This window comes from Trachypithecus francoisi, unplaced genomic scaffold (assembly GCF_009764315.1).
Source record: "Trachypithecus francoisi isolate TF-2019V2 unplaced genomic scaffold, Tfra_2.0 Lachesis_group11, whole genome shotgun sequence".
Lineage (NCBI taxonomy): Eukaryota > Metazoa > Chordata > Mammalia > Primates > Cercopithecidae > Trachypithecus > Trachypithecus francoisi.
The window spans coordinates 70,536,462-71,569,712 of record NW_022681456.1 but is presented as its reverse complement, the minus strand read 5'-3'; the positions used below and the strand labels follow the sequence as shown (position 1 = coordinate 71,569,712).

Here is a 1,033,251-nt window from a genome sequence, read left to right as displayed (position 1 = left end):
ACTTTGGGAGACCGAGGCAGGTGGATCACGAGGTCAGGAGGTCGAGACCATCCTGGCTAAAACGGTGAAACCCCGTCTCTACTAAAAATACAAAAAATTAGCCAGGCTTGGTGGCGGGCGCCTGTAGTCCCCTCTACTCGGGAGGCTGAGGCAGGAGAATGACGTGAATGCGGGAGGCAGAGCTTGCAGTGAACCAAGATCATGCCAGTGCACTCCAGCCTGGGCGACAGAGCGAGACTCTGTCTCAAAAAAAAAAAGTAGTGCAAAAGGATAATACATATTCTAATTAAAAGTAGGTGTTCGGGCTGGGCACGGTGGTTCACGCCTGTAATCCCAGTGCTTTGGGAGACTGAGGCGGAAGGATCACTTGAGCCCGGGAGTTTGAGACTAGCCTGAGTAACAGTGAGAACCTCATCTGTACAAATATTTTTTAATTATCTGGGTGTGCACACACTTGTGTTCCCAGCTACTCAGGAGGCTGAGGTGAGGGAATTGCTTGAGCCCAGGCAGTCAAGGCTGCAGTTAGCCGAAATCACACTACTGCATTCCAGCCTGTGCAACAGAGCAAGACTCCGTCTCAAAAAAAGAAAAAAAAAAAAAAAAGATATTCATAGGTAATACAGGGTAGTGGGAATATATCTAGACTAGAATTTCTACTTCTAGCTTTGCCACTTAATAATCGTGACTTTGAACTTAATATTTCCTAGTCTGTTTCTTTACCTGTAGAATAATGATGATAATAGCCAGCATTTATTGAGCACTTACTGTGGACCAAGCACTCTATTAAAATGTTTATATGCATTCTCTCATTTAATCCCACAACAGCTATGAGGTAGGGACAGTTGTCATCCCCATTTTTCATATGAAGAAACCAAGATACAAAGCATTTAAGTAATATTCCCAAGCTCACACAATTGCTATGTGGTAGAGCCAATATTCTATCCTCAGATATATACTACCTCTCACTGTGTTATAGTGTCTGCCTCATAGGATTGTTGAGAGCTCAAATGAGATCATGTATTTTATGCGAAGAGCTTTGTAAACTTTATTACACACTCACTGATTTCTTCGGTCTAAATAGACATCTTGAAGTCTAATGACTTCGCTTTTAAAGGTATATTTAGCTCAGTATTTGAGCATTGAATAAGAAAGTACCCACTGGAATATTGACTGACCCATTCTCTTTTAAAAACTAATTTCATTTAATTTATATACTTTTATTACAATTTTAATTAAATGGTAAATGCAATGTGACATACGTTTTTCTTGTCCTTTTCATCTAACTTGTGTCCGCTTCTTTCCATTTTCACAAATGCAACCCTGAATTTCAGGACTTCGTAAACTCCACTTTAGTTTTGCTTTCTGTTCGTTCATTTGTTTGTTTGGAGACAGGGTCTCACTCTGTCGCCCAGGCTGGAGTGCAGTAGCGTAATCATAGTTCACTGTAACCTTGAACTCCTGGGCTAAAGTGATCCTCCTGCCTCAGCCTTATAATTTAGTTTTAATTAATCTCCTTGAAAAAGTTGTAACCTGGTGCTTTATTTAAATATCTTGCTTTCTCATAATCTGTGTTCTTTTAGTAGTCCTGTATTTATCCTTGCTTTCTGACAACTGGATATAAAACTACACAAAACATTGATATGGGCATGAAGAAAATCAGTAAGTACCAAAACAGATACAACATAAAGGTGGTGGGGTTTTTTATGAACTAATTTGATTGAAGTGGGTTTTTCTTATAAAATAAGCCAGGAGGCTGAAATGGAGTCTCCTTCAGTGGTACACCAAAGGGAGTGTAGGGTGTAGTAGGAGCTTTCTACCTCAGAGATAATACATATTCTAATTAAAAATGTATTAGAGGAATACATATTTCTCTAATGTATTAGAGGAGAGGAGGTATATATTAGACTGATAACATTTGAGTCTGATGTATGGTGACAAGAAAAAGCAGGCCAATTTTTTGTTTTATTATTTTTAAGTTATCTACAGATAATGCATTTCATTATTGCCTGCTTCCACCTCTCCCTAGGTAGTATGTTTCTGATCTCCTGTGCTTGTGCAGTGTAGATGAGCTCAGCACTTTAATTTTTAAGATAGAAATGTGGAAAATTCTTGAATCACAGACTAGGGGAAGGAACCAGAGGTCCTCTAAAATATCAGAGGAGTGAGAAGGAAAGGAAAAGCTCCTTTCTAGAGCCAAAGACTAAGAGAAGAAATTTTTGCTCATTTTTTTTTCTTACTTTACAGTAAAATAAAAATGTTTTTGCTCTTTAAATAACATGAGGAATTTGGAAACAACATTTCTTGAAAATATACTGATACTTATTCCCAAATAATTCTTTCAAGTGCCACTTGACCAGAGGATAGGGAAAGGAGGAAAAGGTGAGTGTATTTATATCCTTGCTAGTTTTCATTATATATTCAGTTGCAGATTTATATTATATATCATTTTGTTATCAGATTTTCTAGTTATATGTGATGGTTTTTAAATAAGCATTCTAGGTTTGGAGACCAATTCAATATGTATGTGTTTTATGTGTTTAATTCATATTTACTATATATTAAAAGAATTTCCAAATAGCTCAGATAACAAAACTTTGGTTTAAAATTGAGTTATTTTATAAGCTACATAGAATACATCAAAATTTTATAAGCTGCATAGAATAGGCTTTAAAGTATCAGAATTAGGAAAATAAAACATAGATGGTAAAAATTCAAATATTTATCAAGACTTTTTTCTTCACTAACGATGGGGTAAAGAATTTTTAAATGGATAATATAAAACAGACAGTTCAAAAATTGTTTTTGGAAAATATATGCATCGGAAAGCATACCCCATCGTGCCATGGTTTAATTATTCCCCAGCTCTACTTTTGGGAGCCTGGAACTTGTCAGGGTTGTGAAATAGGCCTTAGACTATTAAGGACATTCAGAAACTGGCTAAGCCATTCAAGGAAAATCAGGAATTTACGTAATATATTGGACTAGAGTCTCAAAGGACAGAGAGAAAGTCAGTCAAATGGGTTATGATTTTTTTTTCCCTAGAAATGTGTAGCAAATGTGATTTTATAAAGCAGCTAAAAATACAACTATCTCTCTGGAATTGAAAATGTGTAAAATAAGACCACACACTTTCAATATGCACAAAATATATTTTAAATGTTTAAATTGTATCAGTAATTTACTGTGTTCTACTGTAGAAAATCATGATTAAAGTTGGTGCTCGTGTTGCTAAAGTTTTTTTTATTTCTCATGTCAGGAACTTGCAGCTTGTTCTATATAGTTTGGTGGAAAAAAAAAAGTTTTTATTTGCTGTGACATTTAAGTTTGTTGCTAGCTGGAGTTAAATCTACATACATAAAAGTAAAACAATAAATATGGAAACATCTCGACAGTCTTTCCCATAATGTGTATTATTACATTCTTCTCAGTAATGACACATACTTAACATTTCCCAAGCTGTTATTTTAAACCTTAAAACATCACCACATTTCTAATTTTTATTTAAAATCTTTCAGAATTCTTAGACTTTGTAACGTATCGAACACAAGTCTCTCATTAAAGTGTTTTTTAATAGTATTTGCTTTTCTTTTAAACTCCATAAAGGAATGTTTGGTGTTAACAGACGTAACTCTTTAATGCTCTTCTGTTCATGATTAAGTATGCTTTTAAGTAACTTAGACTAATGTATTAAAGTGTTCACTTATGTCTAGTCATATGTGTACCTACTCTTTTCTAACCTTGAGTCATTTCTATTAAATACAGCATTTAATCTTCTTTCAAGTGAGAACCATCTTTCCGTTATATCAAGTGGACAATTTTTAAATTGTCTGATAAGTTCATCCAAATTAATTCCATCATGTCTGTTTAACTCATTTCCCCAGAAAGACTGAGACCTCCAGCCCATCATTCAGTTCTTGAACTCCCTAATAGAAACACCAAGGATTATCTATTTGTAATCACATTGTGGTGAATTATCAGTGTCCCAAGAATTATGTAAAGCAAATAGGAATTATTTTAGAATTGCCCTTATTTAAAAAAAAAAAAAAGTAAAGATGAGAAAATTGCTTAATAGTATTTTATTATTATTATTATTATTATTATTATTATTATTATTATTTGAGAAAGAATTCCTGGAGGTCTCCCTTAAATACTGAGTGACTTTGGTAAAGATTTTTAATCTCTAGAACTCAGAGCTATATTCACTTTTGAGCTATGTACCTATTGTATAAGTTGAAGTAATACTGCAAATTCAAACAGTAAACATCATTAATCCTAGATATTTGGGTACTACCTACAGTGAGATATGGTAGGAAACATTCTATATTTACAACAACTTCCACCACAGCTAGCTCCAAACAAATCATTAACCTCTGAATTACAGTTTTCACAACCATAAAACTATGCTGGTCTCTTAGAAGTATTGAGTTTATGGATGTGGAGAGGAAGGCTTAAATTTCATTTTTGAAGCTGTTGTTAAAAGTATAGGTTTATATTTTTAGCAAAAGAATTAATAATAGGATGAGTCTTTTTTTTTTTATTTTTGGCCTCCTATAAAAAACTTGGAACAGAAGTCTTAGTATGATAGTAAACTTGAAAATTAAAATTTTATCAGGAATATTAGAATCCAATTATATGAGACTGCATCCCCAACAAGCACCTTGGTTGCAACACCATGAAAGACCTTGATCCAGAGGTTCTCAGCAAGCCATACCTGAATTCCTAACAAAAACTGGGAGATAACAGATGTTTGTGTTTTTAGCTACTAAGCTTTAAGGTAATTTGTTTATGCAGAAATAAGGGAAAAGGAACCCAGAGATCTCTGAGGAATCCCACTTTACAGAGGTAGAGGGCTGGAAGGAGAAAAGTCATGTACACAAAGTCTGGAGACAACTCAGTCACTAAATCCTCTTGTTCCTTCTCATTTTTACTCTTTAACTGGCTCCTCACTTTGTAGATGGATGGCACTGGGCTCTGCAGCAACGCAGCTGTTCTGTATCTCTTAAGGCCTCCAGAGCTTCATTCATTCCTTCATCAAATATTTTCTGAGTGTCCGCTATGTGCCAGGCACTATTCTAAGTTCAAGATATACAGTAATATACAAAAACAAAATAATCCAGTTACAAATGTAATTTTTAAAGGTATTTATGAGCATAACTTCCTAACACATCTAGAACCTTTGCCTTCAGCAGACATCAATTATGTTGTCTTTTTGTTTTTTGGCCCAGTTTCATTAGTCATTAAAGTCATTTGAATTAAAGACAATAATCCAGACTCCAGAGGTTATGGCTTTTATGTGTTTGGATACTGTACTGCCATAACAAAATACCACAGACTGGGTGACTTAAGTAACAGAAATGTATATTTTCACATTTCTGGAGGCTGGAAATCTGAGATCAGGGTACCGTATACTTGGTTTCTGGTGAGGGTGCTCTTCCTGGCTTATAGATGGCTGCCTTCTCACTGTGTTCCTGCATGGTAGCAGAGGGTCAGAGAGGAGAGCAAGCTCTCAGGCGTCTCTTTTTTATAAGGGCACTAATCCCATCATGAAGCCCCTACCCTCATGACCTCATCTAAACCGAATTATCTCCTGAAGACTTCCTCTCCAAATACTATTTAAGGCTCAACTTGAATTTGGAGGTGACACAGTTGAGCCCATAACAGATATATTTAGTAACAATTATGGGTACAGCCATGCCTCAGATATTGCAGGTTCGGTTCCCAGCCACCATAAATACTTAAATAAAGTGAATCACAAATTTTTTGGTTTCCCAGTGCATATAAAAGGCATATTTACCCTATAGCGTAGTCTATTAACTGCAATAGCATTGTGCCTAAAAAAGATGTACATACCTTAATTAAAAAACTATTGCCAAAAAATGCTAAATAATCATCAGAGCCTTCAGCAGGTAGTAATGTTTTGTTGATGGACAGTCTTGCCTCATTTTGATAGATACTCACCAGGATGGTGGTTCCTGAAGGTTAGGGTGGCTATGGGAATTCTTTACAGTAAGACAATAGTGAAGTTTGCTGCATCAATTTACTCTTCCTTTTACAAAAGATTTCTCTAGCATGCAGTGCTATTTGAGAGCACTTTACCTACAATAGAACTTCTTTCTGAACTTCTTTCACAATTGGAGTTAATCTTCTAAAGCCCTGCCACTGCTTTTTCAACTAAGTTTATGGAATATTCTAAATCCTTTGTTGTCTTTTCAACAATGTTCACAGCATCTTCACCAGGAGAAAACTTGTCCCCCCTTCTTTTCACAGATGTTGAGATTGTCAAGAAACTACTTTCTTTGCCCATCTATAAGAAGCAACTTATCCATTCAAGTTTTACCATAAGATTGCAGCAATCCAGACACATCTTCAGGCTCCCCTTGTAGTTCTCTTGTTATTTTCACCACATCTGCAATTACTGCCTCCACTGAGGTTTTGAGCTTCTCGAAGTCATGAAAGTTGTAATTAACTTCTTTCAAACTCCTGTTAATGTTGACATTTTGACTTCCATGAATCACAAATATTCTGAATGAATGGCATCCAGAATAGCAAATCCTTTTCAGAAGGTTTTTATTTTGCCCAGATCCATCAGAGGAATCAGTCTCCATGAAAGCTTTTGCCTTATAAAATGTACTTCATAGATAGTAAGACTTGAAAGCTGAAATTATTCTTTGATCCATGGCTGCAGAATGGATGTTGTGTTAGCAGGTAGAAAAACACTAATCTCATACATCTCCATAGAGCTCTTGGGTGACCAGGTGCACTTGTTAATGAGCAGTAATATTTTGAAAGGAATCTTTTTCTGAGCAGTAGATCTCAACAGTGAGCTTAAAATATTTAGTACCTTCCTATAAACAGATGTGCTGTCGTTCAGGCTTTATTGTTCCTTTTATAGAGCACAAACATTATATTTAGTATAGTTTTAAGGGCCTTAGGATTTTTGGAATGATAAGTGAACATTGGTTAGCACTGCATTGGCCCCTAACAAGAGAAATCAGTCTCTTGTTTGAAGCCAAGCATTAACTTTTCTCTAGCTATGAAAGTCCTGGATGATATCTTCCAACACAAGACTTCCATCTGCATTGAAAGTTTGTTTAGTGTAACTACCTTCATCAATGATCTTAGCTAGATCTTCTGGATAACTTGCCGCAGTTTCTACATTAGCAGTTGCTGCTTCACCTTATGCTTGTCTGTTGTGGAGAGGGCTTGTGTCCTTAGAATCAATCACTGCTAGCTTCAGACTTTTCTTCTGCAGCTTCCTTACCTTAGCCTTCATAGAATTGAAGAGAGAGGGCCTTGCTCTGCATTAGGCTTTAGCTTAAGACAGTGCTGTGACTGATTTGATCTTCAAATTAAAAAAAAAAAAAAAAAACTCAGGCTTTCTCCGTATCAACAATAAGGCTGCTTTATTTTCTTATGATTCATGTGTTCACTTGAGTAGCACTTTTAATTTCAAGAACTCTTCCTTTGGATCCACAACTTGGCTGTTTGGCTCAAGAGGCCTAGCTTTCAGCCTGCCTTGGCTTTCAACATGCTTTCCTCATTAAGCTCAATCATTTATAGCATTTGATTGAGAGAGAGATGTATGACTCTTCACCTGAACACTTAGAAGCCATTGGATGGTTATCAACTGGCCTAATTTTAATAGTGTTATGTCTCAGGGAATAGGGAGGCACATGGAGAGGGAGAGAGATGGGGAATGGCCAGTGGAGCAGTTGGAACACACATGTCTGTGCCCTCAAACAAAATAGTAACATCAAAGATTACTGATCACAGATCACCACAACAGATACAATAATAAGACATTTGAAATGTGAGAAGTACCAAGATGTGACACAGACACACAGTAAGCACATGCTGTTGGGAAAATGACACCTATAGACTTGCTTAATGTAGGCTTGCCACAAGTCTTGTTTGTAAAAAACAAAAGCAGTTATCTTCAAAGCATAATAATAAAGTGAAGCAGAATAAAACAATATATGCCTGGTTTTTGTTTTGTTTTGAGACAAGGTCTAGCTCTGTCACCCAGGCTGGAGTGCAGTGGCACAATCTCATCTCACTGCAGACTCCAGCTTCTGGGCTCAAGTGATCCTCCCACCTCAGCCTCCCAAGTAGCTGGGTCTACAGGCATGTGCCACTACACCTGGCTAATTTTTGTGGAGTCCAGGTTTCACCATGCTGTCCAGGCTGGTTTTGAACTCTTGAACTCAGGCAATGCATCCACCTCAGCTTCCCAAAGTGCTGGGATTACAGGCATGAACCACAGCACCCAGCCATGCATTTTCATTTAACCAGTATTAAATAACTGCATGTCTTTGGCAGCCTATAATGTAGCATCCCATTTTCAAAAATATAAATGTATAGTCAGGGTGCACTCACCAGGATGACATCTGTCTAGCAGCCCCCTCCTACTTCAGTCCATTATCTTGCTACCAGAATGATGTTCATGGTTTCATTTAAAAAAAAAAAAAAATCAGATCCTGTTTCTCTGTCTTAAAGTTCTCTTCTAATTCCTTGTATTAATCAGGATTCTCCAGAGAAACAAGACCAATAGGATACATATATGTGTACATATACATATACGTATACACATATATATCTCTCTCCCTCATATGTATATATATGTGTATATATGTGTTTTATATGATATATATGTGTGTGTGTGTGTATATATATATATATATATATATAAGGAATTAGCTCATGCACTTAGCCTAAGTCTCATGATCTGCAGTCTGCAACGTGGAGACCCAGGAATGCCAATGGTGTAGTTCAAGTTCAAGTCCAAAGGGTTGAGAACCAGGAAAAGCAATGATAAAAGTTCCAGGCCACAAGTTACCTGGCTAAAGACCCAGGAAGACTGAATGTTTCCGTTGTAGTGCAAAAGCAGGAAAAGACTGATGTCCCAGTTCAATCAGGGAAGAGAAATTTTCCTACTTGAGCCTTTTTTGTTCTGTTCAGGCCTTCAATTGATGAGAGCCACCAACATTAGAGAGGGCAATCTGCCTTACTCAGTCTACTGATTTAAATGTTAATCTCGGCCGGGTGCGGTGGCTCAAGCCTGTAATCCCAGCACTTTGGGAGGCCGAGACGGGCGGATCACGAGGTCAGGAGATCGAGACCATCCTGGCTAACACGGGGAAACCCCGTCTCTACTAAAAAATACAAAAAACTAGCTGGGCGAGGTGGCGGGCGCTTGTAGTCCCAGCTACTTGGGAGGCTGAGGCAGGAGAATGGCGTAAACCTGGGAGGCGGAGCTTGCAGTGAGCTGAGATCCGGCCACTGCACTCCAGCCTGGGCGACAGAGCGAGACTCCCTCTCAAAAAAAATAAAAAATAATAAATAAATAAATAAATGTTAATCTCATCCAAAAACACCTTCATAGATAAACCCAGAATAATGTTTGACCACATATCTGGGCACCCTGTGGCCCAGTCAACACATTAAATAAACCATCACATCCCTCCATGTAGAAAAGAGTCGTTTGGACCATAGGCGCAGGAGTTAAACCACCTCTGAGCCTACCACTTTTGTGCAATTCACCTCACCTCTCTGCCTCTCACCTCTCTGTAAACTAGAGCAGCTCCCAAATGTCCACCTAGGAAGGCTTGGGGTGAGCAACCTGATTAGAAAGCAATAATGTGACTTAAAACTGCATTATTTCCGGCCGGGCGCAGTGGCTCAAGCCTGTAATCCCAGCACTTTGGGAGGCCGAGACGGGCGGATCACGAGGTCAGGAGATCGAGACCATCCTGGCTAATACGGTGAAACCCCCGTCTCTACTAAAAAAATACAAAAAACTAGCCGGGCGAGGTGGCGGGCGCCTGTAGTCCCAGCTACTCCGGAGGCTGAGGTAGGAGAATGGCGGGAACCCGGGAGGCGGAGCTTGCAGTGAGCTGAGATCCGGCCACTGCACTCCAGCCTGGGCGACAGAGCGAGACTCCATCTCAAAAAAAAAAAAAAAACTGCGTATTTCCTTAGCAGACCTATGACTTTCTCAGAATATACAGTTTACTTGTGATGGGGGCTATTAATATTTATAAGGAAACCAAATCCCCATTCACTTAAGCCATCCACTCCTACTACTGTTATTGAATATTACCTAACTTTCAGAATAATTGGAAGGTTTTGTGTATTGATCATTATGAAAAACGTAGCAGGTATTATTGCTAACAAAGAAGTACCCAACTACGGGAATGATTGTTCTTTCCTTATGAATGACAGCAAAGATCACTGTTCAATACCATACACACTCAAGTTCTAACAAACTTTCTTTAGCAAGAGAGCAAAGAGTATGGTACAGTCAGTCCACCCAAGTTGCCTGTTAACCTGGTGCTTGAAGGAAAAAAAGTAAGAATTGGTCCTCATCCAATTCCTCACTTTCCCTCAAACATGTCATACTACTTGACAACGGGGCTTTCCCACATACTATCCTATTTGCATGGTCTGCCTTATCTCTTACCTGGCTAACTCCTAACTCCTTCAAGACCTGCTCCAAAATACACTTGCTTGATCTTCTGACATCAACTGCCACCTTGGGCTGTAAGTTACATGTCTCTCTTCCCCCACTAGACAATTACCTGATGGAAGAATCTTGTTCTTAAGATGTTAAGATGGTGTATGTGTGGCATAGTATTTTTTCCTGAATGTAAAAGTTATTAAACAAATTTTCTCAATGTCTGAAACTTTATGGTGTTTATTGTGATTTTCTTGTATTCCTGACATGTTGCTGGGTACATATGTTAACAGGCTTTAAAAGTAATTTACCTTATGAATGTGCACTAAAAATGTACATTTTAGATATACTAACATTTTAAGTTCAGTATTTATGAATTTGGAATATTCACGATTAAATGTAGAGAATTTATACTTCATTTATATTTTTTAAAGAAGTTTTAATTGTAATGAATTCTTTCTTCCAATAAGGAAGATACAGTTGCTATCTCTAGCTCCACTTGGAGGGCATCCTGAATTCCCATTTGTTCAGAGGCTTTTCACAACTTGAAGCTTCTGGCATCTCCATAAAGATACTCTCTGACCACACAAGGCCAGGAATACTTTTTTGAGTTGGAAATACCCCAGACATTTATCTGTTCAATACAGTTGTCCAAAGACAAGGAATTTACTCTTGATTTGGGTTCTTTGTCACCTCAAAGATCTGTATTACACCTAACAAGGCTCTGGACAAGGGAAGGAAATTGTCAGAAGTCTCTTCTCCTCCATGTCAAATTTGGCTACAACAGACATGATTGTTATCCACCCAATAGTCATCCTTCCTTACTAGTGGGCGTAACAAGTTATCTACCCCCTAACCAGGTAACTAGGGATAGGAATTTATTATTTAAAGTCAATTTTGTAGAAAGTAGTCCTATTCTCCTTGTCTGTTTGATTTAGTGTTGGGCCCTTAACCCATTAAAGGCCAATGAGTCCAGAAGGAAAGTCTGCTGGCGTGTTTGTGGGAAATTTTTGCTTGGTTTTTCATGACAACTGGAGAAAAAAAAAAAAATCCTTCTTTGACAGAGTTCTGTCTACCTGTGATTCCTGGAATGGCAGAGTGGCATCTTGGGACTGGGGTTGAAGTGTGAAGGTATGTTAACCTTGAGCGTATTCTTTTATGTTAGTCTTTATGCCTGATAGCCAAAACTGTATTCATCTGGGGTGGAAAATGGCCTTTTTTCTCCTTACTTTTATTCTTTTATCCTTAAAGCCCACAAACTTTGCATTGTAATATTTGAACATTAAAAACAACAAAAAACCTTTTTACTCTATCATACAGTACTTCAAAACCAAGGTTTTGGGCACTATTTTTTTAATGATACAATTTACAATAAAGTGAACTTATATATATCCGGACACCCAGCTTTAAAATTTCTCTCTTTTCTACTCTTTATTTCTCAGACTGGCCGACACTTAGGGATAATAGAAAAGAACATACATTGAAATTTTTGGAGCTGGTTCCCCTGATAGATGCCCACTCTCACCACTTCTCTTCAACGTAGTACTGGAAGTCCTAGCCAGAGCAATCAGACAAGAGAAAGAAATAAAGGGCATCCAAATTAGTAAAGAGGAAGTCAAACTGTCGCTGTTTGCTGACGATATAATTGTTTACCTAGAAAACCCTAAAGACTCCTCCAGAAAACTCCTAGAACTGATAAAAGAATTTGGCAAAATTTCTGGAGGCAAAAGTAATGTACACAAATCAGTAGCTCTTCTATACACAAACAGCAACCAACCTGAGAATCAAATCAAGAACTCAACCCCATTTACAATAGCTGCAAAAAATAAAATATTAAAGAATATACCTAGCCAAGGAAGTGAAAGACCTCTACAAGGAAAACTACAAAACATTGTTGAAAGAAATCATAGATGATATAAACAAACGGAAACACATCCCAGGCTCATGAATGGGTAGAATCAATATTGGGGAAATGACCATACTGCCAAAAGCAATCTACAAATTCAATGCAATTCCCATCAAAATACCACCATCATTATTCACAGAACCAGAAAAAACAATCCTAAAATTCATATGGAACCCAAAAAGAGCCCACATGGCCAAAGCAAGACTAAGCAAAAAGAACAAATCTGGAGGCATCACATTACCTGATTTCAAAATATGCTATAAGGCCATAATCACCAAAATAGCATGGTACTGGCATAAAAATAGGTACATAGACAAATGGAACAGAATAGAGAACCAGAAATAAACCCAAATACTTATAGTCAACTGATCTTTGACAAAGCAAACAAAAACATAAAGTGGGGAAAGCACACCCACTTCAACAAATCATGCTGGGATAATTGGCTAGCCACATGTAGGAGAATGAAACTGGATCCTCATCTCTCATCTTATACAAAAATCAACCAACATGGATCAAGGACTTTAAGATCTGAAACTATAAACATTCTGGAAGATAACAATGGAAAAAACCCTCTAGACATTGGCTTAGGCAAGGATTTCATGATCAATAATCCAAAAGCAAATGAAGTAAAAACAAAGATAGTTGGGACTTAATTAAACTAAAGAACTTTTTGCATGGCAAAAAGAACAGTCAGCAGAGTAAACAGACACTCCACAGAGTGGGAGAAAATCTTCACAATCTGTACATGTGACAAAGGACTAATATCCAGAATCTACAATGAGCTCAAACAAATTAGCAAGAAAAAAGCAAACAATCCCATCAAAAAGTGGTCTAAGAACATCAATAGACAACTCCCAAAAGAAGATATACTAATGGCCAACAAACGTGACAAAACGCTCAACATCACTAGTGAACAGGGAAATGTAAATCAAAACCACAATGCAAGAATGGTCATAATCAAAAAATCAAAAATTATAGATGTTGGTGTGGATGCAGTGAACAGGGAACACTTCTACATTGCTGGTGGGTATGTAAACTAGTACAACCACTATGGAAAACTGTGTGGAGATTCCTTAAAGAATTAAAAATAGAACTACCATTTGATCCAGCAATACCACTACTTAGTATCTATCCAGAGGAAAAGAAGTCATGATACAAAAAAGATACTTGCACACACATGTTTGTAGTAGCACAATTTGCAATTGCAAAAATGTGGAACCAGCCCAAATGTCTATCAATCAATGAGTGGATAAAGAAACTGTGGGATATATATGATGGAATACTACTAAGCTATAAAAAGGAATGAATTAATGGCATTTGCACCCACCTGGATGAGGTTGGAGACTATTATTCTAAGTGAAGTAGCTCAGGAATGGAAAACCAAGCATCATACATTCTCACTCATAAGTGGGAGCTAAGCTGTGAGGATGCAAAGGCATAAAAATGATACAATGGACTCTGGGGACTCAGGGAGAAAGGGTGGGAAGAGGGTGAGGAATAAAAGACTACAAATAGGGTACAGTGTATACTGCTTGGGTGATGGGTGCACCAAAATCTCACAAATCATGACTAAAGAACTTGCTCATGTAAACAAAAACCACCTGTTCCCTAATAGCCTATGGAAAAAAAAAAAAAAAAAAAGATGTAGCGCAGGCCAGGAATGGTGGCTCATGCCTTTAATCCCAGCACTTTGGGAGGTCGAGGCAGGTGGATCACCTGAGGTCAGGAGTTCAAGACCAGCCTGACCAACATGGTAAAACCCCATCTCTACTAAAAATACAAAAAAACTAGCTGGGTGTGCTGGCGGGTGCCTGTAATTCCAGCTACTTGGGAGACTGAGGCAGGAGAATCGCTTGAACCCAGGAGGCAGAGGTTGCAGTGAGCTGAGATCGTGCCATTGTACTCCTGCCTGAGCAACAAGAGTGAAATTCCATCTCAAAAAAAAATAAGAGCTAAAATCCAATGAAGGGGATAGAATGGAATAATAAATAACATTGTTTCACTGCCTCCGCCCAAAAGAGTAAAGGTAGAAAAGGAGAGGAAAAGGAACAAAGAACAGAAAGAACAAACAGAAAACAGAAGAAATAGTAGATTTAGACCCAACCATATCAATAATTAAGTTAAATGTAAATGAACTGAACTCTCCAAGAAAACAAGAAATTGTAAGGTAGCCCCCAACCAACAAAATCCAATCATATGCTGTTCCCAAGAGACACAATTTAAATATGAATGCCAGACAGGTTAAAAGTAAAATGGTGGGAAATGGTATGCCATGCAAACACCTACGATAAAAAATTTAGTGTGGCTATATTAATATCAGATGACTGATGCTGTAGAACACTATATATGGCAAATGCACATGGAATAATCACTAAGATGGACAAAATGCTGGGCCATTAAGTTTCAGTAAATTACAAAGAACTGACATCACACAGAATATTCTCTCTCACCAAGTTACTTCAAGTTAGAAATAACAAGTTATCTAGAAAATCAACATGGGTCAAAGAAGAAATCACAAGGGACATAACAGTACATTTAGAACTGGTTGATCATAAAAAAATTATCAAAATTTGTGGGCTGAAGTCAAAACAGATCTTCAAGTGAGATTTTGACTTGAAGTGCTTATTGTACAAAAGAAGAGAGTTTAAAATTAATTAAGTATCCACTTTAAAAAGCTAGAAAAAGAAAAGCAAGTGATGGTTATGTGGGAAAGACCCAAAGGGAAACAGCAAAGGTGTAAACAGAAATGAGATAGGAGCCACTGTGGAAAAGACAGAACTTTTGGTTTGATGCTAAACTGAATTGACTGACTTGTTGAGAAAAAAACTTAACATCCTTCATAGAATTATAATAGACCCCACAGTCTACACAGTGTGGCCTTCACAATTTCTAAGACAGAATCAAAAGTTTTTTGGCATATAAAGAATAAGAAAAGTGTGACCAATTCACAGAGGGAAAGACAAATAGCAGATTTCAAGACATAAAACTACGGTAATCAAGACTGTGATATTGGCAGAGAGATAGACACATAGATCAATGGAACAGAAGAGAGGTCTCCCAAGATGGCACACACAAGTACAGTTTACTGATATCTGACAATATTGAAAAACCAACTCAATGGAAGAAGGATAATATTTTGAACAAATGATGCCAGAGAATTGGATATGCATAAGTGAAAGAATGAACCTAGACATAAAATTTCTATCTTATACAAAAATTAACTGAAAATGAATAATTTAAATGCAAAGCATACAACTGTAAAACTTATAGAAGATTACATAGAATAAAGTGTTGGGACAAATTCTAAATCCTGACAAAGAGGCAAAAAAACAGGATTTTATACATTGCTGGTGGGAATACATAATAGTATAGCACCCTGGTAAATAGGCATTTTCTTTAAAAATTAAACAAAGACTTAGGTAACACAGCAATCACTACTAGCATTTATTCTGAAGAAAAGAAGTCATATTCTCATGAAAAACCTGTAAATGATTGTTCATAGGCCAAAACTAGAAAAACAATGTCTCTCTATAGGTAAATGGTTAAACAAACTGGTGCATCTATATCACAGAATTCTACTTAGCAATTAAAATGAAAAAACTCATTGAAAACATAACTTTGATAGATACCAACAGCATTGTGCTGAGTGGGGAAAAAAGCCAATTTCAAAAGCTCACATACTGTATGATTCTATGTGTATGAAATTCTCAAAATGACAAAATTCTAGAAATAGAAAGCAGATTAGTGGTTGCCAGGGGTTACAGATGTTGCGGGATGGAAGTATGACTATAAAAGGATAACACGAAAGATCTTTATAGTGATGGAATAGTTTGGTTTCTTGATTACAGTGGTGATTACACAAATCTACCCATGTGATTTAATGATACAGAGTTATAAATACACATTGTACCAACATCATTTTCTGATTCTGATATCGTACTATAATTATATAAGATGAAACCATTGGGATAAACTGGATGAAGAATACATAAGGCCTCTCTGTACTATCTTTGCAACTGTTATTCTATAATTATTTCTAAATAAAAAGTTATTTTATTTTATTTTATTTTACTTTATTTTATTTTATTTGAGGCAGAGTTTTGCTCTTGTTGCCCAGGCTGGAGCATAATGGCATGATCTCGGCTCACCGCAACCTCCGTCTCCCGGGTTCAAGCGATTCTCCTGTCTCAGCCTACCAAATCACCCGACTAATTTTGTATTTTTAGTAGAGACGAGATTTCTCCATGTTGCTCAGGCTAGTCTTGAACTCCCAACCTCAGGTGATCCACCCGCCTCGGCCTACAAAGTGCTGGGATTACAGGAGTGAGCCACAGCCCCCAGCCTAGTTATTTTAAATTAAAGATAAACATCACTGGATGGGTGAGATGTCAGAGGAAAGAATCTGTGACCCTGAAGAGGATAAACAGATTGAAGAACAGAGTAGGGGGAGAAGATTTAAAAAAAAAAAAAAAAAGAGGCCGGTCGCGGTGGCTCAAGCCTGTAATCCCAGCACTTTGGGAGGGCGAGGCGGGTAGATCACGAGGTCAGGAGATCGAGACCATCCTAGCTAACATGGTGAAACCCCGTCTCTACTAAAAAATACAAAAAACTAGCCGGGCGAGGTGGTGGGCGCCTGTAGTCCCAGCTACTCGGGAGGCTGAGGCAGGAGAACGGCGTGAACCCGGGAGTCGGAGCTTGCAGTGAGCTGAGATCTGGCCACTGCACTCCAGCCCGGGCCACAGAGCAAGACTCCGTCTCAAAAAAAAAAAAAAAAAAAAAAAAAAGAGCAACAAGAACCCATGGGACAATATCAAAAGATCTAGCATATTATTTGTATGACTTTGAGTTTCTCATCAGAAGCAATGGAGTCCAAAAGAGAATGGAACACCTTTAAACTGTTAAAAGAGGAAAAAACCATCAACTCAGAATTCTTTGTCCAGCAAAAATATCCCTCAGAATAAAAGGGAAATAAAGACATTCTCAGATGAAGGAAAATTGTGAGACTTCATCACCAGCAAATCAGCTTTAAAAAATACTTAAAGGAAATTATTCAGGCTGAAGGAAAATGACACCAGAAACTTAAAACCTGAAAAATTAAAGAAGAGCAATGAAAATTATCACAGTCTGGGTAAACATAATAATCTATTTTTCTCCCCTTAAGTTTTGAAAAATGTGTGTTACTGAAGAAAGCAAAATATGATTGGGAGGCAGTCTGCTATGGACCTCTTGTACTCCTACACATCTTGCGGAGTGTGCAAGGATTGCAAGGCCCTAACAACTCTTTCAGCCAGATCATTTCTCAGAATTGTTTATGCAGCTGGCAATTATCAGAGGTGATGTAATATGTGCTCTCAGGCCTAAAGCTGGCCTCTTTACTGCTTGCCATAAAAGTGATACACTCCTTTTTTTTTTTTTTTTTTGTGTGTGTGTGTGTGTGTTTGTGACAGAATTTCACTCTTGTTGCCCAGGCTGGAGTGCAATGGCACAATCTCGGTTCACTGCAACCTCCGCCTCCTGGGTTCAAGCAATTCTCCTGCCTCAGCCTCCCAAGTAGCTGGGATTACAGGCATGTGCCACCATGCCCAGCTCATTTTGTATTTTTAGTACAAATGGGATTCCTTAACTTTGAAGTTCCTTTCCTGTGGCCCCATAAACCCACTATGTGTGTTGGCTTCTTTAGGCCTTTTACATTACCTTATGGGTTGTGGGGCTCAGGGAACCAGCACAGAAATGCTGATTCTCTGGTTTCTGCCACTGCTGTGTGTGAATAAAAATATCATTTATCTCTGATGCAGGATTCTAGTGTCTTCAGCATTCATGAAATTATAGCATGCTAACTTAGTAAGTTTAAAATAGGGTAAAATAAATCTCCTCTCAAAATTATACCATTTTACAATAATAAAAATATTATTGTCTGTAGGTGTAATACATATGACAACTGTAAGAAAAAGAGAGTAGGGTAAAACAACCTGTATGGTTGTAAGGCTTCTACCTTTTACTTAAGTAGTAAAATATTAACCTGAATAAAATGGGAAAAGTTAAGTAAGGTATGTATAATTTAAACTACAGAGAAGCCATTAAGACAAAAAAATCTAAAAGACATTGCCAAAAAGCTAATAAACTGAAAAGGAATAATAAAGTATTCAAATCATACTAAAGGATGCAAAAAAGGTGAAAGAAATAAAAAGCAGATAAGAGAAGTAAACAAATCATGAATTGGGAGACTTAAACCCAATAATATCACTAATTAAATTAAACGAAAATGATCTAAACACACAATTAAAAGATAGAGATTGTTAGAACGAATGACATCATATTCTGCCAAATATGCTGCCAAATCAAAGTACCACAAACTTAAGAGAGAAACATGGCTTAAACAACAAAAACTTATTTTTCATAATTCTGTAGATTAGAAGTCTGAAACCAGGTGCTGGCAGGGTTGGTTCCACCTGAGGTTTGTGAATGAGAGCCTGTTCTCTGTCTTGCCTACCTTCTGGTGGTTTGCTGGTAATCTTTGATGTTCCTTGGCTTGTTTGCACCATCCCAATTTCTGTCTGTGTTCACATGACATTCTCCCTTTCTCTGTGTCTGTCTCCATTTTTTCCACTTTATAAGGACACCACTTTATTTATTCTTTTTTCTGAAACAGGGTCTCACTCTGTCACCATCTCAGCTGGAGAGCCATCTCGGCTGGAGTCCGGTGGTGCCATCTTGGCTCACTGCAACCTCCACCTCCCAGGTATGCCTCAGTCTCCCAAGTAGCTGTGACTACAGGTGCATGCCACCATGCCAGGCAAATTTTTGTGTTTGCAGTGCAATCAATCTACAAGTTGTTGTTCAATGGATATAGACTTTTAGTTTTGCAAGATGAAAAAGTTCTAGGGATGTGTTACACAGCAATGTGACTATAGTTAACAGTACTTAAAAATGGTTAAGATGGTAAATTTTATTACTTTTTTTGCTACAAATAAAAACCTAACTCACTTACACAAATGTAGAGACAAATCATAGTATGTGTTTTTGTATCATTAGGAGTAACAATAAGGTTTACAAATTGATTTTTAAAAATTAATCACCTCATATGAAAAAAATCCTAAGATCATCTCAGATGCAGAAAAAAAGCATTCAGCAGATTCAACACCTTTTGTTCAACAACTGTGTTGAGGTACAATTGATATACAAAAATCGCACATATTTAATGCATACAATTTGATGAGTTTGGACATATGCACATATATGGGATACCACCACGACAAGCAAAATAATAGATAGATCTATTGCATCCTGAAGTTCCCTTGCTTTTCTTTGTGGGTCTTCTTCTGGGACAGGGGGTGGTGCAGTGGGCAATTAGAACACTTAACTAACTTAACTACACTATTAACAAATTTTGAAATGTACAATACTGTATTATTAACTATAGGTACTATGTTGTACAGCAGATCTGTACACATATGCATCTAGCATAACCAAAACTTTATATCCATTGAACAACGCCTATTTCCCCTACCCTTCATCCCCTGGCAGCCACTGTTGTAGTTGTAATTTCCATCCATTGTAATATTATAAACACCTCATATAAGTGGAATAATGCAGTATTTGTCCTTGTATGTTGGCTTATTCTCTTAATCTAATGTCCTCGAGACTTATCCATGTGGTCGCAAATGGTAGGATTTCCTTCTTCTATAAGGATGAATAACATTTTATTGCATGTATGTTTTCTTTATCCACAATTTATTATGCATTCATCTGTTGATGGAAACTTGGGTTGTTTACATATCTTGGCTGTTGTGGATAATGCTGCAATGAACATAGGAATGCGGGTGTCTCTTCAAAATCCTGATTTTAATTTTTTGGGCATATACTCAGAAGTGAAATTAGTGGATTTTATGGTACTTCTATTTTCAATGTTTTGAGGTACCTCTATACTATTTTCCATGATGGATACACCATTTTACATTCCTACCAACAGTATACAAGCATTCTAATTTCTCCACATCCTTACCAGTACTTGTTATATATATTTTTTAAATAGACACCTTGGCAGGTGTGAGGTGATATCTCATTGTAGTTTTGATAAAGACTCCACAAAAAAACTGTTAGAACTAATAGATAAATTCAGGAAAGTTGCTAGATATAAAATCAACATGCAAAAATCTATTGTGTTTCTATACACTAACAGTGAACCATTCAAAAAGAAAAGCAAACAAACCCACTTATAATAGCATCAAAAAGAATAAAGTACTTAGGAATAAACTTAACCAAGAAGGTTGTATTAGTCAGTCAGTGTTTTCCAGGAGGGACAGAACCAATAGGATGTATGAATAGATAGGATGGATGGATAGATAGACAGACAGACAGACAGATAGATAGATAGATAGATAGATAGAAGACTTATTAGGGGAACTGGCTGACAATAATGAAGGCTAAGAAGTCTCATGATAGGTCGTCTGTAAGCTGGAGAACCAGGGAAGTATAAGTATGTCTCAGTCCCAGTGCAAAGGCTTCAGAACTAGGGAAGCTGATGGTGTAACTTTCAGTTCAAAGCTGAAGGACTGAAAACCTGAAGTGGGAGTGGGGTGGCTGCTATAAGCCCCAGAGTCCCAAGGTCAGATAATCTGGAGATCTGATGTCCAAGGGCAGGAGAAGAAGGGTGTCCCAGCTCCGAGAGAGAGAGAGAAAGAGAGAGAGTGTTTACCTTTCCTCTGCCTTTTTTGCTCTATCCAGGCCGTCAGCTGATTGAATGGTGCCCACCCACATTGGGTGAGAGTGGATTTTCCTTAATCGATGCACTCATTTACATGTCAGTCTTTTCTGGAAACCCCTTAATAGACATACCCATAAATAATGCTTTACCAGGTGTCTGGACATCTCTTAATCCAGTCAAGTTGACACCTAAAATTAAGCATCACAGAGGTGAAAGACTTCTACACTGAAAACTATGAAACATTGATGAAATAAATTAAAGGAGACACAAATAAATGGAAAGATATACTATATTCATGAATTGGAAGACTTCACGTTGTTTAATTGCCAATACTATCCAAAGTGATCTACATATTCAAAGCTATGCTCATCAAAGCATTTTTTTTTTACAGAAATAGCAATAACAATTCCAAAATTCATATAAAACTACAAAAAACTTGGAATAGCCAAAGCAGTCTTGGAAAAGAAGAGCAAAGTTGGAAGCATCACACTTCATGATTTCAAAATATATTACAAAGCTACAGTAACTAAAACACTATGGTGCTGGTATAAAAATAGACATATAGATTAATGGAGTAGGATAGAAAGCCCAGAAATAAATCCATACATATATATCACCAACATATCTTTGACAAGGGTGCCAAGAACATACAATGGGTGAAAAGATAGTCTCTTCAACAAATAATGTTGGAAAAACTGGATATCTACATGCAAAAGAATGAAATTATACCTTTATCGTACACTACACACAATAAAGCAACTCAGAATGGGTTAAAGATTTAGCATATGACCTGACACTGTGAAATTCCCGGATTAAAATGGGGGAAATCCTCATGACATCAGTCTTGGTGACGGTTTCTTCCATATGACACCAAAAGCACAGGCAACAAAAGCAAAAATAGAGAAGCAGGGCTCATCAAATAAAAAGCTTCTGAACAGTACAGGAAACAATCAACAGAATGAAAAAAGCAACCTATGGAATGGGAGAAAATACATGTAAGCCATGTATCTGATAAGGGGTTAATTTCTAAAATATAATGAACTCCTACAACTCAATAGTAAAACAAAACAAAACAAAATAACACAATTTAAAAATGGGCAAAGGACTTGAAAAGACATTTCTTTAATGAAGACATACACATGGCCAAGGAGTATGTGAAAAGATGCTCAACATCAATATCTTTTATGAATAAAACTCAGCGAACTGAGATTAAGAAGGCCCTTCCCCAATCAGATAAAGGAATCTATGGAAAAGCTATAGCTAACATCATACGTATTGGTGAAATACTGAATGCTTTCCCTCTAAATGAGGTAAAATGCAAAAATATATGCTCTCACAACTTTTATTCAACATTGTAGCAGAGGTATTAAATAGGTAAGAAAAAGAAAAGGTCTAAAGATTGTAAAGGAAACTAAAATTGCATTTATCCTGGCTTTGAGCAATTTGAGCATGATGTATCTTAGTGTCATTTTCTTCATGTTTCATGTGCTTGGAGTTTGTCATTCTTGATCTGTGGGTTTAGTTGTTTCATCAAATTCAGAAAAATTTCAGCCATTATTTCTTTAAATATTTGTTGTATTCCCCTCTGATTCTTTGAAGAATCTGATTATACATTTATTAGTCCCTAGAAGCTGTCCCACAGTTCACTGAAGATGCTTTCATCTTTTGAAATTCACTTTTAATGTTTCATTTTGGTTAATTTTTATTGCAATATATTGCAAGACAAATTCACTTGTTTTTGTTCACTAATCTTTTATTCTGTCTAACCTGATTTTCCCATATATTATATTTTTATCTTATACTTTGTATTTTTCTTACCTCCAAGTTCATTTGAGTGTCTTTTATGTCTTCCATGTTCCTGACTTGGGTATATGGGATATAATTTTATTATTTTAATATCCTTGTCTGCTCATCGTAATGTCTGTATCAGTTTTTAATTGATTTTAATGGTTTAATTATTCTCCCAATTATGGATCATGTTTTCCTGCCACTTTGCCTGCCTGGTTATTTTGACTGGATACCAGACACTGTGAATTTTAGCTTACTGGGTATTGGATATTTGCCTGTATTCCCATAAATACTATTGAGCTTTATTCTGGTATGCAGTTAAATTACTTAGAAGCTGTTTCAGATCTTGTTTTTATTATTTGTTTGACAGGTTCAAAGGAATGCTCAGTTAGAGCTAAGTTTTCCCCACTACTGAAACAAGGCTCTGCTGACTATTGTACCCAACGTCACATGCTTTGAGTTTTTCACTATGGCTGGTGCAAACAGGAACCAAGCCATATATCTGATAAGCGGTTCATTTCTAAAATATAATCAACTCCTACGACTCAATAGCAAAAAATGAAACAAAACAAAATAACACAATTTTAAAATGGGCAAAGAGCTTGAAAAGACATTTCTCCAAAGAAGACACTCCACCCAATGTCACAGGCTTTGAGTTCCCAGCCCCAAGTGAATGCCAGTCATGGTTTCCTTTACTCTTTCTGGGTGATTTTTTCTTCCAGACTCAACTTATTTTCTCACACTTATGCCCTGACCAATACCCTGAGGGCTGTATCCTCAGCAGATCTGCTCTTTCTGTAGAAAATCTCCACTCTAAGCACTCTACCCTGAAAAATTGAAGTACCTTGGTTTCCTTGGACTCTCAACTACATCTCTCAACCCAAGATGCTCACTACACTCCATCCCGTTTCTCTTTCTCCTCACTATGCCCGGCAAATTCTCAAGGCAGTAAGCTGAGGAAATCATAGAGCCCTGTGCTTACTTCCCATCTCTCAGTGATGACTGTCTTTTGTTGACTGATGCCCAATATTATGAGAACTGCTATTTCATATATTTTATCTGGCTTACTTTTGGTTGTTTCTGGCAAAAGTGTAAATCCAGTCCCTGTTACTCCATCTTGGATTAAAACAGAAATCTAGACTTCTTTATGTAAGAGAAAAAAAATCCTGATTTAATTCGGTGTTATTTGAGTATTCTGTAATATACAGACAAACCTAATCCTAACTCCTAACACTGAGTACTTGGATAAGGGAATTAAAGAAGGAAGTCTTCAGGCTCCTCACGAGGCCAACTCCTGTGGATTTGTGTCAAAATCTCCATCATTGAAAGTAATTTCTATTATCTCTTTTCCGCCAGACTCCGGGGCGTGTAAAGAGGACATTTTGACACTGAGGGTATATACTGGGTGATCAGTTCAATTAGTGATGCTGTTAACTGAGAAGAGAAATACCTCCTAGAGCTGATTTAGGCATCCTAATAGTATATATATTCAAAAAGTTACCAAATTATACACTGGGCATCGCTAAATACATGCGTCTGAAGGTATTTTATATACGAATAAATAACATTACTATATTCGACCAACATTTCCCCTTGTTAAAGATGACATGGCCATAGATTTATTTACATTTTATTTTCAAAAAAAAAAAAGCCTGGATGCGGTGGCTCACACCTGTAATCCCAGCACCTTGAGAAGAGGAGGCAGGTGGATCACCTGAGGTCAGGAGTTCAATACCAGCCTGGCCAACATGGTGAAACCCCATCTCTACCAAAAAAAAAAACCCAAAAATTAGCCAGGCGCGGTGGTGCATCCCTGTAATCCCAGCTACTCAGGAAGCTAAGGCATGAGAATTGCTTGAACCCGGGAGATGGAGGTTGCAGTGAGCCAATATCACGCCACTGCATTCCAGACTGGGCAACAGAGTGAGACCCTGTCTAAACAAAACAAAACAAAACAAAGAAAACCTCTTAAAGCACTTGTAAATAGTATTTGAAAGCAACACACTAGTGCAGAAGCATCTTCTGTTTGCTCAGTTAGTGGTTATTATAATCCTTCATCTCAAGATATGTAACTCTCAAGTTTAAACATAAAGAATATTTGTGTTTTCTATGCTCTCTCTCTCTCTCTCCTCTCTCTCTCTCTCTCTCTCTCTCTCTCTCTCTCTCTCTCTCTTTCTCATCATTTTTCTGTTTTTTGTTTTTTGACACGGAGTCTTGCTCTGTCACCCAGACTGGATTGCAGTGGCGTGATCTCGGCTCACTGCAACCTCTGCCGTCTGGGTTCAAGGCATTATCCTGCCTCAGCCTTCCGAGTAGCTGGGATCACAGGTGTGCGCCACCATGCCCAGCTGATTTTTGTGTTTTTTAAGTAGAGACGGGGTTTCACCATGTTGGCCAGGCTGGTCTCAAGCTCCTGACCTCAAGTGATCCGCCACCTCAGCCTCCCAAAGTGCTCGAATTACAGCCATAAGCCACCGCGCCCGGCCTCCTGTCTCTTTTTAACAACTTAATTTTCTCCCAGTAATTTGAGGTGTGGGGAACTTTTATATTAAGGCAAAACTAAAGAAAGGAATAGATCTGTGTATTCAAATTGAGACGAATGTCACAGTAGAGTCACACCCTATTCACAGAGTAGGATGAATACAGTACCTCTTCTTAGGGTATCAGTTTTGCTCAGTGGTAACTATTTTAAAACCATTTTATAGCAAAACAAACAGATCTCATAGAAAATACAATTAAAGACTTAATGAATTATTTTTAAGCTATAATAGAAAACTACTTCCCCAAGACCGTTTTGGGTCCTACAACCCACCCCATGTATGCTTTACCCTCCTCTGCCATTAGTTTCCCTTTAGTGCTCAAGTGTGAGTAGCACTGGATTGATGACGTTAGTTCTCCATTCTAGTGAGGTCATCTCTGATATAATTAATGTTTTTATCTAAGGCCGTTTTCCTTCTCTCTCTCTCTTTTTTTTTGGCGGGGGCGGGGGGTGTTTACTATTACCCATAGAGTGTCCAGAGTGCCTACCCAGAATCCGAGAACAAGGAGGTGAGCTGCAGAGTGACAACACAGGAAGGGCAGCTTCGCAGCTGAGTCTGAGCGGGGAAGCAGATTCGTTGTGTCCTGGAGAACTTGCTCAGTTCCACAGCTTCCTCCATCCTCCTGCATCCTCCCCTGATGTCTCAGGAGTGGACTGAGACCAGATGCCCCTCTGGGCAAGGTTACCCAAGAAAATGGGCTTACACATGGTGAAGCTTGGAACCTAGCAGTTCCTACTGTGCTGTTTTCCAGGAATTAGCATTCCCTTATTAAAACTGTCCTCTGGATCGTCCAGTTCAGGATGCCTGACTACAGATATCGGACACCCCCTGCTTCCTAGAAAGAAGCAGCAAACCTGTGAATAGATCATCACACCTGGAATAGAACATCCAGGAGACAGCCCAACAGAGGAGTACCTAAGGTTCAGGAAAAGAAAGTGAGCAGCCAGCTCTGCTGAAATGGGCCAGGAACCCCGAGGGCCTCGGTATTGCGGCGAGGGGTGAGAGAGCTCGACGTCTGCATACCTAAGCGAACTGCTGCGATCCTACGCGCGGGGAGCTCCCCCACCCAGAGGTACCCAGGCGGTGCTTGGGCGGTTGTTTGGAGACCCTGAGAGGGTAAATGCACCAGACAGGAAACACCCCCTGGGTCTCTCACCACACCCCACCTAAGCTGCGGCAGGTGCCATTATGGGAGTGCAGCCACCACAGGACTGCACTCTGCCCTGGGAACCACAGCCCGCGTATCTTCACATTCCAGGACCTCCTGCTGACATTCCCCAGTGTCCACTGGAGAACTGCAATGGTACAGAGCTGGCTGGACCCAAAATAGCTGCAGGGACTCCAGTACTGTAGCCCGCAAGGAGTATGACTCACTAAGGAAAAGACGAAAGGTGCAGCTGCTTCAAAAGAAACCAGAGCAAGCTTTCCAGAGCCCGAAGCTTCCTTTCATGCGGCTGTGAGAAGTCACTCTGCCCCTAGCGGCAGCACGAACTCTGCTCCGCTTTGTAAGAGAAGAGAGAAGTCCCCATCCAGCGGCCCAGCAGCATCTGCGCCTTGGGCTAACGCTGTAGAGAGTGAGACCTCTTCCCCTCTGCACACTGCTGCAGGCACAGCCACTGCCGCTACCCCCAGAGGTTAGGGCGGGCAGGTTGGAGGGTTGCCTGTCTGGGACTGTGAGGAGGTGACTATGACCCCATTGGCGTTGTGGCCTCCGTGCCCGGGCTTGCACATGAAGGTAGGGGTGGGGTCCCTCCCACACTCTGCAGGGTGCCGTGGCACTGCTGTATCAGACAGCAGGAGGGCCTGAGAGCTGCAGGTTTGGAACTGTGGATGGCGACTTGGCACCGTAGCCACAGCCAACACCAGTGCACACCGATCAGGACCCAGAGGGTCTTCCTGCTACCGCCATTGCCCACACCACGCCAACTGTCTAGAAACCCAAAAGCGGGCTCACCCGCCTAGCTTACCGTTGCCACTACCAGACTCTAAGCAAGCTACTGGAGGTACAAGAGTCTGCCGGCCTGGGTCTGGTCCGGCTAACACCAGCCAGCATTCGCCTAGGGCCCAGCTCAGGCATACTCAGCCCACTGCTGCCACCACTGGGGCGCAAAGACCGGCCCACTTGGCTTCCCCATCCTCAGCAAAACTTCACATAGCCTCCACTAATAACCCAACCCCAAACCACTGAGGAAATCAAAAACACTGCTGAAACTGTGAACAGCTGAAGAAATCATAGAGACTACACTATCACAGGTATCCAGAAGCAAAGCCAAAGTGCCCCACCCCACTAACACCATTGATACTCTTCAGGAAAATGTCTTCCCTATAAAAGTAAATTCAAAAAACTGGAAGAAGTGACAATTACACTAGTTGAGAAGGTATCAACTAAGTAAGAATAAGGGAAGCTTGAAAAAGCAAGCAAATGATACCGCCAAAGGAGTACAATAATTCCTCATCAACAGACCCCAATCAAAAAGAAATTCATGAAATCCTGGAAAAAGAATTCAATACTATTATTATTATTATTATGTATTATTATTATTTGAGACTGAGTCTTGCTCTGTCACCCAGGCTGGGGGGCAGTGGCATGATCTCGGCTCACTGCAACCTCCACCTCCTGGATTCAAGAGATTCTTCTACCTCAGCCTCCTGAGTAGCTGGGATTACAAGTGTGCACCACCACACTGGCTAATTTTTGTATCTTTGTAGAAATGAGGTTTCACCATGTTGGCCAGGTTGGTCTCGAACTCCTGACCTCAAGTGATGCCCCTGACTCGGCCTCCCAAAGTGCTGAGATTTCAGGTGTTAGCCACTGCATCCGGCCAAAAATTCAAAATCATGATACTAAAAAAGCTCAATAAGTTACAAGAGAATTTCAAAAAAAAATACAAAGAAATCAGAAAAACAATTCAGGATATAAATGAGAAATTAACCAAAGAGGTAAATACACAAAAAGAACCAAACAGAAATTCTGATACTGAAGAAGTCCTCAAATAAAATACAAAATATAGTTGAAAGCTTCAACAATAGACTAAACCAAGCAGCAGAGAGAGTGTCAGAACTTGAAGACAGGTCTTTTGAAATAACCCACTCTAACAATGTTCCAGAAGGCAAGTGACTTATGTGGAAAGATTGGTACAATTCTTCTGCAACTATTTTCCTCCTCTATCTCTGCTCTCCCTTCTTTGCATGTTTTGGAGAGGCAGCATGTGGCTGGTTAAAAGTGTGAATTGTGAGCCAAACTCCCTAGGATTAAATCTCAGCCCCATCACTTATACTAGCAATTAAGCATTGGGGAATTTCACGTAACCTTCCTGCTTTAGTCTCCGTATTTGTAAAATAAATATAATAACGTTCACTTTATAGGGTTATTATGAGGACTAAGAATATTTGTAAAGTGCCTATTTATGCCAACTTAACTGGGTTCCTATTTCCTATGCCTGGCACATACTAAGGATGATATCAGTATTTCTTAAATAAATATCTCTCCCAAATAGAGGGGAGAAACAGTCCTTGAAATAATAGGTTCTCTTTCTTATCCTCTTCTCTCAATCTTTCTCTCCAGCTTTCTCTCCAACTTTGTCTCTGCTTCTCATATGCTCAACATTTACTGAGCACCTTCTGTGTACCGGATACTATTTTAAACTGTTTATTACATTTGAATCATAAACACACTGCCCCCATCTTCTTACCATATAGTGAAACTTATCAGCACTTGAGCAGGCTATTTATTACAATGTAACAAGATGGAGGAAGAGGAGGGAAAGGCAGAATGCAAGATGTTCCCTCTCTCTCTTTTGAAGAAAATAAACTAAGAAATTTACCCGTCAAAGTATGGGAAGAGCTGGCTATCTTTTATTAGAAAAGTTGAGAGGGTTCAAAGTGTTGTTTCTACAGTTAACTTGAAATCATCTGGTTTTAGTTAATTCTAGCCAGCAGAGGGTAGGAGTGTCCAGTTGTGTGAACCCAGTTACTCTGATCTTTCCAAGACTTCACTGAAGAAAAAGTGCTTCTAACTTGATGTATGTGAGCTTCAAATTCTTTTTTTTTTTTTTTTTTTTTTTTTTTGAGATGGAGTCTCGCTCTGTCGCCCAGGCTGGAGTGCAGTGGCAGGATCTCAGCTCACTGCAAGCTCCGCCTCCCGGGTTCACACCATTCTCCTGCCTCAGCCTCCTGAGTAGCTGGGACTACAGGCGCCCGCCACCTCGCCTGGCTAGTTTTTTGTATTTTTTCTTTTTTAGTAGAGACGGGGTTTCACAGTGTTAGCCAGGATGGTCTCGATCGCCTGACCTCGTGATCCGCCCGTCTCGGCCTCCCAAAGTGCTGGGGCCTCCCAAAGTGCTGGGATTACAGGCTTGAGCCACTGCGCCCCGCTGAGCTTCAAATTCTTAAGCCATACAATTGGTGCACAGAAAAATGATTATTGGTATTAATGTGTTAAAATTGGTAAATAGGAATAAATTTCTACTGAGTTTGATGGTCGATTTGACTCTCGTTTTCCCACAAACATTTGGTCTCTCTTCAAATCTCCAGGTAACAAAAATTTCTGCCTTTACATCCTTGAGGACAGGGATGTAGGGAACACACAGATTCTCAAGACATCAGGCCTCCCCCACTGGGCAACCTTGGCTTGTTATTTAACCTCCCTGAGTTTTTGCTTAAAAAGTCTATAAAGACTAGACTGAAGTCCCACTTTGAACCGTCCAGGTAACTGCATCCTTTAGGGACTGGGGCTGTTATGAGGATATGTCCAGGTTGACACTGAAGGGCTAAGTCACAGGTATCACCTTGCTCTCTGATCCTTCGGGTTTCCCCACTCACAGCTGCTACAATAGAGGCCATGCAGTCCTAGAAGTCAAACCCAGCTCAGAATTTTGTTTAAAAGTTTTGTTTCTGGTATGTTTCCAGGAAACTTACATTGTATTTATTTGTTTAACATTGGTTTTACAAAAGATACATTTTCACTTTCTACACAACATATACATTATCATCTAACATTTGCAGTGCTTTTTACAGTTCTTATTTGTGCTTTTTAAACTTTTCTTAAAGCAAACGGGCCTGTTTGCTTTAAGAGTAGAGAGAAGAGTATTCTTCAATTTTCTGTTTTTATTTTTTAGTTTCTTCTTAAACCTGAGTATGCTTTTTTAATATTGAAAACAGTACAGGTTCAACATAAAACATTTGAATGATCATGGTTAAAAGCAAAAATTGTCTAATATCCTACCAACCAGTGATAACCAGCATTAATATTTTGCTATTTATCTTTCTGGTCTGTTGTCTCTGTCTTTTTCAAATTTAACTTTTATTTTAAGTTCAGAGGTACATGTGCAGGTTTGTTGTATAGGTAAACTTGTGTCATGGGAGTTTGTTGTACAGATTAATCATCCAGGTGTGAAGCCTCGTACTTATTGTTTTTCCTGATCCTCTCCTTCCTCCCACACTTCACCCTCAAGTAAATCCCAGTGTGTGTTCTTTTTCTCTATGTATCCATGTGTTTCATAATTTAGCTCCCACTTACAAATGAGAACATGTAGTATTTGGTTTCTGTTCCTGTGTTAGTTTGCTAAGCATAATGGCCTCCAGCTCCATCCACAATCCTGCACAGGATACAATCTCATGGGGTTTTTTTTATGGCTGCATAATATTCCATGGTGTGTCTATACCACATTTTCTTTATCCAGTCTACCACTGATGGGTATTTAGGTTGATTCCATGTCTTTGCTATTGTGAATAGTGCCACAGTGAACATACGTGTGCATGTATTTTTATAATAGAATGATTTATATACCTTGGGGTATATACCCAGTAATGGGATTGCTGGGTCAAATGGTAGTTCTGTTTTTAGGTCTTTGAGGAATCACCACAGTGTCTTCCACAATGGCGGAACTAATTTACACTCCTCTTTTTCCCACAGTCTCACCAGCATCTGTTATTTTTTGCCTTTTTTTTTTTTCTTTTGAGATGGAGTCTCACTCTGTCTCCCAGGTTGTAGTGCAGTGGTGTGATCTTGGCTTGCTGCAACCTCTGCCTCCTGGGTTCAAGCGATTCTCCTGCCTCAGCCTCCTGAGTAACTGGGATTACAGGCACATGCCACCACGTCTGGCTAATTTTTGTATTTTTTTGTTTCATCATGTTGGTTGGGCTGGTCTCGAACTCCTGACCTTGTGATTTGTCTGCCTTGGCCTCCCAAAGTGTTGGGATCACAGGCATGAGCCACTGTGCCAGAGCTTTTTTTTTTGAGACAGAGTTTCTCTCTGTTGCTCAAGCTGGAGTGCAGTGGCATGATCTTGGCTCACCGCAGCCTCTACCTCCTGGGTTCAAGCAATTCTCCCACCTCAGCCTCCCAAGTAGCTGGGATTACAGGGGTGCGCCACCACACCTGGCTAATTATTTTTTGACTTTTTAATAGTAGCCATTCTGACTGGTGTGAGATGGTGTCTCATTGTAGTTTTGATTTGCATATCTCTAGTTATCAGTGATGGTGACCTTTCTTTCGTATGATTGTTGACTGCATGTATGTCTTCTTTCGAAAAGTGTCTGTTCATATCCTTGCCCACTTTTGAATGGGGTTGTTTGGTTTTTTCCTTGTAAATTTGTTTAAGTTCCTTATAGATGCTGGCTATTAGGCCTTTGTCACACACATAATTTGCAAAAAAAAAAAATTTCAATTCTGTAGGTTGTCTGTTCACTCTGTTGATAGTTTATTTTGCTGTGCAGAAGCTCTTTGGTTTAATTAGATCTCATTTGTCAATTTTTGCTGTTGTTACAATTGCTTGTGGCATCTTCATCACGAAATCTTTGCCTGTTCCTATGTCCAGAATGGTATTGCCTAGATTGTCTTCCAGGGTTTTTATTGTTTGGGTTTTTACATTTAAGTTTTGATTCATCTTGAGTTAATTTTTGTATATGGTATAAAAAAGGGGTCTAGTTCATTCTTCTGCATGTGGCTAGCCAGCTATTCCAGCACCATTTATTGAAGAGGGTGTCCTTTCTCCATTGCTTATTTTTGTCATCTTTGTTGAAAATCAGATGACTATAGGTGTGCAGCTTTATTTCTAGGTTATCTATTCTGTTCCATTGGTCTATGTGTCTGTTTTTATATCAATACCATGCTGTTTTGATTACTGTAGCTGTATAGTATAGTTTGACATTGGGTAATGTGATGCCTCTGGCTTTGTTGTTTTTGCTTAGGATTGCTTTTGCTATTCAGGCTCTTTTTAATTTCCACAAGAATGCTAGAATAGATTTTTTAGTTCTGTGAAAAAATGACATTGATAGTTTGATAGGAATAACTTGAATCTGTGGATTGCTTTGGGCAGTAAGGCCACTTTAATGATGTTCATTCTTCCAATTCATGAGCATGGAATGTTTTCTCACTTGTTTGTGTCATCTGTTATTTCTTTTAGCAGTGTTTTGTAAGTCTCCTTATAGACATCTTTCACCACCTTCATTAGATGTGTTCCTATGTATTTTTTTTGCTTTTGTGGTTATTGTAAATGGGATTGCATTCTTGGTTTGGTCTCAGCTAGAATGTTATTGGGGTATAGAAATTCTACCTATTTGTCTACATTGATTTGGTATCCTTAAACTCTACTGAAGTTGCTTATCAGTTTCAGGAGCCTTTTGGCAGGGTCTTTAGGGTTTTTTGGGTATAGAATCATATCATTCATGATCTCTAGTTTGACTTGTTCTTTTCTTGTTTGGATGCCTTTTATTTCTTTTTCTTGCCTGATTGTTCTGGCTAGCATTTCCAGTACTATGCTGAATGGGAGTAGTAAGAGTGACCATTCTTGTCGTGTTCCATTTCTCAGAAGGGAATGCTTTCAGTTTTTGCCTATTCAGTATGATGTTGGCTGTAGGTTTGTCATAGATGGCTCTTTATTATTTCAAAGTATGTTCCTTTGATGCCTAGTTTCTCAAGAGTTTTTATCAGAAAGAAGTTATAGCTTTTATAGAAAGCATTTTTTGCATCTATTAAGATGATCATAAGGTTTTTCTTTTTAATTCTGTTTATGTGGTGAATCATATGCATTAATTTGTATATGTTGAACCAACCATGCATTCCATGAATGAAACCTACTTGATCTAACTTTTTGATGTACTGATGCATTCAATTTGCTAGTATTTTGTTGAGGATTTTTCTGTCTCTGTTCATCCGCAATATTGGTCTGTAGTTTTCTTCATTTGTTTTATCATTGTCTAGCTTTGGTATCAGGGTGATGCTGACTTCATAGAATGAGTTAGGGAGGAGAACCTCCTCCTCGATTTTTTGGATTGGTTTCAGTAGAATTAGTACCAGTTCTCTTTTGTACATCTGGTAGAATTCAGCTGTAAATCTATCTGGTCTGGGGCTTTTGTTAGTTGGTTGATTTTTAAATTACTACTTCAATTTCAGAACTCAGTATTGCTCTGTTCAGGGTTTCAATTTCTGCTTGATCCAATCTTGAGAGATTGTGTGTTTCCAATGATTTATTCATGTCTTCTGTATTTTCTAGTTTGTGTGCACAGAGGTGTTCATAATAGTCTCAGAGGATCATTTGTATTTCTGTGGAATTGGCTGTAATGTCATCTTTGTTGTTTCTGATTGTGTTTATTTGGATCTTCTCTTTTTTTTCTTTTTTTTTTTTTTTTTTTTTTTTTTTGAGACGGAGTCTCGCTCTGTCGCCCAGGCTGGAGTGCAGTGGCCGGATCTCAGCTCACTGCAAGCTCTGCCTCCCGGGTTTACGCCATTCTCCTACCTCAGCCTCCCGAGTAGCTGGGACTACAGGCGCCCGCCACCTCGCCCGGCTAGTTTTTTTTTTTGTAGTTTTTAGTAGAGACGGGGTTTCCCCGTGTTAGCCAGGATGGTCTCGATCTCCTGACCTCGTGATCCGCCCGTCTCGGCCTCCCAAAGTGCTGGGATTACAGGCTTGAGCCACCGCGCCCGGCCTCTTTTTTTTCTTTTGATAATCTAGCTAGTGGTCTATCGATCCTGTTTATCCTTTCAAAGAACCAGCTTTCGGTTTTGTTGATGTTTTGTATGAATTTTGGGGTCTCAATTTCATTCAATTCAACTTTGATTGTAGTTATTTCTTTTCTTCTGCTAGCTTTAGGGTTAGTTTTTTCTTGTTTTTCTAGTTCCTTTAGGTGCTATATTAGATAGTTTGAAATCTTTCTAACTTTTTGAGGTAGACATTTAGCCCTACAAACTTTTCTCTTGACACTGCTTTTGCTGCATTCCAGAGATTTTGATATGTTGTGTTTCTGTTTTCTTCTATTTCAAAGAATTTTTAAATTTTTGCCTTAATTTCCTTATTAGCCAAAAAGTCACTCAAGAGCAAGTTATTTAATTTCCATGTAATTGTGTGGTTTTGAGAGACCTTATTGCTATCGATTTCTAGTTTTATTCCACTGTGGTCTAAGAGTATGGTTGGGCCGGGCGTGGTGGCTCAAGCCTGTAATCCCAGCACTTTGGGAGGCCGAGACGGGCGGATCACGAGGTCAGGAGATCGAGACCATCCTGGCTAACACGGTGAAACCCTGTCTCTACTAAAAAATACAAAAAACTAGCCTGGCGAGGTGGCGGGCGCCTGTAGTCCCAGCTACTCAGGAGGCTGAGGCAGGAGAATGGCATGAACCCGGGAGGCGGAGCTTGCAGTGAGCTGAGATCCGGCCACTGCACTCCAGCCTGGGCAAAAGAGTGAGACTCCGTTTCAAAAAAAAAAAAAAAAAAAAAAAAGAGTATGGTTGGTATGATTTCAATGTTTTTGAATTTATTGAGACTTGCTTTATGGCTAAGCATGTGGTTGATCATGGAATATGCTCTGTGTGCAGATGAGAAGAATGTATATTCTGTGGCTGATGAGTGGGGTATTCTGCAGATGTCTGTTAATTCCAATTCTTCAAGTGTCAAATTTAAGTCCAGAATTTCTTTGTTAGCTTTCTACCTCAATGATCTGTCTAACACGGCCAGTGGGGTATTGAAGTCCCCCATTATTATTGTGTGGCTAAGTCTTTGCATAGGTGTAGAAGTAATTGTTTTATGAATCTAGGTGCTCCAATTTTGGGTGCATACATATTTAGGATAATTGAGTCTTCTTGTTGAATTGAACCCTTTATCATTATGTAATGCTCTTCTTTCTACTTTTTCATCATTGTTGGTTTAAATTCTGTTTCATCTGATGTAAAAATAATAACACCTGCTCCTTTTTGTTTTCTGTTTGTGTGGTAGATCTTTCTCTAACCCTTTACTTTGAGCCTGTTGGTGTAGTTACCTGTGAAATGGGTCTCTTGAAGAAAGCAGACAGATGAGTCTTGCTATTTTTATCCAACTTGCCACTTTGACTTTTAAGTGGATCATTTAGACCATTTACCTTTAAGGTTAATATTGACATGTGAGATTTTGATCCTATCATAAAGTTGTTAGCTGGTTGCTTTGCAGTTTCTGTTACGTGGTTGTTTTACAGGATCTGTGGGTTGTGTACTTCAGTGTGCTTTGGTGGTAGCAGGTATTGTTCCTTCATTTCTATGTTTAGAACTCCCTTAAGGATTGCTCATAAGGCTGGTCTAGTGATAATAAATTCCCTTAGCACTTGCTTGTCTGGAAAAGATTTTATTTCTCCTTTGCTTATGAAGTTTAGTTTGGCAGGATGTGAAATTCTTGGTTGGAATTTCTTTTCTTTAAGAATGGTAAAAATAGATCCCCAATCTCTCCTAACTTATAAGGTTTCTGCTAAGAAGTCCACTGTTAGCCTGAAGGGGTTCCCCTTGTATATGATCTGACCATTTTCTCTAGCTGCCTTTAAGATTTTTTTCTGGCTGGGTACAGTGGCTTACACCTGTAATCCCAGCACTTTGGTAGGCTGAGGCGGGCGTATCACAGGGTCAGGAGTTCAAAATCAGCCTGACCCAACATGGTGAAACCCCATCTCTACTAAAAATACAAAAATTAGCCAGGCATGGTGGCGCATGCCTGTATCCCAGCTACTTGGGAGGCTGAGGCAGAAGAATCGCTTGAACCTGGAAGGTGGAGGTTGCAGTGAGCTGAGATCATGCCACTACACTCCAGCCTGGGTGACAGAGTAAGACTCCATCTTAAAAAAAAAAAAAGGATTTTTTTTTCTTTAGCATTGACCTTGGACAGTCATGACTATATGCCTTGATGATGTTCACTTTGTATGGCATCTTGCATGTGTTTTCTGGATTTCTTGTACCTAGATGTCAATGTTTCTGGAAAGATTAGGGAAGTTATCTTACATTATTCCCTCAAATATGTTTTCCAGTTTGTTTGCTTTTCCTCCTTCTTTCTCAGGAATTCCATACTTCATACATTTGGTCACTTTATATACTCCCATATTTCTTGAAAACTTTATTCATTTTTAAAAATTATTTTCGGCCAGGCGCGGTGGCTCAAGCCTGTAATCTCAGCACTTTGGGAGGCCGAGACGGGCAGATCACGAGGTCAGGAGATCGAGACCATCCTGGCTAACATGGTGAAACCCCGTCTCTACTAAAAAATACAAAAAACTAGCCAGGCGCAGTGGCGGGCACCTGTAGTCCCAGCTACTCGGGAGGCTGAGGCAGGAGAATGGCATGAACCCGGGAGGCGGAGCTTGCAGTGAGCTGAGACCCGGCCACTGCACTCCAGTCTGGGCGACAGAGCGAGACTCCGCCTCAAAAAAAAAAAAAATCATTTTCTTTATTTTTGTCTCGCTGGATTAGTTTGAAAGACAAGACTCTGAAATTCTTTCTTCTGCTTGGTCTAGTCTATTAATAAAGCTTTCAATTGTATTTGAAATTCTTTAAGTGAGTTTTTCAATTCCAGAAACTCTGATTGATTTATTTTTAGGATGTTTATCTCTTTCTTCATTTCCTGGATTGCTCTAGAGTTTCTCTGTGTTGATTTTCAATCTTCTCTTGGATCTAATTTGATTTTCCTTGCAATCCATGCTTTGAATTCTTTATCTGTCATTTCTGAGTTTCCATTTTCATTAGGAACCATTACTGGAGAGCTTGTGTGATCTTTTGGTAGTGTCACTACATTCAGATTTTTCATGGTGCAAGAAATCTTGTGCTGGTTCCTACTAATCTGGAGACACTGGTATTTCTAAGTTTTGTAATTTATTTTATTTTATTTATTTATTTATTTTTTTGAGACAGAGTCTCGCTCTGTCACCCAGGCTGGAGTGCAGTGGCCGGATCTCAGCTCACTGCAAGCTCCACCTCCCGGGTTCACGCCATTCTCCTGCCTCAGCCTCCCGAGTAGCTGGGACCACAGACGCCTGCCACCTCGCCTGGCTAATTTTTTGTATTTTTTAGTGGAGACGGGGTTTCACCGTGTTAGCCAGGATGGTCTCGATCTCCTGACCTCGTGATCCGCCTGTCTCGGCCTCCCAAAGTGCTGGGATTACAGGCTTGAGCCACCACGCCCAGCCTTTTTTTTAAGATGGAGTCTCACTCTGTCTCTCAGGTTGGAGTGCAGTGTCGTGATCTCAGCTCACTGTAACCTCAGCCTCCTGGATTCAAGTGATCAGCCCACCTCAGCTTTCCAAGTAGCTAGGATTACAGGCATGCACCACCATGGCTGGCTAGTTTTTTTGTATTTTTAATAGAGATGGGCTTTGTATTGTTGGCCACAGTGGTCCCGTACTGCTGACCTCAAGTGATCCACCCACCTCAGTCTCCCAAAGTGCTGGGATTACGTGTGAGAGCCACTGCACCTGTCCAGTTTTGTAATTATTTTATTGTGGACAGGACTTTTTCTTTTTCTTTCTTTTCCTCTGTGTTTTCTTTCCTTTCTCTTTCTCTTTCCTCCTGTTCTTAGGGGATGTGACTGTAGAGAAGACCAGGTAAGGTCTTCTGGCTTTTCTTCTATACTCCTATGCATTTCTATCAGCAGTTTTTATATCAGGCTGTGCAGTTCAACCTACAAGCCAGTAGATGACACTTGTAGGTAAGAACTGGCTGTGGCCAATGGTGCTGGGTATGCACTTGATCTTTTTTTACTGGGAGAAACCCTCCGTTGCCTCAGGAAAGGGGCTGATTCTTGGAGTGCAGAGTGGTCTGAGCTCCCTGCTCCGCCCCAGGGAGGTGGGGACAAGATGGGCAGGGCTATACTGGGCAGTCCTCCTACAGATCCCCCGATGGCAGGCACAAGCACCATCACTGAGGGAAGATCCAGTGGGTGGCCACCAAGTACCCAGAGGTGTGCCTAGGTGTGGAGCTGGGAAACCTCCTCAGCCTCAATTCTCTGCATGGGTTGGGAGGTCACCAAAATACCTAATCCAGGAGAGTGGGTGCTCTTCATGCCTGTAAATCTGCTTGAGTGTGGAGTGGAGAAGGCTCCCTTGCACCAGGATCTCTACATATGATAGATGCCACATTTTCTTTACCCATTTATCCATTGATAAACATTTGGGCTGCTTCCACCTCTTGGCTATTGTGAATAGTGCTGCAATTAACATGGGTGTGCAAATATCTCTTCAAGGTATTGCTTTCAATTCTTTTGAATGTATACCTGGAAGCAGAATTGCTCTATCCGATGGTAGTTTTTGTTTGTTTGTTTGGTTGGTTGGTTTTTGTTTTGTTTTGTTTGAGATGGAGTTTTGCTCTTATTGCCCAGGCCAGAGTGCAATGGCACAATCTCAGTTCACCACAACCTCCGTCTCCCAGGTTCAAGCAATTCTCCTGCCTCAGCCTCATGAGTAGCTGGGATTACAGGCATGCACCACCACGCCCAGCTAATTTTGTGTTTTTAGTAGAGACAGGGTTTCTCTATGTTGGTCAGGCTGGTCTTGAACTCCCAACCTCAGGTGATCCTCCTGCCTCAGCCTCCCAAAGTGCTGGGATTACAGGCATGAGCCACCGCACCCAGCTCCAAGTGGTAGTTTCATTTTTAATTTTTTGAGAACCACCACACTGGGAGAGTAGGAGGATGAGAGTTAAATCTCTAATCCACCTCCCCAAGAATTTGGGGACTAGGGTTTCCCAAGGACAGTTTGGTAGGCAGGGAGCTAGGGAATGGAGAATACTGACTGATCAGGACAGAGATGAAATCAAAGGACGTTGACACTTTCTTCTTGTACTGAGTTATTTCCTGCGTATAGGTTACCAGTCTGGGTGGTGCCAGTTTACCCATAACAAATGCAAGGTCTGAAAAATATCTCAAACACCAGTCTTAGGTTTTAAAACAGCAATGTTATCCATAGGGACAATTAGAAAAGTTGTAAATCTTGTGACCATTGGCTACATGACTCCTGAGCAGTAAGTAGTTTTTAAAAGGCAAGTTATAAAACAATGGTTAGTTAGAGTTTAACTGTGCCTACATCTTAACAGAATTCAGACCTCTATCACAGTTCTAGCCTTGTGAATTCTAACCATAATTCTAACATTTTATTAGTTTTACAAAGGCAGTTTCAGTCCTGAGCAAAGAAGCGTTTAATTTTGGAAAGGGACTGTTATCATCTTTCATTCAAAATTAAACTATAAACTGAATTCCTCCCATAGTTAGCTTGGACTGAGCACACAGCTTGTGAGGTTAGAAGCAAGAGTCAGTTATGTTAGATTTCCCTCACCGTCATAATTTTTGGATTTCCTTCATTGTCATAATTTTTGCAAAGGCAATTTCAAACCTCCATGCATTAGTCCATTTTCACGCTGCTTATAAAGACATACCTTAGACTGGGTGATTTATACAGGAAAGAAGCGTAATGGACTCACAGTTGCATATAGCTGGGGAGGCCTCACAATTATGGTGGAAGGCAAGGAGCAGCAAGTCATGTCTTAGATGAATGGCAGCAGGCAAAAAGAGAGCTTGTGCAGGGAAACACCCCCTTATAAAACCATCAGATCTCATGAGACTTATTCACTATCACGAGAACAGCACCGGAAAGACCCACCCCCATGATTCAATTATCTCCCACTGGGTCCCTCCCACAACATGTGGGAATTAAGGGAGTACAATTTTTTTTTTCTTTTTTGAGACAGAGTCTCGCTCTGATACCCAGGCTGGAGTACAGTGGGGCGGTCTCAGCTCACTGCAACCTCCACCAAGGGAGCACAATTTAAGATGAGATTTGGGTGGGGACACAGAGCCAAACCATATCATTCCACCTATATCTCATTGGCCAGAATGTAAAAGCATGTCTATATCCAACTGTATAGAAGGCTAGAAAATATAGTCCCTTAGTTGGGCAAATTACTTATTGAATTTTTTTTTTTTTTTTTTTTTGAGACAGAGTCTCACTCTGTCGCCCAGACTGGAGTGCAGAGGCGCAAGCTCAGCTCACTGTAACCTCCACCTCCAGGGTTCAAGCAATTCTCCTGTCTCAGCTTCCTGAGTAACTGGGACTACAGGCGCATGCCACCATGCCCAGCTAATTTTTGTATTTTTAGTAGAGACAGGGTTTTACCATATTGGTCAGGCTGATCTCAAACTCCTGACCTTGAGTGATCCACCCACCTCAGCCTCCCAAAGTGCTGGGATTACAGGGGTGAGCCACCGCGCCTGGCCTTATTTAATATTTTTAAAAAGAGTTGTCAAACTCAGTTGATAAATATGAATGGTGTAATCGTGATAGCAAACATGGATAAATACAAAAAAAGGAAAAGGCCAGTTAATTTTTGAATTTTGACAGAAATATTCTAAATAAACTACATGTATACCCCGCTTTAAACATTTCCAACTAACGTTTTCCCAGTAGAACACGTTTTTGTTATTATTATTCGGATTTCATAGGATGTATACAATACAACATTTTTTGGCTGATGCTTATTATAAAGAATGTTTATACTTATGCCCAGAAAAATATTCAATACAATTTTTAAACAAAATAATATGTGGGGAAAGTTTTGAGTTACATTGTAAATGCAATAGTTGAGCTGTCAAATCTCATGTGGAAGTTTTGAAAGGCATACTGCAAGTCAACAAAACCAAGAGAAGTGTGCACTGGGGATGTTGCTGGCCCAGAGAGGCCAAACCATACCTACAGAACAACTATATGCTTACAGTCAGTCTTAACTTTCAGGTGATCAAGAAGTGATGTTTTAAGCATTATATATATATATATAGTTTTAAGCAATATATATATATTAGATGGAGTTTTGCTCTTGTTGTCCAGGCTGGAGTACAATGGCATGATCTCAGCTCACTGCAACCTCCATCTCCAGGGATTAAAGCAATTCTCTTACCTCAGCCTCCCAAGTAGCTGGGATAACAGGCACGCACACCAACACGCCTGGCTAATTTTGTATTTTTAGTAGAGTTGGGGTTTCTCCATGTTGGAGAGGCTGGTCTCGAACTCCTGACCTCAGGTGATTCGCCTGCCTCAGCCTCCCAAAGTGCTGTGATTACAGGTGTGAGCCACTGCACCGGGTTGCATTTTATGTTCTTACAGTACTGTTTATTTCTTTTTATGGGTTTTTAAAATGGGTTTCTTATGTTTTAGGAAATTGATTTGGGGTTTGGGTTGATGTGAAATGCATCAAAACTTTTCCTGGTTGGTAACTTCACTCATGACATCTGATTTTCAAAAACTGATTACAGAGATTAAGCAGGAAATGTGTACATTAAGGGACTTAAATCCAAAAGTGTAATAAAAAAATTATTTGGCTGGGCATGGTGGCTCACACCTGTAATCCCAGCACTTTGGGAGGTCGAGGTGGGCAGATCACTGGAGGTCAGGAGTTCAAGACCAGCCTGGCCAACATGACGAAACCCTGTCTCTATTAAAAATACAAAATTAGCTGGGCATGGTGGTGCATGCCTGTAATCTCAGCTACTCAGGAGGCAGAGACAGCAGACTCCCTTGAACCCAGGAAGCTGAGGTTGCAGTGAGCCAAGATTGAGCCACTGCACTCCAACCTGGGTGACAGAGTGAGGCTCCTCAAAAAAAAAAAAAAATTATAATCAAGTTTATCCTAAGACTGCAAAAATAGTCCATACCAGAAAAGTCTAGCAATATAACTTCTCCCTAATATTCTAAAAGAAAAAAATTATATGATAAACTCACTAGACTCTTAAAATAATTACCATGGACTTGGACCCATGGTTCATGCCTGTAATCCCAGCACTTGGGGAGGCCAAGGCAAGCAGATTGCCTGAGCTTATTAGTTCCGAGACCAGCCTGAGCAACATGGCGAAACTCCATCACTACAAAAAATACAAAAATTAGCTGGGCACCATGTTGTGCACCTATAGTCCCAGCTACTCAGGAGGCTGAGGCAGGATAATTGCTTGAGCCTGGGAGGAGGAGGTTGCAGTGAGCCAAGATCATGCCATTACACTCCAGCCAGGGCAACAGAGCAAAACCTTGTCTCAAAATAAAATGAAATAAAATAATCCCCACATATACACATATGCTAATTTTTAAAAAAACACAGCACTTCTAACAAAGAAACAGACTAGAAGGAAACTCCCTCATCTTGATAAAGGTGTAATACCAAAAACAGGCCGGGCGCGGTGGCTCAAGCCTGTAATCCCAGCACTTTGGGAGGCCGAGACGGGTGGATCACAAGGTCAGGAGATCGAGACCACCCTGGCTAATACGGTGAAACCCCGTCTCTACTAAAGAATACAAAAAACTAGCCGGGCGACGAGGTGGGCGCCTGTAGTCCCAGCTACTCGGGAGGCTGAGGCAGGAGAATGGCGTGAATCCGGGAGGCGGAGCTTGCAGTGAGCTGAGATCCGGCCACTGCACTCCAGCCCGGGCGACAGAGCCAGACTCCGTCTCAAAAAAAAAAAAAAAAAAAAAAAATACCAGAAACAGAGCAAACATAATACTTAATGAAAAAAATTGACATGTATTCACTTTAAGCTCAGGAAAACAGAGGTTGCTTATATACAGCCGTACAGTTTTCAGTGGTTTTGAAGAAGCTGGTAAGTTGTATAAGAAAAGAAGAAGAAAGGAGATGTAAGAATTGAAAAAAAAAAAAGATAAAGCTCTCATTATTTCCAGATGATATAATCTATGTAGGAAACTCAGAATCAATAAGCAAGCTATTTGATGAATATGAGTATTCAGAAAGATTGCCAGATACAAGATGAATTCATACAAATCATCCATATGAGCAATAATCAATGGAAAATATAACAAGTAAAGGTACAAGTACCTAAGCATTTAACTTAAAACAGAATTATGAAAAAATTATCTATGAAATTATCTATGAAAAAATATTTTAAACTCTATTCAAAGTCATAACCAGCCTGGGTAATGTAGTGAGACCTCATCTCGACAACAACAACATCAACAATAACAACAACAACAACAACAACAAAGTAGCCAGTTGTCATGGCATATCTGTGGTCCTAGCTACTTTGGAGGCTGAGACAGGAGAATGGCTTGAGCCCAAGCAGCTGAAGCTATAGTGTGTGGTGACTGCACCACTGCACTCCAGCCTGGGCAAAAGAGCAAGACCCTGTCTCCAAAAAAAAAAAAGTCATAGGGAAATATTTGAATAAATGGAAAGATATTTTGTTTTCTTAAATGGGATACTATCTATCTATCTATCTAGATAGATAGATAGACAGACAGACAGACAGACAGACAGATAGATAGATAGATATTCTCCCCAAGTTAATCCTTAAGTTTCATACAATCCCAATCAAAATTTCAGCTGTAGTTTTTTTAACAGAAATTCAACAGTCGAAAATTATACAGAAAGAACCATATGGGGAGGAGTTACCTAAGTTGCCTTAGCAGATATTAAGACACACAGCAAGGTCATGAAGTAGAATGGGAGTAGGAAGGCCTGCGAGGTCTTGCAGGGGTAGAGGCATCTGATGCATGTTATCTCAATACATTTCTTCATATCCCTGACTTTACAGTGGACATTTCAACCTCGCCCCATGGCTTTCTTGTTTCTTTTTTCTTTTGTGTGTGTGTGTGTGTGTGTGTGTGTGTGTGTGTGTGAGACAGAGCCTTGTTCTGTCGCTCAGGCTGGAGTGCAGTGGCGTGATCTCGGCTCACTGCAAGCTCTACCTCCCAGGTTCATGCCATTCTCCTGCCTCAGCCTCCTGAGTAGCTGGGACTACAGGCGCCCACCACCATGCCTGGCTGATTTTTTGTAATTTTTAGGAGAGATGGGGTTTCACCTTGTTAGCCAGGATGGTCTTGATCTCCTGACCTCGTGATCCACCTGTCTCAGCCTCCCAAAGTGCTGGGATTATAGGCGTGAGCCACCGTGCCCGGCGGCTTTTGTAAGTGTTCTTTCACTATGTGGTCCCCTCTCTTACACATCCTAGGCTGCTCTGAGACCCTGAAGTTGCACAGACGATGCTCAGAAGAATGAACAGGAAAAAAGAGAAATGGGCAGAGCAGGAATGTGAGAAATGACCCAGGCTTTGACGTTTTTCCTGTGATCTTCCCCTCTGGGATCTGCTCTCTGATGGAATACTTAATCTAACACCTGACATGCTCAAAGATTGTGCAGGTGGCATGGGCTCTCAGGTACTGGTAAGATTATGGTTCATCATTGGAGCAGGCATGTTAGGAGAGAAGACCTTATGTATCAATGCACCCTTTTCCTACATCATTTTTCCTGCATTGATGCTGGGAAACTAAACAAGGATGAGAGCATGGGACACAATCGTCAATCTCCCTTTTCAAGGCATCCTTAAGAACTTCATCCATGAATAATATATCGTTTGTACTTAGTATGGTATTAATTTTTAAAGTGGATCAAGTACTTTTTAACTTTTGTTTAAAGCACATTTTATCATTTTGAATAACATGAAACATGTTTTTCTAGAGGGGAGCTTCAGTTCATTTTTCTCTGTTGAAAAAGCACTGAATTTCATTCCTACAGGTTATGTATGCTCCATTTGATAGGTTGCTGTTCCCTGAGGACAAAGTTTAGACTGCAACATTCCTCTGCATATCAGCCTTTACACAAAGAAATAGTTTGACCTAGAGATACCTGATAAGGGAAGGGGACTGGTGAACAAATGTTAAGGAAATCTCTTTTCCTGTGGGAGTCCTGAATCCCTAAATATTATAATCCATAGCCTAACTAAATTACTAAATTACTGTGTTTGAGATTTTATTCTAAAAGTCCTCTGTCACACCCAGATGGATAGTCTGCAAGTCTGGATTGAAATAGTAATCTCTGCTTTCATATCTTTCCCACCTAACCTGTTATCTTAGATAATAATCTTTTCTTTCCCAAGAGTTCTGTTGTAAGATGTCCCTCTGGGCCACCATAATTGAGTTAGAAAAGTGGGAAGTGGACAGGAGACAAATGATTGAATTTCTACTGTGAGCTGGTCCCAAGGATGACTTCTTAATGATGTCCTGATGTTTCATTAATATGTAGAATTCGATTCCTCTGTTAGTAGTATATTCAGTACCATAAGGTAGAACCCCACCACTCACAAGAGGAAACAAAGAAGAAAATGAAGCTTTATGCAGTTGAGCTTGAGCTCTAAAGAGATACTCTCCATTATCTAAAGCACAGTGCTGCCTCAGGCAACTGAGCTCTGAGACAGCCTACTCTAGCCGCCCTCAATGAAGTTCCTGCCAGCCCACTCTAGCCACCCTCAATGAGGTTCCTGCCATCCAAGCTTACCTTTCCCTAAAAAAGAAAAGCCTTTTCGTGTTTGATTTTGAGATGCTTCTAGATCTTATGTTCAGAGCATTCTCTGTATTGCCATAGTCTCTATGAAAAAAGTCTCTCCTTAGTTGTCAAGATTTGTTTATTTGATAGTTTTATAGTGTCATGACTTGCTCCAGTGCTGTTTGTCCCCCAGAACCTACTGTCTTTACCCAGGTATTCATATTCACGCTGTCTTCTCAGATCTTTTGTGCCCTCCTTCTTGGCTGGGGAAATCAAGATCTGTGGTACATTGGTTTGTTACGGCTGCCGTAGCAAAATACCACAGACTAGATGGCTTAAACAATGGAAATTTATTTTCTCACAATTCTGGAGGCTGGGAAGTCCAAGATCTAGGTATCAGCATGGTTGGTTTCTTCTGAGGGCTCTCTCCTATCAAACGGAGCGTACACAACCTGTAGGAATGAAATTCAAATGCCTTCTTGCTGTGTCCTCACATGTCATCTGTGTCAGTTTCCTAATCTGTGTCAGTTTCCTAATCTCTTCTTATAAAGACACCAGTCATATCAGATTAGGGTCCACCCAAATGACCTCATTTTCCTTTAATTACTTCTTTAAAGGCTGTATCTGCAACCACTGTCACACTTAGAGGTACTGGGGGTTAGGAAATCAACATATAAATTTTGGAAACACAATTGAGCCCATAAAGCACAGTAATGAGTCACAACTCCTAATCTGGCAATTTAGAAAGTTGTCTAACATAGTAAGGAATTACTTGGATTCTATTGAATGGGGGATCTTCCTCTTTTTTTTTCTTTCTATTTCAGCAAGAATATTCCTGGATGGCTGGGCGTGGTAGCTCATGCCAGTAATCCCAGCACTTTGGGAGCCCGAAGCGGGTGGATCACCTGAGGTCTGGGGTTCGAGACCAGCCTGGCCAACATGGTGAAACCCCATCTCTACTAAAAATACAAAAAATTAGATGGGCATGGTGGTGGCGCCTGTAATCCCAGCTACTTGGGATGCTGAGGCAGGAGAATCTCTTGAACCCGCGGGGTGGAGGTTGCAATGAGCCAAGATCACACCACTGTACTCCAGCCTCGCAACAAGATTGAAACTCTGTCTCCAATAATAACAATAATAATAATCTTCCTGGATGAAGTTCATCTTGGCAAGTTTTTAAAAAAAATTATTGTAATTGTTAAACAAAATGAATATTGTTAAATATTTACATTTATATATTGTTAATATTTTAAGAAACTGCCATGCTATTTTCCATAACAGCCTCTTGGCTCTTTTTGAATGGAAATTTAATCTATGACTCTTTCTATTGAGAGAGACTCTTACTGGCTCTTTGCTGTTTGAATGGGAATCTTCTTGGATGGAAGTCTTGACTCTTTTTGAGTGAGAATTTAATCCCTGAATCTTTCTATTGAGTAGAATTCTTCCTGGCTCTTTTTTTTTTTTTTTTTTTTTTTTTTTGAGACTCGGTCTCACTCTGTCACCCAGACTGGAGTGCTGTGGCGCAATCTTGGCTCATTGCAACCTCCGTCTCCCAGGTTCAAGCCATTCTCCCTGCCTCAGCCTCCTCAGTAGCTGGGATTACAGGTGCCCACCACCACACTCAGCTAATTTTTGTATTTTTAGTAGAGACGAGGTTTCGCCATTTTGGCCAGGCTGTTCTCAAACTCCTGACTTCAGGTGATCCACCCACTCGCCCGGCTTGGAAAGAGAATTATTAATGGGATTAGTTTAGTATTCAGGCAAACAAAACAGACCTCACGAAAGATCCAGAAGGTTTCCCATTCAACAGAAAAGAGCCAGGAAGGGCCAGGCATGGTAGCTCATGCCTGTAATCCCAGCACTTTGGGAGGCCAAGGTGGGTGGATCGCTTGAGGTCAGGAGTTGGAGACCAGCCTGGCTAACATGGCAAAATCCCATCTCCACAAAAAATCCAAAAAATTAGCAGGGCGTGGTGGTGCATGCCTGTAGTCCCAGCTACTTGGGAGACTGAAGCATGAGAATCACTTGAACCCCGGAGGTGGACCTTGCAGTGAACCAAGATCATGCCTCTGCACTCCAGCCTGGGTGACAGAGTGAGGCTCTGTCTCAAATAATAATAATTCTCACTCCCCCAGGTGCTTGTCCAATTTTTCCTTTCCAGACTATATGCTCCGTAGCACCATGGCACTAATTAGGTCCAACATCTCCAAAAAATGGCAACAATTTTTTTTGTTTTTGTTTTTTTTAGATGGAGTCTTGCTCTGTTGCCTAGGCTGGAGTGCAATGGCATGATCTCGGCTCCCTGCAACCTCCGCCTCCTGGGTTCAAGCGATTCTGTTGCCTCAGCTTCCTGAGTAGCTGGGATTACAGGTGACTGCCACCACACCCAGCTAATTTTTGTATTTTTAGTAGAGATGGGGTTTCACCATGCTGGCCAGGCTGCTCTCAAACTCCCAACCACAGGCGATCTGCCCACCTTGGGCTCTCAAAGTGTTGGGATTACAGGCATGAGCCACCACACCCGGCTGGCAAAATCTCATAAAGAATAATTTGAAGCCACACTGGCCTCTTTCTCCAAAGTTGATTCATCTATGGGAAGCCCTTGTATCCTGGGGATTCAAAGTCTTTAATTTCTCTTGATACGGCGAAGTTGACAAATGTCTTTCTCAGTCTAACCTTTTTTTTTTGTTGTTAGACAGTGTATTAGTAAATTTTCAAACTGCTGATAAAGGCATACCCAAGACTGGGCAATTTACAAAAGAAAGAGGTTTAATGGACTTACAGCTCCTCTTGGCTGAGGAGGCCTCACAATCATGGTGGAAGGCAAGGAGGAGCAAGTCATGTCTTACATGGATGGTGGCAGGTAAAGAGAGAACGAGGAAGACAAAAGTGGAAATCCCTGATAAAACCATCAGATCTTGTAAGACTTATTCACTATCATGAGAACAGTATGAGGGAAACCACTCCCATGATTCAATTATCTCCCACTAGGTCCCTCCCACAACATGTGGGAATTATGGGAGTACAATTCAAGACAATATTTGGGTGGAGTCACAGCCAAATCATATCAGATAGGGTCTCGCCCTGTCATCCAGGCTGGAGTGCAGTGGTGCAATCATGGCTCACTGTAGTCCTGAATTCCGAACTCAAGCAATCCTCCCAGCTCAGCCTCCCAAGTAGCTGTGACTACAAGTGTGTGCCACCATGCCTGGCTAATCTTTTTGTATTTTTTATAGAGACAGGGTCTCACCATGTTGCCCAGGCAGGTCTCAAATTCCTGGCTCAAGCATTCCTCCCACCTCAGCCTCCCAAACTGCTGGGATTACAGGTGTGAGCCACCACACTCAGCCTCAGTCTAACCTTAATCAAGCCATGAACACTCTCAATATTCTTTATCTAAAGCTATTCAATCTCTCAAGGATCGTTTGTCCTCCTCAATTATTACTCCTTCATCTACTCCAATATCAGAAACACTCACTCCTTTCTCCTTTCCCTCTTCTTATCAATCTGCTTCTCCAACCCCTTCCTGTCTCTCTCTCCCCCATGGCCTGGACCTCCTTGTGTCTACTCACTTCTCCCCAGACCTATACCTACTTTTCTGGCCCCGAGTTTCCTGTAGTTACTTGAGGAGTTGGCCCTACTCTCCTGCTACTCATACCTCAAGACCTCAAGGAAGGAAAGTTGAAGGATCTCAATTGCCCCTCCTCAATAAGTCATTTTAAACCATTGGTCTCTACCTGTCCTCTATAACAGAGGATTTCCCTGACCCATAAGAAAACAGATACATTTTCTACACAGATTAGGTTTAGGGGCATATTTTCTAGGGCTTCCAGAGATTTACCAACCATTCAAACTTGTGGGTCCTGGAGATGCCTCCTTATAAAAGGCTAAATGGGCCTAAGTCAATGAAGACTTATAATTAAATTGAAAGACACCCATCACCTATCATGAAGCTAAGTAAAGATTCCTACCCTATGGCCTTACTATCTAAAATAGACTGGTCAAAGTTTCAAGAGTGCAGATAATAAAGAGACAAATCAGTCTCTGATTATAGTCACTGCTTAAAAAACATTGGGAAGGTTCATTTGGACCTAATCCTGATGACTGCATGGTGTCTGATTTAGTTACCAGCTTTGTTAATGGGTTGGGTGTGGTACTGAGAGAGGCTATTCAAAAACATCATATAAACTGCTAAAGTGCCTTTCTCTTTGAAATCCATGAACAGGCTGGTAAAATTAAATCTACATAATGCAAACTCACGGCTCATGGCTTTTCAACTTGAACAACTTGAGAAAAGTTGAAAGTTAGAGAAGACTACCAGAAAGCACAAACCTTAAGATGAAGGAATGACACACACAAAAAAAAAACAATGAAAATTTCTGTCCCAAGATTTGGAAAAAGGTGTGACTTTATAAAATTAAGGATTTCCTTTCAACAAAGGACTTTATGAAAAAAGTTAATAGACACATAGCAAATTAGAAGAAATCATTTATACTGTCTAATGCCAAAGAGGCACTGACACCTAGAACATATGATAAATGCTTCCAAATTAACAACAACAAGAAAATACAGTAGAAATATGGGCAAATGACAATAGGCAATTCACAGAAGCCCAAATCTTAACACATACATGAAAATATGCACAAAATCATTAGTAATAAACTACAAATTGAAACAGTGAGATTTTATACCATTAGATTGACACACAGTAGAAATTCTAATTTTCCCAAGTGTTGGTGGAAATGTGGAGATACAGGGACCTAGTGCTGCTGGTGAAAGACCAGACATATTTGTCCATTCTGTAAAGCAATCTGGCAGTTCATATATACATTCAAGAGAGGGATTCCTAAGCTTGTTTATTTGCCTTTCAATGTTTTTGAAGAATGCCCTCACTTAACCATTTTTCTGCCCCAAAAGAGTTCTGAGTAAGGCGAAATAAAGGCAATCCTGTTTTTCAGTCCTTTAGGGAACTCCCAGACATATTGCAGCTAACACACACAATTCTTTGGGAAGAAGGTCCACTCTTATTTCCTCCAGAACCAGATACCACCAGGAGGAATGTAGACTGCCATCTAGAATACCTGCTACTATTCTGGGAATGTGAGTGGGGCAAAGCTAAGTTAAATGCCACAAAGCTCTCCTACTGGTTTAAGTCATTTTCTTAATTCAATGTTCACTTGGTTGCTACAAACCTTTGACTATTTTCCAGATTCTGAAGAAGGGGATTCTGACGGTTTTTGTTCATTTTTTGGTGTTTCTGTGAAGGGTAACGAGCCTTGGAAACTTCCTACTCCACATTTCTTTTTTTTTTTTTTTTTTTTTGAGACGGAGTCTCGCGCTGTCACCCAGGCTGGAGTGCTGTGGCCGGATCTCAGCTCACTGCAAGCTCCGCCTCCCGGGTTCACGCCATTCTCCTGCCTCAGCCTCCCGAGTAGCTGGGACTACAGGCGCCGCCACCTCGCCCGGCTAGTTTTTTGTAGTTTTTAGTAGAGACGGGGTTTCACCGTGTTAGTCAGGATGGTCTCGATCTCCTGACCTCGTGATCCGCCCGTCTCGGCCTCCCAAAGTGCTAGGATTACAGGCTTGAGCCACCACGCCCGGCCCCTACTCCACATTTCGACTGAGGTCTGGCCTTGCCAATAATTTTAAAAAGTAAAACCAGATCCTCAAAAATGTCTTACAATAAAAATATACAATAATCAATGCATAAATGTAGTGAAGGAAAACATTCACTGGCTACTCTTGGCTCTGTATTAAGATGATAAGGAGCTAATAATTTACGTGCACCAGTTGTGTTCCAAACACTATGCTAGGAATTTTACATTGACTTCACTGATTTTTTTTTTTTTTTTGAGACAGAGTCTCACTCTGTCACCCGAGCTAGAGTGCAGTGGTGCTATCTCAGCTCACTGCAACCTCCACCTTCCGGGTTCAAGTGATTCTCCTGCCTCAGCCTCCTGAGTAGCTGGGATTACAGGGGTGTGCCACCACACCTGGCTAATTTTTGTATTTTTTTGGTAGAGACAGGGTTTTGCCACGTTGGCCAGACTCGTCGTGAACTCCTGACCTCGTGATCCGCCCGCCTTGGCATCCCAAAGTGCTGGGATTACAGGCGTGAGCCACAATGCCAAGTGAATTCACTGATCTTGAGAAGAATTCTTCGTTGTGATTCAAACTTTATTTCAAAGATTTAAGACATTTACTTCTGGCAAACACCATATGCCATATACAGTTGTTTTCACAGTGGCTTAGTATTTTTACGGTTGTGGTGTTAAACTCTAAAGGCAGAAAACTTATCTTAGTTGCAGCATTCCATTCACTCAACAAATATTTCTTGAGGAAAGGAAGCAGCTATTTGGGATAAGATGTACGGTGGCAGGTACATGGTGCCACTCACTTCAAGATTTATTGAGTCTCAGGCCGGGCGCGGTGGCTCAAGCCTGTAATCCCAGCACTTTGGGAGGCCGAGACGGGCGGATCACGAGGTCAGGAGATCGAGACCATCCTGGCTAACATGGTGAAACCCCGTCTCTACTAAAAATACAAAAAAAAACTAGCCGGGCGAGGTGGCGGGCGCCTGTAGTCCCAGCTACTCGGGAGGCTGAGGCAGGAGAATGGCATAAACCCGGGAGGCGGAGCTTGCAGTGAGCTGAGATCCGGCCACTGCACTCCAGCCTGGGCGGCAGAGCGAGACTCCGTCTCAAAAAAAAAAAAAAAAAAAAAAAAAAAGATTTATTGAGTCTCCTCTGTGGGAGCAAGTTGCCTAATGTGTATATCCCAGTCCCTTAGTTTGTTTTCTTTTGCTTAAATTCTTGCCTTGATAACTTTCTCTGTACCTTTGCTCCTCTTTGATCAAGAACAAGAATCCATGTAACTAAAACAAATGTTTTAGTTTGTGTGTGTGTACATACACACAGACACATACCAGTTGCCAGGAATATAGCTATGAATAACACAAGGACCTTTCCACCAAAGAACTTGTGGTGTAGCAGGGGGACAGACAATTTTACAATTAAATACAATATGTGTTATCATATAGGGAAATGTATTAGCAGTGCTATGACAAACCTAAAGTTCTTTCTTTCTAAACAAATAACCAATCTGAAAGGAAGGTTCCAATCAATAAGATGTTCAGAAAATAGGTCAGGCGTGGTGGCTCATGCCTGTAATCTCAGCACTCTGGGAGGTTGAGGCGGGTGGATCACCTGAGGTTGGGAGTTCGAGACTAGCCTGACCAACACGGAGAAACCCCATCTCTACTAAAAATACAAAATTAGCCGGGCGTGGTGGCACATGCTGTAATTCCAGCTACTAGGGAGGCTGAGGCAGGAGAATCGCTTGAACCTGGGAGGTGGAGGTTGCAGTGAGCCAAGATTGTGCCATTGCACTCCAGCCCGGGCAACAAGGGCAAAACTCCCATCTCACAAAAAAAAAAAAAAAAAAGTTTGAGACAGGCCTCAAACTTTATCAGATCTTCCCCTCCCTCCCTCCCCCCCCGCCTTTTTTTTTTTTTTTTTTGAGACAGCATCTCATTTTGTTGCCCAGGCTACAGTGCTGTGATATGATCATGGCTCATTGTTTTACCAGTAAAAACTGTCCAGGTTCTTGGCATCTTGAACAAAGAATTGGACAAAATGCACAAACAAAACCAGGAAAGCAAAAGCAGGGATTTATTGAGAAGGAAAGTACATTCCACAGTGTGGGAGTGGGCCGGAGCATAGGCTCAAGAGCCCCGCTTACAGAATTTTCTGGGGTTTCAATAATCTAGAGGTTTCCCATTGGTACTTGGCGAATATTCTATGTAAATGAAGAGAACGAAGTGAAGTCACCGAGTCATTTACTCAGAATGTGCCCTATTGTAAATGGAGAGGATGTTATTTGGTGTGTGTGATCTATGTAAATGCCTGAACCAAGTTAGTGAGAGTAGAGAAAAGTGGGATGGATTAGAAAGCTGTGAAGAGGAAGAATCAACAGAACTTGATTCGGCATAGATGTAATGGATGAGGGAGAAGGAAGAGTCAAGTTTGACTCTTAGTTTCTTGATATGGGCAACCAGATGGATGGTGATGCTTTTCATTGAGAAAGGTAATGTATGAAGAGGATCAACTCTTTTTGGGGAGGAATATGAGGTGCCAACGAGACTTAAAGGTAAAGATGTCCAATAACCAGTTGATATTCATGTCTGGATCTCAGACAAGAGCTCTGTAATTATAAGTGTGTATAAGGGCTTGACATAGCTTTCAGAGACATCGAGACTATGGTTTCATGTTTTATTCTCATCGTGCTAAATTCGGGAATACACTAAACCTTCTAGGCATTAGCCTAGAAAAGCTTAGAATAAATAATTTGTTCATAGCTGAATATCCTCTAAACTGTGTCCTAGCTATCATATTGTGTATTGTATTACTCTGTGATTGAGGATCTACCATGCCTAGGTGAAGAGGTCTCTAGGGAAGGGGCTATATATGGGACTAGTCCAGCTTTATGCATATAAGACTAGGACTGGAAGAGAAAGTTAAATTTCCAGAAGGTCTGATGTTATGCATTCCAGAAGGTCTGAGTATTTGGAAGGTTTAGAAACTTGCACTTTCATCTCTTAGCTGATATTGCAAGTAATTCCTTTACGTATCCTTTAGATAAGTAAACTGAAGTGGTGTCTGTGTGGTGGTATTTCTGCTACTCTGCACCTTCTATTGATAGGTATCAACACGGAGGTTATACAGGGTGATATCAAAAGATTGGCAGTAATTGAAGCCATTGGTGTGCAAAGGATCACTCAAAGAGAATAAATAAGACAAGCGAATGGGGCTGGGGAAGACAGCAGAGAATAGAATTCTGGGAAGCACTAATAACTAAGGAGTAGGTAAAAGAAAAGTCTAAGAGGAGAATAAGTAAATGTGATAAAATCAGAGGGACTGAACAACTAGAAAGGTAGGTTGAATAACATTTGTATTTCATCATTAAACTAAGATATTTCAGAATGACATTAGACAAATTTTCTTATTACACGTAAATATATACTCATTGTTAAATAGATATATTTTCTAAAAGATTCATAATAAGAACTCAGAAAAAGACATGGATTTCCTAATTTTCAACTAGAAGATTAAATACTAGGACAAAACTCGCTGATAATTCTGTTAGAAGTTAATAAAAGATGGCATTAGTGATGACTACAAATTTAAGAGTTCTCTTTTCTACCACCTATTTAAAACATTTACTCAAAACTAATGTGTGCCAGGCATGCTTTACCTACAATATTTCATTTAACCTCACAACTATCTCATGAAGCAGGCACTTTTGTTTTCTTCTTTTAAAGCTATGGAGAGGTTAAGTAGTAAAGATTAGTGAAGATTAGAGAGGTTAAATAATGTGCTAGAGTGACCCAGGGAGTAACCAGCAGAACTCAGATTCAAACTAGAGCTTTCTAACTTCAGAGCCTGAGGCCTAACTACCATGTAATGATGCTGTGAATGCATTATTTATGGTAATAAATAATTAAATTTATCAGGCATTTATTAATGTAATTTTCAATGAAGAGAGATTTTGTCGCTACAGAGGAGTAAACTCGCTAAAACACTCGCTACAGAGGAGTGTTTTATACCCACACTGACATTTATAGGAGTGCTGCAATTTTGAAAGTATTTCTTGAGATACTTGAGAACAAAAATGTGTATTTGAATATTTGGTTTTGCTACTAAAAGAGAAAATATTCAGTTTTTTGAAATGCTAACTCTTAACTTTAGTTGATTTCTTAACTTGTAGAATAAAAAATTATTTTTACCTTTGGTAACTTGCTTGACTTTGGTATAAAGCCATGCATTGTTTCTGAGGCAGTATAATCTCTCTTGGCATATGTACATAAAAGGCTATTGTGTATTTTTTTTAAAAAAGAAATTTACAGAATACTAGATATAGGTACTTGCTACACTTATTTTTTTTTTTTTTTTTTTTTTTGAGACAGAGTCTCACTCCCTCACCCAGGTTGGAGTGCAGTGGTGTGATCTCAGCTCACTGCAAGCTCCGCCTCCCGGGTTTACGCCATTCTCTCGCCTCAGCCTCCCGAGTAGCTGGGACTACAGGCGCCCGCCATCTCGCCCGGCTAATTTTTGTATTTTTTTTAGTAGAGACGGGGTTTCACCGTGTTAGCCAGGATGGTCTCGATCTCCTGACCTCGTGATCCGCCCGTCTCGGCCTCCCAAAGTGCTGGGATTACAGGCTTGAGCCACCGCGCCCGGCCTTATTTTTTTATTTTATTATTTTTTTTTTTGAGACAGAGTCTCACTCCCTCACCCAGGTTGGAGTGCAGTGGTGTGATCTCAGCTCACTGCAACCTCTGCCTCCCAGGTTCAAGCAATCCTCCTGTCTCAGCCTCCCAAGTAGCTGGGACTACAGGTGCCCATGACCACACCCAGCTAATTTTTGTATTTTTAGTAGAGATGGGGGTTTCACCTTGATTCCAATTGCATGTCCTCAACTCTGAAGAGAGATGTAAAAGATTCTAAAGATGATTTTGAATTAATCATGCCAAAGTTACCAATAGTAAAAAATGCAAAAGAAAAGTTGGCTACATAGCAAAAGGCAGAAAATTTGATCCTATATCACTAGCCCAATTATTAAAGCATCATTTTTGGCCGAGTGTGGTGGCTCATGCCTGTAATCCCAGCATTTTGGGAGGTCGAGGCGGGTGGATCACTTGCAGTCTGGAGTTCCAGATCAGCCCGGCCAACATGGTGAAACCCCGTCTCTACTCAAATAACAAAAAACAAACAAATAAACAAAAAGGCCTGGCGTGTGGGTCACTCCTTTGTAATCCTAGCACTTTGGGAGGCCTAGGCGGGCGGATTGCCTGAGCTCAGTAGTTGGAGACCAGCCTGGGCAACACAGTGAAACCCTGTCTCTACTAAAATACAAAAAATTAGCCCGGGTGACGGCCTATGCCTGTAGTCCCAGCTACTCGGGATGCTGAGGCAGGAGAATTGCTTGAACCTGGCAGGTGGAGGTTGCAGTGAGTGGAGATGGCGCCACTGCACTCCAGCCTGGGTGACACAGCAAGACTCCGTCTCCACCCACCACCCAAAAAAAGCGCCTCATTTTTACAAGTTCCCTGGGACCTCAAGAATAATGTCTGCCATATATTCCATTTGAACTTTTTTGCTAAATTCACAGGTTTTCATACATAAAACTTACACCATAGGAGCTGTCAAGTTTTCCAGAAGTTGTGTAATAGGCACAAATGATCAAAATTACTGCCCTAGGAGCTCTCTCTACTATTACCTCATCTGCCCCCTTTATCCATCCTTGCTTTGCTTCTTATCAGAAGGAAAAAAAAAAAGTCATTTAGTTTACAAAGTAGTTCTGTTACAGCCAAACAGTGCTACCCACTGACAATCTCATGGCTCACCGTCTTCCATCCTGTAAAGGTGTCATAAGCTCAGCTGTCTGAAGGTGTTGGTTTCTTTATCTCTACTGTTTCTGATTTTTCCTCCATCATTTTCTATTTTCTGACCAGCAGCTGCTAAATGTCTTGGGGGCAAAAGTAGACCAACCTGGATCTTGGGGAAATACAGATGACGATTTTTCTGTTTGGCTTTTGCCTCACATTTATTTGGCACTTCACATCTGATGAAGGCTTTTATGTATCTGTGCGCTATTTGAGCCTCGAAACTTTCTGATTTTGTAATGGTAGGGTATTCATTCAACAAGTATGTACTGATTACCTACTATATGCCAGACACTGTTCTAGGTGCTAGAAATACATAGGAAACAAAATAAGATTTAAAGAAGAAGAACCGGCAGCCCCACTCTTCCGAAACTCTCCTTTTAGCTGGGAGCATCTGCCAGTAAAGAGCCCGGGACAGATCTCGTAGCGCCTGGTAGGTGATAGTAGGAATTTTGGCTTTTACTTTGAGTGAGATGGGAAGCCAGCGGAAGGCGTGGAGAAGAGGGTAGTCTCATTTTAGAGATTAGGAAAATAAGAGGCTACTCCACAGTAAGTGCTCCAGTTGCGCTTAAAGAAAAAAAAAAAAAAAAAAAATATATATATATATATATATTAACAGGAGGTAGCCACTGATTTGGTGCCACTAGTCCACAGATTCGAAATGAAGCGGGAGGAGACACGTTAAGATCAATCCACAGGGAAACAAATTATTTACACCGAAATACAATTTAACACAAACATACGCAAAGAGATATGCCAAGGAGTACTCGGGGGCTCTGTTCAGGCCCTTGTTAATGAAAAAGAAGCGAATCTTGACGCCGCAAACCCTGCCTCTAGCCTACTTGATGCCAGGGGTGGGGCTGTTGGGAATCGCTGCCCACCCGGAACCCGGACCGCCCCGAGTATGGCCACGCCCCAGCCCCGCCCCGACGAAGGCCTGTCTCCGGGGTTGGCAGCGGCGGTGGCGGAGGCCACGGTGCCCGGAAGTGCGGCTGACGTGTCCCGGCAGCGCTCGGAATTGTGGGCGACTCGGCTAATGGCGTCTGCGAGTCTTAGGGGCCTGGGGAGCTGGCGCTAAATCTTTTTGCCGGGTTAGCTGGTGACACCCGGTGTGGCTGGGCCCCGCGGCAGCGGAGGGACTTGCCCGCCTTGTGGGCTCCTCGGCCAGAGCCGGCGGAGCCTAGCGGGGCGGGGCGACTCCGGGGGGCGCCTCCGAGAGAAGCCGGAGGTGTTGCTGTCAGGCTGCTGGGGGACGCTTGAGCAGGCTCCGGGTTCGCAGCCCAGGGCCCGGCAGAGTCCCTGCAGGGCCCAAGAAGCGGGCTGCTGAAGAACCAGAGACACCTGGAGGGAGCTGCCTGTGGCTCCAAGGAGCTGACAGTGCCGGAGCTTGTTTGTACGTCTCGGAAATTGGCTGGGACCTTGGAGGATCATGTCTGGCACCAGCAGCCCCGAGGCGGTGAAGAAGCTGCTGGAGAATATGCAGAGCGACTTGCGCGCCTTGTCACTGGAGTGCAAAAAGAAATTCCCACCTGTCAAAGAGGTAAGCTTCAGGCGACGTCAGGAGAAGGCACTGTGAGCATGCCTGGTCCTGTTAGACCAAGTGCTTCACCCCAGTTTCTAGTCCTGTCTAATTTTCATTCGGTCCTCACCTTTCCAGATTTGTGAGTCGGTGGGTTGTTCCACAGGGCTTTTTATAGTTTCCACTGGAGAGAGCTGAGGCACTTTGATTTTCTCCCCTCTCCTGTCCGCCCAGTTTAGGAGTGAAGTTCGTGAAGTGAGTCTATTCAGTTAAAACAGCTAGGTGTACTGTACACTAGCCTATTCTGGCCTTTTTCTTACTCGAAAGTGGCCGAACCAAAATTGAAAAACTTGTTTGTTGCTCCCCAAAACGAGTATCCACCCATCGTGTTGAAACGTGTACTCCTCACGTTTGTGGCGTATCACTGAATTGGAAACAGTTTTCCTTCTGGCATATATCATTCAGCTTAACTCTATCAATCCTTTGACGTGTTAAACTATCTAGAGCCACCTAATTTATGAATAATATTGAAGATCCACAGAATCATGTTAAACCTTCTTGCTATGAGCAGTGCTGTAGTGGGAAGTGGGGCTTGCAGTCAGAGCGAACACACCTGAATTTAAGTTCTAGCAATAAATCTTAACCTCTTTGAGCTTCAGGTTTTTTTGTTTTTTGTTTTCCACCTGTAAAATAGGGTTAAAGGATGGTTTTAAATTATGTATGGGAAAGATGTCAGAGCAAAAGGGTATTATTAAAGAGACCCTAGTAAATAATACATGGAAATTAGATTCTCCAAATAGTTCTTGAGTTGAAATATTTAACATTTGGTTACTATTTGCTTTTTCTCTTAAAATGCCATTTTAATTCTCAAAACAAAACAAAACAAAAAACACCAAAAACAGCCCTGGCTAATTTTGTATTTTTAGTAGAGACAGGAGTGCGCCATGTTGGTCAGGCTGGTCTCGAACTCCTGACCTCAGGTGATCTGCACCCCCCCTTGGCTCCCAAAGTGCTGGGATTACAGGCGTGAGCCACCGCGCCTGGCTATTTTTATTTTTATTCCTATTTAATGTAGTTTATTTTACCTGCAATTTCATTTACTCTTAGCCCTAAAAATTCACCGAGGGATTTCATATTTATATACTTATTTAAACGTACCTTTATTATTATGAAGATTATGTAATTAGAACTTGACCAATAAATTTCGGATTTTAGGCTTGTAAGGAATATTAACTTTTCTGTAAGTGCATTGGTTTTATCAGTTTTCAACAAACTCCATCTTGTATATCTTTAATAAAGTAAGTATTACCCAGTGATGGAAACCAGATGTGCCACTTTTGGAAAGATGGTTGTTACGATAGGTTTTATTTCACGTGGTCAATAGTCTGTTTTGATATTTATTTTCATTATTTTTTATATTCTCTGTTGAAAGTTATAACCAGTCAATCTAAAGAATTAGGATGTTTTAGAGAATTTTAAAGAATTAAGTTGTTTTAATTGTAAGAGAAATGCTGTCATTTAGAAAATATCAAACACTATTTTGTAATTTCAACAATAATTTGTAGAACTGACTTCACAGTTCTAATAATTCATACAAAAACTGTGGTTCCTCTATAGGCTTTTGTGGTCTAGCTTGGGAATTTAATTGCCATTTATTACATTTTTTTTTGTTTTTGTTTTTGGAAATGGGGTCTCTGTGGCCCAGGCTGGAGTGCACGGGTGCGATCTGCAACCTCGAACTCCCTGGCTCAGGTGATTCTCCCAACTCAGCCCCCTGAGTTGCAGGGACTACAGGTGCATACCACCATTACAGGCTAATTTTTCGCTTTTTTTTTTCCTTATAGAGACGGGGTTTTTTTTTTTTTTTTTTGAGACGGAGTCTCGCTCTGTCGCCCAGGCTGGAGTGCCGTGGCCGGATCTCAGCTCACTGCAAGCTCCGCCTCCCGGGTTTACGCCATTCTCTCGCCTCAGCCTCCCGAGTAGCTGGGACTACAGGCGCCCGCCATCTCGCCCGGCTAATTTTTTGTATATTTTTTTTAGTAGAGACGGGGTTTCACCGTGTTAGCCAGGATGGTCTCGATCTCCTGACCTCGTGATCCGCCCGTCTCGGCCTCCCAAAGTGCTGGGATTAAAGGCTTGAGCCACCGCGCCCGGCCTGAGACGGGGTTTTGGCAGGCTGGTCTGCTGAACTGGGCTCAAGCGATCTGCCCACCAATGCCTCCCAACGTACTGGGATTACGGGTGTGAACCACCATGCCCAGCCTGGAGGATCCTTTGAGCCCAGGCGGTCAAGGCCGTGGTGAGTGGTTATCGTGCCACTGTACTCCAGCCTGGGAGACAGAACGAGACCCTGTCTCAAACAAACTCACAAAAAATCTCATTAGTTTTTACTTGAACACTGACTAGAGAGATATTTTGTAATTGCACCTAGCCTTTGAGGTAATAGCAAAAGTAATTCTTGTAATTATCTCTGATACATAATTTTGTATATGGTACATGTTTGTAAGAATTTGTTGAATGAAAGCTTTTTGATTTCTTACCCAATGACACTGGGCACTACTTTAGGAATTGAAAAATGGTCTCGACTGTGTCATAGGTTTTTTTTTTTTTTTTTTTTTTTTTTTTGAGACGGAGTCTCGCAGTCGCCCAGGCTGGAGTGCAGTGGCCGGATCTCAGCTCACTGCAAGCTCCGCCTCCCGGGTTTACGCCATTCTCCTGCCTCAGCCTCCTGAGTAGCTGGGACTACAGGCGCCCGCCAACTCGCCCGGCTAGTTTTTTCTATTTTTAGTAGAGACGGGGTTTCGCCGTGTTAGCCAGGATGGTCTCGATCTCCTGACCTCGCGATCCACCCGTCTCGGCCTCCAAAGTGCTGGGATTACAGGCTTGAGCCACCGCGCCCGGCCTGTGTCATAGGTTTAAAACAAAGAGAATCATTAGCCTAATTATAATGATGTTTTAGGACAAAGCTTTGACTTTCAAGAAATACTTTGGCTGAATTAAATTTTCCCTATTAAACTAATAAGAGTGCCAAATTTTGGCTTTTGTTTTTCAAGAAACTGGTAAGATTTTGGTTTTATTTTTCTCTTTGGGTGCTAACTAAACTTTAAGGCAAAGTCTAAGAAGCTAGTTAACGGAGACATTTTATATTTAGTCTTTATTTCAAATTTTTAGTCATTTCTGCTTTTTATGGCCATAGTGCTCGACTCTTATTTTATTTATTTATTTATTTATTTATTGAGACAGGATCTTTTCACCTAGACTGGAAGTGCAGTGGCAGAATCTTGGCTCACTGCAGCCTTTACCTCCTGGGTTCAAGTGATTCTCCCACCTTAGCCTCCTGAGAAGCTGAGACTACAGGTGCATGCCACCACATGCAGCTGATTTTTATATTTTTTTGTAGAGAAAGGGTCTCACCATGTTGCCCAGGCTCGTCTCCAACTCCTGCGATCAGGCAATCTGTCCACCTCCGCCTCCCAAAGTGCTAGGATTATAGGCGTATCCCAGGCTGGCCATGTAATTCTTTTTTAAAATTAATAATAAGCTGGATTTAAAGATTTCAAATCTGTCAGAAAAACCATTAAAAGAGTATTGATAAAGGATAGTGCCTTGTTTACTGATATTTACTTACTGTCTTTGGACTTCTACATGGTTTTTCCTACCTTACAGTTTTCATTTATAACTCTATCCTTTGTATATTAAATTGTTGTTGTAGTGGCTATGACTTTATTCTGTCATTTTATAATAACCTCTTTCTCTTTTTTTCTCTTTTTCTTAGTCCTTATACATAAATCTTCATGTTTTAGCAGTATAACTTTTTTTAGTACAACTGTACTAGCTAATTTGTTTGGGAATATTTGTATGAAATTTTTTTCTTTTTTTTTTTTTTTTTTTTTTTTTTTTTTTTTTTTTGAGAGGGAGTCTCGCTCTACCGCCCAGGCTGAAGTGCAGTGGCCGGATCTCAGCTCACTGCAAGCTCCGCCTCCTGGGTTTACGCCATTCTCCTGCCTCAGCCTCCCGAGTAGCTGGGACTACAGGCGCCCGCCACCTCGCCCGGCTAGTTTTTTGTATTTTTTAGTAGAGACGGTGTTTCACCGTGTTAGCCAGGATGGTCTCGATCTCCTGACCTCGTGATCCACCCGTCTCGGCCTCCCAAAGTGCTGGGATTACAGGCTTGAGCCACCGCGCCCGGCCTTTTCTTTGTTTTAAAAATTACTTTGAAGCCTTCTATAATCACTTCTATGTGATTAATATCCAGTGGCCTTCAGAGGAAGAGACCTCTGAAACTTTATATTTATGTATTTCATGAATAAAAACTTTTTGATTATTTCCTATTTGCAGGTACAGATGAGGGGTATCTAACTGAGCCTGGAAGTTGGAGGAGGGGAGTCATTCCTAGCAGAGGAAATAGCGTGTGTTTTTAGTATTCCATGTAAAATAAATTTTACACTGAAGATGATTGGAGTCATTAGAGCTTTTTGAAAAAGGGGAATATGATCAAATTAATATTTAGTAACATTGCCTTGACCATTGGTAGGAAGAATTAGAGGGTATTGAGACTGAAGCAAAGAGAGCAAAGCTTAAAAAATGATGATTCTCTGTTTTGAAGCAGTAGTGGACATAGACAAAAGGTTGCTTGCATTGAGTTAGACAGTAGTGAAAGAGAGTATAGATTGAAAAGGTAAAAATTTCCAAGGCGTGGTAACCTTCTATATAATGGGGAGAAAGAAATGTGTGATGCCTCCCAGGTTTTTGGCCTGGGAAACTACGTGGATCACTAAGAGAATAAATAAAAGAGGAGGAAATGTTTTGGGGGAAAATGAGTAGTCACTATATATGTATATTTTTTGAGACGAAATCTCACTCGGTTGCCCATGCTGGAGTACAGTGGCGCAATCTCGGCTCACTGCAACCTCCGCTTCCCAGGTTCAAGTGATTCTCCTGCCTCAGCCTCCTGAGTACCTGGGATCACAGGTGCGTGCCACCATGCCTGGTTAATTTTTTGTATTTTTAGTAGAGATGGGGTTTCACCATGTTGGCCAGCCTAGTCTCGAACTTGTGACCTCAGGTGATCCGCTTGCCTCAGCCTCCCAAAGTGCTGAGATAACAGGCGTGAGCCACCGCACCCGGCAGAGTGGTCATTATGTTAAGTTTAAGATTTATGTGTGATATCCAAGTGGAACTGACCAGTAAGTGTTTGAAAATGATGGTTTGGCACTTAAGAGGGAGGTCTAGAATTTCAAATTTAGGAGTATCAGTTTATAAATAATATTAGAAACCATAGAAGTGGATGAAATGGGCCAGGAAGAGTGTGTGTATAGAGTGAGAATATCAGGGCTGGAAAACGAACTTTGGGAAACAACATTAAAGAAAAAGACTGCTGGGCAGACTGAGGTTAAAGATACAGGAAAGAAGGGTAAAACTCGTTAGAGGAAGGTCCTTGAGAAAACTAAAGTTTCAGTGGCATAAGTATATGAACAGGATTTCAGTCTGAGAAAGGACACATTATCTTCTGACAGGAAGGACAAAGGAAAAACCGGGTTTGAATGTGACAAATTTGACAGAAGGGAGTGACAAGTTGTGGGCAGTTTGGTCTGTGGCCTCTGCTTTCTTGGGAAGATAAGAAACAAGCTTGTTACTAGGAATAATTAAGTGATAAAAGAAGTAGGGGGTGGGGTGGGAAGTTTGAGGAGAGCAGTGGATCATTTTGGAGAAGTGGAGGAGAAATTGTTTTGGAACACTTAAGAGTCTTAGCAGGAAGAGGGGTTGAAATGATGGTGGATTGTGAGAGCTAGGTTAGATTCCTAAAGAAGGAAAGCCAATAGTTTTGATTGATTGGATGATGATGGGAAGGTTAAAGGCTAGCAGCAGCTATTTCATCAAAGAGCAGTGGGGTTGGGGAGTGAGAGAGCTAGAAGGATAGGAGTTGGGACAATGGTGGGAATATTGCATTTCAGATTGCCCAGAACTGGAGGATGATGAAGTCCAGGGAATGGGTGGTAGAAGAGTTAAGGGAGAGAAGTTCATTTGAGTTTAGGTGGTCAGAATTAGGGAATTGGATAGATTTCTTTTCTCTCTTTTTAAATGATGCAGAATCAGTAAGGGTATAAATAATTCAAAAGTGCAAGTAGTGTTCCCAGGCTGTGTACTTTAAGTTTCCTATTGCCCATTCAGACCTGATAGAAATTGGCTGGCAGAGAAAAGCAAAGGTTTCTTGTGATAGAGTGCCTCAGTATCCAGGTGTTTTGGTTTGTTAACTGGCCTAGGGAGACCCCTGGTGAAAGAGATGCCTTCCACTTACTGTGACAGGATTTGCCATTTAACCAGATATTTAGGGACTGTGACTGATGTCATTGGCTCTCTTGTTTGGGTTAACACCTCATTTGCACGACTTACGACAGTGAAGATGAGGGCTGGATAATCTTTACGGCTTACTTAGGATCTCTTTTGGTTTAGTATTTCATAATGTATTGTAGTTTCTTCCTCTTGACATTGTGTTCTTTCGCCCATAAGCATAATATAATATATTCATGCTTTATATATTGAAATCTATAAACTGAAATAAATGATTACGTTGTGCTTTGGTTACAGAAAAAATAAAAGACATAGTCTCTAACTTATAAACCAAAAAGGAAGACATATTTCAAAATTTGATTTTTCTTTTTTCCTTTATGTAAGTATAGCTGAACATTTTCAACCATGTATGAAGTAGAAGGTTTTGCTGTTATTGTTATAATTTAACACAAATGTATGAGTCTCCTGAAAAAGCACAGCAGGAACACAGAAATAATTGAGAAACTGCCTTGATTCTCATGAAGTTAACTCAAGGTTGAATAAAACGTTGCCTTCCCACTAGGCTTGGAACTTTGCATCCTAGACTCTAATGCAACATGCCATATTAAATATTTCATTTTATAGATGAGGAAACTGGTTTAGACAGGTTTAGTGATTTGCATAAGATAGTAAAGCTGGAAAATGGTGGAAATGATATGTAAGTCTATGTGAATCCATCTCTAACTCCTCTCCTGTTTTCCATTATATCATGCTGCACATGCCTTTACAACTTGCTTGTTTTTGTTGTTGTTCCCATTTGTTTACCTTGCTTCATTGTTTGTTACTATTGATTATTCTTTCCATCTTGGAAACCTCTAGTTTTCAGTTTTGTAACACTATACTTCCCTGTTTCCCCTCTCAGTATTCCATGTCCTTTTCTTTTTTCGTTTTGTTTCTATTTTTTGAGACAGGGTCTCACTCTGTCACCCAGGTTGGAGTGCAGTGGGCTGTCTTGGCTCACTGCAGCCTCTGCCTCCCAGACTCAAACGATCCTCCCACCTCAGCCTCCTGAGTAGCTGGGACTATAGGCACATGCCACCACGGCTGGCACATTTTTGTATTTTTCATAGTGACAGGGTTTTGCCATGTTGCCTGGGCTGGTCTCAAACCCCTGAACTCAAGCACTCCACCTGTCTCAGCCTCCCAAAGTGCTGGGATTACAGACCCGAGCCACTGTGCCCAACCATCCTTTTCTTTACATACAAGTGTCTCCCAGGTTCTGTCTTCAGATCTTCCCTTTCTCCATGCTCACCCGCTTGGCATCATCCACTCCTATTGCCTCTGGCCTTGCTATGATGCTGATGATTCTTAAATCTACTTCACTCATTTGCTGTCTTTACCGAGCCTAGATCTGCATTTCCAGCTGCACATCAAACACATCTAGAATGTTTTTCCCATGCGTCAGTAGAACTTCTTCTTTTTCTTTTCCTTTTTTTTTGAGATGAAGTCTCACTCTTGTCCCCCAGGCTTAAGTGCAATAGCATGATCTCAGCTCGCTGCAACCTCCGCCTCCTGGATTCAAGCGATTCTACTGCCTCAGCCTCCTGAGTAGCTGGGATTACAGATGCCTGCCACCACGCCCGGCTGATTTTTATATTTGCAGTAGAGACAGGTTTCACCATGTTGGCCAGGCTGGTCTCGAACTCCTGACCTCAGGTGATCCGCCTGCCTCAGCCTCCCAAAGTGTTGAGATTATAGGCGTGAGCCACCACACCCGGCCTCTTCTTTTTCTTTTCTTTTCTTTTTTTTTGAGATGAGTTTCACTGTTGTTGCCCAGGCTGGAGTGCAGTGGCTCAATCTTGGCTCACCGCAACCTCTGCCTCCTGGGTTCAAGTGATTCTCTTGCCTCAGCTTCCTGAGTAGCTGGGATTACAGGCGCCCGCCACCATGCCCGGCTAATTTTGTATTTTTAGTAGAGACAGGGTTTCTCTGTGTTGGTCAGGCTGGTCTCAAACTCCCGACCTCAGATTATTTGCCCACCTCGGCCTCTCAAAGTGTTAGGATTACAGGCGTGACCCACTGCGGCCAGCCAGATAGAACTTCCTGTAATTGAACTGGTCTTTTTCTCAAAATGTCATTTTCCCCCTATTTCAGTTGTTTTATTAATGCTATCTAGCACTGTTGCCTACTTTAGTCATATTTGGCTATCTTCTCTCCCTCATCTCTCTTTATTCAGTGTCACCTGTTCCTTCCAGCTCTGTAATTTTTAACATATTTTTCCTTTTTTCTGTTTTCTCAGCTATTATGCTAGTTTCAGACTCTACTAATAACATTATGCCTGGCCTTTGACATACATGAATAGCATACATGACTTCAGATCATTCTGTATGTCACCCATACAGAAGCCCACAATGTCTATTCTACTTATAGGACTCTTTAACATAGTATTTAGTATTCTCTTGATTTTCCCAACCTTCTTTTTTAGCTTCATCACCCCCAAGTCTTCTTCATATGCCTTTATACTTCAGTCCAACTAGGTTACCTACTAGTCTGCAAATAGGTCCTACTGCTTCTGTCTTTCATGTTATGGCTTCTTTGTTTTTTGTTTTGTTTTTGGAGACGGAGTCTCTCAGTTTTGCTCAGCTTGGAGTGCAGTGGTGTGATCTCAGCTCACTGCAACCTCCGCCTCCCAGGTTCAAGCGATTCTTCTGCCTCAGCCTCCCCCCGAGTAGCTGGGATTACAGGCATCCGCCATAATGCCCAGCTAATTTTTGTATTTTTAGTAGAGGTGGCGTTTCACCATGTTGGCCAGGCTGGTCGTGAACTCCTGACCTCAGGTGATCAGCCCGCCTCGGCCTCCCAAAGTGCTGGGATTACAGGCATGAGCCACCACGCCTGGCTGAAGATTAAATTTTTAAGAAAAGGAGGATGGGTGTGGTGGCTCAGGCCTGTAATCCCAGCACTTTGGGAGGCCGAGGTGGGTGGGTCACAAGCTCAGGAGTTCATGACCAGCTTGGCCAACATGGTGAAACTAAAATACAAAATTACTAAAAGTACCAAATTATTCTACCAAAAATACAAAAATTAGCTGGGCATGATAGCGGGCGCCTGTAATCCCAGCCACTTGGGGGGCTGGGGCATGGGAATCACTTGAACCTGGGAGGTGGGGGTTGCAGTGAGCTGAGATCACACCACTGCACTCCAACCTGAGCAAAAGTGAGACACTCCGTCTCCAAAAACAAAACAAGAAACAAAGAAGCCATAACATGAAAGACAGAAGCAGTAGGACCTATTTAAAGACTATTGCGCTCCAGCCTGGGCAATGAGAGTGATACTCCACCTCAAAAAAAAAAAGGAAAAGAAAGGAAGGAAAAAGCATACCACCTATGTAGGAATACCATGTATATATTTGTAGCTATATACATGTAATCTGAATTCCAGTCTTTTATTTGATATGTTAAGGAAATTTTGTTTCCTAGAAGCTAGAGGTTCTAGAATGGAATGTCATATAGGTATATATTTTTAGAAGTTTTTAGGGTTGTAGAATAATTGAACGTTACAGAAGAAAATCTTGTTGATTTCAATGTAGTATTTGTTTTATGAGCATTTTGTCACCTAGGGGGTGTTCTAGATGTATCAAGTACTCCCAGTGTACACTTGACTTCAGGTCTTTTGATTTTACCTGACATCTAAAATCACAAGTCTTCAGGCAGCTCCATACCTCTCTTGTGTCATTAATACGTTGTTTTATCTAAGTTGCCATTAACTTGAATTTCACTTTTTTTTTTTTGAGACACTGTCTCACTCCATAGCCCAGGCTGGAGTGCAGTGGCGTGATCTAGGCTTACTGCAACCTGTGCCTCCTAAGCTCAAGTGATTCTCTTGCCTCAGCCTCCTGAGTAGCTGGTATTACAGGTGCACACCTCTACTGCCTGGCTACTTTTTGTATTTTTAGTAGAGACGGGGTTTCACCACATTGACCAGGCTGGTCTTGAATGCCTGACCTCAAATGATCCACCCTCCTTGGCCTCCCAAAGTGTTGGGATTACAAGCATTAGCCACCATGCCCAGCCTCACATTTCTTCTTTAGCTCTTGTTTCATGCTGTGTCCTGTGGATAAATAATTTGGACCTTTGGTAAATTTGCCTTAATATAGCCTATTCTCCTGGCCATTTGGGAGGCTGGGGCAGGAGGATTGGTTGAGCCCAGGAATTCAGTGCTGCAGTGAGTTATGAAGGCGTCACTGTACTGGGTAGGTCCATAGTTTGTTTTTTCCTTTTAAAGGATGTCCTTACACTACTGTTGACAGAGTGATGCCCTGTCTCAAGAACAAAAACAAGCAGAACAGTAACTTTTGTGAAAAAAAAATAGCCTTTTAAATAACTTTTTTTGTGTGTGTAAATCTGTACATAGTTTTGATGGTGGACATGTGTTAATTCCTTTGCTACCATCCATTCCCTTTTGCTTCTTTCAGTGGTAGGCTGTGTTCGTCTCTCATTTTCAACCCTTTGGATTCTCATTCCTAACTCCAGGGTACCATGATTAACTTAATCTACTTTATTTTTTATTTTTATTTATTTATTTTTTTGAGACGGAGTCTCGCTCTGTCGCCCAGGCTGGAGTGCCGTGGCCGGATCTCAGCTCACTGCAAGCTCTGCCTCCCGGGTTTACGCCATTCTCCTGTCTCAGCCTCCGGAGTAGCTGGGACTACAGGCGCCCACCACCTCGCCCGGCTAGTTTTTTGTATTTTTAGTAGAGACGGGGTTTCACCGTGTTAGCCAGGATGGTCTCGATCTCCTGACCTCGTGATCCGCCCGTCTCGGCCTCCCAAAGTGCTGGGATTACAGGCTTGAGCCACCGCGCCCGGCCAATCTACTTTATTTTTATTTATTTATTTTGAGACAGGGTCTTTCTCTGTCGCCCAGGCCAAAGTGTGGCAGTGCAATCACAACTCGCTGTAGCCTCGACCTCCTGAGCTCCCACCTCAGCCTCTAGTAGCTGGTACTACTGACTCACACCAGCACATTTGCCTATTTTTTTTTTTTTTTGTAGAGACAGGATCTCCCTATGTTGCCCAGGCTGGTCGTGAGCTGTGAGGCTCAAGCGATCCTCTCGCCTTGACCTACCAAAGTGCTGGGATTACAGGCGTGAGCCACCACTTCTGGCCTAGATTAGTCTACTTTAAATCCTCCTAACTGCTCCCCACCTCACCTCCATTCCTGCGCAAGTTACATAATGCTAGTGAGTGCTTCTCTAGAGCTACTGAAAGAGACCCTTTCTCTCCTTCAAAATGGTGTCATATGAAATTTGAGGTGTGGAATGGCTGCAGCCATTGTTGCCAAGATTGATGCAGCCTGAGGATGAACCTACTCATGGAACAGGGCAGAACCAAGAGAATGGCAGATAAGTGAAACTGCAACCCTGATGACATTGTAAATCTCCGGATCAGACTTCCTCTGGATGTTTCAATTTGAGACAGTAAAGTCCATCCCTCTCCCTCCCCTTTTTTTTTTTTTTTTTTTTTTTTGAGGAGGAGTCTCGCTCTGTCGCCCGGACTGGAGTGCAGTGGCCGGATCGCAGCTCACTGCAAGCTCCGCCTCCTGGGTTTACGCCATTCTCCTGCCTCAGCCTCCTAGTAGCTGGGACTACAGGCGCCTGCCACCTCGCCCGGCTAGTTTTTGTATTTTTAGTAGAGAGGGGTTTCACCGTGTTAGCCAGGATGGTCTCGATCTCCTGACCTCGTCATCCGCCCGTCTCGGCCTCCCAAAGTGCTGGGATTACAGGCTTGAGCCACCGCGCCCGGCCTCCCTCCCCTTTTTAAGTGAGTTAGAATTGGCACTTGTAGATATAATTTGTGTGTGTGTGTATAAAATAACAACAAGTTTTTTTGGTACATTTAGAACTTTCCATTTCTTCCCTTAGGAACATTTATTATATAACTACTGGATGAAAGGCACTGGCATACACATTAATAATACAGAGATATGAATAAGATATATTTCTTATCTTTATTATTCTTATAGATAGTGTGAAGAAATAGGCATAATGAGATGAATAAGATAAAGCATTACAGGTATAAGCCGTAGACAGTACTAAAGGTAGAAAGGCTTTTCACTAGTTACCATAGAAGAAAGTGATGGAAGAAAAGATTTCCGTCACTGCTTATGACACTAGGAGGGTGACAGAATAAGAAGGACCTGCACCATAAGTCTACAGCTATCATCTTGTTGTTACTAGTGGTTTAATTTCAGCAAAGCATTATTTGTCACATTAAATGAGTACTAATTTGGGTTTGTATTTCATTTGTGAATTTGTTGGCATTATAATGTAAGAGCTATAAAGAGTATATTCCTGATTGTATTTATATGTACATGTAAATTTGTCAGTGACTGGGTAGGTCCATAGTTTTTTTCCTTTTAAAAGATGTCCTTACACTACTGTACTAAATTTTGAGAAACACTAGTAGGAGTGGGCACTAGGGAATCATTGAAGATTGAGACTGGATGGATGGAGGACAGGATTGTAGGTAGAGACATTTCTTCATTTATTTTGATAATGAGTGTTTGAATTAAAGTGTGGAGTGAGATTTGAGGAAAAGGTACAAGATACATTAACCAAAAAGACTTCTTGACTGATTAGACTTGTGAGTTGAGGGAAAAATCCCGGGTATCTGGTCAGTGACTGGATAGATGATGCTGCTGGTCAGAAAAATAGAAATTGTAGAAAGAAGTAATAGGTTTTTCTGGCTGAGGTAGGAGTTTGGGGATAGAAGGAAATGATAACATCTGTTTTCAAAATGTTGAATTTAAGGTGCCTTTTAAACATTTAGGTTAATAATTTCTGTAGTATAGGAGACAGATCAGGAACAAGAATATAATTTAGAAGTCTTCAGCAGTTAGAAAGTAAACGAAACCATGAAATTACAGCCATCCTTTGATATCTGCAGGGAATTGGTTCCAAGAACCCCAGGGAATACCAAAATCTGAGGATATTCAAGTCCCTGATATGAAATGTTGTAATATTTGCACATAACCTGTGCATATCTTCCCATATAATTTCAGTCATTTCTAGATAATACCTAATATAGTGTAAATGCTATGTAAATAGTTGTTATACCGTATTTTAAAATGTGTGTGTGTGTGTGTATATCCCCCCACCCTGGAATATTTTTGATCTGCAGTTGGTTGAATCTACAGATGCAGAACCAGTAGATACGGAGGACTGACTGTATGGTATTACACAGGAAGAGTTTACTGAGTGAGAAATGAGGTCAAGGATACTCTAGGTGGTCTTAGAAAAGCAGTCAGCAAAGGGTTTTGAGAAAAGAAGAAAATGTTTCCTGAGAAGATTAATTTCAAAGTAAAATATTAAATGCTGCAGTGTATTTAAGGCTTTGGCATTCTTTCCAACTCATAGATTGTCCTCAGCAGTAGATTAGATTACTCACCTTAACCTATGTCATTTCTATTCAAGTCTCTAGTACTTTTTCATCTTCTTTTCTTCGTCTTTTTTTTTTGCATAAGTATCAGTTAAGGGGAAAAAAAAAACAAAACCATGTTTACAATTGATTAGGTTCCCTACAGATATACATGGTATCTGATCAGAATAGGGAATTTTTTTTTTTTTTTTTTGAGACGGAGTCTTGCTCTGTCGCCCGGGCTGGGATGCAGTGGCCGGATCTCAGCTCACTGCAAGCTCCGCCTCCCGGGTTTATGCCATTCTCCTGCCTCAGCCTCCCGAGTAGCTGGGACTACAGGCTCCCGCCACCTCGCCCGGCTAGTTTTTTGTATTTTTTAGTAGAGACGGGGTTTCACGAGGTCTCGATCTCCTGACCTTGTGATCCGCCCATCTTGGCCTCCCAAAGTGCTGGGATTACAGGCTTGAGCCACTGTGCCCGGCCTGAATAGGGAATATTTTTAAAGCAAGAAGCTAACAGTTTTTTTTCACACCTACGGTCCTTGACACATGGAAGGAAATCTGATTGTGAAGACCTCTGTTCATACAGAATACCTTTAAAGATGTAGGCTAGTCTTATTTTATACCTAAGTGATATACAAGTGTGTCAATAATCGTTAATAGTGAAATTTTCCATCAACACAGGGTGCCTATGAGAATAAGATGATACAATTCCAGAGTATTTTGACAGTAGAAACTTGGCTGTTAAAAATGAGGAGCTATGAGATATGTCTAATTATATCTAAGGCAACAAACAGTCCTTTTGGCAATTCCTTGAATTTAAGAATGAAAATACTGGTTACATATCTTTTAAGATACCATTTTGGAACTACTTAAAAAATACGTGACCAGGCGTGGTGGCTCACCCCTATAATCTCAGCACTTTGGGAAGCTGAGACAGGAGGATCGCTTGAACCCAGGAGTTTGAGACCAGCCTAGGCAACACAGGGAGACCCTGTCTCTACAAAAAAAAAAAAAACCAAAATTAGCTAGATGTGGTGGTGTGCGCCTGTGGTCCCAAGCTACTCAGGAGGCTGATGTGGATGCATTGCTTGAGCCTAGAGGTCCATGCTGCAGTGATCTGTGATCACGCCATTGCCACTCCAGCCTGGGTGACAGAGTAAGACCTGGTCTCAAAATGAAAAACAAACTTCCTTTTCCTTCTCCTTATTGTGTGTTTGCATAAAGATATTTATTAGACATGTGTACACATTCATGGTTCAACTTTTATTCATCTCAGGAAATCAGGACAATGTCTGGCGAATTTGAAATCATTTACTGACATCTATCATCTAGCATGGTACAGGATGGATTTTGGAAACCATTAAGGTTTGACTGACTAGACTTCAGAAAGTCTGGATAAATTACATTCATATTTATGATGGTTCAACTTAATCAATCTCTGTTTGCACCGAAGCAAAACCACATATTGACTTTGGACCTATGCAAGGTATATGGGGCCATAGTGAGAAAGGGGAGAGGTTAAATTTGAAAATGATGATGGAAGAAATTTCAGTGACCACAGATTAATTTCCACTGCCTCAGTAAGAAATTGATCCAAGATAATTTGAAATGGGGTGTGTGAATGTTACAAAATGCACATAATAATTTCAGTGTTCTATAATTTTTACAGTAGTAAATTTGCTGTGGTTTGTACATCTTCAAGGTATATCAAGAATCTCACCACTTCTTACCATCTCTATCACTAACAATCTTGGGCCAATCCATCATTATCTCTTGCTTGTATTATTGCTGTAGTCTCTTAAATTTTAGTGTATATTGGAATCACATGAAGATTTTTTAAAATACTGATGGCTGCCTCCCACCAGCAGTCATTCTGGTTTAACTGGGTTGCAATCAGGGCATCAGGACTTATTTAAAAGCTTCTGGTGTTTCTAATACACACTGCCCAAATAATCAGGAAACCAATAATCTTTCCCTGAAGTAATTCCTTTTGACTGTGTTTTTCTTCTGGTAGATGTATTAATTTAATTTGGGACCTTTCCGTTTTCTAAAGTTTTAGAAATAAGTCCTAGTGTATCCATTAGGCTTCTTAGTTGTGAGCAATGAAAGCTGACTCTGGCGGATTTAAGCAGAAATAAACTTTACTGATAGGATATTGAGTAGTTTACAGGGTTGGTAGAAGGCTTGAACCTAGAAAAAGTACATGAACAAAGGGGAGGCTAAACAACTAGCACCATGGCAAAACTCATGCCAACACGACCATTACGTCTGTGTCTGCTGAATAATGACTGGGTGCTGCTGATTGCACTTCTGGGTGTGCTGGTCACTCCAGTCCACTACTGGTTCTGCTGCCTTCGGAAACTAGATACTGCTTTCACTATTGCTGTCGTCAGAAAGAATTCTTTATTGTCTCTGTTCTTTGTTACTAGCTCCACATTCAAAATTGCTGGTGGGCACATCTCTATGGGTAAGCATAGGCTGCCAGCAGGGCATGTGGAAAACCATCTACATTTTCTTTTTTAATAGTGGAAAATAGGCTCTGTTTTGCACCAAAATTTATGAAGTTAGGAATTCTTCAAACACAAGCAAGGGCCTGATATGCTTGGAGCCAACAAAATGACAGAAGTCTACTACACATGGTATATCTTACAATGTGTTCTTTATTTTAGACATCAGTTCGTTGTTTGTCAGACTAACAGGCCAGAGCATACTGATGTTTTTACATAATTATTTTAAAACCTTTAGAGACTGCTACCACTTGTCCCTTAGCAAGCAGTAAGAGATAAAATAAATGACTAAGTAGCAAGCAAATTAATAAGAAAACTTGTACATATAGCTTCTTATGAGTACGTACTTACTATCTTTGGAGGTATAGATAACAGTATATGTATAAAATAGCATGTTTCTAAATAATCAAAATGTTCTGAGTTTCTTTGATGGAAATAGTATGTCAATATTATGTGTCAGCACTCTTCAATGGAATTATAATGTGGGCTACAGATGTAATAAATATATGTAATTTTTAACTGCATTAAAAAGTAAGAAGAAGCCAAGTGCAATGGCTCATGCTTGTAATCCTAGCACTTTGGGAGGCTGAGGTGGAAGGATCGGTTGAGGCCAGGAGTTCAAGACTAGCCTGGGCAATATAGCAAATTTACAAAAAAACTAAAAAATTAGCATGTACCTATAGTACCAGCTACTTGGAAGACAGTGGTGGAAGGATCACTTGAGCCCAGTAGTTCGAGGCTGCCATAAACCATGATTGTGGCATTGCACTCCAGGCTGGGCAGTACAGCAAGACCCTGTCTCTAAAAAAAGGAGAAAACAAGTAAAAAGAAACACATTTGATTTTAATAATAATTTAACTTAATAATTTGAAATATTATTTCAACATGTAGTCAGTATAAATATTTAGGGGATAGGTTATATTCTTTCAATACTAAGTCTTCAAAACCTAGTATATATTTTACACTTAGAGCATAGCTCAATTCAGACTGGTCACATATCAAGTGCTTAATAGCCACATGTAGCCAAATGGCTACCAAATTGGACAGTGCAGTTCTGTGGCATTCTGTAAAATACTATGTGACTTGCCAGTACTGCCCGCTAAACATACTATGGTTAATGAAGTGTTGGTTATCCATTCTCAAAAAAGAAAACAAAGTAGCTTTTAAAATCCAACACAGGTCTGGGCACGGTGGCCCACGCCTGTAATCCCAACACTTTGGGAGGCTGAGATGGGTGGATCACTTGAGGTCAAGAGTTCAAGACCAGCCTGGCCAACATGGTGAAACCCTGTCTCTAATAAAAATATAGAAATTAGCTAGGCATGGTGGTGGCTGCCTGTAATCCCAGCTATTTGGGAGGCTGAGGCAGGGGAATGGCTTGAACCAGGGAGGCAGAGGTTGTGGTGAACCAAGATCGTGCCATTGACTCCAGCCTGGGCAACAAGAGCAAAAAACTCTGTAATAAATAAATAAATAAATCCAACACAGTAGTTTTACTTGATTTTGCAGTGTTTTATAATTTTTTTGTGTGTGGTGGAGGGAGAAGAGGCTTGAAATAGGGAAAAGGAGCCTAATTATTTTCAGTAGATTTTGTTTTTGTTTGTTATTTTTATTCTTGGAAAATTTAACTTTGCAGGGGATTGAGGTATTCCAGATAATGCCTTAAGGCAGAAGAAGGCAACATGTTGTAGTGCATGCAGAGTTTGCTTGTGAATAATCAAATTAATCATATTTTGTTACATTTAACATATATGTCACTACTGGGCTTAGTATCTGATGGTTTGAAAATTAAAAAGGTGGTAGTGACTGAGGGTGCTTGATATTTTGTCTATCACATATGACTTATTTTCCATATAGGTAATTCATTTTGGCAGTAAATTTTGTGTTCTAATTATTTTTATTCTTGCAGGCTGCTGAATCAGGAATAATAAAAGTTAAAACAATTGCTGCACGAAACACCGAAATTTTGGCAGGTAATTTTATGTATTAAAAATTTAATAATAAACAAGAATTTGACTAATAGTAAAAGTAGAATCTTTATTGTAAAAGCCATCAGTTTTCTGTAATATCTCTTCCTTATGACCTAACATATGCTATTCATAATGATACAGAATGGGCAAAAGTCCATAACTTATGAACTGATTGTGTTTCCCAGAGATGAATGCTATAAAATTCTCTGAAATCAGAAACCTTAACACTACTAACTCCTTAAAGGCAAGAAATTTTTTTCTTACTCATCTTTGCATTCTCCTCCACTTCTTGCTAATCACCTGAGACACACCATAAAAAGCATTCAGTAATATTTGTCCATTGAATTGAATGAAAGATTGGTTCTCAGTCCACCTTCTATGATCTACTTTCTCTTTAATATAATACAAACAATTCATAACATAGTCATCTGTATTTACTTTACCATATGAATTTTGAGTCTTGGGACTAAGGCAATATGATCATGAAAAAAGAATGAGAGTGAAGTAGAGAAAAGAAAACAAAACTATTTTCTTACCTTCTCTTGATTGAACCCGGTTTTCAAGGAGGAATTTTTAGGAGTTTCTCTTTGGCATCCTTCTTTTCTACCCAGTCCACTCCTTTCTCTTACTTGGTGCCTTTTGTCCTTGCCTCAGTAATGAACATGGAAAAGAGGTAAACTGACTTTTTTTTGTTGTTTGTTTTGAGTCTGTTATATGCAAGGCACTTGTGTTATTCTATCTTACATAACAACCTTGTGGGGAAATATTATCTTATTTGATAGTAGAGCAAATTGAGATGTGAAGAGGTTAAGTTACTTGCCCAAGGTCACCGGAAAAGTGGTGGAACCAGATTAAAATCCAGGAGTGTTCAGGAGCCCATGGTCTTCCTGCTACAGTGTGCTACCATGGTATCACCAGGTTTCCACGTTAGCTAGTTACTCCCAAGTATTCCATACATAACCAGTGCTTGCTTCAGTGATCCTTTAATCTACATTTCCAGTTCCAGTACTGCTGTTGATCTCAGCTAACCTATGAGGAAAGTAGTCCTATTAAATTAATTTATACAAAGTCCCAATGGTAAATAATCTCTTTAACTTTCATATATTTTACATTTTTAAAAAGGGATACCAGTAAGTCTGTAACTGGTGGGATTTCAGAGTGTTATGAAATGAAATGATTTTTGGGGGCAGATTAAGGATCGGGGGCAAGAGTGGATTTCACTTAGGCTATCCAGCTTTGCTGGAAATTTCCCCTTAGGGTAAGCTCTCCTCAATTACATCTGTTTCCCACAGCTTTTTCCCTGATTTTGAACAGTCTATCAAAACACCAAATAGTTTTATAACATTATGCACAGAAGTGAATAATGCTCTGTGTGCATTTTGAGAAGGGGTATAGTGAAAGTGATGGGTAAAGGCAGAGGTGCACATCGTTGGGTTAGGAAGGTTGGCAAGTGGGGTTTTTTGTTTGTTTTTCTGTTTGTTTTTCCTGAGACTTTTCCTCAGTTTTGATCTTGTCGTCCCTGCTGGAGTGCAATGGTGTGATCTCAACTTACTGCAACCTCTGCCTTCTGGGTTCAAGCAATTCTCCTGCCTCAGCCCCCCGAGTAGCTGAGATTTCAGGTGCCCACCACCACACCTGGCTAATTTTTGTATTTTTAGTAGAGACAGGGTTTCATCATGTTGACCAGGCTGGTTTCGAACTCCTGACCTCATGGTCTTCCCGCCTCGGCCTCTCAAAGTGTTGGGATTACAGGTGTGAGCCACTGCGCCCGGCCAGCATGTGGGTTTTAATGGGAGACGAAGGCAGTTAGGCAGATTAGCGACTGTACGGAAATTGATGTTTAAAGATAAATGATGACCTGGATATTTTTATGTTGGAGACTTACCATAGGCCAATCATATTCGAATATCACTGTAAATATTTGAAATATTTACTGTTGCTAATATCATTGTTGATACTGTGGTAAGTCCTTAATTATTCTCCAATAATACAAATTTTCATTGGTTTTATAGTTTGTGAAAGACTTTTTTAAAAAAAATGACTGATTTCCTCAGAGGATCACTGTTATTCCAGCATTCTATCCCACGTAAAATGTCTAATTAATTACTCTTAAGATGAGTAAGAAAAATTTTGACTTAGTTGGTATGATTTAAATATATAGGCAGGCTTTTAATTTCATTTTAATTCAATTAGCGTTATTCAAATCAAGTTAGAACAGATCTGTATGCAAATACAATTAATAGTCATGCTTTGATCTTCATAGTATCCAGAGCTATAATACTTGAGGAGGTATATTCGCACTTAAACTTTATCCTAGTATTTTTTATGAAGTATTTAAAATAATTAATACCTAAAAGTTATAGATTTATAGACCACTGTCATCCTGAAAATGAGAGGCTCTTCAAAACAGAGTTTAAATTAGTCAGTATATAGTTTCTAAACTATATAATTAAGACTACAGTTAATACTGAGAAAAAATTTTAGTTAACTTTTTAAAATTTCCTGAGCAGTATTTACTTCTTTATGGTACTTGAGACTATAGGAGACTATACAACTTTTGTGCTTTAATGTATGTCAAAAATACCAAACAATTGAGGAGTCTCAAATGAGATTGGATATTGAAATCTCATATGTCTCTGCATATTCAGAATATATAAAGATTTGTTGTAAGAATGATAACTTTTCATTTGGATCAAGTAGTTTAATTAATGATACTTGGCATAGATTGCTAGTCAACTTTAGTTTTCTTAGATTTTTTTTCCAAGGGAATATTATTTATATTTCAGAATAAGTCTTTGCTTTACATCTCCCCTTCTTTTAAGCATCCTCCTTTAATGTTTATTTTTCTTTGTTTTCACTGCTGTCATGAATGCTGACATAAGTGGAAATGCTATGCCAGGTAATGTCAGCATTGATTCAGATGTACAGATCATTATCTCAAAATTTCCATTTTCTTTAAAGATAAAACTTTGAAAATGAGAGATAGCAACATAAAGTTTTCATTTACAAGGCCAAATGCCTTAATCTTACATTTAATATTATGTGAATATTATATATTACAAATTGCGTTTATTATCCTAGCTTATAGTATACTAAAAATTCAGAAATTATTTGTTATACAAAAATTACATAATCTGCTTTTTAAATAAATATTTGTAACAAGGAAATCAATGAAGTTGTGGTATCTTTTAACATTGTATATTTAGCCCTTACCCCAAACCATAGTGGTTACATCTACCTATGGCTGCTTTCAGCTGCTGTCAGTATACATAAAGAATTTTTACATAATCAGTTGGTGTGACTTTTTTTCTTTTTTCACATGTTGTTCCCTCATCTTCTTTTTAAAGAGCTCATAGCTAAAACGTCTTTAAGTAGCAATGAGTAAATATACTTTGGAATTTTTTTCTGATCTTAAAAGGTAATTTATTTGCTTTTAAAATTTAATACATTTATATTTATATATTTAATATAATATATTTAATATCTTTTTTCAATAAATGTGCTTGTGATATTTTACAAACATCTATAGAATATGTCATGTAACATATTCCTAATAAGTAAATAATTATGTAAGAATCATTAGAGGAGATATGAAGATGGGTAATGAAATTCACCTCCAGTCTATATGGAAATACAAGAAATACACTTCAAAGAAATGTTTGTGCCCTTCTTTCTGTTTAGCCTACCTTCTCCTTCATTTGGCTTTTGAAGACCTTTTCTAGAAACTTTTTCTTCTAGATGACATACTCCCTGAGGTCAGAGTCAACATCTTATTCTGACTTATGTTGCCAGTATTTAGCATCCTACACGGGAAATAGTAAGCCCTCTTTAAATGTGGTCTGTGTTTTTCTATGTCTCTTTAATTTTACATGATTTGAGTACGTGAGTTTTATCATCTTAAGTTCATGTCAACCAGATAACAGAAAAATGAAGGAGACTGACTCTCAGCATAGACTTTTAATACTATGTGGTTAATGCCAAGATGGAAGTATAGAGAGGGTTGTTATGGGGACATAGGGAAGGCACCTAACCCAGCCTGGGAATCCGAAGCTGAGTCTGGAAGCCTGAGGAAGACTTAGTCAGGCAAATAAAATATAAAAGTATAAAGTAAAGGGGACTTCTTAAATACATGAGGTTTGTGTATACAACTTGGTGTATTTGGATACACTAGTGAGGTGTTGTCTGACTGTAAAGTATGAAGGAGGGGAATGGCTGTCAGGAATTTCATAAGGGCTATTATGTGATATCCTGAGCAGCATGATGAAAAGAGTTTGAGTCAGGGAAGTGACACATTCATATTCATATTTTAAGTAAATTAGGATAGCAGTGTGGAGGGTATATTTCAGTGTATCATCATTTAAGCAGAGATCTTTTGAGAAGCTATTTCTAAAATCCAGGCTAGAAGACACGGGGGGCTGTAAATAATGCCATTTTCAGAAATTGACCTGTTGAGCCAGGGAGATTACATAGTTTATCTGCAGTACAGTGTGCTTTTATTTATTCCTTTTAATTTTTAAAATTTACATTCTTATATCATTTGTATTTTTGTTATAAATATTTTTCTTTGATGCCAGTCTTTTTAAATGTTTTAAATTGCTGTATGATGGGGGGGATAGCATTAAGAGAAATACCTAATGTAGATGATGGGTTGATGGGTGCAGCAAACTACCATGGCATATGTATACCTATGTAACAAACCTGCATGTTCTGCACATGTATCCCAGAACTTAAAGTATAATAAAAAGAAATTTAATAAAATTGCTGTATGCTATTTCAGCAAGTGGATTGTAGTTTAACGATTTCCTTATGCTAGGCATGTTTCAGTGTTTAGAATTATTTCTTAATAAATTTCTAGTAGTGGGATTATAAGGTTAAAGGGTATGAATATGTTTAAAATTCTTAGAATATGTTACCACACTGCTTTCCAAAAAGATGAAAGTTTACACCTTTACCAACAATAACTGAACATATTTTTATAACCTCCTTGCCAGGATTATTATTTTTAAAAGTCTTTTGGTGATTAAATAGACAAATGAATTCTCACTTCCACTAGATGTTGATCATTTTCCCTGTATTAAATTATTCTTTTTTAAAATTTTACATTCATTTCTTTGAACTTTTGTGTTTTCCTTATCAAATTGCTTGAGCTTTTGATACAGGAAAAATATTAACCTCCCATTATGTTGACATCATATTTTTTCTAGACCATTTACCTTTTAATTTTTTTATCTAGATGCTTTTCAGTTTTATATAACCTAACCAGTTTTTCTGATTTCTTTTGTAGCTTTACACTTAGGATGACCTTCTCCTTCTACATAGTTGGTAGTCATTTTTATTTTATGGTTTGATTTTTCTTAGTAATATGTAGGGTAATGGGAGGATTTAGATTTTTTCTTTTGCAAAATTACTAACCAATTGAGCCAACATCATTTGTTAAACAGCCCTTCCTTTTCCTGTAATGTGCTTTTAATGTGAAACTGCCTAGACTTTCATTTGTAGTCATTCTCGAATCATTTAAATATATTTTCAGACCTTTTGAACCCACTAAAATATTTTTTAATGTTGTTAGGAATATCAGTCTTCCCCAGAGCTAGATTTAAGCATTTTGAATATCAAAATAATGTCTAAGTCACATTTTCTTTCATAAGAATCGAAGTTTATTCTTTAATGGCTGTTAAAATTTTTTCACAATAAAATTTTATTAACCCCTGTTAATATGATTCATAGTGGGGTATCCTAGTTTAATTCTTTTTTTCCAGGATAAGAACTGCAATTATGCAGTGAAAATGCTCAGAGCAAGGAAACCCCTAGGATATGGGGACCTGGTGGACCTTTTTCAGGTGTGTGAAAGTGCATCATTTGGTCTCACAGTTATATAATTTGGAAATACAATATTTATCCAACACAGTGTTACAACACAAAGAGTTACACTTATTGAGGGACTTAGGTGGAAAATAAACTTTTTCTTTTATCCCTTTCCATAACCTATTTTTATGTTTTAATGAAAATAGAAACAAATTACTTTGATCAAAAAGAATCAGCTTTTTTTTTTTTTTTTCTGGAATGACATTCAAAATGGCTAAAGTAAAATGTCTTCTTTATATTGCTGTACAGCCTTTTCCTCAGTGTGATTTCTAAAATCTCAGTCTGTAGGAAGGTATTTATGTAAAGCTATCATTAACAAACATATTATTAAAGTTATTGTGGAGAGTGGATATCTCTCAGTTGGAAGAACAAGAATAATTTATACTTCTTTGGACTATTGCCACTTTTTACAGAAGAAAAGGAAAAGCAATAACTTTTTTCCTTATGATTTTTCTCTTACTGAATTATGATCTTAATACAGTGGATATGTTTTTGTTTTTCAAAGTATACTTCAGAAGACTTAGAATAAATAGAGTTTATTGTTTTGTTGATCATTTATTCTAGATAACATAGAAACTTCCTTTTTTATTATTCTCATATAAACTGGGAGGGAGAACATGAGAAATAGACGTTTGATTCCTTTGAATTTCATTAAAATAAATTTAAAAATTAATTTTTATTACTACCTTAAGTTTATCTCAGCTTGATAGACCTGATTGTAGCCAACATGTACACAGCATTTCACCATGACTCACCTTATTTTGTTGATTTTAATACGCACAGTTTTTTCACCTTTTAACATCCCCTGATTGGTATGCATCTTGCAGTTGATGGCATCTTAGAATCATTGTGAGCCAGGTGATGTTGTAGTTATCTTTTTCAATATGTGCATGAACTTGTTCATGGTTCTTCATGTTATTATCACATCAGTCGAGTTGCATGCATTGTTGATACCACATATGTTGAATTGAATTGCTATTTAAAATGTCACCCTGGTTATTGAAAACTTTCTGTTAACATCTTATGGTAAGATCAAAAAAGCACCAGCATCAAAACATGCAGAATAGGTGCCATCGACTTAGAAGAAAATCTCAGAGACAATAGTGAAGTACTCTTTCAAGAAATAAGGTGTTCATTCCTAGTGCTGTTGATGGCCCAGAGGATGAAATTATGAAGAAGAATTCTAAGTGATGAGAAAGCATTGTGTCATAGTTTAATTGGCACTGATTTTTTTTTTTGTCGTGATATTATGGGTATGTCTTAAAATCATTGATTGGCATCTTAGATAGACCCTATGAAAGTATATCTTCTTTTTTGTTTTTTATGAAAACAAGTTCATTTTCCTTTATTTATCTGAAGACTTCAGGCAGACAACTTTAAAGTACAAATCACTGGGTCCTCTTTTAACTTCCATTATTGTCAGGGTGTACCATTCCTATGTACCATAAGGAATGGCAGCATAATATTGTAGGAAGAATAGTGAACCAGGAGTTAGAAGACACACGGTATTTTCAAATTCTGGCTTTACTACCTACTTACTGTATCAGTAGGGCCACATCAGGCCCTCTAAACTCTCTAAGATTATTGTGATGCTGAAATGAGAAACATTTAACACATAAAAATTATAAATGTAACTTGGTTACTATTAAGAGCTTTTAATTTGCCTGAGTAACATTTAATAAGGAGTGTTCAGCAGAGATAGGGGTTGCCTCATACTTCAGTGGTTGTGGCAGGATTAAATCTGGTAGGATATTTATTCATTTTATGGAAGCTTTAAGAGGAGCTTTATGGTCATCATCTTTTAATCATTCTTATCGTTATGGAAAATTTGTCTCTAGGTTTGAATCAAAGCCTTTGTGTACAAGAAAGCAAGGGAATAAGGACAGGGAGCCCTTTTGGGAACACTGTTCTTTGCCAGTTATATTTGCCATCTTTAGCTGTGCTAAATCAGTAATTTATGCTGGCATACTGAGGGACTTTGCAGAGCAGCCTGTAGGAAGTTGTAGTCTTAATTTACCATACCATAAAGAGAGCTTTGGAAGAAGAAGGTGAGGATTTAAATGATAATGTTGACACTGGTTTTACATTTTTAATGGTGATTCTGGAAAACATTTTAAAACTTAGATTTATCTATCTTTATTGCATGTCTTGCCTCAAAAAATAACTGATAGAGTTAGTTCTTTTAATAACAAATAATTGCGGCTGGGCACGGTGGCTCACGTCTGTAATCCCAGCACTTTGGGAGGCTGAGGGGGGTGGATCACGAGGTCAGGAGATCGCTACCATCCTGGCTAACATGATGAAACCCTATCACTACTAAAAATACAAAAAAATTAGCCGGGCGTGGTGGCGGGCGCCTGTAGTCCCAGCTACTTGGGAGGCTGAGGCAGGAGAATGGCGTGAATCCTGGAGGCGGAGCTTGCAGTGAGCCGAGATCACACCAGTGCACTCTAGCCTGGGGACAGAACAAGACTCCGTCTCAAATAAAAAAGAAAAAAACAAAACAAAACAAAACAGAAACACCCACGCACACACACACACACACACACACACACACACAAAGAATCGCTTATAAGTTTAATGTTCTCTTGACTTGGAATTCCGTGTCATTTATTCAAATTCTGTAAGGATGACAAACCTGTCTTATCCATCTTTGTGTAGCTTTTCAGTAAATGTGTGTAGATTTAATTTCATTTGTAAATTTAATTATGTGTAATTCAGTTTGTACATTTTCTAACCTCTTACATTTTTATTGCCACTTAAAAACTTCTGAGTGAGCTGGCTCTTGGTAGAAGAAGTTAAATTAAGGTTTGGAATTATAGCATGTGCACCCAATTAATTAATTAATTAATTAATTAATTAATTTATTTATTTTTTTTTTTGAGGCGGAGTCTCGCTCTGTCGCCCAGGCTGGAGTGCAGTGGCCGGATCTCAGCTCACTGCAAGCTCCGCCTCCCGGGTTCACGCCATTCTCCTGCCTCAGCCTCCCGAGTAGCTGGGACCACAGGCGCCCGCCACCTCGCCCGGCTAGTTTTTTTGTATTTTTTTAGTAGAGACGGGGTTTCACCTTGTTCGCCAGGATGGTCTCGATCTCATGACCTCGTGATCCGCCCGTCTCGGCCTCCCAAAGTGCTGGGATTACAGGCTTGAGCCACCGCGCCCGGCCTGCACCCAATTAATTTAAAGTGCTGTTTCAGTAATAAGAGGAGTAATGTTATTGTTTTTAATGAAATGTGTTTATTTCTTGAAGAAATTGGGGTGTTTAAATTCAAGGCATATAATAAAATGCTAGGAAATTTCTAAATATTCACTTACAAGTATTGTGTGGATGATGTATGTACTATTTTTAATGATTCTATTTTAGGGTGGGAATTCTTATTTATGTTTTCCCTCCTGCAGTATATGAAGAAATAGAATGCTTTTTTGAGGGAAGAAGTTTTGAAAATCCATGTCCTAATAGAGTTTGTAGCAGAAGATGGAGGAGAACCAAAGGACAGTGTTAGGAGAAAAGCATGGGAAAGCAGTAGTTAAGGCGTATAGCTTAGATACAGAGTCTGGAGTGTCTATCCAAGATATTTTAACTCTTGCTGTTTGATTTTTGTTTTGGTGTTTATTTTACATAAAGTGGTTGTAATTATATAAAAATGCATTCTTAATTATAGATTAATTTTAATAATTTACTTTATATGTGTTCTAAATGAAGCACTGAAAGAGAACAGCTCAGAGGTTGTACAGCCTTTTTTAATGGGTTGTGGAACCAAGGAACCGAAGATCACTCAGCTATGTTTGGCTGCTATTCAGAGACTCATGTCACATGAAGTCGTGTCTGAGGTAATGTAAAGATTTTTATCTAAACTGCACCTAAGAGTTGAATAAAGAGTTTTCATGAAAGGAGAATGAAACATACCTGATATTTAATATAAAACTATTTTATGAATAGCAATGTGCTTGGAGAAAATGCCTGTATTAAAAATATTGCCAAATTTTCTTCTCATTAAACACTCATAAGTATTTTTGCATAGTATTTTGTAATCTAAGAAGTCACAGTTCAGTAATATAAATGAAAATTTTGAGACTCAAACAAGTTTTCAATTTAATTGGTTATTTAATTTTTCTTTTATACAGAGAGGAGGGAAGAGCATGACTCTCTTTCCTAGATTATATGGAGTAATAATTTGTTTTTCATTAACTTAAATGTATTGTTTATATCTAACAATATGTTGGAAAAATGAGAAAAAATATTTCTTAACCATGAATCTGCATGTTGGTCTCAAATTTAATGGTGTTATCTTAATTTTGTACTCCATAAGTACTATAATAGAAGTAATAAATGTTTTGCCATTAATGTGTCATCTTAAACAATGTCAGATTTAATTGAGTGTGCCAATGTGGTGTTAATATGGGTTGCATTTTTTTTCTGTAACATACTATAAATGAAGTATTGTATCTGAAACAGCAGACTCATAGCGAATTTGCATATGTCCGTATTATTCATGTCCAAATACAATCTATCAATGTTGTAGAAATGAGCTGTGATTTTGACTAGGTATTACAAAACTGCTTGCTGCTATGTGTATTTATTCAAATAGGATATTACAATTTTTGAGGGAGATAATTAATTGATGGTAAGTCCTAAATTACTTGAGAGATGTGTTTGGATCTAGAGAGCTAAAGATACGGTTTTTGTTATTGTGATCAAGAAATCCTCTTCAGGTGAGGTAGATTTGTATACCTTTTCTTATTTAGGAACATCAGCATCTGTATTTTGTTTGTTGACAATAATTAAAATAACTATTTTACAGACTGCAGCTGGAAATATAATTAACATGCTTTGGCAGCTAATGGAGAATAGTCTTGAAGAACTTAAGTTACTTCAAACAGTTCTTGTTCTTTTAACAACCAATACCGTAGTTCATGATGAGGCACTTTCTAAGGTAGGAAAACTGTTTGCCAGAGTTCATATGTGCTTTGAGACAGTATTTGAATAAGCTGGCTGAAAGAGAAAAGCTTGGTGCCGTTTGAACCAAAAGCAACTTCCCTACAGCTATTGTGATTGACACTGCATGTTAATAACTGTTAGTACCTTATTTTTTCCAGGTTAGAGTTGAAATCAGGTTGGGGTGCTTAATCAAAGTCCCTTGGGTACAGCCAACAGGCTGAATAGTTAATAGGAAATGGAAAAAAGAGAGAAAGTAGCCCAAGAGTAAGAATAGGGAAGGAGGGAACTAAGGAAAAAAAAACGTGTTGTAGATCACCATGTCAGGAGATCGCGACCATCCTGGCTAACATGGTGAAACCCTGTCTCTACTAAAAATACAAAAAATTTGCCAGGTGTGGTGGGTGCCTGTAGTTGCAGCTACTCAGGAGGCTGAGGCAGGAGAATGGCGTGAACTCAGGAGGCGGAGCTTGCAGTGAGCCAAGATCACGCCACTGCCCTCCAGCCTGGGCGACAGAGTGAGACTCTGTCTCAAAAATAAAAAAAGGATATTGCCTTGAGCGTTTTAGATTCCTTGTGATAGCTCTCCCTACCCATAATTTCATATGTATATGATATGTAAACCAGACAGTTCAAATATGTTTCTTAAATGGCTAGACAAATCTCCTTTGACCATTTATACTAGATAAGATTGTATGTATGATAGCTATCTCTCATTTTGTCATCACTCCCACCCACTGTGGAACACATAAGAGCCATTCTATTATTTATTTCACTTTTTAGAAAGTTTTTTTATTATGAAATATTTCTAAGGAACAGAAAGTAGAGAGTAACATAGCAGTAAGTGAATTATTGTCTAAGGAATTTTTTAGACTCTCAGTAATAGCTTCATTATAATTTGCATGACTTATAAGAAGTACAATATACTGTCACATTAAGCTGTGTATACTATCTCAAGTGATGTTCTTAGATCATAATGAGATTTTAATTGCAAATAGTTTATTCTTTTAAGCTTACATGAGCTATATACAATATTGTATATATTTTTATATATCCTTTTGTTGTGTATAGTTCCTCTTGATTTCTAGCTATCAAATTATTCTGATACATGTATTTAAAATTTTATTAAAGGTTTTCATTTGATCAACTAAAGAAATAAGAACTGTTTATAGGATTTATTTTAGTATGTTGGTTAATTTGGAAATGCAATAATTGGGGATGAGAAAAATCAAGTATAAAGAAATAGTATAAAATTGAGTTAATATGAAGGCTCATATATAACTATGTACTGTGTCTTTCCTTTATGTTGAAATCTAAAGAGTAGTAGCAGTATCAGAGGCTTGTGTCTTTTAAAACTTTTAATATAATTAAGGTGATAGGCATTGATTCTAAAACTACCATTATGTTTTTCTCCAAGAATGGCTTCTTTTAAAACTAGAAAACTTTTGGAAGGATAAATAGGAGAAAATCTTTGTGACGTTGGGGTAGGCAAAGATTTATTAGGGCACAAAGTCTAAAATCCTTGAGAAAGCCACAGAATGTGGGAAAATACAAATATCTGACAAAGGACTTGTATCTAGACTATATAAAGAACTCTTAAAATTCATTCATAACACAGACAACCCACACATTAAGTGTGGACAAATGGTTTCAACAGACACTTCATTAAAATAAAATATTCAAATGGGTGACAAACACATGAAAAGAAGTTTAGTGTTATTATTAGGGACACACAAATTAAAACCATGAGGAAATAGTATGCGTCCATTAGAATAGTTACAATGAAAAAAGACCACATCAAGTATTATGGAGAATGTAAGATAGTTCTAAATTCATATATGCTGCTGGCAGAAATGTAAAATTGTAAAACCACTGTGGGAAGCTAGCGGTTTCTTTTTTTTTCTTTCTTTCTTTTTTTTTTTTTTTGAGATAGAGTCTTTCTTTGTTGCCCAGGCTGGAGTGCAGTGGTGCGCTTTTGGCTAACTGCAACCTTCCGCCTCCCAGGCTCAAGGGATTCTCATGCCTCAGGCTCCCAGGTAGCTGGGATTACAGGTGTGCACCACCACACCCAACTAATTTTTGTATTTTCATTAGAGACGGGGTTTCACCATGTTGGCCCAGCTGGTCATCAAATCCTGGCCTCAAGTGAACTGCCCACCTCAGCCTCCCAAAGTGCTGGGATTATAGGTGTGAGCCACCGTGCGCAGCCAACTGTCGGTTTCTTAAAAAGTTAAACCTATTCTTACCAGATGACCCATCCATTTCACTTCTAGATATTTACCCAAGATAAATGAAAACATATGTCCTCACAGTGACTTACATATATGAATGTTCATAGCAGCTATTTTTTTTTTTTTTTTTTAACAATAGTCAGAACCTGGAAGCTGCCCAAATGTCACCAGCAGGTAAATAGATAAGCAAAATATAGTGTACTCATACCATGGAATACTGTTTGGTAATAAAAGGTACAAACTACTGATACACAGAACAAAGTGGATGAATTTCACAAATATTATTCAAAGTGGATGAAGCCAGGTCCAAATGAGCACATACGGAATTAATCTGTTCACATAAAAATCATAGAAAATGCCCATTGATCTGCAGTGAATAAAGCATATGGGTGCTTGCCTGAGGCCAAGGGTAGGAGAAGAGATGGGTGGCAAAGGAGCACAGGAGAACTTTTGGGGTGATGGAAATACTCCGTTTCTCAATTGTGGCCATAGTTTCATGGGCCCACATGTTTGTCAGAACTCATCAAATTATATAATTTTAAGGGATTCTATAATTTATTGTATATAAATTACACCTCAGTAGACTTGAGGTTTAAAAGAAAAAAATGACTCCTTTTAGAAGTTTCATAATTTTATTTATTTATATGCTTAGGTATAGCTTCTCCAGATGTTTAAATTATACAGCAAACTTTGAGTTCTTGTTATTTGCAAAGCAAGTCATTCTGGGGAAATAAAAGCATAACACATTATTATATAGATGTTAAAAGAACCAAATTTTAAAAGGTATGTTTCACATTACCATAGCTAATCTTCTGTGGTTGTATATTTACTGAGAACTTGAATTACATCAAAATCTGAGGATTTTTATATTTTATTGTATAAAATGGTGGGACTTTTCATATTGGTGATCGAAACAACCAAACGTAAAGTATTCAATTTGTGGTTACACCTGATAAAATAAAGATAATGGCCTTGCTCTTCAATCTTGTTTCACACTAAATGAAAATTGTGTTTTCAGGCAATTGTTCTTTGTTTTCGACTACACTTCACGAAAGATAATATTACAAATAATACAGCTGCTGCTACAGTGCGACAAGTTGTTACTGTTGTTTTTGAGAGGATGGTTGCTGAAGATGAACGACACAGAGGTAAAGTACTAGAAGTTGTTTTACTTTGTGGATGGTTCTTGGATGATTTCAGTTTTATTAACTTTCAGCCTTTGCTGAAATGATCAACATTATTATGTCTATAATGGAAACTTAAAAAATAAATTCCTCACAATTTGATCACCCTAAGGAATAGGCTCTTTGTTTTCCTTGTTTATTTCTAGTATATGCATAATTTTGTATTAAATATGATAATTTCACATTTTAAACCAAGTATTGCATTATATGTATTTTTTAACCAAACATTGCATTCTAGGAATTTTTTATGTTATTGCTTCATCCTTATAATTTAAATTTTAATTATTGCATTATATTTTGTGGCCATTCTGTAATTTAACTGAACTAGTCTCCTATTGGACACTTGCGTTCTGTTCAGTATTTTATAACTGTTTTGGGTGGTTTCCTACATATCTTTTTAAATTATTTCTTCAGGATAAATTTCCAAGAGTGGGCTTCCCTCATAAATATTTGTCTGTATCTGCTAACATGTGTTAAGAACATTTAAATAATATAAAAATTAATTTTTGGCCGGGTGCGGTGGCTCATGCCTGTTACACCTAGCATTTTGGGAGGCCGAGGTGGGTGGATTGCCTGAGCTCAGGAGTGTGAGACCAGCCTGGGCAACACGGTAAAACCTCGTCTATACTAAAATACAAAAAATCAGCTGGGTGTGGTGGAGTACACCTGTAATCCCAGCTACTCCAGAGGCTGAGGCAGGAGACTCACTTGAACCTGGGAGGCAGGGTTGCAGTGAGCTGTGATTGCACCACTGCACTCCAGCCTGGACAACAGAGCAAGACTCCATCTCAAAAATAATAATAATAATTTTAAAATATTTTTTATCAAATACCTTTATAAGAATATTTCCACTTTGGTATACTGTTTTTTCTTTATTTTTTCTTGGGGAAAAATGCAGGTGGAATTCTAGTAGTTTGAAATATTAAGGAATTATAATGTGTCCCATTTGGTTAAAATATTCAAAATCATATTGTAATAACACAGGGCAGTTCCCCAGTTTGAATGTTTCATACATTCATAACCTCAATAAAATTCCCACATTGGTAGTTTTAGTTGTGTGTCTCTAAGGCTAATCTGCCATTTAATACTTTATAGTAAGGTAGAAATACTTAGAACTTTTTTCTTTTCAGGTAGTCATTAAGTCATTATTTATTCAAAACAGGCTGTAATAACTTACAGAGAATGATATTTTTTACTAGTAGTTAATTAAAGAAATACTGAGTTGGGAAACACCATCCTAGCTGATTCTTAGCTGGTGAATATCTGTAACTGACATAGTAATAGCAGCAGATCAAGCAGTAATTCTCTTGAAGATAGTGAAATGGTAGAGAAGTTAACCATATGGTAAACATTTGTATGTCTGTTTGATATTTAAAAACACATTTAAAGATCACGTGAATGTTAAGTCCATGAAATAAAGGGGCTGAAGAATGGGAAACCAAATGTATGGACAAAGATACCCAGCTTATTAGAGTGAATGTAAGGTAACAAAGAGTGATTTTTATGGTATTTGGTATAAAAATAGATTCCTTTTTTTTGTTTGTTTTGGAGGCATATGTTAAAAATTGGAAATTTTAATTCTGAAATTATAATTACAATTTATAATTATATAAACATATTTATTTTAGACATTATCTTTTAAACAGAATATATAATTTATTAAAGGCTATTGTGAACTGCTAAAACCCATCCTGTTTTGATTGCAGATATTATAGAACAACCAATACTGGTGCAAGGAAATAGTAACAGAAGATCTGTCAGTACCCTCAAACCTTGTGCTAAAGATGCATATATGCTTTTCCAGGTATTTTAGTTGATAAAAATAATTTTTATTCTAAAATATAGTTTTGTGTGAATTTTTTAGTTGGGGATTTTATGTCTAAGTTTTTTAATGTGAATTTTTTTGAAAATAATGTCACAGGTAGTATTAAAATAGTTCTAAAGAACAACTCCTATATTTACTTTATAGCTAATTAACATGATAAAACATTATGACTCACTTTAAGAAAATAAAATGAAATAAATGCAGAACTAGAAAACAGGTATATCAGAAACAACTAGTCATGCAAAAAAAGTTTCTTTAAACAAGGAAAATTTAAGTAATAAATTTGGTCTGTGTAATATAATTTGATACATAGATACCTGATTTTTACATCACTTGTCATGAATAAATAATTTTAGGTAAAACAAGATTAATCTGTACTGAAAATACTATTACTTTGGATTAAAAGCTTATTTTTTCATTTAAAGTATGTTAGATTAATCATTTATCTGTCTACTGTTTCTGTATTGTCAGTACAGAGTACTGTACAATTGTACAAATTGTACAGCTGTACAAATAGTCAGTACAGAGTAGTTATATGATTCTTTAAAAGTTTGCTTATATAATCTATCAGTTACACAATTTGTCAAAATTGGAATTACCGGCGCTTAGTTTCTAAGGAGCAAAAACATGTATTATATAAGAAGATAGATTTTTTTTTTTAAGATTTATGAACTGTGAGTTTTGAAAAGCACATTTAATTCTAGCACGTGAAATTGTTGGATTTATTTTCCCAGGACCTTTGTCAGTTGGTTAATGCTGATGCTCCTTATTGGCTAGTGGGCATGACAGAAATGACTCGGACATTTGGCCTCGAATTACTTGAGTCAGTCCTCAATGATTTTCCACAGGTCTTTTTACAAGTAAGCCGTTTATAGTATTTTGTGACAAAGTTAATCTTGATTGTTTTACAGATATTTTTAAAGAAAGCAACGTGTATTTTTTTTCCACATTAAAAGTTGCAAAGAGGCCAGACTTGGTGACTCATGTCTGTAATCCCAACACCTTGGGAGGCTGAAGTGGGAGGATTGCTTGAGCCCAGGAGTTTGAGACCAGCCTAGGCAACATAGTGAGACACCATCAATATAGAAAAGAAAATCAAAAGGCTGGGCGTGGTGGCTCACGCCTATAATCCCAGCACTTTGGGAGGCCGAGGCAGGTGGGTCATAAGGTCAGGAGTTTGAGACCAGCCTGGCCAATATGATGAAACCCCGTCTCTACTAAAAATACAAAAATTAACCGGGCGTGATGGCGGGTGCCTGTAGTCCCAGCTACTCAGGAGGCTGAGGCAGGAGAATCACTTGAACCTGGGAGGCAGAGGTTGCAGTGAGCTGAAGTCGCACCACTTCACTCCAGCCTGGGTGACAGCAAGACTCTGTCTCAAAAAAATAAATAAAACAAAAAAATTTTTAAAAAGCTAGGTGTGATGGTGCATGTCTGTAGTCCCTGCTATTCAGGAGACTGAGGCAGGAGAATCGCTTGTGCCCAGGAGGTCGAGTTTGCAGTGAGCCGTGTTCATGCCACTACACTCCAGCCTGGGTGAGAGAGCCAGACCCCATTTCTTAAAAAAAAAAAAAAAAAAAAAAAAGAAAAGGAAGGAAAGAAAGATGTGGAAAATTATGGCCTCAAACTTTAGACATATAACAGTTTAGTGTTACATTACTTTTTTTTTTTTTTTTAGTCCCTTAGCATTTTGGAATTTTAATAATAGAAAGAATCTCTAGAGACAATCTGTTAATAGTCAGGTATTTCCCAGTGTATGAGTCTATGAAGGAAATGTGGTATGTGAGTTACTTGTGTAATATTTAAAGGCCTAAAGAAATTATTGATTGTTACTTGCTTATATATCTAGCTATGTGTTTTCACATAACTTAAATGGAAAACAACCAAAGTCCAAAATGAAGTCAGTGACTTACACAGGGTCACTTAGTTATTAGCAGGTCTTGAACTGTAATTTAAATTTCTTAACTACTCATCTAGCTCCTTCCCTTACCATGCTTCCTCCCTAAGGAATCCATTTTATCCTTTGCTCTTACCTACAAAATGAGTGAATTAAGTGGTACAGTAGTATAAGATCTTTTAGGCCAGGATTTGGAGCTGAAATTATTTTTATATGGCTCATAATTTTTAGTATACATTAGGCAGTTGTTAAATGCTCTTGGTGAGCAGTATATACTGATGATTCCCTTTCTTGTAGTGTAATAAGATAAGCAGTATTTAGATATAACTTGTCCAACACTCTTGTATAAATAATAGTCATAGCAGCTATCATTTCTTGACTGCCTTCTATGTGCTATGTGCCAGATTCCATACATATTATATTCTCTTTTATCTTCCCAAGTGCCTAAGATATACCAATTATCACTGTTTTACACATGAGGAAACTACAACATCCAGAGGGTTAAATAATTTGTCCACAGTTTCATGGTTTATAAGTGATGGAGTTGGGATTTGAACTCATGTTGATCCAAATTAGTTTCTCTCCGTATCCCCTCTTTTTTATTTACATATCACATCCCAACCATCACCTTCAAAACATATTCAGGATCCAATCACTTCGTACCACTTCTACAATTATTCTAGTCTAAGCTACCATCACCTCTTACTTGAATTGTTGTGTTGGCTTCCTAACTGGTCTACTTGCATATATATTAATACTTGTACCACTTATTATAGTTGTTTGTGACACCACATCCAGAATGGTCTTTTAAAATAAGTCAAATCTTTTCAGTCTCTTGTAAATTGCTTCAGTTGATATCCTCCTTATCAGACTAAAAGATGAAGTGTCCTGCTCTGTGGAACTTTTCATGATTTAGTCCCCGATATTCCTTGATCTTGTTTCTTTCCTCTCTTTGCCCTCATCCTTTGGCCACACTGTCCTTCTTGTTGTTTCTGAAGTGTCTCAAGCAGACTCCTGCCCCAGGGCCTTTGTACTTACTATTCCCTGGGCATGGAATCCTTTTTTCCTCATATGGCTTGCTGTCTTACTTTTTTGAGGGCTTTGTTCAATGGTCAACTTATCAGACACATCTTCCCCAACCACATTATGTAAAATGGCAACCTTTTTTCCTACCAGCCCCATTATCTTTCTTATCCCTCTTTATTTTTCTTTGTAGTACTTATCACCTCCTGCCTCTCTCTCTCTCTCTCACACACACACACACACACACACACGTATATATGTATTATATATTATTACATATTGTGTATTATTTTATTTTCTCTCTTTCCCTACAAGAAGATAAACTCTGTGAGGCAGGGACTTAGTACTGTTGTATAGGTGTCTTTAGTAATAGTGCCTGGCATATGGCAGGTGTTTGATAAGTATTTGAATGAATGAATTGGTTAATGAATCTGCATTTAAAATTTTTATGTTTGGGCTATGTTTTCTGACTTTGTAGGAAAATATTTGAAACTGTTTTTACAGATTTTTTTTTTCTCTTTTTTTTTTTGAGACAGAGTCTTGCTCTGTTGCCCAGGCTGGAGTGCAGTGGTGTGATCTCAGCTCACTGCAAGCTCCACCTCCCATGTTCATGCCATTCTCCTGCCTCAGCCTCCTGAGTAGCTGGGACTATAGGCACCCGCCACCATGCCCGGCTAATTTTTTTGTATTTTTTTTAAGTACAGACAGGGTTTCATGGTGTTGGCCAGGATGGTCTCGATCTCCTGACTTTGTGATCCACCTGCCTTGGCCTCCCAAAGTGCTGGGATTACAGGCATGAGCCAGCGTGCCCAGCCTGTTTTTACAGATTTATTATACGTACAAAATTTACTTTATTCTTCCATGCTAAAGCATGGAAGAAGAATTCTTCTGTGTAAGATCCTAGAACTTCATCCTGTACAATTTTCTTCCAGAGATAAATATTTGTTTCTTTTTTAACTCATCATTCACATATGCAATCAAAACTTACTAGTCACTTATGTTTTATGCCAAGTATACAGAAGTTAAATAAGACTGATAAAGTCTTTGCCCTGTGACACTTACAATTCTAATGGGGAGACAGATTTTAACTGAGTTGATAAGATGTGATGAGTGCTGTGAAGGAGAAGTATTAAAAGTGTCAGGAAATGAATAACAGTGGACCAAACCTAGTGGAGACTTGGTGATAAATCAAGGATATGATACTTAAGCTTGTAAATGAAGGATTAAGAGTAGCTAGGAGACATGGAGAGAATAGGAAAAGAATACTCCACACAGAAGGTCGAAGAGCAGTGACCCTGAGAAAGGATGTCTTCTTTTCTAGAAAAATAGGCTTTAAGGGCATTGAAGCTTTGCCTTTTGCCTCAATGAAGTATTGTAGTGGAAGATGAAAAAGGCAGTCTCAAAGATTACTTCTAGCTTTCTGGCTTGAACAGTGAACCATTTGCTAAGATGGAGTACTTCATGGGCAGAATTTTTATCACAAAGACACATTATTCATATATATACTACTTTTGAGGTATCTGTGAGACATACAAAATGTTAATTGGACTTATGCATTTCAAGGTTTGGGGCTGAAATTATAAATTTAAATGTTCCTGGCATATAGTTGATAATTGGAGAGATGGGAGTGAATGAGATTGTGGTGAGAACCTAGAGTACAAAGCAAGGGCATGGTACTCTGGACTTCTGAGGAACCTCAACATTAAACAGTTGAGAATGAGCATATACAAGAGACTGAGAACACAAGGCCAGAAGGCAGGAACAAATCTAAGAGAATGTGATGTAATAAAAGGCAAAAACAAAGAAAGTTTCAAGATGAAGCAAGTAATCAGTTATATCAGGTGGTTCACAGAGATCTGGTAGGTGCAGTGGCTCACACCTGTAATCTTAGCACTTTGGGGGACTGAGGCAGCCAGATAGCCTCAGCTCAGGAGTTCAAGACCAGCCTGGGCAACATAGTGAGACCTTGTCTCTATGAAAAATTTTTAGAAAATCAGCTGGGCCTGGTGACATTTACCTGTAGTGTCAGCTACTTGGGAGGCTGAGGGGTGGGAAGACCCCAGGAGGTCAAGGCTGCAGTGAGCCATGATCGTACCACTGCACTCCAGCCTGGATGACAGAGCAAGACCCTGTTTCAAAAACAGAACAAAACAAAACAAAAACAAAGAGATCTGATAAGATGAAGACTGGAAAGACTGGAAAGTGTTTGCTTTGGCCACAGAGATCATGATGAGGATAATGAGAAGTGGAGAAGTAGAATTGGGATAGTTGGTGATAGTGCTGGAGGAAACCCAACTGTAGTGAGTTGAGTAGTGAGAGGGAAACAGTGAATTGATAAAACTTTTAAGAATTGCTTAAGAATTGCCGGTATGCTTATATATTAACCAATATACAAAATAATTATTTTTGTAAAATATGAAAGTGGACTTTACTTTTCATTTTGGCAGTCAAAGAAACTAACTATAGATGTGAGAGTATAATTTCAAGTCATTTATCTCTTAAGATCTCATTTTGGGGGAAAGAATGAAAAAGTATATTAAAATATTTATAAAAGTCTGGAAGAGTATACATGTAGAAGTTAACAATGAGTAGTCCACTTATCTCCAGGAGGTGAGATTAGGCAAGACTTACTTTTATGTTTTTATTTATCTGTGTTTTCAGTTTTTCTTTCTTGAGAATCTGATTTTTTAAAAGATACATTTAGTCTGGGGGCAGTGGCTCACGCCTGTCATCCCAGCACTTTGGGAGGCTAAGGCGGGCGGATCACCTGAGGTCAGGAGAGCCTGGCCAACATGGTGAAACCCCGTCACTATTAAAAATACAAAAATTAGCCAGGTGTGGTGGCACATACCTGTAATCTCAGCTACTTGGGAGGTGGAGGCAGGAGAATTGCTTGAACCTGGGAGGTGGGGGTTGCAATGAACCACAATTGTGCCATTGCACTCCAGCCTGGGTGACAAAGTGAAACTCCATCTCAAAAAAAAAAAAAAAGGTACATTTAAAAAATTTTGTGATTCTGAGCAAACAACCTGCTCTATGCCTTATTTCCCTTCTCTGTAAGATTAAAGGATTAGGTCAAGTGATTTTTGTGATCTTTTCTTTGTTTATAGCTTCAATGAAATTTGGATGACAACAACAAAATAAAGTGTATTTGAGGCTAGTCATTAAATACAGACTAGGCCTTATATTGTCAGTGAAATGGGATTACCTTGCTATTATAGGCAGGGAATTAACAGGTTAAGGAGTGCTTTCTTTATAATATATTATGACTGTAAGTAAAATTTAAGAATTATTTGCAAGATTCCCTGACTTGTAAAATAATTATGCTTGTTTGCCATTGCATGTTTTATCAGCTCATCATGTTCTGTTCAAGCAGTCCAAGCAGAACAAAATTTTAAGTTAATTATTAAATCTCTGCATGAAAGGAATTGTTCTTTGCAAAATGAAATCAGTGAATTATATAACGTACTTTATTAGGAAATTTTCTCTCCCCAGCTACCTATTTTAAACTATTTATTTGCTTGAATTTGTATAGCTTGTTTTCTTTTTTTTTTTTTTTTTTTTGAGACGGAGTCTGGCTGTGTCGCCCAGGCTGGAGTGCAGTGGCGCGATCTTGGCTCACTGCAAGCTCCGCCTCCCGGGTTCATGCCATTCTCCCGCCTCAGCCTCCGAGTAGCTGGGACTACAGGCGCCCGCCACCATGCCCGGCTAATTTTTTGTATTTTTAGTAGAGACGGGGTTTCACCGTGTTAGCCAAGATGGTCTCGATCTCCTGACCTCGTGATCCGCCCGCCTCGGCCTCCCAAAGTGCTGGGATTACAGGCTTGAGCCACCGCACCCGGCTGCTTGTTTTCTTTTCTTTCTTTTTTCTTTTTCTTTTTTTTTTTTTCTGTGTGAGATAGGGTCTTGCTCCATTGCCCAGATTGGAGTACAGTGGTGTGATCATGGCTCACTGCAGTCTCAACCTCCCTGGGCTCAAGTGATCCTCCCACCTCAGCCACCCAAGTAGCTGGGACCGCAGGCGGTACCACTATATCCAGCTAATTTTTGTTGTTGTTGTTGTTGAGATGGGGTCTCCCTGTGTTGCTCAGGCTGGTCTTGAACTCCTGAGTACCAGCAATCCTCCCACCTCAGCCTCCCAAAGTGCCAGGATTCCAGGCCTGAGCCACCATGCCTGGCTCTATTTTCTTTCTTCTGTTGTTTATGTTTTTAATTACCAGTGTCCAACTAAAATGAAAGTTTCTAGTAATCACCAATTACTTAATTCTAAAATCATTAAGTGTTCCTTTTAAACTTATATTCTTTCAAAAACCTGTTGTAATACTGATTATTATTACTTTTTGAGATAGTATCTTGCTCTGTCACCCAGACTGGAGGGCAGTGGCATGATCATGGCTCACTACAGCCTTGACCTCCAGGGTTCAAGTGTTCTTTCCACCTCAGCTTCCCAAATAGCTGGGACTACTGGTGTGTGCCACCACACCTGGCTAATTTTTAAATTTTTTGTAGAGGTGGGGTCTCACTGTGTTGCTGAGGCTCATCTTGAACTCCCGGGCTCAAGCTATCCTCCCACCTTGGGCTCCCAAAATGCTACGATTACAGGCATGAGCCACCATGCTGGGCTCTGATGACTATTCTGATCTTAGACTCTCTAAGTGCAATACGAATTTCAAAATTGTGGGTAAACTATAAAACAATAAAACATATAAACTTATAGTAAAGCTAAATTATTTATACTGGTTATTAAGAAGTTTTGTTTCGTAGTGAGACTGTGTTTTTAGAAGTATTTAGTACAAATAAAGTTAATTATTTTTTTCTTTCTTTTTTTCCTTGCAAATAGCACCAAGAATTTAGTTTCCTCCTCAAAGAAAGGGTATGTCCTCTTGTGATAAAGCTCTTTTCTCCAAATATAAAGTTCAGACAAGGTTCCAGCACTTCATCTTCTCCAGCACCAGTTGAAAAACCCTATTTTCCTATCTGCATGCGTTTGCTGAGAGTAGTATCTGTTCTTATTAAGCAATTTTACAGTCTTTTGGTAAGTGCTAATTTCCTTACGTATTTGTGTATATAGTTGCATGTTGTGCCCTTTGTAAAAAGTGGTCTGTTACAGTGCATTTAGTTTTTTCAATTTAGTTCAACAGAATTTTTTTGAGTACCTACATGTATTCTAGGTACTCTAAAGGTTTGTGCTGTCCTTTCTTGAATCTTGCTTATGTTTATAGATTATTCATAATATGTGAAGCGGAGTCATTGCCTGTTATCTGAAGGCAGCATAGGAATTGTGGTTTAGGAACTCAGCTAATTGTCTGTATCTCATTAGAAGGATTATTAAAATTATAGTCTCTTCAGTTTATTCTGCTTTCATTTATACTGTTTCATATGTCTTAACAGATTAAAGCAAAGACATTAAAGATTTGGTCAAGTCTAGGATTAGAAACCAATTATTTTGACTTACAGTCCAATATTGTATCTGTTTTGCAAAGTTAATCAATGCCTATTATGTTGTGATATTCCTGATGATAATTCTATTTATGTAATGCTTTAGTCATAAACATTCAAATACTGTTTGTCAGAGAAAATAGTGCACCATGTTTTTTTAAAATTCTGTGTTAAGTCAAATTCACATTCTGTAATTTTTTCACATTTTTCTTCTTCTTCTTCTTCTTCTTCTTCTTCTTCTTCTTCTTCTTCTTCTTCTTCTTTCTTCTTCTCCTTCTCCTTCTCCTTCTCCTTCTCCTTCTCCTTCTTTTGTCTTTCTTCTTTCTTCTTTCTTCTTCTTCTTTCTTCTTCTTCTTCTTCTTCCTTTTTTTTTCTTTTTGAGATGGAGTCTCGCTCTGTCGCCCAGGCTGGAGTGCAGTGGCACAATCTCAGTTCACTGCAACTTCCACCTCCTGGGTTCAAGAAATTCTCCTGCCTCAGTCTCCCTAGTAGCTGGGACTACAGGCACCTGCCACCACACCCGGCTAATTTTTGTATTTTTAGTAGAGATGGGGCTTCACCCTATTGGTCAGGCTGGTCTTAAACTCCTGACTTCAGCTGATCCACCCACCTTAACCTCCCAAAGTGCTGGGATTACAAGTGTCAGCCACTGTGCCTGACCTTATATTCTAAAAATAGACAATACAATAATAGTAGGAGACTTTAAATACTCTACTTCCAATAAAGGTAGAACAACCAGACATAAGACTAATAAGGAAACAAAGGACTTGAACAACGCTGTAGTACAGTTGGACCTAACAGACATATACAGAACACTCCACCTAACATAGCAGATTACACATTCTTTTCAAGTGCACATAGATTGTTCTCAAGGATAGAGCATATGTTAAGCTTAAGCCATAAAACAAGTCTCAACAAATTTAGGAGGATTGTAATCATACCAAGTATCTTCTCTGACCAAAGTGGAATCCAACCAGAAATCAATAGTGGAAGGAAAATGAGAAGAGTCTCAAATGTATGGAAATTAAACAACACACTAGTTAGGAGAAGGAAGGAAATAATAAAGAATACCACATAAATAAACAAAATGGAGAATAGAAAAGCAATAGAGAGAATCAGTGAAAGTTGTTTTTTTGAAAAAATTAAGAAAATTAACAAACCGTTATCAAGACTAAAAAGAGAAAATACTCAAATAACTAAAATCAGAAATAAAAGAGGAGACATTACAACTGATGCCACAGAAATAAAAAATTTAAAAGGATCATAAAAGACTAGTAGGAGAGTTATGTGCTAACACATTGGTTAACCTAGAAGAAATGAATAAATTCCTTGAAACATCAACCTACTAAAACTGAATCACAAGAAAAAAATTAAACAGACCTATAACTAGTATGGAGATTGAATTAATAATGGAAAACCTTCCCACAAAGAAAAGCCCAAGAACAGGTGGTTTCCCTGGAAAATTCTACCAAACATTGAAAGAACAATTAACAAACTCTAAAGAATTGAAGAGGAGAGAAACTTCCAAGCTCATTTTATGAGGCCAGCATTAATACCAAAGCCAGAGAAAAATACTGCAAGGGAAAAAACAAAACAAAACAAAAAAACAGATCAAGCTCCCCGATACTGATTAAAAAATTCTCAAAAAGTGCAAGAAAACTTAATTCAACAGCATATTAAAAGGATTCTATGCCATGACCAAGTGGGATCTATCCCTGGAATGTAAGGATGTTTCAACATACAAAAATCAGTTAATATAATACACTACATTAAAAGAATGAAGGTTAAAAACCACATGATCATTCCAATTGACACAGAAAAAGCATTTGGCAAAATTCATCATCCTTTCATGGTAAAAACACTAAACAAACTAGGACTAGAACTAAATTACCTTAACGCAACAAATGCTGTTTATGAAGAGACAATAACTAATAACTGTTATCACACTTGATAGTGAAAACCTGAAAGCTTTCCCTCTAAGATCAGGAACAAGGCAAGATTGCCTATTCTTGCCACTTCTATTCAATGTGGTACTGGAACTCCTAGCCAGAGCAATTAAGAATGAAAAAGAAATAAAAGGCATCCACGTTGGAAAGGAAGAAGTAAAATTATCTCTGTTTGCTAATGTAATGTTGTATGTAGAAAACCCTAAATATTCCACACCAGAAAAACTGTTAGAACTAATAAACATAGCAAAGTTGCAAGATAAAAAATCACCACAAGAAATCAGTTGTGTCTCTATACACTAACAGTGAACAACTCCAGAAAGACATTAAGAAAATAATTTCATTTGCAAAGTATCAAAAAGAGTAAAATACTTAGGCATAAACTTAACCAAGAAGGTGAAAGGCCTATACACTGAAAACTATAAAACATTATTGAAATAAATTAAAGACACGAAGAAATGGAAAGATATCCAGTGTTCATGGTTAAAAGACTTAAAATTGTTAAAATGTCCATACAGTCTAAAGAGATCTATGAATTAAATATAGTGCCTATCAAAATTCCAACAATCACTTTTTGCAGAAGTAGAAGAAACCATCTTAAAATTCGTATTGAATCTCAAGGGACCCCAAATTGCCAAAACTATCTTGAGAAAAAAGAACAAAGTTGGAAGCCTCACACTCCCTGATTTCAAAACATGTTACAAAGCTACAGTTATCACAATAGCATAAAGTAGTGCTGGCATAAAGACACACACAAAAACCCATGGAACAGAATAGAGAGTCTAAAAATAAACTCATATATGGTCAAGTGATCTTTGAAAAGGGTGCCAAGACCACTCAGTGGAGAAAGGATAGTCTATTTAACCATTATGCTGGAAAAACCAGATATTCACATGCAAAAGAATGAGGTTAGACCCTTACCTTATGCCATGTACAAAAAATAATTCAAAATAGATTTCATGACCTAAATATAAGATTTAAAACCAAAAAAATTCCTAAAAGAAAACATAGGGAAAAATCTTTATGACATTGGATTTCACAATGATTTCTTGACTATGATACTAAAAGCACAGGCAACAAAAGCAACAATAGACAAATGGACCTACATCAAACTTAAAAACGTCTGCACCTCAAAGAAAGCAGTCAACAGAGTTGTATTAGTTTTCACACTGCTAGTAAAGACATACCCGAGACTGGGCAATTTACAAAAGAAAGCGATTTATTGGACTTACAGTTTCATGTGGCTGGGGAAGCTTCACAATCATGGTTGAAGGTGAAAGGCACATCTCACATGGCAGCAGACAAGAGAAGAGAGCTTATGCAGGGAAACCCCGCTTTTAAAACAACCAGATCTTGTGAGACTTACTATCAAGAGAACAGCATGGGAAAGACCTGCCTCCCATGATTCATTACCTCTCACCAGGTGCTTCCCACTACACTTGGGAATTCAAGATGAGATATGGGCGGGGACACAACCAAACCATGTCATTCCACCCCTGGCCTCCCAAGTCTCATAGGTCCTCATATTTCAAAACCAATCATGCCTTCCCAACAGTCCCCAAAGTCTTTTTTTTTTTTTTTTTTTTTGAGACGGAGTCTCGCTCTGTCACCCAGGCTGGAGTGCAGTGGCCGGATCTCAGCTCACTGCAAGCTCCGCCTCCCGGGTTTACGCCATTCTCCTGCCTCAGCCTCCCGAGTAGCTGGGACTACAGGCACCAGCCACCTCGCCCGGCTAGCTTTTTGTATTTTTTAGTAGAGACGGGGTTTCACCGTGTTAGCCAGGATGGTCTCGAACTCCTGACCTCATGATCCGCCCGTCTCGGCCTCCCAAAGTGCTGGGATTACAGGCTTGAGCCACCACGCCCGGCCTGTCCCCAAAGTCTTAACTCATTTCAGCATTAACTCAAAAGTCCACAGTTCAAAGTTCATCTGAGACAAGGCAAGTCTCTTCTGCCTATGAGCCTGTAAAATCAAAAGCAAGTTAGTTACTTCCTAGATACAATGGGGGTACAAGCATTGGGCAAATACAGCCATTCTAAATGGGAGAAACTTGCCAAAACAAAGGGGCTACAGGCCCCATGCAAGTCTGAAATCCAGCAGGGTGGTCAAATCTTAAAGCTCCAAAATGACCTCCTTTGACTCCATGTCTGACATCCAGATCACGCCGATTCAAGAGGTGGGTTCCCGTGGTCTTGGGCAGCTCCGCTCCTGTGGCTTTGCAGGATACAGCCTCCCTTCCAGCTGCTTTCATGGCCTGGTGTTGAGTGTCTGTGGCTTTTCCAGGTGTACGGTGCAAGCTGTAGGTGAATCTGTCATTCTGGTGTCTGGACGGTGACCCTCTTCTCACAGCTCCACTACATGGTGCTCCAGTAGGGACTTTGTGTGGAGTCTCTGACCTCACATTTCCCTTCAGCATTGCCTTAGCAGAGGTTCTACATGAAGACCCCGCCCCTACAGCAAACTTCTGCCTGGGCATCCGGACGTTTCCATACATCTGAAATCTAGGCAGAGGCTTCCAAACCTCAGTTCTTGACTTCTGTGCACTCATGGGATCAACACCATGTGAAAGCTGCCAAGGCTTGATGCTTGCACCCTCTGAAGCCATGGCCTGAACTCTCTGTTGACCCCTTTCAGTCATGGCTGGAGTGGCTGGGATGCAGGGGACCAAGTCACTAGGCTGCACACAGCACAGGGACCCTGGGCCCGGCCCACGAAACCACGTTTTCCTCCTAGGCCTCTGGATCTGTGATGGGAGGGGCTGCCTCTCAAAGGTCTCTGACATGCCTTGGAGACATTTTCTCCATTGTCTTGGTGATTAACATTCAGCTACTTGTTACTTATGCAAATTTCTACAGCCAGCTTGAAATTCTCCTCAGAAAATGGGATTTTCTTTTCTTTTTCTGGGGAGGGATGGAGTCTTGCTCTGTATCCCAGGCTGGAGTGCAGTAGCATGATCTCGGCTCTCCGCCTCCTGGGTTCAAGTGATTCTCCTGCCTCAGCCTCCTGAGTAGCTAGGATCACAGGTGTGAGCCACCACGCCCGGCTAATTTTTGTATTTTTAGTAAAGACTGGTTTTCGGCATGTTGGCCAGGCTGGTCTTGAACTCCTGACCTCAAGCAACCCACCCGCCTTGGCCTCCCAAAGTGCTGGAATTACAGGCATGAGCCACCATGAGCCACCGCACCCGGCCTGGGATTTTCTTTTCTATTGCATTGTCAGGCTTTTAAGCTCTTTCCAACCTTTTAAGCTCTGTTTCCCTTTTAAAACTGAATGTCTTTAACAGCACCCTGGTCACCTCTTGAATGCTTTGATGCTTAGAAATGTCTTCTGCTGGCTGGGTACAGTGGCTCACGCCTGTAATCCCAGCACTTTGGGAGGCCAAGGCAGGCAGATCACAAGGTCAGGAGATCGAGACCATCCTGGCTAACATGGTGAAACGCCATCTCTACTAAAAAATACAAAAAAAATTAGCCAGGCTTGGTGGTGGGCGCCTGTAGTCCCAGCTACTCACTCGGGAGGCTGAGGCAGGAGAAGAGAATGGTGTGAACCCAGGAGGCGGAGTTTGCAGTGAGCTGAGATCCCACTACTGCACTCCAGCCTAGGTGACAGAGTGAGACTCTGTCTCAAAAAAAAAAAAAAAAAAAATGTCTTCTGCCAGGTACCCTAAATCATCTCTCCAAGTTCAAAGTTCCACAAATCTCTAGGGCAGAGGCAAAACACTGCCAGTCTCTTTGCGAAAACAACAAGTTCCCAACAATTTCCTCATCTCCATCTGAGACCATCTCATCCTGGATTTCATTTTCCATATCATTATCAGCATTTTGGTCAAAGTCATTCAACAAGTAGGAAGTTCCAAACTTTCCCACATTTTCCTGTCTTCTTCTGAGCCCTCTGCACTGTTCCAACATCTGCCTGTTATTGAGTTCTGAAGTCACTTCCACATTTTTAGGTGTATTTTCCACAGCACCCCACTCCCGGTACCAATTTACTGTATTAGTCCATTTTCACGCTCTTGATAAAGACATACTCAAGACTGGGCAATTTACAAAAGAAAGATTGATGGACTTACAGTTCCACATGGCTGGGGAGGCCTCACAATTTTGGAGGAAGGTGAAAAGTACATCGCAAATGGTTGTAGACACAAGAAGAGAGCTTTTGCAGGGTAACTCCCCTTTTTAAAACCATTAGATCTCGTGAGATTTATTCACTATCATGATAACAGCATGAGAAAGATCTGTCCCTATGATTCAGTTACCTCCCACTGGGTCCCTCCTAGAACATGTGGGAATTAAAGATGAGATTTGGTTAGGGACACAGCTCCAAACCATATCAAGAGTGAAAAGGCAACACTTGGGAGAAAAGATTCACAAATCACATATCTGAAAAGCGATTAATATCCAAAATATATAAAGAACTCCTACAACTCAACAGCAACAAAAAACTAATGTTAAAAAATGCGCACAGGACATGAATAGATATTTCTCCAAAGAAGATATACAGTGTCCAACCAGCATGTGAAAAGATGCTCAACATCTCCAATCATTAGAGAAATGCAGAGCAAAACTATAAGGAGGTATCACCTTATGCCTATATGAGTGGTCACTGTTAAAAACAAAACAGAACACCAGAAAATAACAAGTGTTGACAAGGATGTGGAGAAAATTGGAACCCTTGTGCACTGTTGGTGGGAATATAAAATGGTGCAGCCTTAATAGAAAGCAGTATGGAGGTCCCTCAAAAAGCTGAAAATAGAATTACCATATGACCCAGCAATACTACTTATGCAAAGAATTGAAAGTGTGATTTCAAAGAAATGTTTGTATACCCATGTTCATTGTCACATTTTTGTAATAGCCAAGAGGTGAAAGTAATTCCAGTGTTCATTATCAGATGAACAAATCAAGAAAATACAGTATATACATATGTTGGAATATCATTCAGCCTTAAAGAAGGAAATCCTATTACTGGAACTTTGAGGACATTATGCTGAGTGAAATAAGTGAGTCAAGAGGACAAATTACTGTATAATTCCACTTATGCATGGTACCTTGAACAGTCACATTCATAGAGAACATGGAATGGTTGTTGCCAAGGACCAAGAGGACAAAGTGATAAGGCGTTAGTGTTGAGTGGGTATAGCATTTCAGTTTTGCAAGATAAAAAAGTTCTAGAGGCCAGGTGCGGTGGTGCATGCCTGTAATCCCAGCACTTTGTAAGGCCAAGGTGGGTGGATCACCTGAGCTCAGGAGTTTGAGATCACCCTGGCCAACATGGTGAAACCCCGTGTCTACTAAAAATACAAAAAAATTAGCTGGGTGTGGTGGCACACACCTGTAATTCCAACTACTTAATAGACTGAGGCAGGAGAATTGCTTGAACCTGGGAGGCAGAGGTTGTAGTGAGCTGAGATCACACCATTGCACTCCAGCCTGGGTGACAAGACCAACACTCCATCTCAGAAAAAGAAAAGTTCTAGAGAGTTTTTTACACAACAGTGTGAAACAGTTGATACTACTCAACTGTACACGTAAATATTGTTGGGGTTTTATATTGTATGGTTTTACCACAATTAAATATTTTTTAATATTGAAAAGATACCTGCACTCCCATGTTTATTGCAGCACTATTCTTGATTGTTGAGATTTAGTAGCAACCAAAGTATCTATTGACAGATGAATGGATAAAGTTAGTACATATAGGCAATGGAGGTACTATTCACCCATAAAAAAAATGAGATCCTGTCATGTGCAACAATATGAATGGAACTGCAGGACATTATGTTAAGTGAAGTTAGCCAGGCACAGAAAGACAAACTTCACATGTTCCCACTTGTTTGTAAGAGCTGAAAGTTAAAACAGTTGAACTCACAGAGAGAGAGAATAGAATGATGGTTACCAGTAGCTGGGAAGGGTGGTAGAGATGGGGAGCAGGGGGAAAGTAGGGATGGGTTAATGGGTACAAAAATATAGGTAGATAGAATGAATAAGATCTAGTATTTGATAGCACAATAGGGTGAGTAGTCAACAATAATGTACATTTAAAAATAGCTAAAAGGCCAGGCATGGTGGCTCACGCTTGTAGTCCCAGCACTTTGGGAAGCCAAGGCGGCCAGATCACCTGAGGTTGGGAGTTCAAGACCAGCCTGACCAACATGGAGAAACCCCGTCTCTACTAAAAATACAAAATTAGCCAGGTGTGGTGGTGCATGCCTGTAATCCCAGCTACTCAGGAGGCTGAGGCAGGAGAATCGCTTGAACCCAGGAGGCGGAGGTTGTGGTGAGCCAAGATTGTGACACTGCACTCCAGCCTGGGCAACAAGAGCAAAATTCCATCTCTAAATAAATAAATAAGTATAATTGGAATGTTTTAGCACAAAGAAATGATAAATGCTGAGGTGATGTGTAGCCCATTTCCTCTGACGTGATGATTATGCATTATATGCCTGTATCAGAATGTTTCATGTACTTTATAAATGTTACATACCTACTATATACTCATAAAAATTTTAAAAAATATTTTTAAGTAAACAAAATAGTGGAAATGAAAATAATTACAATATAGTAGTATCAGTCACCATGGAAAGTCAATAGGATAGGAGAGAGTTTTGAAAAGGAGAAGAACTTTAAGGGCCAATATAGTTGCTATTAAATCAGGTGGCCAGGTTATATGGTGGTCCAAGTGTTCAGAAAGTTTTTATTCTTGTCACTAGGCCAACTAAATACCACATCCTCACTTGTTCACTAAATATTAGTAGGGCTGTCTTAGAAGGGCTCCTCCTTCTTTCTTTAGAATGTTACTTAACTACATTAAGTTAAGACTATAGGAAGAGAAAACAGTTCCCCTTTTCCTTTTCATATCCACTAGTCAGTCCTGGAGAAACAAGTATTCGGTTCTCCTCAGTAATGCAGCGTAGTTACATCTTCATAGTAACAAATGCAGAATTCACATTTTGTTTCTGTTGCTAACCAGGACCTCCCAACTTATTTATCATCATCTTTTTTTTTTTTTAATAAAATTTGATGCTATGGGTTGAATTATATCCCCCAAAATTAATATATTGAAGCCCCAGTCCCCAACATGACAGTATTTGGATATGTGGCCTTTGGGAGATAATTAGGCTTAGATGAAGGCATGAGGGCGGGACCCTCATGATTGGATTAGTTCCCTCATAGAAAGACACGAGAGCATGCTTGCTCTCTCACTTTCTTGCCTTCCACCATGTGAAGACAAAGGAAGAAAGCTCCTATTTGCAAGCTCAGAACAGGGCCCTCAGCAGAACCTGACCACGCTAACACCTCCATCTCTTATTTCCAGCCTCTAGAATTGTGACAACCAAATTTCTGTCATTTAAGCCACCCAGTCTCTGGTTATCTTGTTATAACAGACTAAAGATACTTGGGCCAAGCTGAGATTCTTGGTTTCTCTCTATCAATTCTGTTATTTAACAATTTGTCTAATAACCTTTTCAGAGATATAGATATCTTAATTCCTCAGTAATTTCCATTTTGGATAAAATTTTTTTATTGAGTTCTTCTTTTCTGGACACCGTACAGAGTAATTGTCTTAGTTTAGGCTGCTATATAAAATATGTCAGAAACTGTGTAGCTTAAATCTCAAAGTTCTGGAACCTCAGAAATCTAAGATCAAGCTACTAGCATATCTGGTGTCTGGTAAGGGTGCACTTCCTGGTTTGCAGATGTCTGTCTTCTCATTTTATTCTTATATGGTGGAAAGTAGAGAAAGGAAGAAGCCTTTCAAGTATCTTCTTGTAAGGGCACAATCCCATTCATGAGGGTTTCAGCCTTATCACCTAATTTCCTCCCAAAGACTCCACCTTCAAATATCATCCCACTGGTGAATAGGCTTCAATACATAAATTTTGGGAGTATATAAACATTTAGACCATAGCATTGCTTTGCATACATTAATTCATTTTAACTTTACTACAGCCGTATGAAGCAGGCATTCATATTTGTGTTTTACAGCTGAGAAAATGAGGACCAGGATGCTTATATAATTTGCCTGAGATGATGCAGTTTATAAGCTGCAAAACCGGGGTGTTCACTAATTTTTTAGGCTCCATAACACACACTTTTAACCCCACTGCACTTCACTATTTCACTGTTTTCTTAGTTCTCGCTCTCTTTTTTTTTTTTCTTTCTCCAAGGCTGACAGTGCCAAATTTCTTGTACTGCTTCTATACTATTCTCTGTATTTTGACCTATGTCCCTTTAATTGGTGTTTGGCGGGGGTGTAGGGGGACAACGTGGGACAGATGACAGCACAGCCAGCAACAGAAAAAAATTGAAAGTTACTGTCTAAAGAAAGAGGAAGGCCTGTTTTCCTGCTTTACTTGTGAATTGTGGGTGATGATCAACTGGTAAAGCATTGGTTCCCAATAGGAAACTCTAGGACTGTGTTTGCAAAGTTGAGATTTTCAGATATATATAAGAAAGTAATTCCTCAGTATTGTAATTGGCTACATTGGAACATGTTAGCTTAGAAAAATTTAGACATTCTACATTTTCTTTAAGGGCAAAAGTTAGAGGTCTGGTAGTTGTGGGGTAAGCTATATATGGTTGATGTGCGATGCCTCTCTCTTATTTCTGTGTATTTTCTTTATTTAAACCTGGAAATGGTACATCTAGAAGACATACTAGAGGAATAATTCTTATACTTTTTAGTCTCAAGACTGCTTTATACTCTTTTATTAATTTTTTTTTTTTTTTGCAAGAGGAAGTGGTCATTTAATAAATAACCTTGTGGAAGAGGGTGTGCTACCATTCAGAACACCCCGACGGGTCACAGAATGTTCCAGAGCAGAAAGGTGCTGGGGATGCCCTGGCTGTCTGCCATCTCTGGCAGCACACCACTGTTCCAATCATTCAGCCCTTTGTGTCCCTACTGGTCGCTGAAGTCGCCTCAGCTGAGTGATACTGGGAGTGGGTGGTGGGAGGGGAATGCTGGGAGGGAGTGACACTTGGCAATCCAAGACAGAGGTATCAGGACCCAAAATAAATAAATCGTGTTGAATGCCCTATGAAAACAGTGACCCCCTTTATATTCTTAAAAAATATTTAGGAGCTTTTGTGTATGTGAGTTATTTCTGTCATTATTTACTTTATTAAGAATTAAAGCTGAAATGATACTAAACCTATTGCGTGTTAACATAAATTATTTTATGAAAAATAATTATATCTTAAAAAATTATTTTTCATTTTCTAAATGTAAATGTCTTGAATGTCTGGCTTAATAGGAGACAGCTGGATTCTCATATCTTTTGTCTTCATTCTGTTGTGATATTTTTTGGGTTGGCACATAACGATGAAAATCTGGCTTCATAAAGACATGTAGTTGAAAGGTAGAATTATATTAATGGCTTTTTTAGATAATAATGGTGGACATTCTTCTTTGATACTATATCAAACGGAACCAATGACACTTTCTTTGTTTTGTTGGTTTTTTGAGACAGAGTCTTGCTCTGTTGCCCAGGCTGGAATGCAGTGTCGCTATCTCGGCTCACTGCAAGCTCTGCCTCCCGGGTTCATGCCATTCTCCTGCCTCAGCCTCCCGAGTAGCTGGGACTACAGGCGCCCACCACCGCGCCCGGCTAATTTTTTGTATTTTTAGTAGAGACAAGGGTTCACCATGTTAGCCAGGGTGGTCTCGATCTCCTGACCTTGTGATCCGCCCACCTCTGCCTCCCAAAGTGTTGGGATTACAGCATGAGCCACCGCACCCTGCCGGCACTTTCTTACGGGTCTAGGATCTGAAACTTTTTTTTTTTTTTTTTGAGACGGAGTCTTGCTCTGTTGCCTAGGCTGGAGTGCAGTGTTGCGATCGCGGCTCGCTGTAAGCTGTACCTCCTGGGTTCATGCCATTCTCCTGCCTCAGCCTCCCAAGTAGCTGGGACTACAGGTGCCTGCCACCACGCCTGGCTAATTTTTTGTATTTTTAGTAGAGACGGAGTTTCACTACGTTAGCCAGGATGGTCTCGATCTCCTGACCTTGTGATCTGCCTGTCTTGGCCTCCCAAAGTGCTGGGATTACATAGGCGTGAGCCACGGCTCCTGGCCTCTGAAACATTTTTATACTGTGTTACAGTAACATTCATTTCATTGGTCTTACACTTCAAATGGATCTTTTAGTCATGCATGATTTTGTAATATCATGTATTTTAGTTGTGTAGATATTCCAAATGTTATCACTTCCTGCAGTATCAAATATTACATTTGTTAATATCACCACCATTTATCAGAAGAATCTTAGGTTATAGGGTAGATACAAGTTTTTTAAAATTCTAATTTTTGTTTGAAAGCTCAAATTTTATTATTGACAACAAACACTGTCAGTTGTTTACCCTAAAGTGACAGGCGTACTTTATTTTTGAAAAACTGTTTGTACAGTATATACAAATGTAAATAATCATGATTTACCGTTTGCTTTTTCAGTTAAAATGTTATTCCACAGAGTAAAAAGACTAGTTCAGTTCACAGCTATGCTTTTCTTCCAACAATGATGGTACTTTGATACCCAGCAAAAATACTTCGTGTATACTTCCTGTTTTGTCGCACAGAACATTAAAAAGACATATATTTGTCCAGGCACAGTGGCTCACACCTGAAATTGCAGCACTTTGGGAGGCTGAGGCAGGCGAATCACCTGAGGTCAGGAGTTCGAAACCAGCCTGACTAACCAGTGAAACCCTGTCTCTACTAAAAAATACAAAAAATTAGCCAGGCATGGTGGCAGGCGCCTGTAATCCCAGCTACTTGGGAGACTGAGGCAGGAGAATCGCTTGAACCTGGGAGGCGGAATTTGTAGTGAACTGAGATCGTGCCATTGCACTCCAGCCTGGGCGACAAGAGCGAGACTACATCTCAAAAAAAAAAAAAAAGACACATACTTATGGGTCAGATTTAACAAAATCAGTATGTATTTTATTTTTATTTTAGTTTTGTTTATTATGGCTCTTTTAAAAAAAATTGATTTTTTTTTTACGATGGAATTTTGCTCTCATTGCCCAGGCTGGAGTGCAGTGGCGTGATCTCAGCTCACTGCAACCTCTGCCTCCCAGGTTCAAGTGATTCTCCAGCCTCAGCCTCCCAAGTAGCTGGGATTACAGGTGCCTGCCACGATGCCCAACTAATTTTGAAAATATTTTTGGTAGAGATGGGGTTTCACCATGTTGGCAAAGCTAGTTTTGAACTCCTGACCTCAAGTGATCCACCCGCCTCAGCTTCCCAAAATGGAAGGATTACAGGCATGAGCCACCTCGCCCAGCCCGTTTATTATGGTTCTTAAGTAAAACCATTTTTTTTTTTTTTTTAAATCGTGTGGCAGTGAAGAATTCAGTGACACTAGTACAGTTTGGGGTTACTGCCTTGATTTCTTCTAAGGCACCAGCCTTTTGGCCCACTGTTGCTTTTGTACCATCAGTACAAATGTCAGTGCATCGAAAATGGCAAATAATATATTATTATGAAAATAAGTTTGAAATTGCAGACCACCTGAAATGGTCTCAGGGACTCCTAAGGGACCCAGGGACCACACTTTGGGAATGACTACCCAGAGAATTATGTGCTTCCCAGTATTCTCCAGGTTATCCTACTCTATCAGGTAGTTCAAGGGTGAAGATAATTAATCTTCAAAGGTTCTGTTAATATATATAGAGTGACTAGAGGAAATTAGAATATCTCACTCATTAGGTATATTAGAATTTATCACTCATCAGAATTTAGAAATTAGAATTTCTCACTCATTAGGTATATTAATAGCTGCTATACTGTATTCTTTTCCCTTTCTGCATCCAAGATAGGTGCTTTTCTGCTCTCTGAATCACTTAGGATGTGTGCCCAGATATCTTTCCTTAAACAAGTACCCATAAGGAATTTATGAAACTTACTTATAAGAGGCTGGGTGTGGTGGCTCATGCCTGTAATTCCATCACTTTGGGAGGCCAAGGTGGGTGGATCACTTGAGGTCAGGAGTTTGAGGCCATCCTGGCCAACATGGCGAAACTCCACCATCTCTACCAAAAATACAAAAATTAGCTGGGCGTGGTGGCTTGTAATCCCACCTTCTCAGGAGGCTAAGGCACGAGAATCACTTGAACCCAGGAGTTGGAGGTTGTAGTGAGCCAAGATTGAGCCACTGTATCCCAGCCTGGGCAACAGAGTGAAACTCTGTCTCAAAAAAAAAAAAAAAAAAAAAAAAGGCTAGCACATCTCTTTTCTCCCCTTGACTTACTGTTTTTAGAAAGGAATGAATGAGGCTAAATTGTCTTGTCCAAATGAATTTTCTACTTCTTCACAGACAGTTCTCTAACAATAGATCTCGTCACTACCAAATCCATTAGCTCCAAGGTTGTTAACTCTGACAAGCTCCTGACAAATTGACTCCTGCATGAATGTGCTACCAGATTTTCTTCATTGTCTCCCAAGTCAGCACTTACATACAGGATTCTTTAATAGATGTATATGTGATACTGAGATTAGAATGTCTACCTCAGTAACTTTGATTCATCTTAAGCCATCAGATGTATCTTGACATTTAGATAATAATCTAGTACCAAAGTACTGCAGGAGTTCAAAAACATTCATCACCCTTCATGTTAGTATAGTGGAGTTTATGACGTATCTGGGTCACAAAAATTGAATTTACACCATAAATGCTAATCTTAATACCTGTTTCCTTATGAGTGCAGCCACTTGGGGGAAAGACTTAACAGATTCATAGTAGGTTTTCTCCATTGAGGCCCTTGTTCAGTGTTCAGTGCTCTCAACACTAGTTCTCTGCTCAAACTTTCACGCTTGACAAGAAGAAACAAAAGAAGAACAAGGTTCCACACTTCAGGAGAGAGAGGCTCTCTTTTTTACCCAGATCACAAGATTGTAGTGGCTCCAGTATAAATTGATAAATGATTGGTTTGTGTTATAGTCCTTGTGTCGTAGAGAAAAAATGATATACTTTTCAAGGCAAATTTTATAATGTTATTCCTTTGGCTGTAATGTACTTGATGTTTATGAGATCCTTTGTATTCTTGCCTCAGAGCTTAGCTGATGAACCTTAAATTTGTTCACACACACTTTTGCCACTTATACCACTTGTAAAGCTGATATTGCACTTGTTGAAGGACTTATTAGTATTTAAACCCTCCAGTAGATAGAGCTGTTGTCCAACGAGTCACTAACATGGGTCTTTCTTTTTCAGTTCTTTCTCTAAAGAGGTGTCATTTTGTTTAGAAAAAATAATGCCCTCTTCATTGCATGGCACTTTATCATGTTTAGGGGATGTTTTTCTTCTTACGTTTTTCTCATTTGATTTCCCAGAAAGATGTAGATATTTTCATCCTTTATTTATAAGAAAGGCAACCATGCTTGTCCTTATGCACAAGGTTGCTGGATAAAGAAGTTGAGCCACCTGACCCCTGATCTAGTTCTTTTAAACTAAGCTTTATCATGTTTAGGACAATGCCAAGCCTCTGCATACACTTCCCCAGTCATTAGCAGTCTAAGTGATAATTTTTTAGTTATTCCTCCTACTGTGTCATCATGATTATGATTATGTCCTTATTTTAGCATCCAATTAAAGATACTGAAAGGCATTAGAAAATACTAGCAGCTAAGACTTTGCACTGAAAGGCTGAGGGCTACTATATTTCTCCAAATTTGTTGTCTCACATTATGGTTCACTCATTTTGAGATACCCCAGCTAAAACATCCAATAACTTGCTGCACCTACTAGCAAGAATCCATTTGGCCTAATAATCACCACATCAGCTTAATTTTTACCTCGAGAGGTCCTGCTGTGTTGTCAATTAATAAGTAACAAAAACAATCCATTTACCTTTGAGTAAACAGGTTAGCTTTTGTTTGTTCATTCATTCAGTTATCAGATATGTAATGAATAATGCCTTGGATGTGCCTCGAACATTATTTATTTATAATGAGCTTGCTGAGAAATGGTCTATATTAGCAACAACAGTAATGATAATTAATACTTAATTAGCAGTACAGGCCCTGTTCTAAGAGTTATATACTTTACATCTGTCACTGAGAAATGGTCTATATTAGCAACAACAGTAATGATAATTAATACTTAATTAGCAGTACAGGCCCTGTTCTAAGAGTTATATACTTTACATCTGTCAACAACTGCTATAGGTTCCTCCTCATTTTTCTACTACAAAATTTATACTAAGCACTCTTTGGCTTGCCTCGTCGTTTCTTTAGTAGCAAAAGAAAGTATGGAAAAACTGCTCTGAAGAGTAGAACATGCATCCTGTCAGCAGTTTATGTGGTACATGCTATCTGGCAGTTTTTAGAAATGGAGATGGCATGATGGTATTCTCTGCTTTCTAAAGAGCAAGGACAAAGGATTAACCATATTAGCAGATTACTGATGTTTTCAGGGATCTATTTAGAGAAACACTGTGATTATTTTTACTGTTAACCTTTCCATGTGTAACTACATTTCCTTTCTCTGCTTCTCCACTCCCCATTAAGAGTTTGATTTGTAATCTAAAAGATTTTATTGGTTTGTCCATAGCTCTAAGTTAAGAATAAGAACACAGTCTATAATTCTTCTCTTTGATTCAAATAAATAGTATTAAAAATCATATATTTTTAGGTAACTGAATGTGAGATATTTCTGTCACTTCTGGTGAAATTTCTGGATGCAGATAAACCACAGTGGCTACGAGCTGTTGCAGTGGAATCAATACACAGATTCTGTGTGCAACCTCAACTATTAAGGTAAAACCTTAGCAATAGTTTGTTAAATAGATAGGTTAATGTTTATTAACCTGTAAACTAACCTATAATAGGTTAATAAGCTACTCAGAAGACTTTTGGTATTTATTCCCAATATTAGTGATTTCTAAACAAAGAAAATAGGGTATTGTATCTATAAGGAGGGATAGGGTGTGTAGATGTGGAAAAGAGCTGTGAGGTAAACACGTGGTGAGTGATAGACGTCAGTCTGAATTTACTGATTTAATATAGCCAAAATAATGTTTTTTTTAGAACTGTGACTTCTTTCTGAACCTTTGTCCTAAATTAGTAAAATCACTCAGGTGTAATGAATTTTTGAGTATAGCTTGGTAACTCTTCCAGTAATATCACTTGCTGTAAAAGGTTTAAAATTTTTAATAGATTCAAATGTTTTTCCCAAAAACATTTTAAATTATTTTACAGGTCATTTTGTCAGTCCTATGATATGAAACAGCATTCTACCAAGGTTTTTCGTGATATTGTAAATGCACTGGGATCTTTTATACAGTCCTTGTTCCTTGTCCCCCCTACTGGAAATCCTGCTACAAGCAACCAAGCTGGTAAAAACATATTCATAATTTTCTTTCTTATATTCTGCCATAAGTTACAGTATTGACCATTCTGAGAGGATATTATGAAATTCTGTGACTAGAGAAATTTAGGTTACCTAAATATGTTGGTAGTAAAGAATTGCACCTAAAGAATAATCTGATCTCACTGAAGCAGTTGTGTTTTTTTTCCAAAATAGATTTTCTTCTCTGACATACTTTCAGTTTCTCTGATCACATAAGAACAGAAGTTTAGATGCTAATCTTCATTTTAAAAGAATCTATTTGATGACTCCCTTGGAAGAGTCTAGATGGTTACCACCTCAGGAAGACTTAGTCCCTCTCTTAAAGGAGTTAACATGGTTGGAGTTTGTTTGGGAATCTATATGGTTTATTGTTTCCCTTTACCTTCTTTCTCTTCCACTTTGTGATGGTTTTGTATACTTTATTACCACTTCTGATAAAAAGTGGTTTAATTAAAGATATGCTAAACATTTATCAGTATTTTTACTTCCAATAGTAGCTTTTATTTTAAAAAGGGAAATGGTATTTTAGGGAAATAGGAAGACTCTCTGATAGACAAAATAGCACTGATAAATTTCATTTATTTCTGCAGTACCCATTCTGATAGTACAGAAAATTTTTTTAAAGATTGGCCAGGTGTTTGAATATTACTGATTTGTAGTCAAGTAGTAAATTAATATCTTTCCTTTTTTTCCCTTCTTCTCTAACAGGAAACAATAATTTAGGTGGTTCAGTCTCAGCACCAGCTAACTCAGGAATGGTGGGGATTGGTGGAGGTGTTACTTTGCTGCCAGCATTTGAATATAGGGGAACCTGGATACCTATTCTGACAATCACAGTTCAAGGCAGTGCTAAAGCCACCTAGTAAGTAGTAGTAGCATTATTTTATAAATAATTATATTGTTGGGGGTGATATTTAACCTAAAATGCTTCTCTCTGTATTATATTTTAAATTTTAGACCCAGTATTTCTAATGTATTTTAGAGCTCATTTTCTTTTGTCATATTATGAAAATTGTATCTAGGACTGGATTTTATCTGTTTTCTTTATTAGTTTGTAGACTAACAGCATTACAAAATAAAATATGATATCTTTACATATGGACCTATTAGCTCTCCTATACAGCTTTTTGGTTTAAGTATATTAATTAGTTTCAGACCACTTGGGCTTAGGTCTTCTAGTATTAGCTGAGTTACTTTCAGCAAATTAATCTTTTTTTCTTTTCTTTTCTTTTTTTTACCTCATTTCTGTCATCTATACAATGGGAGTAGTGATATATCTAATTTTCAGAATTCTATATGTAAGAAAAGTTATTTTAAGTGCTTATCTAATCATATTCTTAGGGTTTAACACATGGAAATTTTAGTTTTTAATTAATTAAAAATGTTTAATGGATTCCATATCTATTATTTTTAAATTTTCATTAGCCATTTCAATTTAACAAATGCATACTCAATAATGTATTACTGATTTTTTCTTAAGTCTTAATGAAATACAGAAATAAGGCAATCAATACTACATGGATTTAACATTGTTACAGTTACTATGAGGCAGTTATAGATGTATTTTGAGTAATTGGTACGTATAATTAAAACTACCCTTGGCTGGGTACGGTGACTCAAGCCTGTAATCCCAGCACTTTGGGAGGCCGATGTGGGCAGAAAATTGAGGTCAGGAGTTCGAGACCAGCCTGGCCAACGTGGTGAAACCCCATCTCTACTAAAAATACAATACAAAAATTAGCTGGTTGGTGGTGTGCGCCTGTAATCCCAGCTACTTGGGAAGCTGAGACACGAGAATCGCTCGAACCTAGGAGGCAGAGGTTGCAGTGAGCCGAGATCATACCACTGCACTCCAGCCTGGGTGACAGAGCGAGACTATGTCTAAAAATAAAATAAAACTATCCTTATGACATAAATCAAGACTTAATGTGATACAGACTCAGGAGGCTGAGGCAGGAGAATCACTTTAGTTCAGGAGTTGGAGTATATAGCCTGGGTAACTGCGAAACCCCATCTCTTAAAAAAAATAAAAATGAAACAGAATCTTTGACTAGTTAAAATCATCACTTTCTCTGGTATGTCAGTCTGCATTGTATCATCCTAGGTATATTTTACCTTGCAGCTTTATTTTGCCTAAAATTATAAAAGTATAGAGTCATAGAAGACTGAAATATTTTAATTAAAATTCATTGTTATTTTTAGTCATTTATATTAAAACTACTTACTATTATATAGGCTTTGCCTTGTACAAAAGGTAATGACTCAAGTTGTAAAAGAATCAGATATCTAGTGCTAAAGGAGACATTAATTATCTAGTTCACCGTCTCACCTCATTTTATAATCTGAACAAAAACCAACACAGAAGAAAATTTTTGCTTCATAGAGCTTACACTTTAGTGAGTGAGACGGTAAATAAGTAAATACACGAGTAAATATATAATATAACCTTGGGTAGTGGTTAACTTGAAGATAAAGCAAGTTAAGAGGATAGAGAATGACCAAGGAGAAGATGGGGACAGAATGGGTCTCCCTGAGGAGATGATACTGAGCAGACACATAAAGGGAGGGAGTGAAAGTGTGTGCTTGAGGAAGAAAAAAAATAGAAACAAGCCACAAAATAATAAATACTTGTCTGGGTTGTAGAACTTCTTTTGAAAATTTATTAGTAAAAGCCTACAAACAAATTGTTTATTAATACTGGATTTTAACTAGTTCTGCTACTAAATACTGTGATTTTGAGTATAGCACCTGATTTCACTTAATATTAATTTTCTCATCTTTAAGACAAGATTAGGACTGAATCTCTAATATGTGTATATATTGTTTTTAGTACTGTACATACTGAAATTGCTTAATTCTGAAATAATAAATGGCCAGAAAATATTAGGTGTTCTTTTGTACATGGGTTAGTATGTTCACATTGGAGCTTAACTGTTGAATTGGCATCTTTTATTCATTCATTGTGAGGTTCAATATAAAATGATTTCACTTTTCTTTGAAGACATATGTATAAATCTTGATTGTGCATTCTGTTCTTTTATTGACTGCTTGAGTATAATTTGAAAACTTAAGTGATATATAGATAGAAGTAGTTTTGACATAAGTATTCGTGGCATATTCTTTTATATTTATTACACTACAGATCCCTTCAAAGTTGGACTTGTGACAGTTTTTGCAATTTGAGCTTAAGTTTAAAATGTTTAAACAGATAAATTACATTTTATCTCAAAGTGGAATTTATGCAGTAATTCTAATAAAGTAGCACTGAAAAAGTGAGGTAAGAAAGTATGTGTTTTCTTTTAGGTTTATGGTATAAATAAAAAGTATAAATTACCTTTTCTCTTAACTGTTCTAGTGCTTAAAGTCTGTGCCATAGAATTGGAGAATTGGAGTTTCCGATGTTTTGGATTATTTTGTGTTTTAGATACATTTTCCCAATAGATCACATATTCTTTGAGAATAGGAATTTGTCTAACGAGATGCTTAACACTGATTTATTTAGGATGTGGCTCTCAAAGGCTAATTGGTCTGGGAAAGATTAAAGCCGTAAACTCTATCTCCCCATTTGAGCTTAAGTTTCTTTTTTTTTTTTAAACTTTCCTTTTACGTTTGGGGGTACATGTGAAGGTTTGTTAAATAGGTAAACGTGTCATGGGGATTTGTTGTATGTATTGTTTCATCACCCAGATGTTAACCCCAGTACCCAACAGTTACCTTTTCTGCTCTTTCTCTTCCCACCGGCCCCCCTCAAGTAGACCTCAGTGTCTGGTATTTCCTTCTTTGTGTTCATAAGTTCTTATCATTTAGCCCCACTTATAAGCGTGAACATGCAGTATTTGGTTTTCTGTTCCTGCATTAGTTTGCTAATAGCCTCCAGCTCTAGAGCTTAAATTTCGTGATCAATAATGTAAATATATTTCTAATGATTACATAAATTTTTAAAAGCTCAAGAGTTGATGATGCCTTAGTGGTAGGCTTTAGTGTCAATCAGACAAGTTTAAAAACTTCTGATTAATAACTGTCATATTAGTCCTCAGTTTTATTATCTGTGTCTCTTAGGGTTTTTGTGAGGAGTTAAATGGATAGTACATATTTAAAAAGTAGAGTCCCAGGCTAAGAGTGTTTGCTCAGTGAATGATCACTATATATAGATGTTCTTCTTATTATTTTTTTAATTTAGCATTTCTTTATTAATTACCTACCTTGATGATTCAGAAACTTTAAGATATTGAGGTAGGACATTTTCTTAGCTTTTTTATTGTAATCTTTAGTAATTTCAATTTTACTTTTGAGATAATTCATATGCCATGAAATTCACCCTTTTACAGTGTACAATTCATGTTTCATTATATTACAAAGTTGTGCAACCGTTACCACTACCTAATTCCAGAAAGTTTTCATCACCCCTAAAAGAAATTTGATACCCATTAGCAGTCATTTCCCAATCCCCCTTCTTCTAGCCCCTTAGCAACCACTAATCTGCTTTCTGCATCTATTGATTTGCCAATTCTGGATATTTCATATAAATGGAATCACACAAATGTTCTTTTGTGTCATACTTCTTTGACACAACAAAATTTTTTTCAATTGATACGTAATAAATGTACATATTTTCAGGGTAAATGTGATATTTTGATACATTTATATAATGTGTAGTGATCAAATCAGGGTAATTGTGTTATCACCTCAAACATTTATCTTTTCTTTATGGTGGGAACATTTGAATTCTTGTGTTTCAGCTATTTTAAAATATGCAATAGATTATTGTTAACTATAGTTACCCTACTGAACTGTTAGATGTTAAATTTTATTCCTGTCTGTATAACTGTATTTTTGTACCTATTAACCTCTCTTTACCCCCAAACCTCCACCCTTCCTGGCCCTTGGGAACCACCAATCTGTTTTCTCCTTTAATGAGATCCACTTTTTTAGCTCCCATATCAGCATAATGTTTTTTTGTTTGTTTTATTTCGTTTTGTTTCTGTTTTGTTTTTTTTTTTTGAGATGGAGTCTTGCTCTGTCACCCATGCTGGAGTGCAGTGTGGCATGATCTTGGCTCACTGCAAGCTCTGCCTCCCAGGTTCACACCATTCTCCTGCCTCAGCCTCCCGAGTAGCTAGGACTATAGGCGCCCGCCACCATGCCCTACTAATTCTTTGTATTTTTTTTAGTAGAGATGGGTTTCACCGTGTTGGCCAGGATGGTCTTGATCTCCTGACCTCATGATCTGCCTACCTCGGCCTCCCAAAGTACTGAGATTACAGGCATGAGCCACCACGCCCAGCCCAGCATAATGTTTTGAAGTTTCATCTGTGTTGAGAATGTGTTCTTACTTTGTTCCTTTATATGTCTGAATAATATTCCAATATATGGAATTGCTTTTTTAAATCAATTGATGCATATTGGGTTATTTTCACTTTTGTTTATTAGGAATACTACTGCTATGACCTTTTGTCTACAAGGTTTTGCATAGACATGTGTTTTTATTTCTGTTGGGTATACAACTAGTAGTGGAATTGCTGGGTAATATGGTCACTCTATGTTTAAATTTTTGAGGAAGTACCAAGTTCTTTTCCCAAGCAACTATACCGTTTTACATTCTTACCAACAATATGTGAGAGTTCAGATATCTCCACATCCTCAGCAATATTTGTTAATCTTTTTTATCATAGTCATCCCAGTGAGTATGAAATGATGTTTTACCATGCTTTGATTTGTATTCCCTAATGACTGGCGACTGTTTGTGTGCCTCTTGGCCATTTATATATCATATTGGGCAAAATGTCTGTTCAGATTCGTTGCTCCTTTGTAATTGGATTGTCTTTTTCTTATTTAATTTTAGGAGTTATATATTCTGGATGCCTGCCTCTTATCAGATATGTGATTTGCAAAAGTTTTCTTTCATTCCGTGGGTCTTTTCATTTTCTTGATTGCTGCTTTTTGAAGTACAATTGTTTTTAACTTTGATGAATCCAGTTTATCAATTTTTTTCCTTTGTTGCTTGTGCTTTTGGTGTTATATCTAACAAACCTTTGCCTAATCTGAGGTCATGAGGATTTTTACCTATGTTTTTCTTCTAAGAGTTTTATAGTTTTAGCTCTTACATTTAGATCATTGATTCATTTTGGAGTTAATTTTGTATATGGTATGAGATAGGGGTCCAACATCACTCTTCTGCATGTGAATATCCAGTTGTTCCAGAATCATTAGTTCTTTGTCAAATTGAATTACTCTCTCTTCTGGGGATTATTTTGCCAGATATCAATTTTAAGAGGTTTAGAACCATAGTTCACTATCTGCCATGATTTAAAACAGATGTATTGTCCTTCCTTCTGAAAACTTTCTCCTAACTATGGGGTAAAAAATTGCTCTGCAGTTTGAACTTGACACACTGATGCTCTTATTCTCACCTTGTTGGCAGATTGTATTTGAAATGATAGGTGAGCTGGGTGTCTCACAGTGTGAAAAGCATCTTCCTCTTTATAGGAGTGATTTGATTTGATGACATCTTATTTTTAAAGCACAAGTCAGAGTTTGAGAAGTTTTATAATCGTATCTCATTTTGCATATCAGTCTTAATTTTTCTGATATCTAATATTTAATGAAAACATTGGCACAACTCGGGAGAACGAGAAGTAAATTATTAAAATAATTAGTTATGCCAGTGGTCAGGCCTTAATTTTTCAAATCAGGTTTTTAGAATACCATGAAGAGATCCCTTCCCTAAATGAAACAAATTTGGTAATGTCACTTTATTTTTTGCTATTCTGTTAATCTTAATTTCTATAGTCTATAAATTGTAGAAAATAGTTTTATATATTTTTTTGTTGTGGCTTCTCATTAGTATTCTGTATTTTTCATAATTTTCAGCTTAGAAATGTTGGACAAAGTTGAGCCTCCAACTATACCTGAAGGTTACGCCATGTCTGTGGCGTTCCATTGTTTGCTAGACCTTGTTCGTGGAATCACAAGTATGATTGAAGGAGAGTTAGGAGAGGTTGAAACAGAATGTCAAACCACCACCGAAGAAGCTTCTTCACCAACACAGTCGTCAGAACAGCAGGATTTACAGTCAACATCAGACCAAATGGATAAGGAAATTGGTATGAGTCTGTATTTTTAATTTTTATTGGAAAAAATTTGAAATTTACTGAGAATTTGCAAAAATTGTAGTTTCTATAAGTCTTTCACCCTGATTTCTCAAGTGTTAACCACTTTCCCACATTTACGTTACCATTTTCTTGAATTATATACATGTGACTATACTTTTTTCTGACCTATTTATAGAATAAGTTGCAGACATGAAGCCATATTACTACACTTTAATGCATCAGTGTGTATTTTTTCAAAATAAGGTTAGTCTCCTGTGTATCATAGTATAATCACCATCAGAAATTTAACATCAATCCAATATTACCATCTAACTCCACATCTCATTCAAATTTTGCCAGTTGCCCCAGTGATGTCCTTTTATGTGTTGCATTTAGTTGCCATGACTCAATTTGGAACAGCTTCTTAGTTTTCCTTGTTTTATATGACCTTACTTTTTTGAGCACAAGTCAGTCAGTTTGAATTTGTGTTATGTTCCTTCATAATTAAATTCAGTTTATTCATTTTTGACAAGACTGGCACAGAAATGTTGCTGTGCTGTACTTACTGTGTCACTACATTAGGAAGCATACTACAGTATCAATTTGTGTCATTACTGGAGATGCTCACTTCTATCAGTTGGTTAATACGATGTCAGTCTGGTTTCTTCAGTGTACAGTTAATAACTTTTTGTGGAAAAATACTTTCAGTTTGCTACTACAAAAGAGTGCTTTCCCTTCTGCATTTTTTTATTTTTGAAAATTTATTCACTTATATTAGTATAGATTCATGGATTCCTGTTTTATTCAGCGGATTACAGTCTTTGACTATTATTATTTGGTTTGATGCTCAGATTGTTCCCAATATGGCCAATGGGACCTCTTTCAAGATGGTCCCTGTGTCCTTTGGACATGTCCCATGCCCTTTTGACATTCTCTGAGCACTTCCTTACTATTTGATAGAACAAGATGTTCCAGGCTGATCTCGGATGATTCTCATCCAGCCCAGGTGTCAGTCATTTCTCCAGGAAGCCCTGGTTCCTTTTAGTGGAGAATAGTATTGAAATGAACACGGGGATACTAGGTTTGCTTTTCGCCACTTGGATAGGAAATACATACCCACATACACACACAAGCATACATCTCTCTACATTTCTAAAATGTCTATTTCTCTATATTGAATTACCATGACATCCCACTAGTTTCTTCAGTTCCAGTTCAATACCACAAGGTTTATTTTTAACTTTACATATTTATAATTCCCTTCTCCAACAGTGTGGAACCTGCTCACATTTTGCTCAGTATATTTACTTATTTGCTTGATTCTCGGTGTATGTAATCAGTCTTCTAGCTGAGCCAGTTTGTTACACTGCACCCTGCCCTCACTCCAACTGGTCACATAGGCCAAGAAAGTTTGGGTTGATGAAGGGGAAGGGAAAGGAAAGGATATCAGCTGGGCGTAGTGGCATGTGCCTATAATCCCAGCTACTTGGGAGGCTGAGGCAGGAGGATTGCTTGAACCCAGGAGTTTGAGTCCAGTCTGAGTAACATAACAAGACCCTGTCTCTTAAAAAAAAAAAAAAAAAAAATGGCTGGGCGTGGTGGTTCACGCCTATAATCCCAGCTCTTTGGGAGGCCGAGGGGGCAGATCACGAGGTCAGAAGTTCAAGACTAGCCTGACCAACATGGTGAAACCCCGTCTCTACTAGACATACAAAAATTAGCCAGGTGTGGTGGCACGTGCCTGTAATCCCAGCTACTCAGGAGGCTAAGGCAGGAAAATCTCTTGAACCCAGGAGGCGAAGGTTGCAGTGATCCGAGATCATGCCACTGCACTCTAGCCTGGGCAACAGAACAATACTCCAACTCAAAAAAAAAAAAAAGAAAAAAAAATATAAAAAATTTAACTTGTGTACAGAAAGATCTGACCACAGATATTTTAAAACAACTTATTTTTAAGACTTCTTCAAGTCTGAAACTATAGTATGGCTTCTGAGTTTTCATTCTTGTAGATTTTTAAATACTGAATATCAGTACTTAATAATTAAGTTGTTAATGGAATGTTTGACATATTGTCCAGGAAAAGTTTAGAATTTGACATATGAATAACTATTGTGCTATGTATAATTAAAATTAAATGTTGTATGTTTTTTTCCTTTAAGTTAGTAGGGCTGTTTGGGAAGAAATGGTGAATGCCTGTTGGTGTGGTCTTCTTGCTGCACTTTCACTCCTTCTTGATGCCAGGTATTAAGTCTTTGTAAGTTTTATATTGAATTGTGTCAGTCAGAAAAACACGTTAAAATGGTTTACTTACATTTGTCCCTAGAATTATTTTCTAATATTAGTTTTTTTTTTGAGACGGAGTCTCGCTCTGTCGCCCAGGCTGGAGTGCAGTGGCCGGATCTCAGCTCACTGCAAGCTCCGCCTCACAGGTTCACTCCATTCTCCTGCCTCAGCCTCCCGAGTGGCTGGGACTACAGGCGCCCGCCACCTCACCCGGCTAGTTTTTTGTATTTTTTAGTAGAGACGGGGTTTCACCATGGTAGCCAGGATGGTCTCGATCTCCTGACCTCGTGATCCACCCGTCTCGGCCTCCCAAAGTGCTGGGATTACAGGCTTGAGCCACCGCACCTGGCCAATATTAGTTTTTTATATGTGTGAAACATTATTATTTTTCTCTCATCCCCCTTCCTCATTCTGTCCTTGCCCTGCCCCAAGCCACCAGAATTGTCATGATGTTTTAATGGAAAATACAGTCTTAGAATTACAGAATGCCTTTTTCATTTCAAGACTTACAACTACTTTTGCAGTTATGATTATGTTTAATTTCTTTGTTGTTTTTCTTTAGAATTTAAAAATTTACTGATTTCAAAATGCTTGATATTTTAAGCTAAATCTTTATGTTCTTGGTCATTTTCTTCAGTAATAAATACATGTATTATTATTCATTGCTTTTACCCAGTTCAAATTTTTCAGGTTATGTTAATAGATTAAAATTCCTTCTTAAGTATATTGGTATTATTTTGACAACATTTTTGTATAGATTTTCTTAAAACTTCACTGAATACTTAATTCCACATCATGCTTTACAATGTAATTAAAAATAAGTTAATCAGATTAAATAAAATACTTTCTTTTCAGCACAGATGAAGCTGCCACTGAGAATATTTTAAAAGCTGAACTGACTATGGCTGCTCTTTGTGGAAGACTGGGCCTTATAACTTCAAGAGATGCCTTTATAACTGCAATATGCAAAGGTTCCCTGCCTCCCCATTATGCTCTTACTGTATTGAATACCACCACTGCAGCTACACTTTCCAACAAATGTAAGACAGGCTTACTCAAAATTAATCTCTATGTAGTGGGATGATATGGTATAGACAGAAGATTATAGACATCTGAGTTTAAGTCTCTGCTTTTTCACATACTGACTCCGTGACCTTGGGGAAATTAATGTCCCTGAGAGCTCTTTAAAAATATGGGTTGGGGGTGGAGGATGGGGTTGGGATATCCAAAAATCCAGAATCTAAAATGCTCCAAAATCTAAAACTTATTGAGCACTAACATGACAAAGGAAATGCTCATTGAATAAGTATTTAATGTGAATAGATACATAATGCAAACGTAAGTATTTACAAATATATTATGCAAATAAATGCATCAGTATATATAATATAAATATTCAAAAATCTGAAAAAATCTGAAATCTGAAACAGTTGTGATCCTAAGCATTTTGGATAAGGGATACTCAACTTGTAATACCGATTTTAAACAATAATTGTGAGAGTAAAATAAGATAAATCTGGAAGTCCTTTGTAAAGTATGAGATACCATTGAAATGGTAATTTTTTTTTTTTTAATGCAACTAGTAGAACAGTAATGTTTGCAACCACTTAGGTTAAACTCACTTTCAAAAACTTATTTTCTTGTTGAATTCTTTGAAAATACTTGTTTGTTACATGTAATATAAATTTCAGTGTAATATTTAGGGTTTTTTGTTTATACGTTTTTTAATGAGACAGGGTCTCGCTATATTGCCCAGGCTGATCTCGAACTGGGCTAAAGCAGTCCTGCCTCAGCCTCCCAAGTAGTTGGTATTACAGGCTAATATTCAGTTTTCAAACTGAAAATGTATCGGTCTCTAACTTAAAAAGCATACCAGGGATACATATTTAAAATACTTAATGTGTTCTAGTTTTGTATTGCTTATGAAGAAATCTACCAAAGTTATATAATTTTATGTTATATAGAAAGTTACTTAATATTTGCTTAACTTGTCTTGGTTTTTGTACCTCATGAAGTTTTTCTGTGTGTGCGTGTTTTTTTTTGAGACAGAGTCTCGCTCTGTCGCCCACCCTGGAATGCAGTGACCCAGATCTTGGCTCACTACAACCATCGCCTCATGAATTCAAGCAATTCTCCTGCCTCAGCCTCCTGAGTAGCTGAGACTACAGAAGTGCATCAACATATCTGGCTAATTTTTGTATTTTTAGAAGAGTCAGGGTTTCACTATATTGGCCAGGCTGGTCTTGAACTCCTGACCTCAAGTGATCTGTCTGCCTCAGCCTCCCACAATGACTGGGATTACAGATGTGAGCCACTGTGCCCAGCCCCTCATGAGTTTTTTAAATGTTTGCATATAGACATTAAGAATTACTGATATTTAAGTGTATGGCTAAACTTTGTTTAATGAAACTTTAAATATAACATTATTTTAAATGCAATATAAAAATATATTTTAATTTTTTAGCCTTTCCTTTGTGTTCTAGCATATTCTGTTCAGGGCCAAAGTGTTATGATGATAAGTCCATCAAGTGAATCTCACCAACAAGTTGTGGCAGTGGGTCAACCTTTAGCAGTCCAGCCTCAAGGGACAGTAATGGTAATGTACTTGTTTTTTTCTTGGTTATCAATTAGCTATCAAGGAAACCTGTTGTACCTGTCTTTGTGTTTGCCAAAATGTATCATCACATTTATTTACTTTCTTTTACTAGAACTTCTTTCTTAAAGTAGAAGAAACTAGTTTATGCAATTGACATTATTGTAACCAATATGATAATACAACTTTTAATCAAATGAATTGTTCCTTATAAAACCTTCCAAATCTTTTTCTTAATTTTTTCTTTAAAAAAATCTTTTAATACATTAATGCTACTTTACAAGCTTTTAATTTTTAAGAATATATAACAATTCTTGAAAATGTATCCTTTTCAAAATATAGCTGACTTCCAAAAATATCCAGTGTATGAGGACTTTACTTAACTTGGCGCATTGCCATGGGGCTGTTCTTGGAACATCATGGCAACTTGTCTTGGCAACTCTTCAGGTATGTTGTGTAGTGTCTGGGTCAGAGATTAGTGTTGTTTTTGTATGTAATTGCTAACAGTTAGACTAAGCAATGCCTTTTGATGTTTTGGACAGGCCTAAGAAATAGATAGTAAGTATGAAAAAAGAGAAGTTAGAAAGGGAAAAAGATGTGACTCATATTGTAGGAAGTGGTGGAATGCTTCTCATAATGGCCTAAGCTCTGCCGCCTATGATATAATTAATTATTTTATGCTAATTAAATAATTATTTTAGTTTGTTAGTTAATTAGTTATTTTAGTTTTAGGTTTTAAAAACCTACTACAGATTTTAATTTTGGTTACTAGAAGTAACTACTGATTTTAATTTTAGTTATTAGAATTTTTATACTTTTGTAAACTTCTTTGTTTTGATTTTTTAAAAATTTTACAGCATCTTGTATGGATTCTGGGATTAAAGCCTAGTAGTGGCGGTGCCTTGAAACCAGGGAGAGCTGTAGAAGGACCCAGTACAGTAAGCTCTAGTCTTTCTTACCCAATTAGTGCATCCCAAAGTGTCATATATTACATTTAATTTTATTCTTCTCAGGTTCTAACAACAGCAGTGATGACAGATTTACCAGTGATTTCCAATATACTTTCAAGATTGTTTGAAAGCTCACAGTAAGAGTCAGTTTTTTTAATTGATAAAAACATTGTTATTAGTTATATATTTTAGATCAAGATGTCTTATTTCTTCATTTCCTTTTAAGGTATCTTGATGATGTATCACTGCATCATTTAATAAATGCGCTTTGCTCCTTGTCTCTAGAAGCAATGGATATGGCCTATGGAAATAATAAGGTGTTGTATTCTACCTTTCTGTTTTAAATATGATACATTAGTTATATAAGATGTGCATCCATTTTGGTCTTAGTGTTTCACTAGTAGGGCTAACACTCAGCTTGTATGCTAACCATACTCTGTTGGGTTTTTACCACTTATGGTTATTTGTTGAAGGAGGAGTAAAAAGAACATGATTTGGCTTGCGGTATGTCTAAATATGTCATATGATTTTAGGTTGTGTTCATTTCTCTTATATATTGAACATCTAAAAAATATTTTTATAAAATAATGTAATACAGTTTTATAGTTTATATAAAATGTTGTGATAATACTTGTAATTACAATTTATGAGTGGGGTAATATAAGATTTAAATTAAAGGATGTTTGTCTCAGTTTCCTTTGCCTTCATTGGGATGGAAAGTAAGGAGCTAATCATTTCTTTCTAAAGGTAATGATTCTCCTTATCTTGAAAATTTAAATTTTTATTTGTTCATTGATTAAATGAATAAAACAGTACTTTTGAATATTAACATTCAAGAACATTTCTTTCTATACTACTAAAAATATCACTTTATGTTATACTTGGAAAGCACAGGAACAGTTGGGTTTATTTATATCTTAGAAATAATTATTTAAAACAAAATGCTTTCCACATTTTAAAATCAATATAGTTTAACTATTTACAAATCAGTGGAAATAGCCCAAAATATGATTTAAAAGCTGTAATTTGTTTAACATCTAACTGTAGCATTCAAAATTGTGTTGTCTGCCTAGTCCTTTTTTTTTTTTTGGAGACGGAGTCTTCCTCTGTTGCCTAGGCTGGAGCTGCAGTGGTATGAACTCTGCTCACTGCAAGCTCCGCCTCCCGGGTTCACGCCATTCTCCTGCCTCAGCCTCCCAAGTAGCTGGGACTACAGGCACCCGCCACCACGCCCAGCCATAATATATATTTTCTTTTTTTTTTTTTTTTTTTTTTTTTTGAGACGGAGTCTCGCTCTGTCACCCAGGCTGGAGTGCAGTGGCCAGATCTCAGCTCACTGCAAGCTCCGCCTCCCGGGTTCACGCCATTCTCCTGCCTCAGCCTCCCGAGTAGCTGGGACTACAAGCGCCGCCACCTCGCCCGGCTAGTTTTTTTTTTTGTATTTTTAGTAGAGGCAGGGTTTCACCATGTTAGCCAGGATGGTCTCGATCTCCTGACCTCGTGATCCGCCCGTCTCGGCCTCCCAAAGTGCTGGGATTACAGGCTTGAGCCACCGCGCCCGGCCCATAATACATATTTTCAAATGTATTTTGAAAATACATTTTGAGATTACAGGCTCGAGCCTGTAATCCCAGCACTGCAGGAGGCTGAGGTGGGCAGATCACTTGAAGTCAGGAGTTCGAGACCAGTCTGGCCAACATGGTGAAACCCCGTCTCTACGAAAACTAGCTGGACATGCTCAGTTGAACCCGGGAGACAGAGGTTGCTGTGAGACGAGATCGTGCCACTGCGCTCCAGCCTGGTGACAGAGCAAGACTCGGTCTCAAAAAAAAAAGAAAGAAAATATGTATTATAGTTTGCTCTAAATCAAGGCAAGAATAATATATAATGAAGTAATTAATTTCTTAATGCCTTTAATAATTTTACATATTTGAGATTAATTCTTAACACAAAACTATAGTATTTTTAATAAAGTACCTTAATGAAATCTAAGCAAGCTTATATGGTAATGTTTTCAGAATTTATGTATCTATTCAACAAGCACAATAGGCTTACTGTGTACATGGCACTCCGCTCAGAGATATTAAGAAGTATGAGGTTTCTACTTTCAAAGAGCATATAAACTATTTGGTTCATAGTTAAGTGACAGTTACGATGGTATGAGAGTCTCAATAAATAATATAGATATTAAATGACATGAGACTTAATTCTCTTAATTTTTAGTTTCTTGTTACATAAGATGTTATTGGTATATATTTTTATTAAGATGAGCTAAGATTAATCAAGATGAACTAGTGTGATTGGAGATGTATATTGAAAGGTTGGTAGGATTTAGGTAGGAAAGGGCAGTTTAATGTAAATCAAAAGAAAAATACTGTAAGAAATCATTACCTATAAGAAAAAAATAGGAGATTTGATGATTGATCATTTGTTTTTAACCTTGAATAGTGCAATTTCAGAGAGTGGTAGGAACAGATATGATTTTTAAGGAAGGCTTGGGAAGAACGATTGTTGAGAAAATGGATACGCTGAGTAAAATGGAGATAATTTCTTTGAAAATGGATTTACATGGCTCCATTTTAGGATTTAATTTTGTAAAGTGAAGTAAATATGGAACAGAAATGAAAACTTTATAAAAATATTCAAGTATAAATTTTAGAAAAGTATTCAACATAAGCCTTGTATTTTTAGATGGAGGCTATACAAAGTTTATTCAGTTGTGCCATCTACAAAAATTATCATAAATGTACAGATATTAAAATTAGTGGGAAAGTTTCTATAGTATTGAAAAAATACTAAATCATCTAAATCGGCTGTTCTGAGTGAGTTAAATATTCTAGGGATTAAACATGTATATATCAGTGTTCTTTAGGTGTGGCTTTAAAGTGGTTAGCATCTCGTTTTTGATCCTCATTTCAGGAATTTGTGCCAATGTGTTGAGGAAGTAACTTAAGATAAAGCCTGGAGGACAGGCGTGGTGGCTCACGCCTGTAATCCCAGCACTTTGAGAGGCTGAGGTGGGTGGATCACTTGAGGCCAGGAATTTGTGACCAGCCTGGCCAACATGGGGAAACCCTTCTCTACTAAAAGTACAAAAATTAGCTTGGCATGGTGGTGCACACCTATAATCCCAGCTGTTCTCATGGCTGAGACACAAGAATCACTTGAACCCGGGAGGTGGAGGTTGCTATGAGCCAAGATTGTGCCATTGCACTCCAGCCTGGGCAACAGAGTGAAACTCTGTCTCAAAAAAATAAAATAAAATAAAATAATAAAAAAAGAAACTTGCAAATTCTTTCTTAGAAGAAGATGATACTTTCATTGTTACATTGACAAGCACAGTATAACAACAACAAAAATATTAAAGGAGCTGTTGTTCACTGTTTACTATATGCCAAGCACTAATTTATTTTATCATTTAAAGCAACTCTGTGAGATTTAGTGGTAATACACCCTTTTTACAGATGAAAATATGAAAAATAGCTTAAGTGACTTGCCTGATGTACGTACTTACTTATTGGAAGAGCTTGGATTTGAACCCATGTATGTCTCATTCCAAAGCTCTGTTCTTAAATGCTTTGCTGAATTTTGGTGTGCATCAGAAACAGTTGTGTAGTTTTTTAAAAAATGCAAATGCAAGGGCCACATTCTAGGTTTTTGAATAAGAATCTTCAGGTGTGAGCTTTGGACACCTATACATACTCTTTTACATGATTCCTGAGTATGTCCTAATTAAAATAAGTAAGAGGAAGAGGAGGAATAAAGAAGTAATATTAGGCAACATTGTGGGGCAACTTATTTGCCAGGCATTTTCTAAAATTAGATAGTTTTCTATATTATTCTTATCTTCATTTTTTAGGTTTAAAAAATAAAAACATTCGGAAGAGGTACATAGGTTACCCATGGTTATGTAGCTATTAAGTAGTAGAGTTGAGATGAGATCCCAGTTAAAACTTCATAGACATCATCTTTACTATACCATATTCTCCCTAGAATCATGATTTTTTCTACCACCAAAATTTTTAGGGTGCCTGCCACATTAGCACATGCGGGAAGGGTCAACCTGACCATATTTTCTTAAAACCCCAATATACTTGGTTCACTGGCTTCTGCTAGAAAGGAAGATATTATCACACATTTCCCTGTTAGATTTTTATCAGCACTGTAAAAATGTTAAGAATATAGATTCATAAAAAATCTTTTTCTTTAAAAATTATTCTCCTAATTGGCTTTTTTATTCAGTTGTCTTGTCTTTTTTCTAATACAATGTCTCTGTTTGAAATACCACAGCCATCCACCCAAAAATACTCATGGCTTTCATTGCTGAATTTGCATTTAAACGTGTTTATCACCTTCATTAATATTGGATTAGAGATAACTGCCCTTTGATCTTTTCTGAAACCATTCTTGTGACACATGGACCAAGTGCTCTAATTTAGCCATGTATAATGTACCCTGGTTCCCTTTCTGATTATTGATATGTCAGGGACTATAGAAAACTGTTTTGTCTTCATGTCCTCTCCTGTTCTGGACTGACAGCCCTGATCTCTGCTATACTCTTGATTTCATTTTCCTTTTCTTTTATCTCTGTTGTCTCTTTTTCCCTACTTCTGGACATTCACACATAAAACCTGGTCATTTTAAAGACTGCTGATAAGAATCCTTCTTTCCTTCTGGTCGGAAGACTGGCCATTCTATGTAATCTAGTATAATTTTTGGATTTTCATCCCTTCCCTATTAAAGCATTCTTTTCCTAACCAAATTTTCTAATTAGGAGCTATTTTGGATACTTAAGGTTGGAAGGAAGGCTTGTCTTTGATAACTGAGGTTTTGTTATGTTTATTATTAACTTTATACTAACCACTCATTTTAATTTCAATCATGCTTTTCAGAGTATTCTCAGTTTTATTCATAGTCTAATTGCTCAGAATTCTCTTTATACTATCAAAATACAATGTATTTTCTCCCTAGGAACCATCTCTTTTTGCTGTTGCCAAATTGTTAGAAACTGGTTTAGTTAATATGCACCGAATAGAAATTCTGTGGAGACCTCTGACTGGCCATCTACTTGAGGTAAATTCTCTTTCTTATATATATTTAATTTTTAAATAAACATTTGCACACTGAACTAATGATTCTAGATAGCCATTTGAAAAATCAGCATTAACTTTTTTCCCCCTTTCCTGACCGTGTACGTACTTATGTTTGTACATTTTATCAAGGACTAAAGTTGTTTTGTAATTTATTTGATGAAGGAATTGGTTGCTTTTATTGGCTGAAAATGGTGACATTTTAAAGTGAGAAATATCTGTGAAATCAGCTGTTAGCTTGAGACCCCTTTCTTTTATTATACAGTCTCTTGATCCACCTCAGTTTCAGGTAGTTCTGAAACTTCAAGGCAGTTGAGGCATACAGTTAATAGTAAACAGTGCTCATTTATAGCCTTTGCTATCATCATGAGATAGCTTTTTTTTTTTTTTTTCCTTTTTATGGAGTCTAACTCTATCACCCAGGCTGGAGTGCAGTGATGAGATCTCACTGCAACCTCTGCCTCCCAGGTTCAAGCAATTCTCCTGCCTCACCCTCCCGAGTAGCTGGGATTACAGGCACGCAGCACCACACCTGGCTTATTTTTGTATTTTTGGTAGAGACAGGATTTAACCATATTAGCCAGGCTGGTCTTGAAACTCCTGACCTCAGGTGATCCACCTGCCTTGGTCTCCCAAAGTGCTTGGATTACAGGCATGAGCCAATGCGCCTAGCCTTGGTTATGAGAGAGCTTTCTGCGAAGGGAAAAACCTGTTTGTTAACACTAACTATAGATAGTCCTGGAGAATTTTACCTGGATTTACATTGTCTTACATTCAGACTGAGGTAATTCTTAATAAATAGTCCTGCTTAAAAACAAGCTACTTCTGCCAGTACATGTGTTTGCGTACAGTTTAGGTTTAGGTTACCATAGTTCTTTTGTGTTATTTCGAAACCTAGGAAAGGTATTATTCTTAGTAAGAAAAACAGGCTGGCTGCAGTAGCTCACACCTATAATCCCAGCACTTTGGGAGGCTGAGGTGGGAGGATTGCTTAAGCCCAGGAGTTCAAGACTGGCCTGGGCAACATAGGGAGACACCATTTCTACAAAAAATTTAAAAACTTGTCCGGGCTTGGTGGTATATGCTTGTGGTTCTAACTACTTGGGAGGCTGAATGGAGAGAATTCCTTGAACCCAGAAAGTTGACGCTGCAGTGAGCTGTGATTGCGCCACTGCGGTCTAGGCTGGGTAACAAAGTGAGAGACCGTGTCTCAAAAATAATAATAATAAATAAGAAAAACAGATGTACATGAGCTTTCCCCCCATTTTATTGGAATTACTTTTATGAATGATTAAAGGCTATACGCAGATAACTTCTTTAATGGATGGTCTCATCAAAGGGCAACTCTGTGACATATTATTTGATTAATGAGGGTAAACTTAATTAAGAACCTTGGTATTAGCTTGCTTCTTTTGTTTACCCTGATATATAATTTACTGTTATGAAATCCTTTCTTTTCTGTGAATTGTTTTAGTTTCATCTTTTTTCTTCTGTCTCTCTATTGCTTGCTCTTGCCCTTATTCAGAAGGTAAGCTAACTTACATTTTGGGTGTAATTTTTCTTCCAACCCTTATTGAACATTTGATATAACTTTTAAAATGTAAAATTGATGTGTGATTCATTGTTTAAGTATACAAATTAAACTTAATTTTATGTACCTTCAGGTCTGCCAGCATCCAAACTCTCGAATGAGAGAATGGGGAGCAGAAGCTTTAACTTCCCTTATTAAAGCAGGATTAACATTTAACCATGATCCTCCACTCTCACAAAACCAGGTAATAAAAACCTTGCTTTTTAAAAAGAATACTCAATATAAAATTATCCTCCTCCACATGTGATTTTTTTCTTAATTTATCAAGTAGATCATATTCTAAGAGTAGGGTTTTTAACTTAATATTCTATTTTATTTGTGGGCCCTGAATCTTTTACAAAAGGTAAGAGATTTTTAGGGCTGTTTTCATAAAAAATTTTAAACATCTTGTGAATGACACTAAACTAAATTAAATTACCTGGAATTGGTCTCACGGGCATAAGTTTTCCTCTTCATGCAGTGCTAAAGTGTTGTTTTGGAGCCTCTTTTGCTTTGGTCTTTACCTGTCTCTGGATTTTTTTTTTTTTTTTCTCACTACCCTTACATGGAGAGAAAATAAATGGCAGAAGAAACAAGCACAATGAAATAGATTTTTATTTTTAAATAATTTTAAATTATTTTTTATTTTCAGAGTTTACTTTTATCATGAATTCTTTGTCCTGACTCTATTATTTGTACCCACTTTTTAAAAAGTCTACCAAAGTTTTATTGTTTCAGGACTGAGTAGGAATGAGACATTTATTTATTTTTTAACTTTTTAAATAAAAATATGGATTACATCATGAATTTGCATGTCATCCTTGCAAGGGGTCTGTACTAATCTCTGTATCATTTCAATTTTAGTATATGTACTACTGAAGCAAGCACAGAATGAGGCATTTAATAACCATTCCAATTGCTCTCATCATCTTATTGTATTGTAATTGTATTCCAGAAATTGAGCTAACACATAATTATTGAATATACCTCCTGGAATAAGATGATGAATAAGACAGAAAAGATATTATTTCATATGTTCTTCTGCAACAATTTGAATTTCTTTTGAAAAAATAACATCCTTTTCCATTTATTTTGATATCCTCAACGTCCAGCTTAATACCTAGTGCATAGTGAAAGATTAGAAATGTTTATTCAGTGAATGAACCAAATAAAGGAATCCCCTAGAGAGAAGAAAGTTAAGAATGAAGGGTTTTCAGATGCTGAAAGGGATAGACAGATGGCTTTTTTTTTTTTTTTTTTTGAGACGGAGTCTCGCTCTGTCGCCCAGGCTGGAGTGCAGTGGCCAGATCTCAGCTCATTGCAAGCTCCGCCTCCCGGGTTTACGCCATTCTCCTGCCTCAGCCTCCCGAGTAGCTGGGACTACAAGCGCCCGCCACCTCGCCCGGCTAGTTTTTTGTATTTTTTTTAGTAGAGACGGGGTTTCACCGTGTTAGCCAGGATAGTCTCGATCTCCTGACCTCGTGATCCGCCCGTCTCGGCCTCCCAAAGTGCTGGGATTACAGGCTTGAGCCACCGCGCCTGGCTGACAGATGGGTTTTTTTAACTCTCTAACAAATTTCGTGGTTTTATGTCATCTTTGTTAATACCTGCTACATTTATTCATTTTTATAAGTATTATAGCTTCTATTACTACATCACACTTGAGAATTTTACATTTAAGTACATATGATATACATTAATAAAGTAAATGAAAGGTCATTTTAGAAATTGGGAATTGATTCCCTCTCTCCAAATATAGCTGGAGATATATTTCCTTTAGTGACATTTATTTCTATTATTTATGGAGTCTATAATTAGTATCTTTTAAAGTAAGATAACTTCCCATTTACCTAAAATCTAACTTCTTGAAAGTTGATTTTTTTCTCTTACTTAAAAATATAGATTTGCCTTTAATAATTACTGTTAGATAAATGATATTTGATGTTTATTTTAGTAGCAAAATTCCAAACGGGTGTGGTGGCTCACACCTGTTAATCCCAGCACCTTGGGAGGCCAGGGTGGGTAGATCACCTGAGGTTAGGAGTTCAAGACCAGGCTGGCCAACATGGTGAAACCCTGTCTCTACTAAAAATACAAAAATTAGCCGGGCATGGTGGTGCGTGCCTGTAATCCCAGCTACTCAGGAGGCTGACACAGGAGGATCACTTGAACCAAGGAGGCGGAAGTTGCAGTGAGCCAAGATTGTGCCACTGCACTCCAGCCTCCTGGGTGACAGAACGAGACTCTGAAATGGAGTCAAAAAAAAAATGAATAAAACATAAAAATTTCTATTTCCCATAGTAGTCTGAATGGAGATGAATTTAAACTTAAAAAGCAACAGCAAAGCCTTCTTGTCTTTTTGGACTTCTCTTCCTAATTAGTTTCTTGCCCCTTTTCAGAGGCTGCAGTTGCTTTTATTGAACCCGTTAAAGGAGATGTCCAATATTAATCATCCAGATATTCGACTCAAGCAGTTAGAATGTGTGTTGCAGATTCTGCAGAGTCAGGGAGACAGTCTTGGGCCTGGATGGCCATTAGTGCTTGGAGTCATGGGAGCAATCAGAAATGATCAAGGGTAAGTATTTAAAATTATTTGAGAAAAAATATGTATGAAAAATAAAATATAAATAAAATACAATTAACATCAAAAAGTGATAGAGCTAGAAAAGGACTCCATCCTAAAATCTTGAAATAATGGTTATTTTTTTTCATGTATGCGCTTCCTGCTTAAAGCTAAGATCTATAATAGTTTTTCTTAACTCTACCCCTAAGTGGCTACAGGCAATTTTTAGGGATCACCTTTGGTTTGGAAAGATGGAAAAATTGCTCTTTATTTGACATTCATGCAAGAATACAAGATTCTTACTTATAAGATACATGAAACAATCTAACAAATTTTATAACACATCCAAAGATTGAGTTGTTGTGTTTTGTTAAAATAAATAAATTATTTGATAAGATGTGAAGTATCATTTAGGGCTTGACCTCCCTATGTATATTAGGCAGTCAGAAATTGCTTTAAAGTAACTTTTTCATTACTTTTAAATTTATTAAACATTTATTCTGTACGTAGTGTATTTCAGATACTATGCGTGATAGTTATTCTGATTACACAGGTAAATAGCTCCCACCCTAGACATAGAATCCTAGTGAGAAAGTATAGTTATATACTGCCTAACATTTCAGTTAACAACAGACCACATATATGATGGAGGTCCCATAAGATTTTAATACTCTGTTTTTACTGTCCCCTTTCTATGGTTAGATATGTTTCAGTACATAAATACTTACATTGTGTTACAGTTGCTTACAGTGTTCAGGACAGTAGCAAGCTGTACAGGTTTGTAGCCCAGGAGCAATAAGCTATACTATATAGCCCAGGTGTGCAGTAGGTTGTATCATCTAGGTTTGTGTCAGTACACTCTGTGATGTTCATACAGCAACAGAATCGCCTAATGACACATTTCTCAGAACATATCCTCGTCAGTAAGCAATACATGACTGTAGTTTGTTATGCCACAAAAGAAGAAACCTTCAGCAGGAGGAGGACAGAGCCAAAATTATGAAGGAGATCTTATATACTTATATAAATGATTTGAATTTATCCAGAATACATTTGGGAGACATTTTGGGATTTTAAATAGAGGAATGACATAATCACATGAATTTGATAGATATCACTGTGACAGTAGCATGGAAGGGAAGGTGGGAAATGAGAATGCTAAAAGTGCTCACTAGAAAAAAGAGATGGATTTGAGCTTCTTAACGGATTGACTGTAGAGGGGCATAGGGGAAAATAGCAATCAGGAATGACTTCTGGATTTCTGACTTAGGCAGTTTAGTGGGGAATGGTAGTATCATTAACTAAATAGGGAATACACAAGGAAGAGCAAATTTGGAGGGGACATATGGATTGTTTAACTTTTGGGGTAGGAGATTGCAGTGGAGAGATTCAGCAGACAGACATTGGATATATTTTTTCTGTAATTCTACAGTAACACAATGTCTTGTTTTGATGACTAGTTCCGAAGTTACAGATGACCAAGATGCTTGAGAATATTACGGAACATTAATTTTATAGTAATAAAATTCTTTAAATACTACAAAATACTGACATAATTAAATTGAAAAGAGATCAGCTTAGATCAAGCTTAAGTGTCTTCTCCCAACCTGTAATGTGTTGTATTAAATAGGGCATTGTAGTAATGATATAATGAATTAATGGGTATAAAACACTTAGAAAGTATGTGACGTACTAAACGCTCAGAGTATTAGCAATTATACTTATCATTTTATTATTATTATGTTTTACCACCAGGATTTTTCTCCAAAATGAAATACTTCCTATTGTATTTATTTGAAATTCAAAATTTACCCTTTTCTCACAGACTGGATGTGGGTTTTTATATTTCTTTGAATATTTAATAAGATGTAGTATGGATATAAAAGAATGAGGAACTCTTTTTCAGTAAATTGTGTGTATTTAGATGTACTGGTTACTGTACAAGATATCAGGGATACAGTGAGGAGAAAAATAACTGTAACTAACTTCCCATTCTCATTTATTGTCTAAGTTTTCTTTGGTTAGTTGGTATGAAATACAAATAGAAGTAATATGATGTTGGGCCGGGCGCGGTGGCTCAAGCCTGTAATCCCAGCACTCTGGGAGGCCGAGACGGGCGGATCACGAGGTCAGGAGATCGAGACCATCCTGGCTAACACGGTGAAACCCCGTCTCTACTAAAAAATACAGAAAACTAGCCGGGCGAGGTGGCGGGCGCCTGTAGTCCCAGCTACTCGGGAGGCTGAGGCAGGAGAATGGCGTAAACCCGGGAGGCGGAGCTTGCAGTGAGCTGAGATCCGGCCACTGCACTCCAGCCCGGGCGACAGAGCGAGACTCCGTCTCAAAAAAAAAATAAAATAAAATAAAATAAAAAGAAGTAATATGATGTTAATACTTTATTTTTTAACTTGTTTTTATTTCTTATTGCCTGTAAGCTTCTTTCTTTGTTTTTGTTAATTTGTTTAAGTAAGCATATCTTTTTTACATTTATGTAAATGTTAAAATACTTTATGATCGATATTAGGAGTTTCTTATTTAAATTCTAAAATAAAATTTTACTTCAAATTATTGTAAAATACATATTTTTACACATTTCTTTTAAATGCGTAAGTAAGACTGGGTGTGGTAGCTCGTGCCTGTAATTGTAGCACTTTGGGAGGCTAAGGCAGGAGGATCGCTTGATCCCAGGAAATTGAGACCAGCCGAGGCAACATAGTGGGACTCTGTCTCCACAAAAAAAAAAAAAAAAAAGAGGCATGGGGGTGTGCCAGCTACTGGGGAAGCTGAGGTGGGAGGATCGCGTGATCTGGGGAGGTTGAGAGTGAGGTATGATCGCACCCCTGGACTCCAACCTGAGTGACAGAGTGAGACCCTGTCTCAAAAATAAATAACTAAATAAAATAAGCGCATCTGTATACATTTCGCTTTCAGAGAATCCTTGATACGAACTGCATTCCAGTGTCTTCAGTTGGTTGTGACAGATTTTCTACCAACAATGCCTTGTACTTGCCTGCAAATAGTTGTAGATGTTGCAGGTAGCTTTGGTCTCCATAACCAAGAACTCAATATTAGTTTAACTTCAATAGGTTTATTGGTAAGTATCGTTGTCCTTAGAATATAATATAATTTAGATCATTGTTACTCAGTTGGGAGCGAATGCTAAGCAAATATACTTTTAGCTCTTTGCGAATTGTTTATGTGGCTTTTAAATTTCAAACTTACGTCTGTGTGAAGGATTAAATAACACCACTTAAATATTAATAACAAAATGTTTGAAATAATTTTCATACATTGAACTGAAGTTTGGATTTTACAGGGTTTGTCATGAAAGGGTTTAGTAAACAATAGTACACACAAGGGAAATCTTCATTTGACTTTTATGTGAACCAATTACCTTAGCCTCTGACCAGAAAATCAACTTGTACTTTGAAGCCTTGAAGCCAAGCATTGGCTTTTTATCTTTAGCCATGAAAGTCCTACATGACGTCTTCAAGTAGAAGGCTGTTTCAGGCTGGGCAGAGTAGCTGATGTCTGTAATCCCAGCACTTTGGGAGGCTGAGGTGGGAGGATTGCTGAGGCCAGGAGTTTGAGACCAGCCAGGGCAATAAAATGAGACCTCTGTCTCTACTAAAAATTAGCTGTGTGTGGTGGTGCATATCTGTAGTCTCATCTACATGGGAGGCTGGGATAGGAGGACTGCTTGAACCCAGTGATTGGAAACTGCAGTGAGCTATGAACACACCACTGCACTCCAGCCTTGGCGACAGACCCAGACCTTGTGTCTGTAAAAAATAAAAATAAAAATAGGCCAGGCGCGCTGGCTCAAGCCTGTAATCCCAGCACTTTGGGAGGCCAAGACGGCCGGATCACAAGGTCAGGAGATCGAGACCATCCTGGCTAACCCGGTGAAACCCCGTCTCTACTAAAAAAAAAAAAAAAAAAAAAACCAGCCGGGCGAGGTGGCCGGCGCTTGTAGTCCCAGCTACTCGGGAGGCTGAGGCAGGAGAATGGCGTAAACCCGGGAGGCGGAGCTTGCAGTGAGCTGAGATCCGGCCACTGCACTCCAGCCTGGGTGACAGAGCGAGACTCCGTCTCAAAAAAAATAAAAATAAATAAAATAAATAAAAAGGCTGTTTTGTCTATATTGAAAATCTGTTGGTCAGTGTAGCCACCTTCATCAGTGATCTTAGCTATATCTAGATAACTTGATACAGCTTCTACATCAGCACTTGCTGCTTCACCTTGTACTTGTAGGTTATGGTGATAACATCTTTTCTTAAACCTCATGAACTAGCCCCTGCTAGCTTCAGACTTTTCTTCTGCAGCTTCCTCACCTTGCTCAGCCTTTATAGAATTGAGGAGAGTTAGGGCCTTGCTCTGGATTAGGCTTTGGTTTAAGGGAATCTTGCAGCTGGTTTGACCTTCTATCCAGACAGCTAAAACTTTCTTGGTATCATCAATAAGGCTTGTGTACTTTCTTCTTTCTCTGTTTTTTTTTTTTTTTTCTGAGACAGAGTCTTGCTCTTGTTGCCCAGGCTGAAGTGCAATGGCGTGATCTCGGCTCACTGCAACCTCTGCCTCTCAGGTTCAAACGACTCTCCTGCCTCAGCCTCCCACGTAGCTGAGATTACAGGCGCCTGCCATGATGTACTTTTCATTTGTTTGCTCTTTGGAGTAGCACTTTCCGTTTCCTTCAAGAACTTATCCTGTGCATTCACAACTTGACTCACTGGCACAAGAGGCCTAGCTTTTGGCCTGTCTTGGTTTTCAACGTGCCTTCCTCACTAAGCTTAATTATTTATAGTTTTTGATTGAAAGTGAGAGAAATGCGACTATTCCTTTCCCTTGAACACTTACAGGTCATTGTAGGGTTATTAATTGGCCTAATTTCACTGTTGTTGTATCCCAAGAAATAGGGAAGCCTGAGAAGAAGTAAAAAGATGAGGAAACAACCTGATGAGAAAACAGTCAGAAAACTCACATTAAATTTGCCATCTTACATAGGTGCGGCTCATGTGCCCCAAAATAGTTACAATTGTCACATCAAAGATCAGGGATCATAGATCACCATAACAGACAGAGTAATAATTTAAAAGTTTGAAATAATACAAGTATTACTAAAATGTGACACAGAGACACAGTGATCACATGTTGCTGGAAAAAGTGGTACCAACAGACTTGTTCAATGCAGGGTTGCCACAGATCTTCAATTTATAAAAATTGCAATTATCTGTGAAGCACAACAAAGAGAAGTGCAATAAAACAAGATATCCCTGTAGTGAAATCTTAGAGAATTGTTAACATTACATGAAATAAACATGCACAGAATTGTTTTCAACATATATTTAAAGGCAATTATTTAGAATCTTTTAAATGTGTATTAAAATTCAGAAGTTTTATAAATTTGAACTTTAAATTTTCCTCACGAGCTAGATACATTACTGCATTCAGCTCTTCCTACATTCAGCTCTCACTGTGGCTTCTGCATCTGTAGATTCAGCCAACTATAAATAGAAATTTTTTTTTTTAAACAGGATAGTTGTGTCTGTACTGAACATATACAGGCTTTCTTGTCAATATTACCTAAACAGTACAGTATAACAACTAGTTACATAGCATTTACCTTGTGTTAGGTATTAAAAGTTATCTAGTATTATTCAAAGTATATGGGAGGATGTGTGTAAGTTATATGCAAATACTACACCATTTTTTTTTTTTTTTTTTTTTTTTTTTTTTTTTTTTTTTTTTTTTTTTTGAGACGGAGTCTTGCTCTGCCGCCCAGGCTGGAGTGCAGTGGCGGCTCTCAGCTCACTGCAAGCTCCGCCTCCCGGGTTCACGCCATTCTCCTGTCTCAGCCTCCCCAGTAGCTGGGACTACAGGCGCCCGCCTCGTCGCCGGCTAGTTTTTTTGTATTTTTTAGTAGAAACGGGGTTTCACCGTATTAGCCAGGATGGTCTCGATCTCCTGACCTCGTGATCCGCCCGTCTCGGCCTCCCAAAGTGCTGGGATTACAGGCTTGAGCCACCGCGCCCGGCCTACACCATTTTATTTAACACACTTGAGGATTTGTGGATTTGGGTATGGGGTGGGAGGTCCTGAAACCAGTCCCCCTTGGATACCGAGGGACAACTGTATTTTACTATTACTATTATTTTTCCCATTTTTACATGGGGAAAAATGTAAGCATGTTGCATATATAATTGCAAGTGGGTGGCTAGTTCAGCATTACTTAAATTACTGCTGGATAGCACCTCCTTTGTTTTACATTTATGTTCACAGTACTGGATTCCCTATATTTTAACCATTGGCATAATTATCATTAATTTGTACTGTGGTTGACAGTGAATTATAAGGTATGTTTAGTAACAGTGATTGCTCTTTTATGAAATTACAAACTTATTAAACAATATTAAGGAATTATTAACATTGTTAGGATGTGATAATGATATTATAGTTATATTTTTTATAGTTAACAGCTGTTATATTTAGGTGGTAGATATATCAATATGTTTAAATTCATTATACTATTCTTGTTTTTTGTATGTTCTTGACATTTTTTATAATAAAAAAGTAAAAAAAAAAAAAGTTAGCAAAAGATTGTTTTCCCACTTTCTCCTGAAATAATATAGAGACATTGACAGAGGAAGAGATGTTTTCATTGAACCTGTTCTACTAGGAAAGAGATATTTGAAGTAATGTTTTTAAAGTTTTACTCTGAAAGGTAGAACAGCCACATGTTGCATATTTATGTGTTTAAAACAAAACCTTGAATGAACTAATATTTTTCTACTTTGCTTTTTAGTGGAATATTTCAGATTATTTTTTCCAAAGAGGGGAAACTATTGAAAAAGAATTAAATAAGGAAGAGGCAGCACAGCAAAAGCAGGCAGAAGAGAAAGGAGTGGTTTTAAATCGGCCGTTCCACCCTGCACCGCCATTTGATTGCTTGTGGTTATGTCTTTATGCAAAATTGGGTGAACTATGTGTGGATCCCCGTCCTGCTGTCAGGAAGAGTGCAGGGCAAACTCTGTTTTCTACAATTGGTGCACATGGAACTTTATTACAGCATTCAACCTGGCACACTGTTATCTGGAAGGTATTGTAAAATAGATTGGACTATCAGCTTTTAGTGAAACATGCTTCTATATTAATACTTTTTCAGTTAAACTTATTTCTTTTAATTTTTAAAGAATTTTCATGTATTTGTGTATTTGACAAAACAGGAAATAACTGTGTCATACTGTAAATTGTACCTCACACAGAGCAAATTAAATATTAACAGCCTTATCTCTGTTTCTGTCTTCATCTCTTATTATCACTTTCGTGATTTCTGCCTTTGTCTTTCTCTCTCCTTTTCCCCCCCGTTTTACCAAATTGTAAAAACCAGGAGTTACTAAACAACAAAGGGTAATCAGTCCCTTACAATAGAGTGGAAAGCTTTTGGGGTTTTTGTTTGTTTTACTTTTGAAGTCTACTTATAAATATGTAATTTAAATATAATCAAAAGAGAATTTTATCAACAGATGAAAATCAATAGTAATGAAGTTTACTTGTAGACTCACCAAACAAAAGTAACTTCCAAATGGTATATTGTACATGTAATGTTTATTCATTAAATTACAATTTCATTTTTTTCTTCTTTTGAAACTTTCTAATAAAATCAGCAGTTTATTAGTGATCATTCCCTCTTTGCTAAAAGTCTCTTCTTTTTTGTTCCATCTGTTCCCTTATAATAAAATTCTGTTTATAATCCTTTCATGTGCTTTTGTGAGTTTTTCAAATTAATAGACCCCAAAATGTCTTCTTAAAAAATTAATGGACTGGACATGGTGGCTTACGCCTGTAATCCCAACACTTTAGGAGGCTGAGGCAGCAGGATCACCTGAGGTCAGGGGTTCGAGACCAACCTGGCCAATATGGTGAAACCCCATCTCTACTAAAAATTGTAAGAAAAAATAGCTGGGTGTGGTGGTGCACACCTGTAATCCCAGCTACTCGGGAAGCTGATGTATGAGAATCTCTTGCACCTGGGAGGTGGAGGTTGTAGTGAGCCGAGATCATGTCATTGCACTCCAGCCTGGGTGACACAGTGAGACTGTCTCAAAAAAATATATAATAATAATAACACTCTGTGTTCCCAAATAAAATAATCCAAAACCCTGTTTTTGTTTTTCACTTTTTATTTTTTTAAAGTGATAAACATTATATATATTATAGTAAAAAACCCTCTTTCCTTCTGTCTTCTATTTCATTTCCATCCCATAGTTCCTCCTCAGATCACAAACATGCTTAATTCTCCCATACAGTTTGTTTTAAATCTAATACTTTTCTAATTTTCCTTTCAAGCAACTTCATTTTTTATCTTCTTACTGCCTAATTCTTAATGATTTTTTTCTCACACCCCTTGCATTGTTTTATTTTCTGTAATTGATTTCTACTTCAGTCTCTTAAACATTAGAGTGTAACAGAATCACCTTGAAGATTTGTTAAAGCACAGATTGTTGAGCCACTATTGTCAGCCCTCCCCCAACTTGGGTTTCTCATTATTTTGACCTGGAGTGAGGCCTGAGAATTTGTATTTCTGTCAAGTTCCTGGGTGAAGCTTGATGCTGCTGGTTAGTTCAGAGACCACTTTGAGAAACACAGAAATTATTCATAGGCTACAGTTGATCTTTTCTTGTGAGTGAAAGATAGGGTCTTTCTCTATCACGCAGGCTTGAGTGCAGTGGCCTGATCGTAGCACACTACATCCTTGACCTGCCAGGCTCAAGTGATCCTCCCACCTCGGCCTCTTGAGTAGCTGGGATTATGGGCTCACACTACCAAGCCCAGCTAATTTTTGAAAATTTTGAAATTTTTTTGTAGAGACAGTCTCACCATATTGCCCCAGCTGTTCTCAAACTCCAGTCTTCAAGCAATGCTCCCCATTTTATGGCCTTCCAAAGCACTGGGATTACAGGTGTGAGCTGTCTCCAGTAATTCTACTTTTGTCCTGGACCCCTCTCCTTAGCTTTTTTGTTTTGTTTTGTTTTGTTTGTTTCTTTTGAGAGGGAGTCTTGCTCTGTCACCCAGGCTGGAGTGCAGTGGTGCAGAGCTCCACTCACTGCAAGCTCTGCCTCCCGGGTTCATGCCATTCTCCTGCCTCAGCCTCCCAAGTAACTGGGACTACAGATGCCCGCCACCACACCTGGCTATTTTTTGTGTGTGTGTGTTTTTGGTAGAGACAGGGTTTCACTGTGTTAGCCAGGATGATCTCGATCTCCTGACCTTGTCATCTGCCCACCTCAGCCTCCCAAAGTGCTGGGATTACAGGTGTGAGCCACCACGCCTGGCCGGCTTTGTTCTTTTCTTATACATTACCCCATAGATCCTCCATTGATACTTCAACAAGTCTTATATTTTATCCAGTTAATTTAATTTTATTTTTTATTTAAGACAGTATCTCACTCTGTTGCCCAGGATGGAGTGCAGTGGCATGATCACGCTCACTGCAACCTCAACCTCTCCTGGGGGCTCAGGTGATCCTCTCACCTCAGCCTCCCGAGTAGCTGGGACTACAGATGTATACCACCACATTTGGCTAATTTGGGGTTTTTTTTTTTAGGGACTGGGTTTCGCCATGTTACCCAGGCTGGTCTTGAACTCCTGGGCTCAAGCAATCTGCCCACCTTGGCCTCCCAAAGTGCCAGGATTACAGATGTGAGCCATTGTGTGCAGCCTTATTTTTTTATATTCCATGATAAACTTAAGAATATATAATTATGGCCAGGCACAGTGGCCCATGCCTATAATCCCAGCACTTTGGGAGGCCGAGGCGGGCAGATCACCTCAGGTCAGGAGTTCAAGACCAGCCTGGCCAACATGATGAAACCCCATCTCTACTAAAAATACAAAAATTAGCTGGTGTGGTGGCAGACACCTGTAATCCCAGCTACTCAGGAGTCTGAGGCAGGAGATTTGCTTGAACTTGGGAGGCAGAGGTTGCAGTGAGGTGAGCTTGTGCCAGTGCACTCCAGCCTGGGTGATAGAGTGAGACGCCATCTAAAAAAAAAAAAAAAAAAAAGAATGTATGATTACCTTTATTGGTCAGTTTCCTCCAATATATAGGGATTGATAAGACTTTCAGCTATATTTTTGGTAACACTTTATAGATTCCTATGCTGTTGCCATTATGCTATTACTTAAGCTATATTATCAATGCATTTTAAATGACATTTTTATAAATATTTAGGTACTCTTTCATCTACTGGACAGAGTTCGAGAGTCCTCTACCACTGCAGACAAAGAAAAGATTGAGTCTGGAGGTGGCAATATTCTCATTCATCATTCAAGGGACACAGCCGAGAAGCAGTGGGCTGAGACATGGGTGTTAACATTGGCTGGAGTAGCAAGGATCTTCAACACTAGAAGATATTTGCTGCAACCTTTAGGTATACATATATTTTTTTCTGGTTATACAAGTAATCAATGTTAAAAGAAATTTGGAAAATACAGACGATTCTTTTAGAGTTCATATACAATGCTACTACCTAAGAATAATCTACCTTAACTTAGTCTTTATGTGTGGTGTGTGTGTAAGCATGTGTATTTTCATTTATTTCATTGAGAAATTATGTAATGTGTACCTACTGTGGGCTAGCGTCTAGGGGATACAATGAAAGGCAAAATACACATCATTCTTGCTATCATGGGCATGAGGAAGTACCCATAATTACATAAATAAAGGCAAAATTTCTACAATGGAATGTTACAAGGAATGGTACGTTATGAGCTTCAGTAAGTATTTGACCTGGCCAATGAATTCCAGATGGGCTTTCCTGAGAAAGCAATAGTTTTCCTGAGATCTGAAGGGTAGGAGTTCATCAGGCAAGAGTAAGATGAAGTGTGGAGAGCCTTACAGTCAATGATAGAATGTAAAAGAGACAAGAGAAGATTGAGGAAAAGAGATGGTGGACCCTAGCATGTTTAAAGGTCTAGAATGAAGAGAATAAGAAAGAGTTTGATTATCAAAGAGATTGAGAGGTAGTGAAAGGCCAGATCATCCAGATCATGTAGAATGTGTTAGGAGAAAGTTAGGAGGCTGGGCAGGGTGGCTCATGCCTATAATCTCAACACTTTGGAAGGTGGAGGCAACAGGATAGCTTGAGCCCAGGAGATTGCAACCAGCCTGAGAAATATAATGAGATCTTGTCTCTACAAAAATTTTTTTAAAATTAAAAATCATCCAAATGTGGTGGTGCACACCTGCAATCCCAGCTACTTGGGAGGCTGAGGTGCAAGGCTTGCTTGAGCCTGGGATGTGGAGGTTGCTGCAGTTAGCCAAGATTGTGCCACTGCACTCAAGCCTTGGTGACAGAGTGAGACCCTGTCCCCCCTCCAAAAAAGTTAGGATTTCATCCTAAGAACAATGAAAAAAACTGATAGATTTTAATTCATGATTTGATATGATCAAATATGCACTTCAAAAAGATCATAAAGTGCATATCTTAGTGTGCATGTAGAATGGAATGGCAACAAAGAAGGATGACACGATGTTGTTGGACTGGTTAGGAAACTGTTGGTTGTGTGTATCGGTGGTTCTCAAACAGGGCCCATTTTTCTCCCATAGGACATTTGGCAATTTTGGAGACATTTTTAGTTGTCATAACTGGGGAAGGTTGAGCATTACTGTCATCTGGGGAGGGTAGAGGCAAGGGTTGACGCTACACATCTTACAGTGCACATTTTAGAATGCAGCCTCCTATAACAAAGAATTATTCAACCAGAAATGTCAATGGTACTAAGACGGAGAAACCCGGTTGCCGATTATACTACTTTCAATTCTGGTGGTAATGCTGGTATGCTGGTGGTGGTAGAAAAAGGTGAACAGAGATACTTTTGTACATAGTTATGAGCATGTTGTACACATTATTTTATCTATTTTATTATTTTGTGTTTGGCATTTTTTAAACTTCTTTGTGTTAAAGGACAAGCATATTTACTCATTCCATAGGCATTTTTATATGTTGTTCTTTATGTGCACTTTTTTCTCCTTTTTTCCAAAAATAATTTGCTGTGTCTGATCCATTTTGCATGTTAGGGCTTGGCATATGTATTTTTAAATATTGGGATTTTTTTCATGTAAAATTTACATACAGTGAAATGCACAAATTTTCACTGTACATTTGCTAAATTTTGGCAAAATAAGCATTGTTTTTAGTACCTTCATGATATTTCTCTTAAAAGCTAAGAACTAATAGATTTAGATTTTTTTTTTTTTTTTTTTTGATGGAGTCTCGCTCTTGCTGCCCAGGCTGGAGTGCAATGGCACGATCTTAGCTCACTGCAACCTCCGCCTCCCAGATTCAAGCAATTCTCCTGCCTCAGCCTCCCAAGTAGCAGGGATTACAGACAGGCATGCGCCACCATGCCCAGCTAATTTTGTATTTTTAGTAGAAATGGGGTTTCTTCATGTTGGTCAGGCTGGTCTCAAACTCCTGACCCCAGGTGATCTGCCCACCTTGGCCTCCCAAAGTGCTGGGATTACAGGTGTTAGCCACCACGCCCAGCCTAGATTTAGATTTTTTTTAAAATGAAGACATAAGACAATTAATGTCTTTGATCATTCTTTGTAACTTGATGACTAAGAAATGATATTTGTTATTTTAGAATAAGTTTTATATTTTTAACATAACCATGTGCAATATATAATTACATCTAGTCTTTTAGAGGGACTCCCTCTCTGACATAAAATATGTTAATAGAGAAATTGCTGGAGTTTTTCTCCCTAAATGGCACAGGATATTCTAAATCTGATATTAGGTCACCATTCTGATTGGCAAATGTAATGATTCATGAGACTTTTAAACTGTGATGGCAACAGGTAGAAGTGTTTTAATTGTTTGACATTTTAAAATGTAAGTTGTCAAAACTTTTAAACAGTTTACTTAAAATTCTGTGTTTTTATTGTATGTAAATTTTGCCTTTTTTTTTTTTTGGAGATAGAGTTTCGGAGTTTCACTCTTGTTGCCCAAGCTGGAATGCAGTGGTGTGATCTCGGCTCACTGCAACCTCCGCCTCCTAGGTTCAAGCGATTCTCCTGCCTCAGCCTCTGAGTAGCTGGGATTACAGGCGCCTACCACCATGCCCAGCTAATTTTCTGTATTTTTAGTAGAGACATTTAGGTTTCATCATGTTGGCCAGACTGATCTCAAACTCCTGATCTAAGGTGATCCATCTGCCTTGGCCTCCCAATGTGCAAGGATTACAGACATGAAGCACTGGGCCCAGCCCTCAATTTTTAATAAAAAGGATATGGTGGGGAAAGATGCATATAACTAGGCAGGTGTTATGGTTTGTCCAGAGTAGGCAGATAGTACCTATTGTTTTATACCAGACCTACTTCAAGCTTTTCTGTTAACCAACTGTTTTCTTAGGAATTTGGGGTTTATCCCTTTTTTAAAAAAATCTGGTCATTTATCACCTTTCCAAAGTGAAAGTTCTTAAACTTTGATTATTTATTTTACGTTTCATAGCCTACTTATGTTGTACTGCTTTGGGAAATATCAACTTTCCTAATTTTTTACATCATTTTAATGTAGGTATGTGGATAATAATCCATGTTATTAACAAAGCCATTAGGCTTGTTTGCTGTAGTAAAAAGATGTGGCTGGACATGGTGGCTCATGGCTGTAATCCCAGCCCTTTGGAAGGCTGAGGCAGGAGGATTGCCTGAGCCCAGCCTGGGCAACATAGTGAAACCCTGTCTCTACAAAAAATACAAAAATTAGCCAAGCATGGTAGTGAGCATCTGTTGTCCCAGCTACTTAGGAAGCTGAAGTGGGAGGATCTCTTGAGCCCAGGAGTTCAAGACCAGACTGGGCAACATAGCAAGACCCACCCCATCACTAAAAAAAAAAATTTTTAAATAGATTAGCCAGGCATGGTGGCATGTGCCTGTGGTCCCAGCCACACTTGGGAGGCTGAGATGGGAGAATCACTTGAGCCCAGTGAGCCATGATCATACCACATGATGCTCTAGCCTGGGTAACAGAGTGCGATACCATCTCTTAAAAAAAAAAAAGAAAAAGAAAAAAATTCTGCAGCTCTAAAATAATTTAAATATGAAAACTAAAGCATAAAGTCAAGATTTATATGGAATACGACATAGTTTATCTTAAATATTTAGACCAATAAAAAACATGTATTATACTGTCCTAAGTTACAACTTTTCCAATGATTCTCTGATTAAGAATGAGAACGTCTTACTTAATCATTAATAAAGGTAGATGGATAGACTGAAGATGTTACTGAAATGCTTTTGTTTCAACCTCATTGATTTATTTTTCTGTTCTCCTTAGGCAGAAGTTCTGGGAAATTGTATAAATATGTATAAGTACATACATATTTTGGGGTTTAAAATATTTTTTATTTCAGTAGCTTTTGGGGTACAAGTGGTTATTGGTTACATGGGTGAATTGTATAGTGATGAAGTCTGAGATTTTAGTGCACCCATCACTTACCTGAGTTTTGTTTTTAAGATTGAAACATTATTTGATATATCCGTCATCCTCTTCTTGGTGCCCTTTGTTCCTATATCTGAAAATTTTTTTTATCGGATTTCTAGGTTGTGATAATTTTAATTCCCATTGTTAGTATCTTAGTACCTAGTCATATGTTTTTCAGTTCTGTAGGATTTTAAGCAGAAAAATTAAGCAAATATGCTTTCAAGTGTCTAATATTAAGAGAAAATTTGATCACTTTTATAATAGTTTTTCTTCTCTTCCTAATATAGGAGATTTTTCAAGAGCTTGGGATGTTCTTCTTGACCATATACAATCAGCAGCACTCAGCAAAAACAATGAAGTATCTCTGGCTGCTCTGAAAAGCTTCCAGGAAATTTTACAGATTGTGTCCCCTGTCAGAGACTCAGATAAGCCTGAGACACCGCCTGTAGTTAATGTACCTGTGCCTGTTCTTATAGGGCCCATATCAGGCATGAGCAGGCCATTTGTAAGAACAGATTCCATTGGAGAAAGACTTGGAAGATATAGTAGCTCTGAGCCACCCATTGTTACTGATGAGCTTGAAGATTTGAATCTATGGTGGGCTGCGTGGAACACCTGGTATAGAATTGGATCTGAAAGTACTAAGCCTCCTGTTACTTTTGATAAACTAACCTTTATTCCTAGCCAGCCTTTTCTTACAGCTTTAATTCAGATATTTCCAGCTCTCTACCAACACATAAAAACTGGTTTCAACATGGATGACTTGCAAAAGTTGGGAGTCATATTGCACAGTGCTATTTCAGTCCCAATAAGTTCAGATGCATCCCCTTTTATTCTTCCATCTTATACCGAAGCAGTTTTGACAAGTTTACAGGAAGCTGTACTTACAGCTTTAGATGTTCTCCAAAAGGTAATATAATTTGAGTGGCTATCTAAGTAATAATGCATATAGTTCTCTGAAATTTTTTGTTTTGCTATATATTTGCAGGGATAAATTTTAGATCATCAGGATTGTTTTATATGTATACTTGGGGACAAACTGAGGATTGTCAAGATCTAGGTATTTTGAAAACTTGTGGTTTTCTGATGTATTTTGAAAGGTAATTCATGTATGTTTTGAATCTTAAAGAAGCTGCCTGCATCCTCATGTTTCACTTCACCAGGATTTTTGGTTTGTCCATGCAAGTCTTCACAAGAGGATATAATATTTGGAATAAAAGTTTTAGTAAAGTACTTTTATAATTAGAAAATTGATAAGCAGTGGGATTTTTAAAAATCTGTGCTTAAATTTAGCTCTGAAATTATTGAAAGCCTATATTAAAAAAAAGAAATTTATGAAAAGTATTTTTCCTCAGTTTTTAAAGAGATTTTTACTGTGTGTATTTTGTTATTGCAAAAAAAAACTATTCAGACAAACATCTAAAATTATGGAGCAAATTCAGATTAGCAAGCAAGACTAGATCAAATTCAAAGTGTTTTTTAGACTATCAAGATAAATTGATAGCACAATTCACAGTCATCAAAATGCTAAGCAAAAATCGCCAACTGAGTAGCCAGCCATTCCAACAAAGTAAAGACATTCTAATAAGATTGGAGTAAATCTAGATTCTGATCACACATGTTATCAGTAACCATTTGTGTAGTGTAAATTAGATTTCTGATTAACTGCATCTTACCCAACTGGAATGATAAAAATTTTCACAGTGAGAATTTCTACTGTACCATGATACCTCCTAATTACCTCTGGAAGAAGTTTAGCTGAGCAACAGTTCTTGAACTGTTTAACCCTAGTTGTGTTGTGCAGGAAATGTGAGGAAACTAAAAATAAAAGACTCTGGCATTTAAAAAAATTCAGTGTAGGGATATTGGTTTTCTACAATTGAACTCAAAATACCCATCTTCATTTTCTTTTTTTTTTTTTTTTTTTTTTTGAGACGGAGTCTCGCTCTGTCGCCCAGGCTGGAGTGCAGTGGCCGGATCTCAGCTCACTGCAAGCTCCGTCTCCCGGGTTTACGCCCTTCTCCTGCCTCAGCCTCCCGAGTAGCTGGGACTACAGGCGCCCGCCATCTCGCCCGGCTAATTTTTTGTATATTTTAGTAGAGACGGGGTTTCACCGTGTTAGCCAGGATGGTCTCGATCTCCTGACCTCGTGATCCGCCCGTCTCGGCCTCCCAAAGTGCTGGGATTACAGGCTTGAGCCACCGCGCCCGGCCCTTTATTTTCAATGAGGAAGAAAAGTAGCCTGTCAGTAATTACCCACCCTGTCCTTGGACATGCAAATAAGTTGCTTATAGACTTCAGGGGATGGAAGAGTTATCCTATCAGAAAAGAAAATAAGACATAGGCCTTTTGAGATACCCGTAATTTGGTACTGTCATTCAGATCTTTGATTCAGGTTTTTATATATGTGTACAGGATAAACAAGAAACAACTTTTTTTTTTTTTCAGAAAAAAGTGTAAATTTTATTTTCAAAAAACTCTGCTTTAGCAGTGAGAGGAAAAGTGAAATCATTTATCCCAACTACTAGTAATTTGTTCTGAGCTTTTAATAGCTTTGAAAACAAAATATACCTTCAGTCTGAAACTTAAGAAGGGTTATTGTTGTTCATTTATATTATTTTAAAAGTATTAATGTTCACACTAGCCATTGTTGTGTTGTATGATTACCTAAATGATGTTTCGTAGACCTTGAATGTAAGATTTTTAATGGGTTTCTAGTATCCCCTAACAGAAAAACATATATTTTATTATCAGAGTGTTTTTATATTTTCTTCCACAGGTATGAGAAAATTTTTGCACAAGCCAAATATACTTGCTTTTGGACTTTATCCTTAAACTAATAGTTATCCAGCAAAACATTTTAAATTAGATAGAAAGCTATTTTCTTTCCTAAGAGAAAAACTGATTTCTGGTATCATGTTTTCTTTCTAAAGGGGAGCATTTATGTTGTTCTTCCTCAGTGCTTTTATATTGTTTAGGACTTCAAGTTCTCAGTCTTCTCTTTGTTCTCAAATCACCAGTTCCCCGCCAAGCTGACTTAGTTATATGTGCTAATTTATTTATTTATTTATTGCCAAGTTATTTTAGCATACGTAGAGGAGCTGGGAATTTAATTGTCTGCTTTCTGTATGAGCTGTACTGTAAGTCCTGAGGTCAGGAAACTGCATCTGTCTTATTTATTGCTAAACTTCTTAGTCAGATGGCTGGATACTGTATCTGCATTCATCACCAGGGCTGCCGGAGTTGTACTCTAGGAGACAATATCACATTGTATGTGAATGATGCCCTTGGAGTTGTGTAACAAAGCCCTGTCTTCTAAGCAGCATGGGCAAGTTTCTTAATCTTTCCGTACTTCAGTTTCCTCATCTATAAAGTAAAAATAATAAATCTACAACTTTTTGCTTGTTAAATGGGATATTTGTAAGGCACTTAGTGCCTGGCATGAGTTAAACATCCAGTAAATGTTAGCTGTTGTTATTTTCATCATCAAGTTCTCTAGCAAAGGCCTTAGTACGTGCCAGGCACTGAAAAGATTGTTAAATGAGTTAGTAAGTGAAACCTTAAACAATATAAGAAATTAGGTGTTCAATATTTTTTCTTGTCTTCAAATAGACAGCTTTCAAGGACTAATAGAAAATATTATCTAGATTGCTTATCAATTCTTAGCTTTTGGACTAAAATTTGTTATCAGGGTTAGTCTATAGATTTTTCTGATATTCAGATTTCAGAATACTGAAGAAAAGCCCGTAAAAACTTCTTAGATGCAGTTTGTTGTTAAAAAATTGTAGGTTCCAAATTATGCATTTTAAAGTCCGAAAATTGCTCTATACATCAACTATAACACTATTAGTATGTTTTCTTATTATAAAGGACCATTGAAAATCAAAATGCATAGTCAGTCATTAATTTGTGTTAAGATACTTACAAAGAAATTATAATACTTAGTTTTCTCAGGTACCCATATGTGGTTTTTTGTTGTTGTTAGTCGTTGAAAATAAAATAATTCACTTAGAGTAATTCAGTCTCTTTTTCCACAGTAATTACTACTTGTTTACTTCTAGGAGTTAAGATCCAGCAAGAGGTTAATGAGGAAGAAAGTAGAACTATTACAAGCAGTCAGTAAAGAGAATTTTTAGAGTGCATTAATTTTACTATTCAAATTCTTCATTATTTCTGAGAAAAAAAATGCTGAGACGTGGTGTTAGATGTCTTTATACTACTTTCTTACATTATAATTATAGGACAATCAAACTTAGGTATGGGTAGTACTTGCATATCTACTTTATATCTCAGTGCAGTTTTATGTAAAAGTTCCATTAGAGCTAAATGGCTACATCTCCTCTGAGGGAAAATAAAACTAATATGGTATCTGATAAGCTAAAAGCCATGGAGTGCATAAAATAAACTTTGTACATACTATTTTTTTTTTTTTTTTTGAGACGGAGTCTCGCTCTGTCGCCCGGGCTGGAGTGCAGTGGCCGGATCTCAGCTCACTGCAAGCTCCGCCTCCCGGGTTTACGCCATTCTTCTGCCTCAGCCTCCGGAGTAGCTGGGACTACAGGCGCCCGCCACCTCGCCCGGCTAGATTTTTGTATTTTTTAGTAGAGACGGGGTTTCACCGTGTTAGCCAGGATGGTCTCGATCTCCTGACCTCGTGATCCACCCGTCTCGGCCTCCCAAAGTGCTGGGATTACAGGCTTGAGCCACCGCGCCGGGCCACATACTGTTTTTTTTTTTTGTTTTTTTGTTTTTTTGTTTTTTTTTTTTTTTTTTTGAGGCGGAGTCTCGCTCTGTCGCCCGGACTGGAGTGCAGTGGCCGGATCTCAGCTCACTGCAAGCTCCGTCTCCCGGGTTTACGCCATTCTCCTGCCTCAGCCTCCGGAGTAGCTGGGACTACAGGCGCCCGCCACCTCGCCCGGCTAGTTTTTGTATTTTTAGTAGAGACGGGGTTTCACCGTGTTAGCCAGGATGGTCTCGATCTCCTGACCTCGTGATCCGCCCGTCTCGGCCTCCCAAAGTGCTGAGATTACAGGCTTGAGCCACCGCGCCGGGCCACATACTGTTTTTTAAGATATTTTTTTAAAAAGTTAAATGGTTTGAATTTTGGTTTAGTATTTTAAGAGTACCTGCCCTCTCAGGCATAAAGTGATCATCCTTTTTGTCTTATAAAGCACAAGTATATTTTAGACTCTTCATAAATAAGATCATTAAATATTTTTCTCACAGAGAAAAATGAAGACTTAAACAAGAAAATATGAAAAGAAAAATTTGTGGCTAGAAAAAACCCAATTTAAGTATTTGCAACACATTTGAAATAATTAAAATCTGCAGTCTCATGATATGCATTTTATTCTTTCTTCCTATCAGATTATTTGAAGTAAGAAACCTAGAGAAACTAGTTACTATTTATTAAAATGTTTTCTTATATTAAAATATTTTAATTTATTTTAAATCAAATATATTTAGATACATTTTACATTAAATATACACAGCCCTGTTAAAAATTCATACATTTCTTTTAGAAACAAATTTTCATAGATGACTAATTTTCCCAACTGCAACACACATGATTATTTGTTAAAGTTGGTGGACCAGGCATGGTGCAGAAATCAGATGTCATTTCAATGAACTGATATCACAGAATTTGAAGTCAGTGTCATCGTGGTCAGTGACACATTCTTAATGGCCTAATGGCTGTATTACTGAACAAATGATCAGATTGTAGAACCTGAGGACTGCCTGGGACTTCTCTTTCTTTGCCCTTTTTCTATTCTGTTAAGAAATAAATTACACTTTAAAACGCATTTTTTAGCTGATTAACGGTTTCAGCCTACACTTTATTCTATAATAGTTTAAAATAGTTTGTGCCCTTTAGGGCTTAGAAAAGATGGTGTAATGGATAAAATAAGACAGTTTTTAAGATTCTCTGGTTAAATATATATACAGTAAAGAACTTATTGGAGTTCAGATTATGCATTCTAATGTTCTTATTTTGCTTTTATAGGCCATTTGTGTAGGACCAGAAAACATGCAGATAATGTATCCAGCTATATTTGACCAGTTGTTGGCATTTGTAGAATTTTCCTGTAAACCTCCACAGTATGGACAGCTGGAAACAAAGCACATTGCAAATGCAAAATATAATCAGGTAATTTCCTGTAAATTTTATTTACTTTGTAAGATTTCATGGCTTATAAATACAGATAGTTTCACTTAAGATGGACTTTGATTATCTCAGAAAAGGATACTTTTCACTCACAAATATATTTACACGTCTGTTAGCAGTTTAAGCTGAACAGAAATATTGTTTGGGAAACTAATTCTGTGTTCTTTTTCTCCTCATTTATGACTTTCCTCTTCCAACTGGTTCTTCAGAAAGCTTGGCCTTTCGTATTACTCTGCTGTACATCTTTCTTGAAAAATATAAGTTCCTTTGTACTTCTTTCTTGGTTGCCCCATCCCAATACAAAATAGCATCTAAATTCCAAAGTCTAATCTTACTTAAAATAGATACCTGCCATGCAAAATGAAGAAACTGTTTGTACTAAATAAGAAGTTGTACACTACTGGTGTGAAATGTAGTTGGATTTTACATAAAATATTTTTATAGCCATAGTTGGCAAATTTTAACTTGAAGTAAATTTCTGAATGCATGCACATGCTGATTTTGTTCACTCAATATAAAAATTATAATTTTATATCATCCGAAAGTAGTTTTAATATGTATTAACTTTTCTCATTCTATTTGTCTTGCAACACAATGGAATCACAATAGATCCAACTATTTGCACCGGTGAGTTAAATTTCCTAAAATTGTCCTAACCTATTGGCAACAAATAAAGTACATCTTTCCCGGTTCTTGGTAGAATGCTCTATGTGCTTTTTCAAATAGTTTTAATTTTTTCCTGGCTGAAAATTGTTTTTTTCATGAAGTACATATCTCTTTGAAAACTTTGCATGTAATATAATCTGACCTAAAACCAAGGCCTGAACTTTAAGACAAAGATGCTTTCTCTTTGAAAACAATATGATTAATTTAATCTTGTTTATTTTTAACTGCATGTGAAAATATTGCTTTCTAGGCGGAATGGGTAGCCTTGAATTACGTGCCATTTGCTGAAAGGTCTTTAGAAGTAGTTGTGGATTTATACCAAAAAACAGCGTGTCACAAAGCAGTGGTGAATGAGAAAGTGCTCCAGTATATTATTAAGGTATCTTTTTTTCATTTCAACACTTTCATTAGATTGTGAGAACATTATTGAAATTATTCCTTAGGTAATATGTTATCATTATATTGGGATAGATGGAAAATACAATTTGTATTATTATTTGTAGTGACTTTTCTCCAATATTCATGAATTGTATTTTGCAAGCCATTTTTCTAAAAGTTCTTTTTATTGAAAAATATTTTAACATAAATGTGCATTAAATTGGTTACAGTTCTTACATTTTCCCACATAACCCGATGAGAGGATTTCTTAGGACAATATTCCTCAACGTTCAAGGTTGATGAGCATTCAGGGAGAAATTCACAATGCAGCTCATAAACTTAACTGAACATGCATGCTGACTTTTTTAAAGCCACTTTTTTAGTATATGGACAGCCATTTAAAAGATTCTTGTTGATTGTGTTCCATTCCTCTAAGGCTTATTTCTTGTTTTTCCCTATGTTTTGAAGGACTAGCCCTAAACCTTGTTCTTCCTCTAGCATGTGGATGTACCTTATGTTGATCATATAAATACCAGACCAACTTGAGCTGTCTTCTTTCAAGACTCATCTGTCCCCACCTTTCTTCATTTGTGATTTTTTTCATTTTTCTTTCAGCATCTTATGCAAGGCTTATTAAGCCTTGGATACTTCAAGAATTTTCTCTCAACTGTACTTACTATTCAAATTGTCATCCTCTTTCAGCTTTCCTTTGTTTCCATGTCCCTTAAATAATCTGTGGCCTTCACCTAGTTACCACTCACTCTTCGCCTATTGTGTGTTGGCTTACGTCCATATTGCTCTACAGAAACTGCTTTCTTAAAGTTACAAAAGACCAAATCTTCACATTCTCAGTCCTTCTCTAATGATTCATCTTCCCTATAGCATGGTACTGGCCTTCTGAAAGCTGAGCCTTCTGAAAGCTCTTTCTTCCCTTGACTTTTATGATACTTTTCTCTCCTCACTGCTTACCTCACCAAAGCTATCCTCTCTCTTCATTTATTGAGCATATTTTTAAAGCGTCTTTCTACAAGGTACTAGCAATTTTAAAATGAATAAAATCATTCTTACATTTAATAATGCAATATAGAGAAGGAAGGCAAACAAGTGATAATACACTATGTTAAGTGCTAGGTAAAGACCATAGTGGAGGCTTGGCAGATTGACCTATCTGAGCATATTTCTCGTCTTTAAAAGAAGGATGATACCAATACTACTTACATGTCTTATGTATATTAAGAGAATCCATTGAGATACAGCATTTAACGATGATTGCCAAGTAGTCAGTGCTGAATAAAAATTGAGTTCCTCTGAAAGACAAAAAACTAAGTCAACTGCTGAGGGGATTTGGGCAAGAATTAATAGAGATGACACTTGAAAGAGTTAAGAGTTAGGTTAAAAAGGGGGAGGCAGGTATTATAGGTAAATTAAACAGTGTAAAAGATCATGGTATATTTTTAAGAAATGTTGAGAAATTTAGTTTGGGACCTGGGATATGTCTGAAAAAATAACTGTTGGTCTTCTAAGCAATCATAAGATCAGACTTTATTCTTTAACCATTGAAGGATTAAACACTAAAGAGTAATATAAATCAGTTTGTGTTTTTTTTTTTTTTTTTTTTAGAGAGACAGAGTTTTATTCTGTCACCCAGGCAGGAGTGGAGTGGCATAATTATAGCTTACTGCAGCCTCAAGCTCCTGATCTCATGTGATCTTCCTGCCTTAGCCTCCCAAGTAGCTGGGACTACCACCACCCCCAGCTGAATTTTAAATTTTTTGTAGAGACTGGATCTTGCTATGTTGCCCAGGCTGGTCTGAAACTCCTGGCCTCAGGCAGTCCTCTAACCTTCTCCCAAAGCACTAGGATTATAGGTGCGAGCCACTGTGCCTAGCGTCAGTTTATACGTACACACACACACACACGCACACACACACACATACATACATATACATTTTTTTCTTTTTTTTTGAGACAGAGTCTTGCTCTATTGCCTGGGCTGGAGTGCAGTGGCTCAGTCACTGCAGTCTCCACCTCCCGGGTTCAAGCAGTTCTCCTGCCTCAGCCCCCTGAGTAGCTAGGAATACAGGCGCACACCACCACGCCTGGCTAATTTTTGTATTTTCAGTAGAGACGGGGTTTCACCGTGTTGGCCAGGCTGGTTTTGAACTCCTGACCTCAAGTGATCCACCCACCTCAGCCTCCCAAAGTGCTGGGATTAAAAGCATGAACCACCATGCCCAGCCACTCAGTTTGTATTTTTAAAGGAGTTAAATGATCTCTTTTCTATAATCCCATTTCATTGATGCCACTTACCACATTGTTTTGTGGTTAATTGGACGAGGCTCTTTCTCCAAAATTGTCAACCTTGTGGTGGCAGGTAATTACTGAGCACGTGCTGTATACTACTGCTTGTTTAGTTGTGTAAACATTTTTAAAAGTAAAATGTATAAATTGAATGGATCTGCTATGCTTAATGTTTTTCTTGATTTTAATAAAATATCAATTGCAGTAGCAAATGATACTTTTCTTTCATCTTAGCTTGAGTTATAAAATGTAAACTCAAAATGGCCCATATATCATTTAGTATTCTTTTGGTTGCAAATGACATACACTCAGGCTCTGACTAGCTTTAACAATAAAGGGAACTCTTGGGCATGCTTAATTGGAAAATTCAAAGATAGAGGAAGGGCTTTATGACTAGTTGATCCAGTGGTTCAGCAGTATCATCAAAAACCACATTTCTTTCTCTACAAAGTTCTGCTAAGAATTGACCATATCGTTTGTTTCTCTTCAAAGCTGTAGGCCAGTAACAGGATTATATGTCCAATAGGAAGAGCGAGGAAGAGAGGGCGAGCGAGAGAGACAGAGAGAGTGTGTATGTTCATGCATACACACATTCACACACTTCTATTCTTCTTCTTAAGTTCCTAAAATTAATTTTTAGTGGATCAGCTTTGGTCCCATACCCACTCTTGAACCAATGATTATGGCCAGGGAAATTGATTGGATTCATTGGCTTAATCAACTTATCATCTCTTTGCCTGAATTCCCAAACTGGAAATAGGGACAGTTCCTCCCAAAGCACATAGATTATATGGAAGTGGAAGGAGGGGAAGGGGATAAATAGATTCTGGGTGTGCTAATTATCTGTTAAGGCATATTTCATGCTAATATGTAGTGGTTAATATGTATACTGTATGAGTATTCAGTAATAATTTGTGTGGAAGATGATATTTGGTTTTATATCCTTGAAATATGAAAATGTTTCTACTCTTTCTTAGACCAGAATTTTTATGTAAAAGCAGAATTTTTACTCTAATGCAAATTGCCTGACAGTATGCCAAAACTGTTTGTCAATGGTGCTCTGTGGTAGTTCTTTATGATGTTTTGGTCAGTCTGGTGTTCTAATTGCCAGATGGAACTGTGATCAGAGAAATTCATTCTGGACCACCACATTAGTTCTTTTAATGAATAAAAGCCACCTATCTCAAAAGTTGATCAGTTGAAAAGATAAGTCACTATACTTAGTCACTATATATCTAGTTATTGTACATAATTCAAATGATCTACTCCTGCACCCTCCATGGTCAAATCTTAAATTATCAGTTTTACTGAACTATTTGGAGAAGGAAAAAAGTACACAAAAGTATTAGAGTAGGAAATAAAATTCAAATAATTTTACAGATAGAACATACAACTTCAAAGTATTGACATTTTATGCTGTGTTTACTCTTCCCTCACCATTAGTTGGAAAATACAGTCATGTACTGCTTAAGGACTGAGATACGTTCTGAGAGATGCATCATTAGGCCATTTCATCGTTGTCTGAACAGCATAGTGTACTTACACAAACCTAGATAGTATAGCCTACTTTACATCCATGCTGTATGGTCTAACCTATATATGTGGCAGATGACTGTATAAGCAATATTGACCCTTTGCAGATGGGATATCCACATCAGCCAAATTATTTTTTGCTGGAAGAAATATGGCAGAATTTTCTTTTTCTTTTCTTTTTTTCTTTTTTTTTTTTTTTGACACAGAGTCTCACTCTGTCGCCAGGCTGGAGTGCAGTGGCGTGATCTTGGCTCACTGCAACATCCACCTCCTGGGTTCAAGTGATTCTCTGTCTCAGCCTCCCGAGTAGCTGGGACTATAGGTGTGTGCCACCACACCCGGCTAAGTTTTGTATTTTTAGTAGAGATGGGGTTTCACCATGTTGGCCTAGATGGTCTTGATCTCTTGACCTCGGGAACCACCTGCCTTGGCCTCCCAAAGTGCTGGGATTAAAGGCTTGAGCCACTGTGCCCAGCCAGAATTTTCTAATTCCATAACGTCAGGTTAATAAAAGCTACAGAATTGTGTTTCCTACTGTTATTAATGAAAAACTGAGGTTCAAAAATGTTATTTATTTAGGCTCATTGTTTATAAGATAGAGATAGGATTTAAAAGTATATCTTTCCAGGCAGTATTTGAGGACCATGTCTGAGAATTGGCCTTTCTGGGAAATAACCTCATTTTTTAAATGAAAATATAACCCTTTTTAGGATGAAAATACCTATGCTATTTTTTTTCTCTGCTGTAGTTTTTCTTACGTAATTAAAATTGTGTGTGTATGTTTTAATTAATGCTTATATTAAACTGTCTTTATTTTCAGACTCTTAGGGTTCCTCTCAGTTTGAAGTATTCCTGCCCTTCCGAAAGCACATGGAAACTAGCAGTATCCTCTCTCCTCAAAGTTCTTTCTATTGGGCTACCTGTTGCCCGGCAGCATGCTTCTTCTGGAAAATTTGACAGTATGTGGCCAGAACTAGCCAATACTTTTGAAGATTTTCTCTTTACTAAAAGGTCAGCTCATTCATTTTAAAAATTAAGACAATCTTTCAAGAAGTGGCACATTATATCTTCAGTTGCTCTAAAAACAGTTGTCTTTATTCATTAACAAAGTAATTGATTATTAAGGTTGCTAGATTGTATTAAAAACACACCTGGATTAGCCATTTATCCATTGGGTACATTATTATCATGAACAATGGAGATTTTTGCTTTTTGTATTATTTTTGGTTATAACACAGGAATATCATATATAAAACAATACGAATGCATCATATTTAAGCATTTTAACTTAATAAAACTAAGACGATTCATTTTTTAATTTGATGCCCATTGAGCATTACAAGAGAAAAACAATGTTAGAAAATCAATGCATTACCAGAATAAATCGGATGAGTGGCAATATAATGATCAGCTCTTTAAGATGTTTAGATTTGTCAGGGAATAACAATTTTCGTTGTATGGTATCTAATTTAAAGCTTGTATTTAGGGTGCTATTTTGACCCCTCACTGAACTGCTTACTGTAGGATGATTGGAACACAGACTACGTTTTTTGAGTGAAGAATTTGCTGAGGTCCACCTAGAGCTGTGCTATTCAGTACAGTAGCAATCACTAGTTACAAATGACTAATTAAAACCAAACTTTAAATAAAATTAAAATTTTCTTCAGTCTCTCTAGGCATGTTTTAAGTACTCATTGCCATGGGTGACTAGCAGCTGCCACACTGGGTAGAGTAGATTATTGGACATTTCCATCATAGAAAGTTGTGTTGGGCAGGACAGATCTAAAGCGTGCCCTTTTACTAAATGTAGACTTGTCTGTAATAGCTGTAATAACCAGGCATTGTTTAATCCTTCTAGCACACATAATTATCCTTTGTGTTACAATGGTGAAATTCTTTTCTGATACAGAGCCTTGCTCTGTTGCCCAGACCCAAGTGCAGCGGTGTGATCACAACTCACTGCAGCCTCGACCTCCCAGCCTCAAGCAATCCTCTCACCTCAGCCTCCTGAGTAGCTGGGACCACAAGTGCATGCCACCACACCTGGCTAATTTTTAAAACTTTGTGTAGAGATGGAGGGTCTCACTATGTTGTCTAGGTGTCTTGAACTCCTAGGCTCAAGTGATCCTCCCACTTCGGCCTCACAAAGTGCTGGGATTACAGACATGAGCCACTGCACCTGGCCAATTTTTTAATGTTTGTATCCATCAATCATTTTTTGATATTGTAGAATAATACTGTCTACTGCTAAATAACTGTTTAACATTATTAGTTTGAAACCACTTAAATTATGGGTGTGATGTAGTTGAAGAAAAAACGACATTGGCATATGGATAATGATTGAGTCCACAACAGAATGAATTAACTGAAAAAAATTTTCTTTACTATTCTAATATGATTTAATTATTCAGTAAAGAAAATTTCTAGGGTGCAGAATATTAACTTGCATTTCCCCTATAAAAGTTTGTCTTGTATTTCAGAATTTAAAATAATAATAGGTGATCCTAATTTCTGTCTTGCAAGTGGTCAGACTTTGTTTTGTATTTTATATGTTTTTCACTTCTAGAAATGTTATTGATACCAATGTAAGCATACTGTGTTTCTGAAGGAAAATTATATGCACTCATAAACTATATTCAAACAAATTATGTTTTCATCTTTAAAATAACTCTGAAAATTTGAGTTCCTTCATAGACATAAGAACCTGAGTCACTTAATTTGTGTCAAGCACATAGGTTGAGAAATTTAAATTTTTCCTTTTATTTTCTAATTGTCTATAAATGCTTAATGCCCCATTAACAAATGGAATAAGCTTTCAGATCAGCTTTTTTTTTTTTTTTTTTGCAATGAGTAAAACTTCTTTAAGTATTGCTTTCCCTAGCCAGGTGTGGTGACACACCTGTAATCCCAGCTACTTTGGGAGGCTGAGGTGGGAGGATTGCTGAAGCCCAGGAGTTCAAATCCAGCCTGAACAACATAGCAAGATCCTGTCTATATAAAAAAAAAGTTTTTCTATGTAAAATAATATTTTATATAATTTTGTATCAATGCAGTTGTATAATTTCATTTAAAATTTTAGCTCTAAATTTAGAAGTTTTTGTTTGCTTGTTTTTGTTTTTCTTGAGACAGTTTTTCTGCTATCTTCCTTATTCTTGAGTTTCTTATTAAATATTCTTCACTTTCTGGATTTTATTCTTATTTTATTAAATCCCATTTTCCGGAGAGTTTTTTAATATAGAAAAGTGAACACTGGAACCAACGACCAAATAATAGTATTTTACATAATATTGTATCAATGTAGTTGTATAATTTCATTTCAAATATTTTGCTTGATTATGACTCTACTTACCTTAAAGGTTTGAATATGTTTGGTGTGTTGGAAAATACATTACTTAAGAAGCAGCCAGCATAGTGGATAAGAGCATTGGCTTGGCAACCAGACTACCTGGATTCAAATCCCAGTAGTACTACTTTGTACTGCTTTTTAGACAAGTTATTAAACCTTTCAGTGACTCATTTTTCTCACTGTTAAATGTCAGTAATAATGCTGCCTAATTTATAGAGTTATTGTGAGGATTAAATCACTTAAAATGAGTGAATGCTTAGAATAGTAACTGGCATGTAAGTACTCTAAAATGCTTGTTACCACTATTATTGTCATTAATTTTTTTTTCTTTTAGAAAAGGTGACATTATGCATGTTAATTCCTATGAAACAACTATATTTTAAACCAGAATTCTAAAGGCCAAAACTCTAAATAACTGAGACTTAGAAATTTAGCTCTAAATTTGGAGGTTTTTGTTTGTTTGTTTTTGTTTTACTTAAGACAGTGTCTTGATTTGTCACCCAGACTGCAGTGAAGTCGCATGTTCATGGCTCACTGCAGCCTTGACCTCCTGACCTCAAGTGATTCTCCCACCTCAGCCTCCCTTGTAACTCAGACTATAGACGTACACCACCACACCCAGCTAATTTTTGTATTTTTTTGTAGAGACGGGATTTTGCCATGTTGCCCAGGCTTGGAGTTACTTTTAATGGCTAAAAAATAATAAAACTTCTAAATTCAGCTCTCAAGTAACACAGTATCAGTATTCCAAGTTGTGGTTATTCTAGTTACAGACTTAAGCTTTCTACTCCATGGAGTAGTTGATGAACACACTAAATTGAGAGTCAGGAGACCTGTGACCTGGTTCTGACTTGCTGTCTACTTTCTGTTGATCGTGAGCTGGTCCTTTCCCATCACTAGGCATTATTTTCTTTATTTGAAAGACAAAAAGAAGGCCAGCCGGAGTGTGTAATCCCAGCACTTTGTGAAGCCAAGTTGGGAGGATTGCTTGGGCCCAGGAGTTTAATACCAGCCTGGGCAACATAGTGAGACTCTGCCTCTACAAAAAAATTTTAAAATTAGCCAGGTGTGGTGGCGTGTGCCTGTAGTCCCCACTACTTGGGATGCTGAGGTGGGATGATCGCTTGAGCCTGGGAGGTTGAGATTGCAGTGAGCTGTGATTGTGCCACTGCACTCCAGCCTGGGCAACAGAGCGAGACCCTGTCTCAAAAAAGAAAGATGAAAAGTTATTTGTTGGAGTAATTGTAAAGGTCCTTGAATGTTTTTAAACAGCCTTTTTAACTTACAGCTTATATTGGATAAAGCCAGTTTAGTTTTTGTTTCATAGATCAAGAATACTTTAAAGCTCAAATTGAAAGCTTTTATTGGTCAGTTGATACTAAAAATGCAGTGTTAAGAGAACTTAAAAACCATGCACATTTTCACAGTTTCATGAGAACAGGTTTTCTCTTTGTTTTTGTTTTCTAAATAATTGATAACTTTAGAGGTCATAAACTTTTAGATTTTAAACTTTACTTAATGCCACATATGTACTAAGTTCTATAGCTGAAGTTTATCAGTAGTATTTGAACAGTAGCAAGATTATTTTGGAATGTTGCTTGGAATGGCAAGACTTAATGAATTTAAATAAGACTAATACTTGATTATTTTTTATATTGGTACCTTTATAAATCCTTTAACCTAATTTATACTCTAAGACTTTAAGAATAAACATCTCTCTCTCTCTAATATTCCCCAACCTTTTTGATCTGCAAGATGCTTTGGCAAGGGAATACAATAACACAGAAACTACAAATAAAATCAACTAGAAGAAAAGAAAGCCTTTGCATGTCACTGAGGGCTATTATAAGTAAACAGTTTAAGAGAAAGAAAAAGTCAAAATTGAAAAACATAAGGACTGCAATTTGGTAAACACTTGAAGTCTATTAGAAATTCATTCAGCCAACTTTGAATACCAAAACATGGTAGTTATCAAAGGAGACATAATGGGTGAGTGGGAAGTTATACAATTAATGATCTGTGGACCTTACATTAAAAATCACAAAGTACTGTGCAAAAGAATTGAAAACACATGTTCACACAAAAACTTGGACACTAATGTTCATAGCAGTGTTATTCATAGTAGCAAAAAAGTGAAAATAACCCAAATGTTTATCAACTGCTGTATAGATAAATTGAATGTAGTATATTCATGCAGTGGAATATTATTCAGCCATAAAAAAGGATGAAGTGCTAATGCGTGCTCTAACATGGATGAACATTTAAAACATAATGCTAAGTGGAAGAAACTAGACACAAAAGGCCATATATTGTATGATCTAGTTTATGGGATATATCCAGAGTAACAAATCCATAGAGACAAAGTAGATTTATGGTTCCCAGGAGTGGGGGGAAGGGAGATAAGGGCGAGTGATTCCTTATTGGTACAGAGTTTTTTTGGGGGTGGTGATCAAAATGTTCTGGAATTAGAAATGGTGATGTTTGTACAACTTTATGAATATACTAAGGAATACTAAATTGTATATTTTAAAAGGGTGAATTTTATAATATGTAGATTATATTGCAACAAAAATTTTAATATGTCATACAGAGAGAACTGACAAAAAGTACAAATAACACTTTATCAGTTTGAAGGCTCTTTTTTATTTTGAATAAAGATTCATGAAAATAAATTTTTAAAGATTACTGTAGTTTTCAAATTTAAGGAATTTTAAATCTTACATGACTCATTTGTAGCCTGCAGTATTGACCATTGCCCCTTATAATTTATACGTAAATTCTGTTAATCAGCATTTTTAAAAGCTCGATCGGTGTTTTTGATATGTTTGCTAGTTATAAATTAAATAACTATTAGTTATTCAGTTTTTAGTTTTATATGCTACTCTCTTCCCTCATCATATGATATCTTAAAAATCTAGTTCAGTGTTTCTGATATATGATCCAAATAGTATTAATATTATTAATGTGTGTTGAAATAAACACACTAATATACCTTAGCACATGCTGTACACACTAAAAGTATTAATATTATTAGTGTGTATAGTTCTATAACATAGAAACATACTATAATATAGAAACAATATAGAAACACTGAACTATAATATAGAAATATACACACTAATAATATAGAAACATACACAGTAATATTATTTTATTTTTTTGCTTCTTCATTTTTTGTTGATAATCAACTCATCCTTAGTTACCTCCACCATCATCACAAATCTTTTAATATTACTAAGCCCTTACCTTCCTTGGTTATAAATTAAACACAACTTTTGTCTCTAGAGATGCAGATATAGTCTGTGAAGCTGCTTTGATGGCAGTGATTGTGAAATTCCTCTGATTGGTTCAGGTTTGGGTAAATTTCTTTCAATTTTTTTCCTCTAGTTCCTACTACCAATTTATAGTTAGCTTAGGACTTGGACACCAGAATCTAAGTTCCATGAGAAATGGACTGAGTCTATCTTGTTCACAGCTAGATCTTGAACACCCAAGAATATAATACCTGATGCAAAGTAGTTGGTACTCAGTAGATATTTGTTGAATGAAAAATGTCCAAATCAATGAAACCACAGTCTGATGCCCATATATTCCTGTATACAAAATTGTATATTATACTTAATATACAGAAGTGTATATTAAACCTAAATGTTCTAATACTATTTTTACATCTACAACATAAAAAAGAATAATGTAGGTTCAAATATCAGATAAATCTAGGTTTAGATTGTGGCCTTGTCATTTACTTAAAGTGTGTTCCCGGGCATATTAGTAGGGATTCTAAGTTTCAGTTCCCTCTTCTGTTGATTATGTGATAATTACTACATGGAATTGCTATGGGAGATTAATACAAATAAAGCTCATAGTACAGTGGCTGTCTAACTTTTTAGCTGTCATTATTCTAACAGTTATTACTATCCTCAACTGTTTTTAAATAGTATCTCGCTGTTTTTTTAACTTTATGTCCATTTTACTGTTCACTCTTATGAGCCACAGTCTGGAATCCACCTTGGTTCTCTCAGAACTGTTGATTTCCTTTGTTCTTGTTGGAACAATTTTCTGCTTTAGAAAATCTGCATCAGTCCTCTTCTTTACAGATTTTCTCTCTTTATTGTAAAGATCTTTAATCCATTGTATTTGTTACAAATTAATGACTAATGGACTGTCTCTGAGGCTCTTTTAAATAACCACCAATATAAGTGAATTCAAGTAACACCACAATGGTAACTTCTGCTCTGCTGCAGATGATATATCTTTACCTTTCATTGTTTTTTCATTCATAATATCGAAAGAAGTTTAATTCTACAGATTTTATTTAGTTCAAGATTGACCTAGTGTTTTTGTAGTTAGAGTATCATGTTTGTAATTAGCTTAATCGTTTAAACTAATTACTTTAATTTATAATATTACTCTTCTAAATAAATAATAATGCCCCAACCTGGGTTGGAAGACATAATTTTTTGACATTTGAATACTGTTTATCTATTTTGTTTGTATTTGCAGGGAATATTTTATCTTTAAAAATCAAGTGTTTTGTTTATTTTTTTAGCATACCTCCAGATAATCTCTCTATTCAAGAGTTTCAAAGAAATGAAAATATTGATGTCGAGGTAAGGAAGCTATTTAAAATGTTTTCCTGTGACCATTTTTGAAACCAAATAGTAAAAGTGTTTTTGAACTATACAGTTGCTTTTCAAATAAAGTAATAGGTTAAGATTAAAACTGAAAGCATTAAAACTCTTACAGGTTAAATGTTGATGTTTAAAGGACTGACATTTTAGAAGTGACTTCGTTAAATTTGTTATAGTCTTGTGCTTTGTGCATGTTGTCCCAATACTTAGTTGTGTTCATTTAATAAATTTAAAAAGAGTTGATTAAGTGAAATAAATCCATCAGTCGGGGGCATGTATTTGAGAGCTTCCTCTGCAGTTTGACATACCAGATGTTTCTGGTTCAAATTAATCAGTTGCTTGAATTTTTCAATTTTTAATCAGCTGTATATACAGCCTCTGGAATTCTTAAAGCAAATAGTGTTTTTTAAAGAATATATTTTGAGGCCGGGCACAGTGGTTCATGCCTGTAATCCCAGCACTTTGGGAGGCTGAGGTGGGCGGATCACAAGGTCGGGAGATCAAGACCATCCTGGCTAACTCGGTGAAACCTGGTCTCTACCAAAAATACAAAAAATTAGCCAGGCGTGGTGGCGGGCACCTGTAGTCCCAGCTACTCGGGAGGCTGAGGCAGGAGAATGGCGTGAACCCGGGAGGCGAAGCTTGCAGTGAGCCGAGATCATGCCACTGCACTCCAGCCTGGGTGACAGAGCGAGACTCCGTTTCAAAAAAAAAAAAAGAATATATTTTGAGGCTGGGAATGGTGACTCATACTTGTAATCCTAGTGCTTTCAGAGGCTGAGGCAGGAGGATTGCTTGAGACCAGGAGTTTGAGACCAGCCTATGCAACATAGCAAGACACCATCTCTACAAAAAAAAAAAATTTAAGTTAATTGGGCATGGTGGTTCACACCTGTAGTCCTAGTTACTTAGGAGACTGAGGTGAGAGGATCACTTGAGCTCAGGAGTTGGAGGCTTCAGTGAGCTACGACTGTACCACTGTGCTTCAGCCTGGGCAACAGAGCAAGACCCTGTCTCTAAAAAAATAAAAGTAAAAAAATAAGAAATATATTTTAAGGATTGTAAATGGAATTTAAATAAGCAGTTCTTGTGGTTGTGGATTTTTTTGTTGATGGTTAGGGTTTGGGAGGTTTTTTTCTTTAAGTGGGATAGAGGAACTGTAATATACATTTGGTTGGGTGCGGTGGCCCATGCCTGTAATCCCAGCACTTTGGGAGGCGGAGGTGGGCAGATCACGAGGTCAAGAGATCAAGACCGTCCTGGCTAACATGGTGAAACCTCATCTCTACTTAAAAAAAAAAAAATTAGCTGGGTGTGGTGACGGGCCCCTGTAGTCCCAGCTACTCAGGAGGCTGAGGCAGGAGAATGGCGTGAACCCAGGAGGTGGAGCTTGCAGTAAGCCGAGATTGCGCCACTGCACTCCAGCCTGGGCAACAGAGCGAGACTCCATCTCAAAAATAAATAAATAAATAAATGAATAAAATATACATTTAAAATGCATAGGCATTATATGGAAACAAAATATTACCTTTTGTGCCATTACTGTATTAAAGCTCTTGTGGACTTTAAAGGGCAAAATAACATACTACATGTTAGAAGTAAACTATTTGACAAAAATGAATATAACTTTAATTTCTCTTACAGCTGATAGTTTTTGGTTATAAAAAGTGATTTAAATGTTATTCTTAATCCTATTTTGAATATTTTAATTCTAACATGGGTAAATTTTCATATGCTGACTATTTTTCTCTAGAACCCTATTTGCAGTTATCATGCTGAAGTTCAACATTTGTCCAAATAGTAAACAGTTATGGTACTGACTATTTTGTATTAAAGTTACTAAGACAGATGAGAGAAACAGATTAGTAGTCATCCTGTATGTTAACATTAAAATGTTTGTGTATTTCTTTAAAGGAGAGTTCTTTAACTGATTTTCATTTAAAGTAAAATTTAAATTTTACTCTAGAAATTATTTTAGTCAGTCTCTTTCAAGGAAAACAATACATTTGCATTTGCCCCTTTTGTTTTAGGTAGTTCAGCTTATCAGCAATGAGATACTACCTTATGCCAATTTTATTCCTAAGGAATTTGTTGGTCAAATAATGACAATGCTTAACAAGGGCTCAATACATTCTCAGTCATCTTCATTTACAGGTATGTTATTTTAATTTTTTTAAGTATTAAAAATATTGAAGTACTTTTGAAGAAACTGACAGTAGAAATGTTCAATCCTATGATTTTGGTAATGTAAACTGAAGAATGGTAAGGTGATTTTTAGGATTGTAATATAGAACTAAGCTTTATGAGGAGAAATGTTATGACGTGACTATTCTGTGGAATAGAATGTTTTTATTCCATGTTTCCATTCTGTGGAATACTGTGTTTCTGATCATGTATCAGAAACACTGAACTAAATCTTTTAAATATCGTAATTGCAAACTGTGAAGAATTAAATTGCAGAGCACTTTGTGGAATCCATGGATGTCACTGCAGGCTGACACAAGTTACCAGTTTTGTGAAGTCATAGATTGGAAAGGAATATAAAAATATGAATGTATATTCTGGGCCGGGCGCGGTGGCTCAAGCCTGTAATCCCAGCACTTTGGGAGGCCGAGACGGGCGGATCACGAGGTCAGGAGATCGAGACCATCCTGGCTAACACGGTGAAACCCCGTCTCTACTGAAAAATACAAAAAAACTAGCCGGGCGAGGTGGCGGGCGCCTGTAGTCCCAGCTCCTCGGGAGGCTGAGGCAGGAGAATGGCATAAACCCGGGAGGTGGAGCTTGCAGTGAGCTGAGATCCGGCCACTGCACTCCAGCCCGGGCGACAGAGCAAGACTCCGTCTCAAAAAAAAAAAAAAAAAAAAAAAAAAAAAAAAAAAAAAATGAATGTATATTCTGCCACTTAGCAGTCAATTAACTTTTGATTCTTAGTTTTGTAATCTTTAAAATGGAGATATTAATACCATCTTCTCAGGACTGTAAATTACAGAGTTCATTTCAAAAAATAAGATGCCTCAACATTTTTTAAGGGAATTAACATTTACTCAGTGCCAACTATGTACAAGATACTGTACTAGAATGTTATCTCATTTCTCACAACATTTCTGTGAGGATAGGTACGACCATATTACAGGAAAGAAAATTGATTTAGAAAGGTTGAAAAAATAAACTGCTCACAATCTTAGGACTAGAGGCCAAATTCATGCTTAAAAAAGAACTACATGCTTCTTTTCTTTTTTTTTTTTTTTTTTTTTTTTTTTTTTTTTTGAGACGGAGTCTTGCTCTGTCGCCCAAGCTGGAGTGCAGTGGCCGGATCTCAGCTCACTGCAAGCTCCGCCTCCTGGGTTTACGCCATTCTCCTGCCTCAGCCTCCCGAGTAGCTGGGACTACAGGCGCCGCCACCTCGCCCGGCTAGTTTTTGTATTTTTTTAGTAGAGACAGGGTTTCACCGTGTTCACCTCGAACTCCTGACCTCGTGATCCGCCCGTCTCGGCCTCCCAAAGTGCTGGGATTACAGGCTTGAGCCACCGCGCCCGGCCTACATGCTTCTTTTCATGATGTCATGCTGCCTTAATTGGGAACTGATATATAAATTACTGTTTGTTATTAATTCTCTTTTTCTAAACCTGAGCTCAAGTCTTAAATTGTGACATCAGCCAGGTGCAGTGATTCATGCCCATAATCCCAACATTCTGGGATCGCTAGGTGGGATCCCAAGGTGGGAGGATCGCCTGAGGCTTCAAGTTTAAGACCAGCCTGGGCAGCATAGTGAGACTGCCTCCATCTCTACAAAAAGTTTTAAAATTAGCTGGGCATGGTGACACATGCCTGTAGTCCTAGCTACTCGGGTGGCTGAGGTGGGGTGGCTTGAGCCCAGGAGGCTGAAATGACAGAGTTATGATTGAACCACTGCATTTTAGAGTGCACTCTGGGCAACAGAGCAAGACTCTTGTCTCATATATATGTATATATGATTTAAAAACTACACTTTGGGAGGCCAAGACGGGCAGATCAATTAAGGTCAGGAGTTCAAGACCAGCCTGACCAACATGGTGAAACCCTGCGTCCACTAAAAAGAAAAAAATTAGCCGGGTGTGTTGGCATGTGTCTGTTATCCCAGCTACACATGCAACTGAGGCAGGAAAATTGCTTGAATCCGGGAAGCAGAGGTTGCTGTGAGCCGGCATCACACTACTGTGCTCCAGCCTGGGAGACAGAGCAAGACTGTCTCAAAAAGAAAAAAGAAAAAAAAAAAAAAATTATAAATTTGTGCCATGCAGATCCTTAATCCTCAGAATTTACTAGAGCCTTAACTAGCTTCTCCTATTTTGTGCTGAGCATTTTAAAGAGCATTTATGTGTACAGTTTGACCACTAGATGTCTCTCATACTGCTTACTTCACATACTAGGGTTTTATTTAGCCCAGTTTTTAAAACTGGCCTGGTAAAGTACAGGTTTAGCAAACATGAGAATCTCAGGGGGAAAATTTTAAAGCCCACTTATCTTAACGTAGCCAACTTTTTATTACTGAGTATGTGAAAATATTTAATTTTTAATAAAATACACATTAAGAACAATATTCACAATTAGGCATGAATGTTCAAAGTTAAATAAGGGCTGTTGAGTTACCAAGTATACTTTTCCTGGCAGTTTTCTGATAATATATCTTGCTATTTATAGTATTAAATTTATCAAGACAAGAAAGGTGCATGGACATTCTTTCAGTGACTTTGCCATATGACGCATGTCTTCTCAGCATTAACTTGGAGTTTTCTAACACCTGGGAAAGCTTCTCGTGTGAGTCCTTCACCACCACAACAATGCTCCTGCTCGTTCCTCTCATCAGACAAGGGCAATTTTGCAAGAGTTTCAATGAGAAATCATTAGGCATCCACTTTACAGTTGTAATTTGGCTCCTTTTGGTTTATTTTTGTTTCGGATCTTAACATACCATTGAAGGACAGCCTTTGTCTTCAGTTAATAGTGTAAAAAAAATAGCATTGACATGGTTAAATTCCCAGGACCTCAGTTTTTTTTTTTCTTTTTCTTATTTATTTATTTTTTATTATACTTTAAGTTCTAGGGTACATGTGCATAACGTGCAGGTTTGTTACATATGTATACTTGTGCCATGTTGGTGTGCTGCACCCATCAACTCGTCAGCACCCATCAATTCATCATTTATATCATGTATACCTCCCCAATGCAATCCCTCCCCCCCACCCCCCATGATAGGCCCCAGTGTGTGATGTTCCCCTTCCCGAGTCCAAGTGATGTCATTGTTCTGTTCCCACCTATGAGTGAGAACATGCGGTGTTTGGTTTTCTGTTCTTGTGATAGTTTGCTAAGAATGATGGTTTCCAGCTGCATCCATGTCCCTACAAAGGACGCAAACTCATCCTTTTTTATGGCTGCATAGTATTCCGTGGTGTATATGTGCCACATTTTCTTAATCCAGTCTGTCACAGATGGACATTTGGGTTGATTCCAAGTCTTTGCTATTGTGAATAGTGCCGCAATAAACATACGTGTACATGTGTCTTTGTAGTAGAATAATTTATAATCCTTTGGGTATATACCCAGTAGTGGGATGGCTGGGTCATATGGTACATCTAGTTCTAGATCCTTGAGGAATTGCCATACTGTTTTCCATAATGGTTGAACTAGATTACAATCCCACCAACAGTGTAAAAGTGTTCCTATTTCTCCACATCCTCTCCAACACCTGTTGTTTCCTGACTTTTTAATGATTGCCATTCTAACTGGTATGAGATGGTATCTCATTGTGGTTTTGATTTGCATTTCTCTGATGGTGAGTGATGATGAGCATTTTTTCATGTGTCTGTTGGCTGTATGAATATCTTCTTTTGAGAAATGTCTGTTCATATCCTTTGCCCACTTTTTGATGGGGTTGTTTGTTTTTTTCTTGTATATTTGTTTGAGTTCTTTGTAGATTCTGGATATTAGCCCTTTGTCAGATGAGTAGATTGCAAAAATTTTCTCCCATTCTGTAGGTTGCCTGTTCACCCTGATGGTAGTTTCTTTTGCTGTGCAGAAGCTCTTTAGTTTAATTAGATCCCATTTGTCAATTTTGGCTTTTGCTGCTGTTGCTTTTGGTGTTTTAGACATGAAGTCCTTGCCCATGCCTATGTCCTAAATGGTACTACCTAGGTTTTCTTCTAGGGTTTTTATGGTATTGGGTCTAACATTTAAGTCTCTAATCCATCTTGAATTAATTTTCGTACAAGGAGTAAGGAAAGGATCCAGTTTCAGCTTTCTACTTATGGCTAGCCAATTTTCCCAGCACCATTTATTAAATAGGGAATCCTTTCCCCATTTCTTGTTTCTCTCAGGTTTGTCAAACATCAGATGGCTGTAGATATGTGGTATTATTTCTGAGGACTCTGCTCTGTTCCATTGGACCTCAGTTTTTTACAGATAAACTAAATGGCTGGTATCATCATCGCTTACAAAAGTGTCTTGTACTTGATTGAGATTATGTTGAGAAATAAAGTTTGTAGTTTTCATTTAAAAAAAAAAAACAACTTGGTGTTTTCCTTAAACATATACATACAAAACTGTTCCTTGCTAAACAAGGCCAACCTGTAAACACAGAGGTTCCAGTAATGATTGGCCTTTTGCTTTTAAGTATGATCTGATAGTCAGAGCTCACAGACATTTGAGGAAATTCTCTAACACAAAAGAGAAAGACCAAAACAACTGAAGAGGGAGTAAAAGACATTGAGAGGAAACAGATAAAATGCGCAGTCATTGAAAGCATAAAACTACAGTTAGGATGATCAAAGAGATGAAAGACTACAGCAATGAAACGATTTTAAAATGCTATATAAAAGGAGCAGTAGAAAAAGAAAGAAGGCTGGGCACGGTGGCTCCCAGCATTTGGGAGGCCGAGGCAGGAGGCTCACAGGAGTTTGAGACCAGCCTAAGCAACATGGCAAAACCCCATCTCTGCAAAGAATACAAATATTAGCTGGATGAGATAGTACATGACTCTAGTCCCAGCTACTTGGGAGGCTGAGGTGGGAGGATCACCTGAGCCCAAGAGAATAAAGCTGCAATGAGCTGTGATTGCGCCACTGCACTCCAGCCTGGGTGACAGACTAGAGACTCTGTCTTTTTCAAAAACAAAAAGACAAGACAAGAAAGAACTCATAGAAACTAAAGATGTGATGACAAGTTTAGTGAAAGGTTGAAAGGAGAAGTAAAATGAATCCAGGGAGTCTAACATCTGACAGAGAGAGAACAAAGAAAATCTAGGAGAAGGAATTATCAAGGAAATAAACTGAAGAACTGAAGAAAAAAACTTCCAGATTAAAAATAGTCAGTGCCAAAAACAGTGAAAGAAAAAAGACCCACAATCAGGCATGTCATTATGAAGTATCAGAATACCTGGGATAAAGATAAGACCCTAAAAGATTTCAGAAAGAAAAAAAAAAGTTCAGTACAAAAGACATTGGAGGCCAGGCACAGTGACTTATGCCTGTAATCCCAGCACTTCCGGAGGGCAAGACGGGTGATCGCTTGAAGTCAAGAGTTCAAGACTATCCTGGCCAACACAGTGAAACCCTGTCTCTACTTTAAAAAAATACAAAAATTAGCCAGGTGTGTGCCTATAGTCCCAGCTACTCGGGAGTCTGAGGTGGGAGGATCTCTTGAACCTGGGAGGCAGAGGTTGCAGTAAGCTGAGGTCATGCCACTGCACTCCAGCCAGGGCAACAGAGTGAAGACCCTGTCTCAAAAAAAAAAAAAAGAAAAAAATCCACACACACACACAAAACAGACATTGGAATTCTCAGAGGCAGTATTGGATGCTAAAAGACATTGAAGCAGTTGTAAATGGAAAGGACTTTTAACATGGAAGCTCCATGTTAAAAACTCATACTGTTGGCCAAGTATGAGTGTAAAACAGTAATTCTCCAATTTCAGCATGCATCATAATCAACCAGAGGACAAGCAATTGCTGAACTGTACCCCCTGAATTTCTGATTCAGTAAGACTGGGCAGCATGTGAATGTACGTTTCTAACAAGTTTTCTGGTAATGCTGATGCTGCAGGACACATTTTTGAGTACCATAATATGTGACATTTTCAGAGATACATGCTCTCAAAAGTTTTACTTCTCATTCATTCTTTCTTAGAAAGCTACTTCAAAATATGCTCTGTAAAAACAAAGTGGTAAACCAAGGAAAAATAAGGCATGAGGCTGGGCGCCGTGGCTCACGCCTGTAATCCCAGCACTTTGGGAGGCCAAGTGGGCGGATCACGAGGTCAGGAGATCAAGACCATCCTGGCTAACACAGTGGAACACCAACTCTACTAAAAATACAAAAATAGCTGGGTGTGGTGGCACGTGCCTGTAGTCCCAGCTATTCAGGAGGCTGAGGCAGGAGAATTACTTGAACCCAGGAGGTGGAGGTTGTGGTGAGCCAAGATTGCGCCACTGCACTCCTGCCTAGGCAACAAGAGAAGACTCCGTCTCAAAAAAAGAAAAAAAAAAAAAGGAGAAAAAGAAGGCATGAGATCTTGGAAGTGGGATCTAACTCAAGAGATAATGGAAACAATTTCCAGGGTGATGGCAAAGACTAGTTTCAGGATATGACAGAACAGCATGTCTAGAGAGCAACTGCCAGACTGGAGCAGAGGTCACATTCCAGGAAAGAAGTTGTTGGGAGAGGGAAAAAGAGAGAAAAAGAGATTACTGCAAGTTTGACCACATGAAAAACTATTGTGAAGTATATTTTATAGTGCTGTTTTATAGTATAGAAAGACCAAGTCAAGAAATATGTTGAATAGAAGTGATGAGGATCTTGCCTTGTTTTTGATCTTGTGAGGGGGAATTTGTTTCTCTCTCTCTCTCTACACACACACATACACACATAACACAATTTCACTATATGTATGCTATTAGCTATAGGTTGTTCTAGATGCCTTTCACCAGATTGAGGAATTTCCCTCTATTCCTAGTTTGCTAAGCATTGTTATCATTAAAGCTCATTGATTTAACTTTTATTAACCATCAAAATTTGTTAATTTTACAGAAGCAGAGATTGATATTCGTTTGAGAGAGGAATTTTCTAAAATGTGTTTTGAAACATTGCTTCAGTTTTCCTTCAGTAATAAAGTCACAACACCTCAAGAAGGCTACATCTCACGAATGGCACTCTCAGTGCTTTTAAAGAGGTCCCAAGATGTACTACATCGCTATATAGAGGATGAAAGATTAAGTGGTAAATGCCCTCTTCCAAGGTATATATTTCATTTTATTAAATAAATGTATTGTTGTACTAATTGTTGGTAACAAGGAAAATTCTGAAAAGCAAGTATTTTTGTAAGTGATCTGAACTAAGCTGAAGTTGTTTATAATCTTAGTTATCCCATATGACATAAATATTCACAGGTTTTCCTGCAGATATATTAACATGTTTTGTTATGGGGTACTTTTTTAGACCCGTCATGGAGGTTATGTAACATATGATACATAGGTACCAAATTATCTTTTTGAATTAAAAAAAAAATAAACTGAATTCCAAAATATATCTTCTTCCAGAGATTTCTAGATAAGGACTTGTGGATCTGTATGAACAGATGATATTATTTCTCTATAGTGAAAATCGTAAATCATATTTTAGGAATATCCTAGTTTGTTTTACAGTCATTTGCAGGTTTCTCTCTGTGTCAGCTAGCCTGATCTTAAGTCTTCTTTTCATCCAATCTGCTTAATTAAGCCCATGGACCTAAACTGATTTATTTCTCATCTGTTCAACCTATGTCAGTGGAAGGGGCGCTAGGCTCTCCTGGTCAGCCAAGGCTAATCAGAGTTGGAGTACAGACCAGAATTCAACAAAGGATGCAGTCATAAATTAGGGTTAGGTTGCAAATCTACTTTTTTAATGTGGAAATTAGAGTTTAAGACATAGCAAATGAAGCCAACAGAAAATAACATGGGAAAACATAGTTATCAAAGTCAGGAAAGACAAAAATCATTGTTCCCATCTCATAAGGTAGGACTAGAGAGGCAAATCACCAGCATTAAATCTTTGTGCACATTTTAATTTACTTATAATAAATTTCTGAAGTTAGAATTGACCTGTCAAAAGACACAGACATTTTATAGCTTTTGATATGCATTAACCAAATTTCCCAACAGAGATTTATACCAATTTACATTCTCCCAGGAATGTGTGACTGTCCCTTTCCTCAATTTTTAGCATTTTAAAATTATTTGCCAGTTTATCATTTATCTTTTTCTAATTTGGTGAATGAAAAATAGTCCTATGGTAGTTTGCTTTCATTTTTTAATTACCAATGCATATTAGCTATTTGTATTTCTTCTTTTAGGATCCAGTGTATTTTGAATTTCTAGAACATAAATTATAACTTCTCATACTCAAATTTATACACAAAAACACTCCAAAGACAGATGTTAGTAATTTGGTTATGGGCATGATTGAAAATTGATTTCTGAAGTATACTTGGAAATGTGGTAATAAGGTTGTTTTGAGTGGAATATTGTTAGAATATATTTATATATAATATTTTTATATTATAAATAATATATAATAATATTTTTAAAATAAAAATTTAAAATATATATAAAAAATATATTTTTATAATATAAATAATATATAATAATATATTTTTATATAATTTATAATTATTTATAATAAATAATATAAAATATTATTTGATTTCAGAAGAAAACTTTCACTTTATTTTTTAATGTTCTAAGTCTTTACTTTTTAACAACTACCTTTAAATTGAGCCTTATTTATAATTGTCCTATGAAGTTATAGTGTATCATTCTGTGTTCCTTGCAGTATCATTAAATTGTTTTCTGAAAAGCTACATTGCAACACAATAAAAGACTTCAATACTTACAATAGGAAGTCTTGAAATAGCACCCTGACATGGTATTAGAAAAGTCTTATCTGTAGAATAACACAGATGCACACCAGGAATGGGGAGGGATGAGGGCGGGCCATAGACCAGAAGAGCTTGGTTTCTGTGAGGAGAAAGAAGGGAATCAAGCTACTCTTGTTGACCCTTTACTCCAAGTTCATTCTTCATTGCTAATGTCTCCAAATAGTGCTACCTTAGGATTGATTTCCAGCATGTTTCTTGTTTGTAGTATTAGAAAGTTAAATAAGTACCATTGTAATTTTGAAGATACTTTCATCAGCATGGTAAAATATATGCCATGTGGTAATAGTAGACTTGTTTCCATTTAACCTTTGGCAAAGCCCTTTTAGTACTAATTAGTTTAAAAAAAAAAAAAAAGACTTGTAGAGAAGTTTTAAAAGCATGTATTATAAAATGTTTTAAGGGCAGAGCACAGTAGCTCATGCCTGTAATCCTAGCACTTCAGGAGGCCGAGGCAGGAGGATCACTTTGCGGGGGGATCACTTGAGCCTAGGAGTTTGAGACCAGCATGGGCAGCATAGCAAGACTTTGTTTCTACTTAAAAAAAAAAAAAAATTAGCCGGACAACGTGGCATGCACCTGTAGTCCCAACTACTCAGGAGGCTAAGTGGGAGGATCACTTGAGCCCAAGTCAAGGCTGCAATGAGCTGTGATCTCACCATTGCACTCCAGCCTAAGTGACAGCAAGACCCTGTCTCAAAAAATCAATAAATAAAAATAAAACATTTTAATTTTAAGTAGTTATGTGAAATATCTTACAAATAAATTTAATTTTTCATGAGTAGATTACCCCACCCCTTTCTTAATTGATAAGTTATGGCAAGAATAACTACAAATTTGATTTGCACACTGAAGTACATATAAATAAAATGATTTTTACTTTTATATGCATTTAAAACTAACATTAACCTTGCATTGTATTGTGTTCAGTATTTTTTAAAAGTTCATCTATTTGCACAAACTTAGTTTAAGAAACAAACACACCTGATAACTTTAAAATCTTAATGGAAATGATTTCCTATCTCTTTTTTAGGCAACAAGTAACAGAAATTATATTTGTTTTAAAAGCAGTCAGTACTCTTATTGATTCACTTAAGAAAACTCAGCCTGAGAATGGTAAGTGCTTAGAAACTCAGTTATTTTAAATTCATAGCATTTATGTTCTATTTGTGATGGACTTTTGTATTACTATTAATTTAACTGAATTATAGGAACATAACAGTCATTAGACTTCTTTTCTCCAATTCTCATGACAACAAAACATCAAGTCCATTAGGATGTCAATTAAGTACAATTAATTTGTAATGTTTTCATTTTTTATGAGGCAGTCTACCTGACTTTTTTTTTTTTTTTAACTAAATTGTTCTGAAGTCAGGGTATTGCAAGAACAATCCATATTTCATATATTTTTTAATGTAGATCATTGACTTATTTGGGGAGAGATGGAAAAGGGCTTTATCTTCTATTTGTACTGATTTACTTTATAGATACAAACTGTATAAATAATTTTGAATCATTTTTATCATTCTTTCTGATTTATTTGCCCTTTCTGTTATTCATTCCTATCCAGTCCATTCTTTACATGATAGCCAGAAATGATTTTTCTATAGTAGGGCTTTGATCATTTATTTCCTCATCCTCTCAAAACAAAAAAGTATTTTTCATTTACTGTTTCCTACCAAGTTGCAAAGAATACTGCACTCTGACTCCATTCTAGTCACACTTTATTTTCCACAATAGATTTCATTTCCCCTACTCTCCACTAAACTAAAATTCTCAATCTTCCCCAATTTTTCCAACCTTTTGTTTATTCCATTATCCAGCGTGTATCAACCTGTTTGGAATACCACCCTACTTTTAAACCTTGTTTTTGATCTCTTAAAGGTAAATAATTCATCTTTTCATTGAATGCAAAGCTTTTTTATGTGTACTTGTCTCGAAGCACTCTATTTGTATTACAATTATGCATGTACATGACTCATCTCCCTTTACATTGTTAAGATTTTTTGAGAGGATTTTCAGACCATGTTTTGTTCTATTTTGAATCCTCTACAACATTGCTTTTCAAAGTATGGTTTGTTGGACTAGCCATTGATTGGCTTCAACAGTTTTGTTACTGGTCTGGGACAAGATAGTGAGCTGGCATCAGAATATAAATCAGATGTGTCACTAAACACACGGCTTGGTTCAGCTGACTTTTTTTTATACAAGAAGACATTGGTAAAGAAGAAAGCAGCGTGTTGGTTTACATTCTGGCACAAGCTTATTTTGTAGCAGATTGGCACTTTAAGGAGCATTACTTTCAATACCCAAGAAAAAAGGAGATTCCTAGTAAATTAATGAATGAGTTGTAGGATATTTATTCCTGTCAACTATTATATAAGTGGAGTAAATATGTATTTTTCTTTTCTTAAAATTCACCCATTGGTACTTTGGCCTAGAAAGGGTATTATACTAAATCTTAAGACGCAGTACACTTTTATTTATTCAACCCAAAGGGAGGGATGGAATTTCTAAGAAAAAGCCTGGGGCAATGTCCTGAATTTATCCTATTAGAGTTCAGATTTGGGTTTTCCTAAAATAGTGTTCTGGGCTGGTGCAGTGGCTCACACGTGCAATCCCAACACTTTGGGAGCCTGAGGTGGGAGGATTGCTTGAGTCTAGCAGTCTGAGACCATCCTGGACAATGTAGTCAGACCCCATCTTTTTTTTTTAAAAAAAAAAAGAAGAACCAGAACGTGTAGAAAGGGAGAAAAGGAAGCAAAAACTCAGTAAAAAGGTTATATGTATAAGACATTGTAGTAATAGATGATTTAACTAAATGAATGTTAAAAATTGTTTAATAGAGTGGACTCGGGAAGGGGAACATCACACACTGGGGCCTATCATGGGGAGGGGGGAGGAGGGAGGGATTGCATTGGGGAGTTATACATGATATAAACGTCATGCACATGTACCCTAGAACTTAAAGTATAATTAAAAAAAAAAAAAAAAAAAAAAAATTGTTTAATAGAGTTTGAATTATGTCTCTGGGTCTATGAAGTAAAATTTGAATGTAAGCATATAAGATGATATAACATTTTAGGACGCTGTGGTAAGGTTTATTAAGAAAAAGAATGACTTCCTTATTTGTTTTGGGGCTTTTTTGTGAGAAAAGATGCATTTGTTAGACTTATTTTTGTTTGGGGAGTTTTTTGTTTTTTGTCTTTTTTCAGACAGGCTCTCGCTCTGTCACCCAGTCTGGGGTGCAATGGTGTGATCGACGCTTACTGCGGCCTTGACCTCCTGGGCTCAAGCGATCTTCCCATCTTAGCCTCCCAAGTAGCTGGGACTGCAGACACGTGCCACCACATTCTGCTAATTGTTTTGTATTTTCAGTAGAGATAGGGTCTTGCCATGTTGGCCAGGCTGATCTCATACTCCTAAGCTCAAGCAGTCTGCCCACCTTCGCCTCCCAAAAACCGCTACCCCCAGCTGAGATTTTGTTTTCATCATTTTACTTGATCTTTATTTAAAATTTTAAATAGGTAGTATACATACACATGGTCCAAAAATCCAAAACTGTAAAATGATATACAGGGAAAAGTTTTAATATGATCTTTTCCTTATTCTTTATCTGCCCAGTTCTTACTTTACCACAGACAACCATTTTTATTAGTTTGTGGATCCCTGCAGAAGTTTATTATCTAAATACAAAGCACACATTCTAATACTCCCCATCCCTGTTTTGTACACAAATGAATATTTGTACACAATGAATTTTGTACACAAATGAATATTTAGACAGAGTCTTGCTCTGTTGCCCAGGCTGGCATGCAGTGGCGCAATCTCAGCTCACTGAAACCTCTGCCTGCCAGGTTTAAATGATTCTCCAGCCTCAGCCTCCTGAGTAGCTAGGACCACTGCGTCTGGCTAATTTTTGTATTTTTAGTAGAGATGGGGTTTCACCATGTTGGCCAGGCCTGACCTCAGGTGACCCTCCCGCTTTGGCCTCCCAAAGTGCTAGGATTACAGGCGTGAGACACCACGCCAGCCTAAAACATATTTTAATTTAAGAAATTTGACTTGCTTCCTTTGAGTTTAAGATGACATCTTAACGTACTTTTGTGTTTTACCGTAATAAACCAAGGGTTAATTTGGTCAGTTGACTCTCCATCTGGGACAACCTAGACAGGTTTCATTCTATCTAATCTTTTGTTAAATGATTAGTGTAAAGTTTCACAGGAGACAACTGAAGCAGACTTTTTAAAACTTCTTAGACAGTGGCTTTTAGACTTTTGTAATCTATTAAGCAGCAAAATTCTCTTTACAAATGAAATGTGATGTGAATTCCCAACATATTAAAACAGAGAAAAGCAGAACAGCTCCAGCCTGACTCCTCACCCTCAGCAATACCCATCAGCCCCATTCCCCGTTTCTTATCACACCCACCCTGAGGAAGCCCCTGTTTGGGAAAAGAGGTTAAATTAACAGTATGGCGTTTTTCCAAGATATGTACTAAGGTATGAACATTGATGATGTGTGATGTCAGTAGATATTGGATGGAAAAAACTCCATAATTAAATTTGGGAACACTGGGTTAAAGTTAAATTTGTTCTTTTACTACAAGCCCTTAGTAAATTGATATGAAGACTTTGTCTCCAAAAGGTGAGAGATATGAAACATCTGCCAAACTACTTTATCGTGAGCTTTTTCCTAAGAAGTAAATTGAGGAACACTAGTTTGAGAAACTCATTTCTTTATTTTACAGTGGGAGAAGTAAGATAAAGAGAATTTAAATGACTTGACCAGGGACACCCATCATTGCCTTACTTCAGAAAGAATTTTAGGCAATTGACACCCAGTAAATTGTAGTGAGAAACAGAGTCAAAGCTCTCTACACGTAGTATTTATTTTTCTTTAATACTATAAAGCCTCTTAGATTTGAGACTTGTTTCACAAAATTTTAAAAATATCTAAGTCTAAAAAAAAATCTTGCATATTGGGTGCCCAACATTATGCACAATACTTATAGGAAAATGTAACTAATTGGGATGTAACACTTTTGCCCATTCAGTAGCAATAGCATTCAGCTGTACTATTTGTTCATGATAGTGGTGAAGAAGGCAGACATAGTTCCTCCCCACTCAAGTCTACATCTAATGATATACATTAAAGATTAGCAAACAGTACAAGACAAGAATGAATCTGTTTATGGCAGTTTGTAATTAAAAGTAATATCAAAGATATTACTGGGAAAATCATTAAACATATTTTGTATTTCAAAAGATTTCTACTTTTAGCAGACAACTGAAAGTTTCTAATTCTTGAAATGTACACTACGTCCTCTGGCAATTATATTAAAAATGACAAAAGTTTGGATTATTCTGAATTGCTTTGTTAGCTTTCAGAGCCTTCGCAAATTGAAATACCATTTAAAATGTACTTTATCAAATTTATTGTTACTGATGACTGCACACTGAACATATATTTTTTCCTATACCTTATTAAATATAGCAGGAAATCTTTGAAAAATTAAGAAGATAAAAAGATACAAGCTTGTAGAATCTTCGTATTTCAGAATTTTTTCTTCACATTCAGTTTAAAGGATTGTGTTCCTGTTAATTGAATAATCTCTGCTATTTAATTCTACCCTTTTGAGGTTTTATACTTTTGCGTTACAGTTGATGGAAATACCTGGGCACAAGTAATTGCCTTATACCCAACTTTAGTAGAATGCATCACCTGCTCTTCTTCTGAAGTCTGTTCTGCACTTAAAGAGGCACTAGTTCCCTTTAAGGATTTCATGCAACCACCAGCATCCAGAGTTCAAAATGGAGAATCTTGACCGGCTACAATATATTTGAAAGAAGGAAGATATTCTAAAAAATGTTTGCTCCCAAGTGAGTCTTCTGTGAGAAGGACATTTCTTACTGCAAATAATTCTTGGCAGCTGTTGTTGGCCTCCTTTAAATTGTACTTACCTAAGTTCAGTAATTCATATTACAAGCTTGCACATCAACAAAGGCTCCTGAATGAACAGCAGTGTAAGGCTTTAATAAATTAAACTGATGGGACGGATAATTAACACTACAATATACATGCTATCATATCTCCAATTGGTGATTTAAAGTGAGCTTATGTACAGTTTGTGCTGTATGTGGTTAATGATGTACTTTTTAAAAAGAAAGAAGAGATATTTCAATTCAGTCAGATTTATTAGGCTGGTGTTTTTGCACCCTTTTTCAAGTACAAAATTGTACTAGAATTTTATGCAAGATGGTACTGTAACATTCCATATTATCTATAACCAGCCTTTGTTAACAAAGGGAACTTACTTGTGTGTATAATAAATGGTACAGTTCTGTATAAAATAGTTGCATTTATTTAAATTTTAAATGTATTGATAATGTTAAATGCTTAAAGCTCTATTTATTATTAATACAAAATTGTTTGCTTACATTTTTACTTATAATTTGCCTTCTTATGTGGCGGATAAGCTCACCATATGATCATGCAGTTAGCTTCATGCTTATTTTAAATATATTATTAGTGACCATTAAACATCTGACCAGTAAGGTCATGTGAACACAGCAGCAAATAGTTTATGATTTGCTGATTTTGCAACTTTGAAATATAGGTTCTTAATACATAGATACATATTGTAGCACTATGACTTCATCATACCTCATTTCTTTAAATAGCTGTCCAAGCTTTCACTGAAGTCTGTCTGTTTTTTATATTTGCTGTCTGGATTTTAAAGACTTTTCATATTTTATATTTCTACTGATTTTGTTTCCCCTAACAACATTTGTCACTGTCTTTGAATTATGACCCAGGCAAGATGATTTCAGATTTTCTAAAATTTTGCCTGTGAGGTTTTGTTCATATCAGTGCTTCATTTTGTAATGTCTTCTCAAGAAAAATACCTATGTTAACTCACAAGTATAAAATATGTGTGTATTATAAAACAATGAAAAGTGTATTTTTGGAGATAGTCAAACATTTAGAAGTGCAGTGAACTTGCTGTCATGGAGTAAAATGCTAATTATGTTTCACTTTCCTATCCTAGTGAAAAAAAAAGTGCTCTTGAGTACAATACCTTAATTATTTCTTAAAATACTGACTTTGACCTAGCTCACTGTATTTTTTATTTACTGGATTATGGATTATAATATTTTTCTTCTGAGTTAAATTTTCATAATTTATGTGAAGACACAAAGATGTTTAAAACAATGATGATTCATAAGAAATCATAATGGTCTCGGTATTATTTTAGTGTATTGGAAGGTCTTTGATCTTAATAGAATTTACAAATTTCAGCTTCTCCAGAATAATCATAAAACTGCAAAAAGATATTAGAATTGAGTCGTGATTGAGATACAGTTTTGAGGCTATTATAATTGTATAATTATTTAATTTGTACTATTATCTGTAAAATGTGGTAAGGTCTTTATTTGAGGGAATATTTTTTATTTACATGAATTACTGAATTTCTATTTTATTATTTCACCTAAAATTAAGGTAAAATATGGCATTTCATAAGTTCTGCTTTCAGCATTTTCCTTAAAGTTGTAAAAAATAATCATTCAAGCTATGTACTTATTTTCTATATTTGGGTATGTTAAATTGAGGATTAGAAAAATCCACATAATCACTGATAAAGCATTGAAACAGAATAACCCAAGGGTAGGGTACCGATTCAGGAACATGTTAAAAATATTGCCATGCATTTATTCAAAGGAAAATGGTCTATACTTGAGAAATAACAGATCAGTTGCAATTAAGATAATTAAATAGTTAAATATGAGTGAAGTGTATGCAATATACATTTATATGAACCAAAGCTTGCTTTATCAGGACCATGCCCTACAGTTCAAAACATAAACATAGTGAATGTGTTGATATCATATAATAAGGTAATAAATGCCAGTCTTAGTATGAAGCAAGTGGGTGGCCCCCTTGGTAGTATAATTTGATAGGCTTTTCCTCCAGAATATTTCCTGTCACCCTCCAAGAGTCACTACACTAATTCATTCCCTTGAGTCAAGCATTCCTCTATGTTGCATTTTCTAAAATATTCTGATTACTAGTATGGAACACATTGTCCTTTCCTTGTTAGTATGAATTGAGTTCTTCAGTGACCAAAAGAACTGGGGTGTGTAAAATTATTAGATGCCAGGAGATTCAAAAAGGAAGCTCTCAAAGATAAGATCATTTTATGGCACGATTGAGTCTATAACCAGCCCTTTAAACAGTAGTAAAAATGTCATTTGTGATACTTACTAGAAATACTATGAGTTTTTTTTTTTTTCCTTTTGAGACAGAGTCTCGCCTTGTCACCCAGGCTGGAGTGCAATGGCATGATCTTGGCTCACTGCAACCTCTGCCTCCCGGGTTCAAGCGATCTCCTGCTTCAGATTCCCAAGTAACTAGGATTACAGACATGCCACCATGCCCAGCTAATGTTTTTATATTTTTAGTAGAGATGGGGTTTCGCCCTTTTGGCCATGCTAGTCTCGAACTCCTGACCTCAGGTGATCTGCCCGCCTTGGCCTCCCAAAGTGCTGACGTTACAGGCATGAGCCACTGCGCCTGGCCAATACCATGAGTTTTAAGCCTCACATCATCACTTGTTGTCACTGCCAGTGCCTGTCTTATTCATATTGCTGGACAGCAGGCATATGCCAGCAATTGTATGATTAATAAAGCCTTTTTCTGGCCATTTTGTCCATTATAAAGGAAATAAACTAATTGTTAACTTGCATAGATTACTTCTTAGTTTCCTATGATGCTACCACTGCCAAGGGAAAAAAAATACATCATTTTGTAATGTCTTTAGTATTTCTTTATAACTACTGTTAAGGTTTTGTTAATTTTATTGTATACATTTGTAACATTGTTTATTAGGAGCCTTTTAGGTTCCAAAACAAACAAAAGGCATAAAAGTCTGGCTTAGAACTTTTCACTTGCTTTCATTTTTAATTTTATTCACTTAACAGCTAACATCTCTCTTGTTTCTTGTTTTTTCCATATATGGTTATTGATTCAACTCTTGCTATATTCCTTAAATTTGTATGTATCATCAGAAGAAAGACATGAACAATTTAGTGTAAATATTCATCTAATTGAATTGAATAATTCAATTAGATGAATATTTTATTCTGGAGAATAATAGTTAAATTATTTCTATGGCAGGCCAGTAACAACTAGATTATTTGTCCTTTCTCAATATAATTTTAAAGAGTATTTTGTTTTATTGTCACAATTGGGTACCACTAGTCCCAGGTAACCATTGGGCCAAAGGATCAGTTAAGAAACAGTTAAGGATGAATTAGCATAAGTTATGGAGCACTGTTAGAAAACAACACAAAAGTATATTCTTTATTAATAAGGTGGTCATTATTACATTAGTGTCAATGAAGGGCAGTGTAGTTACTTTATAATGACTAATATTTTCTCCCCAAATACAGAATAATTCAGATGGGCAATCAAGTTTTCAAGAGACTGCTGTAGGTGAAGTCTGTCTAGCCAAGGCAAAACACTTACAGGAGCCCCTAACTGTGCCACCCTTGGAATGGGTTAGTGTGCAGGCTCAGAATATTGTGGATTACAGTTTTTCATATTGTGGTAGAAAACTACCACACATGTAGACAAAAATGATCTCTGAAAGCATTGCCAGCAGCTGGGTATGTTCCTTAGATTTCCACTTAGGTTTGGCATTTTGGCAGATAGCTGATCTTGTATAAAGTATCACATTTTACTATGCTTAGTGTTCCTGGGTTGTATTTATCTACATTATTAGAGGGAATTTTTCTTTTAAAAAAATTATCCTTCATGAGAAGAATGGGAGTTCATACCATATAGTATTTTACCAATTTATATAAAGTGGGGAAAGTCTTTTAATACTTCATGATCACTTGAATTAAAGTTTTGTATCTCTGGAAAGTAGAATAGTGCTTTCATTTGAATGAAAAGTGTTTATAGAGTCAGAAAGAGAAATAACGTCTTTGTATCTTGATTTATATACAGACCCATTTCAGAGGGGGTTAAATGTCTTACAAATCCAGTAATTTCGAATAACAGCGTTGGCTATTTAAAAGAACATGTGGCAAGTTCTATATGAATATTCTTGGTCATCTCGACTAATTCTGAGGCAATGATGGACGGAGACTCTACCTCTTATTTAACTCTAGGCATGTTGACTTTTCAAAGCGATTTCCTTATTTCTAAACAAAGATGTTGATCAATTAGTTACTAATTCTTTAGAGGAAAAAATGTGTAATTTGAGTGTGGAGTTGATTTTATAATGACAGGGTAATTATTCAAGTTGTTTGATAAATTTATTACTATATCATAAGAGAGATCTTTGACTATTTTTCTTCCTTTTTCTTGGATATCACTTTCTTCCCTCCCCCTTCTCTCTTTTGTGTTTTTTTCCTTGTTAAATTTTATGTTTACGTTACCATCTTTCTTATACTTTCCCCTGATTTTTCTCTTTTAATTCCTCTTTCATTCTCTGCCTCTTCTCTTTCAGCTCTTTCTCTAATTGTGCCTATTCCTTGCTCAGAAAAAGTGGAGCTGTTAGTGGTAGAACCACTGCTCATTGCCTTCCTGTTAAATGAGATTCTAGAAATACTTTCAACTTTGGCCACTGTTGCGTTTTTGCAAAGGTAAAGTTCCCCTGCCATTTTGAAATAGCTGAACAAGTTAAAGTAATATGTTCCAAAAACTGGAAGTGCCATGAAAAACTAAAAAAAAAAAAATTTGTGACTATAACTCCTACTGACTTTATGAATACACGGGATTCAGCAGCCAAGATGCTCACAAAATGGGATTGCTATAAATATGATGGATTCAGCATCTAAATTTGGAACAATCATGTCTTTTCTGTTATGTGGATAGAGAGATTATATATCTTTTCTCAAAGTAAAGTATTTAAAACCTGTTTAAGGCTGGGTGCGGTGGCTCAAGCGTGTAATCCCAGCACTTTGGGAGGCCGAAATGGGCGGATCACGAGGTCAGGAGATCGAGACCATCCTGGCTAACACGGTGAAACCCCGTCTCTACTAAAAAATACAAAAAACTAGCCAGACGAGGTGGCAGGCGCCTGTAGTCCCAACTACTCGGGAGGCTGAGGCAGGAGAATGGCGTAAACCCGGTACGTGGAGCTTGCAGTGAGCTGAGATCCGGCCACTGTACTCCAGCCTGGGTGACAGAGCGAGACTCCATCTCAAAGAAAAAATAATAAAATAAAATAAAAATAAAACCTGTTTAAATGAGTGTTTTGGCTGGCATGGTGGCCCACACCTGTAATCCCAGCACCTTGGGAAGCCAAGGTGGGAGGATCACTTGAGGCCAGGAGTTTGAGACTAACCTAGACAACATAGCAAGATCCTATCTCTAGTTCAAAAAAAATTTTTAATTAGGGTTTTGGTTTGTTTTTTATGATTTGGGGGGGTGGGGGAGATCTTTGTTTTTTGAGGCAGATGTTTTAGATTTATCCCATCTTAATATTTATTGATTTATAATATTGACACTGCCTACTTACAAGAAGGATTTGAGGCAGCATATATTGCCCATGTATTTCAACTATTTTCATTTTTCTCTTGCAAAGCAGTATTTGATGGAAGACCTGGAATCTTATAGTTCTCATATCTGAGTCTTTCTGGGGTGTATTTGGTGTCCGTGTGCTTGTTTCACCCAGAGGTCAATTGAAACCTTCCTAATTATACTGTGGTATTGATTCTATCCCCTCAAGTATGAAAAAATTATTAAATTTTGAGACCATTTTCGGTTGCTGTGAATGTAGTTACACTAAGTTTTATTTTAAACTAAAATTCAATAAACAGTGCAGCCAGAGAAGAGCTAAACCATGCCATTATTTGGAAAATCATCGCAGTATATTAACAACTGCTTCCTTCTATGAAGTTTTACGAGATGCGAGAAAAATACTCCATACCTTTAATGTTGCAATTTTATTTTTATCAAGAAAAATAAAATATTAGGCTTCAGACCCAACTGTGCAAATTTCATTTGCTTTCCATCTCTTACTACTACCTCTGTGTCATAATTTAACATATAACATACAACTCCTGTCTCTTAAGGCAGCTACCATATGGTGTTTATGTCAGACTGGATATATTTATCTAATTTTGTGAAATTCTTTTTTAGTTCCCAACACAATTCTTGAAAGTAATACCACTGTTGTTACTCTTTTTCCTTACAATTTTTATGTTGTTGAGATGTATCAGTTATGTATTATAATCATGAAAATGTATTGGCCTCAAACCCAAATTTTCTTTGTAGTCTAGGATAGATTTTTCATGAAAGCTATATAGTTATAACTGTGATTGTATAGATCCTTTATTTGCTTTACAGTTACCATTAAGCATGATTCCAGGTTTTTAATTATGTTTCAGCAATACTAGTATTTCTTTATAACTTGAAATCATAACCACTTTGATAATTTACCTTTGGATCTGACCAGTGATTCATTTTTTTCTTGAATATACTTTGTGTTTGCTTTCTCATCCCCATTAAGTCTGAAACATTATTGATACCCCACATCACTTACTCTGTTTAAAGACTTTACCAGTAGTGAGTCACATGTTTAGGATGATCAGTTTGGAAAAAAAAGTTATAGAATAAAGGGGAAATGTTCTTGAGAGCTTTATTAAAACCATTAATACATAAAATGAAAAAATAAACAGAAGACACAAAGTGTCTCTCAATAGTTTAGAAAGAAAGATTTGGAACCTTAAGTAAAAATGCTAGGTCAAGTAAAAATGTAATCCTGATGTAGATTAGATTATCTTAATCTTTTTTTTTTTTTTTTTTTTGAGGCGGAGTCTCGCTCTGTCGCCCGGACTGGAGTGCAGTGGCCGGATCTCAGCTCACTGCAAGCTCCGCCTCCCGGGTTTACGCCATTCTCCTGCCTCAGCCTCCCGAGTAGCTGGGACTACAGGCGCCTGCCACCTCGCCCAGCTAGTTTTTTTTGTATTTTTAGTAGAGACGGGGTTTCACCGTGTTAGCCAGGATGGTCTCGATCTCCTGACCTCATGATCCGCCCGTCTCGGCCTCCCAAAGTGCTGGGATTACAGGCTTGAGCCACCGCGCCCGGCCGATTATCTTAATCTTAAGAGCATTTTTTTTTAATTTGGTGAAGCTGTTTTGAAACTGCCTGTCCATATCAATGCCAGACTATCTCTACCTCTCAAAGAAAATAATTTGCTTTAAAATTCCTTTTTTTGTTATGTAATGAAAGCATAAAACAAGAATTTGTGCATTACTCAGTGTGTACTGCAGTCAGATATAGTTAAAATAATTTTTCTAATGCTAATTTTAACCACCATTTCTGGAGTACGTAGTATGTGCAGGCCAAGGTTTTACCTATATTATTCCCTTTAATCCTCAAAGTAGCCTTGCAAAGAAGTTATTTTCATTTTACAGAAGAGTCAAGGATCAGGGGTTGAAGTGATCAGGGGACCTAGAGTCACATACCTAAAGTCCAGGTGGATCACTATGTCTTGCTTTTTCAAAAGCAGTTATTTCTACAACAGTACAATAGTTTCATGTTTTACAGTCCATTAAAATCCAAGACTTATAAAGTAAAAATACTCTTGAGGCAATTACTACTTCTATGAGAGGCATTGGGACAAATATACTTGAACATAACAAAGAACTTCAAATACTGTGAAAAAAAAGATTTGTCTTAACGATGACCTTGAAAGTTGCATTGGGTTTTTATTGGTCCAGGTTTAAAACATTTTATCTGTTTAAAACATATGTTGTGTGTTGTAAGAAGTTATAATAACAGCATTGTGGTTAAGAGCCCAGAGTCTGGGGCCAGACTTCTTAGATGCAAATCCCAACTCTGTTATTTACTAAATGCGTGACCTTGGGCAAGTTAATTAACCTGTTTTGGTGTCCTCCTCTGTGAAATGGAGTTAACAGTGGTTATTTAACAGAATTTAAAATGGAGTGTGTTCTAAAGTGCTGTGCCTGGAGCATTATCACCACTAAGTAGTTAGGGAAGTAAAATACATTTGGCACACATCATTCAAGAATGGCCAGAAAATCCACGTCTTCCCACAATAGGGACCAATTTTTTGCCTTTCACCGGACAACCACTGAATGTTAAGACTCTGCTGTGTGCTAATAACTGTCCTTGCTGTATGTGACAGAAGCTATTTGGAGCACTCTCAAGTGCTTATTATAGCTAGTCAAGGAAACTGCATATATAAAATAATACTGGATACAAGACTATACAGTTAAATACTGGTGTATCGCTAACAACTTTTTAGACCCTATTTTGTGTTAGGCATTGAGTTAGTCTCTGCCCTTATGGAGTTTACAGTTTTATAGGGAATACAGACCTTTTAACAAGTATGTAAAGTACAGTAAAAGACAAGTACAGATTAAAATGAGATCATAAAATAGGGAACCTTAGCCTAGTCTTCTGTGGTTCAGGTTACTATCGCTGTTAGAAGGAAGTTTTTTTAAAGAAATGAAAAAGCTCAGTGGTTAACACAGAACTCAAAGTGAGTCTTGATGGCTACCTAGATTTTAGATGAGTTCAAAGGCTATATGGGGGGATTTCAGGCAAAGATACTGTGAGCAAGGCATATCTGTGAAATAGAAAACAGTACATTTTGGTGTACTGTGTGAGACAAGGTTGGCTGTGAAGGATTGGATCCCTTCATAAAATTCCTTGAAAGCCAAGGAGAGTAGTTTAGATTTGAGATGGCAGTGGTCTGGAGTGATTTAAGAATAAATTATGAAACCAAGGAAGATAAACTTGCAATCATAAGCAGGATAGGATATATACAGTATGGAAAGCTAAAGTAGGAGGCTGTTGCAATTTTCTTGCTACAAGGTGATGATAAAGGATTGATTCACTAATGGTGGTCATATTGAGAAAGGATACTTAAGATTCCTGATATTATGGGGGGTGGGAGAAAAAGTTGATGGTAACAGTACATTATATGTGGATGATGAGTATATTGGTGTTAGCACTGTTAAAAACAGATTATGGAAAGGAATCTAAGTAATAAAGTAGCATAATGACTAAATTTAGTTGGAAACTACTGCTGTAACAAATCTGTATACCATAGACCAAACAGCTGTTTAATGGCCATTTAAAAATCTGTGCCATTATGGCAAAGGACATTTGCTCTGGTGCAGAATAATCTGATCCACTGTACAGTGAATGAGCAGTGAGGGTTGAGCCCCATGGCAGTCCAATCTTTGCTTATCAAGGAAGGATGGTGTTAAGTTTCTACAGACTTTCTGGTAAGTGATCGATAGGTGAGTTTATGCTTTGAGTTTATGATTTGATTGAGTTTATGCTTAGTGATTGATAGGTGAGTTTATGCTTTGTCAAGCATTTAATTGCAAATGTATTATGTTTACACAAATATTCTTAATTGGAAAGTTTCTGAATATGCCGTAAAAATGTTATGAAATATATCAGGCAGGCTGATTTTTAACTTGAAAACTTGTACTTTAAGAAATTGTTTGGGTCCCATCGCCTATACCATGTAGAAGAGAAACAAAAAGCCAGTTATTTAATTTTTAATTTGCAATTAAACCTCTTGGCCAGAAGGATCTGTTGTCCAACATTACATCGTAATAGCTTAAGAAAAAAAATCTTATTTTGCCAGAAAGGGAATTATACAAGGATATGAAGGATCAAAGTCTGGGCAAAGACAATTCTAAGTTGTAGCTAAACATGCTTTTCATTTCCCACCATTCCTTTTGCCATGAGTAGTCTGGATTTTCAGGGATAAGGCTGATAGGGCTGCCAGATCAGTCATTAAAAATTGAGAATGCGCAGTTAAATTGGAATATCAGATAAACAATTTAAAAAATATATGTAACACACATATGCCAAAACACTGGTTATCTGAAATTCCAATTCAACTGGGCGTCCTGTATTTTATATGACAGGCCCTAACTTTTTCTTTAAAATAATTTGTTAACTTCCTACAAAAAATCTCTAAATGGGAGGGAAAAAAAATCCCGTAAGTTGTCTGGGCCAAAAGTAGAAGTGGCTCCATGGCAGTCAGCCTTCTCCCTAACTTGGTTTAAAAAGAAAAAGCCAAAACCACGAGTCCCAGAAGCTTGCGTTTAAAGCGAGCTGTGCCGCAGCCTTCCCGCCTGTTTTCTGCGGAATGTAGCTCAGCAGCCACCCTGCGTGGGTGGGGCTCTTATGATTGTGTCCTTGCTGGATGGGAAAGGAGGTGCCGGAAACTTCAAACCACGGCCAGGGTACAACGTGTCCGCTTAGGCGGCGGTATGCGCCGCCATCTTCTTTGCGGGCAAAGGCCGAAAAAAGTTTGGGACTCCACTTTTCCCCGCTGAGCCGACGGAGGGCATCGCCCATTGCTTCAGCACTCCGGTGACGTGGAATCGGGGTCCCCTCTTTCGGGGCTGATTTCTGGTGGCACGTCGAAGCTTGCCAAGGCGGGGAAAAGGGACGCCGCCTCTGTCCCGGATGTTAAGATGGCGGCGCGGGGGGCCGCCCGGTGGGGCGGTCACGTGGTGAGGAGTAGCGCGCGAGCCTCCTTAAGTGATCTCTAAGGTTCGTCCGGACGCACAGGAGCAGCGGAGCGCGAGACGGGTCTCGTGTCCGCACGCGTCGAGTCGTCGCCGTCGCCACCCGGGCCATCGCCTGGCCCGGTTTCACTGTTAAGGGGTTTTCGTTTGTTCCGTTTTCGCCTCCTGCAGAACTGAACGGGATTTCCCCGAAGGGTGCTGGGGAACGGGTGGCCTGGGGACTTCCCGGCTATGCCTTAGCTGCTGTTTGGCGGAGCCGGCGGCCGCTTGTGCAAGATGCGCCCCGGAGATGGTCGGCGCCGAGAGCGGGCCGACGGCGGGTGCGGCAGCGCGGCGCGGGTAGGGGCCCGGGTGCCGGGCTCGGCCGCAGCCCAGCCCCCACCGGGGGCTCGGAGCAGGGAGGGGCGCGAACGGCGCAGCTCGGGACGTGGCGGCAGTTCCTAGCGGGCGAAGCGCGGGAGCGCTGTTCGCTGCCTCTCGGGGGCCGTCCAGAACCAGTTGGTGTCTGACTGCGCTTTTACCGCCCATTTCCTTTTTTCGAGAGGTGAGGCGACGCGCTCCCCTCGGGCAGTGGAGGGAGCGGCTTTCCCCGCAGGACACCGGCGCCTTTCTTCAGAGCGGTGGTTGACGTAGAGAACGCCGGCTGTAACACCCGGGCGCCGGCGCCGCCTCTGATCCCCGTAGCTCTCGGGGCGCGCCGGGAGCAGCCGAGGCGCTGGGTGCTGGGCGGGGTCTTCGGGCGCGGCGCGGCGGGGAAGGGAAAGGAAAAGAAGGGACGGCGGGCCGACGTCGGCGGCGAGGAAGGACGGAGAAGCGCCGGAGCCGCTTTGCTGCCCTCCGCGTGGTCCCGTGCCTCCCCTACACCATGGCCCTGGCTGAGGTAGTAGTTTGTGCTGTTGGTCGGGTTGTGACATTGCCCGCTGTGGAGATAACTGCGCAAGCTACTGCCTTGCTAGTGCTGGTGATGCTCAGCGCCGCGGAGGACAATGGCTGGGAATCCCCTTTGTTTTCCGGGGCGCTGCCTGGGGACAGCCCGCGAAGCCTCGGCGCCCGGCCGGCGCGGCCAGCAAGGAAACCGTTAGTTTCACATTTTCCTGGAAGAAGGAATTGAGGGGAGTGGGGTGGACCGCGATCTTTTTTAAAGGTGGGGGAAGAGCTAAGCCATTGAATTCCTTCTCTTGAAGGAAGGAGTGGAATTGTGTAAGATAACTTTTTCACCCTAAAGAATTCTAACGCTTCTTTCAGCAGTTAAATGCCAGATTTAGTGTGTACCTGTTTTACTTCGTTCTTTAGCTGTAGGTCGGAGTGGAATGAGCGATCTGCAGAACTGGCTTTATAGGGACAGAAGTAGACCTGATAATTAAAGTTTATGCCTTAACATTTTAGATCTGGTTTCTGATATGCTCTCTTAGTAAATCTGAGCGTGTCTTCAAAAATGTAAACCCAAAGCAATTTAAAGTTTCTCTTTAAACTTTGCAACTCCGCGAATGAGAAGATTGAATTTATTTGTAGGTAATTGCACTATTCTGATTTTTTAATGTATGAGGCAAACAAATAAATTCTATGTACAGTGTGCTGTGAATGGTTTTGTTTTTTGTTGGTTTTTTTTTTTCTTTTTAGTTTAACCTTGGGGCTCAGATACTGCTGTTGTGGTGGGTTGGTTTTTTGGTTTTTATGACCTTTGATTCTAATGTTATGTGGTACTTACATCTTTGAGGTTTTGTATGGGAGAAGAGGACTAGGAATTGAAAGTGTGGTTTCTAGATTTGAGTTTAAAATCTACTAACACTCATTTTGATTCCTGAGTGGCCACTACTCCTAATAGCAAAATACCTTTGCATAGAGTAAAAAGGTAGTTTGGATAACTAATGAAAATACTCAGTGTTCTAATACTCTGAAGTCTGCGTGGAAAACCAGATACTTATATTTTTGCATTTTATTTTCACTGAGGGAAATAGGTGGTCAGGTTTAGTACTTTTCTTTGAACATTGATCTGTGTTTGTACAGAATAGGTAGTTTTGAATATAATGTAATCACAATTTTGTATGGTTTTCTGATGCTCTGTTAAAAAAAAAAAAAAGGCAGTTCTTTAAACCATCCAAACCCTTCAGCAGGAGTTTGATGCTTTCATCATTCAAAAGTGATCTGATATATGTACCTTGATTGAGTTTGGTTTAGCCTTGAGAATAACCTTACTTAATCTGATCTCATCAGGATGGAGCGGCCTCATTGTGGAAAGGGCGGTGAAGAACCTTATCTTGAATCTTAAGATGCAGAAAATACTTGAATGTTGGCCCTTGAAGTATGCTTTTCTTGATAGCAAAGCAGAGGAAATTCAAAGCTTTAAGTGCTTGTTTTCTTAAATAATGAAAACCTCTGGGGTGCTATGTCAAATCTTGGTTTGTGGAGAAACTAATCATAACATGCTAATTGCATTATGATTTTATTTTCCAAAACACTTCATTCAACCAACCAAGGTGACCATCCAACCCACTACATTCTAACATTTTTAATGGAGAATCAACAGTTGTTAATTTGCATCCCAAAGTATAACAAATTCTGCTGGTAATTTAAACTTTCAGTGGATAAGCACGCCAGAAATGCTCAGTGTTCTAACTTTATATCTTGTACTTTTAAATTTTATCCACAACTACACGTTGCCCAAATAGTAGTAACATTTTTGAGTTACTGGATGTAAAGGTACTTTGAGAGGTTAACTGTTTCCCAAATTACAAGAGAAAATACTGCCACCAGCCGACTTGTTTTAGTCCCATAGCTATATTTCTGCTCTAATCTCCAGTTTTAAAAATGAATCTGCTAATTACATTTGTCTACACACCAACTGAAAATTACCAACTGAACATTTTCTTTGTTGACAGTTTCCTACAAGATTAATTTGCCTTATCAAAAATACAGCTTTCTGAACTTAGTATTATTGACATTTACTTGGTGCAATTAACTTTTTTGTTAAAGGTCTACTGTCAAGCATTTAAGTAATTTGTAGTTGCAAAAAGCTACTGATGGAAAGTAATAAGGCCGTATTTTGAGTGCCCTTCTCAATAAGTACATACTAAACCAAAGGAAAGCTGGATTATGGTAATAACATTTTAATAAATGCCATCCTCAATTGAAAATGGAGATGATGCTGTGGTATATAGGACATATCATATGGAGAAGATTCTTGGAGAACACAGTTTTGCTTCATACTTCAAAATTCTGATTGCTAATCTAACATAGAAAAGCGTTGTTTACAAGCTATTTTAAAATAACCTTTTGGCAGGTAGGCAAGGGTGCACTCAAGAGATTGTGTCTTGTGGAGTGGTCCCCAAAGAATTCCTGCCAGAGGCACCTGACAGCACAGATTAGCTCTTCAGTGTGTAAGCACAAAGCACCCAAAAGGCAGAGATTTCTTCCTAGCTACATGCTCTCTCACCCTATTGCTTATTACACTCCACCCCCTCCGTGGTAAAGAAAGCTGACAAAGGAGGTACTATTAATTTACGTTCCCATTGAATAATCACCTCCGTAATTTCTACAGCAAAAGGTAAAAAGGACAATCATCTTCAAAAATGAATTAGGCCAGACTGGTAATACCCAAAAGGAGAATTAATGACCATTGTCATAAACTCTGAAAAGCCGTTGGTGCTACAGATATCTAGATAATTAAGCAAAAATTTGAAAATTATTTTTAAGATTGTGTAATGAAATTCACTAAGTGTTTTTGTTAGGTTATTCCTGTTCGGCACCATGGGGAAAGCAAAATAATTGTATAGTTAGGTCATTGCCCCAAAGGAAAACACAGGAAAGATGTTACATGAAGTGTTTAAGAATCAAAATGTAATTAGCTGAGTGTGGTGGTGCGTGCCTGTGGTCCCCACTGAGGTGGGAGGATCTCATGAGCCCAGGACTTTGAGGCTGCAGTGAGCCATGATTGCACTACCGCAGCCTGCACCACAGAGTGAGACTCTGTCCAAAAAAAATGTGAGCTCAGTGCGGTGGTGTACACCTGTAGTCCCAGGTACTCTGGAGGCTGAGGCAGGAGGGTCATTGGAGCCCAGTAGTTTGAGACCTGCCTGGACAAAATAGTTGAGATTCTGTCTCAAGAAATTAAATAAATAATCAAAATGTGGGCAGGTAAGAAAAACATTAGTGACGTACTTTACTTTTGAGACCTGGCAGAAAAGTGATTGAACGAGCTAAAGGAAGAGAAGTATGGAGCACTCCAAATAGTATAGTATAGTAATTTAGGGACTTCTTTTGGTTATGTTTGTTGCCTGAGATCTTGGAGATGACAATCATAGTGATAACGATATTCTAGGTGATTCACAGTTTAATTTCATATTATCTGCTACAGATATGCTGGGAGTGTGATCAGAATTAAGAGAAATAGCAGTTCTACATGGGATTTGTTTTCTTAAGTTGAAAAATTTTCTTTTGGTTACATTTGTTTTACAGTTACCTTTCTTTAAAAGTGCTGTTTTGTTCAGAGGTAATGGAATTGTGCCTACACAGGATTTTTGACCACTAAATTTGTGAATAGGGTCCTTTTAAGGCATACCACTGACACCTGATAGTATAACTGTAGTCTTTTAGTTATATCAAATATGAACAAACCTAAAATACAAATCTTGTGTTGTTTTTAAGGATAAGTTCCCAGTTCTTTCCTCTTATTCAATATCAGACACTTGTGGAAAATATATTATTTTCTTCGAATCAGTTTACAAGTTCCGTTAGTTCCATTATAATATAATTGAGTATATTTTATCATGGAAGTCAGGAGTTCGCAGAAAGCCAAACAGTATGATGTGTCACAGAAAATTCAAGTAAATTAAGGAGTAAAAACTGTACACAGACATTGACGGTTTAGATCATATATGTAGTTGTAATGTGTTTTCTGTTACACATGAAAAATCCCTTAACTGCGCTTTGGTTGAGTAATAAACAATTAAGGGTGTTTTGTCTCACTTTGAATGTAACTACCCAAAAGGTATTAAGATTCAGAGATTGCTGTTTTAGTATTCTGCACATAGTATATTTTAAAGTTCTTGTTAAACAGAAGTATTATGTAGATACAGGGCATGGGCTAGTTTTAGTCATAATAGTAACACCAAGTTAATGTTACCATAATAGACGGCTGAAAGAACTGACTAAACTCTTAAAAACAGATACATAAGCAAATTAAAGTATATTTTTTCCTGTTTTAAAAACAAATTTACGTACTGAAGGGTTTAGATGAAAACCCTAAGAATAAGAATCCTATCTGCCATTCATTTCTTTTTGTACTGAATGAAGCTTATACACAATAAATAAGTTCCAGATAAATTATTCAACAGGTGAATCGGATACCTACTATATGCCAGGCGCTGGGGATATACAGAAGATAAAACCAAAAAAAACAAAAACAAAAAAACACCCACTCCACATTATGGAATTCACATTGTAAAAGGAATACATTTCCCTGGCCGGGCGCAGTGGCTCAAGCCTGTAATCCCAGCACTTTGGGAGGCCGAGACGGGCGGATCACGAGGTCAGGAGATCGAGACCATCCTGGCTAACACGGTGAAACCCCGTCTCTACTAAAAATACAAAAACTAGCCGGGCGAGGTGGCGGGCGCCTGTAGTCCCAGCTACTCAGGAGGCTGAGGCAGGAGAATGGCGTAAACCTGGGAGACGGAGCTTGCAGTGAGCTGAGATCCGGCCACTGCACTCCAGTCCGGGCGACAGAGCGAGACTCCGCCTCAAAAAAAAAAAAAAAAAAAAAAAAAAGGAATACATTTCCCTATAATAATAATTACAGAAATGTAGTGAGGACAATCCATGGACCACCTGAGTTTTCAAACCTGAGTTCCACTCATACACCTGTTCTAGAGCCCTTGCTCCAAAACCACTATTGATATTGCAGTTGTATGTTTAAAAAAAGTCAGTGCCCATTGATTTTTGTTACAGTTGTACCTGCATTAAAAAAAAAAAAGATGATAATTTAGTTTCACTAGGGCTGTTTTCTTCTGTTTCTCTCTTTTTTTTTTTTTTTTAACAGAGTCTTGCTCTTGTTCTTGTTGCCCAGGCTGGAGTGCAATGGCACGATCTCGGCTCACTGCAACCTCCACCTCCCAGTTCAAGCAATTCTCCTGCCTCAACCTCCCAAGTAGCTGGGATTACAGGTACCCGCCACCACGCCCGTCTAATGTTTGTATTTTTAGTAGAGATGGGGTTTCACCATGTTGGCCAGTCTGGTCTCGAACTGCTGACCTTGTGATCCGCCCACCTTGGCCTCCCAAAGTGATGGGATTACAGGCATGAGCCACCGCACCCGGCCCACCAGAGCTGTTTTCTATCTCCTAAACAGGATGACACTGCAGGAGGTACTTCACCTTTAAGAGCTTACAATGTTGTAGCAGGTGCCCAAGTACATTGTGGAGGAATCTAGACCACATAGCTAGACATCACATTTTATGATGTATACTCTAAACGTTGTAAAAGTTCAAAGAAGCAGGAATGCACTGTGAGTAGGTAGAGAATGCATCTCTCTGGAGCAGAAATGTCAGATTATTTTAACAGTATAAGCTATGGAGAGTGATTGTGTGCCTTGTGGTGCCTGAGAACAGTAAAGAAATAATCAAGTATCTATTCTACCTTCCTTATATAATTTATACCTCAGGGTAACTAAATGGTTGTGAGGGAGATTTCCTCATTACAGAATAATTCCAGTTTCTCAGTGCAGAAGGTCTGATAGAAATAGAATGTTAACATTTACAACAGCTCATGAAATAAAGCTAGACCTCTTCAATGACTAACTTAATGGTTAAAACCATTAAGTAAAATGCTGATGGAGAAGTATTTGATTAATGAATCAGTAGTAGAGAAGTATTTAATTCATGGATCAGGCTAACCACACTTAAGCTCACTGATCAATTTTAACATTACAAAAACAGAGATAACTAGATATTCTGGTTCAAATAATTGAACTAGATAGTGGTTTACTAAAACTCTAGACTCTCATCAACTTTCTAGACCTGACGATCAGTTTATTAGAAATTTAAGATCTAGAGGAACATTGTTAAATCACCACAGGAGTGCAAGTAGCAAAAATCCACACTGAAATTCCACAGGACAAATGATCTGATTTAAGAAAAAAAAAAATTTAAGGAAAAAAGGGCAGGAAAACCTGTAGAGTAAAATGAATTTAAAGACATTTATCAGTTTAATTGCCATGTGTAGACCTTGTTTGGATCCTAATTTGATCAAAGCTAACCACAAACACATTTATGAGACGATTGGAGAAATTTAAAAACTGATGATATTGGAAGTTAAAGAATTGTTTTTGAAAATAGTATTGTGGTTATATTTTTAAAAATATTTTGGTATATGCATACTAAATAATTTACTAATGAATGATATGATGTTCAGACTTTGCTTCATACTTTAATCCATGGGGGTTGGAAAGCATTATGGGAGTACACAGGAAAGAAGCTTGTCCTTGTGTTGGTATTGGTGTTGGGTGATGGATAGATGGGTTTTTTTAATTCTGTTCTACTTTTGTGTATATTTAGAATGTTCCATAATAAAAACTCAAAAACAACATGTAAAACAACAGAAAGAAAGATTCCTGTGGTTGAGAGGCAACCAAAGCAAACTGAGAACACATACAAAACCATGCGAAGGTCAGTAAGGTGCAGCTAAGTGTTCTTAGGGTATCCTCCCAGGCCACTTTGAAATACTACTTTGAAGTCTATCAGAGGATCAGTCCATTTTCCTTATACTCCAGATCAAATATATTGACTAATATAGTGGAAGTTCACACACACCCACAACAAGGATACCATTGTTTAAATGTATCTATTATAATTAAAACTAGTAATTAGAATTAATAAGAGATGTGTGGAGAACTTGTACTAAGTACTTTGTATAAAGTACTTGCTTTAACGTTACCCTATTAAACTTAGTAACTTTCCATTTTAAATATTACTTTGCTAGTTCCATAGCCTTTTTCTAGAAGTATGCCTTATATAAAATTCTTAAACAAGTACTCTAAGCAAAATCAGCTCACTAAAAAAATTTGTTTGGCTTTAACTGCTTTTAGTAAGCTTAGTTCTGTTTTTCCTCTTTTCATCTTATTATTCCTCCTGTCTACCTGAAACTTTGTACCCTTTAGTCAGCATCTCCCCATTATCTTACCCCCTCTCTCTATAGGCTTCTGGTAACACTAGTCTCTCCTTTCTGCTTCTCTGAGTTTGGCTTTTTTATATTCCACATATAAATGAGATCATGTAGTACTTGTCTTTCTGTGCCTGGCTTATTCATTTAGTATAATGTCCTCCAAGTTTAAGCATGTTGTTGCAAATGATAGAATTTTGTCCTTTTAAACGGTCAACTCTAATAATTGTTCTAGCAATTTATTTGATTTTTTGTGTTTCCAGTTAGATTCCTTAATTTTTTTCTTAATCTTGTGTGTGTGTGTGTGTGTGTGTGTTTAGACAGGGTCTCACTGTCGTTCAGGCTGGAGTGCAGTGGTGTGGTCACAGCTCACTGCAACCTTCATCTCGCAGACTCAAGTGATCTTTCCACCTCAGCTTCTTGAGTAGCTAAGACTACAGGCACACGCCACCACCCCTGGCTAATTTTTGTATTTTTTGTAGAGACAGGGATTCGCCATGTTGTCCAGGCTGGTCTCAAAACTACTGGGCTCAAATGATCGCCCGCCTCCGTCTCTCAAAGTGCTGGGATTATAGGTGTGAGCCATTGTCCCGGCCCCCATCAATATATAACACTTAGCAGTTAGTTCATTGTGCTTCTACATATTACCAATGTTATTAATCTAATAATTTAAATATTTGAGTGCTCTTCTTGCTTTGAATATATTAGCACACTACAAAGGTAAAAAAATGTAACCAACTCGTGGATCAAAAGAAATAATGATTTTGCATTTTACTAAGCAGAGAAATTATCATGTTTTGAATGTCTACCACATATGCCAGGCATACACACACATACATAAATAAGGTTGAAGGAGGCTGGGCACAGAGGCTCACACCTGTAATCCCAGCACTTTGGGAGGCCGAGGCAGGTGGATTACTTGAGGTCAGGAATTCGAGAGCAACCTGGCCAACATGGTGAAACCCAGTCTCCACTAAAAATACAAAAAATTAGCCGGGCATGGTGGTGCATGGCTGTAGTCCCAGCTACTTGGGAGGCTGAGGCAGGAGAATCGCTTAAACCCCAAAGGTGGAGGTTGCAGTGAGCTGAGATCACGCCACTGCACTCCAGCCTGGGTGACAGAGTGAGACTCCATCTAAAAACATATATATATATATATGAGGTTGAAGGAATAAACAAATTGAAGCATTATTGCAAATATAAGAGCCTTTTTTTCTTTTCTTTTTTAAAAATAAGTAGAGACAGGGTCTCACTTTGTTGCCCACGCTGGTCTCGAGCTCCTGGGCTCAAGTGATCCTCCTGCCTCAGCCTCCTAAAGTGCTGGGATTACAGGCGTTAGCTACCATGCCTGGTCAAGAGAATTATTTCAATATTATCACTACTAAATAGCTTTTATTTTAAAGTATATATCCTAGTGACTTTTTAACTTCGTATATCTTATTCTGTATATACTTAGTGAATCACTATCCGTACTCATTAGTTAGACGTTGAACTTAGCTGTGACCTTATCTACTACATACATAGGCATTTCCTGTTGTTATTAACCCTGGGACTTAAGTTGCCTTAGAAATATTAATGATAATTGCTGTATAAAGAGATGTTATCACTAATATCTTTAGTATTCTCTGCTGACTATCCATGAACCCTGTGGAGTTCATTATGCTGGAAGTCACTGTGTATTCCTTAAACCCTTCTGATTCTGCTTTATGGCCTCCTCTCTCATTGAGTAGCTTGTTAAAAGGAATCAGAACCACTCCACATTCTCCAGTAGTGAAGTCACACCATGAACACAGTTCCAAGAAGCGGAAAGGTCCTCTACCACTTCAAGGAAATTAGGAAGAAAAAAAAAAAGATGGAGAAAAACAAACATGTTATTCCAGAAAGTAGTATGCAAGTTCTCAAATGACCTCTAGGCATTTTGGTTCAAGGTCCATCTTTTCTCCTTTATCATGTCACTCTTCTTTTCTTCTATTAAAGAATGATTTTTTTGTTGTTGTTCTTTTTTTTTTTTTTTTGAGACGGAGTGTCGTTCTGTTGCCCAGGCTGGAGTGCGGTGGCACGATCTCCGCTCACTGCAAGCTCCGCTTCCTGGGTTCACGCCATTCTTCTGCCTCAGCCTTCTGAGTAGCTGGGACTACAGGTGCCCGCCACCTCGCCCGGCTAATTTTTTTGTATTTTTAGTAGAGACGGGGTTTCACCATGTTAGCTAAAGAATGATTTTTATATCTATGTGATATAAAATAATACTCCTCCAAAAGTCATGGTCAATTGGATATATAAAGGTAATGGGGAATGAAGCTTCATTTTCTTGTGGTTTTTAAAATACAGACGGAGTCTCACTCTGTTGCCAAGGCTGGAGTGCAGTAGCATGATCATGGCTCACTGCAGCCTCGACTTCCTGGGCTCAAGTGATCTTCCTGCCTCAGGGCCCTGAATAACTGGGACTACAGGTGCACATCACCACACCCAACTAATTTTTAAAATTTTTTGTAGAGACAGAGTCTCACTCTGTTGCCTGGGCTGGTCTTGAACTCCTGAGTTCAAGTGATTCTCCCACCTCGGCCTCCCAAAGTGCTGGGATTACAAATGTGAGCCACCATGCCCAGCCTTGTTTGTTTTTTTAATGTGAGAAAAGGTAAGAAAAATGTGGTCTTACAGGTACATATGTGGTTTGTGCACTGTGAAGCTGTTGAAAGGAGTAGATGATGATGAAATATATGCATTTGAGCTAGGCTCAGTGGAAAGTCATGTTGGGGAACAGATGGAGTTTTGAAGTGCTAAGAGAATGATTTAATGAAACTAGGGTCATAAAATTGCTAGAAAGAATGTAGGCTGATTTCTTCCAGAATTTAAAGGCTCTGGGAATAGGAAGCCAGAAGAGCAAGAATAGAAAGAGATCAGCTTGAACACCAGAGCTGCGCCTTTGGATGAACTCTGGGGAACGGGTAGGTTTTCAGAGAAAAATAAAAAAGGATCTGGGATCATTTACTCTATAATTTAACAATTATTAGTGTGTGTGTGTGTGTGTGTATATATATATGTTTTTGTTGTTGTTGTTGTTTTGAGATGGAGTCTAGCTCTGTTGCCCAGGCTGGAGTGCAGTGGTGCAAACTCGACTCACTGCAACCTCTGCCTCCCAGGTTCGAGAGATTCTCCTGCCTCAGCCTCCCAAGTAACTGGGATTACAGGCCCATGCCACCCCACCCAGCTAATTTATTTTTGTATTTTTAATAGAGATGTGGTTTTGCCATGTTGGCCAGGCTGGTCTCGAACTCCTGACCTCAAGTGATCCGCCCGCCTCGGCCTCCCAAAATGCTGAGATTACAGGCATGAGCCACCCCGCCTGACCTATTAGTGTATTTACTGGATATCAAGATGACTAAGAAATAGCACTTGCCCTGAAGGAGCTTTTCTCTTTGAGGAAAAAGACATGTACATAAATAACTGCAAACAGAATAAAACAAGTATTATATAGATCTACATACAGTGACATGCCATGGGAATGCTGTACACTGAGCAACGGTTTCAACTAGCGAATTGGCACAGGAAACATGAGAAATAAGCATATTTTCAATATGACAAGAATGGTCATTTCTGGATATAAGAAACGAGAAAAGTCATGGGTATATGGAAGGGCATGGACTCTTCAAGGCAGAGCAAGTAATCTAATGTAGATGCTGTATAGGAATCTGGGAACAAAGGGACAGGAAGTGATATAGACAGGCTGGAAATATGGTTATGGACTAGATCATGAGTGACCTATAAGCATTAGGAGTTTTGATTTATTCTTTTGGAATAAGAAACATTTATGGCTTTTGAGAAGGAAAATTACACAATGGAAAAGAAAGGATTTTTATTTTTTATTTTTATTTTTGGAAAGATGAGATCTCACTATGTTGCCCAGGCTGGTCTCAAACTCCTGAACTCAAGCAATCCTCCCGCCTTGGCCTCTGAAACTTCTAGGATTATAGGCGTGAGCTACTACACCCAGCCAGGATTATGTTTTTTATGGGGGGGGGGATGAGAATATTGGTAGGTGGGTAAGAGAATAAATGAGAGAGAATATGTATATGTGAGATTGAATATATAATAGAAAAAAATTGATAAGACAAGTCCTATTACTCCATTTTATGAGGAAAATCTATATATTAGAAGCGCTTTAGAGGTATATTTGATGTTCTAGCTGTGGAAGCCATGTGAAAACACATTCCAAAGTGCTTTAAAACAGAGGTCAACAAACTTCTGTAAAGGGCCAGAGTATGTCCAGCTTTGCGGGCCACAGATGGCCTCTGTTGCATATGCTGCTGCGTCTCCACCTTCCTCCTCCTCCTCCCTTCCTCTTCCTTCTTCTTCTTCTTCTCTTTCTTCTTCTTTCTCTTTAAAAGTATAAAATCATTCTCAGCTCCTGGGCTGAGAAATAGACCATAGGCCAGATTTGACCTCTAGGCCATAGTTTGCTGACCCTCCATTTTAGAACTTAGCTTTCCTGACAGAGCATTTGGGTCTCTCTCTCTGTCTCTCTCTCTCTCTTAGTAAGTGAAGTAAGAAATAGGTCTTTCTTGGGGAACAAAAAGCTGAAATAATTTAATGTATTTGAATATGACCCTCGACCCATTTTTGTCTGTCATCACTCAGATTTGTGGCTGCAACCACCAACCAATTTGGTGCCATAGGATATAGCATGGTTTTTGAGCAACAGTTTATAAGCTTTTCTTTTTGTTCTTTTTCCTTCTTCCAGTTATGGTGGTTTAAAAACATGTCTGCAAAATCTTTGACACTTTTTCCAGTAAAAAATATAGAGTCTGTTCCCTTTTCTTGAACCTAAGTGGCCTTTGTGCTCCCTCAACAAATAGAATATGACAGAAATGACACTATGTGACTTTTGAGACAGGGCATTAAAAGGTGATACAGCTTCCCTATGCCCCTGCATTTTAGAACTCTGGGTTGCCATGTAAAAATAGCTACCCTGAAGCTACCGTGCTGAAGAGACCACAGGGAAATCACACAGAGTTAGAAAGAGGTGCCTGAGGAAGCCCAGCTGTTCCCAATCCCAGCTATTTAAGTCTTCCCAGACCAGGTGCCATATATATATGAGTGAGCAAGCCTTCAGATGATTCTAGCACCAGCCACCATCTAGCTGTAAGCTCATGAGACCCCTTCAGCAAAAACCCTCTAGATTAGCTTAGTCAAGCCCCAGAACCATGAAAGATAATAGACTTGCTATGGAGGTCGCCACATGCTTCTTTGTTCTCCCTTTGTGAATGGGATTATTTATAATGGTTACCCCACACCTACTCCACTATGTATATTGGGTGTGAGGGAGAGAGAATTTGTCTCACAAGCTGACAGATTTTCAGACCTCAAGGAATGCCACTTGAGCTGTACTCACAGGATCACACACAAGGATCTTTATCCACACATGACCTGATTTCACTGATAAAGTCCTGGACCTTGAGCCTGAGCCCTATGTCTTAATAAATGAGAATTTCAGAAGGTCTTGGGAGGGGGTGGGTATATTTTGCATGTGGGAAGGATGTAAATAATATGTGGCTTGAGAGCAGATTATGGTGGCTTGAAAATGTGTCCACCAATTCTTTGATACTACTCTCAACAAGAGGTAGAATCTGTATCTCTTCCTTTGGAACCTGGGTGGACCTTTGTGATTAAATGCAGCAGAAGGATGCTATGTGAACTCTGAGACAGGGTAATAACAGGGTGATACAGCTGCCACCTAGTTCTTTCTCAGAACATGTGCCTTTGGAGCTCTGAGCTGCCATGGAGGAAAACCACCTACCCTGAAGCCACAACACTGGAAAGACCATGTGGAAGAACCACAACGAGAGAGAAGAGGACCAAATGTGTGAGCCTTCCCAGCCCAGGCACCAAATATGCAAGTAGTAAGCCTTCATTTCTTTTTGGTTTTAATTTTTTTTTTTAATAAATCGAAATGGGTTCTCACTATGTTGCCCAGGCTGGTCTTGAACTCCTAAGCTCAAACAATCCTCCCACCTCGGCCTCCCAAAGTGCTGGAATTCTAGGCATGAGCCACCATGCCTGGCTGCAAGTAGTAAGCCTTCAGATGCTTCCATCACCAGCCACCACCCGATGACAACCCCATGAATGACCCTCAGCAAGAACTACCTAGCTGAGTCCAGCCCAACTGCAGACCCATGAGAGAGAAATAAAATTGTTGTTTTGAGTCACTAAATACGGAGTAATTTATATTATCAACAGATAACTGGAACCACAGGTGTAATTGTTAAAGGTAAAACTTTGAATACATTTATATGTGCCTTCTGCCATATTCCATAATTGACTTTTGTTTATGAACCTATTGGCAAATTTGCCTTACTGCTTTTCCTTCTTCTTTCTTGCTTTTTTTTTTTTTTGTGATTTTAAAAATATCACATAATAATACAACACAAAAATGTATTTGAATGTGGGTTGAATGACTGTAAATAAGCACAAAAGTTCTCCTCCCTGTGAATCTCTTGTCTGTATATGCCAAGTATCTAACACAAGGCCTGCCTGGCACATAACTTTTTTTTTTTTTTTTGCAAATGTTAGTTTCTTTTATCATTCTTTTTCCCTGTCAATGGTATTATCTTGACCCTTGGAATCCAGCACCCTCTTGCTGACTTGTAGTTCCCCAAAGTCCCTAACCTCTACAGTCCTCTCCAACCCCCATCCCCAGGCCTCTCTTTATGTTCCAGACATTTTCTGGCTTTTTACCATTATCCAAACTCTGAACTTACCTACTTAGTTTTTTAAAAAAACACAGAGTGACTAGATAGCTAATATAAATAATGCCAGTGTTAACACAAAAATTTGATTGGAATGATTACAATAGCAAACTTCAATGTTTACCCCATGGAATAAGCAGAAAATTTCAAGCACTTTTCTAGGCCACCTGAGTCTATTTTGAGTAAGGATCCTTAAGTTGATGCTCAAGTAATGACATTCATGCAATGTAGAAGACTGCTAAAGTCTGTCCTGGCTTCTCTCCATGCTATGGGCCATCTGTGAAGCTTTGGAGTCTAGGTCAAATGTATGCGTTGTCTCCTCTTTGCTACCATTTTTGCACAGACTTTTAATCTAAATAAAATTAATGTCAATAACAGTGTGGAAAGGGAAAGCCTAAAAGAAAGGGTTTTTGAAGAGTGGGGGACCAGAAAAGGACAATTTTACGTGAACTGTTTTACTTTAGAAAATAAATTTGTCCATGTGATTCTGTGAGTCAATTAACACATGTATATAAATATACATTTCTTTATTTAACCATTATTATTATCACTATGTGACCCCTCAGTGTGCTGGCTACCATGGGTGTAAGATAAATTACAGAAACTCCCTATTTTGAAGGACTCGTTCCAATAACAATTTGGCATTTGTGCACTGTGTGGGGCCTGGGAAGATCCTCTGATTTGCCATACCTTAGGAAAGGTTTTTGCATGATATTAGGCAATGTCTCTTACTACAATTATAAAGCATTCTTAGATTATAAGCATTCTTAGATTTAAAAATAATACCAAGCTGTCAGGAAAACTGAATTCCATCAATAATAACATCTTTTCATAAACTAAAAGCTTGCAAAGCCGTAATTAAAAAATGAATTTATTACTAAGTGAATTTAATTCACAAAAGGAATTTTCCCCAATATTTAGGCTGTTGTTGGTTTTGGCTTTGTTTGTTTTTAATTAACATTTTTAGTTGTGTGGTTTGATCAAATATTGGAGTTCAAAGATACATTTCCTCTGAGGATGCAGTCTAAAGAGGCCAAGTGAGTAATAGAAAATCATAGTTTCCAAGTTTCACAGAACAAAGCTCAGTAGTTCCATGACTTTTTCAGTGTTCTACAGAATTGAGCTACTCCCTCTTACACAAAAAAGTGCTCTAATTTTCATTTTTTTCTTCTTTGCTCAGTTTCTTCATTTCTTTCTTATTTGCCTACTTTCTTAATTTCTTCCTAAGTAAATATATAGCTATCTTTGAGGAGAAGTGAGTGATGTAACATCAGAAACAAAGGGTAGACTCACAATTAGAGCCCACTGACTCATGGGACTTTAGATAAGCCACTAATCAGGAAATTGGGGGTGTTAGTGCTGTTTAGTTAGTTGATTGAGGAGGTATGGACAAAACCTGGTGACTTTAGGGCCTCAGCAACAGAACTCCTACCTGTTTCCATTGCCACCACTTACCTTACGGGCATTAGATAATTCTGCAGTGAGTTATTCTGTGCATGAGGGGGCAAAGGCTTTAGAGTCAGGTAGCTGGGGAGTTATTTTCTCTCTCTGCTATTTAATAGCTGTATGACCTCAGGTGAATTTCTTAATCCTGTTTATCCTTAGTTTCCTTGTTTGTAATACCCATCATGAGAAGTTGTTCTGAGGATCGCATATACTATACCTAAAGTACCCAACAAAGTCCTGACACAAGGAAGGTGTTCCATAAATGGTAGCTATTTGAAGTAATCTAAAAGGTCTCTTTCAAATGTTTAATACACCCATATAATCCCAATCTTAATCTCTCACTTGTTGGCCCATCATTAGAGCACCAGATCCCCTTGAATGCTTTCCAGGGTAAGGACACAAGACCACTGAAAACTGTGCCACGCTGGTAAGAAGAGGTGATGATAGCATGCTGTTGCCTCTGCCAGACAGACTCTGTCTTTGCTAAAGTGTTTAGTATTGCTATTGTGGCAAATGCCATTTTAGTCAAAGGCAATAAATCTTCCCTTGTTTAAATGACAAATGGCTAAGGTTGTTACTTCTGTTTCTAGCAAACCCAGAAGGGGAAAAAATAAATTACTGACATTCAGAGTTCTTGTTTTTTAAAAATATTAGGGGAAAAATGAAGAGTATAGTTTCAGCAAAGTTATAGAATGTTTGCTGTCAACAGAATCGTGGACCCTCTAATGGTGTTCACATCCTAGCTCCTATAATCTATGAATATGTTAGGTTACAGGGCAAGGGGAATTAAGACTGCAGGTGGAATGAAGGTTAATTAACTGACCTTTTTTTTTTTTTTTTTTGAGACGGAGTCTCTGCCGCCCAGGCTGGAGTGCAGTAGCGCGATTTCAGCTCACTGCAAGCTCCGCCTCCCGGGTTCACGCCATTCTCCTGCCTCAGCCTCCCGAGTAGCTGGGACTACAGGCGCCCGCCACCTCACCCGGCTAGTTTTTTGTATTTTTTTTTTTTTTTTTTTTGAGACGGAGTCTCGCTCTGCCGCCCAGGCTGGAGTGCAGTGGCCGGGTCTCAGCTCACTGCAAGCTCCGCCTCCTGGGTTTACGCCATTCTCCTGCCTCAGCCTCCCAAGCAGCTGGGACTACAGGCGCCCGCCATGTCGCCCGGCTAGTTTTTTGTATTTTTTAGTAGAGACGGGGTTTCACCATGTTAGCCAGGATGGTCTCGATCTCCTGACCTCGTGATCCGCCCGTCTCGGCTTCCCAAAGTGCTGGGATTACAGGCTTGAGCCACCGTGCCCAGCCTAACTAACTGACCTTAAGATAGGGAATGTAGCATAATTTATCCAGGTGAGCCCAATATAATCCCAGTGGAGAAAGAGACAGAAGAATCAGAGTCAGAGAAGACGTGGCTACAGAGGCAGAGTGATGAGATGTGAGGACTCTGCCTGCCATTGCTGACTTTCAAGATGAAGGAAGGGGGCCATGAACCAAGGGATGCCTCTGGAAGCTGGAAAAGGTAAGGAAACAGATTCTCCCCTAGACTTCCAGAAAGCTCTGTTGACGCCTTGATTTTAGCCTGGTGAGGCCCATTTCAGACTTCTAACCTCCAATACGTGAAGGTAATACATTTGTGTTGTTTTAACCTATTAAGTTCTAAAATTACTGAACCCAATTTCATTTCTTCTCTCCCTTTACAAGGTAGGTGCTATTAACAGTGAAATGACAAAGCAAAAGCAAAGCGGAGAAAAGCACCAGCAAAGGGCATGCCTCGCTGGCTACAGATTGCAGTGGCCTCTACTCAATTCCTATCTTAATATGTATCACATGCCCTGCCTGAGATACTAAGGACTCTTTCTCCCATTCCCTCAGTCTTCGGGTTGCCTCTACTTCTCTTCCGTTTTCTTTTTCCTTGATATGATCCCCTTCTTTCTCATTCTTCTCTTCTTTCATTTCCCCGGTGGTTTTCTCTCCACCTCTTCTCCCTCTGATAGGAAATAGAGCAGTGGCCCAAGCTAGAAGAAGAAGTACACACCTACCAGCTCCCTTCCTTCCTCACAACACCTACACAGCTGCTGAGGAAGCCTTGAATGAAAGGTAGAAAAGAACAAATAGGAAAAGAGGCATTTGAAAACAGAACAGAAATAGTCATAGACGGGTGACAGGCAGGAGATGCCACCTTATTGACAGCTGCTACCATTTTCCATAGAGAAGTTATTCCATTGTACTATACACCAGGCTGGTTTTAAATATTGTTCCTATGTACTTGGTAGTGTAGTGGAGGCTCCTCCATTTCTTTAAATAGTTAACTGCATACTTAGAGCTCTTGGTAGAGTTTAGAACACAGTTAATTATTCTGAGTGTACCTAGCCCCATCACTGTCTGTAATCTGTACAAAATTGATAAGCCCTTTAATATAGTTAGATATTTATTGAGACTCTGCTGTATATTTGGCAGTGCACCAGATATGCGTAGTGGTGGTGGAAGCAAGCAATAGGACCAGTGGAGCTTGCTTTCTAATAGAGAGTGATCTCTCTGGTACTGTTACAAGTACAGCATATAAGCAACTTACTGGAGGTATTGTCTTCAAGATGTGAGTTACACAAGAACATCAAAGCCAGAATTCCTCCCCTTGCAGGGGTTAGTCTGTAACTCTGTGCCTCTGAAGTGTATACTAACTTCTTCCGTGGGAATTATGCTTCTGAAGCATGAGGAAAGAACACACCCTTGTTTCCATTTTCTCTGCTGCTTTGGATGTGATCTCTTCAGGTATGCAAAATAATGCCTCGATATCATTTTGACCTGTGTTGTCATTTTACAAAGTTTATCAGAAGACTTCATATCGGATGGAAGCAAATCTTTAGAAGGGATGTTATAACAACTTGAACAGCCCATCATGCTTTAAGCATGCTCCCTGTCAGGGCTTTGTTTTCGTTCATTAGAGATGGACGGGGAGGAAGCTTAAAATGTGTAATTCTCATCACCTGTTCCTACAGCTCTCTAACTGGTCTCCATGGCTTCTCTTTCCTTCCTCCAGTCTTGCCGATGAACCTTGATTAGAGGACAACACAACACGAACAGCCATTCCTCCCTCTGCCTCCTGACTCCTTATTTGAGTTAGAGGTTCTCATAACACCTGCGTCTCCCCTTTGTCAGCAGTCGTCACACGGAGTTGTGATTGCCTGTTTATTCATCTGCATCTCCTACTGAATTCTGATCCATGGTGGCTGGCCCATGCCTGTCTTGTGTACATTTGCATGTAAACCACTTAACCCAAGTGCTAGGAAACAAACAGTACACACAGGTGTGTGGAGTGATTGAAATCTAATTTGCTACCTAAGAATGCACAGTGATTCCTCAGTGTTTATTAGATCAGGCTTAGACTCTTCATTTCAGTTTTCAACTCCTCTGATTTTTCTTTTATACAGGCTTTCAGATCTCTTGGTTCTCATCTGGCTCTTACATCCTTATGCCGTGGGTTGGTTCCTCTGCCTGTCTATCTGTAGTAGCTCATCTCCTAAGATGGCTGCCATCAATTTCTTCTCTTCTGTATACACATGCCACTCCCACATTGAGAGATGGAGTCACCTTTTTTACCCCTGGAATCTGGTCTGGCCTGTGACTAATTTCAATAATAGAATCTCGCATTTCTATTGAAACTACAAAAAAAATATTGTGTCAGCTACTGAGTTTTGGGGTGGTTTGTTACATGGCAATAGATATCCTCAATACTGTTCTTCAAAGTCCGAAACTTACATTTTCTGTGAATCCTTACCTTGCTAGCCTAGTTAACACCGATCTCCTCCTTCTCTAACTCCCATAGAACTTTGTTGATGCCACACACATTTTGTTATCCAACTGTATTCATTACTATCTCTTTCCTGAATGCCAGTATGAACTCCATGACCAAATTATATGGTCTTCGAAGATACCAAATAGTGGAAATAGGTCTTTTGTAATCCCTTCCACAAGTCCTAGTGCTGAATAAAAATGTAATGGCTGTTGAATTGGATGAAAAGTAAAAATATTCTTGGCCATTTTAGCTCTCTGCCAATTATTTTGACTTTTTTTCACAGTATCTTTGAGCGCATTCTTTCAAATCATGGTTATAAAAAGCATGTGTGGCAGCAGGCAGCCCTTAGGCTCCTTCCCCCTGCAGACAGTCTGTGACAGTGCAGTGGTTCTCAAAACACAGTCCTGGAGCAGCAGCAGCAGCAGCATCCAGGAACCTGTTAGAAATGCAGATCCTTGGGCCTACCCCAAACCTACTGAATGAGAAGTCCTGGGGGTGGAGCCCAGCATTCTGTGTTTTACCAAGCTTTCCAGATAATTCTGATGCATATTAAGGATGAGAATCATTCTAGTAGTGGAAAGAGTCCTGGTTTAAGGTTAGAAGATCTCGGAGTTTTTGGTCCTAACATGTTTTGGTCCTGACGCTTATGTATCAATGAGAAGTTACTTAACTTTCCGGACCCTCTCCTTCCTCATCTGTATTATAATAATCCTAACCCTGAGATGGGAGAGTGTCTTAGTTCATTTTGTGTTGCTATAAAGGAAAACCTGAGACTGGGTAACTTATAAAGAAAAGAGGTTTGTTCTGACTCATGGTTCTGCAAACTATACAAGAAGGATACCGCTGGCATCTGCTTCTGCAAAGGCATCCGAAAGCGTACAATCACAGCGTAAGGCAAAGGGGGAGCAGGTGTGTTACACAGCAAGTGAGGGAGCAAAAAGAACTGACAGGTTCTTAAACAAGCAGCTCTCACATGAACTAATACAGTAAGAACTCACTTATTACTGTGGGGAAGGCACCAAAGCATTCATGAGGGTACCATCCTCATAACCAAAACACCTCCCCTCACCTCCAACATTGGGGGTCACATTTCAACATGAGATTTGGAGGTGACAAACATCCAAACTATGTCAGAGAGTCAAGTGAAATCATATTTATGACTCAAAAACCGTAAAAGGACCAGGAGTGGTAGCTCATGTCTATAATCCCAGCACTTTGGGAGGCTGATACAGGAGGATTGCTTGAGCCCAGGAGTTAGAGACCAGCTTGGGCAACATAGAACCTATCTCTACAAAAATTTAGCCAGGCATGATGGCACATGTCTGTAGCCCAAGTTCTTGGGAGACTGAGGTGGGAGGATTGCTTGAGCCTGGGAGATTGAGGCTACAGAGAGCCATAATGACACCACTGTACTCCAGCCTGGGTGACATAGTGGCCTGTTTCAAAACAAACAAGAAAGAACACACAAAAACCCTGTAAAAATATAGTGATGAAAGTCGCAATTGGGCTGGACTGAATGGCTCACACCTGCAATCCCAGCACTTTGGGAGGCCAAGGTGAGGGAAGACTGAGCCCAGGAGTTTGAGACTAGCCTGGGCAACATGGTAAAACTCCATCTCTACAAAAAATTAGGCGTGGTGGTGCACATCTCTAGTCCCAGGTACCCAGGAGGCTGAGGTGAGAAGATTGCCTGAGCTCTTGCGGTTGAGACTGCAGTGAGCTGTGACTGTGTCTGCCACTGCATTTCAGCTTGGGTGACAGAGTAAGACCCTGTCTCAAAAAAAAAAAAAAAAAAGTCACAAGGTAGAATAGGATTGAACACAGAGAAGAATGCTTTCATTTTAGATTACTTTGCTCCCTTTTCCTTCCTGTTGTGGACTCAGTATAATTCTATCTGGCTTGGCAGGCCTTTGATTTCACAAGTTCATGAGCAGTGGCTTGTGTAATATTCCCAAGTCAGGTGCCAGGTTATCTGTATAGACTTCTCTCCCTTAGCAATGGCTGGCTTCAATGTAATTTTTAAGACCCAAGTAATTTCACAGTGATGCAACTGAAAAACTTCCTGTCAACTATTAAAACTAATATGTTTGATAACTTCACTAATAAAGGTAAAACTTAACCAGGAGAATGTAAGCCAAGAAACCAAATTTAAATTGAGTTTAAGTATTTATTCAAGATCAAACCATATTCATTTGATATATCAACTAGTGAAGATGAATTCACTACATGGGAAGTATTGTCCCCAAATTATAAATCTGGTGGAATAAAAGGGAAACTAAAGGTGAAGCAAACTGTAAATGTATTAAGTGTGTATCAAGTTGGACAGAGCAATGAACATGCTATGAGATCCCAGGCAGTTCTGCATGGCTGAGCAGAGGCTGACTACATGGAAAAAAAGTCTTTGGGGGATTCAGGGTAATGTTTTTGAGTTGTGGTTTACCAAGCCTCAAGACAGCAAGTCCACAGGGAAAGAGTGAGCCTGGCACCCAAACAGAAGCAAGCCTTGCTCTCTAGGGTGAGGTAACCCAAGAGTTCCAGTGAGAGATATGAAGCTATTGCTCAATTTGCAATGTTTTCTCACTTCACAGACTGTGAGCATGGAATTAGGGTCAGACGTTTGTCCTGGGCCAGGAGTAGGAAGATGCACTCTTGGGCTCATGTTCCCACCTCAGCCTCCCATGTAGCTAGGACTAGGGGCACACACCACCATGCCTGGTGAGACCTTATTGTTTCATCTCCTAACTCCGACTCTGATTAGTGGTGTGAAAGTGAGCAAGTCATTTCCCCTTTCCGAGCCTCATTATACTCATTTTGTCAAGTGTGAGGGTTGAAGCTTTTCCACCCCTGAGATAAAAAGGTTGAGTCTGGAAGCAGGATAAAAAGGATTACAGTTTAAGGAAAGAGCCAGCTGCCTTCAATAATGAGAGGCAGTGGGGCCTGTGAGAGGCTGTCCTTTTACAGGAAGTATCCACAGGAGTGGACATTGCTGTAGAGTATCTAAAACTGTACCCTGTGTGTAGTTTGCAAACCAGTGATTCCCTCACATCACAGTAAACTGATGAGTGAATTTTCTGAGTAACTAACTGCACAGTCGACACTAGAAAAGTAAGGAATATAGCTTAAAAAATAAAAAGAAACCAGCAAGAAAGGTGTCTCAGTTACCTATTGCTTAGTTATCTTGCAGTTTTCTGAGGGACAGGAATGCAAGCAGGCTGGTGCTGGGTCTGTTTCAATGAGGCAGTCATCTCATTCACATGGTAGCTGGCAAGATTCAATTTCTTGTGGGCGGCTAGCTGGTCAATTCCCTGTCACCTGGGCCTCTCTGTTGAGCATCTCACAACATGGCAGCTTAATCAGATCAAGCAAGCAGGAGGACCAGAGAGAGTGCTAGCAAGAGAGAGTGCTGGCAAGATGGAAGTGAAGGTCTGTTGTGTTCTAATCTTAGCAGTAATTGTCCATCACTATTTGGGTATTCTGTTTCTTAGAAGCAAGTCACAGCCAGGCGCGGTGTCTCCCACCTGTAATCCCAGCACTTTGGGAGGTCAGGAGTTTGAGACCAGCCTGACCAACATGGAGAAACTCCGTCTCTACTAAAACTACAAAATTAGCCAGGCGTGGTGGCACGTGCCTCTAATCCCAGCTACTTGGGAGGCCGAGGCAGGAGAATCGCTTGAACCGGGAGGTGGAGGTTGCAGTGAGTCGAGATCGCACCATTGCACTCCAGCCTGGGCAACAAGAGTGAGACTCTATCTCAAAAAAAAAAAAAAGTTACTAGGTCCAGTCCATAGGCAAAGGAAAGGGATTTACACAAAGAAGTGAATACAAGAAAGTAGGATCACAGGGAGCCATATCGGAATCTGCCTCCCATAAAAGGCTTTCTATTCTGTGGTTCGTTTTCATCTAGACAGTTCCCCAAATTCTGAGGTCATGAAGTAAGTTAGTTACATGGCAAGAAAATGCTGAACCTCCTTGTTTATGTGGGCTATGCTTGAGGGTTCTATTTTCTCAAATATGCATTCTTTCATTAAACAATAGTAAATATGCATCTACTTGTACCAGATAATGTGCTAGGAGCAGGGGCTACTAAGATGACTGTAGGTTTGTCTCTACCCTTGTGGGTTGGAGGAGGGTGGCGGAGGTAATATTTACATACATAGAAATGAGACATACCCCACACTATCTCTGCAAAACCTGCGCGCTGAATGAGATAGTCTTAATCTTTCAGTTTTACCTTTTCACATGTGGATCAAATGCCATTATCAAGAAGTTAACTTTAGGAACCATTTAGTTAGAATGTGTGATATGGTTTGGCTGTGTCCCCACCCAAAATCTCATCTTGAATTGTAATCCCCGTAATCCCTGTGTGTCAAGGGAGAGACCAGGTGGAGGTAATGGAATCATGGGAGTGGTTTCCTCCATGCTGTTCTTGTGATAGTGAGTTCTCACAAGAGCTGATGGTTTTATAAGTGTTTGGTAATTCTTCCTGCATTCATTCTCCTTCCTGCTGCCTTGAGAAGAAGGTGCATTGCTTCCCCTTTGCTTTCCATCGTGATTGTAAGTTTCCTGAGGACTCCCCAGCCATGCTGAGCTGTGAGTCAATTAAACCTCTTTCCTTTATAAATTACCCAGTCTTGGGCAGTTCTATATAGCAGTATGAAAACGGACTAATACAATGTATTTTCATTAAAGATCATAGTAGCCCATTAAAATAGTTTATTTGCAAGTGTTCACATTCACTGTAGAATAGAAAATATAGATAAGTAAAAAGAAGGAATTAAAAGCGTTAATAATCCCACTACCTAGATAGTAATAGATAACAGCTAATATCATTTCAATGTATTCTAAACTTTTTCAATGCCTGGGTATTATTTTCCCCCTTCCATACCTGTCTGAAGCTCTTAATAGCATATTGTGAACACTGAGTCACTCATTTCCTGGAAGTCAACATCATTTGTGAGATAGATAGTGGTGAAATGATTAGTGGTGTTTGCCCTTGGAGTGAGCCTAGCTACTTTTACTATTTTAATTTTTAATTTTTATTTTTTTGTAGAGCTGGGGGTCTTGCTTTATTTCCTAGGTTTGTCTTGAACTCCTGGCCTAAGGCAGTCCTCCCACATCAGCCTCCCAAAGCACTGGGATTACAGGAATGAGCCACCACACCTGGTCTAGCTCTTTTTTTCACTCTTGTCCATGACCATTTTTTCTTTTTTTATTTTTTTGAGACGGAGTTTTGCTCTGTCACCCAGGCTGGAGTGCAATGGTGTGATATCAGCTCACTTGCAACCTCTGCTTCCCCAGGTTCAAGTGATTCTCCCATCTCAGCCTCCCCAGTAGCTGGGATTACAGGCACGCACCACCATACGTAGCTAATTTTGTATTTTTAGTAGAGACGGGTTTTACCATGCTGGTTGGCCAGGCTGGTCTCGACCTCCTGACCTCAGGTAATCCGCCCACGTTGGCCTCCCAAAGTGCTAGGATTACAGGTGTGGGCCACCATGCCTGGCCCATTTTTTCCATTTTGTTAATTCTTTCTTTCAGCCCATGGACTCCTCCTCCTTGCCTCTTCTCTCCACCTATCCTACTTTTCCTCCCATTTAAGCTTTTTCTACCTATGGCCAATCTTCCACTCCTTCTCTTAACCAACTCTCCGCTTCATCCTTCATGACCCAGTGCAGTCGTCAACATTTGTGGGAGACATTCGTTGATCCTTGCAGACTCTTAAATACTTTCTCCTCTGATTTTCCACAGCATTCTCTTCTTACCTCTATTATTGTACCATCTCATGTGAGCATTACAAATTTAGGTGTCTGCTTCCCTAGAGTAGGGCATTTTATTCATCTCCATAACCCCTGAAATATATGGAAGAGCTTCTGTAATGTTTGCAAAATGAATAAATAAAAACACCCATCCTGTCAGAGTTACCTAGAACTGCTATTTATGAGCACATCTTGGAATCCTTTGGCAAGCCCCTGGGCTATCCAGGCTTCTGCCCTTGATATACAAGTACTGTGAGTCCTCCAAGAAAACCTCCCCAAAGGCTCAATTCCAAATCACACAGAGAAGTATTGAATAACACAACCAAAAAGGGAAGAAGTACTTTCAGGTAAGATAGGCACTATATGAGAATAGAGGTCTTGGAAATGCAGTTTATGATGGCCTAGAATCCACGAGTAAAGAATGTGCATTTTCCAAGACAAAATTAGTAGCATTACATCTTTATAGAGAAAAGTAGGGCTGCTAGAAACACATCCACATAGCCATGAGGTTGACTAAAGTAAGACAAAAGAGGTGTTTTTCTTCCTTTTTTCTTTTTTTGACTGAAGGCAACAGTCAGTTCTCCAGTCATAATTCTGATGCTCGACAATGATTTGAACAATGAGGGAGGAGGAGAAGGAGGCTAAAGAAGAAAGGAAGAAAGAGAAGCACCCACTGAGTGGCCTGGGAGGGAGCTACCCAGTGAGCAAATGAATGCAAACAAACTGAGCTGATTTTTGTTGTGATGACAGATGACTTTCCCGCAGGGTCCTGAGAGCAGCCCAGCAGGACAAAGCAGAGGGGCAAAACCGGACCATTGTGTGGGATCTAGGGAATGCTGCTGGTGACTGCCAGCTTGTCTGTCCTTAGAGGAAAACTACCAGAGTTCAAGGTGTGGAGAGCTGAGGAGACTGCATGCAGTATTCTGATTTGTTTCTCTATCGTGTGTCATATTAATGGAGTAGGATTACTTTAAGCTAAAACAATTATACTAGGATTTCAGTGTTTAGTTTTCTTTTATTATTTTGGCTTGTCCTGTGATCATTACGGCTAGCTGTGCTTGAAGAAACATCTAGAGTTTCCCATTATTATTTTTTCTTAGAAAATTAGAGGAGACATCTGACTTGATCTTAATTAGGGAGTGAAATTTCTGCTCCCTGATAAACATGTAGTTTCACAAAGAGGTGAGACACATATTGAAGTCACACTTTGAGGATCCTCATTGGGCATTACCCAGGGTTGGGCAGCGTTGGTCATCTCCATCTTGTCTCTTCTCCTTTATGCCCTGTGTTCCACCACAGCAAGCATGACCTTTGCCTTTTCTCCTTGACCAGCTCCTACTCATCCTTCACCTATCCTGCACCCAGTGCAGCACCCAGCATGTATGGAAAACCTTCCTTGACCATTACAGATTCTGAAATGCTCTCTCCCCTGATTTTCCACAGCACTCTCTTCTTACCTCTATTACTACACGTCACGTGAGTATTACACGTTTAGGGAACTGGACACAGGACCTCTGTGTTGTATGCACATGCTGTGGCTTGTGGCCCAAACAACCTCCAAATCCATTTTTGTTGTCCTGGGAGGTAACCCTTACCTTCCACTCCACTTTGCTCTTTAATGAGACAAAATGGGCCACCTTTGTTTCTTCTCAAGCAGCATTTAATGAGACTAGTCAGTGGTGACAGGCAGCCCTCATCCCCCACTGAGCCAATTCCACCTGGCAGGATTGCACTTGCCCACCTTGATAGGTGGCAAGACAATTACTGATCGCTTTCTAGACCTGCTTCAAAGCTTCCTGTAACCTGGCAGCAAATGAAATGCACAACCTTCCAACTCAGTGACATTTAAGGCAACCACTCATCAGTTCAGGCAGCAAAATAAATTGGTGCTCAGCTGCTCCCAGTCTATTTTTCTGGTTAGAACTACAAAGAAAAGAAATGATTGTGCCACTGCATGTGTGACAACAACCTGCCCCCTCCCTCAAGCAATCACATTCTCTTGCTGTCTCTGGCTTTGTTCTGGTCCCCCTGAAGAACAGAGTGTTAAGGATTATATTTGGAGGTTGCCTAGTGCTCTGTGTCTACATCTGAGTCCTACACACACAGATAAACATGATAAATGAATGGATGTGCATTTAAATTACATATCCACCTCTACTGAGTATATCATTCATTTGTATGAAAATATTTTCCACTAAATATAACTCCCTAAAATTCTTATTTAGTCCTTTATTCATGGGACTAAAGTTGCATCACTCAATGGTGACATTTAAATGACAGTTACTACTGTAACACAGAATAATGACCTTGTGAAGTGTGGTGTATTTGGTATGCTTATCCAATAATTTATAGATTCTATAAGTTGTGATGTATGAAGAGAACTCAAAAGGCAAGAAATGTTTTTCCCAAGGATTGTGAAATCTATCATTTAAAAAAGCATGTTCCAATACTTACTTGCTTCCTGATTTCCCCAAATTTCTTCCCTTCTAAGCTGTAAGGGTTGTGTTTCTGCCCCAGTAGTCAAACATTAACAATAAAAACAAGAAAACACTCTTCCTCCCTCCCACCCACCAAACACTGATGTCTTTGGTCTGTGCAAACACGAAGAAGAAAAAAAAGAATCAGTCAAACCAAATGATCTTCACCCTCTTTCAAACTAAATCTGCTTTAATCAGTGTGCTAGCACATTCTGTCATACTCCCCAAATGCTTGAAGCAATACATTACTCCTTCAGTTTCGGCAAAAACTAAACCTTTGCCAGCCCCAAAACCGACTCTACGTGGAGGCTGTTGCCAAGTTGATTTTTCTGACTCAGCCAGGAGGGCTGCTCCCCGGCTCTGTTCTAAATTAATAAGGCCAATCAGAAATGCACAAAGCCTGGATGGCCAATCATTCTTCTCCAGGCTTTTGCCATCTCCTCCGCGGTCAGATAAATCATGTTAAAGCCATTCCACCAATGACCATAAATTAGGGGGCCTGATCGCCATCCCTCCCAAGGACACCACAGACTGAGATTATTCCGGCGGCCGCACTCGGCCCCAAGGGAGTAGCAGTGCGGGGGTGGAGGGTCCTCCAGCGAGATGGGAGGAGGCCCCGAGTGATTTGCTGCCACTGTGCCCGAGCGGGACTGGCGCTGCCTCCCAGGTCCGCATCCCAGCTGTTGGCGCTGCTGAGATGATGGCCTGGATCCCCCAGGTGTGGGGACTCCCATCTGGTGGCTCCCCGAGACTATTTACAGCTGAGGTTAGGCCGGTGATTGCTGGGACGGAAAACTCATTTCTCAGCCTGGCTTTTACTTACACTCTTATTAAGGAGGCTTTCATTCACGTTGGAATGGCAGCGAGAGGCTGCGGGCCAGACGGCCTAACGGGCCGTGACGGAGCGACAGCGGCCGCCAGCGCTGCGACCTTGCGGGGAGAGAAGCGTCGGCGGCGCACGGGGACAAAAGCGCGCGGGAGCCCTGGGTCACGGCTCTGCAGCAGACACTGGACCTCAGCGCGTTGGAGGCCTGGGTCACGGCTCTGCTGCAGACACTGGACCTCCGCGTTTCTTTTTTTTTTTTTTTTTTTTGAGACGGAGTCTCGCTCTGTGGCCCAGGCTGGAGTGCAGTGGCCGGATCTCGGCTCACTGCAAGCTCCGCCTCCCGGGTTTACGCCATTCTCCTGCCTCCGCCTCCCGAGTAGCTGGGACTACAGGCGCCTGCCACCTCGCCCGGCTAATTTTTTGTATTTTTTAGTAGAGACGGGGTTTCACTGTGTTAGCCAGGATAGTCTCGATCTCCTGACCTCGTGATCCGCCCGTCTCAGCCTCCCAAAGTGCTGGGATTACAGGCTTGAGCCACCGCGCCCGGCCTGGACCTCCGCGTTTCTACCACCCCAGAAAAGTTGAGTGGCTCGCGGGCTCCATTTCTCCCTTCATTGGTAGCTGGTTGGGCTCACCCCTTTGCCCGACCACAGCTCTTTGTAAATGCAGAATAGGACAAAACGGAAAGAATGATGTGCTCTCCCCTCCGTCTAAAGCCCTAAATAAAGACCCAGTCCTCCCCCACACCCTTCTCCACCTGCGATTCAGGTCTCTGGGAAGAAGGCCCTGCACGCCCGCCCATGCCTCCCCTGCCCGAGGGAGCCCCGGGGAGGCAGCAGCCAAAGACTCCGCAGGAATAACTCCCGGGAGGGTAGGTTCGCGGCTGCTCCTCCCGTTGGCAGCGCCTCAAACCCCGGCAGGCCCGCTTGTGTGTGTGTGAGCCTGCATGTCCTGAAAATCCCCCTGCAGCCTCGCACATCTGGGTCCCCTAGCCCTATGCATATTCATGCCCCAGAGCAGTAAAACCCAGGTCAGCTGCTCGGAGACAGTGAATCGAGTTCTTGAAAGCTGACCAAGCCCGTGACTTCAATAAAATGAAGACAGAGCTGTCTTTTCTCCAACTCCTGAGCAGAGTCTCATAACACTTGAGGCATTTTTGTTTTTTTCTGAAAGGGACAAAAGAAATGGGGGAGAAGTCAGCGGCAGGAGTGGCGTGGAGAGGGTGTCTACAGTTCTTCCATTGCTGTAGAAATCGTGATTTGTTTCTCGTACCCTATCTACTCCCTTTGTTAGTTTCCTCAGCCTCAGGAGAAATGGGTATCATTTGCATATTCTTTCTTTTGCATGTGGTCCCTGTTGGTGTAACATACTCTTCCATTTTACCCTTATCATCCTCCCATTTGGTGATGTTCCTCTCCTCTCCTCCCCAGAAAAAGAGCGGATTCCACTTGTGCCCTCCTAACCCTCCTTTCTGTAACTTCCATCAAAAATGCCTCTTTTGGCCGGGCGCGGTGGCTCACGCCTGTAATCCCAGCACTTTGGGAGGCCAAGGCGGGTGGATCACGAGGTCAGGAGATCGAGACCATCCTGGCTATCACGGTGAAACCCTGTCTCTACTAAAAATACAAAAAATTAGCCGGGCGTGATAGTGGGCACCTGTAGTCTCAGCTACTCAGGAGGCTGAGGCAGGAGAATAGCGTGAACCCGGGAGGCGGAGCTTGCAGTGAGCCGAGATCGCGCCACTGCACTCCAGCCTGGGCCACAGAGCCAGACACCTTCAAAAAAAAAAAAAAAAAAAAAAGGCCCCTTTTCCGGGCGCGGTGGCTCACGCCTGTAATCCCAACACTTTGGGAGACCGAGGGGTGCCGATCACTTGAGGCCAGGAGTTCCAGACAAACCTGGGCAACATGGTGAAACCCTGCTTCTACTAAAAAAAAAAAAAAAATTAGCCAGGCGTCATGGTGCGTGCCCGTAATTCAGATGCTCTAGAGAATGAGGTATGAGAATTGCTTGGACTTGGGAGGCAGAGATTGCAGTGAGCCGAGATTGCAACACTGCACTCCAGCCTGGACAGAGCAAGACTCTGTCTCAAAAAAAAAAAAAAAAAAAAGCCCCTTTCCCTTCCCTAGTAGCTCAGGGGCACAGTCACTCTTTTGCACAGCCTGAGGGGCAGGGGATGGGGTGGAGGTGGCTGGGCTGGGGTGGCCATGGGAAGAAGCTGTCAGAACAATAATACTTGACTGCCCTACCGACCTAACCACCTCATAGCCACTCAGGACTCCAGTCTAGTGAGGGACACTGTTAAGGGCTGAAATGTGTTCAAAATTTATATGCGAGTCAAAACTGCGAGTACCTCAGAATATGACTGTATTTGAAGATAGGGCCTTTATAAAGAGGTAATTGAGGTCACATGGGCCTTAATCCAATCTGGCTAGTGTCCTTTGAAGAAAAGGAAATTTAGACACACAGGATTTGTGCACGCAGAGAAATGACATGGTGAGAGGGAGGCCATCCGCAAGCCAACCAGAGAAGCCTCGGGAGAAATGGAGCCTGCTGGTACCTTAGCCACCCAGTCCATGATGTTTTATTATGGCACACGAATACAGGTACTAAGGAGGTCTGTCCAGAAGTCAGTCCCGAAGTCCTCCCTGCTCCTCCATGACCTGGGAACTCTCCCTCAAGATGGCACTGGCCTGACACAACTTTTTTTTTTTTGTTATATTCCAGATGATCTTGTTCTTTGAGACGGTTATACCCAGTGAAATTTCCCGGTTGCTGAGGCTTTATTTCTACCCCTCTTATTTGCTTTTTCAGTTTTGTCCTATGTAAGATTGCCAGATAAAATAGAAGACACCCATTTAAATTTGAATTTCAGATAATAGTAAACAGTTTTTTTAGTATGAGTACAACCCAAATATTGCATGGGACATAAATTTAAAAATGTCTTTATCTGAAATTCAAATCCAAGTAGATGTCCTGTATCTTTTGTCTGATAAGTCTGCTAACATTACTTTAGAGGTGTGTCCTTAATATCTTTACACAATGGTTCTCACCTTAGAATCACCTAGAAAACTTTTTTTTTTTTTTTTTGAGATGGAGTTTCACTCTTGTTGCCCAGGTTGGAGTGCAGTAGTGTGATCTCAGCTCACCGCAATCTCCACCTCCTGGGTTCAAGTGATTCTCCTGCTTCAGCCTCCCAAGTAGCTGGGATTACAGGCATGGGCCACCACACCTGGCTAATTTTGTATTTTTAGTAGAGATGGTGTTTCTCCATGTTGGTCAGGCTGGTCTAGAACTCCTGACCTCAGGTGATCCGCCCACCTTGGCCTCCCAAAATGCTGGGATTACAGGCGTGAGCCACCGCACCTGGCCAAAACATTCAAAAGATACTGATGATTGGGTCCCTCCCTGGGGGATTCTGATTTAATTGGTCTGAGGTCTGACCTGGTAGACAGGGTTTTATTTAATGCTCCCAGGTGATATTGCTGAGCTACAGAAGCACTGCAGGAAGGGACAGGTATTAACTAAACGTTCACAGCTATTTCATTGTTAGATTTAAGCTCCCTTAAGCTTAAATTCTTTGGGTTTTGTTCTTTTGTTCTGCTAAAAATGTCATTTTGTCACTCTTCTTATTGCTGAGCCCAGAGGCAAGGGTCAAACAGATCATCGAAAAATGCCCCGTTAGTATGTGAAATGGCCATTTTATTTCAGGTCAACTGAGCCCACAGAGAGAGATGTCAAGAGCTGTAATATTGATACCACTACAGCAAATGACTTTCCATCCAGACACTTTGGGTTTTATACCAAATAGTGCAACTGGGCACCCTGGTAAAAGATTTACCTTTTACCATTACTTCTATTACAGACCACTGCTCAAGAATGTAGGATCTGTTTTAAGCATACTTCTAGTTCAAGAGGATTTGAACGTAATTTTTTTCAATTCTTCCAGACCCTATCTGTTCTTTCTATTAGTTGGCATTTATGGAGAGCCAAATCTTACCTGCTCCTCCCTATTTACTGAAAAGTTAGAAGATTCAGGTACTATGGCTAAAACCCCTGGGGTAACACACCATTCATTCTGCTTGTGTAAGGGCCTTATAATGGGGTCTGGTACTCCATGTCACCATGAAGGCAAGCCTTGCCAACGTACACCTTCATAGTGCATGGTAAGGAGCTGTTGGCAGAGCTACAGCTGAGCAAGAGTCAAAACTAGATGCGAGGAAAATAAGATGCCTGTGACAAAAACACATTTTACAGAAAAAGGTGCTGGTGGGTCAGCAGATGACATTGATTAGTTAGTGTGTCTCAGTGCAAAGTTCCCAGATGGGGATTCGATGTGAAAGGGCTTTGTTAAAAATGCCATCCAAATAAGGGTGTATACAATGGAGGTTTTGTGACTATCCCTTCTTATCTAATGAGAAGTTACAGAAAACTGGAGTAGTAATTGGCAGTTGGGTGTTGACTACATATAAGCTTTGGATTTGAAATATTGGCTTTGGTGCTGCTTGGCACTGTGTCCATGGGCAACTGCTTTACCTACCTGAACTTTTATCTTTTTCATCTGGAAAAGGGCTTTCAGAATGGCAGAATAAAAACCGCTGGAAATCTACTCCATACAGAGAAAATTCTGGCAAAAATTGCCAGAACCAACTTTTTCAGAACTCTGGAAATTAACCAAAGGACTGCAACAATCTGAGGAATGTGTATTCAAGAAAAATGGCTGAATCTCAGTAAAAATAGGGAGCTTCGTGACATTTTATTTTAAAGAGACAAGGTCTCTGTCACCCAGGCTGGAGTGCAGTGGTGCAGTCATAGCTCACTGCAGCCTCAAACGGTTTGCAGCCTCAAACCTCAGTCTTCTGAGTAGGTGGTACTACAGGTGCGTGCCACCATGCCCAGCTAATTTTTATTTTTACTTTTAGAGGCAAAGTCTTGCTATGTTGCTCAGGCTGGTCTCAAACTCCTGGGCTCAAGCGATCCTCTCACCTCAGCATCTTGAGTAGTTGGAATTACAGGCACGTGACACCTCACCTGTATGTAACATTTTTTACTTGACCAGTCTCCTTACCCCTCTTTCCAGATCTGTGGTAGGCTTGAACACTAACAGCTTCTCAACCATGACAGCTCTGGGTACCAGCAGACTAGCAGCCAACAGTGAGGCAGAATAGGTTTGCAGCCCTAGCAGACCTGTTGACAAGAAATGCTTTTTTTTTTTTTTTTTTTTGAGACAGAGTCTCACTCTGCTGCCCAGGCTGGAGCACAGTGGTGTGATCATGGCTCACTGCAACCTCAAACTCTTGGGTTTAGTGAGCCTCCTACTTCACCCTCCCAAGCAGCCAGGACTACAGGTGCACACCCGGTTTATTTTTAAACTTTTCTTTTCTTTTTTTTTTTTTTTTTTGAGACAGGGTCTCATTCTATCACACAGGCTGAAGTGCAGGCACGATCTCTGCTCACTGCAACCTCCGTCTCCCTGGCTCAAGCAATCCTCCCACCTCAGCCTCCCAAGTACCTGGGACTACAGGTGCATGACACCACATCTGGCTAATTTTTGTATTTTTTGGTAGAGATAGGGTTTTGATATGTTGCCCAGGCTGGTCTTGAACTCCGGAGCTCAAGTGATCCACCCACCTCGGCCTCCCCAAGTGCTGGGATTACAGGCGTGAGCCACCACACTGGCTAAGTTTTTTGTACAGATGGGGTTTCACTGTGTTGACCAGGTTGGTCTTGAACTCCTGGCCTCAAGTGATCCTCCCACCTTGGCCTCCCAAAATGTTGGGATTGCAGGCATGAGCCACATACCTGGCCTACAAGAAATACTAAGGGGAGTCCTTCAGGCTAAAATGAAGGGACACTAGGGAGTAACTTGAATCCACATGAAGAAATAAGGAACGCTTCTAGGGGTAAATACACAGAAACCATAAAAGGCAGTAGAAATGTATTTTGTTTGTAACTCTTTTCTTCTCCCATATAATTTAACTACATAAAACAATAGTTACTAAACTTAGTAGTAATAAGTACAGGCTTATACTGTAGAGAGATATAGTTTGGCCGGGCGCGGTGGCTCACGCCTGTAATCCCAGCTCTCAGGGAGGCAGAGGCGGGAAGATAGCTTGAGCCCAGGAGTTCGAGACCTGCCTGGGTAATACAGCGAGACCCCGTTCTCCACAAAAAGGAAAAAAAAAAAAAGACAAAAAAAAAAAGAGAGAGATATAGTTTGTATGACAAATAGCACAGAAGAGAAGGAAGGAAATGGAAGTGTATATTGCAGCTAGGTTTTTATTTACTATTGAAATTAAGTTTGTATTAATCCAAACTATATTGTTTTAAGATGTTACTGTAATCTTCAGGACAACCATTAAGAAAATAACTGTCAGGAGAACAGTGGGGTCCCCAGTAATGGTTCCTTTAGGCAGCTCTGCTGACCCCACCCTTTCCTGAACTGCCCTTCTGTCCCAGAGGAGTCACCCTGACCGCGTCCATCTTGCTGCTGGGTTTTGGACCCCAGTCCTGAAAAGGCCCAGCCGTGCTGGCTCTGCCCCTCAAAGAGGCTGTGAGCAAGGTAGGAGGGAGCTGGTCTCCTTTCTTGGGGCCCCACCCAGGACCCGAGCACCACCTACCCCTGTGAAGGCTCCAGGCCTTAAGTCCCTGGCGGGGGCTATGGGTTTGTGACTCCAGCAGAACAGAGGAACAGGGCACTGGAAGTGAGCTCAGCATGTGATTTGGTGATGGACCAGGTTTGGAAGGGCCAGTGTAGTTTTCAGTGTTGTCGTTGGTTTGTTGCTGCACATTCCAGGATATCAGCATTTTAACAGGTTCTAAGTGCCTTTCTATTGTAACTTATGTTTTTCCTCCTCTTGGCTCCACTGCTGTTAGCATAGAGTTTTTAAAAAAGAGATAAGCTAATGACTATAACAATATATTCCTCCATGGGAGAGGAAGTTTATAAAGAAACAATAAAAGTGAGTTGCAAAAAGTAAAAAAAAAAAAGAAACAACAGGAAGTGGTATACTAGAAATTATTTCACACAGAAGAAGGCAGTAATGGAAAAATAAAGGAGTAAAAAGACAGACACATAGAAAACAAATAGCAAAATGGCAGATGTAATTCCTATTTTATCGTTAATCACGTTAAGTGTATATGGACTGAGCATTTCAATCAAAAGGTAGAGATTGGCAGCTGGGTGCTGTGGCTCACGCCTGTAATCCCAGCACTTTGGGAGGCTGAGGCGGGCGGATGACGAGGTCAGGAGATCGAGACCATCCTGGCTAACACGGTAAAACCCCGTCTCTACTAAAAATGCAAAAAATTAGCCGGCAGTGGTGGCGGGCGCCTGTAGTCCCAGCTACTTGAGAGACTGAGGCAGGAGAACAGCGCGAACTCGGGAGGCAGAGCTTGCAGTGAGCCGAGATCACGCCACTGCACTCCAGTCTGGGCGACAGAGCGAGACTCCGTCTCAGAAAAAAAAAAAAAAGAAAAGGTAGAGATTGGCATAGCAAGACTCCGTCTCAAAAAAAAAAAAAAGAGATTGGCATAATGAATTTTAAAAAATGACCCAACTATATTTCTTTATAAAATACACTTTAGATTCAAAAATGCAAATAGGCTGAATGTGAAAGGATGGGAAAAGATGTACTGTGCAAAAAGTAACCAAATAGGGGTAGGAGTGGCCATACAAATATGTAACAAAATAGACTCTAAGACAAAAATTGCTGCCAGAGACAAAGGATACTTTATAAAAAGGCCAATCCATCAGGAAAACATAACACAGATGCCCTAACAACAGAGCCCCCACCCTAAAATACATGAAGCAAAGACAGAATTGAAGAAACAGCCAACTCAACAGTAATAGTTGGAGACTTTCATACCCTGCTTTCAGTAATTGATAGAAAAATTAGGTAGAAGATCAATAAGAAAACAGAAGACTTGGACAGTATGATGAACTAACTAGGTCTAACAGACATCTACAGAACAGCCAACAACAGCAGAATACACATTCTTCTCATGTGCACATGGCACCTTCTCCAGAACAGATTCTATGTTGAGCCACAAAACAAACTTCAATACGTTGAAAGGATTGAAATCATACAAAGCATGTTCTCAAATGACAATAGAATGAAATTATTTCCTCATCTGCAAAAAGTGATAACATCTACCTGAGCAAGGGATAAAAGAATTAACCCCAAGTAGCCAGCATGGGGCATAATAAACTTTTTTTTATGAGATACTTTTATTATTGTAAGAACAGAGTACATGTATGCTTTCCTTTGCCTCATGACTAGAGTGTGGCAAATGATGGGTTAACTTCCTCCTTTTAAATTAGAAAAAAATATTAACCATTTTCAATTTGTGGCAGATTATAAAATTGATAGTGTTATAGTTTTGAGAAAATACAGTATCACAACCCCGATGCATCTGCCACCAGTATGACTAAAAGCTGAATGTAGGACTACCTTAGACTACAAACTGGCAAATTTATAATTTGCCCTCTGTTTATAAAACAAGATAAATGATTATGGATCTACCTAAATTTTCCTTAGCAATAGGCCGTGAATGTTCATTCATGTGTTTGATTCTCTTCATTTCACACCAGAGAGGCAAGATCAGGCCACATTCTTATGAGTTAATTCTTCTAGTCAAGTGATAAAGCTTGACCTTATACTGTCTTAAAACAGATCTTAGTTCAGATTATCTATGGCTGCATTCGTGCAACAATAGCTGGTTTGAGTAGCTGTAACAGAGTCCAAATGGCTCATAAAACCTAAAATATTTACAATTGGGATCTTTACAGCAAAAGTTTGCAGAACCATAACCTAAGAACTAAATAAATAATCCTTGGGTGGCACTGGCAGATGATATTCCAGGAAAGACACTGAAAAAAAAATGCAGTCATCCTTTTATTTCCAAGTTTGCACAACTTTCTTCAACATAGCCAATCTTGTTTCATCTGTAAACCCGTCCACTCCCTTCCCTTTATTACTTTGAAGCAAATCCAAGACATACATTGGTAACAATTCATCTACAAATATTTGAGTCTATTTGCATTGCATTTTAAGGCATGGAATACTTATGATAGCATTTATCTTTTTTGCAAATATGAGAACAACCACACTGTTAATTTTCCTCCAAATTCTACGGTGCAATTGGTAGATTGGCCAAATATTCTCTGACTTGTATTTAAAAATTACAAGAATGAGCTGGGTGCAGTGGCTTACACCTATAACCCCAGCACTTTGGGAGGCTGAGGTGGAAGCCCAGGAGTTTGAGGCCAGCCTGGGCAACATAGCGTGACCCTGTCTCTACAGGCATGGTGTCACATGTTTTTAGTCCTAGCTACTTAGGAAGCTGAGGCAGGAGGATCGCTTGAGTCTAGGAATTTGTGGTTGCAGTGAGCCATGTTTGCACTTCTGTACTCCAGCCTGGGCAACAGATCAAGACCCTTTCTCAAAAAAAAAAAAAAAAAAATTCCCAAAATAAGGAATTTAGGTTTTTCACCTAAGACAGTAATAGTGGAGACTTCACAGTTCTCCAGAAATTTCTCCCAACTCTTTTTTTTCACTGACCAAACTCAATAGGGAGGTAATATCTAATTCAGAACTGCTAAGACCACCCTTTTCAGGTTTTACAGTTATTTAGTTTAAATCAAAGATGTTTTTTCACTAAGCCTACACTTCCTGTAGTGTTTAAAGGATGTGAGGTGGCTCAGCTTGGGACATTTTGCTGCTGTAACTTCACATTTCTCTCACTTTCATGTCAACCATTCCTACACCCCTACCCACAATTCTGAATGAGCTCACCTACTTTTACTTCATAGTGACTAAATTTGCAAATATCAAATTTTAAAAAGAGGATTAAAGAAAAAAGCTCAGATTTGTATGCCCCTTTCAGGGAAGAGCTGTCCTTTAGATTTGCATTCAGACCTTCCAAAGCCCTGTCCACGGCCCCACTTGCACAAACAAACTGATTCGACCCAGTCCCTGGAAGACAACCGAGGTGCACCCTGCCCCCACCTTGTGCTCAGTCATACTTGGAATGTCTCACAGGCAGCCTAATTGGAATCGATAAAGCAAAAAGGGCTAGCTAGGTGGAGGATCTTGTCAGAAGTGAAAGACAGACTGAAAATGTAGGGAATGTACTGAGTGAGCAGCAGTCTTTTCGGATTCTAATGATAGAGAACACGGTTAAAAAGGCAGACTAATTGCTAGGAAATGTAATTCATTCTTTGGCTTGTCATTTAAAGGAAACAACTGGGGTGGCAACAAGTGTGAAGTATTTTGTAGACAAGGATTTTTTTTGAGATAGTATCTCGCTCTCTCGCCCAGATTGGAGTGCAGTGATGCGATCGTGGCTCATTGCAGGCTTGATGTCTCAGGTTCAAATGATCCTTCTACCTCAGTCTCATGAGTAGCTGGGACTATAGGTGTGCACCACCACATTGGGCTAAGTTTTGTATTTTTTTGTAGGGACTGGGTTTCATCATGTTGCCCAGGCTGGTCTCAAACTCCTGAGCTCAAGTGATCTGCCCACCTCGCCCTCACAGAGGTAGGGATTACAGGCATGAGCCACCATGTCCAGCTGAGATTTTTAAATGAGAACTTTTAAATATACACACACAATTTTAAAATGGTCTGATTTTCCCCTAACACTGTTAAGTTCTTTGGAATCAAAGAACCACTTGACTGTACCAAAGGTCATAAGTGGTATAACATAGGATGGTCTTATCATAAATGTATGGTTAAATTAGTGTTCTCCCCTTCTAGACTCATAGCCTCCAAATGGCCATCATTTTCCTGGCTTAGTAAGGCTCATTACCAGCTGCAAGCAGCAGCAAAAGCATACACGTGAGTGCAGGGATTATCAGTTCATCTCTGCATTATTGCTAAAAAACTGGTTTTCCCATTTCAGTCACCCTACCACATTCTATATGGAAGATTATTTCCCACGTCAGAAGTGTATTTTCTCAATGCCATTTTCTCTTTAAACATTTTACATTTTTAACCATTTTACTCCCAAACCCCAAGAGCCAGGTTCTCTGTACCTCATTATTTGTTCATGGGTCTGTGGGCCAGGAATTTAAGCAGGGCTAAGTGGGGATGGTTCTCTGCTCTATAATGTTTGTGACTTCAAGCAGAATGACCCAAATAGCTGAGAGCTGGCTAGGCCTCTCTCTCCTCATGTTATCACCTGGAGGGACTCATTTCGGGCACCACTGCCAATGTCTGGGCACGGTGGTTCTCTCCCACGTGGCCTCTACTCACTCACTAATCTAGTCTGATATTCCCAGGGTGACCGGCTTCCAAGAGTGACAGCAGGTACTAGGAGACCTCCAGAGATCTCAGCTTGGAAGTCTCAGAATGTCACTTCTGCATTCTATTAAAGCAAGTCACAAGCCAGACCAGACTCAAGGAGTGGGGAAACAAACTCCACCTCTTGATGGGAAAAGGAAACTTGCACACAGACCTAGGAAGCATTGTTGGCAGCCATTTTGGGAGACAACTGCCACACCTTTCAAGAGCTAATCATGACAGAATGTTAGAAGACTCCTCCATCTTCCATGGAGAAGAAACATCCCCATCTCCTGGTATCTAATCCAAGCATTGATTTTTTTCCATTGTTTTCCACTACTGAGTGGAGGAGAAGGAGGCAGCATCAGCCTTAGGGTACAAGTGAAGATGAACAGAGCTGGTATGTTTCACAATAATCGTATTCTAATATGACTTGTCTTCCATTCTCTTCTTCCCAAGCTTCCACTTTTAGCTTTCTTTTGTGAATCAAGACCATGGATCATTCAAAATAGTTTTTTCTTTTTTTTTTCTTGAGACAGGGTCTCCCTCTGTCTCCCAGGCTGGAGTTTAGTGGCACAATCACAGCTCACTGCAGCCCCAGCCTGGGTGCAAGTGATCCTTCCACTTCAGCCTCCTGAGTAGCTGGGACTATAGGCAGTGCTATAGTCACCACCACACCTGGCTAATTTTTATAGAGATGGGGTCTTGGCATGTTGCCCATGCTGGTCTTGAACTCTTGGGATCAAACAATCCTCTCCCCTTGACCTCCCAAAGTGCTGGGATTACAGGCATGAGCCACCATGCCTGGTCATTTAAAATATGTTGTTGGTGTTTTATAGATTACTTTTAACTTCCTGGATTTCAGAACTAAGCAGAATTAGCATACTCTGATGCCTTATCCCACCTGTTACAGTAACTTTTCTCTATAAGATGGTACATTTTACTAACCCTTTGTCATACTTAAAATGCTTAAGCAATGAAGGGAAGTCTTGATTCTTACTGTCTTTAGCAACATGAGGCTCTAGGCCTCTCACTTAAGAATACCTCTTGGGAGTAATTCTTTTCTCTGAATTCTTCATGTGTTTACTGATGGTATCCATGGTAGTTCCTCTAGAGGCATAGTTGAAATGTATTAGTCTTTACTGTTATTCCTGTGAAGGCTTATAGTGTTGGCATCCATTCCCTTTGGATTTTGAGTCTGTGTTCACAGTTGATAACCTCACATTGAGCCATGATACTCTTTGTATCATCATTACCTGATATAAAGAAACCAGACCATTACCTGACCATCACCTGACATAAAGAAACTTCACATTGAATTCATACAAAAGACAGAAAAAAGTTTTGCTGAATATGTCCTATATACATATATATAATATTTTATTTTAAAATGTCATTGAACATATACATTTCTTTAGCTTTTTCCAGGGGACATTGCACCTAAGTTTCAAAACACACAAAATAGATCCCCTTTACTAAACAGTTTTCATTTTTGGGTTACAAAAAAGTCAACATTTCACAATCACAAAGCATAAAGGTACATGGTTCTGAAACCATTTCCAGGCAGATTTCTCTCATTCACTGTACGTAGGGTAGTTTCGGAAACCCAGACCATGATCCATTCCTTACAAATGATCTCCACCATGGGCCTCCCTGGGTCTCCAGAAAAAACAAAAACAAAAACAAAGAAAACTGGGGGCAAAACAGGAGTGAAATAATAACCTCAGGACTCAGGAAACAAACACAAAATACTTGAGGGAGATCAGAAAAGTAGAGGACACAGGTTCTCCTTCAAGTACATCACAGTAGAAAACTACAGCACATTTACAGCCTTATTTGGTCACTCTACCTGGTTGCTACATGAACAAAACTTCACACCTAAGACACAGAGGAAAAATTAAAGCTATTTACACAGATAACACTGTGGATTTGAAAGAGCAGTCCTCTGCAGACTGGCATGCCATCTGACAAAAGCCACAGTCCTCACAGAAGAGGCAAGTCAGGCTGCTCGTGTAGCGTCCTTTGAAAAATCCCAGTGTACAAACATGTGCCACATCACCACACAGAACCACAGTCTGCTCAGAGAGGTGGGCTATGGTGTGCAGGCTGCAACCTTTCTCTGCAAGTGTAAGTCCTTAAAAATCTGAGTTCCTCACATAAAATTCTGTGCTGTGGCCAGACCTTGTTTTACCATTTTCTTAGACTGGATAACTTTTAGGATCAGCCTGGTTGTTCTTTGCATAGACAATGACTCTCACAGCTTTCTCCAAGTGTCCCAGAAGCACTAACTTACTGAAAATAGAATCTCATCAAAGCTTAACATATTCACTCTGAAAACAGCGGAGCTGCTGGGTCACTTAAGGAAAGCTGAGAACCTCAAACCTGTGGAAGGAAAACCAGTGACCACTTGTGGCCTTATAAAGTTGATTGGCAGGTGAGGAAGGGATATCAAGAGGAGAATCAGAATTTTAAAGACATGGGAGATTTGTCCCTAATGTTTTCATACGAGTGCTCTTGTTAAATGGAAAACCCTGCCTGCATGGGGAAGATCTGAGGCTAAATCTGGATCCTGGGACTGTCATTCTTCCCCACCAACATCTCCCTGTGGCTGTCATTCTTCGCTGGAAGTGAATGAATATTGAGAACACAGTAAGAGGAGGGTGGTCACCACTGACTTCACAAAGCCTCATGGAGGTTAAGTTGTTTAAGAATTTAAAAAGTAAACACCCCAAATCCTCCAAAATGGAATACTGTGGAAAATAACTGAAATTTCCACTGCTTAAGGCTTTGTCCTATTAAGACAGCTGAGTACTTGGCCTAGTCCGATTTTCACCTTTCTTTTCCACCTCAAGAACAGCTGATAGGCATGCCCAACCGCAGCAGAACACACCCTCCACCTCTCTGACTGCTGACACTGGCTACAGGAACAAGGCTTTGGTTATCATCTAGCAAAATGCCACAGAGTCCAGATGGACTGAGTTTGTTCTAAGGAAAGGAGTTTCACCAGATAGTCTGAAGAGGCCCAGCCCCAGCAAAGAGATTTAGAGCAGAAAAGCCTTTCATTAAAGTAGCCACACACCCCTCAAGACAACCATAAAGACTTGACTAGGACATCAAAAGCTTTTTATTAAACAAGACTTCCTCTGAGGCTATTCGAGCAAGCAGATTTGGCTATAGGTCAGATACGCAAGATTTCAGAACCATGTATAAATACGTTCTGCAGAGTTTCAAAGTGTGCGTCCTTTGACTTTTCCAGGAATGCATCAAGGGCCAACCCATTGTGTAGACACAGTTACTGTTTCAGGACTGGGTGACATGGGGCCTGGGTAAAAAATAAGGCCAAAATTGAGTAAGCTCAGTTTATAGAGCGATATCAGTGCTGGGCAGATCTGCCATGCTTCATTTACATCATGTTTCCCACTTTTGATTTCTTCACCTCATTTATAGCCTTCCTCCCATCCCCCAAACACAAATATGACTTTATCTTATAACTAAGATCTTTCCACCCAAGGGGGCTTATGGAAACACTTCCTGGATGCCTTTCTAACGAAAACCAGCAGGACTAAATGCTCAAGATTTTATAGAGGATTTAGAGATGTAGAGGTTTCTAGAGTTTTTCCTGAGATGTGCCATAGCAGTAAATGAATTGGTGAATTGAGTAGAAGGTAGTTGTGACATCTACACCCAAATTCTTACTCTGGTGGCTTGAATAAAACTGGAGAAGCTCAAAGTAGGGCCCAGATAGAGGCCCAGGAAAGCAAATAAATGAAAGGCAGTGGGGACACAGGAAGGATCCCAAAGACGGCAGCTCAGGGTCCTCTATGGAAGACTTGCTCAGGTTTCCTACTTACACATGACTCTGAGCACCAGGACAGAACAGGGAGTGGACCACACTGCTATCGCATGCCTGAAGGTTTTCCCACAGCATCAAACTCTGCCAGGAAGCAAAGCATTTTCCACAAACTTCTCTCCACAGAGATATCTGGGGTAGCTAAGATCTACTGCAGGGGGAGGAAACGTGCTGTCAGATGAAGACAACTCCTGACAAGGCCGAAGTCCCATTCTTCCCAGGCCAACACTTCCACAAACACCGGGTGGTGTGAATTCCCACAGGGCTTCACCTGCCAGACAGGGCGCTGTCGCCACACCGTGGAATGAGTTCATTCCTGAGTAGGAGGGGCTCCAGGCCTTTTCAAATACGGGACAACTCCAGAAATGCAGGTGATTTACTGCCCTGGAGGAGAAGTTTCTCTCCTCTCCTCTGGGGAAGAAATTCAAACAAACATGAGAACTGGAATTAGCTCTCTAGCATTCTAGGGGGTCACATCAGTGACCTTTTTCCTTCTTGGGCCAGAAGAGTGTTTTAATTACTCAAAGTTGTCAAAATGGTGGCAATACCTCAGTAGCTCAGCAGGAAGAAGATTAGGTAATTTTGTGGCTGTACAAGTCTGCCTAAGAGACAGAAGTTTTACAGTCTACTTGGCCATTCCTCCCCACGGAGAAGTAGCACGTAGATACGGCGTGTGCTGTGCCTGCGGCTGCTGCTCTTGTGGTGAACACTCAGATGTGGGACCTGGAAGAGCTGGGACATGATTCTCTAGAGAAAAGGAGCACAGCATGAGAATGGCCAGTCAACCCATTTCAAATTCTTTTATTTAAGTGCCCCCCCGTCCCACACCCCGAGGGACCTTGCACAAAGATGATGGGGAGAACAGAACTGCTGCTCCTTGACAGAACTTTGATCCTTACACTTTGTTTGGAGTGGGCTTGGGGACAGTCACAAGCCATGAAACCTGAATCCAAAATGGTCCCCAGACGAGCTATGGTGAACCAACAGATGCAAAGAACTTCTTAAACTGCTCTATTAAACACTGCTTTATATGTATCCCCATGACACAGAAAAGTGGGATGGGGCCAGCCATTCCAGAAATGAAAATCCAGACTCTCACAGAGAACCCTTGAGACACACAGGGAGACCACTGAAGACAACAGAGGAACTGCTGGTCCACAGAAACACTCATAGTTTCATGAAAACACACTGATTTGGTGAGAAAATGCAACTTGGGAACAAACGTTACACAACAAAGATCCTCTGTCATGCAGGGCACTGGCCCAGATGCTGCCTGGGTTGTGTGGGCTGGAGGATGTGGGGACAACCCAGCCTGGGTGGGACTTTGACGCAGAACTTCCTCAGCAGGGTGTTGGAAAGTCCCAGGCCTGTTCTATGGAGGGGAAAAGAAACAGATTCAAGGAATGTCAAAATCTGAAAAAATAAAAAGTAAAACAAATCCCTGCCTCACTCCACCACTGCCACAAAAGAATAGAAACAGAGAAGAAGAATAGAAAAGAGAAGGGGGTGGGGGTCAGACAGTAATCCCTGAAATAAATCTCAGGCTTCCTAGAAGGTGGGCACTTACATTTTGAGGCATGACCCCTACTTTCCAATGCAGCACTTTTTAACCCGTAGAGAAGTTGGCAGCTTGACAGGCTGAAGAGTCCTCTGCCATTTACACCTGAAAATGGCTGCCCCAGCTACTCGAGATAAAATAAATATGACATATATACCCCAAATAGGCAATGGCCACCTCGGAGGCCTACGAAAGGAACTGAAATACAACACTTGGTAGCAGCCTTTGTGTTTTGCTCTTGTTGAGTTGACCTGTTACTAAAGAAGAAATGGGAACCAAAGGGTCATCTTGAAGCATAGCCTTCTGGCCGCGAACTCCCCACCTGGGCTGGGAAGAGACTGCGTCACTTGGAACTCAGCTGGGGCACTTCCCAGTTCCGTCCTGCCAAGAGGCATCCCAGCTTTCTTCCCCTCTGTCCTCCCAATCCCCTGGGCCTTTTTCATGACAGCTTGTTTCCATGTATTAAAGGAATGACATATACAGAAATGTCATCTCCTGAGCCCAGTCGGTCATTAGATATCCGCCATCCTCTGTCCTTCAGCACACCCCGGGCACGCATCACCAGGTCCTGAGCTGCCAGTGTGTACCTGTGCAGGAGAGGCAGGAACGAGACAGTCAGTAGAGCATCAGGCTGAAGCCAGGGTTAAGTGAAGCTGGGAAGGGGGAGGCATCACTATAGTTGTACAAATAAGTTTCAAATACACTTACAATGAGAAAAAGTCAAGGTCATCTTTTCCCAAAATGTAGGACACCTAATGTGAGATTATTGTTTACATGGTAGTGGGATAAGGCACTAAATATAAATACATTAGATAATGTCTTACATTATTGACCTGCTCAGTCCTCTTTTGATGTTTTTGATTATATTGAGGGCAGTCTCAGTTTGCTGCTAGTGTATCTCAAAGAGCTCCTCAAGCTCAGAGCTTTCCATGATAAATGGTATCTAGCTAAAAAAGTACATGGGAAAAATAAGAACTTTTGTTTTCAATATATTTAGTTTTAGAGTTATGTTGCTTTTGTGACAAAGAATAGTCATTTTCTATTGTAAAAATCATTTAAATTTTTAAAAATGAGTTAAGGAAAAATATTAAAAATAATACAACATGGCATAAGCATATAGCAAGAATGTGAAGAGTTTTTTTTGGTAAATGATAAGTCTTGGTGTGAGTGAGCTGCTTACTTGTCAATGTCACCCTCTCCTCTTGAACAATGTAAGTTCAGCAAGGGATCTCTTAAGAATTTGAAAATAAGATTGCTGAGATTTAAACTGTAAGCTTAAGGAGAAAGAATGACACTATAAGCTGATGGAAAGTATTAACATCTAGGAGAAAGACTAACTTGGGAGGTGATTTGGGTGGGTATGGGCCTGGGTTAGCCCTGAGGCATAAAAAAATGAGACAAAACATTGGCAGGTGTCTATCCAAACACTGACCAGAGCAGAGGGAGTCATAGTTGACAGCCTTCAAAGAAACTTAGTTCCACTGGCAGGGTCATATTTGGTGTGGGATGGACTACTCTCTTAGCCTATACCATTAAGCATATGATTCAGCTTTATTCTGATTGCATGTTCACCAAAGAACCTCCTGATTATGATCTGCTTCCCTGCATAGGCCTGCCTACAGGAAAGAATGAGCTAGTCATTTGTACTTTAAGAATATCCATCAGTTATATTTCTCTGCGTAAATGTCAAGTGGCATTTTGGTTTATAGATCAATCTTGTGAGCTTGGTTAAGGTGAGACCAGCTCTGATAATGAATCTCTTTTTTGTATCTTGATTAAATCAGTTTCTGAACCTGAAAAGCTAAGAGCCAGACTGGTAAATCATCAAGATAATAAATGCCACCATATAAATCCTCTTGGAAGCCAGCCTGTAGGCCTTTTACAAGGGACCACCCTGATAGTGCTAGTGACCTTTCTCTACTTGGAATGTCTCAGTAGTCTTGCCTTCAGAACTGTGAGTTATGGAATTCAGAAAACCAGAAGCCTCTCCATTTCTTTTGCTAAAATTCACAGACTTTCATGTTGAGAACTGCATCCTCATTGCATTATTTAAGAACAAGTGCTCTAGCAAATGATCCCAGGACTGTGAAGATTCCAAGTTGTACAGTCTTTGAAGATCAAGTCTATTTGTACAGCCCAGATAGCAGACAGAAGTGTAACATATACCACAGCAGAAAGGATATTATAGTCAATAGAAATAAATACCTTTCCTGCTAGAGGATGAGGTAGTAGGTGAATAATTTTTTCTATCTGTATTGAGAGAATTATCATCTTTGAAGCAGAAATCTTTAAGTTGTTCTTGAGGGAAGATGCAACCAGTTTGTCCTGAGGTTCTCCTCTTGAGATCAGGAAATAAAGGCCTCCAAAGAGGTCTTTGGCTGAAGAGCTAAGTAAATATCTCAAAATCGACATATTGCAGCTCATACACTATAGTCAGAAGAGCCTCTCAGCTGCTCACCTCATGTATTAGTTCGTTTTCACACTGCGATAAAGAACTACCTGACACTGGGTAATTTATAAGCAAAAGAGGTTTAATTGTCTCACAGTTCCGCATGGCTGGGGAAGTCTTAGGAAACTTACAATCATGCTGGATGGCGAAGGTGAAGCAAGGCATGTCTTACTTACATGGCAGCAGGAGACAGCAAGTGAAGAGGGGAAATGCCACACTTTTAAACCATCAGGTCTTGTGAGAACTCATTCACTATCACAAAAACAGCATGGGGGAAATCTGTCTCCATGATCCAATCGCCTCCCACCAAGGCCCTCTCCTGACATGCGGGGATTACAATTTGACGTGAGATTTGGGTGGGGACACAGAGCCAAACCATATCACCCCAGCTTACTCTTAGTTTTATATTAAATTGTATATGAGACATAAACACATGGGGAAAGGCCACCAGCCACACCAGAGTGACGTTTATTATCCTGGTGATTGACCAGTCTGCACCTGAGCTTTTTAGGTTCAGAAACCTGGCGAAGTTTATTTGCCTATCACGCCTGAACTTACCTTAACCCAGCTATGAGCTGATTAGACATAGAAAATTATGGTATGCTATGAGGAAATATGCCTGACAATAAAAGATACTCAATCCTTTTGTAGTTCATAAGCCTGTTTGAGTTTTCACACTTATGTGTGAGATATGCCTCCCTCAAACCTTGTTACTACCTTAGCACATTAACCATGAGACATGGAAAAAAAGATAGACACTCAAAGATGTCAAAAAACAGATACAAGAACTCAAAACACAACTCTGTATGGCTATTTTAAGCTCCAGACAGGCCTCAACAAGTCCTGCAGTCATGGAGAAATGACTGGCTTTATTAGATTCATGAAAGATGAACAAGAGACCACCCTGATGCTGCTAGTACTAGTGACTCTGCATATTTTTTAAATGGTCAGAATTAGGTTGGTATTTTTAAAAAGCATTAGGTCACCTAGAAAAGATGGCTACCCAGGAAACTCATTTCCCTGAGGGCTGTAGATAATTAAGGTTTCATTCTTTAATATGGTTATTGCCTATGCCAAGATAACTTCCTTTGAGATTGCTTCTCTCTTCACCATCCACTGTTTTCCCTTAGGTGCTGAACTTCCTGAGGGAAAATACACTCTTGCTTTCCCAAGTTATTACTTCCCATTGTCTTCCTTTGTCTCTTACCAGTAGGCCCAATACCCTGCTAATCTGTCCTCTTAAAGCTTGATCCAAGGGTGGCTTCTCAATACTTATTCTGGTTAACCCCTTGTGTTCAGCAGAAATACTGCTGACTATTTTATCCTTAAAAATCTCTGTTCTTCTTGAATTCTCCGTTCTTTCTGGGGCTCCCATGCTATAACCCACTCCAAGTTCTCCTGTGACTGGGCTTCCATGACACATAGCACAAGTCCTTCTCTCTGATGCTCCTTCTTAATTTCCTTTGTAGGCCCTAACTAAGACTTAGGAAGAACTCAATGAACATTAATTTCTTTTTACTTCCAAAGTGGAACATCCCCAGCTATCATCCTTAGTTAATGATACCCTAGTCTCTTAGGCAAGAAATCAGTGTTTTTCAATGCCACTTTCGCACCCTGATATTATTCAATTATGAAATCCGCAGGGCAGGGTGGGACTTCTTTTTTTTTTTTGAGACAGAGTCTCACTCTGTCGTCCAGGCTGGAGTGCAGTGGCATAATCATAGCTCACTGTAACCTCAAACTCTTGGGGCCAAATGATCCTCTCGCCTCAGCCTTCCAAGTAGCTAGGACTAACGCATATTCTACCATGCCCAGCTAATAAATTTTGCATTATTTTTAGTGTATTTTATTAGTAGCACATGGCTAATTAAAACAAAATCTATATAGTCACTAAGATAATTTTGTTTATTGCAAAAACTGGTAGATCTGAACGTATATTTTGCAGTCATATATACATATATACACATATGAAAACTTATTTTGTGTTTTTAATTTATTATGTGCTTCTTTCCTTCTTTCTTGTTTTCTGTCAGGTTGATAGCTTTAATATTCCCCTCCCCCAACTGGTTTGGAAGTGTTATTTCTATTATCGGTTATGCTTAAGTTTTTAATATACAAGTTAATCATATTTCTGTCCTCCTGAAAATAAAAGGACCTTAGAATGTGTTCTTTCATCTTCCATGTTACTGCCTATTATTTTAATTCACCTTTTTTTGAGCCTGCCTTAATCATTATCATTTACAATCTACACTTACATAAATAAACCAACTTACTCACTTTTTTGCTTTTTTTCTAACTATTCCTTGCTTCTGGATTATTTTCCTTCTATTGAAGTACATTTTTAGTAATTTTTTTTAACAATGGCCTGTGAGTGACAAGCTCACCTAGTCTTTAGATTAAGAAAATCTTTATTTTTACGTTTGATTTTGGCTATAGCTTTATTGTTATGCAATTCTAGATTGTCTATTTTTCCTTAGCAGTTTGGAGACATTATTCTGCCTACTTCTGACTTCTACTTTTTTGGAGAAGTCTGTTTTTTATCATTCCTTTATAGGTAAATGAATTCTGTCATTGATAGCTTTCCAAGTTTTTGTTTTTTGTTGCTGATATGAAGTACCACTAAGATATAACAAAAAGGAGCTTTTTATTTATCATGGTAAGAAATTAGTTTTACGGCCAGGCGCGGTGGCTCAAGCCTGTAATCCCAGCACTTTGGGAGACCGAGACGGGTGGATCACGAGGTCAGGAGATCGAGACCATCCTGGCTAACACGGTGAAACCCCGTCTCTACTAAAAAATACAAAAAACTAGCCGGGTGAGATGGCGGGCGCCTGTAGTCCCAGCTACTCGGGAGGCTGAGGCAGGAGAATGGCATAAACCCGGGAGGCGGAGCTTGCAGTGAGCCGAGATCGCACCACTGCACTCTAGCCTGGGTGACAGAGCGAGACTCCGTCTCAAAAAAAAAGAAATTAGTTTTACTCCTTCAAACTGAAAACTCCTGAAAAATTCTCAGCCATCAATTTTTTGGATATTGCTTCTCCTCTATTTTGTAGATAGTCTCCATAAACTCTTATTAGATTTTATTTTACCTTGCAGATTTCAACTTCTCTGTGATATCTTTTTTTTGTTTTGTTTTGTTTTGTTTTGAGACGGAGTCTCACTCTGTCGCCCAGGCTGGAGTGTAGTGGCGTGATCTTGGCTCACTGCAATCTCCACCCTCCGAGTTCAAGCAGTTCTCCTGCCTCAATTTCCCGAGTAGCTGGGATTACAGGCACATGCCACCGCACCCGGCTTATTTTTAGTACAGATGGGGTTTCAGGCTGGCCTTGAACTCCTGATCTCGTGATCCACCCGCATCGACCTCCCAAAGTGCTAGGATTACAGGCGTGAGCCACCGCACCCAGACTTGTATCTTTCAATTCACTAACTCCCTTTAGCAGTTTACTATCCATTTAGTGAATTACTTTATTTCAATGACAATGTTTCACCATTGTGAATTTCTATTTGGTTCTTGTCCAGATTGACCTCTTCTTACCTTATAGATTCTATTTGCACACATTTAACTCTCTTCTAAATTTGTTCTGTTACACCCAGGTTTTCTTTGAGGGCCTGGAGGGAAGGCTCTATTGTATTTGGTTATTGTTTCTCATGGTGAGTGTAAAGGGAAGACATAAGCGCCTCTTCAGAAGGGGTTGTTCACTATGTGCCCTGGGTTATCCACAGAGATTTAAAATTTGCCTTTACTGAGGGGCAGTATGGGTTTCTGTAGTGCTAGAACATGTTCATTTCAGCTTTTTGTCTTAGGATCCCCATACCACAGAAGTAATATTGTTAGAGTAGGCAGTTAGGTAGACATGAGCAGGACAGGGGAGGGCCCTGCCACAGGAATGTCTGGCGACTGTCAGGTGATGGTCAGGCAGTTGTTAAACCCTCTAAAATAACAACTGGTCACAGCCGGGACCAGGGAAATGCAGTCTTCCAATAGAAAACACCTGGCCAGGTGCAGTGGCTTATGCTTGTAATCCTAGCACTCTGGGAGGTCAAGGCAGGCGGATTAACTTGGGCTCAGGAGTTAGACACCAGCCTAGGCAATGTGGTGAATCCTGCATCTACAAAAAAACCACAAAAATTAGCTGGGCATGTGCCTGTCATCCCAGCTACTCGGGAGGCTGAGGTGGGAAGATCTCTAGAGCCTGGGAAGTGAGGCTGTGCCACTGCACTCCAATCTGGGTGACAGACTCTTTCTCAAAAAAAAAAAAAAGGCACCTGAAGCAGGTGTTCAGCAGCTTCCTGGTAAGATCTCAGGAGACAGGTGAGTGCGCTCAAGCACATGCACTAGAAGGCAAAATGGCGGAGTTTAACTGTCATATGACTTTCCTCCAGAAACATTCAACAGATAAGGGAAAAACGAATGAGCATGCGTACTTCAATAAGCACACTGCGTATGCAGCCCCTCCCAAGTGTTGACAGGCCACTGTGCATGCAGACAGCCCACCCCAAGGGAAGAATCAGGGGAGAAGAAACGCAAACCATGCCAATGTATAAAACCCCAAGTCAAAGGCGGATGAGGTACTTGAATCTCTCAAGTTGGCTGCTTGGTCCTCTTCCAAGTGTACTTTACTTCCCTTTGTTCCTCCTCTAAAACTTGCCTCAGTCTCTCACTCTGCCTTTTGTCCCTGGGCTGAATTCCTTCCTCCAAGGCAGCAAGAACTGAGTTGCTGCAGACCTGTATGGGTTCGCCACTGCTAACCACATAAGGTCTAACTTCACATTTTTCCTGTGTGGTAAACCTACCCAGACATTTCCTCCTCCTCATAAAACCTCAATCTTGTCAGGCAGCTGCCCTCATCCATGTACCCGTGTGCTTCAGAAGGGTAAGGACAGCCCTGCCTGAGGGAGACGTTTAGGGAAGATTCCTAGGACTTCTTCTTCCTACCCTGTTCCCAGGAGCTCAGAGTCCTTCACATGGGTTCTCTCCGCCGGCTTCACCAGTGCATGTCTATCCCTCCTTGTCCAAGAGCAGTGTGCGTGGACAACTGAGCCGTTAGATGCTGCACTCCATAGGTGACAGTGCAAATACTCTAGGACCAGCTTCCTGACATTCCCTTCACGCCACAGGAGACCCAGCATTGCAATGAAACTCAGCAACAGCATTCGGGGAAGATGAAGTCACTTGCAGGAGCTTTCATAGATTCATCAACTCAACACAAACCCGGGGACCCAGCTCTTGGGAGAAGGCTTTTTGTGTCACCCCCATATTGGGCCAGGCTGGTGGCCATTTCAGAGCTCATTTGCATCCATCTTCTGAGCCACCTTGCCATATGAAATGCATGAAATCTTTTGCAAGGCTGCTTTAGGTCAAGACTGGGGCAAGAATAAACAACTTTCTTGGAAGAGAAAGAACTGCTTCTCCTGCCTCCATTGTATTCTCCAATTTCTACCCAATGGCAGGGCTCCCTGGGTTGGTGACAATGAAAGTGCTTAAGGTGGTACTAAAACAGAGGAGGGCTTTATTGGTTTTGTTACTGAGGCTGAACACAAGGGCATTTATGTGCCATCAAAGGAGAATTGTAGAAAGTGGTAGGAGAAAATTTGAGTCAAAAAACATACTGTATAACCAAAAAAATATCCAGAGCAGCCAAGAAGAATATGGTACAGCTGAAGACAGCGAATGGGAAGTGGATTCTGTTACACACCAACTGGGACTATGTGGCAGCCGGAGCCTAGCACTTCTGGAAGCTGAGTGTGGAGCAGCTCTAGTACCATCACTGAATGCTGGGCCAGGCTGCATTAGACAACTGTGGAGGAGTTTGAAATGCCCACTCCTAATGAAGCGTCTCCCCAGGAGACATGTTTTGAATTTTGGGAACATTTTTCTTCTCTAGCTGAAGCTTTCAATATTGATCAGCAAAGCTCTGCTGAAAGCAATGGCTGCTGGGCAGGGATCAGACTTGGCAAACTTCACAGGGCTCGGGCTCCGAGGGGGAGGGAGCAGAGAAAGGACAGCAGGGGAGGCATGGAAAACAAAAAGGAAGAGGGGCTGAAGAGCGAGGGGAAGGCCAAAGCTCTTTTCATAACCACTGACTCTTAAAGTCAGGCGGAAGGAGGCCATAAATCCTTCATTGTCCCCTTGTCCTTGCAGATTCTGTTGCAGTCCTTAGTTCTTTTCCCTCCTAGTGGACCAGAAAAGGGCTCTGGGTGTCAGCGTGACTTGCCCAGGTTCCAATCCTGGCTTTCCCACCATCCAGATGAGTGGCTCTGGAAAAAGTCCTTAGCCTCTTGGAACCCCTCTTTCCTTACTTAATACTAGTGCAGACCCCTGTAACAGCTAAATGTGACCTTTCCATAAAGCATTCAGCATGGTGCCTGGCACACAATCAGAGGTCAATAAATGTTAGTTATGTTCCTCATTAGATATTAAATGCCTTTCTCCTCCCAAGGAGTTTTGTCTTCAGCCATCTACATCTTATAGTCTGTTTTCTGAATCTTTAGTGTCTGAATCAGCACAAGAATGTCAAAAATAAGTCAATTTCAGGCTGCAGGCTATCACCATATCCTGAAGTTCTTAATAGTTCTTGTTGGGTGGGAACTTCAATTTGCCATTTGGATGGTACAGACAGGGTCTTATAAGAGGGTGAGTAGTGGCAGGAACTGGGGAATTAATGGTTTCCAAATATTTGCATATAAAAGGCAGCCTCCATCTGCTGACACCCGCAGTAATACAGTGTGATGGGAACAGGAGGAGGAATCCCCTTTGCATTCTGAGCAGGCCTTAGAAATTTAAGAGGTAGAAAAGCTCTCCCAGCTTTGGAATGTTGGCAGGGGTCTATGGCAGTGGCGTCTTGGTGGGTGGAGGGTCAGGGGTGACTTGGAAATGGTCTTTGTTGTGCCCAGAACTAGCCAATTCATCCTGGGAGGAGGCACACCTCTTAGATTCACTGCTGGGAGCTGGTCCCCAGATGCCCCTTGTAGCTCTGGAACCAAGTTCTGAAGCAGGTGAAGCTGCTCATGCCAGCTTCTGTCCCCCGTCAGGTTATGGCGATGCCACTCAGGCAGAATACCCTGATGCCACTCAGGCAGAATAATGATGACTGTTGTCTGCAGTGCTGTCGCTGGGCTCACTGGGAGTTTGTGTGCTGCCAGCAGACACAAAGCTGCAGACTGGAGGGAGTTTCCCACCCCCATGAGAGACGGTGAGAAGCCCTGCCAGGCCTCATCCACCTCTATGCACCCTGGCACCGGTTCCCTGGTTTCTTAGGTGATAGGTTTTTAGTTCAAATTCCAAATAGTGACATTTCAATACAAGCGGGCATAATAGACTATTTCCTTCTCAATCCTCCCTGGCAAGCCCTGTAAAATATCCTGATGTGGCCACACAGCTCTGCCACATAAACAAACACCCTAAACAGGATGGGATGGTGGCTGCTTGTGTGCTGTTAGAGGCTGCCACAGCCAAGACCTCAGGCTGACTTCTGAATTCCCACAGATCTGAGTGTGCTAAACATTGCAAAAGAAAGAAAATTGTGGATTTTATCTAGTCTTCAAACACCAGAGCAAACACTCATGAAACTGATATGGTGAAAAGTGGAGGAAACCCTTCCTTTTTACATTTAAAGCATAGTTTTTGAAAACCTTATGGCATGCTAGAAATTAATTAGTTCAGCTAACTCATGGAAAGGTTTCATAAAAACAACCTTTGTATTTTCCCAAAATAAATTTCATATTATCAGCGTAATGCAAACTAGCATTTAATACTTGCATTAATGCCTGTTGTCAGTGTTGGAGTTTTACTATTAACCTTTCACTGATTAATCTCTCCCTTCCAAGGCACACAGCCATCTGAGCCAAGGAGAGTATGGATGTGAAGACAAGTGTGGACATCAGGAAGGCTTCTTTCATTAGAGACATTTTCCATAGGGTTTATGGTATACTGGTACTTACAGATTTAATACCGCATAAAAAGTCCCTCAAGGGTCATAACAGGGAGACGGAGGGTCATTAAGTCCAGGATACAAAAAAAAAAAAAAAAAAAGAGGTGGGGCCAGGCATGATGGCTCACACCCTCAATCCCAGCACTTTGGAAGGCCAAGGCAGAGGCAGGAGGATTGCTTGAGACCAGCCTGGGTAACACAGTGAATTTCTTTCTCTTCTCTTTTTTTTTTTTTTTTTTAAATAAAAAAGAAGTTTCCGCAGACAGGTTTGGGGAAATGAAAAACTAGAGCAAAGCCTGCACAGTTTTGCCTGGGCACTGGGAATGTGAAACCATGTGCATTTCCAAGTTTGGTTAGCTATTCCCTGGCCCCAGTTACTCTTTGGTTTTGCCCACTCCCTTCCCCTTCAGTAATATTAACAATGTATTCCTTTCTGACAAAATGGTAAGCGTCGTCTTCTTTGAGCGTTTAATATTTGCCTCCGTTTTGAATATTCTTCCCAGGAGACCGCCCGCCCCCCACCCACACTGAACCTCCAGCCTTACAGAGGGGACAGTCAGTTGCAGATATTTTGCGTCAGAAAACACTTTCCAGGTTTGAGTGCCTTCTCCAAATCATGTAGGATCTTTAGGGCTTAAAAGAGAACCTTATTGGAATTATAAGGAACCAGAGGACTATGCAGCCCAACCTCCAAGACCTGCAGCAACCCCACTCCAGAATGTTAGCGAATGCATTTCCTAGAACAGTTTATTTCATGACCCCACAACAGTAAAAGAACTCCAGTACCCTAGAACTTAAAGTATAATAATAAAAAAAAAATTAAAAAAAAATAAAGGCAAATTTGAAAAATATGAAGTTACTTAAAATGATAATGTTATTTTTTAAATATTAAAATATCTTGAATAAATATGTCACACACACACAAAAAAAGAACTCCCAGCTTCCCTACAGTTCAGGGCAAACTCTAATAAAAAGAAAAGAAAGAGGAGCCATCTCCTCCTTGGCATCATGGCCACCCTCAGATCCCCTGTAGAGCCCAAGATTGTTCAAAAAAAGAACCAAGAAGTTCATGGGCACCGTCTGACCAATATGTCAAAATTCAGCGTAACTGGCGGAAACCCAGAGGCATTGACAACAGGGTTCGTAGAAGATTCAAAGGCCAGATCTTGATGCCCAACATTGGTTATGGGAGCAACAGAAAAACAGCACATGCTGCCCAGTGGCTTCCGGAAGTTCCGGATCCACAGCGTCAAGGAGCTGGAAGTGCTGCTGACGTGCAACAAATCTTACTGTGCTGAGATCGCTCACAATGTTTCCTCCAAGAATTGCAAAGCCATTATGGAAAGAGCTGCCCAGCTAGCCATCAGAGTCACCAACCCCAATGCCAGGCTGTGCAGCGAAGAAAATGGGTAGACAGCTCATGTGCACGTTTTGTGTTCTAAAAAACTGTAAAAACTGCAAAAAAAAAAAAAAAAAAAAAAAGAAACTTACTGCACTTATATTCTGGCTCATCCATAAAGCTGCCTTTTAATTTTCTGGTTCCTTTGTTGAGACAGTTCAAAAGAGCAAAAGGACTTAAGATACACCAGGGTCAGAAAGATCATACAGCTCATTTTTACTCCCATGTCTGCCTGAGAGGATGGTGTGAGGGTCAGAACACATCTTTATGCTAATCACCTCTTCCCTCACAGCACATTCTGGAGGGGGAGATGCTATTTTAAATTCCTTGCTGGGAAGGATGTCAACAGAGGAAGACAATGCTGGCAATTTGTTTAGAATGGCTGTCACTAGGAGGCAAAAGAAAAATAAAAAGAAAAGGAACCTACAGGCAACATAAACAAAAGCCTAACAATCAAACAGCAAAAGCCCCTAGTCTTGCCTGTCTCAGGCCTCATTCCCTGCCTCTTTTTGTCCTGCTTCCTTTCTAGACAAAACTGGGAGATCCTGGTAAGACTCAAAGTAAAACAGGCCCACTCAAAACCTCAGATGCAGAAGCACCTTGCCCTTCTCACTGACTCTGTTCCATTCCCCTTCCCTCAGGCTTCCCACCCTGGGGAGAACTTTTCCCTTCTATTTTGTGTCCACAAATAGGCTGACCTCCTTTGGTCAGTTCCTTCAGGCTTGAACCCAACAACTCTCCACTGAAAATTAATAGGCAAACTTGTAGTCCCAGGCTACATATGGAGAGATAGGAACTCTCTGGCCAATGAAGGGCTAATAGAGCCTCTGGAATTATAGTGGGCCTTTTCTTATCACAGAAATTATGACTTGGCAACTTCCATTCATTTCCATTTGGCATGACAAGATTCGAACAGCTCCCAGCTGGGAGGGCACTGGCTCTTGGGACTGAGCTCTCTTTGTCCATGGGCCTCCCAAGGAGACATCCTAAACTGGTGTGTGTGGTGCCCTCCTACCAAACTACACACACATATGTACAAAGATGTCAGACACATGAAAGAGAACACCATTTCACATATTCCTAAATTATGAGTTTGACAACAGAAATAGAAAAAACAACCCTAAAAGTTGTATGAAACTACAAAAGACCCAGAATAGCCAAAGCAAACCTGAACAGAAAGAACAAAGCTGGAGACATCATATTTCCTGACTTTAAAATACACTACAAAGCTATATTAACTCAAATAGCATGGTACTGGCATAAAAACAGACGACACATAGACCAAGGGGACAGAATAGAGAACCCAGAAGTAAATCCATGCATTTACAGCCAAATCATGTTCAACAGAGGTGCTAAGAACATACACTGGGGAAAGGACAGTCTCTTCAATAAATGGTGCTGGGAAAATTGGATATCCACATGCAGAAAAGAGAAACCAGACCCCTATCTCTCACCATATACAAAAATCAAATAAAAACGAATTGAAGAGTTAAATATAAGACCCGAAACTACGAAACTACTAGAAGAAAACATTGGAGAAATGCGTTAGGACATTGGTCTGAGCAAAGGTTTCTTGGCTAAGACCTAAATTGTGAGTCTGAAACAAACTAAGTTTCTCTGCTGTCCCAATATGGTGTAATTACTAAGGAACACACAGGGGTAGGAAAACAATCCTCATCTTGTTTCTCACCATCAGATTTTGCAGAATACTTCCTGGTTGTGAATCATAATGAACAAATTATGTACATTCCATATCGTTACCACAGATTTCCTTTAACACAAATAATTTTCACATTCATGATCTCATGAGATCATGGGCCCCTGCTGACCCCTCACACCTCATGTTGGCATTCTGCTCCCCACCTCCAAGGCCAGCAGCCACACTGACTGTTGGGTTCCAGAATGTGCCATATTTTTTCTCCCCAACTCCCGACCCCTGCCTCACTCCTGTTTGTTTATTCTTCAGGTTTAAGTGTAGACATCCTTTGCTTTAGGTTGATGCTGCTGTAATCCCTCCAGACTTTAAACTCAAAGAGGGCAGAGCTGAGGTCTGTGTTCTTCCCAAGTGTCTAGCAGGCCTTGGCTCACAAAATAGGTCCTTAGTGGTATTTCCCAAATGAATGAATCAGAATGGGAGTTATTTGTTAAGAAGAAAACCTTGACTCTTCAGTTCCTTTTCTATTTTTTGAGACAGTCTCACTCTGTTGCCCAGGCTGGAGTGCAGTGGCGCCATCTCGGCTCACTGCAACCCCTACTTCCCAGCTTCAAGGGATTCTTGTGCCTCAGTGTCCCGAATAGCTGGGATTACAGGAGCCACCGTGCCCAGCTAATTTTTGTATTTTTAGTATAGACGGGGTTTTACCATATTGGCCAGGCTGGTCTTGAACTCTTGGCATCAAGTGATCTGCCTGCCTTGGACTTCCAAAGTGCTGGGATTACAGGTGTGAGGCACTGCGCCCAGGCCAGTTCTGTCTTTTAAAACACCTTTTTTTTTTCTTACTTTTAGAGAGGAAGTCTTGCTGTGTTGTCCAGGCTGGTCTTGAACTCAAGCTTAAGCCATCTTCCTGTCTCAGCCTCCAGAGTCACTCAGATTATAGGCACGCACCATTGCACCTGTCTTTACAACCATAATTGTCTAGTCTGCAGTCTGAGAGTTTATTTCTTGCTGATAAACTGTGCTCCCCTCACAATTTTCCCTTTCATTCATTCATCTATCCGATATAGGATTCTTTCTATTGCTTAGGTTTGCCCATCTTCCCCAAAAGGCATACTGAAAACATTTTTTCTTTCCCATCCTGTTTGTTCCAAAGAGATCCTTGTGAACCCTGCCTCCTTAGGCAACAGTTCTTGTGGACCCCAGGAGCCTGCTCTGACCTGGCATGTGCACACTGCCCACAGTTTACCACTCCTTGGCGTACAGATTTATCACCCTGGAAAAAGACAGGCTGTTAAGAAAGACCAAGCCAGCTTAGACACAGAAAAAAAGTGCTGAGTGCCTTTTAATGCATAACTGGCAGCTGGCTTTGCAAAGCTTTATAAAAATAATCGTAGTAGAGAAAAATCAACATGAGAATGTTGCTAACAAGTGGGATACATAACTTGAAACTTGAAAGGCAAAAAACACATTCAAATTCAAATAAAAGAATATTTAATTATAGTGTCATCAATTCCTCTGCACCTGAGCTAAATTATATCAAACAATTCTAGGAGGAGACAGATGGTCTACCTTCACATTTCCTGAATTTCTGTTGTGAAATATATGATACATAATGACAACAAACATGTCTATAAGTGCTTATTATCTATTAGGCCCTTCACCGAATAATATATATGTATGAGGTTAATACTACTGGAATCTCCATTTTACACGTGAAGAATCAAAGTCATAGAAGAGTGAAGACATTTTCCCAAGGTCCTAAGTCTAGAAGGGGAAGAGCCAAAATTCAACTCGGGAAGTAATTATAGATGACAGGCTCTTAACCACTAGACTACCCTGCCTCTCATATTTTACATACAAACAGATGTATATAACATTTATAGTTTAAAAATAACACAACAATAACCTGCCATCTACTTGAAGGAACAGAATATTATCAAGTAAATATTGTAGAAACCCAACAGGCCTCAAGCATATATTTCCCTTGGTACCTGCCTCTTCTCCTCTCAAAGTAACCATTATCTTGAATTTTGGGCCAATTCTCTTGGTTTTTGTTATAATTTTAATGTCTATATCCCTAAATAATATATTGGTAGTTTTCACTTCATGTAAATAGAATCCTAATATATGTATTCCTCTATGGCTTATTAAACTCAACATTATGTTTTTGAGGTTCTTCCCTGTTAATGAGCACAGCTTTGGCTCATTTTGGGGGTAGGGGAGGTGCCATAAAGTATCCCATTTTTTGTTTACCTATCCCACCACTGGACATGCAAATTACTTCCAGTTTCTGTAATAAAAACAATTCTGTGAATATCTTCTTGCATGAATGACAATGCAAGAGTTTTTCCAGGGGTGTATGTTCTCGAATGTTAGTGGCATCAGAATCACCTGGATGGTTTGTTAAAACACAAATGGTTGGTCCTGCCATTGGAGTTTTGATTTCAGGTGGGGCCTGAAAATCTGCAATTCTCTCTTTTAAAAAAAATTTTTATAAAATATATATGTAAGTAGAGATAGGGTCTCACTATGTTGCCCAGGCTGGTCTTGAACTCCCAGGTTCAGGTGATCCTCCTGCTTCAGCCTCCCAAAGTGTTAGGATTACAGGTGTGACCCACCATGCCCAGCCAAAATTTGCATTTCTAACAAGTTTTCAGGTGCTGCAGATGCCACGTAGCTCAAAGGACCATGCTTTTCAGAACCACCGCTCCAGGGTACAGACCTAAGAATGGAACTGCTGGGCTCCATAAAAACACTATTGATATTTTGAGTATAATTGTACTGATTCTATGGATCAACTTAGGTAGACAGCTTCACTCCTTTGGCTCCTTAGAGCCTTTAAGTTATAAGAATTCTTGCTGGGCATGGTGGCTCATGCGTGTAATCCCAGCACTTTGGGAGGCACAGGCAGGTGGATCACCTGAGGTCGGGAGTTTGAGACCAACCTGACCAACATGGAGAAACCCTGTCTCTACTAAAACTACAAAATTAGCCCAGCGTGGTGACACATGCCTGTAATCCCAGCTACTAGGGAGGCTGAGCCAGGAGATTCGCTTGAACCTGGGAGGTGGAGGTTGTGGTGGGCTGAGATCGTGCCATTGCACTCCAGCCTGGGCAACAAGAGCGAAACTCCATCTCAAAAAAAAAAAAAAAAAGAATTCTTTTGTGTACATTTATGCAAAGAATATAGACCGAACTAGCCAAGTAACACAAGTCAGCCCTTAGGGCCTCCCTCTGAGAAATATCTTTCTCTGTGGTTAAGTGTTTCTTTCTTTTCTTCTCTGTTTTCAGAAATCAGGATCTTGTGGCCAGAGGTTCCCTGTGACACAGGCGGATGCTTTGGATAAAGTTAGCTCATGGCATAGAGGGATAATAATCAATTCTGCCAGGTCAGAGGTGAGTGGGGTCTTTATCTATGCTTAGTTTATTAAATTAGAAAAAAAAAGCTAAAAAATCCAGCCTTTACAGTTTTGATATGTATTATTATTCAGGCCCAGGTACTTCCTAATTTTCATAATAATTTTTTCCTTTGATTCATAAGTTGTTTAGAAGTTTGGTTTTTACTCCATGTGAGTTTCCTCTCCTTTACTAGTTTAGAAGTTACCCTTTCTATTTTCTATTATTTTAACAGTTTTCTTAGCTATTTAAACTTGTTTACTTAAAGCCTAAACACCATTAACTTCTCAAAAGAAGCACAGCATGTGAGTTGAGTAACACCCCTCGTTGACAATTTGTACACTATTTTTATGCAGTTTTTTTTTTTTTTTTTTTTGAGACGGAGTCTCGCTCTGCCACCCAGGCTGGAGTACAGTGGCCGGATCTCAGCTCACTGCAAGCTCCGCCTCCCGGGTTTACGCCATTCTCCTGCCTCAGCCTCCCGAGTAGCTGGGACTACAGGCGCCCGCCTCGTCGCCCGGCTAGTTTTTTTTGTATTTTTAAGTAGAGACAGGGTTTCACCGTATTAGCCAGGATGGTCTCGATCTCCTGACCTCGTGATCCGCCCGTCTCGGCCTCCCAAAGTGCTGGGATTACAGGCTTGAGCCACCGTGCCCGGCCTTTATGCAGTATTTTAGTTCTATCATTTTAAACCCCACACATTAGACATTCTTATTACTGTTTTACATAGTCAATGTATATTTAAATATATCCACATGTTTACTAATATTTTAGCTTAATAATCCATTTTATTTCTCAAATATTTCCTCTGGGATCATTTCCTTTTCTTATCTGAGCACACCCTGTAGAAATTTCTTCAGAAGAGGTTAGTTGGCAGTAATATGTATCAGTTTAAGTTTTGCCTGAAAATTTGTTTACTTATCCTTCTTATTGATAGTTTTACTACATCTAAAATTCCTAGATTAACAGTTATTTTTTTCTTAGCCAACTGAAGACATAATCCCATCATTGGCACCGTTTGCTTTTGAAAGTTGGCTGTCAGTCCAAATGTCTTTTTTTTTTCCCCCTGGCTGCTTTTAGTATCTTTTTGGGAGGCAAAGAGGTTAAAGTTCTTCAGTTTCTTTCTCTTTTTTTTTTTTTTGAGAGAGAGTCTCACTCTGTCTCCCAGCCTGGAGTGCAGTGGCATGATCTCAACTCACTGCAACTTCCACCTCCTGGGTTCAAGCAATTCTCATGCCTCAGCCTCTTGAGTAGCTGGAATTATACCAATGCACCACCATGCCTGGCTAATTTTTGTATTTTTAGTAGAGATGGGAGTTTCACCATGTTGGCTAGGCTGGTCTTGAACTCCTGACCTCAGGTGATCTGCCCGCCTCCACCTCCCAAAGTGCTGGGATTACAGGGATGAGCCACTGCACTCAGCTGTTCTTCAGTTTCACTATTTTATTTCTCCTTCCAGAGATTTGTCGGGCTTTCTGAATCTTAGGTTTAGTATTGTCAAAAAATTCCATAACTTCTTCCCATCTTCTATAGTTTATCCTTTTGGAATTCTTTTAGAGCACCTTAGGCCATCTTTTTAGTCTCTTAGTCTCATTTCACATTTTCTTTTCTCTTTGTCTAAGCCATATTCTGGATTATTAAGATCAATTTTTTAGTTCACCAGTGTTCTCTTCAACTAGCTCTAATCTGTTTAATTCAGTGAATTTTTAATTCCTGTTTTTATATTTTTCATCTCTAGAATTCCATTTTCTTAAAAATTGTTTAGTCATTTTTTTAGTCTCTTTTAAGACTCATATTTTAAATGCTTTAAATTTTTTTGTTTGTTTTGAGACAGAGTCTTGCTCTGCTGCCTAGGCTGGAGTGCAGTGGTGCGGTTTATCTTGGCTCACTGCAACCTCTGCCTTTTGGGCTCAAGCAATCCCACCTCAGCCTCCCGTAGTTGGAACTACAGGCATTGCACCACCATGCTCAGCTAATTTTTGTAAAGATGGGATTTCACCATGTTTCCCAGGCTTGTCTTGAACTCCTGTGGCCCAAGTGATCCTCCTATATCATCTCCCAAAGTGTTGGGATTACAGGTGTGAGCCACCATGCTTGGCTAAAAAAAACTGCTGAAGCATGTTAAAATATTTATATTTTTGTTGGCTTACTTTTGCTTGTTTTTGAGACTGTGCCTTGCTCTGTTACCCAGGCTGGAGTGCAGTGGCGCAATCTTGGCTCACTGCAACCTCTGCCTCCCAGGTTCAAGCAGTTCTCATGCCTCAGCCTCCCAAGTAGCTGAGACTACAGGCGTGTGTCACCATACCCAGCTAAAAATATTTATATTTTTGAATGCTAAATCCAATAAAGAAGTATTTACAAGTCCAATTCTGATTTCTCTGTTACTCCTGCTGGCTTTTACTCATGGTGACTTGTGTTCTAGTTAAAGCTGCCTTTCTCGAGAGGTAGTTGCTGTTTATTTCTGAGAGTCTTCTGAGGATGTTTAGGTTATTTACACTGCCACTAGACTGTAAGAAATACTTAACTTGGATCTTTCTCTCCTTACCAAATATTTCTCAAAAGAAACAATTCTCCAATGGATGACCATCAATGCCGGGTTGCATTTGCCATCACTCTCATCAACAGGATCAAAAATGGGATTATTTCTACTTTAGAGGATAGTTTAGAGGAAATAGAAATGTGAGAAAGGTATGCTGCTGAAATGCCTAAACACTCAAATTCTTTTTTTTTTTTTTTTGAGACGGAGTCTCGCTCTGTCGCCCAGGCTGGAGTGCAGTGGCCGGATCTCAGCTCACTGCAAGCCCCGCCTCCCGGGTTCACGCCATTCTCCTGCCTCAGCCTCCCGAGTAGCTGGGACTACAGGCGCCCGCCACCTCGCCCGGCTAGTTTTTTTTTTTGTATTTTTTAGTAGAGACGGGGTTTCACAGTGTTAGCCAGGATGGTCTCGATCTCCTGACCTCGTGATCCGCCCGCCTCGGCCTCCCAAAGTGCTGGGATTACAGGCTTGAGCCACCGCGCCCGGCCAACACTCAAATTCTTTACCACTTGTATCTAGGTTCAACTTAAGGAGGATTTTTATTTGGCAGAGAAAGTACCTCTTTTTTTGGATTTGTTTTGAGACACAGGATCACTCTGTTGCCCAGGCTAGAGTGCAGTGGCGTGGTCTCAGCTCACTGCAACCTCTACCTCCCAGGTTCAAGCAATTCTCCTGCCTCAGCCTCCCGATTACAGGTGCCCACCACCACGCCCAGCTAATTTTTGTATTTTTTTTTTTTTTTTGAGACGGAGTCTGGCTCTGTCGCCCAGGCTGGAGTGCAGTGGCTGGATCTCAGCTCACTTTAAGCTCCGCCTCCCAGGTTTATGCCATTCTCCTGCCTCAGCCTCCCGAGTAGCTGAGACTACAGGCGCCCGCCACGTCGCCCGGCTAGTTTTTTGTAGTTTTTAGTAGAGACGGGGTTTCACCGTGTTAGCCAGGATGGTCTCGATCTCCTGACCTCATGATCTGCCCGTCTCGGCCTCCCAAAGTGCTGGGATTACAGGCTTGAGCCACCGTGCCCGGCTAATTTTTGTATTTTTAGTAGAGACAGGGGTTCACCATGTTGGCCAGGCTGGTCTAGAACTCCTGACCTTATGATTCACCTGCATTGGCCTCCCAAAGTGCTGGGATTATAGGCATGAGCTGTCACGCCCGGTCAGAAAGTACCTCTTACAAGAAAGGTAATCCCTTCTGCAGTTTGGTTACTGTACCATCCATATCAGCCTCTAAGTCATGAATGATGAAAACTGCATGATTATTATTTATTTCAGGCATGTCATGGAAGAATGCTTGAGGAATAGCCCTACAATTGTAGAAATGCACAAACCTGTGAGGATCATCTGGATCACAGTTAGGAAGAAACTGAGTGATTGCTTCTGCTACTTCTTCATTTGATAAAACATCCCAGAGTCCATCAGTGGCCAAGATCAGCACATCATCTGCTCCATGATCATATTTTGAAAGATCGTAGATTCTTACCTGAAAAAAACAGGAATGCCACCACTTAAGAAATTGGAAGCATATTATTCTCCCTAACAAACTGACTTCTGATTCCCCTTCCCTTTTCCTGCCAGCCTGGTGGTTTTCATTGTAGGGTACTTCATTATACAGCAAGCTTTGTGGCCAGGGATAGTCTCCCTTGGAAACTTACTATATAGATACATGGGGCCTAATACACATTTGTGAATGAGCCTAAGAGGTGGGCTTAGTAATTGACACAGAAGAAATTAATTGAAAATATAATGCCTGAGGTATAGTCAGAATGACGATTTGCAAGTGGATTTTATGCTAGCCAGAAGATCAGCAGTGAGCTTGTTTGCTGTCTTCCTTTGCGTATTCATTCAACAAACATTTATTAAAGGCCTACCCTGTGCCAAGTGCTATAAATGCAAAGTTAAATATCTGATTTTTCTCCTTCAGAGGAGCTCTCAGTCTGTAGGGGAGATAAAGTCAATTCAGGATTCTTAGTAGCTGCTCTACATGTATTTGTCTAGGAGTAAGGAGACATTCTATTTAATGCATTCACTTGAAACCTTTCTTGCCTTACCTGCTCTGAGGCCCAAGGAGCCAACTCCTCTCACATAAGGATGGGGCTCTGACACTACCTTCAGGTTTCAGGAGCCTCAACTGAGGCTCTCAGAGGATACATGCTCACCCCGAACCTCCAAAGTATGTCTTTGTCTTGAAAAACTTTAAGTCTTTCCTCATGTCTAGCACCTTAAATGACTTGGATATTTCAACACCCACCTAAGCTCTTGAAAGAGAATGAGGCAGTCTAGGCAAAACTAGTAAGAATAAAAATCAAGCCTCACAGCAAGCTTTGTGGCCAGGGATAGTCTCCCTTGGAGACTTGCTATATAGACACGTGGAGCCTAATACACATTTGTGAATGAGCCTAAGAGGTGGGCTTAGTACTTATGGGCTAGGCCACAATTCTATGTTCATCCTACTTCAGTGTGGGTGGGGAGGGATAGGGATATGTGGAGAGGGGTTTGGGGTTTCACTGCTCTTCCCTCCTAATTTGGCAGAATCAACCCCTGACTACACCATCTCACGAACTGAGAACAAAAGCAAGTCAATTTAGTCAATCTCCTTCGGCCTCCCTCATTACTCTATTTTCTTTCTTTCTTTCTTTGTTTTTTTTTTTTTTTTAAATTGAGATGGAGTCTCTCACTCTGTTGCCCAGGCTACAGTGCAGTGGCATGATCTCAGCTCACTGCAACCTCCGCCTCCAGGGTTCAAGCGATTCTCCCGCCTCAGCCTCCCAAGTAACTGGGATTACAGGCGTATGCCACTACACCCAGCTAATTTTTGTATTTTTAGCAGAGATGGGGTTTTACCATGTTGGCCAGGCTGGTCTGGAACCCCTGGCTTCAAGTGATCCGCCCGCCTCAGCCTCCCAAAGTGCTGGGGTTACAGGTGTGCGCCACCACGCCCAGCCCATTCCTGTATTTTTTAAACGCAAGTCTGAGTGAAAGCGACGGGTCAGGGCATGTGTCTCATGGCACAGCCATTGTTATGTCACCTCAGATCTAGAGACAATCATATCACCTCAGCCTAGAGACTGAATGTGTTGAGGTCTTTGAAAGCCAAGCCTCCTGTGTTTTAGAAAGGTTTGTCCAGGCTAGTCATGCCCTGCCGTGGGGCTGGTCCTGTGGGCTGACAGCCTATTCCCAGCAGCAGAACACAACAAAATGTCTGTCCACAGGGCCCTGGGTGAATGAGCTCAAATGAAAAGCAGCCGCCAGGCGCCAGGCCTCTGTGGACTGTGAACAAGAAGGTAACAATTAGCTAATGGCCCAGCACATGAGCCGTGCTCAAGGGAAGAACTCTCAGGGGTACACTGCACTGGCGTTTAACATCTTCTTTTCAAAAGGCATGCTCACTTCAGCCTAAACTTATGTTCCGCAGAAGGCACTAGCCTTTTAAACCAAATTAAAGAAAACAGGAAAGCTTCAGTTTCCAGCAGACCAGAAAGTCCCAAATGTCAGAATTCTGTCCTCAGGTCACTGACGAATGTGGTCCAATTTTCACTCTGTCAGAAACAAGCAACCCTCCTATGCTTTATTTTCTATGATTCTTGGGTGTGTCAGAGTTTAACTTCTTAAATATTAATGTGCACAGAAATCAGCTAGGGATCCTGCTAAAATCCAGATTACAATTCAGTTCTGGGTGGGCTTGAGAGCTGTGGTTCAGCTTCCTCCCAGGTGATGCCAATGCTGCAGGTTCACAGACTGAGCCCTGAGTAGCAAGGTCAGAGAGGATTCCTACTGGGCCAGATTTGTACACAAGGGAATCAATGGCTCAGTGGACTTTATGACGACTGTGGAGACTGTTCCTTAGAGTGGGCTCTAGACAGACTGTAAATGTCACCTCTGGGCTCCTAGCTTCAAGTAATGGTTCACTGTGTTGTTACTTTCAGTATACAATAACTTTGCTTGAAAGACACTGCTAGGAGGCCAAGGCAGGGGGATAACTTGAGGCCAGGAGTTCGTGACCAGCCTGGGCAACATAGTGAGACCCTGTATCTACAAAAATTAAAACAGTGAGACCCTGGGCATGGTGGTGCATGCCTGTGGTCCCAGCTACTTGGGAGGCTGAGGCAGGAGAATTGCTGGAACCCAGGAGTTTGAGGCTGTGGTAAGCCATGACTGTGCCATTGCACTCCAGCCTGGGTGACAGAGTGAGACCCAGTCTTTTTAAAAAAAAAAATAGTGTTTGGGGGATTGATTCCTAGCTTCTTATTGGGTTATATCTATAATAAATTTTTGGGATAATTTGAACTCCATCTGATAGACAATATTGAGTCATAAGAGGTGGTGAGATGTGGATGTCCCAGTCTTATGTTGGTAGTTAAACAGGAGATTCCATTTGCCTTGCAGCTTCTTCTAAAAGACAGGGTTCAGGTCTGCACATAACATCCATTTAATTTCAGAGTCTGCTCTATGAGTAGGGTGCCAAACTTCTTTAAAGTGTTCCTGCTGACACAAGATATGTGACAGGTTGTGTTATTCAAGCTGAAGTTGTCTTGCCCACACTCAAATGGAAATCTGGCCAACAGAATGGATGTGAGTTGATACATACACACGTTATAAAATGCTACTCTTCAATTCCATCAATAAATGTAATCTTTCCCTAATTCTACTGTTCCCATTTCTATGCTTGGCTCCCTAATGTAGTTTATTTAGCTAACATGAAACTCCTTGTCAAGACCATTCTTCATATAATTTTTATGAAAATAATAAAAAGCTGATCACAACCCTGGTTCGTGAAGCACTCCCCAATTAACATCTTTTGAGGTTTTTACAACCACCCTGTTTCCTGCCCTTTAGCCAGTTTCCAAAAATCTTTGCTAACTTTCCACTTACAACTCGTGTCTTATACGTTAACCTGTGATGCAGAACATTTTGCAAAAATGTTTTCAGAAGAATTGGACTGCCGTGCAAGTTTTCCCACTGTGTGCTCATCCTCCCCAGCAGCAAAGGCTTCAAAGGATTCCACGGGGCTCTGGAGTCCTGACCTTCCCTCCCTGAAGCTGTTGTTGGCCTTACTCAATCGGACCATACTCACATCCTCAAAGTTCCCCTGTTCAATTCCTTAAATAGCTTCTTAACGTTCCTGGAAGCCTCACATCAAACTAATGGGCTCTGAAGCTCCCCAGGACTCAGACATCTGGAAGAGTCTTTGCAGCCCTGGAGGGGACAGGTGTGCTACAGAAAAGCCTTTGAAGTGGGACTGGGGAACATGGTCAGACCTTCTAATGGCTCCTTCCTGGGTTCCCATCTGCCAAGAAAGGGAGAGAAAAGCCAGACGAATCCTTGAGATTCTTGCAGTTTTTCAGAGCAATATAATCTGAGCAGCTGAAAAATGGGACCTGTGTGGACCTGCCTTTCTGCTGCCTTCAGTACACTTTCATTGCATACTTGCTGTGTGCCAACTTGTTTTCTAGGCACTGGGGACACAGTGAACAAAACTGACAAAGCCTCTCACAACTTCTAAACTAGTAGACGAGACAGACACACAAATAAATTACAATGTCAGAAGATGACAGATGCTCTGAAGAAAAACCCAGCATGGTAAGGAGAACAACAGTGTCATTTTAGAAGATGAGGTCATGGTGGGCCTCTCTGAGAAGGTACCATCTGAGCAAGTCAATTTCCCCTGGGTCCCTTCTTGCACCGCCCCAACCTTCCTTTGGGTTTCTGTTACTCAGTGTTAGACTGGTGGTGAAGAAGGGGGGCTGAGAAAGGTGAGTGCCACTCTCTCCTGCCAAAGCAATCCTGAGGAGGACCAAAGAGAGGCCATCTTTCTTTTCCCTGGTCCTCTGCAGGCACAATCCTTTCACACCCACTAATGTAACATTTACCTATGTGCTTCACTGTGGGTAAAACCTTTGTCTATCAGTTTTGTATGAAACTGTAATCATCGATTTATGGCCCTGTCCTGACACTAGGCTGTAAACACCATGAGGCTTGGGACTGTTTTTTTCTTCTTTGTATCTTCAATGCCCAACCTGACACCTGGTTCACTGAATAGTGAATAGTAGTTGAAACTGATTGTCTCACAGCGATGAAGCTCTGTGCCTTGTCCTTTAGGTACAGAGAGTGATACATAGCATCTGATCTACCCTGGAAGACTGACAAGGCTGATCCCATCTCAGCGGAATCTGAATCTGGAATATGGCAGATTATTATTGCTTTTGCCAGAGCAACCAGATGAAGAACAAAAAGTGAATGTGCTCCATCCCCTCATGAGGCTTCTGAAGCTTTCCTTATGATCTGATCACAACAAAGGAGACAGGCAACTGACAAATAGCACGCTGGCCCTGAAACACCGCTGGCATCTTTGTTATCAGCCTTTCAGGGCCCACTTTTCTGTCTCTTCTAAAAGATTAGATATTCTCAAACCTAAATGTGTTTAGAATCACCTGGAGTGCTACCTCAACCAAATTAAGATTCAAAGATCCTACCTTTAAGAGTCTGATCGTACAGATCTGAGCTGCATACTTCAACCACGACCCCAGGGAATTCTGACACAAGTGGTGGGGGGAATCTCACCTTGAAAAACTGTAACAGATGAGAAACTCCTTTAGGGGTAAGGTCCATCTTATCCTATCGGTTTTTGTGCCCAGAACAGAGCATTGTGACTAGCACTCAATTCACAATCAAAGAAAGCATTTCCTTATTGGGTATTTACCCCTGCCCAGCTTACAATGAACACCCAGGGAGTTAGTCATCTTACTGTCCCACCAAAATTCAACTTCTGAAGGCCCAGAAATCCCAATTTGTATTTCCTCTGTGGGTCTAGCAGTATCTTCTATAGTGTAAAGCACAGTAGGTCTTCAGGACATACTTGCTGAGACAAAGCATAAACGGGAAGGAGAGAGGAAGAAACAAATTAAACATACAAGATACTTTCAGAAGACCCCTCATTTCACGGTGATCCAACAGATTTAGTTTGTTAATTGTGACACTTCCAAATCATCAAGAAAATGTAATGTGCTGATATATAACAGAAGTGGCAAACTCTTTCCTTTTCTTCCTTTGTTTTCAGGGGAGCTACCAATAAACACTCAGAGTGGGGGAGCAGGAATAAGTCTGAGGGCAAACAAGAACGTTGACTAATGTGCTCTGAATGAGCCAAATGCTGACTGCTATCACAGAGCCCTCGGTTTCAGAGCACTAAGAGATGTCCTTAATGTCAACAGTGGGCACTTATTTTACACAGGAGCCTGTGACAAGCAACTCTTTAATACAGCACCTCCACTTAGTGCTAGGCTGTAGGCTGCTGTTTCAGCGTTTGTGTAATACTTGCTCCCATCTTTGCCTTATTACTGATAATATTTCAGTGGCATGTTAGGAGGGCTCATACCACTATAAGCTGACGCTGGCTTCTTAAAGCTACTTTTAAAAAGAATCCATCAATTCTTCCATTTGCCAAATCTCTGCTGCTTCTCTAGGATGCCCTCACGGCTTTTACATCTTGATCAGTTCAGCAGATTCTCCAAACTGGTTTTTCCCTTTTAAGTACTCAATGTAGGACAATGAGCTCCTGCAGCTCAGGACTGGCTTTGTGGAAGAGAAAGAGGCTTGCCCTTCTTATCAGAAGCCTTGCTTCAGGTCTCTGCTTCTAACAAGCCTTGTGACTTGAGAAGATCTACCTTTTTTATTTTTATTTTTTTTTGAGACAGGGTCTTGCTGTGTCGCCCAGGCTGGAGTACAGTGGCACAACTCTGGCTCACTGCAGCCTCAGCCTCCCACACTCAAGCAACCCTCCCAGCCTCCTAAGTAGCTGGGACTATAGGCGCACACCACTTATACTTTTTTACTTTTTGTAGAAACAAACTTCATGTTTCTCAGACTGGCCTCAAACTCCTGAGCTCAAGAGATCTGCCCACCTTGGCCTCCCAAAGTGCTGGAATTACACATACGCACCACCACACCTGGCCCAGGGCTCAATTTTCCTATCTCTGAAATCATTTTTTAAAAACTGAAAAACACAAGAAAAAGGAAATATTATAACAACTGCTCTACTTCTCTCACAAAGCTGTAATTAAGATCAAATAATGTGGAAGGGAACTGCCAATTTTAATTCTTTTATGGTGCTGATCTCAGGGCAACCACATCTGAATATTGTCTAGTTGGTAGAAGGAAAGGATTAAGAGTGGGCTCAGGGGAACAGGGATTCAATTCCCAAAGTCTCATTTAAAATAGCAGTGATTGGAGCTCTCAATAGTGTTTCCTGGCAGAAATAGCCAAAGGTGGTTCCCAAGGTAAAGGTTGCCAATAGTTGGTGGGAAACAAAGAGATGAAATCTTATCCCTTCTACTTCATGTGTCCAACCCAACAGCTCAACCTATAGATCCTTGAAAATGACACTTACAACAAGAAGAAAATAAAACACCAACATACTTCCTGCAGTCCTATAAAACAAGTTGATCATTTCAAGACTGGCATTCTAGCAGGCTACCAAAACTACACCCAAATTCTCTGTAGTATTCTATCTACACTACTTGATGTCATGAAACAAACACTGAATCTGGTGGCAGAAGACTTGGGTTTGAAACCCACCTCTGCTTATTAGGCAAAATCACTTTATTCATTCAGTTTCAAAGCTTACAGACCATTTGCTTGGAATATCAAAGTTAAAGGGGGTACCAATTCCTTGGATGGATGAGCTGGACATTGTATGCCTTACATGAAGAGGAAGCTGCAGGGGCCAAAGCCTGGGGATGTGAGAAAGGGCTGGTGTGTTTGGGCAGCTTTACCTTGCTTGGTTTGGCCACAGTACTGGATGTCCCCTGGGGAGTGGGGAGGGTGAGGCTAGACTTCTCAAATCTTCCCTGTCTCTGTTTGTGAAATGAGAGGTTAGACCTAGGTGGCCACTAGGGCTGCTCATGGCTCCAACATCCTCCAACTCTCATCACAGCATCAGGCCTTGATGTGACTGACCACAGGACTTCAGAACATTGGGCTGCAAGTGAGTCCAGTGACACCGAAGTGTTACAAATATGTTGGCTGCTCATACTATGCAAAAGGAGCTGTTTTGGCTGCAGGTATACATTTATACTTGAAATATGCCATAGATATTCTTCAGAGTTTGTTTTTTGGAGTCTACAGACCAAACATTTGAATTTGGAGGGTAGATACAATATAATAGCTCAAAAAGTTTCTTTCTAAACCAGCTAAAATAGGAGATATTGTGCAGAGAGCCTGAAGGTATAACCAATGCCTGGCTGCTATTGCATCAAGTTTCCACTTTCTACACACAAGGCCTGGCATGTTACAAGTCTCTGGGTTTCCAATGGTTTGTTCACCAGTAAATCCAAAGGACCATTGAATGAATTAGTGAATGAATGGGTTTCAATATAGCTCAATAATTATTTGAGGAATAAGTCTATCTTCACAAAAACGTCCATTTGCAAAGATAAGCATCAGAAGAAATCCTAACCTGTGAATGCAAACATGAGGGTGCAGAACAGATGAACCGAGTTGCCTCAAGTCTATCCAGGAGGTAGGTAAGGCAGAGAGTGACCACATATCCCTGTTTGCTCCAATAGTTTTGGTTTGCACCTGTTTTCCCAGCATAATTATTAATAGTGTCCCCTTTGATTCTTGAAAATTCCTGGTTGAGGGGTTAAGTAAGATGGTCACCTGACATATAAATAATAAAATGACTGCTGCTTCTGGCCATTGGGACTAAAAGAATCAGTGTCACTACTTTACAGGACTCTTCACCACAGAAGGTTTTCAGAGATCTCAAGAGCCAGCGAGCAAGGTATTATGCATGCTGCCTTAGAAGGGGAGATACAATCACCACAGGTAAACTGTGGGATACTTGCTGTGTGACAAAGTCAATCCCACTGATTGCAGTTGTTCTGGTAGCAAGAAGCCCAAGACGTAGCTTGTTCAAGTGCAGAATGAGGTATATCATATCCTTAACCCACCAGCCTGGCATGAGCCACATGCATTGCAGGAGTGAATCACACAATCTGGGACTACAATATAGATGCATCACAAACCCATTTTAGGATTGTAAAGCAAGTTCCTTCAGCACAGTGAAGAACAGCTTACTGATGGCAGTAGCAGTCTGTCTGGAGCAGCTGCTGCAAAGATGCTGGCTGTAGCAGGGGTGGCACAACTGGGCTGTGTGCTCCATGGACCTGGTGGGAGCCCCCAAGTTGGTGGGGCAGGAGCCCTCTCCTTCCGGGTGCAGGTGCAGCCACCCAACCATGGCTGCAGACCCAGGCATCCCTATGCTCTTGGGTGCCTTGGAAGTACCCCTGCCCCTGCAGGCTCAAAAGTGCCTGCTCCTGCTGCCTGGCCTCTCTCAGCTCCCAGTGCCCACTCCAGTGTGGAGCAAAGTTGTGGTTGAGCCTGGGCACTGTCGTGACCTGGCTGGGTGTGTGGGGGCTTGGGGCAGCACTGATGTGCCAGCCCCCTGCCACCTCAGCCACCTCTGGGCTTTGGTCGCCACCAAGCATGAGAGGGAGGCCAAGGGGAAGGGCTGAGGGTGGCTCAAGGTGGGCCTGCAGGCACCTCTTGATGCAGACAGCCAGGGTGTCATGGATGCCATGTTGATGGCAGCAGGAAGCAGACAGGTTCCTGGGTGGAAAGGGGCAGGTCCCTGGTGAAGCAGCACCTTCAAGCCAGGGATAGCTTGAAGCATGGGAGCCAGGCTGGCAGTTCCAGGTGGAGCTCACGACCTGGAGTGAGAACTTATGGTGCTTTTTCTGGCCCACTCATGGCCACCCATGAACCAATCAGTATGCACTTCCTCCCTTCTGAAGCCTGTAAAAACCCCAGACTCAGCCAGACTCACAGAAACAATGGCACAACCTGCCTGCAGATAGGAGCTACCCACTCTGGGTCTCCTCTCCACTGAGGGCTGCACTCATCAGGACGACCTGCCTGTGGAAAGAAGCTACCCACTTCAGGTCTCCTGGGTGCTGTATTATCGCTCAATAAAGTACCTCTTGGCCTTGCTTATCCTCCAGTTGCCCATGTACCTCATTATTCCTGGATGTGGGACAAGAACGCAGGACCCACTGTTGTAACACAAACAGGGCTGAAACACGCCTCCCTCTTGCCACACTGCAGGCAAAGAGGAGGAGAGAAAAGAGGAGGAAAGAGTCATGGCCCTTTGGGGAACCCAGACTTAGGAGCTCCCCGAGCCACGGCTGTGACACCCTCTTTGGGGCTCTACAGTTCCTGATACCTCCAAGCTTTCAGGCACCACTGCATTCCCCGGTGCCCACAATGGAAGCCACTTGTGGTATGCCTGGTTCAGCCACGGCAGGGACCTGGCACCTGTGCTGGTGCCACAGGCAGTATGTCTGGGTGTGTGTAGTGGCTGAACCCCATACTTGCTTAATCACTCACACACCCCTCACTGCTCTGTGCCTGGCTCGCTCTTGGCAGGCATGGGCTCTGGGCCGGTAGCAAAAGCTGAGTGCAGCCTGCCAGGCTGAGTGGGCAGAACTGGCCCAGGGGGCCTGAGCAAAACTTGGGCAAAGACACCACCAGCCATAGAGGTTTCTGGCTGGTGAAGCAACACCCTAAGCGATCCTGTGACATTATCTGTTTCTCAAAGAGTGGTCTTTAGATCACTTACTACAGAATTATCCAAAATGTAAAAATGTTTAGAACTCATCCTAGATCAATGATTCAGATTTTCAGGAGGTGGATTCCAGGGATTTGCATTTTTTTCTTTTTCAAAGACAGGGTCTTCCTCTGTGGCCCAGGCTGTAGTACACTGGTGCAATGTCTCGCCACAGCCTTCACCTCCTGGGCTCAAGCGATGAATCCTCCCACCTCAGCCTCCCAAGTAGCTGGTACTACAGGTGCACACTACCATGCCTGGCTAAGTTTCGTGTTGTTTTTAGAGACAGGGTCTCACTATGTTGCCTAGGCTGGCTCGAACTCCTGAGCTTAAGCCAACCTCCTACCTTGGTCTCCTAAAGTGCTAGAATTACAAGCATGAGTCACCAGGCCCAGGATTTGCTTTTTTTAAACCAACTTCTAAACATTCTTATATGCATTAATGCAATAAATATAAAAAAGATACAGCATATTTAACTGAAACATCCAAATGAAATTATTACTTTTCAGGAGGGGATCAGAGGGCAACAATCTCCAATGAGAGGAAATGTTTGACACATAGAGGTTGGTTTCTGTTGTGTGACCATGAATTTTGTGAGTTGCTAAGTTCGTTTTTTGGTGTGTGTCACAGTAAATCTCAAGTTTTATTCCAACAGCTGGTTGGCAAATCTCAAGTCATTGGCTAAATGAGAACAAGCCATGTAAATGACACACAGATGCACACAACTGATTTTTATAGCCAGACTTGAGAGTTAGAGATGGAGATGCACAGGCCACATCATGAAGTCTCTCCCGTGTAAGGTAAGAATATACCAGAATCAAAGAAAGTAGCTTCTGCATACTTTTTTTTTTTTTCTTTCTGAGACAGAGTCTTACTCTGTTGCTCAGGCTGGAGTGCAATGGTGTGATCTCAGCTCACTGCAGCCTCTGCCTCCTGGGTTCAAGCGATTCTTGCGCCTCAGCTTTCCAAGCAGCTGGGATTACAGGCATGCACCACCATGCTTAATTTTTGTATTTTTAGTAGAGACAGGGTTTTACTATGTTGGCCAGGCTGCTCTTGATCTCCTTGCCTCAAGTGATCCACCTGCCTCAGCCTCCCAAAGTTCTGTGATTACAGGCAGGAGGTACCACACCTAGCCTGTATACTTTTTGTTTTTTGAGACAGTCTTGCTCTGTTGCCAGGCTGGAGTGCAGTGGTGAGATCTCGACTCACTGCAACCTTCGCCTCCTGGGTTCAAGTGATTCTGCTGCCTCAGCCTCCCAAGTAACTGGGACTACAGGCACCCGCCACCATGCTCAGCTAATTTTTGTACTTTTAATAGAGACGGGGTTTCACCATGTTGGCCAGGATGGTCTCGATCTCTTGACCTCGTGACCTACCTGCCTCAGCCTCCCAAAGTGCTGGGATTACAGGTGTGAGCCACCATGCCTGGCCACCTGTACACGAAATGTGATTTTGTCCCCCAAAATATTCAAAGTGGCAGCGGTGGTGGGAAGGGACAAATTGCCCCCAAGGGTGTGCCATGCTAATTGAGAACATAGAAGTATGAGATATTACAGATACGCAGGGCTGGAGAGTGGATCAAGAAAGCTGTCAAATATGAATGCTTAAGACTAACAAAGTATCCTTAGAACTCCTCATTTTCCCTTTTTGCAGGGGGATACGTGTTTTGTGAGGTCTGAGGTTTATGAAATTTTGGGGGCTCTGTTTAAGACTACAAAAGTAATTATAAATACAAATTTAGATACTAATGTGAATGTTTATTAAGAATGAGAAAAAAAATCACAACATGTTACTGGAACCCTGGAAGATGAGGTCCCTTTCCTTTGAGAAATGTTTACATAAATGTTTCCTGATTGCAACCTGGCTTCTCCTCATCTGGAACAGCCTGTCTGCATTTTCCGGCAACAATCAGAACTCACAGGGGCTGATCTGAGCGAAGGTCCCCAATACTTAAGTTTAATTAGCTTCTTTGTAAATCTGCCTTTACACTGCTAGACTTCCTTTCTTAATTAGCTAACTCATCAACTTATATTACTTAGTCCTGGAAAGACAGATGATTATTACTTTCACCCTCAAGATTTCACAGTGGGGAGGGCATTTCTACAGGAAGGCCATGACAGATGTCTGTCTCCAGGATGACGGCCATCAGTTCCTTCCCTTCCTGTACAAGCATGTTATTCCTCACATCAAGAGGTGGATCCAAGTCCCCTATCCTCAAACATGGACTAGCCTTAGTGATGTCCTTCACCAACAGAATGTGGCAGTGCTGATGTTCTGGGATTTCTTAGGCTAGGTTTTAAGACGGCTTGCTGATTCTGCCTGGGACTATTTTCTTTTCTCCCTTTCTCCCTTTCTCCCTTTCTCTTTTCCTTTTCTCCCTTTCTCCCTTTCCCTTTCTCTCTTTCTCTCTCTCTCTCTTCCCCCTCCTCTTTCTTTTCTTTTCTTTCTTTTTTTTCTTTCTTTCTTTTTCTTTTTCTTTCTTTCTCCTTCTTTTCTTTTCTTTCAAGATGGGGTATCACTATCTTGCTCAGGCTGACCTTGAGCTCCTGGGCTCAGGCAATCTTCCTACCTCAGCCTCCGAGTAGCTGGGACTATAGCTATGTGCCACCATGCCTATCTGGGATTCTTGAACCACCCACTCTTAGAATATTTCCTCTCAGAATCCAGCTGCCATGCTCTGGGAAGTCAAAACCACATGGAGAGGCCATGTATTGCTGCCTCAGCTAAACTCCCAGTTGACAGGCAACATTAATATGTGAGAAAGCCATGTTGGACTTCTAGCCACGACAGGTCTTCAGAACAACCCCAGCCCCAACTCACATCTGACTGTGGCCATGTGAGAGGTCCTAAGGGAGAGCCACCTAGCTGAGCCTAGTCAACCAATGGAACTATGAAAGAGAAACAGAAATTGTTCTGCAAAACCTTTAAGTTTTGGAGGAGGTTTGTTTTATAGTCAAAAAGGGCACAGAGGAATTGTATTGGGATATAACTCTTCCATGCCCTCTATCCCAATAAGACTGGAAAGACGAAACATGGGACATTGAACTCCCTGGATTATTTCTCTGGTCCCTATTTGTCTGTAAGTGGTGCTTGTTCCCTCTGCTCCTGTCCTCCAGCAGGTAAATACTAGGAAGACCTTCCCGCTCTGGGATTGGGAGATGACAGCCCACAGCTGTTCCATGGGTTTGATTTGGGGGCTAGAGCAGACGAATGAGAACTCCATTTTGGTCTCAAATCCAAACCATTTTAACCAAACCAATCTAACTTTATACTAGTTATTAAAGTTATTTTGACCCCAGACTCCAGTGTCTATTTTTTTAATTGGTTCAGAAAACTTACAACAAAAAAAGGCATATTTTTTCCTCTTCAGACCCCAGCAAGTACCACCATTCTTCCTTTCATGTAGGCTGGAAAGCGAAGTCTTGTTTTTTAAATTTTACTCGGCTTCATCCTCTAAATCCAGTCTGCCTCACTGTGCCACCTTTTAGTTTCCACAGTCCCTTCACCAGTTCAGCTCCTCACTGCCAATCTCAGTCCTGCAATGACGGCCCTGTCTGCAGCTCCCCCATCTCCCATGGTTACAGCTAAGATACTCCTCTTGCTGAAGACCTTATCTATCGCCTCAGGTCCAGTTCAAGGACCTCTGTGGTAATTAGCTTTATTAGAGCTAACAGCCTTTCGAGCTAATCTTTCAAACTCAAATGGCCCCATAAGGCAAATTTTATTTCACACTAGACTATTTCTTCCTTTCTTGTAAAACAAATTGTCCTATTCTCTTCTTCTTTAGATTATATAGTTCTCCCTCCTATATCCAAATCCTCTAGTCCCTTAGAAAGCAAGAAACACATGCTTTATGGCTCGTCATTCTTTGGCTAGTCTAACCATCTAACTAGCCACAAATCTGAATTCCTTGAAGATATGTTCCCCAGTGCTCTACTCAGTAAACACCACTGGACTCATGATACCCCAGTGAAATTTTGTTGTTGTAATGGATTAGGAAAAGGCACTAGGAAGTAATATTTATTATGCTAGGAATTAATATTTATTTGTGCGGAGTACTTCATATGTCATTTAGTTTTTTTCCTTGGATTCCTTAGTATAACAACTCTATTGGCCTCTTTTTCACCAAACAGGAAGTTGAGATCCAGGGAAGTAACTTTTTCAAGGTCACTTAGTAAGTGTGGCGATAGAGCTTGAAGCCAAGTTTGATTACCAGTCTAAGTTTTTTAACCACCATAGCATATGGCCTCCAGGCTTTTTTGAGGTGCCCAGGGAATTCTTTAAAACAAATTTTTCTTCCTCTTCCAAATAGAAGTACTGTTACCATTTATTAAAACTTCAAGACTTTCGGCTATGCATATACGCTTTTCTCTGTATACCATCACACTCTTTGTATGAACAATCATGTTCTGCAATGATTCAGATGGCACAGCCATTTTCCCATGTCAATATGCACCAATATTGTTTTTTATGAATGGGCCAGACTGCAGAAAGCACAAAATACAACAAAATATGATCTTTCCCCAAATGGGATTTTGGCTTGGGCACAAAATGTCACCCAGAATCAGAAGACTATAAATGTTAAGATGTAAACATGTTAAATATTATTCATGTTTTCATGGGAGAAAATGGGGAAACCCAAACAAAGCAGGAATTCTGAGATTCAAGGTCTCACTCTGTCACCGAGGCTTGAGGGCAGTGGTGCCATCATAGCCCAAGGCAGCCTTGAACTCCTGGACTCAAGTGATTCTCTAGCCTCAGTCTCCCGAGTAGCTGAGACCACAGGTGTGCACCACTATGCCCTGATAATTTTTAAACTTTCTGTAGAGACAGGGTTTCGTTATATTGTCCAAGCTGATCTTGAACTTCTAGGCTCAGGTGATCCTCCCACTTCAGCCTCCCAAAGCATTGAGATTATAGGCGTGAGTCACTGTGGCCTTCATTCTCTCTCTTTTCCGTGGGGAGGGGTGGTGGGAAACAGGGTCTTTCTCTGTCGCCCAGGCTGGGGTGCAGTGGCACAATCATGGCTCACTGCAGCCTCAACCTTCCAAGGCTCAAGTGATCCTCCCACCTCAGCATCCCCTGTGGCTGAGACTACAGACACGTACCACTAATTTATTATTTATAAATTCATTATTTATAAATAATATGCTTGGGAGGATTTATTATTTATGTATTTATTTTTTGTAGAGACAAGGTTTTCCTCATGTTGCCCAGGCTGGTTTTGAACTCCTGGGTTCAAATGATTCTCTTGCCTTGGCCTCCCAAAGTGTTGGGATTACAGGTGTGATCCACAGTGATTGGCCCATTCTCTATTAAGAAGAAAGTGAATACAGGGAATCTTTAAGTGTGAAGCCTTCCAGAAGCCGGTGGGGAAGGAAGACTAATATTTACTATCGCTGACCACGTACCACATCTTGTGCCATGCAGTTTCACTGATGTTTTCATTTGCTTCTCCTAACAACATGTCAACATAGGGATTTTTACCCCACCTTAAGGAAGAGACAAGACAGGCTGTGACTGCTTGTGCAGTCCTCTGGTAACACTGGTGCTGGGCTGGAATTCAGATACTACAGTCTAAGGTCTTTGTTCTTTTAAAGAAGGCTGTTTCAGATAAAAGAAAAAAAAAAAAAACCTAGATTTTAGAAAATTGAGAGTGAGCTAAATAAGTGATCTGGAGTTATAAAAAAATAGCTGACAGGAATCTCGATAACCAAAGAAAGGAAAAATGAAGCAGAAATAAAAACGGGACCCTGTGGTTCAGTCTCGCAGGGGCGGGAAGGGGGCTTGCTGAGCTGAGGAGGGAGCTGGCTCCGCAAACGGGCCCCAAATAGAGGAAGGCCTTGTTTCTCCAAGAGCCCAAAATGGGGTAAAGGCGACAGCACGGTCTTTGAGTGGAGGCTGGAAAGAAGGGTGAAATTAACAAGAATCCTAGCTCTAGGCAGGGCCTGTCACTGGCCAAAAAGGGGCGTGGCACAGAGAACATCTGGAGGTTTGGGCTGCCGGCCTGTGGTGGGCTGTCTGAGTTACAGGACATGAGATGTGTGCTGGACTGGGAGTGGGAGAATTTCTGGGAAAGAAGAATGTGAGGAGAGCCTGGGCTCAAGTGCCTTTGAGTTAACAAATCCTTCCTTCTCCACTGAACTCTTTCAGGACAGTATAAAAAAGTTTAAAGGCGAACTTCACTAAGCAAGAGGATGGGGGACCTGGCTGGGGACATTTTCCTTATGCTGGGGGAGAGGCTGCACCCTGTGCTGTTAGGCAGGAAAAACCAGGTACTGCAGGCTAGAGGGGAGTCAAAACATCCCCTACACTCAACCCACACCTCCAGAGAACAGGCCTGCGCTCGACTGGTGGTGAGGGCCTCTCTTGGAATTCAGTTCTTGGCCAGAAATCCCTGCCTTAGACTGGGGAAGGTTTGAGGGAAGCTCAGCAAACCTGGCGGCTGCTCTTTGGGTTTGGCAAACTCGAGATTTTTCCAGCGCCTTGTGTTGAGCGAAACTGAAAACGTGTTTGGCTAGAAACCCTTCACTAATTTTTAAACCCCTGTGAGTTTTTTTTTTTTTTTTTTAACATAAATTTGATCCACATGTTTTTGATTTATTTATATTTAACTCATCAAATCGAATTAGGAGCCACAATGATGAATGGGAACAATGCTGATTTCCAAGAAGATTTTTGAGCCCTTTTTCTTAGAATTCAAACACATTCCACTCCCAGCCCCCGACAACTGTTAAAACTACCAGACTGAGCTGGGTTTGAAATGTAGAACCCAAATGTGAAATAAAGATCCATGCCTGGCAAAGACAGAGCACAGCAGGGGAATGTTCTTAGGGAGTCACAGAAAGAAGGTGGGCTCAGGATGGGGGAATAAGAGAGGAAGTGGGTCAGTTACTCTTCCTTAGGTGGTTTCAATACGTTCATCGAGCTTTGGAGGCTCCCAACGGAGGCCACTTCTCTTGGGAATGACTTGATCACTACCACCCAGGGAAAGGGGGTTCCTCCTCCAAAAATTGGGAACAGGGGGTTCCTTGTACCTATTTTTTTTTCTTGTGTTCTCCGTAGTAGTCAATTCAAGCTGCTCTTCCGCTTCCCTTCTAACAGTTCCACCCCCTGCCACCCCTTCCTGGCTCTGGTGAAGGCCTCTCCATCTGGAAACATTTAACATGTACAATAATTTTAATCTTGTGCAAGAGAATCTTAGATGCACTACATACCCATTAAGTTAAATTATAGCTGTACAGTGTTACTTTGCACAATTCTGTCTGGTCTGGGTTGGCACACACAACAAAGGCCATTACTGTCTTTCCCAATTACCCTTTCTACTATACCATCATTTTCCACAACTTCAATCTTGAGGCCAATAGTATTTCTCTGGGAAACTCTGGCCCCCAAGGTCCCCAAAGTTGCTGTCTTAGGTTTAAGACAAAGGCACCCTCTTCAGAGCACCTTGAACCACTACTTGGTAGGTCCCTAAACACTGACCAAATACATTTCCTTGAATTTGGCTTCTCTCCCCTACAGACTCTGATCTAATTACATAGGCCTGGGTACAAGTACCAGCTTGCTACTTAATAACTGTGTAACTTCGGGGGTTATTTTACTTTCCTTGGTTCCAATTTCCCAATCTGTAAATTGGGTATAATAACTTTACTTACCTTACAGGGTTGTTGTAAAGAGTAAATGAGATGTGTCCTGTAAAAACCTTAATTTGTTGCATGGAGATAGGGAGGTGTTGGTCGAGGGATACCAAGTTTCAGTTAGACAGGAGGAATAAGTTTTAGAGATCTATTGCATGGCATCATGACCACAGTTAATAATAATGTGTATTTTTTAATGATTAAGAGTAGATTTTAAAAGTTCTTACCACAAAAAATAAGTATATGAAGTGATGAATATGTTAATTAGCTTAATTTAGTCATTCCATAATGTAAACATATATCAAAACATGACACTATATCCCATCAACATACATAATTATTTGTCAATTAAAAATAAACTTGGTATGTTGTCTCAGCCGGACTAAGTAGTTAACAACAATTAGTTTTATTATTATTGAAACTGCCACACTTTATTCAACTCTAGAACTTTTCTAAGAGCATTCAAATTTTTGCAGAGGTTGACAGTTTCCTTCTAAATCCTCTCCTCTCCCACCAATGCTGAAGTGACCAACTCAGTGCCCTACAAACGAGTATCATTCAGCGAGGTGACACAGGGTTTCTCACCAACTGCCTGGGATTCTTACTCAGTTCTCAGGGAGTCTTCCATGCACGCCCAAATTTTAAGCCTACAGGCCCTTCCCGAGATCCGCAGTAGCAGAGAGATTGGAAGATCTAAAATCTAATGCATAGAGAGCACTCTCCTTCAAGCCAAGTGGAGCTGCTGCTTCTCATTTTATATAAAAAGTATATGTGAGAAAGGGAGGTGGAGAAGGAGGTTTTTACTTTGCTTTAAGGAGCAAAATCAAGACCTTTACGGATGCTTTTTGGAAAGTAGAAAGGTGAAGGCAACATTTAAGTTATCTGACAAACGCCTCTCTCGTAAGGGGGAGAATAGAAAAGTCTGAGTCCAGTTATAAGCCCTGTGCTCAATGGCATTCAAAGAAAAGAGAGTTGAAGGTCCGACATGTATTGCTCTTCTCTGGTGAGAAGTAGTTTTAACGTTAATTCATGGATCCTGATGTTGGCCAGGAATTCACCAGCTCCTAGGGAGGACTTTGGACACCTAATGTAGTCATGGTCTTCATTATGCAGAATTGCTATGAGGACTCACGAGAGAACACTTGCAGAATCTTGACAAATGGTAATTATTATTTCTACAGAGCTGACCTCACTTGAAATCCTGGGTGATACCAGGAAATGTGTGTATCTTCCATGCCCAACATTTACTAGAGATTTCTCTTTCAGTGGCTTCTTAGTCCCTTTTATCTACATGTATATGGATGCCAGCCCAGCTCTAAAAAACCCCCAGGAAACCACTCCCTGCTCACAACTCGGCCAAAGTGGTGGGTCTAGGTGACTATTTGTGCCCATAGAGGGTACTAAAGTGGACATACAATCAGAAGGGATAAATACACAGGCTGGGAAGTCACTTTGGTCTAATATAAAAGGTGAACTGGCCCAACCAGACTCCTCTCTAGAAATGTGGAATTGGGAGAATGAGAAACTGGGTTGATTGGTAGCAGAGCCATAAAGAATGTGGTTGGCCACATCAATGGCAGAACTCCATGTGAGGGCTGAGAACTTTCTGCTGTGGAGGCTTTGCAGGGCTGCCCTGATTTCAAAACCAGTCTCCCATAAAGCCTGGCTGTTCAATCGTTCTGCTCATGGACACCATAAATATCTCTTCTAATATTATTACTATTGTTTTTTTTTTGAGTCAGTGTCTCACTCTGTTGCCCAGGCTGGAGTGTCATGGCACAATTATGGCTCACTGCAACTTTGAGCACCTGGGCTCAAGCAATCCTCTCACTTCAGCCTTCTGAGTAGCTGGGACAGGCATGTGCCACCATATCCAACTAATTTTTTACTTTTTATAGGAACGAGGGTCCTGCTATGTTGCCCATGCTGTTCTCAAGTGATCCTCCTGCCTCAGCCTCCCAAAGTGCTGGGATTACAGGTATGAGCGACCACACCCAGCTGGCCTTCTTGTAGTATTATTAAACTTATCCTTTTTTTTTTTTTTTTGAGTTAGCTTGAGTAAGTTTCTGTTTCCTCTGACCAAAATAGTATTTGTTAAAACAGCATCTGCTCTTGGGAAGTACATGCAAATAGTGTTATGTCTAAATGTTCTGAGCATTTCCAGTGCAAGGAATTATTTTAATACTTAATTACAGGCAAGGTGCAGTGGCTCATGCCTGTAATCTTAGCGCTTTGAGAGGCTGAGGCAAGTGGATCACTTGAGCTCAGGAGTTCAAGACCAGCCTGGCCAATATGGTGAAACCCTGTCTCCACTAAAAATACAAAAATTAGCCAGGCATGGTGGTGCGCACCTGTAATATCAGCTACTTGGGAGGCTGAGGCAGGAGAATCACTTGAATCTGGGAGGTGGAGGGTGCAGTGAGCCAATGTTGCACCACTGCACTCCTGGGCAACAGAGAGAGACTCCATCTAAAAAAAAAAAAACCAAAACAAAACAAAAACAAAAAACAAAAAACCTTAATTACACATTGTAGGATATGCTATTGGTTTCTGACTTCTGCTTTCCTGATTTCCTTCTACTGTAGAAATTGGGAGAGTTAAAGCTCTTGCTCTCTCAACCTCCCTTGCAGCTAGGTCATGTGACATAGTTCTGGCCAATAAGAGGCAAGTGAGTATCTGTTGGGACAGAGGCTGTCCCTCCTTTTTCCATCTTTGCATAGAAATGTCAGGCTTGGACCTGCCGCCACCACCTTGTAACCATGAAGGGAAAGTCAGAGAAATGCAGAGATGCTACAGCCCTGACACAATGGAGGTGCTGATCTCGGCTAACTGCAACTTCTGTCTCCTGGGCTCAAGTGATTCTCCTGTTTCAGCCTCCCTAGTAGCTGGGACTACAGGCGTGCACCATAATACCCAGCTAATTTTTATATTTTCAGTAGAGACAGGGTTTCTCCATGTTGGTTAGGCTACTGTTGAACTCCTGACCTCAAGTGATCCACCCGTCTCAGCCTCCCTAAGTGCTGAGATTATAGGCATGAGCACCCAGCCTGATCACAGTTATTCATGTATACCTTTTCCAAAGTGAGGATGGAGTGGGAAAAAGACACAGACGTGAGAGATACAGTGGAAGTACATATAACACAAGTTGGCCACTGTCTGGATATGGGGTTCAGTGACAGGAGGAATAATGCTGAAAATGTTTTATTGTACAAAATATAAACAAAAACCTCATGTGGTACCTCTGGAGCTGAAGACAGGAATGGTTTAATGTAGATGTTGGAGTCATGCACCTTCAGGTCATGGTCCCCAAGTCCCCTGGTCACTCCAATAGTTGCCATTACCCGGGCCTAGGAGTATAAGCAGAGAGTCATCAGAAACATGCACACAGTGAAAGCATCCTATCCCAGTGCAGCTGCCTGGGCTAAGAACAACCAAAGAATTTTTCAGTTTCTCCTGCCCGTCTTTCCAGGCCGCTTGCTGCTAATGTATGTGGATAGCTTTTACCAAGAAAGGGCTCACCAAAATCACTTCTGTATTTGAGGAGTGTGTTTTCTACCCATTATCTTAAGCTTGACAGGTTGCTGCTGTTTCTTTTCAGCTTTCTTTTTTGGAGACTGGAAGGAAGGATGTCCAATAAACTAACTCCAATGTATGCATGATGTCTACTGCTGTGGAAATCAGTTCATATCAAACCCAATAGGATAGATTCATCCATCCATCCATCCATCCACCCCCCCACCCATCTTTCTGTTACATATCCACCGTACAAGTATTTGCTCTACACCAGCTATGTCCTTAGTCCTGTGATAGGCACTAGTAAAAGATGTAAAAAATGAGAAGTAGCTCTTGCCTTCCCAGAGTTCACCTGTTATGTTTTATGGCTGGAAAAAGGAACTTAGCAACTCTATAACCTATCCTGCTAACATCTCCGCAAATTCCCTCGGGTGGAAAGGAACAAAATGTCACCAGTGCTGTGACATAGCTACACAGAGACCTCAGGGCTGAGACCTCATCCTAAACTGTTTTTTGAATGCTGTAAGGAAGCAACACTATTACACAAATGCCTACACAGTCAGCTTAAATATCTCCTGTTATGCTGAAGATTTGATTTACCCAAACATTTATTGGGTGCCTACTATGTACTTACATCATGTGGTGGGGGCACAAATGTCTAAGGCCTCATCCTTACTATAAAGAAACTTGGGGCCATGTGTGGTGGCTCATGCCTGTAATCCCAGCACTTTGGGAGGCTGTGGCAGGTGGATCACTTGAGGTCAGGAGTTTGAGACCAGCCTGGCCAACATGGTGAAACCCCATCTCTACGAAAAATACAAAATTTAGCTGGGCATGGTGGTGGGCACCTGTAATCCCAGCCGCACGGAGGCTAAGGCATGAGAATTGCTTAAACCTGGGAGGTGGAGGTTGCAGTGAATTGAGATCATGCCACTGCAGTCTAGCCTGGGTGACACAGCGAGACTCAGTTTCAAAAACAAACAAACAAACAAACCAATAAAAACAAAAAGAAACTTGGTAAGGGAGATAAGAGGGATATGTCTAATTAATAACATAAAATATGGTTAAGTACCAAAAAACACATAGACAATGGGTTACGCAAGTTTAGAGGAGGTAAAAATTCTACTGAGAAGGCTCCATGGAGGAGGTGGCACTTAGCACAGAAAGGTGGATTGCATCGAGACAAGTGACACGGAGGGATGGAGAGAAAGTCATCCTGGGTGGAAGAAAGCAGTGTCTTAACCCTTAATCATAAAAAATATACTCAGTATAGTGTCATGGTTCAAAGACCTGAGCTTGAATTCTTACTCTATTACCTGGGTGATAAGAGTAATTACCTCCTTTGAGTGGGGATGAAGTAAATAAATGCTAAGAAACACTGCAATCGAATATATTGCCTTCATCTTTATCCTAGTCTGTCAACAGGGCTGTGAATTTTGAAGCTAGCCTTGCTTCACAAGGTAGGCAGAGCTCACATTAAGCAGAAATCAAACCATGACACTATTTTGAGGGCAAGGGTCACAGGGGATAGACATGAGACAAAGCCGGACACAGTAGCTCACATGTGTAATCCCAGCACCTTGGGAGGCCAAGGCAGGAGGATCACTTGAGCCCAGGAGTTGGAGACCAGCCAGGGCAATGTGGCAAAACCCTCTGTCTACAAAAAATATAAAAATTAGCCAATGTGGTGGCATGCATCTGTAGTCCCAGCTACTCAGGAGGCTGAAGTGGGAGGATCACCTGAACCTGGGAGGTCGAGCCTGCAGTGAGCCGAGATTGTGCCACTGTACTCCAGCCTGATGACATGTCTCAAAAAAAAAAAAAAAAAAAAAAAAGGCCGGCGCGGTGGCTCAAGCCTGTAATCCCAGCACTTTGGGAGGCCGAGGCGGGCGGATCACAAGGTCAGGAGATCGAGACCATCCTGGCTAACATGGTGAAACCCCGTCTCTACTAAAAAATACAAAAAACTAGCCGGGCGAGGTGGCGGGCGCCTGTAGTCCCAGCTACTCGGGAGGCTGAGGCAGGAGAATGGCGTGAACCCGGGAGGCGGAGCTTGCAGTGAGCTGAGATCTGGCCAGTGCGCTCCAGCTTGGGTGACAGAGCGAGACTCCGTCTCAAAAAAAAAAAAAAAAAAAAAAGCGACGCAAAGCAAAGTCTGGGGCTCTCTGCCCCTGCTGGGAGGCTGGACTGGCTCCCTTCTGGCCAAGAAGTGCTCAACTCTAAATGTGAAAAATTCTGAGTCACTTGTGGCTCTCCTGCTCTCCCCCCAGAAATGGCAGCTTCTCTGTGTACTTTTCCAGTCAAAGAAATCTGATGTTTCTGCTAGTGACCGACCTTGTTTACAAAGTATCCAGGTGTTACCCACACCAGTCTTTAAAAGCATCTGAAGAAAGAAAATGAGAAGTAATGGCCACAGAAGTACTCTGAAACTTCTGGGTAGGTGTACGCAGAGAAGAAAGAGAAAATCCCAGTCCAGGATCTAGACGGAGCTCCAAGAACTCACGGAGTCCTCAGACAGGGGTGGTGTCTACCAATACAAGCAAAACGGAGACATGGTGCCTTTTAAATAGGCCAACAGGTACACGGACAGAACTTGCCACCTGCCCATCACAAGACCATCAAGCTTAAATTACCTGAAATGCTTGAGGAACATGATGTTTTGGTGAAGTGAACTTTACACTAAAATTAGAAAAGCCTTGCTCCTTCAAATCTTATTGCTGTAAACTTCTAAGAATACATCATTCTATTTTCCTGTTGTATTAAGGAAAGTATGCTGAACATAACTGAACAGCTTATTTAATACTTATGCATTTATGTCAGGTACCAGGCTAGACAGGAACTAGAGATACAGGGATAACAGGATGTGCTCCTGAGTTTACTGGAACTCACTGGATATTAAAGGGTAATACAGAGAATCTCAGCCCCACAAAGAAATGGAGCTGCAGGCATAGGTCATTAGGCTGAGTAATACTCATTAATGGTGCCCATTGTACCGAAAGGCACAAATATTTATATCAGAACAGTGCCTATTAGCCCTGACATGATTCTTAACCAGAGACGGTGATTTGAAGGGTGTTCATTTTCATGAATGGGGTATGTTTGTTTAAAAATGATTCCTACATGGATCAGACATTTGTGTTTGGTATTCATCCTTCTGTTGAAATGTATTTTTCCATTGAAATCACTGCTGGCCTACACTGAGCCCAAAACCTAATCATGTTTGTTTTCGTGCTCTTGCTCTGACACACACACACACACTCACTCACTCTCTCTCTCTCTCTCTCTGCCCATGGAAGGCATCCTTTGGTTTTCTTGTGAGTCATTTCTTCTTGATAAAAACTATCGAATGCTGGAAAAAATATCAGTTGAAGACTCCTCTCAGTGTGACCACATTTTTCACTTGGAACGCTTTACACCGAGCTGAAATGTATTAGCGTTCCGAGGAAGAATGCAATGATTCAGAAAATGTTTGTTCTTACTGGGAAATAGATTCCAAGCTTCTCTCCACTCCAGGATTTCAACCTCCTCCAGGCCTTTGCTCAGAGACCACTTTAGGATCCACGGCCTTTCTTTGGTTCAACAATGTGCTGTTCAGTGCTGGATTCTGACTGGAACCATGGGAGCTCATGATGGTCTTTGTTACCTTAGTCTGGGCTCTGGTTGTTGTGACCCTATAGTCTAATTATGGTGAAGCTTTGGACTCTCTTCCATGGCGCAAGTGGCAAACAGACTTGCAAAGGCTGAACTTCCATGGTGGAGTCTGAGACCGCAGGAAGCAGACAGAAAGCCGCGGCGCTACACTGGCGTCTGCCCCTCGCTTGGCTGCGTGATCTGCCTGAGCTGTTTTAACCGCATGGTCCCAGCTGCCTCGTCTGCCAGATGGATATAACACAGCCAGCTTGACCTGCCTCCTTGCTTGTTGTCAGATATAAATGAGATGATGTGTGTGAAAGTGGTCATGTTTAAACACTGTAAAAAGTTATTCAAATGGATTGGGAAGGGGGACGTTATTTTCAAAAAATTGGCTTAAGTCCGTTGTGCTCACTGCCCACCTCCCACCCCCACCACTCCTTGGACCCTGAAGACGGGAGGCCTGAAGGATGATGGATGGGATATGCTTTCAAGCTGTCAAGGCTATAAAATCACAAGCTGCTGAGTGGAACACACGGACTGCCACAGGCTATGTGGAGCCTCGCGGGCTATGTGGAGCGAAGGCGGGACAGAGCCCTGTCCTCTCCACCCAGGGGAAGCACAGGTGCCTACCTTCTTGCCTTCTCCATATATAAGGGGGAACTTCAAGTCCTCATCCTCAATGGTTTTGTATGCCCTGTAGGGGGATAAACAACATTTTAAAAAAGGTTTGCACTCCATTAGTGACCTGCTGCCCTGACACCGACTGCTAGGGATTTCATTTTCCCTGAGACCCCAACCACTCACCACACTGACTACCTCTTTCTTTATAGGGAGTTGTTTTCCCTACAGAATTGCGTGTGTGTCTTTTACCAAACCAGAAAATACTGTCTTCATATGCTTGAAGAGGGAGGAAATAAGTTGGCATATGCATAATTGGCAAAAAGGGGAGATGGGTTTCTGGCCTTAGGGTCTGTGTTATAATGAAGTGACCCAGCGACAGTATTCTCATCATGAATCCAAAACTGTGAGACACAGCGGTGCTCAGAGATGAATGGAGTATGAACCGGCTTCAAGAGCCAGTTCTCACCTTCAGGGGTTGTTTATACCAAGACAGCCTTGTACTGCCATGGCTAGAGAAGAAATCTTTAGAGCCTGGTTGTTCTCTATATAATATGCAAGGTTGGTAAAACATTCTTTGTTTCACAATAGCTTTTACATAGCCACTCAATACACAGAAAGAACCTTCAGTTTATGCCTCAATGGTTTATTCCAGATAGGGTCCTCCAGATGCCACGGCCTACACAACGGAGGTGGGTAAGATGAAAGGGATAGAGCTGATGAAGACCATGTCTTGCAATTTTGCTTATAACCAAGTTAAAAAACAAACAAGTGAACAAACAATTATTAGCCCAGTTACAGCTGTTTATCACCTTGAGCATGTAGCTTGACCTTTTTCAGTCTCAGTTTCCTCATCTGTACAATGAGGCTAATACACAGAATACCAAGGGCTCAGTACAGAAGCTGCACTTAGTAAGAGCCCACTTAGTGGCAGTTATTACTAATACTTAGTAGATAATTAACACTTGGCATACCAGTTCCCCTTTCTGCAAAATGGGGATAGCACTGTTCATAACTTCAAATATGTTATTTAAAAGACTAAGTAAAAGATGGCGTAGGTTCTGTTGAGTTAGGTGCTATAAGTAGATGCTTTTCTACAATAACATCTCCTGAGTGCATTAAAAATCCTGATTTATTAAATGGCCTGCCATTCCTGGATATACCTAGGCTGCCTGGGAGTGAATCTGAAATCAAATTTATGGAAGCTCTTGAGGTACAAAAGAAGGTAACTAAATTTCAAAAGCATGGAACCCCAAAGTTAAAGCAGGTCCATCCTCAGGAAGTTACTTGGATAAGGTGTCCTTCCCCTGAGGTGGAGAATCAGTGAGGTTTTGGCACCAGATGCACCTGAGCTGGAGTTCGGCATTGACTTTGGTACAGTCCTGCGCAAGTGGATGTTCTCTCAGGCCCTCAGGATCCTCGTTAATCAATTAGGGCAAAATCTGGGGCTCATTCGTGAGATTATTGCAAAGATTAAAATGGGGAAATGAACGTGGAGAGCTTAGGAGGTACTTAGCGCTGTGCCGGGCACAACAAATGCTGTTGCTGCTGAGTGAGCCCAGAGGTATTCTAGAAATTGAATTTTCAAACAAGGAAATAGACTGTTTCCTTCCCCCAAATCTACCAAATTAACACAAAGTGCAAATAACCACTTTGATGTTTTTACATACTCACATGAGCTATTTTAAACACTGTGGTATATGAGTTTTGGGAGGAACAAATAAAGCTATTATTAGAAGAATGAGGATTTTTTAAAACTTTCCTGGTGATTCCAATGTGCAGCCAAGGTTGAGATCCATTACTGTAGACCAAGCATCAATTAGCTAACATTCAAAATGATTCATCAATTAGCCCCTTATCAGCCTGACCCTTAAGACCACAGACTCCGTGGCTCAAGGGAGAGGAGGAAAATGGCCTGAGAAAGGCCTTGAGATGAGCATGAACAGGGACTGGGGACCCCATGTGGAGAGGGACTTGTGGACAGTGAAGAGACAGGCCCGCACAGAGAGGGGGCAGCAGTGGAGACCAGATGTAGAAAGGGGCTGGGCCTCAAGATCCAGGCACAGGAGGAGCCTGGATCTGGTGTAGAAGAGTTGGGTCTATGGCTTGACAGTCACAGGAATTAAACAGAGGCAGAAAGCTGCAGCTCTAGAACCAATGACTGGGTATCACCTACAGCTTAATAGAGACAGGCGAAAAGCACTCTTAACAGAGTGTTGCAGGAGCACGAAGTCCATGTCTCACAACTCTGAAAGACACACACTTAGAGTTGTTACCCACAGGACCAAACCAACTGCAAATTTTAATATTATATGTTAGCTTCTGTTTATCTTCAGGAACAGCAAAACATTATAAATAGAAACAATGGTGGAAAAGGAAGGTTTATTTTGCCCTGCCAGTGTTGGTTTTCAATCAACTATGAGCACTCTCTCTCCCCCAGCAACTAAAGACAAGGGGGAAGAACACCAATGAGGAGGAAAAGTACAACCCTCTTTCCCCCTCCATCTTTCTGAATCCTAAGTGCAGATCATCATATAAAGTTAAGTGGACTTCCATCCATAGTTACAAAGCCTTGAGTAATAAAGTATAAAACATAGTACTCAAGAGTTAAAACTGGCAACTTGATTAGAGTCTGTATAAATTAATAATAGCTAATAGTAATCACAGCAGCTATGATTTACTGAGCATCTTCTACATGCCAGACACCAGGCTCTGTGCTGACTTATAGTATCTAAAATCTCTCAATGGCCTTGCAATGTCCTGTCTTAGAGGAGAGAACTGAGCCCACAGAGGTTCAGTTACTCCTCCCACATCAAAAAGGTGGAGTGGTCTTAAAACTGGACTTGGACTTTTCCAGAAAACATGACAAAGAAATGTGGTATCAGGACTTAGCTTTGGGAATTTCTCATTCTAGTCCAAGAGTCTGAAAGAAGACCATTATTGTCCACTTTCTTTGGGTGACCAGCTGATATCTGATGAAGAAAAGAAGACTTTTGGCAAAAGAGGAAGGGGAATTTTCTGTGTGAGTGGCAAAAGAACAAAAGGGGATCATGTTTGTACAAAACCAGTGGCTACTACAGTACTGGGTCTACAGGGAAGAAGAGAGGAAAGTCAGCAGAAGTGATGGTCCATGTTCTTTTTCTTTCTTTTTTTTTTTTTTTTTTTTTTTGAGATGGAGTCTCGCTCTGTTGACCAGGCTGGAGTGCAATGGTGCAATCTCGGCTCACTGCAACTTCTGCCTCCCAGGTCCAGGTGATTCTCCTGCCTTAGCCTCCCAAGTAGCTGAGATTACAGGCAAGCGCCACCACGTCCGGCTAATTTTTGTATTTTTGTAGTGATGGGGTTTCACCATGCTGACCAGACTGGTCCTGAACTCCTGACCTCAGGTGATCTGCCCATCTTGGCCTCCCAAAATGCTGGGATTGATCCATGTTCTTAGACCTGCAGCTGCTTTTCTGGCCATCTCACCAGAAATGAGTGACCACAGAGTCAACCAAGCCCTCTCCCACAGAGAACAGACCTGCCTCAAAATGCTCTCAGTTTAAGGAGGCCGTCTACGTGCTGGCCCACTTGGAAGGCCTGTCTGTTTTACATTATAGTCCATGTCAAGGCTATTGGCCTGAATTTATGCTTCCAGCTTGTCCCTGGCTTCCTTCTGTCTCACTGGGGGAAGATAGGAGAGGGAAGCTTGAGAGCTCCAAGACATGGAGGTACTTTGAATTTGAGATGAAAAGAGTGTGTCCAGTCATAGAACCAATTCTTCTACACCAGATCCCAAGATTTTTGAAATCCTAATTAAATTTTTAAGAACTAGCCCCCCAAACAAATCACTCGCTCGTTTTACAGTAATACAACTGACCAGAGATTATATTATTTGTTACAATATAGCAATACTGAAAGGCTTAGGAAAGATTTTCTAGACCAACTCTTATTAATATTTTGGGCCAATTCCTTAGTGAGTATTTATGAGGCCAACCGAATCATTTTTTTAGATGAGAAAAAAAAAATGCAAGGCTTAAAAGGGTTGCTAAATTCTTGGCTTTCCCTAACTGAGAGGCATTATTCTCAGAAGTTTCCATTAAATTCTTTTTTAAAGTAATAGTTTCCTTTGTAATGGTGATTGTGCAAAGCTGTAAAAACAAGCCACTGTTGGTTTGGACCTACTGGAAGGAGCAGTTCAGCATTAAGCCCGAAATGCCACCAAGTCAGCTGTACCCCAAGTATAGGAATCCCTTCTACAATACACCTAACCTTGGTTCCTGGCCTCTCCTGAATGGACTGTCACGGATGTCACTGTCCTATGAGTTTAACGGGACTTAATGTCAGCCCATTCCACTGGAGAACAGCTCTGGGAAATTCTTTCTTAAACTGACCCAAACCCACTGGCCCATCTGGAAAAACATGAAATAAATCCAGACTATTTTCTGCTTGAGAGCTCTTCAATTGTTTAAAGAGAGCTATCTCAAAGTTTCCTTTTCCTTAGTTCTTTCAACTGTTCTTCACAGGACCTGGGGGATCCTAACCACTCTAGTCCCCATGCATCCAACAAACATTAACTGAGCACTGAATATTGGTATGGTAGTGGCCCCTAGGGTCTTTCTGGCTTGCCAGTGTCCTCAAAAAATGGTACCTGTAACTGAAAACACTTAAGATGTGGTCCAAATAAAAAAAAATTATTACTTTTTTTGATTTGGACCTTGCATTTTTTAAAATTAACAAAGCTATTTACATTATGTATATATTTTTTTAGGGTTACATATGGAGACTCTGAATGAAAACAAATGAAAAACCCCAGTCCACAAGAAAAAAGACCTGAGAATGTTTTTTTGGCTCATGGTCTCCTCTAGTTTATAACGACATACACAATAGATATTTTACCCTGAAGGAAGGACTCCATTGCCCTTATTAATTTTATCTTGTTAGTTTCAGTCCATTGTTCCAACCCACTGACAACTTCCTGAATTCAGATCCTTCCATCCAAAATATCAGCTCTCTATCTATGCTATATCATGTTAAATTTGATAAGCAGCCCTGCCACCTTCATCCAGATCACTGAAAAAATTGCTAAATGGAATCATTAGAGACCTTCCTCCAGGCCAAGCTAACCACACAAGGGGGGTGGCAACATTTCAGGCATGTGAAGGAAAGTTTGTGCAATTCAAAAAAATCATATTCAGCAGTATTCTTTTTCATGAAAATGAAGAACCTATCAATTTCCTTTTTTATTTTTTATTTCTATTTCTATTTATTTATTTATCTGAGATGGAGTTTCACTCTTGCTGCCCAAGCTTAGGTGCAATGGTGTGATCTCGGCTCACTGCAACCTCCACCTCCCAGGTTCTTGGGATTCTTCCGCCTCAGCCTCCCGAGTAGCTGGGATTATAGGCACACGTCACCACACCCGGCTTATTTTTTGTATTTTTAGTAGAAATGGGATTTCACCATGTTAGCCAAGCTGGTATCGAACTCCTGACCTCAGGTCATATGCCCGCCTTGGCCTCCCAAAGTGCTGGGATTACAGGCGTAAGCCACCACACCCAGCAATTTTCTTTTTAATACAAACGACAGATGATATAAAGCTTGGCAGAATCTTGTCTGGTGGAGAAGCACAGAAGACAGACTCAACAGTAGAGGGTGGACAATGAGACATTAATATTTAAAGAGGAGGTGTTTAGGATTTAAAAAGCTGTCAACACTGATCCAGATAGACACTGTCCTCATGGATTTCAACTCTCCTGGAATAGCTCTTGGGCTATCTATGAAGCAACTTAACTGAACCATTATCCACTCAGTATTTCTCCATCTTGTCCAAAAGGCTAAGAGAAGAAACAATCAGATTTCTTACAAACTCAGAATATATCTATGTATACAGTATTTGACCAACCTAGAAACCTTACCCAAAAAGAACAGATTACTAATTGAGCCTGACTTGTTGAACCTAAGCTGGCTCTCCTGCTTATATCACCTCCAGTGGACGCCGTTCCTTCAAATCCCTCTTGCTCCTAAGGCACGTGAGTGATGCTCATAGTTCTGACATCAACCCCACCCTTCTAGGCTGAGGCTCTCTCAATGCCCTTCTGTCAGTCCCTCCATCTGCCTCATATCCCCCTCCCTTACCCACCAGCCTTTCAGGACATTCTCCCACCTGCCCCGATGACTTCAGCCTAGGTTCAGATTGCTTTTCCACTTTTTCCAGGATGTCATTCTCAGCATTTTCTTAGAATTTGGTGGTGCTTTTGGATTCCTGACTTTACAACTCCTAGCCTACTTCCTGCTGACTTTTTTCTCTGTTCCCCATCATCATCCTGGTCATGTGGCCTGCAGCAAGAACACCCCCCACCTCTGAGATTCCAATTCTGAATCATTTTCCCTCTCTCACTCCTTTGTTGAGGCTCTCAGGCCAGTTTCCCTCCTTGGTCCTGCTACTCTTACTACCTTCTGGCTAAACATGTTCCTGATCCTGTCTCCATCTGTGGCAAAGCTTTTTGATACTTTTCTTTGCTAGAACTTGTCACCTTCTCGATTTTCCAGTAACAAAACAAGGATTGAGTATTTTGCCTGTTAACATTATGCCAAATACTGTCATCTTTACCTTTCAAACAAATCCAGAATCCTCAGATTTCAACACCTTCCCTGCTGTCAGAGCTCTAGCATCATATTTCTTGCCTACATTATTGGGACGGATCCATCAGGCCTCTGTGCAATGATCTAGGCAAGAGGCAATAGTGCTAGGATGATGTCACCAGGCGGATGGCAGTGAGGGTGTTGAAAACTGTTCTGATTTGTCCCTTACTCCTGTTCTCAGAGCAACTGGAGTAATTATTTTAGAATGTCAGGTCACATCATTACCCTACTCAAACCCATCACAGGTTTTCCTTTGCACTCTAAATAAAGGCCAAGTAACCAGATGGTCTTCTTTAACATTGTTCCTGTCCCCCAAAATATCCTAGTCCCCTTTCCTGCTTTATTTTTTTCCATAGCATCCACCACCACCAAACATTTAAAGAATTTTACTTCCTTACTATGGTTATTTCTTCTGTTGCTTCTTTGTGCCCTTTAAGTTCTATGGGGATAGCTACCTGTGGCATCTCCTATACCTAGAAGAGTGCTCAACATATAATGGGTACTCAATAAATATTTGGTTAAGTGAGCAAATTAATACTACCTTCGCTATGCAGAGGCTTTATTTGTATTTTCTTGTTCCATAATATATTTGCAAAACAAAAGCAAAGAGCCTCCTTGTTCAGCTGCTTTCTAAGTCTGGCTATGCTGTTCCTACTGGTGCTCACTCACAAGCACCCCTTTCCCACCTCTGCCCTAGCAGGCTAGGTGCTGTTCTTACAGACTCAGATATTCTCTATGAATATCTGAACTCGAGATCCCCATGCAGCCACACCCGATGCCCTTTTACTCTAACGAGCAGCAGTTATAGGACTTCTCCACCATAAACATACTTTGTCTTTGTGGCAATTTTGTATGTCCCTTCAGCAAAGCTTTGCTCACACTGTCCCCATGGCTGGGAGGCCTGCTAGCAAATCTCCCACATTTCTCTTTTAATCCACAAGCATCACTCTCCAGCTTAAAGTTCTCCATTGAATTCCCTTCATCTTAAAATAGAATCCAATGATGAGGCCCTCCATGATCTGGCCTTTGCACTCTGACATCTTCGATCACTCCGATGAGCTCTCGTAACACTGGCTTTCTTGTTTTTTTGACATGCCAGGGGGCCTGGTCATTCCTTCTGTCTGGGCCATTCTTCCCTTTGATCCTGCCATGCTGGCTCCTGGGTATCACTCGGAAAGGCCTCACCTGACCACTTATCTAGAAGTCCAGCGTTCTCTGCTCCTGCTCATCCTGCTTCAGTGCTTCACGCACAATCTGAAATGCTCTTAATTTGTTTACCTTCTGTCCCCACATCAGCTCCATAAAGGCACAGACTTTCTTCCTATGTACCTCTCTATCTTTGTATCTACAATTGTGCAGGCACATGGTAGACACTGCCAAATGGATGAAGGAATGAATGAAGCCTGGCATGTCTCCCTTAGCATGTCAGTTTCCCTCTAAAGCTATCCCCCATTCACCCTGCCTTAATAGCTAGCTTTTCTATGGCTAAAATTCATGGCTGCATTCCCATTGGTGATACCTCTGACATATTTATACTTATATTTATATTAATATAATATTTATATTAAATATTATATATTATATTTACCTATTCATATTAAAATTTCAAGTTCCCTTTATTATTAGTATATATACAAATAGTTATAAAATCATAAAAAATAACATTTATGATTCTCTTGTCTATTCCTTTCTCAGTTCCTTAGTACCACGTCAGAATGGCAGTTTTTTTGTCATAGATATTCACCAGTGTATATGGTGTTACCAAGACAATTTTCTAACTTGGTTTAAAGGCAAGTTCCTCACTTAAAGTTCTTCCTAGTCTTTGCTGGATTCCTCCATTTCCAGGAAGAGCCCCTACTCTGATTGCTTAACCCACAGGCCAGGAACCTACAGTTCACACTTGGCATCATCTACATAAATCACTTCCCACGCTCTCCCTTCTAAGTCATGACCTTGAACTACAGAGAGAGAGAGAGAGAGAGAGAGAGAGAGAGAGAAATACCACTTGTTTCTCTAAGTCTTAATTCCCTTAGCAAGACTTCAAAGTTATTTAAGAGGAACGTGATCCCCTCTGGGGGGCATAACAGGACCTTCTCCCTTCGGGGACAGTATAATCTCAACAATTCACTCGTGCAGCTCCAATGACACACACCAGCAAGTCACATTCTTCCACTAACCTCTAGACATTGCCTTGGCTGCCTCTCCTCCCCTGGGGATCTTCCTTCCTGGAGTCTCTCTTCCCTGCTGGCAGAGCCCACTGTGGTATTAAAGCACACCAGGCTTGCAGTCAGAGGTTCTGAAATCACATCTCAGTCCTCATGTGAACTGGCTGTATGAACCTGGGAAAATCCCTCAGACCTCACTGAATCTGCCTCTTCAGCTGGATACTTCATAGGACGGTTGCAAGGATTAAGTGCAAACATGTCTGGGAACGTCTTTTGTGAAGGATAAGGTGCTATTTAGCCATCGGTTGTGGCCTCTTTCTTTCTTCAGTGCAGAGGTGGAGCTAACAGGCAACTGTAAGCAGGAAGACACAGCACATTCCCATAGGAAAACCACTTCCTGCTGAGCAATCAAGCCACCTAATTCATACTTTTTCTACGGCAAGCATGAAGGAACATACCCATGCAACTTTATCCAGAACAGTCCATTGTTTTCCTCTAACATGAGGACTCAGATACTCAGAAGGATGCCTCAGAGATAACAATCTAAAGAAGGTATAGTTGGGTTAGATTGAAATAGTCATAAAAGGAGGCTTTTTTTTTTTTTTTTTTCCCTTAGCTGAGAGCTCAGTGCCCCTCCAGGAGGGAGGAAAAAGCCACAGGCAGCCTTGTTTTCTTCTCATTAGAAACCAAGTCCTAGCCCAGCAGAGGCACATTCCATAGGGGCTAGTTGGGTTTGAGTGGAGGCTGGAGCACAGAAACATCTTGGGTCCCCCTTCTTGCCTTCCTATAACAAAATCTCAGCAGTTGCTTAAATCTCAGGAGGCCTGGGATGAAACACCACCCAGGCCTGGCTGGACAGGAACAGACACATGCCTGGAGCCCAAATGTGACTCCAGGCTTTTAAGAGCTTGGCATGACCCCAGTTAAGCAATTCTGGAATCCACAGAGACTCTCCCTTGACTCCCCTCTCCCCACACCCACTCTCCCGAGACCTTCCTGGAAAAAGCAATGCAGGATTGGCAACCACCTCGTGCTTCCTTTTTTCTGCCAGCCGTCTGTATTTCCAAAGCAATCAGGCCCTAAGCCTAACCACAGTGCTCAGGAAATGGAGGCTGCTTTCTGATTCTTTAAGCGACCTTACAGCAGGCAGCCAGCTCTTCCCCCCTCACTACATGAAAGAGAGAGAAAGAGAGAGAGAGAGAGAGAGAGAGAGAGTGAGTGTGTGTGTGAGTGTGTGTGTGTGTGTTTCCTTTAAGGCAACACAAGAAGAGTTTGATGTTTGGTTAGATCTTACTATTATATTTTAAATGTCATCTTTTAAGAGTCTTTTTTTTTCCTGGTTTCTAAGATTCACTTTGCCTTTGGATGGAAACTGCTGGAAAGACAGAGCTGCGCTGTGAAGGAGAGTGGAAGCTAAGGCACGCTTAACAGTGGCAAGCTCAAGTCAGAGTTATGGAGCAAGATCAGTTCCTGGGGTGAGTCTGAAGAGGCTGCGAAACATGCTCTATCCAGCTGGGAGTTTTGGGGCTTAGAATGTTTGGGGATGGACCCAACATCTTGCCCCAGGCTCACCACTGTATAACAGGCTTTAGGTATGCATAAATCTAGTTTTGGGGGTCATATTTTGGCTCATTGGGTTCCTGAATGTATGTGTTGGAAGGTATTTTCAGTAGGTATCTGAATGATATGATCCCTGGGAAAGTTACCCTGTGGGATGGAGGCTCTCTGAACAAATGCTACCTTGTTTTCTTTCTTTGGTTCTTGGAGTGTCCTTTAAATTAGTTGAAGCCTATAGGCCTTAAGCTGTGAACGACTTGATAGACTTCTGTTAAGACAGTGCAAGTTAGATTCAGGCACAAATAGTACCTTTCAATTGTGAGTGTGATTAATATTTGGCGATAAACAGAAGAGGGCTGGTAGCAGCCTAGCTTGTGCATACCTGGCTCCCTGTAATGAGAGAAACCACCTACTCATCTCCTTAGCCACATGAAAGGCTGCTGGCTTTTCTTCTCCAGGAAAACGCTCCATAATGGGGCCCAAGCTCTGGTCCCCGACAATGCAAGTGCCCTGGAGGAAGTCACCTGACTGGTAGGGTTAATCCACAGTCCCTGGGAAAATGCCTACCTCCCCACTACTCCCCATCAGCACGCCCGAGCCAGACCCTGCCTAGAGTTCTGAGAGTGGTAACCATTCCTCTTTTCTGGCCTAAAGACTCTTCTCACCAGGACTATGGAGAATAGCAAGAGGCAACAGAGATTGATCTCATTTTGGGAGAGTCTACTGGGTTACAGCAGAGGTTTCACCAGTGGTAAGAAATATATCAATCCTGTTAACCCAATGTATGCACAAACAGATTGCAAAAAGCAATATTTACCCTAAGTATGTGATATACACTGATATTTTTCTTTCTATCCTGTGCTATTCAATTGTTTAAAATGCTGCTCTCCATATATTAAACTGATTTCACAATCCTGTGAATGGGTTCCTACCCACAGCTCAAAGTTTGGTAGAAGAACAGAACCTGCTCTAAGTAGCTTCCAAGTTAGGAGCTCAGGCTTTGAACAGATAAAAACAATGGATTCTATTGGATTCATTTGCAAATATTTCCTGAGCACCTAGTAGGTCCCAGGCACTGGCACAAGTGCTGGGTATATGGAGTAGAATAAAGAAAACAAAGTGAAAGTCACCTTTTGAATCACAGGCAGAGTTCAGCAGCAGAAAAGGATTCACTTGGAAAAAACTATTCAATCAGTATGTTTTTAAAAAGTAATCACGTGTATGTATAAAACAGAACTAATAATATTTCAGGATAAAACATTATGAATGACTCTTAAGGAAATTCCAGATTTGGAAATTATTTCTGATTCAGCATCCACTTGATGTGCATTTACACTTGGCCATAACAGCTTCATATTCTAATCAATAACATTTAGCTCTCTCCACGGATATGAATCAGAGACCCTTACTCCATGAGCACACAAATGTGGAGTGATTTCAGCTTTCTCAGGGACCATTTATTCTGAAATACACATGAATTTCATTGACATTCCCTTTATACTGTATGAGATCAAGTCAATATATACAAATCAGGATATGAACAAAATTGACCCCATAGCTACAAATGGTGAGGTGAAAATAGCAAACAGATTATTAATTACAAAGAGGGTTTCTGCTGCACAGGCAGTTCTTCTGTGTTGGCCCTTGCAGCTTTCCCTCACGAAGCCTCTCCCACTCTGGTCAGGCAGATATTTGTATCATGGAGCAGAGTCCTGCAGTGTCCCCTGGGAGAAGCCACATGCAAGGACTTTACCCTATGCTACATCATTTCAAGGCTTTCCACCCGAGTGCCTTTGAACTGATAACATTACACAGTGTAGAGCTCAAGTATCAGTGCTTTGAGTCTTCTGTTTTATCTTTAAAAACCATGAGAGTTTTGCACAAGTCTACACATGAAGTCCTTCTACCTCATTCCCCAAATTTTCAGGTGAAATACAGGCTTATCTTGTAGCTTCCCAAACTCTTCTGAAATCTTCCGCTAACTCCCACATTATTCAGGCCCCCAAGGGAAGAAGCACAGGCCTGAGTAACAGCTGTGGATATTTCCCAATGGGAGGAATACCACACTCTCAGCTCCTGCATCAAGGTGGCCCTGTTGTTTCAGAGGATGGAGAGCAAAGGCAGCTGTTGTTAAATTTTCTGCTCTCACCTCACGCCCAGCAGTTAACGGATTTTCACATACCCCAATGTTTATTATACAATCTTTTTGTTCCAGGCACTAAGGATTTATATTTTTTAAAACTTTCATAATCCTCACCATAACACTGTAAGGTAGATAGAAACATTAACCTCATTACACAAATAAGAAAATGGAAGCATAAGAGAGGTCGTACCTCTGGGGGGAAATAGGGGTCAAGCTCACTTCAGGTCTGTCCCAACTGAGTTACACTCTTAACCACGCTTCTCTGCCCCTCTGTGAAGAGTTAGGAATCTGCATAAATACCACAAAATGACATGATATGCAAAAGAATGTTTAATTACTAATTCTCTTCCTAAAATTAAATTGTAAAAAAAAATTTTTAAAGCTCATCCTCACCTTTTGGGTTTTTATAATGGTAAGTCTCATAGAAGTTAAAACATACCAATACTCCTAGGGTTGAAAACTAGGGTTGTCTCTTAACAATATGGCAGATGTACAAGGTCACTATAGAATTAGATTTCACCTGAGCTTTGGCATTCAAAGTGTTCAGGTGCAATAAAGTCAGACTCCAAATTTTCATACCTAGGCGCCCAGCTTTCCACAGCGTGATCCAATGGGACCCCTTGGGGATGGGGTGTGTAGCATTTACTGAGGATGAGCAGGAATGCGAAACCATTAAGTTAAATGCCCTGGGCAGCACGGTCTCCTGGCCTATCCCATGTATTTATACTATGCGTGAAGGCTGGACTATCCAGGTTATGGGCACAAAAAAGGAAAAAGAGGAGGCCTAATCTGACCCTGACCCACTGCTGTACCTGAAGGCTTTGCCATCCCTTATCAGCCACTGCCAGTCCAGTCTACTGGCACCTTATGAACACTCACTGGCTCACTGCAGGTGGACAAAGACATTCCCAAGCAATAGCAAGGGGATAACCGGGGCGAAGACCACCAGCAGCCCAGGAGTCCCAATATTTTTACAGCCCAGGCTGCACGGTGCTCTTTAACCAATCACTTCTGCAAACTGTTGTTCATATCCATTGTAACAAAGTCTAGGGCTGCCCAAAGCCAGTGTTTAAGGATATATAGCAATCGCCTGGGGCGCTGATTAAAAAATGCAGAATCCATAGGGATTCTAATGCAGCAGATAAGGTAGACCCCGGAATGTTTTCCGTAATTGCCCCAGATGACAAAGCTTCACTCTAGGTAAACCTTTGTCTATCAGTTTTGTATGAAACTAATTATCCATATATGGCCCTGTCCTGACACTAGACTGTAAACACCATGAGGCTTGGGACTGTTTTTTTCTTCTTTGTATCTTCAATGCCCAACCTGACACCTGGTTCACTGAATGAATAGTAGTTGAAACTGATTGTCTCACAGAGATGAAGCTCTGTGCCTTGTCCTTTAGGTACAGAGAGTGATACATAGCATCTGATCTACCCTGGAAGACTGACAAGGCTGATCCCATCTCAGCGGAATCTGAATCGAGAATATGGCAGAATATTATCGCTTTTGCCAGAACAACCAGATGAAGAACAAAAAGTGAATGTGCTCCATCCCCTCATGAGGCTTCTGAAGCTTTCCTTATGATCTGATCACAACAAAGGAGACAGGCAACTGACAAACAACACGCTGGCCCTGAAACACCGCTGGCATCTTTGTTATCAGCCTTCCTGGCCCTTACAGGGAGATATGCATTCAGCTCTCCAGCAAGGAACAGACAGACAACTGCAGCCTCTCTCTTAATAAGTCCTTGATTTACTTGTCTCAAGGTAAGAGGACAGTGGCGGTAGGTTGAGATTTTTCAGGGTTGGACTGGTGGCTTTCCAGCTCTTGTGTGTGGATTACTAGGGTAAGCCCAGAAGCAAGGAGTTTTAAACCAGAACCCCAGATGATTTAGATGAAGATGCCCCCAGGCCACCGCAGGTGAGCATCTTCATAGGATTATCAGCTCAAAACCAGCTGTGCCAATTTCCTGCTGGGGAGCTGGGAAAAGCAGAAAATTTATCAAGCACTGGTAAGAGTGAACTAATTATAACTGCTAAAGTGTTGGTTGGACGCAGGAAAACGTTTCCTTGGTGGGCTTGTGAGTACGTGGAAAATTTCAGGAGTGGCAGTGTACCTACTTCTCTGGAATTTCCAGAAAAATGGGATCCTAAAAATAGGCTGAGAATTGGCCCATGCGTCCTTTTTTTTTCTTAAATCACCTTTTAAGTCACGGATAAAAATTTTATTTTTATTCATTTATTATTTATTTTGGATTCAGGAGGTACATGTGCAGGTTTGTTACACTGGTATATTGTGTGATGCTAAGGTTTGAGGTACAGATGGTCCCATCACCCAAGTGTCAGCATAGTACCCGATAGGTAGTTTTCCAGCTCACGCCCCCTCCCTCTTCTCCTAGTAGTCCCCTATATGCCCTGGATATACATATTGTCAGCTCCGTGTTTCTGCCCTGTGTGTAATTTTCATACTTCACATTCCACCCTAAGGTGTGGAGCTCTTAAGGGTGGGAAAATAAAATTCTGTTCATTATTGGCATCGTTAGCCTGGTTCCCCATGAGCTGACTCCAATGTACTTACCTAGTTTCATAGTCTGCTTCGCTGCCCACCACTGCTCTCCACTCTCTCGCTCCCTCCTACATGACACTTATGTGAGCCTCCCAGGACCATTATCTAGCTGATATACACCAACATAACTGCACACGAAGGGCTAAAACATTGAAACACTCCATGCTAGTCGGCAAACAATGGCTGTCTCAGTCTCCGTGAATACCCCCATCTGCTGCTCTGGACTCTCCCCTAGAATCCCCAAGATGTAGCAGTAAATAAAGGGTTAATGCCTGGCACAGCAGGGAGGCTTCTAGGACCCTGCTGCAGCCCAGCTGGGGCCTACTCGTCCATTTTGATTGTCCAAATATTTTGAATATTATCCCTGGCTTCCAAATTCCCAAAACACACATCACATTTTCACCCCTCTGGGCTTCTGCTGGCACAGTGCCCTTTGCTCAGAATGTCCTTCCCTCCAGCCTTCTTGAAACCCCTCTCATAATCCAGATCTTTGGTTCAAACAATCTTCTCCAAGAAGTCCTCCCCAGTCCCAGTCTCCCCTCTCAAAACAACTACTCCCTCCACCACAGCCACAGGCATTTTCTTCAGACCTTTGTGTATAACTCTTATCTTTTGTCTTCCTTTAGTTATTTATACATACGTTCTAACAGATCTACTTCCCCCACTGCTGAAATTTGAAGAATAGGTTTAAAGGTGAAACGATATTGTTCAATAAATTTCCAGAAAGGCCGGCCACAGTGGCTCACAACTGTAATCCCAGCACTTTGGGAGGCTGAGGCGGGCAGATCATCTGAGGTCGGGTGTTCACAACTAGCTTGACCAACATGGAGAAACCCCATCTCTACTAAAAATACAGAATTAGCCTGGCATGGTGGCACATGCCTGTAATCCCTGCTACTTGGGAGGCTGAGGCAGGAGAATTGCTTAAACCCAGGAAGTGGAGGTTGCAGTGAGCCGGATCACGCCATTGCACTCCAGCCTGGGCAACAAGAGTGAAACTCCATCTCAAAAAAAAAAAAAAATTCCAGAAAACCAGTCTTGGGCCACATGGCAATTTCTTTGAAGCTAACATAGTCCTATCTGATGAGATCCTTCCGATGCAAGGACATGCTTTAACCACAGACGGGTTTGACCCTCCCAGTTTCTTGGGTATGGTTTGGAAGACCACGGGAGTACATTAAAAGGTCCAGCATCAGCTGGGTGCAGTGTGGCTCACACCTGTAATCCCAGCACTTTGGGAGGCCGAGGTGGTCAGATCACTTGAGCTCCGGAGTTCCAGACCAGCCAGGCCAACATGGTGAAACCCTGTCTCTACTAAAAATACAAAAATTAGCCCGGCATGTTGGTGCACGCCTATAGTCCCAGCTACTCAGGAGGCTGAGGCATCAAAATCACTTGAACCTGGGAGGTGGAGGTTGCAGTGGGCTGAGATCACACCATTGCACTCCAGCCTGGGCGACAGAGTGGAGTGAGACTGTCTCTTTTAAAAAAAAAAAAAAAAAAAAAAAAGTCCAGCATCTAGAAGCCAGAGGCAAATATAAGCAAGTCCCCAAACCAAAAAACATCCTATCAAATATAGTGCCTGGGACAGAGGGGCTGGCAACGGGCTTCCTGACTGTACTGACGGTGCCTCTTCTCACAGACAAGAGCTCTACCTTCTCTATGCCAAACCCATCTTCATCTGCCACGCTGCAGGACAGACCTGCTAGGCAGAGGCAGCCAGCAGACCTGATCTGACTTTAGTTTCTTCTCGAAACTGCCTTCCTTTGTCTTTTTGTTTTCTAGCTTCTCATTACCTTGCAGAGGCAGCATTTCAGCAAATAATAGATTGTAAACCTCCTGAGGCCAGCAGCAGCTCTTGCTGACCCTTTCACTCTCCATAATAGCTAATGATGATAGTATTAGACACTCATCGTGCACTATTATATGCCAGGCTTTGTTCAATGCACTCAACCTTACTAACCCATGATATCCCAACTATTATCAAGTACTCTTTTGTTTGTTTGTCTGGGATAGGATCTTGTTCTTTTGCCCAGGCTGGAGTGCAGTGGTATGATCACAGCTCACTGCAGCCTTGACTTCCTGGGCTCAAGTGATCTGCCCACTTCAGCCCCCCCAGTAGCTGGGACTATAGGCACATGCCACCACACCCAGAAAATTTTTGTATTTTTTGTAGAGCTAGGGTCTCCCCATGTTGCCCAGGCTGGTCGTGAACTCATGGCCACAAAAGATCCACCCGCTTCAGCCTCCCAAAGTGTTGGGATTACAGGCGTGAGTCACTACACCTGGCCTCAAGTACCATTATTAGCTTCATTTTACAAATGGGGAAGCCAAGTTGAGAGTGGCAAAATGATCTGAGGTGGGGATTGGCCCAGCTAGGCAGTCTGGCTCCAGTGTCCTTGCTCTTAACTGCTACTCAACATCTACTGTGTAGTAAGTGTACAATACAAGTCTGTCAAATATATGAGAAGTGTCTACAGGGCCTTCTTGGTTAAAAGGACACTACTTTGAGATTTTTATAAGCACTTGACATCCCCAAACTTCCCCAGATGACTTGTAGCTATGTTCTCATCATATACATACTGTACAACCCCAAACACCAGTCACAGGGGACACGCGGTACACACACTCTGCTTAAGCGTATGTGGATAATAGAGATAAATGCTGTGAGTGTTTGAAGGGTCTGAGTGGGGAAGAAAGGCTTGGAAGTAGTTCGGCCACTTTAGGACAATAAACTTTTACTCACTGAAGCAGAGAGACGTGTGTGAGTGCATTCATGCGTGCATGCGTGTGCAGGGTGAGTGATGATCAATAGGGAGCGAGCTGGTGGGGGCATCTCTTTTCTTTCTCCTCCCTGTGGTCTGACAAAGCCTGTCTGTCTTGGCTTGCAACCATTCGTAAAGACCCCATAGCTTCCACTGGCCTCCTGCGCAGGAGGGCAGGGAGCAGGGAGTCATTCATCACTGTCAGGAGATGTGCTGCACGCAGCAGGGCTCGCTTTCTTCCCTGCTGCTCCTGCAGCTAGAGCTGCAAATCTTGAAAAGATGCAGAACATGCACATAGCAAATAACCATTCATCATCTCAGCTCTGGAAGCCCCGGGAGAGGCCCCTCCCCATGTGGGGCTGACCCATCTGACTTGGACTCCAGCCCCACTGGAATTTGGAACACAGGGACTTTTCAGGTGCCTAATCCCTGCCCCAGCCTATCCCCATCCTGGATAATCTATTGAGGTTTGGGGTTAAAATTCTCTGAAATGATCCCCCCTGCCCCTTTCTCTACAAGGTCAGATTTTCAGAGTGCTTTCAGCAATCAGACTGCTGCCAAGGTGGCCTGTAATCATTAAATTATGAAAATACAAGTTGCTGAGAGGAAATGAATACCAGGTTTCACTAGGGAAAGGCCTGCTTTCTTGTGAAGTAATTATAAAATTAAAATATCATATTTCTCTGGTGAGTATAAAAAGTCTCCTCATAAGGTAGGTCTGTGGCATGACAGCAGCATCAGGATTTACACTGGGGTGGGACTGAGAGATCCTTCTGTGCCCCCCAAATGCCAGAGACATCTGTAGGTAAATTTCCGAAGACTGGGTTAAGAGTGATTAAAAGCAGAAAGAGGGAAAAGTACCGAGTTTGAATTTTTCAATTACTCTGTAAAACTCAAGAGTCAAGCTGTTCAAAAATGCAGGGTTTCCAAGGAAGGCTAATAATGGTGAGCTAATTAGACCCACAGGCATGGCCAACATATAAATTCGGGCCCAAAAGAGGGACACTGTCCCTTTAAAAACTGCCTTGGGATCTGTGGAAAAGCTAATGAGGAGTGTCAGTTGGGGCTGCTTTATTAGGTGGTCCTCAAGAGGATAAAGCCTGGGGTTTCTGTAACAGGGCTTCTGTGCTTGATTCAATAAATCAATTTATATTAAATGCGGGTGCAGCTCTGGAGTTGGCTTCATAAAGCATTCTGTGGCGTTTCTCAATCTGCTTATCCACTTCCTTGTCAGCCTGCTTGAATGCACTGTCAGAGGGCATTGAAGAGAGCAATAAAGAATAAGATAGAAGCTGTATCTGTATGTGTAAAACCCAACCTGGCAGCTCCAGACCATGCGTGGAACTATCTGCAGTGAGTTTCTCTCTCCAGAAAGCGTCTGGATTGTTGGTAAGAAGCCTGACGCTGTAGGGCTGTGCCTCTCCTCCCCAAGCCAAGCTGCAGGCTATAGATGGAGAATAAAGGTTGCCCCAAACACAATGGAAAGGGTTGGAAGCCAAGCTGCTTTAAAATCATATTCTCAGGGCCTGAGATACTCCCCAAGAAATCAAAGGAAAAGCAAGAGGGACAACAGTGCCCACAGCTGGTCGTCATCCAGGAGACAGCTGAGAGCTGAAAGAAGGCTGCCGGGCTGCTTGGGGGGGGAAGTACACCACTGACTAGGGCCGATGAAACGGGTCTCTCTTTAGTCTGGCCAGCTGGATGCAGCTTCTTGGTGGCCCAAAAGTGACCACTGGCTATGAGGTGAGTTGTTCCTAAGCACAATGACTGATGCCCCTGGGGATCAGAAAAGGGGTGTGAAGCCCACCTGTCTGCAGACTAGAGTCTGGCAGCAGAGGCACCAGAGGCTGGTGTGGCTACACCATTCCCTGTCCACACTTATCAGTACCCAGCTTTTAAAAAACTCTTTGCTGCCAGGTTCGGTGGCTCATGCCTGTAATCTCAGCACTTTGGAAGGCTGAGGCAGGAGGACTGCTTGAACCCAGGAGTTCGAGACCAGTCTGGGTAACATGGCAAAACCCTGTCTCTATAAAGTACACAAAAGTTAGCAGGATGTGGTGTCACACACCTATAGTACCAGCTACTCAAGAGGCTTGACTCGAGTTTTACAGAGTAATTGAAAAATTCAAACTTGGTACTTTTCCCTCTTTCTCACCTGAGCCTGGGAGGTAGAGGCTGCAGTGAGCTGTGGTCACGCGATTGCCTTCCAGCCTGGGTGATAGAGTGAGACCCTGTCTTTAAAAAAAAAAAAAAAAACCAAACCAAAAAACTCTTTGCTGTTGGGATGTTGAGTTACAGAGAGCTCCTTGCACTACCCCATTCCCAACTACACCCACGCTCTTCTACAATGGAGACCACAGCACCATCCCGTAGAACTTTCTGTGATGATGGAAACGTTCTATATCTGCATGGTCCAATTCAGCAGCCACTAGCCACATGTGGCTACTGAGCAACTGAGATTCGGCTAGGGCAACTTGGGAAATAAATTTTTAATTTATGTAATTTTAACTAATTTAAATGGCCACATGTAGCTAGTGGCTACTGTGCTCGAGAGCACAGAGAATGGAAAAGGTTTTCTTTGCCTCAATAAAAGTAGAAAGTGCTGAAAGGAGAAAACGAGCTGACTCCACTCTGCTCCCAGTGGAAAATCCCCTATTTGCTCATAGTTTCAAGGAAAAGAGAGGAAGGAAAATTATCATGATGTATCATCAAGTTAGAATTATAAAAATTAGGGGCTCTAAGGGACAAAATAAAACATCGCTATCTCTAGAATCTTTCTAATGGGATCTGTCTTTTCCAGCAGCTCTAAAAGCAGAGCAAAGCCCACCCCCTGCCCCCAGCACACTTAGAGGTTGGCAGCAATGGTCAGAGGAAGTATTTTACAAGCGAGAGACCTAGGCCAGGATTTGCCCAAGGCCCCAGAAGCTTGGCAGAGCAAAGTGCGCAAGGTGCCTATCACCAAAACAGGACTCTCAAGTCAAGCATGTGATCTCAAGTTACCAGTCCAGCCTGCCCCTGAAATAAGACCATCATAGCGTTAGAAAGGCTTTGCTTAAAGGAAGAATTCTGGTATACTTTGCTCATGACCAGAACCATCTGGAAGCAATCTAGCATTCACAAGATGGACTTTTCTTCTTTGGCCCTTGCTCTCTCTACAAATCCCATCAGCCCAGGAACAGCTGCCAGAGAACCTGGCCTGGCGCCATGGGTGAAGTTTCAGCCCGCTCCCACACACATGTCCTTCTGGGTCCCTGGCTTGCTTGCCACCCCATGTGGCTGGACATGGCACAAAGTACGCTGATCCTACTTGAGAAAGCGAAATAGCTAGCAGTCACAGGAGCAGAGACTTGGTGCCACAAAGCCAGCTGTGAGAAACTGCTGTTTCAACTCGGTAACACAGACACTTGCCAGTAAATTACAGCCTGAGACATCTCAGAGGGCTGCGGGTCGGGATACACTGCTCTCAAGGCAACACAATGCCAGCTACAGTGTGCATCCTGCAACAGCAGCTCAACACAAAGGGATGGGGAGGATGGGCCCCAGCTTGAGGACTCTGGCACTGGGACCAATGACACCATGCACAGGAGGTGAGAGCCAAGGGGGTGATAGGGAGAGCAAGGGAAGACTCCATCAGGAATGAACTCAGCGCTGGGGGCACTGCGAAGAGAGCAGCTTTGTAAATCAAGCCACTGTGCAAACTATCTGAGGAGAGGGGGAAGGGGAGGTGGGGGAGCCAGGGAAGAGGCCAACTGCATTATGAAGGTCCTGGTGACAATAACCTTTTGTCCTCAAAACAATTTGGGCCTGCCAAGCTGCTCCAGTCTCTGAGAAAGCGCGAGGGTGGGAAAAAAAAGGATCCCCATAAAGAGGCAACAGACTCATTCTTAATTATGAGACAAGGCTTCCCAGAGCTGACATCCTCTCCCACACTTCCTCCTGCGGCAGACACACCACCGAGTGCCGGCGCGATGCTCCTCTAATGACAGCAGGCAATTTTTCTAAGAACTGGTTCTTTTGGGATCTTCCCCAGAACCCCCACCCCCAAATGACACAGGCTCTTAGTGAGAAGTGTGAAGCATCAGTTTAATTTGACCAATGGTCTACAGGGTCAGACTGGGGACTAGAAAAGTGACGGCCTCAGCAGCTCCTAATATGCTTCATTCCATCCTCTTGACCCTATAGGATCGTCAAGACAGTGGTCCTGGTCCTGGTGGATAGAGGGCCCCTGCTTAAATGTACACCGAAGCTCGAAATGGAATTATCATGTCTAATTATCCTAAAGAAAAGCTGACTGGCACATTGTGTAAGAACCCCAACAAAGAGTCAGAAACCTGGATTCTAGTCCTTATTCTGACACGTTTGCATCAGGGGAGGCTGAGCAAACCGCCTAATACCTCTAGGCCTCAATGTGCTCACCTGCAAAATGGGAGTAACGGGGAGTCATTCCACATCCGGCAGTTCAGCATCTTAGTAAGCACCACACACTGAAGTTACGCTGCCTGGATTCATATCCCACTTTCTCCTTTTATGAGTTCTATAACCTTGAGCAACTTAGCTCTGCACCTCAGTTTCCTCATCTGTAAAATGTACCTAGTTCCTAGGACTGTTTTAAGAGTTAGGTATGAGGAATCAGGTAAAGCTCTCATCATAGTGTCTGGCCCTTAGCTCTTCCAATAATTGTCGGCCCAATTACCATGATGATTAGTGGGGAATGAAGAAGAAAAAAAATTCCACAACTAGGCATTTACTACAAGGATTAAACAGCTTTGCAGTAGTAATCCTTTACTACAAGGATTCTCACAGCTTTTACCTGTGAGAAGGTTTCAGAAAAATGGGTTCCAGGCCCAAGTAATCCTTCCATCTCAGCCTCCCGAGGAGCTGAGACCATAGGCATGTGCCACCATGCCTGGCTAATTTAAAAAATTTGTTATAGAGATGGGGTCTCCTTATGTTGCCCAGGCTGGTCTTGAACTCCCGGGCTCAAGTGATCCTCCCATCTCGGCCTCTCAAAGTGCCAGGATTATAGGCATCAGCCACCATGCCCAGCCTCCCATCTTTAAGTCCTAAACAATAACTGCTAGATCTAAGGCTTTCTGTTAGAGGGTAAAAACATTTTAAAAAGGAATTCATTAAAGTTGGGGGGGGCGGTGCTTTATATAGGCAGTAGTCTAAATTGAATGGATGATTGATTTATTGATTCATTTACTTATTTAGAGATGCGGTTTTGCTCTGTTGCCCAAACTGGAGTGCAGTGGCATGATTCTGGCTCACTGCACCCTCGAATTCCTGGACTCAACTGATCCTACCACCTATGCCTCCCCAAATGCTGGGATTATAGGTGTGAGCCACTGGGCTTGGCCTAAACTGGTTTTCAATTTCTTAGGTTCTTCTAACAAAGATGTAAAGGGCTTTTCTTCACCTTAAGTCCTATTTTCAAATCAAAAGTCAGAACAGGTAGAAAATGCACAAAGATGCACATAAATCTGCTTGTAGCCAAGGTTGCGAGCCAACAGCCGTGTGGGGAATTAGGGTGAAAACAAATCAGCAAATCACGTCTGACTAAAGCCATTCTCAGTTGTGGCTCCTGCATTATTCAGTACCTTCTGTGAAGTTCCATACAATTAAAAATAGCCCATTTGTGGACTGTTTATCTGCTTAGGACCACGCTAAGGCAGAGAGAGAGAGAGAGAGGCAGAGAGAGAGAGAGAGAGAGGCAGAGAGAGGCAGAGAGAGAGAGACAGAGAGAGAGAGAAGGAAAATGAGAAAGAGAACAAGAGCAAGTGTGCACGCAAGACTGAAAGAAAGTAACTGTGTGCATATAAAGTTGGATATAATCTAGTCCCTGAACTTAGCTACATTTTTTAAAAAAATTATAAAACTGGGACAATCTTTAGACATTTGCTAAATATTAAAATGTACAAGCCACTAAAACCAAACCAAACCAAAACAAGACAAACAAACAAACAAACAAAAAACAGAGCTTCCAGGGTTTGGAGAAAGAAACATAAAAAAACTAACCCCATCACACATTCTACTTACAAAGAGACGTTTGAGTGGAACCTTTACAGCCTTTGAAAGCATCTTGCCCATTAAAGTGACGATGCCTATTATCTCATTAGGAGTGCTTTTCAAAGTTAGTAACAATGAGCTGTTCTTCTCCCCCTTTGAATCAATACTAAGCATCTGCAACAAAGATACTTTTCCTTATTACAAAATCCTAGGCAGATATTTACTATTTGTTTTGACTACTTTAGATCTAATTTGCCTTTCTGGCATAGAAAGAACATAGGTACAGCCTTGCCTCAAGCTCAATCTGTTTTAAATGTGCACATCGACTGTCTGCAACAATGACCTCCCCACTTCTGTCAATTATACTTCTTTTCTTCCTTTCAGCCAATACGTAATTGCTGCCTGTCTACTATGTGTCAGGCACAGGACTAGGCACTGGTGTCCCCCTCAAGGAGACTACAGACTTGAAGAGACACATTTAAATAGGCAACTGGTGTTGTCAAAGACTTACCTTTATCCCCTGGCCTAAATCATTTAGTTTCTTACTCATTTTCGTTCCTTCTGTGTTTTCTGCTTCTATCCCTCTATTTAGTCCTTGAGACCTCACATAAATGTTGCTATGATAGTTTTTCTCTGGGTACCTGAATCTGCTTTCTCTCCTAGTCAATTTCATTCCAACTTCTCTTAGAATGGCCTTCCAAAAACATTGCTTTCATTTAATTCTCTTTCTTAGGAATATATAAGAGCACCCCATAGCCTCCCAGTAAATCTAAATTTGTCCGGCATCCCATTTTCCCTATCATGTTCTCTCAGTACCAGCCCCATCTGTCTCTCACAGTCTCTCCTCTTCTATTTGGTCATATTCCTCGATATCTTTTAGATCTACTCTTTTCATGTGTTTACAACCATATGGGTTCCTAGCCTTCCATCTTTCCAAATTCTACAATTCCCAGACTAAGCCCCATGATGCTTTGCTGAATTACACTAGCTCTCACCTTAAACTTTTCCTGTACAAATGCTGATTTTGCTAACTAAATAAAAATGGATTTACAAGAAAACCTAGTCAGGGTTGGTATGATGACCCTGGCGCATCAAAACTCCAGAACTCAGAGCTGCAAAGGTTAATCCTTTCTGATAAATCCATTCACATTTTAGAGCAGGGGTAAATTATTAGGCTTTAGAACCAGTCTCTGATGCAACTACTTAACTGCCCAGTTGCAATGTGAATGAAGGCAGTCACAGATCAAGCAAACAAATGGTAATAGCTATATTTAAAAAAATTATTTATAGAAGTAGGTGGGGTAGGCAGAATCTGACTCTTAGGTCATAGTTTGCTAACCTTGTTGTAGAGGAAGAAGAGTGGATACAGGTGAGGAACTTCTATTGGTTTGCAAAGGACAACCAGAAGTCCCTTAGATTGGCCTCTTATCTTCCCTGGGTAGCTCAACTTGTTCCCTGAAGACAGTATGTAGCCTGGAGGTAGATCCCTGGCCAAGTCATCACCATGGGAATTTGGGCTGTGATCATCTGCTATTGCTATTTTGGTCAATGTGGAAGAGATAAGAAAATCTACTTCGACTCTGTTGGAGATATGGGGAAGAAAGGGTCCACTGTCTCATTCTCGTATGTTCTTCCAGACTGGCAGGAGGCTCGCTTGTTAGGACGCCAGGGCACAAGAGCAAATCTTCACCCACACAGTGCCAGGCACTGCACTCTCATTTAATCCTTATATCAACCATAGAGTGTAAGTACCTATCATCATATCTGTTAGTCAGATAAAAGAAACGATGAGGTCTTAGTCAACTTTAGCCACTGCTCCATTCTAGAAATGGTCTTGATGCTTACACAGTTGTGTTTTTGGAATAAGAGAACCCCCTAGACAAGAGTTCTTATTTCAATTTGAATGTGATATTAATGAGAACAGCTCATTAACTTTAGCCTTGATAACGAACCTTCAAAGGATATATCTTGTTATCACTTTATCCATGGAAAAATGGGCTCTAGAGGTTAAGCAATTTAACCAACTTTGCTCATTTAGAAAAATCAGAGTCAGGATTTGAACTCAAGTCAGTCTGGCTCAATAAACCTTTGGCCATTCTACCTCTTTAATAACCCTGACCTAAACACATAAAGCTTCATGTGTTTTTAAAGCCCTCAAATGTTTGCTGCGTGTGAAGTGAGAAATCAGGTCAGTTTCACGGGGTCCAGTATCCCCAAGGAGAGCCTCGAAGAAGCAGAGAGGCAAACCAAGGCTTGTGATTTGGTCCTAAACAAAAATAGCAGAGGCAGGTGTAGCCCCTTGTCCTTCACCACAAACCCAGGTCTCTGGCTGTGCTTCCTGATCCAAACTATGTAAGTGGCTTTTTATGGTGGTGATGCTTCCTTCACACACACTGTGTGGTGCCGAGGCGGAGGAAGGCATGTTCTTACCAGCCTGTCATATTAAAGTCCCTGTAGAGCATCTTCTTTCCAAGCTCCTTTCTCTGTACCCTCCTTGGAAACTCCAAATGTGTGAACTCATTTCCCAGCAAGTGAGGCTGCATGAATGCCTAATAGCAAAAAGAAAAAGAAAAAACACATACATACACGTATTTAGAGAAACAAAATAAGAATCAAGGATGCTTTGCAAATTGAGACAGGCCATATTTTAAAAACAAGAAAATTGCCTCATATTTTAAGTAAATAGATTTCAGAATCTAACCACTAATAGAAGATGAGCACATAAAAATGAACTTACAAAGGAATGCAACTTTTTCATTTGATCTGATACATTGATTGTAACCAAATGCATAGCTGAAGGCATCAGGGAAAAAAGACTGAGATTCTCTCTGAAGCCTGGCTTTTTAGTTTTTCAAATGGTATACTGGTGAGATACGGGGTGAGAAAGCTCCCCTGACATGGCCTTTTCCACACTCATCTCACTTACATTCCTGGTTATCACGGCCTTGCCTTTGAAACCTGTGTGTGAGCTTTCACATAAACACAATGGCTCGAGTGCTGGTTGGGGCTGGATGCAGCAGACGGGAACTTTCTGTTGGACTCCCTCCAGTTTGCTCTGCAGTCATTTGATCGTGTCATTCGAAGAGTATTCTGGAGCAGATGGCTTCTCCCCCTCCCCCAAATCTCTGTTCACACTACAAAAGTCTTGAGCAAACAGCCACTTAGGGAATTGCTTTGAAACAACAGTCTCATTGTCACATTCAAAATTCAAATCTAGCATATGCAATGCTCACATATTAACTTCTCTACTCAGAGGCCACACACCGCAAGCAGGCCTGCACTAGAACTTCCCCGCATGAAGCTGTCCACCTGCTTCTGAGCAGCGTGGTGGAATGGATCTTCTCTCTTTTCTGGCAGGGAAAAGAGTGGGCAGAGCAAATCACAGCCTGGCACTGTAGGAAAGCAAGGGATCCCTGCCACCAGGCAGATGGTCAGGTCCTCAGTATATGGGTCGTAGGCATCTCCTACAGCTACTTTGCCAGGACGCAATGCCAGTGGATCTCCCACTGATTCTCATGAAGGTCTGGAGGTATTAGTTAGATATGAGTCATCTGATGCTAAGTTTTTCAGGAACCAAAGGGAGCAAGCTATATTGTCACCAGGCTGGTCATATATGCCCAGATATGGAACTCTGAGCAAGTAATTCTGGGTAGGCTTGGGGACAGGACAGGATGGGATGAGACAGGGTGACTAAGGGTGAGCAGGAGAACTGTACTTCCCGTTTGCTGTAGCCTCAACAGTTTCCAGGTCTGGCGGACATTCTGGATCACTCTGAGGGGTTCTGAAAATCCTGCTGGGAGTAAGGCTTGCGGTAGCCATGGGTATCAAGTAAGCTTAAATACAGGGGTTTACAGAGAGGTTCTCCTGGGAAGGAATGAAGCCAACTAACACTTAATAGGTCAGGTCAACAGTGGTGCTTTGGGTGAGACGAATTTGGGTGTGAATCCAAGCTCTGCTTTCATAAGCAATGTGGTTTTAGCAGGTTATTTAATTTCTCGGGCCTCAGTTTATCTGTAAATGAGATTAATTATATATCTCACACTGCTGTTTTCATGTAATGTCTATTAATATACTTATCTTAGTTGTTTCTGCTTACAAAAAATTATTATAGTCACCTAATGATTATTGAGTCCTATTATATCCTGAGTACTACACTCAGTGCTTTGTGAGTTCTCATTTCACCCTCTTAACAATCTTACAGGCAACACTGGCTACATCATTTGTGGGGCCCAGTGAAAAACAGAAAGAGGAAGCCTGTGTTCAAAATTAAGAATTTCAAGACAGGAACAGCAGAGCATTAAACTAAGCATAGCACCCTGTGCGACCGCACAAGTCACAGGCCCATGAAGCTAGTCATGCCTCCTGGGTACATACTATTTAATTCCTCTTTTATCTTGGTCCACCCGTGAAAACTAAGGAACAAAGACATAAGTGGTCAATGGACAGCAGCATCTGTTATAAGCCCTTTATGATGTTTCAGAACTTTGAGATTGTATCAGCATGAATATGACCCACTATCCAAGCTGGACTAACATGGGCTTAGGGGTTACCATGTGCCAGCCCCATACCAGACACTTGATACACCTGATCTTACTCCCCAACACTTTTACAAAGCATCAGTCACAGACTCGATTGACAAATGAGAAAACTACATCCCGGAGAGATTAAGACCTAGCCCAAGGTCATTCACCCAAGATTGGGTGGATCTTGAGCCTGAGCTTAATATCATGGTTATAACCCTCATCCTAACCATATGTTGGGCCTTTAACCTACACATACAATTTAACAAAAGATAGTAAAGGGGCCATAAGAGGCCTGTGATCTTTTGCACTTAGACCATGCAGAGTCTGAATCAGTAAACCTTGTTAAAAGAACTCACACACACAGAGCCACACACAGTATGGGCACAAGGATATCTCTGACATTTATAACATTAAATAACTAGAAGAAATCATTGAATGAATAACTCATTAAATAAACTAGCCTAAATCCAAACAAGAGAATTCTATGGCGTCACTTACAATGACACTATAGAGAATATGCAATGACACAGAGTTGTGTTAAGTGTAAAAAAGTAGGTCTTCAAACAATATGTGTGTGTGCATGAACTTGTGAGTGCTGGGTCATATACGCACAGATCTTTGTAGAAGACATACATATGTATACAGATGCTCCTCTGCTTACAGTGGGGTTACATCCCAATAAACCCATCAGAATCTGAAAATATTGTAAGTCAAAATGCATTTCATACAACTATCCTACTGACCAGAGCTTAGCCTGGCCTACCTTAAATGTGCTCAGAACACTTACATTAGCGTACAGTTGGGCAAAATTTTCTGGCAACACAGTCCACTGTAGAGTAGAAGTTGTTTACCCTCATGATTGTGTGGCTGACTAGGAGCTGCTGGCTCACTGCCACTGCGCAGCATCACAAGGGAGTATCATACCACACATCCCTAGCCTGGGAAAATATCAAAATTCAAAATCAATTTGAAGTATGATTTCTACTGAATGCACATTGCTTTCACAACATCAGAAAGTTTAAAAAAAGTAGCGTCACTTTCATTCTGTTTTGTAAAATGAAGGCTGCCCTGATTTAAAAACAAAAAATGTAAGTTGGGAACCATCTGTATACAAATGAACATGTTATGGTCTGAATGTGTCTCCTAAAATTCATGTGTTGGCAATTTAACCCCTAATGCAACAATGTTGGGAGGCAGGACTTTTGGGAGGTGTTTAGGCCACGAAGGTAGAGCCCTCGTGAATTAATGCTGCTATGAAAAAGGGCTTGTGAGAGGGAGTTCACTCTCTTGCCCTTCCACCTTCTGCCATGTGAAAACGGAGCAACAAAGCCCTTACCAGATGCTGGTGTCTTGATCCTGGGGGCTTCCCAGACCCCAGAACTGTGATAAATTTTGTTCTTTATAAATTACTCCGCCTGTAGTATTGTGATAGCAGCACCAAACAGACTAAGGCTCTGTGTGTGTGTAAATACAGATACGTGGCATTACATATGTATTATTAACAAATAGGTAAGAATCCAAAGGACATTCCTGAGCACATTTCTTAACAAACCCTGTGTCTAAGAAGGTGATGCGTGTTCCGGACACACTACCTCAAATAATGGTACCTGGGCATTTGAGGAAACTAGAAGCAGGCCATAGAAACTAGGAAGAATTCCCCTTACTCCTCCTCTAAAGCAAGCTATGAGACCTAGCTTGACCTTCCCCTGAAAATAGATCATTAAGACCTGATTCCAGAGGGGCACTGCACCATACCCAGGGGAAAGAAATATCACCCAGGGATGCCAAGATGACGCTGAACAAACAGGCCTTGATAAATACCCCTACTCCTGAGTTTATTAGCATTAGATCACACTCTTATGTCCTTTGATCAAACTTCTGTATGACTGTCCCTAAAAATACAGTTTGCCCTGTCTCCTTGGGGCTTTATTTCTGAACACATCTGTGTGACATAAGCTTATATTAAATCAATTTGTTTGCTTTTCTCTTGTTAATCTGTCTTTTGTTATAGGGGCATCAGCCATGAATGGGTAAGAAATCTCTTCTCCCCATACAAGGGTAAGTGTGGAGATTTCAGGTGCTTTGCCTCCTAACAGGAGGATGAGTGGGCCCTTTGATGGTGCTTTAAACCAGGGACACTTGGACTGTTTTTGGCTGGTATCCATTTGCCTGGGCGGCTGTATCGGAAGATCTGTTGAAGCAGATGTCTGTGGGTTAGTTGGGAACTCCTCAACAGCTTTGATAACTGCAGGGGCCACCTAACCTCTCCCTCTGAGGATGTGCAGGTTTGAAAGGGTCTTAAACATTGTGTCACTCTGAGGCACCTTCACACACAGAGCCTTTCATGATTTCCACAAACTGCTTGCTTTCTCCCAGGATAACAACAGGCTATGATATTCATATTTCATCAAACATATATGCCATTAGATGCACCATCATTTTATTACTTCTAGGAAAGAAAAAAAAATGCCAATTAAAATATATATAATTCTTTCTTCACATTTCAAATTTTAATTTTATCCTTTTCATAACAACTGAGACCTAGACACATTTTTATTATCTATTGGATATATTTAATAAGGGATATAGAAGTGAAGTATGTTGGCTAAGGTTTCAAAAACTTTTACATTTAGAATCCAGCTGCTTTCATCATTTTTCAACTCTGAATCATGAATTTTCATAATTTTCCACACAGAAGTGCTGTGTGTTTCATGAGAGCACAGTGACGCAGCATTTTTTAAATAATCCACACAGCACTGGAAGCCTCAAAGCCAAGGGTGCGGAAGTTCTTAAGCCTGCTTTGCAATGATCTAGAGCCAGCTTACTTCTGACTCCCACTTCAGGAATGTGGCTAAACAAGTCTGATTCACACCTCCTCAAACTCCTCCGCACAATTAGTTGGATCCAGTGATGCTTAACAAGCCCTTCACTTTTCTCTGCAGGATTTTCTTCCGAGCTGCGGGACACCCATCCCACAAAAGTTTGGTGTGATGGTACTCAGGTCATTCTACCCCAAAATATGGCACCTTGGCATTTGAGGAAACAGCAGAAACAGGAAAGTCTCTCAAGTTCCCCTTGTCCCTCTCCCCTGAAGCAGGTCACAGGATTCTCATTCCAGAGGTGCCCTCCCCATATCCAGAGGAAAGGAACATCTTTAACTCTGAAGACAAAGGGATACAGAAGAATCTGAACAAACAGCCTTGTTAAATTCTCCCCAGTTTATTCCCATTAGATCACACCCATTTTATCCAATTATATTTCTCCATGACTGTCCAGTCTTCCTCAAACTTAAGCATAAAAATATACAAGTTTACCTATTTCTTTAGGTCTTCAATTTCTCATAAAGTCTCCTGTGTCATGTAAAACTTATATTAAAGAGATTTGTAAAGTTTTCTCTTGCTTATCTTGTCTTTTGTTATGGGGGACCTTGTGATGGGTGAGGAAATCTTTTCCACCCCTGCAGGTGTCTGCCCTTTTAACGTTCACGTATGTCCAGGAGATGACATGTCATGTCTGTCCCCTGGCTGGCAGTAAAAATCAAATATAAAATTCAGATATGTTAAAAAACAAACAAACAGGTGACTTAGTTCTGAGGAAATACTGTCCGACTTGCCCCCCAACTGATACTGATGCCACACTCTTAGATTTCTCCATCCTTCTAATTTTTCTTCCCTCTTGCTAACTGACACAGCACAGGTGGCATGATTCATTTTCTGTCATAATCATGCTTACCATATAATTTATAAGTACACCATGTGTACCTGTGATGTATTTTTGCCACACTCTCTTTTTTAAAAAATCACCGCCCACCTCCTTACCAGCACATTCAATACCTACTGCTGTTGCATATGTCAAACCCTATGGAGTTAATGGTGTTAAAGGAACTCATCTCAAGAACTTGGTACAAACAGAGCAAACATATGGTTGCTTAATGAAAAATGAGATGCTAAAATACATGGCTGCACACAATTTGTAAAAACCTGTTGATTTTCAGAGGAAGACATTTATGCTTGTTAGTCTATCTTTTTGTGCAATCATAAAAGTCTATATATATAGTCTTACATGCACACATGTTTACACATGTACAGTCATCAAAATATTAAAAAAGGTTATCTGAGGGTTTTCTTTTTAATGTACCCATAATCATGGATATTTTGACCACTGGACACAGATTACTTTCATTTGAAAAGAAAACCCTCCAAAAATTAGTTTTTTGAGAACCCAGTGTTTAAAGCAAGTTTTAAAAGATTGTTGAGAAAAGCGTTACTGCTTCTTGTTCTAATAATTTTAGGGAAAGTCAAAATCCTGGAGAAGAGGCAACCAGGGCAGGGACCTTGCTCCAATGTGGCGATGTGGAAGCTGCAGATTCCCATCAGGCCAGCACAGATATGTTTTGTCGGCAAAAGCAGAATGGCCAAACAACTTGGGGATTTGGAAACTTCTTAGGGCCTGCCCAGAATTCAGGTGACCATGACTGGCCAGAATTACTTCATTTGTACTGGTCTGTGCCTCCGGAAGCATTGCGCAAGTCAGCATTCTGGAGTCCTGAGTCTTTAAAATGATTTCACTTTGAATTTACCATAAGCAATAAACCCAAAGTCTATAAAGTGTTGGGGCAGGAATTTGATAGTTTGCTAATAATTTCCTGGCTTTTTTCTTTGAGACAGAGTTTCACTCTTGTCACTCAGGCTGGAGTGCAATGGCGCGATCTTGGCTCACTGAAACCTCCGCCTTCTGGGTTCAAGCAATTCTCCTGCCTCAGCCTCCCGAGTAGTTGGGATTATAGGTGTACACCACCATGTCCAGCAAATTTTTGTATTTTTAGTAGAGAGGGTTTCACTATGTTGACCAGGCTGGTCTAGAACTCCTAACCTCAGGTGATTCACCTGCCTTGGCCTCCCAAAGTGCTGGGATTACAGGTGTGAGCCACCATGCCCGGTCGATTTCCTAACTTTAAACTTACAAGATGCATGGACAATTATGGTATGGTTTACTCCCCATTGTCCATAACTGAGCAGTTCATAAATATATATACATGATTAATGCCCCTTCCCAAGCCACATTTCATAGGGATGTTGGTCTATTAAAATTGTGGACCAAATCCAAGAGGGGCAAACTCACATTAACATCCCACTTCTGTCTGCAAAATAAAAATTCTGGATAGTCTCCTAAACATTCCTTATTTATCTGATATGCTGGATACATTCTGACCTTTTCTCTTTGGTGATGTTATTTGGATTTATTTATGTTAGAAACATCTGCATAGTGACGCAAGTTAGTCATATAAGCCATTGGGTATATGAGAATACCAGCTACACCTAAATGTGTTCATCATTTTTATTTTTTTATTTTTATTTTTTGAGACAGAGTCTTGCTCTGTTGCCCAGGCTAGAGTGCAGTGGTGTGATCTCAGCTCACTGCAACCTCCGCCTCCCGGGTTCAAGCAATTCTCCTGCCTCAGCCTCCTGAGTAGCTGGGATTACAGGTGCACACCACCATGTCCGGCTGATTTTTGTATTTTTAGTAGAGACAGGATTTTGCCGTGTTGACCAGCTGGTCTCGATCTCCTGGTCTTAGGTGATCCGCCTGCCTCAGCCTCCCAAAGTGCTGGGATTAGAGGCATAAGCCACTATGCCCGGCCATGTGTTCATCATTATTAAAATCTTAGCTACACTCCAGTGCCTAGCATAGCACGCAACATAGTAAAGGTGCTAAATAAGTATTTGCTAGAAGAATGAATGCAAAACATTCTGACCTGCTCTACACAATCACAACTTAGTGATTATTTAAACTATAAAATAACACAGCCTTCAATCTTTTGAAAAAGTTAAAACTGAGGCCCATATTGTATAAAAACCATCTTGGACTCACGTAGTTTAGATTTAGTTAACTTCTTATAAATTGATAGATGTCTTCCCATAAAAACACATGTGCATGGCTGCATGTGGTGTTTAAAACCCCGTGATGTTATTTTACAAATCCTAAGAATATCGAAATAATAATGCTATGTCTCTTCTTTACTTAATAAGCCTACAGATGAGAAACCTATAAATTAGCAGTTGATACTAAAATGCAATTATTATTATTATTATTATTTTTTGAGATGGAATCTTACTCTGCTGCCCAGGCTGGAGTGCAGTGATGCAATCCTGGCTCACTGCAACGTCAGCCTCCTGGGTTCAAGTGATTCTCCCACCTCAGCCTCCTGAGTAGCTGAGACTACAGGCATGTGCCACCATGCCTGGCTAATTTTGGTATTTTTAGTAAAGACGGGGTTTCACCATGTTGGCCGGGCTGGTCTTAACTTCCTGACCTCAGGTGATCCACCTGCCTTGGTCTCCCAAAGTGCTGGGATTACAGGCATGAGCCACCACGCCCAACCTTAAAATGCAATTTAAAGTGTACCAGCCCACCCTGCGATAAAAAAGAAAAAAAGGATCTCTTCTTGTACCTCCATTTTAATCCTAAATTTTGAGGTTTTCCTTCAAGGAAACACAACAGAATGCTACTAAATGAGGGGAGAGGGTGGAGGTATACCCCAAATTCATGTGTGTGCCACAAATATCACCTGGGGGAGAAAGCTTGATAACCTCTGCCCTAGCAAGACCAAAGGCAGGTAACCAAGACTCTTAGGGACTCCAAAGAGCACAGGTTTGTTAAAAAGAGAATAGGACATATCCTCGTCACTTAGTGATCTGAGCAGCTAAAAAAAGGAAACTTACAAACATGGTTATATCTGGCCAGGAACAAGGATACCTCTCAGGAAAGGATGCTGGAATAACCGACTGTGTCAGGGCAGGACACCAGAGTTGGAATAGGGGAATTGGATATCTTTTTATGGCCACTTTCCTCTCTAGTCCTGAGCAGAAACTGGTTTCAAAGGAAGAGAAGGGAGATGAGTTTGCACTGTGGAAAAATACAACAACTCCATCCCAAAGAAAGTCTCTGAGTACCTGACGGATAGAGGCATAACAGGAGGGAACAAGCCTGAAGGAAAGTCACCTTCCAGAACCTTCCAGTAAGCCTCTCACTAGGGAAGATGGAAGCCAGAAGTCTAGAGTAGGTGAGCAACCTGAACCCAAGGCTGTCTCACTCTAGAGCACATGGCCCTCAGCTCCACCTTCCCGGGCTCAGGGAGAGTTTTGAGCACCTCAGCAGGGCAAGGAGAAAAGAGTAGCTGGAAGCAGAGAACTCAGACCCCAGGGAGGGAAACTAGACCTGGTTATGGGAGGAGTCTAAGGTGACCAGGGCTCCAGTGGAGGGCTGAGCACCAGCCTTCCAGTGGACACAAAGATGGGGCTTTGAGGTTACTCCAAATTGCATGCTAGGGAATACAAAATGCTTCCTCATTTTCCTCCTCCTTTTGATCATTTTTTTTTTTTTTCCTGTTGCTTTGTGGTCAGCTGGCCAGTGAGTAGCGTCAGTCAAGGAGACTGTCCCAGGGCTTTGGGTATCCAGGCAAAGGAATTCATGCAACTAACATGTCAGCCCTTACATATGCTAAGTATCAGGGGCCAAGGGTTTGGGGCTCAAAGAACACAAAAAGAGGCCCCTCTGCTCAGAGCTTACACACACCAGTGAGGGAGGCTGAGGACAGCTTACAGGCAGAAATGCAGCCATTCGCAGGGACTAAGGAACACAGTGGGTCACACACTGAAGAGGATCAGAGAGAATCTGCAAAAGAGCTTAAGAGTTGGTCAGGCAAGAGCTCTGGGGGCAAGTGTGGCCACAGCAAAGGCAGGGAAGTAGGAGACAGCACGGCACTTGAAGGTACTCCTAGGAGAGGAGATTAGGGCAGAGAGGAGGCAGGAGTGCAGACATCGGCACCAAAGATGGCCCCTCCTGCAAAGGGTAATGTGCAGTTAAAGAAAGGATACATAGAGTTAAACAAAGCGAAACTACTGAAACTTTGCAGTGAATTATATGTGGTAAAGTGCTCTTCTCATATGCATACAAGCTGATGAAGTTTCACAAATTGAACACACCTGTGTAGCTGGCATCCAGATCAAGAAACAGAACATTACCAGCACCCTGGGACCAGCGCCCCATCATCAGGACCCCATCCAATCACTGCCACTGCCCCAAAGGGGCACTATTCCGACTTCAAGACTGGCCCTGTCTGTTTCTGTGCTTCATCTGAAATCCTACAGAATGCTGGGTATTAAGTCTGCGAAATTCATCCACGTTGTGTGTACTTGCAACTTGCTCATTCTCCATGCTGTACGTTAATTCCATCCTGTGACGATTTCATTATTTATTTACCCATTCTAGTCTCCAAGGGCATTCAGATAGTTTCCCATTTAAGCTATTACAAACAGTGCTGCTATGCACGTTCTGGTCTTTCGGTGAACATTCGTACACATTTCTGTTAGGTACACACTTAGGAGTAACACTGCTGGACCACAGCACTTTCAACTTTAGGGAGACTGCCAAACTCTTTTTCAAAGGAGTTGTTCCAATTTCCACCCCATCAGCAGAATGTGGAAAATAAGAATATTCATGTGTTAAATAAGATAAATGAGATGGCAGATTCCATGATAGAAAATCATTCGTAAAGTTCTCTAAGAACTAGAATCCTCTACCTAACACTTATACATTAATTAATTTTTTAAATGTTCAGACTTCACAGCATTTGAGAGAAAGTAATCAAAATGAGAATTTTCCGTATACAATACAAATCTTTTTTTTTTTTAATTGAGTAATCTCTCCTTTTTCTTGCCCTTGGGGGAGAAAAATCTCATCAGATTATATGAGAAGAGGATTGGAAGCCTTGCAATTCAAGATGATTTATCAAGATAGAAAGTCTAAGGTCAAGAATGAAATGAAATGAATAATGTCAGCCAAGCCACTGGTGATCACTAACGGTCACGCTAACAGTCAAATGAAACAGCTTTTCCGGAGTCAAGGCTGGCTGCCTGATTTACAGTGCAGGAATAGAATAGTTTGGTTTGGGTTAAAAAAAATGAAGAAAAAATGTGAAATGGCTGAGATCCAAATACGTATAGGTTGGATTCTTTCATAAAGAACTCTGGGTCTTAATTTGTTGTCAGAAATCTCAAAGTAACAAGAATCGAGCTTGTATGTATAAACTATTACAGAACTGAATATGAATAAAATTCTGCCTGGTTTATGAAGATTTTAAGAGAAGTTCACATTTAAATTTCTACATGATCCAGGGAACCTACTGTAAATAGAAAAAAATGCCACAATAGCTTTTAGTTTGCCATTTTATAATGAGAAAATTTGAACCTCATATGCCATTTTACTAAAGGGGGTTAAATGAGGAAGGAGGTGGGACTGGAGTGGATTTTTTAAATGACTCAGACATTCTCCTAAGGAGCAAAGCAGAGAGATGGTGAAACTGTCTCTTCTTGAATAAAGCCAGGCTTGCCGGGTTTAGCCACCTGCTCTCAAGGTTAGGTGGGATGACAAGGTGGTGCACCTGTCATTTTGACGCACCAGCACACTTGAACCTCCCCAGTTATAGCCTCCTGTCTTCAGAGCAGGTTCAGGCTTAAGGAATACTTCTCTGGAGGTAATTCTTGAGCAGAAAAAATCCCAGAGAGCCAAGCAGCACCAGGGAAACAGTAGACAAACAGAACCCGGCTTGGTGTGGAGAGCTGGGGGTAGTTCCAAGGACATTGCAAGAAATCACCTCAGATAATGTTGCACTTGTATTCATCAAATGTGTACTTGAAACCCATGTTCATCTCTTCTATACATTGCCCTTGATGAAAAACAGCTGCAAACTTGGATTATTCTGCAAGGACAGAAGGACGTTATTTGAAGATATGATGACACCGGCACATCTTAATGTAATCAAATCAGCATTTATAAATATGTCTCGGCAGAATGGAGGGAAAACGATCACTCTCACACCTCAGGGCTATGGAGGTCTCCTGAGGGAAATCCATTTCTGGCTGTGACCTGAAGCAAAGGTAGGGTGATTTCCTTGAGGTCACAGCATCAGAGCAGTACAATCTGTTGTGAAATGTCCATCAACCAGACCCCCTTCCCTCCTATCAGAGCCTTGACTCTACCAAAACATTCTGTCCAGCTTGGTGAAGCCCCTTAAATATTTTATTTCAACCACCCTGGAAACATTAAAAACAAAACCCAGCAACAGAAGAGCAAGGGTTAGTCACGACTGAGGATCATCAGCTCTCCCTGGCACTGGGGCAGGAGTGCCCGTCCCTTGAACTCCTCATCACACACCTGCCACATTCCGTGTGAACACGTCAAACCCTCAAGCCTGCTCAATTAATCACCCTGCCTGGGAATCTATGAAACAAAGTTCACATTACCCAGAGAGCCGCAGGAAGGGCCCTCTGAGGTCAGAATGCAAGACCAAACAAAATTAATGTGCCTGCCACATCCATCATCTTGTAATCTGCTTCCAGTTCTATAATCCCCGAATGTCCAGACTGTGCATACCAAGAACACTGAACATTCTTCTTCGATGTGGATCAAAATGCTTCATGTAGAAAGGACTCTGATCACCTTCTCCACTAGCAAGAAAAGCATTAACCATTTCTACAAGTCAAACAGACCCGGACTGCAGACATCTGCTCAATGCAAGTGGCTAGGGACCCAGAAGTCTTCATGACTCTATCATAGATGTTTCTTCATATACCCTAAAAATAAAATTTGATTTGGCCTAAGAAGAAGGAATACACTGTTTATTTTTCAGTGACTACTAACTGGTGAGGCCCCGTAAAGAAGATGATACAACTATCATTGTACTGAACTATTTTGTAATCAGTCAAGGGAATGAATGTTTAAAATAATGAATCAGTAGGATTACATGCATTTAAAATTATAACACAGTATATTGTATTTCATATTACCATGCAATTACTTTTCATTTTAATTTCTGAGCATGCTATGAGTACCTAAAAGGAAGTATTGCTACGCATTTCATTCAGGAAGAAAGGAGATTCAGAGACGTAGTGTGAGGGGAAGCTAGAGGTCGCATGACTCATGACTGGCCTGGGCTGGGAGAAATCCACATCACACTCCCATTTTCCTCTCAAAGTTGAGACTATTTTCTCCACCCCTCTCCCCACCAAGGTAGAGTCTTGCTCTGTTGCCCAGGCTGGAGTTGCAGTGGCACGATCTCAGCTTACTGCAACCTCCGCCTCCTGGGTTCAAGCAATTCTCCTGCCTCAGCCTCTTGAGTAGCGGGGATTACAGGTGCCCGCCACCACACCCAGCTAAATTTTTTTGGTATTTTTAGTAGAGACGGGGTTTCACCATGTTGGCCAGGCTGGTCTCGAACTCCTGACCTTGTGATCTGCCCACCTTGGCCTCTCAAAGTGCTAGGATTACAGGTGTGAGCCACTGTGCCTGGCCAATACTATTTTCAAGATTTTACACTGTTAATCTCTAATTCCCTCAAATATTTTACCATAAAGATTTCACCATTAGATTATTTTATGCTATGAGTATTCTAACTCAGGGTATTTTATGTTCTGATCATTTAAACTCCTGATGTCTGAGGAGAAATGTTTTTAGTTATAAACTGGAGCAACCCATTTGATTTAGGAGTAAGGATTAAAAAGGATATGGACAGCGTTCTCACCTTTTACAAATTCAGACATTAGATTCGGTTCTGTGAATTCATAGTGTCCACACTGAGTATTCAAGAGCGACACCAAATTATGCATTAATCTTAGCAACGTTAGAAATGGCTCTTAAATAAAAACGAGAAAAAAATTATCCTGGTTTGCAGGCCAGTGGGATTTTTGCTACAGACTCAATGTATCTCCCCAAAACTCACATGTTGAAGCCAGATCCCCAGTGTGATGGTATTTAGATGTGGAGCCTTTGGGAAGTGATTAGGTCATAAGGGTAGAGCCCTCATAAATGGGATTAGTGCCCTTATAAAACAGGCTCCAAGGCTGGGCACGGTGGCTCAAGCCTGTAATCCCAGCACTTCGGGAGGCCGAGGCAGGCAGATCAGGAGGTCAGGAGATGGAGACCATCCTGGCTAACACGGTGAAACCCCGTCTCTACTAAAAATACAAAAAATTAGCCGGATGTGGTGGTGGGCACCTGTAGTCCCAGCTTCTTGGGAGGCTGAGGCAGGAGAATGGCATGAATCCAGGAGGCAGAGGTTGCAGTGAGCTGAGATCGTGCCACTGCACTCCAGCCTGGGCGACAGAGCAAGACTCCATCTCAAAAAAAAAACAACAACAACAACAACAACAAAACAACCAAAAAAGAGGCTCCAGGGAGCATTCTTGTCCCTTCTGCCACGTGAAGTTTTTTTTTGTTGTTTTTTGTTTTAAAAAAAAGATGGTCGTCTACAAACCAGGAAGTAGAGCCCTCACCAGACCTTGACTCTACCAGCACCTTGATGTTAGACTTCTCAGCCTCCAAATCTGTGAGAAATTAATTCTGTTGTTTGTCAACTACCCAGTTTATGGTATTTTGCTACAGCAGCCCAAACAGATGAAGACAGGTTTGTAGTGGTAAGACTTTAATTCCTCAGACAATAGCTCAATGAGTAGTACTGTACGTCACAAAACAGTACGGCCTGGATTAGTCCTTACACAGCCTTCTGAAGTTTTCTATCCCATTACTGATGAAGAAATAGGGAGTCATTGAAGTTCCCTGTGGAAATTACATACACTTACGTGACAAAGCTGAGATCTGAAGCCACATGCATCTTATTTCAGCCATCCCGAAATATACTGCTGACATTTGGGAATCTGAAAATGTCAGCATTCCTATACTTCCCCCAACCAAGTTAACCTCCCAGGTCCATTCTTGTAACATGAAAAGATGAAATCATTTTCAAACAGAAAGTGCAAAAAGTTAACTTATTATTCATTGCCTCTCATAGGAAAACAGCAACCTGAATAGGGAATGTGTTTTAGGAAAGAGCAGGAGGTAGGCTGTGCATGGTGGCTCACGCTTATAACCCCCAGCAATTTGGGAGGCTGAGGTGAGAGGACTGGTCAAGCCCAGGAGTTTAAGACTAGCCCTGGCAACATGGTGAGACCCCCATCTCTACAAAAGAAAAAAATAATTAGCCAGGCATGGTGGCGCAACTGCAGTCCTAGCTAAACAGAGGCTGAGGTATGAGGATTGCTTGGGCCTAGAACGTTGAGGCCACGGTAAGCCATGGTTGTGCTACTATAATCTAGACTGGACGACAGAGTGAGACCCTGTCTCAAAACAAAAAACAAAAACACAATGGGAGGTGATGAAGATAGGGTATGGAGGCAAAGATTTCATACTCTGCTGTGAAATATTTGGGTGGAGGGCAGAAGAGAAAGGACTGTTTGGTAATAATCTAGAAGGCAATATGAATATTGTTTTTAATCTTTTTTTTTTTTTTAAAGAGACAAGGTCTCACTCTGTCACCCCGGCTGCCCCAGGAGTGCAGTGGTGCAGTCTCGGTTCACTGCAACCTCTGCCTCCTGGGCTCAAGAGATCCTCCCACTTCAGCCTCCCGAGTAGCTGGGACTACAGGCACACACCACCATGCCTGGCTCATTTTTTTTTTTTTTTTTTGGATTTGTTTTGTAGAGACAGCATTTTGCCATGTTGCTCAGACTGGTCTTGAACTCCTGGTCTCAAGCGATCCTCCCACTTTAGCCTTCCAAAGTGCTACAGGCGGGAGCCACTGTGCTCAGCCTGTTTTTAATCTTTCATTCAGTAAACAGATACTGATTCCATATCTCCTCTGTGCCAGGGGCTATGTTGAATACTGGCAATATGAGGTGACTAAGGTAAGTGGCCCGCCCTCCAGAACTCAGTCTGAAGAGAGGGAGAGACCTGAACAAGCAACACCATACACAGAGAGCCACACTACAGGGATGTGCATGCTGTGGTACAAGCACTGGGGACTGACTCCTTAGGAGGATTAGGGGACACTTTGCAGAAGAAGTGACATTTGTGCTGGGGTCTCAAAGAATGAAAAGGAGTTTTCCTGACAGAAAAGAAAGACAAGGCCATCCAGGCAGACCATACTTCCAAAGGCATGGGGGTGAGAGATCAGAGAAATCATGATATGTCCTGGAAATAGAAGGTAGTTCTCTGTGGCTAGAGCATGGGATGCCTGGTGGCAGTCATGGTGGTAGCAAGATTGAGATAGGACTGGAGATGTGGGCAGGGGCCAGGATTTCAGGACGGCCAAGAAGGGCAGTCTGCATCCTGTAAATTGTGGGGAGCCAAAGGCTTTTAGACAAGGGAGTGACAAGGTGCATAATAAGGTCACTTGGATAGCCTTGCGGAATAGAGTGGACAAAGTCAGACAGGTGGCAGAGAGGCCAGTTATAATTAATTCTACTTGGAGGGACCCTTGCAGCTCAAAGGCCCTTGGTGGCCCTATCATCTAGCTCTCCATTTCACAAGTGATAAACCGAGGTCAGGAAAGGTTAAGAAACTTGCGCAAAACTATCCAGCTGGTAACACAGCTGGGGCCAGAATGAAGATCTGTTGGTTGCGGTGGGGTCCCTTCCACTGGCCTAGACTACCAAAGAAAATGATGAGGTCTGAAGCCTGATTCCCTAGTAGTGGTTGCAAGTTTATCAGCTTAGGACACCACCACAAAGGTTAGAAAGCAACAGCAGGTGAAAGACTGAAGTACTGTTTTTACAATCATTTTGGATTCCTGCTATCTTATACACCAAATAAGTAGTTAAAGCGACACAGTTCATAGAATAAAACGAACGAAAACACAGACATGGAATGGAGGGAAAGTGCAGAGTTACTTTCTAAATCAATCAAATTAATTAAATCCTAACCACACATACTGAAATGCAGAGACGCGAACAAAGTCCTTTTTGAGTAGCCTGGATCAATTCTTTCCTAAGAGCAGATGGGCACTATTTTAGCTGTGTTGTCTACAAAGAAATCCAGTTGGCAAGAAAATATTTCATCCACAGAAGTACGATTCACAGGGTTAGTCCTTAGAGGTATCTGCCCCAAAGTCACCTGGGATGATTACCAGAGTCACTTTAAACTGAGATTCTAAGCCTAATACCCTTACTCCTGGAATTTGAAGACAAAGAAGTGAGTCTATTCTGTTTCCCAGAAGACTGAGTCCGCTCATAATTTCATTCCAAAGAGAATAATCTACATAGAGAACTTACTTTCAGGATAGAAACAGATTTTCTGACACCTGCACCTTTCCCAAAGGGCCTGTAAGACTTCATACCTGAGCATGAACTAGTGGCGTGTCTGCAGAGACCTTAGAGCTGCCGTATCGGCAGATTCTTCCTCACCACGGGAATCAGACCAAGTTCCCTGTTTGAGTTAAAGTGTGTAGCAGGCCATGGAAGAAGGTATCTGTGTTTTTCGAAACTGCATCTCACATTGTACATAAGAAGCCATTAAAAACAAAAAAAAAAAAAACAAAAAAAACCAAACCAGAGCACACCATGTTTTCAATTGGTCACAGATGGGAGAAAATCAGCCACAATAATAAATTCATGGAGGTGGAGTGTGTCGTCACACACGAAGCCAGGATGTGTGATCCAGAAGGTGTGTGGGGGGGGAGTTAATACCATATGTCATTTGAATGCAGTGAGCCTGCTCCCATGTCAGTAGCAACGTGTTCCTCCAGAACAGCTCCGATGCCATCCCTGATGCCACTGCCCTCTGCCAAGCCTAGATGACGCTTACCAGGTACTGAAGTCGCTGGCGCTCCGTCTCGGGGGTAAATTCTGAAGACATGGGGATAATTTCTCCATTTCTGACGATTATGGCCCTGAAATGGTGAAAATGCATTGTCAGTAGCCAATCTCATAAATGCTCCAATTCTGTCACAACCATTGCTTGGTTCAGATCACACATGAAATGCCAAGAGATGTTTCTGTTCTCCCACTTGCAAGGGTTCACCATTCCCAGCTCTGGATCCCTCACCACATGAGAGGCATCTCTCTTTTAAGTGCATTGCATTCCAGTCAGCTTATGTTTACATTTTCTGCTAGTTGGAAGTGTGCCTCAATGCTCCAGCACCAAGCATACTTCTTTGCACATAACAAATGCTCAGTGAATAAATGGATGGATGGATGGATGAATGAATGAATGATGCAACAGAGTCCTGCTCTAGCCCAGGGTTATCCAATAGCACCTTCTGTGATCATGTTTTTGTCTGTGCAGTCTAATATGGCAGGCACTAGCCGCATGTGGGTACTAAGCACTTAAATTGTGGTTAGTGCAGGCAAGGAACTGAATTTTTCATTTTATTGAAGTTTAATGAACGTAGCTTTAAGTTTAAGCAGTGACACATGGCTAGTGTTGAATGTCTTTGACAGCGCAGCTCCACATCCCTGTTACTCAAATGATCCTGTGGGCCAGCAGCATTGGCTTCACCTGGGAGCTTGTAAGAAATGCAGAATCTCAGGTTCCACCCAACTTACTGTATCAGAATCTGCATTGTAATAAGATCCCCTGGTGATTCATAAGCACATCAAAACCTGAGAATGTGTGGCCTAAACTGTTGAGTTTCTAGGGTGATACCCTGGGTCCAGGAAAAAAACAAACAAACAAAACCCCCAAAAAAACCCACTCATCTCAAGGCTCAGGAAACTCATACACTCCAAAAAAATGTATCTAAGAGCTATTGCCGGCCGGGCGCGGTGGCTCAAGCCTGTAATCCCAGCACTTTGGGAGCCGAGACGGGCGGATCACGAGGTCAGGAGATCGAGACCATCCTGACTAACACAGTGAAACCCCGTCTCTACTAAAAAATACAAAAAACTAGCCGGGCGAGGTGGCGGGCGCCTGTAGTCCCAGCTACTCGGAGCTGAGGCAGGAGAATGGCGTGAACCCGGGAGGCAGAGCTTGCAGTGAGCTGAGATCCGCCACTGCACTCCAGCCTGGGCGACAGAGCGAGACTCTGTCTCAAAAAAAAAAAAAAAAAAAAAAAAAAAAAAAAAAAAAAAAAAAAAAAGCTATTGCCCAGTCAAGGACTTTTGAGGGAACAGCATTCCCCGAAGCAGATGTCTACAGGAGAGGCTGTGGGATCGATAACCATGAGCAACCTTCCCTGGGCTTATCCCCAGCGGTGCCTCCTGTTCTCAGACCTACTGATTCCAAAGTGGTTCCTGACAGCCACTTTGCAGCTATCGATCGGTTGTGGCAGAATGTTGTCATTTCTACAACAAATGGAAGTGGCTTGGGGAATTGCATTCTATATGAACCCAACTGCTCCCAGGCATGAGGGAGCTAGAGACCTGAGACCTGACATGCTTCTCAGTGAGGAGCCACCAACATGGGAAATGCCTTCGATCAGCTCAGATCTGAGTGGATGCCTCCTTCATTCTAGGGAGGCTGCATTATTTGTGCCAAGAGGCCTCTGGGCATCCCTCCCTCCCAATGCAGAGGCAGTCTCTGACTTGGAAACAATCCCTATAAATTGCTGCAGCTGTCATGACCCCATCCCCAACCCCTCACCACCTGTGCCCTAGTTGCTGCTGTCATAGAAACAGGAAAGGGTAGGGGGTACGTCCAGGAAGGGAAGGAATGATGACAAAAATCTTAGGGGCTTTAGAGAACTTATGACTCTAGGCAAAAAAAAAAAAAAAAAAAACAGTGGAAGCTGTGAGAAAATGGAAAAGTTTAGGGGAACTGACTGTTAGAAGATGAGGCCTCTTTGAATACTCCCTATCACTTTTATTATGCTGTCTGAAATACGACAAGTTAAAGATCCCTTCTTATAAAAAGGAGCCACTTGGAAAATGCAATCACTATTACCCCACCCCCACTAAGGTGTTATCCACCATTCACAGATCAGCGTGAATTAATTCCAATGGTCTTTGTTCTAATTACCAGGTGAGTATGACTATAATAAGGGAGTCATACTATAATAAGGGAGTAGGAGTTTTGACAGGATGGAGAAACACAGGAGAATTTGAAGGGGGCGGGGTCAGGAAATTCTAGGTTTGGCCCTAATCTTACAGGATCTAGAGGGCCCCTGAGAATCCGGGGAGCTGGAGTGAAAGTTATTATGTGATAAATTCCAAAGGTAATCTCCTCTTTCAAGATTTTGCCTAAAGCTACTCTTAACTTTTTCCTGTTTTTCTGCACGGGCCCTGAATTGCAGTTGAATTCCCAGGCGTGGACTAGGAAGAGCCAGCATGCCCAATCAGGCCATGAAAGCAGCTCCTCTAGGAACTGAGTGTCAGGAGCTCAGGTGCCTGGTGACTCCAAAGACTTAGGTCATGCCTGTCACAGAGCAGGGGACCACTGAATGTTTGTTGACTAGAAGAGCAGATGAAAGAACTCAGAAGAAACTGTTCCTTGAATTTGAGGCAGGAAGAGAAAAGAACTAAAAAGCAGATGTTCATTTAACCAAGTCACATGGGGTGATTTTACAGAGGAAAGAGGGGCCTTCAGCAAGACATTCACTGCTCCTCAGCCATCTTTTCCTCTTCTCTTCCCGACCATAGTTTGTCTGTCACTTCCCACACGGGGTTCTCCCAATGTCAGTTACTCCCACTCCTGTATTTCTGACCTCTCTTTCCACTGGATCTCTGCCCATAGAACAAAACCGTGCTACAGCATTCTGTTTAAAATCAAAGCAAAACCAAAACCAAACAGATGATACTCTCCTAATCCAAACTCCACCTTTGAAAAGTCCATTTTTCTTTCCTAAGAACCTAAGCCTCATAAATTGATGATAATCTACATTCAGGGTCTATCTACTTCCTCACCTCGCATGGATCCCTCAAACAGAAGTAAATTAACTTCTTGCCTTCCTCTACACCCAGCTACTGTCACCTGAGTCAACAAACGGCCCTTTTGTTGCTACATCCCTTTGGCATGTCATGGTTCTGATCTCCCAGGCAGCATCTGACTGTCTCTTAACCCTGGCACCAGGGATACAGCTTCTCCTGGTTTCCCTCCTAACTCCCAGGACATTCTCTCTTCGACTTCTCCATCCCTTCTTTGGTGTTGTGGACTAGGATTCTGTCTCACTATTTTCCCTGGGTGCTCTCATTCCCTAACTCCTCAGCCACCAAGGTTAGGTTAGGTTGGGTTAGATCACTATCCCTCCATAAGTGTTCCCTTAGCCTGGTCCCTCTCTTAATACAGAACTCATCATATTTTATAATTGATTACTTAACTATCTGCTTTCCATGCTAGCGTGTAAGCTGGACAAGAACCATGCCTGTCTTGATTAACACTGCAGCCCTACTATTGCAACCAGTGCCAGGCCATTGTAGGCAGTGCTATGTAATTTCAGGGTCCAGTGCAAAATAAAAACACAGGGCCCCCTGATAAAAAATGGAGAATTTCAAGACAGCCACAGCAGAGCATTACACCAAATGTGAGGTCCTTCTGAGAGCAGGGCCTTGTGTGGTGCGCAGGTTGCATGCTCACAGATAGCCCTGAATGTATACTCTTAATATTTACTGAATGGATAAATAGCTTCAACAACAACATACGCTGGTGAGTCCAGACAACCTATCTAGCCCACACATCTCTGTTGTGCTCGGCCTGGAACAGCCAACTCCCAACAGATATATCCACTTCAATATATTCACTGGCATTTCATACTTAATAAGACACAAAATTAATGATCCTGTCCCCAGCCCCCTCCCAAATCTGTCTTCTAGTATGCTCTGTCTCTGGGAACAACACAATTTTCCACCCAGTTGCTTGTCTCAGAAGACAGACAGCCATTCTAGACTCCTCCCTTTTCTCACCCCACATGTCCAAATAGGCACCCAGGCGTGTAGATTTCACCTCCTCAGCAGCACAAGAATCCCTCTCTTTCTTTATTCCTGGTAGTGCCTTGGTTCTGGTTTCCATCAGAGCTTATCTACATGACTCAGGAGCTCTCCACTGCTTCCTCAGCCCCTCTTCTGCCCTCCTGTGCCCCGTGCTTCATAGGGTCACAAAGGTGATGTTAAAGCGTTGCTCTCATTGTGCCACATCCCCTATCTAAAGCCCTGCGATGGCTTCCCAGCTTTTCCAGTTTCCTTTGTTATCTGGTTCTTGCCTGTATTTCTCACTTTAACCTCACTCTTGCTACTCCCTTCACATCTGCTTCTCCCTTCTCATGGCCAGCCCATTTCTCTGAGTCAGCTCAGAACACCTTCTGTTGTCCTCCTGGCCTACCCTCCATGCCCCTTCTTTGTGACCCTGTGGTGTCATATGCCTAGCTGTACCCTTACCAGTCCTTGCTATGACTGTTGGCTTCCATGGCTGTCTTGAACCACCCAGCGGATATTTTCCAAGCAGAGTCTATGTCGTTGTCTCTGAACCTCCAGTGCTCAGTGCCTAGCACCTGGCAGATGTGCAACAACTGCTTGCTGATGGATAAGTGGCTAAATAGATGAAAAGGGAGCTGGACTTGGGAGGAACAGAAGAATCCAGAAATGATGGCTCTAAGTAAGACTTTCCTTAGTAGCAACATTATATAACTTATAGTCTGAGCCCTTAAAAATCCATATGCCTTTTTGTTGGTTTTGCAAAAAGATAGCAGACCTAAGAGGACAATGTTCCGGCTGAGTCGCCACCGAGAAGTGCCTTGAAATAGAAGGGGGAACAAGGCAGCGCCTCTCTCCTTTGTGGGCAAGGGAGGGGGAGAGGGCAGCAACGGTAGCAGTCCACCATGTTTACTTTGCTTTTTAATTTCAAATTCACACACAGTGAGGTATCTGCATTCTATTACAATATGACTGCCAGGGCAAGCCTAGTTTATTACTTTCTTAAATAGATAATTATATCCAAACCCATCTATGTACAGAACATTTTTTCACTTCCGTTTGAACTACCAAGCTCTTCCTTTAAGAGGCATCCATGGATTAAAGATGACAGCATGTTTGACTGCCAGCATTCCCAGTGCCTACATCGCGATGCCTCTTCCTATGTGATCCTTGCTTCCTTTTGATCTTTCTGTCTTTCATCCCTCTGATCTTGGGATCAATTTGTCAGAGTGCTGGTCTCCAATCTGGAGGAGGGCAATGAGAGGAAAGGGGTTTCAAAGGGAACGGAGTGCATGTGAAAGCTGACAAATCTCATACTAAACAATCAGTAAAGTAGAGAAATGCCTTTAAAGCTGCAGTCTGTCATCACAGGACCCCTGTACTTCCTAGCTTCTATTTCATTATTTCATGAGATGCTTTTCCTAAGGAAAATTAAGAAAAAACAAAACCCAAAAGCTGTGGAAGCGAGGGTGCAGGAGAGCTACGTACACACTCTGACCTTCCTTCTGGGGCTTTGGACCTAGACTTGTGGATACCACCATGACCAGAATTTGAGTAACATTCGAGAGGTTAAATGAGAAAGTTGCTGGGGTTGAGGTGGTTTAATCCACTGGCAAACACCTCCTGTCTGATACCCCTTCCCATACAGAGGGGATGGGTTTTAAACATATTATCCAATGTTAAGATTAGCCTTTCCTTTAAAGACTACAGTTGAAATTTATATGACATCAATTCCAGTAAAATTGATGGGACGTTGTGATACAATAAACAGTAAGGTTTAGGGTGTTCTTATGAGTCAACTGCAAGAATGGGAGAAAAGGAGGTAAAGCAAGACATTAATAGTTTAAAAAACTCAGGCTGGGTGCAGTGTCTCACATCTGTAATTCCATCACTTTGGGAGGTCAAGGGGGGACGGATCACTTGAGATCAGGAGTTCGAGACCAGCCTGGCCAATATGGTGAAACCCCATCTCTACTAAAAATACAAAAATTAGCTGGGTGTGGTGGCAGGCACCTGTATTCCCAGCTACTTGGGAGTCTGAGGCAGGAGAATTGCTTGAACCTGGGAGGCGGAGGTTGCAGTCAGCCGAGATGGCACCACTGCACTCCAGCCTAGGAAACAGAGTGAGACCCTGTCTCAAAAACAAAAACTCCCTTTGGTTCCTGCCCCAAATATTATCTACATGAGAAGATAAAGGTAATTTATTCCTAACCAATGAGAATTCTGAGTTAGAGACTAATTCCTAGAAAATCCCGCTACTTCTCTCCTCTAATGCGATATTTTGGAGTTAAAAACACATACCTTTATTCCCCTAGTCTAAATATGAAGTGATTAAGAGAAACAGGGAGGGTAAAACAGGATGCTCACTTCAAATATTAACTTGATTTTACAATTTTTCTTAAAGGGATCATATTAACTCTTGTTAAATCTCAACTCAGTGTGATGTTCTCAGAGCAGGACTGACATGTGCCAACAGGCATTTGACAAACAAGCAGAAGAAAGCAAGCTGATAAAAAATATGATTAGGCAACTGATAGAGGAAAAATGCAAATGTTTAATAAAGATATGAAAAGATGCTCAGTCTCACCAGCCCATGAAAATGCACGCTAAAGTAAAAGCAATATATAATTTTGCTCATTAGGTTGGGAAACATTGAAAAAATCAACAATATATAGTTTCCATAGAGTAAAAGTAACTTTCATAATGGGAATGGGGATTGTCACACCTTTTACATTGATTACAATTACAATTATGTACCCAATGGTTCAGTCATTCCACTTTTGGGAATACATTCTAAAGAAATAAAAGACTCAGTACATAGGCTATACATACAATTCAGACTTTTGACGTTATTCATTGGGGTAAAGACTGGAAACAGCCCGAATGTCTGTCAAAAGGGGAACTGTTGAATGGATTGGTTTGTATTCTATAAGCCATTATACAGCCATAAAAAAAAAAAAAAAAAAAAAAGAGGCCAGGAGCTGTGGCTCACACCTGTAATCCCAGCACTTTGGGAGGCCAAGGTGAGTGGATCACTTGAGGTCAGGAGTTCGAGACCAGCCTGGCCAACATGGTGAAAACCCGTCTCTACTCAAAGTACAAAAATTAGCTGGGCGTGGTCGTGGGTGCCTATAATCCCAGCTACTTGGGAGGCTGGGGCAGGAGAATTGCTTGAACCTGCAAGGCAGAGGTTGCGGTAAGCCGAGATTGCACCATTGCACTCCAGCCTGGGCAACAGAGTGAGACTCTGTCTCAAAAAAAAAAAAAAAAAAAGTGAAATTCTATTTTGTGACCTGGAGTTATCCATGATATAGTAAGTGAGAAAAGTAAACTGCAGAGTAATGAGTGGTACAATCCCATTTTTGTAAAAACAAACACTATATATAGATATCCCATCTACGTGAGGAGTCTGATTCCATGCCCAAGTCCTGTGTGCTATGTTTCAGGCCTGACCACAGGCCATTACAAAGGCTCTGCCCAGCAGGCCTTACGGGGGAAGCTGCCCTCTCCACACCGGATGTGGTGCACAGTCCCTGCACTGCAGCCGCTGAGAGGACTGCAGCCCAGGACTCATACCCCACTAGCCTAGGAGTCTCCACTGAGAAACTTCTCTGCTCTGACTCAGTCTATTCGTAGTCCTTCCCCTTCTCTCCCTGGCCCTCCATCCCTCGGTCCACAAAATGGCAAAGCCTTTATTTCAGAGCTCTGGGCACTGAGACTCCCTCCTGCTAGCACTGCATGTCATCTGCCAGACCTTAACGTGTTGCCGTCCTATGGGGAAAAATGGAACCCTACTTCCCTCTTTGCCTCTTGCCAGGACTATTGCAGTAAGAGAAGAAACGATTGTTACTTTCAGTTTGGTTCATTGTCCTAACTGACCACCTCGACACCTGGCAGCTTGATAACATATAATTATGTTTGAATGAGTGGCAAGGAAGTTATGGAAGTGGGAGAGAAAGTTAATTTTTCTTTTTAAAACTTTTTATTATTTTTAATTTTTTAAATTATTTTTTTCTTTGTAGAGACGAGGCCTCACTATGTTGCCTAGGCTCGTCGTGAATGCCTGGGTTCAAGCAATTCTCCCACCTCAGTCTTCCAGAGTGCTGGGATTACAGGCATGAGCCACCGCACCTGGTTAACTTTTCTTTATATATTTTTGTATTATTTGACTGCTGCACGAAATGTGCGCTCCTTTTGTAAATTTGAAGAGGAACTGATTTGCCCAGATTTGGCTATGCAGTCACAGAAGACCTAGAGTCTTCCTGAATGCTGATTCATCTTTGTAATGTTACCACCCTTCATGAACCCCACATGCCTCAAGCACCTCTCCATGAAGTTCTACTAGGTGGCCCAACCACATCTCAGAGGCCGTTATTTGGAGCTCAGGCACAGCAACAAAACTATCCTGCATCTGTTTCAGGAGTCACTAACTGAGAAGCCAGTGACAGAATCTTCTTATAAAAATAAGAACTGGTTAACCCTAAAGATGCCTGTATTTTTCTACATCACTTGTGCTTTAAGGAAAGGACCCAGAAAAATAGGTTTAGAACTGCCAATCACATTCAAAATAAAAGTATAAGAAGAGGTTCCAAGTGAGGGATTAAATGCATGACTAAAGAATTCATCAACTCTTCGATTGAAGGTTAGAGCTTGTTAATCTTAGCCATATAAAGAAGTTTAGACCAGGATTGATGGCTCACATCTATAATCCCAGCACTTGGGGAAGCCAAGGCAGGAAGATCACTTGAACCCAGGAGTTGAGACCAGTCTAGGCAACATACTGAGACCCTCATCTCTACAAAAAATAGAAAAAATTAGCCAGGCATTGTGGTGCACGCCCATAGTCCTAGCTACTCAGAAAGCTGAGATGGGGGATCACTTGAGCCCAGAAAGTTGAGGCTGTGATGAGCTATGATCATGCCACTGCACTCCAGCCTGGGCAACAGAGCAAGATGCTGTCTCAAAAAAAAAAAAAAAAAAAAAGATTTAAACAGGTGCGATCTCCCCCCGTAGCCTGGGCATTCTGTATCAGTCTCATACATATATTTCACTAAGCACCCAAGAACTGACTTGAAACTATGCCCACAGGCTCTACAGTATACATCCAGGTGTGATTTATTCAGTGGCCATAGGGAAATTTTCAATGTGTTCAATCAGTAACACTGATAAAGCAAAACCAAACCAAACCAAAACACCACTCCCAACTCAATTACCGTATTCATTGCCTATGGGCTACCTACCACCACAGACTGCCAGAGTTCCAGGCCCAGACAGCCACCCAGAGGTCTGGAGGTAGCAGTAGGATGGGGAAGCCACGTCCCCTTCATACATCACTACTAGGAGAAGGGGACGTCTTTGTTGTGAGGCAGCAAACAGCCAATTACGCTTTCTATTGCTTGGGTGAAATCTCCCTTGTTCCGTAGCAAGCAAAACTCAACCTATACTGTTGTGTGCTGTGGTTTCACCCTGCAGAATAAGGAACTTTCCTTCTAGATGGTCTCAGAAATGTTCTCCCTCCACAGAGCCCCAACACACAGGGTGCTACTGGGTTTGAAAAGTAGAAGCTCATTCACACGCCCTCACTTCTAAATTTCCTAAAATGAAATGACATTGCCTTAGTACACTGCAGAGCTACAGTGTTATTGGCTACGGCTACAGAGAAAGCTTCAGATTCATGCAAACGAGTAACAAATTATTTCTTTCCTTTTTTTTTTTTTTTTGAGACAAGGTCTCTTTCTGTTGCCCAGGCTGGAGTGCAGTGGCATAATCGTGGCTCATTGCAGTCCTGGCCTCCTGGGCTTGAGTGATCCTCTCACCTCAGCCTCTTGAGTAGCTGGGACCACAGGCATGTGCCACCATGCCTGGTTAATTAAAAAAAAAAATTTTTTTTTTTTGAGACGGAGTTTCACTCTTGTCGCCCAGGCGCGAGTACAATGGTACGATCTCGACTCACCGCAACCTTCACCTCCCGGATTCAAGCGATTCCCCTGCCTCAGCCTCCCAAGTAGCTGGGATTACAGGCACGCACCGCCAGGTCTGGCTAATTTTGTATTTTTAGTAGAAACAGGGTTTCTCCATGTTGGTCAGGCTGGTTTCAAACTCCCGACCTCAGGTGATCCGCCTGCCTTGGCCTCACAAAGTGCTGAGATTACAGGCGTGAGCCACCATGCCTGGCAATTTAAAAACATTTTTTAGTACTGGGTACTGGGTTTAAGTGATCCTCACACCTAAGCCTCCCAAAGTGTTGGGATGGCAGGCATGAACCACCATGCCCAGCATAAATTAAGTTTTAAGGGAAAGACGAAGTTTGGAGAATCAAGTAGTGCAAACACAGAAACACTGTCAGCACCTTCTTCGTGTAACCCTCAGAAAGCCTAAAAGCCCGTGTTCTGGCAGGGCACATCCCAGAGCACACTTCAGCCCTTCTGCCTTCTCAAGGTAAAAACCTTTTGTCTTAAAACCAGACAAAATCCCCAAATTCACAGTCAAATAATAAATAGGTGCTATATAAACATGGCATGGAGACAATTAATAGGCATAGAGCTTTTCAGCCTTGGTAGAAAGCTTTGCCCGTGTGGCAGAACCTGCCAAGCACTCCCTCTGCCCTAGACACACAATGACCTATAACATGAGGTGGGAAAGAGAAAGAGAAAAAAAATTATATACACACACACACACACACACACACACACACACACACAAATATACAGCCCAGCTAAAATATAAAGGTAGCATCTCTCTGTAGAGTAGAAATGGAAAAGAAATCCAAAATCCCTAAGCTGCTGGACTTGAGAAGCAGGTAATGGTGTCCAGGAGTCCAATTTCTATGGAGTAAAAGGTATTAAAAGTCCTCCAAGTGGCCGGCGCAGTGGCTCACGCCTGTAATCCCAGCACTTTGGGAGGCCGAGGCAGGCAGATCATGAGGTCAGGAGATCAAGACCACAGTGAAACCCTGTCTCTATTAAAACTACAAAAAATTAGCCGGGTGCGGTGGTGGGTGCCTGTAGTCCCAGCTACTGGGGAGGCTGAGGCAGGAGAATGGCGTGAACCCAGGAGGAGGAACTTGCAGTGAGCCGAGATCGTGCCACTGCACTACAGCCTGGGTGACAGAGTGAGACTCCGTCTCAAAAAAATAAAATAAATAAAATAAAAATAAATAAAAATAAAATAGTCCTCTAAGTAAGACAAAGGGCAGCGATCAAGCTCACATCTGAAGTCCAATTCCAAACCAAGTCATTTTTCTTTGTTATACCCTGGTTTCTTCTCTCCGTAGCAAGAGAACTTGCTGAATGGCAAAGCAAAATGCTTTGAGGCTCTAGTTTAAAATAAAGTCCTGGGAGTGCAGAACTTCATTCCCATCTTTAATTCCTAAGCAATCGGCCAGCCCTGTAGCATGGAATCTACCCACTCACGTAGTTAAATGTGTGTCAATGTAGAACACACACACACACGCGTGAGGAAGGGCCTGCCATCATCTATCCTTTCGGGGTTGTTAGGTTCTGACAGTTAACCTGGAAGGCTATACTGTGACAGCCAAAACATGAAATGATAAAGACTGTGGGACAAAGGCTAATTGTCAAGCCCTCCTCCAGCTCAGAAGGTTCATGGCTTTGGAGGAAATTCACATATATATGAGTAATTGGTAGTAGGAGCCTGTGTGTTGTGGCAGAAACAGCACCGGCCCGGGAATCTGAAATTATAGGTGCCAGCTCCATAGTGGGCTACTGTTAATAGTCTTTAACTCTGGGCCCTGGCATCCTTGCTAATAACAAAAAGGGGCACAATCAGGTGATTTCAAGGCAACTTTCAGCGTTAGAGTGAAATGCTTCTGGAAAGAAGTCTGATACACACTGAGGTAGGAAAATACTGACAAGGACTCCAGTTACTACTTTTCTTCTCAGGAGGTGATAATCACCACAATTTAGATTCTAAGAAATATAAACCAAACACAGAAGCAACAGGATGGGAGAAACCACCCTTAAATTTCTCTTAAATCATCACAGACAAGGAACCTGTTACTGAGCAAGGCTCCCAATGTAATTTCATTGTTGTCATCAGTCCCCTTGGAACACAGAGCTACAAACAAAAAGGCATCTCTGACACTGTTAAGAGTATTCATGGATGCCCTGATTCCATTACACACTCTTTCAGCTGAAAGTGATTTGAAACGCAACATTAAACTGCACATTTCCAGAATGGAGGAGAAAATCTGGTACAAGGTGACAAAGAGAAACCATTCGGAAAACCCTTTTTGACAGTGTATATCAATTTCAAGGCACAGGGAGGAAACATCCATTTTGTTCAAAAGCATCAGACCTTGTGGATTCTGTTTGGATGCAGCAGAAGTGTTGTTCTCTTTCAAAAGTATTAGAAACGCATTGTTGGGAAAGAAAGCAGGGCAGCTGAGGGACAAGCCTAGGGTTACCTTACCATCATCAGAGGTTGGCTACTCTGTAGATGCTAATTAATGGTATTAAAAAATAGCTGAAGGGGAAAAAGTAAACCCAATAGCCTGGAATCAGTTTGGGTGTATTTCTTGTCATTCAATTTTCAGAATGGAAACTACTAAATAAGTCTGCAAATATGATGATTCATTTAACAAGACCCCAACTATGCAATTAAGCTCCTAGGCAAAAATATTCACAAATGACAGTCAAGGGAAAAATATTTCAGATCTTTAAGTAGCAGCAAAAATAAGTGACCGCTCTTGGAGCCATAGCTGAGTCCAATGTTCCTTGCTTTCTTCACAACCAGCCCAGTCTGTGTTCATACCACCCAGAATAATTTCTCAGTGTCATATTCAGCCACTTTCTGTAGAAACATCTTAGTCTACCATCTTGTATACCAGAAACACTCATGAAACCCAGCACACCAACACAAAATTTTCCAGATCAGGTAAATGACTTAGTCATTAACGAAAGATTTTCAAGGTGCATATCATATCTCAGAAAAAGAGGTCTACGTGTTTTCTTTCTATTTTTGAATTACAGTCTGCATACCATAAAATTCACCCTCTTAAAGTGATACAAGTCAGTGTTTTTTGGTACATTCTCAGGGTTGTGCGACCATCACCATTATCCAATTCCAGGACATTTTCTTTTTTTTCTATTGTTTTTTTGAGACGGAGTCTTGCTCTGCCCCCAGGCTGGAGTACAGTGGCGTGATCTCGGCTCACTGCAAGCTCCGCCTCCCAGGTTCACGCCATTCTCCTGCTTCAGCCTCCCAAGTAGCTGGGACTACAGGCTACCACGCCCGGCTAGTTTTTTCGTATTTTTAGTAGAGACGGGGTTTCACCGTGTTAGCCAGGATGGTCTCGATCTCCCGACCTCGTGATCAGCCTGTCTCGGCCTCCCAAAGTGCTGGGATTACAGGCGTGAGCCACTGCAACCGGCCCAATTCCAGGATTTTCAAAATCTGAAAAAGGACTCCCTATCCCCCGTACTTTTTAGCAGCCACTCCCCATCTCTCCTTCCTTCTAAGCCCTGGAAAATACTAATCTACTTTGTCTCTATGGATTAATCTATCCTGGACATTTAATATGAATGGCATTATACAATACATGGTCTTTATGACTGGTTTCATTTGCTAAACATATGTTTTCAAGGTTCATCCATGTTGCAGCATGCATCAGTACTTCATTCCTTCTTGTGACTAAATAATATTCCATCACATGAACACATTTTGTTTATCCATTCATTAATTGGCAGACATTTGTGTTTCCATTTTTTAAAAAAAATAGTGAATAATGCTGCAATGAACATTTGTGTACAACTTTTTGTGTAAATATATGTTTTCAGTTCTCTTGGGCATATACCCAGGAGTGAAATTATTGAGCCATATGGTAACCTTAACTTTCTGAAGAACCACCAGTTAGCTTTCCAAAGTGACTGTACAATTTTATATTCCTAATTGGTGAGTTTTAGAACTTTCTCTTAAAGGACTCGGGTTCAAACTAGATTCAGATCTGAAAATCTCAGTGATTTCTTATTCAGCACCCTTTTAAAGGCATCTTGCTGAAAAAATTTTGCCTGCATGTTTAGATTTCAATGTGTATATCACACAATGCTTTATTTTTCATTTGCATCAGAGTATATGTATTCTGCTTCTCTCTAGTGCAGGGTCAATATCTAAAATTCACAATACCGCACGGTTCCCCAGCACAAATGTGTACAATCATTTGTTAAGTGCCAAATCAAGCGCATTTTCTTCCTCACAGCAAGTAGCCAGAACAGGTGAAGACACCAAAGGCATTTATTTTTCTCTCTACTGCAGTCTATTTATGAGTAGGATGAACTTTTCTCTTCTTTTTAAAGGTGACTGTTGACTACAATGGCTCACTATTTGTGTGCCAAGACAGGTAGGACTTGCAGAGCCCAGGAAGCAATTTCTTCACTAATACCCTGGATTGGTCACACCCTTGTTTGATTTGTGTCCAATTCGGACCTCTTTACTTGAAAAATAGCAATGTGACGGAACAACTGAGCAGGGTCCCAAGAAGAGGAGTAAACACAATTCAAGGGGTGGAAAATAGAAGCTTTGAAGAGGCTAAAGCAACAGTGGTATTTTAGCCTGAGGGAAAGAATGAGGAACAATCTCATCACACTTGCCTTCATGCATTTAAAATGGGTTTATTCAGAGAACAGCAGGTGACCAGTTATTCAAGCTCAGAGTGAAACAAACAGGAGGAAATCACATCAAATCAGTAAAATTCTATGGTTGGAAAAGGGAAAACAATTTCTTGATCTTCACTTTATACATCTGACCAAAGCTCATGGATCTCCATCCCTGGAATTCTTAAAAAAGATGTAAGGGAGCTTTGTCTGTATTTGCCCGCCAAGAATCTTGAGGCATCCTTCACTGTAGTTTCTTTATGGTGCTATAAATCAGGAACTACGTCTGCTGCATGAGGGCAAAACCAGACCCATAAACAATGAGATCTAGACTGCATAATGTACTGAGAATGTCTTACAGTGTGCACTGTGGACGTAAACAGGACCTCTTCTTTGCCACATGCTCCTGTTCAAAATAAGTTACATTACTTCATCTGGCAAGGCAGGAAGGCTCATCTGTGGTTCATGGTTAAGTTAAGTGCTGCACACTAGCCCTACTTGTAAGGCCTCTCTGGCTCTGCCTGGTTACAGTTACCCAGTGTCAGTTCCTTACACAGCAAAGGCCTGGAAAGCCCATCTCTCATTCATTGAACATAACCCATTAAGTTGGGCTTGGGAGCTGGCTACGGTGAAATGAAAAGTGATCAAAGTTTGCAGTCCAAAGTCAATTTCAAGGTAAGAATTAAATATACTGGGAAAGTGAGTTAGCTACTCTGAGAATCAATTTTCCCCACTTGATAAATACCACTTTCCTCAGACTAAATGAGTGTATGTATGAAGGGACTTTATAGATTATTAGTGGTGCTGAATGAATAAATTAAACTCACAGAGAGTCAGTAGGATAGTAATTTACTTGGAACTTCATTATTTTTGTGTGATGATAAGTGTCTACAAATGGGATCTTAAGGAATTGTACGAAAGAAAAAAAATTTTTTGTGACCTCGCTTAGGCTTTAAGAATAAAATGGTTGTCTCACATTTTCTCATTAAATAAAAATTTAACATTTTGAAGATTTCTCATTGTCATTTCCATTTACGTGTTCAGATCCCCCCCAACATTCTACAGAAAAGAAGGAAGATTGACAGGGGAGTTGGGGGTATTCTTGAACCCCTTGCTCAATAGCTTTGAAGCCTCACTCTGTTCATTAATATTAATGTTAGAGTCTCCTTAACATTTTCCCAAGCATATCCATAATTTTTAATTTTATTGTGACAAAGAGATATATATAAAGGATTCCCACACCAAATCCCCTTTTCCTGCAAAAATTCTACTCAACCCATAATTTATCCAAGGCTCTTACAACTGTCCAAGTAAAAAATGAGTCTGAACTATGTCTGTGGAAACAGAAAATTCTTAGAGATAAAATACATAATTTAAAAAAATTATGTGGGAATTAAAGGAGAAGAAAATGCCTGCAAATCTGCTGAGGTTCCCAGCTTGGGCAATGAAGGACGATGATGCTATTAACACAGGAGAGACAAGCAGAAGAGTTGGTCTGGAGAAGACACTGCATTTTGGGCATTTGAATTTGGGGCATATGCCTGATGTCAGGTGGAGGGACTAGTGAAGACACAGTTGGAAATGTGGGAGTGGTGCTCAGGAATGAGGTCAGGGCTAAAAAAGATTTGTGAATAGTCATGTCTATATGGTAGTTAGATTATAAAACTGAAACAAGTGTTCTAGGGAATGCATATAGAAAAAGGGGAGAAAAAGCCGAGAACTGAACTAACATATTAAGTGAAAACACAGAAAAATAGGTCCGTTCTCTCATCCACCTTCTAACCTCAGCTGCCTGTCAAACTCCTCTTCACAGAATAAATCAGTTAATTTAGGTTGGCCTCTACAACATTTCCCGTGGAATCCGGTCTGAATGAAAACAGGGGACCCCCAAACGAAGACTCCTCGTGCTTGAAAGAGTTTAGGAAACATTCTTCTTTGTCACAGGACTTTTCTGAGTCTTTAATATACTCGTGTGGATTGTTGTTTTCCTAAACCAGGTTCCGTTCTAACAATGCCCAAATTTAACTATGGGACGAACATCTAACATCTTTCCACCTTTCTACCATGTGTGGGTCAGATTCAGGGATGGAAGCACTTGACTGAGCTATAGCTTAGGGATACAGTGGGCTTCACTCCCGGAGCCTCACCCCCTACTCCTGAAGTCCTGTTGGATGTAAAATTGGAACTGTTCTGCTCCCTCTTGGAAAAAGGCCACAACAGGCCATCTCTCTCTGCTTCCATTTTTTTTTTTTTTTTTTTTGAGATACACAGGCAGAGGTAAAGAGGCTGAGACTGTGGTGGGGGCTTGCCTGGGAGAACGCCAGGTTCCAGGTTCTCTCCCCCTCTCTCTGGCTTTTTCCATTCTGGTTCTTCTCTTAAATAGTTTTCCAGATAACGGGGATCAGGGTGGGCTCCCACTAACCTCATTTCCACTAGTTCTGACTTGAAGCTTGGGCTTTCTTGTTCCGATTCTTACTTGATTTTTGTATTTGCTGCTTCTCTGGAATGACCTTCCCTCATCACCAGGATTAGAAGTATTATCTTCCCTCTCACATTGAGAAGGTGGAGAGAAATCACAAGAAAAACCAAGGCTCCAAAACAGATAAAAATATTACAGAGGAGAATCTTGCTGCAATAAAAGGGATCAAATCCTCTGGTTTCAATGGATTATATCTTACGGCCCCAAAAGTCCTCAAAAATGAGGCTGTCGCAGTACTATTAGGGATCTAGAAGGAAGGGCAGTGAAGAAGAGATGTGGCTGTGAACAAAGATTAGAGATAGGCAAATCAGGTGTAATTTTTAACATGGGAGACTATGGATTCTACAACGTGAGAAGGGGAGAGCTGTCTTAAGTCTAGAGTAGGCTGGGGACAGTGGCTCACACCTGTAATCCCAGCACTTTAGGAGGCTGAGACGGGAGGATCACTTGAGTTCAGGAGTTCGTGACCAACCTGGACATCATCATGAGATCTCGTCACTAGCAAAAATACAAAATATTAGCCAGGCTTGGTGGCACATGCCTGTAGTCCCAGTTACTCAGGAGGCTGAGGTGGGAGAATGGTTTGAACCTGGGAGGTAGAGGATGCAGCGAGCCAAGATCAAGCTACCACTGCACTCCAGCCTGGGTGACAGAGACAGACCCTGTCTAAAAACAGATTCTACAGTAGATCATGAAAGAAAGGCTTGTGAAGCCTAGTGAAAGAAAGCAGCGGTCACTGGTTGTCTACCTGGGTTCCATAAGAGAATAAGTCAACTCATTCCCAATGCTTCTCTCCCGAACCCCTTCCTCGTCCAGCTAAAAGAAATGGCAAGCCATAGTCTTTACTTGAACTTTAGAAAGCAATAGTCTTTCATGATCTTTTGGTTGACAGTGAAGAGGAAGGGTTAGTACAAGTAAAAATAAGCAAGTTAAAAACAGTTGAAAAGTAACAAAATGGAAGAGTTTCCATCCATGAGACACTTGTGATTCAGCTCTTTGGCATGGCTGTTGGAAGAGTGAGGGTAGGTTTTAAGGACATTACAAGGTGGGTGGCCTTCAGCTCTCTACCATGCAGGCCAATTCAGCTTTGAGAGGTGCCACATGTGAACAGGGAAATCACACAAGAACAGGCCAAGGAGACACCTGGATGATGAGAGGTGCAAGCCAGTCATCATCTTTGGATGGTAAGAATATCATGTCTTTCTTTTCTTAATCTTGTATATTTGTATATTTAAATTGTACATAAGTAGCTCTCTGTTCCTCCCATTTGACGGACAGCTGCATCTTCTCTCTCATTGCCAGCCGCATCCCTGAGACACTATGGTGAAGCTGAAGGTCAGAGTCAACGGATTTGGTTGTATTGCGTGCCTGCCACCAGGGGTGCTTTTAACTCTGATAAAGTGGATATTGTTGCCATCAATGACCCCTTCATTGACCTCAACTACATGGTCTGTGTGTTCTAGTATGATTCCACCCACGGCAAATTCCATGGCACCATCAAGGCTGACAATGGGAAGCTTGTTATCAACGAAAATTCCATCACCATCTTCCAGGAGCAAGATACCTCCAAAATCAAATGGGGCAATGCTGGTGCTGAGTATATAGTGGAGTCCACCGTGTCTTCACCACCATAGAGAAGGCTGGGGCTCACTTGCAGCGGGAGGCCAAAAGGATCATCATCTCTGCTCCCTCTGCTGATGCCCCCATGTTCGTGATGGGCGTGAACCATAACAAGTAATGACAACAGCCTCAAGATCATCCGCAATGCCTCCTGTATCACCAACTGCTTAGTGCCTCTGGCCAAGGTCATCCATGACAACTTTGGTATCGTGGAAGGACTCATGACTACAGTCCACGCCATCACCCAGAAGACTGTGGTTGGCCCCTCCAGGAAACTGTGGTGTGACAGCCACGGCACTCTCCAGAACATCATTCCTGCCTCTACTGGTGCTGCCAAGGTTGTGGGCAAGGTCATCCCTGAGGTAACGGGAAGTTCACTGGCATGGCCTTCCGTGTCCCCACTGCCAGTGTGTCAGTCGTGGACCTGAACTGCTGTCTGGAAAAACCTGCCGAATATGATGACATCATATTTGAAGCAGGAATCCAAGGCCCCCTCAAGGGCATCCTGGGCTACACTGACCACCAGGTTGTCTCCTCTGACTTCAACAGCGACATCCACTCTTCAACCTTCAATGCTGGGGCTGGCATTGGCTTCAACGACCACGTGTCTGTCATTGAAGCTCGTTTCCTGGTATGACAATGAATTTGTCTACAGCAACAGGGTGGTGGACCTCATGGCCCACATGACTACCAAGGAGTAAGACCCCTGGACCACCAACCCTAGCGAGAGTGAGAGAGGAAGAGAGAGGCCCTCACTGCTGGGGAGTCACTGCCAGACTCAGTCCCCAACAACACTGAGAATTTCCCTTTCTCAAGTTCCCATGTAGACCCCCTGAAAGGGGAGGGGTCTAGAGAGCCCCACCTTGTCATGTGCCATTAATAAAGTCCCCTGTGCTCAGCCAAAAAAAAAAAGTACATAAGTAACATATACTGCATATGCAATCAGTTTTTTAAAACAAATGTTTCATGAAGGAAACATGTACATGAACATGAACATATTTTGTATATTTATAAATATACAAAATAATTTTCTGAGGGAGGAGAGTCATCATCTACAAAGAGGTGGCCCCGGCCAGGGAATACTGAGACTCAGGTAAGCTGGTGACATTTGGGAATGTGGTCCTGAAAAGATGAAGAGTACTTACTGAGAAATACAAGGAAAAAGTAGGGGAGGGGAAAAGAAGGAGGGCGCTGAATCTCGGAGGAGCCAATTGAATGGACAAAGATGATGGCACATGAAAGGCTAAAGAACTGTGGGAGCAGCCTCTACAGCAAGCTGCAGAGATGACAGGGAGAGAGAAAGCAGGATATCAAAGCAGGAACCAGCTGGACCTATGTAAGCTGACTTGAGAGGCACCTGTGATGTCAGCAAAGATTTAACCAGAGCCAAAGACAGCATCTCCACAGGCTCAAAGAGGAAAACCCTCCTTCCAGAGTTCACAAGGGGCATTCAGTGGTATGACTGGTCCAGTTGGAAAATGAGGTTGGGGAAAGGGTGGATGACCAGAAAATCGCACCCCCAATGGTGAGACTCTGCAGACAGAGACCCATGGCCAAAGAGGCACTGAGAGGCACTGTTTGGTCCTTGTGAGAAGCCTCAGTGGGGTGGCTTTTATCCCCATAGTCCCTCATGCTCTCATAGGGCTGGGTTATGAATCTGAATTATGAGTGTAGACAGTAGGGAACAAGAAAGGAGGAAGAACATCATGGATAAAATCAGGAGTGTAATTTTTGATAGATAAACTGTTTCCTGTTTTTACTGGGATTAATTATGCCAAAAGTGGAAACTCAGCTTCCTGAAAGAAAAGAGATACCTCCCATTTCAACACAAGAAATAGGAGAAATATTTATGCCATGGCCTAGTAAGGCTGAAAAAAAATCTTCAGGTGCATAAAAAATATCTTAAGTTCTAGAGAAACTATTGTAGTTACTTAGGGTTTAACTTCTTTCTCAAACTGTAAAATGAAAATAGACAAGTTCCCCCTTAGATATTTCATAGGAATGAATAAAATCAATGAAGAGATAAATTCACTGGAAGAAAACACACTCTAGTAAATTCGTCAGAAATTTGTCATCCTTGATCTACTATTTTCAAGTGTTTTTTCTGGGGGCAAGTTTCAAGTGTAAGGTTGTCTTTACAATAGCATTATTGAGAGGCACTTCCTACCATAACACCACTCCAGAAAACACTCAGAAGAAGCACTATCCTTTAAGACCCATGTTTCTGTTCCCAATTTCTATGGACTTATTCAAATTTACAATTTCAAATGTTTAGCATCAGTCAGTAAGTCACACACTCCACAGAACAAGAGGCTCTTAGAACACAATTATTATCTCATTCCCATTGGCTGGTCTCATTCACAACCACCTCTCAAAGGAGAAAAGCAGATGGGGGCTTCCCACATGCAACCCTTTATGGCTCCAGTCTGGTGCAATTTAGGAGTGAGGTTTAGAAGGAATTAGAAAGCGCATTAATAGAGACATTCATTGTAATTTGAAACATGAATTTGCTGTTCAAAAGGCTAAACTGGAGTGCTTAAAGCTAAGTGCTTAAAACTACCCCAGAATCCTAAAGTAATGTACCATAATTACAATTACATTACTTCAATAATAGATTTAAAAAGTTAACACTTTCTTGTGTTTGGCTGGAATCACTCAGTCATCCACTGTAGTTGTGAGATCTCTTTCTTGGAAATCAACATCTTCATTTGGTTTCCACATGAATAATTCTTGGAAGCTACAAAGTCTTTGAAGGGTATTTATTTTTGCCTTGAGGGCTGGTGGCCTCAAAGTTCACATGAATCTCACAGATGCAAACTATCTCAGCATGATTCATCTATGCCTACAGCGTTCTCACCAAAGGGAGGTCCCTGCCTGTGTGGGGTTTCTGTATTTATACTGCTTGTGTGTTTATTTGTAGTTAAAATTGTTTTCACAAGTCAAATAAATTCAAAGATGACCTACAATGCACATGCATGAGAAATTAAGCCAAAACTCAGATTCTTGACTGAGTCACTGTTTGTTTTATCTTGATGATGGGACATGTGCTTCACCTGAACTTCAAACTTCTTATCTTTCTGCCTCCGTAATTGCAACCATCCCACTCTCCACACTGGCTACATTTTATTTAAACCTTCAAACTGTGGAGGAAAAAAAAGCAGCATCTAACCCGAGAGAGGTGTCACCTAGACAGGAATTATCTGACAGCTAAGAGAATTTCTTTTCTTCATGAAATGCTGTGGTGGTTAGGCCAATTCCCAGAATGACTAAAGAAAAATAACTTTTCCTATAAAAGGTGAGAAAATGACCAAATGACCTAGACTAGCTCTGAAGGGTAAGCATGGAGTCCCAGGTTGAAGACTACATTCTAACCACACACCAGTCATACTCTCTGCTCTAGGAAAAACCTTGAGTACTTGTGATCTTCTGTCCCTAACTTAGATGTTGTTTACTTTCAGTTTACGTACAGTGCAAACACCAGGGCCTACATGATTTTCAAGTCAAAAAAGATAAGGACTAATCCAGAACGGAGAAGGAATTCTGTTTCATGCAGACTCACTGACAACAGCAAGAGATAACAAACCCACAACACAGGAAGCTTTAGAAAAAACTAAATAAAAAACCGTAATCTCAAAGAAGACTACAGCCAACAAAAAATATTAATACTATAAAGTAAGGTCCTAAGGACACCACAGTTATGGAGGAACAAGGGATTGGAAGTTCATATCCATTATTTGGGAGCATTAAGAAATGTTTAGATTATTTTCCATTACTCTGTGTTTGAGGAGGAAGGGGAAAAGCTGTTTTAAACCTGTATGCAGAGTGTAATTTCCCTAGGGGGAAAGTGGGATTATGTATGAAAAAAGGCTGGAAAGATGCACTCGTAATTGGTAACAGTGGTTGGGGAGGGGAGGAGATTACAGGCAATTTTTCCTTTTTGCCTGTTTGTATTTTCTACAAGAAACATGACATATATCTACAGCAAAAACCACGTAACACATCCTTGAATTTTCCTGCTAAAATTGGTCTATGTTTTTTACTAAGGTAGAGATCTCTACCACAAAACACCAGGCAGAGACAGGCCTGTTTAGTGCTTCCCATCGCCCCAACCTTACAGCCCCTCATTTCCTCATAAAAAAGGGATGGAGAAGGGTACTGAGAATCTCTATACAACGTACCCACTTACAGGAGCATTTTGCGAGAGTTTAGGGAGTCCACACAGGGGAGCAGGCTGGCTTAGTGTAATAAATAGGCTGCGGTGAGAGTCATTCTAGGCCACAGCACTCATGGGCATGATCCGCCTTAATTTTACCCATGGGGAATGACACAGCAAGCAGCTGGAAGGCTTAGACATGAAGACTGACCTCTGCAGACTGGTGTGAGGGAAATGGACGTGGCTCCCAGCAGCAGCTCTTCCCACTCTCGGGACCTGTTGTCTGTGGCCTGAGACCAGAGACCCACAGCCAGGCAGAAGGTCTCCCAGCACAGGCCCAGTTAGCGTCCCGTCTGCAGTTCCTTTCTCGGTAGCATCGCCCTGCTATGTGCCAACAACTTGGGAGTCACTGTTGTAGAGAATCTGCCAAGCCCCAAGTTTGCCTTCAGGTGAACCCCTAACTATGTGTGGCCCATCTTAGGAGTTCCTTAGCGAGGTTTCTGTCTTGCACAGGTAGTCAGGTGAGTGTGCACAAAGCTCTGTGATCAGACCCATGTGGTGACCACACCTGATGTGTGCTTGTCCAGAGGGGGCTCACTGCCATGGAGTCTGCAGCAGTGCCTGGCCAGATGAGCATCAGAGGCCTCAGCAAAGGCTTTCCTGACCTTCCTCTGGGAACTCAGGATAGCCAAGGAGCAGCACTGTGCTCAGAAAGCCACAGAGCAGGACAGGAAACTTCAGAAGCCCACCTTCTTCCAAGGCTTGGATTTTCATTCAATTGCAGACTCTGCTGGAGGCTCAGAATGCGCCTGACAGCAGGCATGGTAGATGTGCCTGACAGCAGTAACTTACGTATACCCCGAGAATGAGCCTCATAGAAGACACATCTGACAGCAGTTAACTCAAGAAATGACGGTTGCCACGTAGAGGGTGCTAGGGGGAGGATGCTAAGTGAAGATGCTATACAAACTGTGTCCTTTTTTTTTTTTTTTTTGAGATGGAGTCTCGCTCTGTCGCCCAGGCTGGAGTGCAGTGGTGTGATCTCAGCTCACGGCAACCTCCGCCTCCCGGTTTCACGCCATTCTCCTGCCTCAGCCTCCCAAGTAGCTGGGACTACAGGCGCCCGCCACCATGCCTGGCTAATTTTTTGCATTTTCAGTAGAGACGGGGTTTCACCGTGTTAGCCAGGATGGTCTCGATCTCCTGACCTCGTGATCCACCCACCTCAGCCTCCCAAAGTGCTGAGATTACAGGCGTGAGCCACCGCGCCCAGCCTCAAACTGTGTCCTTTTTACAAGCAGGTGCAGCTCTGTCCAGACGGCCACCACTGGGCCGTTCCTGTGTGTAAGTTCCCCATAATAAAATCTTGTGTCTTGCTTGTTGGCTTTGGGTCTCTTCTTCAGCTTCTTGAACCTGGTGCCATCCCTACTGAAATTAATAGGGATCTAGCATGGCAAAGGAACATGTGATGAACTAAGCTTAAAACAGGAGCCATATCAGTTAAGAAATAAAGAACACCACATTGACGACCAAGAAGGGAGGGGCTGGCAGAAACCTGGAGGAGGCTGAAATGTCTTTGGACCTGAAGAACTCTGCACGATTCAATCCTTCCTCTAATTGAAGGGAAAGAAACTATTTTTTTTTTTTCAAAGCACCTGCCAAGTAGCAGGTACTGTGTCTAAGTTCTCTTCAACAACCCAAGGAGGCAGATATTACCCTTACTTTGCAAGAAGGGTTTTTAAGTGATGGTCCTGAAGTCCCCAAGTAGGGACTGAGAAGCAGATTTACGTGGTTCCCAATATGTGCTGCCGCCCAGATCAATCAAATGGTCTTTTCAGGTCTGTGAGTCCATCCAAGGTCATCTCCTGCCTGCCCACATTGGGATGTTTGGGTGGAATCAGGCAGTCCAGGGTTGAGTGCTGGCCTTCTCACTTGTCCCCTGTAGCCCTGGACTGGCTGTTAGGCCTCTCCAAGCCTCGGCTTCCTCCCCTCTATAAACCACAGCCGTCTACCACACACCATGCCATGAAGATCATCAGCCAGCACCTGTCAGGGCTGAGCACCAAATCCAGATAGGGTAAATGTGCACGAGTGGAAGCGGGCATCAGGAGCAGTGGTCCTGATTTCAGATCACCTGCTTTGCATGCAGCAGTTGCTTTTCAGCTGTGAGACTAACTGTTCACAGCTTGACAAAGCAGATCCAAGTACAACACAAATTGCTACAACCTCTTCCCAGTCCTCAGCTCATTTCTTCCTCAGCTCTTCCTCACTTAGTGAGTAATTAGAACACTTGTCAAATACAGAAAGTTGAAATCACTAATGTGACTCTCAAACTTATTGCAGATCATTAAACATTTACTAGAGGCGCATAATGCAGAGATGTGGTAAATGACATTTCTTCACGGAAATTGTTGAGCTTAGAAATCTTCAATCATTTCATTTTAGGGGTGAAGCAACCAAAATCTTGAGAGGCTGGTGGTTTGGCCAGATCTAAATCCAAGGGGTTTGTTATTCCATTTGCTGTGCTTGCTACCACTCATGGTGGACTATTAATTCTCACCTCCACTCCTGGTTGCTTTTGAACATGTGGGGTGAGCTTGGAGAGAGCCAACGTCCTAAGATAGAGGAACACTCCCGATGCATTTTTCCCCCTCCAGTGAAGGTCAGGGTGCTTCTCAGTCCTGGATTCCTGCCTTGATCCAGCTGCTGCCTTTTCTTTGTCTGCACTGGTTTCTGCTCCATGCTGGGGGGACCATCCTTTTGCTCCTCTCCTTTGTCAGATCCAATAATAACTAAGAATGTTGAACTCTGGTGAATTTCCGTCCAGACAATTGCCAGGGACAAAAATAGTGAAATGAGAACAAATGGGAGTGACCCAGAAGACAGACTGCACCCAGAGAGACCACAGACTCTGGAGCCAGGATGTGGAGGCACCGTCTAGGGACACCAACGTCCCCTGGCTTATGTCCTACATTGCCGAGAGGGAGAAATGTGCGCTGGAAATCTAGGTATGCCCTAAATTAGCGAGTGGAGATCATGGCTGCAAACGCTAGACAGAGCCAAACCACCAGGCTGAAGCAAATCTGTCTCAAATGTTGGGTAACAGCTACACTGAATAAAAACATTCTGTGCATATGGAAAGCTCAGCCTCCAAAGGAGCTTGACATTTTTAACTATAAAAAGGTCTCAAATTAAATCCATGTGACCTTGAGTGTAACAGGAACCCCAGTAACACCACACTTTTACCAATCACATGAGAACTTCCAAGACCTTTCTTCCTCTCCCCTTCTGTTTTTCTTCTTTCAGCATTGCATTTACTCCTTGAGCACCTCCTACCTTGTGCCAGGCACTGTGCTAGGGACTGGGATCAGATGGGGAAGCAGAGAGGGCAGTTTCTGCTGCACAGAACTCACAATATAGGGAGGAGCCGTGATCCATCTGTGAAGGTGGGAGATGCCTCAGGGAGGTCCAGGAGGGGACAGCGAGACTGAGGCTGAAAGGACTGGCACGGGGAGGTCATGGAGAAGGATGGAGGGAGAGCAGTTCAGGTAGAAGCAACTGCATGTGTGAAGGCTGCTTGGTGGCAGATACTCGGCCTGTGTGAGGAGCTAGACAAAGCCATGCGTGCCGCTCAGTGAGGAAAAAGACAGGCTCAGGGGAGGCTCGAGGGATGGGCTGGGGCCAGTCAGAAGGACCTTGCAGGTCATCAGAAAAGTTCAGATGAGCTCAACAGTCATCTCTGAAGGGCTCTGAGAGGAGGGCTTATTTTTTACAAAGGTTATCCCTGTTGTGTGTGGAAACTGGACTGGTACAGGACAGACCTGAGAGGGAACCAGAGCTTTTTGCTGAAGTTCAGTGAGGTGTGTGACAGTACATGAACCACAGCAGTGAATGGCGAAAAAGAGCAACGATGCCCACTAGATGTCATCTGGAATCAGAACTGATGTGTGAGGATGGACTGGGAGCCGGGCACAATGGGGTGGAGGCCATGTTTGCAGGTGCCCTTATGTGCCGGGCATAAGGAGAGTGTGTTTCCTCAAAAGAAGCCATCTCTGTCATTCATACGCGAGGTCCCTGTGCACCCGCTGTTAATGGTGTCCTCTCTCGACTGACTGTACCTACTTGTCTTTAAAGAATACGGAAAAGCCTGCAATGGTATCAACACTGCCATGGTCTTTTCAAACAACAATACTATATATAATCAATTTTTGAAGCGCCTAAGCAGAGTTGAGCCTCCTTCTAGAAGAGCTTAGAGAGAATACAAAGGTAAGATTTGATTCCTACCACAAATGAGCTCTGGCCTATTAGGGAAGACACCCAGTTATACTACAGTGTGAAAAGTGAAGCAAAAGGATAGAGGGGAGACCCTTGGGCCCCTGGCACACAGAGAGGCATCAGTGAACAGGTGTCTGCCTGGGATGGGATGGAGGAGTCAGGGAAAACCTCAAGGAAGAAGTGATGCTGAAGCTGAAGCTTCTAGAAGACATCCCAGGGCTGTTCTTGACAGAGGAGGAGGGAAGCATGTTATTAAGACAAGGGGCAGGAACAACTTAGTTCTCGGAGATGTGAGTACCTGGTCTGGCATTGCCAGAGCTCAGGGTGTGAGGATAAGAAGTGACAGGTGAGGGTAGAATCTGGACTTCAGTCTGAAGATATGTCACTAAAGGGCTTTCAACAGGGAAGTGGTGTGGCCACCCCACATTGTAGTAATCTTGGGGACTACCAGATGGGTGCCAATGCAGTGGCCAGCCCTGTAAGGGGCCCAGGTGAGACTCCTATATGGAGTCTAAAAAAGAGGCAGCTGGTGATTAACAGGGATTGATGACAGAAGCGGTGGGGAGGGGGAATGCAGGTCAGGGTAAATTATCCTAGGTTTTTGGTTTAAGTTTAGGCACTTAGTGGCCTAAGAACACAGGAGAGAGGGCTCTATTGGGGAAAAGAAAACTATGCTAGTTCTGGGCATCTTAAGTATGAGATTTGCAGGACATCTTATTTATCCATACTTTACCTTTACCCTTGATTGAAAGGGTGATTACATAAACACACACAAAGTAAAATAAAAATATACGTGGAAGATAAAACTAGAAAGATCAGAGGAAGGTAGGAATTAAGTTAATACAAAGAACATGTACTGTAAGGCCCTTGTGCTTATTAGAAGTGGGTCACAAATGCTTCCGAACAGACTACACAGATACAAACCAGGATCAGTCTACACAACTCAGGGCCCAAAACGAATTTTAAAAGGCCACAGAGACAAACAAAAAAAATTACCCTGCTCTCAGTCCCTGGTCTTTTCCTAAATTGCATACAAGAGAAACGTCCTCTGTGGTCCTGAGAAGAGAGGAGGCTGTGCGATAGAATGAGCAAGCTCTTCAGCAGGGTCCTTCAGTAAATGCCACAGCACATTTCACACAGCTGTTTCTTGCAACCTTCTCCAACGGAGGCATGTGGCCTAAGCAAGCCGTTCAGGAAACCATTGAGCAGGGCCACAAGTGTGGACTTCAGGCTTCATCCAGGGATAGATTTGAGAATTTCTAGAAGGGTGCGAGGAATAGAAATCCTCCCTAAATACTGTTCCTCTCAACAGAATCTTTCAGAAATACCAAAAGGCAGCAAGTTCAAGTTCATGGCCACCCTGCCCAATAAATATCTGAAAAGCAGTTACTCCACCAGCCAAGCAATAGGCTTGCTAAGTTGGTTAGAGTTGTGGGGGAAGCAGAATGATCAAGTGTGAGGGAAGTTCAAGTCGAGCCCTGCCACGTGCCTCATGGAAAGCCCCTGACGCTCTGCAGAAAGGTGGGAGGCTGACAAGAGGGGAGAGATGACTGGAGGAAGGGAGGTCATGGGGCCTGGTGTGTGGGAGGGAAGTGCGGCTTGGGCTTCTGTACTTGGGCAACATTGGGATGTAAGTGGATGCTGAAGGTCCGTAAGATGGCTCAGGAGGGATGTGGAGAAGCTGGCTGAAGACAAACCCTGAGGCAGCCTGCATGTCAGTGGCAGGTGTGAAGAGGTTCCACCAGGGAAGGGGAGAGAGGGGGAGAGGAAATCCTGGAAGCTGAGCAGAGAGATTGTTTCAAGAAGAGTTGGTGTGTATTTATGGTAGCTGCCTTTAACCCCTCTGTAAGTGGGTGTTTTTGAGAGGGTAATATTAGTTGCTATAACAGATAATCCTAAATATCTCATGGCTTCATACAGTGTGTGTTCATTTTGCACATGAAATACAAGGTCTGACTGGCGTGGGCGTAGTCGCAGGGGTATTCTGCCAGCTTCAGCATGCACTTCCAAAGCCATCCTGGTTTGTCAACTTCTAGTCTGGAGAAAAGTGAGGCTGGTGTGTATGGCAGTCTCCTAGGACTCGTGTAACATGAGTCACAACAACGTTGGCAGTTTAAAACAATAGAAAATGACTTCTCTCACAGTTCTGGAGTCTGGAAGCCTGAAATAAAAATTGTAGGGCCATGCTCCTTCTGAAGGCTCTGCAGACTCCTTCCTGGCCTCTTCCCAGCTCCTGGTGATTCCAGGAAATCCTTGGTGTTCCTTGACTTGTGTCTTCTTAACCCCAGTCTCTACCTCCATTTCCTCCATTTTCACTGGTCATCTTCCCTGTGTCTGTCTACACATGCCCTTCTTAAGTCCAGTCGCTGGATTTAGGGTCCGCCCTACTCCAGTTTGGCCTCATCTTAATTATATCTACAAAGGTCCCATTTCCAAGTGAGGTCCCTTTCACAGGTGCTGGGGGTTAGGACTTCAACCTAACTTTTCCCGGGAACATAACAGTTCAAGACAACAGTATGTACGAGGTTTTCAAGGGTCACGTATCACTCTGCTCACACTCCCGTGGTTGAAACTGAGCCATGTAGCTATGCCTGCAGTACACCGAAGGCTGAGGAAGGTTGTTCCCTGTGCCCAGGAGAAAGGAAAAGGTAGCAGGAGGGCAGCTAGTCAGCTCTACCACACCGCAGGGCAGGGAGGTGGGGGAGCACACTGGGACAGAATCAAGGCTGTCACAAGGGGGAAATGCAGCCAGGGAATGCATGCTCTGAGGGATGATCCTGGATGTGAAGAGAACCAAGCTAAGAGGAAGACACGCCTGTAATCCTAGCACTTTGGGAGACCGAAGCGGGCGGATCATGAGGTCAGGAGTTCAAGACCAACCTGGCCAACATAGTGAAACCCTGTCTCTACTAAAAATACAAAAAATTAGCCAGGTCTGGTGGCAGGTGCCTGTAATCCCAGCAACTGAGGAGGCCGAGGCAGGAGAATCACTTGAACCTGGGAGGCGGAGGTTGCAGTGAGCCACGATCAGGCCACTGCACTCTAGACTGGGCAACAGAGCGAGACTCTGTCTTGAAAGAAAAAAAAAAAAGGAGGAAGACACAGGGGTAAGGGGACGCTTGTGCAAAATGAGAGAACTTTGAGTATGTTTGCAGGCAGGTAAGAAGCCGGGGGAAGGGAGCAAATACAGATATGTGGGGTCACAGAGGATGGGTGGAGACTTTTTAGAGGGGGTGGAACAAAGAACACTGGTGGAAGAAATCAGCACATCCCTGAAGCTAAGTATGGACAGGCACAAATCCTGTGAAATACCAAATGATAAAAGACAAGACAGCTGCGGTTTGCCTGGCTTTTTAAGCCCTTTACCTGATTTCTTCTAGGCCTAACCTGAGACATGTTTGTTTTGCACAGCTTATTGTATATATTCAGTCACCTATACTACACACATTATACACAGATATGTTAGGAACGTCTCTCTTCCAAGCACATTCCCAATGTGCTGATCCTGAGAGTTCTTGCAGAAATGTTGGGTCAACCAGAAGACTGCTTGCTGGCAATGCGCTAAAACAGTAATGAATACTTCAGCATCATGTAATTATGTATCTACTGCAGAAAGAACAGTGGGCTAGTCTAGCTCTTCCTGGTGTGGTACCACTAGCCCTGAGAGGCTCTGATCCACAAACCTGCCCACTTGGGGTAAGGAAGTTGTCTGCAGAGTCCACCCTTAAAAGGGTAAAGCAGAATACCGCTTTACCCTTTTAAGCGGCAGAATCCTGATAGCTGTGACATGTATAGGTGGCCTGTGTGTGAGCAACTGGTCCTCACGCAGAGGGAGAAAGGGCACAGTTACCCCATCACCAACAAAACCAGCCTCGTGGCCTGAACAAAATTAGCCTGTTTGAGAGCCTGCTCATAAGCTAAATAATTAAGTATCCATTCCGGAAAACAATATGAAGATTGGTTTGTTGGTCTTCTGACATTCATTCAATGTCCTGTATGGGCAAAGGCAACTTGTGAAAAGCATGGCATTGAAAGTACCATACTGAACAGCTGTTTTTAACAGCTCCATGGGAAACCCTGAGGGACTGTTGATGGGTGTAAACCAAAAAGTATCCAAGACACGTCTCAATTGATTTAAAAGTTCATTTTGCCAACCTTAAGGAATGCCTGGGAGAGAAAAACATGGAATCACAGAAACAGTCTGTGGTCGGTGCCTTTCTCCAAAGATGAATTAGAGGGCTTCAACATTTAAAGGGGAAAAGTGGGCTGGAGGGGAAAGAGGAAGGGTATGGTAACCCACATGTTACAAGAGAAAAGCAACAGGTAGGGAAATAGTCAATTATCTGTTTATCTGGGGCTCAGTAAATTAGTACTTTCCATAAGATAAGGAGAACCCAGAGTAGCTACCAGGGGAGATATTTAACCTTTTATCTGCAGCTATTTGCTTAGGAACAAAAGGAAAGGCAGTTTCTTGCATGACTCAACTTTCAGCTTATTTTTTTTTTCCTTTTTGGCTTAATAAATTGGGGACCCTAGTTTTTATTTTTTTTCCACCTGGGGATAATATTACTAATGATAATTATTATGGTTATTGGTACAGTAATAAAACACTTTTTGAGCATTTATTATATGCCAGAAACTGTGCTTAACACTTTACACACTTTAAATCATTTAATCCCTCTACCAACCTTATCACAGATAAGGCCTCTTATTATCCCCATTTCCCCATTTTACTGATAAGGAAGGCACAGAAAGGTTGGGTATTTTGTTCAAAGTCCCACAGCGCTATGGTAAGTCGCAGAAGCCAGGACCTGAATCCAGCTTGTGTTTCTCCAGAATCTGTGCTACTAATCAGTATGTAACCTGCTCTATATCACAAGTGTTCCTATCTGTTTTACATACTGGGCCTCTGTTGTAAGGTCTCATTTAAATAAAGGATCTGGAAAGTATATAATACAGCTTTTATTTTTTACATTTTTTTTAGATGATCTATTAACATTGAGAAATTGGTGCAGTCCATTTGGAAGGACCATGTGTCCTTGAAATGCTGGTGGCAATGATGATCTGCCAGTTCTGAATCACAAAGAACATGACAAGGGTGTGGTGGGGGAACAACTATACAAAACTTTGACACAGAAAAGCAGCAAAACAGGAGTGAAAAGTGAGCAGAGAGATGAATCAGTGTGAAAATGGATTGCATGAATCTGATTTTTGCAGGCAGGCCTGGTGGCCCACAGTAGGGAAAGAGTTCCCACTCTGTGATTTCAAAAGCTTCTTTATTATTTATTGCCTGGGATACCACTGGAAAAGAAAAGCAAGGGTCCAGGAACCAGGGGGGAAAGCACAGCCCAGCACAGAGGGTCAGGGCAGGCTCCAGGTCCAGCAATGCAGCTCTAGGCTTCTTGTGCAGCTGAGCTCCCCGGGAAGCAGTGACCTTGACTTCACGGCTAAGTCTTGCAAGAAAAAGAAAAAGAAAACAAAACAAAACAGAACAGAACAACAAAAAAAAAACTACCCCTGCACAACTGTGTTTTTCGGATGCCTGAGAGCCGGGAGGCTTTTTTAAAGGCTTTGTTGAAAAAGGACTTTTTCTGTTGTTACTTAGAGACAACCATTGCTTGCCAAAATACTAGGTAAAAAAAAAAATCGCAAAATTCGAGAGCTGGAAAGAATATTACAGGCTGCCCAGTGTGTCCCAAAGCAACTAAATTATCTTTATGAACTTTGTGGAGACACACACACACACACACACACACACATACACACACACGGGCCTTTGGAGTGTGCTGACTTGAATTCAGCATATTGTCCACATCTAATCTGGAAGGAGTACAGTTCTAGGGTCCAGAGCTAATATCTGGCAGCAATATTGGCTAAGATGAATTCTATTACACAGTGGAGTCCTAAAGCAGTTCAGGAACGCTATCAGAAAAGTTCACAACACACGCTTTTACGTCAGCCCAAAAGTTCATGTAGCCCTTTCATATGCAAGCCATCTACACTGTAATACAAATTATATTTTACCGTGCATCATGTATTTATTATAAACTTAAATATATTTACTATCTGCAGTAGTAGCAGCAGCAGGAATAATATATTGATAATCACTGTTGATAATAGCATTTATTAGGTGCTTTCCATAAGGCAGGCAAGTACTTGTATAAATCTTTCAAATGCGCTCGATTCTCACATAAAGTTTAATGCTTTTGCATGAATTATGTTTTACTTATTTTGCCACCATTCCTCCCCATACCCCATTACAATGTGAGTTCCCTAATGGCAGAGGTTCAGGGGTTTTTGTCTTCATTATTAACTAAGCCTTCAGCTCCCAGAACACAGGAGGCATGCAAATATTTTCTGAGTTGAATTAATTCATTTAATCCTCACAATGGCTGTAAGGGATAGGGATTGTTAGAATTCCTAACTTACAGATGGGGTAACTGGCGGACAATCCTGGGCCATCTGACTCTAAACCCTGTACTTTTGGTGAATCCCTAGCATTTCTATTTTAATAATGACAATAGCTAACATGTACCAAGTGCTTACTGTGTGCCAGGTACCACACTGAACGCCTTCTGTGCACCCTCTCATTAATATAACAGTTCTACAAAGGAGGCTATTATTAGTTTATTCACACATTTTAGAAGGATCCTCTACTTCGACCAAAGTCTTTCTGTTAAGTTGTGTGGCTAGAATTCAAACTCAGGCCCACGCGAGTTCCAAGCACATGCTCATAACCATTGCCCCGTTCTGTGTCCTGAGCCATCCTTCACGTAGAGAGCTACTGTGCACTTTAGCTATGGGTCTCCCTTCGCTACTCTTTAAAAATTTTATTTTAGATTTGTATCGAATTTAAAAATATTCATACTATCTTTTTTCATAACTCATACAAAGTTTGGGTTACTAAAAAGGACTATCATTAAGTGAAAGAGTAGCACCCCCAGTCTGAGGGGTGAAGGTGAACTGAACCAGGGCCAGCAAAACCGTATCAGGCCATGACAGGAGGAAGTGGTGCCAGTGGAAACTCCAGATCTGTGATGCACTAAAACCCTTAGGAAGGGATTCTGGAAAACCACTTTCCTTTGGGAAGGTACCAGAGGGATGACTCAAAGGGAACCTGCAGGGCTGGGGAGGGTTAGAGACAGGAAACTGATCCCAGTCAGGTTGGTTGACTCTGCCAGCTGACAGGCAGGCAGTAGTAGTGGGAGGTGCCAAGGGTGGGCAGTATCTAAAGCAAAGTCATAGGCTGGGCACGGTGGCTCACGCCTGTAATCCTAGCACTTTGGGAGGCGGAGGTGGGTGGATCACGAGGTCAAGAGATCGAGACCATCCTGGCCAACATGGTGAAAACTTGCCTCTACTAAAAATACAAAAATTAGCTGGGCATGGTGGCGCGTGCTTGTAGTTCCAGCTACTCGGGAGGCTGAGGCAGGAGAATCACTTGAACCAGGGAACTGGAGGTTGCAGTGAGCCGAGATGGTGCCACTGCACCCCGGGCTGGTGACAGAGGGAGACTCTGTCTCAAAAAACCAAAACAAAGCAAAGCAAAAAACAAAACAAAACAAAACACAAAGGCATGAAGCCTGGGTGCTGAGGCTCATGCCTGTAATTCCAGCACTTTGGAAGGCTGAGGTGGGAGGATTGCTTGAATCCAGCAGCTCAAGAGCAGCCTAAGTGACATAGGGAGACCCGCCTCTGTAAAAAATAAAAATGAATTAGCCAGGTGTGGTGGCACATGCCTGTGATCCCAACTACTTGGGAGGCTGAAGTGGAAGGATCACTTGAACTTGGGAGGTCAAGGCTGCGGTGAGCCATGATCACGCCAGTGCACTCCAGCCTGGGTGACAGACTCAAACCCTGTTTCTAAAAATTTTTCAAACAATAAAATAAAAGGATGAAAGAATCCACTTCTCACATTGAAGGGCAGGATGTAATACCAAGGGAAAGGTGGTGGTCACCACTCAGGTCCACACGCAGCCACCAAACCATGAGCTGTTAGTTCAATTCATTTCTTGATGGGTTGGACTTTGAAAAGTGATAGAAGCAATCTTAACACCCAAGTGGCAGACCCTGTCTGCAGCCTGCTGACTGGGACCTCTGAGAGCCAGAAGAACTCAAAGGTCAGTGCCGTACAATTCTTCTGAAGCTACAGAGAAGAACATCAGGAGCAGGGTGGAGACTTCCTGGGAAGCTGAGATCTGGGGAAACTGCTGAAGCACAGCTCTCGGGGGAACCAAGTCCCAATGCAGCTGGCAACTGAAAATTTTCTTTATGCTTTAGGTTTGGAGCATCTTATCTGTCTTCTGCCATCTATGCCTAACCTAACAAGACTGAAGGGAAGAAAATGGAGGAGTCAGGAAGCTGAGCTGACCAGGTCAGTCTTTGGCTGGATACTAAGTGGTTCCCAAATTTCAGAGCTGGAAAACACCATTGAAATCAATTAGTAAGATCTTGTTAACCTCATTTATTCTTTAAAGCAGGAAACTGGCTCAGCAGGGGAAGTGGGTTTCTAACTGTTATGCAGTTTGCTACAGGACAAGATTGTGATTTATCTCTGGACTCCCAGCCCAGTGTTTTTTCCATTGCTGTCTCAATGAGGCAGCTAAGAGCAAAGACACACACGTGTAATCTGGAAAACTTTCTTTCTTTCTTTCTTTCTTTTTTTTTTTTTGGAAGTATTTTTGTCAGGCAGGAGTGCAGTGGCATGATCAAGGCTCATTGCAGCCTCAACCTCCTGGGCTCAAGCGATCCTTCCACCTTAGCCTCCTGAGTAGCTGGGACTATGTGTGTGTGCCACCACGTCTGACTAGTTTTTAAATTTTTTGTAGACATGGGATTTCATCATGTTGCCCAGGCTGATTTCAAACTCCTGAACTCAAATTATTCTCCTGCTTCAGCCTCCCAAAGTGGTGGGATTATGGGTGTGAGCCACCATGTCCGGCCAGGAAACATTTGTTTTTATAGTTATACTCCTTTTTTCCCCAATAATGGTTGAAAGTTTTGACCAAGGAGAAAATACATTCTTAGTAATCCCCCAAGATAGTAGAGGCTCAGCAAACTGTTCATGGATAAAGAGTAGAGCCAGAGTGTTATTTGATCGTAGAAAGAACTGATGTTGCTAAGCAGATACCAAGCAAAATCTCAGAAAGGGAGGAGATGGGTCCTCCAAAAACAGGTGATGACCAAGGTTCTGGTACGAGTCCTGCTGCTGGCTATCTGTGGGAACTTGAGACAGACTATTTCTGTGAGCTTCACTTTCCATTAGTTAAAAAAAAGGAATCTGGACTAGATGAGTGGTTCCCACAGTGGCCGCAAGCTCAAGGATTCTGATTCAGTAAGCCTGAGAATAGGGGCCCTGCAATTTTTATTATTATTTTTTTTAAATCCCACAGGTGAATACATGAATGTCTGCCCTGGACTGATAGAGGGATGGGAGGATGGACAGATATATTTGATGAAAATTGCAAATTGCAGGATCTAGGTAGTAGGTATACAAGAATGACTCAACTATTATATACGTTGGCAAAAGTCCCCCAGGTGATTCTGATGTACAGACCAGTCTGGCATCCTCTGGACCAGATGCCAGCCTCAGACTGAGTTCAGGGTGCTTCACTGTCCCTCAGGGCAGCCCCAGGTGCCACCTTGGGAAAAGGGAGCTGGTGTGAACCTCAGCCTTGTTCTAGAGTGTAGTCTGGGCAGCTCCACCTTATTTGTTTATACACAGGAGAATTTGTGTAAGATTCTACTGGAAAGTGTACCAACAATGGACCCACTGCTTAACGTATATAAACCACTTTTCAAGTTGGTTGTTAAGGCCTTACATAGATCCAACTGTTTATGAATTTACAAAATTACTTAAGGTTTGCTGTGCAAGATGGAATGAAGGCTTTAAAAATGAATATTTTATATAAATATGTGCATGTGCACACACACACACACACACACACACACACACACACCCTCTTGGTTATTATAAGAGTCAAGCAAGAGAGGAGGGTTCGAGCTCAAACCTCATGGCCATTGCCATGGTCACTGCAGCACTAGCTGCCACTGAGCATGCCTGGGCCCTGTTTGCACCTCTTCTGCCTCACCCACCACCCCCTCTTTCTTTGGTCCATTTCTGTCTGGTCCTCAACTATAAAAGGTACATTCCTGGTTCAAGGCTGTGTTAGTCTGTTCTCATTCTGCTAAAAAGACATACCCAAGACTGGGTAATGTATAAAGAATAAGAGGTTTAATTGACTCACAGTTCCACACAGCTGGGGAGGCTTCACAATCATGGCAGAAGGCAAAGGAGGCACAAAGGCACGTCTTACATGATGGCAGGCAAGAGAGCATGTGAAGGAAACTGCCCTTTATAAAACTATCAGACCTCTCGAGACTTACTCACTATCACGAGAACAGCATGGGAAAAATACTCCCCCATGATTCAGTTACCTCCTACCGGGTCCCCTCCCATGACACGTGGGATTACATTATAGGAACTACAATTCAAGATGAGATTTGGGTGGGGACACAGTCAAATCATATCAAAAGCCTTGGCTGTTTCATCTGCCAGAACATCTTGACTCACCTCCTTCAGATCTTACTCTAAGACTCTCTCCCCCATGACACTCTCCCTTGCTACCACATCTGAAACTGCCACCCACCCCTGACTACTAAGTCCCTTCCCTTGTCCTGTGTTTCTCTTTAGAAATTATTACCAATAGCATACTCAACATTTTACTTATGTGCCTTGCTTATTATCTGTCTTTCCAGACTAGTTTGCAAGCTCCATGAAGGCAGGGTTTTTTTTGTTCATGGCTATGTTCCTAGTGCCTTTGACAGTGCCTGGCATGAGACATATTTGGTGACAGAATGAAGGGCTGAACCATGCTTGTGCTTTATATACATCATCTGTAACCTGCATGGCAATCTAGAAGAGTAGGAACCAGTCCCTTCCACAAATGGGAAAGCAAGGTATTTTCTAGAGGGATGAGGGCCAGCTTTTCCAAACCCTAGCGCCTGGGATCATTCTATTCCACCACTCTACCTCACACAACCCCAGCTCACTTCCGAGGGCTGATATGTTTCTCCCTCCCTTCCTGTACTAACAGCTAAACCATATTTGGGCCTGGAGAGTTTATTACCCTGCTTAAACAAGACAGGATAGAGTTGAAGGTGAAATGCCCATATTGTTCAGTTAACTCCTTGAAGCAAACAAATCATTTGATAACTGTACACCACACACCAGTAAGGACTGCCCAGTGAACATCAACATCCCATCAGGAAACAAGACCTTCATAAACCACTGTCTGTTGATGGTGGCTCAATGAGGGTTATATTTCACAAAAATGAGTATGGTCCTGTCCAACATTTATATCACAAAACGACCCCAAGTGCCATACATTGAAGCACTATTCACAACCACATGACACTGTGAAATAATAAAGCAAAGGGCTTGGCTTGTAGAATCCTGCTGCAATGGATTCTGACCTGTGAGGCAATCCTGTTGATTGCAGTGTACCAGCATTGCTATTTCTGCAGCCAAAGAACACGATTACAAATGTGTGCCTTTAACCCAAGGCAGCCCTGACTCAGTAAAGCCCAGAGCTTCATGTGTCTCCTGAAACACCTGCCTTGTCTGTCACACTGCTTTGTAAATGGATGCCTGACTACCTGCCTACCTGGGATGACTACAAGTACAAGAGGAGAGAGACCTTGTCTGCTTACTTCATGGTAGCTTCCCCAGCACAGTGCCCAGCAGATGCCTGGCTCATGGAAGGCATACAAATATTTGTTGAATCCTGCTCCTACCATGACATTTTACTCTGCTTACCCTTTATCTTCTAACTATGTAATATATGCACGATGAACTGTAAAAGTTTATCATATGCAAACTGAGGATGGATTGAGGTGTATATATAAGTAATCCATTCATAATAGTTATTTCAAATCTTATATTAAGGATGACATCAATGGGAGGAAATAAACTCAAAAAACACACCAAAGAACTGCAGTTTGAGAGCAGATAAGAAACTAAACTACTAAACTGAACTGGTATATCATTTAAAAACCTTTACAATGTAACTATTGACAATTTAAAAATAACCGCCAAAGAACAGAAGTTTTTAAAACGTCAGTATAGTCACACCCTACCTGATTAATGTAATCTTTCTCCTCTAGCAATGAAACAATCCTTGCTTTCTATGATGAACTTTCCAAAGACAAATATTTGGTATGCTGTTTACCTGTAGGCTTTTTCATTTTTCAAATGTGTTCTTCTCCAAGATGAAAGTGAATCTTGGTGAGTCAGCTCTTTCTTCACTACCTTTGATAGCTAAAGCTGAACTTACTGCATCTCTCCTAAAACTAACAGTGACAAAATTCAGGTAACAAAAGAGGTAATTGATCTTTGGGCTTTAAAAATGATAGTGATATCCAAATTGTAACTTCATCAGAACAAAAGGGAAAATGTATCAAAAACTGAATAAAGACACTATTACTAATTGAACCTAGTAAGAATTCCCTTTTCAATGCCACTGGTGGCCAAAGCTGCTAACTGTCCACCAAAATCAATTCCCTTGGGCCTGGGTACATGACTTAGACTACATTTCCCAGCAGCCTTATTTGCTTCTCAGTAAAGCCACATAACTGGATTCTAGCCAATGGAATGCCAGAAATGTTGTGTGTCTCTAACAGGCCTTGTTCCTAACACCCTTCCTTGAGTGCTCCTCCACACTCTTGTCCCCTTCTGTCTCACTGGATGGAGATGCCTCAAGAGCTCTTGGAAGCCAAGAGTTAAAAATGTCAGAGCCTCCTTCAGCCTAGGTCCTTGAGTGCCTGCAAGGGACAAAGGCACTGCTTCATTAAACTTTTTTTTTTTTTTGAGACAGAGTCTTGCTCAGTTGCCCCAGGCTGGAGTGCAGTGGTGTGATCTCAACTCACTGCAAGCTCCGCCTCCCGGGCTTACACCATTCTCCTGCTTCAGCCTCCCGAATAGCTGGGACTACAGGTGCCTGCCACCACGCCCGGCTAATTTTTATTTTTTATTTTTTATTTTTTGTAGAGATGGGGTTTCACCATGTTAGCCAGGATGGTCTCGATCTCCCGACCTCATGAGCCACCCGCCTCAGCCTCCCAAAGTGCTGCTTCATTAAACTGTTAAAAGAAAGAGGCAAAAATGAAAATAGTCATGTTATTTCTTTAAGATCCTCAAAGTCACAGAAACATAATGCTTTGCTGGGTTTGATGGTTCATGCCTATAATCCTAGCACTTTGGGAGGAGAGGCAAGAGGTTTGAGCACAGGTCCAGTATAGTGAGACCCCATCTCTGCAAAAAATAAAAATTAGCTTGGCATGGTGGCATGCACCTGTAATCCTAGCTACTCAGGAGGCTGACATGGGAGGATGGCTTAAGTTAAGGAGTTTGAGGCTGCAGTGAGCTATGATCACGCTACTGCACTCTAGCCTGGGTGACAGAGTAAGACTCTGTCTCGAAAGGAAAGGAAAGAAAAGAAAGGGAGAACGGGAAGGAAAGGAAGGAAGAAAGAGAAAGAAAGACATAATATTTCTTTCTGTTTGTTGTTTTTTGGTTTTTTTTTTGAGACGAGGTCTTGCTCTGTCACCAGGCTGGAGTGCAGTGGCACGATCTCTGCTCACTGCAACTTCCGCCTCCCAAGTTCAAGCAATTCTCCTGCCTCAGCCTTCTGAGTAGCTGGGATTACAGGCCCACACCACCATGCCCGGCTAATTTTTGTATTTTTTTTTTTTTTTTTAGTAGAGATGGGGGTTTCAGCATGTTGGCCCAGCTGGTCTCGAACTCCTGACCTTGTGATCTGCCCGCCTCGGCCTCCCAAGGTGCTGGGATTACAGGTGTGAGTCACTGCGCAGGGCCTCAAACATAATATTTCATGGGCACCTTGAAAAACTTAGCACAACATCCTTGCTAGGTGGAATGCAGTTGATGCACAACTATTTTTATTAAGAAAACCCACTACTTCCTTCAGCAGCTTGTTGCATCTATAAACAGTTCTCCTGATCAGTATGAAAACAATAATAGTAGCTAACCATTACTGAGCAGTTGACATACACCTGGCTCTGTGCTAAGGGCCTTCCAGGCATCTGCTCATCTAATCCTCACCTGAAGAGTGAGTACTATCATTATCTCCATTTACAGTTGACAACACTCAGTACAGAAAACATGAGATTGGCCCAAGGTCACACATACTAGTGGCAGAGCCAGGATTCAGCTCAGGCCATCTGAGTCCAGAGTCCCTGCTCTTAACCACCATTCTGCCTGCCTGTGGCTGTCACTTCTATCCCAGACTCCTGGACAGCTAACCTTACCACCTTACCCCATATCTCACAAATACCTGATCTTTTACATTAACAAAAGTTATCTTTTCATGCGGCTAAAAAACTCTAGCTCTTTTGAATTTTCCTCATCTTTTCAAACGGTTCCAATCTCTTCACCACTCCAGTCTCTCTTTTGAAGGTTCCTATTCATCTATACCCATGCTGAATTATGTCACCTAGAAAAGGACTTCATAGGTAAAATGACATTAATAATAGTACTTCCCCAAATGGGTTGATGTTAGGATTAATGAGGTTATTTATGTAAAATTCATGTAAAGCCCTGGACACTAATAACAGTACTTACTACGGACAAAGTAAGCCAGCTAGTCAGAAACATTAGCTATTATTTGCCTTATATCTCAAATACTGCAGCCTATAATTAGATTAGGTTCTGGTGTCTATAGCACACTACTAACCAGATTAAATTTACTGTCTACTTAAATACATTAAAAAAAAAAAATGTGAGTCATTGATAAGCTGTCTCCCCTATCCTGCTAGTTTTCTTTCTCTTTTTTTGGTGACAGGGTGTCACTCTGTCACCCAGGCTGGAATGCATTGTTGCAAACATGGCACACTGCAGCCCAACCTCCCAAGCTCAAGTGATCCTCCTGCCTCAGCCTCCTGAGTAGCTGGGACCGCAGGCATGTGCCAATGTGCCCAACTAATTGAAACAAATTTTTAAAAATAGAGACAAGGTCTCACTTTGTTGCCCAGGTTGGTCTTTAAGTCCTGGGCTCAAACGATCTCCCACCATAGCCTCCTAAAGTGCTGGGATTACAGACGTGAGCCACCGTACCTGGCTGCCAGGCTGGTTTTTGTCTTTTCAACAGGTGTGATACTTGACCTTTACTGTGGTTAAGCTTCACCTGGTATTTACCCACTTTCCCAGGCACTAAAGGACTTTTCGAGTCTTGCTAGTTCATCTTACTTGGTTTCATATCACCTACAAATTACATGATTAGGCCCTGGAAATCTATACTGTTGGGGGCTTGAGTGGGCAAACATAGGGCCTTGGGTTCTCTACTAGGAAGCTCCCTCCTGACATTGATCCGCTGTTCTACCCTAGCTTAGCAGCCAGGCATAGAAAAGGTGACTATCTTGATCACAATCATCTCATGCCACCATTTCTAAGTGCACATATTCTAATTCTATGAACTTCGTGAGACTTCCTAGCTCAGCCTTTCAGTAGGCTAAGAGAAACGGGACGTGTTTAAAGGCATAGCTTGGTTGGAATGGGGAACTGCAAACAACTACACTTTCCCAGGGGCCCAACAATGACAGACGAAAAGTCCACACGGGGGCATGTCTGACCCATTCCAGACAAGGGAATGCAGGGCCGGTACAGGGTGGGATGTTTCACAGCTCCTCAGGCTTCAGAACTACCCAGTAGGAAGAGGAGGCTGACACGTGGAGCTGGATCGTGTTTGAAATTCTCACCCCAGTTCCACTCTTCAGAGGAACAGGGCCTAAGTTCTAGAATGTCAGGATGGCAGAAAGGAATCTGCAGCCAGCCGGCCCAGGCGGCCCCGCCCCACCCGCCGCCGCCCCGCGCCCGCCACTGCATGTAGCAGGCTGCAGGGCGGAAGGGGAAACACAGGTTCCAGGAGCTTGCCCTGCATGTGGTGTCTGGCCGCAGCAGGACTTGCTGAGACTGCCTTATAGTGCGCCTGCAGTATAATGCTTTGACCCTCAGGCCAGGAACAGCTAAAATATTTCCCTCCTTCCTAGCTCTCTCAGATGCCCACGGGTAGACTTCAGAGTGGTGATTCTTAAACTGGAGCATACATTGGAGTCACCTGTAGGACTTGCTAAACACAGACTGCTGGGTCCACCCACTGCGTTTCAGTGAGCAGTGATCTGCTCTCCTAACAAGTTCCCAGGTGATGCTGCCACCAGTCTGGGGATCACACTTTGAAGACCACTAATTCAGAGCAAGAGGTGTCAGGAAGAGCTTCAAAAATCCCCGAGAGAGGAAGTTCAGAGAGACAAGGGCCTCTTGGGTGCCCTCTGTGTGGACGGCAAGTGGCCTGATGGGAAAAGTAGAGACTGTCTCAAGCCATTACTTGGTTTCTCTGCCTGTATTTGTGATCATTTGGTAGCATTATTTTCTTTCTGCTCATCCCTTCTACAGGTTGTGGGTGCAGCTAAGGGATTACATGAAACACACACTAAAAAGATGGGGAGGGGGCTCTGCAGAAAAAAGGGAGAAGCAGCAATTCACCTTTCACAATGGAGAAGAGTTGTTGATTTTGGTTTTTCTCTCTGTTATTTTTCAAATACATGTCAAAGAAAGTGAGAGGAATAGTGTATTTAATATAGTTAATGGCTTAAGATCAAATATATTTCCAAACTCAGAGGACGGCTAATATCAGAGCAGGAGCTCACTGGCATGTGTCGATAGATGAAGGAGCTTCAGAAAGGATTTGTACTGGCCGTTGGTGAAATCCATGAACATAAGAAGAAATGAATAGTTCTTTGCATGCCCTTGGCTTGGAGGCAGTTACCTAATATTTCATTATTTTACCACCAGCAAAAGGAAGAAACGTGGAGAGAAGATGCCACAGATGTGTAATTGATTTTGAATTTAGAAACGTTAAGTCCTGTTTAATACCTAACTTCTGTCCTCAGGAACATTCAGACTTGTCAAAGGAACTCACCTTTGAACTAACAGAGAAAGCTTTCACTCTAATGGGGCGGTAATTGTGGGAAACTAAAAAGGAGTGAAAGATACATGAAAGAAAACCATCCTGGCCGGACTTCGCTGGCTTCGCTCAGGGACAATTCATGGAATGCCGTTCACTCCCGTCCTACGGAGCTAATGAATGAACACATTTGACTTTCCCTATCCTTTCCTAGGAGACTCTCAAGCATGAGAAGATGACCCTCTATTCCCAGGAGTCTGTGGGCTCAATTCGAAAACATCAGTGAGACACTTGCTTCCAAAGAAGTTATAAGCACAACACAACGGAAGTCTGAATTTATGGTAGCAATCATTTATAGAATCAGAAAATGCTTATATTATTTTCAATAGATTACGATCAAAATGAAAACATTTACTTTTAATTTTAATTTTTTGAGACAGGGTCTCACTCTGTCACCCAGGCTGGAGTGCAGTGGCATGATCACAGCTCACTGCAGCCTTGACGTCTCTGGGCTCAGGTGATCTGCTCACCTCAGCCTCCTGAGTAGCTAGGATTACAGGTGTGAGCCACCACACCCAGCTAATGTATATATATATTTTTGTAAAGATGGGTTTTTTCCATGTTGCCCAGGCTGGTCTGCAACTCCTAGGCTCAAGTAATCCTCCTACTGCTCAGCATCCCAAAGTGCTAGGATTGCAGGCATGAGCCACTGCACTCGGCCAAAAACACATTTAAAATAGTCTCAGAACTTTGGGACTCTTGTAATGAGATGGGAGATCTCATGTTGAGAAAAAATCCTTTTCTACATTATAAATGGATGAATTGGACCATCCAAAGCTTATCTTGTCGACAACTGCAGTGCATTTAAAATAGCCTCTAAGGCAGCCTTCCACTCACTCCATAATCCATTTTAGGTGAAAACTAAGATGCCATTGATTATAAGGTGTGTCATTATTTCACATAAAAACAGGAAGAAAAAAATGTTAATTAGAACTTCTTTAGAGATGCTAAAATGAGAAAAACAAAACCCTGTGAGTCTCAGCATGGATGGGAAATCCCAGGGTACAGTGCAGAGACTGTGGATCAGATCCAACTCCCAGTCTTGGGCGAGTGGTGGCCCTGCTCCTCCGTAGCTGTCCAAGCCTGGGGAAACCACTTCCCCTCACTCTGCCTCAGTTTATTAATTGGCAAACTGTATTTAACTGGTATTAACAGTGCCTACTTCTCACTATATTATTGAGATAATTAAACGTGATCCTCTGTTAAAGTATTTAATATGTGTCTTGTGCTTATTAGCTGTTTTAATGCCACTGTTACTATAAGTCTGGCAAGAGTAGAATTAAGAATTTAATGAATCTTAAATGCTTTTTAAAACTCGGAGTGACTTCACCCAGTCTCAGTTGCTAAACCTTTACACATTGTTTAAAATACGTGGTAATGGCTTCGCTTCCTCAGTGCCTTAGTTCTCTAGAGATGAAATGAAATTATCTCTAAAATGGAGTCAAAGCACCTTCTAAACTGAAGAATCAGTCAGAGCCCTAAGGAGCTGATGACTCAAACACAATGGGTGATAGTTTGCATATTGCTTTGCATGACATTTGCATGCTACTGATTCATTTTTTGCCTGAAGTGAAAATCTGCCCACCATCTGCTTCTTTCCTGGTCCCTTATGATCCCCTAGGTGTTGAGTTGGCTGCCTCTGCCCAGGAAAAATAAAGCAACTGGCACGCATCAAGCAGTTACTGCATGCGCCTCTGTGGCTGGTTAGCTCGGCAGAGTAGAAGGGCAAGTTCTATCAGGGCATGGAACAGACCACATGGATCAGGTACCCGACTCACTCTGGACCATCCTACATGAATGGTCCTCCGTCCTCTGAGTGGCATGGTCGTTGACTCAAAAACCCATAAAACCACAAATAGCATCAGGCAACATTTCCTGAATACAACCCCTAAGTGTGCAGATGTCTGATGGTAAATCAGATGATACACAGCTTAGTTCCTGACCATTGGCAGCTTCCAAATCAAACCAGGGCAAAGCTTCTCTTTTCTTGAGTGTGAATAATTATGGGAGCAGTGAACATATAACAAAGATTTTTTTACTCTCAAAACTGTCAAGATGTAAAAAAAAAAAAAAAGCACATGACAGCTAATATCTAGCAATAAAGAAGAAAATTTAGCACTTCATTAATCAGGGCCCTGTTGCCAGAACCTTCTGCGGCTCTAAGCATTTGTTTTAAACTGAGCCCTGGGATTCCTGACTGCTCATCAATCAGTGATAATGGACCTACATTTCTATAGATATGATCAAAGCTCACTTAGCTGTTGTTCCTTGGGAATAACTGAATATTTCTGTAAGCTCAAACACCTATATTATTAATATGACAAACTAGACAATGATCCTACAAGATGATATCAGTATCTATTGTTTATAAAAGAGCTGCAAATAGCACTCTAGTAAGCATCCTATAAATGATCCTTCAGACGGTGCATAAAAATACCAACTCACATTGTTCTCAGGTTTTCTGAAGTATGACCCAGATGTGAAAAGCACACCAAATAATCAACTACAAAACCCCAAATTTATATCTGGATACTGGGGCTAGAATACTGTAAGCATAATTAAGTTTATTAGGTTTTAGAGGTAGTATTTTATCAAAAGCTTATTAGGTTTTAGAGATGCTGCTTTTTTATTTTTTTTACGTTTTATGGCTTTATTAAGGATAAAAGTATCTGTTAGGCTTTTCAAATGATTGGATATAACATGTAAAACATCATACTCTTTTTTTTTTTTTTTGGAGACGGAGTCTCGCTGTGTCACCCAGGCTGGAGTACAGTGGCACAATCTTGGCTCACTGCAACCTCTACCTCCCATGTTCAAGTGATTCTCCTGCCTCAGCCTCCCGGGTAGCTGGGACTACAGGTGCGCACCGTCACACCTGGCTTATTTTTTTTGTATTTTTAGTGGTGACGGGGTTTTACCATATTGTCCAGGATGGTCTCAATCTCCTGACCTCGTGATCTGCCCTCCTTGGCCTCCCAAAGTGCTGGGATTATAGGTGTGAGCCACCATGCCCGGCCAAAACATCATATTTTTATGAACACTTAGAAACACCAAGAACTTCAGTTATATTAACATTTCCAAAACAAATTCTAAGAAATATAAAATAACCAAAAGATAAATCTTTACAGTACAACTTTACTTTCTAAAAGTGTCACTCCTTGTGGGATAATTTTTAGAGATTATCTAGTTCAATACCACCGCCTTTATAGATGAAATCGAAGTCTGGTCTGGAAATTGGCACCTAAGTACAATAGAAGGCAAGAACCCAGAAGATGAACACTTGGGACTGGCAGGTCCCTGGACAGAGAACTGGAGCTTCTGAGATACAGGCTAGGTAGCTGGCTCTGTTAAGGAGCCTAGAGCTTTGAAGGAAACTATGTTTAAAAATGAGAAAAAGGCACTGGGGAGGAGTTGAGTCTTGAAGTATAGACAAACATAAAGGTATTTCAGCCAGGAAGTTGAGGTAACTTCTGACTCAGGTCATCTGGTGAAAAGCCCTTCCCTGGGAGGTAGGGGTGGGCCTGTTTCCAGGAGCAAGGCACTCAGTCACTTCCTGAGTCCCCAAGTGGGCCAGGAAGCAAACTCATTTTAAAGGACAGGAAACCAGACATAAACGCAAAAGGTGAACGTGAGTGCAACAGCTGAATCATCCACTTGGTCTTACTCAATTGGAGCAGACAAAGAGGAATTGCCTCCTTTGCTGCTCTCCTCTGTCTCCCAACCAGCTCAAGATCAGGAACTGAACAAGAGGCCAGGGGCTGGCCCCTCAGTGTGCTTTAAAAGCCCCTGAAGAACGAAGATTCCTGTCTTTGAAGCTGCTCAAACGCTGGGGTGGGAGAGGAGTAGCAGATGTGCTGGTTCTTTTCCATCTGTCCCCATCCTGGAGGTACTGTCCTGGCCTATGTCTGTGTTCTGGCAGGCTGACCTCCCTGGGCCACTCTACAGCTGGCTTCCTGCTGGGGTCAGCTGATGGGAAGGTCGGGCAAGAGATGGGAGGGCGGGCAGAGAGAAGTCAGCGTCTCCTCTCCCATTTCTTCCAATAGCTCCTGCCCAGTGGTCCCTCATTAGTGACTCCCACTCTCCTTGGCTCTGCTACAGTGTTTCCTTCCCTGGTTCCTCAGGGTGGTCAACTCCTTCCTGGGGACCTCAACACTCCTGGCCGGTTCTCTCTACCTCCTTCATTCACAGCTGACCCATCTGAGTTGGAGTCTGTCTCCTGTCAGAACCCTGACCTGACACAGGGGAACAGCAGCCACAGGGTAAGCATAGCATTTTATACATACTTCCATTTACTGGGCAGAATTTTACAAGGAAACGTAAAGATATATGTTTTTACAACATGTATTACACATTTCTCTACTTCTTTCGTGTTAGAACATGTAATTACATTTCATGTAATACATGTTAGAATATTTGTTGTAAAACGTGTATATATATATATATATATATATATGTTTATATCACCACATATATACTTTTGAAATCAACAGACCTTCACAAACACCAATCTTCAAGCCCCCAAAACCGCTGCCAGGTCAGTTCGCTCCTTGTTGCCTGGGATCTTCTCTGGGAAAGGATGCTTTACTAGGAGGAATGGAGGCTGCCTCAGCCTAAGTTTGCTTTGTAAATGGAAGTAAAATTAAGGTGAATTTCTTGATTGCCTCAAGAGAATTGGTGTTCTGGGCTGCAGAAGCAATAGCAACTTAAGCTGGAGACAGGGAAGAGGAAAGGGAAGGGGTGGGATCAGACCTCAAAAAGGGTGGAGCAAGCAGGAGAGCCCACAAGAGCCATGTGACCTAGAGGAAGGGGACAGAAGAATGAGAGTCCTCACAGCCCTTCAGCGGGGGGAAAGGTCCTGTACTTTTACTACTTTCAGAATAAAGAGTCAGTTCTTTGGAAAAGGTCCCACTCTCAGGCCAGCATATTTTGTTATGAAAGTGGTGGAGAAGTGTGTAATACATGTTAGAATATTTGTTGTAAAATCTGTAATTTAAAAATGCCCCACACCAAAAGTGAAGAAGCTTCAGTTATTGAAAAGAAAATCACAACTGCCAGGTGTGGTGGTGCAAAACCTGCAATCCCAGCTACTCAGGCTGCTGAGGTGGGAGGATTGTTTGAGCCCAGGAATTTGAGTCTAGCTTGGGCAACATAGTGAGACCCTGTCTCTAATTTTTAAAAAATAAATGAAATAAAAACATAAATGTATTTTATTCCCTGGCAATGCTGGATAAAGGAAGGGTTAACAATGATCTCTTGGCCAAAATTTCCTTTAGTTGAACCCGGACATGAGGTGACTGCAGCTTCTATGGGAATGTGCATAAAAGGAGAAGCTTCTGGGAGAGAACAGTGCAAAGTCACTAAGTAAAACTGGAGTCAACTGGGGAGTCATCCCAGGCTCCCTTCCAAACACCCAAGGAACTCGAATCCCTTTCCTTCCTCCGCATCAGTCTCACATGTTATGCTCCTGCTAAGTTTTCATTGAGAAGCAGGTTCTGATGTCAAAAAAACATTTGAATACTACTGGTTTAGATTTATCACAGACATGTACATGAACTGCTATATGCATAAGTAAGAGACTGCCTTTACCTTGTAATACCAACCTGATTGTTCTTAAATGCATTTTCATTCTGATGTAGAAGGCCTGTCTTTCATTATTTCTAATCATTTAATTTTTTGAGACAAAATAAAAACAGCAGCAGGCATTAGAAATGAGCAAGAATCAGACAGCTCATTTGCTTACCTGCTATCCCCAGCATTTGCAACATACAGCTTCCCCAAAAGGCAAATCACAATGAGGGCGGTGCAGCCACCAGATATATTATATGAACTCCTCTCTCGTTCTATCTGTAGGTCCTGGAGAATAAAACAAAGTTAGTGTTGGATCGTGTAGGATGTATAGCAAAAGCTTTCTCACCTTCACTCTCTTTACAGTCCTCAGACTCTGAATGTGCTTCAAGAAGGGACTAGAAAAATCTTTAGTGCTTGCTTTCCTACCACCTAATGAGCATTTCTGGAGAGGACACTGGCATAAAACTGCCACATATTAGACCATCTGTGAACCAGAGACAGGAAACAATAGACAGCAAACAGAAACAATCAGACAAAAATGCAAATGAAATGTAAGTTGTATTCAGTAAATATCACAGCTTATGGAAAATTTAGTCTTTGTGGATTGCATGAGCTGCCATGTGAAACATACACCAGAGAGGCTGAGAATGCCAAGTACTTGGACCTGATCAATGTTTTGTTTTGTTTGTTTTTCTGAAGACAGGGTCTGGCTCTGTCACCCAGGCTGGAGTGCAGTGGCCCAATCTCGGCTCACTGCAACCTCTGCTTCCCAGGCTCAAGCGATCCTCCCACCTCAGCCTTCTGAGTACCTGGGACCACAGGTGTGCGCCACCATGCCCGGCTAATTTTTGTATTTTTTGTAGAGATGGGGTCCTGCCACATTGTCCAGGCTGGTCTTGAACTCCTCCTCGGCCTCCCAAAGTGCTCGGATTACAGGCACGAGCCACTGTGCCCAGCCTTGTCTTTTTAGAGAGAAGGTTTGCTCTGTCACCCAGGCTGGAGTGCAGTGGTATGATCATAGCTCACTGCAGCCTTGACCTCCCGGGCTCAAGCCTCCTGCCTTAGCCTCCTGAGTAGCTGAGACTACAGGTCTATGCAGCCACCACACCCAGCTAACTTTTCTATTTTTTGTAGGGACAGGGTCTCACTATTTTGCCCAGGCTGGTCTCAAACTCTTGGCTTCAAACAATCCTGTCTCAGCCTTCCAAAGTGCTAGGCCACCATACCCAGCCCAGGCTTGATCAATGTTTTAAACTTCAAAATCTTGGATAAATAGTCTCTTTTACAGATAAATTACAGAAAGATGTCTTCTGTTCAACACAGGCAGGAGTCAACCCATGACTTATAGGGCAAAGACTTATAATGACTTATAAATGACTTAAAATGACTTAAATTATAAATGACTTATAATGACTTAAATGACTTATAGGGCTTCTGAACTCTGACCTGACTTTTCCCACAGTCACCAATTTACAGTGGTAACACGTTCATAATAATTAGAAACATTCATTGAGAACTTTCTCTACATCAGGCAGTGTGCTGAGCACTTTATACTCAAACTCTCATACCGTCCTCACGACCGTCACTAGGAACCTCATTGTTTAGTTGCAGAGAAGTGGGGGTAGCCTGCCCATATTTACCTGGCTAGAGTCTAGATTCCAACCTGGCTCTCTTCCAAAGCTTGTGTTGTTACCTGCCACCTAATGAGGCCTCCCCAAGAAATTAATATTAAAAATAGACCAACCCTGACATCATCAAGACAGATACCTGTGAAATTCTGTTAGCGATAGAAGCAAAGTTTCTGTTACCTCAGAAAAATTGGAGTTAGTAAGATACACTGAATAAAATAATGCCAAATCTTCCAGTGGTAATCTACTACTTTTGTGCTGAGGGAAGGAAAATGAGGGCTGGCTAAAAATTACAAGAAGAGGAAGAAATGGTGACATTGATGGTGTTGTTGGCAGGTGTAGGGTCAGGCCACTATTGTAATCCTGAGAATCCCACAGAGTTAGAGCTCAGCTGCTTCAACCAGCCTCCTCAGGAAAAAGGGGGAGAGAAGTCAAGACTCCAGCATTTACCAGCAACTGCTTTGCTCTAGGGGCCAGAGATGGTAACATAAAAAGGATAAATCACCGATGGGAAACTGGAAACAAAAGAGGTTGACCTTAGGGATATCATACTGGTTAAAGAGTAAGTGGAAGCCAGTCACGGTGGCTAACGCCTGTAATTCCAATACTTTGGGAGGCAGAGACAGGAGGATCACTTGAGGCCAGGAGTTCAAGACCAGCCTGGACAACATAGTGATACCCCCATCTCTACAAAAAATAATTAGCTGGATGTGGTGGCACATGACTGTAGTCTTAGCTTCTTGGGAAGCTGAGGATAGAGGATCTCTTGAGCCCAGGAGTTTGAGGCTGCAGTAAGCCATGGTCATGCCACTGCACTTCAACTGGGGTTACAGAGCGAGACCCTATCTCAACAACAAAAACAGAACAACAACAAAAACCAGTAAATAGAGAAAAAACACAAAGCCAGGACTTGGGAGAGACCCACACACTGGGAGTGAGCTGGGTAAGAGGTTGGGGGAGGGGAGATGGGGAGTCACAGGGAAGAGGTAGGAATATGTGTTGGGGGATGTAGGGGTTTATAAACAACTGAGGAAACACTTCAATATGGGAGTGAATAGCAGCAGCAAAAGCTGCAGAAGCATCAAGCATGGGGCGAACTTCAAAGGACTATGTGGGATTTTTAACATTTACTTCAACTGTGTATAAATTAGCTTTCTTAAAGGACTGTCGTGAGTCTAAATTAGCTGGCGTGTGTGAGGGGCTTAGCAGGTTATCTAGACCCTTCCCGCAGCCCAGAAGCTTCAACATTGAGAGCGGCGACCTTTCTTGCTCACCTTAGGCCCTCAACACCTAGGTTAGGCCAGGTAAATGGTAGTTTAATAAATGTCTGTTCAATGGACAAATGAAGAAATAAATTTTCAATTTTTTATCTCCCTATCCCCTTACCTCTGCCTTAATATGAGAAATGGATTCCACAATTCACAAATGAAAAGCGTACAATGCTAACGCTCACTGAGATAATAATTAAGCAGAAACCCATGCTTCAATTAAAATGCTCGATTGACAAAAGTGGTTATCAGAACCTACGCAAGAGTGGTAGGAGGCTGGAGGATGAAGAGGAGGGGCATGGGTGTCGGGTGGGAAGAATTAGCTTAAGGAAATACAAGAGAGGAGAAGGAAAACATCCAGATGCCTGTTTAATCTCCAAGAAAACCCATAAAAACAGAACCCCGAACCCTACTGACAAAGGAGTTTGTGGATGGAACTGCTATTTTTTTTTTTTTTGCATTTAAAGAACTCATATAAAGTTGATACTATGATAGATACATATTTTACTAAATTAATATATAAATTGATAAAGAGTCTACATCCAATATATCAAAAGGAACTACTCAGCTACAGAGACTATTTTTTCACTGTCAGAATCAATATTTGCTTGAATACCTAAAAGGCTGAAAGACAATATTTATTAAAAGTTATTTGAACATGCCAGGCGTGGTGGCTCATGCCTATAATCCCAGCACTTTGGGAAGCTGAGGCAGGTGGATCACCTGAGGTCAGGATTTTGAGACCAGCCTGACCAACATGACGAAACCCTGTCTCTACTAAAAATACAAAAAAAAGTTAGCTGGGCTTGGTAGTGTGTGCCTATAGTCCAAGCTACTTGGGAGGCTGAGATAGGAGAATTGCTTGAACCCAGGAGCCGGAGGTTGCAGTGAGCCAAGATCGTGCCACACCACTGCACTCTAGCCTGGGCAACAGAGCGAGACTCCATCTCAAAAAGTTATTTGAACACCTACTGCTTGTATACTGTATATAGACTAGAATGTGAATGGTGTTTGTTTGACAGACTTGATCAAACCACTAGTATGATCCAAAAGGTAGAATCGTTATGGTGCAAAAAGTCCACGTAACAGGACCGTCCATGGCAACAAATTCCTCTGGGACTCAGTTAAGCAAGTTCGGGCTACACCACAGGTAGGTACATTATTTATCATGGTTTCTATCACAAGAAATTCTGCTTAGAAAATTATGTAATCCTTAGGAAAAAAAATCAAGGTAAAGAGCTCAACACTAAAACTTTTCTGCTTTAACTTTGGGGGAAACATTCCAGTTAGCTTACCCATTTAACCCCTCGCTATTATATTAATAATGTGACTCAATATTTTTTTCTAATTGATTTCATTATTTCTTTCACCTTTTTCTACGTTCAGCTATACTCCCTCGGTAGCTCCCCCATATAAGGAATGCTAAATTTGGCAGCACTTTCTCATAAAGAGTGAACTTAACTACTTTTTAATCCAAGAAACTTTGCTAACATGTGCATGCATTTGCCACTTCCCTCCCCCACATTGGTGTGGGGACATAAGTGTGCATACATGCACATGTGCACACACACACTTCAATTACAAGTGTCCTCTCTGGGATCATGGTGGGAAGGATTTGAAAGACGTGTTTCCTAGACTTCATCTCCCCTGAAGGATTCACTGTCGTTAAAACACACTCTTCTATTTCTTCTAAAACCGTGTGCAACTAGAACATATTCTAAAAATAATTGCTTCCCTCCCCCTCCTCCCTAGGAGCCAAAATAGCACATTTATTTTTTCCCTACATACACCACCTACTCCTCTTTAAAAGATGTTTCACAAAATCTTAGTACTGAAAGGAACATTAAAGGACCATCTGGGTGGTTCTTTTACTATCAGAGCAAACATGATAAATTAAGTCAATATACATTTACCATTGCATTATCTACATTTTTTCTTCAAATCCTCACCTTTCAGATTAGATTAAGTTTTTAATAGTCTAGATAATAAAAACATGGAATTACTTTTTTAAAAACCTCAAGTTTTTGGTATTTTTACAAAAATCAATGAAATCATGGAAAAAACCACGTACTGCTTTGTACTAAGCAAGGACTGATTTAGAATATCTCCCCATTTTAGCTGTCAGTGAACCCTGAGCCATGTGTCTAGAATAAACTGACTAGCAAAAACACATGCATATACTATCATTCAAGTATGGTCTAAAAGGATCACTTAAATGACTCATAAGATTCAATTAACAAGATAATTGATTTATCTGCTTAATCAATAGTCCTGAAGACCTTCCATGGCAACTTTCTAGGTAGCAGGACTGAGTTATTTTCTGTTGTGGCTGCTTAAATACCACATTTAAGCGAGGTTAATTTTTTTTTTTTTTTTTTTTTTTTTTTTTTTTTTGAGGAGGAGTCTCGCTCTGTCGCCCGGACTGGAGTGCAGTGGCCGGATCTCAGCTCACTGCAAGCTCCGCTCCTGGGTTTTTACGCCATTCTCCTGCCTCAGCTCCCTAGTAGCTGGACTACAGGCGCCTGCCACCTCGCCCGGCTAGTTTTTGTATTTTTAGTAGAGACGGGGTTCACCGTGTTAGCCAGGATGGTCTCGATCTCCTGACCTCGTGATCCGTCCGTCTCGGCCTCCCAAAGTGCTGGGATTACAGGCTTGAGCCACCGCGCCGGCCGGTTAATCTTTAAATCAAACAATAGATCCAGTTTTTAAGAGGTGGGATTTTATTTTGCTCCTTGTTGCAACGAGAAACGGAAGCCGAGAAAGCAAATAGATGGCCAGGGGCGGTGGCTCACGCCTGAAATCCCAGCACTTTGGGAGGCCGAGGCGGGCGGATCACCTGAGGTTGGGTGGTGGAGACCAGCCTGACCAACACGTAGAAACCCCGTCTCTACTGAAAATACAAAATTAGCCTGGTGTGGTGGCACATGCTTGTAATCCCAGCTACTCGGGAGGCTGAGGCAGGAGAATTACTTGAACCCGGGAGGCAGAGGTTGTGGTGAGTCCAGATCGCGACAAGCAGATCGCGCCATTGCACTCCAGCCTGGGCAACAAGAGAGAAACTCCGTTTCAAAAAAAGAAAAGGAAAAAAAAAAAAGAAAGAAAGAAAAGCAAACAGAAATGTGTGTGCAATAAGACTAATTCAGCAGGAAAGAAGTGTAAGCGAAAAATATTGCCCAGGATGGTAATAATTTGATTTGAAGTCCCATAGATGACGTAACTCCAAGGTCATTCTTTGTTTTCTACCAATTTCAAGTTGCAAAAGGAAAGCAATATCCGGTAGCAGAAAGGAACAAGTGTTGGGTAGTTTCAGTAGGACCTGGCAGCTCCCCCTAGCTGAGTTAAAACACGGCTCTGAGCACATTGCTAATAGTGTCAGTCACAAATAATTAGATTCTGCATGGTTTTAGTATCCAGATCTGATCCCGGTTTATTCTGAGAACAAGGCCATCTGCCAGCCAGGCAATGGGGAAGAAAAACCAGCACTCTACTGCCTACTATTTCCACCTGCTGGCTGCTGGTGGAATCACACGCTCATTCCTTCCTAGAGGAACTTCCTGTTCTAACAAAAACAAAGAGAACAAAACTAACTTAAATGAAGACAGCTATGTGGGTTCCCAATTTACCATTAATATGCTAATTTTGGAAAACACTAATTTATTATAATTAATCTAGAAACACTAATTTATAGATTTCTAAACTATAATCTTTGCCCTCTTTTCGTCACAATGTCACCATGTATTTATACAGTTTTTACCAACAAAGCCTAGCTGCTTGGTATTTCCATTTAGCCAGTGATAGAATTATATATAGTAGTTCCATAAGTTAAAATATTGCCATTTTCTTCCCTTCTTAAGAACCGACTGTGACGGGGAATCTAGACCCACTCCTAAAAGGAGATAGAACTCTGAGATCCTCCCGGCTATGTCCTGAACTCAAATCCCATAGTTAACAGGTTAAAAGGGTAATCACTGCTAACTTGGTTCTGATCTCTGGGAGGGCAAAGGCTTCCTGTAAGTAACCCTGCAGTGGAATTGACTTCCTCCATGGGTCTGAAATGTTGAATATTCAACCATGTTTTTGGGAGGGTGGAGAAGTAGGGAGAAGGTTTGAAATCAGGACTTAGAAGACACTTGTCTTATTTATACCTATTGTCCTGGACTAAGTGACAATATAAATATAATAGGTGACAAAACAGAGCTAAGCCAGGCCTTGCTGGGAAGCAGAATTGAAGTCAGTCAGAAAATTCCTGAGATTTTGGTCCTTTAGGAAAAAGCCAAGGCTCACTTTTCATAGTGGACACAGGAGGGATTTGCTACATAGCCTTCGCAGTATGAAGGAAGATCTGAGATACAATCAGGGGGTCGTAGGGGCACACCTACCTCTAACAGCGTGCACAGTAAGTATTAAAAACCAGTGGTCAGAGGTCACCTTCACCACAAGCCCCACGCCGTGCCAGGCAACCCGAGGGCCAAAGATGAAAAGCGCTGTTCTCAAAGAAGCCTAGAGTATTTGATGAAACTGTTACCATCTGCCCTCATTGGAAGCATTTTTTTCTTCTTCTGTTCATTTGTATTTTGTGACTAGTGCCTACTTTTTCCCCAGAAATAGGTACTATTTATTCTGACTTGAGTGTTTCTGAACATTTTTAACAGTGTTTCCCTTTGGGAAAGGTATCAACATTTCACTACCTCCTTTGGTTATTTAGAATATCAAAATCAATCAGATATTGCATATTTCTATATTCATATAATGTGGGACTACAAATGTCCCCAGATAAAAGATCTTTTGTTTTGTTTTTGAGACAGAGTTTCACTCCGTTGCCCAGGCTAGGGTGCAGTGGTGTGATCTCGGCTTACTGCAACCTCTGTCTCCAGAGTTCAAATGATTCTCATGCCTCAGCCTCCCAAGTAGCTGGGATTACAGGCATGCACCACCACGCCTGGCTAAATTTTTTGTAATTTTATAGAGACAGGGTTTCACCATGTTGGCTAGGCTGGTCTCAAACTCCTGGCCTCAAGTGATCTCCCCCCTGGGCCTCCCAAAGTGCTGGGATTATAGACGTGAACCAAAGTGCCTGATCATAAGATCTTATCTTTTACTTCCTCAGTGGTGTCTAAAAGAATACTGATTTTAAGATGTAAGCTCAATAAATACTAGTAACTGAGAAGAACCGTTCTTAGTGGAAAAAACACAAACTGTTTTTCCTCTGTTCTTACCCTACAACAACCAATACAGAACATTTCTGTGACCAAATATGTGAGAATTTTCCTCCACATACCCAGCAAGCAATCAGTTCTGCAGAAGACACCACCTGGGCATCCTCTAATTCAATTCCACACTATTATGTACTTGAAGATAGCATCAAATTCCACAGGTTGAGGGCTCAGTTCCCAAACTGACCCCCACTTCTGATGCCAGTCGCAAGCCCCAGGTTGGTCTACCTGTGCTGCTGACCGACCAGCTATAAATCTGGGTTCCTAAGAGCCCCCATCTCCTAGGGTTTGATTAATTTGCTAGAGTGGCTCACAGAAATCAGGAAAAATTACGTACATATGCTAGTTCATTCTAAAGGATATTACAAAGGATACAGATGAAGAGAAGCATTGGGTGCGGAGCTTCCATGCCTTCCTGACCCTCCAGGAACCTCCATGTGTTCAGCTACCCAGAAGCTCGCTGAGCCCTATCCTCTCAGGCCTTTGTGGAGACCTCATGACATAGGCATGGGTGATTAAATCATCAGCTGTTGGTGATCAACTCAACCTTCAGCCCTTCTCCCCTCCCACGAGGTTGAGGATATATGTGTGCACGCGCACACACACACACCCCCGAATAATTGGGGCCAATCTAAATTAGGCTATTCTTTCATTTTATTCACTGTAATACACCTGACATCTACATTATCCACGGCAGCTTACTGTGTGATTCTACTTAGTTGTGCAGCCCTCTAATCCTGCCTTGGTCTTTTTGATGTACAGACCCCATCCTGAATCTACCCAGAGGCTGCCAGCCACCAGTCATCTCATTAGGATACAAAAAGATACTTATCACTTTGAAGATTTCAAGGATTTTAGGAGTTGTATGTCAGGACATGGAGTTGAAGACAGAATATCATAATATCACAGCATTCCATTGAGGGAAAAGACAAACAGATGGTGACAGCAAGTAGGTAGACAGAAACAAAGAGAGAGTCCAAAGAATTCTGATTCCACATTGTTGAGCTACTATAAACAAAGCAAAAACCCCCAGTGAAGGAGAAGCTCTGTTTTTAAGGATACTATGACACTTGGAATCTCCAGAGGGACAGCTGCATAGATGTCATCAGTGAGGTAAATTAGAGACTTAGGTGCAAGGCTTGGGGAACTTTACTTTTAGGGATTAAAAATGGAAGAGAAGGCAAGAGAGCCACAAAGCCGAAATGCCCTATGACAAATCTCGCTTAATATTGAATTTCCTATTATATAAAATCAGAGTGGCACAAAACCTGCAATACCTAAAGAACATCTAGAAACAGGAAAATTAGACAGTGGGTGGCTATTGCGGTGAAAAAAAAAAAAAGTTTAGGAATGATCTGGAAAATCCAAAGCTGTCCTACTATAGACAGCTGTGTGAGCTGTCCTCCGGTTGCCTGGCACAGCACGGGGCTTGTGGGCATTTCAAAAAACCAAAGGTTTACACGGTGAGGCAATGACTCTCAAAAACCTACTATTGAGAGGGGGAGGAAAGAAAAAGGAGTTGGCAATGGCCTTCCAGCTATTATTTTGAAGCTGGTATAATTTCTGTGCTGTGGATTCTGAAGCTCACCTTAAGCAATTTAATAAGGATAAGGCATTGTTTCCATGAAACTGGAGTATAGTTTTTCTGAAATCTCTGATGAAGCGAAGAAAGACAAGAGCATCTGTGATTAAACAGAAGACTTATCATCCAAAGAGGGTCACATTTGAGAGTGAAAGGGGAGAATATTAACAATTACCCTGAGACAGCAGGTACGCACTGGCCCAGTCCCCAGCAAAGCACAAGGTATGGCCACCCTTCCAGGTGCCATGAGGACCAAAGAATGGGTGAGCTTCTCACATAATAAGGCCAGCCAGTAAGGTGCTGTAAACCAAAAAGTATCTGAGACAGGTCTCAATCCATTCGGTTTATTTTGCCAAGGGGAAGGACACACCTGGAACGAAAAAAAAACACAGATCACAGAGACAGTCTGTGGTCTGTACCTTTCTCCAAAGATGAATTTGAGGGCTTCAGTATTTAAAGGGGAAAAGTGGGCCGGAGGGGAAAGAGGGAGGGTATGGTCATTCACATATCCCAAGAGGAAAGGAACAGGTAGGGGATAGTCTGGGGCTCCAGAAATCAGTAAATCAACACGTTCGTAAGATAAGGTGAACACAGAGTAGCTACCTGTGGAGATATTCAACAATTCATCTGTAGTATCCACTTAGGAATAAAAGGAAACGCAGTTTCTTGCATGACTCAGCTTTCAGCTTAATTTTTTTTCCTAGTAATTTCCAATTTCCATAGTGGATTGGAGGCCCAGTTTTTATTGTCCTTTCACAGTGCAAAGCCCCGGTAGGCATTAGGCAGGTTGGGGACCCAGATGGACCATCTGGGGGGAAAAAAAAGTGTGAAGAGGAAGCTAGGGCATGGGGGTAAACCTGAGAGGAACAAAAAGGGAAAAGACATGGCTTAAAGCTAAAAGTTCATGATATGGCACATCTGGGCCTGGGTCTCCACGGGGGGCTCCACCCTTCCTCCTCATTCACCTGGCATTGCTACATTTAAGATCTATCTTCCACCACAGCAACACTGGCTTGCTCCCTCTGGCCCACCTGGGTTTTTTCTCAGGCTGGGTTTGTTACCCAGGTTGCCTGAGCCCAGGGCATTCATTCTCCCCACCCTGCCCTGCACATGTCTGCTCTACTTTTGCACCCCTGCACCCCAGCATCATCTCCCCAGGGAAACTTTCCCTTCATCTCTTCACCAGACTCCTACGCCACCCTGACCCTGTATTTCCCCTCTCAAGGCTCCTCCCATTTATATTTTACTTGTTAAACACCCATCTTTGCCTAACTGGCTCAATGTTCTTTTCCCAGTCAGGCCTGGCTTCTAGTTGGTTCTCAACAAATATTATTGATTGAATGAATTACACATGAAAATGAAGCAAACAATCTTTGTTTTTGCTGGGGACTAAGTTTCCGAGAAAAATTTGAGGTGATGAATTGGTTCATTAAAAGTTGAAATATTTTTAAAATGAGCCTCTTAAGTATTTTTCTGAATGAACCTTTCTTTGCCAGCACAGTTGTTAAGAGCAACCCTGAGCTATCAATGGGTAGGACAGCATGAGAGCCCTGTGGAGCCCTGAGTCAATGTGACATTGGCCTCTAGTGGACAAAATTGAGAATGCAGCAGCTCCAGGCAAAAGATGTCCTCTGGCACTAGTCACAAGGGAAGGAAATTAAAATCCCAACATTTCCTTTATTTTTCACTTCTACCATGCAAACTGAATTTCCTCCCATTACAAGGAGAGCCCATTGTCAAATTTTTGCCGAACTAATTAAAAAAATAAATTCAATACTTGGCATTCTGAGTATTAGTGTCTAGAAACATTTATTGACATCAGAGCTTCTTGAGAGGCAGAAAGTGAGATGTTATACCACGACTGAGTAGGAGTCAATTTTCTTACCTTAATTCCTTTTTTCCTAAATAATCTTTTCCAGCCTCCTGGTATTTTTATTGGGATTGCAGGGTTGCAGGCTATCAGACAGTCTTGAGATGGAAGTGCATTTTATTTTTAAATTTTTATTCTTTATTTTATTTTTTAAGAGATGGGGTTTTGCTGTGTTGCACAAGGTGGAATACAGTGGCCATTTACTGGCACAAAAAAAGCACTGGAGTTATAACCTGTTATGTATCTGACCTGGGCCGGGTCACCCCTCCTCAGGCATCCCGGTGGTGCTCTGCACCAAGGAGGTCACCACATTGACACTGAACCCACATGACAGCTCAGAACTCCTGGGCTCAAACAATCCTCCGGCCTCAGCCTCCCAAGTAGCTGGAATGACAGGCAATGCACCACTACCATACCCAGCAAGGTGCATTTTAAACCACCTGCTAGTCAAAGGGTAAATGTTATCTCTGTAACAAGGAGAGAAAAAGCTGAGACCAAAGAAGGGATACATTTAAATACAAAGAGGATGGAAATTTGAGGGGTGAATATATGAACTATTTTTGCCTTACAAACAAATCAGATGACAATACGTATTGTCATTATTTATGTATTGTCATTATGTCATTATTTATACGTATTGTCCTTCTCAGCACACTACCTGATGCCGTGAGATCCTGGAACATGCACCGGGTGCCTACTCGGTTCTGGCAAGATGCTTCTTGCTGCTTTGACTTCATTTAACAGCTTCTCATCACTTTGTAATCTCCAGGTTTTAAGGCCATGACCGCCCACTTGCCTAACTCAAGCCCTTATAAATATCCTTAAATCTCTCTTATTCTTTATCTGTATGCAGGCTGCCGAGCAAGAAAGAAAATCTTCAAAACCAAAATAATTGGCTCAGGATAAAGTAAGCTCAGAGAGGGAAAGAGTTGGCATAGAACAAAGCACAGGCGGCTTCTATGTGCACTCCTGCCAGGCAGAGGGGCAGCAAGAGACAGTGAGAGCTGTGGCACTCTCCCGAGGACATGCTCAGGAGTGAGGCCAACAGGGAAGGATGATAAACTCCCAATCAGACCCATTCAGATGGAAACGAACAGACAAATCCACATGTCTGGGTAAAACTAAGGCTTCTTGGATATTGGCCCCTGGCTCTGTTCTTCTCCAGCACTTTGCAGTGTGAGCCACCTTCCCAGTTGTGGTAAAACAGCCATTCTTAGATCACATCTGTATAGGATGGGGACATTTGAGCACTTTCCTAAACCCTGTTTCCCCCAACACTGGACTTTATACATATCTGTAAAACAGATGGTGGTCATGCTCACATCCAAGTGCAATCGTACCAGCTGGCATCAATATGAATATAGGAAATAAAAGCGATAAGGCCTGTATTTAATAAGCCTATGACCTCATGCACTGTCTCTTTCATCTTCTTTTCCTTTTTTTTTTTTTTTTTTTCTTTTGAGACGCAGTCTTGCTCTGTTGCTCAGGCTGCAGCGCAGTGGCGCAATCTCGGCTCACTGCAACCTGTCTCCAGGGATCAAACAATTCTCCCGCCTCAGCCTCCCGAGTAGCTGGGATTACAGGCAACCGCCATCATGCCCGGCTAATTTTTGTATTTTTGTAGAGATGGGGTTTCACCATGTTGGCCAGGCTGGTCTTGAACTCCTGACCTCCCACCTCGGCTTCCCAAAATGCTGGGATTTCAAACGTGAGCCACCGCACCCAGCCTTCTACATTTTTGCCAGCAACTGGTGCCAGGAACTCTGTCTGCTGCCAATTTCTATTGGGAACGGAAGTTCCATTATCACAAGGGGCCATCCGGGTGGAGCCGGGCGGCAAAACCGTGCGCTTTCTGGGAGCCCTCCAGGAAGGACAGACAGACCTGGCGCAGGCGCCCGACTGGCCCTGCTGCCCCAGGAATACCTCCCAGGAATACCTACCATTTCCTTGAATGCACTTTCAAGCGCCCCGATGACCAGGCACTCGTGGGGAATCTTCTTCTCGGTAAAGAAGCGCGTGGGGGGCGTGCTGGGGGAGCCCGGAGCCCCCACCCCTCCGCGCAGGGAGGCTGCCCGGGTCAGAGTCCGGCTGTTGGCAGGTGTGTTCTCAGGCTCCTCCCCTAGGCAGGTGGGGGGCAGAACGGCGGAGTTCTTCAGGATGTCCACGATGTCCTGCAGCTGCTCCGTGACGTGGTGCTGCAGCAGGCGCGACGCCACCACCGCTGCCCCGGACCCCGCGTGCCCGTCAAACAGCGACCAATAGTGGCAGGAAACACCCTCGGATTCCTGTGGGAGAGGACGACAAGGAGGAATGAGAACGGCTGTGGCCTTTGCCCCAGGGTCATACAGATTGTGCGACACCTATGGGACTGGGCGTTCACTTGGTTGTCTGTCTGTCGTCTGCAAACAATGCAGTCAAAACATAGCAAACAAAACAAACAAAACGCTCAGGGAAGGGTCCCCAAATGAGTCATTATTTGTTACCAGCACCAGAAGGATGAAGTGGTCCCTGCCTCCCCACCTAGCAAGCGAGCCCAAATGATCACATACTAAGCTACTACTTGGAGGGTGAGATCTACTTTAATCTGAGGTGTAAATGTTTGCATAAAACTCTCCTACAAACAGACAAGTCTGTATGAGTCCAGCTTGAACATCTAACTCCTTACCTCCCGTTTTTTTAATTTTTTTTTTTTTTTTGAGATAGTCTCACTGTGTCACCCAGGCTGGAGTTCAGTGGCACGATCTAGACTCACTGCAACCTCCGACGCCCAGGTTCAAGCAATTCTCATGCCTCAGTCTCTGGAGTAGCTGGGACTACAGGTGTGTGCCACCACACCAAGCTAATTTTTCTTTTTTGTATTTTTAGTAGAGACAAGATTTTACCATGTTGGCCAGGCTGGTCTCAAACTCCTGGCCTCAAGTGATGTGCCCACCTTGGCTTCCTAAAGTGCTGAGATTATCCCAAAGCGCTGGGATTGTAGGCGTGAGTCACCGTGCCTGGAACCTCCTGTCTATTTCATTCCCAGAGTAGGTTTCGTCTGGGGCCTTGGAAAAAGGCCCTTTCTCAGGTTTTACAATGGGAAATAAGTGGACCCATTTTCCCCTTTCAGAGCCCTTAAATGCTGGGATAATTGTTCCATCTTTCCTGGTCTACATCCTGAATTTTCAGAACAAGTTTTCACCCTAGACACCTAGTCTAGTCCAGGCCTCACAAGATGCAGCCAATTCAAATCTCCTCTTTATACTTTCCACCTCCCTTAGTTCTCCAGCTGATGCAGAGAACTAGTCTCCAGCTGATGTGGACTCTCAGTCTCTCCATTCCCTCTTCCTGACTTACGGCTACATGCAACCCGTGGTTCCCTCACCTACGTTGGGTTTAGTGGCTGCCGGTGGATTTCTAGATTATGTCAAGACGAGCACTTTTGAACCCATGTTTGAATTACACATGCATTAGATCTTAGAGAAAAGGAGTTCAATTATGATATAGCTGATAGAATAGAGAGCTCAGAAAGAAACCCACACATATGTTGTCAACTAATCTTTGACAAGGGTACCAAGAATACACATTAGGGAAAGAAGAGTCTCTTCAATAAATGGTATTAGGAAAAGTGAATATCCCCATGCAAAAGAATGAAATTGGGCCCTTTTCTTACATCATATACAGAAACCAACTCAAAATAGCCTAAAGTCTTAGATGTAAGACCTGAAATCATAAAACCCCTAGAAAAAAACATAGGGGAAAAAACTCCTTGATATTGGTCTTGGCAATGATTATTTAGATATGATACCCAAAGCACAGGCAACAAAGCAAAAACAAATAAGTGGGACTACGAAAATGTTTCTGCACAGCAAATGAAGTAATCAAGAAAACCAAAAGGTAGGTAGCCTATGGTATAAGAAGAAACACTTGCAAAGCATGTGTGTGATAAGGGGTTAATTTTCAAAATATACAAGAAACTCCTATAATTCTATTGCAAACAAAACAAAACAAGCCAGCCAATGAAAAAATGGGCAAAGGGCTTGAAGAGACATTTCATCAAAGATGACAAATGGCCAGCAGGCTTGTGAAAAGATGCTCACCATCGATACCTTTCATAAACTCAGTGAACTGAAATTAAGGACCTTCCCCAACCAGATAAGGGGCATCTAAGGAAAATCTATAGCTCATATCATATTTCATGGTGAAATACTGAATGCTTTCCCATAACATTGGGCAAAATAAAAAAAATGTATGCTCTCACTACTTCTTTTCAACATCATACTGGAGAGTTCTAGATAGTCAAGAAAAAAGAAAAGGCCTAAAGACTGCATAAGAAAATAGCTGGGCATAGTGGCTCATGCCTGTAATCCTAGCTACTCAGAAAGCTGAAATGGGAGAATCCCTTGAATCCAGGAGGAGGAGGTTGCAAGAGGCCAAGATCTTGCCACTGTATTCCAGCCTGGGTTGACAGAGTGACCCTGTCTCAAAAAAAAAAAAGAAAAGAAAAAAGATTGTTTAAGAAAATAAAGTTGCATTTATCCTGGCTTTGAGCAATTTGAGCATGATGTACCTTCGTGTCAGTTTCTTCATGTTTCATGTGCTTGGAGTTTGTCTTTCTAGATCTGTGGACTTACAGTTATTTCATATCATTTAGAAAAATTTCACCCATTATTTCTTAAAAAAATTTTTTTTGGTATCCTTCCCTCTTTTCTCCTTGGAAGAATCTAATTATACCTGTAGCAGTCCCTAGAGGCTGTCCCATAGCTCATTAAGGATACTTTCATTTTTTCAATGGTTCATTTTGGTTAATTTCTACTCCAATGTATTAAACTCACTGTTTTCTTAATCTTTTTCTTTTTTGTTAAAAAACGGACAAAGGATCTGAATAGACATTTCTCAAATTAAGACATGCAAGTGGCTAACAGGTATATGAAAAAGTGCTCAAAATCAATAATCATCAGGAAAATGCAAATCAAAACCACAATGAGATAGCACCTCACACCTGTTAGGATTGCTATTATTTAAAACAAACAAACAAAAAAAAGACACAAATGTTAGTGAGGATGTGGAGAAAAAGGAACCTTCTGTTCTGTCAGTGGGAATGTCAATGAGTACAGCCATTACAGAAAACAGTATGGAGGTTCCTCAAAAAATTAAAAATAGAACCATCATATGAAGCAATTTTACTGCTGGTTATATAACAAAAGGAAATGAAATCAGTATCTATAGCCCAACGTTCATTGCAGCATTATTCACAACAGTCAAGACACTGAAACAACCTTAGCATCCATCGATGAATGGTTAAGAAAACATGGTGTGTACTACTTACTTACAATAAGATATTATTCAGCCACAAAAAGAAGGAAATTCTGCCAGTTGCAACAACATGAATGAACCTGGAGGGCATTATGCTAAGTGAAATAAGACAGACACAGAAAGACAAATACCGCTTGATCTCACATGTGGAATCTAAAAAAGAGTCACTCATAGAAGCAGAGAGTAGAATGGTGGTTGCCAGGCGCTGGGGTTGAGGAAAATGGGGAGATAATGGTCAAAGGGTACAAAGTTTCAGTTATAAAATGAATAAGTTCTGGGGATCTAATGTACAGTATAGTGACTATAATTAATAACATTGTACTGTATACTTGAAATTACCTAAGAGAGTAGATTTTAAGTGTCCTCACTACAAACACACAAAAACTGGTAACTATGTAAGGGAATGGATGTATTAACTTGATTGTGGCAGTCATTTCACAATGTACCCATGTATCAGATCATGCACACCTAAATACATGATTTCTGTCAATCACACCTCAATAAAACTGGGAAAAATAAAACATTACATTTGAAAAAATGTAACTAGAGGGGTAGGATATAAAACACTAAGATATAAAACACCAAATATTTATATATTTGGGATCTCTATTTTCAGAAAATTGATGGACAAAGGGGTAAAGTATGCATATAACATCTACTTCTGACTAGTTGGCTTGTCTACCCTACAGCAATAAATACTGAAGGCTTTTTTTTTTTAACTGAAGCCATTAAATAAAATTCTTAGTATAATGCCAGTAGATACTGAGTAGGTATGGTGACATGAGCCATTACTCTGTGCTCTTTAAAACTTGATTTCCATTCAATTCTGTGCTAGGTGCTAAGAAATAAAATAGTTGATTTTTAATTCAATCAATATGTGATTTGAGTACTTTCTATGCAACAGGCTCTAGAGTAGGCAGTAGAGATAAAAGACTGGCTGAAAGAGATATCAGACATGGCTTGACCTTAATAGTCCAGTGGGGAAGATAAATACTGATTGATATGGTTTGGATTTGTGTCCCCTGCCAAACCTCAGGTTGAATTGTGATCCCCAGTGTTGGAGGAGGGGCCTGGTGGGAGGTGACTGCATCATGGGGGTGGATTTCCCTTGTTGTTCTTGCCACAGTGAGTGAATTCTTACAAGATCTGGTTGTTTAAAAGTGTGTAGCACCTCCACCTTCACTCTCTTCCTTCTCTGGCCATGTAAGACGTGCCTGCTTCCCCTTCACCTTCCACCATGACTGAACGTTTCCCTAAGGCCTCCCCAGTCATGCTTCCTGTACAGCCTGTGGACCAGTGAGCCAATTAAACCTCTTTTCTTTATAAACTACCCAGTTTCAGGTATTTCTTTAGAGAAGTGAGAGAACATACTAACACACTGATCAAATAATCACACATATAAACATAAGATCACAAGTCTGATCAAAGAGAGGACAAGAATAAATTCTCAGTACTACAAGGCCAGCCTACAGAGGGACAGAACACATTGGAGAAGGCTTCCTGAGGACATCAGGACTAGGCCGAGGATGCATGGAAGTTCATGAGATAAGGAGGGGAGGGGAGAGAATGCCAAGCAGAGCAACAGGAGGTGCAAGGCCCCTGCAGTAGAAGGGGCATAGACTAAACCATGGCCATGTGGCTGAGCAGGAGAGTGAGGAGCAAGATGAGAGTGGAGAGAGAGGTAGCAGCTAGAACACTCATTTTTTACAGGACACGTGAAGGATCCTGGCTTAGCTTAAGTGTAACAACAACATAAAAAACCATTGACTGAAGTGAGAATAACAAAATCAATTTATGTTTTTAAACAATCACTCAAGCTATTCTGTGAGATTAGAAGGGAAGTAAGGGTGAAAGTGATGATGCTAAGATAGGAGGTAAACGCTGCCCTAAAAAACATTCAGTCACATCCAGGCCATAAGAAACACATATGAACAATGAAAAGCATCATAAAACAGAGGTATAAACAGTAAGAGCTCTAACTCACAGGAGAGTGGAAAGAACAATGATCACAGATGAGAAGATTTGAATTCTAATCCCATATTCAACACCAATCATCAGCTGAGTGGAGGCAGGACAGGTGTTGGGCCACTAGCTGGTTGTCCCTTTTGCTTAACATTTCTATGCCATGGTTCATTGTTGTTGTTTTTTAATCCCTTGAACTAGATAAAAACAAGTGCATAATGAGATTTTAAAATCTTCAATGTCCTCCTACGCTAGGGGGATGTAAAGTGAGGGACATACTATTTGGGGAAATACAACCACAGTGTGTGCTTAGAGTTCAGCTCAGTTGTTAAAAGTGTAAGAGACCCTAAGGCCAGAGAAACACATCCAGTTACAGGTCCAGAAAAACCTTCCCATCATTTAGTTTTTGAGACAGGGTCTTGCTCTGTCACCCAGGCTGGACTGCACTGGCACAACCATGACTTACTGAAGTCTCAACCTCCCAGGCTCAAGTGATCCTCCAGCATCCGCCTCTCAAGCAGCTGGGACTACAGGCATGCACCACCACATCCAGCTCATTTTTGTATTTTTCAGAGATGAGGTTTTGCTATGTTGCCCAGGGTAGTGAAGTCCTGGGCTCAAGCAGTCCTCCTGCCTTAGCCTCCAAAAGTGCTGGGATTACAGGTATGAGGCACTGTGTTTGGCCACCCATCCCATCATTTAATGAACCTTATACAGCAGGCAATACTCTAAATGCTTTACAAATACGAACTCATTTAATCCTTACTCCAGTCCTCTGTGAGAGGTGTGGTAATTATCTGTATTTTATACTGTAGGAAAATGAGAGACAGAGAATATAACCACTCTAGGTCACCATCTATTAAGTTATGCAGCAGAGACCAGAGTTCATGCTTTCAGCCATCAACCTCTTTGCTAAGGTGACCACCCCTACCCTACCCCCAGAGGGAAAGCTTGCCTTAATTTATACATAGTACCAGAGTCCATTTTTCTACTCTACAACCTGAATTGCAACCAGAGTGATTTTTCCTAAAATACAAATTTGGTCATTTTCTTTTATGAGTCTAACAGCCTGCTCTATGGGCTGGCTCCTGTCCATGAGCCTCTAGTTTGCAGTCTCTGATAATCTCCCCACATTCTAGATCTTACTCAATTCCCACCCACACCAAACTACCAAACTTGCAGCTCATCACAAACCACTAACCATCACCACCTCCTTTACATAACTTCCACCTGGCTTTCAGCATGCAGCTTAAGTATCATCTCCTTCCAGAAGCTCCCACTGCACCCTGAGCACCATGTGGACAGTGACCTTGAGGGCTAGGGTGAGATTCCATTCTGGCAAGGCAGACTGGGAAACCTCTATTTACCACCTTGGAGGCACTAGTGAAATGTAATTCCTCTGTACCTAGTAGTGCTATGAAAGCTGCATGGCAAGGAAGAGGCACCAGAATTTAAAAGGCTCATGAAGGACGGCAAGAGGTGTTTCAAAGAACAATATGAGGCCAGAGAGGGCTACATGTGTTTGAAATGTGACCAAAATATTACAGAGAATAAAAATCTATTTTCAAAGGTGGAATGATCAAACAGGTTTTGCTGTACCCTTACTTTATTTTTTTTGAGACAGAGTCTGTCACCCAGTCTGTAGTGCAGTGGTACGATCTTGGCTCACTGCAGCCTCTGCCTCCCAGGCCCAAGTGATTATCCCACTTCAGCCTCTCAAGTAGCTGGTACTAAGGCATGTGCCACCATGCCAGGCTGATTTTGTACTTTTAGTAGAGAGAGGGTTTCACCACGTTGGCCAAGCTGGTCTCAAACTCCTGGCTTCAAGTGATCCACCCACCTCAGCCTCCCAAAGTGCTGAGATCACAGAGGTGAGCTACCAGGCCCAGACTGTACACTTATTTTAAGAAGGATATGAAGATTCTCCCTTCTTTCCTACCTGGTTCTTCTCAAAATGATGCCATCAACTGCTGTAAGGTAAGCAAGATGGTTTGATGCATAAAGTCAGACCTGGGAACATGAAGGATGAATGTCTCCTCAATGTCACACGAGCAGTGAGGGGCCTTCATCAAGGTTAGGAGTCTAAGCTGGAGATAAGGTAGCCTGCGCAATGCAACTATGAATCTAAGAGATTGGCCTGGGGAATCACAAATGATATGAACATGATGCTCTTAAAGCATCTCAAACCTGCGATTTCACTGCAAATACACATGTATTGCTTCACTGCTTAGACTCTTTGGTTACCCTCTACTGCCCTTAAAATGCCACTTTTTTCCTCTTAGATGCTGACATGTCTTACAGACACTGAATGATCTAGTTACTATTCACTCTTCAGCACATCTCTTGCTTCTTTGAGTGGTCCTGAACGTCTCTCATTTCCTCTCTTCTAACTCTCAGTGACCTCTGGAACTATGACCATCATGTTTTTCTTCTGCCTGAAACACTGATCCCTATCTCTCTGCTTGGAAAACTATTTATCCTTCAGTTTTTGGTGGAAGTGTGACCTATTCCATCAAGCCTGCTTGGATCACCTCAGCCCCTGTGCATCCCATTTTCTGTACCAGTATGCATCAGCCCTGCTCACAGAGACTTCCGTGTGTCTCATTCACTCTGGTATTCCCAATGAGTGCCTGATACAGAATAGATGTTCGATACTTATTAAATATACAAAGAAAGAAAAGGAGAGAATGGTTTTTATTTTTTTAAAGCAATACAGTAGCTTGGCAAATAGGGATTTTATATAAGACTCTTCACATTGGTAAAACAAACAGAATATCATAACCCTAACCTACTCCAGGATTGGGGATGACTTGATCTTGCTTTATTTACCCAGGACTATGTCCTCTCAGCTCTCTGAGGCCAAGTGTGCCAAGCAAATAAGGAGCCTGCATCTAGGACCCTGGGAATCTAAGAGGGGCTCCAAGGAAAGCAAAGAGACATTGCCATCTCTGGCTGTACTTGACTGCTGAGCCTCATGGTCCTACATAACCAATATGAAACTCTCTCCCTCTCTCTCTCAATCCAATCTCTTCTGAGCTAGGGCACATCTACCCCCATACTATTGGCAAAGGGGGAACATCTCCTCAGTTTGGTATTAACTCTGAGTATAAGATTTTGTGTTTATATGGTAAATAAACAAGGTTTAAGCATTTACATTATTTAACAGTCCAAGGGCAATTTTAGTTATTTAAAATGCTGGGTATTTACTTACACATTTTCAAATGAGTTAAAACAAACATATTCTATCTACCATATGTCTTAACATAGAAAGGCCACAGGCTTTAGATCAAGACAAATCTGGGTTCTGAAATTTACTACTATGTGACCTTGGGGAACTTACTTAACTTCTCTCAACTCCATTTCCTTATTTGAAGAAGAAGATAAAGGACAGGGCAAAATGGTGGTATGAACAGTAGGATTGCTTCATGTAATGATACATGTCTTAGAGCCTCCTTTCCTATGTGCCAGGCTCCATGCTGGGCACTAGGGATACAGCAGAGAATGAAAATGTCATGGTTCCCAAGCTCTTGAACTAACAATCTAGAATATGATCAGGTAATTACAAGTGCGATGAGTGTTAGAAAAACAAAGTGCGTGGTATCACATGAATGGATAACATGTATTAGATGTGCAGCTAACCATGGGGTATGGGGGGCACACAGGAAGGGGTATGGCTATGAAGGGATAGCAAGAAGGAGTTTTCTGTCATGATGAAACTGCTCTGAATCCTGGTTGTAGCAGTGATGATATATATCTATGCATATGTTAAAATTCACAAAACTGTATACCAAAAGGAAAAAGTTAATTGTACTGTATATTTTAAAAATAATAAAACATATAGCACTGTGTTCAGCACATAGGAGTAGCAAAAACACTAGAAGTAATGGTAATTACTTATACTGTTAAATAGCCTGGGGGGACACTGAGTAGGTGGAGAGACCAGGCTGCACATCTGAGCTCCTGACTTCCAATTCTGCCAAATGGGGTACTCATCTCGCTCTACTGTACAACTCCTGTTGCTTCTGTTCACCTTTCTTATTTCCCCTAAAGGAAGTCTTAGTTCAAAGGACATCTGATATGGTTTGGCTGTGTCTCCACCTAAATCTCATCTTGAACTGTAGATCTCATAATCCCCACATGTCATGGGAGGGACCTTGTTGGAGGTAATTGAATCATGGGGGAGGTCACTTCCATGCTGTTCTCATGATAGTGAGTTCTCACGAGATCTCATGGTTTTATAAGGGGCTTTCCCTCCCCTTCGCTCTGCACTTCTCCTTTCTGCCACCATGTAAAGAAGGATGTGTTTGCTTCCCCTTCCACCATGATTGTAAGTTTCCTGAGGCCTCCCCAGCCATGCTGAACTGTGAGTCAATTAAACCTCTTTCCTTTATAAATTACCCAATCTCTAGTATGTCTTTATTAGCAGCATGAGAATAAACTAATACAAATCTATCAAGCACCAGTGTTTAACCCCCCTAACATCACAATAAAATGGGTGTCACTCCATTTTGCCAACAGTGAAACTGGGGTACAGATAGTTTCAGTAACTCTACTGGTATATGGCAGAGATAGGATTTGAACCTAGTTCTTCAGACTCCAAGTTAAGGGATCTTTCCATCTTCCCAGTGGCACACAACTTTGTGTAATTAATCTCCTTGGCTTCTGTTACTCTGTGGCCTTTGCACTTTAGTGTTGCTTGCATTATTTTAATTTGGTTATTGCTTACTAGTAATTGCATACGAGTGTGATTGCTAAAATGTTTCCGCAATGGCTCTGCATTACTCTTCTGGAAACTTCAGAAAATGTTGATGGGGCACCAGCACAGGATGCAAATCAGACCCTTCATAATTAGAGTAACCTAGCTCTTGACATAATACACTTTAAAATTACTCATATTCATTGTAACAAATGTTTAACTTTATTTTTGCTCCAGATAAACATGAGTTAAATGTGTACTCCACTTGAAGTAAAACAGTATCAAGCCCTTTCCTGACTTACCATATAATTCTATTTGGCAGAAATAACTTCTGACTCACAAAACAATAACTTTGAGGCAGTTTTCCTCAAAATTGCACTCTAAATTATTTCATTTACAAAGAATCAGTCTTACACGCAATTTATAACACACAAATGCCTACCTACCTCTGTTCAGGAATACATCTGCAGCCTGATGAAGGAAGATTCCAGAAGGTGAATAATTGAGAGCTTAAAAATTGTTTCTCTTTTAGGCTTTCTCTACAGTAGGCTATTATATTCTCTTCTTGCAAAGGAAACTGCTTTTTAATGATTTTATTTTCCTTTTCCCATTTTTCAAAAAATCTAGTATGCCAGAACTTAATGAGTTCTAACTGGAAAAGACTCCTTGGGCCTTTCAACAAATATAAGATTGTTCCAAACAGAAATCTATCTATTAAACAAGGAGCTGAAGTCATTTCAGAAACAAGCAGGTGGTGTCCATTCAGCTTCAGGTATACTGATTGCAGGGCCAACCAAGGATGTCAAGAATGACCAGCTTAAATTTTAGCCCTACTCAAACAAGAGCCACATCACATGCACCTGAACTCCGGGGAATCCATAGACTAAAACAGCCAGCGTTAGCCATCTGGGTGGTTGTGAGGTACCCACCCCCTCTTATGGAGTGCCAGCTAAGAAGGAGAGGTTCTAGACATAACCTCAGACGTTTCCTGTGGAGACCAACAGAAATACCCAGATGTAGGGGAGGAAATACACAAAGCCAAGGAGTGGGGTTTGAGGTATTTGTTCCAGCTTAAGGAAACGACGGTTTTGCCTTCCTTTACTCACTGCACAGAGCTCTAGAGGTTTGCAAACCTCTTCATCCCTCTTCCCCTGAGACTAGTGCTCTCCACACGAAGCACATGACTGTGAGGCGGAATTGAAAAACAGTCAGTCGGCGTATAAGAGACACGTTAGGAATGCTTCCCTAGTTTTCATTCGGGATGACACTGGCGCCCTCGTGTGGCAGGTAAGTCAATCCTCCGCATGCATGGGATGCTGGTGCTCTTCCATGCCTGTTAGTTTTGGTACATGGCAATCCATTGCAAGGGACCTGTGCCCCTAAGTGGTGATTATACTACTAAATTTTAAACTAAAATTATTCCTCACATAGTGGACAACAGTTTAAAAAGATGTCTGCAAAGAAACTACAGATAGAAAACATGAGCAAATAAGAACATGTCAGAGCTGGCACTTGATATTCCCAGGAATGATAATCCAGTCATATCTGACAATCATCATCATCATATCTAGCCAAAACACTCTGAAACGCTCAAGGGGACGGGTGAAATATGGAATTATACTCGCTATTGTTAATGATGGATTTTGCCTTGATATATTAGTTAATGATAGCATGAAGTCTTTGCTCTCAGCAAGACAGTAAATGAGTTACTGTATGAAAAACACTTAAATCAATGCCTGGCATACAATTAACACTGTATCACTGTTAGCTGTTATTTTAAAACATTGCCTTTTCATCTTTATTGCCCTTCAATTATTAAAACATTTAAAAAATGTTTAATGTATCTTTATAATTTTAAAATAATTATATACTTTATGGATATACAGTAGTAGGTTATATGTCAATAAATGATCAATAAATGAACAAACACTTTGGGGTGCATTTTTTTTTAAGAGACAAGGTCTTGCTCTGTCACCCAAGCTGGAATTCAGTGGCATGATCATAGTTCACTGCAGCCTCAATCTCCTGTTTTCAAGCCATCCTCCCACCTCAGCCTCCTGAGTAGCTGGGATGATGGGTGCACCACCACACTAGGCTAATTTATTTTTTATTTTTATTTTTGTAGAGATGAGGTCTCTCTATTTTGCCCAGGCTAGTCTTGAACTCCTGGCCTCAAGCTATCCTCTTGCCTTGGTCCCCCCAAGAAGCTAGGACTACAGGCATGTGCCACCACATCTGGCTAATTTTTAAATCTTTTGTAGAGAGGGTCTTGCTATGTTGCCCAGGCTGGGTCTCAAACTCCTGGCTTCAAGTGACCCTCCTGCCTTGATCTCCCAACACTTTGAAATTACAGGCATGAGTCACCACACCCTGCCAAAAAAATGGTTTTTAACTTATGATTTGGAGACTGTTAATTTAGAAATAGTTGTCCGAAGGGAAAAAGTGGTATCCTCCTAGTAGCATTCACAAGTCCTTGGCTTATTTAATATTATTCTTCCCTTTGCTACCCTAACTATTCAGGTGTTTACACAACCAGTGGAGGGGCCATATCAACAGTACAAAAGGCCTATTGCAGATGTAGAAATCCCACTTTGAGTGACATCTCATGGTTGATTTTTACAAAATGTCCTATATGAGTACAGAATGCACTTTCCATCCCTTCTCTCCCACTGCCAAAGAAAAGGGACTGATCACTCCCTGTTGGGGAAACAGAGTTGCCATATTCTGTTTCCCCACTATATATGTGATTATATGGTTTGACTTCCATAAAGTTTCTGGCCAGTTTTCCAGGAATCACAGGGAAGATGATAATGCACAGTCCAGAGCACCTGCTATAGGCATTCCATCCACAGGGCTTTCAATGTCCGGTTTTTCATTTGATCCTCACAGTACCACAGTGAAAGGGAGAAGAATAAGCCAATAAGGAGGTAGAGATGAGAGAACATTTGAGTGACTTCATGAAAGCCCTTCCTAGGGCCCATGTTCTATTGCTGTCCACATGGAGCCATGACCCTATAGTGTAGTTCACTTTTTACCATACCTCTTTTTTTGACTAAATTGTTCAGATACTCTGCTCTGCAGTGGAGGAAAAAAAAACCCCTTAATTTCATATACCTTAATGAATATGCTGCTTCCTTCTCAGGATATGACAATATGAATTGCAGGTTTCTTTGGCTGAATTCCTCCAACATAATGAGACAGTAAGGTGCAGGATAGGTTTAGTAAGTTTGGCTTTTGTTTTTAAATGGCAATTTAGACCTGTCTTAAAATATTAATTTATAAAAGGAAGTACAAAGTTTGTAACAGTTTTTGCTAAACTGCATTGTGACTTATTCTAGAATCAATTCGGGAATATTCTTAAACTATTAGTTACACATCAACAACTTCTCCCTAAATTAGTTTATGGAAAAAACATAAGTACTGTGAAATAATACTGAAGTGCAGTTGCCAATCCACTATTAGAAACAACAACAACAATAGATAATATTTATTAAGCACTTACCCCATGCACTATTCTAAGCACTTTTCATATTTTAACTCATTTTGCTCTAATAAGCCTATGAAATAGCACCTATTATCACCAATTTACAGATGGGAAAATTGAGGTATGGAGAAGCCAACTGACTTGCACAAGATAACACATCTAGTAAGGGGCAGAGACAGGATTCAAACTCAGGTATTCATGCTTATCCAATCAGAAGGCTTTTTTTTTCTTCCCATGGTTTATGCAAATGATGGTCTTTCTATAATTTAGCAAGAAAATGGACTATAAAGAGAAGATAATTTCATTTTAGCTCTGTTTTTCACCTGAGTAAGAGTTATTACGGCTTCTGAGTTGACAGGGGACACTGCTAACTAACTCCCATATCAAAAGAGAAACCATAATGGAAATGAGAAAATATTTAGTATCAAATTTTATTGAAATTATACATATCAACATTAGGAGTTATTCTTCCTTGATGTCTGACTTTCCCAAAGAGATTTTCCTGCTCCATGTCTCAACTGCTAATGGATACAGAGGCAGCATGGTGTAAGTCTAGATGCTGAGGCCAGACTGCCTGGGTTCAACCAACATCTACACTTTCTAGCTCTGTGCCTCAGCTTCCTCACCAGTCAAAAAAAGGCAATAATAATACATATTTATGCACATATTACAGTTTGAGCACTCCTAATCCAAAAGTCTGGAAAATGCTCTGAAATGCAAAACTTTTGAGCATGGACATGACATCACAAGTGGAGAATTCTACACCTGATCTCAGTGGGTCATGGTAGAAGCACAGGCACACTACATCTCATTTATTTAGCAACCCCAGGGAAAAGAAAACTACCTTCAGGTTATGTGTATAAGGTGCATACAAAACACGAATTAATTTTGTGTTTAAACTTGGGTCTCATTCCCAAGATATCTCATTATGTATATGCAAATAGTCCAAAATCTGAAAAAATCTGAAATCCAAAACACTTCTGGTTTCAGGCATTTTGATAAGGGATACGCAGCCTATATGAGGTTAAATGAATTAATACTGGCAAGGCACTAAAATCAGTGTCTGGTACATGAGTGCTGAGTATTATTTATTTATTTATTTTTTAAGAAGAAATGAAAGAAGAAAATAAAGTTTATTGCCCCTGACAATGTTCTTCCCACTTAAAGCTGTGGGAAGTCAGATTATAAGTGAAGCAAGAAGAAATTTCCATTTCAACATAATTTATTTTCCTTGCACCTTACATTTTGCCACAGTGGGAAACTATAGTAAAACCATGTCGTGTTCTCAGCTACTATGTACATCTTGGTCAAACCTGGTCTTCAGAGTCATCCAACACCCACCAAGAAGGGATCTTTAAAGGGACTCTAGCTGACATCAGTCTCCTCAATTCCTGGGTATAAAATCATCCATCTTAATCACTGGCAAGAGTTCTATGTCCCTAGAACTAAAAGAGTTTTGAAAGAAACCACTGCATTACTGACCAAAAAAAAAAAAAAAAAAAAAAAACTGGCCAGGCACAGTGGTTCATGCCTATAATCCCAGCACTTTGGGAGGCCGCAGTGGGGGGATCACGAGGTCAGGAGATCCAGACCATCCTGGCTAACATGGTGAAACCCCGTCTCTACTAAAAATACAAAAAATTAGCTGGGTGTGGTGGCGGGCGCCTGTAGTCCCAGCTACCCAGGAGGCTGAGGCAGGAGAATGGCGTGAACCCAGGAGGCGGAGCTTGCAGTGAGCCAAGATCACACCACTGCACTCCAGCCTGGGCAACAGAGGGAGAACTTGTCTCAAAGAAAAAAAAAAAAAAAATCTAAGAAGAAAAGAAAATTGTTATTTTCTTCATATGAGCAGAACAAGGAACAAAATGTTAGCATAATAAAATGAGATGAATAAAAGGCTGCTCCTATTACATTTTTATAGCTGACATCATTGCAGGGAGCCAACTGCCCAATGAGGGCCAAACATTCCAAAGGGCCGCTGTTGTAGAACCAGAAGCAATCTTGATTTCACGTTTTGGGGGTGAAAGAGTACTTCTTACAAAAACAGATAAAAAGAATGGCAAAACCTCCGTTCAGAAAGTTGAAATAGTCCCTTTCTCATGTTCCTTTTGCCTCTCCCTGCCCCATTTTGATTCTATTTGCCTGGAGTTCCCACAGTGCTGCCCTGTCCTCTGCTGAGAAAGATAATCAGCTTTCCTCTCCCCTGCTGATGGTCTTGGCTGAGATGCTGACACAGCCATCTCCTGTTATTGTAATTAGACACTGAACTAGCAGATTCTGAAACCACACACTTTGATGTGTTTTGGCTAAATTAAACAACACAAGGGTGCTCCTAAGGAAGCAGACTTGGAATGCGTGTGTTCAGAAGTCTAGTCTCAAATCAAAAACAATCTGTTCCAAATAGGGAGTCAGATGTGGGCAAAAAAAATGCCCTGGTTATGGCCACAATACCCTAAATATTTCCCACCTACGCATCTTATGTAAGTACATGCACTTCTTATCTTAATGCTAGGTTATGACATGCCTTTCACAGTGATCGCTTTCTCCTTCCACAGAGAAGTCACCTGGTACCGTCCTCCTCTTATCTCATTCCTGGAATGACTAAATATTTGGAAACTAAAAAGCAAAATCTCTTGGAAAAGCTGTATTTTCACCTGAGGATGGCAATCAGTGTGATAAATAAAGACTCTTTATAACCTTCCAAGTCAAAGGAAAGAAAACCTAGCAACGGTGATTCATGTCCACAAATCTTGAGCTGGTTAATTTAAAAGCCTTCTGTGGGGATCAGGAGGCCGTTGGGAATAAGGTGTTGTCCTCAACAAGCTTACAGCAGCTTTCCTAAGAGACAGTCTCATGAAAGTGTCTTTTGGAAGTGCTAGAATTGTAGACATCCTTCTTTCCTGGCCACCCATCCTTTACTCCCAAATCAGTACCCAGAGGTATAGGCATGTTAAGAGGCTTGCACATTGCCACAGAGTATCTATTTGCTATCTGCCAGACTGTGGGCTTACAGCTCTTCACATTAAGCTACCCAAAAATGATCCAGGCATGACAAAAGTTCTACCTTCATTTGTCACTGAGAACATCCTTCTCTACTACACTACATACCCGCTTCATCAAATATCTCAAAATGTTGCTTTCTTTTTTTTTTTGGGACAGAGTCTTGCTTGGTCCCTCAGGCTGGATTGCAGTGGCGTGATCTCGGCTCACTGCAAGCTCTGCCTCCTGGGTTCACACCATTCTCCTGCCCCAGCCTCCCAAGAAGCTGGGAATACAGGCGCATGCTGCTAAGCCCAGCTAATTTTCTGTATTTCAGAAGAGACAGGGTTTCACTGTGTTGCCCAGGCTACTCGCGAACTCCTGAACTCAGGCAATCCGCCTGCCTTGGCTTCCCAAAGTGCTGGGATTACAGGCGTGAGCCACTGCGCCCGGCCAAAATGTTGCTTTCTTAACCCCAAAGGAGAAATGCTTATTGTTTCTGTATTATAAGTTATATCACTAAACTCTTAATTAAAAAACAAAATCTAGATCTATTAGAGAGTGTTGGAGATGGAGACTAGAAAAATTCAACCACATCCCCTTGCATTTCTTCAGGCTAAAATACTACAGTGCAGAACACCTTAAAACATTTAAATTTGCGTGCCTTTTGTTTGTTGTTGTTGTTGTTTTACTTCTTTCAGACATTGCTTCTTTAGCTCCTGATCCAGATGGAACCTGAAATTAATTTGTATTTTCTTTCTTGTAAGTCAGGTGCCACTGTCAAGAGCTCAAACACGAGTCCATTCCAAGATGGCCTAATGGAAACAGCTCCAGTCTGCAGCTCCCAGCGTGATTGACGCAGAAGACCATGGTTTCTGCATTTCGAATTGGAGGTACCTGCTTCATCTCATTGGGACTGGTTGGACAGTGGATGCAGCCCACAGAGGGCGAGCAGAAGCAGGGCAGGTCATCACCTCACCCGGGAAGTGCAAGGGGTCAGGGAATTCTCTTTCCTAGCCAAGGGAAGCCATGACAGACTGTACCTGGAAAATCAGGACACTTCTGCCCAAATACCACACTTTTCCAATGGCCTTAACAAATGGCACACCAGGAGATTCTATCCTGCGCCTGGCTCAGCGGGTCCCACGTCCACGGAGCCTTGCTCACTGCTAGCACAGCAGTCTGAGATCCATCGGTGAGGCAGCAGCCTAGCAGGGGGAGGGGGATCCACAATTGCTGAGGCTTGAGTAGGTAAACAAAGCAGCTGGGGAAGCTCAAACTGGGCAGAGCCCACCACAGCTCTGCAAGGCCTGCTGCCTCTGTAGACCCCACCTCTGGGGACAGGGCATAGCTGAACAAAAGGCAGCAGAAACTTCTGCAGACTTAAACGTCCCTGTCTGACAGCTCTGAAGAGAGCAGTGGTTCTCCCAGCACAGTGTCTGAGCTCTGAGAATGGACTGACTGCCTCCTCAAGTGGGTCCCTGACCCTCAAGTAGCATAACTGGGAGACATCTCCCAGTAGGGGCCGACTGACACTTCATACAAGTGGGTGCCCCACTGGGACTAAGCTTCCAGAGGAAGGACCAGGCAGCAATATTTGCTGTTCTGCAGCCTCCGCTGGTGATACCCAGGCAAACAGGGTCTGGAGTGGAACTCCAGGAAACTCCAGCAGACCTGCAGCTGAGGGACCTGACTCTTAGAAGGAAAACTAACAAACAGAAAGGAATAGCATCAACATCAACAAAAAGGACATCCACACCAAAACCCCATCTGTAGGTCACTAGCATCAAAGACCAAAGGTAGACAAAACCACAAAGATGGGGAGAAACCAGAGCAGAAAAGCTGAAAATTCTAAAAACCAGAGCTCCTCTTCTCCTCAAAGGATCGCAGCTCCTCTCCAGCAACGGAACAAAGTTGGATGGAGAATGACTTCGACGAGCTGACAGAAGTAAGCTTCAGAAGGTCGGTAATAACAAACTTCTCTGAGATAAAGGAAGATGTTTGAACCCATCGCAAAGAAGCTAAAAACCTTGAGAAAAGATTAAATGAATGGCTAACTAGAATAAACAGTGTAGAGAAGACCCTAAATGACCTGATGGAGCTGAAAACCATGGCACAAGAACTACGTGACACATGCACAAGCTTCAGTAGCCAATTCGATCAACTGGAAGAAAGGGTATCAGTGACTGAAGATCAAATTAATGAAATAAAGCGAGAAGCAAAGTTCAGAGAAAACAAAGTAAAAAGAAATGAACAAAGCCTCCAGGAAATATGAGACTATGTGAAAAGACCAAATCTACATTTGATTGGTGTACCTGAAAGTGATGGGGAGAATGGAATCAAGTTGGAAAACACTCTGCAGGATAAGATCCAGGAGAAGTTCCCCAGCCTAGCAAGGCAGGCCAACATTCAAATTCAGGAAACACAGAGAACACCACAAAGATACTCCTTGAGAAGAGCAACTCCAAGACACATAATTGTCAGATTCACCAAAGTTGAAATGAAGGAAAAAATGTTAAGGGCAGCCAGAAAGAAAGGTTACCCACAAAGGGAAGCCAATCAGACCAACAGCAGATCTCTCAGTAGAAACCCTACAACCCAGCAGAGAGTGAGGGCCAATATTCAACATTCTTAAATAAAAGAATTTTGAACCCAGAATTTCATATCCAGACAAACTAAGCTTCATAAATGAAGGAGAAATAAAATCCTTTACAGACAAGCAAATGCTGAGAGATTTTGTCACCACCAGGCCTGCCTTACAAGAGCTCCTGAAGGAAGCCCTAAACATGGAAAGGAACAACTGGTACCAGCCACTGCAAAAACATACCAAATTGTAAAGACCACTGATGCCAGGAAGAAACTGTATCAACTAATGGGTAAAATAACCAGCTAACATCATAATGACAGGATCAAATTCACACATAACAATATTAACCTTGAATGTGAATGGGCTAAATGTTCCAATTAAAAGACGCAGACTGGCAAATTGGATAGAGTCAAGACCCATCAGTGTGCTGTATTCAGGAGACCCATCTCACGTGCAGAGACACACATAGACTCAAAATAAAGGGGTGGAGGAAGATCTACCAAGCAAATGCAAAGAAAAAAAACAGCAGGGTTGCAATCCTAGTCTTTGATAAAACAGACTTTAAATCCACAAAGATCAAGAGAGACAAAGAAGGCCATTACATAACAGTAAAGGGATTAATTCAACAAGAAGAGCTAACTATCCTAAATATGTACGCACCCAATACAGGAGCACCCAGATTCATAAAGCAAGTCCTTACGGACCTACAAAGAGACTTAGACTCCCACACAATAATAATGGGAGACTTTAACACCCCACTGTCAATATTAGATCAATGAGACAGAAGGTTAACAAGGATATCCAGGACTTGAACTCAGCTCTGCACTAAGCGGACCTAACAGACATCTACAGAACTCTCCACCCCAAATCAACAGACCATAACATTCTTCTCAGCACATCGCGCTTATTCCAAAATAGTTGGAAGTAAAACACTCCTCAGCAAATGCAAAAGAACAGAAATCACAACAAACTGTCTCTCAGATCACAGTGCAATCAAATTAGAACTCAGGATTAAGAAACTCACTCAAAATCGCACAACTACATGGAAACTGAATAACCTGCTCCTGAATGACTATTGGGTAAATAACGAAATGAAGGCAGAAATAAAGATGTTCTTTGAAACCAATGAGAACAAAGACACAACATACCAGAATCTCCAGGACACATTTAAAGTGGTGTGTAGAGGGAAATTTATAGCGCTAAATGCCCACAAGAGAAAGCAGGAAAGATCTAAAATTGACATCCTAACATCACAATTAAAAGAACTAGAGAACCAAGAGCAAACAAATTCAAAAGCTAGCAGAAGGCAAGAAATAACTAAGATCAGAACAAAACTGAAGGAGATAGAGACACAAAAAATTTTATAGATAAAAATAATTTATAGATTCTTCAAAAAATCAATGAATTCAGGAGCTGGTTTTTTGAAAAGATCAACAGAATTGTTAGACTGCTAGCAAGACTTATAGAGAAGAAAAGAGAGAAGAATCAAATAGACGCAATAAAAAATGATAAAGGGGATATCACCACCAATCCCACAGAAATACAAACTACCATCAGAGAATATTATAAACACCTGTATGCAAATAAACTAGAAAATCTAGAAGAAATGGATAAATTCCTGGACACGTACACCCTCCCAAGACTAAACCAGGAAGAAGTTGACTCTCTGAATAGACCAATAACAGGCTCTGAAATTGAGGAAATAATTAATAGCCTACCAACCAAAAACAGTCCAGGACCAGACAGATTCACAACCGAATTCTACCAGAGGTACAAAAAGGAGCTGGTACCATTCCTTCTGAAACTATTCCAATCAATAGAAAAAGAGGGAACTCTCCCTAACTCATTCTATGAGGCCAGCATCATCCTGATACCAAAGCCTGGCAGAGACACAACAAAAAAAGAGCATTTTAGACCAATATCCCTGATGAACATCAATGGGAAAATCCTCAATAAAATACTGGCAAACCAAATCCAGCAGCTCATCAAAAAGCTTATCCATCATGGTCAAGTTGGCTTCATCCCTGGGATGCAAGGCTGGTTCAACATATGCAATCAATAAATGTAATCCATCACATAAACAGAACCAATGACAAAAACCACATGATTACCTCAAAAGATGCAGAAAAGGCCTTTGACAAAATCCAACAACTCTTCGTGCTAAAAACTCTCAATAAACTAAGTATTGATGGAACGTATCTCAAAATAATAAGAGCTATTTATGACAAACCCACAATCTATATCATACTGAATGGGCAAAAACTGGAAGCATTCCCTTTGAAAACTGGCACAAGACAGGCATGCCCTCTCTCACCACTCCTATTCAGCATAGTGTTGGAAGTTCTGGTCAGGGCAATCAGGCAAGAGAAAGAAATAAAGTATATTCAATTAGGAAATGAGGAAGTCAAATTGTCCCTGTTTGCAGATGACATGATTGTATACTTAGAAAACCTCACCATCTCAGCCCAAAATCTCCTTAAGCTGATAAGCAACTTCAGCAAAGTCTCAGGATACAAAATCAATGTGCAAAAAACATAAGCGTTCCTATATACCAACAACAGAGAGCCAAATCATGAGTGAACTCCCATTCACAATTGCTACAAAGAGAATAAAATACCTAGGAATCCAACTTACAAAGGATGTGAAGGACCTCTTCAAGGAGAACTACAAACCACTGCTTAATGAAATAAAAGAGGACACAAACAAATGGAAGAACATTCCATGCTCATGGATAGGAAGAATCAATATTGTGAAAATGGCCATGCTGCCCAAAGTAATTTATAGATTCAATGCCATCCCCATCAAGCTTCCAATGACTTTCTTCACAGAATTGATAAAAACTACTTTAAAGTTCATATGGAACCAAAAAGGAGCCCACATTGCCAAGACAATCTTAAGCCAAAAGAACAAAGCTGGAGGCATCATGCTACCTGACTTCAAACTACACTACAAGGCTAGAGTAACTAAAACAGCATGGTACTGGTATCAAAACAGAGAGATAGACCAATGAAACAGAACAGAGGCCTCAGAAATAACACCACACATCTACAACCATCTGATCTTTGATGAACCTGACAAAAATAAGACATGGGGAAAGGATTCCCTATGTAATAAATGGTGCTGGGAAAACTGGCTGGCCATATGTAGAGAGCTGAAACTGGATCCCTTCCTTACATCTTATACAAAAATTAATTCAAGATGGATTAAAGACTTAAATGTTAGACCTAAAATCATAAAAAGCCTAGAAGAAAACCTAGGCAATACAATTCAGGACATAGGCATGGGCAAGGACTTCATGACTAAAATACCAAAAGTAATGGCAACAAAAGCCAAAATAGACAAATGGGATCTAATTAAACTGAAGAGCTTCTGCACAGCAAAAGAAACTACCATCAGAGTGAACAGGCAACCTACAGAATGGGAGAACATTTTTGCAGTCTACCCATCTGACAAAGGACTAATATCCAGAATCTACAAAGAAGCAAATTGATAAGAAAAAACAAAACATCAAAAAGTGGGCAAAGGATATGAGCAGACACTTCTTAAAAGAAGACGTTTATGCAGCCAACACACACATGAAAAAAATGCTCATCATCACTGATCATCAGAGAAATGCAAATCAAAACCACAATGAGATACTATCTCACACCAGTTAAGAGTGGCGATTAAAAAGGTCAGGAAACAACAGGTGCTGGAGAGGATGTGGAGAAATAGGAACGCTTTTACACTGTTGGTGGGATTGTAAACTAGTTCAACCATTGTGGAAGAGAGTGTGGCGATTCCTCAAGGATCTAGAACTAGAAATACCATTTGAGCCAGCCATCCCATTACTGGGTATACCCAAAGGATTATAAATCATGCTACTATAAAGACACATGCACACGTATGTTTATTGTAGCACTATTCACAATAGCAAAAACTTGGAACCAACCTGAATGTCCATCAATGATAGACTGGATTAAGAAAATGTGGTACATATACACCATGGAATACTATGCAGCCATAAAAAAGGATGAGTTCATGTCCCTTGTAGGGACAAGGATGAAGCTGGAAACCATCATTCTGAGCAAACTATCACAAGGCTAGAAAACCAAACACCACACGTTCTCACTCATAGGTGGGAACTGAACAATGAGAACACTTGGACAGAGGGTGGGGAACATCACACATCGGGGCCTGTCATGGGGTGGGGGGAGGGAGAGGGATAGCATTAGGAGAAATACCTAATGAAAATGATGAGTTAATGGGTGCAGCACACCAACATGGCACATGTATACACATGTAACAAACCTGCACATTGTGCACATGTACCCTAGAACTTAAAGTATAATAAAAAAATAAAATAAAATACCAAATTACCACCAATTACATTACAATCAAAAAAAAGAGAGCTCAAACACAGGAAATGACATTCCTTCAGTAAATGCCTCATGGAAGCCAAGAGAGGCAGAAAACAGTTACATTATTTTCTCTACCAAAAAAAAAAAAAAAGTTTTTAAGGTTTGCTTTAAAATGGGAGGCTGAAAGATTATGTGTATAACAGGATAAAATAATTCTTTATGAATTGGCATTTGGGATGGCTAAGGGTTGTCTTAAAATCTTTACACCAATTCATAATAATCTGTAGTAGAAAAGGCCATCTCACTGGGTGCAGTGGCTCACGTCTGTACTCCCAACACTTCAGGAGCCTGAGGTGGGCAGATCACCTGAGGTCAGAAGTTCAAGACCAGCCTGGCCAACATAGCGAAACTCCGTCTCTACTAAAAATACAAAAATTAGCTGGGCATGGTGGTGCTTGCCTGTAATCCCAGCTACTCAGGAGGCTGAGGCAAGAGAAGAGCTTGAACCTGGGAGGCAAAGGTTGCAGTGAGCTGGGATGATGCCACTGCACTCCAGCCTGGGCGACAGAGTGAGACTTCATCTCAAAAAAAGAAAAGGTCATCTTGTTGCTACCCAGCTACCATATTGCCACTCAATATAAGAAAGGTCATCAAATATAAAGTCATACTTCTATTGAAATCCTCTGTACATCACCGATGTTTCTAACAAATAAGAAATCCCTATAATAATCTTTTCCATGGTAAATTTCATGTTATTTTATTAAAAATTTTAGGTTTTCTTTAATCTCCAAGGAAGGTGAAGGTATATTATACATGAAAGAAGTCTTTTGAAAACACATATTTTGACTTTACTAAATTTACAGGGGACAAAAGAGGTCAAGAAAGGAGGGAGAAATTAACCATATGTATTCCAGAGGGACTCCATGCATCTTCGGTTTGCCAGCCTTCATGCCTGTCAACTCTGTTTGTAGATATTATTTATCCTGTTGTTCCATTTTTTGCTTATAACATTATATGTCCACTTTTCCCATCCTTATCTTTCTTATCACTGTGTGGCCCACGCCAGATACCTTCCCTCTTCATAGTACCCCTCTCTTCTTGGAGCTTCTAGAACCCCACTGTGATCATGTTTCTGTTACACACTTTTATACCTTCTGTGTCACCTAAGCCACTTCTATGGCTTCAACTATAATTTTCAATCTTGTAACTCCTTAAATATAAGCCTCTCTAGGCTTGTGCATGAGCTCCAAACCCTTATTTCTAATTTCCTACAAAACCTTTTCACCTGGAAAGGTAGAATCAGAATCAGTACACTCAAAACTCAGGTCATCATCTCTGCCCATCCCCTTATCATCCAATGGTTCACTTTTCAATGACCAGCACCTAGTGGCTGAGCCTGGTATCTTCATCTTCCCCCTGTTGCAAGCAGTTGGTCATCTGATCACCTCAACTGTATATCTCACTTAATCTCTTCTGAGCCTGTCCCTTGCACTGATCAGTGCCTTATTTTAAGCTGTTATCATCTCTTACCCATATTTCTGCATGAGCCTCCTAACTAGCCTCCCAGCCTCTAGGTTTGAATTCCTGGCCTTCCCAAGTCAGCCTTCCCACTGCCATCACTGTCTTGAGTCATCTTGCCCTTGTCTAAAATAATTTGGTAAAAATCCCAGCTTATTATGGTATATGATGACCCTTGTGATGCCTGCTTACACTTCCTGTCTTGCCAACCCTCAAGAGACCACATATTTTCCAAAACACTGGAAGACATACGTCATGTGCTCTCATGTCAATCTGTCTTTGCCTATACATGTTCCTTCTACAAGAAATCCCCATTTCTCTTGTTTGCTTGCTTCACTCCTATTCACTTTCCAAGATCCCAGTTCAAATGTCAATTTCTCAAGGAAGAGTTTCCTAACCTTACCCATCCCCTTCTCCTTGATTGTTCCCCAAATCATCATGACCAATGACCAATCTGAGTCAGACTTTCCTACAACCTGGGCTTTTCGTCTGTCTCTGAAAACTCACTCCATTGTAGTACCACTGCCAATGACTCTCCCCACTTGACTTCGCACTAGGAAGATGGGAACTATGTTGTTTTGTCTCCTTATCCCAAATCTCAGCATGCAGATTCAGGGTTCAATATGTTCACTGGGTGAAGGAACAGGAAGGGTGGGTACAATCCGCTTTACTTGTCTCTGCAGATGTTTTCTTGCCCTAAGCCCTATACGCTCACCATCCTTTCCTAAGTGCTACTATATTTGAGTTTTACCACTAAGGGGATGTCTTCTAGATGGGAAAAATCTCTGGCCACTTTCAACTAGTGTGTCCAGGGTCCTCTGCTAGTGAATTATAGAAGTGGAAGCCAAAGTCTTGACAGTGACCTTCAATGTCCTTCCCGACTGGCTCACTCCACTCCTATGACTTTTCTGACAACATTTCCTGAAATCCAGGCTTTACAATATTTCTGCTCCAACCACACAGACCTCCTTCCTAAACCTTGAGAATATAGGGCTGGCTCCCATCTTGGGGGTCTTTCAATTGTCCAGAATGATAAATGCTCCTCCTTCAAATAGCTACAATTTCAGATCTTTGCCCAAATGTCACCTTTTCAGTGATGCCTTCTTTACCCCGGCCCCCTCAGACTTCCTATTTTCTGTGTTCCCCACTTTGTTTTGTATCTCCATAGTGTCTATAATCTGGCACACTATATTTTGTCTCCCTCTACAAATGGAAGCTCCCCCTAAGTAGGGATTTTGTCGATTTCATTCCCTGCCAAATCTCCAGCATCCAGTTCTCAGTACACAGCAGTTGCTCCATGATTTATCTTCCACACTAGGTAATGGTTTTCAAGTTTTTAAGAAGCAGAACAAAAGCAACAACAAAACAGACAACCCAATTTTTAAAATGGGCAAAGGACTTGAATAGACATTTCTCTGAAGAACATATACAAAGGCCAATACACAATGAAAAAAATGCTCAACATCACTAATCATCAGGGAAATGGAAACCAAAACCACAGTGAAATATCACCTCACACCCATTAGAATGATTACAATTAAAAAAAACAACAACAACAGAAAACAAGTGCTGGTGAAGACATGGAGAAATAGGAACCCCTCTCCATTGTTGGTAGGAATGTAAAATGAAGCAGCCACCGTGAAAAACTGTGGTAGTTCCTCAAAAAATTAAACAGAATTATCATATGATTCATCAAATCCTCCTCTAGATATATAGCCAAAAGAATTGAAAGCAGGGACTCAAAGAGATATTTGTTCACCTATGTTCACAACAGCATTATTCAGAATAGCTGAAAGGTAAAAAAATTCTGGCTCACATTACAACATGGGTAAAACCTTGAGAACATTATGCTAAGTGAAATAAGCCAGGCACAAAAGGACAAATATTGTATGATTCTACTTATGTGAGGTACCTGCAGTGGTCAACTCAGAAAGACAGGAAATAGACTGGTGGACACCAAGAGAGGAAAGAATGGAGAGTTAGTGTTTAATGAATACTGAGTTTCAGTTTGAGAACCTGAAAAAGTTCTGGAGATGATGATGGTGATGGATGTACAAATATGTGAATACACATAATGCCACTGAACTATATGCCTAAAATTGGTAAATTTTATGTTATGTACATTTTACCAATTAAAAATTTAACAATTTTAAAAAAGAAAAAGCAGCTCAACTCGTCTTAAACTCAGTAAGAAGCCTAATAGGTAAAGCAGATAGAAGTGAAGGGGGCCACGGTTGGAGCCGGAAATGGAGCACCAGGGTGTCTCTACTCTGCTGGCCCCTTGCTCTTGGAGGACGGACCCCACAAAGATTGGGAACCACCACAGGGGAGGGTTACAGCTCCATCCTAAAGTGCTTATGCACCGGTTTCACTGTTCTTAAGAACAAGAAGTTAAAAAGTCACCCCGGCTCCATTTCTAGAAGGAACTTAGTAAAAAGGAAAAATACCATCACCAACTGGCCTTGGGCCAAATGTCAACACTGACCGATTTTTATAGAGATCACTTATATCCCAGGGGCAGGGGGAAAATATCAGCAGAAAGAGCAACACTAAGTCACCGGTGCCCATATTGAATGATCATGAACACCTTACACTTTCCGAGCCCTTTCCCATAATAACAATCCTCAAAACATGTCAAGCAGGTATGAAAGGAATTATGTAATCTCCAATTCACAAGTGAAGAAACATAGAAAGTTCAGTCGTAGAGAATAACCGAAGTGGAACTGACCTCAGGATAATCACTGACACTTATTATAGATTTATTAAGACATTTGCTCAACATTTTTCATGGATTACTGCAGTTCACATTTCCAACCAGCCTCCTTCTACCATTTGGTAGTTACTGCTGTTACTCCTTTTTATTTTATTTATTTATTTAATTTTTTTGAGATGGAGTCTCGCTCTGTCACCCAGGCTAGAGTGCAGTGGCGCCATCTCGGCTCACTGCAGGCTCCGCCTCTCGGGTTCACTACATTCTCCCACCTCAGCCTCCCGAGTAGCTGGGACTACAGGCGCCCGCCACCACACCCGGCTAATTTTTTGTATTTTTAGTAGAGACGGGGTTTAATCGTGTTAGCCAGGATGGTCTTGATCTCCTGATCTAGTGATCTGCCCGCCTTGGCCTCCCAAAGTGCTGGGATTACTGGCGTGAGCCACCGGATCTGGCCTGTTATTCCTTTTTAGAGTAGACAAAACTGAGGCTCAAAGAATAACCATCCCAAAATTAAGTAGCTAAAGTGGTAGACTGCACAGTCATCTCACTTCAGGGCCTGTGCACTTAACTATCACCATTCTATACTGCCTATCTGGGTCCTCAGCTCTGGTTTGGAAAAGGCCTTCCTTCAACCTAGAAAATATGTACAGTTGATAAATCCCCATAAGTCAACTTTAAATTAAACTAGTACTAACAAAATAAATCAATACTTATTATTCCCTGAGCATAGATGCAATGAGACACTATTACTTTTTTTTTTTTTTGAGACAAAGTCTCGCTCTGTCACCCAGGCCGGAGTGCAGTGGCCCGATCTTGGCTCACTGCAAGCTCCGCCTCCTGGGTTCACGCCATTCTTCAGCCTCAGCCTCCAGAGTAACTGGGATTACAGGCATCCACCACCACGCCCGGCTAATTTTTTGTAGTTTTAGTAGAGAAGGGGTTTCACTGTGTTAGCCAGGGTGGTCTCGATCTCCTGACCTCATGATCCACCTGCCTCGGCCTCCCAAAGTGCTGGGGTTACAGGCGTGAGCCACCATGCCCAGCTGCAATGAGATACGATTTCTAAAACTAAGAAAAGATTCCTAGATCTTTTAAAATCCTATGAAAATTTTTACACAAAAATATCCTCAAGACAATCAGAATGAATAGTTACGTGTAGGTCAGTCCATTCTGTGTCTCCTGATTTTCCCAGGAAACATCTCTCTATAAAGCACATCATCTGCTGACAGAGTGTCGATGACTCCCCGTCCTTTGCTGAGAGCTTCTTCAGAGCTTTCTGAGGATATGTCTGCTTTATTCTCCAGAAACTGGAGACAGGAAAAATATTTTGTGGTTTTTCAACATTGTTCAGTCTGCAAGGCCAACCCATGGGCTGCAAGAGTTTTGGGCCAATTGAAATAGATATTTATTTGGAAGAACATCAGCCACGGGCTGCAAATGGACAACTATCATGGGCAAGCAAGGAGGAGAAAGGGGCAGAGTCATGGCAGGGCTCAAAGCAACAGCCAGAGTTACTTCCATCTCTCATGAGAGGCTTTTGGACTATTTCCTTACAAAGACCTAGAAGTGGCTCCTCTGAAACCATCAAACATTATATTTATATATAATTATATATAATTATATATATTATATATAATTATATATAATTATATATTAATATAATTATATATATTATTTATATATAATTATATATAAATATATATTATATATAATTATATATAATTATATATAATTATATAAATTATATATAATAATATATATTATATATAATTATATAAATTATATATAATTATATATTAATATAATTATATATAATTATATATATTATTTATATATAATTATATATTAATATATATTATATATAAATTGTATATACAAATTATATATATAAATTATTATAACAAGAGCTAGATACATATGGTGCAGGTATTTCATTTACTTTGTGTTAAAAACCTAACCACAAGCTGGTCATACGTGTGTCGCCTTCAGCTTGGTATGTGTGACGCCGTGACTACAGGCCCACTACCCCAGTAACTCTGGGGACACTGCTTTCTCACTTCCATTCCAGACTTAGGTGAAGCCCTAATGTCTTCCATTGGGACCAAAGTGTGTGCCATTCCTCTCACCTCAAAATCAAGGAGCAAGAAAGGTCTTACCGAGTTCTCCTTCAGCTGCAGCCCTTCCCCATTGGGAAGGGAGGACCGTCTCTTGGATGAGTTCCTGTTTGGGGTTGAGGTCATAGCCCCTGCCTTCTTCTTCACAGTGAGCACCTCACAGCTAGCTTGGTCTTCATTGTGTGTGCTCTTCCCGGCATTGATAACCCTGGAGAAGAAGCCAGAAAAGCTGGTCAGATGGATAAAGCTGAGGGCACAGTCCCTTGTCAAGGGTCAGCCAAGACAGTCTCTACAACTGGCCCAGAACTACAGCCCTGCTTAATGCAAAGAACATTATGGTCTTGGTATTTTATGTTCCCAAATAAATGAAATTCTTTTAATGGCATTATGTTAGCACACATTAAAATATTTACTAAAGAAGTTGTTTTGAGACCTGTTCACCGGCAGGTGTCTGATAGATGTGATCAACTACACTAATCCATTTTAGTCAAAACACATGAGGCAATCACTCTTTCAGGTTAAGGGGCCCAAATGTTTCGGCAATTACAATGAAGACAGATAATCTGGCTCAGGGAATTCTGTTTCACTTCTCCAAGTGATAAACAGCAAAAGCACCATCAATCTTATCAAGGTACATGGCAGTAATTTACAGCATGTCGTAAAAATCCAAGAGAACAGAGAACCATATTTTACTACTACTGCCATACCCATTTTTGTTTTACACAAAGGCAAGCAAAGGAATCAAAGGTTTACTCTTTTAAAACTATTTTAACTTTGTCTTTTTTCATGTAGAATAATACTCATCACACTGGGCAATAGGCACTCTGATTTGGACTCCAAGACACATAATAATAAGGCACGTTGACACTGCTTTGCTTGGATTACTAAATGTTTTAAGCATAGAAATGCTTCAGGAAAACATGCTGCATCATTCATGCACCTTTTTCTCTATCAGGTGACTATAGACTCAATTCTTGGGTTTCCGCACCGCTGTCTTCTTAAGTAATTAAGCAGCAGCTAAAACAGATTTCCTTAAAGACTTCTCCTTGATCTGCCACTGGCTGCGTTTCCTTTCTAAAGCTTCAACAGTGTCACAGTCCTGACAGAGTGAGTGTGGAGTTTATGGAACTCAGTAGCAAGGAAAGAAAAGGTGTTTGTTTTTTCTTTTTAAGGTAAGCTAAATAAAAATTCCCTCTATAAGTGTGGTGTGTACACTGCTCTATTAATTGAGTTGCACAGCCTCTTAACAGTTAAAATCATTATTTTCAAATGACTTTTTAAAAACCTTTTCATTCTACAATAATTATAGGCTCAGAGTAAATTGCAAAAATGTACAGCGTCCCATGTATCTTTTGACAAATTCCCCAAACGGTCACATCTTATATAAGACAGTGCAATATCAAAACTGAGAAAATGACATTGATACAATACTCTCTCCCAGACTCCTGACCTTATTCAAATTTCAACAGTTCTTACATCAAATAGCTTTTAGTACTAAAAACGGTATCAATTTCCATAAGCCAACACACACATGCCACAACCAAATAGGAAATGGAAAGCAAATTGAGATTGGAGTGCCACAAGATCTAAGCGAGCGTGTTTCAAGCACGCTTCTGCCAAACTCTGGAACTCTATGGAGGTGTTTCAGACACTTTAACATTTTCTTTATTTTTAAAATGTATACACATTTTAAAAAATGCAATAATTTAAAAGCTCATTCCCATCTGTACATGTGATCAAATAAATGCAAGTTGACATTTTCTGGGTGGCTTTAGCATATTAAACCATCTATCTTTTCAATTGACCATATCATTGATTGGAAGGAGAATTATTTTTTTAATTACTATTTGCAATTACTCATCTGAAAGTTCTAACAAAAAGATCTTATCAGTCATCTATTTCCTCAATTTCAAATTTCTGTATTAATCAAAATTGCTTCACTGGTCCTATCAGGTTTACTATGAATTTCAACTTAATACTATTTTTATAAACAAAAGCCTATGTTTACTCATTTCACATATGACAGTGTTTCCCGAGATTTGTCTTGAAGTAGACTGTTGCTTAAAAAGTTTGACAATTGTTGTCCTGGGGCTTGTGTAAGGAGGTGGGCATCCTTGCTGATCTGAGGTCAAATTGGCCTCGGGTGCTTATCATACGCTCTCAGGGGCTGAGCAGTGGGGAAAGGGAGGATTCGATGTCTATTTTCTTGCCCCACCTTCACTGTCTCTCCTCTAAGGAAAGACATTTTCATATGGCTTAAGGATAAAATGTAAATATTTAAGGACATAATGAGGCTACCTGTGTGATGGTGATTAATTCTACCTTTACTGCCTGAGCTAAGTAACTTAACCCAAGCTCCACAGCCAGGAAGTGGCACAGATGGTGTTCAGAATGAGCCTATCTTGACCCCTAACCCAACCTCTTCCTATTGTGCCCTGGGGACATCAGTCTATGACAGGCTGAGCTGGACTGTGGGGAAGCATAGAGTAAACAAATCAGGCAAGGTCTGGTCCAGGCCTGAGAGGAAGGGGAATTCTTTCCCAGCATCTCTGGCTATTGGAGGAGTCTAGGAAAAAGGCCCAGGAAAGAGGAAAGTGGCTCAAATCTGCCTGTCCCTAGAGAAGCTAATGCTGTCCAGGCTAAGTCACTAGGGGGCCTGCTGCGGAAGCTCATAGTACAGAACATGCATTCATCTGGAACATCCCTTTTACATCTCTCCTCAGAAAACCAAACCAGGCAGAGGAAGGAGGTCCGAAATACCACCTGTCTCCTCTCAGTCACTGGTGGTGACTTCCCAAGCAACATGTTTGGGGTGGATTGTTTACTGGGTGATGTTATACCACCGTGGTGTCCCAAATGAGCACCTTCCCTGGGGAAAGCTCAAGTGGAGGTTCAGCTGGGAAAACCTGTTCATGACAACCATCCCTCCATACTGTCATCCATATAAGATCCTGGCTGCTATTTCCAGAACTTGGCATCACTCTGACCACTGGCACCTAATCTTGGGCTGTAGAAAGGTGTTGTTTCCTTTTGGTTCTGTTTTTTGAACCAAAAAAGCATTGCTGATCTCCAATAGCTACATGCCAGGCTGACTCATCCACCACTGCCATTTCCAACAGACAACAAAGCTACTATAATTACATAAATCACGAATTCCTGTCCCCTTAACGTGCTTTGTCTCTCATCTTTCTCTCAGTGGTTGCTAAACTCCAAAGTTGACCTAACTTCAGCAAAAGGTCTTAGAAACTTCATTGCATGCATATGAGAAATCAGTGACCTGGAAGACTGTGAATGGCGCAAGGTCACACAGCTAAATGTGAACACACTTTTGAGTTCTGAGAGCTTTCTGCTTCAGCTCTCCGGTTTTATTTTCCTATTGTGCATCTATTCTTGTTGGTGCTTGGTTCAGAGGTCTGTCCTGCAATGACTCAAACCCAGAGAGCTGTGAAAGAACAATTACTGGTGCCCTTACTTTGCCATTTCATGTTGAACATAGCTTATGAATAGCACTAGTGAAGTATCAGTCAGAAATGTCAATCGAATGAGAAGATGGCAGTCCCAGCTCTGTAAGCCTGTTTTGTCAGAAACCTGATTACCATTCAGATGATAAAATACTAATTTAAATATTAAATTTTAAATATCAATTTAAAGTCACTGTTTTTTTTCGTTGTTGTTCAAAAAAACAAAAAAACAAACAAAACCCCACGACTCTTATTCCCTATTTTATATTATTTCGACTTCCCTACTTCACACAGCTTTAGTAGAAAGGCCTAATTCTTCTCAATCTCATTTGGCTCTAACAAGTTTGACCAGTATCAACTTAAATATTTTATTTTGTACTTCAAAGGTAAATGCTTTGTTTACTAAATGTAAACAAAATCTTTAATTTTATAAAAAGTAATTGAGAAAAACTTTGTTTCGCAAGCTGAGGAGCACCATGCTGTTAACAAATTCAACAGTTTCCTTAAAGGCAAGCAGGTGGACCAGGGGCACCACTCCCTTGCTGTATGCTCCGGCACAAAGTCTGTGCCACCTTGAGGTCAACAGGAAAGATGACTATACTATCTACATTGTTGGCCTAAACAATACTTGCTCATTTTGAAGCCTTTAAAAAAATGCTGGTGGACCATGAATCATCATACTTTCGGTCACATTATTTTCCAGTTTACAAAGAGGGAAAGTATTTTTCTGGAAATTAAACTGGAGGTAATAAGTCATGGTGGTTCTTAACAAAAACTATCTCCCTAGAATACAGCACAAAGCAGGTACCCAACAAATGTTTACTGAATGAATGAATCTGACAGAAATCAACTCTGCTACTTCCCAGATGTGGATAACAGTATCCCATATTTGTTGAGAACTATGTATGAGCCAGAGACTGCTGTTAGTATTTTGTAGAAAGTAATTAGCTCATTTCATCCTCTTGTCAACTCTATAAGGTATCTGCCACTGTTACTCCCTTTTTAAATGAAGTCACAGCTAGTGACTGGCAGAGTTGTTTGGTCAAGTTACTTAACTTTTGCAAATCTCAGTTCCTTAGCTGTACTTCATGGATTAAATTCTATGACTTACTAAGATTGTGTGTGTGTGTGTGTGTGTGTGTGTGTGTGTGTGCGCGCGCGCGCGCGCGCGCGCTGGGGAAGGGGGTTTTAGTCATCACAATTAAAGACATGGTTAATTTTGAAGTTAGGTTTAAATTCAAGTAGGAAAAATGTTATAAGTTGAAAGGGGAAGCAGAGCTACTGTCTCCTCAATATGGAAATTTTATACCCAGTTTATTCAATTCTTAGAAGAACAACAAGACACATCTGCTCTGGGAGAGACACGTGGCAAAGTTAAATTTATTTATGTACTGCTTTAACCTACCAGCCTACCTTCAATTGAACCAAAACTCCTAAAATTTTTCCCTTTGTAAAAATAGGTAAACACAGACCTTTACAAACTTGAAAGTAAAAAATCCTGTATGTGTATCAGATACACCTTGAAATTATAACCTAAATCTCAGGCATGAACATGCACTGAGATCGTAACAATAGCAGAATCTACTTAAAAAGAGCAAACAATTCATTCTGTGTTACCATGATACACTTGGAACACTCATTTGTCTTCTATTTGTGAAATACTCTAGTCAATTTATTTTGTAATCATCACCATCTCAATTTCAGCAGAAAAGTTTTGCTTTTACATGCGACTGTTATAAACCTGACTTCAAGGACACTGACCTGATGAAAGCATCCCTATCACTAAACACAAAGTAAGTACCTCAAGTATTCGCATGTAGTGAGTCCTGTCACAAAGGCCACTGGCCCCAGAACCATTTTCAACAGATTTACAGAAGATAGCCAACCAACAAAGGACAGATTAGACATTTTTTGATGGTTTCCCATGCGGCACGTATGGTGCTAAATACTTCACAGGTGGCAAAGTCATTCAACACCGACCCCCCTCTCTCCCCACCATAAGTCACTCAGCATAGTGCAGAAGGCAGACACAGGGACTATGGTCAGAGAGACCTAATTCAAACTTGGTCTCTGTTAATTACTAGCTCTAGCTATGTGTTCTTGGGCAAGGTACATTTTTCCCCTAAAATAAGAATAGTCACTTCCCATCAGAAAAGAGTTGTGAGAATTAAATGCTCTAGCATGAAAAATATTTGATGAGTGCCTGGTATATAGTAAGCACTCAAAATATGTTATTTAATAATAATACACCAAATGCAAAGCTAGCTGCCTCTTCTGTCAGGACCCAGGGATGTTATCCAGCCATGTGAGTTAGAGGAGAATCTCCTCCTTCCTCCCCCTTTCCATCAGCATCCCTCTGCCTCCGTCAGGAACACATGGCCAGACATCCAGAGCCTACGGGGACAAGGAATGAGACTTCCCAGAACAGGGACCTCCTCTGAGTCCTCTTCTCAAGCCACGTGCTCTGTACACAGGCGAGTACCCACATGGTTCTGACCATGCTGCTTCCAGATTCCCGCCCAGGTCTGCCCACGCACATCAGCGCTGGGCCCCCAGGCTCCTGGACTCAGAAACACAGGTCTCAGGACCACAGAAAAAGGCCAAATAGAGAGTCCTGTTTTGTGGTTATTGTCTTGCTTTGCTTTCAAGGAAATATCAAGGCCTTGACAGTTTAGGCTAAAAAGTTTACATTAAGAGTTCATACTGGTTAGCAGACAGTATTGACAAATGTTTAAGGAGAGCTGTCTCATGATGGCCATCAGGTGAAGTGAGATTTATATATAACTAGGAGGTAGACAGTAAAATACAGTGTGTATGTGTGTGTGTGTGGGGGGGGGAGAATGAATAACTTATGGAAGACCAAATAAAGCTATCAATTATGAAAATTCTCTTTTCCAGGTTACCTCTTGGGCAACGTCTCACTCATGTGGTCCTCTCAAGTGGTTACTGGCCATGCAGATGGGCTGGAAAATAAGGACAACTTAATTCCTAGCTGCAGTAATAACCTCTCATTCTTGGGGTACTGAGAAACCACAGCTCTGACCAGGAACCTAAACATTTGATAACAGCCATCAGCAAATCCAGCTGGATGGCCAGTCAGAACATCCATCAAGAATAACAACTTCTCCCAGAGGGTTTCACCTGGCCCAGGTGGCAGGGGGACAGGAGATCATCTCAGCCTGTTCACAGTCTGTGACCAGGGAGGAGAAAGGATGGTATAAAATGAATTTGCTGTGATGTCTGGCTTTCACATTTTTGAAGGTGGCTGAGTAACATCTCATGACTTGTATGGTAGCATGGCCGGGCAGTCTAAGTGCCATCTTGTGGAGGACGCCGCATGTGAAGGCAGAATAAACACAGGCTAGGAAGAGGTCCTTCTGTCTTAGACCTTCTGGCTCCCAGGCTCTGTCTGTGGCTAAGAGCAGTGACCAATGAGGGGTTGCAAACTGCGGTCTCAAGAGCCACATTCAGCCCACAGTCAGATTGGTATTTAAAAATTTTTGTCCACAAAGTGTTCATTAAAACATAAATTAGTTGCCAATATTTTAAAATTGGGATATTTACATTAAAATCTTAATTTTCCAATTTCTTTTGAAAATTAATACATCCAGCTACAGATGTCACATTCTTGAGTGACTATAATCAGCTGGACCTGAGGAGAGGCTGCCCCTCCACAAGATAGGACATGTCCTTGCCAATTTACCTCAGATCTTACTCTGTCCACTTTTGTCATTGAAGTGACCAGCCTGGCCTCATGGGCATTTGAATCTGTAATCTTGCAATAAGATCTCTGTGACTTTATGAGTAAATAAAAAAAAAAAGATACATAGTATATGTTGATTACAATAATTTTAAAAATATTTATTGTATAATAATAGGGATAAGTCAAGATGGCAAGGAGATGCTCTCTACTCTCAAAAAGCCTACAGTCATTTATGTTAGTTTTAGTCCTTCTGGGTTTCTGACACAAAATACCACTCATGATTGTAATCCCAGCACTTTGGGAGGCCAAAGCAGGAGGATCATTTGAGGCCAGGAGTTCGAGACCAGTCTGGTCAACATGGTGAGATCCTGTTTCTACAAAAAAAAAACAAACACACCCAATGTGGTGGCACGTGCCTGTAGTCCCAGCTACTTGAGAGGCTGAGGTGAAAGGATTGCTTGAGCCCAGGAGAAATTGGAGGCTGCAGTGAACTATGATTGTACCACTGTATTCTAGTCTGGATGACAGAATGAGACCCTGTCTCTCTCTCTCCCTCTATATCTATGAGGGAGGGAGGGAGGGAGGGAGGGAGAGAGAGAGAGAGAGAGAGAGAGAGAGAGAGAGACACACACACACACACACACACACACACACACCATAAACTGGGTGGGTTATAAATTTCTCACAGTTTTGGAGGCTGAGAAATCCAAGTTCAAGATATCAGCAAGTTTTTGTGTCTGGTGAGGACCCCCTTTCTGGTTCATAGATGGTTGTGTTCTCACTGTGACCTCACATGGCAGAAGAGACAAAGCAGTTCTTTGGGGCCTCTTTTCTAAAAGCACTAATCCCATTCATGAGGGCTCCATCCTCATGACATAATCAATTTACAAAGGCCCCACCTCCAAAAACCATCACACTGGGGGTGAGGATTTCAACATATGCATTGGGGATGGGAGATGCAAACATTTAGTCCATTGGCCCTTCTCACAAAAGCTACAATTTGCTTGAATTGATGACATACTCAAGGCCTATGTCGCAAGGGATCTGAGAACACAGAGGAGACAAGTCAACAAAAGAAGAGTCGGGGAAAGTATCACAGATGAAGAGGCGTCTGAACTCAGTGTTATGGAATGGAGGAAATCAACACTCAGAGAAAAGGTAAGGAAAGGCTCTCCTAGCAGAGGAACAGCCTGTGAAAACAGAAGGTGTTGAGAAGTTTATAAAGAGGTGTAGGGTGTAACCTAACTAAGTATTGGCTTGCTGAGGGAGCTACATCAGAATTAGACCACAAAATTCTATAGGAGCTTTATTCTGTTCAGCTTATAACCAATGGAAGAAATCTAAGATTGTTTAAACTAGGGACTGATGTGATCACAGTTACTCTAGAAAAATAACACTTGTGGCTTAGTAGAAGATGGGCTCTAGAAGACAAATGACAAAGGAAGAACTCAGGGTCTCTTACAATAGTCCTACTGACAAAGAGGTTGTGAACCAAACAATGGCTCTCGGTGGACAGGAAGAGAGGAGGCGAATGAACCGAGAAGCCCCATAAAACCTGTTGGACATTGGTTATAGAGAAGAGAGAAAAGAGGATGAATCCCATGTTTCCAAAATGGCAGAATGGGGTGCCACTGATAAATGAAGGGAGGTGAGACAGTGAAACAAGTCTTGGTGGTGGGGAGTTCTGAGGGGTGAGATAATGCAATTGGTTTTAGGTCAATGAACAGAGAGTTCAAGGTACCAGAAATTTCAAAGTCAGTAGCTGCCAAGTTCAACTTAAACAGTGACTGGCAAACTATCGCCCATGGGCCAAAGCTGGACACTGTTTTTACACAGCCTGCAAGTTAAGAATGATTCTTATATTTTAAGTAGTTGGGAGGAAAAAAAAAGAATATTTCATGCCAACATTATGTAAAATTCAAATTTCAGTGTCCATAAAGTTTTGCTGGAACACAGCCACATTCACTCATTTACATATTGTCTCTTGTGGTTTTCATACTATAATGGCAGAGTTATTAGTAGTTGCAACAGGGACTATCTGGCTCACAAAACCTAAATTATTTACTATTTGGGTCTTTACAGAAAATGTGTGCTGATCCTTGAACTTATTAGGTTGAATTATCTGAAATTGTTTTTGCAGATCAAAAACAGTTGAATGCTGACAATTTCATGTGGTTACACGTAATACGTAAGTGAAGCAAAAGAGAGAGATACAGGGTAGGGGTAGAACTTAACATGCATTTTGGCATTATTAGTAACATTAGCTGTGGATACACTTTGCTCTACCATTTGGAGGCCATCAGTAACTTCTATCCCCCTCACCAATATGATTAAATGAGAATGAAAAAACAAGCATAAAGATCAAAAGATAAAATGTTGCCTCATAGATTTCCCCACATAAATATCAGCATTTTCTTCTTCACAGTGGTTGTTTAGAAATGAACATTTAACATAGTAAAAATGAAAATCAGAAAGTCATCTTTGTGTATTTCCTTTCAGTAATCCTCCGGGTCCTCTTGGCAAAACCATTAATACCACCAATGTCCAACTTCCTTATTTAAATAAGGAAGTCTGTGCTCTGTCAGATGCTGGAACAACTCCCGTACAAGGCCCCAGTGCCGCTCTGTTGGAGCCAAGTGAAATCAAAATAAAGGCCAATCCAAATAAGATCGAAGTGTTGAAGTTTTGCCTAACATAAAGCAGAAAAACGCTTTTTGCAGGTTTAGAACAATATCACTTGTATATAGCTATTTGCATCTGTTGGTGATTAAGGAAAAAAAAGCAAAGTACTGCTTTTCTAAAGATCAGATTTTGTTTTATTTACCAGCTATATCAGTACTATCAGCAATGTGAGAATTGTTTTTAAACAAAAAATTTTTTTGAAGTCAGTTTCAAATGTGTAATTTAAACAAAAAAAAATTTTTTTGAAAGTCAGTTTCAAATGTGTAATTTAAAAACCCAAACTTTAAAAAGCCTGAAACTAATAAAATATGAAACCAAAAGACAGAAGTATTCTAATCTCAACAACTTCATATAAAACATATACATTTTTAATTGACAGATCCTCAAAAATCCCAGACACCACCTAGGCTTTCTCCTTATTGCTGGATAAAGTATTGGACTATATAGGCCTCTGGTATTTTCCTTTTAAACCTTAAAGTAATACAAGAGAAATAAAGTTATACAGAAGGGGACTGTTATGTAGTAAGGAAGGTTTTAAGCCCTAACTTGGAAGTTATCTTTAGAAAGGTGCTATCCACCTTCACATAAGAGGCCACTCCACCTAAACATACAGTAGAGCAGGAAACATGAGAGGGACAGGTAGACAGGTTTTTCTCTGCTAGAAATTCGAGACGCAGTCTCGTATAGCTTTAAAGAGCAGAGAGACTCTGGAACCAGACTCCCTAGGTTTGAATCCTGGATCTGCAAGTAGGTAGCTGCACGACTTTTGGCAAGTTATTTCCCTGTGCCTCAGTTTCTCATAAGATGGGGATAATGAACAGTATTTTTCTCATATGGTAGCTGTCTGTTGTAAAAAAAAGAAATGCTAAAAGTGTTTCATAGGCTGGGCACGGTGGCTCACGCTTGTAATTTCAGCACTTTGGGAGACTGAGGCAGGTGGATCGCTTGAGGTCAGGAGTTTGAGACTAGTCTGACCAACATGGCGAAACCCTGTTTCTACTAAAAATACTAAAATTAATCAGGCATGGCGGTGCGTGCCTGTAGTCCCAGCTACTTGGGAGGCTGAGGCACGAGAATTGCTTGAACCTGGGAGATGGAGGTTGCAGTGAGATGGCGCCACTGCACTCCAGCCTGGGCAATAGTTGCGAGAATCTGTCTCAAAAAAGAAACAAAAAACAAACAAACAAAAAAACCCCACAAGTGTTTTATACTTAACAACTTAATGCTTTTAACTGTAAACATGAGAAAGGTGTTGTTTTTATCCTCGTTTTATTGGCCCCATCAATGTCATATGCATGGTGATTTATGTAGGTAAAGGTCCTAGGCGAGACATTCTGATATTTTCTTATAGCAACTGAGGTTTTACATTATGTGCTGTGCTCACACATATGATAATCTGGCAATTAGTTGCACAACAGACTATAAATAAAACACAGGTAACACAAGAAGGAATTGTGACATGTCACATGGTTTCAGCACTTCAGTATATTTTTTTCAAGGCAAGCACAGTATTACTGCAAATGTACATTAAAAGTGATAATTTTCCCCTTGCTACTTCAGTCTTTATTTTTTTTTTTTTGAAGTACTTTAAGTGAAAACAATCTGCTTTGAAAAATCTCTACCCTTGTGTTAATTAACCTGCAGAGAACGTTTGTTACCAGATTAAAGACTGAACAATACATCAAGTAGCCCTTTGAAAACCAGTTGTTATCTGATCAAATATTTTTACCTTTGTCCCCAGACCCAGGGCAAAGCTCAGTCAACAATCCAAGTCTCCCTAATTTACAAGGGAAAGAACATGCTAATTTAGCCCTTGAGATCTCAGAATAACCAATCTGAGTTTCATTTTAGGCAAACCGATTTCTCTACCCTAAGAAAGCTAGAAAGTACAATAGGACTTTGCTATGGCCTTTGTCAACCTTAAATAATGAGATTCAGAAATTATGATTAAGCATCTAGTTTATTCCAGTGCAGGGCAAAGCTTAAGGATAACCACCTGGGCAGCACACACTCCAAATGGATGGGGTTGGTGTTCCAAAGTGGGGAAGCTAAGGTTTCACTTATATAGGCAGAAACAGTTTTAGCGGGGTTCAGCACTTTCTGTACAAAGCCCGTATGTAACATTACAGTGATTTGCTTAGTATGGATTGCTACATTCCAAGGAAGATTGCTTTAGCATTCCTGAGAAGGAATAATGTTCTGAGGGGCAAGGGGTGTGTCTTATCTCTGATGCTGCTTCTTCGTTGCTCATCATTTACAGGAAAGAGCAGAAATTGCAACTGCATGCTACATGACTCAGGCTACATAGCCACATTCCTCTCAAGGCTCAGGATAACTTAAAGGTCCAACAGCTTTAAGTTTGGATTATTTAATTTCACATTTGAAGGAGACAAATGCGCTGAATGTAAGCTATTTTAAATTAGATGCTTAATATCATCCTTAAATAAAAAGGACAAGGTGGACTATTAATATATTTCAGTTAGTCAAGGGTAGATGTGTTCCAAAATGTGTGTTTATTTCAGTTGTGTTCTTCCTATCTCAAATCACACCGCAGGGAGTAGGCATTCAATTAATGTTACTTGAATGAATAAACAAATGAACTCATTTTGCCATAACACCCCATGGGAGAGAGACTAGAATAATGAAGGTGTTTTAAGCCTGCCTACATATTTCTTCAAGCTTACAATATTTGGAGTTTCTCCTCATTTGATTTTTGCATTCAATAGAAAAAAATTAATTATAAGCATCTCTACTAGGAAATGAGCTTGGGAGTGGGATATGTTAAAGTGACCCCTAAACATTCTCCAGCAAAGAAGTGGCTGATAGATGTCAGAGCCTAGGGTACCTCTTCCTCCAAATTCCACTTCTGGCTTCTGCCTTACAAGTTCTCACCCTATTAACAGTTATAGCCGACCAAGAAGGCCCTGGAGGGTCAGGATGGCTCTTTTTCAACATCAAACGACTATTGCAAAGGAGGGGAAATTCCAAAGGTCTAAGCAGGACTTGGAAGTAGCAGACAGGCAATTCTCACACTATCAGTTTGAAGCTACCCAGCCATGCAATGAGTTACCTCAAAAAGTAGGAATTCCCTTCACTAGAAATGTCCAAAAGCTGGCTTATGACCTCCCAGGGATACTCTGAGGGCCTCTGCAAGGAATGAGAAGTTCCTAAGGCTTCTTTTCCAACTGTTGAGTCTATACCTCCATCCTCTTCTTGCCTCCATCTGTAGTTAATATAAAATCTATAGTTCTTTCAGAGCTAAAATTAATTTACATGGAACACAGCTTTAGAAAAGCGGAGTGGTACTTCTTGCTGAGGTAATTCTCTGACACCTGGTAAACCACATTTGAGGTATGGCAAGTCTCCGTAAAAATGGAAATTTCATTGACTTGGCTTCCTATCCCCAACTAGACCTTTAATACGGGGTGTACAAGGGAACCTCAAGTGCTGCTGTACCTTGGGGCTGCAAATGAGGCTTGCTGTTCTTCCTCCCCAGGCAACTTTCCCTGGGAGATCCTCTCTATTCCCAAGGCTTCATTTAAGATCCAAACACTAAGCACTACCGAAATCATATCTACAGTACAGATCTCTGGGGTGCCTGGCCTGGGTTTCTAAATACTTTTAGAATATCTGCATTTGCATGTTGCACACATGCAAGCTGCCCAACCCTATACTCATTTCTCCTTCCTTCTGCCATCTCCTTTCTGTCTCAAATACGATGCTCCTTGTGGTGTTCTATGTCTTAGTGGACCAAAAATTCCAAGTAGCATCCTTGTCCTCCCAGCTTACTACTCTCCCTACATCTAGCTTCTCAGCTTGTAGGTCTAAGTCATAACTATGACTTACATCCCCAATTCCCTGCCTTGTTCAGGCCCTCGTCACATCCAGCAGGCACCAATATTTAAACCTCCTAACCTGTCGTCTCTTCTTAGTAAATCCTGCACAGCATGGCCGGACTGACCTTTCTCAACCGTGAACGTGGCCGTGTCTCTCCCACATTCAAATATCTCCAAATGGGCTCTGAAGATTTCAGGATAAAATTTAAACTTTTGGGCCAGGCACGGTGGCTCATGCCTGTAATCCCAGCACTTTGGGAGGCCGAGGCAGGCAGATCATCTGAGGTCAGGAGTTTGAGACCAGTCTGACCAACATGGCAAAACCCTGTCTCTACTAAACAAAAATTAACTGGGCATGGTGGCAGGCACCTGTAGTCTCAGCTACTAAGGAGGCTGAGGCAGGAGAATCTCTTGAACCCAGGAGGCGGAGGTTGCAGTGAGCCAAGATTGCTCCACTGCACTCTAACCTGGGCGACAGAGCAAGATTCCACCTCAAAAAAAATTTTTTTTAACTTTTAGTTTACCACATCAGTGTCTTCCTGACGGGCCCTCTGCATATCCTCAGCTTCCCCCATCTGGTCTCCTCACATCCCCTCATCCTTAGCCATAACAAACAGCTTGTGGTTTACAAAAAGCACCCAGTTGCTACATACCACGATTCCTTCTCACATGCCTTTTCCACCCTCTGCAATGACCTAACCTCCTCTTGTCTGACAAACATCCCTTGTCCTTCAGCATTCAGTTTGTTAAGGCTGTTTTGCATGCACTTTATTGTCCTTTTTTTTTTTTTTGAGACAGAGTCTCACTCTGTCACCAAGCTGGAGTGCAGTGGCGCGATCTCGGCTCACTGCAAGCTCCGCCTCCCAGGTTCAAGCCATTCTCCTGCCTCAGCCTCCCGGGTAGCTGGGACTACAGGCACCCGCCATCATGCCTGGCTGATTTTTTGTATTTTTAGTAGAGATGGGGTTTCACCGTGTTAGCCAGGATAGTCTTGATCTCCTGACCTCGTGATCCGCCCCCCTTGGCCTCCTGAAGTGCTGGAATTACAGGCGTGAGCCACCGCACTGGGCCTATTGTTCTTAAAGACTGCAGTGTAACCAGTAAGTAGCACAGTGCTGTTAGTATGGAAATCACCAGAAACTTGGATTGGTATACTAGCTCTGCCGCCGGCTAGTTATGTGTCTTGGGGAGGTTAATGGGCTACTGTGTGGACTAAGAGAATGCATAAATGTAAAGTGCGTACACCTGGCAGAGACATGCTTTTATCTGCCCAGACTCCCTTTCTCCTAGACATCATCTTCCCTTGCCACCCTCCTCTGTCCCATTCATATGGTTTTTCCATGGCCAGAGTTGACTGGTCTAGGGATGGCCACCTGATCTCTGAGTTGAGCCAATTAGGGCCCTTCTATGGAAAATGAAAGAAAGAAAAAGGCAGCAGAAGGCAAGAGGGGGAAGAGAGGGAGGGACAAAGAGGAGAAGAGTACATATTTGTGAGAAGAGTACATATTGGAAATAGAATCTCAACAGAGTCCCTAGTTCTAGGTGTTCCCAAGACCCATTTGTCTTTGGAATATCTGGGTAACCCCAATATCCTCTAGCAAATTCTCCTTGAATGGCTGTCAATTGCAAGCTAGAGTCTAACAACACCCAACTCGCAATACACCCTCACTATACTATTATTATTAAACTGTAAGTGCCTTGAAGGTAGGGGTAGAATCTTATTCAATTTTGTATCCTCAGAGATTAGCATAGTGCCTGATATACTGCAGGCAGTCAAATACCTACTAGATGAAAGGTTTGTTGACTTCAGGGGAGAAATTGTAATCCGGGGTTAAACTTTGTATCACAAGCTCAAGGATCTTTACCTAACATCCTGTGCTAAGAGGTAAAAGACAATGAGAAGTAGCACATTTTTGCTAGTTATGACCAGAGCAAGCCAGTGAGGTAAACATCTGACAGCCACTGGTCAGGCATATTTAATCCTCTGAATATCTTTGATTTATTATCAATTGAGTAAATCAAGGTTTATTTTAAGGATTTAAAAAAAAAACCTGTTAAACTTACATAGATAACTATTACTAAAGCTTACCAAGAGTAGACAGTGAGCTGTTCAGAAATCTAGCAACTGAAAAAAAAACAAATCATCACTCCCATGGCCTGGGATACGGAAGGACTCAGAAATTGTTGGAAATTCCACAGACTCAAAATGAGGTAACTGTTTACCTTCCTTATTGCATTTTAATCTAGAGATTAAAATAGATCTCATTGTTCCAGAATCCTGCCTATGGTAAGAAATGGGTTCTCAATGGCTGAGAATAAATTTTAATAGCGGAACCAGAAGCATAACAGGAAATCAGGAGGAAGAATTTTTCTTCATAAAAAGGACCATGAGGTTAATTTTCATTTCATTACATTTCAAATTGTGTATATTTTTGTATGCTGGTTGCAACATATCCTTTCTGTATTGATATGAAGCATAAATTAATCAGTAAATACATAAAATTCTTACATCCTACATTTTCAAAATAGTTCCTAACTCATTAATTTATTCCTAAAATAACTAAGGTGCAAAGATTCAAGAATAAGATGACTGATAAATTTGATATGTGAATTAACCAAAACCAACACCAAATCATGGTTAGATTCAGGCTTACCAGAAAATTTTATGAAACTACAACCTAATAAAACACAATACTAAATGTCTACAAATGCAATCTAGGACACTTTCCATGGCAAGCTATCTTTAGAATTCCAAGCTCTGTTGTATAGAATGGTTCTCAGATTTTCATGTGCCTATGAGTCATCTGAAGGACTTCTTAAAACATCAGTTTTTGGGCCTCACTCTCAGAGATTCAAACTCAGTAGATCTAAGGTAGGATCTGAGAAAAGCTCCCAAGTGGCGGTGACACTTTGGGTTTACTGATGAGGACTGAGTTGCACTGGCCTAGATGAATCATGGTCGCTTTGATTTCAGCAAACACTGGAATTCCCCTGCATCCTCAGCCTCATTCCACTGAGCTAGAGAATTGTACGTGATATACCCTTAGTTTATAATCCACTGGTGGTGGCTGGAACTACCAGAGACAGAAGCTCAAGAGACTCCTAGAGATGGAAAGGGGATCTTAGTGAGGCATTGAATTATGGTAATAGGAACATAAACCTGGTGGGGTTGGGGGGCAGTCACTGGGAGTGGGGAAAGGGTGACTGGGGACTAGGATAATGGGGACTCCTAAAAGATTGGGAAGAAAAATACTGGCAGGTCACTAGCTGCAGGGGAAGGGAGTGGGAATAGTGGTGAATGAGAGACTACCTCACATGGAATTCCTGTTAGGAAATGGTTGGGAATAAAAAAGAAATGGTAACAGAGGGTGGGAGAGGGCAGGGGACACACAGGAAGCTTGTTTCCCAAGGTGGAAGTGGCTGCCATACAAAGGGGTACAGGGCATCCGGATTGCTCAGCACATCCAACCTGGAAGGTGAATAACCATCTGGGACAACTCTTCTTATATCAAAGATAATGATACACTATCTAAATTATCAATTACAACACACTTTTACTAGAAAGAAAAAGGACTGAAATAACACTTGTAAATACTTGTGATTTAATTGTATATTGTCTCAGTTGAGCATCCCAACAACAATATAGATAGGGAAGGTATTATCTGTCCCATTCTATAAAAATTGAATCCAGAAAGCTGACTAACCTGGGGTCAGATAGCTATTGGGTGGTAAAATCAGACTAATATCCCACCTGATTTCAAAGCCTATTCACCCACTACCCTATGCAGCAGAGAAAGGAAGCTGAGCAGCTCTCAGATCTAGAAGGGAAACCAAGGGTTCACTGGTAGGTATCATACAAGCCAAGTGTGAGGTTTCAAGAGGGAAAGGTGCCAGGTGCTAAGAAAAGTTCAAGTGCCCACTAGATAGGCAAAGAGGTTGTCAGTGGCCACTGGTAAGGACTATAAAATTCAAAGTACTAAACTACTCTCCCCTCCCAGAGAAAGAAAAGTTTTAAGGTGATAAAATGCACTAAGTCTGAGACGGAGTGTATTCGTTTCCAGGGAAGTATTTCACTTGTCTGCTTCCTTTCTATGAATAAGTTAAAAACTTGAAACAGTATCCATGCCTCTACATAAATTTTAGCTCCAATCCAAAGGGGACACTGTTAAACAACTGCTCTAAAATGCTGTCACAAGTTTCTAGAAATTATAAATAGCAATTTACAGAGTAATTAAATAACGATTTTTTACTTTATTTTTATTTTTTTGAGATAGGGTCTCAGTCTGCCACCCAGGCTGGAGTGCAGTGGTGTGATCATGGCTCACTGCAGCCTAAACCTCCCAGGCTCAAGTAATCCTCTTCCATCAGCCTCCAAGTAGCTGGGACTACTGATGTGCACCACCATGCCTGGCTAATTTTTTTTCTATACTTTTTGTAGATACAGGGTTTCACCGTGTTGTTCAGGCTGGTCTCAAACTCCTGGGCTCAAGCAATCCACCCACCTCAGCCTCCCAAAGTGCTGGGACTACAGGTGTGAGCCACTGTGCCTGGGCAACAACTTTTTAAGTTAGCTCCAAATTCCATGGACATCTCAAAACTTTATATGTTTTTGTAGTTAAAGATTTACTGATAATTTAGTTTTGAACTTTCAAATTATTTTTTAAAAATAATTTTGACTCCTGAAAGTAAACATTTTTAAAAGCATACCCAATAATTAAAAACTTAACTGCATAGCAAATTGGTAATCTAACAATACAAATTAGTAATCGAAAAATGCAAGTGCCTTTTAAACAACTACAGCACAAAAATCCAAAGAGGAAAAATGTAAAAAAAAAAAAAAAAAAATCCCAAAATGTCCTCGGCAGTTTTACTGTTAGTAGAAATATTGGTATTGACTTTTTTGAAACTATTTATATATGGATATATGAAGATATTTAAAAATATATTATATAAAATATATATTCCAGTAACATACATATGTAAAATATATATATTTATTTATTTATTTTAGGGGAAAGCATGAATAACGCAGTCCCCCACTACCACAAATTACGCAGTCGAGTTTCCCACTTTCGGGGAAATCACGGGTCAGCACATCCAGAGTGCAATGGATGAACCTCACCCTGGGAAAACCACCTTCGTGATCATGTTATCTTCCCTGCCAGGTAAGAATGGGATATAGAATAAATGTTATCTATTAAGAGCTGGCAATAAATATAAATTAAATTGAAGAAAAATCTAGTAATGTTAAATTTGAATTGGAGATATCAATATGAAGTCAACTGTTGAAATACATGTATTTTTTAATGCTGTCTACTCAAAGGGCCTGGAAACAAGGACAGCCTAGCACTGTGAGCATTCTAAACACCCAGACTTTGGTTTCCAAATACTACTCCCCACTGAAAGATACCAGCATTTCTTGGCAAAATGGCTGGTTCCAGATATGAGACAGTAAAAGTATAAGGTGAGGCAGAGGCAGCTTGTAGGGCCAGAAAGCATAAAAGCACTCAAAGATAATTCGGCATTTCAGAAGGACCCAGGAGTATGTTTGAAGGGGTTATAACTGGTTAATTGTGAGTTAATTAACATCAAAAGCAAACAAATGTTAACACAGAGAAAAAAACCCCTAAATCTACAGTGGTAGTTAAAAGGAGAAATAAAACTAAATTTCTAGGGCTAGGCACAGTGGCTCATGCCTGTAATTCCAACACTTTGGGAGGCCAAGATGGGTGGATCGCCTGAGGTCAGGAGTTCAAGACAAGCCTGGCCAACATGGGGAAGCCCTGTCTCTACTAAAAATACAAAAATGAGCCAGGCGTGGTGTCAGGCACTTGTAATCCCAGTCACTTGGAAGGCTGAGGCAGGAGAATTGCTTGAACCCGGGAGGTGAAGGCTGCAGTGAGCTGAGATCGTGCCATTGCACTCCAGCCTGGACAACAAGAGTGAAACTCCATCTCAAAAAACAAACAAAAAAAACTAAATTGCTACAACTGGAGGTGACTATTATACTAGTTTCTTATTCTGAAAATTGATAATTAAAGGTGAGAAATTAAACATTGACCTATCTTGTTGAGAAAAAAACTAGTTTTTTCCCAGTTAATAAAGTACTGTGGACTGAATGTGTGTGTCTCTGCCAAAATTCATACATTGAAATCCTAACCCCTAATAGGATGCTGTTAAGAGATGGGGCTTTGGGGAGGTGACTGGGTCATGAAGGCAGAGCCCTTGTGAATGGGATTGGTGCCTTTGCAAGAGAAACCCCTGGGAGCTCTCTGGCTTTCTTTCCTACATGTGAGGCTACAACAAGGTGGCAGTCTATAACCAGGAAAAGGGCCCTCACTGGAACCTGACCATGCTGGCACCCTGATCTCAGACTTCCAGCCTCCAGAACTAAAAAGTAAATTTGTTGTTTATAAACCACTCAGTCTGTGATACTTTGTTACAAGAGCCCAGACTAAGAAATAACAAAGATGCCATCAGAGAAATGCAAATCAAAACCACAATGAGATACCATCTCACACCAGTTAGAATGGCAATCATTAAAAAATCAGGAAACAACAGGTGCTGGAGAGGATGTGGAGAAACAGGAACACTTTTACACTGTTGGTGGGACTGTAAACTAGTTCAACCATTGTGGAAAATAGTGTGGTGATTCCTCAAGGATCTAGAACTAGAAATACCATTTGACCCAGCCATCCCATTACTGTGTATATACCCAAAGGATTATAAATCATGCTGCCATAAAGACACATGCACACGTATGTTTATTGCGGTACTATTCACAATAGCAAAGACTTGGAATCAACCCAAATGTCCATCAGTGACAGACTGGATTAAGAAAATGTGGCACATATACACCATGGAATACTATGCAGCCATAAAAAAGGATGAGTTCGTGTCCTTTGTAGGGACATGGATGCAGCTGGAAACCATCATTCTCAGCAAACTATCACAAGAACAGAAAACCAAACACTGCATGTTCTCACTCACAGGTGGGAACTGAACAATGAGATCACTTGGACACAGGAAGGGGAACATCACACACCGGGGCCTATTGTGGGGGAGGGATAGCATTAGGAGATATACCTAATGTAAATGACGAGTTAATGGGTGCAGCACCAACATGGCACATATATACATACGTAACAAACCTGCACGTTGTGCACATGTACCCTAGAACTTAAAGTTTAAAAAAAAAACAACAAAGAAATGTTATTTTTTACAGAAAAATGCCATAATGTACATAGAGGAATTGATAATTGGAGAATAATCATTCTGCAATCCGCAATGACATAATTGGTTTGGGCAAAGATGCTAAATCTCTTAGATGAAAGATTATTGTCAAAAGAGTGGCTACATGGTGCCACCTCACAGATTGCTTGCTAATTTCATGGAGACAAGCATACCTTTAAAAGGGAAAGACATGGTGAAAGCAAGTGATCAAACATGTGTCCTGTGAGTGGGACGACCCGGCACTCCATGAGCGGGATACACCTCCTGATGTGACGCACCTTTAAATGCACAGCATCAGCTAGAAAGTATTCTTCCCAATCTAACTAAGCCTTAAGGCATAAATCCCAGTGTATGGGAAACAAAGGAGATAAAGAACTGGGCTAAACATCACAAGGAAACAACTAGAAAAAACTAAAACATTATGATAGTCTGTAGAAAACTAGTTTGGTTTCTTCAAAAGGTCAACCTTATAATAAAAAGGCCATAAAAAGACATTTATGGGATTGGGCGGGGGGGAATGCAAATATGGACCATATGTCATGAATCAATGAGAAGTTTCTTGGGGGCAATAATGGTTTGTGCTTCTGTAGGAGAAATGTGCTTGTTCTTAGGTGATTCAGAGTGAAATGTTTAAGGGTTAGATAATGTAGAAGGATTCAAAGGAAAAAAAATGTATTTAGGGAGATAAAGCAAACTAGCGAAATGTTAATAACATGAATCTAGGTGAAAGATAGGTACACATTAAATTATTCTTTCAACCCTTCTACATGTTGGAAATGTTTAATAAAAGGTTGAGAGAAGAATCTACATCTTGCTTTAATCCTATGAGGAAATGAAAGTTTTTACAAAGGCATACAATAAAATGTTAAAACATATGTAAAATTCAAAATTATGGAAAAAAGGAATAAAAGAAAATATCAAGAATGGGAGGAGTTTCAATGCACATATACTAACCACAGTTCAGATACTTATTAAAAATTAAGCCTCAAATGTAGTTCTCGGTTTTCTGGCTGCCATAGCAGAACTGTGGCCACTGTCGCAAATTTCCATCATCCAAAGGCCAACATTGCTAGTCCTGTAGGGAAACTAGAGCTGGTTCAGAGGAAATGCTTCTTCCCATGGGTTTCCTAAGGGAAAAACTCATTGATAAAGGGAACAACATCCTCATCATCACCCCCACAATATACACAAGGGGAAGGGAGCCTTTTCCTTTCTATTGTCTGTCTTGCTATAGAAGATAAGGGGGTAGTTCCAAAGACGAGTTCACTTAAAGCCCTGTTGGGAAGAGACGTAGGTAGGGATGAAGAATAAAGACACAATTCACAGAGTACTACAGAGATGGCCAAGCTGCACATCATTCAAAATAACTTCCATAGATGCCATCTGCTCCAAAACAATCTTTTGATAAAAAGCTGGGCAGCCGGGCGCGGTGGCTCAAGCCTGTAATCCCAGCACTTTGGGAGGCTGAGACGGGCGGATCACGAGGTCAGGAGATCGAGACCATCCTGGCTAACACGGTGAAACCCCGTCTCTACTAAAAATACAAAAAACTAGCCGGGTGAGGTGGCGGGCGCCTGTAGTCCCAGCTACTTGGGAGGCTGAGGCAGGAGAATGGCGTAAACCCGGGAGGCGGAGCTTGCAGTGAGCTGAGATCCGGCACTGCACTCCAGCCCGGGTGACAGAGCAAGACTCCGTCTCAAAAAAAAAAAAAAAAAAAAAAAAAAAAAAAAAAGCTGGGCAGCAGACCAAAAAAAAGAAAAAAACAACAAAAACCATCATTTTCTGTTTGTTGCTCACATATGGAAATAAGATTGATTTTTGTATTGTTGAAAAGAGATCACCTTTTTCTTTAAAGCTGAGCAGCACATTTACTGTTGAACTCTGACAAGTATAAACAGTGTAGAACTTCTGGAAAAACTAGATAACTCAGGCAACTCTCACCGCAATGGATGGCCGCCCCACCTGCACATAGCTAGAGTTTTTCTTAAAAGTTACTCTGGTCTGCTGCAACTCAGGAATGATCTACAGTCTAGAAAATCTTAACATTTAATGCTGAAAAGTAACGCATCTGATACTTTGATCACTCTCCACAATCTTTACCCTTTTACCTTATGTGCACACTATTTCTAATTATTTGGGGTAGTCACAGGGGTGGGGGTGGGCAGGAGTGACCTTGGCAAGTTACTCATAGCTCAGTTTTTCCACCTAAAAATGAGGATAATTTAGTATTTAACCTCTCAGGGTTATGAAGATCAAATGAGTTTTATAACAACCTGTGAAAGCCTGGTATACTGTAAAGCCTCAAAAATGTTATAGCACACTTATTTTTTAGGTAGATTCATATTCCTAAGTAATAGCCATGAAATCATGAGTATCACATCAAAGCTTTACTTTTCTCTAACAGACATTGAGAGAATGTGCCTCCTAAATCATTTTATAGCCCTCAGAAATAGGTAAATGTCACTCTCTTCTGGAAGGCAGAATAACACAAAAGCAATATTTAAAAAAGCATAAAAATAAAAAATTTAGAAGTATGTTTGTTTTGGGAAAACAGAGGGAGGATAGACCAAAATTTTCTTCTAATGGTCAAGAGATATTTCCTATGACCCTGACCTTCACCCACGGTATAGGCTCAGCATAAGCTTCAGGGATTAGACATCTGTTAACTTACATAGTTTCCTCTAAACCAGTCACTTTCCAGAGTCAAACGTAGAAGGAGGGTCAGCAAAAACCACTGTGTTAGAATGCTCTTGAAAAATTTCCCCATGTGATAAAGAATATACTGATCCCAGTCAATAGTAGAATAATACGCCAAAAGCTAGGGTGACTAGCAATCCCAGTTTACCGGGCACTATTCTGATTTTAGTGCTGAAAGTTCTCCCACCCTCTCAGTTCCCGGCAAACCACAATGTTGGTAACCCTCCTTAAAGCTCACTTGCTCTTTGTGTAAAACACTGCTCCAAGCAACATAGACTAGAGACTTTTTAAGTTGGAAACTGACATAGGTATTAGACAGCACGACCAACAAACTACTGAATCTAAAGTTGAGGAAAGCAGAAAGGGGCAAACTATACTTCAGACGCACCCAGAACCCAGAAAGGATTATCTCTGAGGCAATAAGCAGAAACAGGCTGTCATGGCATAAAGCCCAAGAGTCAGAACAGATTTTGTACATTGTGGTGCCAAAAGTGCTAAGGTTTCAATTAGCAGTGAGAAAAGATGACTTCTTAGGACCCAACATCACTGGGCTAATGTGTTACATTTGGGGCCGATTCCTTGGATCCCCAAGATTTCGAGCTGTATGAATCCAGTCTTCCAGTTATCAGTAGAAAGTTCAAGACTTTTCCATCTAAAGCACCTATGTTATTCCAGGTCTCTGGGCCTGTGAATGAACTGTCAAGTGAAAAGTCAACAACTGAGTCTGATTTTCATGCTTCTTTGTATGTCTGGCAATTTTTAATTGGATTCCTGACACTGATTTTGAGCTTATTTGGTACTGGATAGTTTTGTATACCCACAAATATTATTGAGCTGTGTTCTCAAACAAAGGGACATAGTTACTTTGAAAGAGTTTGATCCTTTCAGATTTTCCTTTTAAGATGTGTTATATGGGATGAGACTGTGTTAAGTCTACAGCTAATTATCCCCTACTATTTAAGGCAAGACCCCTCCTAATGCACTGTGAATGAGGTTTTCCCATTTGGTTCATGGAAGAGGCACTATTCTTGGCTCTGTGCAAGCACCGGGTACTGTTTCCCCTAATGCATTTGGATGGCTTCTTCTCCAGCTGGTTTCCTATGAATGTGCTGATCAGAACCTTGGTGAATACTTGAGGTAGACTCTCTCTGCAGATCTCCAGAACTCTCCCTCTGTACAACTATGTCTTCTCCAGGACACTGTGCTGTGAAATCTAGCCTTCTTGGTCTCCTCAGACTCTCAACTCTTCTTCAACTCAGAGGGTTTGCTTGGTTCTGCCTGGGTGGGGAACATCTCAAATGAGCATAAGTTAAAGAGGGGGCAATCTCTCAAAGTGGGGACAATCACAGGGCTCACCCCATTTGCTTCCCATCTTTCAGAGATTACTGTCTTTTGTTGCCTGATGCCCAGTGTCCCACAAACCATTATTTCATGTATTTAGTTTGTTGTCTCTTTTTTTATTGTGTCAGACGAGATGGTATATCCAATGTATTACTGTTACTTCATCTTGGTTGGATGCAGAAATATCCCAGGCTAATTTTCAAGCTAGATGAAGGATATTGAATGTTCCCAATACAATGAAATGATAAATGTTTGAGATGATATGGTAATTGCCCTGATCTGATCACTATATTATATGTATTGTAACATTATTATGTATCCCATAAATATGTATAACTATGTGTCAATTTTAAAAATTAAAAATTAAATGAGGGAATCTTTGTCAACATTTTAAAAATGAACTGATTCCAAACAGGATCTGACACTGTATCTAGTACTGCAGTGAAAATTTTACTTTAGAGAGTGAAGCACTATTTATAACAATGGATGGGATCTTGTGACCTTGTGGGTGATCACAAGAGCAGGAAAGATCCCTACAGCTTAACAGGGTACCACGCACTTGGCATTTCATCACAATAATCTATTTCACCTCCTAGCTATGCTAGGATATTAATATACCTAAGAATTGTCTTTTCTTAAATTGGGTAATACATAGGTCTAATGTGTATATGTGATCATTATAGCAGTTTATGAATCAGACTCAAAGGTGTGGAAGGATCTTCAGGAATCATATAATTCCCTACTGTCTTCACCTTCAGTGAAGACCAGATTTCAGCGTGTGGGTGTGGTGGAGAAAGGCAGGATGTACCTTATTTACCACAGCATCCCTAGCACCCAGCAAAGGGCTGGCACAAAGACAGCCCTCAAATATTTTAACAAACAAACAAAGGAAGGAAGGAAGGATTGCTACTGTTTTGGCCAGTTAAATATGTAACATGAACTCCTTTCAGTGGTTCCAAGGCATCTTACGTGAAACACATATACCCCCCTTTGTCCTCCTGGTTTGGTGAGAAGCAAAGGGAAGAAGAATGGTGGTTGTGATCAATGAGAACATAGATAACTCATTTTTGTAGCTGTCACCCCACTAATCCTAGTTTTTAAAAAATTTTATTTTACTTATTCACATAATAGATAAGATTATAAATAACTCCAAAGACATAACATCTTCCTGTAAAACAGCCTCACATGCTCTTTATAACTCCAAATTGAAAGCTCTCTTTTAGTCTTCATGATGATGCCTCAGGAAAAGATTCAGCTGTTTTGGGTCTGGATTCAAGTCCACTGCATGTCAAGTTTTTAAATTTTATTTAAGCCCTTCACACTGAAGCTCAAATTCATGTTATCGCATTGCTGTCACCGTAGGTCCTACTCAACCTTCTCTCCAAATTACACCATCCTTGCTTGCTGTTTATACTAGCCCCTCATACCTCTGAACTTTATATTAAACATTTATTTATATTGTGCACATGATATTTTATTGTACTTATTTAAAGGCACAATTAGTTTGTGAGGGTTTCATGAGGGCACCTTGCATATATTTTTATATAATAGTTATTTAATGCATATACCCTTATCTATTTGTCATGAGGCTTTAGACATTTTATGTCCTTTGACCCATCTTTCAAAAGTAAGTCCTAGTACACATTTGCAATGGATCCCCAAATGGATCATTACCACCACCACCACCAACCCACCACCCCGCTACCTCTCCCCAGATAATCTCTCCATTGCTTTCACTTCCATTTGATTTCACATCTCTTTCAGTAGCTGCCACAGAGAGCCTTGTATTATAATTACATAATCAGGTATCTTTCTACCCTATTAAATTGACAAGAATCCAGAATCAGAACTCAGTAGAATTCATCTTTGTGCTGCTTGCAGGATGTGGCCCAGAGATTGGGGTACAAATAATTATATTATGCTATTATTGATTACAGGCACCGATTGAGATTGGCTAAGCCTTTTCCTAGGGTTTCTAGCCAGTTTAATAGGCTAATTTAGGCTCACATTTTAGCCCTGGTAAGTGTAATTGCAAAGAGGAAATGCTTTTTTTCATTGTTGTTGTTGTTGTTTTCATAAATAACTCTACAAGTTTCCTAAAAGTTTGCTTTTCAGAAACCACTTGTAAGTATGCAATCTCTCTCCCCGACTGTCCACGCCTCCACAGGGCAGAAATGTGTGTGTAAACTGCCATTCCTAGTGGCCCAGCAGGTCTCCCCAAGCTTTCAAAACTGTCCTTAAACTTTTTTAGTCAAATTTTACACTGTGTCTAACGCTCAGTTGAAGGGAAAAGTGAAATGCTTGTCATCAAAATCTTCTTAAGGCTTTAAGCAAATAAGGAGATATGGGTAAACATGACTATTATTCAAGGTCAGTCTTATTCCTCAGCTGTAACACCTTTATAATTTCACTGCTTTGGTAAAATACAGGAGCTTTAAATACCTCTCACTCTCTGCCAGATAAAGAAGATGAACAGTCACGGGGGACAAAATTTTTTAATTCATAGAATTTCAAGAGAATATAATCGAAACCCCATTTTAAAGATATTATTTCTTCCTTCATTCTAATTGTCACACATTAATTTCTCATTATTTGCCTCATACTATGTACAAACACAAATGAGCTAAAAAATCTGTAAAAATCAGAAGCTAAGTTAGTAGCAACAGGCTGACAATTACCATAATGGACATATATGAATTCCATAACCATATACATTGATCCAGCTTCAGTAACAGCAGCAAATGCTATCCCCGGAAAAGACAGGGGAGGGGTAGCTTAAGGAAGTGGCTGTATTAGGAAACAAGCCACTAGGAAGCACGCGATCTTCAATTCTAGTTCCTCATTAACATTCATCCAAGAAACAAGGGGGAAATAGTGTGTAAAAAGTAAGGTCAGATCTCAAAATAGGTGGATGTTACATTTTCACATCTAGCTCTGGAATCAGTAATTTGTTCATTTTTGTGCCTTTTCTGGCTCCACAGGTAAAGCAAGATACTTAAATGTCTATTTTCAAAATGAACCCTGCAGTGACTTGCATTTTAAACAGCATGGTGCATTATCTTTAATAATAGCACTGGCCACATTTTGGAGGAAGTTAACTGTCTCAGCAAATGACAGAAAATGATCCTTTCACATCTGCAGCTAGTAATCTAAGCTCTGAATAGTGATTCATTCACATCAGTCAGTCAAATAATGGCCTAATTCCTCTTCCAAATTTATAGTGCTTATTGTCTTATGGAACAATCACAAAATCTGAGGTTAGGAAGTAGATCACCTGAATGAAAAGAAACAAAGCTATCATCTGACACCAATGCTTGTCACCAGGCCCTTCACATCCCAAGGGACAAAGCTCCTGCATGGAAATAACCCAAGGAGGGGGCACATCCATTGTTGCTGTAGGGGCCACCTTCTGCCTAGCATTTCCTCAGTAGGCTTCTCCTTCACTTCTTAAGTGACATTCAAGAGTCAGAAGCACAGCATTAAAAAGGAATATAGCACGTGCTAACAGAGAACATCATAAACCTAAGAGGCTGAAAGAAAAAGTATGCATGTGTCCTTGTCTTCTGGGGAGATTCTCATGTTGCTATGAAGAAATACCTGAGACTGGGTAATTTATTTAAAAAACAGGTTTAATTGACTCACAGTTCTGCATGGCTGGGAAGGCCTCAGGAAGCTTACAATTGAGGAAGAAGGAGAAGCAAACACATCCATCTTCATATGGCAGCGGGAAGGAGTGCAAAGCAAAGGGGGGAAAGTCCCTTGTAAAACCCCTATATCTCATGAGAACTCACTATCATGAAAACAGCATGGGGGTAACTACCCCCACGATTCAATTACCCTACCAGGTCCCTCTCATGACACATGGGGATTATAGGAACTACAATTCAAGATGAGATTTGGGTGGGGACACAAGCAAACCACGTTAGAGGGGATGTTGAAAAGAATCAACAATTGAAACCTCTGAAAGTATACCTTTCAAGCCTAAAGATCTTAATATATATCCATAAAAAAAAGTCAAGAAACAAAACAGGCACAAAGCTCTATGTCACCTAAACTGATAATTATGTGAAAAGCAGAACTCAGACTTTGAAAATGATTTATATAAACTGTTTCATCTTGTAGATGAAGAAAATGAACTGTAGAAAATTCTCCAAGTTCTCCAAGGTCATATGGTAATGACCCTGATTATGACGTACTGAATCCCTGACGCATCTCCTACAACTCAGTGTTGAAAGGCTCAGCATGCCTTGGTGCTCCTCCTTCCAAGCATAAAGATTAAATTTACAACATCACTATAACCTCTGCCTTCTAAAGAATCATATTCCAATATCCCCTGTTTCAATTTACAGCAGTTTGAATTGTTGCTATTAAGTTTCCTGGCCACAGAAATGATGGGGCTGTTGGATGAACGCGGCTTAACACTGACTGACTGGGTGTAGGAAAATGAAACTGCACCCTCTCTTATTTTGTGTTTTATCATTTACCCATCTCTTCCACATATATCATCTTCCTTAACACTCTAACAATCCTGTGTGGCAGGAAGAGCAGGCATTACACCTCCCTTCTTCTAGATAAGAAAACTGAGTCTCAGACCTGTCTAATTGCAACAAAATATTATACGAGTAAGATGATACTGGAAACTAAGACAGACAGTGAGATTTATTGAGACTAGCATCAACTTAAAAATTGAACTAGACTAGGTTAAAATCTCACTTGCTTCCTTACTAGCAAAATAAGCTATGGGCCTCATTTCTCTCCTCTGAATCGGAGCTACTATAACCACCTTCCTTCCAGGCATTTTTGAGGCTTAGACGGAGATTCTGCAAAATGCCTGGCACAGCAGCAGTCTCTCAGCAAACGCCGGCTAGCATTAGGAAGCACTAAAATTAAACATTCCAACAAATCACAAGTTTCAAGTCCTGGAAACTGTAAGTAGATAATACTAACAGTTTCATTTAAACTACAGAATCTTCAGACATGGAGTTGACAACAGTTGATTAGCTTCAGTTGACATTCATAGCCATCCCCTTTTCTATTTGTTCAAGTATTTCTGGCTCTATTGACTTTCTATGACTTTTTGCAGGTTGCTTTCTCTTTGTCAGACACATTGCACACTTTGTATATTCAAATACATGTCTTATTCTCCATTTTACTCCCAGTAATAGATCGTTTAACTCCAGAAGAGAAACCATATGGTTATAGAGAAAGAGGCAGGTGAGGAAATGAACCCTCACCGCTAAGACTTCCTGGAAGGAATCAGTGAGTCTCATTCCCTTAAGCAGGGCACAGACCCAAACACTTCCTGGCCCAGAATGCTGTATCTAGGGCACCGTGGTGCTTGCAGCAAGCTAGAGAGCATGTGTCCCTTCTAAAGGGGCAGCTTGTACACAGCTCCAGCTGCCTGGGAATATGGCTCAGTGTTACCAAGTCTCCCAGCATTTCAATGAAAGCCAAGAATCTATATTATGAAAAATTTCTAGATTTTTGAAAATACAATGTGGGCCAAACAAAATAATGCTTATGTGCAAATCTGACCCATGGGTCACCAACATTTCCTGTGTTACCCTAAAGCTTTCTGAGATCTAATATACCAAATTGCAGAGAAACTCTGCTCTGGAGTTTTCTACCTGGAAAGTTGTGCAGAGAGCAAAGATCATGAGAGACCCAGAGAGTGGGCTGCTGACATCAAAAGGATGAAATCTTAAACAGAATCCATTGGAAAGTAGGAAGATGGAGAAGTCAGGGGTTAGGATATAAGATGGCTGCTGGCCCCAGGACAGGCAAGGGTTCTTATGGTCAGAAGATGACAGTGAGAGTGATTAGCTGGAAAAGAAGGCCGTTGAGAGAGGTTTTTGCATGAAAAAACAGATATAAGGGCTTTTCACTACATATAAGGCTGTGATCTAAATAAACTTGAATGTCTGAGAGAGGCAAACTGACTTGAATACTTTTGAGCATCTATCGAGTCTTCAAGGCTTTCGGATGCATGAATGATATATGATCCTTAGGCCTCTTTCAAAGACTTTGTTTTGATGACATCACCCATGACTCTTTGAATGTCATTTCTAGAGGGGTGAAATTGAAGGAAACTTGGAATAAAAACAAATGTAAAAGAATCTTTGTGAATTTGGTATACAGCTTTTACAGATATGTACAGACATCTATCTTCTCTGATGAAACAAACCTAGAAGTAGTAGAGAGTCAGCACTTTAATATCGTATTTAGAAATATATGACTCATGGCATAATCAACTTTAAAAAGTATGCTGAGAAAATCCATTAGTCAGAGATTCCAATCATTCTTTTATATATGAAAGGCAGAGATATAGTAAAACACCAATTTATCCTTTATCATTTAATTTAACAGACATCATTTCAATCTTTTTAAAATGCTTTAGTGAAAATTCAATACGTTTTTAAATGATGATTTTTGCTCTCCAAGGTAGAATAATATCAAACAATCCTAAGAACCACTCAAGTTTTAAATTCACAGAAATTGCATTATACAACATTGATTCCCCTTACAGAGCTGTTTTTGTTTGTTTTTGTTTTTAGACAGAGGCTTACTCTGTCACCCAGGCTGGAATGCAGTGGCATGATCTCAGTTCACTGCAACCTATGCCTCCTGGGCTCAAGTGATCCTTCCACCTCAGCCTCCAGTGGAGCTGGGACTGCAGATGCATGCCACTACACCTGGCTAATTTTTCTGATTTATTTATTTATTTATTTTTGTAGAGATGGGGGTCTCACCATGTTGCCAAGGCTGGTCTCAAACTCCTGGGCTCAAGCAATCCTCCTGCTCTCACCTCCCAGTGTTGGGATTACATGCGTGAGCCACTGTGCCTGGCCCAGAGCTGTTTAAGTAAAAATTATTATAACTTTAACCACACCCCGTTATTGACAAATGTAGACTTTATAGTCCAAATATTCCTATTCAGAGATACTCATTCAAAATGCAAAAGGGTGTCTAATACTATGGCTAAATTGTTGATCACTTGTATTCCATTTCCCACAAGTGAATTTTCAACAGACTCACTTTCACACTTAAGGTAATATACCATTAATGTTCCCCAAAAGAAAGCAAACATGTAGAAGCAATGCTGTCATTCTCTGTAAACCTAAGTTTGGAAAATTTTAAATTTGCTTGTTAAGTAAGAGTTAATCTGACTCTTACTATAGGCACTATAGGGTTGCTATTGTCTTAAGCTATAGCATCAAGGTGGATGAAAAGGGAGAACTGAGATTTCAGGAAAAAAGTGGGCTTAATTTTAAAGCTGGAAAAGGGTTCAGGGATATTCTCTCATTTGACAGACATAGGAAACACAGTCACTAAATATGACTAAGACTGCTGCCCAATTTGTCGGCAGAATTCAGGTATCCTAATTTCATTCCCAATGCTTTTTCCATTGAGGCTCTTGACAAAAACTGGCAAAGCAATAAATCTAACCATGAGACATAAGGATCTTTTCTAGCTCCATTCATCCACATCATTGTTATTATCTCATTTTGCACATTCATCTGCAAGCACCAACACTTTAACTTTAGAGCAGTTGTTCTACTGCAGGGGACATTTGGCAATGTCTGAAGACAGTTTGGTTGCAGCAGCCAGGTGAGGGTGCTACTGGCATCTAATGGGCAGAGCCCAGGGATGCTGGCAAACATCCTGTAATGTGCAAGACAACCCTCGACAACAAAAATTAGCCCACCCAAAATGTCATTACTGCCAAGGATATAAAAGCCTGGTCTACAGGTAATGTAAGAAGGTGGGTGTTTCTTCTACAAAGCAAGTTTGCAGTAATAAAGTTGGGTATGGCATTACTGTTGAAGCATGGCACATAACTGGTAAGGTAAGAACTAATATTGGTTTAAAAAAATCAGAAACAGGCATTATATTTAAAGAAGTAAGATAACATGAATCTAGAGTGACTGGCCACTTAGCTGACATTCTCATGCCGCCAGAATTAGTGAACTCTGCAACGAGCACTTGCTAGTTTTGTCTGCTAGGTAGAATTTTAGCTTTGCAGGATTGCAGGATATTTTCCATTGCTGTCAGTTTAGAACAACCAATTTACTTTTATGTTGCAGGAACAAAATACACATAGATATATGAAAACTTTCTTAATATTGAAATTTTCATGCAGGAAAATTAGATTTGGAAATCCAAACCTCTCTTTAACCCTTAACTGCTTTATCTTCCCACTGAGAACTTCTTAAATCAAAGTAGTCTTTCTTAAAACTAGAATTATCACATAATAATAGTGGAACAGATTCATACATACAGGTACAATATGGGTAAAATGTTTTGAGAAACATGCTTTCAATGTGCAACTCAAGTAAGCTAAGCCTACAAGAAATGGCACAAATTTGAGTAAACTGTTTCCCTTGTATAACGTTTGAAAATAATTTTGAAGTCTAAAAGGCCTCAATAGACTATTTCAGGATTATTATTTTTTAAAGGTGAAGCTTTAAGATGATAAAATTTGAGTACTCACAATGAGAAAAATGCCCACTCCTCATTAGGGCCAAATGAATGCTCTCTGGGCAGAGGGAACGAGCACTTGGCTGGCTGGCCAAATCCTGTGGATGATTATTTTTCCTTTTGTTCATTCTCTCCAATTAAGAGTGAAGACTACGTCTGTCACTAGGGAGGGATTCCAAAGAAGCCCCTCCTGAGAAAGTGCCCTTCCATTTTATGTAGTAGCCTGACAAGGATCTGGTCCAAGCTTTTCAAAAAGACGTCAGCAGATCTCCTCAGCTCCCCAGAATAACTGCTCTGTCCAAGCAGCTGGCTTCCAACCATTCCACAAACTGCCATCCAGAGACACATTTATTCATGTGGTTCCTTCCCTCCACCCCATCAGCGTCGCTGTCTGTAATGCCCTCCCCTCCTCTGTCTCTCTAGTCTCCACATGCCCTTCAGGGTTTAGCTCCTAGTTTGACCTCCCTACTCTCAAACCTTCCCACCATGAACTTCACCCTCACTTGAATTCCAACTGCATTCTCTCTGGATCATTTTTTCTAGCCCTTTATCATTTTTTAAAATCTCTTCTAGATTATTAAAGGCCTCACTTAACCTCTGTTTCCTGGGCTCAAGCTATTCTCATGTCTCAGCTTCCTGAGTAGCTGGGACTACAGGCATGCGCCACCATGTCCTGCTGATTTTTTGTATTTCTAGTAGAAATGGGGTTTTGCCATGTTGCCCAGGCTGGTCTTGAACCCTGGGATCAAATGATCTACCTGCCTTGGCCTCCCACAGTGCTGGGATTACAGGTGTGAGCCACCATGCCTGTCCTAAAGGTCTTACTTCTAATAGGTTTCTCTTTCTAGGTAGAGAGAATATTAAAAAGTATATTTTTCAGACTCCCTATAAGACCCAATTGAACCCCCAAATTATTCTTGACCAGTAGGAACCACTTAATGCACAAGTAGCCACAATGACTATTGGGTCCCAGCTTAGTTTATAAATTCCCTAAACTTCCAACTCAGCACAAGAGCTTTTCCTCAGCAGGCATTTATACAAGCCAACGTCTGCGGTGAACTCCAAGCATCCTCTTCCAAGCAGTCTAGTTATGTCAGATGTGGGGGGGGGTGGGGGTGTCATTGGAGTATGGAACTGCTAATGGGGAAAGCCAAGAGACTTGTGTCAAGCTGTTTTTTAACTCTCTTCTTCCTGTGTCCTTTGATCTCAGCAGGGCTCCCCGACCCCGTCCTTCTGATGTCTTGCTATCCCACTGGGATGTAAACAGCCTGCCCAATTCCTCTAGCACTAAGGTTTGGAGCACTGACTTTGGTACTTCCTGACATCTACACTTAGGCCCTCTGGTGGTTTTAAAGCTTGTTCACAAATTCCTTGGCACCCATCCCTTCAAAAGTGAAGCCTGATTCCCTCCCTCCTAAGTGTGGGCAAGACTTAATGACTTGCATCTAGTTTATAAAATATGGTGGCAGTAACAGTGTGTAAACAGGTAATAAAAGACTTAAATTAAGGCTTCCTCTTTGCTCTTTCTTTTAGATCATTCACCATGGGGAAAGTCAGCTACTATGTCATGAGGGCACACGGCAAAGGACTGAGGTTTCCTACTGAAAACTAGCACTAACTGGCCAGCCACAGGAGTGAGCCACTTCAGATAGGATCCTCCATCACCAGTCAAGCCTTCAGATGCCTATGACTCCCGCTAATATCAGAATGGCAACCTCATGAGAGGCTGAGCCAGAAATACCCAGATAAGCCACTCCCAGATTCCTGACCCACAGAAACAGAGTGACATCATAAATATTTTTTTTAGGCCACTGAGACTGGGATAACCTGTACAGCAATAGATAACTAGTACAGCACTCTTCCCCTTCTCCATTGTGTCACTTAGAACTAAGTCCATGATGCTCATCCCTAGGGATGAGTTCCTTCAAGGCCAGTCTTAATCAGTATTTCTCTACCCTGCTCTCTTCCACCCTACACCCCATGCCTTCCCCCTCCTGCCTCAAGGTTTCACATACAGCAGGCATTCCACAAATGTTTATTCAAGAAATACCTCCAGTTCCAGCCTTTCCTGTGGCTCATTCACAACCCAGAAAAATGTACCAAAAAGCTGACTTGATCCTTGAATGCTTATAGAACTTAAGACAGTGCATGATAATTTGTAAACTGCCTCCTGATTATGAAGAGTTTATTATTAATACAGGATCTGGATTTGGAGCATTAAATTGGGCTGACACTTTCATCTGTCTGTGCTAATCTAATGCTAAGTCATAGCTTCGATGCCTTTATCTCCACAGTCCTCACTTCAGATAATCAGTCATTTACTTTATCAGTCATTTACTGCATATTAGAAGTGGTGAAAATTCTATTTGACACCAGAATAATAGTCCTTCAAACTTCGTATCTTTAAACTTTCCCCTTTGATTGTTTTGCCCTCTTACCTACTTTCCTTCTGAATTCACCTTCCTGCTTCCTCCCATAGACCCATATTAGTGCTAAATATAACAGCAGGGAAACAAAACAGGCTAGGATCTCATCTTAGCTGATACAATTACTTTAAAGTAGCTTCCTCTCCTGGAAACGTCTTATGAGCACTTTTTTTTTTTTTTTTTTTTTGAGACGGAGTCTTGCTCTGCCACCCAGGCTGGATACAGTGGCGGGATTTCAGCTCACTGCAAGCTCCGCCTCCTGGGTTCACGCCATTCTCCTGCCTCAGTCTCCCAAATAGCTGGGACTACAGGTGCCTGCCACCGCGCCTGGCTAATTTTTTTTTTTTATTATTAGTAGAAGCCGGGTTTCACTGTGTTAGCCAGAATGGTCTTGACTGATGAGTACACCTATCCAGCAAAGAAAGCAAATGTTCTTTCGGAATGTGCTTATGATACCCAGAAAACAGTGTTAGGAGCAAAACGCATTACCTTTAATGGGCATCGCACCAGCTGGTGTAAATGCCCACATTACCTTCCGGGGGCTTCCAGAGGGGTGGTTATGGTTTTCATTTTGTCACTATGGTCTCAGTGTCTCACCGCACCTAACAAGGTGTAATAGGACTGTGGGACTTCGACAAGGTTGAGAGCAGTGTAAGTTACCAAAAGGCTGCCAAATGCATGATAACTGCCCTCCTGCCCTGGCTTGGCTTAAACCTGCCGTGTGCTGCCAAGGATTGAAAGCAGTTTTCTTAATACCAAGAACAGCTCAAGGCCAGTCAGACTTCTTATAAGCCAGGTGTATGAAACCATGGTCTGTTCTGCTCAATCTACATCCCACTTAATAGAATCTGGAAATTAAGGATTTGTCATAGATTCCCTCTAAAGATCATGTAACATCTGAGCCTGCACAACGTGTAGGTCATAAGCTGGAGCCCGCTTCCTGCTAGCGCCATCCACAAAGCCTTCCCTGCCTCAGCGACTCAGGCCGAATTCGCTCTGCTCTGGCAATGAAGAAGAACCTGGGTTAAAGAGCAGCAGGCCGGGCGCGGTGGCTCAAGCCTGTAATCCCAGCACTTTGGGAGGCTGAGGCGGGTGGATCACGAGCTCAGGAGATCGAGACCATCCTGGCTAACACGGTGAAACCCCGTCTCTACTAAAAAATACACACACACAAAAAAACTAGCCGGGCGAGGTGGCGGGCGCCTGTAGTCCCAGCTACTCGGGAGGCTGAGGCAGGAGAATGGCGTAAACCCGGGAGGCGGAGCTTGCAGTGAGCTGAGATACGGCCACTGCACTCCAGCCCGAGTGACAGAGCGAGACTCTGTCTCAAAAAAAAATAAAATAAAATAAAATAAAATAAAATAAATAATAATAATAATAATAAAGAGCAGCAGATCCCACCCTTGCCCCTCCCCCAGACAGATAAACCCATAGCTGGATTTTAAAAACTAGGTTGGCATCCATTGAATACCATCTTATTGACCACTACTGAAACATTCACTGTTTCTGTAGCAACTAATTCTCAGCAGGAAATGAGCTTGAATTTTCATTTTTACTTTTAAGAGCTATTTACACTTACATCAAGAACATTACAATATCCTGTACAAATATGCACAGGAGATGCATAACTTGAGCTACGGAAGTGCTAATGGGGAAAAGAACTGCTCCAGAGATGATAAAAAATCATGGCAGCAGCCACTGCCACATACGTGGGTGTGCACAATGGTGCAAACACTACACACAGGGCTGTTTGCGCGTTGTCAACTAACACCCTCAATCTCCAGCGAGTTCCTCAGGATACCCAATTTCTCACTTAAGGAAGCTGAGGTTCCCTGAGCCTGTAAAACTTGTCCAGAGTTACACAGCCCAAACTAGAAGAACCTGGATAAAAACCAGGTGTGAATGACTCCCAGGCCTGGTCTGAACCACTCACGGTACCCAGTGTGTGCTGTACCCGCTACATGCTGCGAAGTACACACAGTCACACAGGTAACAACGTGACTGGTGCCTCTGGAGGTACACCTTGCTGTACATGAGGTCATACACCGATTCACCAATACCCTATATGTGGCTTTAGATATTAAGGACAAGGGTATAAAAGTACATTGCAACGAAAACAACCATCTTCCTGGAGTTTGTCTTCTGGATTTGTTTTCACAGTATTTTCATTTTATCATTTATTCATGTATTACAAATAATGTTTTAGTACTCTTACTAAAGTCATTAAAATCTTTTACTTTCAAATGTTTTTATATCTGACAATTCATTCATGCCAAGATTTGTTCTAAATTCTTTACACATATTAATTCACTTAATCATCAGAATTCAAAGGGGCATGTAATATTAATGGTACCACTTTATAGATGTGCAAACTGAGGCACCTGCCCAAGGTCCTAGAGTAACAGAGGGGGGATTTGGATGCAGGCATTGTGACTCCAGAACCTACATCTTACCCACTAGACACACTGCCTCTATGCTACATTCTCAGCTGGTTCCCTACATCCAAGCCTTGCTGTCCTTCAGAACCACTACCACATAAAAGATCTCTCTGTGGATATTCTAACTTAAAACAGGAGCATGACAACATCTCATCTCCTGCTCAAAGTCCTTGCAATGACTTCTCAATGCACTTGGGATAAAATTCAAAGTTCTGTAACTTGGCCTGAAACCCTGTATGAGCTAACCCCTGACTCCATCACAGCCTCAAGAATGCTTCCTCTGAATCTACTCTCTGGTCTTTTTCTTCAAACACATCATAATATTTTTAACTTCAAGGCCTTCAACCATGCTGTACCATGTGTGTGAGTCACTCTTACCCCCAACTCTTCTCTCAGCTGACTTCTGTTCACTCTTTACAGGCTGCCTTACGGTGCCTCAGAAAGAGGCCTTCCCAATCCTTCATCTAGGAGCAGGACCATGTTTAGATGCCCCCAGTAATTCCTATCAAGAGACAGAAGTACTGCAGGGTTGACAGCAGCATGAGAGTACAACAGTGGTGTTGTGAGGAAAGTAAGAAGTGCCCATGATTCTAGATGCTACATTACAGCTTGATGCTCAAGCAACCAAGATATAACACTAACCAGAAGAACAAGATAGGATGTGTTCTTGATTCTAATATCTACTTCTAATATTTCAATTCTCCTAAAATCACAATGAATTTTACAAATGGCATAGATGGAATGTGATGGCATTGTTTTTCACTAAGATACTAACTTCTGGCATAGCTTAAAATCGATTGATGTCAGTAGGTGGTAGTCTACTCAGATGGTGTTAGGCACATTTTCTAGCTCGATCCCTCTGTAATGGATTTTATATTCTAAATGCATGATTTCTCTGTGTTGAAAGAATAATTACATTTGCATATGTTTTAGCAGTCACCATGCAAACATGGTAAGAGTGGCTCTTGTGCTAGCAAATGTTGATCAAAATATACTACCCTTAGACCAATCAGGATGTGTGGAAATTCTTTTCCCAAAAGATTTTACAAATCAACATATAATATTTACTGCATAAGTACTCTAACTGTAAATGAAATTATTCAACTAAAATGCATTTCCAGGAAATTTATGTATAAAGTATGTGCAAAGAAGGTACATTAGACAGTTAAATGCGTTCTTCCACAATTTTGAATTTAAACACTACATAGAAACCTTAGACATTTTCAAAGCATGTTTACATATTTCATTATAATTTTCATTCAATACTTCCCCATAACAACCCTTTAAGATTGGCAAGAAAAATACTACTGTTTTTTAATTCTATTTTATAATAAGGAAGCAAAAAACAAAACAAAACAAAAACAAAAAACAAAGGTTAAATATGTTTCGAAGGCCACAGACCTGGTTAGTGGCAGGGTTAGGATTCTATTTTGATATAACTTATCTGAGTTGGGTGTCTTCCTACTCTGTCATGTGGCCTCCACATGGAAATGGTAAAATAATTGGTAAGACTAAGCATTAGTACCTGTCTCACATCCCAAATGGGACCTTAGCACAGGTTACTGCCTGGGATAACCCCACAGCTCTGTACATCCTCAAATACACACATGCGCACCTTTTGTGCTGGCACCTGCTCTGTCCCCAAGCCTCTGTGCTGGCCTACTTCCAGATCCTTCAGTTCCTGCTATCTTCTGCTAGTCATGATCTGGAATATCACAGGGCAAAGCAATGACGTTAAAGACAAGAAGGCACTCTACCATGCGGCCCCTAGAATGTTCACCTACAAAATGACTCATTTAATCTTTACAACGTCTCCGAAGGCAAGTCAAGATAATTATCCCCCACTGAAGCAAAAGGCAACTGAAACACAGGGAGGTGAAAGTTACAAAGTTGCTGAATGGCAGGACAGAGCCCAGATCCATGTCACTACTGCAATGCCAGAGCAGGTTCCATTTTACCACATTTGGTGAGAGGACTCGCACTAACCCATTCACCTATATATTCATTCAGCAAATATTTAATTATATATGATGCATCAGGCTGTGTAAAAGTTTGTGGGGGCTGGAATACATAAACATGGTCTTTAGCCCTATAAATTTGACAGTTCATGAGGACAAAGTTTAAGGAGATAATTACAAATTATGATAATTGCCTAAGTGAAAATAACAACTATTAAAGAACAACAAGGAGCCCTAACTTAGATGAGAATGTTAGATAGAACTTCTCTGAGGAGGTTACATTTAGGCTTAGGCATGCAGTCAACCAAGTGAGGAAGCAGAGGAGGGTCCTTGCAGGGGAAAATATATGCCAAGGCCCTGAGGCAAAAAATCGCTTGGCAGAGGGACAGTGTGCTAGGAGATACAGCTAAAGAGATATTCCACAGGCAGATCATGAGTCCCACCCTATACTGTAAAGAATGCTTTTATCCCAAAATGCAAGAAGCCACTGAAGAGTTTTCATAAGGGAATGTTATAACCTGACTTACATTCTTAAAAGTGCATTTCAGTCACTGTCTAGGCCAGAATATAAATTGGAGGGTGATAAGAATGACAAGTGAATGACCCTTAGACCATGACAGTGTCCCAGGCAAGGCTGGCACAGAAAAGTGGAAATATAAATGGATAGGAGTGACTTTCAAAGGAGAACAAAGCTTGGTTGTTAAATCCAAAGGATCCCGAAACTGTATCACGATCTGAGAGGGCCAGGATACACCTTTAACATCTTACCCTCAAACAAAATTTAAGAACAGGGCATGCATCTAAAGTTAAGAGATGGTAAGTTTCTCCGGCTTGCTGTGGCAGCCAGCTACCTTTTTTTTTTTTTTTAATGGTTAGCTGTCTCTGTATTACTCTGAGCCAAATACAGAAGGCACTCCCCAAAGACCACTGCAACTTTTCCAAGCTATTACCAAGAATTGGGACCTAAGAAACTAGGACACAGCTGAATCAAGACGCTGAGAACCATTTCCTAAGGTCAGAGACTATTCCCTGTTTAGGAAAGTCCAAGACCCAAAGTGATAAACATTCTCATCCACATAGGCACGATTTCAAATGTCTTTTTCTTTCAAAGGAAATTCAGATGACATTATCTTAAGAACAGCCCAGACACGTTTATATAGCTTCTGTGCTTTATGTTAATGTAAGAATGAAAAATAAACTGTCTTGCCATTTTCAGTCTCAATACCAAATTGTGTAACACTGAACACTCACCCTTGGGTTTCTATAACATGAGAACTGAGGAGTGGAAGGGACACGTAGGAGTAGGAGAGAGTCGCAAAACTCATCGCCAAATTGCAACTATTCTGATGCCTGCCTTCTCCCTAAGGGCAAGTGTTCTCTTGGCCAAAGCTGAGTTCCAACAGGCACTGCCTCCAAGGCAGCAGATGGCCATTCAGTACCCAAGCATTGGTGGGACCCTCTTTGATATTTCCACACGGATTCAAGACTGGGAGAAGTCTTATTGTTCCTTGCTGAGAGGGAACCATCTTGGGTCACACAACCAATGAGTGGTATAGCTTAGGTTGGAAGTTCTCAGGCAACAGGGACATGGTTCTGGGATATGAAATTCTAAAACAGGAGTGTTCATGAAGCTTAGAAGCTCTTACTAGGCAATCCCCCCAAAAACCCTAATCAGAAGAAACGTGAGTGTTGCTATGGAAACCAGTGAGCTTGCTCTGATCTTAAAAGGTCACACTAAACCTTAGGAAGGCAAATCGAAGGAAAAGTGTTTCAGGTGAATGTAAGAAAGAGGATGGCAAGGAAAGGTACATTCAGTCAGAAACCCAAAGGCAAGAATGAACTGAAGATTACAGAAATCATTCAGACAACAACATTAGGCTTTAGGAATGGGCTCGTTAGTTAAAATACCATGAATATTTTTCTATATAGCAAATCAAGGATGGAGTATTTCTGGTGCTTGGGGTTAAGAAAACTTACATTCAGCTTCTTTAAAGAAAATTTTCTTTAGATAGAAAAGAAGAAATGAACATTGGTAGGGCAGAATGAAAGTCCAAAATGTATCAAAAGATTGTAAAAGAGCACTGGGCTGGTTGAAAATGGGTTCATGTCACCTGGCATGGTTTTATGCTTCTTTTCAACAACTTGGAAATTTTATTACTGATCCACTGTTGGTGAAATTTAAGGAAGGAATCAGGGAGAAGGCCTCTGAAGGTTATCGTGATATTCTTATTGACTAGATGGGATATTGGGATTGAACAACTTGGAGAATTGTTCTAATAATGAGCATGTCCACAGCATACTAATGAAGACGGGGGCTGGCTCAAGCCTTGCCAAAGACCCCTTCACTCAGCTCTTGCCTGGCAGGCACAAGCTGCAACTTGAATGGTAACCCAGAAGGCAAGATTTTCACATCTCCGGTTAGGAGGAAGCCCAGGGTGGTAGTGAACTTCCTGTCCAACCAAATCAGGATCTGACGATCTGTACATGCTGAAAAATTAAAATAAGGAGCAATAAAAGGCATGGATTTGAGGTCTAAAAACAAAGTGTACAAATACACGAAGGAGAGCAGAAACTTAGGAGATGCTAGTTAAACTATCAGAAAGACAAAATAAAACCACCTCTACAGGTGTCAGCAGACAAGTACGCTTAGTATGCTGTCACCCAAAGCTCTAGCAAACCTTAGACTCCATTGACAGAAGCCTGATTTAGGAAGACGAAGGTGGAGATCCATAATTTTGCTCTATTCAAGGCAAATCAGGCCATTTGTTAATGATGCATTCAGTGCTTCATGCTACCCATTAAAGGAGTAGAGAAAAACTAACCTATGGAGGCAAGTAATCAAGATGGTAAAAAGACTTAAAACCATGACACACAAGGATATTCAACTTAAAAGAAAACACAAGTGGGCGGGAGAGCTGTTTTGAAATTACGTACAGTCAGATGGGAGAGGGTGTGTACAGTATCACACCTGTATGTCCCCAGGAGGTAGAACTGGCCCCAAGAGGGGAAACCAGCTGAGCAAGGTGAAACGGGGTTGCCCCAAAGTCTGAGTTCACCATCATTTGAGACTTCCATTGGGGGCTGAGTGCCACTTCACAGAAATAATGTGGAAAAGACTGGTTGAATTTAGCCATTTTAGTAGTCCCTTACAAACCCGACATCCCGTTCAGTGATCAGTTTTCTCCATTGTACCCAGTTGCTGATGGTGTTGAATCCAATGATGTAGCTGCAACATACTATTTTTTAAGCACACACCCAAGTTATGGCTTTCCTTCAGCAAGCATTGGAACAGGCTCCAGTCGGCACTTATGCCCATCTTACGTACAAGTTTCAGTTCTTTCTGCCCCTACAAACACCCTGTTGCCCAATTTATTTCTTGCAGTCTCTAATCTCAGAAAAAAAAAAGTTATTGTGTTCCCTGACCTAGGGTATGCATATTTTGCTCTAATTAGAAATACAGTCTATGCTCAGTCTGAGATAGCCACTCTGGAGGCGTATTCTTGGCCAGATCTTTAAAAATCTTGGCAGTATCCTCCTCCCAGGACTTATACTGTGTGAGCAGCCTGCTATTATAGGCTGTTTTCATGGCTGTTGTGTCCGCAGATGCACCAGGCCCATCTGCAAAGGCTTCCTGGTATTGAACACAGACCAGGAGATACTATGAAGGCATGCTCCTGCAGTGAGGAACCAAGCACTTTCTGAAGAGACTGGGGGCCCCTCGCCTACGGAGTAGTCAGCTCTCGACTGAGCGCTCAACATCTGCTTCTAGTATCACTGCCCGAGCTCCTTCAAAAGTATTTTGTTCCAAGGTACCAGATGATAAGGTAATAGTAATTAGCATCGGTTGAGCTTACCAACTCTGCTGAACACTAGACGGACTCTCTCTCTCTTTATTCTCTGAATTCCCCTTGAAATATATATGATTTTCCCCATTTTGAGATGAAGTAAACCAAAAAAGTCATATGGCTGTTAAGGGGCCCAGCAGAAGTCCCTTCTCAGACCCCGGACTGCCTGCAATCTTAAAGCATTCTGTTCCACCTGACACAGCCACACTGGGTGAATGAATGATTCACATCCACATTTGCAGAGTGAAACCAGGAGAATACACAGGAATGATTCAGAGGTTTGCTGTATTAGATATTCAACTCCCTGTCAATTACTATTATTTTGTATTTGCAGGAAAGCTTGCCCAGATATTTTAAATAAAGAAGAAGAAAGAGGTAAGGCAGAAGCCCTCTTTTTTTGTTTTGTTTTGTTTTTTTTTTTGAGACGGGGTCTTGCTCTGTCATCCAGCCTGGACTGTAGTGGCGCCATTTCGGCTCACTGCAAGCTCCGCCTCCCCAGTTCTTGCCATTCTCCTGCCTCAGCCTCCTGAGTAGCTGAGACTACAGGCGTCCACCACCACGCCCGGCTAATATTTTGTATTTTTAGTAAAGACTGGGTTTCACCGTGTTAGCCACAACGGTCTCAATCTCCTGACCTCGTGATCTGCCCACCTCGGCCTCCCAAAGTTCTGGGATTACAAGCGTGAGCCACCGTGCCCAGCCTGAAGCCCTCTATTTTAATGTCTAATACTAAATTTTACTTTGTTCTCAATGCCTGCTTCTATTTTTAAAATGTTATCTATACTGAAAAGGAAACATGTTCTTCAGCCCCGCTTTGATCCCCATCACAGTGTGGCACACGATGGAGATGGAAAGAATCTACCCAGGGCACTACCTGAGAAGAAAACCTCAGGAGGAAATAATGCACCATGGTTTGATTCCTCTCATAGAACAGCTGGTTTCAATTTGATACTGTTTTTTGCTAATTTTAGTTTTTACTCAAGACAGAAGTAGCTTTAACACTTGATGGTTTGGTTTTTAAACTGTGTTTTAAGGAACGCTACCAGTCCTAAAAAGGGTCCCAGGGGAGGATGGTGGCTGGAGGGTGGGGGTTGGAGTTCTAAGATTTGGTTTCAAACAGTGGTTATGCTTAAAACAAACAAACGGAAAAAAGAGGCCAGGCACGGTGGCTCACGCCTGCAATCCCAGTACTCTGGGAGGCCGAGGCAGGTGCATCACCTGAGGTCAGGAGTTCCAGACCAGCCTGGTCAACATGGTGAAACCCCATCTCTACTAAAAATACAAAAATTGGCCAGATGTGGTGGCACGTGCCTGTAGTCCCAGCTACTCGGGAGGCTAAGGCAGGAGAATCGCTTGAACCCATGAGGCGGGGGTTGCAGTGAGCCAAGATCGCGCCATTGCACTCCAGCCTAGAAGACAGAGCAAGACTCCGTCTCAAAAAAAAAAAAAAAAAAAAAAAGAGAAAAGAAAAGAAAAAGAAAAAAGAAAGAAAACCACTGCTTGATGGTATCTGTGAGATAAAAATATTTTCCCTTGTCCAGAGCACCTGCAAGTGGATTCTATTCTGTTGGAAGCTGATTTCCATGTTTAGAACAGAAGTCCATTTTCACCACATAGGCTTGGTCTAGTCAATTTGTACTAATGTCTTGCCATCTAGGTGGGGGCAGGGGCAGGAGGTCCCAGTGAGTCACCATTTAGCAGGAAGTATTTCTTTTGCTATTTTCCTTCTATATCCTCCTCTGGAGGCTGTGGTGGATCTTCTCTCCTCCTCAAAATAGATATAAATGATATGAAATAAACCTGGTTGCACATTAGAATATTCAGTAGTGCTTCACGTATGTTTATTGCAGCACTATTCACAATAGCAAAGACTTGGAACCAACCCAAATATCCATCAAAAATAGACTGGATAAAGAAAATGTGGCACATATACACCATGGAATACTAGGCAGCCATAAAAAAGGACGAGTTCATGTCCTTTTTAGGGACATGGATGAAACTGGAAACCATAATTCTCAGCAAAATAAGGACAGAAAACCAAACACCGGGCCGGGCGCGGTGGCTCAAGCCTGTAATCCCAGCACTTTGGGAGGCCGAGACGGGTGGATCACGAGGTCAGGAGATCGAGACCATCTGGCTAACACGGTGAAACCCCGTCTCTACTAAAAATACAAAAAAAACTAGCCGGGCGAGGTGGCGGGCGCCTGTAGTCCCAGCTACTCGGGGGGCTGAGGCAGGAGAATGGCTTAAACCCGGGAGGCGGAGCTTGCAGTGAGCTGAGATCCGGCCACTGCACTCCAGTCTGGGCGACAGAGTGAGACTCCGCCTCAAAAAAAAAAAAAAAAAAGAAAACCAAACACCGCATGTTCTCAGTCATAAGTGGGAGTTGAACAATGAGAACACAGGGACATAGGGAGGGGAATATCATACACTGGGGCCTGTTTGGGGATGGGAGGTTGGGGGAGGTATAGCGTTAGGAGAAATACCTAATGCAAATGACAAGTTAATGGGTGCAGCAAACCAACACAGCACATGTATAACTATGTAACAAACTTGTACGTTGTGCACATGTACCCTAGAACTTAAAGTATAATAATTAAAAAAATTTTAATTTAAAAAGGAATATTCTGTAGTGCTTAAAACTGGTATTGCTGGCCAGGCGCCACTGCACACTAATTAAATTGGAATCCCTGGGAAGTTGGGTTAGCTTTGGCATTTCTGAAATATGCCTCAGGTGATTGTGCTGGGCAGCTAGGGTAGACAGCCTGGATTAGACACTCTATTCTAAAGTCATTTATGCCACAGGCAAATGTCTACAGGTCTGCCAAACTTTTATTATTGAAGATCTTTATTTTTCAAAACCTACAAACTTTGAAAGTTGACCTTTGGAAAACGAATTTTACTCTGACTTAAGCATGCTCGTTGAGAGGAGAGAGAAAAAAGTTGTTAAAATAGAACAATTATACATGCATACACATGCATATGCACACAAACACTCACATAAAATACCTCTCTGATATAATTTAGATGTAATTTAGTAGAAAACAGATACCTTCCCAATCGAGAGCAGACTGGGTTGTGAAATACTGCTCTAACGAAGTCAAGGAATGAATTTGCAAAGATCAAGTTTGGCTAGGATGATTGTGGGGGCAGGATATTAGGTCCCCTCTTCATTTGGCCAATTCCTACACAACTCAGAGATTGTAACTTCCATTATTTCTTTGTGAAACCTTTGCTGAGCCCCAAGACTAGATCGGGGGGCTTCCCCTGCCTGCCAGAACCCAGCAGGCACTTGAGTTTGCAACCCCCAGCCTGGAAGCTGCACCATAAAGGCACCCACACTTATACATACTTGAGGGTGGACAATCTGATTTCCCCCAGTGCATGCCGTGATCACCCTCCATCAGCACTCCCGATTCCATTCTCCTTGTGTCTTCCTCTGACTGGGAATCAGCTATAAAGTTGGCCTCCTTTGCTCCTCCCCAGGCTGGGAAGAGAAAAGTGTGCCATTCAGCAGACTTAACGCCACCATTATTCTTTCACTTGTCCCGTGCTTAGCTCCACCTCAAAACATTTCTAAGAAGCTCAGCCTGTTTTTCTCTCTTCCTTCCTCAACCCCTTATGTGTGAACATTGCCTTCTCCGGGTGCTTGCCCTGCTACCCCACATGATCCACCGAGTGGAGTCACCTGATTCTAACTACCATGCATATGTTGAGGAACAATTCTCTGTGTCTGCAGCCCAAACTCCTAATAAGCTCTTGGACCCACATTCGTGAGCAAGATACATGATGGTTCACAGGCACTTTAGAACTTCAGCAAGCCACACAACTCATCAACTACTCCCCTCCACCCTCGAATGGTATAACTCCAATCTCAGTGAATCTAACATAAGAAGGCACAAAGTTGCCCTAGTAAGAAAACTGGGAGTCATCTGTGATGGCTTTGTGGTGTCAATTTGGCCAGGCTAAACAATATCCCCAGAATTCCCTTTCTAGTATGTTTCTGGTTAGGGCAGGCAACAAGGAAGACCTTCTCCTGAAAGTTAGCAGATGGAAGGGAGGCATGGCCATCTGTAGCACCCACACTCACTCATTCAAATACACAATCCAACACAAATCTAGGTGCTGCTGTGAAGGGATTTTGCAGATGTAACTAAAGTCCCTTATCAGGTGACTTTAAAGGAGATTATCTTAAATGAGCTGATAATCAGTGGAAGGCAGAGAGGAGAGAGATAAAAAGACAAAAGGGAAAGAAGAGAGGAAGGGAGGGGGAGGGGGGAGAAAAAGAAAGAGAAAGAATGTTGCAGGAGAAAGGGAGGAAAAAGAATTGCTTCCTATCTGTGGGCAACAAGATTCAGTCTATGGGATTCCAAGTTGCCTAGCCAGTTCTCAGCTGCATAAGCCAGTTCCTTGCAGTGCATCCCTTTAATTCATACATATTTAGATACCCACCTACTTGCTTTGTAGCTACTTGTTCTGTTTCTCTGGTTGCACCCTGACAAACCCTGACATCAATGTTGCCTCTTCCTTCCTCACCTCAGTTCAAATCAAGTTGATTCCATCTCTTCAATAGTTCTCTGATTCAATCCCTCCTCTCCATAAACACAGTCAATGCCTTAGTTCCAGCTGCCATCGCTTGCTTAGCATAATGCAAAACCCACCTACACTGGTCTCCCTGCCTCTGGTTTCCCTCTTCACCAATCCACCCTCCAGATCAGCCTTGTTCAATAGAAGCTTCTATGATGGACATACTCTAGATCTGTCCTGTCCAATATAGTAGCCACCAGCTACATATTTAACAGCACAATTCTAGACTATTGGGTTTTGTCCTAAAAAATCCAAGAAACATGCCAAATAATTCAGACATTTCTCAAAAACAAAGCATGTCAAATACTGGAAAATGTCCAACAATACTAATAAATAAAATGAAAGTAAATCTATACATATGCAAAAGATGGGGGAATATATTAAGCTATGGTGATAAACTGTGTACTGGAACTCTTCAACTCATCCAATAAACGATTGCTAAACACCTACACACTATGTGCCAGGCGCCCTGCTAGAGTCTGGAGATTATAGACTGGACAGTCTCTGTTTTGCTACCCTACAGAGGCTTTACATACCAGATTAAGTAGCGACGCAAAGTCTATCCTGGGTGGTGAGAGGTATAACAGGTGCTAGAGCTAGGGCAGGCAGCCAAGGCTTTGCCCCAGGGCACTGACCTTAGGAGAACCCCAAAGTCAGATAACATGTAATTGTAACAACCACATATTTAAAGCCCCTCCAGTCTCAGATGTACCTCTAGGAGCTTCTAGGAATGGACAGAGCTAGAGACTTGGATCAGAGGCAGCCCAACAGTCCTTGGAAACAGGGGCAGTGTCCCAGTTGTATCCGTTTCGTTGCAAGGACAAAGCACCATTCTTTTTGCCAACCACATTCCAAAATGGTAAGCTAGGTCCTTCAGGGTCCTAAGGGAGACAACAGAAGGGCAAACACAAACCCAGGTCAAGTATTTATCTTTGTTGTTTTCTGTGCTTTCTGGTATTTTCATAATAGAAATATTGCTTTATTTCAGAAATGCAAGTCTGATATCACTTCTGTTTAAAAATTTCTTAGAAATACCGTGTAGTTTTCTGAACTGCCTCACATATACCCCCAGTGCGGTTTCACGCCTCAGTGCCTTTGCACGTGCAGCGGTGTCTGCTTGGCATGGCCGCCCTCCACCCCCACCCCCACTCCCTAGCCCCATCTGTTTGGCAAAGGCCTGTTCATCCTCTGAAACTCAGCCTAAATAGCTCTCCTGTGAAATTTTTCACTCCTCAGAAAGAATCACTGTAGTATATGTATTTATTTCTGTGAATAACCTCCACTAAAATTCTTGAGGTCAGAAACAGTTTTTACTAGTCTAGCACCTAGCCCTGAATCTGGTATTACAGAAGAAAGGAACTTCTCATACCACCCCTCTCCATCCTGCTCACTTCTGCCCACCTGAAGCTCTCCTCATCCAAGGGATGGGGAGAAGTTGCTAATCTGCTTCCTCTGAACACAGGACGATGACAGGCCACCATAACCAGCCATGGAGTAACAGGGTCTCATGAAGCAGGAACTCGGGACTCCCAACTGAACCAGTACTGCCCCCATCCATTACCCCTGGGCTCCATGGGTGGGTCAATGGACTTGGTGGCCTTTAATCTGAGTTAGGGTGCAGTACTAGATGCTTTTGAAGCTTTTCATGAAGTAGATTCTCAGTCCCAAGTTAGAAACCTCCCGAATCTCAAAGCAGGGCATGAAGTACTAGCAGGGCACAATATAAACATTCCTGGCCTTTGGGTAAATTACATCAACATAGCACCCAAACCTGACCATTGATCTCTAACATGAACAATACGGCAAACCATGTTTGAAAAGACTAACCTGCTTATAGTAAGAACATACCAGAAGCAAGAAGGACTAGATTCCAATCGTGGAAAACTTGTGTACCATTAATAGTCTCTACTTTGTCACTTGTAAAATGAATGCACTGAGGATAGAGTCAACTATCCTGATTATATGGCGTTTGAGTTTTCTAAAATACCTTGCCAGGACCCAAACCAACAATTCAAAGCTCAGGAATTAACGCCAGCAGGAGGCATTTCCTCACATAATTGCATCCTTCTCAGACAGCTGGATTCTGTGTTGTTAGAAGAAGAAAAAAGACAACAGAGTCTGAGGCCTATTTCTTAGATTCTCAGTATTCTGCTGCAGCTTCGCATGCATGTGACAAGTCACCTGGAGAGGCCCCTCTGACAGAGATGAGACCAGACAAAAGAACACCGAGTCCCAGAGGGAATCACACCAGATACTATTAATGTGACCAAACTTGAACTCAAATGTTCAGATTACACTGTCTGGTGACCCCATCCCTGGCAAATCAGTGAGATGAAATCTCTTACAGATACTGAATTTGTACTAGTTGATTACTTATCATGAAATACCAAGTATAGGCCGGGCACGGTGACTCACGCCTGTAATCCCAGCACTTGGGAGGCTGAGGCGGACAGATCACCTGAGGTCAGGAGTTCGAGACCAGCCTGGCCAACATGGTGAAACCCTGTCTTTACAAAAGTACAAAAAAAAAAAAAAAAAAATAGCCAAGCATAGTGGTGGGCACCTGTAATCCCAGCTATTTGGGAGGCTAAGACAGGAGAATCACTTGAATCTGGGAGGCAGAGGCTGCAGTGAGCTGAGATCATGCCACTGCACTCCAGCCTGGGCAACAAGAGCAAAACTCTGCTGAAAGAAAGAGAGAGAGAGAGAGAGAGAGAGAGGAGGGAGGGAGGGAGGGAGGGAGGGAGGGAGGGAGGGAGGGAGGAAGGAAGGAAGATTAGGTGTAATTTTGCCTTGATTTATTAAAAATAAGAGACCTATTAGGAATGGGTGGATCCTGGAACAGAAGACAAGACAGTGGAAAAGCTGGTTCTGAACTAAGCTCGTACTTCAGTTAATAGTAGTAATATGGTATTGTGTATTGGTTTTCTACTGCTAGGTAACAATTTACCACAAACTTACAACATACGTTTATTATCTTGTAGTTTCTGTAGGTCAGAAATCTGGGCACGGTAGAGTTGAATCTCACAAAACTAAAATTAAGGTGTGGCACGTCAAGGTTCTCATTTGGAGATTGAGATCCACTTTCAAGATCATCCTGGCTGCTGGCAGAACTCAGTTCCTCGCAGCTGCAGCATTGAGGGTGTATTAATCTATTTTCATGCTGCTGATAAGGACATACCCGAGACTGGGAAGAAAAAGAGGTTTAATTGGACTTACAGTTCCACATGGCTGAGGAGGCCTCAGAATCATAGCAGGAGGTAAAAGGCACTTCTTACATGGTGGCGGCAAAAGAAAATGGGGAAGAAGCAAAAGCAGAAACCCCTGAGAAACCCATCAGATCTCATGAGACTTATTCACTATCATGAGAATAGCACAGGCAAGACCAGCTCCCATGGTTCAGTGATCTCCCCCTGGGTACCTCCCCAACACATGAGAATTCTAGGAGATATAATTCAAGTTGAGATTTGGGTAAGGACACAGCCAAACCATATCAGAGGGCCCTGTTTTCTTGCTGGCTATTGGTCTCAGCTCCTAGAGGATACCTGGCTCCTTCCTTAGGCAGTTCACAACAGGGCTCTTCCCTGTTGCTAGGACAGCAAAAGAGGGTCGGCTGCTGCTTCTTGTCTGTCATAAGGGTTCATCTGATTAGCAGGCCCACCTGGGATAACGTCCCTTTTGAAAACTCAGAGTCTACTGATGAGAAACCTTAGTTACACCTGCAAAATCCCTTCTACCATGTAATGTACCACAATGACAGTGTGCTATTTCCCATTATATTCACAAGTCCTGCCCACACTCAAGGGGATTACACAGGGAATATACAATAAGGGGCTGGAATCTTGGGGGTCAACTTATAATTCTGCCTACCATTGGCACGAATTTCAATTTCTTAGTTTTGATCATTATACTATGTTTATGTAAGATGTTAACAACTGTGGAAACAGAAAAATACTGAATGATTTTTGTCACTTTTCTGTATCTCAAACTGAAAAATTTTAAAACATGGAATACTTATATGCTGTGGAATAACACAATAATTTGCATATCTGTGCCACCTTATCTTCTGGCTTATGTTGCTATATTGAATTTCTCAGTTCATGAAATATCAGGTATAATTTCATCTGCTTATAGTAACATCAGGGCTATAAAACTTCTCTACAGTCACACATCAAATCAAATTAGTGAGATAAGACTTAAGACTTACAGAACACCACAGTACTATTGCTTTACCTTAAATAAAGGTGAATAGTCCAGAATTTAAGATAACCCTTACAAAAAGGCTATGTGAAAGGCTGTTATACATCTACAGTCAATATTTGTTTCAAGTATAAAGTTTCTCACCAGTGAACTGCCTTTGGTTAGCCCAGTTGCTTTTTAAACGTTTCATCACTATTGTCTTTGGGCCTTTATATCTCATATGGCTTCTGACACTCTAAACCATGACTATCTTTAGTAAGCAAGCATCACATCATACACACGTGCACACACAGTCTCTATATAACTTCTGACTACCAAATCTCTGTTAATTGGAGATAACCTCTGTTATAGGTAATTTACAAAACTCTATGTACTATGCTCTCAAAGAATAAGGTGTTAATCCAAGTTATTTTGCGTATTTTGGATACGTACAATCTCATATAACTCGATTATTTGATTAAAGTTCTATGGTTGGGAAAAGTGCTGTATTTTTTTTCAACAATAATAGCAGAAACTGAACAGTAGCACTGAAAGCATCTAGTCACTCTATCGGGAATGTCTACACCTCCTCAGAGGAATATCTATGAACGCATAAGACCTTATTTTGTAACCTTGCTGGCTGCAAGATATTACCAGAAATGTCAATCAATCAGAAGAAATTTAATTCACAAAACTTCTAAAATTTCACTCCAAAGTGTTTCATTATCAGAAGTGACAAATCAGATTAAGCAGCTCAACACAATTATTTCATCATAGGAATGTCTTTAAATAGTTGTCACATACAGAATATTTGGGATTTTTCAAATCTTTAAAAACTCCATTTATATACACAAAGAGGCATGAGAAAGCCTGGTGAGGGCCGGAACTGCTGAAACAAAGAGTTTGCCACGGTGGTTTTAATTCAGTAAGGGATGGAATCATGTTGGCATTTCAAAAGCAAAAGGTTAACCCAGTGGTAGGTAGGCTGGAGGGGACAGTGATGGGAAGACCAGCCTGACTACCTAAAAGTGGCTATCTAAGCCAGAAATGAGGAAGCACTGCTGTACAGGGAGACAGGAAGTAAGACAGAGAACTGGCCTAAGAATGAATGGGGACTCCATTAAGAAGCTGTATACAAGGACTCCGGCCAGTGGACTGAATGTGGAGAATGAGGGAGGTGCCCTGTTTCTCACCCAACTGACACAGAGGGACAGTAGACATTTCCACGGACAGGCCAAGTGAGATGAAGGCAGAAAACACACTGGTAGCACAGGGTAACAGAAGTGGTCATAGAGTGGTATAGACTGTGTCCAATTAACCAAAGTGCAGCTTCCAAAAGTTCATGTATGAAACAAATCTTTATTAAACATCTACCATGTGTCAGTTACAGTATTAGACTTTGGAATACAAAGATAGCTAAGATGTGGACCTTGCTGCTCCTTAGGCATCTAGCCAAGCTAATGACCGACATGTAAAACATGTTTTCATGTTCAAGTGACAATTGTCAATGTTTATTAAGCAGTCATTAATGTACCAGGCATGATGCTAGGAACCCTTAACTGCATGTATTTATTCACTTGACAAATATTTATTAAGCACCTATACTAAGTGCTAGGCTGTTTTAGATTCTAAGAATATTATACTGAGTCAGACAGCCAAGGACCCTGCTCTCATGGTGCTTATTTTCTGGGAAACCAGACAATAAATAAGTAAATAATGAGCAAGGTGATTTCAAATAGTGGTATGCACAGGGAAGACAAGGAGGACTGCATTGGGAGGAAGGGTATACTTGTATTAAATATAGGTGGTGGTCATGAAGGGCCATGAAGAGCACATCTGAACTCAGACCTGTAAGACAAGGAGGTACCCACTGGCAAAGGCAATGGCAGTGTTCCAGGCTGAGGGGAGAGCAACAGCAAAGGTCTGAAGTGGAGTCAAGTTTGCATGGTCAGAGAACAGAAATGAAGCCAGGGTGACTGGAACCTATCTACGAGCAGGGTGGCAATGCTCAAGGTGGTCAGGGACCTAGAAGCCACAGAAGGGCATTCACACGTGAGCGACATGATCTGACATTTTTAAAGATCATTCTGGGAGCTGAATGAAGAAAAGGTGGTATGAATGGATGCAGGAAAACCAGTTAGGAGTCCAGAAGAGGCTGTAGTGAAGATGGAGAGAAGAGGATGATTACTGGATACATTTCAGAGGTGGAGACAAAAGAACACGCTGATGGGGCAAAGAACAGAGCCTGAGTATTCACTTCATCAACTAGGTGATGGTGGCGCCATTTACTGAAATTTATAAAATGGAGGGAGAGGCAGAAGTTACAGGAAAGGGAACAAAGGCATTGAAAATTCAGAACTCAGCCCATGCGGAAGAAGCCAAGGGGAGTCATCCAGTAGTTGTTTCAGTCAAGGGTCTGGAGCTCAGGGTTGGGGACACACATTTGGTCACCATCTACCTATGAATGGTATTTAGAGACCCTGGAATAAAAACGACTGGAACCGAGAAACAAGACCTGGTTGTTTAGACAAAGGAAGAGCCAGCAAAGGAAACTTCAGACACAGCATCCCAGGAAGGCAGAAGAAAACCAAGAAACTATCGTCAGAGATGCCAACATAAGAAAAGGATGTTTCAAGGAGAAAGTAGGCCATGGAGCTATAATACTGCTAAATAAAGAATTGTGCAAGGAACCCTGTATTTTGTAACATGGAAGTCGCTGGTGACATTGTAAAAAGCAGTTTCAAGGGCAAGTTAGGGAGGAAGTCTGGATAAGGGTGGGGAAAGGAGAGAATGGAATATAAAGTAAAACTAGGATATGCAAACAACTTTACAGGCATTTACCCAGATTATCCCATTTGATTCCCACAATTAAGTCCATTTTACAATCGAGAGGATACTTGGCTAAAATCTTGTCAGTGATGCAAGGTGACGAAGTCAGAATTAGGAACCTCCAGAGAGATTCCAGAACTCACATTCTTTAACACTAATGTGGAACTTCAAAAAGTTGGGTATGACATAAAGGAGGGTTTGTGGTAAACTATGCCCACGGTTGTCAATCTAAACTACCTAGAATCCCTAGCAATGACTGTTTAGAAACCATGGCCAAACTGTTTAGAAACCAGGCCCAAGAGTTAGCTGCCTGGTCACCTGCAGTCTTAACCCACTTCCATTCCATAGTCAGAATTTCAAAATCAAAATCAAAAGGTTCTTGGAAGACCCAATATTGTCACGATATCAGATATTCCCAACTTGATCTACATACTTAATGCAATTCCAATCAAAGTTGTTCTGTAGATACTGACAAACTGATCCTAAAGTTTAAATGGGAAGACAAAAGACCCAGAATAGCCAATACAATACTGAAGGAAGAAGAACAAAGAGGGCTGACACTACCTGACTTCAAGACTTACAGCTGGGCACTGTGGTGTGTGCTTGCTGTAGTCCTAACTGCTCATGAGGCTGAGGCGAGAGATTACTTGAGCCCAGGAGTTCAAGTCCATCCTGGGTAACATAGCAAGACCCTGTCTCTAAAAAAATTTAATATATATATATATATAATATTATATATATATATAAAAGCAATGTAACATTACATTTATCAAGACGGTGTAGTGTTGGCAAATGAACAAATACCAGCAGACCAACAGACCAGAAGAGAGAGCCCAGAAATAGACCCACATAAATACAGTCAACTGATCTTTGACAAAGGAGCAAGAGCAATACAATGGAGCAAAGATAATCTTTTCAACAAACCATGCTGGAACAACTAGAAATTCACATGCAATAAAATGACTCTAGACACAGATTTTACACATTTCACAAAAATTAATTTGAAATGAATTGCAAACCTAAATGTAAAACACAAAGCTATAAAACTTCTAGAAAATAATGCAGTAGAAAATCTATGTGGCCTTGAGTTTGGCAATGAGTTTTAAAATACCATGTCAAAGGTACGATCTCTGAAAGAAATGATTGATAAGCTAGACTTCATTAAAATTAAGATTTCTGCTCTGCAGCAGACACTGTCAAGAAAATGGAGAGACAAACCACAGACTGGCAGAAAATATTTGCCAAAGACATATCTGGTAAAGGATTTTTATCCAAAACATACTAAGAACTCTTAAAACTCAACAGTGAAAAACAGCCTGATTAGAAGATGGGTCAAAGACCTTATCAGGCATCTCACCAAAGATAAACAGAAGGCAAATAAGCATATTAGCAAGTGTTCCAGGTTGGACATGCCAGTGGCTCATACCTGTAATCCCAGCACTTTGGGAGGCTGAGGTGGAAGGAGCGCTTGAGCCCAGGTATTCGAGACCAGCCTGGGAAACACAGGTGCAATCCCATCTTACAAACAAAACCTAGCCAGGTATGATTGTGCACACCTGTAGTCTCAACTACTCAGGAGGCTGAAGTGGGAGGAATGCTTGAGCCTGGAAGGTCAAGACTGCAGTGAGCCATGATCGTGCCAATGATGTGTGTGGGTTGAGTGAATATAGGAAATCTCTGTACTTTCTGCTCAATTTTGTTGTGAACCTAAATCTGTTATAAAAAATAAAGTCTACTTGAAAAATAAAAGCATTCCTGAACATTTACCATCTGTAGACATTGTTATGAAAGCAATAAGGATAAGTTTTAGCAGCCCCTGAAAAGTAAACAGCTATTAACAATGGAAAATATCACCTTACTTTGAAATCTTTCAATAAGTGATTAATGGAGTCAACACTTATTGATTGGGAATATATATAATATCATTTCATGTGTGTATATATATACATATATATGTGTGTATATATATGAAACAGCAAGAAAACATGTCTGACACTTAACTCCTTTAAGACTTGGCTTGTTTGAAGGCCGGGCGTGGTGACTCATGCCTGTAATCCCAGCACTTTGGGAGACCAAGGCGGGCGGCTCACCTGAGGCAGGAGTTCAGGACCAGCCTGACTAACATGGTGAAATCCCATCTCTACTCAAAATACCAAAATTAGCCGGGCATGGTAGCGGGCACCTGTAATCCCAGCTACTTTGGAGGCTGAGACAGGAGAATCACTTGAACCCAGGAGGTGGAGGTTGCAGTGAGCCAAGATCGTGCCATTGGACTCCAGTCTGGGCGACAGAGCAAAACTCTCCAAAAAAAAAAAAAAGACTTGGCTGTTTGAATTCCAGAGCATATTTTTCCGTAAAAGTGATGTATCTTCATAATCTTGTTACACACTCTCTCTGGGAAAATGCATTCCATATATGAATGGAAATACTCATATTATACCTATATGGAAAACTCCATAAAAGCAGCAACCTAAGGATCAGTGCCTGGTGCATTTATCCAGTCTAAGATCAACCAATAAGATGAACCATTAGTTTACAGACTGTTAAGAAAGCCAAGTAAACTGATACAATGCTTTCTTTTCATTTATAATTATTGAAGAAGCTTTTAGGTAATTAGATTTTTCCATGTATCAACCATGTACCTACATGAAAATTAAAATAAGTTGGCCAAGATTTTGCTAACACATCTTCACATGCCCAGTTTGACTCTTCTCAGTCATTTTAACTCAGATGCTAATGTCCATTTCTTCTATCATATGCTGCACTATTGTCTCCGGGACATTTTTCTAGCTGTCCTATACTCAATATGCCAATTTTGAGGCTGGCGCTTTTTTGTTCTTACCTAGTATCACAGCAGAGGGCCTTTGGGATAACTAAGACTCGTATCTTTGGTGACTAAAATTGCCACAAAGTTAGCAGTTGTCAAGTCTTGTCGACAGAATTACAAGTGGGTCACCATACTCTTCAATGAATATATTCTTTACTGTTCAGATACACATCTGTGAAAGCGATCAAGAACCTACATACTGGGGGAGTAATATGGGGGCTCTGGGACATCTTTTCCAGACTACTGAGTCATTTCTTCTTCAGTTTGGCTGAAGTGTGTGTGTGTGTGTGTGTGTGTGTGTGCAGGCGTGTGGATACATGATAACATCTTTGCATAAGAACTCTTAGGAATTGTTTGGCAGTTTATGATTAACTTATGGCTACAACTTTCAGCCACCACCAATTGTGTAAAGTATCACAGATGCTTTCACAGCCTCTGCTCATGCCTTTGATCTCTGTAGTAACTTTAACATTTCAAAAAAATTTACAGCCTTTTAAAGAACACTGAGTTTTTATCAGCATTTTCTATCTGTCTAAATTCAGCTTTTTTTTTCCCAGTTAAATAACTAGAAAATAAGTAGCTACAGTTCAAAGTCAGCAGGAAGTTTGATAAATGGATGTTCTACGCTTCAACAACAGATCTGTGCAACCTATGAATTGGACATGCCAGTCTCTTACTGCTTTGAAATTCCTTTCATCTCTTTGAAGAGATCTACCAAATTTTCTTGCTTTCAGTTGCATAATTTGTCACCTAGGAGGTAATACTTTTGCCATAACTCTGTAACACAGCTTCAGCCACTTGTCTTCTGCCTCAGGCCCTCCACAGTTCCTGATTGCTTCTTTGCAAAAATAGCAACTGAGGTCATTCTTGTACAAAAATGTGCTTCACTAATTCCAAATTTACATCCTGTTGTTCTACTTCTATAACTTTCTACATATATAAATCCTTTTTTAAAATTTTGAGTCACAATTTAAAATTTTTGAAGATCTTTTATATGCAACTAAACTCAATATGTGCTTACCAACAGTATACATCAACACAATTGTTACGTGCAAATTTGCACAAGCCTACGTAATGACAATGACTTATTATTGTCATCTAGTCAATGGTGATAAGATGCTATCAGCAGTAAATACACCCTGATTTCAGAGAAATTAAAATGTGGGGGCAAATGTACATTTCAAAAGTAAGGCATAAGTGGATACTCCTTTAATTTATGTTAAAAAATCATTTCCAAAGATGGACCTCAGACATTCCTCACATCTCTGTATAGACTTGCCATTCCTCCCATCAAGAAACATAGTCCAGGTCCTTCACTTGTGACTTGATTTCACCAACAGAATGTGGCAGAAGTGAGATTCTGAGAATTTAAGCTAAAGTATTAAGAAGTTTGGGCTATAGTCTAGAGAAGGGGTTGGTGAACTACAGTCCAGTGGGTCAAATCTGGTCTGTTTTTGTACTGCCTCTGAGCTAAGGATAGCTTTCATATTTTAAAAGAGTTTTAAAATAAGAAAATATGTGACAGAGATCATTTGGGCCCCAAAGCTATGAGGCCTAACTGGCTGTATTCATTTGCTAGGGTTGCCTTAACAAAATACCACAGGCTTCAACAACATAAATTTGTACCTTCACAGTTCTGGAGGCTAAAAGTCCAACATCAAGATGTCAGCAGAGTTTGTTTCTCCTGAGGCCTCTCTCCTTGAAGATGGTCTTCCCTGTCTGCATGTCTATGTACTAATCTCCTTTTCTTATAAGGATATCAGTCATATTGAGTCATATTGAATTAGGGCCCACTTGACCTCATTTAACCTTTTTTTTTTCTGAGACAGGGCTTCACTCTGTTGCCCCAGCTAAAGTGCAATGACAAGATCATAGCTCACTGTAGCCTCTATTTCCTGGGCTCAAGCAATCCTGCCACTTCAGCCACCCAGGTAGTTGGGACTATAGATGCATGCCACCATGCCTGGTTAATATGTGTGTGTGTGTGGAGGGGAAGGCGGTTTCTTTTTTGGGGAAAGACAAGGTTTGCCATGTTGCCCAGGTTGGTCTTGAACTTCTGGCCTCAAGTGATCCACCAGCCTCAGCCTCCCAAAGTGCTAGGATTACAGGCATGAACCACTATGCCTGTCATTAACTTAATCTTAATTACCTCTTTAAAGGCCCTATCTCCAAATATACTCACATTCTGAGGTACTAGGGGTTAGGACTTCAACATATGAATTTTGGGGGAACACAGTTCAGCCTTTAACACTGGTCTTTTTCACAAAATGTTCCCAATCTCTGGGTCACACTATTGAATGAGAAGAGACCAGGTAGAGAGAGAGGCCCAGCCAGACATCAGCCATTCCAGCTCCGTGCTAGCTAGACATGTGAATAAAGCCCCCTTGGATGGTCCAGCCACAGCCAAGCTCCCAGCTAAACTCAGATACCTAAGTGACTCCTGACAATACAATGTAGAGCAGAGACAAGCCATCTCATTGAACCCCACCAAAACTGCAGGCTCATGATCAAATAAATGGTTGTGTTGAAGTCACTAAGTTGGGGGTGTTTTAAACTCAGCAATAAATGATGGGAATAGCTTCTATGGCAGAGGCCCCAGGATAGGAGCTCTCAGGCATGGAACCAAAAGGGAGAAAGGTTTTTTGTAGGGGTGACAGCAAAGGAAGAGTTGGGATAAAAGGTAAAGGCAAGAATATACAGTAGCCAGGACCCAATAAGGTATTTAGATGATAACGTTGCTCCTTGTGTTAACGAGGAAATCTCCTAGTATGTATATTGAAAGTAGGGTTGTATCAGAGAGTAGGTGGCTGCAATGAAAAGGACAAAAGCCCCAAAGCAAATCCCAGGAAACATACAGGTTCTGCCTCAAATTAGCTTTGGTAAGATACTGAGACTCTTAGATGTTCTGTGTCCTCATCTTTAAAACAGGGACAATACAACCTCCCAGATTTTAAAGTATTAGACATGAAAGTATGAAGTCCTTAGCATAGTACTGCACAAATGGTAGGCATACCACCTTGTCTGTGTTCCAGTCTTTCCAAAAGATGTAACGCCTACCCTATCTGAAAGGCTTATTCAGAAGCTCAAATTTGCTAGGCACTATGGCTCACGCCTTTAATTTCCACATGTTGGGAGGCCAAAGAGGAAGGATCAATTGAGCCCAGAAGTTCAAATTCAATAAAACACACAAAAATGGTTTGAAAGGTATGAAGCCCTACCAAATAATATGATTGCAATATATAAAAATTCAATTTTTAGGCCAGGCGTGGTGGCTCAAGCCTGTAATCCCAGCACTTTGGGAGGCCGAGATGGGCGGATCACAAGGTCAGGAGATCGAGACCATCCTGGCTAACATGGTGAAACCCCGTCTCTACTAAAAAATACAAAAAACTAGCCAGGCGAGGTGGCGGGCGCCTGTAGTCCCAGCTACTCGGGAGGCTGAGGCAGAAGAATGGCGTGAAACCGGGAGGCGGAGCTTGCAGTGAGCTGAGATCCGGCCACTGCACTCCAGCCCGGGTGACAGAGCGAGACTCCGTCTCAAAAAAAAAAAAAAAAAAAAATTCAATTTTTATGGTTGGGGGCTGCATAGCAACTTTGTGAAACTTAAGTATATCTGCATAATTGTTTTTGTATTGTTACTATGAAAGTTATCAGCATTAGTTACTTATTCCAGTTACTCATCTCCATCTTCAGAAGGGAAGGTCAGCACAGTATCTAAAGAAAGAAAATGAAGATAGGAGGAATCCATAACTCCATTCTTTTTTTGTGTGTTACAGCAACACCCCCATCTATTTAGCGGGGCATCCCCAGTGCAGTTCCACTATGCATCCTCTTTATCACCAGCAGGACTTAGCACTGGGCTTAGTATACAAGAGATACTGAATATTTACTGAATATAGAAGAGAGGACAAGCCAATAGTCTCAGAGAGAATTAAGGAGATATCCCCTTTAATGTGATTTTTACATGCAACTCATGGAGGTAGTGGTTCATTTTGGAAAGATGACTCTAAATGGACACGTTCAATGACAATCACTGCCCAAACTTATAAGTGCCTATGTTTGAAGCCCAGGGCACAGGGTAGTGGTTCTCAAAGTGTAGTGCTCAGAACAGCAGCAGCAGCAGCACCTGGGACTCATTAGAAAGCAAATTCTAGTGCCCTACTCTTATGGTTTGGATACAGTTTATTTGTTTGACCCCGCCAAGTCTCATATTGAAATCTGATCCCCAGTGTTGAAGGTGGGGCATGGTGGGAGGTGTTTGGGCCATGGGAGCAGATCCCTCACAAATAGATTGGTGGAATTCTCAAGGGAGTGAGAGACTTCTCTTCATTCCCGCAATAACTGGTTGTTGAAAAGAGCCTGGGGCCTCCTCTGCACTTGCACTCACTCACTGTCTCCTTCTCATGCCATCTGATCTGTGCACATGCAGGCTCCCCTTTGCCTTCCACCATGCGTGGAAGCAACCTGAGGCCCTCACCAGAAGTGGAGCGGGTGCTGGAGCCATGCTTCTTGTACAGCCTGCAGAACCGTGAGACAACTAAACCTCCTTTATAAATTACCCAGCCTCAGGTATTCCTTTACAGCAACATAAACAGACTAAGAGACCCACCCAGAACTACCAAGCAAATAATAGTTTAATAAGCCCTATAGGTGATTCTGACACATGTTAGACAGTCAGTAGCCTAGGGAAATGCACTTCTATTATCAGCTACATTTGATAACAAAATGTCTATTCCCTTTGTGTTTCACAAACTAGCTCATTCAGATAATGTGAATACCGGCTAATTGCTGCAATGATGTTTGCTTCCAAGCATTAAAAAAATTGCCAGTGTTATGGGCAAGGGCTTCATGACTAAAACACCAAAAGCAATGGCAACAAAAGCCAACATAGACAAATGGGATCTAATTAAACTAAAGAGCTTCTGCACAGCAAAAGAAACTACCATCAGAGTGAACAGGCAACCTACAGAATGGGAGAAAATTTTTACAATCTACCCATCTGACAAAGGGCTAATATCCAGAGCCTACAAAGAACTTAAATTTACAAGAAAAAATTAAACAACCCCATCAAAAAGTGGGCGAAGGATATGAACAGACACTTCTCAAAAGAAGACATTTATGCAGTCAACAGACACATGAAAAAATGCTCATCACCGGCCATCAGAGAAATGCAAATCCAAACCACAATGAGATACCATCTCACACCAGTTAGAATGGAGATCATTAAAAAGTCAGGAAACAACAGGTGCTGGAGAGGACGTGGAGGAATAGGAACGTTTTTACACTGTTGATGGGACTGTAAACTAGTTCAACCATTGTAGAAGAGAGTGTGGTGATTCCTCAACAATCTAGAACTAGAAATACCATTTGACCCAGCCATCCCATTACTGGGTATATACCCAAAGGATTATAAATCATGCTGCTATAAAGACACATGCACACGTATGTTTATTGCAGTACTATTCACAATAGCAAAGACTTGGAACCAAACCAAATGTCTATCAATGATAGACTGGATTAAGAAAATGTGGCACATATACACCATGGAATACTATGCAGCCATAAAAAAGGATGAGTTTGCGTCCTTTGTAGGGACATGGATGAAGCTGGAAACCATCATTCTGAGCAAACTATCACAAGGACAGAAAACCAAACACCACATGTTCTCACTCATAGGTGGGAATTGAACAATGAGAACACTTGGACACAGGGTGGGGAATACCCACACGGGACCTGTTGTAGGGTGGGGGGAAGCGGGAGGGATAGCATTAGGAGAAATACCTAAGGTAAATGACGAGTTCATGGGTGCAGCACACCTACATGGCCCATGTATACACATGTAACAAACCTGCATGTTGTGCACATGTACCCTAGAACTTAAAGTATAATAATAAAAAAGTTACCAGTGTTTTTTTCCTACTCCCTTGTGCCTTCCCCCATTATAAAAATCAAATAAAATAAAACCACAGCCCTTTGCAATTCACGCCACATACACTAATAACAGCCTCAGGCAAGCAGTATCTGTGGGACTCATTCAAATTTTATTTTTATGGAAGAATAAAGGAAAATTCAATACCAAATCTTTAAGACACACCGCTTAATGATTTTGGTGGACAGTCGGACATAGACAGTTATTGGAGGTTTGGATTAAGACAATACAATGTCTAAAATGACCTATCAAACAGTGTCCATACCCTGTAAGAACCTTGCCCAGACTTCAGCCCCTGATGAAGCATGTATGGGTATACCTTGTGTGTGCCAGCCCCAATAACTGGAATGGTGTGGGATCCCAATGAAGGACACCCAGCCTTGGCATGGCAATCTACCTACGACTTTGTGGCTTGGCTGAAGGATTTCAGCTGGGTCAAGCAGATGATCTCTTTCAAGACTCTAAACCAAGAAATACAGGAGGGTCTTGCCAACTAGCTGTGGGAACTAAACCAAGAGAGCAGTGAATTCTCAGGGAGCACCATGAGAAACCATGATGGGCTACTGCCAAACTGAAGTGATGTGGGGATCAGAAGGTGTAATGGAGTGGGGAAAAGCCAGTCCATCACAAGTGGACAATAGTGCAGAGATGCAGAAAGAAACAGAGCCTATTACCAGCAGGAAGGACTGGACAAAGAAACTGACCCTTAGCCTAAAGTAGCCAGGGTACCAGCTGTATAGTCCAGCTCAGCCCAGCCTGGGGAACGCAGTCACTATAGATCCTCTCCTTCTTCTGCCACCCACACTTCATAAAGGAGTTAAACTATAGTGCATAATCATCCTTAAATGGTAGCAATAAACACTTCTGCATTTCCTTGTCAATGGATGCATAATAGATGCAAAATACTTCCAAGGTTAATTACATGAATTATTGTAGATTTCTAAAGTGAGGGTGAACTCTGCTTTTTCTTTTAAAATGATCCAACTGTTTACCAACGCAATATTTTTTAAGTTAATTAAGTACGGAGCAGAAAGTCCTCCAAGCAGACAGTTTTAATTAATTCTTAATTATGAATGCCCACGTATGTCCTCCAAGTGGCCAAAAATGTTCAGTGTGGGGAGACAAAGGAAAAAAGGCACTGAAAAGAAAACAGATACCACTCCTGGTTTTGATACTTTTTAGGTTAAATTTACCAAATGTTATAAACAGCTTTAGAAATACTTACCTTTAGGGTGGTTTTCAAAACAGTGCAAACATACACAAATCACAACACACTTCTTAATTTGTTCCTCTTTGTTGTTACGTGTTGCTAAGAGACAGGCTTCTTCAGGGCTCAAATACGCAGATTTTTTCCAAATTTAGAAAATAGGCATACTTGCAAAGAAGCCTCAAAAAGGCAGCCCGTTAGAGGTAGAAATTTCTTTGGTAATTGCCAACCCACATTTCTCCAAACAACTTCCTGAAACGTATTACTGAATGCCTGCGTGACTCATGGAAACTTCAAAATTGATCATCTCTGGCTCTGTGGCAATCTGCTTTCTTAATTTACACACATTAAAGTTTGTGTACCCCTCTACTCCTTACTGAAGGGAAACAGGAAAGTCAACCTTCCATTGAAAGAGAAGCAGCCGTCCATTGGGTTCAGACACTGGGAAGGCCACTGAAAGGCTCGTTTACATCAAGATTTCTCATGAGTGGTTAGGGGATGTTGATCACCCTTAGGAATAAACTGTAATCAAAGATCAGTATGTGAAGCCAGGAACAATAGCATATATTAACAGTAATATATGCTATTATAGTCATATTCTTGTTCCTTAATTTAGAAATTAGGGTATACAGTATGTTATTAAACAGATATATCATAGCATAATGGTATTACAAAAGACTACTTTTTCCCTTAAAACTTCTAGGTGCACTTACGTATGTATTTTTTTATTAGCTATCTGACAGCTTGGGGAAAGAAACAAAAAGGCAATAGGTGCCCATGACAACTGGTGATCAAAAAGCCCAACACAAACTGGGTGTGGTGGCTCACACCTGTAATACCAGATACTTGGGAGGCCAAGGCAGGAGGATCACTTGAGGCCAGGAGTTTGAGATCAGCCTAGGCAACATAGAGAGACCCCATCCCTAAAAACATACAAAAATTTTAAAAATTTAAACTGAATATAACCGAAACTAGATTGTAAATCAATGAGGAAATGGCTAAGTTTACAAAAGTCTGACTGACAAACCTCAGAGACACACCCCTCTCTTTAAAAAGGACACACTTTGACGTTTTAAAATATCCATGTGCATAGTTATTAAAGAGCTTTTATATGGGCCCCATAACTGACAGTAGAGAACCACAGGGACAGGCCAGCCTTGCTGAGACAGATACACAGCCTTTATTTGTTTGCAAAGAAACACAACTGAACTCAACTATAAAGACAACAAAGCTCAAACAGCCTCAGTCCTCACTAGGGTTTCATGCCAGCCCAACCCCATACATTTGTAAGGCATTACAGTAACTTTGGAGAGTAGGACTCAAGCGGTCTAGGCTTGCAACAGACAATGTTTATGTTCACTCCAAATTTACATGCTGAAATCCTAACCCCCAATGCAATGGTATTACAAAGGTGAGGTGAGGACGGTGCCCTCACAAATGGGACTAGTGCTCTCATAAAAGAGACCCTAGAGAGCTCCCTCACCCCCTTTCAGTCATGTAGGACACAATGGGAAGTCTGCAGTTTACAACTTAGGAGAAGGCCCATGGCAGCACCCTGATCACAGACTGCCAGCCTCCAATACTGTGAGAAATTTCTGTTGTTCATAAGCACCCAGTCTGTGGTATTTTGTTATACCAGCTCAAATGGACTAACACAGAGCTGTAGTCTCAGTTCTGCCACTCAGGTAAGCCATTTAGTTTCTCTGAATACTGACTTCCTCATCTGGATAAGAAGGAAAGGACTACGTGGAAAGGAATGGGGGTAGAGGAGGTACTAACGTCTTCTGAGCATCTCCTACAGGCCAACACTGTCCTTATATCATCAAACCTGATCCTCATACTAGTTCCCGATTTTACAAAAAGGGAACCCAGGCCAGGGGAGGAAACTGCTCAGTGTCACAGGAGACACAGTACAGATAGGGCTTAAGCCCTGGTCTCTGGTTTCAAGGCATCACTACCCAATTGCTACACTGACCTTATACATTCTGTTTCCAGAGTTCAAGGACTAATTTGAGCTACATATTTCTATTTCCATGTGCTGTGATATAATTTCCAAGTCACATCTGAGATCTTACCCTCTCTAAACTCTCTGGCCTTTCTCCCTTACTGCCATCACCACTTCAACCCAGACAAGCTCTGGGAACAGAGAACTTGGAGAGTCATCCGCCTCTATTTCCATGTAACCAGATACATTTTTACATCATGTAGTTTGCTCAGAACACAGCAGAGATTCTAGTCCTGCAAGTTTGGTGCCTTCTAATCACAGCAAAGAGCATTCTGTTGCACAATGAATATTAGTATTCACTGATACCATATGTTCCCAGTGGGCAGCAGCCAATCTCCACTTTTTCAAAACCCTTGGGAGGTGAACTTACAATTACAATGAAGAAATGACAATTATCAGCAACCAAATCCAATTAATTCTCGTATTTCTGTTTTTACGTTTCTTGGAGGAAAAGATCGAATATCATTAATAATGGAACTTACTGTCTAGTTTCATAAAAAGTTTGCCACTTCACAGATGAAATCTGAGGCAAGCCAAAGAGAAATGTTGGCAGTTTGTGCCTTCAGGCAACAGAGGCCTTTTGGGTAAAATTATGTTTTTGCGCTGAGGGGGACTGCCAATAGTACTTGCTCTAAAATTATATACATCTTTATAGACATTGCCTCTACAAAAGTGCAACCATATTAATACATACACACTTGCTGTTAAGGCTATCAAGTTAAATTTAAGAAGCAGAGCTATTCTCTAAGTGGGACACATTCTTAACATTCCTGACAGGTAAAGAAAATCCTTCCTATACATCATAGCCTATTAATGACTATTAAAATGCTTTTAGGTACCATGGTAGGAAGTCCCTGACAGGTATCTTTGAGCAGAAAGAGCCTCTGCTCCAGGCATCCCTGGGGATCCTGAAAGACATTTGTCCTTGAACCTGCAGGAGGCAAGTGCGAGAAGGACTTGGTTTCAAATGAAGGCAAGGAGGGCAAGTTCTACCAGCTACTAATTCTGACATTAGCTTCTAAGATTAGAATAAAATGGGATAATAAAACAGAAAACAAATATGAAATAATCTATCAGTAACATGGTTTGCCTACTTTAAAGGGCTCCTCTAAAACCGATTCAGAGGGATAACTAACCAATATATGAAACACTTTAAAATAAAAGCTTTTTGGCCAGGCACGGTGGCCCAAGCCTGTAATCCCAGCACTTTGGGACGCTGAGGCAGGCGGATCATGAGGTCAGGAGTTCGAGACCAGCCTGGCCAACATGGTGAAACCCTATCTCTACTAAAAATACAAAAATTAGCTGAGCGTGGTGATGGGCACCTGTCATCCCAGCTACTTGGGAAGCTGAGGCAGGAGAATCATTTGAACCCGGGAGGCAGAGGTTGCAGTGAGCCAAGATTGTACCATTGCACTCCAGCCTGGGTGACAGAGCAAGGCTCTGACTCAAAAAAAAAAAAAAAAATTGGGCCGGGCGCGGTGGCTCAAGCCTGTAATCCCAGCACTTTGGGAGGCCGAGACGGGCGGATCACGAGGTCAGGAGATCGAGACCATCCTGGCTAACAAGGTGAAACCCCGCCTGTACTAAAAATACAAAAAACTAGCCGGGCGAGGTGGCGGCGCCTGTAGTCCCAGCTACTCGGGAGGCTGAGGCAGGAGAATGGCGTGAACCCGGGAGGCGGAGCTTGCAGTGAGCTGAGATCTGGCCACTGCACTCCAGCCTGGGTGACAGAGCGAGACTCCGTCTCAAAAAAAAATAAATAAATAAAAAAAATTAAATTAAATTAAATAAAAATAAAAGCTTTTAAAAAAAATTTAGGATTTTTAAAACAGTTTACAAAGTTGAGATACTTTAGCACTGTTTGTGACTGCCCAATATCAGAACATTTTCCAGACAAAGCTCTGGACCCCAGGACTCAGCCCTCTTCAGCACAGCCTGATAGGGCTCTCATGGAGTCCCCTCGCCCCTGGGGGTAGCCTACCTGGGTCAAAATCCTGACTCTTCCCCTTGTTGGCTGAGACCTTGGACAAGTCATTTAACCTCTAAGGGTCCATTCTTCTTCTACATGGTAGCAATCCTGACTTTGAATTACTTTAAGGATTAATTAAAATAATATATGTATAACCCTTAGCCCAATGCCTGGCACAGGGCTCAATAACAGGTTGAGGCTCTCATGACTGTAATAATTATGAGTAGTACTAAGAATGATAGTGGAAATAGTTGCAGTGAGGCCCTACTCTAGAGAGAGGGCCCACTTGTGATTTGAAACATCCAGCCACAGTTTAGACAATCATACAGGCCTATCTCCTATGGCAAATGGAATACTGCCCCATCAAATGGGTTGAACTAACATCACTAGACTAAGTATTTGATGATTGCTTTTTTACGAGGTACTTAGGTAATACCCAAATTGCTGGTTTTCAGAGGACACAATTATATTGCCCAACATGGACAACTCACTATGTAAGATGAGTTGCCGCCCCCTCCTGAGACACATGGACAGAAAAGATAATACACTAGCAAGAGTCCATCTTTATGGCCATTGCATTCAGACATTACCAGATTCCAAGTTTTTCCCATTTGAAGTAGCTGGTACAGTTCATTTCTTTAGACATGCCTCCATCCACATCAAGTCTGAAAGCTTCTTTAATGCTTTTAAGATTAAGATAAAACAGCTGGTGAAGGGGTGGAAGCGTGTCAGTGGCAAAAACTCTAAAAGGAGAACACAGAGCTTGGCTAAAGACAAAGCAACAGGAAGTCAAGCACATGCATGGTCCAGAAATACCCTGAAATGTTATTTCAAGACTTCCACCCTTGATGAATCTCATCCTCCATATTTTAATGCTTTTGTGATATTTGAAAGAAGGGACAGGAAAATAACAATGACGAATAAACTTAATTCTGGTTAAGTAACAACTAGGCCTGAGGGCGAGGTGTGCTTTAACCACTGAGCACAAGAACTCTGTGATTTTAGATACAGTCAAACAGAAAATGATGGAAAATATCCACCCACCCCCAAATTTTCTACCATTGAAATTCCTTCAATGGTAGAAAACATAAGACACGAATAATCAACTTTACTTAAGACTTGCAAACCTTATATGTACTAAGTAACCAATACTGTGTCTAGTTGTCATGGGGCAGGGGAGTGGGGTGCAGGGTCTAAAGAATTGAACATTTCAATAAATGTTATTCAATAGCTAGGTTATACATGAACGTTCAGTCAAAATATATTTGTAAGCGAGCCTTCAGTTTCCAGAAGAGAACTAAGAAATAGAAAGGCAGCTATAAAATTTGGTGTACACTGATGTTCATATTTAATTAATGGGTAATACATTTCTGAAAGGGTCTATTTATTTTTTTGGAGTCATCCTGTAGTAGCAAATCTTAGTGACTGATGAAACCTCATACCATAAAAAGAACAGGATAGAGAAATATAATACAAAGTTGAAATAGTTAAGGCTGTTCATATTGCCTTCACTTCAAAGGAATTACATTCACTGTTGGTATTTCTTGTAGGGAACTGAGATACCATTGAAAAAGCCTTCAAAAAGGCTACATTTACATTAAGCATTAAAACAAAAGAGTGATCTAGTAACAAAAAGGCCCACCAACAGAGCTGTGGGGTACAAAATTAGTTCTTTGTAAATATTTTTCTTTTTTCTTTTTTTTTCTTTGAGAAAGAGTCTCACTCTGTTGCCCAGGCTGGAGTGCAGTGGCATGATCTTGGCTCACTGCAACCTCCACCTCCCAGGCTCAAGCCATCCTCCCACCTCGCCCTCTGAGTAGCAGGGACCATAGGCACACATCACGATGCTCAGCTAATTTTCTTTTATTTTGTGTAGAGATGGGCTTTCTCCATATTGCCCAGGCTGATCTCGAACTCCCTGTAAATATTTCTTATAGATCAATGAACACAATGCCATATTTTCTTATAATACTGCACCCAACGGCTTCATGGGCCCTTCTAAGAAAGGAAGAAATTGACCAGTAGACAGAACTGTGCCATACGTTTTGTCATGAGATATGGGCAAAAGGATTGCTGTCAGATGCCAGGCAGCAAAAGTAAAGGCGGAGGAATTTCTACCCTTGAAGCGAAATAAAGACATTTTAAAGCTACAGAGGTTGGTGTGAGCTATTCAGGGGTCACTAGGACCAGCAGCATGTGGACTGTGTCACAGTTAAGTCTGCAATGTCTTCCCCCCCCAATAGTATACAAAATAGTAACATGCCCCAAATCAATCTTAGTATATTAAATATTAATTTCTTAGAAAAAATCAATGCAAACCTATAAGCTTTAAAGGCCATTTTTTTTTTCAGCTCTGACCTAGATGTAGCCTAACAGCCATAGTAGCCTTTTCCCAAGCCAGCAGCACTCACTCCTAATAACAGGGTTAGGGGCTAAGAGGGGGCTTGAGAGCCAGTCCCTCTAGGTTCAAATTCCAGCTCTGCCACTTACTCATGGTGTGATCCTAGACAAGCTACTTCTCTTTCCTGGGCTTCAATTTCTTCTTCTGTGACAATGATAACAGTACCCATCTCATAGGGTTGTTACAACAATTAAATGAGACAGTATTGGCAGAGAGCTCAGAGCAGTATCTCACACAGTGAGCATCATGTCAGTACTTGTTAAATAAAACTAGCACCTAGATTTTGGTGTCAAACTGTTCTCCAGAGAAAGAAGCCAGGGCTTCTTAAAGGGTAATTCCATATCTTGGGGCAGGGAAGGTTAAGGATCGACAAGGCTCAACGTGTGCTAGCAGAAAGGTAGAAGATGTTCATGGAGCTCAGGGGTAGTGCTGAAAAGACAAATCACTGGCCAAGATGGGACAACGTGGGCATCAAAAATACTAAGGCAATCTAAATGTGAAAGACATGATTTCATGATATCCCACACATGAAAAAGTTAATATAAAGCACATGAGGTGTTATCATGCAAAAGAAAGGAGGAGAGTATCCATTCCACTTTATTTTAATAAATGGAAGAGTGCTAGGTGTTTTGTTTCTTCTATTAAGTATTTATCTATTTAAGTAGAGAAGAGTGAACACTGGGAACTTAGTAATTCTAGTTCTCGGTAAGACAGACAGTAGACCAATAACAGGAAGGCTTTAACATACTTAAAAACCAGGGGGAAAGAAAATCGAAATGTGTCAAGATGACGAATTCTCTAAACGTTTTAAGAGGTGCATTAACTGCAGACTTCATCCCTCATATCCTAGGAGATAATACCCCTTACATGTCTTACTAATGGAGATAGTAATAGATCATATGGTAGCTTCTAATGATGCAAAGAACCAAGCAAAGATTAGGAGGGCAGAGCAATGGACTATGAGATGCCAGCCAAGCAAAACTTGGAAAAGAAAACATTCTGGGAGAAGCACCATGCTGCAAAAAATCTAGAACTTGTGTGGAAATTGTAACTCCAAAACCTTATTGATGTAACAAATGGTGGACACATATAAAATGGAGCCTAGCCAGATGCCCAGTGGCTTGGATTTGACGAAGCCAAAGATGGCAAAAAATAACTAGATCAGTGGTCAGCTGGTCAGACTATCTTTCTGGCTCTAATAAAGTTTCTGTAATTGTGGAAATGTACTAGTACTATGTTACTGTAGAAAAGTCTCAAAATGCACATTGCTCTAACACTGGACACTACCAAAATATATGTTGATACAAAGTTAGGAAAGTAAACAGACAAATTTAAGAACAACAAATGAACCATGACAGCATTAGTATTTTACAGCTTCAAGTATGTTATATGTTTCACAATCACTGGATCTTTGTGTGCTGTTTCCAGTGTTAGGAGGCTTAAAAGAATCATCATTGCAGTTTAAGTTGTTAAAAGAGTTCAATCAGTAATCCATGTGCAAACAGATTTCAGAAACTGATTTTCAAAGCTTGGTTTTAGATACAAATTTAATAGTTTGAGCACTAAATTACATACAGTAGCAAGTGCTTCTCTCCATGAACAAAAACCCCTAGAACATTAAAGAATACATAAAGTGGGTCACCAACAGGATGTCCAGAGGAGTAAACTGCATGTCTCCACATGAAAGACTATTCAGAAGCACGATTATCCACTTCTTCCATCATAATGACCCCAAGGGAAACAAAAGGTAGAGGCAACAATAGAAGAAGATATGAGATAGAAACGCTACACAGTTGATAAGAGTTCTTCCATATTAAAAGCAGGACAGGGGGATAATGGGAAATGAACTACAATAGAACCTGGCTTCAGTTTGTTGGATAAATGCAATCAGACATGTATAGCATAACAACACCTTCCTTCTGTTATAGCTTTGAAATAAAATGAATCTGAAATGATGAAGAATACAAATTTGTCTAGAACAATTAAATACAATGGTGAAGTTTCAGGTGTGGAGAGGGGTGAAAGTGGAACTGAGAAATGCTCTCAAGAGTCCACTGACCCATTTCCTCTAGAGGAGCTAAACCAAACAAGATCGATCACCTCCAAATCTTTGGGTTTATCCCTGGCAACTACTCTCCTTGCAAATTTAATGTTTTTCTTTTTGAAAGGCTGATATTATTCTTTCTACATTCTTTCTCCCTGTTCTTCCCACCCCCCATCTAAGACATGCAATCTAAATGCTCACTCATGGGAGAAAGGCAACAAAGCAAATGGCATTCATTGAGCACCAGCATGTGACAGGCACTGCAGAGGGAGATTTCCATGATCATTACATTTCATCATCATGAATCTTGGGAGCTGGATATTATTACCCTAGTTTTAGTAATGGAGAAACTGGAGTTCTGCAGGAGTGAGCAAATTGTGCAAGGACATCAGAGCAGTTTGAGTGTTCAGACCTGTGTTCACATCTGCCACCAAACCCAGCATGCTCTTCCGCTGTCCCATGCTGCCTTTGGGTTCTCCGCCCCACTCTTTTTACTGGGACTGCCTGTCAGCAGTTCTTTCTCAAATGAATTGCCAAGTCAAAAACCTCAACTCTGAAACTCAGTTCCCAAAAAAGCAACATAAAAATGTTCTAGTCTAAGTCTCCTTTGTTTATCCAGTAAGTACTTGTTACACAGAGGGCTGTATCATTCCAGCCTGAATCTCAATAGTGCTCTGGATGACCTGGAGAATTTAAATGTGTACCTGCACCAAAAAGAGGAACTCATCCTAAGTTTTCTACCGGTCACACACCTGTAACAAGTTCTCCATACCAGCCTGCACTTCAGTTTCAGGTCTGGAAAAAGGTGCCTAACAACCAGTGCAGCTCCCAGAGGCTGACAGAAAGAGTACCTCCTCTCCCTTTCATGGCTGTCCTTATAACGCTCTCTCTACATTCAGAACAGAGTGTAAAGGCTTTAAAGCCAGCCTCTTAAGCTATCAGGGCAACATCAATTAAGATCATTTTTAAAAGCTCAAGGCCGAAAAGAAATTAACATTCCATTTATTTTAAAATGTAGTACACAAGATTAAAAAGTATGAAGGACGAGTAGAGGACAACCTCCTTATTGACTTTTACAATCAAAATCATGCATGCATGACAGGTCATTAGAAGTTGAGTTTTGCTTATTTTTATTTTATTTTTAAAATCCTACCCAAGAAAAGCATACTTTTACTAACCAAAAGGTATTTACTATCTGCACTCTGAATATTATGCAAGTGGAGAAAACCAACCAAGAATGCCACATACGGTTGGGTAGAAGTCCACGGCACAAATATGCTGGCTGAGGGGCCAAAGCATGGTTCATATCATAGTTGGGGCTGCAACCACCTGAAGGAATGGACTCTTCTTAAGTGCCAAGTCTATGCTAGGGCAGGGAATAGATGGGTAAACAAAAGAGATGCAGACCATACGCCGAAGGAGCCTCCGGTAGAGTGGGTAGACATTAAACAAATAATTACAAATAACTATGGACCGTGTTTTCTCAACTCTAAGAAAAACATTTTCCCTTATCTATTTAATCCTCACATACACCTAATCAGTTATGACTAATCCCTGGCTTACAGATGAGAAAACTGGCATTAACTCTCTGCTTGAAGGGGTGGATTTGGGATTGGAACTTGGGCCAATGGACTCTGGAGAGCATTCCTTTAAGGACAACACTACACCACTTCCCACCAGTTCCCCACCCCACCCTATCCCCTGGGCTTCTTAACTATTAGAAAATGGAACCACTATTCACCCAGTTTCTCAGGCTGAAAATCCAGATTTATCTTTGGCTCCTCTTTTTCTCACTCAGTTCACCAGTTAATCCTGTCATCTTTCCTTTCAAACTATATCCAGAATCCCACTGCATTTTATTCCTTCCATTACTATCATCCTGGCCCAAACTGACATCATCTTGTACCCAGAGTAATATAAAAGCTTTCAACTGCTTTTCCTGCTTTTGCCCCTGCTAGCTACAATTTACCTCCCACATGGTGGCCAAAGCCATCCTTCTAAAATAATTTCCCATGTTCCTCTGCTCAAAACCTCCCATTGACCTTCCATCTCTGCAGTCACTGGCCTCAGCCATCCGACCTCCTCTGGACCCTCATTTCCCATCTCCCTCTCCTTTGCTCCCTTCTCCCCAGCCACCCTCACCTCCCTGCTGGTCCTCAAACACAACAAGCATATCCCTATCTTGGTGTCTTTGCACATCTGATTTCTGCTGCCAGCACAATCTTAAGCCCCCATCTGTTGATGTGTGTCACTCTCTGATTTCACTCAGGTCAACAACTAACCTCTGTAGAGGGCTCTTCTCTGACACTCTCTGTGAAGGAGCATGGCCCTCTTTTTTGTCTGTCTCCTTCTTCAGACTCCTCTGCACTTACAGGTAGCTGTCATCACACTACATATTTATTTGCAAATTATCTGCTTCACCCACTAGAATAGAGGCTCTCTGTGGGCAGAGACTGCTTTGCTCACCGTTTCCCAGCATTTAAAACACCACCTTCGCACGTGGCAATGAACAAAAGAATGAGTCTTAAAAGTATTATTAAAGCAAGTCAGTAGTGTGTATTGTAATGGATACCATTGTGGGACTGAAGAATGACATAATTATAATACTAACTATTGTGATGAAGATTATGAAGGTTTTAATAACATTAATTGCAGAGAGGTGGTAATGTATCCTGCGGTTCAGAAATGGCCTCCTCAAGGAAGGGCTGTTGAAGTTGAAACCTGAGGCTAAGCAGGAGTTAACCAGGTAGAGTGGTGGGGAGGCCATTCTCCACAGATGAACCAGTATGCACGAAAAGCCTGGAGTGGAGAAGAAACATGACAAGATCGGAGAAAATGCAGAAGAATGAGTGTGGATGGAGCACAGGAGAGAGGGGAGGATGGAAGGGAATTGGAAAGAGACAAGACCATGCACTAGGTGCTGTGGGTCACATTCTCAAATTGTGATTAAGTGAGTACAATGGGATGCTTATGTCTATTTATATTAATCCATTTAAGATGTGCCTATTCGTATTCTTTTGTAGTTCAGGAAAAGTTTGAATAAGCTGAAGATTATCAGTCCCTCAAGAGAACTTTTCAGTCACAACCAGGGGCAGGTATTGGCAGGAGGGCGTTCAAAGAGAGAAAGATACTAATTCTTTGGACATTTTCTCTATTTCTTTTTTTTTATGAAGCAATATATTTAGGTCATTTATATAAAAATAATTCAGCATATTGGATTCAGAGATCTGATGCCTGTGATAACAATTTTTAGAGAAAATTCCTTTCAAGTCTATATCCTTTTGACTTATGGCACTTTATCCAGGCTAACACACCATGATTGAGAGGATTATCTGATGAAGGAAGGGCTTAGCAGTTGCTTAGAGATATCTCTTGATAAGAAAACTGGTCACCACCTCCTGCCTCTCCTATGCATTAGCAACTGTCATCTCCCTCCCTTGTTTTATCTGAAGAATCAGACCAAGTCATTGGAGCACCAGCCAGCAAATCTGAGGTGTACAAAGCAGCTGCTGGCAAGGAAGCTTACCCTAGTTCAGAATACAAAGCACTCACAGGTGAAATGTTAAATAATAATGAAAGGTTTAAATAAAGATTCATGATAAAAACTAAAAAAAATTATGTAAATATTTGAGTACCTACAATGTGGTGGGCTCCCCAAACTGAGGACAAAAACAAGAGAATGTGGGACAGGAAATCTCCAGTGGCCATGAAATCTCACCACCACTACCTACTTCCCAAGGACTAGAAAGCAGATCAGCTAAAAACCTGAAAAGCTGGAAGTAATACAAATTATTGGTATTCTTCAGGGGGGCCTAATGATATCTATATCAGATATGTGGTCCCTACACAGCACTCCAAAGTCTGAGTAGGGCTAGTAAAAATTGAGCAGAGTGGCACTGTGATCATCAGAAAGATATTTTCCCCAACAATATGACAAGATCTGAAATTGCACGAGTTTGTCAAATTTTTAAACCCTACGATGTAAAAGTCCTCCTTAACATCCCAAAAGGCAATTTTTACTTTAACAAATGTTTAAATTAAAGGTAGTGCTCAAAACTGTTAATTATTTTTTCTTGCATATCAGATTTCCAAGAAATGTGTTTGTTATCTTGTACAATTCATTGACTGACCTTAATTACCTAAATGTACAAGTCAGCATTACCTGACGAGTCCGTTTGGAGATCTTACAGTGTGTGAGGGCACCCATGCTCCAGTCTCCAGCTCTTCTTGAGTCTCAGCTTTCAACCCCAGCATTTACTTATTTCTGAGCCTTTGCACATCAGTTTCTACTTTCAGAGAATAGGTTGGCTGATTCCTGCTAACCACTCATCCTTCAGGTCTTAGCTTTGCTTGTGCACTCTGCAAGGACAGGTACCACACTTTCCCTCTACTGCATCCCCAGCATCAGCCCCATCACCTGTCACAAAGTAGGTTAGATGTCTAACAAATCTTGTTTGAAGAAATGAACCACTGTCATCTCCCTAGGACAACTTTCCCCAAACCAGAACTCAGGTTAGGTAGCCCTCTCATCTTGTCCCTCACACGTGTGTACTCCAGTGTACACATTACATTGTGTGTACCTTATTGCCTGATCCTTAGGTTGCTTATCTCCTTTGCTAGATTTAATTCTCAAAGCCTCAGGTCTTGTCTTGGTTCTTGCTAAATCCCAGTCTTCCACAACAGTTGGCAACATTTGTTGATATTCCTTATTAAATCTTTGAGGAACTCACCTGTTTCCCCCTTTCAGTTAAAAAAGAAAAAGATAGCATCCATTTCACAATTCTCTTAACAGCTTACAACACAACAAAGTGGTGATTATATGAAAGGACTCTAATTAGAAATTCAGGTAACACAGTGAAAAACTACTTATGAAGCTAACAACATTCATTTAGCAGAAAAAATTATTTCTTCACAGTCCCAACTTACTGCCCAGGACAGTAAAATCTAGAACCACCCTCATTCCCCAAACAACCATTAACTTTACTTTTCTAAGTACTGATAACACTTGCAGCCTACATTATGGTGGCAGTAACAGAGGTGTATTTCTCATTCACTCTATGTGTCCATTTCAGGTTGGCTCCTCTCAGGGAGGACCGGGCTTCCACAATCTGGAGGGTCACCCCTTGCTGAGGCAGAAGGAATAGGAGGCGAAGAGCGGTGCGCCCAGGAGGAGGAGACTTGAAATTGAGAATTGGTGAGCAGCATCTTAATGGCCATTACATGAGATTTGGCAGAAATGTACACAATGTACAAGAGTACTTAACTTTCTACTATGATATCCCAGAAGGTAACTCTGAATCAATATACGGACTCCATCTTTTTTACGCTTTTGCAAAGCTAATGAGACAAACTCAGGTATTAACTCACTACAGGGCAATTAACCAAAAAAAAAGAATCCGCCACAATCTAATTGGACAAATGAACATGTCCATACCCCCAGAGTACCTACAAGAGAACTCTATAAGATAATTTTATTAACAGACTGACATAGCTCTAGAAACTAAAAGCAGATTTGTTCCCCAGCTGTTCCTACATATTGACACAGTGAAGCCTCAGCATTATCCAACTGCTTCCACCTGGCACTGTCAAAAACCATTAGTTTGTAGCTGATACATGGGCACAGAGTATCCACCATGTCCTTTACAACTACTCTAATTTATACTCACATTTTGAACAAATACAAATGCAGGCTCATGCAACGCATGTGGTATGGGCAGGCAGAGTGAAGGAATGGTCACAGCAGAGGGGACCCCGTGGAGAGCTTAAGGGAGAAGCAAGGCTACAGGTAAATTCAAGTTCCAAAGAAAGTGATGTAGACAAAATTGTTAATGAAGATGGGGAAGAAAGGGAGGAAAAGTTCTGGAAAACTTGGGGAACATTAGTATTTAAGGGACATTTGAGAAGAAAAGGGAATATAGTGAGAAAACTAGAAAAAGAACCTGAAGCAGTCTCCAGAAGTTACAGGATAAAAGACTTTATGGACTAGAGAGTGAGCAGCGACAATTACTGTTGCAGTGAGGATGTGGAAGATGCACACATTTTCACAGTGACCATTTGCACCTGGAAAGTCACTGCCGGTGAGCGTTTTCCTAAGTAGCACTGAAGTGGAAGCAATGCATGGAGAGCACCCCGCAGTTTCCCAGGCGCATCCTACTCTGCCCTTCCATGTACCCACACTCGCTTTCCTCTCCAGCCTTCCACTGTCTGGCTGGCTGCTTTATGGTTCATCTCCTGGTTCATGTACTGGGGAAGCCTTCCTACAGTGGCTTGTTCGGCTGGATGGGACTCCTGCTAGACAACTTCAGGGAAAGAGGTTTGTCTTGTCTTTGTGTACTTGGCACCCAGACAAGTTTTTGACAAAGTAAGCATTCAATATACTGGTTTCTGTTGTTTTTGTTTTGGTGAGACAGAGCTTCACTCAGTTGTCCAGGCTGGCAGGCAGTGGTGCAATCTCGGCTCACTGCAACCTCCGCCCCCCAGGTTCAAGCGATTCTCCTGCTGCCTCAGCCTCCTGAGTAGCTGGGATTATATGCATGCACCACCATGCCTGGCTAATTTTGTATTTTTAGGAGAGATGGGATTTTACCATGTTGGCCAGGCTGGTCTTGAACTTCTGACCTCAAGTGACTCACTGACCTCAGTCTCCCAAAGTGCTGGGATTACAGGCATGAGCCACCATGCCTGGCCCAATATACATTTCTATAAGGGAGGAAATAAAGGAGTGCTGTCGTTTGTCCCCACCAAGTCTCATGTTGAAATCTGATCCCCAGTGTTGAAATTGGAGACTAGTGGGAGGTGTTTTGGTCACGGGGTCAAATCTCTCAAGAATGGCTCTGTGCATCTTCATGGCAATGAGTGAGTTCTGGCTCTATTAGTTCCTGAGAGCTGGTTGGTAAAAGGAGCTTGGCACTTCCTTTCCTCTCTTGCCATGTGACCTCTGCACATGCTGGCTGTCCTTTGTCTTCAGCCATGAGTGGAAGCAGCCTGAGACCTTCACCAGATGCCCAATCTTCCAGCCAGGAGAATCATGAGCCAAATAAACCTTTTTTGTTTATAAATTACCTAGCCTTTGCTATTCCTTTACAGCAACATAAGCTAAGACAAGGAGGGGAAGATTTTCCTAAAAAGGGAGCAAGAGTACACCCAGTAACTTGAAGGGGTGATGCAGCCTGGAAGAGGAAGTGTGTTGTTTTACCCAATAGCAATGACTTGGCACATCTGTGGGAGAGGGAAGGTGATGGAGGAGAAAAGGCACAGGACGCTAGGACAACAAATGAAAGAAATGGAAGACACAATGTGCTGTGTGGAGTGTTAACATTTAGCCTTCTCCATTATCATTCAAGAGGAAGACAATACTGGAAGGTCTTCCAATGACAATTATAGGCATCAGCCTAGAAGTGACACTTCATTTATGCTCGAAATATACTGGCCAGAACTAGTCACATGGACTCATCTACCTGCAAAGGGAGCAGAGAGGTGTAAGCCTCCCATGTGCCCACACAGAGAAAGAAGGGTATGCACTAGAAGTCGCTAACATATCTCCTCATTATTCCCAAACAGTCCTGCAATCTATTAGATTTACATCTGGAAAGCCTCCAACAATGCCTCTTCTCCATCTCGCCATTGTACCTCACCCTTCATCTATTTCACTCCCATATCTGCTACTTTTCCCAAACATAAACCTCATGTCATTCCCAGTAATTGCTTACTAAAAAAAATTCTTTGTGGCTGCTCACTGGTTATGATGTAAATAAAGTTCCTTATGATAACATACAAGGGCCTTCACAATCTCATGCAGACCTACCTTTTCAGCCCTGTCCCTGCCTCTATGCAGTTTTTGTTTTTTGTTGGTGTTAAGAGTTGGTGCCTTCTGGACTCTTACTTTGATGATTTTTAACTGCAATGAGTGAGAAATCTCAGGACAAAAGAAACTTGGCTTAGGGTTTCAGTGGCTCTTTATTTCTTGGCATATGTGGTGAATGCCCGCAGCCCTCTGCCTCACGCGGGACCTTCAGGAGTTCTGCTGTCTGCTCCAGCACTGGCTCTGCTCCCTGCATGGTTCAATCAGGAATGGTTGGAGGGCTCTGGGCACAGCTGTAGCAGAGTTTTTGCAGGAAATCTCCAGGTGATCAAACCAGCAAGTGAGGGATTATTGCCTTTTCTGTAGCAAAAATTGTGGTCATTAGTGAATTCACCTGGGACCCCCATCCATGACAAATCCCAGCAGGTTTTACCTGAGAAGGAAAGTCCCTCCCACTTCCCCTTCGATCCTGGGTACATAGCATACAGGTGTACCCAAGAGCAGCCCAGCAAGAGTCCTAAATACAGAGGCGACATTCAGACGTGATTCCGTCTATCATCTTGAAGGGAAGCACCAGTCCCACAGAGAGGTTCCAGAGGACATGCCTGGCAGACCTAAAGGAGCAGTCAAATGTTACCAGCACCCACTCTTTCTGTAAGAAGTGAGAATCATTCTATGTCTAGTGTCAGGTGGTTCAGGCTCCACAAATACCCTGTCAGGGATTTTGACAGGCCTACAAATAGTCACAAAAGATTTTTCTAATTCCCAGAAATTGCCGCTTTCATACCGCCATGACCTTCCTCATGCTGCTGTCTCCCTCACGTGCCTCCTCTACACAACACCGTTCCTCCAGGGTTCGAACAGTCAGCTTTGCTCACCTCTTCCCATTTTCTCCAGACTTAGAATTAACCAGCCTGTGCCCATTTGCTGGGTTCCCATCACATTTGATCAACTCCTTCATCACAGTAGCTTATTATATTACAGTTATACACACAATATCTCCCCTGCTAACTTGTGAACCCCCTGAAAATAGAAAATATATTTTTTAACCTTGAGAGCTTTCCTTACACTCCATGAGGAGGTTTAATAAATGTTAGCTGACTGAAAACTGAGTTAATTTAATGGTTTTCTGTCAACCTAGCTGAAAGAGTCTTAAGTTTTATTTGTAATTAATATGGCTTGCTAAATACGGGCATTGTTGATCATACATTATTTTCTTTAATAAACAATTTTAACTATCAAACCATTTAATAACATAACACAATCTAAACATCTTCTGTTTTGGTATCTGTCTCATAATACAGTCTGAAAAGTGTGAATGTTAAGTAGAGACGGTTCATCTTTAAGTCTATAAGCACCTAACCAATGATATTTACTGAATAGAATAAACTGTTTAGATTCCTAACAGAGCTGCAAAACTGGCTTTACTGATGAGGTAAATCACTGCTTTGAGATATAGTGAAAATAAATATATCTCAGGAAAAGATTATGTATTTAAGTGCAAACACCAAGAGTATTTTTTCTGTGTGTGAGAAAAAAATTACTTGAGCATACTGTTTTAAATGAATTGTACTTAAATCAGAAGAACTCTAGTATATAAATGAATGCTGAAGCAGTTCTGGTATAAATGGAGTTACTGAAAAGTAATAAATCAATCCTTGAAGAATATTCAAAAGCACATTAGGGAGGAAGCTGATGTAGGCAGAGTCCCCGTCATTCATCCTTAGCCACTTAACCCTGATGACCTTCAAGGCGCTATTGATGCTAGCTGTCGGTCGCTTAACATCTGAAATGAACAGACCACTAGTTACCCTCTACTTAAAAAAAAAAAAAAAAAAAAGAGCATGTAAAAGTTCAACTTCCAAAGAACCAATACTGATGAACAGTACCATTCTGAACATTATGAAAATGTCTTGCACTGACATAGGTCACAAAGCAAGCTTCCTGGTGCTTTTAAAATATAATTTGACTTATGCGAATTTTCAAAACCAAACCTCAAGCAAGCCTCTGCATCCCTTACTCAGGTCAGAGATGCTGAGAGCAGTACAGTGACACGTGGCTGCAGGGCCATATGTAAGTACAAGGTATTGATTAAAATTACATCAAGTGCAGCTGCTTTCTGCGGCAATTTAACTGCCAAAGTGGGAGAACATTAGCTCTGTGCCAAGTGGCAGCACAATCCTGACAGCCACATAGATGTCCTCAGGTCACCCACCTACAGACAACTTGAGGCTAAATTGAAAGATTGAATTCAGATCTAGTTGTGATCTTCATTCCTTTTTTTCCTGGAAGGATCAGTAAGAGCTTTCAATTTTACATTTTTTTCAACTTTTAGTAGACCCTAATTCGATATCTACTATACCTTACAAATTATAATTTGGCTGTAACAGAACCATGTCTCAAAATAGACATTCCAAAGTGGAAGGAAAAGCTTGTCATCACCACCATGATTTTGTTTGCTTCACTGATAAGATTTTGAAGCACATCCCCCTTCCAGGCAAATACTTCAAGTCATCCTTTCTGGACAACAGACTATCACATCACTTTAAAAGAATTAGGGGGGAAAAGCCTAAAAATTGAGTCTCTTTTTATTCAGGATAGGCTACTGAAGTTTATTTTTATTTTTTGATTTTTTTCTGGAGACAATATTATAACCTGTGCTTGGTACTCACTCTTCATGCTGTAAAGGGTGGCATGAGCAGGATACTATCCTTTAAGCAAGGGGATTAGTTTCCACTATACCATATTTGGTTTTTCATGCTGTTAGATTTAGACATTTGCTTCATAGAATCAAATGTAACTAGATTTTCAATTCACTTCCACTTTTTGTTAAAATGCATATTCAGAGATTTTATTTAAGATAAAGCAGACAAGGCAGAAGAAAAAGTGTTAATTTATAGTGAAGTATATACAAATATCCCACTTAAAAGTCAGTAGAAATTAAGAAGAACCCAACTTTTGTGATGACACTTACTCCCACAGCACTGTACAGCTGGGAAGGGCTAAGTCAATGACCTAACTTTATGAATATGCAAACTGAGGATTAAAAAAGTGAGGCTGCTTGCTGAAGCCACAGACTGGCTAGGGAAAGAGCCAAGACTACCACAAACTGCCCCTTCAAGTTATTGATCATGGTGCCACCCCAGCACCATGCTACTCCTCTGTCATGCTATGCATGGGTTCTCAACTTTTCATTAATTTATTTTCCCAAGAAGAGTGTGAGCCTCCAAAGGTTAAAACCTCTGTATCTTTTGCCTCTTAAGGCATGTGAAGCACACAGTGAATGCATGATGATACCAAAAAAGGGGCAATTTAAACCTAAATATTAAAGTGAAGCCATAATGCTTTTTAATCAGTATGTCCAGCTCACCAAAACACTACTTTGGTAAAGTACATTAAAGTATACAGCTAATGCTTCCCCACACAATTTTCAATCTAAACATTGATCTTTTCTAACTATTAAACAATGTCACAAGAAATATTGGGAAAGTCCCTTTTGAGTATTTTTCCCAGAAAAATGTCACTTTTCAAATTATAGCTTAGCAAAGATTTGTCTACAAGGAGGTTCATCCCAGGACCGTTTTCAATAGTAAAAACTTGGCTAACATAAAGGAAAAAAATGTGTGTTAAAACAAAAAATAGAATACAATGCAGCTATTAAAAATGAGAGAGTAAAATACTTGTTTACATGGGAAGATAGTGACTCCATTTGAAGTGAAAAAACTAACCAGTATGTAGAATTATCCCAGTTTGAAAGTAGATATGTACTAACAGATGCACACAAATTATCAATTGAAGCTAATTACAGGTGATAGAATATATGGATAGTTTATGTTCTAAGTTCCTGACTAACCAATGCCTTCCTCCACTTTGACAGGTTAGTAAACATCTCAAGATAATTTTAAGTTCTTCTTATCCACAGTCAGTGGAGATAGAAATTTGTGCAACAGAAACTTTTGCTGAAGGGTCAAACTCTGCTAGAAAAATAATATTCTCAGCACGAGTTTAATTAAACTTGCAGCTGACATGCATTGTGCCTCTCGGGCAACTTGTAGCACTTTGGAAGGCAACAAAATAAAACTATTAAAAGACAGTTTTTCAACAAGAAACAGGACATCAGGGACATTAAAATAATGTTCCTGAGGAAGGTGCTACACATCTGAAACCCAAACAAAATGATCTTGACACTCATCTGAGCATAGCTTGCTGGTAACTCAGGTGATACAAAATCCAAACCTGTGGGCAGAGAGTCCCATTTGTGGTCTAGGTTCTTCGAAGACCTGGGAAGGTAGCAATAGGAGATCTAATCTGTTTTAAATATTGGGGGCTGGCGGTGGGGGGGAAGCTAACGACAAATATTGTGGGCAAGAAGTACTCAAGATTCACAAAGGTTAATTCCTTTGCTTTTGGCTGAAATGTTATCAGTTCAATATGATTTTTCACTACACCTTCGTGCTGATTAGGAGATACGATGCATCCGGTTAAATTTTTTTAATAGGAGTAACTTAATGCTTATTTAATACAGCTTGCTGGACAAAATTTTTCACAAGGAATCCATCCAAGAAAAAAATAATAATAAAAGGGCTCGTGATGTTGAGAAGGTTGGGAACCAGGACTTGAGGAATTTACAGCACAAGTCCTCATGGAGCCCAGAACCAGAGACAAATCACATCGGGTGGTCCCTCTGAGGATGGCAAGGCAAGTGGCAGGGCTTCAGGTGGTGTGCAAGGGGCAAAAGGTCAGCGTGGCCAGGTAGTCTCTGTCAACACTAACCTGATGACAGGGAAATGGGGAGAAGAGGACAGGCAGGACTTCAAGTATGGGCCCATGTGATTCCCAGCTGAACACCAAGATTTAAAAAAAAAAATACATAAATAAACACCAGCTGCTGTAGTCAGAGCTGCCAATTCTTCTCTTCTTCCCATTTGCTGCTGCACTGAGTCACCAGCCCAGTTCTGGACACCTGGTTCTAACAACAGAGCAGCATGGTCCTCTGTGGCATAGCCTCATTGTTAATCACAGGGAGAGATGCCAGGAGGGCATCTAATCTCACTCTTTGGCTCCACTCCAAACCATACCTTATGGGGAAACACTGTCCTAAAAGGCCGATAAAATTACTGTTTGTCCCAAACGTATCTTTTAGAGTCCATCCTCATAGGTTACTTATTTACAACAAAATATTATAGCTATTTCTTCTTTTATATTACAAAAAATCCTCTTTTTAAAATTGCTTTTTGTTGAGACAGGGTCTCACTCTGTCACCGAAGCTGGAGTGTGGTAGCATGATCACAGCTCACTGCCACCTTGACCTGCCTGGTTCAGGTGATCCTCCCACCTCAGCCTCCCAAGTAGCTGGGACCACAGGTGCACACTACCACACCTGACTGTTTGTTTGTCTGTTTTGGTGGAGACTGGGTCTTGCTATGTTGCTCAGGCTGGTCTTGAACTCCTAATCTCAAGCGATCTACCTGCATTGGCCTCCCTAAGTGCTGGGATTATAGGCATGAGTCATGGCACCCAGCATCAGAAAAAAAAAAAAAAGAAGTAAAAACTCTTAATAGTCCCTTCTTTATTATTATCAGTTTGGTTTTCCATTCCTGCTTTCACTGACACCCTGTTATGGGATGTTCACAGTCCCTGTACCTTACAATTGGCTTCCTACTGAACATTTACACTCCATCTTTTATTTTTACCGGCTGTGTGTAACATACTTTGTCAACAATCACCTTTTCAAAAAAGGCATATAGTGACTATTAGTACACCACAGCAGACCACTTAAATATAGAAACTCAATAATCGATAGCATATTTATTTATTTATTTATTATTTATTTTTTGACAGAATCTCACTCTATTGCCCAGGCTGGGGTGAAGTAGAGTGATCCCGGCTCACTGCAGCCTCTACCTCCCGGGTTCAAGTAATTCTCCTGCCTCAGCCTCTCGAGTAGTTGGGATGACAGGCACCTGCTAGTACACCTGGCTAGTTTTTGTATTTTTGGTAGAGATGGGGTTTTGCCATGTTGGCCAGGCTGGTCTCAAACTCCTGACCTCAGGTGATCCACCCGCCTCAGCCTCCCAACGTGCTAGGATTACAGGCGTGAGTCACCACGCCCATTCATATTTTTATTAAAAAAAAAAAAATCAGTTTATCACAAGATTTTTTTCCTTCCTATATTTATATTTAAAAGATCGCAGGTAAAGATGCACCATTTTTTAATAGCTTAAATGTGTATTTATCAACTTCCTGAAAGTACAGTAGAGCACACAAGCCACTTTGGTCCTCTCAGCTGGCCAAGTAATTGGTCTGTCTGCCCAGATCCCTGGGATGATTAATTACACCATGCATTCAGCAAGGCTCCATTAGGCCTGGCTTCTGCAAGCCAGCAATGTAGATGCACACACTCAAGACGGCCACCCCAAGAGACCACACTGCCAAAGACGAAGATATGAATGCTACACTGAATGCTGTCACACTTGTTGGCCCCTAAGTTCACTAACTTGAAAAATTTCCATTAAAACTTGACTCTGAAGCAAACTTGGCCACTCACAATCCCAGCTACCCGGAGGCTCAGGTGGGAAGATCACTTGAACCCATAGGGTGATATGATTGTGCCTGTGAACAGCTACTGCACTCCAGCCAGGGTAACACAGTGAGACGTCATCTCTAAAACAAACAAGCAAACAAAAAACTTGACTCTGCTTAAGTAAAACTTAGGTAACAAACCTCCCAAATTAAATTTTAAAGGGGACTCACATAAAACCTCACTTACGATTTGAGTCCCATTACTCAGAATTCCTGAGTACATTTCCTTACTTCTAAGTAGCTACTGATGTTAAAACACATGTTGTATTTATTAACTTTAGAAAAAAGAAACATCACTACATAAAATGTACAGATTGGTTTTTAAGACATACAGCCTTTCCAAAAACATTAAAATATTTTAAAATAGCAGTGTAGTCCAAAAATATAGTAATTTCGACAAGGTTTTGACTGTTATACTTAGGAATGCACATATAGCAAGGAAGTATAATTTTAAGAGACTACTATATTCAATAGAACTATTTTAAAGTACTGTTAAATGTATCCTTTTATGCAAAACTTGATGTGCCAACATGCCTTTATTCAATATAAAGCCTCTTGAAAATTAGTTTCCTTTGAGTAATAAAATGCATTTAATTCACTTATGTGGCATTTTGTTTATGGGGATAGGATGTCTTTTTTTTTTTTTTTTTTTAATAATTTCACACAATGAATGGTCAGGTTTAATGATTCAGTGATGGTCACCAGGGTCATGGGACAGCCTGCGATTCTAAAGTAACTTGATTTCTCACTGTGGTTCATTTTCTTCTTTTATTGAACATAGATAACAGATGCTTACCTTTAAGCATTACAGACCGGGGCCTTAATAATCATCCAGAGCTATAGAGATGGAAGTTGGTCTTCCCTTATTCTTTCTCCTAAATATGAGAGCATAAAGTCCACAGAAAGAAAATACAGCTAGGCAGTTAAATTTTACAGCGGTTTAGAGAAAACTAAGTCAGAAATAGTATAACAAAGGAAGCACTATGGATTCATGTTTCAGAGGACCCAGCTGATCTGACCACACCCAAAAAGAGCGGCTGAGCAGATACTCTGCTTTCCCTAGGCTGTCTAGTGGACAATCTCTACTTCAGACGTATGGAAAACACAGTGATGTCCTGATTCATCATGAGCACTTTTCAGGTAACACATTCTGAAGTCTTTGTTGAAGAGTACTCTTCAACAAGCATTCCTACCTGGCCACCGGCTGAAAAGAGGAGTGATTCAAGTTTTTGGCAGATTTCCTAATTAAATTAAATGGGAGTATAGCAAAGAGATACTTTTAAAATTTGACCCCATGTGAAGCTCAACTATGTGGATGCTAAGTTATGGGAAACTTATCAACTGAGCGAGCATTTGCAGGGGCCACTGTTATAAAACTGAAGTCTGAGGTGGTCCCTTCCATGCACAAGGACCCATTTTGCTGCTATTTTTCTCAACTGAGGATGTCAAAGTCACTCAAACTTATTTTTTTATTTTCTATGGAAAAGAACTTAAAAGCATAAATTAAGGCCACTGCACTAAAAAAAAACAAGCTTAGCAATAACTCAAGAATGGACTGATGGACAGATAAATGGGTACACAGACAGGTAAATGATAAAGCAAATCTAACAAAATGTGAATTACAGAAGCTAGATGGCAGGTACATGCGTCTACAATGGTTTCGACTTTTCTGCAGTTTTGAAAATTTTCTTTTTTTTTCTTTAACAAGATGGAGTCTCGCTCTTGTTCCCCAGGCTGGAGTGCAATGGTGCGATCTCGGCTCACTGCAACTTCCGCCTCCCGGGTTCAAGCGATTCTCCTGCCTCAGCCTCCCGAGTAGCTGGGATTACAGGTGTATACCACCAAGTCCAGCTAATTTTTCTATTTTAAGAAGTGACGAGGTTTCACCATGTTGGCCAGGCTGGTCTCGAGCTCCTGACCTCAGGTGACTCGCCCACCTCGGCCTCCCAAAGTGCTAGTATTACAGGCGTGAGTCACTGCGCCCAGCCGAAAATTTTCATAGTAAAATGCTGGGGGAAAAAATAATTCCGAGTTATAATCACAATAAAGGAGACAGCAGGCCCCACTGTGAACCTCAGCCCTGAGGGCAAACACTTGGTTCCTGGCCTAACTCCAGGAACTCACAGAGTTTAGAACTGGAAAGGGCATTGGCAATCCTCTAGGGCAGGTAAAATACATGGTTTTATGAGTCCATGAAAATTTAGAAAAATAGAAACAATATCATACCTTTTTCATAAAACTAAAAGTATTTGATTTAAAAACTGTTGTTTTGCTGAGGTTATATGCCTCTATGATTCTGGTTTTAAAAACCCTTTATTTCATGAAACACTGGTGATGGTAGATGACAGATTTGATTATGTCCACGCTTGGCAAAATAAAAAGTTAATAACCTCATGTCAGTCTTCTCAATATTTTTGAAATGATAAAAGGTTACAAAATAAAAATTCTGGGACCTACCAATGCAGTTCAATGACCCCATTTTGTAAGAAGAAACTGAGGCCCAGAGTGGGATTAAGTGGGGCAGTAACCAGCTCAACAACTGTAGGCAGTTCACCAACTCAAAGGGTCAAAAAGGTGACTCACTTAATCACAGCTGGGATGCCTATTCAAGGAACAAATCCCAGGTTACACATACAGGGATGGAAGCCCCTTGTAAGAATCACCCACATGGCTGACTTTTCAGCGCTGCCATTGGTCTTCTGAACATAATCTCTGTCAGCTCAGCATTTAGAGTGAATTTCTTACAGAAATCAGTTTCTGAATTTTGATGTTAGTCCTTCAATCATGCTTGCACAAACATAGGTAAACAGTGACATAATACAAGCACATAAGGAGATGCGAATTTACTACATTCGAGACTATCACCCACTGATCTTATTTTTTCTAAGCTTTTCTCATAGCCAAATTGCCGGCACAGAATTTTATGTAGAATATTCTGAAAAAAACAGAATACATTTTCTTTGTAAGCTAATATTCAGGGAAACCCGAGATGACATTTGATAACAATACAAGCAGTAGACTACAAAACGTGAGATTTCAACTGGTTCAAGAAATGCAATTAGCCGGGTGTGGTGGCTCACGCCTGCACTCCCAGTGCTTTGGGAGGCAAAGGCAGGTGGATCGCTTGAACCCAGGAGTTCAAGACCAGCCTAGCCAACATGTCAAAACCCCATCTCTACCAAAAATACAAAAAATTAGCCAGGTGTGGTGGTACGTGCCTGTGGCCACAGCTACTAGGGAGGCAGAGGCACAGGAATTGCTTGAACCCAGGAGGCAGAGGCTGCATTGAACCTGGATCACACCACTGTACTCCAGCCTGGGTGACAGAGCAAGATTCGGACTCTGTCTCAAAGAAAGGAAATGCACTCAATAAACCTGCATTTAAACTACAAAAATAATATAAATAGATGAATATCAAATTAAAACCATGTCTAATAAAGGGAAAAAGGTAAATATCTTAGACTAATTAAGAAAGGGGAAACTATAGAAGTTGAACTTTTGTTTTATAAAATAAACACCCATTCACCAAATCTGTCTGTCATTACCCTACCTGCTTAGACAAATGAGATGAGGAAAAGAAATAAAAATAACAGTGAGCAGGTGGGGTGCAGTGACTCACGCCTGCAATCCCAGCATTTTGGGAGGCCAAGGTGGGTGGATCTCTTGAGGCCAGGAGTTCCAGACCAGTCTGGGCAACATGAGGAAACTCATCCCTACTAAAAATACAAAAATTAGCCAGGTGTGGTGGGACGTGCCTGTAGTCATAGCTACTCAGGAGTCTGAGACATGAGAATTGCTGGAACTGGGGAGGCAGGTGTTGTAGTGAGCCAAGATTGTGCCACTGCACAACCTGGGCAACAGAGCGAGACTATCTCAAAAAACAAACAAACAAATAAAAATGAACAGAGTTCTGGTGTGTCATACTAGCCAGGTTTATACCCCTGTGGCCAAAGAGCTACATCATTTTATATTAATATGTAATACTCATTTATTGGTACAAACCTTCAAGCCATATTTAGTTCCAAAGCTGGCCTGAGTCTTTATCCCTTCTATGGCATTTTTGGGACAGTTTTGAATTCCTAGCCTAGACAGCTCCCCAAGGGCTGCAAGGCAGGGCAGCAGGCACATTCAGACACAAACACTATTTGCCTGTTGACACATTTGTCTATTTGGTCATTTCATCTGTCTTCTAATATGTGCCTGAAACAAAGAAGGTACTCAAATATCGGTTGACTAAGTTACCTATAGTAGTAGAATCTTCTAAACTATCTGCCCAGCCCTAACTACCACCACCTCCCTGTTTAAAGAGCTGCCCATTCTCACGGGTGGGTCCTGGCAACCATATTTATGATCACCTATGTCAAAGGTGGACATCTGAGACAAACTGAACCAATTGGAGTCTCTCTCCCAAAAATTCAAAATTGGAATTGAGGCCACAGTTGATGTGGTCTGATTGCTTGTTGGTGGCATGGAGAAGTCACCTGTGCCCTGGTGAAAGACTAAAAGAATGGCCACTTTGTTGCTGGATAGCTTTCTAGTTCAGGGTTCCAGTCCCTTGTAAAATCCAAGTTATTCCTATACTTGGGTTCTATAAGACAGTTGGTATCTAATTACCATTTCTTTCCCCGCCCCCCATCCCCCGAAGTTAGCTCAAAGGCATTTCTATGACTTGCAACTAAGGACAGTAAGTAGCTAAAAGGAGTAGGATGGTTATTCTAGTACTTTACATGTTCTAAGCCTGATATGAAATAGAAGCCATAGAGGAGATTAGGTATGACCACCCAAATATTAAATGTTGCATTGCAAAGAAAAAAAAATAAAGTTAAAAAATGAACATGTTAGAAAATATATAACATGATAGGTCAAGGGTGAATAGCCTTAAAATATCAAGAGCACTTATAAATATGAAACATTATTTCAACAGAAAAATGAATATAAACAGGAAAATCATAAAAAGATCTCTAAATGGGTTGGGTGCACTGACTCATTGCTGTAATCCCAGCACTTTGAGAGGCTGAGGTGTGTGGATCATCTGAGGTCAGGAGTTTGAGACCAGCCTGACCAACATGGAGAAACACCATCTCTACTAAAAATACAAAATTAGCTGGGCATGGTGGCGCATGCCTGTAATCCCAGCTACTCAGGAGGCGGAGGCAGGAATTGCTTGAACCCAGGAGGCAGAGGTTGCAGTGAGCCAGTGAGCCAAGATCATGCCGTTGCACTCCAGCCTGGGGGACAGAGCAAGACTCTGTCTCAAAAAAAAAAAAAAAAAAAAAAGATATTTACATGGCTAATAAATATCTGTGACATATAAGTATATACATCTGTTTATTCATTTTCTTCAATAATCAAACACAGATTACAATGAAGTATATTTCATCTATCAGATCATTGGCAAATATTAAAGGCTTAATACTAAAGTGGTAGATACTGCTGGCTGCAGTGTGAGTTGATACAACGAATCGGATATGTATCACAGTTGTGAATGTGCATAGCTTCTAACCAAGCTTTCCATGTCTAGAAATTAATCATAAGGAAACAACTGGATGAGCTGAAAAAAACACATGAAGATATTCACTAAAAGCCTAAAAGTAAATCTTTTTTTTTTTTTTTTTTTTTGAGGCGGAGTCTCACTCTGTCGCCCGGACTGGAGTGCAGTGGCCAGATCTCAGCTCACTGCAAGCTCCGCCTCCCGGGTTTACGCCATTCTCCTGCCTCAGCCTCCCGAGTAGCTGGGACTACAGGCACCCGCCACCTCGCCCGGCTAGTTTTTTTATTTTTAGTAGAGACGGGGTTTCACCGTGTTAGCCAGGATGGTCTCGATCTCCTGACCTCGTGATCCGCCCGTCTCGGCCTCCCAAAGTGCTGGGATTACAGGCTTGAGCCACCGCGCCCGGCCTAAAAGTAAATCTAAATGTTCAATGGGAGATTCATGAATGAGAAGCCCTTCAGTGGAATATTAGGCAGTCGACATAATAAGAATATATGTTGGAGGCTGGGTGTGGTAGCTCACACATGTCATCCTGCACTTTGGGAGGCTGAGGCAGGTGGATCACCTGAGGTCAGGAGTTTGAGACCAGTGTGGCCAACATGATGAAACCCCATCTCTACTAAAAATACAAAAAATTACCTGGGTGTGGTCATGGGCACCTGTAATCCCAGCTTCTCGGGAGGCTGAGGCAGGAGAATCACTTGAACCCAGGAGGCGGAGGTTGCAGTAAGCCGAGATCACACCACTGCACTCCAGCCTGGGCAACAAGAGCGAAACTCCATCTCAAAAAAAAAAAAAGAAAAGAAAAGAAAAAAGAATATATGTTGGAGAGGGGTCCATTGTATATTCTTAAGTGAAGGAGACATGTTAAAAGACATGTAAACATATGATCAGCTTTTATTTTTTAAAAAGCATCTATGTAAGAAATCAGAGAGACCTAATCTAAAATATAAACAGTGGCTAATGAATTATCAAACATTTTTCACTCTGTTCTTCATACCTTTTACTGGTCTATATTATCTGAATTTCCTATAATGAGTACCTTATGGTTAAAAATGTTTTAAGTATTTCATTAGACACAGTGAAAACCCACCAAAGGTAGGAGTTGCACAGAATATGCAGATTAATTAAGTGGCAGATATGAATCCAAGATCTGCCACTTAAAAAGCTTTGTTACTTTGAACAAATTACTTACCTACATTGCATTCATCTCATCAAATCCTTACACGTAAAGTGCTTAGTACAGAACCTACACACAGGACTAGCTCAACAAATGACTATCGCATTTAGCAATTTTCAATGCCTCTAATAAAGTACAAACAGGGATGATCCCATCACTATGTGGTATATGGGAGATGAGTCAAACAAATCAAATGCTATACCATTCTTAAGCTAATAATTTGCAAAGTATCTACTGTAGTACCAAACTGGAAAGCTAGTGAAAACCACTTATCTGAAAAAACAGCATGGGAAAGGCTCCTCAACTCTTTGCCATAACATTATGTTTTATAATTAGGTTCAATCCTGCTTCTTTTGCACCATAATTAAGGGCATCTGCTCTCCTTACATGGTCAGTAGGAAACACAGTCAATTACGGAAAGTCACAGAAGTAATGCAGATAAATCAGAATGAAAATCATAGTTAAACAACTGCAGTACCATCTACTCTCTTCCCGTTCTCCCCCATCTGCGAGGATGACAAAGATTCTCTCCTCCACCAAACTTTAGTCAGGCCTCTCTTCCCTACTAGGCCACAACGTTGGCCCCAGTCCTGTTCCTTAAGCAAGAATCCTGTTAAGTCAGGTTAGCAAGAATCCCCCAAACTTGATATCTGCTCAAGTTCCTCATTTCCCACCTCTGATGTATAAGTCTTTGGTCTGCTTTCAGCAAGAATCCTGCTAGGTCAGTTTAGTTTGGTTTAATGTCCCTGCTGAGTAACTTTCCATTCCACTGACCCCTCACACTCTGCTCTTTGCCTACAAGTACCAGCTGTCAATGCTGTATTGAGCTGGGTTGTTTTCCTATATTGCAACAGACTTGAGTGTAGTCTTCCCTAGCACTGTAACAAGTGTCAGAATAATTTTTTTTCTCTAACAGCAGGTAAGGTCTTGGGCCTTCAGGTACAAAGCTAATCACAAGCTGGTTGGAAAAAACAAGTTTGCTTCCCTAATGTGACTTAAAGGCTCCAAATATGGAGATTCAAAATTACCCAGAAGCATTAAGACATTAAAATCAAAACAAAACCCCTGGTGCTGGTCTGTTTGAACTTTAATAGTCAATTTCATTTTAATTTAATTTCAAAGGAAGTACAAAAGGGGGAAGGTTATGCTGTAACATTTTCTTGAGGATTATGACTATGTCTCATTATATTATGAACCCAGCATGGGACCAGTGCTGGATACATAGTAGGACTGCAATGATTTCATCAATTGAGAGAAATAATGGAAGCAGATGAATGATTATTTCCTGAAAAATGATAGCATAAATTCAAGGGAGCAAGCTAATTAATCCTCCCTTTAAATTAGGCAAATCACAGAACTATCAATGCACCAGAGTTTATTTCTACCAAACACTGAGAATTAAAAACAACTTTCTTGAACATTAATGTATGTTTAGAAAACAATTCCAGTATGCAGTTTTAAATTTTCAACTAGTACTGCTGTAACCTTAATTAAAAGCACTGTATAGTGGGGTCATATCAGAGATGTGGATGTCTACCTAAACTGGGACTGAAACATATAGTAAACACCCCCCTGCATGGTTAAACTCTTTGCCTGACGCATCACCAGTCCTTGAAAGAAGCTGATGCATTTCCCGAAGAAAAGAGACATCCCCAGGAGCTCCACCTAAGGGGGACGATTTCTTTATAATGTTATATCTGAAATATGAAGGAACGCTTAGCTATCTGCTTTAAAATAGGAAATTAATACCTTTTGCAAGTCACCAGAAAGGTAGCTGAAATAGCTCAGGCTACTCTGGACTTCTAACTCATCTGCAAATACCCTCACCCATTTCTTTTTATCCTTACACAAGAGTAGAGAACCTCAAGTTTCTTCAGTTGCAAAAGTCAAACAGGAAGTTTCCAAGCAGGAGTTCTGCAAAGAGGTATCAGTAAGAGGGGCAGGTATGCCAGGAAAGGTTAGAAGGGAAAAAGAAAGGCCAGGGTATTTCCGAGCTTTGGGGCAAGAAAGAAATAGTGGGTTTTGTGTCATCACCACCACCCAGCCAACTAATGCCATTTATTGGTAATAAGCAATTAGTGCCAATGACCCGAGGAGACAGACAGCCTGCAGAGTCCAAAACAAATCCAAATACTTGTAGGCTGTTGGCTGGATTTAAATAAGGTTATTTCATCAAAAATTTCATAATTTTCAACTCTGTGAGACATACACTTGTATGATATACATTTAACAGATGCTCTCAAAGTGCCTTTTTGTTTGTATTTATGTCCAGGGGTACTTTTTTAAGAAATAGGAAAAAAATAATAATTATAGTTATAGCTATAACCTAAGTAAAATTAGCTATACTTATGTATTCTTTCTGTACAAGTAAAGACATGTATCACTGATAAAAACCTGAATATGATGCATTAACATACAGAATACTCATGCTCAAAACCACAGCACATTCTTTGGCATTCCCTACGGCTGTAGTTTCAGGCACAAATTCCATGTCTGCTGGCATCTCTAAAACCAACTGTTCATCAACAGGATAAAAATTGGGCAAACAGGTAAAAAGAAAGCCAAAATGGGTTCCTAACCCATTACAAAAATGAACCAACCTCCACTTGGGTGGTATTTAAGAGAAAGGAAGTAGCTGGCCCATGGTCTCTGGGTCAGACTGTTGCTCCCCAAGGGCTTTATCAAATGAGCAGACCAAACAGGCTCAGTCACTGATTTCAAAGCCAAACTTAAAACTTGCTAATGCATGTTTTTTAGAAAGATTTTAGCTTAGTGGATGTTATCTATAACTACAATGCTTTACAGAACTTTACAACCTTGCAAATACCCCTTAGCCAAGTGGCTACACTTTTCAGCTATAATGGGAAGCTTTTCAAGAGCTGGGAAATTCCATCTAGGACAATGCCAATGAATACTGAAATGAACAAGCATCTTCAGTTTCTGCAACCTCAAGTCTAGCAGGGATTGCTTACGGCTAATTCTCTAGTTCTATAACCTATAGAGTCTCTCTTCTTGAAAGGGATTAACAGTAAGTGGCAAAAGATTAGACCATTTCTTCTTAATTTTTCTACCATCTCAAAGGGTCAGTCATCAGCATTAACTCATTGGCCAAAATATGTCAATTTTTCCTCCCAAAGAAGGCTTGGAACGTGACTCACCTTCTAGAGAGATAAACAGATCACTTCTGATTCAGGATTAGCTCCTTAGTGCAGTTCTTATCACCACAATTTCAGCAATATTCCTACCTATTCAACCCCTTTCGGGTACCTTCTAGAACAAAGAGAAGACAATTTTCTTCTGCCAGTAAATCCTGTAGGAAAGGGCAGCATTACTGGTGGCAGCTTCTGATCACAGCCACAGTCACTACTTGTCTTTCTCTTTCCTTCCCTATTTCAGCCATTTTGATCATTCAGGATGCATTTTTGCAGGAAGATAAACAGTTCAAGATATAAGGAAGTGGTGCAGTATAACATCTGACAGGGATAAAGGTGAGGAGAGATGGTCAAGACTTTAGTGGCTATTCCTGGGTACGGATGAATACATCATAATTTAATCCACTGTAGAGAATGAGTTTGGTGTTGTGAGCTCTGGAGTCAGACTGCCTGGGTTCACACACAGGCTTGACCCTGGGCAAGTTGCTTAATCACTCAGTGCCTCTGTATTCTCAACTATAATATGGAAATGATAGTGCCTACTTCATTGGGCTTTTGTGAAAATCAGATAATATAAAAGAGTATTAGCACTAAAGAGTAAGCATTAACTATGTTAGCTATTACTAATAGTATATATTTAAGAAGAATGAGGTAATTCTGTGTTTACTTGTGAATACTGTCAATGACACGGTGTTTTGTGAAAATGCTACAGACTAATATGCTTAGTATGAGTCTATTTTGAGGAAAAAAAAAAAACGCATGATATGTATTTATGAGGGCATCCAAAGAAGTCTGAAAGCCAAATATCACCCAAACACTGAACCCTCATTACTCCTAGGGAATAAGCCAGGGCTGGGGAAGAGGGGCTGACTTTTTTTTTTTTTTAAATAGGTCTTTGCTTGAATTATCACACATGTATTGCTTTTGCCACTAACTTTAAAATTTGTAACATTTTACAGTGGCCTTCCTAGCCTTCAAGTTGAATATCTCTCATGATTTATTCTAGGAAAAAGATAAACTCTTTAGGGATAAGGAAATGGAGGTCCAGAGAGGATAGGGGGAGCCCTTTAAGCACTCTCTCCTGCGTGTCTCATTGCATCCTGTGCCTACCATAGGCATGCAAACATTCTGCAATTCGTTCTTTCCTTTCCCTCATGCTTATCTGAGGCTTTCCGTTTACTGTCCAAACGGTTTCCACCTTCAGTGTTTCAGTATCTTCTTTCCTATCTCTCACAACTTTCTCACCATTGCCTGTTTTTCCGTCTCGCCTCGACAGGCGCCCTCGCCCTGGGAAACTCACTGGAGTGGGGACAGATCTCGGGCGTTTGGCAGGCACAAAGACCCCCACCTATACAATTACAGGACGGGGTATGCCTCCAAGTTGCTTTCTGTCTCGTAAAGGGTCCAAATGGGCTTTTTTTTTTTTTTTTTGAGACTGGGTTTCGCTCTTGTTGCCCAGGCTGGAGTGCAATGACGTGATCTTGGCTCACTGCCATCTCTGCCTCCGGGGTTCAAGCGATTCTCCCGTCTCAGCCTCCCGAGTAGCTGGGACTAATTTTTGTAGTTTAAGTAGAGACAGCTTTTCTCCATGTTATTCAAGCTGGTCTCGAACTCCCGACCTCAGGTGATCCACCCGCCTCAGCCTCCCAAAGTGCTGGGATTGCAGGCGTGAACCACCACGCCCGGCCCAAATGGGCTTTTAAATAACGTTTTTATTTCAGTTAAGAAACAGTGTTTGGTATGTTTGGCAGGCACTTTTTTCTCCTTTAGGTCTTTCCTTACACAGGTGTTTATTTTTGCTTTGGCTTTTTCTTGGAAGTTACAATGCTATTTTGTACCTTCGCCACCCACAACGTTCTCTTCCATGCTCATCTTTTATGAAGTGTTAATTTTTACTGTCTGAGCTCCCATCAAGCGCATTTCTGCCTCCTCTCTTTCACACTCCAATCGTCTAGCCCCATTTATACGTTTTCCATTTCAACCCATGGAGAAACGCGTTTATAGGATGATGAGAAAAGGAAAGGAGAATTAGAGATAATAAGCAGAGTAGATTCCAAGCAGTCTCTCCCACCGGAATCCTCAGCGTTGGGAACCAAGCCTGCTCCGGGGTATCCGGGCCACCAGAACAGGGTCAGCATCAAGGCGCCCAGGCGTTGGAAGAGCTGATTGGTTCCCGGACGAACCAATCAACCAGCGAGGCCGTGCACGGATAGGGGTGGGCCAAAATTACGGAGAGAATGGGGTTAAAGGAAAAGGCGCAGGTGTGCCAGGCACCAGGTTTTGCGTGCACTTTTGCACCCCCTGGTTCATTAATAACCCCGAATTCTATTCTAAATGTGTCCTAGTTTTCCCGTTTCCTACAACTGAGGTAGTAGACAGAAGGGAAACGTTACTTATCTTACCATTCATAAGATGGTTATTAATAGTTAATAGAAAAGTGGCCATGGAGCTGGGGGAAGGGCAATAAAATCCTCCACCTCTCCTTTCCCGGTTCCACTCCAGATCGTCAACCTGACTCAGTCGGTTCCTGAAATAGCTGATCAGTCAAACGCAAGCTTAATCACCAAAGCGGATTACCAAAATGTTATATTAGACAGTTGGAATAAGTTTCCCCCTCCCCAAGGGCTGAGGGAAATAGTACTGGCATTTACCGAACGCGCAGCATTTTACTACCTGCTAAAGGAGAAGCGAAGGAACTCGCGGGCTGAAAGTGAGAAACTGAGACCTTCGGAAATGTACAACCACGCACTCAGACACGGCCACCTCCCGGAATCGGACACAAGCTCCCAGGCGCAGTGACATCTCCTCCAAGCCTCCACCCCACAAACTCTGCATCACGCGGAGACGCCAACTATATTTTGGGAGGGTGGGGGTACAGATAGCAGATTTTCCTAATGTGTTTCAAACTTCAGCAGAGCTTTTCTGCCCCTTTTTTCCCCCAAGTGACAGAGACCCGGATTCACAGACCTGTCTCACCTTAGCTTTCCCACGGTCCAGCGCTGCCACCCACCCCTCCACCACCCATACCCGGGCTGGAGACGCCGCGTCCTTGGGTTGGGGGAAGAGGGAGTGGGGAGAAGAAGGAAATGGCTAGTGTAAGTAAAGAGCTCCCCGCCGAGGCCTGGACGCCGGCAGCTAGTGGAGAGCCCTGAGGCCGAGAAGCAGGGAGAGAAGAGGGCTGGAACCGTGCGGGGAAGGGCCGCGAGGAGAGCAGGGGCGCCGCCGGTGTCGCTGCACTCACTCTGCGTAGCCAGTGGCCCAGGGCAGCCGCCGAGTCTCCTTGAGGATGAGAATGGGGCGGGCGATGTGATCCGCGCTGCACTCCACCTCGTCCTGAGACAGCCCCAGGAACTCTGGCCGCCCGTAAGGGAAACGCAGGGGCAGGTCCGAGCCTCCGCAGCCGCCGCCGCCGTGCTCGGAGCCTGAGCTGCCAGCCATGATGCCGCCCATGAAATTGGCCACGGCAGATTTCACTCGAGTGAGCATATTACTCCGGCGCCCGACTGCAGCGGTGCGAGCAGGAGGCGGCGGGGGCCGGGCGAGGCGCAGCGCCGGGCATGCAGGCTGCGGTGGGCGCCTGGCGCACGGGGAGCCGGGCCGCTGGGACGCGCCGCGCGCGGCTCCCAGAGCCTAGTGCTGCAGGGGGCCGAGCCCCGGCCTCTCGTGCTCCGTGCCGCGGCGGCAGCCGCCTCCCCACGCTACACTTCCGCAACGGAGCGGCATGGAGCGGGCCGGCTGGGGGAGTCACCGCGCGCTCCAGTAGCGACCAGGCAGCTGCAGTTGCAGCAGGTCCCTTCCCCGCCCCCTGCACTCGGCTCCGGCGTGCGCGGAACTGAGCCCACCCGGCGAGCCGGCGGAGCCGCCGCGGCTGCTGCCACGGCTACCGCTGCCGAGTCATGTGATAATCAGGCTGCAAGGGCTCAGGCTGCTGCGGTGGCCGTTGGTTAGCCCCTCCCCTGCCGGCCCGAGCGAGACTCGCACCGGGATCGTGACCTCCTGAGGGAGGGGGAGACCGGCTGGGTCTGTACCTGCCGGAGGGAATGGGGGCGCTGTGAGCTGGAGGCGGTACAGGTGTCAGGGGCTGTCACGTGGAGCCGGGCAGCCGGGAAAAGCGTTGAAGAATCCACTCCTGAGGAATGCTGCCTTCACCCTCCAGAAAGGAAACTTTGGGAGCAGGAGGGGAAAGGGGAGACAGGTGCAATCAGGGTCTTCTAAGTCCTGCGGTGGAAACCAGCAGTCACTGTGTGTAAGAGACTTTCCAAGGCTTAAAAATAAGCCTATACGGATTGCATGAGGATTATTAAAAGTTTTTCCCTAAGTATTTGTCGATTTACTTTTCTTTTTATTACCACTGTATGCATCACTATCTATGAAGCAAATCTTATTTCGAACCCAGAATAAGCTTAATATACAAGAAAAAAGATCTCTTGAGAAATCAGAAGCTGGTCTGAGGGCAGTGGTATTTACAACTAATTGATCACAGCCAGTTACAGATTTCTTTGTTCCTTCTCCACTCCCGCTGCTTCACTTGACTATCCTAAAAGAAAAAGAAATAGGGACTGTTAGTACTTAATTGTTAAATAAATTTATACAAGCATTTTCCTCCAACGTAGCAACAACGGTATCTTTTCAAAGTTACCTTGTTTACTATCTAGACAAATAAATGCACTTTCCTCCGACATAGAAACAGAAGTATATTTTCAAAGCTTACCTTGTTTACTATCTAGACACTTAAATGCAGTCGTATTTGAATTTTCTTAATTCAGGACATTGTTGCAAAATTATCTAAGGGCACTTATAAAACGAAAGAAGCTTAAGTAGAACACAGCAACTCAAATGCTAAAGTAAAAATGAATAAATACAATGAAGAAACATTTTTGGTGATCGTATGTTAAAATAGAAAACGTGTCTTAAAAACTGAATACTTCATCAAGGCTAACATTTCTTAAATATTGGCTTTTTGGGAGAAGGAAAACTTTGCAATAGGGCATGTATCCTGTTCATGTTTACTTATTTAATTTGCTAGAATTCGTTGTTACTTATGCAGTTATGCACCAAACAGCTTGCTCTGAGTTCACCAGGGAATGCAGGCCCTGGTTCTTTTCAGTCAGTGTTTGGGAAGGAGAGTGGGCCAGGTGTTGAAGGAGAAACCAATTCTTTGAAGAGGAATTGTGAGTCAAGGAGTACTTGCTGTTAGGTGAGGCCTGGATAAGCCTCACAGATATCTTTTCTTCAGTATGTATAATATTCTTTTTAAAAGACATTTTCCCATTTGACTTTTTCATGTCTAGATATTCTAATTTACTAGATACCAAATAATTATGTAAAAGATGGCAGTATTTTAAGCTTTCAGTGAAATACCACTCCTATCAATGAAGTTTTTAAATCATTTTTTACACAGCATAAATGTAATTTTATCTTAGCCCCTTTTCTTCTTCTTATTTGGTGCAGTCTTTTAAATGATGCAAGATATGTCTTCTTAACCTTTGCTTGGTTAAACTGCAAACTCCTGGATGGGAAATCTCTGATTATATGGGTGGTGGTGAAACACTGAACATAACCACCTTCTCTGGTATCCATTGAGTCTAATATAAGCTTATAATCGTCTTTTTAAGAAAACTTTTGTTGTAGAACAACTACCTTTATCATTGTCTCTCAGGTATTACAGTAAGTAAACATTTTTTTAGTTGATTTTTTTTTTTTTTTTTGAGATGAAGTTTCTCTCTTATCACCCAGGCTGGAGTGCAGTGGCGGGATCTTGGCTTACTGCAACCTCTGCCTCCCGAGTTCAAGCGATTCTCCTGCCTCAGCCTCCCTAATAGCTGGGATTATAGGAGTCAGCCACTAGGCGCAGCTAATTTTTTGTATTTTTAGTAGAGATGGGGTTTCTCCATGTTGGCCAGGCTGGTCTTGAACTGCTGACCTCGTGATCCACCCACCTCAGCCTCCCAAAGTGCAGGGATTACAGGCGTGAGCCACCTGCGCCTGGCCATTTTAGTTGCATTTAACATGATCTTCCATTCATTTCACTTTATGGGAAAGCTTTAGTATTTATTTGAAATAGGAATTTAAAATTTTTCTTGTCTGATTTATTTTCAATTTAAACATGGTAACAGTTCCTGGTAAATAATTAATATATAAAATTCAAATATACAGAACTGTAAATAAAAACGTAAAAGACTCCAAAATAATTCCCCAGGAGATAACTACTGTTAGTATTTTTGGTAGGCTTCTAAATTTTTTCTCAAATAGGATATTTAGCGAGATTAAATTTGGTAACATTAGCAAGATTTGTGAACTAGTGTTCTGTAAGAAGTTATTCTACTGTTTTTCCACAACCTAATTATTACCTGTAATGAGAAAGTGTTGGTACGTCATTAGCTTTGCTAGCAAACTTTGCCCTGCAAACAGTAGAAAAACAGAAATTCTATACCTGTTCTGTTTCAAATATTTCTATAGTAAAAGATGGAAATGAAATTTCTGATTAAAATGGGGGTGGTCATCCCTCTTGGAGGGACCCCTAAAAATATATGCTTTTCACACCTATTGTACTCATAGGTTCTGAGAGTATTTGTGTCACTAAATTCAAATGGGGCATTGATCAGGTACTGAGAGACCCTCAGTGTGTTTGTTAGACATCAATAGATATGCTTCAGTTTCTCTTGCGTTTTTTTTTTTTTTTTTTTTTCTCTTGGAAAATGTGGGTTTGAAGACTTATTCATTTAGGAGATAGACACATAGACCTTATATTTAGATGCTCTGTATATCAACATAATCTCATTTCTAGGTCTATAATGCTATAGTTTTGACTATTAAATAACACTATGCCATTAGTAAGACTAAAAAAGTGGGCTGGGCATGTTGGCTCACACCTGTAATCCCAGCACTTTGGGAGGCCGAGATGGGCGGATCACCAGGTCAGGAGATCGAGACTATCCTGGCTAACACGGTGAAACCCCATCTCTACTAAAAATACAAACAATTAGCCAGGCATGGTGGCGGGCGCCTGTAGTCCCAGCTACTTGGGAGACTGAGGCAGGAGAATGGCGTGACCCCGGGAGGCGAAGCTTGCAGTGAGTCGAGATCGCGCCAGTGCACTCCAGCCTGGGTGACACAGCAAGACTCCACCTCAAAAAAAAAGAGGAGCCGGGGGTTTGGGGTGGGGGGTGGCGGTGACAGGGCACGGTGGCTCACGCCTGTAATCCCAGCACTTTGGGAGGCCGAGGTGAGAGGTGGGCTGATCATTTGAGGTCAGGAGTTCGACCAGCCTAACCAACATGGGTGAAACCCCCTCTATACTAAAAATACAAAAAAATTAGCCAGGTGTGGTGGCGGGCACCTGTAGTCCCAGCTACTCGGGAGGCTGAGACAGGAGAATCACTTGAACCCGGGAGGCAGAGCTTGCAGTGAGCCGAGATCGCACCACTGCACTCCAGCCTGGGCGACAGAGACTATATCAAAAAAAAAAAAAAAAAGCAGCAGCTCTGGATAATTTCTTCAGTCAAAACATCCGGTATCCTCTCAAAATGTTTATTAATTTTAAAAGGTGAAACAATAAATTACAGTGAAAAAACTTGGCAGAAATCACCTTAATCGAATGACCAAGATTAACATCACTAGTCATTAAGTACCCCCTGACATGGGTCTTCTTCCCCCAAATCCTAGACCTCTGTATGCTCATGGGAAAATATAGGTGACACCCAAACTGAAGATGTTCTAGAAAGTACCTGACCAGATTCCAGATGTGGTCAGAAGTGTCAAGGTCCCAAAAGGCAAAAAAGACTGAGGAACTGTCACAGATTGAAGACAATGGAGCTACAACAACTGCAATGTAATACCAATGTTATTTTCTTAGCTTTAATGTTAACATTAGGAAAGCTGAGTAAAGGGTATACAGGAACAAAAAATTAAAATACACATACACACCAGAGGAATTTAGGGTTTAAGCAGGGAGCAAATGTTCCTTTGGAAGTCAGTCCAGAAGAAAGACAAATAATGCTTTTACAGAACTCATCCCTCCCACAGCTAGAGATTCATGCCTCCATTATGGTGCTAGTTTCCTTGTATTCTAATTAGTACTTTACATATATCTTCGCATTAGACAGTGAAATCCTGCAGGGAAAGAACATTCTTATTCATCTTTGTATTTCCAGCACTTTGCCTAATCCTTAACAAGTAACAGGGTTCAGTGGGCAATTAATTCTTCTCAAAAATCCCATTCAGGGAAGAAAGACTATTCTGTTTGAATCACCAAATCTGCTGTTTTTATTCCCTCTGTTTTCTTTAAGCTCTTTCTCACTTAATCCCTTAAAATCTGTGTTGTCTATACGCAGAACTTTCTCTTTTTTTCTTTTCTTTTCTTTTCTTTTTTTTTTTGAGTCGGAGTCTCGCTCTGTCGCCCCGGCTGGAGTGCAGTGGTGCGATCTCGGCTCACTGCAAGCTCCACCCCCGTGGTTCACGCCGTTCTCCTGCCTCAGCCTCCCGAGTAGCTGGGACTACAGGCGCCGGCCACCACGCCCGGCTAATTTTTTGTATTTGTAGTACAGACGGGGTTTCACCGTGTTAGCCAGGATGGTCTTGATCTCCTGACCTCGTGACCTGCCCGCCTCGGCCTCCCAAAGTGCTGGGATTACAGACGTCAGCCACCGCGCCCGGCCAACTTTCTTAACCTGTGGTATCTGATAAGGCTTAGCTAACTTCAGTCAATATCCAGATTGGTAACAATATGGATACCAAGTCATGTGGGTCTCTCCTTCACACAAAACTGATAGCCTCGGCCGGGCGCGGTGGCTCAAGCTTGTAATCCCAGCACTTTGGGAGGCCGAGATGGGCGGATCACAAGGTCAGGAGATCGAGACCATCCTGGCTAATACGGTGAAACCCCGTCTCTACTAAAAAATACAAAAAACTAGCCGGGCGAGGTGGCGGGCGCCTGTAGTCCCAGCTACTCCGGAGGCTGAGGCAGGAGAATGGCCTGAACCCGGGAGGCGGAGCTTGCAGTGAGCTGAGATCCGGCCACTGCACTCCAGCCTGGGCAACAGAGCGAGACTCCGTCTCAAAAAAAAAAAAAAAAAAAAAAAAAAAAAAACTGATAGCCTGATATATATATATCATAACCAGGATATGAAGTTACAACAGTTAACACTAACTTGTCTTGCTTCAGAGATAGTTTGGATTCCAGTTTCGTATGCAGGAATGTACTAATTGGAAATTCCTGATTTACTGGGGGTCAGGGGATACATGTATTTCTCTTCAACAAACAAAACCATTTACTTGTAAGTGACGATTTCTTATGAACCAAGAAATTTATACCAAATTATTGAGCACAGAGATACAGAGTATTCGCAAATTTTACATCCATGAAATGCAGTCATTCCCTAGATTATAAACACCTCATTTAGAAACATTTGGAAATGCCCTACACTGTCCACATTGTCCTACACTGAAACTACTGTTTAGTAACTGATGTGGGAATTGTAGAAAAAAAAATAGCTATCCTTATCTCACAGAACAGCTACAAGGATCAGTGAGATAATAGTTGTAAATACGTTATAACTAATGTTGGGCTGGGGTTATCACTCTTCTCGAGTTAAATCTGTTTTTTCCTTAGAGATCAATTTTTAATATTAAAAATTTAAACCATTTCTTTTCTCTGTTCTTTATTTATAACAACCAGGATAACAATACCTACCTCACTGGATTATCTTGATAATCAATGGAATAACATGTAAATTCCTAATATTCTTCTTGGTACAGAATAGATGATCAATAAACAGGTAATAAGCACCATGACAGCACTCTGCACTGTGGGTGTTGAGTGAATTTACATACATTATTTCCAGTGCTCTACCAACACCAAGGTAAACATTGCTTTTATTGCTCTTAAACAACACTACCGCTTTACTATTGAAGACATTTGGGAGGTTTATAAATGACTTGCCCAAGACAACACAGCAGTAACAAAGCAATGCAGTCCCATTAGGTACTTTCTTTAACATTACAACATATAGAAAGTTTACATCACAAAATATTTTTTCCCTACCTTTTTCAAGCAAAGATCTGGTAATTTCAGTTACGGTGGTTTTTAAAGGCTTCTGTGAATCTGAAATTAAAACAATCCCTTGGCAACCTTGGATGGATTGTTTTAAGTACAATTCTGTCATTTGGAAATCGTTCCAAATTCTAAAGCAATTACTTTCAGTGAGGTTATTAGCTATAACTTATTTCTAAGTTGGGAGCTGTCTGGGTCATGCTAAAGTTGTATAGAAATTCTAAATTCTGTTCAACTGGAAAGTATCTTTTAAAAAAAGATTATAATATTACTAACCTATTCCCAAGCCTTGTCATATTAACTTCTCTTTTAACATGATGTATTCCCTTGCTCTTCTGCCATGATAAATCACTACTATCATGATTTTTTTTTTCCAGATAATAGTGGCTTTAGGAAAATATCCAATGAAACTTGTTTATTGAATGGAAAAATCATCATTTGCTTAGAGTAGTGCATGTGGTTTGAACAAGTTCAGAAATCAAGCAACTGAAGACAGCTTCTTAGCTAAGAACTATAAACTCAAATTGCTTTTTATTCTCTCAAAGGATCAGTGTTGCTCTATGCCAGTAGATATGGCAGCTGTCTAGAATATGTTGAAATGCAGAATTAGTTGCTTTGTCCTTTTTGTCATCAACTGCATTTTGAATCAAATTAGAGAGCCTTTTTATGCTTGCCTGTAAATATTTTTAGGTTTATCTTTCCAAAACCAAAACACAGTGGAGTGTCATGGCAAATAACCTCATATTTTATTCAAAAACAATACCCCCTCCCCCGTCATGCATTTATAATTAAAATACCCTATTTTAATACATTCTCCTTATCTCTACTCTAGTGAATTAAAAAAAAAATTTCTTGACATAACTGGGTAATTGTAACAATTCTCTTGTAATTGCTTTGACTGTGGAAAATAGGCATATCAGATTGCGGTCCCTCACATCACAGCCACCAGCGAGATAACAAAAGACAGATTGACAGGAGAACAGCATAAAGTTTCATTTAATGTAAGTTTTATCATATTAAATAATATATTATGTATTTATTAAACTCATTTTTATATAATACATATTTAAACTTATTTTTATATAATAAAATTTATTACAGACAAAACTTATTATACAAAAATTAGTTTCAAATGATTGGACAAAAAGGTATGGTCTAATGGTAATAAACTGGGGGAACTTGGCAAACTTGTTAGTAAACTTGTTGGAAAAGTAAACTATCTGGCCCCATCACAAACCTGTTGATTCAGAATCCCTGGGATGGGACCCAATGATCTAGCTTAAAAGTCCTCCAGGCGATTCTGATGTAAACTATTTGAGAAACACTGGCACATGGGAAACCTGTACTATTTGTCTAAAGGACAGGCACGCATGGAAATGCAGGGAATATGTCAAGTAAGAAAATAACCAGTGACGCATGTGCTCTGACTTTCAATGTATGTAGAACAACAACAGTTGTTGTTCAACAGTCTCAAATTGAATGAGACTATTCAACTGGATCTATTCAGAAACATATGAACTGTCCCTTTCTGTTTGATTTCTGTGGGCTTATGTTAGTGTAGAAGCCTGAGTACATTTGCTGTGGGCAGATATGTAAATTCTTTAGCATATGGGAAGCTGTAGAGAAGAAAGGAGGATTGACTACTGCCTCCTGATCATCTCCCAGGACTGGATTACCAACAGCCAGTCTGTCTATGCCCATGTTCTGTCATGTGCCAAGCAGGGGCAGAAAAAATATATATATAAATATATATTTCTATAAATTCACATTATAATATAAACATATAAACTTTATATATATACATATATTTTAAACTACATGTTTGGTAATGTATTTTAAAAGTAACAAAGTGGTCACTATTAGGAAAACCAAAATGTTCTTGGCCTTTGTAGGAGAGAAAAAACTTTTTCCTCTACCAACTTTTGTTATTTCAATGGGAGCCTGCAAATGAAACTGAAAAAAAGACATTAGTAAAAGAGTTTATTTATGCGGGCAATGTTCACACACGTGGGAGTGTTCCGTGATGAGTAACTGAAAAGTGTGATTAGAATTTGGGGCTTATGTACCTAACTTAGTAAGGGAAAGGAATGGGGGAGAAAGACATCTTTGGGAAGGACAAATTGGTTTCTTTAGGAAAGACAAATGGGTTTTCAGGAGAACAAACAGAAGACAAGAAAGTTTGTGATAATACTTATGCAGGTATGAGTGGTCTTTCTGTCTTCTTCATGGCCATGAAACTGCACCTGAGATGGGTGATGAGGTTTAAGACATGCTACTTCAAAATATGGCATCTTAACATTTGAGAAAACATCAGAAGCAGGAAAGTCTCACTCACTCTACTCCTGCACTTCTTCCCAGAAACAGGTCATAAAACCTAGAAAGGATTACATATATAATTAAACTTATATATTTAAAACATATTAAAACTTACATAAAATATAAACTTATATATTAAAAACTTATATATTAAGTTTTATGACATATAAATACTTTTAAATGATTGAACAAAAGGGGTATGGTCTAATGATAATAAACTGGCGGGAACTTAGCAAAGCCTGTTTCTTTAGATTTTTCTCTGTAGCCTTGTGTCAGAGATAAGGACATTCCTTTCCTCTGCATATAGAGAGGTCACCTCTAGAATGAGGGTCAAAAACCTACTTCAGGGGAAGGTCAGCTCTTCTATGACCTGCTTCTGAAAAGAAAGCTAAGAGAAGATCCGAGAGTGACCTTCCTGCTTCTATTGTCTTCTCAAATACCAAATTGCCATATTTTGGAACATCATGTCCTGAAGCCCATCATTAGCCTTATTTCCCAGAAGTTCCCTGCTTTTACTCAGATAAGGGAAGCTTTGAAAAGGCTCCTTTCTGCATCTGCTGAATCTCAAGTGTCTTCATCTTAAAATAATCTTTTACCAACTCTGGGGTTCCAAGTGGGTCCCTACATCTTCCTTTATTGTATGGCTTATTATTGTTTTCAGTATAATTGCTGGGACTAGAGCACTAGATATAATCTTTCAGTGCCTGGAGTTTTAATCTGGCTCCAAATTCTCCACTTGTATATCCCACAGGCACCTCAGATTCAACATGTCATAAATAGAACTCATTATCTTTCCATGATGTTTCTCCTTTTCCTCCTGAGACTACAGTCTCAGGTAATGACATGAGTATCCACTTGTCCAACCTAGACATGTAGGAGACATCATCTACTCCTACCCCTTTCTCATATTCCCGTTTCCAGTCTGTCATCAGGTTTGGTTGATTGTACCTTCCGGGTACCTTCCAAGTCTGTCTCCTCCAGTCTGTTTCACAGCTACTAATTTTGCTCAGATCTTCATTTTCTCAGACTTCTTTGGCAGACTCTTGCTGGAATACAGGTGGAGCTATCTTCCACACAACAGTTAAAAGGAACTTTCAGAATAGAGCACATAGTGATCTTACCTCCTTTCCAGTTTTAAACTCTTCAACTGGCCAATGGGTTAAAATCCTTAACATGAGCCTTCATAGTCCCGCCCCTGATTGCATTTTGAATCTCAGGTTCCTCTTTCCTCCAATCCAGCAACTCCGTGCTTCAGGCTTGCCAATTACATACTTGCCATTCTCAGAAGTGGATATTATTGCCCTCTACCTCTATATTTGAACACGCCATTTTCCTTTGCCTGAAATGCTGCAAGCCCTTCCTGTTGTCCTTCTCTGCACATCCAGTGGCAGAATCCGATTATTTTCATATCCTCCACATTCTTTCATCAGTGAAGAGTTTCTTTATTTGTATTCCCCAAGCACTTTTACATAACTCTATCCATAATTATAGCAATCACATTGTGTTATAATTATCTCATTCCTGAAATGTGTGATAACTGAAAACAGGGGCTCTTTATTTTTCTCTTTGAAACTACAATACTTTTCATACATTATATGAATTAAATAAAGGTTGAATGAATAAATGAGTAAATAAATTACTATGGCAAAGAGAGAAAGGCGTAGTAAGTGTCTCACTGAAAGGCCAAATTGGAGGAATTTTAGTAGTGCTTCCAAAAAAAAAATTAGGTAAAAGGTTCATAAACCTAGCCTGGTATCCATAGCATCCTAATTTTGGTGTCCAGGAGGTTTAATGTAAAGGTCTTCAGCATACAAGTTAAGTTTTTCTCTATGTTGAAAAGTGCTCAATTTGATATATCTGAACAATAAAACTGTGTCCAATATTTGAATATTATGTTTTTTTGAATGCCTATAATAAATGCCTTTGGCCTTCCTATTAAAGGACAAATAAATAGGTGGAAAATATCTGTTCCTGAATTATCAATTTGTAATTCAGAATCAATTTTTATAAATTTTGTTTTTGTTTTTGTTTGTTTTTGTTGAGACAGAGTCTCACTCTGTCACCCAGGCTGGAGTGCACCGGTACAATCTTGGCTTACTGTAAATTCTACCTCCTGGGTTCAAGTGATTCTCCTGATTCAGCCTCCTGAGTAGCTGGGATAACAAGCATCCGGCACCACCCGTGGGTAATTTTTGCATTTTTAGTAGAGATGGGGTTTCACCATGTTGGCCAGGCTGGTCTCGAACTCGTGACCTCAGGTGATCTGCCTGCCTGGGCCTCCCAAAGTGTTGTGATAACAAGTGTGAGCCACTGCACCTGGCCAATATTGTGGTTTTAAATGAACACTACCCATCAGTGGTTTCTACCTGAAAATAACTGTTATATCCACCAATCTTTTCTTTCCTAGTAAATTTTTTATTATCTCTATTATTCATGAAAACAATAGAAAAAATATTTTTAGAAATTACTAAAAGTTGTAAATCAAAACTGGTAAAATCAACTTTGTTTGTTTGTTTGTTTTAAAAAAAGCTAATTTGGTGTGTTGTAAAATGGAGTAGGGCAAGAAGTCTGAAGAAATTTCCTAGCATTTGTGATTTCATGTGCCAGAGCACATCTATTACTGTGCTTTTTCAGCAAATGAAGCTCATCATTATTAGGCACTCAAGATTTGTAGAGTAATTCAGATGTGTTTAATCCATTGATATATTCTAAAATAGCATAAAGTACCTACAGTGTGTCTAGCACATAGTGGAGTTTTAATATAGTATGGTTATCATATTTACTGAGAGGCCTATGTGTCAAAGACATTTTGAGAGCTTGTTTCTAGCCTCTAAGTATACCAAGAACCAAAAAGAAAGAAGAAGTAAAAGAAAGTAGATACAATACACCTTAATTATGTAAATAAAAATGGATACTTATTATTTCAGCCAGAAATAGCGTTTATAATCAGATCTCCACAAGAACACACACACAAATCATCATTTTGAGATTTATTTTTTCCATAGAGGAAATGTCCAACCTCTTGTGATGTTCTCACTATCTTTCTTGTTTTTGTGTGGTTTTTAAAAAAATTCTGAATACATTCTGTATCCCAAGATGCAGAAGCTAAACATTAATGATTTGAAAGTCAAGGCATTCTTTTACTATGTCCGTAATTTAGTCTATTTTGTTTTGCTATGACAAAATACAAGAGATTGGGGAATTTATAATGAACAAAAATTTATTTCTCGGTTCTAGAGACTGGGAAGTCCAAGATCACAGGGCTGGCATCTGTGAGGGCCTTCTTCCTGTGTCATAACAGGGCAGAAGGAATCAGACGAGTGGGAGAGAGACAAAAGTGGGGTCCTTTTATAAGAAACACACTCCCTCGTGAAAACATAAAGGTTGAGGAACACATTTAAATCATAGCTGTGCCAGTTCCACATTTCATTTCAGCAACTTGCATTACATTTTCTTCCTATCCCTGTCTCAATTATCTGGGAAAGCCTTTTAAACAAACCAGTCATCCTCCCCATATTTCTTTTTCATTACACGCCATGGAAGATCACTTGGACTCGGGAAGGGGAACATCACACACTGGGGCCTATCAGGGGGAGGGGGGAGGAGGGAGGGATTGCATTGGGGAGTTATACATGATATAAACGTTATGCACATGTACCCTAGAACTTAAAGTATAATTAAAAAAAAAAAAAAAGGAAGATGTTTTCTAGAAAGGAAGCTTAGAGAGAGAAGCTAAGCTGTTTGTCTAAGTAGTCTGTGTGGAAACTTGAGTCCTTATGTTTTTCTTCCAAGGATGGAGTTAGACAATGGGAAAAGTGAACCACAATTCCCTTGTGAAGGCTTCAGCATAACTCCACTTGTTTATTTGAGCGACTATAAGCCACTGATTTATCTGAGTGATTTAAATAGAAGTAAAAATCCATTCATTCCAAATACATACATGGGTAACTTCAGTTATAGGTATCCTTGTATCTTTGTATGTCTGATATCATCTGTTGGTATAAGGTGGGTTTTTTTTTGTAGTTTTTTATTTTTAATTTCTGGGTACATAGTAAGTAAATATACTTATAGGGTACATGACACATTTTTGTTTGTTTTTTTGTTTTTTTGTTTTTTGAGATGGAGTCTCGCTCTGTCGCCCAGACTGGAGTGCAGTGGTGCAATGTAGGCTCACTGCAAGCTCCAACTCCCGGGTTCACGCCATTCTCCTGCCTCAGCCTCCCGGGTAGCTGGGACTACAGGTGCCCACCACCATGCCTGGCTAATTTTTTGTATTTTTAGTAGAGACGAGGTTTCACCGTGTTAGCTAGGATGGTCTCGATCTCCTGACCTTGTGATCCGCCCGTCTCGGCCTCCCAAAGTGCTGGGATTACAGGCGTGAGCGCCTGTCTGGTACATGATACTTTAATACAGGCACACAATAAGTGATAATCACATAATGTGAAATGGTGTGTTCATTCCCTCAAGTATTTGTCCTTTGTGTTACAATCAGTCCAATTATATTCTTTTAGTTATTTTCAAATGTACAATTAAATTTTTATTGACAATAATCACCCCGTTGTGCCATCAAATACTAGGTCTTATTCATTCCTTTTAAACTACTTTTCATTCCCGCTAACCATCCCCACTTCCCCATTACCCTTCCCAGCCTCTGGTAACCATCCTTCTATACTCTATCTCTATGAGGTAATTGTTTTGATTTTTAGCACCCACAAGTAAGTTAGAACAGGTGAAGTCTGTCTTTCTGTGTCTGACTAATTTCATTATTAACATAATGACCTCCATTTCCATCCATGTTGTTGCAAAAAACTGAATCTCATTCTTTTATATGGCTGAATAGTATTCCATTGTGTATATGTGCCACATTTTCTTTGTCCAATCATCTATTGGTGAATATTAAAGTTGGTTCCAAATCTTTGCTATTTGGAAGTGCTACAATAAACACAGGAGTGCAGATGTCTCTTCAGTATACTGATTTCCTTTATTTTGAATATATAACCAGCAGTGGAGTTGCTGGATCTAGTTTTAGTTTTTAGAGGAAACTCCAAACTGTTCTTCATGGGGATCGTTCTAATTTACATTCCCACTAACAGTGTATGAGGGTTCCCTTTTCTTCACATCCTCTCCAGCATTTGTTATTGCCTGTCTTTTGGATAAAAGCCATTTTAACTGGTGTGAAATTATGTCTCATTGCAGTTTTGATTTGCATTTACCTGATGATCAATGATGTTGAGCACATTTTCATACGTCTGTTTGCCACTTGTATGTCTTCTTTTGAGAAATGTCTATTCAAATATTTTGCCCATTTTAAAATTGGAGTATTAGATTTTTTTCCCATAGAGTTGTTTGAGCTCCTTATGTATTCTAGTTATTGAGCCTTTGTCAGATGCATAGTTTGCAAACATTTTCTCCCATTCTGTTTGTTATCTCTTCACTTTGTTGATAGTTTTATTTGGTATATGGAAACTTTTTAACTTGACATGATCCCATTTGTCCATTTTTCCTTTGGTTGCCTGTGCTTGTGCGGTGTTACTCAGTAAATCCTTAACTAGACAAATGCCCTGGAGAATTTCCCCAATGTTTTCTTGTAGTACTTTCATAGATTGAGGTATTAGATTTAATTCTTTAATCCATGTTGATTTTTCTATATAGCAAGACACAGGGTTCAAGTTTCATTTTTCTGCATATGGATATCCAGTTTTCCCAGCACCATTTATTAAAGAGAGTGACTTTCTCCAATGTATGTTCTTGCCACCTTTGTCAAAAATGAGTTCACTATAGTGTATGGATTTGTTTCTGGCCTCTCTATTCTGTTCCATTGGTCTATATGTCTATTTTTATGCTAGTACCACACTGTATTGGTTACTACGGCTTTGTAGTATAACGTGAAGTCAAGTAATGTGATTCTTCCAGTTTTGCTCTTTTGGCTCAGGATAGCTTCAGCTATTCTGGGTCTCTTGTGGTTCTATATAAATTCTGGGATTGTTTTTCTATCACTGTGAAGGAGGTCATTGATATTTTGATAGGAATAGCATTGGATCTGTGGATTGCTTTGAGTAGTATGGACATTTTAACAATATTGAATCTTCCAATCCATTAACATGAAATATCTTTATTGTGTGTGTGTGTGTGTGTGTGTGTGTCCTCTTCAGTTTCTTTCATCAGTGTTGTACAGTATTCATTACAGAGATCTTTCACATCTTGGGTTAACCCCTAGGTATTTAATTTTATCTGTGGCTATTGTAAATGGGATTACTTTTTAAATTTATTTTTCAGATTATTAACTGTTGGCATATATAAAAATACTATGGAATTTTTGTATGTTGATTTTGTATCCTGCAACTTTACTCAATTTAACAGTTCTAATAGTTTTTTGATGGGGTCTTTAGGTTTTTCCAAGTATAACATCATATCATCTGCAAACAAGGATAATTTGACTTCTTCATTTCCAATTTGATGCCCTTTATTTCTTCCTCTTATTCGATTGCTTTACCTAGGACTCTCAGAATTATGTTGAATGACAGAGGTGAAAGTGGGCATTCTTGTCATGTTCCAATCTTAGAGGAAAGGCTTTCAGTTGTTCCCCATTTAGTATATTAGCTCTGGGTTTGTTATGTATGGCTTTTATTATGTTGACATATGTTTCTCCTATACCCAGTTTTTTCAGAGTTTTTATCATGAAGGGATGTTGAATTTTATCAAATGTTTTTCAGCATCAATTGAAATGATCATATGATTTTTGTCCTTCATTATGTTGATATGCTGTATCACGTTGGTTTGCATATTTTAAACCATCTTGTATCTCTGGGATAAATCCCACTTGGTCATGATGAATGATCTTTTTAATGTATTGTCGAATTTGGTTTACTAATATCTTGCTGAGGGTTTTTGCATCAACATTCATCAGAGAGATTGGCCTGTAGTAGCCACCTTCTTCTTCTTCCTTCTTCTTCTTCCTCATTCTCCTCCTCCTCCTTCCTCTTCCTCTTCTTCTCCTTCTCCTCCTCCTCCTACTCTTCCTCCTCCTCCTTCTACTCCTCCTCCTTCTCCTCTTCCTTCTTCCTCTTCCTCCTCCTCCTCTTCTTCTTCTCCTCCTCCTCTTCTTCTTCTTCTTCTTCTTCTTCTTCTTCTTCTTCTTCTTCTTCTTCTTCTTCTTCTTCTTCTTCTTCTTCTTCTTCTTCTTCTTCTTCTTCCTCTTCCTCCTCCTCCTCTTCTTCTTCCTCCCCTTCCTCTTCCTCTTCTACTTTTTCTTCATCCTCTTCATCATTTTTTTCTTTTGATGTGTCTTTGTCTGGTTTTGTTATCATAGTAATAATGGCCTCATTGAATGAGTGTAGAAATGTTCCCTCCTCCTCTTTTTTTCAGAATAATTTGAGTAGGATTAGTATTCATTCTTCTTTAAATGTTTAGTAGAATTCTACAGTAAAGCCATTGGGTCCAGGGCTTTTCTTTACTGGGAGCCTTTTTATGATGACTTTGATCTCATTATTTGTTATTGATGTGTTCAAGTTTTGGCTTCCTGGTTCAGTCTTGGTAGGCTGCATGTGTCTGGTAATTTATTCATTTCCTCTAGATGTTCCAATTTGTTGGAATATACTTGCTCATAGTAGTCATTAATAATCCTTTGAATTTCTCCAGTATCAGGTGTAATGTACCCTTTTTAGCTCTGATTTTTTTTTATTTGGGTCTTGTCTCTGTTTTTCTTTGCGAGTCTGGCTAAAGGTTTGTGAATTTTATTTATGTTTTCAAAAAAAACAACTTTTCATTTCATTGATCTTATTTTCTTCATTTCAAAATCATTTATTATATTTATTTATTATATTTCTGCTCTGATCTTTATTATTTCTTTCCCTCTACTAACTTTGGGTTGGTTTGCTCTTGTTTTTCTAGTTCTTTAAGATGCATCATTAGGTTACTTATTCAAAGTTTTTCATCTTTTTTGTTGTAGGCACTTATAGCTATACGTTTCCCTCTTAGTACTGCTTTTGCTGCATCCTATAGGTTTTGGCATGCTATGTTTCCATTATCATTTGCTTTAAGAAATTTTTCATTTTCTTTCTTTCATTTCTTTGTTGATTCACTGGCCATTCAGAAGCATATTGTTTAATTTCCATGTGTTTTTATAGTCCCCAAAATTCTTCATGTTGTTAACTTCTAGTTTTATTCCATTGTGGTCAGAGAAGATGCTTTATATTATTTCCGTGTTTTTGAATGTTTTAAGACATGTTTTGTTTCTTAACATATAGTCTATCTTTGAGAATAATCCAGGTGCCAAGGACAAGGATGTGTATTCTGCAGCAGTTGGATGAAATGTTCTGTAAATATCTATTAGTTCCTCTTGTTGTATTGTGCAGGTTAAGTCTGATATTTCTTTGCTGATTTTCTGTCTGGAAATCTGTCCAATGCTGAAAGTGGGGTGTTGAAGTCTCCGGCTATTATTGTATTGGGGTCTATCCCTTTCTTTAGCTCTAATAGTGTTTGCTTTATATATCTGGGTGCTCCAGTGTTGGGTACACATATGTTTACAATTGTTACATCCTCTTGCTGAATTGACCCGTTTCCCATTATATAATGACCTTCTTTGTCTCTTTTTACAGTTTTTGTCTTGACACCTATTTTGTCTGATATAGTGCAAGTACTCTTGCTCTTTTTTGGTTTCCATTGGCATGGCATATCTTTTTTCACCCTGTATTTTCAATGTATTTGTGTCTTTATATGTAAAGTATGTTTCCTGTAAGCATCAGATTATTGGGTCCATTTAGCCACTCTGTCTTTTGATTGGAGAGCTTAGTCAATTTATATTCAATGTTGTTATTGATAAGTAAGGACTAATCCTGCCATTCTGTCATTTATTTTCTAGATGTTTTGTGATATTTTCTTCCTTCCTTCCTCTCTTCTTGTCTTCCTTTTAGTGAAGGTGATTTTCTCTGCTGGTATGATTTAATTTCCTGCTCTTTATTTTTTGTGTATCTGTTGTATGTTCTTTGATTTGAGGTTACCAAGAGGCTTGCAATACTATCTTATAACCCATTATTTTAAGAGGATAGCGGTGTAACATGGATTGCATAAACAAATATATAAACAAACACACAAAAAGAAAACTAATGAGAAATCTACACTTTAACTTCCTCTCCCCAGTTTTTAACATGTTGTTGTTTCTCTTTATGGCTTATTTTACTGTCTGTGTCTTGAACAGTTGTTGTAATTACTATTTTCGATTGGTTCATCATTTATCCTTTCTACTTATGGGTATTTTATACACTCTTCTGACTATGTTTTTCAAATAGCCAGTCTTCCAGCTCACTAATTCTTTTTTCTGCTTGACCAATTGTGCTATTAAGAGACTCTGATGACTTCTTCAGTGTGACAATTGCATTTTTCAACTCTAGAATTTCTATTTGATTCTTTTAAATAATTTTAATCTCTTTGTTCAAATCATCTGATAGGATTCTGAATTTCTTCTCTATATTATTGTGAATTTCCTTGAGTTTCTTCAACACAGCTATTTTGAATTCTCCATGTGCAAGGTCACATATCTGTTTCTGTAGGATTGGTGCCTGGTGACTCGTGCCTTATTTAGTTTGCTGAATTCATGTTTTCTTGGATGGTCTTAAAGCTTGTAGATGTTCACTGGTGTCTGGACATTGAAGAGTTAGATATTAATTGTAGGCATTACAGTTTGGGCTTGTTTGTGCTCATCCTTCTTGGGTAGGCTTTCTAGGTATTCAAATGGACCTGGGCCCCAAACTCAATAATTCTGTGGTTCTTGCAGGCTCATAGAGGTACTACTTTGGTGGTTGTATAGGAAAAACTCTCCTTGAATCATGTTTTGTCCTTTAGTCTCACACTACAACAATCATCAACACAAAAGAAGATTTCTGTGACCAAATGTGTGGAGTTTTTTCCCATACATCAAGCAATAGGCACCAGCTATGTGTTCTCCAATTCAGTTTCAATACTTTCTACCCAAAGATAGTGTCAGATCCCACAGGTTGAGGGCTCAGTCCCCAAGACTGCCCACTCATACACACATGCACCAGTCACAAGTCCGGGCCCCCAGAACTTCTGACTGACCAACTTCAAGTCAGGGTTCCCATGATCCCTTCTTTGCATTCAATTACTTCACTGTGAGCAAATTAGATTCAGGTTCACATAACTTGGGAAAACACTTACTACATTTATTGGTTTATATAAAGAACATTGCAAAGGACACAGATGAAAAGACACATAGGGTGAGTTATGAGGAAGGGGCACAGAGCTTCCATGTCCTCGCTGGGCGTACCACCCTTCAGAGTCCTCCATGTGTTCAGCTATCTGGAAGCTCACTGAAGCCTGTCCTGTTGGGTTTTTATGGATGCTTCATGATATCAGTATTCCTTTCCCCAAGGTATAGGGGTGGGACCCTCTCATGGGAGGATCTTAAGACCCACAATTAGAATGGTGGGGGAATTTTAGAGTGGAAGGAGGGAAGGAGACGGTCAGAAGCCTGACCCTGAGGCCTAACACACCCAACATTATAACAAAAGACTGTAACAAGGGCCATGGGAGTTATGAGCCAGGAACTATGGATGAAAATCAATATATATCATAACACCACAGTAGTCCTGATAAGAACCAGAAGAATTCTCTGAATTACCAGGCAGAGACTCTTATTCTTTTCCCTTACTTTCTTCCAAACAAATGAAGTCTGTATCTCTGTGCTGGGTGTACCGGAACTAGAGGTGGTGGGACACTAGCACCCCTGCGGCTACCTCCTCTGGGAATGTACTGGTTCAGACCTGAAGCCAACACAGGACTGCATCATGCCCAAGGCTTGCTGTCACCACTACTTGGGTACCACCTAAGTTCACTCAAGCCCTAGGGCTTTACAATCAGCAGGCGGCAAAACCAACTAGGTTTGTGTCCCTCCTTTCAGGGCAGTGAGTTTCCATAGGCTCTGGGTGGGTCCAGAGATTCTGTCTGGGAGCCAAGGATTGAAGTAAAAAAAAATTAGAAATTGACCTGGTGTTGTATGCTACTGTGGCCAAATTGGCACTCGAACCACCAGACAAAATCTCTCCCACTCTTCCCACCTCTTTCCGCAGGCAGAGGATCCTTTCTCCGTGGCCACCACCACTGGCCCATGGGGGCTTCTGCCAGGCCACCACTGATGTTCACTGAAAGCCCAAAGGCTCTTCAGTCAGCCTGTGGTGAATGCTGCCAGGCCTGGGACTCACCCTTCAGAGCAGTGGGCTCTCCTCTGGCCAAGGGCAGGTCTAGAAATGCTGACCAAGAACCTAGGTCTGGATTCAGGGATGCCACAAGCCTGCTTGTTGCTCTACCCCACTGTGGCCAAACTGGTATCTAAGGTGCAGACAGAGTCCCCTTTTCTTTCCCCCTCAATTTTCTCAAACAGAAGGAGTCTTTCACCATAGCCATCCGCATTGGGAATGTGTTGGGTCATAACTGAAGCTAGCACATCTCAGAGCTCAAAACCCTCAGCATATTACCTGGGTATTGCTGTTGGTTACTCAGGGCCCAGGGGCTCTTTTTTTTTTTTTTTTTTTTGAGACGGAGTCTTGCTCTGTCGCCCGGCTGGAGTGCAGTGGCCGGATCTCAGCTCACTGCAAGCTCCGCCTCCCGGGTTCACGCCATTCTCCTGCCTCAGCCTCCGGAGTAGCTGGGACTACAGGCGCCCGCCACCTCGCCCGGCTAGTTTTTTGTATTTTTAGTAGAGACGGGGTTTCACCGTGTTAGCCAGGATGGTCTCGATCTCCTGACCTCGTGATCCACCCGTCTCGGCCTCCCAAAGTGCTGGGATTACAGGCTTGAGCCACCGCGCCCGGCCCAGGGGCTCTTTATTTAGCAAGTGATCAATCCTGCCAGGTCTCCGCTGTGACGAGGCAGCACTGAGTCCAGTGTAAAGTCCCTTAGTCACTGCGCTGTACATTTCCCATACACACATGTATTTTTTTTTATTTTTTATTATTTTTTATTTTTTTGAGACGGAGTCTCGCTCTGTCGCCCAGGCTGGAGTGCAGTGGCCGGATCTCAGCTCACTGCAAGCTCTACCTCCCGGGTTCACGCCATTCTCCTGCCTCAGCCTCCCGAGTAGCTAGGACTACAGGCCCCTGCCACCTCGCCCGGCTAGTTTGTTTTTGTATTTTTAGTAGAGACGGGGTTTCACCGTGTTAGCCAGGACGGTCTCGATCTCCTGATCTCGTGATCCGCCCGTCTCGGCCTCCCAAAGTGCTGAGATTACAGGCTTGAGCCAACGCGCCTGGCCCACACATGTATTTTTAATAGAGACAGGGTTTTGCCATGTTGGCCAGGCTGGTCTCGAACTCCTGACCTCAGATGATCCGCCTGCCTCAGCCTCCCAAAGTGCTAGGATTACAGGCGTGAGCCACCGCACCCTGCCATAAATGATGTAGGTGTCTATTTAGCCATCTTGCTCTGCCTCATCTGTTAGTATATGTAATTGGGATTAAAACATTTGTTTTTGTTTTAACCTTTTTAAAATTTAATATTCTCATCTTACTGCAAGCTCAATACCTGGCAAATATAAAAGAGTAAGGCTATTATTCACCAAATCAATTATCTGGTAATAAAATATTGGAGCTCCTATGTGGCTGCTGCCAGGGGATGGGGAAGAGATGGTGCAAGAACTCCCTTAGCCACCTGCCTGGTGTCTCAGTTGGTCATGTGCCTCCCCAGTCCGCTGGCTCTGGGCCCAGTTCAGCACTAGGACTTGTAGATTATGTGGCCTAGACTGCCTCTCAAGTTCACTTAGGACCCCAGAACACTTCAGCCTCTGATGGCAAAGCTTGCTGGAACTCAAGCTCCAACCATGGAGGGAGCATCTGGACTGACCCTAGCCTGCGGGACCTGCTGGAGTGGGGGATTTCTGTTTGGCTAGGGCCAGTCTAAATGTTCCCTCTATACGCGGATGTCAGCTCAATATAGCCTGGTTCTGCTTTCCACTACGACAGGGCAGTACTGGGTTCAATGCAAAGGCTCACAAGTTCTGTGCTCTCCCTCTACCAAACCCAGAGATCCTCCATGCTGCATGGCTACTGCAGGGCATGGGGGAATGGTGGCATCAGCAATTCAAGACTGTCTTTCCTGTCCTCTTCAATGTCTCTTTTAGCAATATGAAGTTAAAACTAGACACTGTGATTGCTCACCCGATTTTTTATTCTTGTGATGGTGCTTTTGATGTGTAGTTAGCCGCTAAAATGTGGTGTTCCTGCAGAGGGTACAGATGGTGTAGGCTTGTTTTGTTTTTGTTTTTGTGTTTTGAGATGAGGTGTGGTTCTGTTGCCCAGGTTGGAGTACAGTGAGGATGATCTCGGCTCATTGCAACCTCTGCCTCTCAGGTTCATGTGATTCTTGTGCCTCAGCCTCCCAAGCAGCTGGGATTACAGGTGCCTGCCACCACGCCTGGCTAATTTTTATATTTTTAGTAGAAAGGGTTTCACCATGTTGGCCAGGCTGGTCTCAAACTACTGACCTCAAGTGATCTGCCCGCCTTGGCCTCCCAGAGTGCTAGGATTACAGGCATGAACCACTGCACCAGACCATCAATGGTGCAGGTTTCTGTTCAACCATCTTGCTCTGCCTCGTGTGTTAGTATAGGTAATTGGGATCAAAGCATTTGTTTTTGTTTTTAACCTTTTAAAAATTTAATGTTCTCATCTTAGTGCAAGATCAATACCTGGCAAATATGAAAGACTAAGGTTATTATTCACCAAATCAATTCTCTGGTAATAAAATATTGGAGCAAATATTAACTTTAAGACTTGATATACTATACTTAAAAGTTACTAATTCTCACAATATACACTGTGGAAAGATGAAGAGATTTTGAAAAAAACAAACAAATGTTTGCTAATATTTACTGATTTTTAAAAACAAACAAGAATTAATACTAAATTTTTTAAAGACCTTTTTATAATTTTAAGGAATCTCCTTTTCAAGACTACATATAATGTTATGTCCATTGTTCTTCCTTTCAGAAATTTTTTTTTTTTTTTTTTTTTGAGACGGAGTCTTGCTCTGTCACCCAGGCTGGAGTGCAGTGGCCAGATCTCAGCTCACTGCAAGCTCCGCCTCCCGGGTTCACGCCATTCTCCCGCCTCAGCCTCCGGAGTAGCTGGGACTACAGGCGCCCGCCACCTCGCCCGGCTAGTTTTTTGTATTTTTGGTAGAGACGGGGTTTCACCGTGTTAGCCAGGATGGTCTCGATCTCCTGACCTCGTGATCCACCCGTCTCGGCCTCCCAAAGTGCTGGGATTACAGGCTTGAGCCACCGCGCCCGGCCCTTTCAGAAATTCTTTTACATTTTCCATTTATCGAATAAGATGGATTCCTTTTTTATGATTTTAGAGACAAAAGGAAGAAGGTTTTTAAAAAAATTATGTTTTGATTATTCTGTGTTAAAAAAAATCATTACTCTAAGATTATTTCCTACTCTACTCTTTTTTTTTTTTTTTGAGACGGAGTCTGGCTCTGTTGCCCAGGCTGGAGTGCGGTGGCCGGATCTCAGCTCACTGCAAGCTCCGCCTCCCAGGTTCACGCCATTCTCCTGCCTCTGCCTCCCAAGTAGCTGGGACTACAGGCGCCCGCCTCGTCGCCCGGCTAGTTTTTTTTTGTATTCTTTAGTGGAGATGGGGTTTCACCGTATTAGCCAGGGTGGTCTCGATCTCCTGACCTTGTGATCCGCCCGTCTCGGCCTCCCAAAGTGCTGGGATTACAGGCTTGAGCCACCGCGCCCGGCCTACCCTACTCTTTTCTGGAGCAAATCACCTCCCCATTTTTTTTTTTCATTTGTTTTGTTTTGTTTTTTGTTTTGTGGGATAGTGTTGGGTTTCTCCTTCCTTTCAATTTTCTGTTATTCTAGTTGCTGTCACACAATTTTGTAAGTAGAAGCACTTTTCTTTGGAAACAAATATCTGCTTCTTTGTTTGCTTAGCTTGGGGGTCAGTAAGAAAGACTCCACTGCTTAGTCAGCAGCCCAATTCCAGGGTTAGATTACAGAGGAGGCAGAACATAACAGGCAACAGTTAACTCTTTATGACCATGTTTAAGAAAAGAGCGTGAACTGGGAGAGCCTAGCTAAAACACTGCAAGGTGACCCCGTTTTTCTATAGAAATAAAACAAAGGTGCTTCCAGTTCTGGGATACCATTTGCATGTGAGAAGAAAAAAATACTATGTTTGACAAAGGGAGATAGTATCAGCCTCTTAAACAACCACTATGTTCCTTTGAATTGGATATCACAACAATTTACATAATGTCAGAATACTGTGTAGAGGAAATACTGGAATGAGTAGGCTATTGGTGATGAAAAACAAAACATAATTTTTAATTGTTGCAGAACACTTGGTTATCTTAATAACAAAGAACAGTGATTGCAACACACTGGTTTGTTTTGTTAAAATTTTCTGACAATGACCAGATTAAGCTAAACTTGACAATGACCAGATTAAACTTGTTTTGATCAAGTAGACAGTGTGCCTACTTTTCTTTTTAAAAAGTTCTTAGGTTACTTGGAAAAATACAGAAACTGAACATCCAGTACAGTTGAAAACGAGCAAATCCTATCTTTGCTTTGGAGAATGGTAGAAACAAAAAGCTGTACAATGGGTCAAGTTTGCCCTTCATGCCAACTCTCCAATTGTACCCACTTCCAGCCCCAGAGGCCATCCCTAAATGCCATTCTGGAGATGATCCTTTTCTGGATTCTTGTCCTCAGGTTGTTCCCTGGTTATTCTTACTTTGTCTCAATGTTTTCTTTTTCTTTCTCCAAGCTTAATTATTAGCTGTGTGTCTTGCACCTTGACACTGAATTGGATCATTAAATCTTCATGATGCTGGTCAGAAGAAAAAGTCATGAGTGACCTTCTCAGGCCTGAAAATGTGTGTGCAGTGGGTTAAACATATCTTATAGCTCGTGGTCAAAATTGCAATCTTATAATGGGCCTTTAAAACTGATGAGGGGCAGAAGAGGTCTAATTTCTTCCTGTTTCTTGTTACGAAAATTACTGAAAACTTGTAACTAAAGCAAGAGAATGGCTCTGTGTTCTTTTTTGTGTCTTCCTGGAGTATTGTCTCACAGGCTTACCCAAAGTTTACTTAGTTTTCCAGGGGAATATGTCATTGTTAATTATTTTAATGAGAACTCACTCTGTGATATTGCTTGATACATTTCAGTGTCTGTCTATTGGAGATGCAAATGATGTCTGTCTGATAGAAAAAAGAAAAACACAGAGGTTATGGTTTTATTACCCTATAGGACTTCAGCCAACTTAGTTTCTAATCTCTCAATCTTCCAACATCCAATCCTGTCTAACTTCAGTCCTTATAAATATCTAGTTTCTCAAATGCTTCCTTCTGGATCTTTCATCGAGTTAAATGAATTTTGACACATGCCTATTCTGTGCTTATTGAGAGTCATGTTTTTTCTTTTGAAAGTTATACCTTGCTGTCCTGAATGAAGACTTAGGCAGGCATATGTTTTCTGGTCACTCTCTACAGAAAGTAACTGGAAAGAAAATAAAGAGCCCTCTAGTCACTTTTTGTACACACAGTTTCAATGTACTAACTATCTAAATAATATGTAGTCCAATATCATTTAATTTTCAAAATTCTGCATTCTCCTCTTCCAGTGGAGGCCTGTCTCAGGATGGAAATCTGCATTGGGAACAGGGAGTGTGGTTCTGCTCAGCTGTCCTTACACTCACCAGATGAGTTGTGATTTTGGATCCCACCAGGATCAAAAGGGAATGGGGTATATGGAGAGAGGTAAGGTATTTGGCGAGGGCTTGCTTGCCTCAGTGGATTCGTACGCTCTACACAGGGCTGACAGTTAATGCTGACAGCATCTCTGCTAGGCCTTTCTCTCATGTAGGTTCCTCGATCTGCGCAGATAAAAATTTGTTGAATTTCTTCATCAGTCCCTGGGCAACCAGGTGGTTCCTCTAAGCTTTCTCCTGAAAATGATCTCAGCTCACTCTAGATGACCCTACTGGGCAAGAGCTAAGATGTCAACCTGAGCCACTGGTCCTTGGAAATGCCTAACCTTTGCCCCACAAAACTCTTGGAATGTGGGCTGATCCTACATGAAGAGCCTCTCAGTACCCCCTCAGTAAGTGCTTAGCCGTTTCTTCCACTGTCTAGATTTCCTAGCTGGGAGTCAGACCTCTGTCCAGTACCGCTTTAAGCTTTCTATATGTGAGTCAGACAAGGGTACTCTGTATCTTCAAATTTGGGAGCACAGTTATTTGAATGGTCATGTCTAAAAGCTTGTGGATAGAAGTTTGCATCTGTCATCCAAGATGGAAGGGTCAGTCAGACCTTTCCAGAGTAATCTCTTCATTAATTCAACTCATGTCCACACTCTAAACCCTTTGGATGATTTCATTTAGTAAAGGAGATCAAGGGTTGTGGAACATTTCTCCATTCCATTTCTTTGTAAATCTACATATGGTTGCAAGGATGTAGGGAGACATCACTCTCTTGCTTTGGTACTATTGTAGCAGGACAAGCTGCAGACAAAACCCTTCAGACACCGAGTTAAAGAAGGAAGGGCTTTATTCAGCTTGGAGCTTTGGCAAGACTCACATCTCCAACAACCAAGCTTCCTGAGTGAGCAATTTCTATCCCTTTTAAGGGCTCACAACTCTAAGGGGGTCCGTGTGAGAGGTTCGTGATCGATTGAGCAAGCAGGGGTGTGTGACTGGGAGCTGCATGCACAGGTAATTAGAACAGAACGGAACAGGACAGGGATCTTCACAGTGCTTTTCTTATGCAAATAACTGATTAGCTCAGGGATTGATCTTTAACTACCAGGCCCAGGGTGTGGTGCCAGACTGTCTGCCTGTGGATTTCATTTCTGCCTTTTAGTTTTTACTTCATCTTTCTTTGGAGGCAGAAATTGGGCATAAGACAATATGAGGGTGCTCTCCTCCCTTATTCCCCCTCTTTGAGAATCTCACTCAATAGTGGGAGTTCTCACTTTCATTCTTGCTACCCATGTCTTCTTGCAAGACAGATCGATAGTGATTCATATAGTACCCTTGTGCTGAAGCATTTTGGTGAACTAAAGTAGTGATGAAGCTTCTTATCATTTGAAGAAGTACAGGTAGCGAACAAGGGAGCAGTAAGCAGGTTCCTATTACTATTATAATTCCCATTATAAGAGTTTTAAATCCTCCTAGCGCTGGGAACCATTTTCCAAACATGGCCCCAGGATCAAATCCATGCCACACTTGCACAGGCACATGTGCCAGTTTTGTCATATCTCTAACTATGTCTTCAACTACTTGCCCTTGATCATCTATGTGTAGACAGCAATTAGTAAGGTTAAATTTCCCACAGAGCCCTCCTTCAGCTGCTAGCAAGTAGTCAAGAGCCAATCTATTTTGATAGATAGCATTTCTCATCTGAGTTTCTTGCTGAGCCAGAATAGTCAAGGCTCTGCCAGTTTTATTAGTGATTATTTCTAAGACAGCTTGTAACCATATGATTCGGTTGATCATGTAAATGGGGGTCCGGTATCCCCATGAGCCATCTTGTGCCTAAGTAGCAGGCCCATAATATTGTATGATTCTCTCAGGGGGCCATTCGTCATCTTTCCAATTTTCTATAGCTATACTTCTCTTTTTGTGGGAAGCACAGACAGGGAAACCCTGGAGTTCGCCTGTCTTTATGGGCAGTAGGAAGAAAGATGGTTTAATAGTGCCAATAACACAACTACCTGCCCACTCATAATTTGGTGTAAGCTCTATGCCCACATATCCAGTTTAGTTCAGTGGGGGCTATCCAGTCCTGGTGGGACTCTGGGTGGGTCCACATGGTTTGTAACTTTGGGAATTTACTAAACGGATTTTTCTTAGTGTGGTTTGAACTCCACTAGGTGGCTGTTTTTGTAGTATTATCATACAGTTTTCGCCCAAGGCAGCTGAGTCTTCCCACAGGAAGGGCGAAGTCCTTCTTCACTCTTACTATACAGTATTGTCTAATGATTGAGGCTTTTAGGACCCAGAAGTTATCAGGCTGATTCTTTTGAGTCAGGAATTCATCAGGAACTGGGTCTGTAGGTACTAATTCTCAGGCTTCCCATGGCCATTGATCTCCCATTACAGTTCCTCCACATACATAACATGAAGTGACATTGAGAGACTAGGCTACGTGCTCAACTAATTGCAAAAACAAATTTCTTGTTTTTCCTGGAATTTCTGGTACTGGCACATTTAGTTTATCATAGAAAGTTTGAAGTACTGGCTCATGAGAGCATTTATAAACTTCTCCTCAAACCACGATATTTACTGGAGGATCCCGTCTAGACCCCTTGATTCATACAGTTACATGCTCCCCTTTTTTCCAGTGAGGATCACGGGGATTGGTTATTACTAGTCCTAAGGGGTTACACTGACCACTGGTACAGGAAGGGCCACTTTTCTTTTTCTGAAGGTGGACAGGATCCTTTCTATTTTTTATCCAAGTAGCCTATATGACACAAGACCAGTATCCACATTCATTTCCACACAGTCCTAATTCATGACAAATGTACTTTCCAGCTTTGTCCTTTTGACTTAGGATTGTCTTGGCAATGCGGGCTCTTTTTTGGTTCCATATGAACTTTAAAGCAGTTTTTTCCAATTCTGTGAAGAAACTCATTGGTAGCTTGATGGGGATGGCATTGAATCTATAAATAACCTTGGGCAGTATGGCCATTTTCACGATATTGATTCTTCCTATCCATGAGCATGGTATGTTCTTCCATTTGTTTGTGTCCTCTTTGATTTCACTGAGCAGTGGTTTGTAGTTCTCCTTGAAGAGGTCCTTTACATCCCTTGTAAGTTGGATTCCTAGGTATTTGATTCTCTTTGAAGCAATTGTGAATGGGGGTTCATTCATTATTTGGCTCTCTGTTTGTCTGTTACTAGTGTATAAGAATGCTTGTGATTTTTGCACATTAATTTTGTATCCTGAGACTTTGCTGAAGTTGCTTATCAGCTTAAGGAGACTTTGGGCTGAGATGATGGGGTTTTCTAAATATACAATCATGTCATCTGCAAACAGGGACAATTTGACTTCTTCTTTTCCTAACTGGATACCCTTGATTTCTTTCTCTTGCCTGATTGCCCTAGCCAGAACTTCCAACATATGTTGAATAGGAGTGGTGAGAGAGGGCATCCCTGTCTTGTGCCAGTTTTCAAAGGAATGCTTCCAGTTTTTGCCCATTCAGTATGACATTGGCTGTGGGTTTGTCATAAATAGCTCTTATTATTTTGAGATATGTTCCATCAATACCGAATTTATTCAGAGTTTTTAGCATGAAGGGCTGTTGAATTTTGTCAAAGGCCTTTTCTGTGTCTATTGAGATAATCATGTGGTTTTTGTCTTTGGTTCTGTTTATATGCTGGATTACGTTTATTGATTTGCATATGTTGAACCAGCCTTGCATCCCAGGGATGAAGCCCACTTGATTATGGTGGATGATCTTTTTGATGTGCTGCTGGATTCAGTTTGCCAGTGTTTTATTGAGGATTTTTGCATCAATGTTCATCAGGGATATTGGTCTAAAATTCTCTTTTTTTGTTGTGTCTCTGCCAGGCTTTGGTATCAGGATGATGTTGGCCTCATAAAATAAGTTAGGGAGGATTCTCTCTTTTTCTATTGATTGGAATAGTTTCAGAAGGAATGGTACCAACTCCTCATTGTACCTCTGGTAGAATTCGGTTGTGAATCTGTCTGGTCCTGGTCCTGGACTTTCTTTGGTTGGTAGGCTATTAATTATTGCCTCAAATTCAGAGCCTGCTATTGGTCTATTCAGGGATTCAACTTCTTCCTGGTTTAGTCTTGGGAGAGTGTATGTGTCCAGGAATTTATCCATTTCTTTTAGGTTTTCTAGTTTATTTGCGCAGAGGTGTTTATAGTATTCTCTGATGGTAGTTTGTATATCTGTGGGGTTGGTGGTGATATCCCCTTTATCATTTTTATTGTGTCTATTTGATTCTTCTCCGTTTTCTTCTTTATTAGTCTTGCTAGCGGTCTATTAATTTTCTTATCTTTTCAAAAAACCAGCTCCTGGATTCATTGATTTTTTGAAAGGATTTTGTGTCTCTATCTCCTTCAGTTCTGCTCTGATCTTAGTTATTTCTTGTCTTCTGCTAGCTTTTGAATGTGTTTGCTCTTGCTTCTCTAGTTCTTTTAATTGTGATGTTAGGGTGTCAATTTTAGATCTTTCCTGCTTTCTCTTTTGGGCATTTAGTGCTATAAATTTCCCTCTACACACTGCTTTAAATGTGTCCCAGAGATTCTGGTATGTTGTATCTTTGTTCTCATTGGTTTCAAAGAACATCTTTATGTCTGCCTTCATTTCGTTATGTACCCAGTAGTCATTCAGGAGCAGGTTGTTCAGTTTCCATGTAGTTGAGCGGTTTTGATTGAGTTTCTTAGTCCTGAGTTCTAGTTTGATTGCACTGTGGTCTGAGAGACAGTTTGTTATAGTTTCTGTTCTTTTCCATTTGCTAAGGAATGCTTTACTTCCAATTATGTGGTCAATTTTGGAATAAGTGCAACGTGGTGCTGAGAAGAATGTATATTCTGTTGATTTGGGGTGGAGATTTCTGTAGATGTCTATTAGTTCCACTTGGTGCAGAGATGAGTTCAATTCCTGGATATTCTTGTTAACTTTCTGTCTTGTTGATCTGTGTAATGTTGACAGTGGGGTGTTAAAGTCTCCGATTACTATTGTATGGGAGTCTAAGTCTCTCTGTAAGTCTCTAAGGACTTGCTTTATGAATCTGGGTGCTCCTGTATTGGGTGTATATATATTTAGGATAGTTAGCTCTTCTTGTTGAATTGATCCCTTTACCATTATGTAATGGTCTTCTTTGCTTCTTTTGATCTTTGTTGGTTTAAACTCTGTTTTATCAGAGACTAAGATTGCAAACCCTGCCTTTTTTTGTTTTTCTTTTGCTTGGTAGATATTCTTCCATCCCTTCATTTTGAGCCTATGTGTGTCTCTGCATGTGAGATGGGTCTCTTGAATACAGCAAACTGATGGGTCTTGACTCTTTATCCAACTTGCCAGTCCGTGTCTTTTAATTGGACCCTGTAGTCCATTTACATTTAAGGTTAATATTCTTATGTGTGAACTTGATCCTGTCATTATGATATTAGCTGGTTATTTTGCTCATTAGTTGATGCAGTTTCTTCCTAGCATTGATGGTCTTTACATTTTGGCATGTTTTTGCAATGGCTGGTACCGGTTGTTCCTTTCCACGTTTAGTGCTTCTTTCAGGATCTCCTGTAGGACAGGCCTGGTGGTGACAAAATCTCTAAGCATTTGCTTGTCTGTAAAGGATTTTATTTCTCCTTCACTGATGAAACTTAGTTTGGCTGGATGTGAAATTCTGGGTTGAAAATTCTTTTCTTTAAGAATGTTGAATATTGGCTCCCACTCTCTTCTGGCTTGGAGAGTTTCTGCCGAGAGATCTGCTGTTAGTCTGATGGGCTTCCCTTTGTGGGTAACCCGACCTTTCTCTCTGGCTGCCCTTAAGATTTTTTCCTTCATTTCAACTTTGGTGAATCTGACAATTATGTGTCTTGGAGTTGCTCTTCTCAAGGAGTATCTTTGTGGCATCCTCTGTATTTCCTGTTTTTGAATGGTGGCCTGCCTTGCTAGGTTGGGGAAGTTCTCCTGGATAATATTCTGCAGAGTGTTTTCCAACTTGGTTCCATTCTCCCTGTAAGTTTCAGGCACACCAATCACACATAGATTTGGCCTTTTCACATAATCCCATATTTCTCGGAGGCTTTGTTCATTTCTTTTTACTCTTTTTTCTTTAAACTTCTCTTCTTGCTTCATTTCATTCATTTGATCTTCAATCACTGATAATCTTTCTTCCAGTTGATCGAGTCAGTTACTGAAGCTTGTGCATTTGTCATGTAGTTCTCATATCATGGTTTTCATCTCTGTCAGTTCGTTTATGGACTTCTCTGCATTGGTTATTCTAGTTATCCATTCTTCCATTGTTTTTTCAAGGTTTTTAGTTTCTTTTTGCTGGGTGTGTAATTACTCCTTTAGCTCTGAGTCTTCTCTCAACTCGTCAAAGTCATTCTCTGACCAGCTTTGTTCCGTTGCTGGTCATGAGCTGCGTTCCTTTGGAGGAGGAGATGCTCTGTGATTTTTTGAATTTCCAGCTTTTCTGCACTGCTTTTTCCTCATCTTTGAGGTTTTATCTGCCTTTGGTCTTTGATGATGGTGACATACTGATGAGGTTTTGGTGTGGGTGTCCTTTCTGTTTGTTAATTTTCCTTCTGACAGTCAGGACCCTCAGCTACAGGTCTGTTGGGGTTTGCCTGAGGTCCACTCTAGACCCTCTTTGCCTGGGTATCAGCAGTGGAGGCTGCAGAAGATAGAATATTGCTGAACAGCAAGTGTTGCTGTATGATTCTTGCTCTGGAAGCTTTGTCTCAGAGGTGTACCCAGCTGTGCGAGGTGTGAGGTGTCTGTCTGCACCTAGTGGGGGATATCTCCCCGTTAGGCTACTCAGGGCTCAGGGACCCACTTGAGCAGGCAGTCTGTCCGTTCTCAGATCTCAACTTCCGTGCTAGGAGAACCATTACTCTCTTCAAAGCTGTCAGACAGGGACATTTACATCTGCAGGGGTTTCTGCTGCTTTTTGTTTAGCTATGCCCTGTCTCTAGAGGTGGAGTCTACAGAGGCAGGCAGGCCTCCTTGAGCTGCAGTGGGCTCCACCTAGTTCGAGCTTCCCAGCAGCTTTGTTTACCTACTTAAACCTCAGCAACGGTGGGCGCCCCTCCCCCAGCCTCACTGCTGCCTGCAGTTACATCTCAGACTGCTGTGCTAGCAATGAGGGAGGCTCCGTGGGCATGGGACCCTCTGGGCCAGGCGTGGGATTTAATCTCCTGGTGTGCCGTTTGCTAAGACCCTTGGTAAAGCATAGTATTAGGGTAGGAGTTACCCGGTTTTCCAGGTATTGTGTGTTTCAGTTTTCCTTGGCTAGGAAAAGGAATTTCCTTCCCTCTTGTGCTTCCCAGGTGAGGCAATGCCTCACCTTGCTTCAGCTCTCACTGGTTGGGCTGCACTCACTGACCAGCACTGACTGTCCGACACGCCCCAGTGAGGTGAATCCAGTACCTCAGTTGAAAATGCAGAAATCACCCGTCTTCTGTGTCTCTCACAACTTTCACAGACAATCCTTCGACATGATTCAACTTTCTGACTTACCACAAACATTTCTTTCTTTAAACAACCAGTTAATTTATTTCAGGACATGAATTTACCATATAACACTCTTTTTACATAAATTCTACCCCCTCCTTTTTTTTCATTAGGATACTTCTGAACTGGTGAGGTGTGCTCACAGTGAGGTTTCCTCTAAAAGTTACTTTTTTACTTTCTTTCTGTTAGCAAAGCAATTGCCGCTATAGACTGAATGCATTTGGGCCATCAGCAGGTTAGTGGGTTAAGGATTTCTGATAGGAAGGCCTCAGTGCTTTTGGGATACACCTTTGTTTACAATGACAACAAAGTGGTATTGGAGTGTTATAGGGTTATGGAAAATACCTTCAATGATCAATTATAGGTTTTAAATTTACCTTGGCTTTTAAAGCAATAGGGTACACCTTTTTTTTCTTAACTATTTGTATATCTCTTTCTTTTTTTCTTTCTTTGATTTTTCTGTCTCTTTTTCTCTTTGACTTTCCCTTTGCTTCTGTCTCTTTCTCTCTCTCTGCCTCTCTCTCTCTCTCTCTCTCTTTCCTTGACTCCCTTTTTGTCTCTCTGTGTCTTCCTCTTTCTCTCTCTGCTGGGCCACTGCCAGCCACTTATGCTGCTGTTCTCTCAACCACTGTGGGGGGCGGTGTCTACAACCAGCTGTAACCAAGTGTCTATGTACGGGAAGTGGTGTGGGTGCCCTGGCTTACAGGTTATCTTGTTCCATACCTTTGAAACAAGGGACCTATCTAGGCTTCCTTCTGATGGTCAACCTACTTCTAATGCTGGCCAGTCTATCTTACACAAAGTTTTAAGTTTTCCTGGTGTCATAGTATTACACAGTCTCCCTTGAATCCCTTCTTGAAAATTTTCAACATGGTTCCTAGTGGAGTGGGCTCACTTTGTGCCTGACCCCTGCTTCTTTGAGACAAAACACCACACTCACACCACACGCACACAACAAAACAAAGAATGGGTACGAAGGGCACACACACACTTTTAAAGTTTACACCAAACCAGAATCAAAACCAAAATCAGAGTATCAAGAAATCCAAGCCAAGTCAAAACCAAAACCAAAGTATCAAGCAATTCAAATCAAGTCAAAAACAAAAACCAAAGTGCTGGTACATGCACACTGTGGGTGATCAGGCCATGCTTCCACTCCAATGGAGTGGGCAAGTTCCAAAGACCAGTCTTACCAAGTTTGAGATGTCTGGATTCCAAGTGCCAGTTCCTTCCTGGTGTTCAGCCACTGTGTTGGTCCTCCATGGGGCCCTGCCACACACTGCTCAGGAGAGGCATTCCACTGGGGCAATTGCCTACCCGGGAGTGCTCTCAGGATCCGTGTCACTCAAGCTGGCCAGAGTCCCCCACAGGGATGCTCCACAGGGCAGGCTTAAGCTGCCTAAGGGGCTCTCTCGACTGTCTGTTAATCACCTCACTTCCCAGTCAGAGAACCAAGAAATGTAGCAGGACAAGCAACAGACAAAACCCCTCAGACACCGAGTTAAAGAAGGAAGGGCTTTATTCAGCCGGGAGCTTCAGCAAGACTCATGTCTCCAACAACTGAGCCCCCTAAGTGAGTAATTTCTGTCCCTTTTAGGGGCTCACAACTCTAAGGGTGTCCACGTGAGAGGGCCGTGATCAATTGAGCAAGCAGGGATACGTGACTAGGGGCTGCATGCACCAGTAATTAGAACAGAACAGAAAAGGACAGGGATCTTCACAGTGTTTTTCTTATGCAAATAACCAATTAGGTCAGGGGTCAATCTTTAACTACCAGGCCCAGGGTGTGGCACCAGGCTATCTGCTTGTGGATTTCATTTCTGCCTTTTAGTTTTTACTTCTTCTTTCTTTGGAGGCAGAAATTGGGCATAAGATAATATGAGGGGTGGTCTCTTTCCTTACTATGACTATTGCCTCACTCAAAACTGAGTTAAAAATAATCTCCCCTGGGCATGGTGGCTCACACCTGTAATCCTAGCACTTTGGGAGGCCAAGGCGGGAGCTGAGATTGTGCTACTGCACTCCAGTCTGGTGCCAGAGCAAGATGCCATCTTAAAAACAACAACAACAACAAAAACTCAATCTGGTCAGGTGTAGTAGCTCATGCCTACAATCCTAGTACTTCAGGAGGCCAAGGTAGGTGGATCACTTGAGGTCAGGAGTTTAAGACCAGCCTGGCCAACATGGCAAAACCCCTGTCTGTACTCAAAATAGAAAAATCAGCCAGGCGTGGTGGCAGGTGCCTATAATCTCAGCTACTCGGGAAGGCAGAGACAGGTGAATCACTTGAACCCGTGAAGTGGAGGCTACGTTGAGCTGATATCGTGCCACTGTACTCCAGCCTGGGCAACAAGAGCAAAACTCCATCTCAAAATAAATTAAATAAAATAATCTCATTCTAATTTCCTGTTACAATTATATTTAAATTCACTGGAAAGAAGCAATTGTCATGATGGGTGTTTTAGATTTTGTAGGAGGGGAGCCTTTACTGCATCAGGAGACACACTGGGATAGAAGCAATCTCCACAGGGATTGCCTACTCAGTCCATGAGTAAACCCGGCTCCGGAATAAAAGCAGAGCTTTATGAATATGGCCATTCTTCAGCAAAAGGCATACATTTTTCCTTCATATGCATATGATGGGAATATGTGTACTTTAAAATCCCATTTCAATGAACTTGTAGTGGTATATGCAATTGTATCTCCATCTTCTCAAGTTTCATCTGATATTTGATATTTGTTGATTGAACTTTATGCTAGGTGCTGGGGTATACAGTGGTGAACATGTGTTTTCTTTTCTTTTTTTTTTTGAAACAGAGTCTCACTGTGTCCCCCAGGCTGGAGTGCACTGGCACGATCTTGGCTCACTGCAACCTCTGCCTCCTGGGTTCAAGCGATTCTCCTGCCTCAGCCTCTTGAGTAGCTGGGATTACAGGCATGCGCCACCACGCCTGGCTAATTTTTGTATTTTTAGTAAGACGGGGTTTGCCATGTTGGTCAGGCTGGTCTAAAACTCCTGACCTTGTGATCCATCTGCCTTGGCCTCCCAAAGTGCTGGGATTACAGGCATGAGCCACTGTGCCCAGCCTGAACATGTTTTCTTGTGACTTATGACTCTCACACACAAAGCTAATCCTGAAAATGATTATATTTTTAACACTCGATCACATTTCTAGGATATACTGGAAATCACTTTCTTTGGAATTAGACCCGGGTTTGAAGACCAATTCTGTCATCTGTGATTATCTTTGTGACTTGAGAAATTTACTTAATCTCTCTAAGACTCAGTTTCTTCATTTACAAATAAGACTAACACTGACCAGCTTAAGTTGTTTTATTAAGTGAGATGATGCCTTTAAAGTGCTGACATGAAGTAGGTATTTTCCAAGTGAACTTCCTAGGAGTTTTTCTTCATTCTGCTTTTGAGGCACCTCTCCCAGTTTGGGTATAGTGTTGAGGTTCATTATGAAAGCAACTCTGCCTCCTGTGTTCTTAAAACTAAAAGTCATTCCTTGTATTTACCATTTGGAGCATGAGGTTGCTCACTTTTATTTTAATCAATGGGATTATGACTATGCTTTTATACTCAGATTCTGAATAACCACTTAAATAACTGCCATTTTACAGACACAAACCAGATTGTTACACATTTTCTTATCCATTATCTTAACTAAACCTTTTTTTTTTTTTTTTTTTTGGAGACAGAGTCTCACTCTGTTGGCCAGGCTGGAGTGCAGTGTCACAATCTCGGCTCACTGCAACATCCATTCCATCTCCCGGGCTCAAGCAATTCTCCTGCCTCAGCCTCCCGAGTAGCTGGGATTACAAGCGTGTGCCACCATGTGTGGCTAACTTGTATTTTTAGTAGAGACAGAGTTTCACCATGTTGGCCAGGCTGGTCTCAAACTCCTGACCTCAAGTAATCTGCCCACCTTGGCCTCCCAAAGTGCTGGGATTATGGGCGTGAGCCACTGCAACCAGCCCTACACCTCTTTTTTTTTTTTTATTATTACTTTAGAATTCTTATAAAGACTCATGGATATTTAGAGATCAGTAACTTGCTTCTTAAAATGGAGCAAATAATATACTTAGCCATCAATCCCAAAACTAGCTTAAGATTTGCTCAACAAGCACCACAAGTGTGTCACCCTGTAACCAATCATTGATTAAGTGGTATTTCTGAAGGGGAGATAGAAAATACTATGACATTCATGAGACATCATTTTATAGGTATGAAATTTGATTGCATTAGTGCTCTTTGGTTTCAACTCCAAAGTGTCAACAGACTCACTGATTGTTAACTCCCATTGCACCCCTAGATTAACATCAAATTGATCTAGTTTTTCAGCCTGTGTATTCGTTCATTCTCGTGCTGATATAAAGAACCGCTTGAGACTGGGTAATCGCTAAAGGAAAGAAGCTTAACTGACTCACAGTTCCGCAGGGCTGGGGAGATCTCAGGGAACTAACAATCATGGTGGAAGGGGAAGCAAACACATCCTTCTCTGTATGGCAGCAGGAAGGAGAAGTACCAAGCAAAGGGGGAAAAGCCCCTTATAAAACCATCAGATCTCATGAGAACTCACTATCACAAGAATAGCATGGGGGTAACAGCCCCCATGATTACATTACATCTCACCAAGTCCCTCCCCTGATATGTGGGGATTATGGGAACTAAAATTCAAGATGAGATTTGAGTGGGGACACAGCCAAGCCGTATCAGTCTGCCTGTCCTTTCTTGTTGTCCACCCAACTCACCAAGGCTCATTCAGCACTTCATGTGGGGAACTGCGTCGGGTACTCAATCACAGGACTTAAAAGAGTTCAATGCCCTTGGAGACCACTCAGTTTGTACTACCAGTCATTTAAACTATAGTTATAACTGTCCTCACTGGCCCTTGGCAGAAACCAGGTTCGTCATAAAAAGACAAAAGGACAAAGGTATTAGAGATCATCACAGATCAACTCGATGGTTGATTTTTCAAACTGATGAGTTTTTTTTCTTTTGAGATGAGGGTCTCACTCTGTTGCCCAGGCTAGAGTACAGTGATAGGATCTCAGCTCACTGCAGCCTCAACCTCGTGGGCTCACATAATCCTCTCTCCTCAGCATCCCAAGTAGTTGGGACTACAGGTGCACATCACCATATCTAGTTAATTTTTATTTTTATTTTTATTTTTATTTTTTTTTATTTTTATTTTTTTTTTTTTTTGAGACGGAGTCTTGCTCTGTCGCCCAGGCTGGAGTGCAGTGGCCGGATCTCAGCTCACTGCAAGCTCCGCCTCCCGGGTTCACGCCATTCTCCTGCCTCAGCTTCCCGAGTAGCTGGGACTACAGGCGCCCGCCACGTCGCCCGGCTAGTTTTTTGTATTTTTTAGTAGAGACGGGGTTTCACAGTGTTAGCCAGGATGGTCTCGATCTCCTGACCTCATGATCCGCCCGTCTCGGCCTCCCAAAGTGCTGGGATTACAGGCTTGAGCCACCGCGCCCGGCCCTTTATTTTTATTTTTTGTAGAGACAGGGTCTTGCCATGTTGCCCAGGCTGGGCTGAGGTGATCTGCCCATCTTGGCCTCCCAAAGTGCTGGGATTATAGGTGGGAGCCACTGCACCTGGCCAAACTGATGTTGAAAAAAATCATTGAAACTTTTTTTCTTAAATACATAATCATCATTGTAAATGATTACCAACAAATGGTAGCTAGCTTGGTTAAAGGAAGGGTGGGGGATCTTGAGATCTACCCCCTCAGCCCCTCCTTTTTTTTTTTTTTTTTTTTTTTTTTTTTTGAGACGGAGTCTTGCTCTGCCACCCAGGCTGGAGTGCAGTGGCCGGATCTCAGCTCACTGCAAGCTCCGCCTCCCGGGTTTATGCCATTCTCCTGCCTCAGCCTCCCGAGTAGCTGGGACTACAGGCGCCCGCCTCGTCGCCCGGCTAGTTTTTTGTATTTTTAAGTAGAGACAGGGTTTCACCGTATTAGCCAGGATGGTCTTGATCTCCTGACCTCGTGATCTGCCCATCTTGGCCTCCCAAGTGCTGGGATTATAGGTGGGAGCCACTGCACCTGGCCAAACTGATGTTTAAAAAAATCATTGAAACTTTTTTTCTTAAATACATAATCATCATTGTAAATGATTAACCAACAAATGGTAGCTAGCTTGGTTAAAGGAAGGGTGGGGGATCTTGAGATCTACCCCCTCAGCCCCTCCTTTTTTTTTTTTTTTTTTTTTTTGAGACGGAGTCTTGCTCTGCCACCCAGGCTGGAGTGCAGTGGCCGGATCTCAGCTCACTGCAAGCTCCGCCTCCCGGGTTTATGCCATTCTCCTGCCTCAGCCTCCCGAGTAGCTGGGACTACAGGCGCCCGCCTCGTCGCCCGGCTAGTTTTTTGTATTTTTAAGTAGAGACAGGGTTTCACCGTATTAGCCAGGATGGTCTTGATCTCCTGACCTCGTGATCCGCCCGTCTCGGCCTCCCAAAGTGCTGGGATTACAGGCTTGAGCCACCGCACCCGGCCCAGCCCCTCCTTATCTGAGCTTTTTCTGAAGACTCAAAATGCTATGCAGGTTACAGTCTGAAAAGCACTCATCTGAATTAAGCCCTTCATTTTGCAGATGAGGAAACTGAAGCCCAGAGGGGTGGAAACTCAAGATGACCTACTGAGTGGGAGGTTTTATTCAGGCCCTATTCTGAAAATTTTGAGTTGTTGTTGTTTCTACAATCCTGCTACTTTGGATGGCAGCTAAATAGGACTAGGGGGAGGCCATAAGGTGCCCATGCAAGATTTAAGGAAGCACTCCCTTTCAGGTGTGGGCAAGTGCCAACTCTATACTTGCAAAGACTAGATAGTGAGTGCTTCTTTAAATTTTGCAACTAATCGCAGTCCTGCCTCTACTCATATTTAAAATACTATCATCTCCAAACATGCTGATCTTCTACTTCATGATGTTTCTTGCCCTCTTATCTTTGTCTTCCCATTAGATTGTGAATTTTCGAGGTCAAGGGCAGTGTCTTTCATCCTTATTTTCCTAGGGTTTGGTATAGCATATGGAAAATCATGGGTCTTCAGTAAGTATCTACTGAATGAACTGATGGGTGAGTGGGTCTAAATTCTGTTTTTGATGAAGGCTTTCCTGACCCCTCAAATCCACTCTGATGTCTCCATCCTCTGAACTCGTAACATATTACCCACATTCTCTGAATAACTCAATTCATTTAATTATATATGCTGACATAACTTTTATGTTTATGTAACTCTTGTGCAGCAACTTAATTTTCCAATTTTCTCTTTCTTTATGCACAATTAGGTTTTAGTTAGTTAAGAGCAAATGCCAATTTGTGTTCTTTAAATTTTCTCAGCAGCTAGTAGAAGTTTTTGCACATTGGAGTTACATAGCAAATGTTTCTTTAATATATGATGAAGAACAAATAAGTAAGTAGATGAATGGTATTTTCTCAGCTGAAAATAGAATCTATGGCAACTGTTTTCAAGTCCTAGCTTGCCTCCTAACCACCTGGGTGCAGAAATCCTTTCACCTCATTTCCTTCGGTTTCTTTTTTCTTTTTTTGAGATGAAGTCTCACTCTGTTGCCCAAGCTGGAGTGCAGTGGTGAGATCTTGGCTCACCACAACCTCCACTTCCTGGGTTCAAGCGATTCTTCTGCCTCAGTGTCTTGAGTAGCTGGGACTACAGGCACGCATCACCATGCCCAGCTAATTTTTCTATTTTTAATAGAGACGGGGTTTCACTGTGTTGGCCAGGCTGGTCTCGGACTCTTGACCTCGTGATCTACCCACCTTGGCCTCCCAAAGTGCTGGGATTACAGGCATGATGAGCCACTGTGCCTGGCCTGGCCTCAGTTTCTTTATATGTAAAATGAGGGGTGGTTTGAGTGATTCTGAAGATACTTCAGCTCTGGCATCCTGTGAATGTATGAATTTAGAAATCAGTCTTGCAAGAGGAGTTCAGATGTAAATTTTGTTACTATGAATCACTTGCTCATCTAATAGGAATTGTTGCATGTAGTTGATGGTCCAATTTTTAAATGTTCAGAGTCTTAAAATTATGAACAGATTATATGTCAAACATTAATTTGTAATATACAAGGTATATTGTGACTGAACTAGTTTTTGTGCTTTTAGGCTGGAAATTAAACACCTAGTATATACAGCCAATAATATTTCAAGTATACATATTCATTATAGCATTATTTCTGTGGGAAAATGCACCCAGAATTCTAACTAGGATCTTCAAAGAACAGCTCTCTCCAGGTCAGTGCATGGAGCAGAAAGAGAAGGAAAGGGATAGAATGTCTTCATGACTTTAATCCTAGTACTTGAAAAAAAAATCAAACCTTGCACCTACAAATTTCTATCTTGATCCAGAAAGTCATTAGCATAAAAAAGATCATAATGAGTATTTTATTATTTCAGGAAGGTAAAACAGATCTTTTAAAATGGTTCATTGTATCATTATGTTCTCATTTAGCTATTTTCAGTATTTACTTTTTCTTTGTAAAATAAATGTGAAAGTGACTTGTTAAAAATTTTTTAGAGAAATCTGAGTAATCTTCCCAGAGACTCCTGAAGAAAGATTTAACTTTTTTCTCACCTGATTTTCATATAATGTATTCAATTCTACAAGCTCCATTGCTAAAATGCCATACTGTGTGAGTGATGTCCATGTTTGGTGACTAAATTAACTGTGACAAAACGGATACTTTCTTAAGGAAAAGTCTAATTTCATGAGGAAGTATTTAGTGGTTCATGGTGATGTTAGATATGAGTTCTAAATTTCTTTACGAAGAATCAATATGTCAGTATGTTTAATTCTTTGCCTTCTACTTTTAAACTTAACTTCCTCATAAAGCAACCTTTTTCGATCACCTGTTCCACCCTGACTCATTCTGATTACCTGCTACCTGCTCTGCCCTGACTCATTCTCTACCCCGCATAACCATTTTTTCCCACCAAACCACTTACCCCGTCACTCTCTTTAAATTAGCAATCGGAATTAGTTTAGCCTGTGCTGTCTAACCCTAGCCAATGGGCTAGAACGACACAGCAGCAGGGGCCACGTGCGTCAGGGATAAAAACCCCTTCCCTCCATTGTCCAGGTGTGTGCTCACCGTTGCTCCCTCTGTAAGGGTGCACCTTTCTACAGAAGCACCTTGCCTTGCTGAGAATTAAAAAAGAAAATTTTATATTCAAGTGCTATTTCTTTTGCAGCATCAAAACGTTATTTATAACAGTGGGCTGCATGCCATCTTAAGAATTCATCTCTCAGAATTGTGGCCTGTGCATCTCAGTTCATGCCAACCAGCCAACTTTGAATATAACATTGTACTTTCCCTTCTAACTCTCCATTTATTTAGGGCTTTGTTGACTTAAAAAATTATCGTTAGTGCAGCAAAGAGTGAAAGGCTCTGTGTTAGACCTGATAACTGTATGCCTTTACTTGGCTGTCACTTACTGGTCTCTTAGGCTCTAATTCACTCCGCCTAGTTCCGTTGATCATGGTTGGCAAGGTAATCTTTCTTGAAAACAATTTCTTTCACATTGGTCTTTAGTTTTATCCATTGTCTTTCAATCAAATCTGAACATTTTAGCTCATATTTCAAGTTCTCTCCACCCTATCATCAGGCTTCTCCACGCCTGTTCAGCATAATTCACTTCATCTGGCTGCCCTTTGGCTTCTCTCTGTAAGTGGTTAGTGTGACCCAGGAGATCTTTTCAGACCTCTTCCATCTTCATTTGTACTGGGGCTTTGTGAAAGACAAGTGAGGTGATGGGCCATGTCCTCTGGTGCCTGACTTCCTTCCACCTTTTCTCAACAATCTGTATTGTACATGTACTTACTCCAGGAACAACAGTCATAGTAATGATATCTTTTATTACTGAGTTCCTATCATGTAAAGCACTCAATTATTTTATATGTATCATCTCTGCTAAAACAATAGCATGATTTAGGTAAATATGGGTATTATTATCTCCATTTTACAAACAAAATATTGAGACCCAAAGGATTGAGAAATGTACCCAAAGTCATACAGTTAGTCGATGTCAGAGCCAGGATTTAACCAGTTGGTACGACTCTAGAGTTTTTTATCTTAACCATTATACTTTTCTGGCAAATGACAGTGTGCTGTGATTACAAGGATGTAGAAGATCCAGTGCCTGTACCACAAAGTTGACTGTTTAATTTGGTAGATTAGAGATGCACACAAATAACTTTTTTATACATCAGTGTGTGACAAGTACTGGAAAAATGGGTGTAAGTTGCAACATGGATCTAGAGTTGGGAGAAGGCTTCCCAGAAGCTCTGATACTTTAGTCTTGGAAAGATAGGTACCATTTTCATGGGTATCTAAACTATTCAAATTTACATGTTAGTTTATTCTGGCTTTCATTGTTTATTTCATTTTCTTTTTATTGGCTTTCTTCTCAATTAGAGAAGTTCTTTTAAACCAGGGTTCATGTCTTATACCTCTGTATTTCCCATATATTACTAGCACAGTATTATGTACATGGTAAATTATAAATAGTTTGTGATTAATCACCTAAAGATAAAATTTACTTATGAAAACAATTAAATCAACCTTTTGCAAAGTACATCTTATTAAGCTCTATTCTCTTAATTGTTCTTATGGCAGATATCTTTTCCCTTTCATTATATTCATCAACTTTCAAGTAGGAGTTTAATGTGTGTGTTTTCCACTAGACTGTTAAGACCCATAAGGACAGGAACTGTGCGTGTCCTGTATACCACTGAATCCTGGGTGCTTGCAATGTATGCACATAGTAGTTGTTCAAAAAATGTTCTCTCAGGGAACCCTTTAACAAAAGCCTTCCTTGACCTAGGGACCTAGGGAGTTTATGAAAAGCTGCATGGATATTACGTCACCCTCTTGAATATTCATAGTTGTACATCGGCAGATGAAATCTCCAAAAACCTTGCAGCAAAGAAATCTGTTTAAAGTGGGTTATACGGTTTATTAAATTAAACTGAACTGATGAACTACCCTCCTCCTTTATTTCCCTTGGGATAATCTGTTAATTTTCTGTGAAATCACTGATGAGCAGACACTCTCAGGAAAGCCATTTTTGGGGGAATTTGATTGTAGCATTTGTCATACAATGTTGTTACAACTATAGATCCCAAGAAATGTGCCCTCTTCGCAGTCCTTTTCCAGTCAAAGGGGCAGAGAATTCCAAAAGATAGAAACCAGGACCACACCTTCCTAAGGTAACCTTGTCATCTACGCAAAGGGGACTGCTCTATGCTCTTATTCACATTCTTTGTCAGTGTGTGACAAAAGCTTTTGTTCGCAATAGCCTGCCTAGTCGAGGAGAATTATTTTTATTGGGTCGTTTCCAATATTTATCTGTAAGCTTCACATTTATTTACAAAGACTATGAGAGAACTACACAGGGCTCAAAGAGGAATAATAAGGGTAAAAGATTAAAGGCTGTGTCTTTTAAGAAAAGTTAAATAAGTTGAAGTAATTTTATTTAAAGGAAAAATACAGATAATAAGGAAGGACAGGCTTAATGAAATAAAATTGAGCATGCTACCTGAAGTCGGTCTGTGTGCAGGCTGCTTGGCTTTTTGTCACGGAATGCCTATAAGCCGAAATGCCGGTCCTGTTTAATGCCTGCCTTTAGGTCCAGCGTTATCTCTGATTCTATAACATATGCCAGCAGTCATTCCTAGTATCAATATCATAGCTGTACTCCCTTTTTTTTGAGACTAACATTAAGTGCTCACTATATATTAATTTGTGAAGTGTATTTTATGCATCATTATTCATTCATTCAGTAAACATTTTTAAAGTGCCTTCTGTGTGCCTTTGTATTTAGAATATATCAATGAATAAAACAGACCCAAAATCTTGCCTTGTGGAAATTATATACTCGTGGGTGCAAGAAGACAGTAAACAATAAACATGATAAATACATAAATTACATAGCATGTAGGAAGGTAATAAATGTTATGAAAAAAGAGGGCAGGGAAAGTAGGAAGATTGCATGTATACAAGAAGAGAGGGGCTGAAACCTTAATTTGAACAGTGTGGACCTCACTGAGAAGGTGATATTTGAGCAAAGAGATAAAGTCCTTGAGCAAGTAAACTGTGTGAATACCTGGAGGAAGAACAGGTTGACCAGTAGAAGCAATCAACATAACAGAAAGGCCCTGAGTCAAGAATGTTTGTTGACTTGAGGAACAGTAAAGAGGTCAGTGTGGCTGAGTGTGGCTGGGTGTGGGGGCTCTGGGAGAGGATCCTATAGGGCCTTTAACCATTATAAGGACTTTGGCTTTTACTCAGAGTGAAATGGAAAGCCATCGCAGGATTTTGAGCAGAGCAGTGTTATTGCTGACGTTTTTTAAAAAAGGGGATCACTGGTGCCGGACGCGGTGGCTCAGTCCTGTAATCCCAGCACTTTGGGAGGCCAAGATGGGCGGATCACGAGGTCAGGAGATCGAGACCATCCTGGCTAACACAGTGAAACCGTGTCTCTACTAAAAATACAAAAAAATTAGCTGGGTGTGGTGGCACGTTCCTATAATCCCAGCTACTCGGGAGGCTGAGACAGGAGAATGGGGTGAACCCGGGAGGCGGAGCTTGCAGTGAGCTGAGATCACTCCACTGCACTCCAGCCTGGGCGACAGAGCGAGACTCCGTCTCAAAAACATAAAATAAAATAAAAATAAAAATTGAAAAACAGGATCACTAGCTAGGAGGACAAGTGGAAGCAAGATAATAATTCAGGTGCTGCTATATAGCACCTAAATATAGCACCATTAGATGCTGTGATATAATAATGCAGGTGAGTGAAAATCAAGGTTCAGACCAAATAGTAACCAACGGTGGAGTTGGTGAGAACTGGTCAGTTACTGGATAGATCTTGTATCCTCTTATATCACCCTTTGCAGTGTCGAGCAAACTTAAAATGAGCTAACAGAGCAATAGGGTTAGCTAGAAGTGTGTGTGAGAGAGTAGTCAAAAATGACTCGAACAGTTTTTTCTTTTTTTTTTGAGATGGAGTCTCTTTCTGTCGCCAGGCTGGAGTGCCGTGGCCCTTCCTCAGCTCACTGTAAGCTCCGCCTCCTGGGTTCAAGTGATTCTCCTGCTTCAGCCTCCCGAGTAGCTGGGACTACAGGCCCATGACACCACGCTCAGCTAATTTTTGTATTTTTAATAGAGAGGGGGTTTCATCATGTTGGCCAGGATGGTCTTGATCTCGACCTTGTGATCCGCCTGCCTCGGCCACACAAAGTGCTGGGATTACAGGTGTGAGCCACCGCGTCCAGCCGACTTTAACACTTTTTAACCTCAACTAATCCTTACAGCCAGGTAGGTTATATTATCACCTCCCTTTTTCAGAGACAGAAACTGAGTCTTAGAGAGATATTAACTCTAGGTTATTTAGCTAGTAAGCAGAAGATCCAGGATTTGATTCCAGTGTTGTCTGACTCCAAGTGCTGGTTTTTGTTTTGTTTTGTTTTTGAGATGGAGTCTCGCTCTGTCACCCAAGCTGGAGTGCAGTGGCGCGATCTCGGCTCACTCAAGCTCCGCCACCCAGGTTCACGCCATTCTCCTGCCTCAGCCTCCCGAGTAGCTGGGACTACAGGTGCCCGCCACCATGCCCGGCTAATTTTTTGTATTTTTAGTAGAGATGGGATTTCACCATGTTAGCCAGGATGGTCTCGATCTCCTGACCTCGTGATCCGCCTGCCTCAGCCTCCCAAAGTTCTGGGATTACAGGCGTGAGCCACTGCGCCCGGCCAACACTGGGTTTCTTAATCATACTGCCCTGTGGCCCAGGAAGACATTGAGCTATTACTGTGAAATCTGACCTGAGATCTCCAAGAAGCTGATTCCAGATGTGTTTTTTGGTTATTTAGTACCTACCTTGAACACCAGTTTCCATTAACATGTTTCCATTTCTTAACCTTGGTTCATTAGTGATATTTCTCTCCCTCTATCTTTTCATTTCTCAGAGTCTCCTACTTCTGAAGCCTGTTTTCCAACTGTTTAACTCTCTGACCACCTAGACATCCAGGATGGGCTTGATTTTTTCCCCAGGCCTTGGTCTCAGTTTGGACTTCCACCAAAATCTTTCCTTTTCTCTTTGGTAAGCTTTCACATTCCAGAGCTATTTTCTAATATTTGTCCTCCAAGACCTACTTTAGATTAATTGACCCCTGACCACTTTGAAAAGTTAAAATCTTATGCTTTTCCATGAGGAGCAAGGGAGTGTGTGACATGGAGAGCTGCACTGGCAGTGACAGTTCTGAGTTCTCTATCCTCCACGCAGCTCATGCTGGGAGATAGGGGTGTGGCAATAGCAAGCTTGGAGGCCTGTAGGCAGGACAGGTGATCCTATTGGTTAGAGACAACTGGCTTCAAGCAAATATTGTTTACACTTTACCGTCTTCATCCTGAACCAATTTAGTGTCCTCTTAGATCACCTTTTGCAGCACCAAGCAAACTTATAACGAGCTAACAGTATTATCTTAACAACCAGCACTAACATTCTTCCTACAGAGGAAAATGTCAATATTGGGGAGATGTTTCAATATGTGTTTAGGGCAAAAAGTGGGTTCCCCAATGGCTGGGCTGTCAGCTGGCATACAGGTCTCAGGGGATTGGGAAGCTGCCAAGCACAACGCAGAGAAAATGACACTCCTGGTTCAACAGGGGGTAGGGAGCAGAAGGGAACAGCAGAGATGGACAGAGATGAACATAAGGGAGGTAAGATAAAGCCATCAGGTTGGGGGAAGGCTATTCAGGGAACTGTGTGACCCTCTCCACACTTCATCACCCAATTTATAGGAAAATTTGCTTATCCCCAAAACATGTGGTATGAATGAGGGTTGTCGTAGAGCTAAAGGAGAGGCTCAGTTCTAAGTTAGGTTCTTCCTAGCATAGAACAGAGGCATTGTGCAGAGACAAGGCCCAAGAGACGTAAGAGGCAGGAGAAGGCTTTAGGTGCTATTGGGCATAAAATAAAAAGGGATTCATGGTAATTTTACGCAGATTTCATAGTCAGGGAGTTCTCAGCTATAGCACTGTGACTGACTTTAATCTTTTCCCATCTATATTCTTACATTAATTCTAGTCTTCTCCTGGAGAAGACTCTGGTTCCACAATCTCTGCATATTGAAATCTTGCTAAACTCAAATCCCATTCCTCTGGAAATTCTGAACATTCAGCATAAAGTGAACTTTTTCACATAGCAGGCACATTAAGTCTTCCATATATACCCTATTGTTTTAGTTAGATTTTAAGCTTCTAGAAAACAGACACTTAATGAATTTTTGAAGTAAATAACTTATATTAGTCTTCCCTAGGAGACATTGTTATTTACAAAAATGTATAATTGAAATCAAATCTTATAAAGGGAAAAATTGAATCTGTAGAAATAACACACATATGTATATGTATAGTTTTACCACCAGTACCCAAATACCTCTCTATCCCATTTCTTTAAGGTTTCTGATCAAATACCAAGCCTGACCTCCCTCTTCTCCATTCACCCAATACCATCTATCATTTTTTTTCCAGTAGTTATCGGCATCTGGATGTATAATTCATATATCTGTTCATGTATTTGTTGACAGTGTCTCCTGCCACTAGAACATATGTTACGTGAAGGCAGAGACTGTGTTCTATTCCCTGCTGTATCTTCAGTGCCTAGAACAATGCCTGACTAGACTATAGTCTGGCCCTCAATAATATTACATGAATAAATCCACAGCCATGGTTAGAACTGTATCTTTCTTTCTGCTTTGACATTCAGAGTTGATAAACATATGTTAGACATTTATATTTGCATAACCAGGTAAATCACTCAGAACTCAGTATGTAGCTTCATTATCTATGATTAGAAATAAACAGCCAAGAAGAGAAAAGCAGAAAATAACTCCTTCTTGTAAAGTGAAGTGTGATGTCTAGGTTGAAACTTCACAAAACAAATTTGTGCAATCATTTCTTTCCTAATGAATTTCGGAGACACATTTGTGCTCTACATAACTTTATCTATAACTCAAAACTGTACAGCAGGTTTAAAAGAATCTGATTCCAGATATATTAAGAAATTGATTTAAGTGTGTCAATTTCCTGTAAATACACCAAACGTTAATATACATAGAAATCTGGGTGTGGAGGAGACATTGAAATTTCTCTTTCAAGATGGTCATTTTATTTTATAAATGAAGCAACCAAAGAATACAAAAGTCAAGTGACCTACTGGAGTGCATATGTATGTGAATTTAGAAGTAAAACTCGGCCTACAACTCAGCACCATGCCTGCCCCACTACACTGCACAACTTCTCTGTATTGCTGGAAACATGACAGTTCTGCCCAATTTTTAAGCGGCTTTTCAAGTTACAGGTCCCGACTTCAGAGTTTATCTCACATTTCATTTGTATCTATTTTTACTTTCTTTCCATCGTTTATTCCAGCTTATCACTATTTCTGGTGACTTCTAGGCCCAGGGATAAGCTTTAATTTACAAAAAATAATAATCTCTTTCCTCCTGTTTTCCATTATTGTTTTTTCCTTTCCTTTATATGAATGTTTACTGTCTTTTTTCTCCTCTTCCCATGATGACTTCCTATACTCTAAAATGTGTTTGACTCAACCTCCTTAATGATCACTCATAATTAGTTTATGTGTTCCCATATATTTGTGTTCATGACAAGTTTTTATCTGATCATCAAAATTTAAGCTCCTTGAAATAAAAATTAAAATCAAAATGAGATACAACTATATATCAGAATTAAAAAGAGTGACCATACCAAGTATTGAGGAGGATATAGAAGAACTGGAGCTCTCATACACTGCTCCTGGGAATGCAAAATTGTACAACCAGTTTGGAAAAACAGTTTGGTGGCTTCTTTAAAAGTTAAATAACACCTGTCTTATGATCCAGCTATTCTACTCCTAGGTATTCACTCAAGATAAATGAAAGCATATATCCATATAAAGAGTGGTACAGGATAGAGGAATTATAAAGGGACAGGAGGAAAAACTTTTGGTGGTAAATCATACGTTAATTTTCTTGACGTTAGAGATGGTTTCATAGGTGTATATAAGTGTCAAAACTTATCAAATTGTGCATTTTAAATACGTTCAAGTTACGGTATGACAATTATATCTCAAAAAGGCGGTTAAAGGAATTGTAAGCCCCTTGGATGCTGAAACCATAACTTTTCTTTAATAGCTCTCAGAAATGCCTGGCAAAATGCCACACAATCTCTGAGAACTAGGTATATATTTATTGCTAAATTGTTTAACTCAAAAATAGTTTAGCGATTTCCCTAGGACCATGAATTTTAGGTATTATCCTGACGTTGAGAATAGTTCAATTAAGATCGACTAACAGTTACTAAGCTTCTCTTATGAAGCAATAAAATATGAGATATGTTTTTGATGCATTTATAATCAGGCTGATTTCAACATAATCAGGTTGATTTTAACACAGAAACTTTCTATTCAAAGCCAAAACAAAATCCATTGAATTCTATAAAAATTAAGCAATTTAGTAAAAAATGTAGTCAGCCTAATTTTGCATCACACAAATTAAACATTTGACTGATTTTTGTTTTCCAGTAATTGTAATATTATATGGCATTTATAAGGAATTGTAACCTCTGTTTATTTTCACTAATAACAAAAGTATCTTCCATTTATTTTTATTTTTTATTTATTTATCTTATTTATTTATTTTGAGACAGAGTCTCACTCCTTTGGAGTACAGTGGCACGATCTTGGCTAACTGCCACCTCTACCTCCTGGGTTCCAACGATTCTCATGCCTCAGCCTGAGTAGCTGGAATTACAGGCACATACCACCAGGTCTGGCTAATTTTTTGTGTGTTTTTAGTGGAGACGGAATTTTGCCATGTTGACCAGGATGGTCTCGAACTCTTGGCCTCAATTGATCCACCCACCTCAGCCTCCCAAAGTGTTACAGGCATGAGCCACCACGCCCAGCTGTCCATTTATTATGTATAGATAATACCACATGCACCAGGCATTTTATAAAATTACCTTATTTAATCCTACAACAATATGAGAGATAATTAGTTAATGAAGCATCCCTCTTAAACAGATGAAAAACCAAGTTTCAGAGAAATTAATCATTTGACCAAGATCATACAACCAGTAAACAGAGGAGGTGAGATTTGAATTCAAATCACTCTGACATCAAAGCACAGTTTTCTATTTTTGTATCCCTGAATAATTTGCATTATCTGTGCAGCAATGTCATGGACTTGATCATACCGCTAAGTGTTATTAAACCAAAATATAAATTCTTTTGAATGGATTAGCGACAAAAAAATTAAAAACACTGCTTCATTCATTCATAATAAAGCCAGAAGATACTAGAACTCTATTTAGGTTTTTACACACACACACACACACATATAAAATACACATATACCTACAATTAGAATTTTTTTTTTTTTTTTTTTTGAGGCATAGTCTCGCTCTGTTGCCCAGGCTGGAGTTCAGTGGGGCGATCTGGGCTCACTGCAAGCTCCGCCTCCCAGGTTCACACCATTCTCCTGCCTCAGCCTCCCTGGTAGCTGGGACTACAGGCGCCTGCCACCATGCCTGGCTAATTTTTTGTATTTTTAGTAGAGATGGAGTTTCACTCTGTTAGCCAGCCTGACCTCAGGATCCGCCCACCTCGGCCTCCGAAAGTGCTGGGATTACAAGCGTGAGCCACCGCGCCCGGCCTAGAATTCTTTAACATTTAAATCATACCTATTTCCTTCACAGCATTTTATATTTCAGTTCTTCTTATCTCTCTTTAATATACTTTTTATGCCCAGGTTACAAAATAAAGTATGTTATATTGGTGAAGCTTGGCCTGGTTCTTATCTTAGGTTCCAGTAGGTTTGGATGTTCTCAGTGTGACCTGGAAATTTCCCTAGAGGCAAATTTGTGGTATCTGGCCTAATTCTATAGAAAGTTCCTCTTATGCAGTTTCTCAGATATTTGCATTCCTTGACTTCTGCCCTCTCTTTTCATCCTACTTTAAATGTTCTCCCACTGTGACTAATTTTCCGTTTTATAACCACGTGAAAAACAAACCAACAAAAAAGATCAGTTACTTAAGGCACCAACAGGACAAATCATTGCCCAGAGCTTGCAATGACAATTTCCCTTGTTATTGCAACAGGTCTTAAAGATTGGAAGAAAAGGTAGGACAAAAATGAGGTGGGAGCCTTACAGCCTTACTCATAATTTTTTTTTCTTTTTGGTAGATGGGGTTTCCCTCTGTAACCTGGACAGGAGGGCAATAGTATAATCACAGCTAACTGCAGCCTCAACCTCCTGGGCTCAAGTGATTCTCCCACCTTAACACCCTGAGAAGCTGGGACTACAGGCAAGTGCCACCATGCCCAGCTACTTTTATTTAAAACATTTTTTTGTGGAGACTGCATCTCACAGTGTTGCTCAGGGTATTCTCAAACTCCTGGGCTCAAGCGATTCTCCCGCCTAAGCCTTCCAAAATGTTGGAATTACAGGCATGAACCACTGTGCCTGGCCTAAGACAATTTTTATTTCAAATATTTTACTTTGATCTTAGTATTGCTCCATTTTGAGAACTTCCTAGCTTTAAGGACAGTTGCCTTATGTAGAAAATTTGGTGAACATGCCTTTAAATGATAGAAATATCGACAAGAGTTAGTTCGGTATAACCAACTTTTGATAAGCCATTTAGGTCAGTGCCCTTTTGGTTTAATCATTATTATTTTACTTCTTTGGCAAAGTAGCGTGGCTTCTCAACAAATGTGGCTGTGAAGTTGTGGCAGACAGCCACGTTTACTACTTGAGACCGTCACTATGACAGTTACTACTGTTACTACTTGAGACCATCATTACGAGACTGAATGAAGGGGGATGTACATAGAAATGAAAACTTAAGACAAAAGAAACTGTTTTAAAGGAAGGGGCCAGGGAAGAAGAAAAGAGCTCGCTGCTCCTAGTGAGCAAATCAGTCCCCGAGCTTCCACAGCTCATTGTATTTATTGGGTAGCAAGAACGGGAAGGAGGAGGTAATGATTGGTCAGCTGCTTAATTGTTCACAGGTTCATATTATTACTAACAGGCTTCAGACGGACCTAATCACAAGAAACACCGTGCTTGGGGCCTGACTGCCCTCAGCAGTCCTTCTGGGTGGCAGACGCAGTTTGACAGTTTGCCAACATTCTACATTTATGAGAAACCATTTGCTACTTACTCATATAGCCTCCAGTGATATACTGAGTTGATCACCACCCTCATTCTTTCGGCCTGCAACATGAAGTCATTCATTTGGATATGCTGCATGGACCATTTAGAAACAGCGACATCACAGGCACTTCCCTATAAAAAGAAGGGCTCTTTGGATGAAGAGTGTTCCTGTGGAGGGAATATAGAAATATGAAATATGAACTTGTCCTAGAGAAGCATTTATATTGAGTGGGGGAGAGCCAGCACACACGAACCCATAAAATAATAATAAAGGGCTGCCTATGATTGACTGCCATAAAATAAATACTACAGATTTTCAGAGTGGAAAAAAATCCACCATGGCTTGACATGAAGAGGTTGGTAGTCATTTAGCTCTTACTATGTGTAAGCCGTTTTGAAAGGTGCTGTTTAAGATAAGAATAAAATGACAGGGCTGCTGCTCTTTGTGGGTGTGTACCCTGAAAATGATGTAATAAGGAAAGTAAGAAATCCAAAGCAAAATCCTCAGTGAATCATAGTGAGTGAGAGTGCTTCTCATGGAAAGATGAGAAGGAGTTCAGGGAGGTGATATTTGAGTTTAGACTTAAAAGATGGGAAGAATTTAGACATAAGGAAGTTGGAGAAAGTGGAAGGGTATTTGTAGCTAGGAAAAACAGCCCAAGGAAAGACATAGAGGCATTAAATCATAGGATATTCAGAAAAAAGTGTGTTATGTGAAGGAAGCAAAAAAGCTGAAGAGAGGTGGAGGTGAATGTGGTGGGTATTAAATAACTTATGGTGGACAACAGGGAAACATTATACGTTTGATATAAGAAGAAATATGATCATAATTATTGAGGAAGAAGAGAAGAAAACCCAGGACAGAATGTAGAGGAGCTCCAAGTTTGAATGGTGGATAGAAGAGAATGAGATAAGGCCGGGCGTGGTGGCTCAAGCCTGTAATCCCAGCACTTTGGGAGGCCGAGACGGGCGGATCACGAGGTCAGGAGATCGAGACCATTCTGGCTAACACAGTGACACCCCGTCTCTAATAAAAAAATACAAAAAAACTAGCTGGGTGAGGTGGCGGGCGCCTGTAGTCCCAGCTACTTGGGAGGCTGAGGCAGGAGAATGGCGTAAACCTGGGAGGCGGAGCTTGCAGTGAGCTGAGATCCAGCCACTGCACTCCAGCCTGGGTGACAGAGCGAGACTCCGTCTCAAAAAAAAAAAAAAAAAAAAAAAAGAAGAGAATGAGATAAAAAGGAAGAGAAGCAGCAGCCAGAAAAGTAGAAAGAAAATCAGGAGACAACTGGACCTCGAAAACAAGAGGCAGAACATTTCAAGAGTGAGTGGTCAGCAGAGATGTCAGGCAAAATGAAGACTAGAAAATATGTATTGTCTTTATGATACGGAGGTCATTGGTGTTTTTGGCAAGTTGCATGATAAGAACTAAATTGGGATAGATTGACCTGTGATTGGTGGATGTGGAAAATAAGACACAACATGGATGGGTTTTTATTTTCTTTTGTTTCTGTTTGACTGTAACAAGACAGGATAGAATAGAACCTGGAGAGAAACATGAGGTTAAAAGAGGTTATTATTATATTTAAATGGGAGAGACCTTCTTCACAGAGGTAAAAGGCAATTGGAAAGGTCTAGTAGGGGTGGGGATTGACTGTAAAAGAGGAGTGAGATATTTGATCGTTTTGTGAGAAGAGTTATGGGTGTGGGGTGAGGTGGACAGGATGAAGTCGAAAGCAAGGATAAAAGGAAGAGTGGGAAGGCCTCTGTTATTACAGAATAACAATAGAGGAAAGAGACACAGAATGGGTTAAGGTGTAGGTAGGTTTATATCCTGGTTGTTGGAAGAAGAGGGCATTTATATTAATTTGCTAGGGTTACTATGACAAATACCACTGAATGTGTGGCTTAAACAATAGAAACTTATTTTCTCACAATTCTGGAGGCTAAAAGATTAATGTGTTGGCAGGGTTACTTTCTCCAGAGGCCCCTCTCCCTGGCTTGCAGATGACTGTCCTCCTGTCTTCACAAGGTCTTTCCCCCATGTGTCTGTATGCCAATTTCCTCTTTAGAAGACATGAGTCATATTGGATTAGGGGCCACCCATACCTTCCTATTTTATCTTGGTTATCTCCTTAAAGGCTCTATTTCCAAATACAGTCGCATTCTGAAACAATGAGGGTTAGGACTTCAACATAAGAATTTGGGGGTGGGGACACAATTCAGCCCTAGCAGCATCACTACCTGAGATTTTTATCTGTTAAGTAGAAAGAAAGGTCATTTTCTGGGAAAGAGGAAGGGAGAGGAAGGACAAAGATTTAAGAGTAGAAGCATTTTGAAAATTTTATTGTAGGGGTGGTTAGGTTGACCAGAGAAATGTAATCGTATTATTCAGCGTGGATGGTCCATTAAAATTGGCAATTATGAGTTCACAGTGTGACTTTCTCCAGCAGAAATGTGTGCCTAGGTGCAGACAGGGAAGGAGCGGATGGCTTTGTTGATCATTTTGAGAGTGATGCTACTAAAAGACAGAGAGAAAGGAGAGTAAATGAAATGGATAAAAGGCAAGTAAAGAAAAAAGATGCTAATTGTTTTGATGAAAGTTGAAGAGGCAGTAGATTTGGGGATTCTAATAAGGCCAAAGAATGGTTGAACAACAGTAATTGCTAATTGTAACTGATGGAGGGTGATTATGGTTTGGCTCTGTGTCTCCACCCAAATTTCACCTAGAATTGTAATAATCCCCATGGGTCAAGGGCAGGACCAGGTGGAGATAATTGAACCATGGGGGCAGTTTCCCCATATTGTTATCATGATAGTGAGTGAGTTCTCATGAGATCTGACAGTTTTATAAGGGGCTCTCCCCTTTGCTCAGCCTGCCGCCCTGTGAAGAGGTACCTTCCACCATGATTCTAAGTTTCCTGAGGCCTCCCCAGCCATGTGGAACTGTAAGTCAATTAAACCTCTTTTTTTTTTTTTTTAATACATTACCCAGTCTCAGGTATTTCTTCACAGCAGTGGGAGAACAGACTAATACAGAGGGAGAGGGCTCATCACATGGGAAGAATGTTTAAATTGGATGGATCACATAGAGGTAACAGCACACGCTAAAGTCTGACTTTAAAAGTGGATAGTTTTGGAGACGTGATGGTCAAGGAATGAAGACAGATCTTGAGTAGGAGACAACACTGAACTGTCAGTCCTCAGTGGATGAAGGAGCTTGGACAGGCTGACAGTAGATGGCAACAAAGAGGAGAGGGAGGGTTGATATAGCCAAGTGGCTTGGACCCCAGAGAGATAGTTTTTAATAAGAGGGAGCAGAACAAATTGTCTGGAATGATAATGGGGAGCAGGTAGGACACCAACCCCATCTCCCAACTTTGTGGTGCATGATTAGAGGATAATAAATAGTCACCCCTTGAGAAGGCTAAAAGGAAAGTCATGAGTTTAGAGAAGAGCTTGGAGACAAGGAAGTATAGGAAACACCCAGAGAAGAGATTGAATTTAGAGACATCTTCTGGTCTCCAGGATATAGAGAAATAGAAGTTGGCCAAGAGATAGAGGATCAGGCCCAGACAAGAATAAATAAAGCATTATGAAAATAATGTTTTATGAAGAATGAATGTTTTGGAGTGCTTAAACTTGGGCACTGTTTTTTATAAACTAGGATGAGAGAGCTGGTGAACAGCATTTAACAATTTCTCTCTAAGGGTGAGCAATAAGCCTGATGGGGAGATGGGAGATGCAGAAACTGCAGATCTTACACTGATTCTAATGCCTCTTTTCCATTAATTCTTTGAACAAATAATGTGTAGGATCTAATGATGCCAGATCCAGTGCCAGAGACTGGGGATGTAAAGATGAATGGTGTGGAATTTGCCCTTGAAAAGGTCTCTAATAAGGAGATACCTAACTACAACACTGTAATAAATGACAACTTAGAAGTATTTGTAAGGTGAAATGCGGGCACAGAGACAGACAGGGGTCTGATGAGACATGGGCTACAAGTTGTACATTCACTCATCTTCTGAAAGGTCCCTGACATCCACATAGAAGGGGCCTCCACTTTCTCTTCCAGGAAGATTCACCCAGAATGTTAACTGCTGTCCTTAGTCATCATGGCATTGACATAACAGCGGTGGCTAACTCATAGTGTCTGCTAATCAGACTAAAATATTTCAGCTTCCAAAACTTTCTCCCTCAACCAGGAAATTTACAACTGAAAATGAATTCCATTCCTTACCATCTTGACTTCTTCTCTTCATCTTACTGTAACCCCATGTGTCTCAAACTCTAGATGCCTCAGAATCACCTGAAGGGCTCTTGTTGACCACAGTTGGTAGGGTCTTACCACCAGAGGTTCTGATTTGTAGGTCTGGATGGCACCTGAGATATTTCCATTTCTTGCAAGTTTCTGGATGTATTAGGCCACTCTGATGTATAAAGAAATATCTGAGGCTGGGAAATTTTCAAAGAAAAGAGGTTTCATTGGTTTGTGGTTCTGCAGGGTGTAAAGGAAGCATGGTGCCAGCATCTCCATCTGGTGAGGGTCTCAGGAAGCTTATAGTCATGATGGAAGGCAGAGGAGCAGCAGGTGAGTCACAGGTGAGAGTGGGAGCAAGAGAGAGCAGGGAGGTGCCATGCAGTTTTAGACAACCAGATCTCAGGTGAACTTGCAGTGAGAACTCACTTATCATGAAGGGGATGGTGCTAAGCCAGTCATGGGGGCTCTACCCCCATGACCCAAACACTTCACACTATGTCCCAGCCCTAATACTGGGGATTACATTTCCACATGAGATTTTTAGGGGACAAATATCCAAACCGTATCACCAGATGATGCTAAGGCTCCTGGCCCAGAGTCCATACTGTGAGAACGACTGCTATGAACAGATTGGTAATGCTTTTCCACAGTAGATCTGACTTTTCAACTTCAAATGTCCTATAAATGTATCGGCTATTAGAACTAGTTAAGGGAGTCTCTGAGAAAGAAAACAATTCATGAGCTTTTATTTTGCTTTCACTGCCCCAGTGGTATTTTTTTTTTTTTTTCCCGAGACAGAGTCTTGCTCTGTCCCCCAGGCTAGAGTGCAGTGGCCGGATCTCAGCTCATGGCAAGCTCCGCCTCCCGGGTTTACGCCATTCTCCTGCCTCAGCCTCCCAAGTAGCTGGGACTACAGGCGCCCGCCACCTCACCCAGCTAGTTTTTTTGTATTTTTTTAATTAGAGACGGGGTGTCACTGTGTTAGCCAGGATGGTCCCAATCTCCTGACCTCGTGATCCGCCCGTCTCGGCCTCCCAAAGTGCTGGGATTACAGGATTGAGCCACCGCGCCCGGCCTTGCCCCAGTGGTTATAACCCGGTCTATTTAACCGTTCCACATAGTCATCTAGCAATGACCAGTTTGCGAGAATGTGGCCTTTGAAATGAGTCTTGAAGGAGAAATAGAAGTTCAGCAAAACAACAAGAAACATGGAAGGGGCAGGAAGAAGCTTGAGTAAAGGGCTTGGTTGGGTGAGCTGGAAGGGCATGGGCTTCAGAGGACAGCTACCAGTTCTCCATGAACCGAGAGAAATGGGTAGGGTAGGTGAAGGAAATGCCTTGGAAAGCTTTATGCAGGGAACATAGGCCTGCGTTTTAAAGAATTTCAAATGTCATATGACAGATAATTTTTTAAAATGGAAGTAGCTTTTTAAAATAATATGTCATATATATATATATATATTTTTTTTTTTTTTTTTTTTTGAGACCGAGTTTTGCTCTTGTTGCCCAGGCTGGAGTGCAATGGTACAATCTCGGCTCACTGCAACCTCCACCTCCTGGATTCAAGCAATTCTCCTGCCTCAGCCTCCCAAGTAGCTGGGATTACAGGCATGTGCCACCACGCCTGGCTAATTTTTTGTATTTAGTAGAAACAGGGTTTCACCATGTTAGTCAGGCTGGTCTTGAACTCCTGAGCTGAGGTGATCCACCTGCCTCAGCCTCCCAAAGTGCTGGGATTACAGGTATGCACCGCCATGCCTGGTCACTATTTTTTTTTTAAACACTAGAAAATGGTAAAAGTAAAAGGGCCCTGATAAAGAGCATTCCCAGCCCCCAATTTTTTAGTGAATTAAAATCAAGTGAAAAATAAACACAGGAGTTAGATAAAGTGAGTTAGAAATATCAGCTTTATTACTGCTGAAACCTAGATTAGAGTAAGAGGTTTTTCTAGTTGGGCAGCCAGGTGGCCTTTCTAATGCTATACCCCAGGCTTAAACTTACCCTTTAGTCATGGCTCATTCTGGACAACTCCAGCTTCCCCTACAGGGAAGAGTTAGACCCCCTTTCTACTAGCACGGGACCAGGGTGAGGCAAGCCAGGCACTAGGACAAGAATTTTAGGAGGGCTGAGTAAGTGCAGGGCTGGCCTATAGCTGTTTGACTTGCACATTAGAAGCAAGAGGAAGGCACTGAACCAAGATTTCTAATTCTTTCTCCCAACCTCACTGTGACAAAGGGAAGAGGAGTGAGTGTGGATAGGAGAAGAGTCTTAGTGTTCACATGGCAGAAGTCCTCTCCCCAGAAACATTAGAATGAGAAAATGTTTCTAATAATAACTGCTCTTAGTATTTGCTATTCATACTTTATTAGGTATGTTTTTACATACATAGTATAGACACTGGTCTATAGCGCTTCTCTTTAGTTTATGGCGTCCCTTAACCCACTTTAGTACATAATGACTGTCTTAGCTTGGGTTGCTAAAACAAAGGACCATAGACTGAATGACTTTATAATCAACAAGAATTTATTTCTGACAGTTCTGGAGGCTGGAAGTCCGAGATCAGGGTGCCAGCAAGGTTGGATTCTGGCGAGGACTCTCTTTTGGGTGGCAGACTGCCACCTTCTGGTGTCCTCACATGGTGGAAAGAAGGTGACAGAGCTTTCTGGGGTCCCTTTATTTTTGACATGGAGTCTCACTCTGTCGGAGTATAGTGGCATGATCTGGACTCACTGCAACCTCCGCCTCACCTGTTCAAGTGATTCTCCTGCCTCAGCCTCCTGAGTAGCTGGGACTACAAGCACGTGCCACCACGCCCAGCTAATTTTTTGTATTTTTAGTAGAGCTGGGGTTTCATGTGTTAGCTTGGATGGTCTGACCTCCTGATTTCGTGATCCACCCTCCTCAGCCTTCCAAAGTGCTGGGATTACAGGCGTGAGCCACTGCTCCGGCTCACTGCAAGCTCCGCCTCCTGGGTTCACGCCATTCTCCTGCCTCAGTCTCCCGAATAGTTGGGACTACAGGCACCCGCCACCGCGCCTGGCTAATTGTTTTTTTTTTTTTTTTTTTTTTTTTTTAGTAGAGACTGCGTTTCAGCGTGGCCTCAATTTCCTGACCTCGTGATCCGCCCGCCTCGGCCTCCCAAAGTGCTGGGATTACAGGCGTGAGCCACCGCGGCCAGCCCTGGGTCCCTTTTATAATGGCAATAATCCCACTCATTAGGGCACCATCTTCATGACTTATTACCTCCAAAGGCCTCGCCTCCTATGGGCATCAGATTGGGAGTATTTTAATATGCAAATTTAGGGGGGACACAAACATTCAGTTAATTCAGACCCACCTTTTTAATGGTTACAGGGTAGTTTATTGTATGGTTTTATCATAATTTATTTAATTAAATGTATTGGTGGGTAATTTTTTCCATTGTTTAATCAATATAAGTAAAAAGTGAAGAACAACCTTTTGATTAGGAGTGTGAATTATGGAACCCTACTGCATTGAATGAACCCTGGACTCTGCTACTTAGTAGCTTACCTTTTTGTGCCTTAGTTTTTTCATCTTTATTATGAAAATATTATTACATATCTTACAGGGTTTCTGTGAAGATTAAAAGAGTTAATAATATGTACAAACTTTAGAAGTGCCTGGCCCAGATCAAGCATTCAATCAATGTTAGCAGCACACAACAACAATTGAAATGAATAGGCCAAAGAGTGAACACATTTTTAAGGCCCTTGTTATATATTATGAAAAACTCATGGAGAAGAGTTTTATTTAATATACACAGTAGGACACCACTTTTCAAACATTTTCACAGAAGTTTCCAGATGATGGGAAAGACTAAACGTACACTTCCAAAGAAGATGGAGAGACAGTGATCCTTAAGCCTGCCATAAAATTTTTTTCAAGTCTCAACTTTTATAAAAATTAATGAGAATATGCATTCTGTTCCTTAGGAATTTGTGTCTATTTTGATTTTTAAAAATTTCAAATGAATCACAGAGAAAAGAAATTGCAAGCTGTCCTCTAAAATTTTCTATTAAAACTGACCCTCTAGAAAGATGTACCACATTTAACGATGGTTCCAAGTCCCTCTTGACCCACTACTGTGTACCCCAGTGTGTTGCACTAGAAACTGTGGTTTTTGAACCTTGGAGCAACTTAAATAGATGTTTATAAATTTTAATCTGGTGTATAAGGTGGACTTCAGAGTACAGACTTTATAAATGGGTACCTCACCTCCAGCTTTGTAGGGCTGGAAACTCAGTACATGTGTATGCATGCGTATGTGTGTATTTGCTTAAATTGTCAGTTTAGTAATTCTATCTCATTTACTCCTTACTCCATACATTTGGAAATTCACCCATTCTTGCTTAATTTCTCATAGTTAAATCCTGAATTAAATAACTTTTTGTAAAAAACATGTGGTAATATACAAATTTGGGGCTGAGGGGGTCCAGTGAGCTGTTGTCATCAAGAGTTTGTTGGATTAGGTAAGCAGCCTCCCTACAGAACTGTAGTTAAGCTATTTATTACACTTATACAACTCACAGTTGAATTCCACTAAGATTATGTCCAAAGTGAAGACATGTTTGTATACTGGGAGTGTCCAAGAAAAGATGAAACATTCAGAAATTCAGGCTGATGGGCGCAAATAGAACAAAAGAGATAAAATGTCAGAGAAAAAAAGATAATATACTACAGGTAGAAGCCAGAGAAAAGATTTTGGCAAGACTTGCATCAATATGGATTACCCTAGTGCAGATTCAGCATCAAGTTAGCAGAGAGGGGTAGGATTAGTGATCCAGGGATGTTTATGGTGATAACATGATCTAAATCTTTATTGGTATACCACATCCATTTATAATATTTATTTAAGTTTACTCTATTTGAAATGGCAAAAAGCCAGATTTGAGTTATTTTCTGCCTTTATTTTGCTTTTTTTGGCCATCTATCTTCAAATTATAAGATTCACAAATTTATATTTATAATTCTTTTAAAATTTATGAGCAGACATTGCAGTTGTTGGCTTCTCTTCCAAGCCATCTAAACTAGGGCCTGAGATAAGGATTTCTTATATCCCTGTGAACCGATCAATTAACTCTTACCTACCAGTGAGTGCTCCAAGGGAACTAGTATATAATAGGTACTGATGAAACATTTTCTAAAATAAATAAATGAGTTTTTTATTTTATATTAGAGAAAAATAAAATTCCATTATAAGATTTTCTACTTCCATGATGAGTCTAGGTTTATATTAATGCGTTTTTTGGCTGAATTTTAACCCTAAGTAATTTAAAATAATTCAAGTTTAGTCATTAATGCAATAGCCATTACAATTATATCTGGAAATAAAAATTTACAAAATGTGTTTATTTCTAGAGGCTAAGCCTGAAGTATCTCCTTTTAGTTCCTCAGCACCTTTTAGAACTACTTCCCATTTTCTTATTTAATCTGTTTCTATTAATACCATATTCTTGGTAAATTAAGTTCACCTAGAATGATCAAAGCTTGATCACTAGTTGGTCTATTGTATAATATGTCTTTGAGTGATTATTGAATAATTACTTCCATAGAAACACAAAATAAATAATTAAATGTATCTGTGTTCTATTAAAAGTCCACAAGTTATAGGCCCTTCTTCCTGATATTAGTAAATAATATGATCAATAAGAATGTCTCTTCAGCTGGGCGCGGTGGCTCAAGCCTGTAATCCCAGCTCTTTGGGAGGCCAAGATGGGCGGATCACGAGGTCAGGAGATTGAGACCATCCTGGCTAACACGGTGAAACCCCGTCTCTACTAAAAATACAAAAAAGTTAGCCAGGTGTGGTGGCGGGTGCCTGTAGTCCCAGCTACTCGGGAGGCTGAGGCAGGAGAATGGCATGAACCCAGGAGGCGGAGCTTGCACTGAGCCAATGTTGCGCCACTGCACTCCAGCCTGAGGGACAGAGCAAGACTCCGTCTCAAAAAAAAAAAAAAAAAAAAAAAAGAATGTTTCTTGAACAGGAAAAAACACTTTAGACTCTAAATGACTAATAAATTAAGTTTAAACAGCTTTGGTAGCACTGGGATTTCAGGTCAAAAAACCAGAAAAACTTAATAGTGATTTCATTAAGAAAATAATTTTTTTTTTTTTTTTTTTTTTTTTTTGAGACGGAGTCTCGCAGTTGCCCAGGCTGGAGTGCAGTGGCCGGATCTCAGCTCACTGCAAGCTCCGCCTCCCGGGTTTACGCCATTCTCCTGCCTCAGCCTCCCGAGTAGCTGGGACTACAGGCGCCCGCCAACTCGCCCGGCTAGTTTTTTCTATTTTTTAGTAGAGACGGGGTTTCGCCGTGTTAGCCAGGATGGTCTCGATCTCCTGACCTCGCGATCCACCCGTCTCGGCCTCCCAAAGTGCTGGGATTACAGGCTTGAGCCACCGCGCCCGGCAGAAAATAATTTTTAATTAATTTTAGCACCAATAGTAAGGATCAAAGAAAATACAGATTTCAAAATATAATGGATTACTATTGAGATTAAATAAACATTTACTTAGTACCGTGTGACATACTTTCTTATAAATTGACTTATTTTAGCTATAAAACAACTTGCGATGACTAAATACTGGTTTAGGTAAAAGTGCGCCTCTACAACAGCCAGCTATTTGGTTGTTTGCAAAACTTGATTTTTTGCAAGCCTTGGTTCCACTCATGATTGTAGTTATGTTTTTACCTAGAACACTGAAAGATGCAATTTAAGGAATTGTTATTTAGGACCTAAATACATATTTAGGACCTCATGGAAACCACAAATTCTAAAGGGTTTAGATTTAATGAAACTAAGAGTGTTAGTACCATGGGAAGATTAAAGAGACAGTCCAGGGCCAATCTGTGGAATGTATTGAGCCAAATAGTTGGATCTTTAAATTGACAGTACTCCACTGAAGGTATTTTAGACAGAAAATACCATAACTATCTTATGACAGTGTTTCCCACAATGTGTTCCATTGCAAGCTAGTACACATTACTTTGTAAAATAGTTACATGATCAGTGATGTTTTGGAAATTGTGTTAAATAGGTTGTTTTTTTGTTTGTTTAATGCAGAAATTCTGTATTCTTATAATCTAGCATTATAACTGTCTAAGAATGGGCTATAGTATGAGACTTTTCCCGAGCTTACTTGTCCATGAAACATGTTTTTCTTGAATTTGCTACTTGCATCCAGGAACACATTTTGGCAAACATTGTATTATTGAGATTAATTTGGTGGTGTTACATAGGAAGGATGAGTGAGTTGACCAGGGTTGAAAGAATGGAGACTGGGAGGGGTGAGATCAATGAGATGCCTGCTCTAATAGTCCAGGACAAGAGAATGAGAGTTAGCAATGGGAATGGAAAGGAAGTTGGCAATGGGAATGGAAAGGAAGAAGACATACTTAGACTTGTCATCTAACTGCATGGAATGGAGAAAGTTAAACAGGCAGATAGGATTAAGAAGAAGAAGACAAGTTGGATAGAAAAAATGAATTGATTGGAAGAAATTTGGGCTTGTGGCAGCAGAGAAGAGATGTTTATTTAGCTATTGGAAATAGGAGTCTGGAGATTTGGAAGTCACCTGCATAGCAGTGATAATTGAAAGTAGTGGAGTATATGAGATCATTTGGGAAAAAAGGAGAGAAGAGCTTTGAAAACTCACCCAGATCTATAATATATGTGGAACATCTATGCATGGAGAGAAATTCTCATAAATTTGGTGCCGAGTTTCATGCCCAGTGTCTTAATCCTAAAAATGGATTAAGGAAACTATGTTTCAACTTTGAAATTCTACTTAAACAGCTGATCAATCAAATCATAATTTATATAAATCAAATTATTTAAACATTTAAATGTTCATTTAACTTTCCTAAACATTTCGGTTATCACCAATCTAACATATCAGTTTCTTTCACATGCTTCAAGCATTTAAAAACTGGTAAATATTAATACTACTTACTTCTATGAATATAAAACTTATTTTATACATTCAAAAGCATTGATTCTGTGGATTTAATTCATTTCTTCATAATTGTATTTTTTCCCTAGGGTTATAGTAATACTTATTTTATGTTTTCCAGACATTTTATGTTTTTATATTTTATATTTTATGTATTGCCAGACACTAAATGAAAAAAATATTGCCTCACACTAGCCATGGTTTCAGCTTATTGATTAGACCAATTGATTCTTTTTTCCCTTTTTTTTTTGTTGTGAACAATTTTTTTTTAACATAAGCAAAAGTAGAGGGAATAATATAGTAACTCCCATTACCTATCATTCAGTGTCTATAATTATCAGTAGATTGCTAATCTGATTTAATTTATACCTCCTCACCTATCCACTGGCTGTGTTTTGTTTTGTTTTGTTTTCCAGCTTTATTGGGATATAGTTTTCATACCACAAAACTTATCCACTGAATTTTTATATAATTCAAACCTTTTTGGGAAGTGTATAGAGTTGTGGAACCATTACTATAATCCAGTTTTAAAATATTTCAGCACCCCAAAAGATTCAACCAATAAACAGTGTGAGACAAACAAGAACATTTGACCCATATGTATGAAATAAGCATTCAGTGGAAATTGTCTCTGAGTGGACATTGAAAACAAAGACTTTAATGCACCCATTGTCCATATTTTCAAAGAATTAAAGGAAACTGTATTTCTAGAATTGAGGGAAAGTATGACAATGATGCAATAAATTGAGAATCTCAATAAAGATAAATAATAATAATTAAAAAAAAACAAATCCAAAGTTTGGAGTTAAAAAATACAATAACTGGCCGGGTGCAGTGGCTCACCCCTGTAATCCCAGCACTTTGGGAGGCCGAGGCAGGCGGATCATGAGGTCAGGAGATAGATCGAGTCCATCCTGGCTAACAGGGCGAAACCCCGTCTCTACTAAAAACACAGAAAATTAGCTGGACGTGGTCGTGGGTTCCTGTAGTCCCAGCTACTTGGGAGGCTGAAGCAGGAGAATAGGTGAACCAGGGAGGCGGAGCTTGCAGTGAGCCAAGATTGCGCCACTGCACTCCAGTCTAGGGGACAGAGTGAGATTCCATTTAAAAAATAAAATAAAATAAAATAAACAATAACTAAAATGAAAAGTTCCCTAGAGGGCCTCAGTAACAGATTTCAGATGGCAGGAAAAAGAATCAGTCAACTTTAAGTTAGAGCAATAGAAATTATTCAATATGAACAGAGAAAAAAAAAAAACAAGAATGAAGAGAAATAAACAGAGCCTTGAAAACCTATCAAAAAACAATTGAAGAAGTAATAGCTGAAAATATTCAGCACTCTGAATATATCACTTCAGGGGTTTTGAGACATATATTTCACTTCCTTCTGACCTCCATTGTTTACAATGATAAATTAGCTGCTAATTGTATTTCTTTCCCCCTTTTTTCCCCTTTATGAATAGATTTGTTGTTTTTCTCTTTGAATAATTTGACTAGGGTGTTGTCTAAGTGTGTATCTCTTTGTTTTTATTTTGTTTATATTTAGCTTCTTGGATATATAATCTTAAAAAATAAAATAAAATTTTGAATGAATAGGTATTGGATTTTGTCAAATGCTTTTTTTGATTTATTGATAGGGTCATGTAATTTTTCTCCTTTAACCGGTTGTTGTGATGGATTATGTTAATTGATCTTTGAATGTTGAACCAGCCTCACCAACCTGGAATAAATTCTACTTGGTCATGGTGTATATTTCTCATTATGCATTGTTGGATTCAATTTGCTAGTATTTTGTTGAGGATTTTTGCATCTTACATTCCTGAGAAATGTTGGTCTATAGTTTCCTTTTCTTGTAATGTCTTTGTCTGCTTTTGGTATTTGGGTAATGATGGCCTCATAGAATGAATTATGAAGTATTCACTCTGCTTCTATCTTCTGAAAGAGATTGTAGAGAATTGGTATAGTTTCTTCCTTAAATGTTTGGTGGTATTCACCAGCGAACCTATGTGAGTCTAGTGCTTTTTGTGCCTAGTGCTTTTTGTGAGCCTAGTGCTTTTTGTTTTGTAAGGTTGTTAATTATTGATTCAATTTCTTTAACAGATATAGACCTATTCACGTGGTCTATTTCTTCTTGTGTGAGTTTTTGGAGACTGTGTCTTTTGAAGTATTAGTATTAGTACACTTTATCTAGGTTTTCAAATTTCTGGGCTTGTTTGTAGTAGTTCATTATTTTTTTTTAATGTCCATGGGATCTATAGATGTTTCCTCTTTTACTTATGAGTAATTTGTGTCCTCTCTTTTCTTAGCTGATCTGTCTAGAGACTTATTGATTGTACTCATCTTCTCAAAGAACCAGCTTTTGGTTTCAGTAATTTTCTCTTGACTTCCTGTTTTTAATTTTATTGATTTCTGATCTAATTTTTATTATTTCCTTCTGTTTACTGTGGATTTAATTTGCTCTTCTTTGCTAGTTTCCAAAGTAGAAGTTTATATTATTGATTTTAGAGTGTACCTTTTTCTAACCATGCATTTAATACCATAAATTTCCCATTAAGCATTGCTTTTGCTGCATCCCACACATTTTGATAAATTGTGTTTTCATTTTCATTTAGTTCAAAATACTGTTAATTTCTCTTGAGATTTCTTCTTTGATCCATGTGCTATGTAGACGTTTGTTGTTCAACTGCCATGTGTTTCTTAATTTTCCAGTTATCTTTCTGTTATCAATTTTTAATTCAATTCTATTGTGGCCTAAACTTTGACGTTATATGATTTCTCTTCTTTTAAATTTGTTAAGGCATATTGTATGACACAGAATGTGGTCCACCTTTATGAATATTCTATGTGAGCTTGAGAAAAATGTGTATTTTACAGTTGATGGAATGAGTCTATAGGTATCAACTATATTTTGTTGATGATGTTTTGAGTTCAACTATGTTCTTACTGAATTTCTGCCTGCTGAATCTGTCCATTTCTGATAGAGGAGTATTGAAGTCTTTAACTATAATAGCGGATTCACCTATTTATCCATGCAGTTCTACAAGTTTTTGCTTTACATATTTTGATGCTCTGTTGATAGGCACATACCTGTTGAGGATTGTTAGGTCTTCCTGAAGAATTGACCACTTTATTATTATGTAATGCCTCTCTTTCTCCCTGATAACTTTCCTTGCTCTGAAGTCAGCTTTATCTGAAATACAGCTACTCTCTCTATTGATTGTTAGTACTGTATATATTTCTCCATCCATTTATTTCTAATCTACATGTGTCTTTATAAAGTGAGATTCTTGTATTATTTTATTATTTTATTTAATTATTCTATTTATTCTGACAGTCTTTGTCTTTTAATTGGCATATTTAGATCATTGATATTTAAAGTGATTGCTCTATCGTTGGATTGATCTCTACCATACCCATTACTGCTTTCTGTTTGCTGCCCTTGTTCTTTGTTCCTATTTCTGTCTTTCACTTTTTTCTGCCTTTTGTGAGCATTATATTATTTCATTTTCTCTTCCCTTTTAGCATATCAGTTATACTTCTTCTTAAACAATTTTTGATAGTTATCCTGGATATTGCAGTATGTATTTACAATTGATCCATGCCCACTTTCAAATGATACTATAACACTTCATGGGTAGTCAGAGTACCTTATAATAACCATTCTAATTTCCTCCTCCTGTTCATCATATCTCTGCTGCATTTATTTCACTCATAAGGAAGCATATACACACATACATAACTGAAGATATTGTTGCTATGATTATTTTGAACAAACTACTCCTACATCAATTAAGACTAAGAAAAATAAAAGTTTTTATTTAACTTTCATTTATTTCTTCACAGATACTCTTCTTTATGTAGATCTGCGTGTCTGACCTACATCATTTTCTTTCTTTCTAAATAACTTTTTATCATTTCTTGCAAGGCAAATATACTGGAAACAGATTCTTTCAATTTCTGTTTGCCTGAGAGAGTCTTTATTTTTTTCTTCATTTTGAAGGATAATTTCACAGTGTACAAAATGCTAGGAAGATGGCTTCTTTTCTTCTCAACACTTTAAATATTTCATTCTACTCTGTTCTTGCTCACATGGTTTCTGAAGAGAAGTCAGAGGTAATTGTTATTTTTACTCCTATATAGGTAAGCTATATTTTTCCTCTAGGCATAGGGTTTTTTTTCTGTTTTATTTTTATTGTCATTTATCTTGCTTGGTGCTCTCTGAGCTTCCTGGATGTGCAGTTTGGTGCCTGATATTGGTTTATGGAAAATATTGTCATTATTGCTTCAAATATTTTTTCTTTCTTTCCAGTTTTCTGCTCCTTTTGGTATTCCCATTATAAATATGTTATGCTTTTTGTAGTTGTTCCTCTGTTCTTGGGTGTTCTGTTCTGCTGTTGGTTTTTTTTTTTCAATCTTTTTTCTCTCTGCTTTTCAGTTTTTGAAGTTTCTATTGAGATATATTCAAGATCCGAGATTCTTTTCTCAGCTGTGTCCATTCTACTAATGAGCTCATCAAAGGAATTCTTCTTTTCTGATATAGTGTTTTTTATGTATAAGATTTCTTTTTGATTCTTTCTTGGAAATTATGTTGTCTATCTGTTCTTGCATGCTGTCTACTTTAACCATTACCATGTTTAGCATATTAATCATAGTTTGTTAAATTCCCTGTCTGATAATTCCAAAATCCCTGCCATATCTGAGGCTAGTTCTGATGCTTGCTGTGCTTCCTCAACTTTTATTTTGTTGGCCTTTAGTATACCTTGTATTTTTTTTTTTTCATAGCTGGATATAACTACTAGGTAAAAAGTACTGCTGTAAATTGCCCTTTAGTAATGTGGTGGTAAGGTGTGGGGGAGGGAATGTGTTCTAGAGTCTTTGATTAGGTCTCAATCTTTTAATAAGCCTGTATCTCTGCACTCTAAACTTCACAAGTGCATCACAGTTTTGTTTTTTCTTTTTACTATTTTTCTTTATTTTTACCCTCTCAGATGGTATAGAATTGCTATAGTGGGCTAGAACTTGATATTTTCCTCCCTCCAGGTAAGTTAGGTTCTGAGAAAAGCCTAGTAGATTAGATTATAGTTAAGTAGTTTCTCTAATAATAGGATCTGAGGGCGGACCTTATTAAGAACAGAATTATATGACGTATTTCACATATGGCTACTTTCTGCTCACCTTGCTGGAAACATGAGAGCTTTGTCTCCATTATTCTCTGTGACAACCCAGTAGAGCCACTATAGGTAAAACTCACAAAAGTGTGCCCCCACCTTCAAGACTGGGTGCCCCTGGAGTTTTTAACTCTCAGGCTTTTCCACATTCGTCTCCAGCAATTTGTCAATTACAGTTTAGGTTTTTCTACCTTGGAAATGGTTGCTGCAGAGGTTTGTGTTCATGGGTTTCTTCTTTGGTAGGTTGTGATTCTCTGTATTTGCCTATTTTTCCAATTTTAGGGGCAGTGGTTTGCCCTGTGGCCCTACTTTTCTTATGGATCTAACCTCTTAGATACATTGCTGATTTTTCAGTTTGTTCAGCTTTTTACTTGTTAGGATGGAGTGATGATTTCCAAGCTCTTTATATGCTGGACTGGAAACTGGAAGTCCATTTTTCCAATTTTAAATAAAAACTTCCTTAGTTTTGTGCTTAATCTGTTTTTGATTCAAGGTATGAGTGATGTTTTAATAACTGAAAATGGAAATGATTTTCAAGTTGCTTTTTGCTCTGAAAAATTTAGATATACAGAAAAGTAGAGAGAAGACCACAACTAACACTTATGTCTATTGCCTAGAAATGGCATTTATCGGCCGGGCGCGGTGGCTCAACCCTGTAATCCCAGCACTTTGGGAGGCCGAGACGGGCGGATCACGAGGTCAGGAGTTCGAGACCATCCTGGCTAACACGGTGAAACCCCATCTCTACTAAAAAATACAAAAAAAGCTAGCCGGGCGAGGTGGCTGGCGCCTGTAGTCCCAGCTACTCGGGAGGCTGAGGCAGGAGAATGGCGTAAACCCGGGAGGCGGAGCTTGCCATGAGCTGAGATCCGGCCACTGCACTCCAGCCTGGGTGACAGAGCAAGACTCAGTCTCAAAAAAAAAAAAAAAAAAAAAAAAAAAAAAGAAATGGCATTTATCAAGCTTTTACCATATTATTTTAGTTTTCCTTTTTTTGTTATTGTTTTTCTTGTTGAGGTATTTTAAATAAATCCCTTGGTACTTCATCTGTCATACTTTAGTACAAGTGAGTATCTCTAATCCAAAATACTTGGGACCAGAAGTGTTTTGTATTTCAGGTTTTTTTATTTTGGAATATTTGCATATCATAATGAACTATCTCAGGAATGGGACCGAAGCCTGAACATGAAATTCATTTATGTTTCATACATATATCTTATACACATAACCTGAAGGTAATTTTATACAATATTTTAAATAATTGTGTTCTGTTCGTATATACTGAATCATCAGAAAACAAAGGTTTCACTGTCTCATATCAGTGCCCCAAAAGTTTTGGATTTTGGAGCATTTGGGGTTTCAGATGTTCAGATTAGTGACACTCAACCTATATGCATCTCCAGAAAACATGGACATTCTCCTGTAACTACCATGCCATTATCAAATCTAACAATATTAACATTTCTTTGATTTTTATCTAATAACCAGTCCTTATTCAATTTTCCTCAGGTGCTTCAAAATATGTGGTTCTCTTTTTTCAGTTGATTTGTTCAAATCAGAATCTAAACAAAGCCAGTAACTGATTTTGGGAAAAATCTTATTCTTTGGAAAAAGCATTTTGAGAAATACATGTTTGAAAATGTTTACACTGTTATATGATTTTGTGCTGAAAATAATGTAAGCATTCCACACTTTTAAAATCTCACATGTCTCTCCACTCTTAACATGCTGGAGGTGCATTTGACTCTCTCTATTGTTCTACCATAGATATCTTTGACTGCCTTCTGGGAATGCCTGCTGTGGCCAGATGCAGAGGGTTTGCCCTTCTTCCTGTCTTTAAGTGGGAAAAGCTTGCTTTCTGGGCTGAGTTCTTCCAGATTTTCCTTATTACCACCTGTCATATTAAATGTTTATTCCAATATTTTGTCTCTTATTACTTAGAAGCCATTTCCTTATAGTTATTTTTAGTTCTTACTGTCTAGTATCACATGGCACCTGAGATTCTAAGCTACCACTTGGGACAAAATGCTGCTTTTTGAAGACTGAAGAAAAAACTCAACTGCTTCATCTCTTTTCGTTGAATTATAACTCAAAATATACAGAACACCACTCTATTCAATAATTTGTAAGTAATTATCTCATTTGATTCTCACAGTCTTCTGTGTTCCCAAAGTATAGCAGTAAAATGCCAGTGGGAAGACACAGAACGGAAGAAAGCTAGCAGAGGAGGAGAATATTTGATTGGGGTAATTAACATCTCAGTCAGTTCAGGTTTCTGATGTGGTTTCTATCTGAAAGTGTAATTTGGAAAATATCTGACATGAGAGTACGTGACTTCTAAAATTGTACCTAATGTAGACTAAACACCATCAAACTTATTAGATGGGGATTTGACTTCTTAATGTAGGTACAACCTTAGATAAACTCATTTAAATACTCTTAGTGTTATACACAACCCACTTTAGAGAACCCTAGTTCCATTATAATTAATTATTTATTGAAACCCATCTGTGTACTTACCTCTGAATAGCTATAAATGAAAACCTAGTCCTTCCCTAGGGCCGTTCTGAGCTAAATTCTGTTGGTTAATGTTCTGGTATTATTGGACAATGGATTGATCCGCAGCTCAGAAAAATTCTCTGAAGTTTACATTAATTATGAAAACCATGAAAAGTGATCTTTTATATTTGCTCTAAGCAAAAGTTAGAATCAATTGTTTTTTAAGTACCAAATATGGTTGATGGTAAATCTCTCAGGTAACACTTCAGAGTATTAGTACATGGGTAAACTCTGTTGGTGTATTGATTAATGATTAAAGATTAAATCTGTCACTTGCCTTCACAAAGGACAATCCCCACTAATATCAGTGCTGATGCTTTCAATGTTCACAACAGGCAGGGCCACCAACGAAGTTTTAAGCAGTGTTGTCACTGCTATAAAGTAAATCACTCAATGCTCATGTTTTGCTAACTTAGAGTGTTCTCATTGCCTGCCAGCCACAGCTAATGCTCTGGGGCTTTGCTACTGGATCTCAGGTCTGGCAGCAACTTTGGCATCACCTAGTTGCTCATGGAGGCCACCGAGACCTGTTGAATCAGAATTTGAATCTGTATTTTTAACAAGATCCCTGGGTGGTTCATAGACACATCTAAGTCTGAGAGACATTGTACTTAGTCCATCAGAGAATTGTTAGAGCTATGAGAGCCAAGAGGTTCTTCTCTCTATATAGATAGAAAACAAGGTCCCAGAGGGTTCAAGAGATCTGCCCAGTTATAATCAAGCAGGTTACTGGCAGAGATAGAGTCAGGTCAGGCCCTGTCCCACATGTTGGTGACATCTGTTGTCTCTCAGCAGACCATCCCCAACCTGTCTGTAGCAATCTTGGCATTGTCTCTCTCTTGGGGACATCCAATCTGTACTGCCAGTCCAAAGCAGGTTTCTTGCACCTCTCTACCTTGCCTCCACTTACAGGGAATGTGACTCAAGATGGGTCAATTAGCTTCTCACCCTGGGTCATGCAATCTTGAGTGAAGACACACAGGGATGCAAAGTACCTGGAGTTGAATCATCTCATGGCAGCACTACAGAGGAAGACCCATGGGCTCTTTCCTGTTGCTGCCCCAGGAGAAGAGCTGCTTCCTGTGATAGCAGAGTTGTCCAGCACTTCCTTCTATTCCATTCCTTAGAAATAACCACTATCAATTCTTTCTTTTAAAAAATCCCTACTCCTTTCAGAATTTCCAGGCATAAACCAGTGTATGTGCCTTTATAAATTATGTAAATTTCCTCATCCAACAGATACTTTTCTGCATCTTGTTTGTTCCCTTAGTGTAGGTCATAGTTCCTTGTGGAGAGTCTTGGATTTTAGAGCTGTAATACAGTGCACACAGCAAATGTCATACAATACTACTAGTGGGGTCTAGGGTAGCACCTTATAATTAAACACATTAATTTTTTTTGGAACTAGAAGATATGAGTATTCTATTCACACCAAGTTAGATAAATTAATACTTTACATATTCTCATGTCAAGTCAGTATTTGATGCCAAGTGAGTGTAGGATTGGCCATGTTTTGCCACTAATTAAGTTTCTTAAAAAAAAGTAATTTCTAGAGTGTTTTGGATTTGGGAATTGTGTATAAGAAATTATGGAACATATAATACATCCTGAAGATATGATTTTCAAATCAGTACTTACAGATCTACCTGAATATTTTTCACTTCTGCAGACATATTCCATTATATGGATGCAACATAATTCATTTAACCAGTCTTCTATTGATAGACATTTAGAATTTTCCAATGTCTGGTCTTACATATAATGTTGTACTGATTATCCTTGTGTGTCTATTTTAATATACTTGTACAAATATAAAACAACAATTTAAATGTATGAGTAGGGCCAATTTGAGGAAAAATGTTTCTCATTTGCTGGTTGCGATTGATTTCTCCCAAGTGAAAGACATTTATGTAGAAAATTCTAAATCCAATGGTGGAAAATATCCTGGTATTGTGGAAAGAACTCATTGCTGAGAGTCAGAACCCATGTTCTAGTTCAGTCTACACCATTTAACATGAGCAATTCCAGTTTTTTGTGTATCACTTTCTCAGTCCATAAAATAAAGAATTGTAACATATCAATCAATATGATTTCCACTGAACAGGTACTGTTTTAGGTGCTAAAAAAGTAGCTGTGACTGCAAATACACAATAATCCCTACTCACATGGAACCTACATTTTAATGAAAAAGAACAACAATAAACATGGTAACTAAGTAAACATTTAGTATGTTAGATAGTAATAAGTGTTAAGGAAAAAAAGAGGAAACAAGACAGGAAAAAGTAATAGGATAGGTCAGGAAGGAGAATTAAAATTTAGACATTAGGGTTGAGAAAACTTCACTCAAAATATCTGCACAGAGCCTAAACGAAGCAGAGAAACTATCCACGCACATATGTGGGGATGAACAGTCCAGGCAGCAGAACCAGCAAGTGCCAAGATGCTAAGGCAAGATCATTCCAGGAATGCTCAAGAAGTTCCAAAGGCCAGTGTGGCTAACAATATGGGGTGGGGAAGAAGAAGGAGGTGAACTTAGAGAGATAGCAGGGAGCCGGTGAAAGGGCTTTATAGGTTTCAGTAAGGAATTTGGCCTGTAGTCTGTGTGAGATATGAAGTCTTTGGAGGATTGCACACACAAGAGGAATGTGATCTGGTTAACAGTTTCAAAGGGCCTCTGTGTTTTCAAACTATACTAAAAGGGGGCAAGGGCAAAGTAGGGACACTAGGTTGGAAGCTATTGAGCCGATCCAGACAAATGATAATGGTGGAAAGTGTTGAATGGTGAGAAATGGCTAAATTCTGGATATAATCTGAAGATAAACTTAATAGGAGTCATTGACGGATTTGATACAGGATATGAGAGTAAAAGGATTTAACGATGACTCTGAAGTTTGTTGTCTAAGCAACTGAAAGAATGGAGTTGTATCAAGTAAGATGGGAAGCAGACTGCTTGGCTTTGGATGTATGGAGTTTGAGATGTCTACTAGATATTCTAGTAAAAATGTCCTATCCAAGTTGACACTTGGATAGAGATGAGTATGGAGTTTAAGGGGGAGTGGTCTAGGTTGGAGACATTAATTCGGCAGCCATCAATGTGTAGATGGAATTTAAAGCTTTGAGACTGGATGGGATCACACAGGGAGTGAGTACAGTCAGAATGAGAGGTCTGGACTGAATCTGGAGGAATTTCAACAATTAGGAGTCAAAGAGATAAGGAGGAGGGAGCAAGATTCAGTGGGAATGGACAGAGAGGGAGGGAGGAAGTCAGGAGAGCATGGTATCCTGGAAGCCATGTGAAGACAATGTTTTCAGGAGGAGAGTGGAAACGCTGTTGCCAGGTCAGGTTAGGAGAGAAATTTGGCATCAGAGGGTCACTGTGAACCTACGAACAATTCAGTGGAGTGGTGGAGATGACAGACTGACTGGTGGGTTCGAAAGAGATGGGAGGAGAGAAATGGAGGATGGTGAATGTTGCAACTCTCCTAGGTAGTTTTTGTGAACATGTGTAACAGAAAGAAAAGCAGTGGAACCCAATGGGGGCAGGTGGCACCAAGGCAAATCTTTGTTTTTTTAAATTGGAGAATTAATGTCATGTTTATATGCTAATGCAAGTGATTCAATAGAGAGGGAAAACAGCGATGCTACAAGAGAGAGGGAAGGCTTTTTGGAGCACATCAACTGAGCAAATGGAAGGGGATGGGATCTGGTGCAGAAGTGGGGATCTGGCCTCATCTAAGCTCTTCTCTAGTAATGGGAGAGACTCTAGTAGGCAGGAAATGTGGTGGGAACTTGTGGAAGTTCTGTTTTTAGGCTTCAAAAATGGGAGGTTAGGACATCACTGAGAGTAAAGTAGAACTCTGGGGAGGAAAGGAATGAGGCAGAGGGCTGCTGTTTATTATTATTATTATTATTATTATTATTATTTTATTTTATTTTACTTTTTTTGAGACAGAGTCTTGTTCTGTCGCCCAGGCTGGAGTGCCGTGGTGCAATCTCAGCTCACTGAAACCTCCACCTCCTGGATTCAAATAATTCTCCTGCCGCAGCCACCTGAGTAGCTGGGATTACAGGCACATGCCAGCACGCCTGGCTACTTTTTGTATTTTTAGTATTTTTAGTAGAGACGGGGTTTCACCATGTTGGTCAGGCTGGTCTCAAACTCCTGACCCCGCGATCCACCTGCCTTGGCCTCCCAAAGTGCTGGGATTACAGGCGTGAGCCACCACACCTGGCCTGTTTATTATTATTAAATAATATTATTCAATAACTCTGTGCTACTTGACAATTAAAACTATGTACATATATTAATTTGATAAAACAAACATTTTTAAAAAATAAGAGAGAAGAATGTCTGGACTCAAGGTGCTGGGATTACAGGTGTGAGCCACTATGCCCGACTCAGTGAGGAACTTCTTTATTTTCCTGAGAATCTCCTTTTTTCTTCCCTCTTTCTATCTAAATTGAACTTATTTTTCAAAATTCAGATCAAATTTTGCTGTCACACTGAAGCTTCTTTTGACCAATCCAGTTCTCAGTTATCTTTTCCTCTTTTTCTTTACTTCTCTTTATACTTGGAGAGATAAAAAGCCCAAGTATATTGTTGGAAATAGTGAAAGGGCGTTTAGGTGTTATATGTTTGGAAGAATTTGTCTGTGTAAGGCTCTCTGTGAATTTTTAATAGAGCAGCTTAGAAGGGAAAGGGAAGTTTTCAATAGAAAACTTGTACTAAATATCAGGGCATTTGTATTTTTAGAATACAATACTAAAAGTTGGGCTTTTATAAAAGTTGGACTTTAAAAGGAAGTTTTCAATAGAAAACTTGGACTAAATATCAGGACATTTGTATTTTAGTCCTGACTCTGCCACTAGCAGTTTGGCTTCAATCAAGTCATGTAACTTCTTTGTCCCTCAATAACCTCATCTTTAAAATTAATGTCTTCGACTATATAATCCAAGTCTAGACACGATGGCTAAAATGCAAACATTCAGCTGCAATTTAAAGATAGGAAGTTGGTTGGGGGCAGATTTTGCCTTTGAGAGTGTGTGGGATTATGGGTTGGCGCTGGACTTTCTGTGCCCCAGACAACATCTGTTGTCAGACCTCTCACCATCCTGTGGAACTGTCGTCCCATCCCCAGACCTCTTACCCTGCCCCAAACCACAGAGGCACTGCACTAGCTCTTGCTCATCTAGGTCTCAGTCTTTGTTCTGAGTTGCTTGCCCTGGCCCACCCCTCCTTCATGGTTATCTCAATCTGCATCCTCTTAGCTTTACACTGAATTGCTTTCTCTTTTCTTTTTTTAAGTTTATTGAGACTTTTATTATGGTCCAATGTACGAGCTATCTTGATAAATGTTTCATGTACACTTGAATATGTTTTCAATATGTTTTCTACTTTTTAAAAAAATTATACTTTAAGTTCTGGGATACAAGTGCAGAATGTGCAGCTTTGTTACGTAGGTATACACGTGCCATGGTGGTTTGCTGCACCCATCAACGTGTCGTCTGCATGAGGTATTTCTCCTAATGCTATCCCTCCCTTTGCTTCTCACCCCACAACAGGCCCCGGTGTGTGATAATCCCCTCCCTGTGTCTGTGTGTTCTCATGAGTGAGAGTCACTCATGAGAACATGTGGTGTTTGGTTTTCTGTTTCTGTGTTAGTTTGCTGAGAATGATGGTTTCCAGCTTCAACCATGTCTCTGCAAAGGACACGAACTCATCCTTTTTTATGGCTGCATAGTATTCCATGGTGCATATGTGGCACATTTTCTTTATTCAGTCTATCACTGATGGGCATTTGGGTTGGTTCCAAGTCTTTTCTATTGTGAATAGTGCTACAATAAACATACTATTCAGAATCTACAAAGAACTTGAGCAAATTTACAAGAAAAAAACAACCTTATCAAAAGTGGGCAAAGGATATGAACAGACACTTCTCAAAAGAAGACAGTAGAGGCAACCTAAACATGGAGACAGCGGGCTCTGGGACTGGGTAGCCAGCCTCTCTGCTGGAGGCTCTGGGGTCCACAGATGACTGTCTTTTCCTGGTTAAAAGTGGAATTTTCCTTGGTACTATTGATGCAGCAGGAATGCTAGCTGGATTTGTTACAACATTATCATTGGCTAAAAAGAAAAGCCCTGCATGGTTCAATAAGGGAAGCACGGCCATGGCTGCATTACCGGAAAGCAGGTCTTCCCTTGTCTTGTGAGCTCTGGGCTGGGGCTCACTATATGTGTGGTGTGGGGTTGGTGTGATTAGCTTCTCAGTCTGGAAAGCTTTAGGAGTTCACAGTGACGTGTAAGAGATATCCTCATTTTAACTGAAGGCTACATCACCAACTTTCTACCCGAGAAGTCGTTTTTCTTCGGGACCCACAGTCAAAGGCTTTCCTCCGGCATGAGAAAGGAGTAGCATTCTTGTCTGGTCAGTTTTTAGTGCTGAAGTGACTCCCAGTCGTCCCCGACCCCGCTCAAGCTCCTGCTGACTGTCCCAGTGTGGGTCTGGCCAGGACTGGCACCAAGGCAGTGGGATCCTTTATAAATAGGCCTCCAGCGCCATACACCAGAAAGCAGGAGCCCCCTTCTGGGATACTGGGAGATGGTGCAGGCAGCCACCGGTACGCAAAGCACAGCGCCCTATCCTTCCTGGCAGGGCCGCGGTTCAGAAGATGTAACCTGATTTTCATCTGTAGTCACTAGAAGCATTTTTCCTTGACATTCATACTAAAAATAGAAAACCAGTAATTCCAGGGTTCTGGGTTAGCCTCTTAATGATGAGAATACTCTTTGTAAAACTGACTCCAGAAATCACTTGCTAGAGAAGCAGCCCTTCACTGCCTTAGTCTGAGCACCCACGGAAAGCACGTATTGGAGGCGCTGGCAAGACCCGCGCAGCCGCAGTAGAGGACCAGGGGCAGGTCATGCGCACCCGCCATAGAGGGCTTGAAGGTGCTGCCAACGGCTCTCTCGGCGTCTCGACATTCTGGTCAGCAGTTTTTTTCCGTTCTCTCCCTCCACGTTTTGAGTGAGCAGCCATGAGTTGGACTGTGCCTGTTGTGTGGGTCAGCCAGAGAGTGAGCTCGGCTGGAGCGAATTTTCCGTGCCTGGGGATGGCCCTCTGTCCCCGTCAGGCGGCGTGCATGCTGCCCAAGGGCGCCTGGCTCTTCACCCCCGTGAGCAAGATGGCGACTGTGAAGAGTGAGCTTATTGAGCGCCTCACTTCGAGGAGCCCTGTCATCACAGTAAGGTCTCCATCATAGGAACTGGATCAGTGGGCATGGCCTGCGCTATCAGCATCTTATAAAAAGGCTTGAGTGATGAACTTGCCTTTGTGGATCTTGATGAAGGCAAACCGAAAGGTGAGACAATGGATCTTCAACATTCAGCCCTTTCATGAAACTGCCAAACATTGTTTGTAGCAAAGATTACCTTGTCATGGCGAACCCCAGCCTAGTGATTATTACAGCAGGGGCATGCCAAAAAAAGGGAGAAACGCGCCTTCATTTAGTCTAGTGAAATGTGACCATCTTCAAGTTAATGATTTCCAGTATTGTCCAGCACAGCCTCCTCTGCAAACTGATTATTGTTTCCAATCCAGTGGATATCTTAACTTACAAAGCCTAGAAGTTGAGTGCGTTTCCTAAAGACTGTGTTATTGGAAGCGGCTGTAATCTGGATACTGCTCGTTTTCTATTCTTGATTGGACAAAAACTTCGTATCCACTCTGAAAGCTGCCATGGATGGATCCTCGGAGAGCATGGAGACTCAAGTGTTCCTGTGTGGAGTGGAGTGAACATAGCTGGTGTCCTTTTGAGGGATCTAATCTCTGATATAGGAACTGATAAAAATCCTGAGCAGTGGAAAAATGTCCACGAAGAAGTGATTGCTAGTGCCTATGAGATTATTAAAGTGAAAAGTTCTACTTCTTGGGCCATTCGCCTATCTGTAGCTGATTTAACAGAAAGTATTTTGAAGAATATTAGGAGAACGCATCCAGTTTCCACCATAATTAAGGGCCTCTGTGGAATAAATGAAAAAATATTCCTCAGTATTCCTTCCTTGGAGAGAAGGGTATTACCAGCCTTATAAAGATAAAGCTGACCGCTGAAGAGGAGGCCCATGTGAAAAATAGTGCAAAAACACTTTGGGAAATTCAGAAGGAGCTTGAGCCTTAAAGTTGTCTAAAACTACTATTCCAAAATTATTGAAGAGATCATAGGTACAGGATTATATATCGAAATTTTGAATAAACTTGAATTCCTAAAAGATGGAAACAGGAAAGTGGGTAGAGTGACTTTCCTATTTATTTAGTCTTCCAGCTCTTTTATTTAGCATCCAGGTGCTGGATGATACTTACTTACAATTCTCAAAGAAAGTGTTTTTGGTACCACTGATGTAGTAGAACTTACCTTGTTATATATATATGTAGTTGGCATTTGGTTCCCAGAAAGTAGGATGTAGGTATTTATTGCGTTCTAGAAATTCTGATTCTTTTCTTTAGATATATGCTATTTCTTCTTGCTGGTTTATTTCTATGTTCATTTGTATGCTGTAAAAAATTGGTAATTTCCTCTACAATGTAAAAAGTATGTACATACAAAAAAAAAGAAGACATTTATGCAGCCAACAAACATATGAAAAAAGCTCAATCATCACTGGTCATTACAGAAATGCAAATCAAAACCACAATGAGATACCATCTCACACAAGTTAGAATGGCAATCATTGAAAGGTCAGGAAACAACAAATGCTGGAGAGAATATGGAGAAATAGGAACACTTTTATAATGTTGGTGGGAGTGTAAATTAGTTCAACCATTGTGGAAGACAGTGTGGTGATTCCTCAAGGATCTAGAACCAGAAATATCATTTGACCAGCAATCCCATTACTGGGTGTATACCCAAAGGATTATAAATCATTGTACTATAAAGACACATGCTTTCTCTTTTTTCTAACTTGCTCTTCAGACTTTTTTTTTGAGGCGGAGTCTCGCTCTGTCGCCCGGACTGGAGTGCAGTGGCCGGATCTCAGCTCACTGCAAGCTCCGCCTCCCGGGTTTACACCATTCTCCTGCCTCAGCCTCCCGAGTAGCTGGGACTACAGGCGCCCGCCACCGCACCCGGCTAGTTTTTGTATTTTTAGTAGAGACGGGGTTTCACTGTGTTAGCCTGGATGGTCTCGATCTCCTGACCTCGTGATCCACCCGTCTCGGCCTCCCAAAGTGCTGGGATTACAGGCTTGAGCCACCGCGCCCGGCCGCTCTTCAGACTTAATGCTCCATATTACCTTCCTTACTATGAGTTTGTCTCCCCCTAGAAGATAGTCTATGTATTCCAGTTGGCTGTGGACCTGATTCTGCTTGGGGCATGTATTTCTCTTGAATACTTGAATACCATGGGACCCACCCATGTTTTCTGGGACTCAGGCATAAGGCAATCACCTCAATTTTCTATGTCCATGTAATTACTCTGGTGCTGGTGCTGTCCTGTTAACTAGATTGTAGTTGTGGTTCTCTGCATGTAAGGATCAATGATTTTTTTCCTGCTGATTCCCCCAACAACCTTATATAATGTTGAGTTCCTATAAGATGCTTAGAAACTAGTTGCTGATTTGTACATTCCCAATTTTCAGATCCTCACCCAGCTTATCTTTTGTTGGAGGATTTTGTAAAAACAAAAAGGGGAAGAGTAGACACTGCTGAAGGAAAGAACTTAAAAGTCAGGAGCTGCCTTGGTTTCCCCTTTTATTTTCTTCCTCTTGCTTTTGTTATCTCCTCTTTCTAAAATAGTAATAGGAGTGTATGACTACCACATACATTTGTTTAAATTTAACTTAAAATATCCATTCTAGGTAATCTGCCTTTAGCCCTTTTCTATCAGGGTACTATATTTTATTATTAATTAATTCCTTATAATTAACTTCATTTATTAATTTCTTATTAAATAATCTCATAATGGAAAAGGAGCACCAATTCGTGGTTGAATAAAGAGGGGGAGTCACTTTGTTGTCAGGACAGAAACTCATTCAAGCCAGCTTAGGTCAGAAACAAAACAGTGGGGAATGTGTTGAATGTCTGAAGGTATCTCTAATAACTGTAGAGTAATAATTATAGAGATATGTCATTTGGTACTGGATCCAGGACCCCAGAAAATTTGAATCCAAGGTTACTTGCTTTGTTATCTTCAGAAGAGTTGATATCTTGGCTCTGCTCCTATCGGTACATCAACTTTATTTTTCCTGGGTCTTACTGTAGATTATCTTACTGTGCTCCGGCCCGCGCATGTTGTTCCCAGCCTCTGCATTTCCAGGTCTCCTAACCAAGCACTTACCAGCAACTAAGTTCAGTCTAGTTTCTGTGTTCTAATTCTAAATTCCAAGAAGAGATTCTAATTGTCCAGCTTTGGTCAGATACAGACCCCCCATCCTGTCAGCAGGGGTTAGGGAGTAGAAGAGTCATGTCCTACAAACATGGGTACAAATATGGGCATCAGCACGGGGGAGGTGCTTACCCCTGAAAGTCCCTACGTGTTGGTGTAGAACAGTTTCTCAATATATACTAGTTGATTTTACTATGTCAGTAAATTCTTTGTTTTGGAATGTGGCTGATGTCTGAATATAGTATCCAACAAAATAATTAAAGTGCTGTTTGGAGATTTAGCTTGAAGAGCAATCACTTTTTAACTTAATATGTGTCTTAGATCTTGATTTAACTGTCTTTTTTGTGGGGTGAAAATTTGTTTGATCTTGTCTTATCATTAGAAAAGACACAGCATGGGAATTCTATGCATTCCTGTAAAGTTCAAACACATTTCCTTTTGTTGACAGGTAGTAATTTGTATGAGGCAGGCAAAGGAAGAATGGGTTCAAACAAATGATTCAAGTTCACAAATATGCAAATTAATGGATTTTCTAATTTTTTTTTTTTTTTGAAACTTTTACCTTAAGCCTGTCGATTAGTTGTGATTGCTTTGTAACAAGAATCTGGAGGGCATCTGAGGACATCATCACTGATCTGGGGAAACAGGACCTGCTTTGGGGAACTGATCTTACAAGATCGAGGCAGCACTTTCCAACATAAATGTAATGTGAGCCACATATGAAACTTGAAATTTTCTGGTAGCCACGTAAAAAGTTGGTAAAATAAATCAGTAAATTAATTTTAATAATTTTACTGAAACTGATATATTCAAAGTATTATTTCAGCATGTAATCAATATAAAAATCATTAGTGAGATATTTCACACTCTTTTTATATTAAGCCTTTGAAATCTGGTGTGTGTTATATGCTTAGAGCACAACTCAATTCAGATGTTAATTTTTCAATGATTAAAGTGAAATGCAGACCTACCAAAACATAACATTTGTGTTTAATAGAAAAATATTTTATATTGCCTCAGTTTATTTTAATGCATTTAAATAAAATAAATTCAATTTGTCAATCTGCAGTAACTTTATCGCAAATGATCAGTAGCATTTAATGATTTCCTATTAAATAATCTCATAGTGGACAGTGGCTTGTGTCCATTGTATTGGACAGCACAGTTTTAGAGAATGGGATTCATGAAATTTGAGACCAGAGTTTATCTTTCACCAGTGAAGCTTAACCTAAGAGCGAATTTTGTTATGAATTGGTGTCCACTGTGTCGCTGCTCAAGTATCACTCAGAATTCTGTCTCTGGCCCCTCACTGTTGACAGGGGCTTAGCTGATCTCATCCTCACCACTGCAGCTGGCTCTAGTCATCACTCTGCTGCATCTGTCCTAGCCCAGCCCAGTAGTGGTGGCTCTGCCCACCACTTTGCAGCCCTGAAACTTGTCTGTCTCTTGCTCCAGGCAGACTTTCTTGTAGTCTTGTTCTGCTGGCAATAGTCTTAATGCCCTAATGCTTTAATGACATTACATGAGTTTGGCACAAGTTGCAAACTTGGAGATTATTGTGTTAAAAACTGAAAACTACTGTAGCAAAAGGACTTGCTTTATTTTGGTTAACCCTGTGTTTTCCAAGCTTAGTTGACCACAAGTCTCTTTTAAAAGAATAACATTAAGTTACTGCAGGAGACCAAAAATATGTCAAAAATATGCATGAAGATACTGTAGGAGACCAAAATATGCCACCCCAAAATATTTCTGTTTGGCGTGAAGGTTATTTTGAGCTGATTAATTTGAGACACTGCAGATACAGGGGAAGCTTTGAAAACAGAGAAGTTGGCCGGGCGCGGTGGCTCAAGCCTGTAATCCCAGCACTTTGGGAGGCCGAGACGGGCGGATCACGAGGTCAGGAGATTGAGATCATCCCGGCTAACACGGTGAAACCCCGTCTCTACTAAAAAATACAAAAATCTAGCCGGGCGAGGTGGCGGGCGCCTGTAGTCCCAGCTACTCGGGAGGCTGAGGCAGGAGAATGGCGTAAACCCGGGAGGCGGAGCTTGCAGTGAGCTGAGATCCGGCCACAGCACTCCAGCCTGGGCGACAGAGGGAGACTCTGTCTCAAAAAAAAAAAAAAAAAAAAAAAGAAAACAGAGAAGTTGCCCTTTCATAAGGGAAATTTATATTTGTAAAGCAAATCTCTATCAGTGAGGATGTCGCTTTATCTCTACCAAGAAAAGAAGGATAACTAAATCACTGGAGACTCATCAATGAAGAAGGCACTGACTTAAATCTGCATAACTACCCTTGCCCTTTGATATGGTTTGGCTGTGACCCCACCCAAATCTCATCTTGAATTGTAGCTCCCACAATTCCCATGTGTCATGGGAGAGACCCCATGGGAGATAATTTCATCATGGGGGCAGATCTTTCCCATGCTGTTCTCATGGTAGTGAATAAGTCTCACAAGATCTGATAGTTTTATAAATGGGAGTTCCCCTGCACAAGTTCTCTTGTAAGAGAACTTGTAACTAATAACTGCTATGTAAGAAGTCCTTTTGTTCTTCATCTTCCACCATGATTGTGAGGTCTCTCCAGCCATGTGGAACTGTGAGTCCCTTAAACCTCTTTCCTTTATAAATTACCCAGTGTCAGGTATGTCTGTATTAGCAGCATAAGAACAGACTAATACACCTTTGTTTACTGTGCTTTTCCTGGGCATCTCTCCATAGTTACCCTTTCCCCACACCCTCCTTTGTTTCTGCAGATGATGGTATTTAAGCCTGAACTCAAAACCATGCCTTTGAGATTTACTTATTTCTTTGGGTTATCTGCTAGTATATATGAGGTATACATGCTATTAAGCTTCTGTTTATTTTTCTAATTTGCCTGTCTTTTATTACAGGGATCTATTCCAACTAACAACTATGAAGGGTAGAGATAAAATTACTTTTCCTCCCCTACATTACATACTACTGAAGTGTTCTGAAACACACACTCTCCGAAATACTGCTCTGGCTGGCTACAGAGTGCTTGATTCTGAGACCTGCTCTTTTGACCATGCTTGACTTCAACAGGTCCTTGAATGTACCATTCTGTATGTGTCTGTAGAGGACATCTGTTATTTTTGCCTGAACATCATCTGTTCCCTGTTTTCTGGTATTAGAATCCTCCTTTCCATGGGGAATTCATTCTACACTGGTTGGATGTGACATTTGTCACCTCTTCCTAGCCACAGAGTTGGGTACATGGTATGGAGACTGTTATTGTTCATACTCCCTTTTTTTTACCTGGGCACATACTTAGACTATGTTTTCCCAATTCCCTTGCATTTAGCATTGGCTTGTGACTAAGGTTGGACCAATGGACAGTGAGCAAAAGTAATGTATACAAATTCTAGGCTGAGGCCTGAAGACAACAGGAATGCTTTGTCAGTGCTCTATTTTCTTTCCCAGAAGCTGGGACAAGGATTTGCTTTCCTCTAGGTTCAACCACACAGACACTAGGGGCTGATAGGAAAACAAAGTAGAAGAAATCTAGATTTTTGAATGACTCCATGGAACAGAGCCCTTACTATTATGGAATATCACCTCAGGTTATGAGAGAGAAGTATACCTCTATTTTCTTGAAACCATTGAATTATTATTTTTTAAAGTCTCTTTGCTATTGAAGCATAGCCTTATTCTGGAAAATATAGTACATGGACTCAGTTATAATCCCACTTCTCCTGGCCATGATGAATGTTCCAGGAACTGGACCTAACCCAGATCAAAGTCATGCTTTGGATGTTTATGCTAAAGCTAGCTGAATTCTTCCTTTTTGTAGTTAACTTGTAGAATGTATATCCACATCATCTTTTTTTCTCTCTCTCTCTTTTTCTTTTTTTAGCCACTGGGAGATGGCTGGCTTGAGAATGAAGCCACTTCTCTTAGAGAAACAATTTCAGGAAATGGTGAGAAACAGGACCTCCAGATCCAGCTGTGTTTCAAATGGGACTCATCATTGGACTTGATAATTGAATGAAATAGTTACCAGTTTTGCTTAACTTAGCCTTAATTGGATTAATGTTACTTTCCATAAGTCTGGAAAAATACACTATATGTTTCTTTCTTATTCTAACACTGTCCTTTACCGTTAGGCCACTTGCTGGTGCCATGCTCTTTCTTGCTTACCAGAGCAAATTAAGACAGAGTTTGCTCATCCTGCACTGAAGATTCAGGAGACCCGGTTGCTCTTTGGGAGGGTAAAGGAGGACAGTTTACCCAAATAAATGTAGGACATGCTATCCTGAGAGCTCTGTGCATACTAGAGGAAGAGCCAGAAACTATCTACCTCATTGGCTTAGGGAATTAAGCTTCTTTTTGGCCTTCTTCATTTCTCTTCCTCTCTATGGATATAGGAGGAATGCTAAGATAAACAAGGGAGCTTCCTGGACCAAAGGAGAAATCACTACTTCCTAGATGAACAAGGTCCCATTTAGAGTAGAGATGACTTTATTAGTCGAGGAAGCACAATTACCATGAGTATATGGAATAAAAGCCTTGACACAATGGGAAGAGCTGGGGAAGCAAGGTGCAGGAGTTGGAGATCAGAATTAAAGGAATAATCAGTCTTCCTGAAACCCTGGTGCAGGTGGGCAAGACAGGATGTACAGAGCAATCAAGGACATCCTGTTCCTGAAGTGGGAACACAAAGGGAAAGTTCATGGGGAAGTCTATGAGAAGGTGTTGATTTTATGTAGCTACCTCCTCTGCAGGTCTGTAGCTGGGCTTCTGGTAGTAGGCATGGGGCCTCTGTTAAGCAGTAGTGCCAGTGGTCAGGAAGAAGAGTTGGACAGGGAGGAGAGGAGAGTGTGAGCAAACTGGATCCTCTGATGCAGACAGGCAGCTCTGCATCAATCTGTCATGCTATATGACTGCAAAGACCTTTGGGAAGTAATAGCTGCTACTTTATTTCTGTCTCCCAAATCCCAAGTTCTTTTAGTCAATGGTAACCTGGAAGCATACAGGACAGGAAATGTGGAAAATGTAGTTTGTAGCTTGATCAAATTGACTTTAGAAAAACCCAGCACAAGGTCCATCCCTGGGTGGTGATACCAAGGCAAATCATGAATGATCTGTCAACATGGTGCAACTGGCACAACTCATCCTTGGAAAGTGATTCAGGCTGCTATGTCAGGTCAGTGCTTTCTCTGTAGCATCTGACTCTTTCGTTCTTTATATAGATCATCTGTTTAAACTGTTCCCACCGTAGAGGGGTTCCCGACCCTGCCCATCACCCTGTTTGTTCCCTGCCATTGGATTGTCAAGGCTTCATATCTGGTTGCTTCCTGTTATTCCTACCAAATTGTTCAGTGGTGATACTTGCCCAAGCCCTAACATACTCCCGTTGCTTGTAATTATTCAGTGTGAACCTAGGCAGGCTTGGAAGGCCCAAGACTCTTTCCAGGCTGGGTTCCTGGCTCAGCCCCACCCACTTCCGCAGCCACCTCTGGTTCAATTGCCTTAACTTCTGGGGAGGCCAGTCTTGGTCTTCCTTTGGCGACATCGAAACCCTGATACTATTAGTGATTTTTTGTAGTTAACAGACTTCTTCTCACTTAACTAAAGGTTTTTCTCTGTGTTTTAGTATGAACTAAATGGATTTGGGGGAATATTTCGAGCTGAGGAGAGCATATGGATTTAGTGCCAACAGACTTGCTTTCATAAGCGTATTGTGGTAAACACAAACAAATGAAAAATGAGCAAAATGCTTGCAACAATACTGGGTCTGGCCCTAGACACACCTGTAGGGTAACTGCACCTGACAGCAATAATTTAAGCATGCCATTACAATTACTCTATATGGCAAATGCACCTGAAAGTGTTTTCTAAGCTAGGGAATTTGGGAGTGGCCAACCCAGAGATTCATCCCTTATCTATGATAAACATCTGAGCCCCATCCCATCCTATGAAACATGAGCCATACAGGAGATTGAAGCCCTGAGTTTTCAGTTAAATGAAGAATGCCAGGTGGAGGTCGTTGGGGAGAGGTGTTAAGTGAAAATGCTATAAACTGCATGATGTTTACAGGCAGTTGCAGTTTTCCTGACCAGCCTGTTGCCACTGGATGCTCTCCCTTGTATGTTAGCCCCTGATAAAACCCCATGTCTTGTTTACTAGCTCTGGGTCTCTTCTTTGGCCTCTTGAGCCTGGTGGCTTCCCTATTGAGGTTAGGGATTCGATACAATATCACCCTTCAGTTTAGAATATGAATGAGAATTCAGAGGTGAGATTAGCTTTCTGACAGCAGAGGTCCAGCTGGGAAGGCAAGGAGTGACATACTGCTAGTCTCCCTAGAAGTTTGTACCTTCCCCACACACAGTTTACTCAACCTACACAATGACTGGATTTGAATCATAATCCTAGGTTTTATTTGCATTGTCATTTTGGACACTTCATTTAATCTTTCTGAGTATCAGTTTCTTCACTTATTTTAAAAATGGGATGAAGATTTCCTGCCTTACAATGTTATTGTAAACATTAGATAAAGCATCTAAAGTGCAGGACACAGTAGTTTGTGATGAATAAATGGTAACTCTTGCTGCACTATTAAATTCTAGATCCTAAACCCTAGCATAGTCACTACTGAAGCTTTGTTACTAAATTTAAGCCAACTTTCAAAGAGCTGCAGCAAGAGGAGTCTGTCAACGATTAAGTCCTGGCAGGCCTCTTGATTATACAAGCTTGTTCTTATTGAACATTCAGGGTCTATATAGGAAGAAACTGTGCTAGTGGAACAAACCTAGGAGAGATTTAAAGCTCCATTTTGACATGAACTCTTGAAACCCCACCTAAGTAAATAAACCAAAATTTAAGGACTGAGGGTGGTTGAATCTGGGGCCTGGGGTCTTCTCATCAACAGATCTCAACCACAATCATAGTGTTTTCTCTCTACCTTTAAAATGGCTGAACAGATTAACCCCTTCTGACTTAATGACACTCCAGTACCAGCCCTGGATAGTTAGCTTTTGAACTTCTTACCAGTAATTTGCTCTAGCCAGTTCTCTGAACCTCTATTAATAGCGGCTAAACACAAATCCCACTTACAAGATGCATTCAGTGGGGATCCTATTCTTAATTCCCCTGTAGAAGTTTCTGGAGCCGAATTCTCCCATGTGTTAGAAATGTCTTTGCAATTGAGGCAACATTTGAATCCTGGAGGCTCAGAAGGAACCAGATGCTTGTAGTTGTCTGTCCATACCTATGTGAAAACTTTGAGCATCTCTACTCTGTGTGCAAATGCGAGGGTGAGCTGATGCTGCCTTTAGAATACAAAAACCAGTGCCACTGACAAAAGCAGACTTCTTGCCATGGACTGGAGAAGCTCAGTCAGCTTTTTTGGGGATTGTCTAACTCAGAACCATGTACCTACAGACATTTGACAATTTCTATAAAACAGTGATGGCAGCACAGCTTTTTTTAATGTCTTTTATTATCTCGGTCTCATTGTCATTGAATTTTAAACTGTTAACCTTTGTGATTCATATTTAATGAAACTTTATTACTATGAACTTGGTGGTTTCACATATTTCTTTTGTGTTTTTTATAACAATCCTGGGAGGTAGGTCATAATTACCGTAATAGCTAACACACACACACACACACACACACACACACACACGTATTTACTATGTGCCAGGCATAGTTCTAAGCATTTTATAAATTCATATACTCCATATAACACTCCTTAATAATGTGCTTAATAATAGTATTAATAGTATTAATAATAGTGCTTAATAATATCTTCATCATCATCCACATTTTTTAGGCAAGGAAATTAAAGTATGGAGGTAAGTAGATTATCTAAGTGCACACAGCCAGTAAGTGGTAGTACTTGAGTTCAGAACCAGGCAGGCTGGCTCCAGAGTTCCTAGTCTAATTATTATACATACTGCCTGCAAGTTTTAAATGAAAAGCCAAGATGCAGTGAATCATCCAAGTTTCCACTGCTGTTAATGAGAAGAACCACTATTTCAACTCAGGTATTTGGTAAGGCTCATATCCTTTCTCACTATTCCATGTTTTTTCCATTGGCTACAGGGTATGACTTGGACAAGTCACTTGGTTTGTTGAGCTTCATCTTTCACCTATAAAATGGAGGGTAATAATGCTTACTTCATTTAGTTGTTCTACAGATTAAATATAACTGGATAAAGCCATGTTTCACAAGTCCCTGGCACATCATAAATGCTTAATAAATACTGACTTATTCGCAGATAGATTCCCTAGAGAGGCTGTTTAGTCTCAGTACTTGATAAGACTAGACTTACTAAGAACATGTTATCCTTGGTAAGTAGAATGTATATAAAGCAAAGTTGATGGTTTTACATAATGTCTTCCCTAAACCTTGATAATTGTGTTTACATTTGATCAGCTGTAGAACCAAGTGTTGTGTCCATTGAAATGCTTCTTTTTGGGGCAAAGAAGTTATTGTGTAACTTCTTAAAAACCCATTCTTTTTTAAAAATTTTAGATATTCATGATCTATGTCTAATTACTGTCTTAAAATAGCATGCTTTTATTTCCATATCCAAATTTTAAGGCGAGTGAATGCGAGAACATTGCTTTCTCACTCTTTTTTTTCTCTTTTTCTTTTGAGATGGAGTCTCACTCTGTCACCCAGGCTGGAGTGCAGTGGCACGATCTCGGCTCACTGCAAGCGCTGCCTCCTGGGTTCATGCCATTCTCCTGCCTCAGCCTCCTGAGTAGCTGGGACTATAGGCGCCCGCCACCACACCTGGCTAATTTTTATTTTTTTATTTTTTTATTTTTAGTAGAGATGGGGTTTCACCGTGGTCTCGATCTCCTTACCTCGTGATCCGCCTGCCTCAGCCTCCCAAAGTGCTGGGATTACATATTTTCTCATTCTAAAATAAAGTCTGATGACCTGATTTGATCTGTTTTCCTATTGTTTGCTGATGCTTTTGTTGACAGAATCAATGAAAAGTATAAGGTTAAGTCATAAGGTTCTTTTTTCCTCTGAATAAAATTGTGATGTACTTGTCAGACTTTTTAAAGATATGATGGAACATGGTGTAAATATGCCCTAGATAATGGTACTCTGGAAAGGAAAAAGTCTAGATGGTGAAAGGTAAGAGCCAAGATTATTATGTACTCAACACGGATAAGATATTTTTGTAATGTAGGTAATTGGAAATGAATCAATAGAGCAAGAATGTTAGTGGTTTTTGGAGCATGGTGTCCATTACAATGTGTATCTGGGATTACATGCGATATCTTTTGCATATCTAGGCCCATTTCTGTCCACTCCCACTACCATTTTCACATCCCAACTCCTACCTGTGCTAGGACATTAACATGTCAAACCTCATCATTTAGATAACATTAGGCTCCCACTCAAATATATTAATTGATTATCCATTGCCTTCAAGATGACAACCAGGCTACTTAGTTTGACATCAAGGTGTGCCATATTTGTAAGCATTATGCAAGATAATATAAATTGAGATCATAAAGATCTCCTTGATGGAGATCATGGTTCTTGCCCTCAAAACAGAGTTTACCTTTTGGAGGGGGAGACAGATAAGCAAAACATCATTCACAGTACAGTGTGGTGAAGGTATAATAGAAGTGAGCTGAGATACTGGGGAAGTTCAGAGAAGGGTACCAACTTTTCCAGCTTACCTCCCACTACTTCTTTATTCAAGCCGTCTGTGCTAGACTGATTTATTTTTAATTCTCCTAAATATCATGCATATTCCCATCTCTCTAACTTAGATCATATTGGTTTTTTTCATGCTTAATCTCCTCATTTTCTGTTTATTCATTCAACCAACATGTATTGAAAGTACACTGCATGCCAGAAAATGAGCTATTCACTCTGGTAAGTGAAGGCGAGAGGCACAGTCCTACCCTTACGAAGCTGACAGTGTTGCCTTCTCAGTCTCTCCTGCTGCCTCCAATCCATTTTCTCTGACTCCTCAGCCTGTGATTTCTTTCTTCTTACTTTTAAAAAATTCTTTCTGCTTATTCTTTTTTATTGAGATGGGGATCTCGTTCTGAAGCTTAGGCTGGAGTACAGTGGCATAATCATGGCTCACTGCAGTCTTGACCTCCCCAGGCTCAGCTCAGGTAATCCTCCCACCTCAGCCTCCCAAGCAGCAGGGACTACAGGCATATGCCACCAAGCCTGGCTGATTTTTTTTTTTTTTTTTTGTATTTTTTGTAGATATATGGTTTTGCCATATTGCCCAGGCTGGTCTCAAACTCTTGGGCTCAAGTGAGCCACCCACCTTGGCCTCCTAAAGTGCTAAGATTACAGGTATAAGCCACTGCACCCAAACAATCTCCTTCTTCTTGAGCTCCAGCAAACTTACATCTGTCACATGTAGGGAACTTATATAATGATCAGAGGATCAATCAGCACTTAGTGGTTGGTTAATTTATCACGTTGATGCAAATATCATGGAAAAATAATCATTTTAGATTACTTTAAAACTTCTACTGTTATTCCTTTAGTTGAATAATGGTTGGTAATGCTTGAGACTCAGTCTTCTCATCTGTTAAATGAGCAGAATAAATGAGAAATTTAAGTTCTCTTCCAAGTATGCAATTATAGGGTATTTTTTGCAATCCAAAACTTTGGTATGAATTTAATATACTAGGTTGGATGTGTTTACATTTTATTTCTAATGCTCATGGGTATCTAGAGGAAAAAAAGGAGTCCAAGGTGGAAAAACAAGAGGGAAGCAGATGAAGGAGGAAAGAAAAGAAGAAGAGGAAGCAAACAGGAAGAGGGCTGGGGATGTTCTGAAATATGGGCAAAGATCTTTCTTTGCAGAAACTATTCCCCCTTCAGGGTTTCTTTCTTCCCACTCCCCAGTCAAATCTTGTGAACAATTTCTATTTGTTATTAACACTTTGTGAAAAATTCTATATTGAAAAGCAATGGCTGGACTGTGGTGCCGAGACCAGCTTGGTCGGAGAGACCCTAACCCAGCGGCGCTAGAGGAATTAAAGACACAGACGCAGAAATATACAGGTGTGAAGTGGGAAATCAGGGGTCTCACAGCCTTCAGAGCTGAGAGCCCCGAATAGAGATTTGCCCACATATATATTAACAGCAAGTCAGTCATTAGCATTGTTTCTATAGATATTAAATTAACTAAAAGTATCTCTTATGGGAAACAAAGGGATAGACTGAATTAAAGGAATAGGTTGGGCTAGTTAACTGCAGCAGGAGCATGTCCTTAAGGCACATATCACTCATGCTATTGTTTGTGGTTTAAGAAGCACTTTAAGCAGTTTTCTGCCCTGGGCGGGCCAGGTGTTCCTTGCCCTCATTCCCGTAAACCCACAAACTTCCAGCGTGTTATGGCCATCATGAACATTGCACAGATTTTGTTTATGGCCAGTTTTGGGGACAGTTTATGGCCAGATGTTGGGGGGGCTTGTTCCCAACACTGTGGAGTGAAAATTGTATGACTGACTGCCTAATCCTCTCAATATATTTCTTACATAGTTGAGTAAAAGAAGTTTTTTTAAAAGGCCCAGACTGTATCTTTATAAATATATTTTAATAAAGTTTAGTGTTAGAACCTCCAAAATCAAACAATATACCCTGGGTTCTCATGTATTTCTGATACCATAGTCAAAGGGTCATGAATGAATTCCATTGTTTTCCTTAGATACATTGCTTTAGACTGGGTGTATTGGGTAACTCACTTTATTATAACAACTACTTTGTTGAGCAACTACTGTATGCTGAGCAAAATGTTCACAATAGATCAATGGAAGGTAGTTCCCATTGTCAAACAGTTTACGATTATTGGGGGTGCCCATTGGTAGTGAGAAAATTTATAAGACATACATTTCTACATTTATTTTAAATGTATTCATGTTTATATCTGTATGTAGATGCATGTACCTACCTAGACATATACAGTTACTCAGACATTTATACCATTCTAGTATGCATATACATACATATACAAGCATGGGAAAAATTTACTTCTATATGCCTATACAAAAAGAAAACTTTAAACATGTAAGAGATGACTTCTCTGAGAAAAGTTCCAAAATTTATACATGATATTGTCTGTGATTCTACATTATTTTGGGTCATGACGCCAGCTGAAAGTCTAAGGAAAGCTGTGGAAGCTCTTCTAAGAAAATACTCAATGATGTGAAATTTTAGAAACCTCAGGCATAAGAAAAAGCAGACTTTCCTATAGAAAAATTTGAAATTTCAGGATATTTTTCCATCCACCGACTTGATGCCAGCTTTTAAAAATCAAAATGCCTACAAATGCCAATTAAAGTTCAAATGGAAAAACCTATATTCTGCACAGTTCAAAATTCTCTGTAGTGAATTCAAGTGAATGTAAACAGCCAGTGAATTAATCATTCACAGGGTTATTTGAATATCATATCTTTTAAAATTATTAGTACGTTATTTTTCCATATAGCAAATCAGGCGAGCAGTCATAGGTAGACTCTTACAGTTATTGTTGAAAAGGTTTTTCTTTAGGGGACAGATAACATCCCTTGATGGTGTTTTGGGAAGCTGATCTGCTGGCTATTTTGCTGCCTTCCTTTGCATAAATCTTCCTCTATGAGGTCTAAGCCCTGGAAGTCAGATTCTTAGTCCTTTTGTTTTTCTAGCAGCAACTGCTTCCTTGAACTGTCATTTCAGTACCAGCAGTGTAATTTTGATCTTTGATGTTATGCAAAACATATCAGCCTTTTAAATTGCCTGATCCAAATCTCATTTGCCATGCATTTTCCACCCTTTGATCCGCCCCCCAAATTGCTATTTATCAATATCAAAAAGGCAGCTGAAAAGTGGGCAAATTCAAAGGTGCCCAGCATTGCTTTTGGCCTGGAATCTATAAAATCAAGTCTTTCACAGGTTTGTATTTTCTGTAACTAGACAGCATGCACCACAAGAGCACCACTCTATACTTTGTTTACTGAGTCATGTAAAGGATTGAATGAAGTTTGTCTTGAAAATAATGAGTAACTTTCCCCCCTACCCATAGCACACAGCAACTTAGTCATCCACATGAGATCCTTTTCCAAATATCACTGCATCACTTTCTTTCTTAACAATGATGCCAGTTTCAATTTTACATTATATTTTGTGACTATGTAATAGCCGTCTTCCCTGTTGTATTGTAAGCACAAGTCAGGAAATACATCTAGCTGGCTCGTCTTTCTATTCCTAGTACCTAACACAGTACCTGACATATAGTCAGTGATAATTAGTATATTTTGGATGAATTTAACCTCACCCAAATATTTTGGGAGTCTCTCCTCTAGAATTGTCTTTGGAGCCAGTTTCCCAGCAACGAAGAGAAAATGGCTTTCTCAGTTTGCTTTGAAGATCATGAAAGCATTGTCTCTTGGTCCGCCTGCTGTGTTCCTTTCTCCCTGTCCTTTCTCCTTGCTCCATGTAGCTCCTCTCAGTTGGCCTGCTTTCTGTCTCCTCTCAGAACAGTTGAAGCCACCACCGGAAGTTACTTGGCACAGCTGTGCTGATTCTGACCTGGACCCCAGAAGGGGACCTCTGGGCAGGCTGATGGCTGAGGATAAATAAGCTTTGGTGAAATGCTCATCACACAGGCTGCATTTATCTGGGGTTGCCTACCTGCTGTCATTGCTGGAAAAGCATTAAGTGGATACAATTAGTTGAGAACTGTAAATATGCATTGCTGAAAGTTTAGGAATCAAGTTTTAAGTGAGTTAATTATAACTGAGATGGTTTAAAGTGAGTTGATGTTAATGGTAATTATGGTGGTGGAAGTGAGCTAAATTTACAAAGAACTGTAACTGTCTGTTTTACGTATTTCTGTAATGTTTTAGTTTCTTTTTTACACCAGGGTTATTATTTACTTTCATGACTGAAACAATGTATACAACAAATATTTTAAGTATCATAAGGGAAATGGTTTCCCTGTCAAGAATTATCAATTAAAAAATGTCAAGAATATAGTGTAGAATGAATGAATTTATAATAACATAGATACTGATACTTAAAATGATTGAGCTAATATAATCAGCTAGAATTACTTTCTTTTGAAAGTAATACATAAAATTATATAGTTCAGAGAGGACTCAGAGCCAGGATGCTTTCAGATATTACTGCTTAACAGCTGTATAACTCTGTGAAAGTTACTGAAATTTATATGCCTCAGTTTCCTCATCTGTAAAACAAAGATAGTCATAGTTCTTTCCTCATAGAATGCAAAGGACACAAATGGGGCCTAACACACTGTAATGCTACGTCATTTTTATTGTTGTTATTTTATATAATGATAATCTACATATACATTGTGAGAGATTTCAAAATGTTAATGCCTTATCTATCAGAGCTTGTGGCTCATATAAACAATTTATAGTTCAGAAAATAATGATACTTTGCACTGTATTTACAAAGTTTCTCCTTCCCTTCAATAACATTCACCTTTATTAAGCAGCACTTAAATGTATTTGTTTAATTGGTGTCTGCAAACACTGGGCAAATGGATGGTATAGGGGTTGGTCACATGCTCAGAGGAAAACATGATGATCTGGCCTGAAGATGATGACAGTGATGATGACAATGACGATGTTGGAGGTTGTGTGTCAGCTCTACTACTTGTGTACTACCTGTATGACCTTGGGCAGATATTCAATCTCTCTGAATCCTCTTTCTCATCTCTGAGATCAAGATATTCTGTACTTCATCTAATAACTGTGAAATGATATATGTGAAAGTGCTTTATGAACTTTTTTGGATTAGATGTAGTGCTGTAGTTCCATCTCAGGAGCCATGTGCCACTCACTCACATTTCCCTATGCCCTTCACCCACGTTTCCTTCCCTTTTCCTCCGCTAGCCTTTTCCTCCCTCTCTGTATTCTCTTTGAAGTTGTTTATTTATTTCAGCACTTAAGGTAAAGGCATGCAGTCATCCATTAGTGCAGTTTGTCCCTAGATTTCTTCCCCACTGGGCTTGTCACTAGTTTAAGGCATTAAAGGCCAGGGAGGAGAGAAACGGTTTAAAAATTCTTTGAAACACAGCTTAAAGCAAGACAACCTATCTGACTCTAACTGTGAAACAATCATGGCAAAAAGAGTAACTTCTTTATCTGCTTGAAGGAATAGTGTTCTCTTTAAGTGAAAGCAATATGCAAAAGCAGATCTCCTAGAGTACCACACACCTGCAATGCTGGCTTTAGTTTCAGCAGTCAGTAAACATTTAGCCAACAGTAACACTGGTGCCAGGCAGGAAGATCTAAAAGATGAAACTGAGTCATTTGTGCCTTTCAGGATCCTATGTTCAGGTATAAAATTTAGAGAAACAAATGCATGTTTAGTAGGAAGATATGTTATTTGCACATCAACATATACATACACCCCAGTAATTATATAAATTTATTATGTTTGAAAAACAAACCAATGGGATCCTTTAGAGAGTCCTCTGAGTGCTGTAAACATTGTTTGACTTCTTAAAGTGCTGGTTTCTTTAGCATGCAGATACATGTTACAATAATTGAAGTTAAATGCAGGAGAATATTTAAAAATAGGAAATACAAACTTTGAAAACTTATGTAGTTTAAATCGGCACAACTGAGTCATTAGGATTGCTCAGACTGTATTCCCCAAATAGCCCCCTTCACATGTTCTTAAAAAAAAAAGTTATATAAAATAATGGCCTTTCCTTTTTTAAGCCTCTAGCTGCACTGACTGTTCAAACATAAAGGCCCTGCATTTTTGAATAAGTCATCACAAATGAGACACGTATAGCTTAAGGTCACACACACACTCGCCAAACGCTTTCAGAATTCTAAAATCCACAAAACACCTAGAAGCAATGTCTCATCAGATGTTTCCAACTTAAAGGGCCTATGAGGTTCATTCCATTGTAAAGCATGAGCCATATTACATGGATCACTAGTTCTGCTTTTTAGTTTATCACATGGAACGTATTTCTCTCTGCATCTTATGCATCAGCCTTAGCGATTGAAATGACCTGGGGCCCAAGAAAACTCACGATGTCACTTGTGACTTGTCCCGTGGTTTTGTGAGTTCCCTTTAAGACTATCTTCCTCTTTTCAGTGAATATTTTGGAAATGTTTCATTTAGTAAATTGAAAATCCTTGTCAGAATCAGTACAGATGAAAATCCAGGCTAAGAGGGGATAAAGAAATGCTTTCTGGTCAGGGAAACTGACTATATCAGAGGCTGTGTTCGTGAAATGAAGAAATGGTGGAAAACTTCCCTCAAATGATAATGGGAAGTGGGTCAAGTCCTACAGGTATTGGTTTAATTCACTGCTCAGTGAGAACTACAAACAGCTGGTTAAAGATTGAGCCCATCGACACTGTTAGAAAAGCAATTGTGGTTGGATTTTCTTTCCAGCTCAGTTGGGCTATTATCTTGAAAAATAAGGAGAACCATTAATGGAAAGTTTAGCTACCAAGAAACCCTCAGGAGGAGGGAGGGAGGGAGGGAAGTAAGGAGCAAGGGAGGGAGAGGATGAGAGGGGGAGAGAGGGAGAGGATGAGAGGGGGAGAGGGGAAGAGGGAGAGAGGGCAAGAGAAAGAGAGGGGGAGAGGGAGGAGGAGAGGGAGAGAGAGAGTGAGAGCAAGCAAGCGCGCTCCATGGACCAAAATATAAAGGATAGAGTAAAAACAGTTGTTCCCTAAAATTTTAGCATCACTGAGCTTCTAGTGCCATGTTCTCTTTTCTCGGTGAGTGAATGACATGTTGCTATCATTGCCAGTGTTGCCTTTTTCTGGGTCTAGGAATCTAGTCTGGCTCCTCATGTTTTCTGCTTCTTGTCTCTTATTCTCTTTTAGTGTGTATCTGTTTTATTGCTTGTGAACATGTTCATCAGAGGAGAAAAGGAGATGGAGGTAAAAGTCAAAATCTGTCAATTTTTTTCCTTGTTAGTAGCACTTACAAATGTTTGAAGGGAAGGAGGTAATAACAAACAACTAAAATGAGACTTTTTTCAATTATATCTGAATATTATTTGGCAAACTATTTCCCAATTAGCATGGATAATTGCAAACTAGTGTATCACTATTAAATAATACATTTAGAGGTTTAATATTTGAACACATTTGTCTAAAATCTTATTGACGCCAGCTTTCTTATAACAAAGCTATTGACATTTGTTGCGGAGCCAAGCAGTGCTTGGAGGTGGGATGCCAAGCTATGAGTGCATATCAGGCAATGCTTGTTCACACGCTGGACCAGTATTCCTTGCCATTCACTGAGAACAGCTTCCTTATATGAGATTGGCGGGTCCCAGCCATGGTTTTGTGACATCTGAGAGTACTTATTACTTCAAAGGATTATGCAGTCCTGAAAATAGTTTCAAAAAAATTTAATTTAACCTTATTTTTGTAAATATGACCTATATCTTATAATACTCTCCCACTTCCTATTTGACAAGGAGAGAAAGAAGGCTGTCATGATGTGAACTCAATTTTATTTTTTCTTTCACAGAAACCATTTATTGAAGACTTACCATGTGCCCTGCATTACAAGTATGTGAGAGATACAGTAACAATCCTAGATACAATCCTAGGAGGAAGTTGGGAACCACAAATTGACAGATTGTTTTTCTGCATAATAGAAGTAAAGTAAATGGAAATAATATTGTATTTCTCATACCTGGGCCCACACTCTCTAACTTTTACTCACTACAAATATTTCGGCATGACCCCTGAACAGCGCCAGTGGATAGTAAGCTAGACAATATCTGATTCCATTGGTTCCAATCAAATATAAATAAAAGTAGATATATGTCATACTTTTTACACAAAGATGAGGTGGTTATCATTAAAAGTGGCTTGGAGTTAGTACGGGTCCTGGTTCCTGGGAGAAATACCCTTAATGGCTTAAGATCCACCAAACAGAAACCATTCTATGATGCTGCTTGCCTTACCTTTGTTATTAGATTGCTCTCCAAATTAGTTAAAACTTTTAAGCCTATTTCCAAAGCCTATTTCCATAATTGATGCAATCCAATTATGACACAACTTGAATTTAAGTGCCAATTACATGTTTGGGATAAAAAGATGAGATTGGCTTTTAGCTATATATTTTTAAAAGATGGGTGTGTGATTTGTGCCTGGGAATCCAAGACCTTAAATACCTAACTGGTTTTGATGACAGTCAGGGAAATACTAGCTACTCCATAACAGAGGTCTTCCCAGGGCAGCCTGGAGCAATAGAGCACAGATTCTGAACCTACTACTACTGTTGTACCTGCTCAGACTTGCTGAAAGAAGAGCTACTCTTCACACTGACAAAATGAGGACTGATGGGGTCTTCTGAGTTTCCTTGGAGACCCACAGGGTACTAGAACAACTCCTTCTCCCTTTCCACCATGGGTGGGTACTGCTATTGTACTATTAGTCTAGGGGTGAGAAACCTAACCCTTTACTCCCAACTGCTAAATTTTTTCTTCTTCCTAAGTCCAGAGAGGACAAGAGGCAGCCCCAAAGCTTGCTTTTGTTTTGCCTGTACCTTGGGGATCCACACTCTTTCTAAGGCCCAAGTTTCTACAGAAAGAGGGACATGCTTCTGGTCTCACTCTAGAACTCAGATCTACACACGTAGACTTTGAATTGTTTCTCCAGTAGTGGCCATAGGCTATATCCGTATTATTACTGTTTAAATGTGTCACCTGCAGTTCATGTGTTGGAAACCTAATTCCTAACTCAACAGTGTTGAGAGGCAGAACATTTAAGAGGTGATTAGGTCATGAGGGCTCCACTCTCATGAATGGATGAATGCTGTTATCTTGGGAATGGGTTAGTCATCACGGGAATCGGTTCCTGATAAAATAATGAATTTGATCTGCATCTATCTTGCTCTCTCTCATGCTCTTTCACCATGTGAAGCCTTCTATCATGTTATGACTCAGTAAGAAGGCCCTTGCAAGATGCAGGTGCTTTGACCTTGAACTTCCCAGCCTCCAGAACTGTGAGAAATAAATTACTTTTCTTTATAAATTACTCAGTCTATGGTATTCTATTATAGCAACACAGAATGAACTAAGGCACATTCACATATACATTTATTTAGTTATTTTCCATGTGAACCATAGATTGTATTTACAAGATTGTTGGCTCAGGTTGAGACTTCAATCTTTTGCCAGTGAACAAAACAAAGCTACCTGGAATATGGTTTATAAGGATGAGTACAGGATTTGGAGCCATGCCAACATAAACTTGAGCTCACACTACACCATTTTCCAGATCTGTGACCCTTGATAGATTTCTTAATTCAGATCTTGGTTTCTCCATAAGTAAAATGGACATACTACTACTTATATTATTATAAATTTATTTAGAGTACTTAACACAGCACCTAGCATATAGCAAGTGCTTAATAAATACCAGCTCTAATAAACAAATATGCCCAGAAAGTTAGAGGTGCCAAACTGTAATAAACACTCCATGTCTAGGGACATGGTAAGAAAAAGAAAGACTCTAAGGTGGAGAAATACCATTTTTTGTGTGTTGTTTCTAACTAAAGTAGTATGAGGCAGCCCTGGAGAGAGGGCAGAATGGGGAACTGTGGCTGATTAGTCGAGAGTTAGGGGTAAGCAAGTTAAGCTGTTACACAGGGCCTGTCATATAAGGCTTACTCCTTTTTTGAAAATCTGGAAGGACACTAAGAATGTTTAAATGGATTGGGCTGGAATGTGTGTGTGTACATGCATGCATGTATGTAAAGCTAAAATGAATTGTCTAATATTCTGATTGCTTTACATACTTTAATACATCCAACCTTAATTTAAAGAAGAAGAACAACAAAAAGACCTTCTCAACATTAACATCCTCAAAGAGAGGGAGCTGGGATACAAATCCATAAAGGTAGGGACTTGAGCTCACATAAGCCCTGTGTTATGCGGCTTCTTGCCCCAGTCTTTTGCCTTAGTAACTTGGAAGCTTCCAAACTTTGTCAACTGGGCCCCTGGGCCCTACTTACCCAGCAAAATGAATACCAAGCTGAGAATTTGGCCTGCACCTCAGTTATGCAAATTCAGAGGACACAAATGACCCATCCATGCCATGCAACTCTACCAGGGCCCTTGGTTGCTTTTGCTCTGGAAGCCAGTGACATCATCTGCTAGACATACTGCATAACATGGGAAGACCTCAAATACAAAGCAGGTTACAGACCTATTTTCTGCCTGGAAGATGCACAGGGGCCCCTCCTCCCTCATTCATATTTTTATCAGCTGGTGGAAGCTGCATTCATTTTCTCCAAAGAAGAATAAAAGCTATTGAATCTCATCTCCTGTGTCTTTTATATGGAAATGACTGAGGTACTCTGCTTTCTTTGAAAAGTTTCTGGTTGCAGTATCTACGGTCTCTTCTCTTTCAATTACTGAACAGCCTATGTCTGACCTGTATTTTTTCTCAAAACCGAGCTCTGTTTGCCAGCTTCCATTTATGCACAAAATGCGCCAGTACTCCAATTTCAGTTGGGGAAGAAAAGGTAGATGGGTACAGCTATTCTTGAAACAAACATTTTTATTTCATTTTTAGCATACACCTTGGTGCTACAGTGTTAGTAACAAGAAGTCTCACTGTGAAAATAATGATCTTATGTGAAGGAAAATGTTATTAGTTAACCATGTTGCAGCTAAATTCCTTTGGTGAATTTTTGATTGAGAGAAGGCTCTGAAGTCAAACCCTGGCCCGCTATGTACCAGTACATGACTTCGGGTGTGTAGGGACAGAAAGGTATGATACCTTTTCTCACCCATCGTAAGGGTCCACAGCTGACACTTTTATAACAAAAGACTGGTTAGCAAGAGAAGAACATAACAGATTTATTTAATCAAAGTTTTATGTAACACAGGAGGCCTCAGAAATAAAGACCCAAAGACTCAGAGGAAAAATTATTTGTTTTTATGTTTTGGTTTGATGAAGAATGGGCAGCCATGTAGAAATGTGATTGGACAAAAAGGTATGATCTAATAGATCATAGCTGAAGGAGGAAACCCAGCAAGGCCTATCTGTTCAGATTCTTCTGGGCCTCTGTATAACATTCCTCCCTCCCAGGTATGGGACAGGACCCTATGGAATAAGGGTCTTCAAAAGAGAAGAGATAAGTGAGAGAGTGACCTTTCTAGGTTTTATGGCTTGCTTTGGGGGAGAGGGATTCTAGTTTCTGTGATATGCCATGTGGAAGAGGAATTCTGGATTCTGCGACTCACATCGGGGGAGAAAAAGGAGTGGGTGATAGGAGGGCAAGAGAAACTGCTTCTGAGGTCCTTCTAATGTCCTTCAGTTCAAAGTACTCCGCGTGCCAAGGTGCCATGCTTTGGGATATTGTTTGCTGAGTCCCAACAGGTGAGATTCAACTATTAAGTTCCAGTTTCCCCATTTGTGAAATGGAGTCTTAATGTAAAATGGAGTCTTAATGTAAAATGGAAGAGTGTTCTTCATGCATAAAATTCAAGTGAGGATTTAACGAGATCCTCCATGTACATGATTTAACATGATTTCGGGCATATGTAGGTACTTGAGAGACTTTTACTATTGTGATTAATCTTTTGAGAAAAATTACAAAAAAAATTATGGCTATATCTCTTTCTTAATTATATCTACTATAGGTGTTTTGGGAGGCTTTGTTTGTTTCCCTCTTCAGACATCTCTTTTGTTGATAAGGTGTTCTGACTCCAAATTATAGCCCCATTCATTTTCGAAAATGTGGTTTCTCTGTGGGCTCTGTACCATAATTGCTAAAAAGGACCCTTGGTGACTGTAATAACATCATGAGTTAAATTTTCTGATTATCAGGAAAGAACTTCTTTTGTGTGTAGGCATGTAGCTTAAAACTTTTCTGAGATATATCAGTTTCTTTTTATTTTTTTAACATGTATGGTTTACCTAAATGATTGCAGAGAACACAAGTTTGAGTCACACAGACTTTAATTTAAACCCTGTGCCCGCAATTTACCAGTCATGTGACTTCAGGTGGGCAGCTGCTCTGATCCTTAGTCTCTTTACAAAATAGGAAATAAAAATCAATTACCCAGTTTTCAAATTGAACCGTTAGGAGATTTTTAGTAATCTGTAGTACCTAATTTTGAACATCAGCCCTCACTACAAAATATTAAGAAATAAACTTAGAAGGTTTTGGAGATTATATGCATGCCTGAAATTTTTGCATTTCAAAATAACTGTTGTCTTTGCAGGTATTTTTCATAATAATTCCCAGAAGCCGGAGGTTTTTATTATAAAATGAGAATGACAGAGAAAAGAGTGGAATGGCTGAATTCAGTGGTGGTATATGTGTAACTTTTTAAGAAATTGCCAAACTTTTCCAAGTGACTGTTCAATTTGCATTACTGCACTGATATAATTTGGCATCTTTTAATTGTATAGATCCACTCTTTATTGCTATCACCAAAATTCTGTATCTTAAGCTTTGTTCTGCATTTTGCAATTGTTCTAAGAGTCTGTTTCTCAGACACACACACACAGGCAAGCAATACCTCTTGAGTATGTCTGCCCTTGATTGTTTTAGAGTCAGGCTGAGCAGCAGGGAAATCAACAGTGTATTGGATTTAGCCAATGAGTATAGCTGACTATTTTTGCTTATGTGATTAGCTTTCATTTCAAAGTCAGCCTTAGAGCAGATAACAAAATCTCTTTCTGGACAAGCAAACAAAACTGCCAATAAATCTGCATGAAAGTGGAAGATGACCTGAAGCAACTTGGTCTTAAGTGACCCTTACAGAATACCAGAGAAGGAGCTATCTTTTCAAGGAGAAAAAAACCCAAAACAACAAAAGGATCATCTCCTTCTTCAAGGAGAAAATACATATTAAAAATACACTTCACCATTTTAGAAATGCCTGCATAACTTTGATTGTCAGCTCCTCAGGAAAAAAACCTTGTTTGTAGACTCTTGAGGGAGACAGGAAAAAAGAATGCTGTACTGGCAAGCAATCTGTCCGAAACATTAATTAGAGAATGCAACCCTTATGTTTTGAGAAATGCTTGTTGGTTTAGATAATAATAATAAAGATACTAGTTTTACCCATAGTTCTTCATATTACTGCTGCCCCTTATGATAAGAAGGCTTTTAGCTGGAGAAAAAAAGTTAAACAGGAAGATACAAATCAAACATCTGCAAATATATAAGAACCTTTTCGAAGCTTTCTTTCTTTTAAATCAATCTGCAAGGTAGATTTGTTACAACATAGAGAACCATAGGGAAATAATAGAGAAGGAAAAAATTTTTTTAAAGGATTAGCAAAACTGATATTCTCATTTTCTCACTTCACCCTTAGCCTGATCTTTATCCCTAGTTAAGTTGAAAAGGATGATTGTTTTGTATCACTTTTAAAAGCCACAATTTTCCCTAAGCCAACAGTAATATATGCTAATAAAAATTACTTTGTTAATAAGGGGATTTAGAATTATCAAAAATTTTCTGTTCTTATCCAGAAACAAAAAGATGCCTAATTTTTTTTTTTTTTAGCATCTTTTAAAAAGTGGTTTATTATAGAAACAATATGTAATGATACAGTGGTACAATTGCATGAGATCTGTCCACAATATAAACTACCTTTAAAAATGTCCTTGTTGTATATTTTGGGGATGGTGGCTAATTATTCCTCTCACCTGTTGTAGGCCATTTGCTCTTCATCAGCAGGGATAATAGAATGCCCATCAGTTGAACATGTGATTTGGGTTGTCTATGAGTGGGATGTTTGACCTGACTTGGTGTATTAGTCCATTCTCAAGCTGTTAATAAAGACATACCTGAGACTGGGTAATTAATAAAGGAAAGATTTAATTGACTCACAGGTCAGCATGGCTGGGGAAGCATACGCGTCCTTCTTCACATGGCAGCAGCAAGGAGCAGTGCCCAGCAACAGGGGGAAAAGCCCCTTATAAAACTATCAGATCTTGTGAGAACTCACTCTCACAAGAAGAGCATGAGGGTAAACATCCCCATGATTAAATTAGCAATGCCTCCCACGGAGTCCCTTCTATGACTTGTGGTGATTATGGGAACTACAATTCAGGATGAGATTTGTGTGGGGACAGAATCAAACCATATCATTCTGCCCTGGCCCCTCCCAAATCTCATGTCCTCACATTTCAAAACACAATCGTGCCTTTCCAACAGCCCCCTAAGGTGTTTTTTTGTTTTTGTTTTTTTTTTTTTGGTGGCAGGGTGTCCCTCTGTTGCCCAGGCTGGAGTGCAGTGGTGTGATGTTGGCTCACTGCAACCTTCACCTCCTGGGTTCAAATGATTCTCCTGCCTCAGTCTCTGGGAGTCGCACACCAACACACCTGGCTAATTTTTATATTTTTGGTGGAGATGGGGTTTCACCATGTTGGCCAAGCTGGTTTCAAATTTCTGACCTCAGGTGGTCCTCCTGCCTCGGCCTCCCAAAGTGCTGGGATTACAAGCGTGAGCCATCATGCCCAGCCCCAAAGTCTTAACTCATTCCAGCATTAACTCATAAGTCCAAGTCCAAAGTCTCATCTGAGACAAGGCAAGTTCCTTCCTCCTATGAGCCGGAAACATCAAAAGCAAATTAGTTACTTCCTACATACAATGGGGGTACGGAGGATTGTGTAAATACACCTGTTTCAAATGGGAGAAACTGGGCTACAGGTCCCATCCAAGTCTGAATTTCAATAGGGCAGTCATTAAATGCTAAAGTTCCCAAATGACCTCCTTTGACTCCATGTCTCATGTCCAGGGTGCACTGATGCACAAGGTGGGCACCCATGGTCTTGGATAGCTCTGCTCTTGTGCTTTTGCAGGGTGCAGACCCCCTCCTGGCTGGTCCTCAGCTTTTGTGATGAGTTCTTTGATTACGAATTTAATCTTTTTCCTTGTTATAGGTCTATTCATATTTTTTATTTCTTCTTGAGTTTCAGTAGTTCATGTCTTTCTGGAAATACTTTTTTTTTGGATTTTTTTTTATTATTATACTTTAAGTTCTAGGGTACATGTGCACAACGTGCAGGTTTGTTACATATGTATACTTGTGCCATGTTGGTGTGCTGCACCCATCAACTCGTCAGCACCCATGAACTCATCATTTACATCAGGTATAACTCCCAGTGCCATCCCTCTCCCCACCCCCTCCCCATAATAGGCCCTGGTGTGTGACGTTCCCCTTCCAGAGTCCGAGTGATCTCATTGTTCAATTCCCACCTATGAGTGAGAACATGCGGTGTTTGGGTTTCTGTTCTTGTGATAGTTTGCTGAGAATGATGGTTTCCAGCTGCATCCATATCCCTACAAAGGACACGAACTCGTCCTTTTTTACGGCTGCATAGTATTCCATGGTGTATATGTGCCACATTTTTTTTTCTTTTATTATACTTTAAGTTCTAGGGTACATGTGCATAATGTGCAGGTTTGTTACATATGTATACTTGTGCCATGTTGGTGTGCTGCACCCATCAACTCGTCAGCACCCATCAATTCGTCATTTATATCAGGTAAAACTCCCAGTGCAATCCCTCCCCCCTCCCCCCTCCCCACGATAGGCCCCGATGTGTGATGTTCCCCTTCCAGAGTCCAAGTGATGTCATTGTTCAGTTCCCACCTATGAGTGAGAACATGCGGTGTTTGGTTTTCTGTTCTTGTGATAGTTTGCTAAGAATGATGGTTTCCAGCTGCATCCATGTCCCTACAAAGGACGCAAACTCATCCTTTTTTATGGCTGCATAATATTCCATGGTGTATATGTGCCACATTTTCTTAATCCAGTCTGTCACAGATGGACATTTGGGTTGATTCCAAGTCTTTGCTATTGTGAATAGTACTGCAATAAACATACGTGTGCATGTGTCTTTATAGCAGCATGATTTATAATCCTTTGGGTATATACCCAGTAGTGGGATGGCTGGGTCATATGGTACATCTAGTTCTAGATCCTTGAGGAATCGCCATACTGTTTTCCATAATGGTTGAACTAGTTTACAATCCCACCAACAGTGTAAAAGTGTTCCTATTTCTCCACATCCTCTCCAGCACCTGTTGTTTCCTGACTTTTTAATGATTGCCATTCTAACTGGTGTGAGATGGTATCTCATTGTGGTTTTGATTTGCATCTCTCTGATGGCCAGTGATGATGAGCATTTTTTCATGTGTCTGTTGGCTGTATGAATGTCTTCTTTTGAGAAATGTGTGTTCATATCCTTTGCCCACTTTTTGATGGGGTTGTTTTTTTCTTGTAAATTTGTTTGAGTTCTTTGTAGGTTCTGGATATCAGCCCTTTGTCAGATGAGTAGATTGCAAAAATTTTCTCCCATTCTGTAGGTTGCCTGTTCACTCTGATGGTAGTTTCTTTTGCTGTGCAGACACTCTTTAGTTTAATTAGATCCCATTTGTCAATTTTGGCTTTTGTTGCCGTTGCTTTTGGTGTTTTAGACATGAAGTCCTTGCCCATGCCTATGTCCTGAATGGTGCTACCTAGGTTTTCTTCTAGGGTTTTTATGGTATTAGGTCTAACATTTAAGTCTCTAATCCATCTTGAATTAATTTTCATATAAGGAGTAAGGAAAGGATCCAGTTTCAGCTTTCTACTTACGGCTAGCCAATTTTCCCAGCACCATTTATTAAATAGGGAATCCTTTCCCCATTTCTTGTTTCTCTCAGGTTTGTCAAAGATCAGATTGCTGTAGATGTGTGGTATTATTTCTGAGGACTCTGTTCTGTTCCATTGGTCTATATCTCTGTTTTGGTACCAGTACCATGCTGTTTTGGTTACTGTAGCCTTGTAGTATAGTTTGAAGTCAGGTAGTGTGATGCCTCCAGCTTTGTTCTTATGACTTAGGATTGTCCTGGAAATACTTTTAATTAGGTTATTTAAATTTAGGGCATATGGTTTATAAATTTTTTTATTTAGACACAATTTTTAATAAAGAGATCATTTTATAAAATGAAGCAAAACTGTAACAAAGTCTATGTTAATGTACCTGTGGTGTCATCTTCAAATAAATACTATCTTGGGTAGACAGAAATAAAAATTTAAGTTATCATAGTTGATCTTTTCTTCAAGGATCATGAGGTTATCAGAAAACCACTAACATATTCATATCATCAGGTTTTGATGAATAACCTTAATGTTATCTATGGCCTGGAAATCTAGACATAAAATATAACCAAGCCTTATGCAAACCGGAAAGGAGAGTTGCAACATCAGGACTAGATAAATTCACTGGCTCAAGTGAAAAGGTGAGTGATTACATGATAGCATGTTAAAGTGGAAATTCTACGAAGACAGGTAGAGATGAAAGGATACAAAATTATAGCTGGACAGGAGGAACAAGTCCGATACCATCATAGTGTTCCATACCATTATAGGATGTATATAGTTCCATACCATCTAGTGTTCCATACCATCATAGGATGAATATAGTTAATAATATATATCAGGAGAACCCGCTCCCGATGTTTAACATGGATTCTTTTCTATTTCCTAAGTGTCTTGGCTGGGTTGAGAAATAAAGGGAAAGAGCACAGGAGAGAGAAATTTAAAGCTGGGTGTCCGGGGGAGACATCACATGTCGGCAGGATCCATGATTTTCCCAGAGCCGTAAAACCAGCAAGTTTTTATTAGCGATTTTGAAAAGGGGAGGGAGTGCACAAATAGGGTGTGGGTCACAGAGATCACATACTTCACAAGGTAATACAATATCACAAAGCAAATGGAGGCAGAGCGAGATCACAGGACCACCCACGAGGTGAAATTAAAATTGCTAATGAAGTTTCAGCATGCATTGTCATTGATAACATCTTATCAGGAAACAGGGTTTGAGAGCAGATAACCTGTCTGACCAAAATTTATTAGGTGGGAATTTTCCTCATCCTAATAAGCCTGGGAGCGCTATAGGAGACTGGGGCTTATTTCATCCCTTTGGCTTTGACCATAAAAGACAGCAGGCTTTGAGAGGGCAGTTCATAGGCCCACCCTCAGGGCGCATTCTCTTTCTCAGGGATGTTCTTTGCTGAGAAAAAGAATTCAGTGATATTTCTCCTATTTGCTTACGAAAGAGGAAAAATATAGGTCTGTTCCATCTGGCTCACTGGCGGCCAGTTCAAAGTTATCCCTGAACATTGCTGTTATCCTGTTCTTTTTTTAAGATGCCCAGATTTCTGCCGGGCGCGGTGGCTCACGCCTGTAATCCCAGCACTTTGGGAGGCCGAGGCCTGCAGATCACGAGGTCAGGAGATCAAGACCATCCTGGCTAACACGGTGAAACCCCGTCTCTACTAAAAATACAAAAAATTAGCCGGGCGAGGTGGCGGGCGCCTGTAGTCCCAGCTACTCGGGAGGCTGAGGCAGGAGAATGGCGTGAACCCGGGAGGCGGAGCTTGCAGTGAGCCGAGATTGCGCCACTGCACTCCAGCCTGGGTGACAGAGCGAGACCCCATCTCAAAAAAAAAAAAAAAAGCCCAGATTTCATGTTCAAACACACATGCTCTACAAACAATTTGTGCAGTTGATACAATCACAGGGTCCTGAGGTGACATTCATCCTCCTCAGCTTACAAAGAAGATGAGGGGATTAAGAGATTAAAGTAAAGACAGGCATAGGAAATCACAAGGATATTCACTGGGGAAGTGATAAGTGTCCATGAAATCTTCACAATTTATGTTCAGAGATTACAGTAAAGACAGGTGTAAGAAATCACAAAAGTATTAATTTGGGGAACTAATAAATGTCCATGAAATCTTCACAATTTACGTTCTTCTGCCGCGGCTTCAGCTGGTCCCTCCATTCGGGGTCCCTGACTTCCCACAACAAATATATAGTTCCAAATAGCTAGAAGGATATTGAATGTTCCCAACATAAAAAAATGACAAATGTTTGAGATGATAGATATGCTATTTACCCTGATCTGATCACTATACATTATATGTATCAAAACATCACTATGTACCCCATATATATATATACAATTATTATATGTAAATTTTAAAAAGAAAAAACCACAGAAAAAAGGAAATTACAAAACCCAGTACTTATAAAGGGGTAAGAAATCAGAATTCTTGAAAAGTGTTTCTTAGAGCATTGCTGTGTGCTTTTCCCCCTCCTTTCCTTCCCTCAAAGGGTAGAGGTAGGTGGTGTCTGATCTTTTTCTTAAGCCTAGGAAAGGGAGTTTCAACAGGATTACCTGAGAGAGCAGATGGAGGACACTCAGCATTGGAGTCTGACTCCTGTAGGAGCAGAATGAGAGGAGTTTGTTTTGGGCTTAGGCTGCATGCCTCAGATTTGCCACAGCAAAGATGTGCAAGTGTCTCCTGAGGATCAGACATAGACCATATACATGAGATCGGCAGTGTGAAGTTGAATTAGGCTCCGTTCAGCAGGGCCCTCAGAATGGGAGATAGGGATGCAGCAGATGGAGGCTAAAGATGAACCACAGGATTCTTATGGGCCGTGAAAGAAAAAATGGTGTCATTCTGTTGAGAGATGCATTCATCAGAATTAGGGGAACTTTCAGGAAGAGATGTCTAGCAACAGGTTCTTTAAAGGGCCTGCAAAAGTAATTCAATGATATGTCAGTCTCCCAGAGAGGGACAGACCAACTTTTGACAGTGTTAGGTGAGAATATTCTTTTCCTTTACCTCTCCATCTTCCCACTGCCCATTCCCCTAAGCCTTTAGGACCTGGAGAGTAGCCAATAGAAGAAGGTAGCCAATGAATAAAAGAGGACATAGAACTGGTAAAAAGGCCACTGCTATTTCTTTCCCTAGGCAGAAGCTCTTTCCCAGGGAAAAATGTGTCCAGAACTATGAAGGGTCTGAGATTTTACCCTGTTTGCAAGTTAGCCTTCTATAGTTTCATGGATATTGGTAGGAAACAAGATTCTCAAGCCAGAGACAAAGGACAGTGTATTACTCACAGCAATAGTAGAGATCAGAGTATTAGCATTTTTATGCTGGTTTCCTGAACCTTAATTCCCACTGGGCAATGCAAAGAGGGCCACATTACACCTGTACATGCAGTGGATTGTGCAATGGGAGAGGAACTCTATGTTTAGGGAAACCAAATGTTTTTTCATGGATAATAAACATGCCTACCCTTTTCTCCAGAGGGAGACATTATCTTTATTATACTGGACAGTAAGCAGTCTGCTTTTTATTCCTGAGGGAGACACTATCTTTGTCTTCTAGGGCTGTTCACTACACGCATATCCTTGAAAAGATGTTACAGAACCAAGGAAACTCAGTGCTCTCCAGCGAAATATGCAGAAACATGGGGGACCCCTGATGAACTGTCCCCTTCATAGGAAGCAGCAATAACTTTGGATGAAGTTGAAAGCTTTGTACATGAGACTGGACCTTCTAAGTAGCAAGATTTGAGACTCTTCTTTGCCATTTAAATTGAGCATAGGATGTTCCGTTAAATGAAAATGACCAGGTAAGAAATTTCAAACAGAGGCAGGGGAAGAACTTTCCTACCTTGAATAAAATGTAAGAAGAGAGTGGAGAGAAAAAAAAAAAAAAAACCCTAAATGGCTTTTGGATGAATTCCTAACAGTTGTGTTTGATTAGCATACCCATATCAGGTTTTGATGAATAATCCTAAAGTCAACTATGACCTGAAAATTGAGACATAAAGTAGAGCCGAGGCTTACGCAAACTGGAAGGGAGAATTGCAAAGTTAGAACTGAGCAACAACTATATGATTCCCCCTCTGGATAATTTGATCCAAATGGCAAACATACCTTTGCTATATAGTATAGCAATTTAACATCTAGGTATTTACCCAAGAAAAGTGGAAGCATGTATTCATATAAAGACTTGTACACAAATGCTCACAGCAGGTTTATTCACAATAGCCAGAAACTAGAAACATCCCAAATATTCATCAACAGGTGAGTTGTGGTATATTCATATAATAGAATACTACTTGGCAATAAAAAGAAACAAATTACTAATATGCACAATGTTATAGATAAATCTCATAAACATTATGTTAGGTAAAAAAGCTAGACAGAAAAGAGGACTTTATCTATTTACATGAAATTGCTGGAAAGACCAATCTACAGTGACTGAAAGCAAATCAGTAGTTGCCTGGAGTGGGGATGAGGGGTGGGAATTGAATGGAAAGGGCATAAGGGATAATGGGCATGTTTTATATTTTGGGGTAACAGACATGTTTTGTATTTTGACTTTGGGGTTGTTATATGAGTGTATATACTTGTGAGACTCCACTGAACTGTAGACTGAAAATGTTTGCATTTTATGTAAATTATACTACACTAAACTTAATATTTTTAAAACATGAGAAACTATACATCTACTCAAATGCCTAAAACAAAAGACCAACAACATCAAGTGTCTCTGAGGATGTAATGTGTGACAGTTATTAATGTGGAGGATACATTGCCAGTGGGAGTGTAAAACATGGCTGACTAATTGAGAAAACTGTTGTCAGTTTCTTATAAAGTTAAATATACACCTATGCTATGACCTAGGAATTCCACCTCTAAATATATTCTCAAGAGACATAAATACATATGTCCACACAAAGACTTGCACATCAATGTGCATAGCAGCTTTAAGCATAATAGCAATAAACTGAAACGACCCAAATGTTATTCAAAACGTGAATAAACAAATTATGGTATATCCATGCAATGGAATACTACTTAGTAATACAAATGGAAGAACTGATCAATGTAGCAACACAGGTGAATTGCCACATGAAACAAAAAAAAGGTTTACACGGAAAAAAAAATACATACAATTTCACTTATATGAAGTTCAAGAACAAGTACCACTAAAACTATAGTGCTGAAAATCAGAACAATAGTAACCTTTGTTGTGGGGATTCGTTACAAGACTCACAAGGGAAGCTTCTGGGGTGATGGTAATATTCTATATCTTAATAGGGATGTATACACTTGTCCAAAGACATCTAATTGTGTATTTAAGATCTGTCCATTTCATAGTAAGTACAATATAACTTAATTTATAAAGAAAAAACAGCTCAGCTGTAAACCTTTCTAATTTTTCTAGGTTCTTCTATAATTTCAATCTTGAGGAAGCTCATAAAACTATACCTTAACAAAGGAAAAGGTACATGTTCTTGGTTGGGAAGACAGCAACATAGGAATATCACCTTTCCTACAAACAATACTAAATTTAATACATTTTCAATGAAAATGTCAACAAGGAGTTTTGTTGTGGCTATTTGACTTTGATTTTGAAATTTGATAAAATGTATTCAAACTTTAGAAGGAAAATGTAAAAAGAAAACCAGTAAGGGGGACTTTGAGAAATATTAAAACATACCATCAAACCAATATGACACTAGCATAGAAACTGACAGATCGGTGACACCAATTTGAATATATTTCCCATCCTCCCTTGTCACTGAGTGGCCATGCATCTGAGCTCTGGCTTATGAAACAAGCACAGAAACATTGTATACCACCTTCAGACTTGTCCCATAAAAGTCTTACATTTCTCCATGTACTTTTCCACTTCTGGCTAACTAGTTGGAATGGTGATGACTACCAGGGCCATCCTAGAAGCATTGTATTGAAGATGGAGAGCCCACAGATGAAAGAAATCAGGTCCCCAAACCACTGTTTGGAAGAAGCAAGCCAGAAGACCTTCCCGCCCAGAAATACCTACACTAGTTTAGCAAATAATCTTTTATTATGTTAGGCCACTGAGATTTGGAGGGACTTATATGTAACAGTGATTATTGATAAAGATCCAAATTTGAAGAAATAAGATTATAAAATTATTTCAGCTAGGTAACTGTCTAACCATTAAGAACAAATAAAATTAGGATATTTGTCATAAATAGTAATGAGTTGCAGATAGATTAAAGTGTTGTTTTTTAAGAAATAAAACAAATCTTGGTAAAGCTGTTTGTGAATACATATATGAACAAGCAGTTACCTTTTAATCAAGATTAAAAACTCTGAAGTTATTAGATTGGTGCAAGAGTAATTGCAGTGTTTGCCATTAAAAGTAATTACTGTTGCATCAACCTATATTTTATTTAAAATATAATATAGCCATTTAAAATATTAATATAAACATATTTAAAGCTACAGTGTTACAAAGCATGATATTTTGGAGACTAAGTCATAAAAGGCCTGGCAGTCTCCTCTCCTCTCTCTCTGAGATCACTCGCTCTGGGAGAAGTTAGCTGCCATATGGTGAGCAGCCCTACAGAGAGACCCAAGTGGTAAGGAACTCAAGCCTCCTACCTATGGTTAGTGGTATACGTGCATACGAGCAAGTAAGCATTCTTCTAAGAGCTTGCCATATATTAGTTCATTCAATTCTCGTAACTCTTTGAGGTAGGTTATATGATCTTCACTTTACAGATGAAGAAACTGAGTCACAGAAAATTTACAAAACTTTTTCAAAGTCACACAGGTTATAAGTGATGGTACTGGGATGAGAAGAATATTGCCTCTAATGTCCATGCTCTTAATTAGACACATTAGTAGGTTATTAACATGAGTTGGAGATAGGGGTAGAAGCCTGGAGAGCTGAAAGACTGGTCAAACAAAGAAAACAGCATTATAACATCATCACAGTTACGTGCTCGTAAAATTATTATATACATATAAAGCCACTTGTAATAAGAAAGTGACATTCTACAAGTGAATATATATGAAATGTTTTAATTGGCTTAGCTTATACAAAGCACAAATTGTCTTAGTTATAATGAACTCACTGTAGTTTCTATTTTTATTCGTATTTTACTCATTCAACAAGTATTTAGTCGGCACCTACTGTATGTCAAGGACAAATAGTGTGCATATTTGTATTACATGCTGAGGAAAACAGCAGGAAGGCATAGCTTCTCAACTCAAGGCGCTGTCAGTAGAAGATCGAAAGCAGCAAATTTGCCATATAATTAAATTATGTGACCCTCCTCACATCTGTAATTCCAACAGGACAGACATAATTAGTTTTCAAGTAGCACTTAAAAATAATAATTAAGTGTATGCTGATATCTGCAAACCAACTATGCCAACCAACCACTTATGCTAACCAAACAACTATGCTAACCATTCTCAATTCCTCCTAGCCAACTATTTCATGTTCTAGGTTAAAATAATATAGATGTACCTAGCATTACCTCATAGGCTCAAGTGATCATAAAACCTGAACCAAAAGGGAATAAAAATGAGAAGTAAATAATATTTGATTTGTAGGCCTTTGTATTTCAAAAATTCAGTGTATAATCAAGGCTTTGGACATAGCAAAAGAAAGGCATATATATCTTTTGATCTAGGATCTGTTAGAGTAGTTTCGATTTATATGCTGATACTGAGTCCATAAATGCATAAATCCCTGCTGATTCCATCTGGATGACACGTTTGGCAGTGTCTTCTGTCAGCGTTCACACAGAGATTGGCTGGGCTTCTTTTCAGAACCAGTCTTCAAATTACTTTATATATTGAGGCCTATTATACTAACAAAGTATTTGCCAAATCAGTGTCACAGAATACTAAATGCTGATTTTGCAAAACTCCTCTCAATTAGAATCCCTGTGGGGAAGCCAGGCTACACCAAGCAAGGAAGCATTTGATTATTAGAAACTCACTGGAACAAACTGTGCCTATATTATTCATTCCTATTTCATAAACTACCTTAAAATTAGGCATGGAATAATGTGTTTGGTTTTTTTTTTTTGTTTTTGTTTTTCCTGTGAAAGTACATTAAGGCAAAATAAGGTCATTAAGTGCCTCACTGCAGAACAGGCATAAAAGAAACAGGAGAGAGACTGCAGCCCACTGAGCAGGGCATTTTCTCTCCTCCATTTTATATGAAATAACCCTGGAGAATTTTGTACAAGAGCCAACCAAAGAAGGAAGACATAGACCCTTCCTCTGAAGCAGCACCTCACGCAGTAACTGGCTTGTAATTCTCAGTTTTCATGAATGAATGAATGAATGGCTCTCCAACTGCATCTTCTACCACTCACTCTCTTTCTCCTTATGATTCTGCCACATGGTTTCTTCCTGCTTTTCTTGTGCCTACCTCAGGGCCTTTGCACTTGTGGAACTCCCCACCAGGAATCTGTCTCCAATTTTCCTCCAGGTCTCTACTCTTATTTCCCTTTTTAAAGATCCTTTCCTGATCACCCTAAGCAAAGGAACTTCACACCCCCGACTCACCATCTTTCCTTTACCTTGTTCTGTTTCCCTTAGCAGCAAGCATCATTCTCTGATATTCTCTTTGTCATTTATTTTTTACTTGTTAATTGCCCGATTCCCTTTCTGCAGAAGGACAGCTTGGTGAGGGCAGAAGAGCCTTGGCTGGTTGAGTCACTGCTATATTCCTAGTGTTTAGAGCTATGCCTGGCAAATATTAGGCACTCAACTAATATTTGTTGAATGAACAAATGAGAGACAGAAAAAGCTAGAGACAGAATGCCAATGCAGAAAGACTGTAAATGTCCATTCTAGCTTAAGTTCTTAAGTTGGATACTCCCAATGGAGTTTCATTAACATCCACAGAAATATCTAGTATACTTTCAAAAATCTTCCTTTCCAGCAGATTATTTCGTGACCGAATCGTGCTGGGTCTTTCTACTTGATTCACAACATTGCGAGGCCCACAGTGGCTTTTGGCTCTAGTGCGTGATCTTTAATTTCCTGTCCAATCTCTGTCAAAGTTTAAAAACCAAAAGATGAGAGAGAGCCACTTATCAAATTAATAGTGCCAGTTTTATTTCCCTGATGTCTCTAGTGCATTCATGCTGGGGACAAGCCACTTAGACATCTCATTACTTTAATTTCCTCTTCTTTCAACTGTGGGATTAACTAATATGGCTATTAAGAGGATTAATGAGATGATGTTTTTATAATGCTGAAGGTGCTATATAAATTTTTTAAAAACATAATTAAAATGCTATTTCCTTCTCGTCTCTCCCTCTCTTTCTGTTTCCAACGCAGAGCCCAGGGTTTCATCTCCTTCCACCCACAAATTACAGAAAATCACTGCCGTTGTGTAATTGCAGTTTAAACAGGCTTTGGAGGTATATGTCTGCTTTGTAAAACACAGCTTTTCCCGCTTCTGGCACCAAATCTGATGACTATGATGAGATGTTGATAAACATGATCATGATAATGGCTCTGATAGCTTTATTCCTAAAGATGTCATTATCTGTGGGAACCATCAGACACCTAGGCCATACCTTAGTCATCGAAGCTGAGTGGATTCTAACCATTAAAGCTGCAATTATACAAACACTCCTGATGACTTTGCCCTCCTCATTATTTTTATCATTTGGGGAATCATCCAAGTCTTACATAAAAATATTTTTAACTCTGTCTGCCGAAGCACGCCTCTATGGATCTTACACTCAATGATCTCTGCTGCCCTTGCATCATGTTGCTTACTTATCAGGACAAGGAAAGTTATGTGCCAAAGAGTTTACCGTTTGCTAAAAATTCTGATAATCTTTGTGTTACCACTCAGAGTAGCTACATGCAGGCAAGGCATCCACTTTCTACAAGTGGGATTGTCAACAAAAATGTGAAGATAACATTTGCTGCCAGTGAGCTGTGGGAAGGCTGATAGGTACCCTGAGTGCTGGAGTCTGAACTTTCTTGGACACATTATAGAGAAGCAGTAAGCTTATCACCAACCTCCAGCAGGACAAGGGTGGAGTTGTCTGTCTGCTGCTGTATCCTAGAACCCGATATACAGAATGCTGAACATCCGCTCTAGTTCCCCAGCACGTACACCTCTGAATCTTAGCTTCTCGAACACATCAAGCACTTTCCTGATTCAGGGGCTTCAAATATGTTTATTCTGTCTGCCTAGAACTCTATTCTCCCCAATTTTTGAAAATGTAATTTCTGCTCATTGTTCTGGCATATATACAACTTCCTCAGGGGAAGCCTCTCTGATCACCCAAACTAGATCAATGTATTAGTAAGTCTTGACCACAAACAACAGAATACTCAAAGCTATCTTTAACACTGAGGACTTACGTTTCATCACCTAACAAGAAGTCCATACACAGACAGCTCTGGATTGACTCAGAGGTTCAAAGTTACATTAGAGCCCTGGGTCTGCTTTCTGCCATTTTCATGGCTTTCTTTCATAATCACAAGAAGGCTACCACTGCTCCAGGCATCAGGTCCTCATGTAACAATAGCTAAAGTAGAAAAGAAGGGAAGGATTTTCTCTTCATGTGTCTTTCTTTATCAGGGAGGAAAATCTTTTCCAAAAGTGTCCCTGTGTCCAGAAGACTTACACTCAAATAACACTGGACAGGATTTAGCCACATGCCCATACTCCATACCTGCTGGGAAAGTCAGGATCTGGCAGTTTTAGTCTCTAAATAAGGTAAATTTTGTTGGCAAGGGAGAAGAGCTGTTGAGTAGGCAATCAGCAACACCAAGCAAAATAGGTTCTTTCATTTATGTGTTCTCATAGCATCCTGTACCTTCCTTTTGTACCTTTTATAGTAATGGTTCTTATATAATTATCTGTGCTCAAATGTAAACTCCATAAGGACAGAGTCTGTGTCCTTCTTGTTCATCACTGTCCTCATTTCCCAACACAATGCCTGGCCCCATGTCCACCTACATAATTCGTGGGACCCCCAAAAAACAACAATGAAGAGCTCCTTGCTTCAAAAAGCAGGAAAGTGTATTACAATATAAAGTGGTTCCTTTCCACATTCTCTCGCTTGACCTACTATGGTGCATTTGCTACTTAATATTGTCCTAAGAAAAGTTTAAATTGTAAACTTTTAGCATAAGTTTTTGTCATGTATCTCTATGTTGTATATTGCCAGATCTAAATGTAAATATAAGTGCATTTAACTTGTGTGGAATCCTCAAAATTATGGTTTGGATTTTGTAGCTCACACTTACATGTGTATATTCTTAACAGAATAGTACAAATGCTGCACAAAACCAACTCAACTGTTTTAGTTCATTTATATATATATATATTCAGTCTATCAATGCTATCTAATGAGTATGGAATGATTGAAACGAAAAGAAACTCTTCCTTTCTCTATCATTATTTGTGGTGCAACAAAACTAAGAAAGAATATTGATAGGGTTCCTTGATTGTCTACTTCTTAGAATACCAATGCCTCCTTTTTGTGTTTGAAGCAAATTCTGGATTGAATGAAAAGTGCTCTCCCTTGGGGCCATCAGCACCACCACATACTCCGTCCTAGACATAACACACTTACCTTGTACTCATTTTGAGTCTCACAGAATTCCTACATATCATGGATGTACTGGAATTTGAATACTCATGGGCATCACAAATTGCCGAGAGCAGCTCGGTAGGGGAGACCCTAACCCAGGGGTGCTAGAGGAATTAAACACACACACACAGAAATATAGAGGTGTGAAGTGGGAAATCAGGGGTCTCACAGCCTTCAGAGCTGAGAGCCCAAACGGAGATTTACCCACATATTTATTAACAGCAAACCAGTCATTAGCATTGTTTCTATAGATATTAAATTAACTAAAAGTATCCCTTATGGGAAACGAAGGGATGGGCTGAATTAAAGGAATAGGTTGGGCTAGTTAACTGCTGCAGGACCATGCTCTTAAGGCATAAATCGCTCATGCTATTGTTTGTGGCTTAAGAATGCCTTTAAGTGATTTTCCGCCCTGGGCAGGCCAGGTATTCCTTGCCCTCATTCCCGTAAACTCACAAACTTCCAGCTTGGGCGTTAGGGTCATTATGGACATGTCACAGTGCTGCAGAGATTTTATTTATGGCCAATCTTGGGGCCAGTTTATGGCCAGATTTTGGGGGGCTTGCTCCCAACAACAAATGCTATAGGAAAATGAAGAAGCAAGAAATGAGGTAGACACACATTATGTATGTCCCCTCTGCTCAGTCATATGCTCCGTGGTCCCATCAGACTTCACTTATACAACATATGTTCAACCATAAAATTATAAGAAATTCAAGACGGTAACAACACCATGTTAAACCAACCACAGGGTCCTTCTGAGCATGGGACCCTCTATGACTACACACATTGCACGTCCATGAAGCTGGACTTGTTTGACCTATCCCTACATACTCAATAGTATTTGATGGGTGAATAAGTGAATGAATGAATACATCTCTTTGCTGTGTTTTCTAATGAATTTCATGTTTCTGACATGTCCTCTGAATGAACTGCTCAGGTTCTTAAATCCATTTCCTAATCATTGCACAAAGTTCAGGTGGAAGGCACACTAGGCTCTTGGTAGTTTAGGAATGAAGGAAGGGTAAAAAGCTGAAAGAATGTGCCAGAGAGGAGTCCTCTGGTCCTTAAAGATGGAGTCAATAGTCCATGATATGGGGTCCACAGGATGATGTGAAACTTGAAGTATTAGATAGAGTTCCCCAGAAAAACAGAACCAATAGGTATATTTATAATAGGAGATTTATTATGAGTGTTAACTCATGCAACTTTGGAAGTTGGAAAGTCCTACAATCTGCCATCTGAAAGCTAGAGAACCAGGAAAACCAGAGATGTAATTCAGTCTGAGTCTGAAGTCCTGGAAACTAGGGAAGCCAATGGTATAACTCTAAGTTGAGAAGACCTGAGAAGTGGGGAAACAGAGAGAAGCTGGGGAGACCATTGGTGTAACTCCCAGAGCCTGAACACCCCTGACCCAGGAGCTCCGATGTCCAAGAGCAGGAGAAGATAGATATTTCAGCTCAAGAAAAGTCAGTGAATTCATCCTGCCCCTGTCTTTTTGTTCTATCTTGAGCCTGCAATGAATGGCATGATACTCACATTGGTGAAGCTGATCTTCTTTACTCAGTCCACCAATTCAAATGCTAACGTCTTCTGGAAGCACACTCACAGACACATCCAACAATAATGTTTTACCAGCTATCTGGACATCCCTTAGCCCAGCCACGTGGACACATAAATTAATCATCACACTTGGGTTGGGCCATCTGGGCCTCCATGTCTGTAGGGGTTTAATTTCAGCTCAATAGGAGAGCTGAAGCAGGGCCAATCAACTGCACGACTAGTGCCAACTGTGTCAACCATAGTGTGAATGATGCTCCTGGTGTTGTGAAGCAGTGGCCTGGTCTGGGCATGGTGGTTCTCTGTTATCAGAACCACAGAATTAACAGGGAACGAGAAAAGATCTATACAAGACTGGACTCCAGCCAAGTGAGCTAATGTTTTAGGTAGAACTCCACTCCATACAGAAACTGCCATCTTAAACTTCACACTGATACCAAAATCCAAGTATAAGAGCCTGGATTCATTGCACAGTTATAATTTAGAAAGGACACAGGTAATCCATACAAAGTTACATACAAATAAAAAAATAGTAAGTATGGGAGTAATAAACATTTCTTTTTTTTAATTTAATTTTATTTTTTATTATACTTTAAGTTCTAGGGTACATGTGCATAACGTGCAGGTTTCTTACATATGTATACTTGTGCCATGTTGGTGTGCTGCACCCATCAACTCGTCAGCACCCATCAATGCATCATTTATATCAGGTATAACTCCCAATGCAATCCCTCCCCCCTCCCCCCTCCCCACGATAGGCCCCGATGTGTGATGTTCCCCTTCCAGAGTCCAAGTGATGTCATTGTTCAGTTCCCACCTATGAGTGAGAACATGCGGTGTTTGGTTTTCTGTTCTTGTGATAGTTTGCTAAGAATGATGGTTTCCAGCTGCATCCATGTCCCTACAAAGGACGCAAACTCATCCTTTTTTATGGCTGCATAATATTCCATGGTGTATATGTGCCACATTTTCTTAATCCAGTCTGTCACAGATGGACATTTGAGTTGATTCCAAGTCTTTGCTATTGTGAATAGTGCCGCAATAAACATACGTGTGCATGTGTCTTTACGGCAGCATGATTTATAATCCTTTGGGTATATACCCAGTAGTGGGATGGCTGGGTCATATGGTACTTCTAGTTCTAGATCCTTGAGGAACCGCCATACTGTTTTCCATAATGGTTGAACTAGTTTACAATCCCACCAACAGTGTAAAAGTGTTCCTATTTCTCCACATCCTCTCCAGCACCTGTTGTTGCCTGACTTTTTAATGATTGCCATTCTAACTGGTGTGAGATGGTATCTCATTGTGGTTTTGATTTGCATCTCTCTGATGGCCAGTGATGATGAGCATTTTTTCATGTGTCTGTTGGCTGTATGAATGTCTTCTTTTGAGAAATGTGTGTTCATATCCTTTGCCCACTTTTTGATGGGGTTGTTTGTTTTTTTCTTGTAAATTTGTTTGAGTTCTTTGTAGGTTCTGGATATCAGCCCTTTGTCAGATGAGTAGATTGCAAAAATTTTCTCCCATTCTGTAGGTTGCCTGTTCACTCTGATGGTAATTTCTTTTGCTGTGCAGAAGCTCTTTAGTTTAATCATATCACATTTGTCAATTTTGGCTTTTGCTGCCGTTGCTTTTGGTGTTTTAGACATGAAGTCCTTGCTCATGCCTATGTCCTGTATGGTATTACCTAGGTTTTCTTCTGGGGTTTTTATGGTATTAGGTCTAACATTTAAGTCTCTAATCCATCTTGAATTAATTTTTGTATAAGGAGTAAGGAAAGGATCCAGTTTCAGCTTTCTACTTATGGCTAGCCAATTTTCCCAGCACCATTTATTAAATAGGGAATCCTTTCCCCATTTCTTGTTTCTCTCAGGTTTGTCAAAGATCAGATGGCTGTAGATGTGTGGTGTTATTTCTGAGGACTCTGTTCTGTTCCATTGGTCTATATCTCTGTTTTGGTACCAGTACCATGCTGCTTTGGTTACTGTAGCCTTGTAGTATAGTTTGAAGTCAGGTAGCGTGATGCCTCCAGCTTTGTTCTTATGACTTAGGATTGTCTTGGCAATGCAGGCTCTTTTTTGGTTCCATATGAACTTTAAAGCCGTTTTTTCCAATTCTGTGAAGAAACTCATTGGTAGCTTGATGGGGATGGCATTGAATCTATAAATCACCTTGGGCAGTATGGCCATTTTCACGATATTGATTCTTCCTATCCATGAGCATGGTATGTTCTTCCATTTGTTTGTGTCCTCTTTGATTTCACTGAGCAGTGGTTTGTAGTTCTCCTTGAAGAGGTCCTTTACATCTCTTGTAAGTTGGATTCCTAGGTATTTTATTCTCTTTGAAGCAATTGTGAATGGAAGTTCATTCCTGATTTGGCTCTCTGTTTGTCTGTTACTGGTGTATAAGAATGCTTGTGATTTTTGCACATTAATTTTGTATCCTGAGACTTTGCTGAAGTTGCTTATCAGCTTAAGGAGATTTTGGGCTGAGATGATGGGGTTTTCTAAATATACAATCATGTCATCTGCAAACAGGGACAATTTGACTTCTTCTTTTCCTAACTGAATACCCTTGATTTCTTTCTCTTGTCTGATTGCCCTAGCCAGAACTTCCAAGACTACGTTGAATAGGAGTGGTGAGAGAGGGCATCCCTGTCTTGTGCCAGTTTTCAAAGGGAATTTTTCCAGTTTTTGCCCATTCAGTATGATATTAGCTGTGGGTTTGTCATAAATAGCTCTTATTATTTTGAGGTACGTTCCATCAATACCGAATTTATTGAGTGTTTTTAGCATGAAGGGCTGTTGAATTTTGTCAAAAGCCTTTTCTGCATCTATTGAGATAATCATGTGGTTCTTGACTTTGGTTCTGTTTATATGCTGGATTACGTTTATTGATTTGCATATGTTGAACCAGCCTTGCATCCCAGGGATGAAGCCCACTTGATCATGGTGGATAAGCTTTTTGATGTGCTGTTGAATCCAGTTTGCCAGTATTTTATTGAGGATTTTTGCATCGATGTTCATCAGGGATATTGGCCTAAAATTTTCTCTTTTTGTTGTGTCTCTGCCAGGCTTTGGTATCAGGATGATGTTGGCCTCATAAAATGAGTTAGGGAGGATTCCCTCTTTTTCTATTGATTGGAATAGTTTCAGAAGGAATGGTACCAGCTCCTCCTTGTACCTCTGGTAGAATTCAGCTGTGAATCCATCTGGTCCTGGACTTTTTTTGGTTGGTAGGCTATTAATTATTTTCTCAATTTCAGAGCCTGCTATTGGTCTATTCAGGGATTCAACTTCTTCCTGGTTTAGTCTTGGAAGAATGTAAGTGTCGAGGAAATTATCCATTTCTTCTAGATTTTCTAGTTGATTTGCGTAGAGGTGTTTATAGTATTCTCTGATGGTAGTTTGTATTTCTGTGGGGTCCATGGTGATATCCCCTTTATCATTTTTTATTGCATCTATTTGATTCTTCTCTGTTTTCTTCTTTATTAGTCTTGCTAGCGGTTTGTCAATTTTGTTGATTTTTTCTTTTTCTTTTTTTTTTTTTTGTGTGTGTGTGTGTCTATATCTCCTTGAGTTCTGCTCTGATCTTAGTTATTTCTTGCCTTCTGCTAGCTTTTGAATGTGTTTGCTCTTGCTTCTCCAGTTCTTTTAATTGTGATGTTAGAGTGTCAATTTTAGATCTTTCCTGCTTTCTCTTGTGGGCATTTAGTGCTATAAATTTCCCTCTACACACTGCTTTAAATGTGTCCCAGAGATTCTGGTATGTTGTATCTTTGTTCTCATTGGTTTCAAAGAACATCTCTATTTATGCCTTCATTTCGTTATGTACCCAGTAGTCATTCAGGAGCAGGTTGTTCAGTTTCCATGTAGTTGAGCGGTTTTGATTGAGTTTCTTAGTCCTGAGTTCTAGTTTGATTGCACTGTGGTCTGAGAGACAGTTTGTTATAATTTCTGTTCTTTTACATTTGCTGAGGAGTGCTTTACTTCCAATTATGTGGTCAATTTTGGAATAAGTGCAATGTGGTGCTGAGAAGAATGTATATTCTGTTGATTTGGGGTGGAGAGTTCTATAGATGTCTATTAGGTCTGCTTGGTGCAGAGATGAGTTCAATTCCTGGATATCCTTGTTAACTTTCTGTCTCGTTGATCTGTCTAATGTTGACAGTGGAGTGTTGAAGTCTCCCATTATTATTGTATGGGAGTCTAAGTCTCTTTGTAAGTCTCTAAGGACTTGCTTTATGAATTGGGTGCTCCTGTATTGGGTGCATATATATTTAGGAGAGTTAGCTCTTCTGTTGAATTGATCCCTTTACCATTATGTAATGGCCTTCTTTGCCTCTTTTGATCTTTGATGGTTTAAAGTCTATTTTATCAGAGACTAGGATTGCAACCCCTGCTTTTTTTGTTCTCCATTTGCTTGGTAGATCTTCCTCCATCCCTTTATTTTGAGCCTATGCATGTCTCTGCATGTGAGATGGGTCTCCTGAATACAGCAGACTGATGGGTCTTGACTCTTTATCCAGTTTGCCAGTCTGTGTCTTTTAATTGGAGCATTTAGTCCATTAACATTTAAGGTTAATATTGTTATGTGTGAACTTGATCCTGTCATTATGATATTAACTGGTTATTTTGCTCGTTAGTTGATGCAGTTTCTTCCTAGCCTCGACGGTCTTTACATTTTGGCATGTTTTTGCAATGGCTGGTACCGGTTGTTCCTTTCCATGTTTAGGGCTTCCTTCAGGGTCTCTTGTAAGGCAGGCCTGGTGGTGACAAAATCTCTAAGCATTTGCTTATCTGTAAAGGATTTTATTTCTCCTTCACTGATGAAACTTAGTTTGGCTGGATATGAAATTCTGGGTTGAAAATTCTTTTCTTTAAGAATGTTGAATATTGGCCCCCACTCTCTTCTGGCTTGTAGAGTTTCTGCCGAGAGGTCTGCTGTTAGTCTGATGGGCTTCCCTTTGTGGGTAACCCGACCTTTCTCTCTGGCTGCCCTTAAGATTTTTTTCTTCATTTCAACTTTGGTGAATCTGGCAACTATGTGTCTTGGAGTTGCTCTTCTCGAGGAGTATCTTTGTGGTGTTCTCTGTATTTCCTGAATTTGAATGTTGGCCTGCCCTACTAGGTTGGGGAAGTTCTCCTGGATGATATCCTGAAGAGTGTTTTCCAACTTGGTTCCATTTTCCCCCTCACTTTCAGGCACCCCAATCAGATGTAGATTTGGTCTTTTTACATAATCCCATACTTCTTGCAGGCTTTGTTCCTTTCTTTTTCTTCCTTTTTCTTTTGGTTTCTCTTCTCGCTTCATTTCATTCATTTGATCCTCAATCGCTGATACTCTTTCTTCCAGTTGATCGAGTCGGTTACTGAAGCTTGTGGATTTGTCACGTATTTCTTGTGTCATGGTTTTCATCTCTGTCATTTCATTTATGACCTTCTCTGCATTAATTATTCTAGCTATCAGTTCTTCCACTCTTTTTTCAAGATTTTTAGTTTCTTTGTGCTGGGTACATAATTCCTCCTTTAGCTCTGAGAAGTTTGATGGACTGAAGCCTTCTTCTCTCATCTCGTCAAAGTCATTCTCTGACCAGCTTTGATCCGTTGCTGGCGATGAGCTGCGCTCCTTTGCAGGGGGAGATGCGCTCTTATTTTTTGAATTTCCAGCTTTTCTGCCCTGCTTCTTCCCCATCTTTGTGGTTTTATCTGCCTCTGGTCTTTGATGATGGTGATGTACTGATGGGGTTTTGGTATAGGTGTTCTTCCTGTTTGATAGTTTTCCTTCTAATAGTCAGGACCCTCAGCTGTAGGTCTGTTGGAGATTGCTTGAGGTCCACTCCAGACCCTGTTTGCCTGGGTATCAGCAGCAGAGGTTGCAGAAGATAGAATATTGCTGAACAGCGAGTGTACCTGTCTGATTCTTACTTTGGAAGCTTCCTCTCAGGGGTGTACTCCACCCTGTGAGGTGTGGGGTGTCAGACTGCCCCTAGTGGGGGATGTCTCCCAGTTAGGCTACTCAGGGGTCTGGGACCCACTTCAGCAGGCAGTCTGTCCCTTCTCAGATCTCAACCTCCATGTTGGGAGATCCACTGCTCTCTTCAAAGCTGTCAGACAGAGTCGTTTGCATCTGCACAGGCCTCTGCTGCTTCCCCTGTTGTTGTTTAGCTGTGCCCTGTCCCCAGAGGTGGAGTCTACAGAGACAGGCAGGTTTCCTTGAGCTGCTGTGAGCTCCACCCAGTTGGAGCTTCCCAGTGGCTTTGTTTACCTACTTAAGCCTCAGCAATGTTGGGCGCCCCTCCCCCAGCCTCACTGCTGCCTTGCGGTTAGATCGCAGACTGCTGTGCTAGCAATGAGGGAGGCTCCGTGGCCGTGGGTCCCTCCCGGCCAGGTGTGGGTATAATCTCCTGCTGTGCCTGTTTGCTTAAAGTGCAGTATTGGGGTGGGAATTACCCGATTTTCCAGGTGTTGTGTGTCTCAGTTCCCCTGGCTAGGAAAAGGGATTCCCTTCCCCCTTGCGCTTCCCAGGTGAGGCAATGCCTTGCCCTGCTTCAGCTCTCGCTGGTCGGGCTGCAGCAGCTGACCGGCACCGATTGTCCGGCACTCCCCAGTGAGATGACCCCAGTGCCTCAGTTGAAAATGCAGAAATCACTGGTCTTCTATGTCGCTCGCACTGGGAGTTGGAGACTGGAGCTGTTCCTAATTGGCCATCTTACTCTGCCCCCTATAAACATTTCATACAGAGAGATTTTATCTGCCCAACAAGAGTATAAAATTCTCAAGAGCAAGAAATATTTGGTTCTGGCTTCTTAGACAGAGTCAGCTAAATTTTCATACTGGTTTATTTATGCAACTTTAAGCAAGCTATTAAGCCTCACTGAGCCTTTCTTCTTATCTATAAAATGAGAACAATAACACCTACCTCACAGGATTAATGTGGTTGCTAACTGTAAACCACCTAGCACAGTGTCTGCCATATGATGATTCTCAAAAAAAAAGGGAATAGTCATTATTATTGTTTTAGTTTTCATATTCTTTAAGACACTTGTTGGCCTGACCACTTCAAAGCCTCGTATTATGAAATCTTTAGAGAAAGTCTCAGCCAGAATATTTATTTTAATATCAAAAGGAAACACTAAAGGCCATTATTCTGTTCAAAAACTTCCAACTGTACCATATTTTTGCAAAATTAATTCCTTGCCTCAACACTGAAACTATATAGAATATTGCCCCAATAATCCTCATATTCTTACCTCCTCATAGTCCCTGTCCCAGTCAGTCTTGACTATCTTCTGCTCTCCCATGTATTACTCATGTCTTCCTGCCTTTGGTCGTGCTACCAAGATGTTTGAACTTCCCTATTCACCACTCCTCAAGTGCTTCATGAAATTGGTCTTCATCCTCTAGACCTGCCTGTAATCTCTACTTCTGTAGTGACTCACTTTTGCCTTTCCTATTTGACCCAGACGACTAACATACATGTTCATTTTTTAAAATAAATAAATTGGATTTGTGTCTTTTCCTAAGGTTTGAATTAGATACTTCCCTAACTCTCTACTTATGAAAATATTATTTCTTTTCAAACTGTCTACAATTCTGCATTCATTACTTTCAGAAGTACTAGAGCCTTTACTCTTTCTGCTTTGTGTAAAAAAACTACCTCATACTGGACGTCTACGTCGCCCCTGAAGTACGATACTCATAATGTATTCTTTGGCTTCAACATGTTTGAGAATTAACAAACTTTCCACATTCGAAAAGGAGGAATTTCTTTCCACAAAAATATTAATCCACTAAGAGGGATCACGTGGTGTTTTAAATTGCTAAGTATTTCTACAAAAGTTATACTTCACTATGTTTTCCAAATACCGAACTTTATTTCACACAGTCATCAGTGTACAAACATAATCCTAATCTCCTATTTTTTTAAAAAAAAAAAAAAACAACCTACCTTGACTATAAACTTATTGGAAGAGTTATTTCTAGTTAAGATCTCTACCTCCATATACCTAACCTACTCCAAATATGCTTCAATCCACACCATACCTAAAAGATTGTTCTGCTATGATCTTCATGCTGCTAAATCTATAGGTCACTTCTTTCTCCTCTTTCAGCAAGAATCAACACAATTGTCTGCTCCATCTTTCTTGAAATGTCTCCCTTTTTTGGCTTTCATGACATCAGATGTTTTTTGGTTCTCTTTTTACCTCACTGAGCTGATAATTCCTCTTCTCCTAAAGTCTAAATATTGGAGTGAACTGGGGCTATGTCCAAAACCCACTTAGATCTCATCTACATGACGATAAGAGACAAATCAAATCTTGGTTGTGAAATGTAAGTCCTTGAACCTGTACATCCAATGGCCAATTTGACATCTTCAATTAGATGTTGCAGAAATAACATGGTCAAAAAAACTCCTGACTCACAGCTCTCCCTGGTCTTATTTTCCACCAGCCTTTCCATCCCAGCAAAAGGTACCACCATCCACCTAATTCCTCAAACCAAAAATGTGTAACTTAACTTAAACCTTTATCTACTTTACTCCCCATCTCCACTCCATCTATTGGTCCTGTTCTCTCTATCACCTATAATTGTTCATTTCTCCACTTGTCCTTTTCACCACATCCCTAGTATGAGCCACCATCCCTTCGCATCTGCTCTTCCATTAACATCTCCCCGACGGGGATTCCTTCTTCCTGTCTTGTACCTTGCTCTCCTACAGAATATTCTTCATAATATTTTCTTTTAAAAATGTGTGATCTTTTAAAATGTACGTCACTGTGTGATCTTATAAAAATGTATCTAAGATTGACTCACCCCCAATTCTTATCCCACCTGAAAACCTCTGGATGGCTTTTAATCACATTTAAAATAAAACCTGAACTCTTACAATAGTTGGCAAAATCCTTCATAATTCAGCCCTGCTTATGTCTCTGATCTTATCTCTTACCACTCTTCCCTTGCCCACTCCACTCCAGCCACAGAATTAGTCTTCAAACACACTGAGATTATTCCAACTCAAAGGCCTTTGCACTCGCATTTTCCTCTGCTGAAATATTCTTCCAATTGTTCTTTGTATAATGGTATACTGCTTCTCATTTAACTCTCAACTCGAGTTTCATCTCCTCCTAGAGACCCTTGGTGACCACTCAATCTACAGGAGCTCCTGCTCACTAATATCTTTTCATCCCATCACCCTAACAGTTATCATATCCAACACTTCTTTCTTTTACTTCCTACATTCTTTCCTTTCTTTCTCTTTCTCTACCCAATGTTTATACTCTTGCTCAAATCCTGTCTCAGAATGTGCTATGGATGTGCTATGGTTTCAATATGTCCCTCAAAGTTCATGTGTTAGAACTTCATCCTCAACACAGTGTTGAGAGGTGGGTCCTCCAAGAGGTGATTAGGTCATGAGGGCTCTGCCCTCGTGAATGGGTTAAGGCTGATGGGTTTCTGACAAAAGGGTGAGTTTGACTCCATTTCTCTCATATGCATGTGCTTGCTTGCTTTTCCGCTTCCTGCTATGGCATGATGCAGCAAGAAGGCCCTCATCACATGTGGACTCCTCAACCTTGGATCTCGACTTAAGAATTAAATCTCTGTTCATGATGAATTACTCAGTCTCAGGTCAATAGCAGCACAAAATAGACTAAGAAAGTTCTGTGTGAGCAAGGGTCCTTGTATGTTTTGATCACTACTACATATATGGCCCATAAACTGTCCCTGACAATAGAAGGTCAGTATTACTATGTTTATGATCCTATGCGCTCACACACATACCCCCCTTACTGGACTATCAGGGTATCCAGGACTTGTGATTCTGCTATTATGGTGCAGGAACAGACAAGTAAAGATAAGAATTCAGAACTCAGGCCTGTAGTTACCAGCCTGATGGGCAGTGGCTCTGAGCCACGTCAAGTTTATGAAGAATCCAGCAAGGGAAAGGAATGCATGATCACAATCTTCAGGAATGTAATGGAATGATTTTTCTTCCCCTCCAAACAGCCCTAGGGGCTGCCCTCCAAAGAAAGCAGGAAATCATGATACTAGGGACATTCCACTCTCTGGGTGGTGAGGCAAGTGTCTGAATCTGTCTTTCACCCACTCACCCCACCTGAGGCCTAGGTTATTTCTATATTAAAGTCAGCAGCTCTGACCATTACCAACCTGCTTTGCATTCTTCATTCTCCTTATAATTGTTTTTTCAACAAAACTTCAATAAAGTAGTATAAAAGAAATGTATTCCCAGTCAAGCAATGACTGGAAATAATTCAGAAATACCAAGACACAAGCAGGCAGGCAATTTCAGAAAACACAAAACCAGGAAAAATGATGAAGAAAAATATATCCACTTGAATGCAGATTAAAAAAAAGAACTCTTCAAACCCCATTAAACCTTAGATCTTTAAAAACGTTCCCTTAGACTTGACCAGTATTTGAGGACATCAATCAAATCTCCTCTTTAGCTCCTGAAGCAGAGAAACACATCACTTCTCTTAAAAGACGCTTTCTGGGTATGGATTGATACCTTTCAGAAAATATACGAGTAAGGCTCAGATCTGCTCTTTGATTTTCACTCACTCAAGGGAAATTTTCTGAAATGTTTTATTTATATGGGGAGCATTTACCAAATGCTCCCATGGGGTGGGAGACTAGTTTTAAAAAATATTAAATACTTGGAAAGTGATTAAGGCAAGGTTGCTAGTTTCCTAGTCTTTTTTTTTTTTTTTTTTAAGGCAGAGTCTCACTCTGTCGCCTAGACTGGAGTACAGTGCTGTGATCACAACTCACTGCATCCTTGACCTCCCACCACAGCCTTCGGAGTAGCTAAGACCACAGGTGCACACCACCACTCCTGAGTAAATTTTGTAGTTTGCCATGCTGCCTAGGTTGGTCTCAAACTCCTACGCTCAAGTGATCCACCCGTCTAGGCCTCCCAAAGTGCTGGGATTGCAGGCGTGAGCCACTATGCCCAGCCTCTGTTTTTTTTTTTTTTTTTTTTTTTTGAGAAGGAGTCTCACTCTGTTGCCCAGGCTGGAGTGCAGTGGTGCGATCGCGGCTCCCTGCAACCTCCGCCTCCCGAGTTTAACCAATTCTCCTGCCTCAGTCTCCTGAGTAGCTGGGACTACAGGCGCCCACTGCCACGCCCGGCTAATTCTTCCTGTGTTTTAGCAGAGATGGGGTTTCACTCCAATATTTTTAAGCTGATAAATAGTAAATAAGAGAAATTGATTAATACATAAAATTTTACTTCCTATAGTTTCCTTTGTACAAAATGCAAATGCTCTGACATTTTACCTGTATATTTTCCCATAAATTAATTTACTTAAAATATGCTTCTAGAAAAAGGCAGTATTTTACCAAAATGAGGAATAAAACAACATAGTATATTTATGAATATACTTGTACATTTTCATCCTCTATAATTTGAGTCATTAAAATAAGCACTGTAAATATAAGAAATGATATTCAATTTTTTAATAAAACACACAAAGGGATCTCAATATATGGTATTGAACAGCTAGTTTGACAAAATTGAGATTTTTTCAGTATCTGTTCATTGTGTTTTATGGATATTCCTCTTCCACTATTTACTTATATTTATATATATTTTATAAGTAATATTACTTATATTACTTATATTTCTATCACCTCTAATTGATAATTGTATATGTTCTGAAAAATAAGACCAATTGTTTAAGTACTAATATTAAGTTATTATTTTGTTCAGAATCCTCAATATTCAAAATGTTATTTAGCATCTTTACATCCACCAAGGGGAAGAAATGAATATTTGATTTGGATAGTCTTTTATTTATTTTGCTTGTTTGCTTTTTCTCTTATGACAGATGGTTTTAACACAGAGGGAATAAAAACAGGATTCTTGTTTATCAAGGGATCGTCTGTTCCTGGTGTGTAGTTCTCACCTGTAAAGCACAATTCAATGTTGCAGCACAACAGCTTGTTATTGTAAAAATACGAGTTCTGATGTGGTCTCCTGACACCATGTACAACTACACTTTGAGCTGCCCTGGGTCACATTTTTAGTCACTATGTCAAGACCCACTCATGGTGCCCTATTGAGTCATCTCACCAGGTGGATAGCCAACAGTGTTAAGAGTAGATACCAGAAAGCAAAGCTCACTCCTAAAATACCCGACAAGTATTTTTTCAAAATTATTTAGCTTACGTGTTTATCATTTGCCAACACCAGTCAATTGGCTTACCTCTGCTTGAGTCAAAGCCAAAGGAACATATTCAAAGATTCCCCCACAAGAGCAATGATAACATAATGATCAAGCCCAAAGTTAGAAAGGAAAATCAAGACTGGGCATGGTGGCTCACGCCCATAATCTCAGCACTTTGGGAGGCCGAGGTGAGCGGGTCACATGAGGTCAGGAGTTTGAGACCAGTCTGGCCAACATGGCGAAACCCCATCTCTACTAAAAATACAAAAATTAGCCGGGTGTGGTGGTGGGTGCCTGTAATCCCAACTATTCGGGAAGCTGAGGCATGAGAATTGCTTGAACCTGGGAGGTGGAGGTTGCAGTGAGCCGAGATTGTGCCACTGCACTCCAGCCTGGGTGACAGAGTAAGACAAGTGGTTTTTGTAGTTTTTAAATAAAATTTTAATTTTGGAATGTTTTAGATTTTCAGAAAAGTTACAAAGATAGCACAGAGAGGTTTTGTGTAACCTGTCTCCAGTTTCCTCTATTGTTAACATCCTTCATTAATATGGCACATTTGTCACAACTAATAAACCAGTATTACTACATTGCTATTAAGTCCATATTTTATTCAGATTTCTTTTGTTTTATCCTAATGCCCTTTTTTAAGATCCTATCTGGGATATCACACTGACGTCACATTGTTGTGTCTCCTCAAACTCCTCTTTGTTTTTTGTTTTTTTTTTTTTTGAGATGGAATTTCACTCTTATTGCCCAGGCTGGAGTGCAATGGCATGAAATTGACTCACTGCAACCTCCGTCTCCTGGGTTCAAGCTCTTCTCCTGCCTCAGCCTCCCAAGTAGCTGGAATTACAGGCATCCACCACCACATCCAGCATTTTTTTTTTTTTTGTATTTTTGGTAGAGACAGGGTTTCAGCATGTTGGCCACGCTGGTCTTGAGCTCCTGACCTCAGGTGATCCACCCATCTTGGGCCCTCAAAGTGCTGGGGTTACAGGCATGAGCCACTGAGCTTGGCCATTAAACTCCTCTTGACTGTGACATTTTCTCAAACTTTCCTTGTTTTTGATGGCCTTGACAGTTTGAGGAGTACTGGTCAGGTATTTTGGAGACTGTTCTTCCATTTGAATTTGTCTTAAGTTTTTCTCATGATTAAACATGGTTTATGGGTTTGAGGGGAGAAAGACCATAGAGTTAAAGTGCCACTTTTATCACATCATCCCGTCATCATGACTTGCCTCTGTAGATGTCAACCTTGATGCACTGGTTGAGGTAGTGTTTTACAGATTTCTCCACTGTAGTTACTTTTTTCCCTCCTTTACCCAATTGGCTTTGGAAGGAAGTTACCACGTGCAGGCCATACTTAAGGAGGGAGGAGTTGTGCTCTACATCTTTGAGAAAGGGATATCAGTAAGTTATCTGGCATTCTTTTGCACCAGAGATTTGTTTTCCTCATATTTATTCTATATTCAATTATTTATTCATATGATTATGGACTCATGGATATGTATAGTATGCTTTGGGTTATAACCTAATACAATGGTATCCATTTTGTTGTCAAATTATTCCAGCTGGGCCTTTAGAAACTCTTCCTGTTGGCTCCTGTGTCCTTTTCACATGTAATCCTTGTTTTGTTTTTTGAGCAATTCCTTAATTTCTGGTGCTACAAGATGCTCCAGATTCATACTTTATACTTCTTGTCCTAGCCCTAGAATCAGCCATTTATCCAAGGGAGAGCTGGTTCCTTTTATGGAGAATTATAACAGAATGTTTTATATTTTAAATCAGACCTAAACCTTGATTTTTTTCTAACTTTGGGCAGAGAAATTCCATTTGATATTCATGGCTTATTAAGACTCACAAAACTTTGGGCCAAATGCCAAAGGTTTAGACCTAGCTAAAACCATAAAGTAAGGTCAAGCGTGTGTTCAGCCCCCAAGTTTCATTCCTCTTCTCCCAATATTGTGCCTCAGTCCTCCCCACATCTTGTCTTTAAAGTCCTTTTCCTAAGAAATCTCTAATTCCACTTACATAATCAAGACTCTCTCCCAAGCATAACGTTCTGCCCCCTTTCTCATTCCTACTCACACAAAAGCCCTGAGACTCTGTCTACCTTCCCATCTGCTATCCCTCAGAGCACTGGAAGCCCTTATGTGTATGCCCAAGAAACACACTGCACACCTAAGTTTAGACAGTGAGGCTGATAAGGAGAAAAAATGATTTGAGAGTCAAGGAATCTTAAAACATAATGTACAGTAGGCTGGGCGTGGTGGCTCATGCCTGTAATCCCAGCACTTTGGGAGGCCAAGGTGGGCGGTTCACGAGGTCAGGAGATTGAGACCATCCTGGCTAACATGGTGAAACCCCATCTCTACTAAAAATACAAAAAATTAGCCAGGCGTGGTGGTGTGCACCTGTAGTCCCAGCTACTCGGGAGGCTGAGGCAGGAGAATGGCATGAACCCAGGAGGCAGAGCTTGCAGTGAGCTGAGATCGCACCACTGTACTCCAGCCTGGGCGACAGAGCGAGACTTGGTCTCAAAACAAACAAACAAACAAAACCATAATATACAGTAGTCACTTTCTATCCACTGGGTCAGTCCTGGCTTATGGTGAGGGTATCCCTCAGTGCCCCATCACCTTGAGAATTCAGAACTAGTTTTCAGGGAAAGAAGGTATTCCCAGGTTTCACATACAGTTCTGGAATTTATACCATTCTGATTATGTGTTTGTACCATTAACAGTGTCAGCAACCATTTATTTATTTACTAAGTACCAGCCACTGAACTGGGTGCCATACTGGAACAAATTATGAACTTCCCCAAATTCTCTTTGCTCAGCTTTCTTCCTGGGTATTTGGTTGCTCACTCAAAAAAGGGCCCAGCCTCATCTCTTGACACAGCCAGGTGTCAATCTCCCCTGAGGTAAGGCTGATTTCTGATATAGCTGTGGCAGCTCCAGTGGCAAGACCCAACCTCATCAGATCCATGGAAGTGCTGGTTTCTCACACCACTTTCAGGTTCAGAAGGTTCATGACAGGATATGGGATCTGCCTTCCCCAGTAACAGCCTAGAAGGACCTGGTGACACAACTAAAAGTGCACGGGAGTTAATGTGGATTGAAGATTTACTAATGAGAGGCAGAAAACCACAGAGAGCCAGTAGATAAATCCCTCTTCCTTCCTTCCCTTGATGAACAGTTCTGCCCACCTGCAGGTGCCCTGCACAACCAGCTGTTTTCTCTTGAAGCTATGGCCACATTGATTACACACCATCTATATTTTCTGTCCCTCCTTTTCCCCATTTATCCTTTTTCTTTACTTTCTCTGTCCTGGGATTATATCCTCCAATAAAGTGTCAGTATATAAGCTTGTCTCAGGCTCTAATTCATAGGGAATCTGGGCTAAGTACCCTGTATATTATTCTTTCTCATTGTCATGTCCACTCTGGAAAGATAATATTATTATCTTCATTCTACAATGAGGAAACAGCCTCAGAGAGGTGTGCTTGCCCAAATTCACACGACTCGCAAGCAAAGAGTTAGAATGTGAATCTAGGTCTTTTTGATTCTAAAGACTCTACTCCTAACCACCACGGTATATATTGTCTCTTGCCATGTGTTTTGGAAACAGGCTTTTACCCTTGTAAAGTGTTCACAGAAGGCTGGTACCCAAGGAGTTAAGTGGCCTTATAGTAGATAAAATTTCTAAGCACTTACAATGTACCAGGAATTCTTTAAAAACCTCTGTGTGTACGAGGTCAGGAGATCGAGACCATCCTGGCTAACATGGTGAAACCCCGTCTCTACTAAAAATACAAAAAACTAGCCGGGCGAGGTGGCGGGCGCCTGTAGTCCCAGCTACTCGGGAGGCTGAGGCAGGAGAATGGCGTGAACCCGGGAGGCGGAGCTTGCAGTGAGCCGAGATTGCGCCACTGCACTCCAGCCTGGGCGACAGAGCAAGACTCCGCCTTAAAAACAAAAAACAAAAAACAAACAAACAAACAAACAAAAAACCTCTGTGTGTATTAACTCACTGAATCTTCACACTAATCTTATGAAGGAACTATTATTATACGTGCTTTACATATGAGGCACAGAGAAGTTTTATAACTTGCCAAGGGTCTTTCAGCTACTGTGTGGCGTGACCATGGCTGGGCTTAGTCAGTCAGTCTGTGGAGGTCATGCTCTCATGTGCTTCTCCAGAACGAGTGAAGGGAATCATCATGGCACAAGAACAGCAACCCACCAGCAGCACCGTCGTTTGTATCTCTGGGCATTCCAGGGAGTAAGACGAATAGCACTGACACAGTGCCCTGTACATCAGCCCCTGGGTGGATTAGTACAGGCTGCACCTGGAAGCAAATGTTTCTGGTGTGTCTGTCATAGAAAAAAGAAGGTTTAGGGTAAAAAAGGAATTTTGGGAGAAGAGGCATTATATTTTTTTAAAGGGTGGAGGTAAATTCATGGTACACATAAGCTTGGCTTGTGTAAGTCATTTGAAGACAGTAAACTGTGCTAAAAGGAACTATGGAATAACAGGATAAACATGTAAGAGCAGCATTAAGGGTGAACTGTGGAGAGTTATCCTAACTGTGGGGGATTCTGAACTTCAACTTGATTTTTAAAAATAATTACAGGGAAACGCTTCTATAAGGGAAATTAGGGAATCCGAAAGATTCTACATGAGAAAGTCTGCAATTATACAGGGTCATAGACTGTAGAGCTGGAAGAGACCATGGAACTGTCTTACAGAAGTCTGTATAGACAGTAAGTAGTTAAGGGTTCATGCTTTGGAATGGAGTCAGAGAGCCTGCATTTGATTCATGATCCCACAATTTTAGCTCTATGAACCTGCCCAAATAATTCAGCTCCCTCGGTCTTTTATTCTTTTTCTATATACATGATTTAATTATAGCTATTACATAGGTATAGGGTGACTTGACAGTTAATTAAGCTAATGTATATGATGTGCTTAACAATGTCTACCATAAAGTAATCCATAAATGTTAACTATTATCTAGCCATCAGTGAAGTATATGAGGCCTGTAGAAGTCATGTGATTTCTCCAAGCAACTGGTTAAAATTCAGGACCTTGACTCTGGGTTTCTATTTCTAGACTGTGGGATATACAAAGATTTGTTAAAACAAAGTCCCTAAACTTAAGGAGCTAGAGAATGAGTATGGTATACAAGAAAGAGTAAAGACTTTTGTGATAAAAACTAGGTTAAAACTCTGGACTTGTTCCCTGTTGCTATCTTATCTGGGCCAGGTATTTGGATTTTTTGTAGTTTCAGCTTCTTCCTTGATAAAATCCATTTATGATGTTACTGTATATCTCATGTACCTATTTAACAATAAATTCCAGGGGCTTTATGTAGTAAGGTCTAAAGCATAGGATGAAAGAGAAAGGAGAAGCAATATGTTATCAGTATCTTGCAGGTATCAATAGGATGAAAGAGAAAGGAGAAGCAACAAATTATCAGTATCTTGCAGGTTTCAATAGGATCAAAGAGAAAGGGGAAGCAATAAATTATCAGTATCTTGCAGGTATCAATGAGACATTCATTATTCCATCATTATTCTTGCATTGATCTATGCTGGCAGGGCCTTCCTAAATAATGCATATGGCCTGGTTCAACTCATCCATTGTGGGCCAGTCATGCCCAAGGTCATTGCAGTTGGAAAGAAACTAAATTGCTGGTGTCTTCTAAGACCTTTGGGATATTACTAAAGACAGAAAATTTAAAATTAAAGTATTTTTTTAATCGTGAAAAACTTTACACGTATGCCAAAATAGAGAGCCTTGAATTCATCGTTCAGACACAACAATCACAAATTTTTGTTTCACCTGTACTCCCACTATACTAGATTAAATCCCGGGTCATATATAATAACACTGAATTTTAGTGGTGTTCAGAAAACAGGGTTGATATGGTTTGGCTGTGTCTCCACTCAAATCTCACCTTGAATTATAATAATCCCCACATATCAAGGATGGGGCCAGGTGGAAGATAATTGAATCATGGGGTGGTTTCCCCCATACTGTTCTCGTGGCAGTGAATAAGTCTCATGAGATCTAATGGTTTTATAAATGGGAGTTCCCCTGTACAAGCTTTTTTGCCTGCCACCATGTAAGACGTGACTTTGCTCCTCCTTTGCCTTCCACCATGATTGTGAGGCCTCCCTAGCCATGTGAAACTGTGAGTAAATTAAACCTCTTTCCTTTATAAACTACCCAGTCTCAGGTATGTCTTTTTTTTTTTTTTTTTTTTTTTTTTTGAGACGGAGTCTTGCTCTGTCGCCTGGGCTGGAGTGCAGTGGCCGGATCTCAGCTCACTGCAAGCTCCGCCTCCCGGGTTCACGCCATTCTCCTGCCTCAGCCTCCGGAGTAGCTGGGACTACAGGCGCCCGCCACCTCGCCCGGCTAGATTTTTGTATTTTATGTCTTTATTAGCAGTGTGAGAATAGACTAACACAAGGGTTCACGTGCAGCTTTCCATACCTCCCTCCTGGTACCAGGCCAGGGAGTTTCCCCAGTTGTACAACCCAAGGGATGGTAATGGTTACATTGTTGATCACCTCTGAGAAGCTCCTTCTTCTCTGGTCCCTTTGGTTCTCTAGAACCAAAGTCTACCTCTCCTTCAGTGCTGTAATTGAGGTTTTCATGACACTCTGAGGCACAGTAATTTTTCTGAAACTCTCTAAGATCCATGTCTACTTCCATATGTACCCAAAGCATTCACTCTCTCCAACTCAAACCTGAGAACTGGAATATAGGTTTCCTCTCTTGGATAGCCATCTAGGTCACTGCTCTCCCTGTTTCTCTCCTGGCCTTCCTTCTTCCCCCTTTCCCTTTTAAAGAGTTGGTGAGTGGAAAGAAGGGTTGTTAATGAAGGGAAGACCTGCTCTATTTCATGAAGCCTGTCCCAAATATCCTATCAATCCTGGAGTTCACAGAATTTCCAGTCTATCAGAAGAGTCTCCTCAGCTATGTTCTACTTTTGGATCTATCATATTTTTCCCCTGTGGCAACGAGTTCAGGACCTGGTATCTCTGCAAATGGAGTGGAAAATATGAGGAGAAGGGAAACAATTAATACTTCAAAAATGTTGTCCTGCCGAAGATGGGTTTAAAATTCTGTGACAGAAAGAAAGCCAGCGTAGCAATGTTCAGAGCCCTGCAAGATACAGGTGGTAAGACAGGGGCTTGTAGTCTGACGCAGATAGACCTAGATTGTAATGTTTTTTTACAATTCAAGGTATTTTGTGTCACTCTCTTAGTTTCCTCATCCGTATAATGGGGATGCTAACACCTACTTAAATGTGTGATTTTTTAAAAAAAATGGTTTTATTTTACCTGCAAATAATGAACAGATGTTCTACTCATAAATTCTACTTTCCAAAAACAATTAAAAGCTTTTTAAAAGAAAACCACACAATACATTTTAAAAGGCACTGGGATTCCTCTGCTTCTCAGTCATTGCTAGGCTAGAAAAATAAAGCCTGTTCTACCAGGAATCACAATTTAGAACTGAGTATTCTCCAAAGTGGAAATTATAGGGTATAGTGCCATTCCAGGCAGAGATTATTCAGTTCTCATTTACAACATCCACAATTACCTATCAGAATGGCTAAACCAGGTAACCAGGTCAAAACAGTCCAGTATAATTAGGCCTCATCAAACGATGCCATTATGCTGTTCTAAGATGCTAATAAACCAAAACAGGAAATACTGAAGTCAAAATAAAAGATATTCAACTCTGTCATACAAATTGTTTGTTCCTTGTTGTATCTCCCTGATTCTATAACATTAATAAATGAAATATTTTACTGCAAATATTTTATTTTATATCTCACTAGCCATGAATTTTTGTCATTAGTTACTGTATAAATGCTGCCTTGTGACATTATCCAAATGGCATGACCATTTTATACCCACAATTCACTTCTATAGTTATAAACAGAATTTTCATGATTTACATAACTACATCTATCAGTGAAGATTTAACATTGAGATGCAATCTAACATTTATAATAACTGATGTTTTGTAGACAGTAATGTGGGAAATATATTTTTTAATCACTTTTCATCTAAGTGACCTTACGTAAAAAAATAAACCAATAATTTAGCAGTTCCAAATCTCCAAAGAACATTTTCAAGTGTACATATAGAAATAGTTATAGTGAGATTTTTAAGAAGCATCTTCCATGTCCACATCCTGTTGTAATGGCTGTACCATTTTCTCTTCCAGCTGCTTTCTTTGCCTGCCAGAGGGGCTCCGATGAGATGGATGTTTTGCTTGACTTCTTTAATATATCCTGAACTTTCTGTAGCTCTATTTTTCTTCAATCTGTTCATTGTAAAGTTAGCTTGGCGTTTCTGTTTGATCTCTTCAACTCTCTTCATTGCATCAATAGTTTTATTCCATAGCTCTCACTAGTATTTGATAGGTTCCTTTCTATATTTTTCATATTTAAATGAATTATCCACTGTAAGCTTTTCACCAGCTGCTTTCTGGAATGCTTTAGTCCACATGACCTTGCAAGAATTGCACTTCTTTTTAAAGTTTTAATGACATTTAGATTTACAAAATCTGAACACCTTGCAATCCTTGTGGATGAACATCATGCTGTGGTCAGGGTGGATCGGCCCCAAATAGAAATAACACTTCTCCATACACATGTTGAAACCATGTGGATCCCCACTGACCAAACACCAAGCTTGAGAGGTGGTAAATGTGTGATTTTTTAGAAGACAAAATGATGTGCTAATCTTAGTGCTTGTTACAGTGCTTGTTACACCTAAATAACATTAGGTATTATTACTATTGCTATCACTACAGGTGCTTTGAAAATGAGAATGAGTTCTCACTAATGTCATAAGGGAATATTTCTTAGTTTCAGAAAGTGGGCTCAAATTGGGTCTTGAAGGGTGTGTACATTGTCTGTAGGTAGGTATGGGGGCGTATGGCAGCGAGAGCATTCTGTGTAAAAAAAAAAATATGTCCCACAGGGACAATAACCAAATATCTTTCTTTTATCACACAAAGCTATCAGCTACTAAAAAAATCAACTAAAGAAAGAATGAGTTTTTTTTCATATAACTAGATCCCCCACTTGTTACAAACAAAATACATGGTTTCCAGAAAATATTTAGAAAACTTAGACAAACTTAGGCAAATTAAATGAAGAAAATTCAAACTACTCAAAATGTCATCTCCAAGATATAATTGTTATTAAAATTTAAAACATTTTAATTGTGGCAAAACATACATAAAATTTACCACCTTAACCATTTTAAGGGTGCAGTTTAGCAGCGTTAAGTACATTTGTATTGTTCTGCACACAGCCTCTAAAAACCCTCTTCATCTTGCAAAATCGAAACTCTGTACCCATTGAACAACTGTCCACCCTGCAGTCCCTCCAGCCCCTGGCAATCACCATTCTACTTCCTGTATCTGTGATTTTGATGATTCTAGGTACTTCGTATAAGTGGCCTCATATGGTATTTGTGTTTTTGTGACTGGCATATTTCACTTATAATTGATTTCTTACTAGTTTTGTTACCTGTTTTTGTATAGAAATGTTTAGATCTGCCTTTGTTTATTTAATCATTTCCCCACCTTGGGACAGTTAGGGGCTTACATTAAAAAATATTATAAATAACCTTGCAACTATTATCCTTATTGTAAATCTTCAGGCCCCTTCATTGTCAGCTCTTTGGGATAAGTTTCCAGACATCCATTTGCTGGGTTATCGGGTATGCCCACTTAGTCTCTTGATAAATACTGCCACCTTTCCCTTAAGAAATGTAGTAGCAGTCTTGATTCCCACCAGTGTTGTGAGTGCTGATTTCCATGTCTCTTTTACTTTTCTTTTTTTACCACTTAAATTGGAACTATTTTTGATCCTTCATCAGTCATTGCTTAAAGCCCGGTGAAGTGCAGACTTCACAAGGGATACACCATACACCTACTACAGCCCAAAGGGCTAAGAAATCAAACTGAGAACTTCATGCTTCAAGAAGTTCAGGGCAGTTAACTTAATCCTGCTTAACCACGAAATCCTAGGTTCCTAGCTTAGGATTCTCTCAGTCTTTGAACGTACAGAAAATCCTGTTATTTAGTGGCCTAAGGATATTGCTTGCATGGACTGAATCTACCCTGTCATTGTTCCTCCAATCAATTCCTAGCAATACTGTTGTTAGAAAAACTCAGCAAAGAATTTAATTCAAGTTCAAATGCCAACATGAGAGAAAATCACATCTAACCCAATATATCATAGCAACCAAAAAGAACCAGTTTACAAGTAACTTTCTCAAAGTTTGATCTGGGAAGGTACTTCATTAAGAAAAACAGTATATATGCACACTAATAACCTATGGGTAGATTTTTTTTTTTTTTTTTTTACTGTGTCATGATACAATAATATATCCAAACACACATACAGACGCTGAATTTTCTTGGTTAAATGTCAAGTGCAAATTTACCACATAAGGAGGGTTTGCTCATTATGGCATTTCCTAAATAATGTTTTAGAAATTTAGCAAGTAATAAGAAATTAGTAAGCTTGAAGAGCAACAAAAACATGGCATCTGGAGATTAGACTGAATGGAGCACACTGCTGAGCAAGCTTAATAATGTAGAAGATACTGTAAGTGTCCAAAAACTTTTGTTAGAGGGAAATATCAACTAACATCTAATTTACACTTGTTTTATAATGCCCACACATGGGCACAAGCACATTAAAAAGAAAAGACGTCAGGAAAACATTGGAACAGTGTTGGTCAAGATACCATTTCCTTTCCAATCTGTACCATGAGTTTCTGTAAGGGTAGGCATGAATTAAGTTTTGAGGTTTGATAGTTCTGAGCAGTGATTCGGTCTTGTCATAACTGGTGATTTCATTCCCTTTGGCTTGTGTGTGTCTGTAAAACCTTATTTATAAAATTCCACTTGACTTTTCTCTTATCTTCCTCTTTTTATTGTTTATCACGTGAAGACAGATTCACTGGTGTCAGCACCCCTGACTTATAGTGAAAGCTGAATGTAGGCATATCCTGGCTTGGGGCATGATGGTGAGAGCAGGGGTGACTGGGGACGGGAGAAGAAACTCTGAGCATGTATTCTCAACTAGGGCAATCTTGCCCCCAGTGGGGCAAAACTTGGTTGATGAAACTGGGAGACAAAAATATCTTATTCTTTGTGCATAGGCACAGATATACAGCATATCTATTGCATTAAAATATTAGGAGAGTGATGATTAGTAAAAAATGTCTAAAAGGCTGATGGGAGGTGGAGGAAGTAATGAAGAAAGGTTAAGAGGTAGTAAATGAGAGGAAAAGTAGTTCTTTACAAGGCACTCAGCTGCCTAGAAATGACCAATTTAAGAACTTCTGTTCTTAAAAAGGGAAATATTCATTTGTAAAGGATATTTCCAATGATAGTCCTTTGGAGTGGAGATTATAGAATAAGTTTCTCTCATTTTCTTTTCTACCTCTACCTTTCTAGGATTTCCAGCACAGAGTACAGCACAGGATAAAGGTCTGAATCAGAAATGACAGCCTGCTTGTATTTGTGAAAAGTTAAATGGCCTCAAAATGATGACCAGCATCATTGTTGATGAGATAACAATGTAGATTCATTGGCATCTACTACATGTTAGATACTTTGTCTATGGTTACTACCTAGTTAACATAAAAACCCTGCAGAATAGGTATATTATCCCCATTTTACAGATGAGGAAGTCAAGCAGCAATTATGTGCTGAAACGGAATGTGAACCCAGGTCTGTGCGACTCTCAAGGAGATACCCTTTCCACTGGGCCATACCACTCCTCATGAAGCAAACAGTTCCGATGAAGGGTCCCTGGAAAGCCCTCTTGTTCCTTACAGAAGGTTTTTGTTTCTCTGGAGTTTTGACCTTGGATGCTCCTTTAGGTGCTGTATCACTCATATAACTCACACTCATCTTGCCCTTCAGGTTGTAATCTTAGTCTGTCCTAAAATGGCTCAAATGTAAATGTCTTCACTTTTTTCATTATCACTTATCTCTAATGAGATGCAATTAAGTTCCTAAATGAGCATTCTTCCATTCTACTTGAATGAACTGTATCACAGAATAACCAGCATTACCGCCCAAGCCAAAAGCCTGCTTTCCCAGAAGCCTGTCACTGTAGATGGGCAGCCCTTATGGTTGATAAGCTGTATCTTTCCTTTTAAGCCCCCAGATGCTGTTTGGAAATATGCAGTTATGTTTTCATCTATCATATTGGTTTTCCAAGGATCCTTCTTCCTATTTCTTTCTCACTCATAAAAACATTTGGGCCAGGCACAGTGGCTCACGCCTGTCATCCTAGCACTTTGGGAGGATGAGGTGGGCAGATCACGAGATCAGGAGTTTGAGACCAGTCTGGCCAACATGGTGAAAACCCGTCTCTACCAAAGATACAAAAAAATTAGCTGGGTGTGGTGGTGTGCACCTGTAATCCCAGCTACTTGGGAGGCTGAGGCAGGAGAATTGCTTGAACCCGGGAGGCAGATGTTGCAGTGAGCTGAGATCACACCACTGCACTCCAACCTGGTGACAGAGCAAGACTCCATCTCAAAAAATAAAAATAGTACATTTTTTGGTCATATGTCTGGTTATATTGATTAACCACAGACCAAACATAAATATTCTCATTCAACAAGAAAGGTTTTTGACTTGCAGCTTGATATAATGACTGTGCAGGAGAATTTAACGCATTCTTTATGCCATGAGGCCCTTTAAATCTTATTATTTTAAGAACTGTTCCTTTAAAATGATGCTGTATTTGGCTCTTTTATTCTGTTACTTTCTGCCCAATAAATACTCCACAGTTTTCATTTTTCTCCATGTCATTACTACTCTGTTAACTGAGCCTTGCACTTGTGGCATAAATTTTATTTTTCCAAAATGAAAAATGTCAGAAGGTTAAGAGATCAAGTGATCAGCTGCTACATCTTTTTATAACATGTATTCTTCTATTTAAGAGGCAATATTCTAGCCATCCTAAGATGCAAGCAGACTATATTTTCTATCTCCTTCAACCCTGCTTTCCATTATTTTTTAGATAGGGCAGCCTCATAGCTATCAAGGTTTAAGTGGTAGCTGTGACAGTGGAGGTAGCTAGAGGCTGTTCTGAGAGAACATTTATGTACAATGGGAGACTTACTGTCCTCCCATCCTTTTTTATATGATGAGAAGATAGTTTTCCTGGATATCACAACATTTTGTTATTTTCGAGATAAATAGGAATTTCATAAATATAAATAGATTTTCTTTAAAGCATGGTGATTTGATTCACAAACTGTATAATAAAATAATTATGAACTGTGTAAAAGTATGCCACTTAAAATTTACTTTCCCATAGCTATAGAAGGAAAAGGTGGTTTAATTAAATGACAACGCCAGAGCTTTTTCTCCAAAATGTGTTTAACAACGTGGGATATCATGGATGACCAGATTAAAAAATAGGCTGGATCTGATTCCAGAATTCAAGTTTATCTTCTTCCAGAACAAGTGTTCTTTCTTTGACACAAAACAACAACAAAAACAACCCTCCCACCATCCACCAAACAAAAACAAAAGTAGTAACAACCGATGTAGTGCAGTAGTTTCCTTATACATTGCATATTTTTCAGTTCTATATTACAAATTTCATCTTATTTCACCTTGACCTTATGTATTTACAGATGACCCTGCAATAGATTATATTCAGTGAGTTTGTGATTTTCTTAGCATAGAAGAAAATGCTAAGAAAAATGCTGCAATTTACAAACCACTGATGTGGTTATCCTGTTTCCTTTTGTCTAATGGGCGCTGTGTCTTCTTCCTTCTTACACACAGACTTGCAGAGTTTTAAAGCTGAATTGGATCTAATTTTGTAGATGAGCAAATCAAGGCTCAGTGAATTAAAGTTACACACTTAGTCTAGCAAAAGGACTGGTAGATGGGGAGCCTGAGCCAGAAAAGTGTGGAGGTCAGCAGAAGACGACATTTTCTGTGCTGAGAGAGAAACATCCAAGCAAGAATTCAATATGTTTAAGATGTGTTTAGAAGATGATTGAAACTCAACATGTATGATTTGGTTTCTGTTTTCTGAGAGAAATGAATATTTATGTCCAATATTATTGTACAAAACTGGTATCTGCCCAGGAGTCCGACCCAGATTAAAATCCTAGCTCTGTCTCTTCTTGTGTACCTGCAAGCAAATGGATACATCTAATTTTCAGTTTTCTCATCAGTAAAATGAGGTTAAGTTATATTCCATAGGATTACAGTGAGAATGCAATATAATGTGTGAAGTACTTTGCATTATGAATAGGCCCATAGTACATGCTTAACGAGTAACTTTTCATTATCCTTTCTTCTCTGGTTTTGGTTGTACATAGGAAGACTGTGGAATTATGCCCAATCCTATAGCATTATCATGGTAAAAATAAGTGACCCACATACATAAGCTGAAGAGTTAGGTCAGAGAATAAAAGAATAAAGAGGGAGCGTCTTGAACCTAGAGAAAGTGAAGTGCTCTGCAACGTTGCCGTGGTTAGACTTTGATGTAATTTAATTTGTTTAATTAGGGTAGATTTCCAATAAAGGACAGAAGTATTAGATAAACAGGAAAAGAAGAAATCTTTCTGATCATCATGGTGTTATATATTTAAAGAAGATAAAGCAACATTATTTTAATTGGAAGGATATATGTTAATAGAAACAGAAGGGAGAACATTCATTTTAAAAAATAAATATAACAACCCCAATTCAATAACTTATAATAACATAGTTGTGGTTAAGATTAAGGACTTGGAATCAGACAGATGTGGGTTCGCACCCCAGGTTCCCCACATGCTGTGCAACCTGGGCAGGTAAGTAACCTCTAAAACTTGGTATCTGTATAATGGTAATATGTATGAGGTTGAATCACATAAAATTATCACTTTCATAAGTCAAAACCAGTCAAATACTGGATAATTCATATGATTCAACCCAGCTGTGAGAATAAAAAGATAATGTAACTAAAGTTATTACCACAATCACAGGTACTAAGTGCTCCATAAGTGATAGTTATTATGTTAATGAATCCAACAACTGGAGAAAAAAAATTACATCACAATTCCTCCATACAATGGAGTAAGATAAAAACAGTTAAAATCATGACTGTGAAGAATAATTAAGGGTATAAAACTATAATCATAATAAAAATGCTAAATTAAAAACAAGAGATCTAATATATATATACAATTTCATCCAAATTTTAAAACATATATGCAAGTCTACTTGTCTGTTTATATAGAAAGCTGTCTGGAAGAAAATATATTAAAAAGTTAAATACAACCCTTGACAAATGATATTAACAAAAATTATATAATTATATTATCTTCTTTCCATAGTTTCTTCCCATTTTCTATAAACTCAGACTACTTTTATAATCAGTAAAAGTATGAACTTTTTCCTTCTACCCCTCAAAGTACAAAAAGCTAACAAGAGTTCTTCTATATACAAGAACACCCTATTTGATAAATGCCATTTTGTTATTCACTTTAAAATTTAAAAATAAAAATCTTAGGTATTGATTTCGTTTGAGTTCTAATTTCCTTCTGCATAGCGTTTTTGCGTATGGCGCAGGGTTAAAGAAAAAACTAAAACATGAGATATCAAGACAGACTTATAGAAACAATAATTTAGGCTGTTAAGACTAGGGGAAAAGGTGTAGAGTTTAAGAGTGTGTTGTAGTCCAGCCAGACTGCTATAACAAATTACTGTAGACTGGGTGGTTTTCAAACAAACACAATTCATTTCTCACAGTTCTGGAGGCTGGGAAGTTTAAGATCAAGGTGCTGGCTGGTAAAGGCCTGTTTTCTGGTTCAAAAATGTCTTTCTCCCACTGTGTCCTCACAGAGCGAAAGTGGTGAGACCACTCTCTTGGGTTTCATTTCTAAGGGCACTAATCCCGTTCATGAGGGCTCTACCCTCATGACCTAATCACCTCCCAAAGGCCTCACCTACTGACACCGTCACCTTGGGGTGAGGATTTCAACATATGAATTTTGGTGGGGACAAACATTCAGTCCACTGCAGAGTAGTACTTTTAGGTATGGAACTAGCAGGCATCAAAAAAGACTTTTTGACTATTTGTATATTCTTCAAGAATTTTCCTTTCCCAGTTTTGTGTGCCTCTCTACAATTCTGTCTTTGGGGAAGCTTTATAGGTGAGACCTAGCATAGCTCCTGAAGGAGACAATTTTAGGAAACTCCTTTGGATGTAGCTTCCAATGGATGTATCTTAAACCAAAACCTGCCCTCTCACAAGTATGTAATGAAAAAGCATAGATGATGCTTCTACAATGCTTGTGTTTATAAAATACTTTGATAAATCTCACCTCACTATGATCTTGTAAGATGAACAGGGCATGAATTATCTTATCCATCTTGCAGAATAGACAAGAAGATGGGAGAGTAAGTGAAGTCTTGTCTCCCACCACTAGAGCACAGTAAGGATTAGAATGAAGACTTCTACTTCCCAAACCTAGGCCTATGTGCCTCTGCTGTGCAGGGCTTTTTAAAGATATGTTTTAGGGTATCTTGTAATACAAATAAGAAATCTTGTAATATAAAATAAGAACACAGGCCGGGCGCGGTGGCTTATGCCTGTAATCCCAGCACTTTGGGAGGCCCAGGTGGGCAGATCACCTGAGGTCGGAAGTTCGAGACCAGCTTGACCAACATGGAGAAACCCCATCTCTACTAAAAATACTAAATTAGCCGGGCATAGTGGCACATGCCTGTAATTCCAGCTATTCAGGAGGCTGAGGCAGGAGAGTCGTTTGAACCCGGGAGCCAGAGGTTGTGATGAGCCGAGATCGCGCCATTGCACTCCAGCCTGGGCAACAAGAGCAAAACTCTATCTCAAAACAAAACAAAACAACGACAACAAAAAAGAACACAGAGAAAAGGGAAAGTAAAAACTGAAAAAAAAAATAGCAAAGAATAAATGAAAATTGTAATGCCCGATTACTTTTTATGTTACTTCCTGTCTCTGAGCACATAGTAGTTCGAGGCTATAAAATTAATATAAATACTCAGATCCTGATCAGTGGCTGATGTATAAGCATGGAATGTTTCATTCTTAAAACCACTTGAGGAAAGAGCTTATTGTGTAATTATAGCTGTGCTTCCCGTCTAACACTGTTACAGGCAGAGATGTGGAAGCTTTTTCCTTCAGACACTAAGTACAGAACTGAGTTTTAGGAAAGAACATGTACCCGTATTGTGAAAACACTTTACTCTCAGAGTGAGTATTCTCAGCACTAAGCCTTTCCAAGCAACTTCAGCCCTTCTGGAGAAATTGTTAAATATTAGAGATAACACTGGACAGCTGGTCAGAAAACCTAAGTTCTTGCCAACTAGAATCCATGAGACAAATAAAAAGACAAGTGATGGAAACTCATGTGGCCCATTTCCTTTTCCGTAAAGTAAGAGGTTTGAATTAGCCTAGTAGTTCTTGACTCTGGTGCATGACATATAGCACAGCATTTTACGAATGCTGGTGCCTGATCCAAACTCCAGAAATTCTGATTTTATTGGTCTGAGTAAATTTCTCCAAGTAATGACGATGCCAGGCAGGTTTAAGAACCACTGGGTTAGGTGACCTCTGAAATGCCTCTAGCTCTGAGATTCTATGTTATTTTGGTTCTGTTTTTCCTTCCAAGAGCAAATCAGGGAGGGGATACAATATTCCACCTCCCGCTTTCCTCCTCTCTTAGTATAACTTGCTGACTTGTAATCGGGGTAGTGACTTTCAAATTTTAGTGAATAGTAAATAGTTAAAATGCAGATTACTAGGCTTCACTCCATGAAATTCTGATGTGGTAGACCTGGGGCATTGCCCAGAAATCTATATTTTTCACAAGCATCCACATGATTCTGAGGTCACTGATTGAGAACCAAATTTTGAAAAACACTGTGAAAGGCATGATTTGTAACCTCATGGATAAGATTTTGCCTGGGGAATCTTTGGGATCCTGATTCACTCTGGAACACGACTTTGGCTAAATTGAGAAGTAGGTTCAGTGACTCGAAGACCCAAACCTCATAGCTCCGACCCCCCTCTTCTTTTAAGTTTCAATCAGGTAGCTAGGGTGCCGGCTTTCATCAAAAGTTGCTCTGAATATTCAAGTAACAATAAGAGGATTAGAATCCAGAGTAGACAACACCTTCTATAAACAAATAGAGACATAAAAAATGATAATGAAAAACTGGGCAAAAGATATGAACACGCAACTCAGAAGAACGAACCCAATGATGAATATGCATTCACCATATCAGGGAAATAAAATCAATAAAAAAACATGGTATCATTTTTCACCAATCAAGTTGGCATGCATTTCAAAAGTTTGGTAGTGTCAAGTGATGACTAGGGAAACTAGTGCTGATACAGTCATGGTGTAATACAAACTGGATGAGCCAGTTTAGAAGGTAATTGGGCAGTGCTCTTAACTAAATATGCTCTTTTTCTTGATGCTAAAAATATAATTTTACTTCTTAATATTAACCTGAGAAATACTGGAACATAAACAAAATAAGTATGTTCAAGAATGATTTTAAAACAGAAAAATGATAACCATGTGTATCTCCATAAAGGAGCAAGTGTCCAAATAAATTGTGGAAAAATCTTACTAAATATTACACAAGAATGAGAAGAAATGAGGTAGATCCATATGTACTAGCTTGGCAGATCACCTAGACCTATTGCTGAGTGTAAAACCTAGTTACACAATGGTATTCATCGTGATAACTTGTCTCCAGAGTGGCACCATTAATTCTTTCCCTTGCCATTTCCCCCATCAAGAGGCTGCATCTATTTCTATCCTTCCTTTGAATCTGGGTTGGTTTCAATGAATTCCTGGACCAGAGAAGTGTGGCAGAAGTCATTCTGGGTCTTAAGCTTTGCAGGTTCCACCTGGGTCTCTTGGAACACATTATTGTAACTCTTGCTCCAAGGGGAAGTCATCTGCTCTGTAAGAAGTTCTGTTGTCCTGAGAATGTCACGTGGAGAGGAGATCACAGCCAACGTTGGCTATTCCAGCCATTGATGTCACCCCAGCCCAGGCAATAGACATGTGAGTGAGGCTGCATCCTGGACATTATGGTCCCAGCAGATGCCATGTAGAGGATAGCCAAGGTCCTGGACATACGGCCCCAGTCAAACAATTGCAGCCATCCTTATCCTTCTGAGTCACCCAACTGAAGTTCCAGACATTGTGGAGCAGCCACACTGTTCCTGCTGTGCCTTGCCCTAATTTTTGACTCACAGAATTGTGAGCATAAGAAATGTCAGTCTTTTTACAACAGTAAGTTTTTGTGTGGTTTGTTATGCACCAATAGATAAACAGAACACTCACAATAAGACCACTGTGTTTTAGAAAAAAAATACTAAAAAATATAACATACCATTATATTTGTGTCGATATATGTACATATACAATCTAAAAGGACAGACACTAAAATGATGACGGTATTTACTTCTGGGTCAGAGAGGAAGTCAAGCAGGAATGAACAGGGTGGTCCTTCAAAGGGACTTTAACATTACATAGTCACGATTCTGCCAGGAAGAGAGACACTACTGGGTTGATTTAAGCAGGAGGGGTTTGATTTCAGGTAGGTGTTTACAAAAAGGACAGTAGTGAAGGTCACAGAAAGCTGACACTAGTGTTCAGGTGTGCCACTGGTTCAGTGAGTTGCAGGAAAAAACCTGGGATGGTCCCCCCCGCTTGGAGGGGGAATGTCTGGAGGCTGCAGCAGAGTGTCCTAGCTATGGGAACCTAGACACCTGCCCTCACTGCCGAGGAGCAAGGATTTGAGTTCCTTCTTCCTTCTGCTTTCAAGCCTGGGCTGAGTGCCTCCTATTGATGAAATTTAACCCACCAGTTGTGGAGGTTTAGGGGTTTTCTTTTTTTTTTTTTTTTGAGACGGAGTCTCGCTCTGTCGCCCAGGCTGGAGTGCAGTGACCGGATCTCAGCTCACTGAAAGCTCCGCCTCCCGGGTTTATGCTATTCTCCTGCCTCAGCCTCCCGAGTAGCTGGGACTACAGGCGCCCGCCACCTCGCCCGGCTAGTTTTTTGTATTTTTTTTAGTAGAGACGGGGTTTCACCGTGTTAGCCAGGATGGTCTCGATCTCCTGCCCTCGTGATCCGCCCGTCTCGGCCTCCCAAAGTGCTGGGATTACAGGCTTGAGCCACCGCGCCCGGCCAGGGGTTTCTTTAGAGCCTAGTGGAAGTCCATAGGGAGGAGGGCTCACAGCAGCTGCTTTACTCCTTCTTTCCTTCATTTGTAGTGTTTCGTGACACGTGACAGATGACATGTTCCCAGTACAGTGGATGTATGCATTATTTTACCTACTTTAACAAAAATCATCTTTTCCAATGGATCAGTGACTTAAAAGAATTCCTACAAAGCAACTATAATACTAATAGTGCAAGCATAGCTGATCTGTGAGAAAATGGTAGCACTGACACTTTTTACTTGAACTTTTTTACTAGAACTTTTCCTTCCACATTATGAAATTCAAAACGATAATCAAATCTTATATTAAAAAATTTAAAATTGTTAAATACACTATTTGAAATATAGGGGGATGCACATATTATAACATCTTTCTCTGGAGTTACTTTTGCTAACTATTATACCCATTAAAACCAAGAGTCGAAGCATCCAAGTAAATTCAACAAAGATTTAGCCCTTTAAATTACAGTAAGCCAAGAAAAAATAATAGGAAAACAAGAAAGGTGGTCTTGTAGCATTAAAAGAAGATGTACAATTATTTAAAATATTTTTATCACATCTTTAGCTCTTTTAAAACTCTATTCTCATATATTTCAAAATGTTCCTAAATACTTACCTATAAATAAGTTATGAATATGGACATAAATGTTCAATCATATTGAAATCACAAATTATAATATAGCAATCAAAAATATTTCTGTGCCATTATAAAGGAAATAAAATATACAATTAAATATATTTAAGTTTCATCTTCATTTCATAATATCCATTTTCTATTTTCAGTCAATATTAATACATATACATATTTGTAGTTATAAAAAGTATCTGTATATTACAGATGAGTGCTTGTATGTTTCTTTTGCTGGAGTACAAAATCAACTTGTTTGAAGATCTATTCTAGTCCATGAAAATGCCTGGTTGTGGCCTAGAATATAATAGGTGGATTTCTTTGATATTGTTTAGGCTTCATTTAAATGCAAGTAGGCGCTTCTCCAGTTTGGAGTGGATGCCCACCATTGCATTCGTGTGTGTGTGTGTGTGTATGTGTGTGTGTGTGTTCGTGTTCTACAGAGTGTACAAGAAAACAAACAAACACAAATTCAATTTAGTTATTTGGTTAGCAAATTCAATTTTCTGATTAACTGTACTCAAGCCATGGTGAGGGGATAGAGAAGTAAGACACTGGATTCCTGCCTCAAAGGAGGTTACAATGTCACTGTCATCGTGCAGAAAGTCATAAACAAGCACATGTGTGGTATAATAAAGATATTTTTATATCTTTATTATAAGTATGTGTTTAGTCTAGAGAGGGTAAATATATTGAAAGCTATGGGTTAGAAACGAGACTCAGGCTAGTTACACAGTGCTGTGTGTTGCTTTCCTCCTCTATAAACATAGTAACACCTCCCTATACACCTCACAGATCACTGCAAAGTTAAAATAACAGTTGAGAACCTAATGTAACATATACAAATAACAGGAATTATATTTTAGCTTAGAAACCTACTTTCTTTTAAAGGTTTTAGTTTGATTTTTTTCTTTTTTCCTGCAAATGGAAATGATGATGGTTGGATCCCTGTTTTAAATCCAGGCTTAGTCTATTGGAGCTTTTGGAGACCTTAAATTTTAAGCTATTTCTATGTAAGATGGGGTGGCAGTGCGGGATATCTTCTGCTCATGAGCTGAGCACACTTCAGGTTTCTTTTGAGAATTGTTATTTTTTTTTTTTTTTTTTTTGAGACGGAGTCTTGCTCTGCCACCCAGGCTGGAGTGCAGTGGCCGGATCTCAGCTCACTGCAAGCTCCGCCTCCCGGGTTCCCGCCATTCTCCTGCCTCAGCCTCCCTAGTAGCTGGGACTACAGGCGCCCGCCACCTCGCCCGGCTAGTTTTTTTTTTTTTTGTATTTTTTTTAGTAGAGACGGGGTTTCACCGTGTTAGCCAGGATGGTCTCGATCTCCTGCCCTCGTGATCCGCCCGTCTCGGCCTCCCAAAGTGCTGGGATTACAGGCTTGAGCCACCGCGCCCGGCCGAGAATTGTTATTTTTTTACTTCTTTAAAGATTGAGGGAAAACTCTCCTAATAATGCATGTTAATTAATTTATAACTCTTCTTGTTTTAGAAAAGGTTTTCCAAAGGAAAATATTGAATAAGCTGGGGTTTACTGACCTCTGATGGCTGGACTTAAAATTGCTACTTTTATCATGCTACTTAAGATGACTATGTAAAGTTCTTTCTGGAAACTGCCCAAGTCTCGGTTGTAAGGCAGTCAAGAATCACCAGACAAGAAGAGGGACACCACAGGATGTCAACTAGTTAACCTTTTTTTCCTCAAGCAGGATTTATTTAGTTAATTTTAGGCTGAGGCTTTGTTAAATCAATGGTAATTTATTGAAAAACACTTCAGTGTATAAGTCAGAGTATTTCTGATCAGAAATCCAAACTCCATAAGTGGTTAATTAGCATTTAAAAGACTATCCAGAAATGCACACTAGAGAAATGGCTGACTACAGCATTTCAAATATTGCTATCTAAATCTGCAATAGAGTTTGTTAATTAGCATAGTGATATTTAGAACAGTATTTCTTTGGAGATCTGAAAGCTTCAGAGAAATGTAGTTGGCTGGAAATATTGTATAGGCATCTTAGCTCTTGCATGAACAGGGTGTAAGAATCTGACAATAAATGTTTGTACATGGAGCAGAATTAAGTCTAAGCCTTGCTTTCATTATAGTGTACCTGGTAGCAAAGATATAAGGGAGCAGATAATAGCTCTCACCTACTTCTAATATTTGGAGGCATCCAGAGTAACCAAAGAGAAACTGACTATTGTTAAGTGGCTAGATTGGCTTAGCTCAATTGTAACAAGCCATCCATCATATTCCTAAAACTTTACAGAAGAAATGATTACAAAAGCTGATTTGTACCATTTCCCTATGTTTTATACCATATTTCATCAGGATATTCCTCCTAATTTTCACCCCAAATCACATGTGTTATAATTTAAGCATAGCCCCATTGAATACAGATAAGGAGAGAAATGAACTATCCCCAGCCAATATTATATTTTTCTGGTAGAATTAGCTTAAAAAATATATCTATGGCCAAAGACACTTAATTTGAATGGTAGTTAAGAAGATGACATTGCTTTTTGCATGGCTAAATATAGCTGGGAAGTTGTTCAGATGTCCTAGGGGACACTACTGATAGCCTAAAATGCAGTCATCATTTTGGTACACAAGAAGCTTATATTATGTCAGTGTCACTGTTCTGTCAATTTACTGGAAGGGAAATAGGAATAATAAACTTGACATATTTTATAAAAACTTTGTTTCATATAAATAAGTATATACTTAAAACTGGAGTTATATCACATTAAAAAAAAAAAATGAACTCATACTGCTTTGAAACCAGGATCCAGTACTAACAAGTTGACCTTGAAGGCATTAGATTAGGTCTCAAGGGATCTCATGACCTCATCTCCACTCCTTTCCCCTAATTTTGTCTTCTCTGCCGTAGCCTCCCTAATTTAACTTAGTAATGTCACATGAGGTTCTTACAATGTCTTCAAGCAAGGCAGGAGTAACCACAGCAAAGACAGAAGAAACCACTTCTGCTGCCATGCTAAGCTGCTTTTGAGGCAGCCCCCAATAATCCCCACCTCCTGGTATTTACACCCTCTCCTTGTGTGTAGGCTGGGCCTAGTGACTCACTTATATTCAATAAAATATGGAAAAAGTGATGGAATGTCATTTCTGAGATTAGGTTAAAAAGAGATTGTGACTTCTGTCTTGGACAACCTCTCTGGCTCTTTTGCTCGCTTGTTCTAGGGGAAGCCAGCTGCCATGTTGTGAGTTTCCCTTTGGAGAGATTCACGTAGCAAGAAACTGACCTCTCTGGCTAACAGACAGTGAAGACCCAAGGCCTGCCAACAGCCTTGTGAGTGAGCTGGGAAGTGAATCCTTCACCAGCTGAAACTTGAGATAACTATAGCCCCAGCTACAGCTTGATGGCCACCTTGCAAGAGACCCTGAGTCAGAAGCACCCAGCTATGCTGGGCCCAGATTCCCGACCCTCAGAAACCACGGCATAATGAGTGCTTATTGTTTTAAGCCACAAAGTTTTGGGGTAATTTGTTATGCATCAGTAAATAACTAATGTAACTGCTAAAGGAGACTTAGGAAGTTTGGGGAATTCCAAGTGCTCAGAGTCATCTAAACCTAGCCAGCAATCCTATTCCAGTTCTTAAGCTTTAGTTTTCCCAATCAATCTCTTTATATTTCATGGAAAGAGCCTGATGAGCCTCCAAGTTAAACTGAAATTCTAATTCTGTACTCTTCAGGATCATATTCTGATTGATTTTCGTGTACATAGCCCTATGGTTATGAGAGATTTGTTGAGTCCAGTCAAAGGAGGAGGTCTCTGGTTTTCTGATCATGTTTTAAAATGAAAATTAAAAACCTTAGCTTGTTGTCTTCTAAGCTCTTTAGGATGGTTGTTGTATTCCCCATTCCCACTTTAATTGCTAGATAATCTGGTAAAGCCATGCTGGCAATAGGCACTTCATCCTAGCAAACCACAGGTGATATAATTTAAGCAACCATCTTGCAAACACATGGCCTACAGATGTCTCATTTTTCATGGTATCCAGACAATCCCTGTCTTCCAATCCAATCAGATCTGACAATTAATTCTACATTTCTATCCTTGAGAGTCTAGTCCTTGCAACTGCTTCTGGTAAAGCCTGTCTGTGTTTAGTGCAGGCATCAGTAATCACCCTAGGTATTTACAGCAGAAAGAGATTAAGACAGGGTATAAGGTGCTTAAAAATTATTGGAAAGTCTGAGGAAATGGAAGCCAGGAGGCACTGCTGGGGCTATTGAGTTCAAGAACAGACTGGGCTATTTATTGCTTAACTTAGTCATTCATATGTGCAACACATATTGATTGAATATCTGTTAAGAGCCAGGTACCCAGGTATTCTAGGCCCTAGGTGAATGCAACTGAAAAATCCAGTAATCTCATGGAGCTTATATTATAAATAGAGATATAGCTGCTTTATAGGTTGATGTGAAATTAAAGAGCAGAGGTTTGGAGGGGTTCCTTAAGATTGGGTATTCAGGGAGATTGCTTTTGAGAGGGTGACATTTGATAAAATTTCTGATCAATGAGAAAGAGTCAGCCATGTGAAGACTTACTAGAAGGGCATTCCAGGCAAACAGAGCACTTTGTGCAAAAGCTAGAATGTAGAATGAGCTTGCCATATTCCAGAACAGAAAGGAGGTGATATTGTCTCAGTAGGCAAGGGGCTGGGAAAATGGCAGGGAGGAAAGTCAAGGGTTTGGCAAGGAATACAACATGTTGAGCTTTGAAGGCCATTATAAAGTGAGTTTTGTTCTAAGTGTAGAGGGACATGCTGGAGGTCTTTAACAAGGGGAATAACATGATCTGATTAACCCTTAGAGACCATTCTGGCTCACTTGAGCTCTTATGTCATTTTTAAAGTACTTGCATTTGTACTTGTTCTCATCGCCTAAAGAGTGTTACTTTAGCTACTTTAGTTTAAATAGTGATATATTAGTATGTTATTTTCTTCTATGAGAACAACTCTGATATGCTTCCTGTTTTTAGACTCATATGTGTTCTGTCTGGTCAGTTTATAACATTTCCAAAATTGTGTTGTTTCTACTGTTTGCTTTGTGCAAGTATTTTATAATGGCTCTTGGCAAAAAGCAATGTCTTTTGTTGATATATGGTGTCTGAATTTAGGACTGGAGACTGTAGTAGTTAGTTGCCTAAGATCTCTAGCAAATGCTCAATACAAATTTCAATGAAACTGAAATGATGTGGGATTTCTATTTAGCATCTGTTATTAAAATCTAGAGTGAGCTAAGAAAACCTTTGAGGTGACTTTACAATAAACGTTACTAAATGACTTCAGAATTTGATAATTCATCATCAATAACCATCAATAGTTAATTGATTATATTTGAAAATCGATTTCTTAATTATTGCCTCCCCTTCCAATTACACGTGTACATACAATTTTACTTGATTTAACTCACTACTTCAATATCAATTCTTTATTTATTTCAAATGTCTTATCATAATGTAATTTGGGTACTTGACAAATATTTTTGAGTATATACTGCTATATTCCAGGCACTTTGCCAAAAACAAGACAAAATCTCGCATGAAGTTTACAGTCTAATGGGAAGAATAGTTACTCAAGAATATTAGGTTGCTGCAAAAGTAATTGCGGTTTTTGCCATTTTTAAAAGTAATGGCAATTATGTTTTTTTTAACCAACCCAGCAATTAACCATAATTGTTGAGCATTGTATTGGGGAACCTGATGTGGTCCTGGGGCTCCTCTGAGGAAGAGATATTTACCCTGAGATCTGAGCAAGACTCACTGGCCTCATGAAGAGGAGTGTGGAGTGTCCACGCAGTAGGGGCCCAATGGTGAGAACTCAGAAACCCAAAAGCATTAAGGTTTTGAAGGACAAAAAGAAGACTGTGTAGTGGTGCAAGGCAATGTGATTTCTTTGATGTCCTTTAGAGCAGAAAAAATATTTGGCATTTATTTTAAAATTGGTATGCACCTGGGTGTGGTGGCTCACACCTGTAATCCCAGCACTTTGGGAGGCCGAGGCAGGTGGATCATTTGAGGTCAGGAGTTCGAGACCAGCCTGGCCAACATAGCAAAACCCAGTCTCTACTAAAAATACAAAAATTAGCCAGGCATGGTGGTGGGCACCTCTAGTCCCAGCTATTTGGAGGCTGAGGCACGAGAATTGCTTGAACCCAGGAGGCAGAGGTTGAAGTGAGCCAAGATTGTACCACTGCACTCCAGCCTGGGCAGAAGAGCGAGACGCCATCTAAAAAAAAAAAAAAAAAAAAAATTGTATGCAATTTGCTAAATTTAGCATTTGAAAAATCAGTTTTTCTATTAATTTTATGATCAACTTAAAAATTGACATATGAGTCTAATGAATTTAAACTACTCCTTTAGAGAGGCTTTTAAATACTTTAAGTAAATACCATCAATTTATATTTATTTTCTAAGTTCAGGGGTAACAGTGCAGGTTTGTTACATAGGTGAATTTGTGTCATGGGGATTTGCTGTATGGATTATTTCATCACCTAGGTATTAATTCTAGTATCCATTAGTTATTTTTCCTGATCCTCTCCCTCCTCCCACCCTCCACCCTCCAAAAGGCCCCAGTGTGTTGTTCCCCTCTATGTGTCCATGAATTCTCATCATTTAGCTCCCACTTATAAGTAAGAACTTGTGGTATTTGGTTTTCTGTCCCTGTGTTAGTTTGCTGAGGATAATGGCCTCTAGCTCCATCCGTGTTCCTGCAAAAGACATGATCTCATTTTGTATGGCTGCATAGTATTCCACAGTATATATCCAGTCTATCATGGATGGGTATTTAGGTTAATTCCATGTCTTTGCTATTGTGAATAGTGCTGCAATGAAGAATACATTATGCATGTGTGTTTATAATACAATGATTTATATTCCTTTGGGTATATACCCAGTAATGGAATTGAGAGGGTAGAATGGTACTTAAATTTACAAGAAAATAACAAACGGCTCCATTAAAAAGTGGGCAAAGGCCATGAACAGACACTTTTCAAAAGAAGCCATACATGCAGCCAACAATCATATGAAGAAAAGCTCAACATCACTGATCGTTAGAGAAATGCAAATCAAAACCACAATGAGATACCGTCTCACACCAGTCAGAATGGCTATTATTAAAAAGTTAAAAAATAACAGATGCTGGTGAGGTTGTGGAGAAAAAGGAACGCTTATTCACTGTTGGTGGGAGTGTAAATTAGTTCAGCCATTGTGGAAGACTGTGTGGCGATTCCTCAAAGGTCTAAAGCCTGAAATGCCCTAAATTATTGAACTGCAGTTATAAATTTCATTTATTCCATGTTGCCCTGTAAGTAACTGTTTACTCTTTAAGATCACTGTTTAAGATAACTGTTTTTTTGTTTTTTTTGTTTTTTTTTTTTTGAGACGGAGTCTCGCTCTGTCGCCCAGGCTGGAGTGCAGTGGCCGGATCTCAGCTCACTGCAAGCTCCGCCTCCTGGGTTTACGCCATTCTCCTGCCTCAGCCTCCCGAGTAGCTGGGACTACAGGCGCCCGCCACCTCGCCCGGCTATAAGATAACTGTTTATCTCAACAGTATAAACCTGCTTAGGATTTTAATTATTTCTTGACAAATTAAGCTCTCAGATAAAGGTGAATCTCAAATTCACCTTAAATTTCCAAAACTGTCTAAAACTTAGCCTAATGGTCATTGTTCAACTAAAATTATAAATCTAAAATTAATGATTCAACCATAGATTTTATCCAGAAATTCCAAGTTGTGTTGGTCAATAGTTGGCCCATTTTCTTCCTTGCTCTGTGCCTGAGGAAGTTGCCTGGCATGGTCTACATCATTAGGCGGCCACATCCTCTGGCTTCTGGTAGGTTTGACTAATGGAGCGTACCTGTTGGAGAGCAGCTCTAGAGAGAAGAATAAGGTCTGAGTACATATTTCCCCAGATAGAGCTCTTTCTACAGAGTGACTTCTAGCTGATTTCCTCAACTTAAGTTCCCTCAACTTAGAGTCTCAGATCATATCAGAGGAACTCTCCACAAAGCCTTCTCTGTCCCTTGGCTGCTTTTGCAGGCTCAAAGGTTACAGGACTCCTCTACTATTAGCCTTACAGTATTACACAAATCCTTGTGAGTTTCATACACCACAGCCACACCACTGTAAATAGTCTCTTTATCAAGCTGTCAAATTATTCTATTCTGCCCTTTGTTTCCTGCCAGGACTAATACAGTAATTGCTACAAAGAGTGACCCTCAGGAAACAGACCTTCAAATACGATTGTGGAGTTAGGTTGCTCATATATTTAAGGATTTCCTTATTGGAGTGAAATGAAACAGAACATGTGATGGTACATGCTTATTTAAATGAACATGAGTGAGATGAAATGTAGGCAGAAGCTGATGTGCTGAAAGATCAAGTGGCTGTTACATTAGGTCATTACGAGGCATCTGTTGGCTTCTTCTGGTAATCTAACAAGTGAACCGAGTTGTAAAAGGAGAAATGGAAAACTGACTATCTAGTTGAGAGCATGCATAGAAAATCAGAACGCCTCATGGACCTTTGAAGAAGTCCCTCAGCTCCTATAATTGCAGGGTAGATATGGCTGAGGACTAAGAACCAGACCTGATTACAAAGGTTGCAGAATTGCAATGCCAACACATGCTCAGCTCTGACAGGCCTCTTACATAAAGGGAAGTGAAGGGAAGGGAAGAAAAGAGATTTAAATTCACGTAGATGAAACTGAGAACTTCACACCATTGGATCGCCCTGAATCTCCCTTACTAGCAGAGGCAGCCTCCCCAACTCCTATCTGAGGGAACTAGCCTTCCCCTGTATAATTATAGTCTACAAATAATTGCCTAGCAAGCCGATACCGATTCACCTCCATCACTCTCTAGGCCCACGATGAGAGTTAGATTTCACTATATCCCAAATGGTGAAACATAGGCCTATTCTGGGAAGGAGGAGACTATGTACTGAAAAAGTTACAAGTACTTATGAATCTGTATCAGCAAGAGTCTGGGGAGCATATTTGGTAGTGGATTTCAAGGGCATTAGACCAAAGAGAATAAAACTTAAAGCTTGATGAGACAGAATATATTAACCTGGGAACACTCACCTGGGATTTGGGATTTAATGTGAAAATTAAGCAGCCAGGAACGGTGATAATTGTCTCCTAAGCTGACTAATTGAAGCCTGCACTCAAATGGACCTGGAGATAATGGACAAAGATGCTGCAATGGAATTGGGTTCCCTGAGCTCAGTGGGAACAATGGGACCCCAGAATGGTTGAGACCAGGTAGTGCCGCTTAAACTTCAAGGAAAAGATGAACACAACCACCCTAAAAGCTGTAAGAACAGAGTGATGTAGTATTCTTACCTGAAAGGATCACTGGAAAATAAGTGACAATTAATCATGGGATTTCTAGAAGCAAAATGGGCTGCTACTCAGATGCTCTTTAACATAACAGATTTAAAAAACTCTATCTGGTGGACAGAACTCTAACTCAAGTTGCAATAATGGTGATCCATGGAACATTTGCCAGTTTCTAGTCCTAAAGTAGTTAAGATACAAAACCTCCAGACTGAGGGGAAGGTCAGTCTCCTCGCAGGCAAAACCCTGCACTGTGGCCATAGGTGCATACATGAATCTTCCTTTAAGATGTTACCAGAGGTAAGGCCGGGCGCGGTGGCTCACGCCTGTAATCCCAGCACTTTGGGAGGCCGAGGCGGGCAGATCACGAGGTCAGGAGATCAAGACCATCTTGGCTAACATAGTGAAACCCTCTCTCTACTAAAAACACAAAAAATTAGCCAGGCATGGTGGCGGGCGCCCATAGTCCCAGCTACTTGGGAGACTGAGGCAGGAGAATGGCGTGAACCCGGGATGCAGAGCCTGCAGTGAGCCGAGATTGCGCCAGCCTGGGTGTCAGAGAGAGACTCTGTCTCAAAAAAAAAAAAAAAAGATGTTACCAGGGGCATCTGCAGCCATTTACTATGGGGACTGTGCCCTGGAGAAAAAGAGACACCTGGAATTCTAGGGGTTGTTTTATACTGGCTGATTGATGATAATCCTTGGAGGCCCCAAAAGCCTCTGAGAGTCTTCTTATCGGCGTAGGTTCTTGTGGAGGTCTGGCAATAAATGCAGTTGTGACTGGAGTCTGTTTCACAGTGGTGCCAGTGGGACTATGAATCTGTCTTGTAGTTATTAAACTAGTCTTGGAATCTATAGAGGAATAGCTATGGTTAGCATCTGGCAGAATCCCAGCAGTGGTCCTCCGACCAATGAAGTGACAGTTAACAGTTAGAAGGGCCAAGCAGTCATCCTGGAACTGCCCCCATCCCCACTAGAATAGGAATTCAAAACCATATCACATCCTTGGGGGAATTAGAGTGCCACTATCAAAAAACTGAAAGACACAGGGATCCTGTCCCCATTTAACTCACCTGTTTGGCTAGTGCAAAAGCCAAGCAGATCATGGAGAATGGCAGCAGACTATCTCACGCTTATTCAGAGGGTGAAGCCTATCAAAGCTGTGCTTTTGGATGGGATAGCTTCATCCCAAATAAATACAGCCTTTGGCATCTGAACCTAGAAAATGCTTTTCATCCTCCAAATGTATCAGTCAAAACAATCAGAAGCAATTTGCTTTGATGTGGTAGTGACAACAGTCTAGCTATATGGTTTTACTTAGGAATGTGTCAACTCTCTAGTCCGTATTAAATGATCTAGAGGAACACTGATTGTCCTAACAGCCCATACCCTATTATTTTGGCCCATTACATTGATGACATGTTAATTGGACTTTGTGAACAAGCAGTAGCAAGCACCCTTTATAAGACACGTTTGTACCATAGGGTGAAAGATAAACCTTGCAAAAGTTCAGGGGTCACTATATCAGTGAATTTTCTAGGGGTCTGGTACACATTGGGATATCCCCTCTAAAATGAAGTACGTCTGTACTATTCATTGCCCACCACAAATAAGAGTCACGATGCTTATCGAATATCTTTGCATTTCCGAGGCTGATTTGCCACAATTTGAACATGATCTGACGCATTTGCCTGTTAAGTCTGATATTTTGATTGGAGTCAGAGAAAAGAAAAGGCTCTATTGCAGGCCTAGGCTGTGTTAGAACTTACTTTTCTATTAAAGCCTGATGAGTCAACCCAGTGGTATTAGAAATGTATTCTTCATCAGAGATGCTGTATAGAGCCTCTGGCAAGTCCCAATAGAATAATCCCATCAGGGAACCCTAGGACTTTTAAGCAAAGCCTGTTCTTTGCTACAGACAACTGCTCTCCATGTGAAAGGCAGCTCCTAACTTTCTATGGACTTTGATAGAGACTGAATATCTGACTAAGGACCGCGAAATCTTATGAACTTGAGCTGCTCCTCAGAAACTACTTGTCATCTATTCAACAAAATGAAAAGGTAAATTGTGCTGTATCATTTCATTATTAAAAGGAAACAGTGGCCGGACATGGTGACTCATGCCAGTAATCCCAGCACTTTAGGAGACTGAGGCAGGAGGATCACTTGAGATCAGGAGTTTGAGACCAGCCTGGCCAACATCGTGAGACCTCGTCTCTACTAAAAATACAAAAATTAGCCAGGCATGGTGTTACACCTGGCCTGTCATCGAAGCTACTTGTCATCGAAGCTACTTAGGAAGTTGAGGCAAGAGAATCGCTTGAACCTAGGAAGTGGAGGTTGCAGTGAGCCAAGACTGCACCACTGCATTTTAGCCTGGGCAACAGGGTGAGACTGTCTCAATAAATAAATAACAACATTAAATAAATGAAAATAGCAGCTATGTGATGCTAAGTCAGAAAATACAAGACACTCAGATTTTTATGGTATCCCCTACTGTTTTATCATATTTTTTCAAATGCAGACTGTGATAGTTAATTTTATACATCACTCTGACTGGTTCAAGGCATGTCCAGATGTCTGGGTAAGCATTATTTCTGGGGGTGTCTGTGAGGGCGCTTCTAGAGGAGATTAGCATTTGAATCTGTGGACTCAGTAGACTGCCCTCCCTAATGAGGGTACACATCATTTAATCTGTTGAGGACCTGAACAGAAGGGGGAATTCCCACCCCCACCCTGCCCCTTTTTCTGGTTAAATGCTTGAGCTGGGACATCTCATCTCATTTTCTCCTGCCCTTAGACCAGGGTTTTATACCACTGGCTCCCCTGAGCCATACATACATACGTGTGTGTGTGTGCACGTGTATATAGATCTATATCCTATTAATTCTGTTTCTCTGGAAAACCCAGACTAATACATTTACCTGTTATCTCAAGGGGAGTTCCCAGTAGCTCATTCACAGTCAAAGAAAAGTGTGTTGCCATTCACATGTGTTAGCACCAGCCAGAAATGGATGACCACTGCTTCTCAGTGCTCCTGACAGACAGAGGTGAGGGCAAGACTTCTTGTGCAGACTTTTGAGCAGAATGTCTAGTTGTCCAATTTGTTTGGAAAGAAAAATGACCTGGTTCTATATTGATCCATGAGCAGTGGCTAGTGGATTGGCCAGCTGTTCAAAGACTTGGCAAGAAGGGACCATTTACCTCCTTGTATCCAATTACCAGAAGAGCACCGTGTTACTGTTTTATCATGGGGAGAAAGATTTTATCATGGGGAGAAAGGGAATGCATAGTATTGGACTACCTTGTAGGACTCCTTTGCCCGATAGTCTGGTCAATGAAAATACGGTGCCAACCCAATAGAAAGACCATCAAAGATGCAAATCCCTCAGGCAAATGACTCTGTGTAGGGAAGGTGCTAGCAAAGAGTAGGGTAAACATGAAATGGGTCACAGAAGGCAGCTGTGATCACCACCTTGGGTCTGTGAGCAGCTGCATAAGCAGGGACTGTACTAGCTACTGTTTATCTTCATTCATTCTCCCCTCCCCTTTCTCTCCCTGTTGACTAATATGAAGCATATTGATAGTGGCAAATGTTTTAGATTCCATGTGGGGGTACACATGAGTTAACAAGACCATATGTTGATATTTCACATGTTTTCTATTTGGAGGTACAAGCTTTTTACAAGATGGAGGTACAAGCTTTTTACAAGATGGAGGACAAGAGCCAATCCTGAGGCACAAAATAGGTTGGCTGCTTTCTGTTTGCCTGTTCACATTCCCTTTCTACCCCTTTCCACCATATACTTTGTCTTGATATGCATCAATTACACCAGGAAGAACTCTTTGTCCTCTGATGTCAGGTTCCTGTTCAGTCAATGAGAACAGGCAAAACATTTGAGAGAGGGAGGTCTGGGTCTTTATTTCCTGGCTTCCCTCTTCAGGATCACTTCTGGCTGAGTGCAACCTTTAAAAGTTGCAGTTTTGCTCAGGGGGCCCTCCAGACAGTCCTCTCTGCTTCTAGATTTCAGCAATGACCCCTTCTTCATACTCTTCAAGCCTGAAAAGGCACTTGCTACTGTTATTAGCTTCAGAGTACTGTTAACCCCCTTACCATGACCCCTTCACTAACCTTCCTCAGACTTTTCCAGTGTGAGTCAGCTAGGTGCTTCCTACTGATTTACAAGTCTAGTTTTTTAGTTATTCTAATATGCCAAATTCTCTTCAGTATTACAAATGCTTTAAGTAGTAACTATATCAAGATTAAACCAATGACAATAAATATTTATTCATGATCTTAACACAAAAGTATTAATATTCTTCCTGGAGAAAAAGGTACTTATTCATGAAGTCGGCTATATATGGCTGCATAGATGGTTTCCTAAACAACTCTGGGGACAACATTCATATTAACTAGTATGAAAGAGGCACATCCTGTAGTTGGGTGCCACACAGCTCCCCCACAATTGCATGTGGTGGCCCTGGGTCTGTCAAGGATATGTTTTGGTTATTCCAAGAATTATAAGGTTACTCTTTCTTGCAAATTGAGGTAACTATCCCAGCACACTGAGGGTGCTCATCGGCCACATAATTTTGGATTGGTCTTAGGTATGATTCTCTCCTTGTCACTGACCTGTATGAGCCATTTATTTTTTATTCTGTGACTTTCAAATGGTGTGATCTTCCAATACACATGTCCCGGATTCACATTGAGCATTATCTAATTTTTCTGTCTGATTTTGAGTCTGCAAGTCTCAACCCAGGTGATTTCACCAGTTGATTGAATTAAACGAATCTCTTTATTGTCTGCATCATCTCAGCTCTTCCTGGCCAAGCCACAAGCCTTAAGGCTATCTAAATGTCCTTAGTTTGAATCCTGAATATCTGTCTGTATCTGTGAATGTAGCACAATAATGGTCATGGATGAAGGTACAGTGACATAAAAAGAGGCTGAACAGGGTCCCGGCACTGAGAAATGTGGGTAAGATTTTGAAAGGCTTGAAACAGGAGGCCAACTTGATCTACTGTGAGTTCTAAAAAGATCTTCCTGGCTGAGGTGTGAAGAATGAATTGGAATGGAGCAGGTGGGAATGCAGGGAGATGAGTTAAAAGCCTATTGCCAGGTCCAAATAGAGAAAGAGTGGCTTGGATTACTGACAATGGAAACAGAGAAAAGTGAATGGATTTGAGAAAGATTTTGGAAATAAAATTCATGGAACTTGGTGGTGACTGGATCTAGGGAGTAAGGAAGGGGAGATGTAAGGAAAGATGGCTGAATAGCTGGTAGATTGTGGTGATGATGGCTGTGCACAGTGGTGGTAGCAATGATGAGGCAGGGGAGGGAGAGAATAGGAGCAAGAAAGGACCATGAATTCAATTTGAGGTGCCTGTAAGAAAGAATCCAAGTGATGAGACTGAATAAGCGTGAGATGTTTGGTTGGAGAAATGCTAATGGTAATCAGAGCAAACATAGAGTACTTAATTTTTTTAATGCAGTCCTTAATAAGTGAGGGTGGAGTGGAAGAAAACAAGGTAAAATAAAGGCAAAAAATCATTTGTTCATCTCTCAATGCCTATGTTCATTCAAATAGATATCGTTCAATTATCCAGAGTCTTGTGTATGCAGATACTATTCTAGATTCTGAGTAAAGTGGTGAACTAGAGAAAGCTCCTACCCTTAAATTTCCTATTCTCAGTGGAAATAAATTCACAACATTGAGATTAAATGGTTAACACTAACTTTAGGGAAAAATATACAGATCATATTTGGTTTTATTTTATTTTACTGTTTTAGACATGTCACATTTATTTTGATTTTCCTGTTATTTTGTAGGACTTTGTCTAAGTGTGCTATTGGCTAATAGTTCATAAGTTCATAATTTTGCTAGTTTCTATAAGATGTTTATATTTGTATATCTAGAAATGTTGATTGGTATGGTATTTCTCTTATAATTCTTGTTTTTTTTTTTTTTTTTTTGAGATGGAGTCTTGCTTTGTTGCCCAGGCTGGAGTGCAGTGGTACGATCTCAGCTCACTACAACATCCGCCTCCCAAGTTGAAGAGATTATCCTGCCTCAGCCTTCTGAGTAGCTGGGATTACAGGCACCCACCATGATGTCCAGCTAACTTTTGTATTTTTGTAGGGACGGGGTTTTACCATGTTGACCAGGCTGGTCTTGAACTCCTGACCTCAGGTGATCTGCCCACCTCGGCCTCCCAAAGTGCTGGGATTACAGGTGTGAGCCACCACACCCAGCCTATATTCTTTCTTGAACTTTAATAGCAGCAAAAATCCTCCTAGATATTATCTACTAGATGAAGAAATATGTCACCAGGAGAGGTGATAAACACATTTATGACCCAGCCTGAAGGTCTTTGTGGGACAGGTAGACTTTGAGACTTTTAGTGTGATAATGATACATTGTTGACTATTGTTGATAATATTAACTATTGACTATTAAGTTGTTAATAGTAACTGGACAGGGAGGGATTCATCCTGCCCAGGCAAATCCAAATGCTAAACAAACATTTATTGAGCATTCGGGTGTGCCAGGCATTAGGACAAGAACTTGGTCTACAAGAAAACCCAAAAGTTCATAATTCAGACAGAATTTCTTTCCTCAGTATCTGCCCACTAAACATATAGGAATGAACCCTATCATGTGATTTATAGTGCACATGGCTGGAAGCACTCGCTCATATCCACTCACTCCTACTCGGTTTAGGAGCATCACTTACTTTTCATGTCTATATGATCCTTTTGCTTAACATTGCTCAGAAGTGAGCGTCTCATATTAACAAATTTCCTAATTGTTTGGGTAACTGATGCTTAGTCATGTATCAGTCAGCGTTCATTCAGGCAAATGGAAGTTGTTCTTTGTATTTCAATACAGGGGATTAAAGGTTTCATCCCTATCAAATGGGCTAGGGAAAGGGTAGGTCAAGAAGCCCAGTATCTACAATCTCAGCCAGCAGCACTGAAGTGGGTTGTCCTCAAGACCTTGCCACAGACACAGACACTGCTGTGTGCCTCGTATCCACCATCTGGTCAGCATCTGCCTGTAACTGCCACTCAAGAATAATGGCCTGTCCTTCCCTTTATAATCTCCCCAAGTGCCCTGTTCCAATTTTCATGTCCCCATTCTTTTCTAGGCAACACTTTAACTTTTATGAAACAGGCTTGATAAGGCTCACTGTGAATTTAGCTTTCATTGTTATCCAGTCACCCATAGGATCCAATTTTAGATTTGGCTCTCAGAAATCTTAGCTCTGCAGCTACAAGGAATAAAACTTTCTTTCAGAACATAGAAGCTTTTTTAGTTCCTTGTTTGCGAATTTATAGATCTTCCTTCCATAAGCTTCAGTCTTAGATATCCAGCCAGTTCCATTATTGTTGTCAAACTTTCTGCTCGAACATTCTCTTGAAGAAGTCATACGGTCTTTCAACACTTAGCTTTCTTATAGGCTCATAATTCCAGGAAACTAAAAGTGGAAATTAAAAAATTATTTAGCCTCTGCACATTGTGTATCAACAAAGTCTCTCTCTCTCTCTTTTTTTTTTTTTGCTAGCAATGAGGACATTACATTCTTTAACTCTATTCAGATCAGAGAACTCATCCCGGATTCTCTTCTTTGAGGTTCTGGTTTCCTGAAACTGCTGCCAGTAGCAAAAATTATAAGAGTCAGACTTCAGTCATTAAATCAGAAGTCACTCTGTATAGATGTAACTCATGTGGCTGACCTTATTTACTCGGTTTCCAGCTCCTCCAGAGGTCAAACTGATAATGCATGGCCCAAGGTTTCCACCAAAACTATGACCATTAGCATAAACTATCTGGATGACCCAAGGTCCAAGGTAGACGAAAAAACTCTTATCAAGCAGGATATTCCAGGTTCTTAGAGGTTATCTTCTAGGAGTCAGTCAAGGGGCAAACTTTTCTTTGAAACACGCAGGGTCTGTGCAACTCAGGTCTACTGAGTTAATCCTTTATTGCATACACAGAATCACTGAAATTTTTATCTTAAGGAACCTCAGAGATTATCTGGTTAAACCTCTTTTTTTGTAGGTAAGAAAATCAGATGGATGTGGATTTAAATTCCAATTTTACTACTTATAAACTGTGAGGCATTGGAGAAATTGTTTAACCTCTCTGAGCCCAATCTTTTGCACAGATTCCTAGTTAACAAGAGTTATAGTCAAGATGAAGTGAGAACTTATCCAAATGCTTAAGCTAAATTAGTGGTTAAAATATAGGACTAAAAACAATAATTTTTTTCTTATTCAGTAAGTTTATCAAGAGTATATTATTATACTGATGCAGGTAGGAGAAAAAGTTGCTATTCTATTAAAAATAAGCATTTTGATAACTAGCACTGTAGAAAAATTTATGTAAGAAGAGATGTCACTTTGTTTTGGAAAATGCCTTGAAGGTCCCTTTGAGAGTCAAGAGTGAGGCTCTCCAGGAATTAGTCTGCAAAGAAAGAAATGAACTGTTTTGCAAAATAATTGGATGAAATACAGCAAGGTAGGAGGGAAAAAGGAGTGAGAAAGACTGGAGTGAAGGGTAAAAATGAGGAGTTGAAAATATTTTTTGAAGAAGTTGGTCAGTGCCACATTGTTAAAAGCCTTCAAATCTACATAAATTAGTTTCCCAGAGTCTCAGAGCTTGTTAATGAAAGAGCTGAAAGATCTTTTTAGAAAACCACATTGCCTCTTTAAGAACCAGTTTTTTTAAAAAACCACTTTTAATATTTAATAATACCTTGGGGTATTAAACAGAGTATACAACTCTTTTGCTAATATTTGAGATTCTCAGAAGCTGCCCACCAAATATCTGGGTTAATACTGTATTTCACATAGTTAATTAAATATTTACTCACCAAAAAAGAAATAGTTTTCAGCTAAGTTTCAGAGAAGGCTTATGGGAAACAGTCAGGAACCACTGTTTGATTACAAACATTGCAAGAGAAAACAAAATAGTGCCTTATGCCTGACTACTTTTGGTGATTATAATAAAAAAATTAAGTTTCCTGAGCTTATTGTTATTGCTTTGCATTGATAAATGCCCGTGGTTTTGTTCAGCTGACATTTTTATGTAGTAACAGGGAAATGTACAACTCTCTTGGTTTTTGGAAACCCACAAAGCCTGGATTTGCAAGTGTGGAGTCGTAATATGCTACACTTCAGTTGAGCCTCACTTTAGTCACACATTTAGAGACAGAATCCAAACACAGAGGACACAAACGATGAAGAAATGGAGACATTTGAAAAACTGTTTTTTTCTTCTAATTTTCTGTTTGGGACAATGAGCATTTTCAGCCCCTGCTTGCTGTGTCTGGAATTGCCGCAAGGGCCAGGCTTTTGAGCTTATATATTAGAAGCAAATCCTCATTTTGGACCTCCAGAGTAAAATGCAGGGCCAGCCCAGTAGGAACAGTTGTTTTCCTTCTAATTGGCTTCCCTTGGAATTTCTCACTCCATCTTTTTCAGCACTCCAATCCCTTGCTGCTACAGACCTTCATCCGCTTCTTTGTTTGTCTGAGGTATGGTGGGTATGTAGCTTAAACTACTGGTCATAATTCTTTACATCTGTTAGTATCCTACATCACTTGCTGTGCTTCATGGTGGATTGACTCTACTTCCCTGCTTGAAGCTGGATTTGGCTCTCAGACTTGTTTTGGCCAATGGGATATCAGCACATGTGACATGAGCAGAGGCTGCAATATGCTTGTGTGATTAGGCTTGTTTTCTACCACTCGTCAATGCCATGAAAAGATCACATGCCCCTGGTCTTCTGGTGTGGGGTGACCTGGGCCATCCTGAGCTTAGAGTGAAGGCTAGCCAAACCTAGCTTCGGTCAGCCAAGCCCAGCTGACCCGCACATGTGTGCACAAGAATACATGGTTGTTGTTTTAAGTTACTGAACTGTGGGGTGTTTGTTATTGTTGTTGTTGTTGTTGTTTGACTGTTATGGTAGACAATACCAGAAAATGTAGGAGGAAGGGAAAAGAAGGCAACAAGAAAGAGAAAAAGAGCAAACTGTCTTCAACATCTACTCTGTTCTTTCTTTGGCATGTTGGTTTTACTTTCTAGTCAGCCAGCTGCCACTGGTTGCTGACAGACAACACAGCATTTGATCACAGTCATAAGACTTGTGATTCTATTTTTGGCTTTAGACTAGAATTTTGTATCTGAAAAGTAAAGACAATAGAAGTACCTACTAGGAGCTCATATGAGCATACAAATAATATAAAGCATCTGGGTTCAATAAATGAGAATAGTATTACTAGCAGCAGCAGCATCACCACCACTAGTAGTTGTAGTAGCAGCAGCAGAAGTAATAGTAACCTTGAACTCATCTTCTACATCATCCCACACTTACCCCTGCCAGAGAACTGTGTGGCATTTTCTTACAGGGTTCTTGTAACATCTATGAAGAAACACTGTGATAAAGGAAGATATCCATAGAGTGGTTGTGTGAAAATTTCTTTGAAGTACATGACAAGTTTTCCTTTATCTCAGTCCCATCCTATATTTCTATTTACCCTGAATCTAGGCAGAAAAAAGACAGAAGCCATGTTCGAGGGGACCCTCTTTATCCAACAGAGAGAGACTCAGGACCATGTATCCCAGAATAATGAAGGTCTGGGGGAGGTAAACAGTCAGAAAATTAATAAAAACAAGGTTGTGTAATGGGAGAAAGATCCAGACTTGTGTTTGCAACTCTCCCTGAATGCCTATGGCAAGTTGTACTGTGAATCTTTAATAAGATACTGAACCTTTACCACTTTCCTTGTTTTCTCCAATATTAGTAACAGTGAAAACTCATGGAAGGGTGGTGATGATGGCTCACGCCTGTAATCCCAACACTGGGAGGCCAAGGCGGGAGGATCACTTGAGCCCAGGAGTTTGAGACCAGCTTGAACAACATGGAGAGATCCCTGTCTCCATGAAAAAATTAAAAAAAAAATTACCCAGGTGTGGTGCACACCTGTAGTACCAGCTATCTTGGAGGTTGAGAAAGGAAGATTACTTGGGCCTGGGAGGTTGAGACTGCAGGAGCTGAGAGCACGCCACTGTACTCCAGCCTGGGTGACAGAGTGAGACCCTGTCTCTAGAAAAACAAAACCCAAAAATCCTTATGGGAAACCTGAAAGGAAGCTCTACATTTTTAGAGGCAGAGGAGGGGAGATACTGAGAGTGTATGTGGGTTCTCAGTGAGCTGGGGGAAGTGGGCTGAGTCATAGCTATGGTGATAACAACGGAAGGGAAGCAAGACACCCAGGGTTGGGGTTTTTTCTGGAATAAATACCTACTGGATAGGTAGCCTGACCTCTTACTCTTCTCTTACTCTTCCTTCTCTTGCTCTTCTGTTTCCCTTTCCCACTAAAAATCCAACCTCAGACCATAAAAGCATTCGCCATGGACTTAGAATATGAGAAACCGTAATCTCCTTTCTCAGCACCATTGCTAGAAAAACAAGTTTGATTTTCAAAGTGCCAACTGATAAGTATTCTTTTCATCTTTACTGTAATTCTTGAAAATCAAGATCTGCAAAATACTTTGGATGGCATTTGGCCTGGAATGACCAAGAAAGAGCTCCAGGCTGTCCTTGTATCAAGGGGTAGCAACCCCTCTTTAGGGAAGCTTATTCACCGGCAGTTGGTTTCTGACTTATAAAGAATGTCCTTAAAATTAGGCCCCAGATGCCCACTTTGTTGAGTGACTAAAGAATCTCCTGGGGGCCGGGCGTGGTGGCTCAAGCCTGTAATTCCAGCACTGTGGGAGGCCGAGACGGGCAGATCACGAGGTCAGAAGATCGAGACCATCCTGGCCAACACGGTGAAACCCCGTCTCTACTAAAAAATACAAAAAACTAGCCGGGCGAGGTGGCGGGTGCCTGTAGTCCCAGCTACTCGGGAGGCTGAGGCAGGAGAATGGCGTAAACCCAGGAGGCGAAGCCTGCAGTGAGCTGAGATCGCACCACTGCACTCCAGCCTGGGCGACAGAGCGAGACTCTGTCTCAAAAAAAAGAAAAAAAAAAAAAGAATCTCCTGGGAATGAGTATACCTCTTGGTACCTCTAGCATGACCTAGAAAGGCAGAAGGGAGGAGTAATTCTGGGCACCTTGTGTTGCTGGTTCCCCAGCTGTCAGCCCAGAGGAAGCAAACTGTACATAAAGAGCATTTCACCTTAGTTTCTCCAGCTCTCACAAATATGAGAGTATACATGAAGGAATGAAGGAGAGGGCTCTGGAATCAGATTGCTCGAGTTGTAATCCTGGATCCTACACTTGCTGTCAAGTGAGCCTGAATGATTTAATTCAATTACATCTGCCTCAAAAGTCTATGGACTAAGTAGGATTCATTGCATGGAACTGTGATGGCAGTATATCACCAGTGAAACCTAAAAGACTATTTTATGAGAAATTCTGTAAGACCTTAAGAGCCAGGATCAACGTCTTGATATTTCCTACCACACTTCCCCAAGGATTGGGTGGCAATGCCTGGGAGCTACCATAGCAGCATTGATGTCTTGGGGGAGACTGTGGTGTCTGGAGGACACGGAAGTGAATGGGTAAGTTGTAGAGGAACTGGAACAGAAGGAAGAAGCCAGGGCAGCTTCACAGCCAATTCACTTCACTTGTTTGCGGCAGGTAGTGGAATTCTTTAGAGAGCTGGAGTCCCGCATAGGAAGACAGGAAAAAGAATATGTAAAAAGGTAATATTTTTGAAAGTAAAGTCCTTCATTTCATCCATACAACAATCTTATGGATTACATATTGATATGGTTTGGCTGTTTCCCCACCCAAATCTCATCTTGAATTGTAACTCTCACAATTCCCAAGTGTTGTGGGAGGAACCTGGTGGAAGGTGACTGAATTATGGGGATGGGTCTACCCTGTGATATTTTCATGATAGTGAATGCGTCTCATGAGATCTGATGGTTTTAAAAAGGGGAGTTTCCCTGCACAAGCTCTCTCGTCTACTGCCATGTGAGATGTGCCTTTCACCTTCTGCCATGATTGTGAGGCCTCCCCAGCCATGTGGAACTGTGAGTCCAATAAGTCTTTTTCTTTTTTTTTTAATAAATTGCCCAGTCTTAGGTATATCTTTATCAGCAGTGTGAAAACAGACTAATATACATACTAATCTTATCCTCATTTTCCAGAAAAGATGTTTGAGGCAGATGCAATTGAATTAGTTCAAGGTCACTTGACAGCAAGTGTAGGATCCAGGATTACAACTCAAGCAATCTGATTCCAGAGCCCTCTCTTTCAGTCATTCCTTCATGTATACCATCATATTTGTGAGAGCTGGAGAAACTAAGGTTAAACACTCTTTAGGTACAGTTTTCTCTAATAAAGTTCAGAGTTGGAAATATCTAGTTTCACAATGGATCTCTGCAACAGAATTAACAATATCCCCAGAAAAGTACATACACATATTAACAGTAATCACTACCCAGGGTATTATAATATCTTGTGGCCAGTTGATCGTTTTTAAAGACGTGCTCTTTGGGGAATAAGCATTACACCAAGGGATGCATTAACACAAAAACAAAAAACAAGTTTAGCAGCTGTATTTTTTTTTTTTTTTTGCTATGAAAGTCTTAGAAAAATAAGCACAACTTTCCCATCCTCAAATTTTTCCATATGGTATGACATCTGTGGATTAGGGAATAGATAGGCAGAGAATTGAATGACCTCTTAATATGATGAGATGTAGAAGAAAAATAAATGAAGGGACTGTCCTATTTTTGTGAGGTGGTGCTTCCTACCTAGAAGGCCGAATCAAAAATAAGTCCCAATAAAACTTAATTTATACATTGTCTTTCTCCTGAATAATTAAAAATGGCTTCATAATTAGGTTATGCATCATGTAGTCCTTTAAATCTATTCATTAGCTTTTTCAGGCAGTGGATATTTTTGAGCAGATGTTCTGTATGGTTAGAATCACTGTGTTAGGTGTTGTCCACATAAAAATGAAAAGACACCATCACTGTCTACTGGCTTATAGAACTCCCATCTAGTGGAAGAAAGAGGCAAAAAGGCAGCTAAATATGCTAGGAATAATGTTATTGGTTTGCACAGGGTATTATCGAGTTATTTAACTTCACCCTGAGGGCTGCAGACAGGAATATTGGAGGAGTAAGAAAAAAGCTTTCCACCCACTTGAGGATGGAACTCCTTTTCTGAGTGCTACAGCATGCATGAAGTTAAGTCAGCCAAGCAAAGGACTGGCATGTGGTGGGAGGCAGCAGTCCCTTCATGCGCAATGCATGGAGACAGGCGGAGCCAAGGGGGAGGTGAGAAGCATGTCAGAGTCTCAGTGTGTGGGTGAACTCAGAGCCACATAGAGTCTCTGGAGCTCAGGCTGTGAGGGATCCGGCTAAAATGGCAGCAGCCAGGAGCCTGCTCGTGGGAGGTCTTGTGTACCATGCTAGATGCTGCAGACTGAAGCCCAGTGGGAGGCAATATTTTCACTGCTTTGCAGATGTGTGGAGTATTTTTTTTCGCAAAGTTCAATTTATTCAATGGAAGGAACTGGCCATTTTTTTCCTGAGATTACAGTACTGTATATTGTGTGTACGTATGGTTTAAAATGATCTTTTCTGAAAGGATTGTGATAGAAGATGGCATTTTAAAAAGTAGTCCTTCCTTAGCAAAAGGTAAATTTGGCATCTTCCTGTAAGTTTCTAATATTAAAAAAAATTATCCTGGTTTGTAAATTGAAGAGACTGAGAGCTACTGCTGTAGGGAAAGGTGTAATTGAAGAGATTTAGCAACAGAATAGTATAGCTGGATCTATACTTTAAATAGTTTTTTCAGCTGTGTGGAGAGGAACTTGAGGGAGACCAGACCAGAGGTAGGGAGATCATTGATGAAGTCAATGATCTATCCTAGGAGAGACATGACGAAGGTCTAATCTAGCACTGAGCAGTAGGAAAGATGGGGTTGGGGGACAAATTAAAAAATATATTTATAAGATAAAAGCAGGACTTGGGGACTGGATACAGGAGGAAGGGAGAGGAATGAATATCACCATTCCCTTTTGCACCATATCAAGTGGTGAGTGAGATTTTTCATGTTCACGGAGTGGCGGAGGCTACTTGGGGGCAAACATAGTTGTTTGCTCCCATTTCTCTGTCCAGTACAATTGGCAGAAAGACGGAGGAAGGCAGCAAAGTGACCTTCAATGCAAGACCAGATACCTTCAGGGTCAAATCACTTTGGAAAAAAATCTCCATAGATACCAGCTTTCAGTTTGGTGGAAACAGAAGCTTTTGATTGTGAGAGGGACTTGGTATAAAATAAAGTGGCATGGTGTGGGGACTGAAGGGATAGCCACATAGGAAAGACATTATAAAAGCCCAGCAATGGACCAGGACAGATGTGAGTCATGTGTATGATGCTTGCCTTGCTTCTTTACATAATCAATGCAAGTGCTAATGCCTTATCCCTTCTTCTCACTTCTAATTCCTACAAGGAATTGAAAGTGGCAGTCAGCTCCGGCCAATGGTCATAGCTCAGATGAATCTTGGTTGTAAGGGCAACCATAGACCTTTTGCCATCTTAGAGAAAACAGATTTAACTGTGTATTTGATTTCCATTCAATCACAAACTGTGTATTGATTCGCAACTTGTGAAACTACACTGCTTTCACTGTTGAGGCACAAACCACACCCTAAAAGGTAGTTGAGTGCTCTCTGGAAAAAGAAATTTCCTGTATTTATGGATGGTGAATTAGTTAAGAAACTAGAATTCAAATTGCAGGTCTTCTGACCATGGATTGTGATCAACAGAACTTATTACAAGTTAAAATGCTGAAGCCTCCTAAGGAGCTGGTAAAATACACAACACAGTCTTCAGAAGACTGCTGGGAAAAGACTTGTTGAATGATAATAGAAACTCAGGAGACAAGGCCATGTCTCTTGAGTTTTGATTCTACTTGACTCTGGGAAGAAAGTATGTTTGAAATGTGGAAAACAGTCAGGACTTGAATTTCAGAAGGCTGCATCACAGCATATTACAGCAGGAAATTAACTCTGAAGGAATTATAACGTGGAATAAAATTAAGAGAGAGGCACTGAAGATGAGGCTGCTGAAATGATCTTGACTTCAGGGAATGGCATGCCTTTGATTTCAACAACCAGTAGTCACACTGAAATATTAACAATCATTCTTCACAGTGTGCACTTATGGGGCAGGATGTAGAATTGCATTATTTTCTCTGAAATGACTCTACCCCATTCTCTTGGAGTATTAATACTGTTATGAGGTAATGGGAGCTAAGTGACTTTCAGTTACATTTACTTTCAGAAAGTAAATAGTGGACTTATAGGAAATTAGCTGATAAAAGTTCGTGAAACAACACATTCATCAGGGACATGCTGAGCATTGATACTCTGTGGGCAATCCCCAGCTGTGGGTGCAGTTGACCCGTTACCTATGCAACATCAATTTTTTTTTTCTTCCACCTTCTAACAGTACCCAAATGTCTATTTGGGGCATCACTGTTCTCCCTACTGTATAGTAGCCCTAGAATTCTGCTGCATTGACCCACTTCCAGCTGCTTACCCCAGAAGGATACTCTCATCTTCCATGACACAAAAATTAGTTGAGGGAACCCAGGTCTAAGCCAATCAGTGCATGATATGACCGTGACCACACGGGTAGTTCAATCTATGTGAAGTTCAAGGGCTTCCTGGATGTGAAAAAGGAAGCTTGCAGTTCTGGTTGCTGTTGGCAGCCATCTTTTGATCATGACAGCAGCTAGTTTGAAGACTAAGCCCATATAAGAAGGAGAGAGAGCCAAGATACCTGCAGACAAATAGAGCCAGAGTCCTGATCAAACCAGATTCACTGCCTGCCTTTCCCGGGAACTTTCCAACTACATGATACAGTAGATCCCCTTTATAGTTTGCTAGTAGGTTTGTTTGTTAGGTCATTGGTTGGTTGCTTGTTTGCTTCGCTGAGGTAGGGGGGTAAACAAGTGTAAAGCTTGGTTCTATGTCTTCGCATTTACACAAGTATTAACTTTGGTTCTCTATCCTTTAATTGTGGACTAACTGGGTTTTTTCCCTTATCCCTTTTTAGCAGGCAATACTATCAAGCTAATTTGTTCTTTTCCTTTTTAATTTGTAGATATTTCATGCTGAAAAATCTGACATTCTTTTTCAGGGTCTATTGAGGGGAAAACAAGACGGCGCTTAATGCCTGAGAGAGCAGGGAGAAAGACCTTTAGACTGTGGGGAGGGCCAGAGCTTCCTCTGATTCGTTCCCCAACCACAATCCTGTCCCAAGGCTTCCCTGGATGTCAAGACATCATTTTACGTATATTATTAAAAGATTGGTCCTTGAGCTTAAGACTTGTCCATCATTGTGATTCAGACCAGTGTAAAGATACCTGAGTAAGTTATAAAGTGGGTCTGCCATGAACTTACATACACAGAGGGCTGAGAGTCTTCTAGGGGAGATCTCATTCTCTGGGAAGTCCAGGAAACAAGCTTGATATAGTGAAGAAAACCGTAATTTTTAGAGCAGAGACATGATTCAGAGCATAGCTCTGTGTGCACTCACATATGGTTCCTGAGATGGGAAATTAAGGGCTGTGGGTAAGAAATGAAGGAAGCTAAACAGGAAGTAAGGGGGAGGTGTGAGGAAGGAAGGAAAGGAAAAAGAATGTGGCTGGGTGTGAGTGATCTTCAAGGGCTGAGATTCTGCTGCTTTTCCAGATGTAGCTGTGTCTGTAGCCTAGTCAGGGTAATGGTGAACCCAGAAGTGCAGACAATTAGTTTAAAAAAAAAGCAAACACCCCCAAACTCCATGATAATAAAACAAAAAGAAATCAGATAACAGCAGAAAATATTGCTCGAGACTACAGCAGAAAATACAGCTAGAAACTATCACCTAGAAGAAAGGTTGCAATTTCATATAAAATTACTGGTTCTTCAAATATTTACCAGGTATCAAAACTGCTCTCGGGCGGGCGCAGTGGCTCACGCCTGTAATCCCAGCACTTCGGGAGGCCGAGGCGGGCGGATCACGAGGTCAGGAGATCCAGACCATCCTGGCCTACACGGTGAAACTCTGTATGTACTAAAAATACAAAAAATTAGCTGGGCATGGTGGTAGGTGCCTGTAGTCCCAGCTACTCGGGAGGCCGAGACAGGAGAATGGCGTGAACCCAGGAGGCGGAGGTTTCAGTGAGCCGAGATTGTGCCACTGCACTCCAGCCTGGGTGACAGAGCGAGACTCCGTCTCAGAAAACAAATAAACAAACTAACAAAACCACAACTGTTCTCACTGGAAAAAATATGGGAAAAAACTTTGCTCCCTTCTAGTGCAAAATGCTTACAATGTAATGTTTTTGTAGAAGAATACCAACTGTAGGTGATTTATTTTTTTCTTTTTTTTTTTTTTGAGATGGATCTTATTCTGTTGCACAGGCTGGAGTGCAGTGGCGCAATCTCAGCTCACTGCAACCTCTGGTCTCCCAAGTTCAAGTGATTCTTCTGCCTCAGCCTCCCAAGTAGCTGGGATTACAGGCACCCACCACCACACCTGCCTAATTTTTCTATTTTTAGTAGAGATGGGGTTTCACCATGTTGGCGAGGCTGGTTTCAAATTTCTGGCCTCAGGTGATCTGCCCACCTTGGGCTTCCAAAGTGCTGGGATTACAGGCATGAACCTTCACACCCAGCCCATGATTTTTCTTCAAAAGCAGTTCTGGTGCCAAGGAAAAATAGATCCCAGGGGAAATTACGTTGATGTGATGGTAGCTTCCAGCTTTACTCCAGTGAAGCTATCCTAGATGTCACAGGACAGAAAGGCTCAAGGACTAAATTTAGATGCTCAAATTGCATGGCGGATTGGATCTATCTAGAACATTCATCAAGGTGTAAGGGAAAAGTGATATGAGGTGAGTGATTACAGGGTAGGATGGGAGCACCATGGGAGGACCGATACTAAATCCTGTATTATACAATTGCTCACATATCCCCTTTTTTCTTTCCCTCCAACTCTACCTTTTCTTCTCTTCTCCCCCTAACTCCCCTTCATGTCAATTTTTTGCTAATGGAGCTGTGGTTACAAGGATCAGAACTTCAACAAGGGGCATAGAGAGCCAAAAATGTCTGAAGTCAATGTACGTTTGTTCCATTGGAGAGACAGGAGCAAGAACACCTGGCTACAGCTGTACTCACCAATTAGTTTGCTGGGGAGTTGTTAACTTTGTCTTTTTTTTTTTTTTCTGAGACAGATCCCACTCTGTCACCCAGGCTGGAGTGCAGTGATGCAATCTCCCAGGTTCAAAGGTTCAAGTGATTCTCCTGCCTCTGACTCCTGAGTAGTTGGGATTACAGGCACCCCCCACCACGCCGGCTAAATTTTTCATTTTTAGTAGGGATGGTTTCACCATGTTTCTCAGACTGGTCCTGAACTCCTGACCTCAAGTGATCCACCCACCTTGGCCTCCCAAAGTGCTGGGATTATAGGCATGAGCCACCGTGCCCAGCCTGAACTTTGTCTTTTGGGCAGAGCACATGCTAGCTCAGAATAGGGCCCCAGTGGCTGGCCAGTTTAGAGATGACAAAACCGTCACTCTGGAAGTGGCTTGATTTATACCTTATGATTTAATCCTTCCACCTTTTCTCTCTATAATACTCTTGAGTGTTCCATCTTTTAAAAAAATCACATAATCCATTCTACTTTAACACATCTTATTGGTTGTTGGCTATCTGTAGTGAACAAATCTTGTGAATTCTGCTCATGTCTCACATACCTGCTCACTCACTGTCTTTGTTCAGCACGTGGTCTAAGTTTTATCCATCCTACTTGCTTTTGTTTGTGAAAACAGAACTGAATATTTACAATTAAGAGTGAGCACACGTTACAGAATAAGCTTTGCTTGCCTCACACAGAAAGCCAATTCCCATTTTCACCATCACCTACAGTTCAGTGAAAGAACTGAGTGAAATGAACTAAAAACATGGCGTCTCTCCTGTAGCATCTTAGGAATCAAGAATGACCATGACTACTGCTGCTATCATGTTTCATTGAGTACTTACTCTTGGAAAAAAATGTTTGACATGCATTATCTTACCCAGTCCTCATAATGAAGCATTAGGTAGGTATTATAATATTGAGTGTACAGATAACACAACAGAGGCTCAGAAGAAAGATGATTTGTCAAAGTCAAGTGGCATGTGGAGAGCAGAGCAAGAAAAGGAACCCCAAACTCTTTTTACCCCAAAATCCCTCTTCTGGTCACTGGGCTAGGGTCTTCCATTCCCAGAGCCCTGTCAGGGGTCCCAGGTATTCTCCTCCGTGCCGTGCTGTCATCTCCTCATCTTTACTTCTGTGAATGATGTACACCTCTGAGCTCCTACAGGAACCTCCAGGATGGCTTATTCCTCATGTGCTCATTTAAATAATGATGTGACATTAAAATCCAGGTCACATATAGAGCAAATTAATAAGGATTACTTATTTAAAATGAAGTCAAAGATCCACACAGTATATTTAATCAGATAGTGGATGTAAATAGCTTGTGAACACTATATGTGAGAAGGAATGACCACATTGTTTAATCAGACAGAAAAAAAATACAGCTAGAGAGGCAGCATGACATTCATAGAGGACAGTGCTTATGTGATAAGAGACACACACGAGTGTTATGAGCCAGATGCTGTACATGTATTATTTCAAATCCTCACAACCACTCTGAACGATGGGTATTACAGACAGGAAAACGAGGCACAGCCTGGTTAATAACATGCTCCAAGTCGCTCAGCTAAGAAGCAGTGGGGCTGGGTTTTGATTCCAGTTTGTGGCTGTTCTTTCTGCCATATCAACATGTACCATACGGCAACATGGAAGAGAGAATGTGGAGGCTAGAAGGGAAACTAGAGGCCTGTAGAATACTTTTCTTATAAAGAGAGAAACGGAAGTCTTTGAAAATGGAAAATATAAAATCAGAATTGTAAGTCTCTGACAAAAAAGGAAATTATATTTGGATAAACAAAAAGAAAGCAACCTCTGTTTACCCAAGTTTAGCCTAGTTCAGTACAGTATGTTTTTCCATGTCCTGAAATGTTAAAAATACCTCGGTGCATTAGAAAGATCGTTAGCTGGATTTATTAAGCTAAAGACAAAGGCCTCAAGTCAGATTGCTATTTACTGAATGTTCTGTGCTCTCCCACCCGTAGTCTAAAAAGAACTCTCAAGTTTATTTGGCGTATACTCACGTGTTTACAAGTACAAATCTTAATTTATTTGCATCCATGGACATCAAGTTTTGTAAAACAAAGCTTCATTGTAAAATGCCATAGAACAAGACTAGGTTAGAAAACAGTAATATTTTATCAGTTATATCTACTATAAATCATTTCTAATCTCTTAACCGCCAAAGTTGAATTTTCTACTGGGATTCTTATTTTTTCTTTGTCTGCCTTGTATTACATTCCCTGCCCCCTGCTGAGTATAATATTGTAGTTTAACTTCTGATGGTTGCAGTAGTTGTTGTAAGTGATATCTCCAGACTGCAGCTGTTTTTGACAAGCTTAAATGAAAGAAAAACCTATCCGACAGCTTCTAAATCTGAACGCATTATGAAGTTGCATTCATCTACAGGTTACAAAGTGAGTTAGTGGCAGAATGGGATTGAAACTGAGGCAGGGGATATGTAGGAGAGCTGCCATAAATTTGTCTCCACAGATAATTGATCTTGCGTCTAATTTCTGACAAAGAGAATGACCTAATATAGCACTCTAAAGCAAAAATAATCATTTTTGTTAGCAGCCTTTAATTGGCTTATGTAATTGATCAGTATATTTAGTTACCTGGGAGTACATTTTTTTCTGTTAAATTATGTTAAAAGATTCATCATAAAGTTTCATTGTTTAAAATTTGACATTTCAAGCATTTACGAAGTTTTAATGGCTGTGGTGGGAAATTGTTAACTGGTACTTTTAGAAATTTCAGCCTAAAGAAATATCTTGAGCTTTCATTGTGTAATTGTGAATGGGACCAGCACCAGAACTATTTTCTAAGGAAAGCTGGACCCAGCCCATGGGGACTCCCTCAGCCTATTTCTGTGCAAAGGTAAGGTAGGTCTCCGTAAAGAACATGAGCCCTGGCTTGACATCTTGATTTTTGCAAGATAACATGCTTGTGTTATCTTCTCCTCAGCTGCTCAATCAATCTTTTTCTTCTTCTTTTAGATGAGGGTCTCACTATATTGCCCAGGCTGGAGTGCAGCCACAATTCACAAGGATGAGCATAGCACACTGTAGCCTCGAACTCCTGGGTTCAAGTGATCCTCCCACTTCAGCCTCCCAAGTAGCTGGTACTACAGGCATGCACCACCGTGCCTCGCTTTGATAAATCTTACTGAACTATTTTTGCCAGGAAGCATAACTCCAAATTGCTGATGACCAACTCTCAAAGGAGTGCCATGACAACAGGAGCCACCGATTCCCCTTGTGTTTCAAATTCTATCCCAGAAGCAAGCCAAATCATGAGGACCAATGTACTGTGGGTCTTCACCTAGCACACTTTCTGAATTGATCTCAGATGCCCTGGCTCTTGCATCTTGTTGGGCTAACTAAATAGCTGTGAGATGATCACTGCTGAATTTGTACCCACTGGCAAGGCTTCTCCTTTCTGTCTTGTATAAAGCTGATTTTGCCACTTGCTTGGTGAGTAACAGTGGCAGTGGCAGAAACCAGGGGAGTTTGCCTTATGTTCTCTGGTCTTTGTGGCCACCTGCTGGTTGGTTATTCCCTCTGATTGGTCACTTGCCATTAAGTGGGTTGGTGACAATGGATATTTGTGGAACGGTTGTCCACCACCTTCTGCACACCTACACAAAGGTGTTACTGAACACCAGGGGTTTGGTCTAGGTCCCATTGCTTGCCCCATAAAAAGAAACAACGTGTATTGCCAAGGAACAAGGCTTTATTATTTTATGGGTGATGTCAACCAGGGAGATGGGAGCCAAGTCTCAAATCCATCCCTCCTTCTCAACTAAGGTCAGAGGTTTACATAGCTGGGAAGGAAAACAGAAGGGGCAAGGAAGAGGAGTTGGTCAACAGGCAGCAGGTGGTTGAATGAAGGGTCTGGTGTCTCATTGTGACCACGTGTAAAAAAATAGGAATTAGGGAGAGGTAAGAAGGGGAATTGGTCAACAGTCAACAGATGCATCTCATTGTCTGGGTACAGTGATCTAGAAAGTCTCAGCTCCCCGATGGCATCTGACAGGCCTGGCAATAGGTTTCCTGAGAAAAGACGGAAGTGTAAAATTGGGCTGGCTTCGGATCTTTTCTTCTGATTGTTGCCTTGTTTCCTAAATATCTCCTCCCACGGTCCTCCTTGTGGTTTCCTTCCACAGTCCACATTGCTCAGCACTGCCTCTTTTCTTTTTCTTTGAGACACAGTTTCGCTCTGTCACCCAGGCTGGAATGCAATGGGACGATCTCGGCTCACTGCAACCTCTGCCTCCCAGGTTCAAGTGATTCTCCTGCTTCAGCCTCACGAGCAGCTGGGACTACAGGCACACACCACCATGCGCAGGTAATTTTTCTATTTTTAGTAGAGATGAGGTTTCACCATGTTGGCTAGGCTGGTCTTGAACTCCTGACCTCAAGTGATCTGTCTGCCTCGGCCTCCCAAAGTGCTGGAATTACAGGTGTGAGCCACCAAAGTGCTGGGATTACAGGCATGAGCCACTGCATCCAGCCCAGCACTGCCCTTTCCTTCCACAGAACATCATTCATGAGGGATAAAAGCATTCTTGTCCCAGGCCCTTCTGCTTTCTCAGACTTCTCTCTCCTGGCTCTTACCAGTCTCTGTATCCACTCCCACTTCTACTCACTTCTCAGGAGGGAAAGCTGAACGCTAGTCTCAGTTTAGGTGAGGAGGTGGCCGTGGTGGAGCTTTAGCTCTATTTGAGTACCTAAAGCCAAGCATGTCTCCTTATTAGGCTTAACTACCCATTATGTAGAAACAGGACTTCAATACACATGTCAAGTACAGCCAAACCAAACCTAGTTCAACCTAGGCTCAATTCCAGTTGGAAGTGAGGATTCTACTTTCATATGCTTCTTCCTGTCTCAAATCTCAGCTCTAGATCTCCTGAAACCAGTTGTTCAAATGGCTTGGGGCATTGTTTGCAAGATGATTTCCACAGGAAAAATTATACAATTTTGATAAGAGATTTAAAAAGAGAACCTGAATTAATTAATGGAGACATATCATGTTTATGGAAAGGAAGAAAATATAATAAAGATAACAATTGTTCCCAATTTGAATTATAGATTCAATGCAATTGAAATCAAAACCATAAAACTTTCTACGCTTATTTCACCACTCATGTGGAAGGGTAAAGGGTCAAAAGTAGTCAGAATGCTTCTGAAGCATTAGGTGTCAGAACTTAATATGAAGCTGTTGAAGGAAACTAAAATATTTCACTCCCAAATATATTTTTTTGACCTATTTTGAAAAGGCTGCTGCAGGGCCAGCAGATTGAGTTGGGAGAATTTTGCATCTGTAGAGAATCCTCATTAATGTAGCCAGACCTTCCCTTTCTAGGCATTTCCCAGACCTCAGTGAGGTTAACTGAGTCTGGCACCTTTAAAGGTCTGAAAAGAGACATTTACCATCTATTCTCTGAGGACTGCTATCTATGAGGCTTCAGCTACTGTATAACAAGGCCACCTTTGCTAGCCAGGCCACCTACTTTTAAGCCTCTCATTAAACCTGATTTACCCACATAAACTGTTCTTGGCCATGTTCTGAATCCTCATTCTTTCTATAATCTCAGGATGGTATATAAGCTTCTGTACCTTATTGTCGGGTTGGGTCTTCCTTCTGAAGACTCCCATGTATTCTGCTTTTGCAAGTTGATTTTTCAGTGAAACTTCAGAGGGTCAAGATTCCCCCTTGGCTCCCACACTGTAGTGATTAAGATAGTGAGATAAGAGCAGAGGGATAGATATATACATCCTATCAAAGTACTCCCCAAGTGCCTATTGATTAGATATTAATAAGTTCAAAATTCTTATAAATGTATAGTAGAGAAGTTTGGCCTACACCAGATTAACCAGGTATTAAAAGTTCACTGCACCAGTAATGAGACAAATCAACGTCATGTGCCTCCTCATATGCTGCACTGAGAAGGACACAGTATCACTTCAGTGGTGTTCTGGGGCCAAAAATGCAAAACCTCAAGTTACTTATGAGTAAACCCCAGACAAAGTCAAAACAATGGACATTCTACAAAGCAGTTGACCTGTACTTTACACAGGCGTTGAGGTCATGAAAGACAAGACAGAAGAGCTGCTCCAGAGTGAAGAAGACTGAGGAGAGCAAAGACCACGGGGTGGCCATCAAGCAGATCATCCAGAGGCAAAACTCCTTTTCTGAGGAATTCAGGAGTAATTAGACTTCCCTGTTATCTAAAGCTGACATCTGGTAGCAGACTTCTTTCACCCTAAATGTATAAGTAATTAGAACTTCTCTACATCTCTGGAATGTATGCATGTTGAAACTGACTATGTGGCCGTTGATGACATCAAGGCACTCAAATGTCTACAAACGTAATCATTTATCATGACCTATGTGGCTAATATGGTTTAAATTATCCTTAACTCCCACTTCGAGGTCCATAAATACCCCTAAGGAAAAATCCACCATGGTGTGCTCAGTGCTCTTGCTGAGATGCCTAACTGTACTCTTCTGTAGCATTCTATCTATCAAAACTTTCCTTTTCAAAACTATGCTGTTGTGGATAAATTATTCTTACTACCTGTGAGTCAGTCACTTTCCATTGCTGAGGCTCTGACACCTTGCCTGGCAGAGACATGGAACTCTTTGAAGAGTTCAATCCTGGACTACACCCTGGACCACGAGGGAAACAATTGGCAAAATCTAAATGGAGCATGTGGATTTGATAGTAGTATTATATCAATGTTATTTTCTTGATTTTGATGGTTGTATTTGCCTGTGTAGACCACCTCTATTTTTAGGATATACATACTTAAGTATTTATGAATAATACCACCTCATATTTGAAACTTACTCTGAAATTGTTCAGAGAAAAAATTATGCATAAACAGGAAGAGAAAAGGATGAGACAGAGAAAGGGGGGTAAGAGAGAGAATAAGAATAAGGTAAATGTGATAAGATATTAACGGCTATGGAATTTGGGTAAAGGGAAGAGAGAGAAATGCATTGTATTTTTCTCTCAACTTTTCTGAAAGTTTGCTATTTTAAAATAAAAGGTTAAAAGAATATATTGAGAACTCTTACAAATAAGAAAAACATGAATGATACAACATAAAAATGGAGGTGAGACATGAACATTCTGCACGAGAGGATATACGCATGGCCAATAAAGCCACAATGACATTTTTGACATCATTGGCAATCCCAGTTAAGACCATAGTGAGGTACTATGTACCATTTTGCATTTGTTTAACTGCCAAATGTTTTAAAATCTGAAAATACCAAGTGTTTGAAAGGCTTTGGCCTCAAATTATTTGTTATAAATTTCTGAAAGGAGTGTAATTTGTTGCTGTCATTCTAAATGACATTTTGTCACTCTCTCAGAGTTGAACATTTGCATACTGGGTGTGACCTAGTAATTCCACTCCTAAGTATATATCTAGGAAAATCTCTCATATACACCTACACCTGGGGATATGTACAGCATACTCACAGCAGTGACACTTATAATAGGGAAAACCTAAATGCCCATTGGTGAAGAGTGGGCAAAAGAACTGTGGTACATTCACACCACAGCACATTGTAGAGCAGCTAAAACAAAAGAACTCTAAGATGGAAGAATTTTAATATAATAGAAAATGCAAAAGGAAGCCATTCCCCAATTACCTACAGTATGACACCAGTTTTGAAAAGTGAAAACTAAAATACAAAAAATTATGCATTTATAGAGATTCATAAAACTGTATAAAAAGAATGCCAAGCAGAGAGTGGCCACGTGGAATGTGTGGTTTTATTGCCACAAAGAACATTAGGCCCTAAAGGTGAATTGATGTTCCTAACTTTAGAAACTGAGTATTTTTGATAACTTAATTAACAAGCTTTTTCCTCAGCTTTTATTTATCAAGTTTCTAATGTCTTAGAGTTCACTCTTATCCAGGATACCTGTTACACAGATTTGGCCTGTAGTTTTTCTATAGTGAGCAAAATATGAAATTTTATACTTATACACTAAAATATACGCTCCATGAAGACAAATATTTTTTGAGTTTCATGTTTACTATTGTATCTCCAAAATCTAGCACAATACCTGGTATACGGAAGACAATCAATACATAATATCTACTAATCAATAATAATGAATGCAGATCTGTATTTGTCAGTTAAAGGGTAACATTGCAGTAACACAAAATGTCCAGTGGGTAGAGCCCACGTTGCATTTTGTAAAGTGAAAATTTTTGATGAATGCTTTCTTGTCCTTGGGAGAATTTTAGGTGGTTCAGCGGGACCTCTGTAGTAAGTTTAGATTTTCTTTGAAGTGTACTAATTGTCACAGAACTACAACCTTTTAAGTGTGGCATATTTGTGTTTAATGAACAACTTTCTAATATTTAAACCATTTCGTTCTTGAGTTAATACTCTTTTTCCTCTCCACACAATTCAATTAGGTTGCTAAGTTTATTGTACTTATTTCTAGGCAAAAAACTAAAAATGTTAAAGAATAAGAAAAATCTGTTTAAAATAGAATGAGTGGTAAAAAGATGGTAAACAATGTAACATGAATGCCAACTATGATGATAATGTCTAAGGAAAAAAGAATCAAAGCAATTTTCCACATTATTTCTATACCCAAAGGCCTGACACTGTTGTAAGCTCAGGGCATTTGTCTTACCTTATTTAATTTAGCTTCCTTTCTTGAATCACTTGCAGAAAATCATCAGTTACATAGGGGATCATTCCCACATGGCTCTGTGCATCTGCTAACCTGACCCATCTCTCTCTCCTCCCTACTTTGGAAAATTTCCACCATGCTCTCCGGAATTCAAAATCTATCATCTGCAAAATCCCTACATCCTTTATTTCTTCTCTGAACACTGTTGACTTTTTGACTCAATGGAAACCTGGCTCTAGTGTGAAGAGCCTGCTGTCTTGCACGTAGCTTTTGCTCCCACACCCCTCTGACTACGAGGCCTTGGGGGCCAGTAGATGCCGGCCAACCCTCATTGCTGTCTCCAACCATTCTCCTCTCCACCTCTCTAACCCCCAGCTTTGAAGTCTTTGTCGTCCGACATTGCACAACCCCTTCCTACTGCAGTCATCTACTTCTATTCCCTCCTCTTCATTTCTATACTATTTTTAGATCCTGGCTCACTGTCAATTTCCCCCTAAAACTCCTGTGACAAGTATTGGTTATTTCAGTATCCAGATAGATGATCATTTCAAAACATGGGTTCTAGGTTTCTTAACCTCCTCTCCTTTGGGGATATTCCCCTCTACCTTACCTCAGTCATTCTTTCCCATGGTCACAACCCTTGCCTTTGTGTTTACCAACTACTACATCCCTACCTTAATCTCGGTTTCTAGCATATACTTCCTTACCATTGCATTCTATCAAAATACTCTCTCGGATGCCCTGTCTTCACTTTCCCTATTCCACTGCACCTTCAGTCCATTGCTGTGATCACCTTTTCTCCTTCTCTCACTCTTCCTCATCACCTCACTTTACAGCCTTATGTGGAAGGGATTCCATGCTTTCACATTGTTATAACTTTCTTGCATACTTCTGTATGGCCTTGCTTTGTCCTTTATTACAGTGCCTGGAAAACCTCAACCCAGTTACATCTAACTCTCTGCCTATTCCATGCCTGCCTCCTTGCAGCTGGATATGACTGGATAAAAACCTATAGCCATGACTACCAGGCCTATGTTAAATTTATATTATGCTAACTCAAGTAGCATCTTTGGGCTACCTGCAGTTCTGCTTCATCATACTGTCTATTCATTCTCCCATTCTCTAAAGCAGTGTTTTTCAAATTGTGCATTTAAAAACTTAAATAAAGCTGCATAGAATTTAATAGGGTACACAGCATAGAATAAGGATAAACACTATTTCATCAAATGCTTGTTTCATTTATCTGTGTATGTACATTTATATACACATGTGTGTGCCAGTTTGGGATAGAAAAGGTGGTGTGAATTTAAAAAAAAGTTCTAGGCAACTTTTTCACATTTTCTTCCTTCTCCTTGAACTTCCATAACCTTTTTCATCTCTTCACTCTCATCTGATGATTCTGCTTCCTATGTTACTAAGAAAATAGGAGGACTCAGAAGAGAGCTTCTGCACCTATCAGCCTATGCATGCCCACATTCTTCTCTCCTTCTTGTTACTCTCTGTATCTCTAAGCCCAGCCCTTCCACATGTCTCTTAGATCCATTCCATCATTTCTCAACTTCTAACTGAACCATCTAGTTCTAGTAATTACGAACCTCATGCAAGTTCTTTCTAGTACATCATCGATTTCACCCTCTCTTAGTGCACCGTTCTTCTTAATATCAGGCATTCTGCAGTAGCTCCCATGTTAAAGACCAAATCCAAACAAAGCCTTTGGTGATTCCCCTGTAGCTACTGTGCCATTTCTGTTTCTCTTTACAGGAATAGTCCTCTAAACTGTTGTCCACACTTTCTGTTTCTGAGGATTCTCCTCTCACTTTCCTCTGCCCTTACTTCAACGGGCTTTTTATCCCCACTATTCTACCAAAACCTTTTAATCAAAGTTATCAGTGACTGCCACTGTTCTCTAATTTCCTAAATTCAATGGGCTTTCCTCAAAGACATCTCTCTCTCCTCCTTGTAATACTTCCCCCACTTGACTTTCAGGCTACCAGGCTCTACTTTCCTGGCTTTCTTCCTACTTTCCTACTTCACAGGTCATTTCTTGTAAATGTTGGGGTGCTCATGTCAGACTTGGAGTGTCCAAGGTCTCCCTCTTGAAGCTCTTGTCTTGTTTATTTATACCTATCCCTTGATGCTTTCATCTAGTCTTCTTGGGTTAAGTTCTATTTATATGACAATGATTCCCAAATGTATAGAGCCCAGACCTTTCCCTTGAAACCTTTTTGGCATCATGGACCAGTATCTATGGAAGACAGTTTTTCCACAGACTGGGGGTGGGGTAATGGTTTCAGGATGAAACTGTTTCACCTCAGATCATCAGGTATTAGATTCTCATAAGGAACACGCAACCTAGATCCCTCACATGCACAGTTCAAATCAGGGTTCACGCTCCTATGCGAATCTAATGCTGCCACTGATCTGACAGTTGGCGGAGCTCAGGCAGTAATGCTCGCTCACCTGACCACCTCTCACCTCCTGCCATGCGGCCTGATTCCCAACAGGACATGGACCAGTACTGGATGTTGGGACCCCTGTTGTAAGGGTTAAAAAGAGTCAATGTTTATGTTCTTAAGGGGCTTAAATCTTTTAAGGAGTAATATGATAATAAAATAGACCAGAAGGCCAGAAAAAATATATTTTACCTTCCTGAAAATGTTTATTTTTAAGAAGCATTGAAACAGTAAATAAAACAGTAACGCATAATAGTTAGCAGATTCATAAATACTCACATTCACCAGACCAAAAAATTAATTTATCAATGTGAGAGAACTCTGGCAAGGAAATCCATTTTTCCCTCCCACCTGACCTTTCCAGAAGTGTCTTTTTTCTTGCTGAAGGTCAGGTCTGTCGCCCTAGTCCCTTGATCACTTTCTGCAGTTTCCTCCACTGTGTTGCTTCATCATTTATTCACCCATGTATCCATTTAGCAGACATTTATTGGATACCCAGGTGTCGGGTAAGTCATTAAGACTAGGGGAGAAGAAAAGAAAAAGATACAATCCAAGGCAGCAAGGAGGTCATGGTCTAGTGAGATTTCCTTTATCTTGCATCTTTTTGTTGTGAGTGGCTTCTTCTCTGCAGGTTCCAACCTGTTCACAGATCCTCTTTCTTGATTTTTCCTCTGGCCATGGAACTACCAGTTCTCCTCCCTGCCCACTTCCAGCATTGCCCTACTTTTCTTCCCTTCTCATTTAGGCCCCTTTCAGGGTCCTCATACTCTCACTGTGTCCCCCTCCTCACCTGCTTTCACTTATCAACTCTCGATTTGGCTTCGGTCCTATCGTTCCACTAAATCCTCTGCCAACGTCAGCATCCATGGCATTCATCTTGCCAAACCCATTGGTTATTTTCCTGCCTTTATCTTTTTGGACTGCTCTGCTGCATTTTCTTTCTTCTTCACACTCTGTGCCTTTGGCATTTACAAACCTCTCCTCTCAGCCCCCTTCCCGGCTGTTGTTGGGTAAATTCTTCCTACTTCTTTGGTCGTCTTCCTGAGCTGTTACTCCCTTGCCTCTCCTCTGTCTCTCTGAGCTTCTTCCTCAGTACATGCTCTCCTTAACAGATCCCATTTGCTCTTATAGTCTTAGATTCCTATCCTGATTAATAGAGCTGGCTATTAATCAGGTTGTATATCAAACTTCCTGTTGTTTGTATCTACTTCTATATCAACCTGTCTACTGGTTATATTGACTTGATGTCCCCCAGGTATCTAAACTCCGCATGTTGAAACTAGAACTCATTTTCTTCCCCATCCTATTACAAACCTTCTCCTTCTCCATGATTTCGTTACCTTCCTCTTTCTCCTTCTTCCACAGATGCCATCAGTCACCAAGCCACACTGATCCTCTGTGTATTTATTTCTTGAATTGAGCCCTCCACCTGCATTGCTAGTACCATTGCTGTGATTCAGGCCACCGTCATCCCTTGTTTACATCACTTAGAGCTTTTCAGTCAATGCCATACTGTGTCACACCTCCACGCCTTTAGCTGTATTCGTTGCCTAAGTGTCCTTTCTTAAACTGGTAGGTTTCTTCATCCTTCAAGATTTGCTAGGTAGTCGTTCCTAAACTGTGCAAACTTTTCTTTCACTACATTGATTTAGAAAATAAAAAAATCTATGTGTCTTAAAAAAATCCCAGTAGATAGTAAATTCTGTGAGAATAGGGACCATGCTTTATTGGTTTTTGTTCTCCTGGTCCCTAACTCAGTGCCTGGCTATAGTAGGCTTTGAACCTAAATGCAATTAAGATTCTTGCATTTGGTTGCAATCTACAGGCTTTAGTACAGCACAAAATGCTTAGCCTTTTTCACTTATAAACAAACTGAGAGCTTCCTCCACATGGGCACTGTGCAAGAATGAGCCTACTGTGTGCTGGGAACTGTGAGTGAATTACCGTGGCCATAGTGTGGTGTGGAAAGAGGGAAGTGGGAGGAAAAAACTGGAGAAGTACTCCAGGCCAGATCACAAAGGGCTTTGAACACAACAGCGTTGTCAGAAGGAATATTTGGTAGCAGAGTGAAAAAGGATGATGGGAGCAAGATTGGAAGCACAGGAGTCTTTTGTAAAAATAAATTTGTTGTGTAGATCACATTTCACTATGACGTGTCCATTTGGGTTGTACTAACTTTTCAATAGTTTTTAATTGTTTTTTTTTTTTTTTTTTTTTGAGGCGGAATCTCGCTCTGTCGCCCGGACTGGAGTGCAGTGGCCAGATCTCGGCTCACTGCAAGCTCCGCCTCCCGGGTTTACGCCATTCTTCTGCCTCAGCCTCCTGAGTAGCTGGGACTACAGGCGCCCACCACCTCGCCCGGCTCGTTTTTGTATTTTTAGTAGAGATGGGGTTTCACCGTGTTAGCCAGGATGGTCTCAATCTCCTGACCTCGTGATCCGCCCATCTCGGCCTCCCAAAGTGCTGGGATTACAGGCTTGAGCCACCGCGCCCGGCCAATTGTTGTTTTAAGTATTTACTGAATTGTATTGATTCATGTATTCACTCTACAATCCTTGGTGACTATTAGTGCCACATATTATATATACAATATTTTGGGGGTCTCAGAATAATAGATACTGTCCTTGGCCTCAAAGAACTCATTGTCTGGTAGTAGCACTGGACACAACAATAGAAAAATGTGATTCAGTGTCAGTTCTATGGGAGGGGTGAGCACAGGTTATGGAACATTAAAGGGGAATGACCTCTTAGATGGGAGCCCGGGGAGTCCGGGGAGGCCATCCAGAGCAGTGGTTCTGAGCTAAATTTTGAAAGGTAAGCAAGAATGGACCTCTTGAATAATCCGGAGATCTGCCAGACTACTCCGGGCATGGGGAGCAGCTTGTGCAAAGGCCCAAATGAAAAAACTGAGTTTCTAGTGGCTGCAATTTATTGTGCTCATGGAAGTAGGACCAGGGATGAGGTAAAGAGGTAAATAGGCACCTTATGTTAAAGCTTTTTTTTTTTTTTTTTTTTTTTTTGAGAGGATCTCACTCTGTTGCTCAAGTTGGAGTGCAGTGGTGCAAACATGCACAGCTCACTCCAGCTTTGACCTCATGAGCTCAAGTGATTTTCCTACCTCAGCCACCCTAGTAGCTGGGACTAGAGGTGTACACCACCACACTCGGCTAATTTTTGTATTTTTTGTAGAGATGGGGTTTTGCCATGTTGCCCAGGCTGGTCTCAAACTCCTGGGCTCAAGTGATCCACCCACCTTGGCTCCACAAAGTGCTGGAATTACAGGCATGAGTCACCGTGCCTACGCAAAGCTTAAATTTTGTCTTGCAGACGATGTCATAGAAGAAAAATTCTGACCCACTTTCATTAATGGATTAGATAGAACAAGGTAATAGCTGTGCTACACATTTAAGAGACTGAAGTATAAACAGAAAACAAGACAATGACAAAATCACCACAGCTTTTTGGGAGAAATATTCTTAGGGAAGAAAAGTTAGTGGATATTTTTCTGGTCACCGATCCATATTTCTTAGTTTGGATCTGTTTCTGGCTGATACTCAAAAATGGAATCCAAGAAATCCTGCCATTCCCCAGAGGGCCAATAGTTCCTGTAATAACTACTCTCATGACATTTCCTGGATATGATAAACTCCCTAGTCCCATATTTACAGATTTATAAGTCAAAGGCTTTCTTTAGAGATTTTCTTGCATCCTCATTACAATGTGCAATATGCCTCAGAGCAAGGTAACAACTAGCCTAGTGGAGAAAGTAAGGGAGTCTCTAATGGGAACATTTCCTAGCGGACACAGTATCTTCACTCATTACAACATATTTGGTCAAAGCTTATTTTTTGTTCCAGAACAACTGGAGTTCCTCAGAATACTGTATAATGTACTTCTAAACAAAATAATTACTCACCTAGCAAAAGTGGCCAGGATGTCTCTACTGGTGACATACTTCCATGGGGCTGAGAGACATAGCCCTATCAGAGAAGGAAGAGGAAAGAGTATATTTTAGAATTTAACACCCTCAAAAGGTTTTTATTTTCTGTACTAAGATTGTTATGAATTAGATCATGCTCTTTTCAGATGGAAAGAACATCTCTTCCTGAGTCATTGGTGGATGTTTCCTGTAACTGACCTTTGGGACCATGGAAGAAGCCAAACACCTTCCTTTGTCATACGATAAAGCATTGTATGTTTAGATTCTCTGAGTGGATTTTGTATATATTTCTGTCTGGATGACTTTTTTTAGACATACATTAATCTATCTTTATTGAGTACTGTTACCTTGTGCACATGCAGTTACAAGCAGCCCAAAATGTAGAACATATGCTATTTAAAGAACATATATTTTTTATTATACTTTAAGTTCTGGGATACCTGTGCAGAACGTGCAGCTTTGTTACATTGGCATACACGTGCCACGGTGGTTTGCTGCACCCATCAGCTCTTCATCTACATTAGGTATTTCTCCTATTGCTATCCCTCCCCTAGACCCTAACTCCCTGACAGGCCCCGTATGTGATGTTCCCCTCGCTGTGTCCATGTGTTCTCATTGTTCAGCTCCCACTTATGAATGAGAACATGCTGTGTTTGGTTTTCTGTTCCTGTGTTACTTTGCTGAGAATGATGATTTACAGCTTCATCCATGTCCCTGCAAAGGACATGAACTCATCCTTTTTTATGGCTGCATAGTATTCCATGGTATATAGGTGCCACATTTTCTTCATCCAGTCTGTCATTGATGGGCATTTGGGTTGGTTCCAAGTCTTTGCTATTGTGAACAGTGCTGCAGTAAACATACGTGTGCATGTGTCTTTATAGTAGAATGATTCATAATCCTTTGGGTAGATACCCTATAATGGGATTGCTGGGTCAAATGGTATTTCTAGTTCTAGATCCTTGAGGAATCGCCACACTGTCTTCCACAAAGGTTGAACTAATTTGTGCTCCTACCAACAGTGTAAAAGAAGGAAGATAATTCTTTTTTATTCAATTTTTAAAAATATTATTATGCCTACACATAAGCTGTCACATTTTCCTAAGCATATTCATTATACTTTGGCCAGTGGAAACCAATCAGTAAATGAATAATAGATAATTGAAAGCATTTTAAAAAGTCATCTTTATATCTCAAAACAGCTGTAGATTTACAGGAAAAAATTGTGATGATAGAATAGAGTCCCCAGATTTTCCCCTCATTCAGTTTTCTCTATTATTAACATCTTAGTATGGTACATTTGTTATAATTAATCAGTGCTGGCACATTATAATTAAAGTCCATAGTCTATTCAGATTTCCTTAGTTTTTACCTAACAACCATGTTAGTTATTTTTACATTGACACGTAACAGATGTACATAGTCCTCAGGGTACATGTGATAATTTTAGGATGTTCATAAAATGTGTAAATATTAAATCAATGTACTTTAAATAACTATCATCTTAAATATTTTTCTTTTGTTTAGAACCATTTGAATTATTCTAACTCTTTTGAAATAATAGCTAGATTATTGTAAGCCATAGGCACTTTACTGAACTGATACTATGTCTTACTTCTTCTGTCAAACCATGTATTTGTACTGATTCATCAACTTTTCTTCATACCACTCTTTCCCCTACCCTTCCCAGGATAATGTACATTTTCTATTCTAGGATCCTTTCCTAGATACCTCATTACATTTAGTTGTCATGTCTCCTTAGACTCCTGGCGGTGACAGTTTCTCAGTCCTGTCTTATTTTGGATGACCTTAATGTTTTGAAGTGTTTCAGTAAAGTATTTTGTAGGATGCCCCTCTATTGGAATTTGTCTGATGTTTCTCTCATGGTTAGAATGGGGTTATGGGTTTTGAAAGATAAAACACAGAGGTAAAGTACCATTCTCATCACATCATATTCAAGGGTACATACTATCAAGATGCCTTATCAGTGTTGTTGTTCACCTTAATCCCCCAGCTCAGGTAGTGTTTGCTAGCTCTCTCCACTGTAAAGTTACATTTCCACATGCGCTCTTTGGAAGTGAGTCATTCCGCACAGCCCACACTAAAGAGGTAGGGATTTATGCTCTCTATCCTTAGGGAAGATTTGTTTCTTCTCCCCCATCTATTTATTTGTTTGTTTATTTTTGTATTGACTTATGGAAATTTAGTTCCTACTTGGACTTAATTTATTGCTAAAGTTGTTTCTGCATTGGCCATAGTGAACTCTCTCAAGCTGGTTCCTGTGTCCCTTTGATTCCTAAACCTGTATGCTCCTGCCTATGCAGGGGTGTTTTTTTTCTTTCTTTCTTTCTGTTAAGTACTTCCTAAGTTTCTAGCCCTATAAGAGGCTCCAAGCTCATTTTATATATTTCCCACCCAAGTTCTAGAATGAGACATTTCTTCAAGGCACGCTGATTTCTTTCACTGGAGAACAGTACTAGAAAACAAGACCTACATGTTCATTTTGCTTATTGCTACCTTGGTATTATTGCTTTCAGACCCTCTCAACTGAAAGAGCAAGGAGACACATGTTTGCATACTAATCCATGTACATATAGGTATCTATACACATCTTCATATGTAAATGTTTATATTAAGTTAAACATGAGCTCATACAGATGTCTCTAACTGTTCAATTACCTCATAGATAACTGTACCCTTCTGACTGTGCTTATCTGTAAATTCCCACTCCAACAGTGAGAAATCTGTTACCTACCCTCCATTTACCTCACTGTTCAATTTTAGTGTAAACATATAGGGGTGTCCGAATTGTTAGCCCATACCTTATGGGAAATGCTTTTATCAACTAGTATACAGTGCACATGTGCAGTTGCAAAAACAATGGCCTCCAACTCAGTCAGTACCCTTTCTGGCTACCTTCTTCATGGAGGTTGTTTCACACATTTCTGATATAGTTAGATTCTCTTGTTACAGTCTGTATTCCTTCCTGGGTCTTCCAACTTGCTAAATGATTATTTTTAATTTGCATGCATTAAAGCTCAGTCTTTCTGCTGTAAAGTTCTATAGGTTTTGATAAATGAATAATGTCATATACTCACCATGGGAAAAATCCCATGCTTTACCTATTTAAATGTTCTATTGAATAGTCCACCACAAAACTGTAGAATATACACTTTTCTTATTTGCACATGGGAAATTCTCCAAAATCAGCCATATGCTTGTTCATGGCAAGTCTCAATAAATTTTAAAAAATCAAAATCATATCAAGTATTTGCTTGGACCACAGTGGAATAAAATTAGGAACTCTCAAAACCACACAGGCACAAGGGAAGTAAACAAATTGCTCCTGAATGACTTTTGGGTAAACAACGAAGTTAAGACAGAAATGAAAAAAAAATTTTTTTAAATGAATGAAAATAGAGATGCAATATACAGAAAGCTCAGGAATACAGCAAAAGCTATGCTAAGAGGAAAGTTTATAGAGTTAAATGCCTACATCAGAAAACTAGAAAGATCTCAAATTAACAATCTGACATGGCACCCCAAGGAACTAGAAAAACGAGCGCAAACTAAACCCAAAGCTAGTAGAGGAAAAGAAATATCAAATATCACAGCAGAACTAAGTGAAACTGAGGCAAAAAATATTGTACAAAGAACCAACAAAATGAAAAGTTTATTTATTGAAATGATAGACAAAATTGATAGAACTCTACCTGGAATACTCAAGAAAAAGGAGACAAAAGATTCAAATGATTACAATAAAAATAATAAAGATGAGATTACAATTGATGCCACAGAAATACAAAGATCAGAGACTACTATAAACATGTCTATGCACACAAACTAGAAAACTAGAGGAACGGGATAAATTACTGAAGACACAACTGTGCAAGATTGAACCAAGAAGAAATTCTGAACACACAAATAATAAGAAATGAAATCAAATCAGTAATAAAAAATCTACAAAAACAGTCCAAGACCAGACAGATTCACAGCCAAATTGTGTCAGACGTACCCAGAAGAACTGTTGTCAATCTGACTAAAATTGTTCAAAAACTTGAGGAGGAGGGATTCCTCCCTAACTCATTCCACAAAATCAGTATCATCCTCATACCAGAATCTGGCAAGGACATAACAAAAAAAAGGGAAATTAGAGGGTGATATCTCAGATAAACATGGATGCAAAAGTCTCCAAGAAAATATTCGCAAACTGAATTCAACAGCACATCAAAAAGATAATCCCTTTGGGAGGCCAAGGTGGGTGGATCACCTGAGGTTGGGAGTTCAAGATCAACATGACCAACATGGAGAAACCCCTTCTCTACTAAAAATACAAAATTAGCAGGGTGTAGTGGTATATGCCTATAATCCCAGCTACTCGGGAGGCTGAGGCAGGAGAATCGCTTGAACCCAGGAGGTGGAGGTTGCAGTTAGCTGAGATTATGCCATTGCACTCCAGCCTGGGCAACAAGAGTGAAACTCTGTCTCAAATAATAATAATAATAATAATAATAATAATCATCATCATCATCATCCATCACGATCAAGTCAGTTTTATTCTGGGGATGCAAGAATGATTCAACATATGCAATAAATGCAAATCACCACATAAGCAATTAACAAAAACATAATTGTCTCAATAGATGCAGAAAAAGCACTCGATAAAGTTAAATATCCCTTCATAACAGAACCATCAAATATCAAAGGAATATAGTTCAAAATAATAAGAGTCATGTATGACAAATCCATAGCCAACATCATGCTGAATTGGGAAAAATTGAAAGTATTCCTCCTAAGAACTGGAAAACCAGGTTATCCACTCTCATCCCTTCTATTCAACGTGCCACTGGAAGTCCTAGTCAGAGCAATCAGGAAAGAAAAAGAAATAAAAAGCATCCAAATTAAGCCAAATTATCTCTGCTGATGACATGATCTTGTACTTGGAAAACCCTAAAGATTACTCCAAAAAGCTCCTAGACTTGATAAATGACTTAAGTTTTAGAATACAAAATTAATTTACAAAAATCAGATGCATTTCTATACATCAATAACATTCAAGATGAAAACCAAATCAAGAACTCAATCTCATTTACAATAGCCACAAATAAAAATAAGGGAATACATTTAACCTAGGAATACATTTAACCAAGGAGGTGAAAGACCTCTACAAGGAGAATTACAAAACACTAATGAAAAAAGTCAGAGATAAAACCAAGAAATGGAAAAATATCCTGTGCATATAGATTGGAAGAGTCAATATCATTCAAATGGCCATACTGCACAAAGCAATCTACAGATTTAATACAATTCCTATCAAATTACCAATGCCATTTTTCACAGAATTAGAAAAACCCTAAGCAACCAATAAAAAATCTGAATAGCCAAAAACAATTCTAAGCAAACAGAACAAAGCCAGAGGCATCACATTACCTGCCTTTAAACTATACTACAAAGCTATAGTAACCAAAACAGCATGGCACTGGTACAAAAAGAGACACACAGTTCAGTGGAATAGAATAGAGAACCCAGAAACAAAGTCATGTACCTGCAACCAACTGATCGTCAACAAAGTTGAAAAAAATAAATAATGAAGAAAGGACAACCTTTTCAATAAATGGTTCTGGAAAAATTGGGTAGCCACATGCAAAATAATGAAACTGGACCCCTGTGTAGGGTAAAACTCTCTCAAACCATGTTTTTTCTCTGCTCTCATGCCACAACAATCAACACAGAAGATTTCTGTAACCAAATGTGTGGAGGTTTTCACACACACTCAAGCAGTGGACACCAGCTGGTTGTCCTCTAATTTGATTCCAACACTATCTACCTGGAGATAGTGTCAGATCCGAAAGGTTGAGGGGTCAGTCCCCAAGAATGTCTCCCCAACCTCCAGACACAAGTCACAGGTCTGGACCTCTGGAACTTCTGACTGACTGGCTTCAAGCTGGGGTTTCTATGACCCCCTCCTTGGGATCGGTTAATTAGCTGGAGTGGCTCACAGAACTCAAGGAAACACTTAACATTTGTTGATTTGTTATAAAGGCTATTGCAAGAGATACATATGAAGAGATGTGGATGTGTAGGTCTAGTTATGGAAGGAGAATGGAGCTTCCATGCTCTCCCTGGGCTCCATCCTCCAGAGCCCTCTATGTGTTCAGCTACCTGGAAGCTCTCTGAATCCGGTACTCTTAGGTTTTTATAGAAGCTTTATAACATCTGCATGTCTTCCCCTCAGAGTATAGGGTGGGATCCTCTCTGGGGAGGGTCTTAAGACCCACAATCAGAGAGGTAGGGGAAGAGTAAACTCCTGCCTTGGGGCAAGTGAAAGGAGGGCAGGAGAAGGTCAGAGGCCTGCCCCAAGGTGTTTCAGTCTAACACACCCAGCGTTATAACAAAAGACTGTAATATGGGCTATGGGAGCTATGAGTCAGGAACCATGGCTAAAAACCAATATATATCATAACACCACAACCCCTATGTTTTGCCATATACAAAAATTAACTTGAGATGGATTAAAGACAAACATAAGACCTCAAGCTATAAAAATTCTAGAAAAAAACCTAGGATAAACTCTTCTGAATATTGGCCTAGGGAAATGATTTATGATTAAGACCTCAAAAGCAAATGCAACAAACCAAAACTAGACAAATGGGACCTAAACTAAAGAGCTTCTGCACAGCAAAAGAAACAACCGTGTAAATAACCTGCAGAATGAGAGAAATATCTGCAAACTATGAATCTGACAAAGGAGTAATATCGAGAATCTATAAGAAACTCAAGTCAAAAAGAAAAAAAAAATCATTAAAACGTGGGCAAAGGACATGAATAGATATTTCTCAAAAGAAGACATACAAGTGACCAATAAACATGAAAAAACACTCTATGAAATGCTATGTGAAAACATCACTAATTGTCAGAGAAATGCAAATAAAAACTACTATATCATCTCACACCACTCAGAAGGGCTATGATTAAAAAGTCAAAAAATAACAGACATTGGTGAAGATGTGGAGAAAAGGGAACAGTGATACTCTTGGTGAGAATGCAAATTAGTACAATCCCTATGCAAAACAGTATGAAGATCTCTCAAAGAACTAAAAACAGAACTACCTTTCCACCCTGCAATTCCATTGGTGGTTATCTATTCAAAGAAAAGCAAAGTTTTCTGTCAAAAAGACACCTGCATTTATCACAGCACTATTCACAATAGTAAAGTCTTGGAATCAACCTAAGTGCTCATCCATGGTGGATTGTATAAAGAAAATGTGGTAGATATACACCATGGAAAACTATGCAGCCATAGAAAATGAAATCACATCTTTTGCAGCAACATGTTGGAGATTGAGGCCGTTATCTTAAGTGAAATCACTCAAAAACAAAATCAAATGCTGCATGTTCTCACTTACAAGTAAGAGCTAAAGAAAGGCTACACATGGACATAAAGATGGAGAAACTAGACTCTGGGGACTTTAAAAGGGGGAAATTGAGAGGGAAATGAGGGTTAAAAAATTACCTACTGGATACAATGTTTACTATTCAGATGATGGGCATACTAGATGCCCAAACCTCATCATTACACAACATATCCAAGTAACAAACCTGTACATACACTCTCTGGACTTATAAAAATAATAAAAGCACAAAGTTGTTGTACCATTTTGTAGTCCCAATAGCAATAAATAAGTCCCTGTTGCTATGCATTTTTGCTGGCATTTATTATCAGTTTTATTTTATTATTATTTACATTTAGAGACAAGATCTTGCTCTGTCACCCAGGCTGGAGTGCAGTGGCATTATCATAGCTCGCTGCAACATCCAATTCCTGGACTCAAGTGATCCTGCCACTTCAGCCTCCCAAGTAGCTATTGTCGTCATTTAAATAGGTATAGCCATATATCATCGTTAATTTGAAATTCTCTAAGTTTCAAGACAAATGACAAGTGGCTATCTTGACTAATGATGTTGACCATCTTTTTATATGCATATTTGCCATTTGTATGTCTTTTTTGGTGGGGTGTCTGTTCAAGTGTTTTGCTCCCCCTCCCTTTAACTGTTGAGTTTTAAGGGTTCTTTATATAGTTTGGATATAAATATATCCAAACCTTTATCAGATAGGTAATTTGCAAATATTCTCTCTCAGTCTGTGGCTTGTGTTTCCATCTTAAGTGTTTCACACAGCAGACATTTTCAGTTTTAATAAAGTACAACTTATCAATTTTGTCTTTCATGGATTGTACTTACGGTGTTGTATCTAAGAACTCATCATTAAACTCATGCTCACCTCTCTGGACTGACTCAGGTATTCTGAGTCAGCCCAGTGTTCTATCTATGATACCATTTTTGTCTGGGCTCTAAGTGCCATTTTGCCTATCTGTAGGCCAGCATCTTCTTGGAGCCTCTCTGTTCTGAAATCAGCAGAGATGTATGAGGAAAAAATCTGGAAACGTGGATGGAAATGTGGCTGCATTTGCCAAGAATTGAGTCTTGAGACTGCCTATTTTGGGAGAAGGGTAGCAATGACCATATCTACCACCATCTTCTGAACTGTGCATGAGGAATCCCCACATTTTCTGCCCCTTTTCTACTCCTGCCTGGCACCATACCTACAGGTGTACCTACCCAGCCAGTAGCACCTGCTCAAGTTCTCCATTTAACCTTTGTGTCTTCACCTCTTGAGAGAAAATCTCACTAGAGAGACCTTGCTTCTGCAGAACTTTTAAACTTTTGTCAGTTTGTTCTCTGGCTAGGAGGATTAGGTGGTACAGTCTGCAGTAATAAGCATTTTGGGACCAGTTTTTCACCAGGTGCTAAAGAAACACAGATTGGTAAGACTGTCCTTACCCTAAAATGGGTTTGGAGGAGAGAAGAGGGTGAGAGTGTTCATGATAGTGACAACTATGATTTTTCTGTCGCTATCATTTGAGTGCTAGCTTCTTTATGACAGACTTGTTTTTCATTATCCTTGTATCACTGGAGCTTAGAAAATACCAGCACATAATCAAGCAACAAATAATAAGTACTTGTTGAATGAATTTTAAAAAGTGATTTATAAAATTAAAGGCATTTTAAAACAAACCAAAAAAGCATTAAGAATTTAAAAATCTCAGAATAAAAATTTTGCATTGTCTTTCTTATTTTCTCATTGCCATGAACCAGAGAAAATGTTTTTGGAAACCACTGAAATTACTTGGAATCCTGAAGACAGTTAAATTGTATGCATGAAATTAAACAGACTGTTTCTTTAAATTAACAAGAGACAGTACTTTTTCTTTATATCAAATTTTTATATGAATTATCTGTATTAATATGCATTTAATTATTGTTATATGTTTAAATGATTTAAACAATATTTATTTTATTCTCACTAAATCAAAGAGGGTAGTAATCAGGATATTCCAGAGGAAGAGTATGACCTTACATCTATTAAAAATTGCAACTAACAGTAACCACAACATCCCAAAACAAACACACTTCAATGCAAAAACAAAAGTTGCGTCTGTCAGAAAAGCTAATCAGAATAAAGAGATTTAAATTTCCAAAGACTATTTCATACTTAAAGGACTGAGCATGCTGTTGAAAAATGCAGATATAAAAGTTCCTAAGAAATACTGATTAGTTTTTTATGACTATGTAATTCTCATTTTTTTCAGGTGCCATGTCAAAATATATTTGTTCCTCTTCTAGTTTTATGGATAATGAGACTGCCATGTGATATAACTACTTGGATGAATATTATCAGAAATCCAGATTTAACAGTAAGTCTATTGAGATATAAAATTTAACAAAATCTCTCAAATGTTTCACATTTTAAAATGTGAAATATAACCTATCTCTTTTATTCATATTAGGTTGGTGCAAAAGTAATTGTGGTTTTTGTCAAAAAAGGAATGACCAAACCGCAATTGCTTTTGCACCAACCTATAGAACCTTAGATTTAATAAAAATGTCAGGTCAATTAGTTCATGCCAAGTATCTCCAAGTAGCTGCTACTTTGTTAATCTCAAATTTAGCATGTTCCAAGTGAAACCAATTGACTTTTTTTTTTTTTCTTAGTTTCTCCCTCTTCTTTGACAAAGGCATTAACATTTTTCCAACCTGCCAAGGAAGGACATACAATAATTAGAGATGTGTATGGCCTTTCTGATGGGCAGAACTGGTGGCTCAAGCCTGTAATCCCAGCACTCTGGGAGGCCGAGACGGGCGAATCACAAGGTCAGGAGATCGAGACCATCCTGGCTCACCCGGTGAAACCCCGTCTCTACTAAAAAAAATATAAAAAACTAGCCGGGCGAGGTGGTGGGCGCTTGTAGTCCCAGCTACCTCGGGAGGCTGAGGCAGGAGAATGGCGTAAACCCGGGAGGCGGAGCTTGCAGTGAGCTGAGATCGGGCCACTGCGCTCCAGCCTGGGCGACAGAGCGAGACTCCGTCTCAAAAAAAAAAAAAAAAAAAAAAAGACCCTTCCAAGTTGCTTAACTTCAAGTTTCAGTTTCCTTACCTTTGAAGACGGAACAATAATTCCAACCTTACAACATCATCATGAAGATTAAAGCTCTCAGATGTAAAACAAACAATTAATAGTAGTAAATATCACTGGGCACAGTGGCTCACGCCTGTAATCCCAGCACTTTGGGAGGTTGAGGAGGGAGGATCAGGAGGTCAGGAGTTCAAGACCAACCTGGTCAGCATGGTGAAACCCCATCTCTACCAAAAGTACAAAAAAAAAGCCGGGCATGGTGGTGTGCACCTGTAGTCCCAGTTACTCGGGAGGCTGAGGCAGGACAGTTGCTTGAACCTGGGAGGCGGAGGTTGCAGTGAGCCAAGATCGTACCACTGTGCTCCAGCCTGGGTGACAAGGCGAGACTCTGTCTCAAAAAAGAAAAGTAAATATTATGAGACATTCTGGTATAATCTATTCTCCCTTCTTTTTCTTACCAATATCCAGTCTTTGACAAAGTCCTGTAATTTTTTTTGTAAGTATCTCAGATATCTTCCTCTATATTCTGATACTATTAGTTTATTATATTGCACTTGGATTACTGCAAATATCTCTGGGCTGGTATCTGTCTCTTCTCTTCCCTTCCTCCACTAATCATTTTTCCCCCTTGATATTGAAAGGTAATTCTGAGATTCTAGAACACTAATTTCCATATGCCATTTCCTTGCTTTATATATTTGACCTCATTTTTTCAGAATCATGTTTAATCACCAGTTTGGTTTTCAGGACCCTCTCTAGAGGTGGTCGTGTGTTATTGTGGAAAGTGCAGGTTTTGGATTCAAACAAACGCAGATTCAAACCTTGGGTATACCATCTAAGATGTTGAAAAGTAACCTGACCTTGCAGTCTGTTTACTCAACTATAACATAATGTCTACTTGTGTGGTAAAGGGTTTGCACAGTCTAAACCCTGCACACTCCAAAGAAAGGTTTAGTCCTTACCCTACTCCTGGGAGATAACCTCTAAGCTTCTAGAATATCCTGCCTCTTAAGAGTTTTTATCTAAGCCCTTGGGCTACACCAAATAGTTTAAGTTATGAAAGTGGGAAATGTGTGATTAAATCTGAGAGTGGTCTTGGTGACTCCAAAACTACTTCTCAGAATTTTCGTAAGAATTAAATGAGATAGTTTATGTAAAGCATTTGGACAGTGCATAGGGTGTTTCTCTCCTTTACAGGCTTTGTAATCACTCCCCCATCTATCCAGACTTACACTGTACCTGCCTGCTTTCCTGCTTTTACCTTCTGTGTCATTGAGGCTGTATTTCACACTCGATACTCATGTGTTCTTGCCCATGCTGTCCTGATTGCCTGGACCACCATGTTTTTCTTCTGCCCAAACAAAGCCTATGGGTTGAAGTCCTCTTTTCTGTGGATCCTCCACTGATTACTGCAGTCTTTGCTAATTTCTTTCCCGATTTTTAGTTGTACTTTTAGCTGGTAATAGGAGCTGGGTGATACCTTATGCATTTATTGGGTCTTTAACTTGGAGGGAATGGAGTATGTTTTATTCTTCTTGGCCTCCCCATTGGTAGATGCTCAGTAGTTGACTTATAGATTTACTCTAAGCTACCCATTTTGAGCTCAGACACCATCAAGAGTATGCAACTTAGGTTGATGATAGTTGCCCTTGTTCTGAATTACCTAGGTACTTTTAATGTCCTAGTCCTTTTCCCGCTACGTGCTCTTTGCCCCTTCTGCTGTGGGCCACATGAGTGTTGGCAGCAACAAAGATCACCTTCTCTCCTCTTCTTCACTCATTGGGTCTAGAAGGCCCTGAGGTTGCACATGCCTCACCTGTGCAGGAATGTGCATACTGTGTGAGTCCAGCTGGGCCACTGTGACAAATACATGTTGCCAATTTATTGAAACATCTCACTCCTTAGGGCCCAACCACGAAATGCCTTTTGTTCCCCAATAACTGCTTTCTAACTGGGCGATGTTTAACCCATTTGCCATTGGGAAGCAGTTCCTTTCATTACAAGTTAGCCAGATTTTGTAACTTGCAGTGATTTTTTAAAGTAATTTTAACCCTCTGCAGTTTAAAATTTCAATCTCAGCTTAACTCCCCTTCCACTAACAAAGACCAAACCTGTCACTGGCTTTAACTGGTGGTGAGGCGGTTGTCTCCTTACACATTTATCCCTCCTCCCTTTTTGAGGTCTAGCTCTTCCAGTTCTTCGGGCAGGGAGAAGAGAGCAAAAAGAGGAAACATCTCTTACTCCTCTGGACAGGGTTGCAGTCTTCTCCCCGATTGGTAAACGGTTTTCCTGCTTACTACTGACTTGCTATTGATCACATTTCTGAAGCACCTGTCCAAATGCTGACGCTCTCATGGCAGCCATCTCTAAGTACTGTGAAGGGCCCCAAAAGGCTTCCTGCTGTGAAGTTCCCTGACATGAGAAAGGGCTGGCTTCATTGGTATGGGAACTGTGGGAACCTAGGGACAGAGGGCCTCAAGTTCAGAATTCGTCCCATCCCTCTTGAAGTTTAATGGTCTGCAGTTGCCATCTTAAAATTCTTCATTTTACCTCTTAAGTTCATGTTTTGTAAGTGAAGTCCAGCAGGACAACAGAGCATGTGTGGGTAGCTAGAACCTCAGCTCACGTGTGGCTCTGTATTTGTAATCTCCCCGCCTCCCTGGGCAAGGTCACCTTGCTTCCCATTCCCTATTTCCTAGGGCTCTGCCTTCCCTCCCTCTCTTGGCACCTGCCTGGCTACTGCTCCGAACATTTGCCCAAGGCCATGAGGGAATGGCATGGTCTTGGTGAGGGGGAAGACCAAAGCTCCACCATTTCCTGGCCTCAGGCACAGGGAGGGTCTGGGTGGAGTGAGTCAAAGAGGTGCCTTGTGCCTTTGGCGGGTGATTCAGCAGGGGCCTCTTGGCTCCCAATACCCACTCCTATCCAGGCATCCAGTGCATCTCTGTATAGAGCTTACAATCCTTTGGTGGTTGTTCCTCAGATTTGGGTTGGAGCCAAGAAAGCACATGGGAAGGGGATGTTGACATTTCCCACCCCTGCATTTTCTTTTTGTGCCAGGTTGCACGTCATGTAGCTGGCCCTGTAGGAGACCTGGCTCCATCTCTGCCACTCCTACAGCCTTACTTCAGTCTCTACTAAAGGAGATTGCTTCCCTACTGCCTGGGAGGCTAATTAGGGATACTTAGAAGTCATATCAAGTCCATCAACTTTCTTTGGGTGTCTACTCAATCCCAGGAAAACTCAAGTACACTTGTTATGCTAATTGAGAGAAGTGCAGAACTTCCCAGAAGGCTACCACCCATACCTCTCCTCCTCTTTTTATATAGCTGTGGTGGTGATGAGGGGTGGCTGGTGATAGGGCACTGCTCAGTGATCCCTGAGGGAAGGTGATTAGCTGTCTCCAAGATTTGGTGACTACCGGAATCTCTCTGAACCTCGATTATGGTGTAACACCTTGGGCCTTAGTTGCAATTTTGGGCCAAAGGAAAAATCCCTCTTGTCACCCTGTTTACACAGAATGGAAGATAGAGACTGGATATTACCAACTTTATTATCAAAGGTATCTTATGAAATTCATCAGGGAACTCACAAATGTAAATAGTCTTTGAAGGGCAAATCCCACATAAGCTAATGTTAACATTAATAACTTCCATTTATTGCATGCTTACTACATGTAAAATATATTATGCACTCCACTTTTCTCTCCACACACACGAAAATGTTCACACACTTATAAGAATGTGAGGCTTAAGCACTTTGCTCTAAGTCTCTTGGGCAAGTGATCCAGCCAGGAATCATGTCCCAGACCCTCTAATTCTAAAGCTCCACTCTAACCCGTACATAATGCTACCAAAGACAGAGCTTGAACACTTACAATTAGAAGCATTTGCTCACACAGAGAAAGACAATGGTAGCTAATTAAGGATGTACTTTTTTCAAGGCAGGACTAAAAATATCACTCACATAAGCTACTAGTTACATTCAATGCATATAGCCTTTATGGAATATTTTTCTTCTTAACCAAAGGATTTTGTCCATAAAAAAACAAGAAATTTCAGCGAAAGCTTTAGATGTTTCTTCTTTGAAGGAAATACACTTCAGGAATTGTCTGAAGAAAGCATGAACATGAAATTAGCATAGTAATAATTTCTCTAGGAAAAAAAAATCTAGAGTTTCCCTGTAGCAAGAGTGCTTCGTCTTTTAGAGCAGATACTTTACTGGGGATAGAGACAAGGTGGGTGAGCAATGTATTACAAAATCTAAGTGGTCAAACGAGTATCTGGTAAACCATGTCTATTTACTAAGTGCTACATTAACAATAGCTTTTTGGCATATTTCTAAAGTTGCTTCTTGAGTTCTGCAAGAATTATTTACAACATTTGTTTTCTCAACCAGGGAGTACAAGTGACTGTTTTAAATTAGCCTGTGTAGATTGATATTATCATCTATTGTTTCTCTTAGTATGAACAATTGACTACTCTCTACTTGAGACCTTTTTTCTTAAGAATTCTGATTTGTACAGAACGTGTTCATCACAGCTTGGCCACTAGTTCCTATGTATGCCCTTTGGGAAGCAGTATAGCATGGTGGCTTTGGCATCAAACCCAGAGTCAAGCACTGGCTCCTTTAATTGTATGAGAAAAACCTGAGATTTCAATGTCCCCCCCAAACAAGGAGGAGCCAATAGTCCAAAGAATGACTCAGACAAGTCCAGCTTGAAGAGTGGATGAGCTCATTCACTTGCAGGGCATTCCTGGGCAGCAGCAAGACATCTCCAGACTTCTTCCCCACCTCACATCTCTAAGTTGCTCTGAAGCTAATTTTTCTGGCTCTTTGATTACTGCATGTGTGCAATGAGACTGTTTTCCTAGGAATGTTCCAAGCTATGCTCCAGGATGTTAAGGTTCTCAGGGACACTTGCTCTGCTGCTGGACACCATGGCCTTGGCTCACCACCCGGCCTTCAGGGTTCAAGCAGTGGATATACACCCTTAAATAACCTGGTGGGGGATCCATCATTGACTTGATACCTGTGTGACCTTGGGCAGGTTGCTTCTGCATTCTCAGCCTCATTTTTAGCCTCTATAAAATGGGGTTAATAGCTCTTACATACGATTGCTAGAACTAGATCAAACAAAGCCTATAAAGCACTAGCACTGTACTTAGCACAGAGTAAAAACAATATAGTTCTCACATTCTTATTTCACTAAGGAAAAAAAGTGTGTTTGGCATGTTTTGCCCTGTATTAACTTATTTGCCCTGATTCACTTTAAGTTATCTTTATACTAGTGCTGAGTTTTGAGGCTAAAGCTGGTATCAGACTGGTGAAGCCCTCTGAATGGGTTTTCATGGAGAAAATGTGCTAAGTAGGTTCAATTTGAAGAATATTGATGCAATGCACAAATAAAACGAAGTTGTGGAGTTTTGGTATTTTTTCTCATGGTGTATGCAACAGAAAGGTCCTTCAAGTTTTATCTAAGTTAAAAGATATGGGAATTTTTTCTTACATTCTTTAAAAGAAATCACCTTTAGTTCCAAGAATGACACTCCCATATGAAGACAACAATGAGAAGTGTTAACTATATAATTTTTTTTTTTTTTTAACAAAACCAATAAAGCCAGTACACTAAATGACAGCGGAAGAGAGGAAATGTAGCATCCAATTTGAGTGAACTAGAAGATTCATGATATGGAGTGGCTGGGTCCGTCTCCACTTTGTGGAGCTGCCCATCCAGAGCCTGCTATAATGTGGTTTTCCACAGTGCCCTAGTCCTGTCCACTTTAATTGGCTTCTTTATCAGACACATCGTGCCGCTCAGTATTCTTGTTTATATCTCCTTCTCCACCTGGCCAGTATCTACACGGTAGCCAAGGCACAACTCAAGTACTACTTTTGGCACAATGCCATTGATTACTGCAGCTCATATTTGTCTGAATTTGTAAATTGGCTGTTTATACAGAGTTATCAAACAACGGAGAGGTCCATTACGTGGGAAACTTCCCAATCAGTCACAGTCGTAACTACAGTTGACCACTGAACAATATAGGTTTGAATTGTGCAGTTCCACTTGCACAATTTTTTTTGAAACAGGATCTCACTCTGTCACCCAGGCTGCAGTGCAGTGGTGCAATCATGGCTCACTGTAGCCTTGACTTCCTGGGCTTAAGCAATCCTCACTCCTCAACCTCCCAAGTAGCTGGGACTATAGGCACACACCACCATGCCCAGATAAGTTGTATTATTTATTTATTTTTTTTTTAGAGATAGGGGTCTCCCTATGTTGCCCAGGCTGGATTGTACATGAATTTTTAAAAATGAAAGTTACGCTGAATTTGTCTGCCTCCCCTTTTGCCTCCTTCACCCCTTCCACCCCTGCCACCCCTCAGACAGTAAGATCAACCCCTCTTCTGCCTCTTCCTCCTCAGTCTACTCAACCTGAAGATGAGGATGAAGACCTTTATGATCCACTTGCACTTAATAGAAAGCACTTTCTCTTATTATTTTTAAATAACATTCTTTTCTCTAGCTTACTTTATTGTAAGAATACAGTATATCATATATAATTCACAAAATATGTGTTAATTGACTGTTCACGTTATTGGTAAGGCTTCCTGTCAACAGTAGGCTATTAGTAGTTAAGTTTGGGGGGAGCCAAAATTTATACACAGATTTTTGAGTGTATGGGGGTCAGGGTCCCTAACCCTTGTGTGGTTCAAAGGTCAACTGTATATTATCCTCTATGGCCTTCCCATTTCAACTTCTGTAGTTTGCTTGGGTATCCAGCAGCATAATGATAGGGTGACAATGGGCATTTGAGCACCTACTGTATGCTAGGCACCATGCCAGGCTTTTTCTATACATTATCTTACTTAATCTTTTTAATAGTCATATGAGGTGGCTGTCAGTATATTATCTCATTGTACAGATGAGAAAACCAGTGCTTAGAGATGTTCAGTGACCTCACACTTGCTCAAGTTTACCTAGAGAGTAAATGACAGATTCTGTATTTGAAAACAAGTCACCTTGTAGGTCGCCAGGACCAGGCTTTATCACTCTTGGCTTCTCGAGATTTTGGGAAAGTAAAAATCTTCTATGTGAAAAGTAACGGGTTTCCTGGCTTGTACCAATCCTTTATTTATCCCCGTGCTGCCTTAGATAATTAACTTTTCAAGACATATTTTCAATGTATGACAAAATTCTGTGGGGAAAGACCCGCTTTAGTACCTCATATTCTCTACAATGACTAGCTAAGTAGTCATTGACTATTTTCAATAACTTAAAAATAACTGAAAAAACATTTGCTACTTTCTGCCTTATATTGATTTAATTAAATTGATTTTGAAGATACCTGTTTACCCACCTGAGGTTTTGGGCTGACCCTAGTATGAGTTTAGTGAAGTCCTCTGCATGACTCAGTACTTGAAAAGTTACCCCTGACTATTGCTATGGAAGTTCTAGATGGTACAATGCCAATTAATAGATATATCTAAACAACATCTTTTTTTTAATGGGCTAAGATTCTCTAGAAATCTTTTGTGTGAGAATTGAAAAAAATCCCAAGAATTAGGCACACTTCTGAGGCTTGCTATGAGAAGTGACTTTTTATTTTAACAATCACCATAGGATTCAGATCACACACTTTATGATACCATGAGGGCTTGCAATTTTTAAACAGAAAGTTACTGTGCAGAACAGAAAAACTGCTTTCTATAAAATATCTAGCTGCACAGTGTATAGTCAGTTGGGTGGTTCTCTTCTACTTCTGACCACCAAATTTAGAAAGCCAGCGATAGGCTGGGCGCGGTGGCTCACACCTGTAATCCCAGCACTTTGGGAGGCCAAGGCGGGTGGATCATGAGGTCAGGACATCCAGACCATCCTGGCTAACACGGTGAAACCCCGTTTCTACTAAAAATACAAAAAAAAATTAGCCGGGCATGATGGCAGGTGCCTGTAGTCCCAGCTACTCAGGAGGCTGAGGCAGGAGAATGGCATGAACCCAGGAGGCAGAGCTTACAGTAAGCTGAGATCGCGCCACTGCACTCCAGCCTGGGCAACAGAGCAAGACTCCATCACAAAAAAGAAAAAAAAAAAAAAAAAGACAAGCCAGTGATAAAGATGAAACCACCTATACATAGAGATATGCCTGATGCACTATCGAGATGGTAAGTACAAGAATAACAAAAAGTTTTCCTCTGATAGTAATTGAGAAGAATTCTGAGGCTTTGCCTAGGCTCAGAAAAGGAAAGCCATAATTGATTAGTGATTCCTAACATACATAGAGGAAGGAGAGTGGCAGTTTTTATGCTAAATTATTGTTATAACTAGACCAGTGTTTTGTATTTCTTAGTAGTCGAAATAGCTTTTCCCTGATTCACGGTCTTTCCTAGTTTTCCTCTTTTGGTAAATGATGGATATGCCTACAAGATGGCTCAACAAGTACAGTTATCAAAGGAAGCAAAGGTAACAATTATAACCAGGGAACCAACTCCTGACCTTAGTTTCCTTTTGACTGAACTTTAATCACCTAAATTCAACAAAGATGAGCAAAGGCAATTATTCAAGAAGTAGAAGAGAGGAGTTGGATCACGAAATAGCACCTTAAAATAACATTCAATTACACTCCATGTGGCTTGCAAGTTAGCTTTAATGCTAATAAAAACATATTTTGATGGTAAAAACCACTGCACAATCCGCGTGTTGTGATAAAAACTGGGGCAAGAATAATCTGTGCATTATTCTTTATTGTGTGTTTTGATTCAAAAGAAATTGTCATCCAAATCCAATTTCAGAATCATTATTTTTGTTGAAAGAATACTAAATATGAAAGGGAGGGGTCACAGCTTGAGTTTCTGATATAGTGCCACACTTCTCTGGCAGAGCAAAGAACTGAAATTTGGAAATGTTCTTGTTTACCTGTCCATCTAGAAAACATTAGAAATCACTGCCGAGAAACCCTAGAAATCACTGCCAAAGGGATCTTACAGTCCTCAGTTTTTGGTGCAATATTTATGGTCACAATAAGGATTCATTCCTAAGATTCCAAAGTAAGTAGAGTTCTGTAGGACTAGAAAATATTAATTTATCTACTTATTTTATTTAAAAATATTTTTTCAACCTTCCCCACCTCACATCCCTAAGTTGCTCTGAAGCTAATTTTTCTGGCTCTTTGATTACTGCATGTGTGCAATGAGACTGTTTTCCTAGGAATGTTCCAAGCTATGCTCCAGGATGTTGAGGTTCTCAGGGACACTTGCTCTGCTGCTGGACACCATGGCCTTGGCTTACCACCCGGCCCTCAGGGTTCAAGCAGTGGATATACACCCTTAAATAACCTGGTGGGGGATCCATCATTGACTTGATACCTGTGTGACCTTGGGCAGGTTGCTTCTGCATTCTCAGCCTCATTTTTAGCCTCTATAAAATGGGGTTAATAGCTCTTACATACGATTGCTAGAACTAGATCAAACAAAGCCTATAAAGCACTAGCACTGTACTTAGCACAGAGTAAAAACAATATAGTTCTCACATTCTTATTTCACTAAGGAAAAAAGTGTGTTTGGCATGTTTTGCCCTGTATTAACTTATTTGCCCTGATTCACTTTAAGTTATCTTTATACTAGTGCTGAGTTTTGAGGCTAAAGCTGGTATCAGACTGGTGAAGCCCTCTGTAAAGTAAATGTAAAATATAAAGATTAAAAGCCTTTAATCTTTACATTTCTGATTTTATGGTAATTTCAGATAATTACTATCAGTAAAAGCATTTTACAGACTAATTTTATATATTTTTTATACTTTCAAAGTCTGCTTTTGAAATGTATGATACTACATTGGTTCTCTAAAGAGGGAATATACTTCTGATATTCCTTAAATATTTTTTATTTTTATGTGCTCCTGATCTTTTCTAACCCTCCCTATCCTATTTTAATTGAGTCTTATTTACTGTTAACTTACTGATAACACATTTCTTCCACTTGGAGTTATTTTCTGGTATCCTATTGTTCCAGGTATTTATTGCTGCTCAACAAACTTCTCTAAAAGCTAGAGGCCATAATTTCTCTTAGTTCTATAGATGAACTGGGTTGAGTGAAATAGTTTTTTCTTGGGGTCTTCCATGCAGTTGCAGTCGGCTAGCTGAGGCTGCAGTCATCTGAAGACTCTTCTGGGCTAGTGGCCTAAGATGGCTCACTCACAGAGTTGTGTTGATGCTGGCTATTATCTGGGAACCCAGCTGGGGTTGTGGGCCGGGGTTTCTACAGTCTCTCCGTGGTATCTTGAGTTTCTATCTGCGTGGCAGCTGGGATCTGAGAGGGAATGTCTCAAGTACAAGGATTCCTCAGATAACTGGTAGCATATATTGTTTGTCCTTCTGTGTCTGGCTTAATATTTCACGTGAGCTTGGGAAAATGTGTATTGTGCTTGTTGTTGAGTGAAATATTTTATAAATGTCAGTTAAATCTAGTAATTTTAAAAAGAGAAAACAAGTATTAAATGAGGCCCAAGCAGAAGCTGCGACTTTTTATGAACTGAACTTGCAAGTCCAAGAATGTTATTTCCACCATAGTCTACCGGTCAAAAAAAATCACCAAATCCAGCCCAGATTCCAGGGGGTGGGGGGCAATAATTATAATACATCTTTTGATGGGGGAGAGACAAGGTCACATCATAGAAAAATATGTGGGGTAGGAGGTTTAATTTACTTACAGTTCCACATGGCTGGGGAGGCCTCATAATCACAGCTGAAGGCGAATAAGGAGCAGAGTCATGTAGTGGCAGGCAAGAGAGAGCTTGTGTAGGGAGGAACTCTTTATAAAACCATCAGATCTCGTTAGATTATTGACTATCACGAGAACAGCATGGAAAAGACCCACCCCCTATGATTCAATTACCTCCCACTGGGTCCCTCCCATGACAGGTGGGAATTATGGGAGCTACAATTGAAGACACATTAGAATCACCTGCCAATGTATTTGTTCAAACTGATTTAGTTTGCCTGAGGTTGGGCGCAGGTATTGGTGTTTGCAAAAAGCTCCCCAGATTATTTCAATATGAAATTAGGGTTGATAACTCAGGCCTCAGAAAACATGGTTTTTAAATTTTAGTGTGCACCAGAATAATTTGAAGGGTTTGTTAAAACACAGATTGCTGGGCCCACTCCCAAAATTTTTTATTCAATATGTCTGAAATAGGCCTGGAAATATGAATTTCTAATGAGTTCCTAGGTGATGTTGATGTTGCTGGTTTGGAGACCACATTCTGGGAAACACTGTTTTAGAGAATTGCTATAGTGTTGAGCTATATTAGTATGAGTTGGTTGAGGAAACCTCTCAGGGGTATCGAAGGGAAAACTCACTAGAACAGTGCACTTCTAACTTGAATGTGCACTACCCGGGGATCTTGTTAAAATGAAGATTTTGCATTTCTAACAGGTGTCTAAGTGGTGCCCATGCTGCCCACAGAGAGAATACTGCATAGCAATGCACTTGCATAAGTATCTGTAAAGATCATTACAAGCCTGAAATGGACCATCATGGGGATTACAGTAAAAAGACCAGTTAGAAAGCCACTTGTGAGCTAGCAATGCAAACAAGGTTGAGAAATGGCAGGAGGCACTGAAATAAACTGAAGTCCAGATGTAGAAGCTGTATGATAAAGATCCTGTTATTTTCCACACCAATTGAGTCTTTAATGGGCTTTTTTTGCAAGCATCTTGCTTTTCAAGGTATTATGTTTCTTGTTATGAAATCTATTGTGTATAATGTACGTGACAGACATAGAAAGCATACAGAAGAAAACAACAAATGTGGCCTCATTTGAAAAATTACTTTCACCTAGAATTTAAAAGGTCTTAAAAACAGGTGAAAATAGCAATCATTTTTGAGTAATTGAGAGGCTTCACTAGCAGAGAACTATTCCTAACATGCTCAAAACTTGCTCTGATGCCCAGGATACCATTAAAGAACCATTTCTTTGGATTGAGAAATGTTAACACCAAGATCCCCATTGCTATACTTGATTTGTGCTCTGAAGCAGAGGGCAGGCCAGAAGAAGATTTTTGGAAAATATACGTGTCTTGGCCCTATCCTTAGTGATTCAGATATAATCGATTTGATAGGCCTTTAATTTATATTTGAAAGTCTCCCCGTGACTCTCATGTATACCCTCAGTTGAGATCCATTGCCTGGTGGGACTTAGGTGATCAGGTTCTTTCCGCTGAGAATAGCACGAAACCGAATGAAGGCCAGGTGGAGCAGCAGGCAGAGGAAAGCAAGTGACATGCAGTATTAAAAGGTTTTGGATTGAGCCTTAGTTTTTCTCCTAATGTACGATCTAGGGTTGTCTCTACTTCTATAAAATGGGTATGATAAATAAATGCCTTATAATGTTATTCTCAGGGTTGAGCTATCATGTGAAAACATCTTGTAAATTTCTAAAGCATTACACAGGTATCATTATTGTATAACTGAACTGTACAAAAATTAGGTACAAAACTGTACAAAAAACGGGGGAGAGAGGGCAGATATGCTGTTAGTTTTTTTTTTTTAATGAGCTATTTAAACATATATTTAAGAACAGATTTAAAGAAAATAGGTATTAGCCTCTAGAAACAGAGTTTCTTAATCTCAGCACTACTGACATTTTGTGCTGGCTAATTCTTTCTCATGGGAGAGAGGAGGTACTGTCTGGTGCATTGTAGGATATTTTGCAGCATCCTTAGCCACTACTCACTAGATGCCAGAAGAACCCTCTCCCGCTCCCTGGTTATGATAACCAAAAATGTTTCTGGACTTACTAGAAGTCTCTTGGGAGGTGTAAAACTGCACCTCCCCATTGAAAATCACTGCTGTAAAAGCAGTTAACAGTCTTCAATTATATGATTGAAAAAACAAATTATTAACATCACGAATACCTGTTTTTCAACCCTACTCTATGAAACAGTAGAAAACGCTATTCAGGGTATTAGGAAGGAGATAACAGCCACATATTGAATACTTGGGATAGTTTGTCAAAGGTAGCCCTTTGAACAATGTGTCATGGTTTGCCAGGATGTTAGCCCTGAAAGTTTTACAATCTGAGAAATCCCTTCCTGCTCTTTATTCTCGTTCTCTGTGGAACTCGGAGGAGGGGATCATTCCACATTTGTTGGCAATGAAGGTAACTAACACTGGTTGGGGGCCTGTTATGTATCAGATGTCTTACCTGTTTGCATCACTTCATCCTCACAATAACCATCTAGGTAGTTGGTTCCATATTACAAATGAAGGAGCTAAAACTCTAATGCAGAACCTTGCCTCGTGCACATAGCTGGCAAGGGGTAGAGCAAGGTTCAGCTCCAAGTGTTTCTCAATCTTAAGTCTGTGTTCATTCTGCCACATCACTCCACTAGTAGGCTTGATAACTTATGAAACTTTAAGTCACTATTTGATTTTCTAGGGTCTTTGAAAAGTGTTTTTAAAAGAGATGTGGGAAAGTAACTTCTAGTCCAACAGTCTTTTGCATTTGAGCTATGGTTAGTGAGTGTCCAAGATTAGAGTCATTTGGAGTAAACTCTCTTTACCCTCTTGCTTGTCTCCCAATACAGGATGAGAACCTACAAACACTAGAGCATCTTATCCTGTAACTAGAATCAAACTCAGTGCTACTGTGAGAATCTGTGTTCACTAGGGACCCAAGGACTACAGTTGGAATGCCATTAGATTCCATTAAATTCAAATAGCCTCCTGCAATTCCATCTAACTCTCCAGGTAAGACAATAATATTTATGCTTTTCAATGTGTCTTGGTTAATTATATTGCACAGTGGTCCATCTGTTGTAAAAGATACATTGATTAACAGCAAAATTATATTAGGCATGTCTCATTAGGTTAGGAATGCTATTATCTGTCTCAGTTCACTGTAATAGAACAGAATATAGTCGCTTAAAATTGTTCTTCAGTCACAGGAGAACCTCAGGGGAGAGAAGTTCAGAAGAATAACGTAAATGGGGAAGTAAATCACTGAATGTAGCTATAGGGTCTGGAGTGCTACTAAAAATAGGCTGAATGTTTCCAAAGACTATATCTGAAATCAAGGCAATCACAGGGTTATATAATGCTTTTTCAGAAATGGCATATGTACGTATAAATGCCAATGAGAAAATGAAAGGTAACCTAAATTTGCTGGTTGTCCCTTATTAATTGAACAAAGAAACAAATTTTCTTAATAAACAAACTTGTTAAAGTAACACATTTGCTTTAAAAAATTTAGTTATTGGCTGGGCATGGTGGCTCACACCTGTAATCCCAGCACTTTGGGAGGCTGAGCCAGGCGGATCACCTGAGGTTGGGAGTTCGAGACCAGCCTGACCAACATGGAGAAACCCCATCCCTACTAAAAATACAAAAATCAGCCAGGCGTTGTGGCACATGCCTGTAATCCCAGCTACTCAGGAGGCTGAGGCAGGAGAATCACTTGAACCCATGAGGCAGAGTGGGCAGTAAGCCGAGATGGCACCACTGTACTCCAGCCTGGGCAACAAGAGTGAAACTCCATCTCAAAAATAAATAAATAAATAAATAAAAATTTAGTTATTTGAGAATAACTATATCGCTCCAAAGTTTAGTGAGACCTATCCAGTATGAAATAATAAAAGTGAGATGAATAGAACTCAATAATGTGTAGCGTACTCTTCATGTAATAAGAATACTTTTCGGCATGTGGAAATCATTTCATTTATTGGCCATTTAAAGAAGAATAATTCTCAATGTTGCCATGTGTTCCAATGACAAAGTAGCGTGTTGGCAGATTCGTGCTGCACTGACCTTTTGTTCCTAATCTCATAGCTAGGTTTTTAAAAAAAAACAAGGGATCTGTGGATTATTAATCTTCAGCAGAGGCCATTGATGTTCTAAGGAACTCAAGAACCACATCATGGGAAGGAGAGTTACAAGACAATTTTCAGCGGATTCAGTCTAGAGGGATGATTCTCATGTTCCCCGAGAATCTCAAGGAATTGGCAATTGAGGGAACATGAGAATCATCTTCACACACTTGAAGAAGTTGCAAGTGGAAGACAGATTCGATTTTTATAAGTAGCAAAGAAGTACGTAACTGAGATCTTGAGTGGAAATTACAGGAAGACACATTTCAACTTCTATAAGGCACAATATTTTATTAGACTGTTCCAAAATGTAACGGGCTCCATGATGCGATAGTAAGTTTTCAGACACAGCAAGTTTATATGTGTTCATTCATTTGTCATTCATTCACTTAATTAATAATTGCCAGTGCCTACTGTGTGCCAGGCATTGTTCTAAATTCTGGGAAGATAGCTATAGATAAGAAAGACAAGGTCCCTGATCTTATATCACTTATATTCTAGAGTAAGGGTTGATAAACTTTATCTGTAAAGGGCCAGATAGTAAATATTTCAGGCTTTGCAGGTCATGTGGCCTCTGTTGTGACTACTGAACTCTGCCATTGTAGTGCAAAAGCAGCCATGACCAAGGGCTGGCAAACTATGGCCTGCAGGTCAAACCCTGCCTACCATCTTCTTTTCTAAATCAAACTCTGTTGGAACACACTCACAATCAATTGGTTCCCTATTGCCTATGGCTAACTTTGTGCTTTACAAGCAGAGTTGAATAGCTGTGACAGAGGTGGTATGTCCTGTAAAGCCTAAACTATTCACTTTCTTACTCTTTACAGAAAAAAAGTTTGCTGATCCTTCCCATAGTAAGTACATAAACAAAGAATTGTGACTGTTTTCCAATACAACTTTAATTATAGACACTGAAATCAGAATTTTGTACAATTTTCATATGTCAGAAATATTCCTTTTTGATTTTTTTTCAATTATTTAAAAATGTAAAAACTATTCTTAGCTCACAGGACAAACTAAAACATGGATGAGGTAGATTTGGCTTGTGCATCATAGTTTGCCAATTCCTGTTCTAAAGTATGTTAATGAATACACATATCTTGAATATTACTGTTTTTCATTATAGGTAAGAGCCTATTTTTAACTCCCATTATGCTGATAAATAAGCTACTGATTTCACCATTATGTTAATTAACAAAATGTCTACTGTCAATCAGAGGAAGAGGTCACCAATATTCTTACAGTAGTCATCTCTGGTGGGTGGGGCTTTTTGATAAAATTCTAGCTGCTTCCCCATTCCCTTCTACCACTCCAGTGTGAAGTCCTAATTAGAACATTGAAATGCACCAGGCTTGTATTTTAGCCTAACTTATACATAATATCACACTATCTGTGTGGACATATTATGGATTACAGACATCATAACACTTAATATGCAGAGACATTCAACTCCTCTTTGCTCAGCAATCCCTTCTTACCCTTTGAGGCATACTTTACATAATTAAAAGGGCCTATGAATTTCCCAAACAAAAAAGCCATCCATCTGGGATACTATATTTAGAGGCTGGCTGTAATTCCCGACCCCATAAAGCAATTTTTCCTTCATAGCGTGCATCAAAACAAACTACTCATGGTCAAATAGAAAAAAAAGTAAAAGTATTCAACTAGGCATTTGTCTGAAGTGATTAAGAAGTTTAATTTTAAATAATCAGTCTAATAACTACTTCTAGGTACCATCTGAATTTTTTTGTGAAATAATTTCTTAGCATACATTTTTGTTTTAGGCAAATGTGCTCCCTCTACATGAAATTTTATCAGTTAAAGTTTATTTGTTTAGTTACACACATAAAGACACACAAGTTCAGAGCTCAGTGCTACACTAATAATTCTTCTTTTCCACTTCCTACCTAAAAGGATATTTAATTTTGAAAGTAGAAGGTTGAATTCTGTTTAGAGGTTATAGACATAAATCTGACATTGGTTGATTCTGGGGCATGGACAAATGCAAGGTCAGTGATGTCATAATTTGTAAATAATGATTATAGTTATTACATTCATTATGATCTGTTATGTACATTCCCTTGACCCACTAATGCAAGGCTATATATTTGGGCAAATCCAAACCCCTGTTAAATCCAACTCTCTTCTAACTCTACCTGGCCCCAAGCAGTGGAATGTGGGTAGGAAAAAGCATGTAACCATGAGAACTGGCGTTACTTGATTTCACTGCACTAGCTTCAAGTCAGCCCTTAATACTGTCAGGCAGTGATACTGCACTTCTCTGTTTTGCTCACTATTCTTCTCCTTTTAAACTATTTTCTTACACCCAGGGGGGCACTAAGAAATGTTTATAAGTGTGCTGGGGGCAGGCTGGAATGGGTAGGGGAGGATGAGTACGAATTAACAGGACTGGTTTACAAGAGGTCGGTTCCCGAAATCAAATCCAGTGTCAAGAGTGTTAGTCAGTCAGCCATCTCTAGTCTTTAAAAAAGATCTCAGATACCAAGTCCTTCAAAAGACGATGGTACATAGAGGTTGGCTCAGAAAAAAACAGTAACAAAGAGATTATAGAGAATTTGTGTAATTGTTCTTTTGAGTAGCATTTAAAAAAACCAGTTCCAATATTTAGTAAATAATTTAAATATAGAATTCATACAACATAATATTCTTAGTATTGTGTTATAAAATTTAAAAATATATAGTATTACTATTGATATGATTTGGATGTTTGTCCCCTCCAAATCTCATGTTGAAATGTGGTTCCCTTTGTTGGAGGTGGAGCCTGGTGGGAGGTGATTGGATCATGGGGATGGATCCCTCATGGTTTAGCACCATGCCCTTGGTGACAAGTGAGTTGTCACTCACTTCCCAAGAGGGCTGGTTGTTTAAAGGAGGTTGGTTCCTCCTCCTCCCTCTCTTGCTCTTGGTTTCACCATGTGATGTACCTGCTCCCGCTTTGCCTTCTGCCATGACTGTAAGATTCCTGAGGCTGTCACCAGAAGCAGAGCAGATGTTGATACCATACTTGTACAGCTGGTAGAATCATGAGCCAGTTGAATTTCTTTTCTTTATAAGTTACTCAGTCTCTAGTATTCCTTTATCGTAACACGATGAATTGGTTAATACAACAACAAGGTGAAGTATTTTAAAAATAATATTACTAAAATTACAGAAGATCTCTGCATTTTAAATGTTTTTAGCAATATGACGTGTTAGATATTTGTAAATGGTGTCATCACCTTTGTGGTAGTGACACTAAATATGAAGTATGAAATGCTAAAATAAGTATTTCAGCCTTTTTCAATGAAAAGTATGTACACAAAAGTTGACAAAAGTTTTCAAAGTCCTTTTTGAAGAAATTAATGACTCATAGGGGTGTGAGCTCACAAATAACTTTAAATCTAATTGCTTAGAAAATGGCACCTAAATGAGAGTAACATTTTGAAACAAATATCTTTAAACCTGTTTCCTCCCAACTGTTGCAGAGTAAGAACCAAAAATAATCAGAGATCAAGATTATTTTTAAGCAGTGTATTTGGTGATACATTTCCAACAGTGGTGGCTTAAATTTAATGTTTAATTTTTATTCCTTTGAACCAAAAAGTTCCATGGTAGTATCTAATAATAAAGAAAATTGTAGTAAACAATTTCCTATGTAGAGCCATTTTAATTCCATGTATAGGATAATAATAATAAAAATCTTGTTTGTTGTCAATGTTCAGTTTACAAAATAATCTATTATTCAACCTATCACTTGTAATATTTATAATAACATTATTTTATTTATGAAGACTTCCACAAGAATTCTTTCCAACTAAGCCTTGTTGATGAATATGAAATTAAATGCTAAAACACCTGGTACTACTTTTTGTAAAGGTTAAAATCCACATTGCCAACTAGCTATATTTGTGTATCTTTTTGCACAAGCAATGAATTTAGAAAAAGGAATTTTATTCCATAAAACAATTTTAAATGTTGTAATATCAACAATCCCTCTGTAGTTAATGTCCATAATTTTGAAAATGGCATTTTCTCTGACTTTTTATATCAATAACACTTAAGGTATGCAAACATTATTCTATTTTATCCATATGTAAATCAAATTTGCCCAATCGCTATTTATTACACAGCTGTTTTATTTTATTTCAATAGTTTTTGGGGAACAGGTGGTTTTTGTCATGTGGATAAGTTCTTTCTTGGTGATCTCTTGAGATATTGGTGCACCTGTTACCCGAGCAGTGTACACTGTACCAGGTTACACAGCTAATTTTTGACATTGTTTGCATCTCATTGATTCTTCTCAAAACAATATTATCCCTAAATAAAATAGAAGAAATGATTTTGTAACCTTTTTGTTAAACTATAACCTCTTATGTAGCTGTGTATTAGTCTGTTCTCACGTTGTTATAAAGAAATACCTGAGAGTGGGTAATTTATAAAGAAAAGAAGTTTAATTGGCTCACAGTTCTGCAGGCTGCACCAGAAGCATAGTGGCCTCTGCTTTAGGGGAGGCCTCAGGAAACTCACAATCATGGCACGAGGTGAAGAGGAAGCAGGTATATCTTAGATGGCGGGAGCAGGAAGAAGAGAAGTTGGGGAGGCGCCATACACTTTAAACAACCAGATCTCATGAGCACTCACTACTATCATGAGAGCACTAAAGCGGGTTGGTGTGAAACCATGAGAAACCACCCCATGATCCAATCACCTTCCACCTGGCCTCACCTCCAGCATTGAGGATTACATTTCAACATGAGATTTGGGAGGGGACACGCATCCAAACCATAAGCTGGTAAGATAGTTTTACTCAATATTATTTGGCGTACTATATTTCATGATCATTTGTGTTATTCTAGAAGAAATAAGATCTTTAGTTTTATAAGATTTTTAAGAAGTAGTCCACTTAACCTTGATTGATCCATTTCTTCATTAGAAAAATATGTTGGTAGAGTAGACATATTGACTAGAGTACCTGACTAAGGTAGTGCTTGCTGGGGTTCTTTTTGGAGGGAAGTCTCTATTGCAGCCCACACTTAAGGAGTGGGGATTTACTCTCCCACTCCTTGAGAGCGAACATTTAATATATATACATAAATTATTTGGAACTGTTTATAGGAGATTTATTTCTTCTTCCCCTTATTCAATCTTTAAATTAGTATGGACTTGTGGATATTATTTTATACTTTGGATTATAATGCATTACTACTTCATTTTGTTGCTCTCCTGTATCCCTTTAACACACCTTCATCCATACAGGTTGGAGTTTATTTTTTCAGGTTTTTGGCCTTCCTTCCTTCCTCTTTCTCTCTTCCTTCCTTCTTTTTTTCTGGCACTACAAGATGCTCAAGGATCAAATTCTATATTTTTGTGCCCCAATCTTTGGAATCAGACATTTCTCCAAGGAGCCTTAGTTAATTTTGTTTTGTGTTGCAGAGAATGGTCTGGATTCCAGGTGTGCTTGTTGCCTCTGAGGTGTCATTGCTTCTAGGCTGTCTCAACTGACAGACCAAGAAAATATTATACATATATGTATACCAGCACATGTATACCCACATATCTAGAAACATTTCCATATGTGAACATCTCTATCTATATTATACTAGACATGAGTTCATACTGATGTCTCTGACTCCATTGCCACACAGATCATCCTAACCACCTTTACTTGCTTCTCTGTAAATTGCAACTCCAACAGTGAAATACTTGGCTCCCAACATCCATTTACTTAGCTGTTCAGTCTCAGAATACATGTATAGCAGTATTGGAATTGTTAAACCTTACTCCTATGGTAAACAGTTTTATCAACTAAAGCATACTGCTTCTATGTACTTTCTTTCGCTTTTAGTATTACAGACTTCATTCATCTCTGAAGTTACTTAGGTCAGCTGCTTCTCCCCCAGCCCCCTTCAGGGAAGTTGTTTCATACATTTATAATATGATTAGATTGCTTTGTCACATTCTGCATTCCATCCTGGGATTCCTGGATGGAATCCTGCTAAATAATTTTTTTAAGTTGAGAACTAGGTTCAATTTTTATGTTATTGTTCTATGGGTTTTGACAAATGTATAATTTCACACATCCAACATTACAATATTATACTATTGTATATTCTAGTTTACTCCCCTAAAAAAAAATCCTGTGTGCTTCACCTAGCCATCCTTCTCCTTTCCCTTAAATCTCTGGCAACTCCTGATCTTTTTACCATTGCTACAGTTTCGCCTTTTCTAGAATGTCATATAATTTGAATTATACAGTATGTCCTCTTTTCCAACTGGCTTTTTTCACATTGCAATGTGCATTTCAGATTCATCCATACCTTTCTGATACTTGTGGGTTTGTTAATTAGTGTTGAAAGATTGTAAATAATTTTCCATTAATTAAATGAGTGCTGTACAAGATATGTGGTTGTCTAGAAAACTTGTATGCATTCCCCCCTCACTCTTTACCTCATGAGCCTGTATAAGGAGAGGACCAGGAAAAGGAGAGGAAAATATAACTTTTTAGCCTTATAGAAAGAACACTTCATTAGGATTTTATCAGTTGTGTTCATTATTGTATTCATAGTGTTTAGAACGATACCTACCATATAGTCGAACTCAATATTTGTGTGTTGAATGAATGAGTATTAAAACCCCACTGACTTGAGATGTTAGAAGAATAAATAAATGTAACGTTATTTTTATTGGTTCCTGTTTCTTTTCATTCCAATCAAATGTTGGACTGAGAGAGTAGAGTGTGAATGTGTAGGATATTCACCCATTGGATAGACTTGATAAATATTCTTTATAATATTGAGCTCTCTATGGCCATGCACAGCTTTAAACATTTTTTCTCTGATACTGTCTTCCACCTTCATTACTAAAGTATGTCAACATTCTCTGAAAAAATTAGGTTTCTCAGTCATATAAAGAGAAGTGCTATGTAGCTGAATAATGTTTGGAAGTGCGTATTAATTTATGTTTGTTGTTATTCCTATCTTTCTCCCTTCCCCTGTTTCTTCCACAAACTTAAGCAATGGACCGCGCTATGCTTCACTGGCTTGGGTGGAGGAGGGGGCATGTGGCAGGACAGAAAATAGAGAATCTACATATCTTTTAAGTATTTGACCAGGAGCTGAAAGGGGTTGGAATAAAGGGAGAGTACAGTGGGATTCAGACAAACGTTTAGCCCCTGGTTCTTCAGGGAGGGAGGGGAATGGGAAGCCATGATTGTAGTAATTATTTATTCCCATTGTATAAATACTTGTGTTGTGGCCAATATCAAGCTACTAAGGTAAAAGTAAAACTGCTTATAAAATTCTTAAATGTTTAACAATTAGCTGTCTTGAGCTGGTCTGATTCCAGGATACCACTCATCATAGGTCTCCCACTCCTTTCATCCCCATTACTTCCCCTCCAGAGCTGTTAAGAAAGAGATTCACTTAAGCGGGACTGACAAGAAGGAAATGCAATAGAAAGAATCAAGAAATTATTTTTTGGCATATGTAGGCTGAAGAGACCTTGGGGAGCTTCATGGAATATTTCCGGGTCTCAACGGAGTTTTTAAGCATCCTTTAAGGAGCAAGATGAGAGCAACTTACAATTCAGTATTGATTGTTGTATATTGATGGACCAGGACTTACTGCATTCATTATCCTTCACCCATACCTGCCTCATACGAATGCCTTTACACTGCTTGAGATTCCAAAACTAGATTCCAGCTCCAGGGAATAGGAAGAAATCCCAGGAAAAACTGAGAGGAGTATGGTTTTCCTGTTAGATTGGTAGCATGAGAGCTTGATATAAGACACTAAGTTGTATCCTAGACAATTTCTTGTAATGGAAACTGGAGTTATTTCACTACAACTACATATTTTATTAGGCACATCTTACAATCATATTGTTACAGATTGAGGCAGTCCTGCAGTGAAGAAACTTGTTTAACTTTTTTTAAATATGAGCATTTCAAGAATTGATTTTCCATGAAACAAATTTTCAGAAACACTGTTGTGTATTTTTCCTATCTCTTGCCCAGTTGGTATGGTTGTGTGTGTGTGTGTGTGTGTGTGAAGTTGCTTTAGCACTCATGGCCTTTAAGTGACTATTCAAGAACTGGGAAAACTACCCACCCTACTGGGCTGTCAGTGATTTCACAAGACAATGCATCTACATAGCTCTTGACATACTTAGTGAAAGAGGCTGGAGGTTTTAACTTCTCAAGCTGTTCCCTTTTGCAATCAGAAAACCAACTGAAAATTGATGTTGATGGTCATTATCTTGGTGACAGACATTTGCCAGGATCTCAGAAGGGTTGTATGGCAAACTCCACCTGGGTGTGGTAAGGGGAGTGTAAGATGGAAAGTGTTGATAGAGGCCAGGGAAACACAAGGCATAGTCCAGGGACAGGGCTGGTCACAGTGGGCTCAGCTATCACCTTGAATCCCGTGATATGTATGCATGTATGTGTGTGTATGCATGTATGTAAGTACAGAAGTATAAACAATAGAAAACAGGGATTGTAATGTTCATACTATTTCACAACTTTCTTCTTTACTTAATATTTTGTGACTGCCCTTTTGCTTTTCAATGGAATATTTTCTTACCTTCACAATTTTTTCTGAGAATAATTTGGAGGCAAACTGAAGAATTAAAGGCATGATGAATGCTTTCTCTTAGCATTCTTGAAACATGGCACAGATTTGGAAACAGCTGCTCAGCTACCCCAACAGGGCATCAAAAAAATAACTGAGCAGGTCAGCAAGTCCTTATCTAAGTAGAAGGAGTTGCTCATTTCTGGAGAAGCAAAGGAGGAAGGTTTCTAGTTGGTGTATTGATACTTACTGGTAGATGTTAAAGACCTTAAAAAGATCTCCAAGCCAATTGCTTTTGTCATTTCTCCCATTCCTTCTTGTTTCTTGAGATTTCAGAAAAGGGAGAATGGCTAGCCATGATTTCACCCCTTGGCAACGTAGACATGTAAGTACTCTCTCTATCTCTTTCTCTTTCTCTCATACACTCACACACACCAACACCTGTACAATGTACACACACACTATTTGGTATCCTAACATTCTGTATCCTTCACATACCTCAAAAAGTCAATACTATTATTCCTGGCCAAGTAATCTGCTATACTTTTGGTATTTGTCTCCCTAAGCCTAATGTTGAAATTTGATCCCAGTATTGGAAGTGGGGACCCTAATGTTTGGGTCATGGGGGCAGATCTCTCAGGAATAGATTAATGCACACCAAAGGGGTGGTAGTGAGTGAGTTCTTCTTCCATTAGTTCCGTAGAGTTAATTGTGTTGTTAAAAAGAGCCTGGTACTTCCCCTCTCTCTCTCTTGTTTCTTTTCTTGCTACATGGTCTCTGCTCATGCTGGCTTCCCTTTCCCTTCTGTCATGAGTGGAAGCAACCTGAGGCCCTCCAAAAGCAGATACCAGAGCCATGCTTCTTGTACAGCCTGCAGAACTGTGAACCAAATACAGCTCTTAATAAATTACCCAGCCTCTGGTATTCCTTAATAGCAACACGAACAGACTAAGACACAATCTCAAATTGTCATGGCTTCAAGAATATTAACATGTAGTGCCCCTTCCATCCCTAGGAAATATACTTTTTATAGATAAATCGCTAGACAAAGGGAATTTGCAATTTTGTAAGAGGAAAGCAACAATATGAACTCAATACAGATGAGACTAAGCTGAAGGATCTGTCATCAACAGGGGAGTTAAAAGTAGCAAGACTCAGCCTGTGCCCCTCTCAGAACTCTAGCAGGATCCAGCAGGTAGATCAGAATTGAAAACTCTGCTGCAGGCAAGGGCCCAAAGGTATTTGCTCAGTGGATTAAATACATAAGTTGTTGGGACACTGGTACTCAATGTCAAGTTCTGGTTGTACAGAGAAGTATGTATGTTGGTGGTAGAAAGCTCATTAAAATTATACTGATTAGTTGTTCCAATCTTATTGTTATCATAATTTTACAACAGTGTTATAGGTCTATGCCTTATTTTATTAATAAAGCATATGTTTAATTTCTGTTAAGTTAAAGTGAACATTCTAACTCTCCATTCTATTTACAAGATGAGATACAGACTGCTGGCTTAACCAAGAAAGAAAGCAAAAAAAGTGCTTAAGGTAGATATTCAAAAGGAAGGCACCATAGAGAGCTACTCCAAATTTTCCAGGGTTCTGGCTAAGTAATTTAAACACAAGGGACACATCATCACCTCCATCTCAGGCCACATTGAAATAATTACACTACCTTCCTTTGAGAATTAGGGACTGGAAGAAAGTTAAACTTTTATTAAATGTAGAGACATTAAACCATTTTAACAATTCGTGGCTGAAAAACAAACAAATTTAATTAAGGGGGGTTACATATTAGTCCATTAGGCAGCAAAAAATATGTCTTATTAGCTTTTCTTTATGAGCTGCGGAACATAGTACCAAACACTTCCTGGCATTCTGTTTGTAACTATGTAAATTGTAGATGCAGGTATAATTTTAAAATATGATTAAAAAATCATAGGCCTGGAAGGGATGTAACAACAACAAAAAAAGCAAACAAAATAAAACCAACCAAAAAACTAATCTGTTTTCTTGGGTTTACCTGAAGGCAAAATACATTCTGAAATTGTCCAAGGAGAAGGAATTCCAGAACTCAATAACCATCTGTGATGAGGTGAGAACTACACATGCTGAGTCAGTGATGTGAAGATTGTCTTCAAAAGCGCTAATTTATTTATGTAAACAGCCTTGGATTTGTCTCCTTCCTTGTATTACCATAAAACTACAACCCCAACTAATTTTTTAAACCTGCATTTAGATAAGAATAAAATTATTATTTTTCGCTTTCATCAAGACTCTGACAATAGTTCCTATAATATAGTTTAAAATGGGTAATTTTTCCTCTCTCTTTTTAAATTATACTTTGTTATGATGAATTATATATTAAGTTATTCATCCCTTTATTCATTCACTTAGTTATTCATTTATCCACTCATTCGTAAATAGATATTAACAAACCATCCTGTATATGCTGGGCATGGCTCGAAACCAGGGATGGGAAAGTACAAACATAAATTAGAATATATAGTGTCGGGGCGGAGCAAGATGGCCGAATAGGAACAGCTCCAGTCTCCAACTCCCGGCGCCAGCGACACAGAAGACCGGTGATTTCTGCATTTTCAACTGAGGTACTGGGGTCATCTCACTGGGGAGTGCTGGACAATCGGTGCCGGTCAGCTGCTGCAGCCCGACCAGCGAGAGCTGAAGCAGGGCAAGGCATTGCCTCACCTGGGAAGCGCAAGGGGGAAGGGAATCCCTTTTCCTAGCCAGGGGAACTGAGACACACAACACCTGGAAAATCGGGTAATTCCCACCCCAATACTGCGCTTTAAGTAAACAGGCACACCAGGAGATTATACCCACACCTGGCCAGGAGGGTCCCATGGCCACGGAGCCTCCCTCATTGCTAGCACAGCAGTCTGCGATCTAACCACAAGGCAGCAGCAAGGCTGGGGGAGGGGCGCCCACCATTGCTGAGGCTTAAGTAGGTAAACAAAGCCACTGGGAAGCTCCAACTGGGTGGAGCTCACAGCAGCTCAAGGAAACCTGCCTGTCTCTGTAGACTCCACCTCTGGGGACAGGGCACAGCTAAACAACAAAAGGGGAAGCAGCAGAGGCCTGTGCAGACGCAAACGACTCTGTCTGACAGCTTTGAAGAGAGCAGTGGATCTCCCAACACGGAGGTTGAGATCTGAGAACGGACAGACTGCCTGCTCAAGTGGGTCCCTGACCCTGGAGTAGCCTAACTGGGAGACATCTCCCACTAGGGGCAGTCTGACACCCCACACCTCACAGGGTGGAGTACACCCCTGAGAGGAAGCTTCCAAAGTAAGAATCAGACAGGTACACTCGCTGTTCAGCAATGTTCTATCTTCTGCAACCTCTGCTGCTGATACCCAGGCAAACAGGGTCTGGAGTGGACCTCAAGCAATCTCCAACAGACCTACAGCTGAGGGTCCTGACTATTAGAAGGAAAACCATCAAACAGGAAGAACACCTATACCAAAACCCCATCAGTACGTCACCATCATCAAAGACCAGAGGCAGATAAAACCACAAACATGGGGAAGAAGCAGGGCAGAAAAGCTGGAAATTCAAAAAATAAGAGCGCATCTCCCCCTGCAAAGGAGCGCAGCTCATCGCCAGCAACGGATCAAAGCTGGTCAGAGAATGACTTTGACGAGATGAGAGAAGAATGCTTCAGTCCATCAAACTTCTCAGAGCTAAAGGAGGAATGACGTACCCAGCGCAAAGAAACTAAAAATCTTGAAAAAAGAGTGGAAGAATTGATAGCTAGAATAATTAATGCAGAGAAGGTCATAAATGAAATGACAGAGATGAAAACCATGACACGAGAAATACGTGACAAATCCACAAGCTTCAGTAACCGACTCGATCAACTGGAAGAAAGAGTATCAGCAATTGAGGATCAAATGAATGAAATGAAGCGAGAAGAGAAACCAAAAGAAAAAAGAAGAAAAAGAAAGGAACAAAGCCTGCAAGAAGTATGGGATTATGTAAAAAGACCAAATCTACGTCTGATTGGGGTGCCTGAAAGTAAGGGGGAAAATGGAACCAAGTTGGAAAACACTCTTCAGGATATCATCCAGGAGAACTTCCCCAACCTAGTAGGGCAGGCCAACATTCAAATTCAGGAAATACAGAGAACACCACAAAGATACTCCTCCAGAAGAGCAACTCCAAGACACATAATTGCCAGATTCACCAAAGTTGAAATGAAGGAAAAAATCTTAAGGGCAGCCAGAGAGAAAGGTCGGGTTACCCACAAAGGAAGCCCATCAGACTAACAGCAGACCTCTCGGCAGAAACTCTACAAGCCAGAAGAGAGTGGGGGCCAATATTCAACATTCTTAAAGAAAAGAATTTTCAACCCAGAATTTCATATCCAGCCAAACTAAGTTTCATCAGTGAAGGAGAAAAAATCCTTTACAGATAAGCAAATGCTTAGAGATTTTGTCACCACCAGGCCTGCCTTACAAGAGACCCTGAAGGAAGCCCTAAACATGGAAAGGAACCACCGGTACCAGCCATTGCAAAAACATGCCAAAATGTAAGAGTCGAGGCTAGGAAGAAACTGCATCAACTAACGAGCAAAATAACCAGTTAATATCATAATGACAGGATCAAGTTCACACATAACAATATTAACCTTAAATGTTAATGGACTAAATGCTCCAATAAAAGACACAGACTGGCAAACTGGATAGAGTCAAGACCCATCAGTCTGCTGTATTCAGGAGACCCATCTCACATGCAGAGACATACATAGGCTCAAAATAAAGGGATGGAGGAAGATCTACCAAGCAAATGGAGAACAAAAAAAAGCAGGGCTTGCAATCCTAGTCTCTGATAAAATAGACTTTAAACCGTCAAAGATCAAAAGAGACAAAGAAGGACATTACATAATGGTAAAGGGATCAATTCCACAGGAAGAGCTAACTATCCTAAATATATATACACCCAATACAGGAGCACCCAGATTCATAAAGCAAGTCCTTAGAGACTTACAAAGAGACTTAGACTCCCATACAATAATAATGGGAGACTTCAACACTCCACTGTCAACATTAGACAGATCAACGAGACAGAAAGTTAACAAGGATATCCAGGAATTGAACTCATCTCTGCACCAAGCGGACCTAATAGACATCTAGAGAACTCTCCACCCCAAATCAACAGAATATATATTCTTCTCAGCACCACATCACACTTATTCCAAAATTGACCACATAATTGGAAGTAAAGCACTCCTTAGCAAATGTAAAAGAACAGAAATTATAACAAACTGTCTCTCAGACCACAGTGCAATCAAACTAGAACTCAGGACTAAGAAACTCAATCAAAACCACTCAACTACATGGAAACTGAACAACCTGCTCCTGAATGACTACTGGGTACATAACAAAATGAAGGCAGAAATAAAGATGTTCTTTGAAACCAATGAGAACAAAGATACAACTTACCAGAATCTCTGGGACACATTTAAAGCAGTGTGTAGAGGGAAACTTATAGCACTAAATGCCCACAAGAGAAAGCAGGAAAGATCTAAAATGGACACTCTAACATCACAATTTAAAGAACTGGAGAAGCAAGAGCAAACACATTCAAAAGCTAGCAGAAGGCAAGAAATAACTAAGATCAGAGCAGAACTGAAGGAGATAGAGACACAAAACCCTCCAAAAAATCAATGAATCCAGGAGTTGGTTTTTTGAAAAGATCAACAAAATTGACAGACTGCTAGCAAGACTAATAAAAAGAAGAAAAGAGAGATGAATCAAATAGACGCAATAAAAAATGATAAAGGGGATATCACCACCGACCCCACAGAAATACAAACTACCATCAGAGAATACTATAAATGCCTCTACGCAAATCAACTAGAAAATCTAGAAGAAATGGATAATTTCCTGGACACTTACACTCTTCCAAGACTAAACCAGGAAGAAGTTGAATCCCTGAATAGACCAATAGCAGGCTCTGAAATTGAGGCAATAATTAATAGCCTACCACCAAAAAAAGTCCAGGACCAGATGGATTCACAGCTGAATTCTACCAGAGGTACAAAGAGGAGCTGGTACCATTCCTTCTGAAACTATTCCAATCAATTGAAAAAGAGGGAATCCTCCCTAACTCATTTTATGAGGCCAACATCATCCTGATACCAAAGCCTGGCAGAGACACAACAAAAAAAGAGCATTTTAGACCAATATCCCTGATGAACATCGATGCAAAAATCCTCAATAAAATACTGGCAAACTGGATTCAGCAGCACATCAAAAAGCTTATCCACCATGATCAAGTGGGCTTCATCCCTGGGATGCAAGGCTGGTTCAACATTCGCAAATCAGTAAACGTAATCCAGCATATAAATAGAACCAAAGACAAGAACCACATGATTATCTCAATAGATGCAGAAAAGGCTTTTGACAAAATTCAACAGCCCTTCATGCTAAAAATGCTCAATAAATTTGGTATTGGTGGAACGTTCCTCAAAATAATAAGAGCTATTTATGACAAACCCACAGCCAATATCATACTGAATGGGCAAAAACTGGAAAAATTCCCTTTGAAAACTGACACAAGACAGGGATGCCCTCTCTCACCACTCCTATTCAACATAGTGTTGGAAGTTCTGGCTAGGGCAATCAGACAAGAGAAAGAAATAAAGGTATCCAGTTAGGAAAAGAAGAAGTCAAATTGTCCCTGTTTGCAGATGACATGATTGTATATTTAGAAAACCCCATCGTCTCAGCCCAAAATCTCCTTAAGCTGATAAGCAACTTCAGCAAAGTCTCAGGATACAAAATTAATGTGCAAAAATCACAAGCATTCTTATACACCAGTAACAGACAAACAGAGAGCCAAATCAGGAATGAACTTCCATTCACAATTGCTTCAAAGAGGATCAAATACCTAGGAATCCAACTTACAAGGGATGTAAAGGACCTCTTCAAGGAGAACTACAAACCACTGCTCAGTGAAATAAAAGAGGACACTAACAAATGGAAGAACATACCATGCTCATGGATAGGAAGAATCAATATCGTGAAAATGGCCATACTGCCCAAGGTGATTTATAGATTCAGTGCCATCCCCATCAAGCTACCAATGAGTTTCTTCACAGAATTGGAAAAAACAAGTTCATATGGAACCAAAAAAGAGCCCGCATTGCCAAGACAATCCTAAGTCAAAAGAACAAAGCTGGAGGCATCACGCTACCTGACTTCAAACTATACTACAAGGCTACAGTAACCAAAACAGCATGGTACTGGTACCAAAACAGAGATATAGACCAATGGAACAGAACAGAGTCCTCAGAAATAATACCACATATCTACAGCCATCTGATCTTTGACAAACCTGAGAGAAACAAGAAATGGGGAAAGGACTCCCTATTTAATAAATGGTGCTGGGAAAATTGGCTAGCCATAAGTAGAAAGCTGAAACTGGATCCTTTCCTTACTCCTTATATGAAAATTAATTCAAGATGGATTAGAGACTTAAATGTTAGACCTAATACCATAAAAACCCTAGAAGAAAACCTAGGTAGTACCATTCAGGACATAGGTATGGGCAAGGACTTCATGTCTAAAACACCAAAAGCAACGGCAGCAAAAGCCAAAATTGACAAATGGGATCTAATTAAACTAAAGAGCTTCTGCACAGCAAAAGAAACTACCATCAGAGTGAACAGGCAACCTACAGAATGGGAGAAAATTTTTGCAATCTACTCATCTGACAAAGGGCTAATATCCAGAATCTACAAAGAACTCAAACAAATATACAAGAAAAAAACAAACAACCCCATCAACAAGTGGGCAAAGGATATGAACAGACATTTCTCAAAAGAAGACATTCATACAGCCAACAGACACATGAAAAAATGCTCATCATCACTGGCCATCAGAGAAATGCAAATCAAAACCACAATGAGATACCATCTCACACCAGTTAGAATGGCAATCATTAAAAAGTCAGGAAACAACAGGTGCTGGAGAGGATGTGGAGAAATAGGAACACTTTTACACTGTTGGTGGGATTGTAAACTAGTTCAACCATTATGGAAAACAGTATGGCGATTCCTCAAGGATCTAGAACTAGATGTACCATATGACCCAGCCATCCCACTACTGGGTATATACCCAAAGGATTATAAATCATGCTGCTATAAAGACACATGCACACGTATGTTTATTGCAGCACTATTCACAATAGCAAAGACTTGGAATCAACCCAAATGTCCATCTGTGACAGACTGGATTAAGAAAATGTGGCACATATACACCATGGATATTATGCAGCCATAAAAAAGGATGAGTTTGCGTCCTTTGTAGGGACATGGATGCAGCTGGAAACCATCATTCTTAGCAAACTATCATAAGAACAGAAAACCAAACACTGCATGTTCTCACTCATAGGTGGGAACTGAACAATGAGATCACTTGGACTCGGGAAGGGGAACATCACACATCAGGGCCTATCATGGGGAAGGGAGAGTGGGGAGAGATTGCATTGGGAGTTATATCCGATATAAATGATGAATTGATGGGTGCTGACGAGTTGATGGGTGCAGCACACCAACATGGCACAAGTATACATATGTAACAAACCTGCACGTTATGCACATGTACCCTAGAACTTAAAGTATAATAATAATAATAATAATAAAGAATATATAGTGTCAAACACAATAATCTATGTCACTATGCTATGAAGACACATATAAGGAAGCAAGTAATAATGAATCCTATGATTTAAGATATGAATAAGAAATTAGAGATTACTTAGTCCAGTCTCCTCATTTTACAGCAGGAAACTAAAACCCAGAAACTCAGCTTGCTAAAGAGTGCATGACTAATTAGTGGTAGTGATAGCATTGATGTCAATTGCTAGTTGAATGCTTAATTATCAGAATAACACCAAGAGACAGTAAATACCATCCCCATTTTACACATGAAGAAACCAAACTCATGTGAAATAACTTATCCAAATCACAGGTCAGTGGCAGACCTGTGATTTAAACCTAGCTCTGTTTTAAAGCATGTGATCTGAAATATATCTTTGTCAACTAGAATAATATAGTCTAACATCCAGTTCAGTGATTTTTTTCCTCTGTAAGTCATAATGTAGAATATCGGAATCTCAACTAAATGTACTCCCCCCAAATATGAGTGTACCAGCACAGCTGTACCAGTTAGGACAGTTTCAGGCACAAGAACAAAATGCCCAATGCAGGTAAGTAAAAGAGAGCCAATGTGTAGTTGCTTAAATAAGAGGGAGAGAAGTTTATTTTTCTCAGATCACATAATTTGACTAAAATTTTACCCTTTATGTAAACAATCCTCCAAAATTCCTTATCAGAATTATGTTAAAATTAGTGAAATGGTTTACGACATCAAATTTCTAATAGATATTTGATACTGGATATGATTTTCTTTGAAAGTAGAATATCCATAAACAAAGCGTTATGACATTCAAAAATATCATCTTTTCTTCCTCAGTTTTTGGATGTACTCTTCAATTTATGGAAGGCCGTGAAAGAATTTTCTTGATTTTCTCATTGTCAGGACAAACTATTCTCTGGAATAGGTGGTTTGGTGTTGGCTTCTGAACACTGTGAATCTTGTAACTGATTGCATCTCTCCTTTGCCAGGAAGCTGCAAATGTGAGGCCCACTTTCTTCAGGCATGCAGGATGGCATGGCATGTATTTCCATGACTGATCTTACCCCAGTCTTATTTTATTCATGAAATAATTTAAAAAATTATTTAGAGGTATATGAATTTGTCTGAGGAGTATTAAGTTCTTTAGAGTATAAAATGAAGTATGAATAAATAAATATTTTCTTTTTTATTCTCAACTGTACTTTGTAGATTTATTTCTAAGACTTGGCAAAATCTTAATGTGTAAAAGGAAAATATCACAATGAATAAAGAGTCACATGAGCAAGCAGTTTCATTCCTGGAAGGCAAACCTGTAAATCTTTTTGTACTGATTCCATCAACAGAATAATTGGTATAGACTAGGGGAAATTTCTCAGTCTTCTATCTAAGATAGAGGCTATATTGCACACTAGGTAAGAGAATGAACCTGGTGTAAGGCTGAACTGCATTTCATTCCCTGCTATTCCACTAACTGTGAGACTTCAGAAAAGTTTTTTATCTTTCTTAATCCTTACTTTTTCCTCAGCAAAGTTGGGAAATAAGTAGTACCCACTTTATATGGTTGCTGAGGGAATTAAATGAGATAATGCATGTAAGATGCTTAATACATGGTCAATTTCAGTACACATCAGTATTATTTCTATTATTATTATGGCATACCTGTCTGGTATAGGTCACAAAGGTCAGGGATAAAGTTGTTGGCTGGTACCCCATATGCTGTCTGGAATGGAAGCCCCAGGAGTGTCTTATAGTAGAAGCGTATCATAGATTTCTAAGGAGCAAAATGAGGGTAGGGTGGAGTAGTATAGCAGGCAAAAGGTTATTAAAAATACCATCCCTCATTTATTTCACAGTTTTGTCTAGGTCAGACCCTACATTTGATCATGTATACATACTCACACTTGTGAATATTTCTGTATGAATGTAAATGGTAAAAATTATTTTCTCAAAGAAGTCTGATTTGGCCCTAAGGGATGCACCAGTTAGGACAGCTTTAGGCATAAGTATAAAATGCCCAGTGCATTTTAAGTCAAGACACTCAATGCATAGTTCCTTAAATAAGACAGCAAGAAGTTAATTTTTCTCATACTACATGATGTCCAGAGATAGACAGCTCCAGAGATGGTTTGAGAGCTCAGTGGTGTCAGGGCTCCAGACTGGTGCCTCTGCATTCTCTTGGACCCAACGGACCAATGGTTCAAAGGTGGTTAGGGCAGCTTCAAGCACCATGCTATTAAACAACTGAATGGAAAGTAGGAAGCAGGAGACAGCATAGGGCAGAGAGTTTCTGCTCCTTCCTCTCCCTTCCCTTATATCTGTGTCTCAGACTGGTCACATCCCCCATTCTCTGACTAAAAGGAAATCTCATCTTTCCCGAGATCAATGAACTCTGTCTGGTGATACCTATATTAAATTATATTCTGTTGCTCTGTAAAGATGATAGATGTGAACTACTGTTCTCTTGAGTCTAGCCCTGATGTATAAGCCATTTGTTTAAGGAGTGGAAATTTGAATTTTTTTTTTTTTGAAACGCGGTCTCGCTCTGTTGCCCGGACTGGAGTGCAGTGGTGTGATCTCGGCTCACTGCAGGCTCTGCCTCCGGGTTCACGCCATTCTCCTGCCTCAGCCTCCTGAGTAGCTGGGACTACAGGCGCCCACCACCATGCCTGGCTAATTTTTTGTATTTTTAGTAGAGACAGGGTTTCACCGTGTTAGGCAGGATGGTCTCGATTTCCAGCTCACGAGATGACCTCGTGATCTGCGCGTCTTGGCCTCCGAAAGTGCCGGGATTAGAGGCGTGAGCCACTGCGCCCGGCCCGACTGGATTCTTTGTGTAGATTCTTTGTCTTACATTCAATACGCAGCTGGTGCATGCCCAGTCTGCCCTAGATGTAGTGATTTAAGAGGAACCCCAAAGAGTCCCTGCTTTACAATTAGATGAATATATGTCACTTTTTAGGTTTTTATTACGTGGTAGCTTTCTTTAGGCCCAGAATTTTTGGTTCTGTAAGACTACCTAATTAGCTAGTGAATGGACCTCCAGACAGCGAAGGTGGGAAGAAGGGACTGCCAATGCAAATGGGAGTTGTTCTGAACAGTAAACCCATTTAGTTTTATTCCAAGAATAAATTCCTCTGCTTTACTAGCCAATCATAGAAGAGTCCTTACAAGGCTTTTTTTTTTTTTTTTAAATAAATAGAATACTCTTGATTTATTTTTTGAATTCCAGCTTTTATTTTAGATACAGGTGGCACATGTGCAGATTTGTTACATGGGAGTATTCCGTAATGCCGAGGTTTGAAATACAGATTCTGTCACTCTAGTAGTGAACGTAGTACCTGATAAGTACTTTTTATAGCCTGCGCCCTTCTCTCTACCCTCCAGTAGTCCACAGTTTCTATTTTTCCCATATTTATGTCCATGTGTGCTCAATGCTTAGCTCCAACTTATAAGTGAGAACATACAGTATTTGGTTTTCTGTTCCTGCATCAATTTACTTAAGATGATGGCTTCCAGCTCCATCCATGTTGCTGCCAAAAATATTATTTCATTTATTTTTATGGCTATGTTGTGTTCCATAGTGTATTGCATCACATTTTCTTTATTCAGTCTACCACTGATGAGCATCTGATTGATCCCATGTCTTTGCTATTGTGAATAATGCAGCAATGAACATACAAGTGCATGTGTCTTTTTGATAGAATGATTTATTTTTGGGCGGCATATACCTGGTAATGGGATTGCTGAGTGGAATGGTAGCTCTGTTTTAAATTGTTTAAGAAATCTCCAGGCCGGGCGTGGTGGCTCAAGCCTGTAATCCCAGCACTTTGGGAGGCCCAGACGGGTGGATCGCAAGGTCAGCAGATCGAGACCATCCTGGCTAACATGGTGAAACCCCGTCTCTACTAAAAAATACAAAAAACTAGCCGGGTGAGGTGGCGGGCCCCTGTAGTCCCAGCTACTCGGGAGGCTGAGGCAGGAGAATGGCGTGAACCCGGGAGGCGGAGCTTGCAGTGAGCTGAGATCTGGCCACTGCACTCCAGCCTGGGCAACAGAGTGAGACTCCGTCTCAAAAAAAAAAAAAAAAAAAAAAAAAGAAATCTCCAGATAGCTTCCCATAGCAGCTGGACTAATTTACATTCTCACTTAACAGTGTATAAGTGTTCCCTATTCTTTACAGCCTTGTCAGCATCTGTTGTTTTTTAACCTTTTAATAATGGCCATTTTGACTGCTGTGAGATGGTATCTCATGGTTGTTTCAATTTGGGTTTCTCTGACAATTAGTTATGTTGAGCATTTTAAAAATATTTTTTAGCTGCTTGTTTGTCTTCTTTTGAGAAGTGTCTGTTCATGCCCTTTGCCCATTTTTTTTTTTTTGAGATGGAGTCTTGCTCTGTTACCCAGGCTGGAGTGCAGTGGTGTGATCTCGGCTCACTGCAAGCTGCACCTCCCAGGTTGATGCCATTCTCCTTCCTCAGCCTCCCGAGTAGGTGGGACTACAGGTGCCCACCACCATGCCCGGCTAATTTTTTGTATTTTTAGTAGAGATGGGGCTTCCTCCTGTTAGCCAGGATGCTCTCCATCTCCTGACCTTGTGATCTGCCTGCCTCGGCCTCCCAAAGTCCTGAGATTATAGGCGTGAGCCACAGCACCTGGATCTACCCATTTTTTTTAATGGGGTTATTTGTTTTTTACTTGTTGATTTGTTTAAGTTCCTTATAGATCCTGGATATTAGGCCTTTGTCAGGTGCATAGTTTGCAGGTATCTTCTCACATTCTGTAGGTTGTCTGTTTGCTCTGTTGATAGTTTCTTTTGCTATGCAGGAGCTCTTTAGTTTAATTAGGTCCCACTCACCTGTTTTCATTTTTGTTGCAGTGCTTTTGGGGACTCTGCCAAAAATTCTTTGCCCAGCCAATGCTGAGAATAGTATTTCCTAGTTTGCCTTCTGGGATTTTCATAGTTTGAGGTCTTCCATTCAAATCTTTAATTTATTTTGGTTAATGTTTTTATATGGTGAAAGGTAGGGGTCCAGTTTTGATCTTCTGCTATCCAGTTATTCCAGCACCATTTATTGAATAAGGAGTCCTTTCCCCCATTGCTCATTTTTGTCGACCTTGTCGAAGATCAAATAGGTATATGACTTTATTTCCGAGTTTTTATTCTGTCCCATTGGTCTATGTGTCTGTTTTTCTAGCAGTACCAAGCTCTTTTAGTTACTGTGGCTTTATAGTATAGTTTGAAGTCAGTAATGTGATGACTCCAGCTTTGTTATTTTTGCTTAGAATTGTTTTGGCCATTTAGGCTCTTTTTTGATTCCACATGAATTTTGGAGTAGTTTCTAATTCTGTGAAGAATGATGTTGGTAGTTTGATAAGAATAGCATAAATCTGTTTGTTGCTTTGGGCAGTATGGCCATTTTTTTGATATTTATTCTTCCAATACATGGGCATGGAATGTTTTTCCATTTATTTGTGTTATCTCTGATTTATTTCAATAGTGTTTTGTAGTTCTTTTTGTAAAGATCTTTCATGTCCTTGGTTAGCTGTATTCCTAGGTATTTCGTTTTCTTTGTGGCAATCTTACAAGAATTTGTATTTAAAAAATTTAAAAAGACCTTTAGCAATAGGTGGACTTTTAAAATTTAATGTTATCTCTTATCAAATGTAACTTTTAATTACCAAATATTCCATGTTAATTGGTTGTTATAGGTAACAGTATTTAAATTAGTGTTTAAAATTTTCAAAGTTGTGTTAAATCTTCCTCTTTTCCTCACCCTCTTCATTATCATAATTTCCAGAGAGCTACAAATGCATCCCTTACATCTCAATGGCCTCCTCCTCCTTCTTTTCATTCTTAAAAGAACCTCAATAACTTGTCTTTTTTGTTCATCTGGTCAAATGGACATTTAATAAATCAATGGCTTATCTAAGACAATGCATAAAAAAAGACTTATGTTATAATTTGAAACAACTGGAAAGCTAGTTCGTGCCTATGTAGAAGCACAGCTAAGTCTATGAACATCCTCTAAACCTCAGCACTGATGATAATCAGAATAAATGAAAGGCCAAGACAAAGAGGGCTTAGCCTAGGAAAGCATTAGTGTGGTGATGCTTGGGCTTTAATGAATAAGCCATGAAATTTAAATAGGAAAGAACATTAGCTAGAGTAGTTTAAGAATGTAGGAAGTAATCAGGGAATATTTTCTCATATTGAGAATTAGAACTAAGTTTGAATAGACTGTGAATAGTTGGACATCCATCCTTCTCAACCTTTTTTTATTTGTTAATTCTTGCTCATCCTTCAAAACTCAATTCAGTCCATCTGACCTACTGAATTCTTTATTTAATCCTTGATATTTGACTTTATGCACACTTGTTGGGCTTCCTAGGCTCCCTCCATAGACTTTTCTCCTGTGATTTATCATATTACATGGTTATCACCGTACCTGATTGAATGTCTATATATTCCATGGTTTTTAAGGCTACAGCCAATGTATTACTCACACATGATAATTCAACTTTACTGATTTGAACAGCTTTGTATGCCATGGAGATAATTTGAACTTAGCTTGAGAATCAAAGGGAGTCATTGTAAATTTTTGAGCCGAAAAGCAATGATTACAGGAGTATTGTTTGAATATTCATTTTTTAAGTAGTGGACAGTCAGATTATGAAAGAAAGATAGTAGAAGCAGGAAGTCAAGAAAAGAAGCTAACACAATAATAACACATAGATGTTATTGTTGTTGTTTTGTTTTAATTTCATTTAGTTCTGCTCTGATCTTAGTTATTTCCTTTCTCCTGCTGGATTTGGATTTGGTTTGTTCTTGTTTCTCTAGTTCCTTGAGGTGTGACCTTAGATTGTCTGTTCTCTTTCGGACTTTTTTTTTTTTAGTTGCTGTCCATAAGTTTACTATTTTATTGTCTTTATCTGAAAAATCCTCATAGAAAATTGTTTGATTTAGCTCTCGGCAGCCTGCTCCTGGGCTCTGAGGAAGCTTGCCTTCTTTTGAGCTACCCGATCTTTCTTCTGAGCAAGGGACATTTTGGGACGGTTCTACCTCTTCTTTTTAACTTCTCTCTTGGGCTTCTTTTCATAGACGGAATTCTCTCATATAGCAGCATGAGCTTTCTTCTACATCTCCTCCATGTCTGGAGTTATGCTGCTATTTACGTATTGAGAGAACTGTTTCTTGTAAGCATCTTCATCTTCTTCCATTAAGTAGCGCATGTACTACAACATTCTGGCCCATGATGTGCTTTCAGTGTACTTCTGCATTAAATTCCTTGCTTTCAGAATCATAACCAGGGAGTCATTTGGTACTGTGAGGAACAGACAAGCCTCTATCCACAGCTCCCTTCAGAGCACCAAAAACTTTATTGCCAGTGGTAGTTCTGGCAAGGCCTGCATCCAAATAGCAGGTAAAGGCATGTGGCTGACCATCAATTCTTTCCAAATTTTATTCATTGCCAGTCACCTCAACTGGGCCTTCAGAGATCTTGTCCATGCCAAACCTATTGAGAAGCCTGTGGGCAAGCAGCAGCCCAGCACAATATGCTGCAGCATAATTTGTCAGGCCAATCTTCATACCATATTTTGGCATATTTCAGCATATTTCATGTGCATATGCTGCACAGACTATCATATCCCCCTCTGTATGGGCATAAGCAATCTGACAAATGATATCTCTGTTTGTCACACGAACTATCATCCTGTATTTGGGTGTGTTGTATTTATTTTTATCCTGTACTACCAAGCATTTCCGAGCATAATAATCAGTTTTACCCTCTCGTCGTCTTCAAAATTTCACTTGGTATCTCTTAAAGTAGGCCTTATACTTAACAACTTTAACAAACCCCATCCTGTGGAACAGAGACCTGTGTCTGCAGCTCGACAGAGACCTATGGGCCCGGCAGCACTAGGCAGGGAAAAGTCTCTTTAGGACTTTTCGATGTAGGTGTTTAGGGCTGTAAACTTTCCTCTTAGCACCACCTTTGCTGTATGCCAGAGATTTTGATAGGTTGTGTTGTTATTGTAATTCGGTTCAAATAATTTTTTAATTTTCATCTTGATTTCACTTTTGACCCAATGATCATCCAGGAGCAGGTTATTTAATTTCTGTGTATTTGCATGGTTTTGAAGATTCCTTTTGGAGTTGACTTCCAGTTTTATTCCACTATGGTCTGAGAGAGTGCTTGATATAATTTCAATTTTCTTAAATTTATTAAGGCTCGTTTTATGGCCTATCATATGGTCTATCTTGGAGAAAGTTCCATGCACTGTTGAATAGAATGGGTATACTGTGGTTGTTGGATGATATGTTCTGTATATATCTGTTAAGTCTATTTGTTCCAAGGTACAATTTAAATCCATTGTTTCTTTATTGACTTTCTGTCTTGGTGACCTGTCTAGTGCTGTCAGCAGAGTATTGAAGTCCCCACTATTATTGTGTTGCTGTCTACCTCATTGCTTAGGTCTGTTAGTAATTGTTGATTAAATTTGAGAGCTCTAGTGTTAGGTGCATACATGTTTAGGATTGTGATATTTTCCTGTTGAGCAAGGCCTTTTGCCATTATATAATGTCCTTCTTAGTCTCTTTTAACCACTCTTGCTTTAAAGTTTGTTTTGTCTGATATAAAAATGGCTACTCCTGCTCACTTTTGGTGTCCATTTGCATGAAATGCCTTTTTCCACACCTTTACTTTAAGTTTATGTGAGTCCTTATGTGTTAGGTGAGTCTCCTGAAGGCAGCAGATGGTTGGTGAGTTCTTATCCATTCTGCAGTTCTGTATCTTTTAAGTGGAGCATTTATACCATTTACATTCAATATTGGTATTGAAATGTGAGGTAGCATTTCATTAATCATGCTCTTTGCTGCCTGTGTACTTTGTTTTATTTTGTTTGTTTTTTGCTTTTGCTTTTTACCTTGTATTTTTGTTTTAAAGCCCCTGTATGATTTACGCTTTAATGGATAAATCATATAGCTAAAGGATTGTAAATGCACCAATCGGCACTCTGTAAAAACACAAAAATCAGCGCTCTGTGTGTAGCTAAAGAATTGTAAATGCACCAATCAGCACTCTGTAAAATGGACCAATCAGTGCTCTGTAAAATGGACCAATCAGCAGGACATGGGTGGGGCCAAATAAGGGAATAAAGGCTGGTCACCTGAGCCAGCAGCAACAATGGTACCTCGGGTCCCCTTCCAGGGCTGTGGAAGCTTTGTTCTTTCACTCTTCACAATAAATCTTGCCGCTACTCTTTGGGTCCGCACCACCTTTAAGAGCTGTAACACTCCCCATGAAGGTCCGCGGCTTCATTCTTGAAGTCAGCAAGACCACCAAGGAAGAACCGCCAAACACATCCAAAGGAACAAACTCCGAACACACCATCTTTAAGAGCTGTAACACTCACAGCGAAGGTCTGTGGCTTCATTCTTGCAGTCAGCGAGATCAAGAACCCACCAAAAGGAACCAACTCCAGACAAATATAGGTCTCTCAGCCGTGGATACCAGCACCTGTTCTGGTGGAGGTGGTGGCGGGTGCAATGAACTCTGCCAGGGTCCTTAGCTTTGGTAGTTTAATGCTCTATTTTTGTGCTGGTTGGCCTCCTGCCAGGAGGTGACACTTTCCAGAATGCATCAGCTATAGTAGTATGGAGAAGGACTGGCAGTGGGCAGGGCCCTAGAACTCCCAAGATTATATGCACTTTGTCTTCCCCTACTAGGGTGGATAGGGAGGGATCATCACTTGGGGGTGGGGCTAGGCATGTCTGAGCTCAGTCTCTCTTTGGGCGGGTCTTGCTGCAGCTGCTATCAGGAATGGGGGTGAGAGTCCCAGGTCACTGGAGTTGTGTACCTAGGAGGGTTATGGCTGCCTCTGCTGAGTCATGCAGGTTGTCAAGGAAGTGAGGGAAAGCCAGCTGTCACAGTCCTCATCCAGGACCCATGCAAACTGAAGGACCAGTCTCACCCTCACTGTGCCCCCACCATTGGCCCAAGTCTGTTTTTAGATGGAGGGCCAGACCGGCTTGACAACTTGCCCAAGGCTTTCTGCCTCCCAGCTGCAAAAGAAAAGGTCTTTAGTTCTTCCCCAACCTGTGAAGTCTGCACACAGGATTTGCACCCTCATCCAAGTTCCGGCCAGGAGGCTTCTCACCCCGTTCACATTTTTACAAAGTTCGACTAGAGAATTCCTTCTGCCTATGGAGTTTACCCCCTGCCCTCTGGCTACCCTCCTGATGGATCCTTGTGGTGCCAAGCAAAAATGGCTCCTTGGGAACCCAGCGAGCTCCCAGGCTTCCTTTACTGCTTCCTCTACCCTTGTATTTCACTCGGCTCTCTAACTTGACTCAGCTCCAGGTAGAGTCAGAAACTTCTCCCGTAAACAGACCTTCAGCTTCTCCTCTGGAGGTGTGTGTTCAGGAGAGGAGGATCTCCCTTTCCCACTTCGCAGTTGGGGCACTCACAGTATTTGGGGTGTCTCCCGGGTCTTGCAGCAGCAGTCCGCTTTCTTCAGAGGATCCGTGGGTCCTCATGGGATTGCTGGTTTGTTCTTGCAGTTGATCTGGAGCTAAAATTCACGATGCAAGCCTCCAGATGCTACTCTTTCTGGAGATGCAATTTAGTCCTGCCTCCTGTCTGTCATGATCCCCTCAAACTTCCCCTACATTTTAAAGATTCTCTTTTAGCTAGCATTTTAGTTGCCCGTTAGATTTTACCTGGAGATAAATGGCCAATAATTTAGAAGGCAGAGGGAGATGGATGCCAATTTCCTGTTGCTTGGGCTGTTCCCATTGACAAGAACTGTGATGGGAACTGTTGAATTTTTCTGCAACAGCATTTCACTGTCTAATCCCAAGCTCACAGGTATTGACCAGCAGGATTTGAAGCTAATAAAAAGGTGGAATGGATTTAGAATGCCAACTGCAGTGATTCCCATATTTCTGGATCACAACTAGTGTGTTTCTCACATCACCAGCTCCAGTGATAGCCTCCTGATTCCTAATCTTCCAGAGTCTTCTGCTCTTAAATGCTTTCTGACCAACTGGTGCTGTTGTGTTGTCCTGGGAGTTATTCCTGAAGGCCAGTCCTAGAGCTCAATCCTTCTAAACCATCCTCTAATTTTCAAAAATTCAACCTACTGAGGTACATTTTACAAAACAAAAATGAACTCATTTTAAATGTACAGTTCAACAAATTTTGATAGATTTATAAACCTGTCTAATACAATCAAGATCTCCCCAAAAGTTTCCTTGTGCTATTTTGCAATGTATGCCTACAACCCCATCCAAGGCAGGCATTGATTTACTTTCTTTCATTAGTTTTGCTTGTTTCAAAATTCTATGTAAATTGAATCACACAGTAGATAGTTTCTGAGTATAGGTCCTTTTACTTTTATTAGCATAATAATTTTGAAAGTCAACCATATTACTATTTGCATCAATAGCCCATTCCTTTTTATTGCCGAGTAGTATTTATTGTATGGGTATACTATAATTTGTTTATCAATTTAGAGGTGTTTATCAATTTAGAGGTGAGGTGTTTCTAGTTCTTGGCTATCATGAGTAGATGTACTATGTACATTCATGTGAAAGTTCTTGTGTGGGCTGGCATCAATTTTTATTTCTCTTGGGTAAATACTTAGGAGTTCATTTATTGAGGTCTATGATAAACATGTATTTTATTTACCAAATTCTTTTCCAAAGTGGTTTTACTATTTTACATTTCTACCTGGGTGTTGCTCCATCTTTGCTAATACTTGATATTGTCCATATTTTTAATTTTGACCATTCTAATGGAAAAGCAATATGTCTCACTGTAGGTTTATTTCACAATCTCCTTATGATTAGTGAGGTTGAGCATATTTTCATGTGTTTATTGACAATTTGTATTTATTTCTTAGTGAAGAGTCTGTTCGATTTTTTTGGCCCATTTTAAAAAATGGAGATGTTTGTCTTCCTGCTACCAAGTTTGAAGAGTTCTTTGTACATTCCAGATGCAAGTCTTTTGTCAAATATATGTATTGTGAATATTTTCTCCAAGTCTATGGCTCACTATGCCATTTTTCTTATGATGTATTTAGAAGAGAAGTTTTAAATCTTCATTAACACTAATTTGTTAGTTATTAATTTATGCCTTATGCATAATGTGCCTTTAAAACAATCTTTGTTTACCCAAAAGTCACAAAGATTTTTCCTATTTTTCTTCTAACATTTTCATAGTCTTAGTGTTTATATTTAGATTTACGACCCATTTACATATAGTGTTTGTATTTGGTATATAGTAAGTGTCAAGATCAGTTTTTCAACATAAATATCTACCATGCCAATATCATTTATTGAGCAGATTTTCTTCATTATATTGACTTGGAAGCATTGTTAAAAATAAATTGGTCATTTAAATATAGGTCTATTTTCAGACTTTCTATTTGATCCACTGACATACATACCTATAATTATGTCAACATTGTCTTGATTGCTATAGCTTTATAGTGAGTCTTGGAATCCTCAATTTTAGTTCTTTAAAATTGTTTTGGTTATTCTAGATTTTCACTTTCTAAATGATAACCCACAAGCTATGTGTGACTGTTTACTTTTATATTAGTTAAAAATTAAATACAATTAAAAATTTAGTTAATTGCATTAGCTACATTTAGTGCTCAATAGCTGCAGGTGGCTATTGGCTAATCCATCACATAGTACATTGTAGAACATTCCCATCATCACAGAAATCTCTATTGGACAGCACTGATATAGCACATTTACATTTTTATACAAATTTTAGAATCAGCTTGTCAATTTCTACAAAAACATCCTGCCAGAACTTTAATTGTGATGGTTTGACTTAATTTGGGTAGAATTATCATCTTAAAATATATTGAGCCTATTGATATAAACATAGTATATACACCTTTCTATTTATTTAGATCTTCTTTACTTTCTCTCAGCAATGCTTTCATTTTTCAATGTACAGGTCTTGCACATAATCTTAAATTTATCTACAAGCATTTTATGTTATTTGGTGCTATTGTAACCTGTATTTTAAAATGTAAAATTCCAATTGTTATTGTTATTATATAGAAAACACTAATTTTTGTGAACAGGCCATGTATTTTGTGATTTTGTGAAACTCACTTATTAGTTCTAGTAGCTTTCTATGGTTTTCTTAAAATTTTCTATGTACATGATTATGTCATCTGCAAATAAAGACAATTTTGTTCCTTCCTTTTGATTGGTATGCTTTTATTTCTTTTTCTTACCTTGTTGCATTGATTAGGACCTCCAGTAATACGTTGAATGAAAGTGATTAAAAGAGACACCTTTTCCTTGTTCTTGATCTTGGAGAACACTTGGTCTTTTACTATTAGGTATGATGTTAGGTGTAGGTTTTTATTAAGTAGATGTCTTTGATCAGGTTGAGAAACTTTCCTTTTATTTCTAGTTTGCTGGGAGTTTTTATCATGCATCAGTGCTGAATTTTCTCAAATATGTTTTTGGCCTCTATTGAGATAGCCATATGGTTTAAAATGTATGTTAATATGGTGAATTATATTAATTTTTAAAAGTTTAACCTTGCATTCCTATAATAAATTTCACCTAGTCATGGTGTATTATACTTCATATATATGTATGTGTGTTTATATGCATATATTTATATATTATGCTTCATACATATGTCTATATACTTGAATACTTCATATATATGTATGTGTGTATTTCTAGATTTTATTTGCTAATGTTTCATTACCCATTTTTATATCTATATGCATGAGACTTATTGATCTGCATTTTTATTTTAATGTGTTTGTCAGCATTACATCATCATAATGTAGAAAATAAGACTACAAATTCAGCACTTAAAAAGAAAATGGTAATTGTTTATAAAATTTCCCCTGGAGAAGAAAAGAGGGGAGTGCTCATGAGACAGCATTTGGACAACCACAATTCTAGGATCTGTAACACACATACATTTCAAGCTTGTTTTTCTTACATGAGGACAACTAAGGATCCTAAGACTCCCCTTCAAAACATCCTTGTAGTCAACAGGGTTGGAGGAGCTTCAACTCATTCAGGGGGGGAAGAGGCCTCATAATCCTCAATTTGGACCCTGTATTCAAAAGGCCTCAAAGAGATGCTGAAAGCATATGTTTAAAGGAGGTCACATCATTGGTCCAGTAAAATACGTAGACTAGATAAAGGAGTCACAGTGCACATGCAGGGAAGTAAAACATTAATGATCTATTTGATGATTGAAAAATTAAACTGTTTTTCTCTAATTGTTGACAATACAACACTCATTATTTAAGAAAAGTCTATTATCTTTATGATACAAAATCTAGCCCTAAAGAAAAATTAAAAATAGTCATTATTTATTGGCCATTTTATACATCTGATGGATACTGTCCCAAGTATTACACTTATTGTTTCACCCTTAACACTTAGGAAAAGCTATTCTATAGATTGGGAAACTGAGTTTCAGACCAGCTTCCCAAAGATTAGAGAGGCACCAAATACAGAGCCAGAATTTAAAACCAGGCCTGCTTGACTTTTGTGTGATCTTCTCCTGAGAAGTCGGCCATTGGTGCCCCCGACTCCCCATTCCGTGTCGTTTTGCTTTCTTCTACCAAAATGTATTTAAGTAAATGGTCAGTCATACCTTAGGTTTACCTCTCTAGCAAAGTATTAACATATTAACTTTTATCCTCATGAATGAAAGGCAGGGCTTCCCCCACTGTTAAGAGTATCTAGAGCCTTAGTGAATTGAATAAAACTGTTTTATTTTTGTGGACATTTCTTAAATCATTCCACCTGTGCATGAATCCAATCCTTGAAGCAAACCTCTAAATAGAAATGAGACTTGTTGAATAATCTCCCCAATTCCTAGAAGTTTTATAGAAACTCTTTAGCACAGGACTGGCACCCAGGAGATACATACTATTAGTGTTCATGCCTTTTCAGATCTTACGTTGTTAACTGAAAATGCATCATGTATCTTTGTTGCTATAATGACAGTGTTCATTCACTTAAACATATACTGAATACTTACTAGGTCTCCTGAGTCCTAGACACTAGGAGTCTATTAGTGAACAATACAAAGTTCCTGATCTCATGGAATATACTGGGGAAAATAGACAGTAAGAAAACATAAAATATGTGTCAGATGAAAATATACACTAAAGAAAGATGATAGAGATAAAAGATAGAGAACAGCTAGGGTAGAATACAGGAACCATTTTCTATGGCATGATGGGTAAAATCTCCTGGATCTGATGATGTTTTAAGCAGAGAGACCTGAAGGTGGTGAGGGGAGAGTCTTGTGGACATTTAAGTGATACATGTTTCACATAGAGGAAACAACAAGAGCAAAGGCACTAAGACAGGAGTATGAAGGTCAGCCATGTGCAGGAGGGTGGAGTGGAAATCATGAGGCAGAGAATAGTGCGTGATGACATCAGAGATGGGGTGTCGTGTGAGGTGGAGGATCTGGGGGCATTATGAAAACTTTTTGTTTTATTCAGTTGTTTTATTTATTTATTTATTTATTTATTGAGACAGAGTTTCACTCTTATTGCCCAGGCTGAAGTGCAATGGTGCAATCTCAGCTCTCAGCAACCTCCACCTCCCAGGTTCAAGTGATTCTCCTGCCTCAGCCTCCTGAGTAGCTAGGATTACAGGCATGCACCACCATGCCCAGCTAATTTTGTATTTTTAGTGGATATGGGGTTTCACCATGTTGGCCAGGATGGTCTCGATCTCTTGACTTCGGGATCCGCGCACCTCAGCCTCCCAAAGTGCTGGGATTACAGGCGTGAGCCACCATGCTCGGTCTATTCAGTTTAAGGTAGAAGGCCAGTTAATTTTGGGCAGAGGAACAACAAGATCTAATATGCAATCTGGCAGCTGTGTTGAGAATAGACCATATATAGACAAAGACAGCAGCATGGAGAGCAGTTAGGAGACTTCTGCAAAAAATCCCCTGCGACAGATGATGATGGCTTGGGCCAGGATGGTAGTAGAGGAGGTTGTGTGAAGTGGTAGGATCCTCAATACATTTTGAATGTAAAATTGATTGATTTGCTAATGAATTGGATGAGGATATGAGAGAAAGAGAGGAGTCATAAGTGACCCCAAGTTTCTAACATGAGCAAGTGAATGAGTTTCTATTTACCCTAATGGAAAAAACTAGGGAGCGACAGGTTCAGAGATCCTAAGTTTAGTTTTGGACATATTCAAACTGAGGTACTTATTAGACATTTCAATGTAACACTTGATACTTCATGTTAATCTGACTCTGAACAAGGACTTTTTATTTCACATCAATAGACATTATACTAAATGTTGTAGTATTAGAGACATTCTGGCTAACAACAGGAAGAAGAATATCAAGTAGGCAGTGAGATATGGGAGCCCATGAATTTGGGGAGCAGGGTGGAAGTCAGGGCTTCATTTTGGAGTCATTAGTATATAAATGGCACTTATGTTTGGAGATTGGATGAAACCCTCAAAAGAATAAGAGTATCTATGCCAAAGAGAATATTTGTGAAGCTAGAGACTCAGACACTACAAAATCTAGTTGTCATGTCTTCCTGGAGCCCAGTGCCAATCCTATCTGTGCTGAGTAAGCACAGCCTATAAGACAGAAATAGACCATGGGAGCCACATTTCTCAACTTCCAATTCCTTAAAAATAATAAAAGAGCAATGTTATTTTTGGATGAATGGTAAAGAGGCAGTGGAGGAATCACTTTAAGCAACAGGGCTTTGTAGCAGTTAGAACTACTGGAAATCCATACTTCACTTCCAGCAGCCTACATCTACAAAAATACAAATGGTACTAATTTACACAGACTTCAAAGAATAAAGAATTATTCACTGGAAAATGTTGAAACAGAAAATACTGAGCTAATTTAATATATCTAAGCATGAAAAGGGAGAAAAATGGAAAACACTGAAGTAGTATTACACTTCAGTAGTCGAGTGTTTTTAAACTAGTACATTGCTATTGTTTTGGATTATTAGTGCATACTGAAGGTGTCTAAAAGGCACTAATAAAATAAAACACTAATTCTGGCATCAATTCTGGCAGTTGTAGCATGCATTAGTGCATGTTGAAGACATCTAAAAAGCATTGATAAAACACTAATTCTGGCTTCAATTCTGGCAGTTCTGGTACCCATTAATGCATATTGAAGGTGTCTAAAAAGCACTGATGAAACACTAATTCTAGCTACTAAGGTGTCAAAACCCTCATATGTGTTTATAAAATATCATTAATTCTCACAAAACTCATAAGAGGTAGAACCTCTTATTACCCTCATTATACAAACGAGGAAAGTGAGACCTAGAGAGTAGAAGAGCAGCACCTTAACTTGTACCGCTAGGAAGGTCACGGCCAGGATTTGAACTAAGCAATGAGGCTGCAGAGGCTTCACTTCTAGCACTCTACTGTTCTTCCTCTCAACAAAGACTTTCAATTTCCTAGTAAATGTTGCAATTAGAGACAGTCTGGTTATCATTAGGACTAATAAGAATGTATGTTATTACCATTGCTGTTTAATGTCGTTCTAAAAGTTTTCAAAAAGCAATAAAAAATGTGAATGAGAAGCAAAGTTACAAATATAGAGAATATCAAGTTGTCATAATGAGCCCACGATATGATCATATAGTATAAAAACCCAATGTAGTTAAGTAAAAAGCTGTTAAACTCAATAAAAGAAAATCAATACTGGGAAGAAACAGAATATTTATTTGCACCAGTTATCAGAGAGATAATATATTTTTAAAAAAGAAATTACAGCTCACGCCTGTAATCCCAGCACTTTGGGAGGTCGAGGCAGGTGGATCACAAGGTCAAGAGATCGAGACCATCCTGGCCAAAATTGTGAAACCCCGTCCCTACTTAAAATACAAAAATTAGCTGGGTGTGGTGGCACGTGCCTGTAGTCCCAGCTACTTGGGAGGCTGAGGCAGGAGAATCACTTGAACCCGGGAGGCGGAGGTTGCAGTGAGCCGAGATCGTGCCACTGCACTGCAGCCTGGCGACAGAGCAAGACTCCATCTCAAAAAAAGAAAAAGAAAAAAAAAAAAAGAAAAAGAAATCCCTTCACAATATTAACAAGAACAAAAACTATCTAAAAATCAACAATACGAAATGTTGGAACCTATATAAATAAAGTCATGAAGTTTTAATGAGATGTATACAATAAGGCTTAAGTAAATAGACTTTTTTTTTTCTTTTTTTTTGAGATGGAGTCTCACTCTGTGGCCCAGGCTGGAGTGCAGTGGCCCGATCTCGGCTCATTGCAAGCTCCACCTCCTGGGTTCACGCCATTCTTCTGCCTCAGTCTCCCGAGTAGCTGGGACTACGGGTGTCTGCCACCACATCCGGCTCATTTTTTTTTGTATTTTTAGTACAGATAGTCTTGATCTCCTGACCTCGTGATCTGCCCGCCTTGGCCTCCCAAAGTGATGGGATTACAGGCATGAGCCACCGCACCCGGCCAGTAATATGTTTTTAAATAAGAAGACAATATTTATTAGAAGCAAATTTGTCTTAATATGTTGTGTTAACACAATTCCAACAACAAAAATTATCACTGGTAACATTTTTGAGCCTTACCAAATGTCTGAAAATTTACCTGGGCATACCAAAATGTTAACAGTGGTTACATTTGAGGAGAGGAGGAAGTGGAAAAGTAAGGGTGGGGAAGATCAGGGAATTTCACTTTTTCATTTCAGTAATGTTTTCATTTTTTTGTATTACCATAATTTAATAGATAACAAAGTGGAAATAAATAAAGATCATCTAAAAAGTAATTTGGCAAGAATGGATAGGATCTTTAAAAGGAAGGCATACCAGGTTTTTCCTATACTGACATGTATTTCAAGGCTATTGGCACAGACAGAAATAGACAAATAGATGAAATGGAAGAGATTGTTCATACTTATATTCTATTTCATATTTCAGGTGAGTTTTGTATGATAAAGAGGCCTGAACAAACAATAAAGGAGAGAATCATTATTGGAATAAATGGTGCTGATACAATTGCTTATTAATTCAGAACAAAAAAAGTTAATTTAGTTTTTCAGTGTATTTCATGCTCCTGTATTAACGTTGGAAAGACTGAAAAGTTAAGAATAAAAACGACAAATTGGAGCCATTACCAAATTTTTGGAGTAAGGAGAATCTTCTAAGCCTAAATGTTTGATGGGAAAAGCCACAAAATAAAGATGAATAGAATTGACCACAAAGAAATTAAAAATTTCTCTTAGCACTCTTTAAAAAATACAGCAAAAGTTAAGGCTATGATCCCTAATTAGCTTTCCTGTCTGAAATTTTTCTGTATAGTCCTGAGATATGCTGTCAGGAAAGATGTCAGACCAAAGATTATTTGTAAGAAACAGAAAGGCAGTATCACATATATGGCCCGTTGATCTACTCAGAACAAATATAAGGCTAAAATATATACAGATCTATAGACGTCTAAAATGTTTCATTAGGCTATATTTAAGTTGCAAAGGAGATGAAAAAGAACAGGTAATCCATGTAAAAGGAAAAATACTTTATGCCAGATATTTAGTCAGCAAGTATACTTAACAAGATTCTTTGGGTATATTGGAATGCCAACTTTTTTTTTTCTATGACCTCATTGTTGTGTAGTTAAAAGGTGCAGATCATGTGTGTATCTGGAAAAACAGCTATTTTTCAAATAGAGTAAATAAATTTTCATTTTATGAAGCTTATAAAATTCTATTTTTCATTTTCTGCCTCCAAATTATAAAGTTAAAAGATAAATATATGTTGTTAACATACATATCTACAATCATATTTAGCCATCTTTTATTTTTCTATTGCCTTCTTCCCAAATTTGATGAGCTATGAAGTTGAACTGTACTCTGAATTACAGCATTTCATTAAAAGGTGTTTTGATAGTATGCATAGAATTAAAGGCACATGAGTCAGATCTCATTTAAAACTAAGATCTCATTTCCTTGACTAAAAACAGTTGTACTAGCAAAAAAGAAAAAAAAAGAAAAAAAAGAGAACAAACCCGTTGCATTTGCATTTGTTTTCAATATGACTGCACACTTAGAAAATGTTTTTTATGATTTTGATATTTCCTTAATAGGTTGATGATGATAATGAATGAAATAAGAATGAAAAGTAAATTTTTAAAATTTGAGGGTAATTGAATATAACATTCTAGGTATTTTAATGCAATGTTTTAAACCCATTTAACTTTTCTTTTGAATTCACAGTGATTTTTTTCCCTTAAAAATTTGTATCTAAAGACAGTTTTGTAGATCTCCTTTGATATTCAGGAGGTATAAAAAAATGTTCAAGGACACCTGTCCCTGAACCTCACCTGCCAAATCTGAATCAACCATGCATCCATCCAACCTAGACCAAGCACAAATTTGACCTATCCTTACTGAGACTATGATTTGGGTTATACCCCAAGAGGAGTCAGACCTCCTCCATTTAGACTATTTGTGCTGGGCTCATGCTGGTCTACTTAATTCAGTTTTGGATTTTCATGACGTTGTTTTGAGATTTCTAAATTTGCATTTCTGTCTCAGCATTGGACCAGTGAATCTCAACACTATGTACCATTTAACCACCTAAGGAATTTATAAAAAGTACTATACTCCACCACAAACCAGAATCAAATGATATTTTCCAAAATGCTTCCCAGGCAATTCAAATATACCAGTTTTGAAAATAATCAAACCAGGTTATGAGATCCTCATGAATGGGAGTTCATAGAGTCCCCATGTATTAAGCCCTGCCAACTTAATGCATAATGTGGGGGTGGGTACTTGCATACATGATCATATTGATTGCACACAACCAAAGTCATAGAATAGGTATTAAAACTTCCATTGTGCAAATACGAAAAATAAAACTCAGACTACGCAATTTATTTTAGATTATACATCTTTTAGGTTTTAGAGGCAGGATATTATTTCAGTACTTGGCAGACAGTAGATGTTCAATCAATGTTTGTTGACTGAATGAAAGTGTCAATTAATTAATGAAGACTCTAAAGCCCATGCTTCTGGCATTTCAGCATACTGCTTCTCCAGTCCTCATATTCTGGAAGTGTAGATGCTGGAGCCACAGGGGCCAGCCTGGCACTGAAGCAGGTGTGGAATCTGGGTGCCCAGGACTGGCTTAGAGCCTTATTCTGTAAGGCCAGCATGGCACTAGGGTCATTCAGAAGCCCAGATTTGCTGGGGCCAATCTGGAGCTGGGGGTTGGCCTGATATTCAAGTGGATCCAGAGACTGAGTTTATTGAGTTGGCCTATAATAGCCCTAAAACCTAAGTTTGTAGCAGGCCTGGAGCCTTGGGTCATGGTAGCCTGCTCAGTGCTGAGTTTTACTGGGGCAGGCCTGGTGTTTGGGTACAAGGAAAAGTCCTGTGCGCATTTTCTTCTTCTTTTCCTATGCAGAAGTTATCTCTTTCCACAATGTGCTGCTTGGGGTTGGGAGATGGATGACTCAGGTAATGTGAAACTGTCCTTCTTACCCTCTTCAATGTCTTATTTCTGTGCTATATCCTGGTGCTATAATCTCATATCTGGGTTCCTTAGCACTTGTGAAGGTATTTACTTGCATAGGTTTTTGTTCAAATTGATGCTTCCATGAGGGGATGAGCACTGGAAAGTCCTACCTCACCATCTTGCTGATGTCACTCCTGTTCCAAGTATTTTATAGTTACATTAAATGTAAATGAACCATACTTTCCAATTGAAAGACAGAGATTGTCATACTATATAAAAAAAGACCCAATTATATGCTGTATACAAGAAACACATATTAGATGTAAAAGTACAAATGCATTATAAAGACACAAATAGGTTAAAAGGAAGAAAAAAGATAATGCAAAAATTAAGCAAAACACAGCTGGCTATGTAAACATTACACAAAGTAGATTTTAGAACAAGGAATAGAACACTGATTATTACATTAGCTAAAATGTTAGTATAACTGTTTTGGGAGGGTGAAAGAGGAAGGACGAAGGGAAGTGTGCCAAATTTTTAATATAATAATAGGAAGTCAACAAATAATGACAAGTAAATCCAAAAGTTAAGAATATTTTTATCCCATATTATTTAGAAGTATGGGAGTAGTTACCTCTGGGAAACAAATTATTTTTCATCATCTTAATACCTGCCATCTGATTTTCAAATTATATGCATGTATTACATTGTTAAAATAAGAAAAAAAATGAAAAAGAATAAAAAGTAAAAACAGTAAAGATAAAGATGTTCAGTTATCAGAATAAAGCATTTTCAGTAGATTAATGACACTACCATGAGAAGATAATGCCCAGATGCTATGGGAGCTTAATTATCTTTCCTGTGGGGAAGACATTTGAGTGTTTCTCTTAGAGACAAGATAATTGGATAATTAGTCATTATGATAGAGGCTGTGACCATAGAGCAGTTAGGTAGGGAGGACAGTGTTTCCTTTGCTTTATCAAATCATAGACTGTTTTTACTAAAGTTACTTTTACTTTAAACTTTGAGTTTCCAGTCCATTCTCTTTTTCTGCATTCTAGGTCTGAGATCTGGTAGTTACCAGATTTGTCTATTGCAAAGGGCAGATTGCAAAGACAACAGCACCTTCAGAGACCACTTGTCAGGAAGTAACCATATTGTACAATTTGACTTTACCTTGCTATTTCAGAGGCTACACATCCTAGATATGACACTGCTCTCAGATGAAACCTTGAAAATAGGTGATGCTTTTCGTCACCGTACAGGAAAAGGCCCTAAGACTCTCTAAGGCCTTTCCACTAAAAGTGTGGTGCACAGACCAGCAGTCTTGCCATCAGTTCGGGTTAGGTTGGTTGTTGGACTTTCATAATTTCATTATCACTCCTATTTAATCAGAATCCATGGAATCAAAATTTGCATTTGAGCAAGATCCCCAGGTCATTTTCATATTAAAGTTTAAGGAGTACTACTTTAAAGGACCAGGATTTGAAGAAGAGTGAGCTGATAAGAGCTGTGTAAGCAATGCTAAAAGGACAGGGGAAGGAGTTGATCTCCAGGTATAAATGGACAGGAGCCAGGCTGGGGCAGAAGCTAATGAGCTTGGGAAAAGGGGTGCATTACTTGGCTAGATGGGCCAGCATAAAGTGGTGATTTACCAATGTTGGAAGCCAGTTCCTGGGAAGGAGAAAAATATATTCATGCTAGGAAGTTGAATATTCTAATTTACGGATCTGCATTTAGCTCTTGCGCCCTTCCCCCAACACAGCCCCAAACTGGACAGTCAAATGGAAAAGCCATGCACAAGATGGCTGGAAATAGGGACCCTTTTCAAGGCTAAAGAAATTATAGCTGATGAGAAATTATTTTCCCCTCTTCCTGAAATGTTGTTCAGAGATACATTTTCTGCATTTAAATAAGAGAAGAAAATAACACCTAATTAAGCCTAAAATATTCAGGAAAAAAAATTAGAATTCGTAAAATCTGATGAATGATAGGTGTCCCTTTAGCTCTCGTTTACCAATAGAACTACCAAACTGAAGCTGGTCACATACCTCTATTTTCTACAGAGAAATTTAATTAAAAAGATTTGAAATGGTAAAGGCTAATTTTAAAGCTTCTCATCCTAAAGAAGATATTAATCATATTAACATTTTGTTTTCCAAAGATCCTGAAGTTGCTTATCTCCCTGGAATGTCAATTGAAACACAAAGGCCTTGGAAAGCACAGACTTGAACAACTCCCATAACAGAAACAGAAAAAGCAGTGAGTGGTTTGGAACAAATGAACTCTGAAATTTTTAGCCCATGTTTGACATCAAAATAATATCTTATTCACCTACTCAAAGCATTCATTCCCATACTATGTGTGTAATTGACTATAAATTAAAGATTTCTCTGAAAGTTGTCTTTACTGAACAATTTTAAGTATTTGCTTAAGGAAATTACGAGTTTTGCCTAGGCAGGGTAAGTCATTTAAAAAATTCCCTGAAAGCTAATTTTTAGAGTTGTCTAAACTATAATCTTTTGAAGTTTCTCAAGAATTCTTCACCATATTAATTGTAAATTGAAATAGATACAGGAAAAAAAAAGACATTTATGCATATTTTCAAAGAACTTCCAAATGGCATAGTTTCCTCTTCTGTTGTTGTCATTGGGATCCCTCTTCTCATCTTATGCAGCTTAATCATTTATCTGCACTGCTTTGAGTCAGGGATGGAGTAGATTATTTGATACAGTAGGAAATGCCATTTCTAAAATACCATTTGAAGCAATCGAAGGATAATTACCAGTTAAAATATCCCTCAAATTTTTGTAGTTTATGTTCCAGTTCTTTTGAAAAATTGGAGTTAGATAAGAATCTTATTCAAGTTCTTTGTTATATCTGAATACATTGGCTCCTTTGGGTTTTCAAAAGGCTTTCAATATTGATGGACTGTCCTTTTCCTTTCAAGAGCTCCTGAGGAGTAAACATTTCTTACATGTTCCGGGATGTGGATTGGGCCCTGTTTTTCTCACAAACTACAGGACCCAAAGAGCAAGACACATTACTCATATTCAGATTGTGAAAGAGTCCTGTTCCTTTGCAACAAATTGGTTCTATTGCCTAAAAGCTGAGTCACAGCTGGGAAATGGAGTTGGTATAAAGAACAAGGAGTGAAGAGGGATGTAAATGTTTCTGGCAGAGGTTTTAGCTAGCATCTGACCCAGATGAAAGACTAGTTATGGCAGGATTTGTAAAAACTATTTTGATTTGTTTTAAAATATTGTAGAGATGTTGTTGAATCTATCTTATATGGCACTGAAATATAATAAAATATAATTAGGCAAGCTGGAGCAAAGATCTGGACTAGGACATTAAGGACACAGTGGATATTATTAATATAATGTAACACATTCGCCTGTGCATTTGCTTGTGCTTGACTGTGTGGAAAAGAATGTTACAGAATTTGCATATCAACATGAAGAACATGTACAATAATCAAGATAAATAGAAAAACCAGTCACCTGAGACTGGTTTCCATCTAAAGTACTGAGGGAGATCACCTCAACCCGAATTGATGGCAAGACTGGTAGACCATCTTGACATGATCTTGTTACTTGTGCCTATGGGAATGGAGGGCAGTTCAACATGGACAAATATCAACTGTATAAGATTTAAACAGATACATTAAAAGGGCAAAAATCTGAATTATTAGGTACCCTTATATGTTTATTAGGTACCCTTATATGTTTCACAACTAGTATAAAATAAAATTTTTAAAAAGGTTCTTTAAAAGCTCAATGTAGTTAGAACTGTTGATCTGGGAAAAAGACAACATTCATTTTGGGATGAAAATGGCTCTTTTGCTTAGAAAAAACATCTTAAGGATAGTACACTGTTTTGAAATACATAGTCTAAGTGAGAGTATTTTAGACAACAAAAAGCTAAATCGTTCTACATAAAAATGTAGGAGAAATGTTCATTTCTGGCAGAAGGAAAACCAAGGGTTTGGGGTCTTGGTGGAGAGGGGAAACCTAGGCAAGATGACAGCCAGCAAGGTTATAAAAAGAAGGATGATCAGAGACGAATCCCCCTTAGAAGGGATGTTCATGGACTTCAGCATAGTGAATATGAATCCCTGTCTCTTTGGAGGCATAATCTAAGCTCCCAAATGACCCTCTAACCTTCAGGAAAACCCCATTACACAAGTCAGAAATGTGGTCAGAGAACTAGTGAAGAAAAAGTAGTCATGAGAAGTAGGCTAATGAGCTGGGGATGGAGAGCAACAGAAGCGGGAATTCATAATAATCCTCAGGATTCCTTTAAGATCTAAGGATAGGCACGGACTTTGCACACTGAATGAGATGAGGCTAAAACTACTTTACTTGAAAATTAAAGGAAAGAGTGAGCACAGAGAGGTACAGTCAAGGGACATCCTTCCAGGCTGTAGCTACTTATGTGACACAAGCTTATGGGATGGGGTTGCAGTAAAAACATGGATGCTTTGGTGAACCATAAAAGCTGGACCTTTGGCAGGGATTGGGGGGTTATAGACATATGCTATAAGTTCTGCTGAAGTCCCACTGTGTTGTGCCAAAGGACAAGTGGCCATTACTCTGGTGGTGACAAAGCCTTTCTATTAGGATTAAGTTTGGACTTGAATCTGTAAATCCTTTTTTTTTTTTTTCCAACCAAGATGATTGATTTTTTTTTTTTTTTTTTCTGAGATGGAGTCTTGCCCTGTCACCCAGGCTGGAGTGCAGTGGTACGATCTCAGCTCACTGCAACCTCTGCCTCCTGGGTTCAAGCAATTCTCCTGCCTCAGCCTCCCGAGTAGTTGGGACTACAGGAGCCCGCCACCACACCCGGCTAATTTTGTGTTTTTAGTAGAGACAGTGTTTCATCATGTTGGCCAGGCTGGTCTCAAACTCCTGACATCATGGTCTGCCCGCCTCGGCCTCCCAGATGCATTGAAGTGACTTTCCTAAGATATTTTGCCAATAGATGGTGGAAATACCAGACTTCCAGTACTTTTGTCGCTGTACATTACTGCTTCTTGTAATTAAAGCTTTATATTGTAAACATTTATTGTAAACATTCACAATATTTTATAACACCATATATGGATTACTATATATGTGTGTGTATATATATATGGATCTAGAATATCTACATTAATTCCATTAATTGAACATTTTTTATATGACTGGCATTAAAAATGTTTCTCTATGAATTTCTTTATGGGTCTCTTCTGGTATACAATGAAACTATTATTTTAGTTTTACCTGATCCATAGGACTTTATGAAAATGTGCTTTGGTAGAAATATTGTTTATTTTCAGGCACTTATAAGTCTTTTGAAATAACAGTGGTATTTTAAAATAGATACTTCAAATTCTCTTTCTTCCATTCTGGGCATTCCCTGCTTCTATGGTTTAAGCCAAACCCAAAATAAACCTTTTAGTTTGTGCTACTAAGATTCAACTTGTAAAACAAAAAAAAAAGTTAGACAATATAAGTTATAAAGTTAATATAATTTAAACTTATTAGTCTACTGGGAAAAGATTCTAATTTTGAAGACTATTAAATGGGAATATTTGTAATCTTTAGGCCCCAGAAGTCAGCCTTACCAACGTTAAGAAATAAATGCACGTAGATGATGTTTTTTAGGGCTGAATGACAAACATGACCTCTGCTAACCTCAATCATTTTGTTTGTCTAAATACAGACTATAACAAAATTGATTTGATTCCTTAATTATAATTTATTGAAAGGGTGGCTACAAATTTCACTTATTCTTGCTATGGTCACTAAAGCACAAACATTTTTGTGCTCAAATATCAACCTATCAATAGCTACCAACTGTAAAACCAGTCTTTAGTTTTTCAAAGTCAAAATAATTAACTTGAAATATATTTCACTGTCAAACTAAGTTGTAAAAGAATTATTTCAAACAAATGTAAAACTTATTTTTATTTATAGAAACAAGCCAACACACAGTAAAACTGAGGAAAAAATACAATAGTTTTTTCAATATAATACCACAAGCCATTTTTTCTGTCAAGGATCAAATATTAGATACTATCACAAAATATTTTAACACCCATTCAAAACAAGAATCATTCAATTGCCCCAGGAAAAAACACACTGAAATTATTTTACATAGCATCATAAGCTAGGAGATATAGAACATTTGAAAAACAGTTCCAAAAAATGGAATACTAAAGATGCAACATTAATTCTTAGTACATTTGTTATGGTAATGAATTAAAGCATTATAGAATATATTCAAGTCAGAAATCCTGTAGTATGAAGACAACTACCTTCATATGTGAAAATATTAATTATTTTGTATTAATAATAATTATTTTGGTTTTATATCAGATTTATCCTCAGATTTTCTTTTCTGAATTTGTTATTAATAATTTGACCCTGGAACACAAAAAGATTTCATTCATTCCATAATACTTTGTTTTAACTATTATTTAGAACATAAATCAATGTAAAAACATGGGTATATACATACACAAATACATAAAACTAAAAAAGAAAAAAGTGGCATTTAATGTTTAGCCATAATAGTATATGACATACTACAGGTCACACATACATTTTCTTTTTTTTTTTTTTTTTGAGACGGAGTCTCGCTCTGTAGCCTGGGCTGGAGTGCAGTGGCCAGATCTCAGCTCACTGCAAGCTCCGCCTCCCGGGTTTACGCCATTCTCCTGCCTCAGCCTCCGGAGTAGCTGGGACTACAGGCGCCCGCCACCTCGCCCGGCTAGATTTTTGTATTTTTTTAGTAGAGACGGGGTTTCACCGTGTTAGCCAGGATGGTCTCGATCTCCTGACCTCGTGATCTGCCCGTCTCGGCCTCCCAAAGTGCTGGGATTACAGGCTTGAGCCACCGCGCCCGGCCGACATTTTCATTCACGATAACTTAGTATGCCTAATTATTATGTTAAAACAATATTCTTAAAATGCTTATGTATACAATGGAATCATAAAATTTGTGTGATTCAAACCATTTACACTGTCTTAGGCACTCAAAAGAAAGAAACTTTCTTCTGAATAGTTCTTAAATTTTGACTCAAATTGGCTGAGGTCCAATTTTAATTGAGAATCATTCTCTAATACTTACTGTCCTATGTTACTTATGATTCCAAATGTTGTCAGTGATACTGAGTGGTACCAAAAGGGCTGGATGGAGGGGGTGGGCAGGGATACAGTGGCTGCTTCTGCATTTCCAGAACTAGCATCCCAGACAGCCCTGTCCTGGGCTTACTCTGAATAAACCTATTGCCTCCAATATGAATATCCATAAGGCCCCAATTAACATGGGTTTGTCTAATCTCTGATATTTGGGGTGAAGGATTAGGTTTAATTTCTCCCTAGTTGTCATCTAACTAAATTTTAGGTAGAGACAAACTCTGAAGTCATAATTTAACACTCCAAAAGTCCAATTAAGTTACAAAAACAGGCTTTAGAGTCTGAAAACATCAAACTTTAACCTAATTGGGTTTCTTGTGTAATAACAGATGAAAGTTGGGTTTTTTAATTATTAGTGGTTGTCCATTCTAGAAACTGTAATAAGCTTGGCAGAGTCCTGTGTATTATTAAGACTGCTTAGTGTTTTTTTCTCTAAAACCATACCCTTCCCTCAATCATGGCATAAGACTTCTTTGATGATGATGGAAATTCTATATGTAAAACAAGTATATAATTAACCCAAGAATTTCACTGATTTCCTTCACAATTGTGTTCCAGATGAAATAAAAGCCAAGTAGTTTTACACTTTAAAATACACGCTCCAAAATTAACCCATTAAGCACTTAATCATGCACTCTAAATTGTTTCTTTACCATCATCAGTTAATACTCATCAAATGCCCAATTGACTAGTTTATCCCTATTGTTGGACATTTTTAATGTATCACATTCCTAATACCCACATAGAGGCATTAAAATTGTATACTTGCAGGGTCTTCCCACTGTTAACTGTGAAAAATAAAATAAGGTACTGCAACACATTTTTTTCTCGACTGTAAGCTGTCATTTGGCATCGTATCTCAGGTCTTCTCTTTGGTCAAGAAAAGGAAAACTTCCCTTCCCAGAATACTTTTTCAGTTTCTCTTCTTCTGAAACAAACAAGCAGGTAGGTTCCTTCCAATTTGAAATATTGTTTTGAGATATGTGAATTCCACTTCTGGGTATGTAACATTGAGAAAATTTAGCAACCAGACAGATGAAACTTCTCAGCCTAAACCGCAGAGAATAAGACCACATATTTGCCTAGTGCAGAACAAGCACCCAGATTTCATGTCTCCCCAGCCCATTTTCCACTATCTCATCTCCCAATACATTTAAAAGGAGAAAATACAACTGGGTAGGGTGATATGCACTTTTTGTGAGAGTTGTTCTCAGAAATAACATTCATATTGAATTGTTTTGCTTGGGGGTACACATCAACATTTTGAAGTGAGATCTATAGGTTCTGAGGTTCTTACTTTGGAAATGGATTTAGAAAAAAATGGGTTCATCTTAGTTCCAAAGCAAAAGGCTTTAGTTTTTGAACTATCAAAGAGTTGTCAAAAGGACTGACAGTCTTAGAGTGCCAGTTTACTGAGATGCTACTCTAACTCAAATAATGAATGAATTAATTTAGTTATGGCTTATATTGGACAGTACCCTTTAAGAGACATATTTATTATTTTTAGAAAGAATTTGAAAACCTAGGGAGCCCCTAGGGAAGCATTTGGAAACATGATTTTAGGCATATCTGTATTAGGGAGCCTAAGGGCTGAGAATTTCAAAAGGCAGGAGAATGAAGAGGAGTAAAGTTATTGCTTCCAGGTTCTCACAGTGCTATCCAGTTCTCATTTTCTTATCTACAAAGGTAAAAAAGAAACTCAATAATACTATTAAAACCATGCTGGCTAACATGGTGAAACCGTATCTCTACTAAAAATATAAAAATTAGCCGGGCATGGTGGCACCCTCATATAGTCCCAGCTACTCGAGAGGCTGAGGCAGGAGAATTGCTTGAACCGGGAGACGGAGGTTGCAGTGAGCCGAGATCACGCCACTGCACTCCAGCCTGGCAACACAGCAAAACTCTGTTTCAAAAAAAAAAGCAACTATAACTATTACTTCCTCTTAAGGATGCAAAATATTTATGCTGTATCCTCAAATCATTGCATGATCTCTAAGAAGAAGAAGAAGCCAGACAAAATAGCTAGGAAAAAAATCACTGAGTTCCATTAGTGAAAAATGTAATAACAACAGCAAAGTAGTGTAATTGATCTCTGTTTAAAAATGGAAAAAACTGAGGCTCCTGGGTCGTTTTGATCTACCTGCATTCAAAGAAAAGCAAGTTCTGTCTTTAAATTGGAAAACTTTAATCAGGCAGGAGAAGTCAAGCTGAGTGGTCACTGAAAATATTGTCCAATGAATCAGCAGATCTATATTTAAATTTTAGGATTTTATATCCCAGCCATGAAAAGAACCAATTCTAGTTAATAAAAAATAAACTGGAAAACATCTGTGCAATTTTGGAGATCCCAAGGCTATAATAAAAGCAACTGCTAGCACGTGTATAGTACTTTACTATTTCTGAAGCTCTTTTAACATATTTGATTTCATTTAGTCCTCTCAACAACCCTATGAGGTAAGTGTTATCAACCCCATGGTAAGTCAAGGAAACAGAGGCTTTATATGTGTTTAAGAAACTTGCCTAAAGTCATGGATTTAATAATGAACAAAGCCAGTCTGAGCACAGAGCAGTTCTCTTTCCATCTGTCACCCATGTCCCAACCCTGTCTCATCTCTGCTTTGCAATTGTTACATGAGTGAGAGATTGGAAAGACAAAGCTATTTTTAATTAAACATGTTGGGACACTTTATATCCTGAGTCACTCTTTAGGATACTCATATTATGAATCTGAATTCCCCAAACATGAAGATAATGATCTTGTTAATATTCAGCATAGCACAGGATACCCTTGTAACACAGATCAAAATACGTTTACAATGTCCAAGAGAAAGTCCTTGTCTACTCTTTTAATAAAATTTGGTACCTTGACCAATCATTTTCTACTCTTTTAATAAAATTTGGCTTTCTTCATACAAATCTGACTAAAACAACCTCGCAGTGGGGGAAAAAAGATATTTTTGGCCAATCAACATTTCCTCTCACCTTCAGCATCTCAGTTAGCTTTTCTTTACCAATAATATGTGAGGAACTGAAAGGAGGCCACTGCCAGTTGTAAAGTTACCATTTTGAAATGCCAGGTGATTGATAGCTTCTAATAGAACTCTGAACTGGCCATAATGAGCAGGAGCTCATTATGCACCAGGCACTTGTACCCCTAGGAGGTGCCATCCCATCTCCAGGACACCATTTAAGGCTGCATTTTCTGATGCACAAATTAATTTTATTGGATGAAAACATAATTTCTCTGAAGTTTTCTCTGAATACTAAGGCTGATGATGAGCTCTCTTTGTTCAGAAATAGTTCCATACATTATATGACTTTTAAACTAATCAAGTCTTACTTACGTTAGAAATGAAAATAAAAGAAACCAACAACAAAATATAAAGCTAGGGTGGTTACGATTTTCCTTTAAAAACATAACTTCTGTTATATTTCTGGGAATTAGACCTGCATATTTTAGTACAGCATGTTTTCATTAATATTCCATACAAAATAATGTCTAGTTTTTGGTAGCAATGTGAAAATGCAACTAGAAACACAGTCTTATACCCAATGAATTGATTTATGGTTATATCAGTAAAGTGCATTTGTTCTTGTGATTTCTAGCTCAATTCAGCTAATGGACCAAAAAGTCAATCACAAGAGTTAAGTTGCATGAACGCAAGGCTCAAGTTGAAACAGGAATAAATTTGATGGACTTGGAAGATTTAGGCGAGTCCTTCCACGTACCCGTACTGTTTGTTGGGCTTCGATTGTTAGAATAAAAAGTCTGTCTTCTGCTCATACTGTCAGTATCTTCTTTGTTGAATTTTTCCTTAATGTTTTGGCAGCATGAGAAGCTTTGAACACAGTCTTGAAGGAGATGGCCACTAAAAAACATGTATATCCAGGGATTACAGCAGCTATTCAAGGAACCCAGTAATGCCGTGATGGTGATGGTAGGGTTTTCCGATTCTGCATGAAAAATATAAAGGGAAATTATGTAATGTAAGTAACTGAGCCCTAGAGGAACTCATTTTTATATGAACTAATTAAAAAGGAAAAACCTTCTGGATTAGCATAGAAAATGAACTATTTTGTTTATCAATCAGGGAAATGGGGAGTGTTTGAAAATTGCTTGACTATGAAATATTTTTGTAAGCAAGATGCCTTAAAATTAATTCAAGTATTTAAAAAAACTATCAAAATATTTAAATAGAAAGAGTGGGAATTTTATGAGGTTAAGACTATTAAATAATTCATTGAAAAAATCTCTGTCTTCGATACTCGAACTAGAATGTGCTAATGATACAGCAGTTACAGAATGGCTATGATTTTAATGAAATTTTAAGGGTTCATAATAACCATGTATACCAAATTGTATTTATCCTAATAACTCAGGAAAAAATATTACATTAGGGATCGAGTTTAGTAGTTGTAAATATTCTTGTAATATGAAAACTGTACAGAAGAAGTCCCTGAATGATATAAGCTTTAGTTGTTTTTCTCTGGTTAGAAATTTGGTTTGATTTTAAAAGAAAACCGTCTGTGACTGTGGTTCAAACAAATTATGTTAAGAAGAACAGCAGAATTAGGAAATTCCAACAGGATTCTAAAATATTTTATGATAATTAGCACTGGTAAACTGCATAAATATTATAACCTTTCACAGTGGAGCTACTGTGCTAATAACATACTTTTTCTAAAAATAAGAATAATCAATGAACACCGACTTTTCCTTGATTATTAAATATAAAGTTGGATCTTCTCACTCTTGTTATGCCAGAAAACAATTACAGGTTATTATTTAATCATACTGAGTGCTAAGACGCTGCCATCGAAGGAGCAGGAGCCATCATAAGATGGTGTTCACAAAGAATCAAAATCACCAACATATCTATGCACAAGTGAAGTTTTTATTACTTGTGTGTAAATCCTGCTAAAGCAATAATTAGACTGAATTTCTTTATTTAACAATATTAAGAGGCTTCTAAGATCAAGCAAGATAAGAAACAGTAAACAAAAAATAGTGTTTATATTGTATTTTTCATTATCACTGGTATTATAGTCTGTAAGAATATTTAAGTTACATCCATACTGAAATGTTTTATTTGCAAATATAACTTCCAAAGCATATTACATACCTCCCCTACTCCAATTCCAAAAAGCAAAAGGAGACAGCTACTCCTAGATACCTATTTCCTGTTCCCAGAAACATTCTGGTAACAACTGTACCACTGAATTTATTTAGTTTGAGTTCCAACAAGCATTGGAATTTATTTAGTTTGAGTTTTTGTCTTTACTAGAAGAAAATATTTTCAAGATGCAAAATTATATAATTTTTTTGCAAGTCACTGTGAAGTTAGTTTTTTTAGTTGGAGAAGGAATTAAAATCAAACACAATAGTAGGTGTAGAGAACATTTCCAGTAAACTACTGTAAGAGTTGTGTGGAGAGGTGTAGAGCTGTGTGGTCAAACTAGTGGTGAAAGACTAATGAATCAGTCTAACGAATTTAGTTTATCAATAATCCTGCTTTGAAATACCAAGAAAAAAGTGTTAAAGTAATCATTGTTAGAAAAAAATAAACAGATTATAACGAGAAAGGAACATTATTAGCTAAATGCCAAATTGGAATTACTTTCTAAATAATTTTTCTCCAGCTTTCTTTAGAAATATATGTCTGCTTCTATCCTTGCCCCTGAGGCATTTCTACACATTTTTAAAATTAATTGTAATACTTTTCACAATCCAACAAAAAGCAGTTGTGATAGTAAAGTATTTTCCTGAATCCAACAGACTTGAAATGGTGTTAATACAGTAGCTAGCGATTTGGCAGAAAGTCATTATTCGGCTTTGTAGTTGCCTGGCTGACTCCAGGACACAGCTTCTGGAATTGTCTTAGGATCACTGTACACTACAAATGCAGAGTCCTGAGCCCCATTCCAGACATTCTTAATTAGAATGTCTGCATGGGGAATCCAGGAATTTGCTTTTAAAAAAAAATTTTTTTTTTAACAGTGTTCCTCCAAGGTGCGACTCTTACATACACACAGAAGTTTAAAAACTACTGCCCTAGAAGATACTATGAAGAAAATTGCTAGATTCTCTCTCCCTCTCTCTCTGACTCTCTCTCTCTCTCTCACACACACACACACCACACACACACACACACACACACGCACGCACAACACACTCCTATCCCTGCACTTTCCTCTATTTTCATGTCACGTACCGGTCCAGACGGACTTGGGATCCCAGACAGACCACATCTGGATGATGAAGAAAGGCGCCCAGCAGACGATGTAAGCTGTCACGATCACAAAAGTCATCTTCACCGTGCGGATCTTGGCCCGGGAAATGGACTTCACGCTGCTGACACAGGGTGCAAGCAGGAACCCCTTTTGGAAAGCGGTACCCGCTTGCTCTGCACCCTTGCTCTGGCGCGACGCCGTCTTCCCGCGGACGTTGCGCCAGATGTTGTAGCAGATGAAGCCGTAGCAGGTACCCAAGATGACCACGGGCGCCACGAAGATGCCGCCCGTCATCCAGGTCACGTAGGCACGAGAACCCCAGGGCTGGATGAAGGTGGCCCAGCAGTCGCGGGCCTTGGTGACATTGTTCACCTCGATCATGGAGAAGACGAAGTACTGCGGCATGCTCAGCACGAAGCTCAGCACCCAGGCGGCCGCGATCATGAGGCGCGAGCGGCGCGCGGGCTGTTGCAGAGTCTTGAGCGGGTGGCACACGGCGATGTAGCGGTCGGCTGTCATGACTACCAGCATGTAGGCCGACGCGAACATGCCGAACACCTGCAGGTGCTTCACCACGCGGCACAGCCAGTCGGGGCCGCGGAAGCGGTAGGTGATGTCCCAGCACATTTGCGGCAGCACCTGGAAGAAGGCCACGGCCAGGTCGGCCAGGCTGAGGTGTCGGATGAAGAGGTGCATGCGGGACGTCTTGCGCGGCGTCCGGTGCAGAGCCAGCAGCACGCTGCTGTTGCCCAGTACGGCCACGGCGAAAGTCACCACCAGCACGGCGATCTCCAACTTGGCCAGCTCCTCGTTGCGCACGTCCCTCGGCGGGCCGTTGCCTTCTCCGAGGGCTTCGGCCTCCCGGCTCGTGTTGCCAGCGCCGGTAGCCAGAGGCCACCATGAGCTGGAGTTGCCCGAGGGCCCCGCGTCCGGACCTGCGGAGAAACGCATGCTGTCCATGCAGCGCCTACTTGGCCCTCTTCGGAGCCCCAGCCCTCGAGGACCGCTCCCTGTCGCCTCGGAGGACTTGGGCTCCTCTCCCGAAGCGCACCGTCCTTGGCGCGCTCGCCGCTTGCCTGCTCTGCAATCCCTCCGGTGGGCGTCTCCCGGAGCAGCGTCCCGCCTGCCCACTGAGCAGCTCTCAGCAGGGTGAGCCGGCCCCTCTCCCTGCTCTGCCTTTTTTCAACTTCGGCGAAGTCGGGAAGGTGAGCTCCAGCTTCCGGAAGCACTGGGTTCCCAACTCAAGTATTTATGCGGTGCTTGTTTCCTCGGGACGCGCTCCCTGTCGCCCTATTGGCGGAAGACTGCTGGTTGCCTACTCCCGCTCCCTGGAGTTTTATTTTATTTATTTTATTTTTTCTTCTCCCTACGTCGGTGTTTGTCCTCTTTGCATCACTGTTGAGGGGGTGGAGCTGGGAGACTCGCAGATTCCTCCGCACAGTAGGCGGGATCGTGGCGCTTTCCCGCCTTTCCCTTCCCAAAACTTGGACAACTGGACGCGTCATGCGTTTTCTGGGCTCGTAGCCTTTTCCACAAACTTCTCTCACTAGACTTCCTCGCTAGCCTCCTTAACCATGCATTTGACTTCAACAGGCACGCTAAGCGCGGTACCTGGAAACCTCCAGTCCATGTACCGGCGTTCTAGCTCCTGCACCTGAAGCTGGCTCTCGACCTCACCTCCTCCAGTCCGGGTTTCTTCCTTCTCACCGAGCTCACCCGTGCAGCTAGTCTGGCAAATTTTATTCCCGAGGCAAATTTTCCCGGGGCAAACATTTCTCCCCACTCGTATTTATTGCCCTATGTTTGCTACGGGAAGAACGCACTCGTCACTTTGCAGCCCCCGTGGCTGCTGTGCCTGTATTCAACAGAGGGGTTTAGGGGGAGTGTCTCCTGGTTTTCTCTGTGAAGACTAGGGACTTAGGGAGTTTTCTCTAGATTCCTGGGGGTTTCTGCAGGAAAAGCCTGATTCCCACAGCGGGGATGGCGGAAATTTGGCCGCAGTAGTCCGCGGGCACCGCGAAAGTCACCGCCAGCACGGCGATCTCCAACTTGGCCAGTTACTACTGAGTCGTGGGGACATCTTTTTGGGTGGACAAAGATCAGCTGCCGGGCAGCGGCCACCGAGGCAGTGCTGTCCAGGGCAAGGGACAGAAAACCCCCCCGGCTCCTGCGCTCAGAAGTGAGAAAGAGGAAATCTCAAGAGAGGAAAGAGACCCAGGGAAGGAGGAGAAACCACCATCTACCTATTAGTCCCTTACTCTGAACAGCTGGAGCCCCTCGGGGGGAGGCAGAAAAGCTATCTCCCTCAGCTCTGTTTTAACGTTGGTGAATATATGCCTCGAACGACAGCAAGGGGGAGCTGTTTTCAGGCAATTTTACAAGAAAGGAAGAAAGGAAGCCCTTTCTACCTACTGTGTAGATGTAGGAGCGTGACTTTGTTGGTCAGAACGTTTCTGTATTGTGGCCATGGTATAAATTTGATTTTCTCAGAAAAATATCTCCCTCTGTGAAACGCAGGCAAAAAATGCAAAAGATTTTATTCATTGCAGTTCTCAGTAATAATTCCACTTTACTATCCAGTTCATTCATGCAGTTACCAAGGTTGTCTCGTTAAGATGCTGGACTTGAAATCTGGAGTCCTGCTTCCTGTGGCTAGATAATCCTGGGTCTGCGCGTCTTATAAATGGGAATGAAAGGACCTGCCTTTCCTGTTGATGAGGTCATCCGGAAGATCAGGTAAGACAATGTTCTGTATGGGGGAAATGCTCTAAAAACTGAAATCTGTGTTGTATTGGTTCATTTTCTCCAAGATATCCAGAAGGCAGAAGATTGAAATGGTTCAGGAAGGAAGGTAATAGGTAAAAGGATTCCAGACCACCTGTCTGGAAAAAATCCTTCAAGCAATTAGGTAATAGTCACTGACACAGAGAATTGACCTTCTTTTAAGTCACAAATTACACTATTAGTGCTCCTGATGAGAAAGAATGTTGATGGAACCTAGTGTCTGGGTATTGCAAAAGTGGTCTGTTGGCCACAACCTAGTGATTTTGTGGCTCTTGGCCCTACACACTTTTAGTGTCTTTTCAGGAGAGGAAATCTGTAATACAGGCTCACCAAAATCTCTGTGGAGGTTCTTATTCCAGGAGATAGGGTGGTGGCCTCTCAGGAAATCATCTGTGTCAGACGATCTGATCCAATCATAAAACTGTATCCAATTATCCAATTTATAAAAATAAGCTCTCAGGTTATGTTAGTGGATACAGTTGGAAGATACTATTGTTCCGTGACAACAGTACCAATTATCCATATATATTAAATGTATATATGCCTGATACATAGATGTATGTGGATATGTATGCATCTGAGCATTCTATCAACTATCAATCATCTATCTATCTATCTATCTATCTATCATCCATCTATCTGTCTCTCACTGGTTGTGCTGGATGTCATGGGGCCTAGAAAGCAGGAAAAAAATGTTCACTGCAGATGGTAGAACCAGTCCCTTTTTTTTTAAGCCATATAGTTTTAAACATGTTTTTTACTTAATTTAACTGGTTCTATATACAAAGGATAGCAGGACTATTACAATATAGACTCACTACTCATGTGCCTCACTGGACCTGCTATTAAAATTACCCCATAGAGAGTAAAGTAACTGTGGTTTTAAAATATGAAAAAGAAAACACCACAAACAATATTTTATGTGGCACCTTGTGCTTTTTCTTAGAGCAATTTATATTTTCTCTGTACTTTTTGTGTTATTAAGATTTACCTTTTCCCTCTCTTTGTAGATTTCAGTTAACAGATTTTAGGTGTGAAATAATGAAAAAAATATGGAAGTTGTTCTTACATATCCTGGAATAATCATTCTCTTTCATTTACCAATCTTCTTTTCTCTCCTTTTGTAATTCTAGATATTTGAGAAATACTTCAATTCATGGAAGCAGCTATCTCCTTCACTTACTAGCTGTAAGACTATGTTTTCACCTTCAAGTTTCAAATTCTTCATCTGTAAAATCTTGATGATTAAACACAATGCAGTTGCTGCAAGGATTATATAAATCGTTGTTTAAATTTCTGGCATTTTATCAATGTTCAAATTTTTTTTTCATACATGTAAATCCTCCATATTATCTGCATATTACCTGCTATTAACGTTTTCCCTTCCAATTAAAGCAACATATTCCCAATTTACATATGTGCAATGAGAAGAGTTTCATGGTTAAATATGTTGGAGAAGTACTGTGTATGCATCCCACCCTCTCCTGGTGATTTATATATAAAAAGGACCTGAGAAACTTCAGAAAAGAAACTTACTTAACCTTGTTCATCAATGTTTTCCAAGGTTATTTTACCATGGAAACCCCACATTCTTTTACTTTCCCCATGGAATGGTGATGAACATGTCACAGGACAAGGTGACAGAGCAGGAGCATTGCCATCTTGGACAAGTACTGCCATTTTAAAGTTCACTTTATTCAAAAACCACCTAAATCCAAAGGGCATCAGCCTAATGGCCAAGGCCAGAATGACTATAAGCCACAAATGACATCTCTGACCAGAAACATTCCAAACCCCTCCCTGACCAGAGACATGTCAGCCCCAAGATAATCTCCCCTCCAACTAGATACATTCCAACCCTGCAATTGACTTCTCCCTTATACAGAAACATTCCATGCTGGTGATAAGTTCTCTTACCCTAAAACCAATAAATGACTCTTAGTCTGTAAGAGACAATGCTCCTGACTGAAATTTGACAGAAGCCCCTTTCAGGTTTATTCTCCAAAATAAACCTGTCTTTGACTGCTGAGCCACTTTTTGTGTTTCTTTGCATATTTGATTGCTTCCTCTGCCCTATTGTTTAAGCAAAAATGCAGATTCACTGAGCCAGATGAAGGCATAAGTGACTATTCCTTTACCCTCTTCACATGTAAATTATCTTTTCAGTGAAAGATGAATCAAAGACTCAAAAGAACGCAACTGTTTGTCTCTTATCTACCTATGACCTGAAAGCCCCTGCTTTGAGTTGCCCCACATTTCCACATTGAACCAGTGTACATCTTACATATATTAATTGATGTCTTATGTCTCCCTAAAATGTATACAACAAAGCTGTACCCCGACCACCTTGGAGACAAGTCATCAAGACTTCATTAGTTTGTGTCATGGGAGTGTCCTTAGCCTTAGCAAAAATAAACTTTCTAAATTGATTGAGACCTGTCTCAGATACTTTTGGGTTCACAAAGACTAGGAGATCCTGTAGGATCTTCACTGGTTATTACATATTTTTGGTTTTCTCTTTGGTAAACCAAGTACAGCACAATCACAGTAGAAGTAGTAATAACGACACTAGTGACAATAATAATAGATAATATGAACATTTACCAACATTGTTTACCTATACAATAGGTAAAGTCAATGGCGTAGTGCGTGATAGTCCAATGACCACAGCACCAAGAAGGATTTAACAAGGAGATTTTATGCAATAAGTAAGGAGGATGCCAGGGATAGTTCCCAAAGCAGTGTCTCCCCTAACAATGGTGAAAACAGGGCTTTTATTGGGCTGGTTAGCTGAGTCATTGTATGTAGAGGTGGATTAAAAGCAGCACAGATGCAGATCATGCTTCCAAATACTAGCATGTTTAGAAAATGACAAATAAGCTCCTCCTTGGGTGGGGTTTTTAGTATGATAATGAGGAGAGTTTGCCAAAGTTCATCTCCAATCAGGCATGTCATATGGATATGACCAGTTTTTTGTTTTGCTGGGGCTGAGCTTCTTCCTGGAACTTTCTGAGACAACATGAACTCAAGTTGTTGTTACAAATGGGTACTTTTTACAGTGCATACCCAAAAACTCAGGAACCCTGGGTTACACATTGACTAAGTTCTTATTTCATGAGCAAAGGGCTTTATATTCATTATTTAATATAATCTTTAAAATAATATTTACTATTAACTGTGTATAAGGACACAGTTATTATCCCATTTACAGATGAATAAAACAAGGATTACAGAGGTTAAGCAACTTAACCACAAGGCTGAGCCAGGATTCACATATAGGTCCATTTGAAGACAAGGCCTGGGCTCTCCCCTCCAAACCCTAATGCCTCCCACACACGGAAAGCACTGAACACATCTTTGTGGAATGAGTTAACAAATGTTGTAATAGAAACTTACTTTCGAGTACTGAATGAATATAAAATTCGGACAGTGCTCAGTGACTGGATAAATTAGGGAAGAGTTCTTGAGTAGCCGCCTTTGAGCAGCACTTAAATCTCTACAGTATTCCCCTGAAAAAAGGAGGGTCAGTGTTTATATTTGGAAGGGACTTAAATGGTTCTAGTCTTTCTTCTGTCTTGGGAATCTGGTCAGGTAAGTGTATATGTGGCTTTAAAAGTTATCCAGGGAATGAGATTCTTTAACTACACACACACACACACACACACACCACACACACACACACACACAGAGAGAGAGAGAGAGAGAGAGAGAGAGAGAGAAAGAGAGAGAAAAAGTGAGAGTGTACTGGATTCTAAAAAGGGCCGCAAGTCAAGCATGAAAAAACATCAAGTCTTCATTATACTGTTATAGGGTAAAATTAAAAGTGAGAACAGTGTGCCTTTGAGCAGCACTTATATCTCTATGAGATCCCTCTGAAAAAGCGGGTCAGTGTTTATATGTGGAAGGGACTTAAATGGTTTTAGTCTTTCTTCTGCCTTGGGAATCCTGGTCAGGTATCTGTGTATGTGGCTTTAAAAGTTATCCAGGGAATGAACTTCTTTAACTACACACACACACACACACACACCACACACACACACACACACAGAGAGAGAGAGAGAGAGAGAGAGAGAGGAGAAAGAGAGAGAAAAAGTGAGAGTGTACTGGATTCTAAAAAGGGCCGCAAGTCAAGCATGAAAAAACATCAAGTCTTCATTATACTGTTTATAGGGTAAAATTAAAAGTGAGAACAGTGTGCCTTTGAGCAGCACTTATATCTCTATGAGATCCCTCTGAAAAAGCGGGTCAGTGTTTATATGTGGAAGGGACTTAAATGGTTTTAGTCTTTCTTCTGCCTTGGGAATCCTGGTCAGGTATCTGTGTATGTGGCTTTAAAAGTTATCCAGGGAATGAACTTCTTTAACTACACACACACACACAACACACACACACACACACCCCAACACACACTCAAAGAGGAGAGTGAGAGTGTACTGGATTCTAAAAAGTGCTGCAAGTCAAGCATGAAAAAGCATCAGGTCTTCATTATACTATTTACTCTATAGGGTAAAATGAAAAAGTGAGAACAGCATTTTGTCTGACATGGAGTTTTATTTTCTTATCTGCTAATACGGGCTTACGTGTATGAGTGCAGAGCTAGGAGATTAAAAAGAGGCTACCATGTTCAACAAAATCTTAAGTATTCTGATGTTTGTTGGTGAAATATTAGAATCTCATCACTTATTAAAACAAACAAATTCATTCGTAAGTCAGCCATTACAATATTAGTAGAAAAATCACTCCAGAGAAAACCATTTCTAAAATCAGTATTATTTATATGTTCAGAAAATCGGTTTGCTTTTACAATTACATGGTTGATTTAGTTTAAATGGCTTTTTAAAATTTAAAATCATTTAAATGGTTGAGTTTAAGACTTTTGCTCCTAATGATTTCATACTCATTTGGGTGTTCTACATCTTCATGGTCAGCAGTTTTGCTATCCTGCCTAAATTTGATGATCATCAAGACTCATTCTTTCAGCATGCTGGCAACATTGAGGCTACCTCTGTGTATTCATTAATTTGTTTTTCACAAGTGAAAAGGTTTGCATTGTTTGAAGGGTGCTGAACAATAGTTGTGATACTATCATTTTTTGTTTATCTGCTGTGAATACTATTTATTAGAATTTTTTAATACTTATTTGCCTCTATTTTTCTTTAGGTTTGACAGGGGTTAGTTTTTTTTTAAATATATTCTTTTTGTTTTGTTTTTAGGCATATTTAAGCTAATTTCAGTAATCAATTTATTTTTGACACAAGGTCTCACTCTGTCACCCATGCTGGAGTGCAGTGGCGTGAGCACAGCACTGCAGTCTCAACCTCTCCAGGCTCAGGTGTTCCTCCCATCTCAGCCTCCCAAGTAGCTTGGACTACAGGCACATGACACTGTGGCTAGCTAATTTTTGTATTTTTTGTAGAGACAGGATTTCACCATGTTGCCCAGGCTGGTGTCAAACCCCTGGGCTAAAGTGATCCATCCACTTTGGCCTCTCAAAGTACTGGGATTACAGGTATGAGCCACTGTGCCTGGCTAGGCATATCTTAATGATGTGTAAACTTGCATTAAAAACACTATGACATAATCAGATTATGCATTTGTTAGCATAACCTTTATCAGGAAAATGCAAAATATAAGAGTAAAACCACAAACTGCCAAGTTTGAAGCAACATATTCTATTTCTATTCTTTACTCCATTCCTATGTCCCATTGTCTGTCACCTTACACACTTGCAAGGTGCTTCAAAGTTTTTCAAAAGCCTTTTTACCTATCTCCAGTAATATGGACTATGTTGCATTTTATTTTCTATTAGGATTCTATGCTGATGATGATATATTTATAACTAACTTATACTTAGAAAAAGCAGATGTGTTACCTGAGAAGAGGTTCAATCCATTGAATTGCAACCTCAGTGTACATGAGAAAGTTTCTAAGATTTAATTTATCTGAATATATTTAAAGTACGGATGTGAAATGGAATAGGCTTGAAATATTTAGGACTTTTCCTCAGTGTTCCTGAACAGACTTTTACCTGGTAATGTTCTTTGATTACCTGGTAAGTCAACAGGAAGAAATAACAAGAAAAACATCATCATTGCAGTTTCCTAAGTACTTGCAATCAGATGGATGGCTGGTGCTCCTTATTCATGTCTACATTGAAGATACTATTAAAAGGGAAGAATTAATATGTAACTGATGTTCAGAGAAGGCTTCTACACTTTCCAGAATCTGTTTAACCTTGTATTTGAATACCTAGCCCATCTGCTCAACAATTTAACTATTCCTTCAATGATGATCTCTCACTGCCAGGCAAGCATTTTAGAAAAATGCTTTACACAACTAAATTCTGTATGGATTTATTTTATCATAACGGAATGGTAAATTCCCGTACTCAGCCATAGAAGATTTGGCAGAGAACTCTGTAATACATTTCAACATTACTTTTACTATGGTTATGAATAAGACAAGGAAAAAAATGAATCTATATGCATTCATTTATGATAAAAATAACTATTTTACTACTTAGAACAATATTATTTTAATTTAAAAATATTCCATTCTAAGGCCATGCACAGTGGCTCACACCTGTTATCCCAGCACTTTGGGAGGCCAAGGTGGGCAGATCACCTTGGATTAGGAGTTCAAGACCAGCCTGGCCAACATGGTAAAACCCCGTCTCTACGAAAAATACAAAAATTAGCCGGGTGTGGTGGCGGGCACCTGTAATCCCAGCTACTCGGGAGGCTGAGGTGCGAGAATTGTTTGAACCCAGGAGGTGGAGGTTGCAGTGCACCGAGACTGTGCCACTGCACTCTAGCCAGGGCAACAGAGCAAGACTCCGTCTCTAAATAAATAAATAAATAAAATACTTCATTCTAGTCCTAGTATCCACAGGTGATCACGTTTATGATATGCTTAGGTTTATAATCCTTTTTCAGTGTGTGTATGTATGTGTATCTTTTATAAAACTAAAATTAGACCATATTTTTTATTTTTCAACTTAGTAGCATTATGTAAACATCTCTCCATGTCTTTAAATATTCTTTTACATCATTAATTTCATGGATTCGTAGTTCTTTCTTCTATTAATGCGCCTACTTTATTTTCTATTTTCTCCCCACCCCTTATTTTTGGAAAAATGTTGGCCTCCCAGCTTTTCCCCTTGTTTTTATACACAGGCTGCCTATAGATACCTCTTTATTCATATTCATATTTATTTCCTAAGGTTAAATTTCTGGAACTGGAACTACTAGGTCAAAGATTATGTAAAATTTTGATCTGGTTATCAAATCACTTATACACACACACACACATTTTAAAAACTAGAGTCAGAAGCTTACTCTGTTGCTCAGGCTGGAGTGCACTGCCACAGTCATCGCTTACTGCAACCTTGACCTCCTAGACTCAAGTGATCCTCCCACCTCAGCCTCCCAAGTAGCTGAGACTACAGGTGTGTGATATAACACATGGCTGATATTTTAAAAAAATTTTTTAGAGAAAGCATCTTGCTATGTTGCCAGGTTGATCTTGAACTCCTGGCCTCAAGCAATCCATCCTCCTGGGCCTCCCAAAGTGCTGGGATTATAGGTTTGAGCCACCGTACCCAGCCTATATATCCAAATTAATGCCTAATCAGCAATAAATGAGATTGCCCATTTTCCACAGCTTTGTGAACATGGAACAGTCCCATTGAAAAAGAAAATCTTTCCAAATTTGATAAATGAATACGTATCTGATTGTTTTAATGTATTTCATCAGAAATATTTCATCGTTTTTGTCTCACTATTTACTTGATTAATAATGAGTTAAACATTTTCATAAATGTCTTATAACTTACAAACAGAATCTGGGAGTGCTGAATTGTGATAAAGGAACTGCTCAAATGAGAAATTTTACTTTTACTTCTTCTCTATGAGCTTTTATAAATTATACAGAAAAAATAATACATGGTATATATTGACCATAAGTAGCAGAAGCTGTAATCCAGGTTTTGCATACATTATCTTATTTACTTCTCGTGAATCTAATGAGATGGGTTAACCACTATTTTACACATGAGGATGTGGACCTCCGAGAGGTTAAATAAATTGCCCAAGAACACACAGCCGGTAGTGACTCTGCTCAGATGGCATATTTGGGTTTTCTTTCTCCCAAGACTGTGCTCTTCCCCTCTACTAACTTGTTTCTGATAGAGTCACTCTTTCCACATTTGCTGTCTAGCTTGGTCTAGATAGAAAACATTTTTTTCTACTGCCATAATTCTTGCCATGGCTGTTATAGAGTTCATTTGTCCTCATAATTGGACAGGGCTAAGGGAGCAAGAGGCTTTTGAATTTCAATGGTAACTCTTGACCATCTGAGGATCTCTTGAGATTCTGTTTCCTGGGTTTAAAAGAGCTTCCCTTTTCATCTCTTAACAATGTTGACAAATTACAACCTGTTTTATCTGCTTCATGTGGACCCATTCAAGCTTCACCTTGCCTCCTGAGCTGACTGAGATTTTCAGTGGGAAAAACAGTATTAGCCAGTTTAGTGTGGCGACTCTATCCTGACAAAACCTTATGAAATTGAAATCTTACTGTAAGCCTCATATTGCCTTTACGAAACTCCAGAATAGGGACTCACTGGAGGATATCCTGGGTTTAGCAATTAGTTTTGGCAACAGAGTATACTCTAGGACACAGTAATCACATAGAAAATTAAACTAGGAGTCTTTGGCTTTTTAAATGTTTTATTGTATTACTTTGTTTTAATCAAACAAATATATTAGTTAAAATGTAATTTGCAAGATCAATGATGTGGCTTAGAAAAAAATAGAACGTCAGGTAACAGAGGCATCTTAATTATTGAAAGGAATCTGACTAAAACTACAATTAGAGAGTTAAAAATAACAAATCTTTTGAAATATAATTGTTTACAAACAAGTAAAAGAACAAACTGGATATATTTAACACCAAAACGGCCTAAGATATCATAATTTACCTTTTAGATTTGGTAATTGAACCAATACATATATATGAGAACAATTATGTTTTAATCACATAAATGTAAAAAATGTTTTTATTAATTATGATTTTGTGAGTTAGCTTGAAGTGCTATACTTATCAGTAGTAGCTTAAAATTAATTAATTGTAATATCATTTGAAAATATACCAATTTTTTGTAACCTCTTACCATTTTTACTTTGTATCATAAAACATTTAAAATACATTATTTGATGTGAGTCTCAGAACAATGTATATTGCAATGTAAGTGGCAGAATACCATTTGCATCTTTTATTGCAATGAATTTCTCTCATGATGCTTCTGCCATTTTTTTCTGTGCTAAGTGTTTCATTTCTTTATTCTAAATTTTTAGTTGACACATAATTATTTTAAGCCAAGTTTTATATTATGTGCATTTTTTTCTGGAAAAGGTTTTGATAGTAAAATATCAAAACTAAGTCATTAGAAGAAAGATAATTTATAGAAAACTTAAAAAAGCAATAACAAAGTTAGCCTTTTATTACTCTTTTTATTATACAATAAACTCTTTTCATTATAGAATTTATTATACAATCATACAATTTATTATACAAAATTGTATATTTTATATAATTTTTATTATACAAAATAGTATAATTGTATTTATACAATTTATTATACAATTATACAATTTATTATTATATAATTATACAATTATACAAAAACTCTTTATTATACAATTTTTATTATATATTTGTTTTCTAAGTCATCTTGTAGAAGATGAAAATATGAAGATGGGGTCTATCTCTTAGTCATCTTTGTTTTCCTGAGTTCTGACTAAGTACTATTTAAAAAATTGTATGATTTTTTTTTTCATGCCAAAGAAACTGAAGGACGAGGGACTTTCTACAAAGATAGTGATTGTAGTTATCAAGTACCAGAAAAAACAAAAATTAAAAAAATATTTTGGGGGCTTTGACATTTAGGATAATAGATAATTTTGTTTTTTTATTTTCTGTGAGTCTTCTTTCAGTTATCAACTAAATACTGGAATTCTTGTATCAAAATATTTTCCTTTGAATTTCTCAGTCCCAAATTGACTATAAAAATGTAACTGTCAATGTTTGAGGAGGCCAAAAAATAATACTTCTCTGTCTTCCTTGTCTTCAGAAATAATTGAGAAATAAGCACAAGAGTCAGATCTATGGAAAACACAGTATTAGTTTAATAATTGATAAGTCTTAGATTAGAAGATGTGGTGCAGAGGTACAGCCCCAGTGGGGACTCTCTAATATTTTACTATTGAATGAGACCTACTTGTCCAGCCACCATTTTCTGTCTCATGGGCAGACAGCTTTCTGCACGGCACAGAGCAGTCCAGAATGGTACTACCCTGTCTGAGGGGAATGATGAACTTCAGGGCACACCACCCTCAAAATACCCCCAAAATGTGGCCTATTGAATATTTTAAGCTAAAGAAGTTTGAGAGACAGCATGTGCCAGAAGGATTTTCTGCCCTTCGCCTGAAGCAGGTCATGAGACCCTCACGTCAGAGATGACGTCCCTATGTCCAGAGGAAAGCAGCCCCATTATCTCTGAAGACACAGGGAGCCAGCAAATAGCAGGCCTTGTTAGATCTCCCTCAGTTTATCACCATGAGATCACACCATTTTGCTCTATCACATTTCTCCAGACTATTCACTCTTCATCAAACCTACTTTAAAAAACACTCAGGTTTTACCATTTCTCTAGGTCTTTATTTCCTTATAGAGGCTCCTATAAAACTTAAGTTAAATACATTTGTATGCTTTTCTCTTGTTAATCCATCTTTTGTTATAGGAGCCTTAGTCATGAACCTAAGATAGGATATTTTTCCTCCCCTACAGAAGGTATATGCAAAACAGACAGATCCCAGAAGGGGTGAGCTCAACAGTTCATAATCCTCCTCTCTTCAGAAAGGATGTGAATCTAAAGTGTGGTGAAAAGCCCAGGGAACCATCACCACATGGAAGCACAAAAGCAGAGGTATGTGATAGTCTTTATGCTAATACAACTGGATGTTATGCAGCTCAAAAATAGCATGTATCTGCTGAAGGTGAGAAACTTAATCTGACAAATCCCAAGTGACACAGTCAATTCTAGTGCAAAATGTAGTTTCTTAGCCCAATGCCTCTCCACCCCTACCCATGCTCCACTTCTTTTCCCTACTTCTACTTGGGGTCATCTAACATCTGTGGAGTCTTATGTACTTTTGTGGTTTCAGTACAAGGCCATCTGCCAGGAGTTCCTGCTGGCTCCAGCTGAGGAGTGGCAAAAACCGTCAGAAAAAAATGTCCAAGACTTGCAATTAGGTAAAAGAGATTCCTGGGTGTTGTTTCTGGGGAGTAAGTGCATTGTCATTGTCATGATGTATAACTGTTTGACTTTTTACTGAGTAGTCTATTTTACAACTCTGAAAAGGTCACTTTTCAACTCTGAAAAGGAAACTAAAAGTAATGCAAGTGATTGCTGTCCATAACAACATAAATGAATTTTTTCCAATAGAAATGTAATTGATTTCTGCCCAGTAGAAAAGATAACTCCAAGCATTATGTTTTATGAACCAATAGAAAAATAATCATCAATCTTACATCTTTTAGCAAAATCATTTCAGAATTCTTATTCTATGTATTACTCTTCTTCAAATTCTCCCCTGAACAGGTCTTAACATCTTGGTTCCATCCTTAATTAATAAGCTGAATAAAACTGTAGCATGTGTTCATTTTACATTTGCAGGAGAGTCATGACTTTATCTTTATAAAATTTATACATAGCAGCCCTGTGTGGTCTCAGGGGTCTGTCTCTATCTTTGCCACATCCCATACTGATGTCCATAGCTATTCTAGCTGGTCCTAGCTAGTCCTCTGTTCTATCACAGGTGAGGCATGGTACTGGCTCTAGGGTTGCGGTGAGGGAGGCACACTCAGTATCTTCCCTTGTTTTTGTTCCTCTCCTCTCTTACTGGCATTTTTCATTCACTTAGATCTATTCAGATCCATCATCTGTCCCCAGCTTGACTATCCTAAGTCTTTGCTTTGGGGTTCTCTCCCCTTCATCATGAAGACTGACTGTCTGGCCTCCTTCTGTAAGTACATAGCTACTTCTTTGCCCTGTGGGTATACAAGAACTTCTAAAATCTAATCTACATTCACAGGGATTGCAGGGAGTCAAGCTATCACAGGAATGGCTATTTCAAGTCCTCTCTGCCTAAATATACTCCAATAACATTGTCTGAGTCTATTTTGTATTATTACAAAAGAATACCTGAGAGTGGGTAATTTGCAAACAAAAGAAGTTTGTTTAGCTCACAGTTTTGCAGGCTGAGAAGTTCAAGGGCACAGTCCTGGCTTCTGTGCTGCTTCACAACATGGTGGAGAAGGTGAAAGGAGAGGCAGACATGGGTGAAGCAGGGAAAACCTGAGGAGCATCCTGGCTTTATAACAACTCACTCTTGCGAGAACTAATCCACTCCTGCAAGAAGTAGTTTCATCTCACTAGAGCAAGAACTGACTTATACATGAAAACAGCAGTAAGACATTCATGAGAGATTTGCTTCCATAACTCAAACACCTCCCACTAAGTTCCACCTGCCAACACTTCCACATTGGGGATCAAATTTCAACATGAGTTTGGGTGGGACAAACCAACCATATCCAAACCATAGCAACCATATTTATGCTTTTGCTTCCACGCTGGGTATGCCTAGGAACACTCTGCAAAGCCTTTTATTTGCAGAATTCTAAGCTGGAAGTGGGATACAATCCTCTTCTGCTTTTAGATTTTAAAATCGATCTAGGAGTTTCTATCCCTTCCTCCCTGTGCTTTCAAACTTAAAACAAGGTGGGCAGAAAGAAGGGACCCATACTTAGATTTAAACCTTATTTTTTTCTCCTAAACCTCTCCAGATCTTCCCCCACTGTGTAGTAAGGATCTTTATTAGGTGGGAAAACCCTTCTTCAGTCTTATAGTACAGAATCCTTTTCACTTCGTTATGTACCCAGTAGTCATTCAGGAGCAGGTGGTTCAGTTTCCATGTAATTGAGCGGTTTTGAGTAAGTTTCTTAATCCTGAGTTCTAGTTTGATTGCACTGTGGTCTGAGAAACAGTTTGTTATAATTTCTCTTCTTTTGCATTTGCTGAGGAGTGCTTTACTTCCAACTATCTGGTCAATTTTGGAATAAGTGCGATGTGGTGCTGAGAAGAATGTATATTCTGTTGATTTGGGGTGGAGAGTTCTGTAGATGTCTATTAGGTCTGCTTGGTGCAGAGCTGAGTTCAATTCCTGGATATCCTTGTTAACTTTCTGTCTTGTTGATCTGTCTAATGTTGACAGTGGGGTGTTAAAGTCTCCCATTATTATTCTGTGGGAGTCTAAGTCCCTTTATAGGTCTCTAAGGACTTGCTTTATGAATCTGGGTGCTCCTGTATTGGGTGCATATATATTTAGGATAGTTAGCTCTTCTTGTTGAATTGATCCCTTTACCATTATGTAATGGCCTTTTTGTCTCTTCTGATCTTTGTTGGTTTAAAGTCTGAGTAGGAATGCACCCCTTGCCTTTTTTTGTTCTCCATTTGCTTGGTAGATCTTCCTCCATCCCTTTATTTTGAGCCTATGTGTGTCTCTGCACGTGAGATGGGTCTCCTAAATACAGCACACTGATAGGTCTTGACTCTTCATCCAATTTGCCAGTCTGTGTCTTTTAACTGGAGCATTTAGCCCATTTACATTTAAGGTTAATATTGTTATGTGTGAATTTTATCCTATCATTATGATGTTAGCTGGTTATTTTGCTCATTAGTTGATACAGTTTCTTCCTAGCATTGTTACCAATTGGCATGTTATTACCAATTGGCATATTACAATTTGGCATGTTTTTGCAGTGCCTGGTACCGGTTGTTCTTTTCCATGTTTAGTGCTTCCTTCAGGAGCTCTTGTAAGGGCTGCCTGGTGGTGACAAAATCTCTCAGCATTTGCTTGTCTGTAAAGGATTTTATTTCTCTTTCACTTATGAAGCTTAGTTTGGCTGGATATGAAATTCTGGGTTGAAAATTATTTTCTTTAAGAATGTTGAATATTGGCCCCCACTCTCTTCTGGCTTGTAGAGCTTCTGCCGAGAGATTTGCTGTTAGTCTCATGGGCTTCCCTTTGTGGGTAACCCGACCTTTCTCTCTGGCTGCCTTAACATTTTTTCCTTCATTTCAACTTTGGTGAATCTGACAATTATGTGTCCTGGAGTTGCTCTTCTCGAGGAGTATCTTTGTGGTGTTCTTTGTGTTTCCTGAATTTGAATGTTGGTCTGCCTTGCTAGGTTGGAGAAGTTCTCCTGGATAATATCCTGAAGAGTGTTTTCCAACTTGGTTCCATTCTCCCCATCACTTTCAGGTACACCAGTCCAACGTAGATTTGGTCTTTTCACATAGTCCATATTTCTTGGAGGCTTTGTTTGTTTCTTTTTACTCTTTTTTCTCTAAACTTCTCTTCTCGCTTCATTTCATTCATTTGGTCTTCAATCACTGATACCCTTTCTTCCAGTTGATCGAATCTGCTACTGAAGCTTGTGCATGCATCATGTAGTTCTTGTGCCATGGTTTTCAGCTCCATCAGGTCATTTAAGGTCTTGTCTATGCTGTTTATTCTAGTTAGCCATTCATCTAATCTTTTTTCAAGGTTTTTAGCTTTGTGATGGGTTCAAACATCCTCCTTTAGCTTGGAGAAATTTGTTATTACCAATTGTCTGAAGCCTTCTTTTCTCAATTCGTCAAAGTCATTCTCTGTCCAGCTTTGTTCTGTTGCTGGCGAAGAACTGTGTTCCTTTGGAGGAGAAGAGGCACTCTGATTTTTAGAATTTTCAGCTTTTCTTCTCTGGTTTCTCCCCATCTTTGTGGTTTTATCCACCTTTGGTCTTTGATGATGGTGAAATACAGATGGAGTTTTGGTATGGATATCCTTTCTGTTTGTTAGTTTTCCTTTTAAGAGTCAGGACCCTCAGCTGCAGGTCTGTTCAAGTTTGCTGGAGGTACACTCCAGACGCTGTTTGCCTGGGTATCAGCAACGGAGGCTGCAGAACAGCAAATATTGCAGAACAGCAAATGTTGCTGTCTGATCGTTCCTCTGGAAGCTTTGTCTCAGAGGGGCAGCCAGCCATATGAGGTGTCAGTGGGCCCCCATTGGGAGGTGCCTCCCAGTTAGGCTACTCAGGGGTCAGAGACCCACTTGAGGAGGCGGTTTGTCTGTTCTCAGATCTCAAACTCCATGCTGGGAGAACCACTACTCTCTTCAAAGCTGTCAGACAGGGATGTTTAAGTCTGCAGAAGTTTCTGCTGCCTTTTGTTCAGGTATGGAGTCTACAGAGGCAGGCAGGCCTCCTTGAGCTGTGGTGGGCTCCACCCAGTTTGAGCTTCCAGGCTGCTTTGTTTACCTACTAAAGCCTCAGCAGTGGTGGGTGCCCCCCCCCCCATCCTCTCTGCCTCCTTGCAGTTCGATCAATCTCAGACCTCATTGCTGTGCTAGCAGTGAGGGAGGCTCCGTGGGCATGGGACCCTCCGAGCCAGGCATGGGATATAATCTCCTGGTGTGCCATTTGCTAAGACCATTAGAAAAGCAGAGTATTAGGGTAGGAGTGACCCAATTTTCCAGGTGCCATCTGTCAAGGCTTCTCTTGGCTAGGAAAGGGAATTCCCCAACCCCTTGCAGTTCCCAGGTGAGGCAATGCCTCGCCCTGCTTCAGCTCATGCTCTGTGGGCACCTAGTGTCCAACAAGCCCCAGTGGGCACCCACTGTCTGGCACCTAGTGTCCAACAAGCCCCAGTGAGATGAGCCTGGTACCTCAGTTGGGAATGCAGAAATCACCCATTTTCTGCGTCAGTCATGCTGGGAGCTGTAGACTGGAGTTGTTCCTATTTGGCCATCTTGGAACCTAACTCCAGAATCCTTTTCACTCTGTGATTTGAGGCATGATAAGCTCTATTCTCTACATCAGCCAGGATTTGCTTATAATGCAAACAGAGGAATACCTAAAAATCTCTTCTTTTTCAAGATCCTGGCTTTTGCCAGGAATCAAACATTCTTTGGATTTTATATTATTTATTTGCTATGGACTTAGCTCTATTTTAAAGCTGAGCAATGGTGTTTCTTTCAGTATAAATTTGCATCTCCTTTCTCTACTCCTCCCCTCCTTATTCTCTTTCCCATATACTCACAAAGCAACAAATGATGCTTTTTACAACTGGAGTGACTGTGTGACTTGAAAGTTTTAGAAATTACTGAGAATAAAAAAATACATCAATTGATATTTTCAAGTTCTTCTGCATATGCCATTACTTTCCAAAAGAGAAGATAGTATCAGTGCACTTTCTTCTGAATGTTGCCTTAAATGAATCTCAGAAAACATCCTTTTGAACTTTATGTGAAGAGTTGTACAAAAGCTCTGTTAATATTGTGTCAGATTTTAAAAATGGACTATTAAGCCTCTATCATTCTTTTTATTTTGATCCAGATATCTGAGAGTATGAATGTTCTTAGTGCAAATAATAAATTGAATGCTCTCAAAAGGATAAAATTTTAAAATAATTCTATCTTAAGATGTCTAACAAAATGAATAAAAATTATAAACTCTTATGAATGAGGTTTTACTCTCCAAGTGTTTCTTGTTAAGAACCATAGAAGGACTTCCCTTTTAGGAATGCTTTGGATATTCGAATATATTTAATGCCAGGGCATAAGCTAAGGGTCGTTAGCTTTTTTCCCCCTCCCACAGCACCAAGAGACCTAACATTCACCCATTTGTAACAGTTGTTTTAGAACAGTGATTGCCAAGGAGAGGAAAAATGAGGAAGCATAGCAGAATTCCTAGGGAACTGTAGAAAGAGAGAGCATATTGGGAAGGTCTTGTAATATTTGAAAATTACTCTGAAATGTTTCTGGAACTCCTTCCACTGGTTCTCATGGAAGAAGTCTAACCTCTTAGGATGTGCAAGTTTAATGGACTAAATGTAACACTTCATCTTGTGCATGAAGTGCTATATTCAGAAGCAAAATACTAAAAGCTATAGGTTTTTTAAAAAGTAGCTCTTAATTAAAAGCAACTCAACATTTTAAAAGCAATCTACATTCTCCCTTTCCCCTGACACTTGAAATTCTCAATGAAGTCTTTCCCGAGACATTTAAATAGACATTCAACATTGTGAGAGTTCCTCCTTTTGGAGGATTTTATAAAACACAAAGCACAGAGCACATCAAAGTAAAGACATATTTGTTTATCTATTTCTATTCATTTTTCTTTCCCTTTTTCCTCTTCCTCTATTCCAGCACACCCTGTCCCACCCACCCCATAGCGAGTGTCTTAGGAGGTCTCATTCTGACTTAAGACTCTGTCTTAATGTCTTTTTAATTTTTTCCTAAAACAGGGAAATGTCTTCAGGGGCCAGATAGGTAATATACATGTGAGTTATAGAACAGAGGAAGTGGGAGAAATGGAATTTAGCTAAGTAAGTTCACATCTTTCTCAAGAACATTCAGATTAAAATTTAAAAGCCACACTGTTCTGATGAGATGCTTTGCATTTTGCCATTGCCAGACAGCTCTTATTTATTTTATATCCCTCTCTCCTAGTGGTTTCAGGGGAATTTCTTAAAATTCAGTGGTGTGCTTATTCAGTGTTGTTATGATCCCCTGAGCTTTGTACTGTGAATATTTCATTTAATTTCTTGTGCCTGTGCAATAGAGGACTAATCTGTACAACTAAACTTTCTTGTATCATGTCTCTATGTAGTCCATCTGGTTATTTACAAACACTGGTGAGTCTCATTTCTTTCTGTAATATTGTTTTTAATTTTTTTCCTCCCTTCTCTGTTTCATAAATGTTTAGCCAGCTTTGTCTTTTAATGTCAGTCCTCATTGCATAGTAGCATTTAGTGAACTTTCAGTTCATCTGTAATGATTTCTCTGTAAGTGAATTGATTTGCTGCTCCAGGATTTCAACAAAAGATCAGCATGGCTGAGTGTCCTTGTCAACTGCTCCTCATTCTTGCCTCCTTGTCTTCAAGCTTGCTGGTCTTGTTAGAGTGCTGCCTTAACCTGGAGAAGAATTTCAAGTGGCTGTTATGAAGGAAGAAGAAGACTAGAAGACTATTTTAAATTACCTATTGAAACTCTACTTTTTTTTTTCACATTTTCCCTTTGGAAAATTTCCTTTGCTGTGTTGCTTTCTGACTGGCTTCTAGATGTCTCCTTGCATCAGTGGATACATTTCCTTCTTAAGAAATTGAATTTTAGCTCAATCTGAGTAGGCTTCCCTTTCTAGAACTATCAGACATCTTACAAATTCGAACTTTTTTATAACTCCTTTCTTGGCATGACCAATGATTTAGCTAATTAGTACATGGCTTTTTATTCAGAGAAATCTTGTTTGAATTCTGTTTCTTGTTAAATGATTTTTAACAAGAAGTTAATCGCTTTGTAAAATAAGAGTGCTTATACCCTTTTCATAATAATTGTGTAAAGACTTAACGATTACAGTAGGCACAGGAAGGTGTTTTCAATAAAACAAAGTGTCCTTCCAGTTCCCTGCTTTAAAGTAGGGTCCTCAATCTTCCCATCTCCGTTGTTCAGTGTATGTATCACTTAGGATAAGCTAAGTTATGCTAAAGTAACAAGCAAACACCAAATCTCAGCGGCTTAGAGCAATCAAGATTTATTTCTTATTCATGCTACTATTCATCATGCATAGTTGGGGTTTTACTCCATGTGCTTCTCATTCAGGAACCTCGGTGAGGAGGCTTGATCATTTGGAATGTCACCAGTTACTGTAGCAGGGAGAAGGGAAGAGAGAGAATCATGCACCAGCTCTTAAATAATTCTGCCCAAAAGTGACACACATCACTTTCACTGATGTTTTATTAACTGTAGCCAGTTAGCCACACCTAATCCAAGAGGGCAGATTTCTGTGTGCCCACAGAAGGGAAGAGGACTACATGTATTGATGAAAGGCATGAATATCGATCATTAAATATTTCCCGGTTGTCCTTTCTGAGCCCAAATAAGATCTTTTACTAGCACTCATGTGCCAGTAAAACTATAATATCCCTTGATATTATAGTTATTTTGAATTGTAAATGACACAAAGTGGAGCCAAAGTGGCTAACTCTGGTTTTTATATTCTTTCTTGAGACTACCTGAGAGGACATAAAGTGGATACTTAGCCCTTGTCCAAACAGCCTTCTAGATATTTGGGTTGCTTACTCACAGCACTCTCTTCTTTTAGAGAGAAAGAGGGGTTGGAAAGTAAGAAAATTAAAATAACCAATGTTCTCCTATTAAGTGCTATTTTAAATACCTATTGTTTTCCTTAATCACATAAGTAATACATTGAAGATACATATGCAAATACCTCAGTATGTATAAGTTGGCAACTTACATGGAACTTTTTATGTATAGGATTATTTTCGAGGAAGCTCAGTCTATCAGTCAAAATTTATTAGATAGAAATTCTAATTTTGCCTTTATAACTCAATGAACAATTAAAGGGTCTAATTCAAACTTTTTGAGAATATTTTCTTTTTTTCCAAATTATTACATACTCAGATACACTCTTGAATCTCTCATTCAACAAGTCCCCAAACTTTGCCCATGAAACTTTTCTTCTCTTTCTTTTCTCCATACCCCATCATTCTAATTTACATCATGTTAATCTTTTTGGATTATATTTACATATTTAGTTTCTCTTCCGTTTTGCTCCAATTCAAATTCTTTATAACAACCACAAGAACATGAAACTCCTGTAACTAGCCAATGTATTAATTAGGGTAGGATAGGCTATGTCCTGTAGTAACAGAGCAATTCTGACACCTTAGTGGCTTAACAAAAATTTTATTTCTCACTCATGCAAAGTCAAATGCAAGTTGAGCAGCTTTCCCCCAAGCAGTGACTCAGAGGTCCATGTTTCTTCCATCAAGGAGTTCCTTGGAATCTTACACTTCCAAATTCATCCTTAGATGGGTGGACATTGAGAAGGCAGGAAAGAGAGCCAAGGCGTTCAAGAGAAATTTTAGGGGCCTGATCCAGTGGCATACGTGACTTCTTTCCACATTCTAGTGGCCAGAATGATCTCATGGTTCCAACCTAATTGCAAAAGAGGCTGGGAAATGTGGTCTCCTGTGTGTCAAGGCAGGGCGAGATAAGTAAGCATCTATCCAGTCTAGCTCACAGCAAGCAGGTAAAAGTCTTCCTTTCCTTTTCCCCAAAATAGTTATTGACAACTAATATGGTCTCTAAGTTTCTTTCTAATTTTTCATATTTCATGACTCTAAGACATTACATATGTTTTTTCTTGGAGTCTTATTACAAGATAAATCATCAGTAAGGTTTTGTGTTTTGGTTAAGTGTGAAGAGGGTTTATACTAAGTCTAAAGTTCATTAGACAAATTCCAATTCAACTATAGATTATTTTGGAGGTCCCACTGCATTAACAAGTACGTTTTTGTCCATGGGCAGAAACTCAACACTAACTTTGTTTTAGCAAAAAAAGAAAAGTGTAGAGGCACGAAGCTTTAGGCACAGCCGGATCCTGGGGCATATATAAGATCATTAAGCCTCTATCTATTTTCGTTTCTTACAGTGTCTCTATGGCTTGGTCCCTGGTGGCCCAAGATTCAGATCCTACCATCTTGGCAACCACAGTGAAAAGAGAGTATATTTCTCATTAGACATAACAGAAAATTCCTGGGAGAATTCTGTTCAGGTTGGATCATATGTTCATCCTTGAGCCAACCACAATAGACAACAAGATGGAATTCTGTGATTGGCTTGGCCTGGGTTCCATGTCCATCCCTGTGGGCAGGGAAAGAGTGAAAACAGCCTCATGTGGATCGCATGAAATGGATTCCTCATAGGAAAGAATGCTCCTGTTGCTAGAAAAGGAGAATATTCTAAGCTGGCAAAAATAACAGATATTTACTTCTCATATGAAAACCAATCTGTTGATCTCAGACTTGCAATGGATGGCTGAATTTCATACAAGTTTTTCATTGCATAAGTGACTGGGGAAGAAGTACTGACTTTACTTTTATCATTTACAGTGTTTTTTTTTTTTTCTTTCTGTATATGCTAGTTAATTAAATTGAATAAAAGAAATTCCTGTATTATGATCATTTAGTCTCAGTAATAGCCAATAAATATTTCTGGAAAGAAGTACCCAGTACCTGTGTGGGTGCTATTATTGAATGGTTTTTTTTTAAAATTATACTTTAAGTTCTAGGGTACATGTGCACAACGTGCAGGTTTGTTACATGTGTATACATGTGCCATATTGGTGTGCTGCACCCATTAACTCATCATTTACATTAGGTATTTCTCCTAATGTTATCCCTCCCCACTCCCCCTGCCCCATGACAGGTCCCAGTGTGTGATGTTCCCCATTCTGTTTCTGAGTGTTCTCATTGTTTACTACCCACCTATGAGAGAGAACATGCAGTGTTTAGTTTTCTGTCCTTGTGATAGTTTGCTCAGAATGATGGTTTCCAGCTTCATCCATGTCCCTACAAAGGACATGAACTCATCCTTTTTTTATGGCTGCATAGTATTCCATAGTGTATATGTGCCATATTTCTTAATCCAGTCTATCATTGATGGACATTTGGGTTGGTTCCAAGTCTTTGCTATTATGAATAGTGCCGCAATAAACATACGTGTGCATTTGTCTTTATAGCAGCATGATTTATAATCCTTTGGGTATATACCCAATAATGCAATGGCTGGGTCAAATGGTATTTCCAGTTCTTGAAAATTCTTGAGGAATTGCCACACGGTCTTACACAGTGGTTGAACTAATTTACAGTCCCACCAACAGTGTAAAAGTGTTCCTATTTCTCCACATCCTCTCCAGCACCTGTTGTTTCCTGACATTTTAATGATCACCATTCTAACTGGTGTGAGATGGTATCTCACTGTGGTTTTGATTTGCATTTCTCTGATGGCCAGTGATGATGAGCACTTTTTTTATGTGTCTGTTGGCTGCATAAATGTCTTCTTTTGAGAAGTGTCTGTTCATATCCTTCACCCACTTTTTGATGGGGTTGTTTGATTTTTTTCTGGTAAGTTTGTTTACGTTCTTTGTAGATTCTGGATATTAGCCCTTTGTTGGATGAGTAGATTGCACAAATATTCTCCCATTGTGTCGGTTGCCTGTTCACTCTGATGGTAGTTTCTTTTGCTGTGCAGAAGCTTTTTAGTTTAATTAGATTCCATTTGTCAATTTTGGCTTTTGTTGCCATTTCTTCTGGTGTTTTAGTCATGAAGTCCTTGCCCATGCCTATGTCCTGAAATGTTTTATTTAAAGTTTTGACAACCTGAGGGTAAGAATGTCACAAGTGGCTATTAGTAAGCCATATTCTATTCATATTCTGCACCAGTAACACCTTCGCTATAACCATAGAGAGCTGGCCTTGCTAGTGAAATATTAACACAGTCTGTCTTCTTCAATTGAAGATGAATACATTTCAAAACAAAATGTTAATGACATAGTTTGGCTGTGTCCCCACACTAATTTCATCTTGAACTGTAGTTCCCACAATCCACATGCATTGTGGGAGGGACGCGGTGGGAGATCATTGAATCCTGGGGGCAGTTACCTCCATACTGTTATCTTGATAGTGAGTGAATTCTCATGAAATCTGGTGGTTTTATAAAGGGCTTTCCTCCCCACTTTGCTCTGCTCTTTTCCTTGCTGCTGCCACGTGAAGAAGGGTGTATTTGCTTCCCCTTCCACCATGATTGTAAGTTTCTTGAGGCCTCCCCAGCCACGGTGAACTGTGAGTCAATTAAACCTCTTTACTTTATAAATTACCCAGTCTCGGGCATGTTTTTATTAGCAGTGTGAAAATGGACTAATACAGTAAATTGGTACTGCAGAGAGTGGGATGCTGCTATACAGATACCAAAAAATGTGGAAGCTGCTTTGGAACTGGGCAACAGGCAGTGGTTGGAACCATTTAGAAGTCTCAGAAGAAGACAGAAAAATGTGGAAAAGTTTGGAACTTCCTAGAGGCTTGGAGGCTCAGAAGACAGGAAGATGTGGGAAAGTTTGGAACTTCCTAGAGACTTGCTGAATGGCTTTGACCAAAGTGCTGATAGTGATATGGACAAAGAAGTCCAGGCTGAGGTGGTCTCAGATGGAGATGAGGACCTTGTTGGGAACTGGAGCAAAGGTGACTCTTGTTATGCTTTAGCAAAGAGACAGGTGGCATTTTGCCCCTGCCCTAGAGATCTGTGGAACTTTGAACTTGAGAGAGATGGTTTAAGGTATTTGGCAGAAGAAATTTTTTTTTTTTTTTTGAGACGAGTCTCGCTCTGTCGCCCAGGCTGGAGTGTAGTGGCCGGATCTCAGCTCATTACAAGCTCCGCCTCCTGGGTTTATGCCATTCTCCTGCCTCAGCCTCCCGAGTAGCTGGGACTACAGGCGCCCGCCGCCTCGCCTGGCTAGTTTTTTATATTTTTTAGTAGAGACGGGGTTTCACCGGGTTAGCCAGGATGGTCTCGATCTCCTGACCTTGTGATCCGCCCGTCTCGGCCTCCCAAAGTGCTGGGATTACAGGCTTGAGCCACCGTGCCCGGACTGGCAGAAGAAATTTTTAAGCAGCAAAGTGTTCAAGAGGAAGCAGATCATAAAAGTTTGGAAAATTTGCAGCCTGATGATGCAATAGAAAAGAAAATCTTGGCCAGGTGTGGTGGCTTACGCCTATAATCCCAGCACTTTGGGAGGCTGAGGCGGGTGGATCACCTGAGTTCAGGAGTTCCAGACCAGCCTGATCAACATGGTGAAACCCTGTCTCTACTAAAAATACAAAAAATTAGCTAGGCATGGCACCTGTAATCACAGCTACTCAGGGGGCTGAGGCAGGAGAATCTCTTGAACCCTGGAGGCGGAGGTTGCAGTGAGCCAAGATCATGCCATTGCACTCCAGCCTGGGTGAAAGAGAGAGACTCTGTCTTAAAAAAAAAGGAAAGAAAAGAACATCTCACTTTCTGGGGAGATATTTAAGCCTGCTGCAGAAATTTGCAAAAGTAACAAGGAGTAGAAGACAATGGGGAAAACGTCTCCGGAGCATGTCAGAGACTTTTCTGGCGGGCCCTCCCATCACAGGCCAGGAGGCCTAGGAAGAGAAAATGGTTTTGTGGGCTGGGCCAAGGTCTCCCCTACTGCTCCAGCCATGGCTAAAAGGCCTGAAGCTCAGGCCAAGGCTTCAGAGGGTGCAATCCCCAAAGCTTGGCAGCTTCTATGTGGTGTTGAGCCTGCAGGTGCACAGAAGTCAAGAACTGAGGTTTGAGAACCTCCACCTAGATTTCAGAGCATGTATGGAAATGCTTGGATGTCCAGGCTCAAGTTGGCTGCAGGGGTGGAACCCTCATGGAGAACCTCTGCTAGGGCATTGTGGAAGGGAAATGTGGGGTTGGAGCCCTCATACAGAGTCCCCACTGGGGCACTGCCTAGTGCAGCTGTGAGAAGAGGATCATCATCCTCCAGACTCCAGAATGGTAGATCCACCAACAGCTTGCACTGTTCACCTGGAAAAGCCATAGACACTCAATGCCAGCTCATGAAAACAGCCAGAAAGGGGGGCTGTACCCTGCAAAGCCACAGGGACAGAGCTGTCCAAGGCTGTGGGAGCCACCACTTGCATCAGTGCTCCCTGGATGTGGGCCAATTTCTCCCATTCAGAACAGCTGTATTTACTCAATGCCTGTACACACCCTCCCCGCATTGTATCTAGGAAGTAACTAACTTGCTTTCAATTTTATGGGCTCATAGGCAGAAGAGACTTGTCTTGTCTCAGATGAGATTTTGGACTTGGACTTTTGAGTTAATGCTGGAATGAGTTCACACTTTAGGGGACTGTTGGAAGGGCATGATTGCATTTCAAATTGTGAGGACATGAGATTCTGGAGGGCCCAGGGACAGAATGATATGGTTTAACTGTGTCCCCATGCAACTCTCAACTTGAACTGTAGTTCCCATAATCCCCATGTATCGTGGGAGGGACCCCCGGGAGATAATTGAATCATGGGGGCAGTTACCTCCATACTTATCTCATGATAGTGAGTTCTTGTGAGATCTGATGGTTTTATAAGGGGCTTTCCCCCTGCTTCACTCTGTATTTCTCCTTGCTGCCACCATGTGAAGAACAATGTGTTTGCTTCCCCTTTCACCACGATTGTAAGTTTCCTGAGGCCTCCCCAGCCATGGTGAACTGTGAGTCAATTAAACCTTTATACATTACCAAGTCTTGGGTATATCTTTATTAGCACTGTGAGAAAAGACTAATACAGTTAAGGAGGGGGAAATGAACATAGATCCCTCTGGTAGAGTTACTTTTAACTCTTTTAGGGAAATAAAAAATGTTCCAAAGAGTTGATGAAACTAATAGGACTTTTCTTTGAAAAATGCATATACACAGAGGTTAGTTACAACTTTGAAGGATTCTAGACCCCTAATGTCATTCCTGAAGGTCCATAAATTCTAGCTTACAAGACAGTTACATAACAGAAAGATGTAAAAAAGACTAATGTGTTGAGAATAGGTTGGGACAATGCAGAAGTGGTACATTTTGGGTTTCTCCACTTCAAAGCAGGGCTAGAAAAGTTTTACATTTTAACCCAGGAAATTTAAGTTTAATATGAGTATTTATTTGGGCAGAAGCTCCAAAGGCCATGTGTGAACCAAAGTGACACTTTCTACACAGAAGTTTCATTTAATAGAAAGATAGCAAACCCATATGACAGATTTTAAAAGAGTATAACTCTTTGGATTTCCTTCTACTGAGAGGAGAGGTCTATGTCCTTTTGAATCTAGACAGGCTCCATGACTGTTTTGACTGAAGGCTACAGCAAAAATGATGTTGTTCAAATTTCAGGCCTGGGCCTGAAAAGACTGATAGTTTCTACTCTCTTTTTCTTGGAACACTCTTGGGAGCCAGCTGCTCTGTAAGATATCTTAATACCTTGAAACCACCATGCTGTGAGAAGCCCAAGGCATCTGGGGAACCCCTATAGGATTAGATGCCATGTGGAGAGGGAGAGGCTGAAAGCACCAACACACAAAATATGTGAGTGAAGAAGTCATCTTCTATGTTGGGATCCTCCTGCTGCTCCAGGTGACAACATGGGGATATGAGACAAGCTACCCTACTGAATAGTTTCATTATTCCTAACCCACAAGGTTATGAGCAAAATAAATTGCTGTGTAAGGCTACTATGTTTTATGCAGTAATAGTGATATAGTTTGGCTGTGTCCCCACCCAAATCTCATCTTGAATTGTAGCTCCCATAATTCCCATGTGTTGTGGGAGGAAGCTGGTGGGAGATAATTGAATCATGGGGGCAATTTCTCCCGTACTGTTCCTGTGGTAGTGAATAAGTCTCATGAGATCTGATGGTTTTATAAGAGGTTTCCCCTTTTGCTTGGATCTCATCATTCTCTCTCTTGCCTCCCACCATGTAAGACATATCTTTTGCCTTCTGCCATGATTGTGAGGCCTCCCCAGGCACGTGGAATTGTGAGTCCATTAAACTTCTTTTTCTTTTTAAATTACCCAGTCTCAGGTATGTCTTTATCAGCAGTGAAAATGAACTGATACAGTCAATTTGTACCAACAGTGAGGTGCTGCTGTAAAGATACCCAAAAATGTGGAAGCGACTTTGGAACCAGGTAGCAGGCAGAGGATGGAATAGTTTGGAGGGCTTAGAAGAAGACAAGAATATGTGGGAAAGTTTGGAACTTCCTAGAGACTTGTTGAATGGCTTTGACCAAATGCTTCTCATCTCAGATGGAGATGAGAAACTTGATGGGAACCAGAGTAAAGATGATTCTTACTACGTTTTAGCAGAGACTGGTGGCATTTTGCCTTTTTTCCTAGAGATCTGTGGAACTTTGAACTTGACATAGGGTATCTGGCAGAGGAAATTTCTCAGTAGCAAAGCATTAAAGATGTGACTTTGGTGCTGTTACAAACATTCAGTTTTCAAAGAGAAATAGAGCATAAAAGTTCAGAAAATTTGCAACCTGATGACACAATAGAAAAGAAAACCCCATTTTCTGAGGGGAAATTCAAGCCAACTGAAGAAATTTGCATAATTAATGAGGATCCAAATGTTAATCACCAAGACAATGGGGAAATTGTCTCTGGGGCATGTCAGAGACCTTCATGGCAGCCCTTCCCATCACAGGCCAGAAGGCCTAGGAGGAAAAAATTGTCTTGTGGGCTGGGCCCAGCGTTCCCCTGCTATGTGCAGCCAGGGGACTTGGTGCCCTGCATCCCAGCTGCTCTAGCCATGACTAAAGGGGGTCAAGGTACAGCTTGTGCTGTGGCTTCAGAGGGGGCAAGCCCAAACCTTGGCAGCTTCCACATGGTATTGAGCCTGGGGGGTGCACAGAAGTCAAGAATTGAGGTTTGGAAACCTCTGCCTAGATTTCAGAGGATGTATAGAAATGCCTGGATGTCCAGGCAGAAATTTGCTTCTGGGGCAGAGCCTTCTTGGAGAACCTCTGCTAGGGCAGTGCATAAGGGAAGTGTGAGGTTGAAAATCCCCCACAAAATCTCCAGTGGGGCACTGCCTAGTGGAGCTGTGAGAACAGAGTCACTGTCCTCCACACCCCAGAATGGTAGATCCACTGACAGCTTGCACTGTGCACCTGGAAAAGCCACAGACGCTCAACACCAGCCCATGAAAGCAGCTAGGAGGAAGGCTATACCCCACAAAGCCACAGGGGCAGAGCTGCCCAAGGCTGTGAGAGCCCACCTCTTTCATCAGTGTGCCTGGGATGTGAGACATGGAGTCAAAGGAGATCATTTTGGAATTTTAAGATTTGACTGCCCTGCTGGAATTTGGACTTGCATGGTGCTTTGACTCCCTTCATTTTGGCCAAGTTCTACCATTTGAAATGGGTGCATTCATCCAATGCCTGTACTCCCATTGTATCTAGGAAGTAACTAACTTCCTTTTCATTTTACAGGCTCATAGGCAGAAGGGACTTGCCTTGCCTCAGATGAGACTTTGGACTGTGGACTTTTGAGTTAATGCTGAAATTAGTTAAGACTTTAGGGGACTTTTGAGAAGGCATGATTGGTTTTGAAATGTGAGGACATGAAATTTGGGAGGCGCCCTGGGTTGATATGGTTTGGTTATGTTTCCAGCCAAATCTCATCTTGAATTGCAGCTCTCATAATTCCTATGTGTTGTGTGAGGCATCTGCTGGGAGATAATTGAATCATGGGGTCAATTTTCCCCATACTGTTCTTGTGGTAGTGAATAAATCTCACGAGATCTGATGGTTTTGTAAGAGGTTTCCCCATTCACTTGGCTCTCATCATTCTCTCTCTTGTCTGTCTCCATGTACGACATGCTTTTCACCTTTCACCATGATTGTGAGGTCTCCCTAGCCACATGGAACTGTGAGTCTATTAAACCTCTTTTTTTTAATAAATTACCCCATCTCAGGTATGTCTTTATTCGCAATATGAAAATGGACTACTACAAATAAATAGCCAAAATTACCCAAATCACAGTGGTATGCCTATAAACAAATTTATGCATATTCATATTTTATTCTAGTATAAATGTAAAGAAGAAACTTTGGAACTGTTTTGATCACTAAACATTTTGGTTTTGCGTAACAAAAGAACAAAGTCATTGTTTCTTGGAAACATATTAATCTAAGCATCTAAACTCTGGTCATGTCAGTGAGAGACCATTAGTTTCCACACTTCCCTCCCTAAAATGATTCCAGCTGTGTCATCCCCAAATAAAGAGCATAGCACTCCCTGCTATGCTGTCATTTGTTCAATTGGATTTATCCGTCTTTATTTAGGGCCCACTGTGCTTGACGCTGTGATGAATATAAAACCCAATGAACTGTTCTATTTTCAAAGGATTTCTCTAATGTAGTTAAAACAAAACATATAAGCCTAATGCAACTAAAGAGTAATACTTCACAAAACAAACAACTTTTAAAATGTGTAAGATGAATAATAAGCACTTTGTGTCCAGAAAATGGAGACAATGGGTGGCATAGCAATAATAAAATTAATGATTATTATCTTTTTATAAATTATATACTATATTTTATACATGAATTATAAAATATAATTTAGGTGGGGAACAGATGTGAGATGAGATTTGAAGAAAGTTAGGACTGAAGCAGGCAAGGTGAGCTTTCCAGTTGGAACACTATGCAAGAATATTGACTTTGGCCGACATTTTCATACTTACTTAGAGATAAAGGTGATTATCTTTTTAAAGTTATATTTATTCTAAAACAGTTTCTATTTGGCATGAAAAGTGTAGCTAATTTATCTTAAGGGTCAACAAAAGAGGGGGGAAAATTCTTTAAATTTCATATTAAAATTATTAGCAACAGTTACTCCCCTCTTGAAATTTCTAGTAACTTGTCTATTTTATTTCCATCGGTCTTAGCATATTCTACTTAGGCTTACCTGACTTACAGAAACTTCAGAATATTCTACAAATTAATGCTTTGTTTTCAGCTGTCAACTATCACCTCCTTTTTTCATCCCTTAACTCAGCAAGTGTTTAATGAGCATGTATTCAGTACTGGCTGGTTATATGCACCCCTTTTGCTGTGCTTGTGTATATCAACTCTTAAGTTAAACTATTTTAAATGAATATTTATGGTTAAGCATACTCATTAAATATAGCATCTCTAAAGTTTTTTCTAAATACAATGTTGCCTTTTCTTAGTAGGTTGTCTACTGGCCCAGGGCAATCTCAGACAAATCACCAAGCCTTGAGACCTCTCTGGGCATTGGTTCCTTTATTTGACAATGGAGAACATGGATAAGTCCTAAGATTGCATCTTGTTTAAGCATGCAATTATTTGTTTTCAAAGAACATAATGTAAATTGAATTTGGGGAAATCAAATAATAATTTAAATCAAGTACATAAATTATTCTAGGAGAACTTTGTTGTAAATCTTATTGTGAAGTAAATATTCTGTATTATAAAAAATAGTTCTTTATTTTTATCTTTGTTTTTCTTTTTGGTAAGGGCAGAAAATTGTGATGATGAATCTAACTGGTGAACTAGGAAAGTTGTTGACAGAAACTAAGTCACAGGGAGAACAGTCATCAGAATTTGGCCACAAAGTTCTAACTAGATAATAGCCAAGGTGATTTTGCTAATAATTTATCCAAAAGTGTTTTACTGATACTTACCATGTTCAAAACATTGAATAAAGACCTGAAGGAAATAGGAGCTCAGGAAGCTTATATTCCAAGCAGGAACAAAGATATTAAGGAGGACGGAACAGGCAGTGACAATTTTTGAGGAACGAATAGGATTATTTTGTGGGAACAAAAAGAGCATGTGATTGGAGCACTGGAGCAGGATGAAACTGAAGGCGTAGACAGGAGCAAATCATGCAGTCTCGCAGGTCACGTTAAAGATATTGGGTTTGATCTACAAGAAAGGGAAAAGTCTATCTGGGCATCTCAACTGTTTATACTCATGAATAAATGGATGTGGTGGCTCACACCTGTAATCCCAGCACTTTGGGAGGCCTAGGTGAGCGAATCACGAGGTCAAGGAGATCAAGACCATCCTGGCTAACACAATGAAACCCCGCCTCTACTAAAAAATAGGAAAAATTAGCCGGGCATGGTGGCGGGCGCCTGTAGTCCCAGCTACTCGGGAGGCTGAGGCAGGAGAATTGTGTGAACCCAGGAGGCCGAGCTTGCAGTGAGTCGAGATCACGCCACTGCACTCCTGCCTGGGCGACAGAGTGAGACTCCGTCTCAAAAAATAAAAAATAAATAAAATAAAAATAAAAATAAAAAAAAGAAAGGGAAAAGTCTGAAGGAATTTTAACAAGGGAGAGGCATAATCATTTTTGTATCCTTTAAAAGAGAATACTCTGGCTTTATGTGCAAATGAATGGAGGAGAGTGAGAACAGATAGAGTGTCAGTTAAGAGACCATAGCAGAGGACCCGGTAGGCTAGAGTATGGTAGGGAAGAAGTCAGGCAGAGTCACGGTCTTGAGGATGAGTTTGGGAGTACTGGAATCATGAAGTTTACATCTCTATTGCCGAAATGAGGATTAGTCATGATTACCTAAGGCAGGAGCCAGCCCCAATTATGAGGGAGAGAAGGCAGCAGAGTCCGGTCCAAGACACCTTCTGGATCAGATACTTCCTCTAGAAATGAGGGAGTTCAAGTCTAGGCAGGATGTGACTTTTCCAAGTCTCACAAATGATAAGAGGCAAAATTAGGTCCAAAACCTGAATCCAAAAAACTGTTCTGCCCACCATAGACTATTAGTGCTTTTGGAACACTTCCCACCTTACCAGATTCTCCTCCTACATAAAATTGAGATTATAATATATATCCTGGATACACGTGGCCAACCCAACTTATTCCTTCTTCTGTTATATAACTTTTAAGTCAATAACTTTTCAGATCTACAGTTAATTTAGGAGAATTACCCCAGCAAATAATTCTATTAAGCCATATTTGGAGTCAGCACGTTGCTACGTAAAGCCAAAACAAATTGTTTTTCTACATGAGAAGATGACATTTCTCCCCACTCTAATGAGATATTTTTTATTGCATTATTGGGCCATACATTGCTGTGAGTAGACAGACTCATGGTGTAAAGAAAAAATGATTTCTATTGATTGTTCAGAAATAAAGCAATAACTCTCCCTATTTTAACTGAAGCAAAGAACAGAACATAATGAAACAAAGAATATGCTGGGAGATAACGTAAGATGAAAAGGGAGACTTCCCCCCCAGCCCCCGACTTTTATTGTAAGTAAAGAGGATCCATGTGCAGATTTGTTACATGTGTGTTTTTGGGGCTTGGTGTACAAATTATTTCATCACACAGGTAATGGTGATGAAATGGTGATCAGGTACCAACATTTTTGGTACCCAGTAGGTAGTGTTTCAATCCTCACCCTCCTCTCAACCTCCACCATAAAGTAGGTGTCTACTGTTCCCTTCCTTGTGTCCATGTGTACTCTATGTTTAGCTTCTACTTATTAGTGAGAATATGGGGTATTTGGATTTACGTTCCTGCATTAATTCACTTAGGATAATGTCCTCCAGCTGCATCCATGTTGCTGCAAAGGACATGATCTCATTTTTAATGGCTGCATAATATTTCATGTTGTATATGTACCATATTTTCTGTTTCCAGTCCACTATTGATGGACATCAGGGCATCAAGGTTGATTCCATGTCTTTGCTACTGTGAATAGTGCTGCAATGAACATACACATGCATGTGTCCTTACGGTAGAATGATTTATATTCCTTTGAGTATGTACTCAGTAATGGGATTTCTGGGTTGATTGATAGTTCTGTTTTAAGTTCTTTGAGAAATCTCCAAACTGCTTTCCACAGTGGCTGAACTATTTACATTCCCACTAGCAGGGCATAAGTGTTCCCTTTTCTCCACAACCTCATCAGCATCTGTTATTTTTGGACTTTTTAATAATAGCAGTTCTGACTGACGGGAGTTGATATCTCATTGTGGTTTTGATTTGCATTTCTCTAATGATTAGTGATGTTGAACATTTTTCATATGCTTGTTGGTCATGTGTATGTCTTCTTTTGAAAAGTATCTGTTCATGTCTTTTGCCCACTTTTTAATGGGGTTGTTTGCTTTTTGCTTGTAAATGTCTTAAATTCCTTATAAATTCTTGATATTAGACCTCTGCTGGATGCATATTATGCAAATATTTTCTCCCATTCTGTAGGTCATCTGCTTACTTTGTTGATAGTTTCTTTTGCTATGCAAAGCTCTTTAATTACATCTCACTTGTCAATTTTGGTTTTTGTTGCAATTTTTTTTTTGGAGTTTTTGTCATGAAATCTTTGCCAGGGCCTATGTCCAGAGTTGTATTTCCTCTGTTTTCTTCTGGGATTTTTTGGTTTTTTTTTAGAGTTTTAGACTTTACATCTAAGACTTTAATACATCTTGAGTTGATTTTTGCATATGGTGAAAGGAAGGGGTCCAGTTTCAATCTTGTACATAAGCCTAGCCAGTTACCCCAGCACCATTTATTGAATAGAGAGTTCTTTCCCCATTGCTTGTTATTGTCAGTTTTGTCAAAGATCAGATGGTTTATAGGTGTGCGGCTTTATTACTGGGTCCTCTATTTTGTTCTATTGATCTATGTGTCTGCTTTTGTACCAGTATTATGCTGTTTGGGTTATTGTAGCCTTGTAGTACATTTAGAAGTAAGGCAATGTGATGCCTCCAGCTTTGTTCCTTTTGTTTAGGATTGCCTTGGCTACTTGGCCTCTTTATTGGTTCTATGTGAATTTTAGAATAGTTTTTTCTAATTCTGTGAAAAGCGTCATTGGTAATTTGATATGAATAGCATTGAATCTATAAATTTCTTCAGAAAGTATGGCTATTTTAACAATATTGATCTTCCTCTCCATTATCATAGAATGTTTTAGCCTTTGTGTCATCTCTGATTTCTGAAAAGGAAGATTTAACTCTGGTATAATTTCTTACCAAAAGAGGTACATTAAATTGCACACAGTACAGCTCTAAAACAAATAGGTGAATTTTTAAAAAATATAGAAGTCATTATGGAAGAGCTCATTTATTCCTTTTAAAGTTAATTATCATAGTTGGTATTTATATACAGGGGATAGTTAGATGTTTACACTAGTGCAATTTTATTCCTTCTCATTGTCAGGTAATCACACCAGGCATCATATGCCTCTCTTTTATTTCAGAATTCCTAAATACATTGAGTGCATTGGTTGAGATAATATGTCATAACTAAAATGATTCTATTGACCAACTTAGGCCATTTGCCCTTAGAATTGAATTCCAAGTAAAGATATACAAAGTATTTATTTCACTAATCAACTAAAGATACTGTTCCAATGTCCTGGAAATTTTATTTAAAGGTTTGCTTCTGTTTATTTTACATGACAATTATAGTAATGCAATATAAAGATACAAAGACATCCAGGTTGGAAAGGAAGCATTGGGCAATGGATGTGGATTGGATGAGGAGCCAAGAGCTAGGCTCTAGTCCCATCTCTGACTCATGAGCTGTGAGACCTTGGCAAATTTCCTTAATCAGGCTGAATTTCAGCTCCCTCTTTAAAAATTCTTAAAATCTATTTTTAAAAAAAACTCTTTTAAGAACTCAAAAATATGTTTCTTGCTTGGCCAATTCACAGTGTGGTGAGGGGCAAATTAATAGTCTTTTTCAACTCAAGAGGAAATACTATTAAAATGATAAATGGTATAGAAACATAGATATTAATGTTAAGGGTAAAGGTAACATGGGTTTTTTTTGAGGGTCAAAATATTTTATTCGTAAATAGCTTTGAAGTGATCAGAGATGCTACAAACACAAACTATAGTTATGGGTCTGGTAAATATAAATGCTGAGCTAAAAAGACCCCAAATGGTTTGAAATCCATGTGTGGCACTGGAAAGGAGAAGGAGGCAAGAAGGAAAACAATGGTGAAATATGTGGAGACATCCGGCCTGTGGAGGACTTCTGGGAGCAAAACAAGAAAAGATTGCCCCAAATGGTCCAGTACCACTGCTTATCTAATGCTGTTCAGTTATCAGTTACTAAGTGGCAGTTACCCTAGTGTTATGACATGTAATTTCTTAATAGACAAATAATAATTATATTTATTTAAGAGGTATAATATGATGTTTTGATATATGTATATATTGTAGAATGATTAACTCAAGCTAATTAATATATCCATCATCTCATATACTCATATATACTCTTTTTTGTGGTGAGAGCATTTAAAATACACTCTTTTAACAATTTTGAAATATATAATACATCATTATTAACTATAGTCATCATGCTATTCAATAAACCAGTAAAACTTATTTCTCTTATCTAACTGAAATTTTATATCCTTTGAACAACATCTTCCCTTTCCCCAACAGCCAGGCCCTGCCAAACACCATTCTACTGTCTACATCTATAGATTCGGCTTTTTTTTTTTTTTATTTTTGATTCTACATATGAGTGATATCATGCAGCAATTGTGTGGCTGTACCTAGCTTACTTCACTTAGCATAATGTCCTTCAGGTTCATCCACATTGTTGCAAATGACAGGATTTCCTTATTCATTAAGGCTAAATAATATATAGAAACACACACTAAGCTTTCCTATTCCATTCATCCATTGATAGACACTTAGATTGATTTCATATCTTCACTATTGGGATAATCCTTCCGTGAATATTGGGGTGGAGATACCTCTTTGACATACTGATTTCAGTTCCTTTGGATATACAACCAGAAATGGGATTGCTGGATCATATGGTAGATCTATTTTTACTTTATTAAGGAACCTCCATACGGTTTTCTATAATATCTATACTAATTTTTCATTTCCACCAACAGTGTGAAAGGACTCCCTTTTGTTCATGCCCTTGCTAACACTTGTTATCTCTTGTCTTTTTGTAATAGAGATTCTAACAGGAGTGAGGTAATATCTCATTGTAGTTTCGATTTGCATTTCCTTGATACTTAATGATGTTGACCATTTTTTTCCATATACCTGTTGGCCATTTGTATATCTTCTTTTGAGAAATATCTATTCTGGTCCTTTGCCCATTTTTTAAATCAGGTTATTTGTTTTCTTGCTATTGAGTTGCTTGAGTTCGATATACATTTCTGCCCAGTTCGATATATATAACTGCCCAGATCAATGTCATGGAGCTTTTTCCTATGTTTTCTTGTAGTAGGTGTGGGTTCACTTCTGGGTGCTCTATTTTGTTCCATTGGTTGATGTTTCTGTTTTTAAGGCTAATATGATATTTTGGTTACTATAGCTTTATAATATATGTTGAGATGAGGTAATGCAATGTCTTCCTTTGTTCTTTTGGCCCAAATTTGTTGCAGCTATTTGGGGTCTTTTATGGTTTTACATGAGTTTTGGGTTTTATTTATTTATGTATTTCCATTATCCCTTGTGGCAATTTATTTATTTATTTATTTTTCTTTTTAAATTTTTTTTATTATTATACTTTAAGTTCTAGGGTACATGTGCACAACGTGCGGGTTTGTTACATATGTATACATGTGCCATGTTAGTGTGCTGCACCCATTAACTCATCATTTACATTAGACATCTGCTAATGCTATCCTTCTCCCCTCCCCCACTCCATGACAGGCATCAAATTTCTGTGAAAAATGGCATTGGAATTTGGATCGGGATTACATTGAATATGTAAATAGCTTTGGGTAGTATGGATATTTCAACAATATTAATTTTTCCAGCCCACAAACATGGGATATCTTTTCTTTTATTATGTCATCTTAGATTTCTTTCATCAATATTTTAGACTTTCTGGTGTACAAATCTTTGACTGTCTTGGTTAAATTTACTCCTAAGTATTTTCCATGTAATTTTTGTATGTTGATTTTGTATCTTGAAACTTTGCTAAATTTATTTATTAATTCTAACAGTTTTTGGTGGAATCTTTAGGGTTTTCTATGTATAAGATTATTTGGTCAGCAAATAGAGACAATTTCACTTCTTCCTTTCTGATTGGATGCCTTTTTTTCTTTCTCTTTTTCTTTCCTTTTTCTTTCTCTCTTTTGCCCAATTGCTCTGGCACTTAGAACTTCCAGTACTATATTGAACAGAAGTGTGAGAGTGGACATCTTTGTCTTGCTCCCTATCTTAGAGGAAAAGCTTGCAACTTTTTACCATTAAGTGTGATGTTAGCTATAGGTTAGTGATCTATGACCTTTATTGTGTTGCGGTACATTCTTTCTATACCTAATTTGTTGAGAATTTTTATCATGAAAGTGTGTTGAATTTTGTCAACTTCTTTTTCTGCATTTATCAAGATGATCACATAGCTTTTATTTTTCATTCTGATAATATGGTGAATCACTTTATTGGTTTCTGTATGTGGAACCATCCTAGGCAAGTCAGATTTTGGATTTCCTCCTTTATGTTCCATTCTGCAACATGTAAATGGGAACTGGAATTCAGATCAGAATAACAGCTTAGGAACCAAAGAAGGTATATATATATATATATATACCTGACATAAATAAATAAATATTCTAATATTTATGTTAGAAAAAGTTTTGTTGCTGATTTTAATAAATATCTATTGAATCCAAAGAAGTATTCTGGGTGTAGGAAAGATAAACTTTTAGGCATATCAACAGCAAAATTGCTTTATAATTTTTATTAGATTTAGTGTAAAATTTTCATTAAATTTTATTAAATTTAAAAGTTAATAAAATTTTATAAGATTTTTCTTAAAATATAAAAGGAAAGAGAGAACTTCCTTACCCTCATTTACTGAAAGTTTTCCTAAAATGTATTTCATAGAACAATAGTTCTTAAAAAAAAAACCTCTGCAATATAAAATATCCATGGTGAAATAAGTTTAAAATATTCAGAGATTCTGATGGCATTTTAAATGCTCCGAGAAATGCTGTAATATATTATTATAAGTGTATCTGTATTTTTGTGTTCATGAAGAGGGTATTCATATCTACATATTCATGTAGATATAAGAAGATACAATTTTCTGAATGTGATTTTCTTACATCCCTTGATTTTTCCACTGCTCCATCCTTCTGTCACTCATCTGTTTCTCAGTCTTCAACTGCAGAACAAGAAGCTGAGGCAGATATATAATGAACACTTATTAAACTGCTTTTATGGTATAAAAACAAAAAAGGCAGTCAACAAAAAGTTGGTTAGGAAAACATGCAAATCGGTTTTTATACAAACTGGCTTTTAGTAAATTGGTGTGCTGCCAGAAACAGGATGGAAAAATGCTCCTGTGTAGCACGGGCAGGAGCCAGCAGCTCCAGTATGCTCCAGTGGCTGACAGTTCAGGTGACTCCATGGCAGAGTCTAGGGACATGGGCAGCCTAAGCCAGGGGACAAATGGAGGACGAGCTTGAGACTTGAAGCATCTTAGCATCAATGAAAGCTATGATGGAAGCAAAGCAAGTCAGGAAGGAGGCTGGAATTCCCTCGCCATACAGAGAGGACACACCCCAAATTCCATCAGCTGCAGAACTTTAGCAGGAAAATCATCAAGGCTTCACATAGAGAGGCCAGGAAATGTAAGTTAAACCTCAATCAGAGGCCAATGGGAACCAGTAGAGGCCAAGGGTCCCCTTTCCCAAAGTCTCATGGTGTACGGTCCACAGGCATCCCTTTGAATTAGGCATCATCATGGGAAGGAGAAGGGGGAGCGTGACTCTTTGAAAGGATAGAAGCATCCTTGATAGGAAACTTGAACTTTGAATTATCAGACTATTTCCCCCAAAGACTGAGTTAATCCAATAAAATCAAAAGGTCTGACAGCACACTTATAATGATATTTTAGGAAATAATAAGGACTTTAAGCTGCTTGACACCTGACCTGTAGTCCCCAGCACAGAGCTTCATATGACACAAGCCTAAAATAAATATTTGCTGAAACTCTGACAACACAGTTCAAAATGAATATCTAGATCTAGAAGAAAGCCAATTCTGTTTGCCCGATTCTTTCTCAGCCACAGAGACATATTTTGAGAAACTTTAGTGTTGCTTTTACACATCACATTCTTTTAGGCCACGTCAGGTGATCCACTTCACATTAAGTAAAGAGCATTACCTCGTAGCAGGACTCTCACATTGCAGACCAAACTGCCACATGAATTATCTGAGATTAAACATGAAACTCCAGACATCCCTAATGTAAGAATACTTAAAACACCTCATAAAATGAATAGGGTAATTTTATAAGCATGAAAATTATGGAACCAAAGAGATCCACAGTTTTGTTCTTGACTAAAAAAGATGTATTTATTACAATCTTGTGTTTTCACTTGACATAAAGAGTAAATACTTTGCCTTCTAATTTGGCTCTCTACTGTTGTTCCACATCCCGATGCCAGTTTTTAAGTGCTACTCGACTGATATCAAGGATGTTGTCTTATATCAGAGCAGCTGGGATTTTCTACATTCTTATAAAGTTTCCTACTATAAATTTGTTACCATGTGGTGCGATTCCAGAAATGACTTTGGGGAATATCTGTCTCTTGATGTTTGTATTAGTGACTCCTTACCTGTGTGTCCTGCCTTATCTGATTTCGCTCAGACTTTCAAATCTGCAAAGTTGAAGCCAGTTTGGAATATCTAGTGCTCCTTTCTGTCCAGAACAGCAAAGGTTAAGATAGGGTACACCTGGCTGCTATATGTCAGGTGATTCTCAGTCCTGACTGCACATTAGAATCACCTAGGAAGCTTTTGAAATTATAGATGATTATAATGTGTAGCTGAGGTTGAGAACCACATTCAAAATGAATTTCCTCTGAGTAGAAATCCACAAAATAGGAGTCACTGAGCTGCAGGGGAACACAACCCATTTATCTTTCTTCTTTTATGTATATCTTCTTCATTCTACTCCTTCCCACTGCCCCACCAGGTTTTTGGACAAAGAGCACTGTCTTTTTTTTTTTGAGACAGAGTCTCGCTTAGTCGCTCAAGCTGGAGTAGTAATTGGCACGATCAGATTGCAGCTCACTGCAACCTCCTCCTCCTGGGTTTAAGCTATTCTCCTGCCTCAGCCTCGACAGTAGCTGGGATCACAGGTGTCTGCCATTACGCCTGGCTAAGTTTTGCATTTTTAGTAGAGACGGGGTTTCACCATGTTGGTGGTGGGCCAGGATGGTCTCAAACTCCTGGCCTCAAGTAATTCACCCACTTTGGTTTCCCAAAGTGCTGGGATTACAGATGTGAGCCACCGTGCCTGGTAGGATGAAGAGTACTATCCTAATGTGTGCCTCTGTGTATGTTTTCTTTGAAGGCAGAGGAGGGGAGCAATGGGGGAAGAATGAGGAATGAAAGTGTGCTAGAGATGAGTAGACACAATGTTACAATGGCCAACTAGCACAAGCTGAAGGCTCCATCTTCCTACCCAATACTGAGGAATGATTTCAAAGTGAGAGGGAAGTGTGTAAATCTGAAGGACCAAGGATAAAGCAGGGAGACAGAAGGTAGTTGTGTCCTAGGGAGGAAAGGCAGCCTACAGGAGATCATGAGGGCATTAAGGTTTTGGAAAAGAGCAATGAGTAGGTAAAAAAATGGGAAGGTTCTCTGAGGGGAAAACTATCTCCCATCCCTGGCCACTTAAAGTCACAGGAGTGAATAAGCTGGGGCCTGTGCTTTGCACCCCTACCCCATTGCCAGCCTAAGCAGCCCATACCCCCTGGGGAAAATGAGTTCTCAGGAATAATAAGCAAACATATGAGGAACACAACCACTTTATAAAGGACATAGCAGATGAATAATTTGTTCTAGATGACACAGAATTGTTGAACCAGACCAAACAAAACTTCAAAATAAACATAATACATTTCTCCCAAGAGATAAAAAAGAAATAGGAATATTCAGTTATAAAGAAGAGACAACTGAGGCCAGGTGTGGTGGCCCATGCCTGTAATCCCAGTACTTTGGGAGGCTAAGGTGGGAGGATTGCCTGATGTCCGGAGTTCCAGACCAGCCTGGCCAACGTGGTGAAACCTTGTCTCTACTAAAAATATAAAACTTAGCTGGGCATGGTGGTGCACACCTGTAGTCCCAGCTCATCAGGAGGCTGAGGCAGGAGAATCGCTTGAACTTGAGGGGCAGAGGTTGCAGTGAACCGAGTTTGTGCCACTACACTCCAGCCTGGGTGATACAGCGAGACTGAGTCTCAAAAAAAAAAAAGAAAGAAAGAAAGAAAAATGAAGAGCCAGCTGGAAACCAAGAATATGAAAAATGTTACAGCAGAGGTAAAATATTAAAAAGCTGGGCTAAATATTGGAAAGAATATAGTTCAAGTCTGCTAATGAGCTGGTCAAAGAATTCTCCCAAATGTTGTCAGAAGGAGGAATGTCCTTAAAGTAAGGTTAACAAACATGGTGGTGAAAGAGAAACTCTGAAGATCTATGTGTTACAATATAGGAAATATGGAAAAAATTAAGAGCCAAACTATCTCAGTATCAAAACAGACAGAAAAGAAGTACCTCACGTAAACATAATATCATGAAATTTGAAAACATCAAAGAGAACATTTTTTGTTTCCAGAGAGAAAGAGAAAAACACGTTAAGAAAACAGAATAAGATTGTTATAAAATTTTGGAACAGAGACACAGGAAAGAGAAAGATAATGTAGTAATATTTTCTAGGTGTTGAAAAACAAAAACTTTGAACTTAGGATTTTTTTATCCAGTTAACCAGTAATTTAAATGTGAATTGCTATAAAGATATTCTCAAAGAATGACCCTCAGAAGGCCTTCCATGTAAAGATGAAAGCAGTTTTGTTAGAAGTCTAACAGCAGAGAGATTCCAGGAGGAATTTGCACATTATATGGGAAGGAAAGTTTGCGTAAATAATTTAGTGAAGATTAGCAGAAGCCACAAACAAAGCATATTCATGACATTCCAGAACTATTGATAAGACAGACATTCTTGAAGGTGGAGGCTGGGGAGGGAGAGAATAAGCATGCTAAAGTACTTGTCTTCCTTGAGGGGAAGATGAAGGCATTAAGTTTAAGAAATTGATCTTCAGCACCCAACTGGAAAGGTGGCCAAATAGTAACAACTCAGGTCTGCAGCTCTCAGCGAGATCAATGCAGAAGGTGGGTGATTTCTGCATTGCCAACTGAGGTACCCGGCTTATCTCATTGGCACTGGTTAGACAGTGGGTGCAGCCCATAAAGGGTGAGCCGAAGCAGGGTGGGGCATTGGCTCATCCAGAACCCAGGAAGCACAAAAGTCAGGGAATTCCCTCCTTTAGCCAAGGGAAGCCATGAGGAACTGTGCCTTGAGGAAGTGTGCACTCCAGCCCAGATGCTATGCTTTTCCCATGGTCTTCACAACCTGTAGACCAGGAGATTACCTTGGGTGCCTATGCCATCAGGGCCCTGGGTTTCAAGCACAAAACTTGGCAGCTGTTTGGGCAGACACCAAGCTAGCTGCAGGAATCTTTTTTCATACCCCAGTGGCACCTGGAACTCCAGTGAGGAGAACTGTTCACGCCCCTGAAGCCAGGGAGCCAAGTGGTCTAGCTCAGCAGGTCCCAACCCCACAAAGCCCAGCAAGCCGAGATCCACTGGCTTGAAATTCTCGCTGCCAGCACAGCAGTCTGAAGTTGACCTGGGACGCTTGAGCTTGTTGGGAAGAGGAGCGTCCACAATTACTGAGGCTTAAGTAGGTGGCTCTTCCCTCACAGTGTAAACAAAGCTGCCAGGAAGTTTGAACTGGGAGAGCCCACCATAGCTCAGCAAAGCTGCTGTAGCCAGACTGCCTCTCTAGATTCCTCCTCTCTGAGCAGGACATCCCTGAAAGAAAGGCAGCAGCTTCCAGACGAAGAAACAGACAGAAATCTTTGCTGTTCTGCAGCCTCTGCTGGTGATACCCAGGCAAACAGGGTCTGGAGTAGACCTCCAGCAAACTCCAGCAGACCTGCAGCAGAGGGGCCTGACTGTTAGAAGGAAAACTAACAAACAGAAAGGAGTAGCATAAACATCAACAAAAAGGAAGTCCACACAGAAACCCCACCAAAAGGTCACCAACATCAAAGACCAAAGATAGATAAATCCACAAAGATAAGGAAAACCACCACAAAAAGGCTAAAAATTCCAAAAAATCAGAATGCCTATTCTCCTCCAAAGGATCACAACTCCTTGTCAGCAAGGGAACAAAACTGGATAGAGAATGAGTTTGATGAATAGACAAAAGTAGGCTTCAGAAGGTGGGTAATAACAAACTCCTTTGAGCTAAAGGAGCATGCAAGGAAGCTAAGAACCTTGAAAAAAGGTTTGATGAATAGCTAACTATAATAACCAGTTTAGAGAAGAACATAAATGACCTGATGGAGCTGAAAAACACAGCACAAGAACTTCATGAAGCATACACAAGTATCGACAGTCGAATTGATCAAGTGGGAGAAAGGATATCAGAGATTGCAGATCAACTTAATGAAATAAAGCATTAAGACAAGATTAGAGAAAAAAAGAATGAAAAGAAATGTCTCCAAGAAATATGGGACTATGTTAAAAGACCAAACCTATGTTTGACTGGCATACCTGAAAGTGATGGGGAAAATGCAACCAAGCTGGAAAACACTCTTCAGGATAATATCCAGGAGAACTTCCCCAACCTAGCAAAGCAGGCCAACATTCAAACTCAGGAAATACAGAGAACAGCCCAAAGATACTCCTCGAGAGGAGCAACCCCAAGACATATAATCATCAGATTCACCAAGGTTGAAATGAAGGAAAAAATGTTAAGGGCAGCCAGAGAACAAGGTCGGGTTACCCACAAAGGAAAGCCCATCAGACTAACAGCAAATCACTCTGCAGAAACCCTACAAGCCAGAAGAGAGTGGGAGCCAACATTCAACATTCTTAAAGAAAAGAATATTCAACCCAGAATTTCATATCCAGCCAAACTAAGCTTCATAAGTGAAGGAGAAATAAAATCCTTTACAGACAAGCAAAAGCTAAGAGATTTTGTCACCACCAGACCTGCCTTACAAGAGCTCCTGAAGGAAGCAGTAAACATGGAAAGGAAAAACTGGTACCAGCTACTGCAAAAACATACCAAATCATAAAGACCATCGACAGTATGAAGAAACTGCATCAACTAATGAGCAAAATAACCAGCTAGCATCATAATGACAGCATCAAATTCACACATAACAATATCAACCTTAAATATAAATGGGCTAATGCCCCAATTAAAAGACACAGACTGACAAATTGGATAAAGAGTCAAGACCCATCAGTTTGCTATATTCAGGAGACTCATATCACACGCAAAGACACACATAGGTTCAAAATAAAGGGATGGAGGAATATTTATGAAGCAAATGGAAAACAAAAAAAAGCAGGAGTTACAATCCTAGTCTCTGATAAGACAGACTTTAAATCAACAAAGATCAAAAAAGACAAAGAGGGGCATTACATAATGGTAAAGGGATTAATGCAACAAGAAGAGCTAACTATCCTAAATATATATGCACCCAATACAGGAGCACCCAGATTCATAAAGCAAGTTCTTAGAGATCTACAGAGAGATGTAGACTCCCCCACGATAATCGTGGGAGACTTTAACACTCCATTGTCAATATTTGACAGATCAACGAGACAGAAAATTAACAAGGATATTCAGGACTGGAACTCAGCTCTGGACCAAGTGAAACTAATAGACATCTACAGAACTCTCCACCCCAAATCAACAGAATATACTTTCTTCTCAGCACCAGATTGCACTTATTCTAAAATTAACCATATAATTGGAAGTAAAGCACTCCTCAGCAAATGCAAAAGAACAGAAATCATAACAGTCTCTCAGACCACAGTGCAATCAAATTAGAACTCAGGACTAAGAAACTCACTCAAAACCACAGAACTACCTGGAAACTGAACAACCTGCTTCTGAATGACTACTGGGTACATAATGAAATTAAAACAGAAATAAATAAGTTCTTTGAAACCAATGAGAACAAAGATACAACATACCTGAATCTCTGGGACACAGCTAAAGCAGTGTTTAAGGGGAAATTTACAGCAATAAATGCCCACAGGAGAAAAGTGGAAGAATCTAAATTTGACACACTAACATCACAATTAAAAGAACTAGAGAAACAAGAGAAAACAAATTCAAAAGCTAGAAGAAGACAAGAAATAACTAAGATGAGAACAGAACTGAAGGAGATAGAGACATAAAAAACCCTTCAAAAAATCAATGAATCCAGGAGCTGGTTTTTTTTTTTTAAAAAGATCAGCAAGCAGATAGACTACTAGCCAGACTAATAAAGAAGAAAAGAGAGAAGAATCAAATAGACACCATAAAAATTGACAAAGGGGAGATCACCACTGATTGCACAGAAATACAAACTACCATCAGAGAGTACTAGAAACACTTCTATGCAAATAAACTAGAAAATCTAGAAGAAATGGATAAATTCCTAGACACATACACACTCCCAGGAAGAAGTCGAATCCCTGAATAGACCAATAGAAAGTTCTGAAATTGAGAAAGTATTTAATAGCCTACCAACCAAAATGTCCAGGACCAGACAGATTCACAGCCAAATTCTACCAGAGGTACAAAAAGGAGCTGGTACCATTCCTTCCAAAACAATTCCAAATAGAAAAAAGGGACTCCTCCCTAACTCATTTCATGAGGCCAGCATCATCCTGATACCAAAACCTAGAAGCAACACAACAACAACAACAACAACAACAACAAAAATTTCAGGCCAAAATCCCTGATGAACATCAATGCAAAAATCCTCAATAAAATAATAGCAAACTGAATCCAGCAGCACATCAAAAAACTCATCCACTACGATCAAGTCGACTTCATCCCTGGGATGCAAGGCTGGTTCAAACCATACACAAATCAATAAATGTAATCCATCATATAAACAGAACCAATGACAAAAACCACATGATTATCTCAATAGATACAGAAAGGGCCTTTGATAAAATTCAATACCCCTTCATGCTAAAAACTCTCAATAAACTAGGTATTGATGGAATGTATCTCAAAATAATAAGAGCTATTTATAACAAACCTACATCCAATATCATACTGAATGGGCAAAAACTGGAAGCATTCCTTTTGAAAACTGGAACAAGACAAGGATGTCCTCTCTCACCACTCCTATTCAACATAGTATTGGAAGTTCTGGTCAGGGCAATCAGGCAAGAGAAAGAAATAAAGGGTATTTAAATAGCAAGAGAGGAAGTCAAGTTGTCTCTGATTGCTGATTACACGACTGTATATTTAGAAAACCCCATCATCTCAGCCCAAAATCCCCTTAAACTGATAAGCAACTTATTCAAAGATTCAGGACACAAAATCAATGAGCAAAAATTACAAGCATTCCTATACACCAATCATAGACAGACAGCCAAATCATGAGTGAACTCCCATTCACAGTTGCTACAAAGAGAATAAAATACCTAGAAATGCAGCTTACAAGGGATGTGAAGGACCTCTTCAAGGAGAACTACAAACCACTGCTCAAGGAAATAAGAGAGGACACAAACAAATGTAAAGATTCCATGCTCATTTATAGGAAGAATCAATATCGTGAAAATGGCCATACGGCCAAAGTAATTTATAGATTCAATGTTACTCCCATCAAGCTGCCATTGACTTTCTTCACAGAATTAGAAAAAACTAGTTTAAATTTTATACGGAACCAAAAAAGAGCCCTCATTGCCAAGACAATTCTAAGCAAAAAGAACAAAGCTGGAGGTATCATGCTACCTAACTTTAAGCTATACTTTAATGCTACAGTAACAAAAACAGCATGAGATTGGTACCAAAACAGAGATATAGACCAATAGAACAGAACAGAGGCCTCAGAAATAGCACCACACATCTACAACCATCTGCTCTTTGACAAACCTGACAAAAACAAGAAATAGGGAATGGATTCCCTATTTAATAAATGCTGCCAGGAAAACTGGCTAGCCATATGTAGAAAGCTGAAACTGGATCCCTTCCTTACACCTTATACAAAAATTAATTCAAGATGGATTAAAGACTTAAATGTTAGACCTAAAACCATAAAATCCCTAAAAAACCTAGGCAATACCATTCAGCTCATAGGCATAGGCAAGGACTTCATGTCTAAAACATCAAAAGCAATGGCAACAAAAGCCAAAATTGAGAAATGGGATCTAATTAAACTAAAGAGCTTCTGCACAGCAAAAGAAACTACCATCAGAGTGAACAGGCAACCTACAGAATGGGAGAAATTTTGTGCAATCTACCCACCTGACAAAGGGCTAATATCCAGAATCTACAAAGAACTCAAACAAATTTACCAGAAAAAAATCAAACAACCCCATCAAAAAGTGGGTAAAGGATATGAACAGATACTTCTCAAAAGAAGACATTTATGCAGCCAACAGACACATGAAAAAAATCCTCATCATCACTGGCCATCAGAGAAATGCAAATCAAAATCGCCATGAGATACCATCTCACACCAGTTAGAATGGCAATCATTACAAAGTTAGGAAACAACAGGTGCTGGAGAGGATAAGGAGAAATAAGAACAATTTTACACTGTTAGTGGGACTGTAAACTAGTTCAACCATTGTGTAAGACAGTGTGGCGATTCCTCAAGGATCTAAAACTAGAAATACCATTTGACCCAGCCATTCCATTACTGGGTATATACCCAAAGGATTATAAATCATGCTGCTATAAAGACACATGTACATGTATGTTTATTGCGACACTATTCACAATAGTAAAGACTTGGAACCAACTCAAATGTTGATCAGTTATAGACTGGATTAAGAAAATGTGGCACATATATACCATGGAATACTATGCAGCCATAAAGAAGGATGAGTTCATGTCCTTTGTAGGGACATGGATAAAGCTGGAAACCATCACTCTGAGCAAACTATAACAAGGACAGAAAACCAAACACTGCCATGCTCTCACTCATAAGTGGGAGTTGAACAATGAGAGCACATGGACACAAGGAGGGGAACATCACACACCGGGGCCTGTCTGGAGGTGGGGGCTAGGGGAGGGATGGCATTAGGAGAAATACCTAATGTAGATGACGAGTTGATGGATGTAGCAAATCACCATGGCATGTGTATACCTATGTAACAAACCAGCATGTTCTGTACATGTATCCCAGAACTTAAAGCATAATTAAAAAGAAAAAAAAGAAGAAGAAGAAGTTGATCTTTAAGCAAGTAGAAGAAAATGTTATCTCTGCAAAGGAAGGTAGGAAAAGAGAAAACATCATAAATAGAAAATAAAAATCATGTGGTAGACATAAGTTCTAGTATAGTGGCCATAATACTAATCACAAATAATGGTTTCAAACAGACGGTTTCAGATCAGGGGAAAAAAAAAAAAAAGACCAGCATTATAATGTATAATTAAAACAATGGTCACAGAATATTGAAGTAAATGGATTGAAAAAGACAACCCTGACTAGCAATTTTGTGTCAAAGTAATATTCAAGGCTTAAAAAATTATAAAAAAGAGTCATTAATAGTTAAAAAGGATAAGAATATATAAAATTAACACATCCTTAAAATACATAATTAATAACTACTGGAAGAAAGAGATAAACCCATAATTATACTTGAGATTTCAATGAATTCTTCTTGGAAATTGCAGTCAAATAATATATGAACAAAGACATAAAACACTGTGTTTGAAGTAATAGATATATGTAGGTGATTATATATTTTTTGTTTGTTTTTTTCACACATGGAAGTGTCACAAAGAATGTAGCACATGCAAATCCATAGGGACTTATTAATAATATCCAGAGAATTAAAATTATACAGATTATATTCTCTATTATTTTTAAAAATTAGAATTTAATAGCAAAAACATGGTTAATAAAATTTCACCAGTCTGAAAACTAAACAGGAAAAAAGCAAAATACTGTGGAATTTGAGTTAAAGAGGAATAACTAGAGAAGTAATAAAATATTTAAATCAAATGACAATGAAAGCAGTCAACCTGTGTGGGGCACAGCCAGAGTAATGATTAGAAGGAAAATTACATAGCTTTAAATAAGCATTCTTTAAAAAGATTATTAAGATGAATAAATCTCTTACAAGATTTTTTTAATTGTAAAAAAAGAAAATACAAAGGAAATATATAGAGTAATATATAGAGTGAAAAGAAGAAATAACTAGGCAAAACAAATATCTAAAATTTAATTTGAAAATGCAGATATCTATTTGAAAATTAATATTACAGCAGAATTAAACTTACAGATAAATGGAAAATTCTACATTTTTCAGTAACAAATATAAAATTATTTATATTAAATCACAATAAATTTCTACTATTTTTTGAGGAATTCAACAAACCCATTTTAAAAGTTATGTGGGAGAATAAAGGCTTATGAAATGTTAATTTTGAAAATAAAGACTAAAGTGGGAAGATTTACCCGTTAAGAGACAGAACAAAATCATAGAAATGAAAACAGTGTGAAAATAGTTAAGGAATAGACCAGTAAACTAGTGGAACAGAAATTTATGTTTATGTTTATTTTTTTGAGACAGAGTTGTGCTCTGTCATCCAGACTGGAGTGCAGTGCCGTGATCTTGGCTCTCTGCAACCTCCACCTCCCGGGTTCAAACAATTCTCCTGCCTCAGCCTCCTGAGTAGCTAAGATTACGAGCATGTGCAACCACGCCTGGCTAATTTTTGTATTTTTAGTAGAGGCGGGATTTCACCATGTCGGCCAGGCTGGTCTCAAACTCCTGACCTAAAGTGATCAGCCAGCCTCGTCCTCCCAAAGTGCTATGATTACAGGCATGAGCCACCACACCTGGCCAAGTGGAACAGAATAGACAGCTGTAATGGTTCCATGTATATTTGAGTACTTGCTATACAATAAAGAGGTCTCCACTAAAACAAGGGAGAAGGATGGCATAAAGGAGTTGGGAAATGCAGAAAATTATGCTAGATTTATCTTCTTATATCACACCTTAGTAGTAGACTGCAAATAAATTAATGAAGTAAATGTGGAAGGTAAATTACAAACCTGGTAGAAGGAAAATATATTAGAGAACCTATATGACCTGGAGATTGGAGCAGACTTCTTAAACAATACCTCCAAAGCACACACTATATGATAACATAATAGATTAATTTGACTTCGTAAAATTATTTCAGATCAATGTGGACTACTGTAGACAGATGTTAACTGATGGCAGACTGAAAAAAACTTTTTCCGGTATGTAAAAAAAAATAAGGAACTAATATCTAGAATAAAGAGATCTCCTCCAAATGGCAAATGACAGAAAAGCAGATTAAAAAATGGACCAAAGTTATGAAGAGTTACTCTATGAGAAGGAGCTAACAAGTACATCAACAGATGCTCAAACTCAATAGTAATTATAAAAATGCAGATTCAAGTATCTATAAAATACTGCTTTATTCCTGTTTGAAAGACAAAAATTAGAACATGAATGACACAAAATGTTGCCCAAAATGCGGATAGATTGGAACTCTCATGCCCTGTTGGTGGAAGTGTAAATGCTTATGCCTACTCTGGAAAGAATATTAGAGAAATAAAATATGTTTATTCCTCATAGCCTAGTAATGACCCTCCTGAGTATGTATCCCAGAGAAATTCTTGCACAGTTCAATAGAGGGATAGGATTGAGGATTTTTTATTTGTCCTTATGATGTTTGCTTTAGTTGGTGTGGGTGCCAGCCTAGTTATCAGTCACCATGGCAATATGGAACATGGTAGATTCATACTGTAGGATATTACACAGTCATTAAAAGAGAGCACCAGATGTGCAGACAGCTGAATTGATCTTAAACAGAATATTCTGTGACCACAGACAGAAACAGAAAAAACTTAAAGCTAAATACTCTCTATGTACATCGAAGTACTTCCCCAACAACAATCACACTAACACTGCATAATCCACTAGCAGACATGAACATGTAAGAACATACATCAAGCATCTTACAGTGGGTGCCTATGTGGGGAAAGTAATGAAAGTGATGCTTGAGAACCAAGGCGAGATTTAGATGAAAATAGGAGAAAAGTCTTGTTGGGACTGATAATGATATTGTGCTATGGATATAGGTGTATGAACAAGTAGCTCAACTTTTAAAATCATCAACAAAATATTGAGAAATAGGGTTTTACTGACTTATTAACTGTGTGTCTCATCTTGGGTTCTTGGTAGCAAGCAAGCAACAGAAATGAATTCTGGCTAATTTAACCAGAAAAAGAATTTACTGGAAGTATATGAAGGAGGCTGGAGAACCAGGTTCTGAAAATGAGCAAGTGCTACTGGAGGTTGGGTGGCAGGAACCATAAAACTTGATTGGATACTGTCATGGGCACCACTACCAGGTGCTATGGCTGAGAGAAATCGCTGCCCTCAGTGATTTCTGGGTGCCACTGCTCTGAACGGAATGCTTTGCCTTACAACATTTGCTTGCAATTTAAGCTCCACTGGGAGCCTCAGATCAGCTGAGTCCTAGCTTCCGGGAATAGGAGAGCAAGTATTATGCTACTTTAATTTTTGAAGCACAAATTGACTAATACCAAGATGCAAGCAACAAGAAAATTCTTTCAAATAGAAAGGGAAGTTTGGAAGTTGATCAGCCACTGTACTGTCAAAAGTCTACTGCACCAGTTATGGAAGGGTTAACTCATTAGTCAAAGACACAAAGTAGTAGGTGACAGAACTGTCTTTCAAGTCTGTTCTCTTCTGGTGTATTGTGTTGCCTCGTATACAAATTGATGATGATATAAATCAAGCAAAATAATTGAAAAGCCTCTAAAAGTCAAAATGTTAGAATAAAAAGCCAAACACAAATAGGCAACTGATGACCTCAAAGTTAGTTTTTAGTCCTCCCTTCCACTCCCGGTCACCCTAATTGCCTTCTTCAATGAGATCTTGTAACACTCATCTTACCTCTATAATATCACATTCCATGTGATATTCTAGTGCTTATTTACACTTCTCTTATTTGTATTAGACTGCCAAATCTCAAGAACAGTGATCAGCTATTATCTACTTGTGTGTGATAGAACTGGATACATGTTGTGCACTCAATGAAATTGTATTGAATGCACTAGTTAATAAACGAATGAGGCCAGGCCCGGTGGCTCAAGCCTGTAATCTCAGCACTTTGGGAGGCCGAGACGGGCGGATCACGAGGTCAGGAGATCGAGACCATCCTGGCTAACACAGTGAAACCCTGTCTCTACTAAAAACTACAAAAAACTAGCCGGGCAAGGTGGCGAGCGCCTGTAGTCCCAGCTACTCGGGAGGCTGAGGCAGGAGAATGGCGTGAACCCAGGACGCGGAGCTTGCAGTGAGCTGAGATCCGGCCACTGCACTCCAGCCTGGGCGACAGAGCGAGACCCCGTCTCAAATAAAATAAATAAATAAATAAATAAATAAATAAATAATAAAATAATGAGTTCATATATGACCCAGATGAGATCTCAAACCAAAAATAAAGAAAATTTTGGTGCTGTTTCTTCAGTTTAACCCAGAAAACAATTTGCCCTTTGCTCTCTGTCTGGGTAGATAAATAGAAAGGCTAACAAGGACAGCTGCAAGGCATTTCAAATGATACTGGAAGAGATCCTATCACTTAAGCTGTTGTGAAAATATGACTAGATGACCAGACAAGGCCTGGGTTGAGTGGGCTGGAAGCCAAAAGTCATAAAACAGGCAAAGGATTTCTCAATAGTTGATTCACACAGACTCTCTGTACAAAGTAATTTTTTTTTTCAAGGGCATCATACAGCCTTCAGTTATTTGAAAACTTGCCACAACTCTAAAATTTAGATATGTTCAAACAATCTGCCATGCATTAAGTAACTAGGTCAATGATACTGGGATGGAAACTTACATACGTAAAGAAATATCAGATTTTTCTCCCCTATAAATTTTCTTCCTACCTGAGGTGAAAAGAAATTTCGATTTAGAAGTAGAAAGAAAATTTTCAGTCAAGCCCAGTCAGATAATTATTTTTTGGGGTTAGAATTACTACTTTAAACAAAAAATGTGTTCTTATAAGCGTCACATAAAAGATACAGGGGACAACTTCCTTATTTGTCAAGAACACTTCTAATAGAATTACACTCAATGAAAATACCAGCAAAATACTAAAATAAGACAAGCATAAACCAGAGCAGGGCTGTCCATTATCAAGCATTGTAAAGTGCCAAAAATTATTTCTAACCCTAGACTTAATTTTACAATATAATGAAAAAATATCTAAAGGGAAGATATTAATGGCAAAGTTTCCTTTCCTCTTACTTTCATTCAAGTCAGAATGTGACAAACACTATGTCCTTACTTTTAGGAATATGATTAATGAGTATTTAAAGACCAACTTTGACTCGTAAAAACAGAGTAATGAAAGCATGTAGGCAATTTACTATGTTGGGCTCAGAACACTCTTGTTTCATTTATTCTTATGTCCCCTTTCATTTCGAATTTGAAAAAAAGAGTTGTACATATTGTCTATGGCACTTAGCCAGTTTGGGTCCTGTTTTATTTGTGGGAGTTTCACAGAAAGCATTTAGTCATAAAAGATGGAGAAGGGTTAGTTACTAGTGAAGTGATGGTGCTCTGCTTTATAAAGTGGTCTATAATGAAAGGATTCTTATGCCTTTTGATTAAATAAAACTGGTATTCTCCCAGCTCGAATATTTTCCATCCACTCATAAATTTATTCCCCCTTTATCTGTCTGTCCAACAGATATTTATTGGACTTTGATTATGTGCAAGAGATTACACACAGTGAGGGGCACAAAAGGGGATTGTGCTGAGGAGGCAGCACACTGTGGGACCACAGGCATGAGCTCTGGAACAAAGTGCCTGCATTCACATCCTCAGTAGCCATGCAACCCTCAGCAAGTTACTTTGTCTCTTTGTACTTCAGTTATTCATCCACAAAATAATAAATCATAGGTTATGAAAATGAAATATAAGCTCATGTACTTCAATGCTCTTAGAAGAGTGCCCAGCATGTGGGAAGCCCCCCATATGCACTCGTCATCATTATTACCTGAAGACGCTATATAGTTTGCCAGACTTTCTCCCTTTAGGGACAGAAGGATAATTTTCCAACTCTAACAAAGAGGTTGGTTTCAAGGGTAGATTAATGTCAAGGAGTGAAAGTAATGAACTAGAGCCTTTACCACACTTCTTACAGTCTAGGAGCATTCCAACTTGGAGTCTCAGTCTTCTAGTTTCTGATTTGGTCCTGACCAATGCATCTAAAGGAGAGATCTCAAAGCAGTCTACCCAATCTCTGCCTGGTGCATGTCATGGAAAGGTATCCACTTGTAAGTTGGCACAGTAAACACGGCTGGACTTCTGCCTTGGTTTTCTGGTGAGCAGTCTTTCTCACAGGAATAGCAGCTCTAGTCTGAACTTCAATTAGGCTGATTCTTCATTCAGATTTTGCTAGCTCTCTGTCCTGGGAAGGTTGAATTCTATGCCTTCAGCCTCAGACCAGATTCTGCTGTAAATACAGCCCTGCAATTACTGGTTTCAGCTATTCCTGCTAAGAAACTTCTACCATTTTCATGGTCCATACACTGGATTAGAGCCAAGTCAATGCCCCTTTGGAGACTGTGAACTAAACTTCCAGCAATATTCTTCAACAAGCATTTCTGCAAGCTGAGTTAGTTTCCTCAGCCTTGATCTCAGGACTATTGAGCTATGATAATCCCCTGCACATGCACATCAAAACCGCATTACAATGGACTTTCAAAAACAGAAAAGAGTCATGTTGGGTTGAAATTCTTTGATACTTCAGAAATTAAATAGATAAGTTATTAAATATATCACATGACAGAGTATAGATTCAGAAAGTTCTCCATGACTACCTCAATGGATTAAATCTAACAAATAGAATTTAATAAGGGTATTGAATATCTGGTCTTGCACTTGAGTACTAAAAATTCAAGTGCCTAAGTACAGCGTTAAACAGATGCCTTTTAACAACATGTATAAACAATTTAATTTTTTCTGCTAACAAATTTAATTCTAGTCTGGAGTGTGACTACATGGTAGACTGAATAATAGCCCCCCAAAATATCCAGGTGTTAATCCTAGAACCTATGAATGTGATCTTATATAGTTAATAAGGACTTTAAAGGCTTATGATTAAATTAAGGATCTTGAGATGGGAGATAATCGTGGATTATTCGAGTGGGCCTTAAATTTAATTCTTATGAGAAGAATCCTTATAAGAAGGAGGCAGAGAGCGACTTGAAGAGGAAAAATGTGATGTGATAATAAGAGCAGGGGGAGAAAAGGCAATGTGATGTGAGGAAGGGGTCATCCAGAAGCAATGCGGGTGGCATCCAGAAGCTAAAAAAGGCAAGGAAACAGGTTCCCCCTAGAGCCTCAGAAGGAACTAACCCTGCCAACACCTCGATTTCATCCCCGTTAGACTCATTTTTAATTTCCAGAGATGTAAGAGAATACATTTGTATTGTTTTAAACATTATGTTTGTGGTCATTTGTTACAGTAGACACAGAACAATAAGATAGACTCAAACTCCATTCCAGTTAGAACATATCTGAATTTATAAATTCCATTGGGTTGTTGCATATCAAGAAGAATGGGAGTATTTTGGAGGTCCATCCTAGTTATAAGGAAACTTCAAACAGTATTGTAAGAGAAATGTTGAAAACAACCGTTTCTACTGAAGAAACAGTAAGGGCTCTAGATTTCAAATATTTTGACAATCATTATTTGTAACAGGAATTAGACTTGTTCTGAATGTTCCTAAAGAATGGAATGAGTGTCAAAGTTTGTAAATTTACATTTATTTCCACGATTACTTGTTTTATGTGTTTCCCTTCCTCTGGTGTCTAAGCTTCCTGATGGCAAAAATTAGATTTTGTCATCATTTTATCCCTAGTGCCTAACATGCATAAGGGCCACTTAAATAATGGTTAACAGACTGAGAAAATTTTTTTGATTCTCTAGTGTAGGAGTTAGGGTACAAAATAAGTTGTTTTACCAAAGGGAGTCAAATAACAGTGGCTTTAACAGGATAGAGATGTATTTCCTTTTCCCAAATGTTCAAAGGGGAGATGAGATTGCCAGGCTAGAAGGACCTCTGATGTACATCCAGGAACTCAGATTTATTCTGCATTGCTGCTCTACCATGTTGTGAGGCATTGTTCTTGCCCATGTGGTTGATGCCAGTTCACCTCCATGTCAACGTTCTAGTCAGTAGGAAGGATAAAGTGGTAGGCAGCTATCTTATCAAGAAGATAGCATAGAAATTGCACATAACACTTCCATTTGCATGTTACTGGCACAAATGTAGTTACATGTTCACACCCAGCTACAAGGAGGGCTCTGAAATATATACTTTGTAAGACTGGTGGGCATAGGCCCAGTTAAAATACAGGGGAGTCTATTGTTAAATGGAAAAAGGGAAGACTTAATATTAAGGAACAGTCAGCAGTTTTTTCTTCAACCTAGAAGCAGTATATTACAATTAAAAAAAAAAGATTTTTATCCTTTTCTTCGGTTATTCTAGGTTCTCCTTCCCTTTCCCTAAATGTTTCCTCCTTTTCTTTTCAAACAGTTCCTAGGCAGATAATATCTAGGTGATTTATAGGCCAATTTTATTTGCTAATACCTATGGTTCTTAAAACCAGAACTGACATTTATCATTTCTATTACAGTAATTAAAATATATATATACTAAACTGATTGTCACCATTAAATGCATTTAAACCACGTAAATTACTATAATGAATTTATATTATTTTTATTAATTTACATTACTAATCTAGATTCATTGGCACATTTTTACAATAGCAATTCTATTCCTTTGCATGCAAAGTTGTTATTCAGAGGTATAAAGTTGTATTAAACCATTTAACTTATCACTTTATTAATGAACAGACTTGGTGATGAACTTTCTATCATACACTCTAATAGGCAACAATTATCATTGAAAACTTTTATAGTTTACTGTAATTGTTCGTTCTCATACTGCTATGAAGAAATACCCAAGACTGGGTAATTTATAAAGAAAAGAGGTTTAATGGACAGTTCTGCATGGCTGGAGAAGCCTCGGGAAACTTACAATCATGGCAGAAAGCACCTTTTCTCAGGTGGCAGGAGAGAGAGTGAGTGCTGAGTGAAGGGTAAAGTCCCTTATAAAACTATCAGATCTTGTGAGAACTTACTCACTGTCACGAGAACAGCATGGGCGAAATCACCCCTGTGATTCAATTGTCTCCACCTGGTCCCACCCTTGATACATGGAGATTATTACAATTCAAGGTGAGATTTGGGTGGGGACACAGAGCCAAACCATATAATCTACTAATAATTTGTGAAAAATAAGGTGGAGATGATGAGTAGAATTATGGTGGATAAATGCGAGTGATCTGCTTTTTGAAGAATTCTGTATTTTGAATTTTTAGAGAAATTGTTTTATACATTTATGTTGTAGTAGCAAATTCAGAATCTCCCTATGGTTAAATTTTTCAGCTCTACCTTCAAAATATATCCAATATATCCTTTGACTATGTCCACTGTGATGAGACTTCCATATCCTAGTCCATGTCACAATCATCTTTCTCCTGGGCCATTAGAGACCTTCTATCTGGTCTCCCTGCTTCCATCCCCTTCTCCTTACTGTCTATTACCCACGCAGTAGCCAAAGTGATTATTTAAAAATCTAAGTTAGACAAAATTCCTCCAATATCTTCCCATTCTTACTTAAAATAAAATCTAAAGTCCTTACTATGGTCTGCAAAGCCCCATTGCATTAGTTATCGGTTGCTACACAACAAATTATCCCCCATACTTACTGCCTTTAAATAATAATAACCATTTATTATCTCACACAGTTTCTGTGTGTCAGTAATTTTGGAGAAACTTAGCTGGGTGGGTCTCATTCAGGTGCTCTCATGGGTTGCAGTTAAGACATTAGCTGGGGCTGCAGTCACCTGAAGCTCCCTTACATTGCTGGCAAGTTAGTGCCAGGTGGTTTTCCTGGCTCACTCATATGGCTGGCAAGTTAAAGTGGGCTGTTGGCAAGAGACCTCAGTCCCTCGCTACATGGACCTCTCCTTAAGACTGACTGTCCTTACAACGTGACAGTGGACTTACCGCAGAGCAAGTGATTCAACAGCAAGCAAGGTGGAAGTCTCAAGGTCTTATATTGGAAGTCGTACATCATTATTTCCATGATATTCTATTGGTTACATAGGTCACTCTACTCAGTGTGGGAAGTGTAGTACAAGGGTGTGGTTATAAGAGGTGGGTATTAGTGGGGACCATCCTGGAGGCTACCTTCTGATTTCATCTCTCATCTTTCTCCTCCTCTCTACTTCCAACACTACCTCTTTGCTCTTTCTCAAACATGTTATATGCATTCTCACCTCAGGTCTTGCAGTAAACTGTTTAAGCTGCTGTGATAACTCCACAGATGTCCACATGGCTCCCTCCTTCACTTTTTCTAGGCCAAGTTTGTCCAACCCATGGCCCGTAAGCTGCATATGGCCCAGAACGGCTTTAAATAACAGCCCAACACAAATTCTTACAGTTTCTTAAAACATTATGAGATTTTTATTGTGATTTTTTTTAGCTCATCAGCTATCACTAGTGTTAGTGTATTTGTGTGTCCCAAGACAATTCTTCTTCTTCCAATGTGGCCCAGGAAAGCCAAAAGATTGAACACCCCTGGTTCTAGACTTTTGCTCACATGTTAACCTTATAACAGGAACCTTTTCTGATCATTCCAAATAGTGTTACAAGCCACTCCTAACTTGTTTTATTTTTCTTCATAAAACTTCACCACCCTATATATATATATATATATATATAGTGTCTTTCCATCTACAAATAGGGGCTTGGGGCACTGCTGTATCCCAGTGCTTACAACAGTCCTTGCATATAATAATTGCTCACTAGGTATTTTTGAATGAATAAATGATGAATTAATTCCACATAGTATCCAAATTAATTTCAAATGATGATATAAAACCAGAAAGGGCATTCTCTAAATTCATTCTTGACCCAGGCATGGTGAGTATTGCCTAGTTTAATAATATAGATTAAAAACTTCTATCAAATCACTAAATAAATCTTAAAAAGTCACAACCTAGGATAAGGAAAATTAAATACAAGTCTATGCGGGAAATATAGTAGAACAAGAAGAATCATATATGTTTGATTTATGTCCATATCGTTTCTTTTTTACATAAGATTAGGATTACTACTTTTATTGAATTATTTAAGTAGATTTGGGGAATTATTCACAATGAAACAGTGAAAAAACAGAAAATTTCAGATTATGTGTAATATCTTATAGAGCACAGATGATGTTTAATTCTCTCATAATTTCACAATTATAAATGATTCGTATAATTATGATAAAGAAAATATCTGGACAGAATCTAAGGGCTTCTATGCATGGGGCGAGAGAACAGAGCACACATCACCTGCATCATTAGTGGAGCTTGGTTGTTTAAAGAAGTTACAACATTTGCCTCTCTGATTAAACCTTTTGTTCAGTCTCTCAAGTTTTACATAAGAAAGTTTGTATGATCTAAGTGATTTTACATTGGTTCAAAAGTAAAATGTCCCTAAAGAAATACTGAAATTACATATGCATGTTTTCTTTTTTTTTTGCATGTTTTCTTTCTCTATATAAAACCTTTTGAGAAGATTGAAGTAATTACATTTGTTTGCCCTGATCTTCTAAACCTAATTTTATTCTGAAGAACCCTTGAGATGATCTTGAATATTATACTATCCTTGGGAGAGAACTAATTGAGATGTTTGGAAACCTGTTTAGTTTACAAAACATTAGGTTCCACGATCACGTGTCTCATTGCTCACATCCCTTGATTTCACCTGTTCATAATAGACTGCTTGGGGCCTATTTAAGGCAAAAGGAATATAAAAAATTACTTTCTATGACACAATTAACTTGAAATAACTTTCTTACGTTCCCTTCTAAAAAAATGTTGTGCCACTAGCTAATATATCTTTAGATATCATAGCAATTTCATCCTGAAAAGCCTGTCTACTTAGCAGGGAGGTGGTCGAAAGGATACTTATCTACACGAGCACAGAAGTTGTATTTTCTCCTCAGAAAAGTTAAAAAAAAAAAAAAGAAAAGAAAAAGAGGCTGGGCGCGGTGGCTCAAGCCTGTAATCCCAGCACTTTGGGAGGCCGAGACGGGCGGATCACGAGGTCAGGAGATCCAGACCATCCTGGCTAACACGGTGAAACCCCGTCTCTACTAAAAAATACAAAAATCTAGCCGGGTGAGGTGGCGGGCGCCTGTAGTCCCAGCTATTGGGGAGGCTGAGGCAGGAGAATGGCGTGAACCCAGGAGGCGGAGCTTGCAGTGAGCTGAGATCCGGCCACTGCACTCCAGCCCGGGCAACAGAGCGAGACTCCGTCTCAAAAAAAAAAAAAAGAAAAGAAAAGAAAAGAAAAGAAAAAGGACAATAGGGAAAAAGAATGAATGAGAATTCTAGTTAATAAGAAGAAGTCCTTAGGAATTATATAAGTCTAGCCCATCTTAGATGGACTTAATTTTAACGTCATTTACTTATGAATTTTAAAAGAATCTCACTGAAAAGGCAGTCACTTCCATAAGGTGAAACTTTGCCAAAAAACTCAAGGACTTGGTTAGAATCAAACTACAAAATGTATCATCATGCTCTTAGTTTCTGTTTTTAATGCCTTTTTTAGTAATATTTCTCCTTTATATTCCCTAGTTAAGGCTTTATATAAAATACTATCACAAACAGTAGTAGAAATAATAAGGGACTTATAAACACCCTCTTTATTCAAGGTATTTTGTAGGCAAAATAATGTATTATCATTAATATTATTATTGAATTTTGTGTATTATTATGCTGTGGTCTGAATGTCTTCCCCCTCCATTCATATGTTAAAACCTAATTACCGATGTGATTTGGAGATGGAGACTTTGGGAAATGATTAGGTCATGAGGGCAGAGCCGTCATGAATGGGATGGGTGCCCTTATAAAAGCAGCCTTGGAGAGCTTCCTTGCCTCTTCTATCATGTGAGGACACAGCAAGAAAATGGCCATCTATGAACCAGGAAACAGCCCCTCACCAAATCCTGATTCTGCTTATACCTTGATCTTGGATTTCCCAGCCTCCAGAACTTTAAGAAATAAATATCTGTTTTTTATAAATTATCTGGCATTTTATTATAGCAGGCCAAGTGGACTAAGATACATTGTTTTTGGTAGTGCATGTAAAATAACTGAGAAATAGCATATGTCTCTCCAGATCTCTAGTATATGTGATAATTCAGCAAAATTAAATAGAAATTATCTTTTAATAATTGTATAGGTTCTTATTTTATTTTATTTTATTTTATTTATTTTTTTTGAGACGGAGTCTCGCTCTGTCGCCCAGGCTGGAGTGCAGTGGCCGGATCTCGGCTCACTGCAAGCTCCGCCTCCCGGGTTCACGCCATTCTCCTGCCTCAGCCTCCCGAGTAGCTGGGACTACAGGCGCCCGCCACGTCGCCCGGCTAGTTTTTTGTATTTTTAGTAGAGACGGGGTTTCACCATGTTAGCCAGGATGGTCTCGATCTCCTGACCTCGTGATCCGCCCGTCTCGGCCTCCCAAAGTGCTGGGATTACAGGCTTGAGCCACCGCGCCCGGCCGGTTCTTATTTTATAAGGCCTTTATAAACTTAAAAACAAAAGGTCTTTAAAACAGAAGCACAAATGTTTGCAATAATTATATTAATAGTACCAAATTTAAAAATAATCTAGAGGATGCAATAACTGTTATGAGTGGGAATAATTGCTATCATCATTATCTATGATGAATATTTATAGAATGTTCACTGAATGTAGAGAACTTTGCTCATTGAAGATTAACTTATCATTGAGTCATTTGCTAAGATGAACTAGGTAGTATATACGAATCCCCTTGGTGGGATTTTAAAAACACATATATCTTCCCTTCAGGATTTGATATACCTCCTAGTTCCCCTTATTTCTCATGAGATCTCTATTCTGGTGGCCCACTAATAACAGTGAGAGGTGTCATATCCCTACTTGTATTGGGGTGGAAAGAAAGATTAAGAGTAGGTTTCTACAACTAAAGGAACCACTCTTCTTATTCCATTTGTTTCAGTATAGTAGTTTTGGTGAATTGGGTTATAAAAGAGTAGCTCTACATCCAGTTCAGCCCTGAGAGAATGTGGTTTGGTATACAGAACACAGATATTTGGAATTCTAAGACACAGGTCAATGGTAATCTACAATATAAATACCCAGCTGACCTCCTCCTTCTGTCTTAAAAACAGCTGACTGCTTTTCTTTACTATTGGTTTCTCTGGTCCAGAAAATAGAAATTGATTTTAGACTGGTCCTTAGAAAACCTGAATCAGGAAATAAAATATCATGCCAAAAGATCCATATGGTGCATTCCAGACCAACCAAAATGATAGAGAATTGGTCACTATTTCATATTCAATGTCAGTACCATTCTTCTTAAGCAAAACTAATTTAAGGTTAATCTTTTTTTTTTTCCCCCAAACTATTCTTCATCCAAAGTATTCTTTGTACTCATCTAGGTCATTTCAAAACACATTCTCTATTCTCTGATTTTATTAGCAATTGCAATGTACATGGTTTTCAAGATTAAGTTTGATTTTGTTGTAAACCAATCAATAATTTTTTACTGGAAGCGAACCTACTTAAGATCAACCACTTTCCAAATTACTGCAGCAAAACCCACAGAAACCCAAAAATGAACAACATTAAACTGTACTATTTCATCTCTTAGCATATCTAGCATAGATGATAGCTTGTGTTCTCCTTGGGATAGAATTTATGGCTCAGAATCTACTCTAAACATTTATTCTCAATCAAACTTTCCAAAAAAGCATTGCATATTGATTTTGCCTTACATGTTTTGTATTCTACCTACATACTATTGAAAATTAATTAAGGAAACGTGGAATAAGAAATACCAGAAATTAAAAATCACTAAATTGACAAAATTAACTTATTTTTCATCAGATGATAAATTTTGAAATATTTTCAAAGCAGTAACTTGTACTACTTATATAATTATACTGTGTTTCAATTATTATTTACATATATCCCAGATTAAAGGATTGTGTACATTATTTATTCACTTGTGTATTTAAAATGCATTGCAGCATAAATTATTTAGCTTGGTATACTTTTAAAGTTGACATGAAAGTTTAGGGTTGCCATGCAGTTACAACTTTGGGTCAATTATTCTCACCACCAGTGGGAATCAGTAGAATGAGTACCTAGATTCAAACCCAAATCTACAACTTATTAGCTATGGTCAAATTACTTGGTCAAAGTGCCTCCATTTCCTGTTTTATAAAAGGAAGCTACATAGCAATAACCACTTCTCTGGATTGCGAAAGCAATCTATTTAACTTCTCAACCACTGGTTTTATAGCATTTTGTATGTTACAGCATAACATGTTGTATGTTAATTAGAACCCTTATTTTAATTCATGAGTATCTGAGAACAATTTTATATTATGAATGCAAACATAGACTTTACATTAAGACCATTTCCCCCAGCACTGGAATAAAAGCATCAAGAATCAAAGGAGTGAAGTATTGTCTTCTCTCTTTAAAATAAACCAAACAACCTCCTTGATTTTAGCTCTGGTAAAAGTGACCCTTCCTTTGTCCCCCACAACTTTTTAGGGATAACCTGAGTACTGAGATAGTAAGAAATCATAAAGCTAGGTTTTTGGGAAGTGCACAGACTTAAGAATCAATAGATGTGAGTTTTGAGGTGCTCCCTCTTAATAGTTGTATGATTTGGGGACAAGTTTATTAAATCCTAACTATGGTAATGAGTTTAGTGTAGGCATTCAGTGGATGGTAATTGCTAGGGAGGCATAAATTCTATCCCAAGAAGAACACAAGCTATCATCTATGCTAGATATGCTAAGAGATGAAACAGTACAATTTAATGTTGTTCATTTTTGAGTTTCTGTGGGTTTTGCTGCAGTAATTTGGAAAGCGGTTGATCTTAAGTAGGTTCGCTTCCAGTAAAAGATTATTGATTGTTTTACATCAAAATCAAACTTTATCTTGAAAACCATGCCATTTGTCTGGAAATTTCTCAAAGGCATCATAACATATGACTGAATGTGCCATCCTTGGATTCCTTCTTTTTAAGGGAACTCAGTTTGGCATGTGTAACAGCCCATAATAAGGTCTGTGAAACTGTATCACTTGTGAATGAAATCTTAGGAGCCATTTCTTGCACACATGTTTTAAAATAAAGGAAATCATAATCCTATTTGATGAATTGTCTCTTAGTTCACACATACCAACCTCTGCTCAAGAGAGGAGGAGTTGTATCAACAGTCTATTTACGTATTCAAGGATTATCTAAGAGGATGCCACTTTGAGAAACTGTAGCATTTGTAAGCCATTAGAAGAACATCTAAGTGATTGAGAGTTAATGTTATGCATTGATTATATGCAAAAATTTCAAAACTGCAATGTTTGCTGTACTATTCTTGAATTAAAACCCAATATGTACACATATTATATCTGGTTATGAAGCCTCTGGTTATGATGCTTCTAAATATTTCCTTGCCAAAAATATTTCCCAAAGTTGTAAAGCCCAGCAGTTAACATCATTACACAGCTAGAAGCTTGGTTGTAAAATGTACGCTTGAAGTTTCCATACTTCATGGTATGAAAGTTGTAGTAAAGCCTTTAAGGAAGCAACTAATTTCTGTCACTAGTAATTGATGCCCTTCAGTTCCATTGAGTCAGTTCTTATTATCTGAAGTAAAAAAGTACACAAAGGAATCTGGTATTACTTGTAGGAATAAATGTTTAAAATATCAACTGCATAATAAAACATTTAAAAATAACCTGTTTTCCTAGTTGATAAAGCAAGGTTCGCTCAAAGAAAAATTAGTGGTGCTATTGTTCATGTTGTAGGAATAACAGAAATGTGAATTTTACTCCTTTCTAACACATGTGACCACATTATAATCTTTGCATCCTCCACATGTATTTGTAGAGTGAAAAAATAAACACAGTCTCCTTACCTTTTACAAACACTAGGCAAAGTCGTGGTTCATATATCTATACCTGACTCTGCTTTGGAGAAGCCTACAGACAGCAACTTGTCACGAAACCACTAGATTATTGAAACATTTTTACCAATATAAAAAATAGTATACCATCTTTAGAGAAAAATTGAGAAAGACTGAGAAGTGTAAAAGAAATAGAAATAGACATAGAAATCATCATCTAGAGATATCCAATATAATGTTTTGATATATATTTTCTGTTCCGTGCTTTTGATGAATATACATTTTATTTTTAACAAAATTGAGATGCTGTGTGTCATTTTTTTTTAACCTTGGTGTAACATCAGAAGCATTTTTATTGTCATTAAATATTCTTTGATACCACGATTTATACTAGCCATAGAATATATCTTTGTATACATGACTAAAATTTTTCATATTTAATTGTCTCTATTACAAGTAGTGCTGCAATGAATAGCATCAAAGACAAATCTTTGTAACTCTGACGATTTCTTTAAATGATGTTCCTGAAAGCTCCTAAAGCTGAAATTACTAGATCAAAAGATATGAATGTTATTCTTTTGAATGAAAAATTATTTTAGAACTCATATATGAGAAATTGTTCCTTTGTATCACTCTCTTTCTGAAGGGTTTCTATTTTGGATAATTCACCACACAAAGAAAATGTATTGCTAAAGTATCCAAGGGGAAACACAAAGCTCCTTTATGGGGCTAGGCGTGATGGCTCACACGTGTAATCCCAGCATTCTGAGAGACCTAGGCGGGGTGGATCACTTGAGGTCAGGAGTTCCAGGCCAGCCTGGCCAACATAGTGAAACCCCGTCTCTACTAAAAATACAAAAATTAATTGGGCAGGTTGGCGCGTGCCTGTGGTCCCAGCTACTTGAGAGGCTGAGGTGGGAGAACAACTGGAAGCCAGGAGTTGGAGGTTGCAGTGAGCCGAGATCATGCCATTGCACTCCACCCTGTGCAACAGAGGAAGACTCTGTCACAGAAAAAAAAAATCCTTTATGACCTTGGATTCCTCTTGCAGTTACCTCCTTATATGGAAGCTCTCTCTCCTGGCTGTATTCTGAATTATGTGATGCCTATCTTAAATATGAGTCTGACATATTCAACTTGATAATCACACAGCAGTTTAAGTTTATTCTCCACTGCTATATTTTAAATGTCAGATGTGAATGACATTGTAGAGTGTAGAATATTTTACAAAGGTCAGTAGGTACTTGTGCCTGGTCAGCCTAATTCCTGAATACGTAACCAATCTTACAAAGAATCAAGACGATACCCAATTAACCCCTTTAAAATTGGGCTCGTTTTCTCTCTGGGGCACCGTGATTCCAATTCCATAAAAAAAGAAGCACATGCATATACCAAGTTCTACAACTACTGCCACTGGTTTCTGATCAGATGTTCAGATGGGCCAGGATCCACTCTTCACAAGGACTTACTAGATGGCTCAACACATTCCTCCTCTTTGCTACTAGTGGCATGGCCAGCCCTGCCAGGTGGGAAGATGTCAGGGCAAATGTTTCTTTCCTTTCTTTCTCAATGGGGCTGGCAATGATAGTGTTGGCATCAGAGAACTGTGTTTTTTATACAAATCCCAACTGTGTTGCCTCTGGGAGGCAGGGTTATATACTCTGGCTAAGAGTGTTCTCTGGTGCTGGGCCACATGGGTTCATAATCTTAATTTCACTGCATGTGAATGTTAGAACTGTGAGCAAATTGCTTAACCTAACAGCCAAACCTGCCTCAATTTCTTTATTTTCACAAGAGGTATGTACCTAATAAGATTGCTCTGAGTAGTAAACAAGATAAAACATGTAAAGAATATAGAATGGTGCCTGTTGTGTAACAAGTATAAGTATTAAGATAAAAATCGATGTTACATTAATTTTAGAAGAAAAAGAACCCATTCTTAGTTGGACCTTCAAAAATATAAATGATCTAAAATCAAGCTTCTCTGTCTTAGCTCTGCATTCATGCATGCAGTAATTTATTCAGCAAACATTGTACTCTGCTTCACACTGGGATAAGAGAAGTTAAGACACAATAAAACAGTGAGATTATGCATGTAAAGAATTTAATATGGTGCTTATGCTTGATAAATGACATGATTATAAAGACAAAAGTAATGTACAAGTATGCTACAAATAAACAGTCATGATTAGAGACACTGTGAATTAAAAATTAAAAATTGTTCATCTAAGGCAAAACTGATTTCAGAATAAACTTGGACCTGGAGGTGTAGATTCAGAAGAACTAAGAAACTTTCCATCCTAGTGGATACTGTTGAGCTCAACTATTAAGATACAATGTACATTCTAATTAAGTTGTGGAATTTCAGACCTGAAGATAATCTGTATGTTTGAGAAAGAAATACGGTGTTTCATTAAAAACATATATTTATTTGTTGTTATTTGCAATGCTTGGTTTCTAAGTCATTTTTGCAAGTAAACCTTGGGGTTGAAGGGAGGAAGGGAGAGGAAGGGAATATTCCACAGATGATTGATGTACTTTCTAAAATGAATGTTAACGGAAAGTAAAAATCAGAACAGCATCACAGAAGACAGAAGGTATGGTAAAGAGTACCCATTATATTACTATCTGGTATTCTCTAAGGAAATGGAAATTTACATGGTGGAAGAAGAAAAAATTATCTGAATTCAGCCTCTGTACGAATTCAACTAAAAGCTACAAATTTTATTTTTCCTTAAGACAATAAAAGAAAAATGATTAATCATACAGCAAGCTACACAATTGCTTTGGCATTGAAATTTAATGGTAAGTTCAGATTAGTCAAAGCAAATCAAATGGAAATTTCCAAAATGTGATATATATAGAAGGCTAAATTTCTAGAAGGATAGCTTAGACAGATATCAGCATATATGATGCAAAGTTTTATTGGACGCTCTCATTCCATCACATAATCCATCAAAGTTATTGACACATTTTATATTTGATTCTTGTGTTTATTGTAGATGGTAGCATTAACCAGGAACCAGATTCCCAGTGGAACCAAAATAAAGAAAGACAGCAAAGTTGGTTATCTTCATATTGATGTGGAAGTTGTCTCTAACATTGTCTCTAAAGTTGTCTCTAATATTGTCTCTAAAGTCGCGCAAGCTAATAGGGCTTGTAAAGTCCTGTGCTTCTGATCTTTCAACATATCCTATCCATTGTTTTGACTGATGTTTTGATTGTTTTTGTTGAAGAGAACAGAGTCTTCTGCCAAATTAAGCAACACCCTCCATTCCTCCATCATTGCTGCACAGGCACCTGGAATGAGTCTCATGATAATTCCCAGAATCCTTTTAATTAAAAACATTTTGATCCAAAAATTCAGATTTCTCCTTTATTATCCTTTATCCACTTTCCAAGTGTGCATTACATAGGTAAAATTTACAAATGTTTATCTTTCTTCATAATTAATTTAATATTTTATACTGATATAATCTTTCCCTATAGCTATAATTATTAAAACACAGCACCTTCCAAACTAATTATTTATGTATTTGTAATTGATTATCAAATTATCTGTAATATTTCATTATTATTACTTATAAGTATACACTTCATGCTTAAATATTTACATACATAAAGCCTCATTGTATCATCATAACAGCTCCTGAAAGTTATTTAGCAGGAGACAGAGATGAGACTCAAGTATATTTCTGAGAGACTCTAATGCCAATGTGTTTTACAACATTATGGTCACTGCAATCAACTTCTTTTTGTTCCAGCTAAGGGAAAGGTATTTGCCAAACCTAAATCTGTCAGAGTTTATCAACAGTTGATTGCTGGTGATGGTGCTTCTGGAGCCAAATAGTTATCCATCACTAAATAACATTCCAGGTCAAGTGATTTCAGTTTCAGATTTTCATTGCATTAAACATTTTTTCTGTTTTTAATTGAAACAATGCTTTAGGATCCTGATGATGGACAAACCAGAGAAAGAATTTATGGGAAGACTTCATAAAACATTACACTGTTTCACCAGACACAGTGAATAAAGAAAACTGAAATTTAACTATTGCTGTCATTTTCTTTGGCTAATACATATGCTGTAAAATACATGTAGTTTCTAACTTCTTTATTCATTTACTTATTTATTTAATACGTATATTTTGATTTCCTACTCTTGTTTGGCACTGCTAAAGCCTGAGACACCATATGAGCAAGATGCTCAGAGTTTATGCAAAAGGACTTCTCAAGACTTGAGTTTCAAATACAGGACTCCTAAGATCTATCTTCACAAATTTAGATTCAGAAATGGTGCAGAGGAACCCAAGCATCTTTATTTTCAATAAGCCCCTGGGGTGGTTGTAATGCAGATTGATTGTAACTATCCTTTGAGCAGCAATGATCTAATAGGAAATACAGAAAAATAAGCAATTACAATGAAATGTAAGTTCCAAGGTAGGGTTAAGCATAGAGTACTATTGCATACGTAAGAGCATCTTCTAACATACATTTGAGTTAAAAGAAGGCAAAAAAATCAAGAGTTTTAAGTCTTACTCTAGTGTCTCAATTTTCATCAAAGTTTTCTACCACAACCACTGCTCAGATATATATATATATGTATTTCATATATATATGTGTATACACACACACACAGAATATGAAAATAATAAAGAAAGGGAAAAACAATATATCAAGGAAATGGTAGATGAACAATTCAGTCTGGAGAAAAACATGCTCCAAGAAACAAAAGGAAATTCCCACCAGTGCTTTATGAGTAAGAACCAAAGTCAATAAAATGAGCGTTTAAATAATAGATACAGGATAACGGAACGAGACAAAAAAGAACATTGTAGACGTTTTAGATGTAAGAAACAAATTAAGAATCAAACCAACATTATTATACAAGCAACACTCAAATTAGAAACAGTGAAGCAAAATATATAGCTAAAAATACAATGATTGATGTGGAAGAAACCCTTTAGTGAATGAAAATGCAAAAGATCATAAGATTAAAGAAACTGAAAAAAAAGTAATAAATGTGCAGGTCAGATAAAGAAGAACCAAAATAATGACACATAATGTCTGCGATGTGGAGAACCCCACAAATACAAGATAAAATATTCAAAAATACAACATAAAAAAATCTCTGAGATGAGAAAAAATTTAACTTTAAATAAAATGTATTGTGTTCCAGAAGAGGGGAAAATTAAGTTTTTAAACTTCACAGATACAGAAAGAATATCACAGCAAACACATACCAGGAAACTGCAAACAAAAATAAAGCAGAGGACATGATAAGAATATCAGAAAAGTTTGAGTTCAAGGCAAAAATGAGTAAAGAAGATGAAGAGCATTTTGTAGTGATAAAGGGTATACTCTACAATGAAGATTAACTCAAGAATATTTTTGGAATGACATCAAAACTAAGTCAAAAACTGCTGGAAATAGGATAAACAGATATGCAAATAAAGTAGACAAAATATAAGAAAAGACAAAAAGGATCCACATAGTAAGAGAAATGGTGTATATATGTATATTGACATGGATATGTATGACTATCCAATGAATAAATATTTAAGACAATAAAAGAAATTTCTTATCTCATCTAAAAGATAATTTTAAGACAATAAAAGCAATTCTCTAGCCTGACTCCCATTCAACCTATTTTTATCTTTGTTTTATTCTAACTATTCTGCAATTTCAATTTTCATTTTAGTTTTTATGGAGATGTTAGTAAATAATGCGGTAATATCAATCAACCAAAATAGAGTGGTAATAGGGTAATATAAATTAGCTAAAATAAAACACTTGATAATATACATTACCAGCAAGAATGTGGAAAATCAGACCTATTCAAATGCTATTCACAGGATCTCTTCGGACAGCAATTTGGCCCATCTATCAAAAATGCTCTGCTCTTTGGTCCAGTAATTCAGGTCCCAGAAACCAATACTCTTGCAGGCATATAAAGATATTGTACAGGGGTGTTAACTACAAAATATCAGAAATATCTAAATGCCCGTCAAAATAAAACTGGTTAAAAATTAGAATAGATCCATGCAAAGGAATTTAAAAAATAATTAGGTGGAAAAAGCATTTATACATTATACTAACATTTATTATTGAAATGTCAGCATCTAGAGATCTTTGTTCTTTTAATAGCTTTAGAATATTGCTTTGTATGAATAAGCTTTTATCTATACACCTGCCCATCTATCTATCATCTATTTATCTATCATCTATCTATAGATACATGAATATCTTGATCTATCTATGCTTATTAAATGTAAAATTTCAGAATACATAAAGGGAAACTCATTTTTCATTATAGGCTATTTAAAAAAGTTTACACGAGCTGTTTAAAATTTTAACTATATGAATATTTTAGTTGCATAATAAGAAACAAGGGACTGCCTTGTATGTATAATGTACGCAATATGTTATGATGAAATTCAATAAATCTTCTTGGCTACAAATGCCACAGAAGCACCAAGTGCTTAATACTTAAATGCACTGAAGAATGGTATTATCCACATGCGTAGAGAAAGAAAGCGCTGCTTATAAATGTGGAAATCAACCAAGTCCACAGTGACCTTTTTTTTAGGAGCCCCTTGAGGACTCCTCATCCTTCCTTAATTATCAGGTGGATGGACAAAGAGTTCCTGATAACATTTATGTCTAAAATCCTGGACAAACATTATTCAAAATCAATGACCCTTGGCCACTGTCACTGCAGACTGCACATTACACTGTGGCAGCTCGGCTAGAAACTTTGATGGTAGAAGTTTCCTCAATCTACTTCATCAAGCTGAACAATTTATATTATGAACTGCATAAAATTTCTGATGCATCAACATGGGATGTACAGGGGAGTATCACAGAAAAGCAAAAACAAACTGGGAGATAGGTTTGTTCCTGTTTTGTGCATATCCTGCCCTATTACTCCATGACCAACAGGAACATGGAAGGCCTCCTGAGAAGAGAACAAAATTTTATGCCTTCTTTTCCATAACCTTTATATGAGAAGGAAAAAAACCTGCTCTTTACAACCACCAGATTAGCATTATGGGATGTGAATAAATAAAGCTTTCCAAATTGGAATTTCAAAATCAGAGCCATGGAGAGCACAAGTAAATAGATTCTAAGTACAAATTTCAGCAAGGGCAGTGGGGTACACAGAAAAACAGATCAATTATTTTAAAGCTATCCACACACATCGAAGCATGACACAGATTAAGACTGGGAAAAAAAATATTTTTGTCCTATTTTGAAATCATGTTTGATGCTTACTGTAAAGGTCACATGTTAAATTAGCACTTTGATATACAGAAAGTATAAATGGCAATGGAATAATTAAAGCATTCTCAACAAGAAGCATACTTTTGAATGACTTAGGTCATTGAAGGTTATTAAAGCTTGCACCGTGTAAGTTTGGAGTGGTGTCATGGTAAACATTTATCACGTTTGTTTCCCAAACATATTTTGGAGCCCACATCAAACAATATCAGTATGTCAAAAGACCAGCTAAGACCAGAAATAGGTAAAGTTAATGATTATGCAAATTTGAACCTTTGCTTTCCAAAGGTAAAAAACATATATAAAAATCAGTACTTGTTTCTCTCTATCCTATTTTAGTCTCAACTGTTGGGTAAGAATTCTTTGCTATATTTTTATTTTTAAATCCAGTGGTCACATACCTAAAATTCATACTTAATTTTATTTCATGTTAGGTTTTAACTTTTTTTTTTAAGAAAAGGAAGTGTACAATTTGATATTTCATAACAAAGTAAATATTTATGAAGTATCTTAGGAGACAATTTAAAAGTTTTTTGCCATCTGAATTATCTTTTCCCCTCAGACTTATTGAGGCATAACTGACAGATAAAAATTGTATATATTTAAGGTGTACAAAATGGTTTTTAATGAGTAGTAAAATGATTACCACAGTCAAGCTAATTGACATATTCATCACCTCACATACTTACCCTCTTTTGTGTGTGTTGAGTATTTAAGATCTACTCTCTTAGCAATCCACTTATTTTAAATATAACTCAATGGTCTATAACTGAAAAACTAACACTAGACTAGGTTCCAGGTTAGTTTTGTTTTTGTTTGAAAAACATCTAATGTCATATATCTTTTACAAAGCATTGTTAAACAATATCACAAAATAGTCACAGATTATTTTTAGTGTTGGGTACAGATGTGAAATACAGAGGAGTCTCAAATACATATGTACACTCTAGAGAAGATGAAAATATCCTATATCTGTGCTGTCTAATAAATCCACTAACCACATCTTGCTGTTGAACATTTGAAATTGACTAGTACAACTGAGAAAAAAATACTAAACGTTTAGGGATAAATCTTTCAAAAGACAAGGAGTCATGTACACTGAAAACTACGAAACATTACTGAGAGAAATGAAAAGATAAATCATAGACTAAGACAGAAATTTGCAAAGCACATATCTGATAAAGAACTTGTATCCAGCCGGGCAAGGCGGCTCACACCTGTAATCCCAGCACTTTGGGAGGCCAAGGCGGGTGTATCATCTGATGTCAGGTGTCCAAGACCAGCCTGGCCAACATGGTGAAACTCCATATCTACTAAAAAAAAAACCACACACACACAAAAAATTAGCTGGGCATAGTGGTGTGCACCTGCAATCCCAGTTACTCAGGAGGCTGAGGCAGGAGAATCACTTGAACCCAGGAGGTGGAGGTTACAGTGAGCCATGATTATGCTACTGCACTCCAGCTTGGGCAATAGAGTAAGACTCTGTCTCAAAAAAAAAAAAAAAACCACTTGTATTCTGAATACATAAAGACCTTTCAAACTCAGTAATAATATGATTTACTCATAAAATGGGCAAAATATTTGAACAAGCATCTCACCAGAGAAGATGCGTGTAGAGAAAATAAGCACATGAAAAGATACACAACGTCATTAGTCATTAGGAAAATGCAAATGACAGCCATAATGAAATATCCCTACACGCAGATGCTTAGAATTAAAAAGGCCGATCACATCCAAGTTTTGGTGAGGGTGTAGAAAAACTGTAACTTTCATATATAGCCAATGGGAATATAAAATGGTACAACCACTTTGGAAAGCAATTTGGCAGTTTCATGACAAGTTAAACATGCACCTACCACATGATCCAGCTATTTCACTTCTAGATATTTACCCAAGAATGATGAAAGCAAAACGTCCATACAATAACTTGTACTTGAATGCTCAAAGCAGCTTTAAACACAGTAATAACTCAAAACTGAGAACAACCCAAATGTTCATGAACAGATGAATGGACAAACAAATTGTGATATATCCATATGATAAAATACTATCCAAAAATTTTACAAATTATATCTTGATACATATACCTAATGGATGCATCTCTAAATAATTATGCTGATATTTCTTCTGTGGATTTCAAAATCTCTCAAGAGGCTCTCATTAGACACACTCTCAATACTGTCATTAGTATTCCTAATATTGCTGTGAGACAGGCAGGTGGCAAGGATTATTATCCCTTATCACTTGCCAGCAGCCTAATGTGTCTACACGCATGGAGAGGTTTGGGGAGCAGGAACAAAGGCAGTTTATCATCAGCACAAAACAGCATTTTCAACCTTGTACACCCTTCTACAAAATATCGTAGAATTACTTCCAAGTTAGTTTTGCTGGAGTTAGGAATCTGAAAATTCCTTGTTTGGGAACTTTCCAATCTTGATGTTTAAAAGTCATTGGCATGCAGTTTTAAATTTAAATAACATCGTTTTTCCTTTCATTCATTGCTTCCATAAAGTGTTAAGTATAGAATTATAAGTATGAATCAGTTATGTAAACTTCAGGGATTCCCCTTCAATAACTACACTGCTATTTGATTGTCTTGCAGACAGGCACATATTAACCATGTATTAGCCATTTATGATTGAGTTAGAATGAGTTCTCCTTCCCTGTATTGTTATCGACATTAATTTTCTATAAAGAGATATTGACAGACTCAATTTCACTACATTTAATGTTAAAAATTAATAACAAATGACCCAGCCACAGAGTTATTTTTATCTTGGAAAATCCAAATTGGAATGTTTCTTATCTCAGTTTTTTGTAATGTATTTGTTAAACTTTACTATGCTGAAAATGAAAAATTCTTCTTTTGTTATGTATTTTAAAGGCCTACTAATAAAATGTAGCCTATTTTTAATATGGCAGTTCTGGAGAAAAATATAGAAGTTTGCATTGAGATGCTTGTGGATACATTTCAAGGAATAACCAAAGTTACGTAAATACTGTGCAGGCAGAAAAAAAAAGTTTATCCCATTGAAGGTAGAGCATTTGGTAAATTCGTTTAAGAGTAATTTTTCTCCAGGTTGTGCCCCTGAAAAACTTACAATTAAGTTTGTGCTCTGACAGTCAAATTATACATTGTTATAAAATTATTTATAAAACATAGAATTGTCAAGCTAGTTTCTGGCTTTTCTACTCATCGTCATCTTCATCATCTTCTACCTCTACCTGGCCAACAGCAATACGCTGTTTGGAGTCTTCTATGGTTAGATCATCAGGGTTAAGAGTCTTGTAGCTCTTCCACATCTTCATTTTCTGTCTCCTCCAATCCAGCCTGCTTTGCTAGGTCAACACAGTTTGCCTTAATTTTTAATAAAATTGCTTGGAAACTTCAAATCCTTCAAATTCATGAATTAAGTTATGGAGAGTTTTCTACCACATACAAGGCAAGCATTCTTTTATTACATCATTCTGGGTTTCTACAATGTCCATTTTGACAGTAATCTCTTCCAAAATTCTGCAACACTTTCTGCATTCTCACCGTCAGTAGCAGCAATTAGCATCTCTTAAATGTTCACTTTAAATGTTAACAGATATCATCTCACACCAGTCAGAATGGCTGTTATTAAAAAATCAAAAAATAACAGATGCTGCCAAGGTTGTGGAGAAGAGAGAACGCTTATACACTGCTGATGGGACTGTAAATCAGTTCAGCCATTGTGGGAAGCAGTCTGGTGATTTCTCAAAGAACTTAAAACAGAATTACCATTCAACCCAGGAATCCCACTACTGGGTATATACCCAAAGGAATATAAATCATTCTACCATAAAGACACATGCACATATGTTCATCGCAACACTATTCACAATAGCAAAGACATAGAATCAACCTAAATGCCCATCAACAGGAGACTGCATAAAGAAAATATGGTTCACATACATCATGGAATACTATGCAGCCATAGAGAAGGATAAAATCATGTTCATTGCAGCAACATGGAAGCAGCTGGAGGACATTATCCTAAGTCAACTAACATAGGAATGGAAAACCAAATACCCTATGTTCTCAAATTACAGGTGATAACTAAACAGTGAATACATATAGACATAAAGAAGGAAACAACAGACACCAGGGCTTACTTGAGGGTGAAAGATGGGAGGAGGGTGAGGATAGAAAAACTACCCATTGAATACTTTGCTTATCACCTGGGTGATGAAAATCTGTACACCAAACCCCAGCAACCTACAACTTACACATATAACAAACCTTCACACGTACCCCTGAACCTAAAATAAAAGTTTAAAAAAAAAAAGAAAGTCTTAAATTCTGCTATCACACAGAACATCACAATTAAGCTTTCGCAGCCTTAAATTATGGGGAACGGTGTGCTGTCTTGGAGAGGGAGTTTCTTAAAGAAATTAGTTTATATGGCGGGCGCCTGTAATCCCAGCTACTCAGGAGGCTGAGGCAGGAGAATTGCTTGAACCTGGGAGGAGGAGGTTGCAGTAAGCTGAGATCACGCCACTGCACTCTACCCTGGACGACAGAGCAAGACTCTGTCTCAAAAAAATAAAATAAAATAAAATAATTAGTTTATAATAGATACCTGTTTCATCAAAACTGAAAATTTGATTCAATGTATAGCCTTCTTTTTCAATTAACTTCCCTATCAGTACTGGAAGCTATTCTGCATTGCAGCTTTCTCATCTGCACTTGTGGCTTTGCCCAACTGATGACTTTGGAAATTGTAGTGATGTTGGAAACCACCAAACAAGCTACACGCTAATACTACCACTAAACAGAGCCAGTTTTGCAGGATTTGGCAATTTCTATGTAAAGTTTTCTTATATAGAGGGAGTTTTCTACTTATATTGCAAGAAAAGTTATTCCTGATTCTTTTTTGCTGTTGTTCTTCAATCTATATGTCCAACAATCTTTCTACCTAAGAAATGTTTTTTATTGCTCTAGGCCTCTCATTTTTTTTTTAAATGCTGTATTATTTCAATTTGCTCCTGAAAATGTAAAGCTTTCCATGCACACACTGCTTGGCTATATTTTATTTATTTATTTTATTTTATTTTATTATTTTATTTTTTTTTATTTTTTTATTTTATGAGACAGGGTCTCATTCTGTCTCCCAGGCTGGAGTGCAGAGGCACAATCATGGCTCACTGCAGCCTCGAACTCCTGGGCTCAGGTGATCCTCTCTCCTCAGTTTCCCTGGCAGCTGAGACTACAGGTGCATGCCACCACACCCGGCTAATTATTTTTTTATTTTTTGTAGAAACAGGATTTCACCATGTTGCCCAGGCTGTCTCGAACCCCTGGGCTCAAGGGGTTCACCTCGCCTGCCTTGCCTTTCCAAAATGCTGGGATTACAGGCGTGTGCCACTATGCCAGGCCCTGCTTGGCCTTTTTAAACCAGTAAGATTTGACAGTTTGGGAAGTTGGGTGAGTGGTTTTCAAGACAATTAACAAATGCAAAAGAATAGCAAAACTCAAGGAAAATACACAAGGTGAGTGGAGGTGGCAGTTTCTGGCGTGTGCAAGTGAGCATTTTGTGCATTCCCCTGGTTCAAATCAGTGGGGTTCAGGTTTCTTCATTCATGCATAAGCACGTGATATTCATGTTATACTCAAATTGTTCCCTCATATGTCAAATGCTTTGGAACAAATTCTCATTTTGAAATAAGTGCTTATCACGACTGATTTATTACATCACCTAACTCAGATAACCTATGGGACATTCAAGTCAGCATGTTGAAAAGTTAGCTCATTACTTTTTTTTTCTTTTTCTTTATTTCTTTATTTTATTTTCTTTCTGCTTTGTTTGTTCTAACCAACTTGTTCTGGCCCTATGTTTCTACTTCAGTGAGTGATAACACCAAGATCTGCATTGACTAAGCCATAAACCTGGGTTTTATCTTTAGCTTCCTTGTCTCCACGTCTATATCCTGTCTATTGTGCACCCAAAGCACTTCGAGAATCTGTTGAATTCTTCACATCACCACTACTACTCCCTTAATTAACAATACAATTCCTTTCTCAACTGGATTATTAATTCAACCTCTAGAATTTCTTTCTAGAATTCTAGAGCTAGTCTTCTCTCATCCATTTTTATCTCTGTGACCAATTACATTTCTTTTTTTTTTTTTTTTTTATACTTTAAGTTCTAGGGTACATGTGCATAACGTGCAGGTTTGTTACATATGTATACTTATGCCATGTTGGTGTGCTGCACCCATCAACTCGTCAGCACCCATCAATTCATCATTTATATCATGTATAACTCCCCAATGCAATCCCTCCCTCCTCCCCCCTCCCCATGATAGGCCCCAGTGTGTGATGTTCCCCTTCCCGAGTCCAAGTGATCTCATTGTTCAGTTCCCACCTATGAGTGAGAACATGCGGTGTTTGGTTTTCTGTTCTTGTGATAGTTTGCTAAGAATGATGGTTTCCAGCTGCATCCATGTCCCTACAAAGGACGCAAACTCATCCTTTTTGATGGCTGCATAATATTCCATGGTGTATATGTGCCACATTTTCTTAATCCAGTCTGTCACAGATGGACATTTGGGTTCATTCCAAGTCTTTGCTATTGTGAATAGTGCTGCAATAAACATACGTGTGCATGTGTCTTTATAGCAGCATGATTTATAATCCTTTGGGTATATACCCAGTAGTGGGATGGCTGGGTCATATGGTACATCTAGTTCTAGATCCTTGAGGAATCGCCATACTGTTTTCCATAATGGTTGAACTAGTTTACAATCCCACCAACAGTGTAAAAGTGTTCCTATTTCTCCACATCCTCTCCAACATCTATTGTTTCCTGACTTCTTAATGATTGCCATTCTAACTGGTGTGACATGGTATCTCATTGTGGTTTTGATTTGCATTTCTCTGATGGCGAGTGATGATGAGCATTTTTTCATGTGTCTGTTGGCTGTATGGATGTCTTCTTTTGAGAAATGTCTGTTCATATCCTTTGCCCACTTTTTGATGGGGTTGTTTGTTTTTTTCTTGTATATTTGTTTGAGTTCTTTGTAGATTCTGGATATTAGCCCTTTGTCAGATGAGTAGGTTGCAAAAATTTTCTCCCATTCTGTAGGTTGCCTGTTCACTCTGATGGTAGTTTCTTTTGCTGTGCAAAAGCTCTTTAGTTTAATGAGATCCCATTTGTCAATTTTGGCTTTTGCTGCCGTTGCTTTTGGTGTTTTAGACATGAAGTCCTTGCCCATGCCTATGTCCTGAATGGTACTACCTAGATTTTCTTCTAGGGTTTTTAGGGTATTAGGTCTAACATTTAAGTCTCTAATCCATCTTGAATTAATCTTCATATAAGGAGTAAGGAAAGGATCCAGTTTCAGCTTTCTACTTATGGCTAGCCAATTTTCCCAGCACCATTTATTGAATAGGGAATCCTTTCCCCATTTCTTGTTTCTCTCAGGTTTGTCAAAGATCAGACGGCTGTAGATGTGTGGTATTATTTCTGAGGACTCTGTTCTGTTCCATTGGTCTATATCTCTGTTGTGGTACCAGTACCATGCTGTTTTGGTTACTGTAGCCTTGTAGTATAGTTTGAAGTCAGGTAGCGTGATGCCTCCAGCTTTGTCCTTTTGACTTAGGATTGTCTTGGCAATGCGGGCTCTTTTTTGGTTCCATATGAATTTTAAAGCAGTTTTTTCCAATTCTGTGAAGAAACTCATTGGTAGCTTGATGGGGATGGCATTGAATCTATAAATAACCTTTTGCAGTATGGCCATTTTCACGATATTGATTCTTCCTATCCATGAGCATGGTATATTCTTCCATTTGTTTGTGTCCTCTTTGATTTCACTGAGCAGTGGTTTGTAGTTCTCCTTGAAGAGGTCCTTTACATCTCTTGTAAGCTGGATTCCTAGGTATTTTATTCTCTTTGAAGCAATTGTGAATGGAAGTTGATTCCTGATTTGGCTCTCTGTTTGTCTGTTACTGGTGTATAAGAATGCTTGTGATTTTTGCATATTAATTTTGTATCCTGAGACTTTGCTGAAGTTGCTTATCAGCTTAAGGAGATTTTGGGCTGAGACAATGGGGTTTTCTAAATATACAATCATGTCATCTGCAAACAGGGACAATTTGACTTCTTCTTTTCCTAACTGGATACCCTTGATTTCTTTCTCTTGCCTGATTGCCCTAGCCAGAACTTCCAACACTATGTTGAATAGGAGTGGTGAGAGAGGGCATCCCTGTCTTGTGCCAGTTTTCAAAGGGAATTTTTCCAGTTTTTGCCCATTCAGTATGATATTGGCTGTGGGTTTGTCATAAATAGCTCTTATTATTTTGAGGTACTTTCCATCAATACCGAATTTATTGAGCGTTTTTAGCATTAAGGGCTGTTGAATTTTGTCAAAAGCCTATTCTGCATCTATTGAGATAATCATGTGGTTCTTGTCTTTGGTTCTGTTTATATGCTGGATTACATTTATTGATTTGCGAATGTTGAACCAGCCTTGCATCCCAGGGATGAAGCCCACTTGATCATGGTGGATAAGCTTTTTGATGTGCTGCTGAATCCGGTTTGCCAGTATTTTATTGAGAATTTTTGCATCGATGTTCATCAGGGATATTGGTCTAAAATGCTCTTTTTTTGTTGTGTCTCGGCCAGGCTTTGGTATCAGGATGATGTTGGCCTCATAAAAAGAGTTAGGGAGGATTCCCTCTTTTTCTATTGATTGGAATAGTTTCAGAAGGAATGGTACCAGCTCCTCCTTGTACCTCTGGTAGAATTCAGCTGTGAATCCATCTGGTCCTGGACTTTTTTTGGTGGGTAGGCTATTAATTGTTGCCTCGATTTCAGAGCCTGCTATTGGTCTATTCAGGGATTCAACTTCTTCCTGGTTTAGTCTTGGGAGAGTGTAAGTGTCCAGGAAATTATCCATTTCTTCTAGATTTTCTAGTTGATTTGCATAGAGGCATTTATAGTATTCTCTGATGGTTGTTTGTATTTCTGTGGGGTCAGTGGCGATATCCCCTTTATCGTTTTTTATTGCGTCTATTTGATTCCTCTCTCTTTTCTTCTTTATTAGTCTTGCTAGCGGTCTGTCAATTTTGTTGATCTTTTCAAAAAACCAACTCCTGGATTCATTGATTTTTTGGAGGGTTTTTTGTGTCTCTATCTCCTTCAGTTCTGCTCTGATCTTAGTTATTTCTTGCCTTCTGCTAGCTTTTGAATGTGTTTGCTCTTGCCTCTCTAGTTCTTTTAATTGTGATGTTAGAGTGTCAATTTTAGATCTTTCTTGCTTTCTCTTGTGGGCATTTAGTGCTATAAATTTCCCTCTACACACTGCTTTAAATGTGTCCCAGAGATTCTGGTATGTTGTATCTTTGTTCTCATTGGTTTCAAAGAACATCTTTATTTCTGCTTTCATTTCGTTATGTACCCAGTAGTCATTCAGGAGCAGGTTGTTCAGTTTCCATGTAGTTGAGTGGTTTTGATTGAGTTTCTTAGTCCTGAGTTCTAGTTTGATTGCACTGTGGTCTGAGAGACAGTTTGTTATAATTTCTGTTCTTGTACATTTGCTGAGGAGTGCTTTACTTCCAATTATGTGGTCAATTTTGGAATAAGTGCGATGTGGTGCTGAGAAGAATGTATATTCTGTTGATTTGGGGTGGAGAGTTCTATAGATGTCTATTAGGTCCGCTTGGTGCAGAGATGAGTTCAATTCCTGGATATCCTTGTTAACTTTCTGTCTCGTTGATCTGTCTAATGTTGACAGTGGAGTGCTGAAGTCTCCCATTATTATTGTATGGGAGTCTAAGTCTCTTTGTAAGTCTCTAAGGACTTGCTTTATGAATCTGGGTGCTCCTGTATTGGGTGCATATATATTTAGGAGAGTTAGCTCTTCCTGTTGAATTGATCCCTTTACCATTATGTAATGGCCTTATTTGTCTCTTTTGATCTTTGATGGTTTAAAGTCTGTTTTATCAGAGACTAGGATTGCAACCCCTGCTTTTTTTTGTTCTCCATTTGCTTGGTAGATCTTCCTCCATCCCTTTATTTTGAGCCTATGTATGTCTCTGCATGTGAGATGGGTCTCCTGAATACAGCAGACTGATGGGTCTTGAGTCTTTATCCAGTTTGCCAGTCTGTGTCTTTTAATTGGACCATTTAGTCCATTTACATTTAAGGTTAATATTGTTATGTGTGAACTTGATCCTGTCATTATGATATTAACTGGTTATTTTGCTCGTTAGTTGATGCAGTTTCTTCCTAGCCTCGATGGTCTTTACATTTTGGCATGTTTTTGCAATGGCTGGTACCGGTTGTTCCCTTCCATGTTTAGGGCTTCCTTCAGGGTCTCTTGTAAGGCAGGCCTGGTGGTGACAAAATCTCTAAGCATTTGCTTATCTGTAAAGGATTTTATTTCTCCTTCACTGATGAAACTTAGTTTGGCTGGATATGAAATTCTGGGTTGAAAATTCTTTTCTTTAAGAACGTTGAATATTGGCCCCCACTCTCTTCTGGCTTGTAGAGTTTCTGCCGAGAGATCTGCTGTTAGTCTGATGGGCTTCCCTTTGTGGGTAACCCGACCTTTCTCTCTGGCTGCCCTTAAGATTTTTTCCTTCATTTCAACTTTGGTGAATCTGGCAATTATGTGTCTTGGAGTTGCTCTTCTGGAGGAGTATCTTTGTGGCGTTCTCTGTATTTCCTGAATTTGAATGTTGGCCTGCCCTACTAGGTTGGGGAAGTTCTCCTGGATGATATCCTGAAGAGTGTTTTCCAACTTGGTTCCATTTTCCCCCTCACTTTCAGGCACCCCAATCAGACGTAGATTTGGTCTTTTTACATAATCCCATACTTCTTGCAGGCTTTGTTCCTTTCTTTTTCTTCTTTTTTCTTTTGGTTTCTCTTCTCGCTTCATTTCATTCATTTGATCCTCAATCGCTGATACTGTTTCTTCCAGTTGATCGAGTCGGTTACTGAAGCTTGTGCATTTGTCACGTATTTCTCGTGTCATGGTTTTCATCTCTGTCATTTCATTTATGACCTTCTCTGCATTAATTATTCTAGCTATCAATTCTTCCACTCTTTTTTCAAGATTTTTAGTTTCTTTGCGCTGGGTATGTAATTCCTCCTTTAGCTCTGAGAAGTTTGATGGACTGAAGCCTTCTTCTCTCATCTCATCAAAGTCATTCTCTGACCAGCTTTGATCCGTTGCTGGCGATGGGCTGCGCTCCTTTGCAGGGGGAGATGTGCTCTTATTTTTTGAATTTCCAGCTTTTCTGCCCTGCTTCTTCCCCATCTTTGTGGTTTTATCTGTCTCTGGTCTTTGATGATGGTGACGTACTGATGGGGTTTTGGTATAGGTGTCCTTCCTGTTTGATAGTTTTCCGTCTGACAGTCAGAAGGACTGTCTGTTGGTCTGTTGGAGATTGCTTGGGGTCCACTCCAGACCCTGTTTGCCTGGGTATCAGCAGCTGAGGTTGCCGAAGATAGAATATTGCTGAACAGCGAGTGTACCTGTCTGATTCTTCCTTTGGAAGTTTCCTCTCAGGGGTGACTCCACCCTGTAAGGTGTGGGGTGTCAGACTACCCCTAGTGGGGGATGTCTCCCAGCTAGGCTACTCAGGGGTCAGGGACCCACCTGAGCAGGCAGTCTGTCCGTTCTCGGATCTCAACCTCCGTGTTGGGAGATCCACGGCTCTCCCCAAAGCTGTCAGACAGAGTCGTTCGCGTCTGCACCGGCCCCCGCTGCTTCCCCTATTGGACTTCAGCTGTGGGCTGTCCCCAGAGGTGGAGTCTACAGAGACAGGCAGGCTTCCTTGAGCTGCTGTGAGCTCCACCCAGTTGGAGCTTCCCAGCGGCTTTGTTTACCTACTTAAGCCTCAGCAATGGCGGGCGCCCCTCCCCCAGCCTCGCTGCTGCCTTGCGGATAGATCACAGCAGACTGCTGAGTTAGCAGTGAGGGAGGCTCCGTGGGCGTGGGACCCTCCCGGCCAGGTGTGGGATATATTCTCCTGGTGTGCCTGTTTCCTTAAAGTGCAGTATTGGGGTGGGAGTTACCCGATTTTCCAGGTGTTGTGTGTCTCAGTTCCCCTGGCTAGGAAAACGGATTTCCTTCCCCCTTGCACTTCCAGGTGAGGCAATGCCTCGCCCTGCTTCAGCTCTCGCTGGTCAGGCTGCAGCAGCTGACCAGCACCAATTGTCCGGCACTCCCTAGTGAGATGACCCCAGTACCTCAGTTGAAAATGCAGAAATCACCGGTCTTCTGTGTCGCTCGCACTGGGAGTTGGAGACTGGAGCTGTTCCTATTCGGCCATCTTGCTCCGCCCCGACCAATTACATTTCTAAATTATAAATTTGATCTTATCTCTCCTCTGTTTAGAACCTGGCCCTAGCTCCCCATTGACAATGGGACGAAGTTTAATTTTTCTTTTCTTTTCTTTTCTTTTCTTTTGAGACAAAGTCTCACTCTGTCGTTCAGGCTGGAGTGCAGTGGCACAATCTCGGCTCACTGCAACCTCCGCCTCCTGGGTTCAAGCGATTCTCGTGCCTCAGCCTCCCGAATAGCTAGGATTACAGGCGCCTGCCACCACACCCGGCTAATTCTGTGTTTTCAGTGGAGATGGGGTTTCACCATGTTGGCCAGGCTGGTCTCAAACTCCTGACCTTAGGTGACTCACCCACCTTGGCCTCCCAAACTGCTGGGATTATAGGCATGAGCCACCATGCCTGGCCATAAAGTTTAATTTTTAAAATATGGCTTAGGAGGCATTTTCTTCACCCCACAGTGAACCCTGAATATCTGAGACAGGTCTCAGTTAATATAGAAAGTTTATTTTACCAAGGTTGAGGACATGCACCCATGACACAGCCTCAGGAGATCCTGACGACATGGGCCTCAGGTGGTCGGGGCACAGCTTGGTTTTATACATTTTAGGCAGACAGGAGACATCAATCAGTACATGTAAGCCGTACATTGGTTTTGTCCAGAAAGGTGGGACAACTAGAAGCAGGGAGGGGGCTTCTAGGTCATAGGTAGATAAGAGACAAATGGTTTCATTCTTTTGAGTTTCAGATTAGCCTTTCCAAAGGAGGCAATCAGATATGCATCTATCTAGTGAGCAGAGGGGTGATTTTGAATAGAATGGGAGGCAGGTTTGCCCTGAGGAGTTCCCAGCTCCACTTTTCCCCTTGGTTTAGTGATTTTGGGGCCCCAAGATTTATTTTCCTTTCACACCCCTGACTCTTCTAGCCTCATCTCTTATAACTCCTGCCCTCACTCTTAGTTTCAGATCTCAATATGTTCTGTTCTTTCTGTTTCTCCCTATCCCAATAATTTGACTCTCAGGTCTTCTTCAGATAATCTTCCCCTTTTGAACTTTTCCCTTATCCCGTTGGTCTAAGCAAGATACACCTACCTGGTGCTTCCATAGCACTCTTCTCTGTCAAGGTATTTGTTGCATAATTGTAATTTTCTGATTACTCATCACTTATCACCTCAAACAGGTGCTGTGCTCTTGTTCATTGTTGAATCCCTGGAACCTAACATGTGACTTAACATACAATAGCAGCTCAATGAATATTTGTTAGCAGAGTTGAGTGAGGGTGGTCTAAGGCATATGAGGCATACGTCTATGAGGCATATTTCAACCTCAGGCAATCAAAACCTTACCAGACTGCTTAGCCCAGGCAAATTTAACTTGAGCACCCTAAGCATGGTCAGAGGTTTATCCAGTGTCCTACACAAAATACGAAGCTTTTATACATATTTTAGAGGTATCTTAACATGGAAGGAGTGACTGTGTTATGCTACTTCTAACAACTCTGTTCAAACATCCGGAGCTTCCTAGTTCCTATCCATATGATAGCCTTATTCTGGAAGAAGTTTCAATTTACATTATGTTCCTAGAGAAATGTGTGTTATACAGAACTTAAAGAAACTTGAAAAATCGTGTATTTCAATCACCTCATTTTAAAGAAACTGAGGCAGAGTTTTAGTTATTTGTTTTTCTCAGTTTTATTGAAGTATAATTGACAAATAAGAATATTAGGTACTTGCTAAATAACATACAGCTTTTGGTGGCAGAGCTGGGATTAAAACTTGAGTCTTCAGATTTCCACTTTAGAATTTTGGGGGTCACTACTCTTTTTCAAACCATACTCATTTAAGTCTTAAAACTGTACTCATTTTAAAATCTTGAAATAAATTAGTTTCAAATTTTTTATGCTGTGAAGATCATCTACCACACATTTGTAAAACCAATTTAATTTAAAATGGTGAATACCATACTAAATTTTAATTACAATTTTAGCATGAATGCACTTTATTATTTCTTGGGATATCAGCACAGAAAATGACTAATGATTCTTTTTGACTTTTAAATCAATATTTATTGGCATTATTGACTTATCAACAACAAATAGTGTAAATATTTAATTTCGAGGATAAACCAAGATCTTTCTGGAAGCAAAGATTAGAACCCTTCCTCAGTGGAAACACTAATGAGTTTCATCTGAAAGCACTCATGACAGCAAGAGCAACAGAAATCTCACATAGGTAGACAGCTATCTATACCAGCCTCATCATAGGGACTAATTTACGTACTTTAGAAATCAGACAAAAATCCAAATATTCTCTTACAACAAGTTTATCTTGTCTTTCCCTTAGCAGACCTTAATAACACTATTTTTAAAATTTTTCTTTTTTAGAGATGGGGTCTCGCTATGTTGCCCAGGCTGGTCTCAATCTCCTGGGCTCAAGAGATCCACTTCCTAGGCCTCCCAAAGTGTTGGGACTACAGGCATGAGCCACTGCACTTGGCCAACAAAACTCACTATTATGATGACTCAGTAACCATCTGCCTCAGGTTGTGATCAACCTACCACATCTCTCTTCACTCTGGAGTTTGTTTCATTTTTTATTACAGGACTTCCATTTTCCATCCTTCTCATGTGTAACTTCTTCAGGCTCACAGACCCTTATGTCAGTCTAAAGGGTAATTTTGTTAGTAGCTGGTTGAAGATTTTTTTTAAAAGCGTCCTAAGAAAGGGACATTGGTTATAACAGGCACTGTAATGGATTCATTCATTAATATGTGAATATACATCTATAAATTAATATACTATATAATATATATGAGAGAGTATAAGAACATAATATGATAAAATTACAATGAATATATTTTTTTCTATTACTGCCTCTATAATATCCTTTCTCTCCATATCTGCATGAAAAGTATGACAGGTCCCATATTTTTCTGATAACATTTAGATTATTAAAAAATGTCCTTTTATCACTTTTAGACTTTCTTCTATTTGGCAAACCCTCTCCTCTTCCTATATTGGAATGTCCCAGTGCTCAGTCCTCAGGCCTCTTCTCTCTGTTTAAGTTCACCTCTCGATCTCTTCTAGCCCTTGCGGCTTTAATATCTTCCACATCTTAATGACATCCAAATGTCTGTTTGTAGACTCAGACTCTCCCCTTAAATTCCAGACCCTCATATCCAACTGCTCATTTGACATCTTCACTTGATATCCAAATGAACTCCTGATTTCTTCCCTAAACTGCTTCTTCCTCAGTCCCTCCCATTTCAATGAATTGCAAATGTATTTTTTAGCTGCTTATGCTTAAAACATCAATGTCCATTTTACTCTTTTTTTTCCCTCTCACACCCCCACAGCTAATCCATCAACAACTCCTGTTACCTCTTGTTTGTGAAACAGATACAAAACTGAACCACTTCTTACAACCTCTCCTCTATCGACCTTGTCCAAGTCACTGTCATCTCTCACATGGATTATTTTAACTGCTTCAACATTTGTCTTTCTGATGGTGCCCTTGCTTCCTACAATGTATTCCTGGCATAGCAGTCAAAGTAAACATGGAGACATTGTTTATAAAGTAAACACACAATGTAAATCATGTAAATTTTCTGCTCAAAACTCTCTGATAGTTCCTCATTTCATTCACAGTAAGACAGACTCTTCACCACCATTCCCTGTTCTCATTTTCTACTACTCACTGCATTATTTAATTCCACTTCAGCCTACCTGGCCTCCTGAAAGCCCTGGCTCAGGGCCTTTGCACTCACTCTTTCTTATGCCCAATACTTTCACACCAATTCAGTGCTAAATAGCACCTTCCTCTCCATTCCTTCCGCCCCATGTCAGGCTTCATTGCCTTTCCCTGCATTATGTTTTCTCAGACCACTTATCTGACATCACTTACTTGTTTGTTGTCTAACTCCTCCTCTATAATTCAAGTATCATGAGATCAGAGATCTTGTGTATTTTTTACCACTGAAACTTTAACACCTCAAATAATGTAGACCTATAAGTGATTAATAAACATATGTCAAATGAATGAAACAGTAAATACAGATATGTTATATAATATTATGATACATGGTTAATTTAAGGGCCACTGGGAGTAAATTTAAAGACTACTCAGATTCTTTTATATGTAATGACACTTCTGTTTGAAGTAGTTTATCTTAATATATGTAATTTTAGTAATTCAGCTTACAATATTATATTTATTTCTTAGTATTCTTAGTATTTAATGTTTATAAAGTGTTCATAATTTTCTATAAATGCTACAAAATAAGCAAAGAACTCATTCTCCACTAAGTGATAATAACATATATATTTATAATAAAATTGATTTAACTAGGCTGTCATTTTCATTTTTCCAATTAGGAGCATGACTATTATGTGAAAAACTTATCATAACTTGGTCATATTGATGCTGCTGATGATGAGGAGGAGGATGAGGAGGAGGGTTGAGAAGGGACCCACACTTTGAGCAAGCTTTGCTTTTCACAGTCCTCTTTAATTCTATTAATAGGACCCAAGGGGAAGCTCCCACTCAGTCAGAGTAGGCCTACCCCTTCCCCAACATGATCAGTCAGTTTTGTACTGAGACCATCGTTCCTCAATGTCTTCTGCTCAACTAACAGAATTCAGAAAGAAGCCACAGATGTCTACCCTTTCCACTAAAACTCACTGACTTGAGTCCATCAACCAAGACTCACCTCATGATTTTTATTCCTGTTGCATTAACACCATAAGCATCTCTTAATTCCAGGTCTTTCTTCATTTCCCACTCTCTAATCCCCATAAAGCTCTGCCTATTCTTGATCCTATCTTTTTTTCCCACACTTTTGTAACTTTTGAAATTCACCAAGATTCTCTTCACCTTTTTCCTTCACTGAAAACCTGGCTGTCCTCTGAGGACACTGTTTCCCTTGCAGTATTTCAAGCAGTGGCTGTATTTTCTCCCACAGCTCTAGAAATACTGGGATCTTAGGTTGGAATTTTAGTCTGTTTACATTTAATGTAATCACTGATAAAGTTGGATTTATGTTTGTTTTTTGTATATTGTATGTCATATGTCTTTTTTTGTGTCTCTGTTCTTCAAATATTGTTTCTTTTTTTATTAAGTAGCTATTTTCTGTGTTCCATTTTCATTTTCTTATTGTTTCTTCTATTTTACTTTTTAACTGTTTTCTTAGTAGTTGCCCTGAGGCTTACAACTGATATCTTATTTTGAAACAACCCAGTTTGGATTAATATCAACTTAACTTCAGTAGTATACATAAACTTTGTCCTATTATAGTTCTAGTCCCTTTCCTCCTCTTTTGTGCTATTATAGTCATAGCACAAAGTCACAAATTACATTTTTACAGTTCTATCTACACAGTTTTGTAACTGGTGCTTTATGCAGTTGTCTTTTAAATCAGATATAAAAAGTATTACAAACAAAAGTATATTTATATTGTCTTATATATTTACCTACATAGGTACCCTTATCAGGACTCTTCATGTTTTATTTGGATTCAAGTTACTACCTAATGCCTTTTTATTTCAGCCTGAATGATTTCCTTTAGAATTTCGGGTAGGTCTTCCAACAACAAATTCTTGCAACTTTTTAAAATCTGAGAATGTCTTAATTTCTCCTTCATTTTGAAAGAACAGTTTTGCTGAATGAAGAATTCTGTGTTGACAGTATTTGACTTTCAGCACTTTGAATATGTCAACTCATTTCCTGCTGGATTCTGCACTTTCTGATGACAAGTTAGCTGTTAATCTTTTTTCAGTATCTCTTTTATGTGATCAGTCACTTTTCTCTTGCTGCTTTCAAGATTCTCTCTGTCTTACCTTTCTGTTTTGATGGTTTGACTATAATGTGTCTAGATGTACATTTATTTTAGTTTATACTAGTTGGATTTTTTTGAGATTTCTGGATTAGCAAGTTAGTGTTTTTCATCAAACTTCAGATGTTTTCAGCGGTTATTTCTTTAAATATTATCTCCCTCTTTTGGGGGATACCCATTATATTGCTATACTTAATGGTATCCTACAGGTCTCTAAGGCTCTGTTCCTTTGCATTTATTCTTGTTTTTTGTTTGTTTGTTTTGTTTTCTCCTCCTCAGATTCAATAAATTTCAATTGACTAGTTTCTAGTTTGGTGATTCTCTCTTCTGACTCCTCAAATCTGCTGTTGAGTCCCTCTAGTGAATTTTTTATTTCAGTTATTATACTTTTTAACTCCAGAAATTCTATGGACTATGAAGCCAAGGTTGTGGTTAATTGGCTGTGTCTTTAATTTGTGTTTTCTATTTTGAGTATTATTCAGAAAGAGAGATTAAATGGAAAATCCAGAGTGGTGTTCAGGTAAGACATTATCTTGCTGAATGGAGCAAAGACACTGCTTCTTTCTAGGATAAAGAGAGATACAAGGAAGAAAGATGAAGCTAGCTGAGCAAGAGTTTCCTTTGTGTTCCTATATTATTCTAATTCAAATATATAATTTAAGAATGGCAGAAAAACATATAATCAAATGGAAATAGAAAAAGTATTCAAAACCTAATGAATAATAGACTAGTATATTCACACAATGGAATACTTTTCAGCAAGAAAAGAAATAAAGTACTAATACATGCAGCAACATAGATGAATCTCAATTATATAAAGCTAAGTGAAAGGAGCCAGATTCAGAAGCCAACATATTCTATGATTCCATTATGTGACAATCCAGAAAAAGCAAAATTATAGGAACAGACAACAGATCAGTGGTTAATAGGCAATGGAGGAGGAGAGAAGAGATTGACTAAAAAGGAAAATGAGAAGATTGTTTTGAAGAACTCTTCTATGTTTGATTATAGTGATGGTTTTGCAACTATATGCATTTGACAAAACATAGAACTGAGCAGTATAATGGATGAATTTTAATTTATGTAAGTTATACCTCAGTAAACCTGACTTTAAAAAAAGCTAAATGGAAATTATTTTTAGTATCTATTACTTCTAATTAAAATAGAATCCAAAGATTCATTTAGAACTTTTTACATGTATAGGCTTTCATTATATTTGAAAATATATAGAATAGGAAGTATTTAATGATCCAAAATCTACTGAGGCTTATAAAACTTAAAGATTATTCCCAAGCAATACCAATTCATGGATAAAGTTTCTTTACTTTTGACAGTTTTCAGTGGGATCCTTGATTGCCCTAAAACAGTAAAGGAGGCTGTTCATGCACTTTTCATCAGGACATTCAGTAGTATGGTGGATTTGCTTTGATTAACTGTCAATAATTTGAACATGTAATCACCATCCCTTTTCTTTCACAGTGATTTAAAACTTCTTAATATGACTAATATGTCAGAATTCTAAGATCAATAGTCTCCCAATCATTAAACTTGAAATAGAACAAAAGGATATTTTCATGAAGTCAGAAAAATTTAAATTACAAGACATGACAAATTATTTGATTTTTTTTTCTTTTTTTTCTCATTTTTATAGGCTCCCCTATCTTCCTGGTGGAACACCCTCAGTGGTGTCATGCAAGGAGGAGAGCTTTTGCTGTGGGCACAGCCCTCAGAGGCAAGTTTTCTTCATTTATTTTTGCTTCAATTTTGAGTATCTTCTTCTCAAGGCACCTGGCTCTCCAGAACATGAAATTCATAGATAAGTGACATTGTGAGAATCTTCTAAACCTAGGCTTATTTAGATACACAAGTATATTTCCCCTCTTATTTCTATTAACTTTGTATAACTTGGTCCATTGATATCTATCTCTAATACAATATCAGGTTTAATGTTCTCATTTGGTAATTATTCGTTATCTTACATAAAATTGTCTAATTTATCAATCTCTACCTCTTTTATCTAAAGTTGAGATACTTCTGTTACTCCCATTTGTATAGAAAAGCTAGAATTATCAAATATCCAATTGTTTCGTGACAATTCAACATTTTAAAGTTATATTTAGACTGCATTTGCAGAGCATATGTTAGCTTACAAAGGAAATTAACCTCTTACTTTATTCAAATGAACATCACTAAGTTAATTTTGAGTGGATAGCTAATGAGATTACATGGGATGAGATTTTTTAAAAGGCCATCGCCTTGGGTCAAGCCAATATATATTTTCCCATAACGATTATGTTCTTAATGGGTATTGCTTTGTAGCAAATTACTTGCCTAGGACCTGTGACACAGGTCAGTAGTAGCAATATAAATGTAAGAACAATTGCTTTGAATAAGGTAATGAAAGATATGTTTCATTGTGTATGTGTTGTTTTGTGGTACAAAGAACTTATAATCTACAACTTTATATTCATACAACTGAACCAAGATACTTTGCATTTTTTCCTGAAGTTTAACAGTTTCTTAACTCTGATTCCATAAAACTATTTACCTTAGAGATAATGACTTTTTCTATGTTAAGAGTAGGACAGATTTCCTACAGAGAGTATGTGACTTACCTATGAAGTTTTACAATAAAAGCTATATAATAATAAAAATGATGATCATAGTTAACATTTTTTGATCACTTACATTTCTTGGAGTCATATTCAGTTAAGAATTTGTAGGGAAAACTAAGTATATCATAATATTCATCTTTAAAAATTTCAGAATATATTTTTACAAAGATGCTAAGATGAAATTATCTGATACTTGGAGTCAAACAAAGTTGCATTACAAAACTGTTAAAAACTTGGGTTAGTGTGTGATACCTGGTAATTTGCTGAACTTCTATGAGATTTACCCAACTCAGAGATTAGTCTATGCCATTTGTATATATTTACTTATATTCACTTACTGAATAGAGATGAGGTAGCTACTTTAACCTCATTTTAAAGATGAGGAAACTGAGTTTTAAAATGCTCTAATAACTTGCCTAAGGTCCCAGATATAGGACTAGAACACATGCAGTTCAGCTCCATGACAAGTTCTAACCAAGACTTGGATCACTTCAAATGACCCAGCCTACAGAGTATTCAGTTTAAAATTCTGGTTCATCCATTTGATTCTTTGTTGAAGCAGCATGAGCAAATTCCACCATAACATAATGGTTCTCACTCGTAAGAGGTGTTTTGGGTGGTGATCCCTAGGGTCTGAAAAGTGTCTCTGCATGGCCAGGTATGTCGGCAGCATGATAACTCAGAAAATAGAGCTCACTAAATGGCCTCTTATGGTGAAAATGGCAAGGAAACTCCTTGGAGTAACATTTAGTTAAAAATGTGTAAGGAAAATTAAATATCTCAGAATATTCTATCTAAATTCCAGAATACCTTTTTTTTTTTTTTTTTTGCAAAAATGCTATAATGAAATTATCATGATACTTGGAGTCAAACAATGAAAGTTCAATGGTGAAACTGTGACAAACTTGAGTTAGTGTGTGATATGGAGTAATTTGCTAATCTTCTATGAGACTTTAATAATCTCTCTTGTCTTTTTTGTGCGTGCATGTGTGAGACAAGGTCTCACTCTTGTCACCCAGGCTGGAGTGCAGTGGTGCAATCTTGGCTCACTGCAGCCTTGACTTCCAGAGCTCAGGTGTTCCTCCCATTTTAGCCTATCAGGTAGCCTGAACTACAGGTGTGTGCCACCACATTCAGCTAATTTTTTGTAATCTTAGTAGAGACAGGGTTTTGCCATGTTGCCCAGACTGGTTTTGAACCCCTGGGCTCAAGCAATCTTCCTGCCCTGGCCTCCCAAAGTTCTGGGATTACAGGTGTGAGCCACTGCGCCTGGCTCCTCATCTCTTATATGGGAGATTGAAATAGACACAAAGGTCCTTTCAGTGTTAAAAATTTGTTATATTATTTAAATTTTTCTCAACAACTGGAAAATGCCATTCTAGTCAAAATACATTTTAAAATCCTGTGACTTATAATGTTATACTTGAAATCAAAATACCATAAGTCAAATTTAATTCTGTTTTAAAGCAAGCAATGCTTTACATTTGAAATTTTTACTAAAATTTCATCAGGACTAATTCAAAATCAAGGAAGAAGTTTGAAATGAAGAGAAATGCAGTTTAAAGTATATTTTCATTTTACCTGAGAAATAATAAACTATTTTAAAAAATAAAATGATCAAATTGGAATGCAATAATGTTCTCATAATTCCTTGGACAGGCATATTGTTTAGAGAATGTCTGTCTGTTTGGAACTCAATTGCACATTTGAGTCAGATACAACTCCTTAAACAACATGAACATTTTTAGATATTTCATGAATGAACATTTAAGTTTCTATGGCGAGCCAAAGAAAGATCAGTCCAAATGTGCATCTGAAAAATACAGCAAGGCAAAATTCACCTTCTTTCTCTTTGAGTAAACTTCACTTAAAATAAAGGCTGCATCCTGATACTGTTAAATAATTTTACTCATTTTTGCACCGATATATTTTCACTGAGAAATGTAAGTGTTCCATCACTGTCCAAGGATTAGTAACTGCTAGTAAAAAAATTCAGAGAAATATTTAAATTACAAGGCATAATAGTAACTTTGTTCTGATGTTTTCCCTAAATATACCGTACTAATCTTCAATTTTTAAAACCCTTTAAAAAAGGAATGCTTTATATTTTTATGCTTCCATAAAATCAAGAGACTGATTATGTGGATTTTTAATGGGGGCTTACTAGTGTGTATTTTATTCTTTTGCTCTATCTGCACTAATACATTTCAGAGTCTGTTTAAGAAATAGACAAAACAAAACAAAGTTATTTTTCTCTCTCACATTCAGCAGAAAATATTAAAATAAGAAAATCCTAAGGATACTTATTGGATACTCTAACACCACTTCTTGGAAGAAATTACTTTATGAATCCTTAAGGATTCTATTAATCATCATTAAGTAGGTTAGGATTGGAAGAAGAAATGATCCAGAATCAACTACTAAATTCCTTGAGGGTCTCTGAATGCATTACACACTAAGTATCATTCTGGTAGGGTTTACAGGAAACTGCCTTTGATATTCCATTTTACCGAGGGTGGTGGGGAAATCCATTTGAAAAGACATAAAGATAAAGTCACTGAACAGTGCCTTTGTAATTGACTTTCCATGCAACCTGAGGAAAATGTCTTAATCTCTATTTTCCAACAAGAAATTAATTATTAATGCACATATCCATCCACATGTGTTAAGCATTTCTCAATAATTGCGGTCTACTTCTTTCACCGAATGCTCTGTGGGTTAATCACTAACCTGGGGGTTATGAAGGTGTGGATGGGAGTTATACATGGAAGAAAACCTACTGGGGAGAAGATGAAGATGAATCACCAGGAGGGCTTGCTGGCAGCCTATAAGGCCTCTCTGGGTGGGGTTAACCTAGTGAAGTCCAGCATCTGGTCCTCAGCATTGCATGCTTTAAAACAAAACTTTTTATCAGGAGTTGGTTACCAGTCTCTGGCTGATGGATTAATGTTAACCAAACCTCACTGCAGACTTCTTTGTAAACCAGAATACAACGAATTCTTTCATAGGAAAGTGGGCAGTCTTTCTTCAGTGACCAAAATGATCGATGACACTACTCAAAGCATCCCAAAAGAGTAATCAGAACATGGCTGTCCTGGCAAGGAATAAGGCAAAAGGAGGCTGGTATTCCTGAGGAGGATCTGACTAACAAATGTGCTGACCTTACAGCAAAGAACATGCTCTAGAATTCTCCTGCTCCCAAAATTTAGACACTGCTTCATTTTCTTTGCTTGTCCTCAACTTCTGGGTTGATACTTTCTTCTTCTCCTTCTTTTTTTTTTGAGACAGTCTTGTTCTGTCACCCAGGCTGGAGTGCAGTGGCACTATCTCAGCTCACTGCAGGCTTCACCTCCCAGGCACAAGCGATTCTCATGCCTCAGCCTCCCGAGTAGCTGAGGTTTCAGGTGTGCACCAGCTAATTTTTGTATTTTTTTAGTAGAGACAGGGTTTTACCATGTTGGCCAGGCTGGTCTTGAACTCCTAACCTCAAGTGATCCATCTGCCTTGGCCTACCATTACAGGCATGAGCCACTGCACCTGGCCCTGATACTTTCTTACTTAGATATAAGTATTTCAGATTGAGCCAAGTTAGTTGTCCCTCGTCAAGGAGCTGTTCCGGGGCTCGGAGACATTCTGTCTCCTCCCAACATGTGCTGATTTATGTAGTTTATTTCTCAAAGGACAACGTTGTCACTCCCACCTCTAAATTCTCTGGGGCATCTCACTCTGTCTTCATATACTGTCGGTAAAGTTCTCAGCATGTCATGGGAGAAAGTTGAAAGTATGATTTTTCTAGAATATTTGAAGAATACCAAAATATACAAAACTATAATTCAGAGCATAAAATTTTGTCACAATAACCAATGAATATAAATAAAATAATTTAAAAGTTGCTTTAAATTTGCGAAAACACTTAAACCGTAAGTTAAGATAGTAACAAAAAAATCTGTATTTATGTTGAGTAATAGTTTTTGAACATTTCAGGGATGGGCTTTAGAAGCACAGGTATATTAGTGCTATTATTACCTGTGACTTTTTCTCTTAGCTGAATTATAAAGTAAAATCTCAGTCAAACCAAATGGTTCTGCACATTTGACTGGAGCAGGACTCATGATTATTGTCTTAGATTCCTTTCTGTCAAGAAAAGTCCTAAGATCCCCTAACCTAGAAACAGCAAAGGTCTTGTAAGTAGAGGAAGGAAAAAAATTAATAGATCTCATTTGGGATTTCTCTGACTCCTAGCTGTTCTGGCCAGCTTCTGCCTGCCCTTGAAACTCCCCCAGCTTTATCTACAGATCATATTGGACTTGCCTTTGCATTTCTGCTTGAGGTTTGTCATATCCTTCTACTCTTTCTTCTTAGCTCTAATTCACAGTACTGTGGGTTCTGTTGCATCTCCATCACAGCTTCTCCTTAGGTTTAACCTCTGAGCCATCTCACTGGATTCAACTCAGGGCCAGCTGACCAAGGTTCCCCTGTATCCATGCTCCAGCCCCTACCCTTCTTACTGGGCTGGAGATCTGGCTTGGATGCCTCCTTTCCTGCTTGGATTTAACTCTGTCTGATCCAGAGGGTTATGATATATAGGTTCCAAAATGTATTCAATTGTGGTCCAACATAGTCTTTAAGGAGTTGGGTCTCCAGCAACTTTGCATTGAGTACTACATGATGCATTTAGAGGCAAGGCAGCTTTTTCCTGTATACATTCCTGTAAGTTCCCAAGTGAGTTATTTCTCTAAGAGGAGAAAATAAATTACAAAATGTGTAACATTCCTGCTGTACATGCCTCTTGTGAAGGCCACTCATATGATGGCTGTTTTCTTTTCCATACCCCTCACATGATTAGGCCAAGAAGACAGGTAGGTGTCTATCTTTCTCTTTAGTATTGCCTCCAGACCATTATCTTTCCCCTCTTTATAAAAACATACAAATTTAAAGTTCATGTCATCAGCGTATACTACCTATGATCTCTCCCTGATGCAATCAATAATCTACCATCCCCTAGGTCATGTCCCCTTATCCCTTGAATATTTAACTTCAAGATTATCATCTTATCTTCAGCACTGCTTCTCCTGTCTTAACTATTGGTGATTTAAAATTTTTTTAATTTTTTTTTAACTTTTTTTGAGACAGGGTCTTGCTCCATTGCCCCAGGCTAGAGTGCAGTGGCATGATCTTGGCTCACTGCAGCCTCTGCCTCCCAGGTTCAAGTGATTCTCATGTCTTGGCCTCCCAAGTAGTGGAGATTACAGCTTGTGCCACATGCCTGGCTAATTTTTGTATTTTTTAGTAGAGATGGGGTTTCGCCATGTTGGCCAGGCTGGTCTCCAACTCCTGGCCTCAAGTGATCCGCCCGCCTCGGCCTCCTAAAGTGCTGGGATTACAGGTGTGAGACACCATACCTGGTCCTCTTGGTGATTTTAATATGATTTTAATATATGCAAAGGTGATTCTTCTATCACTTTGACTGGATAGGCCCTAGACTACCTGCCATCCAGTGATCTTTTGTTCCTCTCTCTCTCAGTCTCTCACTGATAGTCATCACAGATCCTGGCATTACCAATAACTACAACACCTCCATAATCTCAATTTAAAACATCGCACTTTCTTTTTTTTTTTGAGACTGAGTCTCTCTCAGTTGCCCAGGCTGGAGTGCAGTGGCACGATCTCGGTTCACTGCAAGCTCCACTTCCCGGGTTCACACCATTCTCCTGTCTCAGCCTCCCAAGTAGCTGGGACTACAGGTGCCCACTACCATGCCCAGCTAATTTTTTGTATTTTTAGTAGAGATGGGGTTTCACTGTGTTAGCCAGGATGGTATTGATCTCCTGACCTTGTGATCCGCCCGCCTCGGCCTTTCTATCATCTACAATCTTTCCAGCATATACCTGCTAGCACTTCAATTACAAAATCATTTGACTTACCTTAAGAGCCTCAATTCATTTATCCTATCCTACTTGCATAGCATAGGATATTTATTTTATCTCCTTCTTAGAATGAACTCCATGGTCAAGGATTGTAATTACTCATCATGCACACTCTTAACACTATTGTCTCCTTTTTACTGTATGATAATGACACTCGTTTTGCTAAAATATAACCCTAGGTAGTTCCAAATCTCCATTACTCTTTGTCTGCATTTTAGCGCTGAATATGGCTAGAAAAGCATACAACCATGCCTATTGATCTAATTTTAAATTTATGATCCCAAATCTCATGTATACTGTTTATCAATCAATCCATATTCCTCAGCTTTATTCACTCCCTTACTCTATTAGATAACTATTTCACATTAGTTCTTTTCTAAAACCTCCGATATATATAACTCACTCCCAAATTATGACTTTGCTGCAAGTTCACTAAGAAATATGAAGCAACAGATTCCAAACTTCCTCCATCACATCTAATCCCTTACCTGCAACTGGTTTATATCCTCTGCCTTCTCTTTGACTATGGATGAACTATTTACTTTCGCTCTCTCTGTCTCTCTCTCTCTCTTTCTCCTTCAGTCTTTCTCTGTCTTATCTCTACTGCATAATTCTCATTAGCATGCAACAATTTAATTTCCCCATCTTAAAAAAAGTTCTCTTTCCCTTAACTCCACTTTCTCTTCCATCTACTACCCATTTTCTCTCTTCTGTTTACAGTAAAACTTTTAAAAAATAGTTGGCTATAACTTGCTGCCTCCAATTTCCTTCTTCTTCTTCTTTTTTTTTTTTTTTCTTTTGAGACAGAGTATCACTGTGTTGCCCAAGTTGGAGTACAGTGATGCCATCTCAGCTCTCTGCAAACTCCACCTCCTGGGTTAAAGAGATTCTTCTGCCTCAGCCTCGCGAGTAGCTGGGACTAGAGGTGCCCACCGCCACACCCAGCTAATTTTTGTATTTTTAGTAGAGATAGGGTTTCACCATATTGGCTAGGCTGGCCTGAAACTCCTGGCCTCAGTGATCCCAAAATGCTGCCTCAGCCTCCCAAAGTGCTGGGATTATAGGTGTTAGCCACTCCCATTGTTAATTCCATTGAGTATTATATCAGCTATGGCCTTTTTATATATGGCCTTTAATATGTTGAAGTGTGCTTCTTCTTTACCTAATTTTTTGAGAGTTTTTCTCATAAAGGAAATAGAATTTTGTCAAACACTTTTTCTGTGTCTATTGAAATTATCATGTGATTTTATCCTTTACTCTGTTAGTGTGCTGTATCACAACAGTTCATTTTCATATGTTGAGCCATCCTACATCCCAGCTATACATCCCACCTGATCATGATGTATTATCCTTTCAATGTGCTATTGACTTCAGTTAGCTACTATTGAGAATTTTTCATCTACGTTCATCAGGAATATTGACCTGTAGTTTTCATTTCTTCTGGTATCTTTGTTTAGCTTTGGTATCAGAATAATGCTGGCCTCATAAAATGAGTCTGGAAGTGTTCCTTCCCTCTTAAATTTTCTGAAAGTGTTTGAGAAGACTTGGCATTAATTATTCTTTAAATGTTTGCTAGAATCCACATGTAAAGGCACCTTTTCTTGAGCTTTTCTGTGTTGAGAAGTTTTTGATTACTGATTCAATGTCCATTCTAGTACAGACCTGTTCAGACTTTCTATTTCTTCACGATTTAGTCTTAGTAGGTTGTATGTTTCTAGGAATTGTTTGTTTCTTCTAGGTTGTCCAGTTTATTGGTGTGTAATTGTTCATAGTGTCTTTTATGATCCTTTTTTATGTAGTCTCAGTTGAAATGTCTCTTCTTTCATTTCTGACTTGAGCCTTTTCTCTTTTTTCTTAATTAGTCTAAAAATTTGTCAAATTGTTTTTTCAAAAAACCAACTCTTCACTTTGTTAATTTTTTGTTTTTCTTTTTTCTATTTTGTTTTTGCTCTAATCATTATTTTCTTTCTTTTTTTAACTTTTTCTTAGTTCTTCTTTTTCTAGGTCTTTGAGGTGAAAATTTTTTTAATCAAGAGCTTTCTTTTTCTTTTAATTTAGATATTCATCACTATAAATTTCCCTCTTAGAACTTCTTTTGCTAGATCTCAGAAGATTTGTTACATTATGTTTTTGTTTTCACTTGGGTCAAGGTATTTTCTAATTTCTTTTATTTATATTTTGACCTACTGGTTGGTTAAGAGTGTGTTGTTTAATTTTCACATATGTTTTCCTTCTGCTATTGAATTTTAACTTCATTCCATTGTAGTTAGAAAAGATACTTGATATGATTTCAATCTTCTTATATTTATTAAGATTTATTTTGTGACCTAACATATGCTAGATCTATCCTAGAGAAAGTTTCATATGCATTTGAAAAAAGTGTGTACTCTGCTGTTTTTGGATGAACTGTTCCGCATATGACTGTTAGGGCTCTTTGATTAATAGTGTTGTTCAAATCCTCTGTTTCTTTATTGGTCTTCTGTCTAGATATTCTATCCATTATTGAAAGTGTGGTATTTAGGTCTCTTACTATTATTGTATTGTTGTCTATTTCTCCCTTAAGTTACTTTAATGTTCACTTTTTTATATAGTCTGATATTGAGTGCATATATATTTACAATTGTTATTTTTTTTCCTGGTGGGTGGACCCTTTTATTATTACACAATGTTCTTCTTTATATCTTGTGATGGTTTTCACTTAAAGTCTATTTTTTCTGATGTAAGTGCAGCCACCTATTCTCTCTTTTGGTTACCATTTGCATGGAATACAGTATTCTGTTGTATATATATTTATTTTTATAAACCAATTTCACATTTTCTTATATTATTATGTTGCTATCTAACATTTTTATTTCATCTTGGAGAACTCCCTTTAACATTTCTTATAATATAGGTCTAGTCATGATAAACTCCTTCAGCTTTTGTTTGAAAGATAGTTTTGGCACATATAGTATTCTTAGTTGGCAGTTTTCTTTGAGAAATTTGTATTTATCATCCCCCTTCTGGTCTGTAAGGATTTTGCTGTAAAATTTTCTAATAGTCTTATGGGTATTCTCTTGTATGTAAGAATTCAGTTTCTTTTTGCTGCTTTCAAAATTCTCTCCTTATCTTTGACTTTTGACAATTTGATTATAATGTGGCTTGTTGTACATTTCTTTGGCTTCACCTTATTTGGTGTTCTTTGAACTTCTTAGATATGATGTCTATTTCCTTCCCCAGATTTTGAAAGAAATCAGTCCAGCCAGAGATTTTGGAGGCTTCTAACAATTTTTCCCTTCCCAAAGAGAAGCAGGAACTATGAGTTTTTGCCTGTTTACTCTGTGCAGAGCTGAGAGATGGGGAGCTATGGTGTCTACTAGTACATGCTACTGTCTTCATTGTCTTCCAGGCAGCTAGGGCTAGGCTATGCTGGACCTGTCAAAGCTCCAAGACTGGTAAGTCTGATGTTATTTCTTTGGGAAGCCCAGAGAAGTTGGGGAATTGGATGTGCAGATTAAATCTTTTCCTCTTCAGGGTGATGCTGGGAGCTGGGATATTTTTTATCCACTCACTTTTTGCTGATCAAGGGAGAAGATCTATGGTATCTACCAGCCTAGTGTGTCACCATTTCCATTCTTCCTCAAGCAGATAGTCTGGGCTGGTCCTGTCAGAGCTCCACTAATGGAAAGACAAAGGCCAGTCCTTGAGGACCCTCCTCAGAAAAGTTGAAGCTCTGTGTATATAAACTAGTCACTTTCATCCCCTAGGAGAAGTTGAGAGCTAGAGATTCTCCTCTTGATTGTATGGTGTCATTGCTGGGGTTGTGGGTTCTGGCAAGAAGATGTTCTGAATCTCCCTTTTAGTATTGGTGAGTCTGGTTTCCCATTGACCTCATGTACAAAAAAGACTTTCAGTTATTTTCTGGCTTTCTCACAAAATAATTTATTCATCAATTTTTGTTGAATCAGTGTGTTTATGAGGAGGGAGACCCAGGACTTCTTATTCTGCCATCTTTCTTTAGTTCTTAATCCAAGGCTATATCTGACCTTTACCTTTTTCCTTCTCCAGAAACAAGAAATGCCACCACTGATTTACTAGATGAAATGAGAGTTGCAAAGCAATTAAAATATTGTCAGTAAAGAAATTATGTTAGCTATAACTTCCCAGGCGTTAAATTATTTTGCTCTCTATTCTCATGTTATAGTTTTGGATTTTTCTCTAGGATTATATATTTTCACTACAACCATCATTATTATTTTGCTGAGAATAATTTGACTTCCATTTCCTGCCTGAGGCCTTGAAGCATTGTAATAGGAACTATATCTGCTGCTAAAGTTTATTTTGGTATTTTGGTGAAATCAGAAATTCTGCCATTTCCAACGCACCAACTCTGATTACATTCTTTTAAATTTGGTGTGCTTTTAATAAAAGGAGAGAAAGAGGATTTTTTTTTCAATTTATCTTGTGACAGTTATATAGACTGCTTTCCATTTCCTCTAGGAAGCCATGAAATTAGTGCAAGTAATCTGTGAATTCATATACTAGTCAGAGCATTTATTATAGGCTAACTAAGCAGAATGTCTCATGTATATGTAAGCCTCTGTCTTTCAATTGCATGTAGATTTTATTACAATTGGCAAAATACCAATAATTGAAAGTACTACTGAATTCATAGAAACTATTTGTCATACATTTTCCAAACTAATGAATAATAGAACTGTAATTACTGTAATATGAGATTTCATTATTTTGTTGTTGCTATTATTAATAAAGTCATTTTTATAAATGAAAGTTTGGGTACCATAATCTATTCTCATTGCTTTACCCAACTTAAGAAGCAATTTTAGATTGGAACATCACCTTTATTAAAGAATCTTTTTAGTTCTGCATGTTTTTCCAGTGTAAATCTTAATTCCAGCAGCATGATCCCCTAGTCTGCTCTGGCAATCAGAGCATTGCAATCTTGGAAGATTTATGGCCTGTCAGGAATTCTAGGAGAGGTGTACAATTTTTTACCACATTCCCAGCCAGGAATAGTTACTTTACTAATACAACTTATTGTAATGGGAGTGTACTTTTTGTATCTGCCCGTTTTGACCACTAGAACATTTTGGTAGAGTACCATTTTTTAATTTAAAAAATGACACCTTAGGGTTTTCTGCCTGTGGATGCCACTGAAGAAGCAACACTCAAGTCTCCTTTCCACTGCCATCATATCTAAGTCAGAGTCTCCTAAAGAGCCCAAACAGCTGTGGAAGCTCCTCATTGGAGGGCTGAATGTTGAAACAATCGATGAGAGTCTGAGGAGCTATTCTGAGCAATGGAAAATGCTTGCAGACTGTGTGGTAATGAGAGATCCAAATACCAAGCACTCCAGGGTCTTTGGGGTTGTCACATGTGCCACTGTGGAAGGGGTGGATGCAGCCATGAATACAAGGCCACACAAGGGGGATGGAAGAGTTGTGGAACCAAACAGAGCTGTCTCAAGAGCCCAGATGCCCACTTAACTGTGAAAAAGATCTTTGTTGGTGGCATTGAAGAAGATACCAAAGGACATCAGTTAAGAGATTATTTTGAACAGCATGGAAAAATGGAAGTGATTGAAATCATGACTGACAAAGGCGGTGGCAAGAAAAGGGGCTTTGCTTTTGTAACCTTTGAGAGCCATGACTCCATGGATAAGACTATCACTCAGAATTACTGTACTATGAATGGCCACAACCTCGAAGTAAGGAAAGCCCTATTAAAGCTAGTGCTTCATCCAGCCAAAGGTTCGAAGTGGTTCTAGAAACTTTGGTGGTGGTCATGCAAGTGGTTTTGGTGGGAATGACAACTTTGGTCATGGAGGAAACTTCAGTAGTCATGTCGGGTTTGGTGGCAGCTGTGGTGGTGGTGGATATTGTGGCAGTGGGGATGGCTATAATGGATTTGGTAATGATGGAAACAATTTTGGAGGTGGTGGAAACTACAGAGATTTTAGCAATTACAACTATCAATCTTCAAATTTTGGACCCATGGAGGAAGGAAACTTTGGAAGCAGAAGCTCTGGTCACTATGGTGATGGAGGCTGATATTTTGCCAAACCGTGAAACCAAAATGGCTATTGTGGTTCTAGTAGCAGTGGTAGGTATGGCAGTGGCAGAGGATTTTAATTACTGCCAGGAAACAAAGCTTAGCAGTGGAGTAGAGCCAGAGACATCACAAGGAAATTACAGATTACAACAGGTCTGTGAACTCAGCCAAGCACAGTGGTGGCAGGGCCTAGCTGCTACAAAGAAGACATGTTTTAGGCCGGGCGCGGTGGCTCAAGCCTGTAATCCCAGCACTTTGGGAGGCCGAGACGGGCGGATCACGAGGTCAGGAGATCGAGACCATCCTGGCTAATACGGTGAAACCCCGTCTCTACTAAAAATACAAAAAAAACTAGCCGGGCGAGGTGGCGGGCGCCTGTAGTCCCAGCTACTTGGGAGGCTGAGGCAGGAGAATGGCGGAAACTCAGGAGGCGGAGCTTGCAGTGAGCTGAGATCTGGCCACTGCACTCCAGTCCGGGCGACAGAGCGAGACTCCGCCTCAAAAAAAAAAAAAAAAAAAAAAAAAGAAGACATGTTTTAGACCATATTCATGTGTATGGGTAAAAAACTCTAGGACTGTAGTGGTGACTAATTGTATAATAGGTTATTTTAGTTTCTGCTCTGTGGAAAGTGTCAATCATTCCAACAAAAGGTTTCAGTGTAGAATATTTTTTACTTTTTGCACCCATGCTGTTGATTGTTAAATGTAATAGTCTGATCATGACACTGAATGAGTGTGTCTTTAAAGGTAATATATTAGGTACATTTTCACACCTTACTAAGGAAAACATAATTTTACTGCCTGCACAACACCATTTTTGCTTTATGATTAGATTTAATGAATTTTGTTGCTTATAAATATACATATCCTGGTATATTTTTTTTAATAAAACTTTGTGCTAAATTTACTCAAAGAGTATAATAAACATGTTTATGGCTCTTAATACATATTCCTAAATTGCTTTCCAGAAATGTGTTGCTTATTTAAACTCCCACTGGGAGCTAAACTTCTACTGTGAATTTTACCTTCTCTTTACCAAAACTGATTTTTATTTTAAAAAATTGTTGATAATTTGGTAAAATTTATTATTAGAAAGGTGGAACCTTTTATATTTTATTATCTATTTGCATTTCTTCTTCTGAGAATTGTCATTTCTTATTCCTTTTAGCATTAAAACTTGGTTTCTTCAGAGCCTTTTATTTTTATAGTGTTCCTTGTTTTGCTCAATTTGCAGCTAATCTTCCGTGTCCTTGCACTAGAACTATCAATTTGATCTCAATTGTAGAGGCTCTCCAGCCTTTCTGACTATCACTTCTCAGAGTTAACTTCTATGACTTCTCAGAGGATTTTCTTTCTCACCCACATTTAGACAGCTCTTTTTTCATATTATAGTGCAGAATTGGGCAAATGCAAGAACTGTTCTCCAAAATCTTTACTGCCCAATTTGCTCTGGAGTTGGCTTTTCTATCTAGATGGTATCTTTACTTCAGATATGTTAAAAAAAGAAAGTTTTTTTTTTTTTGAGATGGAGTCTCGCTCTTGTTGCCCAGGCTGGAGTGCAATGGCACGATCTCGGCTCACCGCAACCCCTGCTTCCTGGGTTCAAGCAATTCTCCTGCCTCAGCCTCCTGAGTAGCTGGGATTATAGCAATTCTCCTGCCTCAGCCTCCTGAGTAGCTGGGATTATAGGCACCACCCACCACATCTGGCTAACTTCTGTATTTTCAGTACAGACGGGGTTTCTCCATGTTGGCCAGGCTGGTCTCGAACTCCTGACCTCAGGTGATCCGCCAGCCTCAGCCTCCCAGAGTACTGGGATTATAGGCGTGAGCCACTGCGTCAGGCCAGTATGTTCAAATTTATACCATCTCTTTTGAGATGCACAGTGGTAGGACATGAAGGTTGTTAAGTCATCCTAGTTTTAGGTCAGAAAGCAGACTTCCTTCTGCAGAGAAGCCATCAATTCTTTGATACCATCCCATGCTATTAAACACATCCTCTAAGACAGTCACTTGAGGTTCTATCTACTATGTATTGTTTCATCATACACTTCCAACGGTAGTCTGTAAAACTGACCACCAAGTGTCTAGTCACTGCCATAGCAACTTCTACATTACAGAAAGAAACAATTTGGCAATGAAAATGACTTAAAGGGCGCATCATCTCTACTTTTGAATCATCTGACTTATTTCCACAAGCAATAAAATTAAATACTCAAACTAGGAAATGTATTATTTGAACTAGTAAACAGATGACATAGAAAGAATGAGGGCAATGGGATGGTGTCCTGGCTGGGGTTGGATCTCAGCCCTGTGCTGCTGGAAGAGGCTCTGGCCACCTGCAATCCTGAACTGGAATAATTGAGTAAATAATTATCCTATTTATGTTTATTAATCTCTCTTAAATGTATACATAGCTCAATTTTATTTTAATGTTTAATATTAGATGTGTTTTAGTTTTTATTTAGAAACTTGGTAATGTTTTTGTCACAAGAAATATGCTGTAGGAACTTAGCTCTTATTTATATCAATTAGCCTGTAGTAAAATTGGTTTCATTAATGATCAGTTTTGCTTAAAGTAGCAGTTTCCAAGAACTCATCCACAATGTTAAGTGAGGACCTAGTGTACTTCAGCCAAGCAGAATAGGTCAGGACCTCAATGCCCTTTTCAATTGCCTGCAATTGGCCAGATGTAGGCATGAAAGCTGTTGATCCAAGCAGAAAAAAAAAATCAGGAACAGCTGAGGATCAGGATGGATACAACCACCCATGAGCTAAAGAGGCAAGTTAATTTGTCATGCCGCTCTCAGCCAGGACACTGCCTTCTGCCAGGTTTGACCCTTTAACAGCAGTTCCCCCCCACACTGTGTCCATCAGAATTACCTGAAAGAGTTGGTAATATGCAAGTTCTCAGGAGCTACCTTAACAGTTTTTAATTCAGTGGGTGATTCAAATGGATCTCAGAATCTTCATTTCAACATGTAATTGATTTTTTTAATGAGATGATTTGAGAAACACACTTTAAGAAATACCACTTTTAAAAGTAACTGTTCTTGGGAATTCCAGTTGTACCAAAATGTGCCAAGTGTCTCAACAACATGTATTCAAAAGTTCATACTTACCTCACTGATCTGAGCTGCCATCTTTATTATATACCAAATTTCTACATGTATTTGGGTCTATTCGTGGATTTTCTAATCTCTTACCTAGACTATTCTTTTTACATGCCACACTGTGGTAATCATGGAAGCTTTAAAATATGTTTTAGTATCTGATAACGTAATTACTCTTCTTTCCAAGATATTTCTTGGCTATTTTTTCTTTTGTCATTTCTTTTCATATTAACTTTAGAATCTACATGTTCTTTTATTCTTAATTCCTTCCCTTCTTCTTTCTTCTTCCCTTCTTTCTCTTTTCATCCATCACTAGGCATGTGCTAATCTTCTTGGCCTCATGCTAATATTAGTCAAGTTATAATTCATAGCAGGAGAGAAGATAAATTTGAGAGGTCACTATCCTATTTGTCAAGATAAATTTGATTTGCTTAAGATCAGAAGAAAGGCAAATTAAAGGAATAGGACTACTAATATTTTAATGAAAGCATATTAAATGTATCAATTACTTTAGGAAGAACTGAAATCTTTACAATTTTGAATCTTTCTATCCAAGAAGTTAATGTCCTAAAAATCTTGTGTTTTTGTGTATGTGTATGTGTGTTCTTCAGGAATATTTTAATGTACTTCCCATAAAGTTGTATAAATTTATTGTTAAACATGTTCCTGTTTTATCATCTTGTTGCCAATGTAGGTGGTATATTCTTTCATTAGCTTTTTCAGTTATTTATTGCTTGTGTTTCTGAAGGACATCACTTTATGCGTATTAATTTTACACTACAATTTGTTATTGAGGATTCATCACTTACAGTACTTCTTCGTTGAATCTCAAGACTGTCAGTTTTGTAATTCAAATCTCTAGAAACAGTAATAACTTTATCATTTCAAATTTCATGACTAATTAATTCTATTGTCTAAATAGCATTGAATAATACTCCCTGTATAAAATATTATTATGTTAAGAAATTGTATATTTTATTAAGTGTTCTCACCAAGAATGGATATTGGACTTTGTTTAAAGGCATTTTTTTAATCTATAAAAAGAATGTGTATTTTTCCTTCTTGTATATCACATTTCTGCTTGTGATAAATATATTTCTTAATATTGAATTGCATTTATATATTTCTGAAATAAACCCCATTTTAAAAAAAGATGTACTATCATTTTTTAAATGTAATGTTGAATTCTATTTGTTAACATTTTATTTAAGATTGTGTCTTACATTTGTAAATAAATTGAAATTTAATTTTTTTAAGTCCAGCCAAGTTTTAGAGTAATTTGACCCAGACCACACTTGGTTTCCTGCCCCTTCTGCTGAATCTTATATCTTGGTTTACCAATCACTGAGCCTAGCTCTTTTTGTTTGTTTGTTTGTTTGTTTGTTTTTTGTCAAAACGTGAACTTGAATAAAGTAACTACAAGAAAGTAGAGAGTCAGAAAAACATGATTTTTAAAAAATGACAAAGATAAAATCTTCCGCTGAGACTGATCAACATTTTCACTCTGTGGAGGTATTATACTTTGTAGCATTTAAAATATTTGTAACATTTCCAAGTTTTCAATTAAAAAACAGGATAGGAATAAAATGAGAAAATTAAAAATAAATAAAATTAATTCACTGTTTAATTGAAAAAAATTCATGAACGTGGCCTAGACTTTGCCTCTTGACCATCTGAATTCTAGCTCTTACACATGTGTTTGGGGACCTTCATGCCTCTCCTTGTAGGGACTTCCTGGGTTTTTCCCCATTTGAATCTTCACGTGACTGGTTTCTGTTTCAGGTTCCTGATCTCATTCCGACTAAATTCCAAACAATTTCCATTTTTCTCCTTCCCACTTTCTATGTTTAACTTACTCCTAGGACCATCTGATAAATCCTTAAGGACCAAATATTAATTACTTCTGCTGATGAACTCTAAATAACTGGTTCTTTACTGACCCTTGAGCACCTTGGCCTCCACACACAGTGTGGCCTATTCTAGAGGTGCTTAGTCCTTGCCACCTGGCTTATTCTCTCCAGAACAAGGACTAGGTACAAAGAATACACTGTGCTGAGAGCAGCGGAGAAGACAAAGATGACACCATTCCTGTCTTCAAAGGACATAAAAACTAGATGGACAGAGGAGAAGTGAGGCTTGTGTGTGTTTAGGGTACAGGGATTAGAAGGAGGGTGTTGTAAATCAGGCACAAGCATTAGTCAAAAACTAGCTATGAGTCTCAGGAGGCCAAAGGGTGGTTCAAATGACTCCTATAGTAGTTGAGAAAGGGAAAACAGATGCCACTATGACAATGAGGGACTACTTCATGGAGGACATGCTTCAGAGCTGCTCTGCAAAAGGTAATAACACATGCATGGACCATACGGAGGGAATCCCCTATGAGAAAACATGGCATGAGTGAAAGGATCAGCAGAAATAGGTGAAGATAGGAAGGGGATATTTTGGCTAGAATGAAGGATTTACATGGGCAGCAGAATGAGAGAAAAGGCTAGAAAGATAGTTTTAATCCAGATTGTGGAGGAATTTACATTTATCTCATCACTAATAGAAGGCTTTCCCTGAAAGCAGATTCTGTTAGTAGGCAAATAGAAAAGAGAATGACAGAGGGGAGTGCAAGAGAGAATCAGATATGGAGGGAACACAGGGCTCAGGAAAAGAAAAAACACTTGAGTGGTAGGAAGATGAATGAAAGAGAAATATGTCAGCCCTACGGCTTTTTCTATAGTCTCATCATTCGCATCCTACAGAGCACATAAAAGGGTTACATGCTACATGAAATAAGTAATGTGACACAATACCTTTGGAGATATGTCCTATGAAGTACAACAGGGACTCAAACCACACAAAGCCTCCAGAAGAACTGCTTTATGATTCTCTGTGTGTGTATGTGTATGTGTGTGCACGTGTGTGTGTGTTAAACTAGTGGTCCACAGGAAGGAGTTTTATTATAAACAGAGCAGATGTTTACTGTAGTTATTGCTTGAGCCCACCATCAGTGTATTACAGACATATCCCTGCCACCCAGAGATAGGTGACTCTTGCCAGTGTGCGGCCATTGTGTGTAAGCAGCAAGAGTTTCTAAGCTGAGTTCAGTCCCTTTATGGATCTTGTTATTCTAATAGATGTCCTGATGAGATCACCAGTTTGTTGTTCAAAACAACAAAAAAAGCATAATAAAATTGTCAGTTAAATGAAAAAGCATACTTAACTTGTGTAGTAATTATTATTATTATTATTTTTGCTATAATAACAAAGTACTCCAGAATGTAGTGGCTTACAGCAGCAGTAAACATATATTATCTTGTATGGTTTCTGTAGGCCAGGAATTAAGGAAAATATTTGCTTGGTGGTTCTAGCTAGGAGTCTCTCATAAGGCTATAGTGAGGATGCTGGGCAGGGACGTAAACATCTGAAGGCTTGGCTGAGCTGGAGGATCTACTTATTTACGTGGCAGATAAACAGGTACTGGCTTGACAGGAGACTTTTCCAATGGGCTGCTTAACTGCCCTTGTGATATTATGACTGGCTTAACCCAGAGTGAATGATCCAGATCAAGAATGAAGTCCCAATGTTTTCTTATGACCTAGCCTTGAAATCCTCACATTATAATTCCCATATTATCCTACTGGTTGCAAAGGTCAGCCTCATTTGGAGACAGTGGGAGGGGCCTATACAAGGACTTGCATGCAATGAGACAAGGCTCTTCAGGAAGTGTTTTGGAATCTGGTTACTATGATAATTCTACCATAAAATGCTGTTCTACCAAAAAAGTAATTTGTGCCTTAGCTAAACTGCTATAGTGAAAAATGTCACGTCTCAATGTGATACATTAGTGTATTTAAGATAATTATTGAGTTGGTATTTAAAAAGAAAAATAATTTTATAAGTAAACACAGATCAAAATAATGAAGTTACAGTTAGAGAATGGTATACCTTTTGGAGTCTGCTATTTATTTTAAGTAATTTTAAAGTGTGTTTATTTGTTGCATGTTGACTTGCAATAGGAATCCCTTTACAAATTTGCATCAATAAGATTTAAATTTCATTTCTCAGCAATATGATAAACTCGGTTGTGAGAGAAACCCTTTCCAGTGCAATTTATATTAAAATGATGCATAACAGAGGAAGACAATTTGCCACTCTCTTCATTGGTTCTGAGCAGACAGCAGAAAGTATCTCCTCTTCAAATCCCTAACTATCTCTCCAAACAGGTTTGGGGCCTAAAACTACACTGCCTATGTGGCTTCCCAAACCGCAGGCCAAAAGTTTGAGTTATAGTTGCCCTAAGTTGATAATGTTCTCAAGTGCCTGGCAGAAGTGAATGTGAACTGTCACTGGGAGAATCTGCTTTAAACACAACCTTCAAATAAGTTCCACTCATGAAATTCTAAGGAACAAAGGCTCAAAATAAGAACTTACTAAACACTTGAGGCCAACTTTCCTGAGCAAGGGTCAGCTGAGACAATAAACTGCAGATTTAGGACTTCCAAGAATGCAGAGTTTAGAATTATCAGATAAAGATTATAAAATATTTAATGTGTTCAAGTAAGTAAAAGAATACATGGAAAGTAACGCTAAGAAAAAGAGACTATCAAAACTGACCAGAAAGATTTTTAAAAATAAAGAAAAATAGAATTTTTGAAAATAAAAAAATCATAACTGAAATTAGAAAGTAAGTGTATCAATTCAATAGGAGAAAGGATCAGCTAAAGAGAGTACTAGTGGACTGGAAGATAGAAGTGAAGAAATCATAAACTATAGGACGGAGAGAGAATGAGATGGAAAACAGCAGAAACTAGCAAAAAGAGCAGTCAGAGTGATAAGGTCCAACTTAAATCGTGCAAGAGTTCCAAAATAAGAAAATAAAGAAAACAGGAAAGAGGCAGTATTGAAATAGATAATGGTTAAGAAATTCCCTCAATTAATGAAATAAATCAATTTTCAGGTTAAAGAACTGTAATAAATCTCAAGTACAATGAATAAAAAAGAAAAAACAAAAATCCCCAACCCAAAAGTCTAAAGTCAAAGAAAAAAAAAAAAAAAAAAAAGGAAAATGGAAAAATCAGGAGAAATAGAAAATCCAAAATGAAAAATAAAAAGATAGAGATAAATCCAAATATGTCCTTTATATAGACAGTATAAACTAGTTAAGAGGCAAAGATTGTCAAACTGAGAAAGTCCAGTTATACATTATTTTAAAAAGATACATCTAAAACATAAAGACATGAGAAAGTTGAAAGTAAAATGATGGGCCAGGCATGGTAGTGACTCACACCTATAATCCCAGAACTTTGGGAGGCTGAGGTGGGAGGATTGCTTGAGGTCAGGAGTTTGAGAATAGCTTGGGCAACATAACAAAATCCGATCTCTACGAGAAATTACATAAATAACATTTTTAAAAGTAAAAATAAGAAAAAGAAAAGAAAATGATGAAAAAAGATTTACCAGACAACAGAGGAAGAGAAGAGGAAAAGGGGAGGGCAAAGGAAGGAAGAGGGAGTGTGGGAAAAATAAGAGGGGAAAGTGAAAAAGAAGAGGATGAAAAGGAGGAGGAGAGGGAGGTGGGAAAGGATGAGGAAGTGGAAGGGAAAGATAAAGAGAAGGAGGAGGCAGGAAAGTGTGGGGAAAAGAAAGAAGAAAGTCAATATCGCTTTTAGCTAGACATAAAGAAGCCACTATGTGCTGATAAAAGGTTTAATTCTCCAGAGGATGGATAGAATTATCAGCAAATAAAAATACAGAACATCTGGCTATATTTTAATTTTAGATAAATAACATATTTTCTTAAGTATAAGTCTGTCCCAGATATTGCATAATAAAAAATTATACTCATACTAAAAAATTATTCATTGCTTACCTTAAATTCAAATAGCCTTATATATTACATTTGCATCGCTGGAAGATGAATGCATGTCCTAACAGCCTCAAAACATATGGAGGAAATATTAATAGAACTACAAAGAAGAATTGATATATTTGCCATCATTGTGGGAGATTTTAACACATCCTTCAATATTTGGCAAGTATTCAAGTTATTCTAATGGACATCCATATAATGTCATACACAAAAAGATATAATACATATTTTTTAATGTCCAAATGGAACATTTAGAAAATTTGATCACCTACGAGATCACATAACAAGTCTCAATAAATTTCAATCAATTTCTATTTAAAATTCTATTACAGAATACATTCTTTGATTTTAAGGCAAATAAGTTACAAACCACTAATAATAGCAGAAAAACTGTGGACATTTGGAAATCAAAATAAAGCCTATCATTTAGGAAAAGACAATTATAAGAGAAATTAGAAAATATTTGAAATTGAATGATTTTTAGAAACCCACATACTAACACTTGATAAATATGGCTAAAACAGCATTTTGAAGGAGATCTATGGCCTAAAATGTTTATGTTAGAAAAGAAAAACGGCCAAAAATGGTGAGATATGTATTTAACTTAAGTAGTTAGAGAAATGACCACAGAATGCATGCAAAGAAAGCAAAAGGAAAGAAAAAATAAAGATGAGTGAAATGAAATAAAATGCAAATCAAAGATCTAATAGGATCAACAAAGCCAAAAACTGGCTCCTAGGAAAAGCTCACACAATTGATACAACTTTAGCAAAATCAATAAAAAGGAGTAAAAGCACTAACAAAAAGTATTAAGAGATGAAACAGTGATTATTACTTCCAATAGATCAAAGGTTTAAAGGATAGTTAAGTAGTATATGACAACAAATATGAAAACTTAAGAGAAAAAATTTTCTAGAAAAACATAACTTTCTAATACTAACAATGAAAGAAAATACTTGAACTATATGGAATTATTCTATATGAAAATTGATCAATAGTGAAAATCTTCTCCATTAAGCAGAAAATATGTCTAGGAGGTATACTGGAACAAAATTCCCATATTATTTATACTTCCTTGAAAACAGTAAAAGAGACAATACTCCCTAACTTTGCTACTGAAATTAAAGACAATGTAAGAGAATAAATTACAGGTCAAATTCATTCATAATATAATTGCAAATATTAGCAACCCAAACATAGTAAAAAATAAAAATGATAATATATAATGAACAAGTTGGATTTAACCCAGAAATGCAAAGTTAGTTCAACATTAGTAAGAATATTAATATAACTCATGGCATAAACACAGTAAATACAAAATAAAGATATAATCATCACAATATTGACAAAATTCAAAAATTGTATATGTGAAAACTTAAAAGATACAAAAAAACTGACTGAAAAACTTATACCTAAAAATGACACAGTAAAAGCATTTCCATTATTTAAGAGAACAATAAGAATTTCCAGCCAACGTTGTACTGGATTTCTTAGAAAAAGAATAAAATATGTAAAGATTAGAGATAGAAACCCTACCGCCTTTATTCATGGGAGGTATATACATAACATTTGCAGAGAATGAGTTTGATTATATTTACCATTAGAATTAATAGAAGTTTAGCCTAATAGATGAATTTATCATCTGTTTATCACAGTTAAATAATATCCATATGATTTCACTAAATAGTTGAAAATATATGTTTTAAAAGTCATTTATGACAACTAAAAATATATGTCTATATCTAATAAATATATGTGAAATCATAAGAGTTATTGAAATAAAGACCTTTATTTATAGTATATGTGGGGAATATATATGATTGACTGTAAGAGTAAATACTATAAAGATGTCAGTTCTCCCCAAGCTGATCTCTAGATTTAATGCAACTTCATTTAAAATCTCGACTTCTTCTCTAACTTGAAAAGCTAAATATGACATTATGTATTTTAAAAAATAGCTAAGAAAATCTAAGACTCTCCTTTAAAAAACTGGGCAAAATGGCTTGCCTTACCAGATGTCAAGAGCTATCACAAAGCTATGATTTAAGCAATACATTATAGGTGCAAGAATAGATTGATAGGTGACAAGAATTTAATATAAATCCAAGAAACAGATTCACAGATAAATGAAAAATTGAAATGTTAATAGAGATGGCATTGCAGATCAGCAAAGAAAAGAATGGCTATTCAAGAAATGGTTCTGGGGCAACTGGTTATGAATATGAGAGAGACATGAAATTAGATCTCTACACCATGTACAAAATTCAATTTCAATGTATCAAAAACTCAAATGTGAAAGGCAAAACTTTGAAACTTTTGAACCCAGGAGGCAGAGGTGGGAGTGAGTCGAGATCGCACCACTGCACTCCAGTCTGGGCAACACAGTGAGACTTAGTCTCAAAACAAACAAACAAACAAAAAACTTGTAGAAGAAAATGTGTGAGAGTATTTTCATCAATTTCTGATAAGCTTAAGTCATTTGAAAAAATATAAAAGCATATATTCATCACTTCCTAGTAGGAAAACTTTCTCAAACAGCATAAAATGTGCAAACAGCATAAAATGTGCAAAACACCATAATTAATACTTATTAAAACGAATTAATATACTACATTAAATAAACTTTTGTTATTCAGAGACATTGAAAACAGTCAAAAGATAAACACAAAGCTAGTAGAAAATATTTGCAATGCAAATAATGGCCAAAGGAATGGTATCTAGAATATACAAAGTCCTGAGACAATTTTTTAAAAATGCCAATCCAGTAGAAATACATCGGCAAAATATGTGGCTAAGCACTTAACAGAAGAGGTCAATAATGATAGGAAGAGCTGATTAAACCTAATATAAAACTGTGTAATACGGGAGGCCGAGTCGGGTGGATCACGAGGTCAGGAGATCGAGACCATCCTGGCTAACACGGTGAAACCCCGTCTCTACTAAAAAATACAAAAAACTAGCCGGGCGAGGTGGTGGGCGCCTGTAGTCCCAGCTGCTCGGGAGGCTGAGGCAGGAGAATGGCGTGAACCCGGGAGGCGGAGCTTGCAGTGAGCCGAGATCCGGCCACAGCACTTCAGCCTGGGCGACAGAGCGAGACTCCGTCTCAAAAAAAAAAAAAAAAGTGTGTAATACAAAGAGTTGTTCATTAGTAATCAGGGAAATGCCTATTAAAACCAAACAGTGATACCATTGCACACACACCACCAGAAGGGTAAAAGCTTAAAAGTCTCAAAATACCAAATATTGGCAGGTAGGTTGGGTAATAGTTACCTTCAAACATTCTGATATCCTATATCCCAACAATCCCATTTCTATTCATATACTCCAAAGAAACCCTGGCATACGTGCCCAAAGAGACATGTTCCAGAACATTCATTAAACTCTTTGCTTTCACAGTAAGAGAGCAAAACAATTCTATTACCTAAATTATATAGTACTAAAAATACATAGGCACAGACAATAATGATTTAAACAAAAATGTATTATGTTAATTACTTACAGCCTGATATTTTATAAGTTGTTTTTAATTTGCTCTGCTGATAGAAAATAAAAATGTGGAGGTTCAAGATGTAGCAACTTGCCTCAAATGATTAAGTAAATTAGCAATTCAAATGATTAAGTAAATTAGCAATTCAACTTATCACCGAACTATATTTTCATCTTCCTGTGCTTTTTTCTTCAGATCTCACAGTCTTCCAACCAAGTTATTAATTTAGTAATTTTCAGTTCTCTTAATAGGATATTTTTAAGTGTGCATGCATGTTTCAAGATATTCCTGAATCCATCAACAGTTTTTTATTTCATTACTCAGGGTGAAGATGGCATATGTTTGGTTGTATTACCATATTCTGAATTATATTCCTTAAAAACTGAAATAAAACCCACAGGGAAAACCAGATGCTTAAATGAGCCAGGTAGTAACCCAATCTGGCAGACAGTGAAATTTTAGAAGTACTATTCTCCCACTTGCCATGCCTGATTAGGAATGCGGGAAAAGAAAATTAACTTTCATTGATCATCTACTATGCTCCAGATGCTTTGCTTTCAATACTTCATTTAACCCTGAGAAACCCGAAAGATGGGCATTATTTTATCTGGTTTGCTGAAGAAGAAGCAGAGATATAGAGACAGAGAGAGTGAGAGCAGGAGAGAGAGAGAGAGGGAGAGAGAGAGGGGGAGAGGGAGGGAGAGAGAGAAAGAGAGAGAAAGAGAGAGAGAGAGGAGAGACAGATTTCTTTCCCAAGGATCCATCTACTAGGTAGTAAAGCTGGGAACCCAGGTCACTCTGGTCCAGTCCTCATGCTTTTTTCTTCATGTTGTGCCATCACACACAAGGATCTCTATTTGAAGGTCTCATTCAAGCCATTTGGTGTTCAGCTTTAGGATCTATGCTTCAGGTGAAGGCCTAAGTGAGAAGAGGACGCAGGATGTCTTAGTGACCTCAGTCTCAAAATATTTACAAAGCCCCTAAAAAGAGGTGGAAAAGCTAGCTAAGAAGAGAGCCTGCCTGGGAGTAACTGAGGCAAGGGAGGCCTTCCTTTTGCAGAAGCTATGAGTAGACAGCCCTGAAACAAGATTCGGCTGGAGGATGAAACTGCTTTTCTGAGGACCCCATCACTCTGGAGAGAATAATTCTGCACTATCTGTGCTATGAGAACAGATGTCAGGCTACCTAGATATGAATGAGTAGACATAAAGGCTAAAGACCAAGAGGGTTACCATGTCTTAGGGAAGGAAAATAAAGACTCAGAGGACACCAGTGAACTCACTGTCTTCACTGCCATGAGCTCTTTCTTGCCCAAAGAGAAGAAGCCCTAAGGGAAAATATGGTGTTTGAAATGAACCAATTGAATTCCTAAATTGATTGAATAATCACTTAAAAAAGACTGTCTTAAAACCAAAGACTACATCCTTTGAAGTAATGGTTCATTCTAGGTGTCAACTTGCCTGGACTAAGAAATACCCGAAGAACTGGTAAAACATTGTTTTGGGGTGTGGCTGTGCAGGTGTTACCAGAAAGATCGGTGTGTGAGCCTGAGTGGACTAAGGGGGGAAGGTCTGCCCTTGATGTGGGTGGATATTATCCAGTCACTGGGGGCCCAGATAGAACAAAACAGAAGAAAGGCAAATTGATCTTTTTCTCCCCTCGAACTGGGATACACTCTTTTTCCCTTGCCCTTGAATGTCAGGACTCCAGGCTCTTCAGCCTTTAGACTCTAGGAATTACACCAGCACCCCTCTCCACTCACCTCCACCTTGTTCTCAGGCCTTCAGACTTAGATTGAGCCACACCACCACTACTGGCATCCTAGGGTCTCTAGCTTGCAGACAGCCAGTATGGAACTTCTGAGACCTCATAATTTTCATGAGCCAATTATCCTAATACATCTCCTTTCATCGCTCTCTCTCTCTCTCTCTCTCTCTCTCTCTCTCTCTCTCTTTCTCTCTCTCCTTCTGTCTCTCTCTTATTGTTTCTGTCTCTCTGGAGAACTCTGATTAATACGCTTGACTACAGGTTTTCTGCTACCAAACACAAATGTAGGCTCATGAACAAGGTGAATTTATTTCCAAAGAAATAGTTGCATGTCTATGCAAATGATTTGTGCCTATACATTTAAAACCCATGATGTAAGCATTATTAATCCCATTTTGTAGATATGAAAATCAGCACTCAGAGAAGTTAGAGGCATTTTCTATAGCCATAGAGCAAGTAAATGGCAAAGTAGAGGGTTTATTCGATATTCATTTGTTCCAAAGCTCATTCTCTTTCCACCTCGGTAAAACCTGATTTTTAATGGTAAAATGCTAAAGTAGTCTCCCTGCCTCTAGACCTCCATATTCTAAGGTGTGGGCCTTGTTCTTGTTTATGTCTCCTTATGACTGCTGCAGGGCACCTACATGAGGTACATAATGAGTATGATAACAGCAGGAAGTCCAGCATTTCTGAAATTTCATTCAAGAACAACACATTCCCTACAATTGTCATATTTGATGACTACTTAATGAACAAGAACATCTCATTGAAAACAAATGTCAGTCCCATTAAGATATAATTATTCTCCTCTTCTACACTGCTCAAGAAAGAACAGAAACCCTAGACAAATGTGCCTAATTTTGTAAGTTATACATTAACACAAAGCATCCTGGTGTGGGTGCCCTTATTTCCATAAAGCAAATCTCAGCACATAAAAATACAAGCTCCTATAGTGCACACCTTCTTCCACCTCTGGGGGTAAAGGCAGACTCCCTAGTAGGGTGCCTAACTCAAGAATATAGTGCTATTCCAATCCTAATTAATTTCCAGGGTGTGTCCAGCTGTTCTGATTTTTACTTTCTATGAGGAAGGGGTGCCAGGGAGCCCAGGAAAGGACTGAAGTGGCTTTTTGGATTCTGGATCTGCTACTATCCATGTCCCCCACTGCCACTGGTCTTATCTACCATGCTCCTACCCCAATACAATGGGCTGCAGCCTGCTGAGCAGTCTTTCTCTGGCAGAAGGAGGGGTGTGGTCATAAAGAACAATAAAAGTTTATTAAAAGGGTAACCATACTGTATTTTCTGGAAGAATCCATATTCCATGTTTCTGTTCTGATTTATACTCATAGTTACATTTGTACTCCTCAATATATGCACCCTGCTTATTGGTTTCCCAATCATAGTATCTTGGAAGAATCAGTTGGAGGAGTTGCTGATGAATCTAAAAACAAATTGCATATTGTTTTTAACAAATTTATAAATGGGTTGAGACATGTGGAGTGCCCCAGGGAGATCTAATATCTTAATGCCCGTCCACTGAAATCCCTAAATATTTATTTAGCATTAATGCAGATGTCAGAATGAGTGCAGTTTAGGAGGAAAGACAGAGAGACAGGACTGCTGGTGGTTTCAGGATTAGCAGCATATGGTTTCCTGAGCAATTCAGCTCTGGTTCCAAATTTACAAGCATAATCAATGCTATTAACAGAAAAAAAAAGTTTCTAAAAGACAGGCAAGACTGAGCTGCTACAACAAAATTTACTAACATCCCTCTTTTTTGAGTGATTTCTACTTCCCTTCCAATGGCAACCCCAGCTCCAATTAATCTTACTGACTTTGGGCTAAAATTGTTAAGATAGCTATAGCCAGTCATCAAATTGTCTTGACAGCATCCCATCCAAAACTGGTCCTCGATTCCCCAAACTCCTTCAGAACCATCCATCAACAGCCTAAATATAGAAGAAGCTTCTCCTGAGTGTTCCTTAGTAGTATCTTAACACTCCCGAAGTTTCCCTGGGTATGGTCTTTCTTGCCTCATTAAATTAATCAACCTAACAAATAAATGTGTGAATATAGGGATGTTCCTGATGACCTTTGTTTAGTGAATTTGACTCTGCCTATTCTGTCTTAACAGAAAACTTAACAATCTCTCTAGGACTTTACCTTCTAAAGGTCTGTAACTGGATCAAACCCGGCTGCTCATCAGTCAGACGACAAAAACACAAGAAGCGAGGTACGCCATCTTAGTCACCTTTGTTCTTTGTTTCCCTCTCCCTCCGTCCAGACAGAAAGCCGTTTTATTAATCAAACGCTAGCAGTTGCAAAATGACCACACTCATGCCTTTAAAAGACCTATCCAACTTTTGGGGCTGAGTGAAGGAGTTTGAGAAGAAAAACTTGTATAGGACATGGGGAGGAGTGTTGCAGGGGGGTGCGGGTCTGTATGTCTTGTTTTGATAGCTATCTTGAGTAATCGCCTGTCTAGAGATCCCGGTGGTGTCCTCTTGGCTTTGGCTCGGTGGGTGGAGGACTAATTGTTCATAACTCCCCTTAAGTGGGAAAATTCTGCATCTGGGCCCGTACCTGGTTTGTTTCAAAATTAGCCCCTGGAATTTCGAAGCAAGCACATAATTAAATAAGCAGGCACTATGCACGCAAGTACCTGGTGGACAAAAGAGAAACCAAGAGTTTTAACATACAAGGCTACATTTTGAGATTAAGAAAGAGAGGAAAAAAAATTTCAAAATGCATTTTGAAGTTAAGCTTCTCGGTTTACAGATCCTCTTACCTACCTAAGCATTTTGTACAAGATCATGCACATTTTGTGAGAACAGTTCTAGTAAACATAGTTATCTCCATGTCCTCATATTTCTCGAAATATGTTTATGATCCTTATAGACAAGAACCTTGGACAATTTCAGTTACCCTACCCTCAATCTTCTCTCAAATTTCCCCCTTTCCCTATCCCACACCCATTGTACATGTACAACAACCCATAGTAATGGATTTGGGATAAGTGGTCTGGTGGATCACATACTCATTCCAAAAGATACCAATAACAGGGTAGGTTTTGCAGTTTCACAGCTATGTGATTGTGCTAGATTTTCTGTTGACAATCCTGTGTTTCTGCCGTGAATTGCAAGTATTGAAAACATAGAAACTACATTTCTCGTATTTCCTCAACAACAGCATTCCTAGTTAGAGTTTTACTAATAGAAGGCACTCATATTAAATTTAGAAGTAACAGAGAGCCAGAAGCAATATCATTTCTTTCTGGCATTAGCAGACAGACTCAAGAGCTTTGACAGTCGATGTGAGGTTTTGAACTGTCCTCAGATATTCTTCTATAAGTCTCTGTCTTTAATGCTGCCAATAGCATTAAATCATTGGTAGTAGTTTTCTACAATTTCTGCAACGTTCTGATTCTCTGGAAGTTAGTGCAAGTTTCCCCAATCTTTGCTCCCTTAGCACTTGTAAATGATTTTGTAAGCAACTAATATCCTATATTAAACCTTATCTTGATTGAAATACCTAGAGTAATTTTGTTTTCCTGACCCAAACTTCCTGACTGAAAGAATAAATAAGGTCCAGTACCCAATAGTTTGTTAACCCTTCTTTCTCCTCCCTTCCTCCCCCTTTTAGTAGTTCCCAGTTTCTACTGTGCCATTTTTATGTCCATGCATATCCAATATATTTAGCTCACTTACAAGTGAGAACATGTGGTATTTAGCTTTCTGTTCCCATATTAATTTGCTTAGGATAATGGCCACCAGCTGAATCCATATTGCTGCAAAGGACAAGATTTCATTCTTTTTTATGGCTGCATAGTGTTCTACAGTGTATATGTGCCACATTTTCTTTATCCTATCTACATTGATGGGCATCTAGGTTGACTCCATGCTTTTGCTCTTGTGAATAGTGCCGCTATGAACATACAAGTGCATGTGGTTTTTTGGTAGAATGATGTATTTTCTTTTGGATATATACACAGCTGGGTCAAATGGTAGTCCTAAATTCTTTGAGAAATCTCCAAACTGCTTTTCACAGCGGCTGGACTAATTTACATTCCCAACAACAGCATAAAGTGTTCCCTTTTCTCTGCAGCCTTGCCAACATCTGTTGTTTTTTGACTTTTTAATAACAGTCATTCTGACTGATATGAGATAGTATCTCACTGTGCTTTTGATTTGCATTTCTCTGGTTAGTGACATTGAGCATTTTTTCATCTGTTTGTTGGCTGCTTGTATGTCTTCTTTTGAGAAGTGTCTGTTCATATTTTAAAAACACTTTCAAACATGAAACATAGTAAATTAAGTTCTTTGGTGGAATTTAAGTGGCAATATATGTTTAATGAAAAATATAAAATTTCTGACTGTTATTGCAGAAGTCATTCATGTATTCATAAAATGAATTGTAGTGGTTATCAACTAGCTTAGTTGTTTAAATTTAACTGACTGCATTTAAGAGTGATGTAAAAATTTTATTTTAAAATGTCCATATTTTCAATGCATAGAGAATTATATCCTTGCAATTATTGAAACATAGAGGGGAAATCTTTAGCTATCAACTTAAAATTATGAGCAGTTGTACAGTTTTACAAAATTATTTTAGGAAATACACAAACCAAAGCTATTGATGGGTATCTTTGACTCTTGCCCATACCTGTCCATAAGAGAAGAGAAAGGCTACTACAAATGGATTCAGAAGGTAAAAATTTCCTTTCCAAAAATCAACAGTCGATTATGGATTCATGTAGATTAATACGTCTTTGTTGAGTTCCAATGCATTAGTTCCTAACTCAGCTCCCTTCTCTTTTTCTCATGTTTATCGCTAGCCCAAGCCTTATGCTTGAAATGACTTCTTCCTGTGTCATCTGCTCTGCTTGCAACTTTGGACACTGACTCCAGTTCTTACACCATTACCCTTCTACTACTAACTCATGTTAGTTAGTTGATCTAACCTGCATTTCCTTCTCAGCTTACATCTCTAAATTCCCCACAGGACGATTAGTCAAATCTCAAACATTCTTGCATCTTCCAGGTAGATCTGGTACGTGGCTCTTTTGACTTAGTCTTGCCTTTAGGACTCTTGATAACTTCACACCTGGCCTATGTAAACTGGTGCGTTCTCTGATCTGTGTCCTGCATAAATTGTTCTGCCAAACAGTCTAGCTTCATTCTCAATCCTGATCCATTTTATTTGCCTGCTTTATCACTGCCAAAAATGCGGCATAATAATTAACAGTTATCGCTAATAGCTGGAGGTTGATGAGAAAAAATGATGCATTATAACCTAGACTTTGTTTGCTTTATATTTCATGTCATAGAAAAGACCTTTAAACTAGCATTTCATATAAAGTTCATCTGCTTGGTAAAGAGTTCTGCTCTATCTTCTTTTATTTCCATTTTTTGTTTTTTACATATTATTATTATTTACAGACAGGGTCTCACTACGTTACCAAGGTTGGCTGGCCTTGAACTCCTGGGCTCAAATGATCCTCCCACCTCAGCCTCCTAAGTAGCTGGGGCTATAGGCACATGCCACCACACCCTGCTTGATATGGTTTGGCTGTGTCCCCACCCAAATCTCATCTTGTAGTTCCCATAATCCTCATGTGTCATGGGAGGGAGCTGGTGGGAGGTAATTTAATCATGAGGGCAGTTATCCCCACGCTGCTTTTCTCATGATCATGAGTGAGTTCTCACGAGATCTGATGGTTGTTTTAAGGGGTTTCCCCCTTTTGTTCAGCACTTCGCCATCCTGCCATTATGTGAAGAAGAAGGTGTTTGCTTCCCCTTCCACCATGATTATAAGTTTCGTGAGACCTCCCCAGCCATGCGGAAGTGTGAATCAATTAACCCTCTATCCTTTGTAAATTACCCAGTCTTGGACAGTCCTTTCTAACAGCGTGAGAACTGACTAATACACTTCCTGTTTTCTTTTAAAAGGGAGGACTTGCAAGACTAATATGGATGTCCAGGCTTCTCTGGCCAGTTAGCACAGCTGAGATCATAATTATAGCAATTACCTAATAATCATGCCTGCACACCTCCACCTGCCAGACTAGCAGCATCTTTGTCCTTCTTGGATTTTCCTCTCTCTCAATGCCTCTTAAGGAGTGCTCAAGACCAAGGGTAACAGAGATTTGCTTTTGTCCCAGAGTCACACTGTGCTTTTCTTTTCCTCTTGAGCCACTCTATCGTACTTTCTCTTATCTCTTTCTGTGGCTCTAGGACTTCAGCACTCTCTTGCCTGCTGGCACAAGCTGGGGGTTACAGGTGGGAGGCAGTAGATGGATGTAAAGGACCAGTGCTGCATTCCTCCAAGTCCTCTCCTTCACCATTGCTTTCCTGTGAGTACTTTAAAGCAAAAGTAAAATAAGAATACTCAGGGCTTAATTTTTAAAGAGGGCACCTCATTTTATCCAAACATCAGTAGGTACAGACCTGCTGCTTGGACAATATCACCTCAGCAGATGCAACACTTCTGATGGCCACACTCCTAAATTTTAGTAAAAATACCTAAGAGGAAGCAATGAACTTCTTGACTACTGAACTTATCAACATAAAGCATGACTGTTTGAGTCAGAATGAACTGACATCAAGATTTTGCCCCGCCTCTGTTTTTTTGTTAGCAAAGTGATCTTGGGAAAGTCATTTAAAATCTCTATGTAAGTCTCAGCCCAAAATCTCCTTAAGCTGATAAGCAACTTCAGCAAAGTCTCAGGATACAAAATTAATGTGCAAAAATCACAAGCATTCTTATACACCAGTAACAGACAAGCAGAGAGCCAAATCAGGAATCAACTTCCATTCACAATTGCTTCAAAGAGAATAAAATACCTAGGAATCCAGCTTACAAGGGATGTAAAGGACCTCTTCAAGGAGAACTACAAACCACTGCTCAGTGAAATAAAAGAGGACACAAACAAATGGAAGAACATACCATGCTCATGGATAGGAAGAATCAATATTGTGAAAATGGCCATACTGCCCAAGGTGATTTATAGATTCAATGCCATCCCCATCAAGCTACCAATGACTTTCTTCACAGAATTGGAAAAAACTGCTTTAAAGTTCATATGGAACCAAAAAAGAGCCCGCATTGCCAAGACAATCCTAGGTCAAAAGGACAAAGCTGGAGGCGTCACGCTACCTGACTTCAAACTATACTACAAGGCTACAGTAACCAAAACAGCATGGTACTGGTACCACAACAGAGAAACAGACCAATGGAACAGAACAGAGTCCTCAGAAATAATACCACACATCTACAGCCATCTGATCTTTGACAAACCTGAGAGAAACAAGAAATGGGGAAAGGATTCCCTATTTAATAAATGGTGCTGGGAAAATTGGCTAGCCATAAGTAGAAAGCTGAAACTGGATCCTTTCCTTACCCCTTATACGAAAATTAATTCAAGATGGATTAGAGACTTAAATGTTAGACCTAATACCATAAAAACCCTAGAAGAAAATCTAGGTAGTACCATTCAGGACATAGGCATGGGCAAGGACTTCATGTCTAAAACACCAAAAGCAACGGCAGCAAAAGCCAAAATTGACAAATGGGATCTCATTAAACTAAAGAGCTTTTGCACAGCAAAAGAAACTACCATCAGAGTGAACAGGCAACCTACAGAATGGGAGAAAATTTTTGCAACCTACTCATCTGACAAAGGGCTAATATCCAGAATCTACAAAGAACTCAAACAAATATACAAGAAAAAAACAAACAACCCCATCAAAAAGTGGGGAAAGGATATGCACAGACATTTCTCAAAAGAAGACATCCATACAGCCAACAGACACATGAAAAAATGCTCGTCATCACTCGCCATCAGAGAAATGCAAATCAAAACCACAATGAGATACCATCTCACACCAGTTAGAATGGCAATCATTAAGAAGTCAGGAAACAATAGATGTTGGAGAGGATGTGGAGAAATAGGAACACTTTTACACTGTTGGTGGGATTGTAAACTAGTTCAACCATTATGGAAAACAGTATGGCGATTCCTCAAGGATCTAGAACTAGATGTACCATATGACCCAGCCATCCCACTACTGGGTATATACCCAAAGGATTATAAATTACTCTACTACAAAGACACATGCACACGTATGTTTATTGCGGCACTATTCACAATAGCAAAGACTTGGAATCAACCCAAATGTCCATCTGTGACAGACTGGATTAAGAAAATGTGGCACATATACACCATGGAATACTATGCAGCCATCAAAAAGGATGAGTTTGCGTCCTTTGTAGGGACATGGATGCAGCTGGAAACCATCATTCTTAGCAAACTATCACAAGAAGAGAAAACCAAACACCGCATGTTCTCACTCATAGGTGGGAACTGAACAATGAGATCACTTGGACTCGGGAAGGGGAACATCACACACTGGGGCCTATCAGGGGGAGGGGGGAGGAGGGAGGGATTGCATTGGGGAGTTATACATGATATAAACGTTATGCACATGTACCCTAGAACTTAAAGTATAATAAAAAAATAAATTAATTAATTAAAAAAAAAATCTCTATGTAAGTGTTCCTGTCTGAAAAATGAGATTAATAAAATTATTTGTCCCATAGGTTTATGGTGAGAGTTTACAAAGACGATGAAGGGCTTAGCCCAGTGCCTAGCAAATGGCAACACTGTACCATTTGGTTATCACTAAAACTATTAGTATATGTGGTGCCAGTGTGAATGCCACAAATGGCCAAAACCATATTAATAAATAAGAGGTTTCCTAGGATAGAAGAAACAATAAACCTGGAAGAGAAGAGCCTAGAAATCGCACTCTACATTCCCTATTCTGTAGGTCATCAGAATGGCTCTCCACACATACATAGTTGTGTTTGTTTTTATATTTCTGTTTCACAGGATTGAACACAACAGAAGAGGTTGCTATGGAAACATGTGCACCTTACAATTCTTATTTATGGGAAATCATTTCCATAAAACTTGGATATGTTCTTGTTAGATATCAATTGTCATTTGTCATCTCTGTTATCACGCCATCCACTTTTGTACAGTTTCCGTCTGCAGTGTAGCCAATATTTTGAGCGCAGGGAGCCCACACTGGGCAAACCATGCTTCCCTTCGTATTAGTCAAGCATTTCTTCCATGATTGGTGATTAGCATTTGACAGCAATCTGGCAAGGTAGGCAGAGGAATGTAAGCAGAATATCATGAAAAGAAACTTTGAGTTCTGATAGTACAGGCCTGCTTTCTCCTTCCTATGGCAACCACAAGTACCATCAGATCACAAAAAGGAATATTTTGCAGCTTCTAGGATTTGAGTGGGTGTTTACATATGCATTGTCTCTGTGAACTGTGGAAGCAATTAAAATTCATGATGTGCCAATATGTAATTGTAATGAAATTTCCATTACTCGGTGCCTGGAAAATGCTGTAATTTCCACTGACCATTTACTTTAGAGGTGTGGGTCTAATAAAAACCGAGAAAATATTAAGAAGATGTGGGTTAAAACCAGAAAGGTATATTTTCAAAAAGCTGTGGCCAGAGTTCAAAGGTTAGGAATAAACAAAGATTTAAAAATTAATGAACTCGTTTTTGAGATTTATCCTTGTGATTTTCTATGTGCATCTTCTACATTCCTATAATTACATACTGATTATACAATGTAAGCCATCATGTTCTTTCTTTTCTTTCTTTTTTTTTTTTTTTTTTGAGATGGAGTTTTGCTCTGTTGCCCAGGCTGGAGTGCAATGGTACAATCTCAGCTCACTGCAACCTCTGCCTCCCAGGATCAAGCAGGATTCTCCTGCCTCACCCTGCCAAGTAGCCGGGATTACAGGCATGTGCACCAGGCCCGGCTAATTTTTTTTTGTATTTTGTAGAGATGGGGTTTCACCATGTTGATCAGGCTGGTCTCAAATTCCTGACTTCAGGCGATCCACCCGCCTCTGCCTCTCAAAGTGCTGGGTGTTCTTATAAGAGGATGTGTTTACTTCTGGATCGTGTGGTTTGTTTTGAGAAGTGCGAGAAGGTAAGCTTATAGGAAGGATGCTTGAATGTCGAGCCAACAAATAAGAACAGACACAAATAATGAAATGGAAGAGCCACAGCAACTTGGGATACTTAAGGCCACTGAGAGAGGGGACAAATTGTTGTTGCTATTGTTATTTTATTTTGTTTTGGCTTGAGGAATTTAGACCTCCATATCCTAATGTGATAAGCAGTGGCCCCTTTTAATATTGTTGAACGTAAAAATAGATTTGGTTTGTTTATGCATAACTGCAAACCAAGTGGCAGGTGATGGAATGTCCCTCGCAAGCCCAGTGAAATAATTATAACAAAATGTTATACGGCCTGGAACGCTATGAGAGTATAGGTTTAAGACTAAAGGATTAGAAATAAGCTTACAGGGAAGTTTTAGTATTGACACACTCCAAGAAAAAATTTAGAGTATAAAACCTTACACTTTTGGACACAGTTCTACTGATGACTAATGAATTTTAGATAATGTTAAGATGAGTTCCACTGAATTCATTGGGGAATCAGTCAGCTCAAGGGTAAGAACAAGTAAATTTTCATGTTTCCACAAACAGCAGAGTCCCATATGTCACTTATTAACCATCATAGTTACTGGTAAGTTTGTTTTCGAGGTTTCATGTTGTTTAAGAAAACAAAGCAGCAGTCAGGCATGACTCAGCCAACAGGCACTCACTGAGTGTCCACAGGAAGTATGTTCTAAGGAACACACCACAAAACCTTTCACTCCTAGAAATAAAAGGTGGATTTTCCTTGCCTACCAGACAGACCACATAGTTGTGATATATTCAGCATAAAGAAAATATTACCATACAAACAGTATATAAAATAGGATCCATTTTGTGGAGATTAAGAAAGTATAAATTACATAGATCAAACTACAGACAACATCCAGGTACTGAGTAATGGAGATTTCATTAAAATTACAAACAAACAACACAAAAATATATACAAACCAAGTGTAACTGGATGGTGAACACTTTGGAGATTATTATTCTTGTTTCTGTAGGTCTCTTGATAATTCGACATTCAAAAAAGTGTTGTGTTCATGTAATTTTAAAGAGGGTTTCTTGAAGAAAGAATAACCAAGTTATTCTACAAACCTACAAGTAGCTGATAATCTTGGCCTACAATAGGAAAATGCTAGTATAATTGATGGGCTAGGAGGCTGCAAGCAGTGAGTTTAAATTTGGAGCCAACACATCTGTGTTTAAATATCTGACAATCTCATTGTTTGTCATTCCTGTCTACAAAATGGCAAAAATGTTCTGTTTCCTTTCTCATTTCACTTAAAACTGAAAATAGTACTCACACAATAGACATTTTGATTAAAACACTGTCACTAGATAGAGCAAAACAGTAGATTAAAGAAATCTGGCTTTTGTCAATGATTGAGCTAAGAATTTAAATAAAACAAATCTTGATAAATATCTCAAGTGTAAGTTGCCAAATATGAGAAAATAACTTTAGGATAGGAAAACACTGTGAGGATTTCATTCATTAATTCAGCAAATATTTATTAGGTAACAGGGTAGCCTATTCTAAGTGCTGGGATGAAGCAGGAAACAAGACAGGAATGGTTCCAGTCTCATGTAACATTCGTTCATTCTAGTCACAGAGATGAACAGTAACCAAAACGGGGACAAATACTTACATAATCATAGATGGAAGTTTTATAAAAGGTGAAGGGCAGGATGCTATACCGAAATTTATCAGGGGCACTATTCTACTCTGAACTATCAATGAAGTCATCACTGAGAGACATTTAATCTGGGCTCTAGTTACAAGTAGAACTTGATCAGGACAATGACGGGGTAGGAGTAAAGGAAAAGGGCTTTGGGGAAGAGAGAATCCTAAGTGCAAGATATCTTAGGCATTAAAGAAGGTTAAGAAACTGAAAGAAGGAAAAATGAAGCTGGAATATGGTTTGGAGGGATAGAGGGGATGAATGGCTTATTAGATTGTGTTAAGAAGCTTAGATATGATCCTAAAAGCAATGAAAAGTTCTTTGATTAGCACATGAAGCCAACTCAATTCTTGTTTAAATAGTAACTACATATATTGCATATATGAAAATTATTTTATCTCTTGAATTGATCAGTATCGAAATGTAGATTTTCAGAAGTTTTAGACAACATGTTTTGTAATAGGAGAAATATCAACATAGGATTTACAGAATTAAAATCTATTCATGATGTGAATCTCATTTAACCAGTATAACTGTTTTACTAACTCATTTTTTTTAATGCCAATTTACTTTGGAGCCACCACTGTTTCTTGTTAGAGGAAATTTCAGGATATCATTCTGGAGGTTTTTCCTACTCCTCAGTTTGTCCAAGAACACCAGGAACCTAATTCAATCCCAAGTGTATCAATCCAGCTTCCAAAACTCCAAATGGATAGGAGCTGGATCCTGGCTAGTGCTTCAGTGCCACATGGTTGTTCAACATGGTTCGGCACTGTTGAGGAGCAGCCCTGCACAGATGAGCAGACTGTGATTGTCCACTACTGCTAAAGCACACTTATGATGATCAGGTCTTAGCCCAGGCTTTGGGTGTGCCCATGCTGTGGGGGATGCCCATGCTTTTGGGGGTGCCTATGCTGTATGGGGATAATTATTTCTCGTTCTACTTATCATAAACTATTTCAAACATATACCAGAATATAGGATACCCATCATCCAGTTCAGTACTTTTCAATGTATGGATAATCTTGTTCATCCATACTCTTCCCTACCTATCCCCTCACACCCAACATTTTAAAGGAAATGCAAGAATCATATCATTTCATTTGTAGTATTATTTGCAGCAGTGAAAGATAGGGATTATTAAAAAGAAAACCTAAACCCATTTTAAATGTGATGCCGTTATCACACTTAAAATATAAATATGTGCATTTTATCATCAACTATCCAATGAGCATTCAAATTCCCCCAGTTTTCTCAAAATGTTTTAATAATTTACTTTTTATAATTTGTTTGTAGAAATCAGAATCCAAATAAAGTTCATAACTGCAACAGATCTCTGAAGTCTATTTTATTCTATATGTTCCCCCTCTACCTTTTTTCTTTTTCCATAGATAGATAGATTAGATAGATAGATGATAGATTTTTTAAAAATAAATGATAGTTTGTCCTATTTTGTTTTCTATTGTTGGGATTTTGCTGATCACATCCCATTAGTGCCACTTAACATATTCTTTGGTCCTCCTATATTGATGGGAAATTATTAGAGGCTAATTAGATACAGGTTGGATTTTTGTGGTATAATGACTTCGTGGGTGGTATTGTGTACTTGCATCAGGAATATTTATCTAAATGTCTTCTTTTCGACATGTTGGCAGTAATGGATGACTATTGCCTAGATTCATTAATACATCAATTATGGTTTGCAAAATGTGATATTCTTTCATTTCTTCTTCAGTCCTTGATTGGATATGTCTATAAAAAATCTCCTCCTCAAATATTTGGTTACCCTGGATCACTAGTAGACAACTGAAACCTAATTGAACTTAAATCTGTTTCACCTTTCTCCTATGCTAAAATTCCTGGTTCCCAGTGACAGCAACATAATTACTCATTTGCTTTATTCCACAACACACAAAAAATCGTCTCAGAAGAGCAACATCACTATCACATATGGATACCAATAAAATTAACAAATTTTCTTTTTAATTCCTTTTTGTCTTTAGATTATAGTCTACAGGCAATGTACGCTGAAATCACTGTGCCTTAAGCTTATCTGAAAAGTTGTGCCACCAATTTAATAAGCAATTAACTTCCATTTTCATTTGCCTTCAACTCTTAGGGGCTGATTTTCTAAATTAAATTTTGTTCTATATGTGCAAAAGATTTACATGGCCCTAAAGTCAAAACTGCAAGCAAAGTGTATTTTTGAAATTTTAGTTTCTATCTTTGTCTTTGCCATGCTAGTCTTCTCCTTCTACATAGTAACTTTTTTTTCCTATAATTTTAAAGTTATCCTTTTATGGTCCTTACCTAGGTAAACAGTAGCATATTATAAACACTTTTTCTTGCTAATGATAAAGTAATTTCTAATTTACATTCCCACATTCAACTGTTGTTTACCAAGTATAATCACTGGAACATAATGACTGGGACTAAATGTAATCACTAAAACTAGAGACCTACTCTCATGGACATCAGGAGCCTGTCACTCTTCTATAACACTGGCTTTTGGTCAGGACCAACCTGGTTTATTCTAACAGGCCTCTCTAAACTTTGAATCTTAGAAAGTCAATAGCCTCCTAAGCCTCCTAACACAAATAGATTCATTCTACCTACTCCCTACTCAGAGCTCAGCATATGGGAAAGACAGCTTTTGTTTAATCTCACAAAACAAAACAAAACAAAACAGAACAAAAAATCTAGCTATACATTTCTCTCAGGATACTGAGTTTCTTTCTACTGAAAGAAGAAAGGGAATGAGCTTTTTGCAAGAGGAACAATCTTTGGAAAACAGATCTCCTTCAATATAACCTTCTGTCTCCCCCGGTAAGTAAGAAAGCTGGTAACAGTTTCCCCATAAAACAAGAAAACCAATTCCATGTAAACTAATGCTACCAGAAATCTCCTAGTAGTTGAGAAATATTAAGTCATAATCATGTACTTCATGAAAATACCACAATTGTTTAACAATTAAGAGAATGCTTTCATGATAACTATTCATTTAATCTGTATGGAAAATCTGTGAAATATGTAGTACTTTAGCCTCTCCCTTTTCTTTCATTTTTGAAAAGTGAGGAAATAGTGACTTACCCCAAAATATGCAGCCAAACTGGGTGGAAAAGGAAAAATAAACCCCAAGTGGTTTAATTCTAGTTTTCATGCCCTTTTCACTTTCTGTACAAGAGCAATGAATCAACAACTGACCATATAAACCTATGCTTTGACAAGAAGGTCAGTAGATGACCAAGTAGTTTGAGTGTTCAGAAAACATTCTCTGAGTGGGAAAGGTAAATGGCAGGGAAGAGGGAGGATGAAGAGAGGCGAGTTAAAGGGTACAAACATACACTAAGAAGGAATCAATTAATGTTTGATTGCAGAGTAGGATGACTATACTTTAAAAAATGTATTGGACTCAGGTGATAGACACCCCAAATACTCTGACTTGATCACTATGCATTAGATACGTGTAAAAAAATCTCATGTGCCCCATAAATTTGCACAAATAATAAATAAAGTAATAAAATATTTGCCATAATGCTCTACAATTAGCAGTGAAAACAGGCTTAACACTCTACCATAAACTATTTTAATTTTATTGCTTTTGAATTTGACTAAAAGGATTAGGCTGGTAACATACATGAATAAAAATAAATGTATCATTGTAAAAAAAAAAAAGAAAAGAAAACATCCTCTGGATAACTATGTTTTTATGAACAAGAAACAAGGAATCTGCTTATACAACTGGCAAAACAATTCAGAGAAATGCCTCCCCTACAGCTATGGACAAATATATATTACTAAAACTTACTAAAGGAGTTGCACTTGGTGAAATGAATGTGTGCCTACCAAAAAAATTGAGTTCCTATAATTTTATAATAATTCTCTAGGGATAGTGCTATGGAGGCCAAGCTTGTAAAACAGAGGATCTTTCAGTAAAACAAAAAATGTGAAACCACATTCTAATTGACTTATTTTGTGGATTTGAATTTACGTACACTATGTTTTTCTCCAAAGGAAGTAGCATTTTGTCCTATAGCCAAATAGATTTCTGAGATAATCCAAACCATCTGAACAGCCTAATGGCAATTCAAGTTTTCTCCTGTCTCTGTTCTACGTAGCTGGCTGGAGAGAGCATTTCTGATATCTCTGGGACTTAAGAAAGGCAATGGCTATGGCTTGGACCCCAGTGTACCACACAGTTAACCAAACCACTGACCCCGAAGAAAAGTCATTTCAAGGTTGAAACTGTAACGAATTCTTCTTCCTCGCAATGAATTCAATGAAAAGAAAAGGCCTGATGGCATTTCAGAAACCCATGCTGTCTGATAAGAAATATATATTGGCTTAAAAACTGTAATGAAGAAATCTCCATTTCCACAAATGAAATATAAAAGAGATTCAAAACTGAGGATTTCTTTCAAATGAGGCCTACAAATTCATGGGATGTTTCCTAATTATGAATATCCATCATTTTATATACTCAATCAAAGCATGTTCTTCCAATACAACATAAAAAGGTTAATAATTTCAAAATATTGGTGGTTTTCTTTACCTTTTCCTTTGTATGACTTTTGCCTAGTTGGTCTGAAGTATCCGTCTATAGGTAAAGGGAATCCAAAAAGATTAAACATTCTTACAAAAAGTAGCAAGGAGACAGAAGTGGGTAATACCAGTTCCTAATATTTAAAATTCAATTTTCCAGCAGGAAAATAGAATAGGCTTGGAAGCTATGAGCTGTTACAGAGAAAAGATTTCCTAACTTACTTTAGTGATTCTTCTTGCACCCTTGTAGACATTCCACTCTTTTTTTCTTATATAATGGGTTGTCTTTTTCTATATGCAAATTGAGCATTTATGTGGGTAATAGGGGAGAGAGCTACATTAAAAACTAAGTTCAGTGAGAAACCATTGAAAGGTTTTAAAAACAGAAATGGCACAATCTAATTTACATCTTTAAAATATTAACTTTTGTTGCTATAAAAATAATGGATTGTAGAGGAAGAAGAAGAAAGCAGAGAAATCATATAGGGAGTTATTGCATTATTTCTAGAAAGATATGATGATGTCTTGTACTAGAAGAATAAGTGGTGATGATGGAAACATGGAGAGAGTTATATAGTTGCTGACAGCACTTACTGGTAGATCAGACTTTGTGTGTGAGAGACAGAGACCAAAGATGACTCCTAGAACTTGGGCTTGAACAAACTGGGTGAATGGTGGTGAAATGCTTCCAGAGGCACAGGATTGGAGATAGAAATTTAAGATTGTATGTTGGCCATGTTGTTTGAGATGCAGGGTATATGTTCAAGCAGAGATAAGTACAAAAATAAGAAACGTACCAGCTAACCCCTACCTACCTTTGGGCCTGCATCTTCCATCACTCTCCTCATTGCTGATGATATTCAAGTCACCCTGGTCTTTTTCTTTTATTTTCCTCAAATGAGCCAAACTTTGTCTCTTAAGGCTTTTGCACTTATTACTTCTACCTGGAACTCTTCACTTTCAGATCTTATGTGGTTGGCTATATATACAATCATTCAGCTCAAACATGATCATTGGGAGGTCTTCTCTAAAACAAATAAAATAGCACCACTCCTACCCATCATGCTTTATAACATTGTCCTATTCTATTTATTTCACAACTCATCACTTTCTGAAATTGTCTTTTCATTTATTTACTCTATGCCACTTTTTACTAAAATGTAAGGTCTGTAAGAATTTGCTTGCCTTATTTATCACTAGATCTTCAGTACCTAACACATAGTAGGTGTTCAATAAATTTTTATTGAATAAAAGAAGTAATTAAATGTATGAATACATCATTCATTGTTGTTGTTATTAATATAATCCCTTCTTGTGGTGAATGCTACTAAGTCCCCACCTGGTTAATCTCCATCACAATATTCTCCAGCTGTTTATGAATTTTTGAGGGTGTGCTCAGGAGTAATTTCCTCAGGTATTCTCAGACACAAGTTCTTCAGATTTATCCTCTGTCTTCTTCAGAGCGAAGTCACTTGCCCAAGGCCACAGGCATTTAGTGTTAGTACTAGAGTTGGAATTCAAAGTCCATGCTCTTTGAATACATACTGTTCCCTCATAGCAAGTGTTCAGATCCTATAAAAGTTCTAAGAAGAATGGGATTAATAGATAAGAAAGCTTTTTTCTACAAATGTAAATGTACCCAAGCATTGTGTGACGTTTATAAATGGCAATCTCTAATCTTTCCAACCCCTCTGACACATTATTTTAAGAAATGTCTCTTTACTTGGAATGTTACATTTCTAAAAACTACTTTGTAATGACCCTTCAAAAATGTTTGTTCAAGACAATAAAAACTGTTATTTTGGTATGCATTTTGATCCTAGAAAACACAACCTAGATTATATCCATTTAAGAATCAATTCAAAACTCCCTTTTGAAAGGGATCGATAAATTTGCATTGGTCCTGACAAGAAGCAAAAGAATATTTTTTTTACAGACAGAAAATTAGCACCAGTGTGGACCATGAGCTGAGACTCAAGAGTGGAGTCCTGATTCCAAAATGAAAAAAAAAAAAAAAAGTTGTGAAAATGGAAGTAAACTTTTTCATGCTGTGACATGCAGGTGAAATTCCAGTGGGTTGCTAGTAGATATTCAGGATGCAAAGGAAATGCTCCCAAATTTATTCAACAACTTTTGAACCCCCCTCCCAATATGAGGACACAAAAGCATTGAGAGAGTAGAGAATAAAGGATCTTGTGAGGAGACCTTGGCAGAGAGCTGTGCTGTGAGCCTCACCCTTTCCACCAGCTTAATTATCAGTGAGGAGGAAAGAGGACCTCACACTGCTGCTCAGGGAGCCCGTTACCCATGAAGTTGGGGTAGTGGACCAGGGAATCCCTCCTTCCTGGGAAACTAGAGCATTAGAGAGGCTGGTGAACTGCTTTGAGGGAGCTGAAAGGGTAAGACTGTGCTGAGACAGGCCTGCACCCTTAGACTTGTTACTGCAAGGGATGTGGAGTGCATCCCAGGAAACAGAGGAGGCCCTGCAGCAGACTACTGGCACAGATGGTCTTGGACCTGTAATCACATCAGACCAATCGGGTTCCACTTTTATGTAACAAAGTTGTGAGTTGTTTTTCAGCTGGCATGAACCCCTAGGTTGAAGGTCACATAACCTGAGCATGCCCAGATGAATCAAGCATATAACCATGGGTTGGAATTTAAGTGCAAAGTCTCAGGATACAAAATCAATGTGCAAAAATCAAGCATTCCTATACACCAATAACAGACAAACAGAGAGTCAAATCATGAGTGAACTCCCATTCACAATTGCTTCAAAGAAAATAAAATACCTAGGAATCCAACTTACAAGGAGAATTACAAACCACTGCTCAATGAAATAAAAGAGGACACAAACAAATGGAAGAACATTCCATGCTCTTGGATAGGAAGAATCAATATCATGAAAATGGCCATACTGCCCAAGGTAATTTATACATTCAATGCCATCCCCATCAAGCTACCAATAACTTTCTTCATAGAATTGGAAAAAACTGCTTTAAAGTTCATATGGAACCAAAAAAGAGCCCTCATTGCTAAGACAATCCTAAGCCAAAAGAACAAAGCTGGAGGCATCACGCTACCTGACTTCAAACTATACTACAAGGTTACAGTAACCAAAACAGCATGGTACTGGTACCACAACAGAGATATAGACCAATGGAATAGAACAGAGCCCTCAGAAATAATACCACACATCTACAACCATCAGATCTTTGACAAATCTGACAAAAACAAGAAATGGGGAAAGGATTCCCTATTTAATAAATGGTGCTGGGAAAACTGGCTAGCCATATGTAGAAAGCTGAAACTGGATCCCTTCCTTACACATTATACAAAAATCAATTCAATATGGATTAAACACTTAAATATTAGACCTAAAACCATAAAAACCCTAGAAGAAAACCTAGGCAATACCATTCAGGACACAGGCATGGACAAGGACTTCATGTCTAAAACACCAAAAGCAATGGCAACAAAAGACAAAATTGAGAAATGGGATCTAATTAAACTAAAGAGCTTCTGCACAACAGAAGAAACTGCCATCAGAGTGAACAGGAAACCTACAGAATGGGAGAAAATTTGTGCAATCTACCCATACCACAAAGGGCTAATATCCAGAATGTACAAAGAACTTAAACGAATTTACCAGAAAAAAAATCAAACAACCCCATCAAAAAGTAGGCAAAGGATATGAACAGACACTTCTCAAAAGAAGACATTTATACAGCCAACAGACATGAAAAAATCTTCATCATCGCTGGCCATCAGAGAAATGCAAATCAAAACCACAATGAGATACCATCTTACACCAGTTAGAATGGAGATCATTAAAAAGTCAGGAAACAACAGGTTCTGGAGAGGATATGTAGAAATAGGAACACTCTTACACTGTTGGTGGGACTGTAAACTAGTTCAACCATTGTGGAAGACAGTGGGGGGATTCCTCAAGGATCTAGAACTAGAAATACCATTTGACCCAGCCATCGCATTGCTGGGTATATACCCAAAAGTTTATAAATTATGCTGCTATAAAGACACATGCACTCGTATGTTTATTGTGGCACTATTCACAATAGCAAAGACTTGGAACCAACCCAAATGTGCATCAATGATAGACTGGATTAAGAAAATGTGGCACATATATACCATGGAATACTATGCAGCCATAAAAAAGGATGAGTTCATGTCCTTTGTAGGGACATGGATGAAGCTGGAAACCATCATTCTGAGCAAATTATCACAAGGACAGAAAACCAAACACTGTACATTCTCACTTATAGGTGGGAATTGAACAAAGAGAATACTTGGACACAGGGTGAGGAATGCCACACACCAGGGCATGTCGTGGGGTTGGGGGAGCAAGCATTAGGAGATATACCTAACATAAATTACGAGTTAATGGGTGCAGCACACAAACACGGCACATGTATACATATGTAACAAACCTGCATGTTGTGCACATGTATCCTAGAACTTAAAGTATAATAAAAGTATAATAAATAAATAAATAAGTATAATAAATAAATAAAATTTTGTTATTTGGATAACTAAAAGTTATCTATTTTTTATTAGGTCTTTTAGTTTGGTAATTGCTGTAAATGCTTATTCCTAACTCTCCCTTTGGTATATCATCCTTAGAGAATTAATAACACCTAGTTTTTATAACTTCACTAAGCTTGAGTGTCAAAATTTTCTAGTCACATAGTTTGAGAAAATTATGAAATAAGCAATAAACTTATCAGAATAATTATCAATTTTATTTTGGAGTAGATGCATATTTTTAGGGAAAGGGGATGCTTAAGAATGTATGTAGGCTGGCTAGACACAGTGGCTCATGCTTGTAATCCTAGGACTTTGAGAGGCTGGGGCAGGAGGATTGCTCAAAGCCAGGAGTTCAAGACCAGCCTGGGCAACAGAGCAAGACCCTGTTTCAAAAAAAAATTTTTTTTTAATTATATGGGCATAGTGGCACATATTGTAGTCCTAACTACTCAGAAGGTTGAAGCAAGAGGATGGTTTGAGCCCAGGAATTCAAGGCTGCAGTGAGCTATGATTGCACCACTGCACTCCAGCCTGGGCAACAGGGCAAGACCCTGCCTCAAACAGCAACAACAACAAAGTGTGTAGGCTAAGGGGAAAGGTTAAAAATCTTTCTCTTGTCTTAAAAACCAAAATAAAGACAATTATTAATAGGTTATGGGAAGTAAAATGAGATTCAAAAATCCCCCATACATATGAACAAAGCCACAAATACCAATGTGTTTTTGTGTTCTCTAGTTGAGCAGGAGTCCAACATGACTCAGGTAGCCTATCATAGCTCAGATGACACACTAATTGTTTCAGCAGTCTTTGTCTCTTTAGCCGCAACCTGAACTGAAGGGTAAAAGAGTAGAAGCACTAATTTCATGCACAGTAAACTTTCAGTTTTCTACCTAGAAACTAACCAAGTTGATGGTTCATTCATGCTACCTCTGGCTTGAAAAGGTAAAAAAGTATTTTAATAAGGCATCCTCTTCTTTTCCTGCTGTTCTTCCTATATAAGAATAAACAAGATTTTATATCCAACAGATGCAGAATTTTTTACCCCTTAGCTCCCTTGTCTCACAAGCAGGAAAAATTAGGCACATGGACATCGAAGAGTGTGTGGAGTAGAATTTATTAAGGGAAAAGGAAAGCTCTCAGCAAAAAGAGTGGTTCTGAAAGCAGGTTCCTGGTTGCCCCCCTTTACAGTTGAATATAAGGGTTTCTATATATTTAAGCTGATGGGGCTGGGTTCCCTATTTGTATAAGGCAAATTTCTGTTGGCTCCACCCCCCTTCTCGCAGTGCGCATGTGGGCCCTTAGTCTGCTGCAGACAAGTTCCCTTATCTGCACAAAACATCTGGTGTAAGGACTTGTGGGGCAGGTCAGAGATTCTCTAGTGACCCTTCCCTATCTGCCTAGGCATTTGGCTGTCTCCTAACTCTATCACAAGAAGAGTTAAAATAAAGAGGTTGTCAATGCTAATAAAAATTCAAGTGCTGAGTTTATCAGAATACATTGCCATATAGATTATCTGACTGAGGAAATTCAGTGCTGAGACTCGTGCCTTTCAAGTTCACCTATCAAAATAACATGCTATTTGCATGTATATAACACTTGACTTTTTGTTTTTATTCTCTAAATAATAAACATCAGAATTCAAAATTTTAAAAAATATGTTTTAACATCTAGTGTGGGCTTCATAATTTTCTGAATTTAGAGTTATTAGAGGTAGTGTCTCAAGTTTGTTTTGCTGACAATGGGTGTTTCATAATACTTTTTATAATACTTTAAAAATTATGAGAATTGTTAGATAAATTACATGGGAGATTTATTGTGATACAGAATTTCTAAATAGATGTTCTCTCTTAGTTTTTACGTTCCCCTAGTGTGTTACTTAGCACAGAAATTCTAAAGCTTAAAAGCAAATGAACATTCAGAACCACAAACTGGCATTAAGTCAATTAGACACAGTGTTCTAATTCATGCCATATAAAAATCATCACATTTTCAATTAACTAACAGCACATTCACCAGCAGCAATCATTCTTTTTCTGCCCACTTTTGAAGTTATATAAACCCTGACACATAGGGGATTAATTAACACAGAAACCAATGGGACATGGAATGTCAGTGATTTTCTAACTAAAGTTAAGGTTAAAGAAAGATGAATGCTCTAATTTCCCAGATGTCCCATGCACTCCAAGAATTCTGAACGCTGTGTGAAAGGGAAGTGTCAACCATTGCTTTGCGGCATAAAACAGCCAATCTCAGTGATGAATCAGTCTTCAGGCATAGATTTACTTTCTATGTAATTGAGAATTTGAGAAGTTATCTATTAGAAAATGTGCTATAATTACTGGGGGTTGTGTGTGTTAAGGAAACTGTCGGGGACCTTGGAATTGCTAGCTGATGACACATCTGGAGGAAGCTATCTTCTCTGTTCTGAATTTTCGTTCATTAAGCAGCCAAAACTACTGATTCATTGTGTATGATTACGGCATGCAAATAGAGTCATGAATAAAGAATGCTAAAGATGACCCAGATATTTTTCTTATTAGTGCAGATCTCAAAACATATTCTTTTATGCCTCTACACTATAAGCAATTAGGGTGCATATGCAACATATACTACAAACAATTGCCACTGCCATGTAGGATAGACTAGAGGATTTTCTCTGTGTTCTATTTCACAGCTCAAAATGATAGAATATTGTTGTGCCCTTGTTATGGAAAAAAATTAAATCATACTGCTGCGTAAGTTTTATTAAATAAATTTGATAAAATCTGATTAATAAGATAGTTTGCCCTCCAAAGCTGAAGACTTAAAAATAGTTTCATTGTTCTACTTTGTGCTTTTGAGGCAAGAGTTAGAACATTAAAGTTGTCCAAAAAGAATTTAACAAAAATTTCAGTTTGTTACAAAAACATACCCTTGAAATAGCTTTTAAAAATCAAGAAGTCTTCCTACATAAATATTTTATTAATGCCACAGTCACATAAATTTTTTCTTTTCTCTTTTTTTTTTTTTTTTTTGAGACGGAGTCTCACTCTGTTGCCCAGGCTGGAGTGCAGTGGCCGGATCTCAGCTCACTGCAAGCTCCGCCTCCTGGGTTCACGCCATTCTCCTGCCTCAGCCTCCCAAGGAGCTGGGACTACAGGCACCCGCCACCACGCCTGGCTAATTTTTTGTATTTTTAGTAGAGAGGTGGTTTCACTGTGTTAGCCAGGAGGGTCTCGATCTCCTGACCTCGTGACCTCATGATCTGCCCACCTCGGCCTCCCAAAATCCTAGGATTACAGGCGTGAGTCACTGCACCTGGTCAAATAAAAAAATTTTATTATTCAATGTTCAACTTCTAGCTGCAATGACAGACATGAAGGGAGAAAAACTACTTCATCCAAATTTAGTACACATCAAACACAAATTCCCTCAAAAAAGGAAAAATTGTCAGTGTATCTGAATTATTTCAACATAGCATTTCAAAGGTTTATTAAACTTTATGAACACAAAACATGCTGACCCGGAAAACAATATACCAGGATCCCATGGGAAGGATTTATATATTTATTATTACATTCGTTAATCACAGTCTGGGGAAATATAATTGCCATTTTCTTAAAAAAAAATAGAGATTAGAGTTGTAAATCAAATTAACTTATAAATCTTTGGATAAATAAAGGTTTAATGTGACAGAAAACCAAGTTCAGTCCTTTGTTGTTGTTTCCAGCTCTCCTCCTCATTCATGTCAAATTGAGCAGTCACTTATGCTGTTTTTCAATTTTCCCATCTGCAAAATGAGGAGAAAGACTGCTGTCTCATGGGAATACTGTATTATGTTGCTTCCTCTCCAGTTCTTAAAACTAAGACTGAAACCAAGGCTGCTACTTTCTTGGTGTGATTTATGATTTGAGAGGTTTTGCAAGGATACTACACCCTAAAATATTTTACTCATTATGCTGGGTATCATCCCCAGGGGCTCAAAGCAAATAGGTTATCTAGAAGTCTCCCACATTGTATCACCATCACCTGTTCTTTTTTTTTTTTAATCAAGAAATAGTTTAATCATGAGAAACAATCCAGGAGACAATGTCACAGCAGAAAATGGCAAAATTACACTGGCATCTGTGTTCACAATGAGAGGGAAAGTTGACAGATTCTGGGGGTACATTTTTCACATTTAAGAATTTTGCCCAAAGCTGTTCATGCTTGAAATGTGAGCCTAGAACTCTAGAATTCTATATTCCATTAGACTGAATTGAGCAAATTAAATAAACATTATGGAGCCTCTCCTCTGTGCCAGGCATCATGTCAGGCTCTGAAGAATTTTTTAAAAAACTACACACAATAACACAAAGATGAATAAGATACAGTGGTTGCCCATGAGGAACTCGATATGCTACGGCAGTTCAACTTCAAAACATTCAAGAAAGACTATTCTGAAGCAGAAAGGTGGTTACTAGAGGTTGGGGGTGAGGGGATGGAATATTGACCAAAGGGTACAAACCTGTAATTGTAAGATGATTAGTTCTGAGGACTTAATGTGTGGCATGGTGAAAATTAATAGTAATGTGTTGTATACTGGTAATTTGCTAAAAGAGTAGGTCTCAAGTGTTCTTACTACACACACAAATGGTAACTATATGAGGTGATGGATATGTTAATTAACTTGATGTAATTATTTTACAATGTATACATATATCAAAACATCACGTTATACGCCTTCAATGTATGTAATTTTAATTTGTCAATTATACCTCAGTAAAGCTGGAGGGTAGGAAAGAAAAACTATTTCATTTGTTTACTTGAGATTGTTCATAAAGTGTTTTTGGTTAATTTACTACTAGGAAAACAAAAGTATGGAAAAGCATTCCCTGCCTTAGCTAAGGTTTAGGAGTTTTCTTTTTGTTGGGAATCCTGGAAGCATGCTTCTCTTCCTATTTCTTCCCTTAAAAGCTAAAATTTCAAAGTACATTTTTGCTACAAGATGTAAAAATGTGGTCAATTGGTTTTGTATTCAATAAACAGCACAGCATGACAATAAGCAAAATGCACAGTTTAGACCTGCCATGCCTCCTTTATCGAGAGACAAAATTGATTCCAATTCAAGTTAGACTTCTCACTGGGGAAGCGACCCTCCTGTCATTTCTCGTGTTACTAGGGGCTGTGGAGAAGTAGCTGAGGGGATCATTTCTGCTGCGTAAGAGTGGAAGCAAAGAGACAGTCCAATGCCCAGATCTGCTTTCTTTGCTTCTGTTGCTCCTGTTAAAACTTGGAGCTCTTATGCCTACATACAGATTCACCCATCTTGCCGATGCAGCTATATTTTAAAGATATCATTGGCTATTGGGTGTAATACATGGGCACACAGGATATAAAAGTCTAATGTGGCTCTTGTAAAATCATTTTTTAAATTTTGACTTCTATGTAGTATGCTACTTAGAAATTTTAGTAGACTCTACGAAAAAAATAAGTTACTTTTGGAGAGAAACTAGAAACATAATCTGACTAGAACTAGGAGACTAGTACTTCTAAAAAAGTTTACTTAATTCATTTGGTGGAAATTGAGAAAAAAAAGCTCAAAAAGATGGCAGCCTCCAGTAATGTCAAAATTGTTAGAAAGAATGATTTCTTGAGCAATTCACCAGCAAAGAAACTTGCTTTATTGTCAGTCTCCTTAAAATCTAGATTTTCAAAAATGATCTAAGGCTGATATGTCTTGCAAATTCTCTTTTATATTCAGATCTTTATCTGCCCCAAAACTTTCTTAGGATGAGGTAGAAGAAAAGATAAAAATAATAAATGTGGTTGTCTCCTGAGACTTTTAGTATCTCTTCATTCTTACTTGATCAGAAGCCTCACAGGGGCTCCTTTCCCAATGTTATTTCAGTATAAGTATTTCCATGTCCAGTTCCAGCTGGAAGCAGGCACTGTGGAGCCGTGTGAAAAATCAGCAAGAACACACAAAATTAGCCCTTGATTTTTGAACCTTAAAAAGGCTTGGGTCAGGGCTGAGTTTATTCAGAATTTCTTATGAGTCCCTCAAGATCAACAGTGTCACTCTCCACCAGTGTGCCCTTAGCCCCAAACTTCTATTTTTCACATTTAATCACAGCCTCATTTGCTTTCTTGCCTCTGACCCATTGATTCTCCACAGTGAAGGGAATCTAAGTCCTTAGGGACTTAGATATATTTTAGTTGCAAAAAAAAAAAAAGAAGCCTAAACCACTTTTCAGAAATATCTGATATTGAAGTCCCTTGATACTTTGAATAATTTCAGGGAAAGTGAGCATAAATGAGAAGAATAAGAATAAGATCAATTTGGACTGAGAGTAAAATCAAAGCAAGCATTTACTGAAATTTTTATAAAATTATGTTTTAGGATGATTCATCCCTACAAGATATATTTGTAGCGCTCAACTTCCCAACAGGCTGGCCTCCAAAAGTTTGTTTCTAAGTTGTTTCTCTGGATCTGAAAAGCTATTTCCCTTATAAACAATGTTCTAAATTAGTAGTTCTTGGACTTTTTGTGTCACGGAGCCCTTTGAGAATCTCTTGAAAGCTATGGACACATTCCCTAGAAAAATTCTCATATGCATATATGCCCCAGGTTTTTCAAAGCCACATTTGGTGGTTTCACAGACCCACCAATATCCTTTCTAATTAAGAAATCTGATCTCAAATGCCTGGCTAGCTTAAATGCTGAAATCTATAGCCATAGAATAAATTAAATCGGCTTTTTCACTCTTGTCTGGAAACAGAGCTACCATCTAGAAGAGCATATTAAACAATACACTTGTATGCCTTTGGACACCATATAAATTCCACATTAACATCTCTGGCAGTTGCCACACTTAAGCTATGGGGTGGCAGTATGGTGATTTTCTTACTTCATAAGGGTGCAAGCCATAATCTTGGTTTCACAGAGTTAGGGAGAGAAGGTATATATTTTGTAGCTAGGGCAGACATTTGCCTCACTTCTGAAGGTCTCTTGCTGTTTAAGAAACAATCCTTGCATCCAGGTGCTAAGGCAAGAGAGACATTTGTTCAGCAATTTGCTTATTTATAAGTGAGCAATGCCTACGCTATGGGTCACACTGATATAGGATATTTTCTTTACCCCTTTTTGGTACTTGCCCTGTTTACTCAGCCCACTCCACTCAGTCCCTCACAGGAAGGATCACACAAGTGAATGAGTGCACGAACCAGCCAGTCACTTCAGCGCCAGCAGGAGCAAACTCCATTCACTGGGGCCTACCACATTTCACCCCTAGGAAGAGGGAGTGCGTAGGTGAGCAAGTGCAGGAACCAACTGGCTACTTTGGTGCTGGCAGGAGCAAACTCCACGCAGGCTCTGCAGCAGCGACGAGGTGGGTGTGCCTGCAACCCCAGGGCCCCAGAGAGTGTGTTACAGTGCTCACTTAGCTCCGCCATCTGCAGACAGCAGTGTGTTATCAGCTCAGTTGGCCCTTTGCCTCTGCTACTGAGGGCAAAGGGCCAGTGTGGCAGGCCTTTTGGGTACCCACACTTGGAGGGTCCTGAATTCTTGTCTAGTGCCCAGGAAGAATTAGGTCATGTGGACAAATTGAAGGATGGTGAATGCAGAGAATTTTATTGAGTGATTTTAAGAGTGGCTCTCAGCAGAGAGGGGAGCTGGAAAGGGGACAGGAAGGGAGGGCCACTCTGCCCTGATGTCAAGTCGCCTCTCTGTTTCTCTCCTCTGAAGTCAATTGCCTCTCTGATGTCCAGCTGCTCTCTCTCAAGTTACCTCTCCCCAACACCCAGCCACTTTTCCTCTCTACCAGCTGAGTCAGGGGTCTTCATAGGCACAGAATGGGGGGTAGGGCAGGTTGTAGGCAGTTTTTTGGAAAAGGCCACATTTAATTGGTAAAAAGACACTATTCAGAAAGAACCAATCAGGAGAGAGAGCAGGCAAACAGAATAGAAGTTCTCACTTTGGGCTGCAGATTTCAGGCTACTTTTGGCTTACAGGTGGGGTTTCCACCAGGTACCCATCCCTGTCTGCTTAGACTGTCTCTGCCTCCTGCCTCTCTCATTTCCCCCTCTGAAGAGGCATATGTAACTGCTGTTAGAATATGGATGATGACCAATCTTAGCTGCTTTCTGCTGACAGGGGGCATTGTTTTGGGGAAAATGCAGTCAGATTTCCCTCAGAGGTCTACCTAAGGGTCCCTGGCAAAAGGGAGTCATCGTCTGAGGCTCCAGTTGCATGACTGATTGGAGTTTGATGCCCTCTGGATGACAAGAATTGGTTAAGTATGCATGGATCAAATATACGTATTATACAAAAAGGAGATAAAAGAAAAGAATCTAGTGCCAAGGATTATAGAAATAAGAGGTGAAATATATTAATCCTTTTGAAAACAACATTATGCCCTGAGCAGTTTCACCATAGTGAAAAAAATTAAATTCTGTACTTAAACTTTAGAAGAGAGATAACTGTTCAGGGGAGTACATATTCTCACGGACATTTAGGATTAAGGGGTCTTTGTCAAAGGTGCCCCATGGCATAATATAGAACGAAGGTAAGAACAGCAAGCACAAGCAAGACTATAAAGAGGATATCCATGGAAGATTAATTATCGACACTTTTGTGATTTTTATCTTGAGGTCCCTGATCTCTTCACATTAGTACTCTGAGTGCTCTTCTGGGTCAATGGAGGTAACTCCATCAACTTCTCAGGCCTTTACGCAAGTGTAATGAATGCAAGAATCTATTCCAGTGACCTTTACTGCTGTAGGAGTAGAAAGAAGTACAGTGTAAGGTCCCTCCCAATCTGGGCTTATAGAAGGAGAAAGGAAAGGAAGTACATTTACCAGTACCATGTCCCCTGGGTTGAATAGAGCTGGCCCTAGTTCATGGGATTGGGCCTCTGACAGTTGTTTCAGTTCTTGTTGGAAATGGACCAAAAAGTTGCATGTTTAATCAAATCAGAGATTTCTTGGTCTAGCAAGAAATCATTGGTGAGAAAATGTCATCCACGCATCATTTCAAAGGGACTCAAACACGGTTTTGAAGTTGAGATTCTAACACTTAGTAGGACTATGGGAAGCATAGACCAGGGGAGATGAGTCTTCTGAGAGTTTCCTGAGGTGCCTTTTGATAATATCATTTGTCTTTTCTATCTTTCCCAAGGATTATGGTCTCCAAGCACAATGAAGATGGTTTTGTATGCCTAGTGCCTTCAAGCCCCCCTTGAAGAACCACCTTGAACGAGGGGCCATTTTTGCTCTGGAGGTACCTAGAGAGTACAAAGCGAGGAATTATTTCATTAATTAGTACTTTTATCACCTCAGAGGCTTTCTCTGTCCAACATGGAAATACTTCTACCCAGTTGGTGAAGGTATCTATTTATATTAGGAGGTATTGGATGCCCCTTGACTTTGGCATATGGGTGAAATCCATTGGCAGGTCTTGCTCTGGGTAGCTTCTTGTCCTTTTGGTTCCAGGGGAAAGAAGCCATTGATTGAGGGGATTATTTTTAAGGCAAGTCTTACAAGCATTAATAACCTGTTTAACCATTGGTATCAGGTTTTTACCTGAGAACAATCTCTGGGCCAATCTATAGGTTTTATCCTTACCTAGGTGGAAGGCCTGGTAAAGGCTTTTAAGAACTTTTCATTGGTTGGCAGCTGGTAGATGAAGTTAGCCATCCTCCAGTTGTAGCCATTCTGAAGACTGAAAGATGTATCCCTGAGAGGTGGTCCATTCTATTTCCACAGGAGAATATTGAGGTTTTATTTATCTTATGGAGCCCTCCCAGATCAGAGGGGCTTCAAGTGGATCTGAAATCTGAGGACCCCTTGCTGCTGGTTTAGCTGCTTGGTCTGCCAACCTATTTTCCTTGGCTATTCATCCATCCCTTTTTGGTGGCCTTTACAATGTATTACTGCCACTTCCTATGGGAGGAAAACTGAGGATAATAGTCTATTAATTTCCTGATGGTATTTAATGGGAGACCCATTAGCTATGAGGAAGTTCTTCTCTTCCAGATAGTGGCACGGGCATGGAGGACTAGGAAAGCATACTTAGAATCAGTATAAATGTTAACTGCTTTCCCTTTGCTTAATTCAAGTGCTCTCATGAGGGCAATTAGCTTGGCTGGTTGAGCACTTGTGCCCAAGGAGAGAGACATGCTCTCAACAGTATCATTCAGGGTAACTATACCCCTTTATGGATCCCTTGTTCTACAAAAGAACTTCCACTTGTAAAGAGAATTCAGTCTGGGTTCCCTAAGGGGGTTTCCTTGAGGTCCTTTCTGGCTGCATAGGTTTGTACTACTATCTGTTTGCAGTCATGTTCAAAGTCCCCGCCCTCCCCCGACCACCCCCGTTTCCTTGGGGAGGAAGGTGGCTCAATTTAGGAAGGGACAGGTTCTTAATTGGACTGCAGATATCTCTAATAGCAGATCTTGTTATCTGAGGAGGTAGTTATCCATTAGCCAGAGACTCCCCTTAGAAGGCAGTAGTCCTGCATTAACGGTTAAGTTATTTCCCATGATTAACTTAGTAGCCTCTGGTACCAGCAAAGCTACCACTGCAACTGCCCAGAGGCAGGCCAGGCATCCTTTTTCTACCAAATCAAACTCCTTACTTAGGTAGCCTACAGTCTGCTGGATTGGACCCCAGGCCTGAGTTAGAACTCCCAGGGCCATCCCTTCCTTTCTGACACATAAAGATTAAACATCTTCCCTATGGGAAGACTAAGGGCTGGTACCTTAAGCAAGGCTCATTTTAGTTGATCAAAGGCCTTTCTAGCCTCTGGTTTCCAAATTAGGGAGTGAGCTTTAGCTGCTTGAGTCTTCTATGTTAGGTGATATAAGGGACAAGACTCTACCCAGGTATCCATAGTCTACAGAACCCTGTAATGTTCAATAATCCCCTCAGTTGCTTGAGGGTTTTGGAGAGGGGAAAAAAGAAGATGGGCTTAATTCTTTCTTCACCCAATGCCTTGGTCCTCTCTGACAAGACCAGGTCTAGGTAATTCACTGAAGTCTGACAGAGCTGAGCTTTAGGTTTTGAAACCTTATATCCTCTGTTAGCCAGAAAATTAAGAAGACCCTTACTGCCCTCCTGAGAGATTGCCTCAGTTAGGGCACAGAGGAGAATGTCATCTACATATTGTAAAGCTTTAACCTGAGGACAAAGGAACTCAAAGAAGTCTTTTGACAATGCCTGGACAAACAAGTGGGGGCTGTCTTGGAATCCCTGAGGTAACACTGTCCAGGTTAGCTGGGTGGTTTGGTTAGAGGGATTCTCAAATGCAAAAAAGTAGTGGGAGTTGGGGTGTAATGGTATGCAGAAGGCATGCTTTCGGTCCAGGACTGTGAACTATTTAGTTCCCTCAGGTATTTGAGCTAGCATGGTATACTGATTGGGAGCCACTGGGTGAATTAAAACCACAACCTCATTAATGAGGTGGAGGTCCTGAACTAGTCTCCATTCCCCATTGGGTTTTTGTACCTTAATATTGGGGTATTACAGGGGCTGTTTTTTTTGGACACATCATCTATTTCTTTACTATTCTTCAGAGTCTAAAACTTCCTTATGATACAATGTATAGCCACCCAATCCAGACTGTTTATTGAAACTTCTATTCTCATTTGGTGGTAAACTTTTTTTTTTACATTTGTTTTACTATCAAAGATTTAGAGTCACAATAAATACAAGTGACAGCCTCCCATCCCCCCAGGAGCCCCTTTAGTATCCTACACTAGTGTAATCTTCTGGTCCCAGGGCCTGTTTAAGGAGGCACTGCAAACTTAAGCTACCATTGATGGCTTCTAATCCTTTCCTAACTTCTGGTTTCAAGGGAAATTGTCTCTGGTTAAGAAAGGAGGTGGGATTCTTAAGGTGGATCTGGACCAGTACAGCAGTTGTAACTCGGCCAATTTTGCCTTGAATTGCCTGAACATCTGGGTTAACAGTCTCCACCAGGGGGAGACAAAGAGTTTGTCCTGGGGCCATCAGGATGGTGGTCCCCATATGGGCCAGAATATCCTTGCCCAAAAGAGGAGTTGGGCTTTCAGGCATAATTAGAAAGGCATAAGTGAACAATAGGTTTCCCCAACTACAACTAAGGGGTTGACAAAAATATCAAGTTAAAGGCCTTTCTGAGATGCCCTTTCATGGGTCATGCTAAGAGAGAAGAGGCAGTCTGGACTGGAGAGAACTGAGAGATCCACCCCAGTGTCCAGAGGAGATCCACTTTCCTCCCTTCAATTTCCAGAATTACCCAGGACACCTGGATGGTAATAGTGGTCTGGACCACCGGGGTGGGGAAGAGGAGCCCTGGGACTCATCAGTCCTGTTGAACTATTTGGGAAATTGGCTCTGAACCTGGTGACCAGCATCCCCAGGGACAGTCTGCCTTTCAGTGGTCCCCACTGCAGACTGGACAGGGTCGAGGTGGCTTCCTCATGCTGCCTGGGCAGTCCTTCCTAAAATGCCCTGGCTTACCACATTTGAAGCAGTTAACAGGTACCCCTCAGGGATTCTGAGACTTGTGGTCTTGCATGGTGACCATTAAAGCCTCTGCATTTTTCCTATGTCTTTTCTCTTTCTCCCTCTCTCCTTGGCCTCCCTATCTCTATTGTTATATTATAATAAAAGACCGAGGTGGCCACTTTCAGGAGGTTCTCTAAAGTACTATCTAGTCCAACAGCCTGTTTCTGTAGCTTCCTCCTGATATCAGGGGCTGCCTGAGTACTAAATTTATTTTTTAGGCTTAGTTGTTCTTCAACTGAATCAGGAGCTAGAGAAGTGTGCTTTACCAAGGCCTCTCTTAGCCTTTCCAGGAAGGCAGTGGGATTCTCATCAAATCCCTGGTCTATCATGAATAGCTTGGTATAATTGTGAGGCTTAGTTCTAGTCCTACATAAGCCCCCCATAATGCACACCTGAAAGTGTTTCCTCTTCCATCTCCCATCTCATCACTGGGATCCCATTTAGGGTCATCCAGTTGGACTGATTATCTTCCGGTTGGATAAAGTTTGTCCCCTTCCCTGACACGATATGAGATGCAAAGTTCATTCCCAAATCTCTCTGCCACTTGCAGAGTGGCCTGCTTCTCAGAGTTAGTCAGAGTTTGATTCAAAAGTAACATAACATCTTTCCAGGAGAGTTCAAATACTTGGGTTAAATTCTGGAAAGCCTCTATATATCTGTCAAGATCATCTAAAACTTTGCCAAGATCCCCCTTAATTTGCCTTAAATCCTGTAAAGAGAAGGAGACCTAGATTATACTGGGTCTCAGTATAATTCACCAGGCATCTGTTGGAGGGGCATCAGTGATACTGGGCCTTGTCTAAGGTGAGGATTTCTAGGAGGAGACAAGCTGCAGAATGAAACTGGATAGGGAGGACAAGGTGGACCCTGGGGAGCAGGGAGCTGGCGCCCCGCAGGAGGTTTCCCTGGGGTTTGATTTTTTAGTTCCCTGAGATTGACCCTTGCAGCCTCTACTGAGATGGCAAACAGGAGGGCTGGATCAATCCTACACTGTTGGCAAAGGTCTGTATTACCCTGCAAGGTAAAGAAAGCCTGCATATATGGGGCCTCAGACCATTTGCCTTTGTGTTTACAGAAAAGATCCAACTGAAGGATGGTATCAACATGAATAGTTCCTTCCTGAGGCCAAGCCAGTCCTTCCTGCAGATCATAATATGTCCAAACCTTTGTGCAGAGGGCTATGAGGCATGTTTTCTCCAGAGTCTGAGGGTCGAAACAGTCCCAAAGATTCAGGATACACTCCAGAGGAGTATGTACTGAAGATGGTAAGGATGGTTGATTGCCCACTCTGAAAGAGAGGGAAATAGGCATACCTTATTTCCCTTCCCTCTTTCAGCAAAAACCCAGGGTGTGAGGGAGAGAACAAAAAATGGCATACTTCTTTTTCCTGTCATCTTTTTATCACCGAGACCTGGGAAACTTAGACAGATGCTGCCCATGAGTGCTGGTGTGACCTGCACCCATGAAACTTGACGAGGGGTGGGGAGAGGGGCCTGGAAAATAAGAGTTATTTGCACTTACCTATGCTTCCACCCTCCCTACTGTAGGCAACCTTTGGGTTCCCTGGGCCTCATCTATGCCATGGAGCTTGGCCTCTTATGAAGCAGGGACTTAAATCAGCAGGAATTAGTCCTGCCCATCTATGCTATGTCAGTTGCCTGGCTTTGAATCACTCAGATCTAGTTTTCCTTTCTAGGGCTTCAACCAGAAGCTTGGAACCAAGTTTGGGGTAAAAAGGTACCTCAGGGGGTGCATGGATTCATTGAGGTTAAGTTACAGATGGGGTTTTTCAAATTTGCAGTTATCAGCTGGGGGGGTTGCTCCTCTGTTGCTTCCCTGCCATAAGCAGAGTGTAAGGTAAAAAGAAACACCCTCTTGCATAGAAAAAGAAAAAGAAAAACCAGCTTAAGTGTCAGGGTGGATGGAGAAGCTCTTGCTCTATACAAATGGGTTCCTTTAATCACCGTGTCCTTCCTCGGGTTTGGACTGAGCTGCAGCCCTCGGCCGGTGGAGGAAAGACTCTGTGGACACATGATGGGAGGGAATGACAAGCAGGAAATGCTAGCCAGCTGCCTGCATGGGGCCCCTTGCCCCCAAGACTGCCCTAGGGCTCAGGTGGTGACTGCAGTTCTCTCCTGCTCTATGTGCCTGTTGGGCACAGCACATGCATGCAGTGGACACGCCCAAGTGCCCCACCTGGAGTGGAGGGGGCAGGGCAGGGAGCTGCTGTGCACTGTGCACGCCTTTGGGTGTTAGGATGAGGGTGGGAGTGACTCCTCCAAGAACAGATGGAAATTGCATTGTTCTGAATTGCATATCTGATGGCTTGGCTAAATGCTCCTTCCACCTAGTAACATTTCTGCGGTTTGTAGCAACACCCTTAACATTATAAAAGAAGAGAGATGAGCCATTTCAAACTGTGAAAGAAGGAAGGACAAATAACAGAAATATCTGGGAGTCTTGGCTGATGCCCTAATGGGCAGTTGGGGACAGAGCCAAGTCTAGGAGCCTTACGGCAACACCGGGGAGTGGCCTCAATAGATGCCTTCAGTTGCCTCAGGACTTTATCCCAGTCCCATGTAATGGCTAGACCTCTGTGAAGGGAAACAGAGTCAACATTCATTTCACCCAAAAGAGAGAGGTGGCAGGGTCACAATCTGTCATCTATAGCTATGCCATTTATCCTTAATTGGCCACTCAGAGGTTTGGTGTGTCATTTGCCTTCAGAGGAAAGTATGAGGACAAGAAGTCTTGGGGAAAAAAATGAAGAGACAGATTCAACAGATCCGCATTTATTCACCCTTCTGACAAATCCTGAGTGAGTCTCAAGATGACACAGGATTTTTCTCGAACCCCTTCCATGGGACTTGCAACAAGGGTGCCTCATTTACTCAGTCCGCCCTGCTCAACCCCTCACAGAAGGGAGCATGCAAGTGAACACGTGGGATCTGGCCAGGTGCTTCAGTGCCAGCAGGAGCAAACTGTTCACTCAGACCTGCTGCATTCCACCCCTCACAGAAGTGCTCACATAGGCAAGTAAGTTGTAGGAAGTGGCCAATTGATTCCAAATCCACAGGAGCAAACTTCATGCAGGCCCTGTGGCAGCATCCAGGTGGGGGTGCCTGTGACCCCAAAACCCCAGAGGGTGTGTTACAATGATCTCTTAGTTCCACTGTCTGCGGACAGCAGTGCATCAGCTCACTGGGCCCTTTGCCTTGTCACATAGGGTGGCTGGCCTCCACTAGCAAGGGCAAATGGCCAGTGTGACAGCTGTTTTGGGTACCCACACTTGGTGGATCCCAAATTCTTGTCCAGTGACCAGGAAGAATGAGGTCACATGGACAAATTGAAGGATGGCAAACACAAAAGAATTTTACTGAGTGATGAGAGCAGCTCTCAGTGGAGAGGGGAGCTGAAAAGGGGATGAGAAGGGCAGGTTGCTCTCCCCTGAAGTCAAGTTGCCTCTCTCTGAGGTACAGCCAGCATCTCTGAAGTCAAGTTGCTTCTCCTCTCTACTGGCTGACTCTGGGGTCTTTATAGGCACACGATGAGGGGCAGGGCAGGCCATAAGTAGTTTTGAAAAAGGCAACATTTGATTGGTAAAAAGACACTATTCAGAAAGAAACAATCAGTCCTCACTGTCCTCCCTGGATTCCTTTTGCTCCATATTATGGAGAGATCAGAACACATAGTGAGTTTACTAGCTATTTAAAGAAGTCCTCCTAGTATTTTGTAAGATAGACTCACAAACACAATTCAGAAAACTTGGCAACATCCTCAAATTCATTTTTTTCTCATGATTTCACATATAATATAGAATCAGAAAGACAAATTGGGAAATTGGGTCCACAGAATAGCACTTTAGATAGACTGGATTACCATACAACTCCATGCTGCCCACTGACTTTAGGCAATGTGACTTTGACCAATGGAATGCCTGTGGGTATAAAATGAGCAGTAGCTTTCAATGTGCTGCATGGTTTGCCTCCTTCTTTTGCTCCTATGATTCATCATGAAGATAATATGTGCTGAAGGCAGCTAGTTTCAACAGAAGGTGTAGAAATGTGGAGCAGATCCAAACCCAGTGCTAGCCAAGCCCAGCTGACCTGCAGCCTGAAACAGATCCACCCAGCCTACCCACAGGACTGTAAGCAAGAGAAAATGCTTGCTACTGTAAGCTGCTGAGGTTTGGACTTGTTTGTTCTTGTTAGATTAAGTTTAGCCTAAAGCTGCCTCCTTACATATTTTAAGTTCAGCCTAAGGTTTCTCCATACATGTGAACTGTGACCTAACTGGAGGTGTAAATGATTGTAACCTACTCTTGTGCCAATCACCAAGTTTTGGCCAGTCAAAGATAGCCAACTGCTCCAACTGTGTTCAAATAAGGTAAACACTGAGCTATACCCAGTCTGGCTATTTCTGTACCTCACTTTTGTTTTCTGTATATCACTTTCCTTTCTCTGTCCATAAATCTTCTTCCACCATGTGGCTGCACTGGAGTCTTTATGTGCCTACTCTGGCTCAGGTGGCTGTCCAATTCATGAATCATTCTTTGCTTGGTTAAACTCTGTTAAATTTAATTAGCCTAAGGTTTTTCTTTTAACATTTTGCAACATTGTTTTGACAATCACATAACTCATTTACCTATGAGATAGATAATGTTACTATCTTCACACTGCAGAGAAGGAAATTATATACAGTTGTTCCTCAATATCCTTCAGCAATTGGTCTCAAGAACCCCTTGGTTACCAAAATTTGTGAATGCTCAAGTCCCTGACATAAAGTGGCATTATATATGCATATAACCTATGCTCATCCTTCTATATACTTTAAGTCATCTCTAGATTACTTATAATACCTAATACAATATAAATAATACGTAAATAGTTGTTAAACTGTATTGTTTAGGGAATAATGGAAAGAAAGTAGTTTGTATATGTTCAATACAAATTAAATCATCATTTTTTATTTCCTGAATATTTATGATCCAGGTTTGGTTGAATTCAGGGATGTAGAATCCATGAATAAGGAGAGTTAAAGCAACGTATTGAGTTAGAGCAATGTTTCCCAAAATGTGTTTCAATGGATCAGGGCTGGTTTCGTGGGTGTGTGACCTAGACCTACATAGTCACGCAGAACATTGCACTCAGAAATGTCCTGTACTTCGCTTAATGCTCCATTGTTGCCTTTCTGAGTTCTTAATTTTATCTTTGAATTGTTTTGTATGTGAAGTCTGAGGGGACAATATACAAGCATAGTGAGCAGAGGAGATACGCACAAGACAGGTGTTTACCTATTGATTGCCACTTCATTTGTATATAGTATTTGTGATGGCCCATGAACACAGAATCCTAGTGAACCCACAATGAACAGGAGGTCAGCAGGATGCAAAATGAATGCAAGATAATCATGTCTGTATCTGAGTAAGTGGGGGTACTGGCAGCCCTGAAACACCTGCTTTTCACTCAAACCAGAACTTGCTTTGAACACAGAAAGAAGGCAGTGATGTCCTGAGAAACGCAAACAAGGAGCCCTCTCATGTCCTTTTTTATTCATCTTACATCCCTGAATCAGCCAACCACCTATGCTGAAAATGATGACACAGGGGGAGAGATTAGAAAACCCATATTTCCTGTTCTTTCAATCTTTCCATGCTCATGAATAAGCCTAAAGTAGAGACTGCTGATAAAATGGCATGTATCAAGAAGTGTGCAGCATTTCCACTGTTCTTGTAAGAACAAAAGACATGTTTGTAGAAGCTACAAAAGATGAATTGTGCAATTTTGAAGATTACACACACAAGGTGAAGGCTCTTATATCTGTATATTATATTGGCACTACACTATGTAAAGAGGAATGGTAAAATTCAAGCTAATAATTTACAGTTTTTTCACTTAGAATGTTAAATAGCAAATAAAAAGCTCTCATGACAAGTCAATAGAGAGACTACAGAAGAAAGGAAAACTATTTGATACTTTAACACATTTGAAAGCACTTTTTCACTGCTTGTCGAACAAGGGGGTCCTCACATTTTCATTTTACCTTGGGCTTGAAAATTATGTAGCAGATCCTGCGTGGCATGAACATTTAATTGGGTGTTAAAAGAAGTACTGTGTAGAGAAAATTCTAAAAGACTCAATAAATGCACTATCCAACACAAAGAGTCACATGTGGCTGTTTAAATTAAATAAAATTAAAAATTCAGTTCCTCAGTTGCAGTTCAAGTTCAATAACCACAAGTGGCTGATAGCTACTATGTTGGACACCACAAATATAGCACATTTCTGTTATTACAGAGAGTTCTATTGGATAGAGCTGTTTTACAGTTTAAATAATTTGAAAAATACTGGGTTATAAAACATCAAATGGGTCTTTTAAAAACACAATGTTTCTGAACATTGGATATATTAATATGAATCTCCAGGAGGGGGCTATAGCATGAAGCATCTCCAAACTTATTTAATCAAAGCTTGCTTTTCTGTAAAACAGTGAACTTCTGATTCAGCACTTTCTTTTAAAAAAAAAGATGAACCATTTTTAAGGATTTGAGATATAAAAGATGGTATACATGCTATTCATGGATTAGAAAATAGTTTGAATAGGAGGGTAGGGACCTAATTTAATAGAACTGATGCTCTCTGGAACTAGTTCAGTAAAATCCTTTTCTGGAGAGCAATTTAGATTATCATGTCAATTTATCAATTTTTTTCTTTTACGGATTGTGCTTTTGGTGCTTTACTTATGAAATCAATGTTTCCATAGCCTTTTCACATCTTAGCACATTTGGGGAGCAGGGGCACTAACTGCCCCATTATTCTAGAGTATCTTTTCAAGGAAGTGTATATAGCAAATAGTCTTGGAATATTGAGATAGTGTCTCCCATTGGAGCAAAAGTCAAGTTTGTTCACTGACAAATCTTTCTTTAGGACAAAGATTGGGCAGGTTTACTTATAGCCAATTACAAAATAATAGAATTTCTTAAGTTTGGGGTCCCTCAGACATGATGTAAACCCACTCTATTCACTTGAGCCTTTCTGAAATACTCCTGTAGGACTTGGGGAGCAAAGGTGAATGAATGAACAAACTGTGGTACCACCAAACAATGAGATTCTACTTAGCAATAAAAAGGAACAGACAGTGTATACATGTAAAAACTTGGAGGATTTGAAAGGTGCTATGCTCGATGAAAGGAGGCAATCTGAGATTACTTACTGTATGATGCTATTAATTTGACATTCTAGGAAACAAAAAACTATAGTAACAGACAACAGACCAGTGGGTTGCCAGGGACAAGGTAGGTTAAGGAAGGTACAACAAAGGGGCAGAGAAGAAAGTTTTCAAAAACTGCTCTATAGTCTGTGATAGAAGTTACACAATCTATGCCTGCATGAAAACTCATGGAATTACAACATACCAGTAAGCAAACAAGCAGACATAATACATACTCAAACTCTATCGCATTCTAATTACTTTACTAGATTTTACTATAATCTATGTGTTTGATATTATACTTATTTGTGATATTATAAGAAATATATATTTGGTCTTCATCCCTGGATCCTGTTACAGAACTGCTAAAACTTCCTGAATGATAAAGTGAGGTGGGGCATCTTTTTATAGAATATTTTATCTTAGTCCCTGGTTCCTGACACAAAAGCTTCTAAGTGTCTTTTTATATGGTAAGCTTTGAAGTGTCTTTTTGTATGCTAGTGAGATGACCAGTGGCTAGGGAGCTCTGTGACTATGTAATAGATCCCCATAAAATCCCCCAAATGAAGGGGTTTGAAGAGCTTGTAGGTTGGTGAACATGGGTGTAACCAGAGAGGGCATGGAAGTTCTGTGTTCCTTCCCTCATACCCTGCCCTAAGTACTTCTTTATCTGGCTGTTTATCTTTTGTATCCTCTATAACAGTGGTTCCCAAACCCTGGGCTGTAAACTGGTGCCAGTCTGTGGCCTGTTAGAAACCAGGCTGCACAGCAGGAGGTGAGCAGCAGGCATGTGAGCATTATTGCCTGAGCAGCATCTCCTGTCTGATCAGTGGTGGCATTAGATTCTTATAGGAGCAAGAACCCTATTGTGAACTGCTCATGCAAGGGATCTAGGTTGCACACTCCTTAAGAGAATCTAGTGCCTGATGATCTGAAGTGGAAAAATTTCATCCTGAAACCAATCCCCCACTCCTTGTGTCCTACAATATTCTCTCTTTTTCTCTCCTTTAGAGACAAGGTCTTGGTCTGTCACCCAGGCTGGAATGCAGTGGTATGATCATAGCTCCCCACAGCCTCAAACTTCTGGCCTCAAGCAATCCTTCTGCTTCAGCCTCCTAAGTTGTTGGGATTACAGGTGTGATTCACCACATTGAGCTTATAATAGTCTTTATAAATAAACTGGTAAAAGTAAGTAAAGTGTTTTCCTGAGTTTTGTGAACTGTTCTGGGAAATTATTGAACCTGAGGAGGGGGTCATTAGAACAGCTGATTTACAGCCAGTGAGTCACAGGTACTAATGACTCAGACTTGTGATTGGCATCTGGGGTGAGGGCAGTTTTGTGGGATGGAGCTCATAATCTGTGGGTCTATGCTGACTAGGAGTAGCTGATGTCAAAATTGAATTTCTGTAGCATACCCAGTTGTTGTCTGGGAGAGTTGGAGAATTTGTTGGTGTAGGCAAAAGACATTTGTTTGGTATCAGAAGTGTTGCTAGTAAAAAAATTTAAAAAGTTTAGTGTTATTGTATCCATATAGAATAAATACTATACAATGGAGCTACTGCATGTAATGGAACTACTGAACATGTTTTTGCAACTCCATCTTCAGGGATGACACACTGAAAGCTTGTAATCAGCCATGGTAGGAGTATTTACACTAGAAAAATCCACAACTGCTACAAATAAGGGTTTAGGTTTTTGAGGGTTTACTAGCATAGTACTGCATACCAACCTTGCCAGATTACTGGATATTCTTTTAATAGAATATTGGAACCTCCAGGGATTATGTGAACCTATAGGATATGTACCTTGGTTTTTGAGGAGGATTTTTTCAAATCTGTAGAAATTGAAATGAACTTGTCCAGAACTGATGGCAATGCAAATGATTCTTGTTTGTAGGCATGTAAATTTCCCCTGTCCAGTATAGAGACAGCCCTTCTATCTGTAAAAGCCTTGGGGTCCATTTGCAAGTTCATTTCAATATTTGTGATTCATAAATGTATCTATTCTTTCAGTTCTCCTTTTAACCATTCATAACATCTTTTCTGATTCTCTCATTTCATTAATAAAATACTTGACATGTGTTCATTTTACATTTGTATGAAAGTTAAGTTTTAGCATCTTTAACAGCAAACTGTTTTGTCTGAAACATATGACTGACTTTAAATCTTGCTAAGAATGTCTGCCTTGTTTCCATAAGGTTATTCAAACCCCAAGTTTCTGCAGAACCCAGTTTCCTGGATAGAATTAAATACTCTGTATCCAGAATACAGTGCTTTTCTTTTAGGCGGTATTATGGCATAACTCAACAGATGTTGCTGCCCTAGTTCTCTTCTAAGAAGTGAACTTCCAAGAAACTGTAGTTTTGTAGAAGTGACATGATGGGATCGTGTGCAAGTAGCCAGGATTACAGATTGAGGGAGCACTGGGAATCTTGTTTTTGATCCCAAGAAAAGACTCACAGAAGGGAAGGGAGCCTTGATTTATTTTAATTAAATTTCATAACTGGAGAGACTGATAATGATCATTTTACCCACAGAATCTTGTGGGAAAGGATACGCTAACAATGGACTTACTGGCTCCTTTCCCAGTGCTGCTTATTAACCATAAGAGTAACTTTCAAATTCCTTTTCCCTGGAATATTGGCAAAAGTCTCACTCTGATATTGCTTTTGCCTCTACTTTTAATTATTAAATTTTAGTTAACATCCTCTAGATCAGGCAATAGGATCTGATATTTACTGCACCAAGAACTATTTTCAAAAGACCTGTTCCTTCTTGAGCTGTTTTATTTAACAATCATATGAACTTAAATGGGTGCTATATTTTATTTGGATAAATTCTATAAACATTAAATCTAAAAATGTAGCAATCATACACTACTATTTTTCTTAATGTTCACTTCAACATTAGGTATACATTTTGAGTTTTTGGCTTTTTAACAATATTAAGAAAATAGAAATTTATCTAGTAACACTTGACAATTGACACTCAACTAAATTTGGAACTGTGAGCATTTTTTGCCTGTGACATCTGGCAATTTCCCCTCCATATGTTCTTTTAATTTAATATTTCAGGAGTTACTGTGCTCCCTAGAGAAGTCAGACTAAATGGTTTTTATTAATATGGTTTTACAAAGCCTAAAAATGTGTTTTCTTGGCCTATAGCAGTTATAAATCAGGGCCTGAAATTCATTGTAGTTTCTAAAATTGTATATATCTGGTAGTCCAGAGGGGGATAATTGTATTTGTTATATGAGAATTGCTTAGGGGCGTTCTCAGTAGGGCCACTGAAATTATTTCCCAGATAAAATATTTAATCTTTCTTGCAATTTAACCAAATGACTGATTAAACTCCCTTCTGCAATATATAATGTCATGAAATATAGACAAACCCAATGTTTCAATTACAAAGAAAACTCAATTTATTCAATATCCTTGGAGTGACAAATGATCTGTAACTATTACTCTAAATTTATTAATTAAATGTTTTTGTTACTTTATTCTACCAAGGAAACTCCACTGTAATGATTAATAAGGTCACTCCTTATCTACATTTTTACAATTGAAAGGGAGAACACATTCTTTGTCTGTAGGAGGACCCACGCTCACATTCTGTTCTTTAGTTTTATGCCATTGGGTAATTTGCTTGGACGTTCTTAATTCTCTATTTCTTTATCAATTAAAATAGGAATAATACCTACACCTCAGGGGTTTTTTGTTTGTATGTTTTTGTTTAGATTTTTTTTTTTTGAGATCTGAGATGTCAAAAATACCACATACGCCTATAAAACAGGGTATGGAAGGGTTATTAATCATTATTATTAAAATTTAATTTTTTTATGGTTTTATGGGATTTGAGGCATTTATGGTTTTTCCATGTTACAAGATTGAAATCAGAGGTAATACCTTTTTAGCATATTTGTTTCTCCTGAGGGAAAACAGGTCCATAAAACTTACTTGGATTGGGAAGGGTATGGAATAATAAATAAATTTAGATAACAACTAAATTACCTTGGGATCCAGGGGAAAATTTGCCCCAGAAAGGTCCCAGGCTAGATCCAAGTTCTTGGTAAAAAAAAAATTAGCACCCTCAGAGTTCTCAGGGATTTTCAAACTCCACCCTAACCTCTTAGAGGCCAATTAAACAAGCATTTGTGAGGGTTAATCCTTGTGAATTAAAAGTCTGTTTATAGGCATAAAGCAGACAGAATAGAGAATACAACACAGCCCTTTTCAAGGATTTTACCAGCCTTTCCAAGTCTGCCCTGAAGGGAGGAGAGGCCTGGAGAACCCTGGCTGTGGTTCTGAAAGTTTGTTGTTACCTTTAATTAAGGGACAATGATGTTTTGAAATGAGCAATTATCAGATAAATTTTAATCACCTGGTTGTGTTGGGCCCCAAGATTATGGGTCCATAGAACGCATCAAAAAGCCAAGTCCAACATTTGTTAGGATCCCAAGACAACTATTCTAGTTGCAACTGCCTCACTAGCTGGGTGAGGCCTGTAGTTTTACATATGGTTTTATATAGGACAATTTCTAGCTCCTGATGGATGTTGAGATGGATTGATACCCACAGCCATGAAAATTTGTAGACCCTCTGACATTTTTACCTTTTTTTTTTTTTTTCAGATTTTTCCATGACATCTCATTGTTACATGTTCACCTGGAACAAGAGCTTCAGATCTTCGTTAGACTATGTTCGTCTAGAAAGGGAAATCTGAACTTTCTAAAACACTAATGTACACGGTTGGCTGCAGCTTTACTAGCATTTCCCAGTCCATGCTTACATCCAAGATACCTTATTTCAATTAATTAAAAAATCAATATAAACAATAAAGCATACATTAGTTCACATTTCAAAGATCATTTTACTCACTATAAGATTGATGATTTATTTTTATCTTATATTAAAAATAGTTATTGGCTGAAATATAAAAACGTAGATTCTACTGTTGAGAGTTATCTAAATGACTAAATTTTAAATGCAAATCCTAAGAAAGTTCCCATTTTCTCAAAAGAAAAACTAAAATAATTTATAGATAAATAAAATTGATGTCTAGTTTTCTACATTGGAGACTAACAGGCTGTTCATTCATCTAATTATTGTTTCAACACAAATTTTGGCTGGGCGTGGTTGCTCATGCCTATAATCCCAGCACTTTGGGAGGCCAAGGTGGGAGGATTGCTTGATGCCGGGAATTTGAAACCAGCCTGGGCAACATAGGAGACTCTGTCTCTATATATAATAAATAAATAAATAAATAAATAAATAAATAACAAATTTAACTCAGGATCCAAATATCAGACATTGTGCTTATAGGAGTTTTCAGCCCTCCTTGTGCATATAAATTGATAGGGGAGGAAGGAGAAGGTTGGAATCAATACAATAATTGGGGGATTAACTTTGTCACAGAAGCTAACATCTGCACACCAGGTGGATGGTGCATGTCTTGATCTATGTTAGACAGGTATTTGCTAGGTCAAGCAGCACTTTGGCTTGTATTTGCAGCTGAGAATAGGGCAGTATCATAGGTCTGGTAGACAAGTTCTTCACTCAGGGTGATGTGGGAGCAAGCCCTAGGCTCCAAATAAAGAACTGGTAAGACAGCTGTCTATCAAACAAAGAGTTTGTTTGACAAAGTTGTCAGGGAGTCAACCAAGAAGTCCAACTGGACAGTTTCTACTTCACTATCCTGGCTGTTCCAGAGAAGTGAAGAAAGGGGAGAGAATTCTGGGTTCTGGAGACCTCAGGTACCTGGATATCATCCTGAACACACAAGAAATAAGTTATGGCAGCAAGATGAATTCTGAACCCCACTATGTGACAGATGGGATTCTGTTATTAAGATATTGTTATGGTAAACCAGAAGTTTGGCTCCAGCCAAGCTCAGGCTCCAGCTCAAGCCTGAGCTTACAGAAAGGAACTTCAGTGAAGGGCCTGGGGAGTCAAGGAGCTAACAGTAATATCAAATCAGAATGTTTCTGTTTTATTTTCTAAGCCATTTCTGTGTCTGGAAGTTAGGCGTCTATTATGTTTTACTTTCAGTCAATGGAGATAATCTGCCTAGTAGCCTTTGAGGCGGTCCTTATTTTGTGAATTTTTCATTGTACTTCACAAGAATAAGAAGGGGGAAACCAGGTAATACCAGTATCCAAAAAGGTACTTTTAGCAACCAGACTACACATACCTTTTCCTCTTTCTTTCTCTTCTTCCTGGAAGGCAAAAGAAAATCCTTTTTGCCTTCCAGGAAGAAGTTCTGGCTCAGAAGTCACCTAAAAGCAACCTTAAGTTATTCTTTTTTAATTGCCACATTTGTTTTGAGTGTAAGTGTTTTGCTAAAAATCATCAACTCTTTTGACACAGGAATATAATTTATAGAGATAAAAATTTCTGAGCCTAGAAATTTTCAGAACTAGAGCCTCCTAAGCTCTGAGCCTAAGGAGGCATTGTATGTTTTCATTCATCCCTTTTACATTTCCACCTTTTGGTATCAGCTACTGAATGATAAAGGGTAAGAGCCACTAGAGTCCAAGTCATAGACTAAACTCAATCTTAGACAATCCCAACTTCCATCAGCTGACACCCAGATGAACCCCAACCCACCATACATGTGACAGTAAGAAAAACACTGTTTTTTGCCTCTTTAGTTGAAGTAACTTAACAGTATTATTATGCTTATTGTTTATTGTTATAGTATAGCTATTGATACAATGTAACTTATTGATATCATACATATACATGCATATAATTTTTTACTTCATTTAATTACTGTAATAAGAAAATCATACATATTCATGATGTGAAGAATTGAAGTTGTAAAATTTTTGGTGTGGCAGACACCATACTAATAATTGGCAATTATTGTAAAAAGGTGATTGATTATACTCAAAGGAAAATTTGGCGGGGGTGGAGAGCCAAGATGGCCTACTAGAAACAGCAGCTTTCAGAGGCTCCCATCAAAAAAAAAAAACCATAACTGTATGAATCCTTCACTAGCAACCAAGGTATCCAGCTTCTCTTATCAGAACTGACTAGGAGGCTGATGTGATCCACAGAGACAAGGAGGAACAGTGTGGTACAGCGGCCCACTTGAGATCCACAGAGTTGGGGAGGTCCCTCCCCCAAGCCAAAGGAGGCAGTGAGTAAGCATGCTACTCAGCCAAGGAAACCAGGCTTTTTCTACAGAACTGTGCAACCCACGGATTGGAAGATCCCACTGGTGTACCCACACTACTGGGGTTTAGCGTCCCAACTCTAGGATGCACAGACTCTTAACAGCCTCTCAGCTGGAAACTGCTTAAGCCTATCAGTGGGAGGGGCTACCAGCACTTCTGCTATGGCTGCCTGCTGTCTAAGCCCTTTGAGCTCCTTGGGGGAGGGGCAGCAGCCAGCACTGGGACACACAACTGCCTAACACACTAAGCTCCCTGGGTGGGGGAAGGGCAGCACCTATCTCTAGAGCTCCAGGCTGTGCTTTTCCCCTGCTGGAGCCAGGGACACTGAATGTCTTGGTCCCAAGACTTGTCCCCCATAGCCCAACACACTGGCTGTGGCAGTCTGTGGCCAGAGTGCCTCTTCAGGCCTGACCCTGACACATCCTTTTTCATTGGGCAGGGCTTCCCCGCAGGAACTCCAATAACTCCAGCCAGAGGCTGAGGGACAAAATCTTGAGCTCCCTGGGCCTGAGCCCCTAGCGGTAGGGGTGTCTGCAATCTCTGCAGACCAGCAGACTTAGCCTTTCCTCCTGGTAGTTCTGAGGAATCCAGACAGCCCAGATGAGTGGGTTTCCTTCCAGTGAGGCACACCTGCTCCACCAAGGGACATAGTGCTTAATTAAACAGGTCCTGTTTCCCATGCCACCCAACTGGGTGAGACCCTCCAACAGAGGTTTTCAGACACCCTATACAGGAGCAATCCTACTGACATCAGGTTGGTGCCCCTCAAGGTCAGAAGTCCCAGAAGAAGGAGCAGACACCCATATGTGCTGTTCTCCAGCCTCCTTGAGTGACATCTCTAGGCATGGGAGTGAATCAGATGAATAGGGCCTGAAGTGAACCCCTAGCAAACTGTAGCAGCCCTACAGAAAAGGGACCTGACCACTGAAAGAAAAACAAACAAGCAGAAAGCAACAACAACAGTATCAAAAAAGCCCCCACAAAAACCCCATCCAAGGGTCAGCAACCTCAAAGACCAGAACTAGACGAACTCATGAAGATGAAAAAGAATCAACAAAAAAATGCTGAAACCCAAAAGGCCAGAGTGCCTCTTCTCCTCCATATGATTGCAACGTCTCTCCATCAAGGGCACAGACCTGAACGGAGGATCAGATAAATGAATTGACAGAAGTAGCCTTCAGAAGATAGGTAATAAAAACTAGGCTGAGCCAGAGGAGCATGTTCCAACCTAATACAAAGAAGCTAAGAACTTTTATAATAAAAAGTTAGAGGAATTGCTAACTAGAATAACCAGTTTAGAGAGGAACATAAATGACCTAATGGATCTAAAAAACACAGCATGAGAACTTCATGAAGCACACGCAAGTATCAATAGCTGAATCAACCAAGTGGAATAAAGGATATCAGAGTTTGAAGACCACCTGGCTGAAATAAAGGAGGCAGAGAAGACTAGAGAAATAAGAATAAAAAGGAATGAACAAAGCCTCCAAGAAATATGGGACTGCATAAAAAGGCCAAACCAACCATTGACTAGACTATCAGAAGGAGACAGGGAGAATGGAAACAAGCTAAAAAACACACCTTAGGATATTATCCAGGAGAACTTCCCCAGCCTAGCAAGAAATGCAAGCATGTAAATTCAGGAAATATAGAGAACACCATTAAGACATGTAATCATCAGATTCTCCAAGGTTGAAATGAAGGACAAACTGTTAAGGACAGCCAGAGAAAAGGGGCAGGTCAGCTACAAAGGGAAGCCCATCAGACTAACAGTGGACCTCTCAGCATAAACTCTATAAATCAGAAGAGATTGGGGGCCCACAATCAACATTCTTAAAGAAAAGAATTTTCAATCCAGAATTTCATATCCAGCCAAATTAAGCTTCACAAGAGAAGGAGAAATAAAATCCTTTCCAGACAAGCAAATACTGAGGAATTTTGTTATCACCAGGCCTGTCCTGCAAGAACTTCTGAAAGAAGCACTAAATATAGAAAGGAAAAGCTGGTACCAGCTACTGAAGAACACACCAAAATATAGAGACCAATGACACTATGAAGAAACTGAATCAACTAGCATATAAAATAACTAAATAGCAGCATGATGATAGGATCAGATTTACACATAACATACTAACTTTAAATGTTAATGGGCTAAATGCCCCCAGTTAAAAGACACAGACTGGAAAATTGCATAAAGAATCAAGAACCATAGGTGTGCTGTATTCAGGAGACCCATTTCACGTGAAAAGACACATATAGGCTCAAAATAAAGAGATAGAGGAAAATTTACCAAGCAAATGGAAAGAAAAAAAAAATAAAGAAAGGATTGCATTCCTAGTTTCCGACAAAACAGATGTTAAACCAACAAAGATCAAAAAAGACAAAGAAGGGTATCACATAATGGTAAAGGGAACAATTCAACAAGAAGAGCTAACTATTCTAAATATATATGCATCTAATACAGGAGCACCCAGATCTATAAAACAAGCTCTCAGAGACTTTCAAATAGACCTAGACTCCTACACAATAATAGGAGGAGACTTTAACACACTACTGTCAGTATTAGACAGATCTACAAGACAGAAAATTAAAAAGGATGTTCAGGACTTTCACTCAACTCTGGATCAAGTGGACCCAGTAGATGCCTACAGAACTCTCTACTGGAAGTCAACAGAATATGTGTTCTTCTCAGTGCCACATGGCATTTATTCTAAAGTTGACCACATAATTGGAAGTAAAACACTCCTCAGCAAATGCAACTAACAGAAATCATAACAAACAATCTCTTAGACCACAGTACAATCAAATTAAAACTAAGGATTAAGAAACTCACACAAAATCACACAACTACATGGAAATTGAACAACATGCTCCTGAATGACTCCTGAGTAAACAATGAAATTAAGGCAGAAATCAGTAAGTTATTTGAAACTGATGAGAACAATGAGACAACATACCAGAATCTCTGGTACACATTTAAAGCGTGTTAAGAGGGAAATTTATAGCACTAAATGCTCACATCAGAAAGGTTAAAAGATCTCAAATTGACACCCTAACATCACAATTATAAGAGCTAGCCAGCCAAGAACAAACTAATTCAAAAGCTAGCAGAAAACAAGAAATAACTAAGATCAGAGAAGAACTGAGTTAGAGACATGAAAAATTCCCCTAAAAATCAATGAATCCAAGAGCTGTTTTTTAAAAAAAATTAACAAAATAGACCACTAGCTAGACTAATAAAGCAGAAAAGAGAAGAATCAAATAGACACAATAAAAAATGACAAAGGGGATATAACCACTGACCCCTCAGAAATAAAAACTACCATCAGAGAATACTATAAACATCTCCCTGCAAATAAACTAGAAAATCTAGAAGGAATGGATAAATTCCTGGACACATATACCCTCCTAAGACTAAACCAGGAAGAAGTCAAATACATGAATAGACCAATAACAAGTTCTGAAATTGAGGCACTAATTAATAGCCTACCAACTAAAAAAAGCCCAGGACCAGATGGATTCATAGCTGAATTCTACCAGAAATACAAAGAGAAGCTGGTACCATTCCTTCTGAAATTATTCCAAACAATTGAAAAGAGGGACTGCTCCCTAACTCATTTATCACCCTGATCCTAAAACCTGGCAGAGACACAAAGAAAAAAAAACTTCAGGCCAATATCCCTGTTGAATATCAATGCAAAAAATACTGGCAAACCAAATCCAGCAGCACATCAAAAAGCTTATCCACCACAATCAAGTTGACTTCATCCCTGGGATGTAAGCCTGGTTCAACATATGCAAATCAATAAACATAATCCATCACATAAACAGAACCAAGGGCAAAAACCGTATGATTTTCTCAACAGATACAGAAAACCCATTTGATAAAATTCAACACCCCTTCATGTTAAAAACTCTCAATAAGCTAGGAATTGATGGAACATATCTCAAAATAATAGGAGCTATTCATGACAAATATTCAGTGTGATATTGTTCCACAGCCAATATCACACTGAATGGGCAAAAGCTAGAAGCATTCCCTTTGAAAACTGGTACAAGATAAGGATGCCCTCTCTCACCACTCCTATTCAACACAGTATTGGAAGTTGTGGCCAGGGCAATCAGGCAAGAGAAAGAAATAAAGCATATTCAAATAGGAAGAGAGGAAGTCAAATTGTCTCTGTTTGCAGATGATATAATTTTATATTTAGAAAATCCCATCATCTCAGCCCAAAAACTCCTTAAACTGATACTCAACTTTAGCAAAGTCTCAGGATACAAAATCAATGTGCAAAAATCACAAGCTTTCCTCTACACCAACAATAGACAAGCAGAGAGCCAAATCATGACTAAATTCCCATTCACAATCGCTACCAAGAGAATAAAATACCTAGGAATAGAGCTAACAAGGGATGTGAAGGAACTCCTCAAGGAGAACTACAAACCACTAGTCAAGGAAATAATAGAGACACAAACAAATGGAAGAACATTCCATCCTCATGGATAGGAAGAATCAATATCATGAAAATGGCCATGCTGCCCAAAGTAATTTATAGATTCAATGCTATTCCCATCAAACTACTGTTGACATTCTTCATAGAATTAGGAAAAAGTATTTTAAATTTCACATGCAATCAAAGAAGACCCTGTATAGCCAAGACAAACCTAAGCAAAAAGAACAAAGCTGGAGGCATCATGCTACCTGACTGCAAACTATACGATAAGGCTACAGTAACCAAAATAGACATATAGACCAATGGAGCAGACCAGAGACTTCAGAAATAACACCACACTTCTACAACCATCTTGCTATTGAATTGTTCCCTTCACCATATGTAATGCCCTTCTTTGTCTTTTTTAATCTTCAAAAAGCCTGCCAAAAACAAGCAGTGGGGAAAGGATCTCCTATTCAGTAAATGGTGCTAGAAAAACTGGATAGCCATATGCAGAATACTGAAACGGGACTCCTTCCTTACACCTTATAAAAAATCAACTCAAGACAGATTAAAGACTTAAATGTCAAACTGAAAACCATAAAAACTCCAGAAGAAAACTTAGGCAATACTATTAAATACATAGGCATGGGCAAAGACTTCATGACTAAAACACCAAAGCAATTGCAACAGAAGCCAAAATTGACAAATGGGACCTAATTAAACTAAAGAGTTTCTGCACAGCAAAAGAAACTATCATCAGATGAACAGGCAACCTACAGAATGGGAGGAAATTTTTGCAATCTATCCATCTGACAAAGGGCTAATATACAGAACTTACAAGGAACTTAAACAAATTTAGGGAAAAAAAACCCCATCAAAAAGCTGGCAAAGGATACAGGCACTTCTCAAAAGAAGACATTTATGCGGCTAAGAAACATATGAAAAAAAGCTCATCACTGATCATCAGAGAAATGCGAATCAAAACCACAAAGATATATCTCACACCAGTCAGAATGGCAATTATTAAAAAGTCAGGAAACAACAGATGCTGGTGAGGCTGTGAAGAAATAGGAAAGCGTTTACACTGTTGGTGGGAATGTAAATTAGTTCAACCACTGTGGAAGACAGTATGGCAATTCCTCAAGGATCTAGAACCAGAAATACCATTTGACCCAGCAATTTCATTACTGGGTATATGCCCCCAAAATTATAAATCATTCTACTATAATGACACATGCATGTGTACATTTATTGCAGCACTATTTACAATAGCAAAGACTTGGAACCAATCCAAATGCCCATCAATGATGGACTGGATAAAGAAAATATGGTACATATACATCACAGAATACTATGCATCCATAAAAAGGAATGAGATCATGTCCTTTGAAAGGACATGGATGAAGCCGGAAGCCATTATCCTCAGCAAACTAACATGGGAAAAGAAAACCAAATACCATATGTTCTTACTCATAAGTGGGAGTTAAACAATGAGAACACACGGACACAGAGAGGGGAAGACCACATCCCAGAGCCTGTTGGGAGTTAGGGGATGAAGGAAGGGAACTTAGAGGATGCATCAACAGGTGCAGCAAACCACCACGGCACATGGATACCTATGTAACAAGCCTGCATGTTCTGCCCATGTATCCTGTTTTTTGTTTGTTTTTTAGAATAAATAAAAAAAAAAGAAAGAAAATTTGTTCAGAACAATGTTTTGGGACTAATGAGCATAACAACAGGAAGAGATGAAATTCTAAGGTCAGATAAGAGGGTGATAAGGACTTATAAGAAGAGATAGAAGAGAGGGTTGCTTCTAAGATGGCTGAATAGAAACAGCTCCAGTCTGCAGCTCCCAGTGACACTGACGCAGAAGACAAGTGATTTCTGCATTTCCCACTGAGGTACCTGGTTCATCTCATTGGGACTGGTTGGACAGTGGGTGCAGCCCACAGAGGGCGAGCTGAAGCAGGACGGGGCATCGCCTCACCTGGGAAGCGCAAGGGGTCAGGGGATTTCCCTTTCCTAGCCAAGGGACGTCGTGACAGACTGTACCTGGAGAAACAGGACACTCCCGACCAAATACCGTGCTTTTCCCATGGTCTTAGCAACCAACAGACCAGGAAATACCTTCTCGTGCCTGGATCAGCAGGTCCCATGCCCATGGAGCCTTGTTCACTGTTAGCACAGCAGTATGAGATCAACCTGTGATGCTGCAGCTTGACTCGGGGACGGGCGTCTGCCATTGCTGAGGCTTGAGTAGCTCACAGTGTAAACAAAGCAGCCAGGAACCTCGAACTAGGTGGAGCCCACCACAGCTCAGCAAGGCCTACTACCTCTCTAGGTTATACCTCTGGGGGCAGGGCATAGCAGAACAAAAGGTAGCAGACAGCTTCTGCAGACTTAAACATCCCTGTCTGACAGCTCTGAACAGAGCTGTGGTTCTCTCAGTACAGTGTTCAAGCTCCGAGAATGAAGACACTGCCTCAAGTGGATCCCTAACCCCTGTGTAGCCTGACTGGGAGACACCTCCCAGTAGTGTCCAACAGACACCTCAAACAGGTGGGTGTCCCTCTGGGACAAAGCTTCTAGAGGAAGGATCAGACAGCAATATTGGCCATTCTGCATCCTCTGCTGGTGATACCCAGGCAAACAGGGTCTGGAGTGGACCTCCAGCAAACTCCAACAGACCTGCTGCTGAGGGTCTTGACTGTTAGAAGGAAAACTAACAAACAGAAAGGAATATCATCAACATCAACAAAAAGGACATCCACAACAAAACCCCATCTGTAGGTCACCAACATCAAAGACCAAAGGTAGATAAAACCACAAAGATAGGGAGAAACCAGAGCAGAAAAGCTGAAAATTCAAAAAAAAAAAACAGAGCTCCTCTTCTCCTCCAAAGGATTGAAGCTATTCATCAGCAAGGGAACAAAACTAAATGGAGAATGAGTTTGATGATTTGACAGAAGTAGGCTTCAGAAGGTCAGTAATAACAAACTTCTCCAAGCTAAAGGAGCATGTTATAACTCACTGCAAGGAAGCTAAAAATCTTGAAAAAAAGGAAAGACGAATGGTTAACTAGAATAAACAGTACACAGAAGACCTTAAATGACTTGATGGAGCTGAAAATCACAGCACGAGAACTTTGTGACACATGCACAAGCTTCAATAGCCAATTCGATCAAGTAGAAGAAAGGATATCAGTGATTGAAGAACAAATTAATGAAATAAGGCAAGAAGACAAGATTAGAGAAAAAATAATAAAAAGGAATGAACAAAGCCTCCAAGAAACATGGGACTATGTGAAAATACCAAATATACATTTGATTGATGTACCAGAAAGTGACAGGGAGAATGGAATCAAGTAAGAAAACACTCTTCAGGATATTATCCAGGAGAACTTCCCAAACCTAGCAAGGCAGGCCAAAATTCAAATTCAAGAAATACAGAGAACACCATAAAGATGCTCCTCGAGAAGAGTAACTCCAAGACACACAATTGTCAGATTCATCAAGGTTGAAATGAAGGAAAAAAATGTTAAGGGCAGCCAGAGATAAAGGTGGGGTTACCCACAAAGGGAAGCCCAACAGACTAACAGTGGATCTCTCAGCAGAAACCCTAAAAGCCAGAAGAAAGTGGGGGCCAATATTCAACATTCTGAAATAAAAGAATTTTCAACCCAGAATTTCATATCCAGCCAAACTAAGCTTCATAAGTGAAGGAGAAATAAAATCCTTTATAGACAAGCAAATACTGAGAGATTTTGTCACCACCAGGCCTGCCTTACAAGAGCTACTGAAAGAAGCACTAAACATGGAAAGGAACAACCGGTACCAGCCACTATAAAAACATGCCAAATTGTAAAGACCATTGACACTATGAAGCAACTGCACAAATTAATGGGCAAAATAATGAGCTAACATCAATATAACAGGATCAAATTCCAACATAACAATATTAACCTTAAACGTAAATAGGCTAAATGCCCCAATTAAAAGACACAGACTGGCAAATTGGATAAAGAGTTAAGACCCATTGGTGTGCTGTATTCAGGAGACCCATCTCATGTGCAAAGACACACATAGGCTCAAAATAAAGGGACAAAGGAAGATCTACCAAGCAAATGGAAACAAACAAACAAACAAACAAACAAACCAGGGGTTGCAATCCTAGTCTCTGATAAAACAGACTTTAAACCAACAAAGATCAAAAGAGACAAAGAAGGCCACTACATAATGGTAAAGGGATCAATTCAATGAGAAGAGCTAACTATCCTAAATATACATACACCCAATACAGGAGCACCCAGATTCATAAAGCAAGTCCTTAGAGACCCACAAAGAGACTTAGACTCCCAAACAATAATAATGGGAGACTTTAACACCCCACTGTCAATATTAGACAGATCAATGAGACAGAAGGTTAACAAGGATATCCAGGACTTGAACTCAGCTCTGGACCAAGTGGGCCTAATAGATATCTACACAATTATAAACCCCCCAAATCAACAGAATATACATTCTTCTCAGCACCACATTACATTTATTCTAAAATTGACCACATAACTGGAAGTAAAGCACTCCTTAGCAAATGTAAAAGAACAGAAATTACAAAAAACTGTCTCTCAGACCACAGTGCAATCAAATTAGAACTCAGATTTAAGAAACTCGCTCAAAACCACACAACTACACGGACACTGACCAACCTGTTCATGAATAACTACTAGGTAAATAATGAAATGTAGGCAGAAATACAGATGTTCTTTGAAACCAATGAGAACAAAGACACAACATACCAGAATATCTGGGACATATTTAAAGCAGCATGCAGAAGGAAATTTATAGCACTAAATGCCCAAAAGAGAAAGCAGGAAAGATCTAAAATCAATACCCTAACTTAAAATTAAAGAACTAGAGAAGCAAGAGCAAACAAATTCAAAAACTAGCAGAAGGCAAGAAATAACTAAGATCAGAACAAAACTGAAGGAGATACAGACACAAAAAACCCTTCCAAAATCAATTAATTCAAGAGCTGTTTCTTTGAAAAGATCAACAGAACTGATAGACTGCTAGCAAGACTAATAAAGAAGAAAAGAGAGAAGAATCAAATAGAGGCAATAAAACATGATGAAGGGGAGAGCACCACTGATCCCACAGAAATACAAACTACCATCAGAGAATACTATAAACACCTCAACACAAATAAACTAGAAAATCTAGAAAAAATAGATAAATTCCTGGACACATACAGCCTCCTAAGACTAAACCAGGAAGAAGGTGAATCTCTGAATAGACCAATAACACGTTCTGAAATTGAGGCAATAATTAATTGCCTACCAACCAAAAAAAAAGTCCAGGACCAGATGGATTCATAGCTGAATTCTACCAGAGGTACAAAAGAGGAGCTGGTACATTTCTTCTGAAACGATTCCAAACAAAAGAAAAAGAGGGAATCCTCACTAACTCATATTATGAGGTCATAATCATCGTGATACCGAAGCCTGGCAGAGACACAATAAAAGAGAATTTTAGGTCAATAACCCTGATGAACATCAATGTGAAAATCCTGAATAAAATACTGGCAAACCAATCCAGCAGAACATCAAAAAGCTTATCCACCATGATCAAGTCGGATTCATCCCAGGGATGCAAGGCAGGTTCAACATATGCAAATCAATAAACATAATTCATCACATAAACACATAAACAGAACCAATGACAAAAACCACATGATTATCTCAATAGATGTAGAAATGGCCTTCGACAAAATTCAACAGCACTTAATGCTAAAAACTCTCAATAAACTAGGTGTTGATGGAACGTATCTCAAAATAATAAGAGCTATTTATGACAAACCCATACTGAATGGGCAAAAACTCCAAGCATTTCCTTGGAAAGCCGGCACAAGACAAACATGCCCTCTCTCACTACTCCTATTTAACATAGTGTTGGAAGTTCTGGCTAGGGCAATCAGGCAAGAGAAAGAAATAAAGGGTATTCAAGTAGGAAAGAGGAAGTCAAATTGTCTCTGCAGATGACATGATTGTATATTTAGAAACCCCATCATCTCAGCCCAAAATCTCCTTAAGCTGATAAGCAATTTCAGCAGTCTCAGGATACAAAATCAGTGTGCAAAAATCACAAGCATTCCTATACACCAATTACAGACAAACAGAGAGCCAAATCATGGGAGAACTCCCATTCACAATTACTACAAAGAGAATAAAATACCTAGGAATCCAACTTACAATGAATGTGAAGCACTTCTTCAAGGAGAACTACAACCTACTGTTCAACAAAATAAAAGAGGACACAAACAAATGGAAGAACATTCCATGCTCATGGATAGGAAGAATCAATATCATGAAAATGGCCATACTGCCAAGGTAATTTATAGATTCAATGCTATCCCCATCAAGCTACCATTGACTTTTTTCACAGAATTGGAAAAAACTACTTTAAAGTTCATATGGAACCAAAAAAGAGCCCACATAGCCAAGATAATCCTAAGCGAAAAGAATAAAGCTGGAGGCATCATGCTACCTGACTTCAAACTATACTACAAGGCTACAGTAAACAAAACAGTGTGGTACTGGCACCAAATAGATATACAGGCCAGTGGAACATAACAGAGGCCTCAGACATAACACCACCTTGTCTACAACCATCTGATCTTTGACAAACCTGACAAAAACAAGCAATGGGGAAAGGATTCCCTATTTAATAAATGGTGCTGGGAAAACTGGCTAGCCATATGTAGAAAACTGAAACTGGACCGGGCGCGGTGGCTCAAGCCTGTAATCCCAGCACTTTGGGAGGCCGAGGTGGGTGGATCACAAGGTCAGGAGATCGAGACCATCCTGGCTAACATGGTGAAACCCCGTCTCTACTAAAAAAAATACAAAAAACTAGCTGGGCGAGGTGGCGGGCGCCTGTAGTCCCAGCTACTCGGGAGGCTGAGGCAGGAGAATGGTGTGAACCCAGGAGGCAGAGCTTGCAGTGAGCTGAGATCTGGCCAGTGCACTCCAGCTTGGGTGACAGAGCGAGACTCCGTCTCAAAAAAAAAAAAAAAAAGAAAACTGAAACTGGATCCCTTCCTTACATTGTATACAAAAATTAACTCAAGATGGATTAAATACTTAAATGTAAGACCTAACACCATAAAAACCCTAGAAAAAAACCTAGGTAATACCATTCAGGACATAGGCATGGGCAAAGACTTCATGACTAAAACACCAAAAGCAATGGCAACAAAAGCCAAAATAGACAAATGGGATCTAATTAAACTAAAGCACTTCTGTGCAGCAAAAGAAACTATCATCAGAGTGAACAGGCATCCTACAGAATTGGAGAAAAGTTTTGCCATCTACCCATCTGATGAAGGGCTAATATCCAGAATCTATAAAGAACTCGAACAAATTTACAAGAAAAAAAACAACTGCCATCAAAAAGTGGGCAAAGGATATGAACAGACACTTCTCAAAAGAAGACATTTATGCAGCCAACAGACATATGAAAAAATGCTCATCACCACTGGTCATCAAAGAAATGCAAATCAAAACCACAATGAGATACCATCTCACACCAGTTAGAACAGCAATCACGAAAAAGTCAGGAAACAACAGATGCTGGAGAGGATGTGGAGAAATAGGAACACTTTTACACTGTTGGTGGGAGTGTAAATTATTTCAACCATTGTGGAAGACAGTGTGGCGATTCCTCAAGGATCTAGAACTAAAAATACCATTTGACCCAGTGATCCCATTACTGGGTATATATCCAAAGGATTATAAATCATGCTACGATAAAGACACATGAACATGCATGTTTATTGCGGTACTATTCACAATAGCAAAGACTTGGAACCAACCCAAATGTCTATCAATGAGAGACTGGATTAAGAAAATATGGCACATATATACCATGGAATACTATGCAGGCATAAAAAAGGATGAGTTCATGTCCTTTGCAGGGACATGGATGAAGCTGGAAACCATAATTCTAAGCAAATCATCACAAGGACAGAAAACCAAACACCACATGTTCTCACTCATAGGTGGAAGTTGAACAATGAGAATACATAGACACAGGGCAGGGAACATCACACACTGGGGCCTGTTAGGGGGTGGGGGGCTGGGGGTAGGATAGCATTAGGAGAAATACCTAATGTAAATGACGAGTTGATGGGTGCAGCAAACCAACATGGCACATGTATACCTATGTAACAAAACTGCACGTTGTGCACATGTACCCTAGAACTTAAAGTATATATATATATACAAAAGAGACAGAAAATATTTAAAGATGCCTCTGCTAGGAGATGAGTTATTGTTCTTTGCATTTAAGTATATTATAAGGTGTAATGCCTAATATATAAAAATTCAATCTTAATCTGTTTAGCTCTAAAATTTTCAACACATTCTAAAATTAAAGAATTTGAGAGCTATAAAGGATCTTGGAAATCATTTTGGTTCAGTCCCATGTTTTAGAAATAAGAAAACTAATGACAATAATAATACCATACCTAAAGAGAAAATTTTTTAAATCTTTTCTAATTTATTAATAGATCCATAAATAGATCTCCTGATTAACACTTTAGTCTTCTTTCTATTGTATCACACCATCACCTTATTTGTCAATTTATATGGTAGTGTGCTTTTCTTGACAATTCTTTTTGTGTATTCTATTTATATGGGAATATTATTTTGTAGTTGGAGTGGTCTATTATAAGATAATTAAGACAAAGTAGCTGTAATATTAGTTTATTATTGTTTATTATAATTTTATTGGTAAACTCATATTTACCAATGAAATTACATGTGTCATAATGCTCTGTGTACCATAACATTCAGCAGAAGCTCTGTAGTTTAATTAGATCCCATTTGTCAATTTTGGCTTTTGTTGCACTTGCTCAATCTCACCACACAAGACCATCACCTGGAGAGCTTCACACAATATGGGTGCCTAGTCTCATACCTTGAGGTTCTGATTTAAATGTTCCAGGGTGTAGCCTAGGAACTGGGATTGTTAAAAGCTGCTGCAGAGAAGTATAAACTTTTTTTTCTTTTTAGCCTTTATTCTTACGTAATATAAACATTTATATTATTCTTGTTCAACAGAAACATTTAATTAAATGCTATAAATTTTCCTTTATATCACTTTAGCTGCATCCCACAGTTATATGTGATATGTTCATTTAATTTTTTCTTTTCTTTAACAAAGCAATATTTATTAAGAACAAAAGTGTTTTCTTTTTGATTTATAACAATCATACATATAGGTCTGGACAAAGCAAAACTGCCTTTGAATTTTCAATGTCTCTTTTTGCTAAATAGTACATATTAAATAAAACATAATATGTATACAATGTAAAAAATAGAAATGTCACTTATAAAGTTTATATAAAAATAATATTTACAAAGCACTATTCTGAGAAGTAAGTTTCATCAAGTTTTTATTTTGAAATTGGTTTCTCAAGTGTCATCAGTTCTTAAGATGATAATGAATGAGATTAAAATTCCTTTTGAAGACAGACCATTTTTTTTAAGTCCCAAATTTCTGGAAGTCCAACAGTTGGTTCATTTGAAATTTGAATTAGTCTTGAAGAAGCTCAGATTTCTTTTTGAAATGTGACGTTGAACAAAAAAAACTCCAGCCTATGGAGGAGGGTTCTTAAGTGCTTTTTAGAAGCATGGATAAGAATGAACCTCATACTGGAGTGGGAGGTATGGAACAGACACAATCTGAATAGAAGAAAAGGATTCTATTTTCAGACCCCTGGAGAATGACCCAGCCACTACAGTGCTTGGAAAATCTTGTGATGTGATGGTTCCTACATTATCTTCTGGTTAATGAATCATTCTTACTATTTCAGTCATCATCCCTTCTAGTCTTGAGGGTCTAGATCTCTCCTTATTTACTTCTTTTACAAAAGAAATTACTTCCTCCTTCAGGACTGAGTTGGTATCTTCAATTTTACATGTGCGTCCACAAGACTTTGTATCTTTTATGATTCCTATTCTAGGCTGGTATCTTCTAAAAATTACTCAGTATCTAAATATTCCTTTTGATCAGAACTAAGTATGCCAAGAAATGGATGCTTCATCAGAACTGGTGCAGCCAGTATTTGCACAACCTCCATTTTCTTTCCCAAAAGTCAGCTCCTAAACTAATTCATAAGTCTGAACAAATATGAGAGACCCACCAAAAAGCCAATAACAGATACACACACCACTGATTTCCACTGGAGACTACTGTAGTCAATGCCTAGCCTCATGTCATCTGGAAGCAGCTCTGCTACCACTTGCTGTGACTTCCCCAGGATCAGCTGAAAGGCAGGCTCCATAGTGGCTCACAATGCCTCTGTGGCACTGAAGCCTGCAACAGAATTCCAGTGGGTAACCATAGCTCCCATACCCTACAACAAACTGCTCAGAATCCCACTGTGTTCTGCCTGGAACCCACCCACCCACATCTGCCAAACTAAATCAATAACAATCGAGCCAGTCCAAGTGGAGGATAGGTACACTTTGTTTTTACTGTGCATTTTGCCATAGTGGCCTCTCTTTTCCCTTCTTTTTAATTTTCTCTTCTTTTTAATTTTTTCAATTGTGAAATATTTTTATCAAAATCCAATAAACACACCATAAAATTAACAGATTTTAAGTGTACAACTTGATGACTTTTGACAGGCTACACTTGTGAAACCAACAACCTAATCCAGATTAGACCATGTTTACCACTTTAGAAATTTCCCTTGTGCCTCCTTCCCCTCCCTTGTGCTTCAATTCCCCACCACCACCTTGATTGCTATCACATGTTAATTTTGACTGTTCTTAAACTCCTTATAAATTGAATCACACACAAGGTAATCTTTTTGAAATACAATAAAATATAATGTTGAATTTCATCCATGTTGTAAGTGGAACATAGTTCACTCTATTTTTAATTTTCTATTATGCATTGTATAAATACTCCATGATTTCTTTATCCATTCTCCTTGTTGTAGTTTGTTCTTGCATTTCTATAAAGAACTACCTGAGACTGGGTAATTTATAAAGAAAAGGATTTTAACTGGCTCAAGGTTCTGCAAGGTGTATAGGAAGCATGATGGCTTCAGGAAACTTGCAATCATGGTGGAAGGCAAAGAGGAAGAAGGCACATCTCATACAGCCAGACCAGGAGGGAGAGAGAGCAGGGGGAGGTGCTACAGACTTTTAAACAACCAGATCTCATGAGAACTCACTCACTATCACAAGAATCACAAGGGGGAAATCTGCCCCCTGATCCAATTACCTCCCACCAGACCCCTCCTCCAACACTGGGGATCACAATTTGACATGAGATTTGGGTGAGCCCACAAATCGAAACCATGTCACTCCTATTGAACAAATCCAAACCATATCTCTCCTATTAATGGAAATGTAATTTTTCATTTGTCTTAGGTAAATACCTAGGTATGGGGATGTTTGTGTAAGAAACTGTCAAACAGTTTTTTCAGGGGAATTGCACTAGTTTACCTTCCTATGCACAGGGTATAAGGGTTATATTTGCTTCGTATTATTACCAATATTTTTTTTTTTTTTTTTTTTTTTTTTTTTTTGAGACGGAGTCTCGCTGTGTCGCCCAGGCTGGAGTGCAGTGGCGCGATCTCGGCTCACTGCAAGCTCCGCCTCCCGGGTTCCCGCCATTCTCCCGCCTCAGCCTCCGAGTAGCTGGGACTACAGGCGCCCGCCACCTCGCCCGGCTAGTTTTTTGTATTTTTAGTAGAGACGGGGTTTCACCGTGTTAGCCAGGATGGTCTCGATCTCCTGACCTCGTGATCCGCCCGCCTCGGCCTCCCAAAGTGCTGGGATTACAGGCTTGAGCCACCGCGCCCGGCTTACCAATATTTTTTTCAGTCTCTTTTAAAATGTTAGTCACTTCCAATACAAGTGAATTGTTTCTATTGTTTTAATTGGTCTTTTCATGTGCCTATTGGCCATTGTACAAATTCGTGTATAGAAGATGTTTTTGCTTTATTTTTTTAAAAAAATTTGAGGTATTTGTCTTATTCTCATTGACTTATAGAAGTTCTTCATACATCCTAGTCATAAAAGTCAGATATATGAAATGAAAATACTTGATTCCAATCTGTGCCTTGCAGTTTTGTTTTCTGAATACTGTCTTTTGATATGCAGGTTTTAACATTGATAAAGTCCAATTTAATACTTTTTCTCTTTTATAGTTAGTGCTTCTTGCGTCCTTTATAAGAAATTCTTGTCTAACCCCAAGGTCATGAAGCTATTCTCCTGCCTTTTCTTCCAGATGTTTTATAATTTTAACTTTTACATTTGCATCTTAATATATTTTGCATTATTTTGCAATAATTTTGTGCAATGTGATGTAGGAGCCAAGGCTTATTGACTCTCTCTCTTTTTTTTTTTTTTTTTGACAAAAGTCTCACTTGGTCACGTAGGCTGTAGTGCAGTGGTGTGATCTCAGCTTACTGCAACCTCCACCTCTCAGGCTCAAGTAGTCCTCCAACCTCAGCCTCCTGAGTAGCTGGGACTACAGGCATGCACCACCACGCTAACTATTTTGTATTTTTAGTAGAGACAGAGTTTCATCATGTTGGGCAGGCTGGTCTCAAATTCCAGACCTCAAGTGATCCACCCACCTAAGCCTCCCAAAGTGCTGAAATTACAGGTGTGAGCCACCGTTCCTGGCCTGATGCTTTTTTCTGTTGGTTATAGATAACTTTTTCCTACTTGTTTGCATATCCAGTAATTTTTCCTAATAAGCTGGACGTTGTGGATAATACATTATAGTGAGTCTGGATTGGCTGTCTTCCTTCAATTGGTGGTATGTGTTGTGGCAGGCAGTTAAGTCATGAATCAATTCTTTTGATTGGACTTGGATTTATTTATTTATTTTTGTTAGTGTGAATGTATTTCACTTTTGTCTTTAGTCCTTACTTCTAAGTTGTGGACTTTCTCGGATCTCAACAGACTGTCAGAGGTGCTCTGCCTGCTCCCAACACACTGGCTAAGTCAGAACACCTGTGTCCCCAGCACTGGGCTCTCTCTGGTGTCTCCTTTCAGCTCTCAGATCTGCAAAGGCCACATTGTTAGGCCTCACAGAGTTTAGCCCTGTGCACATCAGCCCTACTTGAGCAAAGACCCGCAGGAAACTTCCAGGTAGATTTTTGACCCCTCTCCCAGCCAACCCTGTAGATTTTCCTTTCCCGTACTCTGCCTTGCAAATTCCAGCAGCTTCAGCAGCCCATCTCTGGCTCCTTAGTTTGGGGAGACCACAGTGCTCTACTTGGCTCCACTTCCACCTTCCTAGTCCTGAATACTGTCCTACCTAAGAGCCAGAGCTCAGCTCATGCACTTTCACTCTCTCAAGGATCTCAGTCCTGGACTAGGACTGAGAAGTCACATCGTATGTTTGGCCTAGTTTTATGTTTGTGAATTATGGCTTGAATTATGTGTATTCCCAAAATATATATGTTGAAGTCCTAACTCCCAGTATCTTGGAATGTGACATTATTCAGAAATTAGGTTGTTACAGTTGTAGTTAGTTAACATGAGGTCGGTCACACTAGTGTACATTGGACCCTGTATTCAATGTGATGAGTGTCCTTACAAAAAGGGGAAATTTGGAGACAAACACATGTTTTGTCTCCAAATGCCATGTAAAGGTGAAATGCCCTGTGAAGACGAAAGCAGAAAGGTACAAAATGACGAACACTAAATATTGCTGGCAACTCAGCAGATGCTTGGCAAGAGGCCTGGAGCAGATTCTTTTGTCACAGCCTTCAGAAGAAACAATTCTGACAACAATTTTATTTAGGACTTCTGGCCTCCGCATGGGAGTCAGTAATTTCTGTTGTTTAAGCCATCCAGTCTGTGGTACAGTAGTCCCTCTTTATCTACTGGGGGTACGTTTCAAGACCCTCAGTGGATGCCTGAAGCAGCAGATAGTACCAAACCCTATATACACTATGCTATTTCCTATACATACACACCTATGATGAAGTTTAATTTATAAATTAGGCACAGAAAGAGATAAACAACAATGAGATAGAAAAATTGTAATAACATACTGTAATAAAAATTATATGACTGTGGTCTGTCTCTAAATATCTTTTTGTACCGTACTCACCCTTCTCGTGATGATGTGAGATAAAATCCAGACTGCAGTTGACAGCAGGTGACTGAAACTATGGAAAGCAAAACCTCAGATACAGTGGTCCCCTGCACTTTGTTACACAGCCCTAACAAACTAATAGATCGTGGTAGGAGAGTATTTGGGCACCAGTAACCCTGACCTCAATGTGAATTTCTTGACTCAGGCCTCTTCCCCTGGGACACCCTGGGCCTGGGTAGTGTCCTGCACTCCAGACTTCTGCAGCTTCAGCTCTGTCTTCAGGTACTAGAGCTCTTGCTACAGCTGCTGGCAGTTCTGGGAGAACCCTGGGAAGACTTTAAAATACAGCAGGACTTCATTTCCAGAGATTCTACCTTAATCCATCTGGTGTGGGCCTGAGAATCAATTTCTTGTCAACGCTTTCCAGGTGATTCTAATGTGCAGTCAATAGTGAGGAAACCCTGCTCTGAGCCTTAGAGTACAAGTCAACTGCCTAATTTCCTGCTGTGAAGAATGATTTTATAGGTTAAGGCATCCCCGGATAGCTGGGCAAACATCACTTCTGGCTGTCTGTGAAGCTGTTTCCAGAAGAGATTAACATTAGAGTCAGTAGACTGGGGAAAGAAGATCTGCCCTCACCCGTGTCAGTGGGCATCATCCAGTCCCTTGAGGGCCTGCATAGAGCAAAAAACCAGATGAAGGGTAAATTCATGCTTTCTGTCCTTGAGCTGGTACATCCATCTTCTCCTGTCCTAGGACATCAGAGCTCCTGGTTCTTGGACTTTGGGACTCTGGGACTTATACCAGCACCCCCACCCACCCCCTAATCCCTTCTCAGGCCTTCAGCTTCTGACTGGGAGTTAAAGCATTGGCTCCCCTGGTTCTCAGGCCTTTGGGCTCAGACTGAATTATGTCACCGGCTTTCCTGGTTCTCCAGCTTGCAGATGGCATATTGTGGGCTTTCTCAGCCTCTATAATCATGCGGCCCAATTCCCATAATAAAGATCCTCTCACATATGTCTATGAATAAATATACACACCCTATTGGTTCTGTTTCTCTGAAGAACCTTGATTAACATGTCAATCCACGAATCATTCAAACAAGCCAATCATATCCTTTCAACAGAATAGGGTGCACCTCATCCTCTTTCTACTATAAAACTTGCCTCTAAGCCTTTGCTTGTTCTCTCTGCTCTTTGTGTGGTTCTGCCTGGTGTGTGTTGTCTCCTGGGCTGTGAGTATATGTGACTAATAAACTGCTGTCCCTCTCATCTGCCCAATGTCAGGTGTCATGTTTGGCCACCCCCATAACCCTAGGATGGCAATGCCTCCCTCACAAATGGGGTGAAGAGAAGGCTAACAAAATAATTATAGCATCAGAAATGATGAGAAGTGAAGATAATGAGCAGGGATCAGATGTATTTTGGAAGTAAAGCTGACAGTAACAAATGGATTTGGATAGGACTTCTAGGTTTTTGGCCTGAAAGCTTCAATACATAGTGGAACTGCTAGCCAGTGTGGGTAAAGATAAAGATAAGAACAAATTTGATGGGGAAAGTTAAAAATAATTAAAAATTTAAAATATTAACAATATTTTAAATAATACTTTGACATACTATGTTTGTGGTGATTAAGGGATATCCAAAGTATATCCAGCTGGAGTAATCAAATAAGCAGGTAGATATTTAATTCTGAAGTGCAGGGGCTTATAGATCTTTCTCCCCTTAAGAGGTCATGTTGCAATGTGGAACTGTGTTTGGGTCCGCGTGTCTCCTAAACAAAGGAATGAATACACAAGACAACACAAGACAAGACAAACATGGCGGCCGCCTCGAATGGCGCACTCTGCTTTATTTTATACAGTCGTTTGTGGAATGTTGCCAAGTCACAAGACATATTGTTGTTTTTCTGACCTTTCCCTGATTTTCTGGATTTTTCAAGATGTTTACACATAAACAAGCCTACAGGGTCTGCTGTTAGCAGCTGGCTCCTTTGTCCTCCCTGTTTGCAGGGAAGGAACGCCCTGCTTCGTTTGCAAGAGCAGTACTTATCGGGAATGCCCTGCTTCGTTTGCAAGAGCAGGACTTTTCGGGAACGTCTCGTTTGCGAGCACGTAGTCCTCTACATTTCCCCTTTCCTTATTTACAAGTTTGAATTTCTTTTAAAACCATCATTACATGTTGGGCTCGCTGGGATTTGGTGTTTGCCCTTTGGTACTGTCTCCAGCAGACTGTGAAAATGACAAAGGCAAGAATAACAATCAATACATTACTAGAAACAGAGGTCAGCAAAGTTTTTACAGGGCTCATAGGGTTCAAAGACGTCAAACTTTGTGCAATACCAGTCATCAAATCTGCACCAGTCAGCAACGATAACTGATTGTGAAATGTTTCAGAAATGTTCTGTGCTAATTCTTGTATTTCTACGGAAAGATTATTATGACCAATTAAAAGTCTCTTTATCTCAGTCCAATTATATACAGTGCTGTTAAAAGGAACAGGAGTAATACAAAATTGGGTAGTGTTCCAATCACATTTTAACAAAGCTCGAGTATTTAACACTGTTAGCTGATCTTCCAACCAAGAAACCACTTGCTCCAGATTATCCACTCATTCAGTCAAATAAGCATCTATGTCTCGTTGCTGCTGCCACAACAAATGTGATTGTTTATGCCATTGTTGCACAAATTCTGCATTTTGTATACTCTGGTGTAGAGCTAATCCAGCAACAGTGGCGGTGGAAGCAATTGCTACAAGTCCTATCACTGCGGTCACAACGATTCCAACCATCCTCCGACTGCGGTGGACAAGATCTTGCATAACCTTGTAAATTTGAGTAACCCCAGCAGATTCACTCCAAGTATATGTTAAGTTTACAGGTAGCCAGGTTTCTTTTCTGGCTCTTAGTATATATAAATCGGAATGAGATTCATTCCAATTATTATTCCACCAAGTAGTATTTATACAACTTAAGAATGTACAATTGTTTGTACAGTTAACTACCCCTGTATTATTATCCCATTTAAAAATTCCTGTCAACAACAAGTAAGGCTTTCTTACACATGCAATAACATATCTAGAACTATTTCAATGCAAAGATATATGGAAAGGGTTAGCAATATTAGTAAGATTTAAGGACATGTTTCCCATGAAAGTGAACATTGGTTTACCAGCAGCTAGCAACTTCCAAATATGACTTTGTATTTGTGAAGTATTAGCCAAATGTGGCATAGGGGGTGATAGACCACCATCATGCCAAATAATAGTTTCATTGCCATCTGCAGAAATGCTGTGATTACCTTTATGCCAATGCAGGTTGACATGGCTGAATTTAGTCTGAAAATCTCCATGTACACTCCAATCTGTAACAAAGTATTTACAATTCTTCCCTTTTACTTCTAACAACAATCGTGGCCCACTACCTCTATATCTAGTCCACTCTAGTTGGGAAACACCTCCAGACACATCGGGGATAGGGCATAAAGATAATGTACTTGGCAGAGTTTCATTAAGTACTGCAGTATGATTATACTTAAAACTTTGAGCCACAATAATCATAGTAAAGGCAGAGATATGACTATGGTTATAGCAAACAGCCCAAGCCTCATGAGAAAGATGCAGACAATGTGGACTACTCCCAAGACATATAGGTAACCCTTCAACCCCAAATTGATATGAAGTATTTACTGCGCCAGTGTCTAATTCAGGATCCTGGTTTAAAAAAGGCGATGGCATCCAAGCAGTATCATTAGTAAATACTGGGACTTCTCTGTCTCCCCAGGCCACACCTTGATATAAGGGTGGAAAAGGAATATAAGCCCAGTATGTAAATTCTTCAGCCGTTACCTGACAATTTACTATGGCCAGCAGAGCCAGGAATAAAGTCAGTGGGGTTTTGGGCTGCCCAGTTTGTTGAACAACCCCTTCAGCTTCCTGACTGAACTTTTTCAGTTGTCCCCATGTCGGGGGTTCTGCACACCGAGTTCCGAAGGTGAATGTTCTCTGAGCATTCAGATTTAGCTCCTGGAATTCCTTCAGGAACTCTTCGGATCGGCTCCTATTCGCCATGGCACTGTTTCAACCGTCAAGATGGAAACCACTTGTCTCTGGCACCTGTACGGACAAGAGCATAGCCTCGGCCCCATTGTAAAACTTTTCCTTTTAAATATTTCCCTTGTAATGAAGGATAATACACCAGATTATTGTTTTGCAGCTTTTCTAAAGGCTGTTGAAAATGTTTCACCACTGCAGACTGCTGTAATTGGCGCCAATAGTTGAGAAAATTTAAAGTAAAAAGGGCTTTCAGAATTTGATGTTTTGGGGAATCTCGCCCATCTCCCCCTTTTTGTTTTAAAAGTTGTAATTTTAAGGTAGCATTGGCTCTTTCAATAATTGTTTGACCTTGACTGTTAAATGGAATACCAGTGGAATGACGAATATGGTATAAAGAGAGGAAGGCAGCCAATTTATGAGAGCAATAAGCAGGGGCATTATCAGTTTTTAGTTCAGCAGGAACTCCCATACCCGCAAAGCAAGTAAGTACATGAGTAATAACAGAGTCAGCCTTTTCAGAAGGCAATGGTGTAGCCCACCGGAAATGTGACCAGGCATCAATTGTATGATGAACATATTTTAAACGACCAAAAGAAGGAACATAAGTTACATCCATTTGCCAAATGTGATTTTGTTGAATGCCTCGAGGATTAATACCTGGACTTTAAAAAGGCGCAACAATAGGAGCACCAGATGGGCAGGCTCCGACAATAGCTCGGGCTTGACGGCGTGTTACAGAAAATCGCCGTTGTAATCCTAAACTATTAGTATGATGTAGTTGGTGCTCATCCTGAGCCTGTTGGAAGTAAGAGTTACAAATAATAAAGAAAATAATTTTTGTAAAGGAGTTTGAGGAAATAATGGTAAAGAAGTCTGAGAAATATATTTAGTTACATATACAGCATATTGGGAATCACTAACTATATTACAAGGGGTTTGAGGCCAGTCTTGTAGAACCGTAAGAATGGCAAAAAGTTCTCCTTGTTGTACTGATTCAAATGGATAGTGAGAAATTTTTGAATTGTCTGAAGTCCAGTATCCAGCCTTTCCATTGCTTAAAGTATCAGTAAAAAAGGTGGGACCTTTAACTGGAGTGTAAGAGACAGGATTATACGGCAGTAAAGAATATTGTCGCAGAAAAGCAAATAATTTATTACTAGGATAATGCTGAGAAAAAGAACCAGTATACTCAGCGCAATCCACTTGCCAACCTTCATGAGTTTTCAATAGAGGTGAATTTTTTTAATGGCTTTATTAGCCAAAAACAGCCACTCTAGAATATTATTATCTTGGTGTAAAAAGGCCGTTGGTGAATTGGGAGTATGAAAAAGACACAACGAAAGTGGAAGATTGGGGGCAATATAATCAAGGTGAGCTTTACTAATTCTATTTTCTACAAATGACATTTTTTTTTTTTCTGCTACAGGGGATAATTGACGAGAACTATTTAAATCTGAATCTCTTTCTAAGGTAGCAAATAGATGTCGCAATTTGTAAGTAGGGATGCCTAAGATGGGGCAAAGCCAATTTATGTCTCCTAACAGTGTTTGAAAATCATTAAGGGTTAAAAGTTGATCTCCTTGAATTTAAACTTTTTGTGGCCGAATATGCTTTTTTGCTAAAAGATATCCCAAATATCGAATAGGAAATTGAGTCTGTATTTTCTCAGAAGAAATATGTAAATTACATTGAGTTAATTGTTGTTATAAGACCTGAAAAACTTGACCTTGTAGGATTTTGTCAGGAGTTGCTAATAGAATATCATCCATATAATGGTATATTAACACAGTAGGGAATTGACATCTAACAGGATTTAAGGCTCTATGAACAAACTCTTGACATAAGGTAGGACTATTAAGCATACCTTGAGGAAGAACTTTCCATTGATATCTTTGAGTAGGCTGTCCATTATTATATTTGGGAACAGTAAAGGCAAATTTTTCACAGTCTTGGGGTTGTAACGGGATAGTAAAAAAAAATCTTTAAGATCTATAACCATTAATTTGCAATTTTGTGGGATAAGAGTTGGATTAGGAAGCCCAGGCTGTAAAGTCCTCATAGGTTGAATACAAGCATTTACAGCTCTAATATCAGCTATAAGTGCCATTTTCCTTTTTTTTTTTTTTTTTAACGAGACAAACACAGGGGAATTCCATGCAGAAGTACTTGGTTCAATATGCCCCTCAGCCAATTGTTCCTTAACTAAATTCTTTAAAGCCTTAAGTTTTTCTTTAGATAATGGCCACTGTTCCACCCAAACAGGGGTTGTAGTTTTCCACTTCAATTGTAAAGTTTGAGGCTTGTGGACAGTGGCTAAGAGTTTAAAGGATTGTAGTCCATTTTGAACATCATATTTTTGGCAGCTGAAGAAATATGAGGAATGCTTAAAAAGGCACCAAATTGTTGTAAAAGATCATGGCCCCAAAAGTTAATATTAATGAGAACAATATAAAAGAACACTTTTCCTTGTTATCCTCCAGGTCCTACACAGCTCGGGGGCTTGACACTTTGGTAGACTATAGAAGCAGTACCTAGGCCGGATAGAGTAACCGATACTTGTTTGTTTTTCCAATGATCAGGCCATTGAGCCAAGTATATAATAGATACATTCGCTCCTGTGTCGACTAATCCCTCAAAAAGTATCCTATTAATTTGCAATGAACATAAAGGTTTTTGATCAGAAACTAAAGTTTCCCAGAAAACAGTTTTCCCAGTACTACCAAAACCTCTTTGACGAGACACATCTCTAGATAGGAAAGGAAAAACAAGGCAATAAAAGCAATTGTGCAATACGTTCCCCTGCCTCTAGGTGCATAAATTGTGAGACTTGTACCATAATAAGGATTTCATCAGTAAAATCAGGATCAATAATTCCTGGGACCACCATTAACCCCCGCACAGCGCTGCTGCTTTGACCTAGTAAAAGTCCTACATGTCCCTTTGGCAAAGGACCACACACTCCAGTACCCAACTTATATATTCCTCCATTAGGAGATAAAGTATAAGGCTGGACAATAGCTAGGTCAGCAGCAGCACTCTGCTTAGTGGCAGCATAAAGCTGAGAAACCGGGCTAGGGTAAGATGTCTTTAAGGAGGACTCGAGGTCATTCCTTGATGTTGTAAGCCACTGCTCACTGTGTACTGGGGTAGGCCTGCATTGTATTTGTTGGGGCCCCAAGCCTGCGGGTCCCGGCTCCCGTTTCCTGAGAGGGGTGACAATACATTCCCACTTTTATCAGTTTTTGAATGGCATTCATTGGTCCAATGTCGACCCTTGCCACATCGTTTACACATATCAGATGGTAACCTTTTTTCTTTTAGAGCAGAAGAGCCTAATTTTTTCTGGCATTCCTTTTTAAAATGACCGGATTTCCCACATTGATAGCATATACCTTGTTTAGAATTGCCATTTAAAGCCTTAGAAAGTGCCCCAGCAAACAATTGAGCATTGTAAATAGCTCCTCCAACACCTGCAAAAGCCCGAATGTATTCATCTAAATCAGCTCCACTAGCTTTTAGGGGACACAGCAATTTTTGGCACTTGGGATTAGCACTCTCAAAAGCCAGAGTATCCAAAAGAATTTTAGCAGCAGGGCCTGAACCTACAGTCTTTAATACAGCATCTTGAAGATGGGCTACAAAAACTGGGTACATCTCAGTGGCTCCTTATAGGATCTTTACAGAAGATAAAGAAGTTTTACCCGCTATTTCAACCTTAGTCCATGCTTTTATAAACAAGGCTTTAATCTGAGTGAGAGCAATATCATCTAGGCCTGCCTGAGAATTAAGAGTGGCATATTGCCCTGAACCCGTAAGCTGCTCTTCAGTAGGTCCTGGGGGATTTTGGTTTTCTAGCTTGTACTCTTGCTTCCTCCCACCACCAACTTTTTAATTGAAGCCATTGCGAACGATCAAGGACGGCCTGTCCCAACATTTCCCAGTCAATAGGAATCATCATATGTTCTGAAGAGAAGGAATCGAGAAGGCCAAGAACAAACAGTGACTGAGGTCCATAATTAGAAATTGCAGCTTTCATTTCTTTCAAAAATTTAAATTGTAGGGCTGTAAAAGTCACATTCTGGCCACCGTTTGGGAACTGAGCATTGGGGCTGAAAGCAGCCCGTGTTATTGGGAATAAACCTAATTCCTCGAAATCATCCTTTTCCTTCAATTCCTTCTTTTCTCCTACAGGAGGAAAAGGCACAGGGAAAACCTGACCTGACATACGCAAAGAGGTTGGAGGTGGAGGCAAAGGGAAATCTTTTTCAAGGTAACAGGGAAGGCTCATGGCGGAGAGATAGGAGAAACAGGAGCAGCAGCACCTTGCAATTTTAACAACTGTTGTAACATCTCTAAAACATGCTGCAAATCAGAATTTCCTTCAGATGAAGGAGGCATTAGCTCTTCTTCCAATTCCTTGTCCTCAGCAACCAGGGTGTAAATATGTTTCTGTCTAGGATCATTCCTCTCTGGGATCATTCCTCTCTAAAGCTTCAGGTGCCTCACCTCCTGTGGCAGTATGACCATGCTCTGAGTCAGTTTCAAATAACTCTAATGCCTGAGTAATGGAACTACACAAAGTCCACAAAGTCAGAGGCATCGTTTGCCCTCGCTGATGAGCTCCACGCAGGACTTTAACCACTTGTAACCATTCCTTTCAATTTAATTGCACTTTGGTTTGATATTGAAACCAATAACAATGTTGTTCAACATGGGCAAACAATCGCCTCAGAGTCTTATGTTCCTTAACTAACTTCTACTCCTACAGACATCAACAGTCCCTGGAGTAACCGCAAATATTCAGAGGCCAGAGAGGTGGAATTCCCCATAATTTTCCCATGGGTCCCCCTTCATTTATTTACCTGCCCGGGGTGTTCCCCCTCCAGTTCCTTGCTCTTGTGGAGCCACGGACCCTGCTCGCTGTGCCAGATGTTGGGGTCTGTGTGTTTCCTAAACAAAGGAATGAATACACAAGACAACACAAGACAAGACAAACATGGCAACCGCCTCAAATGGCGCGCTCTGCTTTATTTTATACAGTCGTTTGTGGAATGTTGCCAAGTCATAAGACACATTGTTGTTTTTCTGACCTTTCCCTGACTTTCTGGATTTTCAAGATGTTTACACATAAACAAGCCCCCAGGGTCTGCTGTTAGCAGCTGGCTCCTTTGTCCTCCCTGTTTGCAGGGAAGGAAAGCCCTGCTTTGTTTGCAAGAGCAGGACTTATCGGGAACGCCCTGCTTCGTTTGCAAGAGCAGGACTTATCGGGAACGTCTCGTTTGCGAGCATGTAGTCCTCTACAGAACTGTGTACCAGAGAGAGGTTAAGTGAGCTCATCAAGATCATAGCTTAGAAATGGCAGGTGTTTAGGTTATAAATCAGTGTTCAATTCAATAGAAATATGAACCCTAAAACAAAGGAAACATGTTGTCTCATCTGTATCCTTTTCTACTGAGCTGCACATAAAGGTTTGAAAAGGTAACTTGGAGACTGAAGGAACTTGCAAGGATGGAGCTATATAATAGTGGCTAACTTTTCTTCTGCAAAGTGACAAGTTGCTACAAAGAGCTGGGCTAATTCACCCGAAATATACTAGACTTTAACATGCGTAAATTTAACCTTCATGGTAAGACTATTTATAAATGCCCCTAGACTCTCATGAGAGGTTGTAATTTTACTAAGGTTACAAATTTGCATTAAGGTATCATGAGGCTTGCATGTGGGAGTGAGTGTCTTCCATAGTGAATAAGCCTAGGTGGCAGCCAAGTACCCACATATCAAGCCAGTTTCATTGTTTTTGCTTGTCTTCTTGTACACGGGGACTTTTAGTAAATAATAAAATAGTTTGATTCTATAATGTATAACAAAAACAATAAAAATCTCCATGAAGGAAGGAAGTTCAAATGATTCAAACATAACTTCAGTATTATTGTACTTATAAAAGTATTAGAGATTTGAAGAAATTGCTAAAATTCTTTAGTGATGCTTTGTTGCATCTTATGGGGGATATTATTGGCTACCATGGTATCTGGGGAATGACAACATTCTAAAAGGTATTCCTGACAAACAGCAAGAGTCCATATTATTGTTTCACTAAATACCAGAAAATCCCTCGATTCTAAACTGAAAATGCATTGATTTATCATGAAAAAAATTTCAGACATGCATTAAAATGGGAAGAGATGAAAGTAAATAGTGACTGCATTTGGTAGTACAGCTTTGAAACTAGTAGTACACTTAGTTGTCACATGGCTGTCCAATATTGGCAGTGGTCTACTAAGTAGAACAGTTGTTACAGTTTCAATGGACATTCAACCAGTTTATGGGATTTACAGATCAATGTAGTTAATAATCTGGACCAAGAGAACATGTTACTACAAAGAAAATTTTAGAAAAAGAATACAAATGTTGCCTTTTTAGTTTAAAAAAGATAAAATCCAACTCATCAAGAAACTTCTGAATTTGGGGAGACACACAAACAATAATGAAATATTGAAAGCAGATTCTGAGCAGGTGTGCAGGGATTCTTAATAGAGTGATAAACTAATAAAAATGGCACGAGTTGGCAGTAATTTAGTGTGGACTCATAAAGACAGTTACATAAACTGCTATGCATAACAGCTGTCCTAGAATGAAGGGGGTGGGCATGTTCACCCATGCTATGCCACATCTAGAGGATCCTCTCAGTGGAACATTTAGACCTTGAATCTATGCAGAGTCTAGAGTTGAACTTTGATTCTCCAGGCAAAGTAAGGTTAATGGTGAGAAAGAAACAGCCAGGTGCTAAAAGGGAGGTTAAAGCACTTACCTTGATTTTTTTAGTTCATGTGTGTGTGTGTAAATTTTCTTCCTGATTGAAAAAAACACCCACTTCTTGCAAAAAAAAAAAAAAAAAAAGGACAAAAAAAAATCAAAACAATCCAGAAATGCATGAAGTAGAAAATTAATCTTTCTCTCCCCGAAGTCCCACTTCCCCAAACAAACCATTATTAACATTTGGTATACATTTTCAAAAACATCTTTCTCTGTAAAATATATGTGTGTACGTTTAAATATGGACAAAGGGAGAAAGAAAAAGCTTTATACTTGCAAGAATGGGATCATACTGCACATACTATAGTGCAGTTCTTTGGTTTCACTTCATATGTCTTGAACACCATTCCATATCCATACATGGAAATCTACTTCATTTTTAAATGCTTTGAATACACAGAATAAGCATTCCTTAGATGGAATGTGTCATAATTTATTTAAATAACTCCAGATCAATGAACATTTAGATTGTTTCCAATTTTTAACAATCAGTATTACAAGCAATGCTGCATAGTAGACATATGATATCCGGTACATGCTAGTGCAAGTATTTCCACAGAAGTTCTTACAAGAGGAATTGCTGGGTCAATGAGTTCTTTTACATTTTGAATGCAACGATAGACTGTGGAAAGGTGAAACAACTCAGGCTGTGGCTGCTGTTTCTGACACCTGAGAAGAGGAATTCGGTACATACAGGCAGAGAAGGGGACCATTTATCTAATATTGTGTGAAAAGTCCCAAAAAGCCTTTCTACCCAGAACTCATCTGTTCCCTGGTCTCCACAAAAGTCTGGAATTTGAAGTATAAATTCAAGTTTTTAGTAGCTTTTTGCATTCTCTTTTTAGTGGAGTGATGATGGTCTTACAAAATTTGAGAGTAATATTCTCTCTAAATGAAATATTGGCAGGAACTTATAAATCTATTTTAATTAAGCACATCTTTTTATTTCAACATTGATGAAAACCTTTATAAAATTTTAGTCTAATTTTCTGTTCTTATGATTGCGGTGGGCTAAATTTGCTTTTCTAAACCTGAAGCTCTTGTAACACCTAAGAATCATTCCTAACATAATACTATATTTTGCCCAACATATAATAGCTTGCTACTTTAGATAGAGTGAGCTTCTTTTAGATACAGTCTCTCCCCTCCCTCCCAACTATCCAGTGAGTAAGGCAGGCCAAGGGTACTTTTGGTTTAATGAATGAGAAAATTGAGATTCAGAAGTTTTAAAAGAATAATCTAGGACACATGGACAGTATTGTCAGAATTTATCAATGATGAACGCATCATATGATAGACTTCGAAACAACTGGAAATGGGTCTAAACTTTAGTTGACCTCAGGAGATATCCTGAAAGGTTTGGAATTGGAGTTTTCTGCTAGTTAAGTTAAACTTTATTGCTTCCTCTTTTGTTAGTTCTTAAAATATATGATGGTGCTGGCTGGGCGCGGTGGCTCACACCTGTAATCCCCACACTTTGGGAGGCTGAGGTGGGTGAATCACAAGGTCAGGAGTTCAAGACCAGCCTGGCCAAGATGGTGAAACTTCGTCTCTACTAAAAATACAAAAAAAAATTAGCTGGGCATGGTGACACGCGCCTGTAATCCCAGCTATTCGGGAGGCTGAAGCAGAGAATTCCTTAATTCCGGGGGGGCAGAGGTTGCAGTGACCCAAGATTGCGCCAGTGCACTCCAGCCTGGGTTACAGAGCAAGACTCTGTCTCAAACAACAACAACAACAAGAAAAACCCAAATATATATATGTGTGTGTGTGTGTGTGTGTGTGTGTATGACAGTGCTATATTTATTTCCTTTTTCCTTAGCATATCAAAGTGTTGTTAATTAAAAGATTGGATTAGCCTTATAATGTTTAAGTTGAGATTTTACTTTACTATATACACTGTGACTAAAATATAGATATGTTCATCACTAGGGGATATATCAGCCAAATTAATAAGGTCATTCTGGGCCATCAGCAACAATAGCTAGTTTTTACATTATTCTATGTGTTGGGCATCCATCCAAGATTACTCATGTAAACTCATTTAATACTCACAATATCCCTGTGAGGTGGGTTTTGTTATTATCCTTATTTTGTACAAGAAGAAAATGAAATACAGAGCCATTAAGTAATTTGTCCAAGGTCACATAGCAAGAAAATAGCAGAGCTGGATTATAAACTCAACTGTTCTGATCCCAGCATTCATGCTCATAACAACTGAACTATATACTCCAGTGTCAGAATGGCCATTTCCCACTGTCCTGTGTCATGCCCCACTGCTTCAGAAAACAAGGGGCTTCAGGAAGCTAACATGTCAAAATATCACTTATAGATATTACAGTATAAATATAACTGGCCAGTTCAAAAAAGCCAAAACACATTTGTGAAATGCAGTTTCCTTAAGACCCCCACTCTCACTTGAATCTGATTTGATGTCACTCTAACTTTGGCTTTTATTGACTTTCTAGTGGGCCAAGAAAAATAATGGAAGGAATTTATTCAATTTTATTAGATTAATATTCCCAAGGGGTGAGCTGTATAAAAAACTACTCATCCTTACTCACTGGTTCAAATTTCAGCTAAATGCAGCCTTTATGACAACATTGTCCCTTGATCTCTTGAAGTAATGTTCAGTTGCTAGTTGTAGGAAACTTTTGTTCTTTTCCCTGTTAAGGTTTAACAGGATTAACTGTGATTTTATTAGCAATGGTCATATTTTAAAGGCATCTTTGTTATGCAGCATTGAATATTTTAACAAACTGAAACTTAACGTTGACAGGACCACTAAACTGTAACCAATATTTCTCATATATAATGGAGTCATTGTATACAATCTCAAGCCACAATGCCTAGGTCCAAATCCCAGTTCAAATCTGCCTCTTACTGGCTGTGTGCTTTAGGCAAAATCTTTAATTATTTAGTGCCTTAACTTACTCATTTTTAAAGTAGGGATTTTGACAAAGCCTACCTCTGAGGCTTGAGAAGTAATTGTTTACTTTAGACAAGTTTCTTACGCTGGGCACTGGTCAAAGTTCTTTACATGTGTTACTCATTCGATCCTTACAACAACCCTGCTATCCCCACTTTAAAGTTGCTAATATCCCCAGTTTAAAGATGAGGAAACTAAAACACCAGATGGTTAAGAAAATTGTTAAAGTTAGTAAGCAGTATAGCCAATTTGACTCTAAATCTGCAGTCTTAGTCACTGCTATACACTGCTATTTTGATAATCAGTTTTAAACTGCAACACACTTTCAGACACACTTTATAACAGCAAACATGTTCTTCTAATGTTTTTTTCATTCTGACTTCTGTCTGTAAGCAACCAAACCAACCCTATTTTGCCATTCAGTGATCCTGGTGTTCTAACTATCTAGGCCATGATTAAGATCATTCAAACATTAGTTGGATATATTTCTATAACTTTAACCAAATCTCTTCATCTGCCTCTAGATTCCAGGTTCATACCATCTGCTATATTAGATGCTCATTAGACTCATGGCAGGATAAAATTGCTCATTAAAAATCCATGTAGTGACCATTTAGAATCATTACAAAAGTCTTCTTCTGAGAAAAAGATTTACAACAGAAGCCTTTAGGTGAAAGACTAAGAAGTAAAATTTAACAATGAAATTTATACTCTCTCACAGATCTTAGAAAACCTAGTCCTTTATCATTAATTTTATAGAAATAAACAAGATGAAAATTTACATTGCTATTTTGGTTGGGGAAATACTTTATTCTTATTACTCTCAAGACTTTAAACCAAAATAGGAAAGTATATCTACTTAGAAGACAATACTTCAAAACCAATTATAAAAAACTAGCATTGTAGCCACATGCTGTGGCTATAACAGAGCTCCATTTTTTCTTTTGCTTTTGATAAATTGAATTAATTGTTGTCAAATATAACACCCTGTACGCTACTTGAAGTGAATCAAATCTTTTGGGGAAGAAAGTTCTGATTTTGGACAAACTGTGGGGAGCCATTTTTAAAAGGGCTAAGATATCTATACTGAATTTTTATCAATATTTTTGATCACCTCAGAGTTTTTAAGTAATGCTGTGTTTGCATGAACATGCTCTTTGAATGTGGTTTTAAAAAAAAAGAAGAAGAAAAGAAAAAAAGACAACAACAAACATGTTTTCCAGGCTAATTAGACTTTCTATGCTTAAAATAATGATTAGAATTTCCTAAGGAACAATTCAACTCCTGTATCACAGGAGTGAACCTGGAGTAGGCAACTGTTGACCCATAATGGTTTGAGAATTTCTGAAATACTTATTTACCTCTGCAAGAAGCATGTAGAAGTTTAAAATCATAGGGTCTCAAGATTAGAAGGAATTCAATGGTCAAATGCAACCAATGAATCAATGTTTGAACTCCCATTTTCAGTATCTTCGATAAGTCACCCATGAATAACACTAGGCCATGAATAACACCTCTGAAGACAAAAAACTTACTTCCTTAAGCTCTAAATGCTCCACAATCGTTCCTCATAAAGACCAACTTTATTCCAAGACCTTTTCTAGCTTAAGTGTTTTTATTTTTATGTGTATTCTCAATGCCTAGAAAAACATAGACACACAAATACCAAGTGAAGTTAGTTGAGTTGAATTGCTATGGACTTCCCTGTGTCATAGACTGCCTTGCATTCTATTTAATTGTGCATATTTTATTTCCTAAACTAAATTGTAAACTACATGAGGGAGGGCACCTTGTTTCATATATCTCTGTATCCTTTGCATCCTTTACTATTGTACAATGCACATAGAATGCCCTATATATTTCTTGAATTTAAAATGTGAATGAATGAATGAATAAATGAATAAATAAATAAATCTTAGTTCTAGGCTATCCTTATGCAATACATTTTACACTGCTATTCAAAATCAGGAACAAACATTTATGTTCTTTTTCTAAGATTTCAAAGAATGATTTCAATTAAATTTTCCCTAACTAGAAATTTCCACACAAAGCAGCCAGTAAGTCTGTGTAGTAAGACTTAGCTCCCTGATGTTTGCAACTGATATTTTCTTCTTAGAAATATGAGGGATTTTATTAAAAATAACTTAAGGAAATTCAAAGACTTTTCTAAATATTCTTTTGTATGTTACTTCAAATGTATAAACATACAGATTGAACGCCCATTTGAGGCAAAATTATATTTACATCTCTCATGAGATTTTCACATTCTTTTTCTACCCAAGGGAGATATTGAGTGTGAAAACTAGCTACTGAAAATGAATGGAACCAATGTATATATTGTAGAGTGTAAAAGTCCAAAAATAGCCAGCACAGTGGGTCATGCCTGTAATTCTAACACTTTGGGAGGATTGCTTCAGTCTGGAAGCTTGAGACTAGCCTGGGAAACATGGCAAAATTGTGTATCTACAAAATAAAAATAAAAAAAATTAGCTGGGCATAGTGGTGCACGCCTGTGGTCTCGGCCACTTAGGAGGCTAAGGTGGGAGGACTGCTTGAGCCTAGGAAGTCAAGGATACAGTGAGCCATGTTGGTGCCACTGCACCCCTGCCTAGGCAACAGAATGAGACCCTGTCTAAAAAAAAAAAAAAAGTCTATAAAAGGATGTTATCTGTTGAGTAAGATAAGCATTAATTTTCAGTTAATTACTTTTGAAAATATCAAAGTTAACATGTAATAATGCATATTTTAAACTCTGTCTCTTTAGTTTGGCTTGATGAAATAGTATAGATGTAAATTATGTCCTTGTTCAAATTCTGAGTCTGCTACAAACCAACTGGATAATCTTGGACCAGTTATTAAACCTTTCTGGGCCTCAGTTTCCCCCCTGTAAATAGGACTTTTTTATTATTAATACATGTAAAGTATTTAACACAGTGCACGTGATCCATAATTATAAACTAGTATTATTAGTAATATACTCACAGAAGAATAGAGCATGGCTATTGAATGGAAGAACGAATTGAAAATACGATTACTCTCATTTATGCAATCAGAAATAGCACACACTTTTAAATCAGACACTTCATGAAACTAATCCTTCAGGGAATACTGTATAAAGATACTCAAAATAATTTTGGAACTCCTCTCTTGAAATTGCCTTAAAACTACTTTATGAGCCACTTAAAATACTACCTCACCATCACCTATTAAAATATTCATTTTTCAAGGTTAAGATCAAAGATAACTCTCTTTTAAAGGATTTTTCTGATTCCCTAGTTTAAAATGCTCTCCTCCTCCATTGAACTCTTAGAATGCTTTGCCTGTAACCCCCTCCTTTACTTTCTATATATTAGAGTTGTATCTGCTCTTGTCTTCCCTATCCTACTAACAGCAAATTGTAGGAAACATATTTTACTCATTTGTGGATCCCGAGGGTCTCTCTCAGTTATTTTTAATTAATATTTGTTGCTCAAACTTTGTTTTATTGATTATTAATGAGGCTATTTGTATCTGAATGAAGCCACACTGGATTCCTCTGACAGCCAAGGAGCAACCCTGGGCAATGGGTTCAATTTCAGCTCACTTTAACTACTTCGCCATTTTCTATTTTTTTAAGAGAGGCAGTAGGTTTAGGTAAAGAGCATAAGCTTTAACATCAGAACAATGGCATGCTGCATGATTCCATTTGCACAAAATTTTAGAAAAGAAAAAACTGTAGGGACAGAAATCAAATCAAAGGTTGCTTGGGGGAGAGGAAGGGATTGACTTCAAAGGGACATGAGGGAATTTTGAGGGAGATAGAATGTTCTAGATCATGATAGTTGAGATGGCAGTTATAATATCGTATGCGTATGTCAAAATTCAACAAATTTTGCAATTTTATATGCAAATTATAGTTCAAAAAAAGCAGATTTTAAAATATTGAGCCAGTTAGAAACTTCAAGGAAAAGGAAAAGTGAAAGTCTAGGCCAAAGTGGGAGAAAGGAATCAAGCAGGAAAAACTCAGCAAATGAGGCTTCATCTTAAAAAACAACGGTAGGAGAGAGAGAAATCTATGAGAAGTTAGAAGAGCTTTTCTGAATTCCACCTGACTCTCAAAGTTCAGAAAAATAAATTCACATAAAACAAGAAACCTACTAGGTGTGAAAATGTGTTTTGGGTGGTGAAATAATAAAGGAGAAAACAAATAATATCAAATGAACAAATGCTACATTTTGTGCATATTAGTAATTTAAGCTCAACAAAACAGCATGCCCAAGCCAATGACCTAAGAGCAATTAAAATGAAAAGTAGCATAGCCAGATGGAATTATTGAAAATGATGATGTGCAAAGGAAATACTAGAATGGACTTCCTGAGGAGGTGTGTTCAGAGCCAGATTTTGGAAGAAGTAATTGATCACATTGGTAGGAGCAATACTCCAGATGAGAAAGAATGTCATGAGCAAAGACCTAGAATCAGGAAACAGTATGCATGAGAAAACGTTATTGATTTTCCTATTACTGTATATTTCTTAGCATAGCCTTTAAGTGACATTTGAGGTCTAACACAAGTTACTATTCTTCCCGGAAAACTTCTCTGTCAGCTCATCTCAAATTGAATGCTCCAACTTCTCAGAAATCCTTCAGTATGTGCCTCACAAATTAGGATCCTAATTTGTTTCTCGACTATTTAATATGTTCAATTACACTATTTATGGTGCAGGAATCATGCATTCATCCCTCGTCTACTCCCAAAAGGTGTAGTACATTCCTGGGTATATAGTAAGCATGAAATAAGACACAAATTTGATTTATTAGTAAAATTTAAAACTTATCTTTGAAAGAAGAACATGTTATTCCTTCAGTAACATGTATTTCCCCTTCAAGTAGAGCCACATTTAATACAAAAGTAAAACACCAGAATGCCTTTGCTGTGTACTTTGCCTCTGCAAATAATGATTCTCCTTTCCCTCTCCATCTCCCTCTCCCTCTCCCTGTCCTTCTTTCCCTTCCCCCACCAAGGACTTAGGTTGCTGGATACTCTGTCAAGGGACTAGAAATCCATTGGAGCTTGTTTGATGGTTTAAGATATTTTCTTAGTACAAGACTGGAATATGTGAGCATCAAGAGTAAGTACAACATTTGTACATATGAGGGTGTAAGGAAAATTTGGGGTTGATCAAAAAATGAAAAATTTGGGCCTTTCTGCCCTTCTTCCCTCTGCTAATCTCCCTTCAAAAGATAAAATGCATATGTGAAGTGAATTCAGTTGAACTGTAAGCCCTGTTGTGGCACCCACAGGTGGCTGTAAAATAAAAACTCTTCTATGTTTAGTAGCCAGTAGTTACTTCTACGTTTGATAGAACACTATCCTGCTAGGGCTTTATAAGTTGAACTTTCTTTAACCTTGAAATCCATGGAGCAAATGTGTGTCCACAAGAGTCTAACTACTGCTAACCTCATTATTGTTGATGTTTCTGTTTGATCTGGTTTTCCTTTCATATCATTATTTATTCCCATTTTCTTTTTTCTTTTTTTTTAATTTTTTTTTTATTATACATTAAGTTCTAGGGTACATGTGCATAACGTGCAGGTTTGTTACATATGTATACTTGTGCCATGTTGGTGTGCTGCACCTATTCCCATTTTCTTGATACAACTTTCCTAGTAGTTGCTGATTTTAAAGACCTATTGGAACAACTTAGAGCAACTTTTAATGATGCTACTCTTTGGAGTCATTTTATTGTAAGAAACTACTGGTTTGTTCCTTTGAATTAGACGAGATATACTGCAAAATAATAGGCTTATTCTACTCCTGTATTTCCTTACTTCTGACTTAGTCATTTCTATTGCCAAATGGTTTACCAGGGTTTATTTGTCAGTCATCACAGGAGGAACACACAGAGACATTTTTCTCAATAAGGAATCTCCTACATCTCACATCTAGTCTAGGGTAATCTGGGCTGCCTGTTGTGTTCAGAGTGTAACCATTCATTATTACACTCTATGCCTACAAATCCAATTAGTAAGTGGTGAGGACTCCATAAAAACACACATAATTGGTTCACATCTGCTCTTAAATTAAAAGAAACATGTTTTTCTCTATTATAGCCCTCTCTTTGGGGACTTTGATACAAGATTATTAGCAATCATTTGGGGATATTTTATTCTACTAAGCATTAGTCCCCCACCCAGAACATCTGGAAAAATATAGCCAATATCCAATATCAGTATAAATAAAAATAGCCCTTTGATAAATATTTTTATATCTTTAAAAAATTTTGTATTTGCTGTCATATGATGAGAAGAGGCACAATGATTTACTTTGCTTCAGTTTGCTACTGCAGCCACTTCCAAGCAATTCAAATGCACATTGCCTTTTGTATACTCAAATCTTTGGGAAAATTCTAGGCATGTAAGATGGTTTTTGCACTACCCTTTTCAATTTTTTTCATCTTTCATGTTTGCATACTTGCAGTGATTAACCAATCAAGCAAGCAAATTAAAAAACAAAAGAAGAAGAAAAAAAAACAAAGCCAGTTGAATTTAGTTAACTGGCCCATTATTTTGAAAATAAGTTAACAAGTGAATAAAAAAGTATATATTGATCCTTTAAATTCAATAGTTTGTGTAAACTTTTAGAGTCATTTGTATGTAAAATAATTATGTGTACTAAATCACAAATTGAGCATGAAGAGTGTCAGAAAACCCTAAAAAACACCTAAAAACAATGATTTCCTGAAATCCAAGAATTTAAATGTATTTAGGAAAGTAGAGAAAGAAGAAAAAGCAAGAAATTCCATTGAATCTAAAAGAAATGTAACTTTGCAGTATATGATATCTTGAAATACTTTTTATCTTTTCTCCCTTTAGTTTCAACTTTTATTTTTAGATCCAGGGGCACATGTGCAGGTTTGTTACATGAGTATATTGCATGATGCTGAGGTTTGGGGTACAAATGGTCCTGTTACCCAAGTACTGAGTATAGTACCCAAAAGTTAGTTTTTCATGACTTTCTTCCCTCCCTCCCTTTCCCCTCTAGCAGTCCCCAATATTTGATAGTGGGTATATTTTTCCATATGTTCTGGGTGGGTACTAATAGTAAGTAGAGTAAAATATCCCCAAATGATGACTAGTCTTGTATCAAAGTCACCAAAGAGAGGGCTATAATAAAGAAAAACATCTTTCTTTTAACTTAAAAACAGATTGGAACCTGTCAGATTTTTATGAAGTCCACAAAATAGCATTTACTAATTGTGGCAGTAGATTGTAACAAAGAATTGTTAAACTCGGAACACAACAGAGAACCTAGATTACCCTAGACTAAAGGTGAGATGTAGAACATTCTTTATTGAGAAAAATATCTCTGTATGTTCCTCCTGTGATGACTGGCAAATAAACCATGGCAAGTCTCTTGGCAATAGGCAGAGTAACAAAATACAGGAGTAAAATAAGCCTATTATATTACAGCATAATTGGTCTATTGTTGCCATCTTTATGTCCATGAGTACCCAATGTTTACCTCCCAGTTATAAGTGAGAATATGCAGTATTTGGTTTTCTGTTTCTGCATTAATTTGCTTAGGATAATGGCTTCCAGCTGCATCCATGTTGCTGTAAAGGACGTGATTTCATTCTTGCTTATGGCTGCATAGTATTCCATGGTTTATATGTACCACATTTTCTTTGTTCAGTCCACTGTGGATGGGCACCTAGGTTGATTCCATGTCTTTGCTACTGTGAATACTGCTGCAATGAAAATACAAGTACATGTGTTTTGTTCTGTGTTTTTGTGTGTGTGTGGGTTTTTTTTTTTGAAGAATGATTTGTGGGTTTTTTTTTTTTGGATATATACCCAGAAATGGGATTCCTGGGTTGAATGATCGTTCTATTTTAAGGTCTTTGAGAAATCTCCAAACTGCTTTTCACAGTATCTGAACTAATTTACATTCCCATCAAGTGGGTATAAGCATTCCCTTTTCTCCACGGTCTTGCCAACATCTATTGTTTGCTGACTTTTAGTAATGGCCATTCTGACCTGTGTGAGATGGTATCTCATTGTGGTTTTGATTTGCATTTCTCTGATGATTAATGATATGAAGCATTTTTTCATCTGTTTTTTGGCCACTTGTATATCTTCCTTTCGGAAGTCTGTTCATGCTTTTTATTTTTAATAGGGTTATTTGTTTTTTGCTTGTTCAATTAATTTCCTTTTGGATTCTGGATCTTAGACCTTTGTCAGATGCATAGCTTGTGAATATTTTCTCTCATTCTGTAGGTTATTTGTTTACTCTGTTGATAGTTTCTTTTGCTGTGCAGAAACTCTTTAGTTTAATTAGGTCCCACTTGTCGATTTTTGTTTTTTTGCAATTGCTTTCGAGGACTTAGTCATAAATTATTTCCCAAGGCAGATGTTCAGAATGATATCTCCTATGTTTTCTTCTAAGATTCTTGTATTTTGAGATGTAACATTAATCTTTAATCCATCTTGCGTTGATTTTTGCATATGGTGAAAGGTAAGAGCTCATTTTCATTCTTCTGCATATGGCTAGCCTGCTATCTACTGCAGCACCATTTATTGAATAGGGAGTCCTTTCCCCATTGCTTATTTTTGTTGACTTTGTCAAAGATTAGATGGCTATAGGTGTGCAACTTTATTTCTGGGTTCTCTATTCTGTTCCATTGGTCTGTGTCTGTTTTTGTACAGTACAGTCTGTTTTGGTTATTATAGCCTTATATAATTTGAAACTGGTTAAGGTGATGGCCTTCAGCTTTATTCTTTTTGCTTAGGATAGATTTGGCTATTTGGGCTCTTTTTCAGTTCTATATGAATTTTAGAATATATTCTACGAAAAATAATGTTGGTCATTTGATAGGAATAGTCTTGAATCCATAGATTGCTTTGGGCACCATGGCCATTTTAATAATATTAATACTTCCAATCCATGAGCATGGAATGTTTTTCCATCCGTTTATGTCATCTATGATTTATTTTAGCAGCGTTTTGTAGTTCTCGTTTATAGAGATCTTTTACTTCCTTGCTGAGATATATTACTAGGTATTTTATTTGATTGTGTGTGGCTATTGTAAATGGAACTGCTTCTTGATTTGGCTCTCAGCTTAAATGCTAGTGGTGTACAGAAATGCTACTGACTTTTGTACGTTGATTTTGTCTCCTGAAACTTTACTGAAGTAAACTTTGTTAGTTCCAGGAGTCTTTTGGTGTAGTCTTTAGGGTTTTCTAGATATCGAGTCATATCATCCATGAAGACAGATAGTTTGACTTCTTTCTTTTTTTTTCCCATTTGGATGCCTTTTCTTTCTCTTACATGATTGCTCTGGCTAAGCACTTCCAGTGGTATGTTGAACACAAGTGGTAAGAGTAGGCATCCTTGTCTCATTCCAGTTCTCAAGGGGAATGCTTTGTTTTTGCCCATTCAGCTATGGGTTTGCCATATATGGGTCTATTTTAAATTCTGTTCCTTTGATGCCTAGTTTCTTGAGGATTTTTATGATAAAGGGATATTGGATTTTATGGAAAGCTTTTTCCATGGAGCTTGAGATGATCAAATGGTTTTGGTTTTTAATTCTGTTTATGTGGTGGATCACATTTATTGATTTGCATATGTTGAGCCAACCTTGCATCCCAGGAATGAAGCCTCCTTGATCATGGTGAATTAACTTTTTGATGTGCTGTTGAATTTAATTTGCTAGTCTTTTGTTGAGGATTTTTACCCCTAGGTTCAACAGGGATATTGGCCTGTAGTTTTCTTTTTCATGTGTCTTTGCCAGGGTTTGATGTCAGGGTGATGATGCTAGCTTCATAGAATGAGTTGGAAAGGAGTCCCTCCTCCTCGGTTTTTCAGAATAGTTTCAGGAGAGTTTGTACCAGCTTCTCTTTGTACATCTGGTAGAACTCAGTTGTGAATACATCTTATTGGTAGGTTTTTTATTACTGGTTAAATTTTGGAACTCGATATTGGTGTCAAGGTTTCAATTTCTTCCTGATTCAATCTTGGGAGATCACGTGTTTATAGGAATATATCTATTTTCTCTACATTTTCTAGTTTGTGTGCATAGAGGTGTTCATAGTAGTCTCTGAGGATCTTTTGTGTTTCTGTGAGATTGGTTGCTTATGTCATATCTGTCATTTCTGATTGTGCCTATTTGGATCTTCTCTCTTTTTTTTCTCTGTTAATCTATTTAGCAGTCTTTCAATCTTATTTATCCTTTCTAAGAACCAGCTTTTGGTTTTATTGATTCTTTGTATAGATTTTTGTGTCTCAATTTCATTCAATTCTGCTCTAATATTAATTATTTCTTTTCTCCTGCTAGCTTTGATGTTGGTTTTTTCTTGTGATAAACAATATTTTTAATCTTTTAGACACATGGCATTATACAGATCAGCCACCTACCAACTTAAGGAACAGTGTGAAAGCCAGAAAGTCACTATGGACACACATAAAGATGACATGTATTGTAGCTGGAAAGCAAACTGTGCTGAAAAGCAGACCCATGATTTGATTGAGAAGCAGAGTTACTCCTAAGTTGCCTAATTCCTCTCCTTCTATGGGCCTGTAAAGTGAGATAGCTAATTATCTACTTCCAAAACATAATGATGGCATGGAACAACAGTTATAGACAATTCTATCCCAGAAGAGAGAAAATAAAAGGAAGAAAAGAGTTATTTGCCCCAAGCAATTTTGAAATCCAGCAGGGCAAAATCCATTAGCCTTCAAGGTCTGGGAATAATCCACTGTGACTGGAGGCTCCACTTGCTGTAGCTCAAGATTCTACTATCTGGGCCTGTGTTTCTGTCCTTGAAGAGCAGCTGAGTAATTCTGTTACCTGTTTCCTGCAGCCTTTCAGGGCTAAGGTATGCATTCACCCAGATGCTGAGAGTGTTAGCAGCTGGCAGCTTTCAGCTGAATTAGTCTTGTGACCTCAACCTTAACAAGTTGATCAAAGTCATTCCTCTCCTCCCTAGAGGAAGCCTGCATTCAATGATTGGTCACTGTGGACCACCTCTGAAGTGCCTTCCCAGCCTAGCATTTTTTGTAGAATTGACTGAGGACTTTGTTTTTTGTCTTTTGTTTTTTGAGATGGAGTCTCGCTCTTTTGCTAGGCTGGAGTGCAGTGGTGCAATTTCCACTCACTGCAACCTCTGCCTCCCGGATTCAAATGATTCTCCTTCCTCAGCCTCCCGAATAGCTGGGACTACAGGCATGTGCCACCATGCCTGGCCAATTTTTGGTATTTTAGTGGAGACAGCGTTTCAAGATGTTGGCCAGGAGGGTCTCTATCTCCTGACCTCGTGATCCACTTGCCTCGGCCTACCAAAGGGCTGGGATTACAGGATTGAGCCATCACACCCAGCCAGGACTTTGTTTTTTATTACTATTACTATTATTTTACTTTAAGTTCTGGGATATACGTGGAAAATGTGCAGGTTTGTTACATAGGTATACATGCACCATGGTGGTTTGCTGCATCTATCAACACATTATCTAGGTCTTAAGCCCCACACACATTAGGTATTTGTCCTAATGCTCTCCCTCCACTTGCCCCCCAACCCCTGACAGGCCCCAGTGTATGTTGTCCCCCTCCCTGTGTCCGTGTGTTCTCATTGTTCAACTCCCACTTATGAGTGAGAACATATGGTGTTTGGTTTTCTGATCCTGTGTTAGTTTGCTGAGAATTATGGCTTCCAGCTTCATCCATGTCCCTGCACAGTACATGATCTCATTCTTTTTCATTGTTGCATAGTATTCTATGGTGTATATGTGCCACATTTTCTTTATCCAGTCTGTCATTGATGGACATTTGGGTTGGACATACAAGTCTTTGCTATTGTAAATAGTGCTGCAATAAACATACATGTGCATGTGTCTTTATCATAGAATGATTTATAATCCTTTGGGTATATGCCCAGTAATGGGTTTGCTGGGTCAAATGGTATTTCTGGTTCTAGATCCTTGAGGAATCGCCACGCTGTCATCCACAATGGTTGAACTAATTTACACTCCCACCAACAGTTATGTAAAAGCATTCCTATTTCTCCACAGCCTCTCCAACATCTGTTGTTTCCTGACTTTTTAATAATTGCCACTCTAACTGGCGTGAGATGGTATCTCATTGTGGTTTTGATTTGCATTTCTCTAATGATCAGTGATGATGAGCTGTTTTTCAAATGTTTGTTGGCCACATAAAAGTCTTTTGTTTTTGAGAAGTATCTGTTCATATCCTTCACCCACTTTTTGATGGGGTTGTTTTTTTCATGTAAATTTGTTTAAGTTCCTTGTAGCTTCAGGATATTAGACTTTTGTCAGATGGATAGATTGCAAAAATTAACTCCCATTCTGAAGGTTTTCAGCTCTCTCTGATAATAGTTTTTGTTTGTTTGTTTCTTTGTTTTCCTATGCAGAAACTCTTTAGTTTAATTACATCCCATTTGTCAATTTTGGCTTTCGTTGCAATTGCTGTTGGTGTTTTAGTCCTGAAGTATTTGTCCATGCCTGTGTTCTGAATTGTACTGCCTAGGTTTTCTTCTAGGGTTTTTATGGTTTGGGGTTTTACATATAAGTCTTTAATCTATCTTGAGTTAATTTTTGTATAAGGTGTAAGGAAGGGGTCCAGTTCCACTTTTCTGCATATGGCTAGCCAGTTTTCCCAACACCATTTATTAAATAGGGAATCCTTTTCCCATTGTTTGTTTTTGTCAAGTTTGTCGAAGATCAGATGGTTGTAGATGTGTGGTGTTATTTCTGAAGTCTCTGTTCTGTTCCATTGGTCTATATATCTTTTTTGGTACCAGTACCATGCTGTTTTGGTTACTGTAGACTTGTAGTATACTTTGAAGACTGGTAGCAAGATGCCTCCAGCTTTATTATTTTTGCTTTGCATTGTCTTGGCTATATGGGCTCTTTTTTGGTTCCATATGAAATTTAAAATAGTTTCTTCTAATTCTGCAATAAAGTCAATGATAGCTTGATGAGAATGCATTGAATCTACACAAATTACTTTGGGCAGTATGGCCATTTTCGTGATACTGACTCTTTCTATCCATGAGCATGGAATGTTTTTCCATTTGTTTGTGCCCTCTCTTATTTCCTTGAGCAGTGATTTGTAGTTCTCCTTGAAGAGGTCCTTCACATCCCTTGTAAGTTGTATTCCTAGGTATTTTATTCTCTTTGTAGCAATTGTGAATGGGAGTTCATTCATGATTTTGCTCTCTGCTTGTCTATTGTTGGTGTATAGAATGTTTATGATTTTGGCACACTGATTTTGTATCCTGAGACTTTGCTGAAGTTGCTTATCAGCTTAAGGAGTTTTGGGGCTGACATGATGGAATTTTCTAAATATACAAACATGTCACCTGCAAACAGAGACAATTTGACTTCCTCTCTTTTATTTGAATACCCTCTATTTCTTTCTCTTGCCTGATTGCCCTGGCCACAACTTCCAATACTATGTTGAATAGGAGTGGTGAGAGAGGGCATCCTTGTCTTGTGATGGTTTTCAAAGGGAATGCTTCTAGCTTTTGCCCATTCAGCATGATATTGTCTATGGGTTTGTCATAAATAGCTCTTATTATTTTGAGATATGTTCCATCAATGCCTAGTTTCTTGAGAGTTTTTAACATGAAAGGATGTTGAATTTTATCAAAGGCCTTTTCTGCATCTATTGAGATAATCATGTGGTTTTCATCATTGCTTTTGATTATGTGATAGATTATGTTTATTGATTTGTGTATGTTGAACCAGCCTTGCATCCCAGGGATAAAGCTGACTTGATTGTGGGGGATAAGCTTTTTAATGTGCTGCTGGATTTTGTTTGCCAGTATTTTATTCAGGATTTTTGCATTGATGTTTATCAGTGATATTGGCCTGAAGTTTTCTTTTTTGTTATTGTGTCTCTGCCAGGCTTTGGTATCAGGATGCTGCTGGCCTCATAAAATGAGTTAGGTAGGAGTCCATCTTTTTTGATTACTTGGAATAGTTTCAGAAGGAATGGTACTAGCTCCTCTTCATAACTCTGGTAGAATTTGGCCAGGAATCCATCTAGTCCTGGGCTTTTTTTGGTTAGTTGACTATTAATTACTGCCTAAATTTCAGAACTTGTTCTTGGCATATTCAGGGATTCAACTTCTCCCTGGTTTAGACTTGAGAGGGTATATGTTCCCAGGAATTTATCCATTTCTTCTAGATTTTCTAGTTTTTTGTGTAGAGGTGTTTATAGTATTCTCTGATGGTAGTGTGTATTTCTGTGTGATCAGTGGTGATTTCCCCTTTATCATTTTTATTGTGGGTATTTGCTTCTTCTCTCTTTTCTTCTTCATTAGTCTAGCTAGTGGTCTATTTTGTTAATTTTTGCAAAACACCACCTCCTAGATTCATTGATTTTTTGAAGGAATTTTCCTGTCTCCATCTCCTTCAGTTCTGCTCTGATCTTAATTACTTCATGTCTTCTGCTAGCTTTTGATTTTTTTTGCTCTTGCTTCTCTTGTTCTTTTAATTATGTTGTTAAGGTGTCGATTTTAGATGTTTCCAGCTTTCTGATGTAGGCATTTAGTGCTATAAATTTCCCTCTAAACACTGCTTTAGCTGTATCTCAGAGATTCTGGTATGTTGTCTCTTTGTTCTCATTGGTTTTAAAGAACTTCGTGATCTCTGCCTTAATTTTGTTATTTACCCAGTAGTCATTCAGGAGCAGATTGTTCAATTTCCATGTAGTTTGTGGTTTTGAGTGAGTTTCTTAATCCTGAGTTCTAATGTGATTGTGCTGTGGTCTCAGAGACTGTTTGTTATGATTTCCATTCTTTTGCATTTGCTGAGGAGTGCTTTACTTCCAAATATGTGGTAGATTTTTAGAATAACTACCATGTGGCACTGAGAAGAATGTATATTCTGTTGATTTGTGGTTGAGAGTTCTGTAGATGTCTACTAGATCTACTTGAACTGAGTTCAAGTTCTGAATATCCTTGTTAATTTTCTGTCTCGTTGATCTGTCTGATATTGACAGTGGGGTGTTAATGTCTCTCACTATCATTCTGTGGGAGTCTAAGTCTCTTCATAGGTCTCTAAGAACTTGTTATGTAATATATATCCCTGTATTGGGTATATATATATTTAGGATAGTTAGGTCTTCTTGTTGCATTGATCCCTTTACCTTTATGTAATGTCCTTCTTTGTTTTTTTTGATCTTTGTTGGTTTAAAGTCTGTTTTATCAGAGATTAGGATTGCAATCCCTGCTTTTTTTTGCTTTCCGTTTGCTTGGTAAATATTTCTCCATCCTTTTATTCTGAGCCTATGTGTGTCTTTGCACATGAGATGTGTCTCCTGAATATAGCACACCAATGGGTCTTGACTCTTTATCCAGTTTGCCAGTCTGTGTCTTTTAATTGGGGCATTTAGCCCATTTACATTCAATGTTAATGTTTTTATGTTTGAATTTGATTCTGTCACCATGACGCTAGGTGGTTATTTTGCACATTAGTTGATGCATTTTCTTCATACTGTCATTGGTCTTTATATTTTGGTGTCTTTTTGCAGAGCTCGTACCAGTTTTTCCTTTCCATATTTAGTGCTTCCTTTAGGTGCCCTTGTAAGGCAGGCCTGGTGGTGACAAAATCCCTCAGCATTTGCTTGTCTGGAAAGGATTTTGTTTCTCCTTCTCTTATGAAGCTTAGTTTGGCTGGATATGAAATTCTGGGTTGAAAATTCTTTTCTTTAAGAATGTTAAATATTGCCCCCTCTTACTTATTGCTTGTAGGGTTTCTGCAGAGGGATCCACTGTTACTCTGATGGACTTCCCTTTGTAGATGACCTGACCTTTCTCTTTGGCTGCCTTTAATAATTTTTCCTTCATTTCAACCTTGGTGAATCTCATGATTATGTGTCTTTGGGTTGATCTTCTCATGGAGTATCTTAGTAGTGTTCTCTGTATTTTCTGAATTTGAATGTTGGCCTGTCTAAGTTGGGGAAGTTCTCTTGGATAATATCCAGAAGTGTATTTTCCAATTTGGTTCCATTCTCCTCATCATGTTCAGGTACACCAATCAAAAGTAGTTTGGTCTTTTCACATAGTCCCATATTTCTCAGAGGCTTTGGTTGTTCCTTTTCATTCTGTTTTCTCTAATCTCATCTGCATGCCCTGTTTTAGCAAGGTGGTCTTCAATCTCTGATATTCTTTCTTCTACTTTATCAATTCAGCCATTAATACTTGTGTATACTTCACAAAGTTCTCATACTGTGTTTTTCAGCTCTGTCAGATCATAACACACCATATTAACTCTGCCCAAGAGATGATGTTACTTGTCATATACATGAGGTCATTTGGGGCTTAATGTCAAAGGATTTTGTAATAACTTTTGAAAGTACAAGAGCTTTGAGATGGAGTTTCTTTCCAGGAGCTTGAAGAAGAGATTTTTTTTTTTTTTTTTTTTTTTTTGCTTGAGTTCCAAAGCACTTTCCTGGAGATTAAACTATTAAAATATAAAGCAAGAATTCTTTTCGAGGTGAATGTGGAAACGTGACCCAGAAAAGTAACTTTAAGAATATGTAAAAAAAAAAAAAAAAAAGAAAGAAAGAAAAAAGAATATGTAATTGGTCATGATGAAGAGCTTGTATCCAACTTATTTTCCTGCCACAAAGAAAAACCTGGAAAAATGTGTGAAACAACTATTTTCTGGTCATTAGACAGTAGATCATACAAATCTACTCATAATAACGATTCTCTCACAATGATTCTCTCATAATCATGGAGAGAATGGAAGTAAACAATGTGAGTTCTACACTTTAACTTTCTTCCCGGGAGAATTCTCCATATCGTGATGTATAGAACTGAAGCCCAAAGAGAAAGTAGTTCTCTCACAAGTCAAAGGAGACAGAAAAAAGTTTGAGGTTGCTGGAATTGTTAGAATTTTCAGGGCAGGCCACTAAAGAGAAAGGAGGCACAGAGAAGGGGTCCCAATCTAAAAAGCCATATTACATATGGGAGAAGATAAGTACGATAGCTGAGTTACCTCAGAGACAGTGGAGGAAAGACGACAATAGAAAGAGAAGAAACTGCCAGCCCAAAATTATACATCCAGCAATATATGTTTCAAAAAAGGGGGCTGAAATAAAAATATTTCAGAAAAATAAAAGCTAGGAAAACTTGTTGCAGCATTTTTGAGCTCCAAGAAATTGTAAAGAATGGTCTTTAGGCTAAAGGTAAAGGATACTAGATGAAAACTCTACAGGAAGAAAGAAGAGCTTGGAAATAGAAAATAAGTCAGTATTGTAAAAAGTTACCCTTATTACCTAGTATTTTCTTGAAAGATACTTATTCTTTAAAGTAAAAATTAATGACATAGTTTTGGAGTTATTAAGTGTATCAAAATAAAAGATAGGCAATGCTATCACAATGAATGATGGGGAAGGTAATGCAATCATACTATTGTAAGGCTATCAAATTTGTGAAGTGAGAAGTGGAAATGTGAGAAGTATGAAATAGGAACTGAGAAGATTCAGATAATTAAAAATAAGTAGGAAGTAGATCAGGTATAAAATGCGAAGTGGTGAAATACTGACTCTGAATACACTTTGTTAAGGTAAGAATGAACACTGCTAGCCTTGTAAATGGAATACTATAATCAACAAATAAATTCAACTGGCCCAAAAAAATTCAGAAGAGGAGCAGGAGAGAAGCAAAATACTTAAGGGACATGAGAAAAACACAAATGGGTGCTAGGATTAAATCCTACTATATCCATAAATGCATTAAATATAAATAAACCAAACCAAACTCTACCATTTAAAGCACAGAGATTGTCACCACACACTGTCTCAAAGAGGTGCATTTTAAATTCAAAGAAGCAAATAGATTAAAAGTAAAAGGATAGAAAAAGATATACCAAACAAATTGTAAGCGTAAGAAATCTGGTGTTATGATACTAATTTCAAAGCAGATATCAAACAAAAAATATTTTCAGAGATAGAGATAATTCATGATGATAATAAAGGCATTTCTTCAGAAAGACATAACAACCTTAAACTAATACATTCACTAATAACAGAGCTTTAAAAATGAAGCAAAAACCTAACACAACTTAAGAAGGAAAAACAAATTCACAAATTAGTTTGACTTTTTTTTAGCAGCCTTTCCTCTTCCCCACATAACTGATAAAAGAAATAGACCAAAAATAATTCCAGATATAGACAATCTGAACAACAGTAATAATCAGTTTGATTTTACTGACATTTATAAAACACTACATCAAAAAAACTGCAAAATAACCATTTTTTTGAAGCATCCTTTGGATGTTCACTAAGATAAGCCTATACTGGACCACAAAATAAGTCTCAATACATTTTTAGGGATTGAAATCTTAAGTATATGCTCTCACCCCATCTATATAATTTATGGATTTAAATTGTAAATACAAAACAGTAAGATATCTAGAAAATCCTTTGAATACTTAGAAATTTAAAAACACATTTCTAATTAATGTATTATGATTTTAAAATAATAATTTAATAGAATAGAACAGAAACTCCAGAAATAGACCCACATACATATGGCAAATTGATTGTGTAAAGTCAACAGCTTAATTCAATGGAAAAAGGATAATCTTTAAACAAGTGGTGCTGAAACAACAGGATATCAATATGGGACAAAAGAAGCTATGCTATTTTCCTCACACCAAATATAAAAATTAATTAGAATTATAGGCTTAAATATAAAAACTGAGACTATTAAACTTCTAGAAGAATATATAAGAGAAAATCTCCATTACCTTGTACAGCAAGGAATTTTTAGCCAGGACACTAAAAGGATTACCTGTGAAAGAAAAAATTGATAAATTCAACTTTAATTAAAAATTCTACTATTCAAAAGATATTGATAATCAAATAACATCGATAAAAAATTAAAACTCAACATGCATACTGAAGAAAATTATATATATATATTTTATCCAGAATATATAAAGAACATTTACAAGTTAATAATAAGATAAAACAACTAAAATAAACAAATGCTTTGGACAGATTCTTCTTCAAAACAAACAAACAAACAAGGATTAGTGAATTACCAACAATTACATGAACAGAGGCACATCATTGGTCATCAGAGAAATACAAATTAAAACCACATGAGATACTATATACATACTAGAATGCCCAAAATTTTAAAAGTTCAATTGTATGTATTGGTAAGGATACAGAGCATCTGGAATTCCCAAAATTGCTGGTGAGAGTGCAAAATGGAGCAACCACTTGGGAGATATATTTGGTAGTGTCTCATAAATTTAAATACACGCTTACTGTATGATCCAGCAATTCAACTCCTAGGCATTTACACAAGTAAGATGAAAATATATTTCTACAAAAAGACTCAAGTCAAATACTCATAGCAACTCTAACAGTCAAAAACTGGAAACAACCCGAATGTTAATCAAAGAAGAATAAATGACTTTGGCTTATTTACATATGGTATATACATATATATACAGTGAAATAATACATAACAAAAAAACAATAAACTTCTGAACACATAGCAACATGAGCCCATCTTAAGAACATTATGTTGAGCAAAAGAAGGTAAACATAAAGGAATACTAATTGATTATTATTTAGATGAAGTTCAAAAATATGAAAAACTAATGTAGGGTGATAAAAATCTAAGTAGTGATTGCCTCTGAAGGAATGTTGGTTGACCTAATGGGAGCCCAAGGAATTTTCTAGATTTTAAAAAATCTTCAACTTTTATTTTAAGTTCAGTGGTACACGTGCAGGATGTGCAGGTTTGTTATACAGGTAAACATGTGCCATGGTGGTTTGCTGCACAGATCATCCCATCACTAGGTGTTAAGCCCAGCATCCATTAGCTATTCTTCCTGATGCTCTCCCTCCTTCCTTCACCCCCGCCCCACACACAGGTCCCAGTGTGTGTTGTTCCCCCCATGTGTCCATGTGTTCTCATCATTCAGCTCCCACAGAGATGAACACCCTGAACTTGTGGTTCAGAGAGAAGAGAAGGAGTCAACAGTTTCTGAAGAGCCTGTTAGACTTAGACCCTGGTGCACCACAGCCCCTCTCCTGGGAGGTGTGGTCTCAGCACCCTGGCTTCTAGAGGTGCCCTAATGAGGTAGAGAGCATTCCTAAAATGCATCAGGGAAGACTGCAAGCAGAATCTAGATTACATATTTCCTTTGAAATTTCTTCATGCTCTCCTGGGGTTTGCAATTTTTGGTGTGAAGATTAGTTATTTAATTTAGTCTCATGAGGTGTCTCATTAAACAAACTTCATAGTTTCCATGCATTGTCATTTATTCCAAAGACTTAATTGGCTACCCATGGTTATCTTGTCTAAAATGTTTGCCTTCTGCCCTCTGGAACCACCATTGCTTTGTAAGCAGACTCTCCTGTACCCTCAATCTCTCCACAGATTGAGGTCATGTGAAATACTATACAAGAAGAATCTGAAGGATGAATGTTTTAGCCAGGGTCCTCCCAGAGAAACTGAACCAACAGCATGTTCATATATATTCATATTATACTGAATGGGTTCACAGAATTATGGAGGCTGGTGAGTCCAAAATCTGCAGTGTTGGTCAGCAGGCTGGTGACCCAGGAGAGCCGATGGTTCAGTTCCCGTCTAACGGCTAGCAGGTAGAAACCCAGTAGAGCTGATGGAGCAGATGATGTGCGAAGGCAGTCTGCTGGAGAACTCACTTTCGCTCAGGAGGGCTGTATTTTTTGTTCTCTTCAAGCTTTTAACCGATTAGATGAGGCCCATCCACATTATGGAGGGCAATCTGCTTACTCAAAGCTCACCAATTTAAATGTTAATCTCATGCAAAACCACCTCAAAGCTAACACATAAAATT

The 1,033,251-nt window shown here is 39.8% G+C and overlaps 5 protein-coding genes, 2 long non-coding RNA genes, 3 other non-coding genes and 5 pseudogenes across 21 annotated transcripts; 6 read left to right on the top strand and 9 right to left on the bottom strand.

Moving 5' to 3' along the window:
• Positions 1–58,357: 58,357 nt before the first annotated feature.
• On the top strand, positions 58,358–195,260 carry MON2 (MON2 homolog, regulator of endosome-to-Golgi trafficking). 6 transcript variants are annotated; one of them, XM_033221423.1, is made up of 37 exons: positions 58,626–58,903; positions 76,988–77,051; positions 82,808–82,888; positions 86,617–86,744; positions 87,716–87,847; positions 91,099–91,228; positions 92,971–93,068; positions 93,824–93,949; positions 100,850–101,044; positions 118,026–118,150; positions 118,592–118,728; positions 119,451–119,604; positions 125,613–125,845; positions 127,993–128,074; positions 128,972–129,156; positions 130,600–130,712; positions 131,052–131,156; positions 131,567–131,647; positions 131,723–131,796; positions 131,886–131,976; positions 136,631–136,732; positions 138,275–138,277; positions 138,414–138,524; positions 140,719–140,894; positions 143,814–143,976; positions 147,685–147,978; positions 151,114–151,312; positions 155,656–156,278; positions 161,373–161,516; positions 162,144–162,161; positions 162,451–162,579; positions 167,233–167,423; positions 174,308–174,368; positions 176,420–176,543; positions 183,452–183,659; positions 186,367–186,449; positions 190,997–191,680. In XM_033221423.1, exons 4-37 carry the CDS (start codon positions 86,658–86,660, stop codon positions 191,158–191,160), a joined length of 4,941 nt encoding a protein of 1,646 aa, XP_033077314.1. In that variant the 5' UTR covers positions 58,626–58,903; positions 76,988–77,051; positions 82,808–82,888; positions 86,617–86,657; the 3' UTR covers positions 191,161–191,680. The 6 variants fall into 6 exon arrangements, with proteins under 6 accessions (XP_033077309.1, XP_033077313.1, XP_033077311.1 ...); XM_033221418.1 differs by lacking the exon at positions 82,808–82,888 and having other exon boundaries at positions 58,358–58,903; positions 190,997–195,260; XM_033221422.1 differs by lacking the exons at positions 82,808–82,888; positions 131,567–131,647 and having other exon boundaries at positions 58,358–58,903.
• Positions 75,218–77,746, bottom strand: LOC117089837. The gene is made up of 2 exons (XR_004439774.1): positions 77,585–77,746; positions 75,218–75,879 (listed from the first exon to the last, which is right to left on the bottom strand). It is a non-coding gene; the product is annotated as an uncharacterized LOC117089837 (long non-coding RNA).
• On the bottom strand, positions 139,104–139,207 carry LOC117091169. The gene has a single exon (XR_004440289.1). It is a non-coding gene; the product is annotated as a U6 spliceosomal RNA (small nuclear RNA).
• On the bottom strand, positions 185,227–534,324 carry PPM1H (protein phosphatase, Mg2+/Mn2+ dependent 1H). Of its 6 annotated transcripts, none has more exons than XR_004439771.1 (12): positions 534,145–534,324; positions 532,675–533,970; positions 431,192–431,357; positions 401,402–401,746; positions 388,073–388,185; positions 338,120–338,204; positions 320,391–320,509; positions 294,142–294,205; positions 289,605–289,712; positions 268,449–268,600; positions 246,197–248,340; positions 243,698–245,667 (listed from the first exon to the last, which is right to left on the bottom strand). XR_004439771.1 is itself a non-coding variant. In XM_033221424.1 (11 exons), exons 2-11 carry the CDS (start codon positions 532,917–532,919, stop codon positions 185,256–185,258), a joined length of 1,557 nt encoding a protein of 518 aa, XP_033077315.1. In that variant the 5' UTR covers positions 532,920–533,970; positions 534,145–534,324; the 3' UTR covers positions 185,227–185,255. The 6 variants fall into 6 exon arrangements, 3 of the variants coding, with proteins under 3 accessions (XP_033077315.1, XP_033077316.1, XP_033077317.1); XR_004439770.1 differs by having other exon boundaries at positions 243,698–246,346; positions 246,467–248,340; XR_004439769.1 differs by having other exon boundaries at positions 243,698–246,606; positions 246,744–248,340.
• Positions 200,873–202,896, bottom strand: LOC117089834 (putative uncharacterized protein encoded by LINC01465). Its single transcript, XM_033221427.1, has one exon. The coding sequence runs from the start codon at positions 202,398–202,400 to the stop codon at positions 202,005–202,007; it is 396 nt and encodes a 131-aa protein (XP_033077318.1). The 5' UTR covers positions 202,401–202,896; the 3' UTR covers positions 200,873–202,004.
• Positions 250,842–250,942, top strand: LOC117091256. Its single transcript, XR_004440363.1, has one exon. It is a non-coding gene; the product is annotated as a small nucleolar RNA U13 (small nucleolar RNA).
• On the top strand, positions 259,142–259,613 carry LOC117089833 (annotated as a pseudogene).
• On the top strand, positions 325,382–325,874 carry LOC117089836. Its single transcript, XR_004439773.1, has 2 exons — positions 325,382–325,476; positions 325,578–325,874. It is a non-coding gene; the product is annotated as an uncharacterized LOC117089836 (long non-coding RNA).
• On the bottom strand, positions 449,840–450,004 carry LOC117091273. The gene has a single exon (XR_004440376.1). It is a non-coding gene; the product is annotated as a U1 spliceosomal RNA (small nuclear RNA).
• A 78,787-nt stretch (positions 534,325–613,111) lies between the features above and the next one.
• LOC117091037 lies at positions 613,112–614,483 on the top strand (annotated as a pseudogene).
• Positions 614,484–676,787: 62,304 nt separating this feature from the next.
• LOC117091036 lies at positions 676,788–677,278 on the bottom strand (annotated as a pseudogene).
• A 105,428-nt stretch (positions 677,279–782,706) lies between these two features.
• LOC117091035 lies at positions 782,707–783,619 on the bottom strand (annotated as a pseudogene).
• A 22,647-nt stretch (positions 783,620–806,266) lies between these two features.
• Positions 806,267–812,287, bottom strand: AVPR1A (arginine vasopressin receptor 1A). Its single transcript, XM_033221417.1, has 2 exons — positions 810,651–812,287; positions 806,267–808,392 (listed from the first exon to the last, which is right to left on the bottom strand). The coding sequence occupies exons 1-2, from the start codon at positions 811,627–811,629 to the stop codon at positions 808,106–808,108; spliced, it is 1,266 nt and encodes a 421-aa protein (XP_033077308.1). The 5' UTR covers positions 811,630–812,287; the 3' UTR covers positions 806,267–808,105.
• A 105,070-nt stretch (positions 812,288–917,357) lies between these two features.
• Positions 917,358–918,197, top strand: LOC117091034 (annotated as a pseudogene).
• Positions 918,198–1,000,699: 82,502 nt separating this feature from the next.
• LOC117089828 (endogenous retrovirus group K member 21 Rec protein-like) lies at positions 1,000,700–1,007,636 on the bottom strand. 2 transcript variants are annotated; one of them, XM_033221416.1, is made up of 3 exons: positions 1,007,524–1,007,636; positions 1,002,451–1,002,717; positions 1,000,700–1,000,835 (listed from the first exon to the last, which is right to left on the bottom strand). In XM_033221416.1, the coding sequence occupies exons 2-3, from the start codon at positions 1,002,670–1,002,672 to the stop codon at positions 1,000,779–1,000,781; spliced, it is 279 nt and encodes a 92-aa protein (XP_033077307.1). In that variant the 5' UTR covers positions 1,002,673–1,002,717; positions 1,007,524–1,007,636; the 3' UTR covers positions 1,000,700–1,000,778. The 2 variants fall into 2 exon arrangements, with proteins under 2 accessions (XP_033077307.1, XP_033077306.1); XM_033221415.1 differs by lacking the exon at positions 1,000,700–1,000,835 and having other exon boundaries at positions 1,001,432–1,002,717; positions 1,007,524–1,007,635.
• Positions 1,007,637–1,033,251: the final 25,615 nt, after the last annotated feature.

Excerpts from the sequence above, each read along its gene's own strand:
- LOC117089834 (XM_033221427.1), bottom strand. The coding sequence starts at position 202,400 with ATGGGCGGTAAAAGCGCAGTCAGACACCAACTGGTTCTGGACGGCCCC.
- AVPR1A (XM_033221417.1), bottom strand. The coding sequence starts at position 811,629 with ATGGACAGCATGCGTTTCTCCGCAGGTCCGGACGCGGGGCCCTCGGGC. Across the intron at positions 808,393-810,650 it reads TCCCAAGTCCGTCTGGACCG|AATCGGAAAACCCTACCATC; the intron begins GTACGTGACATG and ends TTTTTCATGCAG.
- PPM1H (XM_033221424.1), bottom strand. The coding sequence starts at position 532,919 with ATGCTCACTCGAGTGAAATCTGCCGTGGCCAATTTCATGGGCGGCATC. Across the intron at positions 388,186-401,401 it reads AAAGTGCATTCAAGGAAATG|GACCTACAGATAGAACGAGA; the intron begins GTAGGTATTCCT and ends TTTATTCTCCAG. Across the intron at positions 289,713-294,141 it reads TATATGGAGAAGGCAAGAAG|GCCCGGGTAATGGCAACTAT; the intron begins GTAGGCACCTGT and ends TTATACTCCTAG.
- LOC117089828 (XM_033221415.1), bottom strand. The coding sequence starts at position 1,002,672 with ATGGCGAATAGGAGCCGATCCGAAGAGTTCCTGAAGGAATTCCAGGAG.
- MON2 (XM_033221418.1), top strand. The coding sequence starts at position 58,793 with ATGTCTGGCACCAGCAGCCCCGAGGCGGTGAAGAAGCTGCTGGAGAAT. Across the intron at positions 129,157-130,599 it reads AGCTACACTTTCCAACAAAT|CATATTCTGTTCAGGGCCAA; the intron begins GTAAGACAGGCT and ends TTTGTGTTCTAG. Across the intron at positions 176,544-183,451 it reads TCAGTCATCTTCATTTACAG|AAGCAGAGATTGATATTCGT; the intron begins GTATGTTATTTT and ends TTAATTTTACAG.